This window comes from Pseudonaja textilis, chromosome 4 (genome assembly GCF_049901715.1).
Source record: "Pseudonaja textilis isolate UNSWEBS1 chromosome 4, rPseTex1.2, whole genome shotgun sequence".
NCBI classification, from domain to species: Eukaryota; Metazoa; Chordata; class Lepidosauria; order Squamata; family Elapidae; genus Pseudonaja; species Pseudonaja textilis.
In genome coordinates, this window is record NC_141993.1 from 79,550,905 (window position 1) to 80,704,337 (window position 1,153,433).

General features: G+C 38.3%; 1 protein-coding gene and 2 long non-coding RNA genes across 23 annotated transcripts; 2 read left to right on the forward strand and 1 right to left on the reverse strand.

The window, feature by feature from the left end:
* Positions 1-772: 772 nt before the first annotated feature.
* LOC148125898 (uncharacterized) lies at positions 773-2,711 on the reverse strand. The gene is made up of 2 exons (XR_015743378.1): positions 2,421-2,711; positions 773-1,297 (listed from the first exon to the last, which is right to left on the reverse strand). It is a non-coding gene; the product is annotated as an uncharacterized LOC148125898 (long non-coding RNA).
* A 93-nt stretch (positions 2,712-2,804) lies between these two features.
* LOC148125899 (uncharacterized) lies at positions 2,805-163,211 on the forward strand. Its single transcript, XR_015743630.1, has 4 exons — positions 2,805-2,873; positions 148,274-148,347; positions 159,394-159,473; positions 163,114-163,211. It is a non-coding gene; the product is annotated as an uncharacterized LOC148125899 (long non-coding RNA).
* A 107,596-nt stretch (positions 163,212-270,807) lies between these two features.
* NAALADL2 (N-acetylated alpha-linked acidic dipeptidase like 2) lies at positions 270,808-879,152 on the forward strand. Of its 21 annotated transcripts, none has more exons than XM_087933475.1 (16): positions 270,827-271,018; positions 271,286-271,460; positions 401,050-401,123; positions 442,918-443,527; positions 522,660-522,930; positions 535,649-535,768; positions 578,815-578,965; positions 641,317-641,460; positions 664,686-664,781; positions 665,617-665,822; positions 674,527-674,655; positions 714,643-714,789; positions 770,777-770,872; positions 823,422-823,515; positions 834,392-834,590; positions 868,096-879,152. In XM_087933475.1, the coding sequence occupies exons 4-16, from the start codon at positions 443,052-443,054 to the stop codon at positions 868,292-868,294; spliced, it is 2,328 nt and encodes a 775-aa protein (XP_087789601.1). In that variant the 5' UTR covers positions 270,827-271,018; positions 271,286-271,460; positions 401,050-401,123; positions 442,918-443,051; the 3' UTR covers positions 868,295-879,152. The 21 variants fall into 21 exon arrangements, with proteins under 21 accessions (XP_087789606.1, XP_087789611.1, XP_087789620.1 ...); XM_087933474.1 differs by having other exon boundaries at positions 271,286-271,448; XM_087933484.1 differs by having other exon boundaries at positions 270,828-271,018; positions 271,286-271,448; positions 664,689-664,781.
* The last annotated feature ends 274,281 nt before the right edge of the window (positions 879,153-1,153,433 follow it).

Genomic DNA, 1,153,433 nt, shown 5'->3' on the forward strand with positions numbered 1-1,153,433 from the left:
CTCTGAGTTTCTACTTCTCTTTTAGGGGAAATATTCTGCCTTTTTAGTATATCATAAAATATTTCATTCTCCTAGGAGAGGGGTGGATTTAACTACCAACAGTAGATTGTAAGTAGTAAATTATAACAGCAACTTTTGCAGCAATGAATGAATCTACAAAACAGAAGGAATTCTGAATGGTCACTCTTGTTTTCCAGAAGATTCAGTAAGTTGAGGGAGGTCACAATTCATTTTAAAGCAAATGTATGTATAATTTACTTGGGAATAAATTTCAGACTCCAAAGGAATTTGCTCTTATATTTAAAAAATGTGTGGCCCGGAGCATCATATATAGTTGTTTTCCATGGTTTTTGATTATTTTCTTCAGAGCTTGAAGAAATGATGGGCCATAACAATTATGGCCCAACAGATTGGAGTATGTAGGAGGTAGCGGCTAGTACATAAGAAAAGGAGGTGAAGAATATAGTAACTGAGTGGGGAGTATCAAAACAGAAGTTGAACTCTATTGCATGCTGTTCCAGTAATTGCAACATTTCTGTCTGCGTAGTATTTTTTTCCACTGCCAAGTCCCAGTTCAATATCATCCTTTAAGATTGCATTATTTCATTCTGCAGTTGACTCTAGACGATTTCTGATTTTCAGTGTTTTTCTTTCCAGAACTGACATTCTTTTCAGATTTTCTCCTCTCATTGGATTTGGTTTGTAATAGCAGATTATTTTGTTGTTGTTTTCAGTCTTTATATATTTAATATAAATAAAACACTTTTTTCCCCCTCCAGTAGACCTGCAGTTCCCAGTTGTGGTTATACAGCCAATAGTCCTAAATCTAGTGGCCTGTTTGTCACCAACATCCAGGAACTCCCAACATCTACCGTTGTCTTTGTTGCCTTGGACAATGACCAATCAGTATGAGTTTCTGTAAATTACCTTTCACCATATTGTTTATGGGAGAGACACTTTTTCTGGCTCCTCCGATGAGACCTGTCCAGTATAGTTGATCCTCTGGCACAGTTGTCATTTTCCTCAGAGCATGTAAGCCTGACAACCATGTCAAAGTAGTGCCTCATCGAATCTATGAAATTCATAGAATCATAGGGCTGGAAGGGACATTCGAAATCTTCTAGTCCAGCTCAAGGCAGAAGCCTTATACTATCCAAATCAAATGGTTCTCCAGTCCAGATTTGATAACCTCCAGTGATGGAGCAACCACAACTCGAGGAGGCAAGCTTCCATTATTTGTTCTGTCAGTAAATTTCTCTTTGCTTCTAGGTTGTATCTCTCATTAACAGGCTTCCACCTAGGCTTCTGTATTGTGTTCGTCTGTGAGTCAGACTTTTACAAAAAACTGAAACAACTGTAAAAGTCTGACTCACAGACGAACACAATACAGAAGCCAGATGATGGCAGATGAAACGTTGCTACAAGTTTAAAAGCACAAGTATAATGACGTGGGAAAATACCCGAACAAAGCTGAATACCATATCTATCTATCTATCTATCTATCTATCTATCTATCTATCTATCTATCTATCTATCTATCTATCTATCTATCTATCTATCTTCATCCTTGCCTTTGAGCTTCCTGTTCCTGTGGCAAGGGCAGGTATCCTACTGGCTGCTGTCATACTCCCATGGGGCTATGCAGTCATAGCTGAGGTTGTCTGGGTGATGCAATGAAGGGCAATTGCCTATTGTGGCTGAATGGCTTTGCCCTGAAGGATAATCCCATCATGCTGGAGCTGAGGTCTTTTTGCTTTGTAGATAAGATGGCACCAAAATATCTCCTGAGGACAGGGACCTGGGGCTCAGTGTCTGTCTTTAGAAACATGTTTCTCTTTTAGGGAAAATATAATATCCTGCCTTTTTAATATTCCCTAAAAGATTTCACTCTTCTAGGGAAGGGGTGGGTGCTAACTTTCTTCACATCTATTACTTGTCCTGCCCTCTGGAGCTTTGGAGAATTAAGTCAATTTCCTCTCCTCTATGACAGTCTCTCAAGTATTAAAAAAAACAGTTTTCGTGCCACCCCCCCCCACCCCCACAATTCTTCTCTTCAATAGGCCAGGATATAGCTAATTCCCTCAGCCATCTCCCACATGCTTTTATAATACATTTATTGTATTTGTTGCTCTGATAATATCAAACCACACCTTCTGCTCATCTCAGACCCAGGGAAGGAATGGATAGGTGCTCAAAAATGCTGAATGCAGTCTCTAAGTATCTAGCTCACTTGGTGACCAGCCATAATAATTTTTCCTTCTCTTTTACCATTCCTAAATGCGACTGGATGCTACAACTATGTGGATCCAATACAGGCAAGGCAGTTACTGGATATGAGAAGGGCGGCAAATAAAAGTATAAATAAATAAACAACTAATGAATAATAAATAAAGAAGGGAAATAAATAAGTAAAGGAATACAAAATTCCACCCCTCCCGGATCGGTCCTCTGATCCAAGTCCCCGAAAATTCCCACTAAGAAGCAACGTTTTCCGTTTTCAGGAACCAGATTTTGCTACTTGGGGCATCTTTCTCTCGGTCCGGCCTCAGCTTTGCTCCGCAAGCCGTTCCTTTGCTCCTGCCTTTTCAGCTCGCCCTTCTCCCGGCTCGCTGAGGAAACTTCTCACCGCCCTTCGGCCGCTCCCCGAGGCCGGGCCGCTTCTGCCCGTTCGACCCTTTTGTAGCATAAGCACAGAACAGCCACAGAGCGGGGTGGGGCGCGGCGGGAGGGTGAGCAAGGGGGAAAAAAAACCCGCTTTCTCCCTCCCTCCCTCCCTCCCGCTTTACGGCTGCTGAAACCCCATTCCCCTCCTCCCCCCCTCCTCTGGAGAGCCCAGTGTCGTCGTACAGCGTCCGGCCTCCTTCCTTTTTAAGGTAATCGCAGCCGACCCCGAGGGGACGGGAGAGGAGATGAGGGAAGGGGGGGTGCTGAGGGAAGAGCCGAAGACCGTAGTTGGTGGGCGGAAAGTTGGAAGAAGTCCAGGCGAGGCGCGCGCTTGCTCGCTCGCAAGGGCTACTACGCAGTGGCGGCGCGCAACGTTCCGGGACCCGGTCGGCGGGAGGGCGCGCGCGTCGCTGCCGCCACTGCTGCTCTTGCAGCCGCCGCTCTCGCGAGGCAGCCGCCACTTTTATACGTGTAGCGGCGTTTCCACAGCCGGGGTTGGGCGCGGGGGGAGGAGGTTCGCACGGTTGGGCTTGGGTCGTCTTTCCCCTCTTTTTCTGGAGAGGTTAGAATGAGCCGACCCGGTTGTGAGAAGGAAGGGGGGAAGGTGGGGGGTCTCTTAGAGTCTCTCCAACACACACACTCTCTCTCTCTCTCTCTCTCTCTCTCCAAGCGGCGGAGCTCGTTTTGCACAGAGGGAGGACTGAGGAATTTTTTTTTGTTTTTCCATGAGAAGAGTTTGAAGAGAGTAAAGCCGGGTTGTCTTTATGTAGACCTGTCACGTAACCCCAGACCCCCGACTTTTTAGCAAACTGCTTCTGGTTTTCAAAAAAACAAATACACGGCGTCCCTTGTAGCCTTCAACGACCTGGCGCTCTTGTGAAGCCGGGCAACGGGATGGGAATTGTCCAGCACGACGTGGAAGATTAAAATAAGAGCAAAGGCCACGTAAAAATACCCGTGCCACGACTTCTGGCTTAACTTGGATCAACTCTGGGCCGAACCTAGGGGCGGTTGTGCAATACAACTCGGGGAAGGGAAGGATCCCTTAAGGGTTATCTGTGGTTGGTTTTGTGGAGGTTGCGTTCCGATTTTCCTACGAGATCTCTCCGAGGTAGGGCTCGGCTGAGCGTAGGCTTGCAAATCTCTCTCTCTAAATATATATTTATATAGCCAGGTTGCGAGGTTTAATCAGGGTAAGTCCTTGCTTAGCAACAATTCAGAAGTAGTTGGCCGCTGTCCTCCAGGATTTCTTTCAACGAATTTCTATCCTGGGGTTGCTTAGTGGTCTTCCATCAAACTTAACCAAGGCTGGCGCGGCGTAGCTTTCTTGAGAGCTGCCAAGGTTGGGTAGGTGCTGCCACCTACTGTGGTACAGGCCAATGATTAGATGCTATAAAAGGGGGAAAATCAGCCGGTTACTTAAATCTGATACTCTAATCAAAACCAACTCCAAATAGCATACTGTTGCCATCATAATCATTATGCTAAAACAAACAAGTAAAGGGACCACATCTTCTTTGTGGGTTTGGTTTGTTTAACCAACCTTTTTTAAGTGGTCTGTGCCAATTCCCAGGTTCATCTTTATTTTTTATTTAAATACATTTTATGTAAATACATTTTCATTAAAATACACATGAAAAATAAACATAAATGGGAAAAGAAAAGTACAGGATAAAAGAAAAAGAAAAGCACAGGCTTCCAATGTTTTCAGCATAATAAGATTAAAAAAGAAAAGAAAATTACAGTCTCAACTTTTTACTTGTTACATACTAGCCATTTCTGTAACAACAAATCAATGGGCAAATCCCAAAGTCAATATTTCTCCCCCTGTAGTTTAGAAGCAATTTTCAAGTAGAAACAAAACTACATATATTCTTTAATTAAAACAGTTAATTTTGCCATCTTTGCTTGCTCCATTACTTTTCCCATCTATTCTTTCGCTGTGAGGATTGATAAATCTTTCCATTTTTGCAGATAAATAATTCCTGCTGCAGTAAAGGTGATTTTTTTTTTCACCTTTACAGGAGCTGCAGAAAAATCTTCCTGTGGAAGCTCTGGTTATAGTTGTCGCACAGGTGCTTTTTCAAGAGGCAACTGGACTTTCTGGGTTTTTCTTGAAGATGTTTTGCTTCTCATCCAAGGAGCTTCTTGAAGGAGAAGCTAAATACCTTCAAAGGAAAACCAGAAAGTCCAGTTGCCTCTTGAAAAAGCACCTTTGGGACAATCATGACCTGGATGATTGAGAATCTCCATAGACTCTGTTTATAGATTTAGTTCGGCAAGTTTGTGCCATTTGCTTTGATCCTGGGCATTTTTTTAATTAGCATTCTGATTGCACAAGACTACTCTTGGGTTGGGTTCACTCGGTGTGCCAAACCACAGTGGCATTCAATTTTCTTTGGGTTTGATGCATTTTGAGAATCTATCAATGGTGGTTTGCTAGCCATATTTTATGATTTAGTGGGTTATGGGAACCAAAACATTTGTGGTTTATTGAATCCCCAGGGGAACCATGTTTTGCCATGCTGTTTGTCAAACACAATTACTCTTTGCATAATACATTAAACTAAAGTAGCCAACAAAAATTTAGCATTTGGTGTTGTACAGATCGGTGGCTAGTTTATGATTGAATGTGTCAGTATAAAACACGGTTTTATCTAGCGTAGATGGGATTAATATCACATGAACATATTTAATTTATGTGAAAGTAATATAAGTAGAGTTCTAGCCTGACTTTATGACTGCACAGAAATAAACCCAACACTGGATTTAATGGTTCAGTGGCAGCTTTATTAAGCCATAAGCCCAACTAACCTCAGCAATACCGTTTTAGGAGTATATACAGCAATAAAGCTATACCCTTAAGAAAATTTATTTGGGAGTAACTCGATGTCAATTAGAATATAATGAATTAGTAGCTAATTTTGAAGAAAATTAACACATCTCCAAAGGAAAGTGCTTTGGGATTGTGTAGAGAGTAAAGCTCATAGAAACAAGAAGAGTTGCATTGTTGATCCTGTTTTCTGACTAAGATAGGAAATAGGATCAGCTGGTATACATAGTCCTCGAATTACGACCACCAGTGGGTCCAAAATTTCTGTTGCTAAGTGAGACAGTTGTTACTTTTGTGGATTTTGCTCCACTTTTATGTTTCTCACTCCAGTTAAGTTGGTAACATGGTTGTTAAGTGATTCTGGCTTCCTGTTAGCCGATCTTCTGGACGTTAGTAGACCCGAGATACAAATCCACAAACCAACATACAGAGATATAGGCAATTGGTTATTTTGTACACGTAACTCACATCCCATCTGGCAGTAACGGTTTGAAATCCAAACTAGGTTAGGGCTGGAAGCATTTGCTTTCCAGCGCAAATACAGCATTACCCCACCCTCCTAATTGCAGCTACCTCCTGCGGACTGCCCTATCCTAAATCCCCATGTAACAAATGTTCCCTAATATGGGTAATTAGGCTTTTATTCCCATATCCTGCCTCTGCAGCCTTTAACGCTCTGCACCATCCCATGAGAACCCTGCCATAACAAACATCTATTCCCCCCCTCCACAAAGCATCCAGTGACATCCTTGGGGAATCCCTTGTGCAGCTTCCACATCCCAGCTACCAACGTGAGGCAGCGTGTAGGAGCCCCCATTCAGCCATCCATTCCCACTGATCAGGTTCGACGTCACATGTTGGAGGGATCCAGGTATAGAGCTCTACTGCTGATGGGCGACTGCATTTGGAGCCCGACACTTCCCCATTGACTTTGCTTGTCAGAAGGTCACAAAAGGCGATCCCATGACCCCAGGATTCTGCAACCATCATAAATATGAGTCATCTGCCAAGCGTCTGAATTTGCATCATGTATCCATGGGGACGCTGCAATGGTTGTGTGAAAAATGATCATACATCACTTTTTCAGTGCTGCTTTAATTCAAATGGTTGCTAAATGAACTATTATAAGTTGACGACTACCTGTACAGGTGGATAACCTGTTTGCATCTACTTGTAATGTGTTTGGAATCTTCATTTCCTTGTGATTGAAATAGTCTCATTAAATGTGCTTCATAAGCTCTGGTTGATTAAATTTCTGCCCATAGAATGTTTTAATGTTATCTATTAGAATAGCAAAACTTCTAGTTTTTAGTGGAAGTTTATTCCACTGAAAATAAGTAAATACTGATCTGAGTTTAGTTAAAACTAGTTCTTAATAAGAACACTTAAGTCTGCAAGATCATGCTCTTAAATGCTTGCAGCATTCAGAACATGGTTACTACCAAGTTTTATTTGCCACTGATACCGTCTTGCTATGTAACTTGCTTGGTTCCGTTTCATGCTCTATTAAATTCTGAAAAAAACTGGAAAATAATTTGGTCTGAAGTATTAATGTGTGTAATGCAAATAAATGTGATTCATCCTGCACAAAGGCTTATTGTATTTCTTTCTTTTTTTATATGCAGGATTTTAATGCTGTCCTGCATTCATTAAAATGGGACCAGATAATCTACAAATAGGCTTCATGATAATATGATTGGTGGGTTTGTCACAATAATTTTAACTTTATTGCTTAACATCATTGCCTTCATTTAGTCATCCGGAAGAGTATTTTAATTGTTTGTTTTTAATATAGTTGGGTTATGGTTTTGAAATCTGTGTGCAATTAATAATTAATTGATAACGTAGCCTTTTACATTAAATATTTTGCAGATATAGACGAATTGAACTGTATTCTACTTGTTCTCATCTAAGTATATGAATAACCTACCCTATGGAACATAGAACATAGAATAATGCAACTTTAAAATGTTATCAGAATTGCATGGCAAAAGGTATTGACAGCATAGAAGAACATTTATGTTTCATCTGTTTGCAACTTTTTAGACAAGATATAATTAGTATATCTACTGAAATAAAGGTCTAGGAAATGCAAATGCAAAGGTTTAGGATGTATTTTTTGGAGGAGGAGGGGGGGACCATTACTTTATAGGACTGAATGTGTTAAAGTTTTGCAGAGAAAACAAATACTTATTCCAAATCTTCTCAGCATTCACCCACTCTTCCCATTTAAAATTCCCACAGCTTGGACCTATGGTATACTACTTGAATGAACAAGATTGAATCCTTGTTTTGGTGAGGAAGGAAATTAGGCTCTGCATTGTTCAGCTCCTTTTACATATAATAGGTATGAATTACAGGTCTCCAGAGTTGAAAAATAATTCTGATTCTTTTCAGCTAAAGTTGCAGAGATGAACAAACAATGCCTAGAATCACCAGTTATTTTTCTTCCATTTTGTGCATATCCAAAGCTCCAATCAACCATTCCTTCACTGTTCGCATGGATGTATGCCAAAGTTTTGTGCGCCTAGATGATCTTTGACCATAACCAAAGTGTTTTATAGCAACAAATTCATACTTTTTGTTGTGATAGTCATCAAAAGCATTCAAAAACCAATGTGAAGTATTTTACCCTCAACTCTGTTCTTAAGTAAGTGCTACTAGATCCCAATACTATGATTGCAACAGTGTGTTTATGAGAAAAAGCACAGTTACAAAATTTAGACATGTTTTTTCTTCAGAATTTTTAGTTTTATAGAGATAATATATCAAAGATGCCTGCTCATATTAAGACTTTCAGAAAGTGTGGCCTTTATTCAGCATGCTTTTGATGCCTTATTATTCTATAACGTGCTAGTACATCCCTAGTGCACTGATGATGTTACCTAATTTGAGTACTGAAATGTCTACAAGAAAACAACCAAGCTTACCTCAACCCTGAGCTGCAAATATTCTCCTTTTATCAGTTTTTGTTTTTTTCAGAACAGTGGTAGGAAAATGGTCTTCCTACTCTCTATGGCAGGGATGTCAAACTCGATTTCATTGAGGGCCACATCTGGGTCATGTTTGATCTCGGGGGGCTAGGTAGGCATGGCCAGCTCGACGTTGCTTATGTCAGGGATGCCTGTGGTAGCCTGAGGGCTCTGCCAGCAAAAACTGAGCTCGGGAGGGTCACGCACGGACCTCCCAAGCTCTGTTTTGAGTGACAGAGACACCGTGGGCTGGTCCTTTGCTGCTTCCAGGGTAGCCCCACTGGCAATGAATTTGATAGCCCTGCTCTATGGTCTTCCTGGAGGGTTGCAGCCGAAAACAGAACATGTGGTCCTCCCAAGCTCTGTTTTCGCTGACAGAGGCACCGTGGGCTGGTCCTTTGCTGTTTCCAGGGTGGCCCCACTGGCCGTGAGTTCGACAGCCCTGCTCTATGGTCTTCCTACAGACCACCTATTCATTATTCCTTCCTGGGTCACCACACTGTACCTGAGTTCATTAGTTCTCATAATGGCTGAGTTTATACAATAGGCTAAGCTAGATTAAAATAGGATTATGCTCTTACCATGTTATGGAACAAGCCATTGTCTGAGAATATTTCATCAAACAAACAACCCTGTTAAGTTATAGTACCAGTATTCCTCCAGATACTATCCTAATTGAGCCTGGCAATTCTAGTTGTATGTTGAAAAGATTGTAAAGAAGGTGATCAGATGACCAATCTGATTTTATGATTTTTTTTTTTGCAGTGGTTATTAAGTGAATGTGATGGTTATAATGTGAACACCATGGCAGTTAGGCCAATGCTGCAGTTGTTAAGGAAACCTATTGTTCTCTATGGGTCAAGTTTTGCCAGAAGTAAACCTTGTTAAACAGTGACTGTGGCACACTGCAAATGACCCTAAATGCAGACCGGTTGCCAAGCATTCTTAAGTCCCATTCCCCGATATGCCATTAGAACTTCCAAATTAGATTGCAATAGCTTTTTTTTTTTTGGGGCTGTTATAACATTGAATGGTCATAAATTGAGGACTACTTGTATTTTTGGGGGGTGGACAGGGTATATGTTTTGAGCAGCCAATTGTGTTTTCTTAACCTGGATTTCCTATGTTGTTTGAATCTAGCCTTAGGCTTTTGTACTCCCCTCTAGCTATCAATCGTCCTGTGTATAATATGGAAGAACAACCTAGAGGCAACCATGTTTGTGTGGATCCACTCTTGGCTACATTTTGATTCATTGCTTTCAAGAACTCTTTGGTTTTCATATATGTTAGGTTTATCCTGTTGCATCATGCTATGGCCTAAATGAAAGGAATGAAAAAAAGTAAGCTTAACTTTATTTATTTATTTATTTGATAAAGTAATGGGTTTTTTTGCTTGCAAATGTCAGATTCTTTGTGCTATTCATGCTATTCATTGATTCCCTCTGTATGTCAGACAGATTCCTGTTATTTATATAACTTGAGTCTGTTACATCCAAAATCCTTTTATCTTCTGCAGAATAGCTGTTACATATTCTATTTTGTTGCAGTTTGGAGGATTCTAAATTGATGGGCAAAGATACGTGTGAAAACATAGGTTCCTCAAATTATAAGAGAAACATTTTCTACTGCAGTGAAGAACGCTATTGGGTATGGCCTCAATTCTTACAGCGAGACTATAGGCATCTTTTTCCTAACTAGGGTAATGCCAAAGTGACAAAATTAGGTCATGACATCCTTGCCCTATTCCAAGCCAACTGGACACAAACATGCACACAGATAAGGCTTAAAACAAGTTAAGGCAATGGCAGGCAGAGTGTTTGTGTAACTATCACATGCTTCAGTAAAGTCCCAATCACACATGAGCTGGCCTGCAAACAAGCTGCAAATAGCAAGAGTCCAAAGCAACAGATGCTAGATCATGTACTGCCAGCCCCACTGGGTAGAACAGACCAAGAATCAGTTTCACAGACAAACTAAGATTGCTTTGGTTATGTACTATGAAGTTGCTTTTTGACTCATAGCAACCTGTAAGACACAAGCTAACATATTCACACTTGTACCATTCAAGCTAACTGCTTTATTACATTCTGCCTATAATACATGTTTGCCCCTCTATACTGGATAAAGCTTCATGGAGATTGGGGTAGGGGGATATGTGTATATATGGATCTCTGGTAGCTATGCCATGATTCAAGGCTGATTTCCCTACTTGAGACCTCTTCCCTGCCTGGTTGGGTTTTTCCCAACACAACCATGTAGATTTTCTCTATGATGCTTTATCCCTAATCTGATCTTTCAGATCTTCCAACAGTGCACTAATTTCCACTGTCTCTAAATCTATTCACCTCGCAGCTGGTTGTTCTCTTTTCTTTGCTTCTACCTTCCCTGTATTAAGCCTTTTATTAAAAATGATTGTAGTAGCCGAACCTTGCCAGTCAGAATATTCTTCTTCTACCCAGGTGAGTTAGGGAGGTTTCTGTGTGAGTTGCTTATGCATACAGTGGTACCAGTTGGTATTCAACTGCTTTGAAACTCATCAAATTTGGCATTCAACACATTTTGATGCAAAAATGTGGTACTCATAGTTCATTTGATACTCACTGCACAAGCTAGAATTTGTTGATGCTGGTTACTTATACCTTATAGGAAAAAATTGGTACTCATCATTTTTGGTACTCATTGTGCCTCCAGGAACCAATTAACAATGAATACCAAGGTACTACTGTGCTTTCTAATTGTGCTAGACTTAAGCCATGTTTTTCTTCTTGTTGGTTTGATAATGGAACTTACCCCTCTGAGTCAAGATCATGTACCAAACAGATTTTGGATTACTATCAGTTAGTGTTCAAAGTAACAAGATTTCAAGAGATAAAAGATTCAGGGCTTTGTGTGTGCAGAGTTCAGGAGGCATGGTTGTTCCCAAAAGGAGTTATGCTGATCTACAGTGACTATTAAGTAGAGCCTCTTCCAGGTAGGAGCCAATCAAGGTGAGGAATGACCTTGCTGAGCAAGGAAATGCATAGAGTGCCTTTGTTCTACTTGACAAAGCATGGCATGTCCAAGGGCTGTGTGGTCACTTGAAGTCCTACCATCTGACCATAAGTGCAGTTACTTTTCATAATTGCTGATGGAGTCAGTCTTGTGTGCTAGATTGCTTATTGCTTCTTGAGGCTGTCTTCCAGTACATTCGGAGCAAACTTCTTGATGTCATTCTACTGAGTCTGAGCTGGTCATGGCAATCATAGTGTAAACTCTGCCCTTTTGAATTTGTGATTTTGCCCACAGCATGATGTTGTACATAGTACATAAGTGGAAGACTTTGTATTTCAATGTATTTGTCATGAGTGGATTCTTCTCACTCTTCCTATGGATGCCTCCTGATGCTTTCATATGATACTTAAGTCCATAGCTTCTTACTTACTAGGTGCATTGTTAAATTCCATCTTCTCCACAAATAAGCCTTGCAGATGCAGCAGTGACCATAGTGACAATGAGTCAGGGTTTTCCATTGGCTGCTTGCAGTTGTTGTGCACATGCAAAGCTGCCTTACTCATATGACAAAGTGACAGTGACTGAAGCACGGGGTTCAGCTTCCAGCACCTGTCAGTAGTCCTCTCACCATGGTTCAACAGATAGCTCTACGTTCAATCCATGGAGAACTATAGCCATTAGGAGCATACATTATTGGATAGATGGATGGGAAGATGCCTTGTTTTAATGTAAATCACTTTCCTGATTTCTTAGAGGTTTGTATTCAGTCCCATAAATCTAGGAACCAGATTTGCTAGGAATTCAAATACCGAATTGAGCTAAGGGCTCTCAAAATTCTAGCAAAGAAGTTATTGGAAAAAAACATTTCTGTTTTGAGCTACATCCATTTGTACATACCTTTAGCACACACCTAGGAGAACCTTTCACTTGGTAAAAAGTATGAACGAATTGGGAAGACTCTGACTAAGACTCACTAAACCACTTCTTGACATTTAAAGTTTGACAACCAGAACAGAAATCAAGTTGAAAGGTGAAGTCAGATAAGCTGTTAGGTGTCTTGTATGAATTCTTCACTTTTCTCTGGAGAGGATTTTTAGCAGCCATAGTAAAGCAGAAATAGAAGGTCATTGAGATAAATGAAATGTGCCTGGGTCATTCTAGATTGCTAAGTGATGCTGACATTTTTTGCGTTCTGAGCTCTTAAGATCACAAGACATTGATTGGAGAAGGCTGATTGCACAGAAATGATATGCAGGAGTTGGTCAAAAGAGCAAAGAGAATAACTTTTCAGATGTGTTTGACAAGGGCTAACTGTAGCTCCCTTTCAAAGTAATGGTAAAGAAGGTATGCTAAAAAAAAGAAAAAAGCAATGGTTCTCCTTGTGTTAGGAAAATATATTCAGTATCCAGATTTGTAGTAATTTCCTGGATGAAGATAATCTTAAAGGCTTTGCTTTCATTCACTGTCTACTCTTTATCTAACAAATAGGAAAAAGTCCTGTTTCATTTGTAACATTTTAAAAATCAAGACAGAATTCAGATCAAATGATTTTTCATACCTCTTTATCAGCATTTGTATTTTTGAAGACAGTTTTCCCTAACTTGCACAGTTGGTGAGAGTGTGCTTGCACTGACATACCATATTCATTTAGGATATTTTTTTAAAAAAACCACATTATGAGTTGTAAAACATATCACAAATTTCTGAAAAGAATGGATTTCAGGACCTGTGTTTTTAGTTGTCCTGAAAATTCAGAGATGTAAATTAGTTCATTAACAACAATGGGTTGGAAGGGAAACTACTTCTGTTGTGAAGTAAAATGGATAGTTCTATCCATGTAGTCATCAGGAGTCAAATTCAACTTGAAGGCATTTTACCATTTAAACTTTATTCTATTTATTTATTTATTTGATTTGTCAATTGCTTACAAGGTAATAGGTATAAGTAAAAACATAGTTATGAATACATGGATACATATAAGAAAAATAAAAGAGACAATAGGACAGGGACGGTAGGCACGTTGGTGCACTTATGCACGCTCCCTACAGACCTCTTAGAAAGGGGGTGAGGTCAATAGTAGACAGTCTAAGGTTAAAGTTTTTGGGGTTTGGGAAAGAAACCACAGAGTCAGGTAGAGTATTCCAGACATTGACCACTCTGTTGCTAAAGTCGTATTTCCTGCAATCAGGTTTGGTGCGGTTAACCTTGAGTTTGTATCTATTGTGTGCTCTTGTATTGTATTGTTATGGTTGAAGCTGAAGTAGTCATTGACAGGTAGGACATTGCAATGTATGATTTTATATACTATATATATATACACACACACTTGTCAGCTCTTTGACAAAATTCAAACACTCCAAGGACTATTGGAACTCTGCTTTATTGTAGTAGCTTATAATAACAGAAAGTTAGAAAAGTGACAGTTTCCCTCTGCCCCACTCTTAATACCACAGAGAACCAGTGGTATTATTTGGAGTCTCTTGCTTATGCTTCCCACTTTCCCAGGACTGAGATTTTGCTTCCTGTCTCTTTTATCTTTTAATGGCTTTTTGTATTCCTTTGCTATCACTGCCTCCCTCCATAATGTGTGACAAAGATTACAAAAAGCTTCAGATGCAAGCTTCTGTTATGGGGCAAACTTTCATTTTTGCTGTGGTGGCACAGTGGTTAGAATGCTGCATTGCAGGCTAATTCTGCTGACTGCCAATTGCCAGCAGTTCGGTAGTTCGAATCTCCCTGGCTCAAGGCTGACTCAACCTTCCATTTTTCCGATAGTCAGTAAAATGAAAACTAAGATTGTTGGGGACAATATGCTAACTCTGTAAACCACTTAGAGAGCAGCTATAAAATACCGTGAAAAGGTATATAAGTGCTATTGTTATTATTGGAAATTTACCTTTCTCTTCAATTCTGTACTATTATTTGGCCTTCAAGTTTACATAACTGTGGATGGACTTGAATTTGGGTGTTCTTCAACTCTTGATATGGGTTTCCCAGGCCTTTGTTATCATGGTCTCCTAAACTTCTGACCACAATGGCTTATTTGAGCTATCAAAGAATAGGTCAGTATTTGATTGTTTTGATTCAAGAAATGGTGAACACATCTTTGCAATATGGAATGGAATTATATCTAAACTTGGGTTCTTCTTATAGAGAGATATGGAACTAAGCACTATATTGCATCATATCCCAAACATTGTCTTTAAATAATTTAATTGCTGCCAGGATATTTGCAAATTGGTTTGCAAATTTAACAATTGCAAAGAGATCCTTTGGGGTTTTTCTAAGCAACTCTCTTACTTAAACTGTCCAACTGGTAGGAGATTGAAATTGAACGTCCAACTCCTTAAAAGATTTAACCTGCTTAATGACCTTATCATTAATCAATCAGCTAGTTGGGAACTTAAAACCCTTTCTAAAGACAATGAACACCTTTGTTTTGGAGTAGTTAAATTCAAAGAATTCTCTAGTGTAACCCAGGAATAAAACTTTTAAGACATCATTGAAGACATATAACAGGTCTCCAGACAGAATGGACACATCATCAAAGTAAAGACAAATAGTAATAAGGAAATGGATAAAGGATGGAGAATAGGATTTTGACTTGGCATCAACAGTGTCATTCATATAAAGGTTAAACAACAGTGGGACAAAGATGCAGCCTACTTTGATACTTTGCAAGTTGTGATAGATTCAGTTAAGTTGCTTATGCACTTACCCCTTGATTCGAATGGTAATATCAGGATGTTTAAAAGTAGTTTAAAGAGTAACCAGTTGATTGAAGTAGCAGTTAATTTCCTCCCATCTTTTGCATGGTCTATAAGTCTATAAAGGCAATAAAAGTGGCACCTTTAGGCAAATTGTAATGTTTCTCAGTGAGAGGGTGTTCTTTAATGCATTGGTCCATGGTAAAGCAACCAGACCTAGAGTAACTAAGAAGTTCTCAAAGGACATCTGATTCAAGTGCTTGTAATTAAACGTGGCATATAATTTTCTGGTAATGGGTAAAAGCCAGTCATTAGGGATACCCAAGGAATTATTTATAGTTGTGAAAAGAAGGGCTAGCAGAGCAGCCCCCATGCACCATGCCTATTTGTCTAATAAAAGATTTAGTGTTGAACCGCAGAAGGTCAGCCTGAGGGCATTCAGAGAGAAGTTCATCAAGAAGCTGAATCCAGACAACTCCATTTACTTTTATCTTGTCATAAATATCCTTTTTTAGAGGAGAGAATATGTGGTCAGAATAATTTTTGGTGCAGATGTTTTTGCAGAGACTCTGATGATCTCAATGTTTTAAATTTTGGATTTAGGCTTTATTTTAGGACAGAATTAGCCATCATCAACTTGACAGATGGCACTCTGGTGGAGAAAGTCAGATGGTTTGGTCATCCATGGTATCCTAGTGGCTTTATGTATTACACCAGGGGTCCCCAACCCCTTAGCTGTGCACTGGCACCGGTCAGTGGCCTTCAGGAACCAAGCTGCACAAGTGAGTAAAGCCACATCTGCACACCTGCAGGATACAGGAAGCATGTGAAATCATATACCCAGATCTGTGGGAAAACTACCTTTCATGGAACTGGTGCCCCCAAAGTTGTGGGCTGCTGTATTACACTATATAATGCAGCAGTATCCTCTTGGACTATATCTGCAGTTGGGAACTGAGAGCACAGCACTGCAATGATTTTATTTCTCTTGCAAGTTTTTGAAGTGTATTATTTGTTAGTCCTAGTTTTACCCCAGTATTGTTTAATATCCAAAGTAATCCACTGGACTGGATGTCCTCAAGTGTTTTGTAGTAGGTGTCATCTGTATTCATGTATCCAATTTATATGACCACCGATCTACCCAAGAAACACTGGGTGGCAAACAAGATAAAAGCCAACAATTCTATTAAATTGAAGAAAAAACACCAAATAAAATCATACTAATGCTAAGTAAAATCACAAAACTGATAATCACATATTAATAATTACCATGCCAGAGTCCCCATTCTAACACCCTAACCTCAAAGTCTGATAATGAAGCATCTGAAACAAGAAGCTATGCATGTTCTGAACCAATATTTAGGGTAATAGTATGGGGGATGATGACCAATGTGCTGAGATTAAATTGACAAGGTGGAGACTTTGTTCATGGCTGAGTTTTAGGTATAGATACCAAGGAATTGGATGTGAACTACCTGAGGCTTCCTACAATTTGAGGTTCCTCAAAAAGCTATCACTGGCAATGGCAGCCCCTGAATGTAGAACAGCCTAGTTATTAGCTTTGATTGACAGACAAACTGTTTCCTTTCCTGAAGAAGGACAGCTTAGTTACTGAGATTCAGGTGCTGCTAACCTCATATTTACTGTTCTGTAATGTTCTCTATATGCTTTGCATTTAGTTAATAATTTACAGCTTCTGTAGATTTCAGAATTAAAAAACTTGGTTTCACATAAGACACTATTTCTGGAAAAAAAGTGCTAGTTGGAATTAGCAAGCAAGTTGAGATGTTGCTCTAACCAACTTTGGAACAATGGTATCATATAGGTCACTTTGTTGTTTTAGGCTAGCATTGATAGCTACGGTCACCTAGAGAGAGTGTCAAGGATTACATAGCAACACGTTGGGTTTACTGACATGGAAACCTTCTCAGAGATTGGCACATTCATTCTGGAATATATTTCCCCAATCCTAAAATTCATTTCTCTGTTGAAGGCCTACCTCTTTAAACCATCTATTGACTATTCTGTGAACCATTCCTTCTTTCTCTGATTATCTAAATTCAACTGGTTATTTTATGCTGTTTTTTTATTTTTATTTTTCTTGATTGCAAAAACCCCTTCAATAAAGGTAGTCCTCAACTTAAAACAGTTCATTTATGGACAGTTTGAAATTACAACAGCACTGGAAAAAGTGACTTATGACCATTTTTCACACAACCTTTGCAACATCCCCCATGATCATGTGATCAACATTCAGATGCCTGGCAATTGGTTCATATTTATAACATTTTTATTGTCCTGGGGTTATGCGATCTCCTTTTGTCACCTTTTGTCAATGGGGAAGCCAGATCCATTTAATCATGTTATTGACTTCACAACTACTATGATTCACTTAACAACTGGATCAAGAAAGGTCATAAAATGGGGCAAAATTCACTTAACAATGGAAATGTTGGGCTCAGTTGGGGTCGTAAGTTGAGGACTACCTATATTTGCAATAATGAGATGGGGTATAACAAAGGTAGTAAATATATAAATGATCCCATTTAATAAAAGCAAGACCCATATTTTACAATCTAGCATAATCTAAGATTTTATGGAAAGAAAGCAAAATTTTAGCAATTGAGATGCAGTTTCTCTTCTGTATTGTACAAGAAGCTATGCAAGTCATATATTATAAAGACAAATGTACAACACCTGCTGAATAGTTAACAGTTAAAAAGGTTTATTTTGACAAAGCTTTAACTAGGTATCTATATAATATAATTAGTGAGGAATGGGATTTCCTCTTGATGAGAAACTCATGCGCTTAGCAGTTCTCATGTCGAGTTTAGCATATTTTATAACTTTTTGCTTGTCTTCTTTAAAGAGATGTGCTTGCTTACTAAGCACAGTGCAAGGGAAAGTTTGTGTGGCTATATGGTATCTTTACAGTGGTCTTTTGTGTTGAGTACATCATCCTGTTCTCTAGAAGTGTAATTGTTTGAGAAGGAAGATGGGGTGGGGGGGAAGAGTTATGGCACCCTACCTTCCCTTCCACTACACTATTGCATTTATTTTTTAAATTTATTTCCTAGCACATTGCAAGTGAGCCAACGGTGTTTGTGGAAAAGAACTTTGACTACATTTTGGGGGGATGAGTAAAATCGTATCGTTTTGCTAAAAGTGAGAATAGTGAAGCTGGTAGATGATAAAGATAGGTCTGCATTTCCAGTTCTTGGCCAGAAATGCTTTGCCTGCATGGGAGATATCTGTTCTTAGCTTGCATTGCTGGTTTGGTATCGATTTTTACTGTTTTCATTCATTCTTTGCAAAAATGTTTAATTAGCAGAAATGTTTATTTAACAAATACCTGTATAGTTTCCAAAAATTACTACAGTAGTTAAACGTTTGGTTGAATTATTTTAAGGTGACTGTATGTGCGTGCGTGTGTTTTAATTATTTTTAATATATTTTTATTAATTGGGATTGAATACTCCACATATCTGGAGATGTAAGGAGAACTATCAAGGTTTAGGAGCTTTTGAATGAGAGAAAACCAGTGACTTTGTTTTATTTATTTGTATACATTTACAGATCCTTGCAGAAACAATGGTTTTGGTTAATTTACTTCTTCCCATTTCCATGCTAATTTCTCTTGAATATGATGATGTTATCCATTTAGCAGTGTTTCGACTCTTGGTGATTCTATGGACCAGGTCTCTCTACATCTTCCAATCTTGCACTACATTTGAATATACAGCCTATTAATTTGTTGACACCAATGTTCTGACCCATCCTTAGCAGAAGGAAGAAACAAATTCCTTGCCATGAAAACCCTCTCTTTATTTACCTCTTGTGAATTAATTGCATTCACCCACTGAAAAGTCCAGGCAATAGTCCTTCAAAGAGTTAAGGGCAGCAACATACCGTATCAGTTCCTTGTGATAATTTCAAGACCATAAGCTCCCAGCTAAAAAGCTGCAAATTAATTTCTGGCAAGCAGTCTCTGTGGCACGAAACACAATGAGCAAAATCTTAAGAAAGATGAATTGTTGTCTCCTACAACAACCACTCCCCTTTCCTTCTATTTAGGCTGGGGCCATTCAGTGCTTTGCTTCCTGAGTCAAGTCCTTGTCCTCCATTGTTCCCCTCTTCTAAAGCTCTGTGCATATGTGCATCTGGAACAGGCCCCAGCTGTTCTTCCTTCTCACTCATATCAGCTTCCAAAGGCAGCTACTTCTCCAGTGGCTGGGAAATGCAGACGGCCTGGCTCTATCTTTGTGTTCAACACAGCATCCATCAGAGCCTTCGCCAGACCCCAGAACTGGCCCAAGTTCCTCCCCAACCTTCTCAACATCCAATTTTGCCACCAGCTCAGGTGGTAGCTGGTGGGCCACAACAACTGAATAACATTAAGCAATATATATTAGGTCAGTGTATATATTTTCAAGCCTGGCAACTTTAAGATGTGTGGGCTTCAACTCCCAGAATTCCCCAGCCAAAAGTTGCCAAGTTTGAAAAACACTTTATTAGGTTTTTATGAGCAGACACATTTCTTCTGCCTATAAAATTCTAGTTGCTCTTTTAGTCCCTGATATGAATATAAAAGCCTCTATGTGAAGGAGCCTTGCTCTTTCAATAAACTAAGTATGAGTAGAAAATTATTTAGACCTTAATCTTTCTCTTCCATAAAATAAGGTGATCAAGGAGAAGAACTATGGCTTATGGTCCTTGGCTGAGTTCATAGAGTACCCGTCCTTGTTCTGTGCTGAAATATAAAACCTGTACATACAAGCACACATAATTTTGGTGAAGCTTGTCACTTTGCCTAAGCTGGGATGGTTGATCACTCCCAGTTGCCTTCTACTAATAGCTTTCATTATAGGGAAGTCATCCATCTATTTTGAACTATGAGCCAGAAAGGTTGACTGGTAACCATACAACATGGCAGGAAAACAATGCAACCATAAAATGTAGGAGTAAAGGAGTATGCTCATGCTCATCTTTCAAACTATGTAGGACCCTTTCAAGTCCTGTACTCAGCAACCTGGAATAGCAGGTTGGAATGTAGCAACCTGCTGAGATGAGACTTGTAGGATCCAATCTGGGTTGGTCACTGGTTTGGTTTTCTGAGCATTCGGACTCGTGCTGGAGCCCAACCTCAGGGAACTTTTCTCTCACTAGACATTCTGGTGAATATGTGATTTTACTATTATAACTTTAAAAATGTGATGTATGTCAGGGTTCCAAATAACAGACCCAACACAATCAAAACTCTGAGGCCTGGAGTTTCCTCAAAGTAAGAATTTATTAGGAATGTCATATTGGCACAGCTGGTAAAAACCTGATTCTGAAGGCCCAGAGGTTTTCTCCACCCAAATAAAAACCCAAAGTTCTTGCCCTTCAGGCAATATGTCCATCACATGGTCCAATCAGGTCACAGTCCCCACTCCGGCTGGCTTTCATTCACGCCTTTCGAATGTCCTTGGTTCCCACAGGAAAGAATGTTGTTTTGGCTATACATCTCCCCCAGCTATGTCTATCTCCCACCTCATGTTCCCATAGCTCCAACCGGCCTTGCTGTGGCAGCCCTGAAGATGCTCCCAAAATAGCTTCAGGGCTGACAATGTATTTCAGATGAAACTGGGGTAGGAAGGAGGGCTTAAAAATAGAAATAGCTCTTTTAGTCCTTGTCGATATAGAATGCCTGTGTAAAATAATTCTATTCCTACTTTGTGAACTGGTGCCATTACATGCCACTTGTAAACAGTGGTGGGATTCAATTTTTTTTACTACCAGTTCTGTGGGTGTGGCTTAGTGTGCGTGGCAGGGGAAGGATACTGTAAAATCTCCAGTCAGAGGTAATATTTGCCAGTTCTCCAAACGACTCAAAATTTCTGCTACCGGTTCTCCAGAACTGGTCAGAACCTGCTGAATACCACCTCTACTTGTAACTATTTTGTTATATAACCAGATGGAAGTCTGCTTTGCGGTGGCAGGGACAGAATGTCCTCTGGTAAACATTACTTTTAATCAGATTCTTTAGGCAGACATGGGGATTAAAACAGTTAAGGTTAGGAAAAAGGGTGTGAGATGAAACTGAGGCCCCTGAAGTGACAAAGTGCAGATGACAACAGCTTCTTACTTTGCAGAATAAGTGGCTCTTAGTCCATTATGAGGCCAGGAGTGGAGAAATTACTTGAACCTTTAGACATACAAATGGCTTGAATCTTAGTTTGTGGTAGCTACCTTTCCTCATAATTAAGGGCCTCCCTATATCAGCAGTAAACATACATTATCAGAGTTGTGTCCTTCAATCTCTGACAAGTGAAGCCTCCCCCTGAGGTTGTGACCCATGATTTATTTATTTTAGATGTTACTTATCGTACAACGTATCTCAATGTGGTATTCAGCATTTGAAGAAGAATAAAATACCATGAAAAAAAGGTAAAATGCAGTGCCCAGTAATGCACTTTTGGCCCTGAATAATGCAGTAGTATCTTTATAGGATTTCAAATGCTGAGATGGATAGAAATGCTTGTCAATTATCAGTGTCCTTGGGATATGCTGTATTGGATGAATATTCTACAGAGCATTAAGAGAGTAAGTTTACAAGATCAAGGGACATACCATGACTGAAAAGTTCCTTTGATTCATTCAAATGAAATGAATATTGAAGATAAAGCATCAATAATGATATTTGGAGTACATTAGGGGAGTTTGATTCATTCAGCCCAGTTGTTATTAGTGCATAAATATTGATTAATTTTATAATGTCATCTTTATTCTGTTTCTCTTCTTTTCTTTTTTGTACTCGGTTAGTATTGTCTTTGTTAGTGTTTGGGGATAAACCCCTGAGCAGAGTGCACAGCAGCAGTCAAGCCAGGCAGCCAAATGAGAGAGAGGCTGGGCCCAAGAGTATACACACACTTGAGACAAAAACACTGTTTGTGGTTTTAAATAGGTATTTAATTCATACAGAGATTAAGAATAGTCATTCAGTCCATATGTCAGTATCCAGTTTATCAATCCAGTTACTTAGTCTTTTAAACAGTAAATACAATGTCTTTATCTGCTTGTAAATCTTCTTCTTAAGATACCTTTCTCTTAAAGACAATGCTGAATCCACAGCTCACCAAACAAACAGTCCTTGTGTTCAGTAGAGAAGTATCTTGCACAGTAGACATCTCATACAGGAGGAAACAGTATTAGGCAGACAGACAGCAGACAGACCAGAGACCAGTAACACCAGGAACTCGAGACCAGGATCAGAAACCAGGATCAGAAACCAGGAAGTGTTACGTCTCTCTCACTGCCTAATATTGCAGCCTGCAACCGCACCCATAATTATGCGATGACATTGCATTTTTTTGAGCTTAAAGCTGCAAACACTTAAAACTAGGTTTTATATATTCATTCACCCAAACCAGTTGGTGTATCCATATACCCAACATACTCCCCTTTTGGGTGACATGAATATATAATGCCTTCACAATCTGAACCCATATTTTTCACAACTCTCTAGGTGCTTGATGGCACCTTGGGCTTTAGTAAAATTATCAGCTATATTGTCCTCCGACATACAGTACTCTAGCTGTATTATTTTACTATTTACAGATTGTCTTACATTCAGATATCTCAAATCTGTACGCTTGCTCCTAGTTTTTACCGCAATACTTGTGGCCATTTGAATTGCTGCCTGATTATCCTCATGTACAACTACAGGGTAGTTTACAGTTATACCCATATCTTTTAACATTTGTATATACATAATCAACTCAGTACATGATAGAGATAAACAGGAGAATTCTGCCTCCATAGTAGACAAACTTATATGCTGTTGCCTTATAGACTTCCAGCCAATTAATGTCTTACCCAGCATTATGGCTGTTCCTGAAGTCGACTTTCTTTATCTGTTTTTATTTTAAAAATCCATTTGCAGCCAATGGGTTTTTCATTACTAGGTAATCTCACGTTTTCATACACCTTCATATCCTTCAAAGACTTCAATTCTTTATTAATAGCTGCATACCAATTTTCTTTCTCTTTAGAAGGATATCTTCTTATCTCATCCACAGTATTTGGGATTCTATTTTCCTGGCACACTGTATTAGCCTGGTATCTATCAGGCGGTCTAGAAATACGTGTAGTCCTTCTGGGTATTACTGGGCTTGGTTGAGTTACTACCTGTTCCTCATCTTCAGCTATTTCTTCCTCTAGGGGCAGTACTTCTTCCTGTACTTCTTCCTTTACATTATTTTTAAAGTTACAGGGATACTTAATGGGATTTCTGTATGATTCAATAATCACCTCGTTATAGTTATCCTGCTCTAACTTATCCCATCCTACGTGCTCTAGAAATTGGGCATTGGCACTACATAACACCTTAGATGTGCCTTTCTCCCAAAATCTATATGCCCTATGGTTAGCTTGGTAACCAACGAAGAAAAATTGTTTAGCTCTGTGTTGCCCTTTACGCCTGAGTTGTGTAGGGATATGCACCCATGCTGGTGCACCAAATGTGTGCAGGTAACTCAGATCAGGCTTCTTGCCATGCCACATGGTGAATGGTATTTCACCAGTGGTTGAGTTAACCACGTTGTTCAATAAATTATTAGCACACATTGCAGCCTCCCCCCACAAAGAATCAGGTAATCCAGAATCAGTTAACATTGTTCTAACCATTGCCTGTAGTGTTTGGCCTCTTCTCTCTATAAATGCATTGTGTTGTGGTCTGTATGGTGCAGATTTCTTATGCTCTATACCAGCTGCCTTTAATCTATTTTGGAATTTGCTGTTAACAAACTCCGTACCATTATCTGTCACCAAGGTTATCAGTTGCCGTTTAGCTTTTCTTTCTGCAAACTTTAACCAGTTGAAGAAATGTTGATATGTTTCAGTTTTGCTTTTCATTAAATAGCAAAACCCATATCTAGAGTAATGGTCCATAATGCTCAGTATATATCGAGCACCCCCCATACTGGGTTTCTTTGGACCTATAATGTCTGCAAATACTACTTCTAAAGGTTCTTTAGTTTTGAAACCATTTAGCCTATTTGCAGGCAATATTTTACTCTTATCTTCACAACAGACATTACAACGCAAATACTTATCACAGGGTTTTAACATTATTCCTTCAGATAACTCAACTGTACGTTTTAGCATTTTAAAATTTACATGCCCCAAACGCCTATGCAATAAATGGATACATTCATCATGAGGCTTGATATTATTAAATACAGTCTGTGCCTCCCCTTTCTTACTATCATGTAAGACATACAATGCTCCATTTAAAGCTGCAGTTACCTTTTTGTTATCCCTTTCCAGTATGCACTTATTATTCTTAAATGTAACCACATATCCTAGTTTATCTAATTCTCTTACAGAAAGTAAGTTCATTTTTAACTGTGGTACATACAACATGTTTATATTCTGGTTTAAACATGGACAATATGCAATACCTTCACCCTTGGCCTTGAGATGCCAACCATTTGCGAGTGATATATGCTGAGAGCTTGTAGACATTTTTATAAACTTTGTCTTATCTCTCGTGATACAGTGGGATGCTCCACTGTCCACCACCCATATATCATTCTTCATATCACAGTTGCTAAACGTGGCCAGTTCAAAGGATTTCTTTGGCTTCTTTAAATTCTGGCTTTTTCCTTTTCTACAGAATCTTGCCAAATGTCCTCTGCCTCCACAATTAAAACACTTTTTAATTGTGTATGCCGTTGAAGATAACTTCTCTTCCTCCGGGTGCTTCAGCTTGCATAGCTGGTTTCTTTCAATCTTTGAAGATAATTTCTCTTCCTTATTAGGCTTATCTTCCCTCAGCTGGTCACGTTCACTCCTTCTCCTGGCTTCTTCTAAGAGCCTGCCGGTTATCTCAGTTACTGATAAACTGTCTTTAGGCAATACCTCTAAAGCAGTCACAAACTCATCATAGCTTCGATCCAAAGAAGACAGTATGATGTATACTTGTTGCAACTCATTAAATATAAGCTCTTTTTCTTGAAATTCTTGAAAAATGCTTTTCATACAGTTTAAATGAGTTAACATGTCTCCATTCCTCTCAAGATGTGTTCTAAACAGCTTCCGTGTAAGATTGATATGAGCTCCTACACTGTCTCGAACATAAACCTTCTTGAGATTATCCCAGCAATTAGCAGCATTTTGCTCTCCACGAATATGAATCAGTTGCTGGTCTGAGAGAGTCAGTCCTATGATGCACAAAGCCTGTTCATTCTTACGTTCATAGTCCTGTATCAGTTTATAATCCTCTTCATCATTAGGATTTAAGTTTGATACATCTGGTGGGTTTGTTACTATGTCCCACAAACCTTCTCTTCGTAGAAGTAAACTACATTTCATTGACCATGAAACATAGTTTGTTCCATCTAGTCTGGATATCATGGACAGATGTGGCAAATTTACTTGTGCCATTGCTCTGCAGAAAAATAACTATTCAACAAACAGTTTGTCTTTACAGCAATGTGTAACTCTTGACCAAAACTCTCACTGGTATATCCTGGTTAGCTAGACTGTGCACGCTGCTGGGCCCATAACCAATGTTAGTGTTTGGGGATAAACCCCTGAGCAGAGTGCACAGCAGCAGTCAAGCCAGGCAGCCAAATGAGAGAGAGGCTGGGCCCAAGAGTATACACACACTTGAGACAAAAACACTGTTTGTGGTTTTAAATAGGTATTTAATTCATACAGAGATTAAGAATAGTCATTCAGTCCATATGTCAGTATCCAGTTTATCAATCCAGTTACTTAGTCTTTTAAACAGTAAATACAATGTCTTTATCTGCTTGTAAATCTTCTTCTTAAGATACCTTTCTCTTAAAGACAATGCTGAATCCACAGCTCACCAAACAAACAGTCCTTGTGTTCAGTAGAGAAGTATCTTGCACAGTAGACATCTCATACAGGAGGAAACAGTATTAGGCAGACAGACAGCAGACAGACCAGAGACCAGTAACACCAGGAACTCGAGACCAGGATCAGAAACCAGGATCAGAAACCAGGAAGTGTTACGTCTCTCTCACTGCCTAATATTGCAGCCTGCAAACCGCACCCATAATTATGCGATGACATTGCATTTTTTTGAGCTTAAAGCTGCAAACACTTAAAACTAGGTTTTATATATTCATTCACCCAAACCAGTTGGTGTATCCATATACCCAACAGTCTTTATTGTGCCTATTATGAAGTTTGCACTATGAATATCCTAAGTGATTTTTTATATTTGCTAGCTGCTGAGAATCTTTAGGATTGTCGCTGGAGAGAAATGTGTTTAATGAACAAAATAAAGTATCTGAAATGTTTCAGTTTTCCAAATATGGTAACAGTTGATCTGGTAAGTGGTATGCTGTACAATTACATTACAGTATTCAGAATGTCCTCTGATAGACAGGTATACAGTACCTTTATACAGGTATATAATATACCCATATAATATATAATATACTGTATACTATAATATATAATATACTGTTTAGTCCTTAATGGGTCTAAGTCTGCATGGAGGGAAGTAAGCAGTGGGGTGCCACAAGGTTCCGTCTTAGGCCCAATACTCTTCAATATCTTCATTAATGGCTTAGATGAGGGAATAGAAGGGGAACTTAACAAATCTGCAGATGATACTAAGCTGGCAGGAATAGCTAATACCCAAGAAGATAGGCTCAAGATTCAGATGGATCTTTTTTTAAAAAAAACAATTTTATTGTTTTTTTTTTTAACAAACAAACAAGTAGACAAAACATAAAAACATCAGCTCTCATCCATACTTATGTACAAACAGTGTGTGAGTTGGTTCATCAGTTTTGTGCATACGTTTTGTAGTCATAATTTACAATTACCTTACATAATAACTCTTATTATCAATCCAAACTTATCTAACCTCATATCATTATATAAAAAAAGATTTGACTATACTTTTATTCGGTCATGCCTTATGAGATAACTATGATTAAAATAATTTATTCTGTAACAAATCATATAATCGTACCAATTCTATCCTAAAAAAAGAAAAAACATTTTATAAATATTTTATAAATATAATATCAGATACCAGAAAAAAAAAAGTAAAATCAATAATATTCCTCATTGTCTAACATTCCAAATATTCTATTTTTGTATTTCATCATCCAACCATTGATAGAAAAGGTCCCAAATTATATAAAATTGTTTCTCTTCTTGCTCTCTAATTTCAAATGTCAATCTACTCATCTCAGCACATTGCAATATTTTCTTGATAACTTCCTCCTGCAATGGAATTTTGTCATTTTTCCAATTTTTTGCAAATACAATCCTAGCCGCAGTTAATACATTCACAATCAAATATTTCAAATCTTTACTATAAACATCTGGTAGGATTCCCAATAAGAAGAGTTCCGGTTTCAAGTCTATATGCTTCTTTGTCATTTTTTCCAACCACATGCGAATTTTGGTCCAATATTTTCTAGCATCCTCACAAGTCCACCACATATGGTAGTATGAACCAGGTTTCTGATGACATTTCCAACATTTTTCCGATTTGTTCTTGAACATTCTTGCTATCCTTGTCGGGGGGAAGTGCCACCTGTAAAACATCTTATACAGTATTAGGGTTGGAGATCAATCACTTGGAATTTACTGATAAATCATATCTTGTTTTGATGAGTAGGCAGTATAGATTTTTCATAAATACATACATAAATAAAACCCCATTACTGTTTCTGTAGTTTTGCGTTGTCATCACCTGCACACTAAAAAATCAAACCTGACCAAGACCCAGATATTATTTTATATCTGCAGTTCAGTGTGCCCTGGAACTATCTCCTCAACAAAAGATGAGTGAAATAGAAGGTTGACATTACAGTGTTTCCATGATTTAGCTCAGTGTTTTCCAAAGTTGGCAAGTTTAAGATGGGTGGACTTCAGCTTCCAGAATCTGGAATACGGCTGGCAAACCGTACTCAACTAGTAGCCCTTAATGGGTCTAAGTCTACATGGAGGGAAGTAAGCAGTGAGGTGCCACAAGGTTCCGTCTTAGGCCCAGTACTCTTCAATATCTTCATTAATGACTTAGATGAGGGAATAGAAGGGGAACTTACCAAATTTGCAGATGATACTAAGCTGGCAGGAATAGCTAATACCCAAGAAGATAGGCTCAAGACCCAGATGGATCTTGATAGACTAGAACACTGGGCCATATCTAATAAAATGAAATTCAATGTAGGGAAAAGTAAAGTCCTACACTTATGCAAGAAAAACCAAAAGTACAGATATAGACTAGGTGAAACCAGGCTTAATAGCAGTAACTGTGAGAGGGATCTTGGAGTCTTAGTGGACAGCCAGCTAAATATGAGCCAGCAGCGTGTTGCAGCCGCCAAAAAAGCTAATACAATCCTAAATTGTATTAACAGAGGGATATAATCAAGATCAAGGGAAGTACTAATACCACTCTGCAAAGCCTTAGTAAGACCACACCTAGAGTACTGCATCCATTTTGTTCACCACATTACAAAAAATATGTTGAGACTCTAGAAAAAGTTCAGAGAAGAGCAACCAGGATGATTAGGGGACTGAAGGCTAAAACATATAATGAACGATTGCAGGAACTGGGCATGGCTAGTCTAGTAAAGAGAAGGACCAGGGGAGACATGATAGAGGTCTTCCAATATTTGAGGGGCTGCCACAGGGAGGAAGGGGTCAAGCTATTTTCTAAAGCCACCTGTAGGCCAGACAAGGAGTAATGGATGGAAACTGAACAAGGAGAGATTTAACCTGGAAATAAGGAGAAACTTTCTGACAGTGAGAACAATCAACCAATGGAACAGCTTGCCCTCAGAAGTTGTGGGAATGCTATTACTTGAGACTTTCAAGAAGAGATTGGACTGCCATTTGTCAAAAATGGTGTAGGGTCTCCTGCTTGGGCGGGGGGTTGGACTAGATGACCTACAAGGTCTCTTCCAACTCTGATTATCTGTATCCGTATCTGTATATTATATAATATACAGCATATAGTACATTATACCTGTATACTTCTAAAGGTACACATTATCTTTCCATCAAGTTGGTGGAAAGTAGTTCTGTATTCTATCATCACTTGACTTTCCCTGATCATGCTAAACTCAAGGTGAATGTTAAGTTCAGTTTAGTTTTTCCATTAGCTGTATGGTTTTGGGAAAAGGGGAAGCTGCCTTAAGATGTTAGAGAGTGATACTATATTTGTATTTCTGAATACTCTAAAGCCTGTTTTTTTTTTGAGACTGAACCTGCCATCCGTAATATAGAGAGTTGCTGGGACTCAGCCAGCATATGCATTGAAATAATAATATTTAAAAAATCACAAAACAACTGGAGCACTACTTGAGCATTAACAAAATCACCATCAGACAATTGCAAAAGGCAACTTCACTTGGAACAGCTGACATTCTGCAATGAAACCTTTAATACCATCAAATAACAACATCTGCCTGTCCCAGGAGTTTGGGAAAAAGTTGGTAGGTGGCTAAAACTGCCAAATCCAGTGTAAACATTTGGCTGGCTGTGCAGCCAAACATAATCAGAGTTAAAGCAAAAGAGAATTGAGCAGGCATTTGTGTTATTTTTACTGCACTCCATTTAATCCATCCATACTATAGGAAATGGGTCTAAATAGTTTCTTTCCTCTTTTCTGAACATTGAAGTTCACTTGTTCTTTTGAAATATGTAGAACTTTCTACAACTGAAAAACTGAAAGTAAGCAATTCACTGAGTCCCGTGCTCTATAATCCTACATGACAATTTTAAACATGTAAATTTGACTTAAATTGGGCCATTAGCTTTCAACTTATAAATATTTAACCTTAGCGATTTGATGCATATTACATTTGATTTCTTTTTAAAGAAGGAATATTTCTAATATATCTTTACCCCCATTTCTAGTGGTCTTAAGATACCATTAAATAAAGTGTTAAATAGAAAAAAGTGTGGGTGGGGAAAAGATAGTATCCCCACACAAAAAAGGAATTGATTAAAATAAGGAATCACTCCAATTTAAATAGAATAAATTTTGTGAGGCTACTGAAATATTATATACGATACTAATTCCGCTTCTTTTATCTGAAAGTGCAAATGTCTATTAAGCAGTTGGTTGATTTGGACTTCACAGAAAAGCAAACTTTTCCTCTGGCAATGATGACTTTCAAATCACTTCTCTGTTTGCTTAACTATGGCTTTTCCTGACATCTGAATTAAAAATGTAATTCAGAAGTAAACCAGGAGTCATGGTTGCACAGTGATTAAAATGCAGTAGTTAAAATGCTGACTCTGCCTACTGTCAGGAGTTCAATTCTGACTAGCTCAAAGTTGACTCAACCTTACATCTTTCTGTGGTCAGTAAAATGAGGACCCAGATTGTTAGGGGCAGAGGTGGTATTCAACCAGTTCTGACAGGTTCTGGAGAACTGGTAGTGGAAATTTTGAGTAGTTCAGAGAACTGGTAAATAACCACCTCTGATTGGCCCTGCCCCCATCTATTCTCTGCTCCCGAGTCCCAGCTGATCGGCTGGGTCTTCTTTTGATGCCCTGCACAGGAGAACAGAGCTGGAAAGCAGGTTAGTGGGGTTGGGAGGGAATGGGGATTTTGCAGTATCCTTCCCCTGCCATGCCCACCAAGCCACACCCTGCACACAGAACTGCTAGTAAAAAAAATTGAATACCATCACTGGTTAGGGGCAATGTGCTGATTCTGTAAACCACCCAGAGAATGCTGTAAAACACTTGGGGAGGTATATAAATCCAATGTTATTGCTATTTAGAATTCTAACATTTAGAATTTTGATTGCAATTCTAGAATTGCAAATGCCTTCTCTTTTTTCTGAATTTCTAAAGATTCAGTCAGGTATGCCACCATGGCAGCTGGTAGTGCAGAGTCAAAGCTGAGTACAGTTGGATACACTTAGTACTTGAATGGGAATTTATACAAAATAAAAAAAATCCAGAGAACCACTTCTGGTAATTCTAGTTTTGTTCTTCAGAAAACATTTAAGAATAATGATGTTAAAACAATGGCAGCAGAAGAAATTAAAGAGCTCTGAAACAATAGCCTCAGAATAAAATTCAGGGTGGAACAATACAACATGTTATCTTGGACTGTATATTTGTGATTTTTTTAAAAAAACATTTCATTTACTGTTCTCTATTGGCAATAGAGCAATGATAGGCAACAGGGTGCTTTTTATTTATTTTCTTTAAAAATGAAAATAGGTCCCTGGATGGTTTTTTACTGTCGTCCATCTCCTTGGATCAGGGATTCTACCTGGTTGGACCAGTTCTAAAGAACCTGTTGCTACGATTCTGCACAATTTGGAGAACTGGCAAATTGTGCCATTGGCTGGCCTCTCCCCTCCCCTCCCCACCCCTTACCTCCTTACCTGGCATACACACCATCCAACTTACCTGCCTTGTGCCTTCATCTAATTTTTGGTAACTTCCTATTTTTTCCTTCCCCCCCCCCACCATCAGCTGTTCTGACTATCAGCTGTGACGGGATGTTTAGATGAGCTAGAAAGCAGAAAATTGTTGGATTTTTTGCTTTCTAGCTAATCTAAAAGCAGAGCTGGACCTTCCTTAGGACTGAAGCTTCTATTTTTCAGTGCAGACTCAGGTAGCAGATTGTAGAATGATAGATCTCTGAGTGATTCTGTGATTCTGTGAGCAACTCAATCTGCCTGCCTGCTTTTCCTTGTTTTGGATAAAAGTTGCTCTTTTTTATATAAAAACATTCAATATTTACATACATGGTGTGTTGTGAGTTAATTTTGTAAGTTTACTTGCAAGCAAATTTTATGTGACAGACTCAGGCAACATTTTGTAGAAAGGTAGATCTCTGAGTAAATCTGTGATTCTGCGAGCAACTCAATCTGCCTGCCTGCTTTGCTTGATTTGGGTAAAAGTTGCTCTCTTTTTTTATAAAAAATTCAATATTTACGTAAATATTACAATATTTACATACAAGCCACTCCCATCCAGTCATTTGACCATCGAGCCATGCCCAATCAGCAAGCCATGCCCATCCAGTCATGTGATCAACAAGCTACACCCACAAATTAGGCTACAGCCACAGAACCGGTTGTTAAGAAATTTGAATCCCACCCCTGCCTTGGATTGAGCAAAGAGGCTTGATGGAAAGTTGAACTTGCATTTCCTTGTATCCTTGTACATTCAAACAAATATATGGGGGTGACTGTCCTTACATAGCTCCCAAACATTCAGAACCCTGCTTGTATACATGTTGCACAAATGCAACACCTGCTCTTGTATTTGTATGAACCAGGACATGTACTACAAACTGCTATCTAGCCAGAGTGTGGTTTTGGACACAACATGTTTTCTGTTAAACCAGGGCGTTGGATTTAACTTGTGTGGGAACCCAACCAAAATAAAATGTGATTCTGAATGATAATCCAAAAGTCTCTGATGGATCTGGGGAGGAACATTAATTAATTATTTCCTACATTTATTTCATTTATTTATTTTCTTTTTATGACCCTGTAGTTTCTTAATTCACAGTAGAGCCAAGGTTATGGGATGGACCTGAGCATTTACTGGCTGGATGCTCTTCCTGATGCCTACTTGGAGTTCACAACAGATTTTTTTCCTTTGTGCCCTGAGAGAGAAATATCTGCTTCTACCTAGGAATGAACTTTCCAAGTGGAGGTGAGCATCTTGACCATTAGACCACTATTCTTCTCTATTTCTTATGTTTAAGATAAAGGTTCCCCTCGCACATATGTGCTAGTCATTCCTGACTCTAGGGGTCAGTCCTCATCTCCATTACAAAGCCAAAGAGCCAGCACTGTCCGAAGATGTCTCTGTGGTCATGTGGCCAGCATAACTAAATGCCAAAGGTGCACAGAACACTGTTATCTTCCCACCAAAGTGGGCCCTATTTTTCTACTTGCATTTTTACATGCTTTTGAACTGCTAAGTTTGGCAGAAGCAGGGACAAGTAACAGGAACTCACTTAGTTACGTGGTGCTAGGGATTTGAACTGCTGAACTGCTGACCTTTCCGGTCTACAAGCTCAGCGTCTTAGCCACCGCGTCCCTTGCCTTATGGTTATATTCCTTTTAATTCAGGAAGCTCAAGGCAGTTTTCTTTTTCTGCTCACAAACTCCACTCTGCTATATCCAATAGGGTGGGAGGTGGGTTAGAATGAGAGAGAATGGTTGTCACATTTAGTTTTTATGGCAGAAGCTACAGTTTTCCTAGCTCCAGTCTAGCCATATTATCCACTCTGTTGGCTGTAGCATGACTGGACAACCAATGCTGGTAGCTCTTATGCTCCAAGACTTATTGTGTGGTAAAAGATCAAAAGAGACTGTTTCTAATGAAGTCATTGGGCTAATTCAGAAATTTAGTTTTATAGATCAGGATTCCATCCCAAACTCTACTGAACAATATTTTTTCTTTCTTTTTTTGCTTTAGCATCTTTGGAATTGGATGGATAATATACATAGGATTTCAGAGCATTGGATTGCTAAAACATTAAAAAATTACATGTCAGTTGTTGACTGCATGCTTGAAAAAATCTAAATCTACAAAAAAAAAATGTGAATGCAAATGTTGGGAAATGAAAATTTGAACACAAAGCACCAAAAATAATAAATGCTTATTTGCTTTTAAGAGGAAAAAAAAAAACCCAAAGTTTTGTTTTACAAAATGTTCTTTTGTAATTATAATTTCCTTTTACATATGCTCACATCTTTTCTCAGAATGATATGCAGCTGTTGGGTTTCTATTTCAGAGGTTTTATAGAGAAAATGTGGAAAAAAAAGTGGTTATAACTGTTACATTCCCCATCACTGCCTTAAAGGAAACAGTGCACATTGAAATGCTTCTTTAGGGTTTCGGCATTACACATTAACTATCATGCAACCTGTCATGGTAACAGTAAAACAGAATGGACTGAATACAGGAAGTCCTCGACTTACAACCACAATTGACCCCAAAATTTCTGTTGCTAAGTGAGACAGAAACTTAATTGAGTTTTGCCCCATTTTATGACTTTTCTAGCCACAGTTGTTAAGTGAACCACTGCAGTTGTTAAGCTCGTCACGTGGTTGTTAATTGAATCTGGCTTCCCCATTGACTTCGCTTGTCAGGAAATTTGCTTGCCAAACGTCTGAATTTTGATCATGTGACCATGGGGATGTTGCAACTGGTTGTAAGTATGAAGAACAGATATAAGTCGCTTTTTTCAGAGGCATTGCAATTTTGAACAGTCACTAAATAGCCTACAATTGTAAGTCAAGGACTAACTGTAGCAGAGGTGGCATTCAGCAGAGGTGGCATTCTGGAGAACCAGTAGTGGAAATTTTGAGTAGTTTGGAGAACCGGCAAATGCTACCTCTGACTGCAGATTTTACAGTATCCTTCCCCTCCCAAGCCACGCCCTCAGAATCGCTAGTAAAAATTTTTTGAATCTCATCGCTGAACTGTAGGCTACTACTGTGGTCACTCTATAGCCGTGATGGTGAACGCATGCTGGACGTGGCACGCAGAGCCATTTCTGCCAACACATGAGAGGTGGTGAAAAGAGCCACACTACGCATGCGCCTTCCCACCAGCCAGCTGATTGTCGGGTATCTGCTGCGCATGCACAGGGGGAGATGCACACATATGTGCAGAGGGGCAAGGGGCAGGGGGGTCGCACGCAAATGCGTACAGATGCACAGTGTGCATGGGGGTCATGCATATGCACAGAGATGTGCAGTGCATGTGCAGGGAATTATTTGCACATGCACAGGAAGGTGGGGGGTCACACATCATGTGTGCAGGCATGCAAGAGGGCATTCATGCATTTTTGGCACGTGATGTGGAAAAGGTTAAATATCATTGCTCTATAGCCTGCTACATATGTAATTCCCCACAACCAGGGGTGGGATTCTACTAGTTCGTGCCTATTCGCTAGAACTGGTTGTTAACATTCTAAGCAGTGTGGAGAACTGGTTGTTAGAAGAAAGTACTGGCCTAATCCTGTAAGGAAGGCAGGAAGGAAACATTCTGGTGTTGCTTATAGAAACTGCCTCTCCGTTAACCCTTATTACATTCTTGGCAGGACTAGACTTCCTGTCTCTGGAACTTCTCTGGAGTTTTTTTTTCCTCCTTTGCTGGTACTTTGCTTGTGTGGAGTGACCATTCAAAGTTACAATGGCACTGAAAAAAGTGACTTATGACCATTTTTCACGGTTACGACTGTTGCAGCATCCCCAGTCATGAGAGTCCAGGAGAGGAGATGCATGCCTCGATGTGAGTAATATTGAGTTGGCCACGCCCAGCCAATAACATGACCACCAAGCCATGTCCACCCAGTCATATGACCACCAAGCCACACCCACCACCTAAGCCATGCCCACAGAACCGGTTGTTAAAATTTTTGAATCCCACCCCTGCCCACAACAGTTTCCACCTTTGCTGTAGTCCTAGCTTGATGTCAGAAAGCAAAAAAATTGAAACAAGTTTGTTCCATCCTCAGGATTTTCCAGTGTCATTTCACTCCCACTTTTCAGCAGCACAATGAAAATTTCCTCTCTGAAGAAAGAGAGAATTATCTCAGATGTTTGTGCCATATTTTAATTAATATTTTTGATGGAAGCCTCCAAATAATTTTGTTTCTTTTTTCTGAACTGATTCATTTTGGAGGACTTTTTCCCTCCTCTGCCACTTACCATTGCTTCCAAATTTGTGGTTCATGAAATCATGAGTTCTCAGGGCCTGTGCAGTAAACTTTTACAGATCTTTGTAGAAACTTCTACTGATCTCCATGGTTAACTTGTCTGGAGCTTTGGGGGAAAATGTAAGCAGTACTTTCATTGTAACTGAACACAGTGGATTTCTCCTTGAAGTGACACAATTTTAATTAACTAGGAATTTAATTAGAAATGAGAATGTTTTTGCTGATTGGCTGAAAAATCATGGGAATTTCAAAGAAAGAAAACAAGTTTTCAGATGGCTAGCCAATGCTTAAAAAGGTTCTATACCTTATGTGTGTGTGTGTTATGCACAACATTGTTATGGTATCTATTTGTAAATAATTCAGGAGGAAAAAAAAACCCTGTCCCAGACAGATCTTTCAGATTGGGTTATTATGTTTGAGTAATATTGATTCCAAGCAAGGCACTCTGTGTAATTTGAGTGTCAGCTGCCTTCCCAAGGAAATTGCTGTCTGACTTGAATTCCCTGGGTGAATTGGTGATAATTCTATGCATAAATAATAATTTGCAATTAGCCTTTCTTAAAAAAAAAGAAAATAAAATAAAAACACAAGCTTCATTGATCTTGTACATGGATGGCATGGTTTTAAATACGCCCTAGAGGATGCTAACAATTTTACAACCCTAGTCTCATGCTGGGAATATATATAAAGAGAGGAGGGGAAAAAAACCAAGACCCCTTTTGAATGCATATCTCTTCTTTAGCGCTATGAAAGTTGTCTTCTGCCTTCTTGCCTGGGGATTTACAGGCAAATAATAAAAATTTGAAGATTTGGGGAGATGGATTTAGGAGTCAGCTGCAGGGAAAGGATAAGATGCAGAGTGCTATCTAACTGGGAAAAGAAATGAAACCCAGAGGGGATGAAACAATAAAAGGACTTCTTTTTGTTTATCCTTCCTAACTGGAAGAATATAAGTAAAAGTAGTCTTTAGGAAAACAAAAAAGAGTAAGTCTTGAAATTAAGCTTGACAATTATTATTAAAGTTGGTCTCATCATCAGCCAGATATTTAGACTGGATTTGGCATTTTTATCCACCTATTGAGTCCTACGGACCTGAAATTATTTTTCCTCCTCCTCCTCCTCCTCCTCCTCCTCCTCACAGTGGTTAGAATGAAGTATTGCAGGCTAACTCTGTCAAAGTCTGGAATTCAAGGTTGACTCAGCCTCCCATACTTCTGAGGTCAGTAAAATGAGGACCCAGATTGTTGGAGGCAATATGCTGACCATTCAGAGAATGTTGTAAAGCACCATGGAGTGGTATATGAGTCTACTGTTATTGAAACAGTTAGATTCACAATCTAAGAATTTGATAATTCAAGTCCAAAGCAATTATTGAAACCTATACACAAGAATCCAGATAACTAAAAGACTGCAAAAAAATTGGGGCTAGATAAGAGTCAGTGGAATTCCCAGAGGGGAGGTACTTAGATCTCTTGTGACAATGCAATAATTCCAAACTTACGATGCATTTAACTCCACCCTCTAGCTCTTGTCAACTCTTCTCCTGCATTTATCTTATTGGTAGATTTGACAATGTTTCTTTTCTTGATTGATGCTTATATTCTCCCCACATTCCCCCCTTTTCTCCTTGAATTTCCGAGAGTTCTTTAAGCAATATGATGAGTTTGACTGCCTCTACCTTTTAATGTCTAGTGCCCTCTTGATATATTGGACCTGTATTCCTTTTAATTTTGGCCACCAGGAGAACTGAAGTCTTTTTGCCTCTTCCAAAAATCTGATGGTGCAAAATTGGTCTGTACAGTGAAATTAGTAAAGACGAGCTCAAGAAGTGTAAGTGCTGAATGTTAGGGAAAAAAAGATGGGAAGGGTATTGCCTTAAATATTAATGAAATTGTATAAATAGTTTGATGATCATTTGGCTGGCTCTAAAGGATGTGCTGCATCATATACCAAAACATGAGTATTTTAATGTGCCTAGTTGTTTTTAAGCCATTATGGGGAAGGCTGAATATAAATAAGACTAAACAAACAAGATAGTATCCAGAGGGTAGAGTCCCAATAAAAACCATGTTTTTTTTTTTATTTGCTACGAGAGGGAAATTCATCAATGGTAATAGTTTTTCCCCCCCTCCAGTAGCAAATAGCAGATTTATATTTAGTGAATGGAAGAGAAAGGGAAAATATTTCAATCCTATTTGCTTTCCCTACCTAAACAAATCACATGTGATTATGCACTTAATGTATTGTTTAATTTTGCCCTCAGTAACAATCGCTGATGAATTAAATGGTGCTTATTCCTCCAGTTAAGTGAACAGCCATAATCACAAATGTAACAGGCATAAGGTGCCAAAGAGGTTTCCTTTTTTCTGATGACAGAACGGTGGTGGAAATATCAGCCTCCTTTCAAAACCTTTCGCTACAGCATTAGGCTGAAGCCCTTGACTTTTGAGCTGTCTTTAAAATTGAGACCGTATTTGGTGATTTTTTTCCCCTTAACGATTAATGATAGAAAGAGGTGGAGAGTTCCTGCTGCAAAATAAACAAATAAATAGCTATAAATAAATAAATAAATCAAACACCAGATGCTATCTCCATAATCTCTAGTTCAATGAGCTTCATCCAAGTGCAAAAATGAAAAATTTAAAACCTGCCAAGCATCGGTGGCAGACTGAAATGGAAAAAATAAAAATTGCAACTTAATAACAATAAAGGCTTCTGAAAACTTGCTGGCCAATTGAGTATTGTTTGGCCCAAGGTCACTTTTAAGGGTTTATTTTTATTTATTTATGTCATGGAAAGTCGAGTGTAAAAGAAATGGCAGGGACAGTTTGAATAGTCAAGGTTATCTGATGTCTAGAATGAGTGATGCTTCCAGCTTTATTTGTTTAAAAATAAGCAGAGCTTTCCTTTTTTGACTGCAAAAGAGAAGAAAGTCTGCCCTATTCTTTAAGGTAAGGATGAAGTTGATAGAACAAGAGGGAAAGAGGAAACAAAAAAGGAAATATCTGAATTATGCCTTTGAAGGCAATATTTCATCTTTGCAATGGACATTTGGTAATATATTCTTGATAGCATAATTTAGAAAGTACAAATTCTCCAGGCAGAAGCAGAAAGTGATGTCCTACTTTGTAAGAAAATGGGTCACTGTTTGGAGACAGCATTAATTCTGGCATCTGAAGTGCTCTAAAATCCAAACAATTTTGTTCCAGAGAAAAAATCCAAGGTGATCATTTTATTCTTTACTTTTTTCAAAAAGCGTTCGGTTCACATGCCACTTTTAACTGAAGACTTAATGAACATGCCACAATTGGCTTGGTTGGCAGAATGCTCAGTAATTAATTATGATTGATAAAACCACTCTAAGATTAAATGCAATATATAATGGCTTATAATAACACCCAAAGCAGAGTTTTTATGTGATATTAAAACAAGCATGATTTGTCTCATGAACCATGTCGTTTTATTTACCAGTCAGACTAAGCCACAAAGACTACAATTCTATATCATTTTAAAATGATAGCAAGTCAATGATTTAATGACTTAAATCCAATGTGTGAACTAAGGTTGATTTTCTTTAACAGTCCATGTGCAATTCTAATATTGCAAGTATTAACAGTAGTTTCAACCATCTCCCCAAAACTTAGATGTCACTAACAACTGAAAACTTGATTTGCTTGTAGAGGAAATTGATTCTTTAGTTGGTATGTATGAATGTACGTTTTTGAAGTGCAGCTGCTTTGCGCGGCATGTTCATGGGATGCAAACATTCTTTCTTATGCTGCATTTTTAAAATCTTTGATGCATTTTTCTAAGGGAAAAGTTTAATTCAGAATAACAGAATAGGGAAGAACCTTGGAGATTTTATACTCCAAATCACTATTCAAGCAGGAAACCCTATACCATTTCAGACAAATGGTTGTTCAATCTGTTCTTAAAAATCTCCAGTGTTGGAGAATCCACAACCTCTGGAGGCATTTTGCTCCACTGATCAATTGTTCTAGCTAACTAATTTCCTTAGTTTTAGATTGCTTCTTCTTCAGGTGTTTTGGAGAATACGTTGACTCTTCTTCTTTGTGGCAACCCCTCAAATATCAGAACACTGCCATCATGTCAGCCCTAGTTCTTCTTTCCATTAAATTAATTCAACAGTCTTTTTTCTTTTTCTTAACTTTTTTGTTCCCAGTTTCATCTCACCAGGCTTTCTTTTCAGTCTTTTCCTGACCTCTTAACCCAGCATCAAGTCTTCTCACCCTGTTTCCTGTTCCACAGTCCATGACGTAATCCTGTTTTTCAATCCAGACCTTCTGTGTTACAGTTATTAATGTAATAGTTGTTCAGGAGGGAAGGCAGTGGTGGGAAGGCAGTGGTGGTATTCATCTGGTTCGGCCCGGTTCTCCTGAGCCGGTAGCGACAATGAGTAGCAGAGACCAAACCAGTTCTCTGCGACACTCTGTGGTGGACCCACCTGCCGGCCCGGGCTCCCATACTAACCTTTATGTCCTGTTTTGGAAGAGCAGCTGCTTTGCACGGCATAGCAATTGTTGCGCAGCTGCTGCTAAAGCATCAAGGAGAGTGGAGGATTGCAGGAGGTGACTCAAAACGCCTCTGCACCTGTGAAAAGTGCACATTTGGTGTGCACACCCACAAAGTGTGTGTGTGTGTGTGCGCGTGCAAAGTGCGCCCACCAAGCCTCACCCACCAAACTGGTGGTAAAAAATATTTGAAACACATCATTGAGGGAAGGATATGAAGCTCTGTATTTTGGTGAAACCTTGGCCTGCTATTCATATTCTTCCAGCTAAGACTTAATGTTCAGTGATTGTGTTCACCTCACATGCTCAATTAAGTCAGGAGAAATCTAGCAGAAAGTCAAGTGAAGAAAGTCAGGTAGAGCAATATGGTCAACCTAGTTAATATGACCTTTGTTCATTTTTCTTTTTAACAAAATGCACTTTGCAAGCTCAGAAAACATATTAATTTAATAAGCAGCATAATTAAGAGGTGGAACTCAGCCATTGTGCAAATTCAGGCCAGAATTTGTCTGCCTATGTTGTGCTTCCGTACTACTTTCTCTTAAAATAATGGCAAGGGATACACCATTGAAAAAGCTGATTAGAGGTTGATCATAGTGGAGAAATCTGTATAAGTCAGGAGTCCCCAATTCCTGGCCACAGCCCACTGTTGGGCACATCAACTATGGAGTTGATGTGCTGAGCTGGTGGGCATGCGTGCAAAGTTGCACTTGCACAAGCGGCATGCAAAACATCCTCTCTCCCCTCCCTGCTGCCCCTACCGCCACCGCTGTCACTACAAGTCTGCAGAGCCAGAAAGGGATACGGGATCACTGACAGTCAACACTGAGCTGATGACAAATAATAGTCAACCGTTAGAATCAGAATAGAACTGGAAGGGACCTTGGAGGTCTTCTAGTCCAACCCATTGTTCAAGCAGGAGATCCTATACCATTTCAGACAAGTGACTGTCTAGTTTCTTCTTACAAGCCTCCAGTGATGAAGCACCCACAATGTCTGAAAGCATCCAACTTGATCCAACCCATTCCTATGTAGCTTCTGAAATGCATTCAGTTGGAGGGAGAAGATACTTTTTAAAAATTTTGCCAGCATATTTGCATTTTTTCAAGTGGGACTTGTACTTGGCTAATTTGAACGAGGATGTTCTGACCCAGTTCCCTAAACACGACAAACCCTCTGAAGTTAATTCAAAGATTTCTTTATTAAGAATGCCAGCAGCCCCGGTAAAAAGGTTCTCTTTTACCCCAAGCTAACAAGTCCATCTGGCCAGAAGATGAATAGTTGTCTGCCAGATCAATAGTTGTCTCCACCCCCTGCCTTTTATCCCCAGAACTAGGCTGGGGCTTCACTAGCAGCGGTGGCTCTTCCTTCCCAAAGATCAGCCCATAGATTTCCACTGCTCTCCTCTCCTTTGCCTTCTGCACATCCATGCATCAGGCACTGGACCCAGCTGTTCCTCCTCTTCCTCATCAGCCACCTCCAGATCTGGGGGCTGTTGACTGTCCATCTGAGGGCTGGCAGATGGCCCAGGCTCCGCCTCTGTCTCTCTCTTTCTGCCAGCTCCATTCCCCACTCGGAGATCTCAGGTTGTCTTGATGCTGACCCTGACTTCCATGCTGCCACCTCCTCTGATTTGGCTACTGGAGCAGTCAGTGGCTGACAGACCACAACAGAGGAAAAATTCTTGGCCCTTTGTCTCGGTCCTGTAAGCAACTTCCCTGCTCTGTTTTTTTTAACACACTTTAGTTTGTTTGGGATGAGATCACCGCTTGAAGGCTTTTAATTTTCTTAGCTGTCATACAATGTGGCACTTCAGATCAGTTCAAGCGCTCTTAACCTAATATCGGCTGCAATGAAACTCTGAGCATATCAGTCAATATGAAGTAAAGTCTATGGCACTTAGAGAGACAGAAAGTACAGGTAGTCCTCGACTTAACAATTCATTTAGTGGCAATTCAAAATTACAACGGCACTGAAAAAAGTGACTTATGACCATTATGACTTATGACCAAAATCAAGGAAACAGTCGGTCCACTAAAGAGAGAAAATGGCAAGGAAGTAACAGGCAACAGAGAGAAAGCAGAACTGCTTAACTCATTCTTTGCCTCTGTCTTCACACAAAAAGAAACTATAGCTCAACCCACCAAAAACATAACTGTAAAAGACAGACCAGAAATAAAAGTTAAAATAAGCAAAAAAAAAAAAAAATAGTAAGAGAACACCTGTCTGATCTTGAGGAAAACAAATCACCGGGGCCTGATGGATTACATCCCAGAGTTAATGGCAGAGGTAATCTCAGAACCACTGCAACATATCTTTCAAAAATCCTGGAGCACCGGGGAACTACCAGAGGACTGGAAAAGAGCTGATGTGGTTCCCATCTTCAAAAAAAAAAAAAAAAAGGAAAAAAAAAACAGACCCAGGAAATTCTAGACCAATAAGCCTAACATCAATACCCGGGAAGATACTGGAAAAGATAATAAAAAAACAGATCTGCCAACATCTAGAAACAAGTAAAGTAATAACTAGCAGTCAGCACGGGTTTGTTAAAAACAGATCATGCCAAACCAATCTTATTTCATTCTTCAACACAGTGACTAAATTAGTAGACCAGCAAAATACTGTGGCCATAATATATGCAAGGCATTCGACAAAGTAGACCACAACCTACTTCTTAGTAAGCTAGAAACAAGTGGAATAGATAGCACCACTACTAGATGGACTTGCAACTGGCTGGCAAACCGTATTCAATGAGTAGTCCTTAATGGGTCTAAGTCTGCATGGAGGGAAGTAAGCAGTGGGATGCCACAAGGTTCCATCTTAGGCCCAGTACTCTTCAATATCTTCATTAACGACTTAGATGAGGTGGGGTTTTTTTTTGCCAGTCTCTGGTGTTTACTTCTGGTTTCTGGCAGAAAAAAAAATACCTGTTGGAGAAAACAGGTTTGCTTAACAACCAAGCATGATTACCACAAAACTACCACACACAAAAATATTCTCTCTCAACCCATCCTATCACAATGAGTAGTTGTTATGTTAAAAAAAAAACAAGAGGAAAGAATGTTATATACACTCTATTTTGCTCTGGAAGAAAAAATAAAAATCTAATATATCAGAAGACACTGTTTTGTGCAAACTTTTAACTTTGATCTTAACTGTTAATTTTAGTTAATAATGTTGTAAGTTCGTTCTCATTGCTCTTATATTTGTTTCCAATGTGTGGATTTTGAAAGTTACTTTGATAATCAGCCAAAGAGGTGTTCACTATTTGGGTCCAAAGCTGGCAGATGGGCTTGGGAACTGCCATAGTGATGTCATTATACCTGTCAGTAACTCTTTAAAGGAGCTACATCTTTTTCTGTTCTTAAATTTTTGATAGAAAGGGTAAAGAAGCTAAGCAAAGCCACGACTGGTTAATACTTGGACAAGAGACCTTCACAGAATACGAGGATTCCAGTCAACACTGAAAAATGAAAAACATTGAAAATAAAAATCCCAGAAGAAATATGTAGAAAATCATCTATGTAGGATTGTTGATAAAACTGCTTTGATTGTCATGGAGTTACCACTTGAGTTTGCCTCAGATGAGAGTCTACCTTTTGCTTTCAGCTGGAAATACCTATGCAGTCCAGAGATTTTGAATTCAGTTGTGGCATTGACCCAGTAATTGAGCTGAGAAATGGGTACTCACCTCAGTAGGCAAGTCCCCAGCTGGGTGTCCTCCAGGCAATGGTGATATTACCAGCAAATACTTTCACCACAGAAGCATTTCAATGCAAATATTAGTACTGCTAGTTGATATTCGATCAAAAGTTTACGTTTGCTTTTGGTTAGGGTTACTCTGATTCATATTTCCCCTCAATGTTATGCTTTGGACTCTTTGCACCATATAAGCTAAAAAGAAAAAAAAAAGAAAAATAATTTGCTGATTTCACACTAGATTATAGTGTGGGAATATATTTTTTGTCAACAGTGACATAAGGTAATCTTGTGACACTTTTAATTGTAGTGTTTCCACATCCATGCGTTTGGATAACTCATTTTCAAGTTGCTAGGATTTTATTTGCTTGTTCAGTCTAATTTAAAAATGTTTTGGTGTAATAATCGCTGCATTGGTCTGATGATGCTTACAAAAGAGTGGAGCTCTTTCAGTGATTTTAGAGGAAAACATTTCTACACACTGATTACTATTTCTGTTTTGCCTCTTAACTCCAACCTTGAAATGGAATCTTTTACTTGAAAATTAACCTTGATTTTCCCAACGAGTTTTGAATTGTCAAGATAAATCCTGTAACATGGTTCATATTCATACGTAGCTTAGATTGCTAATGATAACTGTAGATCATGCTTGGGTTTTTTTTTCTTCCACCACCCCCAAATAATAATAATAGGAAAGGGGGGGATATTGATCAATTAATATTCTCTATTGCTTTCTATGGATAAATGCTGTATTTAATGAATTGATACTAATTGCATACTGCTTAAGAAATTTAATGTCTGTGCTCTGTACAAAGAAGGTAAATCAAGATAAGCATCCTAAAGATTGGACTGTATTATTTGGGACAGTGTAATTTCATATTAAGCTGGTTTGTCAAACTGAGATCCTCCCTTTGTATTTTTTTTTTTTTTTTTTTGATAAAGAGGTCTATCAAAAGTCTATTTCTTGGCAAGGCTTTAGCTGCTGCATATTGAGATACAGAAAGCCGTATCTCTAGAGCTTGAATGAGAGAGAATACGTGGTGTCAAAGGAAAAGGTTAAACATATTCATGAATGCAAAACCAAAGAAGAAGAAACGGGTTCTTCTTAAACTGGATGACTTCAACAGGGTACATGTGTGACTTCTTCTCTGAGATGGAATGTGGATGGGCAAGGTAAATACATCCTTTGTTAAGTTAAAATGGGTTTCAAATCCAATATTAAAGTGTAACAAATGACTGTTGTGGAAGAAAACTTTCTTCTTAGCATTAGGAGAGTCCCCCCACAGGAGATAACATTCTTAATCCCTGGTAATGTGCATACAGTTTCGTACAAAAGAATCAATATGATATATAAATGATTAGGATTAGTGTGGCTACGACGTGTCTTTTGCAGCTTTTATTCTGCTGTACATAGTGCTTTGCTGTTTGAAGCACCTTCTGTTCAAAGAGGTATTCTATTTAAGCCTATTTTAAATAGGAGGAACCTGGAGGAGATGAAACAGAACTCTTTCTCCTGCATAGCAGGTTTATCTTTTAATTAGCATACGAGGAGAACATCATGAAGAGAAGAAAACATTCAGGAAAAAGATAGCCCTCGACTTACAACAGTTCATTTAAAGACCGTTCGAAGTTAGAATGGCACTGAAAAAAGTGACTTATGACCATTTTTTACACTTGCATTCATTGCAAAATCCCTTTGGTCACGTGATTTACGTTCAGATGCTTGACAACTGGTTGATATTTATGACGGTTGTAGTGTCCTGGGATCATGTGATCCTCTTTTGCGATCTTCTGACAAGCAAAGTCAATGGGGAATCCAGATTCATTTAACAACTATGTTCCTTAACAAATGTGGGAAGAAAAGTTGTAACATGGAGCAAAACTCACTTAATGAATTCTAGGCTCAATGGCGGTTGTAGGTCGAGGACTATGTGCATACACAATCCATGTAATTATATACAAAACTTCTATGAAGTGAGACAGTGGCCTCATACTAAGAAAATGGAAGAAGGTCATTTTATCATAGTCTTTTCCACTGTAGCAAGAAACATATTATCTATCTATCTATCTATCTATCTCTCTCTCTTTCTTTCTTTCTTTCTTTCTTTCTTTCTTTCTTTCTTTCTTTCTTTCTTTCTTTCTTTCTTTCTTTCTTTCTTTCCCTTCCTTCCTTCTTTCCTTCCTGCCCTCCTCCCTCCTTCTCTCTCTCCCTCCCTTCCTTCCTTCCTTCTTCCTTCCATCTCTTTCTTTCTTTTCCTTCCTTCTTCCTCCCTCCCTCCGTCTCTCCCATCTCACTGTCAAGTGACTCTGGGTAACGGAGAGAAAGCAGGGGCAGATGGGCCCAAATCTTTTTACTCACTAAGTGATCTTGGATTGAAAAGTAAGTATTATTTTTTTTTTAAAAAAAAAGATTCCTTCACATTTCCCTGAAATGAATAACAGAGTCAGAAGGGACCATGAAGGTCTTCTAGTTCAACCCCCTGTTCAGACAAAATAGTTGTCCGATCTCTTCCTAAAAATCTCCACCCACAACTTCTGGAGACAAGTCATCCCACTGATTAATCATTCTAATTGTCAGAAACTGTCCTTAACTCTAGATAGGTTCTCTCCTTGATTAGTTTCCATCCATTGCTTCGTGTCTTGCCTTCAGGTGCTGTGGAGAATAAGATGACCCCCTCTTCTTTGTGGCAGCCCCTGAGATATTGGAACACGGCTATCCTGTCACCCCTAATTCTTTTCACTAGACTAGTCAATTTCTGCAACCATTCTTCATATGTTTTAGCCTTGTCCCCAATCATTTTTGTTGCTTTTCTCAATGCTCTTTTTTTATATCATGACACCCACAACTGGATGCAGTATTCCAAATGTGGTCTTAACCAAGGCAAGTGGTATTAACATTTCACATCATCTTGATCCAAATGGTTGCATCTTATTCTCAATAGAATGGGCACAGTTTGTATTCTCCATTGTTCCATTTTCTTAATCTCTTAATTTTATAAAGAATAATATGGTTTTACATTTTGCCATCATTTTCAATTCTTTGGCATAATCTTCAGTTTCAAGATACAAGTCTATCTAAAACTGCTGCTGCATAAAATCGTAATGTTCCTTTTGTAATATTTCATCTGCATGCAGGATTTGTATTAGTTCTTTTTATCATGATAAAAGTGAATTTGGCCATTTATTTTTCCCCCAATGGAGAAGTTTTAAATTTTCTTATGGATGGAATTTAATATATCTGCATTTATTTAGCATTTAGGGTATACAAAGGGTATTTATAAGTAAATACTATATATATATATATATATATATATATATATATATATATATATATATATATATATATATATATATATATATATATATATATATATATATATATTATATTGATGGTTGCACACTGCTGAAATGTGTTTTTGTGAGATGGATGGCTATATAGATTTGATTAATAAATGGTATAAAGATGGATTCTTATATTTTTATATCTGTTGTTTTAACTATTTTTTGATTGTTGTGCACTGTCCAGAGTCACAAATTTGATAAATCAATCCAATCAATCCAATCAATCAATCAATATTCTTAATTATCTTTCTAGTATTCATTCTGTCATTCTAGTATTCATTCATTTCCAAGACATTATAAGAGCTTTTTTTTCTTAATATTGTGAATTGCGGGCACCTAAGGAAGCTTTACAATGGTGATATGTATAATAAAATATCAACAAACAATCAGCCCTAGCAGCCCCTGCCGCCACCTGACAATCATCAGGGAAATCAGAAGACCTACGCAGTTCAAATGGGTATAGAGATTTATTGTAAGCTTCAGCTCTGCACAAGAATCTGAACTACTAATGGTCAAAGCAATTTGGTGGTAGATAAGGAATTCACAGTGGCTGGCCTTAGATCTCTGTGGGAATGAAGGGACTCCTGGCTGATGATGCATTTGACCCCTCCTTTGGGCTCAGACTGGTCATGTCTCATACCTCCAAATAAAACAAGCTCAAAAATTTCAACAAAAGACATTAGAAATTCTTAACAACTTTGAATACTGTTTAATAGAAGCAGAAACTTATTCTACAGAGGAAGAAACTTTTGATAAATGGCAAGGCAGATTTCAGAACAGATTTCTTGCTAGCCTAGAAGGAGGCTAAATTAAATAATCTTCCTTCTTCCTTCCTGATTTGATCTACTGAAGAAATTTGTATAAAATTAGTTACTGGTACTTTAATATAATTAGTAGTAGCTTCTCCCTTTATTTTCAGGTTTGGGAAAAAGAACCCTTGCTTTTCAAATCAGATTTCCATGCTTGTTGCCAGCTGAAATTCCCTAACTTTACTCTATGCCTGCTGATATTTAGCTGGACTGGGAATGATTGAGCCTCAAAATCAAAGGACTTGATTGATGCTTAACACATTTCAGAAAAGCATCTTCAGTGCAGGAGAAATGGCAATGCTATTCTGAGAGTTGTGTACATTATGGATGGTTGTAGTCAGCCAAATGTTTAGACTGGACTTGACATTTTTATACACATGTTGACTTCTTCCCAAGGACCCGAGATAGGCAGATGTTGTTTGATGGTATTAAAGGTATCATAGGATGTTCCAAGGAAGGCTGCCATTTGCAATTGACTGGTGGTGATTTTTTTCAGTGCCATGGCAGAGGTGATATTCAGCAGGTTCTGACCAGTTCTGGAGAGCTGGTAGCAGAAATTTTGAGTAGTTCAGAGAACCAGCAAATACCACCTCTGACTGGAGATTTTACAGTCTCCTTTTCCTGCCACACCTACCAAGCCACGCCCACAGAACCTGTAGTAAAACATATTGAATCCCACCACTGTGCCATGGATATCCAAATGGTGCTCCAATTCTTTTGAAGGTGTCTCTTACTATTAGTGCTATCTTTGCTTTTTTTTTTTTTTTTCATTTAGTCTCGGGAGATTAATGTCAGGCACAAAGAACTAGAACACATTGCTGATTGGAGAACTTTATTTATTGCTACTTGCCTATTTACAAAATCATGCCAGACCAGCTGAACTCTCCTGAGAACAGCCAGATAATAGCTCCAATGATTATTATTTTTATTTTTTTTATTTTTTTTGGGTGGGGGGGAGAGTGTCATGTTTTCATTACTTCCTCCCTTGCAGGAATTCCCAGCTAGCCAACCTCTTAACCCCACCCTTCATGACATATGCCTTGTCCAACCTATTTCTTCTGGACTGCTGCTATTTTTGAAACATTATGTTTGGGATCAGAGACTCAATAGCTAAAAGCTATTTGAATACTCAGAATTATTTCCTTTACAAATCCAAAGCAAATGTAGAAATTCAACAAAATGGTTGAATTTTAAAAGTCATTTGTTGTCATTTGAGGGCATTATCTCCAATCTTATGCACAACTCAGTCTTTTAAACTGTGAGAATAAAATATAAAAGGAGTATTATTTTCAGGCTATGTTCTCTAACTCCCTCAGTCTTTGGAATAAGGAATGATTACCAGTGTCTTATTCACAAGTATTCATGACTTAAAATTACTACCCTGATAATTAAATGAAATTGCTCTTTGTTCAGATGTCTGCGGTTGCTATTTATTAACATATAAAGGTTCTGTGCTGTGGTTATACTTCGGTATGAGGAATTAATTAACATTTCTGAATCATGTTTAGCATTTTATTCTATAATTTACGTCCCAATTGGAACCAACCTCATCTAAGTGGCTTAGGCTAAAACACTGGCAAAAATGACTTTGTCAATGACTAAAACATCTAGAAATTAAGCTTGGGCTTAGGGTTAGGCTCAAATTTTTCCATGTATTTATTTTAGTAAATTTATCACATGCTTTTCCGTGAAGAAGTCAAGTCAGTGTGCAGAGTGTATACTTTTTCATTCCACCCTACAATTGTTCTGTGAGGATAATGAGTTTCAGAATGTGACTGGCCCAATGACATCATGGAAGGTTCCATGGTTGAGAATAGACATTAAGTTGGGTCTCCTTGTTCTAGTCTCACACATTTGTCACTATCCCACAAATTAAAAAGTGAAATAATTTCCTAGTGGATCCAATGGAAATACTTGTCCATGGTCAGAGTTCCCATGGTCAGATACTATAGGTAAGAAACTGCAAAAATGGATTTCCCAAGTAAAAAAAAAGTTAGTTTCCTGAAGAAAATCCTAAAGAAGCCATTAGAACATTATTTCAGAAGCTGCTGTGAATCAAACACAAAGCGTGTTCAGAGAGAAATCTGCATTCAAATTATTTTTCCTCTTTCTCCCACCTGAATTAAGCTTTGGCAGTTGACTGATCAGGTATAGAAAACATAGAAAAGATCTAATGGCCCATCAAGCTGCCCCTTGAGTTTGCTTTTTTAATTATTTTTTATATTTTTATAATTCTTATTAATTCTTATTTATTTTGTAATTTTTGTCAGATGATAGACATGTTTATCCCAACATTTTTAAACTCAATTAACTGATGATTGACTTACTACCTCTACAGCTGGTTCCACTAATCTTTCTGTGAAGTAATATTTTCTTACATTACCTTTGAACTTCCCTCCTGTCAGTTTAAAGTTACGCCTCCATGTTCTATTAACAGTGACAGGTCTGTCACAGCTTGGGTGTTTAGGAAAGAAAGACCCTCGACTTCATTTGTATTGAAAGGTAAACTTTTACTAAAATGGTTCAAAAGCCAGAGCTGAAGATATTCACATAAGCCTAGGTTACTTTTCCCCCCTGTTTCAAGACACCACCCCCATCATCTCTCTAGTGTCCAATAAAGTTCAAATTAATTGTTTTGGTAACAGTTCTGAGGATTGGTATCTCTTTGATGGGCAGTTGCATTCCGTTCCCATGCCTGCATCCTTGGATTGTTCAACCTAGGTCTCTAGCGGGCTGTTGGAGTTGTTTCTGTTTCCTATCATCTCTCCTCCTTACAGATACCCTCCCCTCATGTTTTATTTCAGGCTGCCATTGAGTGAAGCAAGACTGAAGCAGTGAAATGACAGATCTGACAATCAGGCTACTTTGGTAGCTGCTATTTAAGAATTGGCTGTCATACTCATTTCATCAGCAATGCCTATAAATGTGTGCCATTGGTAGGAATAGTAAACAGTGATATAAGCATTGCATCATAGTGGCTAATCTTTAAGACTGAAATTACTTCCAGGCTTGTACAAATTAGAATAACAGAGTAGGAAGGGACCTTGGATGTTTTCTAGTCCAACCCTCTGCTTAGGCAAGAAACCCTACACTTTCAGACAAATGGTTTTCCAATCTCTTCTTAAAAACATCTAGTATTGGAGCATTCACAATTTCTGGAGGCAAGTGATACACTGAAAGCCACGGACTAACACTATACATAATTATAACACTATGCAAACACTATCAACTTAAACCAAATATTATTTCATAACATTTAATTAACACCAAATGTTATTACAAAAAAATTTCCAACATCAGTTGAAGGCTAAACCTGGAGATGGAACTGAATCTCAAATAGCTTTTCCCAGTTGTATGTGAACTCTCTGAAATATTGACGTCCTTGGTTATTTTGTAGGCTTGTGAAGAACTATTTGTTGGCTTGTTTTGAATTTTCTTTTACTTTGAAAACATCTATTACCATATTTTAGAACTCAGTATTGTACCATAAAGTGGAATGCTTGCGAATTCAAAAGTCAGTATATTTTGAATCCTATTGCATTTTGTCTTGATTTGCTTTCTGATGTTTACACCAAGGATAACTTTCTGGTACAGTAATATGGAATCATCCATTTCAAAGAAAGGATATACAGCTCTTTCGTTCTCTCTCTCTCTCTCTCTCTCTCTCTCTCAGTCGTTCCAAACAAGCAATTGACCAGAGCTTTTGGTGGCAAAGTTAGGAGACAGTATTAGATGTGAAAACAACGCCTGGATGCCAGTAGTAAGTCAGCATCATAAAGATTGACTACTACTGTTGAACTTGCTGGATGAGGCAAAACCCGATAAGATGCTAATCCTATCTCATGGGGTTTCACTCTCGGCTGAAACTAATCTCATTAAGTTAAAACTACCTGAGGCTTAAGAGAGAGGTATACACTGCCATGAAAAGTTATATTTATCCCAACCTGGAGAAGCAAAAGGGGGAAGGGGGAAAAACAGTTTATATCTTGCTTTTGACTTTGTCAATTCTGAATTACCAGGTTGTTTGTATCCCTGAGGAAAGCTCACCTGGCTGTACAATTATGTACTTTATCTAATAATCAGTTACACGGACTTGCTGCAACTTCATGGATTTCTTTATCCACCTATTTGAAAATCATTTCTGGTGGAAAATAATGTTCAAATGGCAGTTGATTACTTGGGGGTAACTGAGGTCTTTCGGTGCTTCAGAAATAATTTGGAAGCTCAAACAGCATTTATCTATGGCTGTTTTTAAAACAATGATGAATTTTCTTAGGATGGCACAGTTGCCCTCTACGATTATATAGTCCTAGGAAGAGATGCGGCTGCTTTAAAATAGGAATTTTGAAGAGAGGTTTTATCTGTGCTTTTAACCTGCATGCTTCTTTTAAAGTTAGATGTAACCTTTTATTGAGTGGGGAAATGAGATATGCAAAATCAATTGTCATTTGTCAGCCTGTCACTGTGAAAAAAAGAGATGGGGGAAAAACTCTGATATATAAAATTATTATTATTGACTTTAATATTGTTGAAAGAAAGCTAGCTGTTAAAGCCACAGCTAGCATTTATTATTTATCACAGGCTCTTGTATTCTGCATTTAAATAACTTTCTTTTCACTGTGTATTATTAAAAAAAGCAGACCTCATTTCCATCATTTAAAAAATGTATTTGTAACACTATCACTGGGAATGTGCTCTGCAAAACATAAGATAAAAGATCTTTTTTGAATTGTTGACAGTCTTAGAATCATTATCAGTAGTGGCAGATGTAGTCACCTTCATTTCTCTTAGGAGATCCTTCTTTCAAATGCATTATTTCCCAACTTTATTGTTATCCAGAGTTATCTTGCTGTCTTTAAAAAGTGCCATCCATTCTCTCTCCTGCTCTCACATTTGGCCTGTTGGATGTCACCTGCTTTGCTTTCTTTAACTCTGATGTCACAGCCACCTTTTCAATGAAGTCTACAGCACAATTCCTGAATTTCAACACCGCGCACTGACTTAAATCCCATGAAACTGAGTATAGATTCACTATATCCCTCATTCTTTTGTTCTTACTCTATTGTTTCTTCCGTATGCGAATGTAAATTATTGTACCTGCTCTTCAAACCCAGGCAGCAAATCAGCTTCAAAAGAGGGTCATTTTGTTCTGACTCAGCCTTCGCAAGTAGTGATAAGATGTGTATTCGTGAGTAAAGCAAACTCCTTTTTATAACAGGCCAGTAACAGTCCTGTCACATGGATAAACCAAAAATAAGCAAACATAATTAGTCCCAACAAACCTGGGTTTAGCCAAGAAATCCGACTTGCTTGCTGTATACTAGAAATGAATGGTTGTTGTTAGATCTGGGAGGATGGGTCCAAGGATGGAGACAAGACTCAGATAGCAACAACAGCTCTTTATTAGTGACTTCAGATCTGAGTAAAATATCCCAGCCGCAGCAGCCCCTTATATAGGGCTGGCTGCGGCTAGGCAGCCAATGACGGTGATTTGAGTTTGCCACGCTTGGCTGGACCAATCGCGGCAGCCCGTTTACTAGCCAATCGGTTCAGTCTGAGGCGACCAATCACGATCCGCTATCAGCGGGCCAATCCGAGTTGCAGGCTTTCGAGCCTGCTAGTCCGGAACAGTTGTCTATGACAACCGGCCATTCCCAAACCCCTCCTATTTATTTCCCAGGCAGGGAGAGGCTGGCTATTTACTACCTCTCCCTGAGAGCCAGTTTATTGATTTCCTTTGCTCTCCTCTCCTTTCCTCTCTGTGCATATACGCATCTGGGACGGGTCCCAACATTTCCTCCCCCTCACTCAGCTCAGGCCCCGAAGACAGCTGCCTCTCCACCTGGGGCAGGACGGAAGGCCCTGGCTCTGCCTATGTCTCTGATGCTGTTTCCTTCTCAGAGCCTTCCAAGGGCTCCGAAGCTGGCACAGGCCTACCTCCACTTCATCTTACTCTGCAGCTAGCTTTGCTGGCAGCTGATGGGTCACAACACGTTCCTATACAATGTTGCTAAAGATTGGAAGATGGTGCTGATGATGATTTCTTGAATTTATTATTGCCACCCACCCCAAAATATTCTCTTGTAATCATGGGACTAAGGAAGAGATCCACACAATTGAGATCTTACCCACATTCTGGATGTGGCTCCAAGCACCACTGCAATTAACTGGTGATATGATAAAGTAACGGTAATAGCTTTACCTTATTTTGTCCTTGACGTTAAGCAGATAACAAGACATACCACACAAAACTGCAATATTTACCATGATATGCGAGTGAGAGTAGAAATTATTTCTCAACAAATCATGGTAATAGCAATCCTTGTTGCATTCTCTAAAGTTCAACTGGCACAATTAAACACAACTAAATGATAAATAGGCAAATAAAAATCAGCAACCACATAATACTCATAACCCATTTTATTTTTCTCCTAACCACCACTAACTTCCAGAAAATAATAATACATATTCTGGTGATCTTGGAAGGTCAGGGTGAAATAATGACAAAGTGCCACTGTTCTTCGCCATTGAACAACCTTGCTGTTATCCTCTTTTTAATACTATTAACTCATGCTCTATTAAAGCTATTAAGTGCATCCGGAAAAGTCATATTCTCTGTATTAATTTAATTCAGAAGAATCTTTGTTTTTGTCCTTTTTCTGTCCTGTCTCATCCCTACCTCTTTTGGAGTGCAACCAGAGGCATGCTGTTCAAAGAGTCCATGTGATCCTCAGCCTGAAAAACATTACCGACCCCTAGCATGGAAGGAAAAAGAAAGAGCATCAAATAATAGTGCCTCATTATTAAAAAAGTAACATTTTCAAAAGCCAACACACTGGGTTAATAGCTTGCCCTGTAGGGACAATAATTAGTCAGGAGCAATTGTAGACCAATTAAAGTAATAATAAAATGTGAACTGAAAACTCCTCCTTTTTGTCTCAGCTTTGTGGTTTCTGAATTTATTAAAAAATAAAAGGGGAATATTAAGACAACCCATGGACACATTATCATTGATTTATTGGAGGGTTTTTTTGGTAATAAATTAAAGATAATTTAGCTGTTCGGAGAACAAATCTTTTGTATGATGTTAACAAAAAGTAGTCTCTGTATAGTTCAAACGATTTTGGATGCATTGAGCAAAACTTTGTAGGAAATTGGAATCAAAAAATATCTTGCAATTAAACCCACAGTGGAAGACATAATTACGGCAGAACATTTGAATGCTCTATTCCTGATTTTTTCTAACTTCTTATGAAACTATCTTCCACTTTAAGTACATCTTTACATGAAACCCAGTTTTGGAAACTGGGTTTCCAAACTGAAACCCCACTTTTGGAAACTCAGTGAAGAGTTTCACACGTTTGAAGATTTGGATTTAACATGTGCCTAATTCATTCTGACCTGACCTGTTTTTCAGATTGAGTCATGAATTTGAGATGGACAGCCATATACATCTAATTAATTAATGTTCATTGGAACACACTCATCTTGTCACTTGCAGGTGAATTCTTTGGAAAAACTTACATTTTTAAAAATAGTAACAGTGATAAATTTTGCAGATCGATATCCCTGATTTACTTCCAGAAAGAAGGAAATATTTTTTTTTCAAGGAATTCAATTCAAGGCAATAAATAATAAATATGTGCACAGTACTTCAAAGGCACAGAGTGCATGATAAAGCAAGTTGTGCAATGATGTTTGTGGCAATGCATTCAACTAGGCAAATTGGGAGTCCAATTTGATGTATTTCCTTTATTAACAGAAATATTTTTAATGGGAGGAGGAGGAATTGCGACTGCTGAAGGACTTACATTGGGATTTTCTTTGTTTTTAATTTGTTGATTGTATTTCATTTTGTTTTAATCCTAATTACAGAAGAGGAATTGTATATTGCTCAAATTTGGTTGTGATTGGAGTAACTTATAACCATCCCCAAATGCACAGGTATATTATATAGATGGTACTTGGTTAAATAGTAATAACTGCGAGAGGGATCTTGGAATCCTAGTAGACAGTCATTTAAATATGACCCAGGATTGTGCTGCAGCTGCCAAAAAAGCCAACACAGTCCTAGGCTGCATTAACAGAGACATAGAACCAAGATTGTGTGAAGTGTTAATGTCATTTCATAATGCCTTGGTAAGACCACACTTGGAATATTGCATCCAGTTTTGGTCACCACGATATAAAAAAGATATTGAGACTCTAGAAAGAGTGCAGAGAAGAGCAACAAAGATGATTACGGGATTGGAGGCTAAAACATATGAAGAACGGTTGCAGGAATTGGGTCTGTCTAGTTTAATGAAAGGAAGGACTGGGGGTGACATGATAGCAGTGTTCCAATATTTGAGGGGCTGCCACAAAGAAGAGGGAGTCAAGCTATTCTCCAAAGCACCTGAGCGCAGGATAAGAAGCAAGGGCCAAGGAGAGAAGCAATCTAAAACTAAGGAGAAATTTTCAGTCAGTAAGAACAATTAATCAGTGGAATGACTTTCCTCCAGAAGTTGTGGATGCTCCAACACTGGAACTTTGCAAGAAGAGATTGAACAACCATTTGTCTGAAATGGTATAGGGTTTCTTGCTTGAACAGGGAGTTGGACTAGAAAACCACCAAGGGACCTTCCAATTCTGTTATTACCTTATTCTGTTATAAGTACTGGAATTGCAGTACACTCAGAGTAACTTTGGAGGTGTTTTACCCCTCACTAATCCCTCATGAGAAAAATTCCATAGGAATTTATAAATTCCCTGGTAACAAGCCAGAACAATGCAAAACATAGATATTTAATAGTAACAGATGTTTTACAGATGCAAGTATTTTAAAAATTCAGGATCCAAAGTGGAGCGAGAAAGCTAAACACTGATTATGTTATAAGGTGGGCTTGCATGCGACCTATTAATTCTGAGTGACAGGCCAACATTCTTATTTTCTTTAACAGAATTGCTTAGTGAGTAAGATAATTTACATACCAGCAATGTGGCATGGTGCCAGGAAATTATCCATGTTCTGCTGTTAAGTTTTGAGTAGAAATGCTTTTGTGAGCTTCTTGTTTAATTACTATTACCCTTATGTTTGAACTGGGTTACAAGTAGGACACAATGACCTAGGAAGGGATCTTGATAAAGGACAAGGTGGAGTTTCTGTACATCAAATGCTTGGTTGCTGAAATTAGAAGTGTGTGTGTGTGTCTGTGTGTGTGTGTTGGGGCGGGGTGGGGTGGGGAATGTGTCACAGTAGTCTTAACACAGAATCTCATTAAAGCAGCTGTCAGTGTTCTTCTATTTTACCATCACTTCCTCAGTTCCATAAGATGCAACTGTCATTTTGAGTGAACATCGTGCCAAAGAGGCATTTACAAATAAATGAAAAATGTCACAACTGATTTTCCTGGTTTTGGAATATGGGGTGTCAAGCTTTGTCACCAACTGTCTGTGTTACTTCCCCTTTTCCAGATTTCCCAGGTGAACATCAGGAAATACTTTTTTGATGGTGGTGGGCTTGAGTTTTGTCTCTGATCTTTGGCTATTTTTTGGGTAGTTATTTCAGCCAGGGGTTCTGCAAAGAAACTCCCCTGGTTTGTCTCCCCATTTTTGTGACTGGGTAAGGAAAAGCAATCATGTTTTTAGCATGACAATCTTTGCAGCAGAATTGTTAGCAAAGTGATGCTGATAATTCACAAAGGTTTTCTCCCTCCCACTCTCATTTTTGAGCACTTACAAGGATATTGCATACAGCATCTGCTTGTTTATAGAAGTCATTCGTTTTCTTGCCTGTATTACATTCCAGTTCTTTAAATCTAATTGTTGGCAATTCTTTTAAGGTGCATTTTCCTATTGAAAGAAAATGTTCCTGCATGCTTATGCCATTAGAAAATTATGCAGAAGGATGGAAAATTGTAGAAAATTGTCTGTGGTACAGAACAATAAACAAATAAAAAAATGTACATTACATATTTATACTGTAGATTCATTTTGTAGAACTGTAGAACGCTTTTTTACTCAGGAGTTTTTATTCATTATTTATAAAAGAAATTTATACAGTGGCCCAACTTGTGCAAAGATGACTCTGGGTAGATTACAGCATTTAAAAATCAACCCTCCATCCTCTTTGGCAGCAGCTATACAACCAAATCAGCCACTTGCTCAGCATCCTCTCCATAGTGGTCCTCAGGCCTGCTGACAAAACTGTGTTTTTAGGGCCTTTGAGAAAAGCAACAGAGTGAGGACCACCTACACCTCGGTGAGAATAATGTTCCATCAAAAAAAGGGCCACCCCCAAGAAGGCCCTTTTTCATAGTCCCATTAGATGTCCATCTCTATCAATGGGATCTGTAACATGTCCTGCCTTGACATCTTGATGGGTTGGAAGAATGTAGTAGGGGAGAGATGATCCTTCAAATATTCTGATCCCAAGCCACATGCTGCCTCTTTGGTAGATGGAATATGATGGTTAGTTAGGGTAATGCAACCCTTCAAATAAAAAGGCAAAAAGAAGTATTTTCTAGCATGTGTGAGACAAATGCTGCCTGCAGTTCCTCAAACCAATGTAAGCCAGGGAAAGTTATTATTATTCTTTAAAGAGGAATGCTGGCACTGGATGGCCAAAATCCAAACTTTTGCTGAATGGGAGAAAGGACTTTGCTGCCATCAGTTGGCCATTCAGATTTTTGCAGATGTGATGGCTCTCCTCTAAAGAGTTTCTGTGTTTGCACTCTTCTACCTCTGAATAAGACCTTTTTGCATTTAATTTTGAAACACTGGCCTAATGATTACCCTGTGCGTGGTGACTTAGAATAATAACAAGTCAATATAACAATTAAAAGCATTGATACAGTCATTGAAACAGAGAAAAACAAAATGCACATAGTAATTAAATGAAGAAAAAAGATATATGCCAGTTTATTCAAATATTAACAGAGAGAGACAGAGAGACAGATAAATAGACATAGTGAAACTTAGTCCACATCCCATCTGGTAGAAGAGAATTTTCTGTTTGGAAAAGAGAGATATCAAGAGACCTTTTTTCCCTAGGAAATCTAAATAATTTTTTCATGGATCCTGCTGGAAGCAAATTTGAATGCCAGTGAATCTATACAAAATTAATGCTAGCACGGCTAGTGTTCTTCCTTTCCCAGAGAACAATACATGATGTATATCAATGAAGGAAGCATTTGCTGTTTTCAAACGTACGAAGTGGGAAAGGCATATCCATCATTTTTAAAAATTAAAATTGTATTACAGCAAAACATGACTGTTCGCTTGATCTCAACAAATGGGAACATGATAGCAATTGTCTGATCTTGTTCATGCTTGAAAGCTAAATAACATCAAGCTTGGTAGAGACTTCGGGAAGGGCAGCACTGTAGACTTTGAAGCAACCCTCCCCACCAAACAAACAGAAAAAAGTAGCAAACTGTATCTGCATTGCTAAATGCAGTCATCAAGTGAACTCATGTGGAAAAATAGACTATCTCTTACTTGTGATTTACAGTCTATAGTCTTCTTCCTCAACACTTACTAAATTGGCTGAACTGATCATAGGTCGTTCCAGGAAGGGCAGGAGATGGGAAGAAGTTCGTTCCCCCCCCTTTTTTTTTCTTTTTTAAAGTGGCATTATTGTAAGTAGGTTGTAACTTTTGAAGGTTAAGCAAAGGTGAAAGAGATCCCTTAGCCATTAAGTACTTAAAAAAAAAGTAGTGTTATTCAACCTGAGGAAAGGAAGGAAGGAAGGAAGGAAGAACAGTTTCATTTGAGTCTGGAAAATATTTGGTGTCTAATAGAACTTTTCCATTTACCATCAGCAGTTTTCTATCATTTCTGAAGAGCAGCCTTTGGTCAATGCTGTAGCAATAAGATAGTTTGGAATTGATCAAAGTTGTTCTTTATTATTATATTAGTGATTGCTTGATTCCTGTATTTTTAATATTATTGCAAAAAAAAAACTCCAAGTGGTATGAGCTGGGCAGCATAGAAACATGGTAAAATGACTAAATAAATAGGTAAGCAAATAATGCATGCCATCCTATGCATATGCTATTTCTTTCTTGGCAAGAAGTTATGCCTCACCATCAGTTACAAAATGAAGTATACATCTGAAAGCTGCTCACAAAAATTTTATGCCCCAATAAAATTGGTTAGACTTAAAAGCACTCCCAGACTTTGTATATATCGAGTACTCTCCCCCACCCCCGCCACTTTTCAACAGTCAAATCTTTTATTCTATTAAAAGAAATGGAAAGAAAGGAAAAACACCTACATTCAGTTAAATGGTACAAGAGAATATTGTTTTTCCGGTATCAGTTGCTAAGCCTGCAGTAATAATCTTGGATTTAAATTTTAAATGGAAGATATAGATATTGCATACTTAACACATGCTTGTAGGGAAGCACACCAGTCTCACATTGGGAGAGCTAATTTCTATTTTAATGGGGCAGCGGGGGGGGGGGGGGGGGGGGGGGGGGGGGGGGGGGGGGGGGGGGGGGGGGGGGGGGGGGGGGGGGGGGGGGGGGGGTATCAGTTTATAAGTATGGCATCTGGTTAGACCTTCAGTAGGGTTGTCAAACTCAAGGCCTGTGGGCCAGATGCAGCCCACGGGGCCGACCTGGAAGTATCAAGGGACCGGCCTGTGGTGCCTCTGGCAGCTAAAACAGCCTGTGTGTGACTGCCTCATTTTCACCCTCCATGGCCTCCTGCAGTACTCTGCTGGCTGAAACTGGGTTGAAAACCAGGCTGAAAAATGGGCCCCAAACAGTCCAAAAACCAGGCTGAAAACAGGCTAAAAAATGGGCTGAGAAACAGGCCGAAAATGGCCCGAAAACAGGCCACATGGCCCATTTTCAGCCAGCAAGTATTGCAGATGGCTATGAAGGGCAAAAATGAGGCACGGGGGGCTGTACGCGGACCCCCACACACACCCCATTTTGGCTGTCCAGGTGCTGCAAGAGGCTCCCTCCACCCCGTCCCACCACCCCAGCTGGCCTGCAAAGGAGAACTACAATGCTGATCCAGCCCTCAAAGAAATCCAATTTGACACCCCGGCCTACAGAATATTCCATTTTAAAGCAGCAGAAAGCCTTAAACAAAGATCAGAACCCAGACTAAGAGAGCAAATATAACCCCTTAAATCTGTTGCCTAGCTGGGTTTAGGTTATGGCAGAATACCTTTGAATAAACAGATGGAGTCCAGTGAGTTAATTTGACAAATCTGATTGGAAGTACCAATGAATCATTTTTTAAAAAATCTATGCTGATTCCTCAGGTTTTAGAGCAAATTCAAATTATAGTTCTCACACTATTTGGATCACAAATACATTTTTTTTTGGGGGGTTTGCTAGGCAACATTTTTGCAGGTCTGCTAATCTGGCCAACACCTTGATTAACCCTTATTACCATACCTTTATAAATCTGGAAGGAGAAACAAACTTCACTTGCTTATATGATCTCCCATCACTGTCAGTGCAATTTTAGTGGGACACCTGGCCCACTGTTTATAAACTGAATCTATACATGACTAAAACTCTTGTGATGACCTTTTAACTGGGCAAAATGGTGTATCATAAGACAAGTTTTTAACCAATTGGGGTAACTAGGACCACAAAGGGATTTAGGAAATTTAGGAAGCTATGGCTGCTTCAGTACTACTGGCTGTTGACAGAGCCATGTGATCTCCATTTTTAATATTCTGTGACAGTTTCCCAGCCATTCTCGCAATCCCTCACTCCTTCCCCCAAACTGCAGCAGTCACTTATCTGCCTGCTGGAAAGGGGAGGGGACGGTGGAAGGAAAGAAGGAAGAAAGGAAGGAAGGATGGATCATGGATTTGTGAGGTATTTGAAGGAACACAAAGATAGAATTAAGTAAGATACTTTTATTCCAAAAATTAACATTAACAAAGCTACTACTCTAGATATTTTAGTCACAGATACTAGTTTTATATGAAGGGTATCCATGTGTAAAACCTTAGAGACAAAACAAGTGGGAATTTAGTAAAATTAGCAAAGAAACATAAGGTGATATGATGTATCTGTTCTTAGAAGGGAATTCCAGAGAGATAACAGTGGCTTTTAATGAGATTTCCATTAAAAAAAAATCCTAGAAGAGGAAGATGTTTGATAGTTGCTCTACTTTGGGATGCTTGTCTTATCTTGTCAATTAACACTCATTTAAAAAAGCTTCTTCAAGGGTAATTTTTAATTGCTTATAAAATACATGCTAAATGATTTTATAGCAACCATTCGTTTTTCACAGCCCATTATTGCTTTAAAATAAAGTGCTAATAAAAAGAACTACTGAAATACTTCTTGATAGCTTTAAACAAACATCCACTATTCCTATCAATCTCAACCAGCAGACATAAGATTACATGAATTGTAGTGAACAATGGATTTCATTTCACTGTTTTTTTTTTTGCTCTGCAGGAATAATTTATCTGTCACAATGCGACTCTGCCTTTAAAAATAGGGTCACCGAATCTATTTTCAATCAAGCAGATCTGCTACATAAGTAGTATTCTAGTCAATGTTCACGAGAATTATCTCAAAAGGAGAAATTGCTGTATCATTCATGTGGCTGACCAACCAATCATACCTTTATTATTGCATATTCATTAATGTTGAGAAAGTTAAATATAAACCAGTGAAATGTACTGTTGCTTAATTGCAGAAAGAGATCAACAACTGGCAGAAATAAACATGAAATGTAGATTGTGGTTGCTACTGTTGGAAGAAAACTCCGGTCTGCTTCCAAGGTGGGATAAAGGTACTGGAAGTAAAATGGAAGCTAATTGGAAGGACTCTGTTTATGGATGAACAGGACCAATAACAGCATATAGTTCTGGGACAGCTGACAAATTGGTTTGATGAGTACATGGATTTTTATAGGGTTCTGAGATGCTCTAGGAGATTGTGCAATGTAGTGAGCCTTGTGTCTTTTGCTATTCTAATGGTGGTATGTTAATCCTATTTTGTCCTAAAAATCCTGTCCTGTCCTTCTTAATCCCATCATCTGGAATTGAACGTGTTTTGTTTGTGAATAGGCACAAAATATCCATCTCTAAAGACTTCAGGTATCTGCTGGAGGCTGTTGGGGCTGCTTACTGGCTTTGTTAAAAAAAAATTTCTCCATTTCTCTTTTGTGGAAATATAGTATTCTGCCTCTTTTAATATTTTCCAAAAGATTTCATTCTCTAAGAGCAGGGGGAGGGTGCTTCCCAAACTAGCTATTGCTGAAAAGATGTCTAGTTCATTTCATTTGACACAATAAATATGCACTGATGTTTTGCTTTTTCATCCGGATCTAAATCTGAATTTGGCAATAGATAGCATTGTAACTAACAGAGCTGAATCATCTGTAGTAGTGTTTTTCAATCTAGTGACTTTAAGAAATGGGGACTTCAACTCCCAGATGTCAGCTTTGGAAGCCATATTGAGACCAGATGCTTCCATACTGCCACATTCTTGAGCTTGGGAAAATGGGAGGAGGGAATTTCTTGGAGCATATATGGTTAGACATGATAACATTCTTTTCTAAGTCAAGGTCACGTTATTTCTGCACCTCAGTGAGGGAAAGTCTCAAGTTGGGACAGATGGTGATTGGGCCATGTGATGTGGTGATGGGTGTAAGGGATAGATTTGCACTTATTGCAAGGAACCCTGGAACTTTCAGATTCCCCAGATGTGACAGTTTACTATCCAAATAAAAGATGCCTGTCTCGGAATTATTTGTTGGAGTGGAGGTTTTCTGGAACACTGACACCAGAATTCCTCACCTAGGAATTCCTTAAAGTCATTGAGGTTGTAAAGTGCTGAAGGACTCAATTTTTTGGTCTCCCCCAAACCCTCTGGGTTTATATCGTGGTCTCATGGTATAGCAGGTATCTTAGGTTAGCAGCTTGGTTCCAACACCAGTATTGCAGTGAGATGGCATTCTCTACCTTGCAACTTCCGGCAAAAATGTATTCATGAAATGACTTCCCTCCAGAAGTTGGGAGCAACTCCCAACACTGGGGGCTTTTAAGAAGAGATTAGACAACCATTTGTCTGAAATAGTATAGGGATTGTATAGAGCTTCCTGCCTGAGCAGGAAGTTGGACTGGAAGACCTCCAAGGTCCCTTCCCACTCTGTTAATTCTGTTATTCAGGCAGAATTTAAGAAAAAATAGTTCTCTCCCTCCATCACTGTCACAAGAAAAATAAAATATAAAATAATTGTATTTTGTAAAATCCTTTTGACTAGTATATATCCTCCTCAATCTTGGGTCTTCTACTAGACTCTTGGGAGTTTGAAAATTTTTCACAGTATCTCAGCTGTTCCTAATGCCACAGTCTTCAATCCTGATCCTGATGATCTCATCGTTTCCTCTCGATTTCTGTGTCAGCTTTGGAAACCATATTGAGACTCGATGCTGCCACAAGCCTGAGAAAGTGGGAGGGGGTATTCAATTGCGTATCTCTAAGTAGACAAAATAAAATTCTTTTGTTAGTTCAAAGTCATTGAGTATGACGCAGAAAGAAGTAAGAATCTTACTTTGGGACAGATCATGATTGGGCCTTGTGTTGTGATGACGGCCAAGGCGGGATGGATTTGTAGTTTGGAATATTGCAAGGAAGCCTGAAAATTTTCAGATTCGGGATTCCACAGATGTGCCAGTTTCTATCCAAACAAAGGTATCTTTGAGATATGTCTGTCTTGGAGTTATTGATTGGAATGGAGGTTTGCTGGAACACTGATATTCTGTTCATTGAATTCTCCATAACTTGTGGGGGGGATCGTATTGAGATAGAATTTTATTAGGTGAATGAATGAATGAATTCTTTATTGGCCAAGTGTGATTAGACACACAAGGAATTTGTCTTGGTGCATAGGCTGTCAGTGTACATAAAAAGAAAAGATACATTCATCAAGAATCACAAGGTACAATATTTAATATAGCCATAGGGTACAATAAGAAATCAAATCATACTAGGAAACAGTCAATAAAAATTGTAAGGATACAAGCAACAAAGTTACAGTCATACAGTCACAAGTGGGAGGGGATGGGTGAAGGAATGCTGCAAAGATTAATAGTGATAGTAATGCAGACTTAGTAAATAGCTGGACAGTGTTAAGGGAAATATTTGTTTAGCAGAATGATGGTGTTTGGGAAAAATCTGTTCTTGTGTCTAGTTGTTCTGGTGTGCAGTGCTCTATAGAGTCGTTTTGAGGGTTAGGGTTAGGGTTAAGGTTAGGGTGTACAGGGCTCTTTGGTTTAATCCTTCCAGTGTAGATAGCCCTTGACTTACAACTACAATTGAGCCCAAGTTTTCTATTACTAAGTGAGACAGTTGTTAAGTGAGTTTTGCCCCATTTTATGACCATTCGTACCATGTATCAGTTAAGTGAATCAATTGTTGAGTTAGTAACACAATTGTTAAGTGAATCTGGCTTCCCTATTGACTTTGCTAGTTGGAAAGTTGCAAAAGGTAAGCACATGACCCAGGACCATGCAACCATAGTACATATGAAACAGTTATCACCCATCTAAATTTTGATCACATGACCATAGAGATGCTACAATGGTCGTAATTGTGAAAACAATCATAAGTCACTGTTTTCAGTGCCTTGTCATCTGTTCACTAAACAATCCATGCGTGCATATCTGTGAAATCAACAACAGTGAATCTTCCACTGGTATGTTGATAAATAACAGTGTAACATCAAAACTGACCGCATTGTAATTAATAATGTTAAGTATTTCTAAGTGACTTTTTTTAAACAGTGGATGTTTGTTTTTCAATAAAAGACTTCACATTGTACTGTGGCACTTAGTTATTCAATGCTGCTGAAAATGGGGCACAGTAGGTTGTCTTTTAAAAACTTGTATAATCTAGGTTGGTTGGACATGGTACAAAAACTTCACTGTTTGCCTTTTGGAATATGAGATTGTTTGATTACAGCCCCATGCTTGTTATTCAGTCATAGTAATGGAAATTTTATGTATGATTCAGGATCCACCAAGTTTCAAATCTTATTGTTGACATTTGTTCTGTTTATTGCAACTCTGGCTTTCATTGTGTCTGTCTTCAAATAATATATGCATTTCTTTTTGGTTCCCTAATGATGTTTTCTCCTATTTTGGAGATATTTCATACTGATAATATTGATACTTCTAATGTTCAAAGAATCTCCAATCTATTCCCTGCATTTACAGTTTATAACTTGCAAGTGTTTGTCTCCTCTTGAAATGTTTTTTTTTTTCTTTTGCAATAATTTTCTCTATACACAGTGGGTGGAAAATTGATTGATTGAAAAAGGTATTTTGCAGTATTTCTGATGTTCAAATGGAAGTGAATATTCCCTCTAGGCCTTCATTATATTATTTTCCTTTCTTCATATGTTAGTATTTTGAAATAGGCAAGATCAGGAAATAGGAATCACTTGATGTCTTGGAATGGGGTTAAATTTTTATAGCAGAATTTGGAAAGAATGTCAAAAACCTTCTCTACTTCAGCTTATACCTGTCACAATCAATGCAGAGTTGTGTTGTGTTTCCCACATTTTTTTTTACTTTACTAGGACCCAAATATCTTTCCTGATCATTATGTTTATGCTTCTCTGAATTAAATTGCATTGGATCAGATGACCTGCATACTGAAAGATTTTAAAGGGTGCTTTAAATAATTATCCCCAACTAAAGAAAATTCAAGTAAAATTGCCATTGGCAATATGTGGGTTCAAAGTTCTCATCGTGAGATGTCTACGGGGTTTATCTAAGTATCCTGGGTTTTTCTTCTTCTTCTGGATCACCCTTTCCATTAATCTGCAAGTACTGGGCTTCATAGAAAATATATCTGGAATAAGAATATAATAAAGGAACTGAAGCAGAGGTGGTATTCAGCAGGTTCTGACCAGTTCTGGAGAACTGTTAGTAGAAATTTTGAGTAGTTCGGGGAACTGGCAAATACCACCTCTGACTGGAGATTTTATAGTATCCTTTCCTTGCCACGCCTTCCAAGCCACGGCCACAGAATCGGTATTAAAACAATTGGAATCCCACCACTGAACTGAAGAAACTTTTCAAAAGGGACTTGTACCATTTGGAAAGGGACAGCCTGAAGACTGAAACATGATGGGATAAACAAGTATGCTCGTTACTACATGATGACTCAACAGTTAAAGACCCTGAGCTTGTCAGCTGACAGCCTGGGTTCAAGACCCGGGTGTTACTTGCCCTAGCTTCTGCCCATCTACCAGTTCGAAAACATCCCAATGTGAGTAGATTAATAGGTACCACTTGACCACTTATTAACAGTATTCCATGCACCTTAGGCATATAGCCAGGCTGGCCACATGAACCTGGGAATTATCTTTGGACAACCCTGGCTCCCTTGGCCAAGAAATGGAGATGTGGAATGTAGAGTCGGACACAACTGGACCAGGAAACCTTTATCTTTACTACAATACAGTAAATTTAAATTTACTACAGGAGATAATGTAAAATAAAAATTTAATCCCCAAGAAAACAGAAAGAAGCTTGTCTCAAAAGGAAAAAGTTTGAAAAATTAGAAGGCAAAGTCACTTGTACATTATTTTTGATAATGTATCTCTCCCTTAGTAGTGAGATTATCGCTTTAGATGCTTTAGGGTGGAATATTTCTTCATGTTTCTTCTACAGTTGAAACCATTTCTCTATGCTTGCAATCTTCTGATCCAAAGAAAAGATCTGGTGGACCTCATAGTTCTCTTTCTTTTCAAATACTCTTATGTCCTTTTCCAAGTTTGCAAAAAATTAAAACAAAATTTAAATCTGGTTCAAAAGTTGCAGAAAAATCAAACTAAAATTGCACATGAAGACACAATCTTACTTTATTGTATATCTTAATGCACACACGCACACACACACACACTTACTATATTTACTATATTATTTTATACAATGTGTAAAAATATTAGGGAGTTGGTCTAGCATTACTGTACATATAAGTTCATTCACCGACTTATTTTAGAGTATTTAAATTAATTCATTTAAGCCATATAAATTTGGATTAGTTAAGCAAATCAGAAAGGAGCTGCAGCCTTAAATGCTACAATGGGGTATCTTAAAAGGGCTCATAAGGCAACAGAATATTTTTTAAGTAGTGACTATTTTCCAGTAGAGATCAAAAGTAATTAAAAAGAACTATAAGTAATCCTTTAGCATTGCACGTTAATTCCAAAAAGAAGTGAATTAATCTTCTCTCATTGTATGGTAATTCGCAACTCAGCCTGTTAATTCTAAAAGGCTGTATTTTAATCCTGCAGAATAATATAAGGTCCCCATACATATAGCTATCACAGCTTCTTTCTTTGCCTAATAAATAAAATAAGACTATATGATGATTCTTTTAGGCAAAAAGAATTACCTTCAGAATTAACTGAAATTAATTTTGAGTCTGACGTCATTGTACCTTGACAACTGGGTTTGTTTACAATAGGGTTTCCCCCTTAATTATATAGTATTTTAATCATTGTATATATATTATTAGCCAATCATTTAACCCATATTATGGGATATAAATTCAAATTTAGCAAATAAAGTAAATGAATAAACAGATGTACTGCTTATTCTGACAACCAGAATCAGGTCAGCTGGATCTGGATGCATAGGTAAGATGTCAACCCTGAGGTAAACTTGGCTGGGGCCATCTTGGAGGCTTCAGGGTTGCCACAAAGCAGAAGAAGGGACAGGGAGTGGGGAAATAGCTAAAAGGGGTTTTGTAGTAAAACAGGAAAGTTTTCCTGTGGGAAGCAAGGACATTCTGACAGGTAGCTGGCCAGAGGAGGAGTGGAGTAATCAAACAACCGGCCAGCACCTTGATTGGACAGCATGACCAGTGACTTGGGGAAAACGGGAAGAAGCTTTTATTTTTTAATTAGGTGAAAGCCGCGGGAATTTTCAGAGTCAGTTTTTATCAGTTGTGCCAATATGATATATCCAATAAATTGTTCTTTGAGGAACTTGCTTGCCTCAGAGTTCTGCTTTCTATGGATGCATTACTCGGAACGCTGACAAATGAATTATATTATCTTATATATACTTGGATCATATGAACAGCACTGCAACCTTTGCTGTTGTCTTATTTTGTCTATCTGGAAAATTTTAAAAGAAAAGAAAAAGAGGGTGGGAAAATAAAATAATTAACAGTTGATCCTCTTTGCTAGCAGTCAAATGAGACGTCAAAGGGTAATCAGATATAGGGACAGAAATTGGATCTGGATCTATTCTTAGATTTCTGTAAGATTTTTTTTATCCAATTGATAAATATTAACTTTTCATTTTCAATAAAAACAGCCATTGGAAAATTTTGTTGTAGTGTGATCAATCACACTAGGTGAAATGAAGAAATTTGTGTTCACCAGACTAGAGTAGGCTAGAGATTATATTTAATTTGTAATGACAAAACTGAATTCTAGATTTAAAATGTTTAAATTAAAATATGTGACTTTTATACCAGGCACTGAATCTGGATTTTTTTTCTAGTTTAGATTTTTTTTTTAAGTGTAAATGTTGCTCACAATAGATTGGAAATGAATCAATGGAAACTCACAACGGTTGGAAACTAATCAAAGAGAAAAGCAACCTGGAATTCAGGAGAAACTTCTTAACAGTGAGGACAATTGACCAGTGGAACAGCTTGACCCTCAGAAGTTGTGGGTGCTTCATCACTAGAGGTTTTTAAGAAGAGACTGGACAGCGACTTGTGTGAAATGGTATATGGTCTCCTGTCAGAGTAGGGGCTGGAGTACTAGAAGACTTCCAAGGTCCCTTCCATCTCTATTCTATTCTAATACAATCCTTGTGAGCCTTTCTAGAATCCACAAGCCTTGTTTAGTTTTACTACCATGCATCCTACCAAGAGCACAGTCTAGACATTATATCATCCATAGCTTGGAGATGTTCTAGTCCATCCACCCACCCATGTTACTCTATTTTTTTGAGAATGTTTTGATATCGGTTACCATGTATCTCAACTGGTCTGCATCAATGGTAAGATTCAGCCAGTTCACACCACTTCAGGAGAACCAGTTGTTAACTTTCTGAGCAGTTTGGTGAACTGGTTGTTGGAATAAATCATTAGGGCAGAGAACCGGTTGTTGAATTATTTGAATCCCACCCACTGGACTGCATTGGTTTTTGTTTTGGAGGTATAACAAGCAGTGTTACTCAATTTTGGGAACTTTATGAGGGGTGGACTTCAACTCCGAGAATTCCCCAGGCAGAATTCTGGCTGAGGAATTCTGGATGTTGACGTCCACCCATCATAAAGTTCCCAAGATTGAGAAACACTGGCTAACAGTAACTACTTAAACAAATAGCTGAAGATATTAAAAGAGTTAAGAATTGCAAACCTGAAGCATAATTCTATTGGCTTGATTTAAAAACAAAGCAAATCCTGTATGTGTATTTTGGTTACTTGACTGAAAAACCAGTTAAAATGGATAACATGAAATAGGAATTAACATAAAAAAAATAGTGAAACTAAGTTAAATTTTAGGTGCACCAGGCAAAGCCTTATTAAAAAGCCTGCAGGTTGGGTCTGCTGATGTGATTCGTTCAGAGAATGAAGGTTCCCCTGCAAATTTTATGTAACTCCGGGAGTGCTTTGAATATGCCCATTAAAATATCATTTTGGTTGCCTTAATATCAATGGTTTATAACAATTACAAATTTATAGAAGACTATTGTGCATTAGTATATTAGATTTATGTTATTGCAGATTTAGAAGGAACAGTTTATGATGTCTGCTTTGCAGACTCGGTCTGGAAAGTATTGAAATTGGTGTGTGTGTGTGTGTTTTTGTTTATCTCTCCTGGCAAAAGAGATCCTGGTTTGGCAATCTGAATCTTGATATATGCTATTATGGATTTTAATATAAATCTACAGATAACTTAATGAGAATTTTCTTATTTTATGATTTTCAGATATTGGGAAAAGCATCAAAATCTGTCTCCTTTTATTTGTATATTTTAATATTAATTTTAAATACTCATTGTTTTTAGTTTTATTATGAATGTTTTTTACAGTGATTAATTTTATATTGTAGTTTTATTTGGTTGCTGTACACCATCCAGAGTCACTTCTGGTAAAATGGGCAGCTATATAAATTTGTTTTAAAAAATAAAATAAACAAATAGACAGATAAATTTTTATTGGTCTAGGCTAGAACAAACTTAACCCACGTTGAAATCTCATTACTAATCACCCAAATGTTTTTCTTCCCTTGGAATGAGAGTCATCTTTAAAATAGATTTAATGTAAATCTAGCTAAAACTGTAAAAGCTGGATTCTTAATAAGTCATTTTAGAATGTCATATTGTCAGTTGTAAAATGACTACAATAACATTTTGGCCTCTGTGAATGGCTTGCTTACACTAAAACTCAGAATCAGGGGGATAATTTCAAAGCAATTAATGAATCATAAAGGAAAAACTACTTTAAAAATAACTAATGCCATAAATATTGTAAATTTGTAATGGGTGAAAATTCCTTTGCCGTGTCATTTAGAAAGCCTATTTAGCAGAATCAATTCAAGAAATTTCACTGGAAATGCACATCTAAGTAAACACTTATTATAGGTACTGTAAATGCTTTAAAAGAGATAAAGGAAGCATTTTGTTAAAAGCCCCAGGTTAGATATTATTTGATATGATGGTCCATAAAGAGTAGATAATCTATTAGTTATGACAGTTAATGTTATGCTTGCCTGAAAATGAGAATGAATACGGAACTGAAAATAGTCGTGGAGTCCTCAGTGCTCTCTAAACTTGGTTGTTTGCTTGCAGACATTTCATTACCTGACGAAGTATTATCATCAGTGCTAATGGGTGTGCGGCTTGCTCCTTGTTACAATAGGTTGCCCTGCCACTGTTGTTTTCTCCTTAATAGTTCCTTGTTTTGGATACTATAATAACATCACAGTTTTGTCTTCCTTCTGGGTAAATAGGCAAAATACTAAACTCATTATCAAGCTGGAACAAATCATTTTTTTAAATATTTCTAATAACAGTCATAACCTTCTGGCTACCAGGGTACCCTTTTGCTGTGAAGATTCCAATTTGACATTTTTAAATTATTATTGAAAGGAACCAACAGTGAAGGCAGAGGAAACAGAATGTCAGCATTCCAACTAACCAACTGCAAACCAATAAACTCTGAGACAAGCATTTCCTCAGAGTTCCATTTTATTAGAGTTGTCATATTGGCGCATCTGGGAAAACCCGAATCTGAGAGTTCCGGGTTTTTCCTTCTCAAAGGAGAAATGAAAGATCCATCCCCTGCACCCATCAGTTCACCACATGGCCCAATCAAATCTTTGTCCCAACTGGAGACGTTCCTCCAGACGCTTCTCTCCAGGTGCAAGGCAACATGTCCTTGACTCTCTGAGAAAGAATGTTGTTGTGTCTAATCTACCTCAGTATGAAATCCCCATTCCCAAATTCCCAGACACTAAATGTGGCAGCCTCAAAGTTTCCAAGTAAAATATGGCTTGTAAGGCTGACACAGAGAGTATTTACACAAGGTTGTCACTCTTTTAAGTATACAATATCTGGCAACCCCTCCTGCTTCCTGGCACATTTAAATGTCAGTGGCTGAAAAAGGGACCTTTCCATAGCAAATACCATAACTCTATGGCATATTTCTTCTGCTTCTAAATTCTACTGATGCTTTTTCCCTTGATTTTTTTTTTAATTCTTCCTTCGGAAGTGTGCTTGTACGGGTAGTCCTTGTTAGGGATATACCCCTAGCAAGATCTGCAGGGCAGTCAGGCAGGCAGGCAAAATATGTGAGATAAGTGTTTTGTAGCTTACACACAGTAAAACAGAGGGCACAGTGCTAATTAAATAGTTTTATTCCGGCAAGAGTTAAAGCATAGTCAAAACAGTCCATATATCATTCACTTAGTTCAGTCCGTCCAGGGATTATTCAGTTGCAAATTCCAGTGTCGAAATAGAGAGGTCAGTACACTTACAAATATCAGTCCGGTGATGTATCTTCTCGCAGTAGAGAGATATGAAGAAAAAACTCCTCTCCTCCTTCAGCTTTTGCTTCAGTAGGGAAATACGCAGCTAACAAACCATCAATGTATCCAGTCAAGTAATTGCCAGCAAACTGTCAGCGTCTCGTCAGCAATCAATCAGGTTGTCTTGCTGCCTCTTATGGTGGTTTCACACCACACCCAAAATTACATGCTTTGCAGTTAAAGTGACACACACTTAAACTAACATTCATAGCTTATATATATTATTTTACCCAAACTACGTTAGGTGACCTATGTTATACCTAACATTCTCCCCTTTTGGGTAATATAATAATATATATATCTATTTACAACCTTAACCCATAGTCATCACAACTCTCTTTGTGTTTCACTGCACCTTGGGCTTTTGTGAACTGATCAGCAATATTTTGTTCAGTCATACAATATTCCAATCTTATTAAACCATTTTTTACAGATTGTCTTACATTCAGATATCTAAGATCTGTATGCTTAGATCTCGTTTTTGCAGCAATATTTGTAGCCATCTGTATGGCTGCTTGATTGTCCTCATACACAACAATGGAATCATTAACAGTTAATCCCATATCCAACAACAACTGTTTATACAGAATTAAATCAGTACATAATAAGGATAGACATGAAAATTCTGCTTCCATTGTGGATATACTTATGTGTTGCTGTCTAATTGACCTCCAACCAATTAATGCTTTTCCTAATAGTATAGCCATTCCTGAAGTTGATTTCTTAGTGTTTATATCTGTTGCAAAACTTGCATCAGCATATGCACTTAAAATCAAATCATCTTTTGGCTCCAAATACAATGCATAGTGCATTGTCCTTTTAAGATATCTTAAGATACGTTTTGCTGCTTGCCAGTGTCGTTCAGCGGGTTCAGCGTTGAATCGAGCCAATTGATTAACGCAATAGGCAATATCTGGCCTTGACCAATTACTAATGTACGATAGACTACCAATTAGCGACTGATAAATAGTCTTATCGAATTTTGAACTCTGAGCATCAGTCCGGCAAAATTCCTGACTCATTGGAGTTTTTGCTGGTTTACAAAGTTCCATCTTATATGTTTTTAGTAATTGATAAATCTTATCCTCTTGAGATATCTTATAGCCATGATTGGTTTTATTTATTGTCAATCCTAGATACTGTTTTATCTCTCCTAATTGCTTTAATTTTATCCTCTTTCCTAATAATGATATTATTTCAGTAGCTTCATTATTAGTTTTTGTAATTAAGGCAATATCATCTGTAAACAACAATAATAATGACACTATTCCATTTGTCTCTCTTTTAAATAAACATGGATCAGCTAAACCTGCTTTAAACCCTATATTGTTTAACTCCTTAACAATATATTGGTTCCATTCGTAACCAGATTGTTTTAATCCATAGAGACTCTTTTTAAGTTTCCAACAGTCATTATTATTTTTATCATCCTTAATCCCTACAGGTTTCTTTAGGTATATAGTGTACTGCAATGGTGCATGCAGATAAGCAGTTTCTACATCTAAATGATTTATGATATAGTTTTTCTTAGCTGCCCACACTAAAGCTGCTCTCAAGGTTGTTGCTTTTAGACTTGGTGCAAACACTTCATCATAATCACATGCAGTTTGATTAAATCCTTGAGCTACCAACCTAGCCTTATGGGTAACAGTCCCATTTGTACCTGTTTTTAATTTAAATATCCATTTACAGCCAATGGACTTTTCACCTGGAGGTAATGTAGCATTCTCATAGACTCCCATCTGTTTTAATGAATTCAGTTCCTTTTGCATTGCTGTATGCCAGTTCTCCTGATCCTTTGCAGGATACGTTTTTAGTTCTTCCACAGTGGTTGGAATTTTACTAATCTGGCACACCATACTTGCCTGATACCTATCAGGTGGTCTACTTACTCGTGTTGACCGTCTAGGTAGAACAGGACTCACAGGTGGACTCTTATCTATCACCTGTTCCTGGTTATCTACCTCTTCACTTATTTCTTCTTGTTTTGGTCCTATTATTTCTTCCTTTACTTTCACTTTAATTGGATTTTCCTCATCATTAGTATGGTGGCTCGGGCCCCTGTAGGTTTCTATGATTACACTTTTATTCGAATCTTGTTCCAATTTAGTCCATCCTACATGTTCCAGGAATTGAGCACTAGCACTACAATAAATTTTAGTTGTGCCCTCTTCCCAGAACCTGTAAGATTTATGGTTAGATTCGTAACCTACAAAATATAATCTTTTAGCCCTATGCTGTCCCTTAAGTCTCAGTTGTGTGGGAATATGCACCCATGCTGGTGCTCCAAATGTGTGCATATAGCTTAGGTCAGGTTTTCTACCATGCCACCGTGTGAATGGTAATTCACCTGTTGTTGAGTTAACAACATTATTCAATATATGATTACCACACATTGTTGCTTCTCCCTACAAATTCTCAGGTAATCCTGAATCCGACAACATAGTACGAGCCATTGCCTGCAGTGTTTGGCCTCGCCTTTCTATAAAGGAATTATGTTGTGGCCTATATGGTGCAGACCTTTATGTTCTACACCTGCCATCTTCAGTCTATTTTGGAATTTATTATTTATAAATTCGTACCATTATCAGTTACAAGAGTTACTAGTTTCCTTTTAGTTTTTCTCTCTGCAAACTTCAACCAATTAAAGAAATTCTGATATGTTTCCGTTTTACTCTTCATTAAATAACAGAAACCATATCTAGAATAATGATCCATTATACTTAATATATAACGAGCACCTCCCACACTTGGTTTTTTAGGACCTATAATATCAGCAAATACGACGTCTAGAGGCTCCTTAGTCTTAAATCCATTAATTCTATTTGCTGGTATTACCTTGCTTTTTTCTTGACTGCAAGCATTGCAGTGCAAATACTTACTGCAAGGCTTCAGTTTTATACCTTTAGACAGTTCAACAGTTTGCTTGAGCATTTTAAAATTTATATGCCCTAAACGTCTGTGTAACAAATGTATGCATTCATCATGAGGTTTAACGTTATTATACACTGTGTTAGCCACCTCTAATTGATTATCATTTAACACATACAATTCACCTTTTAAAGTTGCAGTCACTTTTTTACCTTCCTTTTCTATTATGCAGTTTTCTCCCCTAAAGGTAACTACATAACCTAGTTTAATCAAAACTCTAACCTTTTTTTTTTTTTTCTTCAGCGTTTGTCTCGCGCTCGGGCGAGGTCCGCTAATGTCCTTGAGTACTGCTTCCACACCTCTCTGTCTGCCACGTGTGTCGGGTCTGCCTTCGCGATCTCTAGATCGGCCTTGATCGTGTCCATCCAGCGTTGTTTAGGTCTACCACGCGGTCTCGCTCCTCCGACAGTCACCTTCATTACAGATTTGATGATGGATTCTTCCTTGGCGCGGCTCACGTGGCCGAACCATCGTAGCCGGGACTGCCTCATGACCGTGGGGATGGGCACGACGTTGAACCGTCTCACGCACTTCTTCGTTCCTGACGCGATCGAGTAGGGTGAGGCCTACCGACCATCGGAGCATTCGCATCTCCATTATCTGGAGTCTGCTTTCGACTTCTTTGGTCGTCGGCCAGCACTCTGCGCCGTATATGGCCACGGGCGCACCACAGAGTTATAGATTTTCGCCTTCAGGCGCATCGGCATCTTCTTGTCACAGAGGACGCCCATGACGGACTTCCATTTGCCCCACGCTGCATTGATCCTGGCTGCCACCTCAGTTTGTAGTAGGCCTTCTTCCCCAAGAGTAGTTCCCAGGTACTTGAAGGTGGAGCGCGCGGTAGCTCCTGCCCGTTCACGTGGATGGAGCCTGTCATTTCATTGTCAGTGGTCAGGTATTCGGACTTCTTTAGGTTCAGCCGGAGCCCGAACTGCTCGAGGCGGTCGTGCCACTGTTGGACTCGGTGCTCTAGTTCAGCCTTGCACAGGTTGGCCAGGAACACATCATCGGCGTGAGCAGCGTCCATGGGGCAGGCGTGTACAGGTCGTGTGTAATTGTGTCCATCACCAGAATGAACAGCAGTGGTGAGAGAGCAGAGCCCTGGTGTACGCCGACGGTAATATTAAACTCCTCTGATATCCCAGCTGCCGCTTTTACACGGCTTTTGTGACATCTGTATAGGAGTTGGACCCATTGTACGAGCAGCTCAGGCACGCCGTGGTCTCGCAGTGCGTACCAGATGAGATCGTGCGGGACTCGGTCAAGGCCTTTTCCAAGTCTAGGAAGGCGGTGTGGAGCGGGATTTTCTTCTCTGTGAGCCTCCATCAGCATCCGCACACCGAAGATGGCGTCGGTGGTGCCGCAGTTCTTGATGAATCCAGCCTGGTTGACGCTGATGTCGACGGTGTCCCGAATGCGCTTATCAAGGACGCGCGTTCAAAGATCTTCATAGTGTGTGACAGTAACCTGACCGGTCTGTAGTTGGAGCAGTCCGCTGGGCTGCCCTTTCCCTTCCAGATCGGAACAGTGGTGCTGCGGTACCAGTCGTGGTGGCACTTTTCCCGTGGAGACGATGTTGTTGAACAGCTCGCACAGCCACAATGCCGAGCCCGGTAGTGCCTTTTTCCAGAAGTCGGCAGGGATGTCGCTCTGGTCCTGTTGCCTTACCGCTTTTCATGGCCTTGATGGCGTCGGCGACCTCGCTGGCATAAATGCCTGAGACTGGGCCTTCAACTGGGTCACCTCGCGGGGTTCATGGGTGTGGGAACTCCTCGGTGGAGATCTTCTCGAAGTATTGCCGCCACCTCTCCGCAGCGTCTCTGGGGTTGACGATCAAATTTCCCGAAAGCAAATTAAACTTAAGTTGTGGTACATATAACATTTTTACATTTTCTTTTATGCAAGAACAATATGCTGTACATTCAGCTCTTGCTTTCAGTTTCCAACCATTAGGTAATGATATCTGCTGTGAACTCGTGGACATCTTAATAAATCTTTTCTTATCTTTTGTTATACAGTGCGATGCTCCACTATCTACCACCCAAAAATTATTATTGTTCACAGTTTGGTTGCTATACATGGCTAACTCTAAGCATTTTTTATCCTTTTGATGCCTTTTTGCATTCTGGCTGGCATTTTGGCCTTTTGCTTTCTTGCAGAATCTGGCCAAATGTCCTTTTCTTCCACAATTAAAACATTTTCTAATTGTATAGGCTGACAAAAATAATTCCTCTTCTTGTGGTTGTTCCCTTCTGAGTTGATCCCTTTCAAGCCTTCTCCTGGCTTCTTCAATTAACCTGCCAGTAATGTCAGTTAATGTGAGGTTGTCCTTTGGCAGCACTTCCAATGAAGTTACGTAGTCATCATAGCTCTCATGTAATGAAGACAAAATTATATAAACCTGATGCAGTTCAGTGAAGATAAGCTCTTTTTCACGCAACTCCTGAAAAATTATCTTCATAGTGTTTATATGAGTCAACATGTCTCCATTCTTTTTAAGATGTGTTCTGAACAGCTTCCGTGTAAGATTTATATGTGCTCCTACACTGTCTCGAACATAAATCTTCTTTAAATTCTCCCAGCACTTAGCAGCTGTTTCTTCTCCACGAATATGGACAAGCTGCTGGTCACTGAGTGTCAGCCCTATTATACAGAGAGCTTGTTCATTTTTTAGTTTATATTCTTGTATCTTCTGGGCATCATCTTCATCCTCTGGATCCCAAGCATCTACCTCTGGTGGGTTTTGAATTATATTCCACAAACCTTATCTACGTAGAAGTAGGCTGCATTTCATAGACCATGAAACATAGTTTGTTCCATCCAGTTTGGATATTAGAGACAAACTTGGTAAATTGACTTCTGCCATTTTTCTCTGGATATTAAACTATAATTAATAAAACACAGCTGTCTGTTTACAGTATTGTGTAACTACACTAACTCTCACTTTATATAAGCCTGTTATATCCTGGTTAGTCTGACTGGGCAGCTGGGCCCATAACCAGTGTTAGGGATATACCCCTAGCAAGATCTGCAGGGCAGTCAGGCAGGCAGGCAAAATATGTGAGATAAGTGTTTTGTAGCTTACACACAGTAAAACAGAGGGCACAGTGCTAATTAAATAGTTTTATTCCGGCAAGAGTTAAAGCATAGTCAAAACAGTCCATATATCATTCACTTAGTTCAGTCCGTCCAGGGATTATTCAGTTGCAAATTCCAGTGTCGAAAAAGAGAGGTCAGTACACTTACAAATATCAGTCCGGTGATGTATCTTCTCGCAGTAGAGAGATATGAAGAAAAAACTCCTCTCCTCCTTCAGCTTTTGCTTCAGTAGGGAAATACGCAGCTAACAAACCATCAATGTATCCAGTCAAGTAATTGCCAGCAAACTGTCAGCGTCTCGTCAGCAATCAATCAGGTTGTCTTGCTGCCTCTTATGGTGGTTTCACACCACACCCAAAATTACATGCTTTGCAGTTAAAGTGACACACACTTAAACTAACATTCATAGCTTATATATATTATTTTACCCAAACTACGTTAGGTGACCTATGTTATACCTAACAGTCCTTGACTTACAACAGTTCATTTAATGAATGTTCAAAGTTGCAACGGCACTGAAAAAAGTAACATAATGGTTTTTCACACTTACAACCTTTGTAGCATCCCCATGGTCAAAGGATCAAAATTCAGAGGCTTGGCAACTGGTTCATACTTATGACTGTTGCTTTGTCCCAAGGTCATGTGGTCACTTTTTGCAACCTTTTCACAAGCAAAATCAACAGGGGAAGCCAGATTCACTTAACAACCATGTTACTAACTTAGCAACTGCCATGATTCACTTAACAACTGTTAAGTGAAAGCTCATAAAATGGGGAAAAACTCACTTAACAAATGTCTCGCTTAACAACATCAATTTTGGGTTTTTAATTGGGATTGTAAGTCAAGAACTACCTTCATGTCTGCAAGAGCAAATTTGAAAATGAGGCTACATAAGCAAAAAGTTAACCATGTTTTTATTTCTCTGAAGGATGTGTGTTTGCTTCTTGATTTTCACACTGAAATAATATCATTTAAATTATAATGAAATAGATGTGTGAAAAGTACTTTTGTTTTTGGTTTCCTGCTGTTGCTCCCATAAGAAGGAGATACTGCTGCCACAAAAATAGCAATCAAAGCTGAGGAAAAATAAAAATAAACCCAGTGTTTTTGAACTTTGGCAGCTTGAAGGCTTCAACTCCCAGAATTCCCCTGTGAACATGTAGGCTGGAGTATTCTGGGAGCGGAAGTCCACATATCTTCAAGTTGTCAAGGTAGAAAACAATGCTGTAGTATTAGGCTTTAGAAAGGTTTTTTTTTAAAAAAAAACCTTATTGATTACAAAACCAAAATATCAAATAAACACAACACACAGAAGAAGAAAGAAAAGAAATAGAAAAAAAGAAAATGATTTAAAAAAACCTAACAATTCTACTATCGACAGTCTATGGTTCCTTGTTTGTTATCAATATTGGTGATAGTTTTACAAATACATCTTATTGCAAATATATAATTATGATTTACATTTTACATTATTTACTAATATATTTTCTATTTTTGTTCTATCCAGTCATAGCAGCATTCCCAGCTTCTATAATATTCTGATGTTTCTTTTTCCATAAGTGCTAAGGTTAACTTGTCCATCTCTGCACAGGCTGTTATCTTCTGTATAACCATCTCCTCTGTTGGAATATATGCTTGTTTCCAACACTATGCAAAGGTTATTCTGGCTGCAGTAAGAATATGCAGTGTTATATACTTAACATTTTTAGGAATTTGTCTATTAAATATCCCCATAGGAAGAATTCTGGTTTTAATTCAATTTGCTCTGCCGTTATTTCCTCTAACCACTTTTTTTATTCTATGCCAGTATCTTTGGGCTTCAGTGCAGGACCACCACGTATGAAAAAATGTTCCCTGTTTCTTTTTACATTTCCAGCAATTTGGATTCATGTTAGGAGACATTTTCGCTATTCTCAAGGGTAAGAGATGCCATCTATAAAACATTTTACAGGCATTTTCTTTATATGCTGTTGATCTTGTAATTTTATTATTCCTTGTCCAAACCTTTTCCCATTCTAATAATGTAATGCTACGTCCTATGTTTCTGCTCCAAGCTATCATGTTGCCTTTGACTACTTCCTCTTCTAATTCCGTCTCTAGTAAATAATTATAAAATTTAGTCATATTTTTTTTATCTGGACCTAATAAAATTTTATCTATTTGTTGTGCCTTAGTATAAATTCCAAAAATTTTCTTGTCCTGGCTATATCTATTTTGAATTTGCAAGTAAGCCCACTGGTCTTTAAAAAAAGTTTTTAAGCAAGATATTTTCTACAGTTTTATAGAATCTATAGAGATTGTCAGTCATATAGGTCATGGTTGTGCCAAAGGTGCTTTTTCAGGAGTCAACTGGACTTTCTTGTTTTTTCTTTGAAGATGTTTAGCTTCTTATTTAAGGAGCTTCTTCAGGAGAGGGAGGGAGGGAGGGAGAGAGAGAGAGGTGGGGAATGCACTAGTGATCATCTCTGTTACATTATGAAATGTAACTGTCTCAGGAGACATGTCAGTTCCTACCTATTAATTAAAATTATGCTTTCATATAAGAATAGGACGATTCCAAGTTTTTTCTCCAGCTTCTGGATGATGTTAAAACTGGAGATAATTAAGGGGTGCAGCAAAGGTCCCTAATCCATTCTTAACCCATTGTTTCTCCCTCCAACTACTGCTTTGAATCTTAAAATCTGCTTAGCTTTTATAAAATTGGGTCTTGTGGAAACCTATCAGATAAAGTGGTTTTGGTTGTCAAAATGTCTTAATTCTTTGGTTTAGTCATATAGTTTGAAAATTTTAAATATTGCTTTTTTTGCTGTTTTAGATTATTGTTTTAGTGGTACATCACTAGTAAATGAGAACATATTAAATAGTGTAGGCTTAGATAACTTTAATATAATAAAATTTCCACTGAGAATCATACACACACATTCCCTCTCTCTCTCCCTCTTTCTCATGCTTAAAATAAAATGTGCCTCCCAGTATGAGTATTTTAATTGCTTTAGGTGTATCAAGAAAATAAGGTTCATTTGTTTTGAAGCAAGTATCTTGCACCTGCTTTTATTTTCATAGAATTAATTGGTCTGGTACTAACTTAGTCATAAGCCAAAAAAGAAAAACAAAAGAAACATTGATCCAGTGTATCCCTATTTATTTACTACATGCCTCTTAATTTCATCTTTGGACTTGATTACTGCAGAAGATGTATAACTACTATTTATGTTCGTACTAAAAGAGAGAGTAGAAGTCTGAGTAGAACAAATATTGAACTTGTTGTAGAGCGGCGGAGGAACGAGGCTGAGCCAGAGTGAACGTTAAAGGCTTTATTCTAAGAATAAAGGGTTGCCGCGTCTGCCTTCTAACTTGGCAGGTTAGCTGGCGGCAACAGGGCTGACACTGCCCGACAGCCGCCTTTTATAGACGGCTGTCAAATGGTGTCAGCCAATGGGAGCGGCTGGTGCTCCCACTCAAACAGCGGACCTGGTTGGGGGCTCCAACCAGTCCCAAAGACATAACACTCCTTTCCCCTAGCCGGGAGCATGCATAGTCCTTCAAGTAGGTTGGTCGTCTGCGCTGGCGGCAGGATCGTCGTAGTCCGGGCAAACCGCTGGCTGGAGTCAAGTCTCGCCCCAGGCAGCGTCTCGGAGATTGCTGATGAGCGGGCTCGGTCGGTGGGGGCACTGTGTGAATTAGGTAAGTCCCCCTGCTCGGGCTGACCTTGGTGAGTCGCTCGGTCCGGATGGTAGACAGGTTCGCTTGGTTGTTGGTTCTGGGTCCCTTGTTGGTAGACCGGTTACTCCAGTAAACTCTCTTGGTCGACGGGGTAGATCGGGTCCTGCAGGGAGCTTTTGTCTGGGTAGACCGGTTCCGGCAGGGATCCCTTGGTGCCGGGAGATTGGGCTGGGTGGACTGGTTCCTTGGTGGCTGCTGGGTAGGCATCAGCTGTGACATCGCCTTCTGAGTTGGTCCACGTGTCTGCGCCACAGGCGTCCGTCTTCCAGGAGGACTCTGTAGAATCTTGGACCTGTGACTGACACAACTTGACCAGGTACCCACAGAGGGTCCCCTGCATAATTTCTGGCGTACACCAGGTCATGCAGAGCAAAGTCCCTGACCAAACTGTCAGATCCTATAGGGGTGTCTGGGCAGTAGTGGGGGTGCAACCTGTCCAGGGTGGTCCTAAGGCGTCTCCCCATCAAGAGTTCTGCTGGGAATTTATTTGTAGTGGTGCATGGAGTCGTATGTTGGCTCAGGAGGTAACGGGACAGTTTGGAGTGCCAGTTTTCCTGGCCAAATCTGGCAAGTGCCTCTTTTGCTGACCTGACTGCCCTCTCAGCCATCCCGTTGCTAGCTGGGTGAAAAGGGGCTGTAAGGATGTGTCTGATGCCCAAGTTGGCAACGAACATACTAAACTCACAAGACGTGAACTGGGGGCCATTGTCAGACACCAGCGTATCAGGGAGCCCATGGGTCACGAAAGAAACGGGTCAGAGCCTTAACAATTGCTTGAGTGGTTGTTGAAGGTAGTAGGGCCAAGTCTATCCATTTGGAATAAGAGTCTACTACAACTAAGAAGGTCCTTCCATGTACTGGTCCAGCTAGGTCGATGTGCAGGCGAGACCAAGGACCACTAGCACTTTCCCACTTGGTAGGCGTGGCTGCTGGTGGGGCAGCCCTGGTTTCTTGGCATGGTTGGCATGAGCTTACCCAGCTGGAGATTTGGGCATCCATGCCAGGCCACCAAACGTAGCTGCGGGCCAGAGCCTTCATCCTTATGATGCCCGGGTGGCCCTCGTGAAGTACCTTTAGGATGGGTACACGAAGAGTGGCTGGGATGACTACCCTTGTCCCCCACAACAGACATCCCTGTAGTTTCGACAATTCCTGCTTACGGATTTTGAAAGGAGCAAAGTCAGAAGTGTATTGTGTTTCAGGCCACCCACTTCCCACCCAGTCCATAACTTGGGCAATTATTCTGTCTTTTTTTGAGTGCGTAGCAATGTCTTCGGCTATAACCAGCAATTTAAGTTCATTTACTTCAAAGATGGCATGAACGGGTGTTGGGTCTTCGACTGGGACTGGCAGGGGGCAGCGACTAAGGGCATCAGCGTGACTCAAGTTTTTTCCAGGGCGATGCACCAATTTGAATGAATAAGCGGCCAGGAACAAAGTCCACCTGGTCATTCTAGGTGATAGTACCTGTGGGGTTTGCTTATCCCCTGATAAAAGCCCCAGGAGTGGTTTATGGTCAGTTATAAGTTCAAAATGGTGCCCAAACAAAAATTCATGAAACTTTTTCACTGCAGCTACTGCAGCCAAGGCCTCCTTATCTATTTGGCTGTAGTTTCTTTCTGCAGAAGAGAAGGTCCTAGAGAAGAAGGTAATTGGTGCCTCAGAACCGTTGGGAAGCCTGTGGCTCAGAACAGCCCCAATCCCAAAGGGGATGCATCAGCAGCTAGGACCAGGGGAGTCGTTGATTATATTGGATTAAAACTGCATCAGATGTGAGTAAGGATTTGACTGACTTGAAAGCATGGGCTTCTTTGGGTCCCCAATGCCAGGGGGATCCTTTGTCTAACAGTCTGTGTAAGGGTTCAGCAATAGATGCTTTGTGCGGAAGAAATGAAGCGTAAAAGTTTAGTAGCCCTAGAAAGGCTTGGAGCTCCGTCTTGTTAGTTGGAGTGGGTGCCTCATGGATAGCCTTTACTTTGGATTCGACTGGGTGAATGCCAGAGGCATCTATCCTATACCCCAGAAAGTCCACTTGCCTAGTGGCGATGGCGCACTTCTCCCTTTTAAGTTTGAGGCCATGCTGCCTAAACTTCTCTAGGACTGCTCTGACCCTTTGTATGAGCTGAGGTCTGTCAACTGCTGAGACTAAAATGTCATCGAAGTAAGGGACAACCCCTGGGAGACCTTGGAGAATCCTTTCCATGAGGGATTGGAATATACCCGGGGCCACACTTACACCGAATTGGAGGCGTTTACACTTGAACGCCCCTCTATGTGTGACTATGGTTTGTAATTCAGCTGTCTGATCATCAACAGGGAACTGTTGGTATGCCTGGGACATATCTAATTTGGCAAAGATGGTGCCGGGTTCGAAGGTGTGTAACAGGTGTTGAATAACAGGGACAGGGTAGGCGCTGACCTGCAGATAACAATTGAGGGTGGTTTTATAGTCTGCGCAGATTCTTATGCTGCCATCTTTCCTGAGTGGGGTGACTATGGGGGTCTCCCATTTGGCAAAGTCAGTTGGCTCTAACACCCCTTGCTTCAGCAACTTATCTAATTCTAAATCTAACTTAGGACGGATGGCAAAGGGCACTCTGCGTGGCTTAAGGCGAAGGGGAATTGCCTGGGGGTCCACAGTGAAGGAGATGGGGGTGCCAGAGTAGCAGCCCAGCTCGCTGCTAAAAACATCAGAGTAGTCTGAGAATAGGGCGTCTACGTCAGAGGTTGAGACAGCATGGATCCCCGTTACACTAAGGCCGAGAGAAGGGAACCAATCTAGTCCCAACAGACTGGGGGAGGGCACCATTAACAACCACCAAAGGCAAATGGCCTTTAAAACCTTGGAACTGAACTAAAAACTTGCCTTTCCCGAGGACAGGGATGTTCTTGCCTTGGTAGTCCTGCAGTGTCAGGTGGCATTTCTGCAGTTTCTTCTTTGAGAATCTGGGATGAATCTTCTTTAGGGTTTCCCAGGAGATGATCGAAAGTGCAGATCCCGTGTCTACCTCCATTCTGCAAGGCTTACCTTCTAAAGAAACAAAAATACTGATTTTATTAGGAGTCTTGGAAGTATGGTTCGCGTGGTAGCAAGTATAGCAGTCCTCCACTTGCCTTTGGAAATTAGCAGGTGGTGGAGGTCTCTGAGGAAGGTTTCGCCCTGCTTGGCAGACTCTGGCTAGGTGGCCTTTCTTCTGACAATTTAGACAGATGGCATTCCTAAACCTGCAGGATGCCCTAGAGTGGGAACCCCCGCAAGCTAGGCAAATGGGAGGTTGCTTGGGGGTGAAGCTGTTTCTCTGCCCCGCTCCTTCCTGTGAGGGCTTTTGTTGCCTAAGGCGGTTAATGTCTGTTGAGTCTATGGGGTCTTCTTCAAGGGAAACTTCCTCTGAATGAATAGTGGAGCTGCTGGGTTTTAAAGGAGTTCATTGAATCTCAGCTGCTGATTGGGCAGAGAGTTCAGCAGCTTGGGCTTCTTCTACGGCTAAAGCTAGGGTTAAATCCTTTTTGGCTAGCAAGCGCCTTTGAAGCCTAAGGTCTCTAACCCCACAGACGATCTGGTCTAATAACATGTCCTCTAGGTAGTCTCTAAAACCACACTGTAAGGCAGCTGTCCTCAGAGCTGCCATATACTCATTAATTGACTCCCCCTCAGCCTGCCTTCTAGTTCTGAAGGCATATCTCCTGGCTATCTGGGATGGTTTACGTGAGTAGTGGTTGGAGAGGATCTCTTGGAGTTCATCCCAAGGTACGCTCCTGATAGAGCGAGGGGCAACTAGTGCTGTAGCGGTGTCAAAAACCGCAGCCCCACAGTAGCTGAGGAAGAAAGATTTTTTTGTGTGTTCAGCAGCATCAGTTAGACCAATATCGTCGAGGAAGTAGCTGAAACGGTTTTTATATGAATCCTACGTTTCCTCGGTAGGCTTGAAGGGTGGAAATGTTGGATTGGCATTCATTTTTTTGAGGCGGCAGTGCCTGTCACCTTAGTCGTTGTGATTCAAAATTCGCGCTCTTAGAAGAGCGTTTGCGGCTGCGCCTATCAGGCGGTGACTGTCTCCCCGGCTGAGGGGCTTTTGAGTTTCGCGCTCTTTGTGAGCGCCGGCGGCTGCGGCTTCAGCGCCCGTGGCTTCGCTCTTAGTGGCTACCGCTCAGTGTCTATCTCCCCGGCTGAGGGGCTTTTTGAGTTTCGCGCTCTTTGTGAGCGCCGGCGGCTGCGGCTTCAGCGCCCGTGGCTTCGCTCTTAGTGGCTACAGCTCTTCTGAATCGCACGTCTGGCAGCCTCCGATTGCATCCCGCCCTCGTCGCCAGTGTTGTAGAGCGGCGGAGGAACGAGGCTGAGCCAGAGTGAACGTTAAAGGCTTTATTCTAAGAATAAAGGGTTGCCGCGTCTGCCTTCTAACTTGGCAGGTTAGCTGGCGGCAACAGGGCTGACACTGCCCGACAGCCGCCTTTTATAGACGGCTGTCAAATGGTGTCAGCCAATGGGAGAGGCTGGTGCTCCCGCTCAAACAGCGGACCTGGTTGGGGGCCCCAACCAGTCCCAAAGACATAACAGAACTCTTATGGTTATGTATTTTTTCATAGAACAACTGTGAAAAAATCAGTTTCAGGTTTAGCAAACTAAACAGAATGTATTCTCATCTATCTGAATCGATCTTCATTTTAATAGGGAAAAAGTTTCTTGGTCTCCAGTAATCTGTTGGTAATTTGTGGTTTTTTATTTTGCACGTCCCCTTCTTAGACAGCTATAATCAATAATCCTCCATCAAAAAAGAGGTGCCTGATCTTATATTAGACGCCTCTTAAGTGAAGCGATACACATGGCAACCTAAAGTTCCCATCATGTGTCCACCCACATTCCATAAAAACACGAAGTTCAAATTACAACATTTCTCATTGTTCCATTGTCTGTGGTTCAAGGATTCAAGTAATTACAGTATAATTATAAACTGTAGAGCCTTGGCTCTTGAATATTGGTAACTCTTTTTACATTTCATGTTGGTGATGAGCAGCTTCATCATTAAAAACTGCTAATCTCAGTTTCTACAAGAAAGTATTTATTTTATTAGCTGTTGCAATTGTCACTCAACTTTGAGCAACTCAATCTTATATGTAAGCGGGATTAAAACAGAAAAAAAAAAACAATAAACATTTCATTAAAAAAAATCTCCCTATGTTTCAAAAACATACTGCTCATAAAACTGTATACTTCTATGTTCTGTCTCACTTATCTTCTTTCCCAAAAGATGAAAGAATACAAACTCACACAAACACAGGCAGGCAAGTTGGCTCGGACTTCACAGAGTTAGTTCTTTGGAACTGATAATATCCTTGGCATTCCAACATGCTCTGACTGCCAAGTTTGAACTGATAACAAATAAAAATCTACTCACAGAAAATTACAAGGCAGTCCACAAAAATCATTCACGAAGAAAATCTGAAGTAAGATTAAACTTTGTCCCGTACAAAGTTCCAGCTGAAAACACACCCACTTTTATCCCCTGTGGGGTGTGGCTCAATGACAGCTCACTCTCTTGACCATCCCACGCCTCCTACATTGCTGCTCACATTTCTCCCTACGACGCTGCTTAGGATCAAGCCAACACTCTTCCTCTTTACTCCCTGTCAGAGGCTGCTCCGATATGCCTTCCTCCTGATTAATCTCAGGTTGTTCCCCTCGGTTGTCTGATGAAACCTGAGGCATTATCAGGGAGGAAGGCATTGCCAGAGAGGAAGGTTCTGGGGAGGAAGGCATTCCCAGTTCCTCCTCCTCATCTTCCAGGTCTTCTTCCTCTGACAGCATAGACTCGGGAATTGGGGCCACAACACTTCTACACAGAAGTAATCCTTTGCAAATCTCACTGGCCTGTGGAAATAACCAAGCTTTAATTGTTTTCTTGAATCTCCAAAGAAGTTCCAGAGAAATTCCAGTGATCAAGACCTCCAAGTGGAGAAACATTCATAATTTTAATCTAAGACTTAGGGGTTCTCCTTTCCTCCTTGATAATGGAGGTACTTCTCTATTGCTTCTTATGATCTGTAGAGTACTCAGAGTCATACTGAAGAATAAATAAAACAATTCTCTTTAACGGCAGTATTTCAAAAAGGCTGAAGTAACCTCTCTGAGACAGAAAATGTGACTGGCTGTCAAAGCTAAGGAGGTAAAATATTACCTAAGTAAACAATAATTATTTGTACCTCTCTCAAAACCTGAGAAGTACTACTTCAGTCTGTCTTTAGATGTATTATCACTAACAAGGTCTCCAGAGACAGATGGCAGAATTACTTAGCTACCAGTTCAACTGCTGAATGGCTATGTTTCCAAGGGGTTTCTTGTCTTAAATTAGATGGGGGAGAATTGAAGAAATACAAGAAAATCTAGAGAAGGCACTACAACATAATTTCAGCGGTCACTGTTTCACATGAAGAGAAAGAAGCCAGAGCATTAATCCAAAGTATAAACAGTGCTATAAAACAAATTCAATCAGATGTGTCAGCTTCAGTCTTTCAGGAGATAGGCTTCTTACCAATGGACAGGACCATTCCAGACAAGTGGCTGTCCAGTCTCTTCTAAAAAAACCTCCAATGATGGAGCACCCACAACTTCTGAAAGCATACTGTTCTACTGGTTAATTGTTCTCACTGTTAGGAAGTTTCTCCTTAGTTTTAGGTTGCTTCTTTCCTTGACTGGTTTCTATCCATTGTTTCTTGTCCTGTCTACAGGTTCATAAGTTGACCCCCTCCTCTTTTTGGCAGCTCCTCAAATATTAGGAACACTGCTATTATATCATCTCTAGCCTTTCTTTTGTATGACAGGACTTACCCAATTCCTGCAACCATTCTTCACGTTTTTTTAGCCTCCAGCTTCTAATCATTATTGTCACTCTTTGCCAATCAGTTATGTCAGTCAGGCTTGGGCAAACAAAAGAAATCTATAATGTTGGTCATCTAAATATATAAACTTGGGTTTAGCTAAAACAATTAGTGCCTTTTAGATGTGTTGAGCAACTCTTATGCTGGCTGAGAACTATTGGAGTTATCCTATAATAACTCCTATAGAGTGCCAAAGGTGCTTTCATTTAGGGGAAAGTGGCACGAATTAAACGGTGGTGATATCAACAATAATCATAATAGGTTTTCCTGTGCCACATAGACTAGATTGATATGCAGCTCTGATCACATATACATATTTTTAATATATATATTAAACATTAGGTGAACTCTTCCTTAACTTAGCTTGCCTTATCTGATACATTGGAAGTAGGCTATGTTTTTCAGAGTTCCCAGATAACATTCTGGTTGTAAATTCTAGAGAGCGTAGTCCTAACATTTAAGAAAGACATCATTTACATTGACTTCCTGTTGTTGCGACAATGCTGTGAGTGCTTGGTGAAGATCAGAGGTCATCTTTAAAAGGGAAAAATGGGATCTTCTATCTCTCTAGAACAGGGCTGTCAAAATCCTGGCCCGTGGGCTGGATGTGTCATGCGCTGGCCATGCCCATGCCTGGTTTAGCGAAGGGGAAAAAAGGCCTGATATGTCATGTGATGTCATCATGGCAACATGAGTTTGATACCCCTGCTCTAGAAAAAGAGTAATTGGTTGATGGCAGAACAGACTAGGAAACAAAAGTTACAATTGCTAAAACAACTTTTATTGTAAGGTTACAGTAACAGAACCTTGCAAATTGGCACAAGTGCCCCACCTCCTTTTTATCTTTGTGTAAACTGGGGAAGGTCCTGTCTAAGACACTTTCTCAGGTTACATTTCTGTGTGGAATTCCATCCTCTTTTATCTGACTAATGTCTTGGTATTTCCTCCTGTTCCTCAGGGTAATCCCTTCTGCCCATTTCACAGATTGGGATCAATGCTCTAGCTTTTGTTACATCTCCATGTATATTCCACTGATCCTTTACAATATAGATAGTCCTTGACCTATGACCACAATTAACTCCACATTTCTCTTGCTCAGCAAGGCAATTGCAAAGTGAGTTTTGTCCCATTTTTGACCTTTCTGGCCACAGATGTTAAGTAAATCACTGCAGTTGTTAAGTTAGTGACACAGTTCTTAGTGAATCTGGCTTCCCCATTGACTTTGCTTGTCAGAAGGTTGCGAAAGGTGATCACATGACCTCAGGACACTGCAACCATCATAAATGTGAATCAGTTGCCAAGAATCTGAATTTAGACGCTTGGTGAACCATGGGGATGCTGCAATGGTTGCGAGTGTGAAAAATGGTCATAAGTCACTTTTTTCAAAGCTGTTGTAACTTCAAATGGTTACTAAACAAATTATTGCAAGTCAAGGACTATATGTATGCTAAGACTAAGATACAAACAGGATTTCCAAGGGATGTGTGACAAAAACTGTGCCATTTTCTATACATTAAGTTAATGTATCAGGCCATTTATGAATATGTAGGGATGAAAGTTTTATTACATCCCGTCGTTCTGTTCCAAATAATGACAAACCAACATGCGTGTAATGATCATCAAGCAAACAGTGCAATTATGTACTTGACTTATGACAACACCCAAATATTATTTGCCCCCATCTAACATCCATTTAGGAACAGTGTTTTACATATACACACATATACACCCAAGAAACTCTCAACAAATTAATGCTCATAAATAGTCTTTCCAATATATTTATATCACATTATGCAATCAAATTGTAGGAAAATGGGGAAAAATATAAACGACTATGTGGAGTTTATTTTTTTCTCTTTCTTCTTGTTTTATTTTTACATATGAAATGTATTTTTTTTAAAAAAAAAATTAGTATCTCTTCTACTGGATGTCATCGCACCACCTACTCAATCCATTTCATATGTTGGATGAAATGGTCCTTGCCTACAGAAATGTGTGAGCTGTCACCAAGGAAACCCAGCCCTCTAAGTCTTTCCCCTCTCTAAATATATTAGTCTTCATTAAAATCTGATAGATTTTCTCAAAAATTACAAAGCAGAGCAAATTATTATCACATCTTTGAATACCTATAGAAATTAGCTTTTACTAAATGATAATAGATGTTATTAACCTTGGCTTTTGGTTCCACTCCTAATAACTGGCTATATAGTAATGTGAGGTTGTAATTTTTGTCACTGTGCTCTATTGTATATTGTCTAACTGGCTACAAAGGCGAGATTGTAATTTTTGTCACTGGGCTCTCTAGAATCATGCTCTACAGTTTTTAACCTGTCAGCCAGTTAGCTTTGTCTCACTGCCAAAATCTGTGTAAAAATTGTAGCCCCAGAAGTTTCAGGAACTAGCACCACGCAGATTTGCAATATGAATGTTCACATTTGAGAAAAATTCCCAAGAATGCAAGTCATTTACTACTGCAGTAATGTATATGAGTGTATGAACACAGTGTTCATATAAAATCTCTTAAGTGAAGTAATAAAGTAATAAATATCTAAATCATTGCAAATGAATGTGGCAGAAAAGACTTCAGCTTAGTCCTAGCTCACCTCTGCAAGTGGCTGCAGTTGTTTGATTCCTGAGGATCAAGGATGTTACCAGATAGGGCTGTACTTTCCCAGCCAAGACTGTTGCACAAGATCAGGAGGCAGCTGTTGCTAGGAGGGTGTTTGCATAAGTTCATCTTATGCACCAGTTCCACCCTCTCTTGAACCAGGAGACCCTTGAAACTCATGTTTTGTCACTTCATATTTGGATTATTGCAACACTCTACATAGAACTGCCCTTGAAGACCACTCATAAGCTACAGCTGGTTCATGACAGAGTGGCATGAGCAGTCATGGGCTCCTCTAATTGGGCCCTTTTGTCCCCCATGTTGTGCAAGCTGCATTGGCTGCCAGTCAGCTTCTAAGAGCTATCCAAGATCCTGATTATTACCTATAAAGACCTGTATGGCACAGGGGCTGCATATCTGAGATACCCTTATGTCTATAATCATTTCACATTCCAGCATAGTGGCTGTACTCCAGGTCCCTTCCATTAAATGTTACAATTTTGTGCAATCAAGAAAATGTGCCTTCTTTGTTGCAGCACATGCCCTCTGGAGCAGCATTCCTCCAGAGATAAGGAGGACATCCTGTCTCTTAGAGTTCCAGAAAGCTTTGATAATTCAACCTTGGTCCTAGACTTAGGGTTGGTCTTTATGATTTAAGACCCCTGTTCTGTTTTGTTGACTTTGTTGTTTATCAGATTATTTTAGTCTGGCCTGTTTGGTTGGATGCTTTTAGTTGGTTTAGTACTTTTTCTAGTTTTGCACAATCAGGTTTGAGCTCCAAGCTTGGCAATTTGATTGCAAAAGTTTTGTCACCGTTCCCGGAGACATCGTCGGTGCCTCTTGAATTGTGCTTGTCTGTCAGAACACAGGTCTTTAAATACTTTTTTATGAGATGCAAATTAGTCTGAATGTTGTTTGTTTGGATATTTTTGAGTCATTTGCCCTATCAGTCAAACTTTGTTGTAAGGTTACTTTAAGACAACCTTGCATTGAGTGGTGGTCTCTGAACTTGCTTGTTTTCTTGCAGATGTTTCATTATCCTAACATCATTAGTGCTAGTCAAGAGTGGTAACACCTAGGTAACATCATCAGCGTTAGTCAAGAGTGCTCCTTTATTGGCACAACCTTGCAAGTCTGAAAGTACATCTTTCCTTGTCTCCTTTACAGACCAAGAAACTAGAGAGAATCATTAGCATCATACTGCCATTCCTTCTGCAGACTCAGCTGCAGCCTGTCTGACCATTGTCTAGTCAGGGCTCTTTTTCCAGTCTTCAAAGAACATTCCCACATATCATTGCATGTTCTCCACCTAAAGTAAAGTTGGGTTAAATTTAAGTACTTAAATAAAGTAGAAACTAGTGGAGCTAACATACCCCTGCAGCACTACTTATTTAACACCTTTGTTTTTTTTCATTAAAGGCTGTGAATTGAGGTCATAGCAGAGTCTACAATATGAACCATGGGTCTGTGCATTCACAGATAAATTATCCTGCTACTCTAGTTTCCATACTACCAGTGGTATCTCACAGCAACATGCCTAGTTCAGTAAGCCTGCATTGTGCTAGGATGCTTTATATTATGATATCAACCCTCTATAATGTTCAGGTAATGAAAGCGAGTTGAAAATTAATGTTGGTGTTTCTTTAAGGAAGAAAGGCATTTACATAGATAGTAATCATTACTCCATAGCTGGTGTTAAACACATCTGCTTTGGGAAAATTGATATTAATTTAATTGATATTAATATAAACCCAGGTGGCCAGTTCAGCTACAGTTGAGAGGCAAAAATTCAAAGAAAAACAGCTCAGGCCAATATTCATGAAGACTGTTTATATTACACTGGTGGATGAAGGACTTCATTCAAATACTTCCCAAAAGCATGCTTGAACTTGGTTAATTGATCTTTGGGGGAATAATCTGTTACTCTGATATCTTGTACAGTGGCAACTGCTGCTCTTAGTAGACCACTGTGTTTTCTTTTGATGTCAAGGCCAGCATTTTTGAAACCAAGTGAAATCCCTATTCTCTGGATAACCTGGCTGTGTGTGATTTAGTGTTGTGCTTTCTACTGGTAGCACATTGCATTTGGCTGGAGTAGCCGGCCAAGTAAAACAGCTGGCAGTTACTTTTTCTGCAATGTTTGTGTTTTATCCAAGAGAATGATGAACTCACAGGGATATCAGTGGTCTATGGAAGGTGTATATCACTGGAAATGTAATAAAAAGCTGATGGGAAGAATAGCAGAGTTTGAAAGGATCTTGAAGGTCTTCTAGTCCAGTGGTCAGCAACCGGTGGGCTGCAGCCCACTGGTGGTCCATGAGAAAATTTTGGTGGTCCACAGAAATGTCACCCCCAGAGTATACCCCCCCCAAGCAATTAATCCAGGCTGTGGGGGAACACAACGCTGTGCTGCCCACATGGCCCGCAGGAACACAAGGCTTGCATCACTTGCATTAGGAACAACACGTGATAGTGAGGGGAGGGAACAAAGGGCAGAGGTGGGAACTTGCCTGGCCATCGGGCTGCTTCTTTCTGCTTCTTTCTTCTTCTGCTTTTGGCTGCATGCAAAGAAAGCAGCAAAAGTCTTTCTTTCCCCCAAAATCCACCAGAAACTAGTCTTTGGGACCCTGCAAGGCATCCTACTCCAAGAGGCTGCACTGGCAAAGACTCATGTCTGGTGGTTTGTAGGGGGGAGAGAAAGAAAGACTTCTGCTGCCTTCCTTGCATGAAGCCTGAGAATGGAGCTCAAAAGCAGGCTAGGAATGTGGCTGCCTTGGAGGGGGTGGAGTGTGTGAGGGAGAGAGAGAGAAAGAGGAAGAAAATCACCAGCCTTCGAGGTTAGATTGGATCTCTCTTCCTCCCTCCCTCTGAGAACGAAGCTCAAAAGCAGGCTAGGAATGTGGCTGCCTTGGAGGGTGTGTGTGTGTGTGAGTGAGAGAGAGAGAGAGAGAGAGAGAGAGAGAGAACGTCAGCAAGCCACGTCAGTCAAAATTCACATTAGTGGTCCGTGGGATTTAAAATAATTAGTTTGGTGGTCCTTGTTCTAGTCCAACCCGCTACTCAAGCAGGAAATCCTATACTATTGCAGACAATCTTCCTTAAAATCCTCCAGTGTTGGAGAACCCACAATCTCTGGAGTCAAGTCGTTCCTTTGGTTTATTGTTCTCTCAAGAAATTTCTCCTTAGTTCTAGGTTGCTTCTCTCTTTGGTTAGTTTCCATCCATTACTTTTTGTCCTGCCTTCAGGTGCTTTGGAGAATAGGTTGACACCTTCTTTGAGGCAGCCCCTGAGATATTAGAACACTGCTCAGCTACGTTGAAACTGTAAACAGTGCATTACCTGAAGAGAATTTCTTACAGTTACTTACTTATAACAACTATAGTTATCAACATAGCTCAAACCGTACATTATACAAAGAAAGAAAGAAAGAAAGAAGTATGCAGTCTTGGCCTTTCTGTCTAGGCAAGTCTATAAAGTGAAAGGAAAATAATCATATTACCTGTGGACATGAACTGACCAGAAGCTAGCTGTATGCATTCATTTAGTAACAAAAGAAAAATGCAGATTGAGAGGAAAGGCATTTTCAATTGTTATAGCAAAGAATTGAATGCAAGATACACTAATGAGCAAATGCCCTACATTTGTTTCTTATCTGAGTGCTACTTATTTGGCAGTCTTTTAGTTTCCCTTAGCAACCAGAAAAGGTCAGGTGGAGATTACCAGGAAGGTATGGGAAGAGGGGTGGGGGGGAGATTGCTGTGATAAACTGTCAATTTTCCAACTATATCTAAGCAGAAGTGGCAGAATATTTAGAAATGTTCTGATAGGTCTTGCAAATAAGAAGCCTTGTATATATAAAATAGCAAATGAGGGGTTTGCAGAAGCCTACACAATCTGTGAAAAAGATAAGAATTGGGGAAACCTACATTTAAAAAAGGTTGTTTGTCCTCCAAAAGTAATAGCACCTAGCTGATCTCAGTATAAAGCAGGATCAGACTTGGTTAAGTACCGAGTGGCAAATCCCATTGCTGTAAAATAAACCTTTGGCATGCAAGCTTTCTTGCAAAGAAATGACTGCAAGGCTTTTAAGAAGTACAACTGCCTGAAATGATATAGGGTTTCCTGCCTGAGCACAGGGTTGGATTAGAAGACTTCCAAGGTCCTTTCCAATTTTGTTATTCTGTTATTATTAAATTGAAAAACCGACAGTGGTAAATCACTTCCGTACATTACTAAGAAGACAAGATGGTCACATGCGGATAGATATCAGGAATGAGACTGTAACGAAGGACGCCTTTTCTTTAGATTTGATTGGTTAGGAACTATTCTTCTGTTGGAAGAACTATCCAAGCCCAGTTCCAAGCCAGGAGAAAGGCACTGGAAATAAAAGGGAGGCTGATTGGAAAGAAGATCCATTTATTGGTGAACAGAACCACCAGGATTTGTGCAGCTGAACAAATGGTTGAATGTGAGTGGATGGATCTTTATAGGTTTCTGTGATTTTGAAGTTTGAACTGTTCTGTGGGTGATGCAATGAAGGGGCTTGTGTTTTGAAAAGGTGTCGGGCAATTCCTATTGTGGCTAATGCCTTTCGTTCTGTGTTGGATCTTGGGTGAGGGGCTGCTTTCTAATCCTACCATTCTGCCTTGGTTAGCTGTCAAATTTTGCTGCAAGGAGTTTCAAAATATCCTGTCTTGAATGGATTTCTGCCTGCAGTATTTGCTTTGCTTATGAATACAGCTATCTAATACTCATCTTCCTCTTTCAATAAGCTGTTTATCTCTTAAGTGCTGGCATCTGCTGTGAGCTATTAAGAAAGACTGGGGGCTGTTTTCTGTCTTTTAAGAGCATGTTTCTCCAGTTCTTATTTAGGGAAATAAAATATTCTACCTTTTTAATGTTTTCCAAAATATTTCATTCTTCTAAGGGGGGGGGGTCCCACACTTCCATGAAGTTAATGCCATGTGAGGTACAATAAAAACATGCACGTAAATTATATTATTTCTGTCTGCGTATTCTTTCAGTGTTGGCAGGAAATCATCTGTTGTGCTTGTGTCAACTTTTTGCACAATGTCAAACTCTTTCCTGCAGGCAATTCTAACTAAAAGATTATAATCCTCAAGTGGCGCTTGATTATGGCATTCTTGAATGGTTCAGCCTTTGTGGACAAACAGTTAGCACCAGATACCTCCATACTGCACAGAATGAACTTTTCCATTCCTTGTTCTTAATTGATTTAATTAGTGCCATTGTTTTATTCTCACTACACATTAGTTTGTGTGCAACCCAACGTGCAGCTAAACGCACCTACCCTCCAATAAACAGACTGTGTGTAGATCTGAATGCTTTATTGAAAGAACAGGATATGGTGAAACTGGGGGAAATAGGAATACATACAATGAGAACCAAATACAAGGTAGACAGTATTAAGTTACTGCTGAACATAAAAATTAATAAATACAAGCAATTTAAATCTCACCAGTGATGTGCGTGGGATGTAGCTTTGTCCTTGGATGAACATGTGCCACAGATTAAGATGGATTCTTCTTTGTGCTTCTGCCTTCTCCAAATGTTAAAGGAAATGGAGTCTGGCTTCCCAGCATGCACTTGTTTTGAGAGTGCAGGCTGGTGCAGGCTGGTGGATAAAGAGGTGGGGTCAGCTTCAAATACTTGGTATTTGTCTTTTCGGCCACTAGATGGGGCGAGAGAGCAGCAACAGTATATACAAGTTATATGCTGGGGCATGACAGGCATCAAGTTAATGTCAACTCTTGGTGTCTACATAGTTTGTTTCTCCAGAACAAACTGTCTCTAGTCTGGTCTTTCAGATTTTCAGCAGTGCACCTCACTGAGTTCATGATTCCTCCCACTTCATGACATCCTGTTATTCTCTTTCTTTTTTCATTTTCCCCAAAATGATAGACTTTCCAAGAGAGCCGGATTATTATTGACATAACGTGACTGAAGTATGATAACTTGAGTTTGAACATTTAGATCTCTTGTAAAAACTCTGAACTTTTTTGTTGACAAGTCATTTGTTTCTTGGCTGTCCACTGTATTCCCAAGGCTTTTTCTCCAACGCAAAATTTTAAATGTGTCAATACTTTTTCTGTCTTGCTTCTTCAGAATCCAACTTTCACTTCCATAAAATATCACAGGGAAACCATTGCCTGTACAATTCAGATTTTTTAAAAATATAAACATATACTGGCATCTGAATATCTTTTCCAGGATTTTCACAATTATATCAAGTGCTAGTGTGATTCCTTCCTTCTTTCCCTCCCTCCTTCCTTCTTCCCTCCTTCCTTCCTTTCCCTCCCTCCTCCTTCCTTCCTCCCCTCCCCCTCCCTCCCTCCTTCCCTCTCCTTCCCTCCCTCCCTTGATAGGTGATCAACAGATCAAGGCAAAAGCTGTCTACCACTTCAGTATCTTTACTATCCATCCTAATGTCCCTAGTCAATTAAAAAATTGAAATTTAAAAATTAGTCTTGACTGAGTTTGGGTGCTTGCAAACAAGAATGCCATTGTCTCTATATGTAGAATTTTACAAAGATTTCCTGTTATTTTTGTAAAAAAAATATGGTTTTCTATAGTTCATTCCATTGTCTTTCCTTTCCTACAAAATAGACATTAAGAAAAGACGCACCCTCTGGTATGAATATGAAGGTTTGTAAGAAATAATTGCATGATACATATTATTTAAACAGGCAAGAAGAGTAACCTATCTTCTCTCCAAATAACTTCACAACTGACTGCATGAATATGCATATGTAAGGGTGCATGTGTGTGTGCGCGTGCAAAACAACATTCTCACTTTTGTACCTGAATATAACCTCCACAAAAGGAATGGGATAATAGATCTATGGGCAAAGCACAGCATGGATAAAATCTATATGGCTGCAAGAAAATATTCTCTATGCTCAACCTAGCATGCATAAATATTAAGTAAATGCATTTTAACCTCTGGTGGAATCATGCAGAAAGTTACTTAATGTGCTTTTTTTTACATTGTATAAATAAACTGTTTGCTCATGAGCAACTAATACAATTATTCTCTCTCTCAGGCAGACCCAGAATTTGAACTGTATACTTTTTCCTCCACTCCACTCCCCTCTCCTTTTCTTGTCTTCTTCTCTTTTGTTTCTGAAGTTCTATTGTTCAAAATCAGCTTTTTTTCCCCTCACAACCAACACATTGGTTTTTGTTGGGCTCTTTCATGTCCCTTGTGTTTTTAATTAACATTTCAAAATCTCAGCTTCTTTCACTATTTTGAATAATCGAAGCTCATCTGCATTTCAATTGCACACCTCTGAAATTGTACAGGTTTCATATTAAACACCAATTAACATTTTCCTTTCTCTGCCTCAGAACAGTCTAGTCTCCCTGAAAAACTTTAATAATAACCTTTGGGTTCATGTGACACTTAAAATATTTAAACAAAAGATATTATAGGGGGAAGAAATTAAAGCAAAATAGCTAGCGCGAGCAAAGAGTAATGAATATATAAAGCTGAACATAGCTGTATTCTTCATAATAACTTTGGCCAGCCATGATTCAGTCTTTATTTAGATAGATATATTGAGATTCCCAGTAGTTAAGCAAACATAATATTTAAATTTATAAACCTTAGAATCCATATTCAGTATTCAAAAGTTCACTAAGTCTTTTCTTTTGTGAAAGAGAAAACTTGTATACCTCCTAGTATATTATCATTAACACCTGACCAAGGCTTTTAATTTCTGGATTACTGAGTACTTCTGAACAAAGAAATGAGTTTAAGATTATTCTTCCAGAGGAGGAGGAGGAGGAGGAGGAGGAGGAGGAATTGTTTGTTTGTTTGTTTTCCTAACAGGCTACTTAAAGATTTCCTTAGGGCACATGGTCATGTCTTCATGTCAAGACATGAAAAGGAACAGGGAAACAGTGATGATTTCCCCCCTTCTGACTGATGAAGCTTTCATAATATTTGTCAAAAATAACAGAATAACAGATTTGTAAGGAATTTTGGAGGTCTTCTAGTCCAACCCGGCTCAAGTAGGAAACTATACCACTTCAGACATTTGATTATGTAGCTGTCATGGTAATGTATCAAATTATTGTTTGCTGATTGAAATGATAAAAGACAAAAATGGTGCAAATGTGTAGGAACAATAGATCAGCAAGCTGATCTCTTCATTCACAACCCATCATGGGGTTCATAGAGTTGGACGAGGACAAATCAAAATGTCTTAATTGATGCATTTCTGGCCCAGCCTCTTTTGAAATAACCAGCAAATGTTCATTAATACATGGTTCCACTTCTGCTTCAGTCATAGAGTAGGGGGCACAGTGGTGCAGAAGCTTAATGACACTGGAATTCCTGGCCAGAAATGGTCCGCACTTCAGTGGTTTGAGCCCAGCTCTGTTAGATGGAGTGAGCTCCCATCCCTCAATCCCTAGCTTCTGCCCACCCAGCAGTTCAAAAGCATGCAATATTGCAAGTAATAGAATAACAGAGTTGGAAGGGACCTTGGAAGTTTTCTAGTCCAACCCTCTGTTTATGCTGAAAACCCTACATTATTTCGGACAAGTTGTTGTCTAATCTCTTCTTGAAAACTTCCAGTGTTGGAGCATTCACAACTTCTGGAGACAAGTTGTTCCACTGATTAATTGTTCTAACTGTCAGGAAATTTCTTCTTAGTTCTAGGTTGCTTCTCTCCTTCATTAGTTTCCACCCATTGCTTCTTGTCCTACCCTCAGGTGCTTTGGAAATAGCTTGACTCCCTCTTCTTTGTGGCAGCCCCTGAGATATTGGAACACTGCTATCGGGTTACTCCTAGTTTTTCTTTCTATTAAACTAGACATAACCAATTCCAGCAACCATTCTTCATATGTTTTAGTCTCCAGTTCCCTAATCATTGTTGTTCTTCTCGGCACTCTTTCTAGGGTCTCAACATCTTTTTTTTTATATTATGGTGACTAAAACTGGATGCAGTATTCCAGGTGTGGTCTTAAGGCATTATAAACTGTATTAATGGTTTGAATGGTATTAATTCTTGATTTGGCAGCTGCAGCACACAGATGTTAATGCTGGGACTAGCTGTAGCCCTATACCTATGACCATAATGGAGCCTTGAATTTTCTTTGTATATCATAATGGTCTGAAGTCAAGAGCCAACATGACTGATCTAATTTTATGATACTGTTTGAATGTTTGTTAAGTGAATACAAGTGTTGTAAATTGAATGCTTTGGTCATTAAGCAAATGCTATGGTCATCAAGTAAACCCATTGCCCACAAGTTAAGTCCAGAAGTAAACATGTCATAAATTGTGGTCATGTGACTGTTGAATGTTAATGGTGCTGTAATTCAAATACGCTTCTTATCTATCTAAATCTTTTCCTCAAAATTTGCATTTCTAAATCTATCGTGCTCCTATTTATAAATTTTAATAATTTAATTTAATTTTAATTTTGAGTGCAATGTATTTTGGGTATATCAAAACCAGCAGGTTGTGGAATTTCTAAATTTAGGGAATCTCTGCTTAAATTGCAAAGATAAAGATTAGGTCATTTTGTATGGCTACTAAGTCCTCACATATTCCTCTCTTCCAGTAAATGTATGTTGAATTGAAGCGTGAGCAGCCTTACTAGTTTGCTGCGCTACCCAACATCTGGAGTCTGTTTTCAGCTAATTATAAATTGTGCTTAAGGGACTTGATAAGTGATGATTTAGTTTTTAGTTTTTTTTCTTTTGCATGTGTACATCTGTCTTCCTTTACACCGTAATCTGAAAGCAGCCGGCATCAGCATTTCATTAACAAATCAAAACTGAACATCTTTATATGCTCATGATTTCTGTGTTTCAAAGCTACAGCAAGATGAATCGGACTTTTTGGATGCAAATCCACTTCTGTAAGGGTGGTTTAGAATGGATTCATCTCTTTACTCCTGCTTGCTTGTGTGCTAAAGCTTTAGGATTCTTGATTCATGTGCTCTCCCTCTCTCCCTCTCTCCCTCCCTCCCTCTCTCTAATACACACACAAAAGCTGAATTTAGGCACATGCTTATGCTATATGTGGAAATGTTCTTTTCCTTTTCCTCCTTTTCTGTTAAAGGTCACATTCTCATGAAATCATCTGCTGAGTGGGAGCATGGTAACAATTCAGCACCAAAATTGATAGGATCAGCACCTCTCTCTCTCTCTTTCTGCTCTCTAGTGCATCTCTCTCTGTCTCACTCATTTATCTCTCTCTTTCTCATTCCCTCATTTTTCTCTTCTCTCTCCTTTCTCCCCCTCTCTATTTGTTTCTCTCTTTCTGTCATTTCTCTCTCTTTCTCCTGTCTTTTTCTCTTTCTAGCTCTCTTCATCTCATGTCTCTTTTTTATGTCTCTTTCATCTCTTTCTTTCAAACTCTTTTTCTCTCTCTTTCATTTCTCTCTCTTTTTCACTCTCTTTATCACATCTCTCTTTCTGGCTCACTCTTTTCTCTCTCTTTCTCATTCTCTCATTTATTTTCTTTCTCATCTTTCTTTCTCTTTCTCCCCCCTCTATTTGCTTCTCTCTTTCTGTCTCTCATTTCTCTCTCTCTTTCTCCTCTCTTTTTCTCTTTGTTGCTCTGTTGATCTCATGTCTCTTTTTATCTCTTTCTTTCTTACTCTTTTTTTCTGCCTCTTTTTCTCCCTTTCATTTCTTATTTTCACTATTTCTCATTTCTCTCTTTCTTCTCTTTTTCCCTTTCTGTCTCTTTTATACTCTCTCACTTCTTTCTCCCTCCCTCCCCTTCTCTTTCTCTTTTTCTTTCTGCACCTTCCAGCAAGCCTCCTGAGTTTCTTCCTTTCAACTGATTCTTTGTGGAAGATGTTTGTAATTAGACCACCATTTATAGGCACTCATCTCTTATTTGTACAGTCAGTCATATTTAGGAGGTGTGGCACTCTTCATTGAAGGAAGAAGGTTTCAGAGATTCAATGTTAAAGTCATCTAGACATCATGAAAATGACTAGGGAATTGCAGTGTGTCACATCAGGAAATGGGCTAGTTGAACTTTGTTTTTTTCCAGCTCTTGTTTTGCCTGAAAGCGATGGCATATACAGCATGCTCCATAGAGATAAGCTGTAAAGACATACTTGTTTTTTAAAAGAGACTTTATTGCTGGAAAAAAATCCTTCCTCGTGAACTTAAAATATCCTCTGTAATCCTATAAATTGCTCTTTCTTCCAATTCCATTTGTCTACTTTTATCACAGAATCAAAGACTTGGAAGCACCACTGAGCCCAACTTCTTGCTCAGGAATCGAAAGAGATAATGAAGGATATGTAGGAACCCAAATTAAGTAATCTTAGATAAATCTCTACAGGGGGCACGGTGGCTCCATGGTTAAAGGTTGGAAAGCCGACAGCCTAGATTCAAACCCCGAGTGGAATGAGTTCCCATTCTTGCCCCAGTTTCTACCCACCTAGCAGTTCAAAAGCATGCAAATGTGAGTAAATAAATAGGTACCACTTTGGTGGGAAGGTAACATTCTGTACACCTCGGCATACAGTCATGCAGGGCACACACACAGAGAAGCATCTTTGGACAATGCTGGTTCTCTCAGCCAAGAAACAGATGACAACTGCACCCTAGAGTCAGACATGAGTGGACAGGAACCTTTTAAAAGATAGATCTCTATTGAATACATCCAATGAAGAGAACCGCACCAGATGTAGTGGAACGTAGTACAGAGTTGCAGGAGAGAGGAAGTGTTTCCCAAGGAACTAAGAGGCAAGTCAGACTGGAATCTTTATCATGCAGGTAAGAGATCCAGAGTGGATCCTCCTTAACTTTCACAGGGTATATCTCATAGTTATTCAGAATGTTTAGATTTTAATATTGGGCGCTATCTAATAAAATGAAATTCAATGATGAAAAAAGTAAGGTTCTACATGTAGGCAAGAAAAACGAAATGCACAGGTACAGTATATGCTGTACCTCACTCAATAGTAGTAATTGTGAGAGGGATCTTGGAGTCCTAGTGGACAATCATTTAAATATGAGCCAGCAGTATGCTACAACTGCCCAAAAAAGCCAACACAATTTTAGGTTGCATTAACAGAGGGATAGAATCAGTGGTGGGTTTCAAAAAAATCTTTTTCTACTGGTTCAGTCGCCCATAGCATTTGAAACTCACATTCTGCTGCAAACCCTGTGTGTAAAGCAGCCGATAAGTGCAATTGGCTGTGTTGTGGGAAGCAGCTGAGGTTGAAAAGCAGGAAATAAAGGTCAGTATAGAGCTGAGGAAGATGGAAGGGCCCAGCAACTGATCATTGGAGTGAACCAGTTATCTCACAGATGATCCTTGGAGCTATCAGTTTGGCCGAACCAGCCCGAACTGGTAGAATATCACCACTGGATAGAATCATGATCAGATGAAATGTTAATGCCACTTTATAATGCCTTGGTAAGGCCACACTTGGAATACAGCATCCAGTTAAATGTTGGGACTCTAGACAGGGGTGTCAAACTCGCATCGTCATGGCGATATGTGACGTACTGGACTTCCTCCCCCCTTTGCTAAACCGGGCAGGGGCAGGGCCAGCACATAATGCATCTGGCCTGTGGGCTGTGCGTTTGACACCCCTGCTCTAGAAAGAGTGCAGAGAAGAACTATGTTGATTAGGGGACTGGAGGATAAACATATAAAGAATTGTTGCTGGATTTGGGTATGTCTAATTTAATGAAAAGAAGGACTGGGGTGACATGATAGCAGTGTTCCAATATCTCAGGGGCTGCCACAAAGAAGAGGGAGTCAAGCTATTCTCCAAACTACCTGAGGGCAAGATGAGGCAATAGATGGAAACCTATCAAGGAGAGAAGCAACCTAGAACTAAAAAGAAATTTCCTAATAGTGAAAACAATTAATCAGTGGAACAACTTGTCTCCAGAAGTTGTGAATGCTGCAACAACTGGAAGTTTTTTTTTAAAAAAGTTTGGACTACCATTTGTCTGAATTGGTATAGAGTTTCCTGCCTAAGCAGTGGGTTGGACTAGAAGACCTCCAAGGTCCCTTCCAACTCTGTTAGTCTATGTGCTTTAGACTGACAAGTTTCCTATCTATGGGCAAACAACAGGAAAGAAACTCCTCATGTTTTTGGTTCCTTTTGTCTGACACCACCACAGTAAAATAAAGCAGTAAAGTGGATCAATGACTCAATCAACTGTGATGTAACTAGAAGACTATCCTTGGGTTCAATTTCAAACCTCTTTCTGCTCCACCCCTAGTGATTTCTGGGACCATCAAATTCCAGAATTCCAGCTTTTAATTGTGTAACAATCTTTGATCAATATAATAGATATATTGTATTCATGGCATTTTACGCAAATTGGAAATAGCAGGCTTGAAAGGAGAAAGTCTGCCAAACTCTACAAAGAGAGAACCAAAGTTCCAGTTGGCCTGATGAGAATTGGTATTCATAACTACAAAAGAAAAAAAAATTATACAACCCGCTTAATTTGAAGCATTTGTTGACAGATGTTTCACTGCTCATAAGGAACAGCCAAACTGTTGCTATTTTTCCCCTCATCCTTTGAAATACGTATTACTATTATTACAGAGATACTAATGGATTTCAAGAACTTGAGTTAAAGACAGAATAATAGAAATCTATAATTATGCTGGATGGATAAACTCAGCAGTTTTGTAAAGCTGATGAAAAAATTGCTAGTTTTATGGGCAGGCTGAAGGACAATTTATTATTCCAAAACCAACTTGCAAAAACATTATATCAGCAAACTCATACCACACACATATTGTCTAATGGTTATTTGATAATTAGGAACTATTTTGTGTTCTCTGAATGTGGTGAAGAAAATAAACCAAGAGAGTCGTGGAATGTAGATTCCAAGGATGGGGGCTTAGGTGCTTGTGGTGTCATGTGAGAATGACCTTGGGAGACTGGCCACAAAGACATTGACTAGGGAATAGTCAGTTAAGAGATAACATAGCCTGCAACTAGACAAAGGGTAGAAATTCAGAAGAATGTGTCGCTATTTCTCAGGGTGTAAAGGAGACAAGGGCAGAACTGTAGTCTCAGGCTTGCAAGATTCTGTTAATGTAGCCTTTACAATTATGTAGAATTAGCTTGTTGTGTTTCCTGTCTGGTAAGGTTGATAGTCCCAAAACATGCACCTTAGAAGCAGAAGATCCAAGTTATAATTCTAATAATTTTGAAGATGGGAAAGAATCCAATTTGAAATCCTGGATAGTGTTGCTAACTATTGCCAGCCATATTGGAGTAGCTAGAATAGTGATATGGTGGCCTAGTAGTGAAAACACCCACCTCCCACTCAGAAGGTTGAGAGTTCAATCCTAGATAGCAGCAGATGTTTTTCTTCTAGGTGCAAAGAAAAAAAAAATAACTGCTGCAAACTTCGCTTGGTGTCAAGAAGGGCATCTATCCAGTCGCCCTGATTCCACCCCAAATTAAGGGACTACTGAATCATAGAAAAGGGGGATGGGATTGGAGTAGCTAGATGATAGACTCTTAACATCTGTGAGATTGTTATAAAGAAATTTAAAAAAATATATATTACAAAAGAAACCTAGATTTCAAGTGGCACTATTGCATCATAGCTCTTGGTCTCATCATATCTGTTTTCAGCTTTAATACAGAGGACATCTGTCCATCTACATATCTTTGTATGTTTACCCATCGTCATAATTTTATTCTCAAAATGATTCAGCAGAATTTGATACTTGGCAGCATTTGATTAGAAATTGCAAGGATTAATCTGTTTTTTTTGGGGGGGGGGAGATGGGGCGCAGGGAGTGTATTTCCCCTCCCACCTCTCAAAAGGCTATATCAACTCATCAATGAATCAATATTGGAGTTAGAAGTAAATAAGTAGAATGACATTATGGAATTATATAAAATTGTAGGTTGGCAAAATAAAAGCAAATTAAATTATGTATCATCTCCACAATGCAACAAGTTGAAGTCCACACGTCTTAAAGTTGCCAAGTTTGGAGACCTCTGTATACTGTAAAGCATCTCCATGATACATCTCATCCCTTGATTGGCAATCTCTATTCAATGGATGCAATACTGTTGAAGACCATTACAACATATTTTTACTTGAAGTCAAAAGAGTCATCAAACTATATGTACCAACAACTACTCCCAAAACAAAACAAAAAAACAGATTGCCCATAACAATAAGGAAACTTCAATCCAAAAAGAGATCACTCTGGCGGAAAAACAAATCTGGTCACGTTGCCAATTTCAAAAGCCGATACAAAAATTTATGCCACCAAATAAAGACCGAATGCACCAATTATCATATTAAACAAGAGGAAAACCTTCTAAGCACCAATTCCACCAATGCTTTTTACAATTTTGTAAACAACAAACTAAAAGATTCAAGGTCCATCCCACCCCTGATAGGACCTAATGGTAAAGACTGCAACGACGACACCATTAAAGCCAACATCTTTAACACATTTTTGGCTCAGTATTTGTAAACAGCAATGGATCATGCCCAGCATTTCCTAGCCGAACCACAGATAACTACAGTGATCTAATACATATCGATTTTACAGAAGACAATGTTGAAAAAGCACTACGCAATCTAAAACCATCCCTATCTATTGGACCGGATGGAATATGTGCCTATCTCTTAAAAAAGTTATCCACTGCCATAGCCGAACCTCTAAGCATAATCTTTGAAAAATCTTTCAGGACCAGTTCCTTGCCTAACCTATGGTCACAAGCCACAGTCATCCCCATCTTCAAAAAGGGAGACCCTTGCCTAGTTGAAAATTACAGACCAATCTCCTTATGCTGCGTCACCTGTAAAGTCATGGAATCAATTATTAACCAATCCATCATCCTCCACTTAGAGACAAACAACCTACTCTCCAATAAACAATTTGGTTTCAGAAAAAGCTATCCTGTAATCTGCAACTCTTACACTGCAAAAACATATGGACTACACAACTTGATCAGGGCAAAACAATAGATGCAATCTACATAGACTTCTGTAAAGCCTTTGATTCAGTGGTACATGACAAACTACTACTAAAAATAAAATCCTATGGTATCTCTGGACAACTGCATAACTGGATAGAAGCATTCCTGTCAAACAGACAACAAATGGTCAAAATTGGGAGTGTCCTATCAAATTCTGTACCTGTCAATAGTGGTGTCCCCCAAGGCAGTGTTCTAGGACCAACTCTCTTCATACTCTACATAAATGACCTCTGTGATCATATTAAGAGCAACTGCGTTCTTTTCGCTGATGATGTAAAGCTGTTCAATACCACAGACAATACTGCTACCCTTCAAGAAGATCTTGACTATGTATCAGAATGGTCAAACAAATGGCAACTTCAAATCTCAACAAATAAATGCTCTGTCTTACATATTGGCAAAAAAATCCGAAAATAAAATACAAGCTGAATAGTCAAGATCTTGTTGATGATCCAAGCTCTGTAAAGGACCTTGGAATACTCACCTCTAATGATCTAAGTGCTAGTGCCCACTGCAACTACATAGCCAAAAAGGCATTAAGAGTTGTTAACCTAATCTTACGTAGCTTTTTCTCTGGTAATATCACACTACTAACTAGAGCATACAAAACATTTGCTAGACCAATACTCGAATACAGCTCATCAGTCTGGAACCCACATTACGTATCTGATATTAGCACAATTGAGAAAGTCCAGAAATATTTCACAAGAAGAGTTCTCCACTCCTCTACTCGTTGTAGAATACCTTATGCCACCAGACTTGAAATTCTAGAACTAGAAAACCTTGAATTACGCCGTCTTCGGTCTGATTTAAGCATGGTATATAAAATCATACATTGCAATGTCCTACCTGTCAATGAATACTTCAGCTTCAACCATAACAACACAAGAACACACAACAGATACAAACTCAAGGTTAACCGCACCAAGCTTGACTGCAGGAAATACGACTTTAGCAACAGAGTGGTCAATGTCTGGAATACTCTACCCGACTCTGTAGTTTCTTCCCCAAACCCCAAAAACTTTAACCTTAGACTGTCTACTATTGACCTCACCCCTTTCCTAAGAGGTCTGTAGGGGGGCGTGCATAAGCGCACCAACGTGCCTACCGTCCCTGTCCTATTGTTTCTTTTATTTTTCTTTTATTTTTCTTATATGTACTCATTTCATGTATTCATAATTATGTATACACTTTTACTTATCTCGTAAACAATTGACAAATAAATAAAATAAAAAAATAAAATAATTTATATACTGTAAAGTTTTCTTCTAGTGAATCAAGTGAAACTAAGTGATGAGAAATTCTGAAGAGATTAACTAACCTTTCTTCAGCCCCCAATGAGTGAGCATCAAAACATGAGACTTTTGTTGCATATTTTGGAGTTTGGGTAAAAGTTGAAGGAATACTTTGACCCTTAAAGCTTCTACCCCCAATAGAAGAGGCCCAGCGTCCACCAGTTTTGGAGTGCAGATCCTGATATGCTATACAAAACCTAGTGCAGTTGTTGAGCAAACGGGATTTGCATTATAAATTCCTGGATTAAAAGAAGATCTTCATAGAGTACATAAAATGAAATAAGCTCAACACAAACAAATTTGGCTTAAGTATTCATGATTGTTTCTGTCTTGTGTATCAGATTCATTTTATTTCTTCTCTTTTTGTATTGTGCTACATTTAATTTAACACTGCATATTCTTTCCTCAATATATCAACCTGCTAATAATGCAAAATTGTATTTGTAATTCCTGGTGATACTTAATCTAACATTGCATTTACCTCCCTTCTTAACTAATCTTCTGCCCTCCTGAGCAGACTTATTAAAGAAAGAGAGAAATGGCCACAATATATCAATTTGAACATAGCAATGCATAATATTCAAGTAACTCTTATTATTTTGTTTAATAGGCAGAAGAGCTTTCTTCCTTGCTGACATGGGATATGAATTCACTTAGTCTTCTTTTGTGCTCTGGTATAAATCCACTCAGTTTACATTAACAAAATGGTGCATAACCATTTTAATTTACTAATCCAAAGATATAGGCATATAAATCAATTATATAATCCCTGTTTCGGACAGGGATTGTAGAACAGTGGCCCCCAACCTTTTGGGCATCAGGGACTGGTTCTGTGGAGAAAGGTTTTTCCAAGGACCTGAGGGTTGTGTGGTTTTTGCATGGTGCCTGTATCTCGCGTGTGGGGCTTCACTTATTTGCATGGCCAGTTTCTGGCATGCTGTGGACTGGTGTTGATCCAAGGACCGGGGTTTGGAGATCCCTGTTGTAGAATATTCTATGGATTACAGAAAAGGTAACATCTTGAGTCATATACTGTTATCACGCTTCCATTTGAGCCTCAGTGGTGCAGTGGTTAGAGTACAGTACTGCAGGCTACTTCTGCTGACTGTTGGCTGCCTGCAATTTTGGCAGTTCGAATCTCAACAGGCTCGTGGTTGACTCAGCCTTCCATCCTTCTGAGGTGGGTAAAATGAGGACTTAAATTGTTGGGGACAATATGCTGACTCTGTAAACCACTTAGCAAGAGCTGTAAAGCACTATAAAGCGGTATATAAGTCTAAGTGCCATTGGTATTTGTTCGCTGTTCTTATCAATGTGGCCTTTCTTGAATTCTCTTGAATATCTGAAACCTTTTGACTGCCTTTTTAAATAGGTTTAGTAAGTTAAAAGAAGACGCTTTTGCACATGTGGATTGCATGCACAAAAGCTTCATTTAGCTAGTAGATCCAACCAGGAGGCATTAGGAGTAACACAAACACCTAGCTTCACCTTGTTTGTGTATTCATCTTGTCCAGTGATTTTTACAGCATTAATGCTGCTTTTTTAAGTCCCTCAATCTTACCTCCTCCTCATTAACAGTGCACATTCCATGCTGTCCTCAGGATTCTTGTACAGAAAGAAAATTTATGAATATTCTCTAGCATCTAACAGCTCGTGTAGTGTCTGTGATACGGATAGACATAGTATGTGCTAATTTCTTAAGGCAAAATATAAAATGCATTGTGTAGTGGTCTTTCTTGTTACATTTTACTTAATGGTCAGCATTGGAGACCACCATGACTTGTCAAAGAGAATTGTGGTTCTTATTTTCATCTCAGGCTGGCATGGTCCATTGAAAGATATTTGGGGGGGGGGATCATTTATTTGAGAAAATAAAAATAAAAACAAATGTCAGGAGTGTACTTTTTTTTTTCCAATATGAAAGAAAGACTAATCTTCTCTGCAAATACATTAATCTTGACCAGGCCACTGCATTTTATACAGGTAGTCCTCAACTTATGTGCACAATTAGGACCAGAATTTCTGTTGCTAAGCAAGGCACTTGGTAAGTGAACTGCACCAGATTTTACAAACTTTTCGCCAGAGTTAAGTGAATCGTTGCCATTATTCAGGGTATTATGTGGTCCTTAAGCGAATCCAGATTCCCCTGTTGACCCCGGTTGTAAGTTGAGGACTACCTGTACTGTCAAAGAGAAAAAAGTGGAAATAAAGTAGGATGATACAAATTTCAGCACTTTAGCTCTCCTTTTCACAATCCTCTGGTACGATGGTGATATTATCCATTCAGTTGTGTCTGACTCTTGGGATTTCTATGAATCAAGTTTCTCAACATCTTCCGATTCTGTACTTTTTCTTTGAAATTTTCTATGTTCTGGCTGGTATCAGCTTTGATGGTGTCCAGCCACTGTGTTCTTTGGCAGCCTGATTTCTTTTTGCTGCTAACTCTTCCAAACATAATTGCTTTCTCTAGTGAATTCCTCCACATGACATGGCCAAAGTAAGTGAGATGCATTTTTGTGATTTTGTTCACCAGTGACATATTTGGGTACGGTGAGCTTGCTGGTCACCTTGGCTATCCAAGGATTTCTGGTATATAATATCCATTGTGTTTATTTTCATGATCATGGTCATGATGTGCACTGAAGATGATGTTTGATTTCGTTGTATGAGGTGCAATGACAATAAACTAATCTGGAAGAATTGTCATAGCCATCATATCCCCCCTTTTTAATTAAGTCTAATTAAAACAAAGCACAAATATGCTGTGATTTCATTCAATCCAATCTGACTCTCCAAATAAATGCCGCTGAAAAGACATCGATAAGCTATCAGAAAACTAATTGGGCTATAAGGGACAAACTTATAGCTAGAGGAATAATTTATTTTTGGAATGTATGGTTTTGTTTGGGTTACATTTTTCATCTGAAAGAGGAATTTATTTAATTAAATATAAATTTGGGTACAGTTAGACTGCGGGGGGGAAGCATTTCTGTTCTTCACAATTTAATTAGAAAGCTTGTTGCTCATTTCAAATGATTTTAGTAGAATTGTTGCAATTAATTCTGGGACAAAGAATACCAACAAACAGATAAACCATAAAGGAAAAAGGAAAGGAGAAAATTTAAGTAGAAATAATGAGATCAGTATTAAAGATATGTTTGTCTTCTTGTGCTTTTTTCTCCTCATTGAGGAACTGCCTATTGTTTTTTCTTGTTGACTGAGTAAAAAGGGTACTTCTTAAAGGGGTGTGAAAAATATGTGGTTCTTGGATATTACTGTATTGCAACTGCCAACATTTCTTACTGATAGATATGCCGACTGGCCTGACTTAAATTGCAATTTGCAACATGTGGAAAATCAAAGTTTTTTTGCTCCTCCCTTTGATTACCTATACCCATGACGGCGAACCTATGGAACATGTGTCAGAGGTGGCACACAGAGCCCTCTCAGTGGGCATTCATGCTGTCACCAACTGGTCTTCTGATTTCTGGCACCAGCTGGTCTTCGTGAGTGCTGGAGCACTGGAGAACACCTCAAAAATCAGCCAAACCAGGCTGTTTTTCGGGCTGTTTTGGGCCTTTTTCAGGACATTTTTTGGGCTACTTTGGGGGGCATTTTTGGCCTGGAAAGTGTCCCAGAAAATGAGCCAAAACAGCCCTCAAAAAGCCCCCAAAACAGGCATGTGCGCACTGGCCAGCTGGTATTTGGTTTTTTGGCGCTCTGGCACGCACACATGCATGGGCATCCATGTCCGTTCTGGTTTGTGCACTTGGTGGCAAAAAGGTTCACCATCACTGACCTATGCCTAAAGAAGGACTAGGGGTGACATGATAGCAGTGTTGATAGCATGATAGCATCTCAGGGGCTGCCACAAAGAAGAGGGAGTCAAGCTATTCTCCAAACTACCTGAGGGCAGGACAAGAAGCAATAGATGGAAACCGAGGAGAGAAGCAATCTAAAACTAAGGAGAAATTTCCTGACAGTTAGAACAATTAATCAGTGGAACAACTTGACTCCAGAAGTTTTGAATGCTCCAACCCTGGAAGTTTTAAAGAAAAGATTGGACAATAACTTGTCTGAAATGGTATAGGGTTTCCTGCCTGAGCAAGGGGTTGGAATAGAAGACCTCCAAGGTCCCTTCCAACTCTGTTATTCTATTTCTATACCTATTAAGTATTCTGAGGTAATGAACATTGGGTATGTTCAAGTGACAGTTAGATAGTCACCTGCTGGGAAGACAACACTATGACCAGAATACTGCAATCAATCTCTAAGCATTCCACTCCTAGTTTGGAATGCATGTGGGATGACAAAATATGTCAAGTAGAATGCAGATAGTCCTTGACTTATGACCATTCATTAACCAACATTTTGAAGTTATGATGGTACAAAAAAGTGGCTTATGATGGATCCTTGCACTTATGATGGTTGCAATATCCCAGTGGTCACATGATCATATTTGCATGCTTGACAACTGGCATGTACTTATGACAGTTTGCAATGTCCCAGGGTTACATGATTTCTGTTTGTGACCTTCCCTCTTGGCTTCCAACAAGCGGAGTCAATGGGGAAAGCTGGATTTGTTTAACAACCATGGTGATTTGTGTAATGATTGTAGCAAAAAAAAAAAGATAATACAAGCTGGAATGATTCATTTAATGACCATATGGCTTAGCAAAGGCATTCTAGTCCTGATTAGACTAGACTCGTGAGTCAAAGACTATCAATAATAAAAGTTACTGCATGAGGAAGATTATGAAGATCAGGTCTCAGAGTAAAAATGGCTCCTTGCAGGACTGAAATTCTATGAATTTTAGTAAGTATAAATATGGAAGTATATTTTCTTCCATAAGTTTCAGTATAGTGTTGCTGTGGAAGAGAAGATAATCTGAAAATCCTTTCAGAATTGAACGTCTAGTAGCTCATATGAAACATCTCAGAATGTTCATTTCCTGTTCAAAATATGAGTCCTCAATAAAATGAGGGACCTCCATAACAGTAATATAAAATGCTAAAAAGTAGAAGGCCAGAAGAATGCATGACAAAATCCTTGTGATTCTGAAAATCACAACCTAAAGCACTGTAAGATTTCTCTGCCATTTTTGAGGACGTTTAAAAGATTTGAAGGGCTATCACAAAAAAAGACACGTCTGTAATTTTATTTATCACCCCAAAACATAACTATCTTTACTTACAGGAAGACCAATGCTGGTTGATTGCTGGGAAACAACTTTATAACTTTTTATTATTTATTTACTATTATGTATTTATTTAGTGTGTGACATTCAATTTAGCATATGGAAATCTACACATGCCAGATACTCAATGCAGACCTGACAGCCTAGATTGCTAGTTCATTCTGTTCAGCTCTTACATGCCCATCCTTGGTACATAATGGGAGTGAGGGGAACTAGCTTTATACCAGTTAGGTAGCAGTCCTCGGGTTGCTGGCTCTTCCAGACTATTCCATCAATCTCGCCTTGCCTTATGTCATGATGCCTTGCATCCAACCAAGCCTGGTGCCAGCTTCCATTCTTTGCACACACAAATGAAGCTCATCCCCACCCCGCTGCCCACCAAAGTGATACTCATTTATCAACAAAGACAATTAGAGGACTAGAGGCTACAACATATAAAGAACAGTTGCCAGAATTGGGTATATCTAGTTTAATGAAAAGAAGAACTAAGTGGTGATATGATAGCAGTGTTCTAAGATCTAAGGGGCTGCCACAAAGAACAGGGAGTCAAGCTATTCTCCAACGCACCTGAGGGCAAGGACAAGAAGCAATCGATACAAACTAATCAAGGAGGGAAGCAACCTATAACTAAGGAGACATTTCCTGACAGAACAATTAATCAGTGGAACAACCTGCCTCCAGAAGTTGTGAATACTCCAACCCTGGAGGTTTTAAAGAAGAGATTAGATAACAACTTGTCTGAATTAGGACTTCCTGCCTGAGCAGGGGGTTGGATAAGAAGATCTCCAAGGTCCCTTCCAAATCTATTATTCTGTTACTTGCAGTATTGCATGCTTTCAAACTGCTGAGTGGGCAGAAGCTAGGGATTGAGGGATGGGAGCTCACTCCATCTAACAGAGCTGGGTTCAAACTCCCGAGTACAGGCCATTTCTGGCCAGGAATTCCAGTATCATTAAGCTTCTGCACCATTTTGTCCCCAACTTTATGACTGGCACAATTGGAATCATGTATTAATGGACATTTGCTGGTTATTTCAAAAGGGGCTGGGCTAGAAATGCATTAATTAAGACGTTTTGATAGGGCCTTGTCCAACTCTATGAGCTCTATAATGGGTTGTGAATGAAGAGATCGGCGATCTTTTGTTCTCATATGTTTGCACCATTTCGTCTTTTGTCATTTCATCAAGCAAACAATAATTTTATACATTAGCATGACAGTTACATAATCAAAGGCTGTTTCATGTGTGGTTTGTCAGATGGCAATCAGAGCAATGTTTAGTTTAAATATTCAGGATGCAGCAATCAAATGTAAAAGAGAATATTCATCAGGCAATTTTAGCTAAACTTTTAGACAGTGAAATGGATCCTGACTAACTGTACCAATCTGGAAACAAAAGTTTTTCCTTTAAATGTAATTGAGTGGCATTATTAAGATCTACTTTTATTCCCAACCCCCCCGGCTCCAATTCATTTCTTTAAAATGGAATTAAATGTGATAAGGGATAGGGTAATAAGGAACATTTTCTCCATAATATTTTTTAAAAACTTTTGATATTATTCCACATACCTAACTGACATGGCTAAGAATTTTCACTTCCAATAATAAGCAGAGGTTTGCCTGAGGTTTGGCAGCTGACATATTTAACTGTTGTAACTTCCATGAAAAGCGATATATATATATCATCATGTAGAATTATGAAATAATCTGAAAAACAGCAGTTGGCATAAGTAGTTTGTGGTCATTGTTGCCACATTATTTATAGTTTTTTAAAAAGAGGGTAAGGGGAAAAAGAGGATAAGTTATTCCTAAAGCTGGTTTTATGAGCAGATTTTGATGCTACATATTTTTTTAGTTCATTTAGTTCATTGCATTACTGTTCAAAAATAGTTCTGAATGGAAAATGCCAGAGTGAGCTGTTTTGCCTAAACTAATAGGAGTGTGGAGAAGAAAGCATTTGTAAAATAATCCTGTTCCAATAAAAATTCAGTGTTATTTGTTTATTTTTTGTAATGGGAGAATTTTGTTGTTGTAGAGAAAGATATGTGGACTTCTTGTTATCTGGATTAATTCCCAGGGCATTTTCTTCTCTCTTGAAATATTTGCTATATGTTTCTGCATGGTTTCTCCAAAGTGCCAGTGGCGTATTATCAATTAATTGTTTGGAATAATTCCTGATTATTGAGATTTAATGTCATAATGACACAGCAATTGAATTTTCAAGGACATTTGAATTAATATAATACTAGAAGCACATGCTGTTAATTCTTCTGTCCCTTTGCCTAGTGTGTGTCTGTATGTCATTGCTGTTCTCATAGTCATACAATGTAAGCAACAGCACTTAGACTTATATACTACTTCACAGTGTTTTACAGCCCTTTCTAAGTGGTTTACAGCCTATTGCTCCCGACAATCTGGATTCTCATTTTACCCACCTCGGAAGGAAGGAAGGCTGAGTCAACCTTGAGCCTGATGAGATTCGATCTGCCAAATTGCAGGCAGCTGGCAGTCAGCAGAAGTAGCCTGCACTACTGCATTCTAACCACTGCACCACTGAGGCTCTATCACAGAATAATAGAATTGCAGGTAACTAGAAGGGGTTATTTAGTTTATTGACTCTGACTCCCCTGCTCAATGCAGAATCTAAATTAAATCCATTTGTTGTCTAGCCTTGGCTTCAACTCATCCAGTGAAGAAAGACTACCACTTTTCTTGATAATTAGTCCCATTGCCAAAATTCTCCAAATGTCAGGACATTTTTTCTTACATTTAATTAAAATCTACCTTTCTGTAACATAAATACAATATTGTGTGTCCTCTAAAAGGACAGAGAACATTTTTTTTTTACCTTCTTCCATGTGAGCTCAATTTTGAAGAGTAACTTTGTGTGTTTTCTAAGCTTTGTTTTTTTTTCAAGGTTCAGCATGCCCAGATTTTATCCCACAACTGGACTTTTCCACGTTTAGAAACCTCCTCTACTTTCTCTTAAAGGGTATGGTGGGGTCTGCCCAGAATTGGATACAAAGCTCAAAGTAGGATTTGATCAATATAAAATACAGGTAGTCCTTGATTTACAACCACAATTGAGCTGAAAATTTCTGTTGCTAATGCGAGACAATTGTTAACTGATTTTTGTTCCATTGTATGACCTTTCTTTCCACAGTTCTTAGGTAAATCAATCAATCAATCAGGCTAGAGCTGGAAAGGGCCTTAGAGGCCTTCATCAGAAGGTTGAAAATATTGCAGGCATCATAAATCCTTGCCAGTTGCCAAGCATCTGAATTTTGATCACACAACCACAGAGATGCTGTAATGGTCATAAGTGTGATAAAAATTGTCATACATCACTTTTTTTTTGCTGCCATTGTAACTCCAAAGGTCACTAAACAGAATAATAGAGTTGGAAGGGATCTTGGAGATCTTCTAGTCTAACCCTTGCCTCAGGCAAGAAACACTGAATCATTCCAGACAAATGCTTGTCCAGTCTTTTCTTAAAATCTTCCAGTGATGAAGCTTCCACATCATATGGACAGAAGTCATTCCACTGAATAATTATTCTCATTGTCAGGAACTTTCTCCTTAGTTCTAGGTTGGTTCTCTCCTTGATTAACTTCCACTAGTTTCCATCTATTGCTTCCTGTCCTTAAAATGATTAATATCAGCTTACAATTTATTACTACTCCAAGATTTTCACAATTGTCTTTGTGTAGCCAGGTATCCCCCACTCTGTGCATTTGGGAAACATCCATGAATTCAATTCATCTGCAAATCTGATCTGGTAGGGCAGACTAGAAAACCAATGCCATATCGGGTAAGGACTACTATTGTTGAAAAAGTATAAAAACAGAAGCTTGCAAATTTGAACGTACTTCTTCCTCTGCCTCCCTTTATTTTTGTGTTGTCTGAAATATTTTCTTAGATTACTTTACTGGTTTGGAATCTAGGCTCTCTCATCTGTTTTTTGCCTTGGTAGCACCTCTTCCTCTTTGTTTTATTCCCTTTGCTTTCTGATGAAACCATTGAGTTCATGGATGTTTCCAGTGTGACCTGTAGGTCTGTTAGAAATGGCAACTCTGGTTATCTAAGTTCCTTGGCACAGAGGTAGGACTGAGTCATTTATGCAGCAATTCTTCAAAGTTAGCTGTAGGCAGGTTGAGCAAGTTTGTGTATTCATAAGATATTTCAAATCCCATGGTGAAAAGAGATCCAAACTCTAATATATAATGCATAAGTGAAATATAGTCAAAAGAATATAGGAAGAACAACAGTATTCAACCAACCTGGTTCAGAACATCCACAGGCCATCTTGAAAAAACAAACAAACAAAAACAATGTAACCCTCATGGCTATATCAGCTCAACACCAAAAAACAGCTGGGATGAAATTTCAGGTTTTTAATTATCAGTGTCAAAGCACTGCTAATTTTTGCTCCTTTGTATGGCAAAGAGAAGTTAAATAACATGTGCAAACTAAAAAAGTGTAATTTTTCTTTATACGACACAGAGACTATACCAATCCAAAACCTACCTGCAGAAAGTTGTGTTGTTAACTTTTGTTTTGTGACAAAAAGTATGCAGATCTGATAATAGGAGTAGTACCACTCAAGTATATGAAAACTGCAGTGTATCTCCAATAGCAATTGGACAAACTCTTTGATTGCATGACTGGATGTTGGGTAGGATGAGAAGTAATTAAATTAATAATTCATACTCAACATGTAATCTTTAATGGAGCTACATCTATATGGAAGGGAGTAAGCAGTTGGCTATCCCAAGGTTCTGTTTTACTCTTTAACATCATCATAAACATAAGATTTAAATGAGGGAATAGAAGGAAAACTCATCAAATTTGCTGATGAGACCAAACTAACAGGAATAGCCAACACCCTAAAAGATAGGCTCAAGATCTAGATGGATCTCAATAGACTTAAACACTGGGCTCTATCTAACAAAATGAAATTCAACGTAGAAAAAAGTAAGGTTTTACATTTAGGCAGCAAAACCCAAATGTACAGGTACAGACTAGGTGAAATTTGGCTCAACAGCAGTAATTGTGAAAGGGATCTTAGAGACCTAATGGTCAATCACTCAAATATGAGCCAGCAATGTTCTGCAGCTGCCCAAAAAGCCAATGCAATCCTAGGCTGGATAGAATCAAGATTACAAGAAGTAATACTTTTGCTTTATAATGCCTTGGTAAGACCACATTTGGAATACTGCATCCAGTTTTGGTCACCACACTATCGAAACTCTGGAAAGAGTACAGACAAGAGCGACAAAAAAAAATGGTATGGGGAGCAGGGAGTTGGATTAGAAAACCTCTAAGGTCCCTTCCAACTCTTATTCTGTTCTGAAAAGGCATTAGTAAGAAGAGATTCAGATTTGATCTAAATTGATCCATGACTCGTACATTTATTTACCATAATTCCATGATTTCTTTGAAGGTTATTTCACCTTCCTTCTTCAGAGACAGTGAAGAATTGTATAAGAAGTATCCGCAGCCAGATCCAGAATTGTATTAGGATAATGTATTGAGATGCTTTTCTAGGTTCAGATAAATATATTAGATCAGGTGTGTCAGACTCGATTTCATTGAGGGCTGCATCAGGGTTATGTTTGACCTCGGGGACCCAAGGTAGGTGTGGCCAGGGTGGGCGTGGCCAGCTCAATATCACTTGCGTGATCAAATGCCACTTTTGCTAGCAATTTGTTTTGCTAGCACTCTGCTAACAAAACGGAGCTTGTGAGGGCCGCGTGCAACCCTCCTGGGTGCTGTTTTCAGCTGTGACTGCCTCCTGCAGCCTTCTGCCAGCAAAAACGGAGCCTGGGAGGGTCTCACTATCCTCTCCTTTGCTCTTGTCTCCTCTCTCCTACTTTACCCTACGCTACCTTACCTTACTTACCTTAACTTACCTTAACTTACCTTAACTTATCCTATCCTACTCTACTCCTCACTAATTTATTCTAAGACCATGTTGGCAAACCTATGGCATGTGTGCCGGAAGTGGCATGCTGAGCCACTTCTGCCAGCACAGAGAGCTCACCCAGAAGAGCCCCGCTCTGCATGCGCATGAGCGCCGCCCCCTGAGAGCTGATTGTTGGGTATTTGGCACTCATGCATGGGGGTTGTAGGGGTACACGGGAGACATGCTGCATGAACAGAGAACACATGGGGGGAATCGCGTGAGCATGCACAGATGGATGGCGCATGGGGGTGATTGCACACGCATGTACAGAGATGTGCGGTGCATGGTGGGGGGAATTGCACGCACATGCGCAGGGGTTCTGGGGGTGGGGCAGCATGCATTGCCTTCTGGGTGCTGGCACACGAGCGCAAGCGCACACGCAATTATCAGAACGGGAGCCAAAAATGGTTAGCCACCACTGCTCTAAGACATACTGCCTTATATTATTCAAGTCAGTTTAAGAGGATGGAGGATAGAGACACAGAGAATAATATGCCAATGAGCAGTAGGTATAAGCTGAAATTGAAATCCAATTGAGGTTGTTTCTGTGTACTCATGATGGTCTCTTTTCATAGCAAACTCCCCACCTAGCTCCTTGAGGCTCTGGCTAGGTTATGTGATAAAAGAATGTAAAACAAGGATTTTAGGCACTCTAGCACATATTTTCTAGTCCACAGCTGTATCTGAAAGCTTAGCATAGTCACAGTCATTTTAACCTCCATCTGTTAAATAATTTTCATCTGGATGAGACAGGAGGTTGAATTGCAAATAATAGAAATATTTCAGGAAATTTCATCTCTAAGGCCACCAGGATTTTTATCCTGGCATTTGAGCACTACAGGAGAAAAAAAAAGAGAGAAGCTTCAGATCTCGCTCCTTCTTACTGTGACCGGAGCATTATTGCTGCTATCTCAACCAGCCAGATCTCATTGGAAGAGAAGAACCAAAGATATTTGAGAAGTTTCAGAAGTGGAATTTGCTTTGGAAGAAGCGATCTCTGGTCATTTTTTTTTTAAACAAATTGATGTTATGCAAATCCTGAGAAAACAATTAACCTCTTTAAGTTATTGCTGCTTTGAATGCTTATTCATGATTTAAAAAACAAAACAAAAAACCAACAAGTCCTATTTTTACTTCCTATTTTTCACTGGTTACTCATTGTAATTTCTTTCCCTGACTTCTGTCTTCCTTAAATGCTTGCAGCGGTTCAGGTAATGCACAATACCAAGTACTGGTATTGGAAGAAAAGAGTGACGTCTTTTGTGTTCTTTAGCAATTGAGATTCTGGAGTATATGGATGTATTACAGCACAGCTGACAAAGGAATGCAGTCTTCTATTCAATGTGCCAGGCTGTGCATAGACCATCAGGCTCAACTAATAAAATCACGATGGCAGATTAAACTCAAGAGCAGTACCTTTACTCTGAATAAGCTTTCTGAAGGTGTAATATAATCAATCAGATTTAAATACGTAGTACAGCTATTTCTTGACTTAACAACCACAACAGAGCCAAAATTTCTGTTGCTAAGTGAGACATATGTTAATAGCACTTATATACTGCTTCACAGTGCTTTACAGCCCTCTCTAAGCGGTTTACAGAGTCAGCCTATTACTCCCAACAATCTAGGTCCTCATTTTACCCACCTCAGAAAGATAGAAGGCTGAGACAACTGTGAGCTTGTCATAATCGAACTGCCAAACTGCTAGCAGCCAGCAGTTAGTAGAAGTAGCCTGCAATACTGCATTCTAACCACTGTGCCACCATAACTCTGTTAAATGAATTTTTCCCCATGTTAGAAGCTTCCTTCTCAGTGTTAAGTGAACCACTGCAGTTATTAAGTTAGTACCAAGTTTGTTAAATGAATCTGGTTTCTCCATTGACTCAGCTCATCAAAAAGTCACAAAAGGTGATCACGGGATGCCGAGACACTGCAAACATCATAAATATGAGCCAGTCACCATGCATCTGAATTTTGATCATGTGGCCGTGGGGATGATCCAGTGGTTGCAAGTGTGAAAAATGGTTATAAGTCATTTTTTCCGGTGCCATTGTAACCAAGAGCAGTCATTAAATGAATGAGTCAAGGACTACCTTGACTTCATCATAGACTAAACCAGTGTTGATCAGTTAGTCCTCAATTTATGACCAAAATTGAACCTGGAATTATGGTTGTAAATCCTTCTGGTTGTTAAGCAGTCTTCACCTGACTACACCCAATTTTATAATCTTTTTTGTGGCAGTTGTTAGACCATTACCCTATCTCCCATCAGTAAATTATTGTACTTCTTCAGGCTAAGTACACTCTGATCTTTAAAACATTTCTCATAAGGCTTAATTTCCAGATCCTTTGTTATCATCATTGGCTTCCTCCAAAGTCTATCCAGTTTATCACTATTCTTTTCAGATGACAAAGACTACCTTCTTTTCAGATAACCAGGACTGTACACCATATTTAAAATGGGGTCTGACCAGGGCAGAATAAAATAGAACAATTACTTCCTTTCTCTCAAAACCAATTTATAATCCATTAAATCTCATTTTATTTCAGCTGTAATGAATATACTTATTAACCCAAACAAACCAAATTAAATCCCATATTCCAATTTTTTTTCTCTCTCTGGAAGAAGATAGAAGAAATATAGGTAAAGCTCTGTCTGCTTTTTCCCTGCATTAATATTTTAATTATGCTTCAGAAATTTAGTCAAGGAAACATTCTCGTTGGTGAAATACTATAGAAAAAACACTCTTAGGCAGTCAGTTTTATGTAGCACAAAGGATGCATAGAGAGAAAAGTTAAGCATGTAGCTTTTATAAGATGTATTCTTGAGATTGGTGCTGCCATGAAGTCAAGCTTTATTTCATATAAATAATAAAACATGGAGAATTTCTAATGCACTGCTCAACTTTGAAAAAAAATAATAGCAATTCAGAATTAATGTTTACATGAGAAACACTCTCCAATTCCCAATGACATTCTTTTCTTCTGCTTTAATAAACTTGTAACAATTAATACTTAGAAGAATAGATAATACTGTATTTAGGAACAGGAATATCATTTTTATGCTTTTCAACATAACTAGCATAACATAAATTTAAAGCCACAGTGACTATTTTAATTATTTATTTAAAATCCCCAAATATGTTTGTTATGATGCATACAGGTTTTACAAACTGTTTTGAAAAAATGCAGCACTATTGCCATTTTCAGGGGATTATATGAAGTAGAATTCTTCTCCATTTTCACTGAATGATAGCACATACTCTCTGGATGATTAGAAGTTATAAAACAGTGTTTCAGAATGCTAGGAGTTAAAGATGTCACATCTTAAAAGTTTTGAAAAACACTTCTTTAAAACAATTTTGTGTGTCACTCAGAGAGTTGTGCTACCGTACAAGTGAACAGCAGTATAAATTTCCTACAGACTTCCAAGCTGAGCATTTTACCAAGTACTCTCAGGGAAGTCATCTGAATTTTAAATCACCTCCAAATATATAAGAGACTGTTGGAAGAAAAATCCAGTGTGGTTCCAAGCCCAGAGAAAAACACTGGAAATAAAATGGAGGAGGCTACAAGGAAAGAAGATTTCTGTTTATTTGGTTTCCAGAAACTTCAGTGACAGCAACATGTTTCTGGGATGGCTGACAAAATGGCTGAGTGAGTGGATGGATTTTTATAGGGTTCTGGGATTTGATGATTGAGATGCTCCAGGGATTTGTGCAATGTAGTGAGCCTTGTGTCTTTTGCTATTCTAATAGTGGTGGGTAAATTCTACTATGTCGTAAAGGTCCTGTCCTGTCCTTAGAATTGGGTGGGGGGAATATAAATTCTTAATCCCATCATCTCCAGCCTGGGGAAGCTATGCCTGAAGGCGTTTTCTTTGTCAATAGATACAAAAGCATTTCATTAATAAAACTTTACAATTGGATGGATTGCCTGGGGTTTTTTTCCTGGTAGTAGAGAGAAGGGAATGACTTGATTTTAGGAAAGCCTTTCTCTATGTCTATGTGTGTGTGTGTGTTTAGGTGTATATGTATGTGTGTGTGTGTGCTGACTTCCTACAAGACTAATGGATCTTTAAGCAACAGTCAGAAATAGCTCTGATCAATTAAATCCGATTACTGTCTACAGCTAGAGATATACAGCTATCTCTTCCATATAAAAGAGCATTTATTATTATTCTTGAACATTATTTTGCGGAAGCAGGCAATAAATACTATCAATGCTCATGATTTTAACAGGGCAAAATGAGGCATCTGCAGCTTAAATAGAATCTCCAAATCAGGGAAATAGTTGTGTAGAGTTGGTGTCTATGTTTTTGATCCTTTTAGTCTGCCTGGAAGCACATGTCATGTTTGAGAAAGACCATCTGTAGGGGAGAGAAGAAACATGCTAATTGATAAATGCAGTGCCCTGAGAGAAAGAATCTTAAAATGGGTGAACAAGAAGCGCTTGGATTCTCTGAGGAAGTTTTGTTTCCTGCTGTGAAGGAAAAGAAAAAGAAACCCAGGTAAAAACAGGAAAGGGCGAGCTTGCCACTCATTTCAAGGTGACTGGGAGGAGGCAGTATAAGGAGGCCCCAGTTTGGAGATAGAAATCCTCAAGGAGACAGAAAATTACTGTCCCTAAGAGTCCTGCTGACAGATTTATTGTGCAATTGAAAAATAGGTGGCCTTGATCTCTGCCACCAGATAATAGAAAGGGCTCAAAACATCACAAAGCTCCGAGATCTCTCTTCCTTTCCTTTCCTTGGCCCTCACCGCTTTCATATGCCTTTGCATTATGGCCCTTGGTAAACTTTCTGAGGAGGTGGAACTGTCATGAAACAGGAAAATGCTACATGTGCCTGTCAAGGTTAAAGTTAAAAAAAAAGCAGAGGTCTTACTGTCAGCTGTCCAGCTTTAAGACTTTTCTTGTAGAGAAAAGTCTGGGGTGGAGTGGGGTGGGGTTAAAACCCTTACAATCAGGAATGTAGGAAGGAAAAGTGGGAGTAAAACCCTTAGAATAAGGGAAGGGGAGGGGAGGAAGGAAGGAGGAATGTAGGAAGGAAAAGTAGAGAGTAAAAGGGAGAGGAGGGAGGGAGGGAGGAAAAATGGGGAGTAAAACCTTTAGAATAAGGGAAGGAAAGGGAAGGAGGAGGAAAAATGGGGAAAAACATTGGAAGGAAGGAAGGAAGGAAGGAAGGAAGGAGGAAGGAAGGAAGAAAGAAAGAAAGAAAGAAAGAAAGAAAGAAAGAAAGAAAGAAAGAAAGAAAGAAAGAAAGGGAAGGAGGGAGATGCAACATAGGTTTAGTTAGGTTTATTGGGAGATGCTGCTGAAGTGATGGAAACTAAGTATAGGTTAAGTAACAAAAAAGCATCTAAAATTGCAATAAGAAGGAAAGGAGTATTAACGCCATTTAATTGACTTGTTAGTATGCCTTATAATTACATTTTGTGAAGGTTAACATTCATGGTTTCCATTCCCCTAAATAAACACTCTTTTTTTGGCTACAATACAATGCTCCCTATAAAAAGCCATTTTATGACTCTTATGAGTGGGTCCAAGGGTTTTTTCCACTTGACTTCCTGTTGGTACAAACACCCACTGGTATCATCTTTATTCTGTCAGGGCTTTGGCCGATAGATGACATTGCCTTAAAACCTCGGTTAGCTATACTGATGTTAAAATACGGTACCATTTCCCCAATAATGACAGCAATCAGTAGCAATTTCAACCTGTATAGAGTCTGGACATTTTGCCACTTACCCGCAAACTCAGGTTGCCTTTAGAAGGCAGGAATGAACATATCAGCTACTGGTAACTTTAGGTTGATCTGTATCTGCTTTTATCTTTAGGATCCTGGCCCCCTTTCTTTTCCTCCATGATAAAAACATGGCACAGATACTTCTGGTTTGAAGGGCTTCGGTGACAGACATAAATCCACGATCGTGCAGTTTTTGTCTAGGCTCGCTGCTGGAGCACTCCGAACTGGCTGGTTTCAGGGCTAAACCACCCCATAGAGGTGGTGAAGAGGGGGGAGACCGCCAGCAGGGTCGAGGAAAGCCGCATCTCTCCTCCTCAGCTGCCCATTACTCCCTTTCCTGAAGGCGGTTGCAGTGGTGGTCAGAAATGGCCACCACAAAGAAGAATTCAACCAGAAAAGAATGTGCAGGAGGAAGATAAGACGAGAAAGTTTTGGTTGTCCAGGTCAAACAGCAAAAGCAACAAATAAGGTACCCTGGAATTTAAATTTAATAACATTGTTCCCAAAGAAGATTTTGAAGCTGCGAAGGAGGGAGAGAAGGGAAAGGATTAGGGTTTTTTTTTTCTTCTCTCTCCTTCCCTATACTGACAACTAAGAGACTTAAATAAGAAATCGGAAAAATCCGCTTTGACATCAATAGGCAATTAAGCTGAAAATAAAACAAAATGCCAAAGGGATAATAAAGATTTCTGGACTTTAAAAACTTTCTTTTTCAAAAGCAGGAAGGGAGAGAAAAAGAATAAGGGCAGGATCTGGAAGAGGGAGGAGACTGCCTGGAATTAAAAAGAATCTACAGTAAAACTTCAACAAGACTTCTAAAAGATACATTTTAACTGAAACTTTGCAATTAAATAGTAACCCCAGGAAGAGAAAGTGAAAAAAGAGCAAAAAATAAACAACTTGCGTATATTTGGATTATTTGGTGATCTTTGGATTCTTGGTTATTATATTTGAATGACTAAAATCAATTGGGTGGTTGTTTAAAAATTTATACAATGGCACCACTTCTGGATGAATTGAAAATGGAACTTAAAAAGTACAAAGAAGATGCAGAAGAAGGGAAGGGTTCTTTTGGCTTCATTTTTCAATTCTTAGAAATGGAAATTTAGAACTATGAGAAACAACAAGAAAAGACTGCAAAACAAGAAGACTGGGACAAAGAAAAAGCCATCTTTAATGAACAAGTAACTCTATGTGGGGAAGAAAAAGGAAAAGGGGGAAAGAGAATGGAGAATTTAAGACTTAAAAAACCATCAAAGAAAAGAAAAATAATTCGAAAAATAAGTATAATACTGGAAAGCAACAGAAAAGGGGAATACAGAAAAGAGAAATAGAGGTAGAGAGACAAGTGGGTAAAAAGGGGAGAGAGAAGAAAAGAGGGAAGAAGGAAAGGAAAAGAAGTTACAAAGGACCAGAGCAAGATATAGAGAAACAGGACCTATTTAGAGATAATGGTGAAAATCTAACTGAAAAAGGGATTCTGTAAAGGTACATAAGATTGTATTGTTATATTAGTAATAGAGATAACTTTAGAAAATTGGAAACAACGTATGATTAAAATGAGGGATAAAATAGTTAGTGTAATTTAGTGAAATGTTTCTGAATAAAATAAGTGAAATAAAATAAATGAGAAAATTGAATTAGGAAGGAACGGGAACATTTTAATTAGTTAATGTTTTATAAAATATAAGTGAAGAGGGAGGGAATTAACTATGGAAAGCTTATAATTGTTCCCATAGAAGTATGATGTTTAATTGAAAAGTAATGTTAAATATGTTAAGACTTTAATGAACATTAATATTAATGATAGAATTGAATTGGAATGGAATGTTGTTTTAATTATATACATTTATATATTTTTTTTCTTTTTTAAAGAATACAGTGTGTACTTTAAGAATGTACCAAGCAGAATCCGAATGGAAGTTATATATTGAATGTTACAATTTTAGGGAAAAGATATAAAGGCATCATACTCCAATCAGTAACTACAGGAGAAATTTTGTTTAATGAGAAAAGATAATAGATAATTGAAACAGGACAGACAAAAAATATAAATACAATGATTTAAATTGAGATAAGATAATTAAAATAAAATTGAGAAAATTAAAAGAGGGGGGAAGCTATGCAGAAAATGTAAAATAGTAATAAGATATGGAATAGAATATAAAAATGAGCATGAACCTGAATTTGTGTCTGTACAAAGAAATGTAACCCGGGATTATGCTACTTTCAAAAAAGATGTTTTATTTGTATTTTTTTTCTCTTTGTGAAAACTCAAATAAAATTTACAAAAAAAAACCAAAACATGGCACAGATAGTAGTTGACATGATAGCAGAATTCCAATATCTAAGGGGCTGCCACAAAGAAGAGAGGGTCAAACTTATTATTCAAAGTAGTTGAAGGAAATGGGTGGAAACTAATCAAGGAGAGAGTCCACCTAGAACTAAGGAGAAATTTCCTGACAATTTTCCTTCAGTGACAATTTTCCTTCAGAAGTTCTGGGTGCTCCATCACTGGAGGTTTTAAAGAAAAGATTGGACAGTCATTTGTTTGAAATGGTATAAGGGTTTCCTGCTTGAGAAGGGAGTTGGACTAGAAGACCTCCAAGGAACCTTCCATCTCTGTTATTCTCTGCTAAGTTGGTTTACGATGCCAGGAAAACAGGAGAATCTTATTTGGGCAATTGAAAAGTTTACCATAGTATAGATTGACTGTGAATATAATGCTCTTCTGAAACTACAGTATTTAAACAGAGCCTGCATGTTTAAAAAAAGGCATGCTAAAGATAGCCACACAACAATTGATTTATGTCTTTTTCCATCAGAAGTATGTATACACATTTGTATGTATGTGGATACACACACACACACATACACACACAGAGAGAGAGAGAGAGAGAGAGAGAGAGAGAGAGAGGTAAGTTCGGCATTGTGCTTGCAAATGAGCTTGCAAGTTTGTTGCAGAGATTCCAACTTCCCAGTGCCAGAAGTAGCAACAATAATGCGTGTCTAAGTTTTGCATGAAATATAGGCACTTTGGTAATTTTTTTAATAAGGTATGAAGTCTAGGATCAAGGTGCAAACCACTAGAGAGGTAATTGTACAATGAGGAACGGATTTTCACACTGACTTATCCACTCATAATTAAGGAAGGTGCCACCCCAAATATTTCAAAAACAGCTTCTTTTCCTGCAAATTAAAGGAACTTAAAATTATACATAGAATAAATTATTAGTACACATCAGTGTGAGCCAAAAGCAATTTAACGGATACATGGTGTTTCTGCGAGTTTCTGCATTTTAAAAAACTGAATAAAAAAAGGGCCTAAAGCTTATAATTCTTCCTTGTAGAAAGACACTTCTGTCCTCTTGATTATTTTGCTTACCTCTTTCTGTACCTTTTTCAGTTCTTCCGGCTTCTTTTTTGATTTGTGGTGATCCACACTGTAACAGGATGTCATAATTTCTGCCAACTTGAAGAACTTTAAAGAGGATTATACAAATTGATGGATGATAAGGTTAAATAGCTCCTGGTTAGGGCAACATGTTTTGAATTACAGTTTAGGGGAGATGAGCAGGCAGGTAGGTTTTCCTTGCAAGTTTCCCTTCTGCATTTAAACAAAATGTGGGACCAGATACTGTAGCTGTTTGAATTAAACAAGCACAGCTCTTCTTATGTTATGACAGGAATAGTTCTTAATTAGGGGGTTCTCCTTTGGCCTTAGTTGATGAGGCAATAGATAAAAGGCATGTGGCTTTCACAGGAAGATGCATGATATGTTTTTTGCCAGTTTCAGGCGTGGCTTGGTATAAAGAAAGACAGACTCCAGATATTTACCTCGATAAGATTTACGTGTTTATTCAGTTGAATACAGATGGAGGACTTTTTAGCAAGGGAGAACCTTGAACAGACTTTAACACTCATATTTATATGCAGTGGTGGGATTCAGCCAGTTCGCACCAGTTCGGGAGAACCAGTTGTTAACTTTCTGAGCAGTTTGGTGAACTGGTTGTTGGAAGAAATCATTAGGGCAGAGAACCGGTGATTAAATTATTTGAATCCCACCACTGTTTATATGTTTACTATAGTCCATACCTCCACGCAGAAACACTGGCACACTTTTCCCAAACAAGCTGGCACACTCCAGATAAAATAAAGAAGTACAGAAATAACCATTCAACTCCCTTGGAGGTCTTCCAAGGACATTGGGTGTCATCTCGGGGACTTTGGGTGTTTCCTGAGGAACTTTCCATGACCTTGAAAGCCTGCAGAAGCAACGGTGCCATTGGCACATGTGCTCCCTCAAGACTGTCCATAGAAATATTAAATTCCTGGTCAACAGTTGTGTCTTTTTTCTCCTGTCATTTGTGGCCATAGAAGAAATTCTGGTTCAGTTCAGGGCCTGTCCTTCACAAAAAGATGATTTCTAAATTTCAAGATAGGATATAAATTGGGACAAGAAATAACCCCAGAACTGAAACAGAACTCACTTTTCAAGTCAAGGTTATACTGCGATATTTTTTAAAGACTTGCCTACTTTTATCTCCAGCCTTTTCTGACTCTTTGAATGTCTTTTCAATGCAACCCATCCTGAGGAAGGAAAATTAAATTATCTTGGACTAAGTGGATTAATTTCTCAGAGTAAAGAAGCACTATGGTGGGTAGGTAATCATGGAAATTTGGTTTCTGGGAGACTGACGTTTCTTGGCTACATCTTTGCAAATACATATCGAGTGACTTAATGATAAATTCCCCAAATCTGAGCAAATGACCAAAAATGTTTACAGAACATTAGTTTTATTGAATAAAAACAATCATTTAAGTTGTTTGACAGGCAATCAAATCATTCTTATCTCATCCTGCAGGAAAAAAAAAAATTGAGATTCTTGCTATTACCAAGTAGTCACCTATTATGGAAGGAGATTAGGCTGCTTGCTCCTTCTGAATGTTAAGTGGTGATTGATAATTCAGCTAGAGATTTTTGAGGGCCTGGGCAGGAGGTCACGAGAATGCTATTGGAACATATCTAAATTGTTTATAATATCTGTTCTGTGTTCAGTCATAATATGCATTTACTTAGCCACCGTGGAGTTCAATTGAAATCATATATCAGCTAGAGCACAGGTGTCAAACTCGCAATGCCACGTTGCTGTCATGATAACCATGGTGGTTTACCCTCTTCGTGGAGCTGTGCTGGCATGGCCTGAGTGTGATTCATCTGGCCCACAAGCTGCCAATTTGACTCCCCTGAAATGAGGGAAAGTGGGAAATGCCAATGTTTACTCTAGCTGATCCTATGGTTGGCCAATTGTAACTTGCAGGGGAATTTGACAAAAGCAAAAACAGCACAATCAACTTAAATGTGATTCAATGGTTGGATCCAAAACTTCTACTTATTTCTACTATTATTGGTAACCGCTGTTCAGGGATTGTGTTGTTACACCATGCCGCATAATCCTTATCTGTTCTTGGGTAACAGTTAAAAAAGAGTAATATTTGTAGCTCAGGGTTGAAATGATGCATCCTTGGTGCTCTCTGAGCTTGATTGTTTCCTGACAGACATTTTCTTACCCATCAGGACTAGCACTGATGATGTTACCTCGTTTGGGTAATGAAACATTTGTAAGAAAACAGCCAAGTTTAAAGAGTACCAAAGATCACTCTTGATAAATAATACTACAGGGCTTGTTCATGGTAATAGTTTATACTGTCTCTGTCTCTTTGTTTGTAAGGGGAGTTTAGATGCCTCAACAGTGCTTGTATTAAACAGCCAGTCTTAAATCCATTAAGTTTTTTTTTTTTTATAAACTGAGCTGCCCAAGACATGCTGATACTGGCAGAGATGGTGAGAGTTGCAGGCTAATCCCCTGCAGATGGTTGGCCTGGCTTAATCTCACACACACACACACTAATGCAGTGACTTCAAAGCTAAATATTGACTGCAAAAGATGGGGAATAATTTTAATTTAGAACAGTTTTTTTAGGTGGTGGGGGAGTAGCAGAATATTCTAACTATGACTGTACAAAATAGGACTTTGGCGAGAACTCACTTGTGTGTTATATGACAGATGAATGCCAACCCATCTTAAATCTAAGATTTACAAGACAACCATCTACCCTGTTGTAATGTACGGCACTGAATACTGGGCAGCAACAATAACTGGGCTGCTGGGGGTTCGCAGGGGTTCAAGAAGAGCCCCTAGCTAAGATTTTGTGCAGTTCGGAGACCCCACAAATCCCACTCCTGGTTGCCCCCCCCCACCCCTCCCCTCCCAGGGCTCCCCACGTGGCCCATTTTGGATGCAGGCAAGAGCAGGACACGTGCAGAGGCTCAGGGAGGGTGAAAAACAGGCCTCCTGGAAGTATGGGAAGGCTGGAAATAGGCTCATTTCCAGCTTCCAGAGAGCCTCCGGAGCCTGGGGAGGCTGTTTTTGCCCTCCTGGAGGCTTGAAAACCACCAGAACCTGGGGAGGGCAACCCCTCCCCCCACATGGTGCAGGAGGCTGACTAGGCTGCACCCACCATGGCCGCACCCACCTAGCAATTGGGCAGAGAACCCATTTCTAAAATTTTTGAAGCCCACCCCTGAATAACAAGGTTATCTGCTGGGCAGAAACAACGAAAGCTATCTCCATTCTATGGAAATGCAAATGCTCCATTGACATCTCCCTTCTTGATCGCATCACAAATGACACCATTCGACAGCATTTTGGTGTGGCACCAATTATAGAGAAGATGAGAGAAGGCCAGCCCTGCTGGTATGGACATGTCCAGAGAGCAGCACCTTTCACCATTGCTAAGACAGTATACCAATTAGAAGGCAATGGCTGGTGACCTCATGGGCATCCAAACAGAGATGGCAAGACACCATCAACAAAGATACCACGCAAAGTGGTGTAAAATGATCCAAAAAGTGGACCCTGCATCTGCGGGAATACACAGGGAAGAAGAAGAAGAACAACTGTATAAAATAGGATAATTTAATAAACAGCCCACAGTGTTATTGCTGTTTAGTTACACATCACTTTCAAAATAGGTATTTTCAGGGAAATGCAATTCATTAGATAATGCTAATAGGAAACTTATACTAACAATACATATGCAGTCAAAAGATCAATCAATATTTGCTCTCAAAAGGAAGGTTTTTCCCCCTAGGTTGTACTAGAAAAATATGAACTAAAATTCTGTGCAGATAGGAAACATCCCAAAACAGAGTGAAAAGGATTATGTATATTCAACAGTAAATCTGATTGTGGATCAACAGACAATCACAGGGGAAAATATAAAATGGAGTATTTTGGAGAAAGGCAAATAACCCTTGGTACTAGCCTACCTTCAAAATATGCTACTTGTAACTGCTTAAGAGCAAATGTAGGTTGAGTGTTAAAAAGACTGTTAAAATGTGTGACATGTCAGGTTTCAGCAATAGTATCGGCATATTTTTTTTCAAACTAATATTTTTAGGTTGTGTGGAATAACAACCCACCTGAGCAGGCTGCTCCTTTCCTCTCCCTTCTCAGCCTTCCTCCATTATCAGGAAGATCCTGCTGCCAATAAACAGTAGCTACCAATATTGTGGGAGGGGATGGGTGATAAGGAGTGATGAGAAGATTAATAGTGATAGTAGTGCAGACTTAGTAAAGTGTTGAGGGAATTATTTGTTTAGCAGAGTGATGGCGTTTGGAGAAAAACTGTCCTTGTGTCTAGTTGTTCTGGAGTGCTCTATAGCATCATTTTGAGGAAAGAAGTTGAAACAGTTTATGTCCAGGATGTGAGGGATCTGTAAATATTTTCATAGCCGTCTTTTTGACTTGTGCAGTATACAGGTCTTCGATGGAAGGCAGGTTGGTAGTAATTGTTTTTTCTGCAATCCTAATTATCCTCTGAAGTTTGTGTCTGTCCTGTTGGGTTGCAGAGCCAAACCAGATTTTCATCTTGATTCCATAATGAATTTTTAACAGAGTCAAAAGTGGAATGTACATATTTTTAGCTATATTCAGCTTTACTAAATGATAGCATTGATACTGAAACATTTTAATATAAAACATAATGTTTGTTACTGTTTAACGTCATTTACCAAATTACAATTACAAAGGTTTTAAAGTTTTTTTAAAATCCCATGTGACATGAAAAAGCTATGTGATTGAGGGTGCTAAGATCTTGCTTTTTTTACAGCTCCTAAATTACTTAGGTGCTCTTGATATTTTCCCACAGTCTCATAAATTAACTATTTAATCAAGCATTAATGGCCTTGTCACGGCAGATGTTAAATCCAGCTGCTAAACACAGTTTTAATGGGTTTTTTTCCTCATCTTTTTTATTTTACAAAGTCAATTAATTCCAGGATAAACTAATACTCCAATGGAAAGGACATGTACTATTTGTCAACCAAAGAAAACAGTATTTCTATCATGATTTAAGGTCATTTAGATATTCTATTCATTTTAGCTAGGAATATGCATCAAACTGCTAGAACATTAGGTACAGACCACTTTGTACAAATGTTTATTTGTGATGAAATGGAAAATTCAGAAATTCAGTGTTAGAGTTTATTCAGCTAGAAGTTATAGCTACCAGATTGAGACAGGACACCTTGCAACTACTGTATGTGGAGCAGGACGGAAGTGGGTAGTTTACTGACTGGTTAAACAATGCCAACAATTGTTGATGGCTCACCAGGTATATAAAAGAAACTGATCAATGTTTTAAAAATCAAAAGGGAAATACAAATAATAATCCAAGAGAATGATCTGGATAATATTTTTATTGGACTTACAAAACAGGCTTGTTACAGCTGTAGGAAGTTATCACCCACCCCTCTCCTAGAAAAATGAAATATCCTAGGAAATATTAAAAAGTCAGAATGTTTCCCCTAAAAAGAAAAGTAGAAACTCAAGGAGGCAGAAACTTACCCCCCCCCCCCAACTTTGCTAATGGACTATTACTCTGGCCTGGGCCAGTCTATTTTACAAAACAAAGATCTACTCCAGATAGAGCTATAATAGGAATTGCCCAAAGCCCTTTCATTACATCGTCATCCAGCAAGGCTCAACCAAGCCTGGGACTCAGGACAGCCTACAGAGTTGCCCCTGCATGGCCCCATGGGAGTCTGACAACCAATCAGAATACAAGCTCAAATTCAAATCCCAACAGAGGGCATAAAACAATTGCACTCTCAGCATATCAACCTTTTCTTCTTTTCCTTCACCTAACATCTTGAGGCATGCGATCGCACTTTTCACTTTGGAGCTCCAAGCCATGTGGTCCTGTCCACCATTAAACCATCTTTCCAAACAGCCTCCATGTTTCCAGTGTCTTTTTCCCCACTTGGAACTGAACCCAGAAGGATATTTCTTCCCACACAGCTTTGAAGAATGTTGTGAAAAGGGACAAAGAAGAAATGAAATCAAATTCGATGACATTCAACTCTATTTGAACAGACCAAAGATTAGGACTGTAAGAAGTAAAAGGAAGAAATATAAAGGTTTTTTTAAATCAAAATCTTCCATCTCTATTATCCCATTCTTTTCCCTTAACCTTGCCAAATGCCATTTTTCTGAACTATCATATGCATATTTTGCATTCTGAAAGTTTACAAGGTTTACTTGCAAATAGTCCTACTAATCGATTTGATCCAGAACTTCTTGACTGCTACTTAGTAACTATTTACCTATTGTCCCCTTCCCTCCCTTCATTCATTTTATATGCCTTTATAGTCCATTGGATGTCTGGATAATTTAAAAATAATTTCCTATCTATCTCAGGAACCAACTTTTCACTATCACACTTTACTAATGTAAAGAATATTACTTTAACTAGTCTAATTGTTATTTTTGAAATAACATTATGCTACATACTCTTCCTACCTATCAATAAAAGCTTACATGTTTTGTATACAAATTCTCCAAACTAACTGGGTTTATCAAATTATTAACCCAATTACCTAAAATACCATATTTACCGGACTATAAGCCACTACTTTTTTCCCATGTTTTGAACCCTGTGGCTTGTACAACAATGCTATCTATAGATTTTTCTTCGCTAACTGGCATCAGGGGGTGCAAAAATGTGACAGATGCAAGCGGTCAATGCAAAGAAGAAGACGCTACCGGTAATTTTTGGCATGCTCGATGCAAGCAGCACGACACACACGAACGCGAAATATTTTTCACACTCTCATCATGGAAAGTCCACAAAGAAAAGCATATGATGCAGCTTTTAAGTTGAAAGCAATCGATCTGTCTATCCAGGAAGGAAATAGAGCTGCTGCATGTAAGCTTGGCGTTAATGAATCAATGGAGAGACGTTGGAGACATCTGGCCGCATGCGAAGAGTATTCTTCTCTTTCTGTGTAAATATCTCATTTCACAACGTATATATCTGCGGCTTATAGTCTGGTGTGGCTAATATATGTAAAAAAAATTTTTTTAAAAAAATTAGTGGGTGAGGCTTATATTCCGATACACTCTATAGTCTGGAAAATATGGTAAGTATTATTATTATGAGGAGGAGGAATGTAGGCCTTTTTTTGGCAATCCAACTTAAAAGACATGATTCTCGTTTAACATTTTCAACATAATTTACTACTATTTACTTAGCAGGGTTATATTAAATACTCATTAGCAGGGTTATATTTTTAAGTATTCATTATATTCTTAAATACTTATTTACCATGCTCATATGATATCCAAACATGGAATAGAATAATAGAGTTGGAAGGGATCCTGGAGTCCAACCTCTTGCTCAGGCAGGAAACTCTATACCATTTCAGACAAATGGTTGTCCAATCTCTTCTTTAAAACTTCCACGGTTGGAGCATTCACAACTGGAGGCAAGTTGTTCCACTGATTAATTATTCTAACTGTCAGGAAATTTCTGCTTAGTTCTAGGTTGCTTCTCTCCTTGATTAGTTTCCACCCATTGCTTCTTGTCCTGCCCTCCAGTGCTTTGGAGAATAGCGTGACTCCCTCTTCTTTGTGGTAACCTACTAGATATCAGAATACTGTTAATATGCCACTTCTAGTCCTTCTTTTTATCAAGCTAGACATACCCAATTCCAGCAACCATTCTTTATATGTTTTAGCCTCCAGTCCCCTAATAATTTTTGTTGCTCTTCTCTGCACTCAACAACTTTTTTATATCGTGGTGACCAAAACTGGATGCAGTTTTCCAAGTGTGGCATTACCAAAGCATTATACATGCATCTTAATTTCTTAAATGCTTTTTACTTTCCACAGAATATATATGTCCTTTTTTATTTTTCTCTATTTAATATATGCAATTTAGAACTCTCTGTCCAGAAATTTGTAAGTTATAGTGTGACAGTAGAATGTATTATATAAATAGCATGTATAGAAGTCATGCAAAAATATAGGATAGTTTATGTTTCTTGATTTGGGGGAAATAAAAATGAATGAAGTTACAAGATTTTATTCTCTGAGATTTGATTACAGGTTTCAAAACAATGTTAAGAAGTTAAAAACAGATTGATTACGTTGTATTCATTATATAATACACTGATTTTGAACTTATGCTGCATTTCTGACAATGTAAAGTCTAACCACTATGATTCTAAATCCTCCTTCACAGTTACTTTAAAAAGAAAACAGAACTTTAATTTACATTAATGATACTTTATTTGATACTATGGGAGCCCAGGTGGTGCAGTGGTAGAATGTAGTTTTGCAGGCAAACTCTGCCTATTATTTGGAGTTTGATCCTGATAGGGCTCAAAATTGACACATCCTTCCATCCTCCTAAGGTTGGTAAAGACACAGATTTGGGGAGGCAATATGCTGACACTATAAACCACTCAGAGAGTGCTTTAAAGCACTATGGAGCAGTATATAAGTCTAAGTCCTAGGCTTCCAGTTTGAGCTTCTTTAGTGACAGACCAAAACCTCGTCTCTGCGAGGCTTCGATCCGTGCTCGCTGCTGGAGCGCCCTGAGCCGGCTGGTTTCAGGGCTAAGCCACCCCATAGAGGTGGTGAAGAAGGGGGAGACTGCCTGCAGGGTTGAGGAGAGCCTCATCTCTCCTCCCCAGCTGGCCATTACTCCCTTTCCTGAAGGCGGTTGTAGCGGTGGTCAGAAATGGCCACCACAAAGAACTCGACCAGAAAAGAATGTGCAGGAGGAAGATAAGAAGAGAAAGTTTTGGTTGACCGGGTCAAACAGCAAAAGCAATAAATAAGGTACCCTGGAATTTAAATTTAATAACATTGTTCCCAAAGAAGATTTTGAAGCTGTGAAGGAGAGAGAGAAGGGAAAGGATTAGTTTTTTTTCCCTTCCTTATACTGACAGCTAATAGATTTAAGCAAGAAATTGAAAAAATTCCGCTTTGACATTAATAGGCATCTAAGCTGAAAATAAAAGTCAAAGGGATAATAAAGATTTCTGGATATTTAAAAGTTTTTAAAAGCAGGAAAGGAGAAAAAAAAAGAATAAAATGGCAGGATCTGGAAAAATGGAGGTGACTGCCTGGAACTAAGGAATGGAACTGTAACTAAAAGGAACTTACAGTGAAATTTCAACAAGATTCCTCAAAGATAAATCTTAATTGAAATTTGGTAACAAAATAATAGAACCACAGGAAGAGAAAGTGGAAAAAAGAAGCAGAAAGAAACATCCTTGGATTATTTGGATTACTTGGTGAATTTTGGTTTTTGCATCTGGATGACTAAAATTAACCGGGTGGTTGTTTAAAAGTCTTTAAAATGGTATCACTCTTAGAAGAACTGAAAATGGAACTTAAAAAATGGAAAGAAGATGCACAAGAAGGGAGAGGTTTTTTTGGCTTCGTATTTCAATTCTTAGAAATGGAGATCTGGAACTATGAGAAACAACAAGAAACGCTTGCAGAACAAGAAGATTGGGACAAAGAAGAAGCCATCTTTAATGATCAAATAATTTTAAGTACAGGGGAAGAAAAGGGGGGAAAGAGAGTGAAAGGTTTAAGACTAGAAAAAACAACCAAAAAGAAGAAGAATAATTTGAAAGATAAGTATAATATTAGAAAGCAACAGAAGAGGGGATTACAGATGAAAGAGTTAGAAGTAGAGAGACGAGGGGGTAAAAAGGGGAGGGAGAAGAAGAGGGGGAAGAAGGCAAGGAAAAGAAGTTGTAAAAGACGGAAACAAGAACTGGAAAAACAGGGAAAAGATATAAGGATTGTAACCATAAGCTTGTTTAGAGATAATGGGTGAAAATTTAATTGTAAAAGGGATTCTGCAAAGGTACATAAGATAGCATTGTCATATTATAAACATAAATAATTTTAGAAAATATGATTAAAATGATCGATAAAATATTTACTGTAATGTAGTTGAATGTTTGGTAATAAATAAATGAATTAAAATGATTGAGAGAATTAAATGGGAACATTTTTAATTATTAGTAATGATTTATAAAAATATAAGTGAGAAATATGGAAAAAAAGAATTAACTATGGAAAGTTTATAAGTGTTCCCAAGGAAGTATGATATTTAATTGAAAAGAAATGTTAAAGATGTTAAGATTTTAATGAATATTAATGATAGAATAGAATTGGAATGGAATGTGTGCTTTATTTACATATAGATATATTTTTTTCTTTTTAAGTATATAATGTGTATTTTAAGAATGTACCAAACAGAATCTGGTTGGAAGTTATGTATTATATTGAATGCTATAATCTTAAAGGTATACATTGAAGCTTAAATACAAGTTTGAATGGATAAAATTAAAAGATATAAAGATGTCATACTCCAATTGGTAACTACAGGGAAAAAGTTGTTTAATAAGAAAAAATAATATGAAATTGAAACAGGACAGACAAAAGTATAAATATAATGATTTGATTGAGATGAGATAATTAAAATAAAGTTGAGAAAATTAAAAGAGGGGAAAAACTATGTAGAAAATATAAAATGGTAATAAGATATGGAATAGAATATAAAAATGAGCATGAAATTGAGTTTGGCGTGTGTGTGAAGAAGTGATAACCTGGGACCATGCTATTTTCAAAAAAGATGTTTTATTTGTATTTTGTTTTTGTGAAAACCCAAATAAAACTTTCAAAAAAAAAAAGTCTAAGTCCTATTGCTATTGCTAATGAGCGTTCTACATTTTTAGAAAACTTACAAAATAAGAAAGTTCAGGAGTGAAGATTTGTTATAGTTCTGATCTACATTGGCAACTTGTATGCAATACCTGATCAAAATTTATTTCTGGTTTAAAAGTATCACAAAGGTCATAGTTTGTAAATAATCCCACTGAGGAAGTAAGCTTTTGGCTTTATCATAGATATGCTTCATAGTGCTTAAGGTGTATTGGTCTAATAACAAGGAGATTCTTGTTCAAAACCTTACTCATCCACAAATCCCTTGGATTAGTCTCTTTGAACCTAACCTACTTCACTAGATTCTTGTAAGTGCAAAATGTACCAAACAAAAAGCATGTATGATGCTCAGCTGTTTGGAGAAAAAAATAGTATGGGAACTTAGTAAATAAATTTCCACACACCCTGAATCCTGTTTTTCTGGTCCCAAGAGTTTTTGTTTTTTTCAACTTTGATTGCAGAATTCCATATTGCAAGTCATTTATGGCAGGAAGCATGTTAAAGTTGGAATATTATATACATCTTAAAATAAGCTGAACCCAATTCAAAGTCATACGACCTCAAGAAACTTATGAAATCCTATAGATCCATGATTCTGTCATGATTCTTTAACTCTTTTCCTCTTCAAAAAGATGTAAGTATAACCCCTGAAGCCACCGAGGGTTGGTCTACTCCTGATGGATAAACATGACTAGTTGGCAATAATGTGGCTCCGTTGTGTGATTCTGGAACAGTAATACACAATTTCTGTTGGCTCCATGTGGTCCTTGAATGTTAATTAGCTATTCATGTTAAGGCAACAATAGATGAAAATAAAAAAGGAAAGGATTACACATTACTTCCTGTGGAGCAGAATGGTATAATCTGCTGAATTCTATAGGCTTTTATTAGTCTTAATAGCCTGTTAATGACTTGGGGGAAAATGGGGGGGACATTCTAGCAATGAAGTGAACATGTTTGATCAAAGGCCATGTGTAAAACTGAACCTGCATTTATGTTACTGATATGGAAGATTAAAAAGAGTACAGGTTCTGTTCTTGAAACTATCTAACCAGCAGATATTCATGGGGTAATCCAGAGGGTTTAACTGTGGCTGTGCAACCATTATTAACATAGTATTGATATGTTCATTTTCACTGCGAGTTATTCCAATTAATCGTCCCCTATGGACAATAAATTTCCGTGGAAAATAACAGTGGGTGTCTCTCTTTACAGGGAATCCCAGACCATTTTATTGTTGTTTATTTATTTATCTCATTCTGAAGAAATTTCCTGGGAGAAAGAAAGATTTCTGTTTGTATCTTCTCTTTGACTGTTGTCCAAATAGATCTTTTTTGGGGGGTTGCCCAATTTGGTACTTGTACATATACTATCTACCTCTTTAGGGATCTGGAACTTTTAAAACCAAGCTTCCTCCTTTTTAGTTTTATATAGTACATCTTCATTTTTACCTGTGGTCTTCATTTCTGACTGCTGACTTAGTCACTGTGATCAGTGGTAGGCTTCTGCCTGTTTGGACCACTTCTAGCAAACAGGTACCAGTAATGATCAGTTGGCCCTGCCCATCCACCAACCCCTGCCCTATCCTGTCTTACATTTCCTTCATTTGCAGCTCAACTGATTCACGCAACAAAGTATATTACCACGCCTCAGCTGTTCTACTTACTGGGGAAGGCTAGAAGGTGAGCTAGAGAGGTTCAAAATGCTGTGTGCACTTACTCAGTATGTATTTGTCAGGGCTCCAATATACCCCCCCCCCCATTTAATCATGAGCCTCTAGCCAGATCTTCCAGAGCTTAAAGAAGATTTATTAGGGGTGAACATGCCGGTGCTACCCGGGTGTAGCTGACTCTGAAACACATCATTCATTTCACCCTTGACCCTGGTCTTCCCCCACCCCCTGGGTAAATCCTAATTCATATTCTCCAATGGGACACATCCATAGCCAAGAGTCGTCAATCATGCTCTCCAGTTATAATTTTGCACGCCAGAAACTTTGGTCACCTAGAAATTATCTATGAAAGCATTTAAGGAATGCACTACTCCCCCACTCCCTTTCCGCTGGCAACTCTTAAAAAACCAGAGAAATATTTTATGAGTTGACAGCGCTCACAGAACTGGTTGTTCAACCAGTTGCAACCCACCACTGACCATGATAAAGATTTGATCTGGACAGCCCCCGCCCCGAAGTCCCTCCTCTCCTATGGTTTATCCAGTTTTGAACCATATCATTCCAGGAGTCTATCATAAAATAAAAGTTCTTTGGAATGTGTGTGAAATGCTTCAATAAGTGTTGATTGAAAATTGCAGGACTCAAATCCTTTCCTTCAGGTGTGCAAGGATTTCAGAAGCTGTTCTCCTTTTGGAAAGAAAAATAAGAGCATGATCATTCCATGCTAAGAGGATTTTGGTGATTAGGAAGAGAACTTTAGGGCACACACTGATTTCAAAGAAAGAAAGAAAAAAGGAATCAATGTCCAAGCAGGGCTGAATCATTCACTCTTAAGATTAAAGTGCTTACCACAAAGTTACACCTATTAACTCAGGGTTCAGGTTTTTGTATAAAACATCACAAGGAGCCATTCATCTTTGTGGTTTCCTTGTTGTTAAAAAAAAAAAAAAACTGCTTTGCTGAGCAGAGCTTTAAGTCAATGTGAGATATATCTGATGTTAGAATTTACAAGAATAAAATTTCTGTAAATCTGAGAGCTGGCACTTTTTCAAATGCCCATTATAAAGATTCCTAATAATATTGACTTACAACAGTTTATTTAGTGACTGTTCAAAGTTACATCATCACCAAAAAAGTGACATATGACCTTTTTTTTTTTACAATTACGACTGTTGCAGTATTCAAGGTGCTGATTGTCACCTTTAAAGCCCTTCATGGGTTGGGAAAGGGAACATCTCTTGCCAGTCACTTCTACCTGACCCATTACAGTGAGGAGGCAGGGAATGTTACGGGTCCCACCCCTGAGGGAGATACACCTGGTGTACCACAGGGCCTTCTCTGTGGTGGCTCCCTCTCTCTGGAATATCATTTCCCCAGAGATTAGAATGGCCCCCTCTCTAATACTCTTCTGAAAGGCACTGAAGACCTGGTTTTGCCAGTGGGCCTGGGGAACCCAGAGCGGGATGGAGCCCATCAAATGGCTCATGCGATCTGCTGTTGTCGGGGTGGGGTGGTTAGTTTTTATTTTATTTTTTTCCAAATTTTGTTCTATTGTACTTTACTAATTTATTTGATTCTTTTTGTTAGTTTTTATAGTTTTTTTATTTTTATTTTTTGTTTTAAATATGGTTTTACATTGTGTAAGCCGCCTCGAGTCGCCATGGGTGAATAGGCGGCAATATAAATTAAATAAATAAATAATAAATAAATTCCCATGGTCACATGATCAAAATTCAGGTGGACGCTTGGCGACTGAATCATATGATGGTTGTAATGTCTTGGGATCATGTGATCACCTTTTGTGACCTTCTGACAAGCAAAATCAATGGGGAAGCCAGATTCACTTAATAATCTACAGAAATAGAATGGAATAAAATGGAATAAAGAATAAATAATAATGCATAGGATAGAGTAGAAATAGGATAGGATAGGATTGAATAGGATAGAATTTAAGAATAGGTATAGGAATGGAATGGAACGGAACGGAATAGAACAGGAAGGGACCTTGGAGGTCTTCTAGTCCAGCCCCCCTACTCAAACAGGAGAACCTATACTATTTCAAACAACTGATTGTCCAGTCTCTTTTTAAAAACCTCCAGTGATGAAGCACTCACGATTTGTGAAGGCAAAGCGGTTCCACTGGTTAATTGTCCTCACTGTTAGGAAGTTCTTCCTTAATTCCAGGTTGCTTTTCTCTTTGATTAGTTTCCATCCATTGTTTCGTGCCTTGCCTTCTGGTGCTTTGGAGAATAATTTAACCCCCTCTTCTTTGTGGCAACCCCTCAAATCCTGGAATATTGCTATCATATCGCCCCTAATCCTTTTTTTCTTCAGACTAGCCAGGCCCAAATCCTGCAGTTGTTTCTTCATAGGTTTTAGTCTCCAGGTCTTTGACTCCAGGCTACTAACTTAACAACTGGTTTACTTAACAACTGTGGTAAGAAAGGTCGTAAAATGGAATAAAATTTACTTAGCAAATGTCCCACTCAGCAGCAGAAATTTTGGGTTCAACTGCAGTCATAAGTTGAGAGCTACCTGTATGTGCTCATTAAAAAAAAAAGTCAGATTCCTCTCAAACACCCTTTTAAGTATGCAGTTTTTCCCCATAATTGATTCTTCCTTTTTGGATGTCATTGTGTCAAATATATAGCTATGAATTTTCCATTTGTTGCTACCCATCTATAACATCATCCATTATATGAAGTTGGCTCTGTTTCACACTCATTGAAATCCATGGCAGATTTCTTCACCATGCTCTTTGCATTGTGTTTGCTGGGGAAAAAACAACAACTCTGCCTGGAAAAAAAAAGAATTGAAACATGAACACTGTATTGGTCTTGGTAATTGGTTCTCAGCTCACGTAGATTGCATGGTCACATAAGTACATTATAGAGCATTTGTGTAACGCACAAAATGTCAGTGATGAGTATTTTCAGTGACTGGGCATGCATTCTCCTATCCATTGTCAGGGGAAGGTAATATTTTATAAAGTTTGTAAAAAAAAAAAAAAACACCCCAAAATGGCACAAATCATCTCATAACAAATACTGATCAAGCTATTTGCAAACGCTTGCCCAAGGATGTCAGAGGATAGTCTGAGGAATAGCTCTGTTTGCTGACAGATTTCAGAGACTGATGGCCTGCTATTAGGGTAATGCGTATCTGCTGATGTGTGTCAGCAGTGAGTCAAAACAGCTTTTGAGATTATGTTGCTAACACGCTGAGAGGAGGGACTGAGTCAATGGCTAACCAGCGTTGGCTGCGCCAGGGGCAACAGAAGTTCCTTTGATGTGAGTTGCTGGTGGAATATGTAAAAAGCATTTAAGGCAAATCGGATTCCCTATAAGAAGCTTTCTCTTGGACAACAGGTTTTTGCTTTGACCAAGGGCAGATGTACAAATCGAAGTTTATAGAAGAGTGAAAAAAGCAATAGAAAAACGGTTTACCACACAGAGAACCTGCTGAGAGTGTGAAACACAGAAATAATGGGCAGGGCAAATTTGGAATAAAAGAGTTATTTGAACAGGATGGAATGCGCCTTCAAGAGGGCAGGAGAGCAACATAAACCTGACAGGATGATTACAATTACGGATCCAGCATTGCCACCTCTTGGCTAACGTGGAGAATTGGTGGATTTGAGCAGTTGTTGTGATGACGCTTGGACCTGAACTAGATTTCTCTTCGTAGGGCCAGTGTAAATCCTTGAGTTTCCTTTTTCTACATTCACTGGAAAGATGTCCCAAACATATGACCTATTTCAGGCTTCCCACTCTGCTTCCGTAACATATGAAATAGAACTTAGCATTTATTGGGAAACATCGAATCCAGTGAGATTTATTTCTGAGTAGACCCCAAAACCAGGCAAGGTTTTTACTGGTAGTCCTGCAATTGCAACAATTCGTTTAGTGACCATCCGACCTTACAGTAGCCCTGAAAAAAAAAAGACTTATGACCATTTTTCACTCTTACGACCGTTGCAGCCTCTCCGTGATCCTGTGATCAAAGTTCAGATGCTTTGCAACGGACTCATATTTATGACAGTTGCAATGTTCCTGGGCTCCCTTTTTGAGACCTTCTGACAAACAAAGTCAATGGGGATGCCGGATTCACTTAACAACCATGCTACTGATTTAACTCCCATCCTAGAAGAATGAAATGTTTTGAGAAATATTTTAAAAAAGGGCAGGATGAAATATTTCCCCTAAAAGAAATAAAAATCTTAAGGGAGACAGAAACTCAGACCCAGTTCCTAGTCCTCCGCCCCAAACAGAGACTGAGCTGGGGTGGCTTTATAAATGCAGATTTGGTAATCCATTACTCCCTGCAGCAAGGACTGGACAAAAGTAGGATTAACCCACTACCATCTAGCAGCGGAGCTCACTACATTGCATCATCTCCTAAGGACATTGCATCACCTTCCAAACTTCAACCACACTTAGCACAGATAACCTACAGAGCCGGCTATGATCCCTACAGCAGCCCATAGAATACATGTTCTTGCCCAGGAACAGGAAGCGGTTCAGAAGTTCAAAGCCCAAGAGAAGGTATCAAGTCCATGTGGTCTGCTGCCCAGAATCACACGTGCTTAGTGGTTCTGCTTCATCAATAAATGGACCCTCTTTCCAATCAGCTGCCAGCCTCCACTTTGTCTCCAGTGCCTTTCTCACGTCTTGAACTGAACCAGATGGGTAGTTCTTCCAACACACTGTTTTGATTCACTCAACAGCTGTGGCAACAATGGTCGTAAAATGGAGCAAAATTCACTTAACAACTTTTTCTCTTAGCCACAGAAATTTTGAGCTCAGTGGTGATCATAAGTCGGGGACTACCTGTATTATGTATTGATAAAAAGTACCGATAGAGGAGAAGTTGCTTTGCCTCAAGAAATACATTGTCTCTTCTGATAACTTCATAAAGCTGCTTAAGGTTCAGAATAAACACAAGTATGTCTCCCACTCCTCCCTTGGCTAATTTCTTAAAACAATCCGCAACCTATGGCAGATTATGAACATCTTTGTTATAAATCCTGTTTTTACCTATTCTGTATGCAATGCCATGTTCTAATAAATGCAAATCAATGCCTTCCAGTTCCATGTTCCCACTTGCCACTCATTGTAACTAACAAAAACCCCTCCCCCTACTTGTTCTCTTTCTCCCCATTTCAGGGGAAAAATGAATGCAAAGGAGGAAAAGGGAGCAATATGATAATGTTGATTAATACCTGGATTTTAAATCTGGCATTTTAGAATCATGCAAAAGCCTCCATTTGAATCTGTGCATGTAAAAATCACATAATTATAATCTTGTCATTGTAGTAATTAGAGCACTGAGAAATAGGTTCTATGTGCGTCTGTATCAGTGGTGGGATTCAAATTTTTTTATTACCAGTTCTGTGGGAGTGGCTTGGTGGGCGTGTTGTGGCTTGGTGGGCATGGCTTGGGCATGGCAGGGGAAGGATACTGTAAAATCTCAATTCCCTCCCCACTCCAGGGGAAGGATATTGCAAAATCGTATTCCCTCCCCACCCAACTAACCTGCTTTCCAGTTCCATTCTCCTGTGCAGGGCAACAAAAGAAGACCCAGCCAATCATCTGGGACTCAGGAGGCAGAGAATAGATGGGGGTGGTCAGAGGTGGTATTTGCCAGTTCTCTGAACTACTCAAAATTTCCAATACCGGTTCTCCAGAACTGGTCAGAACCTGCTGAATACCACCTCTGCTCTGTATGTACAGTATGCATGTTTATGAAAATGAACTTTGAATAGAATAATAATCAAACATTCTTTCTTTTATCCAAGGGACACAGAAATGATGCATCTTCCCTAAGTTCCAAGGTGTATTTTAATCTTCAGGCTTGAAATTTCCTAACCAGGTATTTCAATTCCAATCCTTTTTAGTTTCCCAACTCAGATAAAATCTAGTTCAGGTGATCCTCTGCTTACGTCCACAATTGAACCCAAAATTTCCATTGCTAAGCAAGACAATTGTTAAATGAGTTTTGCCCCATTTTACGATGTTTCTTGCCATGGTTGTTAAGTGAATAACTTCAGTTGTTAAGTTAGTGACACAGTTGTTAAGTCAATCTGGCTTCCCTATTGACTTTGCTGGTCAGAAGATTGCAAAGTGTATACATGACTTCAGGACGCTACAACAATCATAAACATGAGCGAGTTAGCCAAGCATCTGGTCACATAACCACAGGGATGTTGCAACGGTAGTAAGTGTGAAAAACGATTGTAAGTCACTGTAAATTTGGTCACTCTGCATATAAAAGTATTGAATAAAATACAATGAGATCTGCTTGAAAAGTATGGGTGTGTGTGTGTGTGTGTGTGTGTGTATCAAAGGATCATAGTGCATGTCATGCCTCTGGTGGAGACTGATTCTGAGGGAGAGGAGGAACAGCCAACACAGAGTGGAAGTGTGGCTCCTGAGGTCGTGGAGGAGGCTGGGGAAGGGCAGAGGCCGGTTGAGCAGTCAGAGGAAGACCCAGGCCCATCCCCTCTTCATCCTAAGTCATGCAGGGAGGAGAGGATAAGGGAGAGACGTGGTGTCCTCGGGAGGAGAGGGCCTTGATCCTCTTCATGGGCTGCAGGTGTGAGAACTGAATAAGAGTTTGGATCTGCGTACTGGCAAACGCTGGAAACAAAGTGTGTTTTATTTTGATCTGAAGTTATCTTGGTTGGCGTCCTTCCAACAGACTGCGCCTTGTTATCTCCTTGAATTTGGTAAATACTTCTCCATTTCTGTTGTGAAAATTTTGTCATTATAGTTTATTTGGTTTGTTATTTCACCTCTATCTGCTCATTAAGTTTGGACTGTATTGCTCTCTTTTGAAGATGATTTTTGAGTATGTTTTATCTCCAACTGAGTATTATTGAACAGTGGGGCCAAGATGGAGGCATTAAAGGATATTTATTTACATTTCGGATTTTGTTACATTTGTGTTACACTCTGGGTCATCACAGTGTATTCAATCATAGGAAATAATAACTGGACTTTGGATTATTTAAGAAAAAACAGTCCTCAGATTTCTCATTCCCTCAAGCCCTGGCCATAATAAATTTAGGATTCATTCATTCATTCATTCATTCATTTATTCATTCATTCATTCTGAGAGTAGTCTCTGTATTACTGTTTGTATATATATATATTTACAGCTCAGTCCTGTTTTTCCATGTCCACCCAGAAGTAAATTTCATTTAACTCAATGCATTTATTTTTGGATACATGTCTGGGTATTTTCTGTTTGTCTCAGACTGAGTTTGTTCTTTCTAATTTTCTTTCTTTCTTTTTTTTACTTTAAAAGTATTGCTATTGTAGGACAATGCTTTCCTGCATCTGCTGGACTCCAATTCATAAAAATTATGCCATAATAAACCTGTTAAATCTTCAAGGCTATATCTTTTCCCCCACTACTTTAGTAATTGTATGAATGCTGACCTTTCTATCCCTGAATAATACAAGTTGATGTGGTGCTTCTTTTTTAAAAAATGAGGGGGGGATTTAAGTCCAACCATAAATTGCATTATGAAGATAAAAATAAAACCTCAACATCAAGGTTGCTGTTAGGTTGATAGGCAATTTGGCAACATTTCTCAGAGAGGACAATATATTTCCCCATTATTTTTGCCTCCAAACTACAGAGAGGCATGGGGATGATGAAGCAATGCCCTGTTACTTCAGGGGAGATAATTTTGGGGAAGCTCTAAATTTTCTGAAAGGCTAATTAATCAGTTTTATTGTTAAAAATGAGAATCAGTTTGATCTAGGGATTAAGACACAGGTGACTCTGAATTCTAATCCTGCCTTAGATATGAAAGATAGGTGGAAAATTTTGAGCCAATCACCCATTCTAGTCCCACCTTAGGCATGAAAGCTAGTTGGGGAACCTTGAGCCAATCATCCGTTCTAGTCCTGCCTTGGGTGTGAAAGCTGGGTGGGGAATTTTGAGCCAATCACCTGTTCTCGTCCAGCTTTAGGCATGAAAGCTGGTTGGGGAACATTGAGCCAATCACGTGTTCTAGTCCCGCCTTGGGCATCAAAGTTAGCTGGGTGACTTTGTATCAGTCCTTCTCTTTCAGCCCAACTCACATTAAAGGATTGTTGTGGGGAAAAATGGAAGCATGAAGGAATATTATGTATGTCTGCTGCTTTGAGTTACTTATGAAGATTCTAATAAATAAAACATTAAAGGAAAAGGGGCAGCACAATTCTGAAGAGTTATAGTTATTACAACATTTGTTTTATTTTTTCTCCTTTTTGTATATATACGGTATCTGTATATGTACACACTTCCATGCACATACATAACACACAAATAATAATGAAGTTAATAAAAATTTCAGACTAAACTACTAAATTTCCTGAAAATGATATAACAAAAATATTTTTCCTACTTTTTTCTATAGTAAAGGGGCCAGCATATGTAGTAGTGTTGCAGTGATATGGCTTGGTGTCAATTCATATCTGTCTTATCTCTCATCTGTTTTAGTTTAACAAAATCATGTTTTTCTTCCATCCATAGATCTGTCCTTTGTCACAATTTCCAATTATATATATTTTTTAGAAAGAACATGAAGAAGGAACAGATGACTAAGGGCAAATCAGCCATCAGCGTAACTATTCCATTTACAAGCATATGTACCAATGTTGTACATTACTTGTTTACTTCAGAAAACCAAATGGTAAACAGAAGTACATATAGATAATATCTGAACCTATTTGTCTGGCATTTGACAAACACCTTTGCTATGAAAGCAATTCTATCCCTCCGTATATTGCCCATATTAAAAAAAAAGGTAAATAATTAACAGTACAAAGAAATGAAGCAAGAGAAAGTTATTGAATATTACTGGACTTCTTTTCATAGAATATAATTAATGAAATAACATTTTGATTAAGGTTTGATTGAATTTATTAAGAATTTAAAAGTTTAAATGATATGAAACTGTGAAAACTGGTGAAATACTATTTTGATTATTATTGATTGATTGATTACTAACAACTAATGAAATAAGTAAGGTCATATATATAAGAAGTGGAATATAGAATTGTTTAAAGGAAACCAAACTTTTCAGTTAAAGATAAACAATACAGTTGATATACCATAATATAGTAATATCAAATAGTTGTATAAGAACAATTTACAGTAAGTATATTTTAGGATATCTCTTTTCTCTCCCATTTTGATATTATCCTTCCTGTAATCCCTTTAGCTCTCTCCCTTCTTTATCTTCTTTAATTTTGGTGATTCAGTTAGTTTCAGATTCTATAAAAGATTGAATCAAATCTGAATAATTTAGAATATCATAAGTGGGAAAAGATATTTATATTCTAAGGGAAACTACTGAATAGAATTAATAACAAAAGAAAAATTAAATAGTGAATGGTAAAGTGGGAAGATATCTACAATAAAGTTAGGAATATGACCAGTACTACAACAGCGAACCTGAAAGGGAAAAAACTGATGTCTGGTTCATCAATGTCTATTGCATCTCCAGCAGGCCAAAAACCAATAGAAGGAATGTTGAATATGGAAAAGATGAGCAACACGGCCAACATGCAGACGATGCAAGCAACATTAACAGCTATTCAGGAAATGATGCTTAAAAATGCAGGAGACAATGGTTAATAAACATACAGATATGAAGACAGAAATGGGAGAAATGAAGGGTAAGATTCAAAATTTAGAGGAGAAGATGGGAACGATCCAACAGACACTGGAGAAGAATGAACAAAGAATAAAGAATATAGAAACTAAAGCTGAACAAACAGATAAGAGATTGGAAGGGATGGATAGGAAAGTAATAGAGATGAACAGAGACTTAGAAGATTCAATTATCCATCTCGAAATGGAACATGCAGCATTCTATTTGAGGTTCCAAAATGTATTGGAATCCAAAGATGAAGACCTGGGAGACATAATGTCCCACTTAACAGCAGAGGCATTGCAAAGAGACCAGCAGGAAATAGTGAAAGAATTAGATGAGGTCTACCAAATCCATACAAACTACGCCAGAAGAAACAAGCTGCCTGGAGAGGTCCACATCAGGTTCGCCAGAAAAAATGTAAGAGATATTGTATATAGAATCACAAAGGACGAGCTGATGGTGTATAAAGAAAAAGAGATCACGACCTTGAAACAAATTCTGAGGCAGGTAAGAGAGTTGAGGAAGGACTACAGATCTCTGGTGATACTCCTGAATAAATGAAACATCTGGTTCCAATGGCTGGTCCCTGAAGGAATGCTGGTGACGTAGCAAGAAAGAAGAGTAAAAATTGATAGTATTGAAAAGGCACAAGAACTTTACGATCAGTTGATGGAAACAGAGGAAGAGGGGAGAAGTAAAGAAGAGTCAAAAAGCAAGAGTCAGAAGGACCAACAAGAAGATCAGCAACAGGGAATATAGGAAACGGACCAAGAAGAGAGAGGCAAAGAAAAGAGAGAATACCCAAGGAGAGAAGGACTAAGAACAAGACCCCAAAGAGAAGCAAGAACAAACAGAAGATTTAGGTTGAATCAGAATTAACAGTGGAAGAAGAGATGAAATTACTCTCAATAAACAGCAATGGATTAAACTCCCAGATCAAGAGGAAACAAATATTAACCAAATTAACTAAACAAAACATTGATATTATATGCCTACAGGAGGTACATATCCAAAAACAGCACAAAAAATATCTAGAATATCCCAAGTTGGGTGTATTATTTATAGCATTGGCAGATCAAAAAAAAAAGGGGGAGGGGTAGCAATTTACGTAAAAAAGAGATAAATGCAAAAAAAAATCTATTCAGATGAACAAGGTGGAATTTTAATGATACAAATTAATTTACAAAAACGATTATTATTAGTGGGGATATTTGTCCCTAATGATAACCAGAAGAAGTTTTATAAGGGACTGTATGATAAAATAATTAGTGTAGGTGAAGAAAATATTTGCTTGATAGGGGACTTTAATGCCATTGTTGATGTTAAAAAAGACTATATTAGTATGGAATGGATTAGGAGGGGAAAAAAAGAGAATTTTACCTTTTTCTTTTTATTTAACACATGAGACCAATTTGGAAGATATATGGAGGAAGAGGAATCCAAATGAGAAGAAATATACGTTTTATTCTAGTCCACAAAAATCATGGTCCAGAATCAATATGGTATGGGTTAATGGGGCAATCGAGAAAGACATTAGTGAAGTAGAGATAATGCCTAATATATGGGCTGACCATAGCCCGGTTAAAACTACATGGAAAGGACATAGTAAAAGGAAAAGGAGATGGATATTAAATTCACAAATAACAAAGGAAAAAGAATATATCTCAAGAATTAAAAATGAGTTAGAAACATTCTTTAAGGTTAATCTAAAACAACATACTAGTTTACAAAAAGGCCTTCGTGAGAGGCATATCAATAGCCTATATAGCTAAAAAAAATGGAAGAAACAGAGTGAATTACAAGAAAGGATTAAAAAAATTGAATATGAGCTCCAAAAAGACCCAAAGAATATGGAAGTTAAGAAAGAAATAGGGATGATTAGACCTGAACTAAATTTGATAGATATTGAGGAACATGCATGTAACTTAAAAACTCTTAAACATAATTTCTTTGAATTAGCAAATAAACCAGGAAGGTGGTTGTCCCATAAATTAAAAATAGAGAAAGAGAAAAGACTAATTCAGCAACTCAAGGATGAGGAAGGGACAGTGTATTATCAGATGGAGGAGAAAAAGAGAATTGCGCAAAGGTATTTTGGCAAGCTTTATAAGCAAGAAGATGTTAGGGAAGAAAACATTAGATACTACTTGGAGGGAAACGGTCTGAGCCCAATCTCAGAAGAAAACAGAGAAGTACTTAATAAAGAAATAACATTAACAGAGTTAGAAAAGGCAATACAAAAGCAAAAAAATAATAAAACACCAGGCCCAGATGGTCTACCAGGCGAACTATATAAAAAAATCATCTGAAATATTTGAATCAATACTACTGGAACTATATAATGAGGTATTAATGCAAGCTAGACTTCTGAGGTCCTGGTCCAAGGCATACATGTAAATATAATGTTAAAAAAAAGAAAATTAATAAAAATATATTTTTTTAAAAAGAAATGAAGCAAGATATGTCTGTGAAGAAAACACATTTAGTAGTTTCCAAAATGAACTGATAAATTTGAAGCAAATCTGTATTTATTACTTTCACAGCAGGTGTAGTATGCATATAAGGAAAGTTTTGAAGCTTATAAATAACTTAACATGTTTTTACATGTGCATTCATGCATTCAGTTGTCAGTAGGGTAATATGCCAACATTTGTTGGAATTTATATACAGAATGGAATTTATGGTTTGGCCTTCCACATACATGTATGTTTATTCTGTGTATTGTGGATAATTTAATAGGTTCCTATAAACATGACAAGGAAATATAGTTATTCTATGTTTAGTGTTGCAGATTTTTCACTATTTTTCTTTTACCACTTAAAAATATTGGAACACGTGCATGTGCTTTTCGTATTCAACACTGTTGAGTTTTATAGAAAATGTAGCCTGGCATACACTTTAAAATATTCCCAATGATCACATTAGCTTTAATAGTATAATTTCAAAACATATTTTTGGAGAGAAGAAACCAGGAAATTTTGTTCTCTCACTTTTAATAACCATGGAGTTCCTTTTTTGCAGATCATATTACATACCTGCTCACTCAAGTTGTACAACAATTAGTCTGGAAATTTCTAAAAGTTTTCCTCTCTGAAAATGATACTTCTGTCTTATTCTCAGGGTGCTTCAGTATTTCTTTCAAATTTACCTCATAGTAGTTTTGCACTTACTTAACTCTTGGAGATGGTCAAGAGAGAGTATATATGTCTTTGATTTCTATAATGTATTTTTCTATTATTCTGAAGCTCCACATGGCTGTGCTTCCCAATTTAAAAAGGGGGAAAAATCCTTAAGAATATTTTCTTCTGGCATTTAATGGAAGCATTAAATGCTTCTGCCTTCTTTTGAAAGCTGGAGAGTCCCTTCAGATTTTACTCCACTAGTGTTGTTGCTGAGTATAGGGGACTATGCTCATCTCTGTTTCAAGACCATTGAACCAAAGACATTTCTATGGTCATGTGGATAGCATAATATTATAGAGCGCCTTTACCTTCTGACTGGTGGTATTTATTTCTCTAATTGCATTTGCATGCTTTCTTTTGAAAGCACAAATTTCAAAAATAAACCATGTCTCCTTCAAGGTGCAGAATACTGAAGCAGTAATTGAAAGAAAATGGAGCTGAAATTTTTGCAGTGATGAAATTTGCAGACAATAAATTGGTTTCTTCATCTTTTGTTAGCAATATAAGGTATGAATGTGCTGTTTTGCTTCATTTTTATTTATACCTCTTCATAGTCTGCTAGAAGCAGCCATCTTCATTTGTGCTGTCAAGACATTTCAGGTAGACAAGGTTTGTCTTTCATCTCATCTAGATAAGAATGTGTTTTAGGCATTGTTTTATATGGGGCTTCCAGATTTGGACTGCAGAAACCGAGACAAACACTAGATGGCAGCAAAGAGATTCAGAAATTTAACTCTGTATTGCTCTCTAGTGGTCTTTATAGATTTGGTAACCCTAGTATATATATTTGAGAAAAATTAGGGTTTCTCTATGTTGACCGTCCATTAATGAAATAACATATCCTTTAGTACTTGTTCAAATTCACTGTCACAAAGATAAGTGTAACTTATACAAATAGTAAATCTTCCATTTCAGAATACAACAGGAAGAGCTATACTTTGTTTATTTATTTTATTTATTTGTATGTGATTTAGCTTGAGCAGTGAGTTGGAGTAGAAGACCTCCAAGGTCCCTCCCAACTGTGTTATTCTGTTATTATTATATTTTTACAAGTAACTCAAGGCAGCAAACATATCCAACATACCCTCCTCCTCCTATTTTCCCCACAACAACCATGTGAAGTGGGTTGGACTGAGAGAGAGTGACTGGCCCAAAGTCATCCAGCTGGCTTTCATGGCTAAGGCGGGACTTGAATTCACAATTTCCTGTTTTCTAGCCTGATGCCTTAACACTTAACCATTAAACCAAACTGTTTATACTTTCATGGTGTAGCATTCATTCTTGCTACATCAAAGGAAAGAGTCCCTTGAATCAAGAACTTCAATCAATGCCAGCCATTTCTGTGAGATATAAGGGAATCTGGCAGTTTGGAGAAATCTGAAGAATTCTATATCATGGTTTGTGTGAATAAACTAGAGTCGAGAAAGAATAACTTGTAAAGTAATTGCAAGCAGAAAACTTTATGTTGAGTTTTGATATCTCAATTTTGATACTGATATGTACACCTACTGCATTTTTAACTTGGTCCTCTTATTCTTCTTCAAAAACTTGAAAGGGAAACTGCAAAGTTCAATAAGCAATGAAGAGTAAAAAAAGAACAGAGTAAGTCTGGAGACTGAAAGGGTTGCCAAAGGTAATTGCTAGAGAAGAAAATAGATACTATAAGGTTCTCGTGCAGAAAATAGTCCAGGAATCCAAGATCACTGAAAATTGAAACTGAAAATATCTCCAGTAAGCTAGATTCTAGTGATAGTTGCAAAAGCACTGCAGATTTTAAAAGAATAACAGAATTAGAAGGGATTTTGGAGGCTTCTAGTCCAACCCCTTCTCAAGCAAGAAACCCTATAACATTTCAGACAAATGGTTGTCCAGTCTGTTCTTAAAAACTTCCAGTGTTGGGGCACCTTCAACTTCTGAAGGCTAAGTCTTTCCACTGGTTATTTGTTCTAGCTGTCAAGAAATTTCTCCTTAGTTCTTGGTTAATTGTCTCTTTGATGAGTTTCCACCCATTGTTTCTTGTCCTATCTTCAGTTGCTTTGGAGAATAGCTTGACTCCTTCTTCTTTGTGGCAGCCTGTTAGATTTTGGAACACTGCTATCATGTCACCCCTAGTCCTTCTTTTCAATAAACTCATCCTACCCAATTCCTGCAGCCATTCTTTGGTGTTTTTTTATCCTCCTGTCCCTTAATTGTTTTTATTACTCTTCTCTGCACTCTTTCAAGAAACTCAATATCTTTTTTATATCATGGTGAGCAAAGTTGGATGCAATATTTCAAGTGTGGTCTTACCAAGGCATTATAAAGTGGTACTAACACTTCACATGGTCTTGATTCTATCCCAATATTAATGCAGACTAGGATTGTGTTGACTTTATTGGCAAATGTAACTCTTCCCTACATAATATTTTTTTAGTTGTATATCACTTATGACTTATGGGCAACCCTTCCTTCCTTCCTTCCTTCCTTCCTTCCTTCCTTCCTTCCTTCCTTCCTTCCTTCCTTCCTTCCTTCCTTCCTTCCTTCCTTCCTTCCTTCCTGACTTCCACTGGTTTCTAAATTATAGAAATACTTCAATATTTTGGTGCAATACTGCTTTGTTAACTGCTGTGATGACCTGAGGCATGGCACAAAGGCAACACAGTCACATAAGTAAGAAGAGTCCCTTTAATACCTCTGACTTTGCCTCCAGTGTCCAGGTTACCTTCAGCTGGAGAAAAAACTCTCCCAAGAACAGTCTTTAAGTGGAGGAAATTCAGTCCGAAAACAAGCTACATACAAACTGTAAATTAAAATCCACACAAACCACACTGCAGCAATTAACTTGACAGGGCAGGGTAAGGAATTGCAGGCTTCAAAGGCCAACAAAACACACACAGTTGGGAAGATGCCAGGACCCCAGATAAGCCTCAACAATAACAGATAACTCATGATTTGTTTCTAACAAGTTGCTGTGCACAGCTTTCCTTTTTAAACACTGTGTTCCCAGCTGTAGCTAATGAAGGGAATCAGGGCCCTTTCCTCCCCCATAAGCCATGCAACTCATGTTGCTCCCCTCTCCATTCCTCCCTGTGTACCCTAGGATGAAGAGGGGGTGGGCCTGGGTCTTCCTCCAAATTCCTTCTTCCTTGCTCTACCAGCCCAGCTGGATGTGCCCTTCCCCAGTTACTTCCATAGCCAACGGAGTCATACTCCCATTGCCTGAGAGCTGCTCGGCCTCCCCCTCAGATTCCTACAGGGGCAGGACAACTGCTCTGTGACTGAAAAGCACGGTATGTGAATATTCTAAATAAATGAATAGGCTCCAGGAATGTCAATGTCAGATTTGAAAGTACAAGGACATTCCTTTCAGGAGATTAGGATAAACATTTCCCATTCGCAAATGTGTTTCAATTTAGCCGTTAATGGCCAAAGCTACAGAGCAATTTGTACTTTAAAAGAGAGTTGAAGAATACTATTAAGAAACATCTATTTTATATTTTGTGAATTGGGGGGGGGGGAGAAGCTGATTTCTAATGCGATACTCATGTACATTTATATTATTAGGAGAAATGATTCAAAGGAATTTGTTGATTTCCTGAGAAAGAGAGTTATGTTTGCAGTTGGAATTGTATGTAAGCCTTGGATACCTTGTATTCAGATACTGTGTAATTTACTAAAAGGAATGATAGAGCTATTGTACTGATGAATTGTTGCATTCTGTAGCATTAAAGAAAATTTATGTTAAAGCAACTGTCACTAAAAACATTAATTAATCAAAGACACTTGCACACTAGACATTAATTTGATTTCTGTTGGTGAGGCATCAATACTACATTAGCTAATCTTTGGTTTAATGATGATCATACAGTGGCCCCTCCAACCCTAATTCTCTAAACTTACACATTTATCTTAATATTCTGGCTTATTTTGGGTTATGATGGTATTCCTGCAGATTTATATTTATTATCCCCGACACGTTTATACCTACAATCATCAAATGAAATGCTCTAAACTGAACCCACTTCTAATTGTTCCATTGTAGTCATTTGTTGTTTTTCTTCAGTTTCAAGCTTTAAAATGAATTTATGTGCTGGTTTTGCGCAGGCTGGTTTGGCAGATGAAGATTTATTCAGTTACGCATCATAACAGGAAGTGATGAATCAATGAAAATTAGAGTTGGGCAGGTAAGTAGAGACATTGGATAAGTGTTTCTAGCAGGGTTTCATGGCATCTTTAATAAGGATGGTTACAGTGCTACTGAAAACAAAGACAATAAGAAATGTTCATGGGAATCTTAGAACAATTAATCAGTGTATAGCCTACATTTAATTAAAATGTAAACAGTTAAATTTATATTAAATATGATCACTTCTGAAATTACAGTAAAGTAAAAGTGTGTAAAACAATATCAAATAATATCTAAAATTTAAATGAATTATAGTTACAAAGAATATATTTTGGGATATACATGTGGGAATTAAACAACAACAAACTGAGAGCAATTATGACAATTAATTGTGCAATGTCTACATTTCCTTCATTGCGAAAGTGAGGACACTTTGAAGTGTAGTTTCCTTCAAGATTGGCTTGTTTTTGTCATTACACCAAGTGCTAAGAATGTGGTAACCAATTGTTTACAATATTCTAAGGGTAAAGGTCTTTGTGTCTTGCATTAAGCCGTATTGTGTGGTTCCTGATTATGGGATAATATTCACATAGATTTCATTGAGTTGTCAAAAGAAGAGGCGAAATATTACTTACTTATTGTAAGTTATGATGTGTGGGTAATCTACAGTTAGATTCACAGTCTTAAGACTGGTGGAAACTGAATAATTTATTTAGGACCTAAGAATTATTAAGTTAGTGTCTAAGATTATAGGCAGCTCAAAGCAGGTCTTTTTGTAAAATTAGGGTCTTCAGGTCAGATAAATTCAATATTCCCAGATATTGGGGAAGTCCTTTAAGTATCACTCCATGGGGCTCCAAACATGGATTGGTATCTCAGTGGATTTCTTCTTCTTCAAGTGTTCAACTTTAATCAGCAAGTCCCGATATTTTTTTTCAATTGTTTTTCCTCAATCCTAATATCACCTGAAATAGCAACAATGAACCAGACTTTCTTCTTTTTGATCACTGTTGTATCCAGCATGTATGAACAATAATGCTTCCTGGATCATCTGAAAGTCCCATAAGTCCCTGCTCATTTTCGAAAACTTTCTCAATTTGATAGTCCCAATAGTTTTTACTACATTCAAATCCAAACCTCTGGCAAAGGCAAACTAGATTATTTGTATTACTATTTAAAATTGATTATAGCTGCCCATTCTCATACCCTTTGGGTGGCTTAGAAATACAAATATAAAACCATAAAATAGTTAAAATATATAATAATTGCCCTGAAAGCCTTTCCAGTGATTAAGACCGATAGAGCTGCAGTGGCTAAACACACAAAATCTTTCTTTGATGGCTTTAACCCAGACTATAAACTCAGACCAAAGAAATTGCTTCATTAATAAGGTAATTAGTGGTTTGAGGCAGGCTTTGGGAATTAATATCAGGCTATACTGTTTGTACAGTTACATATATATTTACAATAATTATACATAGTTGTATGCATAGTTTAGTCAGTGGTTGTGTTGCATACTGTGTTCCATTCAGCATCCAAAATGGAGCAGGATGGCTTGCCACAAACACTATCGACATGGTTCAATACTAGGCAAATGTCATTTAGTTTTAATCCTCTTTATCCTATATATATATACACATGCTGTATTTCTATAACCTATTTTATACCTATTTTATTCACTCAGTGTTGAATGTCATATGTCTATAATTTGTAAGTGCTTCTGACACAAATTTTAAAAAAAATAAAAATTAACAAGGAATAGTAATACACAAGATTAGCAATATCCTTTCCATTTGGAGAATATTTTATTAGAACGACACATAAAACACCCTATTTGAAGCCAAATCCATTGAATCTTTTAGGAAAGATCGCACAGAAGAGCAACCAATGGACTGTGACAGTAATACAGCTAAAATTTTCCTAGCAGGAGTCTTTTGGTGCTAGATGCAAACAGAGCTACAAGGCAGTTCTCCTGAACTTTAAAGGGTGTTTGTCAGCTGATTTCCAATATAGGCAGCCTTCTCCATGTGATCAAAGCAAACAGCTCTGCTATGGTTGGTTCCATAGTAAGGAATTAGCTGGCTAACATGTACTCAAGGTAGGTTTTTTTTTTTTTTGTATGTACTACAATGTCCAACTCATTAAAATGGCTTTTGGGCACTAAATGAGCTACCCGGAAAAACATTTTGCACTGCCATGGGTCAAAATACCAAGTTCTAAATGTGCCTAAAACATGGTGCTAAAAGTATGACTCAGGGAAAGAGTGAAAAATACTGGCTGCGAACTTGCCTTACTACAAGAAAAAATATTTGTTAAGGTTACAGTTTCTTTCATTGCTAATTATCAGTGGAGGATTTTTCCCCAGTATCTTCTGTTTTAATTATTTTCACACCTATAGGAAATATAATAAGGGTTAATTTCAGGAGACAATAAAATGTGTAATAAGTAGCTATGAAGCATATTGGAATATTTATATATAAATTAACATATTTATTATATATATGATATATATATATATATATATTATATATATAATATGTGTGTTTATGGGTTTGTGTGTGTGTACATGCACATATACGTATAGGTATATTGGTGGTATATATTAAATTTATATACCACCCATCACACTCTAAAAAAATGACTTTTCCCAAGAATACACTGAGGTTCTTCAGAAAGTGGTAGAAAAGATATTGGATTTTACTATTCTAAAATAAATATTGCTTTCAAGCCCTCTGAAAGTTTTGTTATACTTTTTCATAAGAACTATGGGTATGCAAGAAGACATGATGTACAAAAATGTGCTGAGTCTCGTATACCACTTAGATTTTGGTTTTTATGTTCTTCCTACCACAAATTGGCAAGAAATTGCGCTATTGATTTTCCATAAGCTTGTTTAAAATTAGGCTCCAGAGACCACCGTAAAAAATAAAAAAGATATTGAAGGCTGATATTGCCTGAGTTCCCAGTATAGAACTGTAGCCGAAGTCTCCACGTAAGCTTGCATAGGTGTAATACAGGAGATAAAATATTGGAGAACTACTGATGTATATCCTATAAATCATTTTGAGAATCAAAAAGTCTTCATTTAGTTTTCGGTAACTATATTGCTTGACTTAGTTTAGGAGCCGAATCATACATATGTGCATCCCAAATGATTTGGTTCATGTGATGATACTACTTAATTCACTACCTTGATTTCATTTATGGTCATCTGCTTGGTTGATTGGAAAGTGTCTCAATTAGATAACTTTTCAGGCCAGCAGCATCTCCAGAGAGTTACCAACCTATTTCATTAAGGGTTGCTTTTTTCCCCTTCCACTCAACTGGAAGCAGAAAATAAAATTTCTTACAACCCCCCAAAGATATGCGTTATGAGATGCAGTCAGCAAATTCACCATTAGAAAGGCTACAAAAAGCTAATATGGTTAATAGGCTGTCTGCATCTCATAAAGCATATTTTTGTGGCTGTGGGAGGGTGTTAAAATAAGTAGGGGAGTGAGGGAAGTTGGTAACAATGACCATGTTTAAAAGTTCAGGGTGGGTAAAATAAAACAAGTGTATACGTCACATAAAGCTACAATTTTAATCCTTTTGATTTAGCCATATTTAAGCTAAATAGGAGAAAAAGATTTCTGGTAAGATCTCTCTCTCTCTCTCCCTCCCTCCCTCTTCACTATCAAAATGGCTGCTGCTGTTAGAAAGAAATGTCTCCATTTGCAATCTTCCAAATTTGACTCAAGATAAGGTTTTTCTGGAGATAAAAAGCAGACAAAAAGATTACAGTGATTGGAGAAACTAGGAATTATCCTTGCATACTCTTGCAATGGTAGATGAAACAGATGAATAATCATATAGTCACATATTGTTTTCATGGACATCATCAATCTTAACAATTGGATATAGTCACTTTGTTTTAATTGCTTTCAATTATTAATGATAAAGTGGAAAAACATGTCAATAATGTAATTATGATTCTTTATTATGTTGAGTTGGGTTTTAGCTGGAGCTAGCTAAAGTTCAGCAAATAAAATTAAGACTGTCCTTTATACCATTTTTCTTTTCAAATAAAGTCCTTGGCACCTTATGTCCATTATTCCTTACCTCTTGAATAGTCTCATGGAAGTTTGACCAGGGTTGTGTTTTCTCCTTGTGGCCCAACACTTCCATTCCCTCGTGTTGTTTAATGTACATATTGAACATCGTATCTTAGAAAGGACACTGTCCCTACATGTCAGAATGTATTATTATTATAGTTGGTTGCAGAGTTAGCCACAGGTTTAGACTGGAGTTGGAATTTTTATCCACCTATTGAGTGCTTCCCCAGGACCTGGGTTAGGCAGATATTGTGAAGAAGCTCCTTGGATGAGAAGTGAAATATTTTAAAGGAAAAAAACTAAGGAAGTCCAGTTGCGTTTTGGAAAAACACCTTTGGGACGAGTTCATCCATTTCAGCTTCTGTTTTATTTTATCTGCTTCCTTTATCCAATTTGTATTCTTGCTGTATTTCTTGGGTTGTCCCATACTTGTGCTCAGAACTGCACTGTTTCTTCATTGTATGTCTATATATTGCATATGCAAATTATGTATCCAGAAAATGGAATTGAAAAATTAACCTAAATTCAGAAGATTCAATATTACTACAGGTGAAATTCAAAAAATTAGAATATCATGCAAAACTTCATTTATTTCAGTAATGCAAGTTAAAAGATGAAACTAATATATGAGATAGACTCATTATATGCAAAGCAAAATAGTTCAAGCTGTGATTTGCCATAATTGTGATGATTACGGCTTACAGCTCATGAAAACCCCAAATCCACAATCTCAGAAAATTAGAATATTGTGAAAAGGTTCAATATTCTAGGCTCAAAGTGTCCCACTCTAATCAGGTAATTAAGCCATAAGACCTGCAAAGGGTTTAAATGGTCTCTCTGGTTCAGTAGGAATCACAATCATGGGAAAGATTGCTGACCTGACAGTTGTGCAGAAGACCATCATTGACACCCTCCATAAGGAGGGAAAGCCTCAAAAGATAATTGCAAAAGAAGTTGGATGTTCCCAAAGTGCTGTAGAAGGGAAAAGTGTGGAAGAAAAAGGTGCACAAGCAGCAGGGATGACCGCAGCCTGGAGAGGATTGTCAGGAAAAGGCCATTCAAAAGTGTTGGGGACTTTCACAAGGAGTGGACTAAGGCTGGAGTCAGTGCATCAAGAGCTACCACACACAAATGGATCCTGAACATGGGCTTCAAATGTTGTATTCCTCTTGTCAAGCCACTCCTGAACAACAAACGTCAGAAGCATCTTACCTGGGCTAAAGAAAAACAGAACTGGTCTGCTGCTCAGTGGTCCAAAGTCCTCTTTTCTGATGAGAGCAACTTTTGCATCTTATTTGGAAACCAAGGACCCAGAGTCTGGAGGAAGAACAGAGCGGCACACACTGCAAGATGCTTGAAGTCCAGTGTGAAGTTTCCACAGTCTGTGTTGATTTGGGGAGCCATATCGTCTGCTGGTGTTGGTCCTCTGTGCTCCATTAAGTCCAGGGTCAACGCAGCTGTCTACCAGGAGATTTTGGAGCATTTCATGCTTCCTTCCACAGATGAGCTTTATGGGGATGCTGACTTCATTTTCCAGCAGGACTTGGCACCTGCCCACACTGCCAAAAGCACCAAAACCTGGTTCAATGGTCATGGGATTACTGTGCTTGATTGGCCAGCAAACTTGCCTGACCTGAATCCCATAGAGAATCTACGGAGCATTGCCAAGAGAAAGATGAGAGACATGAGACTGAACAATGCAGAAGAGCTGAAGGCCGCTATTGAAGCATCCTGGTCTTCCATAACACCTCAGCAGTGCCACAGGCTGATAGCTTCCATGCCACATCACATTGAGGCAGTCATTGCTGCAGAAGGGGCCCAAACCAAGTACTGAGTACATATGCATGCTTATACTTTTCAGAGGTCTGATATTGTTCTATGTACAATCCTTGTTTTATTGATTGCATGTAATATTCTAATTTTCTGAGATTGTGGATTTGGGGTTTTCATGAGCTGTAAGCCACAATCATCACAATTATGACACATCATGGCTTGAACTATCTTGCTTTGCATGTAATAAGTCTATCTCATATATTAGGTTCACCATTTACATTGCATTACTGAAATAAATGAACTTTTGCATGATATTCTAAGTTTTCGAGTTTCACCTGTACTTCTATATTCTTTTTCATATAATGGTTAGAATTTAGGCGTATTTTTTTTGAGAGAGACCCAAACTTTCAGAAAAGATTTTGATATTTGGACACCATTTGGGGAGCTGTGTTTGGATTGAGAGAGCAGCTATGACAGATTCTAGACGTTTCTTATTGTTTGCAACATATGCTTATGAGTACCTGAGATGTTTTGAGATTCTTAATTTTGAGATGGTAAATATTGATAGCTGAGTGAGGCAACTGCAGAGAAGCAAAAATCATGCTAGAATTAGTATAAAGTTGCACTTCTACATTGTTCAATGTGTATGTGATTATAAGTGTTCCTGGGTTTGTGTGAGAGAGAGGGGAGAGGAGAGAGAGACAGAAAGAGAGAAACAGACACACACACACACACACACAGAGAGAGAGAGAGAGAGAGAGAGAGAGAGAGAGACAGAGCGAAAGAGCAAGACAGAGAGTTTTCTGTTCAGAAATCCAAAATCCATAAAGTATATAATATAAAGTATAATCCCCACAAACAAACAAACAAAAAATCCTGGATGTCAAGCAAAGGCCATTAAACATATATTCTGTGTGTAACAAGCAGAATTTAAAGCAATAAGTGGGTGGAGGAAGCTGATTGCCAGATGCAAATTGGTCAGTGGAACAGCACGAGTGAAGCTTATTCTTTGGAAGTAGGTTTAAAAATCCAATCCATTGGCAGTGATTTGCAGATGCTAAAGTAATCATTCAGCTAATTGCTAGAACTACAGCCTTGGAAAGGGAAGACTTTTTGCAATAGGGTGGGTATAGTATTAAAACACTATTGAAAAGCTCATTGAGAGATTGTGGTGGGGTGAATACATGGAACAATTATTCTCCTCAGGTCTTTCTTTAATGTAGAAATCATTAAATTGTTCCATACAGAGAAAAAGTCAATTGAATTTACATGCGCCTTATGCACATTTTAGGAACAAAAATGTAAAAAAAAAAAAAGGCATCAGCCCTCTATTTGCTTCATTTCCAAACCCATAAATGTTTTGGCCAGCGGTCTGGAACACCATGTTATTTTATGAATAATGTATACAAATGACTTTCCATAGATATATGAATCCCTAGGAAGCCTATTGGAGAATTTCCCATTCATATTTAATTGCACTTTAGTGATGAAGAAGTTTACATATCCCAATTATCCTGCCCTTAAAGATGACTTCATTAAGCAATACTAACCCAACGCAGATTGGCAGAGAAGTTTAAATAGTAACATGTAGTATTCAAAGTTCAAAGTTAGCACCCACCCTTCTAGAAGAATGAAATATTCTAGGAAATATTAAAAAGGCAGAATATTATATTTCCCTGGATGAGAAAAGGAGAAACATGTTTTAAAGACATAAAGCAGTTCCATGCAGCTCCCTGCCCCCACCAGATATTTGGTGCCCATTGAGCAGGACTGGGCCAGCCTATCTACAAGACAGAAGACCTTTAGCTCCGGGTGATGGGATTAAGACATGACCCTCCAGGACATAATAGGATTATCTATCAGCAGAGCTGATCACCTGGCATAACCAAGCCCTTAATTACACCACTCAGCAAGGTTCAACCAAACATATCTCAGACAACCTCAGCTATGACCCCTGCATAGCACCCTGGGAGTCTAACAATCAATAAAATACATTTCTTGCACAAGAACAGGAAGCTCAAGGGCAAAGCCCAAGAGAGGGTATAAATACCCCTCTTCTCTTTCTCTCCTCCATGTGTTTAGCTGCCCAGGACCTAAAACCCATATGGTCCTGTCCATCAATAAAACATCTTTCAAATCAGCCTCAATGTTTCCAGTGTCTTTCTGTCCACTTGGAACTGAACCAGGTGGATATATCTCTGAACACCATCAACACCAAGTATCACGATTTTTTTCTTTCACATTAAGCTGTTATACATCTTTTAAAGCATAGCTTTGCTTTGATTCTGTCCAGTAAACGTCAGGCTTATTTAATATCCAATTTGTATTTGCAAAAGTGCACTTTGCTTTTTTTTTAAATATGTAAAATGCTTTTCCTTCAAGCACTTTTGAAACCACAGCATTTAGAAAATTGAGCAGTTGAGCCCCCTTCGCTCAGCTCTCGTGTATCCCCTCCCCTTCCCAACAATGCTTCAGTGCATTTGATATAGGGGTAGCTTCTTTTTTGCAAGTTTCTTGTTTATTCTTCTTTACTGTAGCCCAGTTATTTAGGTCACTGTTATTCCATGAAGAGAACTACACTTGTGGGAATAAAGATTTCTCAGTACAATTAATTTCTCAGTGTAACTCACTACATTTATGGTACACCTACAACCCTCTCAGATGAGCTCATAAATAGCTTTTGATGTGTTTTCCCTGCTCTCAGTCACACCACTAGAATATTTTCCTTGAAAAACAACTATGAATTCTGAGCTTTCAGTTCTTGGTGGAATGATTTCTTACAAGCCTGAGGAGAAATTGTTACAACAGAGTACTTCAGTTACGTCTGTACACTAATATAAAACAAGCTGTGGGGGTGGGGGGGAGGGAGGGAGAGGGAGAGATTTGTTTAGAGTAAGTTGCTGACTCGTAAAGAGTAATTTTGAAAATCTAGCCTTAACCGCCTTCTGTAGTTTTGTCTCATTGATCCACTTCCATTAATATGAAAAGACAGCTTTTGTGAAACATGACACTGAAAAAAAAAATATATAGCTCCAGAGAGTCATCAGGTAAGTCAAAGATCCACAGCTCCATACAAATGATACAAGACATTGGTCTAACATTCTTATCAAATCTTTTTGCGTCCATGGAAAAAGATTGGTGGGCGTGAGCATGCACGTGCCAAACATGCACTTTGCACAGGCATAGAGGCATTTCAGCTCCCCTCTTGTAAGCATGCACTCTTCCGGTCGCTTCAGCAGCTGCTGCATGGCACTCTGCTATGCCATACAAAGCAGCTCCAACAACAGGGAATAAAGGTGAGTATGGGAGCCCAGGCGGGCAGGTAGTTTGGTCTTCACTGCTCATCGGCACTACCAGGCCGAACTGATAGAATACCACCACTGTTTGGGGCTCAATTATGGTCATAAGTCAAGGACTACCTGCAAATAAAGCAAATCAAGAGGACTGGGAAATATCTCTGGTGGTTTTTTGTTTTTGTTTTTTAATTCAATCGGTTCTTCTGAGCTCTCATCCATCTTTTGGTAGGCCAGCTCTCTGCATCATCTCTCTGTGTAGACCCACAATATTTCTCTCCATCAGCTTTGCACAGGGGTTGATTCTTAGAATCCTGATGTTGCCTCTTTTTTAACAGACTGGCTTTGGATTTGTGACTTTGCTGGGCAGACTCCTTGTCTCTTGTGTAGTACCCTCAGGCTGTACATCCTGCAGATGGTGACAGAATATAAAAAGGTCCAGTCAATAAATAGCTCTAGACTCACAAACATACCCACCACACAAATTTAGTACATGACATTTGTAAATCTCCATACTAGCCATGCTCACTTTGTTTGTCACAGGACACTTCCTGGGGATTAATAGTTGTCTGAGGTTAATGGCCCTTGGCTATGCTCTGGGCCATCAACTTTTCCAAGCTGCTCATTAATTCACACAAAATGCCAAGCATCAAGTTGATAATAGCTTTATTTGGGTTCTTTTTTTTTTTGAATCCAGTTCAGGAGTCCCACATTTAGAACTTAATGACACTGCATCTCCTAATGTTTTGCTGATATTTCCATTTGGTGTCAATTCAAGAGGGCCATGCTTAATAGCATTTGTTTTTTTTAAAAAAGTGCACCTAGAGAGCTGTTGGAAGTTGAGCACTCTTCCTGGATGCAAGATGTGCAACTGATTGGGAAACTACACGACTGCAGGCAGCATCTGTTCGCTAGAAGTCACAGATCTTCTGGCTTTGAATTGCAGACCAGCCCCAAACATATGCACATCACAGATTTGCTGTAGGCTTTTTTTCCCCCAAGAAGACAAAGGAGTGTTGTTTTGTTTTTAGATAATTGGGTTTCAAACATTTATGCAGATGTGAAGTGTGTTGTTATATCATTGCCAGTCCCCAAAGGGCTGTCAGTTAAATTATTCTGAATAATGCTATCTGTATTCTGGTATGGAACTGCTCCAAATCAGCATTATGAGAACCTCCAACTATGAGATCAAGGTTTGAATTTTCTCCCTCCTCCTTTCACAGGGAAGGAAATGTTAAGCATCTGGTCTCATTTCTTAACAAGTCATAGTTTTCTTGTATTTTTTTTTTCAAATATGAAGTAATTATTTGCAAAACATGGGTCCAGGATATCTGCAGAACAGTCTTTCCCCAATGGGATTGGTCCAGGGTGGGCTTCTGTGGGTTTGCAGGGGTTTGGGAGAGCCCCTAGCTAAGATTTTGTGCAGTTCGGAGAACCCCCAAATCCCACTCCTGGCTGGCCCCTCCCCTCCCGCACAGCCCTTCCCTTCCCAAGAGTCCCCACGTGGCCCGTTTTGGATGCAGGTAAGTACAGGGGCACACAGAGGCTCAGGGAGGGAGAAAAATGGGCCTCCCAGAAGTTCGGGAAGGGCAGAGATAGAGCCGTTTCTGGCTTCCAGAGAGTCTCCGGAGCCCGTGGAGGCCTTTTTTGAAATCCTGGCAAAACACTCCCCACTCCCCCCACTGTGGTGCAGGAGGCCGACTAGGCTATGCCTACCATGGCCATGCCCACCCAGCAACTAGGCAGAGAACCCATTGCTAAAAAATTTGAAGCCCACCCCTGTTCCACTTGTGTTGGCAGATCCCATCAGCTATTGAATTTTGATTGGTGGAATCGAGGAGAAGTGCCTTTTCTGACATGGTTCCTGCCCTCTGGAACATCTTGCAAAAGAAAGTAAGATCCACCCACTCTCTTTTAGCTTTCATGAAAAGCCTTAAAATTTGGCTATGCCAGCTATGAGGTCCTGAAGGAGAAGCTGCTGACTTGAGTGGATGATACACTAATAAAGAAGGCACCTCACTTCTCCCCTCCAAATCCATCTTTTTTGAGTTTGTTTCAGATGACTACAGGCTGTAGTTTAAAAAATCAAGATGGCAACCATGACATGAAGTGTGGTAGCAATAGCACTTAGATTTATATACAGATTCACAGTGCTTTTCAGCCCTCTCTAAGCAGTTTACAGAGTCAGCCTCTTGACCCCAACAATCTTGGTCCTCCTTTTACTGACCTCAGAGGGATGGAAGGCTGAGTCAATCTTGAGCCAGGAGGAGGATCAAACTGCCAAATTGCAGGCAGCCTGCAGTCGGCAGAAGTAGCCAGTAGCCTGCATTCTAACCACTGTGCCACCATGATTCTTAATCAAGGTTTCAGCTTTTTTTTATGTACATTGCATATCTAGATTTTGGGGGGAGCTACACTCCAAGAATATCCCATCTTTGACAATGAAAATGTAGGACTAGAGAAGACTGGACACACTGCAGACTTCTGGAGAAAGAACTGCACAATGAAAGACAGGAGATTTTTCACATACTCTGTGGAAATAGGAGAACCACAATTTCCTTAGGGTAACATATTTGAAAATCTTTTTTTTTTGTTGAAAGAATTATAAGAGAAATTTCTGTTTCAATGAAATTGATTAAAAATGAGTAGGCAAAAGAATGCTAGAGAAATTCTCTTCCTGGGCACAATTTTGAACTGAAAATCTGAAAAGTCTCACATGAGGTTACATTCATTACTTCAGTGGTGGACAAAGTCTTGGAAAGAAAGAAAAAGTTTGCTTTCTGAGAATTAGGAAATTTTCCACTGATCTTTTCCACTGATCTTCCAGCAAATAGAAAAGAATAGAATACTTTATTGGCCAAGTGTGATTGGACAAACAAGGAATTTGTCTTGGTATAAATACTCTCAGTATACATAAAGAAAAGATACATTTGTTAAGAATCAAGAATCATAACGTACAACACTTAATGATAGTCACAGGGTACAATCAACAATCAAATCATACTAGGAAACTGTCAATATAAATTGTAAGGATACAAGCAACAAAGTTACAGTCCTACAATCACAAGTGGGAGGGGAGGGGTGATAAGGAGTGATGAGAAGATTAACAGTAATAGTAGTGTACACTTTGTAAATAGTTGAACAGTGTTGAGGGAATTATTTGTTTAGCAGAGTGATGGCTTTCAGGGAAAAACTGTTCTTGTGTCTAGTTGTTCTGGTTTGCAGTGCTCTATAGCATCGTTTTGAGACAGTTTATGTCTGGGATGTGAGGGATCTGTAAATATTTTCACAGCCCTCTTTTTGACTCGTGAAGTATACAAGTCCTCAATTGAAGGCAGATGGGTAGTAATTGTTTTTTCTGCAATCCTAATTATCCTCTGAAGTCTGTGTCTGTCCTGTTGGGTTGCAGAACCAAACCAGACAGTTATAGAGGTGCAGATGATAGACTCAACAATTCCTCTGTAGAACTGTATCAGCAGCTCCTTGGGCAGTTTGAACTTTCTGAGTTGGCTCAGAAAGAACATTCTTTGTTGTGCTTTTTTGATGATGTTTTTGATGTTAGGTGTCCATTTTAGGTCATGTGATATAGTAGAATCTAGAAATTTGAAGGTCTCTACTGTTGATACTGTGTTGTCCAGTATTGTAAGAGGTGGTAGTATAGGAGGCTTTCTTCTAAAGTCTACCACCATTTGAGTGTGTTCAGTTTCAGATTGTTCTGGTTACACCACGAGGCAAGTTGTATAACCTCCTGTCTGTTTGCAGATTCATCGTTGTCTCGAATGAGACCAATCACTGTTGTGTCATCAGCAAACTTCAGTATTTTAACAGATGGATCATTTGAGATGCAGTCATTGGTATGTAGGGAGAAGAGAAGTGGAGATAGCACACAGCCTTGGGGGCCCCCTGTGCTGATCGTACAGGTATCGGATGTGGTTCCGCCTAGCTTCACCTGCTGCTTCCTGTCTGTTAGAAAGCTTATGATCCACTTACAAGTGTGTTCAGGTACTGCTAGTTGGTTTAATTTACTTAGAAGAGTGTCTGGAATGATGGTATTGAATGCTGAACTGAAGTCTACAAAGAGGACCCTTACGTAGGTATTTGGAGATTCAAGGTGTTGTAGGATATAATGCAGAGCCATGTTAACAGCATCATCTGTTGATCTATTTGCTCGGTATGCAAACTGCATGGGATCTAACAGTGGATCCATGATGTTTTTCAGGTGGGACAGCACAAACCTTTCAAAGATTTTCATAATTACAGATGTTAGAGCAACTGGTCTGTAGTCATTCAGTTCCTTGATGGAAGGCTTCTTTGGCACTGGGATAATGGTAGAATGTTTGAAGCAGGAAGGAACATAGCACATCTCTAGTGATCTATTGAAGATTCGGGTGAGGATGGAGGCCAATTGGTCAGTACAGACTTTTAAGCAAGAAAGAGTTATCTTGTCCGGCCCTGGTGCTTTTCCTGGCTTCTGTCTGTATAATAGATCTTGCACTTCTTTTTCTGTGATCACCAGAGGTTGTGATCCCAACGGATTGGGGCCAGTTTTAGGAGGCTTGGCAGTTGTTGGTGTCATACATAGGCAAAGTGAGTAAGGCATATTAAGGGCAAACCAGGGGTACAAACCTTTTCCTTATTTAGAATATTTGTATTCCACAGTTCAAAGCATGTAACTGAGCAAGAGAAATAGTTTATAAAAGACATGAAAGTACTATCTCTAGAAAAAGTTATAACTGAGTAACTTCACTAAAGAAGGTTGTTTATCTGAATAACAACTTTTGCAAGTGTCAGGGAACATCCTATGTAGAAATTCAAGCATCCTACACTAGGGGTCCCCAACCCCCAAGCCGGGCCTCACTATTGGACCATGGCCTGTTCAAAACTGGCCCAAAGGAGAAATGGGCAAGTGTGAAGCTCCATTTGGAGAGAGGAGGGTGCTTGTGCTCACGTACAAAGCTCCACTCGCATGAGCAGAAGGTGCTTGCATTCACGCATGATGCTCCCCTCATGTGAGCGGAGGGCGTTTGTGCTCATGTGCAAAGCTCCATTCATGTGAATGGAGCTTCACACATGAGTAACCTCTGCTCGCGCAAGTGGAGCTTTGGGCATGAGCACAGGGGCCCTCTGCTCAAGCACTCTCCGCTGGTCTACACTATTCTTTTAAAACTACGGTTTATTGAATAAAACATACTTACTTAGGTTCACACATCAAAAGTGTGAGCCTAACATACCATATCATGCCCAAAGTGTTACACGTGTCCAGTCTTTATCGCTGGCTCAGTACATACAGGTGGTTAAACTATGCTATGTGCTAAAAAAATGTGGTTGGGGGGGGGGCAGGGAATCCTATTTTTATAGCTTTCGTTAATGAAAAGAACGTTTAAAAAAAAACCTGATGTTCAAAGCATCAATATAATGTATTTAATACTGGAGAAATAAAAGCAAATGGAAGAATGCACACATAAATACACACAGAGAGAGAGGGAGGGAGGGAGAGAAAAAGGCATGCTATTGTGCAGTTCATATGTGAACATGGACACACACACACACACACACACACATGCAAATACACAGAAAAAAGAGAGAAAGAAAAAAAGTAGAGAGAGCGGGGGTTCTTTCAGTTCAAAAAAGACATGCTATTGTTCACCTGGGATTCAATTTCACGTGCAATCTGGGATTGTGTGCACACACACACACACACAAACACACACACACACACACACACACACACACACACATATATATATATATATATATATATATATATATATATATATTATGACTCCCCTTCGAAATTCAAACGAGCAAAACAGAAAGCAGCCGTTTCACAATTAAATCAAACGGAAAGAAGTCTTACAAGATAACGGCTGGCAGAAACCACAGCATAAATCTTTACTCTGTACGGCAAACCAGTCCTGGCAATAAATCCTCAGCCTCAGAGCTCTTTGCTGTAACGTCCTCACTCAAATAGTTGTTTTGTTCCTGGCAAAATGTATCAGCCCAGCTGTGTCCTTTTATACTCATTAAGGCAACGTGCTAATTTACTGACTTGCTCTTCTCATTCGCTCCAGCTGATTTTGCCTTTTCAACCGTCTTCTATTTTTTACATTTAACCACAAATTTTCCAAGTTCTCATCTCCACTAGAAGACTCTCTCAAAACTTCCCTGTCAGCCATTCCCGGCTGTTGATCAGATAAGGAACCAGAGGAGGTCAAAGGTCCTGACAATTCTAATACATCAGGTCTGTCATCCTTTGTCACGTCCATCTCCTCATCCTGGTTATCAGTCCAATCAGTAAGCCAGGCTGGCTCATATCGTTCTGCCATGACCTCTTCACTTGAACTCATATCAATCACAGGAGCTGAATCCAAGCCCAGAACCACAACACTATTCCTCACCGCAGGGCCCTTCCCCCGGGTCTGACGACCCAGATGCAGTTTGGAAGGGAAACATTCATGAAAGTCCCGAATGATGTCTGGAGCATGAACTGCAGACGCATCCATCCATGAGCAAATTTCCGAGTCATCCACTCTCCTCCCGACTAAATACTGGAAACGACCCTTGAGCCAACGCGAATCAGTAACGCTGACCACCGTGTCATCAACCTCCACCTCCTCACGGGGCGTTGATGGGGAAGTCGTACCAGCTGGAGCACGCAGAGGACAGTCCGGGGAGTCAGGAACCAAAAGAGCGATGGAATACAGGGTGAATATGCATGGAGCACAGTAAGCTGAGCTGGTATGCCACAGGGTTGATAACCGCCTCAATCGGGAATGGACCGATGAAACGATGGTCCAATTTCCTAATTGGGCGATCGATCCGAAGGTGTTTCGTGGACAACCACACCTTGTCACCCACAGCTAACGGAGGCGGTGCTCGACGTGACCGGTCCGCAAACCGTTTATAGTCCTCTTTTGCTCATTCAAGTTGTTGCCTTACTAAACGGTGGACCACTTGTAGTTCCTCCAGAAAATCTTGTGTCTCAGGAACCGGTGAATCCATCCAAGTTAATGGGAAGAAGCGCGGATGATAACCTACATTCGCGAAAAATGGCGTTACCCGAGTGGAGGTGTGCTGCGAGTTATTAAAAACGAATTCTGCCAATGGGAGGTAGTTCGCCCAATCGCTTTGTCGCTGATTAACAAAACACCTCAAATATTGGGTAAGAATGCCAATCACCTTCTCAGTCCCGCCATCAGTTTCCGGATGGTGCGCTGACGCTAAGCACACCTGAACTTGTAGCGCTGCCATTAACGGTTTCCAAAACTGCGCAGTAAACTGAACCCCACGATCAGAAACCACTCTATCTGGCAGTCCATGCAGACGAAAGATATGCTGTAAAAATAGCTGAGCCGTAGTGCGGGATGAAGGTAATCTCCGACAGGGAATGAAATGAGCCATTTTAGTCAGCTTATCAACTACCACGAGCACCGTTGTGAAGCCCGACGAGGATGGTAAATGCATGAGAAAGTCCATGGAGATCGCTCCCCATGGTCTGCCCGGAGTCGGCAATGGTTGGAGGAGTCCAGGGGGCGCACCCGACACCGCTTTCGCTTGCCTACACTGGACGCAAGAAGCGACGTAAGAGAACACATCGTGACGAACCCGAGGCCACCAAAAAGTCCGGGTGACCAAATGTAACATTTTATAAAATCCAAAATGGCCAGCAGCGGGGTTATCATGACATTGTGTCATGATGAGAGCTCTCAACGACCTGGTAGGTACGTATAATAAACCCCGATGTCGGAGCAAGTCCTCTTCAATGGACCATGGAGAATCAGGTCCGACGTCCCCCCGTCTCTGCTGCGTCCACGCATCCAATAGTTGCGCCTCTCGTATGCGAGCCCGCAAGTCTACTGGATCTTGCAGTACGGCCAAGGATTCTGGTGGTAACACCGTTCATAGAGGAAGAGGATCCTCGGGCCCGATATACTCGGGCTTCCGAGGCAACGCGTCTGCCCTCCAATTCTGTCCACTCGGAACATAAGTAACGGAGAAATTGAACCTGGCAAAAAACAATGACCACCGAATCTGTCGTTGGTTCAATTTCTTAGCTGTGGTCAAATGTTCCAAGTTTCGGTGATCTGTCCGAACCTCTACCTTGTGCTGAGCCCCCTCTAAATGATGTCTCCAGGTCTCAAAAGCAGCCTTAATGGCCAACAACTCCTTTTCCCAGATGGTGTAGTTGCGCTCTGAAGCTGTGAGCTTCCTAGAATAGTATGCGCATGGGAAAAGAGGCACGCCATCCTTCGAAGCTTGTAACAGTACCGCTCCAATAGCAACATTAGAGGCATCGGTCTCAACCACAAATGGATGATTCGGATCAGGATGCCTCAATATCGGCTCGGCTACAAACGCTTTCTTTAAAATGTCAAAAGCCTGTTGTTGCGGGGCCCCCCACACAAACGGGACCTTCTTATGGAGGAGCTGAGTTATAGGGTCCATTACTTTAGCAAAGTCCGCGATAAAAGTCCGATAGTAGTTGGCGAATCCCAAAAGACGTTGGACGTCCTTGACTCGACGAGGGGCTTCCCAACTACACAATGCCTCAACCTTTTTAGGGTCCATAGCAATGCCCTCGGGAGAAATGATGTGCCCTAAAAACTCTATCGACGACTGAAAAAAGAAACACTTCTCCAGTTTCGCATAGAGCTTATGCTCCCGAAGACGCTGCAGCACTTGACGGACCTGATGAAGGTGGTGATCCCTGGACCGAGAGTAGATTAAAATATCATCCAGATACACCACGACAAACTGATCCAGCATGTCCCGAAAAATGTCGTTCATCAAATGCTGGAATACAGCGGGAGCATTGGTTAGACCAAATGGCATGACGGTGTACTCGAAATGACCATAACGAGTGCCAAACGCCGTCTTCCACTCATCCCCCTTGCGCATCTGAACCAGGTTGTAAGCCCCACGCAGATCGAGTTTAGTGAAGATAGTAGCCTCCCGCAACCGCTCCATCAATTCCGGAATGAGCGGTAAGGGATAGCTATTCCTCACGGTGATAGAGTTTAGTCCTCTATAATCACAACAGAGATGCAGTTCTCCCGACTTCTTCTTAACAAAAAGAATGGGAGCCGAAAGAGGGGATGACGAGGGTTGAATAAATCCCCGAGCTAAGTTTTTATCCAAAAACTCTCGGAGTGCAACCAACTCAGGCTCCGACATGGAGTATAATCTCCCCTTTGGCAATGGAGCGTCCGGTATCAGGTCCACGGGACAATCATAAGCACGATGTGGGGGTAATCGGTCTGCCTCCTGTTCGCTGAAAACATCGGAGAAGTCCGACAGCTCCGAAGGAATTGAGACAGCAGGAGCAGCGATATCTTGGCCAGTGCAAACATGCCTCAGGTGGTCCACACATTGTAGGCTTGGAAAAGAAATGTCGTTCTGCGACCAAGCCACCAACGGATCGTGCAAACGCAACCAGGACATTCCGAGCACCAAAGGGAGATGAAGGTTCGAGGTGACATAAAAACTTATCGCCTCCTCATGATCCCCAATACGCATACGCACTGGCTGAGTAACACAGCGAACGGGTCCCGACTTGAGTTCACGCCCATCTACGGTTTCCACCTTAATGGGTGGATTCACAGGAATCAGAGGAATTCCAAAATGTTTAACAAAAGCACAGTGCATAAAGCTGGTTGTAGCCCCTGAATCCACCAGCGCAACGGCAGGAATTCCTTCCTTCTGGGACTGTAATGTTGCAGCAGTCTCGGTTTCAACACAGAACAAGAGACCACGAGAGGTGGAAGAATTCAGGTTTATTTGCGCAAAGCGTTCAGAGCATTAACATGACAAATTCTGAACCCCCATTACATGCTGGGGTTAGTTCTTTTATACTTTATGATGATTTCAGCCCAAGCCTGGGCGTTCACCTATAACCTATTTACCAAATATAGATTTTATGCTTACAAAATACCTAAAACATATTTTGTCCTGGGAACAAAACATAAGAAAGAGGATGTGGTAAAGAAGACAGGATATTTGTAAATATATTTTATCTTTTGCCATTATCTTACACTTACGAAAAATGCTTCCATGACCTTCCCTTGATTGCAGCTTCCTTGTTCTTCAACTTTAAATACATTGTTACTTCCTCTAAATAGATTTCCTAATTCTTTAGCGTAACACAGACAGAGTTGCCCTCTGTCCCTATGACCTATAGATCAGAGAGTTATACTATGCTCAGGAGCTAGCTAACTTATATAAAATATATTCCTTCTCTGGTCCTTCTTCAGTAAGAAGATACAAGTGTCCAAAAGTAAATGCCGAGGAGGACCAGGATTTACTTCGGCAATTTGGGATGGGGGTGGAGGATGTGCCTGACCTAGGGTTTCCCTGAGGTCGGGCCTACCCCGTTTCCCGACGGGCCAGGAGTGGTTTCAGACACAGGTCGGCGAGTCCTTCTCCGAGTGCAGGAATTTGCAAAATGTCCCGGACCCCCGCAATAAAGGCACAAGCCTTCCTGGAACCTTCTCAAACGTTCTCGCACCATTAAGTGAGGGCGGAGTGCGCCTAACTCCATCGGCTCCTCAACATTAACTGTGGGTTGGAAAACTCTCGGTGGCGTGGGTTGTGCATGAGAAAACGAAGATGGTTCCATAACGAGCCGTTTGCGTCCACGTTGCTGTAAACGAGCTTCAATTCGTAAGCACTGAACTATCAATGCATCCAAAGTTAAAGCCCGCTCTGCATGGACCAGCTCATCTTTGATGGCATCAGACAAGCCTTCCTGGAATGCAGCCATATGAGCCGGTTCGTTCCAGTTAGAGTCCATACACAGCAAACGAAATTCTGCAACGTATTCCTGCAGGGAACGTTTCCCCTGATTAATGTCCCATAACCGTCTGTCCACAGTTTGTATCTTAATTGGGTTCTCAAACATCACTCTCATTTGTTGGAGAAAACCCTGGAAATTGTTCAACAACGGGCTGTCTTGAACTAACAAGGGAGTAGCCCAATTAGCAGCCTGCCCGGTTAATAAACTGATCATAAATCCTACTTTAGACCGGTCGGTTGGGAAGTCTTCAGGCCTCAGAGAGATAAACAATTGGCATTGACCCATAAATGCTGGGAACCTGTCCATTTGCCCAGAAAATTTCTCCGGCATGGATACTGGGCTTTTCCTCACAGGAGGGGCAGGGGGAACAGCAGCAGGGCTTGATAAGCTGGAAACATAATTCAGCAATTGTGTTACCTGATTCTGAAGTGTCACATTGCTTTGCAGTAGCTGATTAATTTGTTGTTGTTGCTGCTCTACCAAACGCTGCAGTTGATTTGAATCCATCTTGCTTTAAAGATGGTTTGTTTGAGCCAGGAATAATAATGTTATGACTCCCCTTCAAAATTCAAACAAACAAACCAGAAAGCAGCCGTTTCACAATTAAATCAAACGGAAAGAAGTCTTACAAGATAACGGCTGGCAGAAACCACAGCATAAATCTTTACTCTGTACGGCAAACCAGTCCTGGCAATAAATCCTCAGCCTCAGAGCTCTTTGCTGTAACGTCCTCACTCAAATAGTTATTTTGTTCCTGGCAAAATGTACCAGCCCAGCTGTGTCCTTTTATACTCATTAAGGCAACGTGCTAATTTACTGACTTGCTCTTCTCATTCGCTCCAGCTGATTTTGCCTTTTCAACCGTCTTCTATTTTTTACATTTAACCACAAATTTTCCAAGTTCTCATCTCCACTAGAAGACTCTCTCAAAACTTCCCTGTCAGCCATTCCCGGCTGTTGATCAGATAAGGAACCAGAGGAGGTCAAAGGTCCTGACAATTCTAATACATCAGGTCTGTCGTCCTTTGTCACGTCCATCTCCTCATCCTGGTTATCAGTCCAATCAGTAAGCCAGGCTGGCTCATATCGTTCTGCCATGACCTCTTCACTTGAACTCATATCAATCACAGGAGCTGAATCCAAGCCCGGAGCCACAACATATATATATACACACATATATACATATACACACATATATACAGAGAGAGAACGAGAGAGGGGGGGATTTCTTTCAGTTCAAAAATGACCTGCTGTTAAATATGCAGGTTATCTGTGAACAGGGAGTTGGTTCTGCATTCCCAGTTTGGAAGTGCAGAATTAAGTGCAATGGAGGCACTGGAAGTCCATTTAGTGATGCTGCTCACAGTTTTTATCAGTTACTGGCAGTGCCTGTCTTCAAAGCCACTGGGAATTTCATTGTACAGGGTTTGCTAGTAGATCCTGTCAGCAGCTGCAGCTTCTAGTTTCTTTGGTTGAATGTATAGGGTTGTATAGGGTTTCTTCTACAGCATCTTTAAAGTAATTGCATGGTTAACCTTGAGGTCTATTCCCAGACTCCAGTACAGTATAGAGCAACTGGTGAGGCATATGGTGGTCATCCATTCTGACCTCACCGATTCATCTGGGGTCTGATATCTGGGTAGTCAATGCTAGTGGACTCCATGTGATCCAAGACCAGGTTGGAGACATGGTTTTGCCAACAAATGCTGAGGATGGAGCAACAAGTGTACAAGTGAAATTTGATCATTTTCTTCCAATCAATCCACCAGGGCCAGAGTTCATATGCTGGGATAAACAAATTCACTATTTCACAAAGAATAGAAGAGTCATCATCTACCCTCACTTGGTTTGGCCCATAGTTTACCAGGATGTGGTCATTGGGTGTGTTACAGATGACAAAATAACAACAGAATAACAGAACAATAGAACAATAGATTTATGACAGATCTTGGAGGTCTTTTAGTCCAATCCCCTCCTCAAGCAGGCGACCCTATACCATTTCAGAAAAATGGTTGTTCAATCTCTTCTTAAAAACCTCCAGTGATGGAGCAACCGGAACTCCTGGAGGCAAATCATTCCACTGCTTAAATGTTCTCCTTAGCTCTAGGTTGGTTTCTCTCCTTAATTAGTTTCCCACCATTGTTTCTTGTCCTGCCTTCAGGTTCTTTGAAAAAGGTCTTTGCGTCCAGGTGAGAACTGAACTGGGAGAGACCAAAAGTGAACCAAAGGTGAATTGAACAGTCCTAAATAGGAGCTACCCTCCCTGAACAAAACTCAAAAACTCTTGTGATTCAAATATAGTAGCTTGGATAAATAAATGTGTCTTCATTAATTTGTGGGAAAAATATCCCAAAAAAGTATCTGGTTCAGGGAGAAAGTTCAGTGAATGAATTGTCATTTTTACTTCCTTTCAATTTCCAAAATCAAAATTCTGAACAGAACCTGAGACTGAAAAAGGTGGTGTATTTTTTTTCCCCAACTTATCTATAATACAGGATCCTTTTTCAATTCTCATCAGGTCTCTTAGAACATATTTACTTATCTTTGCCTGGCATGATGGGGAGATAAATAAATAGTGCAGTTCTAATAGTGAATGCTGGATGTCAGAGGCTTACATTTCACAATAAAGAATGCCTCCTGAGGTAATTAAACTTTAGATGGGCTGCTTTACTTTCCTGGCCTAAAAGTAGATTGACTTGATATCCGTCATATTTGATTCCTTTGTTAAAACAACAATGACTTTTTCAATCTCATGAGCATTTAATGAACCCTTAAAATAAGATGACATACAAGGGCTGTGGTTTTATATCTATCTAAGCTATCTAATAGAATGTACCTTAAACTATTAGTCACATACCATGCCTTTATGATGAAACTTTAGAAAATCTAAATATCTGGGGTTTCCATAAACATTGCATCCTGAAAGACACAAAAAATACTTCTATCATCTTTCTAGTTTCTGCTCCACATAAATATTTCTATCATCTTTCAGCTTCAGCTGTGGGGTATTCACACCTAAAAGGAAATCCTTCTTAATGTGATGATGGATTTTGACACTATGAGAAATCGGCATGTCCATCCACTGGGAGAGTTGGAAAAGAAATCAACAAAACTCAGAGTTTAAGGCTATCACTGGCTTCTAGCTACAATGAGCAAGCACACTTTCAGAGTTCATATTAAGAGATCTTGCCATATCAATGAACTTGACTGGAATGTGCTGTCATGTCTGATTTTGAACATTCAGTGTTCATCTTCCTCTCTTCCACTCAAGCAAGCAATCAAACTGGCTTTTAGTCTGATTTGCCAGAATTTGTCTTATTTTCTCAGGCTGTTATTATGCCAGACAAACAGATTCGTATAGAGTATTCAATCTCTATCCACTGCAGCTGCTGCTTTCTTTTCTGTAAGATGCATTTTCATATTATGCTGGAAGTATACAGTAATATTTACCATTTCACACTATTCCATTTTCTATAGAATTGCTTTTAAGGCTGTAAAACATTGAAAAATGGTTCTTCATAAAACAAGCTGGTGTGAATGAAGAATTAAAAGAACTCTGGGAAGTTCATGAAGGTGCTTTGAAGCAGAGGTGGTATTCAGCAGGTTCTGATCAGTTCTGGAGAAACAGTAGTGGAAATTTTGAGTAGTTCGGAGAACCAGCAAATACCACCTCTGACTGGCCCCGCCCCCATCTATTCTCTGACTCTGATCGGCTGGGTCTTCTTTGGCTGCCCTGCACAGGAGAAGGGAGCTGGAAAGCAGGTTAGTGGGGGTAGGGAGGGAATGGGATTTTGCAGTAACCTTCCCCCAAGAGTGGGGAGGGAATGGGGATTTTACAGTATCCTTCCCCTGCCATACACACCAAGCCATGCCGTGCCCAGCCAGCCACACCCACAGAACTAGTAGTAAAAAAATATTTGAATCCCACCACTTCTTTGAAGGCTGTTTTAGCTATCAGTGTATCTATGTTTATGCACAGAGAAAATTTCTGCTGGGATCTTTGGTGAAGATCTGTATGTCTATGGAGATTCTCAATCATACAGGTAATGGTTGTCCCAAAGGTGTTTTCTCCCAAAGGCAACTGGATTTTCTTAGTTATTTTCTTTGAAAAGATTTCACTTCTCATCCAAGAAGCTTCTTCAATTCATAAATGAAGAAGCTTCTTGGATGAGAAGCTAAAGGTTTTCAAAGAAAGAAAGAAAAAAAATCCAATTGCCTTTTGAAAAAAAGTACCTTTGGGACTATTAGTGTCTGTGTATACACAAACATGCACAAATACCTAGGAACAGGTATTTGAAAGAACCACATGACATAAGAGTTTTAATATCTCAGAGACAGGTTCTTTGTCAATACACCTCTTTCTAATGTTTTTCATAGTGATATTTTACATTGTTTTATGTTGCAAATGGGTATTTTAATTTCTCAGAGAAGAACCGTCTGGGCTACAGAGGTGGAGTTCCCACCTCACAATCAGGAGGCTGTGAGTTTGATCCTAGGTAGTGGCAGATATTTCTCTCTCTGGGCACAATGAGTAAATGTATGTATGTATGTATGTATGTATGTATGTATGTATGTATGTATGTATGTATGTCACGTATGGCAAATACATGGACTTACAGTGGTTCAAATGTTAATGTCTAGTCCCCCCAGCCATTCAAAGACAGGGTGGTCTGTGTTGAAAAAAATCAGGCATTGGGCCAGTGTAAGCTCTTGATGGACATTCGGACACAATGTGATGGATATTTTGTTGAGGAGCACCACAATAACACTGATGGGTAGAGACAAGACAATGAGTAATTATCTGCTGCAAACTCTGCATTGGCAACAAGAAGGGCATCCAGCCAGTAAACACTCTGCTCCATTTGTTTGCTCCAACTCCACATAGATGTAAGGGATTACGGGGTCATTAAAAGACCAAAACACACAAACAAAAAACCCCAGTCCAGGCTACCTTTTCTCAGGCTGGTTCCCTGGTTATCCTAAATAGAAAGAATATAACTGGACTTCCTGACTCATTACAACTTTTCTTGAGCTCATCTACAACTTTTTATTGATTAGGAAATATTGTCAAGTTTCTTTTATTTGATGCGGTTCATTTATTACTATTCTTTATTATGATTATTTCTGACTGTTTTCAATTGCATCTTTTATTACAGGTTTGATGATCCTTTTGTATATACTGCTGGGATAGCCATAGGGAGGATATTTATGTATTTGTGATATAATGTTTATGTATTTTAATAACATGCAATAAAACTATCTAGACAGGTCTCCTTGAGCATTGACATGTGGTTGCATTTTGCTTCCCCTGGCATTTTCTCAAGTCTAGCTTTCTGCTTGGCCCTTTGAACTATTTTCTTAATCTGTTTGTTGGCAGCTGCATATCTTAATACCTTCTGAATAATCTGGTGGTATAGAAGGAGTCAACCCCATTGAATCAGGATTACACAAGAAAGCATCCAAAATGTACAATGCATTCTAGCTAAGATTCTCTTTTCTCCCCAAACTGGATGTTTTATTTTGCAGTTCTTTAAACCTTTCATTCATTTATGTGCTGGTTTCTCTGTTTAGCAGCAAACCTCTCTTGGATCAATAAGCATGTTTGTGATCTTTGGAGTGTCACTGAGTATGAAATTCAGGTACGGCAAGCAGTACAGCAAAAACTATCAGGCCTAGGAAGATCCTGAGGAAAATTGCAATAGTGAATAGAAGGACTAAGCTTTGTTTTTCTTGGAATGTTCACAAGACACACCTAATTATGTAACACCATACCGGGTTACAACAACTTAGGATAATTAATACTATTTTGAAATTCCACATCCCTCTTGGATTTCTTTGTGATTGGATCCATAGATCTTGCTTAGATGTACTTGTGGCTTTATGTAATGTTTGATCTATTCATTGGTGTTTGTGAGCCACGTGCATGGCTCAGTGTGAAGTGGGAACCTGTCCTGATTAATACAATCCTAGCTATGAGTGATGTGTAAATCTAGTTTTTTTTCCCCTCCACATCATGATTTTCAAATGTATGAATCCTTACTGAGAAGAAAATAACATCAGATGTCTTAATTGGCTCACATACTTCACCTCAAGAAGGAAACAAAAATCAGATTCAACTTACTGGTTCCAAATGAGTAGAAAAAGAAGAAACAGAGAGAGCAGAGATCTCACAGTTAATTGTTGCTCATGTGAAAAGGTAATTCTTGGATATCCGAAACTATAGCAGATTTTGAAAACCCGAAACTGAGATTTGCAATTCGCTAATAGCTTTTTATTTTTCTCTTTTGTTTATTTAGGTTCCCTGCCCTTCCCCGACACCATTTTTAAATTGTCAGATGTCCAATACCTTGGATTAAGAATAGAAATTAGTCTAGAATGACTAGATGGTACTTTTGATGCATCTGCTAAAAACTTTTTATTCCTTTTTTGGGGAGAGAGAGAGAGGAAGATGCAATGCAGATGATATAATACCGTGATGGCGAACCTATGGCATGCGTGCCACAGGTGGCACGCAGAGTCATTTGTGCAGGCACATGAGCTCCAGCCAAACTTACCTGAACTGTGCATGTGTGTGCCTGCCAGCTGATTTTTGGCCTGTTGGAGGCCATTTTCACCCTCCCGGAGGCTCATGGGAAGCCTCTGCAGCCTCAGGAGGCCGAAAAATAGGCCTTCCGGAAGTGCCTGTTTTCAGCCTCTGGAGAGCCTCTGAAGCCCGGGGGACCATATTCACCCTCCCGAAGGCTCGAGGGAAGCCTCTGGAGCCTCAGGAGGTTGAAAACAGGCCCATTTCAACATTTCTGGTATTTCTGGAAGGCCTGTTTTTCAGCTTCCCGAGGCTGCAGAGGCTTCCCATGAGCCTCCGGGATGGTGAAAACGGCCTCAAACAGACCGAAAATCAGCTGGGATGCACATGCATGCACAGCTCAGGTAAGGGGACATGGGTGTTGCGCGTGCAGGGCACATTACATTGGGAGTGTCGGCATGTGTACTTTCGGCACACCACAACAAAAAAGTTCACCATCACTGGTATAATAGGAGGAATAAATGCAAAAGAGAAAGTATTTGAAGATGAGGTTTGCAGTGAACTTGAAACTACAGTAAATGAGAAATGTTTAAATGAGTAACCTAATAAGTAAGTACAGTAGTGATTCTTAACACTTAATAGGAGCATATAGATCAGGGGTCAGCAACCCATGGCTCTAGAGCCACATGTGGCTCTTTCATCCCTCCGTTGTGGCTCCCTGTCACCAATTGGCTCCACAATTGATAGGACTCTTGGTTAGGACAGGTAGAAGAAAAAGGATGCCATGCTAGGAAGAAACTCTCTGGTGAGGAAACTGGACTTCTGGTTGGCTTCAGAATTGAACTAGGTACTTCCGATTAGGATCTTTATGGCTCTTTGAGTGTTTAAGGTTGCCAATCCCTGATATAGACAGAAGAAACTTCTCCTGACCTTTAGATAGTCCTGATCCTTTAGGAACTTCATGAAGAGTTGATTTCCTTCTAGGTGCTTGCGTCGAACCCATTTTTGTTGTGTGGTATGTGAGTTATTTTTCCAAGGTGCAGTTTTTGTTGAATTTTATTTGTACTGTGACATTTTTGAAAACCCTTATCTTGATCTTGAGGAAACAGTACATGAAGGGTGTCATCCTTATTAGAACCGATCAGATGTATATAGCAATAAGGATTGATGAGTGCCAGTAAGGATAAAAGTAGCTACTGGTCAATATAACTCAAAGGATCACATCGGATAAATATTGTGTACATAGAAAAAAAAAACCTGACCCCCAAGAAGAGTAGTGATGGATGGCATGCACAATGTAACATCTGTACCTCCAAGAAATAGAGTAGGCTGTATATAAGCTAAAAACCATAACTTGTTAGTCAACCAATGTCACTTGAGAATTGGGTGGCCATGAAACTTGATTACATGATGAACAGATCAAGAAGCAGAACACTTCACTCCTTTCAGTGCTGCAAATGAGATCACCTATTCATGTCTTTGCTTGATGTTCTATGTATGGAAAGAAAATCTTATTTTTGTTCCATACAATTTTATTAGGGATTCCATGGATGTTGTGAATCAAAATATATTGTTTCATCCATGCATCCATAGCATTTTCATTAGGGATTCATGGGGTATTTTGAATCAGAATATATAGTTTCACCCATGCAGAATAATGGAAAATGCAAAGCAACCTTGCATTAAATCTGCTGCATGTTCACCTAACCACCTCTAGCATTTTAAAGTTCAGTGTCACAACAATTCAGTGTTCTAGAAATAACTAGATTTTGCACTGCTGTGCAATAAACTATCTGGGGATTTTAGTCCATCTGCAATGTCATTTTCCTTGATTTAAAAACAAGAGATGAAAATAGTTGGGCATTTATTTCCCAAATCATGATATAAAGAAGAAGAAAAAAAGGAAAGAAATATATCATGAACAAATCATGATTCAGAGTAAAAAAAAATGTGCAATATATTTTTGCCATAGGGTATCTACAGCAGGGCAATTCTAATATATCTACCCATAAGAAAGTTCACTGAATAAAATAGTGGGTTCCCCTCCCCAAACTAAATGCATATAATATTGCAATTTAAGACCGCAAAGCAGGAAGTGCATCTTATTGCTAAATAAAATTTGCATGAAAAGACCTATTGTATGAATTCAAGACACTAATTTCCCATTCATTGTTAATCTTGACTTTTGGCCCGTGATCTGTCTGAAATTATCTTTATGAAAGAAGTTACAGTTTCAGTACAAAAATACTCCTTGGAGACAGTGGTGGGATTCAAAAAATTTTACTACTGGTTCTGTGGGCATAGCTTGGTTCACATGGCAGGAGAAGGATACTATAAAATCTCCAGTCAGAATTGGTATTTACTGGTTCTCTGAACTACTCAAAATTTCCACTACCAGTTCTCCAGAACTGGTCAGAACCTGCTGAATACCACCTCTGCTTGGGGATCAATAATATGAGCTTTTGATTTTTAGGACATAATGCTTGATTGGTCAGGTTTGGGGGATTCTGGGAGCTTTCTCCAGTTTTGTGCCACATCCTTCTTATGTCCCATAAGGCAAGGGGTTGATTGTCATTCGATTAACAGCCCTCTGACTTTGATTCCTTCACTTAAATTCCTGCACTGAGCAGAGCAATGCCTTTTACCCTTAGAAACATTAAGATGGAGGTGTGTGTGTGTGTGTGTGTGTGTGTGTGTGTGTGTGTGTATCAATCAATATATCACTGGTGGGATTCACATTTTTTTTTTTACTACTGGTTCTGTGGGCATGGCTTGGTGGCCTTGGCTTGGCTTGTGGATGTGGCTTGGTGGGCATGGCAGGGGAAGGATTCTGTAAAATCTCCATTTTCTCCCCACCCCACTAACCTGCTTTCCAGCTCTGTTCTCCTGTGCAGGGCAACCAAAGAAGACCCAGCCAATCAGCGGGGACTCGGGAGGCAGAGAATAGATGGGGTTGGGGCAAGTCAGAGGTGGTATTTGCCGGTTCTCCGAACTATTCAAAATTTCCGCTACTGATTCTCCAGAACTGGTCAGAACCTGCTGAATATCACCTCTGGTGTGTGTGTGTGTGTGTGTGTGTGTGTGTGTGTGTGTGTGCGCGCGCGCGCACGCATGTGTGTGTATGATACATATTTCTTTGCTCAAAAATTGTGTAAATGGCATCCACTTTTCTTCAAAATTTAGAAGGAAAATAAAGCCTTCCATGCATATATGGTGTCATATAATTGCATCAGAGGTGCTTTTTTTAAAATGAGAAATTGCTTCATTCTTTTGGAAAAGATCAGATTCTTATATGTAAACAGTACCTTACTACCCAAGATATCAACAATAATTTTCTTGCAATTTTAAAGAAGATAAATAGTGTCTGGAAATGTAAGGGACGGTAAACGAAGAAAAAAAAAAGGTCCCAAGCAAGCAAATAGGACAGCTGTATTCTTTAATTGTGCCAGATTAATAAAAAGTAATTTTTTACAGCCCGTTTGCAACAGGCGACTGGGGGATACGTTTTATTACCATTTGGGGTGTCTTCTAGTTAATAAATTCATGTCTTTTGAGGATAAGCATTCAAATCCCAGATACAAGTTTATTAAAATTGTAATAGTTCTTGGAGACTATAAAAGGAAATGAAGTGCGCAAAATGTGCATTTCCAGAGCATGGCTTTCAAACCATTTTTTACATGACTAATTTTCAACATCTCCAGCAGAGGCCGTGCAGTGTGGCTGAAATTAAATAATACATATTTAACCAACTCCGGTTCCTTATCTACACGCCTTCCAAATGTTGTGGCTTTTGCCCTTAATCCTTCATTAAGCCATAAATGTTACAGCACTACTGACGTGTTAACTAGAGTCAGAATGTGCCTTCAAATGGTTTTTGGAACAGTGATTTAAAATTAAGAATAGTTTATTGTAAAAGGTCAGTTTTACAAGAGGAGTTGGCCTCCTCAAAACATTTTTTTAGAGATGGGCAGCATATAAGTCTAATAAACAAACAAACAAGTGGACTATTTCTCAGATAAGTTGAACTTAACCTTGATAGTAGCCCCATTTTCCACAATATGATTAACCCAGTCACAATATCTTATTGATAATTCTAATAATATACCTCACAGTTGGGGACATTTTGTGTGTGTCTGTATGAACGATGTCAAATTGGCAGACACAATTGCCTGTTCAAAAAAGTGCCCCATTTTAACATGTGTGCAATGCACATAAAAAGGGAGGAGGAGATTTTACTATGTAGCAATTTTCACATTTTTCCACTGCTAGCACAGATGGTCTTGTTCAGACTAACTAGATCGGTGGTGGCTAACCTTTTGGGGCTCCTGTGCCAAAAATTGCACATGCACTCATGTGTTCATGTGCCAGAACCCAGAAGGGAATGTGCGTGGGGGCCCCCGCACCCCCTGCACATACATGTGAGACCCCCCACGCACCCCACACATCTCTGCACATGCACATGTGTCTCCTGTGCACCCCCGCCCCCTGCGCATGCACACCAGATACCCAACAGTCAGCTGTCAGGTGGGCCGTGCACACGCATGCGCAGTGGGGCTTTTCCGTGTGACATCTCACATGCCGGCAGAAGAGGCTCTAGGTTTGCCATCACGGAACTAGATCAAAAGTCACAATTTGGGGAAATATATTCCTTGCCCAAATTTATTTATTTATTTATTAAGACTTTTTTTTTTTAACCATGAGAAGTTTGAGATTCTTGGTGATTTACAAGAATAAGATGTCCATCTCACTGTAATATATTGAAAAAATATAATACTGAGTTTTCTTTCAGTAAACTTTTGGAAAATCAGTAAGTTTGGGCAAGCTGACTATTTCACAGTGGAAAAAATATACCCTCCTAACCAACCACAGCAATTTCATAGTAGCAATGAACTTTCAGCACCACCACCCTCCGGCCCCGGGTTGTTAGCATTGGATTCTCAGTGCTGAAATCTCGAAATGGCCTCAGTCAGGCCGGTTTCAGGGCTGGCAGGCAGTTTTGACATTAGCCAAAACAGATACTGTCTCGTGGGAACCAAAGACATTCCTGCAGGTGTTCGGAAGGAGGGAACTGAAGTCACCTAGTAACTGGACAGTATCCTGATTGGACCGTGTGACTGATTGTTTTGAGAAAGTGAAAAACATTTACTTTTAATTAGGTGAAAACCGTGGGAATAGTCAGAGTTTTCACCAGCCAGTAATTCATCTGCCTTATACTTGCCAATATGACATATCCAATAAAATTATTCTTTGAAGAATCTATGAGGCAGGTAGACTCTTTTGTTTGTTATGGGTATATTACTTGGAACCCTGTAATGGATGTGTTGAATCCTTCTTTCTCCAAAAACTGACTGATATCAGATGTATCTGGCACAATAGTAAGCAAGATATCAGAAACACAACAGAAATATAATTCTGTAGCTTTGACACCTAGCACATACAAGAAGATCTATATTTCTCTTTATGCCTTTCACTGCTGTTATGACCACTCTAACATTACCAAATTTCTATTCAGAAATTTGAGGGTGGGTGGGGGTGGGGGTAGAACATGAAGATACATTTGGAATTAATTTTTAAGTGTTGACACATTGAACTAATTCAAACACCATTTCCCTTTTGCTCCTTTTTATTCCATATGGGAGAGGCCATTCACCATCCACCTGTGTCCTTACTCCCAAGTCGACCTTTGTTCCTTAACTGTTTCCTTCTCCTGGCAGCTCTGTGCATGCGCATACTGGGAACAGGCTCCAGCTGTTCTTCTGCCCCACTGATCTGACTCCAAAGGCAGCTGATAACTGTCAGATATCCCTGACCCCATCTCTGCCTCTGATGCAGAACACTCATCAGAGCCTTCCCAGGACTGGCCCATGTTTCTCCTCAACCTCCTCACTGTCCAAATCTGCCACCAGCTCTGCTGGCTACTGGTGGGCCACAACGGGGGTCTCTAGATGTTCCTCTGTTCATGGCTGTCAAACTCCTGGCCTGTGGGCTGGATGCATCACACACTGGCCACATCCATGCTTGCTTTAGCAAGGGGGGGGGGAAGTCCCAATACATCACTTGATGCCGCCGTGATAACATGAGCTTGACACCCCTGCTCTGCTTGAACTCTTAGCATCTCTGACTAGCATGATCAATAGTAAGGAATGCTAGATAATACAATACAGCAATATCTGGAGATCTAAAAACATCTGTATGGCAAGAACTAACATTCCAGAGTGTAGACAAAAACAATCTTGAATTAAAAGATGGAGGAAGGAGACCATCAAGCAAGGAATAACTTTAAAGGAGGATATGGCTGAAAGATCTGACCTGCCTTATACTACTTGGAGGACTCTGAATAGGTCAAGAGTTGGAGTGCCTTAATGTAAAACTAATATACTCAAGGGGAGGCTCTTAAACTATGTGAATGTGTAGAGAGTATAGCCTACTCATCTGCTGGTATGTCAGCTACTACCCAGAACATGTACTGATAATTACTTATTTTTGCCAATGACAGAGCTGGGAAGGTAGCTTCATTCTGGCAGTTTAAAGTTTGATCTAGACATGGAAGAAGAAGAAGAATATGGAGGATGGCATAGACTTCTAGACATACATCTTATCTGTCCTAATGATGACTATTTCACTGATCATGTTGGTCTTGTTCAATATTTACAGAGACTCTAAAATATATCTCAGTATTCAGACATAATTAGTGTACTCCTACTGACAGAAGATAAAGGATAGCTACATTTTGCTTAATTTCTTCAAGATGAGTCAGTCAATAGCTTTTTCATATTGATGGGCTTTTAGTGTCAGATAACTTTATTTCTATTCACTTCTGCTAATATTCAGATTTGTTCATCCATCCATTCATTGCATCTGCGTATTAATTTATCATTTTAAAACCCCCATGGTAATTCATGTGCAAATAAATTGTCGGAGATTATATCACGAACTTATTTCTGAAAATAATTTTTAAAAACATGTTTTGATGTTTTCTGATTTTCAGCCAAGAATTGTACATCTGTATTTGCAGTCCAACAGCCATGAATCAACAGCCATTTAGAGCAGAATGTGCAAACATAGATTAAATGGAACCATCATTAGCTTTCCCACTTTTCTCTTGCATAGGTAATGCTGCTAATTTTTGAGATACTTTGTGTTTATGCATTGGGCTAAGTAGTGCTGCACAAGGGACCTATAATAAGGTAATCAAATTAACATTGCTTATAAGAAATGATATGTTGGGGTTGATCATATTTGAAACCCATGACATATAACAAGGAAGATGCCTTTTTAAATAGGCAAAACTTCACCTTAGGGAACTCTAATCAGGACAATAATGACATTTTTCTTTCTTATTATGACTCACCTTCAGGTCTTGTGCTACATGCTAAATATACAGAAATCTGGATGTTGAAAATACTTGGCTTAAAAGTCATGCACACATTCCTAAGAAAGTCCTGTCTTCAAACTACTGTACATTAGAAAAGAAAGGACATTCTATGTCAGCTTTGAAATATTTTTTTAAAAAAGTAATTGGCATTAAGAAAGACAAAATAATTGAAAAGCTATTCTTTAGATCGTGACGAAAACCTCACTGATGGGAAGCCAAAGCAGAGTAGATTAAGCATCTGATTTAAAGACAGCTATAAGGAGCCTGTTTTGTATAATGGTTAAGACACCAGGCTACAATCTGGGAGAGAATGAGTTCTAGTCTCACCTTAGATACAAAGCCATATGGGTGACTTTGGGTCCAGTAATTCTCTCTCAGCATTAGGAACAAAATTGCATTGACTTATGTGGGCAATCTCCAGGAGTCACAACTGATTCAAAGACACAAACAGACAAAAATAGAGCTATAGTGAATGGATGAGCAAGTTCTGATTCCTCATTGATTGTTAGTCAGAAATACCGATTTTTTAATTCACATTTACTACTGCAATAACTGCATGAAGGATGGTTGCAATCCCTTCCTCTCCTCCTTCTGTTGGACAGAAGGATTTTTTTTAAAAAGGTAAAGTTTGACAACTGAGGTAAGAAGAGATGTGGAATTTGTTTCCTATCTCCAGTCATCTCAGAATTAACTGACTAGAAATCTTTAGGGATCTGGCAGGGAATTCTAACAAAATTAAAACAGGGGTGTCCAACCTTGACAACTAGTGGACTTCATTTTCCAGCATTCTTGAACTAGCCATGTAGCTAACCTTTTTCCTCTGCCAGTAGAAGTATTGCAATTATGTCTGGATATTGAGATATATTTTAGAATCTCTGTAAATTGTTGAAGTCCACAGGTCTTAAAATTGCCAAGGGTGGACACCCCTGAACTAAAACTTTCCTGAAATCTGTTTCAGGAGAAATAGCTGTTTTGAAAGCAATATCAAGCACAAGAAATAGGAACCTCTCTAAATACAATCAAGAGACAAAAGTTCCAATTTCAGGCTTATCAAATAAATGGACTCTTAATGCAAATATTTCAGGAAAAATGATGTTCAAAAGAGACTCCACCATAATGAACTCATTCATACAAGACGGCTAGAAGATGGTTCCCAGATCAGTTTCCAAGAGTCTGTACTCTAATCCCTACTTCTTGGCATTAAAAATCACTAAAGAAACTTTTTTTGTGAATCCTGATTCCCTGATTATGTGCTACAGTTTAGAGCTTGACATGGGGATGATTATGTTAAAGAAACAAAATCTCAGATTAATGAAAGAAACAGTAAGAGAATAGACCCTTAGGATAGCAAAACAGCAGTGGCTGATTATTTTATCCAGTTGCCTTGAACAAATAAATTAACTGTCAGAAAATTTGCTTCATTGGGGAAAAGAAATTACTGTATGCAGATTTCACAAGGAAACACTCTTATATTCAGTTTTGTTATTTACTTGACCATGAATGTTTTTGTTTTCCACAAAAACAAAAACATGTCATGAAAAGTATAGAATTTCTATTGTAATTGTTTTAAAAAAAATCCCTTTTCATTCCTATGGGTAGTATGCATCTTCCCTAAACTCATGTCCTCTATCAAAGATTTGAGAATTTAAGGGTTTGTGGTAGTATGGATTGTTGTGAGGGCTCTGCTAGCATCTTGTGTTGCTTGGTACTTCTCCACTGAGCACTGGTTAAAAGGGTCTTGAGAGTTGACTGTAGCTAGCTTATCCATGATCTTGTGCCTCATATCTGCTACTATGTTTTGTAATAGAGGGAGTAGTGACATTTTAGCTTTAGGCTTTGATGACGCATGCAGCTGTTTCTCAATTAGTGTCCATGATAGTTCCCTCATATGTTTCATATATCTCCACTCTGGGGTTTAAGTATACTGTTACAGAGTTCTTCAAAATTTTGTGGGTCTTGATCATCTAGGCAACATGTAAAGTGGCATGACTCTCCTAAATTGTGTCATTTTCATACTTGAAGAAGGCAGATGAAACATTAGAGGGACTTTGCCATGGTTCTCTACTGCTAAGGTAGGTTCCAATTGGGATCTGAACCCTGGTCTCCCACATCAAAAATGTCACTGTACGTTATCCATTTTTGCTCTGCATATACAGTTTTGCATGCACTGTCTTCCTTTAATAAACATGCTTTCTACCATAGCTTCTAGTTTTTCCCCCAGAATATTCAGTACATATTTTTAAATTGCAAACAAATGGCACCACATTCTGCAAAACACAGATGATTGAGTATAAGCTCATTCTAGTTCATTTATTGCAGAGATGGGGAACTTACTTTTCTCTGGCTACTGATGAACTATAATGGATTAGAAATAAAAAACACCATTTCACTATGGCTTAGTTAAGAAAAACAAATAAACAAATGCTGTTCAATCCAATTTGCTTCAAAATACTCATAAGGAAATCTTTTGCTAACTAATCAACAGCACTTAGTCATTTGCTAACATTGTGCATATTTGTAATTACTGGTCTGGTTTGTCACTGTTTAAAACAATCAAAGCTAATTGTCCATATATAGATTTTCTTGTGGGCTGCAGTGATATTTTTAGTTGCATTGTTCCCGTTTCATTTTAAAAAACCCAAACTTCTCTGAACCATTACATCTTAAATTGGACTTTGAAAACAAGCATATTGTATTAAAATAGTTAGGGGGAAGACAACTTTCTATGTAACAGTTTTTTTTTAAAAATACAACAGCAAGGCTAATGTCACGGGCTAATGTCAGTGGAGATTTCTTCAAGTCAACTTTTTTGCTAATGAAGCTTCAATTTAAAAAAAGAATATTTTTTTCTTATAGCTGTGTTATATCAGGAGCAAGGTCTATATTTGAGTAGATATTTGTTCCCCTTTAGTTAAAATGTAATGTCTGAATACAATAGCAAATATAAAACAGTTAATGGGCTATGAAACTATCTTGGTAGTGAGTAATTTGTATTCATTTTATTTGAAATGTATTTTTTTCCATTTGACTATTTTACATATTCCACAATCATGTCCCTTTCCTTTCTTCTTCTTCTTATGGAAATTCTTCCTGCGTGAAGCTTTATATAGACTTTTGAATTGAAAGATAGGAAAGAAGGAGACAACAAAATTGAAAGCTTAGTGGTAGAGTTAGGTCTGTTCCTCTTTGGAAGGAAAATTAGCATTTGATCACAGGATTTCAAGAGGAACTTACGCCACTAGAATTGTGTTGTATGCTTTCTTTTCTTCCCTGCCAGGTTCTTAATAACATATGCATATTAAAACATCTGCATGGATGCTTTTGAAACTGTGCTTCAGCTGAGAATAATTCTCCCCCCTTTCTTACAATTTTCAGAGATTCTTCTGACCTTGAGCACACAACCTCCTACACAATCTGTGCTCAGAGCTGCCTGTACAGGTGAAACTTGAAAAATTAGAATATCATGCAAAAGTTCATTTATTTCAGTAATGCAACTTAAAAGATGAAACTAATATATGAGATAGACTGATTACATGCAAAGCAAGATACTTCAAGCCGTGATTTGCCATAATTGAGATGATTATGGCTTACAGCTCCTGAAAATCCACAATCTCAGAAAATTAGAATATTACATGCAATCAATAAAACAAGGATTGTACATAGAACAATATCGGACCTCTGAAAAGTATAAGCATGCATATGTACTCAGTACTTGGTTTGGGCCCCTTCTGCAGCAATTACTGCCTCAATGCGGCGTGGCATGGAAACTATCAGCCTGTGGCACTGCTGAGATGTTATGGAAGACCAGGTTGCTTCAATAGCGGCCTTCAGCTCTTCTGCATTGTTCGGTCTCATGTCTCTCATCTTTCTCTTGGCAATGCCCCATAGATTCTCTAAGGGGTTCAGGTCAGGTGAGTTTGCTGGCCAATCAAGCACAGTAATCCCATGGTCATTGAACCAGGTTTTGGTGCTTTTGGCAGTGTGGGCAGGTGCCAGGTCCTGCTGGAAAATGAAGTCAGCATCCCCATAAAGCTCGTCTGTGGAAGGAAGCATGAAATGCTCCAAAATCTCCTGGTAGACAGCTGCATTGACCCTGGACTTAATGAAGCACAGTGGACCAACACCAGCAGATGACATGGTTCCCCAAATCAACACAGACTGTGGAAACTTCACACTGGACTTCAAGCATTTTGCAGTGTGTGCCTCTCCATTCTGCCTCCAGACACTGGGTCCTTGGTTTCCAAATTAGATGCAAAAGTTGCTCTCATCAGAAAAGAGGACTTTGGACCACTGAGCAACAGACCAGTTCTGTTTTTCTTTAGCCCAGGTAAAACGCTTCTGACATTGTTTTTTGTTCAGGGGCAGCTTGACAAGAGGAATACGACATTTGAAGCCCATGTCCAGAATCCGTCTGTGTGTGGTGGCTCTTGATGCACTGACTCCAGCCTCAGTCCACTCCTTGTGAAAGTCCCCAATACTTTTGAATGGCCTTTTTCTGACAATCCTCTCCAGGCTGCAGTCATCCTTGCTGCTTGTGCACCTTTTTCTTCCATACTTTTCCCTTCCACACAACTTTCTATTAATGTGCTTTGATACAGCACTTTTGGAACATCCAACTTATTTTGCAATTACCTTTTGAGGCTTTCCCTCCTTATGGAGGGTGTCTATGATGGTTTTCTGCACAACTGTCAGGTCAGCAGTCTTTCCCATGAGATTCCTACTGAACCACACTGAGAGACTATTTAAACCCTTTGCAGGTATTATGGCTTAATTAGCTGATTAGAGTGGGACACTTTGAGCCTAGAATATTGAACCTTTTCACAATATTCTAATTTTCTGAGATTGTGGATTTGGGTTTTTGTGAGCTGTAAGCCATAATCATCTCAATTATGATACATCACGGCTTGAATTATATTGCTTTGCATGTAATGAGTCTATCTCATATATTAGGTTCACCTTTTAAGTTGCATTACCGAAATAAATGAACTTTTGCACAATATTCCAATTTTTGAGTTTCACCTGTAGGTGCAATGGAAACACTATTGTCCCAGAAGAATTCTTATACTTTGCAAAAAAATATAAGATGCCTGTTCTAGAAAAGGATGCTCTAACTTAGGCCTTGGTTATCATTTATTTAAATTAATGAATGTGGTCCAAATCAGTTGTTCTTGTATGTGTGGAAGCTAACCTAGTACAGAATGCAATGACTCAAGTATTTATGGAGCCTTCTGGTTTCACTCATGTACTACAACTGACTGCAGGGTTCAATATACTGTTTGCCATCTCTTGTATCTATGGAACCACTTACTCCCATTTTTTTCTTTAGCTCAGGAAGATTAAGTAGAAGTGGCTATTTTCATGTTCACTTTCTTAATAGTAGCCTTCAAGAGGATTTTTCAATCACTAGAAATATTTATTTATTTATTTGTCAATTGCTTACAAGATAATAGGTATAAGTAAAAACATAGTTATGAATACATGAATACATATACGAAAAATAAAAAAATAAAAAAAATAAAAAAGAAACAATAGGACAGGAACGGTACGCACGTTGGTGCACTTATGCACGCCCCCTACAGAACTCTTAGGAAAGGGGTGAGGTCAATAGTAGACAGTCTAAAGTTAAAGTTTTTGGGGTTTGGGGAAGAAACCACAGAGTCAGGTAGAGTATTCCAGATATTGACCACTCTGTTGCTGAAGTCGTATTTCCTGCAATCAAGTTTGTTGCGATTAACCTTGAGTTTGTATCTATTGTTTGCTCTAGTGTTGTTATAGTTGAAGATGAAGTATTCATTGACAGGTAAGTCATTGCAATGTATGATTTTATATACTATACTTAGATCGGACCGAAGGCGGCATAGTTCTAGATTTTCTAGGTCTAGAATTTCGAATCTGGTGGCATAAGGTATTCTGCAACGAGTAGAGGAGTGGAGAACTCTTCTTGTGAAATATTTCTGGACTTTCTCAACTGTGTTAATATCAGATACGTAATGTGGGTTCCAGACTGATGAGCTGTATTCGAGTATTCATCTAGCAAATGTTTTGTATGCTCTAGTTATTAGTGTAATATTACCAGAAAAAAAGCTATGTAAGATTAGGTTAACAACTCTTAATGCCTTTTTGGCTATGTAGTTACAGCGGGCTCTAGCACTTAGGTCATTAGAGATGAGTACTCCAAGATCCTTGACAGAGTTTGGATCATCAACAAGGTCTTGATGATACAGCCTGTATTTTATTTTCTGATTATTTTTTTTTGCCAATATGTAGGACAGAGCATTTATTTGTTGAGATTTGAAGTTGCCATTTGTTTGACCATTCTGATGCATAGTCAAGGTCTTTTTGAAGGGTAGCAGTATTGTCTGTGGTGTTGAATAGCTTTACATCATCAGCGAAGAGAACACAGTTGCTCTTGATATGATCACAGAGGTCATTTATGTAGTGTATGAAAAGAGTTGGTCCTAGAACACTGCCTTGGGGGACACCACTGTTGACAGGTACAGAATTTGAAAGGACACTCCCAAGTTTGACCATTTGCTGTCTGTTTGACAGGAATGCTTCTATCCAGTTATGCAGGTGTCCAGAGATACCGTAAGATTTTAGTTTTAGGAGTAGTTTGTCGTGTACCACTGTGGTAATATATCCATCATATTCTGCAAGTTCTTGTACAGCTTTGTAAGATCTGGGGGTATCACAAACGCTCCTCATGAGGGCAGTAGTGTCTTTATGATGAGAGTTTGATCCTGTTATGATCTGCTAAAGCTCAGAGACCAGGAATCTGTGTGGGAGTTCACAGTACCTATCCGAGCCATTCCCATGAGACCTTTGGTGCCCTGCTTTCTCACGGGAACTTTATCACCTTCGCTGAGGCCTAGCTAGATAATGTTGCTGAGCTAATGTTGAAGTCATTGTTTTGATTTTGTATTTGCATTTTCTTAATAAATACTGCTACTCGAGGGCTCTCGGGCTGGCAGTTGCTCAGACGTCTTCCCGCGTCTCCCATCATTTTTCAATTGCCAGTCCATCACAAGTGGTGACCCGACGTGATAGTTTGGAAGGCTATACGTTTTGGCGTGATAGCTTGAAAGCTATCGTTTCCGCATCCTATACTCATCGTCGGACGCCGACTGGGCCCTCATCTTCTTCGCTGGACGGAGACAGATTCTTTTCGTGAGTATGGGGAAAGTCTCTCGAAAGCTCAGACAAAGCACCTTAGGGAAATGAGAGAGATCGCTGGGAATAGTTTTAAGTTTGGAGTTCATAGTAGAGGACATGAAGTAGGAAAGAAAGAAATAGAGGACTTATTACAGTATGTTTGGAAACATATTCCGTGTTATCCAGAGGGAGGTAGTATTAAAGTAGAGCGCTGGAGAAAGATAGGAAATTTTTGCACGAGGAGCCTCGTGCCCTTCTTCAATTTTGTTAACCTGGAGGGTGGTTATGGATGCATTAGCTACGCATGAACAACCGCTCCTATCACCCCCGAAGAAGGTTTGCCGCCTTACAATGCGGTGCGTATATTGCCACCGACAGCACCTCCAGATAAATCCAGAGGGCTGTCAGGCACTGAAAATACTTTGTCAGAAGAGAAGAGTTTGCCTTTAAGAGTTCAAGTAGATGCAGTTACTGCAGCTATTCAAGAAGCAACAGATAGAGGGGAATTATCAGGAGATGATTTGGTAGATTTTGGAGTGGAGATTCAACTTAATCCAGTAGAAATTGGTGTGGACGTTGCTTTAAATCAACAGAGAGATAGAATGCCTGAGGAGGGGTTCGTTCTTCTCCCACAGTTAAATTTACAAGCCGTACGGGCCCTCCTGACGGCGAAGGTGGTGAGAAGACCTTTACTAACATCAAACAAGGAAACAATGAACCCTATGAAAATTTCATTAGCAGATTGAAAGTGGCTATTGAAAGGCAAATTGACAATCAATTTGCCCGGAATGAATTGCTTTTGAAGTTAGCAGTAGATCAGGCTAACGCAGATTGCCAAAAGGTGGGAGTCAGACTTTTAACATGGAGACTTTAGTTCTGGCTCTCCGGGCAGGAAATGCTAAAAAAACTTTTAATTGTGGGAAGCCTGGACATTTTAAAGCGCAATGTCGGGCTCCTGGGGGGTCAAAGTCAGCAAAATGAGAGATCAATGGGACAGGTGTGACCTAAATCAGTAATCAGTATATCAGATGCTCCTACAGTTTTTACTGATGGAGAAATTTTTTTGTGCTTGTGTTTGGAAAGATAAATTTGGAATTTGGCATACAAAAGTGACATCAGAGCAGAAGTCTGCCCAGCAGGCAGAACTTGCTGCTGTAGTTTTTGGCTTTTCAAAATTTTCAAAATCAGGATTTTAATCTAATAGTGGATTCTTTGTATGTATATAATTTGTTACCCTTTGTAGCAGGTTCTTATTTGTCTCCTGGAATATCACCTAATATTCTACGTTTGCTTTTGTTGTTGCAAGAATGTTTGGAGCAGCGTATGAATGTGTGTTTTATTGCCCATATCCGTAGTCATAGTAATTTACCTGGAATTTTATCACAAGGCAATGCCAAAGCTGACAGTGCTGTAACTTCAGTTCTCACTGTCCAGCCATGGGACAGCCATAGTTATTTTCATCAAAATGCTAAAGCGTTGGCACATCAATTCAAGCTTACTGCTGCAGAAGCTGCTGCCATAATTCAACAATGTCCAACTTGTTCAAAGCAAGGCACAGCTATTCCTATGGGAGTCAACCCCAGGGGGTTGAAACCTTCAATGATTTGGCAAATGGATGTTACTCAGTATCCATCATTTGCACCTTGGAAGTATATACATGTGACTGTGGATACTTATTCAGGATTTCTAATGGCTACTCCTCAAAGAGGTGAAGCGGTTAAACATGTCATCAATCATTGCATTAAGACATTTTCAGTTGCTGGTACGCCTCAAACTTTAAAAACAGACAATGGTGCGGCTTATCGGAGCACAGTCTTTGATCAGTTTTGCAAACAGTGGTCCGTGGAACATAAATTTGGAATTCCATACAATTCCACAGGACAAGCTATTGTGGAGCGTTATAATGGCACGCTCAAGAACATGTTAGCTAAATTAAATAAAAAAGGAGGGAAGCTCCTGGGGCTTCCGGCAATTCAAGATCATTTAAATCTTGCTTTGTATACTTTAAATTTTTAAATTTGTCTGGTAACCCCCTGCAGCGCGGCCAGCAGGCATTTTCTTCCCCTTCTACAGATGCAGTGAGGCCGAGTGTTGGTGCGATTCCTTCCGGATCCAGCATGGGTTCCAGCTGAGCTGATTACGTGGGGGACGTGGTTATGCAGCAGTAGAACATCTTGGTCAAATTCGTTGGGTTCCTGGTCGATGTATCCGGCCTGATCATTCCTAAGCGCCTTCAAGAGGTGCCAGTGAGGGATGTTCCTGATTCTCAGGATGGCGTTCCTGTGGTTCCTGATTCCGTTCCTGAGGTTCCTGATTCTCAGGATGGCGTTTCCGTGGTTCCTGATTCTCTTGATGCCGGCAGTCCAGGCGTGGCGCTGTGAAAGCTGGGAAAAGATGACTGCTTATCCGAGGTTATCAACTTGTATGCAGCAGGTTCCTTTGGGGAATCGGACTAAATTAATCTGCAAACAGCGGCATCTTTTGATTTTTCCAGCATATTGGTCCTGGCATAAGGGTCAAGACATTCTTTACTCGGGACCTGATAAGGATATTATATCTTCAGCCTGTGCTACAACTCTGATCCTGTTTAATGTTTCTGTTTCAGACTATGGACAATATTGGTGTCAATTGGAGTTGCCTAAGTTACTTTACACAACTTCTTTTTCCATTCGTCTTATGCCTCCCACGGACTCTGTAATACGGAGGCGAGAGCTGCCATTATCTCAGAAACTAGAGACCTTGGTGATAATTTATGGAAGGAAAATTCCTACATCAAGGACGTTCGGATTGCAGCAAAGAGTTTAAATGTAACTAATTGTTAGCTTTGTATGCATGTACCCACCTTTTGGAATAGCTATGAACTATAGAGATATTCATATTTTAAATAATTTTACTGTTGCTATGTTTTATGATACTGTTGAGAATATTAAGATGTTAAATGAAGAAGTGTCTGAAATTCGCCAAGTTACTTTATGCTTTAGATATAATGTTAGGAGTTTGTGCTTTAATTCATTTACATTGTTGTGTTTTTTATACATAATTATGAGCCTAACATTACAAGAACTGTTCATGATATGGAAGACCGCATAGCTGAACACGAAGCAGGAAAAGATGGCTTCAATAAGTCACTTTGGGCTTTGCTATGGGATTGGCTTCCTGACAGCTCATGGTTACGTTTATTGCTTCAATTAGTTGTAATAATTGTTATTACACTTATTATGTTATGTTGCTGTATTCAATGTATTCCTAATCTATTTCAAATGTGTGCCTCAGCCTTAAGTGTACGAAACCAAGTTTGCGAGGAACTGTGTATTTTGCCACTGAAACACCCCCTATCTTTGAATAAATAAAAAAGGAGGGAATGTGGTAATATATCCATCATATTCTGCAAGTTCTTGTACAGCTTTGTAAGATCTGGGGGTATCACAAACGCTCCTCATGAGGGCAGTAGTGTCTTTATGATGAGAGTTTGATCCTGTTATGATCTGCTAAAGCTCAGAGACCAGGAATCTGTGTGGGAGTTCACAGTACCTATCCGAGCCATTCCCATGAGACCTTTGGTGCCCTGCTTTCTCACGGGAACTTTATCACCTTCGCTGAGGCCTAGCTAGATAATGTTGCTGAGCTAATGTTGAAGTCATTGTTTTGATTTTGTATTTGCATTTTCTTAATAAATACTGCTACTCGAGGGCTCTCGGGGCTGGCAGTTGCTCAGACGTCTTCCCTGCGTCTCCCATCATTTTTCAATTGCCAGTCCACCACATACCACTGAATCAAAGGCTTTACAGAAGTCTCTGTCGATTGCATCTATTGCTTTACCCTGATCGAGTTGTGTAGTCCATATGTTTTTGCAGTGTAAGAGTTGCAGATTGCATGATAGTTTTTTCCTAAAACCAAATTATTTATTAGAGAGTAGGTTATTTGTTTCTAAGTGGAGGATAATGGATTGGTTAATAATTGATTCCATGACTTTACAGGTGACGCAGCATAAAGAGATTGGTCTGTAATTTTCAACTAGGCTGGGGTCTCCCTTCCTCATACTTCCAAGTCAGAACTGGTTCATGGGCAGAAGCATGGCTGGCTAGGGAATTCTGGGAGTTGAAGTCTCCACATCTTAAGCTACCAAATTTGAGAAACATTTCTACAGATCGTGACTCTGAGTTTTGGCATTTAATTAGCTAAGGAGATATTTAAAATAATAATGAAGAACTGGGCATAGTTATGAGGTTATTATTCCCCCTTTATTTTCTTTAAAAAACTGCATATTTATAAAGTTGCCATTCACAGGCTGTCATTGTTTTGCTCTAGGTCATACATGGATCTTTGTTATATTCTGTCATGCTCTATTTAAATTGCACAGAATGCTGAGACCTAAGAATAAACAACTGTGAGGTTTAGTGTTGCCAGTGAAATTTTGCCTAAAGTTAAATTTGAAGTGAATTTTGGATTTCCTGCTCATAAACTGAGGAGGCGTGAGGGAACATTTATTAAACTTGCAAAATATCTCATATTTTACACAATCTTAGCATTTTTTCCCCTTTTCTCTTCCTATTATTGGATAGCTTTTGTGTTAATAAGATGATTATGCTAGAATATTCATTAAAATACACTAATTACAGAAGTTTCAAAGATTTTTGGAGTAGGAGTCATATTGAATACTGCAAAACCCTTAAAGAGCAAAGCTATTTATCTCTTCCTATACATTCTTTCTTTGCTCTGTCATGCAGAGGCACTTATGTGCACTTAATGCTGTTAAGTACCTTTTGCCCCATTTTACAACCTTTCTTGGGGATGTGGTGGCTCTGTGGCTAAGATACTGAGCTTGTCGATCAGAAAGGTTGGCAGTTTGGTGGTTCGAATCTCTAGCACGCCGTAATGGAGTGAGCTTCCGTTACTTGTCCCAGCTTCTGCCAACCTAGCAGTTTGAAAGCATGCAAAAATGCAAATAGTAAAATAGGGACCCCTTTGGTGGGAAGGTAACAGAGTTCCATGCGCCTTTGGCATTTAGTCATGCTGGCCACATGATCATGGAGACATCTCTGGACCGTGCTGGCTCTTCGGCTTGGTAACAGAGCTGAGCACTGCTATCTAGAGCCGGAAATGACTAGCACGTATGTGCGATGGGAATCTTTACCTTTTTACAACCTTTCTTGTCACAGTTGTTGGGTGCATAACTGAAGTTGTTAAGTTAGTAACACGATTGTTAAGTGAATATGGCTCCCTCGTTGACTTTGCTCGTCAGAGGGTCTCCAAAGGGGATCACATGACCTTGAGAGACATTACAACCATCGTAAATGCAACACCCGAGACACCCGAGTTTTGATCATGTGACATAGGATGCTGCCACAGTTGTAAATGTCACTTTTTTTCATTGCTGTTGTAACTTCGAATAGTCACTAAACAATTTGTTGTATGTTGAGGACTACCTGTTATGGACATATTTGTCAGAGTATATTCATGAACTGGAATAGAGCTAAGTAACAAAGTCAGCCAATGAATAGGCATGACAACAGAACAGCCAATGGGAGCTGAATTGGAAAGTGAAACTAGAAGTAGCCTGTGTATGGCTCTAGTTTCTGTTCTGAGCTCTAAAGCTGCAACATTTGCCATGTTGAAAGAATCTACTATTGGCATTGTAAACTTTATGTGTTATTATGTATATAAAGAAGTTAATGAATCCTGCTGAATCAGTCATCTGTGTGTGCTTTCTGGATTTGAATTTCTGCTGCAAAATCTAACAATGTTGCTGTGAAAAGTTTGTCAGTTTGTCAGCAGAATAATTGGGGCAGCAAAATAAGCGTATTATTATTATTATTGTTTAGAAAATTTATACTGCCCTCTACTCACCTTATGGTGACCTAAGGTGGCTTACATGGCATAAAAGCACAATATAAAATAAATAAAAAAATAAAAAAAATAATCCCCATCTCAGTGACAACACACATTTATACCAGCCATTTAATGGGCTCTATCCTGCTCTGGGTTCTACAGGCCCGCTGGCAGAACCACATCTTTGGGGACTTCCGAAGGAGTGTTAGAGTGGGAGCCAGTCTAATTTCCAGAGGGATGATGTTCCAGAGGAAGGGAGACACCTCAGAGAAGGCCCTTTTTTTTTGGTTCCCAGCAGATGTATCTCCTTAGGGCAGGAGTCAGCCACCTGTGGCTCTGGAGCCACAAGTGGCTCTTTCATCCTTCTTCTGTGGCTCCCTGTCACCAGTTGGCTCCAAAAATAATAGAGCTTTTGGTTAGGACAGGTAGAGGAAAAAGGATGCTACACTAGGAGGAGATTCTATGAAAGGGGAACCAGACTTTTTGGTCAGCTCCAGAATTGAAAGGGTGGGCTTCTGGGTAGGATCTTTGTGACTCTTTGAGTTCTTAAGCTTGCTGATCCCTGCCTTAGGGGATGGGACCTGCAACATTCCCACTATCACAGGTCACTTTCACCAGTTATCACAGAGTGCAGGAGATTGCTGCTAAAAGTTTTTTTTTTTAATGACATCTCTTATCAAGTCCACCAAAATTTGTATATGGAAAGATAGCAGTTTGGATAGCTGTCTCAAGGGTGAGTTACTGGATCATAAAGAAAAAATGATCCAGACTCGCTGCAGTTCTACAAGCCACACAAGATGGAAAAGGCTTGTTTTGTTCCCTAAATTGTGACTTGTGCACTTCTGCACTACAAAGACCATTTTCCATGTACTTTCCCAGTGTAGGCACACTGAGTCAAACCATAATGCTCACTGGCATCAGTTTAAAAGTTACCACATAAATTTCAGGAAAATCAGGCTTTAAAATGTTTACTACCTCATGAAACATTGGCATCAAACCTGAAATACCAGCTGCTGTGGAGCAAACATGGAAGAATTATCACCCCGTTGTCCATGTTACAGCTTCTTGGATATATAACATTGGTCATTATATGAGAAAGAGCAAGACTGTCTTGAATGCTTATTGAGTTAACTGGGACTTATTCCCAAAATAGATGTTGTCCTCAAGCTAAATGTGATTGCTTTATACTTAAAGCAGACAGACATCATGAACGATCTTGGGACTTGGGGATTAATGTTAATTTCTTTTTAAAAAAATATCAGGCAGGGTTTTTATCAGGTATTTAGAGAGTAGTACACTTACAACCTTTGATCTTGGTGTCTAAAATAGGAATTTCCCAGAAGAGCAGAGGATGTGATCAAGATTAAGAACATTTTCCTCTTAACAAATTTTACTTCCACTAATATACCTTTTTCCCATTCATTCACAAAGCTGAAGGAAGGCTTGTAGGCAGTTCATTGTCTGTTTCTTTAAGAAATTTGCTGAAGCTTTGTAAGTATGTGAAGATTCTGAGGCAATTAATCTAGAAGAACAGGAAGAATGTTTATGAAGGCTATATAAATGTTAGTGGAAGAGAGAGTCTTGTGAACATGAAGCAAAAAGGTCAGATTTCCCCAGTGATCACCTGGGACAATTTAATAATGAATATTTAATAATGTTGGAATTATATTATTCAGCAAAGATATAATCTGAACCTATACCACATGTTATTTCTAGTATGGAAGACTGGACATTTGCTATAATTTATTGACTTTTAATTTAAGATTTATTGAAACTTGAACTAACCTTCCTTCCCTCCCTTCTTTCCTCCCTTCCTTCATTATAATATCTTTTGCCTTACAGCAGGGGTGTCAAACTCGATTTCATCAGGGTTGTGTTTGGCCTTGGGGGGCCGGGATGGGCATGGCCATCTTGACATCACTTGTGTTGGGGGCACCTGTAGTGGCCCGAGCACTCTGCTAGCAAAAACGGGCTCCTCAGCTCCATTTTTGGCTGTGATGGCCTCCTACAACCCGCTGCCGTGGCCCTCCCAAACTCAGTTTTCACTGGCAGAGGCACCACTGGCCAGTCCTTCACTGTTTTCAGGTTGGCTCTGCAGGCCAGATCTAAGCAACCCATGGGCTGGATCTGACCCATGAGCCTTGAGTTTGACACCCCTGCCTTACAGATTTCCTCAAATTTCATTCGAATGACAGAGGCTTCTGATTCATTTTCTTTGAATGGAGTTTTGAGCTTATTTATTTGCTGAAACGTTGCAGAAGTATTTGTACAGGGTTTATGTTTTCAACACACTGCAGTGTCACCCCCTAAATTTCCCCTATAATTTCCCCAAAGAGTGACAAGGCAAGGAGAAGTGATCATTGCACTCATAAGAAATATAATTCTAGGATCCCTTTATTCTACCAATGCAATTGTTTTGAAATGTTCCTTCTTCTTTTTTTAAATAAATACCAAAGGCAATTTATTTTCCATCTCATTGAAATATGATAAATGACACAGGGGGCAAAAAAATTGGCATTAACATTTCTTTTAGGATACTTGCAACTAGAGATATGTAGATGAGGGGGGAAAAAATCATAGAAAATTCATTCATTCTGTTTATATGTTTAGGTGGCATTGCAATTATGTATTGTATGAGTGCACCACAGAAATGGCCAAAGAACATGCATTTCTTTCCTTAGATATTCCCTGACTTATAAAAGTAGTCCTCGACCTATGACTAGAATTTCCATTGCTAACCAAGCAGATTATTAAGTGAGTCACACCTGATTTTATGACTTTTTGCCAAGGTGGTTAAGCAAAGCACTGAAGTTAAGTGACTCATGAAGTCATTAAACGAATCTGATTTTCCCCATTGACCTTGCTTGTGGGAAGGCAGCTTGGAAGGTTGCCAATGGTAATCACATCCTGGTTGCCAAGCTCCCAAATTTGGGAGCTGGTTGCCAAGCTCCCAAATCCCATGACCATGGGGATAATGTGTCAGTTGTAGTTGCAAGAACCAGTTGTAAGTCACTTTTTTTCAGTGTCATCATAGCTTTGAATGGTTGCAAAACAACTGATTGTAAGTCAAGGTCTACCTTACTCTGCATTTCCTGGAAGGATCAAATTGCTAAATGGAAAGCAGCATTTTAGTGGAAAACCTTCTTGTACCTGTGAGAATCAGGATATTTTTTATGTTAAAGGGTAAAAAATAGAAGGTTCATTGCCAACCTTGTACAGGGAGAAAAATATCTTACCTTCTATGGCTCAGTGGCTAAGACGCTGAGCTTGTTGATCAGAAAGGATGGCAGTTTAGTGGTTCGAATCCTTAGCACCGCATAATGGAGTGAGCTCCCATTATTTGTCCCAGCTTCTGCCAACCTAGCAGTTTGAAAGCATGTAAAAATGCAAGTAGAAAAATAGGGAGCAATTTGGTGGGAAGGTAATAGCGTTCCGTGCGCCTTCATTGTTTAGTCATGCCGGTCACATGACCATGGAGATGTCTTTGGACCGCGCTGGCCCTTCAGCTTTGAAACAGAGATGAGCACTGCCCCCTAGAGTTGGAAATGACTAGCATGTATGTGCACAGGAACCTTAACCTATGCCCCTATGGATGCAGAAAAAAAGTCTAGTTGCACTTTGTTTGCAGTAAGGCTCAAAGTGCCATATTTCTTCTAACTGGGGAATGTCTGAATACACTCTCATTAATCAGAATATCAGAATCACATAATAACAAATTGGAAAGCAGGAGACCCTATGCTATTCCAGACAAATGCCTGTCCAATTTATTCTTAAAAACCTCCAGTGATGGAGCACCTACAACTTCTGGAGTCAAGCCATTCCACTGATTAATTGTCCTCACTGTCTGGAAATGTCTCCCTATTCCTAGGTTGCTCCTTTCCTTGATTAGTTTCCATCCATTGCTTCTTGTCCTGCCTTCAGGTCCTTTGGGGAATAGGTTGACTCCCTCTTCTTTGTGGCTCCCCTTAGAAATGGGAACACTGCTATCATGTCACCCCAGTCCTTTTTTTCATTAGACTATACATATCCAATTCCTGGAACCATTCTCATAGGTTTGATATATTGGCTAAAAATATTAATTCAAAATGATATATTTTAAATAGTCTTTTTTACTGTCTTTTTTTGTATTTTATCTTCTGGGAATTCATTGTTATTTCTGTTTTGAAGAAAATAGAGAGAGATAATAATGCTTTCTCCGGCATTAATGCCTTCTATATTGTAACAGGACAACTAGTTACTAGAAAGCAATAACAATCCATCCAAAGATAAGCAGTTTTGAACATTGAGTTCAAAAGTGCTTGTCTTTGATGCTTACATTGAGAAAGGCTTAAGGCAAATATTAAATCCAATTGAAATCAGTTGGATTTAAGAGCCCTTAACTAGATAGAATGAACAGACATAATTTTTGTCCAGTCAAAATCGATGAGTCTCACATTAATTGTACATATTATGCTTATTCTTGTTTTTGTTCATCCACAGGCTGAATCAGAGGAATCTGCACTAGCCAAAATGATGAAAAAAAATGGTGATGTGCATGGTGTGTCACTACACAAACACCACTGTTCCACACTTGCATTTTGGTATCATGGGAGGATTTCAAGATGATGCGAAATACAATTTTAATCAGGGCCAACCAACAAAATCAGTGGAAAGGAATCCTGTAATAACATCTAGAGGGTTACGAATTCTTCCTTCAGCTTTCTAGAGAGAGCTATACCTTGGCTGGCTTCAATTTTCAAGATATGAAGGGTTAGCTGTAGGGCAGGGGTATCAAACTCAATTTTATTGAGAAACATATCAGGATTGTGTTTGACCTTGGGGGGCCAGGTTGGGTATGGCCAGGGTAGGCATGACCAGCTTGACATTGGGGCTGCCTGTGGTGGCCCTAGTGCTCTGTCAGTGAAAACGGGCTCCTGAGCTCTGTTGGCCTCCTGCAACCCTCTGCCAGCAAAAATGGAACTCGGGAGGACTGCATGAAGCCCTTCCAAGCTCCATTTTTGGATGCAATTGCCTCCTGCCATCCTCTGACAGCAAAAATGGAGCTTGGGAGGCCCACATGCAATCCTCCTGAGTTCCATTTTCACTGGCAGAGGTACTCCTGGCCAGTCCCTCACTGTTTCCTGGATGGCCCTGCAGGTCTGATCTAAGCACTGCCCCACAGGTCTTGAATTTGACACCTCTGCTGTAGGGTTTGTGCTGAGATATCATAATGTACATTTTGTTACTTGTGCTCCTTGCTCCACTGAAAATGCCTAAAGGTTGATGTCATATCTGATGCAATATTCATCCTGATGTAGTTTACTAATTTTATCTACCATCAGCTTCTGCTTTTGCACAATTCCTTTGTCATATCTTGAAAGTTGAAGCCAGCCACAGTATTACTCAGCAGAATTTACAGCCTGCCAGATGTTGCTGGACTATAATTCCCAGGATTTGCCCACTGATTTTGTTGATTAAGCCTGCTTAAAACTACCGTTGGCATCAAAACCACCATTGGCATCACCATTGGCATCACCATGGCATCAACTTAAAGGCCATCCATGATATAAGAGTTCATCTGGACAATACATACAATTTAAAATATATTATTTAGGGTTATGCAATGTTACTGTAATCAGTTATTGTTGTTGAAAGCTTTCCAAAGGAGAGCAGTCAGCTGTTCCCCAAAACTAAAAAAAAACAAACCCAAACAATTGCTGAAATTTCATGAGAGACCTAAAGTGATATACGACATGGACCACAGCTGCTACAGTTTTCCCACAACAGGTAGTTCTCAAATTTGTCCACAATTGGGATCAGAATTTCTATTGCTGAGCTAAAAGTCTATGGAGATTCTCAGTCATCCAAGTCATGGTTGTTCCAATGGTTTTCATAGGGAAATGGGCTTTCTTTTTTTTTCTTTTTCAAAGACGTTTCATTTCTCATCCAGGAAGCTTCTTCAGCTCTGACTGGATGGCGGGGAATGGATTCCATTCCATATTGCTAAGCAAAGTAGTTGTAGTTGTTAAGTGAGTTTTATTACCATTTTTCACAAATGGTGATCATACGATCCCAGGTTGTTGCAACCATGTGAATACATGCCAGTTGCCAAGTGCCTGAATTTTGATCATGTGACCATGGGGATGCTGCCACAGTCATAAATGCAAGAATTGGTTTGAGGTCACTTTTTCAGTACCATTATAACTTTGAACAGTTACTAAACAAATGGTTATAAGTCAAGAACTACTGCAGGTAGTGGATTTTTTTATATATTACTTACACCTAATTGTGATAAGTTCAAACACAAGAAATTACAGCAAAGCCTTGATGGCATTAAATCAGTGAATTTGTGTGCGTATGTTTGTGTGTGTGTGTGTGTGTGTGTGTGTGTGTGTGTGCACAGACACATGGAAAGTTGTGAGCCTGGTCTGATTTCTCCATCTTCACAAAGGACCTGACAAAACGAGATGCATCAGGACTCTTTTGGAATCTTGTAATTCAGATTCAAGCAACAGTTTAAGGGGAAACTATTCCAAGGAGCAGGAACAAGGTGGGAGGCCCCTGAAACATATGGACACCATTCTGGCATATGGAAAGACTTAGCAGCACCAATCGCTTAAATTAAGTTGTCATTAAAAACAGCCGTTCTTCCCCTCCATTGTTAGCATTCTAACATACTCATTGACACGATGCCCACCACAAATTGCTAATTCTGGATCTTGAGTAAATGACACAAATTATTTAGCCCAGCTCTGCTTAGACAGATGGAAAAGCTCAGCCAGGGGATTTCTTTTGCAAAAGCAGTGCCATGTCAAGTATGTTTCATATTCTGCCTGAGCAAACTTATGTCATTTGTCTTCCCATTGATGTTGACTTATCTAACCCATATGGGTTTGCTTTTAATATTTCAACTCCGTTTTTGACAAACCATGTAAACGGAAGCCAATCCAGAGGAGTATACTCAGTTCCTGATTGTGATTTGACCCTACATAAGTCAGTCCTTATGTTGTTACATACACAGGGCTTATTAGCAAGACACCCACAGCTTTCTATATTGATTGGCTGCATAACAAAATGCACATCAGGCTTGCATAAAGATCAGGAGGAGAAAAAAAAAAACATTATCAGCAGCAGGAGCCTAGAGTCATTATGCATTTAACATCTGGCTTTGATCCGAAATCTCATTCCCACTAAATTTACATCTGTGACTTTAAGGGAAATTGTCCTATAATTAAGCTGAAGTAAATGGGAGGTCGAAGCAGACTCTTTTGCCCTGTGTTTCATTGTGCAAATGATTATAATTCACTCTTCCATACCCTTTTAATAAGTCAAATTGCATTCTATGTCAATTTAAATGCATTTCCCCCCACCCCATATAGAATGAGGTTGGAGGATAAATGTCTCAGGTTGTTTGTACATCAAAATAGCATGCTCAGAAATATTCATATCTTGTTCTCGGTTTTCTATTTTTATTTTGAGGAGTTCTCCCCCGCTCCTTATATTTGTTATGATATTCTGAAGTCATCTGTGCTCCACTTCTTGAAATATTGATTTTCTTTCTTTTTCAGAGCATATGCTTGAAAAAAAAATCAATATGATTTATATTGGCAATTGCTAGTGACATTACAGTTTAAACTCTGCTAGAAGCTAGTTCCTAGCAAACCTTAAAAATAATGCTAATATGTCAGCTGGTGCTCGTGAATTAGAAATAAAACTAAACATACTTGGGACAGTTATTCTCCTTTCCTTGGTCTAAGTTTATTTCATTGAAGATAAAATATCAAGTGGAAGAAAAAATTCAGACTTAGAGAAAGTTGAATGGCTGATAAAGGAACTGCAGCCTATATGGCAAAGGAGCAAGACCAAGTGCTACATGTTAAATTAAAGAAGAAAGGAATGTTATTTTTTCTCCTTGTTCTAATTTTTTCTTCTCCTTATTCTGGTAAAAGCTGACTGGTCAGTAGATTATAGCTCTTGATTACATGCTGCAATTCTCCTCCACAATATATTAGTTTCTAATAGATGGAAATTAATCAAGGAGGGAAGCCACCCGGAATTGAGGCAAAACCTCCTCACAGTGAGGACAATTAACCAGTGGAACAGGTTGCCTTCAGAAATTGTAGGTGCTTCATCACTGGAAGTTTTGTTTTTTTTTAAAAAAAGGCTGGACTTCTCCTTAAGCAGGGGGTTGGACTAGAAGATCTCCAAGGGCTCTTCCAGCTCTATTCTGATTCTGATTGATATTCTGAATGCACAATGTACATGTGCATTGTACAGTTTAATTTGTCAAAATTTATATTTTATTTTATTTCAATATTTTAATCTGAAAGAGCTTTCTTTCAGATGCAAAAGACCAGGTCTGCACATGAAGGTCCAATTAAAAATGATTTGTTGCTAAAATGCAGTTGGACCAAGATGGTAACTGAACCCTACTTATTAGTTTGATCATTGGTTGCAGGTTCAGCCTGGTTTACAGATGGAAGGATCTATTTGGAGCTCTGGTACATGATATTGTGTTTATTGTTGATGTTTATTTTAGTTATTTTGAGTTGTTTTGCAGTTCTTCTATTGTCTCAGTAGTTAGATGATCAACCACATACATTGCTTAAATAAATAATAACTGGTACAAAATAGATAGTTCAGGTCGCAAAGCACCACTGCATTCTGATCTGCAAAAGATGCTTAGGGAATCCATTATGAAATTCTTACCTATAATGCCAAAACAAAAGGTGTGGGCTCTGGCATTATCAGGACCCTGGAGAGTTCATTTCAGAAGCTTTAGTATTTGGGATGAACTGTGATAAAACGCCTATTGCTTCAACACCAGCAGCCTTAAAAAGGCTGGGAAGGATATACGTTCCCTTAATGTTATTGCTGCCAGTGAACACGTTAGTTTTAAGTAATTTAAACCAGGGTCCTGCAAAGTAGTGACCTATAAACTATAGCCATTGGTGGTGCAGTGGTTAGAGTGCAATACTGCAGGGTACTTCTGCTGCTGCCAGCAGTTCAATTCCCTCCCCACTTCTGGGGGAAGGTTACTGCAAAATTCCCATTCCCTCCCCACCCCACTAACCTGCTTTCCAGCTCCGTTCTCCTGTGTAGGGCAACAAACGAAGACCCAGCCAATCAGCTGGGACTCGGGAGGCAGAGAGTAGATGGGGCCAGTCAGAGGTGGTGTTTGCCGGTTCTCCAAACTACTCAAAATTTCCGCTACTGGTTCTCCAGAAGTGGTCAGAACCTGCTGAATATTACCACTGGCTGAACTCACAACCAGCTCCCCCCTTGTGAAATTCTATTTTCATTACCAAAATATTCCGTCAGCAAAATTAGCCCCCTGGCTGATACAGATAATGTTTAAGTTCATTCGTCTATTCTGCTGCCAGTTTCCAAATAGCAGTTTCTGAAGTGAGAATAATAATTTAAAAAATGTATATCCGTTCCAATTAACAAGGACCAAAGTGAATCAGCTTAACTTAGCATACATACCAAGAAGCTTTGTGCTTTGGTCAAAAGTCACACAGTTACTAATGTGGGGACATAGATGAGGAGTTCTTGTAATTAATGTTTTAAAGTAAAGCATATGGTGTACCTGACTAGTCTATATGTAAAAGATAGCAAGGATGCAACATAAGGAGTAGGACTAGTAAATCTGGCCTCATTGTTGGTGCTCCTGATATTGTAGTCACGTGGCATGGAAAGCAAAGTTTGCTCCTGTTTGTTTCCATATTTATGTGAGGCCATTTTGCCTTGTTGGAAGTAAAGAGGGCTGGGCCAGTGGTGGGATTCAATTTTTTTTTACTACTGTTTTGGTGGGTGTGGCTTGGTGGACGTAGCTCTTGGTAGGCGTGGCAGGGGAAGGATACTGTAAAATCTCCATTCCCACCACACCCCACTAACCTGCTTTCCAGCTCTGTTCTCCTGTGCAAGGCCACAAAAGAAGACCCAGCCAATCAGCTGGGATTCAGGAGGCAGAGAATAGATGGTGGCAGGGCCAGTCAGAGGTGGTATTTGTGGTTCTCTGAACTACTCAAAATTTCTACTACCAGTTCTCCAGAACTGGTCAGAACCTGCTGAATGCCCCCTCTGGGCTGGGCCTACACATGTTTCCAATATTTATGCAACAGATGTGAAAACCTGAACAAAGACATACAGTATCTCTATGAAACAGAGTAGTGCTTTAAATCTGGTTTGGAATGTTGTGGAAATACATTTTCGGAAGGATTTCAAAGGATCTTTGAAAATGGCTCTGCCTGATAAAGTTGTTTTCTATCAGTGATTTCTTTGGGTTCCTGCTGGATTTGTGCCCTTAAATTCTAGATCATCACCAGCCCAGTTTTCATCCTCCCCATATAGGTTAACACTTTTTGTTATCTTTTTCCTCCAGGATTTTTTATTTTGTAATTCTAGATTCCTGGAAAAGCCCTACCTTTCTATTAATTCATGAGTTCTGTTTCATCACATGGTATGGATAACATGAAAAAGCTTCTAATAATAAAGCTAACAAAAATGGGATATTTTTCTTCTTCTGGGAAGTCTATTTTTTTCTAAGTGAATAATGCAACATTAAAAAGTCTAAATAAAATAACCAATTAAAATCAATGCAATACATAAAACCAACCCTCTAACCTGTGCCATCAACTGATCCATTTGTTTCTCCCTTGACTTTTCTAGCTCATCTGGATGCAAGAAGATACGATGAGGTCCAAAAAGCACAATAAAATGTTCAATTAACACAACACAGTAAAAATGTCCAATTACAAATCGAACTAAATAAAACATGCCACAAGTGATTCCCTGTTAAATGCTTTTAAAATGTTGCCACTCAGATCCAGCTCACACAGAAAAGGTTTTTTAAAACACTTGCAGCAACTGTTGAGCCTTTCATCTTAGTGGGTTTTTAAGGTGGAAAAAAAGCTAACATATGGGCCTTCAGATAAACCAGATTTTCTTACGGTTTAGAAGTTGCTATCAGATTCACTACAAGAGAATTAATCATCTTTACTACTAGATAAATAGAGCTCATTTAAAAAATGTATATGAGATGTATATTTATGTAAGCTGGCTTTTAATGTCATTTTTAAGGGTTAAGCCAAAATAACAAGAAAGAAACCTTCAAAAACATAGGTAATAACCCCCACTTCCCTGGAATAACATTTAACTTCTTAATACTAGATGCCAATTTTCCTTTCTTCATTTTTTCTTTTGGCAACTAATAACACTATTTTTATCCTTGTGTAATCAAGGCAAAGCAGAGATATTTGCCACATTGATGTTTAGGTGTCACATATGCACCCCTATATGCACACTTTTATGATTTTACAAGGATGACTACAAATCCAAACAATCTCCTAGTTATGTTCTACTTTGTAAGTTCCTAGAGAGCTAATTGTATAGTTTACTCCTGAATCCTGTTATTTTGCTTTGTAAATCAGGGTGACCTCTTTAAAGTTCCTCACAAATATGTATAACAATATAATGAACAAGGCTGGAGGGTTCTTTTCATGATAGCATCAGTCTAAGGACCATCTTGGACCAGCATTTTGCTTTTCCCAGTGGCCAACCTGAAGCTTCTGAGATGTTTGCAAGTAGAAGATGGATTTATACCTCTTTCCAACCATTATTCCATTTAAGTGCTAGTTTGAGGCATACCATCCACAACATGAAGTAGCCATGAGTCTTTAAAATGAATAAATCCAGATAGATTTATCCTCCATTAATTTACCCAGTGCACTTTTAAAGCCATCGTGTCTTGTGGCTATAAATTTCAATAAGTTAATTATGTGCTCTGTGTAAAACTGCTTGTTTGTTGATTTGAAACCCCTTCCATTCAGCTTTACTGAATTACCCCTGGTCCTTATGATTTGTAAAAGAGAAAAAAAAGCTTTATTCGCTTTCTCCTGAACTTTCTCTGTACATCTCGATGTTACTCTCTGTTGCATTTTCTTCCACTTGGATGATTAAATATTGTGTTTAATTAAATTGTCTTGACTTATACCTATTTTTTTTTTTTTTGCCTTCTTACCTCCAATTTTTGTCAGTGTTTTGGAATGGTGTCTCAGCTGACTATTCAAAGTCTAAGTATCTCCCTTACTTTGAAAAGGTTACAGTCCCCTGTCCTAAATGAACACTGATGCTAAAACACACCTTAGAATGCTCAGCAACACCTTTTAAAAGAGTGCTTTTAAAAGTTAAATGTAGTTAATTTATTAAAAGACTCGAGTAACAAGTGACTGCTTGGGGCACTAGCCACCAACCTTTCGCGACCATGGTCTTGTTTGACATTTTTCAGTCATGGTTGTTCAAAGAAAATGGTTTCCACAGATTGCTTCTCAATCTTAAAAGAGGGGCCATGGAGGACATGGACAAACACAAAACACTAATTAACCGGAAGACATGGTGATAATAGTTCCCTTCCGTGCTCTCTAGCTTACTGCATTATTCCAGCAGGCAACAAGCAAAGCACTAGTCACTCACCATTTTGATCATACAGCCAAAGGGAAATTCAAGGCATTCATTAAAATGAATATGACTTTGCAGGTTGAGCGCATTCCTTTGAAGCATGTTGCTGTCCTTTTTAATACTAATTACAAGGACACTTTAGTTGAGTATAGCAGGGGACATGTAGTTGTCAAGGGAGATGACTGAAGACCTCTTAAAGCCCACAAGTTAGGTCAGGGTAAACCCTTTCTTCTTCTTTTTAAGTGATTCCCTCCTGAAGGGACTGGGTAAAGCAGGAATGTAGGCTCCCTCTAAAATTGTTGGCTGATCCTATGCATATTCAATAGGTCTAAAAGCATTTCTTACATTGCAATTTTTTTTTGAATTGTACAATCTGAGTCTAGCTGTTGATTGAGGCTGCACTACTTTCCTCAAAGTAGAATAAGTAACTTGGCTACTATTCTTCTTTCTGACATTCGGGATGGCGGGTGGGGGGAGGAATCAAATGATATTTTCAACAAGTACTTGTGTAACATCCACCAGTTTGTCCCAAGGGGATGGGGAGATGAAACTTTTAGTTGTACTGAATCTGTAGCTGTGCAAACATATATAGCAATTACATTTTTCAGAAATATGAAATAACATTTCACCTATACCCAAGAGTTTCCCTAATATGCAGAAATCCCCAATGACTTCTGGGAAATTGTTGGAGAAAAGTCATCACTATTAGACCACTAACATTTATTTTACCATTTAGTAAAAAAAAAAAATCAATAAAAAACAAATAAAAAAAATAGACAATTCTAAGTAAGATGGACCAAAAGACTTAATAGAAAGCCAATTCCAATATTTCCAGTCATGGAGTTGATTTTTATTCTGATAATTGAAGAGAAAAAAAATTACATTGACATTTATAGTATTTATTTGAGTTTTAGAAGACAAAAAGTACAGGTAGTCCTTGACTTATGACAAAACTGAGCCCAAAATTTCCATTGCAAAGCAAGATAGTTGTTAAGTGAGTTTTGCCCCATTTTAGACTTTTCTTGTCACAGTTGTCAAGTTAATCACTGCAGTTCTTAAGTTAGTAACCTGATTGTTAAGTGAATCTGTCTTCTCCATTGACTTTGCTTGTCAGAAAATCTCAAAAGATGATTAAATGGACCCAGGATGCTTCAACCATCATAAATATATGCCAGTTACATGATTTTTGATCATGTGACCATGAAGATGCTGCAGCAGTCATAAGTGTGAAAAAAGGTAATAAGTCACTTTTTTTCAGTGCCAATTTCACTTCAAACTATTACCAAACAAATGGTTGTAAGTTACAGGCTACCTGTTACAGGCTACATGTAACTTACATCAAACAAGAGTATAAAAAACAACAGTAACAATAAGAAAAATTCCAGATATGCAGACAAGTCCCTCTTATCATCTCTAGCAATGCTTCAGAAGACTTCAGAAATCAGCCAGATTTTAAAGATCTCTATGATGAAGATTACATAAATCTTTTCCTTAATTTAAAACAATGTAACCTTCATTTCATAGGCTCCCTTATTGTCCTTCTTGAATTGTCTTTTACATTTCTTCAGTCCTATTGGATATGTCTTCTTAGAAAATCTCTATAATAAGGACACTGAGAAAGTCAGTAGGTGAAAACTTTCTTCTGGCAAGGAACAGGGATGTAGAAATGATAATCTGCTGGAATATGCATCTTCCACGTATTTCCAAGGTGCAGTAATTGAACAGCTGTTTCTGATCTTTTTTAGATTAATATCCTGTCCCTCCTACACCTGTCATGAGCTTTATGGAGGGCCATCGTAATTGCAACTGTGACACAGATCCATAAACTGGAAACTTACTCTCCAAAATATTCTTTCAAGAAGACTAAAACTGATCCAGAAAAATCAGAAAGACTAATTCCACATGAAAGAATGGCAATTTTAATCACCAAATCAAGTCAAATCATCCTCCCCTGCCCCTGCCATCACTCTTATAAGCACCCAATTCCAACAGCACTGTCTTACGTTTAATTATATTTACCTACATAGTATGGATTATTTCTATTATTCTTCTTATCTTGTCTACTACCTTTTCTTATTGGCATATTATTAACCATATTACTGTGAAACACACGTTCACTGAGAGCTTATGTACCAGAGACAAATTCCTTCTGTGTTGATTCATACTTGGCCAATAGAACTATTCTATGCTATGCTATGCTATGCTATGCTATGCTATGCTATGCTATGCTATGCTATGCTATTCTTTTTTTAAAAGTTTTTATTGGTTTTTAAAAACAAATATAAACAAACAAAACATAAAAACATCAAACCATCTTCTATATGTATACATACAGTGTGCCGATTGGTTTACAAATTGTTTTGTGCTTCCATTTCGTAGTCTTCAATTACAATTACATTGCATACAATCTCGTATTTTCAATCGAAAATTAGATACCTTAGTATCATTATTAATCAATAATTTGACTATATTCATTCATGTTTTACAAGATAATCATAATTTACTTAGTTTGTTTTATAACAGTTCATATTATCATCCCAAATCTATCCTAAAATCATTTTTGTAGAAATAATAAGAGAGAAGTACATCTTTATATATTTATTATTTTCTAAAAGTCTACATATTTCATTACTGTATTTTATTGTCTAACCATTGATAGAATAGATCCCAAATTTTATAAAATTGTTTATCCTCTTGTTCTCTAATTTCAAATTTCAGCACATTCCAATATTTTCTTAATGATTTCCTCCTGTGATGGTATTTTCTCATTTTTCCAGTTTTTGGTAAATACAATCCTAACCGCTGTTAATACATTTATAATCAGATATTTCAAGTCTTTACTATATATTTCAGGTAAAATTCCCAATAAAAATATCTCTGGTTTCAAGTCTATATGTTTTTTTGTCATTTTTTCCAACCACATGTGGATTTTAGTCCAGTATTTTTTAGCATCTGCACAAGTCCACCACATATGGTACTATGAGCCAGGTGTCTGATGACATTTCCAACATTTTTCGGATTTATTCTTGAACATTCTTGCTATTCTTGTTGGGGAAATTGCCACCTGTAAAACATCCTATACAAATTTTCTTTATATGCTGTTGACATTGTCATTTTATAATTTTGAGACCACAATTTTTGCCATTTCTCTAAATCAATCCCATATCCAAAATTCTTCCCCCAAGCAATCATAGTTTCTTTAACTTGTTCTTCTTCTAATTTAATTTCTAATAAATATCCATACAATTTTTTAATCACCTTTTCATCAGTACCTGTCAAAATCTTATCTAAATCATACAAACCTTCTATTTTAGAATCTTTATCATACCTTGAATGTATTTGCGCATATGAAAACCAATTCATCTTTATACCTTGTTCCTCTAGTTTTTATATAGATTTGAGTTCACCCTTTTCATTCAATATTTCACCATATCTAACTGTTTGTTCCTTTTTGTATATTATAGGATAAGAAAATGCTTCAATAGTCAATAGCCAGACTGGAATTTTCAAATAACATTGTCTTTTAATCTTCTCCCAGTTTAACCATAGAGACTCATGTACATAATGTCTTCTAAAATACCCCTGTGTTTTAGTTCCTTTATACCATAAAACAGCATGCCACCCCAACAACAGATCATGTCCTTCTAATGTCAACAATCTAGTATTTCTTAGTGTTATCCATTCCTTAACCCACATCAGATTTGTAGCTTGATCATACAACTCCCAATTTAGGGAAACCAAATCCTCCTCTAATTCTAGCATCTTGCAAAAGTTTTAACTTTATTGTCGCTTTCTTACCTTGCCATATATATTTCAACACAATTTTATTTAAATCTTCAAAGTAATCTTTTCCAAGCCTAATTGGAATTGTTTGAAACAAATATAAAATTCTGGGTAATATATTCATCTTGATTGTTGAAATTCTCCCTATTAGTGATAATTGTAAATTTTCCCATTTCACCAGTTCTAGCGCTATATGCTTTTTAAGTTTGATATAATTATTCTCTTTTAGTGTAGTACATCTTGCTGTCAAATATATCCCCAAGTACTTGATCTTATTCGTGACCTGAATTTTCAATAGGTCTGCCACTTCTTCCTTTTCTCTTAATAGCATATTTCAAGCCTCTAGTTGGCAGTGTTACAAAGTTTCTTTGCTCTCACTTTCCCCCTCCTTTTCCAAGCAAGATATAATAAGAATTGATAAAAAAAAGAAAAAAAGATATTTAGAAAACAAAAAATAACTAAAAGGGAGCCTCTAGCCTAAAATATTACAAAATCAAAAAGGAGAAAAAAAAATAGATGTAAAAGAAAAACTCAGTCCAGTTTCAAAATATAAGATCGTGTATAGAAAATCCAGCAATGAGAAAAAAAAAAACATTACTTTGACATTCCTGTTTAAAATCGCCACTTAATCACTTCTGTCAAAACTTTTACAGATTCTTCCCTTTCCTTAGGGTGTCCTTTCAGATCTTAGAATAAAGAAAAAGTTCCCACCAAACCAGCACACTTTCTCTTTCTGTTCTCTTTTGTTTTGGAGCTGTTCCAATTTCAGCAGCTTTAATGGCCTCTTTGCCGCTGACAAGAAGAGCTTCTCCTGGATCTACCAGGGACTTTGCGGTATCCCTGGGATCGACAGGATGCACTCTTCACTTTTTCCGTCTCTTCAGGACAGTTTAGATCCGATAGGAGCAAAGATATCGGCAGCGATCTCAGACCTCCAAGATCGCATGCCGTATCGTTGCAATGCCAGCTCCGCCCTCCTGTTCTATTCTATTCTATTCTATTCTATTCTATTCTATTCTATTCTATTCTATTCCATTCCATTCCATTCCATTCCTTTTCCTGCCTCCACATGTAGCATTGTACATGATACCCATGGCAAAAATGCCAGTATTTTTTTAAAGGAGCTAACCTGGTGAATTCAGTAATTTGGTATATTAGATTACGTAACATAGCTGGGTGTTATAAAGGATCTAGACATATGAAATACTTCAAGTGCCAATAGCTATGGGGCATCAAATGTCCTACGTTATTGCTTTTTTATTGTTTTCTTTTTCAAAGCAAATTTTCTCCCTCTGCTTCCTTTGGGCTGATCTACAAATTTCTAAAATACATTCTGTACACGTTTCAGACAACAATTCTTCAGAGTCAGAAAAATAGATTTCGTTAAGGGGAAAAGGGGACTTTTTCAAGTGGGAATTTTAGAGAGTTAAAACTAAGTTTCTTCTCTGTAATAACATTATAACAAATTGGGGATAAAATATTCAGTAAACTAATTCATAATTCTATTTTCTTTCAGACTCTCTCTGCCTCTTTAAGCTTTTTCATTTCTTTCTTCAGAAAGTGCTATGGGTTAATCAACTTGTTTCTCCTCCCTTTCCAGTCTATATTTGTCTACCTTTATTTGTCGGGAAGATACTTTGCTGACTTCCAAAAGAAAGAAAGAAAGGAAGGAAGGAAGGAAGGAAGGAAGGAAGGAAGGAAGGAAGGAAGGAAGGAAGGAAGGAAGGAAGTTAGGGTTAGGGTTAGGGTTAGAGTTCACTTATGTTTGAATCCCATTTTTAACCTCTCACTTTGAAAACAGATTTTTTTCATTAACTGTCAGAATAGCTATTTTGTTGTTAAACCCAATACTCAGTCATATTATTAAGTGCAAACATTTTGAGAAGTAGAAAATCTCTGCAATATTTCATTACTTGCAAAACCATAGTAGCTTTTCTTTCTTCTGGCCAGCAAATGAAAGTTTTACACATTTATGAACATGCAATCTGATTCTAAGTCTTTTCAGCTTACAGAGCTTTTTGGCAATAATTGCAAATTTTGTAATTTCATTGCATTAGAGACCAAGTTAATTTCTTAACTTCTCTTGTTGTCTCCATGACATTTTGACTTGATGCTATTGAATGAACAATTAACCAGTGGTGAAAGTTAACTAGCGAGAACAACCTACTAGTGCAATGGCTTGCCCTCAGGACTTGTGAGTGCTCCATCACTGGACATTTTTAAATAGAGATTGGACATATACTTATTTAGCATGGTATAGGGTCTCCTGCTTGAATAGATGGTTGGAGTAGAAGAACTCCAAGGTCCCTGCCAACTCTGTAATTCTGTCAATGTTGGTGCTAAAGAAGATTCCCGAAAGTACTATGAATAGCCAAAAACAAACAAACAAATGGATTGTTAAACAAATGATCACACCCAGAGTTTTCACTGCCGGCATAAATGACCAGGTTCAAATTATCATATTTTGGAAACAGTATGCAAAGACCTAGGTCTCTGAAGGAGGCTCTAATGCTGGTAGTGGAAGGAAAGAAAATAATAGGACAACCAGTAGTAAGAATGATGGTCCTGATTACAATAAGCAGAAAGTGTATCATTGCAAAATTTGAAAGACTAGATTGTGGACAAATCCGTCAGGAACTTTATGAATGTGGTTGCTAAAAGTCAACACTGCCCTGATGACCTATAATCAATCATTAGGGGGAAACTATGAATACTTTGTCCTGGGGCAAAATGACCAGAGGAATTTAAATGAAAGAAAAGTGGGAACAAATAACATGTCTTTGGGAATGCTTCCTTTAATTTAAAGGAAAGGAAAGAAAAGCGGGGAGGGTAACATAACTTTGGGAATGATTCCTTATATTTCCCTTGATTGAAAGTATAAAGAAAAGTGGGAGGGGCAGAAGAAGTGGGTTATACTTCCCTAGGGAATTTGCACCGGATTAATATCTAGCCTATTAAAATGAAGTAATAAAATGTCATTTAATTGCATTTATATTATTATGCTGAAATGTGTAACTATTAGTTTCCAGCTATTTTTCAGGCAAGGCAGGAATGACGGCTTTGAGTGCAGCTTTGAATATACTGAACAGACAAGGGGGTAATACTACTTGTGAAGATAATTTATCACATGCTTTAAAAGAAGTATACAATAGCAAGCTACAATATTTCAGGTTTCTACCATTTTTTTTTCTATTTGAATTACATCAAAGGGATGTCAGTGTGTGTGTAAAAGATTGCTGTTTTATGGTGTGTAATTAAAAAAGAAGAGGGGGAAGCAAAATGAAAGTGATAATCCCTTCACTGAATAACAAAATTTGCAATTACCTAGAAGGAAACTTGATGTTCAGTTTTTAATGAAGGATTAACATCAAAATCTTACAAATATAGATTTGGAACATTGGGAAAAAACGTGGGGACTAAGTTACAAATTAACTATGTCCACAGCACACAGGGAAGATCTATGTAAAATGTTTTATAGGTGACATCTTCCTCCTGCTAGACTAGCAAAAATATTCAGCCTAAGTCCAAGTTGTTGGAAGTGTAAGAAGGAAAAAGGTACCTATTTTCATATGTGGTGGACATGCCTAGAGGTCAAGAAATATTGGAATATAATTTGATTGTGGTTAGAAGAGATAATAAAACAGAAAATTGAAACCAAACCAGAACTATTCCGATTAGGCATAATAATGGAAAAAGATAATAAAAAAGATAAATACATTGTGCTACATATTTTAACAGCTGCTAGGATTTCCTATGCACAATTTTGGAAGCAAGAAATTGTACCACCAGAGGGTGTTGTTATAAAAAAAAGTTAGACTGAGCAGTGATGGACAGACTAACAATGAAATTAAGAGACAAAGAAGAGTTGATATATTATAATATCTGGGATGCCTGGTATGAATGGTTTAAGAATAAAAAGAAATCAAAATGACAATTAGGTAAAGAGTAAGAAACTTTGTAAATACTTATATCTATATTCATATCTATCTATATTTATGTATATATTAAGTTGAAATTGTATAATGAAAGAAATGTGTATATAGAAAGATGATAAGGAAATTTAAAAGATGTCTTGATGTTGATATAATGATGTATAAAGTTTTATTTTATGTTTTTAAATTTTGAAAACTAAATAAAATTTACTAATTTTTTTAAAAAAGAATCTTACTTCCTAGAATGTTAAGACATTACTTAGATTTTTCCTAGCCCAGCCACTTAAGGAAAAAATTAAGGACCCATTTCCTACTGAATAAGAAAGATGTAGACTTTAATCAGATTTGACCTCAAACTTCATATGCAATTTTGAACACAAAACTGAAACAATAAAGAGAAGGACAATAAACATGATCAGGCACCAAATCAGCTTTAGAGATAATTAATTGTGGAAATGAGTGATCAATTTATTTTCTTTATTGATTTTAGAAAGGCAGATGCCTATTGAATTTTGGGGGGGCAGGAGGGGGAAGATGCAAAGTATATAAATAAAGAGGCAAAGAAACCATGAAAACAAGCAATAGTAGGAAAAGGAGCTTGGTTCTCTGAGCAAGGCTTCCATGGATAATCACTGCAATATGTCCATGTTTAAGTGCCAAATTGTCAGGTGCAAGAAGTTAGGGACCAAGATAAAGTTCAAAAGAACTATAAGTTTATTCCATACTACTTATACACAAGAATCTGAACTACTAATGGTCAGTGCAAATTGGTGCCAGATAAGAATCAACAAACTTCAAGACAGGCTGAAGTTAGATCTTGTATGAACCTAAGTAGAGACTCCAGATTGATTATGACCTTGCCCTCTGACCCAGACTGGTTGTCTCATATACAAGTAGATAAACTAGAGTTCTTGTGAAAAACTTGGGAGTTTTTCTAAAGTGATTAGTCTTGACAATAACATGCATTGGCCTTCCTCCTCCTCCTCCTCCTCCTCCTCCTCCTCCTCCTCCTCCTCCTCCTCCTCCTCCTCCTCCTCCTCCTCCTCCTCCTCCTCCTCCTCCTCCTCTTCTTCTTCTTCTTCTTCTTCTTCTTCTTCTTCTTCTTCTTCTTCTTCTTCTTCTTCTTCTTCTTCTTCTTGTTCTTCTTCTTCTTCCCCCTTTTCTTGTTCTTCTTCCCCTTTCTCCTCCTCCTCCTTCCTCTTCTTTTTTTAAAACAAGAGGAAATACTAAGTTGGTGGGTTTGCAAAGGAACTGTCCAAATTCCCTCCTAAAGCATGTTTTGCTGTCAGGCTGTATCTTCAGCCCATCCCTCCGAAGACCAGCTCATTCACACAATCTGTATGCCTTTTATTTCCACCCACTAAACTAATCTATGTCCTGTCAGGTGTGAAATGTGCCATTCTGTGAACTGCATATTCATAAACTGGAGATGGTGATGTGATGGATTGTTACTGACAGGTGATAAAAGCTGGTCCATTTTCCCCTCTTGTGTCTTCCTGAATCCCAATGTGCAGGTTGGCCCATTCTCTTTGGTTGTGTAACATGAAGATGGTATGGACCAAATACAGTGAAACCACACAACCGCATTTCAATTAGCAGAGATAATCTTTTTTTCCCCAAAACCAATCTCTTCTCTGTAGACACTGCAGAGTAAATATTTGCAGAATAAATAGCAGTAGCAACCCTGAGTGAAAATTTGTCATAGTTCATTTCCTTACATTGAACAGTGGGTGGGAGAGAATAGCATTCAAGCTACATGCAGTGCTGTCTGGCTGATGTACCAAAGCACCTTCAGATTATGCTCTCATGACTCATCATCCAAAGTTTTTGGTGTCATAATTTTTTCTCGGTCCTTTTTTTTGAGGTGAGAGTATAGTCCAAAAAATGTGATAGTAACCCCCTCCCACCAAATTCTCCAAATATCCCACTAAATGAAAATTTAAGCCATGTCAAAGGGAAAGTAGGAACCTATTTCTGCCTCTAGATAAATTAAGAAAAAAATAAATGTGTAGTTGATTTCTTTGTACTAAATTAGGCCACTGATTCATCTAGGGCTACATAAGACTATTTTAAAAGTAACATAATTGCTGGGAGATCAAAATTATTCTCACATCACTTGCAGTAAACAAATGGCACGTTACACAGCCCGATATACTACCCTGACATATTGTTTGAACATAAGTATTTTTTCTTAGCCAGGCTGCTTTTGGAAGCTAAAAATCATAGGGTGTCCATCTTGGCTGAAACAAAAGTTATTTTGCTCCTAGCTACTGTGTGCATATAAGTGCTCACACATAAGGAAAGCTCCTCCTCTAGTAGGAACTCTGACACCCAGATTATGAATTTGCTTTTTCTGCGAAAAACATCAAATGTAGTATAGAATGGAATCAGTAAGCTTTTGTTCGCTTTTTGTCTTCTTTTGGTTGAGGCTAAATCTGTTTTCCCCAACTAGACTCTTAACAGCTTTCATAAACTAGGTCAAGATTTATACAGTATCTCCCATGTGGCTTGGGGTGGAGATGTACAACAGAATTTATTCAATATGTTGATGATACTTCCTACTAAATAATAGATTGTTTCTCTTAATAACTTTAAATAGAGGTTAAAGAGGATAGGAAAGAAAATCAAGCTTGATGGCATTTCTTAGTGGAACATTCAAGGAGGTCCACCTGTAACTCTTGTCATTACTGACAGGACTTTCCGAGTCAGGTAAGTGTAGAAAAAATATACTTTCAGCTCTTAAACCTGACACAGTCCAGAAAATCACAAGACATCTAGGAGAGCCTTGGTGGCTCAGTGGTTAGAATGCAGTACTGCAGGCTACTTCTGCTAACTGCCAGCTGCCTGCAATTTGGCAGTTCAAATCTCAACAGGTTCAAGGTTGACTCAGCCTTCCATCCTTCTGAGGTGGGCAAAATGAAGACCCAAATTGTTGGGGGCAAGATGCTGCCTCTGTAAACCACTTAGAGAGAGCTGTAAAGCACTGTAAAGCGGAAAAAAGTCTAAGTGCTACTTCAATAATGATGATCTTCTGTTCTTTCTTCCACGTCTTGCAACAGATCAGGCAGTGACCAATGTGGTTTGTGCTTCATGTCTGGGCTTGAATCCTGACTGCCATGGGCTGAGATAATCTGTATCCCCCAGAGTCTCTGTAACTGTCACCTCACTATGTTACCAACAAACATACCCTAATACAGTGGCTGGAGATAGAATAAATCATTGTTCATTTCTATGGGATTCATAGTTCATTTGTATGGTCTGTGTAGATGTTCACCTCTTTGAGTTTCACAGGCAAAAAGAAAAAAAAATTCAGGAAATTTCACAAGAGGTGACCCTATCATATCAATAGATTCCTTCTCAGAGCAAATGCTCAGCCCAACAATTGCAATTTATACTAATGGGTTCTTCTAGCCCATCCTTTTAAACAGTGCAGCTGACCCACATTCTGTAGATGCAGAGAGGACAGGGAAGCCTAGTATTTTGGAACAAGCCATGGTTTATTAGACACCACCACCAAATTATTGCGTACATAAATGTGGATAATGCTGTCTTGCCTGATTGTTATATGGCAGATATTCACATACAGTTTCCAACTGCTCGATTGTAGAAAATATTGAAAGAAGTTTACCTCTTCAGATTTAAATTGGAATGAGCAAAAAGGCACAACAAAAGTATCTTCCCCTGCTTTTGCTAAGAATTTGCTTAGCCTGCAATGTGTAAATGTTGGCACTGCTGGTCAAAGCTTTTTAGAAGATACCTTCTGTCAAATTCATTCAATTCCCCTTGCAGTAGAAGAGAAATCAATATAATATTTTTATTTTCCTGAGTGGAAAAATTATGCGGTTAGCTTCCCCCCTCCAAAAAAAAAAGAAAAAGAAATAAAAGTTTTTCTGTGTTACCTCACTGTCAAAGCAGTTTGCTCTTTTTCTAGATGATAAAACATCAGACTCAAAATCAAACGAAGAAAACCAAAGGTCAAATGTGATTGCTCAAGTTATTTGTGTTGAGGAAAACTTTTCTAAAAACTGACTGACTCTTCCTCCTTAAATATTCACTCCCCCACAGCTTTGGGGGAAGCCACTACATTAAAGCAAACTTCTAGGCTCCAGTTTATAACTGTGGTAGATAGTTGACCAAGCCTGTAGATGATATCCATTTGATGACTTTGTATTCTCAAAAGATTATGAGGGTGGGATCAAGTTCAACATCATTTTCAAGTCCCTTAGCACCCACAAGAGATCTAAGTCTAAGTCCAATTAAGTCCAGCCCAATGTGCATTAACAGAGGGATTCAATCAAAATCAAGTGAAGGACTAATACCACTCTACAAAGCCTTAGTAACATCACACCTAGAATACTGCATCCAGTTTTGGTCACCACACTATAAAAAGATGTTGAGAGTCTAGAAAGAGTGCCAAAAAGAGCAACAAAGATGATTAGGGGACTGGAGACTAAAACACTTGAAGAACGCTTACAGGAACTGGGCATGGCTAGTCTAGTGAAGAAAAGGACCAGGGGAGACATGATAACAGTCTTCCAATATTTGAGGGGCTGCCACAGAGTGGAAGGGGTCAACGTATTTTCTAAAGAACCTGAAAGTCACACAAGGAATAATGGATGGAAACTGATCAAGAAGAGATTCCTAGAAATAAGGAGACTTTTTCTGAAAGTGAGAACAATCAACCAATGGAACAGGTTCAGAGGTGGTATTCAACAGGTTCTGTCCAGTTCTAGAGAGCTGGTAGCAGAAATTTTGAGTAGTTCAGAGAACCGGTAAATCCCACCTCTGACTAGAGATTACAGTATCCTTCCCCTGCCACCCCACCAAGCCACACCCACAGAACCCGTAGTAAAAATATTTGAATCCCACCACTGAACAGGTTGCCTTCAGAAGTTATGGAAGCTTCATCACAGGAGGCTTTCAAGAAAAGAATGGACTGCCATCTGTCAGAAATGGTGTAGGGTCTCCTGCTAGGGTGGGGAGTGTTTGAAAAGATGACCTACAAAGTCCCTTCCACTCTGTTAATCTGTTAATCAAGTTGATTTTCGTTGATTTTCGTTGACTCTTATTTACCACCAATTTGTTTTGAAGTGACTGGATTTCCTGATTATTCTATGCTTGACTGGTCATAATCCAAGGATTACTATTCAATGGGGATGAACAGAAGAGGAATGTTCATTCCATGTTTCACAGTTAAATTAATGCAAGTCTGTAGTGGTACATGGGGAAAGACTTAGAAGATTGGACCAAGAGATATTGCCAAGGGAATGATCAGATAAGAAACAGCCTAGCCTGCAGCTGAATAGTGAGTGGGGCAAGAGCTTCAAAAATGACCCTTCCAAGTTTGGGGGTGAAAAATGAGCAGGGAGAGAGATGTATTTTCAGACTAGCAAGATTGTCTCATTGTAGCTTTACAAATAAAGTAGAATTAACTCATAAGGTTGTGATTCCTAACTTGTTTATGCTGCATGGCCAACAAATACCACCTAGAAGGTCTAGAATCTAAAATAACCTGGGAACAGTACATGATTACATAAGGCAGGTGTATCACATGCATAACCAACATGGAGTTTCAGCCAATGGTACCTTATCATAGCAGTTTTCTTCAACTGGGGGCCTTTTAAATTTTTTCGGTTTATGTGTTATGTTTATATTCTGCCTCAATCATACAAAGACTCTCAGCAGTTTTAATTCCCTAGTGCTAAACCAGGTTGCCCCAAGCCCACTCTGCGTAGTTATGGGAACTGGAACCAAGGAAGACCATCACATTCTGAATGAAATCAGGTTATTAGAATATCAGACAGATATTTTATATAAGGAATGCACCAGTTTCAGATGCTTGTAGCAGATAAAATACCAAATAGTTTGTACTGCAGTGCATATGTTTTGTCGCCTTAAGGCTCTATTAGGCCACAGATACTGTAGAGTATGGAAAGCCATATTCTCCAAGTAAGCATGGGAAGGATACAAAACAGACCTCTTGACTAGGGAGTTTTGCATTTCTAAGAAGTGAAATAGATAACTCTTCAAGGCGTAACATGCCAATTTCCACCTTGAAGGATAATAGGTCTTCAAGTTGAGTTCTGCCTCTGGTAATTTCATGGACAATAATGCATAAATGATTTGCCATGCTTTCTTCAAGGTTTTTTTTTTTTTTTAATTTTCCCTATAGCCTTTGGATTTCGTCTGGTCTCCCATCCAAGGATGGGCAATGTCTAAGCCTGCTTAGCTTAAGGGACATCAATCAAAGTTTGGTTAGATGCCACCACCTAATTTTGCCTTTTAAAAACCTCCAGAAGAGGCTAAACTTTAGAAGGTTACCCTACTAAGTTGCTCTTGGGATCACAAAAGGGATGCTAGTATATTGTATAAAAGTTTATCTCTTTCTCTCCCTCCCTCTCTCCCCTCTCCCTCTCTCTCCTGCTTTTCAGATACATTGTTCTCATGGTTGTATAATTACATAACTATGACATCTTACCTATGTGCTACTGATGGAGGGAGGGCCCACACAATTCATAATTCTAGGCCAGAATCGACAGCTTCCAAGACCTGCCATTTCTAATCTATTTGATAGGCTTCAATTAAGGGATCTTGGAGTTCTGATTAAAGGGGAAAAAATCTAGAATACAGTGAAACTGTAACCTGTTCATTGTGTTTTTGTGTTTACCTCTTTATGTTGTTTTTACTTGAGCATTTCCAGGAAGCAAATGAACTCAAGAGAATCATTCAGAAATGATGAATTTTAGTGCCTTTGAATGGTTGCGATAAAGATAGGTGAATAATACTGTTTGCTTAATTCTTTCAGTGGGTATGATGAAATCTTGGTTTTTGTTAATGCCTTTTCAGTATAGATTGCTAACTCTTGGGCTCCCTTTCTAAATCTCACTTGTGAGAATTGTATTTGGAATATTTCACCAAAGGAATTCAGGTAAGTAGGTTTAATCCTACACTTCTTCACTGCAGCTATAAAATTACAAACCACAAAACAAGAACAATACAACCTGTGGAATCCTTAATGCTCTCTGAGCTTGGCTGTGTCTTTTCCCTAGTCATTTCATTACCCAACTAAGTAACATTTTCAGTGCATAGTTGGGGAATGAAATGTCTGCAAGGACTCCGCAGTTCAACCATGAGCTACAAATATTCTCTTCTCTTGCTACATTCCAATTTGCCTTATGTAGAAGTTTAATATTTATGAGTCAAGAATCTGGTTAGCAGATTAAGCGAGAAGAATCCATGAATATGTTGTTGTTTTCAATTCTTTCCTGCCTCAGTATTTTGAGCACATCACATCACATTCATGTCAGAAGCACTGAGTCACTTCTGGGTTGAAAAGATTAGCCAGTGACATCACCATTTGGGGGCTTTTTTCATGGCCCTGCAGGTGATGAAGCAAGGGATGGGAGCTCGCCCCATCCCACAGCAGCCCTCGGATCTCGAACGCAGCCTTGCTAAATATCCAAACCCGGCATCCTAACCATGTGAGCCATGTGGGCTTCTTATCTGAACACATGAAAAAAAAAAATGTCAAACTAGTTGGTAAGAAACTGAGCAGTGCTTGTAATAAATGTGCCTACAACCACTAACATTTCAAAATCCTCTTATTTTAAAGAGGCAAATAATAGGAAAACAATCTCTACAGGGACCTGTTTGTAGATGTGACATTTTTCCCCTCCTTTCCATCTGATGAAACGTACCTTTGCCTTCAGCACTTTCAACTCTTTCAATTTTTATTGTCACCTTAATTGTCTTCCCGGACTTTGAAGGACCATGTGCTTTGAAGGGCAAAATTTTCACTATTGCTTTGCCTTGGACTTTCACTTTTCAAGAACACTACCATATTTTATATTATGGGTTGCCTTGCTTGGCTGATCTCTCCTCTAATGAAAGTACCCAGTGGTGATAGGTCCCAATTGGGCTACTTCATTTCTGATGGTTTTTACAAGTGGTTTTGAAATATGCATCCGGGAGAAGGAGAGAAGTACTTCCTGCTTATGAAGGAAAACACTTCAGCCCATCATTGCTTTAAGTATGACTGCAAACGTGTCAGCCAGATATTATCTTGCAGAACTATGGATATACATAGATTTCCACCTATCAAAAATTCTTCCATGATTTACTGCAGGGAATACAACACTGCACAAAATGTTATCAGCACAATACCGGTGCATGGGTGTTTTTCTCTGATGAAATAAATAGAGAAGTTTGTATCAACTCATAAAATAATTCTCTGGTCTTTCTAGAATTGCCAACAGAAAGGGAAGGCAGGGCAGTGGGCAGCTTGCATTCCATAAATGTTTTCAAAGATAGTTTCTAGGTGACTGAAGCTTCTGCTGTGCAAAATTCTAACTGGAGAGTATGATTGATGACTCTTGGCTATGGATGTGTCCCATTGGAGAATATGAATTATGATATACCCAGGGGGTGGGGGGAAACCAAGGGTGACAATGAATGTGTCTTAGAGTCGGCTACACCCAGGCAGCGCCTGCATTTTTACTCCTAATAAATCTTTAAGTTTTGGAATTTCGGCTAGAGACTCATGATTTGTAAATGGGGGTAACTGCCAGAGCCCCCACAGTTTGTTCCCACAAATGATCCTTTGTATATGCACATCATTACATGTTAATTTTGGGTTAAAAGCTAGAACACATTTGTTTCCTTTGTCTGCTGCTGAATTTCAGGTTTAGCCTGAGGACAGCACAGTATCTTCCCAAGGTAGCTTGCATCACACTATCAGCATACCCCAGGAAGAATTTCAGTATAGGGTAGAAACACAAACTTTGCAAGGGGAAATATCAGCATCTCCTTCTGGAATCTTAGACTGAAAGAATCAGGTAAGCAGTTAACATGAATGAGAGCCTTGTGCTGCTAAGGATACACATGGCTAGCACATCAGACTTGCTGGTTTACAGAATCTTTTCTCCTCTCTTGTTTAATAGTGGGTTGTTGTTCCCTTTTTGCAAACTTTTGTAGCTGTCATGACTTTAGCTGTCAGGCAGACACTAAGAAACTGGCCCTTCTCCTCAGAGCCTTAATATCTGTCAGGTTCTAATAGGGTCTCCCTGGGTTGTTACAGGCTACCATTTTGTATTCTGTATCCAGGTTTCCAAGCTGATTTTCATTTTCTTTGGTCTTTGCTCCTCTTTCTGTCTTACCAGAGTTTTTTTCTAAACCAGAAGTGTCCAACTTTTTCTGAACTATGAACCACACAGGTCTTTTGAATGGCACATCAAAATAGCCCATGCACTACAAAGTTAAACTAAAAATTTGTTTAACCAAAATTAGTTTAGCTCATTTAGTTTATTTAATTTAATCAACATTAAACGGAGTAAAGATAGTTATTATCCAGCTATGTACTTAATTCTGTTTCCCCTTCTGCCACATTAAAAATTGCAATTTGCTGATATATCCCCTTTTTTCTTTTCTTTTTTAAGCTAGTATAGCGCTCTCTCTCTCGCTCTCTGTCTGTCTGTCTGTCTGTCTGTCTGTCTGTCCTTGGTTCGGTCCTGGGTTTCAGCAGATTCTTTGGCACCTCAGTGGCTAAGATGCTGAGCTTGTCGAATAGAAAGGTTGGCAGTTTGGCGGTTCGAATCCCTAGCACTGTGTAACAGAGTGAGCTCCCATTACTTATCCCAGTTTCTGCCAACCTAGCAGTCGAAAGCATGTAAAAAACGCAAGTAGAAAAATGGGGACCACTTTGGTGGGAAGGTAACAGCATTCTGTGTGCTTTTGGGGTTTAGTCATGCCGGCCACATGACCATGGAGACGTCTTTGGACAGCACTGGCTATTTGGCTTTGTAACGGAGATTAGCACTGCCCTCTAGAGCCAGAAACAACTAGCACATATGTACGAAGGGAATTATCTTTTGTAATCTCATATTAATAATTTTGTCTTTATTTTATTCCGATATGTTTTATTTAATTGTCGAGTGATTGTTATATTTTAGTTCTGTGCTGAAATAAGTAAATTATAATTTACTAACAACTTTTGGAAGTGGCTGCATTGGATGTTTTTGGAAACCCCATGCAATTCTTGGGCCTGAAAATGTGTTTGTTACACATTGTTATGATTTCATTTTTTAAAGATATAGTTAGTGCCCAACTACTGAATTTCAGCAAAAAAAAATTGCAAGAGAAGCCTATGATTTCATTGGTTTGCATTGTTGGCTTTTAGTTTTTTTCACCGTAAATGTTTCAGTGTGAAATTATGGTTAATCCTTGTCTTTTTTCTGTTCATGTCAGTGTTCTGCTTTGTGAAGAAGGAACAATGACAACTAACGATGTTCTAATTGATACAGTGAGGTGACTTTAAAAAAAAAGAAAATAAAAGGAAACACAATGAAAAGGATGTTGTCAGGATTGTTGAGTACAGAATTCCACCCCGGTTTCAGCAATCATTGGGGGTGTAAAAGACAGATGGGAGATGGGAATGCAAAGTTAATTAGAAATGCAATGTGTGAATTATTAGAGGAAGTGATTAGTGCACTGAGCTACCTGTCTATCTGTAATGTCATGCCATTGCTGATGTGGACCAAAGAATAGTTTTTAAATGATGAAAGAGCTTTTCCTCCTCACAGGCTTTTATTTATCAAGCTGTCTTGAACAAGGGACGTTTGTGTCATGGGGCTGTAACAGATTATGATTTTGTAAATTGCTCCAGTGTGTGTGACAAGAATGAAATTGGGAACCAGAGTTGCTCCATATGGGCTGTCATTGAACTGCAGGTGGCAGCTTCTCAGTAGGGATGAACAGATCAGGTTAAATTCACCTGTTTATCTGCTTGCTTTGTGAGGGGTTGATTTTTAGTCAGGGTTTTTTCCCCCCCATTATGGATTTTTCAATTAAAAAAAAAATCTGTTTGATGGTTTAAGAGGCAGAAAAAGAATTGCATTTCTTGTTTCAAATGTCCATATGCAGGCAGTTCTTGACTTACAACCACAATTGAGCCTGAAATTTCTGTTGCTGAGGGAAATGTTTGTTAAGTGAGTTTTGTCCCATTTTATGATTTTTCTTGCCACAGTTTTTAAGTGAATCACTGCAGTTGTTAAGTTAGTAACATGGTTGTTAAGGGAGCCTGGCTTCACCATTGACAAATTCCTGTTGCAAAGGTGACTAAAGGGGATCACATGACCCCAGGACACTGCAACCATCATAAATATGGGTCAATTGCCAAGCATCCAAATTTTGATCATGTGACCATGGAGATGCTGCAGTGATTGAAAATGTGAAAAATGGTCATAATTCACTTTTTTATGTGCCATTGTAACTTTGAATCATCACTTAATGAATTGAATTGAGTATAGTTGAGTATTTTGCTGTATCTATACACAAGGTCAACATCTAAATTAGGTTGAATGGTTTCCTTTACTCTGTCTTGTGGAATCACAATTTATCCAGGCCATAGGGTGTGTGTGTGTGTGTGTGTGTGTGAGAGAGAGAGAGAGAGAGAGAGAGAGAGAGAGAGAGAGAGAGAGACTAATGAAGAGAGAGAGAGAGTCAGAGAGAGAGAGAGAAATTCCTACTTAGTGCTTAAACCAATTCCCTATATTAATTCCACCCACTTATCTCTAAATCCCCTTAGATAGGAATACATTAAAGGGGATTGCATATTTCAGCTAAGTTTTTCTTAAATAGCAAAATCTTCCAGGGAATTGTCATATGATGTTACGCTTATGCTTGTTGTTTTCTTTTTGAGCTTGTCTTCCTCATTTTTCAGACCAACTTACACTTTGTTTCTGGGTCTATCCCAAACATTCTTTGAGTTGAATTCAATTTGTGGTAACTATATACTATATAATTTGTCAGGCAACAAGGTGCAAAAAAAATTGGCTTCCCATCATCTTTTGATCTTCTAGGCCATAGACCCAGGGTTCCCAGTGGTCTCTCATCCAATTATAACTTAGGTCCAACCCTGCCAAGTATTTGGAATAGCCAAGGTCACTTAGGACCTGCCATTTGCTTTGAATTCTACTTTTCAGATCCCAGCCAATGTCAAATTATCACCATGTAAACCTGACGACATTTTTTCAGCACTTGATATCATTAGTCATTCACACAGGGATATATAAGATTTAATTGGATCCATCATGCTTTCAAGCATGCCCAAGAAAAATATAGATAGATTCCAGTTTTGTTTAGTGAGCTGCTAAAATCCTGGGGATTTGATTGATTTAGTTTAAGAAGTGAATGGCTTATTTCAAAAGCACTCTGTGATCTATTCTTAGAATAGTCTGATATGAATATTGCCCCACAGAAACTTAGTTCTTGTGAGCTTTAGAAACTTAATAAATAAATAAATAAATTCCCCCACACACACACACACCTACTCTTCCAATGGAAGTAGTTCCTTAACTTTTCCTTTATCATGTTTAAGCATATACAATACAGAAATTCTATTCGCATGCACAAAACCCACAAATTTGGAATACATGCACAATATAGCAATAGCATTTAGACTTATATTCTGCTTCACAGTTCTTTACAGCAGTCTTTAAGGCGTTTACAGAGTCAGCATTTAGCCCCCAACAATCTGGGTCCTCATTTTACCGACCTGGAAGGATGGAAGACTGAGTCAACTTTGAGCTGGTCAGGATTGAGTTCCTGTCAGTGGGCAGAGTCAGCCTGCAATACTGCATTCTAACCACTGTGCCACCAAGACTCCACAGCAATATTTTCCCCCTTAACCTCAGAAGTACATTGTATATTGTTAGGATATTTCTGAGAACAAAATATTTGGAAATCAATAATTTGATACATGGATGAGGTAAAATAATGAGAGGTGGTCAGAGTAGGAAAATTGACACATCATTTGACACCACAACAATTTCTCTTCCTTCCATGGTTTCCTTTAACCCTTATAGGGTGGGGGTTATATAACTTAAAGTATAAGGGATCAGAGTCATAGTAAATTAGAGATGGGATGAAATGGAGATCCAAGCAGTGGGAAACTCTCTTGCAGATGTAGAAGAAATGGGAAAATTAATTGACTCGGGTTCTGATTCCACACAAGACACACAGTATTGAGAAAATGTACTAGAGGCATTTCCTCCATCATTGGAAAAGGAAAGGTTTCTAATTCTTAGTTTTTACTTCTTAGCACTGAGAAGATATATGCAGATCCTTCACACCTTGGACATAAATTACTTCAACTCCTCCCTTCAGGATGGTGCTTTAGGGCAGAGTTCCCCAACCTTTCCAGCTTTGCAAACTGGAGAAACAGGGGATGATTCTGCACAAGTGATGATTGGCAAGCACATGCATGAGCGGTGGACATGCGTGCTTGCCACTTGCACAAATGCAGCACACACACACGTGCCCACTGCTCACACAAGTTGGGGTGCATGTGCTCAGCTACTGCTTCCACAGCCCATTCCTGAACAGCTCACAACCCTGCAACAATTGCCTAGCCACATAAATTGGACAAACCAACAGGAGAATAAATGCACGCATCACAGAACACAAGAACACAGTCAGAAAAGAAGAAAATACTTCCTCCCTTTTCCAGCACCTTAAAGCTACAGGACATGAAATTAATTTTGAGGGAACCAAATTATTCTCCAGTACTGAACACTTCAACAAGAGAATAATCAGGGAAGCCATTGAAATAAGAAACACCCCCATAACATGAATAAACGGGATGATACCTCCTGCCTACCAGACATCTGGAAACTAGCCCTTATCAACAAATGAGTCCCAGCCACGAAACCAACACCGGACCCAAAAAAACATATGACGCCACCACCAATCTCCCTCACCCGATTCAAACCAAAACCCATCCCATAGACAAAAGGCAACCACTGTCCAGAAACCTGGCTGCATCACCAGCTGCCACACACCCCAACTCCCAAACCAAGAAACTGACACATGCCATGAACACATAGCCAGACCTCAAACTCGGAGGCAAACCAAAGCCCAGGACATTGCATCACAGCCACCCGCTCAGGATATCACATCACAGAACTCAGAAGGTTACACCACAAAACCTCAGGATGTTACAACACAGCCAACGACCCAGGAGATTACAGCACAAGACCCAGGATGTCAAAACAATAGAACTCAGAAGGTCATCACACAGCCCATTACCCAGGTCGTTACAACACAGGAGGCTGATAGACACACAGCCAATACCTCAGCCACACATGTTCTTACGAAAAAGCCAGCCAATCTACAAACGCCAACTCCATCAACCAATCAAGAAATAATAACAGAGCCAGCACACCACACCTCCCCACCAGTATTTATAGAGAGACAGGAGCTCCGATCATGCTTTGCTCACACAAGCATGAAGCCAAAAGCACCAGCCTGAAGATGGCAAGTGGAATCTTGTTGAAACGTTGCCAAGATACTCTCAATCTTACACAGGAAAAGACCCAAACATGCAGGTGTTTGTGGTATGGAGATTTTTTTTTTGTTTGTGAGTGCAGGCTTCCAAATAATTGACATTCTGGTGGAATCATGTCTTCTATTCATGCTTTCAGGTCTTTTTTCAATCTCTATGGCTTCTCTGATAATTCTGTAGCTGCGGTTTTCTATAGCAGCTAGGGTTTTGGTGCCATTGAAGTCGATGCTATGACCTGTGGCTTTCATGTGTTGGACTAGTGAGGAAGTGTGTTCCAGCTTTTTTGACTGCATTTTTGTGTTCATCCAGGCAGGTACTTATTCTTCTATTGGTCTGTCCAATGTATGTGGCAGGGCATGATGCACAGGGGACTTCATATATGCCTTGGTTTTCCAGGTCAGTTTTATCTTTGGGGTTTCTTAGGATGGCTGCTATTTTTCTGTCTGTTTTGAAGGCAGTCTTGATGTGATGCCTGTGTAGTATCTTACTGATTTTGTCTGTCAATTATTTTGTCTGTCAATTATTTGGAAGCCTGCACTCACAAACAAAAAAATCTCCACACCACAAGCCAGGGAAACACCTGGGCACAAACAGATTCCCCCCGATACCTCCAGCTCAAACACACCCCAACCAGGCACCCAGATGAAACCTAGCTTCCTAATAAATGATAGCCGTCCATTTACTCAGAGCCAAGCTGCACGAAAAGCCTTCAATACAGGAACACAATGTTGCCGGCCAATCAAGACAAAAAAAGCCACAAAACAGACAGAAGATATTAGAAACACCAATCAAGCAGAACACAGCAAACTCCAAGACCAATAAACACAGACCAAGACTCCCAACCAATCAGGATGAAGAAAAAAACATTCTGGCACAACAGTAGGCTAGCCCCAAATTTAAAACTAAAACAACTGTAAAAATCTGACTCACAGATGAACACAATACCGAAGCCTGATGATGGCAGATGAGATTCTGCCAAAATGTTGCTACGTGGGGAAAATACCCAAACAAAGCTGAATTTATATATATATATATATATATATATATATATATATATATATATATATATATATGTATGTATGTATGTATGTATGTATGTATGTATGTATGTATGTATATGTATATGTATATGTATATGTATATGTATATGTATATGTATATGTATATGTATATGTTTTCTGAGGTTCTCAGGACGGTATTATATGATGATGATGAGACTTTGGTTGTTCGGGTTATGTGGAGAAAACCCGAACAACCAAAGATCCATATATATATATATATATATATATCTATATATGAAACCCAGAAAAATCATCCTTGGTGGAAGTTAATGTCTAATATGTAGGCCTAACAATTGAATTTTGGTTGCTAAGCAACCAGGGAAGTTAAACTGAAGTCCCTAAAGAATAAATAGAAGATTCAGCAAACTGGGGTCATTTTTAGAGCAAATGATGAAATATTATTTGAACATGGTCTTATTGTGTATATCTTAATAATTTATTGCATATATGTTAATTTTATATTTTCCCTTTTTCTCTAGGCTTTGATAAAGGATGTAGGAAAGTAGATATTTTCAGTATAATTAGAAAAAGATATTTTTATTTTCTGAAACTAAGCTGGGAGGTGAGGCAGAGTGTTAAAAAGGAGTAGGAACCTGGTATATATACATGTTGACAATCTTGGATATTTGGAATTTGTGAAGTGCTGGCCTAGATTAGGAAGGACACCTTAATATCTTAAGTCCTTTACCTCACTTATTGCAAGGATTTACTATATGGAAAAGCAGGAAGGCTTACTAAAAGTTCCATATGTGCATGCTGAAATCTTGAAAACATTCAAGGACATAATGTATGTAGGAATTGCCTAAGGAGATTAGGAGAAGAGATCCTGTCTGGGAGTGGAAGCCAGCCACTATATAATGGACAGAGAAAGAAACTCAGAAAGGATCCTCTCTAATTTACCAAGCTTTAAAAAGCAATGGTGGAAGGTTTGTTGTTTCAGACTTGCAAGGTTCTGCTAATGTAGCCTAACAATAAAGTAAAATTAAGTCATCCAGTCGTGTGTCCTGTCTGGTCTAGTTGAAAAGGCTGACAGAAATAGAAGACTTCCTGAGGATTTTAATTTAGAGTGGAGAAAATTATTTTCTCCCCATTGTGTATGGCCCCTACGTCTTCAAGAATAAAATTGTTTTCAGAACTGCTTCTTCTTCCAGTGCCTATTTAATCCCATGCTATATGTCAGAAAGGAATTTAGTGGTTTCCCCAGGTTAGATACATTCAAGTTATATATCTAGTGATGGAAGTCTTAATGGAAACCCAAGTGTAGGTACTGCAAGATTGATAGGTGGACTTTCCAACTCTTTAATGAGAGACAGCTTAACAATTTCTAAGCTATTATTTTCTTTCCCCTTTATATAGTTGTTTGTAATGCTTATTTGTGTTCTCCTTTCTTGTCATTTGAAACCATCAATATATGGAGCAACAGAAAACAAATTTGCTTCCTCATTTCTGTGACAACTCTTTGGATACTTGACGATGGCAATTTAATTGCCTCTTAAGTATATCACCTACAAGTTAAATGGTTTCTTCAAACTGTCCCCTGGTGAAATAATCTATCATGACATTATTGATCAGAATCTTCCTCATGAGAGATATATTTTTACACAAATAAAGGTGCAAGTATAGAACAGAAAAAGACGAGGCTCCCACTACACAGGGCTCTGGAAGAAACATTATCTAGACTCTTTTTAATCAGGTTTCAAGTCAGGGCATAGCATGAACATTGTGACAGCACTGGGTATACTTAATGGCTGTTGTTGCCAAGATGGGAGTAATGCAGATGTTCTGGCTGCCGAACAGACTTTAATAAAGTTGATATTGGTATTCTTCTGAATTGTTTACAACAGCATTCCCCAATCTTTCCCGGGGGGGGGGGATAATTTTGTATGAGGGACAGCCACACACACATGTGCACACTGCTTCGTTTGTGTGAGCAGTGGCCACCAGTGCCCATCGTTTGTGTGAGTGAGTGGGGCAGTGCATGCTAGTGCCCGGTGCTTGAGTGAGTGGGGCTGCATGCCCAGTGCCCGTAACTTGTGTGAGTGGGGCTTAACTTGCTAGCACGTGCCACTCATGTGCATGGAGTTGCACTTGTGCTTACTCACCACTGGCGCAGCCTGGCTCTGAATAGGCCATGGCTTGGTAGTGGGCCGTGGCCCTGAGGTTGGAGACTCCTGGCTGGGGGTGGTGCTGCTCAGTGTTCTGCAGTTATCCATCTTTCCTTATGAATCAAGAGGGCAGAGGTCAAACTCAAAGCCTCTGGTTTGGGAGATTTCACTTGCTCTTATTTATCTCTTTTAATACCTGCATATTGACTGAGGTCATCCATTGGCCTAAGGTCAGATATTATCAAGACTCTGGTGAACCTCAATCCCTGACTGATGAAGTGATGTTGTCAAGGACTTGTCCCAGTGCCTGGAGCTTGTTGGATCTAGATGGGGAGGAACAAGACCATTCAGGCTGAGGGATTCTCCATCTTTAGTTCTGAATGGGGTTGAACCTTCATGGGAATGGGAAAGATTTTGCAGAGACTCATGCTATTAAACCATTCCTGAATTGCGATGCCTTCTCATGCTCTGCAGTACTTAAGCCTTGCTCATCTTTTGTGTGGACTGCTGTAGTATCCTTTCCATATGGCAGCCTTTGAAAGTAACTCGGTAGATTTAGGGTTAGGGTCTAGAAGTTATGGGTGTATAATAATAAGCCCTTGTTAACACCTCTACTCTGTTAATTGCAGTACATTCTGGGCACAATTCAAGGTCCTCCTTCCCTCTTACAAAACCTAGCATGGTATAGGTCAGAGGTCTCCAAACTTGGCGTAACTGGCTGAAGAATTCTAGGAGTTGAAGTCCACAAGTTGTCAAGTTTGGGGGGTCCTGGTATAGGTTCTCTCTTGTTATTTCTTACCATCCTCTAAGGTTAACATGCTTGAGTTCTATCCATTCTGAAATGTCATCTGATGGACCCAAGAGGCCTCCCTTATATTGTCATGGTGCTTGCCCTCTGGAACACCATCCACCTTGAATTAACCTTGCTATCTTTTAAACCTGGCTTGAAGACCTGGCTTGATCTCAAGGATTTAGGATTAGGTAAGGCGTGGCCTTTCACTATAAGGAGTGTTGCAATTTTCAGTAGATGGTCCTCTTCCTTTTTAATTGTGTTTGGTATTTTATATTTGTATCTTATCCAGAGTTATTGAGGAATTGGATATCCTTATACCTGTGAATGTTAAATGAATAAAATTAGTAAAGGTAAGCTACAACTATCCCCTTGAAAAAATCTTCCAGAAGTAGAACTAGAACAAGAGATAGTCAAAGGAAATATGATAGCCTGGAGCAGGAATGTTGGACGGAGTATTACACTATCAGAATGGGAAAGGATTTGGAATAGAAATATCAAGATCACAAAATTGGCAGCTTATAAAGAAAATAATACAAAATGTTTTACAGATGGCACCTGCCCCGTTCGAGGTTGGCAAAAATGCACCCCAACACGAGTCCAAAATGCTGGAAATGTAAAAATATAGATGGAACTTTTTTCCACATGTGGTGGTCATGCAAGGAAACCCAGAAATACTGGCAAAAAAATAGAAAATGGTTGGAGGAGATAACCAAAGAACAAACTGAATACAAACCAGAGTCCTTCCTATTAGGGTTCTTTGACAAACAATTACCAAAAAAGATGAAGTATATAATAATTCATATTTTAACTGCGGCCAGGCTAGCGTTCGCTCAGTGCTGGAAATTACCTTACACACCCACAGAACAGATGATTATCCAGAAAATATTAGAGTGTGCAGAAATGGACAAATTAACTCTAGCCTTAAAAAACAAAGAGTCCTCAATATACTATAATAACTGGAACCCCTGGCATAACTGGTTAAATCAAAGATAGACCATTTATAAGAGAAACTTAGTTGAGGGTAATTTAAGTATAGATACCCATAAGATGTGCGTATACGATACAATTTAAGAAGAATAGATCTTACAGACTGACAAAAAGGATATTGTTTTTTAAATGTTCCTTTTTCATTTCTCTCTTTTTTTTCTTCCCTTTTTCTTCCTTTTTACATTTCGCTCTTTCTTCTTTTTTCTCAAGGCCTTGTTTTTTGTGTATATATTGTAGATCTGTTTTTTTAATTATAAAATTAATAAAATTTATTTTTTTTAAAAAAGAAAAAAATCTTCCAGAAGTTCACAAATGAACAGGGAGTAAACAGCAATTGGGAATTGTGCTCTTGAACTTCTGCATACACATAAGTGGCACTTGTATATAGTGATAGATATGGAACTATGAAAATGAAGGAATCTAAAGACGCATGTTGCTCCCTCAAGTGTGACTTTTGAACTAATGAAAAGGAGTATTGAGCACATTTTAAGTGTCTTGGAAACAAGTGGAAAATGTGCTTTTTATGGTGTTCTGAAGAAGCTCCCCAAAAATTATATTTCTTAAGAAATAGTGCATATGATCTGTGGGACAAATAAGGAAACAAACATTGGTAGCTTTGGTAGTTCTATGAACGCTATAGAAAGCACAAATATAGCCTTGTTTATTCACTTACTTGGAACACTCTGTGCTTCAGAACAACAGACAGAAGAGCTATTTAAAAGGTGATTGTGTTCTTGTTTTCTATAATGAAATTTAAGTTAATACAAAATGCCTACAAAAGAATGTCCCGCTAAGGAACAGAATAGGTAATTATCAGAAGCTAAGGTAGAAATGCAGTATAAAGAAGATGCTCAGTGGTGGTGCTAAAATATCATTTTATAGCCAACCTTCATCATATTAATTGTGTTAGAAGTGTTAACAAAAAAATAAATGTATAATATGGCCATGGAACACAATGAGGTTCAGTATAAATAACTTCAACTTTGGTTCAGTCTACAGAATATTGGAGACATTTAATATCTTTGCTACAGTACCTAAGCAGCTGTAACAGCTAGATTACTGTCTCTGAATTTAGGGGCTCAACAGGATTGAGTCTGAGGGAGTCCACTGTGGAAACTTAGTGCTTTGGCTAAGCCTGGGAAGTCAAGAAAATATCTCAGTAGAAGTAGTAAAAGTAGTAGAAGTGGAAGTAAACTTCAATTGTTAAAATTGCATTGTTTCTAGGAGATGAGTTGAACTCAAAGGTGAGTAAACCAAATGTTCAATACTGGAAGTTTTAAAGAAGAGATTGAACAACCATTTGTCTGCAATCATATAGGGTCTCCTGCTTGAGCAGTGGGTTGGAATAGAAGACCTCCGAAGTCTCTTCAAGCTCTGTTATTCTGTTAGTAGAGCAAAGGTCCATAAAGTGGTTTGTTCTTCTTCCAACAGTGGTGGTTTCTGAAGTTCATGAATTTTCTTCTGTTTCTTCCCAGAACCCAGTATTAGGGTTGGAGATCAATCACCTGGAATTTACTGATAAATCATATCTTGTTTTGATGAGTAGGCAGTATAGATTTTTCATAAATACATACATAAATAAAACCCCATTACTGTTTCTGTAGTTTTGCGTTGTCATCACCTGCACACTAAAAAATCAAACCTGACCAAGACCCAGATATTATTTTATATCTGCAGTTCAGTGTGCCCTGGAACTATCTCCTCAATAAAAGATGAGTGAAATAGAAGGTTGACATTACAGTGTTTCCATGATTTAGCTCAGTGTTTTCCAAAGTTGGCAAGTTTAAGATGGGTGGACTTCAGCTTCCAGAATCTGGAATACGGCTGGCAAACCGTACTCAACTAGTAGCCCTTAATGGGTCTAAGTCTACATGGAGGGAAGTAAGCAGTGAGGTGCCACAAGGTTCCGTCTTAGGCCCAGTACTCTTCAATATCTTCATTAATGACTTAGATGAGGGAATAGAAGGGGAACTTACCAAATTTGCAGATGATACTAAGCTGGCAGGAATAGCTAATACCCAAGAAGATAGCCCCAAGATCCAGATGGATCTTGACAGATTAGAATACTGGGACATATCTAATAAAATGAAATTCAATATAGAGAAAAGTAAAGTCCTACACTTAGGCAAGAAAAACACATACAGACTGGGTAAAACCAGGCTCAATAGCAGTAACTGTGAGAGGGATCTTGGAGTCTTAGTGGACAACCAGCTAAATATGAGCCAGCAGTGTGCAGCAGCTGCCAAAAAAGCTAATGCAATCGTAAGTTGTATTAACAGAGGGATACAATCAATATCAAGGGAAGTACTAACACCACTCTATAAAGCCTTAGTAAGACCACACCTAGAATACTGCATCCAGTTTTGTAAACCACATTATAAAAAAGATGTTGAGACTCTAGAAAATGTACAGAGAAGAGCAACCAGGATGATTAGGGGACTGGAGGCTAAAACATACAACAAACGGTTGCAGGAACTGGGCTTAGGTAGTCTAGTAAATAGAAGGACTAGGGGAGACATGGTATTTGAGGGCCTGCCACAGGGAGGAAGCGGTCAAGCTGTTTTCTAAAGCTCCTGTAGGCCAGACAAGGAATAATGGATGGAAACTGAACAAGGAGAGATTTAACCTGGAAATAAGGAGAAACTTTCTCCGAGTGAGAACAATCAACCAATGGAGCAGCTTGCCCTCGGAAGTTGTGGGAGCTTCACCACTGGAGGCTTTCAAGAAGAGATTGGACTGCCATTTGTCAGAAATGGTGTAGGGTCTCCCTCCTGGGCGGGGGGTTGGACTAGATGACCTATAAGGTCCCTTCCAACTCTGATTATCTGTTTGTTTGTTTGTTTGAAACTCTCAGCTGGCTAGGGACCGCTCTTGGCAGAGGTGATTGTCAGAGGAAAAAATCTAATTACTGAGCATAGCTCCACTTCATAACAATTGAACAGACAACATACCACAAAACATCTCACTTTGGAATCTAGAGGTTTATTCAAATTTAAAGCACAGCAAACACCAAACATTTAACATTAATCACATTGCAATGAGGGACAATTGGACGAGCAGTCAAAAGGGACCGCTTGAGGCCAATTGGCAACTTTCTATTATTCGCCTTTGCCTTTTATACCTTAAAAACCACAAACCATGTGGCTTTTGAGATCTGTCCATACTGTCCTAACAACAGGAGCAGTTTTCCATTCTTTTAACCTCAATGTTACAACATGGCTATTTGTACATGTACTTTAAGCATAATGTCCTCTTTTCCCATAGCTTCAGCCACCCTCATTTCAGCATAATAGGGAACTACGGTGTTCGTGTCAGCTACCATTTCATCAGATGCACATGCTGGTTACAAGTTTTCCTTTATACTTGCTTCAGACAATTAATGTCAATACTGCACCCATCTCAGGTCCCCACAAAATTTACTGTGCTAGAAGGGGGTCCCCGTTATTTTCCCCTTATATGATTCACATTCAAATTTTGCTACCTGCTGCAGATGACATTGCTTTTGGCCTCTGCAGGTGCTATTGATTCTCTACTGCTTTGGCTTTTGAAATCACTCCTGTTGTGACTGCCTGTTCTGCTTAATGTCATCGGCACTCACCATTCTCACCATGATGCTTTCTTAATTAGCCGTTCTGCTAATTAATTCTGCTGTTTCTGTGAGATGTTCACATCTCTGACCATCTCTCTGAGAAGAGTATCGTACAACTTCTGATACATTCTCACCAGTGGTGGAATTCAAAATATTTTACTACCGGTTCTGTGGGCACACACGGGGGACAGCGTTCCAAAACAGGCAATTTTAAGCCTGTTACCATGAGCACTGGTGAGTAAAACAGCTGAGTCTCTGCTGTGCCTATTAGCTGAGTTACAAATAAAGGATATATAGGACAGGAAAGGGTGGGGGCAGGTGGGCGGGACCAACGGTGCAAACCAGCAGCATACAACCACTGATTCTCATCCACCTGTCTGGAAAGTCTTTCTGGACTTTTTAGTTGTTGAACCCTCAACTTGAAGTTGAAGAAGGGACAGATAGCACGGCATCAGCTGTTCTTCCTCAAGATCTCGCATTGGGACAAACTCTGTAAGAAATAATAGGAACTTTGTCCTGCAAATTACTTCTCAGTTGAAAGATGGAATAATAGGTCAATTTCCAATCAAGCCATAATCGTGGGCTTTTATAGGTGTTTACATTTATATTCCACCATTTCTGTAAAGAACTCAAGGAGTTTGTGGGGTTTCTAACAACTCGGTGATATAGATTGAGTGAGAAAAAAATGAGTGGCCCTAAATCACTTAATGAATCTGTGAAAAACTTGAACTGAGGTTTCCTTAGGCCAACATACTCATCGTTAGTTCCATCAACCTTGGATGTGTTACATATCCTCCCAAATTAGTGCACATAAAAATTTATAAAATAATAAAGTCAAAATAAAACTGCAATGTTCCCTTTGAAATATAACTCACTTATGGCAGATATCTATTTTCTTGGCATGAAATTAAAAATTACACTAATACTACAGTGAAATCCAATTTTTATTGGCAACAGAAACCTCACAGAAAAATTGATAATGAAAGGGGTAAGCAGCTGTCTCCTTCTCCTCCATCCTTTTAAACTCCAGGACATATATTCACAACAATATTTTTTCAAGACTATTTACAACTACCATGCAGCCAAACTCAGTGGGGCTGGTTTCTGAATAGTTACATTAAGCTTGTAACATTAATCTGTTAGCAGTTATTGTATCTCAGATATAATTGCCTGTCAGGTCTTGATGCTGTGTTGAAAAAAAAACAAACAACACCAATCCTGAAATCCTGAACCATAAAATAACTTCAAGAAAGACGTGAATTGTGGACACAGAGCCTCTTATCTTTAAAAAAATGTAGCTAAAAATGTCAGCCCTTGTGATTTATAACTTAAAATATATGGGTGTGCAAACCAGATATCCTTTCCAAATTAAAAAAAAAAAAAACACAGAAAAACCTAGCACAGACTATAGCAAAATGTAATATTCCTCTGTTAAAAGTTTTTTTTTTTTTTAATGGGAGATAGTTTACTTCCTATTTCTTGTAGATAACGTAATTGGGTATTATGTTATATAACATTGTTCTCTGGTGCATATGGTGCATATCTGAAAAGAGTGAGGTTAATACAACTGCCTGTATTGAGAATCTAACTACATTTATTTCTAATGTTCTATAGAATTTTTTTTGCAGATTTAAATATTTTATGGATCACTGACCTATGTTAAAGCTTACTTTGAAAAAAAATAAATAAGGAGAATTGACTTCAAAGAACATGAAAGAGAGAAAAGAACTTGGAGTGAAATGGATTATAAGAGAGTATCAGTCCAAAGGATAATAACCCCTTTTGGAGAAATTCAATTACTAATAATATTGTCATACCATTTTAGCTGGATTACAACCTCTTCAGCTTTTTAGTATAAGAAAAGTTGTAGCAACTTTAATGGGACTCAAAGATAATTGAATAATCAACTGTCTGTCATATCAGCATTCCTTAATCTTACATTTGTGACCTACACAATAGTATAATAGGCCATTCATGATATCAGGAAAAAAAAAAGGTATTTCTCTGCTATAATCTAATCCAGTGGTTTATTTCTGTGGAGCTTGATGGAATTGTGCAGTTCTTGAAAAGAATGTAGAAGTATTTTTCATTTAGTTTTGTAGAAATTTCACTAACTTGATCAATCTTTGTCTTGCATACTTCCTCAGGTGTTTCAGCCAAACTTTCAAATGTACTCCATATTTTACTGTATGCAAAATTCAAACCACCTTTAGCATCTTCTGAACTGCCATGCAAATGATAACAATCAATTATCCATTATCTTCCTTGAAATCTCTCAAACTATTTTGCTTCAATCTTTCTTCTAGATTTTAGACAATTTTCCAACCTTTCTGTCAGGCTTCCAAAACTGAGAAAAACACGTGGTAATTCTTTTAAGTAGTTTTCTTTATTTTTCCACACTTCAGACAGAATCTTGCCAAACTGAAGCACTCTACTGTCTATATCAAGCACATACTCCAAGAACTATTAGGGAAGAGCTGTCTTCTGTCACACAAATAACTGGACTAAGATGCCTCCTATTCTTCTAGAATGTACCCTCCTCCCTCTTGGAGAATTCATGATTTAATGCTTTCTACTGGTTGACACTTCTTAATAGTCATTTTAATACACACTATTGTTGTGCAGAATTAGGCCAAGGTATGTGTTTAATAGATCAGGATTTATGCCCCATCAATTATACCCTGAACATGAATTTCCCCTCATCTGAGATGAGAAATACATGATTGTTGAAAGGCATATCATGCTTTAAAAACAATAGAAATAACAACAGCAAAAATAAAAAATAAAGGGGGCGAGAGAAACAGAATGAAGAAAATAAAATTAATATCTTTTGTCCTCTCAAAAATAAAATACTTGTTCTGTTAAAACATAATCTGGTTCATTGGGAAGTTTCAAAAATGTGAGAAGGGTATTTGATAGTATTTTCTTCCCACTGCATGAAAATATATGAGTTCTGGATTTCTTGACAACTCCATAAGCCAATTGGTCTAGTGGTTAAGGCACTAGGCTAGAAAATTTGAATGTGAGTTCAAATCTCAGCTTAGCCATGAAAGCCAGCTGATAGACTCAGGGCCAGTCACTCTCTCACGGACCAACCCACTTCACAAGGTTGTTGTTGTGAGGAAAATAGGAAGTGGAAAGTGTGTTATATATGTTCCCCACTTTGAATTATTTGTAAAAATAATAAAGACAGGATACAAACATATACATCTGCTACAGAGACAGGTGATGCTCACAGCATAGGAATCCAATGAAGGATAGGAGGGAATGAGATCTCACCCATATCCCATGACCCTTTCATAGAACAGATAAGTTTTTAGAATATCTCAAGACCATTTGTCTCTTTTAAACAAAATGTTTTATTTTAATTATAAGAATACAACATGGTGCAACCGTTCTGGCATTACAATTGTTATACATATATAAATTTTACTTCACCATTTACAATCCCCTTGTTTGATACATTGTTTACTAATTATTCTAATAATCATAGTGACTTATGTTTCGACCTTGCTTTCTTCTATGCAACCACTGATAAAATTTATTCCACGTTTTATTGTACTCAGATTTCTCCTTATTTTTTTAATTCTAGAGTTAACCTGTCCAATTTTGCACAGGCCATAATTTTCCTTATCTATTTCTGATGGTATTCTTTCCTTCTTCCAGTATTGCACATATATTATTCTAGCCACTGTCAACGCATGCATTAATTAGATAAATTAAATCTTTCCTATATCCTTCTGGTATTATTCCTAGAAGAAAAAAATTCAGCTTAAATGGAATACATTCTCTCACCATTTGTTCCACCCATATCTGGATCAGTCTCCAAAACTTTTTTGCAGCATTGCATGTCCACCACATGTGAAAAAAAATGTGCCTGATACATCTTTGCACTTCCAACACTTTGGAGATAGACTTTTGAACATTTTGGAAAGTCTTGCTGATGGAAGATGCCACCTGTAAAACATCTTATAAAGGTTTTCCTTGTACGGCCAATGTTATTTTCCTATTGATGGTCCAAAGTTTTTGCCATTTAGTCAATTCAATATTATAATCAATTTTTTTCCCATGCCACCATCGTTTCTTTTACATATTCTTCCTCAAATTTGTATTCTAATAAATATCTATACAGTACTTTTATTAATTATTATTATCTCTTCTTGTCAAAAGTTTTTGGTTAGAAAACTGTCATGTTGCAATGAATCAAAGTTAGGAAAACTTAGAATTATGTTCTGCTTCTAAAGTGGATGTTAGGTTAATTTTGTGGTAAGAGAAAATTATAAAGTACCTAGGTTTTTCAAAAAGCAATGAAAGCAGGGCCACGATGGGTTAAGTGTTGCTACAACCACCCTCTACATGAATAATAGACATTATATTCAATCTGTTAGAAGGCATGGTTTCTGTTCTGCAGAAACACAGTTCCTTGAATGGACTATGCATTGTGATCTCTGAAGAAATTGGTAATAAAACTCTTGTTGAATTGTATTGAATGATAGCGAAATGATTCAACATGCAGCAACATTAATACAAATTTCTACTATCTTCCAAATTACAGTGACATTTACAATATGCAATTTTTTTCAATCAGTTTTGGAATTTAGATTTTGTTCTACATTTGTAATGTCAACAGCATTGAAAGTATATATTTTCCATTTGATAAGTATTTTTTAAATGTTTTGTATAGAGGGCAACATGACTGGAGAATCTTTAAAAAAATCAGCACAGAAAGAGGGGTCCAGTTCAAAGCTACGTTCTGGTGGGAATTTAAAAAGAAACACCCATTTGAAAGTTTCAAGAAGGGTAAATACACTACTGGTGGTGGTATTTAATCGGTTCGGCCCAGTTCTACTGATCTGGTAGCAGCGATGAGCAGTGGAGACCAAACTGGTTTTCTCTGCTACTCTGCTGTTGGGCCCACCTGCCTGCCTGGGCTCCCATACTTACCTTTATCCTCTGCTTTTGAAGTGCAGCTGCTTTGCGCGGCACAGCAGAGTGCCGTGTGGCAGCTGCTGAAATGACCAGGAGAGTGCAGGCTTGCAGGAGGTGAGTTGGAATGCCTCTGCACTTGTGCAAATGCCTCTGCACCTGTGCAAAGTGTGCATTTGGTGCACGTGCACACACAAACGTGTGCATGTGTACAAAGCGCGCCCACCAAGCCACGCCCACCGAACCAGTCGTAAAACTTTTTGAATCCCACCACTGGTAAATACATATAAAAAATTTAATAACTGAACTTTCTCCTACTTGTAGACTGTCACTGAGCCAGAGACAAAAGGAATATTTTGTTGTATGATAGGAAATAGGACATGGACTATTTCGGGGCCTAAGTCTTATGTGAAAATATTGGGACATGTCTGTGGAGATTCTCAGTTATCCAGGCCATGGTTGTCTCAAGAGTGCTTTCTCAAGAGGTAACTGGACTTCCTGTTTTTCCTTGAAGATACTTTGCTTCTCATCCAAGAAATTTCAGTTAGAACTGAAGAAGTTTTTCGGATGAGAAGCGAAATGTCTTCAGAGAAAACCAAAGAAAGTCCAATTGCCTCTTTAAAAAGCACCCTTGGGACAACCATGATCTGGATGCCTGATAATTTTTCATCTTTCCTATTACCTTCTCCTATTGGTATCTTATGATTAAATTATTCTGTGGTTTGTATGTACAGGGAGAGCTTATGCACCAGAGACAAATTTCTTGTGTGTCCAATCATACTTGGCCAATAAAGTATTCTGTTCTATTCTGTTCTTGTAAGTCACAAGAAAAGAAAGAAAATGAAAGAAACGAAAGAATGCAATAGATTTTTCACACAATTCATTAGCATGACTGGAAGGAATTCCAATACTACTCTAAGTTATTATGGATAAATAGAGAAATGGGACTCAGAAAGGGACTGAGAACTTTGCCCTCCTTTAGGACAAAAAAAGAATATTCTATTCTAGTAGAAAAGAGATCTCCAAACTTGATTTAAGACTTTTGGACTTCAAAATAGCTGGAATTCTGGGAATTGAAGTCCCCAAGTCTTAAAATTGCCAAGTTTGGAGAGCCTTGTAACAGAATATTGTCATAGGACTGAGGAGTGAGGTTTCATGGTTTGAGGAAATTGCTTTGCTTACTTCTTTGGAAAAGAATATGAAAGTTGTAGAAAGTCTACGCCTGGCAACGGAAGGCAAGAAATATAAAGCTGGAATTGGCTTGGATGGAAAAAGGCATGGAAATGTGGTTGATGGATCTGAATCTACTCATATGTTGAAAACAACAGCATGCCAAAGGTGTGTGAGAGGGTTGCATCCTTTTCACAGATCCTTTGCTCTGCATCCATGCATGAAAACTTTTTTTCATTGCTATATAGATTATTTCTGCTTTTATTTTCCATCCCATCCCTTTACTCTTTATTTTCTTTCACCAGCAGCTTAATTAAAATGTTTTATATGAGTGACTTGATCTGCAACCTCAAACTTTCTTAAATAATGTTCAATTGCCCCTATTTTTTTTTTAAAAAAAGAAAAATAATGGGGCTAAAAGTATCATTTTTAGAGAGAGAAAAATAAGAAATGTGTAACACTGGAATGGAATCTATAAAAATATAAAGAGCTTTATGCTTTTTAAAATATAGACACTCAACTGTCATTGAGATGGAACTTCACAGACTGTTTTCGGTGAATATAGAAACTGTAATTGTTGGGGAAAATCTATTGCAAATGCCAGCTTATATGTGAATATATGAAAATTTAATGTGTTCCAGCACAGCGTGGGGCATTAAAGAACACCCTAGATGTTTGTTATATTCATTTTATTTGACCTTGAGCATGGAAGTTTTGTGTTTCAAGGATCTACATCCAAAAAAAAAGGACCCACCAGATTTCAAAATGAACCTGCAAAATACAGTTCTCTCCAACATAGGAATAATCTTGAATGATTATGCACCATTAACACAGAGTAAAATCTTAGCAACAACCTAGTTTTTTCTCCATGAATATATATCCATGACCTGGTCCTTCTGATTTTCCTATATGTACCATTGCCATGATTACAGGTAAGGAAGTTAAACCACAGTATTTAATAGCTTCCAAAAAAAATCATAGTTCAATATAATTTAGAACCCCAATGTATTTCTCTATTGTATATTTATTTAAAGACAGTGTATACTACCCGTGCATGCAGCTGCCAGAGAACTCTACAATAAAACTCTTACCATATTATAATATCTAAGGTAACTTGTTAAAGACATGATAGGAAATACTTAATCAAACCCATACTCAAGTATTGTAAGCAAAATAAAACCAATTCCAGTTTAAATAAAATCAAATCTAACTTTTGTCCTTTCCCTTCATATTTTTTCACAGAACGTTCCTTGTCACACTTCTCAAAGATGAGATTGCAATCACTCAAAAGGTGATTGCAGAAAAGCAATGAGCTTCTCATGTAGATAAAGTTTCCCAATTTTCACCCAATAAATTAATAACCAGGCAGTCTCTGTATGAAAGAGAACAAGGAAAAAAGGGGAAGTACAAGGGAAGGGGGAGGGGGAGGGAAGGGAAAACCTTGGTGGTCTATGGTTCAATTACCCAGATGGATGGAAAGTGGTGTATTCTGGTCTGACTGCATTCTATTGGCATCACTTCTTGATTTGGGTTGGCCTTTTTGTGGTCCATGTTCTCTTTTAAGCTTTCTCTTCTTATTTTGATTTTTGATTTTGAAATCAATCTCTATCCTGGATGAGATGGCTTCTCAGAAGTCCTGTTGGTGATACTTTGGAAAGGCAGTTGAATGATAACTATACATGGCACTGATTGTCCCCTCTCCATCCTTTCATGGGAAAGCAATTCCATATGTTCTTCTGGTAGCCAGTAGAAACTGAGGGACAATTGACCATCTTCATTTCTTAGCACGGAGAATCTCCATAGACCAAAGGTGGTATTCAGCGGGTTCTGACCAGTTCTGGAGAACCAGTAGTGGAAATTTTGAGTAGTTCGGAGAACCAGCAAATACCATTTCTGACTGGCCTTGCCCCCATCTATTTTCTGCCTCCTGGGTTCCAGCTGATCAGCTGGGTCTTCTTTTGTTGCCCTGCACAGCAGAACGGAGCTGGAAAGCAGGTTAGAGGGGCGAGGAAGGAATGGGATTTACAGTAACCTTCCCTGCCATGCCACCAAGCCATACTACACCCACCAAGCTATTCCCACAAAACCGGTGCTAAATTTTTTTGAATCCCACCACTGCCATAGACATTACAATCTGTTTCAACTCTCTGAAATCATAGCCTTTTGTTGACTTACTTCCTGACCCTGGTCTTTTGCATTAAAGGTAGTAAATAATGAACAAAGAAACTACATCCTAATGCAATGATGCTTTGAAATAACTTTTAATTCACCCACAAAGAAAGATACATCCACTTTGTTTTTGGTTCATTTTATTGATTTTCTTAGAAATGATCACAGGGCATTATATTATGAAAGGGCACCTCCTGTCAATTATGATATCCATGTTTCTGGTACTACCAGTAAGGGGTACTATGTGGATTTTCTGTTTCAAGCAGTAGGCATATTACAGTTGTGCTATTGTACGATCATCTTGTTGATTTTTTTCAGTGTTAATAAAATGGAAAGAGGCAAAACCTTACCTGTTTCTTAACATACTTTACTTTGGCTGAGATGACAGGTGTATTTCTCAATGTAGGTCTCTTCTCTTGTAAAACAAGACTCAAAAGGATCCAGAAGGGTTGTTAAAACATATTAATATGCTCTTTCACTCATGTCATTCATTCCTACATATATACACACATTTATGCATAATGCATGCATAGTTGTACATGCTTAGCTTTTAATTAGAGGCAGAAATCAGAAGAATCAAAATAATGATTAAGATACTGAATTAGATACTGGAAAACTGTGAGTTCTAGTCTGGGCCAGTCTCTTTCAGTCCAACCTACCTCACAGGGTTGTTGTGAGGAAAATAAGAGAGGAGAGCATTGTGTAAACTTTGAATTGTATAAAATAAAAGCGGGATGTAAATCTAATAAGCAGAAAAATAGATTTTTTAGATATATATTTTCAGTACAATATTTAGGCTCAGTTGCCAAATTGTGCCCAACTCCTCATGACCCCATGGACCATAGCACGCCAACCCCCTGTCATCCACTCTCTGCAGGAATCTGCCCAAATTCATGTTCATTGCATCGATGACACTATCTAACCCACGGGTCTGCAACCTTAAACACTCAAAGAGCCATTTGGACCCATTTCCCACAGAAAAGAAATCACCGGGAGCCAGTAATTTAACAACCGGTGTGACTGGGTAGGTGTGGCCAACGTCACTCACTCCCACCCAGTCACCTCCTGCTCTGTAATATGGAGCGAGTCTCCATCCCCGCCATCACCCTTACCTTCTCAGGCCAGGCAAGGAGTGACGGGGAAGTGAGAGGTGGGACCAGCCATGGTGGGATCAGCCAATGGAGCAGCAGCAGAGGGCCAAAAGAGCCACATGTGGCAGACCCCTGATCTAACCATTTCTTCTTTTGCCTTCAATCTTTCCAGATATCAGGATCCCCCCCCCCCAGTGAGTCTTCTCTTCTCATTTGGTGGCCAAAGTATTTGAGCTTTAAGCATCAGTATTTAGTATTTACAATATATTTAAGTATCTCTTCAATTTCAGTGAACAGAGATCAAGTAAAGCACCCCAGTTTTTGGAGAAGAAACTAATAGGATCCATTCTAGAGAGTCTAAGAAGCTGATACAAAGATGACAGGGTCATCTTCTCCAGAGTACCCGAGAGCAGGACAAGAAGCAATGGATGGAAACTAATCAAGGAGAGAAGCAATCTAGAACTAAGGAGACATTTCCTGACAGTTAGAACAATTAATCAGTGGACCAACTTGCCTCCAGAGGTTATGAATGCTCCAACACTGGAAGTTTTAAAGAAGAGATTAGATAACCATTTGTCTGAAGTGGTGTAGAGTTTCCTGCCTAGGCAGGGGGTTGTACTAGAAGACCTCCAAGGTCCCTTCCAACTCTGTTATTCTATTATATTCTAAAACAACAACAACATTTGTCTGAAATAGTATGGATTTTCCTGGTTGAGCAGTGGGTTGGACTAGAAGACCTCCAAGGTCCCTTCTAACTATCTTATTCTGTTATTCTGAACCTTGTTATTTTCAGATAATTCTGAATATGTGTTGTGGTTGTTCTCAACTGATTGCTGTTTTGCTAATCACAAAATAATCACCCAACTAACTTTACTTGATCTCCCTTCAATGAAATTGAAGAGATAGCTAAAAATACCACAAGTACTAAATACTGACAATAAAACTCAAATGCTTCAGCCACCAAATGAGAAGAGAGGACTTCGATTGCATTTTGTGTTTTTGAGGACAACAGCACCATCTTGGAAACGTAGAACTGATTTCAGGTTTTCAGTTTTTCACTTTCTAAAATTGCTTCTTTAAGTCTATGGGAGTTCTAGGGGAAGTAAGGCTGATGTGGAAGGCATGACATGTGTTTTCAAGCAGGATCCAATAAGTAAAAGAGTGAGGAATTGAGGGGGGAAAGCTAAGTGTAAATAAAATATTTCAACCTTTCATCTTAGCCTTTTGCAGCATTTTTTTTTTAAAGGCAAAGATATATTTTTATTTCCCTCGACACCCAAAGCAGTAAAAGAGGAAGTAAAGAAGAAAGTAGAGGGAGATATTTTAGCAGAACATTTCAGTAACTCCATAAAAGCTTGAAGATAGCTATATAAAATAGTCCAGAGGATAATGTGATAAGATTCTGAGAATAATAAAGTCACAGAGCCCATTCTGTAGCTGCTAAGTCACCCTTTCACTTTCATATGGAATTTGGAATTTAACAGTGTACATCAGTGTTTTCTACTATTGCTGGAAAAGCAGATTTTTTTTTCATGTGGAGAGAGAGAGAGAGGGAGGAAGGAAGGGAGGGAGGGAGAGTTGTGGCGGCACATGTTATTGTCTCTTCCTTTACCTCTCCAGAATAGTTGAGCAAGATGCAAAGATCTATGCATATGTATGCTTTAGCCAACATTCAGGAATTGGGTCAAAAAGCAGAATCTAAATATTCTAGTCTTTCAAAGTCTTGATTGTTATCATTTAAAGAGCAGGTGTTTTTTTGTCACAAGGTAATTGCAAAAGACCTGATGCATGGTTTGCAATGGAAAAATTTAATTTGGACCCAAGAGTTAATTATTTTTCAGGGATGTTATCCTTTAACATCGATGGAGCATTAATTCTAGAACAAACCATGTATTTTTTCTGTTGGTTAAAATGCCTGCTCGGCTTAGTCCATTTTGATCCAAGCAAAATGTGTGTGAGTGTTTTTGAGTGGATCTGCCTGCCTGCCTGCTTGCCTGCCCGCCTGCCCACCTCCCACCCACCCAAACACCCTCCTATCTATCTATCTATCTATCTATCTATCTATCTATCTATCTATCTATCTATCTATCTATCTATCTATCTAGCCAGGTAGGTATTATCTCTACCAAATGGTCTTAAAGTAACTTTTTTGAGTAAGTGACAGAAAAAGGAAGAAATGGGTGTTATTAAAATGTGTAAAAAGTAACTTTTAAAAAATCATTATTTTTTAATAGACTATAAAGATAAAACTAACAAACATATTGCATCAAAAAGAGGAATTGATGAGAGAATAAAGAAAAACAAAAACAATAGGCATGCAGAAAAAAAACTATAGAAAGAAGTAGAAGCATAAACAGAAAGTGACTTTTAACTTCTTTTACAAATGACATACTGTACACACCAATAAGCAATAAGCAACACAGAAAATTATGTTTATTTATTGTATGCATTAATTCAATATTATATAACTGCTACCTTAACAAGGGGGATCTCAGATATGACCAGAAGAGTATGTATTGTTTATCTTTTCTAATGACTTACTTTTAAATATTACTTTAAGAACTCTTATCTTATATTAGATATTTTCCACATTGTTTCAATGCAACCTCTGTAACCGTGATGGCAAACCTATGGCATGCATGCCACAAGTGGCACGCAGAACCATTGGTGCCAGCACGTGAGCCGCAGGCAAACTTACCTCACTGTGCATGCGTGAGCCTCACAACTGACTTTTCTGCTGGTTTCAGGCCTTTTTCAGCCTGCAAGACTTTTCAGGTTAAATAGGCCTGTTTTGTCACTTCCTGTAATACTGGAAGGGACGAAACAGGCATATTATTTGGCCTGAAAAGACTTGCAGAGGCTTTTTCCAAGCTTCTGAGAGGCTGAAAAAGGACTCAAACTAGCCGAAAAATAAGCTGTGAGGTACTGTGCAGATAACAGGGTGACGGGGATTGCATGCGTATGTGCAGGGGGCATGAGGGGGCGCATTGCATTCTGGGTACTGACATGTGAGTGCTGCCACGTGACTGTGCAGGTGCTGATGTGCATGCAATTTTTCACACAGGAGCCCAAAAAGGTTAGCCATCACTGCTCTATAGAGTCTTGCTGGATAATCTTGTTGCAATACTGTCCTTTCTCATCTTTGCAGTATCTTCCTATGAGGAGATAGAGAGAAATATTTCCGTAATTCTTGTGGAGACAAGTTATCTGGCCAAAACAGTACAGAGGTAAAGCCTGAGAAGGCTGTAGCATTTCTCCTATTTGTATTCCATTCTGATAAACATAGATATAGTAACAGGTGTCTTGATATTTTAAATATTTTAAACATTTATGATCAAATGTTTTATCAACTTGAAATTCAAATCAAGTGAAAGCTGAAATTCAAATCAAGTAATCCCATATCAAATTATGTAACTTCAAAATCTAAATTCCTTATCCTCTCTTCTCATGATTCGTTTAACAGGGCATTCTACAATAGCCTGATTGAAATCAGGGCTAGATAATTAATTTTACCAAGAAATGAGAAACTGGAAATTATTGTGAGTGATGGACCAATAGGCTGAACTGCTTAAAATTAATTTTACTGCTTTATAAATAGCATCAAATGATTGTATATGGCTTTGATCAGCTGCTACTGTTAAGAATACATGTTATATCTTGTTTACATTTGTTTTCTAATTTCTGATTAACCTTATGCGGGCTGAACAAGGACAACCAAAGGCCTGGATGAGGCCCAGGGACTCTAAAATGCCCAGGTCAGGTCTAAATGAAAATTAAAACAACATGTAAAGAAAAAAAAACCAGAGCAACTTCAGTGAGTGAGTTAATTAAGCCTCTGCTAAAATCACTTCCCATGGAAATTCGGCTCACATGAAGCCAGCAAATTTCTTCATTTTGTCTGCATCTCACCTTCTGCTTGTGAGAAATGTAAGACATTTTGCCATGGATATGTCTAAAAGATATTTTCCTTTTGCACTGGGAAAATATACCATCTTCCTCTGGCATATGTTTCCCACAGTCTTCCAATTAACCTCTGCATAGTTTCAAAATTTTCATGCTTTGTAGAGGCATCTGATTTCAAGATAGAACGTAATCTTTCATCTGACACAACGAGAACAGACCACACCTGAGCAGGTTCAAACAAGAGAGAACAGTTCCTTTTCTGCCATATTGGCTTATGATGAATAATGGGAGGAAGCCAACTCTTGTGCTTATTTCCTTCCAGGGATAGTTCCGATTATGAAAGCCAGGAGAAGGAAGATGGCGGAAAGTTGAATGCAATGTGGGGAACTCGAAATAGTCATTGCATTCAGAGCTGGTAGAAAAATTAGGCTGAACCTGTCATTGATCAGTTTCCCACCATTGTCTCTTATCAGGCCTTCAGGTGTTTTGGAAAATAGATTGACGCCTGTGTTTCTATAAAAGCCTCTCACATATTGGAATACTGCTATCATGTCACCCCTGGTTCCTCTTTTCACTAGACTAGCCTTGCCCAGCTCCTGCAACTACTCATATGTTTTAGCCTCCAGTCACCTAGTTATCTTTGTTACTCTAATCTGCTATTTTTCCAAAGTTTCTACATCTTTTTTGTAATGTGGTGTCCAAAACTGAATGCAGTATTCCAGGTGTGGCTTAAGGCTTTGTAGAGCAGCACTAGTATCTCTCATGATCTGGATACTACCCCTCTAGGTGTCAGTGTTCCAATGAAACTCCCAATTTCATTCAGAACTCAGAAACAAACTTCATTCAATTAAAGATTTATTAAAGAAGTCATATTGGTACATCTAGGAAAACCGGAATCTGGGAGATCTGGGTTTTCCCAACCTAACTGAAAATCAAAAGCCCATCCCCTGCACTCATCAGTCCATTACAACTGGAGACATTCCTCCAGACACTCCTCTCCAGGTGCAGGGTAACTTGTCCTTGACTTTATGAGAAAAATGTTGAGTCTAATTTTCCACCTCTCTATGAAATCCCACCTCCCAAATTCCCAGACACTAAATGTGGCAGCCTCAAAGCTTCTAAATAAAATATGGCTTCCAATGCTGACACTAGGATTGTATGTGTTTGTGTATTTGTTGTGTATTTGTCTGTGTGTGTGTGAGAGAGAGAGAAAGACCATTACAAACAAACACATTCTTGCCTGGAAAATATTCCTGAATGTAAAATGTTGCTTAACAGAAAAATCTGTTGATATTTAGTTAAGAGAAGAATATTCAAAGATTCAAACTTCTGGTTTGAGCTTCTTCGGTGACAGATCTAAACCTCATCTCTGCAAGGCTTCAATCCGTGCTCGCTGCTGGAGTGCCCCGAGCCAGCTGGTTTCAGGGCTAAGCCACTCTGTAGAGGTGGTGAAGAGGGGGGAGACTGCCTGCAGGGTTGAGGAGAGCCGCATCTCTCCTCCCCAGCTGGCCATTACTCCCTTTCCCAAAGGCAGTGGTAGCGGTGGTCAGAAATGGCCACCACAAAGAAGAACTTGACCGGAAAAGAATGTGCAGGAGGAAGATAAGAAGAGAAAGTTTTGGTTGACCGGGTCAAACAGCAAAAGCAACAAATAAGTTACCCTGGAATTGAAACTATTAAAAAAAACCAATAACGTTGTTCCCTAAGAAGATTTTTAAGCTGCGAAGGAGAGAGAAAAGGGAAAAGTTTTGGGTTTTTTTCCTCTTTTTCCTATACTGACAGCTAAGAGACTTAAGCAAGAAATTGGAAAAAAATCCACTTTGACATTAATAGGCATTTAATGCTGAAAATAAAAAGTCAAAGGGATAATAAAGATTTCTGGATAATTAAAAGCTTTTGAAAACAGGAAAGGAGAGAAAAAGAATAAAAGGGCAGGATTTGGAAGGGAGGAGACTGCCTGGAATTAAAAAGAACTTACAGCAAAATCTCAACCAGACTTCCAAAAGATACATTTTAACTGAAATATCACAACAAAAACCCCAGGAAGAAAAAGTGGAAAAAGAAATAAGAAGATATAACTCGGGACTATTTGGATTACTTGATGATTTCTGGATTTTTGGTTATTGTATTAGAATGACTAAAATCAATCAGGTGGTTGTTTAAAACTGTTTAAAATGGCTCCACTTTTAGAAGAACTGAAAATGAAACTTAAAAAATACAAAGAAGATGCACAAGAAGGGAGAGGTTCTCTTGGCTTCGTATTTCAATTTTTAGAAATGGAGATTTGGAATTATGAGAAACAATAAGAAATGCCTGCAGAACAAGAAGATTGTGACAAAGAAGAAGCCATCTTTAATGAACGAGTAATCTTAGGTCGGGGAAAAAAAGGAAAGGGGAGAAAGAGAATGGAAAGTTTAAGATTGGGAAAAACAACTCAAAAAAAATAGAGTGAAAAATAAGTATAAAATCAGAAAGTAACAGAAGAGGGAAATGCGGAAGAGACAATTAGAAGTAGAGAGACAAGGGGGTAAAAAGGGGAGGGGGAAGACGAGAGGGAAGAAAGAAAGGAAAACAGGGCCTATTTGTAATGGGTGAAATTTAATGGAAAATGGGATTCTGCAAAGGTACATAAGGTAGCATTGTTATATTAGAAACAGAAATAATTTTAGAAAATATGAAACAATGTATCATTAAAATGTTTGATAAAATAGCTATTGTAATTCAGTGGAATGCTTGTAATAAATAAATGTAACAAAATGAATATTTAATGATGTACAAAACATATGTGAAGAGAAATAAGGGAAAAATTAATTGTGGAGATTATATGTGTTCTTAAGGAAGTATGATATTTAATTGAAAAGAAGTGTTAAAGATGTTAAGATTTTAATGATTATTAATGACAGAACTGGAATGGAATGAGAGCTTATAATTACATATATTTATAATCCTTTCTTTTTTTTAAAGAATATAGTGTGTATTTTTAAAATGTACCAAGCAGAATTTGATTGGAAGTTATGTATTATATTGAATGTCACAACCTTAAGGTATATATTGAAGCTTAAATAAGAGTTGAATGGATAAGATTAAAAGATATAAAGGTGTCATACTCCAATTAGTAACTACAGGAGAAAATCTGTTTAACGAGAAAAGATAACATGAAATCGAAACAGAACAGACAAAAGTATAAATATAATGATTTGAATTGAGATGAGATAATCAAAATAAAAGTGAGAAAATTAAAAGAGGGGAAATACTATATAGAAAATGTAGAATAGTATAAGATATGAAATAGAACACAAAAAGGAGCATGAAATTGGGTTTTGTGTCTGTATAAAAAAGTTCAACCTGGGACCATGCTATTTTCAAAAAAAGATGTTTACTTGTATTTTGTATGTGTGAAAACTCAAATTAAATTTTATTTAAAAAAAAGAATATTCAAAGATTCAGAATGAGTAGAATTAAATATACTTAAAAGTAGAATTAAATATATTTTTTAAAAAGCCACCAACAAATGGAGAAACAAGATGACCTGAATGCATGTGAAATTAGGATTGGTCAGAAATTGAATGATTTATCTTATCTGAGGTGTATGACTAAAATGGCTGTCACAATCACGTATTTGCAGGTTATCACCTCTTGAAACTCAGTTGCAGAGGTGATTTATTTGAATTTACTTCAGATCAAATTACAAGTAGTCTCGCCTTACAACTGTAGTTGAGCCCTGGATTAGGGTCATAAGTCACGGTAGTTGTTAACAACTGTGTTTGATTTTACAACTCTTTTTAACTGTGCTTGTTAAGTGAATGTTATATGAACCAGTTTTCTTCAACTGGTATTTTTTTCCAGAAACTGGAAATAAATGCTAGAAACCAGCCCCCCCCTCCCCTAACCCCCCAAAAAAGGACAAAAATTATGATCCTATGAATCAATTGCCAAATTCTGAAAATGTGATCATGTGACCATGGTGTGTGTGTGTGTGTGTGTGTGTGTGTGTGTGTTTATGCGCAATTGTCAGAAGTCCAGAACTGAGTTATAAGTAGCGCTGGGGAGATCAGTTGTGATTTGGAATGATCACCAAGCGACATGTTTTTAATTACTTATACCCATTCAAAACATTAGGCAGTTCCACTGGTCCTTTTCTGTCTTTCGTTGATGCAAATACTAATACTAACAAGAACAACCACAGGATAATGTTAAGAAGTATACAATTTTAGATAAATATATATATATTAATCAGAGAAAGCTAGCTAAGAAGGCTGCTTGATAAACTTTGACCAATTTTCTCTCATTTAACCATTCTCGGTTTAACATATATCATAGGTTTGTTTTGACTCTTAACAGGAGCATGAGAAAATGTAATGCTTTGAAAGATGGCTGATTTATAAATGCACTAAAAAAGAACATGTTGGGATTTTTCTTTATTTCCATATTTTTTTCAGAAGTGGGTGGCAAATATATATTAATAAAATAATTAATCTTCCTACAATCTAGGGCCTAGATTCTAGGCAGAATAATGAAGTCTCATTTTTTCTGTCATGGTGTAAGATGATAGCCTGGGAAAATGTTATCCATGTTTAAAGAAAAAAAAACCAGCAAGACACCTAAAATAGCTGTGTTTCTTCTTTCTTTGCATATTGGAACATAATAACACTCAGCCTGCTTAATTAGATGACATTTTACAGAGTGTTCTTAATGGGAACAAATTACTGTACTATTGGCACCTATGTAGTGCTATATTTTACAGCATATATTAGTTTAATATGCAGGGTATTTGCACAATAAGGTTGTTAAGTCTGTTTGCTTTGCTCCAGTTGATAGCTCCGTAAATGCCAAAATAAAATAAATCTTGTAGGCTTTTGTTTTGTTTTGTTTTGTTTAAAACAACAACAACAACCCAGCAGCTCATTCCCAGTTTACCACATGCAAACCTTTTGCTGGGTTTCCCTTCTGTATGGTGAAGGGAAAAGGTAAATATGTCTTCAAAATGAAAAATATATAGCGCAGAACTCACAGATAGGACACCTGATGCGATTTTCCCTTTCATGGTCTCAGTCAGCCCTGGGTCCTTTCCTAAATCTGCCTTACAGTTAAGGGGCAAAAAGTAAGTGTTGATTTTGGAGATAATCTTTGCAAAGGTACAGCTTTTCCTGCCCAGGGGAGAAAACTGTGCCCATATAATGGTTTATAGGAGTGACATTGAAAGACAAGCAGAAGAACTGCAAAATAGACAACATGCAGATAAGTAGCAGTTGAGTCCACAGAAGGAATAGGGATAGGGCAAGCATCTCATAGGACAAGCATCCTGGACCCTCCTTAGTTTCTTGAATTGTAAAGAAGAAGGAGCAGAAATGTACTTTAAGATTTTCAAGGTTGTGTTAATGTAAAGACATACTACATATATACAGTTAGTACTTCCGAGAGTCAGAGAATCATAGGGTTGGAAAGAACCTTGGAGATGTTCTAGTCCAACCCCCTCCTCAAGGCAGGAGATCTTATATCTGTGATGGTGAACCTATGGCACACATGCCGGAAGTGGCACATAGAGCCATCTCTCTGGGTATGTCAGCCATTGCCAGTTGTTCTTCCGGGTTCCAGTGCATTCATGCATGCATGCCAGCCAGCTGGTCTTCGCATGCGTGGGAGCACTGGAAACTGAAAGAGCAGCTCACACATGTGCTCCTGCCATCTGGTCTATTCCTCCAATTCAGATAGAGGTAAGAATTTTTTTTTTTAAAAAAAAAAAACCTCAGAGCAAACACAAATTGTGGCAGTTTCATAAACTACACAAAACAGGTAGTTTCCTTGTCAACAGGACAAAAGTAGTTTTCCTTTGTCTGCTTTTAAAATGTTATTCCTCTTTCTCAATCTAGTTTTAAGTGGTGGGATTTCTTGATAATCTCCTGTCCAATTAATTAAGATGGCCAAAGTCAGAAAATTGCTGAGGCTTAAACGATAGAGCTTGCATACGCTCAAGAATATTCCTTTCTTCCTTATCACAGGTAACAAACTGGATGTGTTGTTTAATTTCACACATGGAGGTAGACATTGTTATAAAGCATGACAGTGGAGGGAGAATGTAAGTGGTGTAATTAGTGTAATGAGCAGCAGAATCATTTAGAGTTTTGCTCCATCTTCAATTCAGGCAGAAACAGAAATGATCTAGTTATTTCAGGTCTACATCTGTGGCTAGGAATTGATAATCTATATCTTAACTTCTTATAGTTCTTTCTTAGCCCATGGTCTATTTCCATTTCTGCTTCCTGATCACTGCTTCCTAGAACCGCCTATATAGGATCGATGAAGGTTTGCGGCTTCCAGGAAGCCTTTATTGATTTTAAGAACGGTTACAGGAACTGGGCATGGCTACTCTAGTGATGAGAAGGACTAGGGGAGACATGATAGCAGTGTTCCAATATTTGAGGGGCTGCCACAGAGAGGAGGAGGGGATCAAGCTACTTTCTAAAGCACCCAAAGGCCAGACAAGGAATAATGGATGGAAACTAATCAAGGAGAGATTCAACGTAGAAATAAGGAGAAAGTTTCTGATACTGAGAATAATCAACCTATGGAATACCTTCCCTTTGGAAGTTGTGGGAGCTTGATCACTGGAGGCTTCAAGAAGAGATTGGACTCCCATCTGCCAGAAATGGTGTAGGGTCTCCTGCTTGGGCAGGGGGTTGGATTAGATGACCTACAAGGTCCCTTCCAACTCTGATTATCTGTTATCTGATCTTGCACAGACAGTCCATGATCTACAACCTCAATTGAGTCCAACATTTCTGATGCTGAGACAATTAAGTGAATTTTGCTCTTTTTTACATCCTTTCTTGCCACAGTTCTGAAGTGAATCGCTATCAGAAGATGACAAAAGCTGATCACCTGACCCTGGGACATTGCAACTGTCATAAATATGAGTCAGTTACCAAGCACCTGAATTTTGATCTCATGACCATGGGAATTCTGCAATGGATATAAATGTGAAAAACGGTCATAAGTCACTTTTTCCAGTGCTGTTGTAACTTCAAACAGTTACTAAATGAACTTTTGTAAGTTGAGGACTACCTGTAATAATAATTGAATTATTTTTATTGTAGACCCTTAGTCCTTTTAGTGACTGTCTCCAAATCTGTAATTCATATCTTCATTCTCAAAATCTTAACATATCCCCTTATGTTAATCAATCCTCCTCCTTCCCCTTCCCTTTGCCCTCCTCCTAACCCTTACTCTTACCTTTATCCTCCTCCCATGTTTTGTGTCCCATCACTTTAAATGTCTGGAAAAGCAGGGAGCATCACCCAATGGAATAATAATAATATTGATAATTGACATATTACTGGCAATAATATTCTAACCACAAAGATGATAATATTAACATTAGAATAGAACAGAATAGAATAGAATTCTTTATTGGCCAAGTATGATTGGACACACAAGGGATTTGTCCTATTTGCATATGCTCTCAGTGTACATAAAAGAAAATATACATTCATCAAGAATCATAAGGTACAACACCTAATAATAGTCATAGGCAATCAAATCATACTAGGAAACAGTCAATCAAAATTGTTTAGGATACAAGAAACAAGGTTACAGTCATAAGTGGGAGGGGATGGATGAAAGGAAGAATGGGAGGATAAATAGTAAATAGTAATGCAGACTTAGTAAATAGCTTGACAGTGTTGAGGGAATTATTTGTTTAGCAGAGTGATGGCGTTCAGGAAAAAACTGCTCTGTCTAGTTGTCTAATTAGTAATATGAGTCCAGTAAACATTTAGAAAAATATGGAAAAGTGGGCATTTCCCCTCCCCCCTCCATGGGTCTGAGAGAAAAAGAATAATCACAGGGGTATTCTCAAGGCATTTCTGATTGGCATGTGCAGTTTGACAGGGAAAATGAAGCTTCAAATAGTTGTTTTAAACCTAGACTATTATATTCCCCGTCTCTATATAGAAATATATCCATGGGCTTCTTCCGATGAGTCCAAATTCATTCCAGTTTCTTGCAGAAAACCCTAGATTTCAGTGTAGTAACTCAGAAAAGGCCCTGAAAACCTCAGAGTTTGAGCAGGCAGCTTTCTCTGAAAAAAAAATAAGACTAGGGCAGATTAAAAATGAGAGGAGAGAGCGAGGAGGAAGGAGGGAAGGAGGGAGAGGAGAGGAGAGAGGGACTAGGTTGGATAGGTGGAGCCAAAAGTCAATCAACTGGTTATTGTGTCTGAAGAATATGTAAATTCAACTGGAGAGATCAAAAGAGGTGATGTCACTTTATAGCAAAACAGGTCAGGCAAGCCCAGGTAACTGAGGAAGGTAAGCTGCTAATTAGGTGTACGGTTACATGCAGCGTAGGAAATCAGAAGGTCAAACTTCCTTCGTCACCGATTCCACTACCTTCTTTCCACAAACCCAACACGTACACACAATCACATACCCCATTATGCATAGAACATGGCAGAGAAGGATATAGGCTTCCCAAATTCTCCCTTGCCAGGTGAGTGTGTGTGTGTAAATGTCTCTATGTGTGCAACAGATGAGATCATGTTTGTAGTCTGCCCTGAGCAGGATTAAATTTCAAGGCAGTTAATGGGCCGTTTTCTGCACGGACAAGTATACTGGTGTGGCTCTGCTGGTACATGTGAAAGTTCTTGGGCAATGAGGGAGAAAAACCCCACCCTTGCTGTTTTTTGTGGGTTTGTGGTGATGGGGTGGGTGGGATGGAAATGCTGCTTCAGTTCATTATGGTTGGATTTTCCTGAAGTTTTAACAGGGTGAAAGGTGCCACAGATGGATGGAAATCAGTGTGACATTCCAGGGAGTTGGCAATTTTGCAGTTTTATTTCACGAAGGAGTTTTATTTGAGGAGGAGGAGGAGGAGGAGAAAGGAAAGGAAAGCAAGAGTATGTTTCTCAGTGAGGAATCAAGTAAGTGAGAAGGTAATATGTTATAACCAACAAAACACAGTAATTTTCTAGTTAACCGGCACTTTTATCAGAAGAGGAGATAAATTGGCCTGCAAAAATCCAACCCTTATTTAGAAAAACCACTTAACTTCTTTTGTAGCTACTGCCGTAAAGTTTGATAATGGCTATTTTTGTGCAAACATACTAAGGCTGGGGGATGGACAAATAAAAATGGGCTACTTTAGACAGTAATTGGTAGAAGGTTGATGCTTTGACTTGAATTTGGATGCTATAGAAAATTATTTCGGTTGCTTCTGTATACACCAGATTAAGAAGCCTGATGGTAGCCTACCAAACACTTTGTTTGTTTTCTTGTTGGTAAATGTTTTGATGTCATTCCTTTGCTAAACCTTTTGAATGCAATTTGCTACTTAGCAATCACAGAATGCTTACAACATTGTTGTACTTCCATCTACTCACTGAGTTCTTAAGACAGAAATTATTTTCATTATACAATCCTTCTGAGCAGATAGCTGAAATACATTCTGATTTTGTTGCAACATGGTATGATGGCATATGGCATTGAAAGGACCCCAGGATTCAACATTTTCTGTGATGAACCCCTCCACTAGGACAACTAACTACATTATATTTGGGTTGCCCAATCTTGGGGAAGTTTTTGAAGACTCAAGATGGCTTTTCTGGAGGGAGGTGCAGGATGAAATGGATGATCCTGTTACCCCAAAAGTGTAGGTACATTGGTCTGGATATTGTTATCAAGGGTTGTTTGTTTATGTGCATGTTCTTTTATTCTTCCTAACACCAGATGATTTTGGGGTGGGGTTTTTTTTTTTGCTATTATAAAGTGCTTAGAATTTCTGGAATGTAATGGCATATAAACTACAGTAAATATCTTATCAAAGAAGTATAGGCGTTTGTATAGCAGGGGTGGGATTCAAATTGGTTTACCACTGGTTCGGTGGGCATGGCTTGGTGGACATGCTTTGCGTATACACTTGCACTTGCATGTGGAAAACGTGCACTTTGCACGCCTGCAGAGTCGTTCCTACTGATTTTCTCCTGCACTCCTGCACTTTCCCTGTCTCTTCAACAGCTGATGCACGGCCATGTGCTGTGCCGTGCATTGCAGCTGAGCATCAAAAGCAGGAAATAAAGGTCAGTATGGAGCCAGGGCGAGCAGGTGGGCCCAATAGCTGATCATTAGAGGAAACCAGTTCACTTCCAGGTGAACTTCAGAGCTACCGTTTTGAACAAACTACCCCTGATGTATAGGCTTGTGGAGTCAATACTTTTAGTTCTTGATTGGCCCTCAATCTGGATTATGCAGCGTGATTGCCTCATAATTTCTAGGGATTTCTTCTTGAATAAGATGGTGATTTAGAAAGAGAATCTATTTGACTGACAATCAGATGACGTGTGTAGGCATGCATAGGAGGTTCACACAATCTATTATGTTCACACAGTTTTGAAGAAGGATTTTGTCAGTCCTGTTGAACGTCATTTCTCTCTTTTTTTTCTTTTTCTCTGTCTATGTCCTCCAGAATTTATGAAACAATGTAGTAATATAACTTTCTGGATTTTTAAAAAATTATTTTATAGATGTGGATATTGAAATTCGTAAGAGTTTCAATTTTTCCTGGTTTAGCTTGAAGTCAGCAGGGTATAAATTGGTACAGGGAGAAAGTGTGCAGGAATTCAGTTCAAAGAGAGGCTGTTTTCCCTTTACTGATTGCTAGTAGTCAGGGTCTGGACTGTGAAGATCTAATGGACTATGAGATGGCAGCAAAGATGTACTCCTATCAAGTGACCATCTGAATTTTTGTAATTTAGGTTTAATATCACTGCTTATTAGCCATTAGGTTGAGTCTGATTTTTAGCATTGGCCTATTTCAAATGAAGGTGCAGCTGTGATTGAAAAATAGATAGGATTGTACCAGAGGTGGTATTCAGCAGGTTCTGACCAGTTCTGGAGAACCGGTAGCAGAAATTTTGAGTAGTTTGGAGAACCAGCAAATACCACCTCTGACTGGCCCCACTCCCACCTATTCACTGCCTCCTGAGTCCCAGCTGATCGGCTGGTTCTTCTTTTGTTGCCCTGCACAGGAGAACGGAGCTGGAAAGCAGGTTAGTGGGGTGGGGAGGGAATGTGATTTTGCAGTAACCTCCCTGCAGGAGTGGGGAGGGAATGGAGATTTTACAGTATCCTTCCCCTGCCACAGTCACCAAGCCACGCCCACTAAGCCATTTTTTGAATCTTACCACTGGATTGTACTAAGCACTTTCATCCCATTGATAGCATGTGGGAACTGACAATTGATGCAGCTGTAGGACATAATAATGCAAAATAGATTAGGTCATATTAAGTATACCTGGACTGGTTCGTAATTTTTTGTGTGTGTGGGTCTTTTTTGTATTTTGGGATTGGGAGCAGGGTTAGGTGAAGTTTAGTTGATTTTTTGTTGTGGTTGGTTTGATATTAAATCTATAGTGGTATTTCCACTACAGTTGTAATGTTTTCCAGGGTGGGAAGACTTATGATCTTTTTAGGAATATCTAGAAATCAGGAAAAAAAGGGATGGGGTCTGCATGCAGCTCTGGGAATTCTCAGGAATTGGCTGTGGATCTGGTTGATGGAACAAATTCATATTTATGGTTCATCCCATCTTTTTATGCGTCCATCAATAAGTCTAGTCTATTTCATTCCCCAGTTCCTTTTTGAAAATGGTCACATAAAAGTTACATTAAATTATGCATTTTGAATCAAATCCCTCCAGAAAATATTTCCTTTCCAAGCATCTTGACATTCTTTTTCATTGTGGTACTCTTGGGAAATATGCAGTGTGTGACTTAATTAATGGTTGAATGCCACATTAATTTAGGAGTCAGGTCATTTTGTATCAGAATTTGCAAAGCCCTTTTAACACCAAGCATTCTTCCACATACTGTGCCCATACAACACATCTAATCAAGGCTGTTAAACATCTAATGACTCCATGTGCAGAGTGCGCAAAGCTTGGTTCCTTTTAACCTTGTTTTTTTGTTGTTGTTTATTTGTTTTTGGGTGGCTTAGTGTGCGGCCAACCCAGCCAATTTACATCATTGATGGCTTAATGTCTTGTGCAAATCAGAAAGTGGGTTATTTTACTACCCAGAGGAAATGTGATGTATTAGAGCAGCTGCTGTGCATGCACCAATGCAACAGAACATGAATTTCAAGATGTGTGCTGCGAGAGAATCTCATGTGGGCCATGACAAGTAGCTGAATTAAATAGTTGGAAATGGCAGGCACATAGTCTTGAAATCAATGACTACATGGTTTTCAACCACAAGTAACAGAATTCAGGGATTCTCTTGTGGTGTGAGCCACATTCTAATGTTCACATATGAAATGTTGGCAGGTTGTACTCTTGTTCTGAGCTACTTTTACAGTCCTCTTTGAATAAAAATGGAAACATTCCTATTGAGCTCTAGGGCTTTTGGACTTTCTAACAATTTCATAGAGAAATAAGGTCTTTGGTTCAATGGTGTCAGACCAGCACATTTTTAGGAAAAGAAAAATACAAAGCAACTATTTCTCTTCATCAGTTATTTTTTCCACTAAGTAATGCACTACAGAAGAACTAACATATTCATGGTTAAGCATGTTCATGTCCCAGTATCTCCAGTTAAATATGTTGTGAATCATTGAGGTTCCATGAAACCTCTCCCCTATCTATCTATCTATCTATCTATCTATCTATCTATCTATCTATCTATCTATCTATCTATCTATCTCTATCTATCTATTCCAAACAACACAACAAAATCTTCCTTAAAAACAGTCCAATCCAAAATATTATGCCAAATTGTCATTGGTGAAAGGTTTATGTATTCATTCAATTTAAGGAGATTTAAATTTAATCTCTTTGTTTATTCTACAAGGAGATTATGTTGTAGAAAAGAACTTCCAAGTATGTTAAACATACTTCTAAATCTTAATACTAAATACCACAATGCTCTGTGGCTCTTTTTAAACTAATAACTAGCTCACCATAGATTCTAATGTGCATTATGAGAAGTATATAAATTTGTATTTCTCAAGCATAATCAATAAAGGTGCACCCAACTGTTAGAAAATCATTTTCAGCTATACTCAGCCTCTCTTTCTCTTTCTCTCTTTCTCTCTCCCTCTCCCTCTTCCTTTCTCTCTTCCTTTCCCTTTCCTTCTCCCTTTCCCTCTCCTCTCCCTTTCTCTCTCACCTCCTTCTCCTCCTCCTTTCTTTTCCTTTGGATAATTTCATCATTGGGTTTACTTGCCAGTATTGAATCCATAAAGATAGTAGACTTGTTTTATAGATACTAGCAACAACCTTACCGATGCTTTATGCATTTAGTTGTCATTTTTTTGCACATGAACTGAGAATAAAGCCAACCAAAGGCCTGGCACAATGTCTCAATTAATTGCTTTTTCCTATATCAATGTTGTTGTTTTTTACTCAAACACAACAAGACAGAAATAACCTACCTTCCTCATGAACCAGTTAATTGATAGGAATGGTATGGAAAAGCATAAGGCTGACAAATCACAGACAGAAGGTCTTCTGTTATGACTGGTATTAGAGGAGATAGAATCACAGACATGGTCACCTTGTACATGCACAGTGGGATTCAGCTATGGGCAAGGAGAACAAAACAGCACAACAAATCTCTGCATGGCAATAAGTCTTGCTAAGGTATATAATCTTCTGCCCCCCCAAAAAATCCTTCCCAATGAAAGAGGCTTTTGTTTTATTCTTAACTCATTCTCAGAGTATTTTAGGGCTTCTTCTACAGTTTTCCTTCTCTTGTTGCACAATAAGGCCATAGGGTTTTTTTTTTTTTTTTGCGAGGATGGGATTTATTCTATTCTCTAAACTAATTGGTGATATTGACTATGCATATGATTAATTATTATTTTCTGCCTATGGGGGTGCCATGCTCACTTAATTCAGTGGTATTTGGATTGCTCTGCATTGATTTTCATTATTCATTCCCAAAAATTATAAAGAGAGAAACAGCAAGTCCTTTAAATGAACAAACAAAATATTTAAAAAAAAAATAGCAGGAAGGCCTTTCCTCCTTTGAGTAAGCCTCACATTGCCTGCAAAGCCAAGCCCTGTTTATTTGGTGCAAAAGCTTGCAAAGCAAAACTTAACATGTGGTTTCCGACTGTGGAAAGTCTTTTGTTTTGTTTTTTTAAATGGGTAGACTGGCAAATGGATTATCTGCTATTGCCAAATTGCAAATGAGTGGACTATGCTTTCAGCCTGGCTGAAGCAAACTCAGCTTAATTGATGAATCACATAGAAACCTGGAAATGTTGATTTTTGCAGATGAGAAAACAAAAAGGAAGGCAGGGTTAAAACTGTTTTCCTTAAAACAGTACACCATTTCAATTGGGAACGAAGAGAAGAATTCCAGCTTCCCATCTCTGGGTTTTCAACTCACTCAGATTTAGGAGATTTTCCAATTTTCCAGGTGCACCTGCCTGATTGTTGCATAGCACAGCAGCCTAGCTAATACAGCAGGAGCCGAAAGTCTCTATTTTCTTGTAAGGCACAAGAGAAAAAGAGGCAGCCCACTGGGTGGATCTGAGGGCTGATTTTTTATTATTTTGTCTGTTCAGATTTGTAGCTGTGCCTTCTAGAAAGGTCAAGCGACACATGGAAATAAAATACATTTGCAATGTTGAGCCAGGGGTTCAAAAATGTCCACCTTGCTCCGATTCTCCCATAGAGACATAGATAAGGATGAAACCTTAAGAAATCTTTATATTCAAATTCTTTTGGAGACCCAGACATATTTGGAAGATACAACTCATTTGCTGTAATCCACACTGTATATCTGACATATACATGATTGAGTGTGTCCAGAGGTATTTCACAAGAAGAGTACTCCATTCTTCTATTCACAATAAGAATCCCTTATGCCACCAAGCCTGAAATTCTGGGCTTGGACAATCTGGAACTCTGCCTCCTGCAGTCTGATCTAAGCATCGTACATAAAATTGTCTGCTATAACATATTACCTGTCAATGACTTCTTTGGCTTCAATCACAATAATATGCAGGCAAACAATCAATTCAAACTCAAGGTAAACTACTTCAAACTTGATTGCAGAAAATACAACTTCAGCAACAGAGTGGTCAACGCCTGGAATGTTCTACCGGACTCTGTTGTTACAGGCTCAAACCCTCACAGCTTCAACCTGTCTAATGTGGACCTCACCCAATTCCTAAGAGGTCCATAAAGGGGGCGTACATAAGTGCACCAATGTGCCTATCGTCCCTCTCCTACTGTCCCCATTGACCTGTGTTTACTTCCTTTGTTCATGTTTATGTTTATTTATGGAGTACTCTTCTCGTGAAATACCTCTGGACACACTCAATCATGTATATGTCAGATATACAGTGTGAATTACAGCAAATGAGTTGTATCTTCCAAATATGTATACTTATACTGCTATCTTATACATCTTTGGCAAACAAACAAATAAATAAAAATTGAGAACAGGCCATGTTAAGCCCTTTCTCAACTGCTACAGATAGTCACCAATTTAGAACCATACCTTAGAACCATAAGCCCAGAATTATGGCCATAAGTCATTCCAATTGCTAAACAGGTATCCATGTGGCTAAGCTCGATTTTACATCCTTTTTTTTTACAGCAGTCAGTAAGTGAATCACCATGTTGGTTAAATAGATTTATGGTCTGAGGTGGACAATGGTCTGAGGTGGACAATTTGTTTTTATTTCCAGAAACTGAAAGTAAACACCAATTTCTGGCAAAAAAAATAACAACAATGTAATTTGCAGTCATGTAATTGTGGGATGTTGCAGATGGTTAAACGTGCAGGGCAGTTGTTAATGGCCCAAAATGCAATTACGTGGTCATGGGAAGAGGGTGGCTGTTGCAATTTAGAATCAGGTTGTAAGTAGGCTTGGGGTACTCCGTTGTAACTAAGTGAAAGTTAGTGACTATCTATATGGAGTGGGGTTTATTGATTCATAAAATAGCAGCTCTTGTGGCATGAATCCATACACGTGTTTACCAAAAAGCAATTTAACAAGGTTGCTTCTCATCCTTCTTTCTAAAATTCTGGGAGACTCTTGGGATCCTGATCCCAACAGTTCTTTTTCTCCAAAGGAAAACATAGTTCCAAGCAAAGTGTTGGCTTGTAGCCATTTTTGAATTATGTGTTCTGAATTGATAGGGGCAGCCCAGGGGCACTGTAGGAAATATAGGAGATGTTGTCAGATAGTTCTTGGCTTCCCAATTTGCTGACTACCTGCTTATTAATTTATTTAAAACCAAAACAAAAAGAAAAATTAGAAGTCCTGGTAAATGCCAAGGCTGCAGGCACAAATCTGGAATATCAGTTCCGATTTCTTGAGTTATGAAATATATTCAGCCCCTGCATTCTCAACTCTCTCTCTTACAAACACAAACAAGGGTGTAGCTTCAACTAAGGAGAATGAAGACATAAATAGCCTGAGGCAGCTAGGCAATTCAGTGGAAAAATACAAGTAAAAGGATGACCCAACATAACAGCTAAAAATAGGAATAAACATAGACATACCAGGAATGATAGAACTTTGCTTCATTCACACCAGTGAGTGAATTTATGGTAAAATTTAAGAGATAGCATGAACATGCCTTGGAATTTTGTTCAGTATCAAACCAAGTTTGCAAGTCCAATCTTGATTTTTCCTGGATATTTTTTTCTCCCAGGAGTATTCTTTTCTGAATGCATGGTGATTTTCGTTATTGGTACACAACTAAATTCAATTCATTGTAAATCTCCTCTTTCTGCTCATTCCTGATTTATGAAAACTAAATGTATTAAATTTGCACATTTCTAACATGTTAATGGTATATAACTTTTAAGATAACTCCAACAGCATTGCTCCAACCAGGTGCTCCTGCTTATATGTCAACGTGTTATATATCTCCAATCTCATCAAAGCATAGAGATAGTTTCTTAATCTAAGTAACTACCCTTATGAATTCAATTTCCACAGATGGATTGCATTGTTTATTCACTTACCACATAAACTAATTTTGTGTTTTCATTATTATTCTTTTATTTCTTCTTTACAATGAAAAACCTTTACAAAGGATACTGGAAATGAATCAGTTTTATTTCACAAAATTTATATTATTTATATCACTTTTTTTTCCCCCAAATAAGACAGCAAACATATGCAACACACCTTCATGCCCAAGGCAAGACTAGAACTTACAGTGTCCTTGTGATTGGCCCAAAATCACCCAGGCAAATTTTCATGGCCTAAAACTCATGTCCTCCTAATTTCTAAATTGGTGCCTTAACCATTAGACCCATTGGCTCTCATATGTCATATGAATAAAACCATTTGGTTGTTTGGACAGGTGCAAGTATTGTGAATGGCACATTGCTTCATTTCATTGAAGCTCTTTGAAGATGTCCCATATAGTTTTCTGAAATTCTCTGCACTGCATTATAAACTATCCAGTTTATCAATCACGGAAGGACAACCACTTAATAAAGTGATGAGATTTTTTCCATCCACAAGAAAAGAGTAGAAACTATAAAATTATTTTCGTTTTCTAGAACTCTTGTTGAAGCACGCAATTGACAATAATATTCTTACTATTCTTAACTTTGGGTATTTGCTTTGTCTCAAGAGTTCCTTACAAACAGTCAGTTTTCTGCTTCTATTTTTTTTCTTGTTGTCTCTCTGTCCAAATATGACTGCTACCACTATTGGGGGGGGGGGCAGGGGCTTGGATTAATGAAATCCAGTCTTTTCTGTTATTTTTTCCTCCATTCTGAATTAACTATTTCATAACTAAGGTTAAAAAAAAAAGCAACAGGGAAAATTTCAGCCTCTAAAGTGTTTCCATGATGATTGCAAAGGAGGCACTTATATGAAAAACAGTGGATTAGAACTAGCCAACCATGATTTTTTTTTCTTCTTCACAGCAGATTCCATATGATAGTTTTACCCTTTTGATATAGATTAAGCTGTATAAAATTCCAGGAAATATAATTTCAAGACATATAGAAAGCAACAGTGTCTATGGAGATTCTCAGTCATCCAGGTCATGTTTGTCCCAGGTGCTTTTTCAAGAGGCAACTGGACTTTCTGGTTTTTCTTTGAAGATGTTTCACTTCTCATGCAAGAAACTTCTTTAGCTCTGACTAGATGGTGAGGAATGGAAGGATTTATACTCCTTGCAGATCGTTTGCATTGTTATACAACATCATCTACCTCCAGTCTACAGCACAGTCCCCTTTGCAGTTCCAAGAAGGCTCCACACTCATTTGCACTACTCAGGTCATCCTGATGATGCTGACAAACCTCTTGGTGGCCTCAATGACTCTTTAAAAGAATGCAAATGCAAATAACCAGCTGTCTGCAAGGAGTATAAGTCCAGTCAGAGCTGAAGAAGCTTCTTGGGTAAGAAGCAAAATGTCTTCAAAGAAAAACAAGAAAGTCAAATTGCCTCTTGAAAAAAACAACAACTAGAAAGCAACAGGTTTGGAAAACTGACCTAGTTGACAGCCATTGGTCTGGCCTGCAGTTTGAAGGGACACTCCCCTTTATAAGTCAAGATAACAGAAATTGGAAGACCAACAGTTTATGGAGTAGTAAGCTTGGGCTTTGCCAAAGGACAGAATTTAAGCAACAGTGATTTTAAATGCATGTTGTGGTATAAACTGAAATTATTATCCATTGATAATTTTATTGCTCATAGTACACGTCAGCCTTGGGCTTTTAAAGCCATAAACACTATGTACTAGTAGGAAACAATTTCTCTGTTTGCTTTCCCTGTGCTTTGCTCCTGATAAAGGCATTGACGCGCTATTGGAATCTGGAGTAGAAGTAGCTAATGATTAACTACTAGTAATTTTGGAAGTAGGAATGAAACAAGAAGGAGCAATAATTTCTACAGTGTATGCACAGAAGTGTATACAAATATACAGTACATTATCAATTGTATCTGCAGTTTCATTTATAAAACAAAATCCCTTCTCAACCTTATGGATAGTATGTGTTACTCAATCTCAGGTCTTCTAACATAGGTCTGAGAGTTTGAGGGTTCTGCACTCTTTGAGGGTTGAGTATCTTAGCTGTTCTCAGCACTGACCTCTTCTGAATAGAGCATTCTTATGCTGTTTCTGGATCTGTTGGAGATTAGGAGTTCCAGCCCCAATTCTACCACCACTAGGATTGCTTTGGTCTTTACTTCCTACATCCTCTCTAGTTCCCCTTTGAGGTCCTAGTACTTTTCCAGCTTCTCATGGTCTTTCTTCCCGATGTTGCCATCACTTAGGACCTCTATTTCAATCTTGTCTTGTCTTGTCTTCTACCAAAATGTCTGGTTGACTGGCCAGTTCCTGCCTCAGATGTCACCTAGATTAACAAGGTCCACATGAGATATGGGACAATCCGATAAGTGGACGACTGGAACAAACCATACATGGATGAGACAAGAGAACCTTGTTGAGGTAATTCCCCTTTAAGAGAATGAGTGCAACCAGGGAAACGTAGTGAGAATGGTATTGAATAACACATGACCAGCACACAGATACACTGAATAATAAAATGTAGGTTTTACTTCCAGCAAACAGTTAAGCAAAGTCCAATAAGCAGTCCAAGTCATACACGGTTAAAGCAGTCAGTTTTCAATTTAGGGATAATCCAAATAACAAAATCCAGTGTCATAAACAGTTCAGTAATAGACTCACATCAATCCAAGAATAACGACGATCAGCAATAGTCAATAGGGAAATGCAGGACCAAAAACAGCAACCATCAGAACATTTAGCAACTAGCAACTAACAACAACAGAACATACAACCCCGGTTTCTGGCTCCATCTTATGGCTGTTTGAGGAACCACACCCAATTACAATTTTATCATTCCCTTAAAGAGACAATATTAAATGTCTATCCTGGTTTATATATTTCCAAACCAACTGTTACGTGATTATCAATTCCTAACAAACCTCATAATATAAACGTATATTATGTATTGATACATAGATTTTTGAAAATCCGATTTAAAATTATTTCATCATAATACATCATAAATCCATAATTGTCCCGTCCCCCCCTTCATCCCAAGTACACCACTTGTTTTCTCTTACATTATATCTCTTTGGCCTAGCTTTTAGAGCATGCTGCTAAGCAGCTATCTATGGATGAGGGATGCTAGGAACTCAATAAATCTGGAATGAATTCTTCCAGCATTCATCATTATCAGTTCCAGCATTCCTATATGAATATTGGCTTCATACAAATGTGAGCTAAACATTTCTAATCTTTTCTCCTCCCTTTGAGTTTGTTCTAAAACGGTACATTGGCAAAGTGAATTGTGTGAATGTTGGAATTCTGAAATTGAATGAATCTGTGTCCAATCCTCGGTGTAAAAAAGTCAGGACAGGCATGGTGCTGATAGTTAATTTGTCAATTCCAGTTTTATAGAGAACTACTTTAATTGTTCTCATTGCTAAGACCTTTCTTTTAATGTTCAGCCAAACCTCTTTTTCTTACACCTTACACTCATTAAATGCAAAACTCTCCTTGTGAGAACCTAGAACAGGTCTTTCCTTTCTGTACCTAAGCTTTTCAAGTTCTTGAAGGTCTTTGGAGTTCAATCAAATGCCTACAGTCAGAGACACACTAGAAAGGAATGGAGAGGGTCATCTGAAATAGCTGTGGATTTTTATTCATACATTCTGAACACTAGTGGGCTTGAGAAGACATACACGGTCCATAATTATAAAAGATGTAGCTCTGCATGACAGCACATATTTTAGTTGTTCAAAGTAACGCCTGTCAATCCTGGTAGCTTAAACCAACTAGCAGAATCATGAAACATGTTTTGCTTGGACCATTGGAGTGCAGCCAGACATGAATTTCTGTGTGCCAGTACAACTTTTTTAAGCACCAAAGAGTCATTTCCATGACTTATTCAGGCATTACCACTTTTTTTATCTACAGCAATTTTGAAATAATTTTATGCCAAAGAGGGTAAAATGATAGGCCAGTATTTGAAGCATACATAAGGATTTGGATTTGATCCAGTTTTGAATTCATGCTTCCCAAAGCAAGCAAATCTGGTTTTCCTGGAAAAACACCTTGATAGAAAATTTGGGTTTATTGTGCTGCAAAAAATCTTCAAGGATAGCATGAATTGATTGAGGCAACTAGTATATCCTCTTAATTTCAACTGCAAGCATTTCTTAGTTTCTGCTTAATATTTATTTTATTTAACTGAGAGGATTCCCAGTGAGTTTTTAAAAACCCAGTAGTATGCTATGACAGTTTTAAGTTTTGTATTCCTTGGCAGCAATTTACTATGAGGTTCTTCTTCCAGAGTTAAATTTTGTGCCAGTTTGAATAGCCTGATAATTAGGCAACCTTATACTCCTTATGTGAATAACTCCTATTCACATTCTTCTATCCAGGCACTGTCCAATTTAAACAAGTTGGAATAATTTTAAGCTAAGCAATAAATACAGGATTGCAGGAAAAAGTTGCAATATCCAGATTTTGCAAAGTTGCTGAATCTGAGGGATTTGCCCTTTCATTTCTATTGGTTTACAGGGTTCATGGGGAATAATTTGCAGTTTTTTAAACATTTTTTTTTACAGTTTATACTTTTGCCATTGTCAATTTTTTCAGTGATGTTGTAGCTTTGAACAGTCAATAGAAATGGTCACTTTGAATGGTCCTTGGTACAAAACCCACCTTCTTCTATGCCATGGGTGTCAAACTCAATCGCGTCATGTATGGTGATGTATCGTGATGTTTTTTGCCTTTGCTGAACCAGGGTGAGCACGGCCTGCATATGACACATCCAGCCCACAAGCTGCCAGTTTGACACTCCTGTTCTATGCCATTACAGGTGATTTGATGAACTAGTCTTCTGAAAATAACTGAGACCTTTGGAAGCTGAGGACCAAGAAGACATTGTCAAAAATGCAAGAGAGGAGGATGGGTGGAAGGACACATAACAAACAAGCTGCGTTCACATGAAGGGGATGAAAAGTAGCTGAGAAATAGGGAAAAAAATTTTTCCTTTCCAGATTATTACTATTTTCAGCTCCCTCTTAATTAGGCCAAGGAAGCTGCCTGAAATTCTATGACTGTGTGGGGTGGGATTCAAATTTCTTAACAACTGTTTCTGTGGGTGTGGCCTAATTTGTGGGTGTGGCTTGGTGGTCATGTGACTGGGTGAGTGTAGTTTGCTAACTGGGTGTGGCTTGGTGATCACGTGACTAGCTGGGCATGGCTTATATGTAAATATTGTAAATATTTATGTAAATATTTAATTTTTTATTTAAAAAAGAGCAACTTTTACCCAAAATCAGGCAAAGCAGGCAGGCAGATTGAGTTGCTCACAGAATCATAGATTCACTCAGAGATCTATCTGCCATTGGCTACCTGAGTCTGCATTGAAAAATAGAAGCTTCAGTCCTAAGGAAGGTTCAGCTCTGCTTTTTGATTAGCTAGAAAGAAATCCAACAATTTCCTGCTTTCTGGCTAATCTAAATCTCCCAGTACAGCAGAACAGCTGATGGTCGAAGGAAAAAAAAAAGGAAAAACAGCAACTTAGCAGGCAAGTTTGATGGCACACGTACCAGGTAAGGTATGAGTGGGCAGGGAGGGGAGAGGAGGAGCCAGCCAGTGGCACGGTTCGCCAATTCTCTGAACTGGGCAGAATTATAACAACCGGTTCTATAGAACTGGTCCAACCAGGTAGAAACCCACCCCTGTTCTGGCATCTTGCTGAGTCTTCTTCCCCCTGTTCACTAATGCAACATGTGTTCCTTTTTCTTGTATTGTCAAAGGTTTGAAGGCGTTCCTTCCCCTCCAAATACTGAGGATTGTCAAGGCATCAGGCTAAATAAACAATGCACCTTTAATTCTTCCTAACTTTCATCAATGGGAGAGGGGGGGTGATATTTTTTTGGGAGTCCAGGTTTTCAGAAGAAGTCCTGGTTTCAAGGACTGCCTTCCTTCTTTGATCTATAAGTCAGAGCTATCCAAACATGACAACTTTAAGACATGCAGACTTGAACTCCCAGAATTCCTCAGACAGCCATACTGGGAATTGAAGTTTATAAGTCTTAAAGTTGTCAAGGTTGGACACTCCTGATTTATAGATTACAGAATGAAGGCAGTGCTTGAAACTAGAATTCTGGGAGTTGAAGCCCCAGGTCTTAAAATCACCAAGGTTGGACATCCCTGCCATAATTAGCTTGAAAAGCCTTCTGACTGGGGCGGGGACCACAAAGAGTTAGTAAATGAAAGAATAATAAATACCAATGCAGAATAATATTGAATATCATCCTAACAGCTCTAGGTCTTATAAACTTCCAGCCTCTCCCTCTCTCTCTCTTTTTTTTTCTGAGTACTAGCTGGAAATTGGGGATTTTTTGCGCTATTTTAGAGCAGTTATTTTCTTCTTTTCCTCCTGAATAAAGAAGGTTAATGTCTATCAATGTTCCCTTTTTAACCCAAGGCAAACATCCAAGATCTCATAACTGGCTTGGATTGCAGTTTGATAAAGAAGGGGACCTCTCCCTATCCAGCACTGTCTCTCTTTTCCCAAAGTTAACCTCACGGTGGTAAGGGACAGTATTTTATCAAGGTCTGCATCTCCATCCCTCCCTGCTTTTTATCATCCAGAATATTGCTAGCACATAAATCCCACGGAAATGTACTTGTCCAAGGTGTCAGAATCTATTTGATGGACTCATCCCCGTTGGTAACTTGTCTTGTACTGTGCACTTGAGTGTCGCCTAAGATGCTTGCATAGCCACCAAATGAAATATCAGTGCATTTCCCAAGTGGTGAATAATTCAAAATGGCATAGTTGCAAGATTTCCAGTGTCACAAATTGCTGTCACAGGTAGAATTTATTATTATTAATGCCTGGCACAGACATTCTCCTATACTTCCCCCCCACCATCTGCCCTCCTTCCATTAGATGAAAGAGAAATTCCTTCTGAAATTGTTTTAAAACAGAAGATTGTGACTTGCTTATTATAATTATTCCTTGGAAAAGGAACTAAGTAGTTTGTATCTTGTGTTGTTGTTTTTTACTGTACAATTCTTTTTCTAGCAATCGGCAAACTGCCTGGCTTCCCATGAATCAATTAAATCTCAAGGGAACACTCATGAGAGTAATCCTTCTACTGGTCTTTCTCTGCAGTGTCTGTACCATCAGTGATGGTGGGCAGGTTGAATGGTGGAATCTCCAGTTGGAGTAGGGGGGTGCGGTATTGCGGTGGCTTAGTGACCAGTGGATTAATAATACTGGAACTACCAACTTGAAATGGTCTGCACTCTAACAGTTCGAGCCCAGCTCCATGAGATGGGGTGAATTCCCACTGCTCATTCCCTGGCTACTGCCCACTCAACAGTTCAGAAGCATGCAATATTGTGTGTAGATAAATGGGTACCACTTCGGTGGAAAAAAATCAAGCTCTGTTCATGTGTTCATAGCCAGTATGGATGAGGAGCTATCCCCTCTTCCCAATCCAACAGTGCTTAGGGCAGAGAGGTGAGAGGAACAATGCTGGTTAGCAAGGCTACTTGTGAGGCAGCAGCCTTACCCATCATGAGGGGCGATAGCAGCATTAAATATTTAAGCCTGGCCAAAGAGAAGGATGTTGTCTGGTTGTCTTACTTCATATTCCTGCCTTGTTGTGTTTCTTGCCTTGGAGTAGTGTGGGTGTCAGCAACCCTGGCTCTGGAGCAGCAGGTGGCTCTTTGGGCCCTCTGCTGTGTCTCCCTGTTGGGTGATCCCACCACTGGCTGGCCCTGGTTCTGGCCTTCCGCTCCCCACCTGGCCTGAGAAGGTAAAACACATACATACACACACATACACACACACACACATACACAAACAGAAATGAGAGGAAGGGAGGAAGGGGGAGAGAGAGAGAGAGACACCAATTTCCCACAGAAAACATCAGGAGCCGGACTTCCAGTGGCGCTTCTGTCAACGACGGTTCAGAGACCGTGATCGTGCATGGCTCTGATCCATGTTTACCTTGTCAGAAGGGTCCCTACGGGACCAATGTCATCCTGACCCACCTTGGAGGGGTGGGTGAAGAGGGGGAGACCACCAGCTGGGTTGAGGGGAGCCAATCTCCCTTCCCTAGCTAGGCATTATTCCCCTGGAAGACAGGGTGAAACGGCAGTCTAAAATGGCTGCCCTGAAAACGGAAAGCTGCCGGGATGTAAGTTTTGCGCTGGAGCAGTGAAGTGGTGAGCGATGTGTAACCAGATAAAAGAACTTGATTTTTTTTCTTAACAACCCCGAGAAATAGAAAGAAAGTGCCCTTGCATAAGAGTAATACAGCGGTGAACAGAAAATAAGAGGAAAATACAAGGTAAACAAAATTGGAGTATAAAACGTTACAATGAAATTAGAGACTAAACTTTAAATAATATAAATTGGCATTAATTAGGCATTGGATTAAATGCTAGACTTGCCTGGAACTGATTATTATTAAGAAAATTAATTGTGAAAATGGTTGGAAATTAATTTTTAATATAATTAAAGGAGAAAAGAAAAGAACCTTGAAAAGTGGAAAGTGATACAGAGTGCCATCTAATGGTCAAATACTTTTTTTCCTACAAAATTTTATGGAAATTTACTGGACTTAACAACTGTTATGAAATAAAAGACAAATAAAATAATAAGAATCCCAGAAATTTAGAAAAAAGGGGGAGAAATTCTACTAAGAGGATATACAAATGCAATTCCCTAGGACTGTTGGGGGTTGATTGTGACAAAGAGACAGAAGGATTAACAAGAGAAACAAAGGTAAAAGGAGACTTTTGGCAAAGATTGCAATAAAAGACTTTGAATATAAACAATTTAACTGATTATAAAAATGGAAGAAATAAGCAAAGACTTTAAGTTGGAATTACAAATGGTAAAATGAATGTTGAAAGAAAGAGGGGAATTACTGGAAATATTGGAAAAGAAAATAATGGAGATGGCAAAAGAACAAAGAATTTCCAGTGAGGCGGAGTTAAAGGAAGAAGAAAGAGACTCAGACAGACATGGAGAACAAGAGACACTGCCGAAGATACTAAAGGAATTAAAACTATGGCACTGATGACGGAGTTAATAAATAAAAGAGAAAACGCTCCCAGGATTAAAAAAAAGAAGAAGAAATTACACAAGAAGAAACTTCAAAAAAGAGAACAGGAAAGCGGAGGGGAGAAGATGGGTGAAATGTTAGAGGGAAAGAAGGAAGACCAGGGAAATTGAGAAAAGGGAAAGTTGGCTAAAATTAAAAGAAATAATAATAAAGCCAAAAAATTCAGAAGTAAGGGTTAGGGAGTCTATATATATATATGTATATATGTGTGTGTATGTATATGTAGGTCTAGGAATGTTTGGGTCTTTTCCCATGTAAGATTAAGACTATCTTGGCGATGTTTCAACGAGGTCCCACTCGCCATCCTCAGACTGGTTCTTTTGGCTTTGTGCCAGTGCAAGCAGCGTGCGATCGGAGCTGCCGTCTCTCTATAAATACTGGGGAGGTGGGGCTGGTGTGCTGGGCTGGTTGGCTGCGCTGCTGACTCTTGATTGGTTGATGGAGTTGATGTCGGTATAATGGGCTGTGTGATGGCCTTGCGAGTTCTTTTGTTGTGGTATCCTGGATCCTGCATTGTAATCTGCTGGGTGATTTGTGTTTTGATCTCTTTTCCATTAGCCTCCTGTGTTGTAATGGCTTGGGTAATGGGTTGTGTGATGACCTTGTGAGTTTTATTGCTGTGGTATCCTTGGTCTTGTGCTGTGATTTCCTGGGTCGTTTGCTGTGTTGCAACTTTCTGAGTTCTTGTGGTGTAATTTCCTGAGTTTTCTGATGTGATATCCTGAGCAGGTGGCTGTTATATAGCATTCTGGGTTTTGGTCCTAGCACAAGGCCTATGTGGGTTTCATTTTTCATGTAGAATGAAAACTGGTTATGAACAGAAATAGGTAGCGATGGCTTGTCTCCAGATTTAAAGAATATTGCGTACTATCCTGTACTTTCCCAAAGGGGTTTATAATACAAGCCTCCTGTTGCATCTGAAAGAACTATTACATGATTCAGAGCTTTTGAAATTACTATAATAGTTGTAACAGAGGCTAAAATGAGCTGGTACATCAGAAAGGATAAAACTAATGCACAGATATGCCCCACTCTTGAGTGCTGGCAATTATTTATGATTTGACTTCAGAAAACTAGATTGGGAAGAGGGGGAATCTACACATTTGGGCCAAAATAAAACTATCTTCTTTGCTCATGTACAGGATAATTTGATTAGAATGTCACTGAACTATAAACACCCAAAATAATAGAATGAAATTTTTGCACTGTTTATTGTGGAGTCAAGGCAATTTTAGCTTCTTTTGTCCAAGCCTCTAATTTCTGTTTCCTCCTTCATTTTTTGTCTATTGCTGTATTTTTCTTTCACCTATTTTTTTTCTTTTCCTTTCTCTGAAGAGTCAATATCTGTATATGCAAATTAATATTCAGATGTTATTTGAGCAAAGTGTTAAATAACAGGATGCTTGTGTTCTGCTATTAAAACTATTGAAAAACTTTCCCTGCTCCTTCTCTCAGCAGTTACATAGAAAGCTGTAGAATTTAAATCGGTGCTTGGCTCATTTATACATTATTCTCCAGGAGATCAAGGAAGGTAAAAAGAGACTTGCTTGAGCTGGCATCATAAAGAATGTCAGTTCTCAAACATCTACTAAGAAGTATTTGGTAGCATGAAGCTTCTATGCATCATTTTATAAATATTCCAGTGAATCCAGATGCCAGTGTGCCATATGTGTTTTTTTTTTCCACTATCCCCATAACTGATTTGGAGCAAGCATTCCTAAAATGTCACTTTGTTCAAGATCAAAAGCAATCACAACTGTACACTGAACCATGTGTTGGAAACAGCAAACACATCATTTCTTCTGCTATGCCCCTCTAATGTTTGGATTTACAAGCTGTATTGATGTTCCATGTGTGCCATCAATAGGCCACACGTGGCTCCTGAACATTCAAACATTCATTTTGAACATTCAAAAATGTTGTTTGTTTCCTTTGAGAGAAGGGAGGGAGGGTTTTGAGGGCAGAATGAAGTGCCAATAAAAGAAGCCTTGACAGCCATCCAAAACAAATACAACCTCCCGCCCCCAAGCATATCCTAGATCTGACCAACTACTGCCGATCCAATACATACTTTACCTACAAGGGACAAAAATACAAACAAATAGAAGGAGCACCCATGGGATCACCCCTCTCTCCTGTCATCGCAAACCTCTACATGGAACCCTTTGAAACACAAGCTCCAGAAAAATATGATCACAAACCCAAACTCTGGCTCATATACGTAGATGACACCTTCATAATGTGGCCACACGGGAAAGAAAAACTGAACAACTTCCTCACACACCTCAACAGCCTACACCCCAAAATACAATTCACCATGGAAACAGAAGCTAACAATCAACTTCCCTTCCTAGATGTCTTGGTATACAAAAAATCCAATGGCTCCCTAGGACACGCCATCTACCAGAAGAAAACACATACAAACCGCTATCTACACACACTCTCACACCACCACCCAGCACAGATCAATTCCGTAGCCGAGACACTCATCTCCAGAACAAATGCTTAGCCAACGAACAACACCTAAAAACCAAACTACACACTCTCACTAATGAACTAACAGCCAATGGATTCCAAAGAAAGAAGATTACCCACCTAATCCAAAAAGAAACCCCAACCAAAATCCAAGACAGAGAACAAGAGAACGGCAAAGCCCTCCTCCCATATATAAAAGGCACTACAGACAAAACCAGCAAGATCCTCCAAAAACACAACATTAAAACAGCATTCTGCACAAACAGAAAAATATCCACCATCCTAAGAAACCCTAAAGACAAAATCGAGTTAGAAAACCAAGGAGTATACGAAATCCTTTGCACTGCCTGCCCCACCACATATATCGGACAAACTAACAGAAGAATAAGTGCACACATTGAAGAACATAAGAACTCAATCAAAAAGGAAGAACTGACCTCTTCCCTGGTCCAACACCTCAAAGCCACAGGACATGAGATTGACTTTAAAAATACCAGAACTATCACCAAAACCGAACGCTTCAACAACAGAATTATCAGAGAAGCCATAGAGATAGAAAAACAACCATAATAAAACAAGACAATATATGTATTCCTTAAATCCATCCTGAGACATCCAGGACCTAGAAAGTCTAATCCTGATAGGCCTGTTAACATTTCACAATTAATTGAAAAGAATTGACAAAAATATTTGCTTACTCGTTAAATTGACAATTTAACATCATTCTTCCTTCCTTCACCCCCTTCTTCCTGACTCTTGTAGTTGTTTCTGCAAAGAAACATCTTTTGTTTAACATTTGAACATTCAGTCATATCCTGGAAGAAGAAAATGTCGTACCTCTTTTATACTGTTGACAAAAAAATAGAAACCCTATAATGAAATTACCAGAAGTTGAGCTTCACTGGAAGAATAATTTCTATCTTCTTTCTTGTGATATATGGCAAGTAACAAAAGTGTGATCTTATATAAAAGAACTGACAGACAGCTTTTTTTAAATCATCCTCAAAGATTTCTTTTTTAAAAATTTTTTATTAGTTTTTAAAAACAAACATAAACAAACAAAACATAAAAACATAAAAACATCAAGCTATCTTCCATATGTGTACATACAGTGTGCCGGTTGGTTTACAAATTGTTTTGTGCTTCCATTTCGTAGTCTTCAATTACAATTGCATTGCATATAATCCCATATTTTCAATCAAAAATTAAGTACCTTGGTATTATTATTAATCAATCATTTGACTATACTTTAATTCATTCATATTTTACAAGATAATCATAATTTACTTAGTTTATTTTATAACAGTTCATATTATCATCTACTCATTTCAGCACATTCCAATATTTTCTTAATGATTTCCTCCTGTGATGGTATTTTCTCATTTTTCCAGTTTTTAGCAAGTACAATCCTAGCCACTGCCAACACATTTACAACTAGGTATTTCAAGTCTTTACTATATATTTCAGGTAAAATTCTCAATAAAAATATCTCTGGTTTCAAATCTATATATTTTTTTGTCATTTTTTCCAACCACATGTGGATTTAGTCCAGTATTTTTTAGCATCTGCACAAGTCCACCACATATGGTAATATGAGCCAGGTGTCTGATGACATTTCCAACATTTTTTGGATTTATTCTTGAACATTCTTGCTATTCTTGTCAGGGGGAAATGCTACCTGTAAAACATCTTATACAAATTTTCTTTATATGCTGTTGACATTGTCATTTTATAATTTTGAGACCACAATTTTTGCCATTTCCCTAAATCAATCCCATATCCAAAATTCTTCCCCCAAGCAATCATAGTTTCTTTAACTTGTTCTTCTTCTAATTTAATTTCTAATAAATATCCATACAATTTTTTAATCACCTTTTCATCAGTACCTGTCAAAATCTTATCTAAATCAGTCAATTTAAATCAGTCAATCTATTCATGCTTTCAAGAAATAGAAGAGATGATTCCACCAGACTGTCAATTATTTGGAAGCCTGAACTCACCAACAAAAAAATCTCCACACCACTACCCAGGCAAACACCTGGGCACAAACAGATTCCCCCCTGATACCTCCAGCTCAAACACACTCCAACCAGGCACCCAGATGAAACCTAGCTTCCGAATAAATGATAGCCATCCATTTACTCAGAGCCAAGCTACACTAAAGGCCTCCAATACAGGAACACAATGTTGCCAGCCAATCAAGACACAAAAAGAGCCACAAAACAGACAGAAGATATTAGAAAAACCGATCAAGCAGAACACAGCAAACTCCAAGACCAATAAACACAGATCAAGACTCCCAACCAATCAGGATGAAGAAAAAACCATTCTGGCACAGCAGTAGGCTGCCCCAAATTTAAAACTGAAATGGCTGTGAAAGTCTGACTCACAGATGAACACAATACAGAAGCCTGATGATGGCAGATGAGATTCTGCCGAAACGTTGCTACAACTTTAAAAGCACAACTACAATGACGTGGGAAAATACCAGAACAAAGCTGAATACCATACATGTATATATGTGTGTCTATCACACACAACCCCCCTCTCCCAACACATACACACACATATACACAAGCATATATAGAGATTAATACATTTAAGAAACAAAGTCAAATAAACCACTTATAGAAGTATAAAACATGTCAGTTCTTTTCATAGCACCTCATGGAAATTTCCTGAAATTATCATGGACTACATTCTTACATGGATAAAAGCTTCAAGAAATACATTGTGAATATTATGTTATGTGTATGGTGACCATATTTCCTTGGAAAAATTTAATCAAAAAGGGGGCATATCTGAAGAAAGTTGATAAGGATAAAAAAAATGTTTATCTTTTAACTTTTCCAAAGACAGATTGAAGATTAAAACAACAAGAATAAAAATGCAACACAACACATATTATGATAAAAATATCTAAAATCAAATGCTATGTGTAAATATGTTTTTAGAGAGACAATTCAATTTTCGTATTTTTCATGCAAATGTGAAACATTATAAATTAAGTGCAATTATTTGCATGGTAAAAGCTAAATGACCCACATAAGGGACAAAAATGAGTTTTTGAAAAATAAATAAATCTAAAAGTTTTACTTCAATCTAAAGCTTTCTGAAATAAAGGACTGTCCTTCATAATAAATTACCTATGGTCAGTGTAGTTATCTAGCATGTCCAAAGTGGAATTGAATTATATAACGGGCTATCCCTAAGGAGGTTAGGAGCAAAATCTGGAAACATTTTATTTTTTAAAGCACAACTGTTAATACAGCTTTATAAAGACTTAGCAAGAGCACACATAGAATACTGCATCCAGTTTTGTTCACTGTATTATAAAAAAGATGTAGAGACTTTGGAAAGAATGCAGAAAAGAACAACAAAAACTGTTAGGGGGCTGGAGGCTAAAACATATGAAGAACGGTTGCAGGAAATAGATTTTGTCTAATCTAGTGAAAAGAAAGATTAAGGGTTACATGATATAACTGTTCTAATATTTGAGCGGCTGCCACAAACCCTGTTCACCAAAGCACCAGAAGGCAAGACAAGAAAAAAATGGATGGAAACTAATCAAGGAAAAAAGCAACCTAGAACTAAGGAGAAATTTCCTAACAGTAAGATCAATTAACCAGTGGAATGGCTTGCCTTCAGAAATGGTGACTGCTCCATCACTGGAGGCTTTTAAGAAGATACTGGACTCCTGCTTGAACATGGGGGAGATCTAGAAGATCTCCTGCTTGGGTGTCCTGCTCGGATGGGGAGGTTAGACTAGATGACCTACAAGATCCCTTCCAACTCTGTTAGTCTGTTTAAACCTTCCCGACACCTTCCAACTCTGTTATTCTATATGTTATTCTTTGCTTATTTGGCCCACTCACTTTGATGTATAGATTTACTGTAGCATACTATACCCAACTGGCCAGCACGTAGTGCATGTATCACTCAGCTTTGCAAAAAGAGTCATGTTAGATTTTATGAGTTATTCTTATATACATTCACACATTTGCAGATCAGAAAGCAAAGTAGCAATTTTGCCAATGTTGCAGCTTATTCTCCCTTGTTCTTTCTCAACTTGTGAAATTACTTGTAAAACCCATAAAGCCTTTTGCGTCATTCATAAACAGTAAAAATGTTATATCATATTCTTCTGACTTGTTGATAATGCTATCCTTAGCCTGAAGCAGTGAAAAGAAAATTATTCCTGTTCCACATTTTAATTATGCTATAAACTTGGGGCACTAGCTATTGATCTTCCACATCTGGCATAAAAAGATTGTCTTTTTCTCATCACATTAATTCAAACATATTAGAAGGACTTAAGGAACATGTGAAAATCGGACCTTCCTTTTTGAAGAGAAAGATATGATGTCAATGTTCCTTGCATTTTTTTATATTATTTTTAAATCAGGGGTGTCAAACTCGATTTCATTGGGGGCTGCATCAGGGATGTGTTTGACCTTGGGGGGACAGGTGGGCATGGCCAGGGTGGGCATGGCCAGGATAAGTGTGGCCAGCTCAACATCGCTGTTGTTGGGGGCACCTGTGGTAGCCTGGATGGGACTGGGGGATCCATTGATCCTCCCTCCTACTCCCCTTCTTTTTCCTTCCTGGCTCTCTTCCCATTTTCCTTCTTTTTCTTTGTCTTTCCTCTTCCCTTTCTCCTTTCTGTTGCATCTTGGATGGTCAAATGCAAAAGGGGAAACATTTCTCAATTTTGCCTTTTGGTGGTAAAAATGCCACTTTTGCTAGTAGCTTGTTTTGCTAGCACTCTGTCAGCGAAAACAGAGCTCAGGAGAGTCTGCACACACAGCCCTCCCAAGCTCCATTTTCACTGGCAGAGGCACTGTGGGCTTCATTGTTTGACACCCCTGTTTTAAATAGTTGCCTGATAACTAGACAGCTAATAACGTGGACATACAAGTTCATATTAGCATTAGCATTAGATTCTCCCATGCTATGTAGCATATAGGGCAGCAAGGAATCTCCAGTATTTTTGGTTTGGGGTGAGTGTGTCAATGTCCTCCCATGCGATGTTTAAAGTCTTTAAGAATGTTCTTCACTGAGTATTTTGAGGGCATCCTCTTGGCCATTTGGCATCAAGGACAGGACATCTCATTGTCATTTTGGGAATTTGATTATTCTCCATATGGAGTATATGACCTGCAAGTTGCAGTCTTCTGCACGTGACTATGTTATATAATTTGCTGGAGAAACACTTTTTGGAGTTTCTTTCTGGAGCACTTCTTTGTTACTAACATGGTCAAAATAATGAATTTTTAGGAATCGATGAAGGCATCTTTGTTGGAAGGTGTCGAGTCTCTTGTTAATACTTGCTGATGTCTTCCATATCTCACTGGCATAATACCAGTCAGGATCATTACAGAGGCAAGCAACTGAAATTTAAGATTCAGTGATATAGATGATGAGGACCAGATGATAAGGACCAGATCTGGAAAACAGCTGTTGCTTTTCCAGTGCGGCATTTGACATCTGTCTCTGCATCTCCATTTGACATCTGTCTCTCCATCTCCATTTTGTGCAATTACACCACCCAACTATTACAAATGAATTTATTGTGGTATAATGTCTTTTTTTTTGTTCCTGATTGAGCAACAAAACATCTGCTTGTGTGTGTGTTTGTGTACAAATGTATGTACCGATTTCTGATAAGAAGCACATCAGATAATATCTCATTTTTTGTTCTAAAATGCAAGAATCAGGATCTGCAAGATTCATGGGGGAAATTGTTCTAGAAAACTAGAGCAACGTTCTATAAAGAGCTTCCTCTTTAACTTGTTTGCCATCTGATCAAGCTGGCCCTTCTCTAATATTCCAAAAGATCAGAGCAAGCAAGTAATTTGGTGTCCTGTTTCTCACATGCCATGAAAAGAAAAGAAAAAGAAGAAACAGGATACTAGGAGAATAAAGAGTAGAAAGGGTTTGGTGTGAATGAAAATGGAATGCCATTGTTGTAATGACGAGGCAGTCGAGTTGTTTGATCATGAACAACTGAATCATGATGATCTTTATTGGAGTCTAGTCTTGCATTTATACACATTTTTAATTATCCTCCATCATTGGTTAACTTTGGTTACTGCTTAACTTTTGTTACTGTTTAGCATAGTAATTAACACAATTAATTATCTCTAGTTAAAGTCTAACATATGTTTACTTCCTCTCTCTAATCCTCCTTTAGATTAGTGACTTTGTTTGCCTGAGTTGTATTTGCTTGGAAACATTCTTTATCTGAGGTTTACCGTCCGAGATTGGAACATTCATGCAATTACAACTCAGCTTAGTGGGATGGGAGGGAATGGAGATTTTACAGTATCCTTCCCCTGCCACACCCACCAAGCCACACCATGCCCACCAAGCCATGCCACAGAACCAGTAGCATTTTTTTTTTTAATCCCAGCACTGTCACAAATGTGAAAAATGATTATAAGTCCACTTTTTGCAGTACAGTTGTAATTTTGAACAAACACTAAATGAATGGATGTTAGCCAAGGACTATCGGTATAAATAGCCTTAAATCAATATAGCTGTAAAAATGCCTTCATATTTTTCATGAAAGACAATGCAAATAATGTACTTTTAAGAATCTCTCTCCCTGCCCATTTATTAAGAAAATACACCAAAATAAGCAAGCTAATTTTGATTTCAGCACATACCTTAGCAAGCATGTTATTGCCTAAACGAACAATTTAGAATTCCCCATTCTATTCCTTCTCACAAATTAGGTTTCTGTAACTCAAGAACTCAACTGAAGTTTGTTCTAACTGCATATTTTTTGAAACTAGAAAGTTGAACTGATTGTACACTATTTCTTTTTACTTGACTCATATCCTACTTTAACCATAAAAGGGCTAAATGTATACTAGCCAGACACTTTCTCTGTCAGCTCACCACCGATTTCTTCTCTCAACTCTGGATGACAGAGCATTTATATCCCACCATCTTCAATCTCAGAAGACTGTCTGTAAGAGAAGTCGGAAAGCGGGGGGGTACGCAAGGTTCACTATAACTAAAGGGATTCCTCCCTGGACATCGGCGTACACGCATACATCATTTCCCCTCTTTTCAGGGGAAAAGTCTTCAGAATGTCGGAATGGGTTTGCTAATATCTTCTTCAGCTTCAGAATCTTCTCCAGAATTGCCTTCAAACTAAAAAGCTTTCAGTTGTAAATATAATTCTGCCCAGTGTGATTTACGATAACCAATCAACCTGTTTCCAAAAACAGCAAATATTCAGCTTCCCTCTCTGTCTAGACCAGGGGTGACAAACGTCATCATGGCAGCATCATGTAACATATCGGGACTATATTCCCTTTGCTAAACTGGGCATAAGTGTGGCCAGAACGTAACACATCTGGCCCACCGGCCGGGAGTTTGATGGCCCTGGTCTAGATCATTAAAACCACAACGAAGTTCATATATTCTATGTATTCTTCGGATGACCCCAGGAAAAAGGAGGTTGGTTTCATGAATGACAGATTCCTTCACTATGGATAGACGTGATTTACAAGGAATTGCAAATATGAAATATTATCTCCCTAAAGCAAAACAAGCCAGCGCGTAGGTGAATCCACTGGAGCATTTGAGATGAATCCTGTTGAAACAGGCCTGAAGCAGGAGTAATACCAGTAGCTGGAATGACAACTGGATTGATGGCATTTTGTGCCTTTGCTAGACTGAATAAGCAACTAGTACTACTCTCTAGTGGTAAGAACGGTAGAAATTGATGTACATTCATTGAGACAAAATATCAATCCAGGAACATCTCCACTGAAGAGCTTCTGAAGGAATCTGTTGGGTTTTCTGTACATAACCTCCATCTTCTGTGCTAGATAAAACTTGATACATACATCTGGGCATTCAACACTTTTTCCCATTTGATTATATAAAATATGAAGGAAAGGCAGGCGACATTTCCCAAGTGACTGGCTTTATCAAGAACTGTAAGCAGGATTTCAGCAGTTACACAATGTCCCAGTTAGGGACATGCAAAGTGACAATATTTGGTATATTTATCTCTGAATGGGCACTATCAAACCTGCAATACTGGATGGACTTTGCAAATGTCTGCTTTAAACTGCCTTTTATATCCATCATAATTTCCAAAATTCAGGGTGGAGGCTATAGGATAAAATCATCCTTTTATTTAATGTTTCAAAAATCTGAATTTTTGTTAATTTATTATGATTTGTCCAGAGACTCGAATGTGTTCATTCTCCACTTCTGTTAGTGGAGAATAATGGAAAAGAGGTGGAAAAGATCTATTTTGTGGGTTAGTTTGTGTTTACTTTATCTTTCCTTTGTTTAATTTTATTACCCAACTAGGTAACATCATGAGTGTCAGTGAGTGCAAGGTTTACTCCCCATTCCTATATGGTAGCTTTCCCTAACTGTTTGGGTTGGGCTGTGGTTTTCTTCATGGTAATACCTTTAGAGTATTGTTTTGGTCTGATTGTTTATCGGGTGTTGGTTGCTGGAGAAGATATGTTATGTTTTTTTTCTTTCTTTGATTCCTTTTTAACATTTTTATTACTCTTTAGAAAGGTATGTAAATATGGTTTATCTCTATGTGTGTATTGATGAATTATTTGTTTGAATTCCAAGCTTCCAGTTGAAACAGAGGCTGATAGTTACCCAATTGAAACTGAGGTTGAGTCTGTTTATGTGGTGTAAGATTGCTTTTCTTTGTGTGACTGTTTGAAATTTTCTCTAAACCTTCTTTGTGTAACTTTTACTTATGGATTTTTTAAAAGTAGTTGTTTATTATTGTTTTACACATTTAAGTATTTTAATTGTTACATATTTTCTATGTATCTATTTAAAGGATTGATATGACCGTCCATCTTGTAAAACACAACTCTGGGCAGCTAACAACAATAATACAGTCAAAAGCATTTAAATATATATATATATCAGTTTAAATATTTTTCCAAGAGTGCAAGGAGCTTTGAGATTATTTTTTAGCATAAGCAGTTGGATAGATATGAAATAAATAAATAAATAAATTTTATATATTTTGTTGAAATATTTTAATTCTTCAGAATACATTCAGTAAAGGAAACCACTATGTCCTTAATAAAAAAAATCAGAATAACCAAGAAAGTATATGACTGAGCTATATAACTGCACATTATTAATTTGCACCAGTTTCAAAATTACATACATGCTATAAGTTATTACATATAAGATAAAGGACTTCAGTTGTCCAGGCTCTTTTAGAAACAATTAATTTTGTCCATTTTATTGGGTATTTTTTATAGTAATCCAAACTTGAAGTTTTACTAATCTATGTTAGGTTCAATGCAAAGATTGCATCCAAGTTTTCCTGCTCTCCAAAATGTTTGTCTGATGCAACTTGAAAATATCATATTATCTTGAATTTACCTTAAATGACTGCAACCCCTCCTACATTCTGTTTAGAACTCTGACAAATGTCAAATGAGTGACTTCAGCTTCAGTTCACTTTGTTTATTTGTTTGTGATTATCTTGGTTTGTTAGTTTGCTTTACTAGGATTTTAATATTTTGATACGGTTACAATACTTTTACTCTATGGTCACATATTTTGGGTTTTTATTTTATCCTGTAATTGTATCAGAAGCAAAGATTAGATAGATAGATAGATAGATAGATAGATAGATAGATAGATAGATAGATAGATAGATAGATAGATAGATAGATAGATATCCTGCATTTATTATTTTTTATAAGTAAATCAAGGTGGTGAATATATTTAATGCTTTCCCTTCTCCCATTTTTCCTGTAACAACAACCATGTGACTGACCAAGATGTTTTTTTGCCTAAGGTATGACTAGAATTCATTGCTTTCTAGTATTTAGCCTGATGTCTTAACTATTAGACTAAATTGGCTTGATAAATATAGATAGATGCAGATAAATAGCTATATAATGTATTCACATAAGAATTTAGAGTATGGAGCATTGACCCAATATTAATATTGGTGTAATATGAGTAATATATTTTTCTATCTGCATAAATTATAGTAGGGTTTGGTTGATTTTTATTCATTTTAAAGTAATGGAATGGATTTGGCCAAAGACAAAATATAATCTCAAGATGTAATAACAGAAAATGTTTTGCAATAGGTATGAAATAACACCAGAAATTAGCATTTAGCATAGTACAAGCTGGAGCATCTTGTTATGAAGCAGTTGTTAAGGTTTCTTATTAAGTCCTGAAAAATAAGTTGGTGGTGTTTTATCTTCTGCTCTGCTTTTAGTGTTCAATTCCAACTAATTTGAGGCTGTGCAATTTACTCATATGTACTGGTTTAAATCGAAATTTTACATATCAGTAGGTGGGTGTTTTAAGAGTGTGGCAATAATGCAGTCACAAATTGAACAGTTACAATCACCATTTTCTTCCAGTCTGCCTCTTTCTTATTCCCATTTCTATCAAACAAAAGAAAAGTAAATGCTTAAAATTATAATACAAGAGAAGACAAAGTAACTAAGTTCTCTACTGTGTTTCTTCTTTTTTTCAACTGTAGATGAAACTCCAGGGGTGAGCTAACAGAATTATTTCACTGAAATCTACCTTGCAATTTTTTTTAAAGGGAGGGAGGAGGGAGAGAGAGAAAGAGAGAGAGAAACAGAGAGAGAGAGAGAGAGAGAGAAACAGACAGACAGAGACAGAAAGAAGGAATAGAGAGACAAGACTTTTTTCTACTTCAGTCTTGAGTGCTAAAAATGTATTTCAGATCATTCATTTTTGAGATCATACTATTATTGGTTTTAAAAAAAGGTTACTCATTTCTCTAATCACTTGACCTACAAAGGTGATTTCTTCTAGAATTCATAAAAAATCGGATTTTCATTTTTTCAGAGCTATCGAATCCTGAGATGACTGTCATCAGCATTGTTACCTTAAGGCAACCAGTTAGGTTTAATTGTACTGTTCTGTCTACGTACTACTAAAACTCTATTGTTTGTTGGTACCCCTCAATTAGCCCAAATCAGAGTACATCACAGTACAACCATTTTTGAATCAAAACACCTCAAATACCCTAACTTAAAAAATGTCCCCCCAAAATCAAGGACCCATTACTTCTGTAGAACTGAAATTTCAAACATCTTCAAACCACTTTAATTTGCAAGGTTGTGGCAGCTGCAGCACCCCTGCAGTCACATGGTAGTGATTTCTGATGCTCCCTGCCCACGTTTTATAAGCAAAGTCAATGGAGAAACTGGCAGGAAGTTAGAAGTTGCTCCCTCTCCCACTGCTTTTTTGCCCATTGGTGTTCATCCTGTTTATGTTAAAGGTTAGTAAATATTGACTTATTGCTGCTATTTGTTTGCCTCTGCATTTATTTTACTATTTATAATACACATTCTTCTTAAATGATGACAGGACCATCCAGCATTGGGGTAAAATAATATGGTCAGCCTAAAATTTAGTGTTCATTCTGGCCACATTAGACTGTACTGCTTTTATCTCAAAGGATGATCTGAAAGGTCATACATTGTCTAGTATTGCCTGAAATCAGACAACTGTATTGTATTGTATTGTTCTACATTGGCTGCAGGGCTCGTAGAGTTTCCTGTAATTGAAGTAACCTATACATTTTATAGGGATACGGTGGCTCAGTGGCTAAGATGCTGAGCTTGTTGATCAGAAGATCCGCATTTCAGTGGTTCGAATCCCTAGCATTGTGTAACGGAGTGAGCTCCCGTTATGTGTCCCAGCTTCTGCCAACTTAGCAGTTCGAAAGCACATAAAAAATGCAAGTAGAAAAATAGGGACCACTTTGGTGGGAAGGTAACAGTGCTCTGTGTGCCTTCGGCATTTAGTCATGCCAGCCACATGACCACGGAAATGTATTCGGACAGTGCTGGCTCTTCGGCTTAGAAACAGAGATAAGCACTGCCCCCTAGAGCCGGAAATGACTAGCACACATGTGCGGGGGAATCTTTACCTTTACCTTATACATTTTATAAATAAGTCTCCTTCAAAGTTGCCATTTGTTTCTCTAGTGATGACCATCATGTGCACCCGTTTGTGTTTCTGCTTGCTGCTCACCATTTCAATGGAGTGTTTAGTCTTTACTTGACCAAGGACAAATGATTGGTCCTTCTTACAGTTCACTGTTTCCCAAAGTCTAACTTTCATAGCTGTTCATTAATCACTCTGCAAACCTTTCGTTTAATTGTTCCAAGCATTGTTACAGAAATATTCTTAGCCCTATTATCTTGTCTAAGTTTATCATTGCATTCTTCTACAGAATAAATCTTTTTTTTTTTTTAACTTCAAACTGCAGACATAGGATACTGTCTCCCAAATGTGTTTTTTCAAGAGGCAACTGGACTATCTGGTTTTCTTTTCTGATTGAGGCAATGGAAAAGAAATACTTTATGTCAAAAGTGGACTAAATGTGAATTTATAAAACATAATTCCTAACTTCAGATAATATATCAAGCCCAGACAATACATTCCTATTTTATTTAAGAGGAGCTTTACGTAACTTGTGAATGGTTTTTTTTTAATGCATGGAGCCTAATGAAATTGAGTCTATTCCAATACATTGTCTGATTCCAGCTAAACATTGGACCTTTTTTTTTTAGTTACTTAGTTTGCACTGCTTAGCACACATATCTGGAAGGCTTCTTCAATTTAAAACTACCCTCTTCCATCACTTCTTGGCATTTGAATACTTTCCATGAAGCTCCAGTGCAGCCTCTCATATTCCAGAAAAAAATTCTTGTGGACTCAGGAAATGTAGCATAAAGCAAGAGTTGGAAATGGTTAAAAAATCACTCCCCACTTTTGTCAAAAAAAACCCAGGTCTTAAAATTCTTTCACAGAATTCTGCCTTGTGTTCCAGGATGGTGAAATATTTTTGGATTGAGGTTTATAGAAAAGATGTCTCAATATGAATGAATGAATGAATGAATGAAAAGGGTCTTATTGGTTTGACTAACAATCTCTGAGGAATACTTTTTCTGAGGAACATCACACCATTGGACATCACACTTTGTGAACTGTGTCATTTTGGGTTGATGGTTTGCTTGATGCTCCTATAAAACATCTCCAGCATGCTGTCATGCAGAAGTTTGGTGTTTCTGCTTTGTCACCTTTCTTTCATGAAGTGTTGCTACCCACAAATTCTAAACTTTTAACTCTCCCTCCCTCTCTCTTTTAAATGTTAATGATCCCTCTTATTAAAAAAAAGAAGAAGAAGGAATATTACAATCCCTTTGAGGAAATTAACATTTAGTTCATTCTCTTAAAAATGTTCCCGATAACTATTAAGTCAGATTCACACTAAATAATTTACAGTGGGGAAAAAAATGTTTGTTTAGAACAGATTTTTCAACTGGCAACTTTCTTTGTGTGCCACTTGCCATGATCTTCATAAGTAAGATATTTTCCTTTATGGTTGTGGTGTAACTCTTTTGATTCTGACCTTTGGATTTCCTATCATTTACTTCTTTTTTCCTCCCAGAAGCTGCATTTACTTGGAACTTTTAAAATATTCAAATAAATATAAACAAAAGTTAATGTTGGTAATTGGGAAATTGATGTTGGGAGAGTTATGGTAGGCATTTGAATGAACACACACAAACAATTAGGCAAATGTTAATTCATGTTAAACAAGCTGAGATCAGAGAGGACCAACAATGTTACTGAATAAGTTATCTGAATGTTAATAGTGATGAAAAGAAGCAAGGGTATCCACAAAATGTGATTTTTTTTAAAAAACAGATCAAGATGGTGGCCATAATGGTAGGGAAATATTCTACTGTATAATTGACTGAATTATGAGTTTCCCTGTTAAAAGGCAGGAGGTATGCAAAACTCTGAAACGTATTAGCCAAAATGTAAAATGCATGAAAGATGGTGAATGGGTTAGTTAATATTACATTATAATAGTTTGTTCAAACAAATTGAAATCTTGCTGCTTCAGATCTGCAATTGTAAAACAATTATGATAATTATCATAATAAAAACAGTTATAACAGCAACTGTAGAATGTGATTATAAAGTACTCTGCATGCAACAGACATGAAGCCAGTGTTCCTCCAAGGATCATTGGACTGTTGCGTAAAGTCTGCAACATAAGTTGGTTGATTTATATCAGGAAATGATAAAATAAAATGTATATGCACAATTGCATGATCTTCAGCTTTTCATTTCAACTACAGGATAGCAGTCAAGTTAATGAAGAGGTCTCTAGGTAGACCTCAGTTTAAATGAATTCCGTAGCCTTTGTTAATACGGTGTTTCATGTAGGCGTCAACAGTTAAGCGCTAATTAAAAACGTTTGGATAATGTAAAAGAATTTGATTCAAATACAAATTCTTTTGAATAGACCCTGATGGGGAAAAATCACATGGGGGCTCAATTCAAATACATTGATTGATAAACACCAACCTTTAAATATCTACATTGGGATATTTAGCATGACTTTTTCTTCTTCTGGCCAGACTCCTATGAAGGGTTATCTGAAGGGCAATGCAGAAGACTTTAATAATGTCTGTCCCAGTTTTTGAAGTATTTGTGAATGAGAAGTTCCAAAAGCAGAAACAATAATAAGCTCTGCATTGTCTGTTTGGCAACTGAATATAGAGAAAAAGACTAGGGCAACATATATCAGATCCCAAAGAAGGATAATCCAGGTGGGTTATCCTGTGATCCTGGCTAATTCAAGCAAGGGGAGAAAGAAGCTTTAAAAAAATATGATGCTATATTGTGATATCCATTTCCAAAATCCATATGGACAAAGTTTGAATTAGCCTAAGTGTCTGCATTTTTCTGCTTGATGTGTGTGTTTCTATAATTTTTTCTATGTAGTAATTTGCTCACTCTCAATTCCAAAGCCCCAGAAATATTGCTGCAGCCTAAAGTTGATGTCAAATTGTAATTTATGATGAGAGAAAGGAAAGAAGATTAAGTATATGGAAATAATTGCGTAACTCTATTAATTCAATTTATTTTTAATTAAATAAGGATTTATAATAGGCAACATTTCATTTTTGTCTTGTTCTCACCAATTGTATCCTAGTCCCACCAGTTGCATGCCACTTGATGCCTAGTGTAGTCTTTGGCCTGTCCTACACCAAGAATGCTGGTCTTTCTGCTTTTTGATTTCTCATCATTCCACATTCAATATGCAGTTATGGACCAGAGTTAACATGTTGAAACTTCCAAATTGTAAAGGAAATAAACATATCCAATAGTTGTCATTATTATATTATTCCAATATTATTCCAATATTTCAATATTTGAGGGGCTGCCACGAAAGGGGGGGCGGTATTCAATCTATTTTTCCAAAGCACCTGAATGCAGGACAAGAAGAATGGATGGAAACTAATCAAGGACAGAAGCAACCTTAGAACTAAGGAGAAATTGCCTGGCAGTTAGGACAATTAATCAGTGGAACGGCTTGCCTTCAGAAGCTGTGAGTGTTTCATCATAGAATAGAACAGAACAGAATAGAATAGAATAGAATACTTTATTGGCCAAGCGTGATTGGACACACAAGGAATTTGTCTTGGTGTAAATGCTCTCAGTATACATAAAGAAAAGGTGCATTAGTTAAGAATCAAGAATCATAACGTACAACACTTAATGATAGTCATAGGGTACAACCAACAATCAAATCATACTAGGAAACAGTCAAGTGGGAGGGGATGGGTGATAAGGTGTAGTGAGAAGATTAACAGTAATAGTAGTGTACACTTTTTAAATAGTTGAACAGTGTTGAGGGAATTATTTGTTTTGCAAAGTGATGGCTTTCGGGAAAAATACTGTTCTTGTTCATTGAAGCCTTTTAAGAAGAGACTGGACAGCTGCTTGTCTGAAATAGAGTATGGTCTCCTGCTTGAGAAGGTTGGACTAGAAGACCTCCAAGGTCCCTTCCAATTCTGTTTTGTTCCGTTATCCAGCAGTGTACCTTTCAAAGCAAGTTTGGGCAAATCATTCCCTGATCCTGGAAACCAGCAAAGGGGTGGGGACAGGAGAGAGAAAGGATAATCTCCTTGTGCATTAAGGAACAGCAGGTTCAGAAAGGAATACCTACAAACCACAAAGTTGACTTTTGTTTGCTGCAAATATTCCTTGAAGCCTAAGGAGAGCAACACGTGTGACTTCTTTTTTTTTTTTTTCAAATGTAAGAATGGACTCCCATTGTGAGAATAGATTGTTAGACCAGGACTGAATGTCAGCAGAAGACAGCTAATACCCAACTCTATTTCTCAAAGAGAGATTAGATACTGCAGGTGTTAGACTCCTATAATGGGATAGATGAAATTAATAGACAGAGGAACCTGCTCCATATTTACACAATCATCTCAGCAGTGCTGGTTGCTATCTCACCAGCTTCAGCCCTTACAAGCTGAGATCAAATGTGAAAGTATATGTAATAGCTAATGAAAAATGTAGAAGTCCTGAAGGATGGGGCTGTATTACTATGGGCAGCTTCAAAGGGGCTCTCATGCAGGCATTAAGAATCAGATTTATAATGAGAGAGGCATTCCTTCAGATAGTTAGATTTAAGACTTATATTTTAGGGTCACCATAACTGAACAGCAAAAAACTAGATGATATAGTGATTATTTGTCTATAGAGATTCTCAATCATCCAGATCATGATTGTCCCAAAGGTGCTTTTTCAGGAGGCAACTGGACTTTGTTTTTTTTTTTTTTTTTTTTTTGAAGATGTTTCACTTCTCATCCAAGAAGCCTCTTCAGCTCTGAAGAAGATTCTTGGATGAGAAGCGAAACATCTTCAAATAAAAAGTTTTTGTCAGTCAATAATTGTCTGGAATCATTTAGGCCAGATAGGTGGCCCTGCTTTAAACATCAATGCAACATCTTATATTGTATTCAATATGCTATTGACAATCTAGGCAGATACTAGAATTACAGGATCCTTATATTTTGAATCAGTGGCCTAGCTGCTGTATTATTTATGAACTACAACTTCTAGATGTGTTTCATAGATGGGTCCACATAGAGGGCTTTGCAGTAGTCAAAAGAAGAATAGTATCAAATGAAAATCTCGGTTTTTACCTGTCCCTCTGGAAATATCAGTTGCCAAATATGTAAATAAAAATATTAATCTTTCTATTATATCAGGCCATTGCTGTTTTAACTGTTTTCAGCATTGTGATGTGGTAGTTTCAGGGACTTCAAGGGCGGTCCATGTAACTCCACTGCTCTGTGAGCTGCCCTGGCTGCTAATTTGTTTCTGGGTTCAATTCATGGTGTTGGGTTTAAAGCCCTGCAGGGCATGCATCCACTAGCAGGACCATCTCATCCCAATGGGATAGACCTACACCAACCATGCTGGCAGAGGAGACATGCTAGGGGCTCCCTTGGTCAGAGTTTTCTAGTGGGAAGGTTCCTGGAGATGAGCCTTCTATGCCATTGCACCTGTCCTTTGGAATATATTAACCCTGGGGTAAAGTCAGATCCAACCCCCCTGACTTTCTGCAAGAGCTTAAAGACCTGACTCTGCCAGTTGGCTTAGGGCTCTGAGGAACATCTTCACATTGGCATAATAATAAGAGACCCCCACCCCACCCCTCTCTCCCTCTCATTCTACTCCCTCCTTATCTTTTACTTAAGGTTGAGTATTAGTCAAACAGTATATCATCTACCATTCTGGACAAATATCTTCTTAAAAACCTCCAGTGATGGAGGTCTGATAACTTCTGGAAGCAAGAGGTTGCACCAAATAACTGTAATTTCTCCTTAATTCTAGGTTGATTCTCTTTGACAGGCTTCCATCCATTACTTCTTGTCCTGTCCTTCAGTGTTTTGGAGAATAGGTGGACTCAGTGGTGGGATTCAGCTGGTTCTCACTGGTTCAGGTGAACCGTTTGTTAAATTACACTCCCCCACCATCAAGGTGGATCCTGGGCACTGCACTACACTGCAATGAAGAGACAGGCAATGAAGCGGCTGGTGCGAGGAAAGGAGAAAACCGCTTTCCCTCTTTCTTCTCCCTGCTCCTTCTCCTTCCCTGGTGCTGGCTGCTCCAATGCCCATTTCTCCATTGCAGTACAGTGCCCAGGATCCACTTTGATAGTGGGGAAGGGGGTAATTTAACAACCAGTTTGCCTAGAGTCAGGTTGGGCCACTCTTCCCATAACAACTGTTAGAAATATAAGTCACCTAACAGTTATTTGGGTTGGAAATATATAAACTAAGATAGACATTTTAATACTATATCTGACATTTTAATACTATATCTTTAAGAGAATGCTAAACTGTAATTGGGTGTAGTTTCTCAAATGGCCATAAGATGGAGCCAGAAACCTGGGTTGTTTAGTCTCAGAAGAGAGTCTCCGTGAGTATCTGTTATCTTCTGTTGGAGAGAGTTGCCGTTCCTCCTAATGACTATTACTGATTGTTGATATAAGTCTGTTACTGAACTATTTCTTTGATACTGGACTTTGATATTTGGATTATCCCTGAACTGAACACTGACTGCCTTACCTGTGAATGACTTGGACTGCTTATCTTGGACTGTGCTTAAACGTTTATTGGAAGTAAAAACCTACATTTACCATACAGTGTATCTGTGTGCTGTGTGTGTATTTTTAAACATTACTCTCACTACGTCTCCTTGTATGCGCTTATTCTCCTAATGGGAAATTGCCTCAACAACAACCAACCTGACCCTGGGCAAACTGGTTGTTAAATTATTTGAATCCCACTGGACTTCCTCCTCTCTGTGATAGCCCCTCAAACATTGAGAGACTCCTATCATGTCACCCCTAGCCTCCTCCTCATTATCCTAGTGATATCCAGTTCCGCATCCATAGTGATATCCAGCATATTCATCATATACTTTAACCTTCAACCCCATCTTTCTCTTCACATTCTTCTTCCAATAACTGATTCACTCTCTGTGCCAACTGTGCCATAAGAACCAAACTGAGCTCTTAACTGCAATTATCTAAGGGCAATTTTTGAGAGTGTAATTTTTTGCTTCTCCTGTGGCCAGCTTTCTTTTTTTTTTTTACTTTTGCTACAGCCTGTTTCCAGTAGTCAGTCCATTCAGAGAGTTCCTTGTAGCATAGCTGTGATAATCAACCCATCCAACATCTATCTCCAATATGGTCATATTTCTCTTAAAAGGTCAACTTTCCTAATCTTTAACATGGAGTTCAGAACATCCTCAGAATATACATCTGGGACTTGGACATCCTTTGATATCCCTAAAAATGGATACTGCATGTGTGTTCCAAGTCTAAAGTAGGCCTTTTGAGCCTAGCAGCTCAGAATGCTATTTGACAGAGAGGTAAGCAGGGAGAAACCCAGGGAATTGTACTGTCTACGATCTGGCAGTTGTAATTTTTTTGGTGGCCTTCCTAGAAGAGGTAAAACTTTGTGTTGAACTATGACAAGCCAGTCTCCCCACAGAGGCTAACAGAAGAATTAAAGAAAATGGTACCTTAAAAAGTGAAAATTATTTTAAGTTGTAATGGCATAGTTCCTGCACCAGTTCAGTGTAACTTCACTATTGCAACTCTAACCCTGCTGTGCCATCCTTTTCAACTTCTGTCTTAAAAAGGGTAACTACAGTATCTCGGTGAAATCTATGAAATCCTTAAAGCCATTGTGTATGGACACAACTTTGTAGGGCTAGAACCTACATTTCTGATTCAGTATTTTTACTATGTTGATGTAAAGGAAGGAAGGAAGGAAAGAAAGAGAAGAAAAAGAAAGGAGAAAGAAAGAAGGAAAAAGAAAGGAAAGAAAGGAGAAAAGGAAAGAAAGAAAAAGAAAAGAAAGGAGAAAGGAAGGAAGAAAGAAAGAAAAAAGAAAAGAAAGGAGAAAGGAAGGAAGAAAGAAGGAAAAAAGAAAAGAAAGAGCTTTAGGTATTCTATGTTTTCTCATTATCTTCTGTGGCTGAAGATTTTTCCAAATTGAAACTCCAAGCAAGCCAAATCACATATTACCACTTCCAAATCAATCTGGAAAGGCAAAATTAAATTGTGCTACCTTCAACTTTCAATTCTTCAACTCAGAGTAGATCGGGGTTAATTTGCACATCTCTGCTAGACCTATTAAAGATATTACGAAGGCGGTTTAAAAGGCTCTGTATAATCTATATACTCACTGTTGCCAAGAAACTCTCCCATATTTAGCATTTTATTTTAAAGGCTGAAATATTTTCCAGTTATCCAGTCTTACTTATAAACTGCTCTTATAAACTGCACTTACTTATAAAAAGGGGAAGATAAAAATTTATGGAACGGCATGAAGCTCATATAAACAAAGCATCACAATTATTTGTTAAGTGGGTTAGAATCTTGATCTGAAAAGCATTTCTGATCGCAGGCTGGCTTTGCGGGGACTGTGTAAGAGAATAGACAAGAGAGGAAAATCAAGGCAATGAATTAAATTATCTCAGAAAACCAAGGAGTAAAGTCAATCTATTACTCTATCAAAGCATTTTTTTTTACTGTTTCTGACGCCTTTAAAAAGCTACCTACACGCTGCAATTCCAGGCTCAGCTGGTTACACTGAGAATATCATTATTGATTGGCTTTTTAGAGTAGCCACCATGCAAAATCGCTGGAAGGTCAGAGGAGAATGTTAAGTTGTTATCACCAACAAATTGTTATGTTGTAATTTATAGTACTATATTGTCCCTGAGATAGTTAAGTTGGATTTACAAATACTGCCAGTCTTAATTCATCATGCATCCCCAGAGATTATTATTAAATTATATCTCTAAGGTATTGAAATATATGTGAAGTAAGTGTATCAGATTAATTCATTTTGCCTGAGTGAAATTACAGATAGTCCTCAATTTACAACTATTCATTTAACGACCATTAGAAGTTATAAATGGTGCTGAAAAAATTAATGGCTAATCCACACACTTATAACAACACGTTCCCATGTTCAAAATGAGGGAAATTGGCAATTGGTTTACAATGTCTGCAGTGTTGTGTGATTTCCATTTGCTTCATTGCCAGGGAGAATTCAACAAGCAAGATCAACGGAGGGGAGGAAACCATATTCACTTAAAAACTGTGATTTGCTTAACAACCAAAGTGGGGGGGGGGTCTTAAAAAATGGCCATTATTCTTTGCTCCAGATTCCTAGAGAAGGAAAACAAAACAAAAAATATTTCACAGACTTTTTGCAACTTGACCGGTTCAGAGCCAAGCTGAAACTGCCCAGACAATTTCTCAGAATTTGCATGTTTAACCTTTCCTAAAAAAAAAAAAAAATAAGTTGTATTGATTATTTTCTTTGTAGAATTATGGAATGCTATTAAAGCTGCAGAATGTGAAACTGTTGTGGTTCACCGGCAGACAGCGGCAGAGTCGGACAGTGAAGAAAGGGAACCAGTCAGGGGTCTTGAGAGGACTTGGACGAGGGTCCTGCATTCGATGTAGGGATGGGGCTAGGGCCATCTGGAAGTGGGGTGCTGCCTTTGGAGTCTGGCAGCAGTGAAGCAGAGGACCCAGGGGAGCCTGTTCCCAGTCCCCGTGTGTGCAGAGCTGTTAGAAGGTGAGAACTGCTGAAGCAGAAGGAGTAAGGCGAGAACTGCTGAACCAGAAGGAGTAAGGCTGGGAGGTGATTGCCCCTCCCATAAGGGATAAAAGTCAGATCTCAATGTTGAAAGCTTTGCAGGAAGCAAAGCAGTTCAATAGATTCTGAGCCCTCCTTGAATCTCTGTATATTCTGGTCAGTTTTTTCTGGGACTTTGGGTTGGTTTATGTTATAATTAATTGGACTTCTGTTTTTTTGGCAGCATTCTACAGCACTGAAAGGCATGTTCTTATCTGGGGGAACTGTTTATAATTAGTTTTGTCTGAGAATGAAAGTAATTCCCAGTGTTGTGTTAAAATAGGTTTTGCTTTTAAAATAAGTTTGTGTTTCATTAAGTGTGACGAAGCTTAGGTCAGAACAGAAACAATGTAAAATGGCAGCCATCATAAGACACCCCCCCCCTCCATTTAGCTGTTGTTCTTTTCAATGCCATCAACATAATTTGTGCATTCATCACCATTCAGTTGGATTTCTTCAATTCATTTTACATGGAGTTGCAACCTAGAAATTGCAGGTGCAAGTATAAAATGCAACACAAGATTATTGACAGGAGACCTTCAATACGGAAGTAAGCTATATTAATGTCATTACATTAGTTGCCAGTTGGCTTCTGATAATAGAAAGTTCTGGTCATTACCTTTGAAACCTAAATGGTGCAGCTTCAGGAGACACCAGGTAATGCCGTCCCAGAACTGAATGTACCTATAAGAACTGATCAAGCAAGAAATGGCCTCACAAATGGCGAATATATGTGTCCCAGGCAGTGGTGGGATTCAAAAAAATTTACTACTGGTTCTGTGGGCATGGCTTGGTGGGTGTGGCATGGCTTGGTGGGCATGGTAAGGGAAGGTTACTGCACAATCTCCATTCTCTCCTCACCCCACTAACCTGATTTCCAGCTCTGTTCTCCTGTGCAGGTCAACAAAAGAAGAGCCAGCTGATCAGCTGGGACTCGGGAGGCAGCGAATAGATGGGGGCAGGGCCAGTCAGAGGTGATATTTGCTGGTTCTTCGAACTACTCAAAATTTCCACTACTGGTTCTCCAGAACTGTTCAGAACCTGCTGAATACCGCCTCTGGTCCCAGGATAATATTGCAGGATCTAATCTGGGTTGATCACAGGGACCAGAGGTTTGTCTTGCAAACTTCCAGACTTGTGCTGAAGCCCATTCTCTGGGAACTTCTCTCTAGCAGAATGTGCTATTCTACGTGTAATATTTAATATTAATTATATGTGTAGTATTAAAATACTACACATAGAATAGCCCAAAGCACACACTCTGCTAGAGAGAAATTCATGAAATCTGTAGGGCATTGGTAAGACCACTGCCCTTCTCTTTAATCGTCCCCACCATATCTCATCCCACCCCAAATTATAGTACAGTTTCCACCCTGCTTCAATTCCTTGGAGAGATTGAAATTGTTTTATTTCAAATCATTCTTTTTAGATCCCAAATCACTAAGAGTACAATTTCTGAGGTTTTATTGGTAGCTCTTTTTTCTAAACTTTCTTTTTTTTGCGTGTGTGACCATTTGGGGATATTTTGATATTATTCTGATTTACCTATATATATTATTATGATTTTCCCTTTTTTTCTTATTGTTGTACACAGTCCAGAGTCCTTTGGGACTGAGCCAAATCATAAATCCTGTTAATAAGCAAAACAAGGAAAATAAAGAGGACACTGTGGTATTGCCATGGCTAATGATGACACCTGATTTAAAGAAACTGTTGTGGGTTTTTTCTTCCTTTGAATAAATTCAGGGAAATGACTTCCAGGTGTCTGCTCTTACAGGTCTTTTGTAGTCTTCAGGAACAACCCAGCATCCCATAGATGAAAGATCCAGATAGGATAGAGCCAGTGGTGGGATTCAGCCAGTTGGCACCACTTCGGGACAACAGATTGTTAACTTTCTAGGCTGTTTGGTGAACTGGTTTTTGGAATAAATCATTAGGGCAGAGAACCGGTTGTTAAATTATTTGAATCCCACCACTGGATAGATCTACAACCCTCAATGAGAGATGTCTTGGACATCAATAATCTTAGCTGTATTCCCTTATTGGCTGTGGAATTTTAAGGAGATATTTCAGATAAAAACAGGTAGAAACATGCTGGGATTTCTATATAACCAGAATGAAATCTCCAAGTATCCTTTGTGCCCGGTATTCGAGAGTGTGAGACTGCCTGTCTAAGATAAGGGAAAGCTAAGCACAGGCAGTGGGAAATTATACCGAGGAAAAAGGAAGAGTAGAGATGAATAGTTTTCTGGCAAAATTGGTACTACTTTTTACTTTCATAATAGCCTTTTGCTTCTGTGATAGCCTGTGAATGAGCAAACATCCTACAGCAAATATTTTATAAGCCCATACTGGATCTTATTATGTAAATATTATGGCAATTGATCTACAAGTTGGGAAGCAAAAAATTGTCTCAGTGGTGCTTTTTCAAGAGGCAACTGGACTTTCTGGTTTTTCTTTGAAGACGTTTCACTTCTCATCCAGAAGCTTCTTCAGCTCAGAGCTGAAGAAGTATCTTGGATGAGAAGTGAAACGTCTTCAAAGAAAAACCAGAAAGTCCAGTTGCCTTTTGAAAAAGCACCTTTGGGATAACCATGACCTGCATAATTGAGAATCTCCATAGACAATCACAAAAATTGTGATTTGTTTTCTAGAGTATCTTGGGTAAACCTACTGAATACACTTTTATCACCTGAAGAATCAGGAATAATTTCTTAACTTTGTGTGAACCACAAAATGTGTCAACCAAGATAGTGTATGCTTCAAAAGTAATTCAAAATATTGATTCCCACCAATAAAGTTAATGTGACATTTAAAGCACCTGCATCTTTTTCTCAGCCTGGAAAAAAAGAGAGCTTGTCTTTATGAATAACAAAGAAGTGTTGTACTTGTATTTGTGTGAGATATAAAACACATTTGAATCATTTTCATAATAAAGTTAGCCCTACTATCATAAGTATTTTTAATATTAGTACGCTAGTTAGTCCAAAGATGTTCCTGTCTCTGTGAATGCCAATTGACCAATCATAGTTTAAGGTTGACTGGGAAACTTAGACCAGGTATTAATATTTTGTTAGGGATTTGCAATCTGTAATTAAAGATAATCATGGATTTGGAAGGTTTCTGAATCAATTAGCCATAGGTAGAAGTTTTGCATTTAAAATAAACCACTGAAACTGGAATAGTGAGCAGATGGATGAAGTTAAACAATTTTCTCCATATTTATTGTATGTCCATGTTTTTTCTTGCTCTAATGCTTCTGAGAATCAAACAAGATGGAAACCTTGAGATTGTATTGCTGAAACAATATTGATGAAAACAAAACGATATTGATGATCTTTACAATCTTTACAATCCACTTAACTTCAAGATCTTCAACTTTGATCTATTAAAAGTGTAAAATCTAGAATTGTAAGAGACCAGTTTGCCTAATCCTCTACTCTTTTCATTCCTATAAAAGACAAGCATCTCTCTTGCTTCTGGAATTGGTTGGTTTCATCATTAACATGCTACATAATTTTAGGACATTGTTTTTTCTAACATTAAAATGGAACCCGTTTTCCTGAAACTTAAGACCACAGTTCCATCTCTTCTGTTCTGGAGTGACATAAATAAGTTCTTGATGTGTGTGGCATCTTTTATAGAGAGACGGCAACTCAGATCACACTTTGCTCACACAAGTATGAAGCTGAAAGCACCAGCCTGAAGATGGCAAGTGGGACCTCATTGAAACATCGCCAAGATACTCTCAATCTTACACGGGAAAAGACCTGAACATGCCAAGACCAGCATATATATTTGCTTTTTTAAGTTTTCACGGGTATCTATATGTATGGTATTCAGCTTTGTTCATGTATTTTCCCACATCATTATTGTTGTGCTTTTAAAGTTGTAGCGATGTTTCAGCAGAAACTCATCTGCCATCATCAGGCTTGTGTATTGTGTTCGTCTGTGAGTCAAGCTTTCACAGCTGTTTCTGTTTTAAATTTGGTGCTAGCTTATTGCTGTGTTAGAATGTTTTTTTCTGTGGGTCTAATAAGTCTTTGTATTTAATCATTTTGGTAAGCTCCAAACTGTTTGGGTGAATCATTGCCTCCATTGTTGAAATCCATACTGGTACTTTTGTATAATGTTTTTTCCTTATTTTCCTCCAAATTGTTAATAGTGCATCTCTAATTAAATGTCTATGGAAACATTTTTGATTGGTTTTCCCTACATCCGATAGAAAGGCGTGCCACCCCCTTTGTAAATCGTGACCTTCTAGAAATAGTATTCTTTTATTGGTTAAATTCATCCAATCCTTCAACCAAACTAACGAGGTGGCCATATGGTATAACTCCCAGTTTGGAAATGACATGGGTAAATACCCGAACAAAGCTGAATACCGTGTGTGTGTGTGTGTGTGTGTGTGTGTGTGTGTGTGTGTGTGTGTATAGATGTGTGTGTGTATGTATGTATGTATACAATCTTATACTAGTTAAGAATAATTAAGTGAAATAAATCAATGCAGGTTTTTTTTTTTAAAAAAGCAATAGAATCATCACTTAATTTAAGTAGGAAAATTTTGAGCGCAGCCTTTTTTCCCCATTGAAATAGATATGGACAATGGCTCCAGAGATCTCAAGGAATTACAGCACTTCACAAACTTCCTATTTTTCTTCTTTCCAAAGTTTCTATTGTCTTTAATTGCCTTTCTGGAAATATCCTTAATTGTAATCCCATGCACTTTTAGTCATTAAACAATACCAACAGAGCTTCATAAGAAGATTAATCCTGTCAGTTTCCTGTAAAATGCTGACACCTGCCTAATTTCCATTCCTTTTTAAGAAGAAGAGTGAGTAATTTTTCAAAGGATGATCTTGGAGCTTTCCTGGAAACGTGTTCATGACAATGGGCTCAAGTTGGAAGATGTCACTTACAAATAGCTGTCAGTCTAAAATAAGTACTTCTGGAGTTCCTGCAGCTTAAGTAGGTTTTTACCTTATTAAATGGATTGCACGATTGCATTATGGAAGGAAATTCCATTGCTAGATTGCAGAGAGGCAAACTCTTCAATAATATCACAAATTCACTTTTAATTTGAAACATATATATTTTCCCACTACCTAAGACAACAACTAAGGAATAAATTATTAAAAAAATGTTTTTAATGGGAGCACCTTTTATAGTTTTCCTGAAAGTTGTGGAAGGTAGTCCAGATTACCAACTGAAAGGCAGTGCATTCCAATAGAGCAAGAAATAGCGAAATTTAGATAGTTTGGTTGGCAAAAAAAGAATTAAGTCAGTTCCTCCCAAGGATTTTTCAGAGCATATTCTTAATGATATAAGTTGCTTACTTTAATTTGGCAAAGTGAGGAACAATAATGGAAACTGTCCAGTGATCCATACACTTTAATTCCAAAATAAAATACATTTACTCCATTAGAAAACTATTTATTATACAAATCAGCAAACTAACCATGTTCACTATTTCAAATATGTTCCCTAGGAATAGTTAAAGCATTTGATTCTCTGGAATTACTATTTTTAAAACAAGTGCTAAAGAAATCTAAATTTGTACTGGTTTTTGAAATACAATTTTGAAAGACATTTATGAATAACTACAGTAAAACTTGGATAAAAGGTGTGAGTAAAAGTTTCTATTATGAAAGTGGTGATCCCATAGGGAAACTTATGAAATCACTACTTTCAAGACTTACAGCAGAAGTTGTCATGCTACATCTAGAAGCCATAGCACTTCTACAAATACAACCAAAAATATGGATCAGATAGGAGGATGCCACCTTCACCATAAGACACGACTTCGCAACTAACAACAACAATAGACTATAGAAAGAAAACAAGCAAGTTCAGAGAGCACCAAGGACCCCTCATGTTCACCTGAGCTACAAATATTCTCATTTGTTATGATTTAAGAATATTAACAAATCTAGCATCACCTCTATTATTCAAGCTAACTATAGAAGCATTGGTAATAGTACTTTGATACAATAATGAGATTTGTGACATAAAATTGGACAAGAAATATATTTTAAATATGTCTGCAGGTGATATGATTCTAACTGTCAAATACCTCCCAATCATCCTACAAGAATGAGTTCAGGTTATCCAGTTTATTAGAATAAGTCTCAGATAATTTTGTTGTCTGAATACTTTTAAATACCTGGAATTAATTATAGCAACCAGACTTCCTTCATGTGTGATGATAAAAATTGCTCAAGGTTGGTTTCTCTGGAATGGATTACAAACCCTATAGTATAATAAAAAATAAAATTAAATAAATTGATCAGGATATAATTTAAAATCCCATTGAGTTTGGGAGCAAAATCAAAATTACTTTAGAGCTAATACTTATACAGAGATATATCTATGCTAATATTTTTAAGTTACTCCAAGTAGATTGATAGGATATTAAGATTTTAATGGAAAATAACATTTTTTACAATTTAAATTATAGCTATAGATTACATTGATTGTGATGAGAGTGATGACTTTTAACATCTGATTTTCAGCTTTATTACAAGGCATACATTTTGACTTCAGTTTCAATTATGGGCATAATAAGAAAGTTACTATATGATTCCTTTGACATCAAGAAGGAGTTTGGGCTATGCATTGTCTATTGCTCCATTATATTTCTCACATTAAGATTGAAAAAGAAACCACTTGGAAAGTATTAATAGAAGCATAATTTCACCTCTTTTTCCTCTTATAGACTTATATATATACTGTGCCTCAAAGAAACAATTCCAGTTTGAAAATTGTTTGCAAATCATAGACAAGTATAGAATTAATATTATAGATCTTATTTCAAGCAGTGTCATTGTTTGCAATTTTAGGCAATCTATGCTATTTGACACTGCAAATAGCATGGATTGCCTAAAATTGCAAACAATGGTAGCATATTCAGTTATCTCTTGATTTCAGATTCGACCCAATTACTTTTACCAGCATCTAACACTGATTAATTACTATCAGTTCTGAAGTAGATTTTCAGTGATTTTCCATCTATAGTATTTATATAAATAATTCAATGATATCCCAAAAGTCAATTTTAGCTCTTTGCATGTTGCTTACAGGATTAGAATTTTTATTAAGGTGGACATATGGATATAAAGATAGATAATATATAGATAGATAATATATAGACATAGAGGATGTAGATTATAGATATAGATGTTATTAAAGAATAAAAAGGAGAATAAAATTTTGGTATACTCATGAGAGATAAATACATCATTAGTAGGATGTAAAAAGATTTTGCTCAAGCATACAATATATCTGCAACAAAAGTTGATAGCTGTTATGATATCGGAGGACTGGATTTAAATTTAAAAGATACAGTCCTGATTGGACAAGGAATCTGGGAAATTTGAGAAGGAAGCTGAGTGATGAAGAGATGGCAATATATTTTAACCTATACCCTAATGGTGAAAACACCGTTAAGGAGAAGGTAAAAGAAAAATTATCATGGTTGTTAGTGAGTGGAAATCATTGTGGGCTGATCAGATATCATGAGGATGGTGAGTTAAGCTAAGTCTAAGTTTTAGAAAGAGAATTGTATAGGTAGTTCTTGAATTATGACTCTTTGTTTAATGACTCTTCAAAGTTGCAGTTCAGAAAGAAGTGATTTATTATGCACTTATAACAGTGGTGGTATTCAATTTTTTTTTTTACTACCAGTTCAGTGGGCATGGCTTGGTGGGCGTGGCATGGCTTGGTGGGTGTGGCAGGGGAAGGATACTGTAAAATCCCTATCTCCGCCCTACTCCAGGGGAAGGGTATCCTGCAAAATCTCCATTCCCTCCCCACCCCACTAACCTGCTTTCCAGCTCCATTCTCCTGTGCAGGGCAACAAAAGAAGACCCAGCTGGGACTCTGATGAGCTGGGACTTGGGAGGCAGCAAATAGATGGGGGCAGGGTCAGCCGGAGATGGTATATACCGGTTATCTGAACTACTCAAAATTTCCACTACTGGTTCTCCAGAACCTGTCAGAACTGGCTGAATACCACCTCTGACTTATAACCATGCAACATCCTTGTGGTTATGTGATCATGATTCAAGTGATTGACATATATTGAAGATGGTTTCAGTGTCATATGATCACAATTTTCAATTTTCTTGAGGGCTTCTGATAAGAGGGAAGCTAAATCCACTTAATTACTGTGTGATTCGCTTAACTTTCATGGTGATTTGCTTATTAATGACAGTAGAACTAGAACATCGATTTCTTCCTTCATTTAAAGATCTCTGATGTAATCATTAAGTGAGACATGATCAGCAAAAAGATTGTAAAATTGGGTACAACTCACTTACTAGCATCACTTAGTGGTGGAAATTCCAGTTCCAATTGTGAATGTAAGTCAAGAACTGCCTGTAACTCTAAAATCTGTATCTGTTTCTACTTGCCTTTTGTGCTAAACAAATATTGTTGTAAGTATTATAAAAAGTCTACACTACCTCTTTTTGACTTTTTTCAACTCAATCTTTCTATTATTCTACTAAGCAACCATTTGGCTTCATGTCTGATTTTTTAAACTCCAATTTTATTTTGGATCTGCTGTATTTTTTAATGTAGAAATATTTGTAACCTCTTCCTTCATTTAAAGATCTCCGATATAACTATGCACTGAACTGTGGTCTTGGTTGTCCAACTAACTGCAGGTCAGGAAATGACTGTTGTTAAACATAGGTTTAAATGCCTTAAAGTTGGTGCCATCATACACCTTACATTTTTACCTGTGACTATTTTATTGTAATCTTTAATCTACAGTCTCCTCTAAGAAGCACAAGAGCTTGGCAATATTGAAACCAATGTAGTAAAGTCAATTAAATAACCAAAAAAACCTACCCCCTTATTGGTCTTTTTTAAAGGATTTTTCTGCTCTTTTAATTCCTATTAGTCTGGCCAGGTTAGAGGTGAACCTAAACATTCCAAAACATTATTGGTTTTTGTGGAAGTGTATGACTTTGGCTTGATTTAGCAAATATTGTCTCTAACATATTAAATGTTGATCCAACTACAATAGCTCTTGCAAAATTTGTGGAAAAAGAAGTCATATAATAGTGAATTTGCAGGACTTGTGAAATCTTTGGTTACTGTTATATGCCCCCCCAGAGGTGGGATACGACAGCGTTAACTACCAGTTCTGGATTTATGAGCTTCCCTGCCCGCTGTGAGCCGCACGCCTGTTAATCGTCATTAGCATGCTGTGTGCCGAGAAGCAGCCTGTGAAACAGTCCCCTTTTCTTGTTTTTTTAGCTGCGGCTGTGCCTCCTTCGGCAGTTGAAGTTGAAAAATCAGGAAATAAAGATCAGGTAAGAGCCCAGGTGGGTGGGCGGGCAAAAACATCATCAGACATAGAACCGGTTCTATGTCTGCTGCTCTTCAGAGCTACCGGTTCTATAGAGGTGGACAGAACCAGTAGCAAACCCCCCCCCCCCACCTTGGGCAAAATGTATAAAAAAATCTGAAAATGACCTTTAATTCCCCCAGCAATTCCTTCTGCATATGCTTAAGGGACCAAAGTTTTAAATATCAGTGTTTTCCTATTCTTTTCCTTTTCCTTTTTTTTCATTCCTTGCTCACACAAGGACATATCAAAGACAAATGTAGCAGATTTTATTCCATATTCATCTTTGTGATCAGAGTCCTAATGAAAATGTATTCTCATTTTAATTACCAGTACTGTTTCTTTTCCTTTTGCACCTGGCTTGGTAAATTTGAAGAATACACTTATTATGTCTGGAATACTCTTCCTGATTCTGTGGTTTCTTCCCCAAACCCCAAAATCTTTAACCTTAGACTTTCTACTATTGATCTCACCCCTTTCCTAAGAGGTCTGTAGGGGGCGGGCATAAGTGCACCAAAGTGCTTACCATCCCTGTCCTATTGATTCTTTTATTTTTCTTATATGTACCCATTTCATGTATTCATAACTATGTATATACTTATGCCTATTATCTTGTAAGTGATTGACAAATCAAATAAATAAATAAATGAATAAATGAATGAATGAATGAATGAATGAATGAATGAATGAATAATAAATAAATAAATAAATAAATAAATAAATGAATGAATAAAATAAATTATTTTTTACTTTAGTTGAACCTTTAATTAAATCCAGCCTGGTTCACTATCAATACGAGCAATGGTATGGGTAGATTGCAGTCATAGTAAAAGCTTCTTGAGATTATCCAGTCTACATAGCAGAGTAACTTTTACTTCTGAGGTGCCTTATGTGGAGCTTTAATACTAAAAGATACCAGCGTCAAGATTGGGCATCTCTGAGTAGATGTTAATAAACTGCATGTTACAACAGATGAGTTCTGGAACAGTATCTCAGACTCAGGATTATTTTACTGTTTAAACTACTTCTATTTCCCGGCCCAAATCAAATGAATTTAAGGGAATGTGCATAAGGGCACCAATGTGCATACAGTCCTTGCCCTATTGTTTCTTTTTATTTTTCTTATGTGTATCCATTTCATGCATTCATAACTATGTTTATACTTATACCTGTTAACTTATAATCTCTTGACAAAATAAATAAATAAATAAAAATAAATAAATAAAGAAGAATTCTATCCAGACTCTAGCTACTTGGCCAACAGCTTGCAAGTATTCAGCCCAGACTGCAGGCTATTATATCCTTCTAGTGGACTTCCTTCTACACCCTTACTGTGATGTCCTCCCATGTTCTATTTCAAGAAAAGTAACTGCTTTGAGTTGGTTTTAAAGCACACATTTCTCAACTTATGACTATAATTGATCCTAGAATGACAGTTGAAAGCCATTGCGCTCGTAAGTCGAGACATTGTGTGCTGGGACCATCATTTTGTAGTGGTTGTTAAGTGAATGGCATTGTCTTTAAATGAACCCATTTCACCCAATGAGCAAAACTGAAAGTAAAAGCCGGAAAGCAGAGGGAAAAAGTCAGTCACGTGACCATTGGATGCTACAAACAGACATAATTGTGAACCAGCAAGCAAAATGAGATATCTCACTGTTTGTGTATTGGGGGGGTGGGGGGGGGCATTATAAGTTCTAAAATTGAGTTGTAAGTAACTTTTATGGAATCCATCATAATTTTAGTTGCTAAGCAACAGGTTCCATTACTGGCTTTTGTGGAAGCATATGATATTGGCATGGCTTAGCAAATATTGCCTCTAACACATTAAATGTTGATCCAACTGCAGCAGTTCCTGTAAAAGTTTGTGGTGGAGTAGTACAGAGAACTTGTAGGACTTGTGAAATTTGAAGTTACAATTGTGTGTTCCCCCCTTGGGCAGCATGTATAAAAGATTAAAGCTTCAACTTCCACATACTCAGATACCAAATACCATCTATGAACCAGCCGACACGTAAAGGCTGCCATCCTGTCATCTGCTTTTAAATTCTTCTAGCTGTTGCATCCAGATAAGAGTTCCTAAAACTAAGCAGGGCTAAAACATTGATTTGTGAAGGAAAACCATATTTTTCCTGTAGCATTCTAATGTGAATGCAGCAAAATTACAACCTGCAAAACTAGTAAATAAACTTTTGTTTATTAAAAATAAACAAAACTAGTTTATTTAAAGATCAAGAGGCTACTTCAATGTCATTGATTTTCTTTGCTTGCATGGAAGAGGACCTCAACGGTTGTTCACTGCCTTAAAGTGGTTGCTTTTTTATTCCTTTTATAATTCATCTCTTCTTTTTCTGAAGGGTCATTTCAGTCTATAGGCACTTCATATTATAGCTTATGCTCTTAATAATCCTGGTAGTTAGGGCTGCTATTGCAACTCTACCTTATTTGAGAAAGGCTATTTTCACAGGAAAGGACTGCCAACTCAAGAAGTCCATGCCCTTTTATCAAACACTAAACTTACTAGTGCTTGCTTCCAGCAGAGATAATAAATTAACAATGAGGACAGATCTAGTCTACAGATTTAACACTGATTTAACAGTAATTCTTTCTCTCCCTCTTTCTCTCCCTTGAAATTTTGGCTGCTGGAGTGGTGAAAGCAGATATTTGGTAATGTGGAGTACTGCCAGACCTTCTCCAAACATGAGTTGCCAGATGATTATATTGCAGGAATCATATAAAAATCCTTGCAAGTTTGTCATAGGGGTGCATTGCAAACCAAAAATAGGCAATCCATGCTGATGGCTTTACATGATTTAGGATGGTGAGTGGTTAGGGTAGGGTAGAAAAGGGAATTTAGCTGTGACTTGAATGTGGATGGTGCCAGAACTTTCTTACTTCCATCCCTTTGTTTATAGTTGAAGAATCTTGAGTTGTTCATTTGCTGAGGTTCTTTGACAGATATTGTTTTCATATACTTCCAATTGTAAAAGTGTAGGGAAAGAGAGCCAGTTTTATGTAGTGATTCTTTGTACTGTTTGAGTTGTAGTATGATTTCTTAAGTTTCAAATCAGGGTGTGCAGCTGTTTCTAGGTTAAAAAAAGCAGGTTCAAGAAATGTGGTGGGTTTAAAAAGAAATTTAATAGGGTCAAAGTGAAAGAGGTAGTCAAAACACACAAATGCTCACATTACTGCCCACATCTTTACAACCCATCTTTAAAACAAATTGCTCCCAATAGTCCTTCTTTAAAATCGATTGATTTGCTCCTCAAATCCACCTTTAGAATAAATTGTTTTGCCCTCCTCCAATCTACCTATTAAGTAAATTGTTCCATTTCCATAAAAACTTTGGTTTTATTTGGTTGGCTGCTTGGCTGATCTTTGAGAAACCCAGAGCATGCTGGTAGATTCTCCCACAGGCCCAAACTGAAGTCAGGGAGAAGGAAGTTAGAAATCGGGAAAGAAAGAAGGAAGTGATGTGGTTTGGCAGCTGCAGTAGAAATGAATAGCAATATGTCGGGGCTTGCAAGGGAGAAGATATGAGGACTCTAGACTCCATTTTCAAGACTCTAGATCAGGGGTGTTAAACTCGTGTTGTCATGGCGTCATGTGATGTATCATGACTTTTTCCCCCTTTGCTAAACTGGGTGTGGGCATAGCCTTGAGTTTGACACCCCTGTTCTAGATTATACACTTATGTGTACAAACTGGTTGCAACATTAAGGGTACTTAATATTGCAACATTAAGGGGACTTAACTTTGCCTGTGGTGCAATTATGGCCGTAGTGGTTGCAAATTATGGTTTAGTGTATTGTGATTCTTCATGGTTAAACAAGCCAATGACTATACATCTTATCTCAAATAAACACACAAACCTTGATCAATATTTTGCCTTTGAGCATACAAATGCTCAAAGTCTTTATGCTTAAGTTCTTCCTATCAGTTATTCTTTTCCCCAAAATACAAACAACTTTGTTATCATTTACATGTCTATTTTTTAGTGAGAAGTTGATAAGAAAGTTCCCCTTTTAAAAATAAAAAAGGTCACGAGATTTCAACAAAACAGTTGGTTTAATGAAAACTGCTATTGTCTTGACTGCACGCATTTACGGTTTGCTCAGATTTTCGTAGGCTTGCTCAGCCTGCTGGCAAAGTGCAATTCTTATATAATTTATGAGCTTTTATTTGTTGCTAAAGATTGTTTTCTTCAAAATAAATAAATTGCTTTGTGCCAGTTTGGGCTACAGTGTGTTGTCTTTACTCCTCCTTGTTGCATCTTCCCTCATGATATAATTCCACCTTTCCTGGAGAAGTTTATTCCAGTACTGAAATTTCTAATATACTAAATTTTCCATCTTTTTTTCCCTTTGTGATATGAATTATCAGTTTTTATACAAATGAAAACCAGGTTTATGTAACTCCTGTGGAAAACATCCCTTGGTAGTTTCTGTAATCAGACCACCTGACTGATAAACTCAGCTCAATACGTAGGCAATTTTCCAAACATGATACCATAGAATGGAATAGAGTAGAGTAGAATGGAATGGAATAGAATAGAATAGAATAGAATAGAATAGAATAGAATAGAATAGAATAGAATAGAATAGAATAGAATAGAATAGAATTCTTTATTGGCCAAGTGTGATTGGACACACAAGAAATTTGCCTTGGTGCATATGCTCTCAGTGTACATAAAAGAAAAGATACATTTGTCAAGAGTCAAGAATCATATGGTACAACACTAAATAATAGTCATAGGGTACAATAAGCAATCAAATCATACTAGGAAACAGTCAATAAAAATCGTTAGGATACAAGCAAGAAGGTTACAGTCATACAGTCATAAGTGAGAGGAGATGGGTGAAAATAAGGGAGGATTAATAGTAATAGTAATGCAAACTTAGTAAATAGTTTGACAGTGTTGAGGGACTTATTTGTTTAGCAGAGTGATGGCATTCGGGGAAAAACTGTTGTACCTTAGTTGTTCTGGTGTGCAGTGCTATATAGCGTTGTTTTGAGGATAGGAGTTGAAACAATTGATGTTCAAGATGTGAGGGGTTACAAAATTACAAATAAGATGCCTCTGTGTAGTAATCTACATAGATTACTAGTATTGTGTAGTAACTACAAATAAGTTGCAGGGGTGTAGTAATCTTGAAATACAGTTGAACTCTTAACAGTGTTTTCTTTGAAAAAAGATATCCCTCATTTTGAAATAATTCAAAATTGGTCAACAATATTGAGAAGTTAAATATAACCAAGAATCCATGTATCTACCATTTAGGATGAACAGTATAATTGGTAGAAGCATCAGTTGTTGCAGTGTGTCTATTAAACATTAATGTGTAGGACACATTTTTTTTCAAAGGCAACATTTTTGAGGAAGTTATATTACAAAGATGACCTTCCAGTGAAGAAGGGCTGTCTATTATTCTTGCGGATGTCATTACTATTTTACCAAGATCGTTTGCTTTTCAGAGGACTTCATCTCACCCCCAACTTAGAAGCTATTTTTTTTATGAAAAAAGAAATGAGGCACATTTTGAAAATCTCTACTGAAGTAGATCTAGGGAAATGGCTTGGTATAGCAGAAAATGGATTGCACAAAATTAATAAACATTTTCTCGTCTGTGCTAGGAACTTATAAAAAAGAGGCATCATCACCTATGGTTAAAAAAAAACTGTGGGTAATGAGTAATGAGTTTGGCAATCTTTTTAGATTGTAAGGAACTGGTAAAAATGTCATGGCATTATCATTAACTGCTGAGGATATCTTGTATATTTTGACAATATTGTTTATGAGAATAGATAATCTGCTTGTATAGGACCTGAGCAGGCAGAGCTGGGAGGAGGGCAGAATTAAGCACATCATCAATTTAGAGTTGTTACTTTTCTATAAGCAATCCAAGTTCAACTCCTCCTGAATTCTATGAACCCTGAGGCCAATTTAGTTTTGGACTTTAATTTACCAGAATCTTGTGCATAGGCTTCTTCTATGCTGCGATCTAACAGATAGTCTCGATTCTATGCGCCTGAAAGTTTGGTGCAGTGTTTAAGCAGTTGTTTCTCTGCTGTTTGGGTAGTTTCCTTTCTGCTCTGGTGGAAAGAGCTTGTTTTCAACAAGATGCTGTTATATTTTAGGACAGCAGCTTCAAAATACACAGAATTCACATTTCAGAGGCAAGATTTGTGACAGATAACTGGTCTTAATGTATGCATCATCCTACCATTGCTCAAGCTATTAACCATTAGTGCTGTTAGGAACTGTCATAATTCTTTAATGTCTGTGGACCTTACCTTTGTTGATATTTATACTCCAGTGTGTGTGTGTGTGTGTGTGTGTGTGTGTGTGTGTGTGTGTGTTCATTTGTTTATATTTTAATCTCATAGACTAATTGCTACCAATGAAGAAAACATTGATATGTGTTATGAAGCGATCTTTATGCAGTAAAAGCATATATCCTTGAAATAAGCTTAAATAAAAACCCAGGTGTTAGAACAGCAAGTCTTCAATTATAATTAGTTTAAAAGCTTCATTTTTTAAAGACATTGGTTGTAGCATTCATGACAATTTTCTGATGTCTTCAGTGCAGCATATTTTTTAGAAATAAGATAGCAGAGATTTGAACTGACTTTGAGCTCTCAGTGTGAAGTTCAGGCATTGTAAACTGGGTGATTATGTATTGTAAGTTTGTTCCAGGATTCTCTGGAATTAGTTTCTCCCAGAATAAGAACTAGCATTAATTGGTCTGAAGACTTCTGTCAAAAAGAGTGTTTGTGCCTTATGCTTTTCTTCTAATTATTGCTAGAAGAGTGAAGGAGAAAATTCACACAAGATAAAACACTTCCGACTTTTTTTTCTTCCTTCCTGACAAGATGGGAAATTTTTCGCTTTTGCTTGGGTTGCATTAAAATAACCTTCCTTGACTAGGCCAAACATCTTATCTTGTACAGCATTCTGTGACAGGCGAAGGCTGGAGTGGTAGACTTCTGGTACACCACACATCTGTCATTCAAGAACAGTTGCAAGGGCATTCTGTTAATACAATAGCAAATTTTAACTTTCTTTGCTTGGATGTGCCTTGCCCCTCCCCCATCTTCCAACAGGAAGTCGGAACCAATCAGCACAAGGGGAGCATACCTCTGCACCATGGTAGCTGGGATTTGGGGGGTACTTGCATTGTCCTGTGTGCAGCCTTCTGCATCTTCTGTTTACCCATCAACTCTTTGCAGCATAAGTATGCAGGACTGGACTGGACAGGAATGGAATGGAATAGAATATTGGCCTTTATTGGCCAATAATTTTTTTATTGGCCAAGTATGATTGGACACACAAGAAATTTGTCCCCAATGAATAAGCTTTATAAGTGTACATATAAACAAAAAAGTGATAAGGTAATAGATCATAAATCACAACATAGCATAAAACATGACAGCTATGGTCAGTTGAGGTCAAGTCTAAAGCACTCTTAAGAGCTAACCTGCAAGGCTCATAAGAAAAGCATAATAGAATGTGGGAATATCATTGGGAGAAGGCAACAAGGTGCAGGGAATAGACAAATAAAAGGGAGCTTAGCCCACAGCCAGAATGTGGCTTGGGCAAGAAACCCAGGAGAGATTTGCCTCATTTCTTAGACTATAAAAGGGTCAGACAAGAGAAATACTTTCATACTTAGCAATATTCTGTTAATGTTTCCTGTGAGGTTTACCTTGTAAGGTTGACAGAAGGCCCCGGTGTTCTTTTTTCTGTTGTTTCAATAAATGCTTATGAAGTGTTGGCTGGGTGTATTAATAAGAATAAGAATTTAATAAATCTGTATGTCACCCAACCCTCAATAACTCTGAAGATAAATGGTACTATCAGCTTTCTTTGGAAGCCATATTTACTCAAAAGCTCCCAAGCTGCCACATCTTAGTGCTTGGGAATTTGTGAGGGGGGATTTCATGGAGTGGTTGAAGTTTAGACATAACAACATTCTTCTCATAAAGTCAAGGACAAGTTACCCTGCACCTGCATAGGAGTGGCTGAAGGAAGGTCTCCAGTTGGGACAATGGTTGATTGACTGTGATGGACTGGTGGATTTACAGGATGGGTTTTGGATTTTCAATTGGGAAGGGAGAACCCGGAACTCTCAGATTCAGGTTTTCCCAGATGTGCCAGTATGACTCTAATAAATTCTTACTTGGATGAACTTTGTTTCTGAGTGTTGAATGAAATGGGGAGTTTCATTGGAACACTGACAGGTACTAGGTACAGGTCTAACAGAAAAAAGTTATCAGCCGTGGAACCATTTTCCGCTGGCACCTTCAGGGCTGCCACAATGGAGATGAGTCGAGCCATGGGAACAGGAGGAGGGAGGTAGAGGTAGCTGGGAGATTGTATCCAAAATAAAATTCTTTCCTCTGAGAACCAAGGACTTTTCCACCAGGTGCAAGGAGGTGGCATCTGAGACCAAGCGACCCTTGGACTGTGACCTGATTGGATCATGGGATGGACTGTATGGGTAGGGGAAAGAAAACTTTATTTTTAACTAGGGGGAAACCCAAGAGGGGTTTAAAGTTGGGTTTTCCCAGATGTGCCAATATGACATGCCTAATAAATCTATACTTTGAGGAATATGTCTGCCTTGGAGTTTTCATTCTGTTGGGTGTGTTACTTGGATCCCTGACACAAGCATTTAGTACATTTAAAAAAAAATGAAATTACAGGATGTAAGTAAGTGACTTTAATGGTTTTAGATTCATAACTTGATGAACCTCATTGTGTTGTAAAGAGGCTCTGTCTATTTCACATTCTTCAGAGTTGGTTGTTCTCTATGTTGAGGTCCTTCCTACTTGTTTTCTAAGTAAGGCCTTGGGCTGTTGGCCCAGAATCAGCTTTTGCTGCATTCAAGCTAAGGTGAACTTCAAAATATGATTAAATATACATGCGGAAACATATTCCAGAAGTTAATATTAGAATTGAGCAGATGTTTTCATGTTTATTCAGCTCATCTCATTAAATATTGTTTATTGAAGATAATTGTTTATCTGGAAATAGTTAATTGAAGATAAAAAAAGAAGATCTTTTATTGATGTATGAGAGAAAAGTGCCTAAAAAAGCTGGGTGATTTTGTCAATGTTGCTTAGAAAACTGCTTGGACTTGTTTATTCATCACCAGGTGCCAAAGCATAAATGCACACAAATCCATAAATACATGCATATCTATAAATACATACATGCTGTGACGGAATAGGTAGTCGTAACCTCAGCTAGTAGAAGCCACAACAAACATCTGGAATGACACCTAATGAATGATTGCAGAACAGGAATATACTGACAACTATTGTTTTTGTTAAAAAGAACCACAAAACCTTGCTCCAACATCACTTGTCTAAGTGGATTGCTAGGCATTCATTATACTTCCGAAGCTCCTGTTTTGTATTAGTTGTCACTGAAAATAGCAGTGCTGTTTCCTTCCCATTTATGGTGAAAAGCCAAAGAAAGAAAAGGAAAGGGAAAAAAAAGCCACTGTGTTCACCCCAAGATATACTTAAAAAGTGACAAGAACTCAATCTCACCAAACCATTAAAAAGATAAATAGTCTATCTCTGCTCCTTTAGTTAATGTTATTTCTGAATGAGACAATGTGACATGCTAGTTAAGGTATTGGAAACAAACCAGGTTCAAGGCAAACTACAAGTCATGGAAACCTACTGAGTGCCTTGGGAGTCAATCATTCTCTTTTCTTTCACTTCAGCCTACCTCACAGTGTTGGCTTTTGGGGAATAACAAGTGGACAAATGTCAGTGTAAATTCTCTTCATCTCCTAGGACAACAGTTGGATAAAAAAAAAGAGCAACAGTTTAAATAAATTGTCTAGCTTTTAGTTGTTAACTATTTGGTTAACAGTTAACTATTTGGTCTTGGTGCTTTCTCCAAGAGAAGTACTACCAACTTTGAAATGTATTGTTAAATTTTGAATGGGATTTTTTTTTTAAATGCCTCCCTTACAAGCTCTGGTGAGGAAGAAACAAGTAACTCAGTAACATACTTTGCTACTGTTAAATGAGCAATTAACCCAATCTCCCTAAATCACCATGACATACTGAAATATTAACTGCAAGGGTTGGTTATTTGGAACACATTACTCTTAAATAAAGCTGACTAATTTTATCTCATAATATTTGTGAGACTGTACTTGTAACAATTGTGCCATATATATATATATAGCACAATTGTTACAAGTACAGTCTCACAAATATATATAAATTTATTTATCTATTTCCCAAGACTTGTATATCGCCTCAGGCTGGTATTATACTACACCACAAAAATATTGTTCATCTGACAATCAAATAGTCATAACTAACATAAAATACAGCTGACATATAACTTCTGACTGACATAACCACAGCCATGATAAGTCATTAAAATCACCATTTATAGAAGAGAAAAGTGGCAGGCTCTGAATATGCACATGTGCTTTCAAAAACATCCCAATCAGTGACAGAATATAAATTTAGTGAGGCAATATAGATTTACATGGTTATGTGGTTTGGAATAAGGTTTATGCCAATTGGCATTAATTGTAAAGAACCAGGGATCCATATACATTTTTTGGGGGGAAACCACTTTACCATCAACTGGTCTATAGTCTTAGGCCAGCTTGGGGCCAAAAATTGTGTGCGCACTGGCACTCATGTGCCAGCATCCAGAAGGCAATGCTCACCCCCCATGCCCTCTGCACACGCGGGCACAACCCCCACACACCCCTTAGCTGCACTGTACCTCACAGCTGATTTTTGGCTGGTTTTAGGCCTTTTTCAGCCTTCCAGAGGCTTGAAAAAAGCCTCTGCAGCCCAAATAGGTCTGTTTCATCACTTCCAGTATTACAGGGAGTAGGAGGCCGAAAAAAGCCTCAAACCAGCTGAAAATCAGCTGTGAGGCATGCACATGTGCAGTGAGGTAAGTTTGCCTGCGGCTCGCGTGCTGGCACAAATGGCTTTGCATGTAACTTGTGGCACACATGCCATAGGTTCGCCATCATGGTCTTAGGCTAAGGATGTAGTTCGGTGAATAAAATAATCCAGCAAAACGGATGTAAGGTAGGTAATGCACAAAATGTGTACATTTATTTGCCCATTCAGCCTGGTGTTGCTTGTTTGATTGACAGTTGACAGCAGCTCTCCAGGCAGTGGTCTTGATTCTCTCCCAACACGTCTTATCTCCTTCTTTCAACAAGTTCAAGGAATTCAACCTGGGGCCAGCCTCATGCCAAGGATGAGCTGTAGACTCACTTTTGTGCTTAAGAATTCTGCCTTCAGTATTGTAGGTGTCACAATTTCAGCAAATAGAAATACTATTGAGTTAGCAGACAGTTGGCTACTTTTGGCCTCATCATTGCAGTAGGGCAATCCTGTGTCTGTTAAATGAGAGACATTTCATAGATGTCACATACTTCTAATTTTGAGGATTGATGTTTATTTATACTCTAATTTTCTCCCCTTGCCCAACTCATCATAAAAACCGTCAAGATAATAAAAAAATGAACTATAATAGCCCTATCAGGGCAACTATTGAAGGTTCAATGGAAGATCTGAAGAAAGCCAGTCATATCTACATTTATACCAGTCAGCAGAGGAATTTGGAAATGTTCTGCCAAGTGCCCAGGAGTTGGCAGAGAAATCTAAAATTGAAGCATTTCCCCCATTCATTCAGGAATACAACTGGCACCAAAGAAGGGAACATTTTGATTATGAGGCCTGGAGTAATCACATAAGAAATATAAGAAAACATTGAAGTTGAATTCTTTGACTGTGTGGTTGATTATTCATTCAGCCAGCTGGAAAAGGAATTAAAAGAACACAGCAGTGTACGTTTTTATATGAGTTTCCCAAGCTCCTGGTTATACTTGAAGAAGGCTGATTTATTCATCAAAATTTGTAAAGCTGCCCAGCTCCATAATAACTCAACACCAACATGGTTATAAACCAAAATACCTTTGAAGGTACATTTCAGCAGGATTATTATTAAATTATTATTAGACTATTTTTTTTCTGTCTTTATTACTTGATAAGTAACTCAAGTCAACAAATATAAATAATTATATTCTTTCATCCTATTTTCCCCACAAGCGCAACGCTGTGGGGTGGGTTGGACTGATAGTGAGTGACTGGACCCACCTAGATCAGGGTCCCTAACCTCTGGTCCATGGAACAGAACTGGGTTGTAGCATGCCAAAAATTGGTTTATGCAGACAAAGTCCTATCCCAGGATGCAGGCAGCACATGAAACCACTTCCGGTCAGCAGAAAACCCTTTCTCCACAGAACTGGTCCCTGGTGCCCAAAAGGTCAGGGACCACTGACCTATATGGCTTTCATGTCTAAGGTAACCATCTCTTGGTGATTGGCCCAAAATCACCCAGTTGGCTTTCATGCTTAAGATAAGACTAAGACCTTACAGTCTCCCAAAATCAGCCAAGTGGCTTTCATGTCTACGTGAGGGTTAGAATTGACAGTTTCGTAGTTTCTAGGCCAGCACCTTAATCATTGCACTAAACTGGCTAGTAGAAGAGACTTTGGATCAATTGTGGATCAACTTTGGGTTATATGTGCATGTATATATGTTTGCATTTTGCTGATCTGCTCATATTTTCCTGTACAGTTGCCAGTGGAGAACACATCACTGGTGACGCAGTGGGCAGAATGCAGTATTGCAGGTTGACTCTGCCCATAGCCTGAAGTTCAGTCCTAATGATCTCAAGGTGGACTCAGCCTTCCATCCTTGTGAGGTCAGTGAAATGCTTGTTGGGAGCAATATGCTGACATTGCAAACCGCCAGAGAGTGCTGTAAAGCACTATGAGACAATGTATAAACCTATGTGCTATTGCTATTCACTAAACTGAAATATCTATATTCCACAGTTATGTAGACATGATTGAATGTTTCAACCATTTCAACTTTTGAGTTTTCTGGAAGCACTTCACATCTTTGCAGGCAAAAAGTCTGTAGAAAGTAACACTTAAAATGTTCCAAAGATGCTTTTTCAAGAGGCAAGTGGACTTTCTGTTTTTTGTTTGAAGTTGTTTTACTTCTTATCCAAGAAGCTTCCTCAGAGCTGAAGAAGCTTCTTGGATGAAAAGTGAAACGTCTTCAAAGAAAAATCAGAACGTCCAATTGGCTCTTGAAAAAGCAGCTTTGGAACAACCATGACTGAAAATCTCCGTAGACATGCCACTGAAAATAGATGTGATTATGTTTTTTTTTAATTAATGGCCAAAAGACCCAAGTGGTGGCAATGCAAGCAAGAAAAGTTATTTTTCCTGTTCATGAATTTTAAGTAAATTTTAAGAGTAGAACAGAAAGGCAGAACTCAGACCTCTGAAAGTTTTGGATAAGCATGGAGGCCAGTTTTCCATTTCATCTCCATTTCAAGCATTAAAATATTGTGCCCATGCCCTGGGAATACAGTAATCTCAACCATGATAGGCACCACTGAGCAGAAAATATTTCTCCATGCTCAATTTTTAGTGTAAATGCTAACTATAAATCGTCAACTCTGAGTTTCCTGTTTCTCCATTTTATGGTTCTTTGTTTTTAGAAAACAAAATTGGACTGGACGTCCCTTCAATTAAAAGACTGTCCTCTGGCAGTCCTTCAAAGAGGGAGCTGGCATCTGATTTTCCTTGCAATCATAGACTGTCCTTTTAAAAGTTTTGTCATGTTCAATAAACTGCACAGTACTGAATGTTCATTCAAGGAATTCAAGTGAAGGCAATTGTTAAAAAAGAAAGGGAAAGGGTAGAATCATGAATTTTGTTTACTGTACTTAACTACATTTAATAATAAATCAGGCTAGAGGTTTATGCGTAGGTAACTCACACAAATCATCTTGAAGGGACATATCAGAAGAAGAGAGAATAAGAATGGAAAACGGTACAGCAACAAAATTGATGTTTTGTTTGGAAGGATAGAACTGGTGGCGTAAAAAAATAAGGAACAAGGAAAACTATAGAACTTATTCTAGTAACCTCTGAGGTCCTTTGCAGCTTTTTGATTCTATGTAATATCTTTCTCGCATATACTTTTCTCTACTTGAATATATTCAAATTAACCAGCATTTTTCATCACGTGTGTGATGTATATAATGCATATTAGAAAGTGATAGGGATCTGATCAGCTAGCAGCAGCTGTTATTCTGAATCATTGCCCTCCTGTCCTCTACAAACTGAGGAGAAGAAAGGATGTGCAGCGAAACAACCAAGGCCTCTTCCTGGAAAACATGAATCAATCAAAGCAAATAATGCAAAGTTTGAAGAACGAGTAATTTGATTTGGTATTCAGTAGAACGGGGTGAGATGTTGAAGTAAAGATTTGATTCAAAGGAGATTCAGGCAAATTTACCCTTCAAATAAAAATAATGAATTGAATAATCAGATTGATCCAGGACATCAAAGTAGGGATCAATAAGTTGCTTTGGAGAAATTCAAATGCAATTTGAAAATTTGATGGATTCACCGGTTGTATAGAATCTCAAATCTGTTGCACCTTTCCTTACATGTGTGAGAAAGGTGAGGGTGGGATTGTGAGGTATGATGGTTCTTTGATACTGATGAAGAAAGAACTGCAGAAGATAACAAAATACAAAGACTTGCAAATAGAAATAGAATGACTGTAGCAAAAGAAAGCAAAGATTATTCCAATCATCCCAAATGTACTTTTTGAAGAGACAACTGACCTTTCTGGTTTTTTGTTGATGTTGTATCACTTCTCATCCAAGAAGCTTCTTCAGAGCTGAAGAAGCTTCTTGGATGAAAAGCCAAAGAGTCCAGTTGCCTCTTGAAAAAGCACCTTTGGGACAGGGGTGGGATTCAACCGGTGTTACAACTGGTTCAGTCAGAGTGCACATGTAAAACAATTTCAAAAAATATCAGCTGTGCTGCCTGGACAGCTGACAAGCGTGTGTGGGTGCACAGCACTTGAAAATCCTCTTCTTTTCTGCTTTTTCAGCCTCAGGTGTGCTGAGCAAAGCAGCTGAGGTTGAAAAAGCAGGAAATAAAGGACAGTCAAGAGCCCAGGTGTGTGGGTGGACCAAACAGATGACCAAAAGGTTATCGCACTGAGCCAATTTGGTGTCTTCTGCTCTTCAGAGCTACCAGTTCTATAGGACCGGACAGAACTGGTAGCATCCCACCCCTGCTTTGGGACAACCATAATCTGGATGACTGAGAAGCTCCTTAGATATCATTCCAATAGTAATAGGCACCTTGCATGCAACCCCAGAACACTTGAATACCATTGGCACTGACAAATTCACCACCAGTCAATTACAAAAGGCAGCTTTACCTGAAAAAACTTACATCCTGCAATGATATCTGTAATACCATAAAACATCCATATCTGCCTATCCTAGGTCCTTAGAAATGACCCAGTAGGTGGATAATGGTGCCAAATCCGGCCTGAACATCTGGTTGACTGTGTGCTAAACCATAGTCAAAAATATAATAACTAAATAAATTAAAAAGTAAAATAAGAAACCTCCAATGGACTCAATGGACTGCTAGTTCTTTTTTTGCTGTCAGTTTTCTTTGTTTCTATGACAACATGATTGTTTGAGAGATCTGCAATTTGCGTTTGGAAGTTACAGTACCTTCAGTGACATTGTTTTCATTTGTTCCTCCACTTGTTTAACCATATGCTGTCCATATTCATTCCTTTGGATTTCTGAACAGAGAAATTTATATTTTAATGTGCTTTCAAAGCAGTGGTAGGTTTCAATTTTTTTTACTACTGGTTCTGTGGGCATGGTGTGGCTTGGTGGGCATGGCTTGGTGGACATGGCAGGGGAAGGATACTGTAAAATCTCCATTCCCTCCCCACCCCACTAATTTGCTTTCCAGCTCTGTTCTCCTGTGCAGGGCAACCAAAGAAGACCCAGCTGATCAGCTGGGACTTGGGAGGCAGAGAACAGATGGGGGGCAAGGCCGGTCAGAGGTCAGATTTGCCGGTTCTCCGAACTACTCAAAATTTCTGCTACTGGTTCTCCAGAACTGCTCAGAAACTGCTGAATACCACCTCTGTTTCAAAGCTTCCTTTCTTTCTGTTGCTTCAGCCAATAAGTTTTATGACATGCAGAAATCCTGACTGGAGCCATATTGTTCTATTGGGTTTTTTTTACGTGGCTCAGATTGATTTTATTTGGCAGCATTTACTACTGAATTATAGTTTGCCCTATATAACAATACATGGGATGAATTGTATCAGGAATATATGTTGATTTTAAGCATTTAAGTGCAGATATGTTCAGGTAAACAGGAATATATTTGCATGGATCTAAATAGACATACACATTGTGCTGATATAATCAACCTTCAGATGATAAAATTCTTTTGCACTGTTCATTAACCTCAAAGAACTCTGAGACATATTCATAAGCCTTTAAGTCCAGTACAGGAGATAATGTGATTATGACTATAATTAATTGGAAATAATACTGAAACTTAATTATCCCTGCCATATGCTCCCATGCATGCTAGGGAGTAAGATACTCAGATTATATCTATCCTCTGACTAGCGAATTGTGCATTTTGCATTGTTAAACTAATCATATGCCTAATAGTTAATGTCCTTTAGAATATAATTAATTTCAGACAAATATTAGATGGACAAAGATTCCCATGTATAGATAGCTATGGAGAAATGAAATATAACATTGTCAATACCTTATGTATTAATTAGATGAAAAGGAAAAATTAATACAGATTATACTATGGGAGAATAATATTTTACTTTTTTATTTTGCTTCAGAGGTACAAAGTAATAATTTAAACCAGGATGATCAACATTAAACTGTGACAATTAGAGTCACATTTATGGAATATATTATATTTTTTCAATCATTCTAATAATTGTGCAATCCACCATTCATTAATATAAATGAGATAAATTAGGGCCACAATATTATAAAAATTATAAAGAAAAAAATTGTTGCATCCAAACTCAATTAATTGTGATATTTTGTTGCTTGTAGCATCTATTTATCCTTCTAGTTATAATCATTTATATGTCATAAATGATTATAAAAATAATCCAACAAACTATTGGTTGGAAGCTACCACACGAACTGGATTTATACTGTCACTGAAGGGCTGTCACTGAAGACATAAACTTAAGGATATTCCATATGATTGATTTTATGGTTTGAATTGGTTGCAATTGTTTTCTGTGCTTGTGCTTTATCTATCTAATATCTTTTTTGTTGTTCTTGTAATTGTTTGCAGTACCAAGAGTCATGATTGTGAGATGGATGGCTATATAAAATGAATGAATGAATGAATGAATGAAATTTTCTTCTCTCAGAGGAGTTTCTCTTTTCAACACACTGAAATATAGTTTCTTCACAGAATGATTATCTGAGAATAGGTTTTGCATAGAACAGGGCTGTGAAACTCATGGCCCGTGGGCCAAATGCGTTATGCACTGGCCATGCCTTCACCCAGTTTAGCAAAGGGGGAAAAAGTCCCAACATATCATGTGATGCCGTGGGTTTGACACCCTGTTATAGAAGTATTCAATAAATTATCCTTCCAATGGAACTGTTACCATCAGTGGAATGGAGAGAGATCATTGTCTCATGACATCCTACCTTTATTTTTATATATAAAATAGATGTGTATAGTGTGTGTGTGTGTGTGTGTGTAAAAGTACACACACACACATTCATACAGTATATATCTGTATGCATGTATGAAATAAAACTAAAATATTACTGCACTTGATATCCTATGTAGATATCAACTACACATATCCTATGGTTTTGAAGTGTATGATTCCTGCTAATCTTTGCCAACTCATACAGAAATATATTTATTAATTAAAATTATATGCCACCTATTTCACTACCTGGAATATAGGAAGGCTTTCTATTTAACATTGTTATAGAAATTCGATTCCCACAAAACCATCTCATTGACTCGTACAGTGCCATTTTGCAATTAGTCTAGAGTTCTCAGCTTCAACTGCTTAGGTACATAAAGCATCTATTATCTTCAATAAACTGAATCAAATGTTTAATATAACATTGTGGAAAACTTGTTTGATAGACTGTTATGTCTATCCAATAATAGTTGAGAAATAAACAAGTCACTTTGCAATGCCTAAATCAATGTGGTAATTTTCACTTGTTTTGGTTTGTATCAGTTTTTATTATTATTAACATCTTATTGTGAATGATTTCTTGTAGCTTTGTGTTAATAATCTATTCTTTTTTTCAAAAACATTTCCTTGCCTTTGGCTACTGCTGGGAAACAGCTGCAATTTGAGATGTCAGCACAGTCATTAACATCAAGTGTTGTGAATCACTGTTTCTACTACATCGCAGAATTATTGGGTGTGGATCTGAGACAGTGAATGTCATGTTAGCTGAGGAAAAATATCACTATATTTTCCATGTGGTGAAAAAGTTTCCTTCTTCATCATAAAAGACAGGTGATTTTTTTTCCCCCTCTATGCATTGTGGAAAAAAATATTAAAATAATACACAATTGTGATATTGCTAAAGATCTCCTATGTTGCAGTATGGTGACTTTCCTGACCTTGTAGGTATGGCCTAATATAATTTTCAAAACAGTTAATTCATTAAAAATAGTTATGTGAAAAATAGATGGATTTCCTCCATATTGGTTTGATTTGATTGCAGAAATCAAATCTAGAAAGCACACACAGATGACTGATTCAACAGGATTCAGTAACTTCTTTATATACGTAATAATATATGAGAAAAATGTACAATACCAATAGTAGATTCTTCCAATGTAGTATTAGTTACAGACAAGCCAGACAAGTTTGCAGCTTCAGAGCTCAGAGCAGACTAGTTTCAGTTCTCAGCACAGCACTCAGAGCTTGCAGGTCCATGCCCAGGCTCCTTCAGTAAGTTTCAGTTTCTAATTCAGCTCCCATTGGCTGATCTTTTGCCATGCTATTCATTGGCTGACCTTGTTACCATGTCTCTGCCACTTCATGAATATTCTGACGTGATATAATTTTCAAAACAATTAATTTATTAGAAATAGTTATATGAAAAATAGATAGACTTCCTCCATATTGGTTGGAGGAAAAATATGAATTGTTTCTGAAGGAGTAGAAATATTGCATTTCTCCTGAGAAAGAGAGCCTTAAAAAAACCCGCTCATCATTTCTCAACTCCTGTTTCTTTTGCCCCTCAAAAGTTTCTTTAGTTAGATGATGTAAAGAAAAGCAGAGGAGGTGTGAAAGCAAAGAAGGAAAGCTTATTCCTATGATTGCACTGGATGTGTCTTGCCAACATGAATTCTTGGGACTTTATTTTTCATGGTCCAGGAAAGCCTGATATGCTCTCTATGAGCCAATATGTCTGCAAGATTTTTTTTTTTCTCTTGAATGCAAAAGCTACTTAACAAACCATTTAAGGATGAAAGGCTGAAGTATGGACCGTGGTATCCTTCACATATATTAGAGTTCAGGAGATATCAGATTCCAGGCAGGATGGTCAGAGTTTGCAGGGATTGTGGTCTAAAAATGTATCAGAAGACCAGCCTTGCTAGCTAAGGACTTCTGAGATTTGAAGGACATACAATTTAAAATTACAAGGTGCTATTGCTACTGCTGCTGCCACTAACCCTGCCACCTCCACCCAGTGGTGGGATTCAAATTTTTGTACTTTCAGTTCTGTGGGTATGGCTTGATGGGCGTGGCTTGGTGGACGTGGCAGGGGAAGGATACTGTAAAATCTCCATCCCACCCCACTCCAGATGAAAGATACTGCAAAATCTCCATTTCCTTCCCAATCCAGGGGGAAGGTTACTGCAAAATCCCCATTCCCTCCCCACCCCACTAACCTGCTTTCCAGCTCTGTTCTCCTGTGCAGGGCAATAAAAGAAGACCTAGCCGATCAGCTGGGACTCGGGAGGCAGAGAAAAGGTGGGGTGGAGCCATTCAAAAGTGGTATTTGCCGGTTCTCCAAACTACTCAAAATTTCTGCTAGTGGTTCTCCAGAACTGGTCAGAACCTGCTGAATACCACCTCTGCCCCACCCCTACCACGGTCTCCCAAAATGGGTCAACTTGCCCATTCTGGATATGACAAACGAGGAGCTGAACTTGTTCCCTAATTTACCATCCCATCTGATGACATCCATCATGATTAATCGTGAAACATTACCAAATGAAATTAGAACAAGTTACAACTCACTATTGGCAATGAGCTTGATGAACTGGATATTATGATAAACCATATGAATTTGATTTTTTTTCCCTTAGAAGTCTCCTCATCCTTTCTTAGTGTCTCACACTTGAAACATCATTCAAAACATTTAATTATATTGTCATGGTTGAAAGACTCAGGTAAAAGTCAGGCCAGTATTCATGCCAAAACCTTGTTAAGCTAATAGAAAACATCTCTGGTGAATTGCTCTGAAGCAACAAGATTGATAGAATTTCAATAAAACGTCCTTTAAAAATATCAGAATAGTTCAAGGTGCATTGAGTCAGTTTCTGGATGTTGTTTCACTTATGGGACAGTGAACCTGTGCAAAGCAGCATTATTTTGCATCTACAAGGTGCACTGCATCTACAGAAGTGACTTGGCTTTCACAAATGTAGCTTTTTGGGCTAACCTAAAGATTCAGCCTAACATTTCCATGGGGGGTACTTATAATTTTGCCTTCATGCTGCTTGGCAGATCTGCTTCAATGGAATGGTTTGATGGTAATTAACCAAATTGATGGAACCAAATTGTCCCTTGAAAGCTTTGTACTGCCCTACAAGGTAGTTGTCTAAAGTCATACATGACCAAGATAACATGGACAGAGTTTTCTTCCCTCCCCTATAATATTAGAACTGTAGATCATCCACTGAAGCTGAATACAGATAACAACATCAACAATGGAATATACAGCCCAAAAGAAGAAAGTATGTTTTACTATTGAATATTGATAGCTTTAAAAGAGAAGTGGTGAATGGAAGGTGACCATTACTTCCTGATTCATAGGTAGTATACTAAATATTCCTGGGAGGTACAGTAGAAGGGTCTTGAGAGCTGCCCAAATGCATCTAGTTGGCCATTCTAACTAAAATGCTGGTTTACAGTACATTATTCTATTGCTCTTATTGCACTTGTGAACACAGCAAGCCTAAAACAAATGTGTAATCAGCTATTTGCTCAAAAATGGTAAAAAAACAGAAATACCAAGAGATTGTGAATATTCATGAGTCCTTATTTTTGGGAATAAGGACTATTGATCAGTGATAATAAATTAATGTTCTGAATCATGTAAAGGAGTTTTGAACAGCTTGTGTTGATTCCGCGGGAAAAGCAGTAACTTCATTGAATGGATGTAGAGAAAGATTACACCTTTTTCACAGTCCGAGAGATGAGGATAGAAAGTTGAACAATAATCCTATCTGCTCTTTAGAGTTTGGAGGAAATTGGATGGTTTCACAAGCCTATTCTTTCACAAGGGAGCAGTCCAATTTATACTACTTAACTTCAATCTCAGAATGCTTCAAAAAAGAAAAAGAAAAAAGAAAAACCAAGTCACATTTCTTAGATGATTATGTACTTCACTGTTATCAATAAGCTGAAATATAACATTGTCCTACCCGCACATTTTAAGATAAAAGATGGATGCATAATTGTGTCTCAAGAATGTGACTTTCAACTCTAATTTGGGTAAAAGCTGAAATGAACAACCGTGGAATTTACTTCTGCATAAATCTCTATAGAATTAGGGTATAATGAGTTTTCGCTTGCACAGTACTGACCTGTACAATTATCCCTGTACAATTAAACCAGGAAAGCATTTACAGTTTAAAGTAACATTAGCGAAAATTGTGGAAATATATAACAAGCAACTTACAGATAAAACTGATTGCTGCATGACTAGTAACCTATTAAACGACTTTGAGTGAAATTCACAGAAGAGATAGCTATCACTGCTTCTGTCCATACATTGCTGAAAAGAATCTTCTCCAGGATTCTTACAGGTTAATCTTCTTTATATAGCTTATTTCCCTTTTGCCAATTAGGATCCTAAAGAAGTGGTGTCACTTTGTGATAAGAATGATATATAAAGGTAGCCTCGACTTATGACCACAATTGAACCCAGACGTTAAATTGCTAAGTGAGAAATTTGTTAAAGTGAGTTTTTCCCATTTTATGTCTTTTCTTGCCACATTTTTTAAGTGAAATGGTACAGTTGTTAAATTAGTAACATGGTTGTTAAGTGAATCTTGTTCCCCCATTGACTTTCCTTATCAGAAGTTCACCCCCCAAAAAGTCACATGACTCTGGGACACTGCAACCATCATAAATACGAACCAATTGTCAAGTATCCGAATGTAAATCATGTGACCATGGAGATTCTGTAATGGTCATAAGTGTGAAAAATGGTCATAAGTCATTTTTTTCTAGTGCCGTTGTAACCTTGAACAATCACTAAGCAGACTGTTGTACTTGTATTCATACACATGCACACTGCTATTCTCCCACATGCACACTGCCACCCTCCTATTTCTTACAAATCAATTGCACTTTAATTATTACCATGAAAAAGGCAAAGATGGACAACCATACAAATAGTCTTTCATGAGTTGATTTTTGGTATTATCGAACAGAGGGTGTCAAACTCAAGGCCCGCAGGCTGCATCCAGTCCATGGGGTTCTTAGATTAGGCTTGCGGGGTTGGCCTAGTGAAGGACCGCCCTGCGGTGCCTCTGCTACTGAAAATTGAGCTTGAACTCCGTTTTTGCTGACAGGGGGCTATTAAAATAAACTAAAAACAAAACAAAAAGAGAAATGTTTCCCCTTTTGCATTTGAGCATGCAAAAAGGGACATGAAAGGAGAAAGGGAAAGAGGAAAGACAAAGAAATGGAAGGAAAGATGGAAAGAGAGCAGGGAAAGAAAAATGCGGAAAAAGGGGAAGAAATAAGAAATGAAGAGGGAAGAAAAAGAAGAAGGAATAAGGAAGGGAGGGAAGGAAGAGGGAAGGAAGGAAGGAAGGAAGGAAGGAAGGAAGGAAGGAAGGAAGGAAGGAAGGAAGGAAGGAAGGAAGGAAGGAAGGAAGGAAGGAAGGAAAATTATAATAAGAGTGAGGGAAGGTCTCAGAGAAGTCTTGCCTTAGCACTTGGCCACCACAGGTGACCCCGACACGAGTCCTGTGTCACGCCCACCATGGCCAGGCCCTACTACCCCCCAGCTCTCTGAGGTCAAACATAACCCTGATGCTGCCCTCAATGAAATCGAGTTTGACACCCCTGCTATAGAATGTTTTTCCAACTTGGCAACTTGGCCAGGGACCCAGCTATCTGAGCGATCATGTCATCCAACTTCTATCAGTCTACCTCATCAGAACTTCCAGAGGAGGCATTCTATGTTACTGTTGGGTAGATATCTATTGGTGGGACCCAGGAAACATGCCTTCTTTGCTATGGCACCAGCCTTATGGAGCATCTTTTCCCCAAAAAATTAGATTGGCTCATTGCTTTTGATATTTTAAAATGTCCTCACGAGCTCCAGAAACCAGAGATTTGTCTTGATGGCTCCATTGCTGAGGGGAGCATTTTTTTAAAAAATTCTCCCTTAATTTATGGTGATTTTTACAACTGCTTCTTGGATTTTTAGGATAACTGGTCATCATATTTGGATTTGCTGTTTTTAAACTTCTCAGTTTATCTATAATTACGCACTTCCCAGGGTCACCTTTGGTGAGGTGAGCAGCTCTATCAATTTGATAAATTAATGTGTGAAATTCAGCTTCATACAGGCTGGGGAATTCTGGGAATTGAAGTCTGCACATCTTAAAGTTGCCAAGTTTGAAAAAAACACTGCTTTAGAATAATATGTTTGTGCTAATGAGGTCATTTTTCAAACTTGAAAGGGTGATTTCAGGGTTGAGGAGGATTTCAGCAAATATTTAAATCATCAGCTACTTACTTTATGGAAATGGTAGGCTGCTGGGAAGTTCCATGTAAAAAATGCCCATGTCTAAGCATTGCTAAGTTATCACTTGATTGTCCCTAGGGCAAACATCTGTGGTAATGTGTCTGGATTTGAATCACTGATAGCTACTCTGCTGCACATTGATAACTGGTTGCCAAGATGGATCAGGGCTCCACTACTTTAAATATTTCTATCCTTAAATATAGATGGCAGTGATTTGTTTGCATCTGTTCATTCTACTTCTGTTTTCTATTCACTCCAAAAAGATAGAAATAAAGATTTATATCCTATAATTTTACTAAGAACAATAATTGTAGTAGCATACTCAAAAGGTGTGTGTTTCCCTGAAATTCTAAATTACAATCGTGTAATGATTTTGATTGTAAAAAAAAATTAAATCTGAATTTCTTTAATAAGTGTGTGGAGTAGGAAGTAGGGATAGGAACACATTTTTTTCAGTTACAAAAAGGACTGCCAAATGAGGAATGCAACACGCATACTCTTCTGTCTCAGAGGGGCAAGATTAGGCCTAAAAGGTTTAAGTGAATATTTTGTTTGGATGTTAGGAGATAGAAAAGAATGTTCCTGATGACAAGAGGAGTTTTGTTATAAGCCAATTTTCTGCAAGGAATGATGGCCTCTTCTTCAATAGAAACTCCTCAAGCATTGGAAGTCATGTGAAACAGCCATCTATTAGGGATCTGCTTAATTTTCTGCCTCATTCATGAATGGATTTTAATGACATCTGGTGTCTTTCAAGAGCTTTGTCCCTGATCTTATTTTATCTAGTGGCATCCATTGAGTGTCTCTGTCAAAATCAGAAGACAAGATGGTAGACAAGAGTGTTGTGATACCACTCCCTTTTCTCTATATATGATTATAGAAAGTTAGCACCCACCCCTCCTAGAAGAATGAAGTTGTCAGTGTTCTGACAGGGTAAAGAAGGCTAGGAATGCTTTACAAGTTGACAGAATAAGTTTGAGAAAGATTTTAAAAAGACAGAATATTATATTTCCCTAAAGGAAAAACATGTTTTTAAAGACAGAAGCTCAAGGCCTCAGCTCCCTGCCTCCAAGCAGATATTAAGTTGAGACCAGCCTCTAGAAATGCAGATTTGATAATCCATTATTTCCGGTAGCAAGGTCTGAACAAAGGTAGGATTAGCCCTCATTCCCTTCATTGCATCAGTACACTTCAATCAAACTTGACTTCAAGACAAACATGACTCCACATGACCCCATGGGAATCTGACAGCAACCAATAGAATACATTCCCTTGCCACAGGAACAGGAAGCTTACGGGCATGGCGCAAGAAAGGGTATAAATAACCCTCACTCTCCACTCCACGTGGTCAGTTGCCCAGGACCTCAAAGTCATGTAATCCTGTCCATCAATAAACCATCTTTTCAAACAGCCTCCATGTTTCCAGTGTCTTTCTCTCTACTTGGAACTGAACCAGATGGATATTTTTTTCCAACAAGACAATACTGCACCCATATTGTAAAATAATGGGGTTTGCATCACAATATGTGTCATTTTGCTAATTTTGATCCTTCTCCTGCAAAAATGTTGATTCTCCCTAATTCCATCCTACATAAGAAACCACTTCTGTAAAACATGATTTGTACGGAACTTCACAAATCTTGAATTGTAAAGCTTGAATCCTGAATTACTTTTCAGGGCATAGATAGAATTGAACTGGTCCATAAATGAACATCACTACATTACCTTGAAAAAGTTTCTATAAATATTGCTATAAACAATTGGACTTCCTCAAAGTCTTGTTCCCATAATCTTGCCAGCTCAAAATCTCCTTAGCAGTGTATCTATGAATATTTATTCACTTCATTTAATAAAAAAATCCCCCATTTTGAAATCTAAAGTCCCCTATATTTTCTTCAAAAATGCCTAATATCTAATGAAACCTAATTCTGTGTCATAAATCCTTCACATTAGTGATTTGGTCAATTAACCTCTTAGTTATCTTTAAAAATCACTAGCACCCATTGACCCAGATAAGCATATTTGAGGAGACATCCAATAAGGCCAATTGGCAAAATAATTATCTAATGAACTCCTGTCATTTTTTTTACAAAAAAAGAAAAACAAAAAGCTTGTAAATATGCCTCTCAAAAGAACATCCTTTTTTCCCCCTCTGATTTCCCCCCACCCCTTATTTCATAAGACTGAGCGGAACAAATATTTCAATGTTATGCACTGTCAATGGGAAACGGGGGTACTTTCTGTCAAATCTCTTTGCCCAGAAATTAAAACAATCACTGAGAGACTTTCTCCACATAAACCTTTTCAGTAAGGATTCACCTACAATGTTGTATTTGGAAAGCAAATACTATTTGCAAGCAAATACTAAGAACAAATCACATTGTCCCAATATTATAAATCATGTTATCACCACAGCATTCTATAGATATGAAACCAAGTTGGGCTGGGTACTGCTACATATTTAAGAATGCTCAGGGACACTGAGAAACAAAAAGGAACATTTCAAAATATCACTAAAGAAGAACTGATGGATCAGTTCTTCTTTATCAGGAAAAAGGTGAGTTAGCTATTCAGTTCCCTATTCCTATTCTGGAAAAAAGCATTCCAAACAATTCAGATTGTAGATATTCCACCTTAATGGGAGTGATGGGGATTTTATTTACTCAGCTTCCAAAGGCAACCATTTATTTCTTGATATTGAAGATAAAAGAAATGTTGCTTTCTTGATCATGCTTTCCTATTAAAGTCCTTAAATAGACCTTCTCCATGTGACACTGTAAGGACAGCAATGCATGCTTGGCAAGGACTGAGAACCTACTGCTGCTCCATCCAATTACATATTTTTCCTATTTTTCTCCCAGTATGAACCCTTGATTTAATTACCACCAGGTTATAGTCAAAATTTTACTGTTTCTATCTATATGAAATGAATATAGTGTTGTTCAGATTAGTGCATCTAAGATGCAGCCCCTATTCAGTAAAAAAAAAAAAAAAAGATTTTGGTATGAAGGTGAGAGAGATTGTGTTGTGAAGTTGTGAGCTGATCAATATATTTTACACAAGATAAACATTTCATGATTAAGTGTATCAAGCTGCTGCGGTTTTCTGGATATGTGCAGCCCAGACCCAACTGTTGGATATGTGTTGTTGAAGAAATGGAATCTGAGAAAGAGGTTTTAATATGTTTGAATGATACTTTCTTTTTGAGACATCCACCACTCTATAATCCATTGTTGACTTTCTCTTCAAAGTTCAGTGAATGAAGTGGAGATTTATCAGCATTCTATTCTTTCTCATGGCCAAGAGTCCCAAAGGTACTTTTTCAAAAGGCAACTGGACTTTGTTTCTCCTTGAAGACCTTTTGCTTCTCATCCTTCAGAACTGAAGAAGCTTCTTGGATGAGAAGCAAAAGGTTTTCAAGGAAAAACAAAGTCCAATTGCCTTTTGAAAAAGCACCTTTGGGACAACCATGATCTGGACGAGTGAGAATCTTCATGGACAGTCATGGCCATATGAGTCCAGAGTCCAGTAAGTGCATTAGAGAGTGACAATCCCACAACTAGCTTGCTGGAAAATGTGGAACTCAGCAACTAAGATCATGGCATCCCAACACTTATTTTGTTGTTGTTGTTGTTGTTATTTAATCTTTAGTGAGATTCACAGCTTTTGGGGCTAGTTGGTAGCTCAACAGCTTGAGTCCTAACCAAGGACCTAGGAACTGTTCAGGTAGTGATGGAGGATATAAGCTGTTCCAAGTGGGGTGGTTTTTTGTACAATCAGGGTATTCAAGTCTGATAAATTCAGAATTTCCAAATAGCGAGGCAGCCCTTTAGGTATTGCTCCAAGGGCTCCAATTACAATTGGGATAACACACAATTTCTTTTTCCAAAGTCGCTCAACTTCGATTTCTAAGTTCTGATACTTTGTGATTTTTTTCTTGCTGCATGCCTACAATTTGTGTATTATTATTATTATTATTATTATTATTATTATTATTATTATTATTATTAATAATAATAATAATAATAATAATAATAAAATGTGTAAGTCATCCATCTTACCTCAATGTATGAAACCAAAATAAGTAACAAAACCACATTTCCACATTGAAACACCAAAAACTGACTTCAGTCTACCTTAGAACCAGGCTGGCAATAAAGCTGAAATATTCTTGCGACAGTGTAATATCTACAAATGTCAGGGAATGTCAAGATAAACAGCTATTTGGATTATCAGCATTTTTTAATCATGGTGACCCCAGCATGAAAAATTTTCCCAGATGCCAGATCTACCCAAATCTTTAATTACTATCTATCAGAAAGTAGGTAAAAAATCATTTTTTAAAAACACCTTGGTTACTAAAGATGTTTGATTACAGCTACCACATTCCAAACAGTCCTACACAATGAAAGATATATATCATTTTTTTTGAAGCCTGGTTTTCTAGATCTTTGCAGGCCACATTTGGTATTCATATGTCTTGTTTTCTTGATGACATTGCTGATACAATGTGTAGATTTGTCAGCTACTGAAGTGTATACTTTTCATTGTATTTTATTTGTGTAAATTCTGGTAAGCTTCGTAATGAAGGGTTGTGGAATAAATAGCTGTCGAATAAACACACATTTCTCACTTTGTGGTGAGATACTCTTGTTAAGAATAATTAAGTAAACTAACTGTGGATTACTTATTTACGATAATTAAATACTTCTCTGTGCACGTGCTTAAAGAAAGGAGAAAAGGGAGAATAAAAAGACTAGATTGTTATTCTGTAGTCATTTACATGAGAGTAAGCTGCACTGATTATGAATATATGGAATTTCATGGTGTGTCTCTCATTGTTAAGTACCCTTTCTGGAGATTAAACCCTGCTAAACATAATTGACTTACTTCTTGAGTAAATGTGTACAGGACAACTCCTGAGATGCTATTTTAAGTACATAATGTATTTGTTATTGTCATGAAATACTGCAAAATATGAATAATTTTAATTAAGGAGTGCAGCCAAAACACTGTTTGAAGATCCGGAATCAAGAAGATAATACATCTCTGTTTCAGTATAATAGAGATCTTGCAATCTGAGAATAGCAGACTTGTGTTTGTGAGGAGTGAAAAAGCTTGCTAAAATCTTGTTTGCTTCAATTGCCTCTTAATGGTTCGATATGTAGCCATCCAAGGCTGTTTGTTTTCTTTCAGTCTATAAATCAATGATGTGCCTAGTATACAAATAAAAATAAAGTGTGTGTGTGTGTGTGTGTGTGTGTGTGTGTGTGTGTGTGTGCGTGCTTGTCTTTGTATGCTTTCATATTTGTGTGCATGTAATTAACCCTTAAAGGGGCTTGAAACAATATGACAACCATAAATACAAAAAGAAACAAAAAGTTTCTTTTTCCAAAGAAAAACATGACTTTGTAATGTTCAGAGGTTTTGCCTCAAATAAGTAAGGAAAAGGTTTAGAAGAAAATGACATTCATTTATTGTATTGACATTTGGTACCTCCTCTCTCTCTCGCTCTCTCGCTCTCTCTCTCTCTCTCTTTGATCTATAGATATAGATATATAGGTGAGATAGATAGATAGTGTCATGCTGCTGGTGGAGACTGACTCTGAGAAAGAGGAGGAACAGCCTACAGGGAGTGGAAGTATGGCTCTGGAAGTTGTGGAGGAGGCTGGGGAAGGACAGAGGCCAGCTGAGCAGTCAGAGGAGGACCCAGGCCCATCCCCTCTCCTTCCTAGGCCACACAGGGAGGAGAGGATAAGGGAAAGACATGGTCTACTATGAAGGGGCAGGGAGGGCCTTGATCCTCTTGATGGGCTGCAGCTGTGACAATAGAATAAGAGGTCAGACATGTGTGCTGGAGAATGCTGGAAACAAAGTGTGGAAATATCTCTAGTTTATGGTTCCTCTCTGAGTTTGGTGTCATTCCCAGTGTGTGTTCTGATATCTGTGGACGTCTTCCAGACCTTCTCTTGCCTGGTTTGTGTTGATTTTTTCCTTCTCCTTGTAACTGCTTGTGTGAGAGTTTTTTGTCTTCCGCCAAGAATATTCAGAGCTTGGAAGCAAAGTAAAGGGATAAAAGGGGCTTCACCTGTTTTCTGTGACTGTGCTTGTTTTGAATCCCACCCTGGGTCATCACAGATAAATTTAGATGATATAGATATATCATTCTCAAAGTGATTCTGGACAACTTGTAATGGAAAACTAGCAGAAAGCTCCAAAGATGTACAAAATAGACAATCAGCAGCTGAGATGTAAAGAAAAGCAATAGGAACAATCACCAATGCAAACCATTTCACAGACTTCCAAGTAATGCTCCAAAAGTTAGCAGAATAACAGAGTTGGAAGCGACCTTGAAGATCTTCTAGTCCAACCTCCTTACACTATTCCAGACAAGTGGCTGTCCAGTCTCGTCTTAAAAGCCTCTGGTGATAGACCACCCACAACATCTGAAAGCAAACCACTCCACTGTTCAGTTATTCTCACTATTCGGAGAACTTTAAGCCCAGGAACTTTAATTTTAAATCCAGGGACACGTGCACAATTTCAGGGCTTGTGAAAACTAACAGGGTCAATCTTATAGGACACGGGATGTGATAGATTGCACTCTTTAATGGACATAAATTTCCTCTCCTGCCATATCTGATGGGAAGGATAGACATGTTCAAGTAGAGACAGTCCTGAAAATTAATTGTTATTTAATTGTGTCACAATATTAATAACAATAATGTAGTTTTTGTCTTGATTCTGTTTTTCTGTTTTCTGTCCCTTTTATAAATCACATGCCTCTTGTATTTTACTTTATTTGTTTAATTATTTCTATTTCTGTTTTAATTGGCTGTAAGCCTCTCCATCATTTATAACAATGATAATAATCAGAAATGGTGGGCAAGTATATTGAATGAATGAATGAATGAATCCCCCTTCGTTTAACTGAACATAGCAGCAAAGAAAACATATTACAGCAGCCTTAAAACTAAGTGGTATATTGTATTTTGCCTTGGTTATTACGGGCAATGGATATATTTTTTTTTGCAAATGTGGCAGCCATATTGTTATTATTTCTTTTTTGTAGTATACTGTAAAAATGAAGGAGTGTATTATAATATGTGGCCATTCCCTGAAGCCTGAAGCATTTAAAAAAATTCAGCAAGAATGTTGTGCTTTTCAGTTGCCTTTGGCAGCCCAACATTTTTTTTAAGACAAATTTAAAAATAAAGAAAAACACTTGGGTCACATAATAAATGTTTACTATTTCTATAAGGTGCTTGTAATCATCACATTAAAGCAGAAATATAGCATGCCTACTTTAACACCACCAGGCTGGCTTCTGCATATTTGCTCAAAGAGATAGCAAGAAGAGTTGTCTTGTAATCATCACATTAAAGCAGAAATATAGCATGCCTACTTTAACACCACCAGGCTGGCTTCTGCATATTTGCTCAAAGAGAGTAGGGATTACCCAAGAGAAAACTCAGTCTAAAGTGCACAGTTCACACATGCAAGGCCTCCCTTGAGGCTATACAACACAAGTGGTGATCAAACCTATGCCTGCAAAATGTGTGATAGGAGAAGAAACATGCTTGATTGGAGCTAAAAAAAAAAAAAGAATAAAGACATCCTAAGGTTTCTTCTACTAAATATAAAAGAATGAATGGGATGGGATGGGATAGGATAGAATAGAATAGAATAGAATAGAATAGAATAGAATAGAATAGAATAGAATAGAATAGAAATTGGAAGGGACCTTGGAGGTCTTCTAGTCCAGCCCTATATCATTTCAGGCAAATGGTTGTCCAATCTCTTCTTAAAATCATCCAGCGTTTGAGCATGCACAGCTCCTGGAAGTAAGTTGTTCTACTGATTAATTGTTCTAATTGTCAGGAAATTTCTTCTCAGTTCTAGGTTGATTAGTTTCCAACCATTCCTTTTTTTCCTGCCCTCGGGTGCTTTGGAGAGTAGCTTGACTCCCTCTTCTTTGTGGCATCCCCTGAGATATCAGAACACTGCTATCATGTCACTCCTAGTCCTTCTTTTCATCAAACTGCACATACCCAATTCCAGCAACCATTCATTATATGTCAGTCATGGTTGATTCCTCTAGTAATTCCTCAGCAATTCCCAACCTTTCTAGTATCAGAAACCAGTTTTGGAAGGAAAACTGTCTTGCACAGACTGGGTGCCAGGGCACCAACAAATCCACTCTCATTCAAATCAAAAGTCTCTAGCCGCATCTTAGAGAAAAATAAATTGGTTTATTAGAAGTTGCCATGTTGGCACGTGGCTGGGTATAGCCAATACTAAATTACATCATACATTTCCCCCTTGACAGTGGTCTTTCCCACACCCCCTGGATGTTACTTCTCCTATGGGATACTTCCATCTCAAAGAGTCATCCATCATGCTCTCCAATCACCTTCTTATGTTCTGACAACTTTGGGCTGCTGAGGTGATTATCTAGGCATTTCAAGAATGCCTTGTTTCCCCCCACTCCCTTTTTCTAGCAGCTAAAAAGACCAAAGGAGTACCTTTTTAGTTGACACTGGGGACCAGGGTGGTGGTGGTTTCACATACAGGTTCTGCACATGCACAGATGAAGCTTCACTCACTCATCTGTCGTTTGCAGTACTCAGTTCCTAACAGGCCATGGACTGGTACCACTGCTCTACAGATAAATAGCAAAAATGGAACCAAAAAAGAAAAGATAGAAAATAAGGAAAGGAAAGCAGCATAATAAACTCATATTTCAGCAAAATGAAAGTCAAAAAGAAAGAAAGCCAAAATTAATAAGTTACATACCTCTTATCCTCCAAGATCAAAGGAACCAAAGCTACCTAATAACCTGAAATATATATTGGGCTACAATTTCCATAAGCCCTAATCATCATGGTTAATAATCAGGGATTTTAGGAGCTCCCAATGTCTGGTAAATACCAGATTGTCTATGAATATGATGATCGAATGTTCATTATGGAAAAATTATTTATTGCTAGAATCCATCTAAAAAGGCACATCGTAACTGGGGCCAGAATAACCTATGCACAAAACTGGAAACTGTCTTCCATTCCTTCAGAGGATATGGTAATTAAAAAAAATACATGAATGTGCTGAAATGGATAGCCTAACCAAACTGTTAAAAAATAAACAAGATAATGACTATTATGAAATATGGAATATTTGGTATGAGTGGTTAAAGAAAAGGTAATATTTGATGTTCCGATAAGTTATGGAAATGACAGAAGACGTGCATTTAATCATATATTATATAGAGAAATTAAAACATTAAAAGAACAAAGGAGTTATTGTAACAAGGCAGATCACGTCAATGATAAAAATAAAGAAAAATATTTAACCATTGCTCAATATATGCTGTAAAATGTATCTATACCTATATCTATATCTATATCTATTGATTTGTCTGTTTTAAATGTATGTCAAATAAATGTTTTTTTCTAGAATAAAAAATAAATAAAAATAAATAAATAAAAAGGCCTTCTAGAAGATTCTTCCTACTGTGTGGATTCTTTACCATAACACACAGTTCATCTAGTCCAGCTCTCTCAACATGACAAGTTGTCTTTTCTCATCATGGCTTGTTCAGCATTTAATTATTTAGAATTGGTTTAATTAGTTCTGACTTTTTTTTTAGATCGATAATTAAAATTGAGATCTAAGTAGTGCATTTGTTTTACTTCCATTTTAAATGGGTTTGAAGCATTTTTCTTTTAATGTGGCTCTTAAATGTTTTGATAATCACTTTGCATTTTTTTTATGTGAGTAGAATTATAGTTTATTTATATAAACTGAACAAATAACTGAAAAATAAATTTCTAGGAAGAAGCTTGCATCTTTTTGTGTCAAAACCTGAGCAAAATATATAGACATTTATGAAAATTCTGTAACCAAGGCTGCCTCTACCTTGAAATATGCCTCTTCTCTTCTTGATGTCTGTCTATCTTCTATCTACCAAAAAAATAAAACCTTTGATTCATTTTTGCATCCTATTTGCATTCTGCTTCTAGGCAATCATTTGGATCAAATTCTCCAAATGTCTCATATATATCCGGCAGTACTTTATTATTTTTTTCCCAGTACTTCATTACTATTGGGAAAAATCAGCAGTTATTTACATATCTGTGCAGTGTCGTATAGGGTGTGGGTGAGAGAGGAGGAAATGATTGTAGATTAATTATTTACTAAGCCAGGCTTGTTTGTGAGATCTTGTTTTTTTCTAATTAATAGTTTTCCAATCTGGAGTCTAGCATCCTGAAGGCATGTTGAGAGATAGGAAAATATACCACCGTTTATATAGGCAACCTCCTGATTATTTCATACAACAAAATTCTTAAAGGGAAAAAAGAAAGCATGCGGCACTGGCCATGTACTAAATTGAATGATAACACTAAGAAATACATAAATATTGGTATTACTCAGAGGTGGGCTTCAAAAATTTTAGCAACAGGTTCTCCGCCTGGCTGTTGGGTGGGTGTGGCCATGGTGGGTGTGGCCTAGTCACCTTCCTGTACCATGGTGTGTGTGTGTGGGGGGTTTTTGCCCTCCCTGGGCTCCAAAGGCTTTCCTTGCGGGTGAAGGGTGAAAACGGCCTACCGAGGCTCCGGAGGCTCTCTGGAAGCTGGAAACCGGCCCATTTCCAGCTTTCCTGAACTTCCAGGAGGCTTGTTTTTCGCCCTTCTCAAGCCTTTGCACATGCCCTGTGCTTACCTGCATCTAAAATGGGCTGCGTGGAGACTCCTGGGAGGGAAGAAAAGGGGTGGGTGGGGCCAGCCAGGAGAGGCATTTGGGGGGCTCTGAACTGTGCAGAATATTAGTTAGAAGATGTCCCAAACTCCTACGAATCCCCCTTAGCCAACCCCTGGTATTATTGCTTATATATGCATGTTCAGATACACTGCCACTGAAGCAGACTTTTTAAAATATATGTTTTCAAAAATAATACAGTTGAAGGAATTCTTTACAAAGAACAGACTAGGCCTGTGATGGCGAACCTATGGCACACATGCCACAGGCAGAGCCATTTGTGCTGGCACATGAGCCCCAGCCAAACTTTGCATGTGTGTGCCTTCTAGCTGATTTGAGGCCCATTTGAGGCCATTTTTTGGCCTCCCAGAGGCTCGAGGGAAGCCTCTGCACCCTTTGCAGGCTGAAAAACAGGCCCATTTCATCACTTCCTGTATTTCCGGAAATGCCAGAAGTGACGGAATGAGCCCATTTTTCGGCCTGCAAAGGCTTCCCTCAAGCCTCTGGGAGGCATAAAAAGGGCCTCAAACAGGCCGAAAATCAGCTGGGAGGTGCTCACATGCCTAGTGCAGGTAAGGGGGCAGCAGGGGGGATTATGTATGGATACACAGGGGGTGTGGAGGCCATTCACATTGCTTTCTGGGTGCTGGCATGTGAGTGTGCGCAAGTGTACGATTTTCAGCACAGGAGCCAAGAAAGGTTAGCCACCACTGGACTAGGCATTTAAACATTTTAGCCCTGTTGCTGAAATATGTGTCTGCGGTTGCTGCTAGTATGGATATGACACAGAGATAAAGAAGTACATTTTATACTATGATAATTTACTGACAACAGCTTCTAGGGAGGAATCAACTAAGCAAACTCCCAACATTTTCTAGCAGCCAAGGTGCAAGGACTCTTTTTTCCCTCTCTGAATCTGTCTGCACTACTGAATTCTCACGTCAAGAAAGCCAACGAAGGATTCATGACTCAGTAAGCATCTCCTCAGAATGCAGGTAAATCCCCAATCTGTTCTCCATGTCACTTGTCTCTTGAAGGGCAGTGACACTAGGGGTACCAAAAATGAATAAAAGATGGAGCTAGAAATTCACTTTTACACTGCCATAAAGCTAAAAAAGACCTGAGAGGTTTTGCCAGGGATGACTGCATCAAAAGGGGTTTCTCACAGGTGTCATCTTATCCCATGTGGGTTTCGTGACCCAAACTAAGGATGGACAATTTTGAGCCCTTAGGAATGCCATGCTTGTGCCCTATATGAATTTTTATTTACCATCTCGTTTCATTTTCAAAGTAATCTGCCTGAAAATATATGTTTCCAGAGGTGAGTGGGAAGCAGTGGTGGGATTCAGGTTTTTTTAGTACTGGTTCTGTGGGTGTAGCTTGGTGAGCGTGGCATAGCTTGGTGGGTGTGGCTTGGTGGGCATGGCAGGGGAAGGATACTGCAAAATCTCCATCCCCTCGCCACCCCACTAACCTGCTTTCCAGTTCCGCTCTCCTGTGCAGGGCAACGAAAGAAGACCCAGACGATCAGCTGGGACTCCGGAGGCAGAGAATAGATGGGGGCAGAGCCAGTCAGAGGTGGTAGTTGCCAGTTCTTCAAACTATTCAAAATTTCTATTACTGGTTCTCTAGAACTGGTCAGAAACTCCTGAATACCACTTCTGTTGGGAAGGGGAAGGGAAGAAAGGAGAGGAGGAGAGAGAGGATGGGAGGGGAGGGGAGAGAGGAAGAGATCACATGCCCCTGAGACACTGCAGCCATTGTAAATATGTACCAGTTGCCCAAGTGCCCAAATTTTGATTACATGACCATGCAGATGCCGGTAAGTGCAAAGATCAATTGTAAATCACTTTTTTTTTTCAGTAGTGTTGCAACTTTGAATACTTCCAGAACAAATGGTTATTGTGGACTTCCTGTACTGGTAATTTATATCTTACCCATTCCTTGGTTGCCTTGATTACTATATTTTATTCTACAGTGGCTTTTTCTGCAGAAGACTGAAAAATCTTAGCTGGTTTAGAATACTGCTGTGAAGTTCCTTACAGAGATGGAATAGAGGCTGTCTATTGACAAATCAAAGAGTTGGTTTTGAGCTAGCTTTAAACGGCATGAATCCAGGTTTCCTAAAGAACTAATTTCCTCCTTACAAATATTCCTAAGAACCAGTTCCTTTCATGGAGGTTCTTCTCAGTGTCCCTTGAAATGTTTATAAGAGCACAATCTCTAAGTTAATCTTTGCTGTGGCAGCTCCGAAAAACTTATGGTTTTTCCCACCGTAAACAAGTCCTTATGGTTCCTTTGCTGCTTGCATTTACAAGGACAGTCAAAATATGTTTTTTTGGGCTGCTGTGAAGTCAGCATGTAACACTACTTGTTTTATTGTTTCACTGCCTTAAGTATATTCCTCTGTGATCTTTTGAGGAATGAAGTATAGGGCAAGAAAAACTTGAAATAAACAAATGAAATCCTTCTGAGGTTTAAGGAGGGCAAAAAAACCTCATGCACACTGCTCAATGGAAGAGGCAGGATAATCACCCATTTTTTATACCCTTTGATATAAAAAAATATCAATTTTCTCCGATCTGCAATAGGACATTTACTTTTAAGTCAGTCAAGTGATCCTAAAGCAAATCCAACTTCCCCGACTGTTTTTGTCAGAAACCAGTTGAAATGGTGATCACATGACCCTGGAATGCTGGAAACCATAATAAATACATGCCAATTGCCAAGTACTTAGATTTTGTCCATGTGACTATGGGGATGCTGCAACAGTTGTAAGTGTGAATCGTAAGTGACTAAACAGATGGTTGTAAGTAAAGGACTACCTGTATGTCAGTGACCTGTCATTTGTTTGGAAATGAATGTGTAAGAAATTTCAGTGATGATTTTCAGGAAAATCATCAGTATTTTTTTTCCTAATTATTTGACTTAACAACATTTAGTGAGAGCATCACTACGATAAGTACGAAAATAACATACAAGTCTTTGAGAAATATTGTTTCTTCTTGCTTTTGCTGGCAGTAAGTTTTATTCTTAGCTAAGTCAGCCACATTGTCCAAACTAGCCTTCAAGATTGTTAAACTATACCAGAGGTGGTATTCAGCAGGTTCTTACCAGTTCTGGAGAACCGGTAGCAGAAATTTTGAGTAGGGCGGAGAACTAGCAAATACCACCTCTGACTGGCTCCGCCCACATCTATTATATGCCTCCCAAGTTCCAGCTGATTGGCTGGGCTTTCTTTCGTTGCCCTGCACAGGACAACAGAGCTGGAAAACAGGTTAGTGGGGTGGAGAGAGAATGAGATTTTGCAGTATCCTCCCCCTGCCACACCCTCCAAGCCACACCCATCAAGCCACACCCATCAAGCCACACCCACAGAACCGGTAGTAAAAAAAATTGAATCCCACCACTGAACTATATCTCTATACATTTCAGGTAGGATATGCAGACTGAGATTTACATTATTTATAATCCATCATATCTGGGGTGCATCAGACTGAGGAAGAGTGGAATATAATGTCTAGGCAAGAAATGCTTAATAAGCAAATACATCTTAATTGAACAATAAGATTGCCTTTCTTCTACCAATGTTTCTAGAGTGAAAGAACAGTTATGGAGTCTATAGCTAAATCTGTCTCTATCTCTAGATACATGATAGCTAAGCATCATTCATTTACCTTAAAAAGAGGTAAAGGTTTCCCCTGCCCAATCATGTCTGACACTAAGGGGTATTGCTCATCTTTGTTTCCTAGCCAAGGAAGCCAGCATCATTCACTTCTGGGGTCATGTGGCCGGAATGGCTATAAACAAAGGTGCATGGAACACTGTTACCTTCCCACCAAAGTGGTACCTATTTATCTGCTCTCATTTGCATGCTTTCGAACTACTAGGTTGGGAGGAACAGGAGAACAAGAGCTCATTCCATCACATGTACTTGGGTCTCAAACTGCTCAAAATGCCACCACATCTTTTACCTTCCCGTCCTGCTAAATTATATTCACTATTAGGTCAATCAGGAACTATTGGTTGGGATGCAGATTTACTCATGTATATTCATGCACAAAAGTTTTACTCAGAAAACATTTCAAAGCAAAGCAATTTATGTCTCACTTTTTATTAACTTTCAATTTTTAGCCAAAATGTATCATGCTGATCCATTCAGTTATTTAAGTGTAAGGTACTGAGTCAATTAAATAGAATCCTTTGTACACCTAACTTTTTTTTTAAAATTGTGTTTTACCATTCATCCACCCTCCAAGCAATTAATATAGACGAAGGGGCCCTAGGACTTGCATGAAGGTATTTTCCAATCTCCTTTCATACTGTAGTTTTGATACTACCTTTAGCTGGATAAGAAGGGCAGTGTTGCCAAATGTTTTCTAGGAGTTCCTCAATAGAGGTTTTTGGGAGTGGGGCATGAAGGGAGCCCCCCTTTTTAAAGGTAAACAAATTTCGTTTGGTCAATTCTCTGATTTCCTGAATGTGAGCTGCCTTCTCCTTAGAGAATCTACCACCCATACTCACGAGGGATCCGTTGTCGCTAGCGATTCAAGCGGATGGGGCGCACCAAGTCTATTCCAGATGATGAGAATGGGTGTGCCAAAGACGTATCTCTTTTGAGTGGATCACGTCGGGGTCACCAGTTGTGGTGGTCTCTCATGAAAAGAAGACACTACGCAAAGTTGTCTTGGGATGAGAGCGCAGAGAGAACTCCGAAACCCTCTTTTATTAGAAGCAATCTTTGTTAACGTAGCAATTTTGTTAACGTCCTATCACAAACGCATTACATCACACAACATGCACTGATTATTCGCATAAAGCATACAAGGCTGCAGAGTTTAAGTTTGCTACAGTTCTGGTTAAGAAATGGCAACAATTTGTCTTTGCTCCTTGCTCTGTGTTCCAGCCAACCACCAGAAGGCTCCGTTGGCCTAGCACGTACACAAAGAACAAAGAATCATAGTTCCCACATATAAAAATGGTACCAAATTTATTACAGCAACTGTGATTATTTTATTTTATTTTATTCATTAAAAAGCTTGTGTCAGAAGGTTGAACCATTTCAGTTAACATTACATATGCACATTTTGTACCTAATTAGCAGATAATACTTTGGACGCTTGTAAGGTACAATTCAAAAGCCTTGCTACAACAGTGTTTTGTATTCGGCAAATAAATCATCATGGCAATTAAATTCCTTGTTATCCTGGAAACGTTATTCTACTGTTGTAATAATGGAGAATAACACTGTCAATGCCACCAATCAAGAAGCCATTCCTTCAATAATTGTAGGATTTATGACTAGTCATTTTTCGATATATTGTAATTCAGCATTTCAAGTAGGCAAAAATCTACTACTTTTCAAATAAATATGATGGATGTAAACTCACCCTTTAAGTAATCCATGTATACAACATTTCTCCCAACCTGAAACTCCTTTGTGTCTGCTTATTAACACCCTGCCCCCCAGTTTCTTATCTAGTCTTGATACATTTTGGAAAAGTAAAATAAAATAATTATTCTCTTGTTATGAAAATGGTTTAAGATATTGAAATTAAGAAAAACATATACATAACATAGGGTCTCTATTCGATGTTGCTTACAAGTAATACTTAAATAGATATCAATTTTTTGTGTGTAACTATCACTCATATTCTCAACATACACACCTGGTTAGTCATTGCGACCAGTTACACATTCAGACTTACCAATTTGACATATCAGATGGGATACTATTATCTGATTTCACTTTCCTAGCCAATAGATACACGAGCCATTTAGAAAGAGTTTAACCATTAGGTAAGATTTAGGCTTAGGATGATATTGCTTACAGGACCATCTGCCCCCAATTTTTCTTCCTGTCCTATCTGATCTGGTAGGAAGAGCATGCTCTGAGTACCACCATCTCAGGGAGTATCAGTTGGTGAAGACTAAAGGCAGAGCCTTTTCTATCGTGGCACCCTTCCCAGGGAACATAATCACCCCTGAGGTTAGATTGGTTCCATCCCTATTAGGTTTTCATAATGCTTGGAAAACTTGGTTTTGTACTCAAGCCTTAGATCCTGGATGTTGGTTAAAACCCACCAACTGGTGTATGGATGATAGATTAGATGGGGCCTGGATGCTATGTGCTTTTGTTTTTATATTATATGTATTCTGTGTTGGTTTTATTGTAAGACACTTAGAGTGATGTAAAAGTTAGCTATGAATGAATGAATGAATGAATGAATGAATGAATGAATGAATGATACATCTAAGTTCACTGTTCACTGTTCACTATCAGCTAGTATGAGGTATACATAGTTAGATACCTTCCTGGGTTTCTAACTTTATTTGTTCAGAATTTAGGAGTTTACTAACAAACTGTGAACTATGTTTACCTAGGCTTCTGAAATCTCTTCAGGCACACTAAGAAATAAAGATGTGCTGCATTTATTTATTTTATTTAGAAAATTTATAGAGCCTCTTGCCTTTGTGTCTGCTTCTTAAACCTCTCCCCCTCCACCCCCCAGTTTCTTATCTAGTCTTGACACATTTTGGAAAGGTAAAATAAAACTAAATACACATCCTATATTGTTATTGGTGAAAAATTGGATTTATTTATTTATACATCTTTTATCTCACTTCAGTTCATACCAGTCAGCTTTTAGGAGCCTTCTTTATGATTATTTAAATTTATAATATTGAATTAAGATATTTTTCTCCAGCACATTTCTGTAAAATTGCTCAGATATTGTAAACATGCTCAAATATCTTCTGCAAATTTATAGAGCCTCTTGCCTTAAATATTTAACCTGGGGGAGTGAACACTTCATAGAAAATATATATACAAAAAGTATAACCAATTAAAATAAACCCAAGTACAAAGACACACACCACTGAAGGACTCCGCAGCAATTCCTTAAAAACAAACAGCTGGTGGAAAATGCAGGTTTAACAACCTTCTACAAAGCCAGTACAATAGGCACTAGTTAAATCAAAGAGAAAGGTTGTTTTATAGGGAGCAATCACGTAACAGAGAAGGAATAATTATTTCATTTCATGACTATGTGGTTTCATATTGCGCCTATGAAGCTACCTGATTGGTTAGAGAGTTACTGGCTGTTTGCTTATACTAATTTCAAAGAGTGGTTCCTTTTTCCTAGGGACCATGCTCTAAAATTTGAATGAATCTATCTATCTATCTATCTATCTATCTATCTATCTATCATCATTCCATTCCTAGGTATGGGTGTGGTGATGATATTCCTGAGGTGAGCCAGTTCCACAGGTTAGCACTTTAAAGCCCAAAACATCCTTCAACCAGCAACTAAATACACATCCTATATTGTTATTGGTGAAAAATGGGATTTATTTATTTATAAATCTTTTATCTCACTTCAGTTCATACCAGTCAGCTTTTAGGAGCCTTCTTTATGATTATTTAAATTTATAATATTGTGTTAAGACATTTTTCTCCAGCACATTTCTGTAAAATTGCTCAGATATTGTAAACATGCTCAAATATCTTCTGCAAAGATTTATGATGATGTATTTTATAGAGTTTCAGGGTTCTGGGATCAATTGTAAATGCTTATTAGCATCCAAGCTGCGATTTACTGTTTTAAATCATAAATAAGTTCTTTGCTTTCATTTTCTGCTTTGGAAGTAATATATAGAATTAATCAAGATAATGTTGTCTTTTTTTCTAATGGAGTTTGTTTACTGTGGCCAAAAGAACTCTATGAATAACTAAATGTGGATCTGAGAATATTTTTTTCAAGAACATTAGCAATTATTTTCATAATTGACCAGTTACGTAATTTATTGTTTGTTCCATGCAGCACATGAAATGTTATTATCCTAGCTGTTTTTATTTAAGGCTGGTTTACTGTATATTGTTCGTGTTTGGAAGCAACAATGGAGAAATTCTCTTTAAAAATTCTGTCAAAGGCAACTTTGAATGCTGCTAAGGTAGGATGGTCCACACAGGTAGTCTTTGACTTACAACAGTTTATTTATTTATTTAGTCAAACAATTATTAGATAACAGGTATAAGTATAAACATGGTTATAAATACATGAAATTGATATGAATAAGAAAAAAAAGAAACAATAGGACAGGGATGGTAGGCACATTTTGGTGCGCTTATGCACGCCCCCTACTTTACTAGTTCCTTTAGTGACCGTTCAAAGTTACGATGACATCGGAAAAAGTGACTCGGTTCTTATCTGAGTTCTGACGTCCTTCCTAGAGTGTGTGTTTCGATATCTATGGACATCTTCAAGCCCTTATCCTGCCTTGTCTCATTAATTCTTCAGTGTGGTTTGTGGGTTTTTTTCTATTCATAATTTATATCTATTTTGAGTTTGAACAGAAGTTCTTCCTTTTCACAACTGTTTGTGGGGGAGTTTTTTCTCCAGTCAATGATAATTGGACCTTTAAAGCCAAGTTGGAGGAATTAAAGGGACTTCACCTGTTTTTGTGACTTTGTTGCTTTTGTATCCCACCCTGGGTCATCACACTTTCAAACTGCAAGTTTTGCAAAAGCTGGCTGATGGAGCTTCTCCATCGCTTGGGTCTGGAACCCACGCTGTCAGTTTTCTAGCTGACAAGCTTAACATCTTTAACCACTGAGCCACCACACCCCAATTTCAGCAAATATTATACAGATAGTCCTCAACTTAAAAAAGTTCATTTAGTGACCATTCAAAGTTACAAAAGCACTGAAAATAATGACTTAGGACCACTTTTCACACTTATGACCGTTGCAGCATCCCCATGGTCACATGATTTACATTCAGCGGCTTGACAGCTGGTTCATATTTATGACAGTTTCCGGGGTCACGTGACCATCTTTTGTGACCACCTGACAAGCAAAATCAATGGGCGAGCCAGATTCACTTAACAACTGTGTTACTAATTTAATAATTTGCAGTGATTCACTTAACAAATGCAGCAATAAAAGTAGTAAAATGGGACAAAATTCACTTAGCAAATTTCTCACTTAGCAATCTAAATTCTGGGCTCAATTGTGACTGTACATCAAGGACTACCTGTATATGTATATTCATTTATGCATGATACAGGCTCTCTCTCTCTCTCTCTTTTTGTATGTGTGTGTTTGTGCATATATGTGTATATGTATGGGTATGGGTAGGTGTGTGTGCTTGCAGTATTTGATGGGACCCAGATCTTAGAGATTTGAAGATTGAGTTTGGAACTCAGATTGCAGCTGAATATTATGTGACATCACAGACAATGAGGGGCACTTTTCAAATATTCCACAATAACCCCTGAGTTAAAACAGCACAATGAGTTATATATTGAGTTGCATGATGTGAGAACAGTTTATTTAAAGATGACCTGCTGTTCCAATGTCTACATCATACTCTTAGATCATCATATTTATCTCTTACTCTTCTGTAGAAACCTTGCCACATATGTTTCCTTTTTTAAATACCAATTTTACTTTCTTGAAGATAGGGCTCAACTTATAGAACTAACAAACATTGGAATGGAAGCAAGGTGCCTCCTTATTAGAGTTCGGAAAAGATTGTACTAAAGGGTAATAGCTCTCAGGCCTTTGAGGCAGACCAGACTTCAACACCAAAATCATGAATACTAAGGCTACTTTTAGTTTAAGTTTCAGCAACAGAATCTTGCAACTATGAATGTGTATTTCCCCTCCCTGCTTTTATCCTAAAGAGAAGTAGAGAAGGGAAGTCCAATCTGAGATGTTTCTCAAATTCCCAGGCTCAAGATTTCTTTTGTGTGACAATTGCCTTGGCTGTGGCTGTTTCTCCTCTTCCTCAGGATCCTTCTCACAGCCTATTACATAGGCATTCTAATCTTCTAGTCGCTAATATTAAGTATTTACTTGTTTAGCTTTTGTGTCTTATGTTCTTGTGTGCCTTCATGGCTTGGGACCAGGGTATCTGGGGGACCGTCCCTTGCTGGTCACATCTACTTGACCTACCAGAGAAGGGAGGCAAGGAATGTTGTGGGTCCCATCCCCTAGAGAGATACACCTGGTGGGACCAAGAAGAAGGGCCTTCTCCATGGTGGCTCTCTCGCTCTGGATCATCATTCCCCCAGACATTAGAACGGCCCCCACTCTAATAGTCTTCCAGAAGGCGCTGAAGACTTGGTTCTGCCAGCAGGCCTGGGGAACCCAGAGTGGGATGGATCCCATTAAATGGCTCATGTGATGTGTTGTCATTGGGGTGGGGGTGTTATTTTATTATATTACTAGCTTGATACCCATGCTTTGCTATGAAACTAAGTGGTCGGGCTTAGTTTTGGGGGAGGAAAATAAGGGGAAGAAATTCTGCCTCTGCCTACCAGCATCCATCTGGCTAGTGTCCTGTCAGTGCATAAGAGAGTTGAGAGTTGAATTGAAACAGTATTTACAGTGTGAGCAAGGAGACAGCAAGGAGCCTGGGTGTGGCTTAGTTCAACTGTTCTGTACTAAAGCTGCTTGGTGCTCCTCTGCTTGGGTTTTGTATTTGGAACAGATTTATTTTCAGGTGGGGAGGGGGAGCAGAATTCCTTAGCACCAGAGTGTGTTAATATACGAAATATTAATGCTCTGATGGTCATTTTGAAAAATTCTTTCTTAGTGAGTACCTAAAAGTCAAGAGGAACGTATGTGCCAAATTTCAAGTTTGTAAGTTTTACGGTTCTGGACATTTTGTGATGATGCACGAGTGGTATTTCACACACAAACACACACACACAATATTAAATTAATTTATTATATGATTCTTTCTTTTATTAGTTTTATTGTTTTTAATATTATGTTCTTATATTTTTGTAAGCCGCCTTGAGTCACCATGTGTGAATAGGCGGCAATATAAATCTCCTAAGTAAAATAAATAAATAAAATCCAGTTTTTATGATAGTTATTTGTATCAAGTACTCATGGCAACTTAAGGAATGAGAAGGAAGGAAGGAAGGAAGGAAGGAAGGAAGGAAGGAAGGAAGGAAGGAAGGAAGGAAGGAAGGAAGGAAGGACCATTTAAGTTGCTTCTGTACGCGTGTTGCATTTAATAGTTGAGGATGAAAAGAACACTGTACAGCAAATATTCAAATTACAGCAGCTTAATTTTTTTTTTTAAAAAAATCATAGCTTATATGAACCCATATAGCACAGAAAGTTCATCAAGGAAAGGTTTCAGCAGATACTAATCAGTAATATGTCACAGAACATTAAACAAGCTCTTATCCATGGACCCAGGGAACTAATTGAATCATTAGGAGAGGCCTCCAAAATTGACCACATAAGGGGAAACTCAGTTATGAATTTGGTGCAATCTAATTTGACTTTAGTTGTTTTTTATTATTATTATTTTTTGTGGGGTTGTATGTATGGCATGTCTTTAACTGTGTCAAGTAATTTTACAACATTATAAAAGTAACCATTACCTCACAGCAGTTTGTAGAATCAAAAATCCTCTGGTACTTAATAAGCAGTGGCATAAACACATTTTTTTTAAACTTAATATCGTGAGGCTTACATCAATTAGGGAACAAAATGGTGTCCACCCATTTCTAGTTACATGGATAATTGTATAAAATATTTGGGCGGTTTCTTGAGGTTTTGCTACAGAATTTAGGTTTCACACAATTCTTGTTAATTTATTGTAATGGAATGTCATACATTGAGAAGTGGAGGTAGCTGAGGGGTGTGTATGTGAGTCAGGGAATTCCAGACCGGAAAGAGTTAATTTAATCTAAGCCTGCCAATCTAGATAAAAGAGGGAGATGGCTTAACCTTGAAAATTTAAATTCTGAGCAACTAATGTGAAGCAGAAAGGTCATTCTCTCTCATAAGTGAGCTCTTAAAACTGGTTTAAGTTCCATTTTGCCTCAAGCCTTTTGCTTTCCATCACAGAGGGATGCACCTCATCTGGAGAAAAGTTGGAGAATTAGAACGAAATAACAATCTAGGAAAACATGAAAATTAGGATATATATGGGATTGACCTAGCCCAGAGCTGTCAAACTTCTGGCCCGTGGACCAGATGAGTCACACGCTGACCACCCCCGCCCCAGTTTAGTGGGAAGGGAAGTTGTGATATGTCACGTGATGATGCCATGATGGGTTTGACACCCCTGATCTATACCATTTCACAGTGTATCCAGGGATGGGCTGCTACCAGTTCACACCAGTTTGGGTGAACCGGATGCTAATTTTACATCTGGTTTACCAAACTGGTAGTTCCAGCTGGCCCTGCCATGCCCACCCCACTCCACCCCTCCTAGGAGTTTCCACATGGCCCATTTTTGATCCTAGGTAAGTGCAGGGCCTGCACAGAGGCTCGGGGAGGGTGAAAAATGGGAGTCCGAGAAGTTCCAGGAGGCTGAAATTGGTTTCCAGCCTCCAGAGGGCCTTCAGAGCCCGGGGAGGGTGAAAATGCCCCCCCATGGTGCAGGAGGCTGATTAGGCCATGCCTACCATGGCCACGCCCACCCAGCAACCGGGCAGAGAACTGGTTGCTACGTTTTTTGAACCCCACCCTGAGTGTATTCACCTTGCTGCTGGTCACTCTCTTCTAATTCTTTCTACCGTTCCAACATTATGATACCATTGTTACTGGATTCTTTATATAAGGTTCCTCTCCAAATATTCTTTTTCCTATTGTTTCTCTTTTTCTCAAAAGAAATCTGCAAAATTTATCCTGGATAAATAAAAGAAATCCATGCACTGTAATGGGAAAAGTTCAGGTTTTCAGTTGTCAGAGAAAAACCTATAGTTTGTGAGCAATATACATTGGGCTGAATCCACAGAGATTTCTAAAATATATGTTGCAATAAATGAGAGAGATACTTGGTTTTGTTATCACTGCACACTCTAGACAGACAAATGGGACTTTAGCAGAACAACTATTTTCAACGAAAAAAAGTGAAGGAAATGGAGGTGCCTTGTCTAAAACTATGATTTATTGGTGGCAATGATTTAAGTTAAAAGCTTTAAAAGCCATGCTTTAGAAATTGCCAGTGAATGTTATTTTTTTAGCTTTCCAATTTTACTCCTGTTTCTGCATCTCATTTTGCAGTAATTGCATGTAATTCCATATGTTGGAAAGTTGTTCTCAGTTTTTTAAAAAGAGTTCAAGGTTTATATTGAAAACTTTGTTAGGCTTCTGTTCAATAGCAGTATTTACTTCTACAGTGCAGGCTTACACAGCAGGTGAAGCCAATATCATAACCCAAATATTTTGATTTGATTTGATTTCTTTTTTAATGGCCACAGTTTGGGAGATATTTTGGGAAAATGTTCTTCCTGCCACTGCTAATTTGTTTCTGTCTCAGTTCAAATCTGCAAGATCTCCAGAGTGAGTAAAAGATCTGTGGTTCGGGGATTTGGTAGGGTGTCAAGCTGCATTGTAAAACAAACACAAACACAGACAAAAAAGGGGGCGGGGTGAGTAGACAGTTTCTTTCTTCACTGGAGCATTGGATTCAGGGATCCATGGGATTATCTTCAATTCAGAGTGAATCTTGAAAAACATGCCCCACTGTACTTTTTGGAGAGTGGAGATAGAAAGAGATCATTTTTGCTAGAATCTCTTGTGTAGTTAGTTTTGTGTTCAATGTCCCTCTGTTTTATGAAACATTAATTTCCCCCCATCAACTTTATAATTATTTTTGACTCTTATTAGTTAAGACGATTTCTTTACCCTTTCCTTTCTTTTCCTCTTCTCTCCTCTCCTTCCCTCTCCCTTTCCTCCCATCCCATCTTTTCAGGAATTATTCTAACTTTATTTACAAACTCAAGGTAAAGTAATCCTGATACCCCAACTGTCTATATTTCAGATTACTGCTTGAAGATACCCTTAGTCATCATATTCAGTCATCTCTATCTATGATATTCAATTGCTAAGACAGTAAAACAAATGAGATCGGGAGAAAGGTATGATTGCAAAATATCTGAAGGGTTTTGAACAAAGCTTAAGAAAAGCCTATTCATTCCATGAATTAATCACGGAAGCCTGAACAGATCATAGTGGAGAAATTGAGGATAGGAAATGTCAGTATCTTCCATCACAAAGATAACTGACATTATGAAAGCTCACTGAAGTGGCTGGAAAAGGATTTTAGATGTTTCTTTTAGTCACTACTATTTAAAATATATTTCAGTACTCTTAAATTATGCCAATAATAACAAGTAGATATAATTGCAGACATAAAGTCCTTTCTTTAGATAGTTTGTTTCCTTTTAAGAGCTTTCTGTAGTATTTCTTTGGCTGCATTCTGATAAAAAGAAATCAAACTTGATTCTTGGTGGCTTCATGGTCATACTTATGCAGTTTTCTTGGTAACAACTATAGTGAATAAACAGAGATATATGAGACCAAAGGTATTACATTTAGATTTCAAGCTTTTGGTCCCCAAGTTCAAAATAATAAAAATGACACAAGTCTCTTGAGAACTGCATCATTCAGAATCGGAAAATAGGATACTGCATCTGACGATTTCCTCTAGCATCACGACAGCTTTTAGTTCAGTTTAGTTTTTTTAAAAAAAGAAGACAACAATATAGTCTTAAATTATTAAACTCCTTTATGAAGATTCATTTGTGGTCCAGAGAATATTTGCAATGCTTTCACAGAAGGCATCATATTTTGTAAAATAGGAAGGCATTCCTATATTCCTGTTGGTTCAGATAACTTTATTCATTTCACTGTTTTCTGGTAATTAGACAAATTCTTCAATAGTCAGACGAAGTGGCTTTGCAGAGCATGTTTTTCAAAGACTATACACCATTTGTCAAACAAAACTAATAAAAGCAATTAACAATTCATAAAAGCAAAAACAAAAGCGATTAAACAGTGTGTTTTTTTAGAACAGTCTCAACTTTTCAATTTTCTACTGGGAATTAGTAATGTAATTTCAGGTATTTCTCATCTGAATCTAGCTTGTACATCTGGCAGTTTCTTCCCCATGGGCTGAAAAATTAGCACACACTATAAATGCAAATGTTTGATAGTTTGGGCATTCTTTTTTACCTCTGCCTTTTTTCTTGCCTTGGAATAGTACATTGATCTTTCCAGTCCCTTAGCCACTCCTGTGTTTTTAATATCTGCTTACAAACTATATTAGCATTTGGCAAGCTACACAATTCATTAGTCAAATCTGGCTGGTTTATATATCACCCATGAGCTAAGTATAGATAGGCGAGTGGCAGATTGACAGACTTAAGCCTCAGCCAAACTCCTGGTCTGAGGGGCAGGACAAAAGGGCAGGGGTGGGGCATCCTAGATAGGAATGGCAGCAGTGGCAGCCTATCAACAGCCTTTATGCTAATGTGCCAGGGCCATTTTAATGGCTACCACAATGCTGGATCTGGAGACCTGCCAACTGTGCCCATGGAGATAGAGGATGGGTGTGACCTGTCTCTTTACAGAATTTTTTTTTTTGCTGAAACCTGAAGTACCTGTGTCACTTAGTTGGGTTGTCTTGTAAGAATTATAGGTCATCTACAACCCCCTGCTCAAGTAGGAGATGCTTTACCATTTCTGAGTGAGGGCAGTCCAGTTTCTTCTTGAAAGCCTCCAGTAATGAAGCTTCCACAACTTCCAAAGGCAACTTCTGTTCCATTGGTTGATTACTCTATGGGAAAATTTCTCCTTATTTCTAGGTTGAATCTCTCCTTGATCAGTTTCCATCCATTATTCCTTGTCTGGCCTTCAGGTGCTTTGGAAAATAGATCGACACCCTCCTCTCTGTGGCAGCCTCTCAAATATTGGAAGACTACTATCATGTCTCCCCTGATCCTTCTCCTTACTAGACTAGCCATGCCCAGGTCCTGTAACTGTTCTTCATATGTTTCAGCAACATTTTTATAGTGTAGTGATCAAAACTGGATGCAGTATTCTAGGTGTGGTCTAAGTAATACTAGAGTGGTATTAGTACCACAGGTGATCTTGATTGAATCCCTCTGTTAATGCAACTTAGCAATGGCTTTTTTGGCTGCCATCACACACTGTTGACTCATATTTAATTGATTGTCTGCTAGTTCTACTAGTGTTTCATCAACGATTGCAATGTTTAGCAATACTTTCTAGAGCCCTTTCCCGAATGATTGGCTCTAGTTGAATCATCCATATGTACCCTCAATTCTAAGTACCTTTTTTCTTGCTTGGTTCTTCCATATATTAATGCTAGTTTTATCTATATCTTCTTTTTTCCAGTGGATCTCTGTGTTCTTTGTCTTTTATCACACCAATCTTTGCACAAATGCTTTCTTTGATTCTGAAATTCTCTTAAATAAAACTCTTCTCCTTCCCATTTGATCACTATCATCAATTTCATTGTTTTGCTAATTAAGATATAATCCCATGCATTTTCTTATAATACATTCCTCTTTTATTTGGGCCATTATCTTCTGTCTTTATTGCTTTTTGCCTGATGTCTTTATCACATCACCAGCATATCAATAGAGAAACATATTGCTGTTTTGTGTTTGAGATATTTCTACATGCTTCATCTTTAATTATTTCAAAATTTTCAGTCCAAAATTCTCTTTATCAAGCCTAACCTATTATATCTAATCTGTATCTTTACCACATAATCATGTGAATTATTGTTAAGACTCTATCTGATTATTTTGTTTTCCTTAATATAATTGTATTTTTGGAATAAGGAGTTCATAATCACCTGGTTTTCTATTTAGAATAAACTAGACAAGAGCTGGAAGGTACCTTGGAGATCTTCTAGTCCACTTCCCTGCTCAAGCAGGATAATCTATACCATTTCAGACAAGTGATTGTCTAGTCAGGGGTGTCAAATTTGCATCATCACAGCGTTGTCACGTGACATATCACAACTTTTTTCCCCTTCGCTAAACCAGGCATGGGCGTGGCAGCACATGATGCATCTGACCTATGGGCTGCGAGTTTGACAGCCCTGGTCTAGTCCCTTCTTAAAAACCTCCAATTATGGAGTGCCCACAATTTCTGAAGGTAAGCTGGTTAATTGTCCTCACTGTTAGGAAGTTTCTCCTTAATTCCAGTTTGCTTCTGTCTTTGATTAATTTTCAACTATTGTTTCTTGTCTTGTCCTCTGGTCCTTTGAAGAAAATTTTGACTCACTGTTCTTTGTAGCAGTCCTTCAAATACTGGAATACTGCTATCATATCACCCCTAATTATTTTTTTCTTTAGACTAGCCAAACCCAAAATGTGCAGCTGTTCTTCATATGGCTTAGTCTCCAGGTCTTTGATCATCTTAGTTGCTGTTCTTTGAACTTTTACCAACGTTTCAAGACTTTTTTTGTAGTGTAGAGACCAAAATTGGTGGCAGTATTCCAGATGTGGTCTTAGTAGGGTTTCATAAAGCAGCACTAATATTTCACACGATCTTGATTCTATGCCTCTCTTTATACAACCCAGGATTGTATAAGCTTTTTTGGCTACTACTGCACACCGTTGGGTCATATTCCAATGATCATCCACTAGGACTCCAAGGACCCTCTCACAGTTACTGTTTTTGAGCCAGGTCTCGCCTAATCTGTATTTATACCTATGATTTTTCCTGCCTAATGTTATACTTTGCTTTTTGCACATTAAAATTCTTTTTGTTGGTTAGGGCTCATTGTTCAAGTTTGTCATGAGCTTTTTGGATCCTGAGTTGGTCTTCTGGGTTGGCTATTCCTGCCATTTTGATGAGCAAATAGAACATCTTCATCTTTGCTTGCAGAATGTATCTTCAGTTTGAGCTCAACATTGTCCAGCTGGTGATGTCCATATATAAATTTTGCTATAAATATTGGATTTTCTTTGCATATATCTATTAGACTGCATCTTGCTTTGTTTTGTACAACAAAGCTGTTTTCCCATTATTCCATAATTTTAACATTTCTGCCTGCCTATATGTCTATCTGTTTATTATCTAGTTGGTTCGCTAGCTAGCTTGTTACTTTTATTACACCTTTTGTTATTTTTATAAACAACTCAAAATGGTAAACATATCCAGTAGTCCTTCCTCCTCCTATTTTCCCCACAACAATAACCTTGTGAGGTGGATTGAGCTGACAAAGAATGACTGGCCCAAAGTGACCCAGCCATGAGTCTTATCTGCCTTCATGTCTAAGGCAGGATTATAACTCACAGCCTCTTAGTTGATAGCTTGGTGGCTTACTGTATGTATCCACAAAATGTTCAACTTCCATTTTAACTGCATCAGTCTGCATTTACTTGAATAATGGAAATATAAATTGCCTTATCTTGGACTTGGATTGAAATAATTTTGTCATCTTTTGAATAGTATCCAAAACCTGTTTTGTTTGTAATGCAGTTTCTAAAGATATCTAAAACTTGTATATATTCCCGAAAAATTGTGTACAAAAGGGCATAATAGAGAACACATTTTCTAAAAATGCATACATCAAAAGAAATGTGAAGGAAAATGCAGAAGATTTTTTTTCTATACAGACTTTTTACAAAATGTTCATAAAAGGTTGAGACAATGGGACAATGTCTGAGAAAAACTGAAAAGATTGTATGGAGCAGAACAAATTTAGCAGCCTTTCCATTCCACAAAAAGATATTTGTACTAATTTAGATTACTTTTCTTGATCTGTGGGCCAATTTACTGTCATGAAAAATAGCTCGATACAAAGAATCTAGTTCTTAGTAGTCTCTCTATTTTTTAGTATGTAAAGGATTAAAAAGTAAAGTCTCTTTCAAGTTGAGCATGACTCTTTGTGACTTCATGTCTACCTGGATATAATTTCTTGACAACTGTATAGAAGTAATTTACAACTACCTTCTTCCAGTTTTCTCTTCCCTACCTTGTTTATAGCATTCGTGTTACCTGAATTACCCCATCCAAACTCTAAACAGATCAAGCACTGTTTAGCTTTGTCAGTATATTCGTGAAATGGAATAGAGCTTGGTAACAAGGTCAGCCAATGAATAGGCATAGCAACTAAGCCAGCCAATGAGGACTGTTTTGGAAATTGAAACTAGAAGTAGCCTAGGCTGGAAACTGAAACTGAAAGTAGCTTAGGGTGCAGCTATATATTAAGCTCTGCAACTCTGCAGCTATGTTGAATCTCTGAGTGTGTCTATTGAAGGTGAAACAAACTAACTTGCTTGCTGAAGATTGGAGCTCTGCTCTGAACTTGCAACATGTTTCTGTCTGAGTTTGCTCCATGTTGGAGAAATCTACAACTAGTTTGTAAAATCTTGTTATGTTTATAAAGACGTTAAATGAAGCATCAGCCATCTGTGTTTATTTTTCTGGTGCTGAATTATCGCTGCAAAACTCTCAATAAACTTCCAAACCCTGGTATGACTAACCAGGTACTGCCACCTGCTGAGACTAGGTATGGCAGTACAATTTAAAACTTCTAACTAAAGAAGAGATAACTGACTTCTTAGATTGGTCAAAATACCTACATGAAAACTGTGACCTTGAATTGTGAATGGTTTTCTTTATTTGAATATATGAGAAAATTGCTTTCTAGGTATCTGGGAAACACAGAAAGAAAGAAAAAAAGAATTGCCCAATTAAGCTAATGTCGCATGAGCATCAGTGCAATACAACATGTGTGTGTTGTTTAACCTGCTAAAACCCCAAATATTAATTAGTGAACATACACTGGGACGGGCCTTAGGACACATGCCACATGGACGGGCCTTAGGACACATACATGCAAACAACAAAGCAAGCAAAAGAAAAATAAAAGGAAAGAGTCCAGTAGCTGTAAAAATGAGATCTGCTTTATAAACTGATACAAATGAGCCCACTGCAAGAGAAGGGTGATCTAATGCATTTGTCAAACATGAAGGAGAGAACCAGACAGAAGCCAGAAAATTAAATTATATTCAGTAGTAAAAGAAAAAGAAAACTCTTTTCCTTGAAATGGGTTCTGGCAATGCAGATCTAAAAGAAAATGCGTTCAAGCACCCATCCATGAGAGCTTAAATTGTGAAAGCTGCAATTTTATATTTCTGCTCCACACTATGTGGCCCCAATAGAAAATGCTTGTCTCTTCCCCCCACCCCCCAAAAAATCATTTTGCCTGCTGTTTATTTCTTGCTTTTCTTATAGGGGTCAATCATATAAAGTGAAAAGCTTTATTGATCAGCATAACAAAAGCAGACATACACACAAAGGAAAACATTGGTCTAAATATACAGATTTAAGAATATGGCAAAAAGGAGTTTTTTTTAATAAAATAACGTAAAGGAGTCCTTGCAGATTTCATTCTGCTAGTAATTGCTGATTATAAGACAGGGGTGTCAAACTTGATTTCATTGAGGACTGCATCAGGGTTCTGTTTGACCTTGGGGGGCGGGGGGGCAGGGGGGCATGGCCAGCTTGATGTCACTCATGTCAGGGGCGCCTGTGATGATGCAAGTGCTCTGCCAACGAAAATGGCAGAGTTTCCATTTTTGCTGGCACAGGCAGCATGGGCCAGTTCTTTGCTATTTCCAGGGCAGCCCTGCTGGCCAGATCTGACCCTCAGGCCTTGAGTTTGACACCCCTGCTATAAGGGGTAATGCTCCTCTCCATTTCAAGGTCAATTAGCCAGCGCTGCCCAAAGACATTTCCATGGTCAGCAGCATGATGTCATGGAGCACTGTTATCTTCCCACCAAAGTGGTACCTATTTATCTACTTGCATTTGCATGCTTTCGAGCTGCTTGGTTAGCAGGAGCTAGGGCGAGGATGAGAGCTTACCCTGTCACATGGAACTCAGGTCTCGAACCTTGGCTGCTGGCTTTCCAGCGGACAAGCCCAGCATCTTAATCACATTTATATTTCTCTCTCTCTCCCCCCCCCCTCCCTCCCTCCCTCCCCCTCTCTCTCTCTCTCTCTCTGTGTGTGTGTGTGTGTGTTTGTGTGTAAGACCATATGTGACTTTCCCAGAAAAAGCTTATTGACAAGCTTTATGGACAAACTTACCCCAAAATGATACCTATCGTTTGAATATTAGTTAATGAACAACCATAAAAGATTGTAATATGCATACAGTTAATTAGATAGGGATAGGCAAATGGTATTTTGAACAATTATAATTGTTATATAATTGTGGTGGATGTAGTGAGGAGGCAGATCCCCAGGAAGGAGGGGCTGTATTCCAGAGGAGTAAGGGGCAACTCGGTCCAGATATTTTGTGTGAGAAAGAGGGTGAAGACAGTCCCTCCTTAATAGCTCACAGAGCATATTGTAGGTAAGAGCCGCGGTGGCGCAGTGGTTAGAATGCAGTACTGCAGGCTACTTCTGCTGATCACTGGCTGCCAGCAGTTTGGAAGTTCAAGTCTTGCCAGCTCAAGGTTAATTCAACCTTCCATCCTTCCAGGCTGGGTAAAATGAGGACCCAGATTGTTGGAGGCAATAAGCTGACTCTGTAAACCACTTAGAGAGGACTGTAAAGCACTGTGAAGTAGTATATAAGTCTAAATGCTATTGCTATTGCTACAGATAGTAGAGTCTTCATTTTGGCAAGATTTTGTCTATAGGTATGAAACAATAAACAATTCTAGTGGTATCTTATGATTATATTACTTTGTTGTTTGTATATACACTGAGAGCTTATGTACTGGAATGACATTCCTTGTGTGTCCACACTTGGCTAATAAAAAATATTCTAATAAAGAACTAAGCTTGAAAGAATTTCCACATGGCATTCTTGGTGTTGGGCATGATATCCCATGCAGATAAGAGATTGCCCTAAATATGAAGAAGCTGCTGCTTTTCACTTCCTCCCTTAGGGAATGTCTTCATCCATTCCAGTATGACCATTCATGGAAGTCATAGCTGGGTCCTTGCGCTGGGTTCTAAAACATATTTTAGTATTTCTGTTTAGAGGTAGTCTTCGACTTAAAACATTTCATTTAGTGACCATTCAAAGTTATAATGGCACTGAAAAAAGTGACTTGCAACCATTTTTCACACTTACAACTGTTGCAGCATCCCCATGGTCACATGATCAGAGTTCAGATACTTGGCAACTGGTTCATATTTATGATGGTTGCAGTGTCTTGGGGGTCATGTGATCAGCTTTTGCGACCTTCTGACAAGAAAGTCAATGGAGAAGCCAGATTCACTTAACAACTGTGTTACTGATTTAATAAATGCAATGATTCACTTAATGACTGAGGAAATAAAAATAGTAAAAATGGGGCAAACTCACTTAACAAAATTTAGCAACATAAATTATGGGCTCACTTGCAGTTGTAACTCAAGGACTACCTATACTTTTACCCTGAGTACTTAGTTGCTCATTCTTATCACTATCTTCACCTCTGATTTGTATCTCTAGAAAGAATTAGAGAGGTGACTGTGACATTGATGACAGTGAGAAAGAGAAACAGCTCTTGTTTGTCTATACCAGAGGTGGCTAAACTTTCTGGGCTCCTGTGCCAAAAGTTATGTGTGCGCTCACGTGCCAGCACCCAGAAGGCAATGTGCGCAGTTTCCCCGCTGCCCCCTTACCTGCACTGCATCTTCCAGCTGACTTTCAGCCCATTTGAGGCCTTTTTCGGACTCCCAGAGGCTTGAGGGAAGCCTCTGCAGCCTTTGCAGGCTGAAAAATGGGCCCATTTTGTCACTTCCGGTATTTGCCAAAAATCAGCTGAGAGGTGCGTGCATGCACAGTGAGGTAATTTTGCCTAGGGCTCACGTGCCAGCACAAATGGCTCTGCGTGCCACCTATGAGACGCATGTCATAGGTTTGCCATCACAGGCCTATACTCTTGTGCCATTCTGTCATAGCTTTGCATACACAAATATACTTTCTCATGAACTAAGAACATGTAATTGTGTAGCATGCAGTTCCCCATTGTGATAACCAGGTCATGAATATGAGAGGGAGAGGGGGAGAGGGAGGGAGGGAGAGGGAAAGGAAGAGGGGGAGAGAGAGAGAGAGAGAGAGAGAGTGTCATTTTATTGCTCTCAGGTATTGGAACTGAATGTATGAATGAGGCTTGAATCAACTATGGAGACATTGCACTCCTCTAGGATCTGTATCCAAAGAGCTGTACCATTTGTTTTACGTCCCTAAGGAAGCTTCACATTTGTACTTCTCAAATTAAAGTCTGAAGCAAAGGTTCTCTATAATGGAGAGCTTGACAAGTAGGTTATGAAATGCCAGAATATGTTTCCCATTCAAAGGAGAAAGTGAAACCTTTCTGAGCATGGGTCCACGTAAGTAGTTATTTGGAGCTCTGCCCAGATTTCTAAATACACCGAAGTACATGTTTACAACCACTTAAAGGCAGATCTGTTGCTAGGAAACTTAAGAGATAATGTTTTAAAATGAAATATAAGAACAGATGGTAAAACGCTCCTATTTTGATTTCTTCAAGATTAACCATACTAGCATGGTATTTGTTAGTATCAATATATTTGTTGGTAATATTTCTGGTTGTGGAAAAATAGTAATTATAATTAATGCACAAATTGCAAGGAGGTGATTCCCTAATTTTTATGTAGCATCTCTTAATTATTGTTTTAAACACTATTCATCTATAGCCTTTTTTGCAACTCAGATCACTCTGCCAGGTCGTTCTGCCACTTTGCCGCTGACAGGCACATTGACCTCTAGGGCAGCACAAAACTGCTTTGTCCTGTCAGTTTAATCAGATAAATAAACATGTCATGCTAAAATTGAAAACTTTAGACTCTTTTTTTTTTTTTTGGCCTATTCTTATATGTTAGATTAAGTCAGGGATCTTCAAACTTGACAGCTTTAAGACTTGTGGACTTCAACTCCCAGAATTCCTCCTCCAGTCATGTTAGCTCAGGAATTCTGGGAGTTGAAGTCCACAAGTCTTAAAGTTTGAAGACCCTTGGATTAAGTTATAAGAGGAAAGTTTATGACCAACTAAAAACAAAGGCCCATAGAAGTTCGCTCAAGAACTTTGCCACATCCACCTATTCATAATTTGAGCAGAGATTATATATAACTATTTGCTGACCCTCCTTGTTATTTATCTGCAGTCTTATTCTCCGACATTTTTGTATCTGCAGTTAATCAAGAAAATTATATATATATATATATATATATATATATATATATATATATATATATATATATGAAAGAGAGAGAGAGAGAGAGAGAGAGAGAGAGAGAGAGAGAGAGAGAGAGAGAGAGAGAGAGAGAGATTAATATATATATATATATATATATATATATATATATATATATATATATATATATATATATATATATATATATATATATATAGATCTTTGGTTGTTCGGGTTTTCTCCCCGTAAGATTTGAAAACCAGAAAACCAACAACCAAAGATCTACATATAAATACCTATAGAGAACCTCAGAAAACATATATATATATATATATATATATATATATATCAGAGGTGATATTTGCTAGTTCTCCAAACTACTCAAAATTTCTGCTACCGGTTCTCCAGAACTGGTCAGAACCTGCTGAATACCACCTCTGAACTGGAAGCATAACAATCAAAGAGATTTCCCCAATTTTTAGGACCACATGGACACTAACTTCCAGTAGTCAGGCAAGAAATAGTGAACCCAAATGTGCTTTTTCAAGGGGCAACTGGACTTTCTGGTTTTTCTTTGAAGTCATTTTGCTTCTCATCCAAGAAGCTTCTTCAGCTCTACAGAGCTAAAGAAGTGTCTTGGATGAGAAATTAAAAGTCTTCAAAGAAAAACCAGAAAGTCCAGTTGCCTCTTGAAAAAGCACCTTTGGAAGAACCAAGATCTGGATGATTAAGAATCCCCATAGACACTTAAGAAATAGTGAAAGAACTAGGAAAAGCCATATGGCATGAATGGGGTGACTCCAACCATTAAGAACCAGATGAGTCGCTTAGATAAGAAAACCAAGCACTACACAGAAGCCAATTTTGGAATTTTGTAGCTGTCCTGATTCAGCATGGTCCACCATGACCAAGATCCCCAGGCATCAAGCTTGGTTATTTGGGGTAGATGTTTGAATGGATTATCCTTTAGATCAAGATCACGTGAAATGTTAATACCACTTTATAATCCCTTGGTAAGATCACATTTGGAATATTGCATCCAATTTTGGTTGCCACAATATTAAAAAACGTTGAGGCTCTAGAATGAGTGCAGAGAGGACTAAGATTGGGGGACTGAAGAACAGTTGCAGGAATTGGGTATGTCTAGTTTAATGAAAAGAAGGGCTAGAGGGGACATGATAGCAGTGTTCCAATATCTAAGGGGCTGCCACAAACAAGGAGGTCAACTTAGTCTCCAATGCACCTCAAGGCAGGACGAGAAGCAATGGATAGGAACTAAACAAGGAGAAAACTAATCTAGAGATAAGGAGCAATTTCCTGACACTTAGAACAATTAATCAGTGGAAGAACTTGCTTCCAGAAGTTGTAGTGCTCAACACTGGAGGTTTTAAAGAAAAGATTGGACAACCATTTGTCTGAAATGGTATAGGATCTCCTGCTTGAGCAGGGGTTGGACTATAAGACCTTTATGGTCCTTTCTAGCTCTATAATTCTATTAGTGGTGGGTGAATTGGAACAATCCGGTATCTTTTGACGTTTTTCTGAAGATTCTATTTTTCTTTTATTTGTCTCTATTTTTCCTTATTATTTTTATTATGCTTTTAGTTTGTGAAGCATGCAGCATTATCTGGAAGTTGAGCAGCCTAGAAATATGACAAATTAAATCAAATTAACATGTAACTGTCAAAGGCACCTTCCTGTAAACGCACCCATTTTCAATGGGGTTATTTTTGTTTCTTGCTTTTCAATTTAAGCTTGCCTATGAAAATAAAAATCTGCATTATAAAAATACAGCAAGCAAACACATTTGTCTCTATTTTGTTAAGCATAATATATGCGAATTTGTGCAAAACAGCTGAACACTGGGGAACAACATGAACGTTAAAATATTGCTTGAATTTCCACATCTAATAAGGGAAAAATCTTGTTCAAATGCATAAATATGTACAATGGTACCTTACATTCAGAATCTTGACTAAGAAATTTAAATTGGCCATTGCAATGCTGTAATGACAGAGATATTAAAATTTCATGCAACGATGTAGTTGCTTAGTGTTTAAGTAATTCCCTATTTGTTTTCCTCTTTTTGTTACCATTCTCACATTTGGAAGTAAACAAATAAAGGCCATTTATTACAGCAATCTATTCTCTTTCTTGCAATTTGATAATAAAGGTCTTCTTATTTATTTTTTTTAATGAAAGTTTGTGTAGTGGGAGTAAATCAAATCCAGGCCCTGTATTTATCCCCAAAGATGACAACCTTAAATCCAACATGTTTCACTCCTTGCAGGATGATTAGATGGAAAAGCAATCTCACCTGACTCCATTATGATACTTTCACATAAAGTAAGCCTCCTGTTTTAAAGGTGAATATGCCTAGCAACAGCAAATAGGGAAACAAGCAAGTGATATTTTTATCACCTGGCATGGATTTCAGGTTAAACTTAAGACTTACCTTTTGTCTTAGAATGGTACAGGTGAGATATACTAGGAAAGAATGTGCAAACTATTGTATTGGTTGTTTAGAGGCAGTACATAATCCTGAAGACGTATGTGTGTGTGTGTGTGTATGTGTGTGTGTGTGTGTGTGTGTATGATAGATAGATAGATAGATAGATAGATAGATAGATAGATAGATAGATAGATAGATTCTGCCGAAACATTGCTGCAACTTTTAAAACACAACTACAATGACGTGGGAAAATACCCGAACAAAGCTGAATGCCATAGATAGATAGATAGATAGATAGATAGATAGATAGATAGATAGATAGATAGATAGAGCACTTAAACTTATATACTGCTTCACAGTGCTTTACAGCATGGGTGAGTTTCTACCAATTCTGTCCACCTCTGTAGAACCGGTTGCTCTGAAGAACAGCAGGCATAGAACTGGTTCTATGTCTGCTGCTGTTTTGGTCCACCCGTCAGCCGGGCTCTTACCTGTCCTTTATTTCCTGCTTTTTCAACCTCAGCTGCTTCATGCAGCACAGCTGCAGTTGAAAAAGCAGGAAAAAAGGGCTTTTCCAACCACTGCGCACCCGCACGCAGCACTGCTCAGCTGTCTGGGCAGCTCAGCAGGTAGTAAATTGCTCTCGTGCGACTCACGAATGCCCGTACGATGCAAAGCAGTAGTTATGCCGGTTGGATCCCATCCCTGCTTTACAGCCCTCACTAAGCGATTTACAGAGCCAGCACATTACCTCCAACAATCTGGGTGCTCATTTTACCAACCTCAGAAGGATGGAAGGCTGAGTCATCCTTGAGCCTGGTGAGATTTGAACTGCCAGAACATTTGCAGCCAGCAGTTAGCAGAAATACTACAGTCTAACCACTGTACCACCGTGGCTCTTGATAGATAGATAGATAGATAGATAGATAGATAGATAGATAGATAGATAGATAGATAGATAGAGTAACAAATAGAATAACAAACAGAAAAACAGAGTTGGAAGGGATCTTGGAGGTTTTCTCTGGTCCAACCTCCTGCTAGAGCAGGAAACCCTTTGTCATTACAGGCAAATGTTGTCCAATCTCTTCTTAAAAACTTCCAGTGTTGGAGCGCTCACAACTTCTGGAGGAAAATTGTTCCAGTGATTAAGTGTTCTAGATGTTAGGAAATTTCTCCTTAGTTCTAGGTTGGTCCTCTCCTTGATTAGTTTCAATCCAATCTCAATATTTTTTTATATCATGGTGACCCAAACTGGATGCAGTATTCAAATGTGGTCTTATCAAGGCATTATAAAGTGGTATAATGCCTTGGTAAGACCACTTGGAATAGGTAGGTGGTTGGTGGGTGGGTGGATGAATAGATAGATAAAATAAATTTGTTAAAAACCTACTTCTGATCTTTTTACCTTTTTCTTATTGTTCATGCATGTGTCTTATTTGCTGTTTTTGCTTGCACGATGCCCATGGTCCTATTTTGCCGGTTATTCTATTTTTTTTGCAGTGTTTAATAAACTATATTTTTTGCTAGCTAAATTGAATGGCATGTGTGCTTACTCTGATCCACATATAGGAATTGAGAGGGAATGTACAGGATGGGATTAAGCTGGAAATTACCCAGGAAACTTTTTTTTATCCCCAAAGGACAAAAAGGACTGTATCTGTCACAAATCTATAAATACATCCTTCAGCACTGCTTGAGGTATATATGAAATGTGCAGGCTTGAAGCCTAAAAATCATGTGTGTCCCAACTCACTTGATTCACAGAGACAGATTCTATTTGCTGATAAATCATGGGCATCATTTTTGTGCTTTGTATTTTTGTGTTCTTAATTAGACAAGACAGAAGATGGAAAAAGAAAAGAGAAACAAGAAAGCTTAGTGTGTGAATCGAGGATTGATTTCATCTTTATATAAAGTTTTGCACAGTAATTTCAAATTTCTTTTTAACTGTAAGCAACTCAATTATAAGTTGCAAGGAACTTCAGATCTTCAATGCGTTGAGAAATGGAGCCCATTTTCTTATCTTTGCAGTGGTTAAAGGACAAATATTTTACTAATTAGAAGGGCACATAAGAATTCATTTTGGTTGTCTAGCCACCCATTTCTCTGTAATTAGTATGTACTTCAAAAAACATAGACATCCAAAAATATTAAACAATGTCTGAAAGTGAAATGAATATGCATAATGACAGCTTACCAAAAATATAACAGTTTTAATGAAGCATTATAATATTTTCCTAAAAAAAACAATGGTAATCCAATAAGTCTAAGCTATAGGGTTTTTTGTTGTTGGTATTAAATGTTGATGTCTCACACCTCCTGAATTTTTTGATATAGATATTATGATAATTTCCTATTGTTTAGACAAAATTAATTATCTCCACTTCTTTGTTTCATTTGCATATCAAATCATATTAAAGTAAAATATTTTTAAAGGTTAATTATGGTTATTTTTGTCTTCTAATAGTTGTGATCACTTATAATAATTTAGGTCTCTCTGAAGCTGATAATTGTCTGATATTATTTCCTTTTCTTTTCGGAAATTCTCTTATTTTTAAAAAAAGGAATAGTGTGAGTTTCCACAATTACCAGAGTTAAGTTTCATCTTTCTTCCTAAAATAATCAGAATTTAAGCTTTGGGACAGTCATTTGATAAGAGTGTTTTAGGTTTGATTCCTGGACTACGTTTCTGAGATTTTTGTCCATCTTCTTCTAATAGAACAAGTGCTCTGTAGTAGTTAAGGTATTGAACTAGACGTGGGAAATTTCTAGTTTACTTTTAACCATAGATCTTCGGCTTGAATGATTTCAGGGCAGTACATTTCCCTCACTCCAACTTACATCATCAACCTATGATTGTGTAGAAAAATAGGAGGAAAGTGCTATGTATACCCTGATGAACTCTAAGGAAGAGACAGGTTAAAAAATCTGGCAAAGATCAGGAGAGTAAAAAGTAGAACTTTGCATGGAAGGTACACTTGAGTCTAAAGCAGGGGCATCAAACTCACATTGTCATGGTGTCGTCACATGACATATCACAACTTTTTTCCCCTTTGCTCAACTGGGTGTGGGCATGGCCAGCACATGACACATCTGGCCCGTGGGCTGCAAATTTGACAGCCCTGGTCTATAGTCTTTGACGACAAATTTCCAAGGGGAAAAATGGATGGCATCTTTGTTTAAGAAACAAACAAATTCACTTTCTGTTCTTCACATTTTAAATATCTGAACTTATTTTCTATTTTTTTTATTTTTAAGGAGGGAAGAGGAATCTACCTTATGGTGTATTCTTATCCAGACAAACAATATTATTTTCTTTTTCTCGTCTCTCAGAGGCCAGTGCTAACTTTAAAATCACTCTCTCAATCTGTACCCATCCTTCCTCTCTTTTAAAGGTACAATTGCTCCTTCAGGCGCATGATTTTGCTGGGAAAATTGTGCTGGGAAAATTGTGTACAAATTACATTTTGTATAATTTATAACTTAACTGATATATTTTATTTTACTTTTATTTGTTTGTCGAGATAACAAGTATAAGTATGAACATAAACATAAACAAAGAAGTAAATACAGATAAATGGGAACAGTAAAACAGAGACAGTAGGCATGCTGATGCGCTTATGCGCGCCCCCTTTACCTCTTCGGAATGGGGTGAGGTCCACGGTAGACAGTTTGAGATTGAAGCTGCGAGGGTTTGAGGCTGCAACAATGGAGTTGGGTAGAGCATTCCAGGCATTGACCACTCTGTTGCTGAAGTCATATTTTCTGCATTCAAATTTGAAGTGGTTTATCTTGAGTTTGTATCGATTGTTTGCCCATGTATTATTGTGGTTGAAGCTGAAGAAGTCATTGATAGGCTAAAAAGAAATTAGAGATAGGCAAGGATGATAAAACACAGTTAAAAGGAGTTAAAAGGAGAAGGGAAAGCTTTTGGGGATTGGCCAGCCACATGGCAGTATACTCTCCTGGGCTCCCTACATGAAGTTGCAGAACCATGTTTTAACTCCAGCCAGGAAAGTGGGGGCCTGCAATCACCTCTGGGCAGAGAATATTCCAGAGTGGACACAATGACAGAGAAGGCTCTCTTTCTAGACCCAGCCTGCCTGCCACATACATGAGCGTCTGTGCGTGTGTGTGTGTGTGTGTGTGTGTGTATCTATCATTCATCTATCTATTATCCATCTATCTATCATCCATCCATCCATCCAGCTATCTAGCTATCTAGCTATCTGTCTAGCTATCTATCTGTCTATCTTCCCTCTTTCTAACTATATGTGTGTGTGTGTGTGTGTGTGTGTGTGTGTATGTTTTGTGTATGTGCGTATATGTCTATGTGTATGTGTGTGTGTGTGTGTGTGTGTGTAAATAAACATTAATCAAGATATGATATGATAATTCTCAGATGCATTAAAAAGTATTATATTTATTTTATATTGCGGCCTATTTGTCCATGGTGACTTGAGGCAGCTTACACAATGTAAAACCATATTTAAAACAAAAAATAAAAATTGCTTATGTATTCTCTCTCTCTCTCCCTTTGTGATATGTTGGAAATTAGCACTTCCTTCAACCATAAGCCTTGACACTGAATATAATTGAGGGGCTCCGGATTGGCATGTTCCTGCATATTTCCTGTCATCTGAAATATGAAAGTGTCGTAGCAGCTGAGCCTTGGAGACCTGAATGTACTGATTCTGCCATCTGATTTGCCTGTCAGGCTCTTACTGATTCCAACCCTAAGACAATTAACACGGCTCAGGAGGCTTATGTCTTGTTTCCTTCTCAGGTTGGTTTAATAAGGTGGCATTGCTCATCTTGCATTTGATGTATCCGGGTCTTTCAAACGGTGCCACAAATAGGCGGCTTTTGGGAATGCCTGTTTCCTGGATCAGTTATGAAATCCTCATTATATTAGTTGTTGCTCAAACTATAGCAGAATTAAATGCCATCACTAACAGTTTTTTTCCTCCCTCCCATCCTTCAGAACTACATTTAGTTCTGCAAAGAAAATATTTGGAGGATTAAAATAAAAATGGGAAGCAATTAGAAGGACTTTTGTTTGATGTACTACGCTTTATGTTGATCTAGGACCTTAATAAAGGTTTGAATAATTGATTCTACACATCCCCAGAACAGAATATTCCTCAGATCAGTCAAGAATAGGCAAATAAAAAAAAAATAACAAATCAAGTTACTAACAGATGCAAAGGCAGAATGACTGTAATGTCTGGTGTGACTTTGCACATTATAACTGTCTTCTGCTACTCCAGAGTTAATGAGAAGCTTATCTCCAAAGCTGGTTGTAGAAGCAACAGCTTGTAGACCCTTCTTTGGAAAAGCTGATAACTTTCCTAAGTGATGGGGCACAACCAACTTTTCTGAAAAAGTATATATAGAATTTACACAGTTCTCACTGGGCAGGAATATCCACACTAAAGGTAGCCTTTGCGACCTGTTCTGCTCTTTTCTCAAAGACTTGCAGCTGACCTTCTCTTGGAATAAGAATACTAATGTTGTGCCAAATTCTACCTTAAACCTTTTCAAAGGTTTTGTCCCAGGGCCAAACAGGCTTCTGTTTTTCTACTTTATTCTTAGGATGCTCAAGGCATTTTTTTCTCCCCAATATTCTGTAAGCGATTTTTAAAAAAACTGTATTGCTTGAAGTGGAGGCAGCTACTCCGAGGCTGTTTTCAGTTTCACATCTCTCCTCAGTCTGAAACTTGACTGGTTGTCTACATTTCTGGTGTGAAAAGTGCAGAAGGGAACATGACCATCATGATAGCTTCTCTTGGGATGGAATGTGTGAAAAAAAAAAAAGCCAGGGAGGCTGCCAAGATGATAGCACAGTAGAAAAGAAGAGTTAAAAAAAGAGTAAAAAAATGCATACACAGAACAAGAGTTCCTAATTACTGAGCTTTATGAAAACCATACCCAACCTATCCTTGAACAGAAATCCAGGATAGAATTGATTGAAATCTATAGAAAGTCAATACAGAGGTATGCCTTTGAATCATGGTCGCAATAGGGTACAAACTGTAGTATCATGCTTCAAATTGAATTACTGATCAGTTCATCTTCAACTTCAGAGCTGTGAGCTGAGTATGTAGCTGAGATCAAGAATGGAATGGAATAGAAGCTGTGAAGGCATTAAATGTTTATAGCAATTATTTGTCTTTGAATCCAAGTGAGACTAGATGAGATTGTACTAACTGTTGGGCTATCTTGAATATCTGTACAGGACAGTGCTACTTCCAGGATTCAAATACAAAACAAGATATGAGCATAGGAAATATATAAATGCTTGGTGACAAGTAGTTAAAATTATACAAAAGTCAGAATCATAAATAGAGAGATCCAGTGTTGGGAATATTACTGCATTTCTTTCACTCCTGGCAACAGAATTCATTGAACAAGTACACTGATTAGCCATAAATAGAATATCATCTATAGCACATATCACAAATGCAAACATAGTTTACCCAGATGGGGAGACACTAAAATGGTTAGCTCATAAACACCAATAAATTCTAGCTTCGTTATATGGGCACTAAGGAAATTAAAAAGACAAATCAATGGAGCTTGTCACACCCATATGGCAGAAAATCTTTTAAATCTATATTCCTTGCTGTGAACATTATGCAAATTGAAAATTAGGAGCAAAACGGAAACAATACCATTCAACATGATTTGGCCATTTGTAAGCAGATAACTTCAAGGAGCATATTTCAAGGAATTAATTGGGGCTGGGTGGAGAGGACTTCTCAAACAAGGAAATCCCATTATCTTTTTAAGGGATTCTTTCATGTTAAAGAATCATTCCAAAATACTATGGTCCTCTAGCAGAATAACAGATTTGGGAGGAACCCTAGAGGTATTCTAGTCCAGTGCCCTGTGTAAGCAGGAGATCCTATACAAGCCACCAGACTTGAAACTCTAGACCTAGAAAACCTAGAACTATACTGCCTCTGGTCCGATCTAAATATAGTATATAAAATCATACATTGCAAGGTCCTACCTGCAAATGAATACTTCAGCTTTAATCATAACAATGCAAGAGCACACAATAGATACAAACTCAAGGTTAACCACACCAAACTTGACTGCAGAAAATACGACTTCAGCAACAGAGTGGTCAATGTTTGGAATACTCTACCCGACTCTGTGGTTTCTTCCCCAAACCCCAAATACTTTAACCTTAGACTGTCTACTATTGACCTCACCCCTTTCCTAAGAGGTCTGTTCGTGGCGTGCATAAGCACACTAATCGTGCCTACCATCCCTGTCCTAATGTTTTTTATTTTTCTTATAAGTATCTATCTCATGTATTCAAAACTATATTTATTCTTATACCTGTATCTTGTAAGTGATTGACAAATCGAATAAATACTAAAAATACTAAAATACATTTTACACAAATGATTGTCCAATCCTTGTTAAGGGCCTCCCACAACTTCTAAAAGCAAGTTGAGGAGGCGAATTTGAGGAGGCCTTACAAGATATATCAGGTGCAGAAGAGGTGTTGCCAATTAGTTTACTTCTTCACTATGAGCCATGGTGGTGCAGTGGTTAGAGTGCAGTACTGCAGGCTACTTCTGCTGACTGCTGGCTGACTGAAAATTGGCAATTCAAAATCTAACATCAGGCTCAAGGTTGACTCACTCTTTCCTTACCAGATGTGGTATAGTAGGAATGGTTTAAGTTCCTTATCACCAACCATGTGATCTTGGGGGACCTAGGGATTGTGTCTTCTCTGTGATGGCCCCTGCCCTCTGGAACAGTCTTCCCAGAGGGATCTGGATGACCCAACCTATTGACTCTCTGGAAGGCCACAAATGTCTTCACATATTAAGGCAAAGACTGTTGGTTTGGAACCCAAAGTGTATGTTTGGTATTGTGAGGGAGTTTTGGGCACTTGGATTACAGTACTATGATTATTTCTAATTCCTTTTCTGTATGTTGGTTTTTATTAAAATTATTTTTTATGTATCATTTGTTTAGCTACCTAGACTTGGTGGTTTAAGAAGGACAGCCATATGCATTTTCTAAATAAACAAATACACAAAGAAATACCAAAGAAAGAGAATACAAGAAAAAAAGTATTTTCATCCCCAGTAACAAGGAGCCCTTAATAACAATATGCTAGCTTATTGGATAACACTTTGTCATGTTTATTAGAAAGGCTAGCTTGCTGAGCAAAGGATACAGCCGTAACATTTCTGTGTGCTGTTTATCTTTAAATATGAGAAAATGTCTCTGTAATAGAAAGAGATTGCTGATCCGTTTAGTTCAAACGTTCTAATTTAGGAAAGAGGGACAGGTTTTTTTATGACAAGCCAGATGACCGTGCCCAGCACTGATTCCTATTTTGAATCCAAGTACTGCAGAATTTAAGATTATTGGATAGGATTAAGGAACATTTTCCTTTTACTGAATTACTGGTGATTCTGAAATATGAGATGAGTAACAAGAGGTTTGCTGAAGAAGGAAGGCAGAAAATCTGTAGAGATTCTCTGCAGGTCATGGTTGTTCCAAAGGTGCTTTTCAGGAGGCAACTGCACGTTGTTGTTGTTGTTGTTGTTTTAAAGAAAAGAAAACATTTCACTTCTCATCTAAGAAGCTTCTTTATGAATTTAATGGAAAATCGAAATTATTTTTTCAGCTTTTAATATGAAGTGCTGTTATTGCCAACATTATCTTAATTAGATGCTTCTATCACTGGTATGTTATTTTATATTTGTTAGTTTGATTCTGAATCGGTGTGATTAAGTCTAAATATATAAGTAATAACTAAGCAAGCTAAACCAAAATTTCCTAATTTAAAGAACTCTGACTCTGACTATAAATTATTAAGTAAATTTTCTTGGTATATAATTTGGCAGTGAAGGTTGAAAAGAGTTTCAAATGTCCATGTACTTTAAATTAACACAACAGAATTATAAAACAATAAGCAGAAACTTAGTCTGTCAGTCTTCCATCTAATTGGTGTAATTTACATTGTAACATTGTAACACTGGGAAACATATTGGAAAATGAGCAGCAAATCTTCTGCACCAAATACTAAAGAAGAATTATAATTAAGGTTGTGTGCAGGTCATAGTTTATTTCTGAGTTCTTCCTATTTGCATTTATTTGTATCTCAATTATATTTGCTTATGGAGATCCTTTTATTATTCCCATTTATAAGAATGGGGAATCTCTATTTTTAGAACCACCCTTTTTCTTTTCATTATAAAAAGAACATGAGAAAAAAAAAACAGTTCATAAATAAAGCATCATAACAATAATTATTAATGAGCATTAATAATCTACCAAAGTTCATCAGTAAATATTATGAATGATCAGGATTCACATATTCTTGTGTCCGAAGAAGAGCAACAAAAATGTCCTTTTTCTTTTCAAACTTCTTTTTAAAGCTCAGTTATAAATATCCAATACTATTTTCATTTGTTTGTTTGTTTATTTGTTTGTATTGCACTTGTATTATTTTTACAAATAACTCAAGGCAGTGAACACATCCAACAATTTTTCCTCCTCCTATTTTCCCCACAACAACAACCCTGTGAGGCAGGCTAGGTTGAGAGATAGGAACTGGCCCAAGGTCACCGAACTGGCTTTTATGGCTAGGCAGACCTAGAATTCACAGTTTGTTGGCTTTTAGCCTGGTGCTTTAACCACTAGACCAAATTGGTTGAAGTTTCCTTCCAATCTCAGTTTAAAAGAATGGATTTCTCAACACTACAGATGGAGAAAGCTATCACATGGTAGTAGATGCAGCTGTTGATTTGAGATTGGCATGAAATCTCCAGAACAGCTTGCTTCACCTTTCTTTCTTTCTTTCTTTCTTTCTTTCTTTCTTTCTTTCTTTCTTTCTTTCTTTCTTTCTTTCTTTCTTTCTTTCTTTCTTTCTTTCTGTCTTTCTTTCTTTCTCTCTCTCCCTCCTTCCTTCCTTCCTTCCTTCCTTCCTTCCTTCCTTCCTTCCTTCCTTCCTTCCTTCCTTCCTTCCTTTTTTTGCCGAATCTTTCTGAATAATTTTTGTTTTCTTCAGAATTCTCTTACCATCTTTTTTCTAAGCAGAAAACTTCACATTGATTTGATTTGTTCTTCAAAAAAGGCAAAATGTAACAATATTTTTTTTGGATTGCACAGCACTAACATTTTAGAAAATACCTTGACATGCTTACTACTCTCACAATGTCCCAGTGTTTGCCCTATTCAGACATTATCAGAGCAAGTTGCAACTAGTATCAGCCTGCTCTTTTTCAGCTCTTTTATGAAATTCTTGTAGGAGATGGCCAGACTGAGCCTGAAGGAGGGGTCAAGTACATCATCAGTTTGAAGTCTCTTTGTGTCCACGAGTGATGTAAGCCAGTTCCTCCTTGAATTCTATTGACTCTGGTCTCCTGCCAATTTGCCTTTTCCATTAGGGGTTCAGATTCTTGTACAGAAATATCATAGAGTAAACTTGTACTCATTTGAACAACCATAGCTCCTGACTTCTTACACCTGACATCTCTTTCCTTTACACACAAGTCAGTCTTTTAACCAGGGGTGGGATACAACAGGGTTAACTACCGGTTCGATCATTTACGAGCTTCCCTGCACGCTGCAAGCATGTGCATGTAAATTGTCATCAGCATGCTGCATGCTGCTTCAAAGCAGCCTTTGAAACAGCCCTCTTTTCCTGCTTTTTTAACTGCAGCTGTGCCTCGTTCGGCAGCTGAAGTTGAAAAATCAGGAAATAAAGATCAGGTAACAGCCCGGGTGGGAAAAACATAGCTGCTCTTCAGAGCTACCAGTTCTGCAGAGGTGGACAGAACCGGTAGAAACCCACCCCTGCCTTTAACTAAATCAAAATCTACAACTAAGTTGGAACTCCATATAAGGAACCATATTTAAATCCTAATTTGCTTGGACTAAATTAAATTAAATTAACTGGTTCAAATTCAGCAATGGCAAATAAAGATACTTTGTCAGGAGGCTTTGATTTCTTTAGAAATGACCAGACAAATCCAACATACATACTTTTTTGTGTGTTTCATTCCTTTTATTTTTTAACACAGATTGCTAACGGACCATTGCCAAACATGAAAAATGGATTACGCAGCTTCCAGCCAGTTTTGATAAACAGTCAGTTACTCTTTCTATTTCCTTTAGATCTTCCCATTTCCTTTTCTACACAACTTATGTTATAACAAGGTTAGATTGTGGTAAGTCAGTCCTTGATTTATACTCTGCAGTCTCCAGGATTTCTGAATTAACTGTTTCTCTGATTGAAAAGAAATACTTCTTGATAAGGTAAGGAGAAAAATGTTTCTTCAATCCCCTCTCCTTTTTGAGTTAAGTAAGGGCATTAATTAAATTTTGCTCACAATCTATTAGAATATAATACCTTGAGCTTCTTCTGGAAGATGATCCCAAAATTTGAGTATACCACTATGTGGTAGAAGATGGTCCCAAAATTTTAATATATTGCTATGCAGAGGTGGGCTGCTGGGGTTTGCAGGGGTGCAGGAGATGCCCTACCTAAGATTCTGTGCAGTTCAAAGAAACCTCAAATCCCACTCCTGGCTGGCTCCTTCCCCCCACCTCTCCAAGGATTCCCCACACAGCCCATTTTGGATGCAGGTAAGTGCAGGGTGTGTGCAGAGGCTCGGGGAGGGTGAAAAATGGGCCTCCTGGAAGTTTGGAAAGGCCAGAAATGGGCCCATTTCCGACTTTTAGAGAGCTTCTGCAGCCCAGGAGGCCATTTTTGCCCTCCTGGAGGCTCAAGGAAAGCATCAGGAACCTGGGGAGGGCAACCCCCCATGTCATGGTGCAGGAGGCCAACTAGGCTATGCCCACCATGGCCATGCCCACCCAGTCCCTGGGCAGAAAACCCCTTGCTAAAAATTTTGAAGCCCACCCCTGCTGCTATGTGGTGGCATCTTAGTTCAGGAATTACCCCCATCTAAGTTCAGTTGATTATGAACCTGGAAAATAGTTCCTTCTCCACTGCTTGGAAAAGAGAAGTTGGTGGAAGATATAATCAGCACTTGGTCTTTTTCATAGTCTGTTTCCAAAAACAAGAAGCAGTGGCCTTATTTCATTTCACCTCAACTCATGCCTTTGAGTGTCTTTTCTCCTGAAGGGTTTCTATTTCAGCAAATCATTACAAATGTTGTATATCTTTCAACAGGTATGATTACCCATCCTTCCCTCCATACATATATCCTCAACATATTTTTTCTTGCAAATATTTTATCTTTAAGATCAATGGCCTCCAACTTTTTGGGCACCAGGGACCAGCTCCAGTGGAGAGAGGTTTTTCCAGGGATGTTCTTACCCCCTATTATCCCACAAGTCTTATTGGATAGAACCCCACAAAGTCCATTTTGTTCAGTGGTCTTTTCTTGAATATCTGTGAAACAGGTTTCAAATGCTAACATTGTCTAATGTTATCATAAAATTTCTGTTTATATATAATGACTTTTCCCCCTAATACCCACACTTTTTCCCAGAACTAATCTATCTCTGTGCTCAGGAGTTGTGAGCGTCTAGATGAGGAAGAACAGGTTTAGGCTTATCTCAGTCCAAGTGACAAAGGTCAACACTGGTTTTTAGAATCACTTGTTTCTGGAAATAGCAATAGTACTTAGACTTATATACCACTTCACAGTACTTTACAGCCCTCTCTAAGCAGTTTACAGAGTCAGCATGTTTGTCCCCAACAATTTTACCGACCTCGGAAGCATGAAAGGCTGAGTCAACCTTGAGCCTGGTAAGATTTGAACTGCCAAATTGCAGGCAGTTGGCAGTCAGCAGCAGTAGCCTGCAGTACTGCACTCTGACCACTGCGCCATTTTCCATCGTTATTTCTGAGGAGGCCTCATTGGCCTCTCAGAAGTGATGCAGAACTAGAAAAGTATTTAAACCTAAGGTTCCTGATCAAGGAATGGGTGGCACTGGTGACTAGGAGGTAGGCAAAGGTGTCCCAAAAGATTTACCCCACTAGTCGTGACTGACTTTTAAGCTTGCACAAATTTATTTTAACTCAGTTGTCTATGGATTGAGAGGTTAAGGTTAGAGTTAGGGTTAGAGTTAAAGTTAGGTGGTCGCTTGTTGAACATTAATGTTGGTTTATTTATTCATTCATTGATTGATTAGCCCTTGGGCCATATCAAAATGCAGAGTTCCAGAAACAAATTCTTACTGAAATTTGATAAAACCAATTTAAAATGGAATTGGATAAAATACAATTTAAAATGAAATTGGAATAAAATACAATCTAAGATGAAAACAGAATAAAATACAATAATGTAAGATATAGATAAAATATGATAAAATTATATTTTGGTGTCACCTCTACAATCTACTCCAATCAGTCCCGATCTCAACCAAACCACTTTGCTTAAGTACTGTGCTGTGTTAAAAGTTATTTTCAGATTCTGGCCACACATAAGGTAAATGGTTTTGATATGGGGATCCCATTGGGTCATTTATTTAGTATATAGACCAAGCTACCTGTCTCTCACCCTTTTGTACAGGCAACAATCATATAGGATGTGAGCTAGATCTTCTACCTCTGCTGCTCTGCAAATGCATAGATGTCCATTGTAGGGTATAGAATGGAATCTCCCGTACTTGACCATTGCATCAAGCTGTTCAAATCTTTCTCATGTAAATATCTCCCTAAGATGTTTTGGCAGTTGTAACTTCAAATAGCTGTGTATTTGAAAACTACATTTGCATTTGCTCAGCCATTTCATGTTACCCACCTTACTAAGGATAGCTATATCATGTTGGTTAGTGTAACATATTCTACATAGGGCGGCTATAAAAGATCATTTGGAAACATCAGCTAGTCCAGAATGCAGCAGTTAGGATAATTATACCATAGGTGCACCTCAGTCTGCTCCAAAAGTCTGATTCTTCCTTTGAGTATTCAGCTTTGAGTATTGGGTGATCCATCTTGTTATCATGCAATGTGAATTTTGACTGTGGACTGTGCTTTTTTTATATTATTTGGGGTGTGTTGGTTATTATTAAATATGACAAATAAAGTAAAATATTTGTATCTCTTTGCTGTTTTAAAATATTTTAGCCACTCACAGTGGCTTTTAAGCCATATACAGTGAATAAAAAAAAGTCATAATCATACCAGGTCTGTGTATATGTCTGGGTCATCAAGTGACAGGATTTGAGGCTATATAGTGCCTTGTGAAAGGGCTAAAATAGTGTGCATATGCAGTTCGTAGTACTATTTTTCCTCTTCTAGTACAAACTGAAAGATCAGTTTTTTAAAAAAAAATTGGGGAAGTTTTTATGAGCCCTCAAATGTTTCTCTACCTCCCACACCTGAAGTATGTAGACAAAGCTCTTATGAGAAACAGTATTTGTTAAAGCGAGTCAAATAGCAGAAAGTCCAGGTCACCCTTTGAAACAAGGTTTGCTTTGACCTACCACCTGTGCTGACCCACTTCTTTAGAAGGTCAAGAGAAAGCTCTTTTGTGAAGACCCTTGTTAAATGCACTCTCTGAAGCAAGTAGCTGCCCCTGGATTATGTGGAACTGAACAAAATACACTTTGTATTTGGCACGAAATGACAGAAACATGGGAAGAATTCCAACATGTGGACTATACTTTTCAGCTATGAGAAGCCTTCCCAGTTTTGTGTGGTTGTCACTATGCTAGAAAGGTTGTCTTGGTAACCAAATCCAGTTTCTACTTTTTCTAGTTGGATTCAAGCTGATCTACCTAAAACAAAACAAAATTGGATTCCAGTGGTTAGTCTGTTTCTGCAGATCTTTGTATTTTTGCATGGCTCATATACATTGTTTTTTCACCAGATTTTTATTCCTGGCTTCACTTATGCTTTTTCTCTAATATAATGCTTACTTTTGGGGATTTGATCCCTGGCTGATCTTGGGCTGATGATCCTCAGGCAGATTTTCAGGAACAGTTATCTCAAGTTGATTAATTTTAGATGCCAAGCAAAGGTAAAGCTTCCTCTCCAGTTGTGTCTGACTCTAGGGTGCAGTGTTCATCTCTGTTTCTTGGCTGAGGAAGCCAGTGTTGTCTGAAGACATCTTCCCTGGTCATGTGGCCAATATGACTATATGCCAAAGGTACTTGGAACTCTGTTATCTTCCCACCAAAGGGGTACCTATTTATCTACTTGCATTTACATGCTTTTAAACTGCTAGGGGGGCAGGAGCTGGAGCGAGGATGGGAACTCACCCCATTGTGAAGTGCACAGTCTCAAACCTGGGCTGTCTTCCAGCAGTAGTTCCAGCTGATAAGCTCAACATCTTAAAATGCTGAGCTGCCATGTTCTCTTGGATGCCAAGGAAGCAAAGCTAGAGCTACTGTATATTCTGCAGCTGTTGTAGCTTCCAAAGGCTCTTCAAGAGAACTTCATGTAAAGAACAGAAGCCTGTTGCAACCCATCCAGATCCCCAGAGCACTGGGACAAGATGTCCAAGGTATTACTCAGTTAGCTTAAGGTGGAGATGTAATGCTGGTTATCATCAGCATACTGGTGATAACTCAGTCTAAACCATCAAATCACCTCACCAGAGGCTTCATGTAGATGTTAAACAGGAGGGGAGGGAGTGCAGAACCCTGTGGCACCCCCACAAAGTAGAGCTGTGGGATGGATCTCTCCTCCCCATCAACATCAATTGGGAAAAAAAGACTGCACAACCACCACTCCTATCTCCTGGAAGCAGTCCAGAAGGATAGCATGATTGATGGTATTGAAAGCCATTGAGAGGTGAACAAGAGCAAGAATGGATTCACTGTACCACCCTGCTCCCACTACAAATCATCCAAGAACATGACCATACCATCTCTGTTCCATATCCCAGTCTGAATCTAACTAAAAAGGTCTTTGGGACTAAAGGATTCATATTTAGACCACACAGAGGACAGAATCCCATTAATGTCATCCATAATTTATATGGTTTCTTCCCTACTGACTATTGGTTAAAGAAAAATGGATGGAGAGTGCAAAATACACATTTCAGCAAATTTCACCCAAATTTGGAATCAAGTCCCAATACACTTCATGCAATTTGCTTCTGAACAAATTTAGAAATATGTATTTATTTGAAGTGTTAATTATGATCTATAATTTAATCTATATAATTCTCACCTGTAGCCTGAAAATATGGGGGGAAAAAAACTATTCACTTCTCTTGAATCTGTGAACTGGTTCTTAAAAAACAAATGTACCAAATGCAATCTAAGTTTAAATTATATCCAAAGGCCAGTGAAATGGATGGGATGGGATTATTTTCTTCTCCATAGAGAGAGAAAACCTGTGCAAATATAAAATATTCATTAAACATGGATGTATCTCTAAACTCTGGGGCATTTTCATAGAGAAAAGTGGAACATAGGTGGAAATTAGAATTAAAGGAGTAAAATTAACAATAGCAAAATTAGAGGTGCATGAAATTAAAATATGATTGTGATGAAAAAAAAATCTTGACAGGGAACAATGTCAGAAATAATTTGTTTATTTAAATGTCAACATGAATTGTTCCGGGAATAATGGCTATTAATTCCAGGTTCAATAGTACCCTTTGATTAAAGATGTCAAGGTTCTTTTCAAATCCTTGATTAACTTTGCTTCACCTTGTTCCTGATAAGCATAGGATTACTGTGCTACCTTTCACTCTAAATCTGAGTGTGTTGCATTTTCACAAATAAGCACGTCTGATAAAGTTATATATGAATTAAATGAGTTCATACGGTTCAAGATTTTCCCCATCTAGTGGAAGGCAGAAAATAAAGCAAATAAAATGCACTAGGACCTTCTAAGAAGCTATAGCAGTAGCACTTAGATTTATATACCACTTTACAGTGCTTTACAACCCTCTCTAAGATGTTTGCAGAGTCAGCATATTGCCCCCAACAATCTGGATCCTTATTTTACCCACCTCAGAAGGATGGAAGGCTGAGTCAACTTGGAGCCTGGTGAGATTTGAATTGCCAAATTGCAAGCAACCGGCAGTCAACAAAAGTAGCCTGAAGTACTGCACTCTAACCACTGTGCCACCAAGGCTTTTGATCTGAATCCAACCACCTTGAATTCTGTTGACTCATGTCTATCACCATTTTATTATGGACAATTAATTGACTAGATTCTTGCGTATGGGCTTGAACAAAAAATCTTAACTGGAACTTAATGTATGGTCCTGATTTTTTTTTCTTTGTCCCTGACACATGGAGATTTGATTGCATGGCTGTAGCTGTCATCTTGATGTTTTTAGCCCTTTGTCCCACCCACAATCACTCCTGTGGAGACTCTTGATTAGCTCTCAGCTACCAAAAGAACAGTACTCATGCTTCCTTAGATATCGAAGACATCTTGCCTCTGACTGGCCCCACCCCCATCTATTCTCTGCCTCCTGAGTCCCAGCTGATTGGCTGGGTCTTTTTTTTGTTGCCCTTCACAAGAGCTGAAAAACAGGTTAGTGGGGTGGGGAAGGAATGGGATTTTGCAGTATCCTTCCCCTGCCATGCCCACCAAGCCACGCCCACCAAACCACACCCACAGAACCGGTAATAAAAACATTTGAATCCCACCATTGATGACAATCTATTTCTAGTCTGTTCTTTCATGTTTCCCCATGGTTCAGTCATTGTCTTTGTAACTGAGTCCATCCACTTTGTTATTAGTTATCTTTTTTTTCTCTTTTCTTCCATGTTTCCCAACGTTAGAGACTTTTCCAGAGAATTGGGTCTTTGCATAATGGACCTAAAGTTGGATAATTTGAGCCTGGTCATTTGTTCCTCAAAAATTTGAAAGCATCAATGCTCTTCCTGTCCTGCTTCTTTAAACTTCAACTCTTGCTTTTGTAGAGTGCCCAATAATTCTGATCTTTTTAGGTACAGACAAATCACGGCATTTGAATATCATCTCCAAGGTCTTCATGAGAGCCATTAATTTGAAAGAAGCATGGGTGAGATAATGTGTACTATGAACGATAAAATTGGAGTGGGCTATTATAATTCATCAAACTCTTATAATAGTAGAAAGGTTGCAGAATTCTTGTGCCAGTTGAATAGGATTGTCAATAAAATTTGCCCTACTTTTTTTTTTTCCTCAGGAAAGAGGAGTACCATTATTCCTTTCCTTCCCTTGCTTTATTATTGCACTTTTTTGTTAATAAAACATGTATCGCATTGTTCATTTATTGCATTTACATTTCTTCTGGGTTTTAATGAGGATGATTAGCTACTGATGGAGTTTCCTATGGCAACAGTAGCAATAAAACACTGTTTCTGCAGACCCTCCCAGAAACTCTGCCCAGAATATCCTAAATTTGCTTTTTGTCCTTCTCTTCTTCTTTTTCCCTGGAAATCATTGTGGAGGAAGTGGCCTTATTAACAGTCTCCATTTAAGATGCTGTATAATTATGGGTAGAAATGACAGTGCGTGGAACAGCAAAATCTGTTCTTCTGCTGAAGAAAGACGTATGCTGTCTCAGAAGCATTCAATTGAAACTAATGGAAAAGTATACCCTTCCATGCACATTACTTCAAGACTTCATTTTTTATAACATATTATAATTAAACTGAATGGACTGTCATTTCATTAAGTTGTTTGTTTCTTCTGGAAAATAAATATGCTCCTCAGATAACAGTATTGGATAAACAGTACCATGTTCTGTTTTTTTTGCTGATGGTGGAAAGATCATAGCTTTGAGGCTTTGAAAGCAGTCGAGGGGTTAGAGTTGAATTTATAGTTTAAAAGCCACTGTCCATTTAATTTCAAAGGATTTAATTTCAAACTTTATTCCTGTAGTGTGGGAAAAAAAGGCATTTGAATCCACAAGAATCTTAGAAGTCATTTAACAATTACAAATAATTATTGCACAAAGTCTAATTAATATTTTGCCTGTCTTTTGCTCTGGTAGCTGACGGTGGTTTTTAGATGTGTCAAACGGGCATAGAAAGCTAGATAAGTAAAACCATACAATTCTCACTTTCACTTCTTCAAAACTTAGATGCATGTTCCTTCAGACCGGCACATTTTGTAAACTTTGGTATTTGTAGAAGATGCTCTTGATACCAAAACTGTGGATTGCTGGTTAAATTAGAATTGGAGTTTTCTTGAGAGTCTACATCTGAAAATTCAGCTTTGGCTGTGGGCTAAACGCTAGCAGGAAATGGTTTTAAGGTAATATTGTAATATACATTTTTGCAAAAGGTTGCAAAGTCTTGTAACATGAAGGAACAGTGAAGTATCACAGGATAACTCCCTATTTGGGGAGGAAGGGAATAGATATTTATCACATAAAGGACCCTAGCCTAGATATTTTAGTTCAAGATCCTACAGAGCACCAAGGAAAGTACAGCAAAAAGCTACTGCTACACCAAGCTGCTATATGAGATAAAGAAATGTAGACTATTTGAAAAGGTCAAGCTCCGGATCCATCAATGCATGTCTGCTCCAGAATGAGATCATAGAGTTGGATCTTCAGGTCTTCAGATCCAACTTGGGCTTACTGCAGGAGTCCACATGAAAATATCTCTTCCAAATTGCTGTCCACATTTAGGTAAAAGGAAGCTTATGCGTTTGTTTCCACTGTCCAGTTGTTCTTATTCATGAAACATTATATGAATATACAACTACTAGAATATGCCAGTAAAGGCTGCTGTTATATAGGATTATAGAAGGCATGTTGCAGATTTATTTTCTGTAAATACAGCCTTCAGGTATTTGACGAATATATAACATAATGAATTATGTAGACCAGGGGTGTCAAACTCGATTTCATTGAGGGCCACATCAGGGTTGTGTTTGACCTTGGGGGGCCAGCTCGATGTCACTTGTCTCGGGTGCTCTGCAAATGAAAATGGGCTCCCAAGCTCCATTTTCAGCTATGATGTCCTCCTGCAACCCCCTGCCCATGAAAACAGAGCTTGGGAGTGCTGCCCATGGCAGTGGTGGGATTCAAATTTGTTTTACTATTGGTTCTGTGGGCATGGCTTGGTGGATGTGACAGGGGAAAGATACTGTAAAATCTCCAGTCAGAGGTGGTATTTGTCGGTTCTCTGAACTACTCAAAATTTCCACTACTGGTTCTCCAGAACTGGTCAGAACCTGCTGAATACCACCTCTGGCCCACGGCCCTCGCAAGCTCCATTTTTGGCTGTGATGGCCTCCTGCAACCTTCTGCCAATGACAATGCTGGCAGAAGCACCAAAGGCCAGTCCTTCGCTATTTCCAGGGCAGCCCCGTGAGCCAGATCTAAGCACCACCCCCTGGCCTTGAGTTTGACACTTGATGTAGATGAATTATGACTGGATATTTTTTGATTTAGTATACTGTGGGGACACAGCCATTGCCTAAATGTGTTGCATGAAGAAAGCCATAATGTTCAACATATTATGCTTTATTTGTTTGGCACCGGGAATTATTTGAATTGTTTTTCATTTTTCCAGCTAATTCCTCCTTATCTGTGCACTTTGCCAATAACATAACTTTAGGATGTGTGAGCATACTGATAAACATTACAAATCACAATACTGTTTATTAAGACTCTATTAGATAATTTTTACTATGTTTTAATGCTGTAGTCTCTTTGTTTTTCTTTTTGTTATGTTCCTTCATTACAGTTAGTCAAAAACAGAAGGCATATGAACAATATGCAGAGGAATAATAGAACAGAATAACAGAGATGGAAGGGACCTTGGAGGTCTTCTAGTCCAATCCCCTGCTCAAGCAGGAGACCCTACACTATTTCACATAAATAGCTGCCCGGTCTGTTTTTAAAAGCATCCAGTGATGGAGTTTCTACAACTTCTGGAGAAAGCCCTTCCACTGGTTTATTATTCTTACCGTCAAGAAATTTCTCTTAGTTCTAGGTTCTCTCCTTGGTTAGTTTCCAACCATTGCTACTTGTCTTGCCTTCAGGTACTTTCAAAAATAGGTTGGACCTCTCTTCTCTGTGGCAGCCCCTCAAATATTAGAACACTGCTATCATGCCTCCTCTGGTCCTTCTCTTCACTAGACTAGCCATGCCCAGTTCCCGTTACTGTTCTTTATATGTTTTAGTCTCCAGTCCCCTAATCATCTTTATTTCTCTTCTCTGCACTCTTTCCAGAACCTCAATATTTTTTGATATAGTGGTGACTAAAACTGAGGTCTGAGTCATTTACATGTGTGAGGTCCCTTCCAACTTTGTTTGTTCTGTTCTGTTCTATTCTTATATGGTCAGAGATCATATTCCCAAAACCTGGGCTGTATATGACTGGATTGGTCTAGTAAACTGGTTGTCCTGAGGAAAGAGCTACTTAACTCTGACATAGATGTTCTACTATATGATAAATTTCTCGTATTTGGAATAAAATGTATGAACCTCCAATGTTTGTATTCCTGAGCCAGTAATAGGTTCTTCCAGAAAAAAAATATGGAGTAAAGCATCATTGCATTATTTGTATTACATTGTGAATGAAACATTTTCAAGGATCTCATTTCTCTTTCTCTCTTTATCTATCTTGAAATGAGAAGATTTTGTCAAAATTTAAGAAATAAATTAGGAATTCTTTCAGAGGCAACATGTTGCACACTTTTGAATGACACATTAAACATGTTGCTACAACTAATGGTATTTCCCAGAGTTTTATTTCTTTCTTTCTTTGTTTTCATTTCCTTACTTGGAGATGGTTTCTCTTTTAAAGATCAGAGTTTAAAAATTCCTTCTTATTTTTTTTTTAATTACTCAGAGTTATTATTAAATAAAAAAAAGGATTGAAATGTTGCAGGAAGATAGTGGGTAGACTAAAGCAGGAATAATATTGTTTTATTGTGATGTGTGTGTGTGTGTGTGTGTATGTGTGTATGTGTATTTTAGAAAAACTGTTAGTCTTAGAAGCATACTATATTCATAAATTCACCCAGGAAAATGCCTAGTTTTAAATAATACATTTGAGTCTGACCTTTTAAGGAAATTACTAATGTCTTTGTTTACAGTGCAGAGGGCACACAATGCTTCTACTAAAGTGAATATATTCCCAAAATTGTTGCCAGGTTGTCAAAAAAGAAAAAAAGGCACTTCATTCAGCTAATGTGACCTTTTGGGATAATACCTTTTCAACCTTTTCCTTTGACTTTGGTTTGGTGGATTTGTGCTATGAACCATTTAGATTGTCTGAAGTTTTTAAAGAAGTAAAGGAGAGTTTGTTTCTTATTTTGACTCAAAACTAGATTTGTTCTGTCTTTCTACCATGAAAAAAGACTATTGTAACTTGAAAACTTCAGACGACACTGGAAAGTTCAGCTGATCTTCGGTCTGAATCATTCATAGCTTCCTTTGAATCTGCTCACCCTATGATAGAAAATTTGGGTTCTCTCTCCATCTGAGTATCCTTCCCCTGCTATGCCCTGGTCAGACCTTCTCAGCAGTGGTGGGATTCAAATTTTTTTACTACCAGTTCTATGGGCATGGCTTGATGGGTGTGGTGTAGCTTGGAGGGTGTGGCTTGGTGGGCATAGCAGGGGAAGGATACTGTAAAATCTCCATTCCCTCCCAATCCCACTAACCTGCTTTCCAGCTCCGTTCTCCTGTGCAGGGCAACAAAAGAAGACCCAGCTGATCAGCTGGGACTTAGGAGGCAGAGAATAGATGGGGGAGGGGCCAGTCAAAGGTGGTATTCTGAACTACTCAAAATTTCTGCTACCGGTTCTCTGAACTACTCAAAATTTCCACCATCAGTTCTCCAGAACTGGTCAGAACTTGTTGAATACTATCTCTGCCCTTCAGTGGCTGACCTGCTCCTAGGAAATACCTCCTCCCTTTCATTTTCCCCACTTTGCTTTGTTGAAAAAAAATGCTATTTTCCACTAAACATATGGAAACAAAATTTATTAGTTGTTTTACTATCTAACAAACTTATATTGCTGCTCTGTGGGGTGGATTTGCTCTAGTTTCTGGAAGTTTTAAGATACAGGTGTTTGGGGTGGGAGAACTGCATTGATTTTAAATTATTGTGAATCATTCAGAATCTAATGATGGAGTATATACAAGTATGGGTGCATACAGATTAGATTATTTGTTTTAGAAGAATGGAACTGTCAAGTAAAAACTTGGAAAGCTTTATGGTATAATAGAAGGTGAGAGAAAAAAACATGGAATAATGCATTAAATGTACCTGTTTGGACTTTAGGTGGGGGAGTTCACACATGTGAATTCTCTCTTGCATGTTTCTTTAATTGCCAAGCAAAAAAGAAAGTTAAGACCAAAATTAGACATTTGCTTTGTAAAACTTTTATAAAGACAAAAAAAGTTAACCTTTTTTTCTGTTGGGAATCCTTGAAAATGTTATCCATCACACACACTGCAGCACGATTTAATCCATCCTACTCTTCCCACTTAGAAACAATACTAAATCACAATGTTCCTCATATAGTCTAGGACAGGCCTCCCCAATCTGGTGGCCTCCAGAAATGTCAGGATGGCAAAATGCTTCCCCAGCAATGTGGCAATGACTGATATTTGAGATTATGGTCCAATTTATAGCAACCCAGCAGAACATGACTGGTTAAAGTAATAAGGACCAGAACTGGTTAGTCCTTGGATGTCTGACCACCAGAAGACTCCAGGGAGGAAGACTAAACTGGGATGTTGAAGAAATGTTTTAGAGCAGGGCCGAATGCATCACGTGCTACCCATGCCCATGACTGGTTTAGTGAGGGGAAAAAAGTCCTGATGCGTAATATGATGCTGCCTTGAGTACACGAGTTTGACAACCCTGTTTTAGAGGAACACAGCATGTTACTGAGAAACTTTGCCTTGAGTTGACCTCCTGGTGAATTTATGGACTGATGATTGATATGTATCCATGCTACAAGGATATTGCATGAGTCAATTACATCTATGGTGCCCAAAAGATATTTTGGACAACATTTTAACAATAACTGGCAAGAAATAAAAGGGATTTGCATGAGTCAATTAACATCTATGATACCCCCAAAAAAATTGGACAAAATTTTAACACTAGTGACTGGCAAAAAAAGGGAAAAGAGTCCAGGACAATAGTTGGGATGAATAAGAATTTAATAAGAGCAGTAATACAATATATGTTACAGTAATGCAATCAATTTCAATAAGTTGAGTACTCAAGAAGCACTTTCTTATTGCATGAGCTTCCAGTAACACTCAACAGAATATGTGGTCCTTTGCTCTAGCCCAGCTGTTCCTTATGTGCCCTAATGTCCTGTTTGCATGATTTTTCAAGAGCTGGTAGATTGATTACATCCCCTTGGTGTAAAAAGCTGCAGGCAATTTCAAGAAAACAAAAGAGATCAGAAGACTGAAAACAACTGGGAGCCTTTATAGGTAGACTAGATTAGGTAGACTAGATTAGAAATACAAAGTCATCCATGATAATATTATTTTTTATTATAAGGTTACAGAATCTTGCAAATCTGAATCCAGTTCCCTCTTCCCTCCTTTGGAGGGTCTTTGTCTCAGGTGCTTTTTCAGATTACAGGTCTGATCTGGATTCATTTATTTTACTTGCCTTGGTTGCAGCTGTTATTCAAGATTATTATTTCAGCCCATTATAGCAACTCATTCCCCACCCCTTAATCTGCCGTTTGCTCCCTTTTTGCTCTCCTTCCTCTTGGTCCTTCTTCTTTTCTTCTCCCTCTGTTTTTTCTTGACTCCTTTCCCTCTTTTTCCACCCTCCACAGGCCTTTGGTTTTATTTAAATATCCCAATTTCTGGGATCTACTCAGATTCTTCCCCAGCTAGATAATGCTGAAGCATTGAGCAGCTTCAATGCTGAACATGTGGATTACTGATGACTATAAACATCACAACAACATAAAATCTCTTATTAGACTATAGCTGTCACTTGCCTGTCACTTTAATAACAGCAGAATCTGTAGACAAGCTTTCTAATCTCCTGAGTGCATATTTTGCTGTCTGGTTTGACTGGTGATACAAAAAACAAATGAATGGCTCATCAAACAAGTCAACACACAAGGCAAAATGACCAGGCACTGACTTAATGATACATCATCAACATTGTCTTCATCATGACTATTGGTGGCTGTAAATGAATTTCTTTTACTTTTTTTAAGTTTTTTTTTTTATATTTATTCATAAACATTTTGAATACAGTGTATTGTCAGGGCATATCACTTACAAAAAGAAAAAGAAAACGAACAAAGATATTGACATATATATTAATAACAATAACAGTAGTGTAACATTTTGACTAGAGTTCTCTTTATATTAGTTTGTTTATAGTTCTATTAATTATATCAATGCATTTATAATTATAAACCCTCTTTATATTTAATTCATACACAACAACAGTCTTTCTTCGCCTACTTTCTACCTCTTATCTCTAACCATTCATAAAATCTATTCCAGTTGTGGTATTCTACTGGTTCGGCCCAGTTCGGCCAAAACGGTAGCTCCAAGGATCATCTGTGAGCGAACCGGTTTACTCCAATGATCAGCTGTTGGGCCCACCCGCCCACCTTGACTCTATTCTTATTATTTCCTGGTTTTGAGGCTCAGCTGCTTCGTGCGGCACAGTGGATTGCCGCATGTCAGCTGTTGAAGATACTGGGAGAGTGCAGGATTGCAGAAGGTCAGTAGCAAATCCTTTGTGCATGTGTGCACACAAAGCGCACCCACCAAATCACACCCACAAAACTGGTGGTAAATTTTTTTTGAATCCCACCACTGATCTATTCCCTGTTAAGTAATATTCTGTGTCTTCTTTGTCCTTTATTTTTAATGTCAATGAATCTCTTTTAGTATCATGATCCAAGCTCATTTACACTTACCAGACATGCAGTAATGTAAAACAATAAGATCTCTTCTCTTGAGAATAAAAAGCTTTTCCAAAACCTGCAGATTTTAGCCATAAGTCAAGGAGATAGATTGTACCAAATACTAGAAAATCGTTTTGTCTGTCTCTTAAAAGTTGCGTAAGTCTTGGAGAGAGATTGGGTTCTCTGTTTTTTCATACAGAGTCAAATTTACCACTAAATAAAACCACTTCAAATTTATTATTATTTAATTTATTTGTGAATTAAATCTGCAAGGGCAAAAAAAGAAGCATTCTTTGTATGCTTTATCTCTGGGGAAATATGGGTGGGTCTGAAGTATTTGTTTGAAGTTTTATATTGGAAAGTGAAAGCCTTTGGCTATTCCTATCCTTATCCCAAGACTGGGATGTGCCAATTCCCACTTATAACAATATACTATAAAACAAATTTGTACAATAGTCATTTTTTTCCACACAATACTGGTTAAAATTTTCACCACTCTATATTTTTAGATATTTTGCTTCTGTAAATTGTTGTGCTTTTTTCTGAAATGCAATGCACACATGGAAATAATATTAATACTATGAATAAATACTAACAGTAGGGGCTCTACTTTTTCAAAATAATCACACAGGTGCTTTTGATCTTGATGAAGAGAAAACTATGGGCACTTTGTATTCATGAGTAGAAAATGATTCTTAGTGAAGGGTTGTGTTAATCGCTCAATGAATTTGAAGTTTCTAAATTGGGGGCATTAATTTACAATGTCAATGCTTTTAAAATAGCTTTGCACAAAAGCAGACTGAGCAAGGGAGAGGAGAGGATTTACTCTATGGTAAATTTTGACCCAAGGTCCTTTTTTGCTTCTTGGCAGACTTTCTATTTTTGTATAGGTACTTTAGGTTACATTCTTTAAAAAAAAAATTAAAATCACTTCCAGGATTCTAGTGAATGAATGCTTCTTTTATGAAATGAAAAAGACATTACATATATACTAAGTGAAGGATAGGCACCTTCACTTAGTCAGCACTATAGGAATAATCAGATTGCTTAAGAAAAAAATGGAAGAATGATTCCAAGTACAAAACGTTTAGTTAAACAATGAACATCAGGTCATAGATTTCTTCATGAATTATCGAGTCTGCCTTAATTTGTGAAAGACATTTTTCTTTGACCTTTGACCAATTTTATTAAAAGGAAATTCAACAAATGAGAAAATCTTTGCTTGGGCTTTTTGTATTGACCTAGAATGGTCATAATATTCAGAATTGTGAGCCATAAAATATGTAGATCTGCCGAAGAAACTATTTGAAGTGTGATGTTCATCTAAGATGAATATTTAAAATGAGGCGAAAGTAAAAACAAATCGGATCAAATATGATGCAATTGGGCAGCTCAGAAAGGAAAGGGTAGTAGGACTAACCATGTTACCCAATTCCTGCAACTGTTCTAATCATCTTTGTTGCTCCTTCTCTGCACTCTTTCTGATTTCTCATATCAAAAAACGAGAGGGAGAGAGAGAGAGAAGGAAAGAGAGAGAGAGAGAGAAGATGGAATATATATCTGAAGTTAAGATCTGCAGCATAAGGAGTTTCAGATCTCCTGAGTGTGGTAGTGAAACCTGATTGTGGCATTGAATTCTGGGGCTTGTAGACCTTAATTGTCAACGATCTCGATTACAAGCACCAAATATCCCAGAGCTGGATTCATTATTGATTTTAGGAGAGCATTCTTTCAGTTTTATAACCTAGTCTTACTTATCCAATATTAACCTCTTCTATTTGACTGATGCTGATTCTTTGCTGGATATATGGTTTATTTTTGCTCCAAGTAATAAATGGGACCCAAGGTAAGCAAGAGTACTTCTCAACAAATGCTGTTTCCTGGTTCAGTGGCTTCCAAATACTGTATAAAAATTTCATTGTAACCATTATCGTAGCAAGTAGTTGTAGACAAGACTTTATCTTCTATACTTCTCTCTAAGCGCAAAGTTGGTTGACATCCAAGAAGCAATTTATGAAATGAGACACCAATTTTTCTCTGTTGCATACAGACACACACACACACACACACACATGGTTAGTACTGAGTATCCACTTAATTGATTATGAGTTTGTTGTAAAACAGGGGTGTCAAACTCACAGCATCACGGCAGTGTCACATGATGTATCGGGACTTCACATCCAAGGGGTCAGTATGTGACACATCCGGCCTGAGAGCTGCGAGTTTAACATTTCTGTTGTAGAAGAATAGAACAAAAAGTATAAGAAATATAGGGTATCCTGCTTGAGCAGGGAGTTGGACTTGAAGACCCCCCACACAAGTGGTGGGATTCAAATTTTTTTACTATCGGTTCTATGGCCATGGGTTTGTAGGCGTGGCTTTGTGGGCATGGCAGGGGAAGGATACCACAAAATCTCCATTCCCTCCTCACTCCTGGAGGAAGAATACCTTATGCCACCAGACTCGAACTTCTAGACCTAGAAAACCTAGAACTATGCCGCATTTGGTCCGATCTAAGTATAGTACATAAAATTATACATTGCAATGTCCTGCCTGTCAATGAATACTTCAGCTTCAACCATAACAACACAAGAGCACACAGTAGATAGAAACTCTATCTATAACATTATAATCCCAACATTATAATCCCAACTAAATCTGCCAAGAATTAGTTTCAAGAGCACACAGTTATTTCAACCATTGGAATAATTCTTCTACCAGGTATTTAATTCTCATTTAATGATATCTTTTGCACTTCTAAAAGCTTGTTATTTTTGTCACTTTAAAGCAATGTGCAAATAATGTTCATGGAATGCTCTAATTCACATTACATTCATACCCTAATGTTAAATATGATAATTATTCATAAAATCAACCCCATTATAACTTTTCTAATAGACAGTGCACATTTTTTTTTTAAAAAAAGTTATAATATATCTATAGAGAAACTGATTAGATGACTTCTCTGGATATTCCCAAGAATTTCTCATGGGCAGTAAAATTATTCAACAATAAATAGTCCTCTTGATTTATTCAAATATAATTGACATAGGAGGAGGCTTTAGTCTCTATAGGCTGCTGGAAAGCTTGCTACAGAATGAATGACAAGAAAAAATGGCTTCCCTTTTAGCTGTCTCCTAAATAAAGACAGCCCTTATACAAACTTCTCAGAAATTATTTGCTCTTGGAAAGCATGTGAAAGTAAGTTATCTTTCATCAAAATGGAAGGGGTCTGAAGGGGGCACTTACCACTGGATGTGATTGACAGGGAAGAAGCCCTCATCTGCCATGGAATTGGACATCTTGCCACAACCCATTTGCTGTGGCCAACTTGTTATGGCCAACTTGTTATGGCCAACTCGCTACAGCCAATTCACCATGGCCAACTCCCTACAGGACAACTCACCATGGTCAACTCACCATAAGACAACTTGCTGTGGGACAAGTTAACAATTATTTAAAATAAATTAAAAATTATGTTTATTTTTGCCATTCACATTTCATTCTGTCCCTCTTTTTGCATCCTTTTTTAATGATTCTATTCCACTATTTCTTTATTTTTAATGTAATTCTTTTCCTGCAGCAAGTTGGCCATGATGAATTGTCATAGACCCTCATCCCCATGCCATCTGTCTCTTGGTCCTGATTTTCTGTGTAGTTTTAAATTTTTAATTATTCTATTTGTCTTTTTATAAGACACCCCGCCCCCAAGAGTTACTTCAAAGGGAATATGGATAGCATAACAAGCAAATAAAATCATACATACATACATAATAAGAGAATAGTAGGAAAATATTCAGAAATGTTTCTTTGCCAGGTTATTCTGCAATGATCGCTATAGCATGTATGAAAAGTGTATGTTCCAAATAATAATAAACATTGCTTCTATATTAACTATTAAATTCTATCTCCTAAACATTTTTAACTAATTCTATTCTAGGCCCTGGAATAGGGTTTTTGAAAGGGATTAACACAGTAGCTCTTAATTATGAAAACTAAGAGAGTTAATTAAGCTACCATGTTCAAGGGCGGTATATATTTAAATTCTGGCTGGCTAAGGATCAGTTAGAGAGGATTCTCATTTTTTTGCCTATCTGGATGGACAGGCTTTTCAAAAGATTTTGGTTAGATCTAGCAGAACAAAACATTTTCAGGAGGGACTGTAATGTAGCTGATAATTTTCAAGTCCCTGGTGCACAAGTTGTGGTATTAATCAGGACTTGCAAGAAATAGTTTTAAATTCTGAGCCAACATACTGAATTGCTGATATTTCTTCATTAAAAATAATAGCTTTGTGTTTTTATGTTGTTTTTAACCTGTAAACCACTTAGGGTTGCAGAGGAGTTGGGTAGCCTTGAAATCTTATGATAAAATAAACTAAAATAATAAAGTTAAAAAGTAAGCTTTCCATCACAACATTGAAGTAGAATTTTTACAGCTAACATATCGAAATCATTCCTAAAAGAAAACAGTAATAAAATTCACATTGCGGCTGGAGTTTTAATAAGCTGACTTGATATGTGTTTTGTCCTTTTATAAAGTTTGCCAATATTATAAATTCATCCTTTTGGGATTCAAGGCGCCCGACAATGCACACACTTTTTTGCTTGTGGAAGATTGTATCGTTGTGCTAGAAATACACATGCACATACACATATACATAAGATAAAGGTTTCCCTGTTAGTTGTGTCCAACTCTAGGGCACGTTGCTCATCTTTGTTTCTTTGATGAAGACAATCTGGTCATGTGGCTATGTCAGAGCATATTCATGAACCAGAATAGAGTTTAGCAACAAGATCAGCCAGTGAGAGCTGAACTGAGGGCTGAAACTTAAAGAGAGAATCTGAGCCTGGTTTATCTCTGTTCTGTGCTCAGCTCTAAAGTGAAAGAGAAACTAACTTGCTTCCTTGCCTGCTGAACTAAAGTGAAACCGATGTCTGTTTTCTTTTCTTTTTTCTTTTTTAATTTTAAAAAGCTTTCATGGAAATTAAGATTTTTAAAATACAAATATATCTATAAAAAATGAGTTGATACAATTCACCATCGTTCTCTGACAGTAAAAATCATCTTGGCTATATTCATACATTCCAAATATTCATCCATTTCAGCAGGTTCTCATTAATCATATACATATACAACAACAAAAAAGTAGAAAAAAAAATTAGCTTATTTTTAACCTAACAACTTAACAAAAAAAGAGGAAAAAAATTAGCTTATTTTTAACCTATACCTTTCATATTTCTTTTTTTTAATCAAGTTTTTTTATTTCAATTTACGCATACACAAAACATTAACAGTGTGGCATCAATATATCATACATTTTAGTATAGGCAAATTTAATAATACCAATCATATCTCTTAATAAACATATTCACATTAAATCATAATCCTTCATCGCTTATTTTCAACATTTCAATACTCTCTTCAAATGCCAACCTCCGTATCAGTTAAACATACCTAGTAATTTCATTATTTAATTTCTTTCCTTTCATATTTCTACTGTCTATCCATTGATACCAATTGTTCCAAGTTGCATAATATTCTGAGTCTTCCTTGTTATTCAGTTCTATGATTAGTCTATTCATTTCTGCGCATTCAAAAAATGTTTGGATTATTAAACAATCTGACTGTATGGTAGACATATTCCAAGCTTGTGCTAGTGCAATTCTTGCTGCTGTAATAATATGTACAGTCAAATATTTAATCTTTGGGGGGTATTTACCCTTAATGATCATCAGGAGAAACAATTCAGGTTTCAACTCTATTCAACAGTGGGTGCTTTCATTTATCCATTTTTGTATTTTGATCAGTATTTTTTAATTTCCAGGCATAGCCACCAGACATGAAAAAAGGTACCTTGTGCTTGTTTGCATTTCCAACAGTTAGGGCTTAGGTTGTGATACATCTTTGCCAGTCCTGTTGGGGCTAAATGACAATGGTAAAACATTTTGTATTGGTTTTCTTTATATGCAGCAGATTTTGTTAGAGTATAATTTTTATTCCAGTTATTAAAAAAGGACAATTGCTTCCAGTTTGGGCTTCTTCGGTGACAGACCAAAATAGCGATTGTCTGCGGTTTTGATCCGTGCTTGCCGCTGCAGTGCCCTGAGCCTCCTGGATTCAGGGCTGAAGCCACCCCATAGAGGTGGTGAAGAAGGGGGAGCTGTCAGCGGGGTTGAGGAGAGCTACATCTCTCCTCGGCTGGCCATCACTCCCTTTCCCAAAGGCGGTTACAGCGGTGGTCAGAAATGGCCACCTCAAAGAAGAACCCGACTGGACAAGATTGTGCAGGAGGAAGTTTAAAAGAGAAAGTTTGATTGACCGGGTTAAATGGAGAATATCTATTTAAGGTACCTGGAATCTGAATTTTAAAGACTAATTCTATTCCTAAAAGATTTTAAGCTACGAAAAAGAAAGGAAAGGAAATGGAATTGGCTTTTTTCCCCTCTAACATCAACAGTTTTAACTGGCTTGGAACATTAAGAAGAGATTTGAATAAGAAATTGGTACTAATCCACTTTGACATTAATAGGCTATTTCTAGCTGAAAATAAAGTGTCAAAGGGATAAAGATTCTTGGATAATTTAAAAACTTTCTTTAAAAAAAAAAGAAAGAAAGCAGAGGAGGGAAAAAGGAAAAAAGAGGGTGGAATCTGGAAAGTGGAGGAGACCACCTGGAACTTAAAAAAAAATGATAGTGGAATTTTAACAAGGCTTGCAAAAGATACATTGTAGCTGAAACTTTGTTACAAGACAACAACGCCCCTGGAAAGAGAAAGTGAGAAAAAAAGCAAGAAACAGTTTTGGATTATTGGATGATTCCTGGAACTTTGGATGGAGGATCCTAATGAAACAAAATAAAATCAATTGGAGGTTTTTAATTTTTTTTTAAAATGGCATCACTCCTTGAAGAGTTAAAAATGAGACTTAAAGAACAAAAAGAAGAAGCACAAGATGGAAGAGGATCTTTTGGCTTCGTATCTCAATTTTTAGAAATGGAGAACTATGAAAAACAACAAGAAACGCTGGTAGAACAAGAAGGGTGGGACAATGAAGAAGCCATCTTCAATGACCAAGCAATTTTGAGTGGGGTAAAAAAGGGAAATGGGGGGAAAGGGAGTTAAAAACTTAAGTACTGAAGCAACAACCAAAAAAAAAAAAAGAGTAATTTGAAAAGTAATCATAACATCAGGAAGAAGCAGAAGGGAGGATCACAGAAGGGAGAATCAGATAGAAAAGGGAATAAAAAGGGGAGGGAGAAGAAGAGAGGGAAGATGGAAAGGAAAAGAAGCTACAAAAGACAGAAACAAGATATAAAGGTACAGGAAAAGCGTACAAGGATTAAAGGTATAAACCTATTTAAAAGACACAGAGACAATGGTTAAAATTTAACTTAAGGAGAGGATTCTGCAAAGGTGCATGGGATAGCATTGTTATATAATATGTTAGATGATTAAAGTGATAGAAAAAAATTCTATTGATGTGTAGTGGAATATTTGTTTGTAAAGAGAATAAGGCTCTCAATGATTTAAAAAGAACATTTAAAAAAAACTGAAAAGAAACATGGAAGATTTTTATCAATTGATAAGATGAACTTGAATAAGAATAATAACTTTATTGACTACTATTAATAACTATTGTTTGGTTTTTTATTTAAAGACAGCAATAAATAAAATATGAAATATAGATGATTAAAGTGAAAGACAACTGATATTACTAGGTAATGTTTGTTAAAAGAAATAGAAATGTAAAAGATTGTTATTAATATTAATGGCAGAGCTGCACTCGAATAGAATAATTATTCCATTTACTATTGTTATACATATATACACAGATATATACACATATATACTTTTTTCTTTTAAGAATTTAGTGTGTATTTTAAGGGAATGTACCAAGCAGAATTCGATTGAAAATAGGTGTGTGTTATAAAATAGAGGTTAAAAATGAATGTTATAACTGTAAAGATGTAACTTAAATTTTTAAATAAAATTTCAAAAAAGATACAAAGGTGTTACACTCCAGTCTAGTAATTACAGGGGAAAATTTGTTTTATGAGAAAAGATAATATGAAATTGTAAACAGGACCGACAAAAGTATAAAAACATTGATTAGAAAGATTTTACAAATTAGAAAATGATATGTAATTGAATTAAGAAAGGAATGGGATAATTTAAAATAAGGCTTTAGGAAGTAAAGAAAGGGAAAAGCTATTGATACGGATTAGAATGTATAAGATAAATATGTATTGAGTTTATGTCTGTATGGAGAAGTGATAACCCGAGGTCACACTGTTCTCAAAAAGAGATTTTGTATTTGTAGGTTTTGTGAAAACTTAAATAAAACTTTTATTTTAAAAAAAGGACAATTATATAAAATAATTACAACAAATTGGAAACGATCTGGATAGATGGGGGAAACTACAACTTTTATTATTAGAGAAAATTGCAACAATCAAAATGAATATTCTATTCAAATTGCTTTACTTATTTTAAATGATCCCCAGAATATTAGATTATTAGAATATTAGATTAAATATTATTAAAAAATTCTTTAAAGATTCAAATAAAATAACCACGAAATTTTTATTGTCAGGGAAAAAAGTGTGGATAAAGTTAATTTATCTACAGGATAGTAGAAATAGAGGTGGCTTTGGACTGCCAGCATAAGAGACTTCCTAGAAAGCAGCATCCTTAGTTTGGATCAGGGAATGGATTAATTTAAACAATAGGAGAATTTTGACGTTGGAAGGACATGATATTCAGATGGGGTATCATGCCTTCATATGGAATTCCAGAAATAAGACATATTCTATGTCTTCTATAGACATATTTTATGAGATTTGTTGATACAGACCTGGGAGGAAATTAGAAAAAAAACATTGTATTAAAATCCCAGGCCAGTTATCCACTAGGGAGGCAATGATCCACCCCAACACATTGGATATTGATAAAATGGCCATATATAATCAAATTACAAATCTGTTGTATTTTGGACAACCGAGGAGTATTTAAAACCAACCAAGAATTAAAAACACAGGGAATAATTATAGACTGGTGGCCATATGTCCAGTTGCAATCATGTTACAAAAAAGACTTAGAAGAATATGAATTTGAATTGGATGCAACTCAATTAGATAAATTACTGCTGGGACCAGAAGAAAAATTACTATCAAAAATATACAATTATTTATTAAATTTCAACCTAGAAGAGAAGATAGTAAAAGAGCTAATATTATCTTGGGTTAAAAATTTTGGATGTAATATTGAGTTAGAGGATTGGGAAAAATGTGGAATAAAAACTGATGTCTGTTTTCTGAGCTCCTGAGTTGCTGTTCTGCTCTGAACCTGTAATTTGTCCGCTTTTGTTTGAGTTTGCTCCATGTTGAAGAAATCTACAACTGTTATTGCGAAATTTATTTATATGTTTATAAAGAAGTTAAATGAAGCCTCAGCCATCTGTGTTTACTTATCTGGTGCTGAATTTACGCTGCAATACTCTGAACAGGCCAGCATGGCTATATGCCAAAGGCACATGGAACTCTGTTACCCTCCCACTGAAGTAGTACCTATTAATCTACTTGCATTTCCATGCTTTTGAATGCTAGGTGGTTAGGAGTTGGGTTAAGTAATGGGAGCTCACCCCATTGTATGGCGCTTGGGTCTCAAACCCGGGCTATCAGCTTTCCAAATGACAAGCTCAGTGTCTTTATCTATTGAGCCATCACACATAGCCACAGATATAGACAAAGATGGTCCAAAATGTCTTTGTTCACATTTTATGGGAGATAAAACAGAACTGAAAGGTCTACAAGTATAACCGACCAATTGCAGTATCGCCCCCAACAATGGAAATGCTAATGCTTTTTAGAGGTAAACAATTAGACAATTAAAATATGCTTTTTATCGACTGATTAATTAATTAGATGGCAACCCAAGTGAATTCTACTTCTACAGACACCCCAACCACCACCCCATGGCTTTATAAAACACCCATTCTAAGAAATGTTAAGATCACTGTAGATTCTTAGAATACATTAAAATGAATATTTCTATTATATGCAAACCCCTGCCTGCCATTGAAGGGCTGTCTCCCAGATGGTGAAGGTATCATTAAAAGTTCATTTGATAACTGTTGGATTGGCTTTAAAGGTTTTCTAACTGCTGAGGCCTTCTAATTGTAGAGGATTGCTGATTCTTCCCCCCGCCCCCAGTGAAGCAGATCCAATGACTTTTCTAGCATATGGTCTATTTCTGCTAATGAATGTGCAATTTATTCACTTAAACATATAGGCTGTTAAACTAATCCTCCTGTAGAAACATTATGGTTGCTTGCATGCTTTAACTCTTACGCTCCTTTGGCAGAAAGGTGGGGAAAATGATGTTCTCAGGAGATACCTCCAATAATTAGCAGTAGGGTCACAATTCAAATCCAGAGTTCATTGCCTCTGTGTCTTTTCTAGTTAAAGCTTGTAAGATGAAATAGAGATGTGGCATAAAGAAACAGAATCAACTGCAACCTCAAGGGGGTAGTTTTGCGGCTTTCTGAAGTTATGGATCACTGCCTTTTATTTTAAGTAGGTTTCAAGTGTGCATGCAGACCTTTTAAATGTAGCCAACCATCCTCATTTAAATCCCTGAATCTTTTGCATGTTCAACTGATTAATTCTTTCTAATGATTCCCAAAGTGCTTTTGACTTTATATACTAGGACTGTACAATAAGTGGATATTGAGAAGTATTCTGAGAAAGCGGGATAAATTAATACTGATCTCTTAGATTGATTAGCAACAGCAATAGCACTTAGACTTATATACTGCTTCACAGTGCTTTACAGCCAATTTACAGAGTCAGCATACTTACCCACCTCAGAAGGATGGAAGGCTGAGTCAATCTTGAGCCTGGTGAGATTTGAACTGCCCAATTGCAGGCAGCCGGCAGGCAGCAGAAATAGCCTGCAGTACTGCATCCTAACCACTGAGTCCCGTGGCTCACCATGGATTATTTATTAATTAAATGATTATGCCTCCCATCTTCCTTGTTAGATAATTATGTTAGATGGAGTTACATAGGGTAACTGGAATACACACAAATTTCAGCACAGGGATGTTGAAACCTTTACATTTTTTGAATTTTGAAATGGGATTTTATAATCAAAACTATGCCTATAGAGCAATATCCATGGTGGTTAAGAAGTGTTCATAGGTTCTAATTGCACCAGTTCTAAGGAAAAACATACACATAACAAAATTAGACCCTTTCCCTGCTAATAAGTTTTAAGACTTTTCTTGATTTGGCAGAAAACTCTATCACTGTGAAATCTGTTATTCACATGGCTGATTCCTATCTTGCCTTGATTTATCTCTTTTCCCCTTTATCTTCTTTACTAAATCTTCTATTTGTTATTCTGTTTTTTAAAAAAATTCTCAGCGGAAGGTTTGTATGATTTATTCTTGGATATAGTTACTGGCATTTTGCAAGACAAAATTTTAACTAAATAAAAAATGAACTACTTCTTAGTCACACATTCAGTCTACACATTCAGATGTACAAAACAAGTCTTTCGTAATTACTTATTTCCGTTTGTTTAATAATGTGGGCAGCTGCTGTGTTTACTGAATGATGCAGTTTAGTCAATAGATCAATCAATTAATTGACAGACAGACAGGCAGCAGGCAGGCAAGCAGGCCGATAGACAGACAAACATAGAACATTTTAGCCCTTGATGGATGTGATGCCATTGCTAATCTGATATTCTGACTTTTATCTTTCAACAAGGCTCAGGGGACATTCCATAAAAAGGAAAATTAAAACTTCATTAACATGGTGTTCAGTTTTTAAAATCAGCTCATCTCAGAGTGTTGAACACTCCATCAACTTATGAATTGCTGTCAAATTGATTAAGATCTTGATTTGCACTATGTTTGCAAGTGGCAAATATTTATCTGGATGTTGACTCATTATGCTCCTTCTTCTAATAAATTTTCACACTTTGTTTAGCATTTCAAGCTATGAATGTCGGCTTTAAAAAAAGAAGCATTTGGGAATTTCTGATTTCTCCATATCCAAAGTAACCTTTTGTTATGTTTATAGTTTAATGTTATTTTGAAAGGAAGCAAGCTACAAGTGCAATTAAATTGCTACCAAGTAGCTGCAAATTAGCCTTCTCTCCAAAACACTTTTTTTTGTATTCTCAAAACAAATATTGCAACCTGTGTTTGTTGTGCATCTGCATTATATCCAGTAGATGGAAATTCTAATATAATGAGCAGTTTTATCCTTATCATTCTGTTCCAAGTCGATCAAATGTCTGTCTTCATTTTAATAAGCCGTCTTGTTCCAAGTCGATCAAATGTCTGTCTTCATTTTAATAAGCCGTCTTGTTGGAAACATAACTATTATCTATATTACTTAGAGGCAGGACAATGTAATAGTAGGTATGAAAATAAATTCTAGCCTTTTTCTCACAACTTTTAGGTTAGGAACCCATTTCCCCATGTTCTACGTTTCCTGTAAAACTGCTATCGCAGTAAAGTAGTTTGGGGTGATTTATATGTGCAAATTCATTGTATCTACCACAAGGGCTTTGTGGGTTCATAATCCAACTCAGGGCACACTAGACATCTTCTTGTTATTACGTTGTCATTTTTTTCCTTTATTAGCACAGCAAACAATATTAATCATTTAGTTTCTTTTTCAGGCATGGAAAATTAATTAGGCATCAAAATTCCTATCTCTTCTATTTTTAGGCACTGTCTTATGTCTAAACATATTTACCCATGTAGTAGACTCCATTGCTATTATCCTTGTCATCTTCTCCTCTTTCTTACTACCTTCTCCTGTTGGCATATTATGATGTATTGATTGTTATTTGTATCTTTTGATTTACAAAGAAGTATGAGTGTATCTTATGATTTATGATCTATGGCATCACTTGTTGTTTGTATGTATCAGCTTCTGCACTGGAGTCAAATTCCTTGTGTGTCCAAACACAATTGGTCAATAAAGAATTGAGTTCTGTTCTGTTCTGTTCTGCTCTGCTCTGTCCTGTCCTGTCCTATCCTGTTATCTGATAAGCAACACAGAAGAACAATAATCTCACCTATGTCTTTGCATGCAGTCATTTTCTCCCCTCCCTTTTACTGTCTTTTTTTTTTTCCTCTGCTGGATTTGTAGGCATTGGGATTCCTGTATACATCCCCTTTTTCCTCTGGATAGAGTTACATTGCTGTTAAAGGAGAAGGTTTATGACTTTATGTCGTCCTGGACTTGTAGCTTCTGTTGAGTCAACAAGTAAAAGTCATGGCCAGGGGCTCTTTTTCCAGATTTGGCTGCTATATCAGTTGGGGATTTATTGAGGATAGGAGGACCTGACTGCACTTCACTGACTGGCTCTTAAAAAAACTGTGTGATATGGGGTGGGTAGCTTGGCTGGCTTAAAAACCAGGTTGGACCAATTTATGGAAGTCATAGGGCTCAGTGGCTATTAGCTTTGATAGCAGTGTGAGTGCTTTGAAGGATATCTCTTGGGAGCCTGGTCTCCTTATGTTGGTTGATTGTGAGAACAGACTATCAGATTTTGCAGCATAAATCCAACTCCAGAAAGCACACACAGATGACTGATTCAGCAGGATTCATTAACTTTTTTATATACATAATAATCTATTAAGTAAAGTTTACAATACCAGTAGTTCCTTCCAACAGTAGTTATAAGCAAAACACAAGCAGCTTCTTCTAAGCTCAGAGCAGAAACCAGTTTCACTTTAAGAGATGAACACGGAACAGTTTTAGTTTCAGTTCAGCAGTTGCAGACCAGACTTAGAGTTTAACACAGCTTCAGAGCTTAATATAGAGCCATGCCTAGCTCCTTTCAGTTTCCAAACAGCCCTAATTGGCTGACTTAGTTGCTATGCCTATTCATTGGCTGATTTTGGTACTAAGCTATAATCCAGTTCATGAATATACTCTGACACAGACCTGTGTTAATGTCTTTATATTTGTATTCTAACTTTGTGACAAGAGTTCTGCAACTGTGGTGCAACCAGCAGTGGGATTAAAATTTTTAACAACCGGTTGTGTGGGCATGGCTTAGTTGGTGGGCATGGCTTGGTGGTCATGTGACTGGGTGGACATGGCTTGGTGGTCATGTTATTGGCTGGGTGTGGCCAACTCAATATCACTCACATCAAGGCACGCATCTCCAAGCCTGGCCTCTCATGACTGTGGAGATGCTGCAACAGTCGTAAGTGTGAAAAATGCACATAAGTCACTTTTTTCAGTGCCATTGTAACTTTGAATGGTCACTCCACACAAGCAAAGTACCAACAAAGGAGTGGGGGGGGGGAACTCCAGAGACGTTCCTGAAACAGGAAGTCTAGTCCTGCCAAGAATGTAATAAGGATTAATGGAGAGGCAGTTTCTCTAAGCAACACCAGAATGTTTCTTCCCTGCCCTCCTTACAGGATTAGGCCAGTAATTTCTTCTAACAACCAGTTCTCCGAACTGCTTGGAATGTTAACAACTGGTTCTAGTGAGTAGGTGCAAACTGGTAGAATCACCCCTGGGTGCAACACAAGAGGGACTGCCTCTCACTGCATCTCTCCCTTATTTACCTTCACTTCAAGAGTCTTTGCCCTGAAACCAGTGTGGGATTTAACTTTTTTTTACTACCGGTTCTGTGGGCATAGCTTGGTGGGCGTAGCATGGCTTGGTGGGTGTGGCTTGGCGGGCTTGAAAGAGGAAGAATAATGTAAAATCTCCATTCCCTCCCCACTCCTGGGGAAAGGTTACTGCAAAATCTCAATTCCCTCTTCACTCCTGGGGAAAGGTTACTGCAGAATCCCATTCCATCCCCACCCCACTAACCTGCTTTCTAGCTCCATTCTCCTGTGCAGGGCAAAAAAAGAAGACCCCGCCAATCAGCTGGGACTAGGGAGGCAGAGAATAGATGGGGCGGAGCCAGTCAGAGGTGGTATTTGCTGGTTCTCCGAACTACTCAATATTTCCGCTACTGGTTCTCCAGAACTGGTCAGAACCAGCTGAATACCACCTCTGCCTGAAATCTATAATAAATAGCAAATCTGAAGTATCTAACCATGCCTAGAATGCATTTTATTTGCCTTTCCACCTTCCTTCTTCCCAGATGCCTTTTGTTTAAGTGTCCAGGTTTCTCCTTCCTAACATAACAGCAATCTACCTTTCCTTTGGAGAGAAAAAACAAAACACATTTTCTTCTACCCTCGGGTTCTGCTATCGGTGAAAAGGAACAGCATGTCTACATAGATAGCAGAGAGCCATGGGTGACTGCATGCTGTCACAGAACCCATGTTAATTTAAATCATATTTTTCTTCTCCTTTGGATAAAAGAAAAAAATAATAATCCTGGCAATAATTTCTTTTACAGCAGATTAGATGAGAAGGGTTTTTAAAAAATTCAACAGTTTTAGGTTCTGCATGAATAGTCATAAATGTTCTTAATGAAGAAACCTTGATAAATTTCTTGGATAATCTCTGTTAGCTGGCGCTGATAGCATCAGGAAATTTCAAGCAAGAGACAATGGGTTAACAGTACCGTAGATGGTGGGAAGATACTGCTAATTACAGAATCCAATTAAGTAGTTCAGTTGTGCAAATTTAGTGGCTGCATTTTTAATGACGATGATGATGAAGAGGCTGCTGCTACTATTTTGAGAGTGATAATGAAAATGAAAATGACGATGATGATGATGATGATTAGAATTGTAGTTGCTAAGGAGAAAAAAATAATGTGGCTGTGACAGAGTTACAATGTCCCTTCCCATTTGGGTGTCAAGTTAATCATTGTAGTTATTAAATAAGTCATTACGGACAAACATTTGTCTGAAATGGCATAGGGCAGTGGTGGCTAACTTTTGGGGGGTCCTGTGCCAAAAATTGTGCAGGTGCTAGCACGCTCACGCTCATGTGCCAGCACCCAGAAGGCAATGCAAGGCAGAAGGATAGTGTGTGTGTGTGTGTGTGTGTGCGCGCGCACGTGCGCACATTTGGTTTATCGTGTTTAGGATTTTTTTCTTAACAAATTAATTGCAAAAAAATCTTCATATAAATATTGCTTCTATATCAGTCAGCATGAAATCAAAATTTTGACTGCAGTATATGCTATTTTTCATCTGGCAAGATTCCTAGGAACACTTATTTGGAAATAAGTCTTATTGAACTTCATGAGAGTTACTTCAAAGTAGGCATGGATAGGATTAGGCTGTCATATTTCCTTGTAACATTCTCATCATTCCCTACTTGAACAACCTGTCCACTATTCACCCAATTTCTTTGAGATTAGAACCACATTCAAAATAATTTGACCAATAGTGCAGAGTTCAATATTAAACTTGGCAGATCAGGAGCAAAAATTAGGCTAATTCTGAATCAGGAATAAAAGCCGAGATATAAAATCTGCTGCTTTTTAAGACCATCAAAATAGTCCTGTTAAATTGAGCCAAGACCCATTTTAGTCCACTATTTTGCTTATCACATGCAGGTGGTGCTTACATACTAGTATTGTTCTTCTGCAATTTGTATTTAGAGGTATTATTCCCCCAACATAGAGATAACATTGACATTTCAAGACTTGATAGTCCTTCATAAACCTGCTCCTTTTTTGTGTGCACTAGTTTTTGATTTCTGATTCCTGATGAGAGGGGGGGGAGTGGAAGGAGGGGAGAAAGAGAGAGAGAGAGAGAGAAAGAGAAAGAGAGAAAGAGAAAGAGAGAGAGAGAGAGAACATGCACTCGTGATAATAGTCCAAAGTGACCCCTCTGAGTGACTACTCAGAGATTAAGATGCTGGGCTTATTGTCTGGAAAAGCTGGCAGCCCATGTTCGAGACCCAAGCACCATATGACAGGGTGAGTTTCTGTCTCTGCTCCAGCTCCTGCTAGCCTAGCAGTTTGAAAGTATGCAAATGCAAGAAGATAAATAGGTACCACTTCAGTGGGAAGGTAACAGTGCTCCATGATGTTATGCTGGCCACATAACTACAAAAATGTCATCAGACAGTACTGACTTAGTGCCTTGAAACAGAAATGAGCACTGCCACACACAGTTGGCAACAATGGGTATAGAGAAATCCACAGGGAATCATTTACTTTTGTTGATGTTGTTCCTAAAATGGGATCAGAACTCATGTCTCTTGCTTTCTAGCTTGTGTGCCTAAACCACCTCCCCAAACAGACTCTCTTTGTGAACTTAGCCATTTTTTTTAAACCACCAAAGCTTGTGTCCTTTACCACATCATGCAGTAATGACTTCTAGACATGAGGCTGTATGAATGTGCTTCCTTTTGACTTTTTAAATGGTGGGCCAGTATTGGCTTTTAGTGCTATGATTTGAACTCACAGCTCTAGATATACTGCTTATATTGGAGATTTTAATGATACCTAGTTTCAGAAGTAGCTGCAGGATATAATTTAAAAACTCAGGGTAATGGTTCTGGTGGCATCATTGAAGCTTTGCCTGATTTTCCATCTGTGCTGTATACATATAATGCATATAAAAATGGGATGGTTTTTGTTCATGTTGTAGTGGCACCATGTTGACTTTTTTACGATACTCTATAGATGTCTTGTCACATTTCCTGTAATAAGGGTCCTTTATCTCAGCAATTTGATGTGTTCGTCAAGTAACATAAGTGGATTTCATCACCACCACCTTTGATCTTGCATAATGCAGAATAAACAGAGTTGGAAGGTACCTTGGAGGTCCTCTACTCCAAACCCCTGATCAAGCAAGTGACCCAATACAATTGTGGACAAATCATTGTATAATCTCTGCTTAAAAATATCCAGTGGTGGAGCACACAGAACTTCTAGAGACAAGCCAAAGTTATTTGTTGTCACAGAGGGGAATTTCTCCGTAGTTCTACATTGGATCTCTCCTTTATAAGTTTCCATCCATTACATTTTGTCCTGCACTCAGATGCTTTGGAAAATAGGTTGAGCCCCCTCTTTTCTGGACATACCCCTCAAATATTGGAAGATTGTTGTCTTGCTCTTGGTGATAAGTAAGTAATGTTCATTTGTATGGAAAATTTATTGATTGTTTTTCCTATCTTTTTTCTGAAGTCGGGTTAAAGGCATAGTACAGAATTACATCACACATTAATTTAAAAATCTATGAACAAACCACACGTTCATTCTGATTAGCCTTAACAGCTAATAAGGTTACAATAAATGGCAAACCATGGTGGCAAATTGTTTTTTGTTTTTTTACTTTGAACTAATCTCCTAAGGAAAGATAGCTACTGCAATGTGTAAATCCAGCCCATGTACAACCTCTGGTACATTTAAACTTATCCACAATGATATTTCAATAAAATAACAGTTTTTTATAGATCTTTTATTTGTTTTTTTTTACACTTAAATGCAGCTCAAGAAACTTTCCATGAATATACGCCAAATTGCTTGAGAGCTGAGCATTGCTGCCTCTGTCTTTGCACTTTAGGATAGTTTTAGTACTGTGATGACTTTGATATCAAAAGGAAATCACTTTAATATGTGCTGATGAAAGTAATGGCATTGTGGATTTGCCAAATAAACTACAGCCCGAATAATTGAGGTGTTTATGTCATCTGCCAGATGGTGGATTAACATGAGATAATTCTGTCTCTTGCAATTACTTTCATTTAAATTTTAATAAAGAAACAATAATAAGGAGGAGAAAGAGTCCGTGTAGTTCTATTTTCTTGGGTGAGCTATAATCTATAATTATTAGCAAAGTCTAAAAGAAGACAAGTGTTTTTCATATTTAGCAACTTTAAAATGTGTGAACTTCAACTTCCCAAATTCCTTAGCCAGCATTGCTGGCAGGGAAATTTTGAGAGCTGAAGTTGATACAACTTAAAGTTGCCAAGTTCAGAAAAGAGTGGTCTGAGGCGTTCACATCTATTATGAAAGTAATGCAAAATATAAATTTGACCAGTGCTACTTAGGTAATTCTATTTCTGATCTTGTTTGTTTATTTGTTTACTTACTTAAATCAATTTTGATACATTTCAAGTCTACTCCATTTCATTTCCATATCTGTGAATGTTTAAAACAGGTGTGTGCACACATATATCAGTATATAAGTATGTATATTAACTAAATATTTTGCTGGATCTTTCCATAATTGCATAAATATGTAAAAGGTGATTTTTAAAATGAAAGTGATTGATGTATGTCTAACATTCACTTATTACCCATGGTAGATAGCACCTAGATATACCATAGTAGATTGATTTTTAAGGGTTGGTATTACATCATATCATAACACTATTTGAATGGTGCTGGAATATGAATGGATTTCCAGAAAAAAAATTACAGGATTGAGGGGACCCTGAGGGCATAGATAAACCACTAAGTGGCCTCAACAACTCTCAGAAAGAGTGCTAATGACTAAATGACTTCAAGGAATATGAATCCTTCCATTCTCCACCATTCAGTCAGAACCGAAGAAGCTTTTTGGATGAGAAGTTAAATGTCTTCAGGCAAAACAAGAAAGCCCAGTTGCCTTTTGAAAGAAAGTACCTTTGGGACAACCATGACCTGATTGACTGAGAATCTCCATAGATATTACAACAAAGATTTATCCAAGCTTCTGCCCATCCAGAATTGAAATAAACCCACTGGATCTACAAGCTACCATCTGGCAGAGTTTTTAAACAACCATTAAGATAATTTTAGGCAATTTTAGGCATATTTAAACTTATATGGCCCTGGAAGTCCTATGATGCCTTCTCCTCATCTTACATATAAGCAATATTTGCATGACAAGGATTAACCAATGAAATGATGCCCACCAATAAATGACTCAAAAAATGAAGTGGTGGCACAGGGAATTCCAGAGAACACATTTTAACTTGGCATTTTGTGGTCACTACCTTATGTTTTCATTTTATATTAAACCAAAAATGAATAAATGAGAGTCAGTGATGAACTATTCCATATGAAACCACTAGTGATGGACTGCATGGCGACTACCTTCCCAGTGGTGGGATTTAATTGTTTTTACTACCGATTTTATGGGGATGGCTTGGTGGACATGGCATGGTGGGCGTGGCTTGGTGGGTGTGGCAGGACACTGTAAAATCTCCATTCCCTTCCCACTCCTGGGGAAAGGTTACTGCAAAATACCATTCCCTCCCCACCCCACTCACCTGCTTTCCAGCTCCGTTCTCCTGTGCAGGACAACAAAAGAAGACCTAGCCAATCAGCTGGAACTTGGGAGGCAGAGAATAGATAGTGGTGGGACTAATCAGAGGTGGTATTGGCTGGTTCTCCAGACTACTCAGACTAATCAGAGGTGGTATTCACTACCGGTTCTCCAGAACTGGTCAGAACCTGCTGAATACCACCTCTGAACCGTCCTCCTCTCAGATCCTCTTTGGTTTGTTTTACATACCATGTCTGGAGCTAAAATAGCCAAAAATGAAAATTTCTAGAGAAATTGAATTTTTCATGGCCACCTTATGGCAGCAACTAAGAAGAGAGTTAACCCTTTGTTCACCATCTCTTCTGTGTCTTTACTGCAGACCTGTCTGGGAGAGCTAGATTAGCCCAAAACAAACACAGGGTTATTGAGGGTGAAAACTACCCTTCTGACCCAATGCTAATTGGCTTTCCACATTTGAAGAGCATCTAACATACCCCAATGAGCTATGCAGTCCAACACACTTGGATGCTAATGTTGACCGTCTGAATTTTCTGATGCCTGGCACCTACAGATGTCTTGGGACAGCAACTTCCCACATGTTCTGCCAGGATGCAATTCAAACACATCTGTATATTTTGCATCTGTTGACAGATTTTCTGTGCTAAAATAAATGGATGTTCTGAATACATGGATATTAAATATGATTAGTAGCATTTCAAAGCTTTGCCCAAAAAGGGGGATATTCATAAATGGAGAACAACATCAGTCAAGACTAGCATTTGAAATGGGAGAAATTTACTTGCTTTAATATAATAAACATGGTTGTTCACACTGCTACCTTGAAGTTATAAAGCTGCTAAGATTACTTCTGTTTTATAATGATTCAAATATTATTTTTTTCATGCCATTTGCCTGACATTTAATCTCATAACAACATTACTTTTATGTGCTATTGGAGATCTTTTACTTTTAATAATTTCCCTGTTCATAAATAAAACATTGAAACAATGTGGTACATTTACCATGGGTACAAGGAAGCTTTCTTAATAGTTTTTAATTCCTCTTGAATCTCTATAAATATATTGTCTCTTGTAAGCCTCTGTTTGCTGTTATTTAAACATGGTGTTTGACAAGCTTCAGAAATGGAGTGGGGAGGTTGATGCTATGGTAACTATCTACATTCCTAAGGTAGCTTTTAACATTCTCTTTTAACTGTAAATGTAGTCACCCAATTTTTAAATATTCTACTAGCTTGATGTATTTTTTCATTATAAACTCAGACTAAATCTCTCCTTACTGGTGTAAATCAGCAGGAAATAACTGAAGTTGGAGGAGTTTGAGTAGTACAGATAAAATAAAATAAAATTGGTAGATGTTGGATCCCACCCTCAAGAGTTGCATATTTGCTAAAGGCTGTGGCTCTTCCCAGAAAAATTGGGGTTGATAAAAAAATAAATATGTGCTTGCCACTCAGGTCCCAGGTTTTTTTTTCCCATCTGAGTTGCTTTTGTCTCTGAGAAGAAATTTGAGTGATTTTTCCCATCTTTAATAGGCCGTAATGGGATAGAAACCAAGGAAGAAAAATATCAGTCAAAATGCAGCTGGTATAAAAGAATAAAGGAGCCCAAAAGAGCAATATTCCAACACATAACACACTTTTCTTCAAAACCTTTAGACTTATTTTAGTCCATTAAAATAGAAGAGAAAAGTGGCAGCACATCCTTGTATTGGGAAGGAGAAAATTTTATGAGAATCTACTTGTCATCTTTTAAAGCATTCCTGACCTGCTCTTGAGTTGCCATAAGCAAGTGGAGGGATAACTGAACTTCGCAAGGAATTTGCATTTCAGTCAAAACAAAGCACATTCCAGCTGGTAACGTCATGGTCATCTCCATGGAGATACACAGTAGCTGGTGGGAGTGACTTCTACACCCTTTGAAATTGCTTCGTTGGGGAATGTGACTGATGACACATCTTGGTGGGTGGGGGGGAACAGGGTCAGAGCCAAAGCCCAAATTAAGTGAGGTCAGAGTTTATTTCATTTGGTCCGTGCTGACATGAAGCTCCTAATAAATAACTGGATTTCTTTTGAAGTTTGGTCTGAGGCTCATGATTTAATTAGGGCATCAGTCAGAACCCTAACACTACCCTTCCCCCCAAGCCAACAGATACTACTGGTTGAGGGTTAGAGTTTATTTGGATTTTTATTATATAGTGCATTAAAAAAAAAAATTAAGTTTCCAGAGTCACCTTTGTTTGAGTTGAGTGGCTATTTAAATTTGTTTAACAATAAATTAGGCAGGGAAAATCAAAGGTATAAGTACAGATTAAAGTGAGACCTGGCTCAAAAATAGTAATTGAGAGAGGGACCTTGGAGTCCTAGTGGATGATCACTTTGAATATGAGCCAGCAGTGCGCAGCCGCCGCCAAAAAAGCTAATACGATCATGGGTTGTATAAACAGAGACATGAATCAAGGTCACATGAAGTATTAGTGCTGCTTTATAAAACCATAGTAAGACCCCACCTGGAATATAGCAACCAAGTTTGGTCACCATACTACAAAAAAGATGTTGAGACTTTGGAAAATGTTCAGAGAAGAGCAATTAAGATGATCAAAGGCCTGAAGACTAAACCATATGAAGAATGGCTGCAAGTTTGGGTCTGGCTAATCTAAAGAAAAGAAGAATTAAGAGTGACTTGATATCAGTATTCCATTATTTGTGGAGCCGCCATAAAGAAGAGGGGGTCAAATTATTCTCCAAAGCACCAGAAGGCAGGACAAGAAACAATGGTTGGAAAACAATCAAAGAGAGAAGCAACCTGGAATTAAGAAGAAACTTCTTAACAGTGAAAACAATTAACCAATGGAGCAGCTTGCCTTCAGAAATTGTGGGCGCTCCGTCACTGGAGATTTTTTAGATGAGACTAGTCACTTGTCTGAAATGATATAGGTTCTCCTGATTGAGCAGGGATTGGACTAGAAGACCTCAAAGGTCCCTTCCAGCTTCTATTCTATTCTATTCTGTTCTGTTCTGTTCTGTTCTGTTCTTGTTCTTGTTCTTGTTCTTGTTCCTGTTCCTGTTCCTGTCCTCTCATGCCCTGTCCTATCCTATCCTATCCTATCCCTATTCCTATTCTTATTCCTATTCCTATTCCTATTCCTATTCCTATTCCTGTCATGTCCTGTCCTATCCTATCCTATCCTATCCTATCCTATCCTATCCTATCCTATCCTATTCTAAATAAGAAATAATAATAGTCAGCTCATTGATATTCCACAGTGGATCTTCTACCTAACTTGGAGATATCAAAGATTGAGCCTGAGATCTTTGAAAAGGAAAAGAGGTGCTCTATAAAGGTAGTCCTTGCCGTATGACCGCAATCAAGCCCAAAATTAATGTTGTTAGCTTGAGTTTTGCCCCATTTTATGAGTTTTCTTGCCACAGTTGTTAAGTGAATCATTGCAGTTATTAATAACCCAGTTGTTAAATGAATCTGGCTTCCCCATTGACTTTGCTTGTCAGAAGGTTGCAAAAAATAGGCAGCATGTTTGTGAGTTATTCATAAGCCAGACATTATTAACCCTTGTGCTTCCATAATCACAGCGCTCCTGGTGAGAAAGCCCAAACACAATATTACTGTCTGTCTATCTGTCTGTCTGTCTGTCTGTCTACCTATCATCTATCTATCTATCTATCTATCTATCTATCTATCTATCTATCTATCTATGGCATCAGGCCTCAACACTCTCAGAAAAATCTCAGTCTTCAGCTCCTTTTGGATGCTGGAAAATGTTGGCAACACAAATATGAATGTACACAGATGAAGAATGCAACAGACAGCTGAAACTTAAAAGAAGATGATGTTCCATCTATTTTGTCACTAACCTATGTCACTGGTGTCAAACTCTACGTGACGTATCATGACATATTACAATGTTTTTTTGCCTTTGCAAAAAGGGCTGGCCTGCACATGATGCATCTGGCCCATGGGCCACCAGTTTCTCTATCACTGACATGTGGGGATAGAGAAGAGTTTTCATAGAAGGGTTATAATGCTTTATTGAACAGTACGATGATGATGTGATGATACCTTCACAAAATTTTCTTGATGATAGTTCAAAGAGGGCTTGCCATTGTCTTCTGTTAAGACTTTTTTTTCCCAATTTTCGAGTCTAGCTTATAGCCCACTCTTTTCTCACTGGGCTGCCATCCAAATATTAACACTTTTTGATATCAGCAAATGTTGACATAGTTACAGCACTTGATTTATAATGTGTTTGTTCATTAAGTTTTGTTGTATAGTTCCACATGAGATTAATGTTTAATGAAGTCTATCCTGAAGCCCTCAAAACCACTATCCGTCTGCTCCCATAGGAAAATTCATGATCTGCCATTTAGATTACAACCACCTTCATTTTTGCTAACATATTAGGTCTTGCTATCCATTACTAGTCTAGCATTGGAGATCTTGTTAAGTAGACCTCCTCTTGGAATGGTGTGTGTATACCATACAACAAAAGGAAACAATATTCTTGTTGTGTTAAAGATTCCAACTTACTGTTGTATGAAAAAAAAAAGCAATGAGGCTTAAAAATGGAGCCTTTCCCAAGGTTTAATCTCTGTTGGAATGTATACCAAGTGAGATCACTTTCAGAAGATACAGTAAGGGGAAATAAATGCAGGTTGTCTTTTAGGTGTAATTGAAACTGTTTTTAATGCTCTTCGTGATTCAAGATTGGAGAACATCTACCTACCAAATAAAATGGAGAAGGCCATAGGGATTGCCATCTAGAGAAGCCAGAAGACATGCCTTTTCTGACACTGCCCCTTTTTCTGATATCCAAAAGACCCCTTCCTCTGTGTGTGTGTGTGTGTGTTTAAGTATGTGTTTGTGTGTTTAAGTCTATAAAGTTTTGGTTGTTCCATCAGGTGTTGGGAACAGGTTCCTCTATCAATAGAAAATTTTAAGATTTAGCTGGTTGTTTATATGTGATTTTATGAATTTATATGGAGTTTAATCTGAGTTATGGAAGTTAGGAGGTGGGAATTCTACACAGCTCAGAGATAGATGATAGATAGATAGATAAAGATAGATAGATGTGATAGATTGATGGATAGATGATAGATAGATGATGATAGACAGACAGACAATCAGACAGACAGACAGAAGACAGATAGATGAAAGAGAAAGAGAGAGATTATGCACAATCCACCCTGAGTTTCATTTTGCCTCTGCAATTTTGGAAGCAGAGGGAGGGAGGGAGAGAGGGAGGGAGGGAGGAAGGAAGGAAGGAAGGAAGGAAGGAAGGAAGGAAGGAAGGAAGATGAGAGTGAGGACCTTTACAATATAGCAATCCTATATTGATACTATATAATGTATATTATAAATATAGGATTGCTATATTGTAAAGATATATATAACATGAGCCAGAGAGTGGGCTACCTTATTAACAAAATAAAAGATGCCTAGTTTCTCTCAATGGTTAAGGAATCAATTTCTGTGAGTGCACTCCAAGGGTTACAAGTCAAGTGCAGAGTGGTTTTAGCGACCTGCCCATCTGTTTCCTTTACTGTATCCATTCACTTCGCTCTTGTCTCCAGAGTAAACCGTGAATGCTCATACCAGATGATTAACACAGTTCGCATACAGAGGTCTCTAGCTTTGGGACTACCAATTCCCACTAAAGGGAATAAATGTTTTATGCCAAGGCCACTAAACCTGATTGTTAGTCTGTTTCTTCTCTGTCGTCCTCTTTAATCCCCCAACACTTTCAGTAAGAAAGCTTGTCACTTTCCGTTGATGGTTATTTGAAATACTTCAGTGTACAATTTTCTCTTTGTCATTTTTAATTTCTGGATGCATTTGTCTAATTAGGAACCATGAAAGTGTCACTTGAATTGAAAGTATCATAGCTCTCAGTGTACATATCTGGATGTGTGGGTGGGAAAATACAGATCTTGAAAAATGAAATGTCATTTTGCAGTTAATTGCCGTGTGGAACAGAAACCTTAGATGAACATTTTAATGGTGAGGAGGATGGAAATAAGAAGCAGAGAGGGCATTTATTCAGATCCAGCTTGCTCAAGTTGGTACAGGGTATTTGTGGTGTGTATTTAAAAAAAAAAAATCAAAATTTTGTCTGTGATTTTCTAATCAAAACTTCTTCACTTTTATGTATATCAGATGCAATATTTTTACTTTTTTTGACACCTCCCCTCTTCCATGATTGCCCCTAGATTGGGAGATATACTGTATATTTTTCCCCATTAAAAAGCCTTTAAGCAAAGTTGTGCAGTTGTGATTTTCCTCTGGAAATTGTTGTTTTGATGGCACTGATGGTTGTTTCTTCCTCTACTCCACTGTCATCAAATGAGATTGCTCCAGTGAAGAGCCGTGGTGGCACAGTGGTTAGAATACAGTACTGCAGGCTACTTCTGCTGCCTGCAATTTGGCAGTTCAAATCTCACCAGGCTCAAGGTTGACTCAGCCTTCTGAGGTCAGTAAAATGAGGACCCAGATTGTTGGGGGCCATAGGCTGACTCTGTAATCTGCTTAGAGAGGACCGTAAAAGCACCATGTAGCAGTATATAAGTGCTATTGCTATGAGACCCAAACAAATTTGTTTTAATGAGGTGTCCTTTGTGCTCTTTGAGCTTGCAGACATTTCATTTTCCTAACTAGGTAACATCATCAGTGCTAGTAAGAAGGGCTGTTTGCTGTCAGTTTATATTCTGATGTCTTGCCTGTCTGCGTGGGTGAAAGTGGTCTTAGAGATTCTTTAGTTGCGCTGTTGGCTGTTGGCTTCTTTGGCAGTTTCTTGATTCTTAGGAGTTTGGCTCAGTCAATTTAGATCTCTATGAGTTGAATTTTCCACCTTGACTTTATCTTGCGAGTAATGATTTATGGCGATATGAAGATGAATGAAACCCACCAGTTTCATCCTTGATTTTCCCAGTTATAGTTAAAGTATGATTTTGTGTCATTTTTTTTCTTCAAAAGCTAAGTGTTTATTGTAAGAGTTAAGGGGCATTTTCACCTTTTTATTATGCCAGAGGGAAACACAGCTTGTGCAAACACTGACAGCTTTGGATGAGATTAGTTTAATGATAACTCTATTCTTCAAAGGGAATAAACTTTATGTGTGAGAGAAGAATCTTTTCACCAGATCTAGATCTGATTCCCTATTTAAACTGCTACTAATTTGTTTTGTTTCTATAAGTGGAGTTTAATAAACTGAAGGTCATGGACTGCACTGGTGAAGGATATTGTGTTGCTATGTAGAATCTTCTCAGAAATGCTCAAGAGAATCACCCTAACTTTGATACATATGGAGTGTTGGCTGACCTACTATGTTCATTTCTACTGGAGGCATTTTGTAGCTATTTCAGTAAGTTAAGCTTTTTTAAAGAGTTAAAAAAAATGGGGGGAAAACCTGCCTTTCTTTGCAATTGTTTATGGTTTCTTGCAAACTTATTTTTCACAAATTCCCAGATTATTAAAAATATGGCTTGATGATTGTGTCAGAAGAATTAACGAAGTACTTTAGATGAAGCACCAATCCTTGAGAGTTGTAAGTATCTTCTCAAATTCTGATGTGGCTCCCTAAAATTTTAATTTAACCATTTGGAGGTCTTTCTCAGTTAATAATCATATATGTGTTCATGCATGACAGAGATTTTCACTACTGTTGAAGCAAGCAGAAATATGATATTGACATTCTGATGACTTGGGAAATTCTGCAGATGGCTGTTGTGAATCTTTGGGAATTTCGGCACTTCAGAGATGGGCAATTTGGTCAGGGTGGTACTGCAAGTGATGGGATCCTATATGTGATTGGTACCCAATATTTATGTTCAAATAAAATACTGATTCCTGTTCAGCATGATGGTATCTACTCTCCTCTACACTCGTACAATACCTTATTTCAGGATCAACAGATTACTCAATTGTTGATCTGCTAATCTGTTTTTGCCTATTCATTCATTCATTCATTCTCTCTCTCTCTCTCTCTCTCTCTCTCTCTCTCCCGCACCCCCCCTCTCTCTTGCTGCCCAAACTCCCTGTATACGTGAATGTGTACACAGTGTATAATGTATATCTATCTATTACTGTCTATCTCTTCATGTGTGTGTGTCTATATACTGTATACTATATACTGTATCTATCTGTCTGTCTGTCTGTCTATTTATCTATCTATCTGATCTCCAAGTCTTTATGTGACCTTCTTTGAGCCTATTTTGTCTCACTAGATCTTTCCAAGTTGTTGACTGTTTTGTGCAGATTCAGTCCCGTATTCATGGAGAAGGGCAGGGAGGGTCATGTTTTAAGATGTCCTTGAGAATGTATTCATGTCGGAACACAACCATGAATTGAAGGTTTCCTTGGCTGCTTTAGCTAACTTCTCACTAAGCCATCACTGTGATGCATTGAGTAACTTTATTGTCACTACAATATGTCAACCCTTGGGCACATCTTTTAGATTACATTATCTTTTATGTCATGAGCAACACTTGTATGAGGAAGGTTTTTTTTGTAGCTGAGGGCTTTTGAAATGGAGAAGATTGTTAAATATGAGGTGAATTGGCAGAAGAATTATAGAAAGCCATGAAGAGGTGGAAGTGTGATTAGTGTTACAGAAATATATAGTGTGACTAAAGTGGAGCCAAGTATTTTAAATTCAGTACTGACCTTGATACTTTGGATTTCAGCCACTAGCATTTGCATTATCTCTCTTTTCTATCAAGAGCACATAATCTGTCTTTTCATTGGGCTCTGGATGGGATTTTTGTTCTAGGAAAAATATTCTGTTGTTGTTGTTTAGAAAAAAAATATATAATGAGTCTCAATAACAAAATCAAGTTAAGCTATTTGACAAAGCATGACGAAATGAAGAATTTTCATTAAATGGTCAAAGGTATCTCTTTGATATAGCTAACTCCATTTCTATAACTTATATATCAAGTTACTATCAGCTTTTTCTGGTGACATTTTCAAAATTATGGATATCCACGCAATACCAAAAATTAGTCAGTCAGTCAGTCAGTCAGTCAGTCTGTCTGTCTGTCTGTCTATCTATCTATCTATCTATCTATCTATCTATCTATCTATCTATCTATCTATCTATCTATCTAATTTCCCAATAATGGAGAGGTAATGCATTTAAGTGGGTAGGTATATGTCTGCATATACATTGCGAAAATAAATAGTCTAGATTTCACTACCAGCAGTTGTCATAGCAACCTGTGGTACCTACATGAGTTGGCACACTTTTGAATATATTCAGAAAGTTATTGTATAACAATGAACAAATGCCACATATTCAGATACATGAACTTCAGAAAATGCAAATAGGTGATTGCTCTGTTCGATTCACTATTCAAAGCTAAGAAAATCAAATCTAAGAAAGGACATATCTCTCTGCTGCTTAAATGTTTATAAAAACTAATTTGGACAACTAATAATTTATTATAATGGTCAGAAATATACAGAGACACAATTGGTAAAACTGATTAAAAATGTATATACGGATTGATAAGATAGAAGATGGAAGAACAGCCATGATGGACATGATGGAGACAAATTATCACCACTAATGTTGCTGTTAATTATTTTTTTCTTTAAAAGTGTATGATAACTGAATTGCAGTTGGCATTATTGACATTAAAATATTATTCAAAATATTATAATGAGTTTCAACATGTGTTATGGGAAAAGTAAAGGACTGTGGGTTTTAAAGGCAAGTTACAAATTGTTGGTAAGCTTTGGGCCAGTCTTCTGCAGGAAGTAACTATTTCCCCCCACCTGCCTTAATTTATCTTAATCACTAGATAAAATTTTTGAGAGAAATGTGGAGGTTTTTGTTTCAATTGAAGAATTTAAGGGTGAATTTATTGAGGTGAACTTCAAGAATTAAAATGGTAGGGATATTCCCCCATTTTCTAAGTTGGTGATTTTCCGCTGAAGAAAAAGTGTAAAATATCCATGGAAGTTAAGGCAATGAGAATTTTTGGCAAAACTGAACACCTTTAGAGGTATTCTTCCAACTCCTAATGCAGGCATCTATCTGAAAAAGCTTTCTAAAAAAGCTTTTGCTAATGACAAATTTTCCAAGTGGATATAAGAACTGTCAAAGAAATCTTGATCCAATTTGGAAAAGCTATCCAATTAAAAAAAAGGTTGTTATTAATTCAGGCTAACAACCGTTTCATGGAATCTAATATCATTTTTATGAAATGCTTGCATGGATAGATCGGTAAACTTTACTGATTTACGTACATCCTCGTGCCTGAAATTTTCCTTAAAGCAGTTATCAATATCACACTTGACCCTGCTAATTTGTGTTTATTTATTTTGTTTCATTTAACATTTACATTTACACCATTTGATTTTACATGTTATTTTCTGTTTAATGCGCAGAGAGCCGAAGGCAGCTGTTATAGAATTCTTATTTTTTTTACTTCTTACTCTGATAAAAGAGGTGATTTAGAAGTTTTCATGTTTGCCCTGTATTTACTATAGCATGCACTCTTAAGCATGCACAGACTGCAATTGGGAAGTAGTAAGACTTTTTTTTTTTCATAAATTCAACTTTAAAGAGGTCCCATACCAGTTTACAGTCATATACATTAAACAAAGAACAAATTCAAAAGATCAATCTAACAATGACAAAAAACTTGAAAGAATGGCAAAACCTAAACTACCAAGAAGCACTCTCAGTGAAAGTGAAAAATGTTCAAAAACAAGATCTGTGCAAAGAGAATAGAAAACCCCAACATTAGGGAATTATATAAAATTGAGAATATAGTAATACCAACTGTTTAGGCTTACATACTGCTCCATTATTACATCTCTCTTGGCAGTTTACAATGTAAGCAGTGAAGGGATTTAGCCAGTTCACACCACTTTGGGAGAAGTGGTTGTTAACTTTCTGAGCAGTTTGGGGAACTGGTTGCTGGAAGAAATCATTAGGGCAGAGAACAGGTTGTTAAATTATTTGAATCCCACCACTGAATGTAAGCATTATTTGCATATTACCTCCAACAAATTGGAACCTCATTTCACTGATCTTGGAAGTATTGAAGGCTGAGTCAACCTTGAAACCATCAGGACTGAACTCCAAGCTGTGAGCACAATCTGCCTGCAATACTGTAAACCAGTTTAGATCTAAAACAATAAGTATCCTGCTGGTGGCAAATCTTTAGATCTGTTCAGTTGTTGCATATGTGTGTTTGTGTGGTTTAGGAGACGGATTTTGAAATACTGACTTCATTGTAAAGAATTAGGATTGTCCAATTAGGTGCTATGCATTGAGACAGTTTTGGGTGCTTTTTTCCACCTTCATTTTGGTTAGTGTTTATTTTTTGATATGCTGTGTAATCTTTTTCTCCCCTGTTTGAAGAAGAGTTTACTCCCCGCTTTCTCTGCTGCTGGCATCTAACTAAGTTTATCCAATTCATGAAGCTACCTGGAAGATGGATCTTAGATAAAACATATTACTAAGTTACAAGAAAGAGAGGGAGACAGTGTGTTGCAGGTGTCATTCAGATAAGCGTCACTTTGAGGAGTTAATATCTGTATCTGCATTACATTCTAATTGATGGGTCTGTCTGCTGCTTGAAAAGCATTAAATTGCCAACTGCTTATGTGATGGAATCTCTATAGTCAAAACTATGAATGAGAATGAAATCTCGCTCCTGAAGTCAGTTTAGAAAACAATTTCTTGAGAATTCATTTTAAATGTTTAGATTAGAAGTCAGGGTTCTATTTTAAGAGCATGTCTGTTCAGATAGAAAGGGGCTAAAATGGCCACCCCTTCCACTTTGTCATTATAGAAGCCATTTTTGGAAAGAATATCAGCTGAGACATGATTCTGATACATCTAAAATAGGAGGGAGATGAAAGAAGAGGAAAAAGTATGACCTCCCCCAATCAGATCTGTAGAATAAATTTCAAGTGTATTGATGATTCAGGAAGAACCATTTGTTTATATACAGATTACAAAAATAAAAATAAAACTATATCCAGAAGACAGCATTTTATTGAGGAATTGGAGATAAAGGAATATCATTCTTAAATTTCTATCATAAGACAGTATTTCTCACTTTGTAGATTACTTAATGATTATTTATTTTTACCAGTACAATACTCCTCCTCCTCCTCCTCCTCCTCCTCCTCCGCTTCCTGCTTTTTTATGAATATATATGGATATCTTCAGTTAGTCAGAAGAAATAAAGTTCATTTCAAAGGAATATTTCTCTTTTAACTAACACGCTCACAATGTAAAGCATGTGAGACATAAGGAAATGGACCAAGAAGAAAGGAAAGAAAAAAATGGTTGGTTAGGTCAGTAAATAAGAAAAATAGGTGGAATTACATTATTGGTCACAATAATAGCAGAAGTGAACTGGTTGATATCTGAATTAGCAAATGGTGGTGCTTATATTCTACCAGCATATTAAGGATTATTTTAAAAATTCATCTTCCAGTGTTTTATTTATTTAATAATTTTACGCCACCCATTTTGCTTCCAGAAATGACTCAGATATGAAAGGAAACATGTCATTTAGGATCTTAGAGTAGGAATAGCCATTTTGGCCATCCATGCTAAAGTCTGCCACATTTGGGAATCCAAATTATTATAATCCCAACAATTGATTACACAAATATTCTGTTTTAACACATTCACCTACCCAAATCCCTCCATTTAACTTACTTCTATTTGTCTCATTCATTTGTCTTTATATATTTATAATTTTATAAGTTTTATGTTAACAATATTAATTGTATTAATATTTAGCACATAGAATAACAGAGTTGGAAGGGACCTTGGAGGTCTTCTAGTCCAACCCTCTGCTCAAGCAGGAGACCCTATACGGTTTCAGACAAATGGTTGTCCAGTCTCTTTTTGAATGTCTCCAGTGATGGAGCACCCACAACTTCTAAAGGCAAGCTTATTCCATTGGTTGATTGTGCTAAGCATTAGGAAAGTTCTTAGTTATACGTTGCTTCTCTCCTTGGTTAGTTTCCATACATTGTTTCTTATCTTGCTTTCTGGTGCTTTGGAAAATAAGTTGATCCTCTCATCCAATGGTGGGATTCAAAAAAATTTACTACCAGTTCTGTGGGTGTGGCTTGGTGGGCATGGCATGACTCGGTGAATGTGGCAGGGGAAGGATACTGCAAAATCTCCATTCCCACCCTACTCCAGGGGAAGAATACTGCAAAATCTCCATTCCCTCCCCAACCCACTAACCTGCTTTCCAGCTCCGTTCTCCTGTGCAGGGCAACAAAAGAAGACTCAGCCAATCAGCTGGGACTAGGGAGGCAGAGAATAGATGGGGGAAAGGCTAATCAGAGGTGGTATTTGCTGGTTCTCTGAACTACTCAAAATTTCCGCTACCAGTTCTCCAGAACTGGTTAGAACCTGGTGAATACCACCTCTACTCTCATCTTTATAGGTCAAATATTGGACACTGCTATCATATCTCCCCTAATCCTAGATATACTCAATTCCTGTAATTTATTTATTTATATTTATTTTTATGTATGTATGTATGTAATTTATTTATTTAATTTATTTATTTTTAATATGTTTATTTGTTTTAACTAGTTTTATTGGATGCTACCTAAAGGCATGTTTGTAAAATTGGTGGCTGATGAATAAATGAATTGCTCTTTTACTTAAGGAAGTTTTTTTTTAATCCCAACTAAAATCTGCTTTTAGTGTATTTTTTAAAAAAATATTATTATGTGTCCTGTTTTGACCTTGGTCTGTGTCATTTTTTTCCAGGCATTTGAACATGGCTACCCTATTTTTCTTCCTTGGTCTTTTCTTCTCAAGGCTGAATATATCTTCCTTCTTTAAGCTTTCATCCTAGTTTGCATACTTTATATTTATACATATTTAATGCAACAGCTAAAAGGATGGCTTACCAAAAAGTCCATGGAGATCAGAATGCACAGTATTTAGATAGCGAAGACCTTCAAGCCACTTCCCTGGAGTTAGAATGGGACATGGAGAAAGAACTGGAGGAGCTGAGCTTTGACCATTTTACTTTGGATAGAGCAGTCCACCAACCAACTGAGAATAGTCAAAATGCTGACTTGGAGTCTATTCAACCATCAGCATCTCCCAAAGGAAGATTTGAAAGACTCCAGGAAGATCTGGATTATATTTCACACCGGACACAGCACCCACCAAAGAACAATTGCTGCAGCTTTTGCTGGATATTTAAGCTATTTTGCACTGCTACGAGTCTATTTATTTTGGGGATTTTGATAGGCTACTATGGACATGCACAATGCCCACCTCTATCAACATCTTCAGAAGCCAGTAAACCTGCCATCATTCAGGATATTCTTAAAGGTATCGAAGCAAAAGATCTTGCACACATTTTCAGGTAAATGCTATATTTCTGCTTTTTAGTTGGATGATGCTGTCAAAAATATCTTGTTTTTATTTATTACTGTGTTTATCTTTCACCTGTTCTATAGGGGCTCAAGGAAAAATACCTCTATGGAGGTATTTTTCATTTTATCCCTTCAGCAACACCTCTAGCAGGTAGATTGGAGTATGAATCTTCTGCCAAAAATAAGGGATTCAGAATGGGGAGAAGCAAGACTTAACAGCCACGTTGGGTCCAAAGTCTGATAATATGTCTCTTTCGCTGAGGGATGTATCTTCCTTTTCTCATCTCTTTCTAAATCGTAGCTTAAGGGTAATTTTAAAATTTATAACCAAATCCGTGGACAGAAATGATCACCAGTGTAAGATGACATATGACTACCATCTGTTTATCATGAATTGGATGATTCATAATGTTTCATCTTCTTCAGCAAGGTATTTTTCACATTGTGAAGATATACATCAATAGAAATGACCTGCTGAATACCTTTAGGTGTTGTCGAAGTTTGTGAATCCTTTTGAATTTTCAATATTTCTGCATAAAGATGATGTAAAGCATGATCTGCTCTCTGCACAAGTCCTAAAAGTAGATAAAGGGAACCCAATTAAACAAATGAACCAAAAATATTTTATTTGCACATTTATTTATTGAAGAAACTAATCAAAGCTCCATATTTATGTATGATAAAAGTATGTAAATCTCTAGGATTATCACTTCATTTGAAGGGGAAATTAGAGTCAGGTGTTACAATCAATGGAATAATGAACAGGTGTGAGTATAGAAGATCCTGCCTTGTTTAAAGGTAAAGGTAAAAGTTCCCCTCGCACATACGTGCTATTCATTTCCAGCTGCAGGGGGTGGTGCTTGTCTCCATTACAAAGCCAAAGAGCCAGCCCTTTCAGAAGATGTCTCTGTGGTCATGTGGCCAGCATGACTAAATGCTGAAGGCGCATGGAACATTGTTACCTTCCCACCAGAGTGGTCCCTATTTTTCTACTTGCATTTTTACATGCTTTCAAACTGCTAGGTTAGCAGAAGCTGAGACAAGTAATGGGAGCTCACTCAATTACATGGTGCTAGGGATTCTAACTGCCAAACTGCAACTGTTCTGATAGACAAGCTCAGCATCTTAGCCACTGAGCCACCGAACAACAATGTTGGATATTCATGATCGAAGTTTGGTTTTCGCAACCCAAGTTTGTGAAAATGTGTTATGATTCAAACAAAGTAGATTACACAAGTTTATCCAAAGCATTCCACCAGTTCACTGTCTGGCATAATTGTAAACAAATGGAGACAATTCAATACATTATTAGACTCCCATTCCCAGGACTGAGTGAATGTAACCATACCAGAGCAAGACATATAATAATCTAGGAGGTCTCAAAGAAAAGTAATATAAGGAAAAGCTTAAGGCTTCTCTTACATTGGCAAATGTCAGTATTCATGAGACCACCATTAGTAGGATACTGAACAACAATAGCCTGAAGGGCCAGGTGCCATTGTTTTCCAAAAAGAAGATTGTGTCTCATCTATGATTTCCAAAAGATCATGTAAATATACCAGAAGAATATTGGAACAATGTTCTGTGAACCACTGAGACCAAAATAGAACATTTTGGATTGGATGAGAAGTGTTATGCTTGGCAAAAAGCAAACACTGTATTCCAGCATAAGACCCTTATCCCAATTGCAAAACATAAATTCAAAAGGATTCACAAACTTCTAAGCATCACTGTATACCGTATATAGGAAAATGAGTTCTATCAATTTATTTGGCATTGAATATTTTGACTTAATGGCTTATTTATTGGCTTTTTGCATTAATTTTATTGTTTGATAATTGTTCTTCTTCCAGAAGTACATTTTGCAAAGATAATGTTGGTCTTTTATGGAGGAAATTAGGCTGTGTTTACAAAAATGCATTTAACCAGGTCCATTAAAGATCTGCTTGGAATATCCACACAATATTGTTTTGATTAGTGTTAACTTGGAAGATGTATCTTTTTCAAGTGCGCTGTGCAAACTTATCCTATTTGCTTAGCTATAGTGCTAAAATGTAGTGTGCAATTTCAGGAATGGATTTATTTATTCAGTGATCAGGTTAAGTGTGTTTGTGAACATAGCCACTCAACAATAGGTTGGGTAAGGAATGCATTGATTAAACAGTACCAAGATTTATTGAACATTGCTGAGTGAATCTTCATAGCAATATCTCTAGATATAAAGTTTCATTTCACAGGTAGAAATAAATCCCTTAGGCCTATTCAGAAGAAACTCGGGGACTACAGATAAATAATCTTTATTGAATAAAGTAGGAAGCCATCATCAAAGATTTCAGCAACTGCTGTGATTCAAAAACACACACTATTTTACAAAAACTGTCTTGCAGTTTGTTTTCCTGTCTACCTACCTACATAGTGGTTTATTCGCTGGTTTGTTTTTCTTTGTCCTTTGTTTTTATAATCTTCAGCTTTGCTGTCATCTTGCTTCTTCCTGGCTGTGTGAGAATAAATCCTCTCACTGTTTTTTTTTAATGTAAATGTTTCTTGTGGTGGACTGGCAATTGAAAAATGATGGGAGACGCAGGGAAGACGTCTGAGCAACTGCCAGCCCCGAGAGCCCTCGAGTAGCAGTATTTATTAAGAAAATGCAAATACAAAATCAAAACAATGACTTCAACATTAGCTCAGCAACATTATCTAGCTAGGCCTCAGCGAAGGTGATAAAGTTCCCGTGAGAAAGCAGGGCACCAAAGGTCTCATGGGAATGGCTCGGATAGGTACTGTGAACTCCCACACAGATTCCTGGTCTCTGAGCTTTAGCAGATCATAACAGGATCAAACTCTCATCATAAAGACACTACTGCCCTCATGAGGAGCGTTTGTGATACCCCCAGATCTTACAAAGCTGTACAAGAACTTGCAGAATATGATGGATATATTACCACAGTTTCTGAGACTAAATTACAGATTGCTGAAATTGGCATAGTTCAACTTGTTTAAATTATTCAACTATGGAATAAAAAAAAAGTTGGTCACTGAAAAATAATACTTCGTAGCATTAAATGAAGCCTTTGCTTAGGGTGCTTATCTTGCAACTTTTGTGAAGTTCAAGGTAAACTGAAGAACTTCTTGTTTTGTACAAAGAGGAATATTGCACAGATGTACAAAAGAGCAGGAATTTAGTCACATGGTTGTGATCACCATCTTGTAGTGGAATCTCTAGCTAGACTGGAGGGAAGTGTTAAAAAAGGACTTAGCTTAGAATCCTTGCATCACTGAAAGTTCACCCAAGAATCCCTGAATTATTATCTGATCAATTCTTCAAGGAATGCAGTTAGTCTGGAGAGATTCTTGTAACATAAGTGACTAATAATGAAGCTGCTGCTTAAGACTATTCACAAGTGGTTCTGGTTGCGTACATCTGATACATCCTGACCTTTTTAGAAATCCCTTTGTGGATGTCCCATTTCTGTCACTTAGCCCTGTTGAATGTGTGAATTGTTATGCTGGGGGGAATGTGGTGGTTAAATTTAATGTTTGCATTACATTTTTTTACTATGTCAACCTACATTATATATATTCAGAAGTTTTTATGTCTGCTTTTGGTATAATATATGCACTGGCTCACTTTACACTGCACATTTAATCAAGTCATTTAACAACTTTATTCACACCACTTGCTCCCCCTTGTTAATCTGGAAAGGGTTAGTCTGGTTTACTGTGATGTGGCTTACGTTGTGTTAATCCAGAAAGTGGTTTGGTTAGTTTATGATTCAGTGCATTTTGCAAATCTGGAAACTAGATTAAATCACTAAGCGGTTTGAATATGTGATATTAGGCCAACTAATCTGTGTACCAGAGGAGCTTTTGTTTCCATTAGCTATCGGGGAGAAAATATGCCATTTCTCCCTAGCAAAATAAGATCCTGAGCTAGTGAAATAAACAAGACAGAAATAGGAAATGAGAAAATAGGAAATAGGAAATCATTGATTCAAATTGAACAACCTAAGTTTCCAGAATTTTATCTTTTATAATCATAAATAAAAATATATAATAGTTCTTCCATTTGTATTGGACACAGGGCAAAAATGTGGTATATGTATGCATGTATGCATGTGTATACATTTGTGTGTGCATGTGTATTTTTATCTCTTATCAATTCCCTACCTGACGTTTTTTGTAGGATTCTGAAACTGCATACTTTACATGTGGTTTGATTTCAATTTAGTGACTGGCTTGAGGCTAGCCACTTTTTTCAGGCTTATCCATCTCCAGATTTGTTCTAGATTAGGGGTGTCAAACTTGATTTCATTGAGGGCCACATGAGGGTTGTGTTTGACCTTGGGGGCTGGCAGGCATAGCCAGGGTGAGCATGGCCAGCTCAACATCATTCATGTCAGGAGTGCCTGTGGCAGCCTGAGCGTTCTGCCAGCGAAAATGGGCTCCCAAGCTCTGTTTTCGGCTGCAACGGCTTCCTGCAACCCTCTGCCAGAAAAAATGAATCTCGGGAGGTGTGCACTCACTGAACCAGTTGTTACAGCACCCCTGATTCTAGCTCACTACTAGATTAAGAAGTTAGCCTTGATTGTAATATATGAAAAATGGTTTACAACTTCTGAGAAACAATGTGGATTTTCTTCAGTGAAGAGATTTGAGATTTGAAGATGGGATGTTTTACTTAACCAAAGAGAAAAGCCATCTTATTTATCATGTTGACAAAGGGAGGCTGTTATGTCCTCGGGGCTGACACCAGTTCTCCATCAGGTCCGCTCTTCCTGCGGGGGCGTTTACACCCCCCATTGGTTGGCTCCCTTCGACAGCCGGCTATAAAAGCCGGCTGCTAGGTTGAGCCAGCCGCTGTTCGCTGGCAAGTCTGCTGTTAGCAATGCAGACGCGACAGCCCCCTTTATTTCCGAATAAAGCGTGTTTTGAGAAATGCTCTGGCGTGGCCTCCCTCCTTTTCGAGATCTAACAGAGGCCTATGTAGAATGGGTTTCTAGCACAAGATGTACAGTATGAGGGACCTGAATCGGGTTCCAGAGTAGAGGAAAGCATGATCTCTTATCTTTACTGCTGGAAACTAGGAAGGACATATTGTTTCGTTAAAAGCTTTTCAAGGGAGTGATTCATTAAAAGTTTCCTTGAAGTCCAATGAACCTAAAAGTACCATATGTTAACTCAATCAGTAATATTATATAATGCCATTATATATTCTGAAATTCTGTCAAAAAGTTAAAACTTTTGAATTTTGTCTTGGACAGATCCTTTGGCTTGTAATGTTTTTCTATCACCATACAATATTAGACTGACTGTCACAATTATGTAGACAAACTTTAAGAACACATCATTTATTTATAAATCTTGCTCCTTCCTCACAAAACCTCTGTGTTTGTCCTTCAAATGCACACATGATACATTTCATTCACTCGAGAGCATCTGCAGAGTACAGTCAAAGAAAAAGTTGAAGTGGATGCAACAGTACTGCGCACAAAATACATGTGTAGTTTTGACTGCACTGTTGTAACCATCATCTGAATGGTTTTTTTTCAACCATACCTTACAGATACAACTGCAATCACTGAAAAAAATGGAATCTCCTTAGTTCAAATTACTTTGGTTTTGAAACTCAGGGACTGCTCTTGTAAATTGCGGTTATTTAAAATGTGCTTGTCAGTGTGAAAGTGTGGCAAATAAAATTTCTAATGAGAGTGAGATCCCACGTAAAGTTCAATGTTTTTTTAAAAAAACAAGAAAACAGGGGAACCGAAATAAAGCCAATCATGGCCAAACAGTGCCTCCCAGCTGGTTTTAGCCTCATTTAAGAGCTTTTTTGGCCTCCCAAAGGCTCAAAGGAAGCATCTGCAGCCTTTGGAGGCCGAAAAATGGATCCGTTTTGTCACTTCTGGTATTTTCGGAAATACAGAAAGTGATGAAATGGGCCTGTTTTTCGGTCTTCAAATGCTGCAGAGGCTTCCCTCGAGCCTCTGGGAGGCCGAAAAAGGCCTCAAATGGACCAAAAATCAGCTGGGAAGTGCGTGCATGCCCAGTGAGGTAAGTTTGACTGGGGCTTGCACGCCTGCACAAATGGCTATGCGTGCCACCTGTGGCACACATGCCATAGGTTCGCCATCACCATTATAGACCATGGGTTGTGGCTTAGAAAAAGAAACGGGGTTTGAGCTGTAATAAACTCTAGCTGATTGCTACATTGTAGCAAATGAACGTGGGAAACTCTAGCAGTTTTCCAAACATTTGCAGATTAGATTGCTAGCCATAAATGTGGACCTGCACTTCATACAGCACTTAACCACCATTTTAAAGCTGATTATTTTTTACCATGCTAAATTGAGTTAATGAAAAGATAGATGTGTATGATGTCAAAATGTAGCCACAAGCTAAGAAGGTATCTGCTTGAGGGGTATGAAACTCCTAGTTAGGGTTTTCTGCATGATCACAGAGCATCAGAAAGCATCTATTTCTCTTTGTGTTTCACATTATGGAAACCTTCTAATAAGCCCAGATTTTCTCTTTAATAATGTGAAAATAACTAGAAACAGCTCTGAAATTAAAGTTGGCACACAATCAGATATATAGCTCAGTACCACTAATCTGCAAAGGCAACTGCACCTGTGCATAACCTCTACTTAGGTATTAGGATTCAGTATTCTATTAAACACCTGTAACTACTGCTGCTTGCTATTTTATGTAGACTGGGAACAGGCAGCCCTTCCTCTGTGTAAGCAATTTCTGCTGGTGTAAGGTGCTACCATGTTTCTCCAACAATATGGCCTCCTCCAATAGGAAGTCCCAGCATGTTTTATAGGCATGAAATGAAATTAAGCCCCTCCCCTCAAATTAAGGCTTACATTAAAACATGCAAAGTGGAGGGGAATGGCGGGGGGCTTGCCATTAGGAAGTACTTTTGTTGCACACCCAGATATGGTGCTGCCTGCATTGACCTCCAAACCGTCACCGCCCGCCCGAGGATGCACTGCCCAGTAAGGACTCACCAAAAACCACCAAGGAAAGTGAAAGCTTATTACAGCAATTCTAAATAGCAACCTTTTTATAAAAAATGCTTGGAAACCAGATTTATTTACAGTACCTTTAATGTTAATGGACTATAATGTTTTGAGACATAGTGGTGCTCCTTTGCCAGATGTTTGTGTGTCAGTATATCCCAAAGGTGCTTTTTTTTCAAGAGGCAACTGGACTTTTTTGTTTTTCTTTGAAGACATTTCATTTCTTATCCCAGAAGTTTCTTCAGAGGAGAAGTAAAACATCTTCAAAGAAAAAGAAGAAAGTCTAGTTGCCTCTTGGGGGAAAAAAAAGCATATTTGAGGCAATTATGACCTGAATGACTTAGAATCTTCATAGACATGTGTCAGTATATCTACAACATTATCATTATCATCACTGATTTTATTAAGTTATATCGTCCATTGCAAGATGGTGGCTCTTAACAAAGGTTATGGTCTACCATGGAGGTTATGGAGATTATAATCTACCATACTACTCCACTATGGCTTGGTAGATACAGTATATATCTGTGAAGATGAACCTATAGCACGTGAGCTGTCGCTCCAGCTCAGTTCCACTGCGCATGTGCGCATGCCTCCCGCTAGCCAGCTAATTTTCGGGTATCTGCTAGGCATGCGTGTGGGGCATGCATGAGATACATACACATGTGCAAGGGAGTGGGGGGAGCACAGGGGGCTCATATGTGCATTGCATCATGGGTGCAGACATGCATGCACTTTTGCCACTCGTTGAGAAAAAGGTTAACCATCATTGGTATATATGAACACATACATAAACACACATACTGGAGCTACAGAGTACTTTAGAACTAATCCTCCGCCCCAAAACCCCCCACTTTGAAACACAGAAAGATGAAAACCTTAGTACTTGTCAATCCTGACACTACCATTTGTAGCACTTTAAAGCAGCTATGTCTTTTCCTGAGAACACATACTGATGATGGAGGGTAACTACACAAGGATGTGGCTCAGTTCCAAGTTTTTGGAATTTAAGTTAGGCATGGGAATTAAATCTGAAGTGATTATACACACACACACATAAACACATATCTATAGCATATGTATAAATATATGCTGTGTGCCTATATCCCCACATCCTTGGCAGTTTGCCATACAAACACTAACAGAGTCTGTTCAGTTTCTTTTTTTCTTTCAAGATATCCACAGCTCTGCCACATTTTCTGTGTCTCTCTGTGTGAGTTTCTCACCCATTTTCATTTGCAGCTTTTGTTTTTCTATATGTTTCTTCTCAGGCACTAAGCCAGAACATGATATGAAGCCATCTGGAATTAAAGGATAATTTTGGGGAAAATGGATGGCCTCCGTTATTCTGTTATCCTTTCACTTTGTTATGGTGTGATTCTATTTTTCAATTCTGAGTCTTTGTTGTGCTTGGGTTTTCATTCCTTTGTTTTTCTACTTCAGTCCAATTGTTAAACTGCCCAGATTCATTTTTTTTTAAGTAGGGCAGCCATATGAAATTAACAAGCAAACAAACAAAGCTTTTCCTATTATATGTAATGATTAATGTAATCTTCTTATTGGTTTTGTTTAAGTGAGAAAAAAGGAAATGCAAACAAATCCTCTAACCCCCACGCCTTTAACATTAAACTACCCACCATTAACTTCACCCCATTCTTAAGAGGTCTGTAAGGGGCATGCATAAGTTCACAATTGTGCCTATCGTCCCTGTCCTATTGTCCCCATTTATTTGTACCTATTTCCTGTACTCTTACCATGTTTATACTTATATCTATTATCTTGTAAGCAATTGACAAATCAAATAAATAAATAAAATAAAGCCCACAGAGTCCCTGGGTTTTGCAAATTCATCCCTATTGTGTGAGATTTTTTTTTAATGTAGAAATATATACATATTGTATATAAAATATATATTGCATATAAAGTACGTATGCACGCACACACATGAATGTGTACACAGAAATAACCCCTACTCTTCAGTGTGATTTAATGCTGAGTAAATAAGTGCATGTTTACTTGAAGAGAAAGATCCTGATCCAGATTAAAAATGTACTTTTGTAGATCAATTTATCTAGACAACTCATTTGCTTCAGAGGCATAACATAATGAAACCTTACCTTTTAAAACAGTGTTTTTCAACACCAAATGCTTTAAAGTGTATGGACTTCCACTTTTATAATTCTCCAATCAGCCCAGGCTAAATAGTCTTGCAAAAGAAAATTGCAGACTTCTTTGACTACACTGTAATCACATCCACGTGCCAAGTAGTTTTTGTTTTATGTCCAGATTGTGTTATTCTATTAATAGATGAATAATAAATGCCTATGTTCCTCTTGCTTCATATATCTGGACCTGCAACTTCTATAACCCTTAGCACTTGGTTTCCTGCCTCAGATGAATATGAGTCAGATTACAAAAGATTTCTGGGAGGTGCACCATTCCGCAACTGGAGTTGGGCAGCTAATATATGCAGATAAATAAAAATAACAGTTGTGTCTAGAGGAATGACTTTGGTTATTAGCAGAAAGTCATGCAGCAGCCATTTATCCGTTTATTCACCTTTCTGAAACTTGCTGACTGATTTGTTACCCACACTGTATTCATACCAGCAGCGATGAGAATGAAGATTTTTAAGAAGTGAGTTTCTTCATTTTTTTTCTGCCTCCTTTTCTTTCTCTGCCTTTGAGAATTGATTGGGGATGATGAAATTGACACCATCTGAATTGTAATTAGTTTCTGTGAACGGTAAATAGCCTTATAAAAAAAGAGGCCATTCTTTGAAAACTGATGAGTTTGCTGGGGTACATCAGGATCAGGCTGAAATTTTCATAATTGAAACTGATTTTATTCAAGGTCAAATACTTCATTTTCTTTTTACAACAGAATCCATAGCTTAGAAAGGGTGAAAATGAAGCTGGCTGATTTATTCTTTCGTAGTAGAGATCTCTACTGAAAAACAAACTGGATCTTTTTCCAGATCAGGATCCAAAAAGATCTTGACTTGAACAATGGGCCCTATCCAACAACATGGAATTTAATGTGGAGAAAAGCAAGATTTTATACTTAGACAGGAAAAAAACCCAAAGGTACCAGTACATATTAGGCAAAGCTTGGCTCAAAAACAGTAACTGACAGAGGCACCTTGGAGTCGTAGTGGATGGTCACTTAAATATGAGCCAGCAGCATGCTGCAGCAGCCAAAATAACTAATACAATCCTAGTAGTATAAACAGAGGCATAAAATCAAAATCATGTGTAATATCGGTACTACTTTATAAACCCTTAGTAAGGCTGCACGTGGAATACTGCTTTCAGTCACCACATTACAAAAAAAAGATATTGAGACTTTGGAAAAAGTGCAAAGAAGAGCAACTAAGATGATTAAAGGACTGGAGATTAAAACATGTGAAGAACGGTTGCAAGATTTGGGTTTGGCTGGTCTAGAGAAAAGAAGGATTTGAAGGATTGACACAAAAAAGAGTTCCTAATAGTGAGAACAATTAACCAATAGAATAGCTTGCCATCAGAAATTATAGGTGCTTCATCACTGGAGGTTTTTAAGAAGAGACTGGACTAGAAGGTCCAAGATCCCTTCTGGCTCTATTCGGATTGATTGATCTATTGTCTCCTTATGATGAGGCTTCTTTCTTCAGAAGAACACAGATCCTTTTACATTTTAGCTGATGCAATAGAATTACACAATGTTCCCTCCGGAGATGCTATAGAGCTGGTGTGTGATCTTGGAGACAAATGATGCTATGCAACTATGAATAGCAACATATTATATCTTCTGAATTGTAGAGATAAACTGTATTGATGAAAAAATGTTGAGAAAATGAGCAGGCATCCCCTTTAGAATGCAGAACAGGTGGGACTGGCTTGACTTTGGTCCATCTTAATATAAAAATGCAAGAATTGGATGTCTAGTTTAATGAAACAAAGGACTAAGGGTGACATGAAAGTAATGTTCCAATATCAAAGGGGCTGCCTCAAAGAAGAGGGGGTCAACCTATTCTCCAAAGCACCTGAAGGCAGGACAAGAAGTAATGAGTGGAAACTAATCAATTAAAGAACCAACCTAGAAGTAAGGAGAAATTTCTTGACCATGAGAAGAATTAATTACTGGAATGGCTTGTCTTCAGAAGTTGTGGGTGAAGGCTTTAAGAAGACATTAGACAACCATGTGCCTGAAATAATATAGGGCAGGGGTATCAAACTCATGGCCCGTGGGCAGGATATATCACAAGCTGGCCACATCCACCCCCATTTAGCAAAGGGGAAAAAAGTCCTGATACATCACGTAACCAGGATATGATGATGTGAGTTTGACACCCTGATACAGGGTTTCCTGCCTGAGCAGGGGTTTGGACTAGAAGACTTCTAAGATCTCTTCCAATTCTGTTATTCCGGTATGTTATATTAAAACCCAACTATTGGCAGAAGCTACCCAACTTTGGGTGAACTTGAAACATCTAAGCAAGATTATTTAATACTTGGATGAATAATTGCCCAGCAAATGTCAAGACTTTAACCTGAACTTCAAACATACAAAATGCACTGGACATAGACACAATGATGCCAGAATGCCAAAGATGCATTGGGATATCAGTGCATGAGCTCTGCCCCTTATGGACTTTACATGTGATGTTGTAATACAAGTACAAAAAGGACAGCATTTGTATTGCACTCGTAGACTTTTCATCAATTTCTTTCTTTGTCCTATGGAGAAAGTCCAGGCATTAAATTATGGTCTTTCTGCAAGCACTAGGTTTGTTTTCTCTGTTGCTTCATTTTGACTACTTCCTGCCTTAGGGAGAGAAAAAAAAAGCTTTGGAAGTGACACATATTACTTGCAGCTTTCACTTGTTAGTTCTCAGGATCACAGATTATTGATGAGTTCCAACCTATGCATATTGATGAAATCACAGCACCAAAAGGAGTTTTACTAAAATCAGGCAGTCACATCAGGACTCTGTTTTGTCCTGAGACTTTAATCAAGTTACAGGTATGTGCTGGAAATCAATTGTCAGAAAAATAAAATAAAAAAATAAAATAAAACATTTGACAGATAACAGTGACAAATATATATAAACAACATCGTGACTCCAACATGGAAAACTAAAACTAGTGCTCTTTTAGAAAGTAGGTCAAGGAATGTGTGTGTGTGTGTGTGTGTGTGTGTGTGTGTGTGTGTGTTGTTTTTCCTTCAGACCTGCAAATTTGAAGGAGGGATAATTTTATATGCATCCTTAAATTATATTATTTATTTTAATTTATTCACCTGCTACATAAAGTTAATTTTTTTCTCTCACACCCTCAAAAACACTTTCTTGTAAGCATTCAATTAGCAAGAGGAATGCTTGTTAGGAATCTATTCAGCACCTCCTTTGTTTTCGGCAGATTGCTAAGAATAAAAATGTCAAGCAGTTATTTAAAATTTTCATTCAACTTATTAACAAATTCTTTAGTACTGAATAAACAACAATTTCCCCAAAGTCTCAAACATGACCAACAATTTGTGGATAAGAGAAAGGAGTAGGAGAAGGAGGAGAAGCACCTATTTTTATAGCTGTGTGATGACTATCCTCACACATCTAAAAGGTAAACAGTAGCTTTAATGTGAAAAGATTTAAGGACAATGATTGGCATATGTTCCTGGCCCTGTTTCACCTCCTACCCTGTGTCAGCAGTCAATGGGACAAACTGTCACCAATCTCTATACTTTGGTGAGTGTGGACATGAGCCTGGAATGGAGATCTTTAGTTAGTTTTCAAGCTGCATAAGGTAAATAGATGGTTCCTTCTGTGTTTGTTATTTTAAATTTTGACTGAATATTGATTTTGATTTATCCAAGTAACCACCAGAGCCATGAATTAATAGTCAAAGATATTGAGTACATTAACTGTTCTGTCCTCACTCCACATTAGTCTGTGTGCAGCTTGACATATATGCTGTGTGCAGCAAAACTGACATATCCTCCAATAAAACAGGCCGCATGTGTAGATCTGAATGCTTTATTAAAAGAGCAGGATATGGTGAAACTGGGGGAAACAGGGATATATACAATGAGAACCAAGATAGACAGTATTAAGTTACTGCTGAACATAACAATTAATAAATACAAGCAATTTAAATCTCACCAGCAATGCTCTGGATGTAGGATGTGGGTTTGTCTTTGGATGACCATGTGCCACAGATTAAGATAGATTCTTCTGTGTGCTTCTGCCTTCTCCAAATGCTAAAAGAAATAGAGTCTCACTTCCCAGTGTGTACTTGGTTGAAGAGTGCGAACTGATGGGTAAATGGGTTGGGCTAGCTTCAAACAACATACTTGGTATGTGTCTCTTCAGCCACGAGGTGGGGCTAGAGAGCAACAACAGTATATAAAAATTATATGCTGGGGCATGACATCAAGACATGGGTTAGGAGTTTCGACTTTAAAGTGGAATAGGGAAGGGATAATTTAGATGCCCTCAACAGTGGACCGGAAATGGCACAGAAATTGCATTATGAGGCATGGCCTGCAGGATCATTAGAGATTCTCTTTGTCTCAGTGGGACCATGTAATATAATTACCTTTCAGCAATGTCTCATTCAATAGCAAAAGTTCTACCTGTTCTGTCCTTGTGTAGATTTCCCCAGCATTCCCACAGTTCTACTGGCAGTAGACTTTGAAAGAAGACTTGGGGAATGAGGCATTTACTTCTTCCTACATGATTTCAATTCTATATGACTTCAGTTCACTAGAGAAAGCAATTATGTTTGGAAGCATTAGCTGTTAAAGGAAACCAGGCTGCCAGAGAACATGGTGGTTGGATACCATTAAAGCTGACACCAGCCAGACCATAGAACAACTCTTCATCATCGCATGACTTCAAAATAGTCCAGACCTGGAAATTATGTAAATCAATTCTACTTTTATTATAAAAATATAGTAACACAATAATTAGAAGTTTAAATGTATTTCCCCCCTTCTTCTTTGTATCTTTGTGAGAATGAGGGAAAGTCTTGTCTCAGACATTTTTTCAGGCTACAATTCTGTTCCAGATTCAGATTTCTTTTATCTGATGATTATCTTTTATCTGGTTATTATCTATTATATTATCTGTGTAGGGTTGGTGGGGCAGTGGTCAGAATGCAGTATCGCAGGCTAATTCTGCTGACTGCCACAGGTTCAAACCTCATTGGCTCAAGATTGACTCAGCTTTCCATCTTTTCCAGGTCAGTAAAATGAGAATCTAGATTGTTGGAGAAAATATGCTGACACAGTAGTACCACTCAGAGAGGGTTGTAAAGGACTATAAAGTGGTATATACAATAAGTCTAAGTGCTATTGCTATTGTTGTCTTGGGTAGCAACTCTTCCACCTGTCTTTAAAAGTCACTTCTTCCAGCTACACTCCCCTATTTGTTGCAATCATGTTAATTTTCTTCTCAACAGATTTTATGGATGAGACATTATTCCCCAAGTGAATAATGTTGAGACTAGGAGGACTTTAAATCTTCTGTATTCAATATCTCCAACATATTATTTTCTCCAATCCCAACAATGAACCTACAATGCTGAAGAAGGCAGAATTACAGTGGCTGTTAAGAAGATCCAGTTTTAGAATTTTTCTGATTCCTACTTGGAGTAACTGATCAATCCCATCACCCTTGATGATGCTTCTAGGACCCTAGGCTAACATATCAATGCAATTAAAAACCTGCTTTTGATTTTACACACACACACACACACACACACACACACACACAATTTTAAGTCTGAAGTCATGACGTCAGCACTACACAAAAAATTATACAAAAAACCACAAGACATGTTTAGAAACATTATTCAGAAGATACCCATACCCATTTAAAAGCTAAGATTTTTTTGTCCATCTTCTGTTCTGAATTTTGTTTTCATAAAGTGAGACTTGAAAACAAAAATGAAGAGTAGGATTAGTAAACTTGTGAATTCTAACTTCCTAACTGTTCATGCTTATTGATGATGATAGGAGTTGGAATTCAGATATTTCTGGAGGACCACATTTCCCGAACTCTGATGTCTCGTAATTCCTTTGGTTGAGTGTCACACTGAGGAGGACCAGGAAGTAATTAATTTCCAGGAAGGAGGATGTATCTTGGAGATCTTTTCTGAAGAATTTTCTTGATTCTGCAAACACAAAGCTAGGTTCTGAAATATGAATGCCACCTTCAAATCACAAAGTTATTGTTGTGGGAAAGGTAAAACAAATGAGACCTTGAGTTATACAAATAAAAATTCAGTATGATAATGATATAATCTTGGGAATAGCAATATTTATCATTGTAGGCTGTTCTACCCTACAGACTACAGGCCATAATTAGATCTAATCAGGGCCAGCTGTCTTATGATGGATGCTGGCAACTTCTGCTACAAAGATTTTGGCCAGGAAAACTCTGATTGGAAAATAATCGTGATTTGATTTTGAAGGTAACTTTGTTGTGACTACTGAAATTTAAGCTCTGCCAGTACTTTAAACATACAATGGTGCCTCTAAACCCCTGAATGAGTTGACCTCTGAACTATATTTTTTGTAATGTTTTTGTCTAGAGAATCAAATGCATTCAAAATTATGAATAGTCAAACTTTTCCTTCCCTTCCCCTTCCCCTTCTTCTCTCTCCCCTCCTCTCTCTTCCTTACTCCCTTCTTTCCTTCCTTCCTCCCTTCCTTCCTTTGTAGGAAAGGAGTAAGGGATAGTACTGGAGTGGATATGCTCTAATGTTGGCAAGAAGATTACATGGATATATATTCAGGAGGTAGCATAGTTTAGGGTTGACTTACAGGAGTTTTTACTTTTTTTAACCAAGTAATTTTATGTCTGTTAATTTTGATGTTGTTTTTTGCTATTTCACTGGATATCAATGTATTTTTGCATGACCTCATTAGCTGCTTTTGCTTTCCTTCTACAGAAGAAAAAAAGAGATATAAATAAATGTCAGGCTTGAGTTTCATGGACCATTGCTGGGGAATTTGTTGTTTTTTTTTTCTGGGAATTTGTTGTAAGCATCTATTACTAACCCCTGGAAGTCATTGGAATAAAACTGTTGATTTAGTTGACCTCTGTGAACAATAGAAGCAAAGAGGAGATGCGGCTACCATGATGTCCTTGCGGTCTTCTTGGCAACACTTATAGATGAGGTCCAGTAGAAAAGGATAACTGAATGACCAATATTGCTCTACAAGGAACTCTCAAAATCTGAAGCCAACATTGTGGAGACTTAGATATTGGCATCCATAGCTGTTACTGTCTTGATACCAATGCTAGGTTAACGTCAGGAGCAGCTCTAATGGGATCTCCTAACACATATTGCTTGTAGCTCCAGTCATTTTCTTTCAGGTCATTTCTCCCAAATTGACTGTTAATTTCCCTGACATTGTCTGGCAGCATCACTGCAGAGATGTCCATTTCAGTTTTCCAAATGCAATTATCTTCCAACTCTTTGGATACACCCTAGTGTTTCTGCTGGTTTTCTTTCTTTCTTTTTTTTTTTGCCTCCCCTGCTGATTCTGTCTACAAGATTTGCATAGCAAAGCAGGCCCGGATATTGGATCATAGCACACCACCTGCATCTTTTGACATATTCAAAGAATATGGGAGAAAGGCCAGTTTTTTTTTTCCTCAGGACGTGTGCCCACTGTGTACGTGTTTGACAATAACATCTGGCAACACAGATGCTAAATTGGAGAGAGCCGTAATTATTTCATGAGTAGGAGGCAAGTTGTCACCCACAATTATTACCATTCTCCAATCACAGGTATTAAAAACAGAAAGCATCATTTTGTTCTGAGCTGAGAGCATATGTTTTTGGGGGGAGCCTGACAGGGCTTGCTTTTGTTCTTTGCAATTTAAACTTGAGCATCTAGTTTTTCATCTGGAGCTGTGCAAGCTAAAAAACGATTCCCCTAAGAAGGCAGGGAAAAGAGATAAAATGCAGACAGTGGCTGGGTTTGTTTGCTTGGAACACTGACACAATACTTGGGGGAGAGAGACAGCTGCCAAGCTTTGTAGGTGAGTCCATTATAAATGAAAAGAGGCCTATGCTGACTAGTCTCCATTATCTTGGAGCCACTTATAAACAACAGCTACTGGGCTGTATCCTACTCAAAGCAATCTGGCTTTCTTTGCTTCTCTAGCCAGTTAACCTTCTCTCTCCTTTCCTTTTATTTACATTTTCTTTTGAGGTCTTTTTCATTCGTTCTCTATTCCTCTCCACAGCCCCTATTGACTATTCGTAAAATAAGATGTGATTGAATGGGCTATATTTTGTTGTTGTTGTTAGTTGTGAAGTCATATCTAACCCATCACAACCTGATGGACAATGTTCCTCCAGGCCTTCGTGTACTCTACCATCTTTTGGAGTCCATTTAAGCTCACGCCTACTGCTTCAGTGACTCTATCCAGCCACCTCATTCTCTGACGCCCCCTTCTTCTATTGCCCTCAACTGCTCCCAGCATTAGGCTCTTCCCCAGTGAGTCCTTCCTTCTCATTAGGTGGCCAAAGTATTTGACTTTCATCTTCAGGATCTGGCCTTTTGAAGAGCAATCAGGGTTGATCTCCTCTAGGACCTACCAGTTTGATTGCCTTGCAGTCCAGGGGACTCACAGGAATCTTCTCCAGCACCATAGTTCAAAGGTCTCAGCTTTCCTTATGGTCCAACTTTCACAGCCATACATTGCAACTGGGAAAACCATAGCTATATTTACAGGGCTATATTTACAGAGGTATTAATAACCAAATGGTCAGCCCTGAAGCTATTTTCTATGCTGGAGCCATTTTGAGAGCATCTTCAAGGCTGCCACAGCCAGACCGGTTGGAGCTGTGAGAACTAAAGGAGGGAGATAGAGATAGCTGGGGATGTGTAGCCAAAACATAATTCTTTCTGAGGGAGCCAAGGACATTCTACCAGATGTTGGAGAGGCGTGGATCAAAGTCAGCCAAGATGGTGTCTGTGACCTGGTTGGACATGGATATGTGACCTGAGGGGAAGAACTTTGGAGTTTGATTTGGGTGGGGAAAGCCTCAAATCCTCAGAGGTTTTCCCCAGATGTGCTAATATGACATGCCTAATAAATCTAAACTTTGGGAAGATGCCTGCCTTGGAGTTTTTATTCCATTGGGTATGTTAACTGGAACCCTAACACAAAGACTTAGACTCAATGGTGGGATTCAGCCAGTTCTCACCACTTTAGGAGAACCGGTTGTTAACTTTCTGAGCAGTTTGGTGAACTGCTTGTTGGAAGAACTCATTAGGGCAGAGAACCAATTGTTAAATTTGAATCCCAGCACTACTTATACCACTGCCTTATACCAATTAAATCAGAGTATTAATATGTATGTGTGTTTGTGTGTGTGTGTGTTGTGAAATTGCAAAAAAGCATTGCTATAACACTATCCTTTGGGGCATTTTCAAATGATCCACTTTTTAAAAAAAGGTTTTATCATTCTAGGCAATTAGGCTGGAATGAGACATAAATCATATAGTGATAACCTACTGTGGGCGTGGATGAAGACTGGATCCAACAAATTAAGGACCTCTTCAGTACAAAATGTGCCTTAACATAATTAACTGGGATTACTGTAATGCTATCTATATTTATGCTACATCAAAGTATAAGCATACCATAACTTGACTACAATATTCTATTATGACCATTAGATGGCAACAAAGGGCCCTTAGTTGTCTATATTTCTTTGAGAACATCTAATGTTTCACTTGATTTTTGCAGACCATATCTGGTATGCCTTGAAGCTCATTTGGAACCAACCCTTACTCCAAACTAAAGTAACCACCTTTGTAACTACTACATAAGGTGGAAGCGTATAGCACCAATTGTAGATGCTACAGTTACCAGTGTACTTCTGGATGCAAATTCATATCTTGTTTGTGATCTTTAAAGTCACATATGTCCCAGAATCAAATGTGACAGTCTGTAGAAGTTTTCTTGAAGTGCTCACTTTGTGTGAAACCAAATTGCAATCAGACAAAAGATGCTACTTCAATTGGATATAATTCCTCACATCTTTTATTTTAGGCAAATGAATGGGAAAAATACTGGAAATAAAAGAAATATGCACGGAAACACAGATGCATTTGCTACAGGGTTTTTTTGGGGGGAGTGGGGAGAAGAGAAAAAAGCATGCAAAAATTGAATTGGATAGAACTCATTTACATTTGGAAATGTGAGACTCAATCTGACAGATTTGGTCATTTATACAATTAATATTCTAGTACATTCTAAATTCATAAGACGTGGCAAAAATCTGTTGTTGGGAATAGTGTGTGACATTGCCTTTCATGCCTCGGGTGATTAATGTATCTTATTATTTTCATCAAATTTTCTTATTCTTAGGCTAAGATGTTCATTTAATGATGGTTCATAAGCGTGAAAGAGAGAAAGGACAAGTGCTAATAAAATAATTGTCATTGTCGATAACATGTTGCCTTTCCTGTCTTTTGGTGGCTACTAATTCTTGAGTCAATATTCAAGACAGGAAGATGGAAACCTAGAAACCATGGTTTATCGCAAGGCCACCAACACTCCACACAAGTTTCAACAGTAACCATCCACTGTCACACAAAAAGAGCTGCATCACAACACACATATATGGCAGGGTGAGAACCCACTGTAATACTCAACAAGATAAACAACTGGAGAGCAAGTACTTATGTGAATATTTCATACTGGATAGCTGCAAGCATTTATTATAAGATGCCTGTGCAACGCACAGAGGAGAGAAAGGAAGAAAGAAGGTACAAGACCACCCAGCCATACATCAAAAGCATTTTGAAAGCAGTAGAATGCAGCTTCAAAGATTTGCAAGTGGGCATCACACTCTGCCCAGAGGTTACTATATGAGGACAAATCATGCATTGCAAAGATTGCTAGAAGTGGGAGATACTTCTCATGTAACCTACTGGATCCCCTGCATTGACTGCCCCTGTGACTATGTAGGACAGACAGGGAGGAAGCAAACCATCAGATTTCATGATCACAGGAGAGCTGCTAGGTAAGGAGACCCAACTCATTGGTAGCCTCACATTGCAATGAACGAGGACATACATTCAATTTTGAAGCTACTAAGATTGTTGCCCAAGCAGGTAAAAAAATAGTCAGGGAAGTGATTGATGTGTAGTTGATTTTATACAGTACTATCCCAATGTTAAACTTACAGAGCATACTATGTTGTTTCTCCTCCTCCCCTCCCTCTCCCCCTCCCCCTCCTCCTCTATACTTCTTTCTATATATTAAAGCAATCAGAAACCTTTAAAGCATACTAATAATATGTCATATTTTCCCCAAAACATCCACATTCGTGCATGATTGTCAGAAAACTGGGGGGGGAGGGAGCATTTTTCCTATGTTTTCATGATGTCCAGAAATAATACCTCTATTTTTGTGAATGAAGTACTTAGACTTTATCTGTTTTATTAGGATAAAGAATTTACTCTGATCTTAGGTACGCATACACTGACTGGCCTTGCTCAAGGTAACCCTATATACATGAGAGTACTGAGTATATGATAAAAAAACATCAATATTGTGACCACAACAGTATGAATCAGAGAAAGAGAGAGGGAGGGAGCGAGGGAGAGTCAGACAGATAGACAGACAGACGAAGATGAGCTTCAATCACTCATTCATGGTTGCCGTATTCACTTTTTTTTCACCATACTTTATGGCATCTTATGTATATTTAGTTGTAGCTACCGGCTGCCTAAAAGTTGGTTTTCTCAGCTGTAGTTTTCAAAATGCTTTTGTTAGTGAGCTGATTCTGCCATCTCTTTTTATTAACTTTTTAGTTGTTCCCCCAGGCCGTTTAATATACAAATAGTTTAATATTTAAAATGTATATACTGCAATTAAGCATTTAACCTAATCGGAAATTCAAGATGTTATTGTCCATATGCTGCATTTTAATCATTGTTGCAGTTTATGAGTTTGTGTGTGTGCTTTATAAAACTGCCCTGGGAAAAGGCTTTTGGTGAACAGCATATCAGTTTTCCAAGCGATAATAATATAGTTTAATCTAATGAAACTGTGTGATTTAGATCCTCATCTAATGAGGGTGGTGATTTGGGACAGATACAATAAATAATGGCTGTGTTTTTTTGGAACCATAATCTATTTTGGGTAACAGGTATAGGAGCCACAATGCAAAGGGGATGAAATTACTAAAAGGATAACATTTAAACTTTATTTGTTTAATAAATTTACAAGCTGCCCAAAATGAGACTGGGTGAGTTGCAGTTAAAATTAGAAAACAACAAAGAAGAACCTAAGCATCTGGACATGCTGAATAATAACCAGGCCCCCAAAATTCCACAAACCTGTTACCTTCATGACTAGGAGAACAGCTAGGTTGTTAAGAAATATCCAGGTCCAGGTCCAATCCAGGAGGAAGCCACTGGAGACAAAATGGAGGCTGGAGGCTGATAAGAAAGAGGGCCCATTTATTGATGAACAGAACCACCAGAGTTTGTGGCTCTGGGGCAACTGACAAAATGGAGTTGAGAGTGGGGAGGTTTTATACTTTCTTTGGGTTTTGTATTTGAACTTTCTGTTCCTGGGCAAGAACATGTCCTTTAATATTCTATTGGCTGTAGTCAGATTCCTATGGGGTCATGTAGGGGTCGTGTAGGGGTCATAGTTGGCTCTATAGGCAAAAGAGGAAATGCAAATCCTAGGTGCTTGTCTTAGCTAATCTGGTCAACCTCTGGCTTACTGTTTATCTGAGCTTCCAGGTTTCTGTGACTTTGAATTGCTGTGGCGTGGTACAATAAAAAGGCTTTGGACTGCTTAGGGCTGCTTCTAATCCTACCATTAAGCCTTTGTTTGAAAAAAATCCTGCTTGAATTGATTACCAAATCTTCATTTCTAAAAGGTGGCCTCCTCAGTTTCTGCTTTGGGGCAGGAAGAGTGGGGCTTTTTTAAAAGAGCATATTTCCCCACTTCTCCCTTTGGGGAAACATAATACAATGGGTCATGAACACTTCTGACCATGACTAAATCGGGTGACAACCAAAAATTTCAGAAAATGTTTGACTCTGGTTGCGAACAAATCCTCAGGTGGTGATCTAACACAGCTGCGGAGATTTCCCCTTCCACACCATTTTTTTGTCCGCGCATGTGCAGTCAGGCTTGCTTCCAGTCATGACCAAATTGGGTTGCAATCGAAGTCCTGGAATGAATTACTGTCGTGACCCAAGGTTCCACTGTATCTTGCCTTTTTAATATTCCTCAAAAAATTTTCTTCTGGAAGTTGGGGGGGGGGTCCCACACAATATTGCTTGATTGAGGGAACTCAGAGCACCCTAGAGCAAATCAAGATAGGTCATCCTTTCTTGTTTATGCCACGAAGGACCTTTCTGCCTTTAAATTGTATCCAGAACTCTATTGGCATCCAATGAAAACCATGGAACAGTGATATCATATAGGCATGCTGGGAGATGCCCAGCACTGCACTGCAGTGCACTGTATTGTAAATCAGCTGTAGCTTCTTCCGTCTTCAAGGGCAGCTTCTTGTAGAATGTATTGCAATAGTCCAGCTGTGATGTATATTAGAGCATAAGTGATCTGTATGAGGGATTCCTGATCCAGAAAGAGGTGAAGCTGGCACACCAGATAAAGCTACGTAAAGGCATCCTTGGACACAATTGTCATTGTCTCTTCTGTGCATCCCAAGTGACCCCTAGATTGTGTGCCAGTCTATAATGAGGAAATACAGCCCCATCTAAGGCTAAAGATGAAATATCTCTGGACCTGGGGATCCCAAACACATAGAGGCACTTAGTCTTGATAAGATTGATCCTGAATCTGTCCTATCCCATTTAAACCTCTACAGACTCCAAACAACTAGGATAGGACATCAATGACATCACCTGCCTGGCTTAATGTTGAGATGTAGACCTAATTATCATCCACATATTGATGACACTGGACCCTGAATAAGTGGATAACCTCACCTACTAGTTTTATTTTACAGATATCCTGACTGAGAAGCTAATTAGAATGGCAACTGGGTGATGATGCCTTTTACTGCAGAACCCAAGCAAACAGGAAGCATTCTGCCCCAGTTAAAAGGGCAAATGGAGACTTATAGCTTTAGAAAAGGCAACTGGAAGTGCATAGTGGTCTATTGAAAACTAAATTCATGCAAAATACTCCTTTATCAAAATATTTTTCTTCCCATATGTTTGGGGAAGGGGGTGTTAGGAAGGAGTTTTTGCAACAAGACTGGAGAAGAGATACATTAAGCAGCTTGTAATTTTCTATTTTTTTTCAATGATAGCTATTAAAGGCATTGGTAGGGAACATCAAAAAGTTAAGATGGCAGCTTTGGCTATATATCTATCTATCTATCTATCTATCTATCTATCTATCTATCTATCTATCTATCTGTCTGTCTGTCTGTCTGTCTGTCTGTCTGTCTGTCTGTCTGTCTGTCTGTCTGTCTGTCTGTCTGTCTGTCTGTCTGTCTATCTATCCTATCCCTCATGGATCCTTGGTGCTCTCTGAGCTTGGTTGTTTTCTTGAAGGTGTTTCATTACCTAAACATCATAAGTGGGGTTTTGTTTTGTTTTGTTTTGGTCTCTCTGATTGGTATTCCTGACAGTCATCCAGTTTGGCCCTAAAGTTCATCAATTGGAAAGAGAGAGAGAGAGGGAGGGAGGGAGGGAAGAAACAGAGATAATGGATCAAAGGGGAAAATAGTTTACAGTTAAATAGTTTACAGTTACATCTTCCTAGAAGGAAAATGTTAAGATTTCTTACAATTATGTCTTACATCTGCAAGAAAACAACCAAGCTCAGAGAGCACCAAGGATCCCTCATTTCTTACCCTGTTTATTCTTAATGGATTAGTCCTTGTTGCCCTGTTTGAAAAATGACCCATCATTTCCCCTGCATTTTTGTGCTTTATTTCCAGTAGCCTTCTTCCCCCAGAAGATATGTTAGGCAAAGGTTTATGGCAAGGAACACGATACACAGTGCCTTCTGTTTTCTTTTTGGTGGCAGTAAGAAAACAAGTTATACTGGTATTAAATTAAAGGGCATCCCTGAAGATTGTATGCTTACTAGTTGAGGAATTGACCATCAAAGCTCTGAAAGTTGAGGTACACTCAATACTTCATTCTGAATCAGCTTCTCATTTGGCTTGATAGACTACTGTATTCCCGAAGGCTCTCCTTGAACACCTTCCAAGCACCTTTATTCCCAGGCAGGGCAAAAATAATGGCGTGGGAGTTAAGGAAAGAGAAAAAGTGCAGGTTTAGTTTGGAAGAAAAGGAGCACAATATACAGTATGTAAAAGTATGAGTTGCTGTCATCTAGATCAGTGTTTGTCCATTTTTGGCGATGTTATTATCTGTGGGCTTCAACTTCCGGACTTACTCAGGCTGAGGAATTATAACCTATACATCTTAAAGTTGCCAAGGTTGAGAAACACCAATCTAGATTATTGTGGGTGTGCATGAACTAAAATACCTTAGGGCAATGATATTTAAAAGGAGCCAAAGATAATTATTGTCTCACTTCCCACTTGCATAGGAAAAAAACAGTAGTTTCATGGGGGGTGGGCAAAAAGAATAAAAATAAATGTTTCCACATTCAAAAGAAACTGGCCCAAATTGAAATGGAATGGAATAGAATAGAATAGAATAGAATAGAATAGAATAGAATAGAATAGAATAGAATAGAATAGAATAGAATAGGAAATGAGTGGAATGGAATGGAATAGAATAGAATAGAATAGAATAGAATAGAATAGAATAGAATGAATAGAATGATCTGGAAGGGACCTTGGAGGTCTTCTAGTCCAGCCTCCTGTTCCAGCAGAAGAACCTATACTATTTCAGTTAAGTGACTGTCTAGAACAGGGGTGTTAAACTCGATTTCATTAAGGGCCACATCAAGGTTGTGTTTGACCTCTGGGGTCTGGAGTGGGCATGGCCATGGTGGGCATGGCCAGCTCAATGTCACTCATGTCGGGGGTGCCTGTGGTGGCCTGAGTGTTCTGCCAGTGAAAACGGGCTCCTGAGCTCCGTTTTCACCTACAACGACCTCCTGAACCCTCTGCCAGTGAAAACAGAGTTCAGGAGGTCCGCCCCCGGCCCTTGTGAGCTCTGTTTTCACTGGCAAAGGAGCTGCAGAATGGTCTTTAACTGTTTTGAGGGTGGTCCCACAAGCCAGATCTAAGCATCCTGTGGACTGATCTGCTCCCCGGGCCTTGAGTTTGACATCCCTGGTCTAGGCTCTTCTTTAAAAACATCCAGTGATGGAGCTCCCATGATTTCTGGAGGGAAGCTGTTCCACTGGTTAACTGTCCTCACTGTTAGGAAGTTACTCCTTAATTCCAGGTTGCTTCTCTCTTTGATTAGGTTCCAACCATTGTTAATAGTAGAATGGTTACTATTCCCACATCCATTGATTTCTCTGGGAAAGAAGCTGCTGGACTGGACAAATTCTTAAAATGTCTTTGTGAGGTTTGAGGAAGGGCTTGTTTTACAGACTTGCAAGCAAAGGATGAATGGGTGTTTCTAAAGGATCTTTTTTCTTTATTAAAGATAGTTCAGGATAGAAAATCTTGAAAATTCCCTGCAATTTTTTCTCCTACCAGTACAGGTAATCCTCACCTTACAACTGGTCATTAGTGACTCTTTAAAGTTATGATAAACCATAAAAAAGGCATTTATGATCTGGATTCTAAGTTTTGATCGTTGCCCAGCGCCCATGGTCACACGTTTGCATTTTGGGCACTTGGCAACTGGTCCACATTTATTGTCATCTGCAGCATCCTGTAGTTACATAACTTTTTGATTTACAACTTTTTTGGTCAACACTGGCATTTACTTCTGGTTTCCAGCAAAAAATGCCCATTGTGAACAATTGGTTCATTTAATGTCTGCAGTATTTGCTTAACAATCATCCCTTAACTATTAACTACCACTCCTGTTGGGTTAGTCACTGGGGTGATAAGTAAAAGAAAAGAAGGACTGGGGGACATGATAACAATATTCCAGTATTTGAGAGACTGCCACAAAGCAGAGGGGATCAATTTATTTTCCAAAGCACCAGAGGGCAGGACAAGAAACAATGGATGGAAACTAATCAAGGACAGAAGCAACCTGGAATTGAGGAGCAGCTTCCTAACATTGAAGACAATCAACCAGTATAATAGCTTACCTTCAGAAGGGATCATGAAGGGATCAGCAACCCACAGCTCTGGAGCCACATGTGGCTCTTTCATCCTTCTGCTGCGGCTCCCTGTCACCAATTGGCTCCACAATTGATAGGCCTTTTGGTCAGGACAGGTAGAGGAAAAACTATTCTGCACTAGGAGGAGACTCTATGGTGGGGAAACTGGACTTCCAGTTGGCTCCAGAATTGAATGGGGCACTTCCAATTAGGACCTTTGTGGCTCTTTGAGTGTTTAAGGTTGCCGATGCCTGGTGTAGATAGCAATAGCACTTAGACTTATATACTGCTTCACAGTGCTTTACAGCCCTCTCTTAGCAGTTTTACAGTGTCAGCCTCTTGCCCCCAACAATCTGGGTCCTCATTTTATCCACCTCAGAAGGATGGAAGGCTGAGTCAACCTTGAGCCTGGTGGGATTCGATCTGCCAAATTACCATTGCTCATCACTGGAGATTTTTAAGAAGGGACTGGATAGTCACTTGTTTGAAATGTTATAGGATCTCCTGCTTGAGCAGGGGGCTGGACTAGAAGACCACCAAGGTCCCTCCCAGCTCTACTCTGATTGACTACTTGTACCATTAACTCCTTTAGGTTAATGGAACAGAATTTCCTGGTGAAATTGGCTGAAAGGAGAACATTTCTCTGAAATTCTTTCAGAGTGTATAGGTAGTCCTTGATTTGCAACCACAACTGAGCATAAAATTTCCATTGCTGTAACAATGCCAGACAGTTATTAAATGAGTTTTGTCCCATTTTATGGCCTTTCTTGCCATACTTGTTAAGTGAATCACTGCAGTTGTTAAGTTAGTAATACAATTGTTTACTGGATCTGGCTTCACCATTGACTTTGCTTGTCCATAAGGTCACAAAAGATGATCACATGATCCTAAGACATTGCAACTGTCATAACAACCATCCAAATTTTAATCACATGACCATGGGGATGCTACAATAGTCACAAGTGTGAAATGGTGTAGGGTCTCCTGTTTGGGTGGGGGATTGGACTAGATGACCCTTCCAACTCTATTAATAGAGATGGAAGGGTCATCTAGTCCAATCCCCTACCCAAGCAGTAGACCCTATACCATTTCTGACAAATGGCAGTCCAATCTCTTCTTGAAGGCCTCCAGTGATGAAGCTCCCACAACTGACAAAGGCAAGTTTTTCCATTGGTTGATTGTTCTCACTGTCAGAAAATTTCTCCTTATTTCTAGGTTGAATCTCTCCTTGATCAGTTTCCATCCATTATTCTTAGTCTGGCCTTCAGGTGCCTTGGAAAATAGCTTGACCCCCTCCTCTCTGTGGCAGCCCCTCAAATATTGGAAGACTACTATCCTGTCTCCCCTGGTCCTTCTCTTCACTAGACTAGCCAAGCCCAGTTCCTGTAACCGTTCTTCATATGTTTTAGTCTCCAGTCCCCTAATCATCTTGGTTGCTCTTCTCTGCACTTTTTCTAGAGTCTCAACATCTTTTTTATAGTGTGGTACCAAAACTGGATGCAGTACTCTAGGTGTGGTTTTACTAAGGCTTTAGAGAGTGGTATTAGTATCTCTGCTAATGCAGATAATGATGTTAATGTTAATGATCATGTCACTATTTTCAGTGCCATTGTAGCTTTGAAAGGCCACTAAACAAATGATTGTAAGTCAAGGACTCTACATATGGTACTTCTGCAGTTATCTAATTATGATATGCCCAAGAGCTATATTATATTACAATCTTTCCAAAGTCTGGCAGACTCTCTGACTTCCAACACTTCAGTTAAATCTCCTCCCATTCTCCCTCCCCCCAGTTTTATCCCTAAGAATTCACAGCCAGGAATCATCATAAGTGATAGAAAGATGGCTAATAGTAGCATCCTTTGTCATCTCCATCAATGAAGTAAGCTCAAAAAGACCACCAATCTAAACGCCAAAGAAATTCTCAAGTGCTCTGAATATAAGTTTGATGGAAACCTCATTTGCAAGTAAAGTTTTACAAATTTCAAGGTTTGTTTCAGTGCATTTTGCAGCTTAGAAAACCCGAGAAAACAAAGAACAATTGGGGAAAATTCACAGTATATTTACTAAGTCCCCAGCATAATTACAGGGCTGAATACTTCCCAGAATTGCCTGTTTTTTGCTGCATGGGAAGAGAGATTTAATGAATCAAACTTCATGGTATAGCTGAATTTAAATGATGGACAAATGTGTTTTTGAGAGTAGAGTGTGAATGGAAATTAGACAGTAATGTTACTATAAATGGTGTTCTCTCTCAATCCTTGCTTTAAAAACAGTTTTCATTCCAGATCACTAATATATTTGTTTTTTTTAAAGAACTAGGCAGCAGATCTAAATAAATCACTAAAAAATAGATTAAAAATTAAAAACCATGCTTTAGTTTACCGACATAAAATTTGCAGTATTATATCTTCCATTATATATTGCACAATTTTTGATCTGATAGAAGTTCTGTTCCTCCTGAATAGAGAAAAATAAAGTGATGATAAACCTTTCTTGGAAAGAAGAACTACTGCATCATTTTGGCTGTCTTGATTGAGCATGGGCTGAGGGATGAGTCAAATCCTTAAGCATTTGAAAATGTGCAATTGTTCAGTATTGTAATGATGGAAGCCCTCATGAAATTTTATTTTGCAGACTCAGTTCATCATTCAAAGCCCAGTTTCTTTCAGGACTAGGAAAAGTAACATTTGTCATTTATTTGACTTTTCATCTGTCACCCTACAAGAGAATGTGTGAATGACCTTGGGGAAAGGGGGAAGAGATGCTGTGTAGGAAACAATTGGAACAAGAGAAGCAGGAGCCCCCAATGGCTTAAGGGTCAAAGGAAGAGAGCTAGGAAGAACCCACCCTAATAGATCAAGCAAATTAACAGTCAGAAAGTTTGTGCCTTCAGATTTGCAAGATTCAGTTAATGTAGCTTTACGATAAAGTAGAATTAGTTCATTAGTCCTGTTCCCTTCTGGTTTATCTAGAAGGGTTGATACAAACTTTGCTTCTACTCCTTAAAAATCGAATGCAGTATTATATACTTATTGTATCTTTCACCTCCCCTCATCCTAGTTTCAGTCCGCTTTCCAATGTTACCTTCTATTCTTTGTTGTAATTGTTCCCTGATTGTTTTATTGCCAGCCTCCTTTGATGAATCATTAGATAGGATCAACTTGAGTTTAATGCACAGTTGGTTATTGTTTTATTGCATGCTCCTTGGGAAGGAATGCCAGAAGACACATTGTTATGCCCCTTTGTAGCCTGAATCTGTGGAGGAAGACAAGCTGGAACTGGAGCAGACTGAGATTAACGGGGTGGCTTCATTGGCTTGGGAAGAAAATGGGGAGGATCAGGCCCAGTCAGGGCAGGGCTTTTCAGAATTGGGAAGGCTTATAGGCAGGGAGGAAGGGAGACAGGATGACCAAGAGAAGCTAAGCAGTGAACATGAGAGACAGAGCTCAGGCCATGGTCAAGGACCACCCCCTCCTGATTATTGAGAGGAGAGTGAAGAGAAGGCAAGAACAATAGAGACTGAATTAACTACTTGGGAGGAGAGCATCCTGCCCCTCTCCACAAGGCACACCTGGGGACTGAGATTTAAGGAGATGATGTGGGGAGAGGCATTTGTAGGGAACAAATGCTGAATTCCTGGAGTGTTGATTGCTGAAGTTTGAATTTTCCTGGATTCCTTGCATTCTTTCTGGATTTCTTGCTTTGCAGCCATGATGCTCACAGCGTTGGGCTGGACTATGTGAGCCTGCTTGAGATGTGTGTGTGTGTGTGTGTGTGTGTGTGTGTGTGTGTGTGTGTGTGTGTGTATGATCACTCTGCTCTGGGACTTGCCAAAAAATGGGAGCGTTTGAGGAAATTTGGAGCAATAAAGGGGCTGCTTGAACTGCCAGCTGCCTGTGTTACCTCTGTGCCATGCCCCTGGTCATCACATACATATCTTGTAACTTCCTGTTAGGATGTTCCTAACTTGATGTTCCCTGCTTAAACCTTTTTGGTACCCAAGCTTCCTCCTTTGTTCTAGACATGTATTTCCGTACTTGTAAGCTTAGCTACAATATGAAAGCAGGGAAGTGTACAAAAAATAACTGGTAAATTGGTCAGCTGGTTGGGAGGAGAAAGAGAAACTGTGTATTTGTGGCAAAGGAAAAGGTCACGTTTATCATAGGCTAAAGATGCAGATCAGAGAGACCATAAGGCCTGAAGATCCTATGGCAGCTCTCTGTGTGTCCATGAAGTTGTGAAAGAAGGAACTGATTCAAATAATGAGGGGTCAGATTCTGGCAGGGCCTCTAACAAGCTGATATAAAAGGACAGAACATAAGCAATCAGCATATGTCCTTGGGAGAAGAGGGCAATGGTGCAACCATCTAAGCCAGGGGTGGGTTTCTACTGGTTCTGTCCATCTCTGTAGAACCGGTAGCTCTGAAGAGCAGCAGACATAGAACCGGTTCTATGTCTGCTGACATTTTGTCCACCTGCCCATCCGGGCTTTTACCTGACCTTTATTTCCTGCTTTTTCAACTTCAGCTGCCATGCGAAGCACAGCTGCAGTTTAAAAAGCAGGAAAAAGGGGCTTTTTGAAAGGCTGCTTCTCTGCACGCAGTGTGCTGATGACAATTTATAGGCACGCACACGCACAGCTGCAGGGAAGCACATCATAAATCACCAAACCTCATAACTGGTAGTTCAAACCACTGAACTGGTAGTTAACCCGGTCGGATCCCACCCCTGATCTAAGCTATGTAAGAGTAGCCTCTAGATCCATGATGGTGAACCTATGGCACGCGTGGCACAGGTAGCACACTGAGCCATTTGTGTGGGCATGTGAGTCCCAACCAAACTTACCTGCACTGCGCATGTGCACACCTCCCAGTGATTTTTGGCCTCCCAGAGGCTTGAGGGAAGCCTCTGCAGCCTTTGGAGGTCGAAAAACTGCCCTGTTTCATCACTTCCTGTATTTCCGGAAATACTGGAAGTGATGAAACAGGCCCATTTTTCGGCCTCCAAAGTCTGCAGAGGCTTCCCTCGAGCCTCTAGGAGGCCAAAAAAGGCCTCAAAATCAGCTGGGAGGCATGCAGTGCAGGTAAGGGGGCGGCAGGGGATCACGTGCACATGCACAGGAGATGGGGGCACACGCATTGCCTTCTGGGTGCTGGCGTGCAAGTGTGTGTGCGCAAGCGTGCACACAATTTTCTGCACAGGAGCCCAAAAAAGTTAGCCACCACTGCTCTAGGTCTTTTCCCCTCTGTTGGAAACAATTTTCTAGCTCTGAGTTTATATTTCTTTAATTCTTTCTCCTCATCCTAGACTCAGACCCTCAATTTGACATTCGGTCAGGCTTGTTTAAGTCTCTGAGGCCAAAACCCTGGACTGTCATGGAAAATACTTTTATCTTGACCTCTGTCTTACACTTACCAGTGATCCAGATTTCAAAGCAACTCCTAATGCTCTCTGGTGAATTAAAGTTCTTCTGGCTACTCTGAATCAAGTTTATGATGCAGCAATAAAGGATTTCAAGTTACATGTTTTTCATTGGCACAAGACCAAAAGGCGATGTTTATTAAAATGAATGTTGCCTTTATACACCTGATTCTCTTGCATTCTTTGCTTTAACTGTTCTGTTTAGCAAAGCAGATTTTTTTTCCTTTACATTTAAGTGGGAAAGTATTTCTCCATAGATTCTATGAAATCATAAAAGCAACAAGCAATGCATAGATGAATGGATAGATAGATAGATAGGTAGATAGATAGATAGATAGATAGATAGATGATAGATAGATAGATAGATACTGTAGATAGATGATAGAAAAAGAGAATAAAGAGGATTAAAATGAATGAAAGTAATAAATTATTACCATGTTTTTAAAAGTCTATGGAGATTCTCAGTCATTCAGATTATCCAGGCAGAGCTGAAGAAACTTCTTGGATGAGAAGTGAAAAATCTTCAAAGAAGAACCATGTTTTTAAAACTTTCCTAAAATGCAGCAGGTTGCCTTGATGTTGAAAATAATGTTTCTCATGGTCGAATATGTACAGTATGTGTGACACACATAAATGCACACTGAAGGCTGAAACTCACACATCTGTTACAAGCAATTTAGGTTTAGTAATGCAAGTAAACATTTGTCATAATTGTGTGGCTGAGTTAACTAATCCATATGAGTGAGGATTTATACCATTCTCAATCCTTTCCCCAATCTCCCCCAATAAGGTAAACATTTCTTCTGATGTGATTTTTTTTTCTGGGTGAAAGGTTAAGACCTAAATCACAAATCCATAGTGACATTATATGCATATAATTAAAATTATCATTATCTGTTCATGACAAGATGGAAGTCACAGTTGCCATTTCTTTAACTGGTGCTGGCCTTCATATGCACTACTATTTCAGTGTAATATATGTGCAGATCCAGAGTGTGGTTTTTTGCAATTATCAGATAGAAATTTTATCAATGTGCAGATTTTCTAAGGGCTATCCAAGATTTATTTTTCAATTGCACTCAGTGTGATAATAACCACTGGGATCTGGTTTATGCTACAATCATTCAATTTCAGTTTACAGTATATAATTATTAATTAATTAATGGTCTGCATTTGAGTGAGGGCTGACTCTTTGCAGACTAGCGCATTGGCAAGGTTAAGGGAGAAGAGGATGCCTGGAAAAAGAAGAAAAAAAAATCAAAATTAGGGAGAAATGTTTAATTCCACCTACATTTATCTGTGACTCTTACAAGGCAGAGGTGGTATTCAGCAGATTGTGACCAGTTCTGGAGAACCGGTTGCAGAAATTTTGAGTAGTTCGGAGAACTGGAAAATACCACTTCTGACTGGAGGTTTTACAGTATCCTTCCCCTGCCACGCCCACCAAGCCACGCCCACAGAACTGGTAGTAAAAAAATTTGAATCCCACCACCGTTACAAGGTGTTACTTGGCATAAATCTCACAAAACATAACCTCTGATGAGATGTGGAGAAAAGCAAAGCTTTACATTTAGGCAAGAAAAATCAAAGGTAAAAGTAAAGATTAGATGAGACCCAGCTCAAAAACACTAGGGAGGAGTCTCCTGGAGGAGGAGGAGTGTCCTCTCAATTAAAGCCCAGCCTATCAAATGAGTGACAGAAGCATCATCCCAAACAATGGATGCTCTTCACCGCTCACAGAGAAAGGGCATGTCAGGTAAGTACCAACGCCCCTTCTATCCTATCCTATGCAACCTTTCCATTGAAGATACCCTGGATTGAAATAAGGTCCAGTTTATTTGGTCACCGTTATGTAAAAAAGATGTTGAGACTCTGGAAAGAGTACAGAGAAGAGCAACAAAAATGATTAGGGAATTGGAACATAATACATATAAAGAATGGTTACAGGAATTGTGTAAGGCTAGTTTAATGAAAAGAAGAACTAGGGGTGAAATGATAGCACTGTTCCAATATCTAAGGGGCTGCCACAAAGAAGAGGAAATCAACCTATTTTCCAAAGGAAGGCAGGACAAGAAGCTGTGGATGGAAACTAATCAAGGAGAGAAGCAACCTAGAACTAAGGAGAAATTTCCTGTCGGTTAAAACAATTAATCAGTGGAACAACTTGACTCCAGAAGTTGTGGATGCTCCAAAACTGGAAGTTTTTAAAAAGTGATTGGACACCCATTTGTGTGAAAGAGTATATCCTGAGCAGAGGGTTGGACTAGAATACCTCCAAGGTCCCTTCCAATTCTGTTATTCTGTTATTTATTCCCTCCAAAACAGGATTCAGCTGTAAGATGTAACTCCTAATGATGATTTTCAAAGTTGTTGCTGCTACAGGACCATTATTCAGTAAAAAAAAAAAATGGCAATATTTGCTTGCACAATACCTTCTGGGATGTGCTTGGATTTTTTCATCACAAATTCTGTGTTTTTAGATGAAAACCTTTAAAGCCTATTTGTTACTTTCAAAGCAGCTGAAATTCTTTTATTGTAACATTGGGAATAAAATGTTGCCTTCTACACGTTCAATATTGCTGGCTTCTAAAATGTTATCTGTGGTTGTATAGAACTTTATAATGCTGCAGCATAGTTTGTGCAAATGCTTTTTACAAATTGCCATTGCTTCTTTATTCCTATGTGTTACAGTTTAGTCAGGATCTCCTTATGGAGTTTCAGAATATATTATTTGGCAAAATGAATGATCAAAGAAAGGGAAAAGTAAAACGAAGCATGGAAACGATACATTCCTAGGGAATGGCTAGGTTTCTCATGATTGGTTCTCCATCAATCTATTTTAAATTGCACTACGTATTTACTTGAAGTCTCACTACCAAGAAATGTAGCAAGACCATACAATCCCCATTGGGGTCCAATCATGCAATTGCTCTGGAAGCACCAATCTTTTGATTAAGCGGGCTTTGATCAGTTGTCATTTGCATAGCCAACATGTTAAAGGATTGGAAGGGACTCAAATCCAATTTGTGGATTTGGTGTCCATGTGGCTGCATTTTGCCATCATAAGTAGTGGTTGCTTCCTCGCCAGGCATCTGCAAATCCTTTTGAGTAGCATCTGGAGAATCAAAGAGCATTTTGGAACATACACACATACATACATACCCACATTCTCACACCTTAATTTAGTTTATGATGCCTCCTAACGTTAGTCAAACAAAATCAATTTTCTGGCTCAGTTCTTTCGGAAAACCCGCCCCCCATTTTTAATTTGCATGTCAAATGCTAAATATGGAGTATTTTTAAGATTTCCTCTTGCCAGCCCTTTTGCAAAGGAGCTGCTATTTTTTTTTTAGTTGGCCTGCCTCCGATGGGTAATTACCAGATGCTCTCCAGCTCTCATTAAAATGAAATCAAATCCTTTCAAAAGCCAGAAAGATATTTGGAGATGGACCTCTTCAACATCATTTCACTGAATTATCTATAATCAACTCCAAGAACAGCAAAGGGTACAATATGCTGCCAGAAGACATCTTGAATGAATTTGTCCCTTCTAATATATATTGTGTGTGTGTGTGTGTGTGTGTGTGTGTGTGTGTGTAAAGGAGACCAATAAAGAAATTGGGCAGCAATTTTCAACTCTGAAAACATTTAGCTACTTAAATCACTGACACTGAGGCTAAGAGATGGCAAGCTTTCGTGAACCATGTTTAGTAGCATGCAGTGAAATATTGCAGTTTTTCACATGTAGCCCATGTTTCTATATTAAAAAAATAACTTCTTCATAAAAAAACATCTTGTTCTGCTTCTTATTGAATCATAGATTATATATTGTGTAATTTTCAGTTATACTGACAATCTAAAACAGGTAGAAACTTAATAATTCAAGTCCTAACCAACAACCTAACAATTATTAAGTAGCCTCTAAAAATATAGGCAGTTCCCAGCAGAGTGGCTGTTTGTAAAGTTAGAGTGTTCAGATCTCCTAAATTCAATATTTCCAGATATCATGAAAGTCCTTTAGGTATTACTCCAAGGGCTCCTATCATGAGTGCTATAATAATGGATTAACCATTATCACCTGGCTAAACTACGAGAAAAGAAACTCTAGTTGGTGTTTTGTTTGCTCCTGTTTGCATTTAAGTTGTGGTAGATGGGCGTGTAGGCTTGAACCAGTCAATAATTGTCCTTGAGGTTGAAGAACCACATATTACTTTACATACTACCCAGATGTACATGAAGATGAAATAAGCAATGTTATCCCTCTTGAATGTTTCAAATCTTCCCTGATATACAATATCTAGATCCAGACCCATACTTACCCCACCCCAAAAGACTCAAAAGATTCACTTAGAAAATATGAAATATATGAAGCCAGGCACTGATTAATTATTCAGTTTGGCATGGCAGAGAGATTCCTCTAGCTGTCTAGTAAGTGGGGCCATGAGTTAAATTCATACAGCTGGAAATGTTCCATGTGCAGTCATAACCTGTTAATTAAAGGACCACTGGGGTCTCTACTTTGAATATAGAATTCCACATAGCAATAAAAACAAACTGAACAAAACCAGAGATGCTTATGCTTCCTCCTCCTTTCCTTGCTTTTCTCCCCTCTTCTGAGGTAGGTTAGATTAAGAGGGCATGAGTGGCTTAAAATCACTTAGTTGAAGCTGGTCTTGAATTTGGATCTCACCAGTTCTTTTCCAATATCTCAGTTTCTACATCACACTGACTATATGCTTCCCATGACATATTTATATAAGATTGATTATGTTTTCTAGGTTTCTTGATTCGTAAAAAAGTTCCTTCAGCCTGTATTTGCAAGTTGATTTTTGTTCACAAAGAAGTGTGCTTCAGTCTTTATGAATTGTATCTGTGATGAGGAATTGCAGGATCTACAACCAGACCAGTCAACTCTTGTCTCAATACCCACATCAGGTATACAAGTAACAGTGTAGAAAGATCTTTCTCAATTCATAGATTTTTCTCCCCATACTTTGTATAGTATTATGCAAAAAATAAACAAAAAGAATAATTTTCCTATCAATGTTCAACCAACCTAATGAACAATAGAGTGTCTACTAGATTTTCAAGAGAGATCAAAAGAATTCTCAATAGTTTCACATTTTGCTCTTACATTTCCATATCAGAAATGAAAGTTGGTAATTCGTTAGCTAGAATAGATCTCAGGTTCTTCTAATGAGACAAAAGATCACTATGTTCTCTGAGGCATTATTCTTCAGGATCAGGATATGATTTAGTAAGAAACCATATCAACCTCCATCATTTCACATTATCTTCACTTCAAACACTCTTTTCTTTCTTATTACGGGGACAGAACTAAGTCTTCTATCCTTCCATTCCCTGTTGTTAGTATCAGGCAAAGTTCTATTTAATCTCCTTTTGATATTTCATGTCAGGAAGTTTCTCATTTTGCACTGTTGGAGCAGTGGTGGTATGCTACTGGTTTGGACCGGTTCACCTGAACCAGTAGTAAAAAAAAAGAAAAAACACCTCTGATCAGCTGAGAGGAAGAAAACAAGCCTGGAAGATCAGCTGAGAGGATAAAAGACTGAAAAGTGCATGGGAGGGTGGGCTCCTAGCTTTTTATTTCTTCACCCTCTCAGTTGATTGGCTTGTTAGGGATGTACACATTAAGGGTGGTTGCGCATGCACGCGATCACCCACCGAACTGGTAGCAACTAAGGTAGGATCCCACTAGTGTGCTGGAGTTTACTATGAATGTACCTAGCATAAAAAATATTTTACAACATCCCTCTGGAATGAGATTTCCACTGAAATTTGAATGGTTCCCACCCAACTGGTATTTGAAAAGGCTCTAAAGACCTGGTTCTTTGGAGGCCTTTGGAAAGGATAATTGGCCTTTGGAAAGGATGATTAATGTTCCCTTCTTCCTTTTCATTTTCTGTGGTTGAACTAGAAGATCTCCAAGGTTTCTTCCAACTCTTATTCTGTATTCTGCTTTAATGTTTACAGAGAAATGTTGTACTCATGCAAGTTCCAAAGCATCCTCTTGTACCAAAGAAATAATACTGAATAAGCAATCCATAAAGAAATCCCAGTTCGAGTTTGCATCAATATTATATTCAGTAAGGGCCACTCCAGCCAACTGGAACTTTGCCTGTTACAGAGCTCCAGGTCAGCGTTTTGAACAAGTATGCCTTTGTTGTTGATAATTAAGCAATGCTCTTAACATAAGAAGGCTCATTTGAATTCTCTTCCCTTCCTACAATTGATTCATTTACATCATCCTTAATTTTTGATATGACCCTTGTGGGAGGGTCTGCCTTTCCTTTCTGCCTCCCTCATTTTGAGCATATTTTTTAGTCCACTAAAAAGTTTTGGAGGCTTGAAACTTTTATTAATGTATAAACAATAGTAGAGTGCCTTAGAGGAAAAAGTTGTCCTTGGAAACAGAAAGTCTTGATACAAAAGGGAAGCCTTGTCTTGTACCTTTCAGACAGACCTTTCCTGGCTTGCTGGCATAAAAAAAAATATTGTTTAGAAGGGTGGGATGATTCTTACAGCATTGTATTTATTATACAGAGGAGTAGCTAGATTTTCCATATTTTTTTTCTTGCTCTTTATAACTTCCTAAAACTAACATTACATTGTTCTCTTTGGAGTCTTTGGTGCTCACTGAAATTGGCTGTTTGGCTTGTGATGTGGCACTGGAAGGGCAAGTCACTAAAATATAAAATGAGAGCAACCCCCATGTCCTACTACCATAGCACTGATGAAGTTACCTCATTTGGTAATGAAACACCTGCAAAAAAAAAAAGGTTCAGAGAGCACCAAGGACTCCACCATTCAACCCTGTACTATAAATATCCTCTTCTCTTGTTCTCCATTATCAGAAGGCCCCATGGTCCTAGCTAAAAGTAAAGACAAAGGTTTTTCCTGTCCAGTTGTATCTGACTCTATGGAGTGGTGCTCATCTCTGTTTCTTAGCCAGCATTGTCCAAAGACACCTCTATGGCCATATTGCACAATATTAAAAATGCAAGGAACTGTCTTGCCTCTGACTATTCTGGATGATGATTATGATGATGGTAATTATGATGGTGGTGATGATGATGATGATGTAAATGTCTTCACATTAAGCACCAAATATTTTTGTTTTGTAAAGGTACAGGAAGGCAAATGGATAAACTTTAAAATTTTAATTTGGCATAATATGAGCTTCACTGATATAAGGATGATGGAGTGGTGCAGTGGCCTAGAGGTAGACCTCTCACTTCACAATCAGGAGACTGTGAGTTCAATTCTAGGTAGAGGCAGATATTTCTCACTCTGGGCACACTGAAAACATATCTGCTGAACAAAACTCCATGTTGGTGACAGGAAGGGCATCCGGCCATTAAAAAACTCTGCTAGCTCTGTTCAGTTGCCCAGACTCCACCCCACAAGGGATTATGTGGTCGTTAAATGAAGATGATGGTGATTGATATCAGGATGATGCTTTGTGAATTCTCCCAGATTCAAATCAGTGTACCTGACTACTTGAGAACATGGGGAAAACCATTGGTGACCTTCTATCTACAGTAAATTATGTAGTAACACAGCTTAGGAAGGCACCTACTATATATAATTTCTCTGCAGGAAAAACAATTGGCACTTGTAATTTAACATTGACTGTTGTTTGGGATCAATGATCCATATCTGAACCCTATACTGTTGGTGGTTGAATGTTGGCATAATAATAACAAAAAATATAGCAAGATATGAAAGCCATCTGCTGGCAAAATTTTATTTATAAAAAAGTGGTAAATAAACCCAAGGATTAATAATACCTAGAGGCAAATATAAAACTCTGACTGTTGAATTAACAAGATAATATGTCTATTCACAAATTAAATTGGTAGCCTAAAGGTGTTATTTTGTTATTTGTTTTCCACGATTTTTCTCTTATACAGAGACAGCAGATCATTTGTTGTTAAGAACAGTATTTTTTACAGCTAAAATAAATGATGCTTAAACATCTGGTTAAACTTTTTTTCCTCTCATCCATGGAGATCAAAGGAATTTTTCATCTTGATTGTTTAATTATTCCTAGCTTCTATTTATGCTATAATTTTTCAAATATAAATCCTTCTGGGTTTGGGTTTTTTCCCCAAAAAATAAAAGATGTGATGAACATTCATTTATCTACAAGATAAAAGAAAGCTACATTTGTGTATAAGCCAGGTATGTATTGGGGTTTTGATTTAGATTTATCCATCAATGTCCTCAAGGAAAATTACATATGCAGTTCAGGCTGATCCTAATATTCGGCAGAGCAATCACCTCCAATAAACACATGAAATGTATTATAAACAGGCATACTTTTATTATCTTTCTAGACTACCACAATCCCAAGAATCTTAGCAAAAATCGGAACACCCACAATACTAAATAAAAACTAAAATTGGAAAGCCATAAAATTATTACAATGAATTTCAACTTAAACCTGCAATCCAGGAACAATTAACAATTTGGCGTCGTTGGGTCAGTTCAATCCTTAAAGTACTCCTGAATTATTCTGTTTTGACCAGCTTGCAGAAATTCAGGAGGGGGGGTGGGTCATGCTGCACTTGCTGTGGAAAGATATTCTCAAAATATAGACTGCAGTCAAGAAGTATCTTGTTGGGCTATTGGATGGGAAGGGAAGGAAAGGAAAGGGAAACTAGACATAAACAATCAAAAGATAGTAGGTGAATCTGTTGAAAGCTTATATTATAAACAACAATCCCAGGGAAGAAACATTACAGATCATTCAAACAAATGATCTCACCTTAATGAAATTATTATAAATGAGTTCTTGTTAACAGCTCTCCAGCTTTCAAAAAGCTATATTTACTCAAAGCTTGCAATTCTTACATTCTCAACTCTATGGGGCTTGACACACATTTTCTTTGCCACAAACCCTTATGTTATAGTAATATGGAGCTATACACAATTATTCCTATGTTCCCATAAGATGAATCAATTTTGATCATGAGAGGCAATCTGGAAGGAACCGTGGGATGCCTAAGTCATGCCAACTCATAGTTCACACTTCATGTTGACCCTTCGGTTGTTGACTAAAAGATAATTTTAGATTCTTATCATGTGTTAAGCCATTCACATTGGTTTATAAAATACATTTTCTAAGTTCATATACCACACTGAGTTAAACTCAAACTCCATGGCAGCTTAGTACAATGTATAAATCACATAGTCAGGTTCACAAACATATAGGCAATGTTTGTGAAAATTTCTGCAAAATTAAATACATCTTAGATAGAATGCCTCTCTAGTGTGTCTCAATTCATCTCAGATAGTAAAATTTCATGAGGCAGTCCTGGTCCTTGTGCAGGTAAAACAAAACGTGATGGCTGCTATTTCATTCCTTGTGGAACTATACATCTATAAATTTTGTGAACTTTGAAATAACTACATAAGTATCTTATATGGAAGATCCATGAGTTCAAATATGTCTAATGGAATTAAAATCATAGTTACTTGGAAATTTCTTGCCTTGACCCAATAAATCAAAACCTAAACCGCTATTAAGAGGTACACAGGGTACTGTGGTATTTAAAGTATTGGCCCATGGCTCAGAAGATCCTGATTCAACTCTAACTTTACTCATTCTGGAATAGGAAGGGTATTATTACTCAGCCCAATTTAGATCATAAGGTTACTTTTGCATAGAAAAACTGGAGAAGTAATTGTTATGTGTATCTGTAGTACGTCTTATGAAACTGGAAAAAAGCAAGATTTAAGTCTAACACATAGAGAAATAAACAGAAGCCAGAATTAATGTGATTTGACTGAAAAAGGGTAACTGATTGCACTACATTTTTCCAAGCAAAAACAACAGAAGAAGTGAAAATCAGATTCACTTAATTACAATGTTTCTCAAAAGAGTACACCTCATTACCCATTGAGTATTTCCTAACCCAATGTTCAAAGTGTTTTTATTTCTTTTTAAACGTTCTCATTAAATTTGATGATTTTTTTTAAAAAAAATCAATTCCCATCAATTTGGTGAAACATAATTTATGTTTGAAACAAAATCAGAACAGCAGAAAACTTTGGGAAAATTTATGAGTGTAGAGATCTTTTATTTCATTCTGAGATGCAGAGTCCTTGATTGTTTTCTTGCAGATATTTATTTCATTACTCAACTAGGTAACATTTTCAGTGCTAGAAGTGAGATGGGTTTGTTCTGTGTTTTGATATAAGTGGATGGCCCTGTCAGTGTTGGTGCTAGTTTTTCTTCTTGGTAGTTTCTTGATTAGGCTGTTGTTTATGTTAGCTTGTCTGAATTGGTTCTGTTGAGTGTGTTAACTGGAATGCTGACAGGTTCTTTGATTGGGATATTGGTTATTGCTTGATTGTTGGTCTTGTATTAATCCTGGTGTTAATCCCTCTTATCTGGGTGTTGATTGCTAGGGAGGAGGTGTTTTGGTCTTTTTTTTCCCCTTTTAAGCATTTTAATTGTCTCTTTGAATGGTGTGTAAATGCTGTTTATCTCTATGTGCCTGTAGATGGCTGATTTGTCTGAGTGCCAGATTTCTGAGAATTCCCTAGTGTTTTTGAACTTAGTTTACATAATGAGATGTCTAAAATGAGTGTATGTCCTTGTACAGTAACCTTTGGATGAAACGATAGCTTAAAGAATGATATCCTAGGAAACCTCCCTCAATGTCTTTTTCTGCAAGAAGGCTTCATAGGGATGAACAGCTATATTATAATATGGAACACAATACTTGTGTTTGTTTGACAATGCTGAACACAAACCAACTTCCTTTTTTGACTAGTTTGTTGGGCAAGACTATCCCTTGTAGTTTGTTTAAGGATCAGTGTGTCAAAGGGAACAATTATAGAGAGAGAGCAAGGTGATGATGAGGTAAGCTCAAAAATCTCCTCTCCAAATAAGTTCTGGAAGACTTTACAAATGAGGTAGAAAGATACTTCTTTAATTGGAAAGAAATAGGATCGAACTCCTTATAGCAGTTGTGCTCTGGTTTTAGCTCCAAATCATTTAACTGCAGCAGAAATAAATTGTGTTCCTCTGGCAAAATAATAACTTTGAATAGCTGGGGCAGATCTCTGTGCATTATAAAATACATAATCCAGGTAGGCATTTCTGCTTCCTGAAGCTTGAAAAAATATCTCAAAATACTTATCTCAAAAAGTTATCTCAAAATACTGCCACTGAAGTTCCAGCTTCTCTGTTTGAGACACTTGAAGAAAGTAAAAATCTTGGTCTTAGAATAATATATTAGTAATTCCTCATCAAAGTAATCATTCATAAGTAATCTCAAGGCGTTTTTAAGGCCAATGGAAGTTAGAATTACTGCATCATCAACATACAGTAGTAAATTGTAATGTCTTTGGACCAGTTTGGGGGAACTTCATATTTACTTGTAAGTAAGTTTGACCAATATGAACTACCTGAAAGTATCTTCTGTGAACCATAAAGTCATAAAGCCGATTAGGAAAATTATGTCTTCTTGCATGAGATTTTAAGTTTTACTTTTAATCAGTTAAATGTTATTTATACATTTTATATTTTGATTTGCTTTTGAGGTGCCTGTGACCATATTCAAAATTATGTAAGAAAATCTGTCATCTGAAATTGTTGCTGATAATCAGGTTCAGACTCTTTGCAAAGATAATTATATCTTTATAATGTCACACTAGACATATTTTATTTGATTCTGACTCAATGCAAACACTATTACTGTGGCTTAGTTAACAAAGTATGATTAAAATGAACCATGGCTTATTATGAAGGGTGACTCCAGCCACTGTATATGATTAATCAAATATAATCTGGTAAGATTTATAGTTCATGATAAGATTTAAATCCAGGATTTCGCCAAATCTAACACACATGCCAGAAGTATTATTTATCTATATCTGTCTGTCTAACTATCATCTATCTATCTATCTATCTATCTATCTATCTATCTATCACATTCTTTAAATCAGGGGTCTTCAAACTTGACAGCTTTAATACTTGTGGACTTCAACTCCCAGAATTCCCCCTCCAGTCATGTTAGCTCAGGAATTCTGGGAGTTGAAGTCCACAAGTCTTAAACTTGCCAAGTTTGAAGACCCTTGATTTAAATTATAGCAATGCACCAGTGAAGCTTTTCAACGCAAAATAACAATTATTCCAAGGGAAAAACAGTTCTGATTATATTAATTAAAATAATTAAGTAATAAATTTGGAATGAATTGCATTTGGAAACTGGGAAAGGTTGCAGAATTACATGTACTGTCAAGCAGTTACAGTTTGCAAATATATGATTTGTAGTGGTCATTGTAAGTTGGATAAAGTAAGAATGCTTCATTTACAAACAAAATTAATGCATAAATATAGCTCACTGGAATCTAAGCAGGTGATGGTACTTTGTTGAATTTTGCTCACTCAAAAAAGCTGAGCAGGTCTGTACTGAAATAGAAGACACCAGGATATTCTAAAGCTGAGCAGGTCTGTACTGAAATAGAAGACACCAGGATATTCTAAAGTTTTGACTGGGAAATTGAAAACAAGTAATTTTTCCAAAACTGAAAAAAGTAATCTTTCCAAAATTGAAAAAAAGTAATCAAGGCAACAGTAAACCACTTCTTTATCATTGGCAAAGAATTACAATAACTTTCCTGTAATCTCAAAAATAGTTGAGCCTGATTCAGAAGAATTTCTATCTTGTAGAATACTGATAATAGATGTTGGCTTCATAATTACAAGGAAATGTTTTGCCAAGCTGTGAGGTGTAAATTGCCAAAGAAACTTTTCCATGGTAAAAAAGTAAAGTATATTTTGTTTAACTTTTTTTTCTATCATAAATTTATGACAAAGAGAGAATCATGCTGTGAAGAAACTGCTTGCCAAGCTTTTAGTGTACATAAATCTTATTTCATCAGTCTGGGACTATGTTTCAAAGGGACATTTCACTTCAGTGAAGTTTTAAAACAAAGTGCTCCTTTAGCTTGACTTGTCAAACCTTCAAGGTCTTCTGCTTTCACCCAGTAAAGAAGAAGAAGAAGAAGAAGAAGAAGAAGAAGAAGAAGAAGAAGAAGAAGAAGAAGAAGAAGAAGAAGAAGAAGAAGAAGAAGAAGAAGAAGAAGAAGAAGAAGAAGAAGAAGAAGAAGAAGAAGAAGAAGAAGAAGAAGAAGAAGAAGAAGAAGAAGAAGAAGAAGAAGAAGAAGAAGAAGAAGAAGAAGAAGAAGAAGAAGAAGTTGTTTATTGTCATTGTACAAATACAACAAAACTGTGGATGCACCCCAGTAACTGTTCGCAATACAATAAAACCAGAACACTTAAAGATGAAGATAAAAAAACAGAGTACTTGCATCTCCATTTGCAATTAGAGAGTACAATATCTATGAATATACCCAAAATATACATCCAACACTGACTGTGATGCTTTGCCGAGTGTAATACACAAGAGATGGGTTGTACTATAATATGTTATTATACATCTGAATGAAGTATTGCGATTTTACATCTTTTCACATCTTAATAAGGTAGTGACTTTGAATTTATTTGCAGTTTGGATGGCCCAGGGAAAGAAACTATTTGTTAGTCTAGTGGTGTGGGATTTTATTGACCTAAAACGCCGTCCAGATGGCAGCAGGTCAAAAAGATAATTGCCAGGTGTGAGGGGTCTTCTATGATGGCCTTGATTCTGCTTTGGCAGTGGGACCTGGCTAAGTCTTCCAGGGAGGGCAGAGGGCAACCAATGATCTTTTGAGTTGTGTTTATCACCCTCTGTACAGTTTTCCTGTCCTCAGCTGAGGAGCCTGCATACCACATACCCAGACAGTATGTCAGAGTGCTCTCCACAGAGGCTTTATAGAAAGTATAATCCCATTTATAATTCCAGTTCCTTGCATGGCTTTCAAAGAAAAAAAGGCTTCTATGCATGCGTGGTACATGGGCAGAAGCCATTTCTGTGAAAATGAATCTGCCAACAGAAGCAAATACACCTTTTCTCAGTGCAACAAAGAAATGCAACATGCCTCTTAAGGTGTTATGTCAGAGGTATCAAACTCCATCCTCTCATGGGCCACATAAGGATTTTGTTTGCTCTTGGGGGCAGAAGTGGACATGACCTGGTCATTCGGTCTGATGGGGTGGGAGAAGCTGGGGTGGGACAGGCCTGGGGCAGCACGGGCCGGTTCCTCACTGTCTCTGGGACTGACCCAAAAGACAATTCTGGGCCTGTCACAGGCCAGATTGTGGGACCTGTTGGTTGCTTTGGCTGCCCATGGTATACATAATAATTTATGCCAGTACCACCACAGTTCAAAGGCATCAATTCTTCTCAGATAGGTTGGTACTTATCAGGAAAAAAATGGAAGGAGGGGAACTCTAGTCCATCTTGACTTTCTTTAGGAAATCTGGAAATCTAACATATACTATTAGTTACCTCTCCTTTTCTTCTAAAATTTGAATGACTGCTTTTGAAAGGTAGTTAGTTGCAAATTGTAGGAAGGGAAAGCAACCAAGCACAGACCAACACAACTTTTGACATAAAAGAAAGAATCAAGAGTAGAACTTTAAAAGATTTTTTTTTATGTATTAAAGACCAACGGCAATTTCTCACTTTTTGGGAGCCTTGCTGTGAGATTCCTTCTCTTCCATCAGCATAGCCATATAAGCCTAAACACAGTGAAGTAAACAAACCCTGATGGAGCTAATTCATGCCTGACAAGATGTACTCTGGACTGGTTTACAAATACAGGAAAGCAGTAAGAAAATTAGTCTTAACAACAGCTGAAACCTATTACAGATCTTTTCCCTCCAGCTTTCTTGGCTGAGATTGAGTGAAGAATGAATACCTGTTCAAAGAAGAGGCTGTAAACAGCTAGGTCTTCTGGGGTTCATATTTCACAGCTATGCATGTTGAAGGGTGAGAAAATCAGGCTGTGTTCCACAGGTTTTGGTTTTTATGTTTTCATCAGAAAGTGCTGGGAGCTTTTACAATATTTTGCAAAAATAACAAATGCAGATTAAACGTGTACAGAGACGGATTGTCCTTATTCCCAAACAGAGATTATTCAGAGTGACAAACATGAATTCATTCTGTTCCATGCAGGATAAAATGAGTGCAGTCACATAATGTGACTTTTATGTGTTTAAAAGATCATATTGAAGTCAGTGCAAGTTCTCTCCGCTGTCATTATACATCCCCTGTGCTCAAACATCAGCAATTTACTTGGGAAATAATGTTAGAATGTGGTCTAATACAACAATTTATTCACCGTTTGTCTGTAGACTGTGACAGTGGAGAATAGTTTGCAACATGGCCATTGATGTGATCTATTTTATTTTACGGCTGTAATTTAGAAATGTAGGTATATACATTTACAAACAAGAGCAATATGATGTAGTGCAGGCTTCCTCCAGGATGCAGAAGTGCACCAGGCACTCATGTCACAGGCGCTCATGCTCACATGCACAGTTACATTTGTGCAAGCAGCGGGCGCTCATATGTACCCATGTGCTGCTCACACACAACTATCCCCTGACCCTATCACCATCAGTCCACCAAGCTGGAAAGGTTGGAGACTGCTGATGTAGTGATGAAAGCATTTATGTACCACAAAGGGCTACTCCCTAGTTTTTGGAAGAGTAAAAGTGAGAGACAGGAGGGGTACTTTCAAACTTGCAAGATTCTTTTGTGAGAAGCCACCCCCCTCCTAGAAGAATGAAATATTTTGAGGAATATTAAAAAAGGCAGAATATTATATTTCCCTAAATGAGAAATGGAGAAACAGGTTTTTTTTTTAGATGCAGGAAGCAGACTCACTCTTAATACCCTCCCAGCAGATATTTTGTGCCCTTCAGCTCCAAGATAATGGGATTAAGAACAGGACACGATCCTTCAGGACACAATAGGATTAGCCCACTACCATTTAGGAGAAGACACAGAGCTCACTACATTGCACAATCTCCTAAGGGTATTTTAGTCATTGCATCATCTCAAAGCAGTCCAAACTTCAACCAAACCTGGGAGCTCAGACAAAGTCCTAGGATTTGTACTTTGCCTATAGAGCCAGCTATGATCCCTACATAACCCTATATGGCCCCATGGGAACTTGACAATAGCCAATAGAATACATGTTCTTGCACAGGAACAGGAAGCTCAACTGCAAAGCCAAGAGAAAGTGTATACATACACACACACACACACACCACTCTCAACTCCATGTGGGCAGCTGTACCAGAACCATGTGCTTGGTGGTTCTGTTCAACATTAAACCATCTTTCCAATCAGATTCCATGTTTCCAGTGTCTTCCTCCCTTAGAACTGAAGCAGATGGATATTTCTTCTGACACTTTTAATGTAATCTTATAATAAAAATAGAGTTAGTGCTTGTCTGGACTATCTCACAAGGCTTTAAGAAATAGGAAGCAAAATAATTCCTATGTTTGTGGTAAATTGGAATGGTAGACATTGGGACTGTTTTGTTGCTATTTCTTCATGAGTGTTTAGGATGAATTTTATTTAGAGCAGGTCAGGGTAGCAAAAATTTAAGTGGGCTGGAAAAACTCAGAAGTTTTGAAATGTGCTTTTGAAGCCACCTCAAAGGCCTCTTAGACTGAACAGCTAGACAATAGGAAATCTTTGATTGGCACTTGCCTGTCAGACATGTAGAGAATTTTGAAAACACCAAAGAGACTGATATTTGGGTCAAGGCCACGTTGAAAGGTCAGCTTTTCAAGAAGTGCAGATTTCCTGATTCATATTGAGATTTGGTATTTATTTTGTGTTTGAGGCTTATTTCGGGAACTCCACAGCATCATTCATCATTGTCAGAAGGAGTGGATGTATTGGGGAAATTCAAATAGGAAAAACAAATATAAAAACCCAAACATTCACAGTGACTTTTCTATGCAATCAAAATACTGGCTTTTAAAAAGCCAGTCTTATTACCTGAAGGCTGTGTTTTTTAAAACTTATTTTTATAGAATATTTTCTAAAACATCAGCAAATACATGATAAAATTCAACCAACATTACACATAGTTCTGTGCTTATAGTAGAGAGGAAAGTCATTTCATGTAGCTCAGGGGCCAGGTATGTAAGGGAGGTTTATGGGTAGCTGCTTTGTGGGTTCAATTTCATTCAATCAGGTGCTAGCCAGGTAAGGTAAAATTTGTTCTTTCCAACCTTTGGACTGTCTGAAGCAGAGGTGTATTCAGCAGGTTCTAAGCAATTCTGGAGAACCAATAGCAGAAATTTTGAGCAGTTTGGAGAACCGGCAAATACCCCCTCTGACTGACCCCATCCCCATCTATTCTCTGCCTCCCAAGTCCCAACTGATCAGCTGGGTCTTCTTTTGTTGCCCTGCACAGGAGAACTGAGCTGGAGAGCAGGTTAGTGAGGTGGGAAGGGAATGGAGATTTTGCACTAACCTTTCCCTGTCATGCCCACCAAGCCACACCCACAGAACTGGTAGTAAAGTTTTTTTGAATCCTATCACTGGTCTGAAGGTTTAGTTTGAAAGCTGTTTGATACACTCAGTTGTTTCAGTGCAGCAGATTGAATCAACAGCTTTAAATTGATTTGAATATTTGATGGATTTGATAGACCACACACATCAATCGTGGGATTCAATTTTTTTTTACTACTGGTTCTGTGGGCATTGCTTGGTGGGCGTGGCAGGGAAAGGATAGTATAAAATCTCCAATCAGAGGTGGTATTTGCCAGTTCTTCAAACGACTCAAAATGTCCGCAACTGGTTCTCCAGAACTGGTCAGAATCTGCTGAATACCACCTCTGACACTCATGTTTGGTTATCAGATCAAACTGACTCTTTAAACCAAAAAAGTCAGCTTCTTGAAAAGCTGACTTTAAACCACATTGGAACCCAGTTGCAGATTCAAATCCAGTTGAAGGTTCAGATAAAATCTTAAGTAATTTGGAAATTTAACAAACATGACTCTCCTGATTGGCCTGAGGCCCTAAAGTAGCATTCCATGTTATAGACAATCAAGGGACTATGAATAAGATCCCACTTCCACAGTGTAGTACTCTGTTTTGTTTTAAACTTATTTATTATTTTTTCATTTAATTTAACTTTTTGATATTTTGTATCTTTGTTTTTATTATTGTAAGCCATCCAGAGTCTCTTGACAGTAAGATGGGCAGTTTATAAATTTAATTTATGGACTATTGCAATGTGCTTTTCATAGGGTTATTCTTGAAGAACATTTGGAAGCTACAGTTGGTACAGAATGCAGTGGTGTGGGCAGGTCTTAGGGCCCCTAGGATGGCCCATGTACATAAGTAAATAAATACATTTGCTTTTCTCAAGTTGTTAGAGACATTTATGTATATATTTAATCTTAGACATGCAGCAGGGGATTGCCAAAATGAATCAGATGCTGGCTTTCTAACCGAAAAGATCATGCCATTCATCCAGTGGACCTGAATACAAAGAAAATGATTGGGAAATTCATTTGTGATTGAAGGTCTGCTCATTAAAACACTTCTGAAACATTTCCATTACTGTAAATTATACAGGTTCTTGGAATGCAATTAAAAATCTTTGAAGATAAAAACACTTGAAATTTGGCTAGCTAAAGCACGTAATTGCTGACCTCTAATTTATCACATTCAGAAGTTTCTACAGGAGCATGTCAAAAAAGGAAAGATAGCGACCAAATAAAACGCAAATAAAAGTTGTGAAATTTTGATCACACCAGCTTGTTCTTTTTTAAAAACTACCCCTTATTAGATTAATATATTTCTATTATCTAGAAATATATGGAACTATCCCTCCACTATCAGACATGACAAATGAGTTGGCTTTGTTGAACCTGGTACCTAAAGGTTGTGAGATAGACATCATAGAAATGTAGTAAATAAACAAGGTTCATTTACAGTGAATGTCTGTATGGTTTCTTCCATAATGTGTGAAAGTATAATAATAATGGTATAATTGTAAGGGGCTGGTCCATTTTGTCATGTTTACACAATATGTGTGTTCTGACTCGGTCAGCTGGCAAGTGCAGTTACCAATAAAGTTTGTTTATTTCATCGCTAAACTACAACAGACAACCATCCAATCGTCCCAGTAAAACTCCACTCCAATTCTCTCCAAAGGCAGACATCCAAAATCAGAGCAACCTGGTCCCATAAACTAGACTCAATAGTGACCAGAGCCAATCCGCAAGGCAAGGAGGAAGTCTGAAGTCCACAAACAAGGTTTAGAGTTCACAAAACAAGTTTCAGAATCCACAAAGCAAAATCTGTAGTCCACAAACAAGGTTTAGAGTCCACAAAGCAAGGTCCAAAATCCACAAGAAACAAGATCAGAAGTTCACAAAGCAAGTGTCAGATCTGTGTATCTGTCATTTCTTCAGTGGAAGAAGAAAAGGTGGGGGGAGGCTGATAAAGAAATCCTTTCTTGAAGTAACCTCAATATATTTAATCTTATATTGAATTTGTATAACCCACACATGATGCGATGGAGGGAGAAAGGCCTCTGAGAGGCACAACCAGGAGATGAGAAGGTCATAAAAATTCCACAGTGAGATTGTACTTTGGGAATCTCTTGAATAGTTCGTTCTAAAAAGGGGGTGGGAAAATTAGGTATGCCTTTTGTTTCACTAAATACACATCAAGATAAGGTGATTGCTTCTTCATGCAGCAATCACTGAACTGGTTGTTATAACAGCAGCATCCCACCCCTGATTTTGAGGCTTCAGTGATGCCCCACTGGAACTGAGGGATAGGGATGGGGGGAATAGAAATAGCTGGGGTTTTGTAGCCAAAACAAAATACTTTTTCCTGGGAACCAAGGACATTCTCACACTTGGTCAAAGAGAGGAGGAGTGATGTTACCCGGCAACCGGACGGCTCTTCAGTTGGACCACTAATTGTTTGGAGAAAGGGAAAAAACTTTTACTTTTAATTAAGTGAAAACCATGGGAACCTTCAGAGTTGGTTTTCACCAGAACTGTGCCAATAAGATATATCCAATCAAATTATTCTTTGAGGAATCTACCTGCTTCAGAGTTTTGTTTACTATGGGTGTATTATTTGGAACCCTGTCACTATCTCAATTTTATGAACTTTTTTGCAGTGGTCATTAGCAAATGCCTTAGACATAAAATGACTGTCATGGTAGTTAAGTGAACTCATGGTTTAGTAACAGGTAAAAAAATCACAAATAAATGCAAGTTTTTTGTCAAAATTGTCATAAAACATAACCATGTGACTGTGGGACATGCAAACAGCCATAAATGTGGCCTGGTTTACCAAGCACCTCAAGTCTGGTCACATGACCATAGGGGAATGTGACCATCAGAACTTCAAATCCAGGTAAGTATCCCCAGGTAGGTCCATTGCAGAGGTGGTATTCAGCAAGTTCTGACCAGTTCTGGAGAACCTGTAGCAGAAATTTTGAGTAGTTCGCAAAACCAGCAAATACCACCTCTGACTGGCCCCACCGCCATCTATTGTCTGCCTCCCGAGTCCCAGCTGATTGGCTGGGTCTTCTTTTGTTGCCCTCCACAGGAGAACGGAGCTAGAAAACAGGTTAGTGGGTTGGGGAGGGAATGGGATTTTGCAGTAACCTTCCCCTGTCACCTCCACCAAGCCACGCCCACCAAGCTATGCCACACCCACCAAGCTATGCCCACAGAACTGCAGTAAAACATTTGAATCCCACCACTCGTCCATTGTAACTTTGAATGTTCACTATGCGACCAGTCATAAATCAAGGTCTAACTGTATATCTAAATCTTCCTTTCAGTTCAGTCTCCCACATTAAGAATATGTAAATCATGCCTTAACAGCATTTGGTGCTCCCAATAAACATTTATCAATGGCAAAATTACCAATTTCACAGCATTATCCCACCCCTTTATTTTCTTAACAGGATTTTTTTTTTAAAAAAAATGACCCCAATTATTGCAAAACTGCTTACCATTCTACCTATAGATCAATCCCTTCAAACTAGGCTGTGTTTGTATAATCTGTACTCCCACCCTAAGTCTTGCTTGGCTGATCAGATAGAACCAATAGAAAAATTATGTTTCCCTGATCTGGTAAAGGTAGAAAATAAAAATCCAGCTTTTTTAACATGAATATTGGAATGAAAAATCAGGTCAGCCTTTGGAAACTTAGTTTGAAAAAGAATCAGAGGAAAAAATAATAGTGCTGGTCTTCCTACCAAGGACTGGATCCTGTCATTTTTAAAGTATAGATTTTTGAATTTTTTTTTGAGAATGTATCATCATGAACATTGTGAAATGCTGATGAAATGTCAGGTGAAAAACAGCAAACAAGCAAAGAAAGATTGCCATGCACAGGACACTTAAGGGAGAAATTGCAGCAATAAGGAGGAGAATACAAAATAAAAACAGATCAACTAAAAGTGAAGCACAAATGTAATTTAAAGTATGGAAACATATCTTCAAGATCTTACATGCAATATAAACCATCACATGGGCTTCCCATTTCCATGGGATGCTCCAAGCCTGTTGACACACCGATATGTGAATGGATTTCTGGAAAATCTGTTTTGTATCCATTGGTAAGCAAATTTTGGAAGGATCTGTGGCAGTTGTGTCCAAAGTTTTGTGCAAGCTTAGGAAACTGTAAAAAGAATGTACAGCATGCTATACATTAAACCTTTTTAAAAAACGTCAAGACTTGGTTGTCTTGAAGTCATTTAAAGTTGCAGGTAACTATTTACGAAAAGCATTTAAAAACCCTAATTACATAAAATAGTTGCAAGGTTCAAGAATGATTAAATATGCTAATAACTAGTTCATTATGCTCTATTTAACTGTTATTAAATTGCTAGTTTATAGAACATGCCATTTGCCACTTCCTGTATTTTACTGACAGACTAGAGCATCAGGGCTATAATAGCAATCTTGGTTACACTAAACCTCTAAACATTTCCTATCCATTCCTATTCAACCTGAAGATCCCTCAGTTTCTTGAAAGGTAAGTCCTTTTTTTTATTACGGTGGCTTTAGGGATTGGAGTGGATGGAACACTGCTACAGTGATTTTCTAGCACTGGTTTTGCTCAAAGTTTTTTAGTAGGAGAGAAATCTAGCTTGATCCCTTGCCTGATTTCTTCAGAATGCAATTCTTCTCCTGCTCCAGATTAACATCTACTAAAATTGCTAATTTTATAGTGGGTTCAACACTGTCAATATGTTGACGGTACTAACCCAACTACATGTATATAGCTCAACAGCAAATTTGTATATGGACTTGAGTTTGGAGCCTGTTTTTATTGTCATTCATGCTGTAGCAGAGGTGGTATTCAGCAGGTTCCGACCAGTTCTGGAGAACCGGTAGCGGAAATTTTGAGTAGTTCAAATACCACCTCTGACTGGAGATTTTACAGATTTTACCCTTGCCACACCCACCAAGCCACGCCCACAGAACTGGTAGTAAAAAAAAATTGAATCCCACCACTCTGCTGTAGTCACATTTTCTTTGGATTACTGTAAATATGATATACATGACACTATTTTTGGAGACCATCTGATCAGCCTGATCAGCATATAGAAGGGTGAGAGATCCAGGGTGGGCTTCAAAAATTTTTAGCAAAGCGTTCTCTGCCTGGTGGCTGGGTGGCAGAGGTGGTATTCAGCAGGTTCTGACCAGTTCTGGAGAACCGGTAGCGGAAATTTTGAGTAATTCGGAGAATTGGCAAATACCAGCTCTGACTGGAGATTTTACAGTATCCTCCCCAAGCCACGCCCACATAACCAGTAGTGAAATTATTTGAATCCCACCACTGCTTGGTGGGTGTGTCCATGGTGACTGTGGCCTAGTCGGCCTCCTGCACCACAACAGTGAGTCATTTTTGCCCTCCCCAGGCTCTGGAGGCTTTCCTTGAGCCTCCAGGAGGTGGAAAACAGCCTGCCCAGGCTCTGGAGGTTCTCTGGAAGCTGGAAACAGGCCCATTTCCAGCCTTCCTAAATTTCCGGGAGGCCCATTTTTTGCCCTTCCTTAATCATTAGATACACCCAAATCCTGCAACCGTTCTTCATATGTTTTCGCCTCCAGGCCCTTAATATTTTTTGTTGTTTGTTTATGATGTAAAAGTCACTACACTTCTACACTAATTGTCTTTTGGGTTCTGGCTTTGTATTGCCTTTGCATTAAACCAGATCTCATTGTCCCGAGTCTTAATGTTCTTAATGTGAATGATTTTTAATATGAATGGATACATTCCTCTTTGTGTAGCCATCTTACCAGCTTCATTGCTTGGAACAGTAAGCCTTTCTGAAATAAGTCGAACTATGGAAATAAATATGGGAGGGAGGAGAAAACTGTTGTGGCACAAGGATAAAGTGCTGCGATCAGTATGTAATATACTTTTTTAAAGCAGATCCTCACATTGTTAAAGATATCTCTTTTTGTTTATATATCCTGTCCTTAAATTTCCTATTATGAGTCTAAAAAACTATTGATTGTTTCATGCTTTGAGTTTTTATTCATTGAGCTTGAAAAGTCAGGAAAAGACAATATTAAATTATAGCAAAGCAATAGATTCACTCTATAGTATTCAGAATACAATGGCCATTAAAGTAATATCTGATTTCTAGAATCCTTCTGTTCACCAGAGAGCTGGTACAGGAATTTTCTGCCTTAAGGAAGGTAGAAAAGTAATAAAAGAGAACCAGATCAATGTTCTGGATTACCTGCAATACAGACATACAACTTCCATGTAAATCTGCCCTTCCTGGAATATCACTTGTGTGGATGTTCCTCATTTCACTCTCCTTTGTCCCTGATTGTTTTCAAAAGGTCCCTGTAAGCACCATCAGAGGAAGGTTACATTTAGCTTTGATAAATGACAGCATTGTGATGGTATTTCTTTCTTTTTCCAAAGGCATAATTGATACTGCATTTTCTGAGTAGTTCTGTTTTCTCTTTGATGCCTAGCAACTGTTACTACCATCTGGCCTATAAGCTCAATCATTCACATTTTACGTTGACCCATTTCTTTCTTGGATAGAGCAGTTCCAGTGATTGCACATTAGAATACATTTAATACTGGGGGGCGGGGGGCATCCAGAAAATGCTACTTTGATATTCTAACATCAGAATGTTGCTCTCACTTCTTTGAATATTTCTGATTACGGTGGTTTTATGTAATCCCCTGTTGTAGAGCAGCGGAATAACCTAAGGCAAACTCGGAGCGAACTTCAGCTTTACTTTATTGAAACAATAAAGGTTTGCCGTGGCTGCCGCACTAACAAGGCAGGCAGCTGGCGGACAACAGCTGATGCCATTTGACAGCTCCCTTTTATAGCCGGCTGTCAAACGGCATCAGCCAATAGGAACGGTCCGTGTTCCCGCTGGAAACACGGACTGGAATGAAGACTTCGGCTTAGTCTTTTCCGAACGCCACACTTTTCCCCAGAACGGAGCATGCATAGTCCTTTAGATAACTCAGGCACTTGCGCAGGCGGCCAGATCTTCTAAGTCCTGATGAAGCTGCTGCTGGAAGGAACTTCTCTGCTTGCTGGGCAACTTCTGATGCCGACGAAGCTGGCAGGTGTTTCTGGGTGAGGGACCGATGGCTGTTCAGGTAGGCTTGCATTCTTATCGGATCCAAGGGAAATTTCTTTGGGTGCCGGCAGTTTCTCTGTTGCAGTAATGTCTTGAGGGCCATCTGCAAAAGCACTCTAACGCCTTCTAAGCTGATTGATATGGCAGCACCAGATGCGCCCGTCTTGCAGTAGGACCCTGTAAGACTTAGGACCAGTTACCACCACAATTTGCCCAGGCATCCACAAAGGGTGTCCCACATAGTTCTGGGCATAGACCTGGTCATTCTCAGTGAACTCCCTTGCCTGGCTTTTTGACCCTAGGGGTGTGACTGGGGCATAATGCGGATGGAGTCTGTCTAGGGTGCTCCTCAGACATCTACCCATGAGAAGTTCAGCTGGAGACCTATTAGTGGTGGCACAGGGGGTTGTGTGTTGGGTCAAGAGGTACTTAGTAAGCCTAGAGTGCCAATCTATAGGCCCAAACCTTGCCAGGGCCTCCTTAACTGATCTGATTGCCCTTTTAGCCAGGCCATTACTAGCAGGATGAAAAGGAGCTGTAAGTGCGTGCCTTATTCCTAGGTTGGCTAGGAAGACCTCAAACTCACAGGAAGTAAACTGGGTGCTGTTATCAGACACGATGGTGTCAGGGAGGCCATGGGTAGTGAATATCCTTGATAGAGCCTTAATGACAGCTTCTGAAGTTGTGGTGGTCATCAAGGTCAGTTCTACCCATTTAGAAAAAGAATCTGCCATCACCAGGAATGTACGCCCATGAACGGGGCCAGCCAGATCAATATGCACCCGGGACCAAGGGGTCCCAGAACCTTCCCACCTGCCCGGAGTGGATGTGGGTGGAGCAGGTCTGGTAGCTTGGCATGGCTGACAAGCATTCACCCAACTTGTAAACTAAGCATCCATGCCTGGTCACCATACATAACTGCGGGCCAGGGCCTTCATCCTGACAATGCCAGGATCCCCTCATGCAGGACCTTTAAAACTGAGTCTTGCAACTTGGAAGGGACAACTACCCTTGTTCCCCAAAGTAAACAGCCTTGCAAAGAAGATAGTTCTTGCTGGCAAATTTTGAAAGGCAGGAATTCGGGGGCATAAGAAATTGCTGGCCACCCCCTTGCCACCCAGTCAAGAACTTGGGTGATTACCTTGTCCCTGGAAGAGTGGGCAGTGATATCAAGGGGAGATCGTTGAGATCGTTGATCTGGAAAACCACATTAGTTGGTGCAGGATCTTCCACAGGAACAGGCAGGGGGCAGCAACTAAGAGCATCAGCGTGGCATAGACTCTTGCCAGGATGATGAACCAGTGTATAGGAATAGGCAGCTAGAAATAAGGTCCACCTGATCATTCTTGGAGACAAAATCTGAGGAGTTTGTCTCTCATCAGACAGAAGGCCTAACGGAGGCCTGTGATCCGTGATCAACTTGAAATAGTGTCCATATAGAAACTCATGGAATTTTTTGACAGAAGCAACTGCAGCCAAAGCCTCCTTGTCAATTTGGCTGTAATTGCGCTCAGCTGGGGGAAAAGTTCTGGAGAAAAAGGCAATGGTTGCCCCAGAACTGTTAGGCAGTCTATGACTAAAACAGCACCTATGCCAAAAGGAGAAGCATCTGCTGCTAAAACTAAAGGTAAATGTTCATTAAATTGTATCAGGACAGCATTGGATGTAAGTAATGATTTGACAGCGTGGAAGGCATGGGCTTCCCTAGGTCCCCAGTCCCAGGGGGATTGCTTGTCCAAGTGTCTGTGCAGAGTCTCTGCAATGGAAGCTTTGTGAGGCAAGAATGAAGTGTAAAAGTTAAGAAGTCCTAAAAAGGCCTGGAGCTCAGTTTTGTTAGTTGGCGTGGGTGCCTCATGAATAGCCCTTACTTTGGATTCGATTGAGTGAATACCAGAGGCATCAATTCTGTATCCCAAAAGTTCTACCTGTGGGGTGGCAATAGTGCACTTGTCTTTCTTTAACTTAAGGCCATGCTGTCTAACATGATCAAGGACTCCTCTGACTCTTTGCAGTAACTTGAGGCTTGTCAGGGGCAGATATTAAACTGTCATCAAAATATGGAACTACGCCCAGTAATGTTTGAAGAAGTTTTTCCATTAAGGATTGGAAAATTCCTGGGGCTACACTTACGCCAAATTGGAGGCACCTACATTTGAGAGTGCCCCTGTGCATTACAATAGTTTGCAGTTCAGCGGCTGTGTCATCAACAGGGAACTGTTGATAGGCCTGTGATATGTCTAATTTACCGAAAATGGTTCCTGGCTCAAAAGAATGTAGTAGGTGCTGGATAACAGGGACTGGATAGGCGCTGACTTGTAAATATTTGTTCAATGACTTGTAATCTGTGCAGATTCTCACGCTCCCATCTTTCTTCAGGGGTGTCACTATTGGGTTTCCTATTTTGAGAAGTCTACAGGCTCTAATACACCTTGTTTAATTAATTTGTCAAGCTCAATGTCTAATTTGGGGCAGATTGCAAAAGGTACCCTTTGAGGCTTTAAACAGATTGGTACTGCCTGAGGGTCCAAGTTGAAAGATATTGGGGTTCCTGAATAACAGCCCAGCCCCTTGCTGAACACATCAGCATAGTCATTAAACAAGGTGTCCACATTAGCATTTGTAATAGAGTGGATTCCACTTATATGGAGGCCAAGGGCAAGGAACCAGTCTAACCCCAACAGGCTAGGGAGGGCACCATCCACTACCACTAAAGGCAAGTGACCTTTAAAAGTTTGAAATTGTACAAAAACCTTGCCTTTTCTGATGACTGGGATGGTCCTGCCTTGGTAGTCGCATAGGGTTAACTGGCAGCCGTGAAGCTTCTTCTTAGCCATTCTGGGAAGTAGTTGTTTCAAGGTGCTCCATGAGATGATGGACAGTGCTGTGTCTGTGTCAACCTCCATCCTGCAAGAGTTTCCTTCTATAGAAACAAAAACACTAATTTTGTTAGAGCCTTTGTTAGTCAGCTTGGATTGATAGCAAGTAGAACAGTCTTCAACTTGTTTTTGGAAATGTTGGGTTGTCTGAGGCTTTGGAGCAAAAGTCTTTCCTGCTTGACAGATCCTGGCTAAATGATCCTTCCTTTGGCATTTTAGACAAATGGCATCCCTGAACTTGCAGGATGCTCTGAGGTGGTTTCCCCCACAGCTTAGACAAATGGGCTGATGCCATGGAGTTTGGCCTGTTTTCCCCTTGACTGTTTTTTTGCTGCCTGAGGTGATTTACATCATTAGCTTCTTCAGAGCCTTCTTCTGAGGAGGCTTCATCGTAATGGATGGCTGAGCTGCCCTGGCTAATTGGACTTCCCTGAATTTCTGCTGCTGAAAGTGCAGATAGTTCAGCAGCTTGAGACTCTTCAATTGCTAATGTAAGGGTTAAATCTCTTTTAGCCAATAGATGCCTTTGTAGCCTTAAATCCCTGACTCCACAAACTAGTTGATCTAATAACATGTCTTCCAGATAGTCTCTAAACCCACAATGCAAAGTGGCTGTTTGTAGGGTAGCCATGTACCCACTAATAGTCTCTCCCTCAGGCTGAATCCATCTCCTAAAAGCATGACACCTGGCAATTTGGGATGGCTTAGGGGAATAGTGGTTGGAAAGAATTTCCTGCAATTCTTCCCATGGAACAGTCTTAATTGAACGTGCCGCCAATAATGCCATAGCAGTGTCAAACACTGTGGCTCCGCAAAAACTTAAAAAGTAGGACTTTTTCCTATGGTCGGAAACGCCAGCAAGGTCTATGGAATCTAGGAAACAGTCAAATCGGTTTCTGTAGGACTCCCATGTTTCCGCTGTCGGCCTGAAAGATATTGGGGTTTAGGGGTTCAAAGTCATCTCGACTCAGATATTGGGAGTGCAGGGTTCGAAGTCATCTCGACTCAGCGGTGCCATATCTTTCGAGGAAAGTTGAAATTCGTGCTCGCGAATAGTGACAGTAGCTCTTTAAAGTGACATTCAGCTCGGTAGTGACTTCAGCTCTTTTTGTAGTGACTTCGTTCAGCGATTCTTTGCCCGGTTGCCTCTTATAGGGATCCCACCCTCGTCGCCAGTGTTGTAGAGCGGTGGAATAACCTGAGGTAAACTCGGAGCGAACTTCAGTTTTTACTTTATTGAAACAATAAAGGGTTGCCGCGGCTGCCGCGCTAACAAGGCAGCCAGCTGGTGGAAAACAGTGGATGCCATTTGACAGCTCCCTTTTATTGCCGGCTGTCAAACAGCATCAGCCAATGGGAACGGTCTGTGTTCCTGCTGGAAACATGGACTGGAGTGAAGACTTTGGCTTAGTCTTTTCTGAACGCCACATCCCCCTTTGAATTAAATTCTGATTTTGAGAGTACATCTGATATTTTGGAAGAAACTTTTTACTGTTGTCCTCAACTTTTCATTTTTATCTTTCATAAATAAATAAGCAAATAAGCTTTGGTGTGGAAATGAGAGATTTTTGAAAAAAAACAAAACCTCTCCATTTCTCTTTAAAACACAATCCAAAACATGAATTGTCTCAGATACAGGAGAGGAGATACAGTAGATAATTATTTGTCTCTGGCTTTTCCATGGGCACTTCATAAGTTTTAGCCTTGCCACATTGGGACAAGTTCTGAACTTTAAGTGCAGTATGGATGATACTTAAGTTGATACCTCAATGGCTTCTGATCAAACCGGAAAGAGATAATCAATTATCCGCCTCGGTAGCACAGTGGTTAGAGTGAAGTACTGCAGGCTACTTCTGCTGACTGTCAGCTGCCTGCAATTTGGCAGTTCAAATCCCACCAGGCTCAAGGTTGACTCAGCCTTCTATCCTTCCGAGGTGGGTAAAATGAGGACCCAAAGTTGTTGAGGTCAATATGTAAACTGCTTAGAGAGGGCTGTAAATCACTACGAAGCAGTATATAAATGCTATTGCTATCAGTCTTGGGTCCTCTCTGTTTCCAACTATAAAGTCAATGCAGAGAAGCATTGTTATTGTGAAGGGTTAATAATATTTTTTTATTTCTCTTTCATATTAAGAAAATTCGAGAAGTTTAGACTGATTCTGAGCTGGCCTTCTTGTTTTTCACTCTTTCTGAAAAAAGAAGAGGGCAGGATAATCTTCACATAAGTTCAAAGTTTTTCCTGCTGTGAAAATCACAGGTTTTCAATTCCCATCCCAGAGTCATGTGCCAACCAGTCAAGATCAGATATTGAGGTGCCCAGACCATAGTCATTGTGCCAAGTTTTGATTTAAACAAACAAACAAACCTTGGGGTTATTGCTTTTTGGAAGCTTCTGCGTGAAACCTAGCATTAGGTAGTATGAAAACTGGCCACCGTTGGGGCACCTCTGCTGTCATTATTAAGGAACTCCTGACACCTTGTAAGAGATTTAGGAATTATCTTGCTTGGTATGCCTGCTTTTTATGTTATATTTTTAACTTCTCTTTCCTTGAGCTAATACTGAATCTTAAAATCCGCTTATTTACTGGTTTACTTATTGTCTCTGGATCTAAAAGGACCAATTGCTTGGGCCTCTGCCTGACCCTTGGTAAAACATCAGGTTTTTCATGAGCTATTGGATGAAAATATAGAAATCATATCTGTAAATGATACTAAAATGTGTAGGATGGCTGACACCATGAAATGTTGGATCCCATGCTGAAGAAAATATACAAGGCTTCTTGGAAGGAACCCTAAGCAATAGTTAATTGCTTCTTGCTGTGGACTCTCATCAGACACATCATCTAGATCAGGAGCCTCCAACTTTGGCAACTTTTAGACCTGTGGACTTCAACTCCCTGAATTCCTCAGCCAGCAAAGCTAGATCATATGAAAAAGTCAAGTGGACCAAGACTTTATGGTCTTATTCCAAGCCAGAAATAGTAGACAAGTGAGAGAGGAACATTTTAAGCAGGAAGGACTTTATTCTGTGTTCCTCTCAGGGGAAGTAAGTAAATCTCTTAACAGTAAGTTTTAAACTCTATAGATATACAGTGGAAGATGTGCTTTGCAGTGCCTCTATACACACATGGAGCACCTCTTGAACAAGCAAAATGCCTCTTGTGTTGGCATCATCCAGCAATGGCAGAGACAACTATGTTATTCCAAAAACAGATTTCAGCTGCTTGCCAGCAGGTGCCCTCATGTCTTTTTGAGTTCATTTCCTCCTTTAAATGGGATATAAACCTCTAAAACATAGTGTTAATTTGTCTAAAGGTGTCAGCCAGAAGCAAGCATGAACTATTGGTGAACATTTTTTTCTTCAATATTTTAATGAGGCAAAAAAGTTACTCTATTCTATCATGCAACAGAATAAAGCAACCATATATAAAAACAAGAATGATTATCAATATGGCTCACAATGCCAAAGAGTTAAATGGGCTTTCTTTTTTATTTAATTAGTTTATCATTTATAAGAAAAACTACACATGTCCAAGATGATATCAGAATAACCTCAAAAGCATTACGAAATCAAATTATACCAGTTGAATATTTTTTTTTTAAAAAAAGATGAATATAACCACAACACAAGTATTCCACCAAATATCATTCAAAGCTCTAATCCTAAATTCAAAAGGGCTGGGAAAATTCAAACAAATTAAAAAGTTATCAGGATTTTACAGTCGCTAATATACATTGTGATGATATTAATCTCGCTTTTAACTCATTCACCTTCTGTATTGTAATTTTGTATTGCTTTTGTATGTTATTCTGATGTCATTTTGAATTGGAACTGGGTGGCAAATTTATATAAATCAATAATAATAATTTTAGGACCATTTTGTACATCTCTGAATGAGGAAATCTGACCAATCTGTAAAATCCATCCAATGACAACTAATGTATGTGTGTATGTGCACACGTGCGCATACTGCAGAATACTTCCATAATCTTTGTGAATTCTGCTAAGGTCTGACTTGATCTTTACAATTCTGGATACCTGTTTTGTTAAACATTGATTTCTCTGACTTTTGCTTTGTTATCCAATATCACTAGAACATAAATTTCTGAATGGCCTATATTTTTATAAATAAAGGCACAAGCTTTTTCTACTGATGCTTGAATCTTGAAGAATGTGCTTCCTTCCTTCCCTCTCTTCTTCCCTATCTTAGATTGAGACAAGAGCATCCATCTCACATCTGTTTAGCTTCAAAATCCAGATGAGGTTAACTATCAATTGCTCCCTTCCCTAAGTAGGTATACATGATGGCACATATATAAGTGCAGATACATAGATTACACGAGGCTATTTCCTATACAATGCAAGTGTGTTTTGAACTATTAAAAATACCATTAGGCTCTTAAAATACCTTTTGAAAAGGCACAATGGGGTTTTAAATTCCAAAGGAGAAGCTATTGTAGGGTGAATGAATACAATGTAGTTACAGCAGTAATGTAGTTACCATCAAAAAAAAAGGAGGAGGAGAAGTTTATTCAGAAGTTATCAAAGGTAGAGAATATTTGCCATACTTACCACATACAATAAAAGTCTGAATTAGGATCATCTTCATTCCCAGTGTATCTGTAAACATTACTTATTGCCTGATATGTATGAATCTATATTATTACATACTGTACTCACATCCTAAAATATTTCCTAGGCAGCTAGGAATACTTCCTAAATACACAAATATTGAGGTCACTGTGAATTTGTTGCACTAAGCCAGGAGCTAAAGTGATTTTTTTTTTCCTGATTCCTGTCTCTTTCTCAAATTCCAATTACTAGGCTGGCCATATTAATTCCATTAACATTTATCAGTGACTAGGATGCTATTTGAAAACAAGAAATAACTAAATCATACAATTTAACAAAAAAAAAAAAACCCTCCAAAATATATGACCATTAGCTAACAGCATAATATCACATGTAGTTGGACTTAGCAATGCAATCTAATCAGCCTCTCCTCTGAGTGAAATGAGGAAATGATGAGGAATTGAAATAGACAAATCATGCCACTAGGGAAACTAGACCTTTTATGATTAGTGGCTATACTTAAAATGCGTCTTCCTGTCCCTGCTCTTTCTGCATATGAATAGAGAAGACCGCCACCACTCTTCGGATATTTAAAAACATCAGTTCTGAGTTCCTAAAACTGTCTTTGGAAACAAAAGATGCCATAAAATTATGTCATTTCATTTTTCCCCTAATTGAATGATTGGCATGTTCTCTTTGATCTTGCAAAGAAGCTGAAGTAGCAATGCATTTCATATAATTTTTGAAGGTCCCCATCTTAAGTTTGAAATGGGTGCGTGGAGATATAATAAAACACCTGTCCCATATTTTATGTCCTAGCAATCTATTGCTCTTTGTGTCTTAATCTAACAAAAAAGTTTTGTGCAATTATTCTACCTCTCTAATCTCTATTTGATTAGACAACAGCTCTTCTCCCACACCTACCTACCTACCTTCCTTCCTTCCTTCCTTCCTTCCTTCCTTCCTTCCTTCCTTCCTTCCTTCCTTCCTTCCTTCCTTCCTTCCTTCCTTTTTTACATCATTGACCAACCCACTTTTGTGCTTTGTTAGGATATTGGATTTTAGTAGCTGGAACAGTAAAATGTACAATAGGCTAGAACACACAATTGTAGTTGATTATTTAGACAGGGTAGACTCATGCATGATGCAATCTACACTATGGTTGGTTGCTATATGCATAAGGGGAGAGTTTCCCTTTTTCTCTCTCTGTTTTCTTCTTTGTGCTCTACTGTATATACTAATTACTTTTCCTCATGATGATCCTGTATTCCTGATTATGTTATCTTGTTTCTTTCTGGATGTTGAGTGTTAAATGTATTTATACATATATATAAACTACAAGTTTGTATTAGTGTCTCTAATTTCATCTGGACAGCTGCTGTGCAATTCCATGATATGCTTCCATTCCACCAACTTTTCAGTTCTAAACTTGCTGTCTCCTAGAATGTGTCCTTTCAATAGAAAAATACTCCATTTGCAGCCCTCAGCCTCCAAAAGGCCTATTCTCCCTTTATTATATGAGATATAATTAAGTAGACCCACTTGCCCAAGAATGCAAATTGTTTGAAGTCATGGGTAAATTGATTATATTGGTTAGATTAAGAGTCCAAGAGGAATAGGTTGCTAGGAAGTAAAATATAGGGGATATGTTTGGTTGTATCTCCACTCACCACTCACCCATTTGGTTATATCTCCACTCATCCATTTCATTTTTAAGACAGAGTGTCAAAAATTATACAAATGTCACAGTGCAAACCCTATTACATCAACCAGTAATGCTTCAGAAGAGGTCACACATCTTCAAATACCATTCTAATATTTTCTGGAGGGCCAGGCAGATTGATTTTGGCATAAGCTTTTGTGAACTAGGCAGTTTAGTAACTACATCTAATAAGGTGGACTGTCATCCAAAAATTCTAATGCCATGATAAATTTTATAGGCTTCCAGGTGCCAAAAGACCCTTTGTGTCACCTCTGTATAAGAGCCTTGGTCCATACAAGATATCAATCATCAAACATGCATAGTCAGCTGTAAATGGTTTGAAAATAGCTAGCACCAGGGTAATAATTACCTTTCATCAGTAGTCAGTATTCCTGGTCTTACTGATTGGTTCCTAAGGTAATATAATCTAATTACAAGGAAGAGAATATAATGGAACAGCTTAAAAGGTTCAGGCCAGGAAATGTACTTGAAATTCATCTAGTTGCTCAGTCTATGATTTAGGAGTTTTTTGTAAGGGTTGCATTAGATTATTAGCAGCTCCCCCTATTCCCCAATAATATTTATGTTATTTTTTTTCTTTATCTCCAATAAAAGACCTCTTGTCAGACTATGTACCGGTAATAGTATAGATTGTTTTTATTTTATTTTCAGGAGTTGGTAGTTTCTAAGTGATTACCAACATTATATACAGGGGAGAAAAGAAAAAGATAATGATTAACAACAATCTAGTAATAGCTAGTCCTAATGAAACATGAACTGTTTTACATATGCTATTAGCCAGGGGTGGGATTCCACCGGTATAACAACCGGTTCGGTGATCGCGCTTTGCCAAATTGTAGGCAGGCAGCAGAAGTAGCCTGCAGTACTGCACTCTAACCACCGCACCACCGTGGCTCATAGATGATGATAGATCGATGATAGATAGATGACAGATAGATAGATAGATAGACAGATAGATAGATAGATAGATAGACAGACAGACAGACAGACAGATAGACATTCTACTGTAAGCCAGTCCTTGTTATAATGTTTTTGCTCTGATGTAGTTCAGTGTGTACCTCATTTTGCAGCATTTGTTTTCAAAATCAAATAATTAAACTGTCCATGAAATATGGAAACTGTACATTTGAAGGGACCAAGACAGTTCTTCTTATCTTCTCCATTAGGTGCTTTTCTAAAGGCAGAAAAAAGTCACTTAAAATAATATGGTCTTTGGGAACTATGAAAAGACAGAACATCGTCACGGTGGTGTCACATGATGTATCGGGACATTTTCCCCCTTTGCTAAACTGGGCATGGGCATAGCTAGCATGTGACACATCTGGCCCATGGGCTGGGAGTTTGATAGCCCTGTTATAAACAAACAATTCTTAAACTGTTGTTTGTAGGCCATCAATGTCCTCTAGTATCTTCCTTCCACTCTCTACATTTACTGGTCACAGTCTGTTTGCCACTTTAGATCTTCTCTCCCAACTCCGTGAGTTGGCTAAACCAAAGGTGGAAATTGTCATTACTAGTTTGTAATAATGGATTATTGACCAAGAAATGTTAAAGTGCACAGTTAGCAATGTGCTGTGATTCAGAAAACGGATAATGGTGAACAGAACTCAGGTGCAATTATTGACTCTGAGTATGAATGTGCTGAACTAAGTGAAATTGTGATTTCTTGTGGCCATGAGTTTGAGCGAACAGTTGCTGTAATGACATGGCAAGGGGTACCTAAAGTAATTCTACTAATGAATGTGTTATTGACAGAGTTTAGGGTTTGTTTGTTTTCCTCTGCTTTCAAGTTAGTACTGATTCCTAATGACTACCTGGATTAGTCCCTGAAGTTTTATGAGCGAGTGCTTTTTGGGAGTGGTTTCCCCTTACTTCTTTCCTAGGGCTGAATGAAAGTGACTGGCCCAAGCTCACCTAGCTGTCTTTCTGCCTAGGGCAAAATCACAACTCATGGTCTCCTGGTTTCTAGCCTGGTGCCTTAAGAACTATACCAAACTGGATCTCTATGGAGATGTTGAGTTGAGTTTATTAAAACATAGGTAGTCCTTGGCTTATGACTGGTTGCTTAATGACTATCTGTTCTAACCCGGCTCCTAAACAGGACAAATCCTCTGGCGTTTTAATGATTCCTTTATTAGGAGAGCCAGCAGCCCCGGCAAAAGTCTCTCTCTTACACAGCAGGCTAACAAGTCTGTCCAGCAGGGAGATGAATAGTTGTCTGCCACACCTATTCATCTCCACCACCTGTCTTTTATCCCCAGAGCTAGGGTGGGGCTTCACTAGCAGCGATGGCTCTTCCTCCCAAGGATCGAGTCATAGATTTTGACTGCTCTCCTCTCCTCTGCCTTCTGTGCATCCGTGTGTCAGGCACTGGACCCTACTTTCCCTATCAACCATCTCCAGACCTGGGGGCTCCATCTGAGGGTTGATGGACAGCCCAGGCTCCTCTCTCTCTCTCTACCAGCTCTATTCTCTCTTCCCACTTGGAGCTCACAGGTTGCCTTGATGCTGGCCCTGACTCCCACGCTATCTCCTAGTCTGATTCAGCTGCTGGAGGGGCTGGTGGCCGACAGGCCACAACACTACCCCAAGTTATGGCAGATCTCCCCAGAGCTCTCCATGACTGAGATCTGAAGTTCCAACAGCCTCCTCCCTGCAAATAAAATGTCCATTGTGGGAGATAGGTTCACTTAGCAACCACAGCGTTTGCTTAGTGACCATGTTGTTAGCTTAAAGACCTCAGCGTTTTCTTTTTGATGGCCTCAAAAAAAGTCATAAAATTGGGCACAGCCACATGCCCTTAGCAACCAGCATGATTTGCAACTGTAATTCTGGGCTTAATTATGGTCATACATTGAGGACCACCTATATACAGTTTTTAAGGTTGAAAATGCTAAAAGCTTTTTATTTTAGACACCTGAACTAAGAACACCTGATGAACTATAGAGAGTAAAGAGGATGGCCAAGGATGAACCCAAAGGAGTTCTCTGCTTTTACTCTTGTGACAATTTTGTCCTTCTGCCTGAGCAGAGGTTGGACTAGAACAGGGGTGTCAAACTCAATTTCATTGAAGGCCACATCAGGGTTGTGTTTGATCTTGGTGGGCATGACATAGGACTCATGTTGAGAGCACCTGTGCCAAGTGCTAAGGCAGGACTTCCCTGAGACACTCCCTCACTCTCATTATAATCTATCTTCCTTCCTTCCTTCCTTCCTTCCTTCCTTCCTTCCTTCCTTCCTTCCTTCCTTCCTTCCTTCCTTCCTTCCCTTCTTTTTCCTTCCCTCTTCCTTTTCCTTTCTTCTTCCTTCCCTTCTTTCCTTATTTTTCCTTCCTTGCTCTCTTCCCATCTTTTTCTTTGTCTTTCCTCTGTCTCTTTCTCCTTTCCTGTCCCTTCTTGCAGGCTCAGATGCAAAAGGAGAAACATTTTTCCTTTTGTTTTGTTTTTAGTTTATTTTGATAGCCCTCTGATACCCCGTTTTTGACTGCAATGGCCTCCTGCAGCCTTCTGCCAGCAAAAATGGAACTTAGGGGGACGCATGCGGGCTCCATTTTCACTGGTAGAGGCACCACAGGCCAGATCTAAACCTTTGCTAATGCCAGGCTGGTCCTGCAGGCCAGATCTAAGCACCCCGTGGGCCGGATCTGGCCCATAGGCCTTGAGTTTGACACCCCTCCAAGGGCCTTTCCAGCTCTGTCATCCTGTTACTCTGCTCCTCAAAATGGCTGGGACAGTATATGTGTCCTTCAAATATCTGCATAATACAGAGTAAGAACTGTCCAGATAAAGACATGTTACAGAGAAAGAGTATTTCTTGATAGCATATGGTAGAATATTGAAAAAAAGGTATCATGTGATAATTATTATTTCCTGCATAATTGTCCAACTATTTACAAAGACTGCACTACTATTACTATTAACCTTCTCATCACTCCTTATCACCATCCCCTCCCACTTGTGACTGTATGACTATAACCTTGTCGCTTGTATCCTTATGATCTATATTGACTGTTTCCTAGTATGATTTGATTGCTTATTGTACCCTATGACTAATATTAAGTGTTGTACATTATGATTCTTGACTCTTGATGAATGTATCTTTTCTTTTATGTACACTGAGAGCATTTACACCAAGACAAATTCCTTCTGTGCCACACTTGGCCAATAAAGATTCTATTCTATTCTATTCTATTCTGTTCTGTTCTGTTCTGTTCTGTTCTGTTCTATTCTAACCTAACCTAACCTAACCTAACCTAACCTAACCTAACCTAACCTAACCTAACCTAACCTCACCTAATTCTAACCTAACCTAACCTAACCTAACCTAACCTAACCTAACCTAACCTAACTCCAGATGACACAAAAGAGAGGTCAGGCATGTTAAGCTGTGTTCTAAAGCTTTTCTAAGGATCCATTTTGATAGTATATTGGCATAACAGGTTAGGGAGCTTTTCCAGGGCATTTTGATGCCCAATGGAGCAAATTTTATAGTTCTGTCCTACTTTTAGAAACAGAGAAGTTATTCATTGTAAAATAACCTGGGCCTTTTATGATATCCAAGACAACTAGTACCTAGTATAGTTGGGCTGACTGTACTGTGAGCTTAGAACCACAGGAATGATAAAGCACCAAACCCGGCTGATATTAAAAGCAAAACATTCAGAAATCCAAGTAAGTATATTTAGATTAAAAGTATTTATGGATTTGTGCCATTGCAGATGCTGAGATCTGTCTGGATGGAGGAGTAATGCATTTGCATGGGGCTATTCACTGATAGAGATTTATGTTTCTATATGGCAATTCTGTGGATTAATTGCATAGTGTCGTTCAAATGTCAGTTACTGGCTTTTGATGGATCAGGCTGTGTACTTTTTTTGTGTTGGAGGAGAGTTAAGATATTGCTTATCATCTGTCTTGTGTACCTTTTGCCTGGAACAAAAATGTACAAGGAAGAGATGGTGGAAAAAAGAAAAAGAAAACAGAAAGAAAAAACAGCCATCCTTTCTGGTGCCAGAGGCTTTGACATGATAGGAATGAATGCTGAAGATATTTGCATTCTCTCTTTCTGGAATGGCACACTGTCACTTCCCCTCCCTCCCTAAATATAGATCAGTTCATTTGCAACACATATGCATGCTAATTCCCAATTGTTATTTCTCGAGCAATTAGACTTCAGGAAGAGGTAAATGGAAAGTGCCAATTTAAGTTGTGGGGCCCTGATGGAAAAGCAGGGTGGGAATTAACACACAAAGACAAGTAATATTTGAAAAGCAGGCACACAACCGCATGTGTGTATTTCACCCCAGGATGACAGCTTGTGATGGAATTTCTGCCCATAAGGCTCCTTTATAGGAAAACAATAGCTCCATGGTTGCTGGCAAAGGTTTTCACCAAAGTCTTTTCCTGTGCCACTCAGACAGAAATCCATGTGAATAAATATCTTTTCAGAGCAGGAGACTTACGGAGTTCACCACTAGGTATTATTGCTAAGATACAGTTATTTCTCATTTTCATATGCAATTATACTGAAGTATCTATTTCTGCATGCAATTTTCTTTCAAAGTATATATTCCCAAATATATTTTTTCCAATGTTCCAAGAATTGTGAAATCGGATGCACAGTTCTATTCTAATCTACTGATTAGATCTGTCACTTTGTATTAAAATTTGGAGGTGTTGATTTCTCCAACATTTCTAAGATGATGGGTAAAACTTATTTATAACAGATATGATCTGCAAAATGCAGAGGGGATGGCACTAAAGAGTTGGCTTTTCCTGCTATATGGTGTGGAAAAGGTACAGTACTTATCTGGGATTGCGGATGCAACCTCGATATGTAGCCTTAAGCAAGGAGGAATTTTCTACTCATGGGCATGTATAGTAAGTTCTGTGCAGCCTTTTAGAACTAGGAGCCTTAAAGAACCCAGGAACTGTAATAAATGTATGTCAGTGAGTCTCAATTTTGACATTTCTCTGAGATGTTAACTTCAACTCCCAGAATTCTATAGACAACATGACCATTGCTGAGAAATTGGGGAGTTGAAGTTCTGAGGTAGGAACATAGAGAGATACTCAAAATGTAAGAAACATTTTAGACATTTGTCTAAAAGTCAAAATATGGACTCTTTTAGGAGTGGCTCATGGCATTTTCCATAATCTGACAAGATTCACTCTGCTCCTGTCCCTATTATTGTTAAAGTTGTGTGTAGATTTGAGATTCCCAGCATATAGTTTAATTTCCTGTTCATATTGGGAACAGATCATTTGGGAATGGAGTATGTCCATTCATAGAGAAATTGTTCTTTTGGGTTCATTGATCCTCATCAAGAAAGTTTCCTGCTTCATTCTATTCTCCTCCACTTCAAAAAAAAAGATCCTTCCCTTAGTCTGCAGCACTAATTCACACTCAAGCAGTCTACAATTTAGTTCTGACCAATCCTGGTTCCATCTTTAACCTATGAGTTATATACCACAGGTGAGAGTGTTGTTTCTTAGAGCTAAGCCTTTCTAAGTTAGACAACAAGAAGTGATTCTGTTTTCAGTATGCAATTTGACTCTTTTATGAACTAATAGGACTGGAGTGGAGTGGACTAGAGTAGAGTAGAATAGAATAGTTAGAAGGGACCTTGGAGGTCTTCTAGTCCACCCCCCTGCTTAGGCAGGAAACTCTATACCTTTTCAGACAATTGGTTATCCAATATCTTCTTAAAAACTTCCAGTATTGGAGCATTTACAATAAGATGATTATCTCCATTATCTTTGTGATTGAAAATTCAGGTTTCTATCTCACATCTTTGGACAAAAAATACCCACACTGAGTGTATATGGTAACAAAAGTGCATATGTTAGAAATTCCACAAAAATGAAGTTGGCAGAATTTGTTCAACGTCTGTGCCTGCACCCTTTACCAGCCATGCTGATTGATCCACACCCTACTTTCCATCCATGCCTATTTTAGATCAAAAGGCTGGTTTCTATTAGTGTTCACTTTTCTAAAGAGACAACTTGTATCCTTTCACCATTAGGGACTGTCACACTGCTGTGCTGACAAGAAATACTAGCATTATGATTGTTGTGAACTGATGAGTTGTATAGACAAATTGCTTTCTCCTCTTCAGGAACTTTGCAGCTTCTTTTCTGATTCACACAATTGCAGTCAGATTGCTGGGGCTTTATAGTATAAATTGTGAACAATGATACCTTGTGCTATATTTCTGGATAGATTGAACCAATGGTTTTCAACTTCCTTATCTTACAAAAGCATCTTATATGTGAATGTACAGACCAAGGAATTGGAGCACCAGATAGGTGAGAATCATTCCATCTATGGAGGCTTGTTTGTAGAATTGTGATTCCATGGCCAATGAGTAAATAAAGCCAACAGGTAAAGAGAAAAAATTATTCAATGGTGATAATTGTATCTCTTCCACAGCAGGAGATACCAGCATTAGGGTGATTGTGCTATTTATAAACATGCCAATTTGTAGCAAAAGATTTGTTGTTGATTAATATGGCTTTTCCTTATATGGTTAAGAGAAAGACAGACACGTACAAAGCAATGGTGGGATTCAAAAATTTTTACTACTGGTTCTGTGGGCGTGGCTTGGTGGGCGTGGTGTGGCTTGGTGGGCGTGGTGTGGCTTGGTGGGCATGGCTTGGTGAGCGTGGCAGGCGAAGTCTACTGTAAAATCTCCATTCCCTCCCCACCCCACTAACCTGCTTTCCAGCTCTGTTCTCCTGTGAAGGGCAACAAAAGAAGACCCAGCCAATCAGCTGGGATGCGGCAGGCAAAGAATAGATGGGGCAGGACCAGTCAGAGGTGGTATTCTGAACTATTCAAAATATCTGCTAATGGTTCTCCAAACTACTCAAAATTTCCACTACCAGTTCTCCAGAACTGGTCAGAACCTGCTGAATGCCACCTCTGGTACAAAGACACTTGGTTACAGGTATGGTCCTTTAAAATGATAGCAGTCACTTTATCATCCTAAAACATCATGACAAATGTAAAGGATTATAACTTTGTATGTGACCTATTCATTTAGAGATAATCGAGAAGAGCGTTTACTTCTCCCTACTTTAAGAAAAACGATAGAGATAGATGTATGTTTATCTTTCCATCTCACTCTCTCTCCATCTATCTGTCTGTCTTTCTATCTACCTATCATCACTACATAGTTATTTATCACACTTAAAAACATTATAAAAATTATTAACATCCTTCCATAGTTTAACACACAAACCATCAGACAGATAGAATAACAGAATTGGAAAGTATGTAGAGATTCTCAGTCATCCAGGTCATGGTTGTCCAAAGGTGCTTTTTCTGGAGGCAACTGGACTTTCTTGTTCTTCCTTAAAAAAGAGTCCAAGAATCTTCAGCTCTAACAGGATAGTGGGGAATGGAAGGATTTCTATTCCTTGCAGACAGCTGGTCATTTACATCCTTTTAGAGGGTCGTTGAAGCTCTTGGAAGTTTATCTGTGTCTTCAGGGTCACCTGAGTAGTAGTTCTGGTTCCTGTAGTCTGCAATTTTTTTCCTCTGGAAATTGTTTCCTACTCCCAAACCATTCAAAGGGTGTTCATCCCAAATTGTGTAGCTAAAAGTGCTTTAACGACCCGCTTAAAGGATGCAAATGACCATCTGTCTGCAAGGAATATAAATCCTTCCATTCCCCACTATCCTGTCAGAGCTGAAGAAGATTCTTGGAGGAGAAGTGAAAGGATGAGAAGTATTCAAAAAACAACAACAATAAAACCCAAGAAGTCCAGTTGCCTCCTGAAAAAGCACCTTTGGGACAACACAATTTGAAGGGATCCTGGAGGTTTTCTAGTTAGTACAACCCCCTGCTCTAGTAGGGAACCCTATACAATTTCAGATTCTTTTTGTTGTCTTTGTTTGTCTTCTTAACTGCTGATTACAATTTATGTGCTTTGTGTAGTGGTTGATTTGTCCAAACTTTGTAACAAAAGTTGAATTAAACATGGATGAATAATGTTTAAATTCACTCATAAGTAGGGAGAAAGCCAAGATATGTCTATGCAATTGGGAAACTCAGCAATTACCATGGAAAAGATTGGAACGAAGTGTGACTTTGGTGCTTTCTAAAGGATCTAGTTAAATCTTATTTTTGCTGGATTAAGAATTGAAGGACATAACAAAAAATGTTAACTTTCAAGAAAACTCTACTCTAGAGTTTGGAGCTGCTTAGAAATTTTGTTACTTATAGGGTATCAACATGGAGTTGCATGGAAGAAACTCCAGGTAGACTGATCTGATTATGTTTCCTTTTATATATATAAAGTTTTATTTAGGTTTTCACAAAACATACAAATACAAATAAAATATCTTTTTTTGAGAACAGCATGCCCCTTTACTTCTCCATACAGATACAAACTCAATACATATTCATCTTATACATTCTAATCCAAATCTTATAACTATTTTCACAATTTTTTCAATAGCTTTTCCCTTTCTTTACTTTCTATAGCCTTATTTTAAATTATCTCATTCCTTTCTTAATTCAATTATATATCTTTTTCTAATTTTTAAAATCTTTCTAATCAATACTTTTATACTTTCATCTGTCCTGTTTACAATTTAATATTATCTTTTCTCATTAAACAAATTTTCCCCTGTGGTTACTAGACTGGAGAGTAGCACCTTTGTATCTTTTTTCAAATCTTGTTTAAAATTTAAGTTGCACCTTTACAGTTATAGCATTCATTTTCTAACCTCTATTTTATAACACATACCTATTTTCAACCAAATTCTGCTTGGTACATTCCTTTCAAAATTGACCTGATTATATGTCATACTGAGGTACAACTTAAGTTCACTGACCTAATCTTGCTAGAAATTTTACTAGCATTTTTTTTGGGGGGGGAAAGATTGCATTATTCCCAAGACTAATTAAAAACACTTCGTATCTGCTCTTGGGCTTTAATAAAGCTTAAGGTATGATTTGCACCTGTATTTTAATATTCTGAAAATAAATTATGAACTAAATAAGGAACAAAATGCTTTTAAAAATTCAATCAAGTATATTGTCACTAAAGTTTTAAAACCGCTTTTATTTAATTATTGAGTAGAGATCATGTTTCATTTTGCAGTAAAAAGAATGATTCTATAATTGTAATCTTCATTTAAAATTACCCCCTGCAATGAAAAATGTGCTTATGATGGGGAAGTACCTCAATCTTGTTTGTAATAGGGTGGCTTTTATTTAATCTATTAATGCTTCCAATAATGATGAGAAATGTGGGTACTCCTGGAGCATTTGTGTTAATCAAATGACTTGGCACGTATTGGAACTATCCAAGTTCATGTCATTGCATTAAAGGGCACAGCCGATGAAATCACTGGCTTGTAATGTACTAGTGATTGGATTAACTTGTCTATTGTGTACAGACTATTTGAAGACTTATTGGAGATAAAGTGGAAAAGATTAAGTCCAAAGAGCTGACCTTTGGCTATTATTCCTCTTGAAAAGAGCTTACAAGCCTTTAGCGTAAGCCTACTACTCTTGAAAAGTGTGTGGTGTTAGAGTAGATCAGAGGTGATGAATGTTTTGCTAATTTGTCTGAAAATAATCTCTGTTTTTCAATTAAATGGGCACTAGAAGACATATGCAAAGTCCAATGTGACCAGATTTGTGGCGTCTCTAAGCTTGACATTTAACCTTTACTTCATCATTCTGTACTGTCCAACTGACATTTTGACTCCGAGGGAGCACAACATTTTGGTAAAGTAACTGTCAGGTCGGCCTCCATTCAAATCTTAGGAAAGAAATTCCCCAACTCCATAGATTTAGAGAAAAGGTACTTTTACTAAGAATGAACTGATGGCAGCACAAGCAAGGCAAGACAGTTCACATCAAAGTTACACACTGGAAGTTCCCTCAAATCCCTCCACCCCCAGGGTCAGCCCATAAAGACCAATCAGCATCCAATATGATGTTATGGGAAGTCTCTTCAGCAGATGTTTAGTTTAGGTTTAGGTTTAGGTTTAGGTTTAGGTTTAGGTTTTAGATTTTAGATTTTAGATTTTAGGTTTTAGGTTTTAGGTTTTAGGTTTTAGGTTTTAGGTTTAGGTTTAGGTTTAGGTTTAGTTTCGTTTAGTTTAGTTTAGTTTAGTTTAGTTTAGTTTAGTTTAGTTTAGTTTATTGTCATTGCACCTTGTACAATGAAATCAAACACCATCTTCAGTGCACATCATGATCATGAAAATAAACACAAACACACATCCTTCACACCCCACACATTGAATTGAAAACCTTCAACACCACACCAACACTGCACTACACAGTAGAATTCAACAGAGCTACTGCCCTGGGATAGAAGCTGTTTTTCAGCCTATTTATCCTATTTGGAATAAAAGATGTTGGATGCCTCCAGCGACCCAAGATGATTGGCCCTGGAAAAGTCCAAACAACATCACTCCATTGATGGGTAGCAAACCTTCCTTCACAGGAACACTTCACACCAACTCACTTCTCCACCCCAAATGCCAAAAAAAAACACCCTTCTCTGTTTCCATGGCAACTGAGGGCAAGCAAGCCTCAAATTGCATTCTGCAGATCCGGCTGACAATAACCAACCAAGATTTTTCTTTCAGGACTAATGGAAAGACAACTAGAAAAAAATAATGGAACATTGCATTCTTGTATATGATAATCGCAGCAAGGTTATTATATGCTCTCAAGTGGAAAGGTTCAGCACTGCCTATAATGGAGAACGGTTGATGAAAATGATGGAACTTACAGAGATGGCTACATTGGCTTCCTGGTTGAGAGAAAAGGCATCTATATTTACGGCTGATTGGAAAACCTTAATAAATCTTTTCACATAAAACAGAAAAACTGACTTTTTAATTTCTGGTTTTGATGATCCAAAAATATTAAATAATAGAAAATAGAGAGTCTTTTTTGAAATCATAGAGTAAGAGATAGCTATGAATTCATACCTGTATTTGCTGCAAAGGAAATTGGAAGATTCTTTTTTCTATTTCTTTTTATCTTTTCTTTTGGCCTCTTTTGCTTTTCTTTCCCCCCCTTTTTTTCCCTTTGTATTAGCTTTTGCTAGTTTTTTAATCTTCTTTTAAAAACATTTAATTAAATGTGTATAAAAAAGAAAAGTAACCTTTTGAGAAAGAGAGAGCAGGAATTGAAATGGGAGACAGATGACCTCCAGTGAAAACAGATGCTTATTGTGTCTTTCCTGGATTGACATATAAATGACAATTGACAATAGAGATATATGGCAAAATAAATCCTCCTCAGATTGTGACAATGTGACATATAGTTTCTACTATGGCTTTGCATATTTCTTAACAACATGGTAAATGTGGTATAAACATAAAAGAAGGATTACAAAGTTTATAGTAACTTTGGTGGAGAAATCAAACATAGGCAATTAGTGATACAGTTTGACATAATTGTTATTTTCCATAAGTAGACAAATAGAAATAGCAGACTTATAGACTTATATACCACTTCATAATGCTTTACAGCCCTCTCTAAGTGGTTTACAGAGCCATCATATTGCCCCCAACAATCTGGGTCCTCATTTTACCAATCTCAGAAGGATGGAAATCTGAGTCAACCTTGAACTGGTCAGGATTGAACTCCTGGCATTGGGCAGAGCTAGCCTGCAATACTGCATTCTAACCACTGCAGCACAGCTCCTAAATTAAAATCCTTGGGAAAACCAAGGATATAGATAGATAGATAGATAGATAGATAGATAGATAGATAGATAGATAGATAGATAGATAGATAGATAGATAGAAAGATAGAAAGATAGATATGTATGTGTGTGTGTGTGTGTGTGTGTGTGTGTGTGTGTGTGTATCCACCCACTTTTATTACTTTGTATGTAGTATGTAGAATGTATATAGATAACTTTAAAAAGAAGCCAGGCATTAGTTGTTGTTGTGGGAAAAATACTGTAGTAGGTATGTTTACCACCTCATATATGAAACCCAAGGTGCTAAGCATATCTAGCACTCCTTCCTCCTTCTATTTTTCCACAACAACAACAACCCATGCCTGGCTTCTTCTTAAAGTTATCTGTCAAGATGGCATCAATGGTTTCCCTTAACGATTCTGTTCCCTAAACTTTGTGCTGCCATCACATTTTTTGACATCTGTTTATCTGGCTTTTGAGAATTATGCTTGGAATAGTCAATTCTTATATGCCACTTCATATTTTCATGGTTTAGTATAGCTATATACTGTATTTTCTTGGCTCAACTTCTTTAGTATCTAGTCTAATTTTCTATCTATCTATGTATCTATCCATCTATGTACCTATCTATCTATTTCTGCCCATCTCCCTCAGAGAAAGAGAGAATCAATGTCTTTGTTATGTGTTTATATTGGACCAACATAATGTCTGGATTTTCATGTCATGATAAGTCATAATTTCACTCAGATCTTAGTTAATGTGCTGGTTGAAACCACCTAATGTGGTGTTTAAATCAGGGCTTTAACATGCTATTGTTCAAACTCAGATAATTCTGGTTTATTCTCCAATCATGCTTAGGTAAACAATGACTTAATACAACAAGGATACTCATCCAGCATCCTAGAGCAACATTTCTTTTCTTTCTTTGTTTTTATTAAAAATAGATTCCAAGTTGCCTGTGTATATAATCAGAAGCTTATTTTATTATTGGAAAAGCCAATATGTACACCCAATTGTGTTTGATATTGTTTCTTGTAGAGATTTGATACAGCAGAATGGAAAAGAAGATAGAGATGTTGCAACAAAACTTCTGGGTCAGTGGACATCCTTTGGTCTTGAAGATGTCCAGCTCATCAATTACACTGTCTTGCTTGACCTGCCAGGTTCTTCTCCAAATACAGTGACTCTGAATAACACTGGGGAATGCTACTATCCTAATGGACAGCCATGTAACAAAGAGACCCAAACTCACTACAGTCAAGACCTTCCATATGCCTATGCTGCTTACTCTGCCAAAGGAACCCTCACGGTAATATGACCATTTGTACGTGTTATATTGGTATAAAAATCAAGCAGAAAGGCAGGAAAAGCCCCACTTAGATGTAAGCCTGTTGAATGATATACTATATTCTCTTCCAATGGCACGAGAACAAGAAGACTTACGGAGGTCACCAATACAAATCATGGAACACTGTGCCATGTCTATGGAGATTCTAAATGATTCATGTCATGGTTGTCCCAAAGATGCTTTTCCAAAGGCAACTGGACTTTCTTTTTTCCTTCGAAAATGTTTCACTGCTCATCCAAGTAGCTTTTTCAGTTCTAACTGACTGGTGGGGAATAAAAAGATTTATATTCTTTGCAGTCATCCAGTCATTAGCACTCTGGAGGTCAGTCATTAGGACTCAGTTATTGGGGCCACTTGGTTTATCTGTATCCTCAGAGCTATGATGGCACGGTGGTTAGAATGCAGTACTGCAGACTATTTCTACTGACTGCTTGGCTGACTGTAATTTGGCAGTTCAAATCTCACCAGGCTGACTGTAATTTGGCAGTTCAAATCTCACCAGGCTCAAGGCTGATTCAGCCTTCCATCCTTCCGAGGTGGGTAAAATGAAAACTCAGATTGTTGGGGGCAAATATGCTGATTCTGTAAACTGCTTAGAGAGGGCTGTAAAGCACTGTGAAGTGCTATATAAGTCTAAGTGGTATTGCTATTGTTCAGAGTCATCTGGAGTAGAGTTCAAATGGTATGGAACATTCTTGGGACTGTGGAAAGGTTGTTAAGAAGAGATAAGTAATGTCATATCCCTCCCCTCTGTTCAATCCAGTTTTAACAAAATGGTCTTTTTTAACCCTCAAATCAATGGTCCACTCTGTCCAGAATGTGAACTTTGCTGTCTTCAGAAGAATGACCTTAGCCTTTCAGATGCAGATAGACTAAACAACCAATCACTGCTAGTTGCTATTGCAACTACTGTTGCAAGTGGACACGGTCACATAACATCAAGCTTTACAACACCCTCACTTAGTGATGGGGTTACTTGTCCCAATTACCATTGTTAAGTGAGGACTACCTGAACACTAATCAAGATGTACAGTTTGTTTTTTCTAAACTAACCAAAGAAGTGTTCCCAACCACTTTAAGGATCATGTAGTACACAATAATTTTGCTTGTTTAAATTTGGAATTGTCCATCAAAGAAAAGATATCCATGTATCCTTGATTTTTTTTTTTAAAAAAAAAAACCTCACTTAGGTTTCAGCCAGATTCAACGCATGGCTTTTCTCAACATGGAGTAGAATGCACTTTTTAATAAGGAGACATCTACTAATGGGATTATTAATTAGAAGCAGTACAATTCACCCCTCCCCCTAAAAAAAAAAATCTCTCCTCAGGCAAGATGGCTAAATACAATATGAGAGGATTAAAACATATAACCCTTATATACTTAACTGTATAGCTTGGATAGATCAATTGTCAATATTGTAAGACAATTCATTTATGAAGTAATTTGTGGATGTTTTTAATAAAAAAGAGGAAACCCACATCTCTATATTAATACATATCTAGTTTGGTCATCAGAGCCCACAGTTAAAATATCCTTATTTATGCGAGATTATTATTTGTTCTCAAACTGTACAGACTAGAACTCACAGAGCAATTTTTCTTCTGAAACTGCTACATGATTATACATACCCAACCTTTTCCTACTACTTGTATTTAACATTTATTTTATCTTAGGTGAGAACCAAGCATTGGTGTGAAGAATCTAAGCCCAAAGGAATTTGTGATCTATATTTGTGCATAGAACAGGAGCATATGGGGAGATAAATTTACAAGCATCCCCACCTGCTTTTGAGCACTGCCTGCTCTGGATATATGTAGGCCTCAAAAAGTGAAGATCCATCTGGTGTTCATACTGTATAATTAAACTTAGCCACCTGCAAATGTAAAAAGAATTAAGGCTTTTGCTAGAGACAAAGCCCTATTAAGCGTACCTAATTATGCCTCTCTACCATCTGAGTTAATGTAATCAATGCTCCGATGGTGCAAGCTTTCTGCATGATGCCACAACTACTTATATCTTTAAGATGAGGAGGCTAATTCCAATAGTAAAATTTCCTTTTGAAAACTATAGCCTGGTTGGTTATAATTTGCAATCTTTATATATCACATTGATGATGTTAGCATCCATGGTTATGGAATGAAATCCCATTGTCCCTAGTTTCACTCAATCATCGTGAATATGTGGGGGGAGAAATTCATCTCCTATCATAATTATGCTGTGGGGAAGAGAGACAAATGACAAAATGTACATTGCAATGTCAAAACACAAAGCACACGGCTTACATGTTTGGAAGGCCAGGTTTGTCTCAGGATTTCACGATCAACATTTTGTTATTTTCATGATATCTGAAGTTATGCTTCCAACTATTGATGGTGTTTCTATACAATAATAACAAAATAACAGAGTTGGAAGGGACCTTGGAAGTCTTCTAGTCCAATCCCTGCTCATGCAGAAGACCTTATACCATTTCAGACAAATGATTGTCCAGTCTCTTCTTAAAAACCTCCAGCGTATGGAGGAAAGTCATTTCACTGATTAATTGTTCTAACTATAAGCAGATTTCACCTTAGTTCTAGTTGGTTCTCTCCTTGATAAGCTTCCATCAGCTGTCCAGGTCATGGCTGTCCCAAAAATGCTTTTTCAAGAGGCAACTGGCCTTTCTGGGTTTTTTTTAAAGATGTTTCCCTTCTCATCCAAGAAGCTTCTTCAGCTCTGACTGGATGGGAGGGAATTAGATCAGGATTAGATTCAGCAGTCCACCTTTGGGCTTAGATTCCTCACACCAATGCTTGGTTCTCACCTAAGATAAAATAAAGACAAAGGCTACTCTTTTGAAGACAGCAAAGTCCACATTTTGGGCAGAGAGGACCACTGGTTTAAAAGAGGAGTCCAAGAGGCCATCTATGTCAAAATTGAACAGCACTTTTTCTCAACAGAGGGGGAGAGATACAATATTATTTATCTCCAGTCTACAAAACAGACCTTTCAACAGTTCCAAGAAGGCTCCACACCCATTGGTACTACTCAGGTGATCCCGAGGATACCCATAAATCTCCAGGTGGCCTTAATGACTCACTAAAAGAATGCAAATGACCAGCTGTCTGCAAGGAGTATAAATCCATCCAGTCAGAGCTGAAGAAGCTTCTTGGATGAGAAGCAAAATGTCTTCAAAGAAAAACCAGAAAGTCCAGTTGCCTCTTGAAAAAGCACCTTTGGGATTTCCATCCATTTTTGCTTCTTGTCCTCCCTTTAGGGGCTTTGATTAGCAGGATTCAAAGATGCCTCGAGGTAAAAGGTAAGAATAATAACCACTGTTTTCGGTTCCAAAGAAATCTACGGGAAAAGTGAGTCTGCTTCTTCCCTTTTCTTTGTCCTACTATTCTAATGGAAAATTGAAGATGAACCATTTTGTAAGTGAAAGTGCTAATCTGACTCTCTTCTTTATGCTTCAAAGATAACAGATCAATATTCCCTTACTAAATATATTTATATAGCATAGGTTTGTATATTCCCACATATAGAATCAAATCATGCTGTATTTTTAACACAGTCTGTACAGGAAGAACATCTCCATAAGACTGTAAACTCTCTGCTTCTGAAACAGAGACTAGGAGTACAGATATTGGATATTATAAATATATCTCCATTTGCATGAGATGCAAAGGGGCTAGGTGACTTCACCTGTCATCATGTAAATTATGAAAAGTATTTTCTGTACATAATTTTGACTCAACTAATGGAAATTGATGCCATAATCAGAATGATATTTTCCAGATGCCTACATGTTTTTTTTTTCTTTTAATGACCCCATAGTCCCTTATATCAGGGTGGAGTTGGGGCAACTGAATGGAGCCGAGTGTTTACTGTCTGGATGCCCTTCCTGTCGCCAATGCAGAGTTTGCAGCAGATAATTACACATTGTGCCCAGAGAGAGAAATATCTGCCCCTACCTAGGATTGAACTCACAGCCTTCTGATTGTGAGGCAAGAGCTCCTCTTCTAGGCCATTGTACCACTCATACACATGCTGTTTCTAAATGATGGTAGCAGCCTTTAATATTTAATATAATATTATAATAATTTAATATAATATTTAATATAAGAATATGCAATATTCTTAATAGTCTAACACAATATCCCAGATTGTGATGTTGATTTGAATTTTAATCGCTACCTCCTATTCTGATTTGTTTATTAATAATTAAATTTGTCCAGCATGAAACAAACAAATCAAGATTGAAATTTGCATTTTGCATGAAAATGTTACTTATTAGATTCATAGTCTACCTTTCCTTTTCAAGTTTATAGAGCATGATGCCTTCCATTCACACTTACAATTAACCTGGGAAATATTGGTTCAGAAGTGGTATTCAGCAGGTTCTGACCAGTTCTGGAAGAACCGGTAACATAAATTTTGAGTAGTTCAGAGTACCAGCAAATATCACCTCTGACTGGCCCCGCCCCCACCTATTCTCTGTCTCCTGAGTCCCAGCTGATTGGCTGGGTCTTCTTTTGTTTGCACAGGAGAATGGAGCTGGAAAGCAGGTTAGTGGGGTGGGAGCGAATGGGATTTTGCCATAACCTTCCCCCAGGATTGGGGAGGGAATGGAGATTTTACAATATCCTTCCCCTGGAATGGGGAGGGAATGGAGATTTTGCAGTATCCTTCCCCTGCCATTTCTACCAAGCCACACCCACCAAGCCACACCACGCCCACCAAGCCACGCCCACAGAACCAGTAGTAAAAAAAAATTGAATCCTACCACTATATTGGTTGATTGTGACTGTTCCAAAGTCATCTGGATAAGTTTCATGGCTGAAGGTAGCCTTGAACATGGATGTCTCCCATTCTCATTTATCAATCACCATATTGAATTCAGACAGCCATATCCTATAGAACAGATTATTGAGGGAAAAGTTAACGATCTAAACACAAAGTAGAACATGGTTAGCTGTATTTCTTGAAACAACCAGAGTGATACCTAAAACATAATGAACGGGATAGATTTTTCTACATATCTTTTCCAAAGTGTAAAGTAAAGTCAATGCTGGGATTGAATCTACTTCCTGGTGACTTCGTGAACATTCATGTTGTATTTCTTGGCAGCTGTAGATAAAGGATGTGCATTGCTACCTCCTAAGACTTTTTCCTAAATCATTTGGGCTTTCCTGATGCCTCAATTCTGCTTAGTTTTTTCAAGAGTACATAGATAGTGCCACCTCATGAGGTTTTCCAGAATGCCAAAGAACAGAATTCGACATTTGGATTGCTTTACACCTCATTGATAATTGAGATCCCAAATGTTATTTTTCAAAACAGAGATGATTGAAATGGATGATATCAGATTTGAATTCCAAACCTGTAAGGCTGACTGGATATAACGAAGTGAGTTTCTTAATAGGGACCATATCTTTATTCACCTTCGCAGGCAGGTGATGTTTGGGCTCTGAATGAATGAATGAATGAATACGAAATAATATCCTTGTCGGTTAACCGAGAATGAGCCTAAAAAACACAGAATCCAGTGAAACTACATAACCCGTTTAACTTTTAGCCGTGACCTTCGATATTGAAGATGTTTACCTTTTTCTGCAGGAATTTATAAATATGCAACTCTATTTCAGTCCCAAGGGAGTTTTTCCTGTCCTTGAACTTCCAGGTCACCTAGAGATGGGAATAATGATTTTGTTTCACTAACCTTTCCCTTTCCCCCAAGCTTTAATTAGTTGCTTTTATGCAAAGACAACTGCATTAAAAAGTCACATTCAACAGATGTCAATTGCTTGTAAGTAATTGTTTACAGAATAAGATAACTTTCTATGTGTCTATGGAGATTCTCAGTCATCCAGGTCATGATTGTCCCAAATATATATATATGATGGGTCAGGTATGTTATGGATGGATAGATATTTTTCTATGTGTATTTCTAATAAATGTGTGTGTGTGTGTGTGTGTGTGTGTGTGTGTGTGTGTGTGTGAAGCCTGAATTTGGTCAGGTAGTACAATTATTGGAACCTGACAGTGTGTGTGTGTGTGTATTTGTGTGTGTATATGTAAATCCATTTCATAAACTCCCATGAATATATAGGCTATATGCATGAGCATTTTCATAAGTCTTACATATTTTAAAATGGAAGATGGGATTTTTCAGATCTGAATTTACAGCAACATACAATACACAAATAGATTTTGTCCATTGCATTGAAGTCTCTGATAAATGAAAGTCCACTAAATCAAAAGTCCATTTGTTTCTTAGCAGAGACTTTTCACTGTAAAAGCCAACTTAGGATAATGTGCATAATGCAATAAGAATGAATTTGTTTTCACAAAAGATTTCTTGGACATATTACATTAACAGTCATGTGAAGTTGCATACTAAGTCTCCATATGTTACCAGGCATTGTGAATCTAAACAGTTACGAAATGTGCCATAATTTCTTAAAGCAGAAAATCAATTAAAGAAAGTTTCATCCCTAAGGCTCCTATGGCAGTGCCTGGGAATATTTTATGGGATGGAAGAATTGTCTCAGGCAAGTCTGACAGATCTTGGTATGATTCCTGAAGATGCACTTGGGAATGTTTCTTTCAAGTCCTGGCTGTATTTCCCTTTGTGATTTGTTTATTTTTGGGAGCACATGGGAATGTGTGAGATTGTTTCAGTTACTTAAACAGCTGAATGTTTTACTCAGAGGTTTGCATGCTCTGTGGCTGTGAGAACTCCATCTTCAAAATGACAACCACAATCTTTTTAGCTATGCTTCTGTTCCAAATGTTTGAAATGGGGAGAACCAGACAATCTGCCATGTATTTTCACAGGTGAATACCTGGATATTCTTTACAAGCTTGTCTCTCAGATGCACATAGCAGAAACTGAGCCAGAAGGAAGTTCCCCCAAGTATAACACAACCTCGAGTAATCTCCCCTTTTCCCCTCAAGCATAATGAACAGAATAGATATGGTAATGTTAGAATGGAGGTGCTTGGGGATGTGAATGTAGATGTACTTTTGTGTGCAGATAATGCTGTGTTGTTGGCTAAGAACCCAAATGATTTGCTGGGAATATTAAGTAGATACTATGGGGTAATGAAGATGATGGATCTGAGAAGTAATGTATCAAAGAGGAAAAAGTTGTGTTAGTAGGGAAATGCAAGTTATAAAGGAAGGGAAACAAATCTGCAAATGCATATAAACAAACAAACATACATACATACATACATACATGTGTGTGTGTGTGTGTGTGTTTTCTTAAATTTTCACAGGTATTTATATGTATGGGATTCAGCTTTGTTTGGGTATTTTCCCACGTCATTATAGTTGTGCTTTTAAAGTTGTAGCAACATTCCGGCAGAATCTCATCTGCCATCATCAGGCTTCTGTATAGTGTTCATCTGTGATTCAGGCTTTGACAGCCGTTTCTGTTTTAAATTTGGTGCTAGCCTACTGCTGTGCCAGAATGTTTTTTTCTTCATCCTGATTGGTAGGGAGTCTTTATTGGTCTTGGAGTTTGCTGTGTTCTGCTTGATTGGTGTTTCTAATATCTTCTGTCTGTTTTGTAGCTTTTTTTTTGTCCTGATTGGCTGGCAACATTGTGTTTCCTGTATTGGAGACTTTTAGTGCATCTTGGCTCCGAGTAAACAGATGGCTATCACTTATGTAGGGAAGGACAGCACACACCCCAAAATCAAATTCACCATGGAAATGGAAACAAACAAACAACTACCATTCCTAGATGTACTAATCTACAAAAAAACAGATGGCACACTAGGACACATCATATACCAGAAGAAAACACACACCAACTGCTACCTCAACACCCAATCCCCCCCACCACTCAGCACAGATAAACTCCGTGGCCAAAGCACTAATTGCCAGAACCAAACACCTGGCAGACAAGACACACAAAAGACTGAACTATGCACCCTGACTAAAGTACTGACAGCCAACAGCTTCCACAAAAGCAAAAAGCAACAAAAGCAATGCTGCTTCCCCGGCCAGCGGAGAGAGCCCGAAGCCGCCTGTCCTTTCCACCCCTTGCCCAGCCCGTCCCTGTCCCCACGCATCTCCAATTGAGCCGGCATCTCCAAATGCTGCAAAAGAATGGGCATCAGGCAGACACGCTGACTCGGCGGGGCTCAGCTCAGAGGAGGATGCGGCGCAGGCCATTGCCTTGTCTCCCTGTCCATGGATGGGTGGGTGCTATCACTGCCTCAGGCAGCCTCCCCGATGGCCCCTTTGGGTTTGGGCTGGAGGGACTTGGGAAGGAAGCCAAGCTTGGGTCGGCCTGGCTCTTTTGCTTGGCAGGTGGATGCGCACCCATGGCTTGCTTTCCTGGCTCTGTCCAGTCCGCATGGCTTTGGCATGGCCCTGAGAGGATGAGTCCAGTGGGGAGGCGCTCGCTGCCTTGGCGAGAGCTTTGCTTCCGGGCAGGAGGGCCCGCCTGTCAGCTGCGCTGGGTGCCCCAGGCGAAGCTCTTCATGTTCTGCCCAGTGCCAGGCAGGAATGGTGGCTGGGTGCTTCTCCTGGGCTGGGCCGATCCTGCGCTGTGGCCCCAGGAGATTTGCCTCCCCACATGGGGTTGGGCTGCCCTCTCAGGAAGGGGAGGCTTTGTTGTACTGGTAGTAGGGTGTCATTTTTAAAATAATTGGCTTTGCCTTTGAAGTCGAAGGGAAGGCAGCGACAGGAGCGCCTGAAGCCGAGTGTCTCCGCCAGGCTCCAGTTGCAGGGAGGAGCCCTGGTTCGCTGCGCGTGGCTGCACCAAATGCTGCAGCGTTGCTCTAAACACCGCAGCAGCAAGGGAGAAGGGAAAGCAACGGTGGAGGAAGGTCTCCTGATACGAAGTGCCCCACCAACGCCAAAGTCAATGCAGCCAGCACCATATCCGGGTATGAAACAAAAGTATTTCCTAATGGCAAGCCCGCCCCCCCCAACCATTCCCCCCCATTTTGTATGTTTAATATAGGCCTTAATTTGGGGGAAGGGGCTTAATTTGATTTTGTGCCGATAAAACATGCTGGGCCTTCCTATTGGTGGAGGCCGTATTGTTGGAGAAACACACACATATATATGTGTGTGTGTGTGTGTGAGAGAGAGAGAGGGGGGGAGGGAGACAGAGTATGCATACTGTAATGTAGCATATGAGAAATAGGTATTATGTACAAATATAAATGAATAAAGAAGAATAAATGTGGAAAGAAAATAAAAATGAATGATCCAGTATGGAAAAATAAATTGAATGAGTTTGATTATTTAAAGAGAATAAATGAAGACGGAATCACAAAACAAATATTTGAAGGAAACATAAATCAATGGAGAAAAAGCAAAAGACTGAGAAATTCATGGTTGGACTGCAGTGATGCAATACTGGAAAAATAAAGAGTGTGATACATAAAATGGTGCAAGCAAAGATGGTGCATGAGAACAGAAAGATAAGGAGAAGGCTTTCGTATAAGGGGGTCTCTGCAGATTTTACTGACTATAAAGGTCAGTGCTTTTATTGACTATAAAGGGCAGTACTCATCTCCATCTCAAGCAGAAGTGGTACTCAGCAGGTTCTGACCAGTTCTGGAGAACCGGTAGCGAAAATTTTGAGTAGTTTGGGGAACCAGAAAATACCACCTCTGACTGGAGATTTTACAGTATCCTTCCTCTGCCACACCCACCAAGCCACACCCACAGAACTGGTAGTAAAAGTTTTGGAATCCCACCACTGATCTCAAGGCCATTGAGCTAGCACTGTCGGAAGACATTTCTGTGGTCCTGTGGCCAGTGTTGTTACCTTCCCACCAAAGTAATACCTATTTATTTACTCACGTTTGCATGTCCCTAGGGTGCTTTTTCAGGAGGCAACTGGACTTTCTTGTTTTCTCTTTGAGGACATTTCACTTCTCATCTAAGAAGCTTCTTCAGCTTTGACAGGATAGTGGGGAATGGAAGGATTTATATTCCTTGCAGACAGATGGTCATTTGCATCCTTTAAGAGGGTTGTTAAAGCACCTTTAGCTACACAATTTGGGATGAACACCCTTTGAATGGTTTGGGAGTAGGAATCAATTTCCAGAGGAAAAAATTGCAGACTACAGGAACCAGGAGCACTACTCAGGTGACCCTGAGGACACAGATAATCCTCCAAGTGTTTCAACGGCCCTCTAAAAGGATGCAAATGACCAGCTCTCTGCAAAGAATCCTTCCATTCCCCACTATCCTGTCAGAGCTGAAGAACCTTTTTGGATGAGAAGTGAAACATCCTCAAAGAAAGTCCAGTTGCTTCCTGAAAAAAGGATAACTGAGGATAACTGAGAATCTCTACAGTTTCACATTTGCATGCTTTCAAACTGCTAGGTTGGCAGGAGCTGGGGCAAGGATGGGATTCAACTCACCCTGTTGAATGGTGCTCAGAACTCAAACCTGGGCTGTCAGCTTTCAAGCCAACAAGTGTGGCATCTTAACTACTGAGCCACCACACTATCCTACATTTTAGTACTGTATAACGAGGCTGATATTGGAATAATGTTAATATATGCTACATTTGAGAGCCAATTTGGGGTAGTAATGAAGGCATCAGGATAGAAACTGGGAGACTGGGAATTCTAGTTCTTAAGCACAAAACTGGCGAGGTGATCTTGAGTCAGTCACTTTCTCTCAGCCCTAGAAAGCCGGCAATGATAAGCCATTTCTGAAATCTTACCAAGAAAACTACACTGACTTGAAGGCATAATATGATGTTTTTTTAAAGGCTACAATCAGTCATATTTCCTTTGACCTGTCTTATCACACTATTAATTTATTTAGTTTACTATTTCCTCCATCTGCTTTTAGTTATTTAGTTTACTATTTCCTCCATCTGCTTTCATAGATTGTTTACCCTGAAAATGAATAGTGTGATCTGGGAGTAAGTATGCATGTGTGTATGCCTAAGTAAAGTGTATTAACATAGTGTGAATACAAACATAATTAACAGAAATAACACCCTATTCACAGGAAACATATTAAGCAAATATTTTTAAAGCATCATATTAAGATAATTTGCACAACAACCTTCATGTAACTTTTGAAACACAGTTATATATAAAGCACAGGAATCCTGTGTGATAGCAAATGGGTTAAAAAAACTCCTCAGAGTAGGAGGTAGGAGGCATTCTTACCATAAATGGAACCATGGTGATGCAGTGGTTAGAATGTTCTATTGCAGCCTAATTCTGCCAACTGCCAGCAGTTCGATTGTCACCAGCTTCAAGTTGACTCAGCCTTCCATCTATTCAAATGAGGACCTCAGATTGTTGTGGGCAATATGCTGACTCTGTAAACCGCTTAGAGAGGGCTGTAAAGCACTATGAAGTGGTATAGAAGTCTAAATGCAATTGCTATTGTTATTGCTATAAAAGGTCAACACATTGTCTCTATCCACTAGTGAAGCACCTACCACATTGTCCTATAGAGTGTGGTAAAATATCACCCATCTCTAATGGACTTTTAGCACTATGCTTATGTATGTTATATGATCATGTTTCTCAGGCTAAATGAAAGCTTGTGTATTTAGGACTACATATTTGCTTAAAAAAACGTATAAAAATGAACAAATAAAAATAATAAATGGGAAGAGCCTCTAACAATACATGAGTGAGATTCAGAGGAATTTAGAGGAGAGGAGATGGGAAATTTACATGCTGTTGTGTATCATTCTTCCAAGGTTTCATCAGTGAGCTATGAATTGTCCTCTGTTTGAAGTGGAAGAACATTTCCATTTTTAGAAATAAACCTGCAGATCTATAATGAGGCAATGATAAGAATATGGTGGTATTGCTGTAGCTTGTTGTGCATTCTACTTATCATGTGTATGCATAAGCTGTTTAATGTGCTCATGCAAATGATGTCCATGGGAATAACATTTTGTGAATATGTAAATGACAAAATAACAGAGATGGGTTTAGTCACATGTAAAGACAAACAGGTGATTACCATACCAGTAATGTGAATAACGCAGATGTCTATGGATACCATCTGTTCTAACCAAGACTTCCTAAACCGTAATTATGCACACACTTATTTTAAAAACAAGACTTATTTTATTGCAATGCTGGGAATTATTTTCATTCCCAGCCGGTAATGAATCTCAAACAGTCCCCCGAGATAAGCACCCATCTTTCTTTTCTGTGAAGTGCTGCCAATAATAGAAGTCTCAAATGAACTAAAAAAAAAAAAACCAGTCGAAGTACAAAGAGGTTCAAGAATGAACCAGAACCAAAAGAAATACTTTGCTTCCTGCAAAGATTTGGTCATCTTTGCCTGACCTTTATACCTTATGGGAGGGGCAATCACCTCCCAGCCTTACTCCCAAGTTGCCTCTTTTGTTTCAGCTGATCTTGCCTTCTAACAGCTCTGTGCATACACGCACTGGGAATAGGCTCCCTTGGGTTCTCTGTCTCGCTGCTGCCAAACTCTGGAGGCTCCAGAGGCAGCACCCCACTCCCAGATGCTCCTGGCCCCATCTCTGCATCAGATGCAGGACCCTCGTCCAAATCCTCTCCAAACTCCCTGACTGGTCCCCGTTCTTCCCCGCTGTCTGATTCCGCTGCCGTCTGCACCTGCTGCTGGCGAACCATAACACTTCTGTCTATTCATTCTTAATATATAGAAAAGGAATATGCTAATCAATAATCCATCTTTCTTTTTTTTCTAGGCTGATGTATTTGATGTACAATATGGAAGTCCAGGAGATTTGCTCAGAATTAAACAGTTTACTAATGTATCCAGCAAAATTGCTCTTTTGAAACTTGGACATATGCCTTTACTGTATAAGGTTAGTTCTGGATTTTCCCCAGTGCATTTTTTTTCTTTCTGATTTTTGAATCGCAAGTAATAACTTGCAATCTGCGGTGTGGTTTTGTAAAGCTGCATTTGATTGTTTCTTTCTTTCTTTTTCTTAGTTCCCAATGTTATAAATGTTATAAACCTTTTCTCTAATGAACTGATTTTATTTTCCAAAAAAAGACAAAAAAAAAGAATGCTTGGCTCTAATTTATTGAATTTATCGAATGATTCTTATGATGAAATGGAGAGTTCAATTTATATACCTCAGATACCTTAGCCATTTTACTATATTTAATCTCTTGATCAAGAATTTGAAGAGGAGACAGTAACAGTTTTAGTTCAACTGACTTTGGTGGAAAGGTAGAAAGTTATCAAATGGTACCTATTAGCTTGGTATCTTTGTACATCAAATATCATAAATCAGTACTCTAAACCAGCCAAAGGTACTTTGGGATATTATTAACCAAAATGAAAATCTTCTTCCTGTCTGTGGTCAATGCTCTCCTAATAGGAGAGATTTTAGAATTAGAGATTGGATTAGGAAGCTTTCTGGAGCCCTTAGAGAATGGACTAAACCAATAATCTGTATCAGAATTGCAATGAATAGTTGAGATCGCTATTTATTATATATGTAGATTTTTGAATAACAGTTATGATTATCTCTTTGTGTATCCCAGTGAAAGGTTGCTTAAAACATATGCAATTAATCGTTGTTTTAAAATTTTTAAAATCTGTAGAGATTTTCAGTCATCCAGCTCCTGGTTGTCCCAAGGGTGTGTTTTTTCAAGAGGCATTTTTTTTCCTTTTGAAGACATTTCACTTCTCATCCAAGAAGCTTCTTCAGCTCTGACAGGATAGTGTCAGAGCCTTCTATTCCCCACTATCCTGTCAGAACTGAAGAAGCTTCTTGGATGAGAAGTGAAACATCTCAAAAAAAAAAAAAGTCCCTCTGCTTCCTGAAAAAGGCACCTTTTGTTTCATATATGTTTTATAGCCCAGAAAGACTGTTAGAAATCCATTTCTGGAGATTATACAATAGGTCACGTGATTTATACTTGTTTTGTTATTTGAGGTTTTTTTTTATTTATTTAGCATATGGCTTTATTAGATTAGTCAGAAGGTTACAGTGCTAATGTAGAGTAGTAGTTTGGCTGCCTGTTTACCAGTTTCTGTAGGTACACACTTGCGCGCTTCTCAAGGTGTGCCACAGGAGGGTGAGCTAGCTTCACGAAAGAAATATGAGCAGCTTTTTTGGCAGTGCCATTCTAAGGACCTTCTTCCTCCACCGAAGCCACATTGCAAATGGGCGCCAAAACCGGTAAGGTTCAGAGCTAGCAAGATCCTAATCACCGCAAGAAGTGCTGGCTAATCTCCCCACCAAAGTGGTACCTATTTATCTTCTCACCCAGAACGTGCTTTCAACCTGTGAGGTGAGCAGAAGCTGAGGCGAGCAATGGGAGCTCACCCCACCACACAGTGCTAGGACTCAAGCCACTGGAGCAGAGATTATCTTCACTGTCATTAAGCCACTGATTTGGGGTTGAAATCCATAACATTTCAGTATGGCTTTGCTGCTTGTCATACAGATCCAGATTAACATGGTTGGGAGGCACCTTGTAGGTCATCTAATGCAACCCCCCCACCCAAGCAGACCCTACACCATTTTGACAGATGGCAGTCCGGTCTCTTTTTGAAAGCTTCCAGTGATGAAGCTCCCACCAACTTCTGAAGGCAAGCTGTTCCATTGATTGATTGTTCTCACTGTCAGAAAATTTCTCCTTATTTCCAAGTTGAATCTCTCCCTGATTAGTTTCCATCCATTATTCCTTGTCTGGCCTTCGGGTACCTTGGAAAATAGCTTCCCCTTCCTCTCTGTGGCAGCCCCTCAAATATTGGAACACTGTGATCCTTTCTCCCCTGGTCCTTCTCTTCACTAGACTAGCCATGCCCAGTTCCTATAACCGTTCTTCATATGTTTTAGCCTCCAGGCCCCTAATCATCCTGGTTGCTCTTCTCTGCACTTTTTCTAGAGTCTCAATATCTTTTTATAGTGTGGTGACTAAAACTGGATGCAGTACTCTAGGTGTGGTCTTACTAAGGCTTTATAGAGTGGTATTAGTACCTTACTTGATCTTGATTGTATACCTCTGTAAATGCAACTTAGGATTGCATTGGCTTTTTTGGCTGCTGCTGCTGCACACTGCTGGCTCATATTTAACTGATTGTCCACTAGGACTCCAAGATCCCTCTCACAGTTACTGCAATTAAGCCTGGTTTCACCCAATCTATATGTGTACTTTTGGTTCATGAGTGCCTGTGTTCTACCTGGCTAAATCTCTAAACGATACACCCAGAAACATAAACTATTACTACAGTCACAAGATCGTAACAGCCATCTTGACTTTTCTGACTGTCCTCCTCACATAGGTATCCCTGATTTCAGGCGTCCCTGACACGGGTAGAATCTAAAGCAGGGTAATAGCTTGAAGGCACCAAAGTGCCAATTAAGGTTTAAGAAAGAGTATTGAATTCTTAAGCTCTTTGTGTCTGCATGACGGTGCAGAATAATAGGAAAATCTATGGCAAAATGATAAGGAAATCTATGCTACAAAGGAGAGATGCAGCAATAAGCAGATGATGTTTTATTGCACATTTGTCTTTCTTCAAACATGGACTCGTAGGGGGCTTATCTCCCATTTCTAATTTTTTCACATCCCACTGCTTCTTCCATCTGTTTTCTTTCCATAAAATAAATGTTAAGGCAGCAGAAATGGAAGAGCTGCACAATGTATTTTGATTCATAGAGCTCGGAATTGAAATAGCCAATAAACAGGAACAAGGAAGAAAACTGATCTAGGGAATATTAGCACAAAGCTTATAACAGTAGTCATTTTGAGATAGGGCTGAATATCAATTTTTGTCAGCTTTTCATTTTTCTAGTCATAAGCCTGCATTCATTTGAAAATAAGCAATAATCATAAAACAGCAAAAAAAAAAAAGTCTGCATTTCCTGGTGCTCCTATTTCCAGGACACAGTTTTGTCTCACATGTGTTACATTTACAATTATGTATTTTTCCCTAATGCATTACATCATTATTCTGTGTTATTTTCATGCAAAGATGATTGTTTGGATGCACTTTCCTCTAGCAATGACAATTTCATACCCTTGAGACCCACAACATGTTACATGCAAAGTTGAGAGAAATTTTGGAGGAAATTGGATTTTGGGGTATATGTTGGTCTGGAACAGAGGTGGTATTCAGCCAGTTCTGACAGGTTCAGGAGAACCAGTAGCGAAAATTTTGAGTAGTTCAGAGAACCGGCAAATACCACCTCCGACTGGAGATTTTACAGTATCCTTCCCCTGCCATGCCCACCAAGTCATGCCCGCAGAACCGGTAGTAAAAAAATTTGAATACCACCACTGGTCCGGGAATGTGTAATTTTATGAGCCTTACAAGGTGACACAAACAAATTTGTCCCCAGTTCTTATTTGGGAGCAATTTCCGGTAGCTGTGCATTTTCCCCCCTAAAAATATTCCTTGCTTTTTGGAGTTATGATTTCAGGACATTGCACAATTGAAACAAATCCATTTTCCCACACACCTTGGTCTCAAGTGGCATCATTTTATAAAGTCCACAGGAGCAAGAAGAAGAAAAATAGCAAAGATTTTTTTTTCTTAACAGCTGTATAGTTAGAGATAGCCATGCTGTTTTCTATTGTTATGTGATCAGAGATCAGATTCTTCAACATCATTACTTATCCTGTTGGAGATTTAAACATGCCCCAAGGAGAAGCTCAACATAACACATTGTCTGTCTAACCTCTTCAAGTTCCAGGATCTTACTAGGTTTGTTGGATTCCCTCCAAAAGCCACTGCTTCCAGCTGTACTGAAATGGTGCGTGCTTCTTAAAAATAAATGCTATGAACTGTAATGGAATAAAAGGTAGCAAAAAAGCAATAGATACACAATGCATTCCCTTTTAACTTATATCATCGTTCATTGCTGTAATGGAATTTGCATGGCTTCCAAGTCTCTTCCAACCAGAAAATGTTATAACGTTATAACATAAAACTTAACATATAAAATGTTATAAACACAACACTACTACTTTTTTATGACCCTGTAATTCCTTAATTCAGGGTACAGTCTGGGCAACTTAGTGGAGCTGAGCATTTAGAGGCTGGATGCCATTCCTGACTTCGCAGAGTTTGCAGCATATATTTTCCCTTTCTGCCCTTACCTTGAATCAAACTCTCAACCTTCCAAATGGGAGGTGAGCATCTTCACCATTAGGCCACTCTGTCCCTATAAATCAAAACATTCCTGATAGGGAAAAAAAGCCACCAATTATAACTCAGGGTGGAACTGGAGGGGTCTTGATGGTTTTCTTGTAGATATTTTATTACCAAACTAGATAACATCATCAGTGCTAGAAGGGAATGGGGTTTGTTCTTATATTTTAGTGGCTTGCCCTGACAGTGTTGGTAGGAGTGTTCCTGGTGGTTCCTTGGTTAAGCTGTTGTTTAATATTAGCTTGTTTGTCTCCATTGGTAGTTCCTTCATTGAGTTATTGTTCCCTTGATTGCTGGTCTAGTGTTAATCTTGGTATCAATCTCTGCTCATATCGGCCTGGATTGCTGGTAAGGAGGTGTTTGTTTGTTTTCTTTTGGGCTTTTTGATTGTCTCTTTTGTGTGGTATATAGATGCAGAGCACTTTCTTATGCCTAGGGGGCCAGTTTGCTTTGGAGCTGAGCCCCCACAAGACATCCTGTCAGGCTCTGACAAATCCACCTCCATTTAAATCATAAGTCTCTAGCTGCATCTCTCAGAGTAAAAAAAAAAAAGATTTATTAGGAGTGACCATGTTGGCGTTACCTGGGTGCAGCTGACACTAAGACACTTCATTCATATCCCCCTTCCCCCCAACCCCCTGGATGCATATTCTCCAATGGGACACATCCATAGCCAAGAGTCATCAATCATGCTCTCCAGTAATAATCTTGTGTGCCAACAGCTTTGGATGCCTAGCAATTACCTGAAGCATTTAAGAAATGCACTACTTTCCCCACTCCCTTTCTGCTGGCAACTAAAAAGACCAAAGATGTATTTTTTTTAGTTGGGCACATTGCAAAGGAGTGAAAAATCAACACTGTGATACAACTCAGAGTGCCTCCTTATGCTTACAGGACCGATTTGCTTTCCTGTCAGACCTTCCAAGGATTTTAGGCACATTGCATGGGAAAACACCATTGGAAATAGTAAAGTCATTTGGGTTAGGATTAAGGTTAGACCCCCATGGGGTCTGGTCTGGTGCAACAAACAAGGTCTCAGTTCAACTCAGAGCTTATCCTAATGGCTATGGGACCACTGTGATTTCCAATCAGCCCCCAAGATATCTTCTGGGGAAACCCCATTGAAAAAGGATTAAACCTACACTCAGTGATGGGCTGCTGGTGGTTTGGGTTGGTTCTAGCGAACTGGTAGTTCTGGTCAGCAGTTGGTCCCTCCCACTTGCCCTTGCCCTTTCCTATCCTATATTTCCCTGTTTTTTAGCTCAGCTGATTCCCGCGGCATAGCGATTCCCGCATCTCAGCTGTTTTACTCACCAGCGCTGACATAGAAGGTACATTTTTAAGCTTAAAATGGGTGGTTTTTGAATGCTGTGTGTTTGCATGAACTGCGCATTAGGCGCGTGCTCATACAACCAGGTGTTAAACCGATTGCAGCCCACCACTGCCTAAACTGTAAGGAATATAATACTGCCTTATATCAAAACACTCTCAGAAAGTTACCAACAACTTTGGGAGCTCCATCACTTGAGACTTTCAAGAAGAAATTGGACTGACATTTGTCAGAAATAGTGTAGGGTCTCCTGCTTTGGTGGGGGGTTGAACTAGATGATCTATAAGGTCCCTTCCAACTCTGATTATCTGTTATCTGTTAAGTTAAACCATTACAACCACATGGCATTAAGTAGCACACAAATCAATTAAAGCCTTCCAAAACAGCCTAAGTAACCAAAAACCTCAGCTGCCGCAGAAAATTAAGAAACAACATACTCATCCATGGCTGTTCTGACCCAACCGGATTCCCAAAGAGCAAACACAGACAAAAGCAGCAGCCTCCACCTTTTAAGGTTTAATAACGAATTCTGTTCTGAAGGCTGCTTTCCACTAATTAGCTCTGACAAGAAAGAGCCTTGCCAAGTTGTTTGTCAAGGCTGCCAAAAACCCAGAGATAAGAACTAATTTACAAAATTCTCCAAACATGAACTAAGTTGTCCACCAGTTGAGTTTAAGATTTTCTTTGCTGTCTGCAAAGAACGCTTTTTCAAACCTGGCTTTTATCCTCTTGAGGGAGGGGCCATTACCTTGCAGCCTTACTCCCGAGTCGCCTGTGCTGCTGTAATTTTTCTTGCCTCCAAGTAATCCTTTGTGCACGTGCACTTGGCACAGGCTCCTCGGGAACCTCCTCATCACTGCTGTCAGCCCCCACAATCTCTGAAGGCAAGCAGTCCACTCCCTGATGGTCTTGGCCCCTCATCAGAGTCATTACTCTCCAATGCCATCTGCACCTGCTGACAGCTAACCACAACAATAGTAGTGATGGGATTCAAGTTTTTTACTACTGGTTCTGTGGGTATGGCTTGGTGGGTATGGCAGGGGAAGGATACTGTAAAATATCCAGTCAGAGATGGTCTTTGCTGGTTCTCTGAACTACTCAAAATTTTCACTACTGGTTCTCCAGAACTGGCCAGAACCTGCTGAATACCACCTGTGATCCATAGCATATAATGCAAGAATTGTAACAGCCACTACTGTATGTAGGACAAATCAGCAGAAGACTAGCAGAGTGCATCCATGAACACCAACTAGCAGCCAGAAAACAGGATGAAATTTCACAATACGTGGACACACTCAACCATAGTTTCAACTGGAAAACAGTGAGCATAGAAAGTAACAATTAAAACAATCCTGCTACACCTGATTTTAGTTTATGGCTGAGAAATGATGTGAAGACAATCTTCGCATATAATCACAAATATAATGAGTTTCTGGATATCATTCTTTTGTCAGGAATCGCTCTACTATCTTGACAGAATCTACAAATAGGTTCAAGGTCCATGTTTTGATCACCGCATAAAAATGTATAGTCATGAAGGAATTCTAATTTGAAAATTGGTTTTATAAAGGCTTGTTTAGAACATCAGCATAGGATTGTGGGCATGTATACATTACTTTAATGATGCATAAGTACACTTCATGGACATCACATTTTTAGTTCGCTGAGTTATTTGCTAACAAGTAACATATGTCAAGGTAGCTGAATTTGGCAAATCATGAGAAAGTTAAAATTGATAGTTCTATTTCATATTGAACATCACCAAATCCTAAAGAAATAAATTCCTTGAACTTTTCATTTCCATAATACTGTCTATAAAACTACATAGCCTTATAGTAAGCAGGAGTCAAAACTTAATTCAACAACTTTTAATGTATTAGGTACAGTATTTCTCCAAAGATTATTTTATTGCATTTTCTCAGAGATGAAAAAAGATATTTTAGTGTCCTCATGAGACATATATTTAGCACACATATATCCCACACACCCCTTTAATAATTTTTCAAGCATATCTTTTATCTTTAATCTAATCTTAACTTTTTCCTCTCGTGAAGTTGTTTACATCGCATTTCATAGCAGCATGTACTGGTTATAAGAGATGCAATATCAGTAAATAATTTCCATCTCCCCCAGAAAAATACCTTATTGGGATTTCTAGAGTCATTTCTCCAAACCATAGTTTATACCATAGTCTTCAAGAAAAAAAAAAAGATAATATTTAATTTGCTGTACAACTTGACCTTGTCTCCTGTCATATTAGAACTGGTGGTGAAATGTTTGCTCTGATTAAAAGATACCCTAATTCCATTTTTAAGACTTCTTTATGACAAATCCAAGATTAATTAGTCAAGGGAAACTGATAGCTGGACAAATTGCTTTTCTTCTTCAGTAACCATATTTATCATCTGAATGTCAAATTTGCTTCCTAGTTGAGTCATATCGATGTGTGGTGAATTAGACCTGCTGCTTTAGGCATCAGTTAAGTTTTAAGGTCTGCAATTTTTTTTAATTGGTATTTGCGGGAGTCTTCCCACAGCAAGAAGATCTTTTATGTGGAGTTCTTTCACAAAGAGATCCTAACCATATAAATATTTTTTTAAAACTGGGATGGAAATAGTATTGGTTATTCAGCAGCTTCAGTGAGCCCTAGATGAAGTGGATTATTTGGGGCCCTTCCAGGCAGGATTCAGGCCTGGACACTAGATGGAAATACCATTGGTTGCACCTTTGGGTGAACTCTACTGGGAGCAGAAGAGGGGCAATGTATCTGTCCACCCATCTGTCCTTGTTCTCCTTGACCCCATTGATATATTAAGTTACATTAACAAAGGACTACAGTCAAGATCAAATGAGGCACTAATGCTACTCTATAAAGCCTTAGTAAGACCACACCTAGTATCCAGTTTTGGTCACCACACTATAAAAAAATATGTTGAGATTCTAGAATAGTGGTTCCCAAACTTTTTCAGTCCACCGCCCCCTTGATGCTACAAACTCATCCTCAATGCCCCCCACCCAGGGGAGGGATTCAAATTTCTGTGGGCGTGGCCTAATTTGAGGGTGTGGTTTGCTAGTTACGTGACTGGGTGAGCATGGCTTGCTGGTAACATGACAGGGTGGGCATGGCTTGCTGGTCACATGACTGGGTAGGAGTGGTTTGGTGACTGGCAAACCGAATACAAGTGGTCCTCACTTAATGACTGGTTGCTTAGCAAGTGTTCTAATTTATGACTGTCCTCCCCAGAACTACTTGACCTGTTTTTGGAGTTTTGACACCCATGTGCATGCACACACACACACACACACACACACACACACACACCCTTCTAACCCTGCTGGAGCAGGTCATTGGACTAGAATCGGCAAGGCATCTCTGATTAGATTCTAGAAGTGAATAGAATCTAATCAAAGTTGCTTTGCCAATTCTTGTTGATTTGTTTTATTTGTATTTCTTTATTTTGTGTTGCTGAATTGCATTGACATGTGTGTCCCTTCTTCTGCACAGCCCAAAGCTTTTGTGATTGTTTGCAGCAAAAATTACCGACCTCTGGCTTGCTTGGGCAGCTGCCACTGCCACATTCCAGTGCAAGGAGCCGCAGCACTGGAGGACCTGCCCAAACAAGTCCGAGTGGAGCAGTGCACCAAATCAATGGGGTGAGCCTGGGAGAGGGAAAGAGAGAGAGAGAAAAGAAAGAGAGAGGGAGAGAGAGAGAGAAAAAAGAAAGAAGGAAGAAAAGGGACAAACAAAGAGTGGAAGAGGGAGTGGGAGAGAGAGGGAGGGAGGGAGGGAGGGAGAGAGAGAGAGAGACCCCTGATGCATCAGATTGAAATGAGGTCTAGTTTAGAGGCCCTTTCCCACACTGAAACATCTTTGCCAGCATCTTTGCCAGCACATTGAAATATCTTTGGCTTCTATTACAGTAATTAAAGGTTTTGTGGACGAAACATGGCCAAGACTATCAGGAAGCTCTCACATTTTGTTGAGGCTTAAACAGGATCCATTGGACCAGACCTCCACCCTAAAAAATTACTTTTCCCCAATGTATTACAGTGCCAATTCTGAAGAAGGCAAAACCAAAATATACTGGTAAATTACAAGGATAACACACACACACACACACACACACACACTCCCTTCTAACCCTGCTGGAGCAGTTGATTGGACTAGAATAGATATCTCATTATATTTCTCCTCCCTCCCTCCCTCCCTTTTTATTTCTTTTTCTTTCTGTCCCTTCCTTCCATCCCACCCCTTCTTTGTCTGTCCCATTTTCTTTCTGTCCCTTTTCTCTTTCTCTTCTTCCTTTTCTCTCTCTCTCTCTCTTTCCCTCTCTCAGGCTCACCCCATTGACTTCGTGAAACCGCTCCATTCAGACTTGCTTGGGCAGGTGCCTCCAGTGCAAGGGGCTCAATGGGCTGATCCTGCAGGGCCTCACCCCGAATGCAGCGTTGGGAAAGGAGAGCAAACCAGAGCAGCTTTGCTCTCCTTTTCAAACATCCCACTGCTGCTCGAATGCAGAGTGTGCAAGTCAATGGGGTGATCTTGCGGGGCCTTTCCCCGAACACGGTGGTGGCGGGATGTTTGAAAAGGAGAGCAAAGCCACTCTGGTTTGCTTTCCTTTCCCAATGATGCATTCGGGGCAAGGTCCCGCAGGATCACCCCACTGAGCCCCTTGCACTGGAGCGTGCAAGTCAATGGGGTGATCCTGTGGGGCCTTGCCTCAAATGCAGCGGCGGCGGTGGGGATTTTTTTCTCACCCTGAATTGTGCCCTGCGAGGGCCCACCTCCAACGCCCCCCCCTGGTGCCTCTTAGCGCCCCCCTAAGTTACCCCACCACCCCCAGGGGGCAGTACCACCCACTTTGGGAACCACTGCTCTAGAAAGAGTGCAGAGAAGAGCAACCAGGATGATTAGGGGACTGGAGACTAAAACATATAAAGAAGGGTTACAGGAACTGGGCATGGCTAGTCTAGTGAAGAAAAGGACCAGGGGAGACATGATAGCAGTCTTCCAATATTTGAGGGGCTGCCACAGAGAGGAGAGGGGTCAAGCTATTTTCTAAAGGACCTGTAAACGAGACAAGGAATAATGGATGGAAACTGAACAAGGAGAGATTTAAATGTTCTGACAGTGAGAACAATCAATCAGTGGAACAGCTTGCCTTCGGAAGTTATGGGCAAGCGCCATGACTTGAGACTTTCAAGAAGAGATTGGACTGCCATCTGTCAGAAATGGTGTAAGTTCTCCTGCTTGGGCAGGGGGTTGGACTAGATGACCTATAAAGTCCCCTCAATCTCTATTAATCTGAAAACTCTAAATCTGATATCATTGACTGTGGTGTTCTTCTGAATCAGCTTCATGGGTTGGAAGTAGGCAGCACAGTATTGGACTGGTTCTCTTCCTTCCTATAGGGCTGGTACCAGACACTGTTCATTGGGAATAGGAGGCCCCACCTGTGCCCCTTACTGTATGGAATTCTGCAGAGTTAGTACCATCTCCATTTCTATTTAACATCTACATGAACATCTGTTTAACATCTATGAGATCATTCATCACCATGGGGTGAGGGATCATTGTAATGCTAATGGTACTCAGTTGTACATCTCTATATGGTGAAAATAAGTGATGCTGTTGATGTCTTGTTAGGGTGCCTGGAGGCTATGAAGGGGAACAGCTAATAAATCTTAGAAGAACTGATTGACTGGAAGAGGCACTGTGGGCTGGTCCTTCATTGTTTCCAGGGCAGCCCTGCAGGCCAGATCTAAGCACTCCATGGGCTGGATCTGTCCCACGGGCCTTGAGTTTGACACCCCTGGTCACATTCTGGTCACCTCCAAGATGTATTACTATAACGTACTCAATATGCGGTGCCCCTGAAAAGTATCCAAAAGCTTCAATTGGTACAGAATGCAGCTGCACAGATAGTTATTTGTGCCTCTACAACTGGACAGGTTACACCTCCATTCCATGATGTGTATTAGTGCTGCTTTTAATTTTTAAAGCCCTACATGGAATGGGTTCAGTTTAATGGACTGCCTCTTTCCAGTCATATGTACCCATTCCATTAGGCCATTAAGAGGAATATGTTGCAGGTTCCATCTGCTAAAGAGTTTCATTTGATGGGACCCAGATGTCACAGCTTTTCTTCTGTGGCTTCTGCACTCTAGAACATCATTCTTCCTCCAAAATTACCCCCATCCCTGTTAGACTTTTGGGAGGCTCTGAAGCATTGGATTAGATGGGCAGGAGATTGGACTAGATGACCTACAAGGTCCCTTCCAACTCTGTTATTCTTTAAGAGTAACGTAGTTCTTCCAACTACCTTGGGGATATCATTGGAAATCTGTACAATAGTTGTATTTTGTTTAGATGGGTATTTTATTTACAGTATCTTTTTTATCTTGTTTTTATTTGTTTTTAAAGTGTTTTTATAGTCGTGATGTTATTTTAAATATTGGTTGTGTGTCGCCCAGAGTCACGTTTAGTGAGATAGACGTCTATATAAATGTGATAAATACTCAGAAACCTGAAGGCAATGTCTTCCATAGAATATCATGAATTTAAATCAGTCTTCATTCCAAATTGCTGGACCAATTTCTCTAAATGGGAATTTTTAACTAATCCACAGAGAAACGTCACCCCCAAAGTACCCTCTAAAGCAATCAATCCAGGCTGTGCGGGAACACAAGGCTTGTGTCACTTCCATTGTGAACAACATGTGATAGTGAGGAAAGTGGGGAAAGGGCAGAAGGGGGGAAAACTTGCCCACTCACTCCACATGCCTCGCCTGGCCACCAAGCTACTTTTTTCTGCTGCTTTCTTCTGCTTTTGGCTGCATGGAAGGAAAGTAGCAAAAGTCTTTCTTTCTCTCCCCTAGACTCTGCCAGAAATGAGTCTTTGGGACCCTGCAAGGCATTCTGCTCCAAGAGGCTGCACCAGCACGACAAGTCTCACCGAGACTCATTTCTGGCGGAGTTTGGGGGAGAGAAAGAAAGACTTCTGTTTCTGCTGCTTTCCTTGCATGAAGCCAAAAGTCTCTCTTTCTCCCTCCCTTCCCCTGAGAATGGAGCTGGAGATGGTATCTTGCGATCCCAAATAAAGAATGATCGATTGGTAGGAAAATAGGGTGGGGAATTTTCCTGCAGACTTTTGGGGGGATTTTTCCAGGAACTGTGGTCTGCAGGATTTAAAATTATGAGTTTCATGGCCCCTGAGGTCCAAAAGGTTGGTTTAGGGGATGTGAGTGTTCTTCTGTTTATAAGGACTTCAAGTGTGGGTGTGTCAAGTGAGGGCCTTGGGATGGGTCCGGTGTGAGTCATCAGTATCTTGTGATAGAGAGGTTATATCAGGTCAGGGACACTGGAAGGTGAACTGCTGGTGGGGAAGGGTTGCGTGGGTTGGTTGAAGGTCAGTGCTGTCTCTGGTTGGCTGTGTGGTTAATTTCGATTCTGAAGGGTTTGTACGTTGGCTTAGGTCAATGTATCTGTTGATAGAATTGTTTGTGGAGTGCTAGGCTTCAATGAACCCACGAGCATGGCAAGCGGTAGCATGGCCGATGATTTTTGTGTTGCTGTTTTGTGACAGTGTGGGTAGAGATTAAGCTGTCTCTGAACTCCTGAGCAGTTACTCACAAAGCAAACAGTGCTTGCACTTTGATGCAGTCATGTTTCTGCTTTATTTTGAGAACTCAGAATTAACAGCAGTAAGAATGGAAAAATCTGTGAAAAGCCAGTGCTGAAAGCTAGCTTCTCTCAGCGCTTTAAATACATCTTCTGTAATCCATCATTGGGTTATCCAGTATCCATCCAGAATGATTAAAGCCACACCCTCCTAACATCCGCCTGCCATTCGGCCTCTTTCATCACACACCTACTTTGCTTCTCTTATCACACCCCCATTTCTATAGCCCTGTGCTTTTCTACGCTACCCAAATCCTCCTATTCCATGCTATCTCTCTCCTATCCTATCCTGTCACCCCTGTTTGAAACCTCCATGCTCCCCTGTTCATTCCAGCCCTGCATTCCTCACAGCCACCTTCATTAGTCCAGCCTGGCTGTGTGTGTGCTGGACGTGTCGCGTGCCCACCATAGCAATCTCCGCAGCTTCCCCTTCATTTCACAGCAGCTCCGATGAATTCCGTGTCAGATTGATGAGCGCTGGATCGCCAGGTAATTGATGCTTAGTCCCGGTCTTCTGGGAGGCTGCAGGCTTTCTCCGGCAACCCCTCGCGCCCCATCGATGTTCATGGAATCTAGTTTTTAACTGATGTGATGTTTGTCCCATGTAGAATTGGTTGCAATGGTTACAGTTAATTTTGTAGATTACACTATTTCTTTCATCCTTCTGTATAAAATTAACTAAAAAAATTAAAAGTATAAAAAGTTAAAGTATAAAAGTAACTGCTAGAAACCCCCTGGTATCCTGGTTCTGAACCCAGCCAGTAAGGGAAGAAACCACACTGTCGGTAGAACAACTATCCTAACTCGGCATGCAGTGACACAGATTTAGTCAGCATTCAGTCTTCTGCCCTCCAACTGAGTATAAGGGCTCAGCACAGCCCTCCCTTTGGGAAGGCTTGCTCCGACAAAGACTGATAATCACGCCCCTCCCTCCAGGAAGGCTTGCTCCAACAAAGAATCTTCGCCAGCTGCTCCTCTTCTCCTCGCTCTTTAATCCCACCCCTCCATGAGCCCTTTGTGACACCCAACATCCCACACCAACCCTGCACCTGGTGCAACCCTCTCCTTGCTTGTGGCAACTCTGAAAGAAGCAGACAAATGCATGCCCTCGATGTCGCTATCATGGACATTGACACCTGGATAAGTATCAGCGTCAACCAACTCTGAAGGCAGTCCTAGGTTTCAATAATAGAGGGATAGAATCAAGATCACATGAAGAGTTAATACACTTTATGATGCCTTGGTAAAACCACACTTGGAAAACTGCATCTAATTTTGGTCTCCAAGATATTGAAAAAAGATGTTTAAATTCTAGGAAGAGTGCAAAGAAGAGCAATAAAGATGTTTAGGGGACTAGAGGCTAAAAACAGTTTCAGGAATTGGTTATGCCTAGTTTAATGAAAAGTAGGACTAAGGGTGACATGATAGCAGTGTTATGATATCTAAGGAGCTGCCATAAAGAAGAGGGGGTTGACTTATTCTCCAAAGCACCTGAAGGCAGAACATAAGAAATGGATGGAAACTAATCAAGGAGAGAAGCAACCTAGAACTAAAGAGAACTTTTCTGACAGAACAATTAATCAGTGGAACTACTTGCCTCCAGAAGTTGTGGGTGCTCCAACACTGGAGTTTTTTAAGAAGAGATTGGACAACAATTTGTCTGAAGTGATGTAGAGTTGAGCAGAGGGTTGGACTAGAAGACCTCTAAGGTCACTTCCAACTGCATTATTCTGTTAATCATCTACCAAAGATTTATCTTGCAGCTGTGATGTTCAATACTATTCCCACTGGTTTGATGGGAACATTGGTTTGCTCTTTTCAATACTATTTCTTGACCATTTCATATCTATTTTAAATATAATATTAAACATTACCAATTGGCAAAGTAGTCAGTGCATTGCAAGACTCCATTAAATATCTACATGTACCACTGCCCATGATATACCAATAACTACTGCCAGCCAGCAAGAAACATCTATTTCTGAGATGAAAAGTGCAGAAGTGTAATTATTATTATTAATATTTATTAAGAAGACCTATGCCACTACAACTCTATAATTCCTGAATGTGATAAGCATGGTTGCCGAGGGTTGTCCAGGTTCCATATCCATTCCTATCATCTAATTTTGAAAGTTTGTTTTGCTGAAAAGACTCCAAGAATTCTTTGTGGTTAGAACTTCTATGTTTACACAGCAACCCACTTCTTTTTCATGCCAGAAAGACAAATTAATCATTCTTGCAATTTTTCAACCATATTGCCCACCTGCAAAAGTGACGTTTCTTTCTTGACTTTATTTTTGAGGTACTTCAAGATTATTATTATTGTTTTGAAATTATCTTCTTTCTGATATATTGATATTTGGTGGCAGCAAAGAATATGCTTTCTGGTAATTTTTTATTTTGTTCTGGCTTTTTTTTCCCATCATTTTCAACCAACAATATTTTCCAGGTCAAATTTTTAAAAAATCCAGTGGAAGGAATTTGTACATGATTCCTTTTTGGGGTGATTTTATGGAAGAATGGTAGGGCAGCTGCAGACTTCTAAAGGCATACTTGAATATGCCATTCTTTGGCCACCTATCAACCACTAAAAATAACTGGTAGATTTAAAATACACTGAGTCTACATCAAGAACAGTATAAAAACAATACAACAAATATCATACTTTAACTACATTATCTTATCTAAAATGCTTCTCCTTGAGAAGAAACTCAAATGCAAATTCTTGTTCATCAAATTGAATAAAAGCTGGTAGAAAATAAACACAGGAAAAATTTACACTAAAAGTACTAAAATAAATGCATTTAATTAAAATGACACTTAATCCTCTCTCAAAAACAATTAGGATTAGAAGAAAAAGCAGCTCTGGTATGTAAATCTGAAGTAACTTCAAAATTCTTATCCATTTGCCAAACAAATAGCTTACTAATTTAAAGCTGTGCTGGAGTTAAACTAGCAGAATGATTGAGGAGAATTTACCTTCAAAACCTTATATCAAATCAAGGGGTAGATCTTGATGATGGTCAATTGCTGTTGGTAATTGTTCCTGTTTATACTGATTTCTAGTTCCTCAACATCTGCAATGAAGACAGGAGGGAAATCTGCTACCCATAACTGGTTTAAAATCCACAGGCTGGTGAATCTGAGACATTGTTGCAGGGGTGGGATTCAATTTTTTAACAACCGGTTCTGTGGGTGTGGTTTAGATGGTGGGTGTGGCTTAGGTGGTCATGTGACTGGGTGGACATGGCTTGGTGGTCATGTTATTGGTTGGGTATGGCCAACTCAATATCACTCATATCGAGGCACACATCTCCTCTCCTGGCCTCTCATGACTATGGGGATGCTGCAACAGTCGTAAGTGTGAAAAATGGTCATAATTCACTTTTTTTCAGTGCCATTGTAACTTTGAATGGTCACTCCACACAAGCAAAGTACCAGCAAAGGAGGGAAAAAAAACTCCACTGAGACAGGAAGTCTAGTCCTGCCAAGAATGTAATAAGGGTTAATGGAGAGGCAGTTTCTGTAAGGAACACCAGAATGTTTCCTTCCTGCCTTCCTTACAGGATTAGGCCAGTAATTTATTTTAACAATCGGTTCTCCGAACTGCTTAGAATGTTAACAACCGGTTCTAGCAAATAGATGCAAACTGGTAGAATCCCACCCCTGCATTGTTGTAGTATCATGGAATAACAGAATTGGAAGGGACTTTGCAGGTCTTCTAATCCAACCCCTGATCAAGCAGGAAACCCTATTCCATTTCAGACAAATGGTTGTCCAGTCTCATAAAAACCTCCACTATCGGAGCACCCACAACTTCTGGAGTTATGATTAATTGTTAATCCTATAGGGAGGATTAACTAACTAAATGTTATAATTGTCAGAAAATTTCTCCTTAATTTTAGGTTGCTTCTCTTCTTGATTAGTTTCCATCCATTACTTCTTGTCTTCCCTTCTGGTGCTTTGGAAAATAGGTTGACCCCCTCTTCTTTGTGGTAGCCCCTTAGATGTTGGAAGACTGCTCTCATGTCACCCCTAGTCCTTCATTAAACTAAACATACCCAATTCCTGCAACCGTTCTTCATATGTTTTAGTCTTCAGTCTTATAATTATCTTTGTAATCTTCTCTGTATTCTTTCTAGAGTCTCAACATCTTTTTTTTTAATATGGTGACCAAAACTGGATTCAATTTTCTTATCCCCCGCCCTTCTTTTTAAAAACTGGTTCATCTGCCACCCGCTAAAGATTTAAATCTTAATTGCACATTATATAGCACTGCTATTTTTCTGGGATTAAAAAAGGTTGTTTGGCTTAAAATGTACATTATTTTCATGTTATTCTATGTAATTGCACTGTCCTTCCCTTAAAGAAAATTATATATTGATTTTGTTTCTTTGCAAGGGCTGAGATGCCCACAGCACAAACAGTTTATGTGCATAGGAGAGTGATAACTTGATTGAATACTGCAGCAAAGAAATTTAGTGCTACTTGCTCTGGGACCTCGGTTTTATTTCCTCAGAAGATGAAGGCCTTTCAGGGGACTTTTCTGGATATTAAAATTCTCCCCTTTCTTCCACTGATCCCCATAAGGACCAAAGCCTCAGTCTCAGATGGAAAAGGGGAAGCAGTCTAAAAATAATATGCTAGCTTCCACATTATTTTCTTGACCTCCTGGAGGTATGCTGACAAGTACATTAAATTTAGATTGCAATGGCAACCTCCTAGTCTGTTACTTATGACATATATTTAGCCACAAGAACTGCCATTTACATTTTCCATAGAGTGAAATCCACTTGACTAGTTTGAAAAATTAATATGGCAGCTCACAGCAACCTAAAGCCACAATCCAATTAAGTGAGGAAAAACCCAATCAAAAAGGTCTAATTATGGCACCGTTTGAAAATTTTGATTTCACGCCACTGTGGGAAATGAATAATATATGCAGGAAAACAACTGTGGGACAAATGTTGACGTACAAATCCCATAAATAAATCATACAAAAGCATTCCCTAAACATGCCAATATTTAGATAAACAGCCAACAGGCCAATTTGAATCTGCTTTTTTTCCAGTCCCAGAAGCTGCTTCTGAACATTATTATCAAAAGTTAAAGATGGACGTATATAGAAACAATTACATCAGCTATTTTCCAGAGCACCTGAAGGCCAGAGAAGGAATAATGGATGGAAAATGAACAAGGAGAGATTCAACCTGGAAATAAGAAATTTTCTGACAGAACAATCAACCAATGGAAAAGCTTTCCTTCAGAAGTTGTGGGAAGTTTTCAAGAAGAGATTAGACAGCCATTTGTCAGAAATGGTGTAGAGTATCCTGCTTGGGTGGAAAGTTGGACTAGATGACCTACAAGGTCCCTTCCAACTTTGTTAATCTGAACACATGAGACCTATAAAGTATTGAAACAATTAAAAAGTGAAAGAAGATTTTTTTTTTTTGTTTACACAACTTTGTACTTCTAGTGAGGAAAAATTGTGGAAGGCAATCGATTTTTTAACTGTTTGTTTGTTTCACTTTTCATTGCAACAACATTGCAGTCTTATCTATTTGGGATTTAATCAGACTCCCCCCAAAACTTATGTTTCAGACAATCATGTCACTTTTTAGGTAGAAAATGTGACTATTTGATGCAGAGTTTCAAATCTTGCAATTCAGTCAGTTTCTGGATACAAGTTCTCCCCCTTCCTCCTCATTCCTCCAAATGGCCCCAGAGAGAAAAGCAAAGTCTACGGAAGTTCATTACTTACCATTCTGGTCTCTGGGTCTATGACTGTAATAAACTGAACCTGAAACTGAACTTACCATTCTGAATATAATTCTTTGTACACTTGGCTTCACATATTTTACAAAAGTCACATCCACTTGGACTTTTAATTTGAGGACAATGAAAATTAGGCAGAACGATTTGTAAAAAGTAAATTCCGTAAGTATCAGAAATAAAATGGCATGGTGGAACCCCATTTTCTGAACAAGGCATAACAGAGTTCTTAGCAACTCATATTAGTTTATCATTTCAAGCAAATAAAAAGTCCTTCCTTCCTTCCTGCCTGCCTGCCTGCCTGCCTGCCTGCCTCCCGCATGAAACAACTGCAAACAAAGAATCAATTCTGAGAGCACCAAGGACTCCACCCTCACAACATTCTGGACCAACTACAGCTCCCAAATATTCTTCAAGGGCTGCCCCATGTAGAATGTAGTGTGTCAGCCCACTTGGTGCATATTCAAGGATGTGTTTTCAAGAGCACTCTGTGTCCAAATTATTACTATTTTAAAAAATCTTCCAGTTCCAATCGTTTAGGTCTTTCTATCCCTGGATATTACCCCAAATATTTTATTATTCTCTGTTTGTGTTTTTAAAGAAAAGGCCGAATAATATGAAACGTACACTGAGAGCATTTGCATCAAGAAAAATTCCTTGTGTGTCCAATCACACTTGGCCAATAAAGAATTCTATTCTATTCTATTCTATTCTGTTCTGTTCTGTTCTGTTCTGTTCTGTTCTGTTCTAATGACAATATCAGCAGGGACAAACACAATTCAAATTTCATTATAATCTCTGAATATAATTTCTATGCATATTAGCATGTGCCATAAATATAATTGAACAACATAAGCTGTATATGAGCATTAAAACCATATGGATATGGAAATTATTTGCACAATATAAAATCATATTTAAGGGGAGTTGCAACAAAAAGAAAAAAAAAGTATAAGTTTACTGGATAAATTTTTCTTTTAAAAACTTTTGCAAAGAAACTTTCTTTCTTACATCCATATCTCTGTTATGTATAATTTAGAACCAGTGAATACTTAAAAATAAAACATGAATTCAGTATTTACATGCCTCCTGTTGATAAGTACATCAGGACATCACAACAAGCTCCAGTCTCCTGCTGGATGTATATTTGAGGGCAAACCTAAATTTGCATTGCATAATGCGTGAAATAACATTCAGAATTACTGATATGAGTTAGGATTCAAGGCATCCTTGTTAGTACTTAATAGCAGATGAGTAATTGGATTTCTAACTGGGGGAAGAATAATGCATTTATTTATTTATTTGTTTGTTTATTTGTTTATTTACTAGCTTAATACATGTGCTTCGCTATGAAACTATGTGGTCGGACTTAGTTTTGGGGGAGGAAAATAAGGAAATAAAATTTCTATCTGTACCTACCAGCATCCATTGGCATTCATCCGGCTAGCATCCTGTCAGTGTGTGAGAAAGTTGAGGGCTGTTTGGAAACTGAAACAGTTGCTTTGTGAGCAAGAAGGAGACAGCAAAGAGCCTGGCCGTGGCTTAGCTTAACTGTTCTGTACTAAAGCTGGTTGCTGCTGTGAAACTAAAACTGAAACTGAAGCTCCTCTCCTCTGCTTGTGTTTTGCATTTGGAAGAGATTTCTTTTCAGATGGGGAGGGGGAATAGAACTCCTTAGCATCAGAGCGTGTTAATAATAATATACAAAATACTAATGCTCTGATGATCATTTTGAAAAATCCTTTCTTAGTGAGCACCTAGAAGGCAAGAGGAACATATGTGCCAAATTTCAAGTTTGTAGGTTTTATGGTTCTGGAGTGGTATTTCACTTTTATATAGAGAGAGATTCAAATAACTCAAGGCAGAGAATCTATCCACCACCTTCCTCCTCCTATTTCACCCCTCAACAGCAACTCGGTGAAATAAATTGGACTGAGAGAGAGAGACTGGCCCAAAGTCACCCAGCTAACTTTCATGGCTCTACTGGGTCCTATTGAGGCAGATATTAGAGAAACACTCCTGACATCTATTAAGGAGGAAAGATAAGCTGGTTGAAGTACTTGGCAGTGTATCAGATTTGTATCTTGGAAATTTCCCTGTTTCCCATCTTGTTTTGTTTAGATTAACCTTTCAAACCTATGAACCAACAGGCTGGATCCAGTCTACCAGTTAGATCTGGTGAACTGGTAGAAGCACTGTGAAAAAAATGTTCAGATAAGTAATTTGTGCAGTGCACTGGAAGCTAAAACTCTCAAGGAGAGACTGAGGAGAAGAGAATTTAGTCCAAATTTGTTACAAGAGCATTTTATATACTTGAGGGGAGACCCTCCTAATGAAGACCACATCTGCCCACCACAACTTCAAATGCAGGTCCTGAAATAATGACCGTAAGTTGTAGGTAGACAGAGTGGTAACATTTATGAAAGAGTTGATGGGTTTCCCACTTATTTCTTAAGTTCAAGCAAAAGCTGTACAGTCATTGGTGGAATGATTCTTTATAAAATATATACATCATTCAGGCATGTTTTGAGACTTCATTCTCATCAGAGGAACAGTAGGCCTATTTGTGGAGTCACCTTGATGGTATCTACTATCCATGACTGCAGAGAGAAAATCATTTTAGTATGTTCTAGAGAAGGCTGTGTAGTTTTATGATTCTCTGTCTTCTTCTTCTTCTTTTTCTTCAGCGTTTGTCTCGCGCTCGGGCGAGGTCCGCTAATGTCCTTAAGTACTGCTTCCACACCTCTCTGTCTACCACGTATGTCGGGTCTGCCTTCGCGATCTCTAGATCGGCCTTGATCGTGTCCATCCAGCGTTGCTTAGGTCTACCACGCGGTCTCGCTCCTCCGACAGTCACCTTCATTGCAGATTTGATGATAGATTCTTCCTTGGCGCGGCTCACGTGGCCGAACCATCGTAGCCGGGACTGCCTCATGACCGTGGGGATGGGCACGACGCTGAACCGTCTCACGCACTTCTTCGCTCCTGACGCGATCGAGTAGGGTGAGGCCTACCGACCATCGGAGCATTCGCATCTCCATTATCTGGAGTCTGCTTTCAACTTCTTTGGTCGCCAGCCAGCACTCTGCTGCCCATAAATGGCCACGGGGCGCACCACAGAGTTATAGATTTTTGCCTTCAGGCGCATCGGCATCTTCTTGTCACAAAGGACGCCCGTGACGGACTTCCATTTGCCCCACGCTGCGTTGATCCTAGCTGCCACCTCAGTTTGTAGTAGGCCTTCTTCCCCAAGAATAGTTCCCAGGTACTTGAAGGTGGAGGCGCGCGTAGCTCCTGCCCGCTCACGTGGATGGAGCCTGTCATTTCATTATCAGTGGTCAGGTATTCGGACTTCTTTAGGTTCAGCCGGAGCCCGAACTGCTCGAGCGGCCGTGCCACTGTTGGACTAGGTGCTCGAGTTCAGCCTTGCACAGGTTAGCTAGAACACATCATCGGCGTGAGCAGCAGCCCCATGGGGCGGGCGTGTACAGGTCGTGTGTAATTGTGTCCATCACCAGAATGAACAGCAGTGGTGAGAGAGCAGAGCCCTGGTGTACGCCGACGGTGATATTAAGCTCCTCTGATATCCCAGCTGCCGCTTACACGGCTTTTGTGACATCTGTATAGGAGTTGGACCCATTGTACGAAAGCAGCTCAGGCACGCCGTGATTCTCGCAGTGCGCACTCAGATGAGATCGTGCGGGACTCGGTCGAAGGCCTTTTCAAGTCCAGGAAGGCGGTGTGGAGCGGGATTTTCTTCTCTCTGTGAGCCTCCATCAGCATCCGCACACCGAAGATGGCGTCGGTGGTGCCGCAGTTCTTGATAAATCCGCCTGGTTGACACTGATGTCGACGATGTCCCGAATGCGCTTATCAAGGACACGCTCAAGATCTTCATAGTGTGTGACAGTAACCTGATCGGTCTGTAGTTGGAGCAATCCGCTGGGCTGCCCTTTCCCTTCCAGATCGGAACAGTGGTGCTGCGGTACCAGTCGCGCGGCACTTTTCCCGTGGAGACAATGTTGTTGAACAGCTCGCACAGCCACAATGCCGAGCCCGGTAGTGCCTTTTTCCAGAAGTCGGCAGGGATGTCGCCTGGTCCTGTTGCCTTACCGCTTTTCATGGCCTTGATGGCGTCGGTGACCTCGCTGGCATAAATGCCTGAGACTGGGCCTTCAACTGGGTCACCTCGCCGGGTTCGTGGGTGTGGGAACTCCTCGGTGGAGATCGAAGTATTGCCGCCACCTCTCGGCAGCGTCTCTGGGGTTCACGATTAAACTTCCCTTTCGTCGTTGATCCCATGAAACTGGTCAATGTCCAGGGTCTTCCTGTGTCTGCTTTTGGCTAGGCGGTAGATCTCATTCTCGCCTTCTCGCGTGTTCAGCTTCTCATAGATGTCATTGTAGTGGGAGCTTCTGGCTGTCGCTACTGCTTTCTTGGCTGCCTTTTGGCCGCCTTGTATTCGCAGAGCTTCTCGCTGGTCTTGTCCTGAAGAAAGGCCTTGTAGAGCCGTTTCTTCAGGTGTACGGCATCTTGTACTTCCGGTGTCCAGAGCCACGTATCTCATTCGATGCGTCTCCGTCCTGGCTTGGTGCAACCAAGCTGTTGGCAGCCGGCAGTGTGAACAGTGCTCTTCAACATGGACCACGCTTCCTGTGGCCCGTCGACCATCTGCAGGAACTGCTCCGGTTTGATGAGGGGTCCCGCCATCTTCTTCTGGTTCCACCACTTGATTCGTGGCTGGTCTGCGTGCTCCTTTTGTCAATCTTGGTCTTGGGTTTGCTGATCCTGATCTTCGCCATCAGCGGCCTGTGCTGACTGCTCGATTCGCATGGGTACACCTTGGCGTTGAGCACGTTTTTAGCGGCTCTTCGTCGTACGATGATGTAGTTGATCTGTGTGTGGTGGCTCCCGTTTCTGCTATGGTAGGTGAGGAGTTGAGATTCTCGCCAATGAAGCAGGTATTCGTGATGGTCATATCATGGGAGTCGGCAAAGTCCAGGATCCTCTGGCCATTCTCATTCAGATCGCCTGTGCCGTGCCCGCCGTGGCACTGGTGTCCGTTTTTGTCCCGCCCAACATGACCATTCAAGTCGCCTGAGATGATGATGTCGTCTTCGTGTGGGATCTGCCTGAGTTGGATGTCGAGCAGTTCCAGAAGGTATCCTTCTCCTCCTCGTGACATCCGGTCTGAGGGGCGTAGGCGGACAAGATGTGTAGGCGCTGCCTCTCGGTCGCCACGACGATTATCATCAGTCATTCTGTGAGGCGCTTAACTTCTGCGACGGAACTTTGCCAGCTTGGACTGACAACCACGGCCACACCGCCGCGGTTTTCTTACAGCTGGTGTATATGATCTTATAGCCGCCTGTAGTCGTAGCCTTGTTGCCCTTCCAGCGAGTTTCCTGGAGGCAGCAGATGTCCAGCTTCCTGTCCCGCATGGCCCTGACGATCTCGCCGAGTGTCCAGTCAGCTTAATCCACGCTCCAGGTGGCCACCTTGAGCGCCTGGCAGTCCTCTGTTCCCTGCTTGTGCTTTTTCACATGGATCGGGTAGTCTCCGTGGCGCATCGGACCCGGACGCAGCTGCCATAGCTTTCACATGGTGCAGGTGCGCCGCGTTTTCCGCGTGAACCATTTCGTTGATTTTTGGCGCAGGCCAATGGTCTCCTGCGCCTGTCGGTTCCCCGGAACGCGGTAGCATTGGGCATGTGTTTTGTAGTGGACGTTTCCACCATGTTGATGCGGCATTTGAGTACTCCAGCCGGCCTGTCGCGTGGGCCTGTCGTCGGAGGGTCTGCTCTCAGTTACGGTCAGCGTTTGATGGCTTCGCGCATCCAGGGGACACCACTTGGAGGTGGCAGACCACTCGTCCCCCAGTTTTATGATTCTCTGTAAATCCATGATACAGTTAGATGAAGGAGGACTATAGTTATGTAAAATTCTAAAGGTAGGATTTCAACTAATTCTAATAATTCCACAGTTCTAGAAAATAGAGCAGTTGTCTGGCAATTCAGATAAGGGTAGCATCATCTACTTCTCATCAATGCTTATCTAAACATGGATATACATGTTCTGGGTAAAAGCAGAAGTTTACAGCCGGAGTGGGATTCAAATTTCTTAACAACCGGTTCTGTGGGCATGGCCTAATTTGTGGGTGTGGCTTGGTGGTCCTGTGACTGGCTGGGTGTGGCTTGCTGACTGGGTGTGGCTTGGTGGTCACATGACTGGCTGGGCGTGGCTTGTATGTAAATATTGTAAATATTTAATTTTTTTATTTAAAAAAGAGTACCTTTTACCCAAAATTAGGCAAAGCAAGCAGGCAGATTGAGTTGTTCACAGAATCACAGATTCACTTAGAGATCTATCAGATAATCAGAGTTGGAAGGGACCTTGTAGGTCATCTAGTCCAACCTCCCACCCAAGTGGGAGACCCTACACCATTTCTGACAAATAGCAGTCCAATCTTTTGTTGAAAGTCTCAAGTGATGATGCTCCCACAACTTCCAAGGGCAAGCTGTTCCATTGGTTGATTGTTCTCACCATCAGAAAGTTTATCTTTATTTCCAGGTTAAATCTCTCCTTGTTCAGTTTCCATCCATTATTCCTTGTCTGGCCTACAGGTGCTTTAGAAAATAGCTTGACCCCTTCCTCCCTGTGGCAGCCTCTCAAATATTGGAAGACTGCTACCATGTCTCCCCTGGTCCTTCTCTTTACTAGACTAGCCAAGCCCACTTCCTGCAACTGTTCGTTGTATGTTTTAGCCTCCAGTCCCCTAATCATCCTGGTTGTTCTTCTCTGTACTTTTTCCTAGACTCTCAACATCTTTTTTATAGAGTGGTGAACAAAACTGGATGCAGTACTCTAGGTGTGGTCTTACTAAGGCTTTATAGAGTGGTATTAGTACTTCCCTTGATCTTGATTGTATCCCTCTGTTAATACAACTTCGGATTGCATTAGCTTTTTGGGCTGCTGTTGCACACTGCCGGCTCATATTTAACCGACACTATTTTAAATGTAGTTCTATACCCACAGAATTATGAGGCTTTGGTAAAGTATCTTCATTGTCACCACCCAAGATACACCCCAGTTTTTATTAGCGGATAGTTTCATTTCACTCTAAAAGATAAACTGTGAGCTTGTTTTTATATGCCATTAAAAGGAAAAGCTATACATCTCAGAAATCATATTTAGTGTTATATCTGGGAGGACGGTTCAAGAACGGAGGCAAGACTCAGATAGTAACTAAAGGTCTTTATTCGTGACTTCAGATCTGAGCAACTAACCCCAGCCGCAGCAGCCCCTTATATAGGGCTGGCTGTGGCTAGGCAGCCAATGAAGGCGATTTGAGTTTTCCGCTCTTGGCAGGGCCAATCGTGGCAGCCCATTTACTGGCCAATCGCATCAATCTATGGCGACCAATCATGATCGGCTTTCAGCGGGCCAATCAGATTTGCAGGCTACGAGCCTGCTAGTCCGGAACATTTAGGATTGATTGTGTACATCTTTTTATGATAACATTGGTATGAAAGAAAATTTGTATCATCGATGAAGGAATTTGCAATGTGGGACCACTTCAGAGAGCAACATTTATTTAAAATAGTGCAAATTTCAAGTATAATAAATACTTGGAATCTGGCAATTGACACAGCACTTTTGAGAGAAGAATATGCATTGAGAGAAAAATATATATTCCATTTCTCTTTGAAAGCAGGATTAAAATTCTCCTAAACCAGTCTCATATATTTCTCTCACCTAATTTATTTTCATAGCAAACCGGTAAATCTCATTAGTACGAAAACTAGGCCTACAAAGCATGGAATAATTGGAAAGGGCCTTAGAGGTCATCTAGTCCAACTCCCTGCTCAAGCAGGACAGTCTATACTATTTCAGACAAATGTATGTCCAGTCTCTTCTTGAAAGCGTCCGGTGATGGAATACCCACAACTTCTGAAGGCAAGTCATTCCACTAATAGATTGTTGTCATCATTAAGAAATTTCTCCTTAGTTGTATGTTGCTTCTCTCCTTGATTAGTTTCCATCCATTGCTTCTTGTGTTGCCTTCTGGTGCTTTGGAAAATAGTTTGCCCTCCTCATCTATGTGGCAGTCCCTCTAATATTGGAACACTGCTATCATATCACCCCTAGGACTTCATTTCATTAAACTAAGACATACCCAGTTCCTGCAATCATTCTTCATATGTTTTAGCCCCCTAATCACCTTTGTTGGCCTTCTCTGTAATCTTTCCAAAGTCTCAACATCATTTTTATATTGTGGTGGTGGTGTGTGTGTGTCTGTGTATAATAGTACTGGCTTATGATATATTCTTGTGTTTTAGCTAAGTGCTTGCAATTTAGATGCTTGAGATAGAGTAAGTTAAATTTTGCAACAATATGGTGAGGACACCATGTCAAAATTCAGAAAGAATGTGACAGATTATCATTCCCAGCCCAAGAATGACACAGAACAATCCATCCAAGTTCTGTTCTTTATTTGCTCTCCCCCATGACGACAGAATCTTGCCAGACTAAGTAGTAGTAAACCTATACTCTCATCCTCAAGGATATACCCCCACAGCAGGTTCAAAAAAAATAGCAATTGGTTCTCTGCCCAGGGCCAGCCAATCGTTGCAACTACCAGTTCGGCAAACTGGATGCAAAATTAACATCTGGTTTGCCCAAACCAGTGCAAACTGGTACCATCCCACCCCTGCCTCAGAGATTCTAGGCAGTGGATCTCTTCCTGTCCAATCTAGTTCTAGACTGTGTTGTCTCTTGTATGAGATCACTCAATGGAACATGAGACAATGTGCTTCCTCTTTTCTGGGAAACTGCTGTTTCCCTGTAGTCTATCAGACCATCTCTCTCTTTGTAGACAGAATCCATCATAGATATTGATTGATAATCACTGGAAACAGAGATGTTTGTTTGCAAACAAACAGTGATAATGCAATGGACTTGACTCTTGAAGCTGAAATAGTTGATATTTTTGCATGTTTATTTGTTGTAAAATTAATCTGTGACTAGGTAGGCCGGTCATTTCATACAAATACTCAGAAGAAACTGGGGAAAAATGAATGGAGTGAATATCTCTATTTCAAATCTCACAATATCTCTTTGATTGTGGTTGAGAAGACTTCTCAATCTTCCCTTCAGAAGTCACGAGTGCTCCATCATCAGATGTTTTTAAGAAGAGATTGGGCAACTATTTGTTTGAAATGATTTAGGGCAGGGGTGTCCAACCTTGGCAACATTAAGACTTGTCGACTTCAACTCCCAGAATTCCTCAGCCAGTCTTAAAGTTGCCAAGGTTGGACACCCCTGATTTAGGGTCTTCCTGCTTGAGCAGGGAGTAGAAAACCATCCAGCTCCCTTCCAACTCTGTTATTTTGTCTTGTTCTGAATTGCCTTGCTTGACCTTGAAATATAGATGTGCCTCACTTCTAAAGAAAAACAAAATTATGAGGCTGTGGTTTGGTAACAATCTCTTTATGATTTGATATATTTATAGCTGGATTTCCTAATCCAGATTCAGAATAATCTCTCAATCCCAAAACATTGTCTAATATTACCAGTGGTGGGACAAGAAGTTGGATGAGAGGATATAAACTTCATTAATAAGATTTGTTTTTAAACTTTGCTGCATTGAATAAGTATCTCCATTCCCTGGCCTCAACAATATTTCCAAATTAATACACTGAAACTTGCATTCATTTTTATCAATTTACACTGTATATAATTGTTAAAAAATAACTAACTAATGTACGCTGGGAGGGAAATGGATTGGAGTGTAATCACTCATGTGTAAATGCAAGCAACACTTTTTTAATATGCTTTTTGGCATAATGAAGAACACGCTGTGCATCTGCGTGGCTCACCTCAAATCCTGCATCACATTACCATTACAAACATTAGTTAAAATAGAACAGCCATTTACAATTTCAAACCTTTAGAGAATTGTCAAACATGAAATGATTAAATCAACGCTGAATGTGCTATGAGATTAAAACACCATCCCTCTTTTTCCTTGTATATAACAGTTATAAGGAGGGAAATGAAGTTACTATGGTGGCTTTCAGACTTTCCTAGCTTTAAGCAATCATTTTCCAGAATAGTTCATCTGCTGCAAAATGGCAGAGTAAATTTATATGTGGAGCTCACTCCAAACTGAGCATATGGGGTATGGTCAAGCTGCAAAGAAAGAATTCCCTGAGGAGAACACGATCAATACCAACCCTCATAGAATATGCAAAGATTTCTTTGTTGGAAACTACATTTGCCAAGAAACTGTAGTTCAGAGCTGGGATATTCGATTTAAATGCTGACAAGCTCATATTTAATCCCCGTGGTCTCCAGTTTAAACAAATCTCAGGTAGCAGATGTCAAAAAAAACCTTGGAATCAAGTCCCAAGACCTGTTGCTAGCCAGATCTATTAATCCAAATGATAAAAGGTCAGTCTATTTATAATGGGCAATTTCTGGAGCTGTTATCCCACTTCATCCTCCTTTACTGGGTTACTTGCCCCTCTAGGAGCCGTGTCTCTGAATTATAGTTGTCAGCCACCAAGACATGTAGAAAAAGAAAGTAGAACTGTGTGTGGAAAAGAAAAGTTTCACATACATTAAAAAAAAAAATCCCACCCAAGACCACAAAAAAAGTCAAATCATTGTCTTAACAATGCAACCCATGGATGCACTTTAAAAAAAAAGGATGTAAAATTGAAAAAAATGTATGTAGATGAGATGGACCAATACTATACCCATTGCTGATTTCAACAGATGCATTGTGAAGCTTTTATGACTCATAATTTAAGTGAATAGGTTTCATTCAGTAGGGCAGTACAGAATGAGAAAGCTGGTTGGTGCTTATGCTATCCAGCTTCTTGTTATATGAACAATGACTGACACCTTCTTTTGAAATATCCCACGAACATCCTAATTCCTCTTCAAATCTCCTTCCCAGGCAAGAAAATTAGAAGTAGAAGTAAAATGCCCTGTAAGGGTAGATAATATATGCTTGGACTTTTTTTTTACTGTCCTCTGTTCCTCTCTGCAAGCTCCTCAGAGCTAGGAGATCCTAGTAAAGTCCAAGAGCTCCTTTGTAAACAGCATGAGAGCTTGTGTGAGCTGGTGAATCAAGAGGAATCAGAATACTTGCAAAAGTTAAGAACACACCTAATGGAAAAACAGCATTGGTTGCTATAGAATATTTCTTTCTTGTTGAACATATAATTGATTGTAAATGGGATATAACATTTTCCTTGATGTGCTTATCTAATATACTGTAGATTGTTTTTATACTTTTATTTTACTCTAGATTTGTGTTTTATTGCTTCAGTCAATGGCTGAAGCCAATTATGGACTACATAATGAGTTACAAAATATTCGGTACTTGCTCATTTTTAGAGAAACCAGTGTAAGAGTCTTATTTGCCATCACTGTTTTAAACTGTTATGATTTTGATGAAAAGGAAAAACAATATACAACCAAATATTATATAATATACATAGCAGTTTTTAAAGAGTAAGCATGAATTAAAGAACACAATCAAAACTGGCCTTTGCATATTTATTTACTACATTATTTATATTTCTGCCTTTTACATAGAGCAGCACATTTGAAAGAACAGGACAATTTTTAAATGTCAGTTATTCATATTGGCATGGCTATAAAGGCAGGCACAAAGCAGCCATTGGAAAACAGGATGTGAGATTCTAATTTGAAATAAAAGGTACCTTATAATTGGAACTAATTTATTTTAATTATGTTATGTTATGATTAATGCTTATGCTGAGAATTTCTTATGGATATTTCAATTCTCATTCTCTCTCTCTCTCTCTCTCTCTCTCTCTGTGTGTGTGTGTGTGTGCATGCGCATGTGATACACTCATGGAAATGATTCATGAGCGCATAGATATGCACCCAAACAAAGCTCTGAGCTTGGAATTTTTCAGACCACAATTCTTCTTGAGTGAGAAGGGGTGCTATAAAGGTCAGGGAAGGCCTGTGGGGGTATAGTGTGGTCACAAAAGGTGCATGTGGGTGCCCAGCAATGCCGTGTGGGTTCAGGAAGTGTGTGGGAGGGAATGGCATGGGTCAGGAGGGTGTATTGGGGTGCACAAGCGGTGTTGTGCAAATCAAGGAAGGCATGCAGTGGGGCAGCACAAATCAGGGAAGTGTGCAGTAGAGGGATGGCATAATCAAGGAAAAATACACTGCAGTTCCTCCCTTCTCTTCCCTTCCCTTCCCTTCCCTTCCCTTCCCTTCCTTTCCCTGCCCTTTCCTTCCCTTCCCTGCCAGTAAATGGTTGCTGATGGGTGGTGGACAGAGTGAGGGGTTGCAAGACCGGCTGGGAAACTGTCATGGAATATTGAAAATGGAATATGACTGCAGTAGCAATAGCCGCAGTCAGTAGCTGCAGTCAGTAGCACCAAACCATTTACAACTTTCCAAATTTCATTCCCTCAGGAATCATGTATCCCAGATGCTAAACACATTCTGAAAGTTAGCCTATTGAGGTACCTTGGTTCAAAAATTGTTGCCCTAAGATACCCTGTTATGGCCAGTTAAGGTATGAACCAACTGGCAATGGGAGTTTTAAATAGTTTAGATTAGATTGGATTGGATTGGATTGGATTGATAGAAAATAGCCATCCATCCATCCATCCATCCATCCATCCATCCATCCATCCATCCATCCATCCATCCATCCTTGGAAAGATTGGCCCAAGATGTTTTATGGCTGCATGCAAAGTTATTTTCTGCCTTCTTCTCTCTGTTGTCTATTTAGTTACTAAAGATCTAGCATGCTATAAATTGCTTCTTGTGGAGTCTCACCTAATGATGTCCCCATCACAACCATATGTTTTAGATTGAGATGGTAAAAAGAGAATAGTCTCAAATTATCTACAAAGTTCTATGGTTGATTGTAGCTTGGGTCACCATGTTCCCATTGCAGTATCCAGGTCTATCTTTCTATCCAGATAATAACTGAGATACTCTATGTTCAATTATGTGAAGGGCACACACCATGTGCTTCCCATCTCTAACAACTCATTGTTTCTACAGATTTCCCTTCAGACTGTTCTTTGCTTTAATTTGTCACCCACACATTGTGCACATAGCAGCTGGATGAGCAAATGCTTCCTGGCTGGACCTTATGTCTCATTCAAATATCAGGGCATGATCAGGCAAGTCATATGTGGGTGTGGGTTTATCCTTCATCACGCTTTTGACCTAACCTTGATTGTGATTAATTTGTGCTGTTTTTTTTTTTTTTTCATGTGTCATATACAGCCATCATTCTTTAGAATCATGCAGCCGCTTGATGAAAACAGGGTTTAGTTTCATGTAGGGGTAGACAGAGTATTGATTGGTGTACATTTCCTCAGAGCGAAAACTGTAACGAATGGTATTTATGTCTATGTATCATTGATGTTTGTAAATCTTCCCAGCACTTCAGAGCACCCATGAAAATTGCCCTACCAAAAAATGTTTAAGCAAAGGAGTTTGCTTGCTGAAGTTTCAGAGGGGAGAGGAAAAATAAATGTGTATACAGTACACACTATCTATTATCTTATGCCTGCCTTATGACAGTCAGTTAATTATTTGGTTAATGTTGATTGATTGAATTCTTTCCCATTTTTATTACTGGTACTCATTCATTTTGATGAAAGAGAATTTGCTTTTTGAATTCTTTCAAAGGGAAAAAAAACATTTCAAAGAAAAAATAGAATTATAATTACCTAAAGAATGTTCCCTTTTATGGATATTTATATATATAGGGTATGACATGAAACAATAGCTGAGTGAAAGATTTTGTGTTATCTACGGATAAAACATAAAGGTTTTTTTTTCCTTCCCCTGGATTGTATTAGGAAGTAAATTATTTTAGTACTGAGAGAAATTATGTAGAGCACATTAAGTCCAAACAACTTTTCTTTATAGGGAGTTGTAGTTCAATTTTATTTTTAATTGGAATTGAATGCTTTGGACTTTTTCAGATTCATAAATAAGATCCAGCCATAAAACTGGCACACTGAGATATATTAAAAGTCCCTGAAAAATAACTGCAGAAAGCTGGCAGCATATATATTTAATTTTCTAAGAAATCTTGATGCTGCTATTATTATTCCAGTTCTAATTATGTTAAGTAACCACATTAACTTTGTAGTTTAAGATTACAGTTACTCTGAGAATAGGCAATAAACTGTAGAAGGAGGAATGTTTCATTTCACCACAGCTAAGATGAAAGATTGTGGAGTTTATATTGATGATTGATTGATTGCTTTTTTGTGCTGTTTTATTGGCATCATCAAGACGAAATATCTGTCTGCTTTAATAGCGAAAAACTGGTTCTCTAGTCAGAGAACTTTTGCCTGAAAATGTTTTAGCAAAGCTGCATAACAATTTTAACTTGTTGCTGAAATATAAGGAAAGCCTGCCATCTGTTACAAGTACCACGAAAAAGAAGCAAGAAAAATCCCTTCTTAAATGCTAAGATTGAGCACATCTTAGAATGGTTACACTGATGCTCTACTACATCTGTAATGCATACTCCATGGGTAAAGAATTGAGCAAAAGATCAGTAGGGGAAGAGAATTGTTTATTTTTTTATGGAAAAAAAAACCCCTTCAGAGACTTTTGGATACATGGTGATGATTCAGAGATATTGACTGAAGTGGGCACCAGTACAACTTTCAAGAAATTTTGTAGCTTGGGGTAGTTGTTTTTTTTTTTTTTAAGAAGTATGTTAGCCAACCAGAGGTTTGTAGACGATAATTCAACATTGGGCAGTGGTGGTGGTGGAAGGTACTGTTATGGGTGAGTGCAGGGGTGGGCTTCAAAAATTTTAGCAATGGGTTCTCTGCCCGGTTGCTGGGTGGGCGTTGCCATGGTGGGTGTGTGGCCTAGTCGGCCTCCTGCACCACATTGAGGGAGGATGTTTTTGCCCTTCCTGGGCTCCCAGATGGTTTCCTTGAGCCTCTGAGAGGGCAAAAACAGCCTCCCTGGGCTCTGGGGGCTCTCTGGAAGCTGGAAACAGGCCCATTTCTGGCCTTCCTGAACTTCTGGGAGGCCCGTTTTTCACCCTCCCCGAGCCTCCGTGCGCGCCCTGCACTTACCTGCATCCAAAATGGGCCACGTGGGGACTCCTGGGAGGGGAGGGGTGGATGGGGCCAACCAGGAGTGGAATTTGGGGTTCTCTGAACCATGCAGAATCTTAGCTAAGGGCTCTCCTGAACCCCTGTGAACCCCCACCTCTGGGTGAGTGAGTTTCAGCAACACAACATTGTGGAGCTCTGAGAGATATGCATACATGCACTCTGCACTCTGTTGGTTCCCCAGAGATTTTAAAACACTTTGTAGCTGAGTTGGAGATGGAAAAACTGATACTGCTCTTTTTGAACTCAACTTCTCTCTCTTCCTACCTACCATGCCATTTAATTATGGCATCCCTTTAAAAGAAAAATACAAATCACATATACTTGTGGAAATAGCACCTCAATTTTATTTTAACTGTTAGCAAACCATCAGTTTTTTTCATTCCTCTCTGGTGTAGAATTAAATGTTTTGGCCTTGTTTTATGGTGCTTTGAGCAGGTTCAGCCTTTTTGTTGATATAAATTGTCCCAGCTTTATATCCAATCCAATAGCGAAGGAGATGACAAACCATCATACCCGATAAAAGAATTAACAAGAATGTTTGAAGTTTAACTTTGGTAACAGGTTGTGTGTGTGTATATGTAGTATGTTGTTATAATTGTTGATTGGGAGCTGCCCAGAATTCAATAAATTTATATAACTGCTCATTTTCAATAAAATAATACCTTCAAGACTCATGATTTGAATACATAATCTAGAAGATTTCCAAAGGGTTTCTTTATCCTTTCCTAGACCCCAAATCTAAGTTATTGTAAATATGCCACAGCATATTTAATAAAGTTAACATGCCGGTCTTAATCCTACACAATTCCAATCATAGGTATTTAAATATGGCACCACTTGCCCTTCTGAGGTGAATATCTTTCTGACCAATTTGTGAAAAATAAATTAACAATGCAAGTTTGGGTGTGTTTTTTAAAAATCTGACTGATGAAAACTTTCCTACTCAGTCGTATAATAATCCACTTAGACTTCCAATTGTAGCATAATAAAGAAAAAAAACACTTCAAATTTCTATCTCAATGTTGAATATAAATCTGTATGTCAGATTATTTGTGTTGTGACATCATAACAAATGTTTTATTATTTACTGCCTGCAGATCCCTATGGGAACAAAATGAACAGGTCTATTAAAATGGGTGTATATCAGGTTTTTTTTTTTCAAAAAAGAAGAGGTAGTCTAAAGAAAATTGTCTGGAAAACCTGGATACATATTGGTATAGAATTTTTAAAAAGCTTTAGTCAAGTGGAGTGGAAATAGCAGACAACTAATCGGTGCTTGAAAATAAATGTGATCATGGAAGAAACTGTAGATGTCCATTGCCAAGTGAAATACGACCACTTTAGCAGCCAAAAATGGCAGAAAAGTGAAATTTTAACATTATGAACAATAAGTTATGAGAACCAGTGGTGAAATTCAAATTTTTTTACTACCGGTTCTGTGGGCGTGGTTTGGTGGGCGTAGCAGGGGAAAGATACTGTAAAATATCCAGTCAGAAGTGGTATTTGCCGGTTCTCTGAACTACTCAAAATTTCCACTACCGCTTTTCCAGAACTGGTCAGAACCTGCTGAATATCATCTCTGATGAGAACAATATACAGTTAACTCACATATCAAACAATGTAGTCTTTTTCTTATTCTTATTTCACTCACATATAACTTTTTACTGTAAATGTAGGAGATTTAGAAAGAACATTATTTGAGAGCAGTTAAGACAAGTTTTTTTGTGTATTTTAGGCAGAGGGCAAAGAGAGTGGGGAGAGGGAGAGAGAGAATAAATCTTGACAAAATATTAACAGGACAACAGAGTTAGAAGGGGTTTTGAAGGTCCTAGTCTAACCCCCTGCTCATTCAGGAAACCCTATACTATTTAAGAGAATTGGTTGTCCAATCTCTTCTTAAAAATCCCCAGTGTGGAGCACCCACAACATCTTAATTGTTCTAATTGTTAGGAAATTTCTCCTTTAGTTCTAGGTTGGTTTTTTTCTTGATCAGTTTCCATCCATTGCTTCTTGTTCTGCTCTCAGACCCTTTAAGAGAATAGGTTGACCCTGTCTTCTTTCTGTTAGCCCCTTAAATATTGGAACACCATTAGCATGTCACTCCTAGTTCTTCTTTTCATTAAACTAGACATACCCAATTTCGGCAACTTTTCTTTGTATACTTTAGCTTCCAATCCCCCAATCTGCTTTGTTCCCCTTTTCTGCATTCTTTCTAGAATTTCAACATCTTTTTTATATTGTGATGACCAAAAGTGACCAAGTGTGGTCTTCCCAATGAATTATAAATTGGTATTAACACTTCAAGTGATCATGATTCTAAACCTTTGTTAATACATTTTTTTTCAGTTTTGGAAAAAGTCCACAGAAAAAAACAATCAATGCAACCAGTCTTCTCTAAGTATTATCCATGTAATAAGTGAAATTGCAGTATTAAAATCATTGTTGTGTAGCAGCACTCTATTGGATTATAGTATTGTTTCAATTCCACTTATCACAAATTCTTGCTATATGTTTGGGCAGTGGGGGATTGTAGTTGAAAAAGCCTTTGCCAATTCTTATCACCACCATGTATAATGCAATGATTTACCTTGATATAAGGTATGACACTTATAGATTTCCCTATCATCTTGAGCTGTTGAACATTAAACTAGCTCTGCCTGGCTTCCTGAATGTCATACTTTCAAGACATTTGAATCATTAAATTTTGATTATGTGCCATCAAGTCAATGTCAGTTATCCATGATGATCTGTCCCTAGTTTTGTGTTTCAGGTCTTCCAATGGTGGAGGTATTATTGTAATTCGATCCATTCACAGTGCCAGAGTTGCTCTCTTTTCTTTCTTTCTACCTTTCTTACTATTATGAACTTTTCCAAAGAACTAGGTTTTCACATAAGATGTCCAAATATGATAATTTGAGCTTCATCGTTGGTCATTAAGCTAGAACTGAGTTCACTTATTTTGATGACCCATGTGTTTTTCATCCATGATATTCTCAGGAGTCTTCTCCAACACCAGTTTTCAAAAGTGCCAATACACTTTGTACCTAACTTTTTCAAAGTCCAACTTTTGCTTTTATAGAATGCCATAAAGAATACCATGATTTTCACAATTCTGATCTTGGTAAGAACAGATAAATTCTGGCACTTAATCCCTGTTCTAAGGCCTTTGTGGCTACTATACTCCCTCAACATTGTCCAACTATTTACAAAGTATGCATTACTATTACTATAATCTTCTCATCACTCCTTATCACCATCCCCTCCCACTTGTGACTGTATGACTGTAACTTTGTCACTTGTATCCTTATGATTTATATTGACTGTATCTTAGTATGATTTGATTGCTTATTGTACCCTACGACTATTATTAAGTGTTGTACCTTATGATTCTTGACTCTTGGCGAATGTATCTTTTCTTTTATGTATACTGAGAGTATTTACACCAAGACAAGTTCCTTGTGTGTCCAATCACATTTTGCCAATAAAAAATAATTCTAATTCTGATTTTATACCAAGTGCTAGTCTGTGGATCATTAAGTAACAGAGACTTTTTCCCCTATAAGATCTCATTGAACTTTGCTCCCTCTGGCATCTCCAGTGAGAAGAGTAACAGCATTATTAAACATCTAATGTAGTGCTCCAAAGTTAAGCCTGAGACAAAATGGCCTACTAAAATAGCACAGGATGAAACATTTCTAAAGAAACAGAGATATGTACACTGCTTTCCTCTTATTCAGGCTCTGTTGATATAACAGCTCACACAAGCACAGTGCCTTGTAACAACAGAACAAGACCAGGTGACATCTAATTAAATTCTTGCAAGGCAGTTGCTCTCTCTCTTTCTCTCTTTGTTACTGATAGCATAAATGGCACCTTGCTTCCCATAGGTAATTTTATGTATTGCCAATTAGTACAGTGGAAAAAAAGGTGATTGCTAACAGATCCTTGTGGCCCTAATTGGGATTTCAGCATGAATTCAAAATAAATACCCAGGAACTCAGCTTTTATCCAGCTAAGAATGACAGATCTTTGTCCTTTATAATTGGTAATCTGGCTATCATATTTTGCACTGTGAATTGAGATAAGTGCTTGTGCCACGTTCTTTTGGATTACTTGCAGTGGTGGGATTCAAATATTATTGCCACCGTTTCGGTGGGCGTGGCTTGGTGGGCTTGCTTTGCATGTGTGCACACACTTTGCGTGCAGGCGTGCACCAAATGCACACTTTGCGCAGGTGCAGTGGCATTTCAACAGGTGCAGAGGCATTCTAACTTGCCTCCTGCAAGCCTGAATGAACCCGGTCACTTCAGAGCTGCCACGCGGCACTCTTCTGTGCTGCACAAAGCAGCTGCGCTTCAAATTCAGAAGATAAAGGTGAGTATGGGAGCACGGGCAGGCAGATGGTCCCAACAGCAGAGAGGAGGAGAGAACCGGTTCGGTCTCGGCTGCTCATCGCTCCAACCATCTCACCACAACTGGACTGAACCAGTTGAATACCACCACTGGTTACTTGTCATGCAGGGTGAGATACAGTGATAGGATTCAAAAAAATTACTACCGGTTCTGTGGGCGTGGCTTGGTGGGCATGGCAGGGGAAGGATACTGCAAAATCTCCAGTCAGAGGTGGTATTTTCTGGTTCTCTGAACTACTTAAAATTTCTACTACAGGTTCTCCAGAACTGGTCAGAACCTGCTGAATACCACTTCTGGTGACATAGTCCTTAATTTTGCCACAATTTTCATGCACACATTTTTAAAAAACAAAAAACAAAAATCAAGTTGAAGTGATAGGGTGTTCAGGATTTTCAAACAGAAAAAAAATTACATAGTGAATTCTCTTATCTTCTTATGCTTTATTTAGGACATGGCCGTCAAACTCAGATCCTGCCTGTGGGGTGCTTAGATCTGGTCTGCAGGCCTGCCCTGGAAACAGCAAAGGACCAGCTCACAGTACCTCTGTCAGCAAAAACAGACTTTGGGGAGCAGAGGGCTGCAACAGCCTCCTGCAACCCTCTGCCAGCAAAAACAGAGCTCAGGGAGGCTCTGCAGCCTCCCTGAGCTCCGTTTCTTCTGACAGAAGGCTGCAGGAGGCTATCACAGCTGAAAATGGAGCCCAGCCATGGAGCATCATGGCTAAAAATGGAGCCTCAGCGAGTCATGTTGAGCTTGCCACACACACCCTGACTATACCCCTGCCCCTCCAAGGTCAAACACAACCCTGGTGCGGCCCTCAATGAAATCAACTTTGACACTCCCGATTTAGAAATATCAAGCTGCTTTTGTACAGATTCAACTATTTGTTCAATACCTACCCAAATGATCCTATCTTCCATGATCTCATTTATTCCAAGCATACATTTAGGAGGCAGGTTTTAAGAAAGGGACAGGCAGACAGGCATCAAAATTTAGATCTTCCAATCTCTTCAGTAACTTAAGATCATATCTGATGTGTCTGCAGGTTTTCCAAACTGGGGTAAACTTGCAACAGAGTAATGAGCTGAATGATAGACATTCATAAAACAGAATATTCCTTTCCAATTAGATGAGCCCCATTCTTTTGCATTCTATTTTTCATTACAGTCATGCTCCCAGCTATGCTAATCAGATAGACACTAGGTTCTTGCATGATTTGGGGGATCAACAAGACTGCAAGTTTCTGTATGAAAACCAGAATGGTCAATAAGAGTGGACCTTCATGTAGGGTTACCACTCATCCACCAAAAGAGAACTTTGTCCTTCTGTTCTGGTCCTTAAAATCACTCTTTTTGAATATCTAACAAGCAAACAAGTTTTGTCCAAGGGTTAAGGAATCAGGCTAGAAACATGAAAACTGCAATTTCTAATTCTCCATGAAAACCAACTAAGTGATTTTAGACCAGTCATTCTCTCCCAACCCAACCCACCTCACATGGTTGTTGTGGGTAAAAGGGGAAGAGGAAGGAATATTGGGTGTCTTCATTGCCATGAATTATTTAAAAATAATATTTAAAAAAGGATAAAAATAAATAAATCTCTAAAACAGAATGCTTCCCTAATAAGTCTTGACTACAAGTTCTATGACCTTAACTAGCATGGGTCAGAAACAGAAGTGGTATTCAACAGGTTCTGACCAGTTCTGGAGAACTGGTAGCGTAAATTTTGAGTAGTTCAGAGAACTGGCAAATACCACCTCTGACTGGCCTTGCCCTTATCTGTTCTCTGCCTCCTGAGTCCCAACTGATTAGCTGGGTCTTCTTTCGTTGCCCTGCACAGGAGAACAGAGCTGGAAAGCAGGTTAGTGTGATGGGGAGGGAATGGGATTTTGCAGTAACCTTCCCCTGCCACGCCCACCAAGCCACCCCACGCCTACCAAGCCATGCTCACAGAACTGGTAGTAAAAAAATTTGAATCCCACCACCGGTCAGAAAGCATAGATCAGAAAGAGGACTGAGAAAATATCTACAGATCCCTCACATCCTGGACACACACTCCTTTCCTCAGGATGCCCCTATAGGGTACCGCATGCCAAAACAACTAGACACAAATTTCCCCCCCTCCTACCATCACTCTGCTGAACACCTAATTACCACAGTACTGTCTTATATCTAAAGATATTAACCCAGCTGTATTACTGTGTTTCTTCAGACATGATTGGACATTGGAAACCTTTACATATATTTGGTTCAGAGCATGTGCAGTGGTCAGAAATATAGACAGAATGGCAACACTGTGATTCCTAAAGAAGGGCTGATTTTAGCAATACTGGGAGGAAATGTAAAATTTGGGAATGGATAAGGGGAAGGCTGGCTCAAGTGTCAACAACCAGAAACTCAAAACACAGTTATACTCCTAGTGTAAAACTTAACATTTTCTACTATTGCACAGAAAGTGAAATTTGTAGATTAATCAGCTTGGCTTTTCCTCAAAAACAAATCATGTTATGAGCTATTAATACCTAGCATTAATCCTAAAAAATGATCATATATTTGAACAATGAATTTTATTGACTAAAATAGTCTACAAAATAGTTTTGTTTTCAGTATAAGTGTCAGATTAGAAGAGAGTGGTAAAATACCCAGAGGACTACTTCATTCTATTGACCTTTCAAAACAGCTGCCACTTGAGAAGAAAGACTCCTGACTTGAAAAGCAGAGTTAGATTTCTTTATGTGTGCTGAGTTATTCAGCATTAGACAATATGAGGACATGTTTCAGATGTCAGCTCTTTAAACTATAACATTTAACATGTCAGCTGCTGTCAAAGCAGTTGGTCACATCTTACTACACTACAAATATCTCATCCATTGGCTGGGAAAGTTTGGTCACCCAGATGACTTCTGAGTCTCTTTCCTATTATCAGAAGGACACTCAAGTATAACATTCAATGTAGCACAATTCTCAGCCTCAGTAAGTAAACCCTGATACAAAAAAATAGCACAGAAGTGGTATTCAGCAGGTTCTGACCAGTTCTGGAGAACCGGTAGTGGAAATTTTGAGTAGTTCAGAGAACTGGTAAATACCACCTCTGACTGGAGATTTTACATATCCTTCCCATGCCACGCCTACCAAGTCACACACCCACAGAACTGTTAGCAAAAAAATTGAATCCCATCACTGAAATAGCAGCTTCTTAAAATGGTAGCATAGTAAACCTGGTTGTATGCAACTTTGACATTGTTGATATTTGATATTGTATTGCTGAGGTAGTGCTGTCCACCATTCCTTGAGCTGGTAAATAACTATATTAGCACAATATTTACTGCTCCCACGGAGATTCTTTATCACCCCAAGCATTATATCAACACGTGTTGTTGTTCTTATTTATATTGTACAAGAAATTTTAAGGATCAGCATTGATTGATTCCTACATTTTCATTACCCTCTCTTTGCACAAACATTACCAACTGGAAATGGATAATGATGTTATCTATTCAGTCAGGTCTAAACTCTTGGCAATTCTATGGGCCAGGTCTTTCCATGCTTGGATTTGCATTCCATGCTTATATACAGCATTTCTTAGAGTTTTTGTATACTCTGTCAGTTTTGATGGTGTCCAGTCCCTGGGTTCTTTGGCAGTCTGTTTTCCTTTCTTTTTCTAGTTGCTTACAATTAACTTCTCTTAATGGGAGATTAGATGAGTCTGTAAGAGAGGCCACATTTTATAAATGGTTAGACTGATAAGTTTAGTTGTCCATCAAAACCTGATCTAGTTTTTACAATAGTTTTGTATGGATGTATTTGGGTGGGCCGTAACTTGTCAGTTGATTTACACCAGTTGTAGTTAGGCTGTTTTTGGACATCAGCTTAATAGCTATGGTTAGAGTGGTTAGAGTGCAGTACTTCAAGCTACTCCTACTGCAATTTGGCAATCAAATCCCACCAGGCTCAAGGTTGACTCAACCTTCCATCCTTCCAAGGTGGGTAAAATGAGGATCCAGATTGTTGGGGGCAATATGCTGACTCTGTAAACCACTTTGAGAGGGCCGTAAAGCACTATAAAGTGGTATATAAGTCTAAGTGCTATTGCTATTGCTATCTACTTTCTAACAGGTGGTCAAGCATACTATTTCTAATAATTATAGTGGAGAGATACTGAATAATAAATATTGGGGTGATTATAACATTCCTTGATTATGAATTTAAAATGCATATGGCCTATGGATTGAAGCATAAATATAACTGTTTACCAATGTCCTCAAACTCCTTACATGATGATGTTTTGCATGTTTTTGGCACTTAGGGAAGAAGAAAGAGAAATACATGAGAATATGAGATATTTCTAATTTCCCCTTTTTACTTTTGTGCTTTTTCAGCTTTCACTGCTAGAAGAGGCAGGTTTCAAAGGTGCTCTTCTTTACATTGACCCTTGCAATTTACCAAAGTTTCAAAACCTGAGCAATAAAGCATTTATGGTGTCATTGAACAGTGGTGGTGATCCTTCGACTCCTGGATATTCCAGTATTGGTGAGTACTTTTCTAAGAGTACTTTTTATGTGAAATAAATAGTAAGCTCTTTGGTTAGTTGAAAGCATAAAGCAAAAGCAATATAAGGTTTTTGCTATCTGTAATTGTCTGTGTCAGTTGCCACCTGGTGCTCGCTTGTGTTTCACTGCTATGTGGTAATAGATTGCCATGAACTGTGGGGAGGAGGAATGAAGGAGGAAGGCTTGGGGAAACGAAAGTAAGTTCTGTGCCTTCTCAAGATGCTGCCTCAAGGTAACCCAACTGGAAGGAGGAGGGAGCTGTATACTAAAATGTGCTTGGATTGACCATTATGAAAACATCTTAACTGAACCTGATTGGTTACACAAGGTGGGCAGCAAGAGACAATTAAGGAGGGGGAGTAGAACTTAGAGATTTTGCCAAGCGATTCTCAGTTCTGGCTTTGTAATATTGTAATGCACTTGATCCCTAATAAATTATACCTTTTTCAACAAATAGAGCTAAAGATCATTTCTATTTAGAGGTTTAAACTGTGGAAAGTCTGACAAACTATGTTATGCCTTCATGCTTCTCAGGGCCCTGTGTATCATAGTCATCAGCAAAGTGTGAATGGCATAAATCAGAATTGTTTAGGTTGCTTATTTAAGCATGATTTATAGATGTTTTGGGCTTTGCATGAATGTGACATGTTCTCTATGATTCCTGAAAGCAATCCTCTATTTTGAAGGCTTTATGTAAATCAGTTAAACATAAATTTATATGAGTCTCAATTATATTCTCCATGTTCTGCCAATGGAAACTGTAGAAATGTATATGAAAACATATGGTAATGCAGTCTTTGCGGGGGGGGGGGAAGTAGATTGTAACACAAATGGTATCAAACAAAATTGAGATTGGAAAATTAATTTTTTTTTAATTTTTAAAAAGCAGATGTACCTAAGAACATACTGAAAGTTATAAAGAAGATTTGGCCAGATAAGTCTACTCCAATAAACAAATTATTCCCACACTGCCTTTTCCTTGGTACAAAACTGAGAGTCTGAATGTCCACCGTGGTCCCATATTGCTAGAAACAAAAGGCTGAAAAATAATATTTCTGTCAATTTCCCTTAGTTTCTGAAAGAATTTATCTGCTGAAGTTCAGATGCATGTGACCCTGTCATGCATTGTGCTCTATGATAAAGCTTTGTTTTTGTGAAGCAAAACAACCTCTTTGTCTATGGATTTCAGGGTAGAGTTCTTTCTTGTCTAACTTTATGGAAAATGTCATCATGGAAAATGGAAATTTATGGAAAATGTCATCATGGATTTTCCCTGGATTGAGACTTGGAAAACATTTAGTCATCTTTTTACAATTGTATCTAAATGAAAAGGACATGCAGCGAGTTTTAAAATGGTCCTTTGCCACTAGAGTTAGAAATATCACTTATAAGTATTGATTATTTTGCTGGTAAATTATTGGCAAAATGCTTTATAGAAGAACTTGGTAGTGCTACTGTTATGACTCTAGTTTATCATCTTGAGATATTTGCAGGGAAGGGTCAAGGGAACAAATGAAACCATCCTTGTGCTATCATGAGCCATGATGGCGCAGTGGTTAGAATGCAGTACTTGCAGGGCTAACTCACTGCTCACTCCAGGAGTTCAATCCTGAACAGCTGAAGGTTGACTCAGCCTACAGAGGTTAGTAAAATGAGGGCCCAGATTGTTGAAGGAAATTGTTGGGCTGACTCTGTAAACCACTTAGAGAGGGCTGTAAAGCACTGCGAAGCAGTATATAAGTCTAAATGCTGTCATGACTTAACATCTGCCATGCAAATACTGGATGTGCATAAAAAGGAAAACAATTTGTAGTGTGATGGAAAGACAGTTTCCTTGGATAGAAGTTTGTCTCTCTAAAAAATATTGAATGTTGGTATGGGTGGCAAATGGAATCTATGAAATGTGTCTTTAAGACCAGGAAAATCAGGAGATCCAGGCAGTTCAAATAAGTATAAAGATTTATTAAAAGCTTAAGGTCTTTATAAAAATCTGAGCTACTAACTGTCAAGGAGAAAGAGTGGGAATTAAGAAGGCATTCAAGATGGGATGGCCTTAGATCTCTTATGAGTATGCAGGAACTCATGACTGATGACCCCTTCCTTGGGCGCAACCTGGTCTCTCCTACATATTTATATAACTTACAGGGGTGGGCTTCAAATAATTTAACAATTGCTTTTCTGCCCAGTTTCAAAATTGGGCCGGGGGGGGGCATATTTGCCCTCCCTGGGCTCCGGAGGCTCTCTGGAGGCCAGAAACAGGCCTGTTTCTGACCTCCTGGAACTTCCCAAAGGCCCATTTTCACCCTTCCAGGGCTCCGGGGGCTTTTCTTGAGCCTCCAGGAGGCCTGTTTTGCTTTTTTTCGTGCCCATTTATGACCTTTCAGAGCCTCTGGCAGATCCGTTTTTCATCCTCACTACATAGGTATCAGCAGTATAAACCCAGCTAACTTCATAGGTGGATTCTATTGAGATACACAAGAATTTTCTGCAACTTTAGCCTTGCATGTCCTTAAAATTATTCTAGAATAGTGTTTCTCAACCATTGCAACTTTAAGATACATGGATTTGGACTTCCAGAATTCTCCAGCCATCTAGGTTAACTGGGAAATTCTGGGAACTCAAATTCACATATCTTAAAGTTGCCACGGTTTGAGAAACATTCTTGTAGCAGGATTGGGACTTGTGATATTACATTAGTGATAGAAAAGGACAGCAGTAGAAAGATATTTTCCTCAATATGCCTTTCCAAAGTGAAACAATCAAGTGGATTGCATCTCATATGTTCCTTCCAATATATAATGGATAGATAAGACATGCATTCATACATGTTTAAAGTTACAATTTAAAAAGACATATTTTAAAGTATGTTCTTCAGACACTAACAATCTTGAGTTATACAGCTGACTCTAATCTCTTAGATGAAAGTAAAGAAAATTTAGAAGAGCTCATTATGAAAGTCAAAAGGGAATGTGAATTTTCCCAGTTAATGCTAAATATTAAGAAGAGAAAGTTAATATTTTGCGAATTCACAATTGATAGTGGTTAAAAGAAATAAAGCTATTCCTATATATAATTTGCAGTGCACATATTAATTATTAACGTACTTAAAGCTACATTTTAAAATGTGTATTTTAAAACAGGCAGTTCAAATTAATAATTTGACGTATAGTATGCAGACAATGCCACTATCAATCAAAGTGAAGAAGACTTAAGGCAGCATGTTAAGAAAGTAAAAGTGAAAATATTGAAAAAGACAAGTCTTAGTGAATTTACATTTGATGGCAAATAAGTGGAGATAATAATTTGTGTTCTTGGTCTCAAGAGTAGATAAGAGGGCAGAATTCTGGAGGAATTGACAAGTTTCATCCTAAGAGGGAAGAGAATGTCAAACTTGAAAAAAAGAGATTCTTGGTGTTATCTGATCTTGGTTGTTTTCTTGCAGATATTTCATTACCCAAAGTAGATAACATCATCAGTGCTAGTATTCAGCACTAATTCTAGACATTGATACTTGGAAAAGAGCTTGAAAATGAATATATTTCAATAAGTACTGGAGAAGAAGTAGCATTTCCTGTAGTAATGTACGGTGATCAAAGCTGGACAACTAGAAGAAAGGAATATATCTTTAAATTATGGATTTAAAGACAGTTATTAACAGTGCCATGGATTCCAAAAGAACCAATTAGTCAAATTTAAGACTGTAAAGACTGATGGTTAAAGACTAATGGTTCCTCTGAGGCAAGAATTAGCAAGCAGCGAATTTTGGCATGTGATGTGATTGTATGATCCACTAGGAAAAAATATGATGGGAAGTTGGAAGGAAGTACAAAAAGAAAATAATCCTTCCATTCCCCCACCCCACCCCACCCCACCATCCTGCCAGAACCAATGAAGTTTCTTGGATGAGAAGCGAAACATCTTCAGGGAAAAACAAAGAAAGTCTAGTTGCTTTTTGAAAAAGCATTTTTGAGTCAGCCATGACTTGGATGCCTGAGAATCTCCATTGACAGAAAGAGAATTAATTTTAAAAAGCGGACATACCACTTTGGAAATAGTATTGAAAAATCTTTGAGAGTGCTGCATTTTGTCAGAGCAGGCAAGTTGAGATGGGAGGCATTTTGATATGCAGCCTCAGAAGCTATGTTTGACTTGATGGCAACTTAACTAAACATCTCATTCGAGAAGAGGGTTTTTTTTTTTTATGTGCAGATGAACGTGGAAAAGATATGAAAGCAGAAGTATGACTAAAGATACATGAAATAAGCAGGAATTTAAAAAACAACAACAGGTGGCTTCTCCTTGATGCTCTCTGAGCTTCGTTGTTTTCATGCAGGTTTTTATTACCTAGCTAAATAACATATTCAGTGGTTGAAGGGAGTGGGTTTTGCTCTCTGTTTATTATTCTTCGACAGAGGTTTTATCTGTGTTCAAGTTTAGAACATAGAACAAGGGTGACAAACTTAATTTCATTGAGGGCCACATCAGGGATGTGATTGACCTGTGGGGGGGGGGGCATGGTTGACTGGGTGGGCATGGCCAACTGTGTGGGCATTGCCAGCTTGACACCACTTTCCAAACTGCTGGTATGTTTCCTCTTCGCATTGGGTAAACTGGCCCGAAGTCATGCTGACCGAGTGTTTCCTCTTTGCACTAGGGTAGACTAGGCCGAAGCGATGCAGGCGGCCCCTTACATTCTCCATGATGGGCACGCGGATTGCATGCAGCCCATGTTTGACACCCCTGGCATAGAACATAGAATCATAGGGTTGGAAGGGACATGGCATTACTTCTAGTCTGACCCCCTGCTAAAAGCAGGCAGCTTTATACCATCCCTATCAAATGGTCATCCAGTATGTTTTTGAAAACCTCCATTGGTAGAGCATACACAACTCTGGGGGACATGCTATTCCATTATTCTCACTGTCAGAAAATACATCCTTATTTCTATCATCCTAGCACTGGAACATGGAAACAATCAAGCTCAGAAAACACTAAGGAGAATCCATCTGTTTTGTTTTTTTTCCTCCATTTGCATGGCTTCTTAAGTGTTTCAATACCCCTCTGTGGCAACAATACAAGGTAATATATTAGTGGCCTGTTAAACTCTGGAGTCTTTGGTGCTCTCAGAGCATGCTTGTTTTTGTGCAGACATTTCATTACCCAACTAGGTTACATCATCAATGCTAGAAGGAAGTGGGGTTTGCTGAATGTTTATTGTTCCTTGGTGGAAGTATGCTGAAATCTATAGATGAAGATTTAAGATGCTAGTATTCTATTGAGGCAGCACACAAGATCCTAGGTTACAGAGTGAAAAGTGTTTCACACTTTGTGCTCTTTTTTCTATCTTACGGCATCTTTTTGCCTTTTAGCTCTACAAGGGGGCGGGGGATGGGTTCAAACTGTGAAATTGTAACAAGGTACCATCAAGACCATTTGCTCCAGTGGTGTATCCAGACCCTGAGAATCTTTTCTTGGATTGTCACTAAATCAGTCAAAGTGAAAGTACTGTGACGCGACGTGACTGGAATGGCATAAGGAAAGCAAGCAAACCAGAAGTATTTGCCTCCTTGTCATGGATGGGTGTTAACTATTCACAGCATGAAATGCCGTGACAGCTCAGCGGGATGGAATCGAGCAATTTCTCAGCATCTCAGACTACCTGACCTAGTGTTTCTAGTATTGCCCTGAGGAGTGACAGAAGTAAATGTAGCATTCTCCAGCTTAATTCTTGCTTATTTCACAGTGACGTTTGAAAAATGGGTTGCTGTTTATTGGTTTGCTCAACTGCACAATGCTTTTCTAAGAAAAGTAAAGTTAATTGAAAATTGTTATAGAAAGCCTGTGAAATTTTGGTTCAAGACCTAGGTCTGATGTGCTGGCTTTCTCATGAAGGCTTGTCAGGGGACTCCATAGGTTCCAGGTAGGGTTTTTTTTGCAGGAAGGAAAATTAAAGGGAGTGGGACAACATGTATAGGTATGGTGGACCTGCATGGGACTGTGTGAAAAATATAGTTTATTTCTATCAGGCCCTACAAACCATGTTTGACACATGGAGTTCTTAATGCTTTCTTCATTGTTGTTTGCCCACAGACAGAATCTGGCCAGAGTAAACTGCTATCTACATCATTGTAGATGTTCTATGTGAACTACTAGGGAGATACTGCATCTTTGCCCTCTGAGAAGGAGTTTCTGCCTAATGGGACTCTAGACTATATTCTACCACAATATCAAGATACACATGGACATACATACTTATATACACATGTAGATGTATTGGGTTGTTGCTTATTGTTACTATGATTTCATTGGGGGATTTTAATGCCATTATTTGTTTGAATCTTACATAGATGCTTTAACTGCTTTAATTCTGTAGGCTACCAAGGGTCAATAGATTGCAATCAATCAAAGTAATATTTGAACTTTATCATCATACCTGAAGCAAATGTTATCAGACCTTAAAAAAATAACACATTTAATTGCTTTAGAAAATGAGGAAAATCCCAAAATAGGTCTAATATATTTTTGATTAATGTGATAATTTAATTAGGTATAAAATTATTTTTATTTTAGCAGGATGAATCAAAGCTTGTACCTGAAAATAGGCAAATAGTATGGCAAAAGAAAATGTTCATCCTATGTCCACTACCACCTCATAAAAATAAATTATACAAAAATTGCATATGGATGTGCGTGCACACACACACACTGAGAGGGAGGGAGGGAGGGAGGGAGAGAGAGAGAGAAAGGACTGGTTTGGCAGTTTGCTAACTTCCCATTTACTTGGTCTATTGCTGGCAAGGAATTGTTTAGCTTCACATGAATACTATAGTTCCAAATTTATTTTTTAAACTAAAATCTTTCAGCTGAGAGGAAAATGACTTGGTAGATGAAGATATGGAGAAAAGCTGCATCCAGACTGCCAAACTTCCTAGTATGTAAATAGCAAAACATTTGTGCTATGAGAAGAACTCTATTCCTAAGATAAGCCACTTGGTAATAGGATTTCTATCTCTGTATTTGGAATAGGACAGAAAAATGAGGAAATTCTCAAGCAGGTTTGAAGATGTGGAAACTCTTTATCAGTTTTCAAGATGCTAAAAATGCAACATCTCAATCCAAGATATAGCTTATGCTCTTGCCAAAGTTTCTAATAAAATACACTATTGAAGAAATAATATAACAAAAATGGGAAGAAGATGCTTTAAGCCAGGGGTATTAAACTCACGGCCCGTGGACCAGATGCGTCATACACTGCCCACACCCACCCACGTTTTTTACAAAGGGAAAAAAAGTCACGACATGTCACATAATGACGTGACCCCACAAGTTTGACACCCAGCTCTAAGGAAAATAACCAGTTTGCCTCTTCTATCAGCCCTATTCATTGGAAAGGTGAGAATTATTCATTCCAGATTCCAGAGCCATGACAAATCTCAGGGTATCCTTAAGGGGTAATTGATGAAATTCAAGGCTGGTCATAAATGTTCATGAAGAGGGACAAGTGACATTATTTGTATCATAATGTCACCAGACAAATGGCCTGGATAAGTCACCTTATCCAAGGATATACATGTAAATAAATACATAAATGAATAATGAATAAACAAACATATTGGGTTATATTATGGTCACATCAATTGATACAAGTTATATAATTTGTTTTCTTTATATAATAATGTCAAAACATGCATGGCATCAGCATAGCTATTAGTTTTTTTTCTTTTCTTTTTACAACCGTTTAATCCCTTTTATTGGGGTGAAGTCAGGGCAACTGTTTGGAGCTGAGCATTTACTGGCCAGATGCCCTTCCTGATACCTACATGGAGTTCGCAGCACATACAGTATTTTCTCTTTGCGCCATGAGAGAAAAATATCTGCCTCTGTCAAGGATTGAACTGTCAACCTTCCAAGTGGGAGATGAGAGTTTTCGCCTCTAGGCTACTGTACCACTTAGCATAGCTATTATTATTTGTTTGAAATATCTATTCTGCCTTTTTTTTTTTTTTTTGTACAGGAGCTCTCAAATGGTATGTTTACTGATCCTTTGTCTTATATTTCCAAACAACAACCTTGTTAAGTAGATTTACCTGACAAGACAGTGGCTGTCCATAAAAGAACATTTTTAGTCTAACATATAAAACCTTAGAAAGGAGCTCACCACACATCCTAACCCATGGGGAGAGGAAGGTATGTTTTAAGACAATTTTAAAATGCTTTTAAACCTTACAACAGATTTCCAACAATGCTTAACTATATTACATCCACCTCCAGTAGGCTTGGAAAATAAGAGTTGGGCTCTTAGTTGATAATAAAAGCTTACAAGACTATAGACATATAATCACCAAGAGTTGACTCAATTCAGGATTAGCATCACCTTCACATATTTCTTTTTAACTGAGGATAGTCAATTATTCTGCAAATTTTTGAGAAGATCACATGCAATTTACATAAGCACACATATGGTGATTTAATTGTACATTCACTTCCTTTTACAGTAATAAGGCCATTAATTTGTTTTTGACATATCCTTCCTCTCATTAAAGATTGTCTTTTGGGCTTGATCCTTTATTCTTTTAAGGGACTGAACTGAACAGTTAGAATTTCCTGGAAATTCAACCTGGTTATTTTACCAAGTTTTGCAATAGTGTGATTGTAAACCCTTTTGGTTCAGTTTAGTTTTGTCCTTTTTGTTGACTGTGTTTTATATGTATAGTTAATTTTCTTTTGTTTGTAAATTGCCCAGAGTCATTGAGGAGTGGGGCAGCATCAAAATGGAAATAAATAAATGTTGTGTAGAGCACTTTAATCATGCATGTGCTCTGTGACATCAGATCTTCTTTGGTGAATGATTTTGAATTTTTTAAATATTTTATAGGTTTTGTTGATGTACTGTTTTATGGCAATATGTAACACAAAGGTTGGATTTTAGAAGCTGCATCCTTTTCATGCACCATTTATTGTTATTATTTATGGTTTGCCATGCATTCACCCACATATTTAGACTGGATTTGTCATTTGTTTTCTTCTACCTATCATGTTCTTCCCAAGCATCTGAGATAGACAGCTGCTGTTGTATGATGATTTTAAAGATATTGTCACAGGTTGTAACAATGTTCCAAGTAAAGCTGCCTTTTGCAATTGACTGATAGTGAATTTGTCAATGCCTATGGGTGTTCAAGTGGTGCTCCAGTTGTTTTGGTATTGTACCCAAGGCACCTATTACTATTGGTACTACTGTTGCTTCCTTTTGTCACAATTCTTTTGTTTCTATTTGCTGGTCTTGTATTTGGTTATTATCTCTAGTTCTTTCTCTTCTCTTCTGCTGTGTCCAGGTATTGCCACATCTACTAGACATTCTTTTTTGTCTTTCTTACTGACAGTTGTTAAGTGTAGGGTATTATGAGGTGGATGCTTGTCTGTTGAATTCTAAAATCCTAAAGCAGTCTAGCTTCTTCATTTTCTATGGCTTTCTCTATTTTATGGTCTGCTGAGTTCTTGCTTGCAGGCAAATGGCATTTCTTGCAGATTGCTGTCAATCAGATCTTCCAATGCAGCAATTGTTGCTACTTTGTCATGCCATTGTCTGGAGTCAGTCTGTCCACTATTTCTTCAACTACTTTGCAGAGGAGATTTTTGCTGTTATATAGGCAACAATGTGAAATGACAGCTTCCAGGTTTCTGGCCACTGTTGGACCTTCATACGCACCAAGTTCTTCCCAGGAACCTACAGGTGAAACTCAAAAAATTAGAATATCGTGCAAAAGTTCATTTATTTCAGTAATGCAACTTAAAAGGCAAAACTAATATGAGATAGACTTATTACCTGCAAATCAAGATAGTTCAAGCTGTGATTTGTCATAGTTGAGATGATTATGGTGTACAGCTCATGAAAACCCTAAATCCACAATCTCACAAAATTAGAATATTACATGCAATCAATAAAACAAGGATTGTACATAGAACAATATCAGGCCTCAGAAAAGTATAAGCATGCATATGTACTCAGTACTTGGTTTGGGCCCCTTTTGCAGCAATGACTGCCTCAATGCGGGATGGAATGGAAGCTATCAGCCTGTGGCACTGCTGAGGTGTTATGGAAGACCAGGATGCTTCAATACCGGCCTTCAGCTCTTCTGCATTGTTCGGTCTCATGTCTCTCATCTTTCTCTTGGCGATGCCCCATAGATTATCTATGGGGTTCAATTCAGGCGAGTTTGCTGGCCAGACAAGCACAGTAATCCCACGACCATTGAACCAGGTTTTGGTGCTTTTGGCAGTGTCGGCAGGTGCCAAGTCCTGCTGGAAAATGACATCAGCATCCCCATAAAGCTCATCTGCGGAAGGAAGCATGAAGTGCTCCAAAATCTCCTGGTAGATGGCTGCATTGACCCTGGACTTAATGAAGCACACTGGACCAACACCAACAGATGACATGGCTCCCCAAATCAACACAGACTGTGGAAACTTCACACTGGACTTCAAGTATCTTGCAGTGTGTGCCTCTCCATTCTTCCTCCAGAATCTGAGTCCTTGGTTTCCAAATGAGATGCAGAAGTTGCTCTCATCAGAAAAGAGGACTTTGGACCACTGAGCAACAGACCAGTTCTTTTTTTCTTTAGCCCAGGTAAGAAGCTTCTGATGTTTTTTGTTCAGGAGCACCTTGACAAGAGGAATACAACATTTGAAGCCCATGTCCAGGATCTGTCTCTGTGTGGTGGCTCTTGATGCACTGACTCCAGCCTCAGTCCATTCCTTGTGAAAGTCCCCAACACTTTTGAATGGCCTTTTCCTGACAATCCTCTCCAGGCTGTGGTCATCCCTGCTGCTTGTGCAACTTTTTCTTCCACGCTTTTCCTTTCCACACAACTTTCTATTAATGTGCTTTGATACAGCACATACAGCACTTTCTATTAATGTGCTTTGGGAACATCCAACTTCTTTTGCAATTATCTTTTGAGGCTTTCCCTCCCTATGGAGGGTGTCAATGATGGTTTTCTGCACAACTGTCAGGTCAGCAGTCTTTCCCATGATTGTGATTCCTACTGAACCAGACTGACAGACCATTTAAAGGCTCAGGAACTCCTTGCAGGTGTTATGGCTTAATTAGCTGATTAGAGTGGGACACTTTGAGCCTAGAATATTGAACCGTTTCACAATATTCTAATTTTCTGAGATTGTGGATTTGGGGTTTCACCTGTTAAGTTGCATTACTGTAATTAATGAACTTTTGCACAATATTCTAATTTTTCGAGTTTCACCTGTAGGATGTCATAATATATCAAACTCCATGACTCTGGCTGGCAAGTAAATGAGAGAAAATCAATCACAAGCATTCAGAAGGCAACTTTGGAAGAACAATAAAACATCCTATTGAGATTAACAACAACTCTGCTCCCGAACCTGGAAAAACACTCAGGTTTTCAATGACTTTCTGAATGTCATCGCTCAGATTTCTGAGTGATGCTTTTCCAGACTGCAGGAACTGTGATAGGGAAGGTATGCTTTTGGAGGCTGTTCAGTGACACTGCCTAGGAAACGTAAGGCATCCACATTATCCAATCTCACTGGACAGGCAGAAGCAAGTGGAGATAGGAGATCCCTCAAATAGTCTGAATTTATGCCATGTTCAGTAAATCATTTTCTGGGTCATAGCATGTGATCCTCTGTGGTTCTCTATATTATTAGACCAATTCCAAAGGCTCCCAGCTCTCCTTTTGTTAGATTCCTGTCAATCAGATCCATCTATATTTCCTAGCTTTCCTTCACATCCCCACTAGACATCCATACTGTATTTTCTCATTTTATCTGTCTAAAATCCAATTAAATAGATATTCCCCTTGAGTTTCCATGGGCTTATATAAGCAAATAGATTTCAATGGCATTTATTCATTGGGGGTGGTAGAAATAACCTTCAGGAAAGTAAAACTGGAATGGGGATCCTAGAAGGGGCCTATGGATGTTTGTTTCCAATTTCTTTTCTTTTAGACTGTATCAGTGCTTTTTTTTTTCCCCTTCAGACCATGTAAAGTTATTACATGGAAATTAAATAGATATGTGTGTACCGGTGTGTACCATCCAAGAGAAAATACACAAGCTGCCTGGAACCAAGGAGATTTTCTTCATACCCTCACCTACATATCCTTAATACTTCAGTATCTTGAATATGTAAGCTTATTAAACTGTTCTGCCATAAGCAAAGAGAGACTCTATGTGTGTGTGCGTTTGTGTGCGCGTGTGTGTTTTATATATAAGTATACAAGGCTGAAGGTACTTGCTTACTGCAGTGCATTTATCATGCTGGAAACACTCTCACACACGCTCTTTACTTGATGTGAAGGATTTGTCTCCTAACTCTGAGTGGTACTTTTGTAGACTGAGAATGGATCAGAAAGGGAAAGGGAAAGATACATGAATACTGGAGATTAGAGCTTGTTGGCTATAATATGTATATGAAATGCCCATTGCCAGAGAGGTAAAGCCTTTATTTATTTCATTTATTTATTAATCAAATTTAGATAGCTGCCCAACTCGCCCACAGTGACTCCAGGTGATGTTAGAAATCCACAGTTAAACATTTTTAATTGAATAGCAATAGCAATAGTATTTAGACTTATATACCACCCCATAATGCTCAACAGCACTGTGGGTGGCATGATGGCTTAGTGGTGATGATGCTCACCTCCCACTTGGAAGTTGAGAGTTCAATCCTAGGTAGCAGCAAAATATTTCTCTCCTAGGGCACAAAGAAGAAATATCGGTGATGGACTGCTCATGGCATCCAGCCAGTAAATGCTCAACTCCATCCAGTTACCCTGACTTTACCCTGAATTAAAGGATTAAGGGTCATAAAAAGGGAATGCTTTATAGAACTCTTTTGGTGGTTTATGATGTCAGCATTATTTGCATATTGCTGCCAACAATCTGGGTCCTCATTTTACCAACCTTGAAAGGATGGAAGGCTGAGTCAACCTTGAGCCCAGCAGGATCACAGCCAGGCTGAGTTTGCTTGCAATACTGTACTTAATCACTGTGCCATGAGGGCTCCTTAAGCCCACCCACTCATAGCTGCAACAACAGAATCAAACAAGCCACTTGATCAGCTCCAAATGAGGTTCAAAAGCCTTTGACAAAACCATGTTTTCAAGGCCTTCCTTGCAGAAAGCCAGCAAGTTGACAGCCAATTTTATCTTTGGGAAAAGGTTCTTCCAAACAGTGTGAGCCACCATAGAAAAGGTCCTTTTCCTAGATCTCACCAGATGTACTTTCTTGATAGATTGAAAATAGGCAATCTTGATAGATTGTTGTTTTGAGGGGTCTTTGATGCTCTCTGAGCTTGGTCACTTTCTTGCAGACATTTCATTACCAAATTAGGTAACATCATCAGAGCACAGATGGTGTTACCTAGCTTGGTAATGAAACATCTGAATAATGAAAGAGCACTGGTGATGTGACTAGCTAGGTAATGAAACATCTGCAAGAAAACAGACAAAGCTCAGAGAGCACCAAGGACACCTCATTTCAACCCTGAGCTACAAATATTCTCCTTTATGAGTTTGTTCTTTCAGTTTTTGTGTTTTCCTTCTTTTGTCATATTTCCTTCATTTGGTGTGCACATGAGTTGACCATAGCAAGATCTTGCAGGGTATAACACTCTGCTCCAATAAAGGAAAAAGCAGCAGGTGTTGCCTATTACCATAATTGCAAACCTCTGGTCCTATGGAGGACCCACACCCCACCCTACTCTTTTGACTCAGATTACCAATCTGGGATTTAGGAAGTCTTCAAGCCATTTGAATGACCCACAATTTTCCTGTGCCAACAGGCAGGCCCTTTTCTCATCAGTGGCCATCTGCAAGGCTTCTTAGTCATCTCTGCTATAATTTCTAGCAGAAGATGGTGTAGTACTTGATGCTTCACTGCAATTGGAAAACTTTTGAATGAGTTCAACTGTTTCCAGTTTTCACTGTGGTGATGATATAAAAAATGTCTAGCATTCTTATTGTTTCTCATTGTGATGGTTGCCATTTTTCAGAGATCTAAAGGATTAGGATTAAGGTTAGTTTATTTCAGTGACAGTCTGCAGTTTGTTTTAGGAAACTTTAGACTGTCAATGGTAATTTGGCTGCTACTGTCCACGTACTGTCCTACATGCCAAGACCAATATATCCATGTAACAGGATAAAATGACCCAGAAAATTGTGTGTGTGTGTGTGTGCGCGCGCGCGCGCCTGTGTGTATAGATGATTGATGACAAGAGGAATTGATAGTCACAGCTGTAGCATGGAGTGGGGTTTATTTAATTTATATTTATTTTATTTTATTTAGATTTGGTGAGAAATCAATTCGGTTTTCAGGGCATTGTGAAGCTACCAGATTTGTATTTCCCAAATCATGTAGATTGGGAAAGTATGGTTTAAAATGTTGGCATCTGTCATGGAACATTGTCTGGATTCCCAGGAAGGAGGGGTTGCATTCCAGAAACTCAAGAGACAACACAGTTTAGATAATCTGTATTAGAGAAAGAGGGGTGAATATTCCCTCTTCCCTATTAGTTATCAAATTATATCTTTACAGGGCTAGTAGCCTGCTTTAGTTTGGCAAGATTCTGTCTGTAGGTGTGGAACAATAAAGAAATGTGCTTAGAAGAATCACAGTGTGTCTTTCTTGGTTTTGGGAGCCTGACAACATTTCAGAAAAAAAATGTGTACATTGGGGATATTAGAAGAAAACCAGTGAAGTGAAATGGAAATTGGCAATCATCCCCTTGTCAATTATTCCCCTAGCATAATTAGGTCCTGTGTTTTGGATGATGTCTTGAACTGGCACCTTTCCCTTATCCAAAAGAGAATCTGTCAATTGTGGTTTACAATAGAATTGATGCAATTGCCTTTGAATTTTTAAAACTAGAAAATATCACTTGTATATCCAAAGGCCAGATGGAGGTGGCTGAATGAAGAGAAAAAAAAATGAAAAGTATTATTTTTCTCTATTTTTTCGAGAGAACATCAAAATTGATTCAGTGAATTATAAATCATATTCCAATTGGCGATCTCACTGAAGGACTAGCCTCTCAGCAGCTAGTGTTGCCACTGTGACTATTCTTATCGATATCTATCTTTTTCAAAGTGCTGTGACAATGACTTGCTACTACTCTAAGTGGAATTTAGATGGTCTGTTTTGGTAGACTAGCATGAGGAGGTTCCAAAATACACTTTTCTGATTTCTGTCTTTGTCTACACATGAATTGACAGAAGCTAACCATTAGGAACAAGCTAAAAAAAATGTTCAGGTGAGGTACTGAAAATACTTTGACTAATATCTGAGATTGTTTTATGTATGTGGCTTTCCACAAATGTCCAAAGCAGCACATTCATGTGAGAGTAATGTTTTCAAGACTTTTTCTAGTGTCAAGGCAAGATTAGAATTCAACAGCCTTCTGATTCTGGGTATGTTTAATGGATTTGGGGATAAAAGCTTGGAAACCAGGCAGAAAATGGATAGGTAAATCAGTCAAAATAGATGCAAAGTCAAAGAAATATATTAGAAACCACAATCTAAATACAGACATGGCTTTCTAAGCAGGGTGGTTGCTTGGTGATGGAACAAAGCCTGGTACATGACTGATAAATATGTTTAAAGACAAGGAGACCCCTGAGAGGCAGTTTTGTATAATGGTTAAACACACCAGAAATCAGAAGGCTGTTGAATTCTAATCTTGCCTTACACATGAAGCCAGTTAGGTGACTTTGGGCCAACTACTTTTAACCTTAAGAAGGAGGCAATAGCTTCTGAAAATCTTGCCAAGAAAACTGCAGGGATTTGTCTAGGCAATCACCAGAAATCTGATTCAATAGCATACTTCTTGTGAATTCTTTCTGGTGAAAGAAAAAAAAAAGAACTCTGTGAAGCAGAAATCTGTCCTGCACCCACTTTTGAATAAATCACACATTTTGCAGCTTCAGAAAATACAAAAAGACAGGAAAGAGTCATTTGTAGCAATAGCAAGAGCACTTAGACATATACCATTTCACGGTGCTTTACAGCCTTCTTTAAGTAGTTTACAGAGTCAGCATATTGCCCCCAACAATCTGAGATCTTCATTTTACCCACCTCGGAAGGATGGGAGGCTGAGTCAACCTTGAGCCTGCAGGCAGCCGGCAGTCAGTCTTTCTGAGGTTGGTAAAATGGGGACCCAGATTGTTGGGGACAATATGCTGACTCTGTAACCAGCTTTAAGCAGGGCGGTAAAGCACTATGAAGCAGTATATAAGTCTCAGCACTATTGCTATTGCTTGTGAGCCACCTGGGACTTGCAACTTCTTGCTGTCTTCCCCACTGATTTTGATTGTTGGAAGCCAGCAGGAATTTGCAAGGAGTTGCTTGCTTAATGACCCTTTATCTTCATTTACAACTATAACAGGAACTGTAGGGATTGCCATCACTATGGGATGTAGTCACATGATGTCACCTTTCTACAATCACATCAGTGGAAAATCCAGGACTAGTTGCTCTCTTAACTGAAGGACTCCCTGTACAGCAATTATCAACCAGATGCAATTATCACAGAAGGAAAATATGAAAAGCTGTAAGTGAAAGACCAGTGAAGAACTAAGTTTATTTTATGTCAATGGGAAATTCCACTTCTTCCGAAGTCTATTAATTCCTTTCTGATGTAACATTCATAGAGGGAAGGTCACAGTTTGAGCCATTTTTGGAATTTTCAGAAGCCATATGACTTCCTGATTTCTCTTTAACATGATTTTTTAAACCTTCCTTTCTTCCATCTACCTACCTATTTACCTACCTACCTATCACATGCTTTTTTAAACCTTCCTTTTTTCTTCCTCCCTCCCTCCCACCCACTCACCTACCTACATAACTACCTACCTACCTTCCTACAATTCAGACCAACCAGAGGGTTTAATAATGTTCTGTCCCTTTAACTATAACAAAAGCAACATTGAAAGGCTATTAACGGGTAGAAGCAAAGCAAAACAATTATAGCAGTCTATTATGGCATTATATAAAAGGTAATTTTCATTTTTTTTTAAAGTAGTGAGATATTTGGGAAAAGGGATACGTGGATCAATGACTCATCCCCCAATGCTTTGTTTTCACACTTTTTTGGGAACATTACCAATAATATGGATTCACAATGCACAATCGTGTTTCGGGTATACTTATAATGAATAGACAAGACAAACAAGAAAAAGGAATTCTTTAAAAGTGTTGTTATTGATTTGTGCATAATTCTACCTTCAAACAAGATAGATTGGAAGCAATAACTTCTATCCTTATAGCCACAAAGGGGTAAAAGCATGGGAGACAGGAAACATTAGACACAAAATGTAACTGTGCAGAATTGGAAACAGCTCTGTTGCCAAAGTATGCAACTGTACACCCCAGCCTTATTTTCCTAATATGAACCCTTATGTTGACATAACAACATTGTCCTGTGCATAACATAGAGAGAGGAATCTATGGGCATGGCAGAAATCTCCTGGAAAATTTTTAGGAGGAAATCTCATTAAGGGGGTTTATTGCAACTTCATTGATTCAGAACAATTGTCTAATAAAGGGAGACAGTTTGAATATATTGTTGAATATTAAGTTGTAAGTGGATTGCTAAATGTGATAAGAATGCTATGAAATGGTAACGAGGCATAAGAGAAAACATAGAAAGCTTGGTGAATGGTTTAGCACCAAGGTGGGCATAAGATGTATGTGAAAGACTGCATCAGCTCGTCACTCTTTATCTTGTTACATGATTACCCACCTCTTCTAGGAAAGCAGAATAAGTAAGTGTTCTGATAAAAAGAGAATATATGTAGTTTAAGGTTGAACTGCAGAGCTCTGAGTGCTCTCTGTGCTTGGTTTTTTTAAAATTGCAGATGCTTTGCTATCCAATATCTGCAAGCAAAAAACCAAGCTCAGAGAATACCAAAAACATCACAATAAGAATTTTTCACATGCACATGTGTGATGTCCTTTTTGTTGTTTAATGCATTTATGAAGAAATAAATAGATGGCCTCTTCTTAGGTAAGAAATAAATGTTGTAAAATAAAAAGAGATATGATCATAGATGAATTGATTCTGGATGAAAGTGGACTGAGTACAAAGCTAACTGACCAATAGGAAAGAAGATGATGTTCCTGTGATTTGGTCAGATAAAGATAATGAATGAACACTGAATTCAAACAAATATATAAAAGAAGTTTGAGTGGATAGAGGAAAACTGTGGAACGACTTCCACAGTTGAATAGAGTTGATGAGAACCTGAAAAAGACAGGGTTATTGAGCAAGTGGTGATGTGTGAAATTCAGGGAAAAGACATTATTGTCATTCATAGAATTTCAGGGTTGGAACTCAGCAGTCGTTGACAGTCCAATCTCTACTTGTACATATCCAATAAAGGGCATTATTCTGAGTAAACTGATTGAAGTGTTTATCCTATTGAAAATGATGTATTCCCTAACATTCAACAAGAATTTGCCTTCCTGAATTCTTTCATGGCCAGCACTCCTCCTGCAGGAAGTGAATCTTAAGACTCTAGTGAAGAACAAAAGAAGACAATTTGATGGTTTAGAACACAGCTGATATTAGGTGATGGCTCTATGGATTAATGCTATCATTAATGGGGCTGAAAGAGGAATTAAGGCACAAAGAGGAATTAGCACCTGGTATCAGACCAACATTCATTTAAAATTGATAATATTCATTTAACTGCTAATGAATTTAAATATGGTGATGTTACAATTGCTTCCACCATTGATTTTCTGGGACACAATAATGTGTCCTTAGCTATTGGATCTGCTATGGCTGGTGATAGTGTTGTTAATTTCTAGAGGCTAAGACTCATCAAAATGAAATCCCTGCAGAAAAGCCATTTCTTAAATAGGATGATCTAACTGCCCCAGCTTCTGAAGTGGGGCATAAAATTGCTGGACAGTGGAGTTTGGTGTGCCTTGCATGGCATCAAATTGAAAATTCAGATACCTTCCTTATACTTTGATGTGAATCTTCCCTAATTGTTGATTATATTTGATCAATCAACCATTGTTTTTGTAAGCCATGCTTTATAAGCTTGACTTATTGTTTAGGTATGGCTGCCATTTATCCAAGAAACTAGACAAGTCTTAATGGAAAGAGACAGCTAATATTTTCTACACCTTGAGATCGTCCAGATTATAGTAGTTCCAATGCGGTGGCCCTACTTTTTACAATCATGGAATATTGTCAGGACCTAATCTATTATGGCAATCTAGACATAAGTTAAATGAATAACCAAGTACAGTATGTTATATGAACCCAGCTACTTAGTAATCCAAGGATTTATAGCTATGATATAATACAATAGACTTCTTTAGAGTATAGGATTTGCGTCTTGCCATTGACTGGTTTAAAGTATCAAAACTGAAGCCGAACAAAGATGAAGAATTAAAGATCATCCATAGAAATGTAGAAACCTTCCAAGAGGATTTTTCTTTCCAATGAAAGAAAATCAGCCCGCAAATGTGCTCAGAAAATCTTTCTGAAGTTGTTGGCTGAGTTTTGTATTATGTTTCAAACCAAACCAAACACGTATTACATCCATAATGTCAACAGAAGAGAGACTGATCTGGTGGCAACATCTGTCATTCCGTAGGTTCTAAAGTTGACCTGGTGGACTGAAAAATGAAATAGGTCTGTTGTCAGCAAAAAATTATTCTTGGAGTCTGCATTTTGTTTAGTTGCTCTTCCTGAAAGGAATGGAAGGTCTCAAACTGCCATTAAGCCAAAATTCAAAGCAATGTTGGATTAACAGGATATGTATACATTCACTAAACACAGCCCAATCTACTTTCCCACCTACACACACGTATACAGTTGTTACTGTGGTGCTTCAGTCATCTTTACAGCATATCAATGCAGAGACACAAGTGATCCTCCACTTAAAAATAGTTCATTTAGTACCATTCAAAGTTACAACGGCACTAAAAAAAAATTATGACCATTTTCCACACTTATGATCATTGCAGCATCCCCATGGTCATGTGATTTGCATTTGGATGCTTGACAATTGACTCACATTTCTGATGTTTGTAGTGTCCCAGGGTCACGTAATCTCCTTTTGCGACCTTCTGACAAGCAAAGTCAATGGGGAAACCAGATTCACTTAACAACAGTATTACTAATTTAAGAATATGAGTGATTCACTTAAGACATGTGGCAAAAAAAGTCATAAAATGGGGCAAAATTCACAACACATTTCTCACTTAGCAACATAATTTTGGGGCTCAATTGTAGTCGTATGTTGAGGACTGATGCACAAAGTCTGAGGAACAAACAGGGTGAACCTGAACTGCAAATACATGAAGGTAAATATGATATAGTTGGAATAACAGAGAGTGACCATGTCATACTAGAATTCAACATAATACAAACAGAAGCAACAGAACATAATGACACCAGAGTCTTGGATTTTAAAAGAGCTGATTTCAATAAACTCAGAGAGAACTTGGGAAAGATTCCATGGATGAAAATCCTAAAGGGGAAAACAACTCAAGAATCTTGGAAAACTCTCAAAAGTATGATCATAGAAGCCCAGACCAGCACAATACCATTGAAAAAGAAAAACAAGAAATCCAAGAAGAAACCAGCATGGCTGAACAAAGATCTCTCTGGCAAATTGAAAGGGAAAAAAAGGACAAGTACAAAAAATGGAAAGAAGGACATACAATTAAGGGAGAATATCAGCAGATAGCCAGAATCTGCAAAGATGAAGTCAGGATAGCAAAGGCTCAGAACGAACAAAGACTTACAACAAAAGTCAAAGATAATTTAAAAAGTTTCTTCCAAATAACAAGAAAAAAATCAAGGAAACAGGCAGTCCACTAAAGAGAGAAGATGTCAAGGAAGTAGCAGGCAACAGAGAGAAAGCAGAACTGCTTAACTCATTCTTTGCATCGGTCTTCATGCAAAAAGAAACTATAGCTCAACCCACCAAAAACACAACTGTAAAAGACAGACCAGAAATAAAAGTTAAAATAAGCAAAAAAATAGTAAGAGAAAACCTGTCTGATCTTGATGAAAACAAATCACTGGAGCCTGATGGATTACATCCCAGAGTTTTAAAGGAGCTGACAGAGGTCATCTCAGAACCACTGTACCATATCTTTCAAAAATCCTGGAGCACCGGGAAACTACCAGAGGACTGGAAAAGAGCTGATGTGGTTCCCTTCTTCAAAAAAGGAAAAAAAAAAAACAGACCCAGGAAACTATAGACCAATCAGCCTAACATCAATACCCAGGAAGATACTGGAAAAGATAATAAAAAAAAACAGATCTGCCAACATCTAGAAACAAGTAAAGTAATAACTAGCAGTCAGCATGGGTTTGTTAAAATCAGATCATACCAAACTAATCTTATTTCATTCTTCAACACAGTGACAAATTTAGTAGATCAGCAAAATACTGTTAATATAATATATTTAGATTTCAGCAAATCATTCGACAAAGTAGACCACAACCTACTTCTTAGTAAGCTAGAAAAAAGTGGAATAGATAGCACCACCACTAGATGGACTTGCAACTGGCTGGCAAACTGTACTCAACGAGTAGCCCTTAATGGGTCTAAGTCTGCATGGAGGGAAGTAAGCAGTGGGGTGCCACAAGGTTCTGTCTTAGGCCCAGTACTCTTCAATATCTTCATTAATGACTTAGATGAGGGAATAGAAGAGGAACTTATCAAATTTGCAGATGGTACTAAGCTGGCAGGAATAGTAACACCCCAGAAGATGGGCTCAAGATCCAGATGGATTTTGACAGACTAGAACACTGGGCCGTATCTAACAAAATGAAATTCAATGTAGAGAAAAGTAAAGTCCTACATTTAGGCAAGAAAAACCAGAAGGACACATATAAACTGGATGAAACCAGGCTCAATAGCAGTAACTGTGAGAGGGATCTTGGAGTCCTAGTGGACAACCAGCTAAATATGAGCCAGCAGTGTGCAGCATCAGCCAAAAAAGCTAATGCAATCCTAAGTTGTATTAATAGAGGGATACAATCAAGATCAATGAAAGTACTAATACCACTCTAAAAAGCCTTAGTAAGACCACACCTAGAGTACTGCATCCAGTTTTGTTCACCACATTATAAAAAAGATGTTGAGACTCTAGAAAAAGTACAGAGAAGAGCAACCAGGATATTAGGGGACTGGAGGCTAAAACATACAACGAACTGTTGCAGGAACTGGGCTTGGCTAGTCTAGTAAAGAGAAGGACCAGGGGAGACATGATAGTGGTCTTCCAATATTTGAGGGGCTGCCACAGGGAGGAAGGGGTCAAGCTATTTTCTAAAGTGCCTGTAGGCCAGACAAGGAGTAATGGATGGAAACTGAACAAGGAGAAATTTAACCTGGAAATAAGGAGAAATTTTCTGACAGTGAGAATAATCAACCAAAGGAACAGCTTGCCCTCAGAAGTTGTTGGAGCACCATCACTTGAGACTTTCAAGAAGATTGGACTGCCATTTGTCAGAAATGGTGTAGGGTCTCCTGCTTGGGTGGGGGATTGGACTAGATGACCTACAAGGTCCCTTCCAACTCTGATTATCTGTTATCTGTCTACCTGTACAAAAATAGCAGATTATATATATATAATTATATATAATAATTATATATATAATAATTATATATACAACATATATACATATATATACGCTAATAGACTAGTTCCCTGCTAATGGCTGCATTTCACATCTTTTAACACAATCCATCAAATGTTTATAATAGCCTATTTTACTTGCTGTGGAATATTTAATGCTAGTAAATACAGTATGAAGTTCTTAATCTGGAAAATAATCAGTATAACACATGCAATTTTTTCCAAACTTACTGCTTCATACCTATAGACAAAATCTTGCCAGACTGCCAGACTACTAGGTGCATCTACAATATACCAGTGAACTATTCAGGAGAGATTATCTTTAGCTTCTTTCTCTCACATATAGTACCTGGGCTAAGCTGCCCTATATTCCTCTTAAATCTACCTCTCTCTCCTGAAATCCATCTCCTCCCTAATTTCCATCACAGGTTTATCTGAGATTACATTTCAGACTTATTCATGTGCAAATATAAGGATAACCCGGTCAATCAGGGCAAAATAACCAAGCATGTTACCCTTATCTGCCCATTAGCTACTAAGCAGGTTGCCCATTGAGGTAGAAATAATCAGAGTCCCAAAGGTGCACCCTTTTTTGGTTGATATAAACAAAATGATGTTTTTTTTTTTATTGTAGAAATTGTGACAACTGTATTAATTTTTTATAAAGTTTTTGTCCCAGATGGGCAATCCAGAGGGAACAGACAAAACCCTTTTTATTAATAAAAAGACATCGCCCTTTAATTCCAAAGGAAAATAATATAATTCTTTGAGAATATAAGCTGGAAGTCTGAAGCCAAATGCCAAAGGAAAATGAGCTCTTCTGCTTGCCTAGGAGTTGATAAGTTAATGTATCTCAGGTGCCCTTTAAAATTTATCAGATATCTACCAGGACTGAAAATCCTCTATTCTCTTCTATTCTCTACTATCTGAAAGCCATGTGACCTTTAAAATACGGAGTGTATACAAAAATAAAAATAAAGGACAACAAAGAAATTGTTCGATCTATTTCAGCTGGCTCTATGACTGCTTTTGATGTGGGGAGTAGTAGTGATGGCTTTCAAATTAATTATGCACCTGACTTAGCATTTTCCGTATGCTAATTCTAAACAGATTCTTTCGTTTTTAACTTAAGATCATAAAATGATTGGTTAGAAGTGCATGGCTTGTTATATGTCTGGAATATCAAAAGTGTTATTACAATATCCTGGTTAGGTACCTTAAAAATGAAATTTTATTATATTTTTAAAGAAAGCAACTTATGCTTTCACATAAAGACAATTTAGAAATATTACAACCTTTTTTTCCCATTGTAATGATTGTATAATCAGATCAGTAGTCTGTCAGGTAGAATGACTAATGATTACTACAACCTCTTATTCCATCTCTCCATTAGATTTATATCATTTTCTAGCATCATGTAGCATTATTACAGCAATTTAAAGCTCGCCTTCATCATTGTTATATCAGCCAAACAATAGCAATATTGTATATATACACAATATTACATTCACTTTCATAGTGCTTTACATCAGGTGGTCCATGAGAAAATTTTGGTGATCCGCAGAGAAATGTCACCCTCTAAGCACCCCCCACAAAGCAATTAATCCAGGCTGTGTGGGATCACAAGGCTGTGCTGCCCACATAGCCCATGGGAACGCAAGGCTTGTATTGCTTGCATTGCATACAACATGAGGTAGTGAGGGGAGGGAGGGAACAGGTGGAGGGGGAGACTTGCCCCACTCACCCCACACACCTCGCCTGGCCACCGGGTTGCTTCTTTCTACTTCTTTCTTCTGCTTTTGGCTGCATACAAGGAAAGCAGTAAAAGTATTTCTTTCTCTCCCCCAAACTCCACCAGAAATTAGTCTTTGGGACCCTGCAAGGCATCTTGCCCCAGAAGGCTGCACTGATGTGACAAGTCTCACAAAGACTCATTTCTGGCAGAGTTTGGGGGAGAGAAAGAAAGACTTCTGCTGCTTCTGCTGCTTTCCTTGCATGAAGCCAAAAGTCTCTCTCTCTCTCTCCCCCACTCCCGAGAATGGAGCTGGAGATGGTATCCTGCGATCCCCAATAAAAAATGATTGATTAGTAGGAAAACAGGATGGGGAATTTTCCTGCAGACTTTTTGGGGGATTTTCCCAGGGTCTCTGGTCCACAGGATTTAAAATTATGCATTTGGTGGTCCCTGAGATCCAAAAGGTTGGTGACCTCTGCTTTACATAGTGCCCTCTGTAAGTGGTTTACAGAATCAGCATATTGCCCCCAACAATCAAACTACTGGCAGTCAGCAGAATTAGCCTGCAACACTGCATTGTAATCCTTGCACCACCATGGCTCAACAGTTGGAAATTCCATAAAATCATCAGATATAAATAACTAGTGGGGCATCCAAAAGTGCTTTTCCAAAAGGCAACTGGACTTTCTTGGTTTTTCCTTGAAGAGGTTTCACATCTCATCCAAAAAGCTTCTACAGTTCAGTTCTTCATCAGTCTCCATAGACAACTAGTGGGGCAATCTCAATGGTTCAAATAATAATCATGCAAACATTTTGCATTTATTTATTCAAATTATTAGTTACCCAACTCCAATGGACTGAGCAGTAAGTATGAAAGACAGATTGAATTGTGATTTTTACTGATTTTCATGTAATGCAGGGATGTGTAATGGTTTTAATAATTGGTGATGGAAGTGGGCATTGGTCAGACATTTACAATTTCATGAGGAAATATCTTGATATTTTTTATTACTTTTAAGCTTTATTAGGCCAATGGGTTTATATGTTGCCTCCCTTTTTAATTCCCATTCTCTCTCCCTCTCCCTTTCCCTTGGAGGTACTCCAACACTGGAGGTTTTTAAGAAGAGATTGGACAGCCATTTGTCAGAAATGGTATAGGATTTCCTGCTTGAACAGGAGGTTGGACTAGAAGACCTCCAAGGTCCCTTCCAACTCTTCTATTCTATTCTATTCTATTCTATTCTATTCTATTCTATTCTATTCTATTCTATTCTATTCTCTCTCTTTCAGGTTAACTTCTAGCCTTGTGGTAATTAGTAAAAAAAAAATATTCAACCTTCAACCTGTTTCTTTGATTTGTATTAATTCTTCTCCCAAGTACAGGTAGTTCTCAACTTATGACCTCAATTGAGCCCAAAATTTATGTTGCTAAGTGAGGCAGTTGTTAAATGAATTTTGCCACATTGTATGACATGGCTTGCCAGTTTTTAAATGAATCACTGCAACTGTTATATTAGTAACTCAGTTGTTAAATGAATCTGATTTCCCCAATGACTTAGTTTGTCTGAAAGATTGCAAAAAGGGATCATATGATCCCGGGACACTGCAACCATCTAAAATATGAACCAGTTGCCAAGAATCTAAATTTTGATCACATGACAAGAGAATGGTACAGTGGTCATAAGTGTGAAAAATGACTTTTTTCACTGCCCTTGTAACTTTGAAGATTCACTAAACCAACTGTTGCAAGTCAAGAACTACCTATAGCCTCTCTTTCTTTCTTTCTTTCTTTCTTTCTTTCTTTCTTTCTTTCTTTCTTTCTTTCTTTCTTTCTTTCTTTCTTTCTTTCTTTCTTTCTTTCTTTCTTTCTTTCTTTCTTTTCACAGCTTAAAGTCACTATCCCTGGAGAGTTTTGAGTCTAGGAAAATAAAGTATGCTAGTACTTCAATGTCATTTCTGGAAGTGGGGGCCTTTTGGGTTGGGGGCCTTTTTCAAACCTGCTTTTGCATTCTTCTTTCACTTTCAACAAAATATTTTTTTAAGTCTTCCTACATTCCAGTCTAACTGGTATCAGTAATTTGCCTGAGGATGTTGATATTTGTTCTAGCAGTTGAAATTTCATTTTTTGGCAGTCCAGTATTTATTATTATATAGGTTGAATATCAATTAAACAAGGTGGTGATTGACAACTTAGGGGCAGTCTTATTCCAATTTTTGTCTATTTAATTACTCTATACTCCATTCTAGCCATTATCTCCCCACTTCTTACAATTTTTCAGTACAGAGCTAAGGTCTATCCATAATTTATTGTATCTGCACAGTCCTAAGCCTTTACATAATAAATACATGAAAAAGCAAACCTGAGAATTCCCTTGTCTTTTCATTATCCCTTATATTTTAGCAATGTGAAATTGAGTGCCCCTACTTCTTCTGAATCTAGTTTGTACATCTGGCAGTTCTTGTTCTGTATACTGCTGAAGTCTGCACTTTAAACTTTGAACATTATATTACTGGTATATAACTATGTGCAGCTGTTTGATTGTTTTGAGCATTCTTCATTACTGTCCTCACTGAAGGTATTTTAGTACCACTGTCCTTGGTACTGAAATATAAACTGATTGTTTCTAGTCTCATAGTCATTACTGAATTCATACTTGCTCAAAAGCCACACTTACAAGATTTTAAACATTTATTCCAGTATTTAATCAACTCCTGTTACCTTTTGCTTTCTGCCTTCACCTATTTTCAGTGTATCAGACATTTTTCTTGCTTTATGCATTGCAGGATATTTTTTGTTGGATTCATCTTTAACAATGACACAAATTTCAGTTCAGAGTTCTTTGGCCAATCCATTACATCTATTCTTTTACTCTCACCACAAGAAATATTGCTGACTTGTATCTTGTTGGTCTGATGATTTTATTTATTTTCTTTAGCTTAATCTCTCCCGTTGTAAGAAGACATTTTGTGTAGTCAGCACAAGGGCTTGTTTTTGCTGAGCGAATAGAGCTTTGACATCTTTGCTTGCAGGGTATATAGTCAATTCAATATCTGAAACTAAAGAAAACATAAATGAAATTCAAAATTAATTTGAAAATGAGATAAAAGTATTGAAGCATATTTTTTGTGACTCTGGAATTGTAACTTTCAGAAAATTGACAGATTAGACATAGTATTAATAATAATACTAATGTGGTGGAATATTGGCCCTTTCCCAGGGAGCAAAGAGGGAATCTTTGGTATGCAGAAAGAGTGAAGCAGTTTCTCCTAGCAGTTCATGGGCTATATCTAGTCATTATCCAGATAAGTACTTTAGTCAGGCAAGATTTCTCTCTATAGGCCAGCAACAATAAAGACTTTTTTTTCCAGTCTGAGCAAATTGTCTATGGATATTTTCAACCAACCAGGTCATAGTTATCGCAAAATGTTTTTCCAAAAGGCAACTTTCTTGTTTTTTTCTTTTTCCTTTGAAAATGCTTCACTTCTCACCCAAGAAGCTTCTTCAGTTTTGAGAAAGCTTCTTGGATGAGAAGTGAAATGTTTTCAAGGGAAAAAAAGAACACAAGCAAGTCCAGCTGTCTTTTGGAAAAGCATATTTGGGTCTGAGCAAGATGATTAGAGGGACCATGTATGTATCCTCCAGGAAGGTCTCATTCCTCATTTTTCACCTAACCTGGATAGCATTTTAGGTGAGTAGGCAGAAAGTCATTGGGATGAAAATGTCCCAACTTCTAAAACCTTGACACTAGGTGTGGCCTCCCTGGTGAATGTGTGAAATTGTCTTAATCTTCTAGAGGAAATATTTACCTTCATAAAGCTTTTAATATCTGTACCCACTGTATATATGATCTATCATATCATCATATCATATTACCTATCATACTATCTTCTTGCTCTTAATTTCTATTGCTTTGGGCTATATAAATACTTCAAACAGGAAGATGTATCTCTAGTGATCAGCTGCCAGTGCTAAGCAACAATTCTAAGAATGGTCATATGGATGAGACCTGGAAGATTAGCAATTGTCAATGGTCTAAATCTCTTGGCTATCTGTCTATTATTTGATTAAATTATGCTGCTCTGATGAGTGCTCTGCAGCTTATCTCATTTTGTGATGAATCCACTTTCTGCCATATTGCTCCAAAGCCTTTATCTTAGTCTGACAGTTGTGATTTGCCTTGTCTACCCAGTGATTGTGGAAGAGCCTTCTTCATTTAGGATGTCAGCAGCAGAGGAGGAAAACAATTTAGTGAATTAAAGAGCTGCTATACTCTCTAGGACAAAGACATATAATTTTGATAAAAATGGAAGATGGTCCAGCGAAAATTTTTGAGATAAAAATAAGCATATCCCCGGGATTCTTTTAGAAATATTTTACAAATCCTGATGGGGTGAATCTATTTCTTTACTGTCCCTCTGGAATTGAAATGGCTGAAGAACAAACTATTTGCCAAGTAGTTGATGTGCAAAATTCCAATATATTTTCTGCAAAATACCTGTTTATGTTCTTTTCAAAGCTCAGTTATTAAAGAGACTCAGGACAAGGATCGTTGCAACTCCTTTGATCTAGTCCTTTCAAGTTGTTTTTATGTTTTCAGAAAAAGAGTCACTGCCACCACTTTGTTCGCCATGAGAGGAAGGAATAGAAAACTCCTTTTCAAATTGGATTGCACTTACTGCTCAAATAGGATTGTTCATTTTGTTTCAAATCCTTGTCAGGTTGTTCATTGCACTCCATTTCTTCCTATTTCTGCATTCATCTGAAACTGATATGATCACATTTTAAAAATAAAATATTACTTTTGATGGTTTATATATGAACTGGCTAGTTACAAGGATTTTACCCATAAATACACATAGTTGACTCACCTGGGACCTGTTTGTTAATTTTAAAAGATGAGGTAATATCTTAATTGATAAAATTAATAATTATTATGCATATCATTCCAAAATTAAACCTTTTCTATGTCTTTTGCTTAAAATACACAAATTGACAAAAAAAACAAAAAAAAAAAAAACAGATCCTGAGCCAAGAAGAAATTCTATCTCTCAGTGAAGAGTGAAAACCAGAAATATTTCCAACATCACAATTGTGTAATGTTTTTATCATCACTAATTAAGCTGACTCAAATCAAAGTTCTGATTTATTTATCGCTTGTAACTTGAGCTAAAGATCAAGGATGGAGAAGAAGCAGAATCAGACCAGCTGTTTTTAGCCATGATGTTTGCTACTTAGATTGACTGTTATATGAAGATGTGGAAAGAATTTTAATAGTATAAAGAATTTCAATTCAAAATTAGATGTATTCCTCTATTAACTCTGACTTTCCTTTTGATCATTAACATGATCTATAAATAACTGAAACTAGAAAAACTATGTTGCAAAGTCAATACAATGTTGCAAAGATTGCTAAACCACTTCCTCCTCGGATAATTAATGACCAGGCTAAACTAATTAAACAACACAAATAACAATAAACAAGGAAAATCCTTTCACAAAGCAGAGTTTCTCTAACTACACAAAGACAACATCCAGAGTCATCATGTAGGCATACACTAAAGTAAGATAAGGACATTTCCACCAGAGCTGTATGTCCACCAAATTAAACACTACAAAGGGCACATACACATACCACAACATACCAGTTTCCCTATAAATATTACCAGCCTCTGAATCTCAATTTGTAGCTACCTTTGAGTGTTGTATGTTCTTTAATAAACTTCTTCCTCTTAAAGCTGCTGTGTGTGGTATCATTTTTACACAATCCTAGCTTGGATTTGGATTCTAATAATCCTTCTGACAGAATTTATAGACTGAACACATTTGGCCTAGTAAGCTCTGCAAGATGGTGTATGGTTATCCCAAGCCACTGAGTCAAAGAAGCAGTGGTAAACCATCCAGTTTTCAATGCAAAGTTTGGCTGAGCCATGAAAATGCAAGAATCCGTCAATATTTCCATGCATGCAGAAGCACAAAAAGAATCACAGTGTGGTTTAATGTGTACTTAAAAAAAAAAAAACCAGGAATGGATTGAAGTATTCCAGACATGCAACATCTGACAAGTGTATAGACTCAAAGGCATTCAAAGGCCATATATTGTCTTGTCCAGTCTCCCCAAAATAAATTGATTGTGACTTTTGAAAGAGGCAGGGAATTGAATAAAGTATGGAAGCTGAGTCAAACGAAAGAAAACTTGATCAGCCTCCAATTTTCAGTGCAAATCATTCTCTAAATGTGATAAAAGTAGCGGGTCACACTTTCAGATTCCAACCTAGAATATCATAAATGATTGGCAAGAGATAATAGAATAGAGTAGAGTAGAGTAGAGTAGAGTAGAGTAGAGTAGAGTAGAGTAGAGTAGAATAGAATAGAATAGAATAGAATAGAATAGAATAGAATAGAATAGAATAGAATAGAATAGAATAGAATAGAACACTTTATTGGCCAAGTGTGATTGGACACACAAGGAATTTATCTTGGTGCAAATGCTCTCAGTATAAAATCATATCATACTAGGAAACAGTCAATATAGAATGTAAGGATACAAGCGACAAAGTTACAGTCATACAGACACAAGTGGGAGGGGATGGGTGATAAGGAGTGATGAGAAGGTTAATAGAGATCAAATATTTCAATAATTCTCCTGGCAATTGTGAAACCTAATCTTCTCCCTCTCTTCCCCCTCCTCTCATTCACTCCCTCTTTCTCTCTCTCTCTCTCTCTCTCTCTCTCTCTCTCTCTCTCTCTCTTTACTACAGGGATGGCTTGATTCCTTTTAATCAAGGGATGTGTGGCTTGATTCCTTTGAAAATATCTTCATAGAATATTTTCTTAAAGCTATGATTGAAACAGGGAGGTATGTTTCATGATGAGTGATTATGTGCCACCACATTGGTAACAACTCTGAGCAACCACATAGATAGATTTTCTACCTAACATTCTTGGCCTCCTCTTTCAGGTCTTTCACAAAATGTACCCATTGGTACTGTAATTGAGTCCAACGACTTGATATTGATCTTCCTCCTCTTTTTTTCTTTCACCTTTCCCAACATCAAAAACTTTTCCAGAGAACTAGGTATCACATTATGTGTCTGAAGTATATAAAATATGCCCCCAAAAATTATAATTTGAGCCTGGCCTTCTGTAACTCCATTGAGAACTCAGAGTTAATCTGTTCAATTATCCGTTTATTTTCTTGGCTATTCATGGTGTTTTCCAGAGTGTCTATGGCAGGGGTGTCAAACTCACATAGTCATGGTGGTGTCACATAATGTATCAGGACTTTTTCTTCATTTGCTAAACTGTGCATGGGTGAGGCCAGCATGTGACGCATTCTGGGCTAGGAATTTGACAGCCCTGGTCTATGGAGTTTTTATTCAGGAGCTTCTATTTTCAGCAAATTCCTCCTCAGGGAAATTCAAAAACCACAGTAGCCTTTCTATCTCTAGAGGAGGGACTGGCCCAAATTCATCTACCTGGCTTTTGGTTTCTAGGCCTTAACCACTTTTACCACCACAGTACATATTTTACCCTTCTTAAGAACACTACAACTTTAATTAGGTCACTAATTTTAGAGCAATTTGGGCTTTACTCGGCAATATCCTTTTGATTTTAATGGCTTGCCTGTTGTTGTTTTTAAATGTGCATTTGAAAGTTGTAACAATGCTTTTTTTTCATTTCTAGCTGTGTTGGCCAACAGACTGTTTTCTTTCTCCTTTTTTAATCGTTTCTGACATCAAATTATTGCTAAATAGATAAATGGCAGTTAGCATAAATCCACAAGGAAGAAATAATCATATTTAGAGCTGACTTGCTTATCTTACATTTCTAGTCATTTGTTTCCTTATTAAATGTGTCTTATCTTTGAAGTCTATGTGGTTAACGATCATTTTCTATCTTTTTCAAATCACAAAACAAAGTCAAAGTCATTCCAAAGAGTTGGAACGAAAAACAGTAACTTCACTACTATTCAGTATTGACAATTAACAATCCAGGTAGTCCTTGAATTACAACAGTTCATTTAGTGACCATTTGAAATTGCAAAGGCACTTAGGATGAATTTTCACACTTATGACTGTTGCAGCATCGCCATATCTATGTGAACTACATTTGGATGCTTGACAACCGGTTCATATTTATGATGGTTATAGTGTCCTAGGGTCATGTGATTCATCTTTTATGACCTTCTGACAAGCAAAGCCAATGGGGAAGCCAGATTCATTTAACAACCATGTTACTAATTTAACAACTGCAGTGATTCACTTAACAACTGTGGAAAGAAAAGTCGTAAAATGGGGCAAAACTCATTTAACAAAAAATTCTCACTTAGCAACATAAATTCCGGGCACAATTGTGGTCATAATTCAAGAACTATCTGTATCTATTTCACATTGTAATTTTTTTCTTCCTTTTTTAACCCTTAGCCTCACAAACACTACAAGAGATATGCAGTAAAAATCTATCTTGCAATTGAAATCAAGCATATTTGATTTTGTCTTCTCTTCAAAATAATTGAGAGCTAAAACATTATTTACTCAGATGCAGTTAGCCGTGACCTTCAGAAGTTCTGTCAGTTTCAATCTGTTTCATTCTGCTGGACCAAAAGTATGTTCAGGTACAGAAAGCCTTTAGCTACTGATTCAGTAAGTTAGTTCATTCCTGGCTGGAAATGTCTCTTGCAAGAATAACAACAACAACAACAATAACAACAGCAACAACAACAACAACAATTCTCATTCCTGTTGGCTTTTGAAACAGTTTACAAAAGAAAAGAGAATTTTGATGAAATTCTCATAGCTAGCCTAGGGTGGCTTTGTCCATTTTGAATTACATAAAGTGATAAAACACTGTACGACAAATTAGAAGACATAGCACCACCGGATAAGTTTCCATTATCTTCTGATAACTGGAGTACTCAAGGCACTCGTCAGTGACATCTACCCTTCTCTGTCTGCTGTAATGTAAAAACTACAACTCTTTAAGCTGTTAGTATCAACATTTGACCATCCTTTTTCAATTGATGAAAGCAGATTGGTGAAAGAGATTCAATTCCAAATAGCTAAATAAGAAAATAAGAATCAGAGTGAGTGGAGTGGAGTGGAGTGGAGTGGAGTGGAGTGGAGTGGGATAGAGATAGGGGTAGGGGTAGGGGTAGAGATAGGGGATAAGGAATAGAGGATGTGGAATAGAATAGAATAGAATAGAATAGAATAGAATAGAATAGAATAGAATAGAATAGAATAGAATAGAATAGTTGGAAGGAGAATAGAATAGTTGGAAGGAGGTCTTCTCATCCAATCCCCTGCTCAAGCAGAAGACCATTTCAAACAATCATATGTTTTTCTATCTTTTTTCTACTAGTTCTCATTCATTATTTTTGGCTTCTCTCTGAATCCTAAGGAAGGTTCTCATGAGAGAACTCCCACTTTTCTCATAGCAGGAAACACCACCATTTTTCCCATATCATTTTGATTGTCACCTCCAAGGGAAAATCATTTGAAAAATGAGAAGCAACACTGCTTAATATATCTACCCACAGATTCATCTGAAAGTTGTTGGCTTCCAGCATCATAAAAAACAACTCACTGTTCTAAGAAGCCTAGACTGGAGATTACTAAGCTCATGATAGTATAGAAAGGATGGTTGCATTTTCAAAAACAAGAAGACAGCTACTTCTCCTGATAGGGAAGTCTGATAGAACTTTTAGCCAAAAGATTGTCCTAGGATCTAGATATGTGACACTGAGCCTTCAACTAGAAACTAGGACAGGGTATAATTTTGGATTTACTCAAAAAAAGTCTGCTTTGCAGCACATGGGGATGCAAGCATCACACCATCTTCAATACTTTAAAGGAATTGCATCTTTTCCTTGGCTTGCTCTCCATGAACCATGAAAGCACACAACTACTTTAAGGTGTTGTAGACAAATAATACCTGTTGCAAAGCATCTTTTGGAGGTCAAGTCTGAAACACACCACAGCCATACTAGATACATATTTCTTAAGTTATTTTTTTCCTTAATAAATTATAGAAGTGTGTACAAAGAGGAAACATCCTTTAGAAATTGTCCTGTGCAGAGGAAAGAATTTTTATTTCTCCCAGGTATTCTGAAGCAAAACAATTCTTTATATAACTAGAAAATATAAAAAGGGTGAATTCTTTTTGATATCAGTGAGCTCTTTCCTAAAGGTTCAAGCTTTATGGGAAGGGAAGAGTTTTCTTTAAAATATATTGGGAACAATGGTGGGATTAAAAATTTTTTACTACCAATTCTGTGAGTGTGGCTTGGTGGGCATGGCTTGGCTTGGTGGCATGGCTTGGTGGACATGGAAGGGGAAGGATAATGTAAAATCTCAATTCCCACCCTGCTCTTCTGTGCAGGGCAACCAAAGAAGACCCAGCTGATCAACTGGGACTTGGGAGGCAGAGAATAGACGGGGCAGGGCTAGTCAGAGGTGGTATTTGCTGGTTCTAACTACTCAAAATTTCTGCTAGAAACTGGCCAGAACCTGCTGAATACCACCTCTGGTTGGGAAGAAGAAAAGGTCATTCTTATATTGTATAATTTATGGAGGAGCATGGAAGAATCAAAAGCTACATACCGTGTTTCTCCAACAATACAACCTCCCCCAATAGGAAGACCCAGCATGTTTTCTAGGCATAAAATCAAATTAAGCCCCTCCCCCAAATTTAGGCCTATTTTAAAACATGCAAAATGGGGGGAAGGGTGGGGGGACTTGCCGTTAGGAGCGCCCTGCGGGTAACAATTCCTCCACCACCAGCTGCTCCTAATGGGCAATCATGGCAGAGCGCGGAGAGCTCCCTACTCCTGCCAAGCACCTTTGCGGAAGACCCAAGACCTTCAGCACCCGCCACTGTTGATTTCCCTTCTGCCCATGCTGCCGCCGCATTTGGAGCTGCCACTTCCACATTGGGAGCACCACTGCTGTTTGGAGCACTGCTGCCATTTGGAGCTGACGCTTCTGCATTTGGAGCTGCCACTTCTGCATTTGGAGCTGCCGCCGAGTTTGGAGCTGCCGCTTCCACGTTTGGAACCCCACCGCTGTTTGGAGCACTGCCACTGTTTGGAGTTGCCATGTCCACATTTGGAGCTGCCACTGCATTTGGAGCTGCTGCTTCCACGTTTGGAGCACTGCTGCTGTTTGGAGCACCACCACCATTTGGAGTGCCACCACCACTCCAAATACAGCGGCAGCTCCAAACGTGGAAGTGGCAGCTCCAACCATGACGGCGGTCCTCCAAATGGCAGTGGCACTCCAAATGGCAGCAGCACTCCAAGCACGGAAGCGGCAGCTCCAAACGTGGTGGCGGAATGGGCAGAAGGGAAAGCAACAGCGGCGGGTGCCAAAGGTCTTGGGTCTGCAGCAAAGCTGTTTGTTGGGAATAGGGAGCTCTCTGCGCTTCGCCATGATCACCCGTTAGGAGCGGCTGGTGACACAGCTGCCCATGGGGCGCTCTAGATGAGGATGCAAGGGGGTGGAATTAAGTCACCCCTGAAAAGACGGCCTAGCCGTTTTTTCGGGGCTCAAAACAGTATAAGACCCGGCCTTATTTTATGAGAAACATGGTATTAATTTTCCAGCTTTAGCTCAGAAATGCTTCAGAATGTGCAAAATCTTCCTCAGAACAGCCATGTGATCCTGGAAATAAGACATGGGTACTTTAATTATCTGTAAGTAGGTGCTTTGGTTATGGTCCAGACAATTCAGTGACAATAGCTGACAAGATAGATAAATAGATAGACAATTGGTTGATAAGAATCTAATAGATTCCATCCATCTTCCCTCAGATTTTGGGAGTGAAGTATTAGTTTGACAGTTGGGATGAGTTTGTGCACTTGTGTTTTTATACAGCTTTTCCTTGACCTATGACCATAATGGAGCCATCCCATTATGGTTGCAAGAATGATGGCTGCTAAATGAAAAAGGCTCACTTAATGACTCCACCTTCTGCTCTCCCACACTTTCTGAAATACCTCCCAAGCCTTGGGGTACCTATAGCTCTTGGGCCTACTTTTGCCCCCCACTGCCCCCCTGGAACAATTTCATACTCCACTGGGCCCCACAGGGCTTGATCCTTCTTCCTAGCCCTAGTCACCCATCAAGCACTTACTGTCAACTCATAAAACATTCCTAGGCTTGTTTTGGAGTTGCCATAAGCAAGAGGAGGGAATCTGAAGGAGCAGAATGGCAGTTTAAAACCAGAAGTACATTCCATGCTTATCTAAAAAATATTGTAGCTAGGCTACCAGTTCTTCTGCCTGGGAAAATGCTTCATTGGAGAACGTGATTGATGACACCCAGCCCATGAATGTGCGTCATTGGAAAATCTGATTTATGATACACCCGGGGGGAAGGGGGAAACAGGATCACAGGTGACTGTAAATTATGTATGCCAGAGTTGGCTTCATTTAGGTTAATGCTGAAATGTTGCTGCTAATAAATCTTTCAAATACTTTTGAAGCTTGGCCCGAGGTTCATGATTTAATTAGGGCAATTGCCAGAACCCTGACACTTATCTTCTGAAAATATCTTGAGCGCCAGAGCTTTTCTCAGTACTGCACAAACTTGTTCAGGGAATCAGAATGAAGCAGTCTGTGCCTGAGCTATATGGTGGCCTCCAAGAAGTGGCCACCATTTTAGCAGAACAACAAAGAATTGTGGGGACACTGAAAATAGCCACATCCAGGAGGTAACCACATGCCTCAAGGATGAGTGTCCTGCCCTCTTTCCCCAACAAGACATGTGGAGATCTTCAAAAATTAAGTGTATGATGGGTGATAGAGGTGGGATGGGGAGCAAACCCAAGGACTGTGGTAACCCTACTTGGTGGGGTGGGAGGGGAGAGAGGCAGGAGGCCATTGCATATCCATTGTAAGGGTGAATGACTTCAGGAGGTGCTGCTGCTATAACTTTGAAATGGCTGCTAAGTGACTACATGTAGACCCTCAATGAAGTTTGAACTTGTTTTGTTTAAATGTAATTCTCTGGGTGTTGTGATTCACCAGCAGCAGGTGTGGACGGCAGAAGTCTCTGACAGTGGGGATGAAAGGGAACCAGTCAAGGAGCCTGGCGAGGACTTGGACAAGGGTCCTGCATCTGATGCAGGGATGGAACCAGGACTATAAGACAGTGGGGTACTGCCTTAGCAGGTTTTAGTATCTGGCAGCAGTGAAGCAGAGGACCCCGGGAAGCCTGTGCCCAGTGCACATGTGGCAGGGCTGCTTGAAGGAGAGAGCAGCTGAAGCAGCAAGGGTGACTCAGGAGTAAGGTTGAAAGGTGATTGTCCCTCCCATAAGGGATAAAAAGTAGCCCTCAGGGTTGTGCTCTTTTCAGGAAGCAAAGAAATTCTTTAGACTCTGAGTCTTTGTTGAAGCCCTGCAAACTCCAGTTTGTTTTTGAAACTTCTGTTAGTTTATATTTATCAGTAATTAGACTTCTGTTCTTGGCAGCCTTTTACAACCTTGAAAGGACTTGCTTTTATCTCAGACAATTAGGTTTAAATGACTCTTGACTGGGAATGCAAAGAATTCCTAGCACAGCATTAAAAAAGGTTTGCTTTTATACACAGTTTGTGTTTATTTAATTTGAACAAGGCTTGGGTCAGAACACTGGGTTTGCTTACTTGCTGCCAGGAGCTTTTGGGATAGATGGGTGGCTACAGAAATAGGAGAAATAACTAAATGAGTGTCTTTTTTTTTATTTTCTATCATGATGATAATTTCCTCCAGTGTATTTTATTTTTGTAACATGAGAGACATTCTTCTTTTGAAATATATATTCCTTTAACTTGCATTAAAGTTGCCTTTCCTAAAAACCATGAAAGAGTATAAATGGTGAGGTGAAGGGTGAATTGATCAGCATTTACTCCTACAACAAACTGCTTTGACATTGAAGTAAAGGCTTAGAAAAAAAAATTCCATAAAGGTCATTTTCCTCTTCTTCTCTTGTTCAGATTCAATCAGTGCATTGCAGGCCTTCTTGTACTGCTGCATGGAATAGAAAACATTTGTAATATGTACATTTAAGTGAATTTCCTTACTCAGCACTGTCTCCAGAGGTATTCCTCATTTGTCACATCTGGTTATTAATCTTGCAATTTTGTAGCCTTATCATAATTGCCTTAATTGGTTCAGTAGGTATGTAGATGTCATTCAGAATCAAATGACAGAACCTAGAAATAAGGAGAAATTTCCTGACAATTAGAATAATTAATCAGTGGAACAACTTGCCTCTAGAAGTTGTGAATGTACCAACATTGGAAGTTTTTAAGAAGAGATTGGGCCCACCAGGCCCACAAAAATCACAGATAATCAAGTCAAAGAGAAACCGGATATCTCTGATGGTTTCCCAGCTATTGCAAAGTTGGCTGTAGGGCAACTCTTGCATTTGTTTTGTTTTTTTTAAATGAAGACAATGTGTAGTGCTAGAATGAGATCCAATAAAACAGAACATATGCAGCTTTATAAAAAGTAGATTATGTAGTTATGCAAGACAACTCCTTAATCTTACAACACAAGATCAACCATAGTTTCATCTGGCAAATTGTGACCATCCTAGCAATCAGTGTATCTAAAACACAGTGACTTAAATTTCATAACTTATAGGTTAAATATATTGATTTACAAAAACTAAGAATCAGTGTTAAGCTTTGACCCAAGAATACCTAGGAATATGGACAAAACAGTATAAATTGCTGGCTGAAATTTCCTTCTTCCTCCTCCTCCTCCTTCTAATTTATATGTCATTCAACTCCCAAGAACTCTTTGAAAGACTGCCAAGTCTCTCTCTCTTCCCACTCTCTCTCCCTTTATATATCTATCAGTAGAAAATGATGGATACAACATAGAGAAGAATTAATTACCAGTAAGTCTTTAATGGGCTAAATTAGGGCATTAACGCTCTAAAAGATTGACTGCCACAGCAAAGTACAGATAAGGGCCCATTTTAATCTGTGCTAATCTCCTACTGAAACCACATGACTAAGAGGGATCATTCCAGGATCAAAGACTCATGTGCAATTTGCAAATTAACTTCTCCCAAGGGAAAAGTTAGGGAACCTAGGAAAAAGATCCTGGCATATTTTACACATCCTTTATCAGGGGTGCAGATGACATCAGTTAAGATGATGGCTATTTGTACACTATGACACACACACACACACACACACACACACACACACACATATATATATGTTTTTTAAAGTTTTCGCGGGTACTTACATGTATGGTATTCAGCTGTGTTTGGGTATTTTCCCACGTCATTGTAGTTGTGCTTTTAAAGTTGTGATACAAGTGATCTGTAGGTCTTCAATAAGTTGTAGAATGTAAGAGCTGCAATTATCTTTGGATGTCATCTAGTCCAATCTCTCTGCCTATTGCAGGAATTCCTAACAAATAGACATCTAGCCCCTGTTTAAATGCCATCAACAAAGAGAGGAGCTCTTTTCTCTTGCACAAAGCATTTAGAGGAGACTATTAGCAAATTGAGATAACACTAGCAAAACATTCTTCCTCAGACCGTTAAAACAGCTATATCTGTTTTCAATTCTACTCAATCCTTGCTGAAGTCATTAGCCAGCACAGTCATAATTTTTTGTAAAAATATCATGGCTGCTTCAGAAGAAAGGGGAAAAAAGGAAGAAATTTTTTCTCATCCTTTATAAGAAGGTATAAAAGAAACCACCTACTTCAGGTTCCAATCTTTTTGTATGTATCTGGAGTCTAGGCCAATGTAATTGAGCATAGTTTTGAAAAGAATCTGGGACACTCTTCCAAAAATGTTGCCAAGAAAACTGCAAGAGCTTATCCATTTGGTTACTGGAAGTCAAGAGTTACATGAAAAGATAGACCATAGCAATAAAAATAGGCCTATTATAATTTTGTTTCCCCCCTTAATTTTAATTTTAAAAATGGCATGAATTAGAAGATCATCCATAAGTAAGGTGGTATTCAGCAGGTTCTGACCACTTCTGGAGAATTGGTAGTGGAAATTTTGAGTAGTTCAGAGAACCGGCAAATACCACCTCTGGCTCCACCCCCATCTATTCTCTGCCTCCCGAATCCCAGCTGATCAGCTGGGTCTTCTTTTGTTGCCCTACACGAGAATGGAGCTGGAAAGTAGGTTAGAGGAATGGTGGGGGAATGGGATTTTGCAGTAACCTTCCCCTGCCATGCCCACCAAACCATACCATGCCCACCAAGCCATGCCCATATTTTTGAATCCCACCACTGTCCATAAGTAATATTCAGTGTGTTCTTCAATAACAATAAATTTAGAGATGACACAGTGCCACCTCCTTTGCATATGATAGCTGACCTAACTTCCTACATCTGAAGCACTGCAAAAGCAATTTCATTGTGAATATCCTGTGAGATATTTATGTAGAACTGTCTAGCCAATTCCCTTATTTCTGAAATCTGAGGAAAGAGCAGCTTGCCTTCCATGGTTATCATAGCTAAAGGTCATGTGAATTATACTTGTGTGGCAAGAAATAACTCAGTGACTTTAGTTGCTTTTTCTTTATCACAATAAATATAGTTACATTTTCTAAGTCCTTTTCTTCAGCTTATTATTAAAAGCACACTAGCTGCTCGGCTGTGAAGTTCTCCAAAACTGTTGATAGCTGAATGTTATTATTTTGCAACATACATTTAGGCATCTTGTGTTCGAAAGAGATGCATAACATTAACAATTGTTTTATTTTTAGGTTGTCATTTTGTAGTCACTTTGCTTTTGGTGGAAATGAAGTGCAATAAAATAAAAATGCCTATAATACTGTATCTGCATAACAAGGTCAATAAAAATGTGGAGGGAAAATAGCATATTGTTATAACTTTAGATTAACATTTGATTGTTAAGAATTCTGCTGCAAGAAATTTAATTATATTTAGTGCTGATTGTATCAGAGTTCTTGAATGAAAAAAAAACTGAATCTAATTTATTCTGTAAACTTTTCAATGTAGATTTTATAAAAAAGATTATGTTGGTAGATACTCAACTGCACATATTATACAGCAGTTTTTTTAAAATTAGTCCCCCTAGAGCCTTGTAAATTTTAATTACTTTGATGCTTTATTGAAGGTGCTTTGCCCACACAAATTTCTTTAGAACCAATATTTTCTCTTTATTATTCAGAGTCATGAATATTCCATGTGCAGCTAGTCCTCAACTTATGACTACAACTGAACCTGGAATTACAGTTGTAAATTGTAATAATTAAATGGGTCACTGCACCCAATTTTACACCCATTTTTTGTGATGGATGTTAAGCAAACACCATGGTCATTAAACAAACACTTTTCTCCTAACGGGCTTTTTTTAAACCAGAAACTGGAAGTAAATGCCAGAAACCAGCAAAAAATACCAAAAATTATGATTATATGTTGAGGGATGCTGCAAACTCGTGTAAATGTGAGCCAGTTGCCAGGCAACCAAAATGTGATCATGTGACTACAAGGATGGTAGAGCTTTTGGAACTTTGAAAACAGGTCATAAATAGCTCTGAGGAGGTCCATTGTAACCTGAAAGAGTCAGTAAGCTGCCAGTCATTAAGTGAGAACTTCCTGAATTGAAAATGAGGAAACTTTGTTTTGAGTTCTGTGCCTCTAACTGTAGGACCTTGAATTCTGGCTACTTATTTGTTCATATATGTATTTGCAACTATTTGAAAATTGTTTCTTTCTCTCGATTCCAGAAGGCCTGCTTTGCTTATCATTATTGATTATACTTCATCAATCCATGTTGATTATTAATGACCACCTAGATCAGGAGTATCAAACTCGATTTCATTGAGGGCCACAGCAGGGTTGTGTTTGACCTTGGTGGGGCTAAGGTGAGCGTGGCCAGGATGGGAATGGCCACCTCAACATCACTCGTGTCAGGGGAGCCTGTGGTGCCTGAGCACTCTGCCAGTGAAAATAGTATCCAGAGCTCCATTTTTGGCTGCAATGACCTGTGGCCCTCCCTAGCTCCATTTTTGGTTGTGATGGCCTCTTGCAACCCGCTACCAGCAACAATGGAGCTTGGAAGGGGTGCTTGTGGCCCTCCTTAGCCCCATTTTTAGCTGTGATGGCCTCCTGCAACCCTCTGCCAGTGAAATTTCTGATTTTGCTAGCAGAGGAACTGCGGGCTGGTCCTTCTCTGTTTTCAGGGCAGCCCCATGGACCAGATCTAAGCACACCATGGGCTGGATTTGGCCCGTGGGCCTTGAGTTTGACACCCCTGACCTAGATCACTTTTCCCCATGTTAATCTGTTTTCATACTGGTCCTTCATGTCTTCCAATGATACATTGCTGATTCTGTTGGTTGAGTTCATCCACATGACTGCTGGTCATTCTTTCCTTTCCTTTTCTTCCATTTTTCCCAATGTTATAGACTTATTTAAGGGACTAGATCTTTACATAATGTGTCCAAAGCATAAAAACTGGTCATTTATGTGTTGATCAGGAACTCTTAAGTTGATTACTTCAATATTTCAATTGTTTGTTTACTTGGCTAAGCACAGTATTCTCAGGAGACTTCTCCAACATCAGTGTTCAAAAGTCTTTATCTATCCTGCTTCTTCAAAGTGTCATCTGATCTCAAGTTTCCAGATCAAGAGTTTGGGGAAAATAATTGAAGCTCACTCCTCTGATGTTTGCCCTGGTGAAAATAATGGTTTTAGTTATGGGCGGTTAAGAGTGGGTTAAGTGGGACAGAATTAGAAATAGATGTCAATGTTTCTTTTTTTGACAGCACCACATAAATACCATAAAGTCATCTAGGGAAGCTTCCTGTTTCATTTAGATACTTGAGAGCAGCATATTTGCATGAAAATATCTATTTGTATGAAAATATACAAAAGAGGAAAAGTGTGACGCAATGGAGGAAGTTGTTGCTGTTAATTGTATACATGCTGCTGTATGTATGTTGTGCAAATCTATAGGAGGAGTAAGTCCAGTCTTGGAAGTAACTGGCACACCATGTAGAATGGAGATCTGAGATTATTGTAGACAGCTTGACAAAGGTATTAGACTTTGAAGAGCTCCAAATCTTTTTTTTTTCTCTTTCCTTTCTTTTCTCCAGGTTAAAAGCAAACTCAAGAAATAGAACTAGTGAAGAGGAGAGTACTATCTTACAGATAGTATATGGGTAGTTCTCCACATATGACTTCAATGTAACCAGCCCTTTACATGACCAACCTGTATTTTGTGATGTTTCTTGTTGTGGTCATTAAGCAAATGTGGTAGTCATAAAGTGAATGCCACTATTGTTAAATAAACCAATGGTTATGACCCTAACCCATTGTAAGTTGAGGGCTATCTATATTAGAAGGAGGCACAAATTCTTGACCTAAAAAGAATGTCACAAATAAACATCAATATAATTTAGAGATGAATGGAATCTTGCTGTTCTTTCTCCAGTCTCCATAAATGGAGATCCGGGTTTGTGTCTTTTGCTTTTATCATAATGGGATCATATTGAAAGGGAAGTTGGAATGTAATAAATGGAATGGGCATGCTAATGTCATTTTTAAAAAGCACTCAAAATTTAAAGTTGTGAAACTGATGACAAGTCAGAAAAGAATGAAGATAACCCAATTGTGTGATTCACTATTAAGAGGTAATATACTTTAGTATATCAAATTTCATAGAAAATGGTGCAGGGCTTTCAGATTATACATTAGCTATTTACAGTAGCTATTTTCATTTTGAGGTTTAAGGTTTGCAGCATAATAGGAGAATATCCATAGCAAATTTCTGACAAAGAGGTTGATGGATTTATATGCTATGTGAGAGTGTCTGATGGCAAAGAATAATGATGTTGCTTTGCAAATGCTGTGGGAGCAATTATTGAGAAGTAAGGAATGCTAATTAAGGCCTTCATGGTCTCTTTTTGAAAATTCTTAAAATATGTAGTTCATAGAACAATGGTGAAAGACTGTTGTGCTCAACCTACATGAAGCTTTCTTGATAGTGTAACTGAAATATTTTATTTCCACTCTTGGAGATATTTTCTGGATTTCTCAGTCTAGCCCCTAACTTCAGTGATTAAGCCAAGATCTTAATGTAGATTTGTTGATGTGATAGAAGTGGAATGTCATTATCTTATTCAAAGACATGTTTTCATCTCCCCAATTTGGTCTAAGGTCCTAGAAGGCTACAGTATCAACTAGGACAAGCCCTGTTTAGTAGAATCTGGAAATTGTCAAACTTTATGCCTTGAGTGAATTGAAATCTATATTTAATCATCCCAATCTTCTCTACATTAGAATTTTGTGTTGAGACCTTACTAAAAGAATAACAGAGTAATAATAAAAGAATAACAGAGTTGGAAGGGACATTGGAAGTCTTCTAGCCCAACCTCCTGCTCTGGCAGGAAGCCCTGTATCATTTCAGACAAATGGTATTGGACTGATTATCCAATCTCTTCTTTAAAACTTCCAGTATTAGAGCACCCAAAACTTCTAATGATTAATTGTCTTAACTGTCAGGAATGATTTCCTTAGTTCTAGGTTGGTTCTCTCCTTGATTAGTTTCCACCCATCGCCTTCAGGTACTTTTAAGAATAGGTTGACCACTTTTTCTTTGTGGCAACCCCTCAAATATTGGAACACTGCAGGATGTTGATCAGGTAAAAAAAAAATTACTACCGGTTTTGTGGGTGTGGCTTGGTGGGCATGGTCATGTGACTGGGTGGGCATGGCTGTTCGTTTGGTTTTTTTTTTTGCATTTTTGCCGCCACCACCCCTTACTCATTTTGGGACCTTCCTGGCCTCAGAGGAGTGGTGGGTGTTTTTGCTCACAGAAGGCTCCTCTGGGCCTCAGGAAGGAAGGCAAAAAATGGAGGGGGAGCTAGGCCCATTTTTTTTTGCCTTCCTGGGCCCCAGCAAGGGGAATCCCGGCACAGCTGATCGTATGAACAGCTGATTGTCAGGAGGGGGAAAAAAAGAAAGAAATACCTTAGGGGAAGCTGTCAGGCAGGCAGGGTGAGTGAGCATTGAGCAGGTGGGGCAAGCGAGCCAGCAGCGAATGGGCAACTGGATCAGGGGTGTGGCCAGTCAGAACTGACTACCTGTTCAGTGACTCACGCCAAATCCTTGCTACCGGTTCTCCTGATCTGGTGCGAACTGGCTGAATATCACCAGTGCACTGCTATCATATCACCCCTAATTTTTATTAAACTAGACGTACCCAATTCCTGAAACTGTTTTTCATATGTTTTAGTTCCAGTCCCTTAACTTTCTTTGTTGCTCGTCTCTGCACTCTTTCTAGAGTCTCGACATCTTTTGTATATCACAGCAACCAAAACTGGATGCAATATTCCAAGTGTGGTTTTACCAAGACATTATAAAGTGGTATGAACACTTCATGTGATCTTGATTCTATGCCTCTTTTAATGCAGCCTAGAACTGTGCTGGCATTTTTGGCAGCTGCAGCACTCTGCTAGCTCTTATTTAAATGACAGTTACTAATATTGAGCCAGGTACTAGCACCTCTCACAATTACTAATATTGAGTCAGGTACTATTTTGCATCTATTGTATTATATTGCCTTGCCTTGCATTCTATTCTATTCTATTCTGTTCTGTTCTGTTCTATTCTGTTCTGTTCTGTTCTGTTCTGTTCCATTCCATTCCATTCTATTCTGTTCTATTCTATTCATTTGGTTTTTCTTGCCTAAGTGTAAAACCTTATTTTTCTCACCACCATTTCATTTTGTTAGATAGGGCTCACTGTTCAAGTCTGTCAAGATCTGTATCTTGAGTCTATCTTCTGGAATGTTAATTGTTCCTGCCAGCTTGGTGTCATCTTCAAATCTGATGAGTTCCCCTTCTAACAGCTCATCTAAATCATTGATCAATACTTCTTATATTGGATCGTTCATTTTTCTAAGAAACAATGAGTTTCGTTGTATCTTTTGTGTACTTAAAATCAACAGCAGATTTTAAAACTTCAAATGAATAATCTAAATTTTGGGGGGGAATTGGTTAAGAACAATTCATAGTCATAGATTTTCTCCTTTACATCCATTTTGGCCTATTTGTAATGCCAATAGTATGAGGTGTGAACAAACAAAAGAAGAACAAGGGTTAAGGGCTACATTTCAGATTAGAAGAGGCACTTGTGGGTATTAATTGACTCATGAGTGTAGACCACTGATAGACTTTTAAGAATTCTGTGTACCATCACCAATCATTTTGATCAATTTCCGGGTCTAAGTCTTATTGAAAATCATTGCTCGCTGAAACAGCGCTTTTTTTTTTTTTTTTAAGTAAAGAGATGATTCAGTTAGTGTGCACTTGATATTTTTGATCTCATTTTCTAATATTAGGTTAAGGATGCTTTGGATTAATTAATATAACTTAATTTCCTTAGCTCTTTCCCACTTGAAAAGAGACTGTGTTGAGAAGAAACAAAATGCGGTCTAAATTCTCATGACACCAATTCATTTTGCAAAACAGTGTAGCATTTGCATACCTAAGTGGACACATTTGAAGTAGCTTTTTTAAAGCTTAACTTATACTCTCAGTTCAGGCAACTTGCCTAACTAAATTTTCTAAAGATGTTGGAGATGCAGGCGCCAACCATGTTAAGCATAGTCAATGATGGCATACCTTCATGTGCAACTTAATCTCTTTGTTCCTTTGTTTCAACTAGGTGTGAATTGGGTGGCAATATAAATTTGGGATAGGATGAAGTAGAGTAGAGTAGAGTAGAATAGAGTAGAGTAGAATAACAGAGTTGGAAGGGACCTTGGAGGTCTTCTAGTCCAACCCCCTGCTTAGGCAGGAAACCCTGTACCATTTCAGACAAACGATTGTCCAATCTCTTAAAAACTTCCAGTGTTTGAACACCCACAACATCTGAAGGCAAGACTTTCCACTGATTAATTGTTCTAGCTGTCAGGACATATCTCCTTATTTTACATATATACATCAATAAAATCAAGATCAGGAATCAGGGCATACAAAGTCTAGATGAGCAGATTCTGTGGCTAATAGAGAGGGTTGAATTCACTGTGTCTTACGGTAACACGGGTGTTACTTATTAAAGAGGAACCTTCATAATGCCCTTATCCTGTTCTACCCTTTGCACAATGAGCTCTTGTGTTGGGAAAACATGGCAGCTCAGATTCCTTGGCTTTAGAGACCAATAACAGCTGCATCTGTGGACTACTGAGCAGCCCCACCTCAATTGTCTACAGATCCTCAGGCTGTACTTTGCCCAACAATTCTGAAAGAGGCTGCTCATTGTTGGTCTCTTCATCTGACCTTGCCATGATAGAGGTGAAGGTGAGGAACCATGGAAAACATCCCAATCCTTGCCATATCAGAAGTAAACTACACATACTTCTCTCAGATATTCGAGGAGGAAAGGTGGCAGAGATTACAATAAACAGAGATTACGATTGGCCATCTCCACCTGCTGAAAACTCAGGAAAACCAGAAACAAAGGTGATGGAAACAACAGTATATAATTCCTCAAAAAAGAAAATATAAACAGAAGGAAAATGGAAATCTTGCCTTGTTAAGCTATAATGAGTCTGAAGTATTTTTAGAGTGCCCTGTACACACCACGCATACAAACACCAGCTTGTTACTTTTTCTCAAGGCAGTTCAGCTAATTGCTCTATAGAAATGAAGCTCTTCTCTTTTTCCTTTCCTGCTTGAGTAGCACTCTGAGATTTAGAGAAACTAGTAGGCAGGCATCCAAAAACCTGTTTCACTCCCCTCCCCCGAATTCTTGCGTCACTAATGGGACCTATCAATGTTGTCTCAGTTTCTTCACCCAGCATGTTCTGTCCCTCAAGCAGGAGAGAAGCGTGACATTTCAGGCAGTGTAACAATGCTGCACATCACGTATGATTTTGTCCTTTGTTAAGACAAGCCAGATGATCAATTTGTCATTGTGCAGAAAATATCTAGGAAAGGACAGCACAGTGAAGGGTATGATGGCAATAAGCAGAAGAAAAATTATATTCTCACTGTCTTCTTAATGTATTTTAAAATTCCATATACATGTAACGTTCAATTTTGGGTTTGTGCAAAGCATTGAATCTTAATCTAACCAAAGAGTCTTACAATCTAGTAAGGTACAAAAATCATGTGTAACACTAAATGATAGTGTGAATACTGTGCAGATAGATCTGTTAGGACTTAACCTAAACTGGGTAAAATTGTTCTGTGAAAATAGTCAAGTACCTTATATAATAGCCTGATAACAGATTTTGCACTGGCATATCTCTATTTTTGCTGATGTTAGAGGCTATGAGATATTGTTAAAGCACACCTGTGTGCTAGAAATAGTAACAATGGATTGGAACTAGATGGCAGCTAAGAGATGGAGATAAAGAGCTCTTTGCTGCCATCTCAGATCATCTTGATTTTTATCAGCTTGTATATAAGAATCCTACTATATTTTGCTTAAATAGTAATATTAAAGTTTCATAACTGTATGATACCACATAAATGCCTCAGCAGATTGAGGAAAATACTCAGGGATGATTCACACCCTGGTCAGCACTTCTTTACTCTCCTACCATCGGGCAGGAGATATAGAAACATAGCCAGCCGAATGAATAGGCTGAAAAATAGCTTTTATCCGTGGGCTGTCAGACTTCTGAATGCAACATAACACCACAATTAGATTTAATATGATAGACTTGCAGGGCCAGCACAATGTGCAACATGTTCATATCAATGTAATATAATATAATATAATATAATATAATATAATATAATATAATATAATAATATAATATAATATAATATAATATAATATAATATAATATAATATAATATAATAAATATAATATAATATAATATATAAAGGTATATGGGAATGTGTGTTAGTTATTACTTATTTAGGTTTAGGGATTCTATTTCTTTCATTTATTGAGTTATTGAGATGTAGTTTTGTTTGTGGGAGAGCTGCACCAAGTGATGCTCATTTCAATTTCATTGTACACATGTTGTACATTGATAATAAATGTTTGATTTGATTATTTTATTTTATTTTATTTTTATGGATCCTATATATGGCATCTTTTATCCATGTATTTCCTGGACTTCAAGCAGATGGTAAAGGAGTATGACAAAAGTGGAAAATTTTCTTTTATTTAGATGGTTTATGGACAAATAGGTCTTTTTTTACTAAGAAAAAGTTCCACCTGTGGCATCAAATAACCATTCCCATTAATATATCTGTTAATGTAATGGTAGATTACAAAAGGCAGAGCAGTATATTATACCTGAATAATGGGTTCCAACCACTGTAAAAACTATGAATTCTTGAATTCTTGTGTTATATGATATTGGAATATGTTTATTCTGTACACATAGAATAGAATTCTATGTTGGCCAAGTATGACTGGATATACAAGGAATTTGTCTCTGGAGCATAAGCTCTGGTGCATATACATATTATTTCCATAACATGCAAGTAAAGTTCTATATTAAAAATACCCATGAAGTCACAGGAAGGAGTATGATTGAAAATATTTTTTTGATTATCTGCATCTTTGGATACTCTATTGCATTTTCCTGGAGTGAAGTTTTAAAGCACTGTATAACTTATTTCAATAACAGCTTCATTTTTCTCCCTGAAACTTTAACTTTATTAAATTTTATAAGAAGATAAAATAGATTTTTTTAAAAAATGGAAAAAAAATGGAAGGGTAGAGAAAAGGCAGAATTGGGAATGCAGAAAAAATATAAAAAATAATAATTTCCAACTTTCTTTGTGTATAATTTCCAAGTTTCTTTGTTAGACTTGGTACAACAAGTATAAAATACAATATAACCTTTTGTTCTAAGATTAACCATAGCCCAATGTACTTCTGTAGTCCTCAACAATTCTAATGGTCAAATCCCAATGTTAAAATTTCATTTATTTCATGTTGAAATCTGGAATGAATAGACATATTAGCATTTGTAACAAGGGTGGATGATAATCCTTAACCCTAAAGCAGCTTCATCATGTCTTAACATAAACAGCTTTTCCTTCTCTTTCAAGGTGCTAAGGAGGAATTCTGAATCTAATTACAGCAAGATAAGTAGTTACTTATACATTTGTGAGAGAAGTAGATTGAACATATTTCAAACTGACCATAATGAGTCCAATTAATTTCACACAATACATTATTCTGTCCAATATGGGGGGGAGGAACCCCACAAATTGCATTAACTGTCAGCTTTTGTAATTCAGAACTATTGTAGGCCCAGGACTTAAGGTTCATAATTGTGTTTGTTCTGATTAGTATTAAATGAAAACTTTTTTTTTTCTATTTAGTTTGGAAAGAAGGAAAAATCTTTAGTTAATTTAGATGATACAGGTTTTTTTTAAATAAGTGGATTCACAAATAGCATATGATTACAAGGGAATGCAACAGGAACTGAAGCTAATTGAGAGTAAACTTTATACAATTTATTTTAAAGGAAAAATAACTTCTTGGTAATTTCCATGAAATTTAATTTCCCCCATGCCTAAGATTTACAACTCCACTATTACCAATCCCTGTTCTTATTTCAATTTATTAGTATTTCAAAAGACTGCGCATTAGGAAAAATGGTAAACCAAAGTTTGGTTGTGTTTTTTTTTATAAAATAGGAAGTAATTGCTATAAGATTATGTTTGTTGTTGAAAACATGATGCACTATATGAACTCAGATGGAGAGAATTTGTATCTATCCTCCTAAGTCTACAGAACAGGAATAAGCAATTTAGTTCCTATTTGAAGCTGAATCTAGCATTTTAAAACGAATACCAGAATTAAAACTTAGCATGTATTTATTTATTTTAAAAAATGCACATGCTATGAAAAAATTGCTTGCAAATGTCAATTACATCAGATAAAATTCTAACAAAAGAAATGGGCTCCAAATTAGAAATTTTAAGATGGATACATAAGAAAATATTCTCTGGTTCAGTTAACAGTATATCTGCTGCTAAGTATATTTACAAAATGTGGAGAAACTGATCATAAGGGAAAGATCCATCAAACCCTGCAAGGTTGCTATACATACCTTCATCTCATTTACCTTGTTTGCACATTCTTATTCCACTCCTCCCTCTTCCTGTATGAAATAGCATCAGATTGGAACTAAAAATGCCCCACTAATAAATACAATTTTTAAGAAAAAGAGAAAACGAAGAATAGCAAGAACATTTAGACTTATATACCGCTTCATGGTGCTTTACAGCCAAGGGTGGGAGTCTACCGGTTCGGACCAGTTCAGGTGAACCAGATGTTAAATTTACATCTGGTTCACCAAACCAGTAGTTGACCTGACCCGCCCGCTGGCCCCTCCCCTCCCCTCCCAGGAGTCTCCATGCAGCCTGTTTTGGATGCAGGTAAATGCAGGGTCCACATGGAGGTTCTGGGAGCGCAACAAACAGGCCTTCCAGAAGTCCAAAAATGGGCCTGTTTCTGGCTTCTGGAGGCCCTCCGGAGCCCAGGGGAGGCCATTTTCACACTCCCAGAGGCCCAAAGGAAGCCTCCAGACCCTGGGGAAGGTGAAAAACAGCCGAACTGGTAGGCCACACTCATCATGGCCATGCCCACCCAACAACCGGACAGCGAACCAGTTGCTGGGATTTTTGAATCTCACCCCTGTTTATAGCCCTCTCTAAGCAGTTTACGGAGTTAGCATATTACCCTCAATCATCTGGGTCCTCATTTCCCCCCCCTCAGAAGGATGGAAAGCTGAGTCAACCTTGAGCATGATGAGATTCGAACTGTCAAATTACAGGCAGCCAGCAGTAAGGAAAGCTACAGTATTTTGGAGCAAAAAACACAATTCATGTAAATTTCCTGGGTGGTATTAAAATCAGACTTTACATGGGGAATGTCCAGGAATCTGGAACTTTCAAACTTCAGAAATTTTAAATCAGCACAGCTTATTTTGTTTCCTGTTGGCAGATTTTTTTTAAACATAGACAAAAAAAATAGCTGACTAGCAATGATCAGATTAACTACACTTAGAAATTCCTAAGTTTTTATTAGTATAGAAAGCTTCTGGGACTTTGTTCCATTTCACAGTGGAGGAACAGATTAGGGCTATTGTATATGGAGTATGGACATCTAGACAGCCACTAGATAGTAGAAGAGAGATACCAACATCTCCCTCAAACACTTTGATCCCATCTAATGGTTATCAAGATTTTTTTCAGCCTAGATAAATTATTTCTAAAACAGAGTTCCTTCACCTCCATTTCATATTTGTCATTTGTTTTACATACTTTCTTCCATTTAAAAACCTTATTTGTCCATAGACATTCTTTCATTGATTAACTTAACATACACATAGTATACATTTCCTATCCAATCCAGTATTGAATTCTAGTACCGATCAACTATTTGACTACAGCCTCCTGAATCAGGAAGAATTCAATACTCACAATTCAGGATCATTCTTTTTTTAAAAAGTATTTAACCACATAAATTAGACATAGTAGATGTTGGGCATTGTACCTTTAAAAGAGACTGAATTCTCCCATTACACAAAGCCAAAATTAAGCAAGACTACAGTATGGCTTAATGAGTAAACACAGCCATTGTTTGTAGTGGAGCATAATGTACAAGCCAGCCAAAGAGAGATTCTTGACAGGTTGTGTTTATTGTACTAGGTTTAGAAAAAATCTTACAGTTCAAAGTATATTTAAGTTACTGTCATGCAATTTTTGAACACCTCCACAAAGAGTCTTCCTCAAACTACCACCTCCATAAATTGCTGTTATCTAAAAGCATCAAAGAAATAAGAGGCAATTTTCAGAACTAAGTGATTTATTTCAGGAATTCCAACTGAACATACAGAAACAAAATCTTAAAAAGTAGGATTCAAGCAACTCTCTTGTGTGTGGTCTACAAGTATGTGTCTCTATTCACAAAAGTATAGATACAGATACCTACTTAAATACAGATATTTTTTCTCTTATTAGCGTTTATTATCCCTAGTACCAGTCTTTTTGAAATTCAGGCTTGTGGAAGTGTCAAATATGCTAAGCAAAAACTGTTCATTTAAGGCACAAATTATGAAATTAGACATCAACTGGCATAATCTATCCTTTACATAGGCAACATCCGCATCCCCCAATTTATTTCACTTTTACAGTTCTAATCTATTGTAAATCATATTCCTCAATGGGGAATTAAGACTACTGTTTTCAGATGCAACAGTTTAATTCTGCCATTTACTCATTTGTTATTTTCTTTATGATTTAGTGGGAAAGGACTTGATTAGTATAGTTCCAGGTGAAAATCAGCAGACAGGATATAATACTAAATCATTTGCTTTATAATGCAGGATTCCTAACTTCACTTTTTTTTTTCTTTATAGTTACAAGATAGAATGGTGACTATATGTAGGGAATTAAATTAGCAGGTTATATTTAATCCTTTGCTACCAATTTTTCCTTGTCATTTATTGTTTTCCTTTCTGATGTTTCTAGTAAATCATTCTCTGTCTATATTAGCACCAGCATAATCCTAAATGCAATAAAAAGTAAAGGTATAGGAAACACCAGTGATCTAAAAAATAATCCTTGAAATCAGTTCCCCAGATCCTCAAAGATTTGCTTTGACCAATGACACATATTTGCTAGTATAAGGTTTATCTCTAACTTTATTCTGACTTTCCAGTGAAATACATTTGGGGAGTTGGGACTGAACTATTTTGTTTCTTAGTGTACAATTATGGTGCTTGATTTTTTCTTAAAAACCACTCCAACAAGCATTTATTTGCTACTAAATGCATGATATTTAGCTAGCATTTAGTTTGCAAAAGATTGATACAAGTGCTTTATTTCCACATTTTACTGCCATCTGCTGAGCATCCCCTTAGAGAAATTAACTTCATTCCATATTGAAGGTGTGAATGTCAAATTCACTATGTATGCGAATCATACAGAAAAAGATATTCTCCCTTGAACATCATAATGGTTCCTTTTCAGGAATAATTATACATTTAATAATATGTACAGGGATGAACAAAAGTTATATGGAAACCACTTGAATAAACAAAGCTAAGAAAGACAATCATAGCGACTCTCTCCTAAAAGAGCAATTGATTTTAGAAATCATATCTCAGGAGGATTTGATACGTAAGAACTCTATATATGCCAAATTGAAATAAACATTGCATTTTTTTACTCCAGGTTAGTCCCACTGGATTTTTCAATGGATTCAGTTAAGAACTGAGCATAACGTTTTCAAAAGGTATGTTAGGAAGGGATATCTTATTTTGTTTTCTCTAGATCATCATATGAGTTTTCCATTCATTCAGTAGAAAAACCATAACAAACGTAGATCCTGACTTTATTTAAATTTCTACATTACCCATCTCGCCTAAATGACTCTTGGCAATTTACTATAATGTAATAAAACCCTATGGATACATGAATAAAAGTACAGCTTAAAAGCAGGGTTAAAAAGAAGTCAAAACTTACAACTAAAAATAAATCGAGTTAAAATTCAAAGATTAGGAAATTTACAAGGAATAGCAATGTCCTTAAGCCATCAGCCATTTCTTAGACCACCATGTTAATTGGAAAGCCAAGTCTTAAAACTCTTTTGGAAAACTAGAAGAATGGTGTTCATCTCACCTGTGAGGGTAAGATGTTCCATAAGATGGGAGCAGCAGCTGAGAAAACCCTCCTCCCAGATCCCATCAGTCAAAATTCCCTGATGGATGGGATATGCAAGATGCTCTCCATGCTTGACCAGTTGGGACAAGTCAATGTATTTGGAATGAGATGGTTGTCCAGGTATCCTGGTTTCATGTGGCCAGTTTGGTCACCATGATGTAAAAAAAATGTTGAGACTATAAAGAGTGCAGAGAAGAGTAACAAAGATGATTAGGGGACTGGAGACTAAAACATAAGAACAGTTGCAGGAACTGGGTATGTCTAGTGTGATGAAAAGAAGGACTAGGGGTGACATGATAGCAGTGTTCCAATATCTCAGGGGCTGCCACAAAGAAGAGGGAATCAAGCTATTATCCAAAGCACCTGAGGGCAGGACAAGAAGCAATTGATACAAACTAATCAAGGAGAGAAGCAACCTATAACTAAGGAGATTTCCTGACAGTTAGAACAATTAATCTGTGGAACAATTTGCCTCCAGAAGTTGTGAATGCTCCAACATTTGAAGTTTTAAAAAAGATAACCATTTGTCTGAAGTGGTGTGGGGTATCCTGCCTAGGCAGAGGGTTGGACTAGAAGACCTCCAAGGTCCCTTCCAACTCTGTTTTCTATTTGTTCTGTTCTATTCTATTCTATTCTATTCTATTCTATTCTATTTTCATGCCATGAAGGACTTTCAAGGAGACAACCAAGGCCTTGTATTTAAATTACATAAACCAAATTCAAGAAAGATAAATGATATAGCTAACTAGCATAATTTAATGTACTCTTCTTTCTGTGGATTCTTTTTATTAATATGAGGCATTGGGGCCAAAGCTAACACATAGTCTTATTTTATCACTCTTGTAAATTGAAGTCACAGAAGACTTAAAGACATAAAGATCAAATAGTTCATTTTAGAAACTGGTTCTAAGGGAGAGATGTCACATTCACGCCCACTATACTATATTGTTTCTCTTTTTTTGGTTGAAAAAAATAATGGAAATTTGAAAAAGAAAAAGAAAGGACAACATCCAATGTTTTTAAACAAAACTTTTTTTTTTTAGAAAAACAAGAAAACATTGGGATAACATGCTCCAACTGAGGATAAACCTTAAGTGTGCCATAAAAGCACAAAAGGCCTAGGAAAAGTGCCCATTTTACTCTGCCATGCCTCAAATCAATACAAAGTTTTTTTCCCCTTTCTTCTTAAATTCACTCTTGATCTTTGTGCATTTGAAAATTGCACACCACACCAGCTTACCCAGGGAAAATCTTTCTGCTATTACAGAAGCAGGATGAGCCATTTTAAGTTATCTGGAAAACAATTTTGAAAGTGCCCCTAAAACAGCCCTGTTAAAAGGGGCTATTATTTTGCCTTCTGCAAGATTGTTTTTTCCACTAAAATATTGCTAATAAAGATATTATTATTTTTGCTTATTAATAACATAAATTGTTTGACTAAGGAAGCAGCAGATTTTCAAGCCTCCTGTTCTAGCGATATGTATATTGGAATCGTATAAAATTTATTATTCGTTTTATTTATTAGATTCCCCCTCATCTTTATTACTTTATAGGTAACTCAAGGCAGTGAATGTATCTATAATACACCTTCCTCCATCTATTTTCCTCACAACAATCCTGAGAGGTGAATTGAGTGTCAGACCAGGGCTGTCAAACTCACGGCCCACGGGCTGGATGCGTGACACGATGACCATGGCCACACCCAGTTTAGCAAAGGGGGAAAAGGTCCCAATGTGTCACATGATGTCGACGTAACAATGTGAGTTTGACACTTCTGTTATAGAGAATGTCTGACTCAAAACGGGTTTTCATGCTTAAGGTGAGACTAGAATTCATTATTTCCTGGTGATTGGCCCAAAGTCACCCAGCTGCAGGGGTGGGATTCTACCGGTTCTGTCCGGCTCTATAGAACAAGTAGCTCTGAAGAGCAGCAAACATAGAACTGGTTGTATGTCTGCTGCTGTTTTGGCCCACCTGTCCACCCGGGCTCTTACCTGACATTTATTTCCTGGTTTTTCAACCTCAGCTGCTTTGTGAGGCACAGTTGCGGTTGAAAAAGCAGGAAACAAGTGCTTTTCCAAATGTTGCACACCTGCGCGCAGCACTGTTCAGCTGTCCAGGCAGCAAGCTGACGACGATTCACACACGTGCATGCATGTGATGCGCATGCGCACGCAAATCATAAATCTTCGAACCAGTAGTTACACCGGTTGGATCCCACCCCTGCCCAGCTGGCTTTCATATGTAGGGAGACCTTGCCTTATGACAATTCATTTAATGAGAGTTTGAAGTTACAATGGTACCAGAGGTCGTATTGAGCAGGTTCTGACCAGTTCTGGAGAATTGGTAGCGGAAATTTTGAGTAGTTCGGAGATCCGGGAAATACTACCTCTGACTGGAGATTTTACAGTATCCTTCCCCTGCCATGCCCGCCAAGCCACGCCCACAGAACCGGTAATAAAAAAATTTGAATCCCACCATTGAACGGCACTGAAAAAAGTGACTTATGACCATTTTTCACACTATGGTCATATAATCAAAATGTGACGCTTGGCAACTGGCTCATTTATGATGTTTGTAGTGTCCCAGGGGGGTTATATGATCACTTTTTGTGAACTTCTGGCAAGCACTTAACAACTACGTGACTAACCTGACAACTGCAGTGATTCACTTAACAACTGTGGCAAGAAAATGTTATAAAATGGGGCAAAACTCCACAATTCACTTGACAACATACATTTTGGACTCAGTTTTAGTTATAAGTCAAGGACTATCTCTATAAGGTGGAACTAGAGCTCACAGAGTCTTCTTTTCTAGGTTGGTACCATAACTACTATTTTGACTTTTTTCCATATTGTCCCCCCCCCCCCACTTGTATTTCCATTTACCTTTTAATTTGGCCATTTGCTTCAGTAACTAGGTTTTTGAAGTTCTTTAGAACAGTGGTGAGATTCAATTTTATTTACTACCGGTTCTGTGGGTGTGGCTTGGTGGGCGTGGCAGGGGAAGGATACTGTAAAATCTCCAGTCAGAGGTGGTATTTCCCGGTTCTCCAAACTACTAAAAATTTCCACTACTGGTTCTCCAGAACTGGTCTGAACCTGATGAATATAACCTCCGCTTTAGAACACATATAGCTTCACTTGCCTTATTTCTATCTTCTTCTGTTCATTTCTCCTGAACACTGATTTCTTCCTGCTGAGTTTTAAATTTAGAGCATATGTGGGTGTGTACATAGGAACACCTTAAACCTAACAGTTGCATGTCAGCTGTGATGGGCAGCTGGAAAACTGTCAAGAAAAGATGCGGCATGTCTTCAGTGCTCATCATCCATAGAGATGCAAATCTATGCTCTAAATTATATTTTCTCTTTTGAGCTCAGCCCAAGGTTTCAGTAAAGTCTTAAAAAGAAGCTCTAATCCTTCTGATAGGATATTAAATCTGGATGAATCACATTGATATACTATCAAAAAAAAAAAAGATGGATTTATTTTAGGTACAATTGGATGTAAAAAAATATAATTGACAGAGATAAGTAGGCAAGAATGGGATTGTTTCATTTTTCTCCCCAAATTTAGTTTTGATGTGATTTAAAATACACATAAAGATACAGACTTCAAAACTATGAAACATAGTATTCCTGAATTTTGGCAAATGAAATTTGATGCTGCAAAAAAAAAAAAAAAGTGACTAATAGGATTTATGAGATGGAGACAGGAATTGTCCATCATTTCCTTGAACTGTTGTTTGGTGGGTTTTTCTGTATCTGTACTTTATCCATAGTGTCTTCAAGAAGAAACAGAATCTGTATGAGTTAATCTACAACTTATATTTCAGAATAACAGAATAACAGAGTTGGAAGGGACCTTGGAGATCTCTTAGTCCACCCTCTGCTCAGGCCGGAAACCATATATAATTTCACACAAATTGTTATTTAATCTCTTCTTAAAAACCTCCAACACTGTCTTCATATTTCCCCATGAAAAACATTTTTTTTCAATAATTATAAATTCATATAGAGAAAAAAATGTTTAGTAACCCCAATTACATCAGTAAAAAAAGATTTCTAAACTTATTACAACCATTGGAAAACTCAACATACTTTAGCACATGATCAGTGCCTTTGTAAGAAATTGAAACCTAGTCATGTGTCACAGAATTTTGAGATTGTATTCTGATACGTGTGAGAACCACCATCAGGGATGGGATTCTACAGGTTTGCACCTATTAGCTAGAACCGGTTGTTAACATTCTAAGCAGTTCGGAGAACCGGTTGTTAGATGACTTAGACATTGATATTGGAACATAGATCTTTTTTTATATTTTATTGGGATCTAGTTGAAATGTTAATTTATATTGCTACTCCATGTATGCTATGCCATATGCAGGGGTGGGATTCTACCAGTTCACACCTATTCACTTGAACCAGTTGTTAACATTCTAAGCAGTTTGAGAACCAGTTGTTAGAAGAAATTACTGGCCTAATCCTGCAAGGAAGGCAGGAAGGAAACATTCTGGTATTGCTTACAGAATCTGCCTCTCTGTTAACCCTTATTATATTCTTGGCAAGACTAGACTTCCTGTCTCAAGAACTTCTCTGGAGTTTTTTTCCCTCCTTTGCTGGTACTTTGCTTGTGTGGAGTGACCATTCAAAGTTACAATGGCACTGAAAAAAGTGATTTATGACCGTTTTTCACACTTATGACTGTTGCAGCATCCCCACAATCATGAGAGGCCAGGCGAGGAGATGCGTGTCTCGATGTGAGTGATATTGAGTTGGCCACACCCAGCCAATAACATGACTACCAAGCCATGTCCATCCAGTCACATGCCCACTAAGCCACGCCCACCACCTAAGCCATACCCACAGAACCGGTTGTTAAAAAATTTGAAACACACCACTGACCACCACATATTATTTTTTTTCCTGCTTCCCAAATTATAAAGCCTAAAATCAGTGTATTCCCTTAAAGTATAAACTGAAGATGTTCAAGATTGTTAACTGAACTTGTTGAGTGGGCCAAATTTTTATTCCACCAAACATCTCTTATTCATGATTTGCTGTGATAGGTTATAGTTTCCTAGAATACAGCTGAATACATTTTATCTACTAAACATACTTTGTTTTCTATTCTAATTTTATACTTTCCTAGAATACAGAATAAGATTTTTTGGAGTTCTTATTCAAAGCATAAAACTGTCAAATTTCCAATATGCTTAAGGTGAAAAATTAATGAACCACTGAGTGGTTATTTCAAAAGTAATACAATTCTGTTAGCAGCGTAGTTAAAAGTCAGTTCTATATTAGTCATTTTTTTTTCTTTTCTAAAATTGGAGGGGGGAGCACATCATTAAAATACTGTTCTAGGGCATAACAAGGGAGGATTTAAAAGGTTTAACACAAATGTGAAAGAAAAGCCTTTTTACAGCCTTGTTTATACATGGTTTACCTTATTCAACAATGATAAACACATCTTCTCTATTCTTTTTTCACTGTGTATAGGTTATACAGATGGAAAATAAACCTTTAAAATCTGTCTGTGGAATGTTTCTCAGGGAGACTTTAAAACAAATTGTGACTGAAGCTGCTTTTTTCTATTTGGAGTCTCTGATTCTTTTTTTTTTCCAGCCCTGAAGATCCCTTTTTAAACCCATCATGCTACATGGGGTAGAGAATCAGTCAAGGTCACGGCATTTATTCAGGGATGTCATGTTGTAAGACTTCTGCTCTACTCCATAATAATGGCGCTATGGGAGATTAAGATGCATTGAATGTGCTTTCCTATTTAGCATGAGTGTTAAACCACTGGAAGAAATTATTCAGATAGAAGCCTTACCTTTACTTTAGATTCGGCCTGTGGGGTGCTTAGATCTGGCCCACGGGGCCACCCCGGAAACAGCAAAGGATGGTTCGCAGTGCCTCTGCCAGCAAAAACAGAACTCAGGAGGGCTGCGTGTGGCCCTCCCGAGCCCCATTTTCTCTGCAGGAGGCTGTCACAGCTGAAAATGGAGCTCGGGAGCCTGTTTTTCTGGAAGAGTGCTTGGGCCACCACAGGCACCCCTAACAAGAGTGACGTGGTGCCGTCCATGCCCACCCTGGCCATGCCCACCCCAGCCTCCCAAGGTCAAACATAACCCTGATGTGGCCCTCAATGAAATCGAGTTTGACACCTCTGCTTTAGACTCCCCTACCATCATTATTGGAAGAGCTTCTGAGAAGGACAGCAAAGACAATATGTAGAGTGGAAATTGTGTCATCCAAGATAGACAATATTTGGCATTGAGAAGAAAAGGTGGAAGGAGAATAGGATAGCCCTTTAGAAGGATACCGCAGAGGATAACCAACGTCTTCTTAGATGGCAAAGTGTAAAAACAGTGAATTTAAGTCACATATCAGCTGTTAGGACAAATTTCCTGACAGAATAGTTCAGTGGCACCAGCCAAAGGAATGGACTTCCCTTCACCAAATGTATTCAGCCAGAGGTTGATAAAATATTTGTGAGGGAAAGGAATCATTTTCAGTTTGTTTTTTTTAGGAAAAAAATGTCTAAAGTACATTTCTAAAAATGTGGGCTTCTGGCAATTTTAGTGATGATGTGACTTGAGGCATATTTGTGGATATGTGACAGAAGTAAACCTGCTGAAATGATGATTCCCTTCCTGAAACTATTATTATGGATATTATGAACACGTATTGATGTCAGAATAAGTTTAAAGAATTGCTCAGATACATCTAACTGAAATGTTGATTCAATCACAGTATTTGTAGAATTGATTTTATTGTCCTAGCATCTTCATCATTCAATACAGGTAGTCTTCTATTTACAACAGTTCATTTAGTGACTATTCAAAGTGACAGTGGCATTGAAAAAAGTGACATATGACCATTTTTCATGGTTACAACTGTTGCAGTATCCCCACAGTCACATGATCAAAATTCAGACGCTTGGCAACTGACTCATATTTATGACGGTTGCAGTGTCCTGGGGTCATGTGATGCCTTTTTGCAACCTTCTGACAAGCAAAGTCAAAGCCAGATTCACTTGACAACCGTGTTCCTAACTTAAAATATGCAGTGATTCACTTAACAACTGTGGCAAGAAAGGTTATAAAATGAGGGGAAATTCACTTAACAACTATCTTGTTTAGCAACAGAAATGTTGGGCTGAATTGTGGCCATTAAACTACCTTCAATTCTACTATGCAAATATCAGGAAATGGAATAAAGTTTTGATAATAGTTTACTAATTTCTTTTCCTTGTCTTTCTTTCTCTCTCCCCCCTCCCTGACAACTTTTTGAAGATGGAAGCTATAAACAACACCGATCAAACCTCACTTCTCTATTAGTGCAGACTATTTCTGTGACTCTGGTCAGGAAGCTGTTCATTTCCCTGGAGGAAGCTGGTGAAAATGAAGTTTGCCAGCCACTGAGATTGGCTTCTGCAGGTAACACCTTCTTTCTCTCACACTCTTATTTCTCAATTTTCTTACCTCTGTTAAATGTTGGAAGTCTTTAAGGCTTCCAAATGCATTGCATATAATTGCATGTAATTGGGTCTTTGACCAATTGCAGCCATATTCATTAGGAAGAGCTAAGGAGGAGGCACGACTGAGGAACTTGCCAAAGTGTGGGGCAAAATGATGTGACGTTCATTAGATGAAAAATCCATTTTCATGTGTGTGCATGTTCCGCATATCATATTTCACAGGCTCGTTTAACATAAAAACATTGAGCTGTCACTTATAACCGGTGGGTGCTATATCTGTCAAGATCCAGCTGATGGAAAATCAAATATCAGGAATATCAGCAAATCTCTTAGTATCAAACATTAAAGTCTAATGCACGATATTGAGTAAAAAGCCCCTGATAGTAAGCACTCTCACTGTAGATACGTTTGGGTAACTACAATGCAGTTTGATAAGCCCTCTCTGGACAGTACACAATATCAAGGAAACATTTAAAGTAACAGAAGAGCCTCAAAGCACTAATTTTTCCTCAGGGTCTGAGGAATCTATATGTAAGAGCTATATTAATCTCTGTGTACAACTCACTCCTGCTGGGGCATGCTTCCTCATTTATCAGCAGGAAGACTCAAATCCAGGAAAATTCATTGGCACTTGCACAATATCTGCCCAACAACTTTAACATTATGAGAGTGAAGATTTGTTGTTCAAGCTTGTGGGTTGGTTTCTGAACATCTCATTACCAGACTAGGTAACATCTTCAACAGAGTTTAGGGGGTTTCAGTGTTTATATGGGTTTGTGTGGTCAGTAGGTCTTGTGATGAATCAGATCAGTGGTGGGATTCCACTTTTTTTTAACTAGCAGTTCTGTGAGCATGGATTTGTGGGTGTGATGTGGCTTTGTGGGCGTGGCTTTGTGGGCATGGCCAGGGAAGAATACTGCAAAATCCCCATTCCCTCCTCACCCCACTAACCTGCTTTCCAGCTCCATTCTCCTGTACAGGGCAATCAATAAAGAAGTAAACTAAAAAAGAAAAAAAATCATTTCTGGATCACCAGTGTTTGTGCTTTGCTGAGTTTGATCACTGTTTATGGGATGCTAGGTGGTTTGCTATAGCTTGATTTCTCCCGAGAAGCCCTGTCTTTGTAGTGACATGGAGGGTTACTGCCAGTGGTGGGATTCAATTTTTTTTACTATCGGTTCTGTTGGCATGGCGTGGCTTGGTGGACGTGGCAGGGGAAAGATACTGCAAAGTCCCTATTCCCCCTCCACTCCTAGAGGAAGGTTACTGCAAAATACTCCTTTCCCATCCCACTAACCTGCTTTTCAGCTCTGTTCTCCTGTGCAGGGTAACAAAAGAAGACCAGACGATCAGCTGGGACTCGGGAGGCAGAGAATAGGGCCAGGGCCAGTCAGAGGTGGTATTTTCCAGTTCTCCAAACTACTCAAAATTTCCGCTACTGGTTCTCCAGAACTGGTCAGAACCTGCTGAATACTACTTCTGAGTCAGATGTGGGTGTGTCAAGTGAGGTGATGGATCTTGTGATGAGTCTTGTGGGTGTGTCAAGTGAGGGTCTTGTGATGAGTCTTGTGATGGGGAAGTGACCTCAGGTGAGGGTTATTGGGAGGTAAAGGGAAAACATATAAATGACCCCACAAAAAAGGGGCCAGGCTTTGAACTAACACACCAGCAATAGACAATCCTCAATAGGATTTACATCTTACATGGTGTCTGCTGCAACTCCCAGTATATGCAGCATAGTATTCCCTACCCACTTCCTCAGGATGACTGCAGAGCCCCACGTCAAATGGTAGATCATATCATGACCGGGCTATAAGCTAAGTGCTTATACTGGTCCAGTATCTGATTTTTTAAAAAATATGAACAGTGCTGCGCTCCCATGATTAGATGACTTAGACATTGATATTGGAACATAGATCTTTTTTTATATTTTATTGGGATCTAGTTGAAATGTTAATTTATATTGCTACTCCATGTATGCTATGCCATATGCAGGGGTGGGATTCTACCAGTTCACACCTATTCACTTGAACCAGTTGTTAACATTCTAAGCAGTTTGAGAACCAGTTGTTAGAAGAAATTACTGGCCTAATCCTGCAAGGAAGGCAGGAAGGAAACATTCTGGTGTTGCTTACAGAATCTGCCTCTCTGTTAACCCTTATTATATTCTTGGCAGGACTAGACTTCCTGTCTCAGGAACTTCTCTGGAGTTTTTTTCCCTTCCTTTGCTGGTACTTTGCTTGTGTGGAGTGACCATTCAAAGTTACAATGGCACTGAAAAAAGTGACTTATGACCATTTTTCACACTTACGACTGTTGCAGCATCCCCACAGTCACGAGAGGCCAGGCGAGGAGATGCGTGCCTCAGTGTGAGTGATATTGAGTTGGTCACACCCAGCCAATAACATGACCACCAAGCCATGTCCACCCAGTCACATGACCACCAAGCCACGCCCACCACCTAAGCCATGCCCACAGAACCGGTAGTTAAAAATTTGAATGCCACCCCTGGCCATATGCTAAATAAATAAATCTCTGTATATGAATTCTTTAACTTGGATCTTATGGCTGAAATTATTTTGCTTGGTTTTTGCTTCCTTTGAATCTTGGAGACTTCCTGGGCAAGTCCCTGCAAACTTCTTGGTGAGGTTTTTCAGAAGTGGTTTGCAATTGTCTTCTTTTAGGACTGAGAGACCATGACTGGATTAAGGTCATCCAGCTGACTTCCTGCCCAAGGCAAAACTAGAATTCACAATGTTTTCTAATCTCAACTGGCTTGAGCCTTTGCAGGATTTAGGAAAAGACGTTCTGATCTGAAAAGTCTGCATGCAATGTGTTATATCTTCTATCTATCCTCCAAACATTTGGGACTGTAGCTCTCACAACCACTGATTTTGCTGGGTGTATGGGAATGGCAACCTCACATAGGATCTGACATGACATCTGATGTATAGTACTCAGGGCCATATCATTTATTAAGGAAAAATGTTTGGAATGACATTTTTTGTTCTATATTAGGCAGAAAAATGTAGTAGAACTGTTCAAATAATCTCTCTCTCTCTCTGTCTCTGTCTCTCTCTCTCTCTCTCTCTCTCTCTCTCACACACACACACACACACACACACACACACAAGGAGAGAAAGGTAGTAATATATGGTTAACAATGACAGAGACAGAGAAAGAGAGAAAGAGATTATATATTTTGAGTTTAGCAAATTGTAGCTTTAATGTTACATATTTCATCTCAGAATCAATGCCACAATAGGCTGTTTCTAAATTTATTTTGCTATATCTTTTAGCAACTGGATTATTTAGTACATCTATTCTGAAACCCAACAGAGGGCAGATAATGTGTAGGAACCAATTATTCAAGAAATTAAAAGAAGAATATTAATAATTCTTATTAAAATGAAAGTAATGATGATGATGATCAAACCGTTAAAGCTGCTTCTTTTCTAAAAAAAATCAGCTAAATATTGGAGAAGAATTTAATTTAAACATATTCCATATACTAAAATTATGTCTTCTGTGAGGAAAAAGGGAATGATTCCTTTTTTTAAAAGTAGGCTATTATTTTAAAATAGTGTCTCATATATGCAATTCACCAAAGAAAGCAGAGTATCTTACATTGTTCAAATGTTGCATTTATGACAAAGGAAAGGATTTACCAGTGTTCCATAGCATTGCTACATCTGATCCAACTTTGAAGACAAAGTCTTGGGTAATAGATATGCCTATTATCTAAAAGCACACCATTATATATAAGCCACAGAATTATCAGCCACAGAATTATCAGAAAAGCCATAGAGATTGAAAAAAAGACCTGAAACCATGAATAGAAGAGATGATTCCACCAAACTGTCAATTACTTAGAAGCCTGAACTCACAAACAAAAAAAATCTCCACACCACAAGCCAGGCAAACACCAGATCCCCCCTGATACCTCTAGCTCAAACACACCCCAACCAGGCACCCAGATGAAACCTAGCTTCCTAATAAATGATAGCCGTCCATTTACGGAGCCAAGCTGCACTAAAAGCCTGCACTGTTGCCAGCCAATCAAGACAAAAAAAAGGCACAAAACAGACAGAAGATATTAGAAACACCAATCAAGCAGAACACGGCAAACTCCAAGTCCAATAAACACAGACCAAGACTCCCAACCAATCAGGATGAAGAAAAAAACATTCTGGCACAGCAGTAGGCTAGCCCCAAATTTAAAACTGAAACAACTGTAAAAGTCTGACTCACAGACAAACACAATACACAAGCCTGATGATGGCAAAGCAACCATGGTTTGTTTTCTGGATGGTAGTTGTCCTTCATTTATAGGATGGGCTTGGACCTGGGTCTGATGAGAGGGATTGGCTGTGATGTCCCATGTGTTTTGGGTCTGGTGTTGGTTTTTGTGGCTGGGATTTGTTGGTGAGGGCTAGCTTCCAGATGTCTGGTAGGCGGGAGATATCATCCCGTCTATTCATGTTATGGGGGTGTTTCTCTATCTCAATGGCTTCCTTGATTATTCTTTTGCTGGAGTGTTCAGTGTGGGATATTAATTTGGTTCCTTTGAAATTAATTTCATGTCCTGTGGCTTTAAGGTTCTGGAAGAGGGAGGAAGTATTTTCTTCTCTTCTAACTGCGTTTTTGTGTTCTGCGATGCATGCATTTATTCTCCTGTTGGTTTGTCCAATGTATGTGGCTGGGCAATTGTTGATGATCAGGCTTCTGTATAGTGTTCTGTATACTGTACCAACAACTTTAGCAACATCTCGGCAGAATCTCATCGGCCATCATGAGGCTTCTGTATTGTGTTCGTCTGTAAGTCAGACTATCACAGCTGTTTCAGTTTTAAATTTGGGGCAGCCTACTGCCATATACCATATACCATACATGTAAGTACCCACAAAAACTTAAGAAAACACACACACACACACACACACACACACACACACACATATTTTCTGAGGTTCTTGCGGGTATTTGTATGTGGATCTTTGGTTATTCGGGTTTTCTCCCACATAAGATTGGAAGTATCTAGGCAACGTTTTGATGAAGTCTCATTCATCATCTTCAGGCTTGTGTCTTCGGCTCTGTGCTTCTCAGAGTAATGTGAGCTTGCAGCTGCTTCTTCCTTCTTCCCAATGACGTGGGAAAATACCTGAACAAAGCTGAATGCCATACACACACACACACACACACACACACACACACTTCAGCACTGCTGCCACTTACCTTTTAATCAGGAAAATGTCTAATTATATAACAGCTCTACTTCTCAGTTATATTGTGTGTTCTAAAACACTTTACATGTAATTATTTCAGATGTAGCAGAAAGAATGACATTGTTCTTCTTTAAAAAAACAAAAAGACAAAAGCAGAGTCCTTCACCTGTTGCCTCTTATGTTTATTACCATATTCACTTGTGCCAGTAAGTTTTTCCCATTGCTCATTTGTGATTCTACTCTGTGCTGTGGGACAATGATTTCTTTTGTTAAGAGCCAGTTGGCAAGATCTAAGAAGGATGATGAGAACAAATGTGAATAAGTTATACATGTGGTGGATGCCTGTGATTACTTCATCACGAGCACATGCTGGAGATTAAACTATATTCCCTGTGGTACTGTTTATATTACATTCTTCATGGTGACTAATGCATGGATTACATTTTCAGCCCAGTTTAATTTGCTCAATTAGAGAAAGGAAGCCACCTCAAAGACTGAAACAGGAACAAAATTCCCTGAAGTTCCTCAGTTCTTTTTTTTTTTAAAACCTAATTTAGAAGAAGAGAAGACTGGGAGGGAATATTTATTTTACGTGTCACATCACCTTAAGGGTATTTTGATAGGCTTAAATATATTGAAAAACTAACCAAGTCAAATCAACTATGCAACTTAGTCCAAGAAATTTGGAAAGTACGTTAAGTATAAAGATTTTAGTGACTGTATTTAAGTGACAGATAGGTTAGAAGAACATACTGATGGGCAACAGTTTATGGGACCATTCCCCATAGTAACATAAGAATACTTTACACTTAGCATGGAGGCAATTCTGCTGGCCCAGCATAAAGAAAGACGTGGATCCTGGAGCAAGCTTTCTTCTGGGTTTCTCTCCACGCACCCCAAAAGGGGGAAAGCCCCCTGAGCAAGCTGGGAAGAGTGGATTGGATGTGGAGAAATGGGCCACATGGCAGCGGTGTGCGCAATCCCAGCCCTGAAATCAAGGCCAGAGCCACCGCCCAGGGCACAACTGGAATGAGGCCACTTTGGCAGTGGTGGGTTTCAAAGAGGTTTACCACCAGTTCGGTGGACATGAATTGGTGGGTGCAGTTTGTGTGCACATGGCACACTTTGCGCTCATGCGCATGCCAAACATGCCCTTTGCATACGCGCAGGGGCTTTCCTACTCACTTCCCTTAATCCCTGTAGCTTCAACAGTTGATGTGCAGCAATCTGCTGTGCACGCAAAGCAGCTGCGCTTCAAAAGCAGGGAATAAAGGTCAATCTGGGAGCCTGGGCCGGTGGGTCCAACAGTAGCTTGTCAGAGAGAACCGGTTTTGATCTTTAGCACTACCGGTACATCAGAACCAGGCCGAACCGGTAGAATAGCAACACTGCACTTCGGGTTCTTAGAGACTTTACACTTAGCAGGAGGCAATTCTGGTGGCCCGTACTTACTCTGTAACTGCTTACATATATACATATATTAGTAGATGATATTTTATTGCTTTCCTTCCTTAGGTTGCTGTATCTCAGGAATGTCATACTCGATTTCATTGAAGGCAGCATCAGGGTTGGTGATGTGGCCCCTTGGGGGGTGGGGTGGGTGTGGCCAGAGTGAGCATGGCCAGCTTGACATCACTCGTGTCAGGGGCACCTATGACCAGATCACTCTGCCAGCGAAAATGGGCTCCTGAGCTCAGTTTTTGCTAGCAGAGGCACTGTGGGCCGAACCTTTGCTGTCTCCAGCGTGGCATATGGGCCAGATCTAAGCAACTCATGGGTCGGATCTGGCCTGTGAGCCTTGAGTTTGACACCCCTGTTGTAGTTGAATCAATCCATACATGTATCAGGAGCTAAGCTTGATTTGAAAGAGACCTTACTTTTTAATTAGTATTTGAGTTTTTTGTAGAAGGAGACTGATTTGGGGGGTTTTGATCTCCATAAATGTATTCAGTTACAGTGGTATGTTCTTCTAACATATTTGTCACCTCTGCCATACAATCAATAAAACTTTTATACTTAATGTGCTCTCCAAATTTCTTGGGATAAGTTTGCACAGATGATTTGACCCACCAAGACTATTTTTCTAAACTCCTATGTCTTAATATCATCTGGGATCTTTCAATCTCTTTTTTCACACTTGTTGATCTCTATGAAAGCAAACAGTGGATTTAATTGTTAATCTAGATTTTCACAGCTGCTAAAGATGAGATTGTACTGCCAGGTCTGGTTTCAAATCTGCTCTGACAAAGCTACCAACAGGGATAGCAAAATGTCAGCACATATTCATTGTCTCACGTAGCATCATTGCAGAAATCATACAAGAAAGCTTTGCTGTCTTTTTGAAGATTCTGTTCCATTTAGAATGGCCCAAAGGGAAATAAAGTCTGCTAATCTTGGACATCATATTTTTTATCATTGATTTCTTTTTAATCAATCAAAATATATTTGGAGGTGCAAAAGAAAGTCTTTATTAAATCTAGCAAATAACATGAGGAATCATAAAAAATGAGACAGAAGAATATGTCTGTTATAAGAGTTCTACCTTTCCCATAAACTATGCTAACAAAATCATCGGATATGAAAGTTTACAATATAATCAACATTCTCTCTGCAGCCATTGATTTGCAGCTAATTGTCTTCATAGGCTATTTGATGCATTAAGAGAGAATACTTGTAGCTAGTGGTTGAAACGAGGGGTCCTTGGTGCTCTCTGAGCTTACTTGTTTTTTGCAGATGTTTCATTACCCTAATTCAGGAGTGTCAAACTCACAGCCTACAGGCCAGATGCGTCATGTGCTGGCCCCGCCCCACCTGGTTTAGCAAAAGGGGAAAAAAACCCAGTATGTCACGTGAGTTTGACACCCCTGCCCTAACTAGACAACATCATCAGTGCTATCCCAAAGGTGCTTTTACATGAGGCAACCAGACTTACTTGGTTTTTTTTTCTCTTTTGAAGACATTTTGCTTCTCATCCAAGAAGCTTATTTAGTTCTGTCAGGATAGTGGGGAATGGGAGGATATCCTGCCAGAGGTGAAGAAGTTTCTTGGATGAGAAGTGAAATGTCTTCAAAAGAAAAAAAAAACTAAAAACGCCAGTTGCCTCCTGAAAAAGCACCTTTGGGACCACCATGACCTGGATGACTGAGAATCTCTACAGCTTATCATCAGTGCTAGGTTGTATTTGATACATTGGTAGGCAAGAATTAATTTTGCAGAAATAAATACACCATATTTATTTATTTTTATTTATTTATTTATTTTTGTCAATTGCTTACAAGGTAATAGGTATAAGTAAAAACATAGTTATGAATACATGGATACATATAAGAAAAATAAATAAAAATAAAACAATGGGACAGGGACGGTAGGCACGTTGGTGTGCTTATGCCTGCCCCCTACAGACCTCTTAGGAAAAGGGTGAGGTCAATAGTAGACAGTCTAAGGTTAAAGTTTTTGGGGTTTGGGGAAGAAACTACAGAGTCGGGTAGAGTATTCCAGACATTGATCACTCTGTTGCTGAAGTCGTATTTCCTGCAATCAAGCTTGGCGTGATTAACCTTGAGTTTGTATCTATTGTTTGCTCTTGTGTTGTTATGGTTGAAGCTGAAGTATTCATTGACAGGTAGGACATTGCAATGTATGATTTTATATACTATACTTAGATCAGACCGAAGGCGGCATAGTTCTAGGTTTTAATGATAATGATTATGATAATGATAATGAATAATAATGAAGTGGTAAGAATTTATTTCCTGCCTTGCTGGCCTGCTATACAGAGAATGCTCTTTTCTAAACAGTGAAGAACATGTTGGGATAAATTGATAGGTATCAAGTGTAAGAAATCAGGCAGAGGTGGTATTCAGCAGGTTCTAACCAGTTCTGGAGAACCAGTAGCGGAAATTTTGAGTAGTTCAGAGAACCAGCAAATACCACCTCTGACTGGCTCTGCCTTCATCTATTCTTTGCCTCCTGAGTCCCAGCTGATTTGCTGGGTCTTGTTTTGTTGCCCTGCACAGGAGAACAGAGCTGGAAAGCAGGTTAGTGGGGTGGGGGGAATGGGATTTTGCAGTAACCTTCCCCCAGGAGTGGGGAGGGAATGGAGATTTTACAGTCTCCTTTCCCCGCCATGCCCACCAAGCCACACCCACCAAGCTACGCCCACAGAACCGGTAGTGAAAAAAAATGAATTCCACCACTGAAATCATGAAACCCAGGCAGTTGAATATAAAGGTTTATTGCAAGCTTAAGCTCTCTACAAGAATCTGAACTACGAATGGTCCAAGCAAATTGACAGTATATAAGAGTCAATGGAATTCAAGGTGGGTTGGACTTAGATCTCTTGTGCAAAGGGACTTGAGGCTGATGATGCATTTGACCCTTCCCTCAGGCTCAGCCTGGTTATTTCCTACAAAAACCTTGTATTCTCTACCCTTTTTTGGAGTTGAGCTAATATGAAAGGAATCAATTCCAAAATGAAAACACACACACAAATAACTACTAATATTTAACCAAGTTACACATTTTAAATAGTGTAGGGCTCCTTCACTAGTTTCAGTTACAGGTAGTCCCCGACTTACCACCAACTGTGATCAAAGTTTCCATTACTAAGTAAGGCAGTGAGCCATGCCTGATTTTTATGATCTTTTTTGCCATGGCTGTTAAAAGAAATACTGCAACTGTTACGTGAATCATGCTGATATTAAACAAATCCTGCTCCCCCCACTGACTTTACTTGTCAGAGGATGTCATTCCATGTTGCAAATGACAATAGTGTGATCCTGTGATACTGTAATCATTGTAAATGCATGCTGTTTTCCCCGTGTCCAAATTTTGATCCAGAGACGGTTGGGAATGCTACAACAGTCCTAAGTGCAAGGACTGGTCGTAAGTCAAGGATTGCCTGTGTTCCTCAGAATTAATAAGAGGTATATTAGTGAGTAGTACTGTAAATTTCCATATGACATTCATAGTTTTCACAGTTACCAGATAGTTGAGAATAACATATATACATTTCCCATGTTTCTCTACTAAATAGAGGTTTTATTCTTAGTTTGAAGAGCAAATTAGCATGGTTGAATCAATGCTATTCATAAGGATACGTTCATAGCATCTGAATATGTGAAATTAGGTATCCAGTTCTTTAGATCTCCTTGTAACCCACCCAGCATGAGTTTCATAGGGGAAAGCAAATTCTGATAAGAATGCATGTATAACTTTTTCTGCAGAAGTTCTGTTAGGTGATTTTAGAATCATTCATCAATAATGTGTTTTATTTCATCTCAAAATGTGTTAGGTAGGCTGAGAAGGGGCACCCATTGATTGCCAAGTTGGACTTTGCACAGGTAGTCCTTGACTTACGACAATGGTTGAGCCCAAATATTTCTATTGCAAAATTGAGACATCTGTTAAGTGAATTTTGCCCCATGTTAACCAACTTTCCTGTCACAGTTATAAAGGGGATGACTGCAGTTGTTAAGTTAATGACCCAGTTGTTAAGTGAACCTGGCTTCCCCATTGACAGAAAGTTGCAAAAAGTGATCACGTGTACCCTGGAGCACTGCATCTGTCATAAATATGAATCAGTTGCCAAGCATCTGAATTTTGATCACATGACCATGAGGATGCTGCAATGTTCGTAAGTGTGAAAAATAATTGTTAGTCACTTTTTTCAGGCTCTGGTAACTTTGAATGGTCATTAAACATATTGTTGTAAGTTGAAGACTACCTGTATTTCTCACCTGAAATTCAGCTTGATGGCATTTTCCACTGTCCTGAATTGTGGAAAGGCAAAGAGAACATTCAAAATCATAATATCTGCCACACAATACGTTTATGGATGCCTGGTCTTAAAAATGTTCTACTTAAATTGTATATTCTTCCTAACACTTTAGAGATGTGTTTTTTTTCTCCACAAGATAGATTGGTTATTAGTTTGGGAGCTTGTCAGAGCAACCGACTGCATTCTCAGTGAGCACAGTGAGAACATGAGGCAGATAAATCTTTTCATTGAGGCTCCCTGGGAATAATCCAGACATTATTTATGAAGGATTCCCCCAGGAATCTTGTATCGCTTGAAACAGCCATCGCTACAGGCTCGCTTCTGGTATTTTGCTAAGGACATCATCCTTCACCCAAGGGACCATATCATAATTAACAATACAATGTCCTGTCTCCTCTGCTCTATGGCTTTCTCTAGCTCTACACACTTCCCCATCCTAAAAGATGGAACTCAACCACCAGGTATTGTCTGGGCAGGAACAAAACAATTGATGTGTGGATCAAGCTTCAGTGGGTTAAATATTTATTTATTAATTTAAATGTATTTATTACATTTGTACGCTGCCTGTTGTGGTTCATCCAGGTCACCCATCCTTAGATGATTCACAAGCCTTAGCAGTCTCGGAGTTTCCTGCTCAATTAGCACTTCAATCCCAACACAGAGAGTCCTGATCAACATAGATAGTAGTAAGGAAATCCTGGCAAGAAATCTGCCAGAGGGAACCCTTCTAGAGTATGAACAGTTGTCACCAGAGGTGGTATTCACCAGGTTCTGACCAGTTTGAGTAGTTGAGAGAACTGGCAAATATCCCCTCTGACTGGAGATTTTACAGTATCCTTCCCCTGCCACACCCACCAAGCCACGGCCACAGAACCGGAAGTAAAAAAAATTGAATCCCACCACTGGTTGTCTCTGACAACTGCGCCTCCCAAACCCCTCCTCAGATAACAGATAATCAGAGTTGGAAGGGACCTTGCAGGTCATCTAATCCAGGGGTCGCCAACCTTTTGGACCTCAGGGACCACCAAACTCATAATTTTAGATCCCAGGGACCACTAACTGGTTCTGTGGGCATGGCCTAATTTGTGGGTGTGGCTTGGTGGTCATGTGACTGGCTGGGCATGGCTTGTATGTAAGTATAAATATTTATATAAATATTGATTTTTTTATAAAAAAAGAGCAACTTTTACCCAAAATCAGGCAAAGCAGGCAGGCAGATTGAGTTGCTCACAGAATCACAGATTCATTCAGAAATCTATCTGCCGTTGGCTAGCTCAGTCTGTCACATAAAATTTGCTTGCAAGCAAACTCATAAAATTTGCTAGCAAGCAAGCTCACAAAATTAACACACAACATACCATGCATGTAAACATCTGGCAACTCCAAATCTCGACCAACAAATGTTCTGTCCTACACATTGGTAAAAAAAAAAAACAGTACACCAAATACAAACTTGGCGGATATGACCTAGTTGATTATCCTCACTCTGTCAAGGACCTTGGAGTTCTCATATCAAATGACCTAAGCACCAGAGCTCACTGTAACAGCATTTCCAAAAAGGCATTAAGAGTTGTAAATATAATCTTATGAAACTTCTCCTCCAGAAATATCAAATTGTTAACTAGAGCATACAAAACTTTTGCTAGACCAATACTCAAATACAGCTCATCAGTCTGGCATCCGCAATGCATATCAGACATTAATACAATCGAGCGAGTCTGTAAGGGGCATGCATAAGTGCACCATTATGCCTACCAAACCTGTCCTATTGTCCCCATTTATTCGTAGCTATTTCCTCTATTCTTACTCATGTTTATACTTATATCTATTATCTTGTAAGCAATTGACAAATAAAATAAAAGAAATTAATAAAAGAAATAAATATGATCCAGGTGTCTGGGGGCACTTCCAGCATTTAGCTGATTTATCTTTAAACATCTTTGCCAGTTTTGCTGGTGCAAAGTACCACATATAAAACATCTTATACAGGTTTTCTTCACATGCTGTCAATATTGTTAATTTATAATTTCTTTCCCACTTCTGCCATTTATCTAATTCTATAGTATACCCCAAAAAATTTGCCCATGCTATCATTGTTCCTTTTACTTGTTTTTCTTCTAATTTGACACCTAATAAATAACAGTAAAGTTTTTAATCAGCTTATCTTCTGTTCCTATTAGTTTTTTATCCAATTCTGTCAGTTCCTTATAAATACCTTCAGTTTTAATGTCTTTTTCATATCTTGATTGTATTTGCATATATGAATATCATTGCACATCAACCCCTTGTTCATTCAATTCTTGTTTAGTTTTGAGCTCACCCTTTTCATTTAATATATCACTTAATCATTTATTAATATACTATAATTATTTATATACTGTAAATATATATTAATAACATTATCATTTAATCATATGCTGTAAATATTAAAAAATAAAAAATAAAAAAAGAAGTTTTCTATATTTCTATGTGGGTTGTGTGTATATGTTTACTTCTCTTTTCATATACCAAATAAGTAAATAATAATTGAGACTGTTTATATTGTCTTTGGGTAGTTTAAGCTGTTCACATATCTTCATGTCCATGCACAGCCTTGAGTTGACTTCATTAGTAGTAAGGGAACACAGATTACATGTATTGGTTGGATGGTATGTTGTAGTTTTGGAATTAAACGCTCCCCAAAACAGCTAAACTATAATTATTAACCCTCAAAAATTATTCATTTTTATCCTTTTATAGTGAAGTGGCTTGATGATTTAGATACAGATAATATTTCAAGTTTCAGATAATAGATAATCAGAGTTGGAAGGGACCTTGTAGGTCATCTAGTCCAACCCCCAGCCCAAGTGGGAGACTCTACACCATTTCTGACAAATGACAGTCCAATCTCTTCTTGAAAGTCTCAAGTGATGGCGCTCCCACAACTTCCAAGGGCAAGCTGTTCCATGGGTTGATTGTTCTCACTGTCAGAAAAATTCTCCTTATTTCCAGGTTAAATCTCTCCTTGTTCAGTTTCCATCCATTATTCCTTGTCTGGCCTACAGGTGCTTTAGAAAATAGCTTGACCCCTTCCTCCTCTCTGTGGCAGCCCTTCAAATATTGGAAGACCTCTATCATGTCTCCACTGGTCCTCCCCATTACATTCCTTGTATGTTTTAGCCTCCAATCCCCTAATCATCCTGGTTGCTCTTCTCCGTACTTTTTCTAGAGTCTCAACATCTTTTTTATAATGTGGTGAACAAAACTGGATGCAGTACTCTAGGTGTAGTCTTACTAAGGCTTTATAGAGTGGTATTAGTACTTCCCTTGATCTTAATTGTATCCCTCTGTTAATACAACTTAGGATTGCTTTAGTTTTTTGGCTGATGCTGCACACTGCTGGCTCATATTTAGCTGGTAGTCTACATTATGTTTCATTAAATTGAAATTTCCCCATCAGTTCCTCGAACATAAAGAGGTAAAGTTATCAAAACTTTCATCAGATGTCTAATGTTTGGAACATGAGATTGACTGTCAGAACAATTTAAAGAAAATTAAACTTTATTTTTTCTCCATACTCCACTGAGAGCTATTTGAGTCTTTGTTAGGCATACTAAGCTTTTAAATGAAGTCAAGTCACTGTACAATACGTCTTTGTGTGATCTGGTTGCTGGTGATGAGCAGTTTCTTCCATCATTGTCCATCTAAGGATAGATTATGACTGGTCATTACTGAAGGCACACTGTTAACATGATGATTCCGTATTTTATTGTACTGCATTGAAATATATTCTGTATTTTTTCACAGCCCTCTTATGACATCACTGATTTTCCTGCCACCAGAATTCAGTGATGTAGAAATGTAGAAAAACATTCAATATAGGTTAAAAAAGCAAGGCTACCATCAAAAACACAAAAGCCAAAGGCTTCTCTTCTATAAAGCCATATCCAGGGATGCATAATCTTGATCTTGCCTTGCCTTGAATACGTAAAATATCTGCTAAGGTTATTGACATTCTTCTGATGATCCCATGATTTTTTTCTTATTTTTATAAAAATAATACAAACAAATAATACAAATAATACAAACATAATACATATAAATCTAAATACAAAAAAGGGGGAAAGAGGCAAAAAAAAATTACAGTGCATTCCCCTCCAAGACCATTTTATCCCTTATATTTCTTCTTCTGTAACAACTAAAAAATATACAGTATATTTCCAATTGTGCCTTATCCCCTCCAAAACAACATATATTCTTGAACAGGTTTATTCCCTTTGCCTTCTACCAACACTGTTTTTATAAAATCCCCCATATTTCATTATATCCCATAACTTGATCTCATGGTTTGCATCAAATTGTATTGGTAATATTTTGCTGAAGAAAGAAAGAAAAACTCTTATTCGTTGCTCCCGTTTCAAATTCTAATAAGGCTATTTGTTTTTCTTAGCCTAAGAAGGAGGAAGGGACAGAGGAAGGAAGGAAGGAAGGAAGGAAGGAAGGAAGGAAGGAAGGAAGGAAGGAAGGAAGGAAGGGAGGGAGGGAGGAAGGGAGGGAGGGAGGGAGGGAGGGAGGGAGGGAGGAAGGTTGGTTTAATTAGTATTTAAAACAAATCATTATCAGATGCTAGAAACACAAACTTGATTTTTTTTGACAAAGACAAAGAGGCAGATGACCTTTTTTTAATAATGCATTCCCCAATTAACCACTCCTGCATGTTTGTTGGATGATACCAAGAAATAAAACAACTTCGGAGGAATGATAATAGTCCCTGAGAGTAAGGATGACATCATGTTCTCCCAGAGTATCCTTTTGGCTTAATGATGTGATTACCATTATTTCTGATGTTCAGGCTATAAGTGACATTGATTAGGGAGAGGAAATGGTATCAAAGTTTTAGAAGTTCAAAAAGAGCCCTGGGAAGAATGTATTAATGGGAAGAAAGACATCTGAAATGAGTTAAAATGTGGGTGATGAGTAGCCCCGGAATGCTGACCTCCATTTGGAAGAGGAAAGCAGAAATGAACCAGATGATAACTGATGTACAATGCAGCTACTTCTACCATCAACTCAAAATTCTAATTCCAGATCCCTTTTATCTAGTAATGAATTCTAGTGATTCTAGTAATGAAACTAAAATCAAACTATTACTGGAAACACTGGTTTAAGTTTAAGCAGTGATGCTTCTGTTAAGAAAAGTAATGTTCAAGAATCAAAGTAACCCCAGCAGATCAAGAAAATATGGACAGGGAAAAGATTTTAGCCTGGCTTTTTTGCTAAAGAATATAAAGATAAAGGTTTTCCCTGTCTTGTCAGACTCTAGGGAGCACTGCTTTATCTTCATTTCTTAGTCAAGGGAGCCAGAATTGTTTGAATACATTCCTGTGTTCATGTGGCCAGAGTGAATATATGCTGAGTGCGCAGAACTCTTATTACTTTCCCACTGAAATGGTACCTGTTAGGGATACACCCTAGCAGAATCTGCATGGCAGTCAGGCAGGCAGGCAAAAATATGTGAGATAAACGTTTTTGTAGCTTACACTCAGTAAAACAGATACACAGTGCTAATTAAATAGTTTATTCCGGTAAGAGTTATAGCATAGTCAAACAGTCCATATATCATTCACTAGTTCAGTCCATCCGGGATTATTCAGTTGCAAATTCCAGTGTCGAAAAAGAGAGGTCAGTAAACTTACAAATATCAGTCCAGTAATATATCTCCTTGCAGTAGAGATATGAAGAAGTCAAAAACTCCTCTCTTCCTTCAGCAACTCAGCAGTAGGGGAAACACGCAGTTAACAAACCATCAATCAATCCATGCAATCCAGTAATTGTCAGGTTCTCTTGCTCCCTCTTATGGTGGTTTCACACCACACCCAAAATTACATGCTTTGCAGTTTTAAAGTGACACACACTTAAACTTACAATCATAGTTTATATATATTATTTTACCCAAACTACATTAGGTAACCTATGTTATTCCTAACATTCTCCCCTTTTGGGTAATATAATAATATATATATCTATTTACAACCTTAACCCATAGTCATCACAACTCTCTTTGTGTTTTACTGCACCTTGGGCTTTTGTAAACTGATCAGCAATATTTTGTTCAGTCATACAATATTCCAATCTTATTAAACCATCCTTTACAGATTGCCTTACATTCAGATATCTAAGATCTGTATGCTTAGATCTCGTTTTTACAGCAATATTTGTAGCCATCTGTATGGCTGCTTGATTGTCCTCATACACAACAATGGAATCATTAACAGTTAATCCCATATCCAACAACAACTGTTTATACAGAATTAAATCAGTACATAATAAGGATAGACATGAAAATTCTGCTTCCATTGTTGACATACTTATGTGTTGCTGTCTAATTGACCTCCAACCAATCAATGCTTTTCCTAGTAGTATAGCCATTCCTGAAGTTGATTTCCTAGTGTTTATATCTGTTGCAAAACTTGCATCAGCATATGCACTTAAAATCAAATCATCTTTTGGCTCCAAATACAGTGCATAGTGCATTGTCCTTTTAAGATATCTTAAGATACGTTTTGCTGCTTGCCAGTGTCGTTCAGCGGGTTCAGCGTTGAATCGAGTCAATTGATTAACGCTATAGGCAATATCTGGCCTTGACCAATTACTAATGTACGATAGACTGCCAATTAGCGACTGATAGATAGTCTTATTGAATTTTGAACTCTGAGCATCAGTGCAGCAAAATTCCTGACTCATTGGAGTTTTTGCCGGTTTACAAAGTTCCATCTTATATATTTTTAGTAATTGATAAATCTTATCCTCTTGAGATATCTTATAGCCACCATTGGTTTTATTTATTGTCAATCCGAGATACTGTTTTATCTCTCCTAATTGCTTTAATTTTATCCTCTTACCTAATAATGATATTATTTCAGTAGCTTCATTATTAGTTTTTGTAATTAAAGCAATATCATCTGTAAACAACAATAATAATGACACTATTCCATTTGTCTCTCTTTTAAATAAACATGGATCAGCTAAACCTGCTTTAAACCCTATATTGTTTAACTCCTTAACAATATATTGGTTCCATTCGTAACCAGATTGTTTTAATCCATAGAGACTCTTTTTAAGTTTCCAACAGTCATTATTAGTTTTATCATCCTTAATTCCTACAGGTTTCTTTAGGTATATAGTGTGCTGCAATGGTGCATGCAGATAGGCAGTTTCTACATCTAAATGATTTATGATATAGTTTTTCTTAGCTGCCCACACTAAAGCTGCTCTCAAGGTTGTTGCTTTTAGACTCGGTGCAAATACTTCATCATAATCACATGCAGTTTGATTAAATCCTTGAGCTACCAACCTAGCCTTATGGGTAACAGTCCCATTTTTACCTGTTTTTAATTTAAATATCCATTTGCATCCAATGGACTTTTCACCTGGAGGTAATTTAGCATTCTCATAGACTCCCATCTGTTTTAATGAATTCAGTTCCTTTTGCATTGCTGTATGCCAATTCTCTTGATCCTTTGCAGGATACATTTTTAGTTCTTCCACAGTAGCTGGAATTTTACTAACCTGGCAAACTACACTTGGTTGGTACCTATCAGGTGGTCTGCTTTCACGAGTTGACCGTCTAGGTAGTACAGGGCTTACAGGTGGACTTTTATCTATCACCTGTTCCTGGTTATCTATTTCTTTCTGTTTTGGTCCTATTTGCTCTTCCTTTACTTCCTCTTTAATTGGACTTTTCTTATTACTGATATGGTGGTTTGGTCTTTTGTAGGTTTCTATAATTACATCTTTATTCGAATCTTGCTCCAGTTTTTCCCACCCTACATGTTCCAGGAATTGTGCACTAGCACTACAATAAATTCTAGTTGTATCCTCTTCCCAGAACCTGTAAGATTTATGGTTAGATTCATAACCTACAAAAAATAATCTTTTAGCCCTATGCTGTCCCTTATGTCTCAGTTGTGTAGGAATATGCACCCATGCTGGTGCTCCAAATGTGTGCATGTAGCTTAGGTCAGGTTTTCTACCATGCCACCGTGTGAATGGTAATTCACCTGTTGTTGAGTTAACAACATTATTCAATATATGATTACCACACATTATTGCTTCTCCCCACAAATTTTCAGGTAATCCTGAATCCGACAACATAGTACGAGCCATTGCCTGTAGTGTTTGGCCTCGTCTTTCTATAAAGGAATTATGTTGTGGCCTATATGGTGCAGACCTTTTATGTTCTACACCTGCCATCTTCAGTCTATTTTGGAATTTATTATTTATAAATTCCGTACCATTATCAGTTACAAGAGTTACTAGTTTCCTTTTAGTTTTTCTTTCTGCAAACTTCAACCAATTAAAGAAATTCTGATATATTTCCGTTTTACTCTTCATTAAATAACAGAAACCATATCTAGAATAATGATCCATTATACTTAATATATAACGAGCACCTCCCACACTTGGTTTTTTAGGACCTATAATATCAGCAAATACGACCTCTAGAGGCTCCTTAGTTTGAAATCTATTAACTCTATTTGCTGGTATTACCTTGCTTTTTTCTCGACTGCAAGCATTGCAGTGCAAATACTTACTGCAAGGCTTCAGTTTTACACCTTTAGACAGTTCAACCGTTTGCTTGAGCATTTTAAAATTTATATGCCCTAAACGTCTGTGTAACAAATGTATGCATTCATCATGAGGTTTAACGTTATTATACATTGTGTTAGCCACCTCTAATTGATTATCATTTAACACATACAATTCACCTTTTAAAGTTGCAGTCACTTTTTTACCTTCCTTTTCTATTATGCAGTTTTCTCCCCTAAAGGTAACTACATAACCTAGTTTAATCAAAACTCTAACCAAAAGCAAATTAAACTTAAGTTGTGGTACATATAACATTTTTACATTTTCTTGTATGCAAGAACAATATGCAGTACCTTCAGCTTTTGCTTTAAGTTTCCAACCATTAGCTAACGATATCTGCTGTGAATTCATGGACATCTTAATAAATCTTTTCTTATCTTTTGTTATGCAGTGCGATGCTCCACTATCTACAACCCAAAAATTATTATTGTTCACAGTTTGGTTGCTATACATGGCTAACTCTAAGCATTTTTTATCCTTTTGATGCCTTTTAGCATTCTGGCTGGCATTGTGGCGTTTTGCTTTCTTGCAGAATCTAGCCAAATGTCCTTTTCTTCCACAATTAAAACATTTTCTAATTGTGTAGGCTGACGAAGATAATTCCTCTTCTTGTGGTTGTTCCCTTCTGAGTTGATCCCTTTCAAGCCTTCTCCTGGCTTCTTCAATTAATCTGCCAGTAATGTCAGTTAATGTGAGGTTATCTTTTGGCAGAACTTCCAGCGAAGTTACATAGTCGTCATAGCTCTCATCTAATGAAGACAAAATTATATAAACCTGATGTAGTTCAGTGAAGATAAGCTCTTTTTCATGCAGCTCCTGAAAAATCCTCTTCATAGTGTTTATATGAGTCAACATGTCTCCGTTCTTTTGAAGATGTGTTCTGAACAGCTTCCGTGTAAGATTTATATGTGCTCTTACACTGTCTCGAACATAAATCTTCTTTAAATTCTCCCAGCACTTAGCAGCTGTTTCTTCTCCACGAATATGGACAAGCTGCTGGTCACAGAGTGTCAGTCCTATTATACAGAGAGCTTGCTCATTCTTCAGTTTATATTCTTGTATTTTCTGGGCATCATCTTCATCCTCCAGATCCCAAGCATCTACCTCTGGTGGGTTTTGAATTATACTCCACAAACCTTCTCTGCGTAGAAGTAGGCTGCATTTCATAGACCATGAAACATAGTTTGTTCCATCCAGTTTGGATATTAGAGACAAACTTGGTAAATTGACTTCTGCCATCTTTCTCTGGATATTAAACTATAATTAATAAAACACAGCTGTCTGTTTACAGTATTGTGTAACTACACTAACTCTCACTTTATATAAGCCTGTTATATCCTGGTTAGTCTGACTGTGCAGCTGGGCCCATAACCAGTGTTAGGGATACACCCTAGCAGAATCTGCATGGCAGTCAGGCAGGCAGGCAAAAATATGTGAGATAAACGTTTTTGTAGCTTACACTCAGTAAAACAGATACACAGTGCTAATTAAATAGTTTATTCCGGTAAGAGTTATAGCATAGTCAAACAGTCCATATATCATTCACTAGTTCAGTCCATCCGGGATTATTCAGTTGCAAATTCCAGTGTCGAAAAAGAGAGGTCAGTAAACTTACAAATATCAGTCCAGTAATATATCTCCTTGCAGTAGAGATATGAAGAAGTCAAAAACTCCTCTCTTCCTTCAGCAACTCAGCAGTAGGGGAAACACGCAGTTAACAAACCATCAATCAATCCATGCAATCCAGTAATTGTCAGGTTCTCTTGCTCCCTCTTATGGTGGTTTCACACCACACCCAAAATTACATGCTTTGCAGTTTTAAAGTGACACACACTTAAATTTACAATCATAGTTTATATATATTATTTTACCCAAACTACATTAGGTAACCTATGTTATACCTAACAGTACCTATTTAACTACTCACATTTGCAACACTTTCAGACTGCTAGGTGAGCAGGAGCTGGAACAAATGACGGGAGTTCACCCCATCATACGGCACTTGGTTGGTCTATATTTCATGATAATGGATTTCTGGAACACCTTTGGCAATGTATTTTTAAAAGTATATTAAAAGTTTAAAATTGCCCAATGGCTGAATAGCTGGATTCCCTATAGCTGGCTGGTTTATAATAAAACATATTAAATTATTTCATATATGTGTGTGTGTGTGTGTGTGTGTGTTTGTGTTTACACATAAGACTTACACACACTCACACTCACACGCATACACTATTTTAACTTGCCAGATCCATGTTTGTCTGCTGGAACATCTCAAGAGTTGCTACAAGGATTTAGGAGTAAAACTACAATGTTTTAAAGTTGTGCTTCTTTTGCATGTTTTGGTCAACTTAAAAGAAAATCAGGGCATTAATGGTGAATTCAGTTGACCCATTTTAAGCTCCACTCAATTCTAAAAATGGACAATAGTTTAGTCCTAGCCATTATGATAAAATCACCTCATGATTCTTGCAGGATAAATGAATTGAAAAAGAAAACCCTTCAAAATGCAACCACTATTTAGATTATCCAACCCTATTTGTAAACTTAAAGAGCATCCATTGATGTTCAAAGTACAAATGGCTAGAAATAGGTTGAAATTTAAATTTTGAGTCTTACGGATAGTGTATTTCTTATAAGTACATATTGAATTCTTATTTAGATATGCCAGCACAGGACATTAATCAATATTATCTTCAGTGAAATGATGTTTGGTTAGGTCTCTGCTATTGATGTTTATTCATTTGTAAGTTTGTTTGTTTATTTAAAATGTGTATAATGCCCCAAACCCTGATAATTCTAGGAAGCTTATAAAAAATGTAATAAAGCAATCATAATCATAAAAATCTCATTTAAACAAGAAATCATCAGGCATTAGATCAAAATATTAAATGGCCTGGATAAAAGGACATATTTTGAGCCCCTCGAACAGTGTAATAAAGAGAAATTGCTTCAGTTTGATTAGTAATATTTTTTACAGATAAAGTACTACTGAAATAATTTATGCCAGAATGATAGAATTGATAGAACTGCTCCATTCAGTAAATTAAAACTGTTTACACTTACAGGTCTACTTAATGGGGGCGGGGGGGTGGGGGAAAGTCACTTACAAAATGATATATATTCCTTCTGTTTTACTGTAATATGTGCATTTTATCTGTTTCATGTTGTTTCATACTATTTCCATTTTCAGAACATTATATAGTTTTGATAACTTTCAGGTAATTGTCACAGAGTTGCTGTGAGTGAGTAGTCAGCTATATAAATTTTCTAAAATACATAAATAAAATAAATACATCACTGAATTACATGGTAAATCAGAAAATCATTAAATGAAAGAAATACTTTCCCATTCTATTTTTCCTTAGATGTTTGTTAATAAAGATGTATTTTATTATAACTCCAGGTGATTAAATAAAATAAAATGGTAAAAAATGGACAAAATCCTTGTCAGTTTTGGAAATTTAGGTGGTAACTTTGGGTAAACAAAGTTGTATATGGTTTCTTAAAAACTTTGCAGATAAATCCAAAATAAATGTTTTCTTTTTCTCTTAGCAGAAAGGAAAATTGTGACTTTGAATATTCAAACTCAGCCAACATATAAAACAATATCCAACGTTGTTGGGTATTTAAAAGGAGCTACAGTTCCTGGTAGGTTTATTTTGATTTCTTCGTGTGCTAGCTAACTTTTGCAAGTCACTTGACATATTTCTGAACAGGAACAGAATTTCACAACTTATTCTGGACTGTGGATTACACTTAACCTTCAAACTATACATAACAGCCTTTTATTTTTTGGACTTTGTCCTATATAGTTACCCAGACTGAGCACTTACACCTATCTGAAAAATAATTATGGGAGTTGAAATCCACACATTAAACATGCTAAGGTTGAAAAACATTGATGTAGACAATATATATCTTCTTAACACATTCCACATGGTGTACTTTAGTATACTGTGATTTAGTTTAACTATTTCATATCTGAGTAAGACTTCTGGTAGGAGTATCATTTGCCTGAAAGAAGATACCTTATACTACAGACCTTTAGCAAACAGAAAGCAAGAGACTATGATTGACAATTTCAACTCACTTTAAATACAGTGAGCTATTTGAGTTACTTCCAAAAATATAGTAATTACTAAAAACCAAGCAAGACACATCTAACCCCTTAAGATAGTTTAGATCCATTTTAGATGGTTGCTATAAGTACTTAGTCTTATGTCTTTTCAGATAGGTTCATTGGATGATTCACTATAAAATATTCTGCATTATAAATGATGTTGTTAGCTTGGGATTGCAAGCAAATAATGTTGAGGTCTTTAAAATACAAGTGATTCTTGAACCTAGCTGATTATTATGACAAACGATAGCTGTGACACAGCTTGCAAGAACGGGAAAAGTAACCAATATGATCAGTATTTGGAAGGACTGTTGGTTGTATTGATTAATCAGTAAAAGGATTTGCTTGCTGTATGTTTTTCAGATAGATACGTCATAGTTGGCAGCCACCACAGCAGTTTGCCTGGCTATAGTAGTGAACAATGGGCTCATGGCACAGCAGTAATTACTGCACTTATCCAAGCCTTGATGAGGAAGGTGAAGAAAGGTTGGAGGCCTGAGAGGACCATCATTTTCTGCTCATGGGGTGGAACCATGTTTGGCAAGATTGGTTCCTATGAATGGGCAGAGGTAAGAATGTTTACAGGGGATCTAGAGTTGCCAATATCAAGGATAAGAATTATTAATTGATAATTAATAATAATCCTGTCAGCATTCCAACTAATCACTCCAAACCAATAAACTCCAAGACAAACAGTTCATCAAAGTTCCATTTATTAGAGTTGTCATATTGGCACATGTCATGCCCATATTGGAGATTGACTCTGAGGGAGAGGAGGAACAGCTGACAGGGAGTGGAAGTGTGGCTCTGGAGGTTGTGGAGGAGGCTGGGCAGTCAGAGAAAGACCCAGGCCCATCCCCTCTCCATCCTAGGGTATAAAGGGAGGAGAGGATAAGGGAGAGATATGAATGGCATGGTCTATGGGGGAGGAAAGGGCCTTGATCCTCTTCATGGGCTGCAGCTGTGAGAACTGGTTAAAAGGGTGGACATGTGTATGGGCCAGTGCTGGAAACAAAGCATGGAAATAGTCTGTCATTCCTCTCTGAGTTTGGAGTCCTTCCCAGTGTGTGTTCTGATATCTGTGGACGTCTTCAAGCCCTTATCTTGCCTGGTTCCCTTAATTGCTTCAGTGTGGTTTGTGTTGTTTTATAATTTATAGGCATTTTTAGTTTAAACGACATTTCCTCCTTTTCATAACTACTTGTGGGGGAGGTTTTTTTGTCTCCAGACAAGGATATTTGGAGCTTTGAAGCAAAGTGAAGGAATAAAAGGGACTTCACCTGTTTTTGTGACTGAGTTTATTTTGTATCCCATCCTGGGTCATCACAGCACATCTGGGAAAACTCAAATCTGAGAGTTCCGGATTTTCCCTTCCCAGAAGAGAAATCAAAGATCCCTCCCCTGCACCCATCAGTCCATCACATGGCCTAGTCAAATCTTCATCCCAACTGGAGACATTCCTCCAGACACTCCTCTCCAAGTGAAGGGCAACATGTCCTTGACTCTTTGAGAAATAATGTTGTTGTGTCTAGTCTTCTACCCCACTATGAAATCCCCCCTCCCAAATTCCCAGACACTGAATTTGGCAGCCTCGAAGCTTCCAAGTAAAAAGTGGCTTCCAAGGCTCACATATCCCTTGCCCTATGGAACTTCCTGGTCTCCTGTTGCTAAATTTTATTCTCTGAGTATGTCCTTTTCTTCCTTCTCAGAGACATTTTCTAAAGATTCAGATGAGTGAAAACTAAGTCTAAGCTGCCTGACAACTTGTTTATGTGTTTGGTGATTGTACCCGGAAAGATGAATTAGTGGTATCTGTGAAGAAAAAGAGAGGGCCATGATATCTGAAAATTCCCCAGTTGTCCAGCTTTTATCAATTTCCATTATGATTATCATCTAAATCAGTATCTAATTAGTTGAGTGATGATACCAATGATTTTTCTCCTAGGCAAGAATAAAGAGTCATGTTGTTGTCACTGAAAAATGTAAGCTGTTATAAGTAGTTATAAGTACCTTTTAAAATATTAATGGTGTAAAGTACAGTAAATGTAAACTTTCTAAATATTTGTTTGAGCCGTGGTGGCATACTGGTTAGAATGCAGTATTGCAGGGTAATTCAGCTCACCTCCAGGAGTTCAATCTTCATCCTGGCTCAAGGTTGATTCAGCCTTCCATCCTTCCGAGGTCAGTAAAATGAGGACCCAGATTGTTAGGTGCAATATGCTGACTCTGTAAACTGCTTAGAAGGTCTGTAAAATGCTACGAAACAGTATATAAGTGCTTTTTGGTATGGCACCAAGAGTTTCAGTTTTCATCTTCATGGCAATCATTTTGTTTTTCCTCCAGAATCTTTTGACCTCAATTTGCAAAGCATGGTTGTTTTTCATCAATTCCACAGTCTCTTCATATCAGTGAACTTTCCCTTCTCTAGTGTGTTGTGTTTTAGGTGTTTATTAGCTTGAATTTTGAAATCCCACAAAACGTTGATTTCCTCATTTTTGCAAAAGGCGCTGATGCTCTTCAAACAACCAGACAATCAAAGCTCTTATGGAAAGATTTTGTTCTTTTTTTTTCATTTAATAATGCAATTGACATTTTAAATAAACATAGTAAAAATTAATGCAAGGTAAACTAGAGAAAAAAATAATAGAAGCTCAGAAGGTACAGAACAAAGAAAGAGTAAAGATATTAAAACACATGTAGATGAAAACTGATCATTTAGAGCTATTATTTTACATGAATTCAGGCAATTAATCAATATTTTAGAGCCGCCGCCTCCTCTAATTTGTAGCCAATTAAAATGTTCTTTAACAGCAAATAGATGATAAGTTGTGTCAACTGAATGTTGAATTAGCAAAAGGAAACAATTTTCTAGGTGCATTGTAGAATCCACTGAGAGTACAAGAATGGTTAATAACACCATCTGTCAGTCAATCAGTGACTAGAGGGAACTGGATAAATAAGCCATAAAGATAATCGAGGTAGGTGGCTAATTGGTACATGCCTTTTGGTCAGATCAAGCAATAAAACTTCCAGGAGAGAAAAAGGAAGTGGAGAATATTACAATTCAAGTCAGATATATACCAGCTTGTTGGATTTGAATAGGATGCTTTTTGTAGATTTTAGTTCTGCATTTAACACAATTCTTCTACATAGACTAGTGCCTAAACTTCTGGACCTTGGACTTTCTTATTCAACCTGCCTTTGGATTATGAATTTTCTGTCTAGCCACTCACAGAGGGTCAGATTAGGTAATCATACCTCTTCAGCCCTTATTCTTAACACTGGTACACCACAGGGTTGCATGTTGAGTCCCTTACTCTATACTCTTTATGTGCATGACTGTATTCCTACTCATGCTAGCAATACTAAATTTGCAGATGATACAACAGTGGTGGGACTCATCTCCAGGGGAGATGAGTCTGCCTACCGAGATGAGGTGGACCGGTTGCTTTCACGGTGTGGAGACAATAACTTGGTCCTCAACACCAATGAGACCAAAGAGCTTATAGTGGACTATAGAAGGAACAGATCAGACATCCAGCCCTTGCTTATCAATGGAGACCGAGTGGAGCAAGTGGCCAGTTTTAAGTTTCTGGGTATTACCATAAAAGAGGACCTGACCTGGGGTGCTCACATTGCAGCCCTGGTCGAAAGGACCCAGCAGGGATTATGCCACCTGAGATTTCTCAGAAAACAACAACTGAATGAAAAACTGCTAATGACCTTCTACTGCTGCACCATAGAGAGTATCCTAACTTACTGCACCTCTGTATGGTGTGCCAATTGCACAGTGGCAGATAGGAAAGCACTCCAAAGGGTTAACGTCATTGCCCAGATCATGGGTTGCCCTCTCCCCTCTTTGGAAGAGCTTTATAGCTTCTGCTGCCTTAAGAAAGTTCAACACATTCTCAAAGATCCATCTCATCCCGGGCACCCTTTTTTTTCAACTATTACCATCTGGCAGACCGTACAGAATAATAAAAACTAGGACAAATAGGCTGAAAAACAGCTTCTATCCCAGGGTGGTAGTTCTGTTGAATTCTACTGTATAGGGCAGTGTTGGTGTAGTGTCGAGGTTTTCAGTTCAATGTGTGGAGTGCGAAGGATGTGTGTTTGTGTTTATTTTCATAGTCAAGATGTGCACTAAAAATGGTGTTTGATTTCGTTGTACAAGGTGCAATGACAATAAAGTAAACTGACTAATACTATAAGCAGAATAAAAGTATATGTTTCATCTCTATTTTAAAGAAGCCGAGCAATTCAGTTTCAATTGACATTCATTGGTTTATTGAATTAGTATAGCCACCCATATCACCAAAAGTGACTCTGCAAGATGTACAACATAATTAAAACAATAAATAAATCCATAAAATCATTTCTTATTATTAATTTAAAATATAACTCTCAGCCACCTTAATTAAATAATGAACCAAGGATGACAATCATTCTTAGCCTTAAAGCTACAAATTTGATATGTATGTAACCGAATATATACCATACATTAAACAGTATTACATTTGGACTCTTTAAAACAACAGTGTGGTGATTTAGTTTAAGAACATAAAAATACCTTAACTGATTTAGGTAAATTCTCAGTATCTGTAAATAGATTTGTGTACATTCTGAGTTGGACTTGGTACAGAGTTTACACACTGAAAAAAAAATACAAACAGAGATCCGTCCTTAAGCCTCTCTTCTTGTAATGATGCAACATTCATAATACACTCTGATAAAAAAAACCACAACTGCCAGAAGTTCTGCAGAAATCAATCAATCAATCAATCATCTATATATTTTATCTATCCACAGACTAACCTAGTATTTTAGCCACACTGTTTTTATTCCATGCACTAGTTTTTTAAATTCAAAAGAATATTCTTTTTCTCATTAAAAAAACCCCAAAGCTCTTTATCAAAATAATAAAGATAAACGGAAGATAAAAGCAGCCAAAAAAAGAGTTTAAAAATAATAATAAAAAAGAATTAAAAGCATTCCACTAGAAAAAAGCAAAACAAAGTGGTTCAAGAGAGAAATAAAAAGATGGATGTTTAAAAGATACCCGAAGGACATTAGCATTGTAGGTCTAGTGTATCTCAGAGGACAGTTAATTCCACAAAACAGGAGAACTTTAGATGAAACTTTTCTCCATGGCATAAACTAACATTAGCCAAATCGTATGCAAAACCAGAAACTCCTCTAAAGGATTCTGAGCTGCTGATGCAAGTAAATAATGAGTAAATAAGGGTTTTAAAGTATAATGGGGGCATAATGGCTCACTGGTGAAAGATGCTGAACTTGTCAGTTGGAAATATGATAGTCTGGGTTTGAGACCTGAATGCCATGCAACAAGATAAGCTCTCGTTACTTGCCCTAACTCAGTTCAAAAGCACAAAAATGCGAGTAGATAAATAGGTACCACTTCGGTGGGAAGATAACAGTATTCTGTGCACCTCAGTATATAATCATGCTGGTCACATGACCATGGAAATGTCTTCAGAGATTGCTGGCTCGCTTGGCTAAGAAACGGAGATGGGCACTGTCCTATAGAGTCAGTCATGACTGGACAGAGGAAAACTTTATGTATAAAATTGCTGCAAAGACATGAGTCTTTGCATGTTTACTTAATAAAAACTTTGTCACCAAAAATTAATGTGCTTTTCTATTTCTCAGATTAACTGGGTGGGGGAAAATCTGAGAGAGGACTATTGCGGTGACCCAGGGTGGGATACAAAACAAACACAATCACAGAAAACAGGTGAAGCCCCTTTTATTCCTTCACTTTGCTTCCAAGCTCCGAATATTCTTGATGGAAGACAAAAAACTCCCACATAAACAGTTATAAGAAGAAGGAAAAAAGCAACACAAACCCGGCAAGATAAGGGCTGGAGGACATCCACAGATAACACACACTGGGAAGGATGCCAAACTCAGAGAGGAACCATAAACTCGACCTGCTTAGAGTAAAGACCCAGCCCACGGGCCTTGAGTTTGATACTCCTGATCTAATGGGTCCAGTCTCTAGGCACAAATATAGAAATCAAAGCCTGATCTCACAATGACAAAGGAATATCTTAGGAAACACAGTAGGTGCATATTTTCATAGGGATTTGAAGAAAATTTACAACTATAAACACTTTTCTTCCCCTTTTGCTCTATTGGTGGGGATTGCTTTTTCTAAGTAGATACTTTATAAATGAATATCATCCCCTGTAATCATGAAAGATGTACTTTCTGCTTAGCTTGCAAATTCTAATGGCAGGATTTTAAAGACCTGCCAGCTATGATAAAGCTGGACTGCTCTGAATCTGAAGTTACATAAAAAGTGTGCAGATATTATTTGGCCTGAGTGTAAGCAACGGAAAAGCATTACCAAAGGCTTATTCTTCTAACTGAACAATAAGCTTACAATAAGATGTGAAAAATATGAAAAGAGGGAACTGGTTGCAACCAGTTATCAAAAGGATTCTTACAATTGCCTGAGAGCAAAATTTCTTCAGTTCCACTTCAAATCACATCAAACTTAATTGTGTTATATCCCTTTTGCTCAATGTGAAGAATCTCTTCGTGGAACAAATACTTCATTACTAGGTAGGCAATGGGAAATAATTGAAATATGCCTTTGCTTTTAAAAAGATAACAAAATGACGGCACTTCCGGTTTGAAGGGCTTCGGCGACAGACAGAAATCTGCAATCGTGCATGGTTTCTGCCTGGGCTCGCCGCTGGAGTGCCCCGAGCCAGCTGGTTTCGGGGCTAAGCCACCCCGTTGAGGTGTTGAAGAAGGGGGAGACTGCCAGCAGGGTCGAGGAGAGCCACATCTCTCCTCAGCTGGTCAAACTCCCTTTCCCGAAGGCGGTAGGAGCGGTGGTCAGAAATGGCCATCTCAAAGAAGTACTCAACCGGAAAAGAATGTTCAGGAAGAAGATAAGAAGTGAAAGTTTTGGCTGACTGGGCTAAGTTGAAAAAGCAATAACTAAGGTACCCTGGAATTTAAATTTTACAAGAAATAACATCGGTCCCAAAAAAGATTTGGAAGCAGCGAAAGAAAGTGAAAAGGGAAAGGTTTGGCTTTTTTTTTCCTTCTCTCTCTTTCCTTATATTGACAATTAAGAATAAGAAATTGGAAAAATCCGCTTTGGCATCAACAGGCAATTAAGCTGAAAATATAACTAAATGCCAAAGGGACAATAAAAATTTCTGGATATTAAAACCTTTTTCTTCTATAAGCAGGAAGGGAGAGAAAAAGAATAACGGCAGGATCTGGAAGAGGGAGGAGACTGCCTGGACTTTAAAAGAATCTAAAGTAAAATTTCAATAAGACTTCTAAAAGATACATTTTAACTGAAACTTTGCAACTAAATAGTAACCCCAGGAAGAGAAAGTGGGAAAAAAAGAAAGAGCAAAAAAAACAGTTTGTATGTATTTGGATTACGTGGTGACTTTTGGATTTTTGGCTATTATATTTGAATGACTAAAATCAATCGGGTGGTTGTTTAAATTTTTTTACAATGGCATCACTTTTCGATGAATTGAAAATGGAACTTAAAAAGTGCAAAAAAGAGGCACAAGAAGGGAAGGGTTGCTTTGGCTTCATTTTTCAATTCTTAGAAATGGAGATTTGGAACTATGAGAAACAACAAGAAAAGACTGTAAAACAAGAAGACTGGGACAAAGAAGAAGCCATCTTTAATGAACAAGTAACTCTATGTGGGGAAGAAAAAGGAAAGGGGGGAAAGAGGATGGAGAATTTAAGATTTTAAAAAACAACCAAAGAAAAGAAAAAATAATTTGAAAAATATGTATAATACTGGAAAACAACAGAAAAGGGGAATACAGAAGAGGGAAGTAGACGTAGAGAGACAAAGGGATAAAAAGGGGAGGGAGAAGAAGAGAGGGAAGAAGGAAAGGAAAAGAAGTCACAAAGGTCCGGAGCAAGATATAAAGAAACAGGACCTATTTAGAGATGATGACTAAAAATTTAACTGAAAGGGGGATTCTGTAAAGGTACATGAGATTGTGTTGTTATATTTGAAATAGAAATAACTTTAGAAAATTGGAAATAACATATGATTAGAATGAGGGATAGAATGGTTAGTGTAACTTAGTGAAATGTTTGTGAATAAAGTAAATGAAATAAAATAAATGAGAAAATTGAATTAGGAAGGAATGGGAACACTTTAATTAGTCAATGTTTTATAAAATATAAGTGAAGGGGGGGAATTGATTATGGAAAGCTAATAATTGTTCCTATAGAGGTATGATATTTAATTGAAAAGTAATGTGAAAAATCTTAAGACTTTAATGAATTTTAATATTAGTGATAGAATTGAATTGGAATGGAATGTTGTTTTTATTATATACATTTATATATATATATTTTTTAAGAATATTGTGTGCAGTTTAAGAATGTACCAAACAGAATCCGAATGGAAGCTATGTATTATATTGAGTGTTATAACTTTAGGGGCATCATACTCCAATCAGTAACTATAGGAGAAATTTTGTTTAATGAGAAAAGATAATAGACAATTGAAACAGGACAGACAAAAAAAATAAATATAATGATTTGAATTGAGATGAAATAAATATAATAAAATTGAGGAAATTAAAAGAGGGGAGAAGCTATGTAAAAAATGTAAAATTATAATAAGATATGGAATAGAATATAAAAATGAGCATGAACTTGTAATTGTGTCTGCACGAAGAAATGTAACCCGGGATTATGTTGCTTTCAAAAAAGATGTTTTAATTGTGTTTCTTTTTGTGAAAACTCAAATAAAATTTACAAAAAAAAAAAAAAGATAACAACATGACAACATTGGAGAAACGATGGTATTCACATCTACAATATGGGGGCCTGGTTGGAAACATCAAGCACAATATAATTCCTATATTTGAAGCTTGATGAGGAACAGGGACATTTTTTTTCCAAAAAACAAAACAAAAACAAAAAGAGACTTCCTATTATTTCAGAGGAAGTAATGTTTTGATTCAATGCTTAGAACTGTAGTCATTCTTAAATCCTTCTGGCCTCATTTTTCATTTTGTTCATTTGAGAAATAGAATTATAACCCCACAAGAGAGAAATTAAAGAAAGACTTCCTTTCAAGTTCCTAAAATGATATTCTATAAAAATTGAATTAAATGTTATGTGAGGAATTAAAGTAGGTGGAAAAACATGGCTTGTGTTCCCCCTTTCCTACATTTCAAAGGACTATAACAAGAATGCAGGTCTTAATTAGGATCTGGCTTATTAATCATGTTTGTGTTTTAGGACCTTAGGAAAGTTCTCCAGAGGAATGCTGTGGCATATGTGAATCTCCATGATCCAATAAGAGGCGAAGGCATTTTATATTCCATAGCATCTCCTTCTGTTCAGCAACTAGTAATTGAAGTTACAAAGGTGAGTATCTTCTTGTATTGCATGTCTAATAGGAAGTAGGTGTGATATGACAATTCAAATTTAATGTAAGTTTTCAGGACAGTTCCAAAACTAATGGGCAAAAATGATAAATATAAATTAAATATTTAAACCCTGAAATGCTTATGGATAGTATACATTCCACCATAAAAATCAATATACCATGATAGACGCTCTTCTAAGTAAATTAAACCAACTAGCGGTACCTGAACACACTTGTAAGTGGATCATAAGCTTCCTAACAGACAGAAAGCAGCAGGTGAATACCTGTACAATCAGCATAGGGCCCCCCCAAGGTTGTGTGCTATCTCCACTTCTCTTCTCCCGATATACCAATGACTGCATCTCAAACGATCCATCTATTAAAATCCTGAAGTTTGCAGATGACACAACAATGATTGGTCTCATTCGAGACAACAACGAATCTACATATAGACAGAAGGTTATACAACTTGCCTCGTGGTGTAACCATAACAATCTGAAACTGAACATACTCAAACCCATAGAAATGGTGGTAGACTTTAGAAGAAACCCTTCCATACTACACCTCTTACAATACTAGACAACACAGTATCAACAGTAGAGACCTTCAAATTTCTAGGTTCTACTATATCACATGACCTAAAATGGACACCTAACATCAAAAACATCATCAAAAAAAGCACATGTTCTTTCTGCACCAACTCAGAAAGCTCAAACTGCCCAAGGAGCTGCTAATACAGTTCTACAGAGGAATTATTGAATCTGTCATCTGCACCTCTATAACTGTCTGGTTTGGTTCTGCAACCCAACAGGACAGACACAGACTTCAGAGGATAATTAGGACTACAGAAAAAACAATTACTACCAGCCTGCCTTCAGTCAAGGACCTGTATACTGCACGAGTCAAAAAGAGGGCTGTGAAAATATTTACAGACCCCTCACATCCCAGACATAAACTGTTTCAACTCCTTCCCTCAAAATGACACTATAGAGCACTGCACACAGAACAACTAGACATAAGAACAGTTTTTTTCTGAAAGCCATCACTCCGCTAAACAAATAATTCCCTCAACACTGTTCAACTATTTACAAAGTCTGCACTACTATTACTATTAATTTTCTCATTACTCCTTATCACCCATCCCCTCCCACTTGTGATTGTATGACTGTAACTTTGTCGCTTGTATCCTTACGATTTATATTGGCTGTTTCCTAGTATGATTTGATTATTGATTGTACCCTATGACTATCATTAAGTGTTGTACATTATGATTCTTGATTCTTAATGAATGTATCTTTCTTCTATGTATATTGAGAGCATTTTCACCAAGACAAATTCCTTGTGTGTCCAATCACACTTGGCCAATAAAGTATTCTGTTCTATTCTATTCTATTCTATTCTATTCTATTCTATTCTATTCTATTCTATTCTATTCTATTCTATTCTATTCTATTCTATATTAAATAATTGGCTATCTGATCCATCTGAAATCAGGAACATTAAAAAGGAACATTAGCACTTAGCAATAGCATTTAGTCTTATATAGTGCTTTCCAGTGCTTTCCAGCCAGAGGTACTATTCAGTAGTAACCTTCCCCCAGGAGTGGTGAGGGAATGGGGATTTTGAAGTAACCTTCCTCTGGAATGGGATGGGAATGGAGATTTTACAATATCCTTCCTCTGCCACACCCACCAAGCCACGCCACGTCCACCAAGCCACGTCCACAAAACCAATAGTAAAAAAAATGTAAATCTCACCACTATTTACAGCACTTTCTAAGCAGTTCCCAGAATCAGCATACCGCACCCCAACAATCTGGGTCTTCATTTTACTGACCTCAGAAGGTTGGAGGCTGAGTCAACCTTGAGCCGGTGAGATTCGAATTGCTGAACTGCTGGCAGTCAGCAGAAGTGGCCTGAAGTACTGCATTCAAACCACTGTGGCTCTAACAACCCTAATAAGACAACAATTTTCTCCTTTAATTTAAGGCAACAGAGAAATTGCATCAGAAATAAGTAGGAAAAAACTACTTTGTGTAATGCCAATGAGAAGTGGAAAAAGTTATGCCATGAGGGTTGTTGTATCCATCCATCATTTGTCTTCTAAAACACAATGAAAAAAGACCTCAGTAGAAGCAGTTGCAAGATAACAATATGAGAATCATGCTGGATTGCTATAATTTTTTTCCTGCTGAACAATATTTATAGAAAAAAGCAATAATCTTTACCAAATTATATTGTTTGTTGGGGATGGTAGAAAAATTTATTATTTGGAACTTAATAGACTAGGAGATAGATCTTTCCTGTGTTCCATTATATTTGTATTTGAAGACATTTTTTTTTCCCAACAGGTTATTGTTATTTACAGTATAACATTTTAAACAAACAAACAAACAAACAAATATTAGTTTGCTTTGTTTCTTCTCTTCTCCTCCCTTTCCATCCTCTCCCCTCCTCTCCCTACCAGTGGTGGGTTTTGCGTGCCTGCGCAAGGCTCAAAAACTCCCTCTGTGTCGGAGCTGGTGAGCTGAGTTGTTTTTTTAGCTCAGCTGAGGTGTGGCAATCCATTCTGCTGTGCGAATCAGATGAGCTAAAAAACAAGGGAATATAGGAGAGGTAATGACAGGGGAGTGTGGGCAGGGCCAGTCAGAGGTGATATTTGTCGGTTCTCTGAACTACTCAAATTTTCCGCTACCGGTAGGTCAGAACCATCAGAAATAGCTGAATACCACCTCTGCCATCCACCCCACCTGACCTCACTTCACTTCACTTCACTTTTTGTGGTCTTTTTTTTTTTAAAAAAAAAACAAGTTTTATTAGTTTTTAAAGACAAACAAAAACAAAACATAAAAACATCCAACTTTCTTTCATAAATATACAAGCAGTGTGTCGGTTGGTTTACAATTTTTTGTGTGCATTCATTACATAGTCTCAATTACAGTTACATTGCATAATAACTCATATTATCAATCAAAAATTGAATACCCTAGTATCACTATTAATCAGTCATTTGACTATAATTTTGTTCATTCATACTTTGCGAGATAACTATAATTTACTTAGTTTATTTTATAACAATTCATATAATTGTCCCCAAATCTATCCTAAAACATTTTATAAATATAATAACAAAAAAAAAGAAATACGTCTTTATGTATTCATTATTTTCTGAAATTCTAAGTATTCTATTATTGTATTTTATTATCTAACCATTGATAGAAAAAGTCCCAAATTTTATAAAATTGTTTATCCTCCTGTTCTCTAATTTCAAATATCAATCTACTCATTTCAGCACATTCCAATATTTTCTTAATAATTTCCTCCTGTAATGGTATTTTCTCATTTTTCCAATTTTTAGCAAATACAATCCTAGCGGCTGTTAATACATTTACAATCAAATATTTTAAATCTTTACTGTATGTATCAGGTAAAATTCCCAATAAAAAAGACTCTGGTTTCAAGTCTATATGTTTCTTTGTCATTTTTTCCAACCACATGCGTATTTTAGCCCAATATTTTCTAGCCTCCTCACAAGTCCACTACATACGGTAATAAGAGTCAGGTATCTGATGACATTTCCAACATTTTTTGGATTTATTCTTGAACATTCTTGCTATTCTTGTCGGGGGGAAATGCCACCTGTAAAACATCTTATACAAATTTTCTTTATATGCTGTTGACATTGTCATTTTATAATTTTGAGACCACAATTTTTTTCCATTTCTCTAAATCAATCCCATATTCAAAATTCTTCCCCCAAGCCATTAAAACACAAACATTACAAGTGGTAAGAGAGAAAATGTTGAAATACAAAGGCAAGGAGATTGTGGTTTTAAAACAAATACCTAGAAGAGTGAGAGAGATGAGAAGAGAATACTGATTCCTGACTAAAATGTTATTGAAAAAAAGAGGTGAATTATAGATGGCTGATTCCAGAAGGGCTAATGTTCACATAGCAAGAACAGAGACATAGAATTGATTCAACTGAGAAAGCAGAATCATTTTACGCAGAATTTTTTGGAAGGAGAGAGGAAGAGGCAGAAAAAGAGATCTCACTAATTGAATTTCAAGAGGACCAAATGGGGACTGAAAAAGAAGAAGGCGCAGTAGGTGGACAGGTGGAAATCAAAGAACAACGTGACCCAAGATCTACGAGAGCTGCCAAACCTAACTACAAAATATAATCATGGAAGAGAAAAAACTGATTACAATGAATATAAATGGACTTAATTCAGCTGCTAAAAGAAGGAAAATTTTCCATAAATTAGAGAAATAAAAATTTGATATAATTTGTCTACAAGAAGTACATATTAAAAAACAATATGAACTACTGTTGGTACAGCCAAAGTTAGGGAAAATACTTACTTCTTTGACTCAATGTAAGAAAAGAGGAGTGGTTTTATATATTAAGGAGACCATCTCAGCAAAATTGATTCATACTGATGAAGATGGAAGAGTATTAATGGTGGAAATAATGGACAACAATATGAAAACACTCCTGATTGCAATTTATGCTCTGAACAATAAACAAGAAGAATTCTACAAAAAAACTACACATGAAAATAATTGGACTGGACTATGTTAATATAATTATGATGGGAGATTTCAATGGAATTGTAGACAATAAATTGGACTATACAGCCACAACAACAAAGCAAAACAGAAAGACTCTCCCTAAATCTTTTTTTTTAAATGATAGATGAAACAAACTTAAAAGATATATGGAGAGAAAGAAATGCTAAAACCAAACAATATACCTTTTACTCAAATGAACACTTATCTGGTCCAGAATAGATATGATTTGGATCTCAACAGAACGAATATCTAACATTCAAGAAACAAACATTGAAACAAGTACTTGGGCAGACCACAATCCAATGACAATTAAATGGAAAGGACAAAAAAGAAGATCGAGATGGATGTTAAATAATACTATTTTAAAGGAAAAAGACTTCACACAGCGGATGGAGAAAGAATTGGCCTTCTTCTTTAGAGAAAATAAAAAAGAAGATACTTCAACTCACAATGTTTGGGACACAATGAAGGCATATGCCAGAGGCTTGATAATAGACTATACAAGGAAAAGGAACATCAGGAAAAGGCAAGCCACTAAAGTTCTAGAAGATGAGCATAAAAGACTTGAAAAAGAACTACAGAAAACGCCACAGAAAAAAGACATTAAACTAAAATTGGACATAATTAAATACAAAGAGACAAAGAGAAAAAGGAAATTATTCGAGACTTCTCGCAAGAGAATATTGATGAGGAAAGAGTCAAACAGTATTTACAGAATGCTAATTTACCTAAGATACCTAAAGAGGCTGAAAAAATGTTAGAAAGCAATATAACAATGATGGAATTAACTGAAGCTCTTAAGAAGCAAAATAATGGAAAGGCACCAGGACCAGATGGGCTTCCGGCAGAATTTTATAAAACATTACAAGAATCACTGAGCCTTCCACTGCTAGAAGTCATGAATTAAGTTATGTTAAAGAAGAAGATACCTAAAACATGGTCAGACGCCTATATTACACTTATTCCAAAAGAAGAGGCTGATCCACTGCAAATTAAGAACTATAGACCTATTTCTTTACTAAATGCAGACTATAAAATTTTTGTTTCGATTTTGGCAGAAAGACTTAAAAAATACTTAAATAATTTTATTTATCCTGACCAAAATGGATTTCTGCCAAAGAGACAAATTAAAGATAATATGAGAGTAATTTTGGATACTTTGGAATATTATGAGGCACACCCCAAAAAACAAATGGCATTGATATTTTTAGATGCACAAAAGGCATTTGATAATGTGAATTGGAGATTCGTGTTATTATTATTGGAACAGATGGGTTTTGCCAGAAAATTCATTCAAGCAATAGAAGCCATATACCATAAGCAAATGGCAAAGGTAATGATAGAGGGAGAATTGACAGATCCCATCAATATAAGAAAAGGTACAAGACAAGGATGCCCACTATCACCTTTGCTATTTGTATTAACTTAGGAAGTGTTGAATACTAATATTAGAGATGATAAGAGTATGAATAGAATGAAAATTAAAAAAGAAGAATTTAAATTGCAAGCCTTTGCGGACGATTTGGCTTTCATATTAGAAGATCCTTTAGAAACAGCACCAAAATTATTGGAAGATAGAGGTATATGGTAAGGTGGCTGGTTTGAAAATAAATAAAGATAAAACAAAGATCTTGACAAAGAATATGCTATTAAGACAAAAAGAAGAAATGGCAGACCTATTGAAAATTCAAGTCACGAACAAGGTCAAGTATTTGGGGATACATTTGACAGCAAGATACAGTACATTAAAAGAGAATAATTACATTAAACTTAAACAACAGATAGCGTTAGATTTGACGAAATGGGAAAATCTACAATTGTCATTAATAGAGAGAATCTCAACAATCAAGATGAATATCCTGCCTAGAATTTTATACCTGTTTCAAACAATACCAATTAGGCTTGGAAAGGACTATTTTGAAGATTTAAATAAAATTGTCTTGAAATATATATGGCAAGGTAAGAAAGTGAGAATAAAGTTAAAACTTTTGCAAGACGCTAGAATTAGAGGAGGATTTGGTTTGCCTAATTGGGAATTGTACTACCAAACTACGAACTTGATGTGGGCTAAGGAATGGATAACATTAAGAAATACTAGATTGTTGACATTAGAAAGACATGATTTGCTGTTGGGGTGGCATGCTTCTCTATGGTATAAGGGAACTAAAAAACAGGGCTACTTTAGAAGACATCATATACGGGAGTCTCTGTGGTTAAATTGGGAGAAAATTAAAAGACAATGTTATTTGAAAATTCTAGTCTGGTTATCGAGTATTGAAGCATTTTCCTATCATATAATATATAAGAAGGAACAAACAGTTAGATATGGGGAAATATTGGATGAAAAGGGTGAACTGAAATCGATGCAAAATCTAGAGGAACAAGGTATAAAGATGAATTGGTTTTCATATGCGCAAATACATTCAAGGTATGCTGAAGATCTCAAAACAGAAGGATTTTATGACAAATTGACTGACAGATAAGATTTTGACAGGTACTGATGAAAAGGTGATTAAAAAATTGTATGGTTATTTATTGGAAACTAAACTAGAGGAAGAACAAGTTAAAGAAACTTTTTGTGGTCTTGAGTGGTGATTGCCTGAACTTGTTCCTTCAATTTTCTTGACAAGATTTTGGTAGTTTGCTACTGCCTTCCTCCTTGGCATTCAAAAAAAGTGATACCGAAGGTCACGTGGCTGACTTTGTGCCAAATGCAGCACTAGAATTCTTGATCTCCCCATATTCTAATGTTAACTGGTTTTCTTTTTAAAAAAGAAAATAATAAAAATGGAAAAACATCATTAAAAATAAGCTATAAGTAAACACAATGTAATAAAACCATAAATCCATAAGAATGTTAGCATTGTATCTCTTGTTATTTAAAGGAAGGGCTAAAAGGTATTTCAAATAAATAGAAATCTCAAATAAATAATTAGCGGTGTCCTATTTCTGTTAACTGAGTTCCTTTATATATGTATTTTTTCAGCTTTGTTTTGAACATCTCCATTTGGAGGATGTCTGAAGCCTAGTGCACTCTTGTGCTTGAAATAATTTATAGCACTATCTATAAAAAGAAATAAAATAGGACATTTACAGCAATCATCTGGAATAAACACTTGGCCCTTCTCAAAAGCCAAATTATTGCATATCCTTCATGCAATCTTCATTTCTTCAATCAGTTACAACTAGTGTTGTGCCTTGGCAAAGAAATAACTTTAAAATACTTTTTTTTTTTTTCTGGGCTTGCTAAATTATTCTGACTGAAACCTTGGGAAAAAAAAATAAAGAAGCAGATTTAAATATTTAGGTTGTGAAGCCAAATTAGAATTCAAATGTTCTGAGATCTTTGAGAGCATGTGTGAACTCTTTTCAGCCATGCTAATTATGGCCCATTTTATGGGAGGGAGATTCTGCCAATTTATATTTCTGTCTCTGAGTGTTCTATAAACGAAGGTGCCATTGTCAGCTTGCTGCCTTAATGAATCATCATTTATTTGGCACCTTATAATGGAAAAGTCTATGTTGGCTGGGGAGGAAATTAAATCCTCTAAATAAGACCATTAATTCATTAGTCTCAAATTTACATTTCAGAAGCACAAAAGTTACTCTGACTGAGCCATTAATTTATATGCCAGTAGGGTTGGCTTTGGTAAAACAAAAACAACAAATAATCTTGGGGAACCTTGACATCTTACTAGTATATTGAAATAAATAAGATCCACATTTTAAAAAAGAAAAGTTACTTTTCCCATTCCATAAAACAAATGCTGCAGAGCTAGCCCATTAAACCTAGGCCAACTTGCCGCAGCCAACTCCAGTGACCAATTCACTATGGCCAATCTGCCACAGCCAACTTGCCACAGGATAACTAACCACGGGACAAGAGTTACACTAATATTGAAGAAATGGTGGAATAGTATCATTACAGAAATGATGCCAAAGAATGGACAAAAATGAAATGTGAATGAGAAAGATTATTTTTTTTAAAAAAATATTTTAAATAATTAAATTGAATTTTTGAATTGTCCCATGGTGAGTTGGTCATGTTTAGTTGGGCACGATGAGTTGTTCCATTCCAAGCTCATCTAGTATGCAATATTTCCTTGCAGTTACAGTGGTCTTTATCCACCTGCACAAAAAACATAGGAACTTTTAGTATGTTTCATACAGCTAAAGCTTTCCCAAATGAGATCTCCAAATAATGTAACAGATTTTTTTTAATGCTAAATCACATCCACTGAGGTAATCTTGATTGGGGTTTCGATGCATATGTGTAACTCAGGGGTGTCAAACTCATGGGCCATGGGCCGAATGTGTCATATGCTGGTCCTGCCCCCGCCCCAGTTTAGCAAAGCAGAAAAAAGTCCCGATACATCATGTGATGCCACCGTGATTACCCAAGTTTGACACCCCTGGTGTAACTGCTCTGTGTTACTTCATAATGGTAGTCTCAGTACTTGATATTTTTCATAAATGATTGTGCTAATTAAAGTGTTGGCAGTTAGATCTGGGAATATGTGTTTTAGGAATATACAAGAACTGTAATGTGTAGAGATGAGCTTCATTTACCATATCCTTGTCACCATTCGTATTAAGTCTTCAGTGTAGACCTGAATCAAAGTATGTTAATTCAGAAATAGGAGTATGATTTGTGTTTAGTGTGTACAATATACACAAGATGAAAACATCCGTTTATTTGCTTGTTTGTTTGTGCTACTCTTTCCCAGCATGGGAAATATTGAATTGCTAACTAGGACATACAAAACCTTTACTAGACCAAAACTCAAATACAGCTCATCTGTCTGGAATCCGCACTGCATATCAGACATTAATACAATTGAGCGCATCCAGAAGTATTTCACAAGAAGAGTACTATACTCCTCTGCTCATAACAGAATACCCTATATCACCAGGCTTGAAATGGTGGGCTTGGACAACTTTGAACTATGCCGCCTACAGTTAGACTTAAACGTAGCACACAAAATTATCTGCTACAATGTCCTACCAGTCAATGACTACTTCAGCTTCAGCCACAACAATACAAGAGCACACAACAGATACAAACTCAATGTAAACAGCTTCAAACTTGATTGTAGAAAGTACGACTTCAGCAACAGAGTGGTCAATGCCTGGAATGCACTACCTGACTCTGTTGTTACATCCTCTAACCCCGCCCCCCTTTAACCTCAAACTAACCACTATTGACCTCACCCCATTCCTAAGAGGTCTGTAAGGGGAATGCATAAGTGCATCATCGTGACTCTTGTCCCTGTCCTATTGTCCCAATTTAATCATACCTGTTTCTGTATTCTTACTCTTGTTTATATTTATACCTATTATTTTGTAAGCGATTGACAAATCAAATCAAATTAAAAAAAAAAAAAATTTCTGTCTCTGCAGTCCTAACAGGATACACACAACAACAATATACCGGTAACTGGGGGTGAAGCAGTTTTTAGTCACGTGAGAGCTATTTTTCCATAAGTCCAAACCAAGAAAATATATCCTAACAATGAGGGAGATGAATGGCAACTAATTTCCTAACAGTTCAGTGAAACCACAATTTACAATAAAGGGAAACTTACGCTACAACAAACGTAACTAGAACAGTATTAAAAAATTCTATATTTTCTCCTCTGTCACTCTCTGCAACTGGAGTCAATAACTAATTAAATCATGGGAGGAATTTAAATTTATTTGACCAAGTACTTTTGCCTGGTGCTCATGAGAACCAATACAGGTACTCGTCACTTAATGATGGTAATTGGGGCCAGAAATTCCATCACTAAACAACGTGATTGTTAAGTGTCATGTATGTGACTTGGCCACATTCACAGAAATTCCAGCAGTTCTGATTGCCTTATTAATTGAATCATCATGTGTCATTAAGCAAGGAAATAATGTGCCATTTGTGATCTCTTTGCCAGCTTTCCCATTGAATTGAATGTAGAAAGCCAGCAAAGATGGTAACAAATGGTAATTACAGTGAAGCTACCATCTAGATGTTTTTTAACAAACACACACACAAACACACACACACACTAATTTATCTCTTAATGCTGTTGTGCTATTTCTACTCCCATCTGAAAAATCAAAATTACTCTGTGTGCCATTTATTTGATATTGCTATTTATTTTTTTAAAATACATTCCATTGCTTAGAAAAGACTGTATTTTAACAGGCTTTTTCCTATGTATCTTTGCAGCTATTAGTGAGATTTAGTCATCTTTTTTTATTAAAAAGAAAATTTAAATAGGAAAAACTGTCGCTATTCATAATGTCAAACAAAACTTTTTTTTTGTTCCTTAGTTTTTAAAAGAAGTTTAGTTATCTTGAATGATATCATTGCCTACATGACATTACAATTAAAATTGACTTTGGTATGTTCCTAGGAATCGCATTTTGAGCTCAATTTTCTGAGAGCCAAAAAAGAAACTAGAAGGAACAGGGTTTATATTTTTCAAAGTTTCCCTATAAAAGCCTTTCAGAATTCAAAGGTCAGGCTCTTCAAATCTTCCTTTTTCTTTTGAAATATAACTGCTATGGCAACTTCAAAATCTGTTTTGCCTCAATCTATTTTAAAAGCTCTATTTCTTAGGCTCTATTTTGAGAGGCCCTTCTGAATATTTTCAGGCAGTTATCTTCGCTCCTTTGTTAGAATGCCTTTTTGTGGGTTATTTTCCAGATGCTGAAACGCTCAGCAGAAATTAGGGAGGGGAAAAATTCATAAAATCATGACATTACTAAGATTCCCAAGGGACTTCAGGTATAATTTCCAATGCCAAACAAGACTACTTCTTCTTTTCTTTGTCTCTCTTACATACAGAGAAGTCCTTTAGTATATTTCAGTCTGCTACATGAAAGACATTTTTTTTCAAAAGGTGTCTGCCAAGGAAATAGGGTTAGACGATCCAAGCAAACTTCAGTGAGGTACTGTTTGAAAAGCTGGAAACTATGTGATCTAAGCATCCTTGTGTTTTCAGCCGATCTTATGAGGAGAAGAATTTCAGAAGGAGATCCAGCGCTAACTCATGTCTAGCTTTATATCGTTCCCAAATCACCAGTATGTTAGGACATACGAATCAGCTGAATAATAGAGATCTGGAGGGACACAAGTAAAACTATACTTCCTCAATCTTCCATTCACATCTTATGTTCTTCTTGGAATGATGTTGAGGGGATTTATTTGAGTGTTTATTATTTATTAACTTATTATTGAGTATATATTAATTTATTATTGAGTATTGGTGAGTCTACCACAAAGAAGAGGGGTCAGCTTATGTTTCCAAAGCACCCGAAGGCAAGACAAGAAACAATGGATGGAAACTAGTCAAGGAGAGAAGCAACCTGGAACTGCCTAATAGTGAGAACAGTGGAATAGCTTGCCTTCAGAAGTTGTAGGTGAATTCTCACTGAAAGTTTTAAAGAAAAGACTGGACAGACACCTGTCTGAAATAATATAGGGTCTCCTGCTTGAGCAGGAGCTTGGACTAGAAGACCTCCAAGGACCCTTCTAGCTCTATTCTGATTGATTGATTGATTGGATACCTTTGATGGTTCTGTTGAACTTGAAGAAGGTAAGAGAGGTGCCACCTGGACCAGAAAACAACTCCATTGCACAATTTGAATTATTGAAAGGAGTTTGCTGAATGCCACTTTAGGATATGTGGACTTCACTTTCATTAGAGGGAAATAATCACGCTTCATATTATACAAATTTGTATATGGTTCAATGTGAAGCTTACTCCTAGAAGAAAATATTTCTAGCTCAGGGTTGAATTGTTGGGTCCTTAGTACTCTGAGTTTAGTTGTTTGCTTGCAGACAGTTCATTACCCAAGTAGGGAACATAAGCAGGGCTAGTGGGTAGTAGTGTTTACTCTCAAACTGCACTTCCTTCTAACACTGATGATGTTACCTAGTTAGATAATAAAACATCTGCAAGAAAACAACCTGTCAGGCTCTGTGAATTTACTCACGTCTGAAACTCACTCCGAGCCCAACATATTACTGGGGCTGCGGGATTGATGGATGTGTGGAAGACTGTTGTTTATGCTGAATTGTTGAGATAGCTAGACAGCTGAGGAGCACATGGACACTAATCAGTCATCAGGCTTATTTCCAGACCGCGGTGTTGATGTAAACCACGATGCGGGGCTTTGGTGATATCAGTTGGTGGGGGTTTATGATTCTGATTCAGATAGAGGGGTTATCTACTCCCACACCTCCTCTCCATGCCTATTTGTCATCGCCTAATCTTTATTTACATTCCTTTCTCTCCCCATGCTATCTATCCCTTCTCTATCCTTACCTACATCCTATTCCTTCCCCCCTCTATCTGAATCAGAATCATAAACTCCCACCAACTGATATCACCAAAGCCCCACATCGTGCTTATCAGGACTGGAACTGCTGTAATAAATTTCACCATACCAATTGTCAGTAGAGTGATTTATTAGTAAGATACTCGAAGTGAAGCTGAAACAACCAAGCTCAGAGAGCACCAAGGACCCCTCAGAACTTAACCCACTGGTGGTGAACTATTGAATTGCAGGCTCGTCCCATCTAGACTAACCAATAAATTATTTCCTGGGAGGAGGAGTATATAAATACTTCCTATTTCAGCTGAGCCATTCCTGTGCATCAGGGCATCAGCTCTACTTTTTGAAATGCTCCAAAAATCTTTGGGTTGGTCAATGATGGTGATGATGGATAAAACTAGTGCCAACACATGGAAATTCAAAATTAATTCAAAATAATTCCATCATAATGAGAATGGAATTATTATGTATCTCAGGGCAGAACCTGACTATTTATAGATTGCATCATATATAAGAAATATTATATTTAAACAAGCAATGCCAGGAAATACTTGCATCTAGCCTTGGAGCTACATTTGGCATATTTAGATGGCATGCCCTATGTATTCAGTGGTGGGATTCAAATTTTTTTTACTACTGGTTCTGTGGGCGTAGCTTTGTGGGCATCGCAGGGGAAGGATACTACAAAATCTCCATTTAGAGGTGGTATTTGCCGGTTCTCTGAACTACTCAAAATTTCTGCTACCGGTTCTCCAGAACTGGTCAGAACCTGCTGAATCTCTGTACATATGTCAGCAGTGCCATCGGCAAACAGCCAGAGTATAGCAATAAGCAGCATTACTAATGATGGCCAGTGGCAGTGATATAGCAGTAGCTAGGAATAACTATGATGGATGGGTCTACCTGCTCATGTACTTATATGAAAGTTTCAGGTTTATTTGGACTCATATAAGAATGGGAGATTTTTGACACAATGTGACTTACATTTTTATTTATTAAATTCATATGCCTCCAATCTCACTCTGTGAAGCGACTCTAGGCATCTTACAATAAAACTGGCTTCAATGCATTTTCGATTTTATAGATCAAAACTATTGTTTTGAACTAACCTCAGAAAAAGAAATCTAAACCATTGTGTTCTAAGAATGCATTCTATTGGACCTACAAGTATTCTAGCCAATGTTAGCTGACAGGATTCCGGCACTTAACCCCATTTAAATCATGAGTCTCGAGGCAAACTTCCAAAGCATCAAAAGGATTTATTAGGAGTTAAAAGGTGTGGCATTGCCTGGGTGTAGCTGACTCTGAGACATGTAATTCATTGTCACCCTTGACCCAGGTTTTCCCCCCACCCCCTGGGTGTATCATAATTCATATTCTCCAGTGGGACACATCCATATCCAAGAGTCATCAGTCATGCTCTCCAGTTAGAATTTTGCAGGGCAGAAATTTCGGTCACCTAGTTACTATCTTTGAAAATATTTATGGAATGCAGTTTTGGTTTGTGAGCTGTCGCACTGCTCCCCACTCCCTTTCTCTTGGCAACACTAAAAGACCATAGAAATATTTTATGAGTTGACATTTGCATTAGAACAGGGGTGTCAAACTCAAGGCTCACGGGCAGGATGCAGCCTGCAGGGTGCTTAGATCTGGCCCTGGAAACCACAAAGGAATGGCCTGTGGTGCCTCTGCTAGCAAAAATGGAGCTCAATAGGACAGTGGCCCTCCCGTGCCCCATTTTTGCTGGCAGAGGATTGCAGGAGGCCATCGCAGCCAAAATCAGAGCTCAAGAGCCCATTTTCGCTGGCAGAGTTATCAGGGCTCTACAGGCGCCCCCGACATTAGTGACCTCAATCTGGCCATGCCCACCCTGCCCCCGCCCATCCTGGCCCCCAAAGTCAAACACAACCCTGATGCAGCTCTCAATGAAATCGAGTTTGACAGCCCTCATTAGAACAATTCATAATATGTGGATTGAGGGCAGAGGTGGTATTCAGCAATTTCTGACCAGCTCTGGAGAACCGGTAGTGGAAATTTTGAGTAGTTTGGAGAACTGGCAAATACCACCTCTGACTGGAGATTTTACAGTATCCTTCCCCTGCCATCCTCACCAAGCTATGCCCACAGAACTGGTAGTAAAAAAAAAATTGAATCCCACCACTGGCTGAGGGGTAACCAACTCTGTTCTTATTGAGTTTTTGATTATTTTGCTTTGTCTGCACTTTTGTCTTATAACTCTGGGAAAATATTTGTTCTGAAAGGTGGCAGATAAATATATAGATAAAATAACATGGTATTCCACATATACTGTTTTTTAAAATGGATTCATGCTTTAAGACTGATTTCATCTACCCTATGGTGTGCCCTACAATCACAGAATTTGCTGGTCGTGTGTATTGCATTTTATTGCATATTGCAGTAATGCAGAAAAAGAATGAAATAAGTTTATTGTTGAAGAAGAATGAAAAACTGAGAGTATGATTATATACCATCAAGCTGGTATCTGTTTTGTTTTTTTTCCTCCAGGATATTTTCTCCCCAAACTGGACATTCAAATCTTCCAATGTTCTTCCAGTTGTTGCTTAAATTAAGTTCATCTACCCTGCTGCTCGTTCTCCTCTTTTTCTATTTCTTTACGTCTTTCCCAGCATTGTAAATTAGTCCAGAGTGCTAGGAGTTTGCATAATGTATCCAAAATATGGTAATTTCAGCCTGTAACTTTGAGTGAGAGAACTCTGGGTTAATTTGTTCAATTATCTAATTCTTTGTTGTCTTGGTTCTCCATGGTAATCTCAAGTCTTCTATACTACCTCAAAGTTCAAAAGCATAAATATGCTTTCTATCCTGCTTATAACTTTCATTTCTATAGCTTCATAGGAAAAGCCATTATCTGTACCACTCTGATCTTTGTAGATATAGACACATCACAGCATCTGAATATATTGTCTTCATTTCTACCAAGTGATAGTCTATGGCATATTTCTTCCTTTGTTGTTAAAAGTTGATTCGAAAAGGGAGAAGCTATTCAATAATTCAATATTTTCATTGTCAGTACTAAAATTGGTGACTGTGTCTGTTGCTATTAGTTTGGTTTTTTTTTATATTTACACTTAATTCCTTTCTTTTCACTGTGTCTCTTAACTTGTATCACTATAATATGCAGATCATTTGTATTTTAATTTTCCAAAGTTCCCATTTTTTGGAGTGATACCATTTTTTCCTTGATTTGTTTGCTCATTTTATTAACATGGGACTAGACATATCTTTTGAAGTGATGGAAAACTCTTTTCTATTAAGGGCTACCTCCTCTGGGATAATTTATTTAGAGTTGCATACGGAGATCATAGTAAAAGAAAAAAAGAAAGAGCAATAAAGAAAGAAAAGTAGAATTACTCTTTTTGTCATGACATTTTGTCATGCATGAAAGACAAGATCCATGTGAAGGTCCAATTAAGGGGGGGGGTCTAGGGCCTCCCAATTCGCCATTTGGCTGGTCAGAAGTGCCCTTGCAGCAAATTGCAGACAGATTACATAAGATTTTCAAAGATCCCATGGAGCTTGCCATCCTTCAAGAAGGGTGAAAAACATTTGGCATTTTCAGGAAAACCTGGTCAGGTTTTATGAACTCCATAAGACACTAATACTACCATGTTTCTCATAAAATAAGGCTGGGTCTTATTTTTCTTTGAGCCCTGAAAAAACGGCTAGGACGTCTTTTCGAGGGTGACTTAATTTCCTCCCCCACACACATCCCAACCTAGAGCGCCCCATGCATACTCACCTCTCCACAAGGCTGCTTCTATAGGCCAATGGAAGCTCCCCGAAGGCAGAGTCACCAGCCACTTCTATCGGTTGGTAGAAGCAGCCTCAGGGTGAGTGCCCATGTGTAATCCCCTCGCCATGAAGCTGTTTCTATCAGCTGATGGAAGCTCCCTGAAGGTAGAGTCACCAGCCACTTCAGGGCGAGGCGTTGCTGCCCGTGGAGTACTCCTGACAGGAGCGCCCCATGTGCACTCTCCTAATCACGAAGCTTTTTCTATTGGCCGATAGCAGCTCCCAAAGGCAGAGTCATCAGCTACTTCTATTGGCTGGTAGAAGTGGCCTCAGGGTGAGCGCCCCACACACACTCCCCTCGCTACGAAGCCACTTCTACCGGCCGATAGAAGCGGCTAGTGACTCTGCCTTTGGGGCGCTTCCATCAGCCGATGTTCTATCGATAGTAGATTGGGGTATTCTAGCCTAGGCTACCTGCAGGGTGCTCCTAAAGGCAAGTTTTCTCCCTCCCCTTCCCCCCCATTTCTCTTGACTTCATGTAGTTTTAATGAATGATGTGAGAAATGGCGGGGAAATGCATGGATTAAATAGGCCTAAATTTTGGGGGCAGGGCTTAATTTCACCTCGTGCCTAGAAATCATGCTGGGCCTTCCTATTGATGGAGGCCGTATTGTTGGAGAAACACAGTATTTTCCTTTTTCTATTCTTTGGACAAAAGTTTGCTATTTTACTCCTTTATTGTTACCCCATATTTTTTTATCTTGCCTTGTAAACTGCCTTGAATACTTGAAATTAGTCAACCTGAAAAATCTAAGAAATAAATTTCCTTCCTTCCTTCCTTCCTTCCTTCCTTCCTTCCTTCCTTCCTTCCTTCCTTCCATCCATCTTTATATTTCAGATTTCTTATCTCCCCATCTCCCCCAGAGAGTGGCACTAGGCACTCAGGGTGCAATGCCCTTTTGGATTTATTTTAAACACTTAGATTTAATACGTAGTAGCCATGTGAAGTCAATATGAATCAAAAGACTATCTGCCCCACCTCACTTTTAATTTTTTTATTTTTTAAAAAAGTTGGAATTATTTATTTAAAAGTTTTGCATGGGCGCCCATCTTAAACAGTTAAGGGTGACTCTCAACACCAATAAAACCATTAACTATAAACTATAGTTATAAAACAATAAAACAATGAAACAAAAACATACTACAGAAAGTTCCACCAGTCATATTAGTTTATAAAAATATATATTTGAGCCTGACGAAGATCCTACTGGTAAAAAGAGTGAAGGGTATTCTGAGAATGGCCAAGGTACATATTCTGTAAATAAGCAAGTTTCCAATGGAAATTATTACATTTTTTTTAAGTGCGTCAGCAAAACATTGTTAAAAACAATTGCCCATTTTATAGTGTTTTTCCTGTTATTTCTTCAGGAGTGTTTTGTTACCAAACCAATCAACCAATCAAGGATATCCATTTTTGTCCTAATGGCAGAATAAGCTTTTCCTTTATAGACTTGGATGATACTTGTCCCATGAGCTTAATGAAATAACAATCTTGTCTTTGCATGACAATCCATAGTAGCACACTTTTGCATGGTTATACCTCAGTTACGTTATTTCTGGATTCTCTCCATTTCTTCCTTAGGGTCATATAGTTTTGGAGGTTGTTGTTATTTTGCTGCTAAATCTGAACCATAAAAATTTAACTAATTTCAGAAGAATTAACAAAGCAAGCTACTTCTTATTACCAGGGGTTATAGGCAGCTAGCAAACCTTGAAGCATTTAGATTAAATCAAAAAGAGGTGTCCCCCCGCCCCCCATAAATTGAATTTGAATGACACCAAGAATCTAAGCAACCGCATAGAAGGAAGTATGAACTTTAATGTTTCAAATGGATTAATTTAACTCAAGTAAGAAATCATGCCTCATTAACTGCAGTCTTTCGGGATATTATCACTTCAGGCACCTCATTCTTCAGATAACTTTTTTCAATAAGCTTACAGTAGCATAAAATATAGCAAGAAGAATAGGCAATGTGATATCAGTGACCATACTTAAAGGACATTTCTTGCAAATATAAAAATGGAAATTTGGTAACTCATTCACTGGATTTGGCCAAACCCCAGGTCCTAAGGCAGAATGCAGTAATTCACCGGGAGTTGGCAAGACTCATTCCCTTCAAATCAATTTCATTCTGGTCTTGATGGTTTCTTCAGAACATTAGAGTGGACTCACTATCCTTTTAGCAGTACCAAGAAGGTTTCCCTCTTGGTAGGTTGGTAGGTTGAAGGTTGCCCATTTCCCTCTGATTCAGGTGATCCTGAGGATACAGATAAACCCCAAGTGGCCTCAATGACTCTCAAAGAACTAACAACCAACCTTCAGAGTGCTGATGCCCAGGGGACTGTAAAGAACATAAATCCTTATATTCCCCATAATTCAGCCAGAACTGAAGAAGTTTCTTGGATGAGAAGCAAAACATTTTCAAGGGGAACCCCCCCACCGCCCCCACAGGAAAGTTTAGTTGCCTTTTGCTTTGGGACAACTGTGACCTGGATGTTTGAAAATCTTCCTGGATATAGATGCAGGTTTCCAAATTATGCTAAGTGCTAAAATTAACTTCTGTAGAAGACATTTCTTAGTTTAACTGCACACTTTTTCCATCACGTTAGGTTGAATGGAAGAGTGATGAGGGGCAGAATGAATTCTGTTATCTTTTTTTCCACTCCTCTGTTTCTCCATTTCTCTGCAATGCTGAAAGAGGAAGATTTTTTCTTGAAGATCCTATTTGTGACCTTTTAAAAAAGGGGTTGCATGATATTAAGAAGAAGCTGAGATAGAGAGAATGTGACCTTTAAGGGACTATACTCCAGAGACACAGAGAAAAAAGAGAAATGGGATGAAATGACTTGTGGTTTTCCTGGTATGGCTTTATTTTAAAATGATTCCTTTTATTATCTACTTAAGACTTTAGACACTGTATTAATCCTATTTGATTTGGATTATTATTTTTATCATTATCATTTTCAAGATGCATGGGGTTTTTTTCTTGCCAATTTGCATGTTCAGAAGCCTTTGTAGCATATGTCAGAGAGTAGAATTTTTGTGGGAAATAAAAAATTAGCATCTCTGTAAGAGTGTATGAATTAAGTATATCCAACATTATACATTCAAACTGTGTCAATATGTTATACCCCAGTCAACTTCTTAGGCTAATTTTTTTGGACACCAGAGAAATAATTGTTGAGGTAATTCCCCGTTAGGAGAATGAGCGCACACAGGGAGATGTAGTGAGAGTGGTGAAGAATAACACACAACCAGCACACAGATACACTGTATAGTAAAATGTAGGTTTTTACTTCCAGTAAACGGTTAAGCAAAGTCCAACAAGCAGTCCAAGTGATACACGGTTAAATCAGTCAGTTTTCAGTCCAGGAATAATTGAAATAACAAAGTCCAGTATCATAAACAGTTCAGTAACAGACTCACATCAAATCCAAGAATAATGATGATCAGCAACAGTCAATAGGGAAATGCAGGAATGGCAAAACTCTCAGCAACAACAGAACAGAACAACCCAGGTTTCTGGCTCCATCTTATGGCCATTTGAGGAACCACACCCAATTAAAATTTTAGCATTCCCTTAAAGAGACAGTATGAAAATGTCTATCCTGGTTTATATATTTTCCAACCCAACTGTTAGGTGACTTACATTCCTAACAATAATGAATTCTTATCTTACCACTGAGTCTCTTATGGGATCAGAACTTTAAGGCCTTTCCCTATCTGCTTTATTACTGATTATTGGACCACAATTCCCATTAGCCCTAACAAATATGATCCATTTGGACTCCAGAAAATGCACTCCCAACCTTGGCACCCTTCAGACATTGGACTTCAATTCTCAGAATTCTCAGCATTGGCTAATCAGGCAAAGGAATGCTGGAAGCTGAAATCTTCACCTTTGGAAGGCACGCAACCTGTAGAAGGCTGAATCGGAAGAACCTCATTGGAAAGAAAACTGTACTTGATTCTCAATTATACTTCACTGCTTCTTGAGAAATTAAAAATGATGTTTCCTCATTGTGAAAGGACAGCCTGCCTCAGCAGGTTATAATTACTTGTGATTTTTTTCCCCTCTCTCTCACACACACACTTCTCAGCTTGCCAATCAAATGGCAGGTGCCAATCAGACAGAAGGATAGGAGGCAGATGAGATTCAGCCAGTTTGCACCACTTTGGGAGAACTTTGGTTGTTAACTTTCTAAGCAGTTTGGTGAACTGGTTGTTGGAAGAAATCATTAGGGCAAAAAACTGGTTGTTAAATTATTTGAATCACACCACTTGTAGGAGGATGGAAAAACAAGGTGGCTCCTGGGACTTCTGCATGAATAAAAGAGCCAAAGCCCAGGAGTTAAAGTAAATAAGAAAGCTAAAAGATAGGGAGCCCTGATGAGAAAGAGGCACCCAGAGAAAAAGCAGCAAAGATAAAAAAAATTGAGGTATTTTTCTCTTCCCTCTTCAGACTGATCTGAGGGAAAAGTTCTTCAGGCCATTTTCCTCACATGGAACCAAGATTGTATTTTATTTTATTTTATATGGTTTGTCAATTGCTTACAAGATAATAGGTATAAGTAAAAACATAGTTATGAATACATGGATACATACAAGAAAAATAAAAGAAACAATAGGACAGGGACGGTAGGCACATTGGTGCACTTATGCACGCCTCCTACAGACTCTTAGGAAAGGGGTGAGGTCAATAGTAGAAAGTCTAAGGTTAAAGTTTTTGGGGCTTGGGGAAGAAACCACAGAGTCAGGTAGAGTATTCCAGACATTGATCACTCTGTTGCTGAAATCGTATTTCCTGCAATCAAGTTTGGTGCAGTTTACCTTGAGTTTGTATCTATTGTGTGCTCTTGTATTGTTATGGTTGAAGCTGAACTATTCATTGACAGTAGGACATTGCAATGTATGATTTTATATACTATACTTAGATCAGACTGAAGGCAGTGTAGTTCTAGGTTGTCTAGGTCTAGAATTTCGAGTCTGGTGGCATTATTATTCTGCAACAAGTAGAGGAGTGGAAAACTCTTCTTGTGAAATATTTCTAGACTTTCTCAACTGGGTTAATATAAGATACGTAATATGGGTTCCAGACTGATGAGGTTTATTCGAGTATTGGTCTAGCAAATGTTTTGTATGCTGTAGTTAGTAGTGCAATATTACTAAAGAAAAAGCTATGTAAGATTAGGTTAGCAACCCTTAACTCCTTTTTGGCTATGGAGTTACAGTGGGCTCTAGCACTTAGATCATTAGAGATGAGTACTCCAAGATCCTTGACAGAGTTTGGATCATCAACAAGGTCTTGACTATTTAGCTTGTATTTTATTTTCTGATTATTATTATTTTTTTGCCAATATGTAAGACAGAGCATTTGTTTGTAGAGATTTGAAGATGCCATTTGTTTGACCATTCTGATACATAGTTGAGGTCTTTTTGAAGGGTAGCAGTATTGTCTGTGGTGTTGAATAGCTTTACATCATCAGTGAAGAGAATGCAGTTGCTCTTAAAATGATCACATAGGTACAGAATTTGATAGGACACTCCAATTTTGACCATTTGTTGTCTGTTTGACAGGAATGTTTCTATTCAGTTGTGCAGGTTTCCAGAGATACCATAAGATTTTTGTTTTAGGAGTAGTTTGTTGTGTACCACTGAATCAAAGGCTTTACAGAAGTCTATGTAGATTGCATCTATTGCTTTTCCCTGATCGAGTTGTGTAGTCCATATGTTTTTGCAGTGTAAGAGTTGCAGATTGCAGGATAGTTTTTTTTTCTGAAACCAAATTGTTTATTAGAGAGTAGGTTGTTTGTCTCTAAATGGAGGATAATGGATTGGTTAATAATTGATTCCATGACTTTACAGATGACACAGCATAAAGAGATTGGTCTGTAATTTTCAACTAGGCTGGGGTCTCCCTTTTTGAAGATGGGGATGACCGTGGCTTGTGACCATAGTTTTGTCAAGGAGCTGGTCCTGAAAGATTTTTTTCAAAGTTTATGCTTAGAGCTATGGCAGTGGATCGCTTTTTTAAGAAGTAGACACATATTCCATCTGGTCCAACAGATAGAGATAGTTTTAGATAGCGCAGTGTTTTTTCAACATTGTCTTCTGTAAAATCGATATGTATTAGATCATTGTAGTTTTCTGTGGTTTGACTAGGAAATACTGGGCATGATCCATTGCTGTTTACAAATACTGAGCCAAATAATGTGTTAAAGAGGTTGGCTTTAATGATGTCATCATTGCAGTCTTTACCATTAGGTCCTTTCAGGGGTGGGATGGACCTTGAGTCTTTTAGTTTGTTGTTTACAAAATTGTAGAAAGCGAGGGTGGAATTGGTGCATACAAGGTTTTCCTCTTGTTTAATGTGATAATTGGTGCATTCAGTCTTTATCTGGTGGCATAAATTTTTGTATCTGCTTTTGAAGTTGGCAACATGACCAGATTTGTTTTTCCACCAAAGTGATCTCTTTTTGGATTGAAGCTTCCTTATTGTTATGGGTAATCTGTTTTGTTTTTTTTGGGGGGGGGTGTTGTTGGTACATATAGTTTGATGACTCTTTTGACTTCAAGTAAAAATATGTTGTAATGGTCTTCAACAGTATTGCATCCAGTGAATAGAGATTGCCAATCAAGGGATGAGAGATCATTGTCTATAAGAGCATAGTTGTCTTTTTTGAAGCTATAATTGGGGATCACATCGTTGTGTTGATTTTTGTGTGGACACATATTGAGGCAAAAGTCAATCATGCTGTGGTCACTATTGGAAAAGGGTTCTTTAATTTTTATTCAGTAAATTGAATTCAAACTATTGCAGAAGATGAGATCGAGGCAGTTGTTAAGTCTAGTATTGTTGGTTACTAGTTGTTCCAATCCCAGGTTTGTTACAGCATTGTAGAAGGTTGCATGTATGGGTTCAGTTTTACATTCGTTTAGGGTCCAGTTAATGTGAGGTAAATTGAAGTCACCAAGAAAGATAAAAGCATGTGGGCAGGATGTTGCCCATGTTAGTAGTGAATTTAGCTTATTTACATGTTCAGTGTCATAATCAGGGGCACTGTAACATAGTAAGAATCAAAATGTGATATTTAAGGACAGTTCACAGACGATGGTCTCAGGAAGAGCAAGCTGTTGGGTAACTTGGATGTTTTTTAGATGTAAGGAGTTTTTATAGAAGATAGCAACACCACCTCCTCTACGGATTTCACAATCTGATTGGTAAACATGGTAGTCTCTTACTGTGGTAATGGAGTCAGGGAGAGATGTGTTGAGCCATATTTCACAGACAAATATGATGTCAAATTTAGCCATATTTAGCAAGAGGAGAAATTCAGGTATTTTATTCACAAGGCTTCTTGCATTGAGTAGCTTGCATTTAAGGCCAGTTGTAGTTGGAATTGAGGTAGTTAGGGGTGTGCATGCCTAGTTTTGAGTGATGGTGGGTTGGATGTGGAGTTGTGGGTTGTGTGACTTACTTTTGATACAATCTACATGGTAGTCAATGTAGAGATCCTTCTCTCCATTATCTAGACATCTTTTGAGTTCCTTACGGAGTTCACAGGAGCGGATTCTTTGCAGTATGGATAAGTCTGGTCTTGAGTGAAGATTTTTGTGTTTGGAATTGGTTTTGGCAATGGCATTTATTGTTTGAATGAGTATGCATTTGCTGGACTCAATTTTGCAAACAACTCTACAAAATTTTGGGGCCACAGAGCCGTCATTGTATTTGTACCCAGGGCCATCTCTGGTTATTTCAATGATATCTTCAGGAGAGATGTTTGTTGTATTTGAGTTGCTTATGATATTACAAACTTTGGTGATATTATCTGATTTGCTGGTGTCTTCAAGACCAAATAGGATGGCACTTGGACGTTTCTGATCACGTTCTATAGTGTCTCTGATGAGTAAGGAGATATCATTTGTGGAATTATTTGATGGGATAGTAAATATTTGTGGTTGTGGTTTGGTTTTGGAGAGGAAAAATGTTAAGAGACACAGGCAGGAGCCAACAAGTTGAAAAGGTGAAGAGAAAGCCAAGACTTTTGACACCTTAGAAACAGAAAACAGAAACTAATAAAAAATAAAAGAGAGATCAAACTGTAGAAAAAGTGCATAATTCTAAAGAGAGTGACAATACAGGGATTAAGACAACAGGAATATAGATGCCAGCAATTTATAAATATATTAAAGATACAGGATAGAAAGATATGAGAATATATTGGAGTTTAATATAATTGCAATACAAAATAATAGAGGTAGCTCAGGGTTGAATTATGGAATCCTTGTTGCTGTCTTGAGAGTTTGAGAGTTTTCTGGCTGACATTTCACTAACCAACAAGGTATTATCATCAGTATTACTGTAGAATCTGCTCCCTGTTTGTAGATACAGTGTTTTCCTGCTACTGTTGGTGGAAGTTCAAATTCTCTGATTTTTTAAAAAAGAAATGTCTCCTCCCCAACCATTGAAAGGAGACACTAAAACCCAAAGAACCATCCAAGAGAAAACATCTATTGGTAGAAGGTGTTCTTGGTTCATCTTAGAAGTCAGCCAGATAACAGAGACTTGTATTGGAAATGAAATCTTAATGTGCAATAACTTCTGTAATGTTGCTGCTCCTCAGGGTTAGGATTAGATCCTTTAAATCAGACCAATCAATCCATTTGGCTCATCTGAAAACACAAATGTTTTCAAATGTTGTGTTGGAAATGACAACCTTAATGTGTGATGACTTCATTGCATGCTGCTGCTCTTTAAGATTAGGGTTAGGTCCTTTAAATCAGATTAATCAATCCATTTGGCTCATTTGGAAACACAGGGCGAATCAATGAAGGCAGCAATGAAACCCACTCAATGCCCCATAAAAGGATGGATTTTTGGGTCATATGTTCTCACATGTTAAATCCTAGTACCAACTCTGTAAGGGCATTATGAATCTCAATTAAGCCTTGCTAAGGGCTTTAGCTGAAAGACAGGCTGCATAAATATTACAGCACTGTAATTATCTGGTGCAGCAGACTGTTGAGAGAGATAAGAAGTTCCTTATTGGATGTGATGTTTGGGAGAAAATGCCAGCCAATTCAGATGGTACAGAACTATAATTCTGCAGTATCCCCTTGATCTCTCCATTCAACCGCTTCTTTCACTGCTTACAGGATGGCATTTCCTCTGCTTAGCTATATTATAATAAAAGTTTGATCTATCCTCAAATAAAGTTCTTCTTTCTTCTTTCTCCTCCTCCCTCTCCTCTTCCTCCTCCTCCTCTTTTTCTATACAAATAACTTAACAAACTTATTTCCACTCTATGCCCTGAAAATTTGGGGTACACTTCACCCCAAAGCCTATCATGTTCAGAAAACAGATTTAAAGGGAATGTCAGCTAACCAGTGCAGGTTAAACTAGCAAGGTGGATTTTCTGAGCAAGCTTAGTAATGAGAACCATTTTTGTCAACTGGACTCTATTGTTTGATAATTTATTTGGAACTTTTACAGTCTTTCTCCCAAGAAGAAGCCATCTCTTTATTTCATGGCTACAGTCATTATCCATAGGAAGTATTGCATCAGAATCTGTTACTCTTTTAATTCCTTCTCTGCCTATATGCATTGGATTGGCATTGCCTACTCACATAATTTTAACAGAATATTTTAAAAATTAGCAGGCTGGTTTGGGTATTTTTCCATATTTAGGAAGAGATTATTCAACGCTTTCTCACTTTCAGGTATTGAAGTAGTATTATCAGCATATAAGAAGATACGCTTTATCTTTCTTCTAACAATTCTAATTTTATTTATAAATCCTATTCCTTTTAATCCAGTTTTTATCATTATATATGGTGCATCAAACTTTTAAAAATGAAGTAATAGTATACAACCTTGGGGCACAACTTTTGAATGCTTACATTGCTCTATACTCCAGTCTAACTGGAAATATCATACAGTTTCTTCCTTAGGCAGATGAGAAGGCCTAGCACACACATATTTTAAAAAGTCTATGCTACATGATCTGAACTATTGATCAGCTATTATTATAGTCACTAAAATAAACATAATAAACAAAATACAATAAAAATGAAAATGGATGTCTGTTTTAAGATGCTTTGCATTTGTCATTAGAATAGAATAGAATAGAATAGAATAGAATAGAATAGAATAGAATAGAATAGAATAGAATAGAATAGAACAGAATAGAATAGAATAGAATAGAATTCTTTATTAGCCAAGTGTGGTTGGACACACAAGGAATTTGTCTTGGTGCAACGTTCTCAGTGTACATAAAAGAAAAGATATATTTGTCAAGAGTCAAGAATCATAAGGTACAACACTTAATGATAGTCATAGGGTACAATAAGCAATCAAATCATACTAGGAAACAGTCAATATAAATCATAAGGATACAAGCGACAAAGTTACATTCATACAGTCACAAGTGGCAGGGGATGGTGATAAGGAGTGATGAGAAGATTAATAGTAATAGTAGTGCAGACTTTGTAAATAGTTGGACAATACTGAGGGAATTATTTGTTTAGCAGAGTGATGGCATTTGGGAAAAATCTGTCCTTATGTCTGGTTGTTCTGGTATGCAGTGCTCTGTAGCATCGTCTTGAGGGAAGGAGTTGAAACAGTTTATGTCCAGGATGTGAGGGGTCTGCAAATATTTTCACAGCCCTCTTTTTGACTTGTGCAGTATCCAGGTCCTCGATTGAAGGCAGGTTGGTAGTAATTGTTTTTTTCTGCAGTCCTAATTACTCTCTGGAGTCTGTGTCCGTCTTATTGGGTTGCAGAACCAAACCAGACAGTTATAGAGGTGCAGATGACAGACTCAATAAATCCTCTGTAGAATTGTATCAGCAGCTCCTTGGGCAGTTTGAGCTTTCTGAGTTGGTGCAGAAACTGGACATTCTTTGTTGCGCTTTTTTGATGATGTTTTTGATGTTAGGTGTCCATTTTAGGTCATGTGATATAGTAGAACCTAGAAATTTGAAGGTCTCTACTGTTGATACTGTGTTGTCTGGTATTGTAAGAGGTTGTAGTATGGGAGGGTTTATTCTAAAGTCTACCACCATTTCTATGGATTTGAGTGTGTTCAGTTCCAGATTGTTCCGGTTACACCATAAGGCAAATTGTACAACCTCCTGTCTGTATGTGGATTTGTCGTTGTCTCGAATGAGACCAATCACTGTTGTGTCATCTGCAACCTTCAGTATTTTAACAGATGGATCATTTGAGATGTAGTCATTGGTATATAGGGAGAAGAGAACTGGAGAAAGCACACACGCCTTGAGGAGTGGGGCTGTGCTCATTGTACAGGTATCAGATGTGATTCTGCCTAGCTTCACCTGCTGCTTCCATATGTTCTTGTGCAAAGTAGGATTACTTGCCATGGCCAACTCACCATGGCCAACTCACAGTTCAATGGATAATAATAAAATAAAGAAAGTCAATTCAGAAACACAAGAGTTACAATAATTTGGATGAAAATGTGGTCACTAATAATAAAAGTAACTGAATTAAATAAGTAATACAGCATTGAATTGTCCCACGGTGAGTTGCCCTGTGCCAAGTTGGCTGCAGGGAATTGTTCCATGGTGAGTTGACCATGGCAACTTGGTCAGGCCAGTTGGCCAGGGCAAGTTGGCCATAGTGAATTGGCCAAGGAGACATATCCTAGACCAGTTCTTGCCTAGATCTTTGCCTCATGAGGATCCAGCTTGTACAGATAAATATGTTAGCTTGCAGAATAAGTGTTATTCTTTAGTACTTTGAACATTTCTTACCAATTTATTTTTATTTTGGGGGAATTTATCTTCTCCAGTCTCCTGTCAACACTGTTTTTCAATGGCTGCTTACAATACCACTTTCAGCTACATCATCTTATCATGGCAATTCATTAACTTCTGCAATTGCTGTCGGCAATATTTTAGGGAATATTTAACAGCACATTCCAACTAGTTCCATGATGCAACTTTGTGTGTATTATTGATTTGGGATTTTCTTTTTTTTTTCTTTTTTGTATAATTCTTTCAAATATTTGCACATCTCTTCTTTTTATCTCCTTTTTCCAATAGACCTTTACTTTGTTTGTTTCTTCTTCTGCCTCACTTCATATAAAAAGGTTCCTTTGATTTCTGTAATTTTTATAAATAAATATTTGCAATGCATATTTAGATGTATCTCCTTTTCCTACTCTTGAACTCAGAATATTGCTGACCTTTTTTTCCTCCTGGTTCCCTTTTTTCTTGGTTCTGCTGTTCTTCAAATAATTTCTCAGTATTATTAGGAAGAAATTTTAGCTTTCTTGTGCTTTTTGCATGTTTTTTTTTACTTTCCTTAATTTTTAATGATGTCATGAATTACATTTCAGACTTCTTCACAAATTTATTGATCATATCTAATGAAATAAATGCATTTTACTTTCACCACATAATCATATGGAGTATGTCTAAGATCAGAGGTGGTATTCAGCCAGTTTGGACCAGTTCTGGCATACCAGTAGTGGAAGTTTTGACTAGTTTGGAGAACCAGCAATTACCACCTCTGGTTGGCCCCACCCACCTGCACCCGCCATTACTTCTCCTATATTCCCTTGTTTTTTAGTTTAGTTGATTCACGGGGCAGAGCGGATTGCCGCACCTTAGCTGAGCTAAAAAACAGCTCAGCTTACCAGCATTGACAGAAGTCGATCTTTGAATCCTCCGTGTGCACACAAAGCACTCGTGCATAGAACCATGCAGAGAACTGTTAGGAAACAATTTGGAAACCCACTACTGTCTAAGATCATATTTTGTTGATATGTCAACTTACAGTTTTATTTTTTTCCTTAGTAATTAATAGTATAGTAATTATGTAGTATATAGTAGTATAGTAATTAGTAGTATAGTAATTACGAGATATAATTTTGTAAGGCATTCATCATCTGATCAGCAGTTATCACCCAACATTATTTTTGTTGACTAAATAAAGTTTCTCCATCTTTACTTGCAAAGTGTATGGTCAAGCTGAGTTTGGAACCATCCATTTAATGATGGACGTGTAGTCATATGTACTACAGATTATTCATCTGTATTTCTCTTTTGGTATTTTCTATAGATTTCTCAGCATAACTCTGTTTGTCTGTCTCCTAACTTATTTTGTACAGTAAGACAAAATATTCAAGGTGCTCTTTTATTTCTTATTTTAGCATTCCAGTTTTTTATGACAAGCATGATATATCTGACTTCTATTTTGTATTTATCTGTTTAGATGATAAACATATATCACTGCAATAATGATTGGGATTAGGGAACTGAGATCCTTTATCATTCATTTGGGTTGTATCCGATCAGACTTTTATTAACAATGATTGCTTCTCCATTTCTTTTATGATTTTCTTGTCTGCAAAAGAGCATTGGTTGTTCCTTAAATATGTACTAAACAATTCCAGTCTATTTCAATTTGCTGGTTCCTAGAATGTCAATGTTCAGGCTTGACATTTTGGTCCTACCAATATTAAGTTTGCCTTGATTCATAGTTCTGACATTCCACCTATCAATGGCATACATATATTTGCAGCATTAAACTTTCCTTTGTCTCTGGCTATATCAACCACTGGACATTCTTTTGGCTTCATTCTTAGGCTTTTCTAATTTCTTTAAGGTATCAGTTGGTTTGTGATGGATTTGCTGAGCATTTTGGCAACTTCAGTGTGTTATTTCAGTTTACTGAAAGTTTGGACGAACCATGGATTATCGTTTGGCCGATGCCTGTTTCTGCAACTATTACAGATCAGGCTTGTAAAAAAGCTCAGCACAATGCTTTGGTGTGCAAATTTGTTTTTCATCTTCTGCTCCAAAGCGAAAGCACTGACTGGTGTGGGTAGGAGGACAAGAGACCAATCTACAGGTAGTCCTCAACTTATGACCACTTATGAGCTCAAAATTTCTGTTGTCAAGTGAGACATGTTTTAAGTGGGTTTGGCCCCATTTTATGACCTTTCTTGCCACAGTTGGTAAGTGAATCACTGCCATTGATAAATTAGTATCCCAGGTTAAGTGAATCTGCCTTCCCCTTTGACACTGTTTGTCAGAAAGGTTGTAAAAGTGAATCACATGATCTTGGGACAGAGCAATGGTCATAAATGTGAACAAGTTGCCAAGCATCTGAATTTTGATCATGGGGATGCTGCAAAGGTTGTAACTGTGAAAAGTGGTCATAAGTCACTTTTTTCAGTGCTGTTGTAACTGTCACTAAATGAACTGTTGTAAGTCGAAGACTCCCTGTATTTTCTTCAGAGGAGGCAAGTTAGAAAAATAAATTGCATGGTAGTGAGGCAAATTTGTAAAAATCAAAAACAAGCAAGCAAACAAATTATAGGGCAGGGCTTGTCCAACTAAGATGCCGGGAAGAATTGGTAGAGAATTCTCAGAGTTGCTCTCTGGTTTAAATTTCCTGATTTATGAGGAAAACAGAACAGTTAATGTGCATCTGTACATGACTAATTAAAATGACAGCCCTGTCAGATCAATTGTTTTTAGACAAAAGACTGAAGCCTTAACAATTAACATAAATGATACTATCCCAAAGGTGCTTTTTTCAAGGGGCAACTGGACTTTCTGTTTTTTTCTTTAAAGACATTTCACTTCTCACCCAAGAAGCTTCTTCAGCTCTGACTGGATGGTGGGGAATGGAAGGATTTATACTCCTTGCAGACAGTTGGTCATTTGCATTCTTTTAGTGGGTTAATGTCATCTGATGTTTTATGTGTGTCATCAGTCACTTGAGTGGTGCAAATTGATGTGGAGCCTTCTTGGAACTGTTAAAAGGACTGTGTTGTAGATTAGAGATAGATGATGTTGTATCCCTCCCCCTCTGTTGAGAAAGGGCTGTTCCATTTTGACATAAATGGCCTCTTTTACCCCTCTTTCAAAGCAGTGGTCCTCTCTGTCCAAAATATGGACTTTGTTGTCTTCAAAAGAGTGGCTTGTATCTTTTAAATGCAGATGGATTGCTGAATCTAGACCTGATGTGTTTGTTCTCCTATGTTGTGCTAGACATTTATGAAGTTTTTCATTTGTTTCTTTCCCCAGTGTACAGATCTGTGCATGGCTCACTGCAATGCACTGCATATACCACGTTGCTCAATTTCTGTCTGGATGTTTTGTCCTTGGAGTGGAAGGACCTGAGACTTGCTGCAATAATTTCATTCTCTTCACTTATACACCAAACCTTTCTATTGCATGCCACAGTTATCAGTTTTAGATGTAAAATCTCTCTTAGCCTAGGCTGCATAAATTCACAATAGTGTGACATACATTAACCATAAGATAGCCTCATGTTCATTAAATAAAGTTAGGTATGTATTGATTAATTTATGACAATCAAAATTAGTTCCTATGAGAAGGGAATTAAGAGCATACTCTGCTCATATCTCCCATGAGGTTTCTTCGCTTTTCAAGTACATCATTATGTAGCAAATATGTACCAAAACTTTATTGCGGTTTGCAAGGGCAGTTATGTGTGTTCCTTGATTAGCGCACCTGACATCTCTACTCTTTGAGCTACTTTGGTTACCAGTATGGTTCTGGGTACAATTTAATATGCTAATAATGATCTATAAAGACTTAAATACGGGGGTGGGATTCCACTGGTAAAACAACCTTCGGTGATTGCACACTTTGCGTGCACACTTTGCATTTTTGAAACCTCTAATACTTACCTTCTACTGCAGTCCCTGTGAATAAAACAGGCACAGCAAACCACTCTGCTGTGTGAATCAGCTGTGCTCGAAATAAAAGAAATAAAGCAAAGGAAAGGGGGGGCAGGGGGCCCCGCATGCTCATTGCAACAAACCAGTTCACTGCCAGGTGATCTTCAGAGCAAGGAGTTTGCACGAACTGGTCCAAACTGGTAGAATCCCATCCCTGCTTATATGGTATGGGAGTGGGTTGATGGAGAAACTGCTTCTCCGTATTCTATCCCTTTTGAATTCAGCAGGTTCAATGGAAGAGGCATTATATTGTGATCATAGTGCCCATCCTTTCAAATATCATACCTCTGGGGATTAGATTGGACATGACTCTACAGGTTTTTTTGAAGGCTCTGAAGATATGTTTTCGCCATCGTTCTTGGGGAAATTGGCCATCTACAAGCTCTTCAGGGTTTGTATTGGAAGTTATGGATTGTGTCTTTCACACTGATTATATTCATTGTTTTTTAACTTGGTTTTAAGCATGGCTATATACTCCTTTTTGGCTGTTTTTATTTGCAATTTGCATATTGTTCTTTGGTCATTGTCACAATATGTGAGATCAGTGACTATCTAAATTGAATAAATAAGCAAACATCACCCAGTGCCGTTGGTCACTTAAGTTTAATGCTGTTTCCAATAATAGTTTACATCCTGCAATTCATACCAGCCAAGGTGGTAGGAATTTTCAACACAGATATTAATGCATCTGAAAAAATCAGGAATACAGATAATAGCTTGGAAAAGCCGGATTTGTTTGTAGGTCAGCTGTCACAACCACTCAAAGGACTAGACAGCTTGGCAGGCCACTTTTCTACTCACAAACATTTTCCATCTGTATATGAGTAATACAAGCTAAGACAATCTTCTGCTACAGTAAATTAAATCTATTTCGACTTCCAACTCCAATAGGAATATTGGAATATTGAGAAGCACAATATTCAGTGGTTAATATTGCAATAATGCCCTTGACAGTCTTTTGCAATCTGGTGTTCTTCAGACATGTTGAACAGTGGTGGGATTCAAATTGTTTTACCACCGGTTCAGTGGGCGTGGCTTGGTGGGCGTGCTTTTCCTAACGTTGGTGCACAGCTTTCCCCACACCAGCTGAGACCTGCAGCACCAATCAGCTGAGTGAATAAAGAAGAGAAAAGCATACGGACAGGTGGGTGGGTGGATCCTGCACTTTTCTTTTTCCTCCCAGCTGATTGTCCAGGATTTTTTTACTCCTCTCAACTGATCGTCTGTTTTTTTTACTACCAGTTCAGCTGAACCGTTCCAAACCACTGATGCTGAACTATTCCTTCAATTCCCTGGAAGGTCCTTTAATTCTCGGGAATCTAAATGAGTACTCAGAATTGTCTGAACAAGAGAATATCTCCTAGAGGTGGTTTGCCATCTGTACGGCCTGGACTGAGAATGAAGGTGAAAGTATTGGTTTTTCCTTGCCAGTAGGAACAAATTAGGAATATATTGAGTAGAATCATCCTCTTGTTATTTCATTAGATGTTCAAGGGCAGAAGTGTTGTGGAGGAATAGTGGGTACATCTTGATAAGCTGTGATTTGTTTTTAACTATTGTTTGCTGTAGAAGCCACAATGGTTGGATTCCCAAGTTGTGCTTCGCCTTTCACATGATTTGCAAACCCTTGTGGTTCAGTTTTCAGAACATGATAATCCATGAATAAACAAACAAGTAAATAAACCTTACACCAGTGCCTGAATCCTTTCTATGAGAGCTTTAAGTCAAAGAGAGCCAGATCTACTGTTAAGCAAATAAGGCAATTGGTGCAGAAAGCAATATTTCTGTAATAACAATAATTGCTGTTGGCTCAACTGATCTTTTTTTTGTACACTATGCAAAAAGATGCCAATCTGTTTTGTATCCCCAAACAATCCAGCATGATGGTTAAATAAACTGTTGCTTAGCATGCTGAAGGAACCCACTGTCTAGTATATCTCTCCATTACTGGAATTTGCTTAGCTGTCTTTGCTTTGTAATATTGTCAAAGTTAGGCAATATTTTTCAACTTTTTTTAAGAGGGCTATTTATATTCCAATACATAATGCAATAAAAGTTGAACTGTGTGGTTAATCATTGCATTACAAGTTATATTGATCGTTCGCATCAGTATCACTATCACAAACACATCAATATTGTTTACAAGAGAGATGATCCTATTAAACATTTTTTTAAAAAAAAAAGTCTACTCAATACTACATAATTATGTAATAAACATTTAAATACCCTTTGTGGTTCCTGAAAGTTCAATTTTGGATTATATTGGATATTATTTATCTTGCTACTCATAATCAGTATTTTTTTCAACTAAATCTAAAAAATGTCCTAACTTTTTTTTTGAGCAAGATATATATCTATAACTTTAATTTAAACATTATGTATTAACATATGATCTTACATTCCAGGCTGTTTTTATATTTATGTAAAAATGGGAATATACTAAAAAAGGCAATGTAAAATAGTAAATTCAGGTTACATCCCTTTTTATATTTCTTAGCAATACGGTGCCCTGAGTAAAGTGCAAATATTCATCATGTCAAGTGCTAAAGACCTACTGTGGTGATGCAAAGAAAACACATTTTTGAAATGGCTGGTGCTCACATTCTGAACAAAGCAATTCAATAGGTGGATTTGTCCAAGGTCAAACATATCATAGATTTTTTTTATGTGACTAGACCAGGAACAATCAACTGCTGATAGTTATGGTATGACATGCTCAACAAAATGAAATAAATCACATTATCACTAATTGTTAGATTCACTTACTGCATTGCACAATCATGTGATTTAATTATTTGTTTGAATTTTGCTCTGGGTCAGGCATCAAGCCAGTTTTTGCCATTTGGAAACCATAGTTTAAACTGAGTTTTGGGCAGTTATACCTTATACAAGGCTCCATTAATAAAACAAACATAGCTTAGTCTGTTGTAATTAATGAGTAGTTTTATGTAGAACCCAACGGGTTTTGTTTTTTGTTGCTGTCATACAAATTCATCCTGTTTGTAGTCAAAAGAGGGGCACTCATATACTGATTGATTCTGACCTGTTTTCTGGTCAACTGATTCGATTGACTTTAACAGAATTATACTGTTGGAAGGGACCTTAAAGATCTTCTAGTCCAAAATGGATGTGGAAATGATTGTGAAATAATGAATGGACGCTGGACACCTGGGACAGTGGAAGACCTCCAGGCCAGAGGTGGTATTAAGCAGGTTCTGACCAGTTCTGGAGCACCAGTAGTGGAAATTTTGAGTAGTTCAGAGAACTGGCAAATATCACCTCTGACTGGAAATTTTACAATATTCTTTCCCTGCCACGCCCACCAAGCCATGCCCACATAACCGGTCGTAAAAAAAAAATTGAATCCCACCTCTGTTCCAGACACACTAAGCTACGTATTGTTTAACTCTAAAAAATAAACCACAGTTGTGTTCACCTAACATACCAAATAAAACCAATTAAATTACTGGTTAGTATGTTTCTAAGGCCCTTCAAAATAATACTACAGGATTATGTCTATGGAGAATCTCTGTCATCCAGGTCATGGTTGTCCCAAAGGTATTTTTTCAAGACACACCTAGACTTTCTGGTTTTTCTTTGAAGACATTTTACCTCTCATCCAATAAGCTTCTTCAGCTCTAACTGGATGGTGGAGAATGGAAGATTTTATGTTCTTTGAAGACAGCTAGTCATTTGCATTCAGGGATATGCAGGGGTGGGATTCAAATTTTTAGCAACTGGTTTTGTGGGCGTGTCTTAGTTGCTGGCATGGCTTGGTGGTCATGTTATTGGCTGAGTGTGGCCAACTCAATATCACTCACATCAAGGCACGCATCTCCTCGCCTGGCCTCTCATGACTGTAGGGATGCTGCAACAGTCGTAAGTGTGAAAAATGGTCATAAGTCACTTTTTTCAGTGCCATTGTAAATTTGAATGGTCACTCCACACAAGCAAAGTACCAGCAAAGGAGGGGAAAAAAAACTCCAGATAAGTTCCTGAAACAGGAAGTCTAGTCCTACCAAGAATGTAATAAGGGTTAACGGAGAGACTGTTTCTGTAAGCAACACCAGAATGTTTCCTTCCTGCCTTCCTTACAGGATTAGTCCAGTAATTTCTTCTAACAACCATTTCTCCGAACTGCTTAGAATATTAACAACCGGTTCTAGCAAATAGGTGTGAACTGGTAGAATCCCACCCCTGGGGATATGCCATCTCCAGTCCACAACAGTCCTTTCAACAGTTCCAAGAAGGCACCACACCCATTTGCACTACTCAGGTGACCTTGACAACACAGAAGAACCTCCAGGTGGACTCAACTGTCTGCAAGGAGTTAACATCCTTCCATTTCCCACTATCCATTCAGAGCTGAAAAAGCTTCTTCGATGAGAAGCAAAACAACTTCAAAGAAAAATCAGAAAGTCCAGTTGCTTCTTGAAAAAGCACCTTTGAGGCAACAGGATTATTGTAGTAAAATAAACTTTGCAAAATAATCATTGAATAGAACTTTACAAAACAATTACTATTGAAATTTGCCTATGAATGATCATGACTGATCTCTCAGTGGTTAATCAATTAGGGTTTGGTTAATTAATCTATCAACCCAAACAACCTGTGATGATTGGCGATTAGAATTGCTAATCAAAAGTTGGAATTGGTGGGGTTGGAAGGGTCTTGCAGAATTGAAAACTAAATCCTGCCTTTTTAAAATCATTGCCATGACATCACACACTTGCATCAAAAGGATGGAGCTTGAGATGTGATATTCTGATAGTGCTTTTGATTTTGCAATGAAATAAAATTGTGCAGATGATGCTTTTTCAGAGTGAGGGGGGAAAGGAGAGAGAACAATTGGGGTGGTGTAGATGGAATCCTCTTCTAATCCTCTAAGGCAGGGTTGTCAAACACAAGGCCCCTGGGCCAGATTCGGCCCATCAGGTGCTTAGATCTGGCCCTAAAAAGAGCAAAGGACTGGCCCATAGTGCCTCTGCCAGTGAAAATAATGGAGCTTGGGCAGGCCATGTGTGGCCCTCCAGAGCTCTGTTTTCAGAGGTTGCAGAAGGCTGTCGCAGATGAAAACAGAGCTTGGGAGCCTGTTTTCATTGGCAAAGCACTCAGACCACCATAAGTGCCCCCAATACAAGTGATATCGAGCTGGCCATACTCACCCCGGGCTTCCAAAGTCAAACACAACCCTTATGTGGCTCTCAATGAAGTTGAGTTTGACACCCTTGCTCTAATGGAATCCCAGTCCTAGATCTAAGAAAACCTCCATCTATGACAACAACTCCCAGTTTAAAAATAGGTATATCCAGGGGTGGGATCCGACAGGGTTAACTACCAGTTTGGTCATTTATGAGGTTCGGTGATTTATGATGTGCTTCCCTGCACACTGCTGGCGCCTGCCTGTAAATCATCATCAGCATGCTGCGTGCAGAGAAGCAGCCTTTCAAAAAGCCCCTTTTCTTGCTTTTTAACTGGAGCTGTGCCTCGTAAGGCAGCTGAAGTTGAAAAAAATCAGGAAATAAAGGTCAGGTAAGAGCCCAGGTGGGCAGGTGGGCAAAAACATCAGCAGACCTAGAACCGGTTCTATGTCTGCTGCCCTGCAGAGCTACCGGTTCTACAGAGGTGGACAGAACCGGTAGAAACCTACCCCTGGGTATATCCTTGCCAAGCAAGATATAGAATGTCAGCCATAGATATGCCACAATAATATAATAACCTGTTTTATTATAAATAATAATTGACTTAATCATTTCTTAAATGATAACACTCGGTATCATTTCCACATTCCTGCTATTCATATAACCTCAAATATATGCAAATAACTTGAGGAGAAGAAACAAAAACAAAATTAATTCAGGAAAGTTTGGCAATATCAGCCAAACCCATAAATCCTTGGATTAATGGGATTATGCTTTCATTTTGAAGGAAGAAAGAAAAGTAACAAGAACACCTCCCTAAGCCAGAGGGTGCATGATAAACCCATTAAATTTTGCCACCCATAATTAGTAGTATAGCCATTGTATCACAATGCATTCATCAAGTTTGTTTACTGAAGAATAGAATGAGAACCAGAGCCTTTAATTAAAGCTGACCAAATTGCTGTCAAGAAGAGACTTGCAAGCAGCAATTTCTAATTAAAATGAATTCCCCTAGTAGTAGTGTTCTCTCTGAGTACATCCTTTAAAAGATGGGTTGTAGCTACCAGAAATGCCATGCATATGCCTGATAAAATCTGGCAGTGTTACAGTAATTGGAAGATTGAGTAGCAAAAGCTGAAGAAAATGGTCTGCAAAACACAGAGGCAAATAATTTAGTGTTAGGAATTTATGTTCCTGCTGTTGAAATGGCATCCAAAAGGACGGACATCTTAAGCCAAGAAGTTAAAGTTGATTCCTAAACAACTCTAGGCAGCTCCATGTCATCTTTTGGGGCTTAATTGAGGTCTGGAATTATTTTTAATGAATATATCTAGTCAGACAAAGACAGAACAGTGTGGCACCAATATACAGTATAAAGGCCTGATTCTGAATGGCTTCTCTCTCTCTCATAAGCTAAACAGAACTGATTCATCATATCTTAGCTTACTTGATAAAAACAATGAGGTGATCTATAAAAACATAAATAAATAAACGATGAGCACACCCACCCAAATATCTGACCTGGTGCATTAAAAGCTGAGTATCTTGGGTCATGAGAAAAGGTTTAGGGAACATTGATCTTTGCAATTTTTCAAAAGGCAATAGCAATAGTACTTAGACTTACATATCATTTCATATTCCTTTACAGCACTTTCTGGATGGTTTTCAGCATCAGCATATTGTCCCCAACAATCTAGGTTCTCATTTTACTAACCTCAGGAAGGATGGAAGGCTGAATCAATCTTGAGCCCCATTGGGATTGAAGTCCTGGTAATGGGAAGAGCTAGCCTGTGATACTGCATTCTAACCACTGCATCACCAGGGCTCCTTAAGATGCAAGTTTTCAATCATAAACTTAATGTGATGGAAAGCCTAATAGTTTGTATTGGTTAAGGAAGGAAGGAAGGAAGGAAGGAAGGAAGGAAGGAATCATTGTTGCATTTGAGATTATACTGTCTATCATTAATTCTCCCAAATCTTGTTTCTTCTCTGGGATCCTTGATGCTTTCTGAGCTTGGGTGGTTTTCTTGAAGACATTTCATTAGTGCTAGCAAGAAAATCATCAGAGAGCATTTAAGGGGACCACTTCAACCTTGAGTAACAAATATCCTGTTTCTCCTCTATATTCCCTCCTCAGCTCACTGACACATTCATGAGTAGGACCATGAGGGCAAGTTCAACCAATTGGTTCCATTGCCATTAGTGGTGTCCAAGTATATCCTTTCTTCCAGTTTTGCAGCTTGGACATCACAATGAACCCTGTGTTGGATGATCCTGGCTTGGGGATGCTTTACATTCATTTGCCTTATTTTTTTTTTCTTTTTGCACCTGCAGTTTTTGATCCTAATCTTACATTGCATTTTGTGTGTTCCAGAACTACAAGTTCACCTGTCTTGGGCCAGCGAAGTGCATGGAATCCAATGCTAGCTCAATTCAAATGCAAGGGGATTCTGATTATTTCATCAACCATCTTGGAGTCCCGGCTTTGCAATTTTCATACCAGGATTCGGCCATGTTAGAGGTAAAAACATACTAAACCAATCTTATTTCATTTTTCAACATTATGATTAAATTTCTAGACCAGTGAAACACTGTGGACATAATATATCTCATACTTAGACTTCAGCAAGGCATTTGACAAAGTAGGCCAGTGGATCTAAGGTAGATCTTGAAAAGTTAGAAAAAAGTGGGAAAGATAACATCATAATCAGATGGATTTGTAATTGTCTGACAAACGGTGCTCAGCAAGTAGTCCTTAATGGGTCTACGTCTACATGGAGGGAAGTAAGCAGTGGGGTACTCTTGAATATCTTCATAAATGACTTAGATGAGGGAACAGAAGGGGAACATATCTAATTTGCAGTTGATACTAAACTGGCAAGAATACCCAACATCCTAGATCAGTGGTTGTCAACCAGTGGGCTGCGGCCCACTGGTGGGCCATGAGAAAATTTTGGTGGGCCACAGAGAAATCTCACCCCAAGAGCACCCCTCCAAAGCAATTAATCCAGGCTGCACAGAAACACAAGGCTGTGCCACCCACATGGCCCTTGGGAACCCTCCCCACCTACTCACCCCTTACTTGGTAAACTTACCAGCTAAATTGCTATTTTTCCTTTTTCAGACCATCATCTGGTCTCTGAGCTGGGAGATTTAGATTAGCTAGGAAGCAGAAAATGGTTGGATTTCTTGCTTTCTAACTAGTCTTTAGATCTTCGGCTCTGCTTTTAAGTAGAGCCGAACTTCCTTTAGGACTGAAGGTTTGCTTGCAAGCAAATTCAGTGCAAACTCACGGCAAGCAAATTTGAGCAACTGAGCTGGCCGATGGCAGATAGATAGATCACTGAGTGATTCTGTGAGCAACTCAATCTGCCTGCTTTGCCTGATTTTGGGTAAAAGTTGCTCTTTTTAAAAATAAAAAAATTCAATATTTACATGCATGGTGTGTTGTGAGTTAATTTTGTGAGTTTGCTTGCAAGCAAATTTTATGTGACAGACTGAGCTAGCCGATGGCAGATAGATAGATCTCTGAATGAATCTGTGATTCTGTGAGCAACTCAATCTGCCTGCCTGCTTTGCCTGATTTTGGGTAAAAGTTGCTCTTTTTTTTATAAAAAATTCAATATTTACATGCATGGTGTGTTGTGACTTAATTTTATGAGCTCGCTTGCTAGCAAATTTTATGAGTTTGCTTGCAAGCAAATTTTATGTGACAGACTGAGCTAGCTGTTGGCAGATAGATAGATCACTGAATGAATCTGTGATTCTGTGAGCAACTCAATCTGCCTTCCTGCTTTGCCTGATTTTGGGTAAAAGTTGCTCTTTTTTAAATAGAAAATTCAATATTTATATGAATATTTATAATATTTACATACAAGCCATTCCCCGCCAGTCACATGACCACCAAGCCATACCCACAAATTAGCCCATGCCCACAGAACCGGTTAGTGGTCCCTGGGATTTAAAATTATGAGTTTGGTAGTCCCTGAGGTCCAAAAGGCTGGAGACCCCTACCTTAGATGATAGGCTCAAGATCAGAGATGGTATTCAGCAGGTTCTGACCAGTTCTGGAGAACCGTTAGCGGAAATTTTGAGTAGTGGGGAGAACAGGCAAATGCCACCTCTGAAGGGAGATTTTATAATATCGTTCCTCTGCCACACCCACCAAGCCACGCCCACAGAACTGGTAGTAAAAACAAAATTGAGTCCCACCACTGCTCAAGATCCAGGTGGATATTGAAAGACCTGAACACTGAGCCCTATCTAACAAAATGAAATTCAGTGTAGAGAAAAGTAAAGTCTTACACTTAGGACAGGTACACATATAGACTGGATGAAACCAGGCTTAATGGCGGTAACTGTGAGAGGGATCTTGGAGTCTTAGTGGACAACCAATTAAATTAAACCAACAGTGTGCTGTAGCAAGCAAAAAGCCAATGAAATCCTAAGTTGCATTAACAAGGGGATACAATCAAGATCAAATGAGGTACCAATACCACTCTAAAAAAGTTTAATAAGACCACACCTAGAATACCGCACCCAATTTTGATCACCACATTATAAAAAAGATGTTGAGACTCCAGAAAAAGTGCAGAGAAGAGCAACCAGGATGGTTAGGGGACTGGAGGCTAAAACATACGAATGAATGAATGGATGAATGGTTGGTACATAAGCGCACCAACGTGCCTACCGCCCTGTCCTATTGTTTCTTTTTATTTTTCTTATATGTATCCATTTCATGGATTCATAACTATGTTTATACTTTTACCTGTTATCTTATAATCACTTGATTATAACTGAAAAAGAATAACATCCTGTTCAAATGGCTCATTCCAGAGGGAATGTTAATATCATGGCAGGATAAAAAAAATTAAAATAGATAGTATAGAAAAAGCGAGGGAATTTTTTAAACTGTATGTGGTATCAGGAGAAGACCAGAATAGCAATGAGGAAGTAGAAACCAGGAGCCAAGAAGAAGGTTCGGTGGAGGAAAGAGAAATAAACAAGAAGAAAGAGAACAGGAAGAAGTGGAAAGAGAAGGCGTAAGAACGAGATACCAAACAAGAGCAAACAAGCTTCAACAAGTAACAACTACAGAGTAAGATTGCGGAAGAAATCAAATTGATTTCCATTAACATTAATATTGTCCCACTACGAAAAGCAAAATTTATTTTAATACTCAGGATCATATTCAGGACTCAGAGCTCCACACAAATAGCCATCCAGAGATGTTAACTGTGATGGAAATAAATAAGCACATAGTGCTTGGAATTCACAGTATAAATGGAAATCTATTTAAGGGTGTTTCCCTAAAGACATTTAACCCAGAAGCAACATTTTTTTTTCAATATTGGCATTCTCTGCATATGTAGACTTCTAAAATGTTGCAGTAATGGCCATATTGTCTGGAGAACTTTGGAAGTTAAAGTCCACAAATTGGGAGGATAGCCAGAAGGAGACAACTAGACTTTAGTTATTAAACTGCATCATCTGGTGCTCCATCCATATTTCTTACAATATTAAAAGGAAAATCTATAATTTACTTTCTTAGCATGTAGAAAATTGCCAAGTCAGTTCTTGGCACTTCTTGCAAAAAAATAAAATAAATCCTTCCTGAAGTTCATCAAAGATTGATACTATGTATGACTTTGGCATTATTTCATTTAAGATATTTCCTTGTGTAAATAGGTGTCATGAGTAAACATCAAAACTGGGAATATATCTTTGATAAGGTATTCTAAGTCCCATCACTGTCCTTAAGGAAAATGGTTTTTTTTTGGGGGGGGGGGGGGGGAGGTGCTTTCATTTTTGGAATTATCTGCCAAAATAAAGCAGGATCCTGGAATCCATTCTGTGTTGGCATCTGCACTACTAATTTGCTAATAATTAAATTTCACAAAGGCAGCACTGTCTCTGGATTTGCCAAAAATTACAGTGATTCTTTCTTTTATTTCTCCCCTCCCCACATTATTTAATAAGAAATGGTTCTGCTAATTGAAATGTCCTGTCGTTGGTATATTTTATTTTTAGCAAAAAGACTTTTCAATTTGTGAAACACTGTTGCACCAATTAGGGAAATCATTCTGCTTTAGATTAAATACAAGGCGAAGGTTGTCATAAAAGAAATGGAAAAGCAGATGTTCCCTGATTAAGTGTGCAATGTTTATGACAGGCTTGTGGTCCAAGGCTCATTTCTTCTGTCACTTAACAGCTGGTCTACACAGCTTCTGTTTCAGAATTGGTACTATGTAGGGCATAGGTGAGAATTGGAAGGCTTCAACTTCATCAAAGGAGGAATTTTTTCCTGTAACATCTATCTTGATTGAGAATCTTGAGAATCTTGACATGACAGATGCAAGCAGGGCTTTTATGACATAAAATAGTACATTAAAGAATTCTAAAAGCAATACATAATTTTCATTCATTCACTCATTCATTCATTCATTCATTCATTCATTCAGAGCCAACCAGTTGGTTAGAAGATGGACAGCTATATAAATGATTTTTTTTTTAAAAAACCATCTTTCTTTCTTTCTTTCTTTCTTTCTTTCTTTCTTTCTTTCTTTCTTTCTTTCTTTCTTTCTTTCTTTCTTTCTTTCTTTCTTTCTTCCTTCCTTCCTTCCTTCCTTCCTTCCTTCCTTCCTATCTATCGTATCTGTCTATATCAGGAGTGTCAAACTTGTGGTCGGATATGTTATGCTCTGGCCATGTCCCCACCCAGTTAAGCATATATATATACAGTATATATGCCTATCATGTCTGTCTGTCTGTGTCTGTCTGTCCGTCCATCCATCCATCCATCCATCCATCCATCCATCCATCTATTTATCTATCTATCTATCTATCTATCTATCTATCTATCTATCTATCTATCTATCTATCTATCCATCCATCCATCCATCATCACCTTCAGAGTGCTGGAGGCATTTCTATGTGACAAGGAGTTCACATGTGAGAGTAAAAATGTGATATCAGCTCTTCACAGCAGCCTTCATACCACACTTAATGTCTCTGGTGGCAGCTAACTTTGGCAAGAAATTTCTTTCTCTGGAGTGTAGAAGGATTTTCATAATCCCCAGCTAGTATTGTCTTGACCTTAAATAGATTTGGAAGGCTCTGGGTTAATGAAAGTTGTGTTGGAATGCCATTTTGGAGAAGTACGTGGTTTCTAATTTAACTCATTCTTCAATGGTTCTGGACGATTCAGATGAGTCTACTTCCTGGGACCATAAAGGATCCCACTTAGGATTTGAATAAACAAGCAGGTATTTTTAATCTGAGGTAAGATGAAAATGGATAAATATAACACAGGCCATCAGTGACTAGATTCATGCTGGCAGGTGCAGTAGATCAATGCAGTATATCTTTAGCAGAATGAAAATACCATAGCTTGTGATCAATTTAATGATAATAAGAAACTCAGCCCTGGGAGAATATTACATCTGTCCCATAAAAGCCTAATAAACAAATATATTGTAGTAGTTCAATGCCAAGAAAGATCTTTTTAGTATCTGTTGTTTAAGAATATGGCTTCAGTTGTCTTACCATAAGACCTCTCCTGGATATCTTATATCTGCAATTGTATCTGAAGCTGTTCGGAATGATAAAATAATGTGGGCATGTTAATAGCACCTTTCTCCAAGTAGTTAATTAGTATGGAATGAATGGAGGAAAAAGCCAATTGTTTTCTATTGTTCAAGTAAGGTTTTTAAAAGATTTCATCTTAAAAAAAAAAGAATGTTACTGGCATAATTGTTTTTGAAGACCTAGTATTGATATTTTGGGAAAAGGCTGATACTTTAAATAATTTGTCTGGACTTATCAGCATAAAAGTAAGTTAAAAGTAGCAAAGGGAGTGATTGCATTCATTTATCAAATTAGTACATGTTCAAAATTCCCAATTTTCTCCTGCATATTCTGTTTAATTATGCTGTACAAGTCTTTGGAATCATTTCTAAGTACTGGAGCATGTGACATTTCAAACACAGCACCTGTTTGCCATTCTTTAAATAGCCATTCTTTAAATAGCCACATCAGCCATTGGATTGCATCATTCAGGATCACATAGTAGCTGTGGAGGGTAGCCATGAATCCCCCAAAGACTCAACTGCTTTAAAGACTTGCAAGTGCTGAAAAGCGGACAGCCAGGGGTGGGATTCTACAGGTTTGCACCTATTAGCTAGAACCGGTTGTTAACATTCTAAGCAGTTCGGAGAACCAGTTGTTAGAAGAAATTACTGGCCTAATCCTGTAAAGGGAGGCAGGAAGGAAACATTCTGGTGTTGCTTACAGAAACTGCCTCTCCATTAACCCTTATTACATTCTTGGCAGGACTAGACTTCCTGTCTCTGGAACTTCTCTTGAGTTTTTTTTTCCCCTCCTTTGCTGGTACTTTGCTTGTGTGGAGTGACCATTCAAAATTACAATGGCACTGAAAAAAGTCACTTATAACCATTTTTCACACTTATGACTACAGCATCCCCATGGTCATGAGAGGCCAGGTGAGGAGATGCGTGCCTCGATGTGAGTGATGTTGAGTTGGCCACGCCCAGCCAGTCAAATGACCACCAAGCCACACCCACCAACTAAGTCACGCCCACAGAACCGGTTGTTAAAAAAAATTGAATCCCACCCCTGCTGACAGCCCTGTTCGAGACCTGGGCACTGCACAATGAGTTCCCATTGCTTGCCCCAGCTCCTGCCCACCTATCTGTTCAAAATCATACAAATGTGAGTAGATAAATAGATACCACTTCTGTGGGAAGATAATATAGTCATACTGACCACAGGACCTCAGAAATGTCTTTGGACAATTCTGGCTGCCTCAGATTGAGAAACAGAGATGAGCACTTCCCTCTGGAGTTGAACATGACTGGACAGAGGAAATCTTTACCTTCACCTTTCTAGGCCCATGCTCCTATAGGCATACTGGTGAGACTATAGGCATACTGGTGAGACTATTCCTACAGTTGATCAAGATTCTATATCTCCCCCCTCATTTGTTTGCTGGTCAGATAGAGTTACTTACACAAAATTCTCAACTGCAATCTCCCATTTATTATTATTTTTAAACAGTATTATTATTATATTTTTTAAAAGGTATGGAGATTTCTCTTTCTCTTTTTGCTTTCTCTATAATGGTGAATGACTTTTCAGTAACTATAAGCAGATTTATGATTAGAAGCTATATTAGAGAGCACTATTCATATGTCTATGGAGATTCTCAGTCATCCAGGTAATGGTTCCCCCAAAGGTGCTTTTTCAAAGGGCTCCTTTTCCTTGAAGACATTTTACTTCTTCAGTTCTGACTGAATGGTGGAAGATGGAAAATTTATATTTTTTGCAATAACCTGGTTCTTAGCACTCTTTCTGAGAGTTACTATTCAGATGACTCTGAGGGCACATATAAACCTCCTGGTGGCCTCAACGACTTTCAGAAGGAGTGCTAACAACACATGACTGCAAGGAATATAAATCCTTCCATCCTCCACCATTCAGACAGAACAGAAGAAGCTTCTTGAATGAGAAGCGAAATATCTTTAAGAAAAAACAGTCCAGTTGCCCCTTGAAAAAGCACATGTGGGAGAAAATTATTCTTATGTTTCCTCTTATCCCTGGTTTGTTGAAGGTGGGAATAGGAAAGGAGCAGATTTTTTGAAAGAATTGTAAAATTTTAATTGCCTCACACTGGAATTCAAGATGTACTTCTATTTGGAAGTGGAGTTCTGTGCCTCTTCTTGAGGTTAATAGAGACTAGTGCACTGAAGAATAGCTGAAAGAGGAGAGATCCTTAGGATTTTATTGTGTTGAGAAAGAGGAGGAAGCATCAGAATATACTGACATTGATTATACTGATGGCTACCACTGTCAGTTTTAAAGGGATAGGAAAAAATACGCAAAATAAGCCATTCATGGTTACTATTCATGATGAACCAAAGATGGCTTTCAAAAAGGCAACTGTACTTTTTTTTTCTTCGAAAATGTTCCACTTCTCATCCTAGAAGTTTCCTCAGTTCAGAATGGAAGAAGCTTCTTGGATGAGAAGAAAAACATTGTCAAGGGAAAAATATATCAAAAAAGTCCAGTTGCCTTTTGGCAAAAGCACTTTTGGGACGACCATGATCTGGATAATTGAGAAATTCCATAGATATTCATGATGACTGCTTACTACTCCATATTTACAAGGAATTAACTTGAATACTGGCTATATGGAGCAACAGATGAAGTTAATAACTCCATTCCTGGGCATGTTTTTCAGCTTGGATAAGTCTTTGCACTGGTTTAAGAGTGCTTATTTCATTTCATTTCACCTCATTTGATTTCATTTACTTAGCCAACAATACCGTTCTACAGACTTTTAGCATCGATGAGTGTTGTGTCATTTTGTTTGCATAACCATAGGCGCATACTGTCTAAACATCAGAAATGAAAGGACTGATGACAAAGGCTTGTGAAGCCTCCAAATTACACCCACACCCACTGAAGTACTCTTTGGCATTTAGATATTGACACAGCAGCATAAGATTCAGATTTAAGAAGATTTAATCAGTTTAGAATGTGGCCCTTAATCAAATATGTCATTTATAGAGGATTTAGAAACTTTTTGAATATATGTTACTTTCTTGCTCATATCTGATTTCCTGGAATTACAGTGGCCTTTTAGGCAGCGGAAGTATTTGGAAAGATTAAGAAAATGTTATTGGTTGCTTAGTTCAAAAGAAAAAAAAAACAAATATATCAAAATATATGTGGCAAAACAAACATAAAATCATGACTTGACTGAAATTTTGCCAGACGTTAGCAGAATATGGAGTTTTATCAAAAAGCAGCATCTCTCTCATAGAGAGATCTATTAAGTGCATATTGTAATATATTAAATGGCAAATAGAGCTGCCCTCCCAAATTACTACAGCATATAGATAGTATCCTTTTTATAAGTTATAGAGTATTGCATTTATTTATCTACTCTGGAATGAATTGCTACAAAGATTATGTTGTCTTCTCTTTCTTTCATCTCAGGGAAACCAAGATCTCATCAAATTCCAAAATCCAACATATAGATAAATACACACACTTTTTTTTTAAGTGCAAAGGAATATTTAGAGATTGGAGGGATTGAAGACATAGGAGTTTAAGGCAAGCGTTCAACCATTGTAGCTGATTATTGTTTGGTTATATACCATCAGCTGGTTGCTGAATCTTACCAATCACAAAGCTGCACTTTCTTCTAGATCAGGGGTCTCCAACCTTGGCAACTTTAAGACTTGTGGACTTCAGCTCCCAGAATTCCACAGCCAGCTCTGTTGAAGTCCACAAGTCTTAAAATTGCTAAGGTTGGAGACCCTTGTCCAGTTGCGGAATTCAGCCAGTTCCCACCACTTAGGGAGAACCGGTTGTTAACTTTCTGAGCAGTTTGGTGAACTGGTTGTTGGAAGAAATCATTAGGGCAGAGAACCGGTTGTTAATTTATTTGAATCCTACCACTGCCCCTGTCCCAGACCTTGCCTTTTGGATGCCCCAACAGTGTACCCACTGCCATTTTTTGATCTTTTTCAGGGAAAGATAATCCCAATTGGATTTGGAATTGTGTCTTTCCTATTTCAAAAATAATGATTGGTTTATATAAACTATAAAAAAGAACTGAATATTCATTATTATAATCCTCAATGTTATAGTCTCCCATAATCTAAAGAAGGCTTGCAAAATAACCAGTAGTTTTTCTCAGAGATTATTTATTCATTATTCACCATTTTTATTCTGTCCATTTATAACAATTCTTAGTTCATAAGGTAACATATTTTGTTCTGACTTAGTATGACAGATAGCTCAAGATTACAGCTGCTATTACTTTGTTTTTAGAAAATACTATGCTTTGCAACCTCTAAAAATGAAGATGGATTTCCCCTATGGTACTTTTGTCATTTATTAACAAAAGATTTGAGATCAAGATAAAGAATTTTATAGCAGCTGTCCACATTCTAACGATGTAAGGTTTTCAGGACATTTATTTTTACCATCCAAACAATAAAAGTTGTTTTCCATATCTTCTGTTAAACATTAAGTGCTGTTCCCTCTAAAACAAGGCATAAAATTTCGCTACTGTTATATTTCAGGGCTACTGGCAAATTCTTTAATGTCACAAGATCATAAGTTTTCAAATTCAGAGATCAGCATTTTAGAAATCCTATTCAAAGGGAAGAATCTTAGATTAAAATGCTTGGATGAATTTTGATTATTATTGGAGATTAAATCCTTTTCAGAGGAAATCCAAAATGATTGTTATTTGTTATGAAATATCTGGCCCTTTTTGAAAGTAACCTTCCAACTTCCTCTGCATTCTCTGACCTATTCACACCCTTTCCCTCCAGAAAACTATGTAAGTTTTATTGCCACGTAAGGATCTAACAACCTGAGGGGTCCTGGGTGCCCTCTTAGCTTGCTTGTTTTCTTGCAAATGTCTCATAACCCAAACTAAACACAATCATCAGTGCTAAATGTCTATAGAGATTCTCAATCATCCAGGTCACAGTTGTCCCAAAGGTACGTTTTCAAGAGGCATCTGGACTTTCTAGTTTTTCTTTGAAGATGTTTTGCTTCTCATCCAAGAAGCTTCTTCAACCTTTGGGATCAGTGGTGGGATTCAGTTTTTTTTTTACTACCGGTTTTGTGGGCGTGGCTTGGTGGGTGTGGCAGGGGAAGGATACTGTAAAATCTCCAGTCAGAGGTGGTATTTGCCGGTTCTCCGAACTACTCAAAATTTCTTCTACTGGTTCTAACCCTAACCCTAACAATGATCAACAGCCTGTTTGCATGTAATCATACATGTCTTAACAGCAGCTAGAATTGTATTTGCTCAAAATTGGAAAAGAGATAAGATATACCGATAGAGGGAAAAGTAATCGAAAAAGATTTGAATGTACAGAAATGAATAGACTAACATTAGAAATCAAAGAAAAGGAAGAATCTGGATATTACATGGTGTGAATTTATTTTATCATATCTTTTTTCTAGCTGGTGAAATAGATATATTGGATAGTACTTATATTATTCATATGGGAATGTGATTATTGTTATATTGTTACATTGATAAGCAGAGTATTATTATTAATTGTAAGCACACAAAATATGTACCTTATCAACACATGATGGAAATGGAATGAATTTATTATATGTAAAAATAGAAATAAAAAATTGGGCGGGGGGAGAAACAGCCTATTTACAAAAACAAAGGAAACATGGCTTTTTATATATAAAATGTGGTATATATGTTTTATTTATATTATTTAAATTCTTCAGTCATATCCAATTGTGAAATTTTTTTTTGTGGCAAAACAATGAATTAACACATGCTGCAGCTAGTTACTGGATTAATCCATTTTGAGTATTTATGAAATGCACTGAACCACAAATTAATCAAAAAGTTTGGTTTGCACTATATGTTAAGCTAGAGAAAACCTAATAAAGTTCAACACTAACCATGTGTAGCTTATTATATGAAAGTAGCTGTTATGTCCATAGCTGAGCAGCTAATGGGAACTCACCCTGTTTTGTGGTGTACACAGGCTGTCAGCTTTCCAGTTGACAAGCTCAACATCTTTAACCACTGAGCCATCATGCCCCATTAATTTAATTTAATAGTCACTGCAAAAATGTCCATGGTATGTCTGTCTGTCAATCTGTGTGTGTGTGTGTATGTGTGTGTGTGCAGGCATGTGCATACGTGCGTGCATGTTGGTATATGTCTTGGCTAAGTCCTCCTTTTGAATTTTTGCAAGAACTCTGTATACTTTTAAGGATTCTTAGAGAAAACTCTTAGTCTTACATGCTGATTTTTCCTACATGGGTGATTTTTCATAGCAAAACTGTCTCCTTAAGACTAACATTTCCAGCTCCCTTCCAGAAGTGGACTGAGACACATTTTATCATGCAACTTGCGTTGAGCAAATTGGATTTTAATTTGAAGCATGATTATTCATGCCTTACCTTGTGGTGTTTCGTTGCTCTCTAGATTTAAATTGTTATTTTTTTTTTCATTAATTATATTGATATATGGAGACTGTTTTTATGCTAAGAGAAAAGCTGACCTGAGGACTTCTTTTAAAAATACGGCATGCATTCTTCATGTCATAGGTTTAAACAGGTGAATTAAATATCTGCTGATTTATTCAAATGATAGGTTAAATTTTAGTTAAGCTTTTCTTTCTTGCTTAACATGCTTGGAAACACCCAGCCACCTTGATCAATCTATGCTTCACTGTGTTGTGCAAATCCACAGAATTCCAAAAACTTGTGTGAATACAGCTTTAGTGAGGTATAGATGCTAGCATTGCACAGGATGGTACATCAGAAGTATGCTGTCAGCAGCTCCAGTCAGTTGTGCATGCTAAATGTTAAATGAGGCCATGCCTTCTCTCATCTGTAACTTCCTTTAATTGGAAAGATGGGAATCTTGTGCAAAAATCTTGCTTGTACATTAAAAAAAAAAAGTAAAGCTGTGTTAGATGAAGAAGGAAGGAGGTGACATAGCTAGCTTAAGCTAGACAAACCTAGTTTTTCCAATAGGAGATAATATTTGTAGCTCAGGGTTGAACTGTGGGGTCCTTGGTGCTTTCTCAGCCTGGTTGCATTTCTGCAGACATTTCATTACCCAACAGTTAGCACTGATGATGTTATGTAGTTAGTTAATGAACGTCTGCAGGAAAACAACTAAGCTCAGAGAACATCAAGGATCGCACAAACCCCTTTTATTAGAAAACCTATTTTGTTTCTTTTTGTTCTTGGCTGTTCCCCTTTTGGGCCCTCACATTCCCTTGCACATTCCTGGAGGGATCAGATGGTTGTTGTTATCAATGAAAAATACACTCCTGTCCCCTATTGGTAGATTCAAGGTTGACTTCCCTTTCCCTTTCTAGATAAATTAGCCAGAAAGTTTTGCAATTTCATCAGTTAGAAACAGAATAGGCTGCAATACTATAATATTGAGCCATCTTCAGGAAGGCCTATCTTCTACTAGGGATGTAATATCAAGCGCAGGAAATCAGGATTTGGTGGTAGATAAGAGTCAACAGAATTTCAGGCATGCTGGACTTAGATCTCTTGTGGACAAGAAGGCATTCAAGACTGATGATGCATTTGATCCCTTCCTTGGACTTAGCTTGGTCATTTCCTACAGTGAAAAATTTACTGCTAGTTGCCTGTTGCTTGTTGATGATAATGGGGTGGGGCTGTATAAAAATCATGCTAAATTATATATTAAGGCTCTTGGTGGTTGGACTAGAAGACCACCAAGATCCCATTCAACTTTGTTATTTTGTTATTTTGATCTGTGACATAGATCCCGAGAGCACCTCTTTGTTGCTATACATAATAAATCTTTTGCAATGTCTTGCCTTGTGCCATAATTAATCCCTTTGCAACCAGGTAAAAATGATCCCAGCGTATGAATCAGTCAGTCTGCATTTGGTCAACACAAAGATCCTGGCCTTCCTTGTGGCTCCATTGAACGGAGAGGCTCAGAGCTGATTGTCTCATCCTCATCTCATCTGAATGCAAAATGAACCCTCAATAGGATTAGCAGGTTTTCGGAACACATATTTCACTCTTTTCTCACTTGGGTCAAATGAAAGCCAAGGCTGCTACTTTGTGTAAAGGATTTGAAAACTTCAATCCAGAATGTTTCCCAGGCTAAACAAAGCTCACAGCCCAGATCCAAAGGAATGCTTGCCGTGATCAAACAACATGAATCTGCACCACAGGAATGACTGAAGCTTTAGCCCCTTGGTGACTTGACAAAGTAATGAAGTGCCCTTGCATCGCAGCACTTTTTAAACATTCAACATTTTAATCTATGCAACAATTAATCAGAATTACAAGAGGTGATAAACATGTAGCCATGAAAGAGCTAAGCATAAAAAACAATATATGATTCTGGACTCAAATTGATTAAGACTCAAAAAGAGTACTACGGCATCCTAAAATAAAACTCATTCATTTTGAGTATCCACTCTCTTCCTACAGTCACAGAACTCTTGGAAAGTGCCTTAAGGGCTTCACATTTTTTCCTTTCATCTCTAGAAATTAAGAGATAGTATCCTATGTATACTATAGGATATAGTATATATATTTATATATATCCTATATATATAAAAGATATATGTATCCTTTCCAGATTCAATCCACACCCAGGCCTATTTCCAATGGATTGTTGCATCAGATTTATTAGACCAGATCTGGATATTTTATGGCCCTTGGGCTATATCTGGCCTTTTGCCTGTCCCTGTTGGGCCTATGTGGATTGCTTTTATTTTAAAGGCAATGTATGTATGTATGTATGTATGTATGTATGTATGTATGGCATTCAGCTTTGTTCGGGTAATTTTCCACGTCATTATAGTTGTGCTTTTAAAGTTGTAGCAACGTTTCGACATAATCTCATCTGCCATCATCAGGCTTCTGTATAGTGTTCGTCTGTGAGTCAGACTTTCACAGCCATTTCTGTTTTAAATTTGGTGCTAGCCTACTGCTGTGCCAGAATGGATTTTTTTTTTTTTGATCCTGATTGGTTGGGAGTCTTGGTCTTTGTTTATTGGTCTTGGAGTTTGCGGTGTTCTGCTTGATTGGTGTTGCTAATATCTTCTGTCTGTTTTGTAGCTTTTTTTTTTTTGGTCTTGATTGGCTGGCAACATTGTGTTTCCTGTATTGGAGGCTTTAGTGCGGCTGCACTAAAAGCCCTATTGGTTCAGCTCTCCACAACATTTCTACTGTTTCATGTGTTCATTTGGGAAAATTAACTGCCTATCCCTGTATTAAACAAGCCATAAACCTGTCTTAAAACTTGAATGTTTTCCCGAATGCTGCTATGTGTTTTACTGGACCAGCCAATGGATTATGAACAGAACCACAGCAGTCACAGCAAATACGGGGCAGCAAAATCTTTACTGATTATGTTGATTCATCTGTTACATTCATCCAATAATACCCACACCTAACTTAGATCTGGATTGCAAAACTCTAAGAAACTAATATATCGTATCAAAGAGCCACTTTCCTTTTGGTGCCATCTAGTGGTCATCCGGATTTTTGCAGCTCGGATCTGGTAGCACTAAACATACATGAAACACAAAAATCCCAAATGTTTGAGTGTATAGACACAGGATTGCTGAATACTTTTAATTTTTGAAAAGTTTGAATTCCCTTATGACTTCTGAGTGAGGACTATAATAAAGAGGTTGATGTTAAAACCTCACAGTGAAAATTGACGTGGTGCACTGCAGACTGAAATATTTTCATTTAAACATACTTTTAAAAGGGAGGGGAAAAGCCATAAGGGAACATACATTATCACTTCTAGCAGCAGATAACAACTGACAGCTTTGAATAGTAATGGACGAGAAACAGCAGGCAATTGTAGCTATAGAGACCTTTATGAAGATCATGACTATTCCAGTAATTCAGTCTCTCTGCCACTCCTTCCCAATGTATTGCTGATGAAATCGTGATCATTGTTCTGTCCCCCATCCAACATTAATGGCAAGATTCTAATGAAATATAATAACAGTGCAATCTCATCTTGCAAACCAAATGATGAACATTGCTTCATCATCACTACCTTTAGGGATGTTTTTGGCCGTGTTATTAACACCCTAAGTGGAAAATGAAAACCAAACTCAAGTTATTGCTGAGCTATCTTTAGATCAAGAGGGGACATTCTTTTTACCCTCTTTCTTTTTTCTTTTTACATGTTTGCCTTTTCTTCTTCAGAGTAAGCCTGTGTTCAACAAATACCTAGTTAATTGCAGACTACCAGCTGTTTGGTAGACTAATGATTAATGGTGTGTTTTTGTTTTTTTGTTTTGCAATAAGTAGATGTATATTAAATGTTTGAGGACTAGGAGACAGATATTTGGCTGGGAGGGTTTTACAGTTTGCAGAATTCAGCCAAAAGATCCCCTCTGGATTGGAGCTTTTAAAGCTCAAATGCTGTGTTTTCATTCTCTGGATTATGACTGTTCAGGGCCCTCAAAAAATGAACAAAGGATTTAACAAAGACTCCCTTGAATCCTTCAGCCACATCCTTTTTTTCCGTCCCTCTAAAATGCATGGGGTTCAGAGCATTCAGCTAAACATATGAAGTGCCATCCCAGCAAGACCTACTGCATGACTGCTGGCTGATGCCAATTCACAACCAGCAAGCCAGTTAAACAGCACAATTGTTAGACTCGGTGAATCATGAGTTTCGTTGCTGGCTCCTAAATTTAGAAGTCATTTTAAGAACTCTCCAAAGGGAGAGGAAAGACGGAAAGAAAGCTTGCTATGACGACCAAAGTCCATGATTAAAATAAGCTCCATCGTATTAATTTTCTCCCCCGCCCCATGTCCCTTTTCAGAATTTCACTGAAAAGAATCACTGCCAGTTCCTAGATTTAGAAGAACACCACAGGATGAAAGAAAAACTAGGGGCCACCTAGGAGTCGGCTGCCACAACCTCTATGGAAGTTTTGCTGCCCTGTTGTTAATCTTTCTTTTGAGAGCTAAGCCTTTTCTCTCTCTGAATCAAAAAGGGCTGAGTGCAGCCACAGCACCGATAATAGGCAGTAAACAATGTTTAGCTGTGGGACAAAATTGGAGGCATCTGACTAGAGGCCCATCTCACAGCAGAGTTCTGCTCCTTCAAATACACAGGTGGCAATTGACCTAAATTGCTAACTGATTTTATTTGGAATTACCTGTAGACTTTGTTCTCTTTTTATTTTTTATTTATTTTTTTGGGCCAGCCTGAACAGTTTTCTTTATAAAATTCTGAAAAGTGCCACCTCTTTCTTCTAAAAGAACTTCTCAGCTATTTTCTGTCTTTCAGAAGCATCAGAGTAACATTAGGGTAATTTGTAGATGGGTTTTCTTTATTAAAACACTGGAGCTCAACTCTCTTAAGCCTGACCTAAGTCACAAACCAAGGGTGCAAAGGTGAATGACTTTCTTTTAGCCAGAAATTTTCCCACGGTCATTGCACCAGGTTTTGGTGCTTTTGGCAGTGTGGGCAGGTGCCAAGTCCTGCTGGAAAATGAAGTCAGCATCCCCATAAAGTTCATCTGCGGAAGGAAGCATGAAGTGCTCCAAAATCTCCTGGTAGATGGCTGCGTTGACCCTGGACTTAATGAAGCACAGTGGACCCACACCAGCAGACGACATGGCTCCCCAAATCAACACAGACTGTGGAAACTTCACACTGGACTTCAAGCATCTTGCAGTGTGTGCCTCTCCATTCTTCCTCCAGACTCTGGGTCCTTTGTTTCCAAATGAGATGCAAAAGTTGCTCTCATCAGAAAAGAGGACTTTGGACTACTGAGCAACAGACCAGTTATGTTTTTCTTTCACCCAGGTAAGACGCTTCTGACGTTTGTTGTTCAGGAGCTGCTTGACAAGAGGAATATGACATTTGAAGCCCATGTCCAGGATCCGTCTATGTGTGGTAGCTCTTGATGCACTGACTCCAGCCTCAGTCCATTCCTTCTGAAAGTCCACAACACTTTTGAATGACCGTTTCCTGACAATCCTCTCCAGGCTGCGGTCATCCCTGCTGCTTGTGCACCTTTTTCTTCCACACGTTTCCCTTCCACATAACTTTCTATTAATGTGCTTTGATACAGCACTTTGGGAACACCCAACTTCTTTTGAATTACCTTTTGAGGCTTTCCCTCCTTATGGAGGGTGTCAATGATAGTTTGCTGGACAACTGTCAGGTCAGCAGTCTTTCCCATGATTGTGATTCCTACTGAACCAGACTGGGAGACCATTCAAAGGCCCAAGAACCTTTGTAGGTGTTATGGCTTTATTAGCTGATTAGAGTGGGACACTTTGAGCCTAGAATATTGAACCTTTTCACAATATTCTAATTTTCTGAGACTGTGGATTTGGGGTTTTCATGAGCTGTTAGCCATAATCATCTCAATTATGACACATCATGGCTTTAACTATCTTGCTTTGCATGTAATGAGTCTATCTCATATATTAGGTTCACCTTTTAAGTTGCATTACTGAAATAAATGAACTTTTGCATGATATTCTAATTTTTCTAGTTTCACCTGTATGAATGACACTTGACATGCTGCTTGGAATGGAGGAAATTTCATTCAAAACCCCAAAAGATAGCACTTGAAGGAAGGCTACAAGTTTGGGGTTTTGAGGTAGGGGATATTTATAGGAAAAGTGATTCTTTGAGTGGTGTGTGAATGTGTTCTTTGAAGTATTTGTTTTGGTGGACAATGCAGCTTCAGTGGTGAGATTTGTCTAATTTGTTGGGTATACAGGTCTTTCATTTGACGTAGGCTTTCATGTTGATTTTGGGGTGTCCTCTTTGTGAGTTCAGGAAAGTCCTTCTCTCAGAGGCTTCCTACCTGTTTGTTTTTCTTCCCTCGTGGCATGGTTCAATCACTTTCAGTCTCATTGTCAATTGTTGGCTGAAAATTTAAGCAATCCTCACCACATTGTATTATTTTTGCAGCATAGGTTTTGGTTTTTTTGGGGGGCTACTGACAGGTTATGTGGATGATTAAAGGAGTTCATAGAGACTTCAACAATAACATTATTTCTGAAATTGAATTTTCTTCCAATATTAGTATTAGGAGCACTAAATGTGGGCTAATGTTTCAGGGACTCCTTTATCACTGGGCAAAGTCTTTGTCCAAATGGGATACCTTCTCAAGAATTATTTATTGTTGTTAAGGCAATAAACCTTTCCAGGTTAGAACTCTTCTGAATTTGAGAACCATTATTTGCTTGGATATCTAACTACTCAGAATGTAGCTCCTCAAAAGGATATTTCTGGGTAAGATAGTCAGTCTGATTGAACTGTCCAATCTTTGATATTCCTCTGCATATTTAAAGTCCATTGTTGGGATTGTATTGATAGAGTAGCCATATCATTTCAGGTACTTGTGCAGTGTCCTGTCTCAAGTCCTCATTTAAAATTAGAGGTATTCAATCAATGGAGAGGGAGTAACTTTAATAAGAGAAGATGTGTATTGAAATATATGTTTCAGTTTTGGCTACTCATCCTCATCACACATGAAATATGTTCCTTAAAAATTGGAATTGAATTCTCTCTAAGGGGTAATGGATCTGTAAAACCCCAATTGCAATTAAAGAAATTAGAACCTGGCTCTTTCTTTTGTAATTTGGGTTCACAATGAATACAATTCCTAACTGATGAGCTGTAGAAGATTTTAATTCTAATCTAATACCGATGTATTGTTTTAAAGTTTTAATGAGATCTCTTGTTTTGTGTTGAACATTTCCCACCACATTTCTTTTGTATGTTGCCCAAAGTCACATAGTCTGAGTTGGATGGCCACAAATACATCCTTAATTAAATGAAATAAGTAAAAACCAACATTTTGGGGGCTATAGAGATCCATTATATATACTGTACATCACTGAGCTACTAGGCAAGCTGTCAAACATATTTGAATTTGGAAAAGACTTTAAAAAATAAACTATAGAAGACAGATTTCTATACAAGTCTTGACTTCTTTGCCTCCTAGAGGTAAATCATCTATATATTTGTTGCTTCATTCTTGTATTCAATCTAGCTGAGTGGTGTCTGTGAGTCTTCTGTTGAGAGAGCCACTTCCTGAAAAGTTGAGATTTACTGCCAAGTCCTGTTGTGAAGTTTGACAATATGAGTGCCTTAAATCTCACTAAAGCCTAACACGTCACTCCCAATCTTCTTACACCCTGCAAGCTCACTCTTATTTATTCTTATTTACTGCAAACTTTTCAATATGCAATGGAGAGAATTAATTCAAGCAATTTTACAGAAACTTCAGCTGTCGTCATCTTTCTACAGTGAACAATTCATGTTTTAGTTCTCTTCTGTGATCCGTTCATCTAAGCAGAAATTACCTATAGCAAGAATAGCAAGCCTGAGTAAAAGATCTCTTCTATGGTGTTCACCATGTTTCATGCCCATATGGAGAAAAATGCATCAATAAAAATATAGCAAAGTAAACTCCAGTTTCCAGTGGCATCTGTGAATCCAAAATGGACCTCAAAAAGCTTTTGAATGTCAGGTGAATCCTATATACCTCATCTGTAGCTGCAGGGTTGTATTTTGTTGGCCAATGTTGAAAGGAAGGAAGGAAGGAAGGAAGGAAGGAAGGAAGGAAGGAAGGAAGGAAGGAAGGAAGGAAGGAAAGGAAAGGAAAGGAAAGGAAAGGAAAGGAAAGGAAAGGAAAGGAAAGGAAAGGAAAGGAAAGGAAGGAAGGAAAGAAAGAAAGAAAGACCTAAGTAAGGGATAAGAAGCGACATGATCTTGATAAATCAGTGATTTATGATCAGTAGGCAGATGTAAATCAATCCTCATAATTATGAAATCAATTTAGTTCTTTCAAATGGATTGTCAAATTGAAAAGTTGTTTTGACTGAGACTTCTTACTGGTTTCATTCAGTGAATTGCTTCTACACTGAATCTCTGGAATCAAAACACTGCAGTCTTACTGGTTGTATCTTCTAATATAAAGAGTTTGTGGGAAATCCCTTAACCTCAAGCAATCATTTTACAAAAGTGTTCACAAAATGATTTCAAAATTTAGGTAGGAGAAGGAGTGGCAAAGCCTGGCAGTGGAGTTAAAAGAGGGATCAGCCTAGAATCCCCACATAGTCACAATGAACTAAATCCAATCTCTCTTGAATTCAGAATAACAGAATAGCAGAGTTGGAAGGGATGTTGGGTGTCTGTTAGTCTAACTCTCTGCTCTAGTAAGAGATTCTATACCATTTTAGACAAATGGCTGTCCAATCTCTTTTTAAAAACCTCACGTAAAGCTCTTAATTCTGTTGACCCTTATCTAACTCCAAACAGGTGTTAACCATTCTTAAAAATATTATTGGGCATAGACATGAGTAGCAATACATCAGATTAATTAGTCCTTTATGTGTAAACCTTATTCCATAGGTATCCACCATGCCAAAATTCCTATATTTTTAGAGTGTATACCCAAAATGGCCAATGCTTTACAGGATATAAATGTAATCCTCACCTTTTTAAAAATTATTCTTTGGATCTGATTTACAATCGCTATTTGTTTTCGTAGATACAGAGTAACGATGTCTTACTCTGTTTTTCTCCACCAGAATATACATTAGTTGTTCTAAATCTTCCACTGTTTATCAAAGAATTCAGTTTAGTATAAACCAATAATGCATTAATATGCTACTCATGATGAAAAGTGCTCTTAAAATATTTCCTTGGATGCTTATTTATCTGGATTTTTTACATAGTAACATTAAGGATAATGATTTGGGTCTTTACAAGAGAAAACATAGAACGCTAGTAAGTTGAATTGTTTTATATGAGGAATTTAAACTTGATTACTCCACATGGATACAGAAAACTACATATCTTATTCTATTATTAATGATGTTTAAAACTAAGGTAGCATGCATTGATACTAACTATATTAGACATGAAAGGCCAGATTCACATGTAAAGATGAAATTAGGTTGATTTATTGCTAAACATCCTATGCACGTATATCTTTGTAACAGTCAGCACCTGAATAGAATTATATAATGATCAATAGCACTTGAGCGATTGGATTTAGTTTAGAATAGAATAGAAGTCTTTATTGGGCAACTGTGATTGGACACACAAGGAGTTTGCCTTTGGTACATAAGTTCTCAGTGTTCATACAAGCAACAAGTGATAAATCGTGATCATAATCATAAAATACAATCATCATAAATCATAAGTTAAAAACTCTGTGATGGTTCTAGGATACAAAATAAGCAAACAACATAAAACATAATAAATATTAAATAAAGTCAATCAACATAAATCATTAGATACAAACAACAAATTTATAGTCATAAGAAGCTAAGGAAATAGGTAATCGGAAAGATGAAAAGATGAGAAGGATAATAGGTAATACAGCCCTAGTGCCTGTAGGTGGTTTGACATCCTAGGGCACAGAGAGTGTTGTGGGAATTAGGTATTTAGCAGAGGGATAGCATGGGGGGAAAACTGTCTTTGTGTCTGGTTGTTCATTTGTGGCTTCCTAGGATTCTAGGCTAATCCCTCTTTTCATTCCACCCCCAGGTTCTACCGTTTTTTTTCCTACAATCTTTACTAAATGCTTACAGATCATTCCATGTGATATTATATAAAATTAATTGAATCCTTAAAATTCTTATTAAATCCAAACTGTAAGGAAACATATTCCTTCATCTACTTATTTTTTTTAAAATATAAAGTCATTTAAAAAATGAATTAATTGATAAATATTCTTACATTCTAAAATAGGGATTATTAGTAAAATAATCATATATAGTAAGTAGTTTCTCCGTAGCACTACCACTGACATTTTATTCTTAGTATCCACTATTCTTCGCTAACAAAATATAAATTTAAACACTTCATGATAATAGCACGCGTAAAAAAATACCCATTGTCAGAGGGCCACAATGAATGATAAAAAAAAAAAATCAAACTGGAAAAATATTGTGAGACCATTAAATCTCTCACCTCTCTAACATATTCTGATGACTTATTAGTAGATGAAAAAACTATATTTTGTATAAGTTGTATAAGTTGAATCTGTGCTCATTCAAAATTGTCTACTAGCTTTTGCCCCTGACTGGACAAATCCAAGCTAATGCAGAGACCGATAGAACTAAAAACTCAGAAACCACCCCCGCCCTGTGTGTGTGTGTAGGGTTCCAATTACAGTAATTGCTTAGCTCTTCAGTTTTTGTCTGATTTGATATCTGAGACAGACTGAAATATCTAGATATAGATATGAACTGTGACGGGGCTGCCACAAAGAAGAGGGGCTCAACTTTTTTACCAAAGCACCTGTAAGCAGGACAAGAAACAATGAATAGAAACTAATCAAGGAGAGAAGCAACCTTGAACTAAGGAGAAACTTCCTAATAGTGGGGACAATTAACTAGTGGAACAGAAGCTGACGGTGTTTCATCACTAGAGGTTTTTAAGAAGAGATTAGACAGTCACCTATTTGAAATAATGTGGGGTCTCCTAGTTGAGCAAGAACTCCACTAGGGACTAGAAGACCTTCAAAGTCCCTTCCAGCTCTAATTCTAATTGATTGTTTAACCAGATGCTGACTTAAAAAGGAGGTGTAAGAAAAATGTACAGCTTTGCCCTAGTAGAAGAGCTTTACTAAGGTCTTCTCCTCTCCCTCCTCCCCAGCCCTATCCATACGTGCTAATTAATACTACAATTAGCAAATTGTTCAGGCTACCCAGATTAATTTTTCCTTTGTTACTTATTGACTGATAGAAGTGATACAATCTTCTAAAATGTCTCTAAATACTTTCCCATTGCATGTAGATATTGCTTAATTGCCTATAATAGCATAGAATCCCGGTATTTTATATATATTAGATCTTCTAAGACTATAATTTACATACTATATTTTATTCCACTTTAATATAAATGTAAGTTTCAATACACAAGGATAAATGGATTTTTTTAAAAAAAATTAGATGAATAGAATTTATTGGTTTAGATTATTTAGATTAGTTCTGGGGATCTTACAAATTAGTGTTTTTAATTTTCTTCTTCATTCCCTTCTCCTTTCCCATTTCTATATTATTATTAGGAAGGCTTGAATGTGAAAGGAAAATGGGTGCTTTCAGTCCATACCACTGTTGATATTTAGCATTTTCATTACAATCAATAAATTTTTAATATAAAGAATGCTTCCTAGTTGTACATTTTTGACATTTTCATAACCCAGATGTTTTACCTCTCACATGTAAATGTTTATTCCCATTACAATAATCACCCTAGGTATATGATAATTTTGCAACCTGTTCTTTTTCAACTTGTTAATTAGAATGCCCTTCTCAACATAGAAGATTTTTTTTACTTTTCCCATCTCTATAGTTTTTTTTTTTTTTGCATTTTCATTCATTACAGTGACATTAAGTTACAGGAATTGTTTAAGTTTGATCTTTTCTTATGGAGTGGGGGCGGGGCGCAATGGCTTAGCTGTTAAGATGTTTGGATTGTCAACTGGAAAGCTAACATCCCAGGTTTGAGACCCAAGCGTCGTGAGATGAAATGAGTTCCCATTCTTGCCCCAGCTCCTGTTCACCTAGCACTCTGAAAGCATACAAATGTGAGTTATAAATAAATAAAGAAGCAAACCTACTACTATTTTGGTCAGGTTTGCATTGCAAAGGGAAGCAAAAAAAAGGTAGCAACAATTCATTTGTATTTCATTCAGATTCAGTTGAATATAAATTCCACTATCAGGAAAAAAAGAAGATAAGATAAGATCACCTTTACTGTCACTGTTTTTCTGTGAATGCACTGACACATATTAAAAATGAAATTCTGATGCTCTCTCTTCCTCTCCCTCCCTCTCCCTCTCCCTCTCTCCCTCCCTCTCCCTTCTTCTCTCTCTCCCTCTCTCCCTCCCTCTCCCTTCTTCTCTCTCTCCCTCTCTCCCTCCCTCTCCCTTCCTCTCTCTCTCCCTCTCCCCCCCTCTCTCTCTCCCCTCTCTCCTCTCTTTCCCTCCCTCCCTCTCTCTCCACATACACACACACACATGCACATACATATACACATACACACACACACACAGAGAGAAAGAGAAACACACATTATCTGTCTGTCTCTCTAAAATCTCTCTCTTTCTCTCTCTCTCTCTCTCTCTCTCTCTCTCTCTCTATCTATCTATCTATCTATCTATCTATCTATCAGTATATTAATCACAGTCCATTTTCTGATTTTTATCTTTAAGGTTCAGTTAGGTTTTCTGCCATCTGTTAAACCTGCCTCCTAATCGAACTGGGGAAATCAGGGCATGACTAGGGGATTGCATTCAATTGTCTCCTCCTAATTGTTTGGATAATGAGACTACAGTGTGACATTAAAATTCAGTTTAGTCAATTGCCATGCAGAGTTTCAGTAAGGAGGCATTTTAAATTAGAAGATATTTGGAACGTTGGGGTTCAAGGTATTCTTATGAGCTTACATGAATTAACTTGACAATGTAACTGTGCTCTCCTGGATCCCTGGAACAAGTATTATCATCTCCAGAACCAGATAGGTATATGCAATAGATTAGCATAATAAAACAGATTTGGGTACTTATATTTCCTGATATAAAATAAAGTCAGGTCTAAAATCTTCCCAGAAACTATAAATAAACTTGGGGCCTAATTCACATTTAATCTCTGAAGTGTGTTAAAGTTCGTGTTTGTTGGCATCTGTTCTCACTTTACTCCAGTAACAATATTCAGCTTGCAATAATTCCAAATATCTTGTCATATGTATTGTGGGATTGGTGATACAAGGTATGAAAATAATCTTCAAACTGAGTTGAATATAAGCCAAATCTGAAGGCTGTTTCATATGATATGGCTGGAGCAAGCAAACTACAGGTAGTCATTGATTTGTTTAGCGGACATTCAAAGTTACATCATGTGATCACCATTGGCCACTTTCCTAGCTGGCTTTTGATAAGCAAAGTCAATGGGGGAAAGCTGAATTTTCTTGATTACTATGTGATTACCAAAACAATTGCTGTGTTTCACTTAACAACTATGGAAAAAAGATTGTAAAATGAGGCACAATTCACTTAATCACCTGGCTTAGCAATGACAATTTTGGTTCCAATGGTGGTCTTAAGTTGAGGACTACCAGTATACCTTCCAAGCCATGGACAGTTGTAGTTATACTCTATTTTGCATGGGATACCCCCCACTATAAAAGTAAGCTTTAGAAGATTTAAATAAACTAGGACCAAGACATCTACAAGTCCAAAAATGATCCTAGGTTCAAAGACATGTAAGATTTATTTCCAGATTTGACATTCAGCATTAGGAACAGATATTTCCATCCAGTTCTACTTTCCCAAAGCAGCAAGGAAAGTTGATTTGTTTTTTCTGTCTGTAGGGTGGTCCTTTAGAAAAGGGATGTCCAAACTCAATAACTTTAAGACTTGTGGATTTCAACTTCCAGAATTCCAGCCAAGATTGGATATCTCTACTTTAGAAATATTCCAAAGGCAGCTCCAAAAAAGGGTCACATTGAATGACACATGCTCATTGCTGAAATAATGCTTGAATCAGCATTATGCTCAGGGCCAAATGCAAGGCCAAATTGTAATTGATCATTTAAGATCTGTTTTAGATTTACCACAGAAGCTGACCTATGATTTGAGCATATGTCTTACTCGAAAATTGTATCAGTAAGGAGTCTTTGAAGGTTATCAGCCTAAACTGTGAGTTAATCACACTTCTGAAATACCATGTTAAGCTTTTAGCAAAGCTCTAAGGTTTGTACCGACTACTCATAAAAAGAATATCTGTGATAGTGGAAGAAGTATTTCCTGGAATACCTTCCACCACTTTGCTATACAATACAAGCTAATATTGTTTATTGAGCAATCACAGTGTTGTTTAACCAGTATGATGATGATTAGGTCTATCCTGAAGTTTTTCTTCTGGAAATAACTAGCTTAACTAAATTATTTGATGTTCAGATGGTGAATGTGACAACATCATGATGCTTTGCAGATCACCAGATTTTGTTATGGGTAAGATAATGAAGAATAAGGGCAATTTTTTTTTTTTGAGGTTGGGAAATTCTAAGTTACTTCAAAGAGAGAATGCTTCTTTAGTCACAATTGAAGACTTCTATATTAAGCTCTCCTTCCTTTTAGCCATTAGGAATTTGGGCAAAGAAGCAGTGTTGTTTCTGTTCTTTCCAATGTCTTGGAGATTGTAATGAGATTGGAGAATATTCAGTGGTGTGATTCAACCAGTGTAACAACTGGCTCTGAGAGCACACGCACACACACACACACACACATGCCAAACGCACGCTCTGTGTGTACGCTCCACATTTTAAAAAGCCCATGTTCAGCTTTAATACTTACCTTCTACTGCAGCCCCTGTGAATAAAACAGCTGAGGCGCAGCAAACTGCTCTGCTGTGTGAATCAGCTGTGCTCTAAAAAAATGAAATAAAGCACAGGAAAGAGCAGGGGGGTGGGTGGGCGGGGCCAAATGCTCACTGGAACTACCGGTTCACCCAAACCGGTCCGAACAAGTAGAATCTGACCCCTGAGAATATTCGTGAATTTTGAATACTGTGAGGACTGCAAGTCTTCTGCGCGGCCTTCTCTGCTGTGGCTCTTGTCCTTTGGAACATCGTATCCTTTGAAGTGAGATTATTCCCCCATCCTTCTGACCTTCTCTAAGGGCCTGAAGACCTGGCTCTGACAGGTGGCTTGGGACCCCGATGGGAAAGCATCACAGTGGAGGAGGTTGATGTGTTAAGAGACAATCCCACCTCCTCCCTCCAGGTCCTGCTCCTTCCCTCCCCAACTTTTAATTGTAACTTTATCTTTGGTTGTAATTCCATTTATATCATTTTAGAAATATTTATCTTTTTATGGTTTTAAAGATTTTGATACTGTAAGCAGCCCAGAATCACTTTGAAACAAGATTGGTGGCAAATAAATAATACATGTATGATAACACCCAAGAAGTTATCAGTAGTCTTAAAACCTTAAATGATCAGACAGAAATATTTCTCTTTGCTGCATTAACCAAAGGCTAAAGGCAACTTCAAAGAGCAGTGGGTGAAAAGCAAGCTCAAGTATAGCCAGTCCTTGACTGCCAAGTTTCTTTAGTGACCGATCAAAGTTACAATGGCACTGAGAAAAGTGACTTATCACCATTTTTCACACTTACAACCACTGTAGCATCCAATGGTCATGTGATCAAAATTCAGGTGCTTGAGCAACTGGTTCATATTTATGATGGTTGCGGTGTCCCAAGGTGATGTGATAAACTTTTACAACCTTCTGACAAGGGAAGTCAATAGGGAAGCCAGATTTACTAACGACTAGTTTGCTAACTTGACAACAGCAATGGTTCATTTAACAACTATGTCAAAGAAAGTCATAAAATTGGACAAAACTCAGTTAATACAACTTAGCTCATTTAGCAACATAAATTTGCGGTCGTAAATCAAGGACTCCCTATAACAGCTAGCCAGCTAGAGGCTATTTTGTGACAAGACCAGATAGGCATTATTCTCTGATGTAGGCATTCTTCTCAAAACTGCATGTGACAGACTCTGTGTGCATTGTTAATATGTGAGGCTGACTGACTAGGGAAGCCTTAAGCTCCAAAAATTACACTGCAATACTTCATTTCAGACTTTTTAGAGCAAGTGCCACATTGTAAAAAAAAGAAAGGGTGCATTTCATTTGGCCCTGATGGTGGCTTCTGTTCAAAAACTCTCATTATTTTTACTTTTGCTTCTATACATTTTTTTTTTCATTTTAGAAACCAAAACAGGAAACATCAAGAGAGATGGCGTATTCTTAGCTTCCGCTTGCAAATCTAATCTTGTCTCTTATAAATGATAAAATGGGAAAAATAAATGGAATATTTCCACTTTTTTAAAAAAAAAGGGTTCTATGGCCTAGTCAATTTCATTCACATACACTTGGGAGGATCAGAGAAGAAAAGAAGATCTGACTATAGTTCTTCAGATCAGACGAGTTATTTTATAGACTTTACCCTGTAGATATAAATGTCAACAACTATAAAATTTGCTGCTTGTTAAAGTTAAAATATAAAGGAAGGTTAAAAAATACCAGTAAACAAGCCAACAAAAAGACTTTGGGTCTATTAGAACAATGTTTCCAGTAAAATTGGGACGACTGATGGACTCACATAAATATCTCCAATGAGAAATGACAGAATTTGTCATTTACAATATGGTTCTGTGTATGCATGTGGATTCCTTCCTTTTATAAGGCCATAGATTGATTAAACAGGAATAAAAAAATCAAGCCATCCACATCAAATATTGGAAGAGAAAAAAAAAATGAAGGCAGTTGGCAATACCAATGGAAGATCCATATATATGACCCATTTCTTAGCTAAACAGTTTTTCTCTGGCCTTGACCAATCATGAAAGTTAAGCAGGGTCAGGTGTGAATAATATATCAGGGATAGATTATTCGGGATATTCAGGGCTGCAGACTGAAGTAGGAAGTCAAACACATCTCTCTAAATGTCAATGACAAATCACACCTGTATCCGACCAATAGGCTGTGTGGAGGTGTCTGTGTTACTCACTAGGAGTTGAGCTCAACTTAAAGTCTTCCCCTGTAGCTAAGAAGTCATTCTGTTTGCTTTTAAAGTCCTTACTCATATAAGAGGACAATTGAATTAATGAAAGGTCAGAATTAAATTGTTGATGTGCTCATTCTTCTCTCTAAAACATATCACACTAAGTGATGTTTGTTGAATTGTGCTTCATAATTGGCTTGATTGATATACTACACTAAATCATAAAATCTCAATTATAAATCAGACTAGCTGGGAGCATACTAGATGTATGCATCTCATTATACTGGACCAATCAGGTTCCTGTTATCTAATTATAGTTAATGATTAATTGATGATAATGTAATATTATAATATATAACTTAATGGATATTATGTCTGTTATACTATGAGATGAAATAACATGATATATTATGAATAATAACACAATTCTTAGCTATTTATAGTCATTTTGTTTGTTTGTGCCTTCACATCATTGTTATGTCTTGGTGACTGCCTTGACAAGCTTATGTAGCAACATTTTTTGAAGTGATTGACCATTTCCCAGGGTTGAGAAGGAATGATTGTCCCAAAGGCAGCCAGCTGTCTTTCATACCCAAAACAGGACTTTTAGTTTAGTGCCATTAACCCCTGTAACAAATTGACTGCAGGTGCATCTCCTATTTTCAGGTGCTTCTGAGTCTGCCAACTTCTAGATTTTTCATTTTTCAGAATTTTGTTTTGTTTCAATGTGATTTCACAAGTCTGTGCATGTTGTTAGCAATGAATGCCTGCCCATAAAAATACATTGAAAAAGAACAGGAAAAACGAGACCGTGTAACTATATCTAATTTAATCTTATTTTATTTTATCTTACTCTATCTATCTATCTATCTATCTATCTATCTATCTATCTATCTATCTATCTATCTATCTATCTATCTATCTGCTTATAAGAATATTACACTTTGTTATGTTTGTTTGTGGATCAATTCTTAGTAGCATTATGCCGGTCTTTGCCAATCTAGGACTTTTCCCCTAAATTTGCTAACACCTGGCATTCAGCCAATGTGAGAGTGGAGTGCAGGTAAATGACTGAGAATTGTACTGCTGCCTGGGTGAAAAGCCTCACCAGAAAGGGATCTTATTATAATCCCATTGAAAGAGTCTAACTCTAAATGGCTCCTCTCATTCAGTCTCAAAGATGTGCCACTTTTTCATAATGTAATATGATCACATTATGGCACTTTTTCATCCAGGCAGCAAAATGCAATTTCTTGGCAGAAAGCGATGCCAGTGCCTTCTGGGGGAAAATGAGGGATTTGGCAAGCAGCTCCCTTTCTCTTTCTATGAAAGAATATGCTTTCAACACTACTTAAAAATCAAACAGCCCCCCTCAAAGGTTTCAGCTATGCTCATTTTCCAAATAACAGCTATCATGACAGATGTTCATAATTGCTCATTGCCGTTCACTGGGAGTAGATATCAAAATAATTTCTCTAAAAGCTCCAGTACAGGACAAGGGGGGGAAAAAACATGCATGCGGACCAACTTGATTTCCAATTTGGATGGGTGGCCAGAAATAAAGATTTGTATGCAAGCATTTTGCCCTTTGCATCTTAAGGCAGACTCTTGAATCAGGCTTATAGGAGTCTATTTTGTCAGCTCACACAAGATAGTGTTCTATAAAGTAACCAAAGGAGTCTGGATCACAAATACAGTAAGCCACCTTCCTCCCCAAAAGCCACCATTCCCCCCCAAACAGCTAAAAAGCAAAATTACAAGGTTCTGTGAATCCATCTGCTAGATTTTTAACTGACCCAGTTAGAGAGATTGTATAAAGGAAGACAACGGGAGTGTCAAAGGTGCTTTTTCAAAAGGCAACTAATTTTTTTATGAAGACATTTTGCTTCTCATCCAAGAAGTTTCATGAGTTTTGGTGGGATTGTGTATGTGGGGGGGAAATGGAAGGGTCATATTTCTTTGCAGTCATGTGTTCATTAGCACTCTCTCTGAGAGCTGTTGAGGCCAATTAGGAGTTTATCTTTGCCCTCAGGGTCATTCTAATCAGAGTACAAATAGGCATGGAATTTTCTTTTTTTTAAAAAAAGTTTTATTTTATTTTTACAAACATTCCATCTTTCCTTTAAATAGTGTGTCATCTGGGTACAAATATCTTGTGCAATAATATTTCCTTACAATTACAACAATAATTACATTCTTATTTTAAACTACTATACATGATATAAGACTGAGAGCATCCTGGCAACATTTCGATGAGATCCCACTAGCCATCTTCAGGCTGGTGCTTTCAGCTTCGTGCTTGTGCAAGCAAAGTGTGATCGGAACTGCCGTCTCCCTATATATACTGGTGGGGAGGTTGGCTGTGTTGTCATTTCTTGATTGGTTGATGGAGTTGATGTTTGCAGATTGGCTGGCTTTTTCATAAGAACATGTGTGGCTGAGGTATTGGCGGTGTGTCTATCAGCCTCCTGTGTTGTAACAACCTGGGTAATGGGCTGTATGATGACCTTCTGAGTTCTATTGTTTTGATATCCTGGGTCAAAGCTGAATACCATACACACACACACACACACATGTATGTATGTATCTATGTATCTATGTATGTATGAATGGTATTCAGCTTTGTTCGGGTATTTTCCCACGTCATTATAGTTGTGCTTTTAAAATTGTAGCAACGTTTTGGCAGAATCTCATCTGCCATCATCAGGCTTCTGCGAAAACTTAAGAAACTTAATATCTATCTATCTATCTATCTATCTATCTATCTATCTATCTATCTATCTATCTTTGGTTATTCGGGTTTTCTCCCGCGTAAGAACTTACGCGGAAGAAAACCCGAATAACCAAAGATCCACATACAAATACCCGCGAGAACCTCAGAAAACACACACACACACACACACACACACACACACACACACACACACACACATATATATATATATATATATATATATATATATATATATATATATATATATATATATAAATTGGTTAATGTTATATAAAGGCAAACATCTCTGTAATGATTGCTTAAAACTCTGATGATGTCAGCAGAGGCTGACAAAAGCTCAGTAAGTACATTAAATGTAATTTTTTCCTTTCCAACTCTTGATAAAATAATTCCCATATCATATAATATTCAGTTTGTTCTTTCTCTTTAATTGCCAGTATTAATCTATTCACTTCTACACATAATATTTTCCTGATCACATTCTCTTCTATCGGAATCCTTTCACTTTTTTGAATAAATATATCCTAGCTGCAGTTAATACATGAATGATTAAATACATCTTTTCTTTGCTATAACTTTCAGGTATCATCCCTAACAAAAATATTTAAGGTTTTAAGTCTATGTGTTGCCCCATCATTTTTTCTAACCACGTATTTTTCTCCAGTATCTCTTGGTTTCTACACAGGTCCACCACATGTGATAATATGTTCTGGATGTCTGATGGCATTTCCAACATTTAACTGATTTATCTTTGAACATCTTTCCCAGTCTTGCCAGTGCAAGATGCCAACTGTAAAATTTCTTATTAAATATTTTATATAAGTTTTCTTTATATGCTGTTGGCATTGTTAATTTATAATTTCTATCCCAGAATTTCTGCCATTTGTCTAGTTCTATAGCATAGCCAAAAATTTTTTGCCTGCGCTATCATCATCTCCTTCACTTGTTCTTCTTCCAGTTTAATACCCAATAAGTAGTTGTACATTATCAATTTTTCTTCTGTTCCTGTATTTTCTCCAGTTCTGTCAATTCTTTATAAAAACCCTCTGTTTTCACATCTTTTTCATATCTAGAATGTATTTGCATATATGAGTACCAAACCATATCAAACCCTTGTTCATTTAATTCTTGTTTCGTTTTGAGCTTACCCCTTTCCTTCAAATTATATTTGTATCTAACAATATTTCCCCTATTAATAACATTTGGATGTATAAGCGCTTACATTGTCAAAAGCCAAACTGAAATCTTCAAATAACATTTTATCCCAAATTAACAAGAAAGCATTTCGGATATAGTGAAAGTAATCATGTATCTTACTTTTCCTATACCATGTTCTTCAGGCATGGGATGCAAATATTTTTACTACCGGTTCTATGGGCGTGGCTAGGTGTCACCCACCTAGCCACGCCCATAGAACCGGTAGTAAAAATATTTGCATCCCATGCCTGAAGTCACGTGACTGGGTGGGTGTGGCTTCTTCACTTTTCTTTTCTTTTCACCCCCTACCTCCTGAGCCTCAGGGAATTCTCCCGGGGGTTGCTCCCAGGAGGCTTCCCTGAGGCCCAGGAAGGCAAAAAACGGTGTGTGGGGCAAATATTTTTACTACAGATTCTGTGGGCATGGCTAGGTGGGAGTGGATAGGTGGCCATGGCCATGTGACTGGGTGGGCATGGCTTCTTTTTTTCTTTTTTTTCCTTTTTTGTGCAGCACCCCCCACTCTTTTTTTGCCTCCTGAGCCTCAGGGAAGCCTCCTGGGGGGGTGTTTTTGCTCCCAGCAGGCTTGGCTGAGGCCCAGGAAGGCAAAAACAAAAAAACAAAACTGGATGTGGGGGAGGCCACACAACACCCCCCATGCATCCGTTTTTGCTTCCTGGGCCCCAGGGAAGCATCCTGGGCAAAGTAGTAAGACAGCGAGAGGGATCCTGGTACAGCTGATCGTCGGAACAGCTGATTGTCGGGAGGAAAGAAAGAAAGAAAGAAAGAAAGAAAGAAAGAAAGAAAGAAAGAAAGAAAGAAAGAAAGAAAGAAAGAAAGAAAGAAAGAAAGAAAAGACTGGTTCGGCCGACCGGAAGTTGGTTTTTTACTACCGGTTCAGCTGAATGGTAGCATTTTTTTACTACCAGTTTGCCTGAACCAGGCCGAACCAGTAGAATCCCACCACTGATTTTCTTAAAAGTGTTGAAAGAGCTGTGTTGTACGCAGCAGATAAGTGGTGTTTTATTCCTTCCCCTCTGTTGAGAGAGGGCTGCTAAAGTTTAACACAGATGGCCTCTTTTATCCCTCTTTCAAATCGACGGTCCTCTCTATCCAGAATGTGGACTTTGCTGTGTTCAAAAGAGTGGTCTTTGTCCTTCAAATGCAGATGGACCACTGAATCTCATCCTGATGGGTTTGTTCTCCTATGTTATACCATGTGCTTGTGAAGTGGTTGTTTTGTTTCACCAATGTACAGATCTGCACATCTTACTGCATTGTATTGCATGTATTATATTGCTCGTTCATGTTTTATCCTTGGGGTGGACAAGTTTGTGCCTTAGTGTATCACTAGAGATGAGATCTGGTTAATCTGATTTTATATCTCTTGTCTCTTATCTCTTGTAATGAAGGACCAGCAGATAGGATCATATTATGCTAGGACTTTATGTTCTAGATTGGCTTTCAGTCTAAGTGCTGATTTTTTTTTACCATTTATGCCTTAAGCGGTTTTCAGCCTCATTGCCTATACTTATTTCCCAGACTGTAAGACCTTCATATATCTATTCCAGTGTACTCTCAAATACTTCAACTAAAATGTGATTGATATTACCAGAGACTGTGTACTTTTTCAGTATTGAACCTTGAATGGCTAAATTAGTTCATCAGTAGACACTTGCCTAGTATAGAAATCAATGTCTTTCTTGGTGCTTGATGAGAACATTCCCAAGCAATGGCACAATTTCTAAATTCAACTTCAGTATATTTTAATGCTTCTATTTTTTTTCCCCAAATCATTTTAATATTGTTTTTAGATTAATTTTGTGTTGTTTTGCCTCTGTGTTGTATTTAGATGTCGGGTGTAGGGTTTTTAAAAAAATTTATTTGCTGTGGGCCATTTGGCTTAGGTCAAATGTGTGTTGCATTATATTGATCTTAAAGCTTGTGAATTGGCCAAGTTTATTTGGCAGTATAGAAAAGACTTGAATTAGACAAATCAACTACTAGCAATGTTTTCAGCCAGTAGAGCTCAGTGAACTAATTTAGAAGTTTTCCCAATTATACTGAAAACCCAGCTTCAGAATTCAGCAGGTTTACTTTCTTTTTACTTTGATTTTTGTGATCTCTTGCATAATTTATAACAATAGTAACAAGTTCAGTAGTATTTCTAACATACATTCTTATTATAACTATTCTATGGACTATATTATTACAGGATCTCAATAGGTTATTCAGTATAATACTGTTTTATAAATGAAAAGGTTAGATTGAGAAATAAATGGGCAAGGATTATTAAAGCAATTCATTAAAAAAAGAGGAATTCAAAATTACTGTTCTGATTATACATATCCTTCAGGTTTTTTTTTCCTCTGGAATATAATGAACCAATGAAGAATACTACTTTATGAAATGTACAGCAAATGTATTGTGTATCCTCAGTTAATTTTTCTAAAAAATGAAACTAATTGTACAGGAAAGGATTAAATAGTTGATATCATGCCACAAAAGAACCAGAAGTACATTTTGACACATGCTATAAATAAATCAAAGACACTCCCCATAAATCTGGAGGCCAAATTTAATTCATATGTCATTCATATGTCAATTCATTACTGCCAGGAGGCCTTAGGGCAGTAGAAAAATGTGTCCAAATTAAAAGAAGAAGATAATTCATTTTAAGACTTGGAAATTGGATGCTCAATCGAAGTCTAATCAGAAGCAAACCACTGTTGGGAGAAAGAAATATCAATGATTTTTTCATTTCACAAAACATTTCATTAGATGAATGGTTGAATGAATCAAGGGTGGGGCAGATATATCCTTAAGGGAAGATGAACAAAAGGATGTCCTATTGTCCCCATTTAATCGTACTTATTTTCTGTATTCTTACTCATGTTTATACTTATACCTATTATTTTATAAGTGATTGACAAATCAAAATAAATAAAATACAATGTGGAGGACAACTTTGCTTCTTCTTTTTGGGGGGCTGGGAAGTTAGGAAAGGAGAGGCTGTATACATTGTCCTCGACTTACAAGAGTTCATTTAATGACCATTGAAAGTTACCACGGCACTGAAAAAGAAGACTTACAGTATGACCATTTTTCAAATGACCATTGTAGCATCCCCATGGTCACATGATCAAAATTCACATGCTTGGCAACCAACTCATGTTTATGATGTTTGCAGTGCCTTGGGGTCATGTGATCAGCTTCTGCGACCTTCTGACAAGCAAAGTCAATGAGGAAACCAGATTCCCTTAACAACCATGTTCCTAACTTAACAGCTGCAGTGATTCACTTAACAACTGTGGTGAGAAAGGTTGTAAAATGGGGCAAAATTCACTTAATAAATGCTTTGCTTAGCAACAGAAATTGTGGTCATACATTGAGGACTACCTGTAATATGTATCACTGGTGTGATATCTGCGGCAGCATGAAGAATGGGATATTCCTATCACTCCTGGTGAATAACGATGTCAGTGGAACCCAAGCAGCTGTGTCATTTTATGTGTGCATTGTTTTGTGTCTCTCTGTGTCTGCTGTATACTTTATTATGCTGATTCTCATTTAAACTCTTCCAGTTTTACAAGTAGGGTTTTATTACTAGATCCGGGGTGTCAAATTTAATTTCATTGAGGGCTGCATCAGGGATGTGTTTGGGGAGCGTGGCTGGGATGGGTGTGGCCAGGTTGACATCACTCATGTTGGGGCCACCTATGGTGGTTTGGGTGGGGCTGGGGGATCCACTGTCTCCAATGGAGGAAGTTGAAACCATGGAGAGCACTAAACCCTTGTTCTCCAACAAGTACTAAGGCAGGAGTTCCCTTCCTTCCTTCCTTCCTTCCTTCCTTCCTTCCTTCCTTCCTTCCTTCCTTCCCTCCCTCCCTCCCTCCCTCCCTCCCTCCCTCCCTCTTCATTCTCCTTTCTTCTTCCTTCCCCTCTTTCCTTCTTTTTTCTTCCTTACTCCAGTTGTGGGATTCAACATTTTTATTACAGGTTCTGTGAGAGTGGCTTGGTGGGTGTCGCTTGGTGGGCGTGGCAGGGAAAGGATACTGTAAAATCCCCATTCCCTCCCCACTCCTGGAGGAAGGTTACTGCAAAATCCCATTCCCTCCCCACCCCGCTAACTTGCTTTCCAGCTCCGTTCTCCTGTGCAGGGCAACCAAAGAAGACCCAGCCGATCAGCTGGGACCCGGGAGGCAGAGAATAGATGGGGGCAGGGCCAGTCAGAGGTGATATTTGCCGGTTGTCTGAACTACTCAGAATTTCCGCTACTGGTTGTCCAAAAGTGGTCAGAACCTGCTGAATACCACATCTGCCTTGCTCTCATCGCATCTTCCCTTCTTTTTTTTTTTTTTGTCTTTCCTCTTTCCCTTTCTCCTTTCCTGTCCCTTCTTGGATGGTCAAATGCAAAAGGGGAAACACTTATCCTTTTGTTTTGTTTTGCTTGTAGTTTGTTTTGCTAGCCCTCTGCCAGTGAAAATGGAGTCATGGGGGGCATGTGTGACCCTCCCAGGCTCCATTTTTGCTGGCAGAGGCACCATGGGCCAGTCCTTCGCTGTTTTCAGGGTGGCGCCAAGGGCCAGAGCTAAGCACCCCATGGGCCGGATACAGCCCTTGGGCTTTTGAGTTTGACACCCCTGTACTAGATTAATTAACAGTAAAAACCACAATTTTAGAAATAAATTCCTATATCCCAAGGTGTTTGATGCTTAGATGTTGTTCTCTGTTTCATCAGAGTGTCACAGGCTCCATAGGTATTTTTTTTTCCCTTTGAACCCTAGTTGCTTTCGGTTAAGTCCTGAAGAAAGGAGGGAAGGGATTGCAACCCAGAGGACTGGAAAGCTCATTAGCAGCTTGCATTTGGATCCTAACACTTGGGGGACAACAAACACTTAATTTGATCATTACTAGCCTCTTCACTCCTGAGTTTCAAAGTTTTATGTCATCACTGTACAATAAAATCAATGTAACTTCATTAAATTGATTGGCTTGAGCTATCTTGTGTTATAATGGATAAAATCTTGTGGGAGATGGAAAGAAAAAGGCAAGTGTCCAATGCATAATATAATATTTAAGGAGAACATTTTGCAACAGCAGTAGCATTTGAATGGGAATAGAAGTGGAAAAGAGGTCAATCAATGAGACTGTTTTCTTCTCGCTTCCCCCCCTCCACCCTTCAGATACCCTGAAGAACAGATTGAAAGTGTGGCCAGATGAGTCATTTTCAGCCAAAATAGAGAAAAAGTTAGCAATGGAAGGCCTACTTAGGCTGAATCTGCTGATCAGAACACTTTTAAGTATTATGTTTCCAATAAAAATTGGTTGCTTTTAGAACACCGGAGAATACTTTTTTCTCTCAGAAGTTTTTCTTCCTGAAGAACTTTTGGTGATTATGATATATCCCTTCAAACTGAACACAAATATAAATTCAGAATGACTGTAACACATAAGAATCTCGAAAAACATTAAATTAACATTTTAACGTATTTAATCACATAATATGCTACGTGTAGGGCTAAAAGTATTTCGTGCACTGATTTTCATTTTTATTCGCTATGGGATGCATCGCACTGCAATGTCCAAAACTGATTTGTTCCACTTCATGATTTTATGCTGTACGTCAACCAGCTGAATCAGAGATGGTATTCAACAGGTTCTGACCAGTTCTGGAGGACTGGTAGTGAAAATTTTGAGTAGTTCAAATACCACATCTGACTGCCCCTGCCCCCATCTATTCTCTGCCTCCTGAGTCCCAGCTGGGTCTTGTTTTGTTGCCCTTCACAGGAGAACAGAGATGGAAAGCAGGTTACTGGGATGGGGAGGCAATGGGATTTTGCAGTATCCTTTCCCTGCCACACCCACCAAGCCACACCATGTCCACCAAGTCATGCTCACAGAACTGGTAGTATTATTTTTTTTAATAAAGTTTTATTTGGGTTTTCACACATATAAAATACAAGTAAAACATCTTTTTTGAAAATAGCATTGTCCCGGGTTGAACTTCTTTATACAGACACAAAACTCAATTTCATGCTCCTTTTTGTATTCTATTCCATATCTTATACTATTTTACATTTTCTATATAGTTTTTCCCCTCTTTTAATTTTCTCACTTTTATTTTGATTATCTCATCTCAATTCAAATCATTATATTTATACTTTTGTCTGTTCTGTTTCAATTTCATATTATCTTTTCTCTTTAAACAAGTTTTCTCCTTTTAATTACATCCATTCAACTCTTATTTATACTTCAATATATACGTTAAGATTATGACCGTCAATATAATACATAATACATAACTTCCAATCAAATTCTGCTTGGTACATTCTTATAATACACACTATATTCTTTTAAAGAAAGGATTGTAAATGTATGTAATTATAAACTGTCATTCCATTCCAGTTCAGTTCTATCATTAATAATCATTAAAATCTTAACATCTTTAACACTTCTTCTCAATTAAATATCATACTTCCTTAAGAACACATATAATCTCCATAATTAATTTTTGCCTTATTTCTCTTCACATATGTTTTATAAATCATTAAATATCACTTTTATGACATTTATTTATTGACAAGCATTCCACTGAATTACAGTAGCTATTTTATCAGACATTTTAATCATACATTGTTTCATATTTTCTAAAATTATTTCTGTTTCTAATATAACAATGCTATCTTATGTACCTTTGCAGAATCCCTTTTAACATGAAATTTTCACCCATTATCTCTAAATAGGCCCTGTTTCTCTGTATTTTGTTTCTGTCCTTTATGACTTCTTTTCCTTTCTTTCTTCCCTCTCATCTTCTCTCCCGCCCGCCTTTTACTCCCTTGTCTCTCTAGTTCTAATTCTCTTTTCTCCATTTCCCTCTTCTGTTACTTTCTGATTTTATATTTATTTTTCACTCTATTTTGGGGGGAGTTGTTTTTCCCAATCTTAAACTTTCCATTCTCTTTCCCCCCTTTCCTCCCCACCATCTAAGATTACTTGTTCATTAAAGATGGCTTCTTCTTTGTTGCAATCTTGTTCTGCAGGCCAAAAGAACTTCTCCCTTCTTGTGCATCTTCTTTGTACTTTTTAAGGTCCATTTTCAGTTCTTCTAAAAGTGGAGCCATTTTAAACACTTTTAAACAACCACCTGATTGATTTTAGTCATTCAAAACAATAACCAAGAATCCAGAAATCATCAAGTAATCCAGATAGTCCCGAGTTATATCTTCTTATTTCTTTTTCAACTTTCTCTTCATGGGGTTTTTGTTGCAATATTTCAGTTAGAATGTATCTTTTGGAAGTCTTGTTGAGATTTTGCTGTAAATTCTTTTTTAATTCCAGGCAATCTCCTCCCTTCCAGATCCTACCCTTTTATTCTTTTTCTCTCCTTTCCTGTTTTCAAAAGCTTTTAATTATCCAGAAATCTTTATTATCCCTTTGACTTTTTATTTTCAGCATTAAATGCCTATTAATGTCAAAGTGGATTTTTTTCCAATTTCTTGCTTAAGTCTCTTAGCTGTCAGTATAGGAAAAGGCGGGGGGAAAACCAAATCTTTTCCCTTTTCTCTCTTCTTAGCAGCTTAAAAATCTTAGGAAACAATGTTATTGTTTTTTAATAGTTTCAATTCCAGGATACCTTATTTGTTGCTTTTGCTGTTTGACCCGGTCAACCAAAACTTTCTCTTCTTATCTTCCTCCTGCACATTCTTTTCCGGTCGAGTTCTTCTTTGTGTGGCCATTTCTGACCACTGCTAAAACTGTCTTCGGGAAAGGGAATAATGGCCAGCTGGGGAGGAGAGATGTGGCTCTCCTCAACCCTGCAGGCAGTCTCCCCCCTCTTCACCACCTCTACAGGGTGGCGTAGCCCCAAAGCCAGCTGGCTTGGGGCGCTCCAGTGGTGAACACGGTTCGAAGCCTCACAGAGATGAGGTTTCGGTCTGTCACTGAAGAAGCTCAAACCAAACGTTTTCAGAACTTGTAGTAAAAAAATTTGAATCCCACCACTGAGCTGAATGTAGTTTGGTGCTCTGTAATTGTCAAGGAAATTCTCAACGACAGTCTTAAATACTTTTCAGATGATTTTTTTCTGACCCCATTAACAGCAGTCTTGAATTGCTTGTCATTGACGATTTATTGTGGACCAACAAAAATGCCTTCCTGATCTTGGTATTGGTTTTGCTTAGAAACATCTATCTCAAATAATGAACACCTTCACCTTCCCTGTTCATCACTTTCACAAAATTTTTCATCAGTCCAAATTCTATGTAAAGTGGAGGCAAAGATATCTTTGTTGGGTCAACAAGTGGTTTCTGTATCATATTTTTCTGTTCTAAAACCAAATTCTTTCAGAGTAGCTGATTCTTTTTAATACGATGCAATTCAGTAACACAGTTATCCCACTCAGATATCCAACAACAGTATCCAATCTACATCCAAGCAGCAGAGCTAAAACTTTTAGATCTCCATAGATGTTCCACATGAACTTGGTGTACTGAATGTAGTTCAGCAATAGTTCCGTGTTTTTGTATGTTTCTTTCATAAATGTAGCATAGCCAAAATGATAAGATACACTCAAAAATGTTCAGGAAGCACAAACTTTGCTGTCCAGTGTAGCCTTTTAAATAAATCAATAGAGATGCTTACCCCTCTTTTTTTAAAAAAATAGTTAATTAGTTTTGTTATTTGTTTATTTTGCTACTCAGATTGATGCTCTTGCTAAGTGTAAATTGTGTCTCTAGAATCCTTGTGATTTCATGCTGTTCTTTGGCATAAATATCTGTTTTTTGCTAGGACTTATCCTAGCCACAGACTGAAATAATAATGATGATAATGATGATGATCATAGTGATATTGATTTTTTTTTTTTTGCCAAGGCAGTTCAACAATGACTTTTTGTTGGCCTGCAAAGAACCTGCTTGAAAAACAATGGGTGTTTTTTTGTATAATGTAAAGGAAAAAAAAAATATTCTTTTTGCATTAGTGAATAAACAATCCATTTAGAGCATATATCCTTTTCTCTCCAGAGTAGAGTTTTATTTTATTACTACCCTTCCTTGTTGCAAAAAGTAAAGAGGAAATGAATTCCAGAGAAATAAACAATGACAAACCTACATGAACACAAAGGATAAGGACATTTCAGTGACTATAAAGATAAGAATAGTTAAAACTGTAGCCTTTCTAGAGAGATTATACGCCTGAGAAAGTTGCATACTGAAGAGAATGACATCTCTGAATTACAGATCTGAAGATGCTTAGTAAGAGGACCATGAAATGCAAGAAGAATCCATCAGTGAGTCCGGGAATAAATAAAGAGTGCCTGTAGCCTGGAAGCAATGCTCAGCAAAAAAATAATAATATATTTGTGGCATGCGATCAGGAACAAAGCAAAATGATGAAATGTTTGTGGTGATGTCACAGTGCAAGTACAAAAGTTTTCACTGTCATACTGTGATGCACATTTCATATTTGCTCCCCTCACAGCCAGTGAGCCAGTGCTTATACCAATGATCGTATATGATAATAGAAATATTATTCTCCTTGGCAAGGTTGAGAAAGAATAAGCAGAGACATTGAATAACAGAATAACAGTTAGAAGGGACCTTGGAGGTTTTCTAGTCTAATCCCCTGCTTAAGCAGGAAACGCTATACCACTTCAGACAAATGGTTGTCCAATCTCTTCTTAAAAACCTCTTGTGTTGAAGCACCTACAACTTCTGGGGGCATGCTTTTCCTCTGATTAATTCCACTGATTAACTGCCAGGATTCTTTTCCTTGGTTCTAGGTTGGTTCTTTCCTTCATTAATTTCAATTTGTTGCTTCATGTCCTGCCTTTGGAGAATAGGTTTACCCCCCGCTCTTCTTTGTGGCAACCAGAGGTGGTATTCAGCAGGTTCTGACCAGTTCTGGAGAACTGATAGCAGAAATTTTGAGTTGTTCAGAGAACGGGCAAATCCCACCTCTGACTGCCCCCACCCCCCATCTATTCTCTGCCTCCCGAGTTCCAGCTGATCGGCTGGGTCTTCTTTGGTTGCCCTGCACAGGAGAACAGAGCTGGAAAGAAGGTTAGTGGGGTGAGGAGGGAATGGGATTTTGCAGTAACCTTCCCCTGCCATGCCCACCAAGCCATGCCCATCAAGCCATGTCCACCAAGCCACGCCATGCCCACAGAACCAGTAGTAAAAAAAATTTGCATCCCACCACTGGTGGCAACCTTTAAATATTGGAACACTGCTATCATATCACTCCTAGTCCTTCTTTTCATTAAACATTGGGCAGGATCCAAGAAATAAGTAAAATATCCTTGGGGAGACTATGGATTATTGTTGGAGATGGCTCTCGTTCAAGCTTGATATTCTTAAATTGCTCCACATTTTTATAATTTTGCTTGCATTAATGCATCCTGAACTTTTGTTTTCATTCATATTCACTGAAGATTTGCCTTCAGGCAAATTGTCCTCCAGGTGAGATCTGATGATTGTATCTTCCAATCAGATATAATGTGATATAATGACAAAGGTATTAGAGTGGGAATGGAAACATCCAGCTCTCTGGGTAATTTTGGCAAAATCATTCCCTTTCAACTTAACCTACTTCACAGAGTTGTTGCTGTGAAGGTAAAATAAAAGAAGCACCCCTTGTGTCATGACTTAAAAAGCTGAAAGAAAGGCAGGGTAAAAGTGCTAATGATCACTATCATTACTGCCTAAATTTAAGGCATGTATTTTTCAGCCAAGATCTTCTTTTGGAACACATTACAACAAAATAGAATGAAGAGTTAGTGCACTACATATATGCGGTTTTAAAGCTTTATTGTGTAAAGATTTATTTGGGGGGCCTTGTGGGATTTAGTAACAGAGTTCAGAGACAGCAAAAGCTGCAGGTGCACTTGGCAATGATATTAAATCTACAAATGTTCACTTGGTGATTTGCTGAGTTTGATGTCCATCAAAACGATTCAGGGTGTTTGAAAAGGTTTCAGCAACAGACAATGAGTTTTAATACCTTACAGAGGTTAATGGGTTAGGTCTTGGTAACTATTACAGGTAGTGCTCAACTTATGACCATAATTGAGCCCAAAATTTCTGTTGTTAAGTGAAACCGTTCAGAGAATTTTGCCCCATTTTACAACCTTTCTTGCCACAGTTGTTAAGTGAATCACTGCAGTTGTTAAGTTAGTAACATGGTTATTGAGTGAATCTGGGTTCTGACTTTGCTTGTCAGAAGGTTGCAAAAGGGGATCACATCACCCTGGGACTCTGCAACCGTCATAAATATGAGTCTGTTGCAAGGGTCTGAATTTTGAACATGTGACCATGAGAATGGGGATGCTGCAACTGTCGTAAGTGTGAAAAATAATCATAAGTCACTTTTTCCAGCACCATTGTAACTTTGAGTGGTCTCTAAATGAACTGTTGTAAGTCAAGACCTGCCTGTATTATTTTTAATTGTTAAAATAGTATTATTATATATACGCCCAGGGGTGGGATTCAATTTTTTAAACAACCGGTTCTATGGGTGTGGCTTAGTTGGTGGGTGTGGCTTGGTGGACTTTTGACTGGCTGGGCATGGGCAACTAAACATCACTCACATCGAGGCACGCATCTCCTCACCTGGCCTCTCATGACCGTGGGGATGCTGCAATAGTTGTAAGTTTGAAAAATGGTTATAAGTCATTTTTTTCAGTGCCTTTGTAACTTTGAATGGTCACTCCACACAAGCAAAGTACCATCAAAGGAAGGGGAAAAAATCCTCCAGAGAAGTTCCAGAGACAGGAAGTCTAGTCCTGCCAAGAATGTAATAAGGGTTAATGGAGAGGCAGTTTCTATAAGCAAGACCAGAATATTTCCTTCCTGCCTTCCTTATAGGATTAGTCCAGTAATTTCTTCTAACAACCGGTTCTCCAAACTGCTTAAAATGTTAACAACCGGTTCTAGCAAATAGGTGCGAACCTGCAGAATCCCACCCCTGTATACACCAATGTGAAATCCCATTTCTTTATCTGGTGTTGACCTTCAGATGCGTTGAATTTTTCCCACAAACTTCGGCTGTCATCATGTATCAATGTACTTCATTTGCAGATCCAAGTAGTGTGGCCTTTTGTCACTGAGAGATGACAATTTTGTCAATGTGTAGATTTTCTAAGAGCTGTCCAAGATTTTTTTAAAAAAATTTGGCAGCTAAAAGTGTTGATAACATTGAGATCAGCAGAATTGGTTCATGCCATAATCTTCCATTTTCCAGAGCTTGGTACGTTATGATCTTCTTATCAGGGTTGGTCACACAGTCAGCCAGATATTCAGACTGGATTTGGCATTTTTATCCACCTATCAAGTTCTTCCCAAGGAACCGCAATAAGCAGATGTTGATGTTTGATGGTTAAAGGTACCATCACAGGCTATAAGCTATTCCAAATAAAGCTATCTTTTGCAATTGATTGATGGTGAAGTTTTCAATGCCAGTGGTGTTCAAGTGGTAATCCAGTTGTTTTGGGATTGCACCTAAGGCACTTATTACTATTGATATTATTACTTCTGCCTTCTTTTGACAAAGTTTTCTATTTGTAATTGTATTTTATTATCTTATATTAAGTTCTCTTCTATTCTTCTGTTTACATGTTGTTGCTAAGTGAAAAATTAAAATTTTAAGTCGTCATGTGTCATTTTACTTAAGGCCCACGGTGATTTGCTTAATGACTGTAGGGAGGTGAGGTGAATATTTGTGAATAATGTGAATATTTGTGAATAATGTCTGCACTTAGCAACAGAGTTACTTGCCCCAAATGTTATTGTTAATCAAGGACTACGTAATTTAATGAACCATAAAATCCATGATCACATAACATATTTAACTAGGATAAATAATAGAAGATGCACATTAGTTTTCCTTAAATTTCTGTATGTGAGTATGTGCATATAATATGGCTTTGCATGGGATGCACTCTGTTCCTGTTTAAATTTGTTTCAGTGGTTAAATATATTGTACAACATATTGACCTGTGATATTCCTGAGCATGATTGGGTAAAAAAAGAAAACCCTAGCAAATAGACTTGTTCAATGTCCCAGGTTCAATTATTGTTAATTCTGGATAATAGTTTAGCAATAATTTAGTGTGTTCTGCAGGAAGAGCCTGTTAGCTTAGTTTCTGGTTCAATGTATTTTGCAGAAAATAGGTTAATGCAGAAATCCAATTAATCATGGTATGTGAACACGACTCAAAAATCATAAGCATTTTAGGGAAGAAAATAACAGTAGGAAAAACTTGGTCGCTGTTAGTTTTTTGAAGGCACTTCATAGTTGAACAAATGGAAGGGAATGGAAATGTGAAAGTTTCAGAGAATTATTGTACATGTTGTAAATAACTGAAAACCACTTGTCTTTAGCTGGCTATAGAGTTATTATTTATTTATTTCATATGGCATACATTTATCAGGGAGATCTACCCTTCACAGAGTATTTCTGACAGCCGAATTGCTAGTTTGTTCAGTTTTGTATCTGGGTACTTTTCCACACTGTGCCACATGGTGTGAGCTAAGTTGCACCATCAGCTAGTGGCATTCAGATGGTGACATCTTCTGGGGCCTCTTCTGCTGATCTCAACTCATGTCTGGGTAGGTTAGCGCCAGCTGACATTACTCATGCAGCTAGTCTTTCCCACGAGAGTGGTACCTATTTATCTACTTGCAATAATGTTTTCCAAGTGCTGGGCAAGAGATAACAGGCAAGTGATGGGAACTCACCCCCTCCCATAGTGCTAGTAGAGCTCACCATATCCAGCATCCTTAAGTCGCTGCACCACACAGTGTTATTCAACTTGTGATGCAAGTCTTGCAATGGACAAAATCTATGGCACTTCATTCAGTGAAGATAATGACACAATATATATTAACCCACCTTGTCTTCCTCCCTTCCCAATTATTTTCCACTTTGTATTATTATAGAAATAGAACTTATATTCCACTTTACAGTGCCTTTACCGCCCTCTCTAAGCAGTTTACAGAGTCAGCATATTGCCCCCAACAATTTGGCTCCTCATTTTACTGACCTCGGAAGGATGGAAGGCTGAGTCAACCTTTATGTCATACTTAATCCAGGTAACAAGGAAGCATTTCAAAACATACAGATTGAATCTGTGCAAACACAATTATAAATGCAAGTTGAAAATTCCTCTTACAGTTTCCAAGATTCTGATTTTAATCCATTTTATTCTAGCATTAAATATACCTAAGTGAAATGTGTATAATTTTTGCTTCTTTGCTCTTACCCTGCTTTAACATTAGAGATTTCACCATTCTGTCATTTTTGACATGAGGAGGGCAGACCAAAGCCTGTTCACCTACTTTTGTTCCTTTCAATGCAGCTGATCTTAAAGTGTACTTCGTGATCACATATTAAACTCCATATACATACCTGGCTTTTTTTTTAATGCCCAGGGAACAGCAGTTCTTTTTGATTAAAAAACATCAGTGCTACAGAATCACTTACATTAAAAGGAACTCCTAGCAAAGTTTGTCTTCCTTTTCTATGGCAATTTTTGTAAAAAGGTAAAGGTTTCCCCATCCAGTCAAGTCTGATTCTAGGGTAAGGTATTTATCCCCATTTCTTGTTGAGGGAGCCAGTATTCTCCAAAGATGTCTTCCACAGTTTGGTATGGCTAACATGCATGCCAAAGGTGCACAGAACACTGTTACCTTCCCACCAAAGTGGTTTCTATTAATCTATTCACATTTGCATGTTTTCCAACTGCTAGATGGGACAGGAATTGGAGCTCAGCCCATTTTGTGGAGCTCAGGTCGTGAACCCAGATTTCCAGTTTACAAGCTCAGCATTTTTAATCACCAAGCCATCATGTCCCCTAAAATTTATGTATCAGCTGATTAATCTTAGCCTAATGTGCTATCCTTTCCTTTGCTCTGCTCTTATTGAAGCGGTTTCTTATAAACAAGGCAAAGTGGGTGGTTCTGCTTGCAAGAATGTGACATCTGTCAATGAATTCTTTTGATTTGCTCCAATCTGCCTTGCAGGCCTTCTGTGTTTCACTTCAGCTGTTAGGTGTCACGAGTTTATTTTCAGACATTTGTTTGAAGGGAGAATAGCATTGATCAATGTCAGCTGATGTCAGTTTAGGAGCCTAGAAGCAGGATGGAAAACCCTTGTCTTATCAGCTAGATTAGATGATCTTCATATGTTGAGCAGGTTTCCAGTATGCTATTAGTTAACTCTTGAGATATATTTAAAATAATCCCTGAAAGTTGGCAACTTGTTTATAAGGAAAGTTGTTTAAATTGAACTGTGCCATCACAATATAGTTCAGGCCACCTTCTGCAACAAAAAAAACTTTTCCTTAATTACTCAGCCTTACTCCAATATTCTGTGCTTGTGAAAAATATTCAAGCAAAACCAAAATTATGCTTTAAGACTGAAGAGGCCCTCATTAACTAAATGTGCAGGTAGAACTACTTTGGAATGGGGAAAAGCAGAGATTAATTTCAATCTCTGCCTGTCCAAAATCCCAAGTAGAAGAGTCTGGGGAAGGCTACATCTATTTGTTTCAATAGCTCCAGTGTAATACCTCCAGTGCAATTGTTTATATTGTTTGGATGAATAATAGAAGCTCTTTGAATCATCATCTTTGAAAATGGTTGCTTGGGATTAAATTATAAGAAATCTTGAAGAGGCAATTTATGTTGTATTCAGTCTTTTAGTTAGTTGTTTGAATCACCATACTATTTTTCAGAGCAATAATTTTCCATTTGGATTCAAGACATTGTAGATGCTTTGTGGATGCAGATTTTGTGGGATGTCTGTACTAATTAGGAAGATGTGATTTAATCTATGGAGTTTGCTGCACTGTATGGCACTGGATGCTGGGTAGCAACAACAGGGATTGAAAGCTATCTCCATGCCATGGAAATGCAAATGCTCCATTGGATATCAGGCATCTCCCTTCTTCACCAAATCACAAATGACACCATTCAACAACGTTTTGATGTAGCACCAATTATAGAGAAGATGAGAGAAGGCTGACTCCACTGGTATGGACATGTCCAGAGAGCAGCACCTTCCACCGTGGCCAACACTGTCTACCAACTAGAAGTCAATGGCCAGCAACCTTGCAGGCATCCAAAATAGAGATGGTAAGACACCATCAACAAAGATATGCAAGCCATGGGCCTGCACTGTGGAGATGCAGCTGACCATGCAAAGTGGCATTCAATGATCTGAAAAGTGGATCCTGCACCTGTGGGACTATGCTAGAGGGAGGAGGAGGAGAAAGAGGAGGAGAAAGAGGAGGAGGAGGAGGAGGAGGAGGAGGAGGAGGAGGAGGAGGAGGAGGAGGAGGAGGAGTTGTTTGCTGCACGTTCAGCCTATTTTAGATCTAAAATGCAGGGTTAAACAATGGGATTATCAACAAATAACCTATCCATATTTTTATTCCTTCCATTCCATCATATTTGATTCCTAGTAACTGCCTGGACAGATCCCTGTAGTTTTCTTAGCATTGTTTTTCAGTAGTAGTTTCTCTCTAGAGCAGAGAGAAAGTGACTGGCTCAAAGTTAGCCCACTGTCTTCATGCATAAGGCAGAACTAGAACTCATAGTTTCTCAGTTTCTAGCCTGATGTCTTAACCACTACACCAGATTGGATCTCACATTTATTTTAAGCTTGATCAAAAAAAACCAACAGGACTGAAATGATGATGCTTTATGGATTTGTTTATAGCTAAGAGATAGGATATGGAAAGAAGAAAACATTTGTTGCAATTTAAGAGGAGGTAACAAATGTTACAAAATTATTTCTTGTTGTGATCAAGGTTGAAAATATGCTCTCATTGTAAACTGCCCAAAATGTGCTTTAAAGGCTACCACAATTCCTGGTGCAAAAATTATAAAAAGCATAGAGGGGGATTGTATTTTTCCTTTGAATAAATTCCAGGAGTGGGATTTGTTGATTTCTGGAGTAAAGCATTGCTTGGCTACTATTGTGAGTGTTGCAAACAATTTGAAATCATATTGTTTGAGCATGTTTTTGCCCTTAGTTGTTCTTGGTGGTTTATTGTGCTACTTGTTTTATTTTTTTCTTTGTTTTCTTTGGATTGTTAGTTATCCATTAGGATTGGAGCAGCACATAAATATTAGCAATTAATTAGCACTTAGGTCATTGAAAGGCAAATTCAAGTTCTACATAGACAATTATCTATTCAGTGCTGACAGTTTGTCTGCATGTGTGACTAACCCAGCAATATTTTATCTCTGATTTTTCTAAAAAATAAATCAATTCAACCCACCAAATCTTGACAAACATTTGAGATAAAGATGAATAGTTACAATGACTCATCTCTGAGACATGCAGCATTATTCTAATAATGAATTATATTAGTGTTCTTTTCCCTGAAATATTACTTGCATACATAGCACACATGCACAGGACTTGCAGAGGAAGAATAATTTTAAAGAATATATAACCTCATTAATTCTTCTAATAGTGATTAATTAGGAAACTTTCAAATATATCATGTCTCACGTTTCCAAGGAATGTTGTTGGAGTCTTCAGAACATAAGTCTACCTAGTTCGCAAATGTCTTAAACATACAGCTGATGTATAAATTGAATTGTTTTTTACATTGATACAAATCTGTATTTCATCTATTGTGTGCAACTGTTTCCCTCAAAACAAATGCAGTGGAGAGCTCTTTCAAAAACTTTATTCGCTACTTTGCTATCCTGATCACACTCTCCCATTGTGAATTCAAATGAGGTCTCTGAAATTTAAGGGGAGACTTTGGGCACCTAATTAAACCCCCAAATAGACAGGTTCCTACAAGCTGGTCATGATAATGTTATGTATAGTGTGAATTTTCACCGAAGAGAAAATGTTAGCAGGACAAACAAGCTATAAGAGTAAGTTTAGATAATGTACGTATATAATGTACCCATATTCCTTAAAACACAGTGAACATCAGAAATGTTGTTATTACTTTGCTTAATGCATAAGGAGGCCGCGTTGTGCAATCTCAGGTTTTTGTTTTTGTTTTGTAAATTTCTCATCTTCTCTTTTAAAAAAACACAGCGGAAGTGTCAGGATGGGTGCAGAAAGTGCAAGAAGTGTTCTTTTGTTTTTTTTAATTTTTCAAGAGTTTACTAAAATTACCATGTACCTGTCTGTGATGGCAATGTGGAAGTCCATTGTTACTTTGAAGAGTTTAGTGACGTGTTTTGATTTTTCTTTCATACTAAAAACCATCTAAAAGTTTAGAGCTTATTCTGAGCCAACCTTTTTCCTTTTGTTTACTGTATAAAGGAGAAGTAGGGGAGGGGAAAAAATCTTCACATAACTTCCAAACTTTTCTCACCATGACAGTCAAAGACATTTAATTCCTTTTCCAGAGTTATGTAGCACACTGTCAAGATTGGGTCTTGCAATCTCCTGACCATAAAACAACCATGAGGTCATGGTTCCATGTTTTGATAAAATCCTTGGGGTTTTTCTTTATTGGGAGCTTCTGCATGAAACCTGGATACTGTGGAAATTGGTTATTCTTAGAGATCTTGCTCTCATTATTAAGTTGCTCCTGGTAACTTGTAAGAGATTTGGGTATTATCTTGCTTGATATGTATGGTTTTTATGTTATGCTTTTAAATCTGTTTGCTTCAGCTAATAATCAAGCTTAAAACACCTTTATTCATTTGAACATTCATTATCTCTTTTATTCTCCTTTTTATTCTCTTTTTTATTTATATTATTTATTTGGCCAAGGGTAGTTAGTCACTCAAGGAATTTGTCTCCAGTACACTGAGAGCTTCTGTACTGGAGACAAATTCTTTGTGTGTCTAACCACACTTGGCCAAATAAATAATGTATAAATCTCTGGATCCAAAAGATCCAATTGACACCTGATCACTGTCTTGACATTTGACAAAACAATATTTCACAAAAATAAGTAGGTGAGACAGAAAGTATATCTGTAGAGATGATTACAATACTTAAGTGAGCAAGGAGGAAATTGTAGGAGTATTTATCCTGGAAATATAGCATACAACTTCAGTGTCATGGTCACCAATTATTCATCATCTGAGACTTAGCACTTAAGTGAAATTTTTCAGCACTAGAGACAGACTCTGAATATTCTTAGTATGCAAACAGAACATTGAATATTTATCACTTATTAAAAAAAAACAAAAATTGACTTTTCTTAAGAGGGAAGTCATTGAGTTTCTTGAAAAACTTGTAGTTTCAACTTAGTTACTGAATTAACCCATTTTCTGGTGTTCAGAATCTGTCAAAACATAAATAAAAACTTTGCAATATTAGAACACCATAGACCAGTGGTTCTCAATCTTTTCTTCACTGTAGATTCCTTTTGTGCCATGACCACAGACCACCAAGACTTAACTCAAGGTTTAAACCATAACATTTCTTCAAACCTTCGTGGACCCCTTGTGATGAAATTGTAGCTCCCCAGGGCTCCCCAGGCCACAGGTTGAGAATCACTACCATAGACCACATAGAAATCTAACCAAAGTTAATATAAAACTAATTTAGCATGTTTCACAAAAGCACCTATTAATAACATGTTATATTTGAACCTCAGTCTAAGTAATCCATTTGATATTCCAATTTATCGCTCTATCACTCTAAGAAGTAAAGCAAAAGAAATTTGAAATATGCAGATCTTTAAAGCTGTGTCATTCAGTCTTAGTCAAAAAGATACCCAAGAACTTTGAATGATTCATCCTATCAGATAAGCAGCCTTTTTCAGACTGTCCAGTGATGTGAACAATAGGGAAGACCAAAATAATGGAGGGAAATATCAAGAAAGGGCTTAGGAATTGACTCAGTTTTGAGAACATGGGTTTAACTAATGTTAAACCACCCAATTTGGTGGGTAGTAGCTTGCATTATACATGATGCTTGGTGAGGCTGAAAACCTGCACAGACCTGGACCAAATGTATATTTATCTTGAAATGTCACAATTGTCTAAACATGTTTAGTCAAGCTAGGCTCTTTATAAAGAAGAGATGAGATGTCTCAAGAAGAAGGGTTATTGTTTTTGTTTTACTTTTCTGTCTCTTTCAGCTAGCGAAACATAAAGCAATCAAAGCCCCAGGGTAGAGTCCAAGTTCTCAGAAGCAAGCAGGCACATTATGAGATGCCAGGCATGACAAATCAATCCTGTTAAATTTTCAAGCAGCATTAATATTACTTTTAAACCCCAAAGCTTTCATTTCTACACTTCACAGCAAAGTAAAGAGCTTTCTGGCAAGTAAAGAATGAATTAATCATCATTTTGACATTAATCATCCCCTGAATTCAGGTCTCAAGTAAATGTGAATATAAGGAATTTAGCATCTGACAGCTAACTTTTGACAGGAGACTTTTAGAAATGTGTTCCTCCAATACAGGCACTTATTACATAGGGACAATGTTCTTACTTTGGGAAGAACAATAAGCAGCCCGTCCAGCAAAATATATTCCCCTAAGCAGTGGAAGTAGATTGGATAATTGCGCATTAGAAGTTTGATTTGGTGCCAGTTTGCTGTTGTTTTTCATGGTTTAATTTGTTTACTTTTATAGTTTTAATGTGATTTTATGTGTTGTTTTAACTTTTGATTGGGAGCTGCCCAGAGTAGGTTGGAAGATGGATGGAAGCGTAAATGTTTTAAATAAATAAATAAAGTAACACTGTAGAAAAAGTGCACAGAAGAGCAACCAGGATGATTAGGGGACTGGAGACTAAAACATACAATGAATGGTTACAGGAACTGGGTATGACTAGTCTAGTAAAGAGAAGGATCAGAGGAGACATGATAGGACTATTCCAATATTTGAGGAAGGAGGTCAAGCTATTTTTCAAGGCACTTGAAGACCAGGTATTGAATAATAGATGGAAATTGATCAAGAAGAGATTTGACCTAGAAATAAGGACTTTTTTTCTGATGGTGAGAACAATCAATCAATGGAACAGCTTGCTTTTGGAAGTTGTGGGAGCTTCATCACGGGAGGCTTTCAAGAAGATATTGGGCTGCCATTTGTCAGAAATGGTGTAGGATCTCCTGCTTGGGTGGGTGAGTTGGACTAGATGACCAACAAGAATCCTTCCAACTCTGTTAATCTGTAATACCATAATCCAATTCAACTAATCAATTAATTCAATCAATCCTACTTCTGATTGCAGTATGAAAATGTACTGGTTTCACATAGTATATATGGACATTAAAGTGGAGAATTTTGTTGAATATTTATATATATATACACACACAACAAAAACACATCAAGAGAGAGTGGGCTTTGAGCATTACAGCAATAAAAAAGCATTGATCTGCTACATAAACTGCAATTAAAAAGGTCACATTCCACGCTGAGATTATTAGGAAATGACTCCAGCAAAACTGCTAATGTTATAATATTATACGCCTCCATCACAGAGGTGGTATTCAGCCAGTTCTGACAGATTCTGAAGAACTGGTAGTGGAAATTTTGAGTAGTTTGGAGAACCGGCAAATGCCACCTCTGACTGGCCCTGCCCACATCTATTCTCTGCCTCCGAGTCCCAGCTGATCGGCTGGGTCTTCTTTTGTTGCCCTCCACAGCAGAATGGAGCTGGAAAGCAGGTTAGTGGGATGGGGGAGGGGAGGGGAATTTTACAATAACCTTCCCTGTCTAGTCCACCAAGTCACACCACACCCACCAAGCCATACCATGCTCACCAAGCCACACCCACAGAACCGGTAGTAAAAAAAAAATGATCAGTATAAATCCAGTCACTGTTTCCGTTTTTCTTTTAAAGATACTGCCAAGCTAACAAAGCTTCAGAAGGTGGTCCCCCAGAACATTGTTTTATGATGAAGAAGCTAGGAGTTTAATATCTATTTTTTAGTTTGAAAAGAAGTGAGGTTTCACAGTTGTGATAAACATGCATGCAACTATCCCTAATGTGGAAAAGAAGGGCAGAAAATGTAACCCATCAAAAGGAAATTTAATTAAATTCAAAATGTTGAACATTTCAACAGGATCATATAAACAGACATGCTGGATAACGTATACACACACACACACACACACACACACATACATATATATAATGTCTGGAGAAGGTCTTAATCTTAAAGTTTACTTGTATAAAATCAAAGAAATGCATGCAAATGTAAAATTTTAATGAGAGAAAACAATGAAGTCTCAGTAATTTAAGCTAGCTGTTGCAAGATCTTTATATGTATTGGTATATGTATTAAGTTGGCTGTGTAAATGGATAATAATTTATTGGGCTGAATTAATCTCCATTAGTTTTATTCAGCATGCATTTAGGTCTGCTAAAAGCCAACAAATATATATTGGTTTCGATGTTCTTCTTTCTGGCTGAATCTAATATTAATTTGATCCATGCTAAGCTCCTTCTGCAAAAATTTTGCCCCTCACTGCTGCATTATCTTCTGTAGCTGTGTGCAACTACCAGTTGCAATCAAAATGTCATGTTTTCCCTGTTATGTTTATCTTTTTGTTTCAGTGTGCTTACGTTAATAAAAACTATATTGATGAAGGGAGGAGGGAGGAGGAGGAGGTAAAGGAGTAGCAGAAGAAGCAAAAAGCGGAGGAGGAGGACTTTCTTTGAGCACAGAGCTGCTACAGAGAAGGCATACTGTGCAACCTGAGGAACATGAATTGCATAATGTGTTCACTTAAGATGAACTGAGTATCTATAGTATGCTGTGTCCTGGATTATATTATCTGCCAGAAATATGTTTCATCCTTTTCTCACATACTTTGCAAATCTCTCACAACCACCTTATCCTATCATGCTTGATTAATTGTGGGAAATCCCTGTGTTGTTACATTACTAATTGTAGTCTTTATTCTATTGTTACTTTAATTTTTTTTCACAAGAACAATCTTTTTTTAACTTTCTTTTTCACTCAGAGTCTGTCTTAATTGGTGTAGTCTACAAATAATGTACATAAGTATATAAATAAGTAGCCAATAATCCCAATGCTTAAGTCAAAAGTTCAATGCTAAATACTGATCTCTCTCTCTCTCTCTCTCTCTCTCTCTGTGTGTGTGTGTGTGTGTGTGTGTGTGCCACACATATCCTACTGGATTTTGCAGCTCTGTTTGAACATATGTAATCTCTGCCTTTCAAAAATTAGGTTTATTACTACAGGCTGCTTTCTCCTTGAGATGAAAAAGTATAATAAATGTGTTTAACGAGTGACATGCACACATGAAAATGGATGCCATTACAACAGTATGTTGTTTGTTTACTTGTTTTTAAAAGAAAAATATAGTTCATTGTTTCTGAAACATTGTGTAGAAATGAGTAAACTAGATCACTGAAATAAAGTCTAATCATCAACACAATCTTTAAAAGAATTCGAAATCCTTTAAACTGTAGACAAAAGCCAATAAACCTTCTAAGGAAGGAAATCAATACAAAGTCTTAAAGGTTTCTCTCCCTCTTACACAGACAGCAAGCTTTCTTTCTGAAGCTGTTTTCCCTGTGTCTTTGACAATACCCACAAAGCTGGATTCTTCCTTCCGCTTGCACGAATCCATCACTAAGGTAAAGGCAATTAAGATGTCTCATCTCACAGTGATATAAGCATTTCTTTCATGTGAAACAATCAGGAATGAATAATTCACTGTTTTCAGGGGTGTTTGAAAGTATTTATTGATGAGCCTGTATTGACAGTTTGATTGATGATTTAAATGCAGTCATAGTATTATTTTGTGCGTGGTTCTTTCAAAAGAAAGTCCCATTGAACTCATGGGGCTAACTCCCAAGATGGTAAATATAAGATTTGAGGCTTAAGTCTTCTGTTTCAGGATTCAGAATAAGGAGGTTTCCAAATTCAGGCATAAAAGTATTTTTTCACCCATTCATTGGAAGAGCAGTTGTAAGATTGTTTTTAGCACACCAGGTCAATATCAAATATCCCTTGCATTTAATATTCCAAGATATACCATGCTGTTCATGGGGGTCAGGAAAAGATTCTACACAGCTCTTTTTTGTCCAGATGAAAAAGTATTTGTCTTTTATGAACTATGAAACAACTCAGGGAGAACAGACAATATTTGTGTGCTGAAGTGGAGAAAGGTGATAAGCTAAGGCAGTCTTCCTTCAGTCCCAGATTTAAACTTGGAAATTATCTAGTCTTGGAAAATCAATGGATCCAAGTCTTAAGGTTTCTTGTGATTTAAAAAATGGATAATGCTTACCTGTGTTTAATGTTTTCAAAAGACTGCATATGAACTTTTTGGTCTTAAGATTTTTTTTTAACTCCTGTGATTTAGTCCTGTCCAGCTGAAGCTCCATTTTGGATTTAAGGAAATTTGGAAAGAACTGTAATAATGGACAACATAATTGCAATATTATATTATATTCCCAAAATGTGAAATTTGCTCTTCCTCCCCCCCCTCCCCCCGTATCAAGTCTGTGGCTCAGCAAAGGATAATCCTAATAAATGAAAATAAATATATCTTCCTGATATTAAAGAATAGATTTAAGATGTTCTAAAGCCTTTCTGAAAAAACTTTCTATTTGAAAAATGAAAAAAAATGTAGCTTTGTTTCTGAATAGTCTACGTTTAATTATAAGTTTCAGGATTGAATTAATCCCTTATCCTTAACAAATTGATATGACATGAATTGTTTGTGTAATGTTACATATAAATATAATATTATGTATTATTTTTTTCTCTTTGAATGGCTAGCTTATTTTAATCACTACATTGTAAATAGGATTTTAAACATCATATAATCCTTATGTATTTTTCATGGTACTTTTTATGACTCATTAATATTTTTTTGGCAAAACCATTTTTTTAAATGTAGAAAAACTGAATCAAAAAGAAACTTCTAATTTAAGGATTCTTTTTAGGATAGACACATTTTTAGCACTGTTCTATAACTATTCTCTGTCTTCACCATGTTAGGTATTTTATTTAGTGTTTGGCAGTGAGACAATAAAACAGGCAATGGAGCACCGAGCATGAGGGAAGGAGAAATGGCTTTTCCTCTTTCTTCTCCCTGCTCCTCCTCCTTCCCTTGTGCCAGCCGCTCCGTTGCCCGTTTCTCCATTGTAGAATAGCACCCAGGATCTACTTTGATAGTGTGTGTGTGTGTGTGTGTGTGTGTGTGTGTGTGTGTATGTGTAATTTAACAACCATTCTTCCAGGGTTAAATTGGCTGTCATGGGAGGCTCATCCCACATGTGCGGTGGACCTGTAGGATGGCGATGGGCCCTACCTCTCATGACAGCCAACCTAACTCCAGGCGAACCAATTGTTAAATTATTTGAAACTGCTTATACCACCCAGGACAAATGGTTGTTCAATCTTTTGTTGAAAACCTCCAGCATGAGAGCAGACACACCTCCGGGAGGCAAGCTGTTTCATTGATTAATCATTCCTACTGTCGGGAAATTCCTCCTTACTTCCAGGTTGAGTCTGACAAGATTCCACCTATTGTTTTTTGTCCTGCCTTCTGATGTCCTAGAGAATATGTCAGTCACCTCTTTTCTGTGACAGCCCTTCAAGTATTGGAAGAGAACTACTAATACTTCTCTTTGATAGGCTAGATATACTTAGCTCCCTCAACTGTTCATCATATGCTTTAGCCTCCAGAAACCTTATCATTTTTGTTGCTCTTCTCTGAAGTCTTTCTTGGGCCTCGGGATCCTTTTTTTTTTTTTTTTTTTTTTGCATCATGGTGACCAGAACTGGATGTGGTATTCCAAGTGTGGTCTCACCAGTACAGTATAAGGCAGTACTATAACTTCCTGTGATCATGAACCTATCCCTCTGTTGATGCAACCTAAGCTTTTTGGGGCAGCTGCAGAACATTGTTGACTCATGCTTTAGCAATGATCCACCAGGATGCCTAGATCACTTTTACTATTGTTGAGCCAAGTACCTCCTCTTCTATACCTATTTGGTTTTTCCTGCCTACAGGACCTTACTTTCCTCACCATTGAATAGATAACATTATATACTGTATTTAAGGATATTTTTCAGGATATTTAGCAAGGTTTTAAGATATCATATATAGAAATAGAATTTCTGTTGAAACATTTCTTTGTCCTGGTGGAAGATGCTAAAGTGTCCTGAAGTATTCTTTTTGGTATTTTAATCTTATCTGTTCATGCTAAGGGCAACTAGTTGCTAGAAATACATACAACTCCATCAAATACAAAGAATTTAGATCATTCTTCTTCAGTAGAGCAATAAAGCTGTAAATTGCTGTTCCACATACCTTCCGAACCCTGTCATTACATTTGAGAATTCAAGGTTATTCCATAATATATTTTTAAAATCCCTTCAATTTAAGGTAGGATTATCATTCCAATTTCCACTTAGGCTTCAAACATTCCATGAAATTAATAGATAAGAACAAGATCTTATATGCTGGCCATATTAGCTGAAACTTTGTTCAATTTCATATGCTACTGGGGAGTTATTAGTCAAAGTCCCTGCACCCACTTTGCATTGCTCTTTCAGGTTAACTTTGGGTGAAAAAATCCCCAGGATCAGCCTAATGAAATTGTTCCTAATGCATCTGAACAAGGCATAGCATTTCTCCCAAATTCCATTTAGTGTAACAGTTATATAAGCAGAACCTCATTTGTTTGTTTGTTTCTGAAATGAACCAGAAAAGAAATTCATAACTCTATTTAATCCTTTTACATGAGTCATAGGCATAGAATCATGATCACGTCCTTAGATCCTAAAGATGCATTTTGAGGCCCTGGAGAGTATGCCACATTCTTCTCAGAAAACAGTCCAGATCTTCTCTTTGTCTTATCAAGTGCTTCCACCATTTGTAGGAAGAAAGTTCGGAGGTATCAAAACTACTAAATGTCAAATCTTTTTTCTTTAAATTGAAGCCTTATTGTTTTTCTTGCTTTCCTTCTTCCATTCTTTCACTCATGCTGTATGGAAAAATAAAAGGGGAAACCTCCATTCCTTCAATGGCAAATGGACAAAAGAAAATAAAAAGCAATATCTATGTTCCTTCAAAGATTCCCAAAGCAGCATGCTGTCTAGGATATCAATAGTAGCATCCAGGCAGTGGTCTAAGAAAAGGAAAGTAGGAAGCATTTAAAGTTCCACAATCAACATTTCTATGTTTTTGGTTTGAAATGTTTCATAGAACATAGTTTAATATAATTGGAAGGGACCTTGGAGGTCCTAGTCCAACCTCCTAGTTGTCCAAATGGTTGTCCAGTCTCTTTTTGAAAGTCTCCAGTGATGGAGAACCCACAACTGCTGAAGCCAAACTATTCCATGGATTGCTGGCTATAACCATTTGGAATTTTATTCTTAGTTCTAGGTAGCTTCTCTCCTTGATTAGTTTTCATCCATTGTTTCTTGCTTTGCCTTTTGGTGCTTTTGAAAATAATTTGACTCCCTCAACTTTTTAGGAGCCTCTCAAATATTGGAACATTACTATCATGTCTTCTTCTGTTCTTTTCTTTTTTTAAAATAAATTTTATTAAGTTTTCAAACTTAAAAAAAAACTTAAAATAAAACTTTATACATTGTTATCAACATCAAGACATCTTTTGTATCTCCTTACATTTTTCAGTATATGTATTTACTTATTCCTTTACCATTACATCTTACTCTTGCTATAAATCAAAATCTTTTATTCTTACACATCAATCTTCTCTATGGTATATTTACAGGGATGGGATCCAAATGGTGTAACTATCGGTTCTATCTATTAGCATCATGTGCGCATGCGCAAGTCATGTGAGTGCAATTTACGACCTGCTGAGCTGCCCGGACAGCTGAGCAGCACTGTGTGCAAGTGTGCAGCGGTTGGAAAAGCTCTTTTTTTCCTGTTTTTTCAACTGCAGCTGTGTCGCGCAAAGCAGCTGCAGTTGAAAAAGCAGGAAATAAAGGTGAGGTAAGAGCCCAGATGGCGGGTCGGTTCTATATCTGCTGCTCTTCAGAGCAACCGGTTCTACAGAGGTGGACAGAACTGGTAGAAACCCACCCCTGTATATTTACATATTTACACATTCCCTCATTCTTTTCCTAATTGCCATTTTATTTTCTTTTTATTTCTAAACCACTCATACCAGGCATCCCAGGCCCTATAGTAAATTAAATCTTCTCTTCTCTTTTATTTTCATCATTAGCCTGTCCATCTCTATACAATATATTATTATCTTTTTTAGAACCATGCCTTCTGGTGGAACCCCTTTTTCTTTCCAGAGTTGTGTGTATGAAATCCTTGCAGCTGTTAATATGTGTAACATGATATATCTATCTGTTTTATTGCATTTTTGTGTTATTATACCTAATAAAGTTTCTGGATTAAATTCAATTTTCTGATTTGTGATTTCTTCTAGCCAGTGTCTAATTGTATTCCAATATTTTTTCACCTCCTGGCATGTCCACCAGGTATGGAAATCAATGCCCTTTTCTTTTCCACATTTCCAACAATTTGGGTCTGAGTTAAACATTTTTGCCAGTCTAGCGGGAGGAAGGTGCCATCTGTAGAACATTTTATATTGATTTTCCCTGTATGCTGTAGATGTAATTAATTTGTAATTTAATCCCCACATTCTCTCCCAATTTTCCATGTCTATATTATGGCTAACGTTTTCTTCTTTTCATTAGACTAGGCATACCTAATTCCTGTAACCATTCTTCATATATTTTAGCCTCCAGACCCGTAATCATTCTTGTTACTCTTCTCTGAACTCATTCCAGAGTCTCAACCTCTTTTTTATATTGTAATGACCAGAACTGGATACAAAATTGAATGTTGTGCCAAGTAATGGACTGAACTGTATGTCTTTTTGAAACTTCACTTCACTGTGTGATTCCTATGGAACCTAGATTTCTGTTGTTCATTCCATACTTCAAAATATGATCCTGTTCTTTGGATTTGTTATACTGAATTGTCAATACAGCCAGATGAGGGCTTTCATTTTGAATTTCATTATGAATGGCTACGAATATCTACTACACATTTAATTAAGACTGATCAATGATCATAATTGATCATCTCTAACCAGAATTAACATAAACAATTTGTTCATCACTTGTTCCATGCAAACATCCATAGGATAATCTCCTGGTTGATTATTCTATTGACATGCTGGACTCATTAAAATGATAAGTTGTAATTTATAAAAGAGACCCCACAGTCCTATAAATAAATTAGTAAATTAATAAATGGGCAATTAAGTAATTTTTTTGCTGGAACCTAGGACTGAATATTTCATTACAGGCTGATGTAATTCACTGAAAAGGATCCAGGTAGTACAATACAATTTTAGAGTAATCTTTTGCAAGAGATCTGTATTTATTTGCTGAACAATCCAATTCTACTGAAAAATATGCTCTAACGAGAAAAAAATATGCGAGGAAGAAATGCAAGAAGAAACAGAAAAAAGACTTTCTTTCTCTTTCTTTCTTTCTTCCTTCCTTCCTTCCTTCCTTCCTTCCTTCCTTCCTTCCTTCCTTCCTTCCTTCCTTCCTTCCTTCCTTCCTTCCTACAATAGCATTCATATATATATATTGAGCCCCATAGTGCTTTACAGCACTTTCTAGCCAGTTTACAATGTCAGCATATTGCCCCCAACAATCTGGGTCCTCATTTTACCAACTCTGGAAGAATGGAAGGCTGAGTCAATCTTGAGACCTGTCAGGATCGAACTCCTGGCAGTGAGCAGAGTCTACCTGCAATACTGCACTTAACCATTGCATCATCAGTGCTTCTTCATTTAGTATTAGAAATTAGGGTGGCTTAGGTTACATTTTTTATTTAACCCTGTTCTTCCTCTCCTTAGTCAATTTCTAAACCCTTTCTTGACATTTATCTCCATTACTTTGGTCATTATCCACACCACTGGGTGTTCTTGAACTCCCTGTCCAATTTCAGCATCTAAACAAAGGCCTGTTGCCAAAACAGCAAACAAACAAGCAAACAAAAATATTACATAGATAATAACATCCAAATATAAGATGAACTTATTAGGACAGTGGTTCCCAACCTTTTTTTCGCCCCGCACCCCTAAAGAAATTTCACTTGAACCTCGCACCCCCTGAAATTTAGACTTTAGGAACTACTGACCGCGTTAAATATATGGTAGGATTGAATCTTTTCAGCTATGTATGTGACAGCCACTAAATAACGATACTTAACTCTAAAATGAAAACAAAGTTAATCCATTGCATAATAAATAAAAATGCCAACATATAGCCAATATCCTATTATTTACCTGGACTTTTCTCGCACCCCCTGGAATATTGTCTCGAGCACCCCAGGTTGGGAACCCCTGTATTAGGACATAGTGACTATGCAAATTAGTGTGCAAATCTTTTGAAGCAGTCTTTCAAAGCCATAGCAGTCATACAAAAACACCTAGTCCCAAACAACTGATACACTAGTGATGATAGTGTTAATGCAGAGCTTTCTATGTTACTCTGTATCTTCTTATTCTTCTCACATACATACCTTATTTTCCTCCATTCATTCCCAGCGTTTAAAATCCTTTTTCTCTCTGTGATATTCAAAGCTTTTTGAGTCAGGGCTAACTTAACTCATTCTAAGTAATCCAGAGCATCAGTTTCTTTCAATAACAGAGCACAGGGTATAAGAAGCTGGAGCCAAGGAAAATGTAACACTCTTTTGATAAGAGGATGGAGACAGGGGAAGACATGTAAGGAGGCCTTTAGCAGTAAGTACAAGAATAGGCCAGGCCAGGTGTAAGAACAGGAGGCAAGATATGAAAAATAGAATTAAGGCTTTAGAGACAAGCAAGAGATTTGGTGAGGGAGAGAAGTTGCAAGAAGGAATAAATAAAAGGCAGAAGGAGATAAGGCATCTCCCTATTTTATCTTATCTTCAAGAGATAAAAGGCATCAAAAAGAGAAAGATCTGGGGAAGAAAATTATAGTAACCCGAAAGTGGTACAGGAGATGTGGCAGCAGTACTTTGATATCAGAAAGGACCAGTGAAGAGGGGAGATTATAAAAATAGGGCTGAAAGCCTTGCTGAAGATAAAATGGATGGCATTGTGGACCTCCAAGGAGGATGAAGTGGAGATAAACAGGAGATCAAGATTGTTGTATGATAGTTGGACTCTGCTTATGTGTTTGGTAGACTGGACAAGGAAATCACAAGGGGGTTGCACACAAATGGAATTTAAAAGGGGAAGTTTGTTGCTTGTTGAAAAAGAGAAGAACAAGACACGGAGATGGCAGAAGCTGAGAGATGGAAAGGCCATTTAGTCCAACTGAGTCCAACTCTTGCTCAGAGAAGTGATCCAAATTAAATATCTCAAATACATCTACTCGGATCTACCTGAATATATTCAGTGAAGAGGAACCCATCACATCTCTGAGACTTCTTTGCTTCGTTGGACAAACTGTTAGAAACTTTGGGATTGTTATGTCTTCACAAATGAAAGTTTTGTTTGTTGATAGTGTTACATAGATGGAGTCTAGGATACCCAGGCCTCAAGACAGAAGGACTAAAGCACATCTTGCCCTCTGATCTTTCTACATTTCATTGATAACTATCTAGATTGCTCAAGTTCTATCCTATTAAAATCTGTTTTTTTTTAATCTTTGTCATTTGTTTATTGCCATTAACCTGTTTTAATCAATGTGAGTGGCTGGAAACAATATTGAATTTTGAAAAACAATGATAAATTACAAGTTGTTTAGTTATGTGCCATCAAGTCAGTGTTGATACTTAGTGACCACATTTTCTATATGGTGTATGCTGAAAAGAAAAATAAATAAATTATACATCTCTTGAGTCCAGGCTTTATTCTAATTATTCCCATCTGGAATACTGTAATTCTACTTTACAATTTCTCAATAGATGATAGATAGATAGATAGATAGATAGATAGATAGATAGATAGATAGATAGATAGATAGATAGATAGATAATGGACGGATGGAAGGATGGATGGATGAGAGAAAGAGAGGGAGGGAGGGAGGGAGAGAGAGAGAGAGAGAGAGATGTAGATGTAGATGTAGATATTGCCAATAGCCAATATCTGGTATAACCATAATTTCTCAAAAATGGTCAGATTTCAATGTCTTGGAGCATAATTTAACATTACATTAAGATAATCAACATTTTAAAAATTTCCCATAAATCTTTATATGAAATTATATATGTTAAAACTTTATTGATATCATTGACTAACAGGACCAAGACATATTTGTTGATGACATCTCAAATTTTTAATATCATTTAGTATCTGTTCAAATATAAGCCCAGTATATTTAAAATATAATATTTTCATAAATTCATTTTAATCTTAAATCCAGTTAAACTAATTTGACATTTTTAAAGACCTGGAGCTATTAAATGTTCCATTATTGGATGTTCCAATTCTTTATTCCATAACCTGTAAATGTCATTAATATCAAGCTTGAAATTGGTTCTTAGTTCTTTATATATATATATGATGTGGGTTTAGTTTCAAATGTTGACTCCATCAGAGATGAAAGTCCTTCAGGATTTTTGGAAGCAGCCAGATTAAACCATCAAAATGTGCTTACACTAATTATATTGATGTTGCTGTGAATTAGCGAGGCAAAATTCTATTTGAAGTTGAGAAAAATCCTTAAAATAATCATTACAGGGTAATTGATTTAAATAACCATTCCAGATTATGTACACAGTTTCCAATACAAGATTTTGCCTTTATTTTTGAATTAGAGTGCTTCCATAAAATTAAGCATATATGGACCTCAGGGTCAGATTAAGGTGAACTGAAGCTCCAAATGTAGCAGACAAATATATATGTTTAACTGACAAGCTATTAAGATTCAATAAATGCTGAAAATTAAATTTAAGTGTAACAATGGAAGAGTTAAGGTCATGATAGCTAGGAGGGAAAACTCTGTGTCCCTACTTCTCTTCATGTCCTGATCACATTATTATTTTGCTTAATGATTAATTCAGGACTGTTGGATCTTAGCATCAAAATCCAATCTGTCACAGGGATCAGTCATTGTCTTGTTGCTTGCAGGCTCAAAGAAAATACCCTTTCTCTTGCATGTTGATCCAAGGAGTTTGCAGGACATTAATAGAAGTAAACAAACAAACAACAAAACTTTCCAGCAAAGCCCACAAAAGTGGGTAACCCGGTAAATTTTCATTCCATATACATGTACCTGAAAAAAATACAAGCCCAATTATATTTTTGAGAAATTGATAACTTAAAGCCACCATCCTCAAAAGATTTGAAAAATCTTAACTGATTTACACAACCTTAATTAATATTGACAGTTGGGAATAAATGTGTGATCCTGGCAAAACAAGGAAAATGACTTCCTATCAGTTTTCTGCTGATATCTTCCATTTGAGATGCCTGTGGAGATTTTCAGTCATCCAGGTCATAGTTGTCTCAAAGGTGCTTTTTCAGAAAGTAACTGGATTGTTTTTTTTTACTCAGAAAGATGTTTTGCTTCTCATCCAAGAAGCTTCACCAGAACCAATGAACGAGAACCTCAAGGAAAAAAACAGTCCACCTTTGAGATTCCACATGGGATCTACTGAAAATTTGTATTGTTGTTATCATTATTGAAGGTTTTATCTAAATACTTCAATACTCTTGAAGGTATATGAGCATTTGTCATAAATTTATCCCTTTGTGAAGGAAGGTTGGTGGTGCTTTCATATAAAAACAAATTAAAAACTTGTTTTAATAGCATAAATTCTTGCTAATACAAGGCAGGTATTCTGTGAATACTCATGTGCTCATCAATCTAAGGAAAAGGTTTAAGATATAGCACATGTGATGAGCTACAGCATGCAACTTGCTCACTGCATTCCTTTGGTGGTCTTCAAAATTAAACTGGGCTGAAAAGATCTTGATCACATCAAAAAGCTAGCATTTTCAGTAATCATTTGCTAGTAATAACAGAATGACGAAGTTGGAAAGGATATGGAAGTCTTCTAATCCATCCGCCTGCTCAGGCTATACCATTTCAGACAAATGGTTGTCCAATCTCTTCTTAGAAACCTCTGGTGTTGGTACATCCACATTTTTGGAGGCAAGTCATTCCATTGATTAATTGTTCTAACTGTTAGGAAATTTCTCCTGTTAGTTTCCACCCATTGCTTCTTGTCCTGCCTTCAGGTGCTTTGGAGAATCTTTATGGCAGCCCCTTAGATATTGGAACATTGCTATTGCCTAGTGGTCATCCAGACTTTGACATCACAGGTAGGATTCCCTCCTTCCTGGCTTCAAGAGGATACATGATTCAAGCTGTATTTGCAAGGACTTCATTGTTTTTGCAACTTCAATAGTTTTTTTGCAGGACAAGTATAGCACCACTTTACAACTTATAAAAGCAGCCCTTTTTTTCAGACTTCTGGGAGAGCCTTCAACCCCCACCCACCCCACAAAAGCTACTTTAACCATCATACAGATAATCTTGTTTAAATACCTTTCAACCCTAAATTGGGAATCTTCAATGACTAGCAAAAAGGTGCTGTGCTCATACCAAGCATTTTCAAAATGTGCACAGCTCTAAAAATATAGAGCCATATCATCATTCCTCTCTCAGTTTTTCTCTTATTGAATAGATTGAATCAGAAAAGAGGTTTTTTTTCCCTTATAGAACTTCATATAATCTAAATTCTTCAGACCCAAGTTTTATAATTCCCCAGGGTAAAGATCACAAAGTCTGGCCTGCTGTCTGTTTTTGCCCATAACCTAAGAATGGATGGGCAAGCAGATGAGAGGTCACCAGGCTGAAGCTTCAGCTGATCTGGGACAGGGCTGAGGGAGGTGTCCTGAGGAGTGATAGCAGCCTATCAGGAGCCTCATTGCTAATAGGTTGGTGCCATCCAATGGCTGCCATACTCCTTGGAGTGCTGAACAAATCCTTGGATGCAAAGGAGGGGAAGGATCTGGCCCCCTACAAATAAAGTTTTTCAAGCCCTTCCCTAATTCTTTTCAAGCCCTGCCCTTTCAAGTAAAGTTTTATTTATTGGAAATAAAGAATGGGGAAGGATGCAGGGTTGATTTCATTTCATCAGTAATGGAAACATTTGGGATGCCAATGGAACTTGCAGCTTCACAAAGCCTAATTTAACTGATGAGTTCCCTGCTAGTACTAATCTAAATACATAAATTCATTGTGGTAGCACAGTGATTGCAAGCTTATTGTATTCTCCATCATGTGGGAAGGCTAATTTTTGACTTTTTGGAGTTTGCTTGTGGATCTCTGACTCCTGATTAGGATGTGCTAATTAGTCTAAATCATCTTAGATTGTAGGTTGCATGCATTTTTCTGTTTTTGGGGCTGTTATAATTATTATCATTTTTAAAGCCAGAAATTGAAGGGGTGCATTTGTTCGTAGGAAAAATCTAGGCAGTTTTCCATTGAATAAAAGAAATATATTCTTTCTCTCCCTCTCAGAACCTCTCAACACACACACTACATCTACAAGGTTTGATTGGCAGTGTTCAGCACTGTTTTCTGCCAACATATTTTGTCATCTATCCAGCTTTGCCAACAGCCTTGGCATTCTTACCTAACCTCCCTTCCAAGTACTCTTTGCAAACATTTTTTAAGAGGAATCGAATCAATCAGAATAGATCTGGAAGTAACATATAACAGATAATCAGAGTTGGAAGGACCTTATAGGTTATATAAGTCCAACCCTCCGCCCAAACGGGAGACCCTGCACCATCTCTGACAAATGGCAGTCCAATCTCTCGTTGAAAGTCTCAAGTGATGGTGCTCCTACAACTTCTGAGGGCAAGCTGTTCCATTGGTTGATTGTTCTCACTGTCAGAAAATTTCTCCTTATTTCCAGGTTAAATCTCTCCTTGTTCAGTTTCTATTATTCCTTTTCTGGCCTACAGGTGCTTTAGAAAATAGCTGGACCCCTTCCTCTCTGTGGCAGCCCCTCAAATATTGGAAGACTGCTGTCCTGTCTCCCCTGGTCCTTCTCTTCACTAGACTAGCCATGCCCAGTTCCTGTAACTGTTCTTCAAATGTTTTAGTCTCCAGTCCCCTAATCATCCTGATTGCTCTTCTCTATACTCTTTCTAGAGTCTCAACATCTTCTTTATAATATGGTGAACAAAACTAGATGCAGTACTCTAGATGTAGTCTTACTGAGGCTTTATATAGTGGTATTAGTACCTCACTTGATCTTGATTGTATCCCTCTGGTAATTCAATTTAGGATTGCATTAGCTTTTTTGGCTGCTGTTGCACATTAGGCCAAGGGACCTTGGAGGTCTTCTAGTTCAACCCCCTGCTCAAGCAGGAGACCCTATACCATTTCAGATAGCTGTCTGTCTAGTCTTTTCTTAAAAACCTCCAGTGATTAAGCACCCACCACTTCCGAAGGCAAGCTGTTCCACTGGTTAATTATCCTCAATGTTAGGTTCTTCTTAATTCCAAGTTGCTTCTATTCTTGATTAGTTTCCATCCATTAGTTTCTGGTTCTGAAATAATAAAAACTAGACAATCCTTCCTGCTTTATTATTCTTTCCTACTCAGTAGGAAAGTTGGAAATTATTTGATAATGAACAAAGGGTCTTGGCCTTCATCAGGATAATGGGACCAAATTTGATATGGAATAAACTCCTCCGCTGCAAATAATCAGATTTAAAAGTTGCCCAGATTCAACAGGATAACTATGGAGAAGGGGAATTCTAAGGAGGCCTCCCTCCTCTTTCCCAATCATATGACCTGGAGCAGGAGTCTCCAAAGTTGTCAGCTTTAAGATTTGTGGACTTCAACCCCAAGCATGGCTGGCTGAGGAAGTCTGTGAGTTGAAGTCCACATGTCTTAAAGTTGCAACGTTTAAAGTTCCCTGACTTAGAGTTCTGTGTATACCCAACACAAAACAACTTGAGGGGAGAGCAGAAGTACATGCCCAAAGACATCAGATATTTCTTGTGAAAAAATAGATCTGCACAGATGGTTTATGAGATGAGGTATTCCAGTTCATATTTTCTGTTGATGCAAGACACTACATCCTAATTCCATCTCCATCAACACTCTAAATACCACCATATATTCGGGTCGATACATCTATAGAGTAATGGTTTCAGTCTTTTTATGTTTCCTTTCTGGAATTCAAAATGTTTCTGTGCAGTCTGCAGAGCCATCACTTACTTATTTATTTTAACCATGTTTTTCTCTTGTAAACTGTTTCTTGTTTTTCATTTCAAGAAATAAACAATACATAAGTTTGTATTTATGACAGTATGAAAGAAGGACTATATTTTTATAAGATAGCAAAACAGCTTCAGCTTCTCATAAATGAATAGTTCTCAAATGCGTTAAGGAGAAGAAATTTGAGTGGGGAAGAGAATAGTTTCTCACCGAATAGAGCTTTGTAATATCATTTTTATTCCAGAATATTTACAGAAGTGTACTTCTTTACCAGTCATTTATAAAGGCATAATTAAAATGAACAGCAAAAAAAGGATTTTTTCACCTATTTAGTGAATTTCTACAGTAAATGTCTATTTCTTTCTCTATTTATATGTTCTAATCTAAAAGGCTAAGTTTGCATTTTTTTTTGCTAAGTTTCTGACCACATCAGGGTATTATGTTCTATATATTAAAATGATACAAGAACCCAAGGTCGAAATTATCTGGAGATGTGTCAGTTGAAATAAAAATAGTTTCACTCCCTATTGTCTGCAATGAATAGTAGGTAAGCACTTTGATCTGCATTTGAAGATGAAAAACATACCTAAACATACAAAACAGGGCATGTGGTACTTGATCACACTCAAAAGTTTTCCTAAAGGAGATAGTTACAATAATTGAAGAGGCAAGAGAGAGAGTCTTGAGCACAAGTTCAGTTTTTTTTCATTATATTCACTGCATTTATCTTTTCTGGCTTTTCCACTCCAGAAAAAATGCTGGAGGTATGAAAACTGCCAACAAAGGGTACAGACTTATCTTCCTTTCATGCAAGAGAAAATAAAGTCCTTTGATTGCTCCTTAGTTCATTGCTTGTTAATGTAAAGTTCACTGTCTGCTAATGTTATTTATACATGAGTGTTGAAAACTGATCAGATAATTGCTCCAACAAATTCTGTTTACACAGGACTTACAGGGATCTGAGTGATGTACAACTTCCCTTTATGAAATTGGGATTAAAAACTATATAAATCACATTTTAATACTAATTATTATGATTCTGAAAGAATCTTAAATATGAGATTTAATAATATTGTAAAAATGTATTATTAATCAGAGAAAATAATAAAATGCCAACCTGCATATAGAAGTAGAATGACTATGGCAAAAAGCAAAGAAAAAAGCAAAGATAATACCAATAATAATAGGCAACTTGGATACAATCCCAAAACATCTGGAGCACTTGAACGGCAACGGCATTGACAAAATCACCATCAGTCAATTGCAGAAGGCAGTTTTACTTGGAGATAATGTCAGCCAGAATGTTTTCCCAGACATTTGGACCAATTTAATATTTCAAAGCACATTGCTTATTCGAACAAGATCAGTGCTCACCTATTCCTTGCCGAACTGGGGATAGATTGCATGATCCTTCCAGAAGTTTGAATGACAAATTCCCATGATTGTTAGGCTAGATGAGAACTGAGGCACAAAATGTTTAATATATTGCCTTCCCATTGATCAGGGAAAATAACAAAATGCCAACCTGCATATAGGAGTAGAATGACTATGGCAAAAAGCAAAGAAAAAAAACAAAGATAATACCAATAATAATAGGCAACCTAGTGTTTAGATTGTTTTTATATTATAGTCTACTACTTGACCATAGCAAATTAAAGTAGAGAGAATTTGATGTTTCCCATCATTCCAACCACAGACAAATGGCATTTACTCCTTCATTTTATTTCAAGAACTGTCTTCAGCAGCCATTGCTCCATCTCCATGCAAAATTGGTCATGAATTTGCAACCAGGGTCAACTGCAACTAGATGCTATCGTTCATTATTTCTCCCTCTCAATAATAATTCCATCAACATTAAAGTTTACCTACAACATTCTTTGAAACATTATCAGCTAGTCTAGATCAGTCTCATAGGGCAATATTATTGATCCATAAATGTCATTATTATTCAGGACCACTTATACTTATACCCCAAAAAGCAGCATAAAAGATTGGGGAGAGTGTAAACTAAGATGGACTAAGATGCCATATGAGGAAGTCAAAATTCTTTCTCAATCCTTCATCTGGAAAATGTCCAGACATATGTCTCTTACACAGCAGTTGTTCCAGTGATGCGCTGCAGTCTTTACAGCTGAATAGCCAATTTCACTCAGAACTTACATGAATTGTGGCCACATCATCCAGCATGATGTATTGCTGATCTCACTAACACTACAGATAACTCCCAGGGGCACTAGATTAAATCATAAGGTGAGCCATTATCTAAGAGCCCTATGTCAAGGCAATATTTTCATATGTTAGATACTATCAGATAAGTGGGATACACTTTTGCAGAAGGTGCAGTGAAATCAAGAGAAACGGAAAGGGCCAGGCCAAATTCCTAAAGTCCTAGCAAACTGTTTGAGATAGAATAGACTGTGGATTCCTATCATTACTTTACAGTATCAACCAAGGCAATATTTTTGGTTCAAAACAGCTGTCAATCACTTGCAGATGCCTTATGTGAAAGATGCTTGCATTTACAAGATTTCCTGCTTGCATTTACAAGATTTCCTCCCAGGTCTACATAAGGGTAGAAACTTTCTGAGGACTTGGAGACTGCTTTCAGACCATCAGTGTAAAACTCTCCTGATTAATCTCAATGAGGATGGGGGTTAGGGAAGGAGGAGAACGGAAGGTTTAGACAGGGATGTCAAACTGGCAGCCTGCAGGCCAGATGCATCATGAACAGGCCATGCCCACTCCAGCTCCACAAATGGGGAAAACATCACAAAATGTCACATGATGGCAACATGATGCCATGAGTTTGACAACTGTGTTTTAAAGGGTGGACTATTCGATCATTCCAGTTAACAGTTGAGACCAATCCTACAGAGCCAAGAAGGGGCAGACAAACCAAAGATTTCTATTTGGGGGGAGGGGGACGACAATGTCAGGCTATTAAATTTTGTTTGGTGGGGGAAGGGGTGGACATAGCTGTAGAAGTAAACATTATGCATTGAGGCAACCCCCTTTATTAAAGAAAATCTCCAGTCTTTCATTCCGTTAATTCACATTAATAGTTAATGCATGGGACTAATTGAATTGTAAAGAGCAATGCCTTTTTGTGGGATTTTTTTGTTTGCCTGTCAAAACCCCACATATATTTAGTTGAAATTTTCAGCTCTACTTAAGCCAAAGAAATATTCTTTACTCTTAGCAATCTCTTTTGATGATTCTGTGCTTATAAATATAACCTGGGTGGTTATAGCAGAGTCAAGAAATAATTGAGGAAAAAACAGTTTGATGCAAACTGGTAGGATTTTGCGAGGCAGGCATGTAAGAGAATAAAATCTGGTTGCAAAGCGTGTAACAGGAGGAAGTTAGGCTCAAGGAGGAATAAGAATCTCTGGAGAGAGCAAGACTCTGGAGATTAAAGGAGAGGGAAAGTGGCTGCTGTTAGACAGCTTGAAGTCAATAAGGAAAACAGAATTAGGGACCTCCGGAAAGAGAGGGATTTGACTGACGATGTTGAGAGGCAAAATGCAAAAGTCTGGGATTAAACTCCACATCTAAAACTGTGCATAAGTGAGCACAAACTTTCCAACAGGTCCAACTAGACTCAGGGTAATAAAAGGCAAAGGCAAAGGCAAGATAAATGAGATAGATGGATGGAGGGAGAGAGAGAGACAGAGACAGAGACAGAGACAGAGAGAAGCAGCGAGATAGAGAAGATATAATGACATGACAAAAAATAAGAAAGACCACACCCACTCATACACACAGGCAAAACACCAGAATATAAACTGACAGCAAACAGCACTCCTTACTGACACTTCTGTCTGCCTCTCTCTCCCACCCTCCCTCCCTCCCTCCCTCCATCCATCCATCCATCTATCTCATTTATCTTGCCTTTGCATTTGCCTTTTATTACCCTGAGTCTAGTTGGACCTGTTGGAAAGTTTGTGCTCACTTATGCACAGTTTTAGATGTGGAGTTTAATCCCAGACTTTTTCATTTTGCCTCTCAACATCGTCAGTCAAATCCCTCTCTTTCCGGAGGTCCCTAATTCTGTTTTCCTTATTGACTTCAAGCTGTCTAATAGCAGCCACTTTCCCTCTCCTTTAATCTCCAGAGTCTTGCTCTCTCCAGAGATTCTTATCCCTCCTTGAGCCCAACTTCCTCCTGTTACACGCTTTGCAACCAGATTTTATTCTCTTACATGCCTGCCTCACAAAATCCTACCAGTTTGCATCAAACTGTTTTTTCTCAATTATTTCTGGACTCTGCTATAACCACCCAGGTTATATTTATAAGCACAGAATCATCAAAAGAGATTGCTAAGTGTAAAGAATATTTCTTTGGCTAAATGCAGTTAAGTAGAGCTGAAAATTTCAACTAAATATATGTGGGGTTTTGACAGGCAAACAACAAAAAAATCCAAAAAAAACAACAAAAAACAAAAAGGCATTGCTCTTTACAATTCAATTAGTCCCATGCATTAACTATTAATGTGAATTAATGGATTGAAAGACTGGAGATTTTCTTTAATAAAGGGGGTTGCCTCAATGCATAATGTTTACTTCTACAGCTATGTCCACCCCTTCCCCTGCCAAACAAAATTTAATAGCCTGACATTGTCTCCCCCAAATAGAAATCTTTGGTTTGTCTGCCCCTTCTTGGCTGTGTAGGATTGGTCCCAACTGTAAACTGGAATGATCTAATAGTCCACCCTTTAAAACACAGGTGTCAAACTCACGGCATCATGTTGCCAGCATGTGACATTTTGTGATGTTTTTCCCATTTGTGGAGCTGGAGTGGGCATATATATTTAAATCCTGGATACCATGGGAGAGGGAGAAGACAATAATCTTTCCATGCTTCTAATGGTTGAAAACTTTGCAACAGACTTGTTTCAAAGTGAATTTAAAGGACCTGGAGTGATTTCAAGCTTGGAGTACCTTGTTGTAGCCGGAACAGTGGTTGTGTTAAAGTATCATTAAGCCCTATTCATAGGTTCTTAGACTTATATGATCTGAAGAGAATAGGGTTAGCAGGCAGCCAAACTACTATTCTGCATTAGCATTGTAATATCTTGGCTAACGTAACATCATCATACATTAAATAAATAAATAAAAATGGTTTCTGAACAATGTATAAGGACTCAAACTGGGGAAGGAGATGGGGATGCCCTGTAGGCATTCAGTAGATTTCATCCTTTGGAGTCAATATTTAGTCCATTGTGTTCTCTATTTTAATCCAGACAGAAGAAGAAATTTGGACATCATTAAGTGAAGTTGGACTTAAAGAACTGAAGGACACATCCTCCATTTGTGAATATTTCATGGAAATGTGTTAAATTTATATTTCACCAACAAAGAAATAAAGGGGGACTGGTATAGATCTATTTCAAGCTATTTAGCTCTCGTTAGCTAGCCATACCCTTCTGGCATTCGAACCCAGGCTACCTGCATATTAGGTAGATGTATTAAGCTCTAAGTCTAAGCCATGGACTCTCCTGCCTTTGTCAGCTATACCAGAGATTAAGTGGGTTTTTTTTTTTTAATCAGGGCAATCTGGTCTACCCAAATACTGCTTCCATTTTTGCCTTTCAACCTTCTCTAAACCTTGAAATAGATCTATACAAGTCTCCCTTTATTCTTTGTTGGTAAAATATAAATTTAACACAAAAATAGTTTGTCGTGAAAGCGACTGCCTGCGATGGCTCCTGAATTGGGCCTGAAAAGAGGAAGCGGAAGCAGCATGCTCTGTCCCATAATTGGGTAGACCAGGTTGTCCTGATTTAAAAACAAACAAACACTTATTTCATGGAATTTGTAGAAGGAAATCTGGTAGAAAAGTGGGAGAATTTTTCTTCAGCAGGCTAGTTTTAGACTTTTCTATACTGATTATCAAGAACTGGAAGGTACTTCTTTATTTCAGTAAACAGGTTTTCAGTGACTTTGATTACAATAATAAGGCTTGTGGTCCCATTCAATTGAACATGAATAGGAACATTTTTCAGAGTTTCATCTACCACTGGGGTGCAAAGGAAGAAGAACAAATTGGATAAACCATAAGGACCATAAATGTAGTTGTGATTTGGGGAATTCGTGTATCGCAAGGAAATGTATCAAGACATCCTCAAAAGATTTTCAGACTAGATCAAATCAGTTTAGAAGGAAAGGCTACTGGTTCAAAGAATCAGAGGCAAATTGATGAAAAGAATAAATGGGAAGATAACATGGCGTCTTTGAGGCCCTCCTGTTGAGCAAACAGCTCACAGTAGCTCTGGCAATTGTCCAGAGGCATTTAGAGATAGCAAGAAAGGGAAGCAAATGCTGAAAATACACAATGATGTGATGCAAAATCTTTCCCTTTTGTATACATGTCATCTTATGCCACCTTGAGAGGCAAAATGCAGAACAATGGCATGGCAATTGTGCATTGCCACAACACTGCACCCAACATTTTCTGGGAAGCATCAAATACCATAGACACCTCTACTGTTGTCCCTTCAACTCTTTCCATTCAAAATATGACCCCTGCTAAAAATTTACCACCAGGTTGGGAACTAAGAATTATTGCCTCATTAATGAGTTATAGATGCATAGGTAAAATTTCAACGTTCAAGAATTCAAACTGGCTATCTGTTATGATCTGTCACCATGAAAATTACAATTCTGGCTAACGATTCAAAGTGCAAGGGAACGTGGCTAGGTTTTCACCAAGATGGTTCAAACTAGAGCAATGAAATGCAGCCATATGTAAAACTACACACTCATTAGTACTGCGCTGTACATGTGGAGCCAAATTAACATCCATTCATTGTCATTACTTAGGTGAAGGCAGCTGGTTCTTCACTGTAAACAAATGAAGCCAAGTTTTAGATTTACAGTCTGTTCTTTCTGTGAATCTCAAGGATTATTTATTAGATCTGCATTATACGAATTTCTTCATTACCCTGGGAGAAAAGAGTAATCAATTCTTCCAGGATCAGCATATTTCACTTCTCACCATACAGAGTCCATTAGTGCTCATCTCCTCCTACTCAGAGAAATTCAAAAATCTAGCTGCAACATCTTTGATGCTTTGAAGTGTAGCAATAATAATAAGAAAAATCAGATCCTTCCCTCCTGCAAATAATAATTTCCATCACCAATATGTTATAAAGATGAAGGAAGATGAAATATTAGACTCCCAAGTGCATTAAAAAAAAAGTTACAAACACACAGTATAAGGGATGTAATTTTCATCAGGAAAATGGTAGAGTACCAAGGACACAAGATGGAACGTAAGTTTTTATAAATATGCAACGAAGTAAGAATGGTTATCCAAGGACTGAATTCTCAATGTATTTATGTAGTTTTTAGGATTCTCTCTTGGTTATATTAAAAAGTTTTTATCCACATTTCTTTTAGACTAATTATTAATATGAAAATCTTAACAAGCTCTTTTAGTAAATTAGTTTTGTGGAAACTTAGAGACTCTTCATTTGATCTATGGAAAATTAAATGTAGATACTTTTTGATATGAGCACCATGTAACATTGAAGAGACCTATTTGGGTTCATTATGTACTTGATTGGCCTGTTTGTTGTTAAAAAGAATATAATTGGAAGGGACCCTAGGGGTCTTCTAGTCCAGCCCTGGACTCAAGCAGGAAACTCTATACCATTCCAGACAATGGCTGTGCAGTCTCTTCTTAAAAGTTTCCAGTGATAAGAGTACTCACAGCTGCTGAAGCTATTCCCCTGGTTAATTCTTCTCACTGTCGGGAAATTTCTGCTTAGTTCTAGGTTGGTTCTCTCCTTGATTAGTTTGCATTCATTGATTCTTGTCCTATCTTCAGATCCTTTGGAGAATAGGTTGATCTCCCCTCTTCTTTGTGGAAGCTCCTTAGATATTGGAACACTGCTATTATGTCATCCCTAGCCCTTCAACTAGACATACACAATTCCTGAAACTATTCTCCGTATGTTTTAGCTTCCAGTTCCTTAATTATTTTTCTTGCTTTTCTCTGCACTCTTTCCAGAATCTCAGCATCTTTTTTATATCGTATTGATCATACACTGGATACAATATTCCAGGTGTGATGTTACCAAGGCATTCTAAAGTAACACCTACACTTTGGAGGTCTTGGAGATCAGAGGACCAGAAGTCTTTCTTTCTCTGCCAGAATGGGACAGCCTCTTGGATCAGGATGCCTGGCAGGGTCCCAAAGACTCATTTCTGGTGGAGTTTGGGGGAGAAAAAGAAAGACTTTTGCTGCTTTCCTTGCATGCAGCCAAAAGCAGAAGAAGAAAGAAGCAGAAAGAAGCAGCCCAGTGGCCAGGTGAGGTGATTGGGGCCCTTTCCCCCTCCCCTCACTGCCTCATGTTGTTCACAATGCAAGCGATGCAAGCCTTGTGTTCCCGCAGGCCATGTGCACGGCACAGCCTTGTGTTCCTATGCAGCCTGGATTAATTGCTTTGGGGGCTGTGGTAGGGGTGACATTTCTCTGTGGATCACCAAAATTTTCTCACGGACCACCAGTGGTCCCCAGCCCACTGGTCGGCAATCACTGCTCTAGCCCAGCCCATTGCTCAAGCAGGGGACCCTATATCATTTCAGGCAAATGATTGTCCAGTCTCTTCATCTCCAGTGATGAAACCCCCACAACTTCTGAAGGTAAGCTATTCCACTGATTCATTGTCCTCACTATTAGGAAGTTTATCCTTAGTTTCAGGTTGCTTCTCTCCTTGGTTAGTTTCCAGCCAAAGTGTCCTACAGATGCTTTAGTAAATAAGTTGATCTCCTCCTCTTTGTGGCAACCTCTGAAATATTGGAATACTGCTATCAAGTCTCTCCTAATTCTTCTTTTCTCTAAACTAGCCAAACCCAAATCCTGCAGCTGTTCTTCATATGTTTTAGTCTCCAGGTCTTTGTTAGGAATAACATAGGTTACCTAACGTAGTTTGGGTAAAATAATATATATAAACTATGATTGTAAGTTTAAGTGTGTGTCACTTTAAAACTGCAAAGCATGTAATTTTGGGTGCGGTGTGAAACCACCATAAGAGGGAGCAAGAGAACCTGATTGATTGCTGACAATTACTGGATTGCATGGATTGATGGTTTGTTAACTGCGTATTTCCCCTACTGCTGAGTTGCTGAAGGAAGAGAGGAGTTTTTGACTTCTTCATATCTCTACTGCGAGGAGATATATTACTGGACTGATATTTGTAAGTTTACTGACCTCTCTTTTTCGACACTGGAATTTGCAACTGAATAATCCCGGATGGACTGAACTAGTGAATGATATATGGACTGCTTGACTATGATATAACTCTTATTGGAATAAAACTATTTAATTAGCACTGTGTATCTGTTTTACTGAGTGTAAGCTACAAAAATGTTTATCTCACATATTTTGCCTGCCTGCCTGCCTGCCCTGCAGATCCTGCTAGGGTGTATCCCTAACAGTCTTTAATCATCTTAGTTGCTCTTCTCTGCACTTTTTCCAAAGTTTTAACAGCTAGGTGTGGTTGTCTAGAGGTAGAGCTCTCACCCCACAATTAGAAGGCTGTAGTTTGATCCCAGGTAGAGGCTAATATTTGCTCCTGCTTAAGCAAGGAGTTGGATCAGATGACCTCCAAGGTCCGTTCCAACTCTGTTATTCTATGTTCTAAGAATCTAAGCAAAATAAATGTCTGAATCTTTTTTTTTTTTTTGTAACATGATGAGCAAAACTGGATACAATATTGCAAGTGTGGCCTAACAAGGCTTTAGAAAGTGGTACTAATACTTCACGTGATTTGATTCTATGTCTCTGTTTATACAACCAAGGATTGTATTAGCTTTTATTGACTGCTGCTTTACACTCCTGGCTCATATTTAAGTAATATATTAATATAAACATATACTTGTATATGTTTGTATTTCTATGATTCAATTTGTGCTGAATTATTTTAAATTTCTATATATTAGTACTTTAAAAGCTGCTTTGACTTTCTTGTATAGTGCTTCAGGATCTATTTCATATGGGAAGCGGTTTATAAATGACTTAACTGAATGAATAAGAACTTAATATAATTGTTCACCAGAGTGCAGTAATTTTCTGCAGTACAAGAAAGTAATATACGCCTTTTAAGCTCTATAAAAAACACACAATTTGCTGACTTTGGTTTCCTAACAGAGATATTTTGCCTTGTTAAATGCAGACTTAAAAGTAGCAATTAATGAATAACCCTCTAATTCCCCCACAACACAGACAAACTGACCCTAAGGTGCAGTTTTTAATGAAGAAGTTTAATTGCAATATACTTGCCATTGTAATAAACTAAAACATTGCTTTAAAGTGTAATTGTTGAAAGAACATTTCTTTGTATCTGTTGTTGAAACATCATCTAGTTAATTAGCTATCCCCATCCTGTTTTTGCTAATGCACTTCTTTCAGTCTGCCTTGTAAATGCATATTAATGTCATTCAGAATGTAAACTGTTTTAAAATTCCCTTTATTTGCAGCAGAAATATTTCCAGTGGAAATTATTTTTCACAGAAATATTAGTAAGAAAATAAGGAATGTATTTATTGGTTGGTTTTATTTGTTTATAAGCTAATTTGCTAGTGATACAAATTTAAGGATGGTAGAACAAAATCAGTCTAGGGTAAGGCTCTGTATTTTCAGTGGTAAAACAGTATGAGTGCCTTCCATCCACAATGGGAGCTAAAATCATCCGTGTTAGGAGATGATGTAAACCAAAATAAATAATGTGTTTACCCACATTAAGGCTAAACTACTTTTATTAATATTGATTATAGAATCACAACGTTGCAAGTTTGTGCTTTACTCTCTCCTCATCCCCTGTTATTTTGTTGTTGTTGTTGTTGTTAGTTGCGAAGTCGTGTCTGACCCATCGCAACCCCATGGACAACATTCCTCCAGGCCTTCCTGTCCTCTACCATCTTCTGGAGTCCATTTAAGCTCACGCTGACTGCTTCAGTGACTCCATCCAGCCACTTCATTTTCTGTCGTCCGATTCTTCTTTTGCCCTCAATTGTTCCCAGCCATGGGGTCTTCTCCAGTGAGTCCTTCCTTCTCATTAGTTGGCCAAACTATTTGAGTTTCATCTTCAGGATCTGGCCTTCTAAAGAGCAGTCAGGGTTTATCTCCTGTAGGGCTGACCGGTTTGATCGCTTTGCAGTCCAAGGAACTCGCAGGAGTCTTCTCCAGCACCATAATTCAAAGGCCTCAATTCTTTGGCACTCAGCCTTTCTTATGGTCCAGCTTTCACAGCCATACATTGCAACTGGGAAAACCATAGCCTTGATCAGTGATGGGAATCACATTTTTTATTACCGGTTCTGTGGGTGTGGCTTGGTGGGCATGCCAGGGGAAGGATACTGTAAAATCTCCAGTCAGAGGTGGTATTTGCTAGTTCTCTGAACTACTCAAAATTTTCGCTACCAGTTCTCCAGAACTGGTCAGAACCTGCTGAATTACCACTTCTGGCCTTGACTATATGCACTTTTGTTTGCAGGGTGATGTCTCTGCTTTTTAGTATGCTGTCTAGATTTGCCATAGCTTTCCTCTCCAGGAATACTCATTATACCTCACTGTTATACTCATCGGAATTAGGGAGGTTTCTGCCTGAGTCTTCCGTGCATGAATTCTTCTTGTTTTTGAGTTAACCATGCTTCTCCCTTGCTGTTTTGGGTCTGGCCTATCTTTGGCAAGCTCTTCTTTCTCTACAGTCTGCTGATGTGATGTTATGTGGGGATAACTTTGGAGACAGGAGAGAAACAAGGTAGGCAATGGTCAGAGAAGAGGCAGTTAATATTTCAGAAGAAATGGGGGCATGGCAAACATCTCAGAAAGGACCTTCCTAATTATTTTGACTGCAAAAGCAAAGGAGGAAAATATGTACTTTAAACTTGCAGTATTTTGTTAATGTAACTTTAAAGATAGAGCTAGTACTTGTGCATCTGTATTAGTTCACAAGATTGACATCTACCTTCTATGGTACGACGTCTACTCACTATCATAGTGGAGATAACCATGAGCTGTACTAGGAAGAGACATGTAGAGATAACCACAAACATGCTCCTTCAATTGGATTCTACCCAATATCATTGCTTTTGGGTGCTGCATAGTATATCATTAAGGTTATATTCACTACCTGACTCCGTTGTTTACAGTCTCAAACCCTCACAGCTTCAACCTCAAACTGTCTACCGTGGACCTTACCCCATTCATAAGAGGCCCTTAAAGGGGCCTGCATAAGTGCATCAGTGTGCCTACTGTCCCTATCTTACTGTCCCCATTTATCTGTATTTACTTCCTTTGTTCATGTTTATGTTCATGTACATGTTTGACAAAATAAATAAATAAATAATAAATGTAATGTTAGATCCAAAGTTCATTGATATTGAAGTAATGAGGAAGAAAAAATGGTTACTTCAAATGGTTCATGCAATTTTAGTAAAGGTGTATAGTATAGAGATATGATAGCCAGGAGAAAGATCAAAGCAGCTATGGAAAAAGCATATGGCACGTTGTTTATGTGTGCAGCATCTGCAGTGTGTGGGAAATATCCATGGCAATGGTAAAGAAGCATTAGAATAGCAATTAGCAATAGCATTTAGACTTATATACCATTTCATAGTACTTTACACTCCTCTGTAAGCGGTGTACAGAGTCATTATATTGCTCCCAGCCATCCTCATTTTACCGACCTCAGAAGAATGGAAGACTTAATCAATCTTAAGCTGATCAGAATTGAACTCCTGGCAGTGGAATGCAGAGTTAGCCTGCAATACTGCATTCTAACTACTGTGCCACCATGTCTTATAGAAGTGGGTTACTAAATTTTAAAATCTCTGCATAGGCCTGTTTAATGTGGTTGAAATAGTTGACCGGTAACATAAGGTTATTCCTGTTGCTTGTACATAAAAGACATCAAGCAAGCAGGCCATTAGTGCTATTGAGTTACAACTACACCTCAGCTAGTAACAGATTCAAACTATTATGTGCTCAAATAATAGACAAAGCCATCATGGACTTATGGAAGCTGTTACTTGGAAGGGAGGTAAGAAAAAATTCATGGGGATAAATATTATACTTAATTTTTGATGTTTGGTATAGCATGTATGACTAGAAAGTTTGGAGCATCATTATATTCCCTTCAATAAATATACCCTTGCTGATTTGAATTGCTCCATGACAGGGCTTAATAAAACACTTAGAAAAGAAATATGTTTGTCATCTATAATCAACAAATCCAGATTATTTAATTATAGCTAATGTCAACTGCCAAAGGAATAGTAAGTGTTTTGTAGTTTACAGGTAATACTTGTTTTGCATGCTGTAGTCGTGCCTTTGCTCATCTGAATTGCCACATGCTTTTCCTGAGCTGTCCTTCACTAATTTCTAGTGACATTACTGAATCCTTTTCCTCGACTTCAGTGCCCTCCCTTTGACTTGTGCTTTCGTCACTGGAGTAATGCAGCTGACAAGTGTATATATGGAAGCTGACACAACTCATTGATATATATTGTTCTCTCAGAGAGCAATTTGCCCAAAGATCATAGCCTACTTAGCTATTTGTCTTACACCTAGCTGGACAGGCATAACTGCATAGCTCATCCATCAGCCTTCAGAGGGATAGCTTGGTGGGAATTTTGAAATGCACAATGAGAAAACAAGTGATGTATAATCAAGATGAGATAAAAGGTGACATGTCTTGGAAACAAAGGGTCATGGCTAGCTGTAGACTGTTGAGTCCCAGAAGACTTTATGAGGCAATGGAAGATCTAAAATTTCATCAGCAGTTTTGACACATTGTGGTAGTCCTTCAAATATTAACCAAGAAAGGGAGAGGTAGAGTGTATAAAGCCCTCAATCCTAATTATGGGGAAGGGCAATATTATTCCTGTTATAAGAGTGGTCTAACCTGGCTTTTGTAGAAATGTGGGACCTGCAAAGAATTCTTACTAGACAACTATCCCACATTGCTTGTGTCCTAAGCAACAAATGGAGGTTATGGCCTTACTATGGTTCATTTTCTTAGCACCCGTGTCCATATGCATCAGTTAGGTATAGACCAGAGGTGATATTCAGCAGGTTCTGACCAGTTCTCGGTAGTGGAAATTTTGAGTAGTTCTGAGAACTGGCAAATACCACCTCTGACTGGTCCCACCCCCATGTATTCTCTGCCTCCTGAGTCCCAGCTGATTGGCTGGGTTTTCTTTTGCTGCCCTACACAGGAGAACAGAGCTGGAAAGCAGGTTAGTGGGGTAGAGAAGGAATGGGGATTTTGCAGTAACCTCCCCCCAGGACTGAGGAGGGAATGAAGATTTTGCAGTATCCTTGCCCTGCCACGCCCACCAAACCACACCCACCAAGCCACACCATCAGTGATGGGATTCAGCCAGTTCACACCACTTCGGGAGAACCAGTTGTTAACTTTCTGAGCAGTTTGATGAACTGGTTGTTGGAAGAAATCATTACGTCAGAGAACTGGTTGTTAAATTATTTGAATCCACCACTGCACACCACACCCACCAAGCCATGCCCACAGAACCGGTAGTAAAAAAATTTGAATCCCACCTCTAGTATAGACACAGGTTTTGTAAACTGCCAGTTCACAAATGAAAAGCAGTATTTCATTCATAAGTGGCTTTTGCAATGTGATGATAGCTCTTCCTATAGTACTGTGGTTAACACTGTTTTGTGGTATATCACAGTTGCACTTCCCAAGCATTATGTCAGGTCCATAGCAAAGGAAAAAGTAGTAATCTCACGGTTTATTGTGATTATGATAATTACTGAGGCGTCAACTATAATTCCTAATCCATCTTGGAGACAGATAATTGTGCCATATATCCCAGTTTAAGAAACCTGCAGTCCATGTGGACACTCCACAAATCATGGACCTCCCAGGACTCTACTTGAAATCCCCTGAGATCTGCTAAATTGGACAGCAAGATCACACAACATGAAGCAATTCAATTTATCTTGCAAATGGTGAAATACAATCAGAATGTAAAAATTGAATTAGAGTTGTATTTCATAGAACTTGCAGAGAATCTGCAGAATTGTTATTTAGATACATAAGAATATTAAAACATTATGAGCTGTAAGAAAACTTGATTTGGAATGGATTTTTTTAAAGGAATTCTAAAAATTAAATGGAAAAAGACAGATTCCGGTGGTCTTTTTGTTTTAAATGTCAAACAATCCCATAGATGAGCTTAGGATTCACCAACTCCATCATAATATTGGTAATTTATGTTTCCAAATCTTTTTTTTAAATAATGGTTGCTCAACATTATATTTGTTGACATCGTTTCTTTGGCTTCATTTCAAAATACTTTTGCAATAATCAGCTCAGTTCTCTAGGAAATGTCCTTCTGCCAAATTCATATGTATGAAAGCGAACAGACTAAAAAAGATGGTTAGAGAACTTCCACAGTGGCAGCAAAAAGGATTAAGGAAAGCAGATGTTCTCATCCATGTTTAATTCAGGTTTCATGCAAAACTATTTACTCATGCTTTGGCCAGCTGTACATAATGCTTATTCTCAGACATGTGGTGTTTGTCAGCAAAAAAAAAAAAAAATCCTTCACATTGGATTGGGAAGATACATAACATGAATGGAATGGAATGGAATGGAATGGAATAGAATAGAATAGAATAGAATAGAATAGAATAGAATAGAATAGAATAGAATAGAATAGAATAGAATAGAATAGAATTTCTTTATTGATCAAGTATGAGTGGACTCACAAGGAATTTGTCTCTGGTACATAAGTTCTCAGTGTGTGTGTGTGTGTGTGTGTGTGTATGTGTACAACTGATAAATCATAAATCATAAGATACAGTCATAAACCATAAGATACAACCACAAAGTGATGGTCATAAGATACTAATACAAGTAGGTAATAGGAAAGATGGGAAGGATAATAGTAATATAGTCTGACTTTATCATTAGATATCCTTAGGCATAAGACAGTGCTGGAATTATGTGTGTAACAGAGTGATGGCGTGAGGGGGAAAAACTGTCTTTGTGTCTAGTTTTAGCATGCAATGTCCTATAGCGCTGTTTTGAGAGGAGGAGTTGAAACAGTTTAAGTCCAGGGTGTGAGGAGTCTGTAGATTTTCTTAGCCCTCTTTCTGGCTCGTGCAGTATACAGGTCCTCAATGGAAGGCAGGCTGGTTGAAATTGTTTTTCTACAACTATCTGTTGTAGCCTGTGCCTGTCCTGTTTGGTTGCTGCACTAACCAGACAGTTATAGAAGTACAAATGACACTGAACAATTCCTCTGTAGAACCGTATCAGCAGCTCCTTGGGCAGTCTGAGCTTTCTGAGTGATTTACTATCTGAAGAACCTCCATGCAACCCCCAAATATATGAACCTGTCCCATTCTGCCACCACCCAGAACAAAGTGTCACATATTGCATGAAAATACGTGACAGAAATTCTGGTTCAAGTAGTTGTCTTATGGACTCATATTTCAATACCCTCTTGTGGTGTTTGTGTTATGAAAATATAATCTGACACTTCAGCATGAAACAAATTAGTTCACTTCTGCTGGATAATTATTGTGCCTTCCACCGCCATGTCACCCTATGGGGCATGACTTGTCATTGGAAACAGCAAGGATCAAGATTGGGAGAAGGACCATTGAACAAAGCTTTTCAATAGCGTACCACACGTTTAAGGTTAAGGGAGTGCTCTGAAGCCAAGAGAAAGCTCTCTGTTTTTAATAAGCACAGAGCGCTGCCATAAATCTCCAGAGGTTTTATGAGATTTTATTTGCCACATTATTTTGTGCAATGATAGCTTGATGAACACTGTAATAATTCCTCCTTTATGACTTTGGCCTTATGTCATTTAAGGATGTCGGAATAACTCACCAAAAATACAGAGGACAATAATATTTAAGATGCTTATATATCGAGAGGTTCCATTCCTTTAATGGTAATGTCACATTTCTGCTTCTATTGTTATTATTTCTTTTCCCATGGACCTCATGGCGATTACTAAAAGCTGCTTAAAGATGGCAGGAAAATGGACCTTCTACAATTTGCCAGGAAAATATCAAATATAGCAAATATCCCAAGATGGCCAATGTTTCAAGGATTTTTCAGGAATAAATTCAACTGCTCTCAGATTCTATTTTCCCTGCCCAAATTCTCATCAATCTCTTTTCCTAGTCTTTTACAGTTCCTCCATGTTTATAAATTCTAAAAAAAAAAAAGAGTTGGAGTTATAGAAACTTCTGCTGATCATGTAGGCTTTATTCCAGAATTCAGATTCAATTTTAGATGGCCCAAAAAAGTTTTAGAATAGAATAGAATAATAATAGGGTTGGAAGGGACCTTGGAGGTCTTCTCGTCCAACCCCCTGTTCAAGCAAGATATCCTATACCATTCTTGGCAAATGGGTGTCCAGTCTCTTTTAAAAGCCTCCAGTGATGGAGCAGCCACAACTTCTGTAGGCAAGTTGATTATTTTTTTTAACTGTCAGGAAATTTCTCCATAGTTCTAGGTTGCTTCTCTCTTTGGTTAGTTTCCATCCATTGTTTCTTGTCTTGCTTTTTGGTGCTTTGGAAAATAGTTTGACTCCCCCCTTGTTTTCGTTGGAGTCCCTCAAATATTGGAATGCTGCTATCATGTCTCCCCTAGTCCTTCTTTTCATTAGGCTAGACATAACCAATTCCTGTAGCCATTCTTCATAGGTTTTCATCAATGGAATTGAAGAATTTTAACTTTATGAGATGGAATAATTTTGTGAGTATGGAATATGAGTCATCTAAGACTCTTTATAGCAATTTTGTTATCAGACAAGGATGGACAAATGCTGCTATTTCTTGTGACTCAGGGATTCAACGATTCAACTTTTCCTTCCTTTCTTTACATATATACATACAAAGTTACTGCTGACCACATAAGGATTTTGAATACAGATAAAGGTACCAATGTGATATTATAACTATGTCCTTGCAGAAATATGTTCATTATTAAATTATCTTGTTTGAAATTATCCTGCTGTAGGGACAATGTCTTCTTTTTGAGGAGTTACAGTAGATGCAATATATATACTTCCCAGAATCAATTGAAGTTAGAGTTGCTGATGCCTAAATTAATTTAATTAAATATAACATACAGTACTTGGCTAGAAATAGCCTTTGGCTTGGCCAGTAGGAACTTCATTTTTATCCCTATATTCCCAAAATGTTTTAGTAATGTAGCAGCACAATTGAACTCCACAATTTTTTTGCTAAGCAAGAAAGTTGTGAAGTGAGTTTTCCCTCATTTTGCAACCTTTCTTGCCACAGTTGTTCAGTGAATCATTGCAGTTGTAATATGGTTGTTCAGAGAATCTATTTTCTCCATTGACTTTGTTTGTCAGAAGGTTGCCAAGGGTGATCACATGACCTGGGGACACTGCAAGCATCATAAATACATGCCAGTTGCCATGCGCTCGAATTTTGATCATGTGACCATGGAGATGCTGCAACAGTTGTAAATGTGGAAAATGGTCATAAGTTACTTTTTCCAACACTGTTGTTAACTTTGGACATTCACTAAACAAATGGTTGTAAGGTGAGGACTACCTGTACACCTTGTTTACTAGGTATTTTCATAAGAATAGAAGATACTGTGATTCAAGGAAAAAAGTAAAACTTTATGCCCAAATTTATTTAGGGGAAACAAAAGAGGGGGAAAAGAACATTCTATTAGGTCTCACAGAATGGTACTGTCTTATTTTCTTAAAAATGTGGGAGAGAAACCGAGCTTTTCTGTAGAAAATACTATGTTACATAATTTTCCTTCAATTCAGTGGGACCAACAAAATTGTAAATATGGCTTGGGTCACAGACTTCTAATTAATTATACCAAAATACAGAATACTAATATTATTTAATGGAATCAAGAAGTAGTTGTTGTTTTTGAGAAAAATATGCTGGAGAAAACAAAGGAAAAAAGAAATTGCATATGCTTTTAAAAGACCTCATTACTGAAGTTTAAAAGGCTAGTGATGATGAGCATTTGGTGATCAGATTTTAGAGTTAAAATATGAGTTTCTGATACTTACAATAATGGGACAGTGACAACATAAATCAGCCTTCCATCCTACCGAGGTGAGTAAAATGAGGACCCAGATTGTTGGGGGCAATATGCTAACTCTGAAAACCACTTTGAAAGGGCTGTAAAGCACTATAAAGCAGTATATAAGTATAAGTGCTAATGCTATTGCTATAAAGCTATGCTTGCACTTTTACACATGCCCATTATGTAGTGCAAAGTTAACAGGACAGAGAGTCACTTAAATTTGGTTACTGTGCTTTGTAGAAATGGATGTAAATGTGGCAACAATTTAAACAAAAATAAAATATGACTATGTTGTACAATATTTCACAAAACATAGGGGCCTCTTTCATAAGTAATACTAAACTGGAGCAAGCAACTTGTTCAGAAATTGCCACTGTCTGCTTCTCAGCTGCCCTTTCAGATCACTGTTTATAAAATCAGTGTGAAAACTATACAGGTTGTCTTTAACATACAACCACAATTGACCCCCAAAATTATGTTGCTTAGCAAGACATTTCAGTGAATTTTGCTCCATTTGAGAACTTTCTTCCCATAGCTGTTCAGTGAATCATTTATTATTTATTTTATTTATTTATTTTGTCAAAAGCTTACAATACAATAGATATAAGAATAAACATAAGTTCAAATGTAAGAAATAGGAACTAATATTTGGGGACAATAGGACAGGGATGGCAGGCACGATTGTACACTTATGCATGCCCCTTACAGACCTCTTAGAAATGGGGTGAAGTCAATAGAGGTTAGTTTGAGGGTAAAGGAGTGGGGGTTTGATCATGTGACAACAGATTGAGGTAGTGAGTTCCAGACATTGACATCATGGCAGTTGTTAAGTTAATAGCATGCTTATGAAGTGAATCTGGCTTCCCCATTAACTTTGCTGATCAGATGGACTCAAAAGTTGATAACCAGAACCTGGGACCATCATAAATATGAAGCCATTGCCAAGTGTCTGGATTTTGATCACATGACTATGGGGCTGCTCCAATGGTCAGGTATGAAAAATGGTCAGGGAACACTTTTCTGTAATTTTGAATGGTTTCTAAATGAATGGCTGTAAGTCAAGGACTACCTGTAGTGCAAAGAATAAAATAAAGATTTTTTAAAAAGAAAATTAAAATTGGCTCAAAAATTAGGGGAAAAATATCCTCATTCCAATGGTATGCATGGTGCTTCCTCTTACCAACACTCACTTGATATTCTTCCTTTCTTGCCTGCCACTTTTTTTTTTTACTTATTGTGCACATTCCCACTGAAATCTGCCCATGGCTGCTAACTGATAAATCAAACATCGAGGATAAAATTATACCAAACGCTAAGAAACATTAAAAACATCAAGCTAATTTAAATCATTTACAAACAGCAACAGTTGACAAGCAATAAAACTCACAGTTACAATCGTAAAGTCCTGCGTGGCAATCTTAAACACACACACAAACACACACACACTCACTTTCTTCTTAAACCAAGCTTCAAGGAGTGGGAAGGGAAACAGAACTTCAAAGGGATCCATAGACCTTGTGATATTATTGATGGAGACCTGACCTTGATTGATTCTCTGCTTGCTCCTCTCCAGGTTGGTCCTTCAAGCTAATTCTTCATCGAAAATTCAAAGAACAGTGCTTATGTCAATACATTTTACATTCAGTGCAGATTCTACACTAAATAAACATGGAGATCCGATTAAAACATCACATGTTGAACTCCAGGTTGTATTTTCTTAACTCCCTGACATGCTTCTTCTTCTCAAATCTTTAAGTCTAGTTATAATCTTGCTAGGAACAATCTTCTTGAGAAGTTTTCTGTGAAAACTCTCTTGAAATATATCTATGATCCTGAACCAATCCAGTTCAGTCCAGACCAGCTTTTGAGGTTTTAATGGACTGGATTGGTTCAGTGTAATAGATATATTTCAAAAAAAAATTTCATAAGAAAACTTCTCAGGAAGATGAGCTTTCGAGGCCTTAGTGTGATTTTGATAAATCTTGGGCATTTTGATCATCTTTTGATTTTTTTAAAATGGCCCCTCTCACCTGATTTTAAAAACTGCTAATTTCTTGTGTAGGAAGCTGCTTGCAGGATGTGTTAAGAAATTCCCATTAGAAGGATGGAAAACTACATGCACAGTGAACATTTTTCTATCGTGAATAATTCTGGAACAAGCCATCTTGGGTATTCTTACACAGAATACCCCATTAAAATGTTTTCTTTATGAAATTGCATCAAAATCCAAACAGACAAATATGGAAAATAAGAAACACACAGTTGAAAGAAACTAGTTATTATTTTCCTCTTAGAGACACATTACTTGTCATTTTAAACCCTGCATGAAATAGCTGCATATTCATTTGACCAGTTGATAGCAGATGACCTTTTCCTTCTGGCGAATGTAGCATTCATTGCATCCTGACCTTAAGTGGCTGATACCCATCTCTTTTTAATTAATTGAATGATTAAAAACATTGTTGCTGTGATTAAACACCTTACCTCTCAGGCAACATGCACAAACTAATGTTATGTATTATTAAGATTGTGAGATCTATGCAGATACTACATAAGCATATTTAAGACATGATTCCAAATGTCTAGTAGAACAGCCTCCTTAGCAAAAGCTATACACATGATGCTTCTACATTTTTGGAAAGGAATATGAATCGGAATTGAAAAACTCACTTTCTCTGTCTGACTCTGAAATGAAAAAAAAACCATTCATGCAAGAAGTGGGTAAATTGATTATATTTTTTATAATGCCAAGCCTAAGTTGATTCCATCCCATTTTATCAACCTTAACTGTTTCTTAAAGCATTGCATGAAGGTTTATATACATTTTCATAGCAATTTTTATTTTGCACATTATGGTATTCTGCCGTGTTTACCACTTAAATCACAGACCTTTTCTTGTTACATTCCTTTTTTGCACTAATTTCCCATCTTATATAAGTATTTGCGTGCAGACTTTTCAAATAAAATAATTTGGGTGGCTGATTTTCCTTAATGCATTCTTAACATATGTCTTGATTAGAGGGTGACATTTCACAATGCCACACTGAAAGGCTATTTCTTCCATCAAAATGAAGCAGCCTCTCTGGGTTTAAATATTTAAGGAACACATTTTTGCACAAAGTTGTTTCTAAGGGTTGCTAATTGATTTAAAAGCCATTCTCCCTCTTTCTTTACCCCTTTGCCCTCTTTTTGTACTACCCATGGGTGTCAAGAGAAGGAGGTAAGAGAAGGGAAAAAACAGGTCTTTTTTCTAACTAAGCACCAGAAAGAGACCCCACCATAGAAGGTTAATTTTACTTCGTGGGACTAAGGGCCAAAGCTATGGTAGTGATCAGTTGTACTGCAGGAGAAAACAGCAACTTTTTGGTGAATCTAGAATGAAGCTGCAGGAAGACGCACAATCATTGAACTTTAAAAAAAAAAAAACCACCATTGAACATCTACATGTTCAATATTCCCCAGAACAACTGGCAGTTCTTGGAAGCTTTCATCAGTGGCAAAGAAAAATGTGGAAAGAAAGATGGAATAAGCCTTTTTCTTCCTCTATATTTCTTGCTATAGGTGTCACAACAAGCGGGTAAAGAAAGTAGGAGAGAAATTGTATGGAATGGGTCCTTTGATTATTTCATGGGATCAAAAAATTGGAAAAGGACCTGGAAATCTCCTGTGACAAGTATTGACACCAAACATGCTGTTCACCACCTGCCTCTTTCCTCCTTCCATTTTTGGTGCTTAAAAAGCAGTATTGCAGACAAACTCTGCCCACAGACTGGAGTTTGATCCTGACTGGCTCAAAGTGCCTTTCAGCCTGCCGAGATTGGTAAAATATTGCCTCAGATTGTTGTGGGCAATATGCTGATATTGTAAACTACTCAGAGAGTGCTGTAAGGTATCCTGGAGCGGTAGATAAGTCTAGTCGCTATTATTATTGCTATTTGTTGTGGACAGGATCTCTGCTTTTCTTCATTGATGGAGCAGAAGAAAGACTGGAGGTGTGCTCAACAATTATTTTGGACAGCACAGTTTTCGTGGGTAGAAGCATTTTAGTGGTTCCATGCAGAAAAACATTCTGATGGGAATCCTGCCTTTGTGGCTTTTAACAGCTGCATGATTGTATTATAGAAATATTATTTAAGGTACTGTATAGAAACTGCTACACTAGCTCTTTTCAACTCCAAAGATTTACATCTTTGTTAATTAATATAAGCGAACATAATTATTTCCATGATTTCATCTGAAAGAAAACTCTTCTTTTGAGATCAAAGAAATCTTCTTTACATTAACAGTTTCCCAATGAGGAAAAAAGAAGTGCATGAATAGAAGGGAAGAAAAAATGTATCTGTGAAATGTCTTTAATGGTGGTAAGACTGACAATTAAAAGACTTAATGTTCATTGTATGGCACCTACCTTAGAATATTACCATTATTTCAAGGAAAATATTTTGCATTATTGATAGCTGAACTGTCTGTAGATTCATTCAGTGTCAGAGAGACATCTGTGATGTTATATGACCTGATCACAAAGTCTTTTACGGTTTGTTTTTTGTATTACTTCTTTCAAAGATTTATAAGCCAACTGTCTACATAAAGCTTCTGAAGATGGCTTATAACAAAATTCAAACTATAAGGCTACAATAAAATCAAGACAGCAACAAAAGGAGATGAAATCTGCAACTGAAACTATTTTAGTGATATATAGACCAGTGTAAACCTTGTTCATTTTACTAATCATATTAGCAAAGCAGAATTCTAATACATAAAAAAAGAAGTTGAAGAAAAAAGTCTGATCTTTATTCAAATTTTTCCTAATGTGGGATGCAAGTAGAGATATGAAATTTCTTTTAATTTACATGGCCTTTTACATAAATGTCCTAAAATAATATTTCAAGTTGTATGTTTTCTGCATAACAACATCCATGTTACTTTCTTATCAAGAGTACTCCAGTCAATCACCATTGCATTATTCTAGAACTGTATTTCTCAACCTTGGTAGCTTGAAAATGTATGAACTTACAAGTTCCTGAATATGTTCTACAACATGGGTGTCAAATTCGTGGTGTCATGTTGCCATCACATGATGTTTTGTGATGTTTTTCCCTTCACGGAGCTGGGGTGGGCATGGCCAGTGTGTGATGCATCCGGCCCATGGGCTGCCAGTTTGACACTCCTGTTCTAGAATATTTTTCCATTTTTAAAATCTGATCCATACCCTTAAGATTTTCTCATGGTTTCCCATCCAAATACTAATGACTTTTGGGGAAACTTATCAATATCAGCTTGGATAGTTTCCCTGTGATGACTGTATCTACATATTAAGTTCAATGTATATTTTGATTGTGAATGATTTTGATATATACAGGTCTATATTTTACATTACTGGGTTTGGAAGAATAATGCATGGAAATACAATCTGATTTTCTCTCCTAGAAGTTCTTATCAAAAGGCAAGGCAATTTTATATTATTCAGTCTTCTGAGCAATCATCTTAGATATGTTTTACATATTGCATGACCTAGATGTACAGCTACAGTATTTCAAAAGGAGTAAATAGCAGATGCAATTTTCAATGTATAAACAATACAGTACTGATATAAACAAGATTTCAATTGTAGATGTACAAAGCATGTCAATTTTACCTATTTTTAAGCATGAGTCTGTTCTAGTTTCTTCCTCATTCTGTAGATTAAAAAACCTGCACAAATATATAAACTCTATTCATATTTGTGGTCTCAATTTCCCCTATTGAATGCATTTAGCACTCAACATTATCAATATTTGAGTAACCCTTTGATCAGGAAATGCAGATAACTATATCATTTGGAAACAAAAATTGATCTAAAATCTTAATCTGGGAATGCTTATTGAACTGCACTTAAAATGCAGACCAAACTAAATTCTTTCCATCTGGCCTTTAAAAATTTCAAATATTATAAGTTGAGACTAAACTTCTCATGTTAAATCTTTGGCTTCATTTGGTGCTGCCAAAAAGACTCCATATAGCACAGCCTTGGTGGGGGAAAAAAACTGTTCCTACCTCAAAAGTGGTTCAGAATAAAACATTACTGAAAATTATAGCCAGCTTCTTTTTGACATTTGCTTCTTTGGTTGAGGTGAAATGCAATCCCTTTATTCCTTTAAATAAGTATGGACAAATACATTTCTCCATTGTCTTAGAAATAATGTTACTTTCCTAAACTGTACAAGGAGGTCAAGACATTTTCAGTTGCTTCTCTGTAGAGAATTAATGCTTCTTGGTTCTGATTATTATTTGAATATGGCTCATCTTCCAATAAAATGTTTGCATCAGAGGTGATATTCAGCAGGTTCTGACCAGTTCTGGAGAATTGGTAGCAGAAATTTTGAGTAGTTTGGAGTACTGCAAATACCACCTCTGACTGGCCCTGCCCTATCTATTCTCTGCCTCCCAAGTTCCAACTGAGTGTCTGGGTCTTCTTTTGTTGCCCTGCACAGGAGCAACATGGTCACATGAGCATGGTCACATAATCAAAAGTCAGATACTTGATCTCTAGCTCGTATTTATGATGGTTGCACTGTCCTGGGTTGTGTGATCACCTTTTGTGACTTTCTGACAAGCAAGGTCAGTGATGAAGCCAGATTCACTTTACAACCATGTTACTAACTTGATTCACTTAACCATGACAAGAAATGTGGTAAAATGGGGCAAACTCAATTTTCTCACCTAGCAACAAAAATTTTGGGCTCAACTCTGGTTGTAAATTGAGGATTGTCTTTATAGAAGAGGTAAAAGGTAAAGCTTTGTCTGTCAGTCATGCCCAACTTTAGGGCACAGTGGTCATCTCCATTTCTTGGCCAAGGGAGCCAATATTGTCCAAAAACAATTTCCATCGTCACGTGGCTAGCATGGTTATATGCCAAAGGTGCATGGAACACTATTATCTTCCCATCGAACTGGTATCTATTTACCTACTTGCATTTGCATGCTTTCTAAAAACTAGGTGGACAGTGTTGTGGTTCGCCGGCAGCCTATGCAGACGGCAGCGGAATTGGACATTGGGAAGAAAAGGGATCAGTCCAGGAGTCTGGAGAGCACTTGAATGAGGGTCCTATGTCCAAAGTAAAGATGGGACCAGGACCATCTGGGAGTGGGGTGCTGCCTTCTGAGCCTTTGGAGTCTGGCAGAAGCAAGGCAGAGGACCCAGGGGAGTCTGTTCCCAGTGTGCATGTGCATAGAACTGCTAGAAGGGAAGAGCAGCTGAAAGAAAAGGGGCGACTTGGGAGTAAGGCTGGGAGGTGATTGCCTCTCCCATAAGGTATAAAGGACAGGCAAAGATGATGAAACCTTTGCAGGAAGCAAAGTCATTTGTTTGGTTCAGACTCATTCTTGAAGCTCTTTGTACTTTGATTGGTTTTTGTTCTAGTTTATTTGACACTTCTGTTATTGGCAGCACTTCACAGGAAAGAAAGGTGGGTGCTTATCTCGAGGGACTGTGAGATTTATTACCGGTTGGGAATGAAAATAATTTCCAGCATTGCAATAAAACAAGACTTGTTTTTAAAATAAGTGTGAGTAATTATGGTCTCAGAAGCCTTGGTCAGAATAGGCAGGAGCTGGGGCAAGTAACAGGAGCTCACCCCATTGTGCAGAGCTTGGGTATCGAACATGGGCTGACAAGCTCAGCATCATTAACCACTGAGCCATCATGTCTGCTCTATATAGAAGAAGAGCAATTGAGTTTTCCCCAAAAACTGCAATGTCAACTTAACAGACTACCTGAATTCAGAACACTTCCAATGTTTCAGGTGCAAATGGCCTTTGACTTCAACTATTTACATATATCACTGACCATTGTTGACACAGAATAACTATTGGGAGGAAACATTAGTCGCACGAATTAAGACATTTTGTCAGTCATTATATACTGAACCAAGAATTAGCTTGAATCTTCTCTGTGATAGGAGGGTATCAATCTGGTTCAGTGGAGAAGTTTGAAGGGGAGAAAATGTCTCCAAATGATAGAGTTTTTTCACTCTGATGTAGTGCTATATTTTTTTTCTACTATCAAGGCTCTTAATGATTATCATTAACTGTGAACTCCTGTGGCATTTAAGTAAGTTTAAAGCATTAGCTACACAGGGACATCTGCAGAGGAATAAAAGATTATGGTGGCAGCCATCGTTGTGCAATGAAAGACCCACCTTGTTTTTATACGTGGCATATGTAAACAGTGGGCAAAGGCTTTGATGGCACAGTTGCAGCTGCCATTGTGTAACCATGCATTCCATCTGTAGAAACCTTTTGAGTTATAAATCACCTTTAGAATAAACTCTAAAGTCTAGTCAAAGCTAAAGAAGCTACTTGGATGAGAAGCAAAACATTTTCAAAGAAAAACCAGAAAGTCCAGGAAGTTGTGGGAGCACCATCACTTGAGACCTTCAAGAAGAGATCAGACTGCCATTTGGCAGAAATGGTGTAGGGTCTCCTGCTTGGGCGGGGGGTTGGACTAGATGAACTATAAGGTCCCTTCCAACTCTGATTATATGTTATCTGTATAGTTGCCTCTTGAAAAAGCCCCTTTGGGACAACCATGACCTGGATGATTGAGAGTCTCCATTGACTTTAGCTATGTACTTTGGGATGAACATCTTTTGAATGCTGTGAGAGTATGAATGGATTTCCAGAAAAAATGCAGACTGGAGGAACCATTTGCTCTTTAGTTTAAGATGCAAACAACACAGTCTCATCCCCAACAGTGTGTGCTTGTGTTCAACAGTGAAGAAACACAGGGCAGAAAACATCCTGCAGCCAAATAGTCTCCACATCCATTTGCACTACTCAGGTGACCCTGGGGCACAGGTAAACCTCTGAATGGCCTCAACAACTGTCTAAAAGAATGTAAATGACCAGCTGTATGCAAGGAGTATAACCTTTTCCATTTCCCACCATCCAGTCACAGCTGAAGAAGCTTCTTGGATGAAAAGCAAACGTGTTCAAAGAAAAACAAAAAAGTCCAGTTCCCTTATAAAAAAGCACCTTTGGGTCCTGGATGGCTGAGAATCTCCATAAACTTTTAGCAGTGTACTTTCGGGTGAACATCCTTCAAATGGTGTAGGAGTATGAATGGATTTCCAGAAACTATAGGAATCATTTGTGCTTCAGTTTGAGATGAAGACAACATGGACTCCTCTCCAACAGCCTGTGCCTGTCTTCAACAGTGAAGAAAAACAGGACAGAAAACATCCTGCATCTAGGAACATCCATTTGGACTACTCAGGTGACCCTGGATACACAGATGAATCTCCAAGTGGCCTCAACAACTCTCTAAAAAGAACACAAATGACCAGCTATCTGCAATGAGTATAAATTCCCTACCATCCAGTCAGAGCTGAAGAAGCTTCTTGGATGAGAAGTGAAATGTCTTCAAAGAAAAATAAGAAAACCCAGTTGCCTCTTAAAAAAAGCACCTTTGGGATAACCATGACTTGGATGACTGAGAATCTCCATAGACAAATAAACTCTAAAAGAAATGATGGGCTCTAGAATGTTAGTTCCAGCTACTTTGCCATCATTTTTGTTAACTCTCATAAAGTTCATCCGCTAATTATACCATGAAAATCGTTTTCAGAGGACATTTCCACATGGCACAATGAGCATGAATTATTAGATCATATTCAGGTATTATATATCTGGCTATAATCTTCCATGCCTCTGGCAATATGGTGATATACAGGTAATTGATGACTTACAGCCATTTTAGTAACCATTTGAAATGACAATGCATTGAAAAAAATTGATTTATTACTGGTCCTTGCATATATGACCATCACAGCATCCTCACAGTCATGGGATCAAAATTTTGTTGCTTGGCAACTGCCATGTATTTTTAATGTTTGCAGCATTCAAGAGTAATGTGGCCACAATTCGCAATCTTGCCTTCAACAAGCTTTCAACAAGCAATGTCAATAAGGAAGTTGGATTTGCTTCACAACACCAGGATTCACTTAAAAACTGCAGCAATTCCCTTAACAACTGTGGAAAAAGAAGTGTTGTAAAATTGGGTACATTTAATAACTGCCTTGGCTTAGTAACAAAAATTCTTGTCCCAATCATGCATCAAAGACTACCAATACTCAAATTATGCATTACAGAAATGCTTTTAAGTAAACTCTGCTTTTTTACCGCTCAAAAAAGGTTCAGTAGCATTTCAATTATTTTTAAAGCAGCTCGAATGCATCTTCTTGAGGAACATATTCTAACCGTGGGTGTCTCAGATATGGTTCTGCATCAAGGAGTAGACATAATTGCGGTGGAAAATGAAATGAGGATTAACATTTTAAATCATTGGTCGAAATAATATTCTTTTTGCTGATTTGGTTTCTGGGTTTTACTAGATAATTTGATTCCTAAATAGAGAGGTTCTATTATGCAATGCCTGAACCAATACAAATATTCACAAGAAACATTATTAACTTTGGGCTATGATTAGGCCAAGGCAGAGCTAAGGCAGAGAGCCTTAGATATATTGAAGGGCAAGAATGACATACTTGCCTGCCAAGATGGATTTATCTTGGTAGTCCGCCTATTAATTCCATTGCAGCTACATATTTAAGTGAAATTTCACAAGTCAAGAGAACTATGCCAGCATGCTTTAATGCATTATCAATAGCTGTATTAGAATATAGATGAAGGGAAATCTCATATAAAGATCACCTTTGTCCAAGGCTCATCCCTTCTTACACAGTGGTTTAATAAAGATATCTGATATCTTTGATAGATCACAATATATATCTCCATTAATAATTACATTTCCAGGCATTCAAATTCTTTTTCTAATATCTGTTGCCTGATAATGTTGAAGTAATTTCATTAAATATCTTTAAATATAGTTATTCACAATGTTATCGAATCTAAACTTAGTATTAGTATTGTTTTATTGTGGCATTTAGTTTTTAGCAATTTTATCAACTGTGTGTTTAACCGTAGTAATAAAAAATCTGAAAGCCTCATGAAAACAACCTTCATCTCGATCCCAGATACAGTATAATAGAAGCAGATTACACTTGACTTCAATTTTTCTTATCATAAAGCCTTTTCCCTTTATTTTTTCTGATGTCTGTTTTGCTCTCCAAGAATTCTGTGAAGTCTCACTAACGATGTTGAAAATGACATAGTTAGAGCTCAGTTCTATCTACTCCTGTTGGTCATTTTTGAATTCTTTGGGCACATCCCCCCTCCCCTCTAAATGTTGGAAACCTCCTGTAATTATGATTTTGGTCTGAGATGCAGGAAAAATTGGCTTTCTGGCTTTCACAGAAGCATTCATTTTTATAATACCTGACAAGGGATTTGCAAAATGGCATGCAATGTGGCAATTTGGAATGCTTACATATAGAAACCTTGTGTACTTCTTAAAACACATTAAACTTTTTAAAAAGCCTAATGTGTTTTTTTTAAAGAATTGTAGATCTATGTTGTTTGTTTGTTTTTAAAAAAACAGGATTGCAATGTTATTAAAGGGAAAACTGACTTCAACCAAGAAAGACAGCCAGATTTTCCTAGCTGTGTTTGAAATAAGAGCATTGCCAATTTTCTCCTATTTTTGCCAGCTTTTTCGATGCTGGGGTGTGGGATGGGAGCTCTTAATGATTTCCATTGTTATTACTATTTTATATTCTCGATGGGATACTTTTGGGTGCTTTTAGCTGTAGCCACTGTAGCTTGCAATGCTGGGTTTTTTTCCCCCAGGACTTGCACTTTAAGATGTTTAGTGGATAGAGTGAAAAAATTGATCAAAGTTCAGCCAGATTCTTCTCCCAGGCTGAGTGGTAAGTCAGAGACAAAAGGGGCATGGATGAAGTAAAAGAGAAAGTGCCCCTTCCCCCATGTCCCTCCAAATGCTCCTGAAAACCTGCCATTTTGTCTTACAACTATGACTCAGGTTATAGAGCTTAAAAAAGGTCTGCTGGTTTTCTGAAACCTATACTCCAAATAGCCATCTTAATGAGGCAGAGGAAAATCATCTAGGAAGGAACTGTTTTGACCTGTTCTGACAGCTCTTTCCCACCTCACACTATATCTTAGTTTCACATTTGGCCAATTTGTCATGTCCCTCATCTATCATTTTTTAAATGTATGGTTTACTTATAGATACTTTAAGGGATCTGACATTTCATTCCCCCCACCAACCCATTTTATTGTTTATTTCTCCATAACTCATTTTTGGATCATGAAGAAAGCAAGAATTCAAAATTCCACATCCATTGCTGTGATGGCACCCTGATTGATAGGAAGGATAATATGCATAATTTCTAGGGTTTAAAAATATTATACTATAGCTGTCACTCCAGAATCTGTTCATGGTAATCAAGGCAACATGACTCTAAAATTGGATGGATGGACAAAGTATGGGAAGAGATTCTACTCCAAAAAAAAAAAAAAAACACCTTATAAGGCATAACATAATTAAGTGCATCTCTTAAAGAGGCCAAAGGAATAGGTTTCTTCAGATCCTGGATTTCAGATTACTTCTAAGAATGTTTCCAGAATGTCCAGCTAATATATATTTGTTTCTGTTCTTGCCATTAGCTTAGTTCTCACCTCTAATTTCCACATATTTGGCAGATGGTTTAAATCTGTCTCTCTGTGATCATGTAGAATGTAGAATATAGAATACTTTATTGGCCAAGTGTGATTGAATAAACAAGGAATTTGTCTTGGTGTAAATACTCTCAGTATACATAAAGAAAAGGTACATTCGTTAAGAATCAAGAATCATAACGTACAACACTTAATGATAGTGATAGGGTACAATCAACAATCAAATCATACTAGGAAACAGTCAATATAAATCATAAGAATACAAGCAACAAAGTTACAGTCCTACAATTACAAGTGAGAGGGGATGGATGATAAGGAGTGATGAGAAGATTAACAGTAATAGTAGTGTACACTTTGTACATAGTTGAACAGTGTTGAGGGAATTATTTGTTTAGCAGAGTCATGGCTTTCGGGAAAAAACTGTTCTTGTGTCTAGTTGTTCTGGTGTGCAGTGCTTTATAGCATCATTTTGAGGAAAGGAATTGAAACAGTTTATGTCCTGGATGTGAAGGGCCTGTAAATATTTTCACAGCCCTCTTTTTGACTCGTGCAGTATACAGGTCCTCAATTGAAGGCAGGTGGGTAGTAATTGTTTTTTCTGCAGTCCTAATTCTCCTCTGAAGTCTGTGTCTGCCCTGTTGGGTTGCAGAACCAAACCAGTTATAGAGGTGCAGATGATAGACTCAATAATTCCTCTGTAGAACTGTATCAGCAGCTCCTTGGGCAGTTTGAGCTTTCTGAGTTGGCACAGAAAGAACATTCTTTGTTGTGCTTTTTTGATGTGTTTTTGATGTTAGGTGTTCATTTTAGGTCATGTGATATAGTAGAACCTAGAAATTTGAAGGTCTCTACTGTTGATACTGTGTTGTCTAGTATTGCAAGAGGTGTAGTATGGAAGGGTTTCTTCTAAAGTCTACCACCATTTCTACGGTTTTGAGTGTATTCAGTTCCAGATTGTTCCGGTTATACCACAAGGCAAGTTGTATAACCTCCTGTCGAATGAAACCAATCACTGTTGTGTCATAAGCAAACTTCAGTATTTTAACAGATATTCAGTATTTTAACAGATAGGGAGAAGAAAAGTGGAGATTGCACACAACTGGGGAGGGGGGGCTGTGCTGATTGTACAGGTATCGGATGTGATTCCACCTAGCTTCACCTGCTGCTTCCTGTATGTTAGGAAACTTATGATCCACTTACAAGTGTGTTCAGATACTGCTAGTTGGTTTACTTAGAAGAGCGTGTGGAATGATGGTATTGAATGCTGAACTGAAGTCTACAAAGAGGAACCTTGTATAGGTATTTGGAGATTCAAGGTCTTGTAGGATGTAATGCAGAGCCATGTTAATAGCATCATCTGTCGATCTATTTGTTTGGTATGCAAACTGCATGTGATCCATGATGGCTTTCAGGTGGGACAGCACAAACCTTTCAAAGATTATCATAACTACAGATGTTAGAGCAACTGGTCTGTTCCTTGATGGAGGGCTTCTTTGGCACTGGGATGATGGTAGAATGTTTGAAGCAGGAAGGAACATAGCACATCTCTAGTGATCTATTGAAGATTTGGGTGAAGATGGGGGCCAATTAGTCAGCACAGACTTTTAAGCAAGAAGGAGTTATCTTGTCTGGCCCTGGTGCTTTTCCTGGCTTTCATCTGTGTAATAGATCTTGCACTTCTTTTTCTGTGATCACAAGAGGTTGTGAGGCCAATGGATTGGGGCCAGTTGTAGGAGGCTTGGCTGTTGTTGGTGTGTTTGAGATGTGGGTTGTGGAGATAGGTGGCTGTAGTTTCTTTTCAAACTTGCAGTAAAACACATTCAAGTCATCTGCTAGTTGTTGATTTCCTTCTGCCTAGGAAGGAGGTTTGCTGAAGCCAGTGATGTTTCTAAGAGTTTTCCACAAGTTTGCTGGTTCATTTATTGAGAATTGATTCTTTAGCTTTTCAGAGTAGCTTCTTTTTGCTGCTCTGATCTCTCTTGTTAATATGTTTCTGGCCTGGTTGTATAGCATTCTGTCCCCTTTTCTATAGGCTTCCTCTTTGGAATGGCGTAGCTGCTTAAGTTTAGCTGTGAACCAATGTTTATTGTTATTATATATTTTTATATATATTCTGCCATCTAGCAATCAATAAATTCATTTGGACATTCTTGGAAATAAAGCATTCAAATTTAACAGTTCTACTTACCAGCAAGCTAGCAAAATGTTGTTTAATCCATAATTTTAATATTAAACCATCTCAAAGCAGCTGACACTGCTACAGTTGACATTATCACAACATTTTCAAATTCTTCTTGTTGCGCATACCATTATCTTGTGAGTGTTGACCTTTTTCAAGTGTCTTGAACTCCACCTGCTCTATTCCCAAATGTTTCATTGTTGAAGATGTGAAGATGGCTTGCAAAAACACTTGGCTAGATTTCTACCAAAGCCTTCCCAGGGGCCTTGTTGTGTCCTGCTAAAGAATACCCTACACTACCTTCTTGATCAACATGAAAGGGTTAGAAATGCTCTTGACTTTGTACCTCCTATTTAAATTAAAATTCCTTCTGGAGGATATCTAATTTCTGAACAAAGCTAAATAGGTAGATCTTCCCTCTTTCTGTTATGTATGACCTTATCTTCAAACTATCTTAGCTAAGTTATCATCCCATGTATTCCTGAAGGCTGTCACATGATAACATTCAAAAGCCTCTGAAGTAGGTTTATGATTTTAGGAGCAACCTAAAAACTTAATTTTTTGAACAGTTCTTATTGTGGGGTGCTTCTTACAATTCATGCATAGAGAAGTTTGTCAATTAATATTTTAATTTCCTGGTCAATAATTCCTCAATCATGAATTAAATAAAGGAAAGGTTTTCCTATTAGGAAAAGAACTGCTATTATATACCAGTATAAATTAAAATGATCAATCCCAATTTTCTTAGAAAGGTCTTTCTTTACTGGATTACTATGTTTCACATTATCTACTACAGCAGAATAGCTTTTGAATTATTCTTGTCTTTTATCAGAGAGCCCTCTACTGACCCAAAATGTGTTCTGTGAGAGGCAATGTTTTATTAAATTGTCTGTTAAAACATATAAATATATCCTGATCAGCTAAGCTAGCTTTGCAAATCAAAAGTAATAATCATATATTTTTTTAAAAAAATAATGCTATTTAATCATACTGTTTTTTTAAAAAAACAATTGAAATCAAAGGACTGTACAATGTTATAAATAGATTGTCAGAAATGCATTTTCTTCAGTGCTAACTAAAAGTCCCTCCACATTTTTTTTTCTGTTATTGATTTAGCTATATATTTTCCTTGTTTGTCCTTTACAATATAACCACATCTAATTAGTGTGCAGGTGTCCCATTAATCTTTTATTCTTGTCTTCTACTCACTTGGCTGGGTGTAATTCCATATGATTACTGAAAAACAAGAAAAATACAGCCTGGAGTTAGAATGATGACATAGCAGAGAATAACGAAATTTAAATAAATAAAAAAGAATAATCAACTGGCAATAGATTCTCTATCTGCAACATGCTTACCCTATGAACACATGAAGGAAATAAATGAGATAGTCACCTGTTCTAAAGGGAAAATGATTTTACTGATTCATTTATTATTTCTTATATTCAGCCATTCTTATATATAACCATTGTGAATGGGCATTTTATCATTCAGAAGATATGTCTAAACATATTTCAAAAGGCTAGCTTTGGAACCTATAAATGAGAAAACAGTGGTCTTTGCTACATTATGTAGATGTTATGTAAGTTGTTGCAGTTATTATTCACCTTACCCAAAATAAATGCTCTAAGTATATTTAATATGTGAGTGAAAAAAGGTCACTAATTTGAAGTATAAAGCCCGTCTTTGTCTAGCTTTTATTTCATTATTAAGCACATGCCTTGTCTTTCATTCAGGAAGTCAAGAAAGCTTATATAACACTCTTTCTTTCAGTTTTACCCATAACCATCTGTGGGAAAAGATAGATTGAATGAAATTGACTTATTCTGTTGAGTATGGATTAAACTTGGGTCTCTTTGATTCTGCTCCAAAACATAATCTACTAGACCATGATGACTTTTGTCCGGATTAGCCTAACCATAAACTGATATGTATCATGGTTTAAGATCATGGCCTTGTTAATTTATTATGTAAAAGCAATGGCTGGAATCTCAGGACAACCTTTAAGAAACTTTTCAACAACCTTGTAAATTATATTAAATGATGTATGAAAATTCAGTCAGATTATAGTATTCTACTCTGCAGTCTCTCTCCAAAACCCTTATCCTCAGAAATTCCTTCCCTTAGATGAGTCTCTAATGTTTTTTGCCTCTGTACTCTGCGGGTGTGTCTTGCCCTACATTTATTCTGTTTTTTTAAAGACTTCTTCAGATATTTTTAAATCTGTCCTTTCCAGACAACTTTGCTATCCCATATTGTTTCAGATGCATCTGTTCAGGTTATTAAAAAAAAATAGTCCTTTGTTAAGATCAGATAATGCCGAGTTATTTGCAAAAGTGAATCTTCTAAAGATAGTTCTTTATCAGTTTATGTAAAACAAAGGAATGTGAAACATCTCATGAGTTTTAGTTTATTTTCCCCTGGCAATGAGGTGAATATGTGAGAAAGTGTGTATGCATGAAATATATTTAATGTTACCTTAAGATAAAAAAGAATACATTCTACGCTTCACTCCCTGACTTTCTTCTCTTTTTTTATTTATTCTTTTATGGCTTTTAAAATAATGACAGAGAAATGCGGGGGAAAGCTAACAAAGATTAAAAAATACATTGTGGGGAAAAAAGAAAAGAAAAAAATAGCTCTGACTTTTTTAAAAAAGTAAAAAAATACACTAAAGGAAAAGGATATATCATTCTGGCTGCAAATAGTTACAATTCTATATATAGGTACAGATAAACCAGTATATTATACATTTTATTTTCATTTCTATCTTTTCTCCTCTCTGTATCTATAAGTAATAGTAAAAGGGAAAAACAACTCTGGAAGCATTAATGAAATATTAAGTCAATTGATAGAGCATACTACTTTTCCAAAATCAACTCTTAGTAAAATAATAAAAGTAAGCAATTTTCTCCAACAAAAAAATGTTTTAGCTTATGCCTAAATGCCAATGGAGATTCTCAGTCATCCAGGTCATGGTTGTCCCCAAAGTGTTTCTTCAAAAGGCAATTGGACTTTCTTCATTTTTCTTCGAAGATGTTTTGCTTGTCAACCAAAAGCTTCTTCAGAACTGAACTGAAGAAGGTTCTTGGATGAAAAGTAAAATGTCTTCCAGGAAAAAACAAAGAAAGTCCAGTTGCCTTTTGAAAAAGTATCTTTGGGATACGTATCCCTAAATTTCATAAAGCCACTAGCATATGGATCAGGAAAACATGTTCCAAAAATAGAGTGCCATTGTTAAAAATACTTGATATTATGTCACTGCTTACCTATTTTCAATAGAATTTGCAAGAGGACATGTTCTCTTCTCTTCTCAATCTTTCCACATAAGCTGCATATTTTGAATCCTTGCTAATGAACAGTCAATGCGTCCCATTTCAAAAATCAAAATGACCTCATCTTTTACCTCCCATTCTCTCAATATCAAATGTTCCAAACCCAATCTTTCTACATATGGTCCAGCTAATAAGTAACAATCTCCACTGGTAACTTTAAAGTAGAGTTCTAGACTCTCTTAACCTGCTATCTATGCCAAGCTGTGTTGGTAGAAAATATCACTCAATAAATATCAACAACTGGAGAGAATTCAAACACTTGTTGAGTTTCCAAAGCAAGCTCACAATGAATCACTGACCTCCAGTAACTGGAACAAGTCAAGACCAAGTGCCTCAGTGTGACATACACTAGATCTTGTACAGAATGTTAATCAAAGACAGTTGAAACAAGCACACATATAGCAAGATTCCAAAAGAATTACAAACCATACAACTACAAGAGAGGAGGAATAGGTATCCTTTCAAATATGATGCAAACTATAGTTGTATCACATTTGAAATTCTCAAATACAGGAATTTTGATGTGTAGGAAATGCTGAGCATTTAATTGTTATCCTAACACAATAACCTTGAATTAGCTGAGGAAAGAGTAAAAGAGATAAGAAGGTAACCACCTTTTTGAGTCTGATATTTCTCCCAAAGGACACTCATTTTCTTTAAAAGAATGCAGAATAATTAACAAGATATCTATAAGCTAAGTATAGGGACATGGTGGCTCAGTGGCTAAGACGCTGAGCTTGTCGATCAGAAAGGTTGGAAGTTTGGCAGTTCAAATCCCTAGCACTGGATTCGGCCAACCTAGCAGTTCGAAAGCATGTAAAAATGCAAGTAGAAAAATAGGGACTACTTTGGAGGGAAGGTAACAGTGTTCCGTGCAGGGGTGGAATGCTACTGGTTCTGCCCGGCTCTATAGAACTGGTAGCTCTGAAGAGCAGCAGACACTGAATGTGTTTGCTGTTGTTTGGCCCACCCTCTCACCTGGGCTCTTACCTGTCCTTTATGTCCTGTTTTTTCAATCTCAGCTGCTTTGCATGGCACAGCTAAGGTTGAAAAAGCAGGAAAAAAGAGGCTTTTCAAATGCTATGCACGAGTGCGCAGCACTTTTCAGCTGTCTGGATGGCACAGCTTAATTGCTTTTTTACACATGCGTGCAGCAAAACATTACACTGAACTGGTAGTAACACCGGTTGAATCCCACCCCTGGTTCCATGTGCCTTCGTTGTTTAATCATGCCAGCCACACAACCACGGAAACATCTTCAGACAGTGCTGGATCTTCGGCTTTGTAAAGGAAATGAGCACCACCCCCTAGAGCCAGAAACAACTAGCACATATGAACGAGGGGAACCTTTACCTTATAAGCTAAGTAACCTACAGGGATTTAACAGCATTATAACACTGGTTGAAAAAAAAAATCTTGCACTATTGATCAACTGTTTCAGAATCTCATACAAACATATAATGCTTAAATAGTCCAGAAATTCTTTGTGCTGCTTGTTTGGGTGTCTGCATGGATGCAGGGACATTATGCTTCTCTCCCATTGAAATAAATGGTCCCTTTGTACTCTCAGCTGTTCCCTTCATTTGAAAAGTAAAGCTGTGCAGGCCATTTAATCTGATCTTCAAAACTACATTGCTATTCCAGGTGAGGCATCCATCATTAAAGCTGAAGTGCTTATCTGCTAGTCCAGATGCCTTAATGGGAACGTCGCTTATTTAAGGGCTCAGTGTTTGGTGGAAAGTACCCAGTGGATTATGTTAGAACGCACCTGAGTGTCTGATTTTTCTTTCTTTCTTTTCTTTTTCTTTCCAGTTGACAGGAGAAGCAATTTTGCAAATTGCTAGCAAGCCAGTTCTGCCTTTTAATGCCCTGGATATTGCATTGGAAGTTCAGAAGAACCTGCAAGGTAATTTCTGCCGTGGTCTAAGGAATTTCAGCAAATGTAATGATTTCCCTCTGCTTGAGATGACAAGTTCCTGCTTTTCTCTGCTGTAAACAAACAATGCATGCCTATTTTATTAATCCCAATATTTTTTTTTTTTTTTTAGCTGTGTGTCAGTGCTTGTGCCTTAGCGGTAAATTAAGTATCATTTTTAGCAAACTTATTAGAAACGTAAATGGTTTATATAGACACAGTTAAGCAATAATTACTGTAAACATTTCAGAGAATGATAAATACAATTTTAAGGGCTGCAGGCAGGATTTTTTTGTTTTTTGTTTCCCCTCTGGTTCTATACAGGGAAGCCGGCAAATAGGAAGAAAAAGAAAATGAGGCATTGAACTCCATGGTTCTTGAAGGCTGTGTAATTTTCCCAGTTTGAAAACTGGCCATCTTGCTTATTTATTGCAGCAGGTCATATTGGTAGCGGATCATTCCAGCTTGCCTCTCTTCTCACAGCCACTAGGAAGCAGGATAATTTAATGCCAAATAATTTGCCCGACTTGATTTATCGTCTCCTTCTTGAAAGCTCTGTATTAGAAATGAATGACCTTGATCTGGGTATTAGGATGAGAGGGCGATAAAAATTGGAAGATCTTTTCCTCCTCAAGGAAACCAAACAGAGGCCCAAGGATAACACAACTGTTTTATTTATTTTATTTATTTATTTTTGTCAATTGCTTACAAGATAATAGGTATAAGTAAAAACTTAGTTATGAATACATGGATACATATAACAAAAATAAAAAAAATAAAAGAAACAATAGGACAGGGACGGTAGGCACATTGGTGCGCTTATGCACGCCCCCTACAGACCTCTTAGGAAAGGGGTGAAGTCAATAGTAGACAGTCTAAGGTTAAAGTTTTTGGGGTTTGGGGAAGAAATCACAGAGTCAGGTAGGGTATTCCAGACATTGACTACTCTGTTGCTGAAGTCGTATTTCCTACAATCAAGTTTGGTGCAGTTAACCTTGAGTTTGTATCTATTGTTTGCTCTTGTATTGTTATGGTTGAAGCTGAAGTATTCATTGACAGGTAGGACATTGCAATGTATGATTTTATATACCATACTTAAATCAGACCGAAGATGGCATAATTCAAGATTTTCTAGTTCTAGAATTTCAAGTCTGGTGGCATAAGGTATTCTACAACGAGTAGAGGAGTAGAGAACTCTTCTTGTGAAATATTTTTGGACTTTCTCAACTGTGTTAATATCAGATACGTAATGTGGGTTCCAGACTGATGAACTTGTGTGTGTGTGTGTGTGTGTGTGTGTGTGTGTGGTGTGTGTGCAGAGTGCTGGACTGGAGCTTTGGAAATAAATCCAAAATTCACACTGAGACCTACCAGTTCTGTGACAAAAATCCAGTTGGCTACTAGATGGAAGTCGTGAGAGTATTTTTGCCGCTGCCATCTAGCAATTGTTCAGAGTTGGGCAAAGCAGATATTGTAAGCCTAATTTAACAATGTTCTTTCTGTGCCAACTTAGAAAGCTCAAACTGCCAAAGGAGCTGCTAATACAGTTCTACAGAGGAATTATTGAGTCTATCATCTGCACCTCTATAACTGTCTGGTTTGGTTTTGCAACCCAACAGGACAGACACAGACTCCAGAGAGTAATTAGGACTGCAGAAAAAAACAATTACTACCAACCTACCTTCCATCGAGGACCTGTATACTGCATGAGTCAAAAAGAGGGCTGTGAAAATACTTACAGACCCCTCACATCCTGGACATAAACTGTTTCAACTCTACTCTCAAAATGATGCTATAGAGCACCGCACACCAGAACTACTAGACACAAGGACAGTTTTTTCCCAAATGCCATCACTCTGCTAAACAAATAATTCTGTCAACACTGTCCAGTATTTACAAAGTCTGCACGACTATTACTATTAATCTTCTCATCACTCCTTATCATCCATCCACTCCCTCTTGTGACTGTATGACTGTATGACTTTGTCGCTTTTAGTCTTATTATTTATGCTGACTGTTTCCTAGTAGCAGGGGTGGGATTCTACCAGTTCGCATCCATTCGCTAGAACCGGTTGTTAACATTCTAAGCAGTTCAGAGAACTGGTTGTTAGAAGAAATTCCTGGCCTAATCCTGTAAGGAAGGCAGGAAGGAAACATTCTGGTGTTGCCTACAGAAACTGCCTCTCCATTAACCCTTATTACATTCTTGGCAGGACTAGATTTCCTTTCTCAAGAACTTCTCTGGAGTTTTTTTCCCCCCTCCTTTACTGGTACTTTGCTTGTGTGAAGTGACCATTCAAAGTTACAATGGCACTGAAAAAAGTGACTTATGACCATTTTTCACACTTACGACTGTTGCAGCATCCCCACAGTCATGAGAGGCCAGGCGAGGAGATTCGTGCCTCGATGTGAGTGATATTGCGTTGGCCACACCCAGCCAATAATATGACCACCAAGTTATGTCCACCCAGTCACATGACCACCAAGCCACACCTACCACCTAAGCCATGCCCATAGAACTGGTTGTTAAAAATTTGAATCCCACCCCTGCCTAATATGATTTGATTGCTTATTGAACCCTATGACTATCATTAAGTGTTGTACCTTATGATTCTTGACTCTTGATGAATGTATCTTTTCTTTTATGTACATTGAGAGTATTTGCACCAAGACAAATTCCTTGTGTGTTCAATCACGCTTGTCCAATAAAGAATTCTATTCTATTCTATTCTATTCTATTCTATTCTATTCTATTCTATTCTATTCTATTCTATTCTATTCTATAGGCTTACCATTCAACACTTTATTGTCATGGGGTTAAACAAAGGTAACCAAGTTAGTCACTGAATTAGCCTTCACTGCTAGTGGCTGGATTTATGCAGTTGTTTTGGCAGCATTCCAGATGACATATCCCATTGCCTTCTTCTGTTGTGTTGTTCTGACTAGCTACCAACCTTGGATATGGATTCCATGTGGTCCTCCTGCCCTCCAACTTAGGCTGACCCTGCTTAGCTTTTGATATCAACCAAGGTCAGCTAGTATTAGCTAAGGCCAAATCATATCAGACCAGTACAGGTAGTCCTTGACTTACGACCTCAATTGAGCCCAAAGCTTCTGTTGCTAAGTGAGACATTTGTTAAGTGAGTTTGGCCTCATTTTATGATTTTCCTTAACACAGTTGTTAAGTGAATCACTGCAGTTGTAAAATTAGTAATTGTCCCAAAATTTACCCAGTCTTAAAGGAGAAGTAGAAATCATAGTGGCTTGCTTTTTAGCCCAATACTTTAGCTCTCCCCAAAATTGGGTTTTAACTCCTCTGTTGCTTTATATAACAGCTCATTTCATTAACTGACCTTGAGGAAATGCTCTGTAATTTTTTGGTTTGACATCAGCCCAGGTTGCTGTTATTCAAGGAAAGTGAGCCCTGATTATAATAGGGCATTGCCCTTGCCATAAACTTTTTGTCTTCTCTGTATATAGGTTATATTGGGGACCCTATTTCAGATGAGAAGCACCACTCTTAATCTGAGTTTGGTCTTAATTCCACATGCATATTTTGTTTCTATGATAGATAATGGCTTGGAGCAACAACTCACTTTATTTTTGATTGCTTGTTGCAAATTGCACAAGGTAAAGATAATAAACAGATAGATACAGAAAATAGATGTTCATGAATATTTTGTATGCCAAGTATGATCTAGCATTGAGTTTTGACTTTTTTTGAAAAAAATGCATGATAATGAAGTTGCAATCTTGGTGATCTCTTGGATAGTAACGTATTTCCACATTGCTTGAATGTATGTTTCAGAGTGTATAATGAACAAAAAACCTATCCATGTTCTTCTGACTATTTTACAATTTATTTTGTGAAACTAATCTGAAACAGGGACCTATCTGCATAGAAAACTGAGAGAATGGGCAATATAAAGACCTGTAAGAGATTTCATTAAACAGAATTGCAAAAACAGCAGAGCAAAAGAATGTTATTTTATTGGTTTTAGAAGCCCCCCCCCCCAAAAAAAAAAATTCCCTTTCCTTGATAGCAAGTGGCTGAACCTAATGAACCTTCAATCAAAGGTAAAGAAAATTGTGAACTCAAGTCAACAAAGGCTGTTATACACTTAACAATAGAAATATTTTTTGTGTGATAAGCAGAGACAAAAACAATGCAATTCCTTTAAAAAAATAATTGGCTGAATGAAATTCATTTATTAGAACTTGTACACATACCCCATGTAATCTATAAGTAAAATACTTATAAAGACACTTGGTCAAAAGCAGTATAGAGTAATATACTCTGCACTAAGTAAAAACATATAGACAGGGCTTTTTCCTGATTTGCTTCCGAAACACCAGAAATACATTTCATTTACATTAAAAACAGGTTGTCTACTAGTCAGGATCCTAGGGAATATATATATTTGTAAACAAGCCAATCTAATTCTTACATTCTGGAATAAGAGATGGAGGAATCCTTCATAAGTCTTCCTACTGTGAAGTCTGGGACATCAACATTACATACTGAAAGGTTTTGTGATTGTGTGAGAAGTGAGGCTGCCTGCAAAATGGTCAGAATCTGGGCCGCTGGTGTCCTGTCTCTTTAAGACCTGTCAATAGCCAGCTCAACAATATCTGGCTGGGTGTGGTGGTATTGGACTTATGGTGTTAGTCTGGGAGTTTGAAAGAAGGTGGTTTGTGTTTGTTCAGGAAATTCACAATGTCTCAATCCACCTAAGGCAAATTTACTTATTGTTCTCCAGAGCAGTAGTCGAATAGGTAAAAAGTGGTATAGTAAACTGTGACTACCAATCTTTGAATACCTGTGAGAGTGTTACCTAGAGACCAGGTATGCTTGTCTTGGTTCTCTTGGGTTTTGGAGTCCACTAACCTGAGAATATGTAAAAGAACTCTGAACAGGAATATCTCTCGCTTCTTCTTCAGTGTATAGTATCTTTTTGTATATCTATATATCTTCATTTTCAGAAAATGAAAATAAATTGAGCTCAATTTTTGTTAGTAAATGAATGGTATAGTTGTCAACAATATAGAAGAGATTTGCCATTGGATACCTTAGGCATTTTTTTAAAAAAAATAAAAAAAATCTTATCTCTGAAATTTTGTGGTAGTCCAAGGGGTCTACTTACAAAGTCCAACCATGCTTACTCAACCCCATAGGATTGACCAAATAATAATCTCAGTTAAACCACAGCTTAGATCTATTCTGCTTTCTTACCCTTGTGTCTGTACAACGGTTGCACCCAAACATGGTGGTCATTGAAACATCCAGTTACTTCTGTTTTCCTTTCAAATCATCAAACACAAATTCTCTTTATTTCAGGAAGCAAGACATACCGTTTTAATAGTTCTAATAATCTCATGAGTGTCATAGGCTTCATTTTGCTATAACTCAAAGGGGAAAGTTTGAATTATCCTTTAAATTATCACAGGGGCTAAAACTGGCAGAATATGCCATTTAGAAATGCTTTCTAATATCAGCCGTAACAACTTTCAGCAACATTTTGAAGGGAGAGGAAAAAAATGAGGTTGTGTGCAAACAATATTTCACTAAAAAGAAAAGCATTTTCATTACCCTACAATTCCAGTTCCAAGGCCGTGTCTCTCTAAGTCAGGATTGATAATCTCATTTGGTTTATATTCAATTGTTAAATGAGTATAATCAAAGGTACTAGGAAAAAAACATGGTGTTGATTTCTGAATTATATGGCAAATATTTCATTGTAATTGCCGCATGTAACTAGATTTTAGATAGCTTTTCTTACTACGCTGGCTGGATATTTATTCTAGAGATTTGGAATGAATGCGGTAACATTTCTCTTATAATGGGCAACAATGGATTTTTTAACACTTGTAAAATATGTTTTCTGCCCTTAAGCATCTGTTTAATGATGGTGGTTTGTGTTTCAGAATATAACTGAGGTCACCATATCATAAGTAAAATGTTTTCCCCCTATGTTAGCTAAATCAGATTGACTGATTATGTGCCATCAGGTCTGATCTAACTCTTAGCAATCACATAAACTGCCCTAAATCAGGCCCTTCAATTCAAGTCATAATGCACCATTACTAATTTAATCCACATCTGCATTGCTGCTTGTTATCCTATTCTTTTCATTCAACCCACCTTTCCAACCAAGTGAACTTCTCATTATGTGCCTTAGCACAATGTGCACAAAATGTGATAATCTGAGCCTAGTCATTTGTACCTTGAGTCACAATTCTGAATTGATTTGTTCTATGATCTATTTGTTAGATTTCTTGGCTATCTGTGATATTTTCCAAAGTTCAAAAGCATTATAGAATATCATATAGTTTCCGTAGAGGGGAATATCATTGCTTGCACAATTCTGATCTTTTGAGTAAGCTACCTATCTTCATTTCTACCCTACCAATTGCTAATCTGTGGCATATTTTTTAAATCCCAGTTCCTTCACTAATGATCCCAAAGGTGCTTTTTCAGGAGGCAACTGGACTTTCTTGTTTTTTGTTTTGAAGGTGTTGCAGTTCTCATCCAAGAAGTTTCTTCAGCTCTGACAGGATAATGGGGAATGGAAGAATCTATCCTGTCGGAGCTGAATAAACTTCTTAGATGAGAAGCGAAATGTCTTCAGAAAAAAAAACAAGAAAGTCCAGTTGCCTCCTGAAAAAGCATCTTTGTGACGACCATGACCTGAATGACTGAGAATCTCTGCAGACTTCACTAGTGATAGTAACTTCAATATCTCTATAGACAATTCTAAGGTTGGTTGCTATGCTTGTTGTCAATAGTTTGTCTTCTTCTATATATTTAATCTTAGTCTCATTTTTATTGTTCTCATTAACTTCCATTATTAGAGCTTGCAGAAATTTGCATTTCCAGAAATAGAAGTGTCATAGTACATATTACTAATGTTTCTTCCTCCAGTTTTAAATCCATGCTTCCTAGATCCAGCATCTTGCAATATATATATATATTTATAATTTGAATAAAAAAGGAGAGATGGATGTACAATCAGGACCTAAAGTCACTCCAAACAATGAGATGAGGGGTATGCAAATTTAATAAATAAATTTAATAATAATAATAATAATAATAATAATAATAATAATAATAATAATATACATAGCTTTAACTTACTCCTATACCAACCTGGAGCCAATCTGGGATTTTAATTTTTCTAAGCATATTCTGCAACTTCACATCTTCAACAAAATCAAGGCCTTTCTGTAGTTGATGCAGCACAATATTGACTTTTTTTTTTTGTATTTTCTGGTTTTTTTTCTATCATGCATCAGCAATAATATATATTGTTTCTTGACCCTTTTCAATTTTTTAAAACAATTTAAATATCTGTCATCTCACTCTCCATGAAGTCTAATCTGCTGCAACCTTCTTTGGAAATAGATAACATGTGGATTAATAATATCTTATAATACTTTGCGCTCTCTATGAAGTCTTTCTTTGGTATTGGTATTTATGCTGATTTCTTTTAATCTCAGTATTTGATTAGAAGCTTTATTAATTGGTTGTCATAATTAAATAGTTATTCATCAGTTCCTGTAGCCTTCCATCTTTGTAGTTCTGAGATGACTTAATCTTCTAGTACTTGAGAGTCTTGCAAATAGGGGATATCTTAAAAGATATTTTAGATGTAGACATCTCTACCATAAACAACTTTCATATACTCCTTCCATCTTCATTTGATGTTCTTGAAATCAGTTACTATCTATGTATTAGCATTGATTCATGATTGGAGCAACTTTGGAGATATATTTGGAAGACTTTCCTTCCATTTCAGTGTCTTTACAGATGTTGGAATATTGTTCCTTTTCTCTTATAACACATCTTAAAAATGCTTTATTATATTTTTCCCTGCAGCCTTTATTATATTTTTCCATGCAGGTTCTCCTCTCTTCTTGGCAATTTCCACCATCTATGCTGACAACCAGTTTCTGTTTTCTGCTTCTTGGGTTTTGACTCCTTTCATATTTGTCCTTAAGAATTATATTATTTCATCCCATAGGTTTCTTTTCTTGTTTCCTTATCAGTGAGGTAAATAATTCAAAATAATTCTTAACATTCTCCTCCAAAATAGAGGATACATGCTCAAGATCATATTGTGGATACTGGTTGCTTTTGTCATTCTGCTTTAGCTTGATGTGGGAACTGAGCATAAACAGCTTATTATTTAAAATATTAATATCTTCCAATTCAATGGCTATCTGCTTGGGAAAATACCAGAGTATTTCAACTTTGATAAATATTTTTTTTAAAAGAGATTGATTTTTCACTCAGTGTTACAGTATGTTCCACAAATCTCTGTCTTCAAGCCCTTGCTTGTGGAATTAAAGTCCAATTAAAAGTCAGTGGAGTTGTTTTCTAAGTCAGGGGTGCAAAAAGTCTAGACTGAAGTCCAACATCCCTTCGGTGATGCCTAAAATTCCTAATTAGGCAGAACCACATTATTTGACCTCCATTTCCTCAAAGAAAATTTTTAAAGAATGTTGGGATTCAGCAATGAAGATACTGAAATAGGCTCAGGAGACCTGGATTCCAATCCAAACACACCTGTGAAGCTCACTAGATGGCTTTGGTTCAGTTGCTTCCTTTCTCAGTCCCGCCAACCTCATAGGGTTCCTGTTGTGAAAAATAGAATGGATAGGGGCAGGGGTGGGAAGCTACCAGTTCTGCCTGGCTCCATAGAACTGGTAGCTCTGAAGAGCAGCAGACACTGAACCGGTTCTGTATTCACTGTTGTTTGGCCCACCCACCTACCCGGGCTCTTACCTGTCCTTTATTTCCTGCTTTTTCAACCTCAGCTGCTTTGCGCAGCACAGCTGAGGTAGAAAAAGCAGGGGAAAAAAGGCTTTTCAAACTCTGTGCACCTGCACGCAGTGCTTTTCAGCTGTCTGGGAGGCACAGCTTAAGGGTAGTTACACGCATGCACAGCGTGTGTCTAGCACACGTGTGTACGAAGCACGCATGTGTGTGCAAAGCATAGTCACCGAACCGGTAGTAACACCAGTTGAATCCCACCCCTGGATAGGGGGGGGGGGGAAGGGAGGATAGAAGAATTGATTCCAAATTTGGAGGGAAAAAAATCTGTCCTTTTTCCTCTATCTAAATCACATTATCCAAGATTGAAGAACTGAATCTTGACTGATAATAGTTTTACGATATGGAAAACTTCGTAACAGTGAGAACAATTGACCAGTGGAATAGGTTGGCTTCAGAAGTTGTGGGTGCTTCATCACTGGAGCTTTTTAAGAAAAGACTGGACAGCCACTTGTCTAAATGGTATAGGGTCAACTGCCTGAGAAGGGGGTGAGACTAGAAGACCTCCAAAGTCCCTTCCAGCTCTATTCTGATTGATTGATTGACTAATGAAATCCATAAATTATAAATGTATGATCAGTATGACTTGTTTATAAAAAGAATGACTCTATATACAAAAAAAATTTGTTTATTGCCTACATATTATTTCTTTCTTTCCTTTTATCTAACATTTAACATTATGTTCATGAGAGAATGGATATGAACAATATTAGAAGAATGGTTATATCTGAAGAACAGATAGAAAAATTCATACAAAATATTTAGATTTAGGAAAACCACATATAAAAAGGCATATATCAGGGAAATTGAGTACAAAATGTCTACAAATTTAGTGTACAAAAATTGTACATAACACAGTGCATATACAGTAAATATTATTGCACATTTTAAGTTGCACATATTTTAAAAAAATAAACAGATTCAAATTTCCCCAACTCATGATATCTTAATTTATATCCCGGAAACCCAACATACACAGAGAGACAGAGACAGAGATTGCCGGGGGGGGGAGAAAGAGAGAGAGAAAGAGAGAAAGATGCACACATACACACACAATGTATAAGTGTATAGATGGATAATGGAGAGAGAGAGAGAGAGAGAGAGAGAGAGAGAGAGAGAGAGAGAGAGAAACTTACACTCAATAGATAAACCTACACTGCATGTTTCTAGTTGACATATATTTAAGCTGCCCTATGCTTTCCAGAAATCTACAGATCAAAACTTATTTATCTGCCAATGGTTTGGCTTGTATATTTTAGTACGACTCTTAATTTAAAAAATAAAAATAAAAAATCAATTATTAAATTCCTGCATTCAGCAAAAGAAATAATTTTAAAGCAACACATTTCAATGTGTTGTTCTTTTTCCAAGCAGATTATTATGACATAGTTTAAAAGAGACTTTCAGGTAAACTCAGCTATAGCTATTGGAACCATGGCCCATGTTGCAGTCAAGAGAGAGAATGGCACCTCCCTTTAATACTCAGTTGGGAATCTTCTAAAGAATCTTCTAGATCAGCATTCTGGTTGTGGAATTCTGGGTGTTGAAGTCCTCACATCTTCCACCTACCAAGACTACAGTAGTGGGATTCAATTTTTTTTACTACCGGTTCTGTGGGCATGGCTTGGTGGGCGTGGCAGGGGAAGGATACTGTAAAATCTCCAGTAAGAGGTTGTATTTGCTGGTTCTCTGAACTACTCAAAATTTCTGCTACCGGTTCTCCAGAACTGGTCAGAACCTGCTGAATACTACATCTGGGCAAGAAACACTGGCCTCGATACTAGGCTTAGACTAATTTGAAATCAGTATCCCAGACAGACTTTATGTTTTAAGCAGTATATGCTACAGATGGCAACTGTGTACAACTGGACTACTTCTTGTATACCACTGGAAATGTAGACAACATCCCAGACTAGCAGTCAATCCCTGTTGAGTTGTGTAAAACTCCTGAGTTGTGTATCATAATAAAATGAATCAGTAACCCAGCATTTCAATAAAGCTAAATATTTTTGTATTATATTCCTTTCTTAACAGACGACCCTCATAATGTTGGCAATTTGCTGAAGGTGGCCTATGCTTTACGGGAGAGTGCAGAATTGTTTCAATCAGATGAGATGCGGCCAGCCAATGACCCAAAAGAAAGAGCTCCTGACCGTATCAGGATGTTGAATGACATATTGCAGAGTCTCGAGAAAAACTTCTTAGTTTCAGGTGTTCCACCAGGTTTTTACAGGTAAAAGCAGAACTTCACACCCTTATGTCAACTAGTATAGTCATTTTACTTGTCTTCTGTAGCTGCCTTGCTATGCATCTTGTTATATTATTGTACATATAGTAAAATACCACTGAAGGAAATGCATAACAAAGAAATCCAGCATGTAAATTTGTAACAGTTCAGTAGAACATCATCGTTATTGAGATGTATTGCTACCAAAAAAAAACAAGTGGAAGATTATTTTGGTCTTTTTTGTAGGGGACACACTTTTTAAAAGCAAGCTGTCTATTAGGTTATAGTTGTTAAACATTATTATTATAGACACTACAATGTGAAATCACAGCTATCAGTTCTTTAGCTGGTGTTGCCCTTCATAAGCATCAAGTTCTTCCCCAAAACTAGGACATTGTAATGTATCAGTGGACTATATGTGCAAATCTAACCAATGTAGACTTTTGCAATTGACAGATGGAGATTTTGTCAAAGTGCAGATTTTCTAAGGACTGTCCAAGCTTTTCTGGTATGGCATCCAGTGTGTTGATAACTGCTGGGGACACCACAGCCGGTTTATGCCATAATATTTTGGTTTCAATTTTCAGATCTTGAAACTTTGTGATCTTCAATTTCTTGTCTTTTATTGCCACATCTATTTATCCACATTTTCTTCTTTTTAATCACAGTTATATTTGATGTATGAGCCAAGCTTTTATCAGTTTGCATTCAGAAATCCATATTATTTTAACCCATTTGCAACTACTTTTTCAACCAAACATTCCTGCCTATTGTTCATTTCTAGGACGTTGCAATTTTTGTAGATGTTCCATGAAATCCAGTGTGTATCCAATTTATTATTTTGTTTTTAGTTATTTTCACTTTTACTATCATTGTTTCCTCTTATTATTATTATATTCTAAGAATGGCAGCTCAGATGATAGGGAGGTCTTGGAAGCATCATGAAAGATGATGGTAATGCACTATATTTAAAGAGGGAAAAGGAGACCCCAGAGCTGTTTATGTGGTATATGTCCTCAACCTTTTAAAGCAGCTGCATCTTTTCCAGAATGGTGTATCTGCAATGTCCAAATATATTTATTTGTATTAGAGCCCATAGATGGCCAATTTCTTTACTACAGCAAAGTCATCTACACCATTTAGCCTTCAATCACCTAACATTTTCAGCCAGCATTCATAAGTTCAACTGTGGTGGAATCACCAACTAAAAGACAGAGTAAAAAAATAATGTAGCACCTAAAGCTTCTATTAGGGAGGAAATGACATAGGCTGGATTTGTGAAGACCTTATCTGCCAGTTTATATGGGGATGCAATCAATCTGGCAAGCTTCTTGTAAACAGGTTATCAAAAATAAAGAAATGGCTTATTCATGGCTTATTCTAAGACTCAGTATCTTAGAGCTTTAGAAGTCCCATATCCACAGCAAAAAGCATCTGGCATCTTCTGTTAAAAACTCTGGAGAGAAAAATTCTATAATATCCTGACATGTGTGGATATTCATAAAAGTTGAAACAATGCATTAAACAATAGACTCCATTTGGTTTCTCTTCTTAAGGTGGAAGCATATTGAACCAGCCCCGATTCTTATTTCTGAAAAATATACATTCCATTGAATCCACTGAGAGTTGATTGTTCATCTTCAATATTTTAGATGGCTTCTACCAGTGGTGGGATTCAAACATTTTTACTATTGGTTCTGTGGGCATGGCTTGGTGAGTGTGGCATGGCGTGACTTGGTGGGCATGGCTTGGTGGGCGTGGCAGGGGAGGGATACTGTAAAATCTCCATTTCCATCCCATTCCAGGGGAAGGATACTGCAAAATCCCCATTCCCTCCGCACTCCTGGGGAAGCTTACTGCAAAATCTCATTCCCCACCCCACTAACTTGCTTTCCAGCTCCATTCTGCTGTGCAGGGCAACAAAAGAAGACCCAGCTGATCAGCTGGGACTTGGGAGGCAGAGAATAGATGGGAGCAGGGCCAGTCAGAGGTGGTATTTGCTAGTTCTCAAAACTACTCAAAATTTCTGCTACTGGTTCTCTAGAACTGATCTGAACCTGCTGAATACCACCTCTGGCTTCTACATTTTTAAAAAAATGAATTTCCATATAGAAAGTGAGAAAGAAATAGAAGGGGAGAAAAAAATACTCCCACACTGGAGTCCTTGTTTTGCACTGTGTTTCATTCTGGAGCAGAGATTTATGACTGAGTTATAAACCTCTGAAATAGTGGTTTATAATGGAAATGCTGGCAGACCTTTAACTATAACAGCAAAAATAGTGCTGTAATAAATACAAAGCTTCATTGGTAAACAAAAATTTAGGATGCTGTTTGCAGTCTTGACCTTCAGGCTCCAACTGCGCTTAGATCATTAAGATTCCATAAATACTATAATTTACCGCCTTGTGAAGATCAAATATATTTTCATAATAAAGCACATATTCTTCAAAGGGTGTGGAACTGGTACAATTATTATCTTCTATATAGTCATTGAGGCTTACATTATTCAGTTTAGTCATTGTACTTGACAAAAGTACAGGGATTACTCACAGATGCTATCAGCCATCAACATTGTGTATTCACAGTTTTAATTCTTGGAAGATATTTGAGGGATGCAAAGGAAGGGGGAAGGGAAAGGCAAGACAAGAAGCAATGGATGGAAACTAACCAAACAACCTACAACTAAGGAAAAATTAAAATAATCAGTGGAACAGCTTCAGAAGTTGTGGGTGCTCCATCGCTGGAGGCTTTTAAGAAGAGATTTGTCTGAAATGGTATTGGGTCTCCTATTCGAGCAGGGGGTTGGACTTGAGGTCCCTTCCAAGTCATGATGAAAAAGATGAAGAAGATGAAGAAGAAGAGGAGGAGGAGGAAGAAGAAGGGAGGAGAAAGAGGAGAAGGAGGAGAAGAAGGAAGAGGAGGAGAAAAGAAGAGGAGGAGGAGGAGGAGGAGGAAGAAGAAGAAGAAGAAGAAGAGGACCTAGAAGATGTACTCATATAACGTACTAAGTTGGGTTAATGTTAATGTTGGTTTGATTTTATACAGCTTAGTATGCTGTGAGAATCCACACTCTTCGATTGAAGAGTTTGGGTTCTCACAGTATATTAGAGCTATAAAAAGCCAAACCAACATTAATACTAACCCAACTTAGTACATTGTATAAGTACATCTGCTAGGTCTTACACTGACTTAGTTAAGAGAATTGTCCGAACCCAACCATTTCTTGTTTTGAATTTGTATGCCTTACTTTGTGGTCTCCCAAGCTGTCTTTTTCAACTGATCCAGTGAATGCCAGCTACCACTGAGCAAAACTATAATGAAAGCTTGAAATTCAAATTCAAAAACTACACATGGCATTATTCTTAGCAACAAACCAAGAAGTGATAACCATAACTGTATGTATTATTGCAACTCTTTATACTTCATTATGTCTTTGATATACGCATTCAGTAGCTCCAGAGTGTAAAATTACAACACTAATATCACATTTTTCATGAAATTCAGTACATTGTGTTCTGTGACTACAAGAATACTTGAAAAAGCTATTAATAAGAAATGGAATGGTGAAGGAGATCTTGTTTAAAATATTACTGGCTGTTCTCAAAAGTGTGTTTGAACTATAGCAAAATTATGAAGTGTAAATAGTAAACATCACTCTCTTGTCTGCAGCCAAGCAACAGAATAGAATAGAACAGAACAGAACAGATCAGATCAGAACAGAACAGAACAGAATGGAATAGAATAGAATACTTTATTGGCCAAGTGTGATTGGACACACAAGGAATTTGTCTTGGTGTAAATACTCTCAGTGTACATGAAAGAAAAGATACATTCATCAGGAGTCGAGAATCATAAGGTACATTCTGCTCATAATAATACTCAACTTTTAACTGAGAGAAAATTTTCACTAGCAGCTTGCCTGTCCTTTTGTGAGCAAATGCTACTTGTACAAGAAATTCTTCCATGATTCCTGGAATAGAATCTTGCTTTAATAGCAACCAAATGGGAACATTGTAAGTTAAACACCATTTTCTTCTATTTAGCTGGACTCTTTGGATTTTGGGAGATCAATATTGATTGGGGACAGGTAGTCCTGAATTTATGGACTGGAATTTTGGTCACTAAATGAAATGGTCATCACATGACTGGACCTGCTTTGATGACCATTTTTACTGCAGTTGCAAAGAGAATCAACTGGCTTCCCCAATTGACTTGGATTGTTGGAAGCCAGTTGAGAAGGTTATAAATCATGATTATGTGACTGCAAGACATTGCAACCATCATAAATGTGAGCAGATTGCTAAGCACTCAAATTGTGATCACATGACTGGTGGTGTGATAGGCATAACTTCAAGGACTAGTCATAAGTTTTCCAAGGCCATCATAACTTTGACCTGTCATTACATTAATGGCTATAAATTAAGGACTACTTCTATTTGGCAGAAGTTTTGCAAAACTTCCATGCTTGGTATAATCAAGCTTGCTGAACAGAGGAAAAAAGCAAAGTATTAAATAATACAAGATCAAAATCATCTTTGATTCGACAAAAATCACAATGTATAGTTGCTAACAAAGAAGGTCTCATTTAACCATGATCTTGCACCACAGAAGTAGAAGTGGCCTAACTTCTGAAGTCTTCTTCCAGAATTAAACACTGTGGGTGAGATGGTCATTGAGAATGGTTACACAAGGACCTATTACAGCGTTTCTCAGCAATGTTCAATTGTGTGGACTTCAACTTTCAAAATTCCCCAACCAGCAACACTTTACCTATTAGATTGAAATATGTGGGCATAGGAACAAGAAATCATTTGGTAGTATTTGCAGTAGTTGTGATGATTAAGTGCTACTTCTGTGAAGAACTATTAGGAAGAGGTAAAATGGGGGAAATGTGTCTGAACATGGGACCCCATTCCTGACTTAAAATATAATAATATTTGACACTCAATATCTTCAAGAGGAATTTTGGGATTGATCTCAGAAATAGAACTTCCTTCTGAATGTTGAAATTAAACCCATTTTCCAGCAGGTTCTCCCGGTGTGTTTACTGGACTGAAATGAATTGTCATTCCTATTTTGCCTTTAGGATCCATATAACAGATATATTCTGCATCCTCTAAACAAAATATAGTGGAATTTCCTAGATGTTTTATTATCCCCATACTCTTCAATCCTTTCTAACTCATTAATATCCTTCCTAGATTGTATGCTTACTGATTGGAATATGCTAAATGAGCGGTTAGACTCAATAATGTGCATCTACCCCCACCCCCACCCCCGCTGCTTCTGTATCCATTACCAAAGTACTGTCAATAAAATCCTGCAAAAGATTGCCTAGGAAGTGGCTTCTTTGTCCATTCAAAAAGCTATCTCCAAATCCAACCAAGAAAAATACATTTCCCTAACAAACAAAATTACCATTTCTGAAAGCTACTTGCAAAAATAGGTCATTGCATTTTAAATCAGACTTTGCATAAGATAAATTACTTCTAAAAACCTATTTGAGGCAAATATCTGTAATAAGGAATGACATCTGAGTATTTTATGTTAACGATTTGTACCATTGGGAATTTATGCTAAAATTGTGTATAGTGGAAGTTTCTTGGAAAAGCAACCTATGCTGAAAGCTGCAGATAGAAACAGGTATAGATTTTTTAATGGATTGTATTTTTTAAGCAAGACATTAATTAAATTAATATGGAACACTAATCAAATCATGTTGAATATATATCTATAACTACATATCTACATGGGATATCTGCATTGATAAGCAAATAGTTCTTTCATTTATTTTTGAGATTTTTTCCCCCTGCTAATATGAATTATAAAAATCTTGTTACTAATATAAAATAGCAATGGTGCAAAACTAAATATAGGCATCCAGATGAAACAGTCTCACATAGATCTGTAGCAAAGCAGCTGATTCAGTAACAGCTAAGTATAGTAGAATCAATGAATTCTACATAGTATTAATGAGTATTCTATTGGTGCCATCGTTCAACCAATTGTGAGTTCGTCTAACAGTAAAATCATCTAGAAGTAAAATCATGTAGACCAGTGTTTCTCAGCAACTTTTAGAAGGTGAATTCAGTTCCCAGAATTCCCTAGAAAGATCAGAAATACTGATATAGACCATATTTCGTATATTTATTTATTTACTTTTATAATGCTTTTTCACATTTACATATCTCATTCTCATCTTTAACAACACTCATCATTGCTACACATACAGATGTCCATACATTTATATACATTTTTCTTATATCTACGATTCGTAATCCTACTATTCAACTATTCATACCAATTATCCCAGACTGCATCGTACTCTGACTCTGATTTCACTGTGTTGGCTTTTACTGAACATTTTGCTGAGATCTAGGTATACTACATATAGGGCATTTCCCTTCTTTAGTAGGCTAGTAACTTTCCCAAAGAGAGTTAATTTGATCTGATTTGTCTGCATTTAATTCACACTGGCTCCTTGAAGTATGTACGTAAATATCTTTTGCTCTCTTCTAAGGACATCATTACTTGTCCAGGAGTTCTCCAAAATAACTAAGAATGGTTCTGTTCTGTGGTTCTGTGACCATCTCTGCTAATTCTTACAGTACTCTAACAATTCATCTGGCCTTGGAGAGTTAAATTTGTTTAACTTAGCTAAGTTATCTGTTATTCTTTATCTATCTATCTTAAGCTTCAATTAAGAGGTGGTATTCAGTAAATTCTGACCAGTTCTGGAGAACCGGTAGCAGAAATTTTGAGTAGTTTGGAGAACTGGTAGTAGAAATTTTGAGTAGTTCAGAATATCACCTCTGACTGGCACTGCCCCCATCTATTTTCTGCCTCCCATGTCCCAGCTGATTGGCTGGGTCTTTTTTAGTTGCCCTGCACAGAACAATGGAGCTGGAAATCAGGTTAGTGGGGTGGGAAGAGAATGGAAATTTTACAGTATCCTTCCCCTGCCACGCCCACCAAGCCATGCCCACAGAACCGGTAGTTAAAAAAAATAATCCCACCAAATTTTTTTGAATCTGTTCCCTCCTGATTAGTAGAGTTCTACTAATAGCATATTCAATCTAGGAGATTAAAAATAGGGGTATTTGTCCTGTGAAACAGCTTCCATATAATGGAGACAAAACCTGGCTGGGAGAAAGAACATTAGGGTGATGTTAAATTTAGGATCTAGCCCAGCTAATTGATGCCAGGGTTAGATAATTTGTTGTGCTTGGTTGTATTTAACTCTGCTTTCTTCTAACATGTACTTGGGATCATTTGCAGCAGCGTAGCAAGTTTCAAGTATTCTATTATCAGGTCAACACTTTCTTCTTGTAATGGCTTGTACTCTGTTTGGCTTTCCTTTCGTTTCTAACATTCATTAAAATCCATTCCTCTAAAGCCCAGTATAAAGGCCTCATCACCTGAGTACCTCATCACCTGGTTATTATAAGTTCAAGGATAACATGATTGCTTTTCCCCAGCTTCTGGTCACTTTCATTTCTTCAGTGATTTTACTCTATTTGTGAAAACTGTATCCAGGTAGCAGAACCCTTGTTCTTTTCTTCTATTTTCTGACTAAGTCATTATTACTCTTGTTTCTTTTTCTTCTGATCCAAACATTTTCAGCAGGATTTCTGTTGAGGTAATTCCCCGTTAGAAGAATGAGAGCATACAGGGAGACGTATCTGAGAGTAGTGTTTGAATAATACACACACAGCACACAGATACACTGTACATTAAATGTAGGTTTTTACTTCCAGAAAGGTTTAAAGCAAAGTTAAAAACAAGCAGTCCAAAGTCATTCACAGGTAAAATCAGTCAGTTTCTATCCAGGATAATCCAATAACAAAGTCCAGTGTCAAAAACAGTTCAGTATCAGACTTACATCAAATCCATGAATTAGGAAAAATGGAGGAATGACAAAACTCTCCAACAGAAGGAAACAGAGACTCACTGAGACTTCTTCTCAGACTAAGACTAAACAACCCAGGTTTCTGGCTCCATCTTATGGCCGTTTGAGAAACCACATTCAATTACTTTTTACATTTTCTTAAAGATACAGTATTAAAATGTCTATCCTGGTTTATATATTTCCAACCCAAATAGCTGTTAGGTGACTTATATTCCGAACATTCTCCCCTTTTGGGTAGGACAATACATACAACCTTACATTCTAAGTCCATAATCTTCACAGCAACCCTCATGCTTTATAGAGCCTTGGGCCTTTGTAAAATGATCTGCTATATTGTTTTCTGACATGCAGTATTTTACTTAATCATCTTACTTTGCATACATTGTCTCACATTTAAATATCTTAAATCTGTGTATTTCATTCTTGTTTTAACAGCAATATTTGAAGCCATCTGTATTGCTGATTGGTATAAACAATAGAATCTGTTACATCAATTCCCATATCAATCAATAGTTGCTTATACAAAACTAAATCTGTACATAATAAAGACAAACATGAGAATTCAGCCTCCATTGTTGACAAAGTTAGACGTTTCTTTCTAATAGACCTCCATCCAATCAATGCTTTTCCCAATAATACTACAGTACCCGATGTAGATTTTCGTGTATTTAAGTTTGTAGCAAAACTTGCATCAGCATATGCAGTTAAATTCAGTTCATCCTTAGGCTCCAAATACAATGCATAATGCATTGTTTGTTTCAGATATCTTAACACACATTTAGCAGCTTGCCAGTGCCTTTCAGTTGGCTCAGCATTAAATCTTGCTAATTGATTAACACAGTATGCAATATCGCCTTGACCAATTACTGAGAAAGATAAACTACCAATCAAAGACTGGTAAATGTTCTTATCAAAAATAGGACTTTGAACATCACTATGGCTAAACTCCTGGCTCATTGGTATCTTAGCCGGCTTACAAAGTTCCATTTTAAAACCTTTTAGTAATTGGTTGATTTTATCCGCCTGTGAGATTGACTCAAAGTGTCCATGTAGTTCATTGGCCAACAGTAAAGAGATGTCTAATTACAGTGAGATTTTCCAGGATTTTTGTTGAAATCCTAATCTAGCCAACTGCTTTGGTATTGTTAGGTCATCTGGTAGTCTATCATCCCTAAATGCTGGTCTCCTTACCTTTTGGAGATCATCCAAAGTCATCTTAGCAATACACAGTACAGCTCCACCACCCTTTATGCTGGGCCTATTTCTTTGGAATCTTCTAAAGGAGACTCCATCATCACCATCCCATCCTATCCCATAAAGTTTTAGTTGTTTTTATCACATTATACTTATCATTCTGTGAGAAACATGGAGAACTAAAGATCCCATTTTCCATACTATGCATAAGTGTAGAAATATCTGAAATTTGGAGAGTAATTTCCAGGATAACTCTTTATCCAAGTGTCTTCTTTCTCCTTTTGTGTTGTGCTTACTTGGCTCTAGACCTTGGCTGCATATTCAGTTCTGAGCTATCCTTTATTCTGATGTAATACCTCCTGATAAATCTGGCAAGGTATGCACCAAACACTGACTTTCTAGCCTTCATTCATGATAGCCTTCCAGAGTCTGCAGCCTAAAACTACATGGGTGGCAATTTTAGATATTTTCTGAAGAAATATTGCAGGCATTTTGGTTGGTTTAATTTCTTCTGGCAAACGTTATGGAAACACTGAGGAATTTCAACTTGAGAATTTAATTGTTTAAGCATCAATTTGCTAGTTCAGATAGCTAACCCTTTCTGCCAGGATGTTGACTGCTTGAAAATCAATAGTTTAAAAATACTTATAACTTCAGGGTCTCCAAATAACTCATTTGACCTGAAAGACAATATTTCACTGCAAATATTTTAATTACAATAGCTTGATAGAAGTGGTGACATAGAGCTGGTGATATAGAGCTACATTTAAAAACAACCAATAACCAATATCTCAATGATAAGATCAGTAACTACAAACAAGCTTCTGTGAAAAGGTAATTTGTCCACTGTTGCTGATTTTTCCAGTAATATACTGTATATCTGCAGGAAAATACAATATGTGTTCTAGTTAGGACTGAGTCAAAACATCCTCCTGTTTCTCTGCTACTTTCACAGACTCCTACATGAAGATTGTTCTAAGTAATTTGAGTTGAAATGTTTGCCAGATCATCAAAACTTTGTAACTGTCACTTTTTAATTTTGTTTTAATCTGGTTTATAACGCCTGTTTCAATATGATTTTAACTTGTTTTTACCTATAACTTTTATATTTTACTGCTTTATCTGCAAACTACCCATAGGCTGGCAAGTGTGATATTTAATAGAGAAATTAGATGATAGATGGATAGATAGATAGATAGATAGATAGATAGATAGATAGATAGATAGATAGATAGATAGATAGAGCGCTTAGACTTATATAGTGCTTCACAGTGCTTTAAAGCGCTCTCTAAGCGGTTTACAGTATCAACATATTGTCCCAAACAATGGAAGGATGGAAGGCTGAGTCAACATTGAGCTTGTCAGTACTAGTACTGCATTCTAACCACTGTGCCACCACGGTTCTAATAGACCAACTGACCGACCGGCAGGCAGGCAGGCAGGCAGTATGCAGAACATTGTACCTACTTGTAACATCTTAAAGCACCCAAATCTTTGCTTTAGATCACATAGATGTATTTCATAGCCTGCCATGTAATCTCAGGAAAAGATGCAGCTGCTTTAAAGTCTCAAACAAATGTGAAACATTGACACCTCACACAGTCCAAAGCTATGCACAGCCTAACCAATAGCTGCAGCATGGATTGCTTCAGTTTATGACAGCCCAGATTTAAAAAATTTTTTTTTATTAATTTTCAATAAACAAACATACACAAACAAAACACAAAACATGAAAACATAAAACATCTTTTTGGAAAGTAGCTTAGTCCCAGGTTACATCTTTTTGTACAGACATAAATTCAAATTCATGCTCACTTTTATATACCATTTCATATCTTATTTACCATTCTACATTTTTTATATAGCTTCTCCCCTCTTTTCACTCTCTTAATTCTGTTTTATTTATTTCATCTCAATTTAAATCATTATACTTATATCCTTTGTCTGTTCTGTTTCAGCTGTCTATTATCTTTTCTCATTAACACAAAATTTCTCCTGTAATCACTGATTGGAGTATGACGCCTTTATATCTTTCCCCTAAATTTAACACTTAAAATAATACATAATTTTCATTCGGATTCTGCGTAGTACATTCTAAAGCTACGTACTATATTTTAAAATAAGAAAAAATTATAAGTTTATAATAAAAACCCAGATTTTTTTCATTGCTTTTATTTCCACTGTGGCACGATCCCAAACACCAGAAAAACAGTCTGCATTCCTTCCTCACTGAGGATGCTTGTTTATCATTGGAGAATTGAAGTCTAAATGTATATGTAAAATAAATATTTGGTGAACTATTTTTCCAAACTTGAATATTCAAAACTTTGCAATATTTTTAATAGTTTCACTCTTACAGCATTTATTTCGACTTAGCTTTAATAATATTCATTTGTTCTAAATGATTTCAATATGTTTTAATGCATTTAAAATGTGTATTCTTACCTTTTAAAAAACAAAATGATTATTTCAATAATTGAATGTATTTAAGAAATCTATAAGTTATAGTCAAGTGACTTAGAAAAGGAGTGAAATATCAGTTTAAATTAAGCCAGGTTAAAATCCAAGATTGTGGGTCAAACATAGAAATTCTGAGGGAAATGAAAAAGAAGAGCTCAGAATTCACAGAAGTTTTAAACATAATTCAAAGGTTAGAATGATTTTCTCAATATAATTTTTTCCTAGTCTATTATAACCTTTAGAAATAGACACCAAATCTAGGATGTTCATTTCAATAATCTTCTGGCTTTCAAACCTCATCTTCTTTAGTGATTTTTAGACTAAATAAGATCTGTGTTCATTAACTAACAACTGTTTAGAATTTATCAATATAGCACTGTCAGAGATTCCTCCCTCCCCCTGAGGTGATCCTGATATTTGAATGAGAAAGTAGAAGATCCAGAATATCAATGGGAATTTTAAAAGCCAGTTTGGTCTAGGGGTTAAGACACTAGACGAGAAAGCATGAAATGGCGAGTTCAAGTCCCACATTAGCTATGAGGGTCAGCTGGATGACTTCGGGTGGTCAGTCGTTGTCTCTCAACCCAAGTACAGGGTTGTTGTTGTTGGGAAAATAGGAGGAGGAAGGTGTGTTGGATATGCTCACCACCTTGAGTTATTTATGAACATATTAGCAAACAAATAAATAAAATAACTATGCAAAATAAAACCAATTAGTTACCATTACCCTTTGTAATGTACATTTGTGAAGAAAAAACACAAGAAAAAATAATGAAAACACAAAATTAGTTGATGGGCAAGTCTTATCATTTTACAACTGTTCAGAGTCATGATGGCCTCAAAATGGATGTTTTATTGCCCATAAAGCTCTTCCGGCCATTGTAAAATGTCACACTTTCCTGCAGTCACCCAGACTGTATTTTCAAGTGCTTGGCAACCAGATGCTATTTATGACTAGTTGCAGAGTCCCTCAGTAATGTGACTGTGATGGTTTTTGCTGGTTTCCAGAGGGTTTTTTTTGCCAATTTCTAGCCAAAACTGCCCATTTGGAAGATTGGGTTTCTTTAATAATTGCACTGTTCCCTTAGCCACTGTATCATTTGCTTAAAGGCCAGGGTGATTTGCTTAATGGCGACCTTTAAATAGATAAAGTGGGGAAATGGGTCTGGTCACCTGAGTGCCTCAACCTTTCAACTGCAATGATTTATGACTGAATTTCTGAGCCCCATCATGGTCATAAGTTAAGCACTACCTGTAATTCTCTTCACAGATCATTTCATGGCAGTTTTCTAGTCCAGAAATAAGGTAGCTGTTTTTATTTTCCTCATAAACATAATATTTGCCATAAAGAGTGGCATCTTTTTGCTCTCAGCATCTGCTTCAGGCATAAAATTTGGGTTATCGTAACTAAGTTACACACAGCTTTTTTTTTCCTTCCTCAAATTTATTAAGCGAGAGTATGATTCAGCATGATTAGGAATAATGAGGAAAGAGCAAAACCACAGCAGACATTTGTAAGAGCATTATCAAATTAGTCATTATTACTTAGGGGCCTTCTGCTGAATTTGTTTCTGCCAACAGTGATGAATAATAAAATGGAAAATCAAACTGACTTTAAGCACATTCTAATGTTGGCGTTTACATGGAGATTTTGTTGACGAGTTGTCAACCAAATTCAGATTCACAACCGCTGTGAAATGAGGTTTGAAGGCTATGTCTGTTTCTGAGGTTTTGTCTCATGAAATATAAATTAATAATTAATATGTATGAGGAAATGTAAATTGGGATGAGACAATGACCTGATTCCTATTTAAACAGCAGCTTTCTTTAAGTTATGCATCTATTTCTTTATTAAAAAATATTTCTGAGCCAAAATATCATAGGCAACGTACAAAAGTTTGACTACAGCTGCTATTATAAGCCTACAAACACAATATAATAAAACAGGCATAGAATATAATATACAGTCTTTCCCAACAAATCACTTTTGATATGTTTTTGTCTATTACTTCTAAATGCAGTAGACTTTCAGAAGTCAAGCTGAATTATTAAAATGAGAAACTCTCGAAGCCTACAAATAAAATAAATCAAGTTTCATTTAAAGTGAACGGCAAATTGAAAAGAAAATGGCAGACACTGATAGAGTAATACATGTAGGAATCAACCAGTGAATGATGAACAAGAAACAGGAGAACCACCAGTCAGGTCTCTTGGTGTCCATAGTTTGTATTGACCCCTTGCTTGGTCCTTACAATATGGACTGGAATTTTGGAAGTTAGTTTAAGAAGCAGCTGGAAGCCATACAGAATTGCCTTTCATGTTGCTAAATATGGGAAACTATACAACCTTTTAGAATAAATGCATACTACAATGATCCTTCCTCCTCCTCTCTCCATTTCTGAAGATGTTACCATTGCCCTATTTTGAAGTTCAGATGTGAAGGCAATTGCTTATCTAACCAGAAATAATATAAAAATACAATATAAGCAGGTTTGGGGAAGCTCAAAATTTTTCATTATTTTGTAATTAGTCTTAGAGGAAACTCCCAGGCTCAATTGACCAAGAAAAATTGAATATGTCCTGTGAGGGTCAAATATACACTGTCTTTATTCTTTAATGTTTGGGAAGAAGTCCTAGGGAAGAAAGAAGTGGGATGAGAATTTTTGAAAGAGGGCTTTACTAACAAGGAGCAATCCACACAGCAGCTATTTTTTAGATCAAATTCTTTTAGATTTGATTCCAGAAAGTGTTCTGGAGCATGTTAGATGATATCTGTCTGTGCGATTCTACAGTAGCTCCTTTCTGAGATCTTGTGTCTTCTACCCACTCAAAACACCTCTCTGAAATTGCATCTAAAGCTCCACAGAACTACTATTTACAGTATTCATTAGGTTATTAAATATATCCCTTGTATCACTTCCCATATAAAGGCATCGTGGAGTGTTTTATGGTCAAATTATAAAATGCAATAATAAACTTTAATTAATGAAATAAAACATTCATTAAAAGGAAGAGAATGGAAACAATAACAAAACAGAAACCATTCATTCAATATTCATGCAGGAAGGTTTTGGTAAAGTAATAAGACTTCACGATACCTAAATATCAGCCCCATCAGGTTGATTTCCAGGAAGGTTAGAATTAGTTTTATTAGCATTAGCTGGTAGCAACATGTGGCAATCTGATGGTATTGGCTTCCCCCAGAATTATTCTCCAGTGAATCTGGGAGCTGTCTCCCTATTATCTGTTTCTCAGTCCTTTAAAAAAATGTTTCAGCCTCCTTTAGGTAAAGGTAAAGCTTCCCCTCACACATACGTGCTGGTCATTTCTGGCTCTAGGGGGTGGTGCTCATCTCCATTACAAAGCCGAAGAGCCAGCGCTGTCCAAAGACATCTCCATGGTCATGTGGCCAGCATGACTAAACGCCAGTTGTACGGAATGTTGTCACCTTCCCAGCAAAGTGGTCCCTATTTTTCTATTTGCATTTTTACATGCTTTCAAACTGCTAGGTTGGGAGAAGCTGGGATAAGTTATGGGAGCTCACTCTGTTACGCGGTGCTAGGGATTCAAACGGCTTTTTGATCAACAAGCTCAGTGTCTTAGCCACTGAGCCACCACATCCTTTACCTAGGGAGTAATTCTTGCATATTTCTTTCCTCTTCTTTATAATAAAGGATTCCATGGGGCACTTGTGATTTTAGGAAGAAGGAAAGCATTCCAGAGTTGAGGTGTCACCATAGAGAAGGATCTCTGTGAGTAACTGCAAGATAACACTTTGTTAATCTCAGGACTGACCTTCTCTGATGAATTTATCTATCAATCAATTAAATCAGCATCAGGTGACACAGTCACAAACTTATCTTGAAAACTAATTGGCAGCCATTGCAATTGCTTTAGGAAAACCATACATTTATTTTCTTAGTTTTTCACTTCTCTGCATAACTTGTTTTGAGATTTTAGCAGACACTTACTTTCAAGTATGTATTCAAAGTCATAAGGCAGCAGCATCTTTTCCTGTTAGGTTTGTAGGTCAGCAGCTGTTGAAAGGTGACATGTTTTCCTGGCTGCTATACAGGCTAAATTTTTAACAAAAGAAAAAATGGGATTGTGTGCCTCTTGGTAAAGAAAATGGGATTGTGTGCCTCTTGGTAAATCTGTCATTGCAGTGTGGAATTATGACATGAAGTAAAAGAAAGATGAGTGAAGTCAGTGTCATTTTCATTTCATTCCTTCATAAACACATTCTATTTAATTTCCTAATCAGTCTGCATTTTAAAGAACAAAAACACAAAATGCTCAATTTTCTGTAACACACCCATAATTAACACTTTACATGAAAAATGTATTCTTTTTTCAGTCTTGTCTAAATTATGCAGTTTTGTAGACAAACATTCAGCTACAAACAGCACTGCAAACTTCAGACAAGTCCCACACTCTGAAAAATCCCCACATTCCAATCCACAGATTAATCTTGAAAATATGAAATTGTTTGGTTTATTGTGAAATAAAGAAGATTCCAAATTCTCCCCATTCTTAGCCACAAACGTGGCAAAGAAGAAATATATCAATTGTCATGTATGTATGATATAGTCTTCCCTTTGTTCCTGACCTAGGTAGTTGTAGAAATGCTGTCCATATGTTACATTATATACTGTCTGTCTATCTATCTATCTATCTATCTATCTATCTATCTATCTATCTATCTATCTATCTATCTATCTATCTATCTATTCTCCCTCCATCCCTCTCTCCTTCTCTCTCTCTCTCCCTCTTTTTTATTGATCTATCAATCTATCTATGTATCGATTGATCTAGTAAAGGTTTTTCCCTATCTTCCATCATGTCTGACTCTTGAGGCTGGTATTCATCTCCATTTCTTAGCCGAGAGAGTCAGCATTGTCCACAGACATATCTGCAATCATGTGGCCAGCATGACCATGCCATAGCGCAGAGTATGTGGAGAAACATGGAACACTATTACCTTCCCAACAAAATGACATTTATTTATCTACCCCATTTTCATGCTTTCAAACTGCTAGGTATGCAGCTGGAGCAAGATATTAGGTTTCCAGCTGACAAGTTCAGCTTCTTAACTGCTGAGCCAATGCATCTCTGTACATACAGACCACCGCCCCCCCGAGACATATTGAAATACCTATTTCTTCTCTATGTTCTTAACATACAATATGTGATGCTTGAGATTCAGATGTGAAAATATTCTCCATTAAAGAAACTTTATCACTGCCCCAACTATCTGTAGGTAATATAGAAAGCATTGATTGTATAACATTCAATGATAATGATGTTCAAATAGCTTGTTGAATGCTAATAGAAACTTTAAGCAGTCCAATAATCGGAGGGAAAATTTGAAGTTCCAGTAGTGGGATTCCAGTAGTGAGATTCAATTTTTTTTACTACTGGTTCTGTGGGTGTGGCTTGGTAGGCATGGCTTGGTGGGCGTGGCTTGGTGCATGGCAGGGGAATGTGGGATTTGCCGGTTCTCCAAACTACTCAAAATTTCTGCCACTGGTTCTCCAGAACTGACCAGAACCTGCTGAATACCACCTCTGTTCCCTGCCCTGTTCACAGAGCAACTGAAATTGTTCATGCAAATAAGGGTAGAGGTTTGCAATCTCCTTGCTCTTTCTATTTAATAGTTTAATAATCTTTCCTTTCTCCCCAATGACATAAAATGCAAAGAATATGCTAAGAGCCATTAACATAGACATTTTATGCCTAAATACTGGGTTCGAGGTGTATTTATCTCTTAATCAAATCGTAATATTTATTTTTGGTTCCCAACCAACAAACACAAGTGCAAGATTAAAAATATAGATATATTGCTAAGAAAAAATCTTGTAGCTAAGATGCTATAGATGTTATCCATGTTAGGTCTTGAGTTCAATTTCATTTGAAATCGGGCAGGGAGAAGAGCACACCATCATGAATCCTTTAGCCTCATCTACAGGTCTTGGGACTCTTTTGGTCTTTCATATGAGGAGGGAAAAATGAGACAACTCATCACAGCCAACTCACCACAATCAACTCACCACAGTCAACTCACCACAGTCAACTCTCCATGGTCAGTTTGCCATGGCCAATTTGCCGTGGCCAACTCACCCCAGGACTACCTGCTATGGCCAACTCACTACCAGACAATTCACCACAGGACCATTCAACAATTCAATTTAATTATTTAAAATAATTACAAAAATATTTTAATTTTTGTTGTTCACATTTCATTTTGTCCCTCCTTTGGCATCCTTTCTTTAATTCTATTCCACTATTTCTTCAATATCAATGTAACTCTTCTCCTGTGATAAGTTGTCTGGCAGCGAGTTGGCCATGGTAATTTACTCTGTGGTGAGTTGGCCATGATGAGTTGTCATAGATCCTGTGGAGGTATAGTATGAGTGTTATTTTTTAAAGCCAAAAGATACCTTTCATTGTAAAGGTTAACCCAAAGGGTATAGTACTAAATGTGTATCCATGTAGACCAGGGGTATCAAACTGGTGGCCCACCAGCCAGATGTGTCACATGCAGGCCACACCCACCCCAGCTCCACGAAGGCAAAAAAAATTACAAAAGTCACATGATGGCAACATGACACCACAAGTTTGACACCCGTGATGTTGACCTTTGGTTTTGCTGGTTGTCATCAAGAAAATCTGGTGTCACTTTCACTGAGTTGCTGGATGGTCACTAATACCATTAATATTGCTCTCTAAGAGAAATCATGGTCAATGTTCAATCTTTGACCACCATGATCTTCATGACAATCAATATTGCTCATCCAGTTGACTTCTGTGCTATACTCCTAATGCCTGCTGTTTGTCCATCCCATTAGTGTTTGACTTCCTTAGGGCAAAGGATAATTATTTATAATGGGTTCTCCTGAAGTAAATTATAGTTGGGTGACAACGAAACTGTTGGTCTGGTCCAACGATTAGGAATATTCTTGGACCTTGAAGTGTGTTTGTTTTTACAGAAGCTCAGTGCATTTTCAGTATAATATCAATTTATATGAAGGTCAGCGCTAAGTTTGCCCTCTCCTGAAAAACTGCAATATTTGACAATGTGCTGATGCTTGAGTTCAATCTCCAAAATAGCTCAGTATTGTGACCAAAGTAAAATTATTTCTTAGTTTATGGAATATTGTACTTAGGACATTTTGAAAAACATATCATTGCCATTTTGAAGATTGTATTTAATTCAGACTAGCCAAATCTCAACCCCATTTCAGCTCATGAAGGACATTTTGAGAAGTCTTATTTTGATCATCCATAATATTTTTCGGTTTACATAATTACTTTTCTTTTAATAAAACTCCTTTTGCTTTCCCTTCATATTTTTTCAGCCTGAGTTGTCAGTCCTGAAAAAAGGTTTTATCATCTTCAGAATTGCTGTCTGGAGATATTAATTAATTTCCTGGTTTGATGCTGTACTTTCCATGGTGTCACTAAAATGGGCCCATTAAGAATGAATGATAGATATAGTAATTTCATTAGCAACATAAATAATGCATTGCACTTACCTTTTAAGAATCTTTCTGAATAGATTACAGTGACTGGGAATTATATTTACGTGATCAAAATAGTTAAGGTTGAAGAGAAATATTATGAAGCGATTAGTCAACTGGAACTGGATTGATGTCCTTTTAATAACATAATGAAAAAAATTATGGTGTTTGCAATAGTCCATGTATCATTTGGAGAGCCTAATATAAACTTGCCACATAATATTTTCTACACAAATCACAATCCCATCCTACACATACGATCTTATTCTTGCATACAAAGATATACATGGTATGTATGTATGTATGTATGTATGTATGTATGTATGTATGTAGGATAACTTTGCACCCTTATTTTGAAGACATGAATCATCCCATTGATACTGAGATCAATATCTTGGATTATATGGTGCTCCATCTTCCCTACTAATTTTTTTTTTCATCTTTGCTATAATAAAATTCTGCATCTGACTATTCTTGAAGGTGGAAATGTAAACCTATCTGAGGACTTCCAGGGGAGGTATGTCAAATTAAAGAAGGCTCTATGAAAGTGGAGCCAACAACCAGGGCAAAGATCAAGGAAATGATGAGTAGATGGTTTCTTTAAAGCTGTCAAGATAGAGTGGATAAGATATTGTCCACATGTGGGCATTCTGGATGGCTGCTTCTCAGGAGACAATTAGGTTTTCTGCAGGTCTAAGCACTGGGAAACAAAAGGATTAGCCCTCTTTGCTCATAGCAGTGGCAGAGACTTTTAAAAGATGCTCAGTTTGCAAACCTCATTTTGTAATCACTTTTGGAAATTGCTCATTAACTACTACTAAGCTATTAGAGACCTTTGGATTTACAAGTTTGAAAATGCTGGGCAAGTTACCTTCAATTCTGAATAAAAAACAATTTTAATTATAGCCTTACAAATTAAACCACCTGAAATAAACAGCCAAAAAGTAACTAAGATTTTGATCTCAGAAAATTATAGACATTCTAAGCATCCAGATAAAGTTGAAATATTGAACCTTTTCCAACAAGATTTGGCTATTGAGTATTAATTATAAAGTACAAACTCTATTTCTTATGGGAAATAGATCCTATTTTGATTTTACAAAATGTAACAAAGATAACCAAGTTTATTTAAAAGCAGGACACTAGAGGGGACTAAAGATTTTAGGTAAGTTAAAGATATACAGGCCAGTAAGATGATGCAAAGCAATATTAAAGGAGACTTTTGAAGAGCATAATAACTACGGTATCAACAATGAAAATAATTATGTCTTTTTCCATGGATAGACTATGTGCGAGATATATAATAAAGAGATGTCAGATATTGAACAAATATTGTATGAAAAGATGTAGTGTTGGAAGAGAATTTACAGCTGATTGTAACAGAATGATTTAGAAAAGTATGCTTAATTGTATCTACAAAAGAAATTGGCTGAGATTTAAAAATATAAAAGAGAAATACTAACAAGTCAAGAGAGTGATTATTGTAGATAGATTTATTTCCTACTAGATTTGCAAAAGAAACTTGTTAAATCCTTGAAAAACTCTTTGTGATGGTAGAAGACATAAAGAGAAATTAAATCCTAAGACAATATTTGAATGAATTAAAGATTGAGACTCTATAATCAGATTAGAAATAAACGAACTCTAGAAGTAAATTGGATGTTAAAGGAAGAAATATAAGGGTGGTTTATTTGATCAAAGTTAAAATATGTTGTTACTACTGAGTATTGACTTTCTGCTAAGAGAAAATCTGGCATTTTATGGATTGGTTTACTGATAAGAGGTGGGTTATGGGATAAAGAAATAAATATTTGTAACTCTAGAGAAGGTTGGAGCATCCTAGGGTCATGTGATCACCATTTGCAAGCTTCCTAGCCAGTTTCCACTAAGCTAAGCTAAGGGGAAAGCCACTTTTGTTTAGCCACCACATAATTCACTTGAAAACTACAGTGATTTGCTTAACAATCATGGCAAAAAGGATTGTAAATCAGGCATGACTCACTTAGCAACCCACCTTTATTAGCAATAGAAATTTTAGATAGAATCTTGAGCCAGGAGGAGGATCGAACTGCCAAATTGCAGGCAGCCTGCAGTCGGCAGAAGTAGCCAGTAGCCCGCATTCTAACCACTGTGCCACCATGACTCTTAATCAAGGTTTCAGCTTTTTTTGATGTACATTGCATATCTAGACTTTTGCAGGAGCTACACTCCAAGAATACCCCATCTTTGACAATGAAAATGTAGGACTAGAGAAGACTGGACACACTGCAGACTTCTGGAGAGAGAACTGCACAATGAAAGACAGGAGATTTTTCACATACTCTGTGGAAATAGGACAACCACAATTTCCTTAGGGTAACATATTTGAAAATCTGTTTTTTGTTGAAAGAATTATAAGAGAAATTTCTGTTTCGATGAAATTGATTAAAAATGAGTAGGCAAAAGAATGCTAGAGAAATTCTCTTCCTGGGCACAATTTTGAACTGAAAATCTGAAAAGGATCACATGAGGTTACATTCATTCCTTCAATGGTGGACAAAGTCTTGGAAAGAAAGAAAAAGTTTGCTTTCTGAGAATTAGGAAATTTTCCACTGATCTTTTCCACTGATCTTCCAGCAAATAGAAAAGAATAGAATACTTTATTGGTCAAGTGTGATTGGACACGTAAGGAATTTGTCTTGGTGCAAATGCTCTCAGTGTATATAAAAGAAAAGATACATTCATCAAGAATCATAAGGTACAACCTTAATGATAATCACAGGGTACAATAAGCAATCAAATCATACTAGGAAACAGTCAATATAAATTTTACAATATAAATTTTACAGTTGGGATTGTAAATTAAGGTCTACCTTTGCCGAGTACTTAGAACGGCTGTGTTATATTTACTAAGGTTTCACTTTTTCAATGGCTGCAGAAAAGCATCTTTCTGAAGCAAAACCAAGTGTATACTTATATGATTGTATATCCTGAAGCCGAGCAGGAATCTCATGTCAAAATGAAATGCCTCATTGACCTGTCCTGACCACACAACAGATGGCCACACAACCACATCAAAACAGTTCATCACACTCAACATGAGGCAAAGGATGAGTTACGCAAGCTTAATGCTTTAGGGGGGTTCAGCATGTGTCCCCTTTGACCCCATTGATTTGTGCACCATTCTAAGAGATGACAATTATGACAGATTTATGATTCATACATCTACTCATTCCAAGTATCCAAACTGAACTGCCTGTACCTCATTTATCATGTGGTGCCGAAGATCCATCACTTACTTTTTGCATCTTCACTTAAAAGAACCCTAAAGAACAATTCTAAAAATGACCACTTTGAAAAGTCTTGAGAGGTCATTGATATTTAAAGAAGACTAGGTTGCCGTTATGCTTGTCTTTCATGCGCAAACTTATCAACTCTGCCACTAGAAAGTTCAGTGTCAAGCTTGTGCCAGCTTGGGCATTTAGGAAAGAAAGTCCCTAGACTCCATTTGTAGTGAAAGGTATACATTTACTAAAGCCAAATGGTTACAGAATAAGCAAAGCTGGATCTCAATATTCCCACTCAAACCCTGCCCTTTTTCCATTTCCTAAAGCCTTCCCCCTTGACCAATTCATGAGTGTCCAATGGTATTCAAATTTGCTGTTTTGGTAACAGCTTTAAGGATTGGCGCCTCTTTGGTGTAGTTTTATATTCCATTCTAGTGCTTATGTACTTAGACGCACTGTTCTCTTCTGAATTGGCACCTCTGGTTCCTGTCATCCTATCATTCCCTCCCCTACATTCCCATTTTCCCTGTCCCACATTTTATTGCAGGAGGTAAAACAGGCTGAAGCATTTATGATGGTAGACCTGAAATACAGATTTATCAGATTTTCATATCATTCTGGCAAATATTGCCTTTTCCCTTACAGGATTTTATTTTAGAGTATAACTTTCTTTGTGAATATTTTAGAAAACATGTCCCATAACTAGAAATTATAGCTGAAGCCAAATTAGCCAGTTTTCTATGAATTCTCTTTTTCAGCACAGGGTTAGCACTGCATGCAAAAAAAAAAAAAATGTTTACAATGACCATGTTCAGAAGTCCTCATAAAGATAGCCAAGTAGCAACCATTCAGTTACCACGTATCTACCAAAAGGAACTTACAACCACGATTTGAAGTTCTGAGACTGTCCCCTCTGTGTTATATAATTGCGTTTTGGGTGCTTAACATCTGAACTACATTTACAGCCATTTGCAGTGTCCCTTACTCACATGTCCACAATTCATGATTTTTTTTTCAACCATAAACCAGCATTTACTTCTGGTTTCCAGCAAAAATTAAAAAGCCCATTTTAGTCAATGGGTTCACTTAACAGCCATAGGTCAACTTGTAAAACATTCCTATACCTATTTTCAAGTTGCCATAAACAAGGGGGAGGGAAAATGTGAAGGAGCAGTATGGCAGTTTAAAACTAGAAGTACATTCCACCCTTATCTTAAAAAGATTGTAGCTAGGTTACCAGATCTTCTGCCCACAAAAATCTGTGAATGTGTGCCAGAATTGGCTTCATTTAGGTTAATGCCGGCATGTTGCTCCTAATAAATCTTTTGATTTTTTTTGAAGTATGGCTTGAGGCTCATGATTTAATTAGAGCAATCGGCGTAACCCTGACACCACAGTTATCTAACAACTGCCGCAAAAAATGTTGTAAAATCAGATCAGTCATGTGGTAAGATTTACAACCATCATGACATATAACAGAAGTTCCAAGATCCATTATGGAAGTAAGTCAAGGATTACCTTTATGTCTAACATTGTGACATTTAAAAAGAACAAGACAAATAGCCACCCTCTGTGTATTAAATAAAACATATTTGAAGAACCAAGGATAGACAGAAAATGAAATGGCAAATCCTGAGGAATGGGGAGCAAAGTTGAGACATCGGTGGGGGCGGGGGGGAGAGTTCTCCCTGCTGCAGAATTGTTCCAATGTGTCCCAAGGTGGTTTGTTTTCCGTAGTAGGGATGGAGTGTTTTGCCAATCCATTTGGCTTATGTACAGGAATTTACTTTCCGCATGGACAGTTGGTTTTATGGGATTGCTTTTTTCCAGTCTTAAGTTTGCACATAAATATGCAATTTGTTTTAAAAGTGAACATGCACATTAAAATATATGCTTTTTTACATGGGTTTTTTTTTCTTAAGGTTTATGATTTCTTTTAAGCTCCACTGTAAAATTCTCTTGATATGTACAAGTTTGCCTTTTGTGCTCTCTGCTGTAATACGTTTTGTAAACCACTTGTAAACAATTTGGTAGACAGTTTTGCAATGTGTACATACCTTTGGGCAAATATTCTTACTAGATAACTCAATTCTAGCATTTGGATATTCCCATTAAACAATTGACATGTTTCAGTTCTGGCTATGTATCCGGAACTGCAAATGGGAAAAGTGTGCATTCAAATTCATCCAGTACAAATTTCTTCCAGTCCATAAAATAATCTTTAAAAAAAAGTAAAGCCCCTTATGGCATGGATCCAACCTGAAGAGCATCTCACCCTGATGAGACTAACTTATCTCAATTCTTCCACTGGAAGAGGCCTAATGCAGATCCCATTAGCCAAGGAATTCTGTCTGAGGGATCAAGGAAAAGAGCCTTTTATGCTGTGGGCCTGGTCCTGTGGAACATTCTACCACTGGAAGTGAGAACTGTTCCCATTCTTCTGGCCTTCTGAAAGGGGATCAGATTGCAGATTATCAGCTAGAGGGGACCTTGTAGGTCATTTAGACCAATCCCCCACCCAAGCAGCAGGTCCTACAACATTTCTGACAAATAGCAGTCCAATCTCTTCTTGAAAACTTCCAGTGATGAAGCTCCCACAACTCCTGAAGGCAACTTCTGTTCCATTGGTTGATTGTTCTCACTGTCAGAAAATTTCTCCATATTTCCAGGTTGAATCTCTCCTTGTTCAGTTTCTATTATTCCTTTTCTGGCCTACAGGTGCTTTAGAAAATAGCTGGACCCCTTCCTCTCTATGGCAGCCCCTCAAATATTGGAAGACTGCTACCATATCTCTCCTGGTCCTTCTCTTCACTAGACTAGCCAGGCACAGTTCCTGTAACCGTTCTTCATGTTTTTGTCTCCAGTCCACTAATCATCCTGGTTGCTCTTCTCTGCTCTCTTTGTAGAGTCTTTTTTATAGTGTGGTCACCAAAATGTTATCAAAAAGGTATCAAAACCTTTGGTGCTTGGGGCCCCAAGGGGCTTCACCTTTGGAAGTGGTTAACAGTGTAACCTCGGAAGAATTTGAAAGCAGGGTGGATCTATGGAAAGCTACCAAAAACCATAGTGGATGGAACCAACAGAGAAGCTGGCACCTAGATCTGATGAAAGCTGGGAAGTATAGAAATCATTGAATACACTGCCACATGGGTACAACAAAATCCAGAGACACTCTGAACAAATGGGGCTATCTGGTTGCTCCTGCTACGTGTGATTGTGGTGACATGCAAACGGTGTATGTATACCTTCCTTCCCTTTGTGCTCCAATCAATGTATACTTGAGGAGAGAACACAATGCACAGAACACAATGATGTTACTTTCTGGGCAAGATCTGTTTAAGTTGTACCTATTTTAATCTTGTATTTTATATTCTATATTTATGTCATATAGTGTGCCTTATTTTAATTGTTTTAATTTTAATTGTGATGTTTCTGACACAAATAAACAAACAATAGTGTTGTCATTGTTTCTATATTTATCTTTTTTATTATTTGTAAGCTGCCCGGAGTTACCTTATCGATGAGAGGGGCAGTATATAAATAAATAGAAATCTATTGGGTTGGCCGTAGATCAGAACTTCTTTTCTCATTCTGGAGTTCTTCTCTCACCTTACTACAAAGTTGCATTGAGATGCAAGAGGAATTTCCAAGCAGCAGCATCTTTAAATCTTTCAGTGCTATAGTAAGTTATGAAAGTTCCCAAGCCTTTAAGGGACGGGTCCATTTCTTGTTTTCGCAGCTACAAAAGAACCATTTCAAAGTGCACTTATCAAGTTGCCATTTATCCTGCATTTTCTGTTGATGTAGTTAGCCAACCCCTCTCTCTTTAAATGGTAATTAGACGGCTCTGATAGTGATCTGCAGAAAATACTCTCTGGTAGTCTTCTGGGTGACTATCACTGGCAGTTTTATTACTAATTTGCAGTTGCTACTGGGCTTGTCTATAATTAAGTTACTAATGGACTGTCTTGGCTGAGCTACTTTGTTTTTTTTTCCCCTCTCCTTCCCTTGCCATTCTTCTTATGAAACCTCTTTTCATACGTTTGAAGATAAAGCTCTACCTGTGATCGCTCATCAACCTTTTAGGGTGCTTTTTAATTGTTTTCCAACTTCACACTCTTTGGTTCACAACCAAAAATGCTTCTGGGTAGAGATTTATATGATATTTACATACTGCTTTAATTAGAGTAATGATTACACCTGTTTTAAGATAATATGTATTACTCGCTGCCAACCAGAAACACAATAACTGGAGCCAGCCTGCATAGAGGTTGCCTTTGAAAAGATGTTTAATTTTTCAGTAACATTTTAAATAATGTTGCTTAAAGTATTAAAGAATTCTATTGTATTCTAAGTATTAATTATGGAAGTGCTCGGCTGGGACATTTTATAATACAAAAATAACTTGGCAGAATACCATGAAAGAGTTGCTTCATGAAAATAACTTTTATATCTCCAAACAGCTGTCCCAATATCAAAACCAGTTCATTAGGGTCAGTCAAAATTTGCTCAAGCAATTTGATTATTACTGAGAATTCTAAAAACTGAATTCCATCCAGTTGAAGCTCATCCAAGTTAGCTTGATTCTCAAAATGGCTCACAAATAGTTTGAATAAATAATAAATAACATTGACACACAAAGTAGTCCTTGACTTACATAATGGAGCCTATCCATTATGTTCGTAAGATGTGATCATAATAACATAGGTTACCCATGTCACTGACCCATTTTTTAATTTATTCTATTTATATGCCACCCATCTAGCTGTCCAAAAGATTTTAGAATATTTTTTTGCAGTGATCATGAAGCAAACCCATTGTTCGTATGGGCCAATTTTGCCCGTGCTGGTGTTCAGCCAAAGTTTTCAGCAAAAGTATAATCACATTTTGGGTTTAATGGGAAAAATACTTAGGAGAAAACAAATGGAACTTTGATGTTATATATGTTGATGGCAGTAAGACTACTTTACCCACAGAAATGGAAGGATGTTGCAATCACCAAATGGATGAATAGCTTCAAAAATTGATGGAATTAGCAGATATGGCTAAATTGACTGCTTTTTCAAAGAAAAAAAATATGAATACTTTTATTGTGGTAATATATCCATCATATTCTGCAAGTTCTTGTACAGCTTTGTAAGATCTGGGGGTATCACAAACGCTCCTCATGAGGGCAGTAGTGTCTTTATGATGAGAGTTTGATCCTGTTATGATCTGCTAAAGCTCAGAGACCAGGAATCTGTGTGGGAGTTCACAGTACCTATCCGAGCCATTCCCATGAGACCTTTGGTGCCCTGCTTTCTCACGGGAACTTTATCACCTTCGCTGAGGCCTAGCTAGATAATGTTGCTGAGCTAATGTTGAAGTCATTGTTTTGATTTTGTATTTGCATTTTCTTAATAAATACTGCTACCCGAGGGCTCTCGGGGCTGGCAGTTGCTCAGACATCTTCCCTGCGTCTCCCATCATTTTTCAATTGCCAGTCCATCACAAGTGGTGACCCCGACGTGATAGTTTGGAAGGCTATACGTTTTGGCGTGATAGCTTGAAAGCTATACGTTTCCCGCATCCTATACTCATCGTCGCGGACGTCGACTGGGCCCTCATCTTCTTCGCTGGACGGAGACAGATTCTTTTCGTGAGTATGGGGGAAAGTCTCTCGAAAGCTCAGACAAAGCACCTTAGGGAAATGAGAGAGATTGCTGGGAATAGTTTTAAGTTTGGAGTTCATAGTAGAGGACATGAAGTAGGAAAGAAAGAAATAGAGGACTTATTACAGTATGTTTGGAAACATATTCCGTGTTATCCAGAGGGAGGTAGTATTAAAGTAGAGCGCTGGAGAAAGATAGGGAAATTTTTGCACGAGGAGCCTCGTGCCCCTTCTTCAATTTTGTTAACCTGGAGGGTGGTTATGGATGCATTAGCTACGCATGAACAACCGCTCCTATCACCCCCCGAAGAAGGTTTGCCGCCTTACAATGCGGTACGTATATTGCCACCGACAGCACCTCCAGATAAATCCAGAGGGCTGTCAGGCACTGAAAATACTTTGTCAGAAGAGAAGAGTTTGCCTTTAAGAGTTCAAGTAGATGCAGTTACTGCAGCTATTCAAGAAGCAACAAATAGAGGGGAATTATCAGGAGATGATTTGGTAGATTGTGGAGTGGAGATTCAACTTAATCCAGTAGAAATTGGTGTGGACGTTGCTTTAAATCAACAGAGAGATAGAATGCCTGAGGAGGGGTTCGTTCTTCTCCCACAGTTAATTTTTCAAGCCGTACGGACTCTCCCTGATGGCGAAGGTGGTGAGAAGACCTTTACTAACATCAAACAAGGAAACAATGAACCCTATGAAAATTTCATTAGCAGATTGAAAGTGGCTATTGAAAGGCAAATTGACAATCAATTTGCCCGGAATGAATTGCTTTTGAAGTTAGCAGTAGAGCAGGCAAATGCAGATTGTAAAAAAATTCTAAATCCGCTTATTGCGAGTGGAGAGAGAGAGATAGCGGATTTGATAAACGCATGTAGAAAGGTGGGGAGTCAGACTTTTAACATGGAGACTTTAGCTCTGGCTCTCCAGGCAGGAAATAACAAAGGCACTTGTTTCAATTGCGGGAAGCCTGGACATTTTAAAGCGCAATGTCGGGCTCCTGGGGGGGGTCAAAGTCAGCAAAATGAGAGATCAATGGGACAGGGTGTGACCTAAATCAGTAATCAGTATATCAGATGCTCCTACAGTCTTTACTGATGGAGGGAAAGTTTTTGGTGCTTGTGTTTGGAAAGATAAATCTGGAATTTGGCATACAAAAGTGACATCAGAGCAGAAGTCTGCCCAACAGGCAGAACTTGCTGCTGTGGTTTTGGCTTTTCAAAATTTTCAAAATCAGGATTTTAATCTAATAGTGGATTCTTTGTATGTATATAATTTGTTACCCTTTGTAGCAGGTTCTTATTTGTCTCCTGGAATATCACCTAATATTCTACGTTTGCTTTTGTTGTTGCAAGAATGTTTGGAGCAGCGTATGAATGTGTGTTTTATTGCTCATATCCGTAGTCATAGTAATTTACCTGGAATTTTATCACAAGGCAATGCCAAAGCTGACAGTGCTGTAACTTCAGTTCTCACTGTTCAGCCATGGGACAGCCATAGTTATTTTCATCAAAATGCTAAAGCGTTGGCACATCAATTCAAGCTTACTGCTGCAGAAGCTGCTGCCATAATTCAACAATGTCCAACTTGTTCAAAGCAAGGCACAGCTATTCCTATGGGAGTCAACCCCAGGGGGTTGAAACCCTCAATGATTTGGCAAATGGATGTTACTCAGTATCCATCATTTGCACCTTGGAAGTATATACATGTGACTGTGGATACTTATTCAGGATTTCTAATGGCTACTCCTCAAAGAGGTGAAGCGGTTAAACATGTCATCAATCATTGCATTAAGACATTTTCAGTTGCTGGTACGCCTCAAACTTTAAAAACAGACAATGGTGCGGCTTATCGGAGCACAGTCTTTGATCAGTTTTGCAAACAGTGGTCCGTGGAACATAAATTTGGAATTCCATACAATTCCACAGGACAAGCTATTGTGGAGCGTTATAATGGCACGCTCAAGAACATGTTAGCTAAATTAAATAAAAAGGAGGGAAGCTCCTGGGGCTTCCGGCAATTCAAGATCATTTAAATCTTGCTTTGTATACTTTAAATTTTTTAAATTTGTCTGGTAACCCCCCTGCGAGCGCGGCCAGCAGGCATTTTTCTTCCCCTTCTACAGATGCAGTGAGGCCTCGAGTGTTGGTGCGATTCCTTCCGGATCCGGCATGGGTTCCCGCTGAGCTGATTACGTGGGGACGTGGTTATGCAGCAGTAGAACATCTTGGTCAAATTCGTTGGGTTCCTGGTCGATGTATCCGGCCTGATCATTCACAAGCGCCTTCGCAGGTGCCAGTGAGGGATGTTCCTGATTCTCAGGATGGCGTTCCTGTGGTTCCTGATTCCGTTCCTGAGGTTCCTGATTCTCAGGATGGCGTTTCCGTGGTTCCTGATTCTCTTGATGCCGGCAGTCCAGGCGTGGCGCTGTGAAAGCTGGGAAAAGATGACTGCTTATCCGAGGTTATCAACTTGTATGCAGCAGGTTCCTTTGGGGAATCGGACTAAATTAATCTGCAAACAGCGGCATCTTTTGATTTTTCCAGCATATTGGTCCTGGCATAAGGGTCAAGACATTCTTTACTCGGGACCTGATAAGGATATTATATCTTCAGCCTGTGCTACAACTCTGATCCTGTTTAATGTTTCTGTTTCAGACTATGGACAATATTGGTGTCAATTGGAGTTGCCTAAGTTACTTTACACAACTTCTTTTTCCATTCGTCTTATGCCTCCACGGACTCTAATGCGGAGGCGGAGAGCTGCTATTATCTCAGAAACTAGAGACCTTGGTGATAATTTATGGAAGGAAAATTCCTACATCAAGGACGTTTGGATTGCAGCAAAGAGTTTAAATGTAACTAATTGTTAGCTTTGTATGCATGTACCCACCTTTTGGAATAGCTATGAACTATAGAGATATTCATATTTTAAATAATTGTACTGTTGCTATGTTTTATGATACTGTTGAGAATATTAAGATGTTAAATGAAGAAGTGTCTGAAATTCGCCAAGTTACTTTATGCTTTAGATATAATGTTAGGAGTTTGTGCTTTAATTCATTTACATTGTTGTGTTTTTTATACATAATTATGAGCCTAACATTACAAGAACTGTTCATGATATGGAAGACCGCATAGCCGAACACGAAGCAGGAAAAGATGGCTTCAATAAGTCACTTTGGGCTTTGCTATGGGATTGGCTTCCTGACAGCTCATGGTTACATTTATTGTTTCAATTAGTTGTAATAATTGTTATTACACTTATTATGTTATGTTGCTGTATTCAATGTATTCCTAATCTATTTCAAATGTGTGCCTCAGCCTTAAGTGCACGAAACCAAGTTTGCGAGGGAACTGTGTATTTTGCCACTGAAACACCCCCTATCTTTGAATAAATAAAAAAGGAGGGAATGTGGTAATATATCCATCATATTCTGCAAGTTCTTGTACAGCTTTGTAAGATCTGGGGGTATCACAAACGCTCCTCATGAGGGCAGTAGTGTCTTTATGATGAGAGTTTGATCCTGTTATGATCTGCTAAAGCTCAGAGACCAGGAATCTGTGTGGGAGTTCACAGTACCTATCCGAGCCATTCCCATGAGACCTTTGGTGCCCTGCTTTCTCACGGGAACTTTATCACCTTCGCTGAGGCCTAGCTAGATAATGTTGCTGAGCTAATGTTGAAGTCATTGTTTTGATTTTGTATTTGCATTTTCTTAATAAATACTGCTACCCGAGGGCTCTCGGGGCTGGCAGTTGCTCAGACGTCTTCCCTGCGTCTCCCATCATTTTTCAATTGCCAGTCCATCACATTTATTTCTACTTGGAATCCATTTCTGGACTTTGTGCTTGAGGTGGGAAAAAATGAACCATTGACTTTTGGTTTTACCAGTTAGATAGATTTGTTGTGATAGAAATGGCTGGTTTATACTATTATGTAAAAGTAAAAGTTGAGCTTTGATGTTAATGCCTTATTCTACTGCACCAAAGGGAGTTGGTACAATGCCTTTTCTTTCTTTTTCCTCTTCTTTTCTGCACTCTTCCCTTCACTGTTTTTCCCATTATTTACTTTTGTATTTTCTGTGTATGCTACATTGTAAACTCATAAACAAATTTTGGGGGGGGGGGGAGGAAATGTAATCATGTGACTGCAACATGCTACAAACCGCTGTAAATGCAGGCTGGTTGTTGAGTGCTCAAAATGGGGTCTTGTGACCATGGGCGACCGGCAACCATTGGAACTTCAGAACTGGATTGTAAGTAACCCCAGGGAGGTCTGTCCTGATTTCAAATAGTCGCTAAGCAATTGGTTGTAAGCAGGGGTGAGCTGCTGGGGGTTTGCAGGGGTTCAGAAGAGCCCCTAGCTAAGATTCTGTGCAGTTTGGAGAACCCCCAAATCCCACACCTGGCTGGTCCTGCCTACCCTGACTCTCCCAGGAATCCCCACGCAGCCCATTTTGGATGCAGGTAAGTGCAGGGTATGCGTGGAGGCTCAGGGGAGGGCGAAAAATAGGCCTCCTGGAAGTTCAGGAAGTCTGAAAATGGGCTTGTTTCTGGCTTCCAGAATGCAGAGAGGCCATTTTCATCCTCCTGGAGGCTTGAGAAAATTCTCTGGAGCCCTGGAAGGGCAAAAATGCCCCCCCAGGAGGGATGGTGGCTGACTAGGCCATGCACACCATGGCCACACTCACCCAGCAACTGGGCAGAGAACCTGTTGCTAAAAATTTTGAGGCCCACCCCTGGTTGTAAGTTGAGAACTACCTATAAGTAGCCAAACTACAATGCTCTGTTTGTTGAGCAAAACAAAGGATGAGACACATCAGTTTATGTTGTATGAAAGTTTGCAGTTTGCATGGATCATTGGAATATTTATGTCTTATTGTGTGAAATTACTGATTACAGATTTCTCCTCTGCATGAATTAAAAAATCTGAAAAGCAAAATATGTCAATAGTTATGAAACAAACAACTATAGGTAAAATGTTAAAACACATGCAAAAATTTTAGATGACCCCATTATGGAAAATATAGGTGTTGTACTGTCCTAGTCATGTGTTTCTTCTTGAAGGGGGCAATATTTTTTTAAAAAAAATTGCTGAATTACTCTGAAACAGTGTAGTAAAATTGTACAAAGGGCAAAAAGACATCCTAGTGAAGAGTAGACTCTTCGGAAGACTCTTCTGAAGGACAAAACAAAAGGAATGTCATAAACTTATGTTGTGATTTATAGGCCATCCTTCTGGATGATGCTTGTAAAATTAGACTCTCAGAATCACAGATGAGCAAATTTCTGGGAAATCAGAAAAAAAAATGTACCCATTCCATTTCTGAGCTTGCCAAGGCTTAGTATTACTACATGCCAGGCTCAGTAGACAATGTTTGTAATTTGGAAACAATGGCTACCACCTGACAGCATCACTGATGAATTCAGGTGAATCTTTATATATCTGTTTTCATCCGCTTAAGGCAATCATTTACTCTTTTTCTTGGTTGTTTTTTTCCCCCTAGAAACATCCTTTATCGACTTGATGACAGGACACACCAATTTTCAGTACTCCTGGAGGCAGCGGAGCACTGGAAGTTACATCAGTCAAATGAGACTCTACAAGCTATCTTGTCAGAAGTGTTCAACAGTTTCAAATCAGCTCAGGTTTGTTTCAAAGCAGGACTTGAGGTCTTTGAGGTGACCTCAATGGGAAACCAATGATGAACTTGGCTTTTTGGCATCTGCACACACGCCACTAAGAACCTTGTTTACATTTTCCAGAAGAAGACTTGGGATCACACTTGAAATTATATAGGGTTGAAATCTTTCTTTGGTTTCTCAATTTTTTTAAAAAAAGGAATCCTTATTTCAAGATAGTCCCAAAGGTGTTTTTTTTTTAAGAGGCAAGTCCAGGTGCTTCTTGAAAAAGCACCTTTGGGACAACCATGACTTGGATGACCAAGAATCTCCATAGACATTTGTTTCAAGGTATTTTATTGTATCCCTAGATAATGCTAAAGCAGCCTTTTGCACTGTTGAGAGTTTATTGCGTATTTCTATTTTTGGAATATGTGCATATGGATAGCTGTATATGTGTTGATAGATCAAGAACTAAATGAGGAAGATTTGAAATTGGATAACTAGAAAATAATTCCACAGTTGATCAAAGCTTCAAGAAGAAATTAATGCGCTTTTATCTTTCCTTCCTACTGCATTTCTAATTGCACACAGAAAACACATTGAAATAATCCTTCCCATTTCCATTCATGTCCTATATGGAATACCTGAGCTTCCATCTGTTCCCTTATTTGCAATCATTGGTCACATGTGGCTGCTTTTTGTAAATACTATTTATATTTTTAAATATAAGGCCAATATGCAAGTGCATTGACTAGCATTTGCCTAACGTTGCCATTCCTCAGCAAAAACCATTTGTGAAACATTCATTCAAAAATATCTTATCTATATGTGGCACTGGCTATTTCTATTCAACAGGAGCCATTTGTGAACAGCAGCCATGAAATCTGATAATATGTGGTTGATCATGGATGTTTTAAGAATTCATAGAACACCTGATTCACCAACACCTGATGGTTGATTCACAAGTGAACTTTAATTGAACTGGACCTGCTGCAGAAGACTCATGACTGAATAGAATGAAAAATGAAATGTCAGTGGTGTTATCCTATAGTAGGAATGTCAAACTTGATATCATTGAGGCCGCATCAGGGTTGTGTTTGACCTTGGGGGGCTGGGGTGGGCATGGCCAACATGACATCACTCGTGTTGGGGGCACCTGTGGTGGCCCGAGCTCTCTGCCAGCAAAAACAGGCTTCCAAGTTCTGTTTTTGCTGGCAGAGTCACCGTGGGCCAGTCCTTTGTTGTTTCCAGGGTGGCCCCATGGGTGAGATCTAAGCAACCCCCGGGCCTTGAGTTTGACACCCTTGTCCTACAGGAAACAAAAGAAGTTAATCTTTCTTATTATTTATGCACAATGTTCATAATATCATATACAGGTCTGAAAGAAAATTAGAGACCAACCATTGTGAAAGAGGCAATAATCCCTAACTACACCCAGATAGAACTGTGCCTGGTTCTTAACTTTTCCTTCACTATATACTCCCTTTAAATACCTTTTGTGGCCATGGACCATGGTCAGGGACCATCAAGATTTAACTCAAGATTTAAAGCACTAGATTGTATCAAATATTCATGGACCTCTGGTGATAACGTTGCGGCCTCCCAGGGTTTTGCGGACCACAGGTTGAGAACCATGTCCCCATGAGATATCCTAGACAACTATAGATGAAAAATAAGTCGCATAGATCAGGAAACTGGAATAAAAAATGTGTCTTGACAGCTTTTTGCTGAAACTCTCCAAGAAAAAATTAAGGAATGGGTAAAAAGAATCAAGGTATTCAAATACTGAAAATATTGTAGCTCTTCCCATGCTGTTTCTGAAACCAGAGTCACATAGACATCAAGACATATGCTTTCCCATCAAAGCCATAGCCTTAACTATGCATATCCTGAAAGCAGAAGAAAACTCTCTTTATTGTGTGACAAGTAATATTGCATTCCAATGCCTTTATTAATTCAGAGTGAAGCATTAGGTTTATGCGGCTGCCTGGATTTGAAAGGAAAATATTCCGTTTTTTCTCCTTCAGATCCAGAGCAAATGAGATTAAGTTGCATTAAGTTTAATGAAAAATTGCATGAACCCATAGCATGGTCACATGTAGGCTATCCCCAGAAAGCATCCCTTAACTTGCCATGAACTACACCTGTGATTTATTTTGATGGGGAAACAAGTTTTCTAGAGACTTCTGTTCAATCATCCTGGAAAAGTAGCAAAAGAGATAAATGTGACAACGTGTGTGCAAGAGAGAAGGGGAAGGAAGGACCGGGGGTGGGGGTGGGGGCAGAAAATCACTCAGAAACGCCTCATTCTTTGTAATATAATTTAAAGGAAATTGTCTTCTGATTCATTTTTGGTGAGATAGGATCCTCCAGAATTCTGACTAGGAAGCTCAATTTAAATATAAATGAAATGAAGTTAACTTATTTTTTTGTCCTGCTCTTCCCCATGCTACATACGGTATACATCAAATGGTGCACTTAATTCAGAAAAGAATTGCGTAGCTTTCCCTTTGCTTTTGAGCACAATTCATAACCATGGGTATTGAAAAATTTCCATTGATTTCAATGATATTTTCAGCTAAGTAAGCATCCTCCAGCTTGCATGCTTTGAATGAAATCTCTTCTGAGGCTATTGGGGTGACATCAATATAGCAGGATTCAACTAAATCATATTAGGCAACGTCATTTGATTTCATGTTGGTATTGACTCAAATATAGATTCAAATTTCTCTTAAAATAATACTTCAGCAGTTCATCCAGATTCCTGAGGCATTCTTTATTGCTTTGTCATAGGTCATATGCCAGTATCTAGTAAAATGAACGCAGTAGTGAATAGTTCTAACAACGAGGAAACTTAATAGCTTATATATTTGTGTGTTTAAAGTGTATGAAAATGAAATTATAATAAATAAGCTAACATGATTTATAGTGCCTATTTCAGAGGGAATCATAAAAAAACATATACTACAATCAAATCAGACAAGTAATAAGTATACCAGAGAATTGTCATTTGGCCACTAAATTCATGATAGATTGTAAATTGTTTTGAATAATTTAAGGGAAAAACTTAAAATCTAATGTTTAGAGTCATAAACTGTTTAACCTGAAAATTTTTTATGGAAATAAGGAGAAACTTTCTGACAGTGAGAACAATCAACCACTGGAACAGCTTGCCTTCAGAAGTTTTGGGAGCTTCATCTCTTGAGACTTTCAAGACGAGATTGGACTGCCATTTGTCAGAAATGGTGTAGGGTCTCCTGCTCGGGCGGGGGTTGGACTAAATTGCCTTCCAACTCTGTTAATTTGTAATAAAAACAACTATAAGATCTTTTTTCCTCTCTCTTCATTCTAAAACATAAGAAAAAGGCATATCTGTCCACCTACCTATTTAATCACCCATCATAGGTGACTCTGTTTAAGCAAGGGACGAGCAAACCTTCACTGAAGCATAAATTGCTTTATTGATCCATGCAGGAAGCAAACACAGACCTCAAGAAAGGAGGCATTACAGTTCCCTTTTTATAAATGTTTGCAAATTAATTACAATTAATTTGGCTTTAATTCACTGATTGTGTTTCACCATTATGCATTAATAGGTGAGAGAATAAGTCAGGATAGGTATGTAATGGACTTTTATGCAAGATACTTTTTAAAAACAATAGGCCAAAGAAATTACATCTGAAATTGGTCTGTTCCTCTAGCCATGACCTACAAACCTCAAATTATATCTTAATCCTTTCTTGGCCTAGTTTGCATTCTTGCAGTTAGCACTTTGATTAACTTAACCAAATGTAAGATTCTGAGTATTTCCAGTGCCTAATTATTTATTGCTGAGCTATGTTTTACTGCACATAAAAAAAACAACAGGCACACTGTTTTATTAAATCACGTTGTTGCAATGACCAAAGCTGACTTTTTTTATAACTATAACCCTGGCCTTGACCAATACATTTTGTTTTGGTTTGGGGTTTTGTGGTTGTTTTTTTAATCAGTACTGATGTCCAAGTGGCTGGATTTGGTCTGTGGGATCAGTGCTGATCTTTCCGTTATGATTCAGGACAAAGCATAAGTAACATATTTCATATCTGCCTGTGAAAACAGGATTTATGGAGCTACTGGCTATCACTCATGGTCACCCCCAGGAAGGTGAAAATCTGCAAGATGGTTAATATGGTGATTTTGACCTAGCAATGGTAGACCAGTTGTCTCTGTATGCAGGTGGTTCATTGTTTGGGGTTGTGGAGTCATTGTTTGCATGGATAAAGTGGTATAGATCTTGAAGTCCAATGTGTCCATCTGTGAAATAGGATCTTCCCTACAATGATCCCATATTTGTAGAACTTTGCTTTTAAGAGGGATTTTCATTAAGTTTATGTACATATCCTTGTCACGGGGAATTTGTATGGAGTAGACATATGTAAGGTTGTACTATAAAAATATTTCTATTCTGGACAAAGCTTACACCTTAGATGTTGAACTTATTACTCTTCCTAATTGTCTTTTAATTTCTTCTGATTTCTTGATTTCCTGAGATGTTGATTATGCATTTAAATGAGTCTGAATGATATATTTTCCTCTAAAAAATCCAGTTCAACTTGACTTCTATTGATATGAGGGTTTGATGATTAGGTGACCTCAGGGGCCTTTAACTTTGGACTCTATGGATTAAGTCTCTAGCTGACTTAGATCTCAAAAAAAGCTGATTGGGCTCTTGCAAAGTAGTTGAATGGGAAACTATCAAAGAATCTAGAACTAGAATGGGAGCTTAGAGAGAGAAAAAGAGAGAAATCCTGGAAAAGCTATTTAGGTATTTTAAAAATGATTGGCTGCATCCATGTAATCAGAAGAGTTTGACTAAACAGAGATATTTTTTACTTATAAGTATCATACACAGGGCAAAGGAAAATATGAAAACTAGAAATAATAACAAGGAGAAGGATTAATGACTACTTACCTGCATAAATTTTGTAGAGGTTTTAGATGACTTAGTGTGCTTTAACATGCATAGTCCAAACTTGGCAGTGTGGCCATCATGCTTACCAGCAAATTTGTTGTGCAATTCTGTATATATTTACTGAGGGATGAGTATCTTCAATTTCAGCTTGAGTTACTTCTAAGGGCACACCTTCATTGGTGAGCCTAAGTAAAAACAACATTGGGGTGGAAGCAAGTAGCAGTGGCCATACTTTGGATAGTTGAGTGTAGTTGCCATTTACATTTCTTATACTCTCCAGGAAAGATTGTTAAATTTTGGTGCAATTGTATAGGATTACCCAAATACCCCAGGGGAGTGGGGGTGAGTGATACAAAGGGGCATCCAAAAATGCATGCCCCACATTCTCTTCTGCATGAGGAATGAGTTCAATATATTGCAATACAGTGCTACATGTTATGCATAGTGTGTGGCTCGGCACTACACAATATACAAAATATGCAAGGAAATGGGTGATGCAGTTTCAGCTTAAAAGCTTAGTGTATTCTCATCTAGGCCTCCCAGCCAACATCACAAAGGCTATGGCAGGTAGCAATAACACTTAGACTTATACTCAGCTTCACAATGCTTTACAGCCCTCTCTAAGCAGTTTACAAAGTCAGTTTATTGCCCTCAATAATACAGGTCCTCATTTTACCAACCTCAGAAGGATGGAAGGCTGAGTCAACTTCAAGCCAGTCAGAATTGAACTCCTGGCAGTCAGCAGACTCACTCTGCAATACTGTGCTCTAATCACTGTACCACCAAGGCTGCTTCACTAGGATTATTTTATATGATAATCCTAAAGTAGAGTGGAAGAGTGGAAGGTTCGCCACTTTAAATTGTATATTATCTTCAAATCTTACTGGGATGAGGCTATCTTGTAGGGTCTATAATGTGATCCTCTCCTGATTAGCAAAAATGAAAGATGATAGTATTTCCTATTTCTTTTTTTTTTTTTCTGACTTTAAAGTACACGCCATATAATGCAATGGAATTATTTCCTTTATTGTCTCTTTATTATATAGTTACTGTAGAGAATTCAAGACACTAAGTGGAAGGAGTAGAATGAAATTTTTGTAAAAGTATTCCAAAGGTGCAATAAATGTCCTATCAGAATCACCAATTGATTTAAAGTAGTTCGCTCTACTTCTTTGAAAACACAAAAGGTTTTACAAAGCTAGGTCTCTGAAAGGGATAGAAAGGAGTAGCTTTTGACATGTTTTTTGTGTTAAACTTTGCTGCTTCAGTATTATGTAAAGAAGTAGATTGGATGTCACAACTTCCATGGATATAGAAACTATTGTTAGAGCCTTAGAGTTTACTTCTCTATTCAAAACCTTCAAGTCAAGTACAAATCAGGATTTAAGGGAAACTGCTTAAACTACATTAGGAGCTGGTTGGCATAGTCCTTCCACTTTCTGTCTCCTTTCCCCCAAAAAAAGGATTTGTATGAGGAGAAAATGTTGCAAATCAAAACCCAGAGAAAGGGAATGAATCTTTTCCCCTCCTTTTATTTCTTGGCTAAAATGTTTCTCACATGTTCTTTCCCCTCAAAGACAGCTTTTTGCAGTAAACAGCCATTTTAGGGACAATGGGAGTTACCAGGAGGGTGTTTAGGAGGTAGCAGGAAAACAGCGTGGCAAAGAAAATTATCCTTTGTCATATCCAAAAGGTCTCTGTGTCATTTCTACAAACTTAGTTGAAGTGTACTTTTAAATATGAGCACTTGCAATCGCTTGTAGCTTGGCCTTAACTGTGCCACAAAGAATTGGCATATCCTACAGAAGCAAGATGTGTGCTATATGTTTACAGCCTTCCGAGACTAAAAAATGAGTATCAATGTTTGAATTTACCTTGGCATTGCTCTCCAAGATATCTTGTTGAAAAGTGAGAAAATGATGATGACCTTGTACAGTCCATAGCACTGCGAGTTGACAGTGTGCACAATCAGATAACCCCATTTTCCCTCTCTTGGGCTTGGGACAAATATTATAGGTTGTTTCTGCAGGTCATCAACTCTTAGTTGGTTTCATCTCATTTGACTGCTCCTTTTTTCATTGGGAGGGGGATTAAGCAAGTTTTGCCACTTTTGTATATGTTACTGGCAATATGTGGAAAGCTGGCATTGTATAGAATGCCCAGGAAATCTATAGAATGTGTGATGTTTTTAGGTAAAGTATGATATGTCTAGGTTATTTTAATATTCACTTGCCCTAGGCATTGTATTAACAGATTAACAGAGTTGGAAGGATTCTTGTAAATCATTCCAACCCACCCACCCAAACAGGAGACCCTACATCATTTCTGACAGATGGCAGTCCAGTCTCTTCTTGAAAGACATTATAAAATGAAATACCTAGACATTGTGCATAATGACAAGAACTATTTAGGCAAAGTATGAAAACAAAGTCATGAAAAGGTCTGGAGCAGGGGGTCATCAAACTTGACAGCTTTAAGATTTGTGGACCTCAACTCCTAGAATTCCTCCTCCAGTCATATTAGCTCAGGAATTTTGGAAGTTGAAGTCCACAAGTCTTAAACTTTCCAAATCTGAAGACCCTTGGACTAGGATGACCCTCCCTTTGTTAGGGTCAGATCCTTTTTCTTTATTGAAAATACATTAATAAAAATGAAAGAATAAATGCAAGGAAGCTGACATACAGGACTTACTGGAAAAAAAAAACCAAGAGAAAAAGACCAGTATTGACTTACTTATTACAACAAGGAAGGCTAGAACAGCATTTCAGCAGGAGTATTTTATACTTTATCAGTTTGCCTTTTGGCTTTCCATAGAATATCTAGGAAATGTGTGAAATATTAAGCGTTTTGACTTAATGGAATGTTTTGACATTCCATTTTTGGCACTCTATAGATTTCCTAGGCATTCTGTAAAATGCCTAATTTCACACATTGATGGTAACATATATATTTTATGACTTGCATACATGTAGGAACAGTAAAATTGGCACTGTGACATTGCAACTGCTTTCATAATTTTGATGGAAGTTTTATATGCCTTTGTCCATGTTGCAAACTGAGGCTTTGAGTAGTCTGACATCTCTTGTTCCCTGCCTTTGTGTTTTCAGAGCATTACTGGAGTACTTTTATTTATTTAATAAAACAGAAAACAAACCAAAAAAAACTAGTGGGAAGAAAGGAAGGAAGGAAGGAAGGAAGGAAGGAAGGAAGGAAGGAAGGAAGGAAGGAAGGAAGGAAGGAAGGAAGGAAGGAAGGAAACGAAACACACACACACATATATAGCGCCATGGTGGCCTAGTGGTGAAGACTCTTCCCTCCCACTCGGAAGGTTGAGAGTTCAATCCTAGGTAGCAGCAGATGTTTCTCTCCTAGGTGCAAATAAAAATATTTGCTGTGAACTCCACATAGTGTCAGGAAGGGCATCCAGCCAGTAAATGCTCAGTTCCATCCAGTCACCATGACTGGATGATGATATTTATTACCATAGTTTCAAGAAATGATTACTATACTCCATATTTCATTGTAATTGTATATACACATCAGATTACTAGCATTCCTAATCCTCACCATGACATGACAATTCCAAGTGCCTGGCTACTAGGAGACCATCTTCTGCTGCCATTTTAAGGTTAGGGCAAAGCATCAGAAAGATGGATGGTAGCTGATTATATGCCTCTGCAACCTTTCTGAAGTCAAGCAAAAGAAGTTGATTGCCTTCATGGACTTGATTAGAAGGGCAATAAGAAAATGATGCTTTTTTGCTTGTCCCTCTCTTTCCTTCACATTGAAAACAAATAAAATTTAAAATGGTTGTTTTTCCATATATACCTCTTGAAAGTAAATGCATAATAATTTCATTACATGTGCTATATAATTGGTATCCTGCAGTGGGCTGTAGGAATAATTCATGCTGTTCTCTGAGAAAGTCTCAAGATTTGTCTTGTGCAAGGAGAGAAAGATATACAGCTTGAAACATTTATGCACAATAACACTATTTTTTTCAGTAAAATGGGTGTGGCCAAGAAACTATGAGCACATCACTTTCGTCCTTATTCCTTATCATTGTTTTCCTAGTTTGTCTATTTAGATACCTAGCTGCAAAAGAAATCTACTTAATGGACTTCGATGCATTCTCATATATCCTCTAACCATAATGTGATTTCTATAAAGGGGCTAACAGCACAGAAATTCCACAAAACCCAGAAGCTTTTCCACTTTGATTCCATCTCCCCCCGCACAAAAAAAATGCCTATTTTTCCCCACTTGGATAAATAGGGCTATGACAATCAGTTTAACTTCCCAATAGAGTGGCACCACATTATGTGAAGAGCTTCAACCTAGGTTGCACTAAATGAAACATAATATTGTATAGAATTGAGATAGAAGGACATTTATGAAAATTAGGGACCAAGCATCTTTTCCATGTTTTTGTCAACTGGGCATTTTTTCATGATACTCCATCATTTCTGCATGCATGCACACACAGAGAGACACGTAGGCACACATCCACAAACCCAATTCTAGTGCCAACATCCTAAGGCCACAGAGCATACTTTGTTCTCTTTTGACTGTCCTGGAAGAAATTCTCTCCTTTTTCCAATGTCTTCGAAACTTTGTCCACACAAATAACCTAATATCAACATCTTGTTTCTTTATGGTTTCTAGCCATCAGAGATTAATATCTGAGTTCACTGCTGGTATATGTGAGAATGAGATGTTAGAGATAACAAACAAAATTCATTTGAACTCTACAGGAAATATTTGAATTTTGTGAAGAGATTTACCTTTTATCCTGTATGCTAACACCGTTTTTCTCCCTTTATCTGACATTTTAAATGTGCTCCTAGGTTTGTTCACAATATTTATCCCATTTAAATATACTGGTACCAATACATGAAGATCTTAATACAGGTAATCCTCTGTTTTACAATGGCAAATAGGACTGGAATTGCTGTTATTGAACAATGTGGTGACATCTCTTGGTGATGGCAGTTCCAACAGTCTCGGTTGCAGTCATTAGATGTGGACCTCATTTGAACAGGACTTCCAATTTCCTGCTGACTTCCCCATTGACTTTGCTTTTGGGAAACCAGCAAGAAACATTGGAAATTGCAATTACATGACTATGGTTTGCATCAATATTGTAATTGCATGACTGCAAGGAAGCTGTGACAGCTGGAACTCCAAGTGCTGGTCATAACCATAACCTTGCTGTTGTAAGTTTTAAAAAGTCACAGAACAAGGGATTGTTACTATAAATGAGAACCACTTATATTTTACCTGCAATCAGATGGTAGATGCTGGGTTGAATAATGTGACTATAAATCATTCACAAGATATGGAAGTCTACAGGAAGAAGTTGAGTAGTAATACTTGCTTATGATTCATTTGCATTATATATATTTCTATAGAGAATTATTACAATAAAATACTGACATGTGTTATGTCTTATAGTATGCCCTCCAGTGAATAAACAAGCCATTTTAAAGTTTAAAATGCCGTTTTGTTATAGAAATAATAGACTCAATACAGTGAATCTAATGAACTAAGATATTTTGCAATGTGCAATGGAAGTCTGATTTTTATAACTACTTAGTGTCTTTTAGAATCTGGAGATCAGAATAAAAAAATATGTTCTTGGTAAAATAATACTTTCTGTATTTTTATAAAACAGAATATAGCACTGATCTATTGAAGAAGTTTATACATTCAATGTTTTGATTAACAAGCCTATATCTTCTATTTTATATTTCAATGATGCTTATTACACACCCACAGGCTAATATTAAGAACTGGAAAGTTACAAAATGAAATGACAGCAATTTTGATTGTAATTAATAGTTCTGTCCTGAATTATACTTTTCTTCCTCCAAGAAAATAAACTGACACGATGATTTTAATATAATGTATGCTGCGTTGATTTATATGCTGAAAAAATGTATTATTTTAACAAACTGCTTATCAATAAATTGTATTTTAAATTTCTGAAGATGTTGGCTCCTTTTAATTATGAACTCACCAACAAAGCTGAAACCAATCAGAGCATAGAACAACTCAAAAAAGTAGTGCAAGATTAGAAGATGTGGAGAGACCTGGCTCATCTAATCAACAAGAGTTGGACACAACTGAATGGATATCATCATCATCATCATCATCATCATCAATGATCCATCATCCTTATTAATTCTGTGCTAATTTTCAGTTTCCAGGCACCCATTCCAGTGCTGATGATGTAACCTAGTTTGGGTAATGAAACATTGACAGGGATGTCAAACTAGATTTCATTAAGGGCCACATCAAGGCTGTGTTTGACCTCAGGGGGCTGGGGTGGGCATGTCCAGGATGGGTGTGGCCAACTTGATGTCACTCATGTCAGAGGCACCTGTGGTGGCCCGAGCTCTCTGCCAGTGAAAATGGGCTCCTGAGCTCCATTTTTGGCTGTGACGGCCTCCTGCATCCCTCTGCCAGCAAAAACAAAGCTCGGAAGGGCCACAGCCCTCCTGAGCTCCATTTTTCTTGGCAGAGGCATCGTAGGCTGGTCCTTCACTGTTTCTAGGATGGCCCCGTGGGCCAAATCTAAGTGCCCCACAACCCGATCCAGCCCCTGGGCCTTGAGTTTGATATCCCTGATCTATAAGAAAACATGTAAACTCAGAAAGCACCAAGGACCCCTCATTTCAACCCTGAGCTACAAATATTTTCCTTTATTGAGATGGTAAAGCTCATTCCCTCTTTCTTGAGTTAGCTTTTAGATACAGGCTTGGCAAAATGTCTCTCAGATGACATGATGCAACTGGATAGGATCCTTATGAAGCCACACTGAATGGTTGAGTGTCCTCTGTCAGCATGAAAGTAGTTTCCTCCACGCACCCATGACAAGTTATACTGATCGCTTCTTCTATCTTACATTTCAATTGAGTTTTTGCCCTGCACTTAAAGACTCTGGAGACAAACCATATGTTCCTTGTTGACAGAACTGGCATATCTGCCCCGAAACCTGCCTGCTGTCAATTTACCTCTCAAGTAATATACAAGGGGAGAAAAAAAAATTCTACTGCATTTTTCGCTAATGAAATTAAAGCCCAATTGACTCAATTCAACCTTGCCAGAATATAAGTGGTAGTCAGTGAAAAGGAATTAAAAGCACACAAGTACACATTTCAGGACTGGAATAACTTAGGCTCTTCAGATCCTCCAAATTGATGAGAAGGATTCACATATCACATCAGATATAATGCTCAGATTGGGATTTACATATTATGTAAACTCAGTCTTCTTGGTTTATTCAACCATTCACGCATCAGGCACTGGACCCAGCTGTTCCTCCTCTTCCTCATCAAACACCTGTAGACCTGGAGGCTGTTGACTCTCCATCTGAGGGCTGATGGACAGCCCAGGCTCCACCTCTGTCTTTCTCTCTGACAGTTCCATTCCCTCTTCCCCCTCGGAGCTCTCAGATCTCCTTGATGCTGGCCCTGACTCCCATACCATTGCCTCATCTGATTCGGTTGCTGGAGGGCCTGATGACTGACAGGCCACAACAGGGGTGTTTTTTGACCTTGTGGATCTGGGGTGGGCATGCCCTGCATGGGCCTTATCTGGCCTGTGGGGGCACCAGTTTGACATGCCTGTCCTAGATTAAAAATCTAGGGTCTAACTGGAAATCAAAACTTGGTTTTCAAGTGCAGGTAGTCCTCTGCTTACAACCACAATGGAGCCCAACATTTCCATTGTTGAGCAAGACAGTTGTTAAGAAAGCATTGCTCCATTTTACCTTTTGAAGTTTGAAATTGTAACTTCAAACAGTCACCAAACCCATTGGTTGTAAGTCAAGGACTACCTGTATACAAAAGTGGTGCCAATGGGGGTTTATTTATTCAGCTGCCTCATTCTCCAGTGTGTTGCAATGAGTTGACTTGGTTTTTTATTCTATTTGGGGATTGGGCTCTATTTGCTTTATCAAAAAAGAAACCAGGAAGGCAATTATAACTTCTATCTAGAAGAGGAGTGATTTTTAAAATTGTCTGGATATTATAAGACAAATGAGCATTTCAGAGGTTCCAGTTAATTACATTAATTAAAAGGGGTTATCTAGTCCTAGATTATTTTTGCCAGTGGAATAGTTTAAACAATGAAGCAGGGGGGAAATTAGGGAGGGAGGGAGGGAGGGAAAGTGAGAGAGAGAGGGGGGGAGGATATATCCATCTATCTGTATATCTGTATATCTATCTATATGTGTACATAGATAGATGAGATAGATAGATAGATAGATAGATAGATAGATAGATAGATAGATAGATAGACAGACAGACAGACAGACAGTCAAATATGACTATTTCTAAAAAAGCTTGTGTTCCTGGTGAAGTTTCATCAATCTTGCATTGGCCATGGAGGTTTAAATGCAACTCAGATGGGGAGATTTATACCATACAGATAGTCCAGTGATGATATGCTACCAGTTCAGACTGGTTCAGCCAAACTGGTAGTAAAAAAAAAAAGCCTCCAATGATCAGCTGAGAGGAGGAAAAAAGAACAGTCAGCTGAGAGGATAAAGAAGAGAAAAGGGCATGATTGGCCCTCCCACCTGCTCCTACACTTTTCTCTTCTTTATCCTCTCAGCTGATTGGCGTTGCAGGCCTCAGTGGGGAAAGCATGTGAGGTTCGCGTGGTAGTGGAACAGGTAGGATCTGACTGCTAAGATAACCCTTGACTTACAACCATTCACTTAGTGATCATTCAAAGATACAACGGCACTGAAAGGAGTGACTTATGACTATTTTTCATACAGCCATTGAATCATCCGCATGGTCATGTGATTAAAATGTGGACGCTTGGCAACTGGCATGTACTTATGACGGTTGCAGTGTCCCAGGGTCATAGGAATACCTTTTGTGACCTTTTGACAAGGAAGAAGCCAGATTCACTCAATAATCATGTTGCTAATTTAACAACTGCAGTGATTCCCTTAACAATGGTGGCAAGAAAGGTTGTAACACAGGACAAAGCTCATTTAACAACTGTCTTGCTTAGCCAGGACAAAAATTATGATTCTAAGTCAAAGACAACTGGTAATTCAAAACTGTATGACTGTATTTTAAGCATGCCCATTTGACTTGTGTTAAATTTAAGGCTACAGTAACTCTACCTGAGGCCTGAACCGCATTGAATAACTCCTTCCATTCTTTGCTTGGGAGTAAACTGTATTGATTTCTATATAAACACAGACAGGACTGCTGTATGTGTGTCCTCTCTGACAAATGCAAGACAAATTTATACAATGAATACCACTGCACAACAATATGATCTAGCAACCTTCATTTTTTATCAGTAAAAGAAAATAAATCAGTAAAAGAAAATAAATCCGACTTCAAGAAGAGGAACGATATAAATTCTACTATTGTAAAACAAGGTCACTTTTCAAGCAGTAGAATACAGAATGGAATTTGCTCTTGACGACAAGAATGTACCTGAATACCAGTAGCTAGGAAACATAATTCTGAGTACAGGTCCTGCAGAATGCACTTCTGAATAGCTTGTATACCTCCTTGTGAATAATATCAGTTGCTATGGAATAAAGACTTGGAGAATGCTATTATACTTAGGCTATGATTTCACTCAAGGCTTAAAAGTTCTTTGATCTGATTGGCATGGATTAGGGGCTGCCTACTTAGTACCAGGTACTTAAGCACATAGGTACAGTAGAGGCACTAAGAGAGAATAGCAGGCATTTGCATCCATCAGACAGAAGATGGAAAAAGTGGCCAATCAGAATATAAATTGTGCGAGTGAGACATGGCGAAGTGCAAAAGGGCAGAGTTTATATTGTGGATAACATTTCCTAGATAACATTTTTATTTTATTTTATTTTTTATTTTAGGAAATTTATATTGCTGCCTATTTGCAAATAGTTACTCAAGGTGGCTTACAAGCATATAAAAACCTCAATTAAAAAACAATAAAATTAGTAAAAGAGAGAATCATATAATAAAATAATAGAATAAAATAACCCCCATCTCGGTGACAACACATCACATGAGCCATTTGATGGGCTCCATCCCACTCTGCGTTCCGCAGGCCTGCTGGCAGAATCAGGTCTTCAGTGCCTTCTGGAAGAGTGTCAGAGTAGGGGCCATTCTAATCTCTTGGGGAATGATGTTCGAGAGAGAGGGAGCCACCATGGAGAAGGCCCTTCTTCTGGGTTCCATTAAGTGTATCTTCCTAGGGCAGTAATGGCTAAACTTTTCAGTACCTAGTGCCCAAAATGCAATGCGTGCAGGTCCCCCATGCATGTTCCCTGCTTCCTGTGCATGCGCCTCACTCCCTGTGCATGCACGCATGTCCCCCAGACATGTGTACATGACTCCCGTGCATGCATAAGCGTCTCCTGCACATGCACTTTAGCTAATTAAAGGCACCTATTTGCCCAAATTTTTCTATGTTTGCTCCATCTTCTCAACCAGATACAACTCTCTTGGCCTTTGTTATATTGATTTTTTTTAATTGACTCTCCTTGTTGCACCTTACATTCATTGTAAATAATTTAGTTTTTCTTGTGTTGACCCAATAACACAACTTTGTCCATGTGTAAAAGTGCACGGACATCCATGTTCCATTAAAGAAATCCATAATATCACCTAAACATCTGTATGCGTTAGGGACCACTGAGGCTCAAGTGGTTAAGATGCTGAGTTGGAGGACCATCAAAATCAATAGCTCGAGACCTGAGAGTGTGAGCCACATGACAGAGTGAGTGAGTTCCCATCAATTATCCCAGCTCTTGCCCACCGAGCAGGTCGAAAGCATGAAAATACAAGTAGATAAATGGGTACCACCTTGGTGGGAAAATCAGGGACAAGAAAGTAACCTTCTGAAGATTGAATTCTTAGCAATCGGGCACCTCCTGGGTAATGGTGATGTCACTGGCTAATCCTTTCAATCCAGAAGTGCCTCAGTGCTTTTGAGACATGTAAAAAAAAAATGTATGCATTTACTATATGTGTAAATAAATTAAACACATTTATGTGTTGAACCATTTGTTGAGCTGTTTGTTTATTATTTATTTTACAGTTTTGTAGTTTGCTGCAATATGCAAGATCCAAGAAGTATTCAACAATGTAAGAGAAATAAAAAAAAAACATGAAAGTATTTTCAGGCGTGTTTACTTGTAGAGTACAATACATTGCTCCTGTTATATTCAGCAACCAACCTTAAGTTTTTTATTCATGCCAAACAATCCATAATTCAAGCCTATTCATTTTATCATACACTTTATATTTTTCACTGGCTAACTAAAGAATGTGCATCTTCCATACACATCCAATCTAGCATGAAGCTACACTACACTTTTCACATTTTCCTCATTGTCACCTCTCCTTTATTTTGGGTTCATTCCTCTTTGCTTTCCCTTTCTGTAGGAGAACAATGGCATTCTTACAATATCAAGTACAGATGACATCTTCACAGAGAAATTACACAAGTCACGCAAACGTTTCATAAGCAAACCATGCTTATATTTCTAAAATTTCTTCAGTTAGCCAATCTATACATGTTTTCAACATTCTCATTTCCTTTTTCTTTTGACACTAATATTTAGCATTTGTTTCAGTTCCACCTTTCATTATCTTTCCTTCCTTGAACATTCCCTTCTTAAAATAATTTCATCATTTAAAAAAAAATTCCATTCACGCTGCTGAAGGTTCTTTATTTAATCCTCTTCGTCTATTTTTATTTCTGTCCAAATCACTCTGCAACAGTTGTTCTCACTCATTTTTTAGTTCTCAAATGGCCAATTGCTTTTTCTTATTCTCGCATCTCATCTCCATTCATCTATTCATGTCACCTAGCAGGATCATTTCCCCACTAATCTTGGATCAAATTCATTCAGAACATTGCATATTCTTTTACTCATCTCTGGGTCTTTCACTACAGCATACCCATGATCTTCTACTCTCCCATATGCTTTTTAACCTTTTCATTCAAAATTGAAATCTTTATCTTTCATTTTCTTACTTTTATCCATCAACTCCACTTACAAGATCAATACTCATTCATCTATATTACAATATTTACTTTTCTCTTAATTTCATATATATATATACATTTCACTTGTTTATGCATGCTCTTTACAATTTATGATGTCTCTCATAACTACAAGTCACAATCTTCCCTATGTTACAGTGATAACCAAGTGGATCTTAAATATTGTTCTCTATTGCTTACCATCACTTTGGTCAATTGATTTTTTTCCCCCTATCATATCATTTTCCTAAGAGAAGATATAGAATGCATTATTGGCCTGAGTTGCATCCTTTCTACAAGATGCTAATTTGCCTGCATGACTCAAAGTTTCACTTCTCATCCAAGAAGTGTCAGCGAAATGTCTTGTTGTTCTTCCTCTGGGAGAAAAAACAGTTCAGATGCCTTTTGAAAAAACACCTTTGAGACAACTATGACCTGGATAACTGAGAATCTCCACAGCATTTGTCCTCATGGCATTACCTTCCTCTCACTCATTCCTATCCCATGACTGACATATTATTATGTTTTTCTTAGCCATTCACATTTTAAAGCAATATTGTCCCTTAAACAATTAATAGCCCAAACTGATTTCCTTTAGCTGCAGCCTTCATTCACATAATTGATAATTCATGTGGGGACAGAATCAGATAACTTGTAGTAGTAGGATCTGCCATTTATTAGCAGTTTTAGTCTATTGCAGACTTATACTTTTCCAACTAGATGGACAGTGGTAGACTCTAACATACAATACTCAATCCCTAATTTTGAAAGGTGTCCTGCTTCTGGTTTCAGTTACACACTCACATACACAGTTGCTATGAAAATTAGCAGTTTACTGAAGGTCAAGGAGATAATAGCAGACAAGGAATGCAAATCAAAATATAGGCTCTGAAAGAAGATTGCCTGAAGATTATACTTCTAATTGGAGCAAATGAAAGAATAATCCAAATCCAGGTCAGGTTGTCAGCCAAGACAAAGATCCATATTTCAAGAGCAGAATCTAAACAACTTCACACAACATCCAAAGATCATTCCACTGATTCCAATGATCACCTCTTCCATCATGCAGAACCATCAGCCTGGTATGAGTGTGAGTATTATTCAGTGGGGCAGAAGTCTTGCCACATATGCAACTAAAAAATACTTCTTTGGTCTTTTTAGTTGCCACAATCTCCCCTCTGAGTGTAACTTGTATATCATACCCTTTTAATCATAATGCCCTTTCAGAAGGGTATTAAACTCATGCTGAAAAAAATATAATTTAACAGATGACAGGTTGTTAGGAGTTACGGTATTTATATTCTGGTATTTTTAAAGTCAATCTCATGTCCTGTGGCTTTGAGGTGTTGGACCAGGGAAGAGGTCGGTTCTTCTTTTTTGATTGAGTTCTTGTGTTCTTCAATGTGTGCACTTATTCTTCTGTCAGTTTGTCCGAAGTATGTGGTGGGACAGGCGGTGCATGGGATTTCATATACTCCTTGGTTTTCTAACTCGATTCTGTCTTTAGGGTTTCTTAGGATGGTGGATATTTTTCTGTTTGTGCAGAATGCTGTCTTAATGTTGTGTTTTTGGAGGATCTTGCTGATTTTGTCTGTAGTGCCTTTTATATATGGGAGGAGGGCTTTGCCGTTCTCGTGTTCTCTGTCTTGGATTTTAGATTCCAAAGAAAGAAGATTACCCACCTAATCCAAAAAGAAACCCCAACCAAAATCCAAGACAGAGAACAAGACAACGGCAAAGCCCTCCTCCCATATGTAAAAGGCACTACAGACAAAATCAGCGAGATCCTCCAAAAACACAACATGAAGACAGCATTCTGCACAAACAGAAAAAGCTTGATACTAGGTAGTGGCAGATATTTCTGTTTCTGAGCACAATGAGTAATTATCTGCTGTGAACTCTGTGTAGGTATCAGAAAAGCAATGCGCCCAGTAAATAATTGAGTTACGAGTCAGTCACTGTGATTGCACTTTGATACCAGGGATTAAAATAAGGGGAAAATATCTGCTGAGAGTCACCATATCAGTGACGGGATAGGATTCAAATTTAATAAATAAATAAAAATAAAATAAAATGTCCCTTGGTACCTCAGGTTATGCCTGCATGAAGTTCAGTTTATCCAGATTGCTATGGGAATAAAATTTGAATATCTCCTTGAATCTAAAATAAATATTAGAATTCTGTAGTGGAGATGTGAATTAAGGACAGCAATGGAGTTGCTCTCACTATGCTATCCGTCATGGTGTGCTCAATGCTGCTTCTCTTTTATTTCACATTAGCCAAGTGAGTAATTATCTTCTCTTTGACCAAGCAAAGATATTATGCCACATACAAATGAGAAATTATTACAATGTGCTATTACAATGTGCATTTCAGGGAAAGAAACTGCTGAAATAAAATAGTCAATTTTGTTCTTAAGTTAGAGTGAGAAGTATATCAATCTATAAAGTTAAGTTTCTTTCAAGCTGAGATAAAGTCTTGATGATTTTATGGATGCATTTTAGTGGGAACAAATATGGTCTAATGGTTAAAGCAGGCTAGAAAAAGGGAGATTGTTGGGTTCAAGTCCAACCTTAGCCATGAAACCAAGTTGGGTGGCTTTTAAGCCAGTCAATCTTTCTCAGCCCAGCTCACCTCATAGGGTTGTTGTTGTGGGGAAGATAGGAGGTAGAAGCAGTATGCGATATATTCAACACCTTGAGTTGCATATAAAAATAATAAAGGTGGGATATAAATTAATTAAATAAATAAAAGAAGTTGTTTTTCATAATAACAATGATAAAAATGGTTTTCCATTGCCTTCTTCTGACTCTTCTTCAAATTCTCAGTCAAGATTACAATCCTGAGATTTCTGAGTACTCTCCCATTTAAGTACCAATCAGGGCAAAGCTCCCTAGGTCTTTGAGGCCATTCAAGATACTGCTATCTAGATTCAAATGGCAACTATGCAGTTCAGACCAGGATAATATTTTTGCATACTGTTTTTTTCTCCCCAAAACCAACCAGATAGATAAGGACAGCTGTCTTCACTCTGGTGCCTAATGTGTTAGACTCTTAATCCCTAGACTTCTTGAGTAAGATTGTCTAGTTGATTCTACATCTTTAGAACAACTCTTTCTACCCAGGCTAGTTCATAAACCCAGACACTTGCAACAATCTATATTATCAATATGTGTAATGAAATGTGTGGATGGCTTTGGGAAATGAGGGGAAGAGATGCTGCCTAGGAAACAATCAAACAAGAAAGGCAAGTTTCCTCTGTGACTTAAGGGTCAGAAATTTAGGAAGGACCGATCCTAATGAATCAGGCATTTAACAACATCAATGGGAAGTTCTATACTTTCAGACTTGCAAGATTCTGATACTATAGCCTTGCAATAAAGTAGCTAATTGTGTTTCCTATTTGGCTTACCCAGGAGGGCTGATGATATGATAACTATTACTATTGATCTGTCATCCTCAATTCTTATTTAATGTTTAGACCAGGGATGTCAAACTCAATTTCATTGAGGGCCACATCGGGGTTGTTTTTGATTTCAGGGGGGCAGGGGGATGTGGCCAGGGTAGACATGGCCAGCTTGATGTCACTCATGTCAGGAGGCACCTATTTCCCTAGGTATGGTGAGAGAGACTATATCTGCTTTAGTGGACCCATTTAAACATGTTTCTAATTCCCTGGGAGCCCAAGGCCAGATGACATAATGAAGTCTTAATGGACTTCCAGAACCTCAAGACCAGTGGTGGGATTCAAAAAATTTTACTACCAGTTCTTGGGCATGGCTTGGTGAGCATGGCTTGTGGGCGTGGCAGCAGAAGGTTATTGTAAAATCTCCATTCCCACCCCACTCCAGGGGAAGGTTACTGCAAAATCCCATTCCCTCCCCATCCCACTAACCTGCTTTCCAGCTCTGTTCTCCAGTTTAGGGCAACAAAAGAATACCCAGCCAATCAGCTGGGACTCAGGAGGAAGAGAATAGATGGGGGCGAAGCCAGTCAGAGGTGGGATTTGCCAGTTCTCTAAACTACTCAAAATTTCTGCTACCGGTTCCCCAGAACTGGTCAGAACCTGCTGAATACCACCTCTGCTCAAGAGTTATGGAACCCACCTAACCTCTGGAGGGGAAGATACATAACAGAACAAAATGAAATGTCCATTTTGCCAAAAGGCCAGAAAATGGGCTTCTGCATAGAACAATGGCAGGTGAGGGAAATTTTGCCACTTTCCTGATGGTGTTAAAGATCTGTTCTGTGAGTCAGGAACAAAAATATTGTTCTCAAGGTAGAACAGGTTCACAATATGTTGGCAGGATGTTAATGATGAAAGGAAAGCTACTACAGAAAAATGCATTGTCAGGTGCAAGCAAGAACTACTTATGGATAGTCTCATCAGAATCAAACTCCAAGCTTTGGGCAGAGTTTGCCTGCAATACTGCAGTTTAACCCCTGCACCATCAGGATCTCACCAGACTGACTGCAGTTCCTTCAGAACAGTCAGATTAGGGATTCTGGAGGAGGCCAGGCCTATGCCACTTTCTGCAGTGCAAGGACTCTAAGCTTGGCCGCTCCAGTCTACCTGGAGATTCCACCACAGGCATTCAAAGAGCATGTGAGCTAGTGTCTTAGGTCTCTCCAGAGCACAGAGACAAATTCAATTGGTAAATGCCTACCATTAAATCTTCCTTCCCACAATGCAAGAGGGCAGGGCATTTCAAGTAGAATAAGTGAATGGGCAGGTGATATTGAAAAGTTCGCTAGTGTAAAAGGCCTCCTGTCAGTTCTAGTGGCTAAATGTGTCAAATTTGCAGTTTCAATATATCAAAGTTCAACATCTTTTGTATAAAATCAAATAGAAAAATAAAATCAACCGAGAGGCTAATGAAATGTGACTTTCACTCCCTGAAACTATATTCTCCAGTCCTTTAAGAGGGGAATATGGAACTTTTAAAAGCTGGTTCAGACTATAAGACATTTCTTGCCAAGAAATTCAGTGTCCTAAATTTGAGAGGAAAATATTTCCCTGGATTTCTAGAACTAATGAAGAAAACCATCCAGTCTGGGCAGGAATCAAGATTCTTTCCTTCTTCACATTTAAAGTTAAAAAGGTAACTTCATTATTTTTTAAAAAAAATTAAGGTGAGACTTATGTTTTATAATTTCAGGGAAGTTTTAGGAAGCAGCAGCTGCTCATGTGCGCGCGTGTGTGTGTGTGTGTGTGTGTGTGTGTGTATCTGTTTCACTTTAGTAGAATTTGAAAGGTAATTGTGTAATAGGACATTGTATTTGAGCACAGTGATGATTTGGATTCAAAGACAAAATGGTGCTTCAGAATCCATGAATACTGGGCATTGCCAGAAACACTCAAATCAAACTGTAGTGACACACATACAGTAAAGTTGACATATAGATTATGCCCTTCATATTTGGGTCATGATGCAAATTTGTAAATCTCAGCCTTTGAATAGCGGCTAACATTTTATCATTTTATCATAGTTTCTCTGTTGAAAACTATCTTCAACTTCAATCAATCCTGCCTTTTCCTGAGATTGCATTAGATGGCAATTTCATTCCAAGGAAAAATGCACCTGTCCCAAAGGTGTTTTTTCAAGAGGCAACTGGACTTTCTTTGTTTTTCCCTGAAGATGTTTAGCTTCTCCTCCAAGAAGTTATGGTTCTGAAGAAGATTCTTGGAGGAGAAGTGAAACATCTTCAGGGAAAACAAAGGAAGTCCAGTTGCCTTTTGAAAAAGCACCCTTGGAACAACCATGAGATGGAGGTCAGAGAATCTTCATAGAAATATGCAGCTATTTTAATAAGTTAGAATCAGATCCCCATGCACCCTGAAGTCCACATTCATCTTCAGATCTGAAGCACTACACAGCACTTAACATTGCAGTTCTAGTATGAAAGAATGAATCAGTACAATGTTTTCAGTAGACATTTTGATTTATACGATGCAACTATCCTTTTCTGTTTGTTTTACCAACTAAGGGTATCTTAATATTCTTAAGAAGACAAGGATTATTTTTTCTTCTTCTTTCAAACAGGAAAGAAGATCCTAGGAAATACATCAAAACTGAACTGAGCCAGCATAAATCACTTTTTCATGATATACCATTTATAACTTGATTCATTGATTCATCTCTCAACAAGACAAGGTCAGTTGAAATAAAATGATTCAGTTTCTTGCCCGCCAGAAAAAGGAACTTAAACAACAAATTCATCTTCACTTTTAATCATATGGAATTTGACATAAACACACACGCACACATAAGCATGTGAAAGTACAGTGAATCTAGAAACAGCCTTACAAACAGATCAGTGCACAGGAAACTCTGCTGATAGTACAAAATAAAGATGATAGCTTCAAAACAAGACAGCTTATAAAATAAGACAGTGTGGACTATATTCTTCCTTTGGACATTTTTTGGGAGTTATTTTATTTCCATTATTTCAAAGGCACTTTTTAGCAATGAAGACAAATAACATGTCAAAATGATCAATTCAGAAAAAATGCTTGGAATTGCATGATGATGAAAACATTCCAATATAACTGAAGGTATCACTCAGAACCAAGGCCCCTCAAGATTTCCTGATTGTAAAACAGATTCAAATAGACAATGAATTGACCACAAACTACTACCACCACAATAAACACATGAAGCCATGGTTGTACAATGTCATGACTAGGTTCTAAGGTCCCTCTTCCTTCTGATGTGATCATATGTTTTTCAGAAAATGACAAACTGTCATTTCAAATAATGAATATTGCTCTAGAAGCTTTAGGTTCATATGTTGTGCTCCACAGTGTGGAAACTGAAGAGATAGTCCCACCTTCTGTTTTCATCATGCTTGAGTAAAGCTGCCTCGATTTATTTATCTGTTGCTGCTTTTATCCTTTGGAACAACATCTGTTAAGTCCAACCTGCTTACTGTTTCAAAAACCCTCATGATCTTTTTTCTCCTCAGGACTGAGAAATGTATAACCTGAAACTGTTATTTGTACGTTGATGCTTGAGATTGTGATTTCTTTTTTAAAACAATACTTTCAATTTTTCCATTTTCAAGGGTGTTCGACTCCTTGGCTACTCTGGGCAGCTTACTAAAAGAAGACATATAAAAATTCAAAACTGAACAGCAATATGCCAAGTTAATGTCTTGAATATTATAAGAGCAGATGATCACCTTAAGCCACAATGTGATTTATTTTTCTGTATATAACATATGTGAAAGTAATATTAAATGTTATCAACTATTTTTTTATTTTATTTGGTTTGTCAATTGCTTACAAGATAATAGGTATAAGTAAAAACATAGTTATGAATACATGGATACATAAAAGAACAATAAAAGCAAAAATAGGACAGGGACGGTAAGCACTTTGGTGCGCTTATGCACGCCCCCAACAGACCTCTTAGGAAAGAGTGAGGTCAATAGTAGAAAGTCTCAGGCTAAAGTTTTTGGGGTTTGGGGAAGAAACCACAGAGTCAGGTAGAGTATTCCAGACATTGACCACTCTGTTGCTGAAGTGGTATTTTCTGCAGTCAAGTTTGGTGCGATTAACCTTGAGTTTATATCTATTGTTTGCTCTTGTATTGTTATGGTTGAAGCTGAAGTATTCATTGACTGGTAGGACATTGCAATGTATGATTTTATATACTATACTTAGATCGGACCGAAGGCGGCATAGTTCAAGGTTTTCTAGGTCTAGAATTTCAAGTCTGGTGGCATAAGGTATTCTGCAATGAGTAGAGGAGTGGAGAACTGTTCTTGTCTAATATTTCTGGATTTTCTCAACTGTGTTAATATCAGATACATAATGTGGGTTCCAGACTGATGAGCTGTATTCGAGTATTGGTCTAGCAAATGTTTTGTATGCACTAGTTAGTAGTGTAATGTTACCAGAGAAAAAGCTATGTAAGATTAGGTTAACAATATTTCAGTTATCTACTTGCTATTCTTCTGCTATTTTCACAAGCAAATTGTCCATGTTGGAGATCAAAGATTCTTTTGAAAGAAAAATAACAAAATAACAGCCAGACGTTTGCTTTGTTTATATGATTGAACACACCGTAGAGAGGCTATAAACCAAAAATATTAAACACAAGTTCCCAAATAAGACACAGCAAACAAAGTTTTCCAAAAATGTCATTCTGGGAACATAGGTTACTTAGGAACATTGTCTTTATTTCTGAGCAGGAATTCATGGCATTTTGTTTTCCTCTTTATAATTATAATTAAAGGGAGGTCTTTAAGCCATAGCTTTGACATATATTGGTTGCCTGTGATAGCAGTCTATATTTTTCAGAAGGATTGATGAAGTACATGAGCACAGAAGGTAGGATGGAATGTACACTTGGAGAAGCAAAGGTGGAGACTTTGGCAACACAGAGCTTTCTCTTAGAGAGATGTGGATTGGAGACTGGGCAGTCCTGTGCTATTTGGAGAAAGAGGGAAAAAAATAGGGTAGCTACATCATACGAATTATGATGGCTATGTCTAGTAGCCTGGCTATGTCTAGTAAGTTAGAAGGTTTTAGTTTTAGTTTGGCAAGATTCTGTCCATTGGGTTTAGCAAATAAAGGATTAAACTCAATTGAACTTCATGGTGTTGTTCTGGCCTTGGGCCTGGTGGATAATCCAGCTCAATCTCTTTAACACTGTATTAGGTAGCAGATCTGAATTTTAGAAAGGAATCCTGCATGATCTTTTTTCCAATTGAGGAGCAAAATCTGACATCCTTTGTGAGCAAAGCATTATTAAATATTGAAATGTATAACTTTCTCTCAAACCTACCCAGAGAATTATTCTGTATGAAACCAGATGTAAATGAAGGTCTATGAAACTATCCAAAAAGAATTAGTCAGAAAACTATATTACCAGCTGTTGAAACATCTGTCCTGTAAAGATATTATAGTAAAAAAAAAACCATGAAGCCAAACAGCATATTGTTATGAGTGTATACAGAGTTGCAATAAGATTTCTTGTCCAGAGTTTAGGAATGGCATTAAGGTACAGTGGAATAGTTTCTTTCATTAATATTCCTGTTTGGTGTTAAATAAACAGAACACTGAGTATCTGTATAGAGTCACTGAAGAGTTGGAAGACATCACAATAATCTAATCCAACTGTCCATAACCTGTAATGAGATGTGACCTTCTAGGCTTTTCTTTAAAATCTCCAAAGAACTAATAAATTCCATAGTAGACTCATGCACTATTAGACAAGTCTTATCAGGGATTTCATAAGGAACTGGGAGGAGTCACTTCATGCTAGATTCCTGGAGGAAAAAGCTGCCTAGTGAAAAGAAGCTACCTGGTCTAAAGAATCTACCTGATCTCGGGAGAGGGAAGCCGACGCAGGGAACAAACAAGCTGTGCATTTGCGGCAACTGCCAACTGCAAACTTAGAAGATACCCAACTGCGGGTGAGTGTCTCCCCCCAGCTCCTTATAGATCAGCAGTGCATTTCTCAGTGGTAGGAAAGATCATTTTTCAGTGGGAGGAAGGAGTGGGTAAACGGCTCGAAGATTTACTGTGGACCCGAGTCAGAAACAACTTAAAAAGTGAAGACTCCAGAGCGGAAGGGGTGAGTGTGAAGATTAAGCGGCAGCGGCTTAATTTATGTTTTTACCCTCTAACTCTGGATGTTAAATTGCAGCTTGAGAAAAGAGTGATTAAAGGAGAGAAAAAAGGGGGACTAGATGAGAAGAAGAGGTGTGAAGAAGGCTTTTATTCAGGAAAACTGCCTTTAGAAAATGAGATTGATTGTGAATTCCGATGATGGAAGAACTGGAATGATGTCTACAGTCTCCATTTAAATCAAATCACCAAAAATAATTCTAAATGGCCACCAATTGAGGAGAACAAAGGAGACTCACGGAGAATTGATAGTCTCCATATAAATCACCCAGCTCCATTTAAACAACCCAGCTGATTAGTCAGCCTGAATTTCCACTCAGTTGATTGGACAACCTCCACTAAACCCCCACCCAAATCTCATCCTTTCCAAACTCCAAAGTAGATGATTGGTGAGCTCATTCAAATCTTCTCCATTCAAATCTATCAAACAGCAATGCTCTTTAAAAAAAAAAAACCAAAAACCAAAAATCTGGCTTTAAGGAAAAACAAAGGAACTTTACACTACAAACCTCCAATACTATACTACCTCCACTATTTCAGTACCTCAAGACTAAATATTTATAGATAATACTTTGTCTATAATAATTGATTTATCATATAATAGTATAATAATTAATTGTTAAATGACCACTAATTTACTGATTCATTGAACTGATAGAGATTTAATACTGTATCATTGATTATCTAGTCTATTGATTGATTGATTCTTAGTAATAAGTTGATTGATTGATTTTTGTTCTCTAGCTTATCAATAAACATTTATTAATTACCAACATTCATTAAGTAACTGTCTACCTATCCCTTTAATTAGCTATTGTAATTGTTTAGTGTACTATTGTCATTGACCATACCAGCCAGAAACTCCAGAAACTCCAAATCCTCCACTACCAAACAAAAATAATAATAATAATATCTCTACCAATGACCTCCCAGACTCCTGTACATGCTTCAGATGTCTTAAAACCATCAACAAAAGCAAAAATAACTTCGAATTTTACCTATGTGACAATCAAGCCTACCTTGCCTGCTTAAACTTAAACAAAGACCTAGATTATCTCCTAAAAGCATCAAATACATTCCCTTGTCTATGTCCATCATGTTTTCCTAAGCTAAACAAACAAGTACCTTGCCTGACAAAGTTGATAGCATAGAATCACTCATGCACTCAATAGAAAAATGCTTAGCAACACGTTTTGAAACAATTATACAAGAAAGCCTAATTTCTCTTGGAAAAAAAAATACAGCACTGATAAGCAACTACCTATCAGCTCAAAATCAAATCCTAACCCAACAACCACTACCACAACTACTACCTCAACTACAATCACAACTACAACTAAAAATAATCACCAAACCACAACCACAAATAATTACTATCCCATCAAATAATTCCACAAATGATATCTCCTTACTCATCAGAGACACCTTTGAACGTGAACAGAAACGTCCAAATGTCATCTTATTTGGTCTTGAAGACACCAACGAATCAGATGACATCACCAAAGTTCATAATATCATAAGCAACTCAAATACAACAAACATCTCTCCTGAAGGTATCATTGAAGTTACCAGAGGTGGCCCTGAGTCCAAATACAGTGATGGCTCAGTGGCCCCAAAATTTTGTAGACTTGTTTGCAAAAATGAGTCCAGCAAACACAGATTCATTCATACAATAAATGCCATTGCAAAAATCAATCCCAACCACAAAAAACTTTGCTCAAGACCAGACTTAACCATACTGCAAGGAATCTGCTCCCGTGAACTCTGCAAGGAATTCAAAAGATGTCTAGACAATGGAGAGAAGGATCTCTACATTGACTACCGCGCTGATTGTATCAAAAGTAAGTCACACAACCCACAACTCCACATCCAACCCTACCTCATAAAACTTTGTTTATATTCACAGAGCTACTTATAATCTGAAATGCTGATGCCTCTTCCCCATGGTCACGTGATTGGATTTTGGGTGCTTGCCAACCATCTATATTTATGACTGTTGCAGTGTCCTCTGATCTTGTGACTACTATGTGATACAAATCTAGGAATGCATTTTATTGGCTGAAATCAAAACTAACTTATGCATGTATGTTGTTCAACATAAAAACTCTCTAGAAGTTTTAATTACTTCTCAGCCTGCTGGCTAAGACCAGATGCAGTTTGCAGAAGTTTTAGTCACTTAAAATGGGGTGTGGGGTCTCTCTATAAGTTTCTATGAGATAAATCATGCAATGCACAAACCAGTTTCATTGCCTTATACTGTATGCTGTTGTGTTGAAAAAGAAAAATTAATCTGGGCTATGTTCAGAAATTCCTGTGTTAATATTGTTGTCCAATTATGACTTATTGCAGGATGGTAAGATTAAGCAAAAAAGGAAATTAACTATTTGATTAATGTGCAAATCATCTTCATAGCCTTTTATTACTACCTTCTTTGCTCAATTTCATTGCAATAAATATCTATATTTCAAATATTATAAATTGTAGCATTTGAATAGAAATGGAGGAATTGGTTTGTTTTCTGTAATTCCGATTTTTTCAGGTACAATTTGTTCCGTCCTTCTTCACATACACTTTCTTAAATTCCACACACATTTTTACATGCATGTTCTTGAGCAAGCATTAACATACACATTTTTTCCAATCATATCCCCCCCTCCAAGTATGCATTTTGGAAACTGGTCAATAGTGTTAAAAATGTAAAAGCTGAAGGATACTATGTTCCAGTTCACATTTTAATTGAGAACATTGAATAAGGTTAATTTATACAAAAAGTCAAAGTTGTTTAGATGTGATGTAGGTTTATATAACTTATACAGGTGAAACTCAAAAAATTAGAATATCATGCAAAAGTTCATTATTTCAAGAATGCAACATAAAAGGTGAACCTAATATATGAGATAGAGTGATTACATGCAAAGCAAGATAGTTCAAGCCGTGATTTGTCATAATTGAGATGACTATGGCTTACAGCTCATGAAAACCCCAAATCCACAATCTCAGAAAATTAGAATATTACATGTAATCAATAAAACAAGGATTATACATAGAATAATATCAGACCTCAGAAAAGTATAAGTATGCATATGTACTCAGTAAGGCTCTTGAAAACTTGAAGGAGCTTCAATTTCCAAGGATTTTAACTTCTTCTAAAGTCATTCTAGAATCATAGAGTCATCAGGTTGTGAGAACACTTGGAGGTTTTTCTAGTCCAATCCCTTGCCCAAGGCAAAAGTCCTCTTACCATCTGGGACAAATGGTTGACCATTATTTTCTTGAAAACCTCCAATGATTGTGCACCCACAACTCCAAGAAGCAAGCTGTTGCACTTTTTGTACTTCACACTGTGAGGAAACTCCTCTTTATTTCCAGGTTGGGTCTTCTCACAAGCTTCAACCCATTGCTCACTCTCATGGATTCCTAACCTTAGTACAAACATGTCCTTGTAACTCCTATACTCTGACTTGCTTTTACCTCATTACTATCCTATTAAGAGACAGCTTAAAGTTGTCCTTAATTGTTCCAGTGTCATGTCTCTCTCATTTCAAAACACATGTACATGATATGGGCCATTTCTCTAATAATGTGGTTGTTAAAATAGTTAGATATTGGAATCTGCTCAGCTCTTACTAGGTACTCTTGGCTGCTGAGGACCTTTCTCCTTCCCTGCAATTTCTGGAAACTATCCTGTGTAGCCATTTGGGGCTGGAGTTCAGATGTCTCACTTCTACAGACCCATCTGCCTGCACAATGCTTGACTGCTATATTCACCTGTTAGCTTCTAATAAGTATAAAATTGGTGTTTTTTTTCAGAAGAGTACTAAATTCACATTTGTTTAGAGAAAAAAATAGAGCTTAATACTCTTGAAAGAGTGCTAGTTCTAAGCTATACAAAAGATAATTGTGTATCAACCAACAAAGGTTTTATTGTTTTTATTACTTTGAGGTTGAGGAAATGCTATTTTGCTTACCCATTCTACCTTTAATACCACTAGGTATTATGAAAATTATTTCTATTTATTATGCATGGGCTAGTCTAACTGTATATTCTCAATTGCTATCCAATGGCTACTTTGGAGTTGGACTTCTTTATCACTTGCTATCCTTGGGACCATTTTGTACTGCCAGTTAATGATGGGACTTTTCAATATGAATATTTCAATAATTTGTTATTTTAAAATCTTTTTTAGCACAGAAAAACACTAGACCCAAGCTCAGAAATATACTGGGAGTTGGCAGGTCCAGATCAGAGAGAAGTGTTGCATATTGAAAGGAGAATGTTTAGCATTCCTTCAAAAGAACATTAGACTCAAGTTTAGAACTATGCCAATTGATAAACAACAAATAAAGAAGAGCCTATTTTCAACATAGGTTTAACCCATATGCAATTTATTTTAGCTTTTTTGGCTCACTTGGGAATTACAATATGAATATTAGCTTTGCCTTTGGTCTGATCACTAAGTCAGAGAAGAAATAAAGGGCTTTAACTCTGAGTAAGATTGAACCCGAGAGTAAGTCAAACAGTAAGTCCACTACATCGAACATGTAAACAAGCTAAATACACTAGTAACATGGGCAACATCCTTCCTACACGTTTTTATCTTTCTTGGTGACAATCTACCTCATGTTAAATGGACCCTAAACAAATGTACAACTGAACCCCTACATGCAACCTTCTACAATGCTGTAACAAATCTGGGACTGGAACAACTAGTAACCAACAATACTAGGCTTAACAACTGCCTTGATCTCATCTTCTAAAATAGTTTGAATTCAATTTATGGAATACAAATTAAAGAACCCTTTTCCAACAGTGACTACAGCATGATTGACTTTTGTCTCAATATTCGTCCACACAAAAATCAATACAACAATGTGATCCCCAATTATAACTTCAAAAAAGGCAACTATGATCTTATAATCAGTGATCACTCTTCCTTTGATTGGCAATTTCTATTCACTGGATGCAATACTGTTGAAGATCATTACAACATATTCTTACTAGAAATCAAAAGAGCCATCAAACTATATGTACCAATAACAATTTCCCAAACCAGGAAAAACAGATTACCCATAACAATAAGGAAGCTTCAATCCAAAAAGAGATCACTTTGTTGAAAAAACAAATCTGGTCACGTTGCCAACTTCAAAAGCCGATACAAAAATCTATGCCACCAGATAAAAACTGAATGCACTAATTATCACATTAAACAAGAGGAAAAACGTCTACGCACAAATGCCACCCGTGCTTTCTACAATTTTGTAAACAACAAACTAAAAGATTCAAGGTCCATCCCTCCCATGAAAGGACCTAATGGTAAAGACTGCAATGATGACACCATCAAAGCCAACCTCTTTAACACATTCTTTGGCTCAGTATTTGTAAACAGCAATGGATCAAGCCCAGTACTTCCAAGTCGAACCACAGACAACTACAATGATCTAATACATATTTAATTTACAGAAGACATTGTTGAAAAAGCACTGTGCAATCCAAAACCATCTCTATCTATTGGACAGGATGGAATATGTGCCTACTTCTTAAAAATGGTATCCACTGCCATAGCTGAACCTCGAAGCATAATCTTTGAAAAATCTTTTAGGACCAGCTCCTTGCCAAAACTATGGTCACAAGCCACAGTCACCCACATCTTCAAAAAGGGAGACCCCAGCCTAGTTGAAAATTACAGACCAATCTCCTTATGCTGCCTCACCTGTAAAGTCATGGAATCAATTATTAACCAATCCATCATCCCCCACTTAGAGACAAACAACCTTCTCTCTAATAAACAATTTGGTTTCAGAAAAAAACTATCCTGCAATCTGCAACTCTTACACTGCAAAAACATATGGACTACACAATTTGATCAGGGCAAAGCAATAGATGCAATCTGCATAGACTTCTGTAAAGCCTTTGATTCAGTGGTACACGACAAACTAAAAGTAAAATCTTGTGGTATCTCTGGACACCTAAATAACTGGATAGAAGCATTCCTGTCAAACAGACAACAAATGGTCAAAATTGGAAGTGTCCTATCAAATTCTGTACCTGTCAACAATGGTGTCCCCCAAGGCAGTGTTTTAGGACCAACTCTCTTCATACTCTACATAAATGACCTCTGTGATCATATTAAGAGCAACTGCAATCCCTTCGCTGATGATGTAAAGCTATTCAACAACACATACAATACTACTACCCTCCTAAAAGATCTTGGCTATGTATCAGAATGGTAAATCAAATGGCAACAGGAAATCTTAACAAATAAATGCTCTGTCTTACATATTGGCAAAAAAAAAATAGAAAATAAAATACAAGCTAAATAGTCAAGACCTTCTTGAGGATCCAAACTTTGTTAAGGACCTTGGAGTACTCATTTCAAATGATCTAAGTGCTAGAGCCCACTGTAACTACATAGCCAAAAAGGCATTAAGAGTTGTTAATCTAATCCTATGTAGGTTCTTCTCTGGTAACATCACACTACTAACTAGAGCATACAAAACATTTGCTAGACAGCTCATCAGTCTGGAATCCATATCATGTATCTGATATTAACACAATTGAAAAAGTCCAGAAATATTTCACAAGAAGATTTCTCTGCTCCTCTACTCATTTCAGAATACCTTAAGCCACCAGGCTTGAAACTCTAGACTTACAAAACCTTGAACTATGCCGTCTCTGGTCCGATCTAAATATAGTATATAAAATCATACATTGTAATGTCCTACCAGTCAATGAATACTTCAGCTTCAATCATAACAATACAAGAGTACACAATAGATACAAACTCAAGGTTAACTGCACCAAACTTGACTGCAGAAAATACGACTTCAGCAACAGAGTGGTCAATGTTTGGAATACTCTACCTGACTCTGTGGTTTCTTCCCCAAACCCCCAAAACTTTAACCTTAGACTGTCTACTATTGACCTCACTCCCTTCCTAAGAGGCCTGTAGGGGGCACACATAAGCGCACCAATCGTGCCAACCATCCCTGTTCTATTGTTTGTTTTTTTTTCTTAGAAGTATCTATCTCATGTGTTCAAAACTATATTTATTCTTATACCAGTATCTTGTAAGCGATTGACAAATCAAATAAATACTAAAAAAAATACTAAATACTAAAAGCATCTTGCTATTCAAAATTTTAATATACTATTGCAATTCAATCAGTTGCAGGTTGATTCTCACTGGCTCAAGGTTGACTCAGCCTTTCATCCTTCTAAATGTTCAGTAAAATGAGGACCCAGATTGTTTGGGAGCAATATGCTGACTTTGTAAACAGCTTATAGAATGCAGTAAAGCACTGTGTTTACTATAGTTTAGTTTAATTTCATTTAGTTTAATTTACTTTATTTTATTATCATTGCACCTCATACAACTAAATTAAATGCTATCTTCAGTGTACATTATAACTATAAAAATAAAAACACAAACACACATCTTTTACGTTCTATACAATTGCATTGAAAACCCAATATTGCATTAATATTGCACTATACAGTAGAATTCAAAAGATCTACTGCCCTGGGATAGAAGTGGTTTTTCAAACTATTTGTCCTTGTTTTTATTATCCTGTACCATCTGCCAGATGGTAATATTTCAAAAAAAGGGTGTCCAGGATGAAGCAATGTACAATGGAACCTCCGGCTGTGAAAGCTTCTGTCCATGACCAAATCCGGTGACAACCAAACTTTTCAGAAAATGTTTGCTTCTGGTCACAAACATATGTTCGGGTGGTAACCATGCACAGCCTTGGTGATTTTCCCTGCTGCACTGATTTCCCCTTCGGCACCATTTTTTTTGTCTGTGCATGCGCAGTCAGTTGTGCTTCCAGTCACCACCAAATCAGGTTGCAACTGAAGTCCTGGAATGGATTATTCAGGATCCGAGGTTCCACTGTATAAGTCTAAGCACTTAGACTTATATACTGTGAAGCAGTTTATAAGTCTAAGTGCTATTGCTACTTCCTTAGTTGGCAAGGAGCCTGATTGAGCAACTTTGTTCTGCTGTCCACTCTACTCACCAAGATCAAGGGCCTGGGAGCCATACCTCATATCTGAATGCTCCAGATGTTTTGATGTTGTCTGTGATTCCCAGCTCATTGTTTCTGAGGCTGACATTCCACAGGTTCAATTAGAACAGTTTCTTCATTTTATTAAACAAAATTATACAGCTGCCCAATGCATACACCCTAACTCAGGGTGCCATACAATATGTTATTTTCAAAGTCACCGTCTGAGTCCTGGCCCATGAAAATTTGCTGTTATGAATTGTTTCTATGCACCGGCATTCTGACCTTTTCTTTTATCCAGATAAATTACTTATAAGCAAGACCTGATTCAGTCAGAAGAAAATGATGGTATGAGAAATCGCAATGACCTTAGCACAACTCTTCCAGCTAAAATGTTCTTCTGGACCATACCTCATTCAGCTTCAGGAAGATTTGGGATTGTTTAGCTTTCAGAGGAAAAAAGGAAAGGAAAGAGAAAAGAACACATGATAACTGTGTGGAATATTATTTCTATCAAACAGAAACTGGATAGGTTAAAATTTTAATCAAGCTGGAACATGAAGCTGTCCAATGGACGCTTGAGGACAGATAAAAGTGAGCTCTGTAACAAGCCAGCTGATACACAAACTCTCTTGTTGCATTATATATTGATAGTGTTTATGTTAGAAATAGGTGGATGTTGTGTAAAAGCAAACCGACACTGCAACCACGTGAGACAAGTATAACAAAAACATTGCTACCATCATGGATGTGGAATTACCACGTGTAGCCCTGGGACTCAATTTTTCTCTCAGTTAATACAGATAGTTCTAGTCAATTTATGTTGGAATTGCTCTCACAGAGTGATGCAGTCATAAAGCGTAATGTTACATGACCATTTAGTGATAACAGTTCCAGCAATCCTGGTTGCCATTGTTAAGCAAAGACTGAGTAGGTCATTAAGTGAGGACCTTACATGACCATGATTTCCAACTTTCTGCAGGCTTCCCCTATGACTTTGCTTATAGAAAGCTAGTGGAAATGTCAGAAATCACAATTATGTGATTGCAAGGATGTGATGGCCTGAACTCTGAGGACTGCTTACCAAGTCCCTTTTAGAATTACTGGATAATAGAATCATAAGGCTGGTAAGTACCTTGGAGGTCATTGAGTCCAATCCTCTGCCCATGGCAGGAGTTCTCATATCATCCCAGACAAATGGCTGTCCAATCCTTCTTTGAAAACTTCCAGTGATGAAGCACCCACAACTCTGGAAGGTAATCTGTTCTATTGCTTAATTGTTCTCACTGTTAAGAAGTTTTTCCTTAGTTCCAGGTTGGAAGTTGTCAGAATATTCATGAACTGGCAGAGACATGGTAACAAGGACAGCCAATGAATAGGCATATCAACTAAGTCAGCAAATGAGGACTGTTTGGAAACTGAAACTGGAAGGAGCCTGGGCATGGCTCTGTATTAAGCTCTGAGCTCTGGAGCTGCAAAACTAGTCTGTCTGCTGAACTAACGGTAAACTGTTCTCTCCTCTGCTGTTGGTGTTGTATATTTATTTTCATGTGTTCTATTGTATAAAAAATCAAGTTAATGAATCCTGCTGCATCAGTTATCTGTGTGTGCTTTCTGGATTTGTTTTTTTGCAACAAACACTGACAGAAGTCTCTTTAATGAGACATCTCTTTCACCCATTGTTGAATCATACGTTTAAAAACTCGCTGTACAAATGATCCTGAGGCCCACCTGCACATGCTAAACATTCATCAGCCAAGCCAATAATCCAAGTGAGCTAAAACAACGTTTCTTTAAGATAGTGTCCTGGTGTTATTTTAAATGCAAGCTCAGGCTTGCAATTTTGCTTCAACTTCATCTCCCTTTTTCTCTCTCTCCTTTTAGAATGAATGCTTTTGATTTAATAGTTAAATAGCAGCAGCATATCCCATATCCAGCACTATTCTGGGGAAGACGCAAATTAATAAAGAAAGCCGCAACGGAGATGGAGCACTTCCGTTTCCAACAAGTCAGGCTTAGAAATGCTGGAGAAGAATATAAAATAGAGAAATCAAATCCTGCCAAACATTCGGAAGGAAAGTTCTTATTAGATAATGAGCTGCTCTTTAGTGACAAGAATGGTAATACTTCTATTAGCAATTCTGATAAAAGTGACAACATCCAAGACGCTAGTTTTCCTGGCTTTTGCAACCAGATGGAGAAAAACCAAGATACAGCAATGAACTGTTGGGTTGTCACTAAGGCTTTGATTTGAAGTAGCTGTTAGCGCCTCTGGTCAATTTGTGCAGTTAATGAAATCTTTGTTGGGAATGAACCACAAAACCAAAAAGTGGTCAGAGTTCTCATACATAAAATGGAGATCAAGTTTTAATGATTTCATCATACGATAGTCAGGGAAAGTCAACAGCTTAATGACTTTCAGGCAAAAGCTGTCCAAGTCAACTCCCCACCCCGGGACTTCAGTTTAGAAAGATCTAGAAGTAATGGTTGGTGAAAAATATATGTGAAACTTGCATGAATTTGCTTTCCAAAGAATTGCTAGAGGATCCTACCAAAATATGAAGCAGATGTTGAAAAAGTGGTTAGGGTGACAGGAAAAAAAAAAAAAACCCAAGATGTTACAATCCCCTGAATTAACAACTTTTGATATGGTCTCTGGAGATTCTCAGTCATCCAGGTCATGGATGTGCCAAAGGTGCTTTTTCAAGAGGCAACTGGACTTTCTGGTTTTTCTTGGAAGACATTTCGCTTCTCATCCAAGAAACTTCTGCTATGGCTTATGCTTTAGAAGAACTAGAGAAAATGATGGAGCAGTGGAAGGATCAACAAGCAGAGATGGTTATAGAAAGAAAGTCTGAAAGGAAAAACCAAGAAAGTCTAGAAAGTCTGAAAGGAAAAACCAAGAAAGTCTAGAAAGTCTGAAAGGAAAAACCAAGAGCATCTCCCCTAAAAGAGGTGAACCTGGGGCAGATGCATTCATTAAAAACTACAATGCTACAGATAAAGCTAATATATACAATCCCTTAAAATATATGCAGTATGTTTTATATGTATCTCTTCCTTGGACTCTTACTGATAAGCGTAAGGTGGTTTCTACTTTATTGTCAATCAGGGAAATTCTGTAGAGAGATGGATATTATATTCCAGGCCTATTGACTTTTATGAAGTAACATGAAACAAGGGCATAGATTACCAAAAAGATGGGCAAAATCCATTTCTACTCAAGAAGAACAACTTCATTTTTTTGGAGGCTGTCAAGATAATTCAATAATTCAATATTCAATATTTACATGCATGGTGTGTTGTGAGTTAATTTTATGAGTTTGCTTGCAAGCAAATTTTATGTGACAGACTGAGTACCCAATGACAGATAGATAGATCTCTGAATGAATCTGTGATGCTGTGAGCAACTCAATCTGCCTGCTTTGCCTGATTTTGGGTAAAAGTTGCTCTTTTTTAATAAAAAAAATCAATATTTATATAAATATTTATAATATTTACATACAAGCCATGCCCAGCCAGTCACATGACCACCAAGCCACACCCACAAATTAGGCCATGTCCACAGAACCAGTTAGTGGTCCCTGGGATCTAAAATTATGAGTTTGGTGGTCCCTGAGGTCCAAAAAGTTGGCGACCCCTGCCCTATAAAACCAGACTACTGCAAAATCATTTTGTGCAGTCAGTGAGCTAAAGGAACACCCTGAGGATTACTATGATAGATTTTTGCAGATGTTTACAAAGTATTTGGACGCATCAGAGCTGTAGCAAATTGGGCCTGCTACCATCTGCTGACCTGAGCAAACAATTAAAGATCTCCTTAATCAGATGGGAATAGAAACCAGTAGCAGAATGATTGGCAGAAGTGGGCTATTTTAGGTGGAAAATTCAGAATTATATTCAAAGGTGAGAACAAAATCATTATCACACATCATTTCATGCAAAACAAGATTCACAGCATCAAATCCAATGAGACTTATGTTGGGGAAACAAGGGGAGGGACCAATGGCTATAAATCATCCAAAAGCTTTAAACATGTCTTGCGATGCTACTTAAATGCTTTTTTTTTTTTTGAGGGGGGGTTCTTGGTTCATTTTCTGCCTTTTTAATAATCATTTTTCCACGTCAATCTTCACTCCACTGTAAAGTTTAAGTGTGTAAATATATTCCTCCCCTTTTCTTTATTTTCCTTTTATTATGACTTATTTTATTCCATTTAAAAATAAAATAAAAATATTTGATAATCTTGTATATATTTTCCAAATGGACAAAAGTGTTGCTTACCTACAAGGGAGGTTCAACCAGGGGTGGGATATGCACACGCTCACCGAACCAGTTGTTACACTGGTTGATTCAACTACTATGGCTAAAGCAGTGTCTCTCAACTGGAGCAACTTTCAAAATAGAGGCTTCAACTCCCCAAATTCCCCATTCAGCATTGAAGTCCACACATCTGGAAGTTGCCACAATTAAGAAACACTGGATTAAAGACTTACTGAATCATCAGGTCCTCCATTTTTTGGTGTACCTTATATCTTACCCTATGAGAGAAGGATTCATTTTGTGAAAGCCACAAAAAGAAAGAAAAAAACATGTCCCTCACTCTTATGAATATTAGATCCCTGCTCTCATTGCCAATGAGATCCTAAGAGTTGTCCCACGTGCATCTCTGTGGGTTTATTTAGGTTCAGGTTTTTGCTTTATGGAGGAAGTTCTCAGGAACTATTTGTAGGGTCTATTTTCTGTATTATAAGCTCAGAGTAGAAAGATTCCTGCTGCATGCACAGATTTCTTGCTCTGCTTCTATCTCATTGTAGTCATTCTTGTTTATTTATTTATTAGAATTTGTCAAACAAAAATGAGAACAAGAATAAAAAAGAAAATACAATGACACGGGTGATAGGCACATTAGTGCACTTATACATGCCCCTCTACTGACCACTTAAGTATGAAGTAAGGTCCACAGAAGTCAATTTGTGACTGAAACTGTGAAAATTTGTAGCTGAGACAATTGGATTAGGTAGAGCATTCCAGACTTTGACAACTTTATTACAAAAATCATATTTTTACAGTCAAATTTAGAAAGATTTACACTGAATTTAAAGTGATTGTTCGCGTGCATATTATTGCAATTAAAACAGAAAAAGTCATTTACAGGTAAAGCATTACTGTGTATAATTTTGTATGCAATACCTAGGTCTGACCGCAAGCAACACAGTTCTAAGTTATCCAAACTGAGAATTTTGAGGCTAGTAGAGTAGGGAATTCTATTGTTTACAGAAGAGTGCAAAACTTTTCTCGTGAAATATTTCTGAACCCTCTCAATTGTACTGATGTCAATTGTACTGATATATGTGGAGATTCCAAACAGTTGAACAATACTCTAAGATTGGTCTAGTATAAGTTTTATAAGCTCTAATTGGCAATACAATGTTTTTTTAAAAAAGCTTTGCAAAATTAAATCTACAACTCTTAATGCCTTTTTAGCAACACTGTTACAGTGAACTTTGGAGCATTCTAGTTTGTTGGAGGCTATCACTGCATTGCTCCATAAGGGTGCATGTGAGAATGACCTTGAGAGACAGGGAGAAGAGCCAAAACCAGGAGAATGGTCAGATAAACAGATTAGCTCAATGTAGGTGTGGCAGCATCTCCAAATGGACCCTCCCTAGCCTATTGAGCTGTAAAGGCAACATAGGAGAGATGTACTTACAGAGCTGTAAAATTGATGTTAGCTATTTCAAATAGTCGTGTCAGGAAGCATGCCCAGATGGCATATCCTACTTTATCCTAAGATTACACTGACAGAATTTTACAAGGACCTTTTGCTGTATAAATATATATCTGGTAGTTGATTGCAGAAATTATCCTTTGGAAGATATGAAACATATATATTATATAGCCTCCTTATGTCTTCCTCTGTTTGAATAGGGGAGACGGCACAAAGACCATTGTTCATCCTTACCTTTTATGTTTCATTTTTTGGGGATATTCTTCTGAGACAAAGAATATGAAAGTTTCCATAGGACTAACAGAGTTACTTTTGTTATGAGCTATCACAGTCCAAATCATGAAAGCCACCAAGAGATTAAAATGCAATATAAAATTTTTGCGTTTCACGATTCTGCTTATCTTCCACCTCTAATTTAATAAAAGAGCTTCTAAAAAGACTGTTTTATGTGAATAATTTGTTCTGTCACCATGAATTTGCAACATTTCCATTCTTAGAATCCTATGGTATATTATTTACATTGATTTATGACATTTCATTTTACTTTAACATTGTGAGGAACACAGAGGACAGAACCATTGTTTGAAATTCTTAAATTCTGTTGAGATTCTACTACCTAAGATGAGGACAGAAAAGTTTATGTCCAAATGAAGGGAAAACAGTATACAAATCCAGAGACAAGACTTTTTTTTTCTCATGTGAAGACAACAAGAAGGCTCTGCATTTATAAAGTTGTGTCCATCCCTATAAAAGTAGCAAAAGAAGTTGGAATTCATGAAGTGTATGCACAACTGTAAGAGTTCCCAGAATTGTCTACATCTTCACATTCTACCCCTCTATAGCTTCCAGATACTCTTCAAGATAGCCCATGTAGAGTGCATTGCAGTAGTTCTCTCAAGAAGAGAAGAGAAGAGAAGAGAAGAGAAGAGAAGAGAAGAGAAGAGAAGAGAAGAGAAGAGAAGAGAAGTTGGAAGAGACCTTGGAGGTCTTCAAGTCCAACTCCCTGTTCAGGTAAATGGTATAAGAAAGCCTATATCATTTCAGACAAATTATTGTCCAATTTCTTCTTAAAAACTCAGAACATTCACAACTTCTGGAGGCAAGTTGTTCCTCAGATTAATTGTTCTGTCTGGAAATCTCTTCTTAGTTCTAGATTGCTTCTCTCCTTGATTAGTTTCCATCCATTCCTTCTTGTCCTCAGGTGCTTTGGAGAATAGCTTGACTGCCTCTTCTTTCTGGCAACCCGGGAGATATTGGAATACTGCTATCATGTGACCCTTAGTCCTTCTTTTCTTTTTTTTATAAATTTTATTGAATTTACAATTAAAAAATAACATAACAACATTACATATGCAACAGAGAGAAAAAAAGAAGAAAGAAAGAAGACATACCTAGACATAACTAGACATACCCAATTCCAGCAACTGTTCTTTATATGTTTTAGCCTCCAGTCCCATCATTATCGTTGTTGCTCTTTTCTGCATTCTTCCTAGAGTCTCAACATCTTTTTTTACATCGCGGCAACCAAAACTGGATGCAGTATTCCAAGTGTAGCCTTACCAAGGCAATGTAAAGTGGTACTGACACTCCATGTGATCTTGATTCTATCCCACTGTCAGTGCAGCCTAGAAGTGTGTTGGCTTTTTTGGCAGCAATTTGTTGCAAAACTACTAATTTTTGAACAACTTGGCGACCAAAGCAAATTGATGCATACACACGTGCCCACCCTTTAAAAAAAAAACTAGGAGACAATCACTTATATTTGTTAATTCTTACCATTTCTTGAGTCTTCCTGCAGACATTCTTCACTCCTAGCACTGTCTCCAAATGCTGTATTAATCACTGCATGGAAACAGCCTCTATATCATCAACTGTCACAACCTAGCCTCCAGTCTGAGTTATAAACAAATTGACCACAAGTAGCTTTGTTGGTGTAAGGAGTTCTAATTTCTGCTGACATTTATGTACTATCCTGATGGACAGAGATGTCGCTTAATTAATTTATAGTGTATGATAACATAAAATGCACATACTAACAATAAATTGTGGGCTTTAAAGGCTGGAATTATGTATATTGTGATGTTAATCAAATGTAGAATTTTATTTTTGGTAAGAATAAAAAGGTTTTGCCAGAATATGGTGCTCTCAATCATTTGTACTTTGCATGGTTGGTACTAATAAAGGTCTAAGAACTAAGAACTTTCACATCTAAGAATTTCCAGTTGTAGAATTTTAAAGTTCCCACGGCCTGGGCATGCATAATAGAACAAAATGGACTATGCACAGAAATACTGAAAAAAGTGACTTGCTATCATTCCTTGTACTTACAAGTATTGCAGCATCTGTATACATGATCAAAATTCTGTAATCTGCAACTCTTACACTGCAAAAACATATGAACTACACAACACAATCAGGGCAAAACAAGAGACGCAATCTATATAAACTTCTGTAAAGCCTTTGATTCAGTGGTACACGACAAACTACTCCTAAAACTAAAATCTTATGGTATCTCTGGACAACTGCATAACTGGATAGAAGCATTCCTGTCAAACAGACAACAAATGGTCAAAAGTGGGAGTGTCCTATCAAATTCTGTACCTGTCAACAGTGATGTCCCCCAAGGCAATGTTCTAGGACCAACTCTCTTCATACTCTACATAAATGACCTCTGTGATCATATTAAGAGCAACTGAGTTCTCTTCGCTGATATAAAGCTGTTCAATACCACAGACAATACTGCTACCCTTCAAAAAGATCTTGACTATGTATCAGAATGGTCAATCAAATGGCAACTTCAAATCTCAACAAATAAATGCTCTGTCTTACATATTGGCAAAAAAAATCTGAAAATAAAATACAAGCTGAATAGTCAAGACCTTGTTGATGATCCAAGCTCTGTAAAGGACCTTGGAATACTCATCTCTAATGATCTGAGTGCACAAGGCCAAAAAGGCACTAATCCTATGTAGCTTTTTCTCTGTAATATCACACTACTAACGAGAGCATACAAAACATTTGCTAGACCAATACTCGAATACAGCTCATCAGTCTGGAACCCACATTACGTATCTGATATTAGCACAGTTGAGAAAGTCCAGAAATATTTCACAAGAAGAGTTCTTCACTCCTCTACTCATTGTAGAATACCTTATGCCACCAGACTTGAAATTCTAGACCTAAAAAACCTTGAACTATGCCGCCTTTGGTGTGATCTAAGTATGGTATATAAAATCATTCATTGCAATGCCCCATCTGTCAATGAATACTTCAGCTTCAACCATAACAATACAAGAGCAAACAATAGATACAAACTCAAGGTTAATCGCACCAAACTTGATTGCAGGAAATACGACCTCAGCAACAGAGTGGTCAATGTCTGGAATACTCTACCTGACTCTGTGGTTTCTTCCCCAAACCCCCAAAACTTTAACCTTAGACTATCTACTATTGACCTCGCCCCTTTCTAAGAGGTCTGTAGGGGGCATGCATAAGTGCACCAACGTGCCTACCATCCCTGTCCTAATGTTTCTTTTTATTTTTCTTATATTTATCCATTTTATGTATTCATAACTATGTTTATACTTATATCTGTTATCTTATAATCTCTTGACAAAATAAAATAAAAAAATAAAAAATAAATATTTTGCTCCAACTTGTATCTTATTGGTGGACCAATATTATAACTTTATGGAAATTTATGACATGGTATCAGGTGGAATAATACAGGTAGTCCTTGGCTTAGAACAGTTCATTTCATGAGTATTTGAAGTTATAATGGCACTGAAAAAAGTGACTTATGACCCTATGATCACATGATCAAAATTCAGACCCTTGGCAACTGACTCATATTTATGATGGTTGGAGTCATGTGATTTCCACTTTTCAACTTTCTGACAAGCAATGTCATTGAAGGAACCCAGATTCACTTAACAACCATGTTACTAATTTAACGACTGCAGTGATTCACTTAACAATTGTGGTAGGGAAAGACATAAAATGGGGCAAAATTCATTTAACCAATGTCTTTCTTGAAAGAAAAATGTTGGTTTCAATGGTGATTGCAGTTCAAGGACTACTTGTACGTATTTGCTTAAAAAAAGATTTCACTGAATTTCATTTGCAATACTGAACCAAACAATGAGTTTCATGAATGGGAACAAAGTCTATGTTATTTTACATACTTCATTCAAATGTGATCTATGATTTTATTATCATAGTACCTTGAGGCTAAAGGTGACACTGATGGAAGAATGTTCAAAATCTTGGTACTTCTGCTCAATAATTATCACAGCATATTTGTCGACCTTCTGTTCTTTTCCAGCTTAGCCCTAATGAATTTGTGTTCCTCCTTTCTCATCCATCTTCCCTGTTTTCCTGTCTTTCCCCCCCCATGTGCATATTTCATTTTCTACTTTCAAAACTACATAATACTTAGACATCTCTTTATTATCTTCATCATCTTTATTACATCCATTCCTTCCACCAAAAAAGAAAAAGAAAGTGACTGCATGGAACCGTCAAGGAAACAAGTAGGACTTTTGAGTTTTCCTGATAAATACTTGAACCTCCTTCACATATTTTGAGAGGAGTGCTGGAAGAAAATTTGAGGATGGTCTAATGAAGAGGGGCACTTTACATTAGTGTAGAGATTAAACAGGCAGTTTGATCCTAGGTGGATCAAGTGATTTCTTGAAAATGTGAATGAGCTATAATTCGTCAAAATCCTGAGGGCATAGTTAAGTCTGTACACATCTTTAATATTATATAGTACTACTTCTTGGCAAGATAGAACAATATGAGAAAGACTGGACCACCATCAGATAGATTTGCAGTTGGCTGACACTCAGTGGGTAGTCCTCCATGGAACTACATCTATATGGAGGGAAGCATGCAGTGGGATACCCCAAAGTTCTGTCACTGGAGCCTTTCATGAAGAGCCATTTGTTTGAATTTGCCTGGACAGCCATTTGTCCAAAATGGTATGCAGCAGGGGTGTCAAATTCATATCATCACGGTGTCATCATGTGATGTATCGTGACTTTTTCCCCCTTTGCATGGGCATGGCCAGAGTGTGATGCATCTGGTCTGCGGGCTGTGAGTTTGACACTCTTGGTATAGAGTAGTGTTGGTGAACCTTTTCGGCACTGAATGCCGAAACAGGACTGTGCATGCATGGGGGAGCACTAAAACTGGAAGAGCAGCTTCCTGGTATGCATGTGCAGGAGTGCCAGAAACCGGAAGAGCAGCTCTCTGGCACACATGTCACCTGGTGTTCTGGTTTCTGGGATGCATGCACACCTTGGAGCTGCTTTTCCAGGTTCTGATGCTCCCCCACATGTGAAGACCATCTGACCAGCGTGCATGTGCACGCAGGAACCCAGAAGAGCAACAGGCGTTGGCTGGTGTGCCCAGAGAGATGGCTCTGCATGTTACTTCCGGCATGCATGACATAGGTTTGCCATCATGGGTGTAGAGTCTCCTGCTTGAGTAGGAGGATGGACTAAAAGACCTCCAATGTTCCTTCCTTCCAACATTATTCTATATTTTATAGTCTATGTTCTATTTTTGAGAATCTCATGATGAACACCTAAGGATTGTACATACACACGCCTAGGAGAAATAATTTAAAACAAAAAAGAAGAAATAGAAGGAAGAACAAAAAGGATGACAGTGCTGAATCTAAACTTTCATTAATAGGCCACTGATACTTTGGAAAGAGAAAGTATTGCTAAGAAGATTATTTATTTTTATTTATTTATTGTATTTTTATCCCACCTTTATTATTTTATAAGTAAATCAAGGCAGCAAACATACCTAATATTTCTTCTTTCTCCTATTTTTCCCATAACCAATAATCTTCTGGTGTGATGACCCAAGGTCACCCACTGACTTTTGTGCCTAAGGCAGGAAGTTAGCAACAAATTCAGTGAATTTTCATATAACTCCATAGACAAAGTTAAGTGACCCTAGATCTGAATAGAACTTGTATAGCTTCATCTGCTGCAGTATTATGTCCAGGGATGACAATATCCAACCATCCAGAGAGTTTGAACATTCCTAATTCAACCTGCAGGAGTAGCAAGAGTACTTAGTTCAAGGAGGTTCTGCCTTTTGTTTGCTTTTTAAAAATCTGTTGACAGTTTCTGAATCAGCATTTTATTATTCTCTGTACAGTATTTAATTTCTTGAGACATTAATCTAGAAATTTGCAAGTCCAGCAGACTTCTATAGAAACTTCAGCACTCATGCCCAGGCCATAATTGGTCTTTCAGCTCTATTCTCCTACTGATCCTTTTATTTTAAACTTCCTAACAATTTAAACTAACCATAGATCTGAAACTTATTTAACAAATGATGATGAATTCGTTGGAATGGAACAACTCATCCTAAATGCAGGAGAATCAGCAGAAAAGTCATTTCACTGCTACCAATATCCCAAATCTTCCTCAGTGGATATGATTACAGGATTTCTTTTTCCTTCTACAAATATGCCTTAAGAAGAATTATCATTAGTAATATAAGCATAATATTCAGTTGGATTGCCCTCTGATGCCATTGAGACTTACACTCTGTGCACCTAGGACAAGAGATCAATTATAATATTGAAGCTTACCTTGAAACTTATTTCTCAGTAGACAGGCTCTCTTGAAGTTTCAAATCAAACTATGATTTTCATCTTACGTTACCATCCTCCTTAGTATGTTATTGCATTATTAATGTTTGTTCTTACAGAACAGTTAGCCTATTACTTTCCTATTTGAACATATCATCAATGAGACACATTTACATTGGGAAGTTTCTGTTGTACAGTAGAACTGTGTTTAAGTAGGAGAGTCTAAATTTTCTCAGCCTCTAGATTAAATTCAAAATCCTGAACCTATGATGATCAGTGAGAGAACCATTACAAATATGACTATTAATAACCAGAAAATCATTTCAACTTGAGTAAGGATAGTCTTCAGAAGTTACTGAGACACTATGAGACAACTATCAAGAGAAATGTTAAAGAACCAAAAATTATACTAAGGAATTAAAATCCATACTTGATTTTTGGATTTCACTATTAATGAATAGGATGTCAACTCATTTTTTTTTTTGTTATTAGACTAGCAAAATGTTTGCTTAAATCACAGCACTTCACTCCTTTTAGTGTTAGGATATAGTTTCTAGTTGTACAGTCTATGAACAAAACCTGGGAGCATCACTGTAACAAAATGCAGCTGCCAGAAATCCAAAGGCTAGCTTGGAGAAATAGTTTCTATAATAACAAGGCTAATTTATATGGCAAACAGTTTTATTTTCTATTTTTCATCCATGATTTCTCATCTCTCAACCTTACTGCTATGTGCAGAATAAACAGTCAGTGGTGAATCTGGATTTCCCGCCTTTTCCCCACCACTGAAATCAGCTTTATTTAAGGGCATTAAAGATCAGAGTGTTAATATTTTTGTGGGTATTTATCCCTCTGCTGATGCTCATATACGGTATATACTTGGAAACAAGATGAAAGGAACTCAATTTAGGTATGTTGCAAGACATGGAAACACCTGATTTAAAAGGCTGTTGAGAGTTCTAATAATTTGATCTGATTTGGTTTGATAATTCAGCTGAGAAGATTCCTTAGCCTTCAAAAATGAATTTGGGATCAAAATGAGGAAAATATTCTTTAATTTTTCATTGTCTCTTTTAAAAACTATATTCTTTTACTTTAATTTTAATAGACCACTGGGAGCTGAACATCATATAAACATAGGGAATGAGTGAATGAATAAATAATTTGGTTTGCTTTTATTGATTTCATTGGAGACTCATCTTCTAGTGCCTGCAATTTCATTATTTTTCATCTAGATAACATTACATTTTACCAACATTCAGCTATTTTCTCAAATGTCAGGATGATAAAGGTGGAAGAGATGAAGCTGAAATGCAAAAATAAGATCACAAACATTTCTTCCTACTGTTGATTTTAGATTACAATCGATGAAAGGAATATAGGTCCACTCTTCCTCCTTTTTTCTTTTTCGGATTCATGCATGTATGTTCAAAAATTTTATTAGATTATCAAAATATAAATACAAAAGAAAATAATGAGGAAATAAGGGAGGAAAGTGGGAAGAGAAAAGTGTAGAGAAAGAGGGAAAAATAAAGAAAAAAAGCACTGACTTCCAACTCCTTTTGGTGCAATAGAATAAGAAAACAGTATCAAACCTCAATTTTTTATGTTTATATAATAATATAAACTAGCCATTTCTATAACAACAAATCTATCTAATCAGCAAAACCCAAAATCAAAGTTTCATTTTTTTCCACCTCAGGCAAAAAGTTCAGAAGTAGTCCAAGTAAAAGTAAAACAAAATGAATTGTGTTCTTTTCTTTAACAGAGCAGTCAATTTGGCCATCTCTGCTAACTCCATCAACTTTTGCAGCTATTTACCTAGTGTGGGAATCAAATTGTCTATGCATGTAAAATATTATTGATGTTTGAAATTGTTCACTGGTGGTAGAGGATCTCTTCTAAGATTCTCAAGCAGTGGCCACTAAAAATGCTGGTGAGACTAGATATATGCTGTTACTACAACCACTACGAAAAGTTAGTAAATAAAATGATAAAAGAAGTATAAATAAAATGTCTTTGGCATGCAGACATTTTCTGATGTGATTAATGCAAAGATTTAGCATGGACCAACTGCCCTCTGACAAATATAGAGAACTGGATTTTGAAGAGATACCTGGCCGTATTTCAAAATCACACCCAAGATTCATTCTGCATTGCTAAATAACCTTTTACTTGAGATGGGAATTTTGGAAGCTATCACACACTGCAGGTTCCCAACTTCTGTGTCTGTATATTTTGATGACCCCTAGAACATCTACCGTACAATCACATTGCCAATACCTGTTTGGAAGCCACCGAATCAGTGCACTTTCCCTAAACAATTAAACATGCATTAAACCTCTGTTAGATTTAAAGAGGTACATTATTCCTTCAAACGAAGTTAAAATCTTATTTGAAGTGGTTTGCTACTACCTTCTGGATTTTCTGACTTCTTTCTATAGTCTGCAACCTTGAGATTTTTTGGTGTCCCGTGTAAAGGAGCATAAATTACCAAATTATATTCAAAGTCCAGAAGAGGATAAATAAAATGATGTCTTGATGAGTGATTATAAAATACTGCTGTGTTTGGAACTGGATCTTTAACAAAAAATTTCCAAGAAACAAGAGGGAGAAAAAGATTGTTTATGAAGACAAGCAGAACATCTCTTCCAATTATTTGACAAACCATGGAAAGTTCAAAGCACTAGATAATTTCATACAGGACCTGGAGTTGAAAGGTAAAAAGAGACTGTCTTCAGAAGCTACCTATTACGTATTGAGGCATGAGAGACCAAACCAGAGCATTCACAAGTAAAGGCTTTATTCAACAGAATAAAGGGCTGTCGCGTCTGCATACTAACAAGCAGACCTGCTCCAGCGAACAGAGACTGGCTCGATCTAGCAGCCGGCTTTTATAGCCGACTGTCGAAGGGAGCCAGCCAATGGGAGCTGTAAACGCCCCCGCAGTATAGACGGACTTGATTGGGAACTTTGGTCAGTTCCAAGGACATAACACCCCTTCCCCCCAGATGCGAACATGAATAGTCCTTTAAATATGCAGGGGGTCTGTGTGAGCGCCCGGACCGGCGCAGTTCGGGTGAGTCACTGAGTGGATCAGAGTTCCTGGAACCAGGACTGGTGGGTGCTCGAGAGCGGGGTTGTTCTGGAACCTGATCAGGCGTCTGTGAATAGTCTCTGCCTCCGGGTTGGGTTGTAGAATAGTCATTGTCCGGCAACCCGGTGGCATCACTGGTCGGCAAAGCTGGCGACTCCGACAGACGGTCCCGGTCTACCGTCTGTTCCTCTCGCTCGGTCTGTGGTGACAGGCCACTCAGCTGGTCCCCGATCGGATTCTGGTGTGGCGACTGGGGCTCAACAGGAGTCCATGGTTCAGCATTGGCATGCCCACTCTGGCGCTTTCTGATCTGGTCCAGATGTCTGCACCAGACTCGCCCGTCCTCCAGCTGAACTTGGTACGACCTCGGACTGGTGATGGCCACGACTCTCCCAGGTACCCATAGCGGATCGCCGGCATAGTTCCTGACAAACACTGGGTCCTGCAACACAAAATCTCTGACCCTGCTGTCAGACCCAATAGGAGTGTCAGGGCAATAATGGGGATGCAGCCTGTCTAACACTGTTCTCAGGCGTCTGCCCATTAGGAGCTCGGCAGGCGACTTGTTTGTAACCGTACAGGGGGTCGTGTGTTGGCTCAAGAGAAAGCGGGAGAGTCTAGAGTGCCAGTCCTCTTGATTGAATCTGGCCAACGCCTCCTTCGTTGACCTAACGGCTCTCTCTGCCAACCCGTTGCTGGCAGGATGAAAGGGGGCCGTTAAGATGTGCCGGATGCCCAGGTTGGTGACATACCGGCTGAACTCTGTAGACATAAATTGGGGGCCATTGTCCGAGACTAAAGTGTCAGGCAGCCCGTGTGTTACAAATAAATGGGTCAGGGCTTGGGCGACTGCCCGGGTGGTGGTCGTGGGTAGAAGGGCCACATCGATCCACTTGGAAAACGAATCCACGACCACCAAGAAGGTCTTGCCGTGCATTGGCCCGGCCAAGTCAATGTGCAGCCGTGACCATGGCGCGTTGGCGCTCTCCCACTTGGTTGGGTTGGTAACTGGTGGTGCTGGCCTGGATTCCTGACAGGGTCGGCAAGAGCTTACCCATTTGGCGATCTCGTCGTCCATGCCCGGCCACCAGACGTAACTTCGAGCCAACGCCTTCATCCGGACGATGCCAGGGTGACCCTCGTGCAGCGCCTTCAGGACAGGTGTGCGCAGGGAGCTTGGGATGACGACCCTGGTTCCCCACAATAGGCAGCCCTTAAACTGGAAAACTCTAACTGGCGGATTTTAAATGGTGTGAATTCGGTTGTGAAATTAGTGACCGCCACCCCTCCGCACTCAGTCCAGAACCTGGGCGATTGTTTTGTCTTTTTTGGAGTGGAAGGCGATGTCGCCTGCGGTGACAGGTAGTTTGAGCTCACTGACATCGAAGATGGCGTGGACCGGAGCCGGGTCCTCTACCGGGGTGGGCAGCGGGCAGCGGCTGAGGGCATCAGCGTGGCTGAGGTTTTTTCCCGGCCGGTGAACAAGTGTGTACGAGTAGGCTGCCAGGAATAAGGTCCACCTTGTCATCCTGGGTGACAAGACTTGGGGTGTTTGTTTGTCCCCCGATAGTAGCCCCAGAAGTGGCTTGTGATCAGTGACGAGTTCGAATTTATGACCAAAAAGAAATTCATGGAATTTTTTAACCGCAGCAACTGCGGCTAGAGCCTCTTTATCAATTTGGCTGTAGTTGCACTCAGTTGGTGACAAGGTTCTGGAAAAGAAGGCGATTGGTGCCTCGGAGCCGTTGGGTAGTCTGTGGCTTAAGACAGCCCCGATCCCGAAGGGGGATGCGTCTGCTGCTAAGAGTAAAGGGAGGCGCTGGTCGAATTGGATTAGGACAGCGTCTGAGGTAAGCAGCGATTTGACTGCTTTAAAGGCATAGTCCTCTTTGGGTCCCCAATGCCATGGTGCATTTTTGTCTAGAAGTCTGTGTAACGGCTCGGCTACTGACGCTTTGTGGGGTAGGAACGAAGCGTAGAAATTTAATAAGCCTAGGAAGGCCTGTAATTCCGCCTTTGTGGAAGGTGTGGGCGCCTCATGAATTGCTTTGACTTTGGATTCTACCGGGTGGATGCCAGAGGCATCTATTCTATACCCAAGAAAGTCCACCTGTTTAGTGGCGATGGCACACTTCTCCCTTTTTAGTTTGAGGCCATGCTGTCTGAACTTGTCTAAAACTGCTCTGACTCTTTGGAAAAGTTGGGGCCTGTCCCTGGCTGAGACCAATATGTCATCAATGTAAGGAACCACGCCAGGGAGGCCTTGGAGTATACGCTCCATTAATGATTGAAAAATGCCAGGGCAACACTAACGCCAAACTGGAGACGCCTGCACCTGAATGCCCCTCTGTGAGTGACAATAGTTTGTAAATCGGCCTTTTGACTGTCAACAGGAAACTGCTGATAGGCCTGAGACATATCCAGTTTGGCGAAAATGGTGCCAGGCTCAAATGTGTGGAGTAAGTGCTGGATTACCGGGACTGGGTAAGCGCTAACCTGTAGGTAGCGGTTAATTGTGGTCTTATAATCAGAACAAATTCTTAAACTGCCATCCTTCTTAAGGGGTGTGACAATTGGGGTTTCCCATTTAGCAAAATCCGTGGGCTCAATCACCCCCTGTTTTAGTAATTTGTCCAGTTCCGCATCCAGTTTAGAGCGTAGCGCAAATGGTACTCTACGCGGTTTTAAACGGACAGGAACTGCTTGGGGATCCACTGTAAAAGAAATGGGTGTGCCATTATAACACCCTAATTCGTTGCTGAACACATCAGCGTAGTCTGCAAATAGGGAGTCGATGTCTGAAGTTGAGACAGCATGGACTCCCGTTAAGCTAAGACCGAGATAGGGGAACCAATCCAACCCCAACAGACTAGGGAGGGCACCGTCAACAACCACTAAAGGCAGATGGCCTTTAAAGGATTTGAATTTAACGAGGAACTTGCCTTTGCCGAGTACTGGAATGTTCTTCCCCTGATAGTCCCTCAAGGTGAGGCGACTCTTCTGGAGCTGGTTCCTAGACAAGCTGGGTCGGATTTTCTTAAGAGTGTTCCACGAGATGATCGAGAGCGCTGACCCGGTATCGACCTCCATGAGACAAGGTTTACCTTCTAAATGAATAGAAATTGTGATTTTATTAGGTGTCAAGAAAGTGTGGTTAGCTTGATAGCAAGTATAACAGTTTTCTACTTGCCTTGGTGGCTCCGGGGGAGAGTAAGAGGACGCAGACCTTTGTGATGCCATGTGTGGCGCCTGGCAGGCTCTGGCGATGTGACCTTCTTTGTTGCAGTTGTTGCAGGTAGCGTTTCTGAATCTGCACGCCGTCCGGGCATGGGGACCCCCACAGGACAGGCATAACAGGATGTGCTTTGGTGTGATGCTGTTCCCGTGCTTTGTCCCTACCTGTGATTTCCTCAAGGGTTTGAGACGATGAACTTCTGAATGTTCAATGGGGTCTTCTTCACTCACCGCTTCTTTGGAGTGAACAGTGGCAGAGCTGGGTTTGGGAGTAGTCCCTTGGATTTCAGCGGCTGACTGGGTTGCTAGTTCCGCTGCTAAGGCTTCTTCAACCGCTCGGGAGAGGTTGAGATCTTTTCTGGCTAGTAAACACCTCTGTAGTTTTAAGTCTTTGACCCCACATACGAGTTGATCGAGTAACATGTCATCCAGGTAATTTTTGAACTCGCAGTGGAGAGCTGCTGTCCTCAGGGCGGCCAAGTATTGATTTATGGATTCCCCATCTGCTTGCTTCCTCATCCGGAAGGCAAAACGCCTCGCGATCTGCGAAGGTTTTGGGGAGTAATGATTTGAGAGCGTTTCCAGCAGCTCTGGCCAAGGAACGGTCTTGATTTCTCGTGGAGCAAGGAGGGCTGTTGCGGTATCGAAAACTGCTGCTCCGCAGTAGCTGAGGAAATATGACTTAATTCGGTGTTCCGCTGCGTCAGCCAGACCGATGGCATCTATATAGTGATTGAACCGGCTTCTGTAAGAGTCCCACTTCTCTTCATCCGGTTTAAAAGGCGGAAATGCTGGGTTAGCGTTCATTTTGGCGCCTCAGGCAAGGGTAGACTGCCCTCTCTCTCTGGGTATACGAGGCCCAATACGTGCTCATGTGAGCGCAGGCAGCTGTGGCTGCAGCGGTTCACCTGGCTCAATGATTTCAGCTCTTTGTTAGTGAGCGTTAGAGGCTCTAGCTGTAACGCTGTGACTATCAGCAATCTTTTTTGAATCTCGCGCTCCGGAAAACGTTGGCGGATGCACTGACAGAGATTCAAATTTCGCGCTCTCAGGGCGCGTGGGCGGCTGCGGACACAACGCCGGGCTTCGCTTTGGTTTCAAATTCAAACGACAGCAGTTTGAATTCCGCGCTCTTTTCCGAGCGGGGCGGCTGTAGCTTCAGCGCCTGACTTCACTCTCTCTTCACTTTCACTCAGCTAACTAGCGAACTGACCGAGCTCTCTGCTTCGCGGCTGTGGTTCAGTTGCTATCGTGATTTCAGCTCAATGGAATGCTTCTGGTTAGTCAGATCCCACCCTTGTCGCCAGTATTACGTATTGAGGCATGAGAGACCAAACCAGAGCATTCACAAGTAAAGGCTTTATTCAACAGAATAAAGGGCTGTCGCGTCTGCATACTAACAAGCAGACCTGCTCCAGCGAACAGCGACTGGCTCGACCTAGCAGCCGGCTTTTATAGCCGACTGTCGAAGGGAGCCAGCCAATGGGAGCTGTAAACGCCCCCGCAGTATAGACGGACTTGATTGGGAACTTTGGTCAGTTCCAAGGACATAACACTACCCTTCCTATTTGGTATGGGCCTTTTAGTGTTGAGAAAATGTTATTGCTAGAAGGTGAGCATTTTATTGCCCAGATGCAAGGAAGGAAGGAAGGAAGGAAGGAAGGAAGGAAGGAAGGAAGGAAGGAAGGAAGGAAGATTGATTTGACAAGCATGTTTTAGAGAACATCAAATACTAAAGAAGCAGGTATCTTCCAAAATATGCTTGTACATTTTATATAGACCTAAGAAATGCCATCTTTACAACAAAATTATACAAGGACTAAAACTGATCTAAAAATTAAGCTTGAAATCTCAAGCAAGTAGGAACTTGTGAGAGAACAGTTGTCCTATCCCTTTAAGGCCTCTCCCTAGCCAGTACAGCATTGTTGGCTATAAAAGCTGAACGGTGAGTACTAGATTTTTGTTGTGTGTGTTGTGTGTGTGTGTGTGTGTGTGTGTGTGTGTGTGTGTGTGTTGATTAGGGATCTGTGTGATTGTGTTGGCTCTCTTAGGTTTTGAATATATGTGAAAGAACCTGTGACAAAATTATGGCAACTGGATTATATTTGCAGAAAGCTAAATGACAATTGCTTAAGATTTTATTTAGTATTAATGTACTTAAGGCTAATATGAAATGAGAATTTCTTATGCTGTTTACATGCACAAAACATGTATAAGAATTGTGTTTTAGTTTCTTTTAATCAATGATATTTGGCATATTCCCATTTTTTGGTGAAGTATAATTTTATTGTTCGGGCTTGATTCATTACTTAGCACTTGGATTTTAATCTCCTGCATTGCTTATTTTCCCCTTTCATTTTACTGCTTTAATATTATATTGAAATGTGTTTTCTCTGCTTCTTTGGTGTTATTGAATTCATTAAACTCTATTGAACAAGGACCTGAAAATTCTGTAAAATAAATATTTCTACCAGAGCCCAGTTTATTGTTCCAGACCACAGAAAATTCTGGGAACACATTTGACCAAAATATATATATATAAACCTGCTTTCTTATCTTCTCAAATGAGATAATTGGCTTTTTATAGATGTGGCTTTTTTATACAGGCAAGATCTTTTTCCCTGTGCAATCTGGATACATTTTTTTTACCAATTTTCACAATTAGATTGATGTCATGCCCCGAAACCAAGAATAACAGGTGGAAATTCTTCCAAGCTGGGTTCCTTATTATATCACACCTATATATATGAATTTCTTGCCTGACTGAAGAGTCTTCTACCTGCATTTACAATATACTCTGTGAACTATTAGGAAGGGGCTCTCTTCACCCTCTTTCTCTCACGCATACTATCTGGGCTGAGTTGCCTCTTACTTTTAAAACACCCCCTCCCTCCTGGGGATCCACCTTCTCACTACATTCCATCAGAATCATTCTTTCTATGGATAGTTTTCAGCTTTATTCACTTTTGTGTGGCTGAAAAAACACTTTTTCAAAAATTTAATTTGATTTGTCAATCTCTTACAAGATAATAGGTATAAGAATAAACATAGTTATGAATACATGAAAGGGTTACATATAAGAAAAATAAAAGAAACAATAGGACAGGGATGGTAGTAGGCACGTTGGTGCGCTTATGCATGCCCCCTACAGAACTCTTAGGAAAGGGGTGAGGTCAATGGTAGTCTAAGGTTAATGTTTTGGGGGGTTGGGGAAGAAACCACATAGTCAGCACCCCAATATGTACAGAAATACCACAAACTGAAAGAAAACAAGGACCCTAATGATTTCCCTTTTCCAAAAATAAGAGCCAATTTGGTACTGGTCAATTTCAGTGTTATAGAAATCTGAAGTATTTGTATTAGGTATAATATCAGGTAAACTTGATAAGAAAACTATGTATTCAATATTGCACATCTTTATAGCAGCAAGGATTGTATTTGCACAATGCTGGAAAAATGAAGAAACACCACAAAATGAAGAAATAATTAAGAAGATACTAGAGTGAGCAGAAATGGCCCTTTCCTGGACCAACAATCCTTACTCACAGTCACTCATGCCCTAGTCACTTCCTGTCTTAATTATTGCAATGCACTCAACATGGGGCTGCCCTTGAAGAGCATTCGGAAGCTCCAGTTGGTAGCAAAATGCAGTGACCCGCATTGTTTTGTGCAGACTCCGGTGTGCACATGTTTCACCTCTCCTGTGGGAGCTGCATTGGTTGCCGATTTGCTTCCGGGTGCAATTCAAGGTGCTGGTTGTCACCTTTGAAGCCCTTCATGGCTTGGGACCAGGTTATTTAAGGGACCAGGTTATCTTTCCAGTAACATCTACTTGACCCATCAGAGTGGTGAGGCAGGGAATGTTGTGGGGGCCTTCTCTGTGGTGGCTCCCTCTTTCTGGAACATCATTGCCCCAGGGATTAGAATGGCCCCCTCTCTTCCAGAAGGCACTGAATACTTGGTTCTGCTAGAAGGTCTGGGGAACCCAGAGTGGGATGGAGCCCATCAAATGGCTTGTGTGGTCTGCTGTCATCAGCGCGGGGTGGATGGAAGTTGGGGGGTGATTTTTTTTTTCCAGATTTTGTTCTATTGTACTTTATTAATTTATTTGATTCTTTTTGTTAGTTTTTATTGTTTTTTTAAAAAAAATATGGTTTTACATCCTGTAAACCGCCTCAAGTCACCATGGGTGAATTGGTGGCAATATAAATTCAATAAATAAATAAAATGGACAGACTGACATTAAAAATGAAACAGACAGAAGATACAGAATATTATTAAACATGGAATATGCGATTGGAAAAAAGGGGTGGAGATTAAGAATGTAATATGTATTGTTAAATGCCCAGACAACACAATGTTTATTAAGCACTAAGAAATGTAGTTAATAAAAAGTTAATTAAAAAATAAGAAGAGAAATCTGAAGGTAGAAGAGAAATTCTAAATAGATCTGGGAAAGCAATTACTACACTCCTGTATGGTGAAAGCCCATCTCACAATAGGTTATTGCAAATTCTAATTGTTTCTACCTATTTTTTAAATAAATTTGTCATAAGAATGTTTTTATGTTGTGTCTTTATTTTCTTACCCAATAATCAAGGTCTTCTGGTCAGTGTATAAATAAATCACAATGTGGAACACAGTCAAGGGTTTTTAACAAGAACCTTCCACAAAAGGGACACAACCTAAAACAATCTACACCTCTTGTGCCCCAGAGATTCACTTCATGAGGTGATCATCACGAAGAGTCGTTATTTTAGTTATGGCTATCATTTAGAGCATTCTTTCTACCCTGTGATCAAGAAAGTGGTTTTGCAAGAACAACTTGAGAAATGATCTATCTGATTATATTTAATTATTTATGGAATGGGAATATTTGCTCTTTGCTTACAGATCATTTACACTGATTTCCCTCCCTCAGCATTATAGATGTTCAATCTTGATATAATAAACAGAATTTTCCTTCATCTTTAATGAAGAACTACAAACTTACATAGGAATTCTTTCTGTGCAGGGTTTTATTGTACGAGTACTATATCATTTAAATATTATCTCATCAAGACTGCTTTATTGCATTTTCCTTAGGTAAATCTAAAAAGAATGAAAAGTCATAAGACATAAAATATGGAAAGAAAAGACAAAGGAGCAGGGAACTCTGGGATCCAAAGAAAAATTCCAGAAAGGAAAACATAAATGAAACCAAATCTCTTATCAAGATTCAGAATAACAGAATAGAATAACAGAGTTGGAAGGGATTTTGGAGGTCTTCTAGTCCAACCTCTGCTCAAACAGGAAACCCTATGCCAGTTCAGACAAGTGGTTGTCCAATTTCTTCTTAAAAATTTCCAGTGTTGGAGCACCCACTTCTGGAGGCAAGTTGTTCCACTGATTTATTGTTCTAACATTCAGCAGCTGTCAGAATCCTCAATCTAGCTTTGAAATGTGAACTACAAAAAAAATGGCAACTCTCTTTATTCAAAATTCTATTTATTTTTTATATTCAAGAAATTTTAACAGAAAGTAAGAGGTTTATTTCCCCAATAATGCATATTGATTCTGTGCATGCTTTCTTTATTCTAGTATTGCAAATGGCTGACATGATCCACTCTATTTCCCTATTTTGGTGTCAGTTCTTCTGGGATTCTTGTTAGAAAGATACTGTCCTGCATATGAAAGATAAGCAAGTTAATAAAGTAAGCTACATAAGGAGGCAGAATAAATAGAGAGCACATTTTTTTCATGAAGCGGTCCCTTACGTTCCATCTTGCTCAAGCACGTTTTTTTCCCCCACTCCATTTTTATGAAAATATAAAGCCACTACTCTGATACATAATGCATAACCTGCTTAAGAGTATGCAATATTATTCCCCTCTGACAAAATAGCCAATATTTGCTAGTCCTGTTATCTCAAAACCAAATTTTAATTCCCTATTCGGTATGTCTTAAAGAACCACTTCATCTTTGAAAAAGCATCTTTGTTTTCATTCACATTTTCCCACATTTTGTTTTCAAAGCAACCTTCCAGGTCAGAAACTAAAGAACAAGGCAGAAAAAATACATATTCTAATATATATTGGGTTCACAATAGATAAACCTTCTCATATATTTGCATCTGTTCAATCCCGACATTGCATTTGGATTCAGAAAACTTTAGTATAAATTAAAGACTATATTAAAAAAATGGCTTGGCCTTACCTTTCCAGATCAAAAGTTTAGAAACACATTTAAGGTAAAGGTAAAGGTTCCCCTCACACATATGTGCTAGTTGTTTCTGGCTCTAGGGGGCAGTGCTTATCTCTGTTACGAAGTCAAAGAGCCAGTGCTATCTGAATATGTCTCCATGGTCATGTGGCCGGCATGACTAAATGCCAAAGGTGCATGGAACACTGTTACCTTCCCAACAAAGTGGTCCCTATTTTTCTACTTGCATTTTTATATGCTTTGAACTTTTAGGTTGGCAGAAGCTGTGACAAGTAACGGGAGCTCACTTTGTTACATGGTGCTAGGGATTCGAACTGCCAAACTGCCGACCTTTCTGATCGATGAGCTCAGAGTCTTAGCCACTGAGCCACCACATCCCACTTCCTTAATTTCTGTTAATTAAGTGGGTCTTGTAACCCTCATCTGACATGACCCACACTTGACCCATCACAAGACCCATCACTAGATCCATCACAAGACCCTCACCTGACATGACCATCCCATTCACAAGACCTACTTACTACACAATGCCCTTATAAGCAGAATAACTCCAATGCTAACATTCCCTAAATTCTGCTGAAGATGTTACCTAGACTGGTAAAGAAATGTTCAGAAAACAACCCACAAGTTCGGATATCTACTATTTGGTAATAGTAGATATCAATAATGAATAATAATGGATCTATTAAAAGCTATAAAGATCCAAGACTGGATAGAACCAATGGAGGAGCTGGCAATTGGGTTGATAAAAGCTAGAAAATATGAAGATCATTGAATATACTGCATACGGGTACAACAAGATCCAGATACACTCTGAATGAATGCGGATATTTGGTGGCTTCAGTTCTGTCAGAGTATATTCATTAACTGGAATAGAGCATGGTAACAAGGTCAGCCAATGAATAGGCATAGCAACTAAGTCAGCCAATGAGGACTGTTTGGAAACTGAAATTAGAAGTAGCCTAGGCATGGCTTTATATTAAGCTTTGCAGCTCTTGAAGCTATGTTAAGCTCTGAGTATGTCTATTGAAAATGAAACTGCTTATCTCCTCTGCTGTGTGACTTGCTTGCTGAAAACTAAACCTCTGCTCTGAATCTGTAACATGTCTGCTTCTGTTTGAGTTTGCTCCATGTTGGAGAAATCTACAACTGGTATTGTAAAATTTACTTTATGTGTTTATAAAGAAGTTAAATGAAGCCTCAGCCATCTGTGTTTACTTTTCTGGCGCTGAATTTATGCTGCAATACTCTGAATAAGTTCTTTGTGAGTATGGTGACATGAAAGTAGCAGCAGCAGCAACAACAACAACAACAACAACAACAACAACACACACACACACACACACACACACACGGATACCTGTTCTTTGTGTCCCAATCACTGTGCACTTGAAGAATTAATGGCAACACGCAGAATACAATTAACGTTGCTAATTTCTGGGAAAGATCTGTTTAATTTGTATACATTTTAGTCTTGTAATTTATATTTTAAATTTTATGTGACATAGTATCCCTTATTTTAAATGTGACACTTCTGACACGAATAAACAAACCTTTTATAATTGCCTCTTTTATAATCAAAATGGTTTTCCAGCCAGAATTAGCCTCTGTGTTTATCTGAGTCTGTCACTGCATGCAAGATATAACTGCAGCTCTTTAAATAGGCAGATATACACAGCTATTCCTCAGACAGCGTAACGAAAAATCATGTTTGGTTTGTAGAAAAAAGTGTTATGTTTGTGGCCTGCATGCTCTAAAGCCCCTTTTTACTTTAAACTCTATGGTGCTGCATAGCCCTTTTAAATGAGTGTAAAGATGCTACACTCCATCCAGGATAATGTCTCCGAAGCCATGTTCTCTTCTGAAGGAATTCTAAAGCAAAACGCTCTTTCATCATATCAGATAAGAATTGGAAGAAGAATGGCAGGAGAATTTCACTGTGCTGTACTTTCCTTTCTGAAAGGGAACTGAACAAATTATGCTGCAAGTTCTTGCATGCCTCCATCTTCGGCTGTGAAAGAACTTAAACTGTCTGCATGTTGTTGAACAACACACAAAGGATCAAAAACGGGTGTTAGTCAAATAATAATAGCAACACTGACAACATGTCTGTGCATCAAAAGGTCACAGCAAGAAGACACCCTTTGGTGTTTGTTTCTCATCAACACTGGTAAGCTGTGAGCTTACATAATATTTGGTGCAATGCAGTTTCTTCGGCATTCACCTTTTGAAGCCTTCATCTGAAAAGGATTTAATCTGTGCAATGTATGAACAAACGAAAGCATGGCAGATTTATTCATTTAAGAGAATTATTCATTTAATTTTTTGCCACTTAGCATTTAGGCTCATTTGCTATTCATTTATTCTTCCCACTGACATTCATCTATGCATTTATCAAATATTCATTTAAATAGGGTTCATTCTAACTACAACAATTATTTTGTATATGGGAAAGAGCTTGGGATACTGACCCAGAGATTCTGCCCAAGGAACAGTCAGATAAGAGAGAGTGTAGCCAATGGGTGTATAGTGGGTGTGGCAAAAGACTCAGAAGGGACCTGGCTAGTTTCTCAAGCTGTAAAAGAGATGGGGGATAGACTTGTACTTTCAGACTTGCATCAACTTGTTCTGTTAATGTAGGTTTACAATAAAGTAGAATAAGTCCCTTTGTTCATGTCTCCTATCTGGTCTATGTAGTAAGGCTGATGCATGTAGCCTAAACTTTCAAGAAGAGATTGGACTGCCATTTGTCAGAAATGGTGTAGGGTCTCCTGCTTGGGCAGGGGAGTTGGACTAGATGACCTACAAGTTCCATTCCAACTCTATAATCTGCTATATTTTCTTTTTACCAAAAAGGGAGTACACGTTGGCTTTTCTTAGGCACGAAGAGAGATCTTGGGCCAGGCACTCTCTCATAGGAAAAAGGCAGTAATGAGTAGTAACTTTTGAAAACTTGCCAATATGAAAAACATGAAACTTTTGAAAACTTGCCAAGAAAGCAGTATTCCAGTATTTGAGGGGCTGCCACAAAGAAGAGGGGGTCAAATTATTTTCCAAAGCACCAGAAGGCAAGACAAGAAACTAATGGATGGAAACTAATCAAGGATAAAAGCAATCTAGAATTAAGGAGAAATTCCTGATAGTAAGAACAATTAACCAGTGGAAGGTGTAGGTATCAATGGATAACAATGGATATTTTTAAGAAGAGACTGGACAGTCACTTGCCTGAAATGGTATAGGGTCTCTGGCTTGAGCAGGGGGCTGGACTACAAGACCTCCAAGATCCCTTTCAGCTCTATTCTGATTGATTGATTGATTAACTGACTGACTGACTGATTGATTGAAAACCGCAAGGACTTTAGAGCATTAGGACTGAAATAAATTCTGACTTTTAAACTTTCAATTTATTTTGAATTATGAACATTTACAATTTTCCTTTCTTCTATTCATTCCAGGTTCCTAACGCAGGCTCTATTAAATGTCAATTATATTTTTAAACAATCCTTACTGTGGTATGTAAAAGCTCCTAGAATAACTTATTTTATTTACACTTCTTGCTAAGAGGCTGGCAAATGTCTTAATGAAAATGCTACTTTTCAAGAATCTTATTACCCTTTTAAAAGACACAGGGATATGCAGTTTTGGCAACTGAAGCAGTCAATTCTTTTTCTGGCACCTTTCTTGTTCTAGAAAAAGTTATAACTGTCCCCTTTTTGCTATCCACAGATGAGAATTATGATAGAATGGAGAACATAGTCACTGCCTGCAACCTGTCACATATTCTTAGAACATGATCTCTCAGGCATTAAAAAGTATTCTTGTTATTAGTAGCCTAAATCTGGGAAAGGACTGAGAATATATATCTGAGAATATTTGCAAATTATGCACAAACGAACCTGAATAACCTGTTTGATTTTATAAATCAATCCACTTCAATTCAACGGTGGAATGAATTTTTACTTCCAAATGTATGCATAGAAGGCCATGTCTATAAAAGGTGGGGGGTGGGTACATCATTGTCCTCCATCTGTTCTGATTCTTTTGCTTGATAGTTGGTATGGAGATTTCAAATTGGGCAAATCTTTCTGTTGGCTAAATTCACAATTGCTAAAGAAGCCAATGGATTCTCTATTTTCTTCTTTCCCCAGATAGCCAGCTTGCTAATTCCCAGAACTGCTGGGGAAACAAGCAAGAAAATGGGAGTTACTGCCGTGGATATATATCTGGGAGGCTACAGTTCCATTAGAAGGAAGGAAGAAGACACTAGTTGTAGGAAGACAGCAATGTGCAACAACAAAGAAGGATAACTGGAGCACAAGAAAAAGATTAGCGGAGAGGCAACTGCAAGAAGCTTTACAGTGAGATGAAACTTGCTATCAAGTCATCACCCAGTAGGTAGCAAGAAAAAGAAAATAAGAGGGAGAAAAGCAGATCAGGGATAGAGAATTGGAATGATAGGAGGTTATAGCAAACCTCTTTACTTACTGGAGTAAATAAAAGTTCATAGAATGGCTAGGTGAAAGAAATATTGATACAGATATAGATTAACAGAGTTGGGAGGGACCTTGTAGGTCATCTAGTCTACACACACACACACACACACAAAAGCAGGAGACCCTACAACATTTCTGACAGATGGCGTTTCTTCTTGAAAGCTTCCAGTGATGAAGCTTCCACAACTTCTGAAGGAGAGCTGTTCCATTGGTTGATTGTTCTTGCTGTCAGAAAATTTCTCCTTAGTTCTAGGCTGAATCTCTCCTTGATCAGGTTCCATCCATTATTCCTTATCTGACCTTCAGGTGCCTTGGAAAATAGCTTCCTCCTCTCTATGGAAGCCACTCAAATACTGGAATACTGCTATCATGTCTCTCCCGGTTCTTCTCTTTACTAGAAGAGAAGAATTAATCACTAATGGCAGCAATGTTGTTCGAAGAACCAAACACTAATTGCAGCAAAGATTGTATAAGAATTTGGATTGTAGGTTGTGTGCTTAAACTTAAGCAGAGCAATAAGAAGAAGAAGAAGAAAGGAACAGGCAAAGCATACGACAGTCAGTATTCAAAGTTTAAAAAAAAACCTACTGGAATATTTGTAAATTAGCTTGATACACATTCTTTGCTATGAAACTATGTGGTCAGGCTTAGTATTCGGGGAGGAAAATAAGGGGGAAAAAATCTGCCTCTGCCTACCAGCATCCATCAGTATTCATCTGGCTAGCATCCTGCTAGTGTGTGAGAGAGTTGAGGGCTGTTTGGAAACTGAAACAGTATTTGTTGTGTGAGCAAAAAGGAGACAGCAAGGAGCCTCGCATGGCTTAGCTCAACTGTTCTGTACTAAAGATGCTTGGTGCTGTGAACTAAAGCTGAAACTGAAACTACTCTCCTCTGCTTGTGTTTTGCATTTGGAACAGATTTCTTTTCAGGTTGGGAGGGGGAATAGAACTCCTTAGCATCAGGGCATGTTAATAATAATAATATACGAAATACTAATGCTCTGATGGTCATTTCAAAAAATCCTTTCTTAGTGAGCACTTAGAAGCCAAATTTCAAGTTTGCAGGCTTTACAGTTGCTAAATTTCAAGTTTGTAGGCTTTACAGTTCTGGAGATTTTGTGAAAGTGCGTGAATGGTATTTTGCATAAACAGACAGACAGACAGACAGATAAATAGATAGATGATAGATGATAGATAGATAGATAGATAGATAGATAGATAGATAGATAGATAAACTGACTAACAGGAATGAAGCTGTGAATTAGGAAGTTGTAGAAGAATTAAATTTGGAATAGTGGTTAACAATTCTTAAGGACTAAAAGAAAGATTAGCAGAGAGGCAGCAGCAAGGAGCTTTATAGTGAGATGAAACTTGCTTACACCTTCCCCAAAAATGAAGAGGACATGAACATTGGAAAGAAGGACCAAGGGGTGGAGAGAGATCTAGCTGAAAGCCATGATATGTGACCTATTGAGGAATTTGGACATTGATTTCTAATACATTTTAAGATAAATAAGTTAGGAAAGGTTTTCCTCTTTCTCTCTGTATCTATCTATCACAAGGTCCAATCAAAGTACACATTTTAAATATATTTTAATTGCAGTTTTTTTTTCTTTTTATATAGCAAGTGATGTGCTCTTCAGATGGACAAAATAAAAAAAAAGTTAATTGTAAACCATATTGCTGGAGATTGAAGCCACCAGATTTCCTAACCTGAATTAAATTCCTAAAGAAAAAATAAAGTTAGATTTTTTTTTTCCCCTGTCTGGGTAGCATAGAGGTATCTGGAAAATCAAAGAGAGATGTGTAACAAAGCTACAGGCTCAAAATTTTCTGTTGGTTCACAATAATAAATTCAAAAGCTACATCAGAAGAAGTTATAGCTAATTTCCAAATCACTCTGAGTTAAAAAAAAAAAAGATTCTTTTTTTTTCTTTTTTCTTTTTGAGATGGGAAAAAGCAGCCAGGAAATTAGAAGACAGATTTTGGTCCAGTATTAGTCAGAGTGAACCCCTGATGAATCCATATTAAAAAGCCAGCAAAAGCAGAAAATGGGTTTAACTAGATATTTTGTAAGATATTTTAATTACCCAGGAATGCAAATTTTGCTATTGTTTGATAAGGTTTCATTATGGTTTGGGATATGCATGGTTTGGGATATCTGAGTAGGCAGAGGACATTGATACTGGGGGAAAAAAAGACGGATCAGTGGAGGAGGAGGCAATTTTTAGTTTCCTGGCAACAAAAACTACAGCAAAAAACTTAAAACTGTGCTTAAGCCTACATGTATATTAAATTACACTTCTAGTGTCAGAAACACTTGTTTTCAATCTTTTTCAATAAACCTTTTATTTTCAAGAATGTATGCTGGGGATAATATAAAATCAATGAAGATGTGCTTTCCAGGTTTCACCAAAGAAATGTCTGATGAATCAGGGACTTTCATGAAAGCATGGCAACCTATATGTGACTTTTTGAAGAGTGGAGTTAATAATCATAGCAACTGGAGTGTAAAATGGCTCTTCAGAACCTTTTCAGATCAGGAGTGGGTAGACCAATTCTTGAAGTCTTGAAGTCTGCTTGGAATACACACTGTATAACGGACATTAATATGATTGAGCGAGTCCAGAGGTATTTCACAAGAAGAATACTCCACTCCTCTGTTCGCAATAGAATACCTTATGCTACCAGGCTTGAAATTTTGGACCTAGACAACTTAGAATTATGCCACCTATGGTTTGACCTAAGCTTAATATACAACATTATCTGCAACAATGTCCAAACTGTCAATCACTACTTCAGCTTCAACCACAATAACACACTGGCAAATAATAGATAGAAACTCAAAGTAAATCGCTCCAATCTCAATTGCAGAAAATACAACTTCAGCAACAGAGAGATCAATGCCTGGAACTCATTACCTGACTCTGTTGTTACATCCTCAAACCCCAAAAACTTTAACCTTAAACTGTCTACCGTGGACCTCACTCCATTCCTAAGAGGGGTGTGTGCATAAGCGCACCAGCGTGCCTACCATCCCTGTCCTACTGTTCCCATTTATCCATTCTCTCTCTCTCTCTCTGTGTGTATATGTGTATGTGTGTGTATATATATATATATACACACACAAACACACACATACGAACACAGTACAGAAGCCTGATGATGGCAGATGAGATTCTGCCGAAACGTTGCTACAACTTTAAAAGCACAACTACAATGATGTGGGAAAATACCCGAACAAAGCTGAATGCCATATATATATATATATATGCATATATATATATGCAGGTCTAGGTGTGTTCGGGTCTTTTCCTGTGTAAGTTTAAGAGTATCTTGGTGACGTTTCGGCGAGGTCCCACTCGCCATCCTCAGGCTGGTACTTTCGGCTTCATGCCAGTGCAAGCAGTATGTGATAGGAGCTGCCGTCTCTCTATAAATACTGGTGGTGGGGGCTGGTGTGCTGGGCTGGTTGGCCATGCTGCTGCCTCTTGATTGGTTGATGGAGTTGATGTTGGTATAATGAGCTGTGTGATGGGCTTGTGAGTTCTTTTGTTGTGGTATGCTGGGTCCTGCGTTGTAATCTCCTGGGTCGTTTGTGGTTTGATCTCTTTTCCATTAGCCTCCTGTGTACTAACGGCTTGGGTAATGAGTTGTGTGATGACCTTGTGAGATTTATTGCTGTGGTATCCTTGGTCTTGTGCTGTGATATCCTGGGTCATATGCTGTGTTGCAACTTCTTGAGTTCTTGTGGTGTAATGTCCTGAGTTTTCTGATGTGATATCCTGAGCGGGTGGCTGTGATGTACCATTCTGGGTTTTATCTGGCTTCGAGTTTGGGGTCTGGGTCTGTGTTCTTGGCGTGTGTCAGCTTGTTTGGTTTTGGGGTCGGGGGGTGCGACAGCTGGTGCAGCAGCCATGGTCTGTTTTCTAGATGGTGGTTGTCCTTTGTTTATAGGATGGGCTTGGGCCTGGGTCTGATGAGGGGGATTGGTGGTGGTGTCCCATGTTGTGTTGGGACTGGTGTTGGTTTTCGTGGCTGGGACTCATTTGTTGGTGAGGGCTAGCTTCCAGATGTCTGGTAGGCGGGAGGTATATTCCCGTCTATTCATGTTATGGGAGTGTTTGTCTATCTCGATGGCTTCCCTGATTATTCTCTTGCTGGAGTGTTCGGTGTTGGATATTAATTTGGTTCCTTCAAAATTAATTTCATGTCCCATGGCTTTAAGGTGCTGGAAGAGGGAGGAAGTATTTTCTTCTCTTTTGACCGCGTTTTTGTATTATGTGATGCGTGCATTTATTCTCCTGTTGGTTTGTCCAATGTATGTGGCTGGGCAATTGTTGCATGGTATTTCATAAACTCCTTGGTTTTCTAGCTGGATCTTGTCTTTGGGATCAGAGACAGCAGCTCCGATCACACACTGCTTGCACTGGCATGAAGCCGAAAGCACCAGCCTGAGGATGGCAAGTGGGACCTCGCCAAAACGTCACCAAGATACTCTTAATCTTACATGGGAAAAGACCTGAACACACCTAGACCTGCATACCTATACCCATGAAAATCTACATACACACACACACACACACACACACACACACACACACACACTTATACCTGTTTATACTTATATACTTATACTTACATTCATACTTATATTTGTTTTCTCATACATGCTTGACAAACTAAATGAAATAAAATAAAAATAAATAAATAAAATAAAATAAAAATAAAAAATCACGCACATGTCCTCCAGATAGGTGCAAGACTGTCTCCTGCCAGTTTGAAGGCCAGAAGATGAAGGGATCAACCATCAAGCCCACAACCACAGCAGACTCCTTTAAAAGAAGCTATCAGGGGTGGGATTCTACCAGTTCGCACCTATTTGCTAGAACCAGTTGTTACCATTCTAAGCAGTTCGGAGAACCGGTTGTTAGAAGAAATTACTGGCCTAATCCTGTAAGGAAGGCAGGAAGGAAACATTCTGGTGTTGCTTACAGAAACTACCTCTCCATTAGCCCTTTTTACATTCTTGGCAGGACTAGACTTCCTCTTCCAGGAACGTCTCTGAATTTTTGTTTCCGCTTCTTTGCTGGCATTTGCTTGTATGGAGTGACCATTCAAAGTTACAATGGCACTGAAAAAAGTGACTTATGACCCTTTTTCACACTTACGACTGTTGCAGCATCCCCACAGTCTTGAGAGGCCAGGTGAGAAGATGCATGCCTCGATGTGAGTGATATTGAGTTGGCCATATCCAGCCAATAACATGACCACCAAGCCATGACCACCCACTTTCATGACCACCAAGCCACACCCACCACCTAAGCCATGACCACAGAACCGGTTGTTAAAATATTTGAATCCCAACCCTGGATGCTGTGTTTGCTAACTTTGCTTCTAATCTTTTGGAAATTGTTTATCTAACCCTGTTAAAGTTATTAGAGAATTTTCAGAAAGACAAGTTTGCCTTTTGAGTCTATCTTTGTTTCTGAACAAAAGAAAAATTAAATATAGGTTTATGAATTTTAAATAAATAGCAAAAAGCTAAGTACAATTTTAAAGTGAGAAAATTATAAACAAATTCGGGGTTAAACTTATTTATTTGCACTCTTCATTCTTTTATTTTTCTTTGTTTACTTGGTATTGATTTTTATTACTGGAATCGGGAAATAAATGAAATAATAAAAATCTAGGCTAACACAATTGTCAATGGACAAGAGAAAGAAGCAGACAATTTACAACATCATAATATCTGAAAGTTTCAATGCCTAATATTGTGAAAACAACCAAAAAAAAAATGAGACATTAAAAAATCCAGATAATATTTGATTTTAATGCTGTGCCTGCCAGGCAAAAGGGAGGGAGGTTGATATCTTTCAGGCCTGGTTGTTGCAAAAATGAACACTGGACTAGGTGAATCTTTAGTGGACCACAAAGCTATCTTTGTTTTTCTCACAATACTTCTGAGTCATTTGTTTCGAATGACTAAATTCTTTAATGCTTTCCCATTAATTTCTGTCCTCCTTTCAAGTTCCCAATATATCACTTTTCTTTTTCCTCAAAGGTCAAAGAATAGATTATTTACCACTTTTGCACATTCTGGATGGATACAAAAGGACTTTCAAAATTATCCAACAAATTCATGGGCTGGAAAACCGAATGGATAATTTCTCCCTATTTTTGAAGAGGAAGGAGAAGTTTCTTTTAGGACATCCCAAAGCTGCTCTTTCAAGAGGCAACTTGAGATTTTATTTTATTTTATTTGGGGGGGGAGGGTTAAGATGATTTGCTTCTCATCCAAGAAGCTTTTTCAGTTGGAAGCTTCTTGGATGAGAAGTGAAACATCTTCAAAAAATCGCCCCCAAAAACAGAAAGTCCAGTGGCCCCTTGAAAAAGCAGCTTTGGGACAACCATCACCTGAATGATGGAGAATCTCCCTAGGCATTTCTTTTAGGACAGTGGTGACAGTTACAGTCCTACTGAAAAAGTCATATAGGAAGAATTATTTGTTTAATTTATTACATATTTATCAAATTTGAAAGTGCTCATCTCTTTCACAGAGAGAATCTGAGCAATGTACAAACAAAATATTAAAACCTAAAAAAACAGTATATAACATTTAAAAAGACAAGGATGAATTTTTTTTTTAAAAAAAATCAATGTTAAATGTTAATTAAAAATCAGGGGAAGTGCTTTTAGGTGCTAACCAGCACAGGACTCTGTCCTTTTCTGTGAAACCCAAGCATGGCCAAATACTTTCTTGACGTTTTCTTTCAGAATTGGAGGAATCAGAGGTTCTATGAGTGTGGCTTGGCTTGGTGGGTGTGGCTTGGTGGGTGTGGCAGGGGAAGGATACTGCAAAATCTCCATTCCCTCCCCACCCCATTAACCTGCTTTCCAGCTCCGTTCTCCTGTACATGACAACAAAAGAAGACCCAGCCGATCAGCTGGGACTCGGGAGGCAGAGAATAGATGGGGGTGGGGCCAGGCAGAGGTGGTATTTGCCAGTTCTCTGAACCCGTCAAACTTTCTGCTACCAGTTCTCCAGAACTGGTCAAAACTGGCTGAATACCACCTGTGGGAGAAAGCCAGAATCACGAGCTTAGACAGTTGTCCTCAGAATTCAGAAGATTCACATATGCTCTTTGGCCATCTTATATGCAAGAACATCATGTTTCATCCCTGAGGGATTATCTTCTTGGAAGAAATTTCTAGTAGCTTTAATCAAATGAAGTGAGAAGTGATAGAGAAAGCTTTACCTGGAACTATAGACACACTTTTCTTCTTCCTATCTTGCCCTCATGCTTTCATTCAAACTATTGAAATGTTATATCCTGAGATGATGGATTTAACACTATCACAAAACATCTGCCTACCTCAGGTCCTTGAGAAGGACTTGGTAGGTGGACAAAAATACCAAATCAAGTCTAAACATCTGGTGACCATCCATAATAATAAAAATAATGCATATAGGTCTGTCTCCAAGATTAAACACTTCATTCTCAAAAGCTTTACTTCATATTTACAATTGCTGAATCTGTGACCTTTAATCTTGCTTCTTGACATTGTTTTCATTCCTCTACTCCTGCAAAGACTGCATATGAAACCTGATGGGGTCTCATTTAATTTTGTAGCAATATTACATTGTTTTTTATTAGGTTTTCTCATGTATTCTGCTGCAGGGCAAGTTCTTCATCTGGTTTATTTCCATTGACAATTTCATTCCCCTTTATATATCAGAAGGAGATTTTTATTGTGTTTTTTTTTCACTTGACTTGTGGTGCATTTTTTTTTTCTTATTTCCAATTTGGTCCTCTTTTTCCCAATTTTTGCAAGCGCTTCTTATAACGCTTTCAGGCAGAAAACAACAGACATGTTTCATTAGGCTACTGCCTTTCATTTTTTTTAACACTGAGCAATTACGTCTTACCCAGGAGGATAAATAAGTGGTATAGCTGCATGTTGATAACAATACAATAATAAAAGTATTTCTCAGGTTCAGTTCGACTCCTGGTGACTTCACAGATATGGTATATGTATGTAGTTTTCTTGGCAACAAAATGGAAATACTTTGGCAATACCTTTTTCTAGCATATGTTTTAAATTTCCCAATCTTTTCCCAAAGCCCTGGGAGTTAGCCATCCAAATATTACATTTTTTTTTTCTTTTCATAACCCTATAATCCCTTTTCATTGGGATGGAGTGGGGTGATTAAATGGAGCGGAGCATTTACTGACCGGATACCCTTCCTAATGCCTATATGGACTTTGCAACAAATATTTTCTCTTTGCACCCTGATACAGAAAAAATTGTCACTGCCTGGGATTAAACACTCAACCTTTCGAGTAGGAGGTCAGAGTCTTCATCTCTAGGCCACCTGGCTGCTCCATATAAGAATTATGATAGTCACTTAGTGTTTTTTGTTTAGCTGCTGTCCTATACCTGTTTAAAATTTAACATACATGCATTAAATTCTCCTTTAAGTATAATATTTTCTGCACATAATACTATTTAGTAAGATAGAAAAAGTACAGATTAGCAGCTGTTCCTGACATTAATTCTGCATTAATGTCCTATCTCTAAGTATGATGATATAAATCTGTGCTTCCTTACAGCTAAGGTTTATCATACTGTAGCAACAAGGCAAGAAATGGTGCCATCTGCATAGATTTCAAAATAGAAATTTGTTATTCTTCACTAGGAAATTTCTCATTTCTACTGTGCTTAGGGGTGGGCTGCTACTGGTTCACCCCAGTTCAGGCGAACTGGTTGTTAATTTTATGGCCAGTTTGGCAAACTGGAAAATCTCACCCCTGGCTGACCCCACCCACCCCTCCCCTCCCGTCCCCTCCCAGGAGTCCCCACACAGCCCATTTTGGATCCCAGGTAAGTGCAGAGCCCGCATAGAGGCTCAGGGAGGCTTCGTTTCCAGCCTCCAGAAGGCCCCCGGAGCCCAGGGAGGTCATTTTCACCCTCTCAGCGGCTCAAGGAAAGCCTCTGAAGCCTGGGGAGGGTGAAAAATGGGTCTCCTGGAGTCTCCAGAGGCTCTGGAGACCCTCTGGATCCCAAGGAGGGCAAAATTGCGCCCCCCACCATGGTGCAGGAAGCCAACTAAGCCATGCCCACCATGGCCACGCTATCCAGCAACCGGGCAGAATACCAGTTGCTAAATTTTTTGAAGCCCACCCCTGACTGTGCTATATGCTAGGCTGCACTATGTGCACAAAACATCTCTACTTTCCTATACCTCCTATTCTCTAGAAATATAGTGGAGTAAATTGAATCAAAACCTTTATTATGGCTTTTTCATAGCACTATTTCCTCAGCTGTCCTTGTGTGGGTCTTATGGATGCGTACATGTGTTTTTATTGGAAAAAGATGTCCATAAAATTGTCCCTGGCTGCTCTACATATTCCAAGCTGCAGAGTGGAAGCGAGAAGGATGTTTCTGGAAGTGAGGGGGAGTTAGTGAGAAAACATATGAAACCCTGTATGTTGCAGAATTCTACTTCAGCTATTTTTACAAGCAATGCCACCAATTCCTTTCATGTCTTCTATCTAATAAGAGTGAGCTTTTTCTCTCTGCTTACTGAGCAGCTGTGCGTTAAGAGGTTTTCTTTTCATCTGATTGCAGATGGCAACCTTGTTTTTATTTCCTTGGAACTTCTACCTTGTAAATAAAGTTGTGCAGGTATCAGGAACAACCTCCAGAATGAAGCATCTATGCTCCAGTAAAAAATATTCTAGAATAGAATATTCTATTCTGCATCAGAAGAAATTTATAACACGTAAGCTATATTCATGAGTGACATGGGAAAATGACATGGAAGGTCACTCCCAGTTAATCATGCACCATATTCTCTATCTTGATCAAAATATTTTGCGATTTATTCTAGTTTAGTTTAGCCAAAGGGTTGGCAGTATCCTAGTAGACACTATGTTATCATTTCAGAACAAAATCAAGGGGAAGGAGTCTATGAGCAAGGTATCCGATCTCTCTGAGCCATGATTGACATGGAGAAATAAATACCAAATAGTACGAATTATGAAATGTAATGATAGAAAAACAGATAACATTGAATGTCTATATGTAACTAAAAAAAATGGTCAGGATGTAATAGATTTGAATGAGGATCTTGTGAAGTGGAATTGATGAACACAGGGTGAAGGTATAAGCTTAATTTTAAATGACTGTATGTCAGACTGTATGTCTGAAACATGATTTGAAATCCTGGCATAAGACTCCATAGCTTGGTGATGCATCTTACACTGCAGTGAATGGTGATAATGGAAGAATTGGATATTAGTAACCATAGGAGAATATGATGAAATAATGTAGACTATTATTATGCTCAATAAAGACTAAGCAAAGAGTGAGACAACTAGTGTAAGAACTTGTTGTTTAGTGAATTTATAGAGATGCATAGTGAATGAGAAGCATTATGAATGGTGTTAATATAAACTAATATAAACTATAAATTAGCTCTACTTCCTTTTCTTATCTCATGCCTTTAATTTCTTTGGCTTAATATTTATTTTACCTTTCTACACTTTGCATGTTGATGCTTATCTTGTAAGGGAATAGTGTGGTGGCATGTATTTATGTATTTTATGTAAATTGGTTTCAGTTACTATTGCAGGCACCTTAGGATAATTAATTCTGCTATTTTGGCACTCTAACTCTGCTATTAGAGATTTTATTTCAGATTTCCTCTCCTCCTTTTCCTGCATATTTTCCTGGCTACTTTGGTATTAGAATTCTGATGTGTTGAGAAACCGATTTCAGAGATAACCTTTGGGTGCTGTAAAACTTTTCCTTCCTTGGAAACTGATCCGTTGCTCTTTGCTGTTCATGACCACTTTAAGTCTACCCATCATACAGGCCGACCAGCAGCTGTCTGAACTGTTCATTGTTTAAGCAATATAAGCATTAAAACAAAATGAGGGAGTGGGAATATAAAGCTATTACATATTGTGGAGAAAATGGGTAAATTTAATTGAATGGGGAAAGTCTGGTTGATTTTCTGAATTTCTTTTTTAAAACACATACGAGGGAGAGAAAGAGAGAGAAAGAAAATTATAGAAATATTGGCACATTCTATGGAACGTGAAGTATGAGAGTAGATTATTTTTTAAAAAAGAGAATCAATAAAAATGGACAACTCCATTTCTGTCCTCTGTGTGTGATTCATTGTCAGTAACAGCCAATTTTGCTATAAAAATCCCAGAGCAATAACTGTTTTACAGCACCCGAAGAAAAGATGCAGTATTTGACAAGGATGTTCCTTGATGATGTAATACTGAAAAGAATGTGAAATTTAAACGAAATATCCTAGGCAATGTAGTGTCCTGATATTCAGAATTTCAACTGCCTTCACTTACGAGAAGATAAAGGGTAAGAAAAACATTTATTCGGTCTAGAGACCAAGTATCTTATCTCAACAATAACAGCAATGAAATCTGTCCACAAAGTAAACACTAGAGGGTTTAGAAAATCTTGTATAAATTCTTCTGTGAAACAATTTGAGCTTCAAGATTGTATTTCACATGGTCATAGCAAGAAGTCCTTGAGATTTTTTTTTAAGGAAAGTTTCCTACAATAATAAAGCCATTGTATTAATATCAGATTTTTAAAATATATACATATCAAAAATCAACTGTAACCTTCCTCAGTTCTGCAAGTACAGTCTCTAGGTTCTGTTATGAATTTGGACGAAAAAGAAAAATGAACTGTATTAGTAAGGGATGCACAGCCTATGTCAAAACTATTAACTAGAGGGTAGAATCCATTGGAAGTCACTGCGTCCTTTGGGGGTCTTGTAAAATACAGGCAGTCCTCAACATACGACCATAATAGAACCTATCCATTAGGATGTAAGTTGTGACAGTCATGAAATGGGTTGATCACGTAAATGATCCAATTTAATGACCTTTTTTCTGATGATCATTGAGTGAATGTGACTATTGAAGGGCACAACTTCTCTCTTCCAGGCTTTGGATATTGTATTTCATGGCTTTGGGTCCATAGAGCTCCTGGCTTTCACGGAGAGAGCAATATTCACGAAATCACTGCTTTCATCAGAATGACAATAACAGCATAGTGGTGTCATGATGTGCTCTGTGTGATCTCGTACCCATAAAGAAAAGGTATAGGGCTTGCAGCATGACACTTGCAACACTGCTTTCAAAGGTCTCATTCTCCTTCATCTTCATGGAAGCATCTGCCTGCATAATGTTCCTTATAAAATAGATTTAGGATTCTTGCTAATTGTGTCATCCTCAGAACATTGATTTAAACCAGGAAAAATAGACAGGACCAGCCAGTTCTATATGTTGTGTCTTGCCAGCTGTCAGTGGAGCTGGCGACAGACTCAGACAGTGAGGAATTTGGGGAGGAACTTGGGCCAGTCCTGGAGTCTGGGGAAGGCTTTGATGGATCCTCTGCATCAGAAGCAGAGAGAGGGCCATCCGACATTTGCCAGCTGACTTCGGAGTCGGAGATAAGTGGGGAAGTAGAACAGTTGGAGCCTGTTCCAGATGCGCGTATGTACAGAGCTGTCCAAGAAGAGAACTATTAAGCTACAGGGCCCAACTCAGGAAGAAATTGAATGTTGTTAGTTGTTACAGTGGGCTCTAACCCACTGTAACAACATTTCAAAAAAGAGTTATTAACTTAATCCTGCGAAGCTTTTTCTCTGATAATATTGTACTACTAACTAGAACATACAAAACATTTGCTAGACCAATTCTTGAATACAGCTAATCTGTCTGGAATCCACACTGCATATCAGACATTAATACAATTGAGAGGGTCCAGAAATATTTCACAAGAAGAGTCCTCCACTCCTCTACTCGCAACAGAATAGTATATGCCTCCAGACTTGATATTTTAGGCTTAGATAACTTAGAACTATGCCGCCTTTAGTGTGACCTAAGTGTAGTACATAAAATTATCCATTACAGTGTCCTACTACTACTACTACTACTACTGCTACTTCAGCTTCAACCTCAACAATACATGAGCACACAATAGATAAAACTCAGGGTAAACCACACAAAACTCAATGGCAAGAAATATGACTTCAGCAAGAGTGGTCAATGCCTGGAATATTCTACCTGATTCTGTGGCTGCTTCTACTGACCCCAAACACTTTAACCTCAGACTGTCTACTGTTGACCTCACTCTATTCCTAAAAGGTCTGTAAGGAGTGTGCATAAGTGCACCAATGTGCCTACCGTCCCTGTCTTAATGTTCCCTTTTATTTGTCTCTATTTCTTTTATTAATAATCATGTTTATACTTATATATATTATCAAATGCATGCTTGATTAAATAAATAAATAAATAAATAAATAAATAAATAAATAAATAAATAAATGCACACATGGACCTTGAATGACCCTTCCCTGAGGAATAAATAGAAACAAAAGGGGAGTGGTGTTTGCAGAAGACAATTTAGTTCATATTTCTGTTGGAAGGTTTGCTTATCAGAGTTCGTGCCTCACAGAGACTCATTGTCAGGTATTTAATTTACAGTGTTGTGACTGGAGGCTCTTGGCCTGGCAACTATCCAAGGACTCATCAAGTCTGTTCTTATAATTAACCTTTGGAAAAATTATTGCTGGGACTTTTCTGTGTGTGAATGCCATGAATTCGCAGTACCTAAATAAACAGGGGGTTTTCGGACAAGGAGTCTGTTTCTTGGTTCTGCTAAGCCTGGGTCAGAACAGTGTAGTTGCATAGAACTATGTTGCTAGTTCTGTCACTGTTATGGTATTCTATATTTTCTACTGCTTTGCCAACCAGAAGTTTCACATGGCAATATTTTTAAAAATATTTTTGTTATTTCTGATTACTTGTGCAAAAATTGTAACTCTTTCTATGACCAGTTAGATCTCCTGAAATCAATATCATGGAACTGTATTTTCTGAAAATTATGCCAACAAAATTGTTGCATGTATTGTTTCCGCTGTCAATGAAGGGCATATGTGGTGCAGCGTGATGGCACTACTTCACCTATTCTGCCTTTGCTGGCATTATGGCCCTTCTATTATTACATATAGGTAATCACATTTGATTCTATCAGAGATCTCTGACTCTTTGAAGTCAGAACTAGACATTTTGGTCAGTGGCTGCAAGAATTTATACTTCCATTAGCAATCAACAATGAATCAATATATGGCCGCCCTCAGAACAGCAGCCCTGCACTGCGGGTTTGGAACATACCTGGAGGACATGCTCCTCGATCAATTAGTTTGTGGGGTCAAGGATCTCAACCTACAGAGGCGCCTGCTAGCAAAAAAGACCTCAACCTCGCGCAAGCGGTCGAGGAGGCCCTAGCAGCCGAGCTGGCAACGAACTCAGCCACCGAAATTCAGGGCCCAAGTGCCAAGCTGGCATCGTTCCCAGTCCATTCCGAAGAGGTGGAAGTGGAGGACACCCACAACGATGAAAACGACGTCCACCACCTAGCCAACGACAGACGGTCGCAGGTAGGGGCCAAACAAGAATACACCGGTCCACCCAAGCACATCACACTGTGCCTAGCCTGTGGGGGATCGCATCAAAGGGCCACCTGCAAGTTTAAAGGAGCCACTTGCAACAACTGCCATAAGAGGGGGCACATCGCGAGAGTCTGCCAAGCCCCCCAAAGTGCGGCACACAGACCCCCGTCCTCGCACTCGGGACCACAGAGGCGTACTTGCCACACTATTAGTAAAATTTCTCTCTCCGTTTCCCTAGAAGGTAAACTGTGCCACATGGAGGTTGACACAGGGTCAGCGCTCTCAATAATCTCATGGAACACCCTCAAGAGACTCCACCCCAGCCTATCTACTACCCGGCTTCAGAGATGCCAGTTCGGTCTGAAGGACTACCAGGGAAGGCCATTCCCGTGATCGGCAGAGGCAAGTTCTTTGTCAGTTTTAGAGCTTTTAAAGGCCACCTACCTCTAGTGGTAGTTAACGGCAATCTACCCACCTTATTGGGGCTCGATTGGTTTCCCCACCTCGGCCTAGGGCTAACAGGAGTCCATGCTGTCTCAACCTCAGACACTGACTCCTTATTCGCTGACTACGCAGATGTGTTCAGCGAGGAGCTGGGGTGTTATAATGGAACCCCCATCTCGTTCACCATTGACCCCAGGCAGTCCCAATCAGATTAAAACCACGTAGAGTTCCATTTGCTATTCGACCAAAACTAGACGCTGAATTGGATAAACTACTAAAACAAGGGGTCATTGAGCCAACAGATTTCGCCAAGTGGGAGATGCCCATTGTCACACCCCTTAAAAAAGATGGTAGCCTGAGAATTTGCTCGGACTACAAGACAACAATCAATAAATATTTACAAGTTAGCGCCTACCCTGTGCCCGTCATTCAGCACTTATTACACACATTCGAGCCGGGCAGTATTTTTGCTAAATTGGACATGTCTCAAGCATAATCAGCAGTTCCCTGTTGATAACCAAACAGCGGAACTTCAGACCATCGTCACTCACAGGGGTGCCTTCCGATGCAAGCGTCTCCAATTTGGCGTAAGTGTTGCCCGGTATTTTTCAATCCCTCATGGAGCGGATTTTACAGGGCCTCCTGGTGTAGTACCCTACTTGACGACATCTTGGTCTCGGCCAGGGACAGACTCCAACTCTTCCAGAGAGTGCGAGCAGTGTTAGAGAGGTTCAGACAGCATGGCCTCAAGTTAAAAAAGAAAAATGCGCCATTGCCACTAGACAGGTGGACTTTCTGGGTTATAAAATTGACGCCTCTGGCATTCACCCCTGGAGTCCAAGGTTAGGGCAATCCATGAAGCTCCCACACCAACCTCCAAAACGGAGCTACAAGCTTTCTTGGGGCTGCTGAACTTTTATGCATCCTTCTTGCCCCATAAAGCCTCAGTAGCCGAACCCCTACACAGATTACTAGACAAAAAGTCACCGTGGCACTGGGGGCACAAAGAAGACCAGGCGTTTAACGCCGTCAAATCACTACTTACGTCAGAGGCAGTGCTCATCCAATTCGACCCCAACCTTCCTTTAGTACTGGCAGCAGATGCATCCCCTTTTGGAATTGGGGCGGTCCTTAGTCACAGACTCCCCAATGGCGCCGAGGCCCCCATCGCCTTTTTCTCCAGGATGCTCTCAGCCAGGGAGCGAAATTACAGCCAAATAGACAAGGAAGCCCTAGCAGCTGTTGTGGCCGTGAAAAAGTTTCACGAATTCCTTTTTGGCCACTTCTTCGAACTGGTCACCGACCATAAGCCCCTCCTGGGCCTACTGGCCGGCGACAAACAGACCCCTCAAGTCCTTTCCCCTAGAATGACAAGGTGGACACTTTTCCTAGCGGCCTACTCATACAAACTTATTCACCGCCCGGGCAAAACTCTATCCCACGCCGACGCTCTCAGTCGCTGCCCCTTACCCGCTCCGGCTGAAGACCCAGCTCCTGTCAACGCCATTTTCGAGATCACCCAGTTGGACCTGCCCATCACCGCCCTTGACATCGCCGCTAAAACCAAGGCAGACCAAACGCTCGCCCAGGTGCTCGACTGGGTGAGGAGGGGGTGGCCGGGAGGCAACGTTGATAACAAATTCACACCCTTTAAGACTCGCATGCAGGAGCTGTCCAGTTTGCAGGGTTGTCTACTGTGGGGCACTCGAGTGGTCATTCCGACCTCGCTGCGTACACGAGTCCTGGAGGCGTTGCACGAGGGACACCCCGGCATCATGAGAATGAAGGCATTAGCACGCAGCTACGTGTGGTGGCCGGGTCTAGACGAGGACATTGTCAATTGGGTAAGTTCCTGCAGCATTTGCCAGGAATCCCGTCCTGCTCCCCCATCGCCACCCCTACCAGATGGGAGAGCGCCAGCGCCCTTGGTCTAGAATCCATATCGATCTGGCCGGCCCGTGCATGGAAAGATGTTCCTAGTGGTCGTGGACGCTTATTCCAAATGGATAGACGTAGCACAGCTATCCACGACCACCACACTAGCAATCACCAACGTGTTAACGTGCCTGTTCGTTACACATGGACTACCCGACTCCATTGTCTCCGATAATGGCCCACAGTTCGCATCGGTAGAATTCAGCCGTTTTGCTGCCAACCTGGGCATTCGCCACATTTTCACAGCCCCATTTCACCCTGCCAGAAATGGGTTGGCTGAAAGGGCCGTCAGGACCACCAAAGAGGCCCTCGCTAGGTTTGGCAGGGATGACTGGCACCACAAACTTGCACGGTTCCTGATGAGCCAGCACTCAACCCCCTGTGCAGTCACCAATAAGTCCCCAGCGGAACTTCTGATGGGCCGGCGCCTGAGGACTGTATTGGACAGACTGCACCCACAATACTGCCCTGACTCTCCCTCGCTTCTACTTCGGGGTTAGACATTTTATGTTACAGGAGCCAGTATTTGCAAGGAATTTCGCTGGGGACCCACTTTGGATTCCAGGCGAGGTCATTGCCGTCACCGGGCCGAGATCGTATAGGGTCAGGCTGGAGGATGGTCGCGTCTGGAGGAGACACATAGACCAGCTTAGAAGGCGCCTCAGCACCCTTGCCAACAAGAATCCAGAGTCTCCAGTCGAAGGGGAACCACCTCATCCGCCGCCCAGCCACATCGCACCCAATGACCAGTCTGCACCAGCGGTCATCCCGGTCAACCCAAACTCGGACAACAGCGCCCAGAGAGTTGACCAGCCTGATCCAACCCACGAGAGCTCGACACCAGAAACCAACCCGGTGGTTTCCGAGGATGCCCAGTCCGGAGGGAGCGTTGGCGACACTATGCCGGCTCAACTGTCACAGACTGAAACCGAACAGACAGACAATGTTCCCGAGCTGCGCCGTTCCGGGCGCCAACACAAACCCCCGTCTACCTCAAGGACTATGCATGTTCGCATCTGGGGGAAGGGGTGTTATGTCCTGAGAACTCTAGGAGTTCTCACTCAGGTCCACTCACTTTGTGTGGGCGTTATTCCCCCATTCCCATTGGTTGGTTCTCTCCAGCAGCCAGCTATAAAAGCAGGCTGCGGGGTCCAACCAGTTGCTGATTGCTGCGAGCCAGTTCCAGGCGTGGCAAGCACGGTCAGCCCTTTATTGTAAAATAAAGTATTGTTGCACTCATGCTCTGGTTCAGCCTCTCATTGCTCAAACTTAACAGTAACAACATTTCAAAAAAGGCATTAAGAGTTATTAACTTAATCCTGCGAAGCTTTTTCTCTGATAATATTGCACTACTAACTAGAACATACAAAACATTTGCTAGACCAATTCTTGAATACAGCTAATCTGTCTGGAATCCACACTGCATATCAGACATTAATACAATTGAGAGGGTCCAGAAATATTTCACAAGAAGAGTCCTCCACTCCTCTACTCGCAACAGAATAGTATATGCCTCCAGACTTGATATTTTAGGCTTAGATAACTTAGAACTATGCCGCCTTTAGTGTGACCTAAGTGTAGTACATAAAATTATCCATTACAGTGTCCTACTACTACTACTACTACTGCTTCAACCTCAACAATACATGAGCACACAATAGATAAAACTCAGGGTAAACCACACAAAACTCGATTGCAAGAAATATGACTTCAGCAACAGAGTGGTCAATGCCTGGAATATTCTACCTGATTCTGTGGCTGCTTCTACTGACCCCAAACACTTTAACCTCAGACTGTCTACTGTTGACCTCACTCCATTCCTAAAAGGTCTGTAAGGAGTGTGCATAAGTGCACCAATGTGCCTACCGTCCCTGTCTTAATGTTCCCTTTTATTTGTATCTATTTCTTTTATTAATAATCATGTTTATACTTATATATATTATCAAATGCGTGCTTGATTAAATAAATAGATAGATAGATAGATAGATAGATAGATAGATAGATAGATAGATAGATAGATAGATAGATAGATAGATACGCACATGGACCTTGAATGACCCTTCCCTGGGGAATAAATAGAAACAAAAGGGGAGTGGTGTTTGCAGAAGACAATTTAGTTCATATTTCTGTTGGAAGGTTTGCTTATCAGAGTTCGTGCCTCACAGAGACTCATTGTCAGGTATTTAATTTACAGTGTTGTGACTGGAGGCTCTTGGCCTGGCAACTATCCAAGGACTCATCAAGTCTGTTCTTATAATTAACCTTTGGAAAAATTATTGCTGGGACTTTTCTGTGTGTGAATGCCATGAATTCGCAGTACCTAAATAAACAGGGGGTTTTCGGGACAAGGAGTCTGTTTCTTGGTTCTGCTAAGCCTGGGTCAGAACAGTGTAGTTGCATAGAACTATGTTGCTAGTTCTGTCACTGTTATGGTATTCTATATTTTCTACTGCTTTGCCAACCAGAAGTTTCACATGGCGATATTTTTTAAAAAATATTTTTGTTATTTCTGATTACTTGTGCAAAAAATTGTAACTCTTTCTATGACCAGTTAGATCTCCTGAAATCAATATCATGGAACTGTATTTTCTGAAAATTATGTGCAACAAAATTGTTGCATGTATTGTTACCTGTCAATGAAGGGCATATGTGGTGCAGCGTGATGGCACTACTTCACCTATTCTGCCTTTGCTGGCATTAAGTGGCCCTTCTATTATTACATATAGGTAATCACATTTGATTCTATCAGAGATCTCTGACTCTTTGAAGTCAGAACTAGACATTTTGGTCAGTGGCTGCAAGAATTTATACTTCCATTAGGAATCAACAATGAATCAGCCATCTCCAAACTAATCAGAACTATTATGTCAGCAAATCCTAGCTGCTTTCTGGTCTCTTGAAGAAAACAACCAAATATCCAATAACAAGAAGAAGGACAGACCATTTTAATCCTGGAATTAAGACTTCCGTATAGGGTCTGATTTTGCTAACTGCAATAGGCTGACCTGTTGTAGGTGGTTTCATTCATAAATCATTTATGGATGCTGAGTTGTGTCCAGGAAGCTACTGCTAAATAAGTCAGATCCAAACTAAAGGCTTGTGTGTCTAGATTTTCAGTTGTGGCACAGAATAAAAGAGTTGGAAGAGACCTTGGAGGTGTTTTAGTTCAACCCCTTGCACAAGCTGGAGACCCTATACCATTCCAGACATTCCTCATTTAAGAATGCCAAGTACTACTTAAGTATTGAGCTCACCTAGTTCCTGGTAGCTCTGCCTATATATTCATCCCCCTTTACTCCTTTTACTTGTCAGTATTACTGAATATGAGTTGAGTACCCTTTTAGAAGACAGGTAGTACCATACTCAATTGACAAGTCAGGTTACATATAAGCAGGAGTGGGCTGCTAGGGGTTTGCAGGCGTTCGGGAGAGCCCCTAACTAAGATTCTGTGCAGTTTGGAGAACCCCCAAATCCCACTCCTGGCTGGCCATGCCCACCCCGCCCCACCCTGTCCCTCCCAGGCGTCCCCATGTGGCCCATTTTGGATGCAGGTAAGTGCAGGGTGTGCTCAGAGGTTCTGGGCCTCCTGGAAGTTCAGGAAGGCCATAAATGGGCCCATTTCTAGCTTTCAGAGAGCCTGTGAAGCCTGGGGAGTCTGTTTTTGCCCTCCCAGAGGCTCGAGGAAAGTGTCCAGAGCCCAGGGAGGGCAAAAACACTTTCCCCCCCCACCATAGTGCAGGAGGCCAACTAGGCCACACCCACCATGGCCATGCCCACCCAGCAAATGGGCAGAGAACCCTTTGCTAAAATTTGCCCTGCATATAAGCAAATGGGGAGGCATCTCTGGGATGAATAGAAGTAGCAGGAAAGCTCTGTTACACTTGAAACCATATCCCTTTGCAAAGACTGCCACTTGTTCATTGGGCAATTTGACAGAGAGTTGAAATCATTCTAAGCATTTATCGAAAGTCAAACCAGTTTATCTCTGCCCTATTAAGTGAGCAATTAATGGTTTCTTTTTCTGATGGGAAGGTTATGCTTGATGAGAAGGGAAATAAAACTAGGACAATTCCAAGTCCCTTTCCTTAATTTTGACTGTAACCAAGGTCAGCACCATTTGCCAACCTCACAACAATGGTAGAACATGAACTGGCAATGGGAGCAGCACAATTTATTAAAAACATAGAGTCATAGGATTGGAAGGGACCTCAGATGTCTTCTAGTTCAACAACCTACTCAAGGCAGGTAACCTTCCACCATACCAGCCAAATGCTTGTCCAGTCTATTTTTGAACACAACCAGTGATGGAGTACCTACAACCTCAGTGTGTAAGCTATTCTATTGATTAATTGTTCTCACTGCCAGAATTTTTTTTCTTTACTTCTAGGTTGTATCTCTCTTTGACGAGCTCCCGCTCATTATTTTTTGTTCTGTCCTCTGGTGCTTTGGAGAATAAGTTAATTCCTTCTTCTTTGTGACAGTTTCTCAAGTTCCCCACTGATCCTTCTCTTCGATAGACTAGACATACCTGCGTCCCTCAAATGTTGGTCATACGATTTAGCCTACAGACCTCTTATCATCTTTATTGATCTTCTCTGTATACTTTCCAAGGTCTCAACATCTATTTTGTATTGTATTTTGTATTATTCCAAGTATGGCCTCAACAGCAGTGGTGGGATTCAAAATTTTTTACCACCAGTTCTGTGGGCATGGTTTGGTGGGCATGGCAGTGGAAGGATACTGTAAAATCTCCATTCCCTCCCCACCCCGCTAACCTGCTTTCCAGCTCCATTCTCCTGTGCAGGACAACAAAAGAAGACCCAGCCTATCAGCTGGGACTCGGAAGGCAGAGAATAGATGGGGTGGGGCCAGTCAGAGGTGGTATTTGCCAGTTCTTCAAACTACTCTAAATTTCCACTACCGGTTCTCCAGAACTGGTCAGAACCTGCTGAATACCACCTCTGCTCAATGGCATGGTGTAAAGTGGTCTTAACAGCTTTACATTTATTTTTCTGCCAGCTTAAGGACTAGCGAATTTCACTTTAGCTCAGCCATCTGGAAGAGCCCTAAATCTGGTTCATATCAACTGTGAAACTGCTTCTTGATATTATTTCCATTAATGGGCATATGAAAATCTGCTACATCAATTTGTCATTTATGTCTTTCTCCAATATGCAGCACTTTTGTATGGGACTTTCTTTAATATACACAGTTTACATAAATTTCCCCAATTTATTTTTAATGTAATGCATTTGGTTCTGCTGTATGCTTTTTAAAGCAAATGAAAGCATATTTTTATTGTACAAGCCTTGGCCTATTCTTTTTTAAACATAAACAATTCAAATATTATGAATCTTTTGCTAGCAGTCTCTTCAAATATATGCTCACTTCAGACCTGCATTTCAGAAATTGTTTTTTTAAAAGAGTTTCTTTTTTTTTTTTTAGCAAAACAATGACAGATGCTAATGAATTCCATTTATTAGTGCTATCCGGCTTGTGCAGAGTTCATTTATCAGATCGTCCCAAATTTGCACTTGTTAAAATCTATAGTGAATTTGTTTTACATATCTATTTTCTTGGCAATGTGGAATATGGAATATGTTCCTATGTGCCGACACTGTTGTAGGAAGCTGCTAGACGTTATGGGAAGAAACAAAAATATTTTCACCTTCTTTCCCTTCTCTCAGCAAAGTGAAAATGCTCAGGTAATGTCAGGATAGAAGACTGGATGTTGGATTTGAACTTGTTTTGGATGTAACAGTATTAGCCCCGAGTAGAATAGGGGGAGGTTTCTAGATTCAGCAGGAAAGTCAGATGTTGGCTCTAGAGAAAACTTATTTTGCTCACATTGTTCTAATACAGGGGTCTACAAAGTTGGCAACATTAAGACTTGTGGACTACAATTCCCAGAATTCCCCAGTCAGCATGACTGGCTGAAGAATTCTGGGAGTTGAAGTCCATGTGATTTAAATCTTATGCAGATTTCATCTCCAGCTACAGTGGATACAATTCCCTATTAGAACAGGGGTCTCCAAAGTTGGCAACTGTAAGACTTGTGGACTACAACTCCCAGAATCCCCCAGTCAGCATGACTGGCTGACTCATGGACTTCAACTCCCAGAATTCCGCAGCCAGCCATGCTGACTGGGGAATTCTGGGAATTGTAGTTCACAAGTGTTTCAGTTGCCAACTTTGGAGACACCTATTCTCATAGGAGAAATGTATCCATTGTAGCTGGAGAAGAAATCTGCATAAAGAGGCATATGTGTTAGTTACATTGAGATTGCAGTACTGTAATAAGTAGTGTTTAAGTCTATTTTGGAAGTTGTGCAGGTGGTCCTTGACCTAAGATCATAATTGGGACTAGAATTTCCATTGCTAAGCAAGGTTAAGTGAATCATGGCCAGTTTGGTGGCCATAAATATCTGTTGGTTGCCAAGCACCCAAAGTTTGCTCACGTGACTAGAGGGATGCTGTGACACTCATAAATGTCACTTTTTTCAGTGCCATTGTAATTTCGATGGTAAGAAGTATTTACCTCTTCATTCTCATTCTTCTAATAAAAAATAAAATTTGAAAAGCTAGCATAGTACAAAGCAGACAGTCAGCTTCCACTATAATATAATAGACAGAAAACCAAGGCGAGTTATTTTGGTAAATATACCTTGGTGTTCTGTCCTCACTACACATTAGTCTATGTGAAGCCTGACATGTAGCTAAACCCACCTATCCTCCAATAAAACCGACCATATGCATAGATCTGGATACTTTATTGAAAGAACAGGACATGGTGAAACTGGGGAAAATAGGGATACATACAATGAAAACCAAATACAAGATAGACAATATTAAGTTACTGCTGAACATAACAATTGATAAATACAAGCAATTTAAATTTCACTAGTGATGCACTGTGTGTGGGACGTGGGTTTGACCTTGGACGACCATTTGGTACAGATTAAGATGGGTTTTCCTTTGTGCTTCTGCCTTCTCCAAATGCTAGAGGGACTAGAGAGCAACAACAGTTTATAAAGATCATATGTTGGGGCATATTCGTCCCTCTGGCCACTAAATGAGGCTAGAGAGCAACAACAGTATATAAAGATTAAACACTGGGGCATGACATTGGTTGTTTGCAGATAGATCGAAACAGTTGGACAATTCCACCCTTATGCCTTCTGGGTGTAGTCTTCATGGTCACCTTTTAAAAAGATTTCCCATTAGAAGTTCTCAAAATACCAAGTGTGTCCACTCTTGGGAAAAATGTTTTGTCTTACAAGAGTGCACCCAATCAAATTTTCTGGCCTTCTAGATGTTAAAAAGGTTAAACTCATATTGGAGATCACAGAAGCTATGCACCCAGAAATTATTTCCAAAATATTTCCAAAATTATCATTCCCCAATAGCTTTAAACATGAACAGACAGTGACTTTTTCGGTTCCCAAGTTTTCTTTAGCACTCCTCTTGATTCTTGTCTTCTGTTTTTATTATCCTTGTATTATTATTATTATTTTTTCCTTGGGAACTTCGTGTGCTTTTTGTAATTTTATTTATTACCTGTGTTGTTTGTTTCTAGCTGAAAAAGAGGCCCAACTATTTTTAAAACAAAGAAAGAACAGAATATAGCACTATCGATATTGATACAATTTTGTTGTATCAGTGGGTCCAGTAGCAACTGTTTTCTAAACTGCTCAGGACAATTCAGTTGCTTTATATTGTTTGTTTATTCCCTAGTTAGAGCTTCTGTTATATTTCCTGCCATTTTGTATTCATTTCACAAATATTCTAAAGCGCCAGAGGAACAAAGAAGGATAAATCTGTATTTCCTCCAATTGTCTGTGGAGGCTTTTCTTTTAAACTCTTTCATAGCTGCTTGATTTGCCAAATCAACATAAAAGCACAAACTCCTTAGGTCCAACATTGTCTCTCTTAGGCCTCCTTCTGCTTGAGCTTCACATCACTGTGATGACTTTGGAATTTAGTGAGCTCACTCACCCACTTGTGAAATATGGTCTGGTTTTTCATGAGCTTCTTCCCATGGTGCATATTAGACATTGTATGAGCTGGATATTTTATATGGGGCCATATCCTTTGTATGGCTCATGCTGTTCATTAGTAAGAAACAGTTGCAGATTCATGTCTGTTTCCTAAAACCATGCATAAAATCAAGATCAAGTGAGGTATTACTACCACTCTGTAAAGCCTTAGTAAGACCATACCTAAAATATTGCCTCCAGTATTAAAAAGATGTTGAGACTCTACAAAAAGTGCAGAGAAGAGCAACCAGGATGATTAGGGGACTGGAGACTAAAACATACGAAGAACGGTTACAGGAACTGGGCTTGGCTAGTCTAGTGAAGAGAAGGACCAGGGGAGACATGATAGCAGTCTTCCAATATTTGAGGGGCTGCCGCAGAGAGGAGGGGGTCAAGCTATTTTCCAAGGCACCTGAAGGCCAGACAAGGAATAATGGATGGAAACTGATCAAGGAGAGATTCAACCTATAAATAAAGAGAAATTTTCTGACAGTGACAACAATCAACCAATGGAATAGCTTGCCCTCAGAAGTTGTGGGAGCATCATCCCACAGACTTTCAAGAAGAGATTGGACTGCCATTTGTCAGAAATGGTGGGATTCAAAAAATTTTTACTACCGGTTCTGTGGGTGTGGCTTGGTAGGCGTGGCAGGGGAAGAATACTGTAAAATCTCCAGTCAGAGGTGGTATTGGCTGGTTCTCCGAACTACTCAAAATTTCCACTACTGGTTCTCCAGAACTTGTTAGAACCTGTTGAATTCTTGCTAATGTTTCATTACACTGAACTAGGTAACATCCTCATGTTGTTGTCTAGTTTGGCTAATGACATGTCTGCAAGAAAACAACCAAGCTCAGAGGGCACCATGGACTCCTCAGAATTCAGAACCCAAAATATCTAAGTCATGTTGTTCTTAAAAGAGTACAACACTTCCGAATCCCACCTCCAATTCTGGTTCCTAAAAGGGGAAAAATGGATAAAGATGTACAGATTGAAATAAGCCATACATCTATACTATGGAAGGAAAAAAATTAAACTCAAAGATTTATATCTCAGTTTATAATTCATTGCAATTAATATTTAATTAGAGCATTAGGCAATTGTAATTCATTGATTGATTTTAATTAACTCAATATTTTAAGCTGAGTGTTTAATTATAAATAAATTATAAATATCTAGAGGAAATCTTAAACCATTGAGACGTGGGTAAGTTTATTTTTAAAAAACTATGACATGCTTGGAAATGTTTTTGTTATTATGTCTTGGGTGGTATAAACATTTTAATTAATAATAATAACAACAACAACAACAACAACAACAACAACAATAATAATAATAATTGCATAAAATGCCAGTCCAGTATAATTATCTGGCTGGCCAATCATAATAGTAATAATAAAAATGCAAATAAAATAGAACAAAGAAAGCGAAGTACCAATAGTAATAGGTGTCTTGGGAGAAGGGAAGGGAAGGGAAGGGAAGGGAAGAGAAGGGAAGAGAAGAGAAGAGAAGAGAAGAGAAGAGAAGAGAAGAGAAGAGAAGAGAAGAGAAGAGAAGAGAAGAACTTGATTGTTTCTTTAAATGGACACTAATCAGTATACATTAAAATGAAATTTCATTGTATTTCACCTTTCAGAAGATAGCCATTATGCATATACCCACATATATGACACAGAGAAACATCAGCCTACTTTGATTGTATATGTATAGATGGCAAAAAAAAAAAAAATAACCCTGAGAATTTACAAGATTCATAGGAGCCAGGGAATGCTGCAGATCCCATCCCTGAGGGAGATATACCTGGTGGGACCCAGAAGAAGGGCCTTCTCCATGGTGGCTCCCTCTCTCTGGAACATCATTCCCCCAGATATTAGAACGGCCCCCACTCTAACACTCTTCCAGAAGGCACTGAAGGGTTCTGCTAGCAGGCCTGGGGAACGCAGAGCAGTATGGAGCCTATTAAATGGCTCCTGTGATCTGCTGTCACTGGGGCGGGGAGTGCGGTTTTTATTTTATTACATTAACTGCATTTGATTCTTTTTATTAGTTTTATTGTTTTAAATGAGGTTTTATATTCTTTAAGCTGCCTTGACTCACCATATGTGAATAGGCGGCAATATAAATTCAACAAATAAATAAAATAAAATAAATAAGGAACAAAGCTGCTACAGAATTTAATAGTTCTGCTATAAATATTTTGAAACCTTTTCCCAGAAAGGGAGCAACAGAAACAGACCATGAAGTGGGAGTGTGGGGTCTCTAACAATGCTTTGAGCTCTAAGCACATAGTGCTTATAAGCAGTATCCTGAATAACAGGAAGCAAAGTGCAATCCCCCAAAACTGGAGCACCACTTGAACACCACTGGCACGGACAAAATCACCTTTGGTCAATTGCACAAGGCAGCTTTCTTTGAAACAACTTACATCCTGTGAGGATAACTTTGATGCCAGGTGAATAAAAATGCCAATTCCAGTCAAAACATCTGGCTGACTGTGTGACAAACAATAATGATAATAATACACGGAAATACCATCACGGCCATTAACTCCTTTGGCATGTTTCAGTGATTAGATACACAGCTGGAATAGTGGACTGGATTCAAGCAGAATTCAAACCCCTGGATAGGAAGACCCACCCAAAATAATACAATGAATCATGACCTTTATCCATTGCATCTGTGCTCTTCTCAGCTTCTGGAAAAGCCAGAAGGATGAAGATGTCTACATTTCAGGCATAGCTGTTCTGCAAGACAATGATACAAAAGGCACAACATGACATTTATGCATTCACCAGATCATTCCCAGAAGTGCTTCTCAAAAGGAACAGCCTCTACAGAAAGCCCTACTGTGAAGACATAGTATACTATTTTTTTAAGGTGTTGGGGGGAAGAGACCAAGAACTTTGGGCACTGCATACTTTTTCTTTTTTTTTTTCTCCTTTTCAGGCAAGGATGAATCTCCAGACAATTATTCCCATTGGCTTTTATGTTAAGCTAGGATCTACTGTCAGTAGAGAAAAAAGAAATCAGTTTTGCTGTTAGCAGTTTCCATGATAGAATTCTTTTTATATCCATAGCAGAAAAAGCCAGTCCAAAAGATAGAAGTAGCCAGCTAGTTTTTTTTTTTTTTCTTGCAGAGAATATGCCTGCCTTTGAATGCAGTCAGGTTTGTGCTAGTTTCTTTACTAAGCCTTGGTAATACAGCACAGCAGGATTTTACCTGTCAGGCTCACCTGTGAAGTGGGGAGAAAATCCCAAATGCTACCCACAAATGACACTGACAATCAATAGTCTCTATATTATTTGGGAAGACTGCCCTTGACTAAAACCCCAGTTCCATGTACCAAATGTATAAATATACTCCTGGATGTGTATAAGTTGTACTGAAGACCAGTGTAGTGCAATGGTTTAAAATGCTCTCTGAGCTTGGTTGCCTGCTTGCAAAAGTTTAATTCCCCAACTAGGTAAGCAACAGTACTTAAGGTGTTGGAATTGACTAGGAAAAAGCAAGTTTAAGTCCCCTTCAGTAGATGAAACTTATGGACTGCCTCGCAGTCCTTTGACATAAATAAGACTAGGAAATCAAAGTCAGGCAAGCCAGTACTATTTTTATTATACAGTTATAGAGAATTGTATGTCTGAATGTTCTTTCCCCCTCCTATAACTTTATGAGAACTAGGAAGGGTCTTTCTGAGACTCTTTCTCAAGCTACAGCTTTGTCCTAGATTCAGATTTCTTTTATATGACTGTTGTCTTGATAGCAGCTCTTATTCCTGTTCCTCAAGGTCATTAAAGTAATGGACAATGTCAGAAACCTGTCAGAAATGCGCAACATGTCAAAAAGCCCGGCAGGAGGAATGGAGAAGAAATATGTGAGATCAGATAACTGGAAAATAGCTACTCCTACACTCCTTTTACTACAGAGAATAGGTAGGAATAACAAGAAAAGTGGCTAGGGGAGGAGAATCTAGAAAAAGTTCTTTCTTAAATAAATACCCCTCCTTTTTTTAAAAAAAAAAAACACCTTATCCTTCATTAAAAGTGTGACAATACCAGCCAGGCTCAGCCATGAGGCTAGTGCTAAGTATTCCGATATAGTGTATGTTTGTGCTATCTCATTAATGCAGGGGTCTTCAAACTTGACATCTTGAAGACTTGTGGACTTCAATTCCTCCTCCAGTCATGTTAGCTCAGGAATTTGGGGAGTCGAAGCACACAAATCTTAAACTTGCCAAGTTTGAAGACCCTTGCATTGATGCACCATGAAGGAAAGTGTTTTTCAAACTCAATCTGCTGAACCTCAACACCCCTTTTGGGAGGATAAGACTGGAAAGGGCTGCTTTGAGCTCCAAAGGATAGGGAGTCTCCGTATGCAATAAATAAATATTTTTATTTTTTTAAAAAAGAGTTCCAGAAATCTAATAGCAAGACCCATAGGAACAGTGAATTTTCTCTAGACCTCCATCTCATATTTATTTATGTGTTTGTTTGTTTTGTCAAGCATGTATTAGGTAACAGGTATAATATAAACATGATTATGAATACACGAAATAGATACAAATAAAAGGGAACATTAGGACAGGGATGGTAGGCGCATTGGTGTGCTTATGCACGCCCCTTACAGACCTCTTAGGAATGGGGTGAGGTCAACAGTAGAGAGTCTATGTGTTTGGGGTTTGGGGAAGAAATATAGAGTCAGATAATGTATTCCAGAGATTGACCAGTCTGTTTGCTGAATTCAGATACCCTGTATATGAATTGAGATACCCTGTATTCATCAGGTTTGTCTGCCAACTCTTTTTTTATTTTTCAAAATCCATAGCACGGGGAGAAATGGGAAGTGTTTTGCTTCTCCCTAATCCTGTCAAACTTGTGTTCATTTTTCCATGATAAGTTTTTATTGATGCAAATGATCCTACCAAAATCCCAGGGCTCATTTACATAACTAAAAACACCAGGACCAAATCTCTGGAGAGTAGTATACCAGCAGGGTTATTTAGAAATGAACACATTGTGTGCTGTTGCTTACCCAAGTTGCATTTCAATGGGTCTCACGAGCCCTTGGGAAGGCTTTAAAATGTTTTTGATTAAAACCCTTCCCCAGAGTTTACCAGAATTATTTAATTTTGGGTCTTGAGGCTAAGGGGTTATTATTACCTATGATGAATGCTGCGTACAACTTGAAACAGCTTGGTTCCCTCAGCTATTTCACACATTAAGGTGCTGTAATTGATTTGATGTTCATCATACACACTTGATTTGGTTTAATAAGCTGAGCTGAGTTGCAGGCATTATCAGGAATTATAGCTGGATATACAGAAACATCCCTGTTCCTATTTAACTCTCAGCTGTCACCAGGAGCAGCCTCATCTCCTGCTCTGTGTCATCCTCAAACGATTCAGAATCCTGATACGGATGCTTACTGGATGTCAATGCAAGTCATTTTTGATAAGTAGGGCAAAAAATAGACTGAAGTGCTTGTGATGTAGTATAATTTGTTTCCCTGCCCATACCCAGGCAGTTGCCCATATCTGACAAAATGAAAAAGCTTAGCACAGAAGCCTTCATGAGCTTTGAAGTTAAGGTTGGGTTTGGGCTATTTTGCAGCCATAAACAAAGCAACTAATGATGAGATAGGGACTCATCATTTCCTCAGTTCCCAAGGCTGGTCAATTAATCATGGCACCTGACCCAGAAAATCCCACAAATTTATCTCTCTCACTCGCTGGCAATAAAGTTCCAGTAATGATAGATTTATGCCCCTTTATGACACATAAAATCAGCTACTTGAGACTCACTGCCTCACTCTGCCTAAAAGATGAGCCAACCCTGCCAGAATCACACTTATTTTCATCTACAGGCACAAGGTGGAGAGCGAAACTCCCATTTTGTTTTGTTTTTTTGTTTTTTTTAATGTAGCACAGATCTTCATTATACCAGAATTCAGAAACTATGGTTTGCTTTCTTCAAGACTGGGCAACGTGAAACCCAAGGCCCATTTTAATGTTCACTCACTGGGTTAAATTGCCAGAAATTGGTAGCATAGCTTCTACACATCATGAGACAGGAATCACAGTAAAATTATAGGGCAAACCTTCAAATAGGAATAGCATGCTTTAAAAGCAAAGAAATGTTCCACTCAGCTCAAAACAGAGAAAATTGGTCAGTCCAATCGGTCTGTTGATTTCCCCTGTGTGATGTTGATATCCTTGATGGTTTATTCTGGCCTTCACTTCTCTCCAAAATGTGTCAAAAGTTTACCACATGTTGTTTAGAATGAAATTCCAGGCAAGAATCTGAAAACAGAGTTTGATCTTGGCTTGTCCTCAAGCAAGTATTAGTTAACAAATCTCTACTTCCCAGTTCAGATGTAATGCTATTAGATATAATCATCATTATCTACTGAAACCATAGTAGATGGCTATGGTGAATAAATTATGAAAAGATTAGCATAGAAAAAGTGCAACCATTCTGGCCTTGTCTTCAGTACCAGTAAACATGATATCCTTCTCAACTGACTTCAGAAGCAGAGTCCTAGGCCCTTGTGTGATGGCTCAATGGTTAAGATGCTGGACTTGTCAGCTGGAAAGATGACAGACTAGATTTAAGATCCGAGCATCGCGTGATGGAGTGAGCTCCTGTTTTGCCCTAGCTCCTGCCAACCTAGCAGTTCAAAAGCCTGTAAATGCGAGTAGATAAATAGGTACTGCTTCAATGGGAAAGATTACTGTGTTCCGTACTTTCATGCTGGCCACATGATGACGGAAGTATCTCTTAGGCTATGAAACCTCTCTCAGCTGAGAACCAGCATGTTCACCATTCCCTTGAGTTGGTCACAACAGGACAAGAGAAAACTTTAAACCAGTGGTGGGATTCAAATTATTTTACTACCGTTTCTGTGGGCATGGCTTGGTGGGCATGGTGTGGCTTGGTGGACATGGCAGGGGAAGGATACTGTAAAATCCCCATGTTCTCCCCACCCCACTTATCTGCTTTCCAGCTCCATTCCCCTATGCAGGGTAACCAAAGAAGACCCAGCCAATCGGCTGGGAATCAGGAGGCAGAGAATAGATGGGGGCGGGGCTAGTCAGAGGTGGTATTTACTGGTTCTTTGAATACTCAAAATTACCATTACCAGTTCTCCAGAACTGGTCAGAAGTTGCTGAATACCACCTCTGCTTTTAACCTTTTTAGACCCTTGTGGGGGGCTTCAAGGAGTTTGATGTGATTCCCCTTCTCACTCTATAGTACAAACTGATAGCAATAGCACTTCAACTTATATACTGCCCTATCTAGTATACTGCCCACTCTCTGGGCTGTATACAATGTCAACATATTGTTCCCAACAATCTCGGTCCTCATTTTACTCACCTTGGAAGGACGGAAAGCTGAGTCAACCTTGAGCCTTGTCAGGATTGAACTCGAGACTGCAATACTGCACTCTAGCCACTGCACTCCCAAGATACAGAATCTAAGTCCTTAGAAAACAGATTAGAGGGGGGATAAGAAGGCTGAGAAGATGTATAATTAGCTAATTAATACATTAGTTTCTCATAGGTGCCACTGAGTCAGGTTCTAGTATCTGCATGGATATATGATTTCTATCCTAACCTGTCTTCAGTAACATCTGGTAGGTCTTCTAAAAACAGTCCTCTAGATTCTTTTGATCCTATCCATCCACCTTATCTATTTGCTTTCCTATTCCTGAGCTTTCATGACCTACAGCGTCTTTCATCAATCTAGCATACAGTAGTTAGACTCAGAGTTTAAATTTGTATGGGGAGAATGGAGGAGGAGACCAGTTGGTTACATGTGAGACAGTTTACAATTGTAACATGTTAAAAATGGGTTTGTTGAGACTTTGAGCAGTCAGTTTAACAATCAATCCAATCTTATTTATATCTTATTATTCCTAATTATAGTGGATTTCTACTTGTTGAGCATCAGTTCAATGGCAGCTGTCATTCTGCTCAATCCAGAACTGACACATTCTTCTTGCAGTCCAGGATCCTTTTGGTAATTATCTCCAGATCTATAATTCAAAGGCATTTATCTTCTTCCTGTTGTTTTTTCTTAGTGTTTATCTTTCCAAGCTATACAGTTCCACTACTTAACCTTGGTGATTTTTACTGTCATAGGATTATCCTTATCTTACCTAAGTTTGTAATTGCTGTTCTCTTCAGCCATGTCCATCCTTACCAATTCTTCACTCTACCATACCTCCAAATCTATTTTCTTTTTTTTCTTTGTTAACTCTGAGCTCTCTAAGTTCAGACTACCTTTGTCTTCTTTACAATTAACATTAAATGAGATATTTTACTTTCTATTTTTTTAATTTGTATAATGAGCTCTTCTCTTTTTCAAGTAGGGTCATGTGCATTGCTCAGATAATTTCCGCCACCAGTTTCTTTTCTTTCTATAATCTCCTCCAACTCTGAATATTCATATTTGCTATACAAGTTAAGCAGGTATGGTGACACTACTATATCACTCATTCTCTACACTGAATTATGCTGTTTTTCCAAACTCAATACTTACGTTAGGCTATTGAGAGTTGTAAAGGGTCAACAGGGTAATCAAGCATTCCTGCATGCTCGTTATATGCAGTATTTTATTTAGTATTTTGCCATGATATACATTATCCAAGATTATTGATTGCAGAGTCAGAGGTTTATACAGGATTTGGCATATTTATCCACTTACTGAGTCCTTCCCAAGGACCTGAGATAGGCAGATATTCTTTGATGTTGTTAAAGGTATTGTTGCAGGATGTAAACTGTCTCAAGTAAAGGTGCTTTTTTTGCAATTGCCGATGGTGTTCAAATGGTGCTCCAGATGTTTTGAAATTGCAACCCAGAGCGCCTAGTAATAATGGTATTATCTTTGCTTTCTTTTTCCACAGGCATTCTAAATTTAAAGGTCTTTGTATTTTGTGATTTTTTTTTCCAGTTGTCTCTCTTCTCTGCTGTTTCCAGAGTAGAAGAGAAGAGGAAGAACTCCAGCAACCACAACCACTACCCAGAGTTGTTTTGTCTTTCTTATTGATTATTATTATCCTTGTTGTTATAGTGGATCAGCCAGGTGGATCTGGCATTTTTTTTCTACCTAATTGTTAGTATTTAAATTTATATGCCACCCAAGTCCTAGCAGGACTCATGGGGTAAAGCTGATCTTCATTCTCCATTATCCATCTTAAGTCATTTTGCTTTCTCTGAAACATTCCTCTTCATGTGGAAGAACCCTCTTCAAGGATGGATCTTTTGAAGTCTCTAAACTGAATCGATTCAACTTCTCAACGTCTGTTTCCTGCTCTGTAATTAATTTAATTGTGACACTGTCCATCTGGTGGTGTCCATGTGTTCCTTGAAGCAGCTGTTTGCAATAAAAAGATAATTATCTTTATAAAGCTCTATTAACCTATTCCCTGCATTATTATGTTTATCCAATCCAAATCTTCCTATAATTCCAGGTTTCAAATTTTGCATTCCAACCACTATGTCTTCTTTCTTGATGTTGCATTTAGCATCTCTTGCATTTTATTATAGAATTCCTCAACATCACCTATAATTTTATCTGTAGAAGATGTGCATGCTTGAGCTTTACAGGATATCTGCTAATTCCTAATTTAACAATCCACTAAATCCTGAAACATCTTCATTTCAATTCTGACAATTTCAATTTCCCTGATTTATATTCCTCACATTCCAGTTTTGTTTCTTTTTTTTAAAAGGAAAAATATACCCATAAGATTTTTTTTAAAAAATTGGTCTGATCATGCCATCTCTTCATTCAATACCTACTCTTGTAAATTCAATGTTAGCCCAATAGCTAGAAGAGAGGCTACCAACTTGACAGTCTCATAACCTGCTATACCAACCCATCTAATGTTTGTCATATCCATATGATTTTCTTAGCAACAGAATAGAAATTGGGATTATTATTTTTTTGCTTAACTTTATTTGGGACTGGTTTTATAATTTGGAAGACTCCCATGAACGTTGAGAAGCTATTCTTCTCATTACCTCTAATGTGAATTATACAGTATGAAGCTTTATTCTTTCTGTTTGTTCTGAATGTAAGACTGACATTACTTGTAGTTCATGCTCCCACTGGAACAAATATCAAAGTCATTCAAACTATTGAGTTCACCAATTCAACAAGGTGGCTTCTCCATAGATGACAGATATTGAAAGAACACCCCAAGGAAGAAGATCAAGACCTGTTATGTGTAAAACAGGAATGCTAAGACCGATCATAAAGTTACTTTTTTCAATCAAGTTGTAAGTTTGAATAATCTCTAAACTGGGGAGTCATTAAACAAGGACTAGCTCTGTCTCCCATTCAGTTCAAACATGTATAACCTTATGTCTCAAAACATCTCCTTCTCCTTTCTTTTCCTTGTCCTCTTTTCTATACCCTGTTCCCAAGAATATACTATTTTGTTCAGATTTTTGAATGGAGAATGATGGATGTTAGTAAACTATGTGATGAAGCCTCTTTTGACATATTGTACCATGTTGCTTTTGTTCAAGTATAACTACTTTCCAATCTGCCTATTAACCCAGAAACCTGGCTGGCTCACATACAATGCATTATTTTTTTGGTTAAACCTTGTCATGATAAATTATACAGCAAATAGATCTGCAGACTTGAGCTGCATTTTTTGGACAAAAATGCAACTGGGACATATGTATCATTATTCCCAATTGACTATACCATGGTTGGAAAAGAAGGATAGAGAGCCTGAACTGCACAATGCTGGAGGTGACCTTTTGAAAATTATATTTTGTTGGTAGCCAAGAGACTAAGAAGTCGTGTAATAGCATTCCTGGCAAAAACTGGGATGAATAAATGAGACTCAACCCCCATTCACATATTTGGACATAGGGATTGAGTTGTTTTTAAAAATAGAAACTTAGCACACATGCCTAAACATATGCACATACTCTTCTGTTTGTTTTCAATTTGTTAAGAAAATCAGTATAAAATCACACTTTTGTTATATTGCGATTTCATGGCTATCTTCTATGGGAACCAAAGGAACTAGGTGATGAAACAGGCACTGTATAATCACAATTAAAAATTGGCCCTTTTGGACTTTGTCACACTTTCAAATGTATTTAAAACATTTAAATAAAGAGCCATTGTGAAGCAGTGGTTAGAATGCAGTATTGCAGTCAGCTAACTCTGCCAATGGCCAGCTGTTCAATCCTGACCAGCTCATGGTTGACTCAGCTTTCCATACTTCCATGGTCAGTAAAATGAGGACCCAGAATGTTGAGGGCAATATGCAGACTTTGAATGTTTGAAAGTTTGAATGTTACACATATAGATTTGGTGGCTTGTTCCTGACAGATTGACTGTGAGTTTTTTTTTTTATAAAAAGCTTATATTGGGACATTAATTCCAAGTATCAAAATAATAGGCATCTGTAAGTTACATTCCACCTTAAAATCTCTACTATAATTGTCAATCAATAAAAGTTTTGCATATAGTTGAGAATTTATAGACAAAGCAACTCCATTTCTTTTTTTTAATTCCTGCCTCTTTATCCAATTTATGGTGAGTCAACTTTTATTTATCTCTTCTTATATTGTTTGAAGTCTTGAGCACTTTTTGTTATAAGTGAAATAACATGTTATTCAGTTCTGGTACAAACTAGGGTTTGTAATAATCCTTTTGAATTAGTATTCTTAACCATCCCTTTGTGTTTAGTCTCAGAGTTATTAATTTTAGATATCTGTAATTCCAAGATGTCTCCATTTTTTCAATTCCATATCTTTGCTCAATAAATTTGTGCAACGTATATACTCAGAATGGCATGTTATCCTATCTTGTTACTTCTCATGTATTACATAAGCAGTACAAGATTTGTAATCTCACAAATCCTTTATCAGCTACTAACACAATGTTTTGGAAATCCTTTTCTTAGCTATTTTTTTTTTACGATGAATCCTGAATGGATTACGATGAATCCATTCAGGGTTTTACTAACAACTTTGTGGTAAGAAAGAAGCCTTGAATACTAGATAGGAATAAGAAACATAGTGGCTATGGATTAAATCTGTCCTCAAGAAAAAAGATTGTTGGATGAGAATGAAGCAGACAGGAATGAGAGTAAAAATGATTTTATGTCAAAATAATCATATCCCTCGGTGATGGACTTATACATGTCCTACAACTGCAGCATAGATAAGATATTAGGATCTACTCATCTCTCTTCAGTGCACACACAAAAATTATTATTTTGATCAAAAAAGACTTTTAGGTGATATAAATGAGCAAGAAATTGTGTGAAAGTGAGTATAGGACTAATCATTCTGAAAGGTAAGATGAAGAATAGGAAACTGTGAAGCTCAACCAGATTTAGACGCCTAGATAAGTGATGGGTCCCTGGTGCTCTCTGGGTTTGGTTGTTTTCTTACATACATTTCATTACCTAATTGGAACTAATGATATTACTTCATTAGATAATGAAACATCTGCAAGAAAATAACCAAGCTCAGAGAGGACCCCTCATGGGGTCAGGACCTCAGGACCCCTCATACTACAAATATTCTCCTTTATTTGTTAAACAAGTACTTTACATTCCCACTAGTAAAATACAGAAATATACCTATCCTTTTCAAAACATTTTTACAGGACTAATTCCAAATAGTGACTCAAGAGATGTTAGCTTTCTGGCTCAATGTAGGCCTTCAAACTCTGGAATTAGAGGTTTTCCTGCCAGATATTTTTCTAGTCTCCCAATCTTTTAAACAATACTTGTTTATCAGTTTTGCAAACATGTTTTTTTAATTAATTTAATTTCTGTTCCTACTCCTTTAATGGCTGCTTACATAAGTTATGGTTTTGTTATGTTGTATGGGTGTTTAAGTGTTTTTAGTTATTGGGTTTAAAATGTTTGCAATCCTTCTTTGGAAGATATAAATAGTTGGATAAACCTTCCTATTCTTGCCTAATGGAAAAAGAAAACTTGTGCCCCAATACTTATCCGAGCTTCCTAAACTATATCCTGTGGTTTCTGCATCTATCCCCTTAAACTATCTAGACCAGGGGTGACAAACTCATGTTGTCATGGTAGTGTCACATGATGTATCACAACTTTTTCCCCCTTTGCTAAAATGGGCTTGGACGTGGCCAGTGTGTGACGCATTTGGCCCATGGCCCGCGAGTTTGACAGCCCTGATCTAGACTATTGTCTGATAGTCTTGCTTACTATCATTTTCTTTTTTGCATTTTGGATGATGAAATGATTTATTAAACATGTATGCCTGCAGTGTGTAGGTTTTTCAACTTCACTCTGCCTAGTTGGTTGTGATTTGGAGACTAGATTAAAATGGCCCCTTCTTTTCTGATAAGCTCTTTTGAAAAGCTTTTCCCTAAATTGATGCTGTCGTCTTTATTCTTTTATTTTCTGTTATTATGTTATTACTGTGGGTTTCGCTTAATGATGCATATTATTGTTGTTTCTACTTAAGACTGGGAAGTTATTAGATTGTTAGATTATTTTAACTGTCATTTATCTGTGGTGGGATAGAAATATAATTAATAAATCAATAATAACTTGAAGAGAAACTTTCAAAAAGCAGCTCAAGAAGGAAATGGAACAAATCAACATTAACTGATGATAATTCTTTGAGATAAATTTGGAATAGATTTAGCGAGTGGTTGGATTTTTCCATTTTAATACTTAGCTTCTGATATCTTTCTTCATATCAATGAATTATTTTTTGTTTACTAGGAATGTATGCTGTTCCAGTCACAAAGAACTCACTTCTCATAACCATTCAACTCAAGGATTTTTAGAAAAGACCCTTTTTATAGGATTCTAAGAATTGTGTCTTTAAAGTCTGACAAACACATTTTTGTTAATGTATTCCCTGCCTGGTATACAACAATGTCATGGTTACTAACAATTTTTTTTTTTAGCATGAAAGAGGTAAAGATTCTTCTGGCAAATTCATTTCTCCTTTAACAAAAAGCTACAGGTGTTTTCACCTGAAAACGCCGTTTCTCTCATGTTTAAAATGTATATGACTATTTTCATAGAAGAATTGGGGTAAAATTGTAATGTGTGTTCCATAGAGTAAAGACTTACTCTTGGGCATACTCAAAGTGATTTTTTCCTGCCTTGCAAAGCAACATATATTAAGTAGATTAGTAATGCTCACTAGATCTGTTAGCCAAAAAAAAAAGGCCCAATGGATCATCAGTTCAATTCAAGGATTCGTTTTGAAAAATCAATTGGGAAATTGATTTGAATTACCTTTGAATTAAATCTCTGAACTGATGGTTCATACATACCTTATCACCTGACTGTTTTATTCATAATAGAAGCAATAGGACATTTTTATCAAGACTATCAAACACTTGTAGAAAGAATATGAATCCCTGATGTTAGCATACATGCTGGCACATGCAGTCTATTTCATTTCTAGCCATTGCTCAGGGTGAAGGATCTTGAATTGCTTAGCTGGACTCCTGAGAAATCAGAACATATGATCTAAAATGACCTTCACTTTTACTAGATGGTCTCTTGCTGCTATACAATATGCAGCTTCTCAAACTGCATTCAGAGCAATAAATCACCATCTCATAAGATATTTAAACAGCAACTATGCATCAGTAAACTGTTATAGATTAATTTACATTCTATCATGTTGAAAATATATCTAGTGACCTTAAAAATGAATTTTCATGCATGGTTCAGTAGACCAAAGAAGTCTCAGGACTGATACAATCTATTACGCCAGTGCATATTTAGGGAGTTAAAAATGAAGATTATTGACTTGATTATTGATGCAAAAAAAGCCATTAAAGCCTATCAGGTAATTAAATGCCCTCCCATAAAGAACCTATCTACTAAATGCAATCTAAATTTATAGACATGATCAAAATTAATGATCTCTCTGGAGCCATTAGATCAGTTCTCAGGTACATTTTTACTGTTGTATTTTTATTTATTCCCTTCCATTTTCAGAGAGGGATAATAAGAAACTCAGGGATTTTGTAATACAATACAAATCATCTGCCTTCTGACTGCAATGTTTAATAGTGCACATAAAATAGCCAAGCTTGCCTTTCCCATTTCCCTCTCCATCTTTCATTTGTATCTAAACATAAAGTATAGTTCTCTGTTTCAATATTCCAAATGTTATAATTAGATTAATAACTCCACTTGAATCATATGAAGGGTTTCTTCCATGCCAACAATTGACAGAAGGATGAAAGTCTGCTGTGATGTTGAATGTCACGCTGTAAGATCTCGGTTAGAAGTTCTAATCCAGATCTGTTTAATTTAGTCTCTGATCCAATACAATGCCCCTTTGACTTTGTTCTTATCTTTAGTAAGAGCTGTTGTGGTGCAGTGGTTACAGTGCAGTACTGCAGGCTACTTCTGCTGACTACCTGTTGCCAGCAGTTTGGCAGTTCGAGTCTCACCAGGTTCAAGATTGACTCGGCCTTTCATCCTTCCAAGGTCAGTAAAATAGGACCCAGATTGTTGGGGGCAATATGCTGCCTTTGTAAATCACTTAAACCAGGGTGTGGCTGTCCCACGGCTAAATGATCTAGATATCTGGCCATAGGATTGACTACACCAGTAACTTCTTGTACATAAATACATTTTATTCATAATTTTACTCATTAGCTTGCTGTGTGTTTATAAAATGGTTCACTGCTATGAACCGTTATTTTGATACACATTTTATATGCTGTCTTTGTGAGCTTTATGCGTTAATGCTGTATTCTCTTATGCTACACAAAATAATAATAATGCTGTAAGATATGAGCTTTGGGGAGTTGAAGGACTTGTTTGGCCATTGAGTGATCTGCTAGTGAATCACACTGCAAAGGCCAAAAAGGTGGGCACAACTGGAACAAAAACTACTGTTGATTCATTCATTCATTCATTCATTCATTCATTCATTCATTTAATGCAGGATATGCCTGCACCCTTATGGTCCTCTTCTGAAACCTTGCAGTAAAACAGTTGTGAGATTCAGCCAGTTCAGACTGATTTGAGCAAACTGGTTGTTAAATTACTCAGTCCCCCACTATTAAAGTGGATCTTGGGCGCTGCGCTGCAATGGATAAACGGGCAACGGAGCGGCTGGCAGAAGGAAAGGAGAAGGCTGCTTTCCCTTTTTCTTCTCCCTGCTCCTCCTCCTTCCCTCATGTCAGCCACTCAATTGCCCATTTCTTCATTGCAGTGCAGCGCCAGTAGCATGAAGGATGCTTTTACCTTATCATCCCATTACATGTAATTTCTCCTGGAAGTGTGCCACCATATCAATACATCTCCTTCCTCAACTCCTCCTCCATCAAACCATTGTTTCCTTGCTAATTAATCCTTATCAATACTTTTTCCTACTGTTGGAGGCCTTTCTGGATTCTCCTTCATCTATTTCCTTGCTCCAAAGGCCATCTGATTTCCATGTGCATGTACAGCTGCAACCAATGCTTCACCTCTTTCCAGTCAAATGATCCATTCCTGTTCCAAGCATTTATATCTTCTCCATCTCTCCATTCTTTTTTCTCTTCCAGATCCTCCATTCTCTGATCACAACCAGTGCCAAGCTCCTGATTTCCTATATTCTAATAATCTGATACAGCACACAACAGTCCTACCTCATTACTACACATTAGGATCCCTGTTCTCAAAAAAAAATCTCTTTGCATAAAAATCCCCCCAAATCTACTCAGATCTTATGTAGGACATGGGAAGAGACATGTTACTCAGGAATTCAGGCACTTAAAAAAGAAACAAAGAAAAAGAAGAAATGCAATCATTCTTGGGTCTCAAAGGTACCTTTTCCAAAGGCAAGTGGACTTTCTTTATTTTTTCCTTGAAGAAAAAAATTCTCCAGTTCAATCAGAACTGAAGAAACTTCTTGTATGAGAAGCAAAATGTCTTCAGTGAAAAAACTAAGGAAGTCCAGTTGTCTTTTGAAAAGGCACTTTTGGAGAACCATCACCTGGATGATTGAGAATCTCTATAAACAAATCATTCTTGAGATATAGTGTACAGTATAGTTTTCTATTGATATGTGTATGAAGCCCATAATATACATATCCTTAATGTCTCAACAGCCTGAATCTGTATGCATGTCCTTGTATTTAGGGATTATGCATATTGAGAAACTAATTCTAATATTCTGTGTGTGAAAAGGAGCAGTTGTAATATATTATTACTCCTATAAATTATTACATTTTTTCTTATATTTACAAGTTTGGTTTTTTTTAGTACAAACTTGTCTTTGCCCCAAAGAAGAAAATAACAGTTATCTGGTTAGTTGCAATTGTTGGAGAGCAACCATCCCTGTTGGAAGAAGGGCTCAACTAGTGAATTAGCCTAGATTTGCTAGTTAAATACAAGAGGGTCAGATCTAACATTCCACCCTCCCAAATGCCTTTGAGCCTTATCTGGTCTTTCCCAAGAAAAACCTGCCAATCTGGAGAAATTCCTGTATCACAGGCAGACAAAAATAAAGCACCTAGTTTGTAGTCTACTCATATGAGTCTGGTTGTTTGTGCAGAACAGGAATGCTTAAAAAGAGCAGCCATAAAGGCACAGGAAAAATACAGAAAACTTTAACTATCTTAATGAAAAAATAGTACTAATGAGTGAAGACAAAATCAGGAAATAAGAACAAAATGATAGCAGTTGGATCATTACACCATTATGACCAGAGTGGAACAATTAATAATAAATGAAGTAGAACATTTTGATGCTGCAAATTATACAAGCATCAGAATAAAAATAGCTACAGTCCAAGCTGAAAATCAATTTCAAAAACCAATTAAAAGAGAAAACCGATTAAGTATTAAGGACATGCAAATTAGTCTAGATCTAATTTAATTTTCTGAATTGATTTAAAATGTTCAATTGGTGGGGTTCAGGCTTCCAAATTAATTTGGACTTCAAAATCCAAAAAGATAAAAAAGGGTGAACACATTTGACTTAGGTGATGAATCAATATAGAAAATATACAAAATCATTCAAAGCTCTGAACTAGATCTGAATCTTTCTCCATTAAATTGGAGGCATCCAGTTCAACTTGTTGCTATGCATCACTTTGAAGATCTGATAGAAAAGTTTGAATGAGTAACTGAATCTATCAAATCTATCTGTCAGAACAGAATCTATCAAATCTTCTTCATATCAAATGTTGGAATCAAGTATTCCTTCAACTGTACTAAGTACAAAAACTCAAATGTTGATGATTCTTAAAGCCTTTCAGAACTATTATTATATTATATGTGAACTTCTATCTGACCAGCTCAGGTAGGGCTACCAATTCTACTTCCTTTCTTCCTTCTAGTGGTTGTCCTGGATTTCTCAGGTCTGACAGCCCTAATTCAGTAGAACTTAATCAAGTATAATTAATTACATAACCAAAGACACATGGGATTTTTTCCCATAGAAGCCAAATGTGGATAAGACAGAAAACTTTGAAAATATTTCCCCTACAACATATTCTATAGCAAACATTTACTGCACTATTCTCAGTCTCATGTATTTTTTGTAGGGCATATACACACATTTTGGGCTTGGACATTCTGGAACTGCAGTCCAATCTAAGCATAGTACACAAAATTGTCTGCTACAATGTCTTGCTTGTCAATGACTTCTTCAGCTTCAACCACAATAATACATGGGCAAACAAATAATGCAAACTCAAGGTAAACTGCTTCAAACTCAATTACAGAAAATATGATTTCAGAAAATATGACTTCCTCTATCAGACTCCTTTGTTACAGCCTCAAACCCTGACAGCTTCACTCTCAAACTGTCTACCATGGACCTCAACCCAGAACTGGAATTCATAGTCTGCCAATTTCTAGCCTGATGACTGTACCACTAAACCAAACTGGCTCTCATATAGAGGGTAAAGAGGTAGACATAGAATGGATAGGTAGATTGATCGATATTTATAGAATAGAGAGAGAGACAGAGAGCTTTTGTGTGTGTGTGTACATACATACATACATACATACACACACACAGAGAGAGAGAGAGAGAGAGAGAGAGAGAGAGATAAAGACATAAGAGAGAGATAAAAGATAGATGGATGGATGGATGGATGGATGGATGGATGGATGGATGGATAGATAGAGAGACAAGATAGATAGATAGACAGACAGACAGATAGATTAGATAGATAGATGATATAGCTGCAGAACATGAGAATTGCCAATTGTTTATTTTATATTTATTTATTTGCAGATTCACTGTTCTGTAAAAAAAAGGTAAAATTCAGATATAACGTTTTGCTTGATTGAACTAAGACGACAGTTGCATTAAACCACTGCTAGGCTTAGCATACCTTTTTGTTTTATTTTGAAGACCTAACACCACCCTTGAGAGCTGAAACCACTCATTCTGGTGATATCCCTACAGAATTCTGAGTCCAATGTAAGCCTAAAAAGGGAATAAAAGACAAAATGCTGTCCTTGTCTTTTTGTATCTTAAGAAGTATGGCTTTTTATAAACAAATCTTGTAGGACAGTTTTCTCTATTTTAATGGGGTCCAGGGAATAAATCCATTCCAATTCAAATTTCAAAAGAGTTTGAAACCAGATGTGGTTCAATTTAAAAAGTTATCTGTATCTTTCCAACTATTGGGCTAATGTTTACTAAGATTAATGTTTAATGAACTTGACATGCACACTCCATGCACTTTATTAAAAATTCAGTGAAAATATACTGATTATTGCAATGTGAAAACTTCCATAAATTAATATGTTTAATAATTCATCAATAACATGGGACTTAACAATGATCTCTTCTATCAACCACTTATCAGACTTGCAAATTTCATGGCATACTCCAATTCGTTCTCAAGGCAAGTGCTCATTTAGCTGCCCCAATTTACTTGACTTAATTTTGAAAAACCTAAAAAAAATAATCCATGTAACAACCACATATTGAGTTATTTGCCATATTTTTAGTTTTGACTCAGGATATCACACTCTGACACATGCTTTCCATTGGCAAAGAAACTAAGAGCAATGAATTAATAGAGATGAAACAAGTCTTATCTCAAGAAATATTCAAAGAGCAGCTGTTCAACCTTGGGAAATATGCAGCTGCTTTAAAGAGTTACTATGTTCTTTACTCTAAATATGCAGTTGCTTTGAAGAGTTGCTGTGTTCTTTACTCTAAATATTCCAAAATAACTTTTTGAGTTAATTTCTAAGTATACCACATTTCCATTGTGAGCGACCTTGTTCCATTCTCTGCTCATGGAAGGAATCTATGGCCAAGGTATCTCAATCAAGTTACCTATATTGACTCAGTGTGAGGACCAAACCAACAGAACCCATCCTTCTACTATGTAAAATATCCTATTAGATGCCTTGTTCTTACCATCAAGGCATTTCTAACAATTTGCAATGAAAATGTATTATTTGTTACTTGTATATCTTGTGAAAAAGGGAAGGTTTTCCAAAGTACCTAACTAAATAATGTTCACAGTTTCATTTTAGAAGAAATGTAAGAGTTTGTAAAACATTCCTCTATTTTTTGTTTGCTTGTTTGTTTATTTATTATGAATTTTATTTGCTGCCCATCCTGTGTCCAACAACTCTGGGTAGCTTACAACATAAAAAACATTTAAAAAAATGTAAAATTGTCAATTATAAAATAATGCAGCTGTTAAAATCATTAACTCAAAATGGAAAATGAGGAAGCCCAACACATGAGAGGGAGGTGGGATTAGGTGTTAATTAGTCAACTACCCCCAGGGTAAAACTCTCCCACTGGGTCCCGAAACCATCTGGCAGAACCAGGTCTTAAGACTCTTTAAAAAAATCAGGAGGGTGGGAGCCATGGCAAAGAAGAATTTTCTCCTGGCTCTGCCAGCCAACATTCCTTGGCTGATGGTATTTGCAGTATGTTCCCCCCGCCCGACAGTGCAGAGTTTACTTACTTATCTTTCCTTCCTTCCCTCCCCCCTCCCAAAATGGCACAGCTCACTGTGGTCAACTCACTATGGTCAATTTGCCATGGGAGAACCTGCCATGTGACAACTCACAATAGGACAGTTCAACAATTCAATTTAATTATTTAAAATAAGTAAAAAAACTATTTTATGTTTTGTCATTTATATGTCAGCGTTCCGAGTAAGGCATCCGTCAAAAGCAGAACCCTGAGGCAGGCAGATTCATCAAATAACATGTTTATTGGATACATCATATCGGCACAGCTAGTGAAAACCAACTCTAAAAGTTCCCACGGCTTTTCCCCTAATTAAAAGAGCAAATATTTCCCTCCCCAGATGTCACCAGTCACATTGTCTAATGAAAGTAGCTGGAGGCTGCTTGGTCACTCCTCTCCTCCTTTAACTGCCACTTGTTGGGATAACCTTGGGTCCCACAAGAAAACTTTTTGTTTTGACTGTTAGCTGGTCTATCTACTTCCCCCTCCCTTCTCTCTCTCAGAGTTTGTGGCAACTATGAGGTAGCAAAAGATGGCTTCAGCCAGGATCACTTCAGAATTGACATAATATTTCATTCTATTCCTCCTTTGGCATCCTTTCTTTAATGATTCTGTTCCACCATTTCTTTGATATTGTTCTGTGATGAATTCTGCTGATCAAGTTGGCCAAGGCAGTTTGTCCCATGGTGATTTGGCTGTGATGTGTTGGCTATGGCAAGTTGATTGTGGTGAGTTGTCCTAGACCCCTCCCTCCCTGCCTGGGCATGTGGGTGTAATGTGAGTGTGTGTATGTATGTGTTGGATGTTTTCCCAAACCTTCAAATTTATCTCCAAATTTCTCACTTTGGATCATACAAAAATCATGAGAAGTTCTCATTCTTTATCCTTCCATGTACAACCACCTTGGAGTTAATATGAAATACATCAATATATCACCACGGTTATTGCTCTTGGCTTTTTCCTTACAGGAAATCAAGTATCCCTACAATTCTGTCCCACCAGTATTATCCTCCAGTGACAGAATTTTGCAAAACCTATGCCCGAGAATATTTTACTCAAGAGATAAGAAAAATCCCACAGATATATGATTGATTTGACCCAGAAAGAGATATCCTGCAACCCTCAGCATGCTTTGGTCTAGAACAGTGGTTTCCAAACTTTTTCAGTCCACTGCTCCCTTGGTGCTACAAACTCATCCTCAATGCTCCCCACCCAGGGGTGGGATTCAAATTTCTGTGGGCATGGCCTAATTTGAGGGTGTGGATTGCTGGTCATGTAATTGGGTGGGTGTGGCTTGCTGGTCACATGACTGGGTGGGTGTGGTTTGCTGGTCATGTGACTGGTGGTGTGGCTTGCTGGTCACTTGACTGGGTGAATGTGGTTTGGTGACTGGCAAACCAAATACAAGTGGTCCTCACTTAATGGCCGGTTGCTTAGCAAGTGTTCTAATTTATGACTGGCCTCCCCAGAACTACTTGACCTGTTTTTGGAGTTTTGACAGCCATGCACACACATATATGCATACTCCCTTCCAACCCTGCTGGAGCTGGTCATTGGACTAGAATCAGCAAAGCATCTCTGATTAGATTCTAGTAGTGAATAAAATCTAATCAGAGATGCTTTGCCGATTCTTGTTGGTTTGTTTCATTTGTATTTCTTTATTTTATGTTGCTGAATTGTATTGATATGTGTGTCACTTCTTGTGCACAACCCAGAAGTTTTTGTGATTCTTTGCAACAAAAATTACTGACCTCTGGATTTGCTCTACTTTTCAAACGTGCTGGCACTGCTGTGTTCTAGGTGCCGGCCCTGCAGGTCCACCCCATTGAGCCTGCTGCACTGAAGGGACCTGCCCAAGCAAGTCCGAGAGAGCAGTGCACCAAATCAATGGGGTGAGCCTGGGAGAGGGAAAGAGAGAGAGAGAAAAGAGAGAAGGAAGAAAAGAAATAGAAAAGGAAAAGAAAGAAAAAGGGACAAAGAAGAGGGGGGCATGGAGGGATGGAGGGGGGAGGGGGAGAAAGGGAGAGAGAGAGAGAGAGGGAGAGAGACCTGATGCATCAGATTGAAATGAGGCCTAGTTTAGAGGCCCTTTTCCACACTGAAACATCTTTGCTAGCATCTTTGCCAGCACATTGAAACATCTTTCACTTCTATTAATTAAAGGTTTTGTGGACGAAACATGGCCAAGAGGAAGCTCTCACATTTTGTTGAGGCTTTAAATAGGATCCGTTAGACCAGATCTCCACCATAAAAAATTACTTTTCCCCAATGTATTACAGTGCCAATTCTGAAGAAGGCAAAACCAAAATGTACTGGTAAATTACAAGGAGAACACACACACACACACACACACACACCCTTCTAACTCTGCTGGAGCAGGTGATTGGACTAGAATAGATATCTCATTATATTTCTCCTCCCTCCCTCCCTCCTTCTTTATTTCTTTTTCTTTCTGTCCCTTCCTTCCATCTCCCCTCTTTCTTTGTCCTTTTTTCTTTCTTTCCCTTTTTTCTTTCTCTTCTTCCTTCTCTCTCTCTCTCTCTTTCCTCTCTCTTTCCCTCTCTCAGGCTCATCCCACTGACTTCATGCACAGCTCCATTCGGACTTGCTTGGGCAGGTGCCTCCGGTGCAAGGGGCTCAATGGGGTGAAACACGGCAGTGGGAGGATGTTTGAGTGGCTGTGCTCTCCTATTCCCATCACTGCGTTTGGGGTGCTGCCCTGCCACCCCGAACACACCAGTGGAATGTTTGAAAAGGCTTTGCTCTCCTATTTGCAACACTGCATTTGGGGCGCCGCCCCACTGCCCTGAACATGGCAGTAGGATGTTTGAAAAGGAGAGCAAAGCCACTCTGGCTTTGTTCTCCTTTCCCAACGCTGCATTCGAGGCAATGCACCACTGCCCCAAACACAGCGGTGGGATGTTTGAAAAGGCTTTGCTCTCCTTTCCCAATGCTGCGTTCATGGGCGGAGCTCCTTGCACCAGAGTGTGTAAGTCAATGGGATGATCCTTTGGAGCCTTGCCTCGAACACGGCGGCTGCAGCATTTTTTCTCACCCCTGAATTGTGTCCTGCCGCTCACCTCCAGCACCCCCTGCTGCCTCTTAGCGCCCCTGCCAGCCCCCTTGCCTCTCAGTGACCCCCTAAGGCATCCCCCCCCAGGGGGCGGTACTCACTTTGGGAACCACTGGTCTAGAACCCAAGCAGAAATAATAAATAAATTCAGGTGTATTCCTTCCCAGACTTTAGGGCCTGGGCAAGATGAAAAGAGATTAAACTTCTCAGATAAAAACTTCTCAGATGACAAAGAAAAAAACCTCTCCCATGAAAATTGTGTAGGATTGTGCTTTAATAAATAATCAACAATGAGGGTTAGTGGGTATATTCTGCAGAAATCATAACGTGAGGAGATAACAAGTCCTCCAGGGAAATAATTGCTGCAGAGTGGGGTGCTGTAGCATTTCCAATTGCTCAGCATCTCGGCATTAAGTCACACATGTTCATGGTAGTTAATGCCGCTAGATAAACAGGCAGTCAAGGAGCACTGCTAATTTTGCTCTGCGTGATTCTGGTATGCTTTCAGGGAGGGTTCAGCTTATTATCATAAAGACTCAATAGCCAAGGTAACATTAAAATAGATTGTATGGGATGCTGTTTTTGTCAGGGCCAGCCTGGCATTGTTCATCAGTAATTTGTTCAGTTTGCATTGTATTCCTCCAGGCTTGCTCACTATTGTTTCCCCAGGGTGCTTGAAAAACCTTGATGCAAATGTTATTTAGGAAGCTGGAAGATGCCTTATTAATTTCAGAGACACAACATGCCAGAATCAGCTGGTGTTCCTAACTACATTTTACACTAAATGTAACAGACACCGTTAGCAAAGGGAGAGAACATTGTATTGTGTTATATTAGCCGGGAAACCAATAAGGAATAAAATAAAAAATGCTTTTGATATAAATCTTGGTGTGAATTCTTGGGAGTGATGGAGAAGAGAGAGAAAAATGTTCTTTTATGAATGTAAGAAAGAGATATCAGAGAGTCTTTAGACTATTTAGCGATCAGCAGAGGAGCTGAAGAGAGAGAACTCATCAATATGTTAAGAAAGAGGGGCTCAGGCCAAAGGTCTGAAATTCATGCTATTTACCATCATCCTTTGTTACCATTCTCCAAAAATATATAGGTGAACTTGTCTTTTACTATAAACAAGGTAAAGACCTAGGTGGTACAGTAGCTTAAAATAATTTGGGAAAAAATATTTTCCTTCAACTATGAAGGAAGGATTGAGCGTCACCTGTCTAAGCTTCTTTAAAACAGCTATGTACTTTCCAAGGATTACATAGCTGTCCTCTGCAGGTAACTCTTAATATATCCATGCATGTTGATATCACAAATGTGAATACTTTCATCTTAATTCTGAGAATATCCTGATTTGATAGCAATAGCACTTAAACTTACATACCATTTCACAGTGCTTTACTGGTTTACAGAGTCAGCTTATTTCTCCCAACAATCTTACTGACCTCGGAAGGATGGAAGGCTGAGTCAACCTTGAGCTGGTCAGGATCGAACTGCTGCCAGTCTGTAGAATTAGCCTGCAATACTGCATTCAAACCACTGCACCACCACATAATATTCCATAGTGGAATACTCATATTCCAATGACTACCAATATTGACTAGAAACAATGTTTAGTTTGGGGAACTCACAAAATTATTCTGCAACTTTCAACATTTACCCTTGTCACCAAAATTCAGTTTTTGCAACCATAAGTATAAAATAAAAATGAAAAAGATGTTCATAGTTTTATGAAGGATAAGGGAAATAGAAGTACCATAATTGATTTCCTTTCCTGGATAAAGGACCTGAAGCAATGACCTTCATTGACAGAACTTCTTTTTTTAAATGCCAATGGAATAAAAAATAGCTGCCCAGTACCCAAAACATTCTTTCTTTATTGGTTGAATAGTTCTGTATTCCTTACAAGCTCTAATGAGCCATAATGAAAGCATAAGGATGGCATGTGCATCCAAATATGTATCAATGTATTGTACTATCAGACAAGATAGTCAATTTAAGGGTCAAAATTAAGGGGGATAAATAAATAAAATAAAATGGAGGCATAAACTCCCAAGGGATGTTTTCAAGATGTTTACATATACTAAACATATTTTAACAGAGATTCTGTTTTTGGTCTAGCTAATCCAATCTATGTGGGGCTAGCAAGCTGAATTTCTCCTTTCTTCATTGCAAGAGTTAGAGTTAGAAAAATGGCTATGGGGATAATCAAGGGGAGAGGTATTTTGTGGGGAGAGTGGTAGCTGGAGAAGGAAGAGGTAAATCTCCACCTCCACCTTTAATTATTTAAAGGGGAAAAACAATTTTAAAAAAACTGCTAGAGATGTATTATTGGTAATTACCACAAGTTGTTGATTTTTTGAGAATGATTTCATAAAGACATTGAATACAAACATCTCTTCTGGAAGTAGGTCATCAAATTAAACTCACAAGTAACATGAGCAGAAGACAACGTGGATATACAATGTGCAGTCCGCAAAAGGACTTTTCAAATGATTCACACAAGGATCATTAAAAAAAGAAGCAGCAAATTCAATAAAATTCCGAGAAATAGTATTACTATTTATTTGATTTGTCAGTTGCTTACAAGATACAGGTATAAGAATAAATATAGTTTTGAATACATGAGATAGATACCTATGAGAAAAAAAAAACAATAGAACAGGGGCGGTAGGCACTATTGTTTAAATTAATTTAAATTGCATTTAATTTAAACTAACTTTTTACCGCTAAAACTCATTTCATTACCATTAACTAAGCAAAATAACGCAACAATTTTGAACCAAGGTAAATCAAATGGGCTAATGTCCAAAATCGAAGACCTGTGACTGTTGAGGAAATCAAATTTGAGAGATTTGTGGCTGTTTCTGGTTACCGGCTTCGGCTACTGGCTGCTGCTGTGCTGCTAGAATGCTGTTGAGGTCATGTGATCTTAAATTTCAATATTCTATGACAGTTTCCCAGCCAGTCTCACAATCCCTTGCTCCCTTCCCCACCCAGCAGTAGCCACTTATCTGCTTGCTGGAAGGCAACGACAAGATTTCTGATGCTTCCTGCCAGCTTCCCACAAGGAAATTCAGTGGGGAAGCCAATATGAAGTTGGAAGTCACTCCTGCTACCAAACTTCTTTTTTGCTCAGCTATGGTTATTTTGTTTCTCTGTTTAGGTAAGCAATCTGAAAAGATGACCCAAGAGGGCATGGGTTATCTGTTATCAATTAAAAGTAATGAATCAACTATGATTCCTTTCATTCATTTTCCATTGCAAACTTTAAAAAAATAAAATTGTGGGGGTTATCTTTGGGAATGTGATGTGACACCCAGAAAAATATGGCATAGTTCACTTAATTCTCCAAGGGAAGATTGAAGCAGAATCAGCAGAAGGAGAAGGAGAAGGAGAAGGAGAAGAAGGAGAAGAAGGAGAAGAAGGAGAAGGAGAAGGAGAAGCAGAAGCAGAAGAAGCAGAAGAAGCAGAAGAAGAAGAAGAAGAAGAAGAAGAAGAAGAAGAAGAAGAAGAAGAAGAAGAAGAAGAAGAAGAAGAAGAAGAAGAAGAAGAAGAAGAAGAAGAAGAAGAAGAAGAAGAAGAAGAAGAAGAAGAAGAAGAAGAAGAAGATCATTATCATCATCACCTTTGGGAAGCTGTTTTCAGAGTTTTAAATCTAAAATTCCTTTTAGATTTGTGCATCCCAGTCCCCTTGTAATTGTTGTGATGGCATGTGAAAATGGCCTTGGAATATAGGAGGAAGACCTGCAAGATTGATGCTAGCTTCTCAAGGTAGTCCAGATAAGCAGTACCAGGAATATCAACCACATTTTTGTATAAGGTTACATGATAACAGAATCATGTAAGACTGAACATATTTCTCCTCTCCTCTCTTTTTAGTCTCTGGTAAACAAAGACAGGTCCCTTTTGAAATGCTTCCCATTCTTTTCCTCCACTTGTGAACTCAGCTACCTCTTATCAGACCATTGCCTAGGTTGAAGGTTGTCCTCTTGTCGATCCCATCTACCATCACAATGACTTAAAGAGCCTGGTGAGACGATCTCCAAAGTGCTATAGCCCTATGACTCCATATGAATAGGAAATTGCTATTCCTCTGTAAAATTTGAAAGCATGTGAACTATCGACAAAGGTGTGATTTATTTTTCCCAAGAGAGTGGGCTAGAGCTAACTGAGGTAGGAGACTTACTTTTTGAAATAACTTCTGCTTTTTATCGGTATTGGTCTAAGGTCGTTAATCAACACCCAAGAATCCTGGGTGAAAACATATGGTCTTTGAAATTTAATAAATGGATTAGCAGAGTCTACCACTCAATATGCAGCTTCTGCCTTAGGAGTATAAATTAATAAGCATTAGGTCCTATCTAATGAGGAATTTCCCTTTTAAATCCTGTATGAATTATCAAAAAGAGCCTTGGCAGGATTTCAAAGACATTTTCTGACCTTCTAGTATTCTGGTTTGCATGAATTTTTAACAAGATGCTATATATCTCAACACTCTATTACAATTCATCTGCATCTGTTTTCTCCAGCCCCTCCCCCCCAGCCCCTTCTCTCTCTTTAATCAGAGCATTGAAGCAGAGAAAGGAAACACATCTATATAACAGCATGAGAATATTTAATTTATGCAAATGAAGAGTTTTTTTTTAAAAAAGAGAGGGGGGAGAGAAAGAAAAGAGGAGTTATTCAAGTTAATAAAACCACACAAGTTGCTTTTAAATATTAATAGCAGCAGCCAGCAAGAGCCTGTATTTTTTGTGACATATTCATATATATATATATATATATATATATATATATATATATATATATATACACACACACACACACACACACACACACACACACACACAATATATATATATATAATATATATATAAATTACACACACACACACATAGTATCAATGGTCCAAAGATCAGTGTGAAACCACATACTTTGCAGCACATTACATGCAGAGCACATAATTAAATGAACATGGGTTTTCATTACTGCAAGGCATTTTTGGAAACCATGAAGGCTAATGTTCAAACTCTGCTTCCTTTTTTACATTCTTCAAATATTTGTAAGATAGCAGTTGGAAGAAGGATGGGTTAATGCACATTTTATAGGCTAGTTGAAGTGATTTAGAATGGTGGCAATTGCCTTGAAAATGCTTTGTGTCATTGGCTTATTAGTAGGTTCAAAAGCAAGTCTTGGGAAACGCATGCAAATGTGACCGTGTTAGGCTCTTCTCAAACATGAAACAGGGAGGAATTTCCCTATTCAAAATGGAGAGATAAATAATGGATTTCTGATATGAGAGATACAGAAAACAATTCAAGAGCTAAAGCTAAGCTATATGACTATTAACACAAGTCTATATTCTCTAACTATAAACATTTATGAATTTCTACAAACAGGCTGCTAACTTCAAAAGCCAATACAAAAATTTATGCCACCAGATAAAGACTGAATTGCACACATTAAACAAGAGGAAACCTTTTATGCACAAATTCCACCCGCGCTTTTCATAATTTTGTAAACAACAAACTAAAAGACTCAAGGTCCATCCCACCCCTGAAAGGACCTAATGGTAAAGACTGCAACAACGACATCATTAAAGCCAATCTCTTTAACACATTCATTGGCTCAGTATTTGTAAACAGCAATGGATCATGCCCAGTATTTCCTAGTTGAACCACAGACAACTGCAATGATCTAATACATATCGATTTTACAGAAGACAATGTTGATAAAGCACTACGCAATCTAAAGCCATCTCTCTCTATTGGACTGGAGAGAATATGTGCCTATTTCTTTAAAAAGCTATCCACTGCCATAGACAAACCTCTAAGCATAATTTCTGAAAAATCTTTCAGGACCAGCTCCTTGCCAAACCTATGGTCACAAACCACAGTCATCCCCATCTTCAAAAAGGGAGACCCCATTAGCTTGACCAATACTCGAATACAGCTCATCAGTCTGGAACCCGCATTATGTATCTGATATTAACACAGTTGAGAAAGTTCAGAAATATTTCACAAGAAGAGTTCTTCACTCCTCTAATCATTGCAGAATACCTTATGCCACCAGACTTGAAATTCTAGACCTAGAAAATCTAGAACTACGCCGCCTTCAGTCTGATCTAAGTATAGTATATAAAATCATACATTACAATGTCCTACCTGTCAATGAATACTTCAGCTTCAACCATAACAATACAAGAGCACACAATAGATATAAACTCAGTAGATATAAACTTTGGTAAACCGCACCAAACTTGATTGCAGGAAATATGACTACAGCAACAGAGTGGTCAATATCTGGAATACTCTACCTGACTCTGTGGTTTCTCCCCAAACCCGAAAACTTTAACCTTAGACTGTCTACTATTGACCTCACCCCTTTCCTAAGAGGTCTGTAGGAGGCATGCATAAGCCCACGAACGTGCCTACCATCCCTGTCCTATTGTTTCTTTTTGTTTTTCTTATATTTATCCATTTCATGTATTCATAATTATGTTTATACTTATAACTATTATCTTGTAAGTGAATGACAAATAAAATAAAATATAAATAAATAAATTTAAATTTCCAAAGTCCAAATGATTATTAGATGGTGCAATTCTAATCCTTTCCTGCTATCTAATAGTCACCCTTATTTTTGCTGTCTAGATTTAATAAACCTACCCCCAGCATAGTGAATTCTTTCAACATTTTTCCTCTGATTTTTGAAAAATTGCTTTCATGCTTTGTTTTCAGCAGAAGAAAAATGATAATGTTATAATATATTTCAGTGGTATTGATTGTACTCATAATCTTAATTATGAAATGGCTAACAAGGACAAGTGAGTATCCTATCTTTCATACACAATAATCTTTTTTTAAAGGTGGGTTTAACCAAATATCTTTATGATAAACAACACACTTGTAGTTGTAAAGCCCCAGAGGTAGAAATCATGGCACATATATTATACACATCTGTTACACAATATCCCAGGCTTAACAATCATTGACAAAAAGAAAGACAAAAACGTTTGGAAAGTGGACATTGCAATACCTGGAGATAATAGAACAGAACAGAAGAGAGCTAGAGAAAATCACAAAATATATAGACCTGCAGATAGAATAAACATGACTATGACAAAAGAAAACATAGGTAGTATCAATAGTAATAGGTGCCTTGCATACAATCCCAAAACAACTGGATTACCACTTGAACACCATTGGCATTGCCCAAATCACCACCACTCAATTGCAAAAGGCAGATTTACTTGGAACCGTTTGCAGTGATACCTTCAATACCATCAAACAATAACATCTCCCTACACTAGGTTCTTAGGAAAGACTCAAGAGGTGGACAAAAATGCCAAATTCAGGACTTCCCGTTTGAGCTTCTTCGGTGACAGACCTAAACCGCGACTCTGTGTGGTTTCGATCCGTGCTCGCCGCTGGAGCACCCCGAGCCAGCTGGTTTTGGGGCTAAGCCACCCTGTGGAGGTGGTGAAGAAGAGGGAGACTGTCTGTAGGGTTGAGGAGAGCTGCATCTCTCCTCCTCAGCTGGCCATTACTCCCTTTCCCAAAGGCGATTGCAGCGGTGGTCAGAAATGGCCACCACAAAGAAGAACTCGACTGGGAAAGAATGTGCAGGAAGAAGACAAGAGGAGAAAGTTTTGGTTGACTGGGTCAAACAGCAAAAGCAACAAATAAGGTACCCTTGAATTTAAACTTTTTAAAAAAATAACACTGTTCCCAAGGAAGATTTCTAAGCAGTGAAGGAGAGAGAAAGGGGGAAAGGATTTGGTTTTTTTTTCTCCTCTTCCTATACTGACAGCTAAAAGACTTAACCAAGGAATTGGAAAAAAATAATCCACTTTGACACTAATAGGCATTTAATGCTGAAAATAAAAAGTCAAAGGGATAATAAAGATTTCTGGATAATTAAAAGCTTTTGAAAACAGAAAAGGAGAGAAAAAGAATAAAAGGGCAGGATCTGGAAGGGAGGAGACTGCCTGGAATTAAAAAGAATTTTCAGTAAAATCTCAACAAGCCTTCCAAAAGATACATCTTAACTGAAACATTGCAACAAAATAGTAAAACCGCAGGAAGAGAAAGTGAAAAAAGAAATAAGAAGAAACAACTTGGGACTATCTGGATTATTTGGTGACCTCTGGATTCTTGGTTACTGCATTTGAATGACTAAAATCAATCAGGTGGTTGTTTAAAAGTATTTAAAATGGCTTCACTTTTAGAAGAATTGAAAATGGAACTTAAAAAGTACAAAGAAGATGCATAAGAAGGGAGAGGTTCTTTTGGCTTTGTGTTTCAGTTCTTGCAAATGGAGATTTTGAACTATGAGAAACAACAAGAAATGCCTGCAGAACAAGAAGATTGGGACAAAGAAGAAGCCATCTTTAATGAACAAGTAATCTTAGGTGGGGGAAAAAAGGAAAGAGGGGGGTGAAGAGAATGGAAAGTTTAAGATTGGGAGAAACAACCCAAAAAAAGAATAGAGTGAAAAATAAGTATAAAATCAGAAAGCAACAGAAGAGGGTAATGCAGAAGAGAGAATTAAAAGTAGAGAGACAAGGGGGTAAAAAGGGGAGGGAGAAGAAGAGAGGGAAGAAAGAAAGGAAAAGAAGTTATAAAGGACAGAAACAAAATATAGAGAAACAGGGCCTATTTAGAGATAATGGGTGAAAATTTAATTGAAAAAGGGATTCTGCAAAGGTACATAAGATAGTATTGTTATATTAGAAATAATTTCAGAAAATATGAAACAATGTATGATTAAAATGTTTGTTAAAATAGTTACTGTAATTTAGTGGAATGCTTGTCAATAAATAAATGTAACAAAATGAATATTTAATGACTTATAAAACATATGTGAAGAGAAATAAGGGAAAAATTAAGTATGGAGATTATATGTGTCTTTAAGGAAGTATGATATTTAATTGAAAAGAAATGTTAAAGATGTTAAGACTTTTATGAATATTAATGATAGAACTGAATTGGAATGGAATGAGGGTTTTAATTACATATATTTACAATCTTTTTTTTTTAAGAATATAGTGTGTATTATAAGAATTATAAGAATGTACCAAGCAGAATCCGATTGGAAGTTATGTATTGTGTATTATATTGAATGTCATAACTTTAAGGTATATATTGAAGCTTAAATAAGAGTTGAATGGATAAAATTAAAAGATATAAAGGTGTCATACTCCAATTAGTAACTACAGGAGAAAATCTGTTTAATGAGAAAAGATAATATGAAATTGAAACAGAACAGACAAAAGTATAAATATAATGATTTGAATTGAGATGAGATAATCAAAATAAAATTGAGAAAATTAAAAGAGGGGAAAAACTATATAAAAAATACAAAATAGTAATAAGATATGGAATAGAACACAAAAATGAGCATGAAATTGAATTATATAATAAAGAAGTTCAACCCGGGACCAAGCTATTTTCAAAAAAGATGTTTTACTAGTATTTTGTATGTGTGAAAACCCAAATAAAACTTTAATAAAAAAAATATATGCCAAATTCAGTCTAAACATATGGCTGACTGTGAGACCAACCATAACAATAAGTGAAAATTATTGATGTGGCAATTCCAGGGGATAGTAGATTAGAGTACAAAGAATTGGAGATGATCACAAAGTATACCAAGATCTGAAAATTGAAGTTTATGGCATAAACCAGTAGTATTGGTCCAGTCAGTGTCAGTGTACTGGATGCCATATCAAGAAGTCTTGGACAGTGCTGCATATTGATAAAATTTCCATCTGTCAATTACAAAAGGACACACTGGATCTGTACATATATTAGGTTGATGCATTATGACATCCTATGTTCTTGGAAATAACTTGATGCATATGAAGGACAATACCCATTAAAGAACTGGCAGTTGTGATTTTATTTTGTTATGTATACTAATAATAGGTTTCCCTGGCTTTTCTTTTCCTTCCTTCCTTCCTTCCTTCCTTCCTTCCTTCCTTCCTTCCTTCCTTCCTTCCTTCCTTCCTTCCTTCCTTCCTCAATCTTTCCCCATCTCCCCAATTTTGGTAACTCTAGCAATTCCTAGAATTCTCCAGCCAATATGACCTTGAAAATGTACTTTACTACATTTTGTTTCAGCATAGTGTAGCTTAGTAGTTTCCATGGCATCTTTTTCTCATACTGCATTTAGGGATAGGATTAACAATAGCCATTCTCAATAAATATTCTTCTTGGTCATGAATTGGGTTGAATCATTGGGTTGAATCAATAACCTTGGAGAGAACAACAATTGCAACAAATCAGCTGACACCCACAAGTTTCAATTTAAATAAATAAATGAGGTTTTGAAAGGTTTTCCCAGAATTTGCTGAGCCGAGGAGTCCTGGAAAGTGTCTTTTACATACTTGGTCAACTTAATGCCTAAGACATTGCATGAAGTTACATGATGGTTCCCTCTGCCTGAAAAGCTTGCCTACCAAAGACCCCAAAGGATAAGTATTTTCAAGAACAATATGGCCAGCATTGTAGCTTATTTCAATTCTTAAATACCCCATAAGTCCAGATTTGATATTCTATCCTACATAGAAAATACTTCATGAATGAAAGCAAATATACATATCCCAGAATAATATGCAGGATCCAGTATGGGACAGTCACAGAGACCAGAAGTTTAGTATTCCAAGCTTTTGGATCAGTAGTGGGATTCAATTTTTTTTTACTACCAGTTCTGTAGGCGTGGCTTGCTGGGCATGGCAGGGGAAGGTTATTGTAAAATCTCCAGTCAGAGGTGGTATTTGCTGGTTCTCCGAATGACTCAAAATTTCTGCTACCGATTCGCCAGAACTGATCAGAACCTGCTGAATACCACCTCTGTTTTGGACTCGTGTTGGAGCTCATCCTCAGGGAACTTCTCACACCAGAATGTGTGCTTGTATGCATAGTATTTATGTGGTGCCTGGTTGTGTGTGGCTATGTGGCAGCTGGTTGTGTGTGGCTAGGTGGCACCTGGTTGTGTGTGGCTAGGTGGCACCTGGTTGTGTGTGGCTAGGTGGCACCAGGTTGTTTGTGGTCATGCACAACCAGGCATCATGTAAATATTACGCATATAATATTCCAATATTCCATTTTGGTGAGAGATAAATTCCCTGAGGTTGGGCTCCAGCCAGAGTTCAAAAACTCATAAGACTGAACTTCTGGTCTGGGTGACTGATACATATTGGATCTAGGAAATCACTTCTACCACAATTGTTTATTCATAGATACATCAAGCTTATTTAATGATACCTCATTTCTTATTTACATATCATTAACATGTTCCTCATTTGCTGGAAGGATGCTTTTATACAGCAGAAAGAAGCATACATTCCCTTTTATTAAACCAATTATTAAAAAAGGATTGTCTGAAGCCTGCTGATCAATAAAGGCTGCAGACACTAATAGCATTTCTATTTCACTGTTTCTCAAGCTCTTTCTCCTTGGAATTAATCCCAACATCCCAACGATATTCATGAACCCTGATGAAAATCCACAGCATCTATTGATTGCCCTATGAAATGAATCCAGTAATTACTAAATAGAGAATAGAAGTGAGCTGTGGCACATTCAGAATCCTACTGGGCTCTTTTAGAAAGGTATGTTCTATTTTAATCCACCAGAATTAAAAATAAGTAGTTTAAAAACCACTCTCACTTAGAGAAAATATATACCACAGATTAGGGAAGATAGGATGAAATTCCCGAAGGGCTTAGAGCTCAGTTAACATACAATATCAAAGAAGCAATAAAAAGCACCAAGGCACTGTTTAAAAACTGGAGAAGACTTGTAAAGAAATAAAATGAAATGAAATGAAACCATTACAATTATAGCAAAACAAATTCAAGAAGACAATAGACAGAGAAAGCAGAGAAGGAATGCATTATGGTTATGATTTGAGGAACATAGTGCTCCTTATTTTAAAAGTCTCCAAATACATTGAATAAATTTAATGAGCAAAGTATTAGACCATAAGATGTCACAAAATAGATTTCAGAGAGAAATTTCAACTTTTGTTCTTCCATCATCTCTATTTTTATCTGAATTCTAAAAGAGAGCCTGTGAAGTAAGTCATCCTTAGCAGAAAGACTTATATTTGGAATGGTATTCAAGCATTTGATGATGAAGGCACCAAAATTAAAAGGAAGATTCTTTTACAACCTCTGCAATAAAAGTGGGATCTAGTGTGGTTTTGTGATTAAGGGGTTGGAATGGGACTGAGGAGATTTGGTTTAAGTCTACCATCAGCAATGGAAGCTCGTTGTGTCCAGTGGTGGGTTTCAAAAAAAAATATTATCAGTTCTGTGGGCGTGGCTTGGTGGGCATGGTGTGGCTTGGTGGGCATGACAGGGGAAGGATACTGTAAAATCTCCATTCCCACCCCATTCCTGGCCAAGGTTACTGCAAAATCTCCATTCCCACCCCACTCCAGGGAAGGTTACTGAAAAATCCCATACCCTCACCTCCCCACTAACCTACTTTCCAGCTCCGTTCTCCTATGCAGGGCAACCAAAGAAAACCCAGCCAATCAGCTGGGACTCGGGAGGCAGAGAATAGGTGGGGGTGGAGTCAGTCAGAGGTGGCATTTGCCAGTTCTCTGAACTACTCAAAATTTGCACTACCGGTTCTCCAGAACTAAATACCACCTCTGATTGTATCCTTCTCAGCCCAATGTGCCTCACAGGATTGTGGTTAAGGGGAAAATTAAGGCCATATTGAACTCATAAAGGAAATGTGTGATATAAATCTAGTATCTAACTAAATACAGGAATGATATGATCACAATTGACCCCAATATTTCTGTTGTTATAACATATCACAAGTAACCTAAGTGTAAAAATGTTCCATCACAATGAAATATTCTTTTTCTTCCTCTTTCCGTTCCACCAAATTGAAGAATCATTGAAAAAGAAATGTTAGCGCAGCACTATTTTGAATAAATCATATCCAGAACTCCCAGAATCTTCATTAAAGATCTCGTCACATCCTTTGTCTAAGTAAAAAAAAAAACAGCCAATATTATTTTCAAAAGATGGGGGGCAAGTTGTTATGTAGTCCGTGCACTTTAGAGAATTTATATTTGTGACTATTGGTTTTTGATCTAACTGAATTCTCCAAATCATCCTTTGGGCACATGACCTCCCCCACAGAAACTATATGTAAGTATGATAATATTGTATGTCAATCTCAACCAGTTGCAGATTGAAATGATAATTATTTCTTCCGATGAGCATGAGATTGCTATGATCAGTTTTTATATATAAAAAATACAATTCAGAGTTTTTATTTATAGCAAGGGCATTTTCCAGATATAAAATTATTTGATGTTTTGGAAAAAACACAAGTAAAGCTGGGTGGAAGTCAGCTGAATAAAATACAGCAACGTTAGCCGCTGAGCACATGAAAGTCATGTGAGCTGAAAGTTCAACTCTTATTAGCTATCAGAAAAGCTAAGGAAGTAGGGATGTGTAAAATGACTTTGAGTCAAAATGTTTTGCACTAGAAATACCTGTTTGAAGTGGTTTGTGCCCAAAACAAAAAGTGTGTTTTGTGAGATTTGTGTCAAGTACAGAAGAAAATGGTCTAGCTTGGTTTAATTGCAATAGCGTTTAGACTTATATACCACCCCATTGTACTTTATAGCACTCTCTGGGTGGCTTACAATGTAGAAGCATTATTTGCTTATCATCTCCAACAATCTGGGTCCTCATTTTACCAACCTCAGAAGGAGGAAAGGCTGGGTCAATCTTGAGCCCCATCAGGACTGACTGTGGGCAGAGTTTGCCTGCAATACTGCACTTTAGCCACTGCATCATCCAGGCTCTAGGATAGAATAGAATAGAATAGAATAGAATAGAATAGAATAGAATAGAATAGAATAGAATAGAATAACTTTATTGGCCAAGGAATTTGTCTTGGTGTAAATACTCTCAGTATACATAAAGAAAAGGTACATTCATTTAGAATCAAGAATCATAACGTACAACACTTAATGAAAGTCATAGGGTACAATCAACAATCAAATCATACTAGGAAACAGTCAATATAAATCGTAAGGATGCAAGCAACAAAGTTACAGTCCTACAATCACAAATGGGAGGGGATAGGTGATAAGGAGTGATGAGAAGATTAACAGTAATAGTAGTGTACACTTTGTAAATAGTTGAACAGTGTTGAGGGAATTATTTGTTTAGCAGAGTGATGGCTTTTGGGAAAAAAACTGTTCTTGTATCTGGTTGTTCTGGTGTGCAGTTCTCTATAGTGTTGCTTTGAGGGAAGGAGTTGAAACAGTTTATGTCCGGGATGTGAGGGGTCTGTAAATATTCTCACAACCCTCTTTTTGATTCGTGCAGTATACAAGTCCTCAATTGAAGGCAGGTGGGTAGTAATTGTTTTTTCTGCAGTCCTAATTATCCTCTGAAGTCTGTGTCTGTCCTGTTGGGTAGCAGAACCAAACCAGACAGTAATAGAGGTGCAGATGATAGACTCAATAATTCCTCTGTAGAACTGTATCAGCCATTCCTTGGGCAGTTTGAGCTTTCTGAGTTGGCACAGAAAGAATATTCTTTGTTGTGCTTTTTTGATGATGTTTTTGATGTTAGGTGTCCATTTTAGGTCATGTGATATAGTAGAACCTAAAAATTTGAAGGTCTTTACTGTTGATATTGTGTTGTCTAGTATTGTAAGAGGTGGTAGTATGGGAGGGTTTCTTCTAAAGACCATTTCTACGGTTTTGAGTGTGTTCAGTTCCAGATTGTTCTGGTTACACCACGAAGCAAGTTGTACAACCTCCTGTCTGTATGCAGATTCGTTGTTGTCTCGAATGAGACCAATCACTGTTGTGTCATAAGCAAACTTCAGTATTTTACCAGATGGATTATTTGAGATGCAGTCATTGGTATATAGGGAGAAGAGAAGTGGAGAAAGCACACAGCCTTGGGGAGTGGGGGGGCGGCATGTGCTAATTGTACAGGTATCAGATGTGATTCTGCCTAGCTTCACCTGCTGCTTCCTGTCTGTTAGGAAGCTTATGATCCACTTACAAGTGTGTTCAGGTACTGCTAGTTGGTTTAATTTACTTAGAAGAGTGTCTGGTATGATGGTATTGAATGCTGAACTGAAGTCTACAAAGAGGAACCATGCATAAGTATTTGGAGATTCAAGGTGCTGTACGATGTAATGCAGAGCCATGTTAACAGCATCATCTGTCGATCTATTTGTTCAGTATGCAAACTGCATGGGATCTAACAGAGGATCTGTGATGGTTTTCAGGTGGAACAAAACAAGCCTTTCAAAGATTTTCATAACTACAGATGTTAGAGCAACTGGTCTGTAATCATTCAGTTCCTTGATGGAAGGCTTCTTTGGCACTGGGATGATGGTAGAACATTTGAAGCAGGAACATAACACATCTCTAGTGATCTATGAAGATTCGGGTGAAGACGGGGGCCAATTAGTCAGCACAGACTTTTAAGCAAGAAGGAGTTATCCTGTCTGGCCCTGGTGTTTTTCCTGGCTTCTGTTTGTGTAATAGATCTTGTACTTCTTTTTCTGTGATCACCAGAGGTTGTGAGCCCAATGGATTGGGGCCTGTGGTAGGAGGCTTGGTTGTTGGTGGTGTGTTTGAGATGTGGGTTGTGGAGATAGGTGGCTGTAGTTTCTTTTCAAACCTGCAGTAAAACACATTCAAGTCATCTGCTAGTTGTTGATTTCCTTCTGCCTGGGAAGGAAGTTTGCTGAAGCCAGTGATATTTTTAAGAGTTTTCCACATGTTTCCTGGTTCATTTGCTGAGAATTGATTCTTTAACTTTTCAGAGTAGCTTCTTTTTGCTGCTTTGATCTCTCTTGTTAATATGTTTCTAGCTTGGTTGTATAGCATTCTGTCACCTTTTTTGTAAGCTTCCTCTTTGGAATGATGTAGCTGCTTAAGTTTAGCTGTGAACCAAGGTTTATTGTTACTATATATTTGCAGGTTCCTTTTTGGTACACTTAAGTCTTCGCAGAAGCTAACATATGATGTTATAGTATCTGTGAGCTCATCTAGGTCACCAAAAACATTCCAATCAGTGCAATTGAGGCAGGCCTGGAGTTTCAGCTTTGCATCATCCGACCAAGTCTTCAATGATTTAATTGTTGGTTTAATGGTTTTAAGTCTTTGTCTGTAGGCCGGTACAAGGTGAATTATGCAGTGGTCAGAGTGTCCCACAGCTGCTTGTGGTAAAGACCTATAAGCATCTTTTACTGTTGTGTAGCAGTGGTCTAAAGTATTTTTGCCTCGGGTGGGACAATTTACATGCTGGAAATATTTTGGGAGCTCTTTCCTGAAATTTGCCTGATTGAAATCTCCTAAAATGATGGGAAGGGAATCTGGGTGTTTGGCTTCAGCCTCCATAATTTGATCAGCAAGAGTTCATAATGCCTTGTTTACACAGGCTTGTGGAGGAACATACATAGCTATTAGGAGAAATGAGAACTCACATGGAGAGTAAAATGGCTTGCAGTTGATGTGTAAAGACTCTAAGTTTTCATCACAAAACCTATATATTATAGTTATATCCTGAGACCAGCTGTTGTTGATATATAAACATAATCCTCCACTCTTTGTTTTTCCTGATGTCTCTTGAATTCTGTCTGATCTAAATGTCTGAAACCCTGGGATGTATATGGTGTTGTCCTCATGAATTTGTAGATTAAGCCAGGTTTCAGTAAAACAAAGAACAGCTGAATTATGAAAAGCAGAATTCCATCTATTTAAGAGATGAATTTCATCCATCTTGTTAGCCAGTGAATGTAAATTAGTCAGAAAGATTGAAGGGAGAGGAGTTTTTTCCCCATATTCCTTAGTCTGTTTAAAATTCCCACTCATTTACCTTGTCTCCTCTTCCGGCATGGTCGCTTCTTTCCTTTCTTTGTTGTAATCAATAGCACCAGGGAATTGGTTAGAATCTCCTCCACGTTTGCAAAGACAGATGCAGGTGGGGAATCAGAAAGCTGCTCCTTAAGGAAACATTGCCTAATTCTTAGCAGATGGTCTCATGAGTATGAAATCCGTAGTGAATTGCAGTTAATAATAAAGAATAAAGAAACCATTAGAGAGCATTTCACTGAGGCAGCCGTCATCGGTGCCATCTTGGCTAAATGATTTTAAGCACAACACAAAATGTTGGGTGCCTCATTTCCATGCTATAATGTGCCTATTACCAGCTGGACTTTATCTGTTGAGCTATACAACAGCTGAAGGACCCAGTAAGGCAGGGGTCTCAAACACAATTTACCTGGGGGCCGCTGGAGGCAGAGTCTGGGTGAGGCTGGGCCGCATAATATTATAATTTATATTTATATTATACACTAATATTATACTTTCATATCACGGTGGGGGCCATAGGATATCATCCTGTGGGCTGCAATTGGCCCGCGGGCTGTGAGAATGAGACCTCTGCAGTAAGGTTTCTATTGCTATTGCTTATAGTGCTGGATCAGAACTTTGAGATAGAAACAACAGTTAATCACAACTAAGAAGGTAAAAAAGCATGCACACAATGTATACCCATTCCTAAACTTCATAAATTACCAACACATAATTATTTTTCTTTCTACAGTGATGGCTTGTCTAGATACCTATTTGAACATTGCCTCTGTTGACATTGCCATTGCAGTTGAAAAAAAGAAAAAAACAATTCTGTTCGGAAGGTGTTCATTTTATGATTATTTTTGCAGCAGTCCTTAAACATTGTGGTTATTAAGCAAATGCTGTGATTGTTAAGTGAATGCCACAGTTGTGAAGTGTATCAATGTATTCCTCTGAGCATTTTTTTGTCTAAAAGTGGCTAAAAAGATCAGAAACTGGCAATAAATGTCGCAAATTGCACTTGTATGACTGCAGAATCCTGCAACTGCCACAAAAGGCAAGCCAGTTGGCAAGTGTCTGTAATGCCATCATTTGACCACAGGGTCTGTGTGTTTAGCCATCAGATCTCCAGAAGCTATCATAAATAACTTTTGAGGGTCCATTGAAGAGGTGGTATTCAGCAGGTTCTGACCAGTTCTAGAGAACCGGTAGCGGAAATTTTGAATAGTTTGGAAAACCAGCAAATACCACCTCTGACTGGAGATTTTACAGTATCCTTTCCCTGCCATGCCTACCAAACCATGCCCAAAGAACCAATAGTATTTTTTTTTTGAATTCCACCACTGATCCATTGTAACTTCAGATGGTCACTAAGCAAGGGATTGTTAAGTGAGGACTACCCAAGCCTCAAAGTACAATTGTAAGAGAGACTGCAAGTATGACTCATGAATATTCTTTTGGTCTATGTGCTGCTGTTGGTACAAGTGTACAGTAGGTTTACGTGCTGGCTACCAAGCAGTCAGGAATGTTTTCCCTATGATCTTCCTTCCTTCCTTCCTTCCTTCCTTCCTTCCTTCCTTCCTTCCTTCCTTCCTTCCTTCCTTCCTTCCTTCCTTCCTTCCTTTCCTGCCCCTTCCCTGGGGGAAAGAAAGTTCTGCAGCTAAATCTTTAAATCCTAGAATCAAAAGAAAGAATCTGTGTTCCTTATTCCATAAACTCAGACTTGAAGACAATTTAGATTTAAAAAGAGGTTTACTTTAACATGTTTCTAAAAGAATTCTCATTTGTCTTAATGGACTGCCAGAAAGTCCTGTTGCCCTGAAAGAGACAATTGATCTGAATCTGTGGTGTGTGTGTTCTTTCATTTTTAAAGAGAGCCAAGATGGTAAACTTTCTTTTCAGTTATCACATCTGCAGGAGAAAAAGAGGATATACTTGTACAAGACTTAAATAAAAGAGCATAGGAAGAGGATGAATTGAAATGTTTGCATTTCAATTCAACTTAGGAAACTTAGGAAAAATCCATCAATTCAGCCAGCCAACCAACCAACCAATCAACCAATCAACACCAACCAAGAGATTTCATTGTTGGAAATCTCTTTGCTTGTGAGCTCAACTTCCTTGTGATAAAAAGCCCTCTTAGAGGAAACAAAAAAGTTTTTCTTTCCCACATCAAAGTTTTATCTATGTTTAGGAATATCTTATCCAGATTGCAAAAAATGTGGATAGCCACTAGATAGCAACATGGAGTTTTGTTATGGAGTTCTGTATTTCATTGCTGCCACTAGTTATACAGATTTTTGTAATCTAGAAGTGGTAGGCTCAGTTATAGATACATTAAAATATCACTAATTTGGTATTATCAAGACACATCTCAACTGGAAAAGGGTAAAGCATATTATATATTGGCATTGTCACAATTGTGCTAACCCCATTTTTAGAAATGAAATGATAAGCTTTTTCCAAGCCAGTTTGTTTATTGTCCCAAAGGTGCTTTTCAAGAGGCAACTTTCTTGTTTTTTTTTCCTTAAAAATATTTTGCTTCTCATTTAAGAAGCTTCTTCAGTTTTCTGTCTTCAGAACTGAAGAAGTTTCTTAGATAAGAAACAAAAGGTTTTCAAGGAAAAAACCAAGAAAGTCCAGCTGCCTTTTGAAAAGCACCCTTGGGACGCCTATGAGCTTGATCATTGAGAATATCTATAGGCATTTAGTTTTTTATTGTTGATTTTTTTAAAAAAAAAATGCAATTTCAATTATAATTTAACTTAAATTAGCTCCCTTCAGTTCTAAATTTCTCTTATATGATGCTATTAAAAATACTTTGGGCAACTTATATAAGCTTGTTTGTCTGAATGTTTATATCTATGATCCTGTGGAAATCATATCAAATTCAATTCAAATCAATAATTCTATTCAGATTGCCATGTTTGCATCATTCAAGTTTGATTTAGAAATCTGATCTCAATTAGTTGGACATGAGAAATTATTTGAAAAGAATTGTCCAACGTTGGCTGCTTTGACAAATCCAATTCAGATTCTGAAAAGATATGAGTGTATATGGGAAAGGCATAAAAATCAATCTTAAACAAATTGGTTTCAAGATATTCCATTTGATTCAATGGTTTGAGTCAAATGCTTAGATCAGTTCTGAAACACTGATAGGGAAATACAGTCAGATTGTATTTGAATCAAGGGTCTAAACTGAATAATAACAGAGCTTTGCATTACAAGGTTGATAATAACTTTCCCAGAAATTCTGGTGGTACTTGCTGAAATCACATGTAACTGGAGTATAGAACAAATACAAAAGCATATTGTATATTGTCCTGTAATTTAAAATGAAACTTATAAAAACATTTTCAAAATAAAAACACTCCAAGGTATTATATATATTACATATACATATACATATATATATGTATATATATTCTTAGTAGGGAATTGAATTGAATTCCTGTTTTGCACCCAAGTCCATTGTACAACTGTTAAAGTATCATTGTATTTCATTTTACACCACTTTTGTTCCTCCCTTAGATTTTTTTTTAAAGGATTCACTTTTGATCAATTTGACATTTTTTACTAGAAATAATGGGCATTAAATGCCTCCATCTGATTCATATTGATATGCATGCCTGGAATTGCAGGAAATTATTGCTTTACTCACTGTAGGGTACAAAGAGGTATTTTTAATTTATTTTTTTCCCAAGCATTGTTAATATGAAATGTTAAAATACAGATTGCGGATACCCTGCAGCTAAGCAGAACAGGATAAATATTAAATCATTCCTGGTTTTAGAATCTAGGTTGAGCAGAATTAGAAACAATTGATTATTCAGGCTTGATTACTTTGGTAAGAAACATCATTACTTTGCTAATTTTACTGCATTGCACCTCATGGGAAACCATAAAGAATTGTACTTTAATGTTGGAGAGCAGAAGAAAGAGAGGGAAGTAATGTCCTTTTAAACTTTATAGAGCTTTCTTCCATCTCCAGAGTATGCCTTTCGTGGTCCTTCTAAGTCAATAGGTAATAGAAGGTGGACTCTTGCTGAAAGACCACAGAACTAATAACTCAAGTGAAGCATACAGTTTATTAAGCTACAACGAGTACCTTTTCATCTTGATTTTGGTTTCCCTATAAATCTAAAGGTGACCAAAATGATCCTAAGGAATTGTTTATTCAATATTATCAGGAAAGCAAACACTGTTTTTGTAATTCCTGTAAATTCCTAGAAACCAGATCATGAGATGATTGTAGTACAAAAGCTGACTGGGTGACTTTGAGCCAAACACCAGAAGACTGTGAGTTCTAATCCCACTTTGGGCATGAAAGCTAGCTGGGTGACTCTGGGTCAATCACCAAAAGATTTATATATTTTATTTTTATTTATTTATTTTTGTCAATTGCTTACAAGATAATAGGTATAAGTAAAAACATAGTTCTGAATACATGGATACATATAAGAAAAATTAAAAAAGAAAAGAAAAGAAACAATAGGACAGGGATGGTAGGCACATTGGTACGCTTATGCACATCCCCTACAGACCTCTTAGGAAAGGGGTGAGGTCACAGTCTAAGGTTAAAGTTTTTAGGGTTTGGGGAAGAAACCACAGAGTCAGGTAGAGTATTCCAGACATTAATCACTTTGTTGCTGAAGTCGTATTTCCTGCAATCATGTTTGGTGTGATTAACCTTGAGTTTGTATCTATTGTTTGCTCTTGTGTTGTTATGGTTGAAGCTGAAGTATTCATTGACTGGTAGGACATTGCAATGTATGATTTTATATAGTATACTTAGATTGGACTAAAAGTGGCATAGTTCTAAGTTTTCTAGGTCTAGAATTTCAAGTCTGGTGGCATAAGGTATTCTGCAACGAGTAGAGGAGTGGAGAACTCTTCTTGTGAATTAAATTTCTGGACTTTCTCAACTGTGTTAATATCAGATACATAATGTGGTTTCCAGACTGATGAGCTGTATTCGAGTATTGGTCTAGTAAATGTTTTGTATGCTCTAGTTATTAGTGTAATATTACCAGAGAAAAAGCTACGTAAGATTAGGTTAACAACTCTTAATGCCTTTTTGGCTATGTAATTACAGTGGGCGCCAGCACTTAGGTCATTAGAGATGAGTACTCTAAGATCCTTGACAGAGTTTGGATCATCTACAAGGTCTTGATTATTCAGCCTATATTTTATTTTCTGATATATATATTTGTCAATATGTAAGACAGAGCATTTATTTGTTGAGATTTGAAGTTGCCATTTGCTTGACCATTCTGATACATAGTCAAGGTTGTTTTGAAGGGTAGCAGTATTGTCTGTGGTGTTGAATAGCTTTACATCATCAGCGAAGAGAATGCAGTTGCTCTTGATATGATCACAGAGGTCATTTATGTAGAGTATGAAAAGAGTTGGTCCTAGAACACTGCCTTGGGGGACACCACTGTTGATAGGTACAGAATTTGATAGGACACTCCCAATTTTGACCATTTGTTGTCTGTTTGACAGGAATGATTCTATCCAGTTATGCAGTTGTCCAGAGATACCGTAAGATTCTAGTTTTAGTAGTTTGTCGTGTACCATTGAATCAAAGGTTTTACAGAAGTCTATGTAGATTGTGTCTATTGCTTTGCCCTGATCAAGTTGTGTAGTCCATATGTTTTTGCAGTGCAAGAGTTGCAGATTACAGGATAGGTTTTTCCTGAAACTAAATTGTTTATTAGAGAGTAGGTTGTTTGTTTCTAAGTGGAGGATGATGGATTGGTCAACAACTGAATCCATGACTTCACAGGTGACGCAGCATAAAGAGATTGGTCTGTAATGTTCAACTAGGCTGGGGTCTCCCTTTTTGAAGATGGGGGTAACCGTGGCTTGTGACCAACCTTGGCAAGGAGCTGCTGGTCAAAGATTTTTCAAAGATTGTGCTTAGAGTTTTGGCTATGGCAGTGGACAGCTTTTTTAAGAAGTAGGAACATATTTTTTAAAAAGTAGGCACATATAAGATAGTGAGACATAAAAACTGATTAAATGTCTTTGGATGTTCTTCCTTCAGTGTCCCTTCAGGTATGTTGTTTTCTGACTTTACAGATTTCTTCTATTTTAATATTCAGCAAGAATACAAGGGTTCATTGCCTCTGAAATATATTTTCAACTTTTCCAAATTTGGAATGTTTATCTCCTGGAGGCAGATTTTATCATCCTTTCAGCTCATGGAGAAGAACTTGCCTCAGCCCAACGGAACAGTCTGGTTCCAAGCCCAGAGAAAAACTAGAAATAAAATGGAGGCTGACTTTGTAGGAAAGAAGGTCTCTCTTTATTTGGTTTCCAGAAACTTCAGTGAAAGCAGCATGTTTCTGAGGTGGCTGACAAATGGCTGAATGAGTGGATGGATCTGGGATTTGGTGACTGAGGTGCTCCAGGGGTTGTGCAATGTAGTGAGCCTTGTGACTTTCACTATTCCAATGGTGATGGATTAATCCTAGTATGTCCTAAAGGTCATGTCCTGTCCTTATAATTTGGGTGGGGGAGATGAAAATTCTTAATCCCATCAGGTCCAGCCCAGGGGAGCTGTGGCTGAAGGCATTTTGTTTGTGAATAGATTGGCGCAGTCTTCCTGAATGGATATAAAATCTACATTCCTAAAGGCCAACTTCTTCAAGTTTCTTAACCTGGAGACGTTTTTCCTATGTCAGGAAGACTGGGGATGCTTTCTGACATTGTTAACATTTTGCTCCATTTCTCCTTTGGACATATATATTATTCTGCCTCCTTTTGATATTAAGAATAAAGAATATTTTAATCTGGGTGGGGCCTTTCGACAGGATTGTTGTAGGGAAAATAGGAGGATACAGTATTATATATAGCCTCTGTGACACAGTGGTTAGAGTGCAGTACTGCAAGCTACTTCTGCAGCCAGCTACCTACAATTTGGCAGTTCAAGTCCCACCAGGCTCCAGGTTGACTCAGCCTTCCATCCTTCAGAGGTGGGTAAAATGAGGACCCAAATTGTTGGGGGAAATATGGTGACTCTGTAAACTGCTTAGATAGGGCTGTAAAGCACTATGAAGCAGTATATAAGTCTAAGTGCTATTGTTATTGCTATATATGCTTTCCACTTTAAAATATTTATAAAAAATAATAAAAGGTATGCAATAAAAAATAAAGAAACAAATAACTGAATAATTAACATTAGCTGGATGTGGACTGACTGGAACATTTTTATGTCCCAAGAAAAAGATATAGTATTTCCTTCTTGCATTTGATAACCTGGTCATAATTTATCTGGAGGACACGTTTTCTGGCTAACTACAGATGTTCTTCCCTCAGTGCCCCTTCAGGTATGCTGTTTTCTGACTTTACAGATTTCTTCTTAGTTTCATATTCAGCAGGAATACAAGGGCTCATCCTCTCTGAGATATATTTTCAGCTTTTCCAGCTTTGGAATGTTTATCTCCTGGAGGCAAGCTGGAAGCTAATTTAATAATCCTTTCAGCTCCTGGAGAGAACTTGACTCTTTACTCTTGCACTTTGCAGCCTGACCATGTCTTCTGTCCCTTAAGGGCCTTACTGTCATTGCCATGTGTTCATTATAGTGCAGCTTTGAACCAGAGATGCTTTTTCAAAAGGCAACTAGCATTTCTTTGTTTTTTCTCTTGAAGACGTTTTGTTTCTCATCCAAGAAGCATCTTCAGTTTGGCAGAACTGAAGATGCTTCTTAGATAAGAAGCAAGTGTATTCAGAGCAAAAAAAAAAAAAAAACCTAAAGAAAGTCCAGTTGCCTTTTGAAAAAGCACCTTTGGGACAACCATGACCTGGGTGACTGACAATCTCCATTGCACCTTTGAATGTCCTACTTCAAATTTACTTATTCTTTCTTTTCACTTGCTTTGATTGTTTTGTATTGAGTCCACAGATTGTATTCCTGCCACTATTACCTCAGTTGCTGTAAATATTTTAATCAAAATATTTATTGTTATTTGTAAGTTCTATGCATACTTCCTAGTAGTTTGACAGATCAGTTTTGAAACTATGAATAAGCTCTTATCAGTTATTTAATGCTAGATGCCCACTGATGTGTGATACATTTTCTTTTATAATAATATATATTTTGGTTACTACAAAGATCTTCCTATGGGGAAGCACTTATTGTAAAGGTAAGCTGTCTCAGCAATCTTCCCTCAACATTTCTAAATAGCATAAATAACTATACTAATAATCATTTTTGTAGACATGTCTAATTGATGTGTTCTGCATTTCAGACCTAAATGCCTTTAAAATATGCTTATTATCCTTACTTGTTTATTTTATTCAGTTAATGTTCACCCATTTCAGTTCAGCAACTCACACACAATACAAACACACACACACAGAGAGAGAGAGAGACAGAGAGAGAGAGACAGAGAGATAGAGAGACAGAGAGAGACAGAGACAGAGAGACAGAAAGAGACAGAGACAGAGAGAGAAAGACAAAGAGAGACAGAGACAGTGAGACAGACAGATAGAAAGAGAGAGAGGCCTCAGATATGAGCACAGAATCAGGCCATCAAAGCTTTATGGAGGATCAGAGGATTGGAGCCAATCTAAATTCAGGATGTTCCAAAGGATGAGCATAACAGCAAAAAAGACTCTTCTTTGGGGCCCAACCAACTGACTTTACTTGACTGATGGTACTCACAGCATGGGTCTCTGCCATAGACAGGTAGAGAACTGAGATGACATGGTCCCATAAACATCTTGGCCTCTAATTATGTAGGTCTTTAAATTGACTACCAGATCTTTGAACCTTACCCAGAAGCAAGCTGGTAACTAATGTAGCTCATAGTATCATAGTGTCACATGTGCTAAACCAGCAGTGCCATTAACTGCCTTCATTCTGCAGTAGCAGAAGATTTTAAATGATCTTCAAGGGCAGATCACATAAAGTTCCCAGTCAGAGCTCATGAGGATGGTCCCTGGTCCAGAAACACACACAACTGACACACAACACAAAGCTGTGCAAAGGGTCTCCTAGCATGACTGGCCCCTTGCTTTTGAACAGGCACTTAGAGTGTAGGAGGACCCCAAGATTGTGTGCTGGTTCTGTTTGACACAACCCCATTCCCTCCTGAACCAAAGATAGACAACGGCCAGAACCAAGAGGTCTAAGAACTCAAAGCCACTTGGTCTTGCTTAGGTTGATCTGAAATAGTTCCCCATCCAGCCCCACAGCCTCCAAGTACTGAGATAAGACTTTCACAACATCAGATGGTGGAAGTGGAGATATAAAGGTGAATATCATCAGCATATTGATTGATAGTATTAAAAGCCACTGAGGTGTCAAAAACAAGGCTGGACGTATCTACCTCATCCAGCTTCTGAAAAAGTCATCAAAAAATACAACATGCCATCTCAGGCCTGAACCCTGACTGAAAGTAGTCTATATAATCCACTTCCTCCAGGGTCCTCTGGAGTTGAAGGACAGCCATTTTCTCTACAACTTTCCCCTGGTTTTTAATTCTAAAGGTCTTAACAATGAACAGGATAAGAACTATTTTATTTTATAATAGGTCACTTAGCTTTATGTTTAGAAACTCCATCCCTAATCCCTTGTACATCTTTCTACATAGCTTTTTGTAAAAGAATAGGGATAGCTGTTCTACTTTCAGGAATCAAATGTCATCAGTAAGTTGAATCTGAGTTAGTTATGCTTTATCAATAAGAAGGAACACCAAAGTTGAAGATTCATTTTTTTCACTCCATAAATTTGCCAAAAATGAATCCTTTTTCTCTTCCCTTTTTCTGGGAGAATTTCATGTCACTTCAGGGCAATGAGAAACATGTAGTTATTAGATGCTAGCATATCTGGTTGGACACATACTTGAAAGATTCTAGAAAAATTAATCAATAGATTAATGCGAGAGGAAGCTGCATTTTTCTATCATCATATCATAATATTGTGGGGCTACAGAACAATCACTTAACATTGACTGTTTTATTCATTATAACCTATCATTTCTAAATGTTAAAAAAAAAAATCCCATACAAAGCTATTTTGTTCTCTATTTTACTCTGAGTTTAATTACCTGGAAGAGTAAGGAGAGAGCTGTCATAAGTATGGATATCTGCAAATGACTTTGCATAATGTCTTTTAATATGTATTATAGCTTTCAATTTTTCTTTATATAGGGATTTCAAACTTCATTTATAACATCCCACAATGTGATCTAGAGTCAACTAGGGATTTTATGTTCCTTGAAATCAATGGAAATGAAAGTCTGATTTTATAAGATTAACAGCTTTTATCTTTGGAAATATTTGTGTACCTGTGTTTAAATATACTTTTGAACAATTTTAATTTGCATTATTAAGAGCTACACATTTAAAACATATTTCCAAATACAATAATGCAGTAACAATGGCAATATATGGGTAATTCAACTTCTTGTTCATGAGCCTCAAAAGCACGTGGTTGGCAAATAATATTTTAGGACTGAGAGCTTGTTCTGATCCACAAAGTTATTAAAATGTTCTTATATAGATTTATATTTGACTTTCTTAAACTATTGGACAGAAGAAAACACAAACTTTAACCGTAGACTGTCTATTATTGACCTCACCCCTTTCCTAAGAGGTCTGTAGGGGGCGTGCATAAGTGCACCAACGTGCCTACCATCCCTGTTCTATTGTTTCTTTTATATATTTTTTTTATTTTTCTTATATGTATCCATGTATTCATAACTATGTTTTTACTTATACCTATTATCTTGTAAGCAATTGACAAATAAAAATAAATAAATAAAAATAAAAGTTGTCCTAATTTGGTTAATCCTCTGAGTTTACATGTTTTTTCGGGTGAGACTGGTCTATCAGGACAAACTGGTCTACCCAAATATGGGATGGAACATACTGCTTCCACTTTCATCTTTCAGCCCCAATTCAGGAGCCTTTGCAGGCAGTCATTTTCACCACAAACTATTTTTGGTAAATATAAATTCAGCCTCTGAGTTTATGCTTCCCATTTGAACTGATTGTGGAAGTTAGATTTGAAAAACCTAGTTTTCTTCCTTGGGGGGAAAACAGAGAAAGAGTGGGAGTGCCAGAGAGGGAACGGGAGAGAAGGATGGAATGAAGGTAGAGAGAGAGGATAATCTAAAACCATTCCAAAAAACTTTGTATTGATAGACTGGTCTTTTCCTGTTGTTTTCCAGTTCCTGATAAAAAGAAAAGAATTCTTAGAGAGTTGAATCTTTCATGAGGAGACCCTCTAAAGCAGCAGTCTCCAACCTTGGCCACTTTAAGACTTGCGGACTTCAAATCCCAGAATTCCTCAGCGAACCATGCTGGAATTCTAGGAAGTGAAGTCCTCAAGTCCTAAAGTGGCCGAGGCTGGAGAAACCTGATCTAAGCAGCATCTCTCAGCCACAGCAGGTTTATGATTTGTTTGGCATGTGTGGACTTCAACTCTCAGAATTCCACACACTGAAGTCCATACCTGCTTAAGGTGCCAAGATTGAGAAACCCTGTTCTATAGGGAAGAGATTGAAATAGTCAGGCTGAGTTTGATTTCTTGTGAATCTAGACTGGAAACAGAAATTATTTGTGCGCTATGAATCTGTCTGTAATTGAAATGCAAAAAAAGTGATGGCTGAGAAAAACGCAAATGTTGCATTATTGCTAAAGTAGGTGCATTTTGAAGCAGTATATGTATATAATATGAATCAGTCCAATCCATTCCTGGCATTTGATTGAACTTGGATTATTGATCCAGTTTAAATCAATTCAGAATGTTGAATATATTAAATGCAAAAACATCTCATCTGATTATTTGATTTCTCTTTCAAATTTGGTTTATAAAAGCAATTTGATTTAGAGGTTTAGTCAGACTGACTCCTACTCATTTTAAACCTTAAGGTTTCTACAGTACATTTATGTTGTTTCAAATGATCAGTTTTCCCCGGTACAGTTATGAAACATTGCCTGAAAAGTCTTGAAGCTAAGGCCCCTGTTTAATACTTTTATAAATGGACTGGAGATTGAAATAAGTGGAATATTCATGCAAATTAAGGAATTCCACCATTCACCTAGGTAGGAGTGTTAGAATTTTCTATTTCTTCTGAAAGAGTTTCCTGTATGGTTTTTAGATTGAAGAATGTGTATTTTATCTCTGCCAGTAGCTGACTTTATCAGGGACTGGAAACTAAACAGGTTCAAGTCTGGTTAGTTTTTAGATGGAAGTCCCACAGGAAACTCCAGATTTTTGGAATGGATTGGAAAGCTGAAAAATAATATCAGGGAAGAAGGGTGTAATGGGTATTTCTGCACTATTGATATCTCTATGAAATCATCAGTAATACAATTCAAGCTGACAGAGACTATCTGTTGCTGCCTAGTTTTTGGCTCCGTGTTTCCAGCTTCAAAATAATGAAAAATATCCCTGTCCTATTGTTTCTTTTATTTTCTTTTATTGTTCTTATATGTATCCATGTATTCATAACTATGTTTTTACTTATACCTATTATCTTGTAAGCAATTTACAAATATATATATATATATATATATATATATATATATATATATATATATATATATATATATATATATATATATATTTGTTTTCTGAGGTTCTCATGGGTATTTATATGTAGATCTTTGGTTGTTCGGTTTTCTCCGCGTAAGATTTGAAGTATCTAGGCAACGTTTCGATGAAGTCTCATTCATCATCTTCAGGCTTCTGTCTCCAGCTCTGTGCTTCTCAGAGTAATGGAGATTGCAGCTGCTTCCTCCTTTTAACTGCCAGTGGGGTGGAACTTGATTGGGTGGGGGCTTGGCTGTGTTCTGATTGGGTGGGGGTGTGTTCTCATTGGTAGGGGGTTTGGCTGTGTTCTGATTGGTTGGGGGTTAGCCATGTTCTGATTGGTTGGAGGCGTGTTCTGTTCAGGAGGGGCTTGGTTGTGCTCAGGTTAGTTTTAGTTGCTGGGGATTTGAGCTGGAGAGTTGTGATCTTGCTGTTTGGCTTCTAGTTCGTGGTCCTGCTGCATCTTCATAGTGGGTGTTGGTTTGCTTCATGTATGGCTCAGAGGGGTTTGAAGTGGGTAGTGATGCAGCTGCAGTGCAGCTTCTGGTACATGGTCGTTTCTCATTTTCTGAATGGGTGGGAGTCTGTTTTCTACATGGAAGTGTGGTGGTGGCATCTTGTGTGGCTCTCATGGGTGTGGGTCCAGTGTCCTTCTTCATGTTAGGTACTGTCTGTTCATGAGGGCGGGTTTCCAAATGGCTGGAAGGCGGGAGGTGTCATCTCGTTTGTTCATGCTGTGTGGGCGTTTTTCTATCTCTATGGCTTCTCTGATAATTCTGCTGTTGAAGTGTTCGGTTTTGGCGATAGTTCTGGTATTTTTAAAATCAATTTCATGTCCTGTGGCTTTGAGGTGTTGGACCAGGGAAGAGGTCGTTTCTTCTTTTTGATTGAGTTCTTATGTTCTTCAATGCGTGCGCTTATTCTTCTGTTAGTTTGTCCAATGTATGTGTTAGGGCAGGCTGTGCAGGGATTTCGTATACTCCTTGGTTTTCTAATTCGATTTTGTCTTTGGGGTTTCTTAGGATGGTGGATATTTTTGTTTGTGCAGAATGCTGTTTTGATGTTGTGTTTTTGGAGGATCTTGCTAATTTTGTCTGTAGTGCCTTTTATATATGGGAGGAGGGCTTTTCCGTTTTCTTGTTCTCTGTCTTGGATTTTGGTTGGGGCTTCTTTTTGGATTAGGTGGGTAATCTTCTTTCTTTGGAATCCATTGGCTGTAAGTACGTTGGTGAGAGTGTGTAGTTCGGTTTTTGGTGTTGTTCATCGGCTAAGCATTTTGTTCTGGAGATGAGTGTCTTGGCTCACGGAATTGATCTGTGCTGGGTGGTGGTGTGAGAGTGCATGTAGATAGCGGTTGGTATGTGTTTTCTTCTGGTAGATGGTGTGTCCTAGGAGCCATCGGATCTTTTGTATACCAAGACATCTAGGAAGGGAAGTTGATTGTTGGCTTCTGTTTCCATGGTGAATTGTATTTTGGGGTGTAGACTGTTGAGGTATGTGAGGAAGTTGTTCAGTTTTTCTTTCCGTGTGGCCAGATTATGAAGGTGTCATCTACGTATCTGAGCCAGAGTTTGGGTTTGTGGTCGTATTTTTCTAGAGCTTGTGTTTCAAAGTGTTCCATGTAGAGGTTTGCGATGACAGGTGAGAGGGGTGATCCCATAGGTGCTCCTTCTATTTGTTTGTATTTTTGTCCATTGTAGGTGAAGTAAGTATTGGATAGGCAGTGGTTGGTTAGATCTAGGATGTGCTTGGGGGTTGTATTTGTTTTGGATGGCTGTCAAGGCTTCTTTTATTGGCACTTGGGTGAAGAGGGATGTGACATCGAAGCTTACTAGTAGGTCGCTAGGTTGTAAGTTTTGTTTCTTTATGATCTCGATGAACTGGAATGAGTTTCTTACGTGTGAGTTGATGGATTCTGCATAGGGTTGTAGTTGTTTGGCAAGAAATTTGGCCAGGTTTTGTAGAGGTGAGCCTATGGAGCTGACTATTGGTCTGAGTGGGGTTCCTTCTTTGTGTATTTTGGGAGACCATAAAGCTTGGGGCATCTGGATGATTTTTCTCTGGGTATGATTCCTTGCTGGATTTCTTCACTGATGGGGAGGCTTTTATTTTGGATTTGGTAGTTTTTTCTAGGTAGGTGGTGGGGTCTGTCTTTAGGGGTTTGTATGTGGGGTCTTGGAGTAGGTTGGTTAGCTTGGTTTGGTAGTCAGATGTGTTCATTACCACTGTCGCATTGCCCTTGTCTGCTGGTAGGATTATTATGCTGGTGTCTTCTTTCAGGTTAAGTAGTGCAGTTTGTTCTTCTTTGGATAAGTTGCTTTTGGGTGGTTTGCTAGTGCAGAGGATGTTGGTGATTTAGTCTGATTTTGTTAGCATCATCAGGGTTGGTTTTGGTCAGGCTGGTTTCAACTCCACATATGATGGTTTCTGTGGGGATGTGTTTGGGAGCGGACAGCAAAGTTGAATCCTTTTGAGAGGATCTTGGTTTCAGCTTCAGTGAGGATCTTGTCTGAGATGTTGTGCACTGTTTGTTTCATGTGTGGCTGTGGGGGGAAGAGTTGGTTTCTGGCATTGTTGTAGAATATATATATATTTTAAAAAAATATATATATTGGATTGGGAAAACATTGGCAATATTCCAATGAATGAACTCAATTTGGTCTTTATCAACCAGCAGTACCACATCAAAGCCTGACTCTTCAATATTATTATTCTATCAATGATAGGATATTATGATTCTATCAACAGAAATCTGACAAGGAAGGTAGCAAAGTGATAAATAATGTCTGCTGTTTAGGATCAGTAGTAAAAGACTCAGCAGCCAAGAAATTTCGTGGATTAGCAATTGACAGAACAGCAGTGAAGGCCTTGCAAAAGATATTCAGGTGCTGTGTTGCATACAAAGGTCAGAATCATATTGACGATGTTTTTCTATGAAAATGAAAGTTGGATCTTGAAGAAGCAGATAGGATGGTTGTCAGCATTCCAACTAACAAACTCCAACCCTATAATCTCCAAGACAAGCATATTCTCAAATTTACACTTTATTACAGTTGTCATGTTAGCACATCTGGGAAAACCTGAATTTGAGAGTTTCGAGTTTTCCCTTGGTAATTGAACTTTCCAAAGCCCATCTCCTTGCACCCATCAGTCCATCACATGGCCCAATCACCATTCATCCCAACTGCAGACCTTCCTCAAACCACTTCTCTTCCAGCTGCAGGATGACATGTCCTTGACTGAGAATAAGAATGTTGCTTTGACTAACTACCTCCACTCTATGAAATCACCCCTACCAATTTCCCAATTTCCCAGAAGCATCGTGGAAGCTTCTGAGGCTAATATGGCTTCCAAAGCTGACAAAGGTTATTGATGCTTTTGAACATTGATGTTGGAAAAGATCCTTTAGAATACCATGGATATCCAAGAAAATAAATAAATGGATCCTAGAACAAGGAGCAGGGGGTTAAAAAGATAAAATGATATTTTTGCAAAAGTCAAAGTACTTTTTTATGCATACAACAAAATGCAACGCTCTGTTTTGACCACCCTATGGATACCATGTTAGTTAAAAGCGGACATGATTGACCATCAGGAATGAACCAAATGTGGGACTAATCAGCTTTTTAATCTCACGTCCATTTTCCTTTCTTATCCACTTGAATCATAAGTACCCCCGGGGAGGTCTGTCATAACTTCAAATAGTCACTAAGCAACCAGTCGTAAGTCAAAGACTACCTGTATCATGTTTCACTTAGTTCTTCCCACAGAAGAGTAAAAGACCTTTCATGAGGTCAGCCTGGCATCAGCACCACTAAGGAGCAGAATAAATGTCTGAGTAATGTTTCTGGCTTAGTTGTTTCTTCTGCTATTCCATCTGGAAAAGTCTGCCTGTGCACATATATCCAAATTAAAACAAAAGCTAGCAGGGTCTCCCTTAAGTACAGCCTGTTATAAAATAACCTTTTTTAAGACTCTATGAATCTGTACAACTTCCCTTTCTTCTGTTATTTAACAGATAACAGATAATCAGAGTTGGAAGGGACCTTGTAGGTCATCTAGTCCAACCCCCTGCCCAAGCAGGAGACCCTACACCATTTCTGACAGATGGAAGCCCAATCTCTTCTTGAAAGTCTCAACTGATGGCGCTCCCACAACTTCCGAGGGCAAGCTGTTCCATTGGTTGATTGTTCTCACTGTCAGAAAGTTTCTCCTTATTTCCAGGTTAAATCTCTCCTTGTTCAGTTTCCATCCATTATTCCTTGTCTGGCCTACAGGTGCTTTAGAAAATAGATTGACCCCTTCCTCTCTGTGGCAGCCTCTCAAATATTGGAAGACTGCTATCATGTCTCCCCTGGTCCTTCTCTTCACTCAACTAACCATGCCCCGTTCCTGTAAATTTATAAGGTAAATTTATAAAGTTCCTGTAATTTATAAGGTGACATTGGCATTTGAGACCAAATAGGTTTAATGAGCAAATAGCTTCTTTTCTCCTGAAAAATGCTGGAAGCTGTAGGAGAAACCCCTTGTGCATAATAATGTAAATGGGTTCATTTGACTGAGCAGGGACTGAAGAAGGCCTTTAAGTCGGTCTTCTCAGTGAATTTGTGCAAGTGAGCCTGTAAAAGGTGGGAATTTACTGATAAAAGCACTTCAGTTGTTGGTGGGAAGAATAAAATCTCTTCAAACTCAACTGCAGCATGGCCTTTTAATGTAGTTTTATTATGCTAATCTCATTCACAAAAGCCAAGTACAAATGCAGGCATTGGCTTGAATGGAATAATGTCACTTGCTTAATTAATCCAATAACAGTAAACAAAGCAAAGAAAGATCATACAGCATGGCTTCTTGGATTATTTCCAGCCTCTTCATAATGCATGTCATCCTTAACAGGTAGTTTTTGACTTACAATGGTTCATTTGGTGACTGTTCAAAGTTACAATGGCTCTGCAAAAAAGTGACTTGTGACCGTTTTTCACACTTACGACCAAGAGTGATGTGATCAAAATTCAGACGCTTGGCAACTGGTTCATATTTATGACGGTTGCAGGGTTCCAGGATCATAGAGTTCCCTTTTGCAACCTTCTGACAATCAAAGTCAATGCGAAAAACAGATCCACTTAACAACTGGGTTACTAACTGTGGCAAGAAGAGTCATAAAATGGGGCAAACTCAGTTAACAAATGTTTCACTTAGCAACATAAATTTTGGGCTCAGTTGTGGTCGTCATTCGAGGACTACCTGTATTTAGCAACCACAGTTGGGACTGGCAGTTTGGCATTAAGCAAAGCAGCTGTTAAGTTAAACCACAACTGTGCTTATGATCTGACTTCAGTGTTCCTTTGCTTTATTGATCTGTAAAGGCCATAAATGCAAGGGTTAGTTGTGAAGTGACTTTTCCCTCACCTTCATAACTGAGAAGGGTTTCTAAATGAAGTATCCACTAAATAAGAGCTACCTATGGCAAAAACTCTAGGTTTTGTGATTGGGAAGAGGATACATGCACATGTATTACCTCACCTGTGAGAGCTGCGATGGCTGCTGATTTGCTTCCGGGTGCAATTCAAGGTGCTGGTTGTCACCTTTAAAGTCCTTCATGGCTTGGGATCAGGCTATCTGAGGGACTGTCTCTTGCCGGTCACATCTACCTGACCCATCAGAACGGGAAGACAGGGAATGTTGCGGGTCCCATCCCTGAGGATACACCATCCTTGAGGATACACCATCCTTGAGGATACACCTGGTAGGACCCAGAAGAAGGGCCTCCATGGTGGCCTTCTCCATGGTGGCTCCCTCCCTCTGGAACATCATTCCCCCAGAGATTAAATTGTCCCCCACTATGATTCTCTTCCGGAAGGCGTTGAAGACCTGGTTCTGCCAGCAGACCTGGAGAACCCAGAGCAGGATGGAGCCCATTAAATGGCTCATGTAATCTGCTGTCACTGGGGAGAGGGTGTGTGTGATTTTATCATCTTAATTTATTTGATTTTACAAGTTTTATTGTTTTAAATTGTGGTTTTATACTGTATGTTGTAGGCTGCCTTGAGTCGCCATGGCGAATAGGCAGCAATACAAATCTAATAAATAAATGTGGACTCAGAACCCAGCTGACAACTGCCAATCCAAGGTACTTTTTTTCTCTAGTTCCTGGTCTATTTCACCCCATTTTCTTATTCAAAATTTCTTTTTTCAACTTCTCTCAAACACCAAATTTAATATCACTCTGTTCAGTTTGGTACAATGGTTAAAGCACCAGGCTACAAAGCAGGAAACCATGAGTACTAGTCCTGCCTTAGACATGAAAGCTAGCTGGGTGATTGTGGGCCAATTATCACGAGACCATGCATTCTAATCCCATCTTAAACATGAATCCTGGCAGGGCTTTGGTTGTGAGGAAAATAGGAGGAGCAAGAAATATTATATATGCTCATTGCCCTTGACTTCTTTAGAAAAATAATGAAGGTGAAATATAAATAACATAAATAATTATACATTTACACAGAATTATTATGCCACGCAGCCAGTCCCATCTGCTTTTATATCATTTATTTCCAATTTGCCATTTAATCTGAAAGTATAAAAAGGAAGGAAAAATTTAAACAAAATAACCTGGAATAGTATTTTTTCTTTTTAAAAAAATATATGCCATATACCATTTCTAGCACTTGAAGAATTTGTATATGCTGATGAGACACAAGGTTGTGTGCAGAGCTCTGATTTCAAAGGAGAAACAGCAATCTGGAACACGCACATGAGAGAGCACATCCTAGCACTCAGGAATATCATAAGCAAATGCTCCTTTTGTTTCACATCAGCTGAGGAAGGGTATATCCATGCAATCTCAGAAAAGACACAGCTGCTTTAATGTGCTTCTGAAAGATGCTACAGGCATTCCCACAAATTACAGCTTGCCCTCTGACTGTCCTCACAGTCCCAGTAAGAAGAACACAACAGAAAACAAACTTGTACTTTCATTGGAAAGGAATCCACTGCTGCTTCCTTCAGGGAAATAATCAACAGACTGCAGAACAAGGGAAGGCAGCAAGCTCTACTGCCTGCCCCTCAATTACAATATTAAATTAAGTGTTAAAAAGGTATTAGCAGCATGGTCATCTGCAAGAACCATCCTTGCATCCAGCCTGAATTAGCATATAGATGAGCAGAAAGTTTCTGAGGAAACGCAGCCTGTATGAGTTTTAATATTTCTCGCTTAGGAAGGAGGTGCTGTCAACAGAACCAGCACATGCATCATATTTTTCTATACTTTGGTGCCCAAGGGAAGTATCCATGAGGGATTGAGCAATTAACAGCAAAGGAAGGACTAGGTCACACCATCATTTTGATTATTTGAGGAGGAAAAGAAAAGGGAGACATGTAAATATGCTTGGTAATGATGGCTAGTGAAGTTGAAAGATGCCATGTGTTTTCTGCAGACTTGATGAATGGGAAGAAATGGAGGAGGTGGTCACTGTAGGATGTTTGAACATCCTTATTGGAGCAAATTTATGCATTTATTCCCTCCAATAAGGATGTTCAAACATGACATTTCAATTAAGAAGGTCTAATCCTCCAAGAGAAAATGAGAGAGAGGGAAGGAGGGAGGGAGAGAGAGAGAGATACAAGAAGAGGGGTACAAGAAGTAAGGGATGGAAGCTTATCAAAGAGAGACTCCCCTAGAATTGAGAAGAAATTTTCAGTCAATGAGAATAATTAATCAATGGAACAACTTTCCTCAGGAAGTTTTAGTACACCATCACTGGAAGTTTTTAAGGAGAGATTGGCCATCATTTGTCCAAATAGTATAGAGCCTCCTGCTTGAATAGGAACTTAGACTAGAAGACCTTCAAAGTCCCTTCCAGCTTTGATATTCTGTGTGTGTGTATGAGAGAGAGAGAGAGGGAGGGAGGGAGGGAGGGAGGGAGGAAGGAAGGAAGGAAGGAAGGAAGGAAGGAAGGAAGGAAGGAAGGAAGGAAGGAAGGAACTGTATTTGCATTGAATGCTTATAAAGCCCTTAATCTTTTATTATCCTTTAACTAAGAGGTGCAGTGTCTTAGTGGCTTCATGATGCTGGAGATAGTCTCTGCTTCAGAGGTTCAAATCCTAGCACTGTGTGTCGGGGTGAGTTGCCATCACTCGCCTCAGCTTCTGTACACCTAACAGTTTGAAAGCATGTTCTATGAGAGCAGATAAATAGGTACCACTTCAGTGGGAAGACAGGTTGGTTCAGGCAGTTAGATTCCTGCCAGTTTTGTATTTTCCTGGCTGCAGCAACTATTTGTGAGGCAGCTCTGAGAAAGGAGGGGACCTTGGATGATGCTGGAGGAAGAGCCACTCTTGTTTTTTCCTAGTGCAAAGCCAGGTTGCCTCCTGTGGCATATCTTGGAAACCACATAAGCTTTTTCTACAACAGAGCTTGTAACTTGGCAGTCAAACTATTACTCTGCAATAGCCTGGAGGTCTCCTGGCTGATGTAACAATGCCATAAAGTAATAGTAATAATAATAATAATCCTTCAACTGAAATCCCATAAAGGTTTCATTACTCTAAATCCTCCTCTAGTTGCATGGCATCTTCACCTTAGAGTCATATTAGGAATGTTTTTTTTTCCTCAAAGTTATACATCAGAAATGAGGCTGGGTCAGAATAAACACTAAAATGTGATTTGATTTTTTTGATTGCTGGTTTTATTTTATAAAAACTGTTACCATTGTTTTTCTTTTGTTGTTGTGAGCTATCAATAGTCTGTGTAGAATCATGACAGAGTTTAAAAAAAGTGATAAATACACAGTCATTTCCCATGTTTGTATTAGTTTATCCTATGTTAAGAATTTTAATTCAGTGCTAATCCTTGAGGTAAGTCCTTTTGCTGTAGACCTGTGGTTCTCTACTTTTTCTTCACCAAGGAGCCGCTTTAAATGACTTTTGTGGTCATGGACCATGGTCACTGACCCTCAAGATGTAACTCAAGGTTTGAATCATAACATTTCTTCAAACCTTCACAACCCCCCTGAAGTGACATCATGGCCACCCAGGGGTCCATAAACAACAGGTTGAGAACCACTGCTCCAGATTCAAGGATTTGGGCAGCACAGATTGGACAGCACCACTTTATCTAATGCACTTTCCCTTGGTATGTGTGAGGATTACATTTAATTGACTAATTCTGGACTCCTTACACAACTGTGTTTAAATTGCATGCACCCTTACATGTGTGTTTGCATACAATTCGTGCTGAAATATTACTAAGCAAATAGTATAGATAGTCCTTGATTTACATTTAGTAACCATTTAAAGTTACTACAGCAAATGTAAACACATTTGCCTATTACGTTGAGAACCTCTTCCAATAGTTGAAACTGAACAGAAGCTGCTTATTAGTCTGAGCCATTTGAATAGAGAAGTGTGTACACACAACACGCACACACACACACACACACACACACACACATTAAAGAAGAAAGCTAATTGAAAATTAGGTCTTATCCAAACTCCCCAAAATTGATAAGATGCAAACCCATTTTAAATACCTCCTTCCTAGGAGACAGTGGCAGCTTATTAAGATTCCTGGAAAGTTATAATTTTTCTCTATTGCAATTATAATTGCATGCATCCAAATCTTATTATTGAAATGCAAGGCTAAATCAATCTTTTGATCAATTAAATTCTCCCAAGATTGGTGTAAAGAAACTCACCCGCCCACAGACTCATGGCCATGTAACACACAAAAGATGTTTCAAAGCTGGCACTAATTTAATGGAAATTAAAACCAAAGGCTTTACTTATTGGCTTCAGGCAGGGCCCTGGGCGAACATTGGTGTGCTTAATCTTCTGAGCTGCTGAAATAGGGCATGAAATTTTACAACACCGCATTGGCTGAAAGTCATGGGAACCCAGATCAGGTTTAAAAAAACATCAAGATGCATTGCCAGGTCCACTACACACACCAGGGAATCAACAAGAGACCTGAAAAGCTAAAGCTTCTATTGAATTTGGCTATAATGACAGGACCTTGCAAACCTGGTTGTGCTATGCCTCCTCTTTCTCCCCCTTATACTTCTGTGAATTAGGGAGGCATCTGCCTAAATCACCTTCCAATATTATCTTGCTGTTTTGGGCTTTAAAAATGTTTCTGCCTCTTTCCCCTAGGCAATAGATCTTGCACGACTTTGTCAAGGTCATCTACCTTATTCCCTAGACCAGTTTCTTTGAATCAGAATAGAATAGAATAGAATAGAATAGAATAGAATAGAATAGAATAGAATAGGAGCTGGAAAGGATCTTGGAGGTCTTCTAGTCCAGCCCCATGTTCAAGAAGGAAAACCTATATAATATCAGACAGTCTCTTCTTAAAAACCTCCAGTGTTGCAATGCCTATGATTTCTGGAGGCAAGCTGTTCCACTGGTTAATTGTCCTCACTGTCAGGAAGTTTCTTCTTAATTCCAGGTTGCTTCTCTCTTTGATTAGTTTCCAACCATTATTTCTTGTCTGCCCTCTGGTGCTTTGGAGAATAATTTGACCTCCTCTTCATGGCAACTTTAAGATAGGCAGCTCCCCATGCTACCTGGGGAATTCTGGGAATTGAAGTCCATACATTTTAAAGTGGTTTCCCAAGATTAAGAAACACTACCCTGGACATATAGGAGGAAGAGGCTCTTTTCTAGAGGACAAAGAGCTAGTGGGACTTGGAATGTTTAGTAGGCAGGAAGAGGGCAAAGGTGGACCCATGCTATCAGCAATTCATGGATTATATGTAATAGTTATGCAGATAGTTATACAGGTTACATAAAACCTGGCTCAAAAACAGTAACTGTGAGAGGGACCTTGGAGTCCTAGTGGATGGTTACTTAAACATGACCCAGCAGTGTGCAGCAGCCACTAAAAAAGCTAATACAATCTTTGGTTATATAAACAGAGGCATAGAATCAAAATAATGTGAAGTATTAGTACCAGTTTATAAAACCTTAGTAAGACCACGCCTGGAATACTGCATCCAGTTTTGGCCACTACATTACAAAAAAGATGTTGAAACTTTGGAAGAAGAGCAACAAAGATGATTAAGCTGCCACAAAGAGGTGGTGGTCAATTTATTTTCCAAAGCACCAGAAGGCAGGACAAGAAACAATGAATGGAAACCAATTAAGGAGAGAAGGACCCTGGAATTAAGGAGGAAGTAATAGTGACGACAATCAACCAGTGTAACAGCTTGCCTTCAGAAGCTGTGGGTGCTTCATCACTGGAGGTTTTTAAGAAGAGGCTGGACAGTCACTTGTCTAAAATGCTTGAGCAAGGGGCTGCTCAAAGTCCCTTCCAGCTCAATTTTGCTTTAGTTTGGCAAAATTAACATCCAAAGAATCAAGAAGGACATATGGAGCTACTTCTGAGAACAGGTAGCCCTCAACTTGCGATCAGTCACTTAGAGACAGTTCAAAGTTATGGCAGATCCCCCAAAAGTTACTTAACCTGGTTCTAAAATTAGAGCCACTGAAGCTGCCCTAATATCATTTGCCCTTATAAGCAATCGCAAGGATGCTGCAGTGCCTTCCATCTCCCACCCACTGACCCCACATTAGGTAGGCTCCATTATTTAATGAGCAGAGTCCATTGTAGTCATGAGTCAACCTGTGGTTTTTTAAATTGGTGTTTGCTACAAGCAGAATCTTGCCAGACTACAGCAACTACCTCCTTAACTGTTAGATATACCATGAATTTCTTGGGAGGGTCTGCCTTCACCCTCTTCCTGCCAACCGGACATTCCATCTATCTTCCATCTTTTTGCACTATGGGAAAGAGCCTCTTGCTCCTGCAACTCTAGATCCCCTTTAACTAGCCTGTCACTAAATAATTGTACAAACTCTTCACTCTCCAGTCTTCTGAATGAAAACAGTAGGAGAATACATGTCCCAAACACTCATTTTACTCACTCCTTTCTTTAAAAAAAATGTCAGTCTACAAACCCTCTGGAGTGGGAAGGAATTACATGCTGTTCTTGCCATTGCCTGCAGCCTTTAATTGGTTCTGTGAGGCTAAGTGAAGTCAAAAGCCATTTTCCAAGTAGATCAACCTATTCAAGCTGTGTACCAACAATTAGCAAACTAAAAGGTCTTTTATCACTATAGCTGCCACCATATTTCTTTTGTGATTCACAAAGGGCCAAAGATTGATTGATGACACAAACATCTCTCTTCAGGAGTGGCCAAAAATACCTTCTTTCCAAATCCTAAGTCAAAGAAAGAGTTTGCAATTAACACTGGTTTGTATTAATTGCTAGATATTTCTCCTGCATGCAGGGTAACAAAGAGACAGTTTGACCCTTGAACCATGGCCATCAAAATGAAATTGCTTTTGGATAATAAAAGGAGCTCATTTAACTGTATGAAATGTTTGCTTGGCATGTTAGCTTGTTTTTCTGACTGGGCCCTCTTGTCTTTGACATTCTCACAGCAGGCAAAAATTCAACAGGTCCACCTCTTTGGCATGAGCAACCATAGCACAGGAAAATGCTGTACTGAAATTCTACCCGGCATTATGGCCCTTCTAATTTTCTTTTACTTTCTTTTCTTTTTATTCTTTACTTCCCACTCAAACAAAAATTATTTAGAAAATAATTGAAGAAATAGTGAATAATTTCTCCTCAACCTCTTTTTTAATCGCCTTAGTTAACAGTGCACTGCAATGTATCTATTTCTACTTTCATCACTGCATTCATAATCATACCTTCATTTTGATCATACTTCTAGGACTGCTAAATTTCAATAAAATACCGATCAGTAGGGATAATTCTCTTGTGAAATTTCAGTGACATTCTATTAGGAATCAAGTGTGTATCCTTGTACTTATATATTTACAAAGTAGGGTGATGGTATGTGTGAACTTCTTGTCTTTTATTGCGCTATCATTTCTCCAATGGCCTGCAGCTGTCTTTTCACACTTCTGTGATATCCCAAGAGAACACAATGAAGAAACTCTTCCAATAGTGTGGGGTCCCTCCCCCATTTATCAAGTCCAATCCTTGAGAAATGGTTGAGTATTTTCTTTTATTTCTTTTATTTACCCAGAAATTTAGTCAAGAAATTAAAAGGGCTATTGCAATAAAGCTTTATTTCTTATGTTTACTTTCATATTCTGAAACATGTATGTATATCTAAAATATACTGCATATACAGAGAGAGAGAGAGAGAGAGAGAGAGAGAGAGAGAGAGAGCATATGTTAGTTTGGTGTTGTGATTAAGGCATAAACCTAGGAATGAGGAAACTATGACTTCTAGTGTCAACTTAAGTACAAAGCCAACTTTGGATGATCTTGGGCCAATAACTTTCTCTTATGCTTTAGGTGAAGTAGGTAATAGCAAACCACTTCTGGGAGGGGGGGGAAGTGCCCCAAAAAATAAAATAAAGGGACTTGTTTAGGCAATCTCTGAGAATTACATACTGAATAGAAGAAGTAAGTGTATCTTTGCTAAGGCTTTAAGTTTTGCATTGTTTTGAAAATTATCATTCTATTGATTCCATTTTTATATCTTTACTTGCACATTTGGGTGATGATACTAAAGGTTTTAGCTACTCAAGAACTACTGAGCTGTGATGCCTCAAAATGAGGAATTGCAAGTTAATTCTGCCCATTGCCAGGAGTTGGATCCTGACTGGCTCAAAGTTCACCTAGCCTTCCATCCTTCCAAGGTTGGTAAAATGGAAATTCAGGTTGTTGGGGGCAATATATTGACTCTGTAAACCTCTTAGAGCAGGGGTGTCAAACTCATGTCATCACAACACCATCACATGACATATCACTAAATGATTACAGACCAGTTGCTCTAACATCTGTAGTTATGAAAACCTTTGAAAGGCTAGTTTTGTCCCACCTGAAAACCATCACAAATCACACCTATGCAAGGGTCCTCTTTGTAGACTTCAATTCAGCATTCAATACCATCATTCCAAACATTCTTCTAAGTAAATTAAACCAGCTAGTGATACCCGAACACACTTGTAAGTGGATTATAAGCTTCCTAATAGACAGGAAGCAGCAGGTGAAGCTAGGCAGAATCACATCTGATACCTGTACAATTAGCACAGCCCCCCCCCAACGCTGTGTGCTTTCTCCACTTCTCTTCTCCCTATATACCAATGACTGCATCTCAAATGATCCATCTGTTAAAATACTGAAGTTTGCAGATGACAGAACCATGATTGGTCTCATTCGAAACAACGACAAATCTGCATACAGACAGGAGGTTGTACAACTTGCCCCATGGTGTAACCAGAACAATCTGGAACTGAAATGGTGGTAGACTTTAGAAGAAACCCTCCCATACTACCACCTCTTACAGTTCTAAACACCACAGTATCAACAGTAGAGACCTTCAAATTTTTAGGTTCTATCATATCCCATGACCTAAAATGGATGTCTAACATCAAAAATATTATCAAAAAAAGCACAACAAAGAATGTTCTTTCTGTGCCAACTCAGAAAGCTCAAACTGCCCAAGGAGCTGCTGATACAGTTTTACAGAGGAATTATTGAGTCTGTCATCTGCGCCTCTATAACTGTCTGGTTTGGTTCTGCAACCCAACAGGACAGACACAGACTTCAGAGAGTAATTAGGACTGCAGAAAAAACAATTACTACCAACCTGCCTTCAATCGAGGACCTGTATACTGCACAAGTCAAAAAGAGGGCTGTGAAAATATTTACGGACCCCTCACATCCTGGACATAAACTGTTTCAACTTCTTCCCTCAAAACGACACTATAGAACACTGCACACCAGAACAACTAGACACAAGGACAGTTTTTTCCTGAATGCCATCACTCTGCTAAACAAATAATTCCCTCAACACTCCCCAACTATTTACAAAGTCTGTAGTACTATTACTATTAATCTTCTCCTCACTCCTTATAACCCATCCACTCCCACTTGTGACTGTAGGACTGTAACTTTGTCGCTTATATCCTTACAATTTATATTGACTGTTTCCTAGTATGATTTGATTGCTTATTGTACCCTATGACTATTATTAAGTGTTGTACCTTATGATTCTTTACTCTTGATGAATGTATCTTTTCTTTTATGTATACTGAGAGCATCTGCACCAAGACAAATTCCTTGTGTGCCAATCGCACTTGGCCAATGAAGAATTCTATTCTATTCTATTCTATTCTATTCTATTCTATTCTATTCTATTCTATTCTATTCTATTCTATTCTATTCTATCAGGACTTTCCCCCTCTTTGCTAAACCGGGCATGGGTGTATGATGCATCCATAGGACAGGAGTTTGACAGCCCTGGCTTAGAGAGTCTGTAAAGCATTATAAAGTAGTGTACAAGTCTAAGTACTATTGCTATTGCTATTATTAAACACTTTTTTCTTTCTTTCTCCCTGACATTTTTTTGTTAATTGAAACAAATAAGAGCCATAGCTCTTATCATTATTAGGGTATTAAAATTATTAAAAATATTTAGCACAATTTTGAAACTGCCTCCTATCTTTAATATGTTATATATGTTATCTATGTGTCTATATACATACATACATACATACATACACACACACACACACACACAGATGAAGCTCTGGGGGAATATTTATTTATTAAAATATTTTTGTCCTTTCTCTAGTAATAGCTCCCAGCATCAATAAAAAAAATAGAAATACAAGACAACAAACGAACAGAGAACCACTATATACAAATATGATTATATTTCTTATACAAATATATATGATCATTAAAAGCATATTGATTACAAAAAGCAATAGAATTATATATTGAAAAGATAAATGTGATATTTTTTCAAGGTATTCTCTGGGTGACTTTGTGGGGTGAACCTAGTAATAGTTTTCTTGACAGCAATAAAGAAGTATGCTTTTCTTTGGTTTCTTCCAGGATGTCTTTCCAACTTCCCAGTTTAACTTACAGCTTTGCCATTTTGTGATGGCCTCCTAGGAAAGAACTGATAGTACTTGATCCTGCTTGTCTGTTTTAATATAGGTTAAGAAATGATTTAGTATGTTCATGGATGATTATTTAATGCTATTATACCATCAGTATTCATGTCCTTTAAAAAATAACATGGTAGTAATTTTGATCAGGAAAATGCCATACAGAAAGCTCAAGGACTTTTTTCACCATTCTTCCTTGATCTTATTTCACACACAGAGCTACTTTGCAGTTTTGCTTTCTTGAAGCTGCAGGATAATTGTTCATCCCGGATGTCTGTTTGTCTCTTGGTTGGTCAACAGTGCATAGGAAATGCTGGGTTTGGCACAAAGAAAACAAACAATATTAGAAAAGGAGGTTTGGGCCAGTTTCAAAGATTCTTACCACTGGTTCAGTGGGCATGGCTTGGTGGGCATGCTTTGTGTGCACATGCATACCAAATGCACAGAGGTGTTTTGACTCATCTTCTGCAAGCTGCATGCTCCAGGTCACTTCAGCAGCTGCCACGTGGGAATCTGCTGTACCGCACAAAGAAACTGTGCTTCAAAAGCAGGACATAAAGGTTAGTATGGGGGCCCAGGTGGGTGGGTGGGCGCAACAGCAGAGTGGCAGAGAGAACCAGTTCAGTCTCTACTGCTCATTGGTGCTACCGGCTCGGCAGAACCGGGCCAAACCAGTAGGATGCCACCACTGGTTGGGCTCCAGACTTAAAAGAAGATGGAGCATATGAATGTTGCTATCATCATCATCATAATCACCACCATGATGATGACAACGATGATAAGGATGATGATGACAGCAATGTTCTTGCCATGTTCTTGCCATCTTCTAGAAAAAAAAATGAAATTCTAGGATTGGACTCCAGACTGAAAAGAAGAGGGAATATATGAACATTGCTGTCATCATCATCATCGTCATTGTTGTTGTTGTTGTCACTGTCGTTGTCATTGTCGCCATCGTCCATCATATTTTACAAATCTTGAAGCATTGTGTTTTATTTCTAGTAGAACATCTGTATGGGTGGGGTGTCTATGTGGAAGCATTTTGTTTTTAGGTCTGCTAATTAGAGCAAGATGAGATTTATGCTGTCAAACTGAGGTCACAGGCAATTGGGTCAGCATGTGGTAACTATGCCAGGGTGACAAACAGCTCTCCAAGGAGTTTTTCATAGTTCTTCCAAGCTGGCAGTTCACCAGGCATCACAATCTTCCCAGACTGATGAAGCTCTTCTCAAGATTGCAACTGCTAATGAAGCTTGACTAGGAAGCTAAGTACCTACTGAGGATAAATAAACATATCCATGAATGATACCTTGTAGTCATGGGAAGCTGTCAGCTTCCTATAACTTTCAGCCAGTTCAGATAGTTAGTGATGATTCCATGTCAGTGGTTTTCATAAGCATCTCTGCAAAAGATTCAAAGAAGTAAAGGAAAATATTGCCCACAATAAGTTCTACTTGCTCTTCGCCTCAAAGGATTTGGGGAAAGAAATAACAAGAGTTTAAGCAGAGCTCAGAAAAATCCCACTTTAATTTTTTGTCCTTACATATTCAGGCGGAGGAAAAAATTAGAGTATTCTGGATTTTTGATTTATGTATTGTAATGTAACATGAAATTTGCTCCCTCTCAGCTCTCTTATACCCTGTTACATCAAGGGATGACAGTTGAAATCAACTCATTTTGTGCAACTCCTGCAATGATGCCAAACTAGGGAATAACATTTGCTTGCAGCTTTGAAATATCTTTAAATATAGCTGGTTCTAATTGATGAGCACTAGATGCATATTCCACCTAACAAAAATATTGATATTGAGAGTTTTCTCATTACAAGAATATCAAAAGGGTGACAGTTTTTGGAGCACCCCAACCCTTTTTTAAAGTCTGCCCCCAATTGGAAGAAAATTGCACACCCATGCTGAGGAAGATGCACAGTTTCTTTGTAATAGTGCTAAAGTTAAAAAAAAAAAAGGTGTAAAAAAGTTTAGTCCTTACAGGTGGAGATAAAGTCAGTTCCCTGTCCCATCTGGTGACAGCCCCTTACCTGCCTGATAGCCTTATATTTTCAACTTCTTGCTGGCTTCTGCCCTGACTTTCTTTCTGCAAGCTGCCCAGAATCAAAGTAAATGAAAAGGCTGGCAGGTATTCTATGAAGGAGAGGAAGAAAGAAACAGTAAGAAAAAAATATGAAAGGACAGAGGGAGAGAAGAAGAAGAAAAGAGGAATATTTATTATATTCTTTCTCAGCTTCCCACAAAATAACTCAGTGGGGACAACAGCAGGAAGTCAAAAGTTCCTCCCAGTCTCATTGCTTTTTTTGTCCACCCATAGTCATTTCATTTCTCTGATTAAGAAAAGAAATATCTCTGAAATGATAAAATGATACACAGGTTGTCTAGTGCAGAACTATTTTTATATCAGCATATGCCAAAAAATGAATAGAAATGCTGTAAGCTGCATAAGTAACAAAAATGTAGTTCTGATTCATTTATCATCTGAACTAACTTGACAGACTTCCTCTGAAACACTCCAATAATGGTTCATCAAACAACAAGTTCCTTCCTTTGACTATTAGATGTCTTTGCTTCAGTTGGAACCTTCTGCATCCACCCTATTGATTTTTCATAAAGCAATAAAATTCTAGCTTCTTTGAAGAGTCTTGTGAGTAAGCTGGAGACCAGAGGATTCTCCTGATACTTGGCTGTTCCTTCAGATGTACTTATTCAGTTTTTGCTTATTATGTTTTTCATTTTAATTTTGTTTTGATAAGTTGTTTCCACAGTAGCATATAAACTATATTAAAATATTAGACTGAGGATTATTTCCTTGCAAAAAATATAAAAGACCTCTGTTATGAGGTGGTTTCCATTGATCTTGATGGGGGTCTTTCATGCCTCAAAGGGGACTGGTGCACCTCACTGAGATGAAGGGGTGACAGGATCAGCCTTGGCAAAGCATTTTCTGCTTCCTTGCAGGCTTTTTTGGCACTTAAAAGCCAGAGTAGACTTTTGATCTACTTTAGGGAATTGTCAGATGAAGTTTATGTGCAATGCATAAACAATACCTTTGGTCCAGCTGTGGCCAGTATCAGTGCAGGGAACCAGAACAGGGAGACCAATGCAACAGGACCAGTTCATTCTTACAAGCATAGTAGAAAAGCAATTTTGAATCTCTCCTCTGCCATAGCGGAACCCTCTAAGCATTATATATGAGATATCATTCAGAACCAACTCCTTACCAAACTGATGGTCCTTAGCTATGGTCATCCCTATCTTCAACAAAGGTGACCCCAGCCTGGTTGAAAATTACAGACCAATCTCACTGTGTTATGTCACGTGCAAAGCCATGGAATCAATCATTAACCAATTCATCACTCTCCATTTAGAGTCAAACAATCTGTTCTCCAAAAAACAATTTGGTTTCAGGAAAAAAATGTCCTGCAATCTACAACTCCTACACTGCAAAAACATATGGACTACTCTACTTGACCAGGGTAAAGCTATAGATGCAATTTACATAGACTTCTGCAAAGCCTTTGATTCAGTAGTACACGACAAACTACTGTTAAAATTAAACTCTTATGGCATTTCTGGATCCCTCCATAAGTGAATTACTGTGTTCCTGTCAAACAGGCAACAAATAATAAAAATCTTGCTCCAATTAACAGCGGTGTCCTGCAAGGCAGAGTTCTAGGACCCACACTATTTATACTCTATATAAATGACTTTTGTGATCATCTTATAAGGAACTGGGTCCTCTTTGCGGATGACGTAAAACTATTCAACACCACTGACAATGCTACTATCCTTCAAAGTGATCTTGATTATGTGTCTGAATGGTCAAACATCTGGCAACTGCAAATCCTGACCAACAAATGCTCTGCTCTACACATTGATAAAAATAATCAGTACACTGGAAGGCGGAGCTTCCTTGCTGATGGACCCTAGATAGTGACTTTCTGCAGCTATGGTCCATGCTCTTTCGTTGGAGAGTCCTGATTATTACGATTAGGGTCTGAAGCTGCCTTGGAGGGGCAGCGTAGTAAGGGGAAGCCACAAGCCAGGTTGAGGGGAGCCGCATCTCCCCCCTGGGCTTGGTCTCTTTTTCCCCTGAAGACGACTGCAGCGGTGGTTTAAAATGGCCACCCTGAAGAGGAGGACTCAGCTGGATTAAGATTTGTGCAGGAGGGAAGAAAGAGGTGGATAACATCTGAACCAGGACAACTGGGCAATACAACTGAACAAAAGTACCCCAGGATTAAGGTAACGTGGAATTTTTAAGAAAAGAAAAGTGAGCGGTGAAATTACAAAGGGACAGGGAAAAAAAGAAAGAAAATATTTTTGACAGCTAAGCGGTGCTTTGAACCGGGAAAGGAAGAAGCTGGAACTAAAGATTTAACTAAATTGGACTAAAATATTTTGGGAATAAAGAGGCATAAAATAAAGCTGGGTTTAAGATTGTCAAATAATAATAATAATAAAGTTTACAAATTGGAGACTGGACTGTGCTGGAATATTGAGGTTCTTAAAACCCTAAATAAAAAAATAGGGGGGAAAGGTGAAGACTTTGTATAATGGAGAGTGCCACCTTTTGACAAAAACTTGAGATCACACAAAAGGGAAAGCATCCTGTTTCTGAATGAACTTGTGTGGATATAACATTAAAGAAATATTGAAACAAAGTAAGAATCTTAGAAAGTGAAACCAGAACCAGAATAAAGAAAAAAGCAAGGAAAGACTGACTGTGGGATTGGTTGATGTTTTTGGTATAGACCCTGGGCTGGAATAACTGAGAACTTTAGAAAATTGAAAGAAGAAAGAAGGAAAGTAAAAGTGTTTTTTTTGTGTGTGTGTGGACTTTAACTATCATAAAATATAAGAGTGTGTAATGATGATATCTCTTCGGGAATTCAAAATGGAACTTAAAAATATGGGAGAATTACTACAGGAAAGAGGCGAATCACTTTGCTCTGTGTTAGAAAAAAATGGAAATGGCGATTGAAGAACAAGAAGAAAGAGCTTCAGAGGAGGAGGAGTCGATTCAAGGAGAAGACATTTTAAATAAACAATTAACACAAAGAACGCTACAAAGAAGTGGGGAAAGAAGGAATTTTAAAAAGTTGAAATTTAGGAAAACAATCAAAAGGAGGAATACCTGTGAAATCAGGAAAGGCAGAAAGACCCAGCAGAAAAGGGGGAAAGGAAGATATTAAGAAAGAGAGGGATATAAATTGGAATGGGAAAAGATATGGGGAAAAGAGGAGGAGGAGAAGCAGAAAGAAACAGGTGCATGAAATAAAGAAATACGGAAATAGTAAAATGTTGAAAAGAAATTGTTTTTTAGGAGATAATGAATTAAAAAGGGGGTTGATGAATTAAAAAGGGGATTCTGCAGGGTGACAAGGGGTAATAAGAATATTTCTGCAATTCAAAATATTTAGAAAATAGGGTAATATAGATACTGATAACTCTTATTAAAAATCAAGTGGGGAAAATATGCTGCAGAATCCAAATGAAAAGATGGAATGATGATTATTGTAACTTCTTAAAAATAATGGTTTATTGGGAATCAAGATGAGGGAATAAAGGTATATTTTAATCATTGAGGTGTCACACTCAAAACAGTAAAAGGGAGGGGAAACCTATACTTTTTTTTTTAGTGTTAAAATTTGTATTAATCTAGAATTTCTAAAAAGAATGTGTAATGGAAAGGGAATATGACAGACTAAAGAACCAACTAAATTAATAAGTTAATATAGACTATTAAAAGCAAGGAGAGACATTGGTAACTTTATTATTATTATTATTATTATTATTATTATTATTATTATTATTATTATTATTATTCAAACACATATTGTTTATCTTTATTTTTAAAATAAATATTAAAGCATTATATTTGAAATAATTGAAATGAAACAAAAAGATATTTCGATTGAGATTAATGAAAGAGGCTAGAATTAATGTGTTTGTTTCTCTCCTTAATGAAAATTTGGAATGGAAAAGGTAAGAATAGAATTAAGTATGCATATATGAATGTATAATTTCTGTCATATTTTTATGTAAAGGTGATGACCTGGAAATATGTTGTCCACTAAAACGAGATTTTTGTTTTTAATGTGAAAAACTGAATAAAATTTGTTAAAAAAAGTCAGTACACCAAATACAAACTAGGTGGATATGACCTCCTTGATGATCCTCATTCTGTCACGGACCTTGGAGTTCTCATATCAAATGACCTAAGCACCAGAGCTCACTGTAACAGCATTGCCAAAAAGTATTCAGTTGTAAATCTAATCTTATAAAGCTTCTCCTCCAGAAATATCGAATTGCATACAAAACTTTTGCCAGACCAATACTCGAATACAGCTCATCAGTCTGGAATCTGCACTGCATATCAGACATTAATACAATCGAGCGAGTCCAGAAGTATTTCACAACAAGAGTACTACACTCCTCTGCTCGCAACAGAATACCCTATATCACTAGGCTTGAGATTTTGGGCTTGGACAACCTTGAACTACACTGCCTGTGGTTAGACTTAAACATAGCACACAAATTTACCTGCTACAATGTCCTACCATTCAATGACTACTTCAGCTTCACAACAATACAAGAGCGCACAACAGATACAAACACAATGTAAACCACTTCAAACTGGATTACAGAAAGTCCGACTTCAGCAACAGAGTGTTCAGTGCCTGGAATGCACTACCTGACTCTGTTGTTACATCCTCTGACCCCCACTCCTTTAACCTCAAACTAACCACTATTGACCTCACCCCATTCCTAAGAGGTCTGTAAGGGGCGTGCATAAGTGCACCATCGTGCCTACCTTCCCTGTCCTATTGTCCCCATTTATTCGTACCTATTTCCTGTATTCTTACTCATATTTATACTTATATCTATTACCTTTTAAGAGATTGACAAATCAAATAAATAAATAAAAATAAATAAATTGAAGCAGAGACCTGCCAGGCCTTAAAGAAGATTGAAAATAAATCATCTTCCTTCAAAACAATTGCCTGTTTCTCTCTGTAGTGTCCCTATGGACCTTTTACATGCTTTACAATTATAGGTAAGCATTTTCAGTCATTGAGGAAGCCATTTTTAAAAAATAAGTAAATAGAGAAGATCAGATTTGTTCTATGAATTTAAATTTCTTCTCGTCTCCTGTGTTGGAAAGGAAAATCTGCAAGATGGGTGCATTCCATAGCAAAAAGAATTCCCATTCCTCCAATATCTGCTTCAAGAAAATAAGATATTTATAATCTACTATTTAAGTTGTCATTTTAGAAGCTGTAAGAGACAAGTTGTAGTTAGTCCTTAGCCATTATAACTCTGTCTCAGTCCAACACCCTTTAGGAAGTCGTTGTATGAAAGGAAAGCAAGAAATGAGAAAACTACACATATCTCCTAAACTTTTTAGAAGAACTTAAGCAAGCAATTAATTCATGGATTGATTAATTAATGTGTACATTTAAGAGCCATGATGACACAGTGGTTAGAATGCAGTATTGCTGACTCTGCTGACTGCCAGGAATTTGATCTGGACCAGTTCAAGTTTGACTCAAGGTTGGTAAAATGAGGACCCAGATTGTTGGGGCAATATGCTGATTCTGTAAACCATTTAGAGAATGCCATAAAAGACTATGAAACTGTACATAAGTCTGCTAAGCATATACAGACAATTCTTTTCTTACTGTGTTCTCATCTTGCAGAAAATACAGAAAGTACAGCATTTTGCCTGCATATCTTTTGGATTGTAGTATTTTTGGAAAGAGCTGTAGTACCTGAATATTGTTATAAAATTCAACTGTTCCATTCCTTACCTTCCTTCAGCTTTATGTAAATTATGCTTCTGATGCTTCTCTTGGTATTTTCCAGGGTTTAATAAATTAGAGATCTGATCACTATGTTTATTATGGTCTCCCATCTAGATTCCTGAACTTATTTAATTCAGCAGTGTAAAATATTAAATAGAAGCCATTAGCTTCCCATTTGTTTTGTGAGTCATATCAACCATTGTAACCTCTGCAATTCTGGGTCATGTTTATCTCTTTTCCTTCTATTTCCATCCTGCCTTTTCTCCTGTACTGAAGCACCGCATAGAGTTTAGTTTTACCAGTCATCTTGTGTCCATTTTCTATTTCTTTACTCCATTTACAAATAATTCCCTCAACACTCCTCCAACTATATACAAAGTCTGCACTACTATTACTATTAATCTTCTCATCACTCCTTTTCACCCATCCCCTCCCACTTGTGACTGTATGACTGTAACTTTGTCACTTGTATCCTTACTATTTATACTGACTGTTTCCTAGTATGATTTGATTGCTTATTGGAGCCTATGACTATCATTAAGTGTTGTGCTTTATGATTCTTGACTCTTGACGAATGTATCTTTTCTTTTATGTACACTGAGAGCATTTGCACCAAGACAAATTCCTTGTGTGTCCAATCACACTTGGCCAATAAAAGAATTCTAATTCTACACCATAGTTAAAATTGCCTAGTGACAAAAATCACTGGAGGAAAAAAAAATCATAAAATAAAGCTAAACCAGCTAACTTCTGACTTTGAAGAATGTTTTCAATTTGGAGCAATAAAGTAAAGTCACCTTCGAATCAAAGTGAACTTCTAGTAATTCACATGGACATATGCTTGCTTAGTATGGAAAGTATTTGCTGCTGTCTTTTTGTAAGATGTTGTTTTGATGTCTGACTTCCAAACAGCACTTCTTCCAAGTACTAACTGTGTAGCAACTTGCTTAGCCTTTGTGATCACCTAAGTTCAGCAAGGTGTTGCTAATTAATGATCCTGTATTGATCAGGGTGTTGGATTAGTTGGCTTCTAAGATGCCTTCCAACCCTATTATTTTGGAAAGACAAAAACACAAATGACTGGCAGGTCTGCCAGAGTTGGTAAAGGAACACAAAGAAAGAGAAGGGAGAGCATTCACATAGTACAACAATAGCTGTACAGCTTGCTAGGTTTGATTAGTGTTAACCTTGGTTGTTTCTTATTATTTTTGCTCAACATGTTCTGTGAATCCAGAAACCAGAAAATGCAAACTAAATGCAGAAATGAATTAATTCAGAAGTTGGATTGAATGCAAAATGCAAATTCACTTCGACATTTTGGAAAGTCTGACATGTCATGATCAGTTTTAAACTCTCAAAAAGTCAAGGATTTCCTTAGTGCTGAAAACTTTGGAAGGAGCCAATTCCTTTTTAAAACAAATTAGCTGACCTTAAAACATCAGGTTCCTATTACCCATGATAATTGCTGGCATTAAAAGAAAAAGTAAATTGGACTACAGCTATTTGGGCAGACACCTGTAAGATTGTGCAAGGCAAACAACTCGTTTTGATCCGACAACTGCTGAATTATTTAATGTCTCCCTTCAAAGATTTGTCCTGGTGATTATGCAAAGATAATTGTGCTGGGTAAGCTAACAGGAATAAAAAAATGTGCTAGGGTGAATATTTGTATTCTACTAACCAATCCTTAATCTTCTCTGCAAACTTTGTTTCATAACTCAGACTCTGCAAGTCAACTTTGTGAACATGGAATATCGAGAGCACTATACCACCCAATATTATTCCAGCTTGAAAGAAGAATGTTTCAAATTGAACTGAAGTAGGATCAGACACTCTAGTACAGGGTTGTCAAACCCTGCAGGCCATGCCACCCCAGTTCTGTGAAAAGGAAAAACATAACAAGCCATCACATGACGGCAACGTGATGCCGCAAGTTTGAAACCAATGCTCTAGTAGATTATCTTTCTTGGAATCTGGATTCAATACCATTGTTCATTATCTGATTCTAAACTTCCAGTGAAGGCCAAAATTTGGAGGTACCTTCTGATGGTTCTGATCCTATCTTAGTAGGACGTACCCGTGTCAATAATTCTATTTGTTATTACTGTGGAGAAGTTGGGAAAGGCCATCATTCCTTCACTGTAGGATAATGCAGGGCTTGGTCATTTCCCTGTAATATCTAATGCCTATATGAAATCCACTGGGAGTGGTCATTCATTGGTTAGGGTATTAATATAGTAAGTAAGGTAGATTCTCACCCAACAGTAAGATTTTCATGGGACCATCTTTAAGAACTCAGAAGTGGTAACAACTTCATATTCTCATTTTTAGTACCCCATTTATCTCAATACTCACCAAGGCAGAACTCTTTCTTTCTTTCTTTCTTTCTTTCTTTCTTTCTTTCTTTCTTTCTTTCTTTCTTTCTTTCTTTCTTTCTTTCTTTCTTTCTTTCTTTCTGGCAACTACTGTGCTGAATATGAAGTGTATATAATTTAATCAGATAAGGGAGAAATCGCCAGACATCCTAAACTTCAACGCTTCTTAAAATCTTTCCTCAACTTAGATATTATATAGTAGAAGACGCTCAAATGTATTGTATAGTTTCATTCCCAGGAGCAGTACAAGCCAGCTGAACCATATGAGTCAACTACAGTTTGCAACCTTGACTGATTGGTGATGTGTTATCAATTTGCAATTTGTTTCAGAAAGCCAAAACCATTAGATATAAATCATATGTTTCACTCTGCTCAGCTCCAAAAATTGATCAGATTGCACATATGCATCAACAAAATTCTTTCTTTCAAATTGAATCAAAGACACTCAGTTCACTTTTGACACATCTATTAGATTCAGGAACTCAGTTCACACATTCATTTTCAATGGGTTGGTGTAACCAAAATGGCTTCAAACTGTATTCAGATCAAAGCTTTGCTCAAATGTGTAAAACATGATCCATAGATTGGGAAATGATTACATTTGGTCAATCTGATTGTTAGCATTTCAACATCAGGGTTTATACAGCCAAATACTTCTCAGGTCTATCTCAAGCGCATATCCACTTCAGATGATTGAAATAGTTTCTCTGAAAATTGTCTTTTACATATTTATTTGAAAAGTATACTTGATACTTTTATTTTTTTTCCAATCAAATGATAAATATCTAATCATACCTAATAATTTATGTCTGACCAATTGTCATGGACAGATAACTTTTCCCAATTGCAAGAAAACCTGAATCAAATATTTTTAAAAATGTTATGCATTTGGGGGATAGATAAATGTATCATTTTCACAAATTCTGAGATCTTTTTGGATTGATTTTAATCACCCATCATTTTTTTTTAATTTTCTGGAGATAAAAGATCTACTTGCTCTATTTTCCTGACCAGAAACCTTCCTACACTGTTAATTTGGACATTATATGCATGTAATTTGTTCATATTCTCTTCAAAATCTGAAAAAAAAGCCTTTCTTTATCACACATAGCCTTATATAGGGAAGTCTTGGATTCAAAATATTTTAAAACCAAAATTTGCCTGGCAAATTCTAAAACATATTTGTACTTTACAAATGCTAGCTTATATTTTTCAATTTAGTTCTCAAGAGGCTGGAAAATTTCTTTCGAATTTCTCAATTTCTTTTGAATTTTTTTACTTTAGTTAATTCAATGGATATGCATATTTCCATCATTCTGAGCCCTTCCTGGCTACCCAGATTTCTGAAAAAAGCAGGACTTCCCTTATGATATTTTCTCAATCTGTGTGAATAAAATTGATTTCAGATCTGTTTGATTGGCCTAATTGGCCTATATCCTAAGCAAATTAATTAAATTGAATGTATCAAACTGATTTGGATCAATTCAGTCACTTTCTATGTATAGAATTTATTTTATATCCCACCATTTTTATTTTTACAAATCCATATCAGTTATTATTATTATTCCAAATTATTTCAGCAGTTCAGATCAGAATGATTTTTTAAAAAACTGTATGTTCAGACTGAATCTGAACCAATTAGTATATCCCTAATATTTCCTTTGGAATTTGAGTGAAGCAAAGAAAGCTGCAATCCAATGGAAACAGATTATATAAGAAAGGTTGGGATGTTCAAATATATCCTTTGACTGCATCAATGAGAATTTCTGAATTTCTTCTCATTTGAAACAAAATTCAAAAACAGTTTTTTTCCCTCAGATTGAATGAGAAATTATGTGGGAAAAAAGTAATGCTAGTTAATTTTTTCTGATTGGAAAGAAATGAAAAAAAATCCTTAGAGAGTCAAAAGCCCTTTCCTAAATTTGCTTTTATATAACACTTCTGCACACTCATTTTATTTTTTAACCTGGTCTTTCTTAATCAATGGCATCATCTGGGCACTTACCAGGTGCAGGCAATTAGAGTCAACCATGAATAACTTTAGCCAGCAACTTTATTGACTTCTACCCGTGTTACAAGAATCTGCCAAGATTACTTGCCTTCTCCTGGAAACAGACGAGCTTTCATGTATCTTGGGGGAGGTCAGACTTATATCTCTTGCAGCTGTGCAAGGACACTAAGGTAAGTTCCTGCTTGACCCCTTCTTCCAGTGTGACTGGCAGTGTCCCAACATCTCCTCACATTATTGGAGTCAATAATTCTCTGTATCCCACTGACTTTACGACAAGACCTTAGTAAGAACAAACTCCCAGGTCTGCAAACCAAAGAAGATACCTTGTTGGCCTTAACATTCAGTTTAAATATGGATTTAAATGGAGATATAGATGCTCATTTGAATCTGAAAGTGTAAAAGATTAACATTTTGAAGAGGGGCATAATAAAGTTCCTGATTACAAAAGTTGTTTTGGCCTTCTAGCATTGCTGTAATTTTCTATGTGCTCCTGGACTGGCAATGAGAAAGCTTTTGAGAAACATTATTATTGGGCAGTAATTGATCTATTCCTGCATTGAGGATGATTGCTCGAGCCACTGCCTTGCTTTTTCGCAAAGCACAATTTATCTCCCACTGTAATTCATAATTGTTGCTTTCATTTCATAAGCATCAGCAGATTGCTTAACCTTGAGGTTAGTTTCTGTGGGTTATGTTGGTGTCTAATAAATGCAGGATTTTATAATGCAGAGACTGTATGTGCAGCAAACTACCTTCCAGATTATATTTCTGAAGAGGTAAAGCCAAGTGCTCCAAGCTATTTACAGGACATACTATATTCCTAAAAGGATGGTACAAATCAAATTCTGATTAATGCAGGCCATGTGGCATATTACAAAACATAGAATAATAGAGATGGAAGGGACCTTGGAGGTTTTCCAGTCCAACCAACTGCTCAAGCAGGAGACCCTATAATATTTCAGACAAAGGGCTGCCCTGTTCTCTTTTTGAAAACTTCCTGTGATGGAGCAACCACAACTTCTGAAAGCATGCTGGTTAATTGCTGTAACCATTAGGAAATTTCTCCTTATTTCTAGGTTGAATCTCTCCTTGTTCAGTTTCCACCCATTATTCCTTGTCTGGCCTTCAGGTGCTTTGGAAAATAGCTTGACACCCTTCTCTCTGTGGCAGCCCCTCAAATACTGGAATGTGGTGGACTGACATTTGAAATGAGACGCAGGGAAAACGTCTGAGCAGATGCCAGCCCTGAGTAGACCCAGGTACCAGCTTTTATTGAGAACAAAATGCATATACAGAAAACAAGTGACCTCAACAGGATGTTATTTCCACAGGATATATAGGATGAGAACAAACAGGATGAGAATATACATCTGCGGAAATTCCCATGGGAATGGCTCAGCTATTCCCTTGGGAATGGCTCAGCTATATACTATGACCTTTCACCGACATATCTGGTCCTCTAAGCTTCGCAGGTCCTAACAGGACAAAAACACCCATAGCAGGCGGAAATGCCCCCCCCCCCACCAGAGGCATTTTTTAGTCCCTAGATCTATGCAAAGCTATACAAGGACCCACAGAATAAAATATATTACCACATTCCCTCCTTTTTTATTTATTCAAAGATAGGGGGTGTTTTAGTGGCATAATACACAGTTCCTTCGCGACTTTCGCGACTTGGTCCCATACGTTGAAAAGCTGAGGTACACATTTGAAATAGATTAGGAATACATTGAATACAGCAACATAACATAATAAGTATAATAACAATTGTCACAACTAATTGAAGCAATGAACGTAACCATGAGCTGTCAGGAAGCCAATCCCATAGCAAAGCCCAAGGTGACTTATCAAAGCCATCTTTTCCTGCTTCGTGTTCAGCTATGCGGTCTTCCATATCATGAACAGTTTTTGTAATGTTAGGCTCATAATTATGTATAAAAATACAACAATGTGAATGAATTAAGGCACAAACTCCTCCTTTAGCAGCTAATATTATGTCTAAAGCATAACGATTTTGTAAAGTAATTTGGCGAATTTCAGACACTTCTTCATTTAACATCTTAATGCTCTTAACAGTATTATTAAACATAGCAACAGTGAAATTATTTAAAATATGAATATCTCTATAGTTCATAGCTATTCCCAAAGGTGGGAAAGAGAGTCTGTGTAAGGAAACTTAGGTAACTCCAATTGACATCTATATTGTCCATAGTCTGAAACAGAAACATTAAACAGGATCAGAGTTGTAGCACAGGTTGAAGATATAATATCCTTATCAGGTCCCGAATAAAGAATGTCTTGACCCTTATGCCAGGACCAATATGCTGGAAAAATCAAAGGATGCCGCTGTTTGCAGATCAATTTAGTCTGATTCCCCAAAGGAACCTGCTGCATACAAGTTGGCAATCTCAGATAAGCAGTCATCTTTTCCCAGCCTTCACAGCGCCACGCCTGGACTGCCGGCATCAAGAGAATCAGGAACCACAGGTACGGAATCAGGAACCACAGAAATGCCATCCTGCTCCTCTGAAACCTCCTTCACTGGCACCTGCGAAGGCGCTTGCGAATGATCAGGCCGAATACATCGACCAGGAACCCAACGAATTTGACCAAGATGTTCTACTGCTGCATAACCACGTCCCCACGTAATCAGCTCAGCGGGAACCCATGCCGGATCCGGAAGGAATCGCACCAACACTCGAGGCCTCACTGCATCTGTAGAAGGAGAAGAAAAATGCCTGCTGGCCGCGCTCGCAGGGGGGTTACCAGACAAATTTAAAAAAATTTAAAGTATACAAGGCTAGATTTAATTGATCTTGAATTGCCGGAAGCCCCAGGAGCTTCCCTCCTTTTTTATTTAATTTAGCTAACATGTTCTTGAGCGTGCCATTATAACGCTCCACAATAGCCTGTCCTGTGGAATTGTATGGAATTCCAAATTTATGTTCCACAGACCATTGTTTGCAAAACTGATCAAAGACTGTGCTCCGATAAGCTGCACCATTGTCTGTTTTTAAAGTTTGAGGCGTACCAGCAACTGAAAATGTCTTAATGCAATGATTGATGACATGTTTAACCGCTTCACCTCTTTGAGGAGTAGCCATTAGGAATCCTGAATAAGTATCCACAGTCACATGTATATACTTCCAAGGTGCAAATGATGGATACTGAGTAACATCCATTTGCCAAATCATTGAAGGTTTCAACCCCTGGGGTTGACTCCCATAGGAATAGCCGTGCCCTGTTTTGAACAAGTTGGACATTGTTGAATTATGGCAGCAGCTTCTGCAGCAGTAAGCTTGAATTGATGTGCCAATGCTTTAGCATTTTGATGAAAATAACTATGGCTGTCCCATGGCTGGACAGTGAGAACTGAAGTTACAGCACTGTCAGCTTTGGCATTGCCTTGTGATAAAATTCCAGGTAAATTACTATGGCTACGAATATGGACAACAAAACACACATTCACACGCTGCTCCAAACATCCTTGCAACAACAAAAGCAAACGTAGAATATTAGGTGATATTCCAGGAGACAAATAAGAACCTGCTACAAAGGGTAACAAATTATATACATACAAGGAATCCACTATTAGATTAAAATCCTGATTTTGAAAATTTTGAAAAGCCAAAACTACAGCAGCAAGTTCTGCCTGCTGGGCAGACTTCTGCTCTGATGTCACTTTTGTATGCCAAATTCCAGATTTATCTTCCCAAACACAAGCACCAAATAAAAACAAAAAAAATGTTTCTCCATCAGTAAAAACTTTAGGAGCATCTGATATACTGATTTAGGTCACACTCTGTCCCATTGATCTCTTTTTTTGCTGACTTTGACCCCCTCCAGGAGCCCAACATTGCGCTTTAAAATGTCCAGGCTTCCCACAATTGAAAAAAGTTTCTTTTTTAGCATTTCCTGCCTGGAGAGCCAGAGCTAAAGTTTCCATGTTAAAAGTCTGACTCCCCACCTTCCTACATGCGTTTATCAAATCTGTGATCTCTCGCTTTCCACTCGCAATAAGTGGATTAAGGATCTTTTTGCGATCTACATTAGCCTGATCTACCGCTAACTTCAAAAGCAATTCATTCCGGGCAAATTGATTGTCAATTTGCCTTTCAATAGCCACTTTCAATCTGCTAATGAAATTTTCATAGGGTTCATTGTTCCCTTGTTTGATGTTAGTAAAGGTCTTCTCACCACCTTCGCTGTCAGGGAGAGCCCCCACGGCTTGTAAATTTAACTGTGGGAGAAGAACGAACCCCTCCTCAGGCATTCTATCTCTCTGTTGATTTAAAGCAACATCCACACCAATTTCTACTGGATTAAGTTGAATCTCCACTCCAAATTCTACCAAATCATCTCCTGATAATTCCCCTCTGTCTGTTACGTCTTGAACAGCTGCAGTAACTGCATCTACTTGAACTCTTAAAGGCAAACTCTTCTCTTCTGACAAAGTATTTTCAGTGCCTGACAGTCCTCTGGATTTATCTGGAGGTGCTGTCGGTGGCAATATACGTACCGCATGGTAAGGCGGCAAACCTTCTTCGGGGGGTGCTAGGAGCGGTTGTTCATGAGTAGCTAATGCATCCATAACCATCCTCCAGGTTAACAAAATTGAAGAAGGGGCACGAGGCTCCTCGTGCAAAAATTTCCCTATCTTTCTCCAGCACTCTACTTTAATACTACCTCCCTCTGGATAACACGGAATATGTTTCCAAACATACTGTAATAAGTCCTCAATTTCTTTCTTTCCTACTGCATGTCCTCTACTATGAACTCCAAACTTAAAACTATTCCCAGTGATTTCTCTCATTTCCCTAAAATGCTTTGTCTGAGCTTTCGAGAAATCTCCCCCCATACTCACGAAAAGAATCTGTCTCCGTCCAGCGAAGAAGATGAGGGCCCAGTCGACGTCCGCGACGATGAGTATAGGATGCGGGAAACGTATAGCTTTTCAAAGCTATCACGTCGGAACGTATAGCTTTTCAAAGCTATCACGTCGGGGTCACCACTTGTGGTGGACTGACATTTGAAATGAGACGCAGGGAAAACGTCTGAGCAGATGCCAGCCCTGAGTAGACCCAGGTACCAGCTTTTATTGAGAACAAAATGCATATACAGAAAACAAGTGACCTCAACAGGATGTTATTTCCACAGGATATATAGGATGAGAACAAACAGGATGAGAATATACATCTGCGGAAATTCCCATGGGAATGGCTCAGCTATTCCCTTGGGAATGGCTCAGCTATATACTATGACCTTTCACCGACATATCTGGTCCTCTAAGCTTCGCAGGTCCTAACAGGACAAAAACACCCATAGCAGGCAGAAATGCCCCCCCCACCAGAGGCATTTTTTAGTCCCTAGATCTATGCAAAGCTATACAAGGACCCACAGAATAAAATATATTACCACACTGGAACACTGCTATCATGTCTCCCCTGGTCCTTCTCTTCACTAGACTAGCCATGCCCAGTTCCTGTAACCTTTCTTCATATGCCTTAGTCTGCAGTCCTCTAATCAACTTGGTCGCTCTTCTCTGTACTCTTTCTAGAGTCTCAACATCTTTTTTATAGTGCGGTGACTAAAACTGGATGCAATATTCTAGGTGTGGTCTTACTAAGGCTATATAGATTTTATAAAAATTAATACATTTATATATTTATTGAATTTATATGTCATCCATTTTCCTGATAGGGTGTCTGAGTAACTTACAAAGATAAATATGAAAGCAATTAAAAGTTGAAAAGTTGTATAAAAACTAATGCCAGTAAGATAGATGGTCACGGATGAGATCTTGTTATTCCATCAGCCACCTCCGATGATGGGCACCTCTCTTGGGAGCCCAAGCCAACTGACAAAACTAAGCTTTGGTACCCTTCCAAAAGATCAAAAGCACAGGAGCAGTTGTCACAGCCAATGGTAGAGTGTTTCATAGGTCTGGGGGCACAGGGGAGAATAAATATAAGATATAAAATACATAAATATACATAAAAGTTAAATCCACAAAACTTTATGCTTCCTTCATTGGGGAAATTGTGCTTAAGAATGAATTGCAGAAAACTCATTTTGTGAGCAAAAACACTATTTTTTTCATCCAATTTCTCAGAAGACAATTCTCAAAGCAGCTGAAATTTGCATTCCACGTTGCATCCATTTGATATAAATTTTTCTGTTATATATGTTTCTCCAAAAGTAGTCCAGCACTTCATTTTTCTTGTAAAACTGCTTCAATCCTATGTTTTATGACTTTCATTGCTCCTCTTCTGCTATAAATATTAGCCTTAAATATTTCTTTCATGCAAGTTTTCCAAAATTCACATCTCTTGATGGCTGTCTTATCAGTCCTCAAATAGCAGTAATATTACCAGTCTTATGTCTAGGTCAGAAATAGAGTACAAGTTCATATGTATTTCAGAAGAACAGAATTGGAAGGAACCTTGGAGGTCTTCTAAACCAAACCCTGCTCAGGCAGGAAACATATACCGTTTCAGGCAATCTCTTCTTAAAAATCTCTAGTGTTGGAGCACCCTCAACTTCTGGAGATACATTGAGCTGACTCAGCAGCAGTTTGCATTCAGAGAGGCAGAAAGACAGAAAAAGACAATTCAAAAACAGAGTCAGGTTCCTGGAAAAAGAGTTTTGCTAACCAGTAGTTTTAAAGAAGGAATTCAGAAAACTATTTTATAATGGTGATTTTTCCATCAACTTTATTGAATTTAGTTCCCTTATATCAAAAACCTCTAACTGCACCAGCCCACAGCTCAAATCTTGCTTTAGATTGTAAGCAGCAAAGAATGTACCACAGAATAATCTAAAAAGCTGCTGGAAGAAAATATTTGTAGCTAAGGATTGAATTGTGGGGTCCTTGGTGTTCTCCGAGCTTGGTTTGTTTTCATTTCATTACCAAACTTGGTAACATTGTGAGTGTTAGAAGGGACTGGTCTTATCTCACTTTATATATTAGTGGATTGCTATGTCCATGTTGGTAGGAGTGTTCTTGTTGCTTCCTTAAACAGGCTATTGTTTACAGTTTGTCTGAATTGGTAGTTTCTTGATGGGCATTATTTACTTCTTGTTTGTTACTCTAGTGCTACTTTTAAATCTCAGTTTATTGGAAGTTGATTGCTGGTAAAGACATGTTTTCACCTTTTTGTTTCCTTTTTGACTTTTTGATTGTCCTGTTTGAATGGTATGTAGATGTTATTTATGTCTACATGCCCGTCGATGACTGATATGTCTGAGTGGCAGGCTTTCTGGAATTCTCTAGCATTTTTGGATATGGCATGATTTAGAATCCTCACACTTTCCTAGTTGAAACTATGGCTGTCCATGTGTAGTGAAACAAAGGAATTTTTATCCTGTCTTCTGATTGCTAGTTGGTGTTCAGGGATGCATTCTGCTAGTCTTCTGCCTGTTTGTCCTACATAGTGGCTACCTATTGGCACAGCTTAAGATATTCATCTGTCTCTGTCTCTTGCTTCACTCTCCTCAAATGCTAGAAGTCTTGAAGACTGGGTGGAAAAGATTCAAGCCTAGTCAGGTTCAGAGCCTGCTGAATCTTAAATAGAAATATTGTTTACTGCTTCAGCCTTGTTACAATTGCTTGCTCTCATTTAAGGAAGGCTCTTATGATTAGTCTGTGATATTCAAATGTATACTGTCTTTTCTTTATCATTCCCAAATAGATGTTGATTTCTGTAAACAAAAACAGTAAAATGGACTTCAATTTTTGCAGCTATCCATGGTGAACTCCACATTTCATTTTTTGATTGGATTTTCCTTCCAGTACTGATGATGTGGCCCTGTTAGATAATGCAATATCTGCAGGAAAACAACCCAACTCAGAGAGCACCAAGGATCCCGCAACTGGATTTATTCTAGATTTTTTACCTTCCTTCTTCCTTACACCATAGGTTGCCATATTAATGAACAATTTTCTTCATTTTTTGTAATGTGATGAGGATTTCACAACAGCCTGTCCTATGTTGGTTTCTGAAGCAGGAAGTGTTAGAAAAGCCGATGATGACAGTTTTCCCTATTTGAAAAGAAGAAAGTGTAAGAATGTTTAACAGGATATTTTAAGTGTCTGAAGGAGTTGGCTGTATAAAATATCACCACTGAAAATTGGTGATGGGAAAGACATTTATTTATTTAATTTCTCATGCTGAATCAGTAAATAAACCAAATTAAAACATTTCAGAACGTCACTGTGCTGCTAACCGTTTATGTGCACACTCGCACATACATACTATACAAATACACAAATCAGCAATAGCTCCAAAAAATACTCATATTGATAAGGAGAATCTTTGTAGCTCAAGGTTGAAGTGAGAGCTTTCTGTGCTTTGTTGTTTTGTTGCAGATGTTTCATTACTCAATCTAGATAACAGCATCAGTGCTTCTAGGGAATTGAAACATACGCAAGAAAACACCAAGCTCAGAGAGCACCAAGGACCCCACAAAAATTCATACATTCGTGAAATAATGTTCCAAGTATGTTGCATAATGAAATACTGCAAAAAATGTGTAAGCCCATTGAAAAATGGAAAATTTGGGGGAGAAAGTGCAGTAGACCACAAATACATTTTAATATGAATTTAAAAGAAATTAACCAGTTTACCAAAACAGACTTTTCTGGGAGAGGACTTTTTCAACCAAGCCAGAGCTTATGATATACTCAAATCAGTTCTAAACATCTCTTTATCACCACAGCAGAAATAGTGCAATGGTTGGGATCTTTAGCATAGAAAAGATTGAAACTTGATGTAAACATGTGTTCCAACTACAGTTTTGGTCTTTCTTAAGGCAAACACCCTTTTATTGTTTTCCCCGACCCCAGAGGTAGAAGGGTTTCATTTAACTTCTAACTAGACTCTAAAATTGAGGACTAGAATGAGAGTGACCAGAACACTTGCAGCAGTCTTTGGGACCCTGCAAGGCATCCTGCTCCAAGAGACTCATTTCTAGTGGAGTTTGGGGGAGAGAAAGAAAGACTTCTGCTGTTTCTGCTGCTTTTCTTCCATGAAGCCAAAAGTCTCTCTCTCTCTCCCTGTGAGAACAAAGCTGGAGAGAGTATCCTGCGATCCCAAATAAAGAATGATCGATCGGTAGGAAAACGGGGTTGGGAATTTTCCTGCAGACTTTTTTTGGGATTTCCTCAGGGTCTCTGGTCTGCGGGATTTAAAATTATGAGTTTGATGGTCCCTGAGGCCCAAAAGGTTGGCTACCCCTGGATTAGAGGACGTCCAAGGCCCCTTCCAACTGTGTTATGCTGTTACCCTAATATATAGAGAGTAGAAATAAAAATGTAATTCTATATTTAAAATAAATGAATTGGAAGAAACTGTTACATTCTCTTTCTCATACACACTCACATCCACAAGTATGCACACATACATCCACACACACAGAGAGAAAGACTGCATTATCTTCCTTTAATTTGTTTTCAAGGGCAGTTTGACATTCTCTCCAATATCAAAATAAGCAAGGAACTCATTTCCAGATTGAAGTGATCCTTACCTCATTCATCTGATATCTTCATTTTCAATTGTTTTTTTGTAGCCTTAGGTGTGTTTTTTATCAATATTTCAAAAATCTCATGCAACCTAAGACTCTGCTGCTCATAATAAACAGCTGATAGAAACAGCCCTTAATCTCTGATTAAAGTTTATCAGAAAAATAAATGTAAAACAAGTAATGGGTACAAAACAAGCAATGGTTTTTAAAAATAAAAGGTGACATGATATGGAAATACTTCATTTCATTTTCCAACCATTTCCATTTTCAGCCTTAGGTGCTAATTGCTAGTGTCTTTCTTATCCTGAACTCCAATAATTAGACTGAATGTAATTAAAAATGAAATAAAAGGGAATGTAGTTTAGTTTGGATGAAACAGAGGTTCCAGTATCTCTTATTTACTCTGCAGAAAATGAATATAACTTTTTTTGTTGTTTATGTTAATCCAGTAGCACTGATTTCCATTCCAAAGCTGAGAAAGATCTATGACCTTAAAAGTTAATTCTTTATTTCCTGTTTATTCAGTTATCATACAGAAAAACACATTTGTGGGAAATGAAATATTTATTCTTGAGTATGTTTATATAGACATTATTAGCCAACGCTGAATACTAATGGTGTGCTCATCTATTGATATGCAACTCTATTCTCAGCTCTGATATAAATCAGGGCTTTGAATGGAAACAATTGACTGAGAGCAATTGCACGTTGTTCATGACAATTATTTTTGCCTTGGGCACCGTGGTGGTTTCATTGGGCATCTGCTGAAACAATTTCCTCCCACGGATTTATTTCTTTCCTGTCCAAATCTTCTGTCTCATCAAGACCACAATTTTAATTAAACCTGCAAATCAAAACTGGAGGTGACTTAAAGAAAGTTTTTTTTCTCTGTACATGCTATCATCACTTCCATCCAGTTAAAATGGAGGGGAAGAGTGGGTATTTATCATTGTGAATAATGAATAATGGATGGAAACTGAACAAGGAGAAATTTAACCTGGAAATAAGGAGAAACTTTCTGACAGTGAGAACAATCAACCAATAGAACAGCTTGCCCTCAGAAGTTGTTGGAGCACCATCACTTGAGACTTTCAAGAAGAGATTGGACTGACATTTGTCAGAAATGGTGTAGGGTCTCCTGCTTGGGTGGGGGATTGAACTAGATCAGGGGGTCTCCAACCTTAGCAACTTTAAAACTGTTCACAAGTCTTAAAGCAAAGCTGGCTGAGGAATTCTGGGAGTTGAAGTCCACATGTCTTAAATTTGCCAAGGTTGGAGACCCCTGGATTAGATGACCTACAAGGTCCCTTCCAACTCTAATTATCTGTTATTATCTGTTATTAATTAAATACCAGCTTGGAAGATGCAGTCCTATAATGCAATACTTCAGAGTAATCTCTGAAGTTGCTTTTTTAATATGTCCGTATATGTCTATGTTTTTATGCTGAGTGATTTAAAAAAGAGAATACAAGCTAAAACAAACTAATATAAAGTAAGCAAAATGAGAAGAAAGAAAGAAAGAAAGAAAGAAAGAAAGAAAGAAAGAAAGAAAGAAAGAAAGAAAGAAAGAAAGAGGAAGGAAGAAAGGAAGGAGGGAAGGAAGGAAGGAAGGAAGGAAGGAAGGAAGAAAGAAAGAAAGAAAGAAAGAAAGAAAGAAAGAAAGAAAGAAAGAAAGAAAGAAAGATTTCACTAGACAAGATTTTGCTTCTTGAAAACATTTGAGTGCATATTATAGATTTTTGGCCTCTAATCATGAAAATATGCTGTCATCTAACCTATCATATACTTTGATAGAAATCTTGTTTTTACCACAATGTGCACTCTTTAGTACCTGTTTGCTTTAAAACATGAAAGAAACATATGAAGACATGGAACTGTTATTGAAGCACACCCAACTCACCAAATACAACTGGAATATCTGTGGAGATTGCAAAGTAATGACTCTGTTGCTTGGAATGCAGCTTGGATATACTAAGTACTGTTAAGCAATTGGGATAGCCATGTAAGAAAGTTGCATTATAGCAATAGCAATAGCCCTTAGACTTATATATCACTTTATAGTGCTTTACAGCCCTCTCTAAGTGGTTTACAGAGTCAGCATATTACTGTGTTTTTTTTATGTTAAAAAGCAATGGCCACTCTGAAAGAATTTGATTCCAGGACAGAAAAAAAAGTGGCACATGAAACACTTGTTGACCCAATAAAGATATTTTTGCCTCCACTTCACACAGAAAGCAATGAATTGTTCATTTTCAACAAAAATGAAAGTTTTTGTTATTTGAGACAGATGTTTCCAAGAATAACTGATGTCTAGATTAAGGAAGGCATATTTGTTGGTGCATAGATCAAATATATCAGGGGTGTCAAACTCACATCGTCACGACATTGTCACATGACGTATCAGAACTTTTTCCCCTTTGCTAAATCAGGCATAGGCATGGCCCAGCATGTGACGCTTCCAGCCTGTGGGCCATGAGTTTGACCCCCCTGATATACACTATCATTGACAAGCAGTTTGAAGATCTGTGAGTGGAGCCATACAAAAATCCTCTGGAAAGCATTTAAAGATATACTTGAGAATTTTCTTGGCAACTACACAGCACCAAATTACATTCAGCTGATTGGCAAACTTCATACAAAATGCAAGTTCATGAAGTGCAACATGTCACTGAAGCTTCATTTTCTGCATTCACATCTTTCCCAAAAATCTGGGTGTGGTCAGTGACAAACATGGTGAACAACAGGTCATTGGAACAATGGAAAAACGTTATTAGGACAATTGGAATCCATCAGTGCTGGCTGACTGTTGTTGGACACTGCAGCAGGTTGCATGGGACAGAGAGTACAAATGAAAATCAGCAGCGAAACACTTTTAGTCCTGTTGAATTCATTATGCCATTAAATATATTATAGTCATTAAAATTTCATATTTTTCAAGATTATTATATGATACAGTTATTCTTAAATTATATTTTTGTTCAGTTTTGTTTGTCATAATCACGAAAAGTTTTTTCAGGAAGCAAAACCTGAAAAAAAATGGTTATCCATTCTTTACAGAAGTTATAGGTGCAATTGTAAATTTGCCTCTTATTCTATGGTTACAACGTGGCTCTCTCTGTTCCATTATCTATCCTATCTAATGAACAAAACCATAAATTATAAGTTCTTTTTTTTGTTTTATGCCAGATATCCAGTCAATAGTAAACATAGATACTATCTTTTCTCCTATCAAAGAAGTCAATTCAGTCAATTTAGTTTAAGAGAAAGGAGGAAAAAAACAAATAAGAAACATCTTGGCATAACTTCACACATTTTTTCTCTTAATCAGTGTTAATTTTACACATGGATAGTTTTTAGCATAAATCCTAGATTACATTCTAATACTGATGACACAGAATGATTGTAGTTTCGTAGGAAACTTCTGAAATGCTACTAGATGGTGGCAAAGAATTAAGCATTTTCTGCATCTCTCTGTTGCCATCTATTGCTTATTTATGCTACCCAGATATGGTGATCCTATTTTTATGGAAGAATGTTACACTTAAGGTAAGACTTCTATACTCCATCCTATATCTGCATAATTTAAAGCTAAACATTTAAATTAAGGATCTCTCACTTTCAAAATAATTTGTATTTCCTATTCCAGAAATGTAACATTAATTTGAAAAGGCCATCAATCAGTCCTCAATAATAATGATGTCAATTCATATTTGTATCCTATCTCTCCTCCAGTGAGCACATTCTAAAATGAGCAAAACAGAAATGAAGTAGATTAAAGTAGAGAAAGTGAGGTAGATTAAATGCAGAGAGTAAGACTAACCTCTTGTCATTCATTTATGCATAACGATGATTTGAACTCTAATGTCTTGGGTCTCAGTCCAGCATTTTAACTATTACACTGTACCGGCTCATTCCATGCAAAACAAAATGAAGCAGAAATAAAATAGCATGAGTTAATGGCAGGCAGCCCTTCTTATATGCTAAACATTGGCTCTTGAGAAAAAGGATGGATATTCTAAGTACTTTAAACGTACTGATTATTCTTCACCCTTCTTCAAAGGTTAATGATATCTCCAGTTTTAACGGTAAAACATCACCCAATAGACAGGGACCAGGCTGTGGGGGGTGTAGAGTGGGGGATAGAAATTTGATTATTAGTCTAATCAAGGTAAAAATCCAGTTTCACAGGGTGAGCTTGATTACTGAGGTGATGAAAGAACGATATTGGTGTCCAAGTAGCAATTGTCTCTGTGCTAGGATGAATTATGTGTTGTGATATAGCTGCGGCCTTCCTGTTCCCCTCTATGTTAGGGTTGAATTGCAATTGTGTGGGAGATTGGATTTCCTCTCTCCTCATAGTTCAAGGATCACAGGTCTCTGGTTGGGTGGGATTTTTTTTGAAACATAATGAGAAAGAAACAACTGTTTTACTCCTTTGGAGTATGTGAAGGAAGTGGACTGCTGTTTGAATGGAATTTAGTGACATGATATAACCCCATCTGCTCCTAACTTTACTACATGTTTCAAGCATGTCCAACCTGCAACCCACAGGCTGAATGCAACCCTGGACAGCTATTAATGTGGTCCTACAAGATTGTAAAAATATTAACAAATAAAGTTCATTATTTATATATATTTATTATATTATATATTTTATATGCAGCCCGAGGCAATTCCTCTTCACTCAATGAGGCCCAGGGAAGTCAAAAGATTAGACAAATGTGGTGTGATTCCTGACTGGCTAAGAATGCTTTACTAACTCAAATATAATGCGTTATGTATTTTGATTTGCATTGAATTACCAGCCAATAAAAAATCCTATTCATGGAATCTGTTGCAATAATGATTAAAGGCAAATAATTGGGACTGAACTTTCAATAGTTCCATGAACCAAATTATTAATTTAAAGTTGATCTGCAGAAAACTAAACAAGATGAAACTCCTGGATATTGCATCAGACTACATTTGTAAGACACAAAACATGCAGACATATATAGGAACTAAAACTATAGGAATCTAAAACTATAGGAATCTAAAACTGAGATTTCCTGCATTCCCCCTCCCCCCACTTTCATTTCTTTCAAAAGTTCTCAGATTATCTAAACGATCCAGAAAAGAACTAAATAAAAGATCTCCCTTCCTTCCTCTTTCTACTTCCTAGGAAAGTAAATTAATAAAATATTATGTTTATTTAAAACAATAAATAAACCTCAGGCTGAAGTATCCCCAAATTCACAACAAACCGTTTTCCTGATTAAGTTGTTAAAACCTGATGTCATGATTATGTTATAAGGGAATTTACAGTGGTGGGATTAAAGTTTTTTTACTACCGGTTCTGTGGGTGTGGCTTGGTGGGCGTGGCAGGGGAAGGATACTGTAAAGTCATCAGTCAGAGGTGGTACTTGCTGGTTCTCCAAATTACTCAAAATTTCTGCTACCGGTTCTCCAGAACTGGTCAGAACCTGCTGAATACCACCTCTGGAATTATAGTTTAACAAGTGAAAGTCTACTCCTGACCACTTAGTTCTGTAAAAGAGTGAATACCAAGAGCCAAGAGAACAGGAAGCTAATTCTACCATCATTTCCCTCACTTTTATTAAATTTACTTGGAATAGGGAGTTTTATCTCTCCGTGTGAGGAACAAGTGCTGACAAGACCTGAGGCCAAACTTCATTATGAAGTTCAGATCATAATGAAGCAAAATGTTCTGAACTAGTGGCATTTAAATTCCTCCCCAGTTCTGAGTCAAACTCATAACTAAATGAAAAAAGATGGAAAGGTTGATCACAGCCTGTTGTGTCTCACTGTCCCTCTCCCACAAACTTCACTCCAGATTCCACATAATGATCTGGAAGAACTCAACCATATGTCTACAAGTTGAACCTGAGGCCACACATGGCTCATCAAGGATTCAAATGTTCCACTAATCATTGGCAAAAGCTACCATACCATAACACCTCCGTGTTTCAGATTGTCACCATTCCTGTGTCCATCTATGTGTACCTTTGCAGCTCTAGGGCTTTGCATTTTGTATCCCTATGATAAGAGGAATCCTTTGCAATTGATAAACACGGTAGACAAATGCATAAGATATCAGATTCCATAGTCAAATCTCCTTGGACAAGGTTACTGGCAAGGAAATGGTTTTTGTGCATCCACACAGCAGTTCAGACACATATTCTCAGGGTATCACTGGGACAGAAGCAGACTGAACATTCTGTGCAGCCTGGATCCTTCTGTTAAAATACACTGAATTTTTTTCTAATAGTATTCAGTATACCTGTCATCACTTTGCCAAGGCAAACATTTTCTTTTATCTCTGAGGCAGTATGGGAGTTTTTGCACATGCAATTTTTATTTTACTGCCATTAAGCACTAGCAAAAGGAGTTTACTGTGCAAAAGTTACTGTATCTGCCTTATCCCATTGGTGTGCATTTTGTAGCATATTAGAATCATAAGCGATATGGTCCATTTGGGTGTACTTTGTTGTAGCCTCATTATCTTATCTATTCCTGATAGTAAATTCCATAAAGCATTTGCCAGCAGACTCCTAGTTGATCAAATCATGGAATTTATCACTTTCCCTCCCCCACTTTTATAATGATTCAATTTCCCACCTTCTTCTCCCCTTAATGATTAAAAAAACACCACCAGCTGCTTGGTATAATGACCATCATCATCTTGTCCCCTTTTCTTGGCTGCCAAAATAGCTTTGATTTCCATAGCAGTGGAACAGTCGAAATGTCTGTGTGTTTCTGTGTGCATGTGCCTACATTTAATTCTTATATTCCCCAATGTTTACAGGAAACAATAGCTGTTTCCACTATTCAGATGGGCTGTATTCCTCAGTTTGGAACACTTAATTAATGTAGACAACACAGGTAGAAACATACAGGTAGTCCTCAATCAACTAGACATTTAGTGACTGTTCAAAGTTATGATGGACCTATCTGGGGAGTGCTTAAAACCCAGATTTGATGTTACAATTGTTGCTCCCCCTAGCAGATGCTTGGCAATGGGCTGCATATAGTATCCTGCATACGACTCCAATTTTAGGATGGTTTTGCTGAAAACTGACATTTAGTTCTGCTTTTGGACAATCCCAGGTCTACAATACATCATCTATTGTCTTAACAACTGCAGCATTCAGTTAATGGTCATGGAAGTTGCTTAACAGTTGTTGCAAAAAAGGGCAGGCTCCATTATGACCATAAGAACCTGCACAAATGTGAAAACAATGCAATGATTAATAGAATGACCATGAATATAGAGCAGCACAAAAGGTCTAAATGTTGTGGGGTGGGGGAATCTAAAGATTTCTAAATCAAAAAAGGTATTTTTCTTATACAAGTACAGTTTCCCTCCCTCTTTTTCCCTCTCTTTCACACACACATAAATCCAGTCATTTGAAATTCATGAAAAGAATTACTTGATATTATTGTCTTATGGAGATTCTCAGTTATCCAGGTCATGGTTGTCCCAAAGGTTGCCCCAAGAGGCAACTGGGCTTCTTATTTTTTCTTTGAAGACATTTTGCTTCTCATCCAAGAAGCTTCTTCAGCTCTGAATGGAAGAAACTACTTAGATGAGAAGCAAAACATCTTCAAGGAAAAACCCGAAAGTCCAGTTGCCTCTTGAAAAAGCACCTTTGGGCTTGATATTATTCTATTCAAAAAGAAAATTCCACAACACAGAAAACTCCCTGCTTCTTGTTACCATCCATTTGTAACTCACAAGCAAGTGTCCTCATGATTGCCACCGACGTGTCTTACTTTAAAAAAGGATTCAGGTTTTTTGGGGGAAATTGTACTAATCTAGTATAGATTTTGGCCTGATTAAGTAAGATTTTTCTTATCTTCTTATGTTGCCATCGATCTTAGTGATCATCCTAGCTAATTAGGCCATCAAGTTCAACCCCACATTCCTTGCTCACTTGAGGAACCCAAATTAAATCATCCATGTCAGCTATTGTTTGAACATATCTGCCAGAATGGAAACTGCTTTTTCCTTTAGTAACTGATCCCACTATTAAGCCAGTCTGTTGAGAAATCTCTTTCAGCATTTATCCAAAAATCTGCTTTCTGAAAGTTAAGACTGTTAATCCATACCCTGTGGACTGTAGACAGAAAAGAAGACATAGTAATATTCTTTTCTATATCCTTTCAATTAACTGAAAAAAATCTGTCATAATTTCTCAAAAGTACAAACACATCCAGTTCCTAAAGTCTCTCCTTGCAAGCCCTTCTACAGTTCTCTGATAATCTTTGTTATCCTCCTTTGCACTTGTTATAGTTTCTCTGAGTCTTCTTAAAATGTGCTTTCCGGAATCAGACCCAGGACTCAAGAATTGATGTGATCAAATCAAAATAAATCCTCCTTCCTGCTCTTCTCTTCTTGACACAGCCTCAAATTCCATTGGCCTTTTTTAAAACTTGGTGATTAAAACATTGAAACACTGTAGTCAGGTATTCAACTTGCAACAACTAATATATCAATTCCTTTTCACAGGTAGCTATGAAGGCAGGAAGTACCACCAAGTACTTTTCATTCTACATATTTTTTCTGTGTCTGATGTATTTGTTTGCTAATGGCTAGCTGTAGTTTTAGGGTTCTCTTAAAGAACTTGACTCTAAATAAAGTAATATTCTTCCAGGCAGAGTTGGTGAACTGTCTGGGAATTTTTCTGGACAGGTGGCATCTGCATGGAGGGCAAGTGTCATTTCTGCCCAGGCGGGTCTTTGAAGAATTGTATTGTTTGTATCAATTGTCTATTCCTGGTGAACAAGGTTACTCCTGCCATCAATAGGCACATAGACATAAACAACATTTACATACCATCTAAAAGAGACAATCAACAAGCCAAAAAGGAAACAAAACACATCATCACCAGCAATCAATACTCGGATGATGTAGAGTAACACCAAGTAACATCGAGTAACACCGAGTAACATCAGACCAACAATCAAGGTAAACAATACCCTGTAGACAAGGAACTGTCAGACAAGGTAACAGTAAATAGTCCAACCAAAGAAAATACTACATGACTTGGGACCAGTTTACTTGTGGATCTCCTGTCCAGGATGGTTTCTGCCCATCCCACTAGATTAGACAGAATGAGCGTGCTCCGGGTCCTTCTGGGTGAAGTCATTTCACTTGTTGCATCCTAAGAAGAATGCTTCCTCTGTCATGGTGCTTGCCATGTGGAAAAACCTCCCCAAATCCTCCTCTCGATAACCCCAACCATCCAAAAGCCTGTGAAGACACATCGTTTCCTAGGCCTGCTGTTCTGTCCCAAATCTTGTTCCAAGGAAACAAACACAAACAGAGATAACAGCAAAACCTGTTAATGATTCTTTACAAATTCCATTCCTTCACAGTTAAATGGCTGTTTCAAATTAATTATCTCTGATAAGAACGAGCCTTGCCAAGGTTGTGCAAGGCTGCCAAGAATACTAGATAAAGTTACTAAGAAATATTTCAAACACAAAGAGTCTCCAAACACCAACCAAGATACTCCGAACGTCCACAAGGCTTGAGTGCAAAAACTTCTTTGCTTTCTGCAAAGAACTCCAGTTTCTCAGCTGGCTTTTATCTCTTAAAGGAGGGGCCATTACCTTGCAGCCTTATTCCCAAGTCACCTGTGCTGCTGCAGCTGCTCTTTCCTTTGAGTAGCACTGTGCGCACGTGCACTGGGCACAGGCTCCTCAGGGACCTCTTCATCCCTGCTGCCAGCCTCCACAATCTCCAAAGGCAGCATTGCACTCCCTGGTAGTCCTGGCCCCACCCCTGCATCACATGCAGGCCCCTCATCTGAGTCCTTGCTCTCCAAGACCTTAGTGGTCCACACTTGCTGCCAGCGAACCAAAACACCTGGGAACCTGAGCTCTAAATGGTGCACAGATGTGGGTGTAGGTCTAGCTGCTGTTTTGTGAGCTTTTTAATATATGCCACCATCTCCATGATAGGGCGACTGTTTAAGTGGCCTAAACTGCTCTTTTTTTAAAAAAAGTAATAATTTAAGATTAAAAAAATCTGTTCACCATCCGGAGTGCCTATGGTAGATAGATGGCCATGTAAATGCTTTAAATAATATAAATACCTTAAATAAATCTATGCTCAGGTTTCATTCTGTTTTATTTTTTTCTAACTGGTTTGGGATTTTATTTCTGTCTTTGCAGTATCTCAACCAGTTCTGATGCATTCTGCAAATCTGATAACCATTCCGTCCTTGTTTTTAAATGGGGCATTAATGATGATATAGGGCCCAGGATCAAAACTTGAAGCGCCCTGCTTGCCTATGGAGATTCTCAGTCACCCTGGTCATAGGTGCTTTTTTTAAAAAGGCAACTAGACTAGTTTTTTCCCTTGAGAAAGAAGATATTTTGCTTCCCATCCAGGAAGCTTCATCAGTTGTACTGGATGGTGCATTACCTATCATCACGACCGACTGTATCTCCAATATACAGTACAATCTTTTTTGGTATTTCCAAGAAGATTCCACAACCATTTGCACTCTGATTCAGGTGAACCCGAGGTCAGAGATAAATTCCAAGTAGCCTCAACAATTCTCAGGGAGTGCTAACAACCAGATGACTGCAAAGAAACACATTCCCTTACCACCTGTTCTGACCAAGGCTTCCTGAGACAGTAACAATCACATGCTGTTCCCAAAAACCTTTTATTTAAATTATTTCAATGGCTGTGAATTATATGCATTCACAGCCCGTAATGAGTCCCAAACAGTCTATGAATAGTCCAGCAGAAGTCTGTCAGTCTTTCAGGATAAGGTTGATAAGCACCCACCTTTATCTCCCTTGAAATGCTGCCAATGACTAAATTGCCAATTAGCTGTACAAGGCCAGACAGAGCACAAAGTCATCACAGAGCTTCAGATTTTAAACTGACCAGAATGAACAAAATTGCTTCCTGCAAAGACTCATGTCCCTTTGCTCCTCCTTTATGTCTTATGGGAGGGACCAATCATCTCCAAGCTCTTACTCCTGAATTGCCCCTTTTGTCTTAAGTGTTCTTGCCTTCTGGCAGCTTTGCACAAGCATGCACTGAGAACAGGCTTCCCTTGTTCCTCTTCCTCACTGATATCAAATTCTGGAGTCTCCAGAGTCAGCACTTAACTCTCAGTTGGCCCTGGCCCCATCTCTATGTTGGATGCAGATCCCTTGTCCGTGCCCTCTCCAGACTCCAGGACTGGCCCATGTTCCTCCCCACTGTCTGACTCTGCTGCCAGCTCCACAGGCCGCCAACAACACCGGCGGACAACACCACCACCATCATATCAGAACCATCCCCCATCATCTAGTCTCAACTGTCAGTACCTGTCATTCTATCCCCCGCTCACCCTCCACCCCACCCCCCAGTACAACTGATAAAGTTCTCTGGATGGAAAGTGAAATGTTTTCTGCCTCAAGGGAAAAAAAAAACAGTCCAGTTGCCTTTTAAAAAGCACTTTTGAGACAAGCATTCTCCCTGTTACATCATATGACATTTATTGATTAATGTCATATGCATCTTTATTGATTAATGTGACTGCTGGAATAGACTACCCTGAGTTAGACTTATTCCTTGCCAAAAATGTGGACATATATCATGCCAAAATAGGATGATTGTACAAAATTGCACATGCTATTTTAAGTAGAGACAGAGGGACATTTAGAAATAATTATTTTAATTTTACTATTTGGTACAATTCACCATACCACACCCATGTTTTAGCACTGAAAATACTTAAAAAGAATACCTTTGGGATGTGCAGAGTAAAACAACCAAACAAATATGTAACATTGGAATCCAAAATGATTTTGAAGAGGAAAAAGAAAATGGTTAGTCAAAAATACACCAGAGGTATTTAAAACAGACTGTAAGGACATCTGAAAAACTCAGAATATTTTTTTTAATAAAGTTTGACATAACCATGCAAAAATCCAAATTGGCAGAGGCTTTTTAAAGTCTATCCATTTATGCCTAATATAAACTGTACTCAAGCAAAGTCTATTCAGTGGAATTATTAGCCTATTCTCATATATCTTAATATTTAACTCAAGAGTTCTAGCTTGCACTAGTCTTACTGAAAACTTTCTCCTTTAGGAACTGAAAGAATGTATTTATTTCAGTAAAATAAATCAATAGATACATATCCCGCCATTCTTCCTTCTTCAAGTTTTGTCAGTGATTGACCCAAAGTCACCCAGTGAATTTCCATGCAGATGGTAAAACTGAACTTAATCCTCATTCAAGCTTAACCTTTGCATTAAACTGAGACTATACAAGGCAGGAATGTTAGTCAACAAAGTAGAACCAGCAGAAGCTTGAAGGAAAATCATGACCATGTCATGACGGATTTCTGGATTTTAAAGAAACTAGATATGTGAGTAGTCAAACATGAATCTTGGATTTTAAGAAAACAAATCTGAAAAAGAGAATACTGATAAGTCAAAGTCTAAAGCAAAGGAAGCTAAAAAGCTGAAGAAGCTTCTTGGATGAGAAGGAAAATATCTTCAAAGAAAAACCAGAAAGTCCAGTTGCCTCTTGAAAAAGCACCTTTGGGACAGCCATAACTTAGATGACTGAGAATCTCCATAGACAGGAAGCTAAGAAAGAAAAATCAGAAAGATTCAATTCCCAGATTGATTCTGCAATGTTTTTTTTCACTAAGGGAAATGTAGAGTTCCATTGCCTATGCAATTTTTATTCATATATTACTACGACTCAGTTGTGTTTTTTATATGTGAGAGTACACAATTTGTTTTCTTATATTTACATATTGTGATTCTTTTGAAGATGAGGATGATTACATTAAGAAAAGGATAAAAAACATATCAAGAATTTAGGTAATCCTCAATTTAGAACTATTCATTTAGCAATTCTAACAACAGCACTGAAAAGGGTTAATGGCCTTAAAACTGGTCCTCACACTTACACTCAATGTAGCATCTCCATTGTGATGTGATCAAAATTCCAGCATTAGCAACTACCAGTAGCGACTTGGCTGCAGCATCCGAGGATGATGTGATAAACATTTGTAACCTTCCCAGCAGGCTTCCAACAAACAAAGTCAATAGAGGAAGCTGGATTATTTTAATAACTGCATGATTCACTTAACAATTGCAGTGATTCACTTAACAACCATGGCAAAAAAGTTTATAAATTGGACGTGATTCACTTAACAACTGCCTTGCTAATTGTGTTTGTAAATTGAGGACTACCTGTAGAACAAAAACAGAAATAATTCTACATTTTTTTTTAAAAAAAAAATCATCTTTCTTCATTTAATCACTTATAAGAACTGTATAATATTTTCATTAGGGCAGGGGTGGGATTCAATTGGTGTTTGGTGAGAGTGCATTTTGCGCGTGCGTGTATCGCATTTGCAAAAAAAAAAAAAAATAGCTGTGCCACCTGGACAGCTGACAAGTGTTTGAAAATCCCCTTTCCTGCTTTTTCAACCTCAGCTGTGCTGCGCAAAAGCAGCTGAGGTTGAAAAAGCAGGAAATAAAGGACAGCCAAGAGCCCTGGCAGGCGGGTGGGCCAAACAGATGATCAAAAGGTCATAGCAGCAAACCAGTTTGGTGTCTGCTGCTCTTCAGAGCTACCAGTTCTATAAAACTGGGCCAAACCGGTAGCATCCAAACCCTGCATTAGGGAATTTTTTTTTTTTTAATGACTGCAAATTAGGAAAAAACTCTAACTGTCAAAACAACAGATCTTGGGTTATTCCATAAGACAATTGCAAACAGAAGGATTAGAAGTAGAACTGAAGTTTATGACTGATAGAAATATATCAGAGAGTATCTATTTATTTTTAATCTCCAGGACCAAATAACATTCACCTTAGAATATTGAAGAAGTATATTGATGGTATATTTATGAGCTATCTCTGAGAAATCCTACAAAAGAAATGAACCAGAAAAGATAAAGTTTGTCTCTATCTTCCCCAAAAAAGGAGGAGCTAGTGAATTATAGGCGAATTATTCAGACAGGGATGTATGAGAATATAATAAAGTTATTGATTTAAAATCACTTTGAAAACAAGGTCATTATTACCACATGGTTTTGGCAAGAATAAATATTTCCAGAATAAACTCATCCATTTTTTTCCATTAGATAAGTTTCTTAAAGATTTGTACAAATGCTATGGACCTGATATCTTAATTTCAGCAGCTCATCTGTTAAATTCACATTTTGTAAGCTAGTCCACTGTAGATTCGATGACTTGGAAATATGTCTGGCTTAAAAATCTTACTCAAAAATGCTCATCGAGAGTTCCTCATCAAACGGAAGTGTTTCGATTTTTAAAAAGTAGAGAAACAGGAACAGAAGCAGAAAAGGGAAACAACTCGGTGCCATATGTTTATTTTGTACTGTTTTAATTGTTTTCATGATATATGCTGTCCAGACTTGTTGAGACGGGCTTCTGTAGAAATCAAATAAATAAGCAAGGAGGAACTACTATAGTCCCATAAAGATTGAAGAAAATGGGAACACTTTATCTTTCAGGGAAAAAAAAAAGCAGATAAAATATCACTTAGGAACACTGAATATCAAAATATGTTCTTTTTGTTTTTAGAGTGCAGGATGCTTTTTTTTTTTTTCCATTTCACCTCTGTCTTACCAAAAATTACCAACATTTCCAGGATTTTGATGATTGCTGATCTGCACATTATGAAAACATGTGACTTCTCATTTTTCATTCTAGCCCCTCTGAAATAGTTTAATATTTCAGACAAGGAGTGAAAGAGGGGTTGGATCTGTTTTGGGAAGGGAAAGAAAGGGAAGGGAAGGGAGAAGAGAAGGGAAAAGGGAAGGGGGAAGGGAAGGGGGAAGAGGGAAAGAAGAGTTGAAAGGGACCTTGGAGGTCTTCCAGTCCAACCCATTTGCTTAGGCAGGAAACCCTATACCATTTCAGACAAATGTTTATTCAATCTCTTCCAGTGTTGGGGCATTTATAACTTCTGGAGGCAAGTTGTTCCACTGATTAATTGTTCTAACTGTCAGGAAATTTCTCCTTAGCTCTAAGTTGCTCCTTGATTAGTTTTCATCCATTGCTTCTTGTCAGGTGCTTTGGAGAATAGCTTGACTCCATCTTGTCAGAGTGCACACAGTGTGATTAGGTGAGACAACCCAGGAGCAAATACAGCACACAGGTTTGTATTTACATATAGTGGTTTTATCCCTACAAAAGCATATATACATACAAGTACTTTGATACAGGCCTTGAACAAACAGCAGTCAGTAATCAGCTATACCACAGAAGCACACAAGCACACGCACGCACATGCGCGCACACACACAGAGGGATACACCCTCACAGGGTCTCTCTTATATTACAGTCTCTTAAAGTGGTAGCAGTCAAATAACCCTGCTAATTCATCGCTATCATTGCATCATCATTACACCATTACAGTATTACATTACAAAAGCTAGTCAGCTATTAAATCATCATTACCCTGACACCTCTTCTTTGTGGCAGCCCCTGAGATATTGGAATACTGCTATCATGTCACCCCTAGTCATCAGACTAGACATACCCAGTTTCAGCAACCATTATTTATATGTTTTAGCCTCCAGTCCCCTAATCATCTTTGTTGCTCTTCTCTGCACTCTTTTAGAAGAATGACAGCTGTCCCTTTGTTCTCCTCCTCACATACTTTCATCCCCATCTATTCCCCACCCCACTTTTATTCCTCAACCCATTGACCTAGGAACATTGTGGATCTTCTCAAACACATATGAAATATTGTTCTCTTATTTCAAATAGAGGAAAAGAAGACCTTGGTGACTTTTATACACAGAGAGAAGAACACACCCAAACAGACAGACAGACAGACAGACACACACACACACACACACACACACACACAAATATTTACATATACACAGGGTGGGATTCTACTTGTTCGAGCCAGTTCGGGCAAACCGGTAGTTTCAAAGATCAGCTGTGAGTGAACCAGTTCGCTCCGATGATCAGCTGTTGAGCCTGCCCACCCACCCCGACTCTAGTCTCTGCTTTATTTCCAGGGTTTCCAGCTCAGCTGCTTTGCACGGCACAGTGGATTGCCTCAAGTCAGCTGTTTTATACACAGGACTTGCAGCAGAAAGCAAGTTGCAAATGCTGCACATGCGCTCTCCGAACCAGTTGTTATACCAGCTGAATCCCACCCCTGCATATATGTACCAAAACATTTATCTACATGCACATATTGTATTTATATTGTGTTTTAATGTCTGCTAGTCTCCCAGTGTCACATTAGTGAGCTGGTTGGTTATATAAATAAATAACATACTGAGCCTTGGCAGTTTGTTTATGGTGGGGAGAAATGATTGGTCTCTGAAAGCATTTGTGCCCTGACTGGCAAAGCAGAGACTGATATCTTACACAAAAGGAGCATTTTGTTTCTTAGTTTAGTGGTTTATTGGATTTTTTTATGTGGTCGGATCACTCATCAATAAGAATTTATAGCTGTGGGTATTAATAGTGTTCTTCAAAAGGGGATAACATTTATTTATTTATTTATTTATTTATTTTTATAGAAGGGTGATGGTTGAAAGATCTTAAAAGTGCTTCAGAGATTATTGATGAGTTGCAATGGATTGGAGAAATTTTCAGGGGGAAAAAAAGCAAAACAAACTGTACCTGCACACAACACAGCTTGAAATAAGGATGCATCAGTTCAATGTCTATGGAGGTTCTCAGACATCCAGGTCACAGTTGTCCCCAGAGTGTTTTGTTTTGTTTGTCATAAAGGCAATGGGACTTTTTCTTTGCTTCATTTCTTGAAGATGTTTCACTTCTCACCCAAAAAGCTTAAGTCAGAACTGAAGAAGTTTCTTGGATGAGAAGTGAAACATCTTCAAGGCAAAAAAAAAAGAAAAGAAAATCCAGTTGCCTTTCAAAAATAAAGCACCTTTTGGATAAGGATCCATCAAGTTTGCCAACAAGGAAAAAACAAAAACAGGTAATTGGGGAAGCAGATAGTTCTGAATTTATGACCACAACTGAGCCCAAAATTTATGTAAACAAGGCAGTTGTTAACAGAGTTGTGCCTCATTTTACAATTTTTTTGCCATGATTGTTAAGCAAATCACTACAATTGTGAAGCATGAAGTTGTTAACTGAATGTGACTTTCTCCCATTGACCTTGTTTGTCAGAAACTCCCTAAGAAGGCTGCAAAAGACAATTCCAGGACTCCAGAGGTTGCGACCATTGTAAACACATGACGGTTGCCAAGCAACTGAAGTTTGATCATGTGGGGATACTGCAGGGTTTTGGTGCCATTGAAAGCTACAGGTCATAGCATCAACTTCAATGGCACCAAAACCCTAGCCACTATAGAAAACTCCAGATACAGAATTATCAGAGAAGCCATAGAGATTGAAAAACGACCTGAAAGCATGAATAGAAGAGATGACTCCACCAGACTGTCAATTACCTGGAAGCCTGCACTCTGTCAGTGAAGATGGCAGATGAGATTCTGCCAAAACATCGCTACAACTTTAAAAGCACAACTATAATGACGTGGGAAAATACCCAAACAAAGCTGAATACCACACACACACACACACACGCACACTTGATTATTCAAATGATATTAGAAAAACAAAGAATATGGTAAACTAAAAGAATATGTTTTTTTTCTTTTTCTTAATCGTATACATATTATATTAGACATGAAATAGAAAATGTAATTGATTATATAAAGGATATGAGAAAACAGAATATGGTAAACCAGAGAGGATTATATTGTAAAGTAAAGTATTTGCAATGAGATTATTATATTATGATTAAAAAGGAGGGGAATGAAAACTTAATAAAATTTCATAGTTAAACCTTGGCTAAGTGGAAACAAAGAGAAAATATGAAATGGTTATATGAATATATCTGGAATAAATATAAGATTTATTGTAGATTGGGGAAATACCATGTGGATCCTGAATATATTAGTTTTATTTTATTTTTATTCTAAGATTATAAACTAATGAAGATAACAGTATAAAATAAAAAAGGTGGTAAGCTGGAAATGGAAATAATAGGGGATAAAAAGTGGAAAATACATGAGGGTGAAATGTTTTTGATATTGAATTTATGAATTGAAATATAAAGTAGAATAGATAATGATTTGATATGAAATTAGATAAGAAAGTTGAAAATGTAATTATGACTATGTATGAATGCTGTAACCTGGAACCACATTGCTCACTTGAAGAGATATGTAAAAAAAAACAAAAAAAAAACCTTTTATTAAAAAAATAGTAGAGACCTTCAGGTTTCTAGGTTCTATCATATTTCAAGACTTAAAATGGACATCAAACATTAAAAATGTCATCAAAAAAGCACAACAAAAAAATGTTCTTTCTGCACCAACTCAGAAAGCTCAAACTTCCAAAAGAGCTGCTGATTCAATTCTACAGAGGAATTATTAAGTCTATCATCTGCACCTCTATAACTGTATGGTTTGGTTCTGCAACCCAACAGGACAGACAAAGACTTCAGAGGATAATTAGAACTGCAGAAAAAACCACTGCTACCAACCTATCTTCCATTGAGGACCTGTATACTACATGAGTCAAAAAGAGGGTTGTGAACAGACTCCTCACATCCTGGACATACCTGTAAATTGTTTCAACTTCTACCTTCAAAATGACACTACAGGGCACTACACACCAGAACAACTAGACACCAGGACAGTTTTTTCCCGAATGCCATCACTCTGCTAAACCAGGGGTCCCCAACCACTGGGCCCCGGACCGGTACTGGTCCGTGGATCATTTTCTACCAGGCCACCGGTTTTCTGGGCACCGCCATCTTGTTTCAACAATAAAGTGCTTCCAGGTGAGCTTTTCCGGTTGGAAAGCAGTGTTTGGGTCCTGAAGGAATCCTCGCGCCTTAGTTTCATCAAAGGGGGGGCGGCTTTGAACGAAGAGCCGTCCCGATGGCGGAGGAGATTAAGAAAGCACAAAAAAGGTACAAAGGAGGAGTTGAAGGTGGCGGGGAGAAGTGGGGGACGGCTGGCTGGCCGGTCGCTCAGCTCGCCTTGCCTTGTCATGCGTGCTGATGCTGGTACCGGGCTGCAGATCATTTTGTGATGCCGGTACCAGGCCGTGGCACAAAAAAGGTTGGGGACCACTGTGCTAAACTACTAATTCCCACAACACTGTCAACTTATTTACTAAGACTGTATTACTATTCTTCTTCTCATCCTTCCTAGTGTCTATCTCTTCCCACTTATGACTATAACCATGTTGTTTCTATCTTTACAATTTATATTGTTTTTATTTGTTTCCCAGTATGATTTGATTGCTTATTAGTAACCTATGACTATCACTAAGTGTTGTATTTTATGATTCTTGATGAATGTATTTTATTTTTTCTTTATGTACACTGAGAGCATATGCACCAAAGACAAATTCCTTGTGTGTCCAATCACATTTGGACAATAAAGAATTCTATTCTATTCTGCAATTCTTGAAAGTCTTTCTCCAACCATCTCAAGAACTTATTGGATTGGTGCTGCCCTAAAAGCTAGCAAACATGTTAATATTGTAAGCCACTAGATTTGCCTTATGGCAAACAAGTTTAATAAATAAATGCATGCATAAATACATATCCATATGACATGTATATTGGAACTTGCACACCTACTCCAGGGCTAAATAAGCAATGTGCTAATGCATTAGTGCTTCTAAAATTAACCTTACAACAGCCTGGCTTACATTTACAATGTGCTGCCATGGCAATGAGTATGATATAGAGGTTGTCACAGTAAGTACAGATTTTTCTATTAATCAGGAAGGTGAATAGACTTGTAACAGCAAAGCAACTGTTCAGTAAATGAATTGCAAATGAGAAGTGTTTCCATTTGACCTTGATAAATAGAACTATTTTTTCATAAAAGAATTGGAAATCAACTCCCCAAACATCAAACAATGTTTTTTAAAAAGAAAAAAAAATCCATGAAGGTCTGCTTAGGTATTTTGAAATGTAGAGGTTTTCATCTTTTCTTTAGTTTAGATACAGTAAAGTATAAATCAAAGATAATTATGCAGACTTGGCTATTCTGACTAGAACATCTTTGGTAGAATCAGATGTCAGATATTGACCAGAATGTTTGAAATGTCTACTAAATGTCTACTAAAGAGCCACTTTGATCTAGTGATTAAGGCATCAGGCTAGAAAGTGGGAGATTGTGAGTTCAAGTCTCACTTTATCCATGAAAACCAGCTGGGTGATCTTGGGCCAGTCACTCTCTCACAGCCCAAACTACCTCACAGGATTGTTGTTGTGAGGAAAAAAGGAGGAAGAAGACAATGTTTGTTTCCTTATTTGAAAAAATAATAAAAGTGGGAAATAATAAATAAACAAATAAAATATAAGTCTAAATTATTGTATTTATCATGTGAGGGTTTTCCAGAAAGTTTTAGAATTTTACTTTCTGTATTTTCCTAAAAATTGCACCAGGGAATGCCACTTCAATATATGTGATCATGTATAAGTCTACACACAAGTTCATGGCATGATTGTGGAACTGGTGATTGATAATATGTCATCTTTGAATTTGAGTCTTGTAATACAGAATTTTTTACCTTTGCCTTAAAGCAGGAGTGGGCAATTTATAGCCATGTTTGTAACAGCCAGATTCCCAGGAACCATGCTATCAAAAATTGGTGGCAAAATAATGACCTTTCAAGAGGTATAACTTTTACTTCCCACCCCATGGATTAAACCCTGTGATAGGTGCATTGATTCTATTTGTCTTTTAGAAAATCCCTTCTTGGATCTTTTAAAATATGTAATTAAATGTACCTCTAGACTGAAAACAGTTGCCTGTCCCAACCATAAAAAATTACAGAAGTTTCAAAACAACTTTTAATTGCTATGTTAAAAACAGTGGTGGGATTTTACTGGTTCGGCCTGGTTCATGCAAACCAGTAGTAAAAAATGGTACAGTTCAGCCAAACCAGTAGTAAAAAAGCAGTTGAACTGGTCTTTCTTTTTTTTCCTCCCGGCAATCAGCTGTTCTGACAATCAGCTATGCCAGGATCCCCTTCACTGTCTTATTGCTTCATCCAGAAGGCTTCCCTGAGGCCCAGGAGGCAAAAGGGGGCATGCGGGGGGGTGGGGTGCTGCACAAAACAGAAAAAGAAGAAGTCATGCCCACCCAATCACATGGCCTCACCCACCTAGCCACTCCCACCTAGCCATGCCTACTGAACTGGTAGTAAAAATATTTGCATCCCACCCCTGGTTAAAAATCACACAATCAATCAATAAATCAATCAACTAATCAGTGGCAATAGCAATAGCACTTAGATTTATATACTGCCCCATAGTGATTTACAGCACTCTCTGGGTGGTTTAAATTGTCAGCATATTACTGCCAGCAATCTGGATCCTCATTTTACCAACCTCAAAAGGATGGAAGATTGAGTCAACTTTGAGCCGGTAGAGACTGAACTCCTGGCTGTGGGCAGAGTTAACCTAAAATCCTGCATTCTAGCCACTGTGCCATAAGAGCTCTTAGTAATACAGACGATCTGAATTTACTGAACTTTTAGCTTTGGTTCTTTTTAGATTTTTATTTCAGTCATATGGTTGGTTACAAAAGGCAAATTATACTTTGGATAAACTTGACCAAGTTTATGGCCAGTGAACCTCAGAAATAAATTAACAGAGCTTCAGAATTATCTAAACCAGGGCTGTCAAACTCCTGGCCTATGGGATGAATCTTTCACACACTGGCCACGCCGACTCCTGGTTTAGTGAAGGAGGAAAAAATCTCAATACGTCACGTGATGCTGCCATGATGACATGAGTTTGACACCCCTGATCTAAACCACATGCCTGGAGAGAACCTATATAAGCTAGTTACAAATTCTGGTTAAAAAGACAGTGAAATATGGTGCATGTAGGGTGATAATCAGTGGTGGGATTAAAAAAAATTACTACTGGTTCCATGGGCATGGCTTGGTTGGTGTGGTATGGCTTTCTGGGTGTGGTTTGGCTTTCTGGGTGTGGCTTGCTTGGCATGGCAGGGGAAGGATACTGTAAAATCTCCATTCCCCCCCCCACTCCTGGGGAGAGGTTACTGCAAAATCCCCATTTCCTTCTCACCCCACTAATCCGCTTTCCAGCTCCGTTCTCCTGTGCAGGGCAACCACAGAAGACCCAGCCAATCAGCTGGGACTTGGGAGGCAGAGAATAGATGGGTGTGGGGCCAGTCAGAGGTGATATTTGCTGGTTCTCTGAACTACTCAAAATTTCTGCTACCAGTTCTCCAGAACTGGTCAGAACCTGCTGAATGTTAACACCTCTGGTGTTAATCCATGCCAGAGATTTCTACAGCTAAATCTACATCTTATCTTTTGGGGACCTTGTAATAAATTCTCAAGAAATCCAAGGATCTTGTCACAAAGTGTTGGACTATTTTATCATTCATTATGGGTGTTAGAATAGGTTAGATGTCTTCAGTTAAAATATGACCAGTATAAAATTTCATCACAGATGACTTATCTTTAGAAATGTACTAAATATAATTTCAGAAATCTCTCACCATTCTGGATTGAAGAAAGCTGTTCTAAGATATGCAAAATATTTCAAGACACTAAAGTAGTAGAGTACTAGAATTCTTTATTGGCCAAGTGTGATTGGACACACAAGGAATTTCTCTTGGTGCAAATACTATCAGTAGGCATAAAAGAAAAGATACATTTGTCAAGAGTCAAGAATCATAAGGTACAACACTTAATGATAGTCATAGGGTATAATAAGCAATCAAATCATACTAGGAAACAGTCAATATAAATCATAAGGATACAAGCAACAAAGTTACAATCATACAGTCACAAGTGGGAGGAGATGGGTGATAAGAAGTGATAAGATTAACAGTAATAGTAGTGCAGCCTTTGTAAATAGTAGGACAGTGTTGAGGGAATTATTTGTTTAGCAGAGTGATGGCTTTCGAGGGGAAACTGTTCTTGTGTCTAGTAGTTCTGGTGTGCAGTGCTCTATAGCATCTTTTTGAGGGAAGGAGTTGAAACAGTTTATGTCTGGGATGTGTAAATATTTTCACAGCCCTCTTTTTCACTCGTGCAGTATACAGGTCCTCGATTGAAGGCAGACTGGTAGTAATTGTTTTTTCTGCAGTCCTAGTTATCCTCTGAAGTCTGTGTCTGTCCTATTGGGTTGCAGAACCAAACCAGAAAGTTATACAGGTGCTGATGACAGACTCAATAATTCCTCTGTAGAACTGTATCAGCAGCTCCTTGGGCAATTTGAGCTTTCTGAGTTTGTGCAGAAAGAACATTCTTTGTTGTGCTTTTCTGATGACCTTTTTGATGTTAGGTGTCCATTTTAGGTCATGTGATATGGTAGAACCTAGAAATTTGATGGTCTCTATTGTTGATACTGTGTTGTCTAATGTTGTAAGAAGTGGAAAATCAATCCTATAAATATTTAATGAGAAATCAACTCCATGTTTTTGATCAATTCTAAGTCACAGTTATCCCAGATAACCAGGTATATGTAGGACTGCAGTCAGAAAACAATTGGCAAAGATCTGCCCTTTTTTGTATTTTGCTTTATATATATATATATATATATATATATATATATATAAGCATAGAAGCTGAGACTCAATAGTGTCATCAGAATAGTGGTTTCCTTTAGAGTGCTTTTTCATTTATTTTCTCTCAAAGGAATAGCCCACAGTCTTCTTGTTTGGACTGTCATCATACTTGCTGTTTAACATAACTGAATGAAATGTAATTTTTACTGAATTCATTCAAGTTGTCTGCATTCTGTAGATAGAGACAAATGCTTGGTTTGCGATTAAGGTTCATTATATTGGTTTCCTCAAGGCATTAATATAAAGGGTTTATTTTTAAAACTCAGGTTGAAATAAGTAGTGAATTTATAAATGACAGCTGTTTAACAAATGAGCTTCAACAGATACTAGAAATATTCATCTTACTCATTTAGCCATCTCCAATTACCTTGGAGAAATTAATAAGATTTCTTCCTATAATCTCTGACATATCCAATGACGTTCATTCATTCATTTATTTCTAGGCTGGAACCAAATTCAAAGTGAGCTTTATAGGGAAAACTCAATTAATAAAACCCCTGATTGAATATGCAGTAGTAAATATGAGTCAAATATATGATATCGCTGCTTTTAGAACAACAATTGTCAAATAAATATACTGTGATTTCTAAAATCTTTCACTGCTTTCACATTGACTTCATCAAATAGTGTAGCATTTTATATGCTATAAATAGACATGTTGCATATATATTGAAACACCACATTATTTGAAAAGGATCCAAATTATACCAAATCTCCAAACATACATCTTCAGACTTAATATATGTGCATTTTATCTGCACACATGCACACAATCTGAGTGATGGCTGTGAGAGGAAACTTTCTGGCTGCAAAGACACCATTACTCTGCTGCCTTTAAAAGCCTGTGATGGGATGGGATGATAACATGATGATATTTTTTGCAGCCAGGCAGTTTTGCCTAACTATATCTTCATACTGATATGGTGGCTAAGGAGAAAGGAGAAAAAGCAATAGCTTAGAATATTTACAGACAAAAACAGGGAACAAGGAACTGATGCTCTATGTATATACAGGAGAGAAAGTAGTTATTATTCAGGACATGGCACAAAGGCAACAAAGTCAGAGAATAAGTCTGGGTTCCTTTATTAGCTCCAACTTTGCCCACAATATCCCGGTTATCTTCTGGTTTGGAGGAAAAAACTCTCCCACAAACTTGCAACAGCCTTTGGCTGCAGATATTCCAATCCAAACATTGTAAACAGAAAACTTTAAATTATAAATCCAGCAAGGCAAAATAAGGCAGGGCAAAATAATTCTGGCAGGACAAGATAAGGTATTCCAGAAGTGAAGTAACACAGCAGTAAATCAAAACAGTTGGGAGGATGCCAGGAACTGGGATTACTGCAGCCAACACAAGATAGACTCAACATTTGCTCCCAACAATTCCCCACCCACCTGCCTCTGCTTTATACACCATCCCCAGGTGTGCCTTGTGAAGGGAATCAGGGCCCTTTCCTCCCTCATAAGCCACACAGCCCATGTTGTTCTCTTTTCCATTCTTCCCTGCATGCCCTAAGATGTAGAGGGGGTGGGCCTTGGTCTTCCTCTGAACTCCCTTTCCTTTGTTCCACCTCTCCCTTGCTCTGCCCAGCCTGACTTTGCCCTTCATCAGTTTCCTCCACAGACAACAGAGCCACTCTCCCACTCCCTGTCAGCTGTTCATCTTCCTCCTCAGATTCAGACTCCAACTGGGGGCATGACAGCAGTAGTGGCTTGAATTGGCATGTGAAAAGAATCCCAGTAATGTGGAAAAGACCCTTCTACAATTTTTGCACAACATTGGAAATGAAGAAGTTTGCCATTTCTGCAATTCTGGATACAGTAGCTAAATATACCACAGAGCAGGACTGTCAAATTCGTGGCCCGCAGCCTGGATGCATCATGTGCTGGCCACACCCATGCCTGCTTTAGTGAAGGGGGAAAAAGTCATGATACGTCACCATGATGCCACCATGATGCTGTGAGTTTGACACCCCTGCCATAGAGTGTGTCTCTGTATATAAGCAATATACTGCACGGTATATTATCTATAGAAGCATTTTCACCCCATTAAATCAGCCCATCCTGCCTGATCAGGCAGGGAAGGTACGTTGGACCACATCAACTAAAGAAATCTGTCTGGTGGTGTCCTGGAAGAGACCCTTTATTTAGGAAACTAATTACAGCATGAAACCTTTCCCCAAAGTACTTAAATGATGATGACTTTAAGAATTGGGATGAGTGTTTATTTTAGACACTAGATTAGAATGTGGTTATATTTACTGATTGTACTGTTATTAAGATTTTTTTTTTGTAAAGTGCTGGAAGCCCATCTGTATATACTGTAAATGTATATCTCTATTAAAAATGCTATTTTTTCAAGCAAAAGTATGAGGGTCAGAAATTAATTATTCATTGCATTTTGCACATTATTAATGGTAACATGCCATTCTAGGCTCAAAATATAAGTGCACATTGAAAAGATATTGTCATGCCCCTGTTGGAATCTGTCTCGGAAGAGGAAGCCGAACAGCTGACAGGGAGTGGGAGTGTGGTTCCATTGGCTGTGGAAGAAACTGGGGAAGGGCAAAGTCCGGCTGGGCAAAGCCGGGGAGAGGTAGAACAAGGGAGAGAGAATTCAGAGGAAGACCCAGGCCCACCCCCTCTTCATCCTAAGGCACACAGGGAGGAACAGAGAAGAGAGCAATGTGGGTTGCATGGCTTACGGGCTTACAGGGGAGGAAAGGGCCCTGATTCCCTTCATTAGCTGCAGCTGGGAATACAGTATATAAAAAAGGCAAACTGTATGCAGCAAGCTGTTGAAAGCAAATGTAACTTTATCTAGTATTGTCGTGGCTTATCTGTGTTCCTGGTGTCTTCCCAACTGTGTGAGTTGTGCCATGCTTTCAAGTCTGAAATTCCTTCTTCTGCCCTGTCAAACTAATTACTTCAGTTTGCTTTGTTTGGATTTTAAGTTACAGTTTCTGTGTACCTTGTTTTGGACTGAATTTTCTACAGTTAAAGGCTGTTCCTGGGAGAGTTTTTCTCTAGCCGAAGGTAACCTGGACATTGGGGGCAAATTTGGAGATGATAAAGGGATTCTTATTGCTTATTTGACTGTTGCCTTTGTGCCATGCCCTGGGTCATCACAATATTTTTAGTCATCTTAGGCATAAAATATATGTAAAGGCATTGTTCAGTAATATTCAGAGGGACATTTCAGTGCTGATTAGAATAAATATTACAGATTTGTGGCTCAGATTATGGCTAACTCACAAAGGCATGATTCTGAGGGACTCCAAATAAAGTCAATTGCAAGGAAAATAGAGATTGTATGTAGCTGCACTGAATTTTTGACCAGCTTTCAGAGAGAAGAAGAGATAGGGTGGTAAAAACAGCAGTCAAAATTCAACACTGAAAAAAGAGTCATATGAAAAGAAAGATGAAGACAGGGTGCATGGTAGTAGAGAGGATGCCAAAGAAGAGTTAAAAGCAATGGTGGTGGTAGCGGAGATGACAGCAAGAAAGAGGATCTGGGTGGTATTGAATATTATGGCAAGGAGAAGTACATGGAAATGGCATAGGGACAACAGAAATGAGGAGCAGGAGAATGAAGAGATGTCGGTTGGAGTGGAAAGCAGACAAGTAGTTTTTGAGAGAAGAAGCTTTGATAGAGGACATCTTAAAAGTGACAATGAGCACCTCATTGAGGCAAATTATATCAATGCTGCTCTTCAAGTAGGTGAATCTTTGTTTATGCATTGCAAAACATCTCATCAAAGTTAAGACCTAGCAATCACATAGGCTTGGAGAAAAGATAACCACCTCACATATTGATCAGACTTTTCCTACAATTATTAATTCTAATTCTGAATTAGTCTCTTTGTTACTCAGAAGGATAAACCTTGTTTCAAGTGGCCATGGTGTACCCCTCATTTTCCTTCAAAACAACAGGAGCCTGAGAATTTTTGCAGACCATCTGTACAAAGCAGTAAACATAAATCAATACGGATCTCAGCAAGCTACTTATCTTGTTCAAGTACTCCATCCAGAAACCATCTCTCCTGGAACTGTCAATGCAACAGATGGATGAAGCAGCCCCATCTGGCAGTTTGAAGATTTTTCTATACAAGAGCAAATCAACGCTCTTTGATTTTCTTTGCGTGAGAGCACTTTGGAAAGGATTTACAAATGTTAAGGCAAAGTTTATATGACTTCTAAACATTGAATCTCACAGGTTAATGACTGCAAAACCTGCAAGTAGAATTAATCCGGTGTACTTTAACGTGGAAAGTTCTTGACTCCAATATAGATTACTGAGAAAAAGCAGAAGTCCTTGAAATTTATCACAATTGATCGACTAACATTTGGTGCCGTTCTGCCTGCAGACATGTTGGCTTTTCTCATTACCTTCTGCCTAAGAACCTAAATGTAATATATCCAGAAGTTTTCTGTCTCCAAAAAAAATAATAATAATGTAGATAATTGTTCTTTGGGGAGAGGCAGATTGTAGATGTATAATAAATTATAAAATTTAAAAAGTAGTAGTAAAACATGTGAAAGCACCATTAAAACTAAAAGCTGGGTTGTCTTCACTAGCATAATGATCCAAATGATTGTCTATGTGATGATGTTATTGATAGAAGAGAATATTTGTAGCTCAAAATAGAACTGTGGGGTCTCTGTTGCTCTCTGAGCTTGATTGTTTTCTTTGAGACATTTCATTACCAAACAAGAACTGATAATATGATGTAGTTTAGTAATGAAACATCTGCAACAAAGACCCACAATATGATGATGTTGCAATGAAACATGCGATTCAGCATGGTATAATGTTTGGGGGCCTACATATGTTGGGGGTATTGTTTCTTTCATTTGGCTGATCTATAATTTAATTTTTATAATGCTTATTGTAGTTCTTTTATTTTAATATTGTTCACCAACCAGAGTCATGTGTTAAGATAAGTGGTGATGTTAAATGAGAGAGAGAGAGAGAGAGAGAAAGAGAGAGAGAGAGAGAGAGAGAGCACAATAAATCAGGAGTCAAGGTGGTTCAAATGGATACAGGTTTATTGCATGCTAATGCTCTCTACAAGAATCTGAACTACTATCAGTCAAAGCAAATTGGCAGTAGATAAGAGTCAGCAAAATTCAAGGTGGCCATGAAAGGACTCAAGACTGATGACTTGCTTGACCCCTCCCTCAGGGTCACCCTGGCCATCTTCTAAAGATAGAGAGTAGAGAGGTCAATTGAAAATGAGATGGTGAACATCTAAGCTTTTCAGCTTGCTTTAGATATTATAACATTCCTGAAAACAGCAATTTGGTTGTTGTTCCATCTGTCTCACCAAAACAGGTCATGAAAGGTGTATATGTATCTTTCGATTATTCACTTACAGCCTTGCTTTTAATGCAAAATATATAAGCTGTAGCACACACATAAAAAACAGATTTCTCCTCTATACAAGGAAGCATTTAATTAATGCTTGGGGTAATGGTTTTTGCTAATTGAAAAATAACTGAGCATAACTGAAGTCTGTTTAAATAATCCTGTTTATGAGAAAGCGAAGAAGCAGGCATGATGTTAGATGGTTAGTAATAAAAAATGACAACATTACAGTGGACTGCTATTCAGGTTGTCAAAGAGAATAAATTGTTCTGCAATAAAAATCTATGTGAGCTTTTGGATAGATTATATTATGTTGTGGATGTGTCCTAATTTCACACAGGGCCATAGTAGCTCTTTTCCAAGCAGAACCTTCCAAGTTCATTTTTTTGTCTCTTTATTATAGCATGACATCTCCCATCTCTTTACAACCATAACAGATAAGCGTGACAAGCATCATATTTGTTTTTGCCTGCTTGCCCATTATTTTAAAGCTTGTTTTTCATTGTTATTCCCCTTGTCTACAGTAAGGAAAATTTCTCTGGTAGAGATTAATTAAAAAGATTATCTCACAACACAAGATAAAGAAAATTGTCATTCCCGAATCTGTCAAGGAAATTCATTTTGCCAACCTATAAAATGGATGCGTGTTGCAGTATCATTTTTCAATACTTGTTGAAGTGCCAGCGTGGAAAACAGATTCTAAATATTATCCTTTTAAACAATATCTTATGTTAGCCATGGGGAAGGCGGGGAAAGGAACAGGAATTGTATCCAAAACCTGTTTCTCATTTTATCAACACCAAGTTTTTTTCAGTCATGCTTCAGCCCTGATTTACAAATAGAATGCCTTTATTATCATTTTTCCTAATTTGTTGTCAATCAATTCTAAAGATAATGCAGTGGAATTGTATGAAGGAATATCTGTAATTGGACTTTTCTGAGAATATTCCCCAGGGCTATTTCCCAATAAATCAAAATTCAGTTGAACGGATCTGGGTATTGTCAATAAAACTGCTGAATTTGCATATTTTGGGGAGGGAAATAATAGGAGATATTTTATTTTCTAATCTAGAGAGTTCATATTCTGAAGATTATGCTTTGTCCATCCCCATACCAAGAATAACAGTTATTCTCCCAAGCTGAGTTCTTTATTGTTTCACTCTTATAGACAAAATATTGCCAAATTGAGAACTCTGCTATCTGCATCTACAATACACTCTGTGGACTATTCAGGAGGGAATGTCTTCAACCTCTTTCTCTCATACATGATATCTGGGCTGGCTTGCTCCTTACTTCTCTGGAATGCAATTCTTCCCTTCTGTTCCTCACCATATTCCACCATTTAAAAAAAAAAATACTGAATAGATTATCAGATTTCTCCTTGGTTACTTGGTCCAATGATGATGCACCAAATTGTCTTGGTGCATTTTTCAGACACGCCCTCAACTAGAGGCCAAACCTATCTCCATGAACTATCCCAGTCTAAGGACCTTCTAACTGATAAAGAGTTGCAGGAGTCAGGAGAGCTACCACAGAGAAGACTTAGAATCATACTGCTGGAGGTCTTCTATTCCAACCCCTCTGCCCATGACAGGGCACTTTATATCATTCTGGACAAATAGTCATCTAATCTTTCCTTGAAAATCTCTATCAATGGTACACCCACAATTATGAGAGGCAAGCAGTTATGTTGGTTAATTGTACTTATTATTCAGAAACTTCTCCCTAGTTCCAGATTGGAACTCTCTTTAACGAGCTTCTACTCACTACTTCTTGTCCTACCCTCAGATGTTCTCACCAGATGGACACTTCAAATTTGGCAATGTAGTTTTGACATCATGCAATTGTTATTTATTTTGTCAGCCAGATATATAGTAGCTAGAGATTAGTCAGGCTTTTTGAAACTAAGGAACTAGTTGAAAATGGAACCAAACACAACTTAGATCTGACAGATCTTAGACAAAAATCAGCCTTTTTGTTGGAAAGTTTTTAAAACTTGATGCTTTTCCTTGGTCTAAATAGTCAAGTTTGGCATGTAGATTTTCATTCCAGAATGCTCATATGCATAAATAAATCACACTATTTCACTGTTGCCTGTGATAAATATTCCATGTGGAAAGCTCAAATGCCTGAGCCTTCCATAATAGGAAGCCATAATTCACAATTTTATGCAATTGTCCAGTTCACTTTCTTTTTCAAATGGCAGATAGGCAGGATTATTAAGGTTCATCTGAGATTCAGTGCTGTATTTATATGAAATATTTAACCTGGTCAGGTAACAATCTCATATGTACATTTTTACAAATGTAAAACTTAATAAGGGTAAACTTGGCTTAGTTGTTGTTATTTTGTTTGCGGGTATTTGGGGGTGTTTTTATTTGGTTAATTTACAGTTCCAAATACTGTATGAACCCAGAGCAATGATTAATTTAATAACCAGATTTAGCGTGCTGTGTGGATGCAGTCTAATATGCCTCAATTCCATCTCTTTTTCAAGCTTGGAGGAATTTCAGTTTGCCTTCTATCAGCGGTGATGCAAGATAGTTCACCCCATACATATGAGCTGCATTCACTATCAAACTGATGAGAAGCCTCCCATACTTGTGGACTGTTTAAAGCATACTTGTAAGAAATCAATTCGTGGCAAGTCGAATTGACTTTGAGTGGTGACGGGGAAAGAATCAGTTAGCACTAGTGGTCCAGAAGATGAAATCATTTGTACTCATTGGCCATATCAACAAATATGTAGCATCTCTACTTAGTAAAGGTGAAGGTACAAGTTCCCCTTGCACATATGTGCTGGTTGTTTCTAGCTCTAGGCACTCATCTCCATTACAAAGCTGAAGAGCCAGCACTGTCCAAAGACATCTCCGTGATCATTTGGCTGGCATGATTAAACCTCAAAGGCATACAGAAAGCTGTTACCTTCCCACCAAAGTGGTCCCTATTTTTCTACTTGCATTTTTACATGCTTTCGAACTGCTAGGTTGGCAGAAGTTGGGACAAGTAACTCATTACATGATGCTAGGGATTTGAACCGCCGAACTGCCGACCTTTCTGATCGACAAGCTCAGCGTCTAAGCTTAGGTATAAATGATGATGTCACTCAGATGGATTGATCAAAAACATGCCATCACAATGTAATTTTCATTGTGTCTGTCTTTTTCTTGGCATTGTTTTAGAAGTGTAGTAGGCAAAAGATGTATCAGTGGTGATTCTAGTTTTACTCAGGGCTGCACAGTGGTGATTCTAGTTTTACTCAGGGCTACAGTGGTCCACTGTATCTGTATGCAGGCTGATACTTTGTTGTACTTTCAGAGTGATTGGGTTGCTTTAAGTGAGCCAGTTGTTGGCCACAAAACAACATTGTGGTACTAGTATAACCAGAAATGGTAATCCATCTAGAAAATATATGTCTTGGGGAAGGAGGGAACTTTTGGATTGTGCAAAGTTTAGAACAGGCATTTTTGGAGTATTATTATATTTTTACTTTAGATTGAATGGTGTGCCCCTGTAGGTAGATGATTGATCGAAGATAGATAATGGATAGATAGATGATAGATAGATAGATAGATAGATAGATAGATAGATAGATAGAGATAATCAGAGTTGGAAGGGACCTTGTAGGTCATCTAGTCCAATGCCCTGCCCAAGCAGGAGACCCTACACCATTTCTGACAAATGGCAGTCCAATCTCTTCTTGAAAGTCTCAACTGATGGCGCTCCCACAACTTCCGAGGGCAAGCTGTTCCATTGGTTGATTGTTCTCGCTGTCAGAAAGTTTCTCCTTATTTCCAGGTTAAATCTCTCCTTTTTCAATTTCCATCCATTATTCCTTGTCTGGCCTACAGGAGCTTTAGAAAATAGCTTGACCCCTTCCTCCCTGTGGCAGCCCCTCAAATATTGGAAGGCCGCTATCATGTCTCCCTTGGTCCTTCTCTTTACTAGACTAGCCAAGCCCAGTTCCTGCAACCGTTCTTTGTATGTTTTAGCCTCCAGTCCCCTAATCATCCTGGTTGCTCTTCTCTGTACTTTTTGTAGAGTCTCAACATCTTTTTTATAATATGGTGACCAAAACTGGATGCAGTACTCTAGGTTTGGTCTTACTAAGACTTTATAGAGTGGTATTAGTACTTCCCTTGATCTCAGTTGTATCCCTCGGTTAATACAACTTAGGATTGCATTAGCTTTTTTGGTGGCTGCTGCACACTGCTGGCTCATATTTAGCTGGTTGTCCACTAAGACTCCAAGATCCCACTCACAGTTATTGCTATTGAGCCTGGTTTCATCCAGTCTATATGTGTCCTTTTGGTTTTTCTTGCCTAAGTGTAGGACTTTACTGTTCTCTATATTGAATTTCATTTTATTAGATATGGCCCAGTGTTCTAGTCTGTCAAGATCCATCTGGATCTTGAGCCTTTCTTCTGGGTATTAGCTATTCCTGCCAGCTTAGTATCATCTGCAAATTTGGTAAGTTCCTCTTCTATTCCCTCATCTAAGTTGTTAATGAAGATATTGAAGAGTACTGGGCCTAAGACGGAACCTTGTGGCACCCCACTGCTTACTTCCCTCCATGTAGACTTAGACCCATTAAGAACTACTCATTGAGTACGGTTTGCCAGCCAGTTGCTAATCCATCTAGTGGTGGTGCTATCTATTCCACTTTTTTCTAGCTTACTAAGAAGTAGGTTTTGGTCTATTTTATCGAATGCCTTGCTGAAATCTAAATATATTATGTCCACAGTATTTTGCTGGTCTACTAATTTAGTCACTGTGTTGAAGAATGAAATAAGATTGGTTTGGCATGATCTGTTTTTAACAAACCCGTGCTGACTGCTAGTTATTACTTTACTTGTTTCTAGATGTTGGCAGATCTATTTTTTTATTATCTTTTCCAGTATCTTCCCGGGTATTGATATTAGGCTGATTGGTCTAGAGTTTCCTGGGTCTGTTTTTTTTCCTCTTTTGAAGATGGGAACTGTTGTGTCTTTGGGACTGGTTGGGGTTTCCAACCAGGTCCGTTCTTTAAGCAGGAGCACCAGCAGCTCCCATTGGCTGGCTCCGTTTGACAGTCGGCTATATAAAGCCGGCTGTCAAGCCAAGCCAGTCGTTGTTCGCTAGCTAGTCTGCCTGTTAGCTGGCAGACGCGACAACCATCGTTCTTTGAATAAAGCCTTGTTGATTGCATGCTCTGGTCTAAGTCTCTCCTTTCCTTCAAACTACAACACTGGCGACGAGGATGGGATTGGAAGGCTAGCCAGAAGCGTTTTGTTCAAAGAACTAGAGCCGCAGCCGTTTCGCTCACCGAGCCTCGGACTCAGACTCCTGTCATCAGGAAGTGAAAGTGCGAGCGTTAGAGCCGCTCGAGTTAGAATCGCCACGGTTAGTGAAGGCCGGGCGCTGTCAGTGAGAGTCGCGAGAGTTAGAGCACCACGGCTAGTGAAAGTCGGGTGCTAAAGCCGCAGCCGCCCACGCTCGCAAAAAAGGGCGCGAAATTCAAACGGCTGTCACTAAGCTGCAGTCGCTAGAGCAAGTTACGGCACTGAGAGCCTCAGCCGCCACAATCACAAAAGGGCGCGAAATTCTAATTGCTGTCACTGAGCTGAAGCCACTAGAGCGAAGTTACGGCACTGAGAGCCTCAGCCGCCACAACCACAAAAGGGCGCGAAAGTTGAAGCGTTGTCAGTCACGGCGCTGTAGCCACAGCCGCCAAATGCTTGCAAAAGAGCGCGAAAATACAAGCGCCTTATCGAAGGCTGGAGTCACTGAGCGAGCCTAGGGCGCTGTAGCCACAGCCGCCAACGCTCACGGTTAGCATTAAACCAGGACCACAAGCACCCAGGGAGACAGACCAGTCTACCAAGAGACTGAGGGGTCCAAAAAATGAACGTCAACTCAGCATTCCCACCCTTCAAACCCGATGAGGAAAAATGGGATTCATATAAGAATCGCTTCAACCACTTTATTGATGCCATCGGATTGGCAGATGCTACGGAGCAGAGGAAGAAATCCTACTTCCTCAGCTACTGTGGGGCTGCAGTCTACGACACCGCCACAGCACTCCTGGCCCCACGAGAGATCAGGAACGTCCCATGGCCAGAGCTGATGGAAATGCTTTCCAACCACTACTCGCCAAAACCGTCCCAGATCGCTAGACGTTTCGCCTTTAGAATGAGGAAGCAAGCCGAGGGGGAATCCATCAATCAATACATGGCAGCCCTGAGGACAGCAGCTCTACATTGTGAGTTTAAGAACTATTTGGACAATATGCTGCTCGACCAACTCGTCTGTGGGGTAAGAGATCTAAGGCTCCAAAGACGTTTGTTGGCCAGAAAAGATTTAAATCTTCCCCAGGCCGTTGAGGAAGCCTTAGCTGCTGAACTCTCAGCCCAATCAGCAGCTGAGATCCAGGGCACCGCACCCAAGCCCAGCACTTCCACCGTCCACTCTGAAGAAGTGGTGAGCGAAGACGACCCTGCAGAATACTCCAACATTCATCGTCTCAAGCCGATGAGACAGCCGCAGGTAGGAGCAAGGCAAAGAAACAACAGTAGCCCAAAACAAACTCTTTTATGCCTGACCTGTGGAGGTTCCCATTCCCGGGCATCTTGCAGGTTCAGAAACGCCAGCTGCCACAACTGTCACAAGAAAGGTCAACTCGTAAGAGTCTGCCAGGCAGCGCGCACTTCTCCACAAAAATCTTCTTTTTCTCCTGTTTCCCGAAGGCAAGTAGAAAACTGCTATACTTGCTACCAAGCTAACCACACATTTTACACCCCCAATAAAATTACACTTTCTGTCTTATTAGAAGGTAATCCCTGCCGCATGGAGGTAGACACGGGGTCAGCGCTCTCAATCATTTCCTGGGACACACTTAAGAAGATCCAGCCCAGACTGACAAGGAACCAGCTTCAAAAGTGCCATCTCACCTTGAGAGACTACCAAGGAAAGAACATCCCCGTCCTCGGAAAAGGCAAGTTCCTCGTTAAATTCCAAGCCTTCAAAGGCCATCTGCCCTTAGTGGTTGTTAATGGTGCCCTCCCTAGTCTTTTGGGGTTGGATTGGTTCCCCTCTCTCGGCCTTAGTATAAAAGGAGTCCATGCTGTCTCAACTTCTGATGTTGACTCCTTATTCTCAGACTACTCCGACGTTTTTAGTAGCGAGTTAGGCTGTTATAATGGCACTCCCATCTCCTTCTCAGTAGACCCCCAGGCAGTCCCCGTTCACTTAAAACCACGTAGAGTACCCTTCGCCATCCGCCCCAAATTGGACGCGGAACTAGACAAGCTACTCAAACAAGGGGTGATTGAACCTACTGATTTTGCTAAATGGGAGACCCCCATAGTCACCCCACTTAAAAAAGATGGTAATTTGACAATTTGTGCTGATTACAAGACGTCAATCAACCGTTATCTGCAGGTTAGCGCATATCCTGTCCCAGTTATTCAGCACCTGTTGCACACATTCGAACCTGGCACCATTTTCGCCAAACTGGACATGTCACAGGCATACCAACAGTTCCCTGTGGATAATCAAACGGCTGACTTACAGACCATAGTTACACACAGAGGGGCATTCAGATGTAAACGTCTCCAGTTTGGCGTAAGTGTAGCCCCAGGTATTTTTCAATCACTGATGGAGCGAATTCTCCAGGGTCTCCCTGGCGTAGTGCCATATTTCGATGACATTTAGTCTCAGCTAGGGACAGACCCCAACTCATCCAGAGAGTCAGGGCAGTATTAGAGAAGTTCAGGCAGCATGGCCTCAAACTAAAACGGGAGAAGTGTGCCATCGCCACTAGACAGGTGGACTTTCTAGGATACAGGCTAGACGCCTCAGGCATCCACCCGGTGGAATCTAAAGTCAAGGCCATCCACAAGGCACCCACGCCTACCAACAAAACCGAGTTACAAGCCTTCCTGGGGTTATTGAATTTCTACGCTTCATTTCTCCCACACAAAGCGTCAGTCGCTAAACCGTTGCACAGACTCTTAGACAAAAACACACCATGGCACTGGGGACCCAAAGAAAACCATGCATTTAAGGTAGTCAAATCTCTACTCACCTCTGAGGCTGTCTTAATCCAATTTGACCAACGCCTCCCCTTGGTCCTAGCCACAGACGCATCCCCTTTTGGGATAGGAGCTGTCTTAAGTCACAGACTCCCCGATGGCTCTGAGGCACCGATTGCCTTCTTTTCAAGAACCTTCTCAGCGACTGAACGTAATTACAGCCAAATTGATAAGGAGGCCCTGGCTGCAGTAGCAGCAGTCAAAAAATTCCACGAATTTTTATTCGGGCACCAATTCGAACTCATTACCGATCACAAGCCGCTTCTAGGATTATTATCAGGGGACAAGCAAACCCCACTGATATTGTCACCCAGGATGACCAGATGGACCTTATTCCTGGCGGCTTACTCGTACAAACTGGCCTATCGTCCCGGAAAAAATCTAAACCACGCTGATGCCCTCAGCCGCTGTCCCTTGCCAGCCCCAGTCAAGGACCCAGCTCCTGTGCATGCCATCTTCGACGTAAACGAGCTCAAGCTGCCAGTGACTGCGGACGACATCGCATCACATTCCAAAAAGGACAGAACAATCGCCCAGGTTCTGGACTGGGTAGGGAGGGGGTGGCCGGAAACTAACTATTCAGTTGATTTCACCCCATTTAAAACTCGCCAGCAGGAGCTTTCTAAGTTGCAGGGATGCCTGTTGTGGGGTACCAGAGTCGTCATCCCAACCACCCTTCGCATACCCATCCTGAAGGTGCTACACGAGGGCCATCCAGGCATCGTTCGGATGAAGGCATTGGCTCGCAGTTACGTCTGGTGGCCCGGGATGGACGATCAGATCGCCAAGTGGGTAAGCTCGTGTCGACCCTGTCAGGAATCTAGGGCAGCCCCGCCAACCGCCACACCCACCAAGTGGGAAAGTGCCCATGCCTCGTGGTCACGGCTTCACATCGACCTGGCCGGACCAATGCACGGCAAGACTTTCTTGGTGGTCGTGGATTCATATTCAAAATGGATAGATGTGGCCTTACTTCCCATGACCACCACCCAGGCAGTTGCTAAAGCCCTGACTCGCCTTTTCGTAACTCACGGACTTCCTGACACACTGGTCTCCGACAATGGCCCCCAATTCACTTCGAACGAATTTAGCAGGTATGTCACCAATCTGGGCATCAGACACGTCCTCACGGCCCCTTTTCACCCTGCTAGCAACGGGTTGGCTGAAAGGGCAGTCAGGTCGGCCAAGGAGGCGTTGGCCAGGTTCGGCCAAGAGGATTGGCATTCTAAACTGTCTCATTTCCTCCTGAGCCAGCATACCACACCGTGCATGACCACGAACAAGTCCCCGGCTGAACTGTTAATGGGGAGACGCCTGAGGACCACTTTAGACAGGCTACACCCCCACTACTGCCCAGACACCCCTTTGGGGTCTGACAGTCTGGTCAGAGATTTTGCATTACAGGACCTAGTCTTCGCTAGGAATTTCGCGGGGGATCCGCTGTGGGTGCCGGGGAAGATCGTGGCTGTCATGGGTCCGAGATCCTATCGGGTCCAGCTCGAAGACGGTCGTGTGTGGCGGAGGCACCTGGACCAAATAAGGAGGCGACGGAGCACTCTGACCAGCTCGGAGCCGTGCCCACTGGACAGTTTTCAAGTTCCCCACCAGAGTCCAGTCGAGTGCTACCAGAGGGGTCAGCCATTCCCCACAGAGCAGAGGGAACCGGCAGTAGACCGGGACTGCCAACCTGAGACTCCACCGCTACCACCCAGCTTGGTCACCGGCCGTTCAGACAGAGACTTCTCCCTCTACCAGCCCGAAGGCAGGGACTCTTCCGGGGTCCATGATCCTGCGCCGAACCAAGCTTACTCCCCAACGCCCTCTAGCCAGGGCTCTGCGAACTTGTGGCCACTCAACGAATCCCCTGGGCTACGACGCTCCGGTCGCCAACACAGACCACCGGCGTATCTCAAGGACTATACATGTTCCCATCTAGGGGGGAGGGGTGTTGTGTCTTTGGGACTGGTTGGGGTTTCCAACCAGGTCCGTTCTTTAAGCAGGAGCACCAGCAGCTCCCATTGGCTGGCTCCGTTTGACAGTCGGCTATATAAAGCCGGCTGTCAAGCCAAGCCAGTCGTTGTTTGCTAGCTAGTCTGCCTGTTAGCTGGCAGACGCGACAACCATCGTTCTTTGAATAAAGCCTTGTTGATTGCATGCTCTGGTCTAAGCCTCTCCTTTCCTTCAAACTACAACAGGAACCACATCAGCTCTTTTCCAGTCCTCTAGTAGTTCCCCGGTGCTCCAGGATTTTTGAAAGATATAGTGCAGTGGTTCTGAGATGACCTGTGCCAGCTCCTTTAAAACTCTGGGATGTAATCCATCAGGCCCCGGTGATTTGTTTTCATCAAGATCAGACAGGTGTTCTCTTACTATTTTTTTTACTTATTTTAACTTTTATTTCTGATATGTCTTTTACAGTTATGTTTTTGGTGGGTTGAGCTATAGTTTCTTTTTGCGTGAAGACAAGAGGCAAAGAATAGTTAAGCAGTTCTGCTTTCTCTCTGTTGCCTGTTACTTCCTTGCCATCTTCTGTCTTTAGTGAACCGACTGTTTCCTTGATTTTTTTCTTGTTATTTATATGTTGGAAGAAGCTTTTTTTATTATCTTTGACTTTTGTTGCAAGTCTTTGTTCGTTCTGAGCCTTTGCTATCCTGACTTCATCTTTGCAGATTCTGGCTATCTGCTGACATTCTCCCTTAGTTGTATGACCTTCTTTCCATTTTTTGTACTTGTCCTTTTTTTTCTTTCAATTTGCCAAAGAGATCTTTGTGTAGCCATGCTGGTTTCTTCTTGGATTTCTTGTTTTTCTTTCTCAGTGGTATTGTGCTGGTCTGGGCTTCTATGATCATACTTTTTAGAGTTTTCCAAGATTCTTGAGTTGTTTTCCCCTTTAGGCTTTTCATCCATGGAATCTTTCCCAAGTTCTCTCTGAGTTTATTGAAATCAGCTCTTTTAAAATCTAAGACTCTGGTGTCATTATGTTCTGTTGCTTGTGTTTGTGTTATGTTGAATTCTAGTATGACATGGTCACTCTCACCCAAGGTTCCTGCAGTTTCAACTCCCCCTATCACTTCTTCTCTGTTTGTAAGAATTAAGTCCAGTATGGCTGTCCCTCTAGTTTCATCCTCTACCTTTTGGACAACAAAGTTGTCAGCTCGGTTGGTAAGAAACTTATTTGATTTCTCACTTGGTGCAGAATTAGTTTTCCAATTGATATCAGGATAATTGAAGTCTCCCATTACTATTGTTGTGTGTTTCCTGCATATATTTGTTAGTTGGCTGGCAAAAAGGACATCTATTTTTTCTGCTTGATTGGGTGGCCTATAATATATGCCTATGGCCATGTCATTCTTTTTTTCTTTTATATTGACCCATATGCATTCTAGGAGGTTTTCATCTTTGGTTTCATGCATTTCTGTAGCAATATAGTGGTCCTTTACATACAGTGCAACTCCACCTCCTCTTTTATGGGGTCTGGTTTTTTTGAATAGTTTGTATCCTTCTATCAGTATGTTCCAATCATGGGTTTCATCCCACCAAGTTTCTGTTATTCCAACTATATCATATTTACCTTTGTGTATTCGTAGTTCGAGTTCACCCTGCTTGTTCCTCAGACTTTGTGGCATTTGTATATAGGCACTTGAGATGTTGATGTCTGACACTGTGTTTCCTGTCTGCATAACCTGTGTTGTGCCTGTCTGCCCCTACTTTCTTGCCACCTGTTTGATTAGTGCACATGGTATGGCACTCACTATTAAATGCTTGGTTTTGGTTGGCATCAAGGTTGATAATCTTACCTGCACAAACATCTATTTTTCATGCACTAGTATCCTTATCAGTTTTAGGTTGCTGGGGACAGAGATGTTCTGAATCCATTAATTCTCTGTCCCCGCTGTTCAGTTTAAATGTTTATCCAGGAAATCTGTGAATTTAATGCCAAGTAACTCAGTCCCTTTCTTTGATGGATGCAAACCATCTCTTTTGTACAGTTTTTCATTGGACCAGCTGCAGACATCATGACTAATAAAACCAAAGCCTTCCCTTTTACACCACTCCTTTAGCCATGCATTAAACTCTGCTACACGCTGCCCTTTCCCTTTTTGTCCTTGTATACTGGTAGAACCTCTGAAAAGATAAGCCTACAGTCCATATTACTAAGTTCATACCCCAAGCTCTGGAAGTCTTTCTGAACAGAAAGTACATCCTTCTGGGACAGATCATTTGTACCAAGATGTATAATAGCATCAACATCACAGCCCTTACTGGCATTCTTTTTTTTTAAAAAAAAAATTTTTTTTATTGTTTTTTAACATACAAAACACAACGACAAAACATAAAAGTATCAGCTCCCCCATATTTTTGTACACACAGTAAGTCGGTTGGTCCATCGGTTTTGTGCATTCACCTCATAGTCACAATTACAGTCACTTCACATAACACTCTTATCAATACAAATTTATAAATCCTAGTATCGCCATTAAAAAAAAAAAAAAAAAATTTGACTAAACTTTATTCGATCATGCCTTTGTGAGATAACTATATTTTAAGTACCCTATTCTAAAACAAATCTTATAATCATACCAATTCTATCCCAAATATGAAAAAAAAAGAAACAAAGAAAACTATTATATAGATATAGTATCAAAAACCAATAAAAGAAAGGAAAATAAAGACATTATTATTCCTTATTATCTAACTTTTATATATTAATATTTCATCATTCAACCATTGATAGAAAAGATCCCAAACTAAATAAAATTGTTTATCTTCTTGCTCTCTAATTTCAAAAGTCAATCTACTCATCTCAGCACATTCCAAAATTTTCTTTACAACTTCTTCTTGCAATGGAATTTTTTCACTTTTCCAATTTTTGCAAATACAATCCTAGCAGCAGTCAATACATTTACAATCAAATATTTCAACTCTTTACTATAAGTATCTGGTAGGATTCCCAATAGAAAAAACTCCGGTTTCAAGTCTATATGCTTCTTCGTCATTTTTTCCAGCCACATGTGGATTTTAGTCCAATATTTTCTAGCATCCTCACAAGTCCACCACATATGATAGTATGAACCAGGTTTCTGATGACACTTCCAGCATTTTTCGGTTTATTCTTGAACATTCTTGCTATCCTTGTCGGGGAAAATGCCACCTGTAAAACATCTTATACAAGTTTTCTTTATAGGCTGTAGACATTGTCATTTTATAATTTTGCAACCATAATTTCTGCCATTTCTCTAAATCAATCCCATATCCAAAATTCCTCCCCCACGCAATCATAGTTTCTTTAACTTGTTCTTCCTCAAGCTTAATTTGCAATAAATAACCATACAATTTTTTAATCACCTTTTCATCAGTACCCATCAAATTCTTATCCAAGTCAGTTTGCTTATCATAAAATCCCTCTGCTTTGGAATCCTCATAGTACTTTGAATGTATTTGCAAGTATGAAAACCAATTCATCTGTATACCTTGTTCTTCCAGTTTTTGCATCGATTTAAGTTCACCCTTTTCATCTAATAAATCACAGGGGTATTTTAGGAGAACTGTTTGTTCCTTTTTATAAATTATAGGATAAGGGAACGCTTCTATCGTCGATAACCAAACTGGAATTTTCAAATAACACTGTTTTTTTATCTTCTCCCAATTCAACCACAGAGACTCCCATATATAATGTCTCCTAAAATACCCCTGTGTTTTCGTTCCTTGTACCATAAAAAAGCATGCCAGCCCAACAACAAATCATGACCTTCTAATGTCAACAATCTAGTTTTCCTTAATGTTATCCATTCTTTAACCCACGTCAAGTTTGCAGCTTGGTAGTACAACTCCCAATTAGGCAGACCAAACCCTCCTCTAAATCTAGCATCCTGTAAAAGCTTTAACTTTATTCTTGCTTTCTTGCCTTGCCATATATACTTCAAAACAATTTTATTTAAATCCTCAAAATATTCTTTTCCAAGCCTAATTGGTATTGTTTTGAAACAGAAATAAGACTCTGGGTAAAATGTTCATCTTGATTGTTGAAATCCTTCCTATTAATGACAATTGTAAGTTCTCCCATTTTTTCAAATCTTGGGCTATCTGTTGTTTAAGTTTAATATAATTATTCTCCTTCAATGTACTACATCTTGATGTCAAATATATCCCCAGATACTTAACCTTGTTTGTAACTTGAATTTTAACAGTTCTGCCAACTCTTCCTTTGTTTCAGCAACATATTCTTTGACAAAATCTTTGTTTTATCTCTATTTATTTTCAGACCAGCCACCTCCCCATAGACCTCTATCTTTTCCAACAGTTTCAAGGCTGTTTCTATAGGGTCTTCCAAGATAAAGACTAGGTCATCTGCAAAGGCTTGTAGTTTAAATTCTTCCTTTTTAATTTTCATTCCTTTTATAGTTTTATCTTCTCTGATATTTCTGTTCAACACTTCCAAAGTCAATACAAATATCAAGGGAGAAAGAGGGCAACCTTGTCTTGTGCCTTTTCTTATATTAATAGGATCTGTAAATTCTCCCTCCATCATTACCTTAGCTGTTTGTTCATTGTAAATTGCTTCTATTGCCTGAATAAATCTTCTAGCAAAGCCCATCTGTTCCATTAAAAGTAACATAAATCTCCAATTCACGTTATCAAATGCCTTTTGAGCATCTAAAAATATCAAAGCCATTTGCTTTTCAGGATGCGCCTCATAGTATTCCAAGGTGTCCAGAATTACTCTCATATTGTCTCTGATTTGTCGCTTTGGCAAAAACCCATTTTGGTCTGGGTGGATAAAGTTATTCAAGTACTTTTTAAGTCTTTCTGCTAATATTGAAGCAAAAATTTTATAATCTGCATTTAGTAAAGAAATCGGTCTATAATTCTTGATTTGCAGTAGGTCCGCCTCCTCTTTTGGAATAAGTGTAATGTAAGCCTCTGACCATGTTTTAGGTATCATCTTTTTTAACATAACTTCATTCATAACTTCTAACAGTGGAATACACAGTGATTCTTGAAAGGTTTTATAAAATTCTACAGGAAACCCGTCTGGACCTGGTGCCTTTCCATTATTTTGTTTCTTAAGTGCTTGACTTAACTCCATCATTGTTATATTGCTTTCTAGCATTTCTTCAATCTCTTTAGGTATCTTAGGTAGATTTGCATTCTGCAGGTATTGTTTAACTTTCTCCTCATCAATGTCTTCTTTCTTATACAAATGCTTATAAAATCATAAATAATCTCTTTTTTTTCTTTGCTGCCATAACAAATTTTACCTTGGTCGTCTATTAACTGCGGTATTTTCCTCGACTCTTTCTCCTTTCTCAATTTGTATGCTAGCCATCTACCTGGCTTATTTGCATCCTCAAAATAATTCTGTTTGGCATTCCTAATTTTCTGTGCCAATTCTTCTTTCTCTATTAAGTCCATTTTATGTTTAGTTATATCCAGTTTCATTTTAACATCTTTTCTGTGTGGCATTTTCTGTAATTCTTTTTCAAGTCCCTTATATTCATCATCCAAGGCTTTAAGAGTTCGCCTTTTCCTATTATTCTTTTTTCTTGTATAGTCTATTATCAAGCCTCTAACATAGGCCTTCATTGTGTCCCAAACATTCTGTGTTGAGGTGTCTTCTTTTCTATTCTCTTTAAAGAAGAAGGCCAATTCTTTCTCCATCCATTGTATAAATTCCTTATCCTTTAAAATAGAATTATTTAATGTCCATCTCGATCTTTTCCTTTGTCCCTTCCATTCAATTGTCAATGGGTTATGGTCAGCCCAAGTACTTGTTTCAATATTTACTTCTTGAATACTAGACATTAAATCTGTTGAGATCCAAATCATATCCAGTCTGGACCATGATAGATGCCTTGCTGGCATTCTTGACTATCTTAAGAATACACTTGTCTCTGCTGGCAGTAGCACCTGGTAGACACCTGACCTCTTTCAAAACCTTAGTATTCTTTCCTAAATTTACATCCCTTACAATTGAGTCCCCAACCAGAAGATGGCTTCTCTTTTTGGATGCCTTGCTCTTCTTATGCAACTGGTGCGTAATACCTGATTCACACTTTCTCCTTTCCAAAGTAAGTTCTTCTTCTAGGACCATGATCCCTGGCTTACTTAAGTTATTATCACAACTACCTTGACCTATCACTTTAGTGTCCCTATTAAGGTCAGCAAGGGCATTATATCTGTTATGCTGGGACACAGCAAAAGTTTTGTGTTTATGGTCCACAGGTCTCACCCTGCCAGATCCCACAGTTGTCCGTACTGCCCTTTTCCTGTAGGATCTTTGTGGTAGTGGGGGCTGGTAGCAAGGCAGCTCAATAGATGGCTGGATTGGGCATCTAATTTCTGCTTGGAGAGCACAGATTAGAGATTCTAGATAGGTAATCTGTCCATATAGACTGGTATTTTTTTTACAAAGAGGACAGTATCCAAGTTTGAAAAGAGCACTGCGACAGACAGCTGTAAAACAAGTATTACACTGAACCAAGCCAGTCATTTTGAAATAAAATAAAATCACAATCTCAGGCACACTTACTCTAAATGTCTTATTGGTATTCTTGGTTTATAGTTTTATGATTTGCGTGCCATTAGGTACGTAGGCCGCTATCTTTCTCCTTTCTATTCACCCTCTGCTTCCTTCACAAGCGGCCAGCAGCTCCTCCCACAACCTCTGGGAATTTGAAATGCAATGGAAGCAATTCAAACTGCCTCTCTTTTTTCTACTCACCCTCTGCTTCCTTCACAAGCAGCCAGATAGACAGATAGATAGGCAGCACACACACACACACAGAGAGAGAGAGAGACAGAGAGAGACAGAAAGACAGAGACAGAGGGACACAGAGAAAGAGACAGAGGCAGAGAGGATAGATAGATGGATGGACAGACAGACAGACAGACAGACAGACAGACAGACAGACAGACAGACAGACAGATAATGATGATGATGGATGGAGAGACAGACAGACAGGCAGACAGGCAGACAGGAGATAGATAATTATTACTTATGTGATATGTAATAAACTCAAACTGTCTCTTCCCACCCTCTTTAGGAAGATGAAAACTAACTTGATTAGATTTGGACTATTGATCCAGAGAAAAGACATTGTGATCACATATCATTTAAGGGAGCTAAACAGGTAGACTACATCTCCATAAAAAAGCTTTGAACTAACATGAATGAATGGGAAAATGTTTAGTTTTGACTAAGAATTTGACTAGTACAATAAATAGAAGATTCCTCCCTGCATGCCAAAAATAAATAAATTCTTTGGCATGTTTTTTAAAGATGGCTTCAAATGCTTATCAAATTTCAACTCTCCTGGCTAATGATGCTGCTCTAAATCCATTACAAATAAAACACTTGAATTCATTCTCATCAAAATTTGAAACTTCTTCTTTCACATTACCCTTACGTAATGTGGTTAGGAAGTATTTCAGTCCCATATCCGAAGTGCCACTCATAATGTCCTCTCACACACATCATTAACTTGTTGTTCACCTTGGTTTAATAGACTTTCTTCTGACCTTGTCAAGCATGCAGATCCAAGAAGCAGAAAAGTGGATGGATTCTAACAACTATGAATGTGGTATATATTTTTATTCCATTGTTTTTTTTTTAATTTATGTTTATTTGTCAATAACTTCTAAGATGATAAACATAAGTATAAATAGAGGAAATGGGAAGGAATAATTGGGGATAATAGGACAGGGACGGTAGGCATGATTGTGCACTGATGCACACCCCCTACATACCTCTTAGGAAGGGGTTAAGGTCAATAGTAGTTTGACGAAAAGGAGTATGGGTTTGCGGATGTGACAACAAAGTCAGGCAGTATGTTCTAGGCATTGACCACTCTGTTGCTGAAGTCGTGCTTTCTTCAATCAAGTTTGGAGTGGTGTACATTAAGTTTATATCTATTGTGTGCTCTTGTATTGTTGCAGTTGAAGGTGAAAAAGTCATTGATTGGTGGTACATTAAAGCAGATTATTTTATAAACTATGCTTAAGTCAAACTGTAGCTGGTGTAGTTCTAGGTTGTTGTGATGACCGGCGGTGTGGCACAAAGGCAGCACAGTCACATAAGTAAGAAAAGTCCCTTTAATACCTCCAATTTTGCCCCCGATGTCCAATTACCTTCGGCTGGAGAAAAAAGTCTTTAAGTGGAAGAAATTCAGTCCAAAACCAAAGTACATATAAACTATAAATAAAAATCCACACAAACCACACTGCAGCAATTAACTGGACAGGGCAGGATATGGAATTGTAGACTTTAAAGGCCAACAAAACACACACAGTTGGGAAGACACCAGGAATTCAGATAAGCCTCAACAAAACAAGCAAACGATTTGCTTCCAACAAGTTGCTGTGAGTAAACTCCCCTTTTAAACACTGTGTTCCCAGCTGCAGCTAATGAAAGGAATCAGGACACTTTCCTCCCCCATAAGCCATGCAACTTACATTGCGCCCTTCTCCGTTCCACCCTACATGGAGGATGAAGAGGGGGTGGGCCAGGATCTTCCTCTGAATTCCCTCTCCCTTGCTCTACCTCTTCCCTGCTCTGTCCAGCCGGACTATGCCCTTCCCCAGTTTCTTCCACAGCCAAAGGAGCCACACTCCCACTCCCTGTCAGCTGCTTGGCCTTCCCCTCAGAATCCAAATTCAAAATCTCAAGCCTGGTTGGTGTAGGGTATTCTGTTGCAAATAGAGAAGTGTAGTATTCTTCTTGTGAAATACTTCTGCACACACTCAGTTATATTCATGTCTGATATACAGTATGGATTCCAGACAGCTGAGCTCTACTTAAATATTGGTCTAGCAAAGGTTTTGTATGCCTTAGTTAGTAATTCAGTATTACCAGAGGAGAAACTCCTTAAGATTAGAACAAAGCATGTAAAAAGCCATTCGTGGGCTACAGATTTGGGGGGGAAATATGTATTCAAATTAGTCTGTGAAAAATTAGAGTGAAGAGGATCATCTTTCTGGCCTACTCTACTCAAATATTTCTTTAATATTTCAGGAATGTCCTTCCAGAAGATTGGTCATTAATAAATAAAGTTCTAGGGATAAGGATCTGTCCTTCCATCTATTATTTTATCTGGCTTCTTTTCTAAAGGACAAAGGGAAATGGGTTCCTTTCCTGCTGTGGATGACAAAAACTCAGAATAGCAGTGTGTTAGCACAGAGCACAGTCCTTTTTCCAATCTGTGAAATGTCATTTCCTAGGTATCCTGCTGAGCTTAGCTCAGAGTCATGATGCCAAGACTGCTAATAAAAAGAATAAAGGTTAATGAAGGCATTGGGTTATTTATTAGCAGGAATAAAATTACCTCCTTTTCATCCATATTGTTTGTTCAAGCAGAAGGTTTCACCTTTGCATTTTCACCGGACTTTCTTTCTGGAGTGCACAGAGTTGAATTTCTTAGCTAAGACATAATATTCTTTCTATACTTCGATTCTGTCTCCTCTGCCACAGAAGATGCAGGGATTGATTCTAGCAGGTCACCCTGAGTAAAGTAGACCTGGAAAATTGTCTTATTTCCATTGGTAAAAAGAAAATCCTAGCAATCAGTTGATCTGCCAGTTTATCAAGCAGACAGCCAGATTGCCTGACTCAAGGTTCGTTTCTCCCATTCAATTTTCTTTCAATGGTAGCATCATTAATTAAGTTGCAATCAAGTCAGGCCTGACTCTGGTGACTTCATGGACAAATGTCCTCCATCTCAACCTACATCTGGTATTTCAATTGACATCCCTTCCAAGGACATCTGTGTGAAGTCCACTGACAGGATTCCTCAGTGCATTACCCTTGTAGTAGATTGTATACATACAAAGCATTTGTGTTTAGTGGCTATCCACTACTGCTAAATAGTATTGTACTCTGCACTAGTTTTTAAAGTGGAATATAGCCTATCATTTTTCAGTTTCATTACCATTATTTATTTATTTGTATTTTTATTTATTTTGATTTGTCAATCGCTTACAAGATGATAGGTATAAGTATATACATAGTTATGAATGAATTAAATGGGTACATATAAGAAAAATAAAAGAAACAATAGGACAGGGATGGTAGGCACAAGGGTGCACTTATGCACGCCCGCTACAGACCTCTTAGGACTGTATATATTATATTCCTCTGTGGTCCCATAGCTTAAATTCTGTTTTCTATAATCTCCTGGTCCATTTTATTTCATCTAAGTCCACTTATTTCTAAAGCACTGAATCCAGGATGCTTCATTCCTATGCTAGCATTTTCCATCACATGCATAATACATTTAATGCTCCAACTGCATGACCCTTTGTAAAATGAGGAACATTTTTCTGCATTAGAAGCACTCATTAAGGATCATCAGTGATGTCTCCATATTATTGCTATGATCTACTCTTACGAGTGAAATACTCCTCTTCCTTAGTACTGATATAAGAAAACATTTGTAGGTCAGAGTTGAGAGTCCTTGATGCTCTCTGAAGATGGTTGTTTTCTTGCAGAGATTTCAATACCAAATTAGGTTACATCATGAAACATCTACAAGGAAACAACCAAGCTCAGAGAGCACCAAAGTCTTCCTTAGAGGAAATCAGAATTTAATTTAATCCTGGTTACTTGACATCAAAGTATTTAACTAGGTCTAACTCTACTTAGTTTAGCTGTGGACATCAGTCTGGATTTCATTAAAAACTCGAAGAGTTTGATTTGTTCCAAGTTTGTGATTTCAGATTTCATTCAAGGCTTTTCAAATTTTGGCACATTTAAACAAATATCTAAAGGCTACAATGAAAAAACTTCAAATGCCTGAAATTGCTTCATTTTAGGAGGCAGAATGGGCCAACTTGCCATGGCCAACTCGCTACAGGACAACTCACCACAGGACAATTCAACAATTCTATTTAATTATTTAAAATAATTTTAAAAAATTAACTTTTGTCATTCACATTTCATTTTGTCCCTCCTTTGGTATCTTTTCTTTAATAATTCTATGTATTCCACCATTTCTTGATCTTAGTGTGACTCTTATCCCATGGTGAGTTGGCCGTTGTGAGTTGTCCTAGACTTTTAGGGGGAACATGATTAAATTAACAGGGGCTGTCAAGTCTTTCACACTGCCAAGTTTCAAAGGATAATGTTAAAGGTTTTGTTGCAGATATTTATAGTATATATACTATGAAAATCTACGTAAATATATATATTTACGTAGATTATATATATATATCATTACTCTGAGAAGCACAGAGCCGGAGACAGAAGCCTGAAGATGATGAATGAGACTTCATCGAAACGTTGCCTAGATACTGAATCTACGCGGGAGAAAACCGAACAACCAAAGATCCACATATAAATACCCGAGAACCTCAGAAAACATATATATATATATATATATATATATATATATATATATATATATATATATATATATATATATGGATCTTTGTTGTTCGGGTTTTCTCCCACGTAAGATTCGAAATATCTAGGCAACGTTTCGATGAAGTCTCATTCATCATCTTCAGGCTTCTGTCTCCGGCTCTGTGCTTCTCAGAGTGATGTGAGATTGCAGCTGCTTCTTCCTTTTAACTGCCAGTGGTGGACCAGAAGCTGCACTGCAGCTGCATCACTACCCACTTCAAACCCCTCCGAGCCATACATGAAGCAAACCGACACCCACTATGAAGATGCAGCACGACCACGAACTCGAAGCCAAACAGCAAGATCACAGCTCACCAACTCAAATCCCCCAGCAACTAAGACTAACCTGAGCACAACCAAGCCCCCACCTGAACAGAACACGCCTCCAACCAATCAGAACATGGCTAACCCCCCAACCAATCAGAACACAGCCAAACCCCTACCAATGAAAACACACCCCCACCCAATCAGAACACAGCCAAGCCCCCACCCAATCAAGTCCCACCCCCACTGGCAGTTAAAAGGAAGAAGCAGCTGCAATCTCACATCACTCTGAGAAGCACAGAGCCGGAGACAGAAGCCTGAAGATGATGAATGAGACTTCATCGAAACGTTGCCTAGATACTTCGAATCTTACGCGGAAGAAAACCCGAACAACCAAAGATCCACATACAAATACCCGCGAGAACCTCAGAAAACATATATATATAACTCGAAGCCGGGCAGCAGGAAATCCAGCCAATCAGAACACGGCCAACCCCCCAACCAATCAAAACACAGCCAAGCCCCCTACCAATGAGAAGACACCCCCACCCAATCAGAACACAGGCAAGCCCCCACCCAATCAAGTCCCACCCCCACTGGCAGTTGGAAGGAAGAAGCAGCTGCAATCTCACATCATTCTAAGAAGCAAGAGCCGAAGACAGAGGCCTGATAATGATGAATGAGACTTCATCAAACGTTGCCTAGATACTTTGAATCTACGCGGGAGAAAACCCGAACAACCAAAGATATATATATATATATATATATATATATATATATATATATATATATATATATATATATATATATATATATATATATATATATATTTATTCATGGGTACAGGTATGTAGGTCTAGGTGTGTTCGGGTCTTTTTCCATGTAAGATTAAGAGTATCTTGGCAATGTTTCGGCAAGGTCCCACTCGCCATCCTCAGGCTGGTGCTTTCGGCTTCATGCCAGTGCAAGCACTGTGTGATCAGAGCTGCCATCTCTCTATAAATACTGGTGGTGGGGGCTGGTGTGCTGGGCTGGTTGGCTGCGCTGCTGCCTCTTGATTGGTTGTTGGAGTTGATGTTGGTATAATGATGTTGGTATTTTCTTTGGCCCCATGGAAAAGAAAACCTAAACAATTTCCTAACACACCTAAACAGCACACACCCACAAAAGATAGTTCACCATGGAAATGGAAACAAACAACTACCATTCCTAGATGTACTAGACTACAAAAAAGCAGATGGCACACTAGGACACACCATATACCAGAAGAAAACACACACCAACCATTACCTCAATGCCCAATCCCACCACCACCCGGTACAGATAAACTCCGTGGCCAAAATACTAATCACCAGAACCAAACGCCTGGCAGACAAGACACACATAAAGACTGAACTATGCACCCTGACTAAAGTACTGACAGCCAACAGCTTCCACAAAAGCAAAATCACCAGCTTGATCCACAAAAACACATTGAGACATAATGGAGACCTAGAAGATGAACAGACCTATGGAACAGCTGTCCTGCCCTACATAAGAGGTACTACAGGCAAAATCTGTAAGATACTACACAGGCATCTCATCAAGACTTCCTTCAAAACAGACAGAAAAATAGCAGCCATCCTAAGAAATCCCAAAGATAAAATTGACCTGGAAAACCAAGGCATATATGAAGTCCCCTGTGCATCATGCCCTGCCACATACATTGGACAGACCAATAGAAGAATAAGTACCCACCTGGATGAACACAAAAATGCAGTGAAAAAGCTGGAACACACTTCCTCACTAGTCCAACACATGAAAACAACAGGTCATAGCATCGACTTCAATGGCACAAAAACCCACCTGGATGAATACAAAAATGCAGTAAAAAAGCTGGAACACACTTCCTCACTAGTCCCACACATGAAAACAATAGGTCATAGCATCAACTTCAGTGGCACAAAAACCCTAGCCATTGTAGAAAACCCCAGCCACAGAATTATCAGAGAAGCCATAGAGATTGAAAAAAGACCTGAAAGCATGAATAGAAGAGATGATTCCACCAGACTGTCAATTATTTGGAAGCCTGCACTCACAAACAAAAAAATCTCCACACCACTAGCCAGGCAAACACCTCGGCACAAACAGATCCCCCCGATACCTCCAGCTCAAACACACCCCAACCAGGCACCCAGATGAAACCTAGCTTCCTAATAAATGATAACCGTCCATTTACCCAGAGCCAAGCTGCACTAAAAGCCTCCAATACAGGAACACAATGTTGCCAGCCAATCAAGACAAAACAACCCACAAAGCAGACAGAAGATATTAGAAACACCAATCAAGCAGAACACAGCAAACTCCAAGACCAATAAACACAGCCCAAGACTCCCAACCAATCAGGATGAAGATAAAACCATTCTGGCACAGCAGTAGGCTAGCACCAAATTTAAAACAGAAACGGCTGTGAAAGTCTGACTCATAGACGAACACAATACAGAAGCCTGATGATGGCAGATGAGATTCTGTCGAAAAGTCGCTACAACTTTAAAAGCACAACTATAATGACGTGGGAAAATACCCGAACAAAGCTGAATATCATACATGTAAGTACCCATGAAAAACTTAAGAAAACAAACATACATATATATATACATACACACACACACACACACACACACACACATAAATTGGCTCAATCAATAAAGAAGTAGACTAAAAAAGAAAAAAATATCATTTCTGGATTACCCATGTTTATGCTTTGCTGAGTCTGATCACTGTTTTATGGGATGCTAGGTGGTTTGGCATAGCTTGATTTCTCTTGAAAAGCCTTCTCTTTGTTGTGACATGGAGTGTTACTGGCCGTGGTGGGATTCCATTTTTTTTTTTACTACCAGTTCTGTGAGTGTGGCTTGGTGGGCATGGTGTGGCTTGGTGGGCATGGCAGGGGAAGGATAGTGTAAAATCTCCATTCCCTCCCCACCCCATTAACCTGCTTTCCAGCTCCATTTTCCTCTGCAGGGCAACCAAAGAAGACCCAGTTGATCAGCTGGGACTTGGGAAGCAGACACTAGATGGGGCTGGGGCCAGTCAGAGATAGTATTTGCCGGTTCTCCGAACTACTCAAAATTTCCGCTACCGGTTTTCCAGAACTGGTCAGAACCTGCTGAATACCACCTCTGTTTACTGGCAATGCTCTGTATTAATTACTTAATCCATTGAATAGCTGATTTAGGAGAAGCAGAAGAAGAAGATAAAATGCCACAAAGATAATCAAGCCAAAGAGAAAGAAGAGGCCACAGAGGAGGAAGCATTTATACCCTTGCCACCCTAATCCCTCTTTCCACAGCAAGAAATATTTGGGCTGATACCTGCAAAGTTAAGCTGCTCTCCATTAACTTGTTGTTTTTTTAATTAAAGTTTTTTATTTTTATGTTATAACCTATAAAAATGTCAATGCATTGTCAAGAGTCTTTACTGTACAAGTATCCAGGTGAAAAGTAGGGTCAGCCTTGAGTCCATACTGAGAATGCTGAGACATGCTTAGTTTTCCATCATTGTGAACTGAATGGGACAACTCACTATGGCCAATTCACTGCATCCAAATTGTCACAGCTAACTTGTCATAGCCAACTTGCTATGTTCAACTTGCTATGGAACATTTCACCCCAGGACAAGTACAAAAGTTAAATTAAGTTCAATGGAACTGTGATCAATAATAATAAAATAAAGTCAATCCAGAAATACAATAGTTAACAATAATTTTGACAAAAATATCACCTATAATAAAAGTAACTGAAAAACACAATTAATACAGCAAGTTGTCCCATGGCAAGTTGGCCGTGATGAGTTGTCCTGCAACAAGATGTCCTAGACCAGGGGTCTTCAAACTTGACAACTTTAAGACTTGTGGACATCAACTCCCAGAATTCCTCCTCCAGTCATATTAGCTTAGGAATTCTGGGAGTTGAAGTCCACGAGTCTTAAACTTGCCAAGTTTGAAGACCCTTGTCCTGGACCCAACTGTAAATATAGCAGAAGGATGTAGCATAGAAGTGTAGTACATGCCATCTTCAACTTACACCCATATGTTTAAAGTTCAAAATTACAATGGCATTGAAAAAAAAGTGATTGGTTCTCTCATTTATAACTATCACAGTATCCCCATGATCACCCTGGGTACTTGGCAAATGGCATGCCTTCACCACAATTTCAGCCTCTTGGATTTATGTGATGGCTACTTGCAGCCTTCCCAGCCAGCTTCTGCAACCAAAGACAGAAGGGGGAAGCCAAATTCACCTAAGAACTGCATGATTCACTTAATGACTGTAGTATTTTGGCAACTGTGCCATAAAAGATTGTAAAATCAGGAGTAACGCACTTAACAATCTCCTCCTTGCTTAGGAACAGAAATTCTGGTCCCAGTTGTTCTCATGAGACAAAGATTATCTGTGTTCCATTAGTGCAAGAGACAGCAAGTTAAAGCTTCTAAGTAGCCATATTAAAGGATTTGAGAGCTGAGAAAGTAAATGAAGGGCAAAGTAATGTCATCCCCAAAGAACTCTTAGGCAGAAAGTTTAATATAAGTTGAAGTCCTTAACTTCAAACAGTTCGTGTAGTGACCATTCAAAGTTACAACAGCATTGAAAAAAGCTACTTATGACTGTTTTTCACACTTACAACCATTGCAGATACTCCATGGTCATGTGATCAAAATTCATATGCTTGACAACTAACTCAAATTTATGAGGTCACAGTGTCATGTGATCATCTTTTGTGACCTGACAAGTAAAGTCAACGGAGAAACCAGGTTCACTTAACAAACATGCTACTAACTTAACTGCAGCAAGCAGCAAGGAAGGCCATTAAATGGAGCAAAATTAGTTAACAATGGTCTCACTTAGCAACAGAAATTTTGGCTCAATTGTGGTGGTAAGTTGATGATTACCTGTATATGTCCTTTACCAGCTGCTCCTGACAATGTCAGAAAGCCCATCACGGTATTCGACTCACAACCGAACATTGCCCAGCTATGCAAAAAAAATAATAATTCTTGGTATTCTTACATTATCTGTAAAGTCCCAAAACCTGTAGTAAAGCTATCAAATCTCCAATATGCTTGAGAGCCACTTGATCTGACTCATTACTTCCAAGGAAGTCCCTGCTTTCATTTATGTTTCTGCTTTGATGGAGTGATCTAATCAAAGCTTCACTGAATCAAATGACCCATTAGAAGTTGAATCTCAGATGGTTGGAAATTGCCAGCTTTTTGAGTAAATGGTGCATAAAAATATGATGGGAGTGGGAGTGGAAATAAAGCTTGGTAGTGAAAACGAAATGAAATATTTATTCGATTTGCTAAAATTGAGATTTCTAAAATCCGAATTTGGAATCTGTCCCCCTTCAAAAAAAAAAGTATTCTCAGGAAAACTTGTTTTTCTTGCCCCAAATTTTTGATTCTGTGTCAAAAATGTCAAATCTTTGCAACAAGAATAGTATTTTCAGGTTCTTTTAAATTAGATAATTAAATGCATTAAATGTCTCTGATACTGAAGATACACAGTTTAACCCTTAAAAATGACTGTTTCTTTTTTCAACTAATTCTTGTGGTAAAGTTTGAGTTTCCTATTGAAATAAATAGCATTAAAGCAGGCTGAGCTCTGTCTAAGCTAAATTTTATAACTATATGTGCAAATAAAATCCCTTTTGAATAGCTTTGTACTTTATTTAGAGACTAAAACATATGAAGAACAATTACAGGAACTGGGCATGGCTAGTGAAGAGAAGGACCAGGGGAGAAATGATAGCAGGGTGCCAATATTCGAGGGGCTGCCACAGAGAGGAGGGGGCCAAGTTATTTTCCAAGGCATCCGAAGGCCAGGCAAGGAATAATGGATGAAAATTAATCAAAGAGAGATTCAACCTAGAAATAAGGAGAATGTTTTTGACAGTAAGAAAAACCAACCAATGGAACAGCTTGCCTTCAGAAGTTGTGGGAGCTTCATCACTGGAGGTTTTCAAGATGAAATTAGACTGCCATTCATTAGAAATGGTGTGGGGTCTCCTGCTTGGATGGGGAGTTGGACTAGATGACCTATAAGGCCCCTTCCAACTCTGTTAATCTGTAATCTTATTTATTTGAATGTATGTGTTTGTGTGTGTGTGCCCTAAAACATAATGGGGGGATCGATATTTCCCAAAACACTTTAAATAAAAATAAGCAAGAGCTCTCTCACTAATTACCAATTTTATTGGGCTCATGTCCTTCTGCCTACCACCTCCAAAGTTCCATCTTTGCCTGTAATTTTTTCTCTGGAACTTGGTATTTGTTTCCAAAAAAGCATGCCGGGTGACATCCTTCATTGTCTTTTACTTTAATTGAAAGAAGCGGGTATATGTTATTTACTTATTGCTACTAAAGGAACATTGTGCTATTTTCCAGCGGAATGGTTACAGGTTTTGACAAAGTTTTAAGGATCATTACAATGAATGATTCTTTGCAATCAGACAATTGGCACATTTTGCAGAGGCTGAGGAAGATTGTGTCATTGTGTTAAAATTAAGTTTCAGGCTATATATTATAGTTCAAATATAGTTAATGGACTTTTTCTTGCTCAAAAGGAGAGTTTTGTTCCGCTAAGAAGACAACCATGCAGATTTTTTTAAAAAATAACCTAAGTCTGGTCTAACTTGGCTAAGTTGACATTTTTTATTTATTTTATTTTAATTTGTCAATTGCTTACAAGATAATAGGCATAAGTAAAAACATAGTTATGAATACATGGATACATATAAGAGCAATAAAAAATGTATAAAAGAAACAATAAGACAGGGATGGTAGGCACATTTGTGGGCTTATGCATGCCCCCTACAGACCTCTCAGGAAAGGGGTGAGGTCAATAGTAGACAGTCTGAGGTTAAAGTTTTTGGGGTTTGGGGAAGAAACCACAGAGTCAGGTAGAGTATTCCAGACATTGAGCACTCTGTTGCTGAAGTCGTATTTCCTGCAATCAAGTTTGGTGCGATTAACCTTGAGTTTGTATCTATTGTTTACTCTTGTATTGTTATGGTTGAAGCTGAAGTATTCATTGACAGGAAGGACATTGCAATGTATGATTTTATATACTATACTGAGATCGGACCAAAGGTGGCATAGTTGTAGGTTTTCTAGGTCTAGAATTTCAAGTCTGGTGGCCTAAGGTATTCTGCAACAAATAAAGGAGTGAGAACACTTCTTGTGAAATATTTCTGGACTTTCTCAACTGTGTTAATATCAGATATGTAATGTGGGTTCCAGACTGATGAGCTTTATTCGAGTATTGGTCTAGCAAATGTTTTGTATGCTCTAGTTATTAGTGTAATATTACCAGAGAAAAAGCTATGTAAGATTAGGTTAACAACTCTTAATGACTTTTTGGCTATGTAGTTACAGTGGGCTCTAACATTTAGGTCATTTGAGATGAGTACTCCAGTATCCTTAACAGAGTTTGGATCATCTTGACTATTCAGCCTGTATTTTATTTTCTGATTTTTTTTTTTGCCAATATGTAGGACAGAGCATTTATTTGTTGAGATTTGAAGTTGCCATTTGCTTGGCCATTCTGATACATAGTCAAGGTTGTTTTGAAGGGTAGCAGTATTGTCTGTGGTGTTGAATAGCTTTACATCATCAGCGAAGAGAACATAGTTGCTCTTGATATGATCACAGAGGTCATTTATGTAGAGTATGAAAAGAGTTGGTCCTAGAACACTGCCTTGGGAGACACCACTGTTGACAGGTACAGAATTTGATAGGATACTCCCAATTTTGACCATTTGTTGTCTGTTTGACAGGAATGCTTCTATCTAGTTATGCAGGTGTCCAGAGATACCATAAGATTTTAGTTTTAGGAGTAGTTTGTCATGTACCACTGAATCAAAGGCTTTACAGAAGTCTATGTAGATTGCATCTATTGCATCTTACTGTGGTAATGGAGTCAGGGAGAGATGCGTTGAGCCATGTTTCACAGACAAATATAATGTCGAATTTAGCCGTATTTAGTAAGAGGATAAATTCAGGTATTTTATTTACAAGGCTTCTTGCATTGAGTAGCTTGCATTTAAGGCCAGTTGTGGTTGCAATAGAGGTAGTTAGGGGCATGCATGCCTAGTTCTGAGTGATGTTGGATTGGATGGGGTGGGGTTGGATGTGGAGTTGTGGGTTGTGTGACTTTCTTTTGATGCAGTCAGCTCTGTAGTCAATGGTCCTTTTTGCTATTGTCTAGACAGTTTTTGAGTTCTGCACAGAGTTCACGGGAGCGGATTCTTTGCAGTTTGGATAAGTCTGGTCTTGAGTGAAGTTTTTTGTAGTTGGGATTGGATTTTGCAATGGCATTTATTGTATGAATGAATATGCATTTGCTGGACTCATTTCTGCATACAACTCTAGAAAATCTTGGGGCCACAGAGCCATTATTGTATTTGCACCCTTGGCCATCTCTAGTTATTTCAATGATATCTTCAGGAGAGATGTTTGTTGTATTTGAGTTGCTTATGATATCACGAACTTTGGTGATATCATCTGATTCGTTGGTGTCTTCGAGACCAAATAAGATGGCATTTGGACGTTTCTGTTCACGTTTCATGGTGTCTCTAATGAGTAAGGAGATATTATTTGTGGAATTATTTGAAGGGATAGTAATTATTTGTGGCTGTGGTCCAATGGTTATCTTTAACATGTGTTGGGAATCCACACAGCCAATGAGGAGGAACAATTCGGAATTAGAGCATCAGCCCATCCGGAAGACATAGTCTATTTCCTGTCTAGTCCACCTAGAAAGGTTGACAGTAGAGGGAAGACAAAATGGCCTTGAAGGACACAAGGAGCCCGGGGCATTGAAATAACTTCATAAAATGTCACAGACAAGCTCTTTTCTAAGCTTAAGTTAATAGCCATTGACATAAAACTAGTACAGATCTAATAACATTAGTTTCTTACAGAGGTGGTATACAGCAGGTTCTAACCAGTTCTGGAGAACCAGTAACGAAAATTTTGAGTAGTTCAAATACCACATCTGACTGGAAATTTTACAGTATCCTTCCCCTGCCACACCCACCAAGCCACACCCACAGAATCGGTAGTAAAAACATTTGAATCCCACCACTAGTTTCTTTGTTTTGTCTGCCTGGTCAAGCTGACAGTCTCACAGATGTCTTTCTTTGCATTGAAGGATACTTTACACACAGTCCATTGTTTGACAGCAAAACCATATTTCCCCCCCTTAGCCACTGAGTAAGAAGAAATCATGAAGAGAAATAAAAAATAGGCACTGATAAATACAGTCAACCATCTTCATTGCCTTTCTCTAAATTTGCAGCCTTTCAAAATCATGTGGTATTTATTGATCACAATCTATTTGTTGTATTCAGGGGCAGAAAATATACATCACACATGAGCAAGTTATGGATTACACGGATGGTATACCTGCAATTGGGATCACCAAAATAAACAGTGTGGTTTGGCATTAAACCATGAGATGGTTCTGTTTGCAGCTCACTTGAAGATGAAGCCTGTTTTCAAAGAATAACCCCTACATTAATTTTAATATTATACACATTTGGGTAATAATGAGAAAACCTTGAGTCTAAGCTGTGTGTGTGTGAGAGAGAGAGAGAAGTGGGGAAAGAAGGAAGGTTAAAAAGTTGAGATTTAAGAAGACAATCAAAAGGGGGAATACCTGTGAAGTCAGGAAAGGCAAAAAGACCCAGCAGAGAGGGGGAAAGGAAGATATTAAGAAAGAGAGGAATATAAACTGGAATGAGAAAAGATATGGAGAAAAGAGGGGGAGGAGAAGCAGTAAGAAACAGGTGCATGAAATAAAGAAATACAGAAATACTAAAATGTTGAAAAGAAATTGTTTTTTCAGAGATAATGGTTGATGAATTAAAAAGGGGATTATGCAGGGTGACAAGGGATAATAAGAATATTTCTACAATTAAAAATATTTAGAAAATAGGGTAATATAGATACTGATAACTCTTATTAAAAATCAAGGAGGGAAAATATGCTGCGGAATCCAAATGAAAAGATGTAATGATTATTATTGTAGCTTCTTAAAAATAATGGCTTATTGGGAATTAGGATGAGGGAATAAAGGTATATTTTAATCATTGAGATGTCACACTCAAAACAAAAGTGGGGAAGTGGGGAAACCTATACTTGTTGTTGTTTTTTTAGTGTTAAAATTTGTATTAATCTAGAATTTATAAAAAGAATGTGTAATGGAAAGGGAATATGACAGACTAAAGAACCAACTAAATTAATAAGTTAATATAGACTATTAAAAGCAAGGAGAGACATTGGTAACATTATTATTATTATTATTATTATTATTATTATTATTATTATTATTATTCAAACACATATTGTTTATCTTTATTTTTAAAATAAATATTAAAGGATTATATTTGAAATAATTGAAATGAAAGAAAAAGATGTTTCGATTGAGATTAATGAAAGGCTAGAATTAATGTGTTTGTTTCTCTCCTTACTGAAAATTTGGAATGGAAAAGGTAATAATAGAATTAAGTATGCATATATCAATGTATAATTGCTGTCATATCTGTATGTAAAGGTGATGACCTGGAAACATGTTGTCCACTAAAAAGAGTTTTTTGTTTTTAATGTGAAAAACTGAATAAAGTTTGTTAAAAAAAAATCTGCCCTTTGTGTAAGGCTCTTGACCCAGTAAACAAATATGAAATGTGCCCATCATTATGAAAATGTTGTTGTTCTGATACATTTATTTATTCATGTTCCTGCTTGCTTGTTTATTGGGTTTATAAGACATCCAATTCTGTTATGACTCTGATCATACACAGTATAACATCTTAACAATATAATATAAAAATATAAAAACTACATCAAAGCAATAAAAAAGCAAACATCTGAAAAAATAAGTTTACTTCCCAGAAATCAGTCCTGTCTAAGGCCTGGCTAAATAGGACTGTTTTAAGGGATAACTTAAATAAGGGCAATATAGGGCCATACAAACCTTGAAAGTAAGAGGTAGAGATATAATTTCAGGAGAATGTGTCTGTAGAAGTAATGGTATGTGGAAATGACCTTGGAAGTGGGGTAGGGAAGAGAAACTGCCTAGATAAGATGAGATAAGAAGGCAATAGCCCACAGCTGCTTAATGGGTAGAGTACAAGACTCAAAAAGCCCCTAACTTCTCAAGCTGTCAAAGAGACAGAGGGAATATCAAAGAATTGGATCCCAAGTTATGGGTTCTTCAGTTCCTTTCTGAGATATTGGTATACCCTCAGAAATCAAGGACACAATAATATCTCCTGATACAACTTTATGAAATGTGATCTAATTTGGAAGAGACAGAATTAAGACCATAGGTTTATTCTTGCAGAATATTAAGTGAAGTATTTTCCCATCCAGAAGGTGTAGTAGCAAACAAGTTTCAATTTTATCCATAGTTATAAATGGAATACAGATGTCCTTTTCTATCACTGCTCTAAGCAATCAGATAAATGGAATGTCCACTTTTGTTCTTGGTGTGGTCACTTTAAAATAAGTTGATGGAGACATAGGGCTGAGCATTTGTGGACATCAAGTACCTGTCTAGATTGGAGACAGGCCAACTGATTGACTGATTAACCATCAAGTCAAGAGAAAAGCCACAGATTGGAAACTGTCTAGGAGATGTTGAAAATCCATCCTCAAAAGGAACAGCAGCAACAGAAGAAGAAAAAAAATGTCAGTGGCAGTTCTCCTCAGGAAACTCCTTTAACTCAGTGAATTGTGGAACCATGGGCAAAAACAGCAGGCAAAAACTTTTTGATTTTTTTGGAGAGAAATATCACAAGTCACCTTAGTGAGGTGGGTTTTTTTTCTATTTCCTGAGAAACATTCCTAGGAGTAGTGTTGGATAGGATAGGATAGGATAGGATAGGATAGGATAGGATAGGATAGGATAGGATAGAACGGAACGGAACGGAACAGAACAGAACAGAACAGAACAGAACAGAATAGAATAGAATTATTTATTGGCCAAGTGTGATTGGATCCAGAAGGAATTTGTCTGAAAAGGAGATGTTGGATTCAGTGAAATACGTTCTGATAGCAGATGCTGCTGTGGGAAAGACAGTGCTATTGCTCTGCTTTATTTTGGAGATCTTTACGGATACTTACAGGCCAGCCGTTTATGAAAACACCAATGTGGATATCTTCCTGGATGGCAGTGAAGTTGAGTACCTGATTTCACCCTGGATAAGGCTGTGGTTTAAATACATAATCTGTTGAGTCATTTAATTTTATCAAAGTAACTTGGTGAGCAATAATGAGGATTGATCCTTAGAATACAACTGTTTGTTTCTTCCTGACTAATATCCATTGAGCAGCTGACTTTTAAAGACTATTGTACACTGTTATAAAATATAATATGCTACATAAATTCCTTGCTTGTAACAACCAAGAAGTTTATTTTTATAAGGAACAGCACTGAATGCAATTCACAATCTCTTTTCTAAACAACAAAGAAATACATTCTTTAAAAATATACCGTACGCCCAGGAAGAGTATTATTAGGTTAGCTTTGTTATACTTTAAGAAAAGACATTTGAGATTAATACTGTTTACACTAAAAAAAAGAGAGAGAGAGAATGTCTGGAATTTCAAATGAAGGGATATTTATATACTTTTTTAACTGCTAGGCAGATCTTTCAAACATAGACAGAAGGTACTTTTAGCACTGAATACAAAAATATTAACATTTACAGATGCCCTGGCATAGTCTCTCAATAAACAATTTTCCTTATGGAGACATCAACTTTTTATATATTATTCATTTTCTTTTAAAGGAGAAGAAATTGAGCTCATGTTCACGAGGTAGAACCAAGAAATAAAAATGACCAGGTAAACTCATATTTCTGAAGTTAGAATAATTGCTGTGAAAGTTTTGGGGGTGAGGTTTTCTTCCCCCTTTTCTTCCCAATAACTTTCCTTGTAGATTTTGCTTTACTTATTTCATAACGGCTTTCTTGAAAAGGACTGCTCCGTCATCTTTTTACAGGTTGCGTTATTCATGATTCCAAGCAAATGACAGTAAAAGTGAACCAAAAATATCTGGGTTGTGGAGATGGAAACCAGGAACCTTATCATCTCAGTCAGCCTGAACACATGATCAAGTAATTGGCCTTAAATGCACAATCCGTAGAGTCTTGACAGGCCTCACTGCTGTTGCAGTGCCTAGCTTCACCATGGCAACCATCTGGAGTCTGGACATCTGTTGTGAAGATCTGGGTGCTACTGATATGAATCCGTTCAGTATAATCAATTCTGTTAATGAAAGCTATGCGATAGGGGCAGGAAGCATAGATAGTTCTTGACTTACAACAGTTCATTTAGTGACCATTCAAAGTTACAACAGCACTGAAAAAAGTGACCATTTTTCACACTTATGACCTTTGAAGCATCCCTATGGTCATGTGATCAAAATTCAGATGTTTGGCCCCTGGTTCATATTTATGACCGTTGCAGTGTCCCAGAGTCATGTGATCTCCTTTTGTGACATTCTAACAAGGAAATAAGAAGAAACTTTCTGACAGTGAAAACAATCAACCAATGGAACAACTTGCCTTCGGACATTGTGGGAGCGCCATCACTTGATACTTTCAAGAAGAGATTGGACTGCCATTTGTCAAAATGGTGTAGGGTTTCCTGCTTGGGCAGGGGGTTGGACTAGATGACCTATAAGGTCCCTTCCAGCTCTGATTATCTGTTAGAGTCAATGGAGAAGTCAGTTTCAGTTAATAAATGTGTTGCTAACTAAACAACTGCAGTGATTCACTTAGCAGCGAAAGGTTGTAAAAGGGTGCAAAATAGAGAGGGTGGTGAGCACAGCACAAAACACCATGGGCTGTTCCCTGATACCACTAGATGACCTTGCCAGGGCTCGCTACCTTAGAAGAGTGAGGAAAATTCTCAGAGTCACATCCCGGTCAGCACTTCTTCACCCTCCTACCATCGGGTAGGAGATATAGAAGTATAGCCAGCCGCACCAACAGGCTGAAGAACAGTTTCTACCCATGGGCTATGAATGGAAGATAACTTCATTTCAACATAGTATGATAGATTTGCAGGACCGGTGCGTTGTGCAATAAGGTCACACAGTGTAATAAGATTGAGGCTGGGTTAAGGACTTCTGTCCTCACTGTGAGTTGCATTTGGGGTATGTGTGCATGAAGGGAGGCTCAGCCGATCTCATCGTACACATGTTGTACTCTGACAATAAAGGTAATAATAATAACTTCTTTAACAAATGTCTCACTTGGAAACATAAATGTTGGGCTCAGCTGTGGTCGTAAATTGCGGATTACCTGCGATGGCCTTCACCATCATGATGGCAAAACTGATGACAGCAATCTCATATTAAAAACATTTTTTTAAAAAGCCCTTAATTCTAGCTAGTGTTAAGTGTTTGTACCGTTATTGAACTGCTGTAAACAGAGTTTTCCTCCCAACATGATTTGTGCTTAAATTCTTATCCTCCCCATCTCATTTACTTCAGTCTCAAGTTGTAGATTGGTTATTCTTGATTTAATCCGCTGGTCTGACATTTATGTCCTCAGACAGCAAAACGTTGTGGGGCACTTCCACACAAGGTGTTTGTGCCAGTCAAATGCAATGCCAGACCTTTGATTTATTTCTGCCTGGGCTATCCAAATTGCAAAAAAAAAAAAAAAAAGTCTTATTTCTTTTGGAGAAAAGTTCTGCATGGCATTTGGGGCAGCCTTTCTACCCTCGGTGAAGAGAATTCTTGCATCATTCCTCCTCTACAACTTCCTACTAGTAGATTTTTGAAGAACGGTGGTGGCTTTTGTGTTATCAAATTCCCTTTGATATTTATTTGTCTGGATTTCCTATTATTCTGAATGTTAAGCTTTTGAGGATATAAAAGGCTTCTGAGACAACAAACCAAGCACATTTTCCCATCCACATCAATCTTAAAGATAGCTTATCCTACAAGAGAAATATGTTTTGAAAATAAATATTAATCTTGTATCAGCTTTCCCCAAAGCGCTCTGAAGACATATTGAACTATAATCCTCATTCCCAAGACCATGTCTATTATCCCTATTGGAGAAGGGATGAAGTGGTCCTAGCACATCTTCAGGACACTAGCTGGGAAAAGAGATGAACAATTTACAGATAAGGATGCCTATTCTCTTACAATGCAGTTGTGGATATAGCAACGTTCTCATCAATTTTTTTCTTCTTTAATTCCTAGAGACTGTATACTTCATGAGCAAAGAGCTAAACTGGTTTCCTCCTTTTCCTAATTTTTAATAAATAGGATGAAGGTCCATGGAGATTCTTGGTCACCCAGGTCATGGTTGTCCCAAAGGTGCTTTTTCAAACTGGACTTCCTTTGTTTTCCTTGAAGACGTTTCACTTCAGTCAGAACTGAAGAAGGTTCTTGGATGAGAAACAAAACATTGTCAAGCAAAACATAGAAAGTCATGTTGCCTTTTGAAAAAGCACCTTTGGGATAATAAGATGAAGGGACATTTATTAAGTGTTCTTGATAGCTACAGTGGTTTCCCATAGCCAACCTGGGAGTAAGCATCAGTTCTGAATACTGTTCGTCTCCTTAGAAATGTTTGGAGATATTTAATGAGAAAAACAACAGAAGAGATATTATCAGACTGGATTTCTTGGGATCTGTCCTCTATTCATAATCCAACAAATCTTCTTAACCAGGAGTCAAGCTACTTTTGGAATCTCAGAAAGAAACATTCCTAATTTCCTTCTAATATAAGGTATGTCATTTTTTTTAATGCATATGTGAGTATTCAGTTGTGTAGGTCTGCTGATGAATTGCTATCTGCTAAGGATACAAGATTTTGTTCCATTTCATTTTTGAGATTTAAGTCTTGAGGATAGAGAGAAGATACAGAACCTTAGAGTCATTATATTTATGAATATAAGTCCAAGGTGTCATGCTGGTCTGCTGATGAATAGAGATGTGTAGATTATGTAAAATCTGCTTCACTGAACTGCTCATTTTCCAAACTGATTACCAGTTTGGAATTTTTTATACAGATTTTTTGTACAAAATTTCACTGGAAAAATAGATAAATGGCCTGAACTAAACATGAATAAAATACTAACAGAAGTTGCTGCAATTGAATCCTCTACTTTCTTCCTATTCTCCCTCCCCTTCCCTTCCCCTCTCTCCCTCTATATCTTTTCTCTTCTCCCCAACCGGCCTTTATCCGGTGTGTTAGGCCGGGTGTTTTCCTTCTTTCCCCCTAGCCGTTTTCTTTCTATTTTGTAAATGTATTGTCGATGTGTTTTTAAATTGTAAATTCAATAAAATCTATTTAAAAAAATATTTAAGTGGCCTATTCTATTTTGAACTCTTTTGACTAAGATGTTTCTATCTGGGCAGTGCCTGGAGTGACCATGTGATCTTACACCATTTGAATTGGAGAATTCCATGTTAAGTATGAATCACATGGTCATTCCAGGGAGTATTGCAAGAAAGGCAACACTTCAATAAAGAAGTCTGTGTGTGTGTTTTCTTTGTGAACTGCCTGTAGTTGCTGCCAGCTGGGCAGTGTACAAAAATATTAAACAATACCATCCTAAATCATCCACCCTCAAAAACCAGAGAACAACATTATATGAAGATACCAGTCTGGTTGTCAACAATGGAAGCACTTATTTTTAAAATGGAAACTATGGCGAGTTATAAAGATATTTTAAATGAAAAGGGTGAGCTCAAAACAAAGCAAGAATTGAATGAACAAGGGTTGGAAATGATTGATATTCATATACGCAAATACAATCAAGATATGAAAAAGATATTAAAGGGATTTACAGAAGGGATTTACAGGGAATTGACAGAATTAGATAAAATGTTAACAGGAATGGAAGATTAAAAGACTATATTGTTATTTATTAGGTGTTAAATTAAAAGAACAGCTTAAAGAAACAATGATAGCATGGGCAATTTTTTTTGATATGCTATAGAACTAGACAAATGGCAGAAGCTATGGGATAGAAATTACAAATTAACAATATCAACAGCATATAAAGAAAACTTGTACAAGAAAAAGTTTTCTATAAAACTTGTTTTATAGATGGCACTGTGCACCAGCAAAATTAGCTAAGATGTTTAAAGATAAATCAGCCAAATTCTGGAAGTGCCACCAAACACTGGGAACATATTACTATATATAGTGGTCTTATATAGAAGCTAAGAAATATTGGACAAAAATACACCAGAGGTGGTATTCATTAGGTTCTGACCAGTTCTGGAAAACCGATAGTGGAAATTTTGAGCAGTTTGAAGAAGCGGAAGGGGAAATTTTGAGTAGTTTGGAATATCACCTCTGACTAGCTCCACCCCCATCTTTTCTCTGCCTCCTGAGCCTCAGCTGATTGACTGGCCCTTCTTTTGTTGCCCTACACAGGAGAACAGAACTGGAAAGCGGGTTAGGGAGGCGAAGGAGGAGGAGGAGGAGGAGGAGGAGGAGGAGGAGGAGGAGGAGGAGGAGGAGGTGGTGGAGGAGGTAGAAGTGATATAGTCACATGGCTATATCGCATCAATTAAAAAAATTAATCTCATTTCTAAAAATATGCAATATTGAATGTAATGTTAAACCTATTCCAAACAGTTTCTTCACAGGGTCACTTTAAGAATGAAGCAAACTATAAATAAATGCATTCAAACGACTGTTTTTCATTCAATTGTGTAGGTGGATTTCCTGGCAAAACCATTCAGTCAAAAGTGACTCTAGCTGAAAATGCCACACATTGATTGCATATTTTCTATCCTGATTCCTACAATAAAACTGAACAGGCGTATTTCTATTATTTCCTAGCAATTTCCCAAACTTCTGAATCTGAATCACCAAATTAATCTTCATCAGCATTTATTATGCCTGGTGTTTGCTTTACTTCTACCCTTTATTTTTCAGAAATAAGGGCTTTCTCTTCTGAATGGTTTACTTGGTTTTGCTGGTTTGACTCATTTCCCATTTATCTTATTTCCATTTCTTATACCTGGCAATTCAGGCATTCTCCCCCACTACCTCTTTGTCTCAGCAATATATTCGGATTATCCCAATCTTAAATTCCTCTATTTTAATCATACATCAACCTCTTTGAGAGGAAGTAGGGAGGGATAAAGCAAATCCCTTGAAAATAATTGGCTCCGTGGTTTTCTCTTTCATCTCTAAAAGGGATTTTTTTTTCAAGAGTCAGGCAGTGGCCAAAGGCCAGGCAATTGATTCTTTGAGAATCCAAAGACAATGAACATACCAGTAGTTAAGGAGATTTTAAGCTTTATTGATAAAAGAAAAAAATGTAGCTCAGGGTAGAACTATGAAGTCCTTGGTGCTCTCTGAACCTGGCGATTTTCTTGTAGACCTTACATTACCAAACTAGGTAACATCATTGCTACAACTGAGTGGGGTTTGCTCAGTGGTGGCTGTTATGTCCTGAGAACTCTAGGAGTTCTCACTCAGGTCCACTCACTTTGAGTGGGCGTTCTTCCCCCTTTCCTCATTGGTTGGTTCTCCCCAGCAGCCAGCTATAAAAGCAGGCTGCGGGGTCCAACCAGTTGCTGATTGCTGCGAGCCAGTTCCAGGCGTGGCAAGCACGGTCAGCCCTTTATTGCTTTAATAAAGTATTGTTGCAATCATGCTCTGGTTCAGCCTCTCATTGCTCAAACTTAACACTGGCAAGGAGGATGGGATGGCTACCAGAAGCACCATGCAACCGCTGAGTCACTAGCCGCCGATCCGCAGCCCAGAGAGAGCGATCGGCCGGCGATAAGGGAAACGCTGATCCGCAGCCAGAGAGAGCGGTCAGCCAACAAAAAGAGCAAACAAAAAGAGCAAACGCTGATCCGCTGACAGAGAAAGCGGTCAGCAAGCGATAAAGAGCGAACGCTGATCCACAGCCAGAGAGAGCAGTCAGAATCGAAAGTTAGAAGCGTCTGTAGCCGCTTGTTAGCCCAGCTACAGGGAAAGTGAAGCGCTGCGAGCCGCAGCCGCTCCATATCAGGCGCAAAATTCAAACGGTTGTCATTTGAATTTCAAACCTAAAAGGTACAGCACAGCGCTGTAGCCAGTCACTGACGCCCACTCAGGCGCGAATCCAAATGCCATCAACGGCTAACAGCCTAACGTGGTTAACCCAGAGAGAAAGAGAGGATTTAAAACAGCCTCTCCTGAGCTGAAATCACTTGCCCACCAAGGGCACTAAAACATTGTCTGCTGCCCCAGAGAGATTTTTTCCTCAGGTCGTTCAACCGGTCCCAGCACCATGAGTTCCAATCCAGCCTTCCCGGCGTTTAAACCAGACGAGGAGAAGTGGGAATCGTATAAGAACCGCTTCAATCATTATATCGATGCAGTTGGCCTGGCGGATGCGGGGGAGCATCGGAAGAAATCGTACTTCCTAATCTACTGCGGAGCCTCCATCTACGATACTGCCGCAGCGCTCGTGGCTCCTCGTGAGTTGAAAAACGTACCGTGGTCCGAGTTACTTGAAATTCTCACTAACCACTATTCCCCCAGGCCCTCACAGATTGCCAGGAGATTCACCTTCCGTATGAGGAAGCAATCAAACAAGGAGACCATCAATCAATATATGGCCGCCCTCAGAACAGCAGCACTGCATTGTGGGTTTGGAACCTACCTGGAGGACATGCTCCTCGATCAGTTAGTCTGCGGGGTCAAGGACCTCCACCTGCAAAGGCGACTTCTAGCAAAAAAAGACCTCAACCTCGCACAAGCAGTCGAGGAAGCCTTGGCAGCTGAGCTGGCAACAAACTCAGCCACCGAAATCCAGGGCCCAAGTGCCAAGCTGACATCACTTCCAGTCCACTCAGAGGAGGTGGTAGCAGAGGAACCCATCAGTGATGAAAACGAAGTCCACCGCCTATCCAACGACAGACGGCCGCAGGTAGGAGCCAAACAAGAAAACATCGGTCCACCCAAGCACATCACCCTGTGCCTAGCCTGTGGGGGATCTCATCAGAGGGCTACCTGCAAGTTTAAAGGAGCCACCTGCAATAACTGCCATAAAAGGGGACACATCGCGAGAGTCTGCCAAGCCCCCCAAAGAGCAGCACAAAGGCACCCTCCCTCGCACTCGGGACCACAGAGGCAAGTATTGAACTGTCGCACGCATCACCTTGCCAAGCACACTTGCCGCACTGTTAGTAAAATTTCTCTCTCCGTTTCCCTAGAAGGTAAACCGTGCCGCATGGAGGTTGACACAGGGTCAGCACTCTCAATTATCTCGTGGAACACCCTTAAGAGGCTCCAACCAAGCCTATCCACTAGCCAGCTCCAGAGATGCCAGTTTGGCCTGAAGGACTACCAGGGGAAGACCATTCCTGTAATTGGCAGAGGCAAGTTTCTTGTCAGTTTTAAAGCTTTTAAAGGTCACCTACCTCTAGTGGTAGTTAACGGCAATCTACCCACCTTATTGGGGCTCGATTGGTTTCCCCATCTCGGCCTAGGGCTAACGGGAGTCCATGCTGTCTCAACCTCAGACACTGACTCCTTATTCGCTGATTACTCAGATGTATTCAGCGAAGAGCTGGGGTGTTATAACGGTACCCCCATCTCATTCTCAGTTGACCCCCAAGCAGTTCCAATCAGGCTAAAACCGCGTAGGGTCCCATTTGCTATTCGGCCAAAACTTGATGCAGAATTAGATAAGCTATTAAAACAAGGGGTCATTGAGCCAACAGATTTCGCCAAGTGGGAGACGCCCATTGTCACACCCCTCAAAAAAGATGGTAGCCTGAGAATTTGCTCAGACTACAAGACGACAATCAATAAATTTCTACAAGTTAGCGCTTATCCGGTGCCCGTCATCCAGCACTTATTACACACATTTGAACCAGGCAGCATTTTTGCTAAATTGGACATGTCTCAAGCATATCAGCAGTTCCCTGTAGATAACCAAACAGCGGAACTCCAGACAATTGTCACTCACAGGGGTGCCTTCCGATGCAAGCGTCTCCAGTTTGGCGTAAGTGTTGCCCCTGGTATTTTTCAATCCCTCATGGAGCGGATTTTGCAGGGCCTCCCTGGTGTAGTACCCTACTTCGACGACATCTTAGTCTCAGCCAGGGACAGACCCCAACTCTTCCAAAGAGTTCGAGCTGTGTTAGAGAGGTTCAGACAGCATGGCCTCAAGTTGAAAAAAGAAAAATGTGCCATTGCCACTAGACAGGTGGACTTTCTGGGTTATAAAATTGACGCCTCTGGCATTCATCCCCTGGAGTCCAAGGTCAAGGCAATCCACGAGGCACCCACTCCAACCTCCAAAACAGAACTGCAGGCGTTCTTGGGGCTATTGAACTTTTACGCATCCTTTTTGCCCCATAAAGCATCAGTAGATGAACCCCTACACAGATTACTGGATAAAAAGTCACCATGGCACTGGGGCCACAAGGAAGACGATGCCTTTAACGCCGTCAAATCACTACTCACGTCAGAGGCGGTACTTATTCAATTCGACCCTAACCTCCCTTTAGTACTGGCAGCTGACGCCTCCCCTTTTGGAATCGGGGCGGTACTAAGTCACAGGCTTCCCAATGGCGCCGAGGCTCCCATCACCTTTTTCTCAAGGACACTCTCTGCTACGGAGCGCAATTATAGCCAGATCGATAAGGAAGCCCTAGCAGCTGTTGCAGCCGTGAAAAAAATTCACGAATTCCTTTTCGGCCATTTTTTCGAGCTGGTCACTGACCACAAACCCCTCCTGGGCCTCCTAGCCGGGGACAAGCAGACCCCTCAAGTCCTCTCCCCTAGGATGACAAGGTGGACTCTCTTCCTAGCAGCCTACTCCTACAGACTGGTACACCGCCCGGGCAAAACACTGTCCCACGCTGACGCCCTCAGTCGCTGCCCCTTGCCGGCCCCGGCTGAAGACCCTGCTCCTGTCCATGCTATTTTCGAAATCACCCAGTTGGACCTACCCATCACGGCCATGGACATTGCTGCTAAAACCAAGACAGACCGAACACTCGCCCAGGTGCTCGACTGGGTGAGGAGGGGGTGGCCGGGTGGCAATGTTGATAACAAATTCACACCTTTTAAGACTCGCATGCAGGAATTGTCAAGTCTGCAGGGCTGTCTACTATGGGGCACTCGAGTGGTCATCCCGGCCTCACTGCGTACCCGAGTTCTGGAAGCTTTGCACGAGGGACATCCTGGCATCATGAGAATGAAAGCGTTAGCACGCAGCTATGTGTGGTGGCCGGGTCTAGACGAGGACATTGTCAATTGGGTAAGTTCCTGCAACATTTGCCAGGAATCCCGTCCTGCTCCCCCCATTGCCACCCCTATTAGATGGGAAAACGCCAGCGCTCCTTGGTCTAGAATCCACATCGACCTAGTGGGCCCTCTGCATGGGAAGATGTTCCTGGTGGTCGTGGACGCCTATTCCAAGTGGATTGACGTAGCACAGCTATCTACGACCACACTAGCAATCACCAACGTGTTGACACGCCTGTTCGTTACGCACGGGCTACCCGACTCCATCGTCTCCGATAATGGCCCACAGTTCGCATCGACTGAGTTCAGCCGCTTTGCTGCCAACCTGGGTATCCGCCACATTTTCACAGCCCCATTTCACCCTGCCAGTAACGGGCTGGCTGAAAGGGCCGTCAGGACCACTAAAGAAGCCCTGGCAAGGTTCAACAAAGATGACTGGCACCACAAACTCTCGCGGTTCCTGATGAGCCAGCACTCAACTCCTTGTTCAGTCACCAATAAGTCCCCAGCTGAGCTCCTGATGGGCAGGCACCTGAGGACTGTATTGGACAGACTACACCCACAATACTGCCCTGACTCTCCCCTCGCTTCCTCATCGGGGGTTAGACATTTTATCTTACAGGAGCCAGTTTTCGCGAGGAACTTCGCTGGAGACCCCCTGTGGATCCCGGGTGAGATCGTAGCCATCACCGGGCCGCGGTCGTATCGGGTCAGACTGGAGGATGGCCGCATCTGGAGAAGGCACATAGACCAACTGCGCAGACGCCTCAGCACCATCGCCAGCAGGGACCCAGAGACACTAGACCGGGGGAGGCTTCATCCTCAGCCTCACATCCACATCACGCCCGGCGATCAGTTCACACCTACAACCGGTTCCGAAAGCCCGAACACTGACAGCGGCGCCCAGACAGTTGACCAGCCCGATCCAGCCTTCGAGAGCACATCCCCAGTGAGCAACCCTACGAGCCCAGGGCAGGCCCAAACCGAGGGGCACACTGGTGACACTTTGCCGACTCTGCCTGCCCAGGCAGACCCCGGACGGACAGACAATGTTCCAGAACTACGCCATTCCGGGCGCCAACATAAACCTCCTGCCTACCTCAAAGATTATGCATGTTCACAGCTGGGGGGAAGGGGTGTTATGTCCTGAGAACTCTAGGAGTTCTCACTCAGGTCCACTCACTTTGAGTGGGCGTTCTTCCCCCTTTCCTCATTGGTTGGTTCTCCCCAGCAGCCAGCTATAAAAGCAGGCTGCGGGGTCCAACCAGTTGCTGATTGCTGCGAGCCAGTTCCAGGCGTGGTAAGCACGGTCAGCCCTTTACTGCTTTAATAAAGTATTGTTGCACTCATGCTCTGGTTCAGCCTCTCATTGCTCAAACTTAACAGTGGCATTCAAACATTTTACTACCAGTTCTGTGGGCATGGCTTGATGGGCATGCCAGGGGAAGGATTCTGTAAAATCTCCAGTCAAAGGTGGTATTTGCCGGTTCTCCGAACTACTCAAAATTTCCGCTACCGGTTCTCCAGATCTGGTCAGAACCTGCTGAATATCACCTCTGGGTTTGCTCTTATTTTTATCGTGGCTTGCCCTGTAAGTGTTGGTGGGTGTGTTCTTCGAAGTTCTTTGATTAGGCTGTTGTTTACTGTTAGCTTTTTTGTCTGCTGTGGTAGTTCCTTGATCTGTGTATTGTTTATATAGTGTTAATCTTGGTGTTAACGGTCTTCTACATTGCAGCTACATGATAAAAGGGAAGTGTCACTGCATCTATAATGCTTCCTTCAAATAATATCTTTTCCCATTTGGAAAACAAATCAGTAAAAATGGTAAGGCCACTAGGCCAAAACTACAAAGATGTAACTGTCCACACAAATAAAGTGGTTTGGCAGTTCCCTTGTGCATCCATCTTTCCTTCCCCGAGACCTAATGTTTATTTTAAGATGTAGTTCAAAGAGAATTCTCCTTAAGTATTCTTCCATCTTTCCAAAAAGCAGTCATGCAAAAAAAAAAAAAAATCAGAAGAGAAAAAGATTCAGAATCTAGATTTCAGCCACTTTTAAGGGGTATTTATTAATTCATTAATATGTGGGTCCAATTTTCCGTCAGTGATCTTCCAAGTACAGTACATTAGATTTACTGTATATCCAGCTATCTTCCAGGAATTTATAATAGAATAGATAACATTTCCTACCACTTGTAAGGAGGGTTGGGCCGAGAGATAATGACTGGTCCAAACAGCATCCAGTGAATTGCTATGGATGAGGGTAGATATTGATTTGGCTCTATTTTATATATATTTTATATATATATATTATATATATTGGCCTCTATACTTCAAAGGCTTCAAAGGCCTCTATACTTCAAAAAGAAGAAATGTAACAATCAAGGAAGCAATGGGTAATTGGCTATAGCAATCTTTTCCAACAATTTATTTTCCAATTGCCTCAGAATTATGACATCAATAGTTCCTAGTTGGTCATGCCAGGGAGGAGATGTGTGAGTTCAAGTGCAGAGGCTTGGCGATCTCCAGGTTGTAGAAAGCAGCAGATATGTGACATAGAATGAGAAGACTTATGCAAATCATGATTCATGTTGACCCCCTCCAGGAGGAAAAAAAAAATCACCCTCAGCCAATGGCCAACACTATGCCACAATAACTCTTCTGATTTCTGAAATTTCTTCTTCCTTGTGAAGGAAAACTGCTTCTCTTTTCCTAACTCAGCCCTGTGATTTCTGAATGTTTTTTTAGGACAATTAGATACAAACTCAAGGTAAACTGTTCCAAAGTGGTCAATGCCTGGAATGTTCTACCAGACTCTGTTGTTACAGCCTCAACCCCTCACAGCTTCAACTTCAAACTGTCTACCATGGACCTCACCCCATTTCTAAGATGTTTTTAAAGGGGACATGCATAAGCGCACTAGCGTGCCTACCGTCCCTGTCCCCATTAATCTGTATTTTTCCCTTTGTTCTTGTTTAAATTCATACTTATACTTGTTATCTTGTATATGTATGACAAACAAACAAACCAACCAGTGGTGGGATTCAAAAATGTTAACTACTGGTTCTGTGGGTGTGGCTTGGTGGGCATGGCAGGGGAGGATACTGTAAAATCTTCAGCCAGAGGTGGTATTTGCCGGTTCTCCAAACTACTCAAAATTTTTGCTACCAGTTCTCCAGAACTGGTCAGAACCTGTTGAATATCACCTCTGAAACAAACAAACAAACAAACAACAAACAAATTGAATGTGTGTGGAGATGGCAGATGCTTCCACTATCTTGCATGCCTGCTTGCCCGTTCGCTGGAAAGCTTCATGAAAGGAGTCGGAAGTGCCTGTAGGCAGAGTAAAAAGTGTCAAGATGGCAGCTGCAACCACAAGATCAAAGCTTTACCTTTTTCTTTCAAGCATCTGTGATGCTCTTTTCATGCATCTCAGATTCCTCAGGGATCATTTCTTAACCTTCAAACTTAATTTAAGGACAAAAAGCCAGTGACACAACAGAATAAACATTGGCTTTTTTCCCCTTAACCAGGGAATTGGACTTTCTAGTTGTTTCTTTGAAGATGTTTCACTTCTCATCCAAGAAGCTTCTTCAGCTCTGACTGAATGGTGGGAAAGGGAAGGATTTATATTCCTTACAGGCAGTTGGTAATTTGCATTCTTTTAGCAGGACATTTAGGTCACCTGGGGTCTTTTTCTATGTCATCAGGGTCACCTGAGTGGTGCAAATTGGTATGGAGCCTTCTTAGAACTGTTGAAAGGACTGTGTTGTAGATTGGAGATAGATGATGTCATATTCTCCTCCCCCCATTAAATTATTCAATTCCCCCTTGTTCAAATGTTGACATAAATAGCCTCTTTGAAACCAACCATCCTCTCTGTCCAAAATATGGACTTTGTTGTCTTCAAAACAGTGGCCTGTGTCTTTTAAATGCAGATGGACTGCTGAATATATAGTGGCTTTGTCTACCAGATTTAGGTTGAGTAGGGGTTTTCTTCTGGGTACTTCCTTGATTAGGGTCCTGTTTTCTACTTGATTGTTTGTCTGTTATTAATCCCTGCTTATTTGGGTGTTGGCTGCTGGAGAAGATGTATTCTGGTCTTTTTATTTCTTTCTTAGCTTCTTTTTATTGTCTCAGTGTGTAATGGTGTGTAAATGTGGTTTATCTGAGAAAAAGCATATTCTCAGCACAGCAGGATCACTTTCTCTCTTGTAGCTTAATCTTGTAGCCTAATTCATGTTTTAAAATAAAGTCAAGCCCATTTATATACATACATACATACGCACATACCATTATAACTCTTGAATAAGAACAAGATACAGTGAAATAAAGAACTGAAAATAATACAGAGGAATAACAATATCTTCATCAAAAGAAATACTGAAGGCCAAGTGCTTTCTTTTCAGTGTAGACATTTCATGAAAGCTCTCTTCGAGGCAGAAAAATGATGCCACAAAAAAGGCTATAACCAATATGAAAAACAAGTGACCCAGCTCCCAGAGATAAATATTAGGGTTAGGGTTAGGGTTAAGAGCAGTTCTCCCAGTTATATCTGATTTGCATTTAAAGTAGGTAAGGAAGTCTTGGCAGGTGATTCAGTCTAGATTAGACTTCAGGTGATATCACTGGAAACAGAATTTGGTATAAATTGGACTAAATCTCTGAAACAAATAACCTGTTTTAGGAAAATAGTCCAGTTTGGTTTGCGCCCAGTGATGGTTTCAGATGTCAAAGTAAAAACATCAATAAACTAAATCCCACACTCAGTAGCTAGCCAGTCACAAAAGCCTCACAGAACAATTTAGAGAAATGGTTTTATTGTAGAAGGAAAAAATATGCAATGTCCAGTGTAAAACATAGAATCAGATTATCTCTATGTGTCTATCTTCAGTCTTTTCCTCCAGACTTTTGAGTCACCAGCCTTCTGCTGTTATTTTTTTCCAAGGTTGAAACTGAGAAGCAACTGCTTAGTATTAACAAAATAGCAGTGGTGGGATTCAGGCGGTTCACATCAGTTTGAGTGAACCGGTTATCAAATTACACCACCACCACCCACTATCAAAGGGGATCCTAGGCACTGCGCTGCAATGGAGAAATGGGCAACAAAGCAGCCAGCACAAGGGAATGAGATGGCCGCTTTCCTTCCTTCTTCTCCCTGCTCCTTCCCTTGTGCTGGCCACTCCATTTCCTGTTTCTCCATTGCAGCGCAGCACCCAGGATCCTCTTTGATAGTGTGTGTGTGGGGGGGGGGCAATTTAACTTGTTCATCCAGAGTCAGGTTGGCCGTTGTGAACCGGTTGTTAAATTATTTGAATCCCACCACTGCATAATAGTTCTGCCTGCCCTGAGGGCTTCTGGTTCCTACCACAGCAAGCTCAGTTCTTACAAGGTAGTTCTCAAGTTACAGCAGTTCATTTAGGGACCACTCAAAGTTACAACGGCACTGAAAAAAATGATTTATTACCATTTTTCACAGTTGCAACCTTTGTAGCAGCCCCATGGTCACATGATCAAAATTCAGATGTTTGGCAATTGGTTAATGACATTTGCAGTCTCTCAGGGTCATATGATCCCCTTTGGCAACTTCCGACAATCAAGGTCAATGGGGAAGCTGGATTCACTTAACAACCAGGTTATCAACTGCAGTGATTTGCTTAACAACTGTGGTGAGAATGGACGTAAAATGGATCAAAACTCATTTAATAAATGTCTCACTTAACAACATAAATTTTAGGCTCAATTATGGTAGTAAGTCTAGAATTACCTGTATTAGGATGGGCTCACCCAGTCTACCTATGCCATTTTACACCTTGAACTTAATGATCTAAAATGGATGCCACCAGATTTCAGCCAGTAAAACCAAAACAGATTCTGTGGCACATGAATCTCCTCAATCAAACAAACAAACTGGATATATCAAGAGAGATGAAGTAGCTGGATATATCTTCAGCTTGCTGAAATCATATATAGAATATTAAAATCTGTTCCTCTCGTTCCAGAGTACAGGATATACAATGAAACACATAGAATAGACAATAGAAAGATTGTTCTATTTCCAGAATACTGTTCTTCTCAACTACATTCTGTAGCAAAACTCATTACAAGACTCCTTATGCTTCGAGTCATGTTTCTGTGGCATTGCACTGGTTGAATTCTTATATTCTCGAGTACTACTTGATTATTTGGGAACTCTTAGACTGAAGGCCTAGATATTCTATTCTGCATTCTATTTCTCCTTGTCTTTAATTGTGAATGGATTACTTGAAAATACAAAAAGTGAATGCGACTGTTTTTCTCTCCCTCCTTCTCTCCAATTCTGTCTCCCTTTCTATAGCTTAGTTCATGGATACATATTTAGCCTACAGCAGTTTCAGCTCAACTGCTAGTAACTGTATCTTTAGATTTAAAATGTCTATAGTAAAAGATGCTGAGACATTTTGGGACAAGTATAATTCTGTGAACTATCTACTTCCTGATACCACCTCATTCTGAACTGCCTGACTCAAATTAATTAGTATCACATTGTTATCTTTGGAGAGCAGACAGATGTTGAGGTTATATATGTATGAACTCTGAATGCTACTGCTTTGCAGATCAGGAGTCATTGCTATAAGGTCCAAGACTACTGGTGGTGAAATGGTTTTGTAATTATCTTTGTAAGAGACAACTATTATTATTGACTGAGAGACTGCTGATGGGTCATGGCCAACCACTGGGATCCATATATGATCCAATTTTAATTTCGCCCCTTTAAATGGCTTGCCATCTGTGAGTCATTTAGACTGACCTACTGTCTTTCCAGAGACAATAAATTAACCAGACATTTGTAAATCTACCTTCTAAAGAACACTTCTTTGGGTATTATGTGGGAGTAGGCAAACAATTTCTCATTCAAAGCGTCAGCCAATGATTTAATATATTAAGTATCCAGAAAAATACTTGCATGCATATATCCATATTTGCTCAGAAAATGAATCTTTCTGTACCTCCTCTGAAATATATCAGATTTCTGGAATAGTGGGTTGAATTTCCTTCAAACCCCAAAGGGGAAGGGAGGGAGGGAAGAAAGAGAAGAGAAGAGAAGAGAAGAGAAGAGAAGAGAAGAGAAGAGAAGAGAAGAGAAGAGAAGAGAAGAGAAGAGAAGAGAAAGACTTTGTCTTAAATATTGTTTCCTAATTATGCAAATTACAAATGATTGGATTTGCAGAGATCAAAACTTTAGCAGGTAATTTGAAGAGAAATGTGAGGATATGAAACAAGAAATGTGATGGTTCAGGTCAGGGATCTTCAAACTTGGCAACTTTGAAACTTGTGGACTCCCAGAATTCCCTGGCCAGCATGGTTGGCTGAGTATTTCTGGAAGTTGAAGTCCACAAGTTTTAAAGTTGCCAAGTTTGGAGACCTCTGGTTTAGGTAAAAAAAGCAAGTAGCAGAGCTAAATCTGATTATTGATTTACCTAAATTAAAAATCATTCAACATGAAAACTTGGATAAATAGCGTTATGATGGCATGAAATCAATCAATCAAAGCAGAAGAGAATAAAGGGCTGAAAATTGCTAAACAGCACATTGTGTGATGACCCAGGGTAGGATACAAAAGCAACAAATTCACAAAAAACAGGTGAAATCCCTTTAATTCCTTCAACTTGGCTTCAAGGGTCCAATTATCGTTGACTGGAGAAAAAACTCCCCCACAAATAGTTGCAAAAAGGAAGAAATTCCATTCAAACTCAAAATACATATAAATTATAAATTATAAATAGAAAAAACAACACAAACCACACTGAATCAATTAATGAGACAAAGCAGGATAAAGACTTGAAGACGTCCACAGATATCAAAATACACACACTGGGAAGGATGCCAGAACAAGAAGTGAAAGACTAGAATTATTTCACGCTTTGTTTCATGCTTTGTTTCCAGCACTGGACCATGCACAGCTTATCTTTTTAAACAGTCCTCACAGCTGCAGCCCATGAAGGGGATCAGGATCCTTTCCTTCCCTGTAGACCACACCATTCACATTTCTCCCTTATCTGCTCTTTCCTGCATCCCCTAGGATGAAGAGGGGATGGGCCTGGATCTTCCTCTGAATGCCCAGTCGGCCTGTGCCCTTCCCCAGTTTCCTCCACAACCTCCAGAGCCACACTCCCACTACCAGTTGGCTGTTCCTCCTCTCCCTTGGAGTCAGATTCTAACAGGGGCATGACACGACATCAGGAATTTCTTCCAGTTGTCCTGTGAAAACATGCTTTCTTGTCGTTTGAAGTCCTTGCCTTCTCTTCTGGAATGAGACTAAACAGGCCTTCCACATCTTCTATGTGGCAGCCCTTCAGACATAAAGTTTGCTAAAATATTTCCACATGCTGCTCAATCAGGAGCCACAAATCCATGAGGATCCTTAAGTTATGGACTCTGTCTATTGGGGGAATGCTACTTCATTCAGAATCAGTCTCTTAAAAGAACTCTTTCTTTGAAGGAACTGGCTTTGTTTTAATTTTTACAACCTTCAAATACTGAATCAAGAATTCCAGAGTATTCTTGGGTGTCATACTGAGGAGGGGGAAAGGAGAAAGAGAAGGAGTTTAACAGCAAACCCATTGAGATAGGAGGCTATTAGTAGTAGTAGGCATGTAGAAGCAGAAGTCAAAGAGACAATTGGGGTGTGTGATATAATTTGGATTCTTGCAATAATGCAGTATCCCATATGGCCATTTTCAACTATGTTATTATATGTAATAATGGTATTTTGGGACGAATGGCCAACAGTTAATTATAGATGCTCTAACGAACAAACCATTCATTTCTAGTGCATAATACTGCTCAGTAAAGAAACACTCAGCCAGAAAGTTTGTACTTAACAAATTGCAATGCAATCTTCTTTCATCTATAAAATGTGAGCTTTCTGTGTTCATGTGTGGGAGGGTCGGAAATTAAGTCAACCCTTTGTTAAGCATGCTTCCAACTGTGATAGTCTGAAATTGACAAATACATCCTGGTGACCAAATTGGTTATATATATCAGTGTATAACATTATGTTTTCCATTTGAGAGATTTAATTATTAGTGTCTTCATATCTCATAATGTTGTTTAAGGAAATCATTACCAGGCTGCAGAAATCTAAGAAGCAGCAGAAACAGCGACTTGTTGCTGTAGCAGATACACAAATAGAAGTTTTTCAGAGGAAAGACCAAAATAGATCTCTGTGAACCTCTCAAAAGGATATCACTAAACTCTTTTACTAAAAAGTTTTCCCAAGCCATGTTCTCCTTGCTCCCAAAGCATCTTTGTAGTTTGTAGAGTCTGTAAACCAACCATAATGCACAGAGGTGGTATTCAGCAGGTTGAGACCAGTTCTGGAGAACTGGTAGTAGAAATTTTGAGTAGTTCAGAGAACCGGCAAATACCACCTCTGACTGGCCCTGCCCCCATCTATTCTCTGCCTCCTGAGTCCCAGCTGATTGGCTGGGTCTTCTTTCATTGCCCTGCACAGGAGAATGGAGATGGAGAGCAGGTTAGTGGGGTTGGGAGGGAATGGGAATTTGCAGTAACCTTCCACCAGGAATGGGGAGGAAATTGAGATTTTGCATTATCCTTCCCCTGCCACAGCCACCCAGCCACGCCCACAGAACCAGTAGTAAGAAAAATTGAATCCCACCACTGATAATGCAGATTGATTCCTGGATCTGGATGCATTTAATCTAGGGAATAGATCACTAAGCAGAGATATGATAGCTACCTTCAATTATCTAAAGGGCAGTCACTCAGAAAAAGGGAAATGGGACCAGAACTAAAAGAAAAAGAAAGGGAATTCTGGCTAGGGATCAGAAGGAACCAATTGAGTGTGTGAGCTTTCACTAATGGCAGACATTCTAATGGAATAGACTGCTATCTGATGTGGAGAGTTCTCTTTTATTAATTTTCAAAACAAGTCTGTCAGAAATTTTCTAGTGGGTGGTGAACTTCCAGTTCTAACATCCCAGCATTTCATGCGCATTAATTATAAAAAGCATTCTGGATGCTAATAATGATCAAATTTAGCTTTGATTCACATAAACCTGAGCAATGAAGGGTCAAGTTTGCAGACTATAACAAAAATCTCAGTTAGTGTCCTGTAACATTTTGTTTCAAAACATAATTGGAATGTGGCTTCCAACTATTCTAAAGTACTTACAATCTGAAAGGAGATTATCCGTAGCCAATCATTTGAAATGCTTTGCTTGCTTTCCTCCCACCTGTGGGCTGAGGGGGTCTCATAACAGAACATTGCCTAGACTGTGTATGGGATCCAATCTGGGTTAGTCACCAGGATCAGAGGTTTACTCTTCTGAGCTTTCAGACTTGTGCTGGAACTAGAAGTTCTGGTGAGAAAGAAGTTCCCTGAGGATGGCCTTAGATTGATAGATTTTATCCTGCAACATTATCCTGGGACATGTACATTTGCCTTCATTCATACGCTGTGTATCTTCATCCTGTCTCCCAAGGTCATTCCCACATACTATTACACCAATACATTTCTTAGATAATTTCAACAGGTGTTTCCAGATTATTTCTATGGTACCTGTTTAGCAAGTGTCATACACCAGAAAAATAAAGCCAAGTTGTAAATATAGGCAGATTTTGGTCTGAGAATGTCTGCCAATATCTAGATAGATAATTTGTTTATTGGCTATGGGAGTTCAGTTCTGTTACCAGAATCAATATGGAAACAAGAACATTTCTCCAATTTTTACCCTTCCATTACCTATCTCTATTTTCATTTAGAGTTTTGAATATGTGTTTGGAGGTGCCATCAGAGACCACACCCACCCACTTTATGGGTTGCTCCCCTCTGGGAGGAGGTTTCAAAGTATTTCTAGTTGGATTACCAAATTCTGTAACAATGTTTGTTCCCTAGGCCATCCATCTGCTAAACTTGCAAGATTCATTTTTCTTGCCATGTATATCCAAACTGGACTTTATTGTTTCTCTGTGTCATATAATATATATGGTTATATGCATAATTCTGTACTTATTTATCTATTTTGTCATGGTTATGTAATCTATGTTGGAGGTGGTGACCCTTTGAGAGTTGTATGCAATGAAATTTCATTTTATGATTCAAAGTGACAATAAAGATATTCTCAGGGGTGGGCCACTGGGGGCTTGCAGAGCTTCAAGAGATCTGCTAGCTAAGATTGTGGGGCTCGGAGAGCTCAGTGAACTCAGAAAGACAAGTAAGGGAAAGCTCTTAATATGCTTAATTGAACTTCTGGGCATTCAGCCAAGAGCATTTCACACCTCGTAAAAGTGTTGCAAGCTAGATAAACAATCCATTCAGCGCTTGCGAGGAAGATCCACTGAGAAAATCAGATAACATAGCCACTAGCCTCTGAGGGGATAAATTCCCAAATAATAAGAATCATGTAACTCACCAGAAACTCCACTAAGACTCCAAGATCCCTCTCACAGTCAGTGCTATTAAGCTTGGTTTCACCCAGTCTTTTATTTAAATATTAAATGCACAAAATAATAAACAACTTTTGGTATATATTCTTTATTAGGTAATTTGGGCAAAGAAGTGATGTAGAGTTGGCCACACCCACCCAGTCACATGACCACCCAGCCACGCTTACCTAGCCAATCATTAGGGCAGAGAGCCCCTTGCTAAAAAATTTGGAGCCCACCCCTGGTTATTCTAAGTTAAAAATGAATGGGTTTATGCTTTACAAACCTGTCCAATCTCATGTCTGTGCCATTGGTCAAGATGCTAACTTTAAACTGTGAACCTTCATCATGCTGCCTTCAACACTGAAATGAAAATAGTGAAGCCATAGATGCTCACTAGCAAATCTGAAAGCAGGCATTCAGCAATATCCTAATTTACCATAGTTATCATTCACTGTAGCCATAGAGCAGGGTTAAGGCTTTCTTAATTCTATCTGTCCCTAAGAAAATTGTATGGCAATGAAATGACTAGCAAGTGTGGTATAATTTGCTAATTCACACAAATGCTTCACCAATTAATGTCATTTTGGTAGCTGGAAAAATGGAATGAGAAGCATAAAATTCTTCCTTTCACTCAATCATTACTTTTGTTTTCTAAAGATGTTGAAGGAATGAATCTCAGCAACATATTGAAGCTGGATTGTATAAAATGAGAGATCTTGTCAAAATAACAAATCAATGCCATATATTTGAAACATTTATTGCCCTAACAAGTTTCAGGTTTTCCTGAAAAGAAATGAAAATTTGATTTGACTCTAATGAATGATGAATCGATCAGGGCTTTTATTTTTAATCAAGCAAAATCCAGTTAAGGACACATTTATGCCTCACTTAGTGAAATAATAAAATATCTCACACACACTTTGGAGGAATGAAACATTTTGAAAGAGTCATTCCACTAGTGTTTTGTTATATCTATATTATATATTACTATTGTAGATGAATAGAATGATTGGAATACAGTGGTTGTGATGAGACTAACCAAATAAAGCTGCAAAATCCCATCTATGAAGTTTATTGGTTTGTTGGTTTGATTTGTTGATTTGGCTTCCCACTTGCCAAGTGATTCTGAGCAGCTGACAAATTAAAAACATTTTAAAGAGTGTATTGACAATGAAGTGTCAAATATAAACAAAATGCTGGAATCAATAACTCATGGTTAACATAGCGACCTAACCCAGTGGTTGAAGAAAGAACCATGGATTCAGCCTTTGTAAATTGGACTGCCATTTGTCAGAAATGTCAGGGTCTCCTGCTTAGGTGAGGGGTTGGACTAGATGACCTACAAGGTCCCTTCCAACTCTGATTATCTGTAATCTGTAAAGTCCTGCAGATTGGGCCCATTTAATTCTTGGAGTTCCATAGAACAGGGACCTTAAAGTACTGAACTTTATTGATTCAAAGAATCCCGGAATCAGTTCATGACTGTGTACAATCACATTCTGGTAGCTCCTGTGACGCAGCTGGAACTAATTGTATTGGCTCTGCCGTTCCATTAGACTATTTCAGTGACATGGAGAGGGGGGAATCTGCTACTTGGATAACAGTTTATCCTCCATATTAAATTACCCAGACCTCATGCTCTGGAGAGGACACTCCAGCTTTGCATTCAGCATTGAAACAACACGGGAAGTGACAGTTACCAGTTTCATAGCATGATACCATCGTCTCTTGAGACTGAAAGATGCCAGTTCTACTTCCTACAGTACAAAGAGCGAAGGATTAAATATACATCTGTTCTCCATTGTTAATATAAGCCTTTTCCTCCTACCTTTCTGAATCAATGGATATTTCTCTCACTGGGCTTGAGAAGCATCGTCTCTAAGTTCGCATAATGGTTCTCTATAGTATAAGAACTGATGGATTCTGCCTTTCCAATTATCTTTCTTACATCAAGAAGCTTTATATACTGCAGATCTGCTAGAGCCTTGCTGGGTGAGATTCAAAAACAAGCAAGCAAATTCATGAATTTAGCTGTTGCTTTAATACTAAAACTGTTCTAAGTTTGAGGAGCTAAGTCCCTTGAGATATCTTAAGTAGGCTCTCTCCAGATCCTTTTGCAATTAATATTATTTGTGTATTGCCAAGACTTTAACCAAAGGGTGCTCAAAGGGATGATTTACTTTCCTTCCATCAGAGATTCAATAAACAAATGTCTAGTTTGTTTACATCATTACTGCTATTATTGTGAAACTATGTTCATAATTAAAACAGCATCACAAATATAGAAAAACACTAAGCTAATTAATTGATTGGCATGAATCTTCTTATACCCTGCAGGGAAGGCCTCCTGAGAAACTAGCAGTGCTTCTTATCTCATACATGCGCACATTAAAAACAATGACCTGGGTCGTCGTCTTCTCCTCCTCCTCCTCCTCCTCCTCCTCCTCCTCCTCCTCCTCCTCCTCCTCCTCCTCCTCCTCCTTCTTCTTTGTCGTCTTCTTTGTCTTCTTCATCTCCTCTTCCTCCTCCTCCCTCCACAATCAATATTTGGATAATTGCCTCAGTAGAAACCTACTAGCATCCTCATCCATTGGCTCTGCATTGCCAACTGAGTGTCCTTATTCCTTTCTACCAGCTAGGCTGCCCCACTTCATTCTCATAGGAAAAAGGACTTCCTGCTGTTCCCTTTCTCCTCCTGCTTACTCTTGAATAATCTTTTTTTCATTTTAAGCTATCTTTTACTCCCAGTATCTCCTTAGGCTATTTTTTCTAAGCTAGCCTTTTCTCTTTTTTCATTTTTTAGCTTTGGCCAATTTAAATTCTCCTTCCCTTGCACTCCTCTCATGTGCCTAGCTCTCCATCTTTTGTACCTTTCTTAATTACTGTGAGTTTTATTCCTGCCTCTCTATCCCAAAATCCTAAATTCTAATTCCCTTCTGGTTTAATTTTTATTTTATTTTCAGCAACAGATCTTCTCCTTTTAATCCCTTACTTGGTTTTCTCTTTCCTAAAGTTTATCTCTCCCTTCCATACCACCTTCCACTAGTAACACTCTTTTGCAACCAGATCACAACACCTCCTTGCAAACTCATAGTCTGCCAAAAACTTTAACTTGAACACAGCCATCATGATAGTATAGACCAAATTGTAAATCAAAATAGGAAGTCTAATAATCCAGATGAATTAGTTCAACATTGGGATCACAAACAGTATTGTGTGAATTGTAGGATGTGGTTTGCATCATAGGAACAAACTGGTGAGACTCATCTCCAGGGGGGATGAGTCTGCCTACTGAGATGAGGTGGACCAGTTGCTTTTGTGATGTGGAGACAATAACTTGGTCCTCAACACCAATAAGACCACGGAGCTTATAGTGGATTATAGAAGGAACAGATCAGACATCCAGCCCTTGCTTATCAGTGGAGACCAAGTGGAACAAGTGGCCAGTTTTAAGTTTCTCAATGTTACCATAAAAGAGGACCTGACCTGGGGTGCTCACATTGCAGCACTGGTCAAAAGGGCCCAGCAGAGATTATACTACCTGACACTTGTCAGAAAACAACACCTGAATGAAAAACTGCTGGTGACCTTCTACCGCTGCATTTTAACTTACTGCACCTCTGTATGGTTTACCAATTGCACAATGGCAGATAGAAAAGCACTCCAGAGGGTTAATGCCATTGCCCAGAAGATCATTGGTTGCCCTCTCCCCTCTTTGGAAGAGCTTTGTAGCTCCTGCTGCCTTAAGAAAGTTCAAAACATTCTCAAAAATCCATCTCATCCTGGGAACCCTTTTTTTGAACTATTACCACCTGACAGATGGTACAGAATAATGAAAACAGCACAAATATAAAAGTAGCAATAAAATAGATCTGAAAACCTTTTTTTTTTTTTAAGAAAAAGCCTGAAAAAGTCTGGAAAAGCAATTGATTGTTCCTCTGATCTACTGACATAGGTAAGATGTGGATAGAAAATATTAAACAAAAAGTTGATAAGATACATCTCAAGCCTCCCATGGAACAGAATTTCAATCAATCAGAACAGAGCTGGAAGGGATCTTGGAGGTCTTCTAGTCCAACCCCCTGCTCAAGCAGGAGACCCTATACAATTTCAGACCAATAGTTGTTCAGTCTTTTCTTATAAAGCTCCAGTGATGAAGCACCCACAACTTCTGAAGGCAGTTCCACTGGATACTTGTTCTCACTGTTAGAAAATTTGCCATTAGTTTTAAGTTGGTTCTCTCCTTGATTAATTTTCATCATTTCTTGTCTTGCATTCTGGTGCCTTAGAAAATAAGCTGCCCCTGCTCATCTTTGTGGCTGCCCCTCAAACACACGGGTACTGCCATCATGTCATCCCTATGCCCTCTTTTCTCTCGACTAGCCAGACCCAATTCTGCAAATGTTCTTCATATGTTTTAGTCTCCAGGCCCTTAATCTTAGTTGCTCTTCTCTGCATACATAATGTATGTATGTATGCATGCATGCATATACATTTTCATACATAAAAGATCAGCACTGAGGGGGTTTTCCTGTGAACACTTACCTTGCTAAATCTCTATCAACATTTTTGTCTTTCAATTTGGCTCAGAAACACAGACAGCAAAGTACTGGCATGAGGTGATCATATCAGCCCATCCCAGTTAGTAGTCTGGTTACGCTGTTTTGAATTAATTGAATTAAATGAAGTCTGCACTATTTCCAAATGCAATTGTTCCAAAGCAATCATTATCTAGAGAAAATTATCACTGGCTTCAAAAAGAATGAAAAGGTATCACTCCATCCTTATCAGGGAAACCAAAATTACCTTTGTTTTTACCAGCTCCCAAACTCTCTTTGCTAATTTGGGAATTGAAATGGTTCCCTAATGGTTTCCCACACATTTGGGGTGGGCGGGGAAGGGGGTTAGGTCATAACAGTGCTAGTATTTTCACTTTCAAAATTTACTAAATTAAAAAGTTTGTAATCCCTGTTTTTCCTCAACCAGCATTAAACATGCTTTTTTCCATGGAATATTCTAGCTGGAGAATGCTCTCCCAAGAAATGTTTTCATTACATAGCTTGGGCAACAAAGAAGAAAGAGGCAGTGTTAAGATTTTTCTTAGATATGATGCTAAAGTCCACTGGAGTTGGGCAGCCATTTTTTTATTTATTTGTTTGAGTCTGTCTCTTTTCCTGGCAATTGCATGGACAAGTCCTTGCAGTTTTCTTGCCAAGAAGTGATTCTGATGCAGTTTTCTTTTTCAGAAGTGATTCTTAGGGCTGAGAAAAAGTGACTGGGTTAAAGTTCTTTTTTATGCCTATAGTGGGATTGAAACTTTTGATCTCCTGGTTTCTAGCCTGATGCCTTAACCACTACACCAAACTGGCTCTCAGAGATTGCTATAGAGAGAGAGATTAGCCATTGCCTTCTTCTCAAGGATGAAAACAAGTGATTGGTCTTAAGGTCATCTAACTCTACTTTGTGCCTAAGACAGGACTAGAACACACACTCTTCCAGTTTCTCCTCTGGTGACTTAACCACTATACAAAACTGGTGTATTAGACAGCCAACAAATTTAAATAATAATTGTTAAAAATGTATTTGAATGAGACTCAATTCCTGGCAGTCCATGCAATTTGCCCAGCTACATTTTTTGGGGAAATGGTTTTCCATTGAGCTAAGAAACAGTGATTGGTCCAAAAGCACTCACTTGGTCTATGGATGTAAGACAGAACTAGGACTTGAGTTTTCTTGCTCCTACCATCAACACTAAACCAAACTGGCTAACGTCTATAACACCATTGCTGGAAACAATAAAATAATTTCTAATCAAGATGTAAAAGGGTGAGCAAATACTGTATATAGACTTTAATTTCCTAAGAGATTTCAAAATTGTTCTGCAGTTTTTTCCTGTTCCAGTGAAGATCTAGTACTTTCTTGGCTTTGTCAGCCAGAGAAGCTTACAAACCAGGTTTTCTGTTGAATACATAAAGGAGTATCTCTTTTCCATAAGCACCTCTCCTCTTCCTCCCACCCCTCCCTATTTTATTTTAAATACAGTTTGTCAATTTGTAAGATTGGGGAGAAAAAAACAGAGCGCCCCAGATGTTGAATTCATAAAATAATAATCACAGTCACTGGTGAAGAAGAACCAACGATGTGCAAAGTATCTGGAGTAATGGAGAAGGGCATTTATACACATACACATAAACATGTCTCAGATTAATAATTCAGGCAGCCATGTGGCTATTTGCTTTCTAGAGCAAGAAGATAGTGTTTTATGTCAAGTGACAACACTAAGAGAAGCGGGTTTTTTTTAAAAAAGCCAACATATGTCTGCACATATCTAATCTCAGATGTATCGTACATTTTAAAAGGTGCTTTTTAAAACCTTAAATCCTGAATAAAAATATTCAGATGATCAATTATTGTGTGTTTCACTGAAACTGCTGCTTGCAAACAAGACTACTTACTGAGCAGTTGGAGAGATACTGGGGGAAAATGTGTAATTTTTCTTTCCAAGCAATTGGAGAAAATTAGTTATCATAAACTCAATGTTTTCTTTTTTTTTTTCTGGACTGGAGAAAACAAAGATAAACTGCTGGCGATACAATAGTAGTAATAGTAGCTTTTTACTGATTAATCCAAAGAGCAAATCAGATTTAAACTACAACGTTTCTTCCAAAGACTAAAACAGAATGCTTTTGAGTATAGCTATTTTACGAGATTAGCATATGTTAAAAGCAATTCATCACCCTTGCAGGTCACCTCTATCTGCCCTAAAAATGATATCTCGTTTGGACAGCCTGCACTATAAATGTGAAAGTATTGCTAACTATATTTATATTTATCCTATAAGGAAATGTAAAGATATAATCATCTTGCTGGCTGGGGAATTCTGGAGTTGAAGTCCACATATCTTAAACCTGCTGACTTTGGGAAACATTAATCTACTAATAGGTTCCTGGTGAGCTATTCTAACTAGTTGTGAGTCTAAATACAGGTAGTTCTCGACTTATCATTCGTTTAGTCAAAGTTACCAGTCACTGGAAAAAAAAAGACTTAGGACCATTTTTCACACTTTCAACTGTTGCAGCATCTCCATGGTCACAGGATCAAAATTCAGACGCTTGGCAACTGGTTTATATTTATAATGGTTGGAGTGTTTTGAGTCATGTGAACACCTTTTGCAACCTTCTGACAAGCAAAATCAATAGGGAAGCGGATTCACTTAACAGCGTTACTAACTTAACAAGTGCTTTGATCCATTTAACAACTGTAGCAAGAAAAGTTATAAAATGGGGCAAAATCACTCAACAACAGTCAAAGATTAGCTGTATTGGGCCATTTAACAGACAATCAGTTAAGATATTGCTGGCATACTACAACTATATTTTCCCTGATATGGTATTTGCAGGAATTGCCCATATTTTATTATGGAGACCAGCAACTCAAATCTTACTCTGGTATTGGACATTTGTTGAACCTGCCTCAGACCTATCCATCAATATTTTTCTGTTTGTAATAGTTTGTTTGTTCTTGGACACACAATTATAATGATTTAGTACTTACAGGGTTTAAAAAACTAGAGAGGACTTTCATTGTGTTATACACTGTTTCTCAGCCATGGCAGTTGTAAGGTGTGCGGACTTTAGTTTCCAGCTTGTTGGCTGGATGAATTTTAGGAACTGAGGTCCATACACTTTAAAGTTGCCAAAGTTGAAAAATGTTGATGTATACCATTTTAGTACTAATGTTCAATTTACTTCTTCATTGTGTCTCCCAAATTGATGCCATATAATTTGCTAAGGACAGGTGAATAGGCAGCATCTGGGAGAAGGAAATTTGAAGTCCAAGGATAGGCTGTGTGGCCTTTTTGGGTATCAAGTAATATAGCCTAAAGGATCTAATTTGGAAGAAAGGGGAGTTTTCAGTAATCATTCTGGTTTTTTGCAACCCAAATCTCTACTCCATGGAGCTGCTACCATATAGCTCATTTCAGTGTGACATATCAGCCACTGATCTATGGATGGTTGTGAAGAATTAGCCAGCTTTACTGTATTTTAGACTGCTGACTCACCTGAAACCAATTGAGAACTGATGGCCTGACATCAGCATAATGGCTGATATTCTCATATTTCTCTAGCTATCCATCAAATTTATTGGGGAGTGGGTTGAGGGGGTGTTAGTTCTTTTCCCTTGCTTTGCTTTACCATCCTTCAAAACACAATCCAATTTAAAATGGGGGGGGGGGGACAGAGCAATTTTGAAGCTAAGAATCAGCACAGGTATAACACCAACTATGCAGAAGCTGCATTGGTTATTAGAATTAGAAGAATTAGAATTAGAAGAACTTTATTGTCGTTGTAAAAGTACAGCGAAACTGTGGATGCACCCCAGCAACTGTTTGCAATTCAATAAAACCAAAGCACTTAAAAATGAAGGTAAGAAAAATAGAGTGCCCACGTCTCCATTTGCAATTTGAGAGTACAATATCTACGAATATACACAAATATACACAAAACCAACACTGACTGTAACACTTAGCCGAGTATAATACACAAGAGATGGATTGTACTGTAATATGTTATTATACATCTGAATGGGGTATTGAGATTTCACATTTTTGCATTTCTTAATAAGGTAGTGACTTTGTGTTTATTTGCGGTTTGGATGGCCCAGGGAAAGGAACTATTTGTTAGTCTGGTGGTGTGGGATTTTATTGACCTAAAACGCTGTCCAGACGGCAGTAGGTCAAAAAGATAATTGCCAGGGTGTGAGGAGTCTTCTATAACGGTCTTGATTCTGCTTTGGCAGTGGGACCTGGCTAAATCTTCCAGGGAGGGCAGAGGGCAATCAATGATCTTTTGAGCTGTATTTATCACCCTCTGTACAGTTTTCCTGTCCTCAGCCGTGGAGCCTGCATACCACACACCCAGACAATATGTCAGAGTGCTCTCCACAGAAGCTTTATAGAAAGCCAGCAACAGCTCCTTATCCAGATTGTTCTTTCTGAGAACCCACAGGAAGTACAGCTGCTGCTGAGCCTTCTTCACTATGGCCTTGGTATTAGGGGACCAGGAGATATCAGCTGGAATATGGATGCCAAGGAATCTGATCGTAGGGACAGTTTCCACTCATTCTCCATTGGTGGTCCTGTCCATGTTTCCTGAAGTCCATAATCAGTTCTTTGGTTTTATGGCCATTCAGTGACAGATTGTTCTGTGAACACCAGATAGACAGGTTCTCTACTTCTGCCCTATATGCCGTCTCATCCTCTCCGGAGATGAGACCAATCACGGTCGTGTCGTCCGCAAACTTTATGATGGTGTTTGTTGCATGGCTTGGTGAGAAGTCAAAGGTGTACAAGGCATATAGCAGGGGGCTCAAGACACAACCCTGGGGGGAACCAGTACTGAGTGTAATAGCGGAAGAAAGATGTCTTAGAAGATGTCTTGGTCTAATTTAATATATTATCACTTATAAAGTCCTATAAAACTTATATCTTCATTAACTTTGGGACTGTCTGACCCAAAGCAGGGACTTCTAGTCTACTTTTTATGGACTGAAAAGATAGACTGAAAAGTGCTTTTCTGGACAAAGTTAAGAGTAAATGACCTAGGAAATGGACCTTCTTATTAGCAGCACCCTTTGGACTAGCTATGTCATGCAGGAGAATTTACTGGAGAAAGCAATTATGTTTGGAAGAATTAGTGATAAAAGGAAATCAGGCCCCCAAGGAACATAGTGGCTGGACACCATAATGCTGACACCAACCATAGCATAGAATAACTCAAAGAAATAGTGCAAGATTGGAAGATGTGAACAGATGTGACCATAGAATCAACCAAGAGGTAGATATGACTGAATGGATAACATGATCATCATCACTGTCAACATGAAGATTTCTTGATATTTGGGTAATGTTGTCTGAGATGTCAAGATATTTGAGCATTCTCACCAAAATCCTACCAGACCCTGGGTAAGACTGCCAAAATTCCCAACATTGAAACATTGTAAAGTTTATTTTAGGCAACTGAAATCTTTTAAGAACCTGAATCGTGATCCAAACTGAAAACACCATATTGCACCATATTGATCTTTACAGAGGGACACTATAAAGAAACAGTTCCTACCTTAATATTTCTTTCTCCTAGATGTGTTGTTGGCTCTGTGATAGAGCATTTGATTGGTAGTATGAATAGGATAGCTCTTAGATACCATGACATTTCCATTAAAGGATGTGCCTGGCCCTCAAATACTAATATTCCCTCAAATCTTATTTGCTTTCCGTCTGCTTTGAAAGCACTTCAGGTTTTTTTCTTAAAAAATAAATAACCTAAAGATATATTCATCAGATGGGAGGGGGTAGCTGGGGATTGCACTTATTTTTTCTTAAACATTCTAGTTGGCCAAGGGATTTCTGACAGCTTTGTTTAAATTTTAAAACACCCTCTGCTCTCAGAGCAGAGTAATAAATTGTGCCTATTCACTAACAAAACAGATTCCTCATCCCTCTTACAATTCTCCCACGGGTCCATCAACTATGCTCCAGAGAGATTTGATGGGATCTTTCAGAGCAAACTGAGGGGAGGGTGGAATTAAGTGCACTGCATGAGTAAGTCCCTTTGCACAAATAAAAGCCTGCCTCTTAATGTAGATGTCTTTATGTGAAGAATTCCTGATTCTGCTTTTTATTGTATATTTCAGGAATGTCTTTTTTCCCCTCCTGATAAAGGCCAGGATAACATAATTCTTGGAGGCCAGATTCAATTGGCATATCCAAATAATAAAAAAGGTATCAGATTCAGCTACTAGCTTGTAGAACTCAAGAGAGATTGGATAAAGCTAAAAAAAACATGAGCTGGGTAATATTTGTGTTTAAACTCTTGCCTTTATAACCAGGTCAGGGAATCATATTCTCTCAACTTGAAAGCTTTGAGGCAATTATTCTTATGTAAACTTAATTGTCAACATCCTATTTAAACATAAAGCCCCCGTGAGTTGTTGTTTAAATCTAAATCGTCCCTTTGATTCTCACAGTCGGAAAAGATAAATAGTCATTTCTGAGAATCATCTCAAGCAATTTGATAAAAGGCCACCCAACCTTTCGAGTTTAGGGATTCTGTGAGAGTTTGATACCAAATTAGAATTATGAAGTTGGAAGGGATCTAAGAGATCACCACATCCCCCCCTTCCCCAATCAAATTCACTACCTTGAACAGACGACTGTCCAGTGAAAACCTCTAATGAAGGGGAAATAATGTGGGAGACCACCACAAAATAACCTCTAGCAGAATGTGGGAATGACCTTGGCAGACAGGGAAAGAACCGGAGATGGTATTCAGTAGGTTCTGACTAGTTCTGGAGAATTGTTAGGGGAAATTTTGAGCAGTTCAGAGAACCGGCAAATACCACCTGTGACTAGCCCCACACCCATCTATTCTCTGCCTCCCAAGTCCCAGCTTCTTTTGTTGCCCTGCACAGGCGAACGGAGCTGGAAAGCAGGTTAGTGGGGTGGGGAGGGAATGGGGATTTTGTAATAACCTTCCCCTGCCATGCCCACCAAGCCACACCCACAGCACCGGTAGTAAAAATGTTTAAATCCTACCACTGGAAAGAACTGCAGCCAGTCAGCAGATGAATAAGAGGCAGCTGAATCTGTAGCAAGAATGCGGGTCCAGCAAACATCTCAGAAGAGACCCTCCTTAGTTTCTTTGTCTGTAAAGGTGGCAAGGGTGAAATGTATCTTCAGATTTGCAAGAGTCTATTAACGCAATCTTACAATAAAATAGAATTAATTCAGCTGGGTATGGACTAAACTACCTTGCAAGGCTCGCTGAACCATTACATATGACCTGCTCTGCTGATTGACAGTTCTTCCTGTCAAGTGGTACTTCGTAATGTCCCAGTGGTGGGATTCAAATAATTCGACAACCAGTTCTCTGCCCTAATGATTTCTTCCAACAACCAGTTCACCAAACTGCTCAAAAAGTTAACAACCGGTTCTCCTGAACTGGTGCGAACTGGCTGAATCCCATCACTGGTCCTATCTGTACCTACATCCTTGAAGTTTTGTCCCATTGCTTTTAATCTTACCCTCTGGAGCAAGCAAGAATAAGTATGAACCCTCCACAACTGATAACCATTTAGATATTTGAAAACAGCTATCATCTCCCCTTTCAACCCTCTCTTTTACTAAATATACCTAGATTGTTAACTGTTCCTCAAAGAACTTGGTTTCACATCCTTTCCCAACCCTTCTTGGAGCTTGTTGGTTTATCAATGTATTTTTAAAAGTGGGGTGTGAAGAACTGAACACAATAACCCAAATGAAGTCTGACCAAGACCCAGTAGAATGTAAAATGATTTCTCATGATCTGGACTCTATGCTCCTATTGATGTTGGTCAAGATGCTGTTGGCCCACAGGTGCTTTTTCAGGAGGCAACTAGATTTTCTTGTATTTTCTTTGAAGATGTTTCGCTCCTCATCCAGGAAGCTTCTTCAGCTCTGACAGCATAGTTGGGAATGGAAGGATTTATATTCCTTGCAGGTCATTTGCATCTTTTTAGGGGGTCATTGAAGCAAAAGGATGCAAATGACCAGCTGTCTTGCAAGGATCCTTCCATCCCCGACTATCCTGTCAGAGCTGAGGAAGCTTCTTATTTATTTATTTATTTATTTATTTTAGTTTGTCAAGCATGTATGAGAAAACAAGCGTAAGTATGAACATAATACATAAACATCTAAGTATAAATAGGTATAAGTATATATATAATAAATGAGTACGGATAATGGAAACAGTGGGACAGGTAGGCATGCTGGTGTGCTTATGCAGGCCCCCTTACAGACTTCTTAGGAATGGAGTGAGGTCAATGGTAGGCAGTTTAAGGTTAAAGTTTTGGGGGTTTGAGGATGTAACAACAGGATCAGGTAGTGAGTTCCAGGCACTGACCACTCTGTTGCTGAAGTCGTATTTTCTGCAATTGAGTTTGGAGTTCTTGGATGAGAAGCAAAATGTCTTCAGAAGGGAAAAAAACAAGAAAGTCCGGTTGCCTCCTGAAAAAACACCTTTGGGACAACCAAGACAAGATGCTGTTGGCATTCTTTGCAGTTGTGTTACCCTGTTGGAACATGTTCAACTTGTGACCCACCATAAGGCCTTCTCGCACGTGCTGCCCTTGAGCCAGATTTTCCTTGTATTGTACCAGGGGTAGGATTCAAATTTCTTAACAACTGGTTCTGTGGGCATGGCCTAATTTGTGGGTGTGGCTTGGTGGTCATGTGACTGAGTGGGCATGGCTTGGTGGTCATGTGACTGGGTGGACGTGGCTTGTATGTAAATATTATAAATATTCATGTAAATATTGATTTTTTTTAAATTAAAAAGAGCAACTTTTACTCAAAACCAGGCAAAGCAGGCAGGCAAATTGAGTTGCTCACAGAATCACAGATTCACTCAGAGATCTACCTTTATGCAATCTGCTACCTGAGTCTGCACTGAAAAATAGAAGTGTCAGTCCTAAGGAAGGTTCAGCTCTGCTTTTAGATTAGCTAGAAAGAAAGAAATCCAATGATTTCCTGCTTTCTAGCTAATCTAAATCTCCCAGCACAGCAGAACAGCTGATGGGATGGCGGGGGGGAGGAAAAATAGCAACTTACCAAATGCAGGCAAGTTGGATGGTGCACATGCCAAGTAAGGACTGAGTGGGCGGGAAGGAACGGGGCCAGCCAGTGACGTGATTTGCTGGTTCTCCGAACTGTGCAGAATCATAACAACCAGTTCTATAGAACTAGTCCAAGCAGGTAGAATCCCACCCCTGTATTGTACATATTCCTTTCCTTTTCTATACATGACTTTTCATTTCTCCTTCTTACATTTCATTCTATTTGTCCCTACCTACTTTTCTAGTCTCAGGTTTGTTTGTTTTTTTAAAATCTTTCTTTCCAAGTATTAGTCACTTCTCCTAACTTTGTATTGCCTGCAAATTGGTGTTTCCCTTTTCCATATTATTTATAAAAATGTTGAACAGCATCTAACCTAGGACAAAGGCCAATGAAAAATGTCTTTCCAGGTAGAATTGGGTTGTCAAACCCGTATTTGACCATTTTTGTTAACGAGCATGCTACGTGAGAGACTTTATCAAAAGCCTTGCAAAAGTCAAGCTATATTCTATGCATGGCATTTTCTAAATCAACAGTCTAGTGACTCTATCATAAAAGGAGTTCAAGTTAGTCAGCCATAATTTAGCATAAATTCATGCTGGCTCCTGTTAATTAGTGAATTCATTCTCTCAACTAACTATACTAGTTAATGTACTCATTATGCCACATAAAGGGCTATTACATTATGCTTGTCCGCACTCCTCTTAAACAGTATATGGCTTATTCTTCATTTCTATAGTATGAATGATTATATGACTATGAATTCTTGCCATTATTTTTTGGCCTTTTTTACAATCAATATATAGTTGTTACCATATGCCACTTTTTCAGCATACCTATTTCTTGAAATATACTTTAGCACTCTTAATCTATGAAAGAATATAAGGGCTGGAAATAGCAACAATAACAAGTAATGAATTACTTTCCCTACATTGTATAAATAAAGCCATCTGGAATATAGAACATAGAACTGGGAAGCATCCAGCCTGGCAGGGAGGAGGGATCAAGTGCAGAGCTAGTTTAGAATCATTGCACAATTGTAAAAGACCCAGAACTGTCCCTCCCTGAATTCCTTGGAGCCTTATCTAATTGTTCTCAAGGGAAAACTGTCAAACTGGGGAGATTCCTGTATTATAGGCAGAACATAATAAAGTTGAACTTGAATTAGCTTGAACTCTGCATATGTAGATCTGGTTGATTGCTCATGACACAGATTCACTCACAGCATTCCATTAACCTCCTGTATTAACTATACACAGAAGGGTAAAAGCAAATAGTATAAGCTTCCTATGCAACTGGTAATGAAATAATGACGAATTTCTAATGAGAGCTGTAGATGTGAGGAACATTGATTGTCTGCTAAAGTAGAGGTGTCCTTGAAAATTCCTATTATGTGGTCTAAAAGGGTAGCTTTTTATTCTAGTTTCTGAACGCATATGAGTAACAAATTATTATTACATTATAAGCCTAGCCTGTGAAGCTGGATTTCATAAGTCAAATATTTCTGGTGTCAGAAGTCATTTGTATCACCTATGACCTTATCCTTTTGTCTAGAATGACTAAATGCCAAATGTCTTCCCTTAAAAGCCTATGATTTTCACAGCTTCCCCTATAGGCTTTCCCCAAAGGTCATATCCTAACAGAAAGTAGCTTATTACTGGCCACAGAACAATGTGCATGTGGCTAGCCACAATATCTCTTTCCATCAATTACAGAACTATAGTTCTGTAGTAAATTTAGCAGCTTTTTCATCCAAATCTTTCTCAATGTAGGTTCTAGTGTACAGAATTATTTCAATACTACATACAGGTAGTCCTCAACTTACAACAGTTCATTTTGTTACCATTCAAAATTACAGCATCAGTGAAAAAAAGTGACTTGTGACTATTTTTCACACTTATGACTGCAGCAGCATCCCCATGGTCACGTGATCAAAATTTAGATCCTTGGCAACTGACTCTTTATTTATGATGTTGTGGTGTCTAAGAGTCATGTGATCATATTTTGTGATCTTCTGACAAGCAAAGTCAATGGGGAAGCCAGATTCACTTAACAACTGCCTTATCAACAACTGCAGTTGTCCCAAAGATGCTTTTTTCAAGAGGCAACTGGGCTTCCTTGTTTTTTCTTTGAACATGTTTCACTTCTCATCCAAGAAGCTTCTTCAACTCTAGCAGGATAGCGGGGAATGGAAGGATTTATATTCCTTGCAGACAGCTGGTCATTTGCATCCTTTTAGAGTGTCACTGAAGCACTTGGAGGTTTATCTGTGTCCTCAGGGTCACCTGAGTAGTGCTCCTGGTTCCTGTAGTCTGCAATTTTTCCTCTGGAAATCCATTCCTACTCCCACATTGGTTGGTGGGGATGGTCAGAGTTGAAGAAGCTTCTTGGGTGAGAAGTGAAACATCTTTAAAGAAAAAACAAGAAAATCCAATTTCCTGTTGAAAAAAGCACCATTGTGACAACCCTGACCTGGATGATTGAGAATCTCTGTAGAAACAACTGCATTTATTCACTTAACAAATGTCTCACTTAGCAACAGAAATCTGCTGCTCAATTGTGATCGTAAGTCAAGGACTACCTGCATTTCTCAGATGGTTATCTCATTTCTTTATAACTATTTCCAGTGAAAAAAGATCCAATGATGAAGCTTGCCCTTATACAACTGGATATTTTTTTCTGTTGCTTCTACCTGGTTCTCATTCACCTTTGCCATTGGATGGAGAACACAGCTATTCAGGTACAAACTCAGTAAGCATTCACTGGACATAAATATTCTCAATTGTGCAATAGATATGGATGAATACAATTCAAATGAGTTTTAGCAAAAGTACACTAATTTGGGGGAAAATCACAATATATTCCATGCATTGCACTCTTATTCTATTCTCTATATTCTTTGCACACTAAATTTCCCAGTTATAAATAATTGAAATACTGAACACAGGCATAGCTATGTAATAATGATCTGATGCCCGATGAGCTATTGTTGGCTAACAGGTAAAAAGCTTATTTGGCAATCATTATTGGATCTGGACCAGAACATAAATATCAGTACTGGTATGCTTACATCACTTATACAAGTAATCCTTGACTTCTGATCATTCATTTAGCAATGGTTCAAAGTTAGAAGAACACTGAAAAAAATGACTTACAACCAGTCTTCGCACTTATGATTGTGGTCATGGGATCCCAACAGTGGTGGGATTCAATTTTTTTTACTACCAGTTCTGTGGGTGTGGCTTGGTGGGTGTGGCATGGCTTGGTGGGCATGGCAAGGGAAGCATACTGTAAAATCTGCATTCCCTCGCCACTCCTGGGGGAAGGTTACTGCAAAATCCCATTCCCTCCCCACCCCACTAATCTGCTTTCCAGCTCTGTTCTCCTGTGCAGGGCAACAAAAGAAGACCCAGCCGATCAGCTGGGACTCGGGAGGCAGAGAATAGATGGGGGCAGGGGCAGTCAGAGGTGGCCTTTGCCAGTTCTCCAAACTACTCAAAATTTCCACTACTGGTTCTCCAGAACTGGTCAGAACCTGCTGAATATCACCTCTGGATCACAATCTGAGCACTTGGCAACCAGCTTGCATTTACAATAGTTGCATCATCCCAGGGTCACATGATCATCATTTGTGACCTTCCCAGCCAGTTTCCGACAAGCAAAGTCAATGGGGGAAACTGAATTTGCTTAATGACTGCAGCTTGCCATATTGCACTGCAATCATTGCATCATCATGGTTCCACACTTAGTGATGGTAGGTCCCAACTATGATCATAAATTGAGAAGTACCTAAAAACATGCATAGCAGGTACCCATTTCTTGATGGTTCAATGTATGCTTTTGCCTTATATGGTTAAACAATACCTTTGTGCTCATGTTATGTCATATTGATTTCTTCTGATGTCTCAAGTGTGTCCATATATTCTATATATTCTTAAAATGGCTCCATTTTATGCATTATAATTAGCAATTTTCTTTTTACAGAAGCGTATTTCAGAACCATGTCAATGAAAACTCCTTCTTCATTATGGGACAGCAGAATGAAAATCCTTATTTTCTTCTTGGCTATCCTAGATGAGTTCATGATAATCACAGGTGAAATCTTTTGGTTACTCCAGTGGTACAATAATCTCAGCCTCCAGACAGGGTGAAAAAGGGAAACGTATGAAGTCTGATTGCTCATCTCAGTGAAAAGAAGAATTAGTCTGAAGGCTAAGGAAAAGCACCGCCTGTCAACAACCTGACAGAGGCACTGAAGCAAAAACCACACAAGCAAGGCAGATAATGGGCCTACTGCCAAGACATACAACACCCATAAGGGCAAAAGCCATTTATTAATCCTTAATAGTCTTGATAGTTCAGCAGACTGGAAATTACATCATGAAAAGATTCAAGAGCAGCTCTAACCAAACTTAGGTTGCAAAAAGACTCTGTAAGGCCCTGAGGCCACTTTTGACCAACATTTTCTCTTTCTTCTTCACTTTTTATTACTCAATGCTTATTTTCTCAAAGCATAGTTGATTCACAAGCTATACAGGAAAGGTATGGATTGTAGGTAGATATGCCTTCCCAGGTGTCTTTTCTAATGACCTGGGCTTCTGGTAGAAGTATAATCATGCTGGGAAAAAGGCTGAATGAGATACAAGTAACTTACTACAGTGGATGTTTGGCTATGATGTGCCAGCCCCATCAAAATTCTGAATGCAGACTTATTACAAGTGGTGTAGACATACAACCTCTGGAATGGGACACAAACAACACAAATGAGGAGGAGGAGGAGGAGGAGGAGGAGGAGGAGGAGGAGGAGGAGGAGGAGGAGGAGGAGGAGGAGGAGGAGGAGGAGGAGGAGGATTAATCAAATCCATCAAATGTTTTCAATTCCTAGCAACCTGAATGAGATTAATTTTTCATACTATCTGTGCTGTTCACAACCACTTATGAAAATAATAATTACTCTACCTTTATGATTATGACCATCAATCATTGTTGACCCTTGGTGATTACATAAATAAATTTTCTTCATAATGATCTGTCCTTAACAAGATCCTTCAATGATGAACTAATCACCACTGTAACTAACTCCATCCACCTTTCTACTGGTCATCCTTTTTTTCCTTCAAACTTACCAAGCAATATAGACCCTTTTCTAGAAAGCTGGATCTTTGCATAATGTGTCCAAAGTTGGATCATTTGAACCTGGTCATTGTGCCTCAAGTGAAAACTCTGGGTTGATTTGTTCAATGATCTTTTTCTTTGATCCATTTCTTTGAAAGCCACAATACTCTTTCTATCCTGCTTCTTCATACTCCAACTTTTCCTTCCATAGATTGACATCGATAAATACCATGGCTTGCATGATTCTGATCTTGGTCGGCATAGACACATATATAGGAAATGTCCATGTCGAGCTCAAGGGTCATCAGTTTGGAGTCTTCTATATGTACACTTCTTAGGTAAGAGACTGAAGTCCAGCCCCTCTTGAAGCCTGTTGACTTTTATCTGAACCATTCTCCTTTAACCCTTAGTAGATCAGATTTTTATGAATAGGTAGCATGGAATAAACTCATAGTGCCTTCAGAGCTCTTTGCTGGCTCCTAATTTCTTGCACCCAACAATATCAAACATTCCAATATCTTTTCCATGGCTGTGCTAGGAGGGTTTTTTTCAATGGGCATGATGACCTCTGCTGTTTTTCTGGTTCTTCTAGATACTCTGCATTTCTCACAAAGAGTTCTGGTTTAACCAACACAACAAGGATCATCAGATCCCTTCTTTCCTTTCATGCTTTTGATTGATGATAAACCACTTGCCTGTCTTCGAAAATGACAGCAATGACACAAAAAGGAAAAGCCTCACATCAGAAACAGCTGATAAACCAATCTGAGAAAGCAAATAAATATCCTTGAATTTTCAGTCTTTTCATAGTCTGGCAGATGAAACTTCTGCGTGCAGACCTGAGATGGATACTTTGTCATCCCTCCCTAGTCTTTATTCAGTGATTTCAAAAAGCTTGACCAGTATCCCCCTCTTTTGAGTCAATCATGAATTTGGAAAGCATAATGCTTCAGGGATGCTTCCAAAACAGACATTATATTTACCAACACTGAAGCCTCGTTTTGTGATCAGAGTTGTACTGGTGTAAAAAGTGAAAAGTTTTGGCCATAGCATTACTTCGTACAGATCCCTGCTGAGGATAAATGCCTAATTACTCCATGCAAAGGCTCTCTGTGAAATTCTCTTGTCAGTTTCTTTTCTCACAGGGGTGGATCATTAATTCATTGTTATCTTTCATTGCAAATTAATTTCTTAATAGTTCAATATTGTTTAAAGACTATTAAAAAGCTCCATTAGAGCAAGGCTACTTTATCACTGAGAGTCTTTTATGAACATTTTGAGAAAGAGTAAATAGTGCCTCTCAGCTGTTTTTTTCTTTAACTAAATTGTACGAAAATGAACAATTCTTCTGCATTTGTTGCTGAACTAAAAGGGTCAGCATCCCTTACTATGCTCCTAATGAGCTTCTGGGTAGTGTCAGCACAGAGACCTATATAAGAAGGTTTGCACTCTTAGAATCAACTCTTTAGCCCGGGGTGTCAAACTTGCGGCCTGCGGCCCAGATGCATCACATGCTGGCCACACCCACCCCTAGTTTAGCAAGGGGAGGGAGTCACAATATGTCACATGATGATAATGTGACAATGACAGTTTGACACCACTGCTTTAAACAGTCAGTTTGATTTAATGGTTAAGACAGCAGGCTAGAAACCAAGAGAGTTCTAATCTTACCTTAGGCACCAAGCCAACTTGATGTTCTTGGATCAAGACTCCCTCTCATCCCTAGCAAGGAGACAATGACAAACCATTTCTGAAATATTCCCACAAAAATTCAGGGAATCAACACTGACTTGAAGGCCAAAAAAAATCAATCAAACTAGAATCAACTCCATATCAATGTGATCTCCTGGTTCTCATATTTATTCAGAAGTTGAGCCAATTTATTTCTGGCTCAGCTGCCACACACCTGAAATTGTACTAATGGTGATCTTTCAGTTCAACATGCTAACACCTCACAGAATTAGTAGTCAGGCTATTGTAAAGGTTGGGACAAG

Coding starts and splice junctions, on each gene's coding strand:
- NAALADL2 (XM_087933475.1), top strand. CDS start 443,052: ATGGCTTACCAAAAAGTCCATGGAGATCAGAATGCACAGTATTTAGAT. Junction 664,782..665,616: donor AAAAGGAGCTACAGTTCCTG/GTAGGTTTATTT, acceptor TATGTTTTTCAG/ATAGATACGTCATAGTTGGC. Junction 823,516..834,391: donor AGTTCAGAAGAACCTGCAAG/GTAATTTCTGCC, acceptor CTTTCTTAACAG/ACGACCCTCATAATGTTGGC.